The sequence below is a fragment of the Mirounga angustirostris genome, unplaced genomic scaffold (assembly GCF_029215605.1).
Source record: "Mirounga angustirostris isolate CCGP_5_RB_7025 unplaced genomic scaffold, mMirAng1.0.hap1 SCAF_5, whole genome shotgun sequence".
NCBI classification, from domain to species: Eukaryota; Metazoa; Chordata; class Mammalia; order Carnivora; family Phocidae; genus Mirounga; species Mirounga angustirostris.
In genome coordinates, this window is record NW_026991713.1 from 121,235,712 (window position 1) to 122,389,144 (window position 1,153,433).

Below are 1,153,433 nucleotides of genomic sequence, written 5' to 3' on the forward strand. Positions count from 1 at the left end.
GCTAATATTATGACCTTTTCCTCTAGATCTCTGGCATTTCCTGTCCCTCCTCATTTGATAGGGCTAATTTTTTTTTATCTCTGATACAAAATTACAAGACTCATTTGTTCATCTTAGCTGACTTCTGCTCTCAGAATCAACCAGGATTTCATTATACTGTTGATGGCTATTTCACCTTTTTTTCTCTTTTATAGTTCTATGTAAAAATTTTATGAATACAGTGTTTTTGAATCAAGTATTTTAAAAAAATCACCTAACAGCTAATATCACTTTTTACAGAAAGAGTTAACAGGAAGAATACTTAATGCCCTTTCTCCTCATATCAATACTACACTTACTGTTTAGATGAAATTAACAACATAATTATATTTTAATTATATTTTGCTCATTCATAATGAAATAATACATTGCATTAAAATTTCACTCATGTTTACACTGTCTTCCTTCTAAATCTTAATAAGCTAAAGTTTTCTTAATCAGTAAATAGTAAAGTACAAAAATGTGCAACTTGAAGTAGTAGAAAAGAAACTATTAAAATGGATTATTAAAAATAATTATGAAAAAGAGTAGGAGCATTATCTTACATTTCTTCTTAAGTAGCAATAATGTGTAGTAGAAACATAGACCTTATTTATTCCTCAATTGTACTCAAAGAGAAGTTAAAATCCTGCATTTTTCAAAAAAAAGAAAATGGGCAAGTGCTCAGCAAGCACTCAGTGAATAAATGAAATAAACATGTTAAAGAATATTCTGCACAATGCCAATAATGGAGCACATGGAAAGACTCTGAAAATGTTGATTGTGGACATCGTTGCTAGCCTTATATACTATCCAGATTTTTCTGAACTGGTAAGTGTCTGAAGTACAGAAAATACGTATCCCAAGTGTCAGCCCCAGCAGCAGTCATGCTTCTGCAAAGCCCTTGGTGGAGGCGATTGCTCCTAGCACCGTCACCACACATTGTCACCACTGCTGATCTTCAGTCCTGATGCTTTGTTCTGCATTTCCTTTATTCACCTTGCATTCATCTTGTCTTCCTGTCCTATTAATCGTTTTTTTATTTTCATCTTTACTATATGAATTTTATTGATATACAATTCACATAATTTAAGATTAACCCTTTTAAAGTGTCTAATGCAGTGGTTTTTAGTATATTCACAACATGGTGAAATCAAAGCAATCATCTAATTTCAGAACATTTTCATCACCTGAAAAGAAACACCATGCCCACTAGCAGTCATTCCCTATTCCCCCTTCCCCCCAATCCCTGGCAACCATTAATCTACTCTATCTCTATGGATTTTCCTGTTCTGGACATTTCACATAAATGGAATCTACAATATGTGGCCTCTGGTGCCTCACTTCTTTCACTTAGCATGATTTCAAGGTTCATCCATGTTGTAGCTATTTTACTGCCAAATAATATTCCATTGAAGGGATCTACTATGTTTTTATATCCATCAGTTGATGAACATTTGAGTTGTTCCCACTTTTGGGCTATTATGAATAATGCTGTGAACATCCATGTGCTACTATTACAATTTGTAGGGACATATGGTGATAATGGTGACCCTATGTAACAGTGACAAACTGATTTCCACAGTGGCTGCACCTTTTTACATTCTCAGCAATGTATGAGGGCCCCGATTTCTCCTCATTCTCACACACACTTGTTATTTTCTATTTTATAGCCATCCAAGTTGGCATGAAGTGGTATCTCATTGTCAATTTAATTTACATTTCCCTAGTAAATATTAATATTGAGCCTCTTTTCATGTGCTTACTGGGCATTTGTATTTCTTCTTTGGAGAGCTGTATATCCAAACCATTGCCCCCCCTTTTAAATGGGTTGTTTGTTTTCATTGTTGAGTTGTAGAAGTTCTTTCTACATTCTGGATACTAGGCTCTTATCAGATACCTGAATTGCAAACATTTTCCCCCATTCTGTGAATTGCTGTTTCACTTTCTTGATAATACCCTTTGATGCACATTTTTATGAAGTCTAATTATATATTTCCATTGGTTATTTTTGCTTTTGGTGTCATGTATTATCAGAAACCCATGCCTAAAAAAAAAAAAAAAAGGAAACCCATGCCTAATCCAGGGTCCCAGAGATTTACACCTGTTTTCTTCTAAGAGTTCTCTTGTTCCAGCTCTTACATTAAGGTCTTTCATCCATTTTGTTTAAATATTTGTATACAGTGTAAGGAAAGGGACTAAAATTATTCTTTTGAATATGGATAAAAAACTGTCTCAGCCATTTGTTGACAAGATTATTATTTTCTCATTGAATGAACTTGGCATCATTGTTGAAAAGTGATTGGCCATAAATACATGGAGTTTGTATCCTCTCAATTCTATCCTGTCGATCTATATGTCTAGCCTAGGGTGAGTACCAAACTATTTTGGTTACGGTGCAAAAGTGGTAGTGGGAATTTTGGTAGGGATTACATTTAATCTGTAAATTTATTTAGAGACTACTGCCATCCTATCAATATCAAATCTTGCAACCCATTTACATGGGATGCTTATCTCCTTATCTCTCAGTCTTCTTTACTTTCTTTCAAAATTGTTTTGCAATTTCATTGTACTAGACTTGTACTTATTTGCTATATTTATTCCTAAGTGTTTTATTATTTTTGATGCTATTATAAAGGGCACTGTTTTCTTGATTTCGTTTCTGGATTGTTCATGGCTAGTATATTAGTTTGCCAAGGCAGCCAAAACAAAATGTTACAGACTGAGTGGCTCAGACAACATAAATTTATTTCCTCACAGTTCTGGAGATGATTAGTCCAAGATCAAGGTATCAGCAGGTTTGGTTTCTTCTCAGGGCTCTCTCCTTGGCTTACAGCTTGCCACTTCCCCTCTACATCCTCATATGCCCTTTGCTCCATGCAAGTACATCCCTGGTGTCTCTTTGTGTGTCCAAATTTCCTCTTCTTATGAGGATACTAGTCAGACTGGATAAGGACCAGGGGTGCCTGGCTGGCTCAGTTGGTAGAACATGCAACTCTTCATCTCAGGGTTAGAGTTTGAGCCCTGTTGGGTGTAGAGATTACTTAAAAGTAAAATAAAAAAAAAAAAAATTGGATTAGGGCCTACCCTACAGGCCTCATTTTAACATAATAACCTTTTTAAAGAACCTATCTCCAAATACAGTCACATTCTGAAATACTAGGATTAGGATTTCAACATATGAATTTGAGGGGGTGAGATACAATTCAATCAATAACAGCTAGTATATGGCAACAGAATTGATATTTGTTCATTGTTTCTGTATCCTGTAGCCAACCTTGCTGAATTCATTCATTAGCTCTAGTTTTTGATACATATATATTCATTAGAGTTTTCTATATATAATATCATGCCATCTGCAAATATAGTTTGACATCTTCCTTTCCAATATGAATGCCTTTTATTTTGTTGCTAATTACCCTGGGTAGAAGCTCCAGGAGAATGCTGAGTAAAAATGTTGAGACATCTTGTCTTGGTTTTGAGCTTAGAAAGTTCAGCTCTTTCACCACTATATATTATACTACTTGTGGGCTTTTCATTGATGCCCTTTATCAAGTTGAGCATGATACTTTCATTCCTAGTTTGGTGAGTATTTTTTATTATGAATAGGTGCTAGATTTTGTCAGATTCCTTTTTCTATATTTGCTGATATGACAATGCATTTGTTCTCTTTATTCTTTGGTATTACATTGCATATTTTTCGTATGTTGAACAAACCTGGCATTCATGAGATAAATTCCACTTAGTAATGGGGTATACTACTTTTACTAAGATTCTGTAATGAATTCTCTCTAGAGTTTTTTGAGGATTACTGCAATCATACTCCTAAGGGATATTGGTCTGTATTTTCTTTTCTTGGGTTGTCTTTGTCTGATTTGGTATCGGGATAAAACTAGACTCATAGAATGTGTTAGGAAGTATTCTATCCCCTTCTATTTTTCAGAAAAGTTTGAAGAATTGGTATTAACTTTTTAAACACTTAGTAGAACTCACCAAGGAAGCTACCTAAGTCTGGGTTTTTCTTTGTGGAAAGTTATTTTGATTACTAATTCAATGTTTTTACTTGTTTTTAGTCTGTTCAGATTTTCTATTTCTGTCAATGTCTGTTTTGGTTTTTTGTGTCTTTCTCAGTTCTTCATTTGTTAGCTAATCTGTTGGCATACAGTTGTTCATAATATTCCCTTATAATTGTTATTTCTGTAAGTTTGGTGGTAATGATAACTTTTTCATTACTAATACAGTAACAAATCTTCTATTATTGATCAGTGGAACTAACGGTTTGTCAATTTTGATCGTTCAAAAAGAAACTTTTGGTTTTGTTGATTTTCTCTATTTTTCTCTATGTTTAATATTCTCTCATTTATTTCCCTCCAATATTTATTATTTACTTCCTTCTGTTTCATTTGGGTTTAGCTTTCTTTTTTTTTTAAATTTAATTTTATTATGTTATGTTAATCACCATACATTACATCATTAGTTTTTGATGTAGTGTTCCATGATTCATTAGAAAGTTAGATTATTGATTTTATTCATTTTTTTGCCTTTATTGAGACATACTGACATAACATCGTGTAAATTTAAGATATACAATGTGATGATTGGATACAAGTATATACTGAGAAATGTTTACCACTTTAAGATTAATTAACACATCTGTCACACCTCACAAATTTACAATTTTGTTATTATGATAAGGATATTTAAGATGCATTCAATTAGCAATTTTCAATATAATATATTGTTAGCTGTAGTCACCATGTTTTACATTAGATCCTCAGAATTTATTCCTCTTACAACTGAAAAGTTTGTACCCAATACTGAATATCTTCCTCATTTCCCCTAACCCTCATTTCCTGGCAATAACAAATCTACACTCTGTTTCATGAATTTTGCTTTTTAAAAATTTACATATAAGTAGACTCATACATTGCCTTTCTCTGACTTACATCACTTAGCATAATGCCTTTAAGGTTCATCTATTGCAAATGGCAAGATTTTCTTCTTTCTTAAGGCTGCATAATATTCCATTGTGTATATGTGTGTGTATGTATATACACACATAGCACATTTCCATTATTCATCCATTAATTAACAGACATTTAGATTGTGACTATATTTTGACCACTGTGAACAATGCTGCAATGACCATGGGGGTGAAGATTTCTCTTGAAGGTTCTGATTTCATTTCCTTTGGATATATATCCTGAATTGGAATTGCTGGATCATATGGTAGTTCTCTTTTGAATATTTTAAGGAGCCTCCATACTGTTTTCATAATGGGTATTCTCATTTATATTCTCACCAACAGTTCACAAGTGTTCCATTTTCTCCATATCCTAGCCAACACTTGTCATTTGCCTTTTTTTTTTAAAGATTTTATTTATCTGAGAGAGAGACAGAGAGACAGTGAGAGCATGAGCAGGGGAAAGGGGCATAGAGGGAGAGGAAAAAGCAGGCTCCTTCCTAAGCAGGGAGCCCAAACCCCGGGCTTCCATCTCAGACCCCGCGATCCTCACCTGAGCCAGAGGCAGACACTTAACCGACTGAGCCACCCAGGTACGCCTCATTTGCCTTTTTGATAAAATCCCTTCTAACAGGTATGAAGGGATATCTTACGGTTTTGATTTTCATTTCCCTGATAATTAGTGATGTTCAGCACCTTTTCAGGTACCTGCTGGCCATCTGTATGTCTTCTTAGGAAAAATGTCTACCCAAATCCTTTGCACATTTTTATTCTCATTATTTGTTTTGGGCTTGTTTTTTGTTTTTGCTAAAAAATTGTATGACTGTGTTATATATGATACATGGTTTACAAATACTTTCTCCCCTTCCATAGGCTGCCTTTTTGTTTTGTTGATCATTTCTTTTGCTACACAACTTTTCCATTTAATGTAGTCCCACTTGTCATTGTTTTATCTTGCTGCTTGTGCTTTAAGTATCATTTCCAAAAAATCATTGCCAAGACCAATATCAAGAAGATTTTTCCCTATGTTTTCTTGGAGTTTTATAGTTTCAGGTTTTACATTAAAGGCTTAATCCATATCGAGTTAATTTTTGTGAGTAAGATAGGTATCCAGCTTCATTCTTTTCATGTGAATAACCAGTTTTCCCGGCAGCATTCACTAAAGAGACTGTCTTTTTTCCACTGAGTCTTCTTGGATCATTAAATACTAGTTGACCATACATGTGCAGGTTTATTTCTGGGTATTAGCCGTGTTCCCTTGTCTGTGCGTCTATTTTTATGCCAGAGCAATACTGTTTTAATTACTATAGCTTGGTAATATAGTTTAAAACCAGGAAGTGTGATGCCTCCCTCTGGCTTTGTTCTTTTTCACAATTGCTGTGGCAATATGGGGCCTTTTGTGCTTCCATATGAATTTTAGGATTTTTTTTCTTTTTTTCTTTTTTAAAGATTTTATTTATTTATTTGACAGAGACAGAGATAGCGAGAGCAGGAACACAAGCAGCGGGAGTGGGAGAGGAAGAGAGGGCTTCCCGCTGAGCAGGGAGCCCGATGTGGGACTCGATCCCAGGACCCTGGGATCGTGACCTGAGCCGAAGGCAGACGCTTAATGACTGAGCCACCCAGGCACCCTAGGATTGTTTTTTCTATTTCTGTGAAAAATGCCATTGGAATTTTTGCACTGAATCCATAAATGACTTTGGGATTCTTAACAACGTTAATTCTTCTGATGCATAAACAAAGAATATCTTTCCATTTATTTGTGGCTTCTTCAATTTCTTTCATTCATGTCATCGTTTTCAAAAGTGTATAGATCTTTTCACTTGATTTATTGCTAAGTATTTTATTGTTTTTATGCTATTGTACATGAATTTTTTTCTAAATTTACCTTTTACAGATAGTTTATCATAAATATATAGAAATGCAACTGATCTTGTATGTTGATTTTGTATCCTAACATTTTACTGAATTTGTTTATTAGTTCTAACAGTTTTTTGGTAAAGTCTTTAAAATTTCTATATGCAAGATTATGTCAGAGACAACTTTACTTCCTCCTTATGATTTGGATGTCTTTTATTTCTTTTTCTTGCCTAATCTCTCTTAGGACATCTAGTACTATGTTGAATAGAAGTCACAAAAATAGGCACCATTGTCTTGTTCCTGATCTTAGAAGAAAAGCTTTCGATTTTTCACCATTGAGTATGGTAATAGCTGTGGGCTTGTTGTATATAACCTTTATTATGCTGAGGTATGTTCCTTCTATGTCTACTTGTTGCATTTTTATCATGAAAGGATGTTGAATTTTGTTAAATGCTTTTCTGAGTCTATTGAGATGATCATTTAATTGTTATCTTTCATTCTATTAATGCGGTATTTCATTTTTTTTTTTTTAAAGATTTTATTTATTTGCAAGAGAGAGAATGAGAGACAGAGAGCATGAGAGGGAGGAGGGTCAGAGGGAGAAGCAGACTCCCTGCTGAGCAGGGAGCCCGATGTGGGACTCAATCCCGGGACTCCAGGATCATGACCTGAGCCGAAGGCAGTCGCCTAACCAACTGAGCCACCCAGGCACCCGCGGTATTTCATATTATTGATTTGCGTGTAGTAACCATCCTTGCATCCCAGGGATAAATCCCACTTGATCATAGTATATGTTTCTTTTAATATGCTGTTGAATTCAGTTTGGTAATATTTTGTCAAGAACTTTTGCATCTATATTCATCTGGGATTTTGTCTGTAGTTTTCTTGTAACAAGTATCCTTATCTGGCTTTATCATCAGGGTAAGGCAAGTCTCTTAATATGAATTTGAGAGTGTTTCCTATTCAATTTTTGGATGAGTTTGAGAATAATTGGTGTTAATTTTTATTTAAATGTTTGGTAGAATTCTCTGGTGAAGCCATCTGGTCCTGGGTTGTGTTGTTGTTGTTGTTGGGAAATTCTTGATTATTTAATCTCTTATTTATTGATATTTTCTGTTCCTTCATGATTTACACTTGGTAGGTTGTTATCTAGGAATTTATCCATTTCTTCTAGATTATCAAATTTGTTGGCATAAAATTGTTCACAGCAGTCTAGTATGATCCCTTGTATTCCTATGCTATCAGTTGTAATGTTTCTTTAATTTCTAACTTTTTTGAGTCCTATTTCTTGGTGAGTCTATCTAAAGGTTTGTCAGTTTTGTTATCTTAAAAAAATAGCTCTTGGTTTCAGTGCTCTTTTCAAATTTTTTTTCTATTCTTTAGTTCATTTATTTTTGTTCTGATCTTGTTACCTTTTCCCTTTGACTAACTTTGGTCTTAGTTTATTTTTCTTTTTATATTTTCTCAAGGTGCAAAGTTAGATTATTTGAGATCTTTCTTTTTTCTTCATATAGACATTTATCACTATAACCTTCTCTCTTAGAACTGCTTTTGCTATATCCCATAAGTTTTGATCTGTTGTGCTTCCGTTTTCATTTGTTTCAAGGTATTTTTGATTTCCTTTATTTCTTTGACCTATTGGTTTTTCAGTAGTGTGTTGTTTAATTTCCTCATGTTTGTTAGTTTTCCAGTTGTCTGCCTATCATTGATTTCTAGTTTTACCATTTGGTTGGAAAAGATACTTAGCATAATCAGTCTTTAAAAATTTGCTGAGACTTGTTTTGTGGCCTAACTTCTGGAGAATGTTCCATGCGTGCTTGAGAGGAATATATAGTTTGCTGCTGTTGGAAGAATTGTCCTATATATAACTGTTAGGTTCCTTTGACCTACAATATAGTTCAAGTCCAATATTTCTTTATTAATTCTGTCGTATGATCTATCCATTGTTGAAAGTGGAATATTGAAGTCCCCTATTATTGTTGTATTGTTATCTATTTCTCCCTTCAGATCTGTTAGTATTTGCTTAATATATATAACTGCTCTGATATCGTGTGCATGTGTATTTATAATTGTTATATCTATTTGATGAATTTACCCCTCTACCATTATATTCTTTGTCTGTTATTATAATTTTTAATTTAAGAAATATTTTGTCTAATACAATATATGCATCTTTGTTCTTTTGGTTTCCATTTCCATGGAATATCTTTATTCTTTCACTTTGAGCCTATATTTATCCTTAAATCTGAAGTGACTCTCTTTGTAAGCAACATATAGTTGGGTTTTGTGTTTTACCCATTTAGCCATTCTATACCTTTTGTTTGGAGAATTCAACTAATCCATTTACATTTAGAGTAATATTGATATGTAAGGATTTCTTATACCATCTTAATTATTTTCTGGCTGATTTATAGTTCCTTTCTTCTTTTCTTGCTGTCTTTGTGATTTGATGATTCTCTGTAGTGGCAGACTGATTCCTTTCTCTTTATACACACAAGTGTGTATCTGATATAGGTATTTGCTTTGTGGTTACCTTGAGGCTTACATAAAACATCTTATAGATATAACAGTGTGTTTTAAGCTGATAACAACTTAACTTAGATCATGTACGAACACTGCTCTTTTATTCCTCCAACCACATTTTATGTTTTCGTGTCACAAAATTTACATCTTTTTTTATATTGTATATTCATTAACAAATTATTGTAGATATTGATATTTTTAAATACTTAGGTCTTATAACCTTTATGCTAGAGTTAAGTGATTAACACACTACCCTGTTACAACACTGGAATATTTTGAATTTGACTATATACTTTACCAGTATGTTTTCTATTTATACTCATTTTCATGTTACTAATTCTTTCATTTTAGCTTGAAAAATTCCTTTCAGCATTTCTTATAAGACATGAGATGAACTCCTTCAGCTTTTATTTGTTTGGGAAAGTTTTTATTTCACCTTCATTCTGAAGCACAGCTTTTCCAAATATTCTTAGTTGGCATATTTTTCCTTGTAGCACTTTGAATATATTATTCCAGTCACTCCTGACCTGTAAGTTTTCTGCTGAGAAACCCACTGATAGCATTCTGGAGGGGGTTCTCTTTTAAGTGTCAAACTTGTTATTACATTTAAGATTTTTGACAGTTTTGTTATAATGTGCTTTGGAGAAGATCTCTTTAAATTTATTTGGGGACCTATGAGCTTCATGAACTTGGATATCCAAATCTCTCCTCAGATTTGTAAATTCTCTGCCATTATTTCTTTTAATAAGCTTTCTGCTTTTGGCTTTCTCCCTCTCTTCTTCTTTTGGATCTCCAATAATGCATAGATTGTTTCTCTTATCAGTGTCCTATAAGTCCCAGAGGCTTTCTTCACTACTTTTCACTCTTTTGTCTTTTTGATCCACAGACATAACAACGTCAAATGATCTCTCTTTGAGTTCACTGATTCTCTTTTCTGCTTGATCCAGTTTGTTGTTGAGGCTCTTTACTGAATTCTTCAGTCATTGTATTCTTCATTTTAAAAATTTCTGCTTGGTTCTTTGTTTTCTCTTTGTTGAACTTCTCATTTTGTTCTTGTATCATTTTCCTGATTTTGTTAAGTTGTTTACCTGTCTTCTCCTATAGCCCTCTGAACATCATTAGCACAATTATTTTGAATTATTTGTCAGGCAATTTGTATATCTCCATTTCTTTGCAGTCAGTCACTAGTTTATTCTACTCATCTGATGGTGTCATGTTTCCAATTCTTTGTGATTCCTCTAGCTTTACTAGGTATCTTTGCATATGAAAAAGCAGTCACCTCTTTCAGATTTCATGGACTAACTTTGGTAAAGAAATATTTTCACCTGTGGGTAGGAGCATGCTGGAGTATGCTGTGACCCTTGGTTTAGTGGTGTAGAGCACCAAGTGCAGGGGCATGTGATAACTCTGGGTCCACAGGTGAGTGTGGGATGACTTGTTGGCTCAAACCAATGTGGTCCACATCATTGACAAAAGCAGGATCCCAATGAGAGCTGTGGAAGTCCCCATTAGGCTATTGGTGTCCTCAGCAGCACCTCTAGTTCCAGTAATTGAGGACCAGAAGGCAACAATGTTGGCTGGAGTTGGTGATGTGCACCTGGTTGGCTGTGGGGACCAGCTGTCAGTGCCACTGTATGGTGGCAAGGATTGGCTGGAGACACATACTTAGTGGTGTTTATTTGTTCATTTGTTTGCTCATTTGTTCTGTTTCTTAAATTCCACATATGCAAGAACTCATATGACATTTGCCTTTCTCTGACTGACTTATTTCACTTAGCATTAAAAACTCAAGGTCCGGGGCACCTGGGTGGCTCAGTTGTTAAGCGTCTGCCTTTGGCTCAGGTCATGATCCCAGGATCCTGGGACTGAGCCCCACATCAGGCTCCCTGCTCTGCGAGAAGCCTGCTTCTCCCTCTCTCATTCCCCCTGCTTGTGTTCCCTATCTCGCTGTGTCTCTCCCTGTCAAATAAATAAATAAAATCTTAAAAAAAAAAAGAAACTCAGGGTCCATCCATGTTGTCACAAATGACAAAATTTCATTCTTCTTTATGGTTCAGTAGTATTCCATTGTGTGTGCACGCGTGTATCTCACATCCTCTTTATCCATTCACCTATTGGTGGACACTTAGGTTGTTTCCATATCTTGGTTATTAGAAATAATGCTGCAATAAACATAGTGGTGTGCATATATTTTCAGATTACTGTTTTCATATTCTTTGGATAAAAATCCAAAGTGGAATAACTTGGGTTATATGGTAGATCCGTTTTTAATTTTTTGAAGAATCTCTATACAAGTTTCCTGAGTAGCTGCACCAATTTACATTCCCAACAAGAGTATATGAGGGTTTGTGTTTCTCCACATCCTCTCCAACATTTGTTATTTCTTGTCTTTTTGATAATAGCCATTCTAACAGGTGTTAAGATGTTATCTCATTGTGGTTTTGATTTACATTTCTCTAATAATTAATGATGTTGAACATCTTTTCCTGTGCCTTTTGGCTGTTTGCATGTCTTCTTTGGAAAAATGTCTATTTAGATCCTCTGCAAACTTTTTAATTGAGTTGCTTTTTTTATTGTTGAGTTGTATGAGTTCTTTGTATATTTTGGATATTAATCTCCTATTGGATATATCATTTGCAAATATCTTCTCCCATTCAGCAGGTTGCCTTTTCATTTTGATGATGGTTCCTTCACTGTGCATAAGATTTTTAGTTTGATGCAGTCCCATGCAGTTTATTTTTGCTTTGTTTCCATGCCTTTGGATCAGATCCACAAAAACATCATGAAGATCATTGTCAAAGAGTTTACCACCTATGCTTTGTTCTAGTAATTTTATGGTTTTAGGTCTTTTAACTTCTTTAATCCATTTTGTATTAATTTTTGTGTATGGTGTAAGACAATAGTCTACTTTCACTATTTTGCATGTGGCTGTCCAGTTTTCCCAGAAGCATCTATTAAAGACACTGTCTTTTCTCTATTGTATGTTCTCAGGATCCTTTCTTGTAAATTGTTTGTCCGTTCATATGTAGGTTTATAGACATACATATTTTCTGGGCTCTCAATTCTATTCTATTGATCTGTATGTTGCTTTTTATGCCAATACCATACTGTTTTGATTACTGTACCTTTGTAATATAGTTTGATACTAGGGAGCATGATACTCCCAGCTTTTTCTTCTTTCTCAAGTATGCCTTGGCTATCTGGGAAGTTCTGTGGTTCTCTGCAAATTTCAGAATGATTTGTTCTAATTTCATGAAAAATGCTGTTGCAATTTTGATAGGAATTGCCACTGAATCTCCAGATTGCTTTGGGTAGTATGGACATTTTAATAATATTAATTCTTCTAATCCATGAACATGGAATATCTTTCCATTCATTTGTATCTTCTTCAATTTCTTTCATCAGTATCTTATAGTTTTCAGTGTACAGGTCTTTCACTTCCTTGTTTAAATGTAAGCCTATGTATTTTCTTTTTGATGCAACTGGAAATGGGATTGCTTCCTTAATTTGTCTGATAGTTCATTATTAGTGTATAGAAACACCACAAATTTCACATATTGATTTTATGTCACATACATGCAACTTTACTGAATTTATTAGTTTTAACAGTTTTTTGGCAGAGACTTTAGGGTTTTCTCTATATAGTATCATATCATTTGCAAATAGTGACAGTTTTATTTCTTCCTTTTCAACTTGGAAGACTTTTATGTCTTTTTCTTGCCTTATTGCTGTGACTAGGACTTACAGTACTATGTTAGGGAAAAGTGGCAAGAGTGGGCATCTTGTCTTATTCCTGGTCTTAGAGAAAAAGCTTTCAGTTTTTCACCACTGACTCTGATGTCAGCTGTGAGTTTGTCATATATGGCCTTTATTATATTGAGATGCATTCCCTCTATACCCACATTGTTGAAAGTTTTTATCATAAATGGATGTTGAATTTTGTCAAATTTTTTTCTGCACCTATTGAGATGATCTTTTAACTTTTATCCTTCATTTTATTAATGTGGCATATTATGTTGATTTGCAGATGTTGAACTATCTTTGCATCCCTGGAATGAATCCTAGTTGATCATGGTATATAATTCTTGTAATGTATTGTTGAATTCTCTTTGCTAATATTTTGTTGAGGATTTTTACATCAATGCTAATAAATGATATCGGTCTGTATCTTTGTTTGTTTGTTTGTTTTTTTGTGGTCTCCTTGTCTGTTTTTATAACAGGGTAACAGTGGCCTTGTAAAATGAATTTGGAAGCATTTCTTCCTCTCAAGTTTTTTATAAGAATTTGAGAATTATAGGTATTCAATCTTTGAATGTTTGACAGATTAACTATTGAAACCATATGATTCTGAGCTTTTGTTTGCTGAGGGGCTTTTCATTACTGATTCAATCTGCTTAGTAGCATTGGCCTATTCAGATTTTCTATTTCTTCATGATTCAATCCTGGAAGGTTATGTGTTTCTAGGAATTTATCCCTTTCTCCCAGATTGTCCAATTTGTTGGCATATGCATATAATTGATTATAGTAGCTTCTAATAATCCTTTGTAGTTCTTTCGTATCAGCTTTAACTTCTCTTACATTTTTAATTTTATTTATTAAGTCCTCTCTTTAATTCTTGGTGAGTCTAACTAAAGGCTTGTCAACTTTGCTTATATTTTCAAAGAACCAGTTCATAGTTTCATTGATCTTTTCTATTTTCTTTTTAGTCTCTCCTTCATTTATTTCTGCTCTGATCTTTATTATTTCCTTTCTTCTTCTAGCTTTACTTTGTTCTTTTTGTATTCCTTTCAATGTAAAGTTAAATGGCCTATTTGTGATTTTGTTTATTTCTGGAGGTAGGCCTGCATTGCTATGAACTTCCTTCTTAGAACCACTTTTGCTGCATCCCATAGATTTGGTGTGCGATATTTCTGTTTTTATTTGTCTTTAAGTATTTTTTGACTTCTCCTTTTATTTCTTCAATGACTCAGTAGCATATTGTTTAATCTCCACATTTCTTTGGGGTTTTTTCCCCAGTTTTCTTGTAATTTATTTCTACTTTCTTACCATTGTGGTTAGAAAAGATGCTTGAAGTGTTTTCAGTCTTCTTGCATTTATTGAGACTTGTTTTGCAGCCTAACATGATCTATCTTGGAGAATGTTCCATGTACACTTAAGGGAAGAATGTGTATTTTGCTCCTTTTGGATGAAATGTTCTTTATATTAATCTATTACGTCCATCTGGTTTCATGTGTCATTTAAGGCTTATGTTTGCCATTGATTTTCTGTCTGGATGATCTATCCAATGATGTAAATGTGGTGTTAAATTATCTTACTATTACTTTATTCCTACCAGTTTCTCCCTTTAAAAAGTCTGTTAGTATTTGCTTTATATATTTTGGTGCTCCTATGTTGGGTACATATATATTTGTAAATGTTAGATCTTCTTGCTGGATGGATTGACCCCTTTATTATTATGTAATGCCCTTGTCTTTTATTACAGTGTTTGTTTTAATGTCTATTTTTTTCTGAGTATAGCTATACTACCTTTCTTTACATTTCGATGGAATATATTTCTCCATCTGTTCACTTTCAGTGTGTCCTTACTTCTAAAGTGAGTCTCTTGTAAGGCTGCATATAGATGGGTCTTGTTTTTTATCCATTCAGCCACTCTGTCTTTTGACTGGAGAATTTAGTCCATTTACGTCTAAGGTAATTCTTGATAGTTATGTACTTATTGCCATTTTGTTGTTTTCTGACAATTTTTGTAGTTTCTTTCCTTTCTTCTTCTCTTTCTCTCTTCCCTTGTGTTTTGATGATTGGTGTTATGTTTAGAATCCTTTCTCATTTTATTTTGTATATTTAAGTTGTTGCTTTGTGGTTACTATGCTTGTGTAAAGAATTATACACACACACACACATACATGCACACACACATATAATGGTCATTTTTAAGTTGATAGGGATTTAATTTGAACACATTTCAAACCTACATTTTTACTGCCCACAAACATGTTATATTTTTGATGTCACATTTTACATTTTTATTTTATGTATCTCTTAAGTGATTATTGTAGTTTTAGGTGATTTTACTACCATTGTCTTTTCACCTTCATACTTGCTCTATAAGCGGTTGATTCACTATCTTTACTATTTATTTATCTTTGCCAGTGACATTTTTATTTTCATATGTCTCCTTGTTATTAATTAATGCCATCCCTTTTCAGCTTAAAAAAATGTCCCTTCAACATTTCTTGTAATGTTGGTTTAGTGGTAATAAACTCCTGTAGTTTTTGCTTATCTGGAAAACTTTTAATGTCCCCTTCAATTCCAAGTGATAAGCTTGCCAGGTAGTGAATTCTTGTTTGATAGTTCTTCCTTTTAGCACTTGGATTATGTCATGTCACTCCCTTCTGGCCTGCAAAGTTTCTGCTGAAAAATATACTGACAGCCTTATGGGGTTTCCCTTGTATGTAACAACCCCCCCCCCACTCCCTGTCCCCTAGTGTTTTTAAATTATCTCTTTAACTTTTACGATTTTAACAGTTTTCCTTTAGCTCTTTGAACACATTTAAAATAGCCAATTTAAAGTTTTCATCTAGTAAAACAAACATCTGAGCTTTCCAATAGATTATTTTTATTGATTTCTTTTTTATCTGTGCATGCGCTATACTTTCTTGCTTCTTTGTGCCTTTCTTACTTCTTTGTATATCTCATATTTTTTGTTGCATTCTGAACATTTTAAGTAACCTATTGTGACAACTCTGTAAATTAAGATATCTGCTACTCCCCAGGGTTTGTTGTTCCTTTTTTTTTTTTTATATCCATTGTTTGTTTAGTAACTTCCCTGAATTAATTCCACAAAATCTGTATTCTTTGTCATGTATGGCCACTTAAGTATTTACTTGCTTAGTCTTTACTTTGTTAATGATTGGACAGAGATTTACTTAAATGACTGGCACCCAAAATTCTCTCATTCTTTGCTGAGTGACTCTGTGTGCATGTTGTATGCCTACAAACCTGGTCAGACAGTTTACAACTCCACTTTAAGTCTTCATTTCCTGCTTGTGTATGGCCTTATGTTCAGCCAAAGGTGAGCAGTTATAGCTTTGTAAGGTCTTACCTCAGCAGGCACACAGTCCTACAAATACATCTGGCCTTCTAGATTCTCAGGAATATGTTGGAGTTTTACAAAGCCAATTAGACATACCATTTTCCAGTTTTTCCTTTTAAAATTTCAGGGAGTGCACAAGTGGGGGAAGGGGCAAAGGGTGAGAACCATCAAGCAGACTCCCCGCTGAGCGTGGAGTCTGACTTGGGACTTGATCCCACAACCCATGAGCTGAGCTGAGCCAAAACCAAGAGTCGGATGTCCAACCAACTGAGCCAGCCAGGCAAACTGGGAGAGAGAGAGACTCTTAAGCAGACTCCACAATGCAGGGCTCAATCTCACAACCCTGAGATCATGACCTGAGCTGAAATCAAGAGTCAGATGCTTAACCAACTGAGCTACCTTGGCTACCCAAGAATCTGTTAATAATCTGTCCACATTTAATAAGGGAATAAAGAAAATAATATAGGATTCTTAAAGAGATAGAAATTTCCTTATATGCAAATTTTCACTAAAATGATCAATTTTATTAGATAATATTTGTTTTAATGCTAACTGTTGTGGACTTTAGCCCATTCTTTTGTGTTCTCCACACATTTTCTATAGTTGGATTTCACCATGTCCTTGAAGTGGCTTTAAGATCTCAGATGAACTAAAGATATTTCAAGTTCCCTAACTTCCTTTTTTAAGTACACACACACACACACACACAAATATATGACATACATATATATATGACATAAAACTTCCATCTTAACTATTTTTAAATGTAAAAATCAGTGGTATTAAGTACATTCACATTGCTGTGCCTCCAATACCGCTATTCATATCCAGAATCATTCCAAACTGACTCTGTATGTATTAAACAATAATTCCCAATCTTCCTTCCCTACAACCCCTAGTAACCACTGTTCTACTTTTTGTCTTATGAATTTGCCTATTCTAGGTACCTCATCTAAGTGCAGTCATACATTTGTCCTTTTGCATCTGGCTTATTTTACTTAGCAAGATGTCTTGAAACTTCATGCTGTTGCATATGCTAGAATTTTTCTTTTTAAAGCAGAATAATAGGGGCACCTGGGTGGCTCAGTTGGTTAAGCGACTGCCTTCAGCTCAGGTCATGATCCTGGAGTCCCTGGATCAAGTCCCGCATCGGGCTCCCTGCTCGGCAGGGAGTTTGCTTCTCCCTCTGACCCTCCCCCTCTCATGCTCTCTGTCTCCCATTCTCTCTCTCAGATAAATAAATAAAACCTTACAAAAAAAAAAAGATTTTTAAAGCTGAATAATAATATTGTTAATATAATAATTTTCTATTATATGTACATACTACTTTTTAATCCATTCATTGTTCACAGATTTTGGAGACTATTTCAACAAGGACATATAGTAAGTCTATGTACACAATCAAGAAGTCAGTTGGAACAAAAGAAAATTGTATCAGTGACAAAGTGACAAAAAAATCACACAGAATATAAATCCCTTAGGACACATGCATATATTATGATGCCACATCCACATGGCTAGTATGTAGATAAAACTGAATTCTCATCTATTCAGCTGGATACAGACACAATACTGATTGTTAGCTGAAATGTAACTTTTACCTGTTTTTTTTTGTTTGTTTCATGTTAATATACTCTGTGTAAAAATCTGTAATTATTCTCAGCATGAAGATCACAAAACACACACCAGAAGTCCTAAGGACTACTTGATACTATATCCTGTTTGGCACTGATTTTGCAATAAACATGTTTTGTTTTGTATCCTGTTAGTCTGGTTTTATCTTGTATTCTAACCTAAGTTTCCATTGACATGTTTCAGAATTTTCCTGGCAATCTGGTTTCCCCCTGAAGCTCTGCTTTGCTTCCTAAAATATTACTACTATTTTTTTCTTACTAGAGATTTTATTTCCATTTCTAGTTTCTCTCTTCTTTTATTCTCCAACAAGAAAATACTATAGAGTGGACTTACTATAAACATTTCATTACTATTAGGAAGGAAAATTAATAACACAATTACCAGTGTGCACTACTTAAATTTGAGAAATATTAATAGGTTATCACAACTACAGCAACCTTTATTAAAGAATGAAGGCCAAACCTCACATGGGATTTGGATGATTAAAATCAACATATGTAACAGGCAGGATTGCTCATGCAATGTGATGTAAAAGCTTGAGAAGTCAGGAAAGGGTGTGGTGAAAACTCTTTCAGTTGTACACTCAGTCAACTGAAACTTGATGGCTCCAGCAAGTTTCTACACACCCACATAAAACAAGCTAATGTCAACCAGTAACTCTGCTCCTTTTTTGGTCAGAATGAAAGATAAACTCACAATTTTGTAAGAGAACATGTTCACTTCACATGTGCTCCTCAGCAGATCTGAACTAAAATTTCTAAAGTTAAGGACAATATTTTTGTTCCTTCCTGCTCTGTTACGTAAATAGTAGATAGATTTTATTATACCAGAAGAGGATTAGTAGACAATTATATTTTGATGGTATGGTCAAGTTGGATATAAGATTCCTTTCACAATGTTATAAAACCAGGTAGATCCAGCCAGCATCTTTCAAGAGAGGAAGATGCAAATCCTGGACAGAAGACATTGTGTTCCAAAGGTACAAGTAGGCCATTTTGAAATCTTAATCTAGAAAAAAAATATTTCTATAGCATATATATTGTGAAGTATGTTAATACTATAATAAATTACCAGGACAGCATAAAATACCTTTTTGTTTCATTATACTACTGAAATTGTATTTATTTAAAAAAAAAGAAAAAAAAAAGATAGTCAAAACAAAAACATTCAAGCATTAGCATTATATATTGAATGTTTATCTACGAATAGACTATTAATAACCAGCACAGAAGAGTGAAGGGTACTTCAGAGAGCTACATGGGATAACAGTACAGTGATCTATTAAATAATACTATAACTATAGACTACAAAAGAAACAAAAGTACCTCTAAGTATTTATTGTCCATGTTGAGCTTTCCTAAAGGTTTCTGTTGAGTTTTTCAGAGTAAGGTACTTTTAAAAATATAGGTTTTGTTGCCATTGTATTTTTGTGATAGAATATTAGTATTATTTAATTGTGGCTGATTTACTGAAATATGCAGTATTTATTGAAATTCTGCAAAAAAAGAGTGAAGTAACATTCAAATTCAGGTATTCTATGACCTACTTAAAATGACAGAGAAATCAAGGTATGGTTTGTATATTTAAAAGGCAAATGGAAGCTTTAGAATCTCTTGGAGCATCAAAATTTTTTTTAATGAATACTAATATTCTATTTTTAATGAATGCTTTTTGCACATAACTGGAGAAGTCTATTAGTTTCTTTAATACTTAGAAGATTCCATTTATTATTAAAGAATCCAATAGCCCATTTTTTCCCCTAGCTCTACAGAATTTGGTCCAACATATTTTCTACCTGTGTGTGTTCTCGTCTTCTGATTTAATTCTAGTTGTCCTGATTAAATCATCCATCATTTTTAGGAAGATTTTTCTCCTTATTGGTTTTTTGGCACTGCCTCACTGGTTTTAGCTATTTGCTACTTTCTCTTCCTGATATGTCACTTTGAAAATATTTCAGTGACTTTCTCGTATTAAATTTTCTAGTAGAATTTTAGTTTCAGTTCATTTTTCTATTTTCTATCCTTCATGCTTTCTATATCTTTACATCAGGTGTTAAAATTTTGGATTTCTATTTCTATTTGGGACCTTCAATAAAATAAGTAGCTCCCCCACATAATAAATATTACCCCATATTATCATTACATGATTTGCAATTATTCCATAATCCCTAAATCCTCTGACACTTAGGGGTAAGAACTTTCTTATGTATTGGATTTGGATGATTATATTAGCTGCTTACTTTCCCTTATTTTATGGACTAAGAAATGTTTTATATTAACCCTGAAAAGACCATTTAAACTTTGTGTTTTGTGCAACATGGCAAGTAAAGAGATACACTCTATAGCGATTGAGGGTTAACTTTTCAATTTATCTGATGAAGGTCAACTGAGATCAAAATCCGTACCAGAAATGTTTGTATCACAGTACAGAGGATATACATGATAGGTAGATTGGTGACGTCTGAACATGGAAGCAGAGAATGTGCGGAGGTAGGAGGAAGAGAAGAACTCATGCGTGAGTGAAGAAAAGTCCATTGGAAGGTAAAAATCAAGAAGTTGCATTTTAAAGACTTGGAAGATCTTGAAAAGCTATGAAGATGGAACATGGTCTAGGTAGACATATACACATTGGCAAATGACGACCATGGATGACTGACACGTGAAATAGTATATAGTGAGTTTCTGGAGACAGCATCAAAGAATGATTCCAGATAAAGCACAGAAAGATATACAGAGAAAACAGTCATGAAGTTACAACAATATGATGATCTCTTTCTCTGTTGCAAGTGATACCCCAGACTCCTAGCATCATCAACTAACCTCATGACTTGTGGAGTCAATTTTGTAAACTGTAAAATTGGGTCCAAGATTAATAATGGCAATTTGAATCAATATCTGAATTTTTATTCTACTCATGACAGTGTTTTATGTAAATGCAATTCTCAACAGAATGAGCTTATTATTATTTCTTGCAGGACTGGGGATACTTGGGGAAAGGAGTCTGTAGTAACAGGAAAAAAATGTTATAATTTTGTATTGGAGAATATGTTATAATTTTGTATTGGGGAAGCAAAGAAAATCTACTTTTAAAAATACAAACTACAAAAAATAACGTTTTCTCAGCTAACGAGAATACAGAAATGGTCATGACCCTTAACTGGAGCTGGGATGAAGATGGCACACAATGGAAAGAGTCGTATCAGAATTTTCATGGGAAATGAGTAAGGTTTTTTTTTTATCAAAGGAGGACATGAAATAAAGGGGCAAATAATATCAGTGTTGCATAATGACTAACCCAGTGTTGTCACTCAAGTAAGTGTGTTCAACAGTCAACAACTGAGTAGCTTGGAATGGCCTATGATCAAAGTAGGAATTGGGCTAATTTAGTGGTCTTTAAAAATCTGCAATTACTGTCATCATTATGGGCAGTTCCACAAATTTCCAATGATCAGTTTAAAATTAGTTCTCACAAAATATATGATAGACACATATCTGACATTATATGAATGTATACTTTAAAGATCTATAGAATAAACCTTAGAAAAATGTGATGTTAGCTCCTAAATCAGGGTTGCTTTAAGATCACTCCTTGAGCTATCTCCATCAGTATCGCCAAGTATGCTTGTTTTATATGCACATTTCTGATCCACACCCTTGCCTGCTGAGTTGACTCAATGAGTGTGAGTTGGGCTGGAATGTGGGAAACCTCATTTTTTAATAAGCTTATTAGGTGATTAAGTGATAGAAGTCATCCTAACACCACACTTGGAGAACACTGTCCTAGAGTAAAGGCATAACAATAAAGATCCTTTTCATCATGTATGTGTATATAAGTGCATTTTTTTACTATCTCTCAGTTGTTCATGGCAAACAACAGTAAGCTTAAAAGAAAAAAAAAGAAATTTTATCTTTATAAAATAATACATTTTTTAACAAAAACCTTCTGTAGCATCTAAATTTCTGAAGTCAGTGTTATTAGTCAGATTAGGAAGTAAGAAGCATAAATTAAAAATTAACTATAAAGCACATTCCTCTAAGATTAAGTTCATTTATATAATGAGGTGTTGTAACTCAGAACTTAGAAAGCAACAGCCAAGTTGAGGACAAGCCCATCTCATTAAATCGCTCCTCCTTGGTTATGAGTTTACATATTTTTAGTCAGAGCCTAAGTCCTTTTGATCCTAAAATAATAGTTTCACTTTCAGGGCTTTTTAGAGATATCTGTGGAAACTTTTCTCCCTCCTTGCTTCATTGATCAGGATAAGTAAAAAAATATCTCCATGGGGCAGGCCATTATTCATGTTTTCATTATTTTATTTTATTTTAAAGATTTTATTTATTTGACAGAGAGAGACACAGCCAGAGAGGGAACACAAGCAGGGGGAGTGGGAGAGGGAGATGCAGGCTCCCCGCGGAGCAGGGAGCCCGATGTGGGGCTCGATCCCAGGACCCTGGGATCATGACCTGAGCTGAAGGCAGACACTTAACGACTGAGCCACCAGGCACCCTGTTTTCATTATTTTAAAGGGAAATGTAATTCCCCTAGGAAAAAGACTAGCCTTTTAATTATAAATAAAACCTCTCATTGTATGTATGTGTGTAATATGTAAACAGACACCTATTGCTTATTATTCACTTTCACTCTTAAAATTTTTTTTTATCAGTGAAGTTAATAAACCACACTGTTTGTATCTTTATATGAGAAGATAGTGCTTACTGGCTTTATTGCGAAATATAAGAAACAAAATAAATATTTTGTGTTTCAAGTATTGCACAAAAAACAGTTTTAGCCTTATTTTTTTTTTTTTGCTTATTTGCTATTTTATAGGGATTAATTCAAAATGTGTACCATTTCAGTGGTAGAATTTCATACTTTGTGGTTTTTACATAACTTCTATTATCAAAAAAATTAAGTGTTAGAATATTTAGATTGACCAGGGTAAAAGAACTGCTCTTCCAAACAAATCAAAGTGATTGTTTCAGTAAAAACTGATAATGTCATACATACAGGTTGAGATGTAAAAGCTATTAAAAAGTTACAGACCTTGAGAAAATCTTTTATTTGAGACATTTTTTATTTGGTGAGTCCATTAAGTCAAACTTCTAGTTTTGTGATATCCTACAATAAAAATGAATCTTCATCCTCATAACTGAGTTGTGTTCTGCTTAAGTAGAGGGTTTGCCCAAATTATGACCGAGCTTGACAAAGAGACCTATTCTCAAACTAGATTGTAAAGTAGCCACTGAGACACCCTAACACAACAGTAGAGTTACAGTAAGGGAAACAATACCCTTTTCTTCCCAGTTCAGAACACAAGCCAATTTGACTAATTTGGGAACTGTGACAAAATTAGTAATGGCTTGTAAGTGCATAATTTGAAGATTTCATATGTTTAACTTTTATTTTAATACTCTGGATGTAAGATAAACAGAAAATCAAATGTACATCTAGGAAAAAAATAGCTACAATTAGTTTATTATTCACTTCGGCCTTTTTTTCTTTTCTTAATGCTTATATTTGCCTTTTCCTTTCATGAAAATTTACATATTTTTCAGTCTCAAAGTGTTATTGTCATAAACAAATTATAATTTATGACCGTGGCTATGTTTCTTCAAGTTTTTCTTAAAAGACTAAAAGAAAACCCCAGTGCTTGCTTTGTCTATATATATATATATATATATATATATATATATATAGTATATATATATATACACTTACTAAAACTGGAACAGCACAGAGAAGGTTAGCACAGCCGGTGTGCAAGGATGTTTCACATATGTGTGAATCATTCCATATTTGTCAGTTTTTGTGCTGGAAGAGAGGGTGGTGAGGGAGCAGGATGGCAAGGGAGCTCGAAGGGTAATTAATCTCTACCACTTATATTTTATTCATTTTATTAAATAAAACACCAGTGTTAACAAAAATCTTGGTGTGTGAATACAGTGTTTGTTGAATGATTCTCTCTACTTTCTCTGTATTTTAAAATAGAAAAACCTATCATCATAGTAGTCAATTTCCAAACCTACAAAAATTATCAGAGGTGCGTGCTGAGATTTATTCATAGCAATATCCTCTTCAGCAATGTTTATCATAGGGAAAATTGAAAATTTGAATACAGGAATAGCTAAGTAAATTATAGTAGAGTAACATGATTATTATGTATTTATTTGGAAATCTTGTTCTCTGTATTAGTATCCTATTGCTTCTGTAAAAAATTACCACAGACTTAGTGGCTTACAATAACACATATTTGTTACCATACAATTCTGGAGATTGGAAATCTAAAATGGGTCTCACTGCGAAAAATCAAGATGTCAGTAGGGCTGCAGTCCTTCTGAGGAGAATCCTTTGACTTCTTCAGCTTTTAGAGACTACTGCATATGATGCCTCCTGGCCCCTTGCTCACATCACTCCAACCTTTTGCTTCTATCCTCACATGTCCTACTCTGACTCTGACCCTCCCGCCTCCCTCTCATACAGATCCTTGTGATTACACTGTGCCCGCTAGAATTATCCAGGAGAATGTCCCCATCTCCAGATGCATTAAATTAACCACACTTGCCATGTAAAGTAACATCCTCACAGCTTCTGGGGATTAGGATGTGGGCATTTTTGGACAGAGGCGGGGGCATTACTCCACCTACTACATTTTGTAAGCAAATAAGAGCATGTGAAGATTTAAAGTGCTTAGGACAGTGCCTGGAACAAAACGCCTTCCACTGTGATTTGTAAAAGGAACAGGCTTGTGAATTTCTCACTGCTTTCACAGCCTGATCTCAACCATCATCTCTTGCCTGGATAATTCCAGTAGTCTCCTCACAGGCCTCCCTGCTTCTACCCTCACCTCCACCTAAGTCTTAGCAAGCAGCCAAAGTGATCTGCTTAAAACATAAACCAGATTGTGTTTCTCCTCTGCTTAAAACCTCTATTTTCCCCATTTAATTCAACTCTTTGGGTGGTCTTCACAGCCACACCATATGCTCCCCCTACTGGGACCTATTTAAACAAACTACACTTTTATTCAACTCACTACACAGGCCTCTTATTGTTTCTCCAAAACACTAGCTTTGTTCCCACCTCAGGACCTTGTTACATGTGGTTTCCCCTGCCTGGAATATGCTCCTCTCAGATATTCATGTGGCTCACACCCCCATTTCTTCAGATCTGCTCACTGAGGCCTACCCTGGTCACCCATTTAAAATCTCAGTTGACCTATGTCTATGCTCCCAATCCTCTTGCTATTTTTCCATAGCACGACACTTTTTGGTATTCTAAATGTTTTTTTAAATGCTTATATTTCCTCATCTCCTATTGAAATATTCCAAAGGACAAGAAATGTATATTTTGTTCAATGATATATATATATGATATATATACACATACATATTTTCATTTCCTTGAATACTGTATGGCACACAGTAAGCACTCAGTAAATAACTGTTGAATGAGTGATAAGATCCTGTTATGTGCCAGGTTCTGTCCTAGGTGCTAGGACCACGTAAGTAAACTTGACAGTTTCTCCTTATTGGAGCTTGCTTTTAAGTTCTGTCTATCGAAATCCACTCTGCCCACATCCCCAGATTGAGAGAGAGGAAAACACTTGATGAGAAGTGGTAAGACTGGAAATTATTAATTAGCCTTGATTTCTTTACAAACCATCCCCACCCTTACCACTCCTATACTTCTGTCCCAATTACCAGGTATGGTTTTACTGATGTTCTGGAGATTAATTCAAATGGATGTAGTTGTTAATTGATGGTACCATGAAAAACAAAACACAACATGGCAAAAAACAATATGCTGTACAACAGTGTACCTTTAGTCAACAATACTGGATTGTACACACAAAAAATTTGTTAAGAGGGCAGATCTCATGTTAAGTATTCTAACCACAATATGGTAAAAATGAAAATACCTTATTGTGTGATTGTATAATTCCACTAATATGAAATATCCAGAACAAGCAAATCTATAGACACAGAGGTTGGGAGGAGGGAAGAATGGGGAGTTAGTGCAGAGTTGCTATACAGGGTGATGAAAATGTTCTGGAAATAGTGACGATTGCACAATACCGTGATTGTAATTCATGCCATGGAATTGTACATTTAAAAATGGTTAAAATGGCAAATTTTACATTATTACACTTTACCACTATTAAAAAGGAAAGAAAATCGAGGGCTATGAAATTCCTCTTTCTCCCCCTAGATTGATTATCAGACCTTAAAAAAAAACATGAACATGCATTCATTCAACAAATATTTATTGAGTGCTGATTTTTAGCTGGCCTTACTTTAAAGATACCCTTTATAAACAGCCACTGTTTTCCTATGTGGGGAATACAAATACTTTCAGTTAGGAAGTATTCACAAGTCCTTCTAACTCTAGTGCTAAAGCAAGAACTTCTCACTTCGATGTTGACTCTGTACAGAATGATTTTTGATAATAAAGATCTATGCCCCTACCTATTTCTTGCTTCACTCTCACCTTTATTATGATTTTCACAATGGAGAAAACCCTACTCACTCTATGAAGCTCATGTTCACTACAAGGAAACTATAAGTTTACATCCTCTTTTTACCGTAACTCTCCCAAGATCTATGGTTCCATTTCATTATTCTGCTGACGTTCCAGCACCAATATGACTCACCCTGCCCTTATCATCTCCCTTTCCCACCCCTGACCTCCTTCTGACTTCACTATCCCCATTAATGCCAATACCATTCCCTATGGCCCACTAGTTTGAGAAGTCTTTCCTCTTCTTTCCATTCTATCACTAACATTGTTCCCCAGTTCACAAATTTCATATTTTGGGTACCTAAAATCTTGGGCCTAATTAGTAAATTATAGTTCTGCCTACAATCCTTCTCCACTCTATTGCCAGATTAATTTCTTGGAGATATTATGCTCTTTCCCTTCTTAGAAACTCACTAGAGTTCAGCTTCCTTAGACTGCATTCAAAGCTATCTTTGGTACTGTCCATCTTTCTAGGCTCTTCTCCCAGTAGCCATGAAACTTGACTACTTGTTGTTTATGCCAAAATCTGCATTTTTTTCTGTCTTTATTTACTCTTGCCATTAACTTTACCCAAAATGTACATCCAACCTCTTTTTTAAAAAGATTTGAAAGAGAGAATGAAAGAGAGAGAGCATGTGCATGCACAAGTGGGGGGGAGGGGCAGAGGGAGAGAATCTTCAAGTAGACTCCCCACTCAGTGTGGAGCCTGATGTGGGGCTCGATCCCATGAACCTGATATCATGACCTGAGCCGAAACCAAAAGTTGGAACCTTAACTGACTGAGCCACAGAGGTGCCCCTACATCCAAGCTCTTATTGCGTCTTCACTTCTTACCCTATCCATCACTGAAGGCCTAATCTATCACCTTTATGAAAAAAACCCTAGTGCAGATTGATTTTTCCTCTATCTGCCCATTGCTTTTATTTTTTTTATTTTTTATTTTTTTAAAGATTTTATTTATTTATTCATGAGAGACAGAGAGAGAGAGGCAGAGGGAGAAGCAGGCTCCCAAGGAGCAGGGAGCCCGATGCGGGACTCGATCCCAGGACCCTGGGACCATGACCTGAGCCGAAGGCAGAGGCTTAACCATCTGAGCCACCCAGGCGCCCCTGCCCATTGCTTTAAATGACTGACCTGAATTGTCTTTATATCTTAACAGTGTAGAATCAACAGACTGACTACAAATGAAAAGAGAAAAATCATGAGGGAGGATGAAAAATAAAGGAACTGAGAGAAGAGTTTTGAGATGTTGAGGAAATAATCACTATCCATGACAGAAAAGGAAAAACAATTTGAGAGGAGAAAAGGAAATATATTGAAGACAGCGGTAAGTATATTAAAGAAGTGAAACAATCCATATTCTTTCCTTGGCTGTTGGCTTCTGTTAGTTTTAATGGTTACCCTGTGTGTTCCCTGGAATATTTAAAGGTTTTTACAGTGCTAGGTAAATGAAAGAAGCAGACATTTGATACATACTGTTGCTTCATTTTCAGATATAAATTCTTTGAATCTCACTCTTTCCGGGGAGTTTTCTTGTTTCACTAAGTACACTTGTTTCACTAAGTAAGTGGTCATGAGTCAGTACCATTTTGGTATCTTTGGATTATAAGAAAATCATAAACATCTTGTTCATTCTCTTAGTCTTTTTAAGTTTTTATTTAAATTCCAGCTAGTCAACATACAGTATTATATACATTGTCTTACTTTTAAGAAAGGATCTGCTTTAACAATTAACTTATTCACTGTTTTACTTATTTTAATATTTGTCACTGATTCCCAAGACTCCATTGTTGAACATTTAGGAATTGATTAATGCTTTTTTAAAAAATTTCATTTATTTATTTTAGAGAGAGAGTGTGAGAGCATGTGAGAGAGCAGAGGGAGGAGCAGAGGAGGAAGGAGAGGGACAAGCAGTCTCCATGCTGAGCACAGAGCCCAACATGGGGCTCAATCCTATGACCCTGAGATCGTGACCCCAGCTGAAAGCAAGAGTCGGACTGACTGAGCCACTCAGGTGCCCCTTTTTTTTTTTTCTTTCTTTTTTTTTTTTTTCAGGTGCCCCTTGATTAATGCTTTCTTAAGGATCAGGTAAAAATATGGAAAGGCAGTTATTTTGCTTTTAATTTTTAAGGTTTTTTTGAAGGGACAGCCTTTCCTTTCATTAAACTCTATCATGCCTTAAACATAACAGTGATTTATTCCAATACAGTAGAATTAGTATAACAATATTTACTGAGTGCCTGCTACATGCCAGATGCTTCACATACATGTGTCTTTGCAATCTTCACAATGATATTGAGTGATCATATACACATTTTATAAATGAGGAAACTGACTTTCTATGTGGCTAAGGAGCTAGCACATGGTTATGTGGATGAACAATGGGAGCCAAGTTTTTAATTCAGCGCAAGCACATATACACATTTTCTAGTATGCCATGCTATGCTAGTCAAGCTATCTAAGGTTAACAAATCTCCTCAAGTCTCTGGAGCTTTCTAAAAATGAGAGAAGAAGCATATAGTTTCTAGAACCTCTGAATCTTTAAAAGTCATAGCAGGTCAACCCATTCTAGGTTCTCTAGCTCTGCGCTCAGGTGTACATTGCCTGTGGATACCTTTAGGTATCACTAGGAGGCCTAATATACACCAAAAAAAAAAAAAAAAAAAAAATCACAGAGGAACAATAAAAGTGACAGAAGAAAAGAAAAAGAAAGGGAGAGATAAAGGGGAGGGATACTTACTTTTAGGGACAAGTGAGACTACTACAACCAACTAGCTACCAGATGCTCCCCATTTGTAGGTCTACTTTCATACTTAACGCATTTCTGAAAGCATGTGTGAAAGTCTCATGTGCAGTAGTCAAATAATAGTCAGAGATAGGGAGAGTTTGTCTGCCAGAGAGGTTGAGGGGAAAAAAAAAAAGCTATCTCTTTTTTGTTAGATCCAGTCTTCAATGATAAAATTCCAACATTACATACGTGTTCTTAATTCTTTTTGTTTTAATTTGACAATGAAATGCATACCAGACTTGCTTAAATCTAATGAGAATCTCGGTACAGTATGATTTTTTTAAACTTTAAACGTTTTCCACTGTTACCGAAAACATATTAATTAGATTTATGTGAGTCATACTTCTTGTCAGGCTGAATCAGCACATTTGTTTCTGGTTTTCATATTTTTCATAAAGTGATAAGGACAAAATGCAATGATATTAAAATAATTACAAAAGCTGGTGCACATAAATGGTGATGTTACTGGAACTGAACTATAGCCTGAGAAGAGTTCCTGTGTGTTACAGCTTGAAATGTTTCTCAGCTGATATGAAGGTCTGAAATCAGAGCACTGAAGGTTGTTTAGTGACGCTGGTGTATGATTTGTGAATATGAAATTTCTATAAGATGAACACATAAAAAAAAAGAAACTGCCTATGATCACCTACCTTTTGTCTCCTAGGTTCAATCTTTCTGAGGCCATCCAGTGTTCCTTTAATTATAATTCATCAAGGACAGGGTTGCTTTCTCAAACCTGAAGGAGTCAAAAGTTCACGTCATCATTCATTTATTCATTCATTCTTTCTGTTCTACATTCATTAATGCTTTTTCCTTAAAGTATCAACAGAGTCAATGCCCTCCTCCAGGCACCAGGGAAGAACATATGAATGACGAGGCAGTCCCTCAAGGGGCTACAAACCCTGAGGTCCATGAGAATGCAAGGACTTGGTTGTTCACTGTTGGTTCTTATCGTGTACCCTGCTGGATCCCAGTAAATGGAACAATGACTGGTACCCTACTGATAGGTATTCAACAAATACTTGTTGAATGGATGAATATATCCTAAAATAGGCAAGTGTGCTCATAGATAGAGGAATGAAAGGAGTTCAGAAGGGAGAGAGGGAGACAGAGAAAATGGGGGGAAGGGAGGGGAGGGAAAGAAATAAAGAGAAAAAGAAAAGAAGAAAGAAAACTAAAGGATTTACAGCTGGGGGAAACCTTGGCAGTTTTGTAGTCTATGAAAAATGAAACCGGTTATTCCATTTAATAAGTGAGAGTTAAGAATCATATTTTCATTTATAATTCCCAATACTGTGTTTTCTCAACATTACAGCAGAGCAAACAAATATGTATTAACTACTTAAGATGCATCCAGCCAGAATTAGGCTTTATAAAGGATATAGGAAAAATAAGATATGAACTATCTTTTAATCTTTGCATAGTAGATTGTTTGCACAATAAATGCTATCTATTATTATTATTAAGTAGCTTATATCTACAATTCTGAGAATGCCTTATATTAATAAAACTATAGCTACAAATACCTTTCAAGAACTGAGAAAATAAAAGACAAAACAATCATCAAAACAAATTTAAAACAGCACCATAACATTATTAAATTTTGCAATGCTTAATATGACATTAGTCTTGGTTCTTATAAATAAACCGCTTACTAACATCTTTCAATGTCATGAAGCATTTATTTTCTAAGATAAACTAAAGCTATTAAATGTTTCCCTTTTTAATTCACTTACACCTTATCTCGAGAGCACTTTGGAGCTCTTAAAGTTTTTCTGCTTTGACTTCCTAATGGTGCCTTTTCCTCAGGCTGCCACCCTGTAAAAAGGCAGATTAATCAGCATATATCACTTGCTGCTCACTTTCTCTGAAGTAAGCTAAGTAGCATCCCTAAGTTAGGCAGTGTTGGAAAAGAACTTCCTCAATACCTGGATAGTAATGGCAGAAATGCCTAGAAACTTGCTTCAGAGAGAGTGGTTTTCTTTATTGTTTTGGGGTTTTTTTTTTTGTTGGTTCTTTTGTTATTTTTATTCTTGATCTGCTTTTGGAGTAAAATATGACCAAAAAAGGTGAATTAGGATGGAAGAAACTTTTTGGTATAAGACAAAGCAACTACATGAATTTGTCTATATAGCAACTGCATGGGAGGCCATGATTTTATATAGTATAATATACTAGCTGCATGAAGTGTGGGGGTGGATTATATAGCAAATATAGTAGTAATTCACATCTAATTTATATGTCTTTGTTAGCACTTACCAAAGTCTGGGTCAGAATATAGATAGATATAGTTTGTTTTCTGGATTTTGGATTGTGAACTCCTTAAGGTTATGATGAGTGACTGATCTGTTTGCTGACATTCCTAGGCCATATCTTACATATTATAAGTGCTGCTGCAAAATATTAGACTTAACTAATTACTTACCTTCAGACTTCATAATTAGACACTACAGATTATTTAATGTCACTGAAAGAAACTTTTTTAATATTCAAAAGCAATCCATATTTGATATAGAATATTTAGAATATAGTGTAAACCAAAACAATACTAAAAAACAAAACAAAACAAAAAAACCCCTCATAGCTTCACAAATAAGAGATGCATTTGTTCATTCAACAATATTGGGTGTGCCTGGGCGGCTCAGTCGGTTAAGCGTCTGCCTTCGGCTCAGGTCATGATCCCAGAGTCCTGGGATGGAGCCCCACATCAGGCTCCCTGCTCAGCGGGAAGCCTGCTTCTCCCTCTCCCACTCCCCCTGCTTGTGTTCCCTCTCTGGCTGTGTCTCTCTCTGTCAAATAAATAAATAAAAAATATTTAAAAAAAAACCAAAAAAACAAACCAATATTGAGCACTACCAGGGGTTAGGCAGGTCCTGTTCTAGGTCTGAGTGAAATGGGTGGAGAGTTCCAATGAGCCACTGTCTTTATGAAGCTTACGTTCCAGCCATGGGAGACAGGCTATAAAGAAAACAAACAAAACCCGAAACATGTAGAAGGGGCTGGCACAAAGGTCGTAAGTGCAAAGAACTTGATGTGTGGGAAGCCTCCGTGGCTAGAAAAGGTGAGCAGAGGGTAAGCATGGTGTAAATAGATGCTCATGCAGGCTGGTTGCTATAAGAATGATAGGTGATCCAAATTGACAGAAAAAGAGGCCGGCAGGGGCCATTGCAATAATAGGTCTACCCAAGAAATGATGAGGGTTTCTATAAAGAGAATAGCAGAGGAGAAGGAGGAAAGATGATAGATTCAAGGGGTTATTTTGGAAACAGAACTAAGAGGACTGTCTGATGGATTGGATGTGGGAAGGAATCAAGAATGGCCCTAGGATTTTTACTTGAATCAGCAGGCAGACAGTAGTTCTGTTTGCTGAGATGGCAAGGACTCGGGAGAAATAGTGGGTAAGAGACTTTTACTTGCTGCAAAGCACCCATTTTCTCCTTCTTTCTTGGCAACACAATTCAAATTGTAGTAAAGATGGAAACAGATCCCGCTAAAATCTATTTTTGCATTCCCTTCCTTGCAGCTAGGTGTGTGCCCTTTGGCCAAAGAGATATATTTGGAAATAGTGTGTGAGATCTTTGGAAAGGTTGCTTCAATCTGAGTGATGTGCCCTTTTCACCCTGTTATCTCTCCCTTGTCTTCGCTCCGGAAACCTGGGCAAGATGGGCGGCATGCTGAGATGACCGTGGGTACTGAAGTGATTTGAAAGATGGAAGTGCCTGCTAAGACACTGAATCAAAAATATAAAAGAAACCTGATGGCCAAAGAGCCTTCATGGTAGCTCTGAAGGCTGACTTTCAGACCTTTTTCATATAAAAGAGAAACAAAAGTTATATTTTTAAGCCACTGTTTTTATATATATTTTCTTCTTTTCTTTGCAGCTGAATTCAGTCTCACTGATACCAAGTGGCTTGAGAAGAGGGTTGTGGAAAATCAAGAACTCTGTTTTAAAATGTTAATTTGAGATGCCTATCAGACATCCAAATAAGAGTGTCAGGTAAGCAAATGGGTACAGAAATCTTATCCTAAAATGGAAACAAGGGCTAAAGACATAAATTTGGGAAACACTGGGCATGTTAAAGCCATGGGACGGATGAGATCATGTAGGAAGAAAGTGGAGGTAGAAAAGAAAAAAGGGTCCAGCACTGAACCCTGGGGCCATCGACACTGAGCTATCAGCACAAGAGAAGGAGCCAGGGAATGAGGCTAAAAAAAGGAGTCTAGCAAAGTAGTACAAGAATTCAGAGACTGTGGCTTCATAGCAGCAAATAAAATAGACCAAGATACAGGAAGTTGTCAATTGTACTGAATGAATCCAGTAGAGAAAGAACCTGTAAGACTGGCTAACATGGAAGACATTTTATCTTTGACAAGAACTATTTCAATGGGATGGAGGAAGGGGACTGGAGCCTGCAGGGGAGAGAGGTAGAAGGAGTGAAGGGGAGGGCTTTCCTTTCCTGTATGTGGAAAGATACAAATCTTAGAAAGCCTCTCAACAAGAACAACAACAACAAAGCTTAGAAATGCTGGACTAAGCATAACAAACACCTTCTTAATTAAATGTATAGCTAAGCTCTAAGAAACTAAGAAGAATCCTAAAGGACAGAGAATGAAGAGGGATGAAGAGGGACTTAGTAGCCAGAGGGAGAAGCTGAAACTGTAACTGTATGGTTGCCCTTGGATAATTTGTCAATCACTGTTAATTTTTTCTCAAACTTACTAAACAGATACCAAAGATATTTCTTAAGCATTTGTAATGTATGAAAACAATCATGATAAAATGAATATTTACAAGCCTTGAAAGTCTCCTTTGTACCCCTTCTAATACTACCCTTTTTCCTCCCCGCTCTGAGTTAACCCAGTCCTGAATATTTTATTGCTACCTTCACTTTCTTTATAGGTTCATCAAAGTTGTAACCCCAAACAAGTTACTGTTTATCACTTATTCATAACAAGATATAATCTATATTTAAAAGAATTCAGTCTTTACATTCTTCTGCAACTTGCTTTCTTGGGCTTAATAATATTTTTCTAGTGTTTATCAATGTTGTTACATGAAGCCATAATTCAATAGCTAATGACAAATATAACATTGTCCAGCTGTGAAAAAAAGGTGCCTTTGTCAATAAATGCACGGGACAACTGGAAAATAAAAATTTAACCCCTACTTCACCCATCTCACAGAATAAAATAAAATGGTGGATTCAAGAGCTAAATATAAAAGGTAAACCAACAAGATTCTAAAAAATAACACAGGAGGAAATCTTCATCACTGGGGTATGAATATATTTCTTAAATCAGATGCAAAAGTCACTGGCCATAAAGAAAAAAGACTGATAAAAAGGAACACATTAAAATTAGAAATTTTTGTTCATCAAGACTACCAAGCGTGAGACAGTGGAAAAAAGTTTTTGCAACATATATATTCAACAAAGAGTTTGTAATGAAGAGTATTCAAAGAATTTTTACAAACCAATAAGAGTCTGGTTACCCAACAGAAAAATCAGTAATAAGTCTGATTAAGAACTGTAAGAGAGTGTAAATAAATGGCCAGACATTATAACTGAAGGTCTTGACCATCCTATATTCATCAGGCAAATGCAAATTAAAACCTCATGAGTTAACAATAGAATGACTACAATTTCAGATGACAATTCCAAATGTTGGAGAAGATGTGCAGCAACATAAACTGTTATGCTGGTGGGATAATAAATTAATGCAGAAACTTTGGAACGCTCACTGGCAGCTTGTATTAAAGTTAAGCATACATTTATCCTAATATATGGTGTTTCTATTCTTAGGCACATATATAGCAAAATATGTACACCAAGAGGCATGCCCAAGAATGTTCAGAGCAGCATTACTCACATAACTCCAAACTAAAAAGATCTATGAACAATGAAATGGATAATTTTTGATATATCCCTAGAGCCAATACTTCACAATAATGGAAACTTGTGAAATGCCACAAAATGAATGAATTTCACAAATATAATGTTGAAAAAAAAGACACAAGAAATCAAAAGAGTAGTTACTTTTGGGAAGAAGGCAAGGCTAACAATTGGAAGAAACCATGTGTCTGGGTGCTGGTCTTGTTTTATGTTTTAATCTGATGCTATTTACATGGGTTGTCTAATTCATTTCTGCGATTATAATAACTTAACATAGGATCAAATATTACAGGTGTTCATTAAATAAGTTTGCTGAATAAATTGTGTTGAATTTAAGGTGAGAAGGAAAAGCCTTACCAATGAGATCATAACTGTATTATTGGTTGTGCTATGTCAGCACTCCATAATATTTCCCTCTACTGAAACCAAGAGACCCAAAGTGATTAGACTGTGCTTCACAATATTTCTTAAAGCAGGAAGATATTTGTCAACCATATATATTTTTAAAATTCTAAATATTTAAATTAGTAAACTTAAATTTCTGGGAATTTTCTTATTCAGATTATTTTTTTCCCTAACAATTCCAGATAAATTAGGTAGTGGAAGTGAAATTATGTACACTTGGTCGCTAAATTGGTTTCTACAAAGGATAAACAAGAATTAAATAATTTTCACTGAATTTCAGGAATGCAGTGTTAAACTTAACTCTGGAAGTTTTAAAAGGTGCCAGGAGAGAAAAATATGAAAGTTTAAAAATGTCCCTAACATAATAATGCTTCCAACTTCATACTCATAGGTTCTGAAGAATAAATTAAAATGCTTAGGAACTGTTACAACATAACAAATTGAAGTATTTCCTTCTTCTAAATGCTCTCAGAAAGACAAACAAAAAAGTAAGCACTTCCCCCAGAACTACCAAGGCATAAAAATTCAGAATATTTCAGGTGCCTGGGTGGCTCAGTTGGTTGGGCAACTGCCTTCGGTTCAGGTCATGATCCTGGAATTCCAGGATCGAGTCCCGCATCGGGCTCCCTGCTCGGCGGGGAGTCTGCTTCTCCCTCTGTCCCTCCCCCCTCTCATGTGCTCTCTCTCATTCTCTCTCTCAAATAAATAAATAAAATCTTTAAAAAAAAAATTCAGAACATTTCTTTTCTTTTTTTTTTTTTTAAAGATTTTATTTATTTATTTGACAGAGAGAGAGAGAGCGAGAGCAGGAACACAAGCAGGGGGAATGGGAGAGGGAGAAGCAGGCTTCCCACCGAGCAGGGAGCCCGATGTGGGACTCGATCCCAGGACCCTGGGATCATGACCTGAGCCGAAGGCAGACGCTTAACGACTGAGCCACCCAGGCGCCCCAGAACATTTCAAATTTATGAAACATGAAAGGTGGTAAGTATTGTACATGAAAAAAAAAAGTTTTCTAATATCTTTTGTCTCCATAGTAAAGGACGAAGATGAAGTCCAAGGGGAGAAAAAAGAAACAAGTTTGCATTTTTATGTTCTCCTTTCCTATAATTAAATTTCAGGTTTTCTATTTGCAGGTAAAGAGTGGATTCCCTTCTATAGTATACGGTTGAGGAAGAAAGAAATCACTTGAACCTTCAGTTATACTTTGGAGTAGACTCAGATTGTAATACTATTCTATAAACATTCAAATATCTAAAGAGGCTGTTAATAGATAAATGCCCGAGATTTAACAACAACAACAAAAGACCCTAATGCCCCATAGCTACCGACCATTCTTCCAGCTTCAGGTAGCCAACCTTGTGAAGGTACTCCTATTCAGAGGAACCAGAGGAGAGAGTGTAAATGATGTACTTCGGTGCAGAAATCAAACTCATTTACAATTAACTTAAAGCATGGGTCTAATCAATGGGTAACCTATGTTGTCATTTATTATCGTTAGTATTACTATGGAATGCACACTGTAGGAGGTAGCTAAGCCTCACAGGTCAGGCTGCATTTTCTAGAGACAGACTGAGTTTGAATTCTGCCATGGGGTGCCAAGATTAAACATTATTTCTTGGTGTGCCTGTGAGGATATTTCTGAGATTCGCATTGGAATTGGTGGACTCAGAGAAGTAGACTGTCCTTCCCAATGTGTGTGAGCATCATCCAATTCGCTGAGGGCCTGAAGAGAATGAAAGGCAGAAGAAGGAAGGATTTGCCCCTTTTTTCCTGCCTCAGTGCTTTAGCCGAGACATGACATCTCATCTTTTCCTCCCCTCAGACTGGAATTTACACCACCAGTTTCCCTGTATCTCAGTCCTGTGGACTGAAACTGAATTACACCACAGATTTCCCCAGGTCTCTAGCTTGCAGATAGTAAATCATAGGACTTCTCTGCCTCCATAATCACATGATCTAATTTCTCATAAAATACATACTACAAAACAGAACCAGGAGGTATATACCTGGAGGACCCCAATACAGGGGTAAATGAATTAATACATGTAAAAAATGTGCTTAGTATCTAGCATTAAGAAAGTCTTTAATAAATATTAATTACCATGATTGTTATCTTTATTATTATTACTGTGTAACCTAGATAGTAGGACCAGCTCAAGGACTTAGGAGCATTGCTCTAAGAAAGGACAGACAAGTCATAACTACATTGATTCAAGAAATCAAAACCTAACCTGGAAACCAGGGCTGGTGTAGGGGTTGAGTGTGAAAGAATCAGTATCCAAAAAGGCTTTCTCCATTACTTCCTGGTCTTTAAGGGAGATATTCTACTAGTATGGAAGCAGTTTCAACTTCTTTCTTGTGCACAATGAATGGAAAAAGAAATGAGAAACCTCAGTGAGAAGTTTCTACCCAATCCCCATGTGAAAGGAGACAAACTTGAGGCTGGAGGTAACACCTTGAGGTCAGGTGGCATGAGAGCTACACATCAGATGATGAGTGAGCATGGGGCACAGGGGAGGCCAGTGGAGAGAAAGTGGGCCAGAGAGTCAAAGTCTGGCATCCCTCTAACAACTTTAACAAGTTTTAACATTTTGTCAAACTTATACCATCTTCTCTGCACACCCTCCCATCCCCCACCCAGGTGATGACAGATGCCTCAAGCCTTTCATTGGTAGCTATGGGGTTAAGATCCAACCTCAGCATCTGCCTGAGTTCCTGACTCTCCTATGCAACCTTTGCCAAAGACTTCAGGTTAAAGACTTGTAGGGAAAAAAAAAATGCGTCATCAGGAGGGAACTGCAAAATGTCGACTTAATGAAGTTTGACTTTCACTAAATGTAGTGGCAAACAGTGGGAATTTGGTACTCTCCTCAGTTATGTATTAATGAAAGGACTTGCAACTAGTGGAGGATGAAGGGCAGGTGTGAGGGTAGAGGTCCTGGCTCTAGCCCAGCATCTGGTAAAGGTCTCCCTTTTTGGCTCAAAATGTCAGAACATCTTGTGAATATTTAAAAGGAAACATATATATATATTTTTTGCATACAGATTCAAATAAATAACTTTATTGTAGAACAGTGAACTCTTCTTTGCCGGTATCCCTTCTCCCTGCTTCCTGCTCCCCATATACTCCAGGTTCTTTTGTATGCATTTGTCTGTGCCACAGTTTTAAGCAGAGTGTGAGTGTGTGTATCTCCAGTTCTTTCGCTGGGAGTGGTAGAGGGGGATGGCATGGGGTAAACATATTGTGCCTTTATCTCTTATAAAAAATTGTAAACTATCAATTTTCTAAGCTTCTTGCCCCCTTTTCTATTTGTTTTGACATAGAACTTGTTTTGTAAAATATATCAGTTGAGGTGAGACCGGCAAAATATATGAATGGATATATTCATATACCCAAAGAGCCTTGAAAAAACAACTACGTGTTCACCATAGAAAAGCACATTAACACAAACATCTATCAAATCATTGAGCAAATATTTTTAAAATCAACAGTGGGATGTATATTTTATATAACATTTACAACAAAACACCCAAAATGTAATACATACAAAGCACAATGCTTAGCATGCAGACATGAAGATATGCAAAGACCCATACTCGATAGGTATGCAGTAATGAAGCAGAAGCAATGGTGAACAAGACATCTTTTCATTCCTGCTACTGTAAAGCTCTGAATTTGGGCCATTTGCTTAACCCTCTGGGTGGGCCTCAGTTTCTATTTTCATACAAAATAAGGTTGAACTGACACACGTCTGTGGCTATTTCTGCTCTAAAATCAATCCTACCAGAATGGTTAAATGTGTGCACAGAAAACTTAAACAACATGTCAACATACAAAGAATGTTAAGTGTGTGGTGAGTGTCATCACTACTCTGAAAGTTCAGAGGAAAGAGTTTGCTGCAGGCTGAGTGTTGGAGGGAAGGCTTCCTGAAGGAGGGAGGACTTCAGCTGGATATTAAAGACAGGGTAGGAAATGGATCGCAGTAAAAACAAGATAGGCAGTTTTAATTAGTAATCATGGCAGTGTGATTGTGGGTGATAAAGTCCAGATGCAGTAATATGGGGAAAAAATAAAAAGTTTTGCTGAGAGTTACAAAGCACAAGAAAAGTTTGAGGAAATATGTTGCAGTTTGGCTATGATTCATCCAGTCCCCAATTTTCTGGGGGAAAAAAATCTCCAACAAACTAAGAAACATATAGTGCTCTATGGAATGGACTCATTCTGACAATGGTATTAATTACTTGTTTTTGTAATTTTCTAATTGCATTACTTATTTAATAGAATATGAAACAAAAAATCACTATAACATTTTCCATTTTGGATTAATTTCATACAATAAACAAGTGTTATCTCTGTGTTAATAAAACCTTAAGGTACTGGATGATATTAAATGTCAAATACAAAATAATTTTGTGATATATAATTGGTCTCTCAGTCAGCAAATATTCATTTGGCACCTACTATGTGCTAGGTTATGTGGTAGGTGCTGGGGCAGATATAAATAATAAATGGTCTCTGAGTGGAATAATAAACGCTGGTTTTGGAAAGAAGAATGACTGTCAATTAAATAATATAAATACGTCTTTCTAATAACTGAAGAGCGTTGCAATTTATTTTTACTTTATCCCAAAGAAACCTGAAAAATATTTTTTACATTGATGTATTAACATTGAATCTTTCTTGATATAATTGTTAATTTCATCCAACAAATACATTTTTATAATTATCAATCAGAATAAATTATATTGATTACTATTTCAAAATATTCATTTATTGGAAGGAAAGGAATAAAAACTTTGGAAGACTCATATATGTCAATGAGCTACTGTTTCCTCCTGTACAAAATAAAAAAGGCGGTGACAGAATTCTGACATTACTCTTTGTGAGAAAGTTTTACGTCGTGCATAAATCCAATTCCATCAAATTTCAGAGTGCTTTGGATTTTCCTTGTAAAAATAAAAATGACAGCGGCAGGCACTCACAATGTTAACTGTGATAATTTCTTCTTAGAGACGAATTTGTTAAAGATGATGGTTTTAACCAAGATATGGTCCTTTGACTTGTTCCTACATTCCTTTCCTCCCACACTTCTCTAGGGGCTGCTTCTGTAATTAATTTCTCTGAATTAACAAAAAGTTCATCAGTTTTCTCCTGCAGGTGACTAACTGTTCAAGTTCTAATTATTCAACCAGTGTTTAATGTTGGTATCAATAATGGTGGTTACTTGTGTGTGTGTGTTGAGGGGGGAGTGGATGGGATGGGAAGATGGGAGAGAGGGGTGACTTGCCTGTCGGGGGACAGAGATGTGAGAAAGGCTTACTATCTTTTAACCCTTTTTGGTGTTTGAAGCGCATAATCTGTAACCCCTTAACTAACAACAGTAACAACATAACTGGAAAGAACAAAAACTGTTTTTCAATTCCAATGGGATTTTTAGAGTGGAAGTATGTAGGAGCTGCACCATGCAGCAAACATTGCTGGTTATGTGTATGCCAATTAGACAAGACACTTCAGTTGTAAAATATTTAGCTTACACGTTTTAAAATTTCTGCTTATCCTGTTTTTAAATATTTATTCACCACATTAATAACATTAGCCATCTTTCCCTATGCCAAATTCCTCAGACCTTACCGCTGTCACTCTATTTACATGGAAAGCACCAACCCAATTTCTCAAGGCTTGAACAAAGGTTATGCATCGCGGTGCATACTTAACTGCTGTCTGGACGCAGACTCCGGCTGGTGTGGAGTAGCGGCGCTGAGGGGACCGGAGCAAGCCACGGATCAGGCTCCCGGGACCAGGGGGCGCGGGGCTCACTGTGGCCATGACAACAGGTGACTGATACCACCTCTCCCGCTCTGGTGCGACTGCTCTGGCAGCCCCGCCTTCTGCCAGGGCGCGGAGGCCACCCAGTACTTAGTGCAGGTGACTTCGTGGGATGGCCTTCCCCCCTCAACCATCATCCGGGCCTAGACCACACCAAGAGATGATCCCCTCTCCTGAATCGGCCACGAGGTGGCAAATTGGCGGATCTTGCCGTCTCCTGCTACGGGTGCCCGGCACAAGAGCTGCCTGGGGAGGTGGCTTTCCCAGTTTCTGTGAGTCGTCGCACACGGAGCTTGCCGGAGAGAGGCCGCCCGGGCCCCCCGCAAGCGGGGCAGAGGGAGCCGCCTCCTGCGTGGAGAGCCGGCAGCGTGCTGCGTGCACCGCGTGGTGCTTCCTGTTCGGCACGCCGCTGGCGCCATCTTGGCTGACTGCGCCTGCGCGGGGCCCAGGACCACGTGCGGGTTCACAGCCGGCTGCAGGCCAAAGGCTCATCGCCTTCACCATCACCTTCTTTCCTGTCTTCCTCCTCTGGGCGCTGATCTCCGCCCGTTGCCATTGCTAGCTGTACTGGGATTGGAGGACAACCGCCCAGAGAGCGTGTTAAGGAGCCAGGACTTGGGTACTCTTCCGAGAGCACCGAGAGCACTGAGAGCGCGCTACTGGCCGCAGGACCCCTGAAGAAGGTGACAGAGGGGACACCCTCGTGACGGCTGGGCTGGCAGGGACAGAGACAGCTGGCGAGGCCCGGCGTTTGGATGGATAGAAACTGCCTGACCCCTCCTGCATGGCCAGAACGCTTCTGAGGCCAAAAGACGCCAAGCAGAGCCTCTTCTGTGACCCCTTGTGAAGGTATTTTTCAGATTTCTTGGCACACGGTCGTATATGAGAAGGAAAGATAGACGTAGGCCTGAGTTTCAGACGGAGTGGACGCCCTGGTCTTGTTTGGAAGTCCACGCGGCCCCTTCCCCAGCTGCAACCCCTTCCAGCAGGTGCAGCCCCAGGTGAGTTGAGGGCACCCATTGGTCCGGGACGTTCCACAACTCCTGCCACTTCTCTGCACTGGCAGGCTCGCTTTCCTGACACCCTCGACTCTGTAAAGCAGCAATGCATTTCAAAAACCCACTCCGAATGTAAAAAAGAAGTCCCTGCTCCCCCCCGCACCCCAAATAGTGTTCGAAGTCAGGAGCATCCATACATCACTCAATATGATTTTACATACGATAATTCACAAAGAAAATCAACATTTCCCAAGTGTTTTCTATTTAAAAAATTCTCTTCCAGTGATTTCTTAAAGAAGGGAGGAGTCCTTATCTTCTTATTACATATTTTTCTAGTGAAGGTAATTTTAAGAACTTTTGCCATTCCTGGGTTCAAAGGAAAGTGCTAGATAAAAAGTCCTGGGTTATGGTGGCTGCTATACTGCCTTACATCTCTAGAATCTTCCTTATGAAACTTTAGATACTTCACATTTATGGGATTGTAGTACTATCCTTATTTTATGAATAGAGAAACGGAGGCTGAAGACTAAGGGACTCTATGATCACGGATCATGGGATCACAGGAAGGAAATAAATTCTGAGTGGACCCTCTCTCAGTCATTTTGCTGATGACTTGTGACCACAGGAGAGAGAGAATGGCTTATGCAAATATGATGAGTTTCTCTACAAAGAGTTAATGAGTGATCTTAAGAGATTTTCTGACTAGGGGCATCTGTGTGGCTCAGTGGGTTAAGCATCTGACTCTTGATTTTGGCTCAGGTTATGATCTTGGGGTTGTGAGATCGAGTCCCAGCCTGGGGCTTTGTGATGGGCTTGGAGCCTGCTTAACACTCTCTCTCTCCCTTTCCCTCTGCCCCTGCCCCCCCTTAAAAAAAAAAAGAGTTGTTTTTTGTTTTTTTTCCTGACTCAAATATACATTTTCCCAGAGCCTCTTTTCCAGCCAAACCCTGTGGCTGGTGGGCATTCGCTCTAGTCATTATTTTTCGTCGCATAACATAGGAACGGTGCTTGGAGATTAGGAGTTTTCCAAGAGTCTGAGAAAATTTTGGAGACAAGGGACAATGTATTGTGTTAAATATATGAAAAAAAATCACAGAACTGAATTAATAAACATTTAATTCATGGTCTACAAAATGTAGCATTACAGTATCTTGGCAAATGCAGTCCAACTCTTATGATTATGTATAAATTATAAAGTACACTTTAATATCTGTAATGGGTACATTTTAAACATGTTTGATGTGACATTAAGCATTTCAAAGAACATCCAGAGCTTATGAAGGACCTCTTTCCCAGGCCTACCTGGACAAAACTATTCATCTGTCAAATGCCAGCTCAAGGGCCACTTCCTCTGAAAGGCTGCTTATTATTCGGCATTTCTGCTTCTTCTAGGCTAAAGAGGTAAGCACTTACTTCTCTGTCCTGATGATAATTTGTTCAGATCACTATTGTAATAGTTTATTATAGTTTTCAATTGTTTGTTGGTTGGTATGCTTTTACATACTGCCTGGATTCTTAGGTTATCAAGGGCAGGGACCACATGACTCATCTCTGTATTCCCAGTATTGAGAACAGTGCTGGTAATATGATAGGAGCCCCATAGTTGTTTAACGATTTAAATTATTTTTCCATGCAGATACCAGAGCATCTGAAATTCTACCAGTACAGTTATACTTGGGGGGGGGGGGGTCCACATATATTTTTTAAAATACACATAATCTTGGGACTTATATTGGATTGTTTTCCCTGGATCTCTTTGAATCTGTAATAGTTTTTCCCAGGACCGGGTAGACAAAGAATGTTAGAATTATTTTTGATCATTTAACTTTCTTCAAAGGATGGCCGGTAGTCTGAAACTTCCCTGAAGTGCCTTTCTCCTCCATTCTCTTATTTTTGTTTCCTCTTTCCGTCATTTTTTCCCTCCATTTTGGACAATCAATAAAGGTTTTACCTAGAATCAATTCTCTTGAGAGCTATTTATATATAAGAACTCTGAAAATTCAAGATTTTCCTTCATATAAACCTTTTCATAACTTACTCATTCTTCCAGGCTGTTTGTTTTCTATTTAAGTGGAGGGAAAAATGGAAGAGACAGAACATGCTTATCCCCTTAATATTTTTGCACTTACCCACTCTTGATTAATTACAACGATATGCTGCAGATGCCCAGCATAAACTGCATCATTTAATGTGTAATAACACCTTTTAGATGAATTCCACATCTTATTGTTGTTGTTTTCCATGGACTGGAGCAGTTATGTGCCTGAGCAGAATTAAGTTTCCGTCATCCTATGTCATAGGATATCATCTCATGGAAGATGAGAGTGAAATAGAAACTAGCTTGAGAAGAAATTTTTCTTATGATAGAAAAAGTGGCACTCTGGGAATGTTTTGAGGTTCCTAAAAGACAGGAAACTGCCAGATGCCACTATTAACTCATGTGAAAAAATAAACTCCATTTTACAGATGGTGAAACTGTACACATAATTGAGTAATACTGCCACTAGAGGAATAGGTTTTTCAAGAAACATTGTATCATGGACTTGGTAACAAAATACTGTTATGCTTCAACTTTCTTCATAGGAGAATATTTATCTTTTATTTTTTTTATTTTTTACAAGATTTTATTTATTTGTCAGAGAGAGGGAGAGCGCACACAAGCAGGGGGAGCCGCAGGCAGAGGGAGAAGCAGGCTCCCTGCTGAGCAAGGAACCTGATGTGGGACTCGATCCCAGGACCCTGGGGTCATGACCTGAGCCGAAGGCAGACACTTAACTGACTGAGCGACCCAGGCACCCCAAGAGAATACTTATCTTTTAAACCCAAGAAAAAATTTTAGTGTTCAGGTGATAAAAGGGTAAAAAAAAATGTAAGGCATAATTTTTTTTGGCTTCATTTTAAACTTTATTTTTCAAATTGGCATAGAACTAATAAGATGGATGTGCCATTTTTTTTTCCTGAGCGTAACTATTATTCAAGACAGCACTGATCATGTGCTCAGGTTTTAGAAATAACAGTAACCTTTTAAAATTGGTTGGTTTAATGTCATAACAGCATCACAGTTTTAACACCAGCTCAAAAAACTCAGTATCAGCTATATCTCCAAATTATTTAGTTGAATTGTATACTCAAAACTTTGCAGGTTTTGAACATTTGTCTTCTTGGAAATGTCTTTCTAATGGGCGTGATAAACCACTGTAAGTGCTTTCAAGGTCAAAAAGTTGTATATCAGAACTCCTTCCAAATGCAGTATTTCATAGGACTATTTTAATGAAGTCCAAGGTAAATTCCAGAAAGAAGGATGAATGTTGAGACTCCAAGTGGCAGATTTGATAGGGCAGAGCTATAGACTGAGAGTCAGAAGCTAGATATGCAAGAACAGTTCCATAACTATACATACTTTGTGACTGACCATGGACAGACAAGTCATAAGCCTTATAAAATCGGGGTGATAATATCTGCTTCAAAAAATGGCTGTGAATTTGATCAGATGATATGTGAGAGGGCACTTTGAAAAGTGTGAAGTCACACAGATCTGAGAATCTATTTAGATATTTTCCTGCTTTGCGACCTCAAAGTCTCAAACTTGACCTAAAGTTGAGGTATTTTGTTAACCCACAAAAACGTACCTTGAAGCATGTCTTTAGACTTAACCTCAAATACATTATATACTCTCTCTGGATTATTGAATTCATTTCTGTTAATCCAAATGACTTCAAAAATGGATAGCAACATAGCTGTCATTTATTGAGGCGATTTGCATCCTATTTAATCACCCACCAAAAACTCTATGAGGTAGCTATTACAGTCTGCATTCTTCTTTATTTTTATTGGTTTCAAGTGTACAATATGATTCAACAATTCTATGCATTTCTCAGTGCTCATCAACATTAGTATACTACTTTTTTTTTGGTAAAGATTTTATTTACTTATTTGTCAGAGAGAGAGCAAAAGCAGGGGGAGCAGCAGGCAGAGGGAGAGGCAGGCTCCCCATTGAGCGAGGAACCCTATGCGGGACTTGATCCCAGGATCTCAGGATCATGACCCAAGTGGAAGGCAGATGCACAACTGACTGAGCCACCCAGGTGTCCCATAAGTGTACTACTCTTAATTCTCTTTATATATTTCACCCATCCCCACCCACCTGCCCCCTCATAACCACCAGTTCTGTATTTAAGAGTCTGTTTTTTTGTCTTTTTGTTTTGTTTCTTAAAATTCCACATATGAGTGAAATCGTATGGCATTTGTCTTTCTCTGACTGACCAATTCACTTAGAATTATACCCTCTAGGTCTGTCCATGTTGTTGAAAATGGCAAGATTTCATTCCTTTTTATGGCTGAGTAATATTCTGTGTGTGTGTGTGTGTATGTGTATGTGTATACACACGTCACATTTTCTTTATGGATGCACACTGTGTGTGTGTGTGTGTGTGTGTGTATACATTTTCTTTATCTATGGATGGACACCGTGTTGCTTCCATAACTTGGCTATTGTAAATAACCCTGCAGTAAAGGTAGGGGTGCAAGTATCTTTTCGAATTAGTGTTTCCATATTCTTTGGGTGAATACCCAGTAGTGGAATTACTGAATCCTATGGCCATTCTATTTTTAATTTTTTGAGGAAACTCCATGCTATTTTCCCTAGTGGCTGCATTCCCACCAATAGTACACAAGGGTTCCTTTTTCTCCATGTCCTCTCCAACATTTGTTATTTCTTGTGTTTTTGATTTTAGCCATTCTGACAGGTATAAAGTGATACCTTGTTGTTGTTTTAATATGTATTTCTCTAATGATTAGTGATGTTGAGCATCTTCTCCTGTGTCTGTTGGCTATCTGTATGTCTTTGAAAAAGATGTCATGACTTGACATTGAGGACCTGAATGGTCAAGTCCTCTGCCCAGTTTTTAACCAGATTGTTTTTTGGGTATTGAGTTATATAAGTTCTTAATATATTTTGGATATTAACCCCTTGTCAGATACATCATTCAGTAAATTGCCTTTTTGTTTTGTTGATGGTTTCCTTTGCTGTGCAAAAGCTTTTTATTTTTGTATAGTCCCAATAGCTTGATTTTTTTTGTTGTTGTTTTGTTTTCTTTGCTAGAGGAGACATACCTAGTAAAAATGTTTCTATGGCCAAATACCTGCATTTTTAAAAAGAAATTAGAATAATTTGTTAGGAAAATCAGGATGTCAATGTTCTTGTGATATAAGCTGATGTAAGTTTTTATCTTCAGTCCTGTATTACCTACTGTTTATTTTATTTTTATTTTAGAGAGGACAAGAGAAGGGGGAGAGGAAGTGGGAGAGGGAGAGAAAGAATTTTAAGCAGGCTCCATGCCGAGTGCAGAGCCCTGTGCAGGGCTCCATCTCACAACCCGGAGATCATGACCTAAGCTGAAACCAAGAGTCAGATGCTTACCTGACTGAGTCACCCAGGCACCTGTACCTACTGTTTATTAGAACCTTCACTGGGATGTCACATGGGTTTATTCAAATTTAAAATGTTTAAATCTAGACTCATTATTTTTCTTCCCAGATCAGTTTCTTTATCTTGCATCTTGATTTTAATTATATCAATATCTACTTAGGTTCTCAAGCCCAAAGCCTAGGGTCCTTTTACATTCCTCCTTTTCCCTATTTCACTGCAGTCTACTGGTAAAGAAATTGCCAATTATACCATAAAATTGGGTCTCAAAATCTGTCCCCATAACCATATTTTTAGTTACAAATCCAAATAACTGTTTGTCCATGTAATAGCTTTTACCTTGGTATCACTACCACCAGCTATTCCTTATCCAAAACCATCTATCACATTGAAACCAGTTGTTTTCTTAAAATTATAACTAAAACATAAATGGTCATGCTACTTCTGTGCTAAAATAACCACCATGGCTTTTCTGGCCAATATACTAGAATCCAAACTCCTTATCAAGATACAGTGTCCTTTATACATTTGCCTTGACTTAACATTTCTGGTCTTATTTCCTGCCTCCATATCTTGTATCTGTCTCACACTCATTAAACTCTTCTAGAAATTATCCAGGGCTTCTCTATTTCTGTGCTTTTGTTCTGGCTTTTATCTTACTGGGCATTCCCAATATTTCTTGCCTTAAAAACTCTCATTCATTCTTCGGACTGAGCTTATGGTATCTCTTTATTGAGTCTTCCTTCCTTCCTTCCTTCCTTCCTTCCTTCCTTCCTTCCTTCCTTCTTTTCTGTGATTCTGAAAACTGTTTTTCTTTATTGTTATTTTACAGTGTACCATGAACATCTCTTCCAGGCACATGGGTGAAAATCCCCTACCGAAAGATAGAGAACACTGTAGTTTGATCCAAAGGCTGCTGGCAACAAGAGTGACACCTAAAGCAAAGTATCAGCTTAAGATTAAAGCACATAGCCTGGCAAATGCCTTCCAGGGAAAGCAGAGTCAGAAATATTCTCTTTAGAGAAATTAGGATTGAAGGCTCAAATCATTAAAGATACGGGATATCATGTAAGCCCCTTTGGCCCCTACCTCCACCCCTCATTCCTCTGACATCTTGTTGCCTCCTTGGGGCAAATGGATCTTGTACATCTCTTTGCATCCAATGAAAACCACCCGTTTTCTGTTTTTCCTTAGCTCTTCCTGAGCCTTTGACATATCTCCACATTCTGTCATCATCTTACTGCCCAAGTTCCTTTCCTGTAAGTCCTCCTGATAGTCCTTGGGGGAATCCTCTGTCCCCCTGTCTGTTTTTCTTTTTCTTTTCCTGAGTATATAATCTTCAGGTGGGCACTTTTTGGCAGCCTGCAGCTCACTCTCAGCCTTTGTCAGGGAGTCTAGCTTGCCCTCCCTGTGTGGTTTTTCCCCCCCTCCTCATTTTCAGACTTGCCCTGCTTTCTTGCTTTCCCTCATCTTCTGGCTGTTCCTCATCTTCTGGCTGTCCCTCATTCTGGACCTTTCCCTTTAGCCCTGGCTTCCCCTCTACTTCCAGCTTTTCTTCCTCATCTGATTTTCCTTCATCTTTAGGCTCTACTTCCATCTTCTGGCTTTCCCTCAATTTCCAGCTTTACCTTAATTTTCACTGTAAAGTTTTTCCATGTTGAGATTTCCCCTTCATTTCTTGTCCTGTAGGGATTCTGGACAGGTTCTTCCTCCTTTTCTAGCCTTGCAGAATGCTAGGGACGGACACACAGATGTGTGGGGACCAGGGTAGGCCTGTCCCTCCTTGGGCTCACCAAAGCCCATTCGCCACTCGCCTGTGGCCCAGGCAACTCATGAAGCTGGTTCTGCGTGGGCAGTGGGGGTGGACCATGCAAGGATGGGACTCCAGGGTGGGCGAGTGGGCTGTTGAGTCTTTCTTTAGTTTTCTTTCTACATGTGTTTCTTCTAGTAGCCTAATATCTTTTGAAAGCTAAGACTCAAGATTTACTCCCTGATAACTGCAGCACAGAGCATCATATATAGAAACGTTTGCAAAATAAACAATTGAATTAATAATCTGTTTCTGAGTACACTAGAAATTCAAAGGACAGTCAAAAACATAGCTTACTTTAATAAGGTCTGGGCATATTTGTACACTCAGTAATACTGTTTAGATATAGAAAGCTTAGGACAAGTTTGTCATTTTTCTCATTCGGCCTCGTAAACTGCATCCATTGTAGTTTTACCATCTACAAAGTAGGAGAGTTAAACAAATGCTACTTACTATAAAAAATAAAAAGAAATTACAACTAGGATATTGAAAGTAAAGAACATATCACCTCCAACCTAACAATGTAAAAAATCCAGACAACTTACAAAATCATTATTTTGGGGGAATCTGTTAGAAAGCTGGGGATGTAAGGTAAAGCAAGTTCACTCAATTCCTTAGTTGTCTCTCAAAGGAGAAAGAGTACAAAACAACTGTTCTATTTTGACAGAATGAAGGTGATAGAGGTGACTACCATACAAGCAGGTAAAAGGAAATCCAGTAAAAAAACTTCCAAATGATAGCATGAGGAGCTATGCTGCCCATTTCCCAGTGAAACTGGTGAAACTGTATTTAAAACAAACAAAAGCATTTAAAATCTCTGGAAATGGTCCCAAGGGCAAATTGCAAGTGAAGAAACATCTATTCAAGAACATCTATGAAAATTCAGTAATAAAAGCGAGAGCCTGTAATATTTGAACCAATACCCCTCTCTTGCTGCTCGCTGCCAGCCCAGTGAGATACTCTATTCCACACTACTGTCTTCAAAAACATTAGACACTCTTCTCTTAGCTCCCAGAGGAAGACTTTCTTCCCAGGAGGAGTAGAGCATCAGTGTTTCTTATTTCATCCCTCACTACCTGTTACTGAGGCTAAGTCCTGGATGAGTGCAGTTGAGAGGTGAAGGGGTCCCTTCTTCCACTCAGCCCCCACTCATGGAACAGAGACTGCATTGGGTGCAGCATGCTAAAATACTGGGGCCCTGGTCACTTTTGTCCTGACTTTGGAGCTGGTGGTTTCACACTAAGGCAAGCTAAGAGGACCCTGTGCTCCTGCCCACACATACCAAATGCTGGATTCCTAGAGCAGGGTGTCCGTCAGAAGACTGCCATCGTCCCCACCCCTAACTCCAGAACTTTGGCTCAGAGATTTAGTCTAGGGGGAGAAACAAGCCAAAAAACCCAGATTCCTGCTAATTTCTTCCCAAGGAACTGATTTCATTTGCAACAGAGTGAAGAAATTCCAGCCTGAAGGCACTCTGAACAGTGGAGGTTGTAGTGAATCCATTTGAGTGGTGATTCAAGCTACAGGCTAAACTGTAGGTCAAGTAATTTGAAGGAGAGAACTAGGGAACAATACATCAGGGAAGAGAAGTCCTGGCATCAGAACAAAATGAAATGCTTATCAGAAACTGTTGCTTCAGAGAAGTCATATTTGATTGGATTAGTTTGTAGAACAACTTATGTCCCAGGACGTTATTAAATACAATAGATCGGTTAGCTGGTGATTGGTGAAGTTTCACCTTTAGAGGTGATTAGGGTGAATAGATGAAAAGAGTCCCACTAGTACCACTGTCATCTCAGTGTGACCTTGGGCATACCCAAGTTGTACTACCTTGAGGAACAACATCACAGGCTGATGCTGAGGGTGGGGGGAGATCAACTTCATTAAAATAATCAGTAAGTCACTAGATGAACAGCAAATAATAACAAGCCCCGTGGTAAGGGGTGGAATAATGCTCAGACTTGCTATTATATATTATATGAAATTTCCAGTTTCGCCCCCCCCCCAATAATACGAGTGTAAAGAAACAGGAGAAAGGAAGGTCAGTCTATCAGGAGGGTATAGTGATTATGAATATATATGCACTCAATAACAGAGTACTAACATGAAGTACTAAAAAGAGAGAAGTAAATAATTCAACAATAATAATCAGAGACTTGAATATCCCATTTTCAATAATGGGTAGAAAATCTAGACAGGAGATCAGCAAATAGAAAACTTGAACCACACTATAAACCAACTAGAACTAATGGACATTTTTAGAACATTCTACCTAACAAAAGCAGAATATGCATTCTTCTCAAGTACACAAAACATTCCCTAGAATAGACCATATGCTAGGTCATAAAATGAATCTCAATGACTTTAAAAGGATAGAAATAATACAGAGTGTGTTCTCTGGTCACAATGGCATGAAATTAGAAACTTAACTGGTTGGGGTGCCTGGGTGGCTCAGTTGGTTAAGTGTCCAACTCTTGAGATTCTGATTTTGACTAAGGTCATGATTTCAGGGTCCGGAGATCAAGCCCTGTGTTGGGCTCTCTGCTCAGCGGGGAGGCTGCTTCCTCTTTCTCCCTCCCTCTCTCTCTCTCTGCCCTCCCCTGCTTGCATACACATCTGTGCGCACACGCTCTCTCTCTCTCTCTAATAAATAAATCTTTAAAAAAATGAAAAAACAAAAAAACTGATAGCTGGAAAAATTGGGGAACTCATAATTATTTGGAAATTAAACACCACAGTCCTAAATAACCAATGGGATCAGAGAAGAAATCAAAAGGGAAATAAGAAAATACTATGCAATAAATAAAAATGAATACAACATACTAAAATTTTTTGGATGAGACTAACAATACTTAGAGGTAGATTTATAGTAGTAAATGCCTATGTTAAGAAAGAAAATTTGCAAGTTCATAACCTAAACTTTCACTTTTGAACACTGAAAAGAAAAACTGATTAAGTTTAAGAACTAAAGGAAAACAGTAGAGAAAAATTAATGAAACCAAAAAGTAAGTTCTTTGAAAAGGTTGTTAAAATTTACAAAACTTATCTAGATTAACTAAGAATAAAAAGACCCAAATTGCTGGAATCGGAAATGAAAGAGGGGACTTTACTGCTTACCCTATAGAAACAAAAAAATTTTTAGAAGAATCCTATATATACTTTTATGCCAACAAATTAGGTAATTTAAATGAAATGGGAAAATTCCTAGAAATGCACAATGCACCAAAACTGACTCTAGAAAAAAAAAAAAAAAAGACATTCTGACTTGACCTATGTAACATGTGAAGAGATTGAGTAATTTTTTTAAATCCACAAAAGCCCAGGTTCAGATGCATTCACCACGGAATTCTACCAAACATTTCAAGAAGAATTATAGCCAATTTTTTATAAACTCTTCTAAAAAATTAGAAGAGGAGGGAACACTTCCCAACTCTTTCTTTGAAGCCAGTATTGCCATGATACCAAATTAAAGATAAGAAAAGGAAAAGAAAACAGATCAATATCCCTTATGAATACAGGCACAAAACCCTCAAAATATTAGCAAACCAAATCTGGAAACATAAAAAGCCTTGCATACCATGACCAAATGGGATTTATCCCAGAAATGTAAGGCAGGTTTAACATTTGAAAATCTATGAATATAGTACATCAATACAATAAAAACAAAAATTACATAGTCCTCTCAATAGATGCAGAAAAAACATTTGACAGAGTCCAATATCTTTTGATAATAAAGACATTCAACATACTAGGAATAGAAGGGGTTACCTTCAACTTGACAAAGGGCATCTACTGAAAAACCACAATTAATGTGACACTCCATGATGAAAAACTGGATGTGTTTCCCTTAACACCAGAAAAACATAAGGATGTTCTCTCACACATTTTCTATTCAACATTGTACTGGAGGTTTTAGGGCAATTAGATAAGCAAAAGAAATAAAAGATATCCAGATTGGAAAGAAAGAAGTAAAACTCTCTCTGTTCTCAGATGACATCATCTAATATATAGAAAATCCTAAATATTTCACTAAAGGAAATTATAATAATAACAAGACAAACAATTGAACTAAAACAATTAGAACTAATAAATTCAATTAAGTTTGCAGGATACATCATCAGAATACAAATATCCATTGTAGTCCTATCTACTTGGAAATAACAGTCCAAAAATGAAATAAAAAAGTCCATTTATGATAACATAGGAAATAATAAATTATTTAGGAATGAACTTAGGAAGAAGTATAAAACTTATGCTCTGAAAACTACAATGCAATAGGGGGAAAACTAAAGAAGATGTAATAATTGGAAAAATTCCTTGCTCATGGATGAAAATACTAAATATTTTTTTTATAATGGCAGTACTCCTAATACTAACCCACAGAGGCAACACAATCCCCATCAAAATTTCAGCTTACTTATTTATAGAAATTTACAATTTGATTTAAAATGCATATGGGATTTCCAGACACCAAGAGTAGGCAAAATAAATTCAAAAGAGAATTATGAAATTAGAACTCACACTTCTCTATTTCAAAATTAACTACAAAGCTTGAGTAACCAAGGCAGTGTCATACTGGCACAAGGGTAGACATACAGATCAATGGAATAGAATTCAGATTCCAGATACACACCTGCACATTTGTGGTCAGCTGTTTTGCAACAAGGGTGCCAAGACCATTCAATGGCAAATAATAATCTTTTCAACAAAAATGGCTGACACAACTGGATGTGTGAAAGAATGAATGTAGTCCCCTTCCTCACACCATGTATAGTAACTTACACAAAATGCATTAAAGCCTAATGCTAGAGCTACAGCTATGAAACTCTGAGAAGAAAACAAAAAAATAAATTGAACTTCATCAAAATTAAAAACTTTATCTAAATTCCAGTATAATTAAAATAGTATATTAGTTTCAGGTGTACAGTATAGTGATTCAGCAATTTTAAGCAACACTCAGTGCTCATTATAAGTGTACTTTTTAAAAAAAATTTAATTCCAGTATAGTTAACATAGTATTATATTAATTTCAGGTGTACAATATAGTGATTCAGCAATTCTGTACATTACTCAGTATTCATCACGGTAAGTATACACTTAACAACCTTCACCTATTTCATCAGTCCTCCCCTCCACCTCCCCTCTGGTAACCACCAGTTTGTTCTCTATAGTTGAGTATTCTTTTGTTTCATTTTTCTTTGTTTATTTTGTTTCTTAAATTCCACATGTGAGTGAAATCATATGGTATTTGTCTTTCTCTGACAGACTTATGTCACTTAGCATTATACCCTCTAGATCCATCCATGTTGTTGCAAATGGCAAGATTTAATTCTTTTTTAAGGCCAAGTAATATTTCACTATATATATATATGATATATATATATATATATCATTGATGAGGTTGAGCATCTTTTCCTGTGTCTGTTGGCTATCTGTATGTCTACCTTGGAGAAATGTCTGTTCATGTTGTCTGCCCATTTGTTATTTGGATTATTTGTGATTTTGGTGTTGAGTTATATAAGTTCTTTAATAGTTTGGATACTAGCCCTTATCATATATGTCATTTGCAAATATCTTCTATTCAGTAGATTGGCTTTTAGTTTTCTTGATTGTTTCCTTTGCTTTGCAGAAGCTTTTTATTTTGATGTAGTCCCAATACTTTATTTTTGCTTTTGTTTCCCTTGCCTTAGGAGACATTCCTAGAAAAATGTTACTATGGCAGATATCAGAGACAATACTGGCTGTGTTCTCTTCTAGGATTTTTGTGGTTTCAGATCTCACATTTAGGTCTTTAATCTGTTTTGAATTTATTTTTTGTATGGTGTAAGAAAGTGATCCAGTTTCAGTGTTTTTGCATGTAGTTGTCCAGTTTTCCCAGCACCATTTGTTGAAGAGACTGTCTTTTTTTCATTGCATATCCTTGCCTCCTTTGTCATAGATTAATTGACCATATAATTGTGGGTTTATTTCTGGGCTCTCCAATTTGTTTCATTGATCTGTGTGTCTATTTTTGTGCCAGTACTGTATTGTTTTGATAAACACAGCTTTGTAGTATATCTTGAAATCTGGGATTGTGATACCTCCAGTTTTGTTCTTTTCAAGATTACTTTGGCTGTTCGGGGTCTTTTGTGGTTCCATACAAATTTTAGGAGTCTTTGTTCTAGTTCTGTGGAAAATGCTATTGGTATTTTCATAGGGATTGCATTAAATCTGTAGATTGCTTTAGATAGTATGGGCGTCTTAACAACATTTGTTCTTCCAACCCATGATCATGGAATATATTTCCATTTGTGTCATTTTCAATTTCTTTTGTCAGTGTTTTATAGTTTTTAGAGTACAGATCTTTCACCTGCCTGGTTATGTTTATTCCCAGGTATTTTATTATTTTTGGTGCAATTATAAATGGGATTGTTTTCTTAATTTCTCTTTCTGCTACTTCATTGTTAGTGTGTAGAAATGCAACAGATTTATGTATATTGATTTTGTATTCTGTGACCTTAGTGAATTAATGTATCAGTTCTAGTAATTTTTTGGTAAAGTCTTTAGGGTTTTCTATAGATAGTATCATGTCATCAGCAAATAGTGAAAGTTTTACTTCTTTGTTACGAATTTGGATGCCTTTTATTTTTTTTCTTGTCTGATTGCTCTGGCTGGGACTTTCAGTTGAATAAAGGTGGTGAGAGTGGACATCTTTTTCTTCTTCCTTAGGAGAAAAGTTCTCAGTTTTTCACCATTGAGTTTGATGTTAGCTGTGGGTTTTTCATATATGGCATTTTATTATGTTGAGGTATGTTTTCTCTAAGCCTAATTTTTGAGGGTTTTTTACCGTGAATGAAAATAAAAAACTTTTCCTCATAAGAATACCACCTAGAAAGTAAACAGACAACATCCAGAATGGCAGAAAATATTTGCAAATCTTGAACATGAAGGTGAAGCTGGAATACCAAGAAAAACCTTTAGCACCTTGGGTCCCATTCAGAGTGCAAGGTAACAATAGCCGATTGCTATAGGTATTTGAAATCTGTGGCAAAGAGAAGGTTATGAGATAAGTAACAAAATCCACAGACAGCCAAACACCTGATTAGAATTAACAACCCCACACACTGGCACCACGACAAAAGAAAAGTTACAGTGCTTTGCAGGCATAAATACAACCTTGCTCAGTCTCTACAATTCCACGTATGGTATCCAGTATTTAATAAAAATTAATCAGATAAATAGGAGAACCAATCAATAATCAAGAGATTAAAGTAATCAGAAGATCTAGTTTCAAAATGACCCAGTTATTGAAATGATAACAAAAATTTTAAATAACTATAATTAACAACTATTGAAAAACTGGACATTGTGTAGAAGCAGATGGGAGATTTCAGCAGGCTGGAAGGAACTTTCTTAAATATCAAATAAGAACACTGAAAATAAGGGGTGCCTGGGTGGCTCAGTTGGTTAGGCATCCAACTCTTGATTTCATTTTTGGTCACAATTTCAGGGTCCTGGGATGGAGCCCTGCATTGGGCTCTACACCCAGCAAGGAGTTTGCTTGGGGATTCTCTCTCTCCCTCTCCCTCTGTCCCTCCCCATGCTCATGTGCACTCTCCCTTTCTCTCTCAAATAAATAAATCTTAAGAAAAAAAAAACACTGAAAATAAAACATAGCATCAGAGATGAAGAATTTCTCCAGTGAGCTTATAACCAAGCTGGGGAAAAAATAAATAAATTTGCAGGTAAATCAATAGTCATCATTGAAAAGAAACCCACAGATAAAAAAATGGTGATAAAAAAATCATCCAAAATAGAACAGAGCAATCAAGAACCTCAAGACAGTATCAAATGGTCTAACATGCATGAAATGGGAGTCTCAAAAGAAGAGAGAATGAGGTAATCAGAATATCAAAAGATAATGACCAGATTTTTGAAGAATGTATGAAAAAAAAGAAGCCACAGATAGAGGAATCCCAAAAAATCTTAGCAGGATAAATTTCCCAAAACACGGGGCACCTGGGTGACTCATTTGGTTAAGCGACTGCCTTCGGCTCAGGTCATGATCCTGGAGTCCCGAGATCAAGTCCCACATCGGGCTCCCTGCTCAGCGGGGAGTCTGCTTCTCCCTCTGACCCTCCCCCTCTCATGCTCTCTGTCTCCCATACTCTCTCTCAGATAAATAAATAAAACCTTTAAAAAAAAAAATTTCCCAAAACACTTATACACATCATAGTCAAAAACTAAAACTTAATGATAAAAAAAAGTTGAAAGTAAACAGAGTAAAAAACTACATACAAAAGGACAAAGGTAATAATTTCATCAGACTTTACATTAGAAAGTATACAGCCCAGAAGAAAATGAAATGACATCTTTAATGAAAGAAAAAATTTTCAACATAGACTTTGTTAGTCAGACATATCTTTAAAAATGAATGCAAAATAAAACTTTTGTGAAGTTAACAAAAGCTGGGAGGATTTACTGCCTCAGGCCTGTGCTAAAAGAAACGTTTAGGGAGTTAAAGGAATATGGTAATGGAGAGAAATTGAGAACTACTCAGAGAAATAGTGTAGAGGAAAGGGTAAAATCATGGTAAAATATGGGGCACCTGAGTGACTCAGTTGGTTGGACGTCCAACTCTTGATTTTGGCTCAGGTCCTCATCTCGGGGTTGTGGGATTAAGCTTTTCATGGGCTCCATGCTCTGCAGGGAGTCTGCTTGGGATTCTGTTCCTCTGTCCCTCCCTCTGCGCTCACATGCATTCACTCTCTCTTTCTGTCTAAAGTAAATAAATCTTTAAAAGAAAATCATGGTAAAATATAATAGATATTTTTCATAATCTTAATTGCTTTAAGAGATAATGCAGAAGTAATAACAATGCCTTGTGGAGTTCTGACACATAGAGGTAAGAAGAATGACAAAAACAACATATAAAATTAAGAGGGAGGAAATGGAAGGATACTATTTTAAGATTTTTACACTATATATGAAGTGATATTTGAAGGTTGATTATGGTAAGTTAATGATGTATATTGTAAACCTTATGGCAGTCACTTAAAAAATAATATAATAATCCTATATAATGTAGGAAATCTATAGGAAAAAACTGCTATAGTCTTTTTTTTTTTTTAAGATTTTATTTATTTATTTGACAGAGTGAGAGAGCACAAGCAGGGGGAACAGTAGAGGGAGAGGGAGAAGCAGGCTCCCCGCCAAGCAGGGAGCCCGATGTGGGTCTCGATCCCAGGACCCTGAGATCATGACCTGAGCCAAAGGCAGACGCTTAACCATCTGAGCCACCCAGGCGCCCCAAAACTGCTATAGTCTTAAAACAAGTTATCAATTAACTAAGACCTGATTGATCTCTTGTTAAAACAGATTTGTTATACATTGAAAATACAATGTATTTTAATGAAGTCTTTAATCCTAAAATCAGGAAACTTTCTCTAAAATACCTATAATTAATAAAGAATTTAGTGGAAAAGATGAACACTATTTTGTTCTGTTCATACTTATTGCACTATCAAACATACTAGTGAACGTTTAAAAATACTTTGTTCTAAATAGCAAGCAATTAAGATGCAGTCTTTTCATTCCTTACTGTGGTAGGAAAAATAGTAAACTTGCTTTATAAAATACATTTCAGGGCATCATATTTCAAAATATACCATCAAAAATCTATAGACAGTGTGAAGAGCCCCAGGCAGTAAGAGGAAGGTTAAATGTAGATCCTTCCATATGAAGAAATAACACTGGTCATTTTTTCCTAATGCTTTCTATTTTATTTTTACTTGCCTGGTATTTTAGATCCAAAAGACATTGGGGAAATAGAATATTTGTCTTTTCAGTTGTCATGCAACACATTTAGTTCGAATAAAAAAAAAACAAAACAAAAAACAAGTTGAGTTTTTAATCCTACTATCAACTTTCCTATTTTTTAAACTTTCAAATTATAGTTATTGCTGTAATATGATTGATAGAAACACATCAAACACATTTTCTTGCATTAATTGAACTACATTTGTTCTAATCTTTGGCTTGGTGATGTTTTTATGCTCTGCATGGGAATGAGCAGTGACTGGTTTTCTGTAATCTCTTTCCATCCCCCTTTCTTTCTTTTCAGTTCTGCCTCTAGATGCTGCAGTAGATCAAAGCTTTTCAAAAGCAGCATAGCGCTCATTGTCTTTCCTAGTCATGGTATGATAGAGAGTGACAAAGAGGAACAAGAATGTTTGGAACAACTATAATAGTATTTGTTATGCATCAATCATAGAAGGATGAGCTGAATTGTGTGGAATTGATATGTGCCTATTGTCAAAGCTTTTTGTGTAACATCAGATAGAAATAATCATTCGGAGGCAGGCTTTCCTGGGAAAGATATCCTCTGTCTTTCAGACGTGTGTTTTCAGTGTGGTAGGTGGTTCTGCAGTTAACGTAAGGTACATCAAATGAGTAATTGAATTTCAAAGAATTGGTTTTAATTACCAATTTGGTATGTGGCAATACCAAATGATCAGGCATTGAAATGTATAATACTAAGCATTGAACTGGCATTCCTCTGAATTAGAAATTGTCTATTTTCATATTTATATCTGGCAAGTAGCTTAAGTGTGGAGAAATGCAAATGCTTCAGGGAACTGCAAATGGGTATCTGCCAAATAGGTATCCATTAAGGGTAAAATATCTGGTACTCTTGAGAATCTTGAAATTTGTTTTCAGAAATCTGCAAGTCACAAAAGTCCTACTTGGCACATGCATAATTTGTCTTGTATTCATACTTAGGGCACAGGTTACTTTGCACCATTTTCTTCTGCTAACATTTATAATTTAAATGAAAATATTAAATGTTTTATTCTATTTAATTTTATAATAAGATATTTCTGATTATGGTATACTTCATCAAATGTCCTTCAAAAGTGAAATTCCAAGGTCTTTTTCTAACAGTTTTTCAGGGACTCATTTTGTGTTTTTTTTGTAACAATTTTTCAGGGATCCATTTTGTAGGAAAATATACAAATTTATTAAAAACTAGAGGGATTTGTATAGCTTTATAAGCACTACCAAAAACATAATTTTCCAATAGACACATTATTAAGAATGTAAACTGATAAATTTTAGATTAAAAGGGGAAAAAATCTATAAGTGGCTCTTAAACTTCTCTAAGTTCTTCAGTATTTTCCTCTATAATACCTGCATGGAAATATCTGCCTCTAGACTGTCACAATTGGTCCTTCTTGAGCAGCACAGCTCTTGAACCTAAGAACTGTGCAGACATAGAGGAGGTGACCTAAGAATTTGACCACCAAGAGCACTTTCTGTCTTGTCTCAGCTAGGCAAGATGGAGAGGTGACTTCTATGATGCATGGTAAAGCTGTCTTAATTAGGTATGGATAGACTAAAGAATGGTATCGAAAGAAAGGATTTAGGCCTCAATCTCAAGATCTGACACAAACCAGAATATGATTTCGCATTCTCTCTCTGAATCTCTTTACTTACCAGCCTACCTGCCTACACACAGATCTGTACATGATCTGCATTGACAGCCCTATATCTATATCTACATCTGTGTCTTTATTTTACTTGAGAACCCTAGACTTGTATCAGTAGTTAGTACCATCACTGCAGAGCTCTTTATTGAATCACATGTTGTCTGGACATAAGGACTTTTCCTTTCTTTCTATATAATGTAGTACCTCAATATAGACATAGCATAGAATTACACATGGGCTTGAGTGTGCTACTTACCTACCTGGACAGAACTAATGTCATTTAAATGAATACATTTCCTGCTAACCAAAGCTAGGAAATCATCACTAATTTTCAGGCACACATAAATTATTATCATTCTTAATATTAATGAGATTATAATGTCAAGTTCTAGCATTACCTAGCAATAAGTATGCTTTAATATGGCATTAAATACCCTTCAATTCTTGAAAATTATTGCCATGTACAAATTAATATGGAGGCCTTTATTTTATTTAGTTTCCAAGTTTAATACAGTTTAATACTTTACACATTTGCATCTGAAACAAAAGCAAGACCCTGTAAATTGATTTCTGAGGAAGAACATATTTCCACATGTTCACCATAGAATGTTTATTAGGACAGTGAATGTTAAGTGGAATTGTGTTTGTTGGGAATAAACACAATTTGGCAAAGTTAAATGGAATTGTGTTCTACTAAATCAAATGTATGTAAATTTGGCAGATAAATATGATTCTTCATGCTTTAGTTTAAAAGCAGTTTTAGTGACTTAATTAATTCAGTGTTAATTCACCTTCACCAGTGATTTTTTTTGCTTAAGATACAAATTCCCATCAGAGAGAACTTAATTGGCCTGCTTGAAAGTAGATAAAATTTAATCCAGGATATTTGTGTCAATTTTTATAAGTGATTTGAGTCAAAATTATATTTTTCTTTGCCATCTTCTAGTTTTGTTAACAGTATAATGAGGGTATTATAATTGGAAAGAGGAATGATGGTTTAGAATATTTTAAGTAGCACAGAAATCTGATCCTAGAAGATTTGTTGTAATTTTCTTGGAAGCCATTTGAGCTTTTGAGTTCTCAATTCCTCTATGGTTACTAAATGGTTTTCAGTCATCTCTTGAATCAATTTTTTGTAATTGGAATTTTCCTAGAAAATCACTGATTTTATCTGGATTTTCATGCTTTTTAGCATTCAGTAATGCAAATTATTTTTTATAGTGAAGAATTACATTTATTCCCAGGTTTATTGAGACAAAAGTTACCTATAATATTGTATTAAACTGTATAACATGATTTGCTATATGTATGTATTTTGAAATGATCACCATGATAAGTTAACATTTATCAGTTAATGTTTTTTTTCTTGTGATGAGTTCTCCTAATGTTTACTCTCTTAGCAACGTTAGATATATTTTATAAGGTATTATTAACTATAGTCACTATGCTGTGCACTTTATCCCCAGAACTTATTCATCTTATAACTGGAAGTTTGCACCTTTTTCCCCCTACTTTCATTAGAAATAAATAACATTTTAATTTTATTTCATTTTTTAAAAATATTTTATTTATTTATTGGAGAGAGAGCACATGAAAGAGAGCATGAGTGGGGATGGGGCGGGTCAGAGGGAGGGGAAGAAGCAGACTCCCTGCTATAAGCAGGGAGCCAGACACAGGACCCGGTCCTTGGGCCCCAGGATCATGACCTGAGCCAAAGGAATACGCTTAACTGAGTGAGCCACCCAGGCACCCAGTTTTATTTCATTTTAAAGTGTAATTAACATTACTTTCAAGTGTACTATCTAACAATTCAACAATTCTGTACATTTATCAGTGCTCATCAACATAGTGTACACTTAATCCTCTTTATCTATTTACCAATCCTCCAGCCACCTCCCTTCTGGTAACTACCAGTTATTTGTATATGATAGTCTGTTTCTTCTGTCTCTTCTTTTCTTTGTTAAGTTTGTTTTGTTTCTTAAATTCCATGTATAAGTGAAATCATGTGGCATTTGTCCTTTTCTTGCTTATTTCACTTTGCATTATACCCTCTAGGTCTGTCCATGTTGTTGCACATGGCAAGATTTCATTCCTTTATATGGCTAAGTAAAACTCCATTGTGTGTATATCTATATATCTATATCTGTCACATCTTCTTTATTCATCTATGGATGAACACTTGGGTTGCTGCCATATCTTGGGTATTGTAAATAACACTGTAATAAATACAGGGGTGCATCTGTTTTTTCAGTTTAGTATTTTAGTTTTCTTTGGGTAAATCCCAGTAGTGGAATTATTGGATCCTATGGTAATTCTATTTTGATTTTTTTGAGGAACCTCCATACTGTTTTCCACAGTGACTGCACCAATATACATTCCCACCTGCAGTACACAAAGTTTTCTTTTATTCCAGTTCTCACCAACACTTACTATTTCTTGTGGTTTTGATTTTAATCATTCTGACAGGTGTGAGTTGATAACTCATTGTAGTTTTGTTGTTCATTTCCCTGATAATTAGTGATGTTGGGCATCTTTTCATGTATTTGTTGGTCATCTATCTTCCTTGGAAAAATGTCTATGCTGGTCTTCTGCTCATTTTTAAATTGGATTATTTGAGTTTTAGGTATTGAGTTGTATAAGTTCCTTATATAGTTTGGATATTAACCCTTTATTGGGTTTATCTTTTGCAAGTATTTCCTCCCATTCAATAGGTTGCATTTTTGTTTTGTTTATGGTTTCCTTCACTGTGTAAAAACTTTTTTATTTTGATGTAGTTCCAATAGTTTACTTTTGCTTTTGTTTCCCATGCCAGAGAAAACATATCTAGAAAAATGTTTTTGTGGCTCATCTCAAAGAAATTGCTGTCTGTGTTTTCTATTAGGAATTTGATCGTTTCAGATCTCACATTTAGGTCCTTAATCCATTTTGAGTTTATTTTTGTGTGTGGTGCAAGAAAGTGGTTCAGTTTCATTCTTTACATGTAACTGTCCAGGTTCCCCAGCACCACTAAGGAGACTATCTTTTCCTCATTGTATATTCTTGTCTCCTTTGTCTTAGATTAATTGACCATAAACACATGGGTTTATTTCCAGGTTCTCTATTCTGTTCTGTTGATCTTTGTGTCTGTTTTTATGCCAGTACTATACGTTTTGACTACTATGGCTTTGTTTATCTTGGGTTATGATACCTCCAGCTTCGTTCTTCTTTCTTTCTTTCTTTCTTTTTTTTTTTTAATGTATTTATCTGACAGAGACACAGTGAGAGAGGGAACATAAGCAGGGGGAGTGGAAGAGGGAGAAGCAGGCTTCCCGCAGAGCAGGGAGGCCAATGAGGGGCCCGATCCCAGGACCCTGGGACCACGACCTGAGCTGAAGGCAGACGCTTAACGACTGAGCCACCCAGGCACCCCTGTTCTTCTTTCTTAAGATTGCTTTGGCTATTAAGGGTTTTTGTGGTTCCACACCAATTTTGGTTTCTTTGTTCTAGTTCTGTGAAAAGTACTGGTGGTATTTTCATAGGGATTGCATCAGATCTATAGGTTGCTTTGGGTAGTATGGACATTTTAGCAGTTTTTGTTCTCCCAATCCATGAACATGGAATATCTTTCCATTTGTGTCATCTTCAAATTCTTACATCAGTGTTTTATAGTTTTCAGAGTAGAAATCTTCTACCTCCTTGGTTAAGTTTATTTTTAGGTATTTTATTATTTTTGGTGCACTTGTAAATGGGATTATTTAATTTTTTTTCTGCTACTTCATTATTAGTGTATAGAAGTGCAATAGATTTCTGTATGTTAACTTTGTATCCTGTGACCTTACTGAATTCATGTATCAGGTCTAGTAGTTTTTTGGTGGAGTCTTTAGGTTTCTATAGATAGTATCATGTCATCAGCAGATAGTGAAAGTTTTACTTCTTTGTTACAAATTTGGGTGCCCTTTATTTCTTTCCCGTCTAATTGCTGTGGCTAGGATTTCTGGTACTCTGGTACTCTGGTCCAGTTGAATAAAAGTGGTAGGAATGGACATCCTGTCTTATTCCTAATCTTAGAGGATGAGCTCTTAGTTTTTCATCATTGAGTTTGATGTTAGCTATGGTTTTTCATATATGGCATTTTATTATGTTGAGGTATCGTTCCTCTAAACCCATTTCGTTGGGAGTCTTTATCAGGAATGGATGTTATACTTTGCTAAACGCTTTTTCTGCATTTATGGAGATGATCATATGGTTTTTATCCTTTCTCTTGTTAATGTGATGTATCACATTGATTGATTTATGAATATGGAACCATCCTTGTATTCCCTGGAATAAATTTCACAGGTTTGTGGTAAATGATTTTTTTTTTAATTTATTGTTGGATTCAGTTTGGAAATATTTTGTTGAGGATTTTTGCATTTATGTTCATCAGAGATATTGGCCTATAGCTTTTTGATTTTTGTCTCCCTGCCTCCCCCTCTAACCCCCCAGTGTCTTTAAATGGTCTTGGTATCAGGGTAATGCTAGCCTTGTCCAATGAATTTGGAATTTTTCTGTCATCTTATATTTTTTGGAATAGTTTTTTTATTACTGATTAAATTTTATTGGTAGTATTCAGACTGTTCAAATTTTGTATTTCTTCCTGATTCAGATTTGAAGGTTTTATGTTCCTAGGTATTTATCCATTTCTTCTAGGTTGTCCAGTTTGTTGGCGTATAATTTTTCATAATCTTATAATCCTGTGTATTTTTGCAGTTTTGGTTGGTATTTCTCCTTGTCATTTCTGATTTTATACATTGAGTCCTGTCTCTTACTGGATGAGTCTGGCTGAAGGTATATCAGTTTTGTTGATACTTAAAAAAATATATAATGCCTGGTTTCATTGATCTGTTCTCTTGTTTTTTCAGTCTCTACTTCATTTATTTCTGCCCTAATCTTTATCATTTTGTTTCTTCTACTGCCTTGGGCTTTGTTTTTCTTTTTCTTGCTCTTTAGATGTAAGGTTAGGTTGCCTATTTGAGATTTTTCTTCTTGAGGTAGACCTGTGTTGCTCTAAACTTCCCTTTTAGAGCAGCTTTTGCTGCATCCCAGAGATTTTTGGACTATTGGGTTTTCATTTCCATTTGTTTCAATTTATTTGTTCATTTTGATTTATCAGTTGAGCCATTTGCTGTTTAGTAGCATGTTATTTAGCCTCCATGTATTTGTGTTCTTTCCAGATTTTTTCTTGTGACTGATTTATACATTCATACTATCGTCATCAGAGAAGATGCATATGATTTCAGTCCTTTTGAATTTGCTGAGACTTGTGTTGTGGCCTAACATGTGATCTTTTCTGGAGAGTATCCCATCTGCCTTTGAAAATAATGTGTATTCTGTTGTTTTCTGGATGGGATGTTCTGATATATCTGTTAGATCCATCTAGTCCAATGTGTCATTCAAAGCCATTGTTTCCTTGTTGATTTTCTGCCTGGATGATCTATCCATTGATGTAAGTGTGGTGTTAAAGTCCCCCACTATTATTATTATATGGTCAGTTTCGTCCTTTATATCTTTTAAAAGTTGCTTTATGTATTAGGTGCTTCCATGTTGGGTGCATAAATATTTACAATTGTTATGCCTTCTGTTGGATTCTTCCCTTTATCATTGGGTAGTGTCCTTGTCTCTTCTTAGTCTTTGTTTAAGGTCTATTTTATCTGATATTAAGTACTATTACCCAGCTTTCTCTTTGCTTCCATTTGCATGGTAAATGTTTTTCCATCTCTTTGCTTTCAGTCTGCATGTGTCTTTACATGTGAAGTGAGTCTTATAGGTAGCATTTTTATAGATCTTGTCTTGCCTTTTTTTTTTTTTTTAAGATTATGGGATAGAAATCGGGGGGAAGAGCAGAGGGAGAGGGACAAGCATACTCCATACTGAGCACGGAGCCTGATGTGGGGCTTGAGATCACAACCTGAGTTGAAACCAAGAGTCAGATGCTTAACTGGAGCTACCCATGTGCCCCTAGGTTTTGTTTTTTTATCCATTCAGTCACCCTAGGTCTTTTGATTGGAGTTTTTAGTTCATTACACTCAAAGTAATTGTCAATAAGTATGTACTTACTGATTTTTTATTACTTATTGTTGTTTGTGTAGTTCTTCCCTGTTTCTTTCTTTTCTTGCTCTTTTCCCTTGTGGTTTGCTGGTTTTCTTTAATAACATGCTTGGATTTCCTTTCCTCTATTGTTTGCATATCTGTTACAGATTTTTGATTTGTGATTATTGTGAGATTGATATATAGCATCCTGTGTGTATAGCAGTCTACAATGAGTTTGATGTAGTGGTTTTTTTCACTAAGGTGACTTAAGTTTGAACCCATTCTAAAAGCACTAAATTTTTACTCCCCTCCCCCCCACTGCTTTTTATACATACAGTGCCATACTGTACATCCTTTTATTTTGCAAATCCGTTGGCTGGTTTTATCTGTAGAATTGATTTTACTGCACTTGGGCTTTAATGTCTGTACTGGTTTTATGCATTATTAATCTAGTACTTTTATCATGTTTGTATTTACCTGTTAAGAATTTTCCTTTCATGATTTTCTTCCTTCTGATCATGGCCTTTTCTTTCCACTCAAAGAATTAACTTAAACGTTTTTGCAAGGCTGGTTTAGTGGTGATGAACTCCGTTGATTGGGAAATTCTTTGTCCTTCTTTCTGAATGACAGCCTTGGTGGATAGAGTATTCTTGGTTGCACTTTTTTCTTTTTTTTCTCTTTCAGTACTTTGAATTTATCATGTACCACTCTTGTGGCCTGCAAAGTTTCTGCTGAATAATCAGCTGATAGTCTTATGGGGTCTCCCTTGTGTGTGCCTATTTTCTTTTCTCTGGATGCTTTTAAAATTCCCTCTTTATCACTACTTTTTGTCATTTTAATTGTTATGTATCTCGTTGTAGACTTCCTTGGGTTGGTTTTTTATGTGTCATCTGTGCCTCTTGGATCTGGGTGTCTTTTCCTTCCCTAGATTAGGGATGTTTTCAGCTCTTATTTCTTCAAATAAATATTCTGCCTCATTTCTGTCTCTTTTCCTTCTGAGATCCCTGTAATGCAAATGTTCTTTTGCTTGATGATGTTGCGATTTCCCTTAACCTACTTTCATTTTTTTTATTCTTTTTTCCTTTTGCTGTTCAACTTGGTTCCTTTCTGTTACTCTGTCTTCCAGTCCATTGATCCGTTCTTTCTCCTCTAATCTATTGATTTTCTCTAGTGTATTTTAAATTTCTGTTATTGAGTTTTTTAAATCTCTGCCCCTTCTACCCTTTCTGGTGTCTCCTCCTCTCTAAGATTAACTGTGGAAAGTCCTTTCTGCCTAGAAAGTCTGTGTTTTGGTCGTCTTCTGGTTTGGATGCACTGATGTGGCTGTTGTCTAGGTATGTCTCTGGGGCCAGGTGATCTTAGGATCCTTTTACTCTGCCATCTTTTCAGAAGTGGAATTTTGTACTTTTTGACTGCCTTTACCTATTTTCCACCACCCCCAAATTCCCAACACCCCATTTCTGGCAACCAACAGTCTGTTCTTTGTTTCTGTGAGGTTTTTTGTTTGTTTGGTTGTTTTTTCCACATAGTAAAGTGAGATCATTCAGGGTTGTTTTTATCTGTCTGGCTTATTTAACTTGGCATAATATCCTCAAGGTCCATCCATGTTGCAAATAGCAGGATTTTCTTATTTCTCAGGGCTGAATAATAGTCCACTCTGTGTTTCTGTAGCACGTTTACTTTATCCATTCATCCTTTGACGGACACTTCGGCTATTTCCATGTCATGGCTGTTGTAAATAATGCTGCAATGAACGTGGGGATGCAGATAACTCTTTGAGATAGTGATTTTGTTTCCTTCAGGTATATATCTGGCAGTGGAATTGCTGGATCATATAGTACTTTTGTTTTTAATTTTTTGAGGAACCTGCATACTGTTTTCCAGAGGACGGCACCAATTTATATTCCCACCAACAGTGCATAAAGATTTCCTTTTCTCTACATTCTCAGCAACCCTTGTTGTCTCTTGTCTTTTGGATGACAGCCATTCTAACAGAGGTAAAGTGATATCTCATTGTGGTTTTAATTTGTATTTCCTTCTTGATTAGTGATGTCAAATACCTGTTCATGTATCTGTTGGTCATTTGTATGCCTTCTTTGAAAAAAAAGTCTATTTAGTTCCTCTGCTCATTTTTTAATTTGATTGTTGTTGTTATTGAATTATATCAGTTCTTTATATATTTTAGATTTCAATGCCTTATTAGATGTATGATTTGCAATTATTTTCTCCCATTCAGTAGATTCCCTTTTCATTTTGCTGATGGTTTTCCTTTGCTGTGCAGAAGTTTTGTTTGATATAATCCCTCTACTTCAAATTTCAAAATCTGCCCAGTATTTGTGAAAGTTTTCCCTGACTCATTCTTCATGTTTTCATATTTATTTTCTTTGTTTTATTAGAATAGTTTTTGGCTTTTCTCTTTTATTATGTTGGTTTAGTGCATGGTTTTGTTTTTTTTTTGTCAGTTGTAATATATGTATATGTTATAATATTTTTAAATTTTCCATTTGGCTTTCATTAGACACTTTTTTATATAACTCATTTGTTCAATTTGTTGTTCTTTTGCCAACTTAAATTCAGTTGGATATGTAAGTAAATTCATATTTATTGGTAAAGAATAATTTAACAACATTTCATGTGCACACAGCTTTGGTACTATCTCATACAAAGATTTATCATTGTTGTATGTGTGTTTGTGTGGCTTTTTCCTCTCTCTGTATTACACAGTTGAATAGTTATTTTTCCTCTTTTACCTGGTCTTGGATAGTGAAACAATTCTGCCCATCTGTACTACATGTCATATGACTCTCCCACAGTGCTGTTCTGTGGCATCAGTTGGACACTGTGGAACTGGCACCTTTCTTTATCTTTTGCCTCTTGACTGCATTGTTTCAATAAGTGAATAAAGATCTGATTGGTATTTTCATTTGGGCTTGTTACCCTAATTGACTGCCTTGACACCTGACAGCTTGACAATAAGGTTCAAAATGTCTTTTGATTATATCCAGATGTCCCATTTTCAACAAAATTTATGAGGCACATAAGGAACAAGAAATTATAATACATAAAGTAAACAATATAAATTCTATCTGAAAAGCTCAGATGTTGGACTTATTAAAGACAAATTGATTTAAACTATGTTAAAAGTACTAAAAGAAACAATGTATAAATAACTAAAGGGAAGAATGAGAATGATGTATCATCAGAGAATATCAATAAAGAGATAAAAATTATAAAATGCAACCAAATGGAAATTATTGAGATGAAAAATAAAATAGCTGAAATGAAAAATTCGCTCTCAAGGCTCACCAGCAGATTCAAGTATTCAAAAGAAAGTAATAATATAGTAGTAAATTGTAGGACAATTTTCCACTATAAGAAAAAGAAAAATGAAGACCTCACAGACCTGTGGGATACAGTCAACACCTGCACATGGGAGGTACAGAAGGAGATGGAGAAGAGAAAAGGGGCAGAAATATTTTATGAAGAAATACAGGTAAAAAGCTTCTGAAATTTGATTAAAACCAGTATTGAACACATTTATGAAGCTCAAGAAACTGTATAACTCTTAGAAGAACACATAGATGTAAAATCTTCTTGACCTTCCCAGTGGAAAGAGTTTCTTAGATATTCCACCTAAAGCTTAAACAACTAAAGGGAAAAAATAGAAAAATTTGACTTCATCATATTAAAAAAATTGTACATTAAGAAAGTGAAAAGACAACCCAAATAGAGGCAGACAATGTTTGTGGATCATTTATCTGGTAAGAGTTTAATATTCAGAGTATATAAAGAATTCTTAAAATTCAGCAATAAAGGAGCCTATTAAAAACTGGACAAAATTATTTAAATAGACACTTCTCCAAAGAAATTACACAAATGGCCCAAAGAACATACAAAGATGTTCAACATTATAAATTATTAAGAAAATCCAAGGTTAAAAACAGAAGATAACCACTTCATAACCACTTGCTATAATATGTGGACAATAACAAATCTTTGTGAAGATGTTTGTTGGTACCTGAAAGAGGTACTATTTGATACAGCAGTTGTAGTCTTTGGTATATACACAAAAGAATTGAAAGCATATGTTCACACAAAAGTTTGTACATGAATGTTTATAGCAGTTCTCTTCAGCCAGAAAGTGGAAACAGTCCTGATGTTCATCAGCTGATGGATGGATAAACAGATGTGGTATATCCATACAATGAAATTTTGTTCAACAATGAAAAGCAGTGAAGTAGTGATAAATGCTATATAATGGATAATCTTGAAAATATTATCCTAAGTGAAAGAACCTGACATAAAAAGTCATATGTATTCATTTATGTTAAGTGTCTAGAATTGGCAAATCAATAGAAAGTAGATTAGTGATTACCAAAGAATGTGAATATACTAAAAATCCTTGAATTTTGCAATTTAAAATAGTGAACTTTATGGTTGGTACATGAATCATATCTCAAAAACATTTAAAAATGCATAGTTCATTATATCACAAAGATAATATTTGTATAACAACACTTGAGTAAGAAAAGTAGGACGTTGTCAATATTGCATATTTCCTTTAATGTTTTTTATTTTCATAGTTTTACCATCTGGATTTGTACTCCTAAGTACTGTATTTATCATATATATGATGTTTTTGCATATACCCTTATTTTACTCTAAATTATGCTTGTGAGATTCATCAATGTTGCTGTAAGTAGCTATAGTTTGTTCACTTTCATTGCAGTATATTTTTTTCTATTTTATTACTGTGCTACATTTGATTTAATATATGCATATTCAGTTGACAAATTTAGAATTTTTCGTATTACAAATAATGTCATAATCATTCTTCTATATGTTTCTTGATGCACATATGCATTTGTTGATTGCATATTTTCATGGATGTGCATGTGTATGTAATTCCTGGGCAGGTGAATTGCTGGATGATATGCATATGCTCAGATTTAGGAGATAATGACAAACAAATGTACACCCTCACCAGCAAGTATGAAGGGTCCAGTTCATTTCCTTAGTGTTGTTAACACTTCGTATATATCCTTGGTATTTGCTCACTGTTCTAGTCAGCTCTCGCTGCCATAACAAAATACCACAGAGCAGGTGGCTGAAACAACAGAAATTTATTTCTCACAGTTCTGTAAGCTGGAAGTCCAAGACTAAGGTGCTGGCAATTTAGGTTTCATTCTGAGGCTTCTTGGCTTGCAGGCAGCTACCATCTCACTATGTGCTTACATGCTCTCTTCTTTGTGTGCTTATGAGAGGAGACAGAAAAGCAAGTTCTCTGACATTCCTTCTTATAAGGGCACTAATTCTCCACTCTCATGACTTCATACCTAATGACCTCCCAAAGGTCTCATCTTAAAATACCACCATACTGAAGGTTGGAGTTTCAACATATGGATAAAGGGAGAGGGACACAAACATTCAGTCCATAGCAGCAATATTGGCATTGTCAGTCTTTTTTTAAAATATAGCTATTCTGTCTGGCATTTGACCAAATATTCACTGGTGTCTAGCATACATTTATTTTAGATTTACCTGATGACTTATAAGGTTAAGGATTTATTCATATGTGTATTGACTCATATTCTTTTGTGAATTTTATGTTCAACTGGCTTGACAATTTTTTGGTTGCCTTTTTTTTTTTTCCTTTTTGGCTTTTTAAAATATGTTTACTAGATATGTTTTTTTAAACTTTTTTATATTCCAGTACAGTTAACATACAGTGTTACATTCGTTTCAGATGTACAATATAGTGATTCAACAATTCTATACATTACTCAGTGCTCATCATGATAAGTATACTTTTAATTCCCTTTACTATTTCACCCGTTCACTCCATCCACCTCCCCTCTGGCAACCATCTGTTCTCTATAGTTAAAAGTCTGTTTTCTGGCTTGTCTCTTTTTTACTTTGTTTTGTTTCTTAAATTTAACTTATGAGTGAAATCATATGGTATTTATCTTTCTCTTACTGATTTATATCACTTAGCGTCATACCCTTTAGGTCCATCCATGTTGCTGTAAATGGAAAATTTTCATTTTTTTTTTATGGCTGAGTAATATTCTATTATATATACCACATCTTCTTCATTCATCTGTAGATGGACGCTTGGGTTGCTTCTGTAATTAGGCTATTGTAAATAATGCTGCAGTAAACATAGGGGTGCATATATCTTTTCAAATTAGTGTTTTCATATTCTCTGGGTAAATACCCAATAGTGGAATTACTGGATCCTATCGCCATTTTATTTTTAATTTTTTGAGGAATCTCCATACTGTTTTCCACAGTGGCCGCATCAGTTTATATTCCCACCACAAGTGTTCCTTTTTCTCCACAACCTTGTCAACACTTGTTGTTTTCCTCTGTTTCTGATTTTAGCCATTCTGACAGGTGTGAGATGATACCTTATTGTGGTTTTGATTCACATTTCCCTGATGATTGGTGAGGTTGAGCATCTTTTGCTGTGTCTGTTGGCTATCTGTATGCTTTTTTAGGAAATGTCTGTACATGTCTTCTGCCCATTTGTCATTTGGATTATTTGTGTTTTTGGTGTTGTATAAGTTCTTTATATATTTTGGATACTAACCCTTTATCATATATGTCATTTGCAAATATCTTCTCCAATTCAGTAGATTGTCTTTTAGTTTTCTTGATTGCTTCCTTTGCTTTGCAAAAGCTTTTTATTTTGATGTAGTCCCAGTACTTTGCTTTTGTTCCCCTTACTTTAGGAGACATACCTAGAAAAATGTTACTGTGGCTGATGTCAGAGATATTACTGCCTGTGCTCTATTCTAGGATTTTTATGATTTAAGTTCTCACATTTAGGTCTTTAATACATTTTGAGTTTATTTTGTGTATGGCGAAAGAAAGTGGTCCTGTTTGATTCTTTGCATGTAGTTGTCCAGTTTTCCCAACATTATTTGTAGAAGAGACTGTCTTTTTACCATTACATATTCTTGCCACCTTTGTTGAAGTTTAAGTGACCATAAACACATGGGTTTATTTCTGGGATCTCTATTCTGTTCCATTGATTTATGTATCTGTTTTTGTGCCGATACCATACTGTTTTGATTACTATAGCTTTGTAGTGTATCTTGAAATCTGGGATTGTGATACTTCCAGTATTCTTCTTGTTTTTAAAGATTACTCTGGCTATTCAGGGTCTTTTGTGGTTCCATACCAGTTTTAGGACTCTTTGTTCTAGTTCTGTGAAACATGCTATAGGTATTTTCGTAAGGATAGCATTAAATGTGTAGATTGCACTGGGTAGTATGACATTTTAACAGTATCCATTTCCCCAGTCCATGAGTATGGAATATCTTTCCATTTGTTTGTCATCGTCAGTTTTTTTAATCTGTGTTTTATAGTTTTCAGAGTACAAATCTTTCACCTCCTTTGTTAATTAAGTTTATTCCTAGGTATTTAATTATTTTTGGTACAGTTGTGAATGGGATTGTTTTCTTAATTTTTCTTTTTGCTACTTCATTATTAGTGTGTAGAAATGCAACAGATTTCTGTATATTGATTTTTTATCCTGTGCGCTTACTGAATTTATCAGTTCTAGTAGTTTTTTTGGTGGAGTCTTTAGGATTTTTCTATAGCTAGTGTCATATTATCAGCAAATAGTGTAAGTTTTACTTCTTCCTTACCGATTTGGATGTCTTTTATTTCTTTTTCTTGTCTGATTGCTGTGCCTCGGACTTCCAGTACTATGTTTAATACAAGTGGTGAGAGTGGACATTCTTGTTTCTCTTCCTGATCTTAGGGGAAAAGCTCTCAGTTTTTCACTCTTAAGTTTGATGTTAGCTGTGGTCTTTTCATATATGACCTTTATTATGTTTTTTTGTTTTTTGTGTTTTGTTGTTGTGGTTGTTGTTTTGTTATTTATTTTTTTGACCTTTATTATGTTGTGGTATGTTCCCTCTAAACCTACTTTGTTGAGGGTTTCTATCGTGAGTGGGTGTTGTATTTGGTCAAATGCTTTTTCTGTGTCTATTGAAATGATTATTTTTTTAATCCCTTTTCTTGTTAAAGTGATGCATTACGTTGATTGATTTGCGAATATTGAACCACCCTTGCGTCCCTGAAATAAATCCCACTGGATCATTGTGATGACTTTTTTTTTTTTTAATTTTATTTTATTATTATTTATTTATTTGAGAGAGAGAGAATGAGAGACAGAGAGCATGAGAGGGAGGAGGGCCAGAGGGAGAAGCAGACTCCCTGCCAAGCAGGGAGCCCGATGCGGGACTCGATCCCGGGACTCCAGGATCATGACCTGAGCCGAAGGCAGTCGCTTAACCAACTGAGCCACCCAGGTGCCCTGTGATGACTTTTTTAATGAATTTTTAATGTTGTTGGATTTGGTTTGCTAATATTTTGTTGAGGATTTTACATCTATGTTCATCAGAGATATTGGCCAGTAGTTCTCTTTTTTGGTGTTGTCTTTATCTAGTTTTGGTATCTGGGAAATGCTGGCCTTATAGAAAGAATTTGGAATAAATTTTGTTTGCATTTTTCTTTTTGATTTTGTAGGGTTTTAAAATATATTAGATATATAAGTTGGTTTTATGTGTTGCAAATAACTTCTCCTACTCTGTGATTCATTCTTTATTGTCTCTCTTTTTTTTTTTTAAAGATTTTTATTTATTTGACAGAGCACAAGCAGAGGGAGAGAGAGGGAGAAGCAGGCTCCCTGCTGAGCAAGGAGCCCGATGTGGGACTCGATCCCAGGACCCTGGGATTATGACCTGGGCCGAAGGCAGCCACTTAACCAACTGAGCCACCCAGGCGTCCCCTTTATTGTCTCTTAATGGTGTATTTTATTTTATTTTATTATTATTTTTTTAAGATTTTATTTATTTGACAGTGAGAGACACAGCGAGAGAGGGAACACAAGCAGGGGAGTGTGAGAGGGAGAAGCAGGCTTCCCGCAGAGCAGGGAGCCTGATGCAGGCCTAGATCCCAGGACCCTGGGATCATGACCTGAGCCAAAGGCAGACGCTTAATGACTGAGCCACCCAGGTGCCACATTAATGGTGTATATTATTGAACAGAAGTTTCTAATTTTAATGTCCAATGTATCAGTCTTTTCTTTTATTCTTAATTATTTGATTGTTTCATAAGTCTTTCCCTTCATATAAATAATTATCATGTTTTTCCATATCTAGGTCAGTATAGGATGTTTATTATTGTTTGTGTTATTATTGTTCACCTTTACATATACATCGAAATCCACCTAGAATTGATTTGCATGGAAAATATATAGTGGGAGTCAGGTTTCACTCATTTTTCTAAATGCAAACAAAATTTTCGGCTCATTATTGACATGTCTTTATGTACTGTTCTGTAGTGCCACATGGATAGATCCAGGTATATGTGTGATAGATTGATCGATTGATCGATCATATATGTGTGTATCTGTTTCTGGGATCTCTAGTCTGCCTCATTGTTCTATATGTCTATTTTTATGCCAAAACCACCATCTGCTAATTATTCTAACTTTATGTATGATATCCAGTAAAGAAATCCTCATACCATATTTTTTCAGTTTCTTGGCTACATTTGCCCCACTGTATTTCCATATAAAATTTAGAATCAACTTCTCAGGCCTTAGGCATCTGATAGAAATTTGATAGGGATTTTACTGACCTTACAGATAAATTTGGGAAAAATTGAATACTGTATCTGTGTACCTAGGTTAGTATCTCAATATTTTAGATCATATATGTCTTTTGCAAGATTTATTCTAGCATACTTATTTTTAAATTATAATTTTGCTTAAAATAATTTTTTTAGTTCATGATATGTAGATATTCAGTTAGACAATATATATTAATCTTGTATGTGACAAATTTGTTAAATCAATAATTAATGTTAATCTGGAGATTATTCTGAATTTTCTGTGTAACATCATGTGACCTGTAAATGTTATTTTTCTAATAAATCATTTAAAATTTTTTTCATGGCTTATTTTCTCACAAACATTACTAGTAAACAGTTCAAATATTTTGAAAGGTGTGGTAATAGTAGCCATTTGTGACTCATTCCTAACATCATGTTGAAATTAATATTCCACCATTAAGTATAGTTGTGAGTTTTTTCCAAGTGCATTTATCACATTAGGAAAGTTCTCTTTTTAGTTTCCTAAGATATTTTCATTATAAACAAATGTACTGAGGCACCTGGTGTTGCAGTGTCTGACTCTTGGTTTCAGCTCCAGTTGTAACCTCAGGGTCCTCGGATTGAGCCCCATGTCTGGCTCTGTGCTTAGTGTGGAGTCTGCTTGAGATTCTCTTTCCCTCTCCCTTTCCTCTCCCTCTCCCCTTCCCGCTCGTGTTTGCTCTCTTGCTTTCTCTCAAATAAGCCTTTATAAACAATTGTTGTATTTACACAATACTTTTTTTGCATCTATTAAAACGATCATGTGCTTTTATTTATCATTTTGTTAATGACTGATTTTTAAAGTTAAACTTACATTCATGGAATAAATATGAAAATGGTAATATGTTCATTGCATGTATGATTTGTTTTAGTACTTCACATTTGTATTTATGAGTAATATTGACTTAACATTTTCCTTTATTGTGGCTATCTCTGTCAGGGTTTGTATCAAAATTATGCTGTCCTCATAAAATGTGTTGGGAAGTGGTACCTCTTGTTCTTTTGAAGTGTTTATATAAATTTGGCATTATTTCTTAATGGTATTATAATACCTGCTAGTGGATCTTATGAACTTAGAGCTTTGTTTGAAGGAAGATTACTAAGTATGGATCAATTACTTTGCTGTAGGACTGCTTATATTTTCTATTTCTTATGTTTGTTTTAGGAAATTATATTTTCAAGGGATTTATTTCCTCTAAAGTTTGATATTTTTTGTCATATTTCTTGTTTTTGGTTTTTACAATATCTTCATTACCTTCTCACTGTTGGTAGACTCTGGTGATTATACTGTTTCCATTTCTGACATAGGCTATTTGTGCATAATCTTTCTTTGATTCATTTGCTCAGGTGTTTATTTTAATCTTATAATTTACTTCACCAAAGGTTTATTTTGTTGCTGCTGCTGTTGTTTCATCAGGGATTTATTATTCTTTTTTAAAGAACTTGTATTTAGTTTTATTGGTCCACTTCACTGAAAGAATATGTGGGGCATCTGGGTGGCTCAGTCGGTTAAGTGGCTGACTTCACCTTGGGTCATGATCCCAGGGTCCTGGGATCGAGCCCCATGTCGGGCTCCCTGCTCAGTGGGGAGCCTGCTTCTCCCTCTCCCTCTGCCTGCCTCTTGCCTACTTGTGCTTTCTCTCTCTGTCAAAAAAATAAATAAAATCTTTAAAATATATATGTGTGTTTGTGTATATATATACACCCACACATACATATACATACACATATATATATGTGTGTGTATACATATATATATTTATTTTATCTTATCAACTTCTTACTTTATATGCTTAAAGATGTGTATTAGCACTGGAGTAATTAACAAGATAGAGAAAAATTTAGAGGTTCCCATATAGGGCAGGATAGAAGTTCCAGATGGGAAGAAGCCACATTATATATTGTGTTTGTTATTCACTCTCCTCACACTGTCTGTCTCACTTATTTCAATGTAATATTTATGTACAAATAGTTTGTTGAACAAATTAATGGCAATTATAATTACCCCGCAGTGACTATTTTTCTCTTTAACCATTAGTTTATGGTAGCAGTAGATTAATGGTTACTTAATATCTGTTTTGGGGGGGAAAAACTAGATAGAGAAACTAGGACTGCTATTTTTGATCTCTCATGATGGCTTTTTATTTTTATTGGCCCCAAATCATACTGACTGCATAACTCTGAACAAATATAAAACTTCAAAGAAGTCATCTTGATAGGGCCCAGAGCCGGACCTAAATAAATAAATGTATACAAATGTAGAAAAGTAAAAAGCTCTTTATTTTTGCTTCCACATTCTGGAGAAGAAAATGTGCTCTTTAGAGCACTCCACTCTCTTAGAATGTTTAATGACATGAATCAGTATGAATTTTTAAGTGAGTCCTTAAGTATTTTGTTTATTCATTTACTTATTTTTGTGCATGCTCTAACTGATTCATAGTTACAGAGTTCTTTAATTCAAGATATGGCGTGTATCTAGTTTCATTGAAATTTCACAAAGTGTGTGCTCATTGAAGTGTGGTGCCTTTCCACTTGTAAGTAATTATTTAAAGAGTAGGATATTGAGTTTGATGATAACTTTAGATATTAACACTTGGACTAGTTTTCTAGATACATTAGCAATGAAATGGAAAGCATTTTGCAAATTGATACAAAGAAAATCAGAAGAACATTAAGACTCACAAACCTGTCATTGGTTTGGCAGTGAAATACATATTAGAAGTCTTATTTTTAAAAGGCATTTTGGGTAAAAAAAAAAAAAAGTCAGTTTTTTATGCATTTTCCCTGGTTTTTATCTTTAAGAATGAAATTTAAGACTACTTATTGCAAAAGATGTTGCCATGAATATAATTATTGGTTTACCTGAAGCACATGCCCTTAATGTGCTAAACACAGGATTTAAAGGATTCGTGAATCTTGCTCTTAGTGTGATATATGTGAAAAATTATGGTCAAGAAGATTAATAGAGAAAAGCAAATTCTTACACAATTTCTTCAAGGTGCCATCTAAATGTAGAGAAAGGACTAGGCAAAGATGATAATGGTATAACAGAATGTTATTTGACATTTATACGTCAAGACAGCACTGTTAATATGTACTTGTTTATCACATATTTGCTAGTTTTCTTTCAGATAAATGTGGCTTGTTTTATTTATAATTTGTTGTTATTTTAGAAATTGGCCAGTTCTAGTGCTTATTAGATTTGTAGCGATTACTTTTATGCCATTTATAGCAAAATATTTCAACATTGTTCTAAACAGTGCTGTCTGAGAGAACTTTATATGATGAAAATGTTTCCAGTGTTTCCATTATAGTGGTCACTGGTCACACATGGCTGGTGAGCACTTGGAATGTGTCTAGTGCAACTGAGGAGATGCATTTTCAAATTTAGTTGATTTTAATTAATGTAAATTTCATATTAAATGTCCACATGTGGCTGACTACCATAGTATACAGTATGGTGTTTACATTTATGTGAGTTAAAACATGTAAAATACTTAAACAGCATTTTTCAGATAATCAGTACTTACCATTTGTTGTTGCTATTGTTATTAATATTATGTGCTTATAGTGTATTTTGGGAAATACCTTCGTCACATGAATTCAGTTGACAAGATGTTGTTTTAAATATTATGCACTAAAACCCCTAAGAATCAGCCCTACTCATTGGGATCCATTCTCCTGACATTCACTGGCTTAAAAAAAATACTTCCAATGGATTCTGTGTCCTGTGTGAAATTTGAGATCTTTTCATGATTTATTATTATTTTTTTAAATTTTATTTTATTATGTTAGTCACCATACAGTATCTTTTCATGACTTAAAGCTGAATTATATAATTTGTGAACTCTGTATACTTCTTATTCTTCCTTTCTCTATTTTTCTTCTTCTTTTTTATATTTTTAAAATCACAATGGTGCAGATTTGGACTTACATCATAAAGTTGTCAGAGGAAGAACAATGCAAATAAAAACAAATTTTTTATTTCTGAATGTCAAATTAAATTATGAAAACAACATAAACACATACCTCTTCTATCTATTGGATAAGAAAAAATCAGTTTCATTCTTTTAGTTTCATAGAATTGCCATATGTATTTATAAAACCTCACAAAATATTTGATTTAAACATTTTAGGGGGCACATAACTTGTACCTGAAGAAAAATTTACTCCTAAGAATACCTTAATTTCTAGTCTCTGTTGATTTCTGTTACCCTCAATTTGGAGCTACCTGTATGTCATGATTTCCTCAGTATTCCTATGAAACAAGCCAATTTAAGTTGGATAATCATTGTTATTATCTCTTTTGTAAAATGGCATTTTTTCCTACATTTTTCATGCCTTGAGGTCTTTTACTAAAACTGTATTTGAATTTTGACTCCTATAAGCTTAGGCAAAGATCCTGAATGTATCTGGATGATAGTTTTTGTTTTGTTTTGTTTTTTAGGATTCAATTATTTATTTGAGAGAGAGCACTGGGAGAGGGAGAGCACTGGGAGAGGGAGAGAGAGTCTTGAGCAGACTCCTCACTGAATGTGGAGCCTGACACAGGGCTTGATTTCCCGACTTTAGATTACCACCTGAGCCAAAACCAAGAGTTGGGCACTTAACCGACTGCACCACCCAGGTACCCCTGATGATAGTTTTAAGCTAAAATAAATGCAGCTTCCCAAAATGTATATGTACCACAATGCTAGGGGTCAAACTTCAACACAAGAATAAGTGATTCTCTCTTGTGTGAATGTTTCTAGATCAGAAATGTTGATGTCAATAGGAGAGCAGCAGTTAGGAGAAGATAATCAGAGAGAGTGCAACTAGAATGCAGTTAATGGGCTTCAAAACAATTAACAGGCATAAAATTTGAGATTAATCTATTGGAAGGCTAATGAACAACAATGTATTTTTTTCCAGTCTGTAGTCTCACAAAAGGCACTAATATGTTGGTAGTGAACCTTGTATTGTATACAACTGACCTTACATTGGGCTGAGGAATGTCCTAAATGATCATGGGATAGTAATTCCTGAACTTTTTGTTCTTCTCTCCAAACCCTTAAGAACAGAGGCCAGCAGGTTGCTGATCACTAATTTTGTCTGTATCCAATAGACTGCAAGGAACATTCCCCTTATTATTATTTAGAGCAGATGAAGATAGTTGCTTGTTACATGGCTATGTCACCTTCTTGATCCTAACTGTCCTCTAATTTTGTTCAAGTATCTTCCCTCAAGTACTTGTCAGAGAGCTTCACGGGTCTGTTCTTAGCCTAGTGGGTATAGTGAAGGGTGACCGCCAGCCACGGTGGCCTCATCACCTTTGAAGAGGTTGGCTTGGCATGGGCTCCATGTCTCTCTTGGCCGATAAGAGTGCTGTTGCTGGGAGTGCATCCTGATAAGGGTTAGTGACACGAGGAAAAATGGCCTCTTTTCTGCCTCTGAACTTTATCGTGAATGCAACAGTGCTGCAGCTTATAAAGCTGTCCTCTAACCTGTCAGGGAGCTAGCCTGAGAACAAAATCTAGGAACTGAAACTTACAAATAACCAGAGTCCTTGCTGAAGGCATGGGGCTTTTGCAAAAACCAACCAAAAGAAGTGCTCTATCTCCCAATTTCCTGATTTTCAGGATAATAATTGCCACATTATTTAAACAATTGGTGTAGGGATTTTTCAGTTTCTTGAAGTCCAAAGCTTTTTAACTCATGTATTTCAGTATTATTTTTATGTCTATATGAAGATGTGTGTTAAATAATTATTTGAATAAAGGCAAGTTTAGGCTGACAATTTCACATTTTTTCCAAGATGTATAAATAACTTTTAGTCATGATTATGTGTATTAGGATTGGTATGATTTGTCCATTCTGCTAATTTGTATACTCACTTATTCTTGTTTTTAAGCTCTATCTCATTTAAATAAGCATTTTAACACTTATTTATATTCAGGATATAAAACAATTTGATTTGTAATTTAAAAAAATAACCATGATGAAAATCAAAAGAAAACAAGAAATTCAAGTAGAACATTTTATTAAAATATTCAGATATACAAAGAATATAAGGTTCTGATTCAGATTCCATGAAAACATTTAATATATTCAGTAAGAAAATTTATTTGTAATTGTAATAATTACACTAGTATTCTGAATCCCTTCTATTTTTACTATTGCATAAGATGAGTTTCTATCAGGTTTCAGAGTAGGATTTTCTCAAACTGCATATCCTAGATCATACTTGATTTGGATGGTACTTCAGATGATTAGATATGGTCTCCAGGCATCCTGATGTTGTGCCATACAATGGATTTGAGAAGGAGTATACAGAACTCTAAAGAAAAACACATTGAAGAGGTTAGGATTTTAGTCACTAAAGTAACAGACTTCTTTCCAGATCATGCAAAATACAATGAGTTTTTAATGGATTTCCACTGCAGTAGTAACTAGAACATTCCTGACTCTCCCCCTAGTACCTACAGTCCACACTGCCTACACTGCTGACAGACCAAAGCTTGGTCTGTGTCCAAGGCCCTTGGGGCATAGGAGTCACTGCCTTAGCCTCACCTCTGGTGGGATGGGGCAGTGCAGTGGCAGAATCTGGACTACCTCTTTCTGAGGTGCTGATTTCTCTAAGTCTGCTGTATTGATCATAGTTAAACAAAACAAAACAAAATACAAAACAAATAAACCTGACTTTGAGTTGAGAGAGTTATATTTTACAGAGTATATTAGAAAACCTAAAATGTGGAAAGTTCTAATAGGACAAACACTGATTTCTTCAACAAAGAAAGTACAAGGAAAACATGAGAGAGAAAATGGAGCCTAGAGATTTTAAAAGAGTCTTAGGAGACATGTCTATCAATTTGGATAATATACCTTATATCCATCCTAATTTTAAAAATATAGCAACAGCAACAAATATAACCCCCCTATTTATTTATGAGACAGTTGGGGTAGGTTGAATACTGATTGAATATTTAATGGCATCAAGGAATTATTAAAGGTTTAGGTATGATACTGTGGTTATATTTTTTAAAAGTCTTTATCCCTTAATGTTACAACTTAAGTCTTCACAGATGAAATTTAATGATATCTGGGATTTGTTTAAAAATAACCTGGTTGACACCAAGAATGAACCCTAATGTAAACTATGGACTCTGGATGATGGGAAGATACAGGTTTGTCAGTGTAACTCATGTACCATTCTGGTGTAGGATGTTGATAATGGGAGAGACCATGTGTTTGTGTGTGGGGGGATATATGAGAACTGTCTGTGCCTTCTGCTCAATTTTGCTATGAACCTAAAACAGCTCTAAACAAAACAGTCTTAAAAAAACAAAAATAAACCAACACCACCATTCTGGTGTATAGTGGGAATGGGTGGTGTAGAGGTGAAACAAGAATGACCACGGGTTGATAATGATTGAAGTTGGGAGATGGATACATGGCAGTTCATTATACTATTCTTACAATTTCTATATCAGGATTTGAGAATTTTCTCTAAGAGGTTTTGGAAGAGTATTTTGGAGAAGTCTATTTCTCTGTTACAAAGTCAGGAAAGGTATATGTAGTATACCTATATGTATACAAAGTCATTGTTTTCTGAAACAATAGAAATCAAAGCAGCAACAAAGTTCAAGAACTGTGGCAGAATTTCTTCTCTAGCCATTCTTAATGGAAGGTAAAAAATGTGAAAGAGGAATTATTTTTTTTATTTGGATAGAAAAAAGGAAATTGCTTCCAAGTTTCTCTGGTCATCAATTGACTGCCGTATGCAAACATAATAGAGTTTTGAAAGCACCTTAAAAGGTGGGTCTTTGATATGAACCCCACCCGTGTGCCAGAGAGACCATTTCTCAGTAGAAAGTAAAAGATGCACAGTACCCTCCTAGCAGCTTTTTAATTATTACAAGTTTATAAGATATTAATATAAAAAATGCCAAATTTAAAACACTACATTTGATTTCCTTATATCATTTGTATCTTTCGGATACTAAATGTTAAACTGAAGATTTTTTTAAAAAGATTAAATTTTCTTTCCTTTCCTAAAATGAAAGTAGGTTTGTATTACACCTACCTACTTTGCCAAAAAGATACCTTCGGCTTCCTAAATATGCATTTATTTATGGACTATCCATTTGAAGGGGGGGGGTCTACATTGTAAGTTTTACTCTGTGTCTTGATTGACTTGACAGTGTTCTGGGAAATATTCCTTGTTTTCATTCCTACCAAAATAATACTAAAAGTATATATGACATCATTATTGAATAAAACACAAATTAAAAAGTCAAGTGTTAGCCTTCAGCCATATCAACCAAGGTTCCAAAACTACTAGAAATCATCTAATCTGGCACCTTGTTACTCATTTAAATAATGGTAACAACTGTTTGTGGCCTATTCTTTTTAAAAATAATAGAGGAGAAATGAACACTTTAGCTTTCTATATACTCACTTTGACAAGAATGAATCTGATAAAATATTTCTAAAATCAGATGTAAGGAGGTTTTCGTAGACAAGAAGTGATGTGTCATGGCTAATCCTATTTGATATCTAAGTGAATGCTCATATTATCTACTTAAGAAAGAGATGAGAAAGATTTTACTTCATTTTCTCTTTAGTCTACTTAGTGCACTGATAAAGAATAGCCCTAAAAGGTCCCAAGAAAGATGAATACACTTTAATTTCTCCTTTAGTATTCTAAATTATCAGGTAATAGCCCTTTACTGCTCACACCTAAATTTAAAGCACAGCACAGAATGCTGTCCTCCCTTTTGTCTTTGGGAATAGAATACAAAGAACAGTCAATAAAGAGTTACTATGGGTAGCTGACTAATACTCTGGGTTAAACTGATATTTTCCAGATTTGTCAGCTCTTGTTGAGTATGAACAGTGACCACAAAGCCACTTAACAGTGAACTAACTTTACAAACAGATTGAATCTGCCCTGGAATGGAAAATTCTCATTGCACATCTAGAAGGACTAAAACTCCTTCCCATTCCCAATAAAATAACTCTGTTAAAATGTTCCTTGTAGCCATGATATGGACATGTCCAAACAACACTGTGTGTGTGTGTGTTTCTGCTTCTGAAACAGTACAGTTCACCATTACCACTTACCTCTGTTTTCTCTGGGTCACTCCAGTTCCCATAAACCGGATTAACAAATGCACATTTAACACTTCCTTTAGTTTTCCTTAAAGCACACAGGGCCATAAAAAAAGAGTAAGTATTGAAATGTAGCACAATACATTTCCAGGTTATTTTCTGGTAGACATCTTTGAGAGACACATTGTCTAGCCAGCATACTTATTTTTATGAATGTATTACCATAAGTAAAGTTATTATTATTATTTTTTTTGCAGGGCACCAAGGCAACCACATTCTTGAAAGTAAATATAATTTGAACTCTGAATATTTAGATCCAAATAAACGCAGGCAAATAAAAAATGGCATAAATTGGTCTTAAAATTGATTTCTTAAAATATTACTCAGGTGATACAAAGGGTACAACATTATAAAGAACTGGCTATATGGAAAGGCTACCTTAGACTTCAAAAATGCCAAACCACCAAATCCTGAGGACTATTTTTCATGACAGTGTTTGTCATGAAGATCTGTAGCAATGAGTCATTCTTTAACATTTTAAATAGCAAATTTAAATGTGTTTTGAAGAGTTCTTAATGTTAGTGTTTCCTTTAAATGAATCATAAAGAGATGTGTCCTTGATAATCTCACATGTTGGTCTAGATCTGCTAATATACTCTGATTAACTGAACTCCTAAATGATCATTTTCTTTTTGTGCTTTACTTAATTAAGAGTCTGTGGACTTATTAGAAGACAACAAACCCTGGAATAGTTGGTCACAACTGTTGAGAATAAAAAATGCCCATCACAGGAGCAAAAAATATAACAAGATAACTAAATACACCTCATTAAAGATTTACAGAATGATCCCATATATGCACACACACATATATACACACACACAAGCATAATGGAGAATGGAAAGACCAATTTTAGGATGATTGCCAGTGTCTTGAGGGCAGCTAGGAGGAAAAAAATGTATAATGCATGAATATTTTTGCCTAATCGGGGTATAATGACAATACGTCTGTCAATAATATAGCCTTAAATCCTAAGGGAAAAGGCAGTAAAGAGGAAACTCTGACTGATTTGTTTTTTGAAAAGAAATCGTCCGTTAATGACCTCTTATTGTCATCTACCAAAACACATAGTGAGTCCAACAGCCTAATCTGGGTAATTGTGTTTGGCTGGCAGTATGTTCTTCCTGTGGATTCAGTCTTCAAAGCTTCCTAATCTCTACTATTTCTATACAATTGGCTTAAATATTCAATAGCTTAACCAGTTCACCGTCATTGAGTCTACATTTTGGGTATCAATGCATAGGGATATATATAGCAGCTATATTTGTGGGTTATTATTTGAAAAAAAAATCATAGATACACTCAAATGATGAGGCAACAAGTATCTGTTAATTCCTTAGCTACAGTGAGTACTTATGATTTGTACAGTTAGGTTGAATAAGTGATATTTGATTCTTTTCCTTTCCTTCCTCCAAGACTAGTCAGTGTAAAGTTGTCAGAGTGGTAAGCTCAGTAAATGATACAGTTAGGTGCACGCCAGGCAGGGTTGCTTTTAGTGTTGAGATGGGATAGGGAGTTGAAGGGAAACTTCAAAATGTGTCACAATGCCAAAACAAAGGCTGGCACAGGAGAGACTGAACATTGAGGTAGGGAGTAACAAAACAAAATGGAAGTTAGGAACTAGATAAAGATCAGATGAATGCAGACACAGCTCAGAAAAATTAATCTCAGCTGAAATCAGGCATGAAATCAGGAAGCAAGAGGAAATCTAAACTGTGGGACTAGATAGGATAGATGGTCCAAAGGCCAGGCAGGCAACCAGGAACTGAAGGGACAGGCTTGGCAGTCAATTGGATAGAAGTGAGGTACAAGCAATACAAAAGATCTTGATGTGAGACAATTATTTTTGGCTTTGGAGCTGGGACCCTGGATGACCTAGACCAAGAGGCAGGCAGAAGGCAGGTAAATTGATCAGTTTTCCAGCTCTGTTAAATTCAGCTATTGGAGCTAATTTTCTTCTGAGAGGATTTTTAAGTCTTAAATAATTTTCTATTAAAATGAAAAAAAAAAAAAAGACCTATAGGTGGTAGGCTTTGGGGATCAGGTGACCACAAAGAAGGAAGGGTGACACTTAAGGTAAGAATGTGAAGTTGTAGTAAAAGAGGAAAGCATCACAGTATTAGTAGAACGTGAGCAATGGTAAATTCGTCCTCCTTTAAATTATGTTCATTAGCAGTCACAAACTACTGTTATTTTTCCCATCAAAGGTATGTCCCCAAATATGAGAAACCTCTGAATTGTTAGGCTTAATTTTTAATGTAGTTCCTGTTTATACTGTAAAATATCACCCACCATCAATAGATACTTATATTAAGTAAATTTCTAGTGTCAACTCCATACATTTACTATTTCAAGTACTATGATATAATTTTCCATATGCATCAATTATATGTAAGTTTGGTACTCAGACATAAACAATTTTACTTAAAATGATGGATCCTTCTATGAGGAAAACAAAATATCTGTGAAGTTTTCTGCCAGTTCTAACACTGTAATGTATAATGATAAGCCTGTATTAGGCTAAAAAATGCTATGTTTAACTTACACTATTTGTCAATAGGCAGACGTCTCTAAGAGAGTTGAGGTTTCAAAGAATCTCACCACCTCCAGGAATCAGCAAGGAATTGACTTAGAAATATGGAGTAGAGAGAAAAAAGCAGCATGGATCACATGAGTTTTCCATCCATAACTTAATCATGCATTCACTTCAATTATTATTAAGCTCCTGCTATATCCAGTATGTACAGTAACTGTATAGGGTGGCATTTTGAATGGGCTGAAGAGAGAGATGTCAGTACAGAACTAGGATAATTCTGATGGGAATTTCCGATTTAAATTTAGTGAGCATATGTATAACTCTAAAGGAATTCACTTCATGGCTTATTAACAATTGTTTTAGTGTTGATTAAAAATGTGTTTGTAATACGTATCTGAAATTACTATAAATGGGCAGTGAAGAAAAACAAAGAATAAAACAAAAACTCATCTATGTTACATCCAGTAAACATGACTTTAAGGTAAATGTTTAGTATATGTATATTTTAACAGCTTTATTCAGTTATCACATACCATATAAATTTACTCATTTAAACATGATTCAATTTTTAGTAATATTAATTGTTTTTATAAATGGTGAATATGTATAACATAAAATTTGACATTTTAACCACTTTTCAGTGTATATTCCGTGGCTTTCAATATTTTCACAGTGTTATCCAATCATCACCTCTGTCTATTTACAAAATGTTTTCATCACCAGAAATAGAAACTCAGTAGCCATTAAACCATAGTTTCCCATTCTCCTCTTTCTCCAGCCCAGGGTAACCTCTGATTTACCTTCTGTCTCTATGAATTTGCCTATTCTAGGTACTTCACATAAGTAGAATTGTACAATTTTTATCTTTTTGTGTCTGGCTTATTCCACTTAGTATAATGTTTTCAAGGTTCACCCATATTGCAGCATGTATAAGAACTTCAGTAATTTTTATGACTGAATAATACTCCATTGTATGCATATGTTACATTTTGTTTACTCATTCATCTGATGATAGACACGAGTTGCTTTCACCTTTTGACTATTGTGACTGATGTTATGAATGTTGACATGTAAGTATCTGAGTTCCTATTCATTTATATATCTTTTCATGTGCTTATTTGCCATTTGTATATCTTTCCTGAAGAAATGTCTGTAAAAGTCTGCTGCTTTTAATTGGGTTGTTCTTTGTTGTTGAGTTGTAGGAGTTTTTTTAAATATATTCTGGATATTAAACTCTAATCAGATGTATGATTTCAAATATTTTTTTCTATTCTGTAGGTTGTCCTTTGATAATATCCTTTGTCCCTTTGATAATATCCTTTGATACATGAACATTTTTGATGAAGTCCAGTTTATCTTTTTGTTTTGTCTCTTGGGCTTTTGGTGTCATATCTAAGAATTCATTGTTATCTTTTCACATGTCTGTTGGTCATCTTCATGGCTTCTTTGGAAAAATATCTATTCATGTCCTTTGCCCATTTTTTAATTGGATTGTTTTTTTGATGCTGAGTTGTATAACTTCTTTATATATTTTTTATATTAACCCCTTGTCAGATTATATCATTTGCAAATATCTTTTCCCATTCAGTAAGTGCTTTTTTGTTTTGTTGATGGCTTTCTTCACTGTGCAAAAGCTTTTTATTTTGGTGTAGTGCCAGTAAGCTTAATTTTGTTTTTGTTTCCCTTGCCAGAGAAGACATATCTAGAAAAAAAATGTTTCTATGGCTGATGTCAAAGAAATTACTGCCTTTATTTTCTTCTAGGACTTACATGGTTTCAGGTCTCTATCACATGATCGGTGAAACGCATATTAAAACCATAATGAAATATTACTTCAAAATGGCTAAAATAAAAAACACAAGAATTAGCAAGTGTTGAGTGAGGATGTGGAGAAAAAGGAACCTTTGTGCACTGTTGATGGGAATGAAGATTGGTATAGCCGCTGTGGAAAAACAGTATGAATGTTCCTGAAAAAAAAAAAAAAAAAAAAACCTGAAAAAATAGAATTACTATATGATCCAATAATTGCACCACTGGGTATTTACCCAAAGAAAGTAAAAATACTAATTCAGGATGCCTGGGTGGCTCAATTATTAAGTGTCTGCCTTCAGCTCGGGTCATGACCCCAGGGTCCTGGGAGCGAGCCCCGCATGGGGCTCCCTGCTCAGCGGGAAGCCTGCTTCTCCCTCTTCCACTCCCCCTGCTTGTGTTCCCTCTCTCACTGTATCTCTCTCTGTCAAATAAATAAATAAAAATTTTTAAAAAATAATAGAAAACAAAAACACTAATTCATAAAGATACATCCCCTCCTATGTTTTTTTTATTTTGTCTAATTGCTCTGGTTAAATTTTCTTATTGATAAACACATTTATCTCTAGCTTCTTGGGGCTAAAACCTTTACTAATATAAAACTAAATTGTGGGGTGCATCCAACTCTTGGTTTTGGCTCAGGTCATGATCTTAGGGTCCTGGGATCAAGCCCTGAGTCAGGCTCCGTGCTCAGTGTGGAGTCTGCTTGGGGTTCTCTCTCCCTCTGCCTCTCCCTGCTATGTGTGCTTGCTCTCTCTCTCTCTCTGTCTCTAAAATAAATAAAATCTTTTAAAACAAACAAAAATTCCAAAAACCCCCCCAAAACCCTGAATTGTAATGATAGTGTATAAGGAAAATTTATATGTCAGTGTTAGGATAGTTTTAGGGTAGAGTCTGATTGTCACTTAATGTGACCATCTTTAGACTAGATAAGTGAATAAACCTTTATTTAGGTTGAAAGAAAAGGTGACAGTGAGCATAAGTATCACTCTGTTGAAGAATGGCTATCAGGAAGATTACAGGAAAGAATGATAGTGCCTGAGTTGTTTCTATTGAGAAGTCTATACTCCAAAATGAACATCTGTTTACATACATCATAAGTTTATTAATTAGTAATTGTAATCCACTTTTATAATTAGTTTTATTGGGAGTGTCCTGTTTTTATTTACCAAATTAATTGCTGTTTTTGGTTATCAGTGGGTTGTTTAATTTCTTTTTGTTAACAACAGACATGTTTTTCTCTAAGTTGATAGTATGTCATTTTGTGTGTCTGAGAAACTGGTCAGGCTTCTTAGTCTAATCCACCAAATGCCTTCATCCCCACTACTATCTCAGGGGAACAAGCTGTCACAATTTTTTCTCATATTTAAAAATAGGCTTAGAAAATGCTCAGAGCAAAATGAGCTCAAAATTTTAGTACAAATTATAAAATAAGAGGAAAAACCATTTGAGACGGCAATGTGTGATGATTCTAGGTGGACTGTATTGTAAAACTCTACCCTAAAAGCCTGTATGCTAAAAAGTATGGAGAACTGTACCCTGTGAAATTGAGGTAATCATAATGTAGCTATCAAGGTGATTTGAAGGAATAACATGATAATTTACTTACCAAAAAATATTGCTGTTCATGTGTGTTTGTGTTTGTAGGAATCTGTTCTCATGCTTCCACTAATGAAATGATTTGTATATATTGCTTCTAAATGTTGAAGAATATTCTAAAATACAAGAAATGATTGTTCTAAGTACATGAAGGAAAATGATGCTCTACAAAGTGATGACTCATTTCTTAAGATGGCAGAATGATAGAATGTTGATGTTATTTATCATGTTTTATAATTTAAATGTATCCAATAATTTTAGAACAAACACTGTGTACTAAAACATTGTGTTAGGTCTTGGACTTACAAAGTTGATCAGTTCCTACCTCTAGAACTTCTTTTGGAGGGTGGCAGCTAATGGACTTCTGTCTCTTTGAATGAAATTATATGTTTATATAATGTCTACCACAAGTAGATGCCTGGTAATAGTTGAATGCTATTCTCTTTACCTTCTTTTCTTATTCTTTCTTCCTTTTGTCAACTCTATCTTTCTTTTAAAACTTTCTGCTACTTTCTCCAGACCTCAAAGCCTGGGTTCAATGAAGGGACATTGGGATAAAGAAAAATAATAAGTATCAAAATAGTAATAATAATCACTGTAGTACTTTTTTTATTTTTTAATATCAACTTACTAATTTAGAGCTAGCAAGGACCTTTGCAATCATCTTGTTCATGCCTATTTTACAGATAGGGCAACTGAGACTCTTCCCCTACTAGACCACAAGTCTTCTGGAGGATAAAGACCATGTCTGGTTACTCTTCTCTCTATCACAGTACCTAATGCAGTAGGAATCAACTGAATATTTATGGAAAGAATAACTTAATGTTATTCTGCCAAAGAATTTATGATGGAACAAAATCCACTAACCTGCTTTCTGTTCTGTTCCCTCATGCCCACTCCCACTAATATACTTCATCAATTCCCACAGAGAAAAGATAATCATTTTTACTGTTTATATCACAGAGCCACATTGGTATTTAGGTTTCTGTTCCACTTAGCCCAAGACTTTAAGTGGGCCAGGAGCCTACTTTTGCCCTCTCTTTCCATTCTTTTTTCAGTGGATTAAGTGCCCAGATGAGTAGGTTGGGGGCTTCCCTAAAGATGAGAGGAAAAGAATAGGTGTGGCCCTTCTATCTCTTTATATTACTTAGAAACTGAAAAAGTCATATGATTGGAGAAAATTAGTACAAATAACTCATTTTACAATATTTGAAAAGTAAAGGTCTGAGTTCCTCATATCTCATGTATCTCTCAAAAATGAGAGGTATGAAACATCCATGTATAAGGATCTTGAAATAAATTTTCAGGCTATGAAGTATTTGATTTGTTACTGTTGGGGAAAAATGTTTCCTAACCATAAAAGTTATACGTGACATTTTTTTTTAAAGGATACATCTAAATTATGAAATACAGTCATTTCAGTGGTGGAGATATAATTCATTTATTCTGGGAGTCATGCCCATTACATTAAATTTTGCTTACCCTGATTAATGGTGAATCTGGGGTGTCCCAGAGAAGTATATCTCAATTCCACTCTCCCTGTTTCCACCTCTGTCATTTAAAACTCTTCGATTTGGATTTTCCAAATGTTTCTAGTCTTAAGACTTTGTTAGTATGCCTCAGCCTTTCTGAGTGTGCTAATCTTTCAGATGAAAGGAAAATATAAAATTTAATAAAAATAAAGTATTGCTGGGTTTCCACTTTATTCATCTATTTTTAATGTTCATTAAACATATTTCTGTCAAGAAATCTTTTTTTTTTTTTTTAAGATTGTATTTGTTTGAGAGAGAGAGATAGCATGAGCAGGGGGAGTGGCAGGCAGAGAGAGAAGCAGGCTCCCCACTGAGCAAGGAGCCCAATATGGGAATCAATCCCAGGACCCCGAGATCAGGACCTGAGCCAATGGTAGACGCTTAACTGGCTGAGCCATCCAGGTGCCCCAAGAAGAGATATTTTTAAAGAAATAATTGTGTCCTAACCAAGGTATTACTAGTTTTTTCTCTGTCCCATGATAAAGATTAAAGAATGATGATTTTTCTTTTTTGCTTCCTGATTTTAGATTGATGCACTGTTTCCTTTTTTTTAAAAGTTCTTTTAATTTATTCATTTTTGAGAGAGAGGGAGAGAGCAAGTGAGCATGACCAGGGGGAGGGACAGAGGGAGAAGCAGACTCCCCGCTGAGCAGAGAGCCTGATGGGGGACTCAATTCCAGGACCCTGAGATCATAACCCTAGCCGAAGGCAGACGCTTGACTGACTGAGCCCCCGGGCGCCCGATGCACCATGTTTTCCTATGCAACCGTCAGTGCCATATGATTCACATGTATCATCTTTTTTTCTTTTCTCTAAGCCTTAAACAAGTTTTATTTTACACCTGGTCTCTTTTCATTTCCAGTCCAAATTTTAGCTTGTTTGAATAAACCCTTTTTAAGGAGAATTATTACAAATTATAAAATTTAGACCTTATTCTGTTCTTTTTGTAATAAGACCTCACTTTGTTCTTTCTGTATCTTTTAGCTTGCAAAGAGAAGTACAATAAAATAAATAAGGAGATAGGAAGTTGGCAAAAGGAATTCTGAGAACTGGAAAATAGAACCAGATGCAGTGAGATGGGACAGTACATGAAATGAGAGACTATATATTTACTAAATGAAGGATACAGCTTTGACTTTAAGATTCTTAAATTTAAATTTAAGCAGGACAATCAGTTACATAGGTAGTACTTTCAAAAAGAAACAAAGCAGGTGCTTAGTAGCACATCTCCAACTCAGGAGAGAAGACATATATATGTGTGCATCCTCTTCGTGTAATCTAGGCTAAAAGAGCAACAAGTCCCCACAACATTATTTTAGGAGAGGACACAGTGGGTTTCACTAGGTTGCTTCAATTAATATCTTTCAAAATATCAGACTGAATGACAAAGTATGCTTCAGTAAAAACTATCTAGGAGAAGGTGGTAGCAAGGAGGGGGATGAATTTCATGGAACCCTTGAAGCACGACTGTGCCTCAGAGACTTTGATTTGGGAGCATTTTCATGTTTGTGTTTATTATAAAAGAGTCAACATCAAGATTACAATTTGTAGTCGGTAATTACAGAGCGGACATTAAATCTGGTGTAAGAATCTATAGGTAGAATAAAATCACATAACATCATGAGGCATTATAAGAATGAATTGAGTCTGTTAAATCAACTTTTCTCATTGAACGTATGCTCCTGTAAAATACTATATAATCTGACTACTGCTAAAGAAGAAAAGGGAAAAAATCATGATGACATATTCATGGTCTCTATTTCTAGCAAGATACTGACTTTTTTTTTTTTTTTTTTTAAGAAGTAAATCTGGGAGGAAAAAAAAGGAAGAAAGAAAAGAAGCCAATTTTAAAAAGCAGGGATAAATTAGAGGGGAATGCCCATGACCTCCAGTTTTCATTTCCAAGTCCTTAAGGAACAAGCTGAACCAAATGTTTGGGTGAAAAAGTTCATAAAGGATTGGTTTTTCAAACATAACCAGAAATACCACAAAAAGGAGAGGAAAGGATTAATCATCTGGGGTCACAAAACCAAACAACTGGGACACTGGATTTAGCTAAACTCATTCACATGACACAGCAGCTGTCATATTTTTCTCCTACTCTCTTCAGGCAGGAATAAATGAGAGACTATATATTTACTATATATTTATATCACCGACTACAAAACCTGTCACTGTTTAATGCGATCTTGCTGTGGCAGAGTGCCTAAATAGGAACATGCCCAGGAATATGGATGCAATTAGTGTGAATAAAGCTGACCCAAGTTCCTGTAGCTTAACCTAAGGGAGACCCCATGCTGCCAATGTGAGCATAGTCTCTACTCGGCTTCTCCTCATCTGAGTGCAGTGTTAGCACATTCACAACTGCCTAACAGGAACCAGATGCAGAGCTGGAGTCCCTCTGGAAATATATTTGATAGCACCCTTTGAAAATCTTTCTTGACCTAGTAAAATCACTAGGAGTCAATCTTGAGGAAAACAAAGATTTATATAGAAAGAGGCTCATCAGAAATTATTGGTAATAATGAAAAATTAGATACAACTTAAATGTCTAATAATAGGATAATGGTTAAATGATGATACATGTACTTGAGAGAGCATTAACTAGCCCTTTCAAGTAATGCTAGAAAGAATATTTAGTGGTTTAAGGGCAGTGTTTCTCAAAGTATGATCTGTGGACTGCTGGAGGTCCTAAGACCTCTTCAGGGGTGTACAAATTTAAAACTCTTCTCATAATAATAATAATAATAAAACCCATTGGTAAAAGATTCATTCAAATGCAAGCTAGATCAATGAATTTTTATTTTAACAGACTTTTTCACTGTATTGATATTTGCACTGATGGTTAAAACTGTCAGTGCCTTAGCAGGAAACAAGACAATGGTACCCAGCTGTATGTTACATTTGTCACCACCATGTATTTGCAGTAAACATTTTGAAAAGTCAGTTTCATTTCAAAATGACCTTGCTGAAGCGACAAAATTGATTATATTAAATCTCAACTGTTCATGCAAGGTTTTTATAATCTGAGAACTATGCATAAAGCACGTTTATGCCTTATTGAAGGGCATATTGTCTTGTGGAAAGGCACTGCAAGACTGAGTTGCATGCTAAACTAACCACTTTTTTCATGGAACAGCATTTTTATTTGAATGAATGACAGCCTGTGGTTATTCAGACTAGGGCATTTGGCAGACATTTTACTAAAAATGAATAAGAAAGGGTGATGATACCAGAGAAAACACCTGACAGTATCTCTTGCTAATGATAAAATTTTAACTTTCAAACTAAAGTTAGAATTCTGAAAAACATATTTTCCATCATGAGCACAACAGCTTCCCAATATTTTAAAGACTTGTCTGATGAAATTTTTTTATGTTGCGTAAAGAAATGTTTCAACATTTGAGAAGCTACATAACTCAGCAATTTTCTGAATGAAAAAATGCAGGACACTACAGAATCACACATGGGTAAATGATCCATTCATAGTGCCAGATAGACCAATGAATTTTTAATGTAGCAATGCAAAGACTTCATTGATAGGGTTTCAGATTCCACATTACAACTACACTTTACCACAAATCTCAAGTTTTGGTATAGTAAAAAACATCCATGATTACCTGAAAAGCTATGAAAATATACCTCCCTTTTCAAAATATTTATCTATGTAAGGTTGAATTTTCTTCATATACTTCAATCAAAACAATATATTACAGTGCTTTTAAAGCAAAAGTAGATGCAGAAATCCAGTGCCGGCTCTCACTAAAATTTTCTTTTAGTTTGAGTACCTCTGTTCTACTGAGCATTCTGGTTTCAAATAGGAGTAAATACTCACTTACCTAGCAGGAAACAAGACATACTTTTCTTCAATAAGTTTTTGCTATCTCTTCTAAAGGTATTATATTATTCCTATATTCTTTTCCTTTCCCCTATAAATATGATGCCATATAAAGTCCTACAATTAATAAAGGTCATTTTTCATAAAATGGTATGTATATTATATGTGTATAATATATATAATTATGTCTTTATAATATGTATTTTTTCTTAACATGTAATGGATTATTTTAAGATGAATTAATATAATTTAAAATATTTCTCAATTTTAATTTTTAATATGATAAACTTTGAAAGCTATGAACCACATAAAAAAGTTCTTTGGGGTTCTCAATAATGTTTAATGATATAAAGGTATCTTGAGAGTAAAAACTTTGAGAGTGATCAGCATAGGGAAAAAAAATTGGTAGACAACTCAAATTTCAAGATGGAAGCATGTGTACATGTGATTATGTGTGTGTGCACATTGATAAAAGTTTAGAAGATACATCAAAATGGTATTAGTATGTATCTCTTGATGGTGACATTAAGATAATTTTAAATTCTTTTCTGGCACTTTGTTGTATTTCCTGATTTATCCTCATTAAGTTGTTGTGTATTAAAATCTTGGGGGAGGTGAGATGGTTTTACAGAAACTATCAGGAGGCATTACCCTTGCCTGAGCTCCACACCATCCTGCCCCAACCCCTGGTAAGTCATTTGCCTAAAAGATAAGATCTGACAGCCTCACCAGTTTTTCCTGATTGCCTTCTTTTAGCATTTCTTCTCCAAGGTGACTGGTCCGCCTTGCTGCACTACTTAACAGTTGTCGGATAGGCTATGCTTTTTCATAAATTCTGCTTTTGCTCTTAAGTTCACTCTTCATTGGCCAGAACTTTGCTAGCTCTGGAGCCAGATACACTTCTCTTCTTTGTATTCCACTATGCATGGTGCAATTTACTATCAGGACATACAGTGCTTTTTTAATTGGAATGAAATATTTTTCCATGTAAATTGCTCTATATGAAAACTCTAATTTCCTTATTGAATTCTTTTAGACACATAATCTGTTTGATTGAAACTGATTGCAGTGTTGAAGTTAATTATCAGTCTTCATGATTTCCCTTAGCAATCACCTAGCAACTTGCTGCTTTTTAAATCTTTTTAGACAGTTTAAAATTTACAACACTATATGAAAATCTGTATAGAAAGAATGGACTTATTTTATTATGACTCATGAGTTTCCACAAATTTTTAAAAATATACTCTATTTTGGGTTTACATATATATATAGTTAAAGCTCTCTTGGATCTATCAATAAATTTAACTTATAATACTTTAAAAGTTGAAAAAAACAAAATTGCATTTTCCTATCTTAAAACAACCTCTCTTAAAAAAAAAATACTTAGAAATTATAAACTCCCGAGCCCACAAATTAGAATTCTATATAGATTTCTTACATTTCTACATTCTATGTAGATTTCCCTGTTAATTCCTAGTAAATTTACCATCATCTTTTCTTACATTACCTACGTTTTAGTCACCCTAACCATGCCATTCTCTGTCACAGCTTGTGCCTTTACATAAGTTGTTCTGTCTTTGTGATGTTCTTCCTCCTTTTCATCTAGTGGATTTCAGTACATGCATTCGGACTTGACTGATGCAACATTCTCAAAATCCTTCTTCAACCTCTCCACCATATTATTCTCACTTCTGAAGCAAATTCAGCCTCTTCTTTACCTGTGTTTCTCCATTGCTGTGCAGGAAGTAACTGTATGTGCTTAATATAAGCTTGCTGAAGAACTGGTGTTATTTGCTTTTCTATATGTCTTCTTCACCAGAGTATAAATTATTATTTATTTTTATATTCTCATCCTTAGTACAGTGCCTACCACAAAATAGGTGCTTAATAAATGTTTGCCAACAAATACATGAAATGGATTGCTAAGAGTTTATGATTTATGTTTTTTTTTATAAAGATGAATATAAGCTGGTCTTTTACATTCTGTTGTCATTCTGTCCTTTGATTCATTAATGAGGTAGAAATTTTAACACAGTAAACAGATTGTTGAACTTGTAGGAATATCCCTAAGGATGCTTTAAGGAGAAATTGTGTGAAATATGATTCAAAAGCAGAAAAGAATGTCTCAGGAGGATAGCAAAGCAGTTACTGAAGAAAAATTATGAAACTGATCCCATCCCATCCCCCCTGCCAAATTTCCTACCCTTTAGCAACTCCTAATGAAGGAAAACACTTAGCATCCTGATTCTCCAAAGGTGCTGAATGTGTTTGCTGCATACCATGAGAGAGCAATATGATTTACTAATACCCTCCCCCACCGCTTATCTGTACTGACTTCCTGTCCTTCCTCATTTAAACAGGTTACTTCTTTCAAGGAGCAACTCAGATTTCTTGAATGTGAGGAAACAAATGTAACATGATGTCTTCTAGCTATGTAAGATTTGTAATAAACAGAAGATGCTGAGAAGGTCTTTAAATCCTGGGCGCCTTCAGCTCAGGTCATGATCCCAGAGTCGTGGGATCAGGTCCCACATCGCGCTCCCTGCAGGGAGCCTGCTTCTCCCTCTGCCTCTGCCTCTCTCTCTCTCATGAATAAATAAATAAAATCTTAAAAAAGAAAAAAAAAAAAAGGTCCTTGAATCCTGACCTGGAACTATTTTGGCTAAATAGTCACCTGTATTAATAAGGTAAAATATCTATCTTCAGATCAAATAATTAGAACATGGGGCTGTTATACAGTAAAGTGCTCTTTATAAGTTTTATACAGATTTTATTTCTTAAACTATTTGGAGTCTATGTCCAGTGACCATAGATTTGAAACAACTTGGGATAGTAACTGCAACATATACACTACTGCCAGTGAAGCTTGCATCATTCAAGACTTGTATTGCTCATACATTGCATATAAACTGGTTTTGTTTAGTCAGTATCTTAAATGATCAGAGAATTAAAGAATGACTTGATATTTAGTAAAAATTGCAAATCACTTAGAAATGCACGTGAAATTTCTTATTTTGTTCCTTTAAGAAATATATTACTTTCTTGAAAAGATTTCATCTATACACTCACTTAAAATTACTTCTCTAAGAAAATAGAATGAGAGGAATAATATAGGTAAAATTGTTAATCAGATTCTCAACAGTTGATTCATTAGAGTGTTTGATTCCAGGCAATGTTTTCAGAAAGTTCAGGGCAGTATCTGTCATAAAGACGGACATCTAAATTAAATGGTCTAGTATGAGGACAGTATTGGATGTTCAATTTCTTCCATAGATTTTGAATACATATACTTGTAGGTTTTGGGAATCCTCTAAAGTTCGACATTAATATTCTAGGATTTAAGCTTCTGATTATGGATCCCATTCATGAGTCTGCAAAGGGTCATCATACATGTAGGCATCATTTGGTATTCCTTTATTTGCTTTCAGCCTCCACAGAATGAATGAAAATCGGTCAAGTGGATGGAGTTTCTTCAGGAATACCCAACAATAATATCCCAACATTTAGAGTCCTCTGTGAGGATTCTAGTATAAATAAATTCTGGAGCATTAAGGCAAGTAAAATATTGCTTTGGAATATAAAATGTCCAACATCGTATTGTAGATAGTTTGAAAATTCAATTTAATAGAATATTTATGAGATGAATTCCTACTTGCTATTTGTTGACTTTGGGAATATAAATATGAATAGAACAAAGATCCTGCCATCAAGAGGCTTCAGAGTCTGTTATGGGAGACATCAAACCAAAAGTCAGTGTGATGAGTGAAAAACAAGGCTGAGAACAAAGTGCTTTGGAAGCTCAGGAGTGGTTATTTCTGCCCAACGTGACCTGGGAAGATTCACAGAGGACACTGCTTTTATGGTTAGCCTTTGAAAGTCTTCTTTTATTATATTTTATTTCTATGGTAAAGGAAGAAGTAAACCCAGCATTTCTGGAAATTTCCCCTATATTCATTTGACCAATAAGTTCTTGGCCATTATAGTTTGGAAAGATGGCAGTTGGTATCACTCATTCTGTTTCATCTGCCCTACATGTTATGTAATGCACAGCAAACAGTGCTGTGCCTGCTTCCCAGAGATTCATCAACAAATGGAATTATGAGTGAGTTCCAGATATTGTTGTTTTTAATCATCAGTCTGTTGTTTGGTCAAGACTACCATACAGATAGATTTGCCAGGTGTCTAGTCTAATACTGAATTGTAATTTAGGAACTTTTACAAAAAAGGTAAGCAATTAACTATCGCAGGGAATTGTCATGCAAATATAAAGGTAGATCACTACCGGTCAGACTGAAGACACCCTAATATCTGAAGGTATAATGCAGTTACATGACAACCAGAGAACACTCAGGGCCTAAAGAACCAAGTTCAATATTCTGTTTGAATCATGCAGTTTTGGAACTGGGAGAAAACTTTAAAATAATGCAGAAGGTGTAACATGGGTTATAAGAAGGAGTAATTTAGGAACATAAACATTTTAACTTTGTAGTTATATTTTATATTATTAAAGGTAGAACAAAAGTATATGAATGGCACATCAAAACCATGCTTTCATGAATACCGTTTCTTAGGAGAAGGCTAAGAAAAAAGAAATCTATTTAAAGATAAATACATAAATAAAAGTAATAGTAAAAACACATAGGCCCTAAATTGTGGGGAGAGCCTATAAATGATAGAAGTTTGGGAAAGACTGAGTTCAACTTCCTCATTTTATACATAAGAAAATATAGAATATCAAAACAGTTTTCTTTCTATTGTCCAAACCCATCTTTCTTCCTGGGTTTTTGGATCTCTGTTAGTGGCATTATCAACTGTGCAACTGCCTAAGTACAATACCCTCAACTCAACTTTGACAATTTTTTTTCTCATCTATATTAAGGCATTCAACCACTATCCAGATTCAAGAATTTATAATCTCTCTTCTAAACCTCTTGAGTAGGCTTATGTCCTAAAAGATTAGATCTTTTCTAATCTGTTTTCATGCTCTGCCTTTGTGTGTGTGTGTGTGTGTGTGTGTGTGGTTTTGTTTTTTTTGTTTTGTTTTTTAAACACAGACATGATCTGGTCATTCTTCTGCTTAAAACACTTTCCTGGCTTTTATCATTAAGGCCCTAGCAGGAAATAGCTGACATACTCAAATTGGAAAATGGAATGTTTGATAATGTGAAAGTTTGCAAAGGTATGGCCAGAATGTAGAGGAACAGTAAGAGATGGTGCAGTAGACTGGGCCAGTCATCAGGCCTGTTATTACCCTAGGCTGGAAGGGGGAAGAAGAGGAATATAGGAGAAGGTAGCAGTAGTATGCAGAGGGGCTTTTAACAGTCCTGTCACTTCCAGCAGCCAGCTGGAACTTCACTGCAGGAGGTAGCTAGGGTTATGAATACCCAGCCCTTCTCTTTTTCCACCCTCAAGGTACCCCACTTTGGCCAAACATAACATAAATTCAGATGACAAGGGATCCCATTAATGCAACTGATAAAGGCCAAGTCTCCAGATCAACCTTCTCCTCTTCTCCATCCTGTTTAGTGGGAAAGAGTGGAGGGTGGACCTGAGGGGACAGACAGGAAATAGCCAGCACTCAGCTCTATTTTTTTCTTAAGTGAATTGAAATCTCCTGAGTAGGCATTCAAAATCCTAATCACCTCCCTACAATGTACTTTACAAAGTGTAATGTATTGTGTACCCTCCCATATTTTATAGCTGTGTTAGCCATTTTTGAAACTATGAGTATCCACATTTTATTTTTTTGAACCCCCTTTCCTCGTCTTTGTCTGGTTTCTTTGTCCTTTAAGTCCCTATACAAATGCTACCTCCCTTTTGTAGCCCTCTTCATCCATCCATGTGAATTGCTAGCTCCCTAGAATGCCTCCATGTGATGTTTCAAGACTTGCTTTGTGGGGCGCCTGGGTGGCTCAGTTGGTTGAGCGACTGCCTTCGGCTCAGGTCATGATCCTGGAGTCCCGGGATCGAGTCCCACATCGGGCTCCCTGCTCAGCAGGGAGTCTGCTTCTCCCTCTGACCCTCCTCCCTCTCATGCTCTCTGTCTCTCATTCTCTCTCTCTCTCAAATAAATAAATAAAAAATCTTAAAAAAAAAAAAAAAAAGACTTGCTTTGTGTATGACTCACCCCACTCAGATGAGAGATCTAGCTTCATGCAATCCCTGGCCACAGGGTAGGGAGTGGGACTCTTAGGAGAGGAGCAGAAACATAACTGTCTTGAGACAAATGTTCTTTTTCCTCTAAATACTCTATGGGCCTTTTCTGCCATTTCGGGACAAGAACACAAAGATTAGGATTAGGGGGAAAGTATCAGGGAACGGGTGGCGTAGGCTTCTCTTTAAAATAGAGAAGAGAGAGGAGGAGGAGGAATCACATGTGGTCCAATACCATTTCTAAGGGCAGGATTTTGAAACCCTGTTCTCAATTTCCCTTTTCTAGCTCAAAGCAGACATTTAGCAAGATTGACAGAGCATGTCTGCGATATACAAAGGGACTGAGACTGGGGAGTGAGGTTACTAGATTTTAACAGCTGTATTTCTTGTGGGCAAATGCACACAAATGGAGAGAGCAAAAGTTTGCCAGCATTATGAGACAACCTTGGTTCTTGTTGCTAGTGGTTGTTGTCTAAGTAAAGTACTCATTTCTGGAATTAGGGCAGGCTCACTAGTAACCCTGTAGCTGCAAAAGCAGCTGAGTGCCTTGAGACACAAAGTGAGTGAGGTTTTGGTTTTTGCTAAGGATAAATATTCATTGCTGGGCCCAAGTTAGGCCTATCCAGGGATCTTGAAGTAGAAAAAGTAGCTACACTTCTGCCTCCAAAGCTCCACATTATTACATAAGGTGTTTGCAGTGGCAAAGGGTCTGGTAGAGAGAATATAGTATTAGAGGGATAGTTAACTTTATTTGGGGGCCAGGGCCACCCATTCAAGCATCTCAAAAAAGAAGAACACCTGTAACTCCCATGGGGTTATAGGCAGCTGGTTCAGCTGTGGAGATCCTAATCACCTTCTTTCTTATCAGAAATATAAACACCAGTCATTCTCTTGATTATACTTTCCTTCCACTTTACCCCCAGAATATTTTGGTTTACATTTTTACTATTACACTCATCATAGTTAAACATATGTTATGAGTCAGAAAGCAGGGTATCAACTTATGTATTTTTGAGCTCTCTCAAGACTAGCACATAGGAAATCTTAAATGTTTGTGGAGTTGAATCATGAAGCATTCCCAAGATCACATTCAGGTCTTAAAATTTCCTACTCCACAATCTTTCCACTGTTGCACACACTTACAATCCTATGAAATTATTTAGAAATTTTCAGATGCAAACTTAAAAAAAATCCTCACAGGGACGTTATCTTATTTCTTAGCATAACTAAATGAAATATGATTATTTTAAACTTTTATTAAATTAACACAATCCTTCAGGAGTAACTGCCGCAGTGCAGCATAATAAATAGCCGTTTATTGCCTAGTTTTCCCCAGGCAAAGAAGATACCATCTAAAATAGAAAAGCAGTGGGTATTATATGGCTTCAGGTAAGGTAAGAATAAATAGTCCACTATTTATTTGTATCCTTTATTCTTCATTTCTAGGTATATGTTTGATGATCACATCTACTTTTGATTACTGAAACAACTCTAGAAGACTGCCATATTTGTTAACTTCCTCTAAAGTGTCAATCTGGTGGATTTGCGGCCGTGGAGAGAAGGGGTACTAGATACTTTTCAGAGACTTTTCATGATGACCTCCATTCCCACACTATAGTGCCTTGCTTGTATAGAGTCTCTGCAGCAATGTTTGCATATTGATCCTATGCCAAATCTCTCCCATAGGTGATTTGACCAGAAATGGGATTTTGACCCCCAAGTAGCCCAATCAGTAGGTTTTCTTTTGGAATAAGTAATGGGGACAAAAAGACAAAGATCTAATTTCTCCACATGCCTAAATGGGTAACTACCATTTTGTAGCACCATTTTGTTATAAAGATGGGAGTAGAGGAAATACATGTTCAGAGAATCACCAAACAGAGAAGCAAAAAGCAGCAGAGATGAGAGGCAGATGAAGAATACCACTGGGTCCAGCCCTTCCCAACCTCATTCATTGTTATCTTTGAGCTCTGGGAAATGTACATTTTTACACTAAATTCTTTATTTTGATTAAGCTAGCTTGAGATGCTTTCTTCCCCTCCAGTCGAAGAATCCTCACTAATATATATGGTAGCAAGTAGCTAACAGAAGGGTCACAGAATGTATAATAAAATCTAGGAAACAGATCTCTAAAAACAACTTTAAGAAGCTTATTGCTGTGCTTAGCATTGTCTGAGCATGCAGTGCTCCATCCTGTGGTTTTTAAAAAAAATAATAAAAGTTCCTCTTAAGTCACTGAAGGGCTTCTTATGCTACAGATCCTTTTTACAAAATCTAATGAAAGATCTTAAGATTTATTTAGAGAGAGTAACAAATTTCCTCCTTGCGTTAATTCCTGTATATTTCAATTTTGATATTATTTTCAGGGTGAATCAAAAGACTTAAAAATCTGATGTGCAACATTATTATTTAAATGTAACCTGTAGACATAAGCAATGTTTTTGGTGATGCTCCGAAGCAGTAATGGTCAATAAAGTATAGCTAGTCTTCAGTAGTCATGTAGTGGATACCGATTATGCATTCAGAGCTAGATACCGGGGACATGAGAAAAGGACTGGTTAATATGGAAATAGTTAAGTAATAATACTACATAATAGTGTTGTAACTGTCTTCCTGAGGACAGCATTCTGACAGCTCAGTGACTAAACCTGAAGGGAAGCCAGGATGTTTTTGCTTGGTATCAAAAATATGTGGGTTTGGATAGCTCTGTTAGGCAGCGGGTGTGGGAAACCATGTGTTTTGGGGGAATGGTGAGAAGTTTTCCAAAGAGTAGGGGGTGGAAGGGTGGGAATGGTGGAAAGTTAAACTTGGTGCAGTGGTCTTTGAACATTGCCATTTGAGTTTCCCTAAAATAATTTAGAAAAAAAACTATACCTCTCCTTTTATATTTTTAAGTTAACATCTAGAATTTTTATTGTAAATTTAGTGGTTGCAAAGGATATAATTTCTGAATTATGTGAGTTCCTTAAAATTATTGAATTTGTCTGCCATGAAATCTGACAAAAGTCAGTCCTGCTCTCCACTCAGATCAAACTTAATTTTCAGAAAAAGACTGACTTCATTGTTCAACTCAAATAGATATGTTAAAATGTGTCCCATGGCAATCATCTCAATTAATTTTCAAATTCTGAGTGGGAAAGGAGAGAGAGGGAGAGAGAGAGAGAAGTAACTTGGCAAAAGATTCCTCTCCTGCCTCCCCTTCAGTACATCTTAATTCAAGTATCTTAGTACATGAATCCCTTTTGGGGGGCTGTATTTGCAGATCATGCTTCTATTTGGCCCCCCGGGGGATATTCTGTCCTCTCCCTTATAATTTATTTTGATGAGATTGAGGATAGGTGTGAGATAAAGAGGATACCTGTGAAAGAAGAAATGAGAAAGGGGAAGCAGCAGGCCAGATGTACCTTTTTCAATGAGAAAAGTATGTTAAATTTTAATGTCTCCTTGAAACTACTTACGCTGCATACCTTTGAGAAGTTTCTGAGACCTAAGATAAGCATCCTGTAGTCAGGAGACCCCTGGTAGAGAGAATGGGGGCAGCTCAAGTTTTGGCTTATCTGGTTCCTTTGAGGGGCTCCTCTCCTCAGTCCCACAAATGAGAACTTATCATTGTGGCCTCTGGGGCAGGATGTGTAGTGAGCAATTCAGGAGATCATTAACAAGACTGAGAATACAGTCTTGAGTGATACTTGTGTTGGGCAGTAATAGGGAATAAAACCTTTTGAGATTTTAGAAGTCAGAAGAGAAAGTACTAGAGAGAGGGAAGTGGACAGGGAGGTAAATCAGAGGGTCACAGACAGAGATACTGTCTGGAACCTCAACTGTGGACCTTGCCTGCCTCTTCTAGGAAGTAGAGACTAACATTTGGGTACCTGATTGAGTGAGCTATTCCAAGAAGGTAATTTAAAAACATCGAAGTGCTTTTCTTCTTTTACAGTCCTTTTTTTCTACCATGTTCTATCAATCACCCCTCATTCTTGGTCCAGTTCACATATCTTGGGCAAATTCCATAGCTATATTATCACTTTTAATGATCAAAAGTTAGTTTTTAATGATTAAAAGGTAATCCAATCCACTTGAAAGATGCCAAGTATTATCAGATTCTAACCTCAATTTGTGTCCTGTTCCTTCCCCATTTCAGACTTGACATTTGACCATAACTACTGCTTAGGGTAAGGAAGAGGATGAGGGTCATGATGTGGCTTTGAAACATCCCCACCCCTTTTCTTGAGGCTTAACTCTGGTGTAGACAATGAGAAGAGGGGGAAATGGGTGGCTGGAATATTCCTACTGTCTAGTTAGCTATCATTAGTAGGGAGCCCCTCCTCCCACCTGTCACCGTTTGCACAATGCATTTGTATAGTTCTCACTTTTTTGGTGGACTTCTCCTATCCTGAACTCCATGGTAATAGTATATGAATTTTGTGTGTATGTGTAAATCAGCTTCATTGGGCCCCTTCTGTCATTAAATAGAAGAAAGGCAGCTATGTCAGCTTTCAGCTCAGTCTGGCCCCCAATGCCCTCTCCAGGAGAGGCATTGCCTCACTTAAACTAGCAGCTGCCTGAACAGCCATACAACTCCAATTTGTCTCTGTTCTCTGTGCTTCTTCAAATGCACTGAAGAAGGAAGCTTTAGGTTCTCTTCCATTCCTTTGGAGGATCATGCATAACTGGGATGCAGCTAAATCCCCACCGCCCTCTCCTGCCCTCTTACCCCAGTATATATACCCCTGGTATATTATACCACAGATCTTTTAAGGCCAGTAAATACAGAACACTCCCATGGCTATCTATTTTCAGAACAGTAAACCAAAAATTATCTTTATGTCTGTCTGAAAAAAAGGTACATGTGTTAAATACTCCTAAGACCTTTTTTTTTTTTTCCCCCTACACTTTGCTCTAATGAGCACCAGGAAGCAGATTTTGCAGATTTTTCACTTTTTTCTGGACATCACCAATCTGAACTGTTGATTCTCTTGGGGGCCTCCCATCATTTGGTGCTGAGTAGTGCTGGTGATGGTATATCCTTCCCCTTCTTCATTGGAAAGAGGTAAAATTTCTTATCATAAATACTGCACTACCCCAAAGACAATGACTCCAAGAATGCCTTTTCCTCTTTTCTTTCCAGACCTTTCCTTAGGGTAGACCAGAGAGATGAAAGATTGGGTGATGGCAGTATAAAGGGTTCTGCTTCCATTACAGCCCTCAGTGGGTTGTGTTTGATGACCCCAATTATTGGTAGTCTTCAACAGCTAGGAGCCTCTTAATTGAGGAATGTAGCCAGTTTCCCTCAGTTTCTTGTGAATCTTCTGCTAGAGGAGTTACTGTCACCTAAGAGTCCTGGTGTGTTCAGATAGGGTGATATAAGCAGTTATGTCTAAGCTTTTCATCTTAAATAATGAAGTTACCCTTTATTTCTGGGACCTCAAAGGTAGGTTCCAGAATATGGAAATGACAGATACTAATATCTTATATGTTAAAGTCAGTGAATCTAGAAAAAAATTCTATGTAGAACTCTAGGAAATGGTTGAAAGCATAGTATGGATCTGGATCTTGGACAGAATTTCAGTAAGAGAAAGATGTTTTGAAGCCATTAACATATAGACAGCATAAAACCTTGGAGATGAATGACCTCTCCCATGGAGAGTGTGTAGATGGGAAGGAAAGCAGGTATAGAGGGAAAGTATAAAATTGAAGGACAGAAATGAGAGAGAAAAAGAAGTGGCTGTCAGGCTGTGGTGTAATGCAAACAGCATTTGTCTGAGAGATCTCTCCATAGCCCCCATGGTACAGACTGTCCAACACAGATCTGCAGGAGTGAAATTTAGGGTTCTTTTTTAATATTCTCACTGGTTGTGTTAATATGACAACTTGTTCACATATTGTGATGATTAACTTTATGTGTCAACTTGGCTAGGCTATAATGCCCAATTGTTTACCCAACACTAGTCTAGATGTTGCCGTGAAGGTATTTTTAGGTATGATTAACATTTACAATCAGCCAAGTTTAAGTAAAGCAGATTCCTTCCATAATGTGGGTGGGCCTTTCAATCATTTAAAGGCTTTAACAGCAAAGATTGAGGTTTCCAGAGGAAGAAGGAATTCTGCCTCAGGCTACAGTGTAGAAATACTACCTTTGTTTCTAGCCTGATATATTTGCCTGGTGGATTTTGGACTCAACCCAGCACCATCAACTCTTGCTTGAATTTCCAACTTAGCATCCTGCCCTACAAGTTTCATTCTTGCCAGCCCCCACAATTATATGAGCCAATTCTTTAAAATCTCTATTTCAAAGATACTAATCTCTATTTCAATATATTAATATTTAAAATTATTATAATTAAAATTATTTCATTAATATTATGTATAACTTGTATAATTAATATTATATAAGTATGATGTAATATTTATAGAAATATGTTTATCTTAAGATATCTTCTATCAAAATGTATTAATATATTTATAAAATTTGTCAATATTCTATATTATATGTGTTAATATATTAAGATAAAGACATATATACACATACACATACACACACAGAGAAACAATAGAATATCTATCTAATCATTTCTCTAGAGAATCCTAATGTGTGCATTCTAGCACAAAATTGTATTTCACTTAGAAGCTTTGTGTGTATCTTTCTCACTAGATTACAAACTCCTTTAAATCCAGACTGCTTCTCATTCACGTTTGTATCCATATTGGTCTATTTCAAGCACATAAGAAATAATTAAAGAATTAATAGATGAGTAAGATCTTCTTGATAGTAATAGATTGAAGATGTCATTTTTTTTCCTGATGAAACCATAGATCCATAATAACTGCCTTAATTGATGATATCAAGATTGGTGTCTGCTAATTACCATGATTGCAGGCTGGCGATCTGAGAAGAATTCATCAAGTATACAAAAAATTGGCACCAAGGAAAATACAGTTATCCAGTATTCTGTGACACATTAGTATTGCTGTAGATCTAAATCTTTGATCATACATTTTGGCATGCAAGAGATGATTCATTTCTTTAATTTCTTAAAATGTCATTAAATCTTATTCTGAGCCCTTATCTTGCTTAGTTCATGGAAAAAATCATTTTCATTATTGGGGTGACCTGTATCCCATATGGGTAATAGGAAGATGGATATTGGGCAGGAAGCTCCCAGGATCCTGAATGGCAATGTAGATTGTAAGCTCTTCTTACTTTTTGTTATGTTTGGTTTTGGTTTTTAATTCAAATATGAAAAATATACAGTATTAAGTTTCAGGTATACAATATAATGATTCAAAAAATTCTACACATTTCTCAGTGCTCATCAAGGTAAGTGTACTCTTAATGCCCTTTATCTATTTCACCCATTCCCCACCCACCTCCCACTGACAACAATTAGTTTGTTCTCTATGTATGAGTCTTATTTCTTGGTCTCTTTTTTCTTTGTTTATAAAATTCCACATATGAGTGAAATCATATGGTATTTGTCTTTCTCTGACAGACTTATATCACTTAACATTATACCCTCTAGATCCATACATGTTACTGCAAATGGGAAGATTTATTTCTTCCTTATGGCTGAGAAATATTCCATTGTGTGTGTCACATCTTTTTTTTTTTTTTAAGATTTTATTTAGAGAGAGTGAGAGTGAGCATGAATGGGAGGGAGAGGGCGAAGGAGACAGAGAACATCCCAAGCAGACTCCACACTGAGTGCAAATCCCGACGTGGGACTTGAGCTCACAATCCTGAGATTATGACCTGAGCTGAATCAAGAGTCAGACGCTTAACTGATGGAACCACCCAGGTGCCCATATATCACATATTCTTTATTCATTCATCTATCATGGACACTTGAGATGCTTCCATAGTTTAGCTATTGTAAATAATGCTGCAGTAAACATAGAGATATGTATATCTTTTCAAATTAGTGTTTGTTTTCTTTGGATAAATGCTCACTAGTGGAATTACTATATCATAGGGTAATGCTATTTTTAATTTTTTGAGGAACCCCCATACTGTTTTCTACAGTGGCTGTACCAATTTGCATTAGCACCTACGGTGTATGAGGGTTCCTCATTCTCCACATCCTCCTCAACACTTGTTATTTCTTGTCTTTTTTTATTTTAGCTATTCTGCTAGGTGTGAGGTGATATCTCATTGTGGTTTTGATCTGCATTTCCCTGATGATTAGATGATGTTTACCATCTTTTCATGTGTCTGTTGGCCATCTGGATATCTCCTTTGGGAAAAAAGTCATGACCTGACACTGAGGTAAGATCCTCTGCCCATTTTTTTTTTTTAAAGATTTTATTTATTTATTCATGAGAGACAGAGAGAGAGAGAGAGGCAGAGGGAGAAGCAGGCTCCCAAGGAGCAGAGAGCCCGATGCGGGACTCGATCCCAGGACCCCGGGATCATGACCTGAGCTGAAGGCAGACGCTTAACCATCTAAGCCACCCAGGCGCCCTCCTCTGCCCATTTTTAACCAGATTATTTTTGGAAGTTGAGTTATAAAAGTTCTTGATATATTTTGGATGATAACTCCTTATCAGATGCATCATTTGCAAATATCTTCTCCCATTCAGTAGGTTACTTTATTGTTTTGTCAGTTATTTCCTTTGCAGTGCAAAAGCCTTTTTTATGAAACAATCCCAGTAGCTTAATTTTGCTTTTGTTTCTCTTGCCTGAGGAGACATATCCAGAAAAATGTGTCAAAAAAAGCACTGCCTGTATTTTCCTGTACAAAGTTGATGGCTTCAGGTCTCACACTTAGATCTTCAATCCACTTTGAGTTTATTTTTTTGTATGGTGTAAGAAAGTGGTCCAGGTTCATTCTTCTGCATGTAACTGTCCAGTTTTCCCAGCACCATTTATTGAAGAGACTTTTTCCAATTGCATATTCTTGTCTCCTTTGTTATAGATGAATTGACCATATAAGCATGGTTTATTTTTGGGCTCTCTATTCTGTTCTGCTGATCTATGTGCCAGTATCATACTGTTATGATTACTACAACTTTGTAGTATATCGTGAAATCTGGGGTTGTGATACTTCCAGTTTTCTTCTTTTTCAAGATGACTGTGGCTGTTGGGGTCTTTTGTGATGTCATATAAATTTTAGGATCATTCTAGTTCTGTTAAAAATGATGTTATTTTGAAAGTGATTGCTTTAAGTCTGTAGATTACTTTGGGTAGTATGGACATTTTAACAATGTTCTCTCAATTCATGAGCATGGAATATCATTCCATTTGTTTCTGTCATCTGTAATTTCATTCATGAATTTGTTAAGAGTTGTCAGAGTAAGGAAGTTCACCTTGGTTAAGTTCATTCTTGGTATTTTATTATTTTTGGTGCAATTGTAAATGGGATTGTTTTCTTAATTTCTCTTTCTGCTACTTCATTATTAGTGTATAGAAATTCAGTAGATTTCTGTATGTTAATTTTGTATCCTGTGACTTTACCAAATTCATTTATCAGTTTTAGTAGTTTTTTGAAGTATTTATGGTTTTCTATAGATAGTATTATGCCATCTGCAAATAGTGAAAGTTTTACTTCTTTGTTATGAATTTGGATGCCTGTATTTCTTTTCTTGTCTGATTGCTGTGGCTAGGGTTTCCAGTACTTTGTTGAATAAAATTGGTGAGAGTGGACATCCTTGTTTTATTCCTGGTCTTAGAGGACAAGCTCTCAGTTTTTCACCACAGAGTATGATGTTAACACTGTGTTTTTTTCATATATGGCCTGTATCATGTTGAGGTATGTTCCCTCTAAACCCATTACATTGAGAGTTTCTATCATGAATGGAATCATACTTTCTCAGATGATTTTTCTGCATTTATAGAGATGATCATATGGTTTTTATCCTTGCTCTTGTTAATGTGATAGATCACACTGATTGATTTGTAAATACTGAACCACTGTTATCTCTGAAATATATCCCACTGGATCATGGTGAATGATTTTTTTTTTTTTTTTTTTTTTTTTTTTTTTTTTTTTGTATAGGGACTGCACTTTATTCCTCCAGCGATGTGATGTGCTGTGGGAATCACAGTAAGAGCTACCTAGTCTCAGACATTTGGGAAATCTCAGAAAACTTACTTCCCAACACCAAACTTTAACAAATTACTCGCCAATAGGCAGAAACTCCTCTATAATATTAAGAGGAACACCTTAAGTTTACTGTATTGTTTCCTTGATTACTTCCTTTTTTTTTGTTATGCTCATCTTTTAAAAAAAATTTTATTGTTATGTTAATCATCATACATTACATCATTAGTTTTTGATGTAAGGTTCCATGATTCATTGTTTGTGCATAACACCCAGTGCTCCATGCAGAAAGTGCCCTCTTTAATACCCATCACCAGGCTAACCCATCCTCCCACCCCCCTCCCCTCTAGAACCCTGTTTGTTTTTCAGAGTCCATCGTCTCTCATGGTTCATCTCCCCTTCCGATTTCCCCCCCTTCATTCTTCCCCTCCTGCTATCTTCTTTTTTTTTTTTCTTAACATATATTGCATTATTTGTTTCAGAGGTACAGATCTGTGATTTAACAGTCTTGCACAATTCACAGCGCTCACCATAGCACATACCCTCCCCAATGTCTATCATCCAGCCATCCCATCCCTCCTACCCCCCCCACTCCAGCAACCCTCAGTTCATTTCCTGAGATTAAGAATTCCTCATATCAGGGGCACCTGGGTGGCTCAGATGGTTAAGCGCCTGCCTTCGGCTCAGGTCATGATCCCAGGGTCCTGGGATCGAGGCCCACATTGGGTTCCTGGCTCAATGAGGAGCCTGCTTCTCCCTCTCCCTCTGCCTCTCTCCTTGCTCATGCTTTCTCTCTCTCTGTGTCTCAAATGAATACATAAAATCTTTAAAAAAAAAAAAAGAATTCCTCATATCAGTGAGATCATATGATACTTGTCTTTCTCTGATAGAGTTATTTCACTCAGCATAACACCCTCCAGTTCCATCCATGTTGTTGCAAATGGCAAGATCTCATTCCTTTTGATGGCTGCATAATATTCCAGTGTGTGTGTGTGTGTGTGTGTGTGTGTGTGTGTACACACCACATCTTCTTTATCCATTCATCTGTCGATGGACATTTTGGCTCTTTCCACAGTTTGGCTATTGTGGATATTGCTGCTATAAACATTGGGGTGCATGTACCCCTTCGGATCCCTACATTTGTATCTTTGGGGTAAATACCCAGTAGTGCAATTGCTGGATCGTATGGTAGCTCTATTTTCAACTTTTTGAGGAACCTCCATACTGTTTTCCAGAGTGGTTGCACCAGCTTGCATTCCCACCAACAGTGTAGGAGCGTTCCCCTTTCTCCACATTCCCGCCAACATCTGTCATTTCCTGACTTTTTAATTTTAGCCTGAATGATTTTTTTAATGTATCAGATTTGATTTGCTAATATTTGTTGAGGATTTCTACAACTATGTTCATTACAGAGATTGGCCTGTAGTTTCCTTTTTTTTGTAGTGTCTTTATCTAGTCTTGGTATCAGGGTAATGCTGGCCTTGTCCAATGAATTTGGAATCTTTCCTTCATCTTATATTTTTTTGTAATAGTTTGAGAAGAGTAGGTATTAACTCTTCTTTAAATATTTGATAGAATTCACCTTTCAAGCCATCTCTTCCTGGACCTGTGTTTTTTGGGAGTTTTTTGATTACTGATACAAGTTCTTTTTTTTTTTTAATTAACATTTAATGTATTATTTGTTTCAGGGGAACAGGTCTGTGATTCATCAGTCTTACACAGTTTGCAGCACTCACCATAGCACATACCCTCCCCAGTGTCCATCACCTGGCCACCCTATCCCTCTCACCCCCCTCCACTCCAGCAACTCTGTTTCCTGAGATTAAGAGTCTCTTATGGTTTGTCTCCCTCTTTGGTTTTGTCTTGTTTCATTTTTCCCTCTCTTCCCCTATGATACTCTGTCTTGTTTCTCAAATTCCACTTATCAGTGAGATCATACAATAATTGTCTTTCTCTGATTGACTTATTTCGCTTAGATAATATCTTCTAGTTCCATCCACGTAGTTGCAAATGGCAAGATTTGGGGTTTTTTTGATGGCTGCATAATATTCCATTGTATACATATACCACATCTTATTTAATCATTCACCTGTTGATGGACATCTAGGCTCTTCCCATAGTTTGGCTATTGTGGACATTGCTGCTATAAACAATGGGGTGCATGTGCCCCTTTGGATCACTACATTTGTATCTTTGGGGTAAATACTCAGTAGTGCAATTGCTGGGTCATATGGTAGCTCTATTTTCCTTTTTGAGGAACCTCCATACTGTTTTCCAGAGCACCAGCTTGCATTCCCACCAATAGTGTAGGTGGGTTTCCCTTTCTCCACATCCTCGCCAACATCTGTCATTTCCTGACTTGTTAATTTTAGCCATTCTGACTGGTGTGAGGTGGTATCTCATTGAACTGATTCAATTTCATTGGTAGTATTCAGTCTGTTCAAATTTTGTATTTCTTCCTGATTCAGATTGGAAGGTTTTATGTTCCTAGGAATTTATCCATTTCTTCGAGGTTGAACAATTTGTTAGCATATAATTTTTCAAAATCTCTATTATTGTTTGTATTTCTGTGGTTTCAATGGGTATTTCTCCTCTTCATTTCTGATTTTATGTATTTGAGTCCTCTCTCTTACTGGATGAGTCTGGCTAAAGGTATATCAGTGTTGTTGATATTTTCAAAAAAATAGTACCTGGTTCATTGATCTGTTCTCTTATTTTTTTTTCAGTCTCTGTTTCATTTATTTCTGCTCTAATATTATTTTTTTCCTTCTGCTGGTTTGGGGCTTTGTTTTTCTTTTTCTTGGTCCTCTAGGTGTAAGGTTAGGTTGCTTATTTGAGATTTTTCTTCTTGAAGTGGACCTATATTGCTATAAACTTCCCTTTTAGAATAGCTTTTGCTGCATCTCAAAGATTTTTGGACCCATTTGCTGTTTAGAAGCGTGTCATTAGGCTCCATGTATTTGTGTTCTTTCCAGATTTTTTCTTGTGATCGATTTATACATTCATACTGTTGTGGTCAAAGAAGATGCATGATATGATTTCAGTTCTTTTGAATTTGCTGAGACTTGATTTGTAGCCTAACAATCTATTCTGGAGAATGTCCCATGTGCCCTTGGAAACAATGTGTATTCTGTTGTTTTTGAATGGGGTTCTCTGAATATATCTGTTAGATCCATTTAGTCCAATGTGTCATTCAAAGCCACTGTTTTCTTGTTGATATTCTGTCCGGATGATTTATCCATCGATGTAAGTTAGGTGTTAAAAGTCCCCTACTATTATTATATTAATGTCAGTTTATATTAATGTCAGTTTAATCCTTATTGTCTCTTAATAGTTTTTTTATGTATTAGGTGCTTCCATGTTGAGTGTGTAAATATTTACAATTGTTAATATTCTCTTGTTGGATTGTTCCCTTTATCACTGGGTAGTGTCCTTGTCTCTTGTTACCAGTCTTTGTTTAAGGTTTATTTTATCTGCTATTAAGTACTGTTACCCAGCTTTCTTTTTGCTTCATTTGCATGGTAAATGATTTTCCATCCTTTGCTTTCAATTCGCACGTGTCTTTAGGTGTGAAGTGATTCTCTTGTAGGCAGCTTATACATAAGTTTTGCTCTTTTATCTCAGTCACCCTGTGTCTTTTGATTGGAGTTTTTAGTTCATTTACATTCAAAGTAATTAGCAATAGGTATGTACTTACTGACATTTTGTTACTTGTTTTATTGTTTGGGTAGTTCTTCCCTGTTTCTTTCTTTTCTTGCTTTCTTCCATTGTGGTGTGCTAGCTTTCTTTAGTGATATACTTGAATTGCTTTCTTTTTATGTTTTTGCATATCTGTTACAGGTTTTTAATTTCTGGTTACCATTGGGTTGCTGTATAATATCCTATGCGTATAGAAATCTACATCAGTTGATGGTTGCTTAAGTTGGAACCCATTCTAAAAGCACAACATCTTTACCCCCCTCCATGTTTTATGTATATGATATCATACTTTGCATCCTTTTATTTTTTAATAACTTGCTAATGTTTAGTGATATAATTGATTTTACTGCTTTTGTGTTTTAACCTCTGTACTTGTGTTATATATGATTAATCTAGTATGTACATTTGTTTATTTTAAAGTTTATTTATTCTCTACACCCAGCTTGGGGCTTGAACTCACAACTCAGAGATCAAAAGTTGCATGCTCTTCTGACTGAGCCAGCCAGGTGCTCCAAATCTGGTAATTTTTATTATGTTTGTATTTGTGTATGAAAATTTTCTCTTTTCAAATTTATCTTCTGTTTATGACATTTTCTTTCCAATCAGACTCTGTTTTAACGTTTCTTGTATGACTGGTTTAGTGGTGATGAGCATTTTTAACATTTATTTGGGAACTCTTTATCAGCCCTTGTATTGTGAATGATAGCCTTGTTGGATACAGTATTCTTGGTTGTAGATTTTTTTCCCTTTCAGCATTTTCAACAGATCATGCCCTTCTCTTGCCTGCAAAGTTTCTGCTAAAAAAGAGGCTTTATGGGGTACCTGTCTTCTGTTCTCTTGTTGCTTTTGAAATTTTCTTTTTATCAATATTTTTTTTCCATTTTAATTATTATATGTCTTGGTGTGAACCTCCTTGGGTTGATTTTGTTGGGGGCTCTCTCTGCCCCTTGGATCTGGATTTCTGTTTCCTTTCCCAGATTAGGGAAATTTTCAGCTATTATTTCTTCAAATAAATTTTATGCCTCCTTTTCTCTCTCTTCTTCTTGGATTCCTATAATGTGAATGTTATTACACTTGATGATGTTGCTGAGTTCCTTTAACCTATTCTCAATTTTTCTTATTCTTTTTCTTTCTGCTGTTCAGCTGGTTGTTTTCCATTATTCTGTCCTCCAGGTCATTGATCTGTTCTTCTGCTTCCTCTTACTGTTCATTTCACCTAGTGTATTTTTAATTTCAGTTATTGAGGTCTTCATCTCTGGGTCTTTTTTTTTATGTTTTCTATCTCTTTGTTAAAGCCTCACTGAGATCCTCCACTCTTTTCTCTAGTCCAGTAAGTTCTTTATGATCATTACTTTGAGTTCTCTGTTAGGCATATTGCTTATCTCCTTTTCCTTTAGTTTTTTTGCTGTGATTTTGTCCTGTTCTCTCATTTGTGACCTATTGTTCTGTCTCATTTTGTTTATCTCTGTGTTTATTACTCTATAGTAGGAAAATCATTTATGTCTTCTGATTTAAAATTAGTGGCCTTACGAAGAAGACGTCCTGTGGTGCGTTTTAGAGCACTGCTCCCTCTTCACCAGAGCCTGTCGCTACAGAGTTGTTTCCTTTATGTATAGCATGCACCCTGTTGTGGCTGAGCCTTGTTTGTCTTCTGTCCAGTTGGCTACAAAGGCCCCCTTTCTCTATTCTGGGTAGGGTATGGTCCTTGTGCTGTTAAGGGGCCAATCTGTGGTTGCCTTGGGCTTTAAGTTGGTTCAGACCAAATGCCTGCCATCAGCCGGTTTGCTGGGGCTGTGGTAGCATCAAATTGTAGGACGTTCTTCCTGCATTGTTCCCTGAGAGGTTTTCATTGGTGAATGGGGTCTTCAGTGAGACCAAATATCTGCCCCCAGTCTGTTAGGGTTGCAGTGACCCTGAACTACAGGGCTTTTTCCTTGTGCTGCTCCCTGTGAGTTTTTTATTGGTGGGTGGTGGTGGCAGTCTGATCAGATGTCTGTCCCTAGTCCCCTGCTGGGGCTGCAGTGGAACTGGTGTATATGGTTATTTTCCCCTCTCCCCAGAGCAGGAGTCCCTTTGGAGTGGTGCTTTTCACTGTTGTAGTTGATTGCAGGATAATACTTGTCAGAAGCTGCGATGGAGGGACTCCTCCCCAGTGGAGCAGGTTGAATGGGATGGATCTGCTGTAGAATGCAGGGCATGTGGTGTTAGCAGGGTAGATGGGGAATGTTACTGGTTCCTAGCAGGGCTACTTGTAGAATGAGTTTTGACAGTCACTGCTTTGGAGTGGCTCCTGCCCAGTTGGGTGGGTATGATGGGGGCAGATCCATAGGAGAATTTCAGGTAGGGTATACAGTGTTAGCAAGCTAGATAATGAGTGCTCATGTTCATTCTTGAAGCTGTCTGGTTATCTAAGCTGGCAGGGAGGAGAAATGTCACCTGCCAGCTCTTATATTCTTGGATAAGTCTCCTAAAAATCCTTGCCCTTGCAGCATGCATTCTGAGATTAGTAAAGAAATCTACTTCATGCATGCCCCAAGTAATTTTCAGATTGCTGCTGCTTTGCTATATTTTGGCAGGGTTGTTTGTTATGTTCTATTTTTAAGGATGGGGACTCAGTTTTCTATTGCTGTCCAGCTCTTCCAGAGTACAACCTACTGATTTTTGAAGTACCCAGTTTTAAGCTCTGCTAGTTATAAAAACTCCAAAAGTTAAGCCCCACTTGTTTTCAGAGCCAAATATTACGGGGACTTGTTTTTCCAATGCAGGTCCCTCATGTCTGGGGTGCCTGGTGTGGGGTCTGTTCCTCTTCTGGCTTCATGATTGTGGTGTACCTCCTGTTTGTGGTTAATCATGTGGGAGTTTCGTTCTTGACTGTTTCTCTGTCCCTCCTGCCATTTTTGATGTGGCCACTGCTCTAGAATTAACTGTACAGAGCCTGTTCTGCCAGTCTTTGGGTCATTTTCTGGGTTAGTTGCCCTGATGTGGCTGTTATCTAGGTGTATCCATGGGAGGAGGTGAGCTTGGGATCCTCCTACTCCACTATCCTACCAGACTCTCTCCCTCCAGTAATTGGGGTCTTCTTAGTTTTGTATGAGTTCCTTTGGGTACAGCAGCTCCTGGTCTCTGTTCTGTATATCACCTAGAACCTGGGAGTCTTGACCTGAAACACTGATGTTTAGAGTTCACTTGGAAGGCCAAGAAAGCATTTCTTTTGCAGTTCTGTTGCCTTCCCCAGACACCACCAACACGTGGGACACTCATCCCCTTATGTCTTTTGATCTGTGGAGAATGCCACGTTCCCTTTCTTTTTGTCATCAAAACTCCTTTTAACATAATGTGAAAAGTAAACTTAAGGCTTTTTACTGAAAAAAGAAGAATGATTATTGTTAAGTAGCTCCTATATTCTGCCCAGAAAGAAATAAATCCACAAAGCAGAAACACTACAGTTACCTGCATGTAAATGCAGTGAAAGAAAAATCAAGCAAATGAAATGTTTCAGAAAATTGTTCTGCCACGGTATATTTTATTCAGCAATCAAAGGCATCACTTACCTGACTGGTACTTTTCTGTTTGCAAGAAAACACACAACTGCGATTATAGTATGAATCATCAGGAAAGCTAGTCCAATGCACAGGAGAGCCCATATATCTGGAATTTCAAACCAATTAAAAAGATGAATATGCAGTGAAAAACATTTAAAACTCCAAATTTAAACAATTATTTAGTCACAATGTCACCTACTATTAGTGTATGTGAAATCTTCAGGGGAAGTGTTAACCTTAATGTGGCATCGATTTCCTTTCCATCCTTGTCCACATCTGAAAATGAGATAAAATGTGATATTTAAATTTAAAAAAAGTAGAAACCTATTTTAGCAGCATTATAATGGAAAAAAATGATGAATGTCAAATAATGATACAAGGAATGTAGGTAACTTTGATAAGAAACCAAAAATATTAAACCAGAGCAGAAACAAAATTTTATTATTTTCATAATTGAGATGATTTTAAAAATATCACCTTCTTGGGCGCCTGGGTGGCTCAGTTGGTTAAGCGACTGCCTTCGGCTCAGGTCATGATCCTGGAGTCCCTGGATTGAGTCCCGCATCGGGCTCCCTGCTCAGCAGGGAGTCTGCTTCTCCCTCTGACCCTCCCCCCTCTCATGTGCTCTCTCTCATTCTCTCTCCCTCAAATAAATAAATAAAATCTTAAAAAAAAAATCACCTTCTTGATTTTATCTGTAAGGTGGGAACTTAGCTTTCACATGCTCTTTTCTTATTTTAAGTATTGATTTGATTTTTACCAATGTTCAGTCCAATATTACCTTATTGTTCATTTGTCTCAAAGCTAAAAACTAGTACTTTTTTCACTAGGGAACAGATTTTTTTCAATATTGATGGAAATATTAAAATTACAGATTTACATAAATCAGTATATTTATCACTATATCGGGATGATCCTTCAGGTACATAGATTTGAAACCAGGTTGTTAATAACCTCAATATTGGATATACCTGCAGTACTACTATGACTTAATTAACTTTGCTTTATTTAGGGATATCATAATGAAACCTAGAACACTGGGAGTAATTCCTTTGTGGGTGGCTTTCAGAACATTCAGAAATGGGGATTAGCTTCTACCTCAAAGGGAAATCAGGTTTATTTTTAAGCAGTAAATATGTCAGATTTTTTTCTGGTATAGTATGAGTTTGCATGTGAGTGTGAAAGCTTATGTATTCATAACTTTTTATCAGAAATAACAGGATACAAATTATTTTTATTTATGTTTGGTTGAATTCTCTGCCGAGTTCATAGTACATGCCACAAAATAGGATTAAATGGTAGCTTTTGAATGTGTATGCATTGAAGCTGTGTATTACAAGCAATGCTCCTTCAGTACACAGTTGTATTTTACCTCAATCTTTTTGAATTTGAAAATGTGAATGCTTAACAGCAATTTCTGCACAAAAGCAATAGCTTCCTTAAATATAAAAAGCTTAGTTTCAAGGTCCATAAGAATGCCACCTTTCAAGGACACCTGGGTGGCTTAGGAGGTTGGGTGTCTGACTCTTGGTTTCAGCTCAGGTCATGATCTCAGGGTCGTGGGATTGAGCCCTGCATTGGGCTCTCCGCTCAGCACAGGGTCTGCTTGTTCCTCTCCTTCTGCTCTTACCCCCATTTGTACTCTCTCTCTCAAGTAAATAAATAAAATAGGGGTGCCTGGGTGGCTCAGTCAAATACCTGCCTTTGGCTCAGCTGGTGATCTTAGGGTCCTGGGATGGAGCCCTGCATCAGGCTCCATGCTCAGCAGGGAGTCTGCTTCTCCCTCTCCCTATACAACTCCCCCACCTGTGCTTGCTCGCTCTCTCTTTCACATAAATAATCAAGAAAATAAAAACAAAAGAATGCCGTTTCTCCTTTTCAGAACTAGAACAAATAATAGCAAAATTTATATGGAACCACAAGAGACCCGGAATGGTCAAAACAGTCTTAAAAAAGAAAAACAAAGATTGTGGGGGGAAGATGGTGGAGGAGTAGGGAACCTATTCTAACCGGTCCCCGGAATTGAGCTGGATCTCTGCCAGACCACTCTGAACACACATGAAATCAGCCTGAGATGTAAGAAAGAAGATAGATCTGGATCTCTACAAACACAATATCGCAGGTGGTGGGTTTCTTGGTACGAAGTGGGGAGCCGTGATTCCGTGGGCAGATATTGGAGGTTAAATGGGAGGGTGAGGGAGCTGAGCCGTTGGGATCCTACACTGCCTGTGAGCGATAGCCTCCCATGCTGGGGACCAGGCACAGACTTGTAGACCGGTAGCAATGGGGAAAGAGACTTTAGGGCAGCCCAGAATGAAACGAGCAGCAGGGCCATACGTGCAAACTGGGGGCGGCTGGCGGTTTTAGAAGCACAAAGGGCAGAGATGTGCCCCAACCTGGAAGGCGAGGACTGGGAGCACTGCTGAGAGGTGCACAACTCAGGACGCTGCAGTTTATAGCAGCACAGACAGAAATGGAGACAGTGTGGCCTGGAGAGCTCACTAAAGAACAAACTGTGATCTCTCTGCTCTGAGGCAGAGGGTTGAAAATGGTCTCCTCTGCTCTGACTCTTGGAAGAGACAGTGGAAAGCCGCCAGGGAAAGCCACCAGAGAACAAAAGCCCCCAAAAAACGGTTTTCACTGAGCCCATCCCCCGCCACAAAGGGCAGGGCAACTCTGCCCAAACAGGGTAGCCTGAGTAACAATGCGGCAGGCCCCTTCACCAGAAGACAGGCTGGGAAAACAAGAGGACATCAACCCTAAGGTCCCTCTAAAACAGGTACATCTTGCTTGGTTTGTGGTCAATAATTTGGACTCTATACATTCCCTCAACCACCCCTCAACAGAATGACTAGGAGGAGGAAAACCCAAAATAGGAAAGACTCAGAGACTATTGACTTATGCCACAGACTTACAAATGGATTCAGATATAACCAAGATGTTGGAGATGGAATTTAGGCTAGCAATTGTGAAGACAATAACTAGAACAGAGAAATCAATTAATGACAACATAGAGTCTCTAAGGGCAGAAATGAAAGCTGAATTGGCAGAACTTAAAAATGCTATCAATGAGATCCAATCTAATCTAGATAGTCTAACAGGTAGGGTAAGTGAGGCAGAAGAATGAATTAGTGACCTAGAAGACCATTTAATAGACAAAAAGGGAAAAGAGGAGGCCAGGGAAAAAACAAGTCAGAATCCATGAAAATAGAATCAGAAATAAGTGACACCATGAAACATTCCAGTGTCAGAATTATTGGAATCCCTGAGGGGGGAGAGAAAGAGAGGGCAAGAAGATATATATGAGCAAATTGTAGCTGAGAACTTCTGTAATCTGGGGAATGAAACAAACATTCATGTCCTAGAGGCAGAGAGGACCCCTCCCAAGATCAAGGAAAACAGGCCAACACCCCAGCATGTAAGAGTAAAACTTGAAAATCTTAGAACCAAGGAAATCATCTTAAGGGCAGTTAGGGGGAAGAGATTCCTTACGTACAGAGGGAGGAACATCAGAATAACGTCAGACCTATCCCCAGAGACCTGGCAAGCCAGAAAGGCCTGGCAAGACATATTCAGGGTACTAAATGAGAAGAACATGCAGCCAAGAACACTTTATCCTGCAAGGCTGTCATTTAGAATGGATGGAGAGATGCAGAGCTTTCAAGACTGGCAGAAACTGAAAGAATATGTGACCACTAAGCCAGCCCTGCAAGAAATATTAAGGGGGGGTTCTATAAAAGGAGAAAGACCCCAAGAGTGATATACGACAGAAATTTACAGGGACAATCTATAAAAACAGCATCTTCACAGGCAACATGATGACAATTAATTCATATCTTTCAATAATCACTCTCCACGTGAATGGCCTAAACGCTCCCATAAAATGGCACAGGGTTGCGGATTGGATCAAAAGACAGGACCCATCCATATGCTGTCTACAAGAGACTCATTTTGAATCTACATACATCCAGACTGAAAGTGAAGGAATGGAGATCCTTCTTCCATGCCAGCAGACCTCAAAAGAAAGCTGGGGTAGCAATTCTTAGACAAATTAGACTTTAAAGACTGTAGTTAGAGACACAGAAGGACACTATATCATTCTTAAAGGGTCTATCCAACAAGAAGATCTAACAATCATAAATATGCCCCCAACATGGGAGCAGCCATCTAACTAAGGCAACTGTTAACCAAAATAGTCAGATTGATAACAAAACGTTAATTGTAGGGGACCTCAATACTCCACTCTCAGCGACAGACAGATCATCTAAGCAGAAAATCAACAAAGAAACAAGAGCTTTGAATGACACACTGGAGCAGATGGACCTCATAGATATATACAGAACATTCACCCTAAAACAACAGAATACTCATTCTTCTCGAGCACACATGGAACTTTCTCCAGAATAGGCCACATACTGGGTCACAAATCAGGTCTCAACCAATACCAAAAGATTGAGATTATTCCCTGCATATTCTCAGACCATAATGCTTTAAAACTGGAACTCAATCACAAGAAAAAAAATTGGAAGAAATTCAAACACTTGGAAGCTAAAGACCACTGTGTTCAAGAATGTTTGGGTCAACCAGGAAATGAAAGAAGAACTTAAACAATTCATGGAGACCAATGAGAATGAAAACACATCGGTCCAAAACCTATGGGATACTGCAAAGACAGTCCTAAGGGGGAAATACATAGCCATCCAAGCCTCACTCAAAAAAATAGAAAAATCCCAAATTCACCAACTAACTCTACACTTTAAAGAACTAGAGAAAAAGCAACAAACGATGCCTAAGCCATGCATTAGAAGAGAAATAATTAAGATTAGAGCAGATATCCAGATATCAATGAATTAAAAACCAGAAACAGTAGATCAGATCAACAAAACTAGAAGCTGGTTCTTTGAAAGAATTAATAAGAATGATATACCATTGGCCATACTTATCCAAAAGAAAAGAGAAAGGACCCAAATTAATAAAATTATGAATGAAAGGGGAGAGATCACGACTAACACCAAGGAAATAGAAATAATTATTAGAAATTATTATCAACAACTATATGCCAATAAGCTGAGCAACCTGGATGAAATGGATGCCTTCTTGGAAACCTATAAACTGCCAAGACTGAAACAGGAAGAAATTGACAACCTGAACAGGCCAATAACCTGTAACGAGATTGAAGCAGTGATCAGAAACCTCCCAAAAAACAGAGTCCAGGGCCTGATGGATTCTCTGGGAAATTCTACCAAACATTCATAGAAGAAATAATACCTATTCTACTGAAGCTGTTTCAAAAAATAGAAACAGAAGGAAATCTTCCAGACTCATTCTATGAGGCCAGCATTACCTTAATCCCCAAACCAGGCAAAGACCCCATCAAAAAGAATTTCATACCAATATCCCTGATGAATATGGATTCCAAAATCCTCAACAAAATCCTAGCTAAAAGGATCCAACAATACATTAAAAGGATCATCCACCACGACCGAGTGGAATTTATCCCTGGAATGCAAGTGTGGTTCAACATTTGCAAATCAATCAATGTGATAGAACACATTAATAAGAGGAGAGAGAAGAACCATATGGTCCTCTCAATTGATGCAGAAAAAGCATTTGACAAAATACAGCATCCTTTCCTGATTAAAACTCTTCAGAGTATAGGGATAGAGGGAACATTCCTCAAGTTCATAAAATCCATCTATGAAAGACCCACAGTGAATATCATCCTCAATGGAGAAAAGCTGAGCGCCTTTTCATTAAGATCAGGAGCATGTAATGGATGCCCACTCGCTACTGTTGTTCAACATAGTACTAGAAGTCCTAGCAACAGCAGACATACAACAAAAAGAAACAAAGGTGTTCAAACTGGCAAAGAAGAAGTCAAATTCTCTCTGTTCACAGATGACATGATACTTCATGTGGAAAACCCAAAAGACTCCACCCCCAAATTACTAGAACTAATACCCCAATTCAGTAATGAGGAAGGATACAAAGTCAATGCACAGAAATCAGTTGCTTTCTTATACACTAACAATGAAACTGTAGAAAGAGATATTAGAGAAACGATTTCATGTAAAATAGCACCAAAACCATAAGATACCTTGGAATACACCTAACCAAAGAGGTAAAGGATGTATACTCTAGGAACTACAAACACTCATGAAAGAAATTGAAGAAGACACAAAAAGATGGAAAAACATTCCATGCTCATGGATCAGAAGAATAAACATTGTTAAAACGTCTGTGCTACCCAGAGCAATCTATATACCTTCAATGCCATCCCGATCAAAATTCCAATGACATTTTTCAAAGTGCTGGAGCAAACAATCCTAAAATTTGTATGGAATCAGAAAAGACCTCGAATCGCCAAGGAAATGTTGAAAAAGAAAAAGCTGGGGGCATCACGTTGCCCGATTTCAAGCTATATTACAAAGCTGTGATCACCAAGACAGCATGGTATTGGCACAAAAACAGACATATAGACCAATGGAACAGAATAGAGAACCTAGATATGGACCCTCAACTCTATGGTCAAATAATCTTTGACAAAGCAGGAAAAAAATATGCAATGGAAAAAAGTCTCTTCAATAAATGGTGCTGGGAAAATTGGACAGAAGAATGAAACTCGACCATTCTCTAACACCATTCACAAAGATAAACTCAAAATGGATGAAAGACCTCAATGTGAGACAGGAATCCATCAAAATCCTAGAAGAGAACATAGGCAGTAACCTCTTTGACATCGGCCACAGCAACTTCTTTCAAAATACATCTCCAAAAGCTAGTGAAACAAAAGCAAAAATGAACTTTTGGGACTTCACCAAGATAAAGAGCCTCTGCACAGCAAAGGAAACAGTCAACAAAACAAAGAGGCAACCCATAGAATGGGAGAAGATATTTGCAAATGACACTACAAAGCGCTGATTTCCAAGATCTATAAAGAACTTCTCAAACTCAACACCCAAAAAACAAGTCAAAAAATGGGCAGAAGACATGAACAGATAGTTTTCCAAAGAAGACATACAATGGCTAACAGACACATGAAAAAATGTTCATCATTAGCCATCAGGGAATTTCAAATCAAAACCACATTGAGATACTACCTTACACCCGTTAGAATGGCACAAATTGACAAGGCAAGAAAAAAATGTTGGAGAGGTTATGGTGAAAGGGAACCCTCTTACACTGTTGGTGGGAATGCAAGTTGGTAGAGCCACTATGGAAAACAGTGTAGAGATTCCTCAAAAAATTAAAAATAGAGCTACCCTATGACCCAGCAGTTGCACTACTGGGTATTTACCCCAAAGACACAGATGTATGAAAAGAAGGACCATATGCATCCCAATGTTCATAGCAGCAATGTCCACAATAGCCAAACTGTGGAAAGAGCTGAGATGCCCTTCAATAGTTAAATGGATAAAGAAGATGTGCTCCATACATACAATGGAATATTACTCAGCCAGCAGAAAGGATGAATACCCAACTTTTACATCAACATGGATGGGACTAGAGGAGATTATGCTAAGTGAATAAGTCAAGCAGAGAAAAATAATTACATATGGTTTCACTTATTTGTGGAACATAAGGAATAGCATGTAGGACATTAGGAGAAGGAAGGGAAAAATGAAGGGGGGGGAATCGGAGGGGGAGATAAACCATGAGAGACTATGGACTCCGAGAAACAAACTGAGGGTTTTGGAGGGGAGTGGGGTGGGGAGATGGGTTAGCCCAGTGATGGGTATTAAGGAGGGCACGTACTGCATGGAGCACTGGGGGTTGTATGAAAACAATGAATCGTGGATCGCTGCATCGAAAACTGGTGATGTACTGTATGGTGACTAACATAGTAAAATAAAATCTAAAAAAAGAACAATATTAAGGGTGCCTGGGTGGCTCAGTCGTTAAAAAAAAAGAACAATACTGATAGGTATCAAAATCCTGGATTTCAAGATACACTGCAAAGAAGTAGTAATGAAAACAGTATGGTACTGCCACAAAAATACTTGGACAGATGGAAGAAAATAGCTCAGAAATAAACCCATGCTTTATATGGTCAATTAATCTATGAAAATTAGACAAGAATATACATTGTGGGAAAGACTCTCTTCAATAAATGGTTCTGGGAAAAGTGGACGTTAACATGCAAAAGACTGGACTGTTTTCTTACACCATACAAAAAAATAAACACAAAATGGATTGAAGATCTAAGTGGGAGACCTGAAAGTATAAAACACTGAGGAAAAACAAACAGTAATTTCTTTGCATTGGCCTTAGCAATGTTCTTTTAGATGAATCTCAGTCAAGGGAAATAAAAGCAAAATTAAACTATCAGGACTACACCAAAATAAAACTTAAAAAAAAAAAAAAGCTTTTACACAGTGAAGGAAACTATCAAAAAAACAAAAACGTAGTCTAATGAATGGGAGAAGATATTTGCAAATGATACATCTGAATTAATATCCAAAATTAAATATATAAAGAACTTCTATAACTGAATACCCAAAAAATGGGCAGAAGACCTGACCATTCAGGTCCTCACTGTGAAGTCATGAGATTTTTCCAAAGGAGATATCCAGATGGCCAACAGACACATGAAAAGATGCTCAGCAGCAACTAATCATCAGGGAAATCAGGTCAAAACCACAATAAGATATCACCTCACACCTGTCAAAAGGGCTAGAATCAAAAAGACAAGATATAGCAAATACTGGCTACGATGTTCTGGTGAAAAAGGAACACTTGTGCACTGTTGGTGGTTAGGCAGATTGGTATAGCTACTTTAGAAAACAGTATGGCGTTTCCTCAAAAAATTAAAAATAGAAATATCTTAGGATTCAGTAATTCCACTACTGGGAACTTACCCAAAGAATACAAAAACACTATTTTAAAAGATAAATGAACCATTAAGTTTATTGCGGCATCATTTAAAATAGCCAAGACATGGACGAAACCTAAGTGTCCATCATAGATGAATAGAGAACGAAGATGTAGTGTGTCTGTATATAAAATCATATATATATATATATATATATATATATATATATATATATGTGTGTGTATATATATATTAGCCATAAAAAAGAATTAAGAGTTGCCATTTGCAGCAACATGGGTGTACTTAGAGGGTATAATGCTAAGTGAAATAATTCAGACTGAGAAAGACAAATACCAAATTATTTCATATGTGGAGTATAAAAAAGTAAATGAATAAACAAATATCAGAATCAGACCCGTAAGTAAAGAGAACAAACAATATTTGCCAGAGGGGTGGGCAGTAGGGAATGGGCAAAATGTGTTAAGAGGAAAGGAGAAACTTGGGGAAAAAATTTCCTTATTTTTTTAAAGGAAAAGTATAGGACAGTTTGATTGTTTTGATGTCTGTGAAACTGATTTTTTTTTTTTTTTTTACTCTTGCCACCCATAAGATGTTTTCTTTGTCATTCTTCAGTTAACACTGAATCTACATGCCAGTTTTCACATGTGCAGACACTGTGTGCCTAGAGACGGGGGACACTTTTTCCTCATGGGTTATTTTGGCTCCTTTAGATTTTGAAGTTCCACTTCACTGGCATCAGATCAGAACTACAGCAATATTTAGGCAAATTATAATTGTAGACAAATTGTAGGTGCTTGAATGTGTCTATTAAGATAAATTCCAGTGGAAAATATCTTGGAATACAAGTGAAAAAAAACAGTAGGAGAAACTTCCTGGTAAGTTGGCAGAGTAGGAGGATCCTAAGCTCACCTCATGCCATAGATACAAGTAGATAACACCCATTAAGTATAAATAACCCAGGAAATGACCCAAAGACTGACAGAACAGACTCTTCACAGCTAAATGTAGAGAAGAGACCATTTTGAAGAGGGTAGGAAGGGCAGAGGTCTTGTTGGGAGCCAAACTGACCTGCAAATGTGTGTTTTGTGGAGGAATGTCACACATATGGAGGGGAGAGGAGCACACCAGACACCCCAGGCACAGGGGAGCCTCACTGGGAAGACAAATCCACATAACATTTGGCTTTGAAAACCAGAGGGTCTTAATTTCATGAGTTTTCATAATCACTGGGGCTTAACACCTGAAACTTTAAAAATCAGCCATTTTAGCTGTGGGAGAGCCAGAGGGCTATAGGAAACTGGGTCCCCACCCTTAAAGCAACCAGCATAACAGCTCCCCTTTGATGCAGTATAGAAGCAGCAGTTTGAAAAACACCTAGGGTGTATGGGAAGATTTATATACTAATCTCAGAACATATGCTAGAGTAGAGGGTCAGGGATCTTTGGGAGACTATTCCAAGAACAAAAGAGTGGGTGGCACCATTTCCTTGCACTATCCCCCAGCCTAGATACAAGATTACCTGCAGAAACCGGTGCAACTTGATTACTCTCCACCTAGCTAGTGGCCTGACCACACCCACTCAAACCAGTCCTCAATAGTTTTCCAAAGCCAGCCACAGGTCCCCTCCCACAGACGACCAGTGCAAATATGCTAACACTACTCACCCTGCCCCTGCATTTTCCTATGGACCCACCTCCTCCTCTGACCTGGCCTTGGCAGGAGTTTTGCAAAGCAGCTACAGGACTCCTCTTACAGTAGACTTGCACAAACCTTGCAAACACTGATGTCTAACCACTGTGTTCTCTGTGGACCTGCCCCATTCAGCATGCCCTTGGCTGGAGAGCGCCCAAAGCTGCACCAAAGTATAGCAGTGTGCAAGCAGCCCAGATAGGCACTAGCACTACTTCAAAGTGACTCCTGCACTATGGAGGAGAAAAATCAAAAAACAAAAAACACATATGTACCAGTTTGACTGTAGCCATAGCAGTGGGCCAGGAGCAGACATCTCTGAATGCAGGCTGTGCCCACCAGCGAAAGCTTCTCTGGGGACAGCATTGAGGTGCTACTGTGGCTCTGGAAAATGCCTGGTCTGATCCAACTCAAGCTCAAGGTGGCCCCAGCCTGGTCCTTTAATAGAAGGAGCAATCGCTTCCCACAAGAGGAAAAGAGAGCCATTGAGCCAACTGGAATGAAGGCAAATGTGGCTCAGACACAGTGGTAGGGTGCATGCAGTAGTCATAGGATACACCTCTGAAGTGTCACGTTCTGGTGAATGGGGGACATTGCAGTGCAAGGCACTGCAGGACCTCTTCATAAAGCCACTATTTTCAAGAGAAGGAGATGTAGCTGAATTTCCTAACACACAGAAACACTAAGAGTGTTTTAGACAAAATGAGACAGAAGAATATGTCCCAAATGAAAGAAAAGAACAAAATCTCAGCAAGAGAACTAGCCAAAATGGAGATAATTGCCTCATAGAGAATTTAAAGTAATGGTCATAAAGATACTCCCTGAACTTGAGGAAAGAGTGGAGGATCTCAGTGACACCTTCAACAAAGAGATGGAAAACATAAAAAAATGAAAGCGATAAGAGATGAATAAATAAATGAAATTAAAAATACAGTAGAGGGAATAAGTAGTAGACCAGGGGAAGGAAAATTATGGATCAGTGACCTGGAAGACAGAATAATGGCAAGCACTCAAGCTGAACAGGAGAAAAAATAAATAAAAAATGAGAAAAAAATTAAGGGCACTCATTAACACCATCAAGTGTAATGGCATTCACATTATAGAGATCCCAGAAGGAAAAGAGAGAGAAAAGGGGGTGGAAAATTTATTTAAATAATAGCTTAATCTGGGTAACGAAACAGAAAACCAGATCCACAAGGCACAGAGCCCCCAATAAAACCAACCGAAGGAGTTCCACACCAAGAGACATAGTAATTTAAATGGCAAAAAGTAGTGACAGAATTTTAAAAGCAGCAAGAGAAAACAAAACAAAAAGCAGATACCTATAAGGGAAACCCCATAAGGCTGTCAGCTGATTTTTTTTTTTTAGCAGAAATTTTGCAGGCCAAAAGGGAGTGGCATGATATATTCAAAGTGCTAAAGGAAACAAACAAACCTAACACCAAGAATAGTTTATTCAACAAGGCTGTCATTCAGAATAGAAGAGATTAAAGAGTTTTTCAGAGAAACAAAAGTTAAAGGAATCCATCACTATTAAACCAGCCTTACAAGATATATTAAAATGGGACCCTTTGATTTGAAATGAAATACTTTTAAGCAGCAGTAAAAAAAAAAAAAGTGGGAAGCACAAAAGCAGTAAAATTAAGTATATCAAAAATCAGTAAGGCATTCACAGAATGAAAGAACATATGACACTATATATGTAAAATATTGGGAGGAGAACAGTAAAATTTTAGTGCTTTTACAATGGTTTCAAACCATTAATACAGACTACTATATGCATAAGTGTTACATATAAGCTTAATGGTAACCACAAATTAAAAGCAGGTAATAGATAAGCAACATGTAAAGAGAAAGAATCCAAGCATATAACTCAAGAAAGCCAGCAAACCATGAGAGAAGAGAGTAAGAGAAGAAAGGAACAGAGAAGAACTACAAACAACCATAAAACAAGTAAAAGGGCATTAATTACATATCAGCAATAATTACTTTGGATGTAAATGGACTAAATGCTCCCATCAAAAGACATAGGGTGACAGAATGGATAAAATGAAGACCCATCTATATGCTGTCTATAAGATACTCATTTCAGACCTAAAGATGTGAACATTGAAAGTGAAGGGATGGAAAAGCATTTATCATGCAAAATGGGAGTGAAAAAAAAGCTGGGGTAACAACACTTGTATCAGACAAATTTTTTTAATTTTTTATTTTAGAGAGAAAGTGCACAAGTTGTGAGAGGGGAGAGGGAGAGAATCCTCAAGCAGACTCCTGGATGAGCATGGAGCCCAATGTGGAGCTCAATCCCAGGACCTTGAGATCATGACCTGAGCCAAAATCAAGAACCAGCTGCTTAACTAACTGAGCAACCTAGGCACCCCAAGATAAAATAGACTTTATTATTTTTTAATCTAAGATTTATTTATTTGAGAGAGAGCACACAAGCAGAAGGGGCAGGGAGAGGGGAAGAGAATCTTAAGCAGACACTGCGCTGAGCACAGAGCCTGATATGGGGCTTGATCTCACAGTACTGAGATACCGGAACCTGAGCCAAAACAAAGAGTTGGACGCTTAACCCACCACGCCACCCAGGTGCCCCCAAAATAGACTTTAAAACAAAGACTGTAACAAAAGACAATGAAGGATAGTACATAATCTTAAAGGGAAAAATCCAACAGGAAGATAAAATAATTGCAAATATTTATGTACCCAACATGGAAGAACCCATATACTTAAATCAGCTTTTAACAAACACAAAGGAAGTACAATAATAGTAGGGAACTTTAACATCCCACTTACATCAATGGATTGATGTAAAAGAAACAAGGAAACAATGGCTTTTGAGTGACACATTGGACTGTATGGATCTAACAAATATATTCAGAACATTCCATCCTAATATAGCAGAATACACATTCTTTTAAGGGTACATGGACCATTCTTCAGAATGGATCACATATTAAGCTGTAAAACAAGTCTCAACAAATTCAAAAAATTGAAGTCACACCATGAATCTTTTGGACTGTAATGCTGTTAAAGTAGAAATAAACACCAAGAAAAAAATCTGCAAAGAAAACAAGTACATGGAGTTAAATAACATACTACTAAACATGAATGGGTCAACCAACAATGCAAAGAGGAAATTAAAAAAAAATACATGGAGACAAATGAAAATGAAACACAATGGTCCAAAATCTTTGGGATGCGGGCAAAAATTATTTTCAGAGGGATCTTTATAGATATATAGGCCTACCTGAAGAAGCAAGAAAAATCTCAACCTAACCTTACACCTAATGGGGCTAGAAAAGTAACAAAACCCACAACCAGTAGAAGGAAGGAAATAATAAAGATTTCCTTTATTTAAGAGAAGAATTTCTTCTTTATTTATTAAGAGAAGAATTTTTTTAAAAAATAGAAACAAAAAACCAAACAAAGATAATAGAACAGATTGATGAAACCAACAGCTGATTGGTTTAAAAGATCAACAAAATTGATAAACCATTAGCCAACCTAATAGAGACAGAGAAAGAGGACTCAAGTAAAATCAGAAATGAAAGGAAAAGTAACAACTGACACCACAGAAGTACAGAGGATTATAAAAGAATATTATGAAAAAATATTGGCCAACAAATTGGTCAACGTGGAAGAAATGGATGAATTCCTAGAATCCAATAACCTCCCCAAAGTGAACCAGGATAGTCCGGGACTAGACAGCTTCAAAGGTGATTTCTGCCAATCATTAAAAGAGCGTTAATACCTATTCTTTTCAAACTATTCCAAAAAAAGAGGAGGAAGAAAACCTTCCAACGTAATTCTATGAGGCCAACATTACCTTGCTCCCAAAACCAGATAAGGATACTACAGAGAACTAGAGGCCAATATCTTTGATGAACATAGATGCAAAAATGCTCAACAAAATATTTCCCAACTGAATCCAACATTACATCAAAATCATTCACCACAATCAAGTGACGTGTATCTTTGGGATGCAAGAGTGGTTCAGTATTCACCAGTGTGATACATCATATCAACAAAAGAAAAGATAAAAAGCAAATGAGCATCTCAACAGAGGTAGAAAAAGCATTTGACCAAGCACAACATTCATTCATGATTAAAGCGCTAGTACATCTAGAGGGACCATACCTCAACATAATAAAGGCGATATACAAAAATACCATAACCAACATCATACTCAATGCTGAAAAACTCAACATAGTAGTGGAATTCCTAGCCCAGCAATCAAAGAAAAAAAATAAATAAAAGGCATTCAAATTGATAAGGAAGATTAAAAAAATCTTTCACTATTTGCAGATGAAACGATACTATCTATATAAAATCCTGAAGATTCCACCAAAAACAACAAACCAACAAACAAAAAAACCCAGAACTGATCATTGAATTCTGTAAGTCAGTGGATACAAAATCAATACACAGTAATCTGTTGCATTTCTATACACTAATAATGAAGTAGCAGAAAGAGAAGTTAAGAAAACAGTCCCATTTACAATGGCACCAAAAATAAAATACCTAAGAATAAACTTAACCAAAGAGGTGAAAGATTTGTACTTTTTATTGTTATTGGTTTTAAGTAATCTCTACACCCAACATGAGGCTTGAACTTGTAACCTTGAGATCAACAGTCACATGCTCTACCAGCTGAGCCAGCCAGGTGCCCTCCTGTATTTTGCAAACTGTAAAACTTTGATGAAAGAAATGGAAGATGATACAAACAAATGGAATGATATTCCATGTTCATGGATTGGTAGAAAAAACATTGTGAAAGTGTCCACATTATCCAAATCAATGTACAGATTTAATGCAATCCCTATGAAAATACCAGTAGCATTTTTCACAGAACTAGCAGGCAATCCTAAAATTGGTATGGAACCACAAAAAAACCCAAACAGCAGGAGTGATCTTGAAGAATAATAAAATTTAAAAAGGCCAGGGTTTAAAAGAATAATTACCATATAAAAGAGCCAGCCCTAGAGCTCAATCAAGTGGTAAGGGTGCTACTGAAATTCTCTCTGGGTGGGAAGGGCTGATGGATATAGTCTGTGTTCCCCCTGCACCTTGAAAGCATAGACTAGTGTACAATCCAGGTTCCCTAACTGGCCTGCCACCTCAGTGAATGCTGGGCCCCTAGCCTGCACCAGCCCCAACTGTCCCACCAAGGAGGCCAAAGCGCAGTGCACAGTAGGATACCCCTGGTTAGTGCTCACTACCACTCCAGCCTTTGTGTCAAGGAGACACAGGCACAAAGCACCCTGGAATACTCCAGGCCCATACCACTTCAGCTTTAGGCAGCTTGCTAGGGCACCCCTGGTTCAACATGCTCTGGAACCTTCTGGTTTTGGAACCAGCTGCCCTGCCAGGGTGCCCCAGTGTGAAGTACCCTGAGAACCCCTGGCCCCTGCCTGCATTGGTTCCACTCACCCCACCAGCAGGGTACCTCCTGTGTAGAACACATGAGAACACTCCTACTCTCACTGGCCTCAGCTTCAGTCATGTAACTAGGGCACCCCCTGTGCTGAGCACTTAGGGACACCCCAGCTTTTACCCCATTCAGCTTCAGCTATCCTGCATGGGCAGCCCCAGTGTGGAGAGCCCTGGGACAACCCAGCTTGCAACTGCTTTAGCTTCAGCCATCCTGTCAGGGCACATGTTGCATAAAGAGCTCAGAGACCACAGTGGCCCACAATCACTTTAGATTTACCTGTCCTGCCAGGGTGCCCCCTGCACAGACTGCCCCAGGACCCCACAGCCTCTACTCCACCTCAGCTCTAGCCACCTCTCCAGGGTACTCTGTGTGGAGAGTCCTGGAACATGGTGGTTTACACTTCAGCTTTACTTATCTTGCTAAGGCACCTTCTGCATGTAGAGTTTTGAGACACCCCAGCTTGCATCCAGTTTAGCTATCCTGCCAGGGGACCCACTGTGTGTGTAGAGAGCACAGGGACTCCATAATCCATGCCCACTTAAGCTTTAGCTGCTGTACTAGAGCACCCACTGTGTGGAGAGCCCCAGGAACCCCTGCCCATGCCAGCCACATCTCCAGCCAGCCAGGAAAAGTGACTAAAAACACATAATCTATATAAGGAATGACCATACACAAGGCCATTCCTTGAAGTTCAGAAGGAACTGTTCCACCTAATCAATGGAAACACAAAGTATATAGCAAATCAGGGAGACAGAGGAATATTCTCCAAAAGAAACAACATGACAAAATCTCAGAAAACTAAATGAAATGGAGATAAGCAATATGCCTAATTAAAAAAAAAATGATTGTAAGGAGGCTCACTGGGCTGGGGATAAGAGTGGAAGAACTTAGTGAGACCTCCAATAAAGAGATAAAAAAATTTAAAACTAATCACAGTTGAAGAATACAATAACAAAACATCCTCTAGGGGGAATCAACAGATTAGTGGATGCAGAAGAATATATCAGTAATCTGGCAAACAAGTGAATGGAAAGCACCCAAGCTGAATAGCAAAAAAAGAAAATAATTTTTAAAAAATTAGGAAAGGTTAAGGGATCTCTTGGGCAATATCAGATGAACAAACATTTGCATTATAGAGGTACCAGAAGAAGAGAGAAAGAGGCAGAAAACTCGTGAAGAAATAAGAACTGACTTGTTCTAACCTAAAGAAGGAAATAGACATCCAAGTTTAAGAAGCAAAAAGAGTTCCAAATAGATGAACCCAAGGAACTCTAGAGAGTAAATGAAATCAGTAAAGTTCCAGCATACAAAATTAACACCCAGAAGTCGGTAGTGTTTCTATACACTAATGATGTAGCAGAAAGATAAATTAACATGATCCCATTTACAATTGCACCAAAAGTATTAAAATATCTAGAAATAAACGATCAAGGAGGTGAAAAACCTGTACTCTGAAAACTATAAAAACATTCATGAAAGAAATGAAGATGACATAAACAAATGGAAATACATTCCATGATCATGGATTGGAAGAATTAATTTTGTTAAAATGTCCATACTACCCAAAGCAATCTATGTATTTAATGCAATCCCTATCAAAATACCAATAGTATTATTTCAGAGAATTAGAACATAGAGTCCTAAAATTTGTATGGAACCACAAAAGACCCCAAATAGCCAGAGTAGTCTTGAAAAAGAACAAAACTGGAGGTATCACAATCCCAGATTTCAACATATACTCCAAAGCTGTATTAATTCAAACAGTATGGTACTGGCACAAAAAAAATAGATACATCGATCAATGGAACAGAAGAGGAAGCTCAAAAATAAACTTATATTTACATGGTCAATTAATTTATGACAAAGGAGGCAAGAAGGTATGATGGGAAAAAGACAGTCTCTTTAATAAATGGTTCTGGGAAAACTGGACAGGTACATGGAAAAGAATGAAACTGGATCACTTTTCTACCATACACAAAAATAAAATGGATTGAAGATCTAAATGTGAGACCTGAAGCCATAAAACCCCTACAGAACATAGTAATTTTTCTAACACTGACTGTAGCATTTTTCTAGATAAGTCTCCTGAGGCAAAGGAAATAAAACTAAAATTAACTGTTGAGACTATGTCCAAGTAAAAAGTGTTTTGTTTTTTAAGATTTTATTTATTTAATAGAGAGAGACAGCAAGAGAGGGAACACAAGCTGGGGGAGTGGGAGAGATGAGAAGGAGGCTTCCCGCCGAGCAGAGAGCCCGATGCAGGGCCCGATCGCAGGACCCTGGGATCATGACCTGAGCCGAAGGCAGTCGCTTAACCAACTGAGCCACCCAGGCACCCCAGTAAAAAGCTTTTGCACAGTAAAGGAAACAATCAGTGAAACAGGAAGGCAGCCTACCGAATGGGAGGAGATATTTGCAAATGATAGATTATATAAGGGGTTAATATCCAAGTATATAAAGAACTTACACAACTTAACACCCCCAAAAATCCAATTAAAAATAGGCAGAGGACCTGAAGAGACATTCTTCCAAAGAAGAACTACAGTTGGCCAAAAGACCATGAAATAATGCTCATCATCACTATCATCAGGGAAATGCAAACCAAAACCACAGTGAAATATCACCTCACATCTCTCAAAATGGCTAAAATTAAAACAATAAAAAGTGTTGGTAAGGATGTAGAAAAACAGGAACACTATGCACTGTTGGCAGGAAAGAAAGTTTTTTTTTTTTTTTTAAAGTGCTAAAGGAGAGAATGAAAGAATTGCTTAAAGAATCTTTGTATTTTCAGACCCAGAAAATTTAAAATGTGCTATCTGAACTAGACTGTAATGGAACAGTTGATATATTAAATTATATTTATTCCCAAAACTGAAGTGCTTATATATTATATAACTGTTTCAGAAAAACTGGTTATGCAGTATATATAGAAATCACCTATAACTGATGAGATCTGGAGAGATATGTTCAGAGTTTTTTTCAAATTGTTAAGGGGATCCTAAACTAACTTAGATTTTCTACAGTATATTTTTTCAGCTATACTTCCTCTAATCTTGCAGTTTTTAATAATGTAGAAGGAAATCCCTTCAGGAGTACTGTGTATTTTAGATATTCATTCCAGATTAGATTTATAATTTGGCATAATAGCACTACACTTATTTTTCTTATTAGACATTTCTATTATAACATCATGAGTATTAAATTCATGTGTATGTTTTTGTATATAGAAGTATGTATTATTCTACATTTACATTCCATGCTTCAGAAAACTCCAGTATACAAAGCCCAGTAGGAATTACTGTATTGAATACATGCTATGTGCTAAAAAAATTTTTCTAAATGCTCTAATATCTTATTTGTAATACAGTAATGTTACAGGGTAGGAATTATTTCCCCATTCAATGGTTGGGGAAATAAAAGCACAGAGAGGTTGAGCAGAATATACCTAAAGGTATATTCTGAGTGAGTTTTGTATTATATCTCTTCGGCTTCTCAGGAGATGATCTGTTTACTACATGGCTTTCCTTCCTATAATCTTCCTAAAGTTTATAGTGGTAGTTAACTTGAAAATTTTTGTCTGTTAGGATAGAAACACTAGGAGAAATTTTTTGTCTTAATGGTCTGAAAATGACCATTTATCACACTAAGACTCACCCTGGAAGCATCTCTAGGTTAGAAGGTACTCAGATGTGGCCCAGGAAAAAAAAAAGTAAGTAATAGTATCAGGGTGAATGGATTTGAGGCTAGATTCTGACACTTTCTACTTATGTGGCTTTGGAACATTCAAATAATTTTAGTTTTCTGTTATAAGCAATAAAAATTACAACTCACCTTATAGAATGTAGATGAAAATTAAATAAAACAGTGACATGAAAGCATATTGTTAACTGTAGAATGTTATTTATGCCAAGCTGTTTGACATGTCACCCAGTCTTTTGCTTTCTGGTATAAATCATGGTCATGCCTATTCCTGCTGATCTTATGCCCACATGCCCTAACAGACTGGTCCTCACGTTCCTGACCTGTTTTCCATTGTTGCCTGAGTATCAGTTAAGAATTAGGAAGCCGTGAAAAGCCTTCACCACAGCTTCTGTTTTTATGACTTATTATACCATTAAAAAAACATTTTTATATATGAATATGCCTGAAGGTTCTTCATCCAGTACACGTTAGGGAAGAAAAAGCAGGTGTTGAAGATGCTTACTGCCTGCCATGCACATTCCTCTTCCTAACACCCCCTGGTGGTTTCTACCCATTAGAGTACTGCAAGCAGGGAGAAAGTAATGCTGTCTCAATGTAGCATGAAAGCATCAGCTCAAACCAGGTGTTTTCTGGACCATGTGCTAAGCCTGTGTCAGCAGAAAGGAAGTGGGACAATTGAGGTAGGCCCTTAAGGAGCCATCCTTATTGTCATGGGTGAATTCATTTTAACAGAAAACAGAAAAGCAGGAAAAGCCACTAAATAATCTCGGAGCCGCAAAACTCTGAAATTCCACATTGAGTACCAGTGATTAATTTGCTTGGACTAATTTCCTGTTGATTAATTAGCTACACCATATTTTGTAACATTAATAGAGTCCACCTGAAAGAGAAAGATAAATGTCCCACTCCATCCATGCATAAGGGCCTGTTTTCTTTGTACAAACAGGAGAAAGGGAGAAATAAAATATAATAAGACGCTTTAAACCAGAGCCAATACCCTAATATTTCCTGAATTCAGACAGGTCTTCTGCTATTAATAGGTTATAACTGAAGAGTTATGAAACAATTTATTTCTCAGTCCGCTTGGTAACACCCATTGATTCCTCACTAACACCTGAAAAAGCTCCTCCCATCCTTATTGTCATTTGTGAGCCAGCCCTAGCTTAAATGTCTCATTGCCAGGGAAAACAAATGGGGAGCTACACATTTTCTAAGCATGTGTTCATGGAGTAATTTGGTGGGAACTGGCAGAGTTGGCTAACTGTGTTTTTTAAAGTAGTTGAATTGTTCTAGTAAGTCTAAAGTAATAAGACAAATCAAGTGCTAATGTAGAAGCACGGTTATTTCATAAAAATGTTGATACTGCACATTCAAATCTAGAAGGAATTATAAATACAAGTTAACTGATGTGATCCAATATTTTTCACTGATTCAGGATAATCGGGAGAATGCATTTGATTGCATTCTTATTAACAATTATGAAATTAAAGGGAATCTTAATCCTATTCTGATATGGGGCATTCAAATCATCAGAAAGAGATAAGAATTTTATGCTAAAAAATATGTATAAACACAGTTTCTGAATTCCCATATCCATTCCTCCACTTCGTCGTCTCAGTCACAAAAGTTCCATCAAATTACCTTGTAAACATACCTAACATATGGTCTTCTGCCCCCATCCTGCTCTGACCATGTGGCCAGTCACTCATCGCTCTATAGTAACAGGTTCCTACCTGGATGCCCTGCCTTTTGACTGATGTCACGTTGTACAGCTTCCCTGATTTAAATCCTTTACCACATTCTCACAGCCTTCAAAATCCTGTCCAGACAAAGCAGTTTTACACAGACGCTCTTATTTGATATGACCTCTTGATAGCCCAGTTGGTGTGATCTCAGCTCTGCTGTTGCTTGTAGATCCTTTATTTATTTATTTGTTTTTAAGATTTATTTCAGAGAAAGAGACAGAGTGTGCAAAGGGGGGAGGGGCAGCGGGAGAGGGAGAGAGAATCTCAAGCAGATTCCCCACTGCACGGAGCCTGATGTGGGGCTCAGTCTCACAACCCTGAGATCACGACCTGAGCTGAAACTGATCCAGACGCTCAGCTGACTGAGACGTCCACGTGCCCCAATCCTTTACTCCAAGTTGAAACCCCCTCACCTGAGAGAGAGAATCTTCCACACTTCTAGAACTTTCCATGATATCTATTCTTATTGGCCCAAAGATGGCTTCACTCCTTATCAACCTGGCTGACTCATATTTACCACTAAGGACATAGACCAAATAACATTTACCCCTGAAAAGCTTCCTTGGTGCCCTCTCTGACTTAAGTGTACTGTCTTTGGTTCCACGGCACCCTGCAAACTCCTATGACAGCACTTACCACACAGTACTGCCAATGTCGGTTTCCTTATAAATACTAAGTTACTGAAGGGAAGTCCTATACCTGTTACTCTCTTCTATAATCTTGCACAAAGATATTTGCTGAAAATATTTTAACATGTGGATGATGTGTTACAGTTATCAAAGTATTTTTATTTTGTTACATCCGTTGTGTTGTTTAATCATTGGAATAGTTATTTACAACTTTTGCATGCATCAAAATTACCTGGAAGGTTTGTTAAAACCCAGATTGTTGTGTCCATCCCCAGAGTTTTCTGATTCAGTAGGCCAGGGGTGACCCAAGAATTTCATTTTTAATAATTTTGCAGGTGCTGCTCACTCTGTGGGGCCACACTTTCAGAACAACTGCCTTAGATCATTCCTGTGTGGTTAAATGTTATTGTTCCCAATTCACAGAGGAAATTGAAGCTCAGAGAGCTTTGTGCTTTGAGCTTTACAAAGAGCTTTACAATGACTTTGTAAGTGGTGAATTCAGGTCCTGGGAACTGCTTAGTTTGTGGTCTTGTCATCTTGTCATTGTTTTATATGAATATTTGTGAAATACTTACTATATTCCATTTCCTCATAAAAAGCAGTGTATTTATTATCAGATTCTGTCCTTAGGGGATAATAAGTTGAAAATGCAAATGATGGGACACCTGGGTGGCTCAGTCAGTTAAGCGTCTGCCTTTGGCTCAGGTCATGATCCCAGGATCCTGGGATCAAGTCCTGAGTTGGGCTCCTTGCTCAGCAGAGAGCCTGCTTCTCCCTCTGCCTGCCACTCCCCCTGCTTATACTTTCTCTCTCTCTGACAAATAAATAAAATCTTAAAAAAGAAAATGCAAATGACATGCCCTGCGTGGCTTTTATTGCAATTCCACTTGAACTGGTAGTTCAAGATGTAGACGATTGCAAATATAGGAAGGAAGCAGTCAAACATCATTTCAAATTATTATAGCACTGTAGAAAAAAACGGATTACTTCAGAGTAGAAACCAAGCATCTGAAAAATGTTTTTTTTTTTTAAAGATTTTATTTATTTATTTGACAGAGAGAGACACAGCGAGAGAGGGAACACAAGCAGGGGGAGTGGGAGAGGGAGAAGCAGGCTCCCCGCAGAGCAGGGAGTCCGATGTGGGACTCGATCCCAGGACCCTGGGATCATGACCTGAGCTGAAGGCAGTCGCTTAACCAACTGAGCCACCCAGGCGCCCTAAAAAAAAGTTCTTTTGTTTACCTTTTGTTCAAACAGATTCGTGTGTGGTGTTGTGGCTGATGTAATACTAAAAAAGAATTTTTTTTAATTAAAAAAATAATAATCCTAAGTTGATGTTTTGAGTTTTCCACTTTTACTGATTTTTTTTTCAGCTTATGAAGTTATGAAGTAATATTTCCCTGGAGTTGAATGGAAGGAAAAAAAAAAAGGAAGAAGAAATAAGGAAACTAACTCACAAACTGGGCAACTGAAAATGGGTTGCAAATCAATAGAAAGTAGTCTTGTGCTAAGATGAAGAAGGTAAACACATTGTTTTTTTTTTTTATTTTGTTTTTTCTTGTGCAGTACAGTACTAACAAAAAATAGGTTTTTGAAAATTTTCTCTGTCATCATATGAAGTATGAATTTTTTTTTTAAACAGAGGTTCTAAGTCCAGCAATATCTTATTCATGTTTTCTCTCCTTCACATTGAAATATACATGAAAACACACATATAAGCACAAATGGGAAGGCTGAAAATCAGGAAGAACAGACAGTGAATTGCTGGGCTCTGGAAGGAACTTCCACTAACCACAGTACCCCTAAAGGCCAGGTTTACAATTCCTGGCTGTCTAAGACTCTCTTTGACCTTTTGGTAAAGGAACAAGGTCCTTTACTTGCTCAGTACAAAACAAGAAATCTTCTAATGGCTTTCCACCAAACTGAGAGAAAAGACTAAACTCTATTCTCTCTGCTCACTAAGCAATAATTCGGTGTCTTCTGTTTGCTAGGCCTTGTTGTAGGTGCATCACTGTCTATTAAATCACATGCTTTCTGGCCTCCAAACTCACTCAGTCACGATAAGATGATGTTCTTCCCTAAACACACTAAGCTTGTTCCTGCCTCAGACACTTCATGTTTTCTGCTGCTTCTGATAGTTAACCAGTTTACCCAAATCTTGGAATTAGCTTAAATTTTCATGTAATTGTGATTTTGGCTAAAATTATACCCTCTCAGAAAGGCCTTAATCAACAAGTCTATCTAATATATACTACTGCCATTATTCCTTTCCCATGCCTTTCCAGTGATGTTTACCCTAATTATCTTTCTTTATTACATTTGTTACTACCCCAGTTTTATGCACGTACACACATGTGCATCTATATGTATACATATTTAAAATATATTTGTAAATATAAATTTGTAAATAGAGATTATATATATGTAAAAAATGAATTTATGTATTACGTATATACCTACATAGATGTTAAATTATATGAACAGAAACTTGAAAATCTCAATGATTTTGCAATAATATAAATTATAAAATTAGTATTAGTAGAAATTCAGAGTAGTTCAATAGCACTTATTAATAACACATGATACTGAAAAAGCCTTAAAAACTGCTTCAAGATGAGGCTGTTTTGTTGTTTTGTTCTTTCAATGTTTCAAGAAAGGTAATTCTCATGCTTTACATGCTGTTCAAGAAAATAAAAAAAGTCTACCATAATTACTTTATGGAGCAAATCTTTGCCTGATAACAAAACCTCAAAAAATAATTTGGCTCCAAAGAAAACCTGAGAACAATGTCACTTATAAATGTCAAAATCCTCAATAAATTTCCAGGAATCTGAATACACTGTGATGTAAGATTTAGTAAAAACTGGGACGCCTTGGTGGCTCAGTCGGTTAAGCGTCTGCCTTCGGCTCAGGTCATGATCCCAGGGTCCTGGATTTGAGTCCCGCGTTGGGCTCCTCACTCAGTGGAGAGCCTCCTTCTTCTTCTGCCTGCCCCTCCCCCCTGCTTGTGCTCTTTTTGTCTGACATATAAATGAATAAAATCTTAAAAAAGATTTAGTAAAAATTGCCTCTTCCTTGGGTATGCAGTTACAGTCCATGAGGAAGAGGCAAAACAATCTGTATAAGGAACAGGTGGTTAGTAGTGGGTTAGTAGTATAAATATAGTAGAAAACCTACTATTTTCTGTTACCAGCAGATTCCCTTCCAATAATGTTTCCATCTTGAAATCATGATACTGAGGAATTTTCTTAAATAATCATAGTGTTACATAAACTCTTCTAAATATATAAAGTGGGTAATAGCAATAGAACTATTTTACTATTAATGAAAAATCCCCTAAAATATTTCTTTGTCTAGATCAGTTTATTGGTGAATTCTCTCAAATTTCTTAATAAACAGAAAATTCCCGGATTACATGAGCCCTTCTAAACATATGAAAAGTTTTAAGATTAATTTGTTTCATAAAGTTATATATCTGTTACATAAATCACATATAGCATATCCACAAAACCACAGGTCAATCTCACTCCAAGATGTGCAAAAGTCTCTAAATACAGGAAAAAATCTATTAAGGAGTCTGAAGAGCAGACAGTTTGTATGTGTGTGTGTGTGTGTGTTTGTGTGTTTCCACTGTTTATGTACCTGTTGTTAGAATACATGATGATCTTTTAAGACTTCACATTCTTGGACAAAATGAAGAATGATGGTGTTCAGTGTGTAACCCTGGCAATGACAGAGCTCTAGGTGACTGGCTGGAGTTGGCACAGAGTCAGAATCTCTGAATAAGAACAGGGTGGTATGCCCAAAAAACAGAAGTCCAGGACCAGATGGTTTCACCGGTGAATTCTACGAAATATTTAAAGAGCTGTTACCTATTCTTCTCAAACTATTCCAAAAAACCAGAAGAATAAGGAAAGCTTCCAAATTCACTCTATAATGCCAGCATTATCCTGATACTGATAAAGACACCACTAAAAAAGAACTACAGGCCAATATCCCTGACGAACATGGATGTAAAAATCCTCAATAAAACACTAGCAAACCAAATCCAACAGTACATTAGCAAAATCACTCACTACAATCAAGTGGGAATTAATTCTGCAATACAAGGGTGGTTAACTATTTGCAAATCAATCAACATAATATATCACATCAATAAGAGAAAGGATAAAAACCATATGATCATTTCAATAGCTGCAGAAGAAGCATTTGACAAAGTACAACATCCATTCATGATAAAAACCCTCAACAAAGTAGGTCTAGAGGAAACATACCTCAACATAATAAAGGCCTTATGTGAAAAACCCAGTTAACATCATACTCAATGGGAAAAAACTGAGAACTTTTCCCCTAAAGTCAGGAACAAGACAAGGATGTACACTCTCACCACTTTTATTCCACGTACTACTGGAAGTTCTAGCCACAGCAATCAGACAACAAAAAGAAATAAAAGGCATCAAAGAGGTAAGGAAGAAGTAAAATTTTCAGTATTTGCAGATGACGTGATACTATATATAGACAACCCTAAAGACCACCAAAAAAAACCTACTAGAACTGTTAAGTGAATTCAGTAAGGTTACAGGATACAAAAGCAATATACAGAAACCCATTGTGTTTCTATACACTAATAATGAAACAGCAGAGAGGGAAATAAAAAAAAACAGTCCCATTTATACTTGCACGAAAAATAATAAAATATCTAGGGAATAAACTTAACTAAAAATATGAAAGACCTGTACTCTGAAAATTATAAAACATTGATGAAAGAAGCTGAAGATGACACAAACAAATGGAAAGATATTTTATGCTCATGGTTTGGAAAAACAAATGTTAAAACATCTATACTACCCAAAGTAATCTACAGATTTAAGGAAATCCCTATCAAAATACCAACACATTTTTCACAGAACTAGAACAAACAATCTAAAATTTGTATGGACCTCAAAAGACCCCGAATAGCCAAAGCAATCTTGAGAAAGAAAAATAAAACTGGAGATACCACAATTTCAGACTTCAAGTTATATTACAAAGCTGTAGTAATTAAAACAGTATAGTACCAGCACAAAAATAGATACATAGATCAATGGATCAGAGTAGAGAGCTCAGAAATAAACCCACAATTATATATAGTCAATTAATCTTCAACAAAGGAGGCAATAATATGCAATGGGTAAAAGACAGTCTCTTCAACAAATGGTGCTGGGAAAACTGGACCACTTTCTTACACTATACACAAAAATAAACTCAAAATAGACTAAGGACCTAAATATGAGACCTGAAGCCATAAAAACCCTAAAAGAGAGAACAGGCGGTAATGTCTGTGACATCGGATGTAATGACATATTTTTAGATATGTCTCCTCAGGTAAGGGGAACAAAAGCAAAAATAAACTATTGGGACTACATCACAATAAAAAGCTTCTTCACAGCAAAAGAAACCATCAAGAAAACTAAAATACAACCTACTAAATGGGAGAAGATATTTGTATATGGCCTATCTGATAAAGGGTTAGTATCCTTAAATATATAAAAACTTACTTACACAGCTCAACACCAAAACCACAAATAATCCAATTAAAAATGGGCAGAAGACATGAACAGACATTTCTCCAAAGAAGACATATATATGGCCATCAGACATACGAAAAGATGCTCAACGTCGCTCATCAGGGAAATGCAAATCAAAACCATGATGAGATATCACCTCACACCTGTCAGAATGGCTAATATCAACAACACAAGAAACAACAAGTGTTGGCAAGGATGTAGAGAAAAAGGAACCCTTGTGCACTGTCAGTGGGAATGCAAACTGGTGCAACCACTGTGGAAAGTGTGTGGATATTCCTCAGAAATTTAAAATAGAACTACTGTATGATCCAGTAATTGCACTTCTAGGTATTTACCCAAAGAATACCAAAACACTAATTTGAAGTGATATATGCACTCCTGTATTATTGCAGCCCAGGTGTCCATTGATTGATGAATGGATAAAGAAGTGATATATATATTGTGTATATGTGTACACACACACACACACCAGAATATTATTCAGCCATTAAAAAGTATGAAATCTTGCCATTTGCAACGACGTAGATGGAGCTAGAGTGTGTAATGCTAAGCAAAATAAGCCAGTTGGAGAAACAAATACCACATGATTTCATTCATATGTAGAATTTAAGAAACAAAATAAATGAACGAAGGAGAAGAAAAAAAAAAAAAAAGACAAGCCAGAAAACAGACTCTTAGAGAACAAATGGTTACCAGAGGGCAGGTGATGGGGATGGGGGTGAAAGAGGTGAAGGGGATTAAGAGTACACCTATTTTGATTAGCAGTGAGTAACACAGGAAGCCATTGAGTCACTATATTGAACAGCTGAAACTAATACTGTATTTTACATTGGAGTTAAAAAATAAGAATAGTTTTATTGGAGTAGTCTTCTCTGTGATTAGGCAATTCGTTATTATTCTATTAATTAGTGTAATGATTTTTAACCTCAGCTGCACATTAGAATCACTTGGGGAGCCCTTAAAAATCTCATGCCCAGGAAGCTGAACGCCAAACCAATTAGTTTTGTGAAGGAATATTCTTGAAAGATTGAAAGAGAAAAGAAAAAAATAATAAATATGAGGTTTGTGTAAAAAAAGAAAAGAATAGGATGGTGTGGCTAGCAGAAGAAAAATGACTCTGTTAGGGACTATTTCCTATTGTAAAAATCTCATAAATCTTAAGGATAATAGGTCATTAACCACCTGGCCAGGGATATGCTAGGTGCATAGGGTGAAAGAAAAATTGTAAAAAAGAAAAAGAAAACAAAAGGCAGGGCAAGAACCAGCTCATGATGCTGATGGATCTTTCCCAAAGAGATGTTGTTTTATCCTCTCCTTATGTTTGAGTAGTTTCTGTCATAATAAATCCTGCTAATAAATGATTTTACCACACCCCATCTTCAGAGCAACAAGCATTTCCCGTTAAATTTGAAATGTTTAGTTTTATTTCTGAGCACTTTACTACATTTGCAAGGAAACAAAGATGTGCTAAAATTCAGATTTCTAGGCAATGACAATTGACCTGTAGTATATATTGGTTATGTTTATGTTACTAAATATTTAGCTATTTTTGTAGCATGTTATATTTATACATATAAATACAGATTGGTGTATATGTATGTAAAGAAGTAAAACATCATTTCACTTGATTCACAGTGTAGATTTATATTAAATCAAAGGTTTTTAGGGCATATATTTAAAAATTTTATTCAAGTAATTGTTGGACTGTTTGTTCCATACTGTGTACCACACATTATGTACTAAAACATCTTTTTCAAAAATCCTTGCTTTGAAATCAGGATTTTATACTTGATTCATTTGCTTAAAAATAATCATTGCAGGCCAGGTGCCAAGTCCTAAGTTTTGGGATAGCAGCACAAAAAACAAAGTCCTGAACTCATGAAGTGGACACTTCACTGAAGAAGGGCCATGTGGAGAAAGACAATAAGCAAATGTATAAGCAACTATGGTGTGATCAGAGAGGCTGCAGTGGCAATGTAAGGACTGAGTTGGAGACAGTGAATGTGGACGGTTCTTTCGAGAATTTTTTTTAAAGCTTTTATTTATTTTCAGAATAAATATGCTCTCTCTCTTTTGAAAGAGAGAGAGCAGGGGAAGGAGCAGGGGGAGAAGGAGGGGGAGAGGGAAAGGATCTCAAGCCGACTCCTCATTGAGTGTGGAACCCGACACAGGGGCTTGATCCTATGACCCTGGGACCGTGACCTGAGCCGAAACCAAGAGTCAGACACGTAACCGACTGAACAGGCACCCCTGAGAATTTGTATTATGAAATGGAGAAGACAACTTTGTTGAAAGCTGGAACAGAAAGTGGGAAAATGCTTTTTAAAAAAGGGTATAGCTACAAGAGCATGTTTGTTAATTCAGTAAACAAGGAGAGATTGGTGTCTGATGAAGAGAGAGGGGTGACATAGGAGAAATTCTTGGGATGAGTGGAAGGAATGGATTCCAGAGCCCATGGGGTACAGGGTCTTTTCTGAAAGAAGACATGTAACATAAGAACAGAACAGCTCATTTGCTGATGGAACAACTTGAGAGTTCTCTGTTAATGAATCTTTCGAAGAAACTGGAGGTTAAGTAATCGACAAAGATGATACAGTGGGGTAGGGACTTGAGAAGCAGGATCGAAAGCATGAAATTGGAGTAATTTCTGACTTTCAGAAAGCACTCAATCTAGAAACACAATGGTTTTCATGCTGTGTTGAGTGCCTAGTTGAGGTCCAAATTTGTGTGTGTGTGTGTGTATGCGTGTGTGTGTGTGAGAGAGAGAAAGAACAGTGAGCATTTTGCTATATTTAAATTTTTATTAAATTATTACATACAAACTGTTCAGAAACTCAAGTTGCACTAAAAGTCTTAGGCTCCTAAGACAAATACTTTCAATTTCCTTAACTTTCTTCTAGTATGAACTTCCATTTTTGTTAATAATATACATATGTGGTTTTTTTTATTTATCTACTTTATTGTTACAGATAAAAATTTCACTGCATATAACCAGCAGTTTCTTACTTACTGCCTCTTAGAGGCCACCCTCCACCACTCAATATAATTAAATCCATACTCAGAATTTTTAATATTATTACTAAATAAATATTGCTGCTCACCACTAAGCCAATAACATACAAAGATTAAACATCCATTTCCTTCTTTTTTGAATTAATTTTCCAATTTATTTAAATTTGTTTAGTTTTCTGTGCTTTCTGGCTAATTCTTAAACCCTCCAAAAACTTCTCAATATAATTTTCCACCAAATTAAAATATCAGATAGACTATTAGTACCCTATTTCTTTTGGAAACCTCCAAAGCCCCTTCTTCCTCTAGGCCAACCTGGACTGCTTATTATATGGGCTGCTTTTCAAGAGCTTTGATGACTTCTGTTCACCATCAGCCCTGTGTCCTGGATCACATTTTGTCCTCTTTGGTTTCCTCCCTCATTTTGCTAGGGCAATGTGTAGGGGATGTTCATTTTTAAAAATCAGTTGTTTGGGGGTGCCTGGCTGGATCAGTCAGTTAAGGGACCCACTCTTGATTTCAGCTCAGGTCATGATCCAGGGTCGTGAGATTGAGCCCTGAGTCCAACTCCATGCTCAGTGCGGAGTTGGCTTGAGATTCTCTATGTACCTCTGCCCCTCCCCCTGCGCATGCACACGCATGCTCTCTCAATAAATAAATCTTTAAAAACAATCTCTTGTTTGAAATGCTACACTTATATTCAGTTTTTGGTTTGGTTGGCTTTAGAACTCAGGTATGAATATCATGTAATCTAATCAGAACATTTACTGTCTTCTAGATATTTCCATCATTTTCTAGTTTCTAGTACTTCTTTGATTCCTCATTCTTTGTATGCAAACTTTTACATGCACATATACAGTTGTCATCCCAGGTTTTCTGAAATTTCCCCATGGAGAGTCCTAGTACAATTCTTTTTTCATTCATTATACCTGGGGATTTTTTTTTTTGCATTATTTCTTTGAAAATTATTTTATTTTCTTTGCTTTATTTTCACTTTCTTTCTGGAACTCTTGGTATTTGGATATTGAACATCCTGAATTGATCCTTAACTTTTCTTATTTTTATCACATATTTCCTTGGCCTTATATATCTTTATTTTAGGAGAATGCTCTGATTTTATCTTTCAACATTTTTATTAATGTTTAAAAATTTTAAGAATTATATATTTCCTAAAGCTTTTTTTCTCTAGTTTTCATAGATACCAGGCATAATATGTTTCCTCACTCTGAGCACACTGAATAGAATTAAACATTTTCTTTAGATCTCTCCATTATTTCCGTTTCATATGAGTTCTATTTTTTTTATTTGAATCTACTGATTTTTTAGCTCAATCTGTCTTTCATATTAGTGTGTCTCCTCCATGTTGCTTATTATTTAGCTTTTTAGGTGTATTGAAGAGTAAAGCCCTAAAAAAGATGATCACTGGGTCTCTGTCATGGACTGTACTGGTTCACTGATGGGCTAAGGTTTTAGGCAACAAGCCTCCTTTCTTTGGTGCTGCCCATTATAGAATATGTAGGTCTTTATTCTGGTGTCATTCAGCCTCTCCGTTGAGAGAGACTTCAATCTTTCACTTTGTGGTGGGGGTGGAGATTTGCCAGGGGGAAGATATAAGATCAACTGCTGCTCTTCTGGGATCTGTGAAGGGAAAGGAAAATGGTGTTTTCTTCATTAAACAAGTAAAAAGACAATTCTTGGAGCAGCACCTCATGAGCGCTCTCTGCCAAACCTGTTCTTCCTGTGTCCAGAGTCTTTGGCACAATTTCTTCAGAGAACAGATCTCCTGAATGGGTGGGGTTTGGCTATCTAAGAACTCCTTATAGACTTTCAACACATTATTTTCTGAGTGTTCCATTTTGACATTGGGGTACTCAGGTGCTCTGTTAGGTGTTCTAGGGTGTCTGTAGAATGAATGCACTTGCACTTCATCGGAAGCTCCTTCTGCATGTGTTTAGGATTGAGCCTGTTCCACTACGTTAACTCATCCTCCACTTATAAGTTGTCTCCTAAAATGTTAATCAACTTCTCTAATCCTTTGTTGTCCATTCTTCATTGTCTGCCCTTGTAGATTTATATGGCTTTTATTCATTGTTGTTGTTATTTTGGTAGGTGTGGAAAGAAGATGGGGTAAATGCGTGACCTACTAGCTTTTATAATTTAGTTCATCTACATTTAGCTGCTCTGGTGTATTCACAGAAAAGACACATGTTTGGGTTCGCTCAGAAGTGAAATTTTTCCCAATAAATGATTCAGAAAAAGTTGGGAAGGGAATTGACAATATCACCAAGAAAATACTTTTAATAATGGACCATGGGATTTTAAGTTTGGTAAGAACAGAAGTAAAGACATGAAGATGATAAAGAATGTAAAAACCAGTTTGAGGTCAATGGTTTGGGAATCTGAATAAAAGTAGAGACTGTTGCAGTGAATATACACTATGTCAGTTATGTGGTCTGGAAGTATAGGGCACTAGTCAAAAAAACTATTATTTGGCATCTAAATAATGTAGTTGTAGGTCCAGAATGTGACTGTAAAAATGAATAGATCTACAAGTGTAAAAGAAAAGCTAATTGGGGAGAAGTCAGAGAACTGAAAGGATCAAGGGTATTTTGAAGACACACTCATTGACTTTTAGCTCACTAAGAATGAGTACTTGAATGGAAATGAATACAACTGAAAGCCAAACCTCTGCAGAGAGGCAGATGCCAGAACAATGAGGAGTGGCACAGGGTGGTGCCAGATAGCACAGTTCTCAAGGGACAGTCTGTTTTCTCTTACAGCAGGGAGGTAAAGAAAATCACTATAGAAGATGTTGAGGCTATGGGAAAGTTTGTTGATCACATATCTAGAGGTAGGACAGAAGGAAAGAGTCCAGGAAAAGAGAAGTGGGGGATTGATTTAGATTAGCAAATATATTTTCACAAAATGAGATTGAAAATCCTTGGTCATAATAGATGGAAGAAAAAAATATATAGAAACATTAAAGATAAGGTCCTGAATGACTAAGTTTTGGTAGGGTTCAAGGCAGCTTGCCTATTCAGTAGTGTAAGGCCATTCCTTGTCTTAGGGGGGAGGAAGGGAATGAACACAGTCAATCCTAAATAAGTGCTTTTTTTATCTACCAAAACTTTTGGTAATGGCCTTTGGATTAAATCTAAATTCTTGATGATACATGAAAAATTAATATTATTTAAAAATAATTTTGTAATAAAATGCAACAAAATGTTTATGATAAAATGAAAAGTAAAAAAAAAACGTGTTTCAAATAGTACACAAACAGTATGATCTTAATTTAAAAGTAAACATACATCAACATATGAATTTTGATTATCTCTAAGGTTTTCTCCTTGGTGCACTTCTGAATTTTAAAATTTTCTACAATAAATACATTAACATATTATTTTTTTATAAGAAAGAAACAACCAAAATCTTAAAAAATATATCACACCATGAATTGATCTTTTCTTTTTAGATACGGGCTTACTTTAAAAAGAAAAAAAAGTTACTGTGTGAGACTTCCAGAGTAGTAAGCCAGTTCACTTTGAGATATACAAAGGCCCTGACACTTTCATCATAAAACTGAACAAGCACTTTAAATCAATGATTTCCTGACTGCACTTAACATCAGCATCACTAAGAAAGCTATTTTAAAAAAGAAAGATCTTGTGGCCCCACCTGAGAATTAATGAAGTGAGGCATCGTTCTGCTGATTAGACAATATTTTGGAACTGCTTTCATAAAGCAGTATAAAATGAAAAAAATATAAAATGAAAATTATATTAAATCTAATGAATCATTAAATTAATGATCTAATTAGCAGGTAAATTGAATTAGTCATCATGGGTTTTTTTCTTTTCTTTTTTTAATTTAAAACTAGAATCTTAGATGGAATAATGTCATTCTGTTTTACTCTTCCAGCTAATCACAGGAAAAAACAGTGGACGCATACTAAAGTCACCTCTTTTCTAAAAGGAAAAGAATAGGAGGCTGACTGGCGAGGGAGCTCAGGAATGTTGGAACCCCCGGGGATGAGTTTCCTGTAGCTTTTGTTTATTTTTTCCTTGCCTCTGATATATCCCTGCCTGGGCAGCAGAAAAGGGCACAACCCATAAACACCCATAGTTTTAATCAGTAAAGTTCCCCTGTTTTCTTCCTATCCATTAAACTGGTCAAAGGTGGCCCAGCAGAACAGAGACATTTCAATCATACCAACCTATTATCTAGACCAATGCCAGGGAAGAAATTGTGGCATCTCCCCATCCTATGGGGTGAATTCTTTTGAAATGATCTGAAAGCACCCAGCTCTGTTAGGGAGCCAACTGGGATAGGACCTACTCAGCCCAGCAATGATAATACTCTTGTTTTGTTTTGTTTTGTTTTCCATGATCATACTCTTCTGTGGGCTATCCATGGTAGATGAATACAGGCCTTTTCTCTTCAGGGTTTTCACCTTTCTTTTTTCTAGAGAAACCTAGTCACCTCCTCAACAACTTTTTCTTTCACCTTTCACTTTTTCTAGAGAAACCTAGTCACCTCCTCAACTCATTTATCTACAAATTAAGGGCTATCATGGAGAGTTTTCAGAATAATTTTGACTTACTTTCTTTGCCCTTACTGCATTTGGGATGGAAGTGACTTGGGTGACTGGAAAAGCCTATGATGAACTATAATCAGAAATCATGTTTTACTAAGTAATATACAGAACTACACAAAATAGTGCTAAAACATGAACAGTTGGAAATTTAAAAACCTTTCTTTGGATAATCTGATGACCTTGAGTAAATCATGTAAACTCTCAATACCTTTGTCTGCAAATATCCACAGTACACTTTTTTAAGTCTCAGAAATGCTATGACTATATAATTGTTTCAAGAATGGGGAAATATTCTGAATTCTTCACAGAGAATTACACTATATAAGCTCAACAATAATGTTTGATTTTGTTCAATAACAAGTGATAAATAAAAAGACTCTTTCTCTCTTTACTTTTTTTGCTTCTGCAACCTGCTACTCTGAAATGTACTTGTGCCTTGTCTGTCTCCTACAAAGAGCTGGTTAGGTAGAGACTCAATGAATACTTCCATCTTAAAGGTTAAGTTCCACTCAAGCCACCATTTCACTGTATGCACTTTGCTTCAAATAATAAGTTCATGTACTTTTTATTCAATTATAGATAACAATATAGTGCTGGTATTGAATAGTACCTAATTAATAGCAAAATATGTGACAAAGCCTTGTCCAGTTAACTTTTTTCTCTCTAGGACTTAGAATATAGTATGTACTCGGGCTCCTTGCTCTGCGAGGAGCCGGCTTCTCCCTCTGCCTTCTGCTCTCCCTGCTTGTGCTCTTTCTCTCTCTCCCCCCCTCTCTCTGTCTGACAAATAAATAAAATCTTAAAAAGAAAAAAAGAATATAGTACGTGCTAATTACTATACTCTTTCATATTAGTCTATTAACAGATGCTACATTTTTTGATGTATTTTTAAAAAGGAAAGAATGAAGGAATGGTTGTTACACTGGATCCGTTTACATAATGGAAAGTTCTTCAAAACCTCAAATTTTCTCACGAGAGCAAGTGAGACTGTTTTCCTCTCTGTGATTACGATGTTGTTAATATTAATCTGTCATTTGTTTTCCTTTTTACCAAGAAAAGTAGTTAAGTGTGTTAGGTGTGATGGTATTGGAATAACATCTACCACCTCTCCTGCTCAGAAAGACAATTTAAAGAGCAAGTCCAATTGTAATACAGTTCTTTAAAGAGCGATGATCACTGTTCCTAATTAGGTTTCTCTTTGATGAAACTGTAAAGAAGTAGGAAAAGCCTTCTAGAATTAATGCCACTATTTTGATAGCCTGTTATTTTGTTCGATTGAGTGCTTATGGGAGAAAATACCCAATGTTTTCAAGTGATTATAGTTGCTTTGGACTCTCAAAAGCAAAGCAAACCAAAGAAAAACAAAATCAAACTTTCTCACATGGGGAAAGGTGAAGGTAGCTTATAAAATAATTTGGACATTTTGAAATGATATCTGACTACTGTAAATATGCCTAGTATCCTGTACTTCCATTTTCATACATTCATCATGCAGATATAACAACTCGTTAAGAGTGTTTTTTTCCACCTAACCTCTAAGGCCCAGGAAGGCAGCAGTAATGTCTGTCTTGTTCACTGTTTTGTTCACCACAGCCTGGGACAGGAAGCACTTTGTGGTCATTCAGTATACACATTTTGAATTAAACTGTTTTGAATGCTTATAACTTCTTGTATTGATATCTCTGATGACCCAGAAAAAGAAGAAAACTCAGAAACCCAAAACTAAGATTGGTATCTCACCTACTGCCAGAGACTGGGATAAATTTTTTCAAATAAGAAATCAGGCAGATTAAGACAAACATACCCAGACTTTAACATCTTGTATAAGCAGACTTTAACTGTAAGTTCAGAGTCTGTGCCTAGCAGAGAACAAGGAGTCGTTTTGTTACTGCCATGGTGTGCTTTTATCTCTCTCTGTCTTTTCACTGGGTGATTCACCCCAAGAAAGCAACATGACACAAAGATATTGATTGAGGTATATTATGTCCTGGGAGATAATGTCCCCACAGCTCAAGTCACTGAAGGTGGGGATGGAATTGGGGAGAAAATCCTCACAATAGCTCAGGCTATATGCACTGTTTCTTACACAATTCAGTATCTGTTATTCATCAATCCAAGGGCAAAGATAGGTGATTCTCCAGCTCAGCACCTCAGAGTGCAACTGGAAATAGGACTGCTGGTGCCCATCAACATGCTCAGTTTGATTTGCGATGGACTTCAAATCAGCTAGGCAAAAGTGGAGAAGGGACATGGGCACCTTGTATACTCTGTCTACTGTCCTCAATCCACAAGGAAAAATAAATATGCCATTTTAAAAAATATGTCAGGAAAAGCTGAAAAGAACATGATCCTAAAGATCCAGAGAATGATCTACTGGAAGAAGAAATGGCGTCTACGAAGCAAACAATTGGTGGAGAGAGAAGAAAATGAAATAAACATGAACAGGAGTAATATAAGGAAGATTATGTGGAAATTTAAAACAACAGTGAAAAAATTAGAATACATGTTGGAGGCAATGGATATAGAAATAGGCATTTCAAAAAACAGTTTATTGATAAAGAGGATAAACTTGAGAATCTCATCCATATGTAGAAGATAAAGATAATTACTTAATCTGTGCTTCAGTTTCCTCATCTGTAAAATACATAAACCTAATAATACCTATGCCTAGGGCTTAACTAATATATATCAGAGTGCTTATAATTGTACCTGGTAAACATTAAGCATTCTATGAATATTAGCTCTTATTATCATAAACAAATATTATATTAAGCTCCTAATGTATGCAGTGTATGGTGCTAATTATTAGAAATATAAAGACTAAAGCAACTGACATATTGATAAAAAGTTAATCAAATGACCAGTAGAGTAAATACCAAAAGACTGAAATAGGTAGGGAAGGGCTCCCTGCCCTAAAATAATACTGATGGTTTAAGAGCAGAAAGTAGGAAAATACATAGACAAGTCATTTTTATGGTCAGTTCAGTAAACAGGCAGCTTTCTACTTTGCCAGTTAAAACATAAGATATCAAACCATCTGTCTTCCAAAGTAAACATTTAGCTCTATTGATTTTTCATTTTCATTTCTTCTTTAAAAAAAATCATAATTGTTTTTAATGCCATCCCTCCAACAAAATCAGTGCAGCCATATGATTATTTTGAGAGGTAAGCCACCAAGAGAGAAGCAGAGTATTTTTCAGCTGTGGCTAACATTACAGTGAAAAATAAATGATATGAAATTAGAGGTCATGCCAAATACCATGGTAGTTAAATAGGAGAGAGGATATAAATTCACACTCCCTAATTGCTCTTGTGGTCCAAGTCACTGCCTCCATCCCCATTTACATGTAAGGAAACTAAAGATCAGAGAAGTGAATTAAGCAGGTAGAAATAACCCAGCTTGTGACTGAGCAGCCATCCAAATCTACAACTTTTGACTCTAAGTATCAAGATCTCTCCAGTATTCCACACTGTTGAGTGTTTTAATTGTCCTTTGTTTGAAAATGGAATATGGAGACAAGAAAATTTCAGTGAACTCTTCTAACGCTTGTGGTTCATTATATTTCTCTCTCTCTGAATTAAGTGTCTGTGATGTTTGTACTCTTTTGTTTTGAACTGACAAGAATATTAATTTATCTAAAAGATCCTTGAAAACTGATCATACAGTTATAAGGTAGTACTGTTATTTTCATTGTACATGATTCTCAAATCTACTTTGATCTTTTGTTAACAATTTAATATCATCTACTTTACCTGAGTATCAAAATGTAGCACACTGTTAGTGTGAGCGTAATCAACAAATACTGGCTGAGCACCATGAGCTGAGTGGAAGAGATATCAAGAAGTATAAAAAATAGCCTCTTTTCTTTCAGAACTTATCATCTGTTTGATGTCATATCTACATAATAGAATTTTCAGAGAACTTCTGTACACATTATTTTATTCAGTTCTCAGAATAGCCCTATGAAGCAGCCAAGGCAAACACATCCCATTTTAAAGATGGAAAAATCAAAATTTACAGAACTCTCACAAACAATAATAGCAAAAGACACGAAGAATCACCTAAGCTTTTAGGAGATCATGGAGGTTTTAAATGATCATTACTTGTACAGTTTGAAATTAGTGGTATACTTAACCAATTCACAGTGGTATATTTAACCAAATATGTAACCATTATTAGTGGCATATCTAACCAACTATGTATATCATCTGTAATTTTTCTCTTTCTTAATTCTTTTACTTCTGAAGTTGAACAAACAAACAAACAAATGTCCTTGCAGTCATTTCATGGTGACTAGGCAGGGCTCGTCCTCGACTAGGTCTGCCAGATCACCAGATGCTGAGGCTGCTGATGTGAACCCTGGAATATGCTTACACTGGGTTCTTCAGGAGAAGCGGCTCTGAACTCTGCATTCTTAAGAAAGAGAAAAGCAAAGGCCCTATTCTACAGTAGGAGAATGTACATTGCTAGGATGTGGAAAAACGGAATTAATTCAATGAAGAATGAAAATCCACTTAGTGCAAAGGCCAAATCGGACAACAAAGCAAAGGCTGGACAGGCCAAAAAGAAAAAGGATTAGATTCGATGACCAAGGGTGGCTAGACAACTGTGACAAGTGCACCAAATATAAAAGTAAAGTAGTGAAGAGATTGTGAGAGAATGAGGAGAGCAGGTTTAATCTACAAACGGAGACATGTGGTGATAGAAAGTAGTTAGGTAGACAAAAATATAACGAACAATTTTGCCCAGACATCATTTGATCCGTATCTATCATATACAGCAGCTATCCACTTAGATCTTACAAATAAAAAAAAAATCTAGAGAACTAGTTTGCAGTAGAAGAGAGTGCAAGCAGCGTAAGGAAAGCCAACTGAGCCAAAGAAATGGAGGCTGCCATAAAGGGAAGAGTCCCAAAGGAAAATGTTTCATGAAGACAAGGTCAAGAGCAGTATTGGGCAATCTGATGGACAACCTAATGATTAAATTGTTACCTGCTGTAAAATCATCATGTTACTCATAAAGCAACTATATAGCTTAGAAACATTTCCTAGAATGTCAATATTCTATCTATTTAGGAAGTTTTAATAAGACTACATGGAGGCTGCAAATAAACACCTAGGGTTGAAGGTTAGTCTGGGTCAGACAGAAAGAACAAAGTTCGCTGTGTGAAATACTGCCAGAATTTTTGGTACCACAACAGCAAAATGAATACTGAGAATGAATGGTGGCAATTCAGCAAGAAGTAATTGGCCCTTACTATTATTTTTTTTTCAAGATTTTATTTATTTGAGAGAGAATGAGATAGAGAGAGCATGAGAGGGGGGAGGGTCAGAGGGAGAAGCAGACTCCCCGCTGAGCAGGGAGCCCGATGCGGGACTCGATCCCGGGACTCCAGGATCATGACCTGAGCCGAAGGCAGTCGCTTAACCAACTGAGCCACCCAGGCGCCGCACTATTATTTTAAATTCTATTTAATAAAGAAAAACATTTATTTATACAATTAGTAAATTGGAAAATGCAGATAAATATGTCTGATTATTGTTCTCACATATATTAATTATAACATCAATATATTGGCTATTGTGAACAAAATCAAATAGAGCATTCTAAGATAACGGATCTTTCATAGATATTTTTCAAACATGAGGTTATAACTGGTTAGCATAATTAAACATAAAAATGACCTAGAACCTTCAGACACTCCATAATATATTAGATCTAATATATCTGGGCTAAGATATCAGATACAGTACTCTGTTTTTTGATAAGCTCTGTAATATAGAACTTCTTCTTAATGCTACTCCACCAAAATAATTATAATGGCTTCAAGAATTGATATGTGCTAGGCATTGTTTTAGGTGTTTTAGCAATATTAACTCATTTAACCTTCACACCTACACTAGGAGGTAGGTTCTATTACAATCTTCAATTTTCACATGAGAATTTTAAAAAGTAATGAACTTGGGGCGCCTGGGTGGCTCAGTCATTAAGTGTCTGCCTTCAGCTCAGGTCATGATCCCAGGGTCCTGGGACTGAGCCCCGCATCAGGCTCCCTGCTCAGCGGGGAGCCTGCTTCTCCCTCACCCACTCCCCCTGCTTGTGTTCCCTCTCTCACTGTGTCTCTCTCTCTGTCAAATAAATAAATAAAATCTTAAAAAAATAAAAATAAAAAAAAATTAAAAGTAATGAACTTGCCCAAGCTTATGTAGCTAGTTAGCCTGAGAGCCAGAATATCAATTCAGACACCCTGAATCTCAATTTCTATACACTCAATCGTGACACTCTAGTGTCCTAAATCAAGATTTTATGCAATTAAGGTCAGTGTGTGGCCCTCTAGTAAAGCAGAGATATGTGGAAATTGTAAGAAGATAAATCAGAAATGTAATAGGTCTTCCTATTAGAGTCACTACCTACCTTGAAAAAATTACATCTGGTATTTTTTCAGCATTGCGTATGTCTAGATATATCTCATACAGCAACCATTTTATTTCAGGTATAATGAGAATAATTTTGGATAACACCATTCATTGTCTTATCTCCACAAATATAATGACTTTCTGGGATCTTTGGGTTCTTTAATATCAAGTGTATCTTCAAATCATCAAAACAGTTGACCTTGAACAACATGAGTTTGAACTGCTTGGGTCCACTTAACGGCAGCTGTTTGTTTGTTTTTGTTTTTGTTTTTGATAAATATAGTACAGTACTGTAAAGGTATTTTCTCTTCCTTATGATTTTCTTCATGATATTTTATTTTCTCCAGCTTTCTTTATTGTAAGAATACAATATATAATACATGTAACATAAAAAATGTTTTGATTGACTTTATGTTATCAATAAGGCTTCTGGTCAACCCACTATATTAGTAGTTAAGTTTTGGGGGAGTCAAAAATTATACATGGACTTTTGACTTGTGAAGGGTTGTCACCCCTAACCCCTATTTTGTTCAAGAGTCATCTGTAGTTAAATTGAAGAAAGTCAGGCCTAGAGTAGTAAATAGTATGGAGCAATTAGGGCCAGTAATGGTCTATAAAATCACTTCTCTTTGTCTGCATACAAATGGCAACTCCTAGAAACAGACCCTCCTCTCAAATCTTACTGCAAAAATTTAAAAATTCTTCAATTTACATTTTTAAAAATTAATTTGAACAGAAGACTGGGAGAACAACCACCACCAAAAAATCCCCAAACTGATGCATATATCTTTTTATCTCAAATGCAGTTTCTCTAACTTTTGAAGCTTTATTCTGTCTACAAATTTCCACTATATGTGATTTTTTTTTAAGATTTTATTTATTTATTTGAGAGAGAGAGAATGAGAGACAGCATGAGAGGGAGGAGGGTCAGAGGGAAAAGCAGACTCCCTGCTGAGCAGGGAGCCCGATGTGGGACTTGATCCCGGCACACCAGGATCATGACCTGAGCCGAAGGCAGTCGCTTAACCAACTGAGCCACCCAGGTGCCCTATGTGTGATTTTTTTATCCCACAAAATATGGCAAAATATTGACCAACTGCATCATGTGTCCTGTTCTCTAAAATGAGAACATAAATCTGTGATTAATTTAAAGTTACTTATCAGAGGAGAAGGACTGTTCCTTTCTGTTAAATAAACAGGAAAAAAGTTACAGTTCTTTACTCTTTATCTAAACCAAATACCTCAAATCTTCATAAGAGTTTTATGTAGCAGGTGGGGCAGGAAGCTGCAACAATCCATAAATATTCAAGAACTCAGCCCCAGCACACATTGCTGTGTCTCTCTTTCACGTTTCTTTCTTGCATCTAATTCTCTTGATACTCACTTCCTGATTTCCCCTCTGTATGTGAATATTTCCAGCTTCAATTTTCATGCTATCTCATTGTCTTTTTTACTGTATTCAACGACAAACATAGTTTCTTATGGGAACTTTGTTCTCTAACCTCTTTTTACTTTAAGAACATTGAATTTTAGATTCAATGGAGTAATTTGTTTGTGATTGGGAGTGAGTGCAAAGAAATACAGCCATTTATTACAGCAAAAGTTTCCTTTCCAAAATATAATGAGAACAAGAAATTGCACTATGACTCTCCTTTTGAGTTCATCTATGTAGAAATATGAATAACGGTCATTTGTCCCAGCCAAAGACAGCCTTTATATCTGTTTTCTTTTATCTTTCTTACTGATGCTTACCTTATAAATCAGCAAAACATTGATAAACAGGCCTTCACTTAAAGGCCTGAATTACGACTGTGTTTGATGGAATGTGTTATGCTACACATCTTGCTAATAAGATGCATAAAACATTTTTTGATAAAATTTTTTCTTTCCCTTCTCTTAATCTTGGCTTAGTCTTTTATCCATCAAAATTGTTTGTTTGTTTTTCCCATTGGAGGGAGCCTGCCAGGGGAAGCATTACTCCTGCCAGGTAGATAGCAGTGCATATGGGAGGTGATAAATCATTTTGTCATTTTGAGAAAATCACAAATTCCTCTGCTCCCACAGGAGACAATATTATACTATAAAGTCTATGGATGCTTATTCTTACTGCTGTACATGTCAGGAAGCCACTCAGTATATCAATGATAACCCTACTCATTGTTAGCAAAAAGCTTAATTAAATTGTTAACATGTGACTACAGTTCCACTTGGATTTGACCCTCTGGGTGATTGCTGGGATCGGGAATTGCTGCTCAGCAGCAGAGCAGTGCTCGAATCATCTCATCAAGGTTTAAAAAAAAAAAAAAAAAAACAGAGGAGGGAGAAAGAACCTAAATGATATTTAAGGTTCCTTTCTATCATCTATAGAAGTTTGTCTGTGTTTACTATGCTGTTCCTCTCATTATAAAGTTAAATAGTTAGTTAAACCCTAAACCAAGTGTAAGAACTGTACTGGTGAAGAAGTCATATTTATCTTCATGGTTAGTGGGTACTTCAGTGAACTGAAAGGCACAGGGGTTTAAGGGAGTGATGTCCGCAATTTGTAGAATATCCGAAGGATGTCACGGGAAAACGGACTGGTTTAAAAGTCTTTAAACAACTGAAAACGTTATCTTGCATAAATTCGCATATATATTCATAATAGTAATTATGAGCCACAGGCAATGGTGTAGAATTCAAACATTTTTATTAATAGTGGAAAAACTATTAAAATGGATCACCATGGGCCACCAAAGAATAACTGAGATATTCTTCTTAAGTTTAGATAGACTATTTAGAAGTGGCCTTTAAATTATCTGCATAGCGGTAAGGAAGAACTAAGTCCTCTAAGAGCACAATGAAAACATTACAAGTGAACAAAGAAAAACTTGAATAGCAGAGGGCAAATGAACTTTAAACTCTTTCCCAAGGGTTCCGCTCTGTTCCTTTTTTTTTTTTTCCTGCTTTTAAACGTATGGAAAATGCAACTTTGATCTGAGGAAAAATAATATTCAGTAATTGTCTAGGCTTATTCTTGCTAGGGATCTAGAGGATTCTTTGCATTTTTAAGCTGCAAGTAACTTTCAGTCCTCTCTTTTTAAAGAAATGTCATTAGCTTCTCATATTTACTCTATACGTTTTTTGAAATATTTATCAGATCTATATCCCATGTTCCTCCCCAATTCATGAGACTGCTCTAAGGTCGCTTGCAGCACTGAGGTTGTTCACAAGTGGACATCTTCCATGTGTTACCCTTCTGGGCTCTTTTTGAAAATGGAGATGACTCTGGTTGAATCTTCTCTAGGATTTCATGATACTAACTCTCCCAGTTATTTTCCTTAGTCAGAATGTTCCTTATATTCTTTTCTGCACTCTGCCTGTCCCTTGCATTTATATTCTGACGACTCCAAAATTAAAACCTCTAGTTCTAAATGTTAAGAGCTACCTGCTTATTAGCAGATACACATTATGATTGATAAACATTTCTTCATATATATGAACCCTAGAAGTACAAGTTAATCCTGTTTTATAGTTGAAAAACTGAAATTCAGAGAGTTCAAGTAATATGCCTAGGTCACACAGCCTGTAAAAGTAGTAGAGTGGTGACTCAAACCAAAAACAGACCCAAACCATCAGCCCCTGCCACCATACTATACGGACTCTGATCAACAGTCTTGTCTAAGCCCTGTTTATACTGAACTCTCCAGAAGATACCTCCCTGTGGATATTCTACAGGTGCTCCAGGGTCACTATATCCAAGGTTGAATTCAACATCATCCTGCAAAACCATCTAACATATCTGCCTCACTTAGTTCAGAGACTGTTACTCCATTAGCAACCTAGTTGTACAACCTTGAGTGTTATCTTAAGCCATTTATTTTCACTCATGCCTATAACTGATCAGCTTTCAAGTCTTGCTGATTTCTCTCCTACATATATATGTATGTATGTCTGCCTATATATGTATATATTTGTATCTTCCTCTTTGTTCCCATAACTATAACCATCATCCAGGCCTTCATCTCTCCTCACCTTAATTTACTTCAGCAGCCTCCTACCTAATTGATCCTTCTTGCTTCTGTGTAGTACTGACCCAGACTCTATTCTCAGAGCATCCTCCACCATGCATACGGAGTTTTATAACATTCAAATCCAAGAATGTCACTCCTCATTTCTCTCAGGATAAGACTTACCCTTCTTACTGTGGCATACATGAACTTCCTGGATACTGTTTGCCTTTAGAATTTTACCTTCTCTGCCTCTCTCACATGGGCTGTGTACCTGAATATCACATTCAAGAAAAATCTTTAGTCATTTGGTTCCTTTTTCATAGAATATGTAACTCCCTGTCTGTTTAGTAAGTATCTATTTATCTTTCAAAAGCATTTCCTGTCATAAGTGAGAGGCAGAGCCCACATCCCATTAGAGAAAGTGAACTCTCCAGGCACTTGGGTTTCCAGCTTCCACAGCAGGTAAGATGTCAGCATGACTTAGGTTCTGTCAAGGAGAGGCTCTCACTCTAGACTTCAAATTTGGAGCTAGGGATGCATCATGTGCATCCTTGTTGGTAGCATTGGGAGTCTCATCACTTATTAGTTTCTGGGACAATATTGTGCAACAGTGCTATAGGCTCAACACTAATGTTCATGGCAGCCACAGTGAAGCCCTTTCACCATCAGTTCTGGGGTGTGAATTTGGCCATTGTTCCTGGCTTCGTAGCCCCTGAGCACTGTCAAGTGTTGCTGCGGATTATGCAGTATTTTTAAAATAAATTCCTTTCTACTGAAATCTACCAGAGTCATTTCTGTTGCTTGCAACTAAGAGCATTGATTGTCATGCCCAGGCAGGATTAAGAAAGCTGTACTCTGATCTCCTGGCATTCTTTTTGCAGGGCTGTTATGCACATCTTTCATTGTATTGTGTCGCTAATGCTCACCTGTCTTCCCCACTATATTAATCATTCTGAAGCTAGGATAATTGCCTTCTTTATGTTTCTGTCCACATCCTATCACAGGTCCCAATACATAATAGTGCTCAGTAAGTGTTTGCTTGTTTTGAATGATGCTATTTAATGAATAACTAAATAATTGTGATTCTGAAGTAGTCTGCTTTTCTACATTATGCTCTTTCTCCTTCAAATAATGACCTTCTCATAAAAATAAACAATGAAGCCTAAGTAGGCTCTATCTGCCTATATTGAATCTGATGATTTAAAGTGTTTTCTAAAGATACACAGTTGAGAGATCAAACAACACTCTGTTTATCTGGTAAAAATGTGTCTGAAATTAAGTAAGATATAGGTGACCACAGGACATCTCAATATATTCAAAGGTGTCCCAGTCCCAATCAGTTTTACTAACTAATCTTCTTATCTAGAAACATCAATTTCCTAACCATGATAGCTAATTCTAAAAACTACTCTCTAAAACAATGCCTAAATTCTTTGGATTTGTGACCATTTAATTCACTTTTTTTTTTAAACAGGAAAAGGAGAGAAATGGTATTATGGAAAATTTTCCATTACTGACTTCAATTGTTCCATTTGATTCCGAGACTACTCTTAGATACGAACAACAGTTCTAGAGAGGATGAGGAGACTGGTTTTCTGCTGACTACTTGGTACACTTAGAAACAACCCCAAGACTCTTAACTAGAGGGAACAAACTGAGGGTTGCTGGAGGAGAAGTGGGTAGGGGGGTGGGGTAATTGGGTGATGGGCATTAAAGAGGGCACTTGATGTAATGAGCTCTGGGTATTATATGCAACTGATGAATCCTAAATTCTATCCTTAAAACTAATAATAAAAGTATATGTTAACTATAACATAGTTTTATATATGTGTGTGTGTGTGTGTGTGTATATATATATATATATATATGTTATGTGTGTATATATATACACACACACACACACACATATATATATATACACACACACTATAAAAATTTAAATAAAGAATTAAAAAAAAAAAAAAAGAAACACCACCCGGTACATTCTCTGACATTCAGTACAGTCTCCCAGTTGTCAGGATTGACTGTAAGGCTGAAATGACTACTCACTCTCAGTAGGAATTGCAACTGCAGATTTAACCTACTGGGACACATAGGAAGCAGTTAGTAGAGGCCTAGCTGACTTAAAAAGATGTATATGATGTAGTGAATGATGATTCACTGTTTTCGTATAACACCCAGTGCTCCATGCCCTCCTTAATACCCATCACTGCACTACATCAAAAACTAGTGATGTACTGTATGGTGACTAACATAATAAAATTAAATTAAATTAAAACAAAAACAAAACAAACAAAAAGATGCGTATGAATTGGTTGGAAATCTGGAATGTTAAGAAATACCAAAAGTCTATTACAAAGATACTAGCTGAGGCTGAAATCTAATTTTATTGACTTTACAACTATGTATTACAATTATAAATTGATGTGTCTCTGCCACAGTCTACCTTGAGGATAAGAACTTTGTTGGACTTTACCATTCATCTTCATATGTCTAAGAATAAGTACTGTGCTTGGCAAATTTTTAAAAGTAAATAAGCCATGATAGGATAAAGCCTGTAAGCCAGTTCCCCTTAAAATAAAAGTTTAAAATCTGCTTTTCTACAAGTCAATTCAGTTTTTTCTAGGACCCATTTGATGGTTGAGAGGCGAATCAGTAATATCCATTTTATCCTTTCCAGTGATTTCTATGTTGATTTCATCAGTTTTTCTTATTTTATTCTTCCAAGCAATTCTAAACAATACTTTGCTTTGGTTTTGTAGCATGTTTAAAATTTAACAGTGCCATGATCATAGTTGACAATAATAAACATATGCAAACATAAAATTTTAATTAATGCTAATATATGTGATAATACTGTTATTTATTAAACATAATAAACATTTAAAATATTTAATTGATGTGCAGAATAAAACATCTTTCAAATTCAAATACCATTATAGGGCTAACCAGAAGAAAAGCAAAGAACTCAAAGGATGAAACGTTCAAAAAAAAAAAAAACACAATTTTTAAAAAAGAAATCTCTACCACAAGATTTCTGATGTAAACATTGACAATGTCATTTGGCCCTTCTGAATCTTGAGCTCAAATTGAGTCACAATTCTAGCTTTGCTCATTGCTAATATTGTGACTTAAATTACTTCACTTCTATAAGCTTTAATTTTCTCACCCTTAAAATGGGAATATCTGTATTACTATTTCATAGAGTAGCTTTGAGGATTAACTAAGATAATGCATAAAAAGTGCCCAGCAAAATGCCTGGTGCTATAAAAAATATTTATATTATACCATCTAAGTCATACATAACCACCATGGAAACAAAAATGGGTCCATTCTTTGAGTGGAAGATAAAAACCTATGTTATCAGGAGTATATTTTTAAAAAAATTATGTGGAAAGGATTCCTGTCACTCCAAATCAACATTAATAATAACGAGTGTTTACTCAAAGTAGAAGGCTTACTGTTTAAAAGAGTTATGACCAAATTCCTGTTGGCAATAAAGTGACAGAATCCTAGGAGTACACAAAGATATTCACCATCTACTTATATTCTTTTTTTAAAAAAAAGCAAATTAAGACTCTGAAAAACAAACTGAGGGTTCTAGAGGGGAGGGGGGGTGGGAGGATGGGTTAGACTGGTGATGGGTATTAAAGAGGGCACGTTCTGCATGGAGCACTGGGTGTTATATGCAAATAATGAATCATGGAACACTACATCAAATACTAATGATGTAATGTATGGTGATTAACATAATAATAAAAAAGAAAAGAAAATTAAATCTTATTTAGCCTGACTAAAGGCTTACTGATTTTATTAATCTTTATGAAGAACAAGCTTTTTATTTCATCAATATTCTCTATTGACTCCCTGTTTTCAAATTTATTGATTTCTGCTGGAATTCTTATTACTTTTCTTCTACTTATTTGGGATTTAATTTGCTCTTCTTTTTCTAGTTTCCTAAATGGAAACTCAGGTTATTGATTTTAGATCTTCCTTTTTTTCTAATTATTTATTCAATGCTATAATTTTTCCTCTAAGTGCTGCTTTCAGTACATCCCACAAATTTTTTATATTTTTATTTAGTTTAAAATATTTTTCAGTTTCCTCTGAGATTCCTTCTTTGACCCATGTGTTATTTAGAAGTGCAGTGTTTAAATTCCATGAATTTTTGGGATTTTCCTGTTACCTTTCTATTGCTGATTTCCAGTTTAATTCCCTTGTGTTCTGAAAGCAGACACTGTATGATTTACATTCTTTTAAATTTGTTAAGATATGTTTCATGGTCCAGAATGTGGTTTGTCTTGTGAATGTTTCATGTGAGCTTGAGAAGAATGTGTATTCTGCGGTTGTTGGATGAGGTAGTCTACAGATGTCAATTGTAGCAGTAGATTGATGGTGTTGTTGAGTTACACTCAACATAGTTTAACTATGTCTTTCTGGTCTTCTGCTTGCTGGAACTGTCCATTTCTGACAGAGGGGTATTTAGGTCTCCAGCTATAATAGTGGATTCACCTGTTCTTTTCTTTTAGCTCCATCAGTTTTTGCCACATACATTTATGTCTTTCTGGAGAATTGACCCCTTTATCAATATATGATTATGTTCTTTATACCTGATAACTTTCTCTGTTGTGAATGAAGTTGACTGTGTCAGAAACAAAGCTCTTCTTGCCTTCTTTTTATTTTTTTTAATTTAAATTCAATTAGCCAACATATATCATTAGTTTTAGATGTAGTGTTTAGTGATTCATCAGTTGCATATAACCCCCAGTGCTCATCACAACATGGGCCCTCCTTAATGCCCACTACCCAGTTACCCCATCCCTTCACCCACTCCCCCTTCCTCGACCCTGTTTGTTCCCCAGAGTCAAGAGTCTCTCATGGTTTGTCTCCCTCTCTGATTTCTTCCCGGTTTTCCATCCCTTCCCCTATGATCCTTGGCTCATTCCACAGTTTGGCTATTGTGGACATTGATGCTATGATTTGGGGTGCAGGTGCCCCTTCTTTTCACTACCCCTGTATCTTTGGTGTAAATACCCAGTAGTGCAATTGCTGTGTCGTGGGATAGCTCTATTTTTTTTGGGGGGGGGGGATAGCTCTATTTTTAACTTCTTGAGGAACCTCCATACTGTTTTCCAGAGTGGCTGTACTAGCTTACATTCACGCCAACAGTATAGGAGTGGTCCCCATTCTCCACATCCTCCCTGACATTTGTTGTTTCCTGTCTTGTTAATTTTAGCCATTCTGACTGGTGTGAGGTGGTATCTCGTGGTTTTGATTTGGATTTCCCTGATGACAAGTGATGTGGAGCATTTTTTCACGTGTCTGTTGGCCATTTGCATGTTTTATTTGGAGAAAAGTCTGTTCATATCTTCTGCCCATTTCTTGACTGGATTATTTGTTTTTTGGGTATTGAGTTTGAATAAGTTCTTTATAGATCTTATATTCCAGCCCTTTATCTGATATGTCATTTGCAAATATCTTCTCCCATTCCATGGGTAGCCTCTTAGTTTTGTTGACTGTTTCTTTTGCTGTGCAGAAGCTTTTTATCTTAATGAAGTCTCAATAGTTCATTTCTGCTTTTGTTTCCCTTGCCTTTAGAGATGTGTCTTGCAAGAAGTTGCTGTGGCTGAGGTTGAAGAGGATACTGCTTGTGTTCTCCTCTAGGATTTTGATAGACTTCTGTCTCACATTTAGGTTTTTCATTCATTTTGAGTTTATCTTTGTGTATGGTGTAAGAGAATGGTCCAGTTTCAGTCTTCTGCATGTGGCTGTCCTATTTTCCCAGTACTACTTATTGAAGAGACTGTCTTTTTTTCCACTGAATATTCTTTCCTTTCTCAAACATTAATTGACCGTAGAGTTGAGGGTCCATTTCTGGGCTCTCTGTTCTGTTCCATTGATCCATGTGTCTGTTTTTTTGTGCCAGTACCATGCTGTCTTGATGATCCCAGCTTTGTAATACAGCTTGAAGTCAGGCATTGTGATGCCCCCAGCTTTGGTTTTCATTTTCAGCATTCCTCTGGCAATTCGGGGTCCTTTCTGGATCCATACAAATTTTAGGATTGTTTGTTCCAGCTCTGTGAAAAATGTCGACGGTATTTTGATAGGGATTGCTCTAAATGTGTAGATTGCTCTTGGTATCTTCTTGCCTTCTTCTGATTCATGTTAGCATGTTTTATTTTTGCATCTGTTTACTTTTAATCTATACTTAAAGTGAGTTTGTTATAGACAAAATATAGTTGGGTCTTGTTTTCTGATCCACTCTGACAATCTCTAACTTTTAATTGATGTATTTAGACCTCTGACATTCAAAGTGATTATTGATATAGTTGAAATAATATTTGCCATGTTTGTTAATGTTTTCTACTAGTTGCCCTTATTCTTCATCACCCTATTGTCTTTTACACTTTTCCTTTTTATTGAACATTTAAATAATTCTACTTTTTCTTTTCTTAGGATATTGGTTATGCTTCTTTTTATTTTTTTATTCATTTTTAGTGGTTGTCCTAGAGTTGTCAGTCCTAGAGTTTACAGCAAATCCAAGTCTACTTTCAAATAATATAGCACTTCATAAGTAGTGTGAATGCCTTATAATAAGAAAATAATCTTAATTCTTTCCTTCTGTTCCCTGTGTCTTTGCTGTCACTCATTTCACTTATATATAAATACACACGTGTGTATATGTAATTGAATACATTATTGTTATTATTATTTTGAACAAACTATCATCTGTTAGATTAAGAATAAGTGTTTATTTTAGCTTCACTTATTCTTTATTTGATGTTTTTTAATGTACATCCCTGTTTCTAACCTATAGTATTTTCCTTTTCTCTAAAGAACTTTAAACACTTCTTACAAGGCATGTCTACTGGTGACAAATTCCCTCAATTTTTGTTTGTCTGAGAAAGTCTTTATTTCTCCTTCATTTTGATGGATAATTTCACATGGTACAGAATTCTGCGTTGGTGTCTTTTTTTCTCCCAGTGCTCTAAATATTTTGCTTGCATGGCTACTAAGAAGAAATCTGATATAATTCTTATTTTTTTGCCTCGATAGTTATATTTTTCCTTTGGCTTCTTCCAGAATTCTTTATCTTTGATTTTTTGTAGTTTGAAAGTGATATGCGTAGGTGTAGTTTTTTTGACATTTATTCCACTTAGGGTTCTCTGAGCTTCCTGGATCTTTGTTTTGTGTTTGACATTACCTTGGGGGAATTCTCAGCCATTATTTTTTTCAAATATTTCTTTTGTCCCTTTCTTTCTTCTCCTTCGGGTATTCCCATTATGCATATGTTACACCTTTTGTAGTTGTCCTATAGTCCTTGGATATCCTGTTCCATTTTTTTTTTCAGTCTTTTCCTCTTTGTGTTTTCAGCTGAGGATTCTAATGATATATCCTCCTGTTCAGAGAGTTTCCTCAGTCATTTCCAGTCTAGTGATGAGCCCATCAAAGGCATTCATTTCTTTTTTTTTTTTTTTTAATTTCTAGCATTTCCTTTGGTTCTTAGAATTTCCCTCTCTCTACTTACATTTTCCCTCTGTTCTTGCATATTGTGTACTTTATGCATTAGAGCCCAATATTAATCGTAATTGTTTTAAATTCCTAGTCTGATCATTTCAATACTGCTGTCCTATCTGGTTCTGATGCTTGCTATGTCTCTTAAAATTGTGTTTTTTGCCTTTTGGTATGCCTTGTAATTTTTTTCTTCCTGATAGCCAGACATAATATTCTGGGTAAAAGGAACTGCTATAAATAGGCCTTTAGCAATAAGGTGGTGAGGTACAGGAGAATGGGAAGCATTCTATAGCCCTGTAATTAGGTCTTAGTCTTTTAGTGTCTGATGAACTTCACAAGTGTTTCTCAAGTTTTTTTGTTTGTTTTTCTTCCCCCAGATGGGACAGGGTGGCTAGAATGGGCTGGAGTTTGGTATTTCTCTTCCCCCAAGTCAGTTAGGTCTGATTAACCAGTTTCCCCTGACGACAGTCCTTGTCAAGAAGAATAGAATGCTCTGGAGTATTTTAAAAAGATTCCTTTTTTTCCTACCCCTGCTGGAAGACTAAAGGATTTTTCTCTGATACTCATTGTGGGAATCATGTGACGCTTCTGGAGGTAAATCTCTGAATGTTGTCATGTCTCTACCTTCAAACTTTCCACTTGGCACATTTGTTAAGATTTGGTTTTAGGCTTTGTTAGAGTGGTATGGATTAGGCCTTATTTTGGAATGTGGTTCTTACTCCTAAAATGCGGTTTTATCTCACATCTGATTTTGTGTGTTTCAGATGAATGCTGGTGGTGTTAACAGATGTTAACAAGATCTTTGTACTGTGGCTGAATTGGACTCTCAACACTGCCCCCAGCACTACTTGCCGTCTAGAATTTCTCTTCTATTTTTGACCCCATAACAGTAGTTTTCAGGTAATCCTTGAGTAGTTTTGCACTGTGCATGTAGAGTACAACCTTCACAGATTTCTGGATCCCAACTCTTCATAGCTTTTTCCTAAGTGGTGTCCTGCTTTGCAAATGCCAAGAGCTTCAAATGCCCTAAACTTCATGTTCTGCTTAGACACCTGCTTTCTGTGCCACAGTTGGGAAATTATGTCCAGGCAGAGAGTCTATGAAATCATGAGGCCTACCTCATAAGTTTCCCTTCTTTCAGGGATTGCAGATTTGTGCTTCCTGTTAATCCAGTGTTGGAATAATATTTGCATTATATTTTTTTGCCCAGTTTTATTATTGTTTATAATGAGATGGCTAGTTTGGTATCAGTTCGTCCATAATAGCTGAAAGTAAAAGTCCTGATATTTAATTATTTATTTTTATTCTTATGTTAATCCCCATACATTACATCATTAGTTTTAGATGAAGTGTTCCATGATTCATTGTTTGTGCATAACACCCAGTGCTCCATGCAGAATGTGCCCTCCTCAATACCCACCACCAGGCTAACCCATCCTCCCACCCCCTTCCCCTCCAGAACCCTGTTTGTTTTTCAGAGTCCATCGTCTCTCATGGTTCGTCTACCCCTCCAATTTCCCCCGCTTCATTCTTCCCCTCCCGCTACCTTCTTCTTCTTTTTTTTTTTTCTTAACATATATTGCATTATTTGTTTCAGAGGTACAGATCTGAGATTCAACAGTCTTGCACAATTCACAGCGCTTACCAGAGCACATACCCTCCTCAGTGTCTATCACCCAGTCACCCCATCCCTCCCACCCCACCCCCCACTCCAGCAACCCTCAGTTTGTTTCCTACAATTAAGAATTCCTCATATCAGTGAGATCATATGATACATGTCTTTCTCTGTTTGACTTATTTCACTCAACACAATACCCTCCAGTTCCATCCACGTAGTTGCAAATGGCAAGATCTCATTCCTTTTGATGGCTGCATAATATTCCATTGTATATATATACCACCTCTTCTTTATCCATTCATCTGTCGATGGACATCTTGGCTCTTTCCACAGTTTGGCTATTGTGGACATTGCTGCTATAAACATCGGGGTGCACGTACCCCTTCGGATCCCTACTTTTGTATCTTTGGGGTAAATACCCAGTAGTGCAATTGCTGGATCATATGGTAGCTCTATTTTCAACTTTTTGAGGAACCTCCATACAGTTTTCCAGAGTGGCTGCACCAGCTTGCATGCCCACCAACAGTGTAGGAGGGTTCCCCTTTCTCCGCATCCCCACCAACATCTGTCATTTCCTGACTTGTTAATTTTAGACATTCTGACTGGTGTGAGGTGGTATCTCATTGAGGTTTTGATTTGGATTTCCCTGATGCCGAGCGATATTGAGCACTTTTTCATGTGTCTATTGGCCATTTGGATGTCTTCTTTGGAAAAATGTCTGTTCATGTCTTCTGCCCATTTCTTGATTGGATTCTTTATTCTTTGGGTGTTGAGTTTGATAAGTTCTTTTTAGATTTTGGATACTAGCCCTTTATCTGATATGTCATTTGCAAATATCTTCTCCCATTCTGTCGGTTGTCTTTTGGTTTTGTTGACTGTTTTCTTTGCTTTGCAAAAACTTTTTATCTTGATGAAGTCCCAGTAGTTCATTTTTGCCCTTGCTTCCCTTGCCTTTGGCGATGTTTCTAGGAAGAAGTTGCTTTGGCTGAGGTCAAAGAGGTTGCTGCCTGTGTTCTCCTTTAGGATTTTGATGGACTCCTGTCTCACATTGAGGTCTTTCAACCATTTTGAGTCTATTTTTGTGTGTGGTGTAAGGAAATGGTCCAGTTTCATTCTTCTGCATGTGGCTATCCAATTTTCCCAACACCATTTGTTGAAGAGACTGTCTTTGTTCCATTGGACATTCTTTCCTGCTTTGTCAAAGATGAGTTGACCATAGAGTTGAGGGTCCATTTCTGGGCTCTCTATTCTGTTCCATTGATCTATGTGTCTGTTTTTGTGCCAGTACCATGCTGTCTTGATGATGACAGCTTTGTAATAGAGCTGGAAGTCCGGAATTGTGATGCCGCCAGCTTTGCTTTTCTTTTTCAACATTCCTCTGGCTATGTGGGGTCTTTTCTGGTTCCATAAAAATTTTAGGATTATTCCATTTCTTTGAAAAAAGTGGATGGTATTTTGATGGGGATTGCATTGAATGTGTAGATTGCTCTAGGTAGCACTGACATCTTCACAATATTTGTTCTTCCAATCCATGAGCATGGCACGTCTTTCCATTTCTTTGTGTTTTCCTCAATTTCTTTCATGAGTATTTTATAGTTTTCTGAGTACAGATCCTTTGTCTCTTTGGTTAGATTTATTCCGAGGTATCTTATGGTTTTGGGTGCAATTGTAAATGGGATCGACTCCTTAATTTCTCTTTCTTCTGTCTTGTTGTTGTGGAATAGGGATGCCACTGACTTCTGTGCATTGATTTTATATCCTGCCACTTTACTGAATTCCTCTATGAGTTCTAGCAGTTTTGGGGTGGAGTCTTTTGGGTTTTCCACATAAAGTATCATATCATCTGCAAAGAGTGAGAGTTTGACTTCTTCTTTGCCGATTTGGATGCCTTTGATTTCTTTTTGTTGTCTGATTGCTGTGGCTAGGACTTTTAATACTATGTTGAATAGCAGTGGTGATAGTGGACATCCCTGCCGCGTTCCTGACCTTAGGGGGAGAGCTCTCGGTTTTTCCCCATTGAGAATGATATTCGCTGTAGGTTTTTCATAGATGGGTTTTATGATATTGAGGTATGTACCCTCGATCCCTATACTCTGAAGAGTTTTGATCAAGAAAGGATGCTGTACTTTGTCAAATGCTTTTTCTGCATCTATTAAGAGGATCATATGATTCTTGTTCTTTCTTTTGTTAATGTATTGTATCACATTGATTGATTTGCGGATGTTGAACCAACCTTGCAGACCAGGGATAAATCCCGCTTGGTTGTGGTGAATAATCCTTTTAATGTACTGTTGGATCCTATTGGCTAGTATTTTGGTGAGAATTTTTGCATCCATGTTCATCAGGGATATTGGTCTGTAATTCTCCTTTTGGATGGGGTCTTTGTCTGGTTTGGGGATCAAGGTAATGCTGGCATCATAAAATGAGTTTGGAAGTTTTCCTTCCATTTCTATTTTTTGGAACAGTTTCAGAAGAATAGGTATTAATTCTTCTTGAAATGTTTGGTAGAATTCCCCTGGGAAGCCATCTGGCCCTGGGCTTTTGTTTTTTGGGAGATTTTTGATGACTGCTTCAATTTCCTTAGTGGCTATAGGTCTGTTCAGGCTTTCTATTTCATCCTGGTTCAGTTTTGGTGGTTGATATATCTTTAGGAATGCCTCCATTTCTTCCAGGTTATCTAATTTGCTGGCATAGAGTTGCTCATAATATGTTCTTATAATTGCTTGTATTTCTTAGGTGTTGGTTGTGATCTCTCCTCTTTCATTCATGATTTTGTTGATTTGGGTCATTTCTCTTCTCTTTTTGATAAGTCTGGCCAGGGGTTTATCAATCTTGTTAATTCTTTCAAAGAACCAGCTCCTAGTTTCATGGATCTGTTCTACTGTTCTTTTGGTTTCTATTTCATTGATTTCTGCTCTGATCTTTATTATTTCTCTTCTCCTGCTGGGTTTAGGCTTTATTTGCTGTTCTTTCTCCAGCTCCTTTAGGTGTAGGGTTAGGTTGTGTACTTGAGACCTTTCTTGTTTCTTGAGGAAGACTTGTATTGCTATATACTTTCCTCTTAGGACTGCCTTTGCTGCATCCCAAAGATTTTGAACAGTTGTGTTTTCATTTTCATTGGTTTCCATGTATTTTTTTAATTCTTCTTTAATTTCCTGGTTGACCCATTCATTCTTCAGTAGGATGCTCTTTAGCCTCCATGTATTTGAGTTCTTTCCAACTTTCCTCTTGTGATTGAGTTCTAGTTTCAGAGCATTGTGGTCTGAAAATAGGCAGGGAATGATCCCAGTCTTTTGGTACTGGTTGAGACCTGATTTATGACCTAGTATGTGATCTATTCTGGAGAATGTTCCATGGGCACTAGAGAAGAATGTGTATTCTGTTGCTTTGGGGTGGAATGTTCTGAATATGTCTTTGAAGTCCATTTGGTCCAGTGTGTCATTTAAAGTCTTTATTTCCTTGTTGATCTTTTGCTTAGACGATCTGTCCATTTCAGTGAGGGGGGTGTTAAAGTCCCCCACTATTATTGTATTGTTGTCGATGTGTTTCTTTGCTTTTCTTATTAATTGGCTATGTAATTGGCTGCTCCCATGTTAGGGGCATAGATATTTACAATTGTTAGATCTTCTTGTTGGATAGATCCTTTAAGTAGGATATAATGTCCTTCCTCATCTCTTATTACAGTCTTTGGTTTAAAATCTAATTTGTCTGATATAAGGATTGCCACCCAGCTTTCTTTTGGTGTCCATTAGCATGGTAAATGGTTTTCCACCCCCTCACTTTCAATCTGGGGGTGTCTTTGAGTCTAAAATGAGTCTCTTGCAGACAGCATATCGATGGGTCTTGTTTTTTAATCCAGTCTGATAGCCTGTGTCTTTTGATTGGGGCATTGAGCCCATTTACATTCAGGGTAACTATTGAAAGATAGGAATTTAGTGCCAATGTATTGCCTGTAAGGTGACTGTTACCGTATATTGTCTGTGTTCCTTTCTGGTGTATGTTGCTTTTAGGCTCTCTCTTTGTTTAGAGGACCCCTTTTAAGATTTCCTGTAGGGCTGGTTTTGTGTTTGCAAATTCCTTTAGTTTTTGTTTGTCCTGGAAGCTTTTTATCTCTCCTTCAATTTTCAATGACAGCCTAGCTGGATATAGTATTCTTGGCTGCATATTTTTCTCATTTAGTGCTCTGAATATATCCTGCTAGTCCTTTCTGGCCTGTCAGGTCTCTGTGGATAGGTCTGTTGCCAATCTAATGTTTCTACCCTTGTAGGTTACATATCTCTTCTCCCGAGCTGCTCTCAGGATTTTCTCTTTGTCTATGAGACTCGTAAGTTTTACTATTAGATGTCGGGGTGTTGACCTATTTTTATTGATTTTGAGAGGGGTTCTCTGTGCTTCCTGGATTTTCATGCCTGTTACCTTCCCCAAATTAGGGAAGTTCTCTGCTATAATTTGCTCCATTATACCTTCTGCCCCCTCTCTCTTTTTTCTTCTTCTGGGATCCCAATTATTCTAATGTTGTTTCGTCTTATGGTATCGCTTATCTCTCAAATTCTGCCCTCGTGATCCAGTAGTTATCTCTCTTTTTCTCAGCTTCATTATTTTCCATCATTTCATCTTCTATATTACTGATTCTCTCTTCTGCCTCATTTATTCTAGCAGTTAGCGCCCCCATTTTTTGATTGCACCTCATTAATAGCCTTTTTGATTTCTACTTGGTTGGATTTTAGTTCTTTTACTTCTCCAGAAAGGGTTTCTTTAATAACTTCCATATTTTTTTCAAGCCCAGCTAGTATCTTTAAAGTGATGATTCTGAACTCTAGATCTGACATCGTACTAATGTCCATATTGAGTAGGTCCCTGGCAGTCGGTTCTACCTCTTGTTCTTTTTGTTGAGGTGATTTTTTCCGTTTTGTCATTTTGTGCAGAGGAGGATAGATTAATGAGAGAACAAAATGCTGGCAGAGTAACAACGTCCCCAGAAAATATACTCTAAACAAATCAGAAAAGACCTGAAGCAGTGGGAAAAGAAAGGGAAAGAAAGAAAAAAGAAAAAGATAAAGATAAAAACAAAAACAAACAAAACAAAACAACAACAACAAAAAAAAACAGAATGTGATCAAATATGATCAGGCTGGTATATAGATCAGTGCCACACACTAGATTTGGAGTGTATTTTGTCTTTTAGGAGAAAGTGCCTCCCAAAATTTTAAAGAAAGAAAAACTTATATATGTACAAAATAAGGGTTGATATGATGAAGGGATGGAATATGACTGTAAAGATGGAAATTATAACAAATTTTATAAAAGGAATTGATAAGAAGTTGTTTGAAAAAAGAAGAGAGGATTTAAAAAAAGAAAAAAGAAAAAAAAGGGAGAGGATGTGATCGGGCAAGGGAATAGAAAACACCTTATACTAGAGATTTAAGGTATATTTTAATCTGTTAGAAGAAACTATCTCAAAATTTTAAAGAGAGAAGAACTTATATATATAAGCCAAAAATACAGGTAACTACTATGAAGGGATAGAATATGACTCTAAAAATGAAAAATAAAAATGTTTTTTTTTTTAAAAAAGGGATTGATAAGATGTTGGTTGAAAAAGGGAAAAAGAAAAATTCAAAAAGAAATAAAAAGACAAAAAGACAGTTAAAAAAATTAACTTTAAAAGACTAAAGAATCATGGTAAAAAAGCCATGAATTCTATGTGCAGTCGTCCCCTAGTGCTGGAATTCTGCCGTTCTCATTGATCGGTCAACTTGTTCTTGGCTGGCTGTTCTCACTGATCTTCTGGGGAGGGGCCTGTTGCCGTGGTTTCTAAATGTCTCTGCCGGAGGCGGAATTGCCCCGCCCTTGCCCCCTCCCGGCTAAGTAATCTGCTCGGGTTTGCTCTCCGGGGCTTTTGCTCCCTGCGAGCTTTCCGTACAGCGTTGGAGGCGGAGAGTGAAAATGGCGGCCTCCCAATCTCCGCCCCGGAGGAGCCGAGAACTCGGGACCCCGCTCCTCAGTGAGCCCCCAGAGAAAAGCCGTCAGTCACTCCCGTCTCCCCGGTCTCCGGCCGCACTCCGTGCTCACCCGGCCCGTGACCGCGCGCCTCTATCTCTGGCACCCGACCCCGGGTGGAGTCTCCAAACCCAGCAGATCCCTGCGGTGCACTCCCGCGCGGCTCCTCCCGGGGAAGAAGGTGAGTCTCCCTGGATCTGCCGCTTGTTGGGTCCCTGCTGGAGGAGCAGGGGCCCGACTGGGCCGCGGATCACGGTTTATGGCCACCCCGAGCTGAGCGCCCGCGCCTGGGCTCCGCCTCTGCAGCCGGCTTCCCTGCTCCGATACCTGGGAGCTCTGCCACACTCAGGCACCCCCGGTCTTTCTGTGACCCCGAGGGTCCTGAGACCACACTGTCCTGCGAGGGTTCCAGCCCCCACTTAGCCACCAGAGTGACGTCCCTCAGCGGAGCCGACTTCTAAAAGTTCCGACTTTATGCTCCGTGGTTCTATCACTTGCCAGAAGCGGCCGACGGAGGCCCCTCCCCCGCCGTCTATCCTCCCGAATATCGCCTCGGATTCACTTCTCCGCACGTCCTACCTTCCAGAAAGTGGTCGCTTTTCTGATGAGAGAGTTGTTGCTCTTCTTTTCTTCGATCTCCCGTTGAGTTTGTAGGTGTTCAGAATGGTTTGATCCCTATCCAGCTGAATTCCTGAGAGGAGACGAAATCCAGGTCTCCTACTCCTCCGCCATCTTGCTCCGCCCCCAGTCCTGATATTTAATATTGTTGATTAAAATATTCCATTTTGTCTATTTTCTGCTGTTTTTTTTTTTTTTAATATATGTCTACATTCCAGGCTAAATCTTTCTTGCTTACTCAGTTGTATTCAGACGACTATACATCCTGGTAGGATACAGTAGGTAATGTATATTTTGGTCTTTGTCCTCAGTTCCTGAGTAATAGAGGTGACAGGAGTATCTTTTGGTATTCATAACCAGACCCTTTCAACCATAACTGAGTTTATGCTAATGAGATGACTCTTGGTGGGCCCCTAGATAGCTTCTGCCTAGAATATGGTTGCCAGAGTAACCTACCATGGAACTTACAGCCCTATCCCTGGACCTGAGGGGATAAGAGAAGGGCTGCAGATTGAGTTCCAACACCAGTGGCCAATGATTTAATCAATCATGCCTGTGTAATAGAAACTTGATTAAAAACAAACAAAACAAAACAAAAAACATCCTTAAATGATGGAGTTTGGAGAACATCTGAGTTGGTGAACATACTGAGGTGGCTGCAGGGTGGCATGCCAAGGGAAAGCATGAATGTTCCATGCCTCTCTCCCATACCTTGTTCAATGCATATATTCCATTTGGTTGTTCCTGAGCCGTATCCTTTATAATAAATTGGTTATAGTAAGCAAACTGCTTTCCTGAGTTCTGTGAGCTATGCTAGAGAATTACTGACATTGAGGAGGGGGATGGGGGAAGCCCCAATTCACAGCTGACTGGTAAGAAGTATGGGAGGCCCAGCACTTGTGCTTGGTACCTGAAGTGGGGGCCATCTTGTGGGACTGAGCCCTTTAACTTGCGGTATCTGATGCTAATTCTGGGTAGTGTTAGAACTGAATTAAATTGTTAGATACTCCATTGATGGCTGGAGAGTTGGAGAATTGGTTGGTATGAGGAAAATACCTACACAGTTCAGACCTGGTTTACTTGAGACAGTCTTGGATAATTTATCCTGCACAAGTGTACCCCCTATGATATTCGAACATGTTCCAGTTAGGAGAATAAATTATAGTCACTTTACTTAGCTATATGACCCTGCTCAGGTGTAGTTAATCCATAGTAGTGACTTTTTGATGTAAAGCTCAATTGCCATGTGTGCCCAAGGATACTGGGCATGTGAAACCCCTGTAGGTTAGTTTTATTCAAACAGATTGATATAAAAGTGGTATGCTAAGGAGTATACAAAACATGACAGTAATGTTATAGCTAACTCTGCAACATCAATTATACTAAAAGAGTTTTGAAAAACATTATTATATATAGAGAAAAACATATATAATATGGTATACACTGCAATTTTTACTAACTTTTAAAAGATAAAGCAGGAGACTACCAGGAAATGCCATACTTGCAATAAGTTGCTTCAAGCTGTACTCCTAAACTTCTCAAGAGAAATATATTTGTTTCTTTCTGCTACTAGGGCTCTTTTGATGGAAAAAAAAAAGTTTGAGGAACACTTTCTAGGTCATTTGAAGGCATTTTTCAAATCTTATCCAGCTTTTAAAATTTCTTTCTGTGCCTTTCCTCTGTTTGCCCATTCACCTCTCATAGATCTTTTATCACTCAGTACTTGGCACAGCTGTTATAACTTTTCTGTTAAAGACTATATATATATATATATCCAGCACGTTTTAGGTCTTCAATAACAAAGCAATGCATACTTCTGTCCCTTGTACTCCTGAATCAGAAAGAGTGAAAGGCTATTCATAGATTATCTCATTCAACAGAGAAAATAACTTTATGAAAAAATGTATTATTATTATGTCCTTTAGTATTATTTTTTAAGATTTTATTTATTTATTTGAGAGAGAGCGATAGTGAGAGAGCACAAGCAGGGGGAGAGGCAGAGGGAGAAGCAGACTCCCCACTGAACAGGGAGCCCAACGACGCTGGCTCGATCCCAGGGTCTTGGGATCAGGACCTGAGCAGAAGGCAGATGCCTAACCAACTGAGTCACCCAAGCACCCCTATTTTTTTTTTAAAGCACACATGTGCCAAACACTATCCTGAATGGCAGGGATATAGACATAAACACGTACTCAGCCCTGTAATTGAGAAACTGACAGAGGAAGCTTTAAAACCTACTTTAAACCTAAAATCTTTTATATTCTACAAAGATTTTGGGTCATTGGTTAACCAAAAGTTGGAGACAATGTAACAGACGAGACACTGGAATGAGTTCCCCTATTAATAATCCTAGCCAGCAGCAACATGCCAGTACCCTCCCTAAAGAACTGCTGAAAAAGGAAATACTAACCTTTGGATGTGTCTCAGAGAAAATAAATGAAAAAACAGTGTCATATTTTAGAAAGAAAAGAAAGGAAAAGTGGGGAAAACTTATCCACATTCAACATAGCAAAACTGCTTTTCCTTATTTACATGAACTACAAAACTTGCATTTAGTCAACAAAAGAAATGCAAATGAAGGAAAACCAGGATTTGTTTTTGTAGGAAAAAAAGATATGCTGTTGTTTAACATACTGTTTAGGAGTTAAGAAAATAATTTGATTCCTACCTATTTCTTATATACTGAATTCAGAAATCATTGTCCAAGATTTTATAAGATCGATGAAACCACTAAACATGAAAAAATGATGAAAATTATGTGATAATGTCCTTTAGTTAGAATTGATATATAGTTTATTCCAAGTTCTAATCTGTACTAGATAACTGTCTATATACTGCTATCAAAATATAATTAATTTTTACAGGATCTGTACTTACCCCAAATGGACAATAAGCAGTTTTATGAACTATTGCTTTTCTACATATGCACCAAAGGCTAATTATGAGGTTGGTAGTTAAGAGATTATTATTTATAGTCAGATAGATTTCATTTATATTCCAATTTTGCTACTTAATAAAATGTTTGATCCTCAGGTCCATCGTCTGAGAATAATATCCTCAAGGAAGTTTTTTCTTAAATGCGACAGTGCTACCTGACCTATAGTATTAAAAAATGATCATCATATATTAGATGAATAAGGCCTACTAACACAACTGTTTTGGTCTTGTCATGGGATCTTGTTATAAAGTAAGGTCTTCTTGGAAAATGCTAATTTTTAAGATTTTATTGCTTATCATATGAAGCTGCCTTGCATGTAAGCATAAAATAGTGTAAGTATAAATGACCCTCCATCACTGCACATGGCCCAAATGAATGAACTGCTTCCTTGTAACCATCTCTGACATCCACAAGCAAAGCTCTGGGAGACATTAGTTCCTTTCAACAAAGCCGACTGATTGGCAGTTATGGTGAACGTCTGCTGAACCTTAGTACAGACGTCATTGTCTCTGTCAAATGAATAACAACAAGGCTTCTTTAGCAGATCAGGTATCTAAAATGAGTTCAGGAAGATGCTATCCCAGGGGATCTCTAGTGTCCATACTTAAGGGCTCTATAAGCTTACAAAGCACTACCTTTGAGTCTTTTTAGTCCTTCAAATCAAGAGTTTGGAGGGGAGGTGTTCAGTCAAGAGTCTTGCAGAAAACAGATGACATAGACAATTTGGTTTATTGAGGAAGGTTTGTTAAAGGAAATTTTTGTAAAAGTGAAGGCAAGGCTTAGGCAAAGCAACAAGGGGTGGAACAGTATACCAGGACGAGTACCAGTGGGAAGTTGGAGGGGCAAAAGGAGAGAGCTCTTTCCTGAGCTCAAAAATAGAATTGTGGCAGGAAGGGCCCCCTGTCAGAAGCAATATCTCAGAAGAGTAGTCAGTCTGCAAGAGCCCAGAAGGGACTGGGCCAGGGAAAACACTCCTTATACCCTCTGATCTCTACCAGTGTATCCCACTGGCTGAATTCAATTAGAAGCCAAAGGGCAGGGGCGCCTGGGTGGCTCAGTCGGTTAAGCGACTGCCTTCGGCTCAGGTCATGATCCTGGAGTCCCGGGATCGAGTCCCGCATCGGGCTCCCTGCTCGGCAGGGAGTCTGCTTCTCCCTCTGACCCTCCTCCCTCTCATGCTCTCTGTCTCTCATTCTCTCTGTCTCAAATAAATAAATAAAATCTTTAAAAAAAAAAAGAAGCCAAAGGGCAAGGGAACCTGTTGATGCAGTCCACAAAGGTCAGCATCCCAGGCAGAGAGTGTGGGAAGAGGGTGGAGAATAGATTAGGGGGGATGGAATATATGCTTCAAGGAGGGGACAGAATATGCATATTTCTAGTGTTGACACTGCATATGAATAAATAACCCTCTTTTCAAAAAAATCCTAATGTCAAAATTTAATTTGATGTGTTAGTAGAGTCAAGGGCTAAAACTATAAGAACAGGTGCTGATTTCTCCCCTCTGTTGTCAGAATTAATATAACTTCCATTATAAAAATATGTTAAAATTATTGGACAGTTTATTCAAGTACAATTCTGGTTAACTGAGTAAGTAATATGCACAGTCTTATTCATTATGCCCATTTTTTTTATTTTAACAGGATTACTAGTAATTATACTAGTTGGTATACACACATTTTTCCTATGAATGAAAGAATAAATAAAGGAAATGCAATGGCAAAGTGGACTTGATCATTATCTATAAGGGGATGATAAGACAGCTAACTACAAAATTTCTATAGCTATTAAGTCATAATATGAATAACTTTCATTGAACGTTTGAAGGAGGAGTTTTCTGGAGCCAGTGTTAACACCTTTGTTTGCGTAAGTCTGAGACTACTCCCTAAAGACTATGAGAAACATTTTCTCTCATGAGTTCCCTCTAACCTCATAACTCCATGCCCTTTATTAGTAATACATGTATGCCGGAAACCTTGGATTCCTTTACTTTAGGCTCTCAAACTTGAGGCACCTAACATAGGACTTCAAATTTTAAAAGACTATTATCTTTAAGAAATGTTATCTGAATTGAACCTCAGAATTTCTATGTAGGTTATATTTTTGTTGTTGTTCTTAGATCTTTCTGAATTATTTGGAGTATCATGCCTTAAAACTAGGCTTGTCCAGTTGGATTATATGTGTATTGACACTATTAATTATTTTGATCTCCCCCTTCCATTTCTCTTCAGTAAATTTCTAGCTTGTTTTTATATTATTTTTTTCTTTTCATCTTTCTCTTTTATGATGAATTGGAAGTAACAGTGTAAGAGGGTCAACAATTCAGGTAGGCTGAGTTTTAATAAAGAAACTCACTACTATTAGGTTGGCATTTCCTAAGTACTTACTCTGTCTCTAAGTGGATTTCAAAAGCAGGAGCACATTCTGCTAACCCTGAAAATCATGGAGTCCAATATACCCTTATAGCAGAATGAGAAGATTAACCACTAAGACAGTTCAATAGATTGCCTAGAATAGTCTGTTATCTTGCTTCCACAGTAAACCAAGAGAATATAGGGAGATGCATAAACAAACAAACAAAAAATTGTTTTGCTTGACATAACCCTTAAAAACAAAGTACACTGTAAAGTTTTGATAAATTTAGTATAGAGTTAAACTTGAAATATATCATTTGAAGATCTGTTTTAAAGGTATGATTTAAATGACCAAGATCAGTTTTCATTTTGAGGGAAAGTACTCATTAATCTTTATTTCACTCAAAGATAATCTCTCATTCCTACTATTATGAGCTTACTTGTTATTACCAAAAATAAAAGGACAGGGTCTAGATGTATGGACTGTAACACAATTTGGGTCATTTAACATATATCAGTATTGAATTTACAGTTTAACTCTGGGAAAGCCAGGTCTAGTGACTGGGAAATATTTTGTAAAGTACACCTGTAATAAAATTTAGGCTGCTTCTAACAGGCATTAAAAATCAACTAATCTAGACTTGCATAAGAAACAGGCAAATCCACATTAGATTGTAAGTAGAGGAACACAGCTGCAATGCTCATTCTCTCCTAAAAAAATCTTTCTGCTCTAGGAATGTAGCAAATGACTTCTGAGATTCCTTGAAGGTCTTATTGTTCCATTTTTTGTTTATTGGGTCCTATAATTTATAGTGGAGAACTTGAGCATAAACAAAAAATCCTAAGCAAAGTCTAATATTATAAAGGGAAAAATAATTTCTTCAATAGGAAAACAAAATTATTAATATGTCTCAAGATGATGTCTTTGCTTATAAGAACTACACTCTTTTATAAAGTATTATCCACTTCCATCTTCTTTTTGTATTTAAGAATAAACCTTTTCCTTTTTCATGTAAAGTCTTTGTCTAATAATAAAAGGGTAATGAGTGTACATATAATTATTGCTTGACACCCTGATATGTATAGTTTATAATATCTTCAGTGTTATTCACTTTAACCATTTTATCTAACAATAAGATTTTGAATGTTAGTTCTAAATGTCACTATGCATTACTTGTGGTTTATCAGATTCATTATACCATGTATGCTATCATATAAAAACATAACCCACCATCAAGGAAACTATACTAAATATATCTCTGGAAGAACCAGAAAACAATGAACAAAATGAAAATAAGTATGCAGCTATCAGTAATTACTATAAATGTAAATGGACTAAATGCCCCAATCAAAAGGTATAGGTGGTTAAATGGATTTAAAAAAAAAAAAAAAGACCCATCTATATGCTGCCTAAAGAGACTTGCTTCAGATCTAAAGACACACACAGACTGAAAGTGAAGGGATGGAAAAAGATATTCCATTCAAATGGAAACAAAAAGAAAACTGGAGTAGTAATACTCATATCAAACAAAATAAGAGTTTAAGACAAAGACTATAACAAAAGACAAAGAAGGATACCACATAAAGAGGTAAATCCAAGAAGATACGACATTTATAAATATTCATGCACCCAACATATACATATATGTTGGAGTGCTTAAATATATAAAGCAAATAGTAATAGACATAAAGGGAGAAATTAACAGTAACAAAATACTAGGAGAAAACTTTAATGCCGCACTTACATCAATGGATCGATCATCCAGACAGAAAATAAATAAGGAAAATTGGCTTTAAATAACACATTAGGCCAGATGGATTTAATAGATATATACAGAATACTTCATCCAACAACTGCAGAATACACATTCTTTTCAAGTACACATGGAATATTCTCCAAGATGGATCACATGTTAGGCCACAAAACAAGTCTCAAAAATTCAAGAAGGTTGAAATCATAGCAAGCATTTTTTCCAACCACATGGTATGAAACTAGAAATCAATTTCAAGAACAAAACTGGAAAAACACAAACATGTGGAGACTAAAGAATATGCTATGAAATAACCAATGAGTCAACAAAGAAATTAAAGAAAAAAAATGCCTTGAGACAAATGTAAATGGAAACAACTTTTTAAAATTTATGAGATATAGCAAAACTAATTTTAAGAGGGAAGTTGATACTGATTCAGGCCTACCTCAAGAAACAAGAAAATCCCCAACAAACAATCCACTTTTTACCTAAAAGGAGACAGACAGACAGACAGACAGACAGAAAAGAAAGGAAAGAAAGAAAGAAAGAAAGAAAGAAAGAAAGAAAGAAAGAAAAGAAAAGAAAAGAAAGAAGAAAAGAAAAGAAAGGAAAAAGAAAAGAGAAAGAGAATAAAGCCTGAAGTTAGTAGAGGGAAGGGGATAATACAGATCAGAGCAGAAACAGAAACAAAAAGAGGAAAGATCAATAAAATTAAAAGATAGAGTTTTTTTTCTTTTGAAAAGATAAAGAAATTCAGTAAACCTCTAGCCAGATTCACAGGAGAAAAGAGAGAGGGCCCAAATAAATAAAATAAGAAATGAAAGAGAAGTTACAACTGACACTACATAAATACAAAGGATTATAAGAAACTACTAAAAACAATTACACACCAACAAATTGGAAAGCCTAGAAGAAATGAATAAATTCCTAGAAACAACCTTTCAAGACTGAGTCATGAAAAAAAAACAGATAATTGAATAGATCATTTACAAGTGTTTAAATTGAATCAGTAATTAAAAATAAATAAATAAATAAATTGAATCAGTAATTTAAAAACTCCCAAAAAACAAAGTCCAGGATTAGATGGCCTCACAGGTGAATTCTACCAAACATTTAAAGAAGAGTTAGTACCTACCCTGCTCAAATTATTCCAAAATATTGAAGAAAAAGGAACATTTCCAAACTCATTTTATAGGCCAGCATTACCTTGATACCAAAACCAGTCACAAAAAAAAAAAAAAAAAAAATTATAGGCCAGTATTCCTGATGAACATAGTTGCAAAAATCCTCAACAAAATATTAGCAAACCAAAATGCATATTAAAGGAATTACACACCATGATCAAGTGGGATTTATTCCAGTGATGCAAGGATTGTTCAACATCTGCAAATCAGGGGTGCCTGGGTGGCTCTGTCAGTTAAACATCCAACTCTTGATCTCAGCTCAAGTCTTGATCAGAGTTTAAACCCTGCATTGGGTTAGTCAGAGTTTAAACCCTACATTGGGCTCCACACTGGGTGTGTAGCCTACTTAAAAACAAAACAAAACAAAGTAACAAAACATCTGCAAATCAATCAACATGATATACCCCATTAGCAAAATGAAAGGTAAAAATCATATGATCTTAATGCATGCAGAATAAAGTAATGAACAAAATTCAACATCCATTTAAGATTAAAAAAAAAAAAACCTCTCAACAAAGTGGGTATAGAAGGAGCACACCTCAAACAATAACAGCCATATAAGGCAAGCCCACACCTAACATCATACTCAACGTTGAAAAACTGAAACTTGTCCTCTAAGATCAGGAATAAGACAAGGATGCCCATCCTCACCTCTTTCAACACAGTACTGGAAGTCCTAGCCATAGCAATTAGGCAAGCAAAAGAAATAAAAAGCATCCAAAATAGGAAGGAAGAGTAAAACTATTACTATTTGCAGATGACATGATACCATCTATAGAAAACCCTGAAGATTAAAAAAAAAAAAAATTAAAAAAAGAAAACCCTAAAGACTCTATCTAAAATTCATAATAAATGAATTCAGTAAAGTTGCAGGATACAAATCAATATACAGAAATCAGTTGTATTTCTATACACTTAATAATAAAGTAGCAAAAGAGAAATTCCTTAAGAAAACAACTCCATTTACAGTTGCACAAAAAAGAATAAAATACCTAGGAATAGATTTAACCAAGGAGATAAAAGACCTTTGCCTACCATGAAACACTGATGAAAGAAACTGAACATAAGAAAGATAAATGAAAAGATATACTGTGCTCATGTGTTGAAATAATTAATATTGTTAAAATGTCCACAGTACCAAAAGCAATCTACAGATTCAATGTAATCCCCATCAAAATACCAGTGATGGTTTTCCCAGAACTAGAACAAAGAATTCTAAAATGTGTATGGAACCACAAAGACCCTGAATAGCCAAACCAATCTTGAGAAAGAGGAACAATGCTGGAGATATCACAGCCTCAGATTTCATAGCCACAGTAATGAAATCAGTATGGTAGTGGCACAAAAGCAGACATCAGTGGAAGCACTGATCAATGGTATAGAACAAAGAGCCCAGAAATAAACTCATAAATATATGGTAAATTAATCTATGACAAAGGAGTCACAAATATGCAGTGGAGAAAAGACAGTCTCTCAATAAGTGGTGCTGGGAAAACTGGACAGCTACATGCAAAATTATGAAATTATTTTCATTACCACTACTTTACAGCATATCCAAAAATAAATTCAAAATGGATTAAAGATTTAAATGTAAGACCTGAAACCACAGAACTCCTGGAAGAAAACATAGACAGTAAGCTGTTTGATATCAGTCTTAGCAATATTTTGAGGGGCCAGTCTCCTCAAGCAAGGGCAATGATAGCAAAAATAAACAGGTTGGATTACATCATACTAAAAAGCTTCTGTACAATGAAGTAAACCATCAACAAAATGAAAAGGCAACTTACTGAATGGGAAGAGTTATTTGCAAATCATACATTTGATGAGGGTTTAATATCCAAAATATATGGAATTTACACAACTTAATTTAAAAAACCAAACTACCTCACCAAAAAATGGGCAGAGGACTGGACATTTTTCCAAAGAAGATATACAGATGACCAAGAGACTCATGAAAAGATGCTGAACATCACTAATTATAAGGGAAATGCAAATCAAAACCATAATGAGCTATCACTTTATACTTGTTAAATTGGTTTTTATCAAAAAGACAAAAAATAACAAGTATTGGTGAGTACGTGGAGAAAAAGGAATCCTTGTGCACTGTTGGTGGGAATGTAAATTGGTGCAGCCTCTACGCAAAACATTATAGAAGTTCCTCAAAAAAATTAAAAATAGAAATGCCATATAATCCAGCAATTCCACTTCTGGGTATTTATCCAAAGAAAATAAAAACACACATTAGAAGAGATATGTGCTGCCTTATGTTCATTGCAGCATTATTTACAATAGCAAGATATTGGCTAAGAAGCAACATAAGTGTTCATTGACAGATGAATGGATAAAGATGTGGTGTTATGTTTGTGTGTGTGTGAGCACACATGCGCACACACACACACAGAGGAATATTACTCAACCATAAAACAGAAATGAAATCTTGCCATTTGTGACCACATGGATGTACCTAGAGGGTATTATGCTAAGTGAAACAAGTCAGACAGACAAACACAAATATGTGATTTCACTTATCTGTGGAATCTAAAAATCGAAACAAATGAACAGAACAGAAACAGACTCACAGATACAGGAAACAAACTGTTGGTTACCAGAGGGGGTAGGGTCTAGGGAGCAAGCAAAATAGGTGAAGGTGAGTAAGAGGTACAGATTTCCAGTTATAAAATAAATAAGGCATGGGGTATAATTATACCCCCATATATACCCCTATATTCCAGCATAAGGAATAAAGTCAATAATACTGTAACAACTTTGTACGGTGACAGAAGCTAACTGACTTATTGTGGGTATCATTTTGTAATGTATAAAAATATCGAATTGGGGTGCCTGGGTGGCTCAGATGGTTAAGCGTCTGACTTTGGCTCGGGTCATGATCCCAGAGTCCTGGGATCAAGCCCCACATCTGGCTCCTGGCTCGGTGCACAGCTTGCTTCTCCCTCTCCCTCTGCCTCTCCCCCTGCTCAGACTCTCTCTCTCTCTTTCTATCTCTGTGTCTTGAATGAATAAATAAAATCTTTAAAAAAATAATAAAAATAAAAATATAAAATCACTATGATGTACATCTGAAACTGATAGGATACTGTAGGTCAGTTGTACTTCAGTATAAACTTTGGGATGTTTAAGTCTTATAAGTTTATGATAAACATAACTTTGGGATATTTAAATCTGATAATTTTAGCCTTTTTCTCTTATTTAAGCCTAAATTTTTTTCTTCCTTTGGGACCATTAGTAAAAATTAATGTACAAGATAAATACAGATGGCATTTAGATGATAATATGAGTAGAGAGCAATTCCTAGATGCCTTCTAGTTGGATATGAAAACTATTGTAGCACTATTATTCTGACAATTTCCTTATTATTAGTTTTTTTCTTTTCATTTGAAAAACAAAACAAGGGGCGCCTGGGTGGCTCAGTTGGTAAGCGACTGCCTTCGGCTCAGGTCATGATCCTGGAGTCCCTGGATCGAGTCCCGCATCGGGCTCCCTGCTCAGCAGGGAGTCTGCTTCTCCCTCTGACCCTCCCCCCTCTCATGCTCTCTCTATCTCATTGTCTCTCTCAAATAAATAAATAAAATCTTTAAAAAAAATAATGAAAAACAAAACAAAAAATTATTAAATAATTTCCACATCTCCGCTCTTTTGCTGTGTAATACCATGAATGCAGTTATTTCTAAATTGTATAGAAAGGGGAAAGGAGGAAACTAGATAAGTTCAAGAAATGAAATGAAAGGAACTTTTTAACCACAGAGTAACAGTGACCCAGAGAGATATGGATTAGAATTAGATGCTGTTGGATACCACATTTTCCAAAATAGCATAGTGCTATGAAATTCCACAAAATAATCTATACAGAACATGGTCAGGGTAGAAAGGGATATTAATAAAAGGTTCAGTGTTCAGTTTCAATTTCTGAAAGACCTTGTTGACATGTATTTATTTAAAAAACTAAAACAGACTTTTTTTTCTTCCCTTCCCCTTTTTCAGGATTGGAGACACCTTTGGATTTGATTAGACTTCAGGGAATACCACCTAAGGAGTAGAACATAAAGAAGCAAAGAAGCAGTACCCCCTGGTGGGCATCATAGTCAATGGGGAGTCACTGCAACAGGTATGCATTGAGGGGAGGGGAGTGACCTGAGCTAATTTCAGCTCAGCTATAGAAATAGACTCTATCTCCACTACCACCCCTCCCGAAAAAAACCCCAAATTCTGATATATTAATACAAAACCACACATTGACTCTTTAAGGCAGTAGCAATTCCGAGGTTTAAGTAATGGTGACTTAAAATACATCTTGTCTTGTTAAGTTAAAAACATTCAAATTATCTATTCTGAAAGTGATACAGTGGTTAGCCTCTGGCCAGAGGCATGCACACTGCAAATATGATAGGAGAAAATACTAATGTTCAACTGTTATACATTCACAATCTCTTACTTTAATTCCCTCTACCAATAAAATAATTTGTATATGTCATTTCTCACACTGATTTTTTGCTAAAAGACTAGAAATATATGCTGATTTCTGTGTGCTAAAGGAATGGAACATTGAGATGTCAGTCACTCCTTCAGGGATCAAAAAACTCTGATTTTTGAAGTGTGATTTTATTTCTATTGATTGACTGGCTGATTGTAGATTTCCCAAAATGTATAGTTTGAGCTAGGGAACAGTTGCTTTAAAGGGTATGAGAACCTCCTTCTATAGTGGGCAGAGTGTTATTTCAAAGGATTCTTGTGGGAATCGAAGAGATGTATCTGTTGAATTTGAACTACTTCATTTCAGCCATTTTCCCAATTAAGACCATTTAAAAATGACTGTATCCTGCCATGGTTCTACAAAAAAATAAACACATTTTCATCCATTTATGTACAACTGAACCCTATTAGGTGATACAATGCATGCTTTTTCTGAAATAAAAGCATTCTCAAGACTAAATTTTTTTCTTTCCTACACATTTTTTTTTTTTTTTTTTAGGAGAAAAATGTTATATGTTTTGACACTGTATCTGTCTTTATATTTGAACTTCTGGACCATTCCTCACTTCCATTTCCTAACTATTGCTTTCTGTTTAGTTGTATGCCTTTGGAGCTCTGAGCTATTCCTTTTCTTTTTTTCTTTTTTTCCTCAGATAAAGCAGAGTTTAAGAATTTAGTTTTCATGAGGCTTCAATTAAAAAAAAAAAAAAAAACACTAGCCTTCCTGTTACTCTGGTCACCCACATGACAAAAAGGAAGTTAAACTGTTTGCTGACATGTCTCTTATGGTTTGAGTCTGAGCTTCCTTCATGAGTAGTCTTGCCAAACACTCGGCTTCCACAGACAATCTTTTGTGGGAGGTGACCTCATTGGAATCTAAGAGCAAAGGCTAAAAAAAAAAAAAAAAAGCCATAATAATTAAAAACAAACCCTACTCTGGTGAAGGATTGCTTGGTTCACATTCCTAAAGTAGCTGGAAATATACTTCCTGGATAGTTTAATAGAATAGTAGGTCTCTTCTCTTAAAAACAACTCTTCTTCCAGATATTCAAGTTCCGGCTTATAGTGCCACCATCTTCCAAGTTTTTAGAAAGGGTTTAGGATAATCTTTGATTTTTTCTTCTTCTCCATCATCCCTCACTCATATTCAGTTAATTATTAAGTTCTAACATCTCTTTTCCAAAATTAATCTGCTACTCTCTTACTACAGTGTCACTTTATTTTTAGACTAGCGGTGTGCCTGTAAGTTTTATGGTTAATTTCAGTCTCTCTAAACATTCTCTTCACTTTGTCTCCACTGTTTATCTTGTGCCTTTAACACATTGGACATGTTTTCATAATCCATGGCAAGAAACCAATAAGGAAAAGTGTCCATTGGCACATGATCTTATTCACTGCTTTGTCTAAATTCTTACCTTATTACCATATCCTTGGGCATTCCTTTTGTTGACCGTTAAGGACTAAAAACTTTGCCTTCTCTCCTGAATTCTTTGATCTGTCATGTGGTGCTGTCTTTCTAGTCCCAAGTGGTTCCTTTCTGGGAAAGTGATCTTAAACTTGTTTTGGAGATTGCATCTATCCAGGCATACCAGTACCCTGACTTAGCCCCAGGTGCCCATCCCATCAAGTGGCTGGTATATGTGTTGATTCATTTGTTATTTCTGTAAAGGGCATGGGACACTAACCTTCCTAAAATGGAATTTTGACAATTTGATTAATGTAGTTATAAGACATCAATGACTCCCCTTTGACTGCGATTCTGGAACCAGGTAGGCCCAATATCCAGTTTTGTCACTCATGAAGTGGCAAGCTATGAACCTCTCTATGACTAAGTTACTTTATCTGATAACAACTGATGAATTGTTTGCAAATATTTCACTTTTGATTTTTGCCTTTGTGTTTATAAGTAAAATTGGTCTATACTTTCTTTGTTCTGTCCTTATCCACTGTTGGTATCAACATTATCCTGTCTCATAAAATGAGTAGGATGGTTTTTCCACTTCCTTTCATATTTCTGAAATAATTGGTACAAAGTATTTATGTTCTATGATTTAGTAAGTAAACTTCATCTCAAAAAATCATCCAATATGGGAGCTTCCTTTGTAATTATTTATTAAGTTAACATATATTTTCTTCAATTTTTTTTATATTTTGCATCCTTTCATTATGTGCTTTTCTTGACTAATTTTTACAGATATACTTTTTTTTTTGCTATTTTTCTTACTCTTACTTGTGGTTTTCCATTTCCACTTACAGAGTCCACCTTGACATTTTTTTTTTAAGATTTTATTTATTTATTTGAGAGAGAGCGAGTGGGAGAGAGCATGAGAGGAGAGAGGGTCATAGGGAGAAGCAGACTCCCCGCTGAGCAGGGAGGCAGACGTGAGACTCCATCCAGGGACTCCGGGATCATGACCTGAGCCGAAGGCAGTCGCTTAACCAACTGCGCCACCCAGGGGCGCCCCCTTGACATTTTTTTTTAAGTTTTTATTTAAATTCCAGTTAGTTAACATACTATGTAATATTAGTTTCAAGTATACAATATAGTGATTCAGCACTTCCATACAACACCCAGTGCTCATCAGGACAAGTGCACTCCTTAATCCCCATCACCTATTTCCTCCATCCTCCCCACTCACTTCCCCTCTGGTAACTGTCAGTTTGTTCCCTATAGTTGAGTCTATTTCATTGTTTTCCTCTCTCTCTCTCTCTCTCTCTTTTTTCCCCTGCTTTGCTTATTTGTTTTGTTTCTTAAATTCCACATATGAATTTGTCTTTTTCTGATTGCTTATTTCATTTAGCCTAATACTCTCTGCCCACTGATGGATGAATGGATAAACAAAATTATGGTAGGTATATCCATATAGTGGAGTATTATTTAGCCTCAAAAAGGATGGGAATTTGGATGCATACTATAACATGGATGAACCTTGATGCATTTTTATACTAAGTAAAATAAGACAGTCACAGAAGTATAAATACTGCATAATTCCACTTATATAAGTTTAGAGTAGTCAAATTTATAGCAGACAGAAAGTAGAAAGTGGTTGCCAAGGGCTGGGCATAGGGTGGGGAGTTATTATTTAATGGGTAGGGTTTCAGTTATATAAGATAAAAAGTATTCTGGAAATGGATGGTGGTGATGGTTGCACAACAGTGTGAATATACTTAATACTATTTTACACTTAAAAGCTGTAAAATGTACATTTAATATGTATTTTACTGCAGTAAAAATATTTATATTTATAAATATTGTATAAATATAATATTTCTCAAACAAATCCTAATTTTGGAATGTCTAACTTCTGAAATGAGAAAAGGAATTTAGCACATAAAACTACCCTCTGAACTCTTTCCTCTTTTCAATGCTATTCCTTTCCAGATGTTAGTTCTGAGTTTTTAAAACAAATTTAAAAAACGGGTATTATTTTTAGAGTTAATAGTTCATAAATATATGGAAGAGCTTACCAATTTTTTAATCATCACTGTTTTGTGCATCCTCACTTTCACTTTGGGATAAACATTTCATTTTGCTTAAGTATTTACCAAGGAATTATTTTTTTTTATTGGAAAGTCTATGTATAGTAAATATTCCTGATCTCTATGATGGAGAATATTTTTATTTCAGTTTGGCAGGGCATGAAATTCTAATTTGACAATTATGTTCCTTTAGCATTTTCCCTCTGTTACCATCTGGTGTCTACATTCCTAAGAGAGTTCCATGGTCAGTTGAATTAATAAAACTTCAAAAGTACTGTGTATATTTTCTTTTGCTTTAAAAATATTCCCTTTCTCCTGATATTGTGCAACTTTCCTATGCTACATTAAGGTGTGGATTTTAGTTTTTTGTTTTGTTTTGTATGTACATGTGTGTGTAGTATTTTATGTGCTAAATTTAAATTCATTATTTTATTCAAATCAGAAATATTCTCAGTCACTTTATTTTTTCAATATAGCTTTTCTAATATTCTATTTTTCTATGTTTTTAGAAATCATAGTGGCATATATTGAAGCTCATTAATCTGCCCTTTATATGTCTATATATTTTAAATATTCTTTCATATTTTTAAATCTTTTTGTCTTTCTGTTATATTCTGAATCATTTTTAAAATATCTTCTGATTTATTAATTCTCTCTTCAATTGTGTTCAACTTAGATTCTATTTTAAATTTCCACAATTACTTCTTAGTCCAATTTTTTAAAAAATTATAACTGCCTAATTACTTAAAAAAATTCTTTTACATTTTATGGATTGTATTTCTTCCTTTAGATTTTTGAGGATCTTTAACATACCTATTTTAAACATATTTTAAATTGCTTTTTAAAATTTTTATTTCAGTAGGATTATACTTCCTGTTGATTTTGCTTACTGTCTTTTTTATCATTAGAGTTTCTTATTGCCTTGGAGCTTTATTTTGTGAACTCATCCTGAATTGGCATTCTCTCTCATGATTCCCCCCATGGAATGGTTTTAGGTTACTTTTCTTAGGTTGTTCTCCATTGTCCAAGTCTTAGTGTTTCAAGGCTTCAGGGCTGGCATGGTACTACAGAGCTCAAATATGCAGTTCTTACTCCCATCAGTAGCGTGGGCCAAGTACTAGTTGCAGTGCAATCTGTGTTCTTGCTATGAGACAGGCATTCTCCTTCACAAAAGATACAGATCACACCACGATTGCAGTTTTTTCCATCCTGATTTCATGGGTGCAGAATCTTGCTTGCATACCGTTTTATATGTTCTTCCACCAAATTGGAAGTACATCTAGTACCAATTCTTCTACAGGAGTCAGATGTCCAGCCAATTTGTCCTTTCTATAGTCCGTTTTATTTGGCTTTAGCCAGATAAATCTCTGGAATCAAACCCTTCTTACCAAGTTTTTACAGCTTACTTTTTTATGGCCTATTATTTTTTATAGCTGTGCGGTGATATTTGAGGACCCCAGGCTGGTTCGTCCCACTCAAACTGTAGATGAGTTCTATGGAAGAGACTTCTCAGCACCTAGCCATATCCATTCTCTCCTTCTTCCTCACCAGAAGAACCCTGAAAAATGCCCAGCTGAAAAATTATTAAACCTGTACATTGCATAAGCATGGCTTTTGGGATATAATAAAAATAAAACCCATTTTGTCTTCTATGGTCTTTAAATCTACTACATATATAAATAAAAATTCTAATAGGCCTCATGAGTGTCCTGCTCAGTTTAAGTAAATGAGTAAGGTGATGGTCACTGTAAGTGATAAAAGCATCATTTTGGTAATTTAAGTGCTCAATCTTATGTAATAATCAAAACCCCAAACTTAAGGCTGTGTTTCTTCCCTTCTCTTAGGAGGGACCAACTTTAGAATGGTTACCACGTTTCCGGAACACTTGACTTGGCATTTTCTTTCTCCCTCAGCCCCTCCTCTCCCACTGCTTCTGGTCCCTCTGTCACTGGAATCTGGGAAGCAGATAAAGAACATCCTTCCTTGAGTTGCGCTTCCAGTTCTCTGGGCCTAGCAAGTGTGTAAAGAATCTTTGGATTTTTCAGAAGGCTGTTTTGTCCTTTTACTTTGGGGTCCCCTCAACTTCTGGCAAAACCACTCTGGTGAAACATTTTTTGTTTGTTCGTTTGTTTAAAACTACCAGGGTGACATTACTAATTGAGTATAATATTGTCTCCAGGATTTGTGTACTTTTGACCTACTTCTAGGGGAGGCAAGGCCCCAGCTACTGTTCCACTGTCCCCTGCCCACTGTAGGGCAAGAGCCACCACCGCCATGCATCTCCAGATGTCTCACATGCATGACAAATTCTAGTCCTGTGAGCTCTTACAACTATAGGAACTATAGCAGTGCTCTCTGAGAATTCTCTTTGAAGCCAATCTCACTGGGCTGTTCCTTGAGGAACAGGGTGGGACTCAGCATGGCCAAGAAATTTTCATAAATCAACTCCCTCAAAAGTCTTCCCTCAACACTTCTAATAGCCTCAATGTTGCACAAGCTGTCTAAAAATGAGTCTTTTAACTTGATATTCTTATTGATCTTTACCTCTTATTCCAAACTTCCGCTAAATAACTCATCACAGTACATTTCTTAGGAAAAAGAGATATGTGCAGAGATAGTTTTGTGAGATTCTGGTTAAGCTCCCTTTTCCTGTTTGGTTTTGTTTGTTTGTTGTGTTTTTTGTTTGTTTGTTTGTTTGTTTTGAGTTGTCTAGGAAGGGGTTATGATGGAGTACCAGCCCAGACTGCAAACTCAGGAAAAAAGCACAGATTTGGTTTGGGCATTCTTGAACAAGTGAAATAATGTATCTCTAGATTTTTATAAGAAAAATAATTTAACTTTAGGTTTTAATTTCACTATAGCCAGGTATCTTTTACTAGAAGCTGAATGGGCTTTCTAATTGATACGCATACTAAGAGAGAGAGAGGTTCAGAGAATTGCCAAGGTCAATGGGCTGACTGAGACCCCTTTCGATGCCCTAATCTGTGGCCTGAGAGAAAAATGCTAAGGACTGCATCCTTATCTCTGTTCCTTTGTCGGCTTTCTGTTGGGTTTAGCCAATGGAAGACAGAAGCTGGAGCTTGGACAGTAGGAAGAGAGAAAATTTGAGTATGTTTTGTCTGTTTCCTCCAGTTTCTCTGCCTGGGCAGTTGCTGCAGCCTTCCCCAACTACCCTTCCAGCTTGAACCTACTCCCCCTCCCCAAACACACACACAGCTCTCACTGGGAAATGGTTATCCATGATCTACCCCTTGTCCCTCCAATTTAGGCTTTCTACTGCTGCTAGTCTCTTAGAGTCTCAACATCCCTTGTCACTAATTTAATATTGTGATACCATCCTTAAAGTAAGTATTCTTGCAAGTTCTGTTATGTTGTCCATCTGGGGTGAATTATCCCTCCTGTGGGTCCCTGACTAACTCTACTATATAAGTATTAAATATAGTCAAGGCAGAACTTCTAAGTCTAGTCTTCCTTTCCTTATACCGCACAGTATTTCATTAAACTTGATTTTCAATGATTAAGTTTTATATATTGTGATGTTTTACCATAAAAAACAAAGAAACTTGGCAAAATACTTGTCAATATGGATATATATGTGTGCAGTAGGGTGATTTATCCTAGTGAACAATATATTATAAAAATAATATATACCATTTATCAATGTGTATCTTTTTATTTTCATAGCTTTTATTCCCTCAGCATCATAAAATGCACATGTAACCAATAGGAAAATACAATGCATTATAATTTACCTTGTTACATAGAAATTTCTTATAATATCACTTTTAATTCCAACAAAATGGAAAAGAATAATATATGTAAAGCCTCATTTCCTATATTGAAGTCTTTTTTTCAAACTAAACACATTTTTATTCTGATACTCTAACAAGAAAATAGTGTTTTTCAATGTTATCTACAAAGTAAAAAATGCAGTGCTCCCTTCAGCAGCACATATACAAAGTAAAAAATGCAATTATTAGAAGATCTTTATTCCAAAATTAGAGTTCTCTGTATATATTCAGAAAGCATGCCCCCTTTAGTCCTCAACACTGTTAGATGGTAATGACACTAAAATGAAAAGATTTGCTGTAAAGTGATCTTATATGTTTTACTCTGGATCCTCAAGCAGTAAATTCAAAAGGGAATGCATTTCTCTTTGTTCAGTACCAAAATGCATGTTCTCTTTTATCTTTTTCTTGCTGCCCCTGTGACATTTGCTACAATGCATTTGTATGTTCAGTTATTGCCCCACACATAGAGAATGAAAAAGCAAGTAGAAGTTCTATCAACACTATCACTGTAATTTCTAGAAAATTATTTTTCTGTATTGTGTTACATTTTCCAGTTTTTGCATGTACGTCTCTCACAATTCTTTATTTTTATGTACATAGTAAACAGAAGGATAATATGGATCTAGAGATTTATAGATTACATAAAATCTAGCCACTGATCATGAATGGTCATAATTTAATATTAAACTTGAAGACATAAATTCCATTACCTCCTTCTTCCTCCTAGTGAAAATAAAGCAAATAAACTATGTCTATGAAGAAAACTAAGAGCTGCCCTACATCTCAGAGGTATGGATGGACAGCAGATTAAGGCAATGGCAAACATAAACTAGGGCTTTCAGAGGATAAGAAAAGTCCCACGGGGGTTTCAAAATTAAAATGCATTGAACTACTTAGATCCGTCAACATTTCGCTAGTAAGAGAGATAGGTTCAAAACGTTCTACCTCATTTGCTAGATCTTGCTTCTGTAAGGCAGAGATCAGCCACCTAGCAACAGCACAAAAGATTCTACTCTGACATAGTTAAACTCATGCTGGCTGAGCAGGAAGAAAAGCTATGTAGGATCAGGGCAGAGCTGGATGGCCTGCAGTTCCCGTGCCACTAGGGAGCCTGGTTTGGGAAACTGTGAAATTCATTCTGAGGAATGACTTTTTGTCAGCATTCTTCAAGGCTCAGGTCTCTGAGCACCTCCCCTGGGCTGTGCCTCTCCCCTCCCCTTCAAGAGTACGTTGGACACATGCACACAGCACACACGGCAAAGAAAGAAAAGATGTCATCTCCAATCAACTGCTATCTCATTAAAGCTCAGCTGTGCACATGCTAGGAAAATTGATGAAAATTGTGTAGATTAAGGGGAAACATTTTCCTATGCAGCTCTTTTAAGATCAGTGAAGTAGAGAGGTTTTTCAAGTTCCTAATCCTTATAATATAGACAGCTATCTCTTGTTCTCTCTTTTAAAGCAAGTCCTTTGGCATTAGATACTGCCCCAGAAATAACCCACCACTTTTCTTCCAGGAGGAAAGAAATATCTACTTAACAGTCAGGTCATACCAGAGACTTTGGAAAATATCTGGATCACAAATCCCTGTCACCAGTGACCAGTAAACGAAATCTGGGCCATGTCCTTCCTTGCAGAAATGCCCTCCCTGGATGAGTCAACAGGTCATTCAAGAGACACTTACATCAAATTGTCAAAGCAATGCAGTTTTCAGCTGTGAAAACTTATGCCTGGCATGAAAAGTCTAAACACAATTTTACGGTTAAGTGTACAAACACATCACAACACTTTCTTTCTGGGAAAGGGGCAGAGAAGGAAAATTAGGTATTACTGTGCTTTTCATTTTCATGACTCTTTTGGCATATGTGACTGGAGAAGGATCCAGCTTTGGGAGTGAGGCAGGGAGGGAGGTTTAGTGAGAGAGGTTATTTGCTTCATCTTCAATCACATTCCTAGTCTGTCTGGCTTGTTTGGCTCTGCACAAGGCAGAAAGTGTGTAATACTTTCTGACAACAAGGGAAAAAAATCCAAGGGACAGGCACATTTATCTTGGAGACACTGTTAAAAGCAGCCAGTTGGCTCTGCCTTTTACTGTAAGCAATGTTATTATTTTTTCAATACTGTAACTGTTTTAAAGGCCTTTTTAAAAAAATGCATTTCTAAGTTACAGAAACAGTATTTGTTAAAATAAAAATGGAGAAACTAAAATATGAAATTGCCCTATCTCCCAAAGCCAGTTTCCTTCTAGAGAGGTCACTTACAACTCCTAACAATTTGACGTGTACCCTGCTAGACTTGTTTTTCATTTTTTATATACACTCACACTTACACATCTTCTCCCCCCCATAGAATTTTAATATGCATATTATTGTGGAATTTGCATTTTTCACCTAACAATGTAGATACTTTTCTATGTCAGGATTTATATTTTCCATTTTAAAAACTGGTTTTATAAGATCACATTACACTGTTTTGAACTTAAATTTGTTTTCAAAACAGTACTATAAGGGCACCTGGGTAGCACAGTCAGTTAAGCATCTGCTTTTGGCTCAGGGGTCCTGGGATCCAGCCAGGCTTTGGGTTCCCTGCTCAGCGGGGAGTCTGCTTGTCCCTCTCCCTCTGCCCCTCCCCCCACATGTGCGCGCGCTCTCTCTCTCTCCCTCTCAAATAAATAAAATCTTTTTTAAAAAAATGGTACTATAAAATACCAATTTCAGCATGTTTACCTTCATATTTCTTGTTAATATGTCAGTAGGCTAGATTCCTAGGACAGAGGTTGCTGAGTTAAACAGTGTGAATATTAAAATCCTGAATGGGTATTTTCACTTTGTCTTTCCTAGAAGTTTCTTTTCCTAAATGTTGTATATTTTGTTGTATATTTAGTTTCCTAAAATATACAGATTATATTCATATAATCCATGTATAAAAGTGCCAGTGTTTCTACATGCTCACAAATAGTGGATATTACTAATTTTTTTGTCACTTTAATAGGTAAAACTGGGATTTCAAAGGTTTACTTTGCACTTAACCTATTAATGAATGTTGAATTTTTTTCAGATGTGTGTTGAGCATTTATATTCATTCTTCTGTGAATAATCTTTGTCTAGTTGTTTATTACATAATTTTTATTGCTTTGAGGGAACACTATATATAGATAATTAATATAATAATTAATCCTTGTCTATAGTATATACTGTATAGCTTTCTTGTGGCCTGTTATCATGTTATTAAAAAAAGACATCATATATATATACACATATGTGTGTGTATATACATACATATGATGTCTTTCACCATACTGCAGTTTTAATTCTGTTTGAGAACTATCCATGTGATCACATTTTCAAATTTGTTCATCTTTTGTCTTATGGCTGCTAATAAACTTATAAGTGGCTTCCATACTTCAGGATTTAAAACCGGTCTATTATTCTATATTCTCTCTAAAAGTTTTTATAATTTTACCCTGTCCATACCTTTATTAAATCTGGAATTAATTCATTGTGTAAAATGTCAATAATAATTTATATTCTAAATAAATGCCTAACCAATTGTTCTAATACCAGTTATTACTAGTCCAATCCATCCATTCTCATCAACTTGAAATGCTGCCTATTTTGTCCTGATTTCACATAGCTACACTAATCTATTTGTAGAATCTTTATGCTTTTGCAATAGCCTATTTGTGTATTTCTGTCCTGGCTCCCCATTATATATTACCAGGACTTTATAGCATACTTTAATACCAAGTACAACAAATATCAATTCTTAATTTTACTTTTAAATATTATATTTATGTTTCCAGGTGGCCGTTAAAATCCACTGGCCTGAAAAACCAACAAAAATCTAGAACACTGAAAATGTTCTTTGGTTGTCATTTGTATAATATTGAATATTGCTAATTCTAGAAAGTAAGTTCATGCATTTCTTTTTCCTAGCTATGTAATCAGGTCCTTGAGCATTCCTCATGTGAGCTCTGCAGTTTTCTGTATATGGGTCTTCAACATGTACTGTTAAATGCAGGCCTGCATATATTATAATAGGCTGTGAATATTTGCAATGATATTTGTGTTTCTTCTTCTTCAATATGTTTAACTCTTACTTCTTTGTGCTTCTTTCTTTGGTTAAAACCTCTTGAGCAAATAGAATAATCCCAGTTGCTAACAGACCATTATTTTTTTTATTCCTGGTTTTAAGAGAAATGCTTTTAGTTGTTTATTTATTTATTTATTTATTTTTTAAGTAGATAGACACGTTTAATTTTTGGCAGAGAGGGACTACATCTTTGGCTTTTCAAATTTCTACTGTGTCATTCAATTTACTCAATTTTAATACCTCTTCTTCTTGGGGACAATTTTGGTAATTTATATTTAACCAGAAAATCAGTTCTTCCATGTGTTGGATTTGAAAAACAGACACCCGCATGGCCTTTCAAGCTTATAGCATAAAAGATATCTAAATGCCCTCCTCTTTAAATTGACTTTTTAAAATTTTGAAATGATTTTCATTTATAAAACATTTAAGTTTATTATGAATATTTGTTAGTCCTTAGTGCTTGAATACTGTGTTTGAAAAAATAACAACAGAGGCCACGATCTTAAATTTTGATGATTTGTTCTGTATTCCACCTCATAAAGAACTATTTTTGGTTGCTATGGAGATGATTTTGATGATGTTAAGTAAGAAATTGGCGAACAGATTACTAATGCTTTCCATTTAGATACAACATTTAAAAAAATGCTCTTAAGTAAATAAAACACATATGAATTATACATTTCAGCAACACAGAAGCCCTTTTCAGTTCACAGCTCCATGGTGGCAGAGGATGTTAGTTTCTTAGTGAATATCCATTTTCCTCTTCCCCCTTAGAAAAAGGTTAAAGTCATTTATTCAAAGTCATGGCATTAGTAAGTGGTGGAGTTTATACCTAAACTCCGGTTTACCTGTTTTTAGATTCATATTCCAGTCTTTTTTTGTACATTGCACACAGGCTATGACTCACATGAATGTGGGTTCAGAGAGAGTTCTAGAGAGGAGGTTCTACACAGGTTGGGACATAAAAGATGAATCTAGAGTTTTTTTTCAAGTAGTCTAGGTGGGAAGGTATAAAATGGGCAAAAAATAATGACATTAATGCCCACAGGAATAAAAGCGCATAGTGTGTTTAAAAAAAGCAGCAAATAGCCAAGTGCAAATAAAGCTTAGTCTAGATTTTCTGTAGGCATTTGATTCATATCTCTACTCATAGAATCTTGCAATCATAGAATCATGAGCCACCTAGTCAAATCTCCAAAGAGGAAACATGCCACAGTGGTTGATAACCTAGGAGTATAGACCTTGGGCAAAAGAATCTGAATTCTACCATTTTCTTTTTTTTTTTTTAAGATTTTATTTATTTATTTGAGAGAGAAAGCACAAGCAGACGGAGTGGCAGAGGGAGAGGGAGATGCAGACTCCCCACCAAGCAGGGAGCCCAACACAGGGCTCCATCTGGGATCGTGACCTGAGCTGAAGGCAGACGCTTAACCAACTGAGCCATCTAGGCACCCTGAAATCCACCATTTTCTTGCTTTTTGTGTCTGGGAAAATTACTTAAGTTCATTCCACTAAATGTCATTTCATTAACTGCTAAATTAGTACATAATCATCTGCCTTATAGGTTTATGTGAAGGCCAAAGACATGTCAAACACTTAAGAGGTTCTGACATGTTATTATCAACAATAACATCCAGACTTTTTCTTAAGATTTTTATTTACTCATTTGAGAGAGAGAGAGAGAGAGAGTGCGAACATGAGCAGGGGGGAGAGGCAGAGGGAGAAGCAGACTCCCTACTGAGCCGGGAGTCTGAGGTGGGGCTCCATCCCAGGACCTGGAGATCACGACCTAAGCCCAAGGCAGACATTTAACCATCTGAGCCACCCAGGTGCCCCTACTCTCCAGATTTGTAACATTTGAGTCAAATGAAAGAACTACAGGATAGTTCCAGTAACTCTTCTGTATTTCTTCATTTTCCTTTATGCTGCCCCCCAACACCTTTCTACACCTGGCTAAAGGGACACCGCTTAACTGTTCCATATTCCAGGTATACCCCACTGTGTGGATATGCCATAGTTTATTCAACCACTCTCTTATATGTAGACATTTAGGTTGCTTCCAATATTTTGAAATTATAAGAATGCTACAGTGAGTAACTTTGTTACTCTTTATTCTTATAGTGTTGGAGTTGTACCACCAGTATAAATTCTAGAAGTGGAACTGCTAGGTAAAAAGTATATGGATATATAGTTTTTTTTAGATATTGCCAAAATCACCTCCATAGAAATTATACCAATTTCCATTTCCGCTAGCAAAATGCTTGTTTCTTCACATCCTTACTAATAGAATATGTTGCTCATCAGAGAGGTGAGAAAAAGGATGTTAGTATCATTTAAATTTGCCTTTCTGTTATGAAGTTGAATTTTTTTGATATGTTTGATCATCATTTTATATAATAATTATCAGTTTTTTTAATATGATGTTTGGTCTTTTCCCATATCTTGAAATAGTTCTTTAAGTATTAGGGATATTTCCTTCTTCTGAGATTTATGATATAAGCATTTCCTTTCAGGTTGCCATTTGCCTTCTGATATTGCTTATGGTATTTTTGTATCATACAAAATATTATTTTAAATCAAATTTTTATGTAAATTTATCGGTGTTGTCTTTGATTGCATTTGGGCTTGAGTCATTGAAAAAAGCATTTTCTTACATCCAGAGTATAGAGAAATTTACCATGTATTTCTCTAGTATGTGTATGGTTTCACCTTGCATTCTGCTCCACCTGAAGATTATTTTTATATGTGTATGGTGTGATGCATGGTTCTAATTTTATCTTTTTCCAAATAGCTAACTAGTTGCACTGACATTTCTTGTTAAAAAGTTCATCCTGTCCAGTGATTTGAGATGCCATTTTTATTATTTACTAAATTTTCATATGCACTTGAATATATTTCTAGATGTTCTATTTCATTCACCTGAAATGTCTTTCAAGTGTCTGTACCACATTGCTTTAACAATAAGAGCTTTATTCCATTTATACTAGTCGGGCTCCTCAGCCCCTAATAGCTTATGTTTTTCCGTGTTTAACCAGCCAGTCCCATGTTCATTTTCCATATGAACTTTAATATCTAATTGTTTAACCCCACAGAAAGCTTGTGGGTATTTTTGTTGGAATTGCATTAAATACATAGATTAACATAGGAAGAACTAATATCCTTTCTATTTTGAGCCAGCTCTTCAGAAGAGAAAATATGTTTCTACTTGTTCAAGTCTTTGGGGATTGTTTTTATCATAGAGGTGTGGTTTTATTTTATTAAATTTATTCCTAAATATTTTATCTTTTTTGTTTTTATTGTGAATACGTTTTCTTTTCCTTTTCCCCTCTAGTTTTGTTTGTGTACATACACAGTCGTCTCTGAATGCTAATTTTATCTCCCCCAACCTTACTGAATTGTTTTTAATTTTTTAATAACTTTTTATGATTAATTTCCTAGGGTTCTCCTGAGATACTATTATGATAATTTAACTTCTTTATTAATTTTTTTTTTTTTTTTTTTTTTTGAGACAGAGAATCTCAAGCAGACTCCACCCTGAGCTTGGAGCCCAATGCAGGGCTCAATCCTGTGACTCTGAGATCACAACCTGAACCAAAATCAAGAGTCAGACGCTTAACTGACTGAGCCACCCAGGCCCCTTTATTAATTCTTATGCTTTTTTTTAATTTTATTTTTGGTCAAATTGTATTGCCTACTACCTCTCATTTGATATTAAATATCAGTGAAGACAGGGGTCATGTGTGCCTTTGTTCCCAATCTTAATGGTAATGTCTCTCATAATTCTCTATCAATAAGATGCTGAGTTTAATAAGGATTTATATCAATTGGATACCAATTCATATTTTCCTTATTGCCTTTTAAAAAAAAATCAGGAATGATAACTGAATTTTGTCAAAGACTTTTTTTGCAACTCTGGAGACAATCACAATGGGTTTCTTTGTTTCTTTGCTTTCAGAAGTCTAATACTAGACTAATTATTTGGTCTTTTTCCCTAGAGGCCATGAGGAGACACATGAGGAGAGTCTTTATATATGTGTGTGTGTGTGTGTGTGTGTGTGTAGATAGATAATATTAGGCAAAACACCTGTCCCTCCCATTCTTGAAGGAGTATATTTTTCTTCATTTTGAAGTCCCATATTTTTATTAGGATATGTCTTGAATTTCTGGCTTTGTGTCAAATTTCCAGGTAATTTCTGGCCCTTTCATCATGTAAATTCATTCTTCTTTCATTTCTCAAAGTTTTCTTGGATTAGAGTTTTAAATATTAGTTCCATTCCATTGTTTTATTTTCCTCTTTAGGGACTCCAATTATATACATGTTCTTTATCTTCCACTTCAACTACTTTCTCTTTGAATTATGTACTATATCTCCTTTTTGTTCCCTTGGTTATTTTCCGAACTTTGTTCAGAATTCTTTAAAAGATTTAATTTGAATCTATCCTCTCTTGGGAGAATGGTTTTAATTTAGTCTTTCTTTTCTATTTCATTTCCTTCCTGGCTTCAATCAATTCTTATTTAATTCTTATTGTTTTGTTATCCAACTGTACTTAGACTTTAAAATCTCAATTAAGTTTTACTCCCCACCCCCCATGTCCCTAAATTTAACTGAATTAATATTTAATTCAATTTGGAGTCAGGGTCTTGGAGTTCTTTCTTTTTTGCTTCATGTTTCTTTGTTTTTGTTTGTTTTGTTTTGTTTTTGATGGGGAGAAGGAGAGTGTTCATAAGCTGAATTTTATTTTAAACAGTGGCTTTTTATAGACAGAAAATTGCACTTCTCTCTTCATTTCAAGCCCAGGGTTGAAGAGTTGAGGTAGTTTATAAGATTCCTAGTTTAAGAGCACCCCCTCCTGTCATTGTAGCAAAGTAGAGTTTCTTTAATGAATATTTTTCTATTTTGGTATCTGTTCTGTACTACAAACTGGAGTGATTTTTGTTTCCAGTATTATGAGCATATCATATTTTCATTCAATACACTGCTTGCTGCCTACAAAGTACCCAATGTCTCCTTTGCGATTGGCAGTTTGGACTATGGTAGGTCATTTGCTCATATCTTAATACATTTTAGGAACATATTTAAAAGTACGTACTTTTCCTTGAAATTTCAGGACTTTACATTTGTATTCATTCATTTATACTTCATTTAGTGTATTATTCAAATAGCTCTTACAATGTCAAGTGTGTGTTTCGGTCCTAGCCATGAAAAGGTGTGTCAAATATGACTCTTATTTTCTAGGACAATGGTCTTCAAAATGTTGCCCACATACTCTGTCTTTAACAGTTAGAAATTCCAGTTGACCATTTTCCTCCTTAAACTGATATTTTGACCCCTTTCTAGCAAATATTTATCCTAATTTAAAACAGTTTATAGTTCAAAGCCTTTGATTGTTTTCAATCTTTTCTGCACCAAAAATATGAATATAGTTTTTTTTTTAATTTTCAGTGACTGTAATTGTCCAACAGTTATCCTTATGAAAAAAACTAGTAAAAATTGAAAATAAATTTTGATAGTCATAAAGAATAAAGTTTTAATTGGAAATATATTTCTTCATAGGATAGGACAGGTTTCAATAGGTAGTTTAGTAAAACCAGTACTTGTAAAATAACAGAATGAGGGAAGCAATAGAGGAGCCAAGAAGGAGTGAGGCATTCTCTCTGGTTGGTCTGGGAGAGGCTTTCCAGAAAAATTGCCATGTATATTGGATCTAAAGGATTAAAAGGCATTTTTTGGGCAAGTAAGGTAGAAAAATAAAATTCTAAGTAGAGGGAACAGTGTGTGCAAATCTGAGAGAAAGAGAAGAATATGCCCTGCCCAGGCAACAGGTCTTTTTGGACATGTTAAATCTGTAATGCCCATGAGACACCCAAATGAACTTTTGTGTCTTATTGGCAAATGAATTTAAGAATGTGGAATGTAGTGGGATAGGGTAGCTGTTGATAAATTGTATTCAAAAATCTATAAATTAACCCAAGCTTTGATATTTTTCTGCCTACCTTCACTAATGTACATATCTATGAAATATATAATATATAATTTATATATAATAAATTTATCTATATATATATAATTATATATGCATTAATTTGATACTGTTTCCTATTTCTTTCTTTTAGCCTTGATGAATTGATTTTTTTTTTCTTTGTAACCTCTTTCCTGCCCTTTGGAATTTATATTACATAGCTCAATCTATTTTTCAAAGAAAGATTGATATATCAAAGTAATATAATAACCAAGCCTCCTTAGGTGAGGAATAATTTCCCTATTTTGGCTCATGATTTGCTTCTTCAGCCCTCAGATATGGTGGTGGTCCTCAAGTAATGGAAAACCATGGTTCGTTCACCTAGTAGTGTTTATGCTTGTGGATAATTATAAACTTCCAACAACCCAAATGACCTTTTTTTTCTTTTTTTTTTTAAGTCTCTCTTCTCTAGGATCACAGGGGAAAACTGAAGGTCCTTTCTCAAGGCACCTTAGATCCCAAGAGAAAACCCAAAGGCTCTGGTGATAGGCCTCCTTTTTGATACCATGAAGTTCTTATATTCACAATGCCCAGCTAAGAGATGGACTTTGGTTCTGTCCTTACCTCTTTGAGTGACAGAGACCTTGAATTCTCACACTTGGGAATGACAGGGGTTTGACATAAAGCCAACATCTTTCCATAGTGCTTTATATTTACTCTAAAACTTTGCATTCTAAAGCCACCCTCGTTTAACCTTAAATCCAAAAAAGAATACCTATGTGACAGATGACCTGGATACAAAATTCCATTGGAAATGAATTTGATACTAAATGCAACTAGAGATAATTTACATTGTTATTTTGCGTTTCAGTAAGATATGTTGTGCTTAAAGAATTGTGCAAGTACAAGTCAAAGGATGGATGTTGCAAGATTATTTGTGAAAGCAAATATTTAAGAAAGAAACTAAACAGCTATTAATAGGAGGTTATTTAAATGACGGACCCTACATTAAATATTGTAGACTACACAGCATAAAAAGGGATGATATAATATTCCGATGGCTAAGCTTTCCTATAGTATCTTCTGTATGTCATATACAGTACCAAGTGTCTCACATGTTAACCCCTTCGAGTCTCACAACTACCCTATGAAGTAGGTGCTATTATCTTCTCCAGTTTGCCAGACAAGGAGCTGGACACATCAGATTGAGAAATTTGCTCAACACTACACAGCTGGCAAGTGATAGATCTAGAGCCATACGTACCGACATGGAACAACAGCACAATATTTTACAAAGAGAAAAGAAAAAAAAACATAAACAAGGTGCAAAGTGAATGTGTAAAGTATAGTTCATATTTCTGTAAGGAACAAATGTGTGCTTGTGTGTGTACCTGTGTTGGTGAAAGGGAAACCATATTTAGGTGGACAGAAACCATAATAATACAGAGTGGGATTTAGATGTTGGGGTTTCTACTTTTTGCCCGATACACTGCTGTAATGCCTTCTAAAAGTTTATTATAATATACATATGGTTACTTCTGCAGTTCACGGTTTTAAAGTAATTAGAATTTGAATGATGAAAATACCATATTATAATATGAAAAAAACCTCAAGTCATTTTTCACACCTATGTTGAAAGGAACACTAATTCCAAACATTTGTTTATGCTGGTGGTGATCAGTTATTTCACTATTTGAAAAGTATCATTTACATCAAAAATACTATTTTAAAATGTTTGATTAATGAATTTTTTCTACATTTTTCTGCATTGATTTCCTTCCTTTGGTCCCTTTGCCTCTTAATCCTCCCATTGCATCTTCTCCCCCATGTTAGAGTTTTCTCATGTGAGAGAAACGCATTTCAGACGTCACCATCTGTATTTCCATTTTTAAAGTTTATTTAAGTACCAGAAGACATTGCCAAGAACGCAAAACTCTGTTTGCTTAGCTGAGACTAGCTACAGTCCAGAGAACTTTCTTGCCAGCACTAGAGAAGACAAAAATGCAAACCTCCTTACTGTAAATAGCTGACACTAAACAACATTATCCACTCAGCTGACATTCGATAGACATTATTTATGGCATCATTCTCAACTTCTTTCAGGAGACTTTTAGAAATTAATACTATGCATCCTGTCTTTCCATCAACTTAGTTTGTGACAAAATTAATTTCCATGGAAACTGGTACAGGGGAAAGTACAATTCTGTTGAGATGTTGTGAAATAAATTATGTAATGAAATAGACAAAACACTTAGAGAAACCCATTAATATTCTCTTTCAACAATGTTAAAACAGTGTCTAAACATATCTCATCATAAAAAATTTTTTGTTGTGTTAATCGGTAGAGATTTTTGCTTTTAAAGGGATAAACAACTTTTCCTAAAATACAAGTGTTGACTCAGAGGGATATAAGTATTTAAACAAATATCAATCAATGTTTTCCAGATACTTCTATGTGCTTTGTTATGACTTGAGTATCAACCTACAATCCGTTCTCTAATAAGCAAAGCACTATATCCATTGGTCTGCTAGATTAAAAAGTCATAAACACAAATATAATGGAATATGCATCATTTCCTTTGGAATTTATGAAACTGTTTTGCACAATTCCCTAAAGGGTGAGGGAAAAAATCAAGCAATCTTTGATATGCAATATAAATAATTCCCCAAAGAAATCACAAGGACTGTTTTTGTTTATTTTTGCTTTAAGTATGCAAATGTATTCCTTATCTGTACCTTAACTTTGGCTACTCATAAGCATCCATTGCATAAACTAGAAAAAGGTCTTATTGATGAATTGATTTTATCCTTTGTTGTTAGAAAAGAGAAGTATGAAATGTGAAATAAAAAGGGAATAAGGAAATACAGACACTAAGTTCATCTGAAATAGGATGACACCCATATAAAAAATCTTTTTATAACCTGATATAAATACTAAAAATAAGAACGAATGAGTATTAAAACTATGTCCTATATAATATAAAATGTTAAGACATAAAATCATGTTAAATAATTGCAATCTTTTTTCTAAAATATACTCGCATCTTCCTTTCTCTTACTCAGACAGACAAATGCAAAAAAGGCCATTATCCACTATTTTTGCCTCAGTAACCTCGTGTTCGTTGGTGTATTATATCAGCGTCGAGAAAAATAAGTAAGCTAATGGCAATAACCGTTCAAAGAAAAAGTAGACAATGCTCCTTACCGACACACAGGACCGTTCTTCTCCACTACACAATTCCCACCATTTCTGCAGTAACCAAATGGGCACTCTAAAAAGAAGCATCACAAAACCCACAGTTAATTGTAAATATTATTAGGAAGGAAGAGGACATATTACTATTAATCACTGCATTAAATCTAGCCACTGAGAGTAAATTGCTTCCCAGTTGCTAAAAGCACAAGAATTCTCCTAGGCTACTCCCCTGTGCCCCACAAATTTGTTCAGTGGCCCTTGCTGCCCTTGATGTGTTCATTCTCTTCACATGCCTGAGTGGTTGACCACAAGAGAAGACTTTTTTTCCTCCCCTGGATTAAGTAAAATCTTATTTAGAACATGTCTGCATGACATATTTGTGATTATACTGAAATTTGTTCTTTAATGCAACATTTATTGTCTTCAGTTCCACACAATAGTCACTATCATGACAGACAATGCTTTGCACGGGTGACCTTGTCTTCTTGGTAAAATGTCACTCATGCACGTGCATGTCCTACCTTTGCATCCGTGACAGACATCAGCATAGCTCAAATCGACCTTCATTTCCCTGGCCCTGCTCTCTTGCTGCTTGTATCACTCCCCCCTTCTAGGTTGGCATCAACATTTATTTTCAAAGGTGGTTTGCTTATAGAATAAAAAGAAGCTAGATATTGTCACATAGGTATGACTCTGCAGTGGTTAGTGCCTTTAGCTCTTCAGGGTTCTTTACAGTCTCCTTGGATCCTCACATCCATCCTGATCTACTAAGACCTCTTGGTTTTCCTATTTACTTAATCCCCAAATTGCTTTTCTTGGCTTTTTTTTGACAACTCCTCTCTTGCAAGATATAATGATATCTCTTGCAGGATACCATTCTCCCCTGGTTTGGCTGTCTTAACTCCAATACTTGGTGGAAATTTGTAATTCAACACATCTATTCTGAGCATCTGTTAATGTCTGGCACTAGGCTAGGCACTAGATATATAACAATAAATAATACAGGAAGTTTACAAAATTATTAAAGCTACAAGCACCAGAGCCAGACTGCCTGAGGAAGAATCTCAACTCACTTAATTAGCTATATAAGATAAGATAAGCTAGTTAATGTCTCTGTGCCTCTGGTTCTTCTCTGTCAAACAGGGTTAAAAATAGTACCTATCTCACAGAGTTGTTGAGAATGTTAGAAAACACCTAGATCACAGCCCATGCTTAAGAAATACTGATCTAGGGGCGCCTGGGTGGCTCAGTTGGTTGAGCGACTGCCTTCAGCTCAGGTCATGATCCCAGGGTCCTGGGATCGAGCTCCACATCGGGCTCCCTGCTCAGTGGGAAGCCTGCTTCTCCCTCTGCCACTCCCCCTGCTTGTGTTCCCTCTCTCGCTGTGTCTCTGTCAAATAAATAAATAAAATCTTTAAAAAAAAAAAAAAAAGAAACACTGATCTAAAAAAGATACAATTGTGGTCTTTGCTCTTGTTGATCTTCCAGCTTCATAGAAAATGCAAAACAAAAAAAGTGACTAGGGAATTAAAATACAATATTAAAAGTAATATAATTTGGAATGGATGTAACAAGGATGATGAGAGTACCAAGAAGCACCTAAATCAAATTTGGGGAATAAGGAAAAGTTTTCCAGAAGAAAATCAGGGCATTGATGAGGGCAGGTGTGTGTGTGTGTGTGTGTGTGTGTGTGTGTAAAAATAATCATAAAGACTTAGAGGCCCAAGAAGGGAGTGCGGTGTGTTTGAGGATCTGACGGAAGTTCAGCCTGGTAGGACTGATAATGTGAAGAGAGTATGGAAGAAGGTCAGAGACACACAGGGGCCAGATCATATAGGCTCAGTGAGGAGTTTAAACTTTAACCTCGGAGGCCAGAATTTTAAGAAACTAAACGGATATTTCATGCTTTAAAAAGACTATTCTGGATCCAGTATGTAAAGTCAACAGAAGGGTTAAGACTAAAAAATTCAGGAGCCCAGTTAAGAGCTTTTTGTAATAATCCAGTAAGAAATGGTGGTTGCCTAAATGAAAGGGGTGGGGTAGGAGGTTGAGAATTGTGGGGATTTATAAGATATTTAAATGTTGGGATTGAAACATCCTGGTGATTTTTTGGAAGAATCAAGAGTGATGTTCAATTTTCTGGCTGGGCCCTTGGCTAGTTGGTGGTTTCATTCACTGAATTGGGGGAACTGTGGGGAAGGGAGAATTTATAGGGAAAGATGCTAGTGTTTTAAGTGCCTAAGGGGACATCCAAGTAGAAGTATTCCTTGGGCAATATTATTTGCAGGTCTGAAGCCCAGATAAAACACAGGCTAGGGCATGGATTTGAAGCTTCGGGTTTCTCCCTTTGCATTTCAGCTATCATCACTTTTCAGGCTTGCCCCTCAAAAATCACTTGAGATCATTTTTTAGGTCTTTTTTTTTTAAGATTTTTTTTATTTGTGAGAGAGAGAATGAGAGACAGCATGAGAAGGAGAAGCAGACTCCCCGCTGAGCAGGGAGCCTGATGTGGGACTCGATCCTGGGACTCCAGGATCATGACCTGAGCCGAAGGCAGTCGCTTAACCAACTGAGCCACCCAGGCGCCCCATTTTTTAGGTGTCTTATGGTCACAAATATACAGTCTTTGTCTTTACAGGAGCAGACTAACCTTAGCAGAGAGAGAAACAATTTACTTGGGCAAAGAAACGATGATGATAATGAACAATAGTAGAAAAGTAATAAGGAGAAACAAAAATTTCATATAGGAAAATATTCCTCGGAGGAAAACTTTGAAGGGCAACTAGAGAGAGTCAGATTGTGGAGCCAGTCACCGAACACTGGGAATGGGGTGGAAAAGACAGTAGGAAAGAGGAAAAATAGGGAAGGAGGGAGGTTGCAGTGTGGGAACACATTTGCAATATACCACGTGTCTGGTGTCCTTTTTGTTCTCAAAGGTTTCCAGAAATTTGCTCCCCCAGGGATATAGTTGGCCCCTAAACAACATGGAGGTTTGGGGCACTGACCCTCGCATGGTTAACAATCCACAGATAACTATTAACTCCCCCCAAAGTTAAACTACCAATCACCTGCTGTTGACTGGAAGCCTTACTGATAACATAAACAGTCGGTGAACATATCTTTTGTATGTGATGTGTATTATATGCTGTGTTTCTGCAATAAAGTAAGCTAGACAGAAAAAAATGCTCTTTGGAAAATCATAAGGAAGAGAAACTGCATTTCCAGTACCATCCCGTTAAACTCTGCATGTAAGTGGGGCCACACAGCTCGAACCTGCGCTGCTTAAGGGTCAACTGCAGTTTCCATATCTCCCCTTCCCTCCTCTTCCCTATTTAATTCCAACCCGGGAGTGTGGTACTAAAGATGGGGGTGCAGCTACACCCCTCAGGCTTCCGGGCATGCTTGGCTGAACAGAACAGATGTCAAATTTCCTTCCTAAACAAGAAATTAGCTGGTTTGACGAAAAATAGCCCACCAGCATGATAAAGCATAAATAGCTACAAACCTTTAGATAAACCATTTTATGGTTATGTTTGGTCTTAAGTACAATTTTAGTCTTCCTCACACAAGGGCTTTATTTTTATGAGAAAAAAACTGTAAAGTGTCTGATACTGCAGAACATCAAAATACACACAGCTGCACATTTTTTTTCCTGGGGTCATTAATATTTACCTTGATGGCTAAGAGTAAAACATAGGCTTGCTCTACATTAAATCATGCTATGGAAATTTAAATATGCATTTTATTACACTGGATAATGGAGCACAGTGGAGAGGAAGCACTGGCCAGAGCAAGGAGTAAAACTTGGTGTTTTGGAGGAGAGACACTTTGTAGATTACCTCCACAACAAGTTCTTTTCAGTTTCTGCTTAGACCCAGGTTCTTTATCCATAAGATGGAAAGACCCAGTACAACATATTTTCACCTTTACTTTACTCAAAACAATTTAAAGCATGGGATAGCTGAAATGGGGAGGGAGATGTCTATGACTAGCTAGCAATGAAGAGATTAAATACTTCAGGAGATGGACATCTGGGTGGCTCAGTCAGTTAAGCATCTGCCTTCAGCTAAGGTCATGATCCTGGAGTCCTGGGATTGAGTCCCACCTTGGGCTCCCTGCTCAGGAGGGAGCCTGATTCTCCCTCTGACCCTCCCCCATCTCATGCTCTCTCTCTCTCTCTTTCTCATTCTCTCTCTCAAATAAATAAATAAAATATTAAAAAAAAATACTTTCCAGAGATAAGTAGATAGTTCTCAAATGGCAAGTCGGGATCTATGGGGTGGATATTAGAACTGGCATGAGTTCCCAGGCTCCTTAGCCACATCAGTGCCTCACGCCTTGTACCCTCTTGCATTGGTTATTATGACCATGTATCTGGAGGTCAGTATGACGTAGCAATAGCATTCTATGAAGAGTTCAAGTTCAGTTCCACTCTGGTTTATCACTCTGGAAAAGCAGGAACACATATAAACTGGATGCCTACCTGTGTGAGTGTGTGTGTGTGTGTGTGTGTGTGTGTGTGTGTATGTGTGGTCTCTTTCAAAGTCTCTGGAGGCCTGGGAAGGGACAGCTACTGCATGGTGGACTGCTGAGAAGACTGACAGTCCTGGTTTTCCCTCATTGACACCCAGCTCAGTTAATGCGTTGTCTAACTTTGGGCTGAGTACTTTAAGTATAAGCTTTCTCGTGTTTAAAGTAAGAATTATATCTATCACCTTGCCTTCTAGGGCTGCTGAGAGGATAAAATGAAATGTATTTGTAACATTTCTATACTAGTGAGTGGTATGCATAATGTTATTAAGTAATTGTTTTCAGCCAGCTCCCTCTATTTGGTAATTCTTTAAATTGCCCACGAAACCTAATTTCTATTACCAATGCTCTCTCCAGCTTCTCTTTCCTTTCCTTTTCCCCTCTACCATTATGAGCACCATTACCACTATCATTTACTGAAGACCTGCTCTGTGTCAAGACTGTCCTAAGAGTTTTACTGGCATTACCTCATTTAATCCTCATAACATTATGTGGGATACCCATATAGATCCTTTTTCACAGAGGATGAAATTGGTTAATAATTTCCTCAAGCTAATAGCAGGGGAGCAGCAGATATTGAACTAAATTCCAGTCCTCTAACTCCAAAGCCTGTTAGTCTAAAAATGTCAAATGATCTGCTATTCAGATCAGAATTGCTATATAACCCCTTGCAGTTCCTGAGATTATGATCATGAACTTCTCTGAATGGTGCAGTATTTATGCACTGGCATGGATTAAATATACACATACAATAACTTGCCTGTAGTTTCAGGAGCTGTATGGATCTAAGAGTCTTCCAGAAAACCAGATGGTTTGGTGCAGTAAACCAAATACCCAGTGGGCACACACTGTTCTCTTTATCGTGAAATCCCAGCACAGGGACTGCAGGGAAGATTAACTATGGCTTAGAAATTTGGCATAGCTCTATAGTGCTTTGGTTTGGTGTATGCTTCAAGTAAAAAATGTTCTTGTTGAAAACAAAATAATAATAACTTTAACTGAGGGTATTCATTTAAAATAGAGCAAAAGCGAGATGGAGGGGGATGGATGAAATCAGTGAAGGGGATGAAGAGCATACTTATCAAGGTGAGCATGGAGTAATGCATAGCAGTGTTGAATCACTATATTGTACTAATATAACACTGTATGTTGAGTCTACTGGAATTAAAATTAAAAACACTTAATAAAAAAATAAAACCTTCTGAAACATTATTAGGCATTACCATTATTATTATTAAATAATATATTAAATTGTATTCATAATATCCCATCCTACAACTTTTTTTTCAAAGATTTTATTTATTTATTTGAGAGCGAGAACAAGCATGAGTGGTGGGGAAAGGGAGAGGTAGAGGGCGAGGAAGAAGCAGATTCCCTACTGAGCAGGGAGCCTGACGTGGGGCTTGGTCCCAGGACCCCAGGATCATGACCTGAGTTGAAGTCAGACACTTAACTGACTGAGCCACCCAGGCACCCCTACAACTTTATATTTTTAATGCCTTTCCTCATTCTCCTTCAAAGGATGATTATCATAATTATGGTATCACCTTAACATAACTTCCATTAACCTCTACTACTACAGATAACTGGAAAAAGACTCTCAGTTTAAATTAAGCCAGACACATTCTGTTCAATAATTTTCTGTTGCATAAGCAACCAAAACCTGAAAATAATATGCCTTTCTAACATAACTTGGGAACACACAGGCCTCATCGAAATATACTTAACCTGCAACACTTACACAGGGCCTGAGGTCAATGTTCCCATTAATGATATAAACCTCAGATGAAGGGAGACCAGAGGCTCACCACCTGCTGTGTGACCAGAGACATTACTGGATGCTATCAGGATTGGGATCATAAAGTCTATGAAATGCCATTCATAAAGGGATATGATGTTTGGAAAGAAAGAGGAAGGTGTCACGGGCACTGACACTGCTTAGTGTGGATCAAGCCGAGATGCATTCTTAAACACGGAAGCATTGACTTCATCGTATTTGTTTGACAAACTAAACAGCAAGAAAATATAAATAGAGAACAAAAACTATAATGTGGATTTTATTTCTGAAAACTGCTTCACTAGTTCTTTATATTACCGTAACCCAGTAGCTGGGGCAGTATGACGTATATTTTGTAAATGAACTGTGAATGAATTGGTGAATGACTAAACTAGACGGGGCAACCAGAATGTGCTATTATTACCTCGAGGTTGTCAGTCACTCAGGATGAATGGCCAGTCTTCTGTCTTTCTGACCATATTTTTAAAGGTAAAATATGTAAAATCAGACAATAAACCATAACATGTTATATTTGTTCTCATAGAGGACTATCCTGAACAAAATCTCACCTTTATGAAAATAAATTTGGTTACTGGATATCAGTGCTTTGTCTTAATAGTTTCAAAGAATGAAATTATCTCAATATCTTTCCTACTCTGAAAAGAAAGTGAAACCATTTCCTTCTGGGTATCAATCTGATGTATAAGCATGCCTGGTACAGAAATAATGCCAGAGAGCATTCATCTTTGCATATTTAATGGGACCAGATTTGCTCGCTTCTTGATTTCCTTTTGTACTCATATAATTCAGGGCTCTGTGAGTATTCATTTCGGCAGCATAAAAAATAAGACTTTTTTGCACTGTGATTTGATTATAATTATCATGCTTTTGTCACTTATCTCATAAGAGTCTGCTCTCTTGAAAGATACAAAGACTATATTCTCATCTAGTTTTGATATTAAATATCTCCAATTTATTTAGAAAATATGATTGAATATATCTTTTTTTTTTAAAAAAGATTTATTTATTTGAGAGAGAGAGAATGAAAGAGAGCACATGAGAGGGGGGAGGGTCAGAGGGAGAAGCAGACTCCCTGCCAAGCAGGGAGCCCGATGCGGGACTCGATCCAGGGACTCCAGGATCATGACCTGAGCCGAAGGCAGTCGCTTAACCAACTGAGCCACCCAGGCACCCGATATGATTGAATATATCTTTTATTACCAATTTATATTATCATTTAGTTGTGAGAGATTTATATTGCCCCTACCTATTATTTCATATATCTCCTGCATGAAATAAAAGTTCAATTATCCAGGAGAGATGTTATCAGTGGACTATAATAAATTAGAGAATTTTAAAGCAGTTTTGATAAAAGTATAATCACAAACATACATTATCAGCTCTGATAAATATTCCAGGGTCAGGAGAGAAAAATGTTTAAAAGTCAGTCTAAAGCTTAATAAACTGACTTTTAAACATGACTAGATCATGCAAATAGGGAAGTCTTATAAAGAAGTGGGGAAAATTATAATTAAAAATCAATAACATGTTAGATTATTTCCTTATTTTAGAAACCCAGCAATTTGCATCAAAGAGATTATCAAATACTAATAACTTTAAGTTATAGTAACTTAAAATTAAGTGTTTGATTTTTATTTGGGGACATCTATATAGAATAAGCATTGAGTTCATTATATTATATATTTATGTTTTTTAATATGGGTAGCAATGTTAATATTCTTCCTGACCCAAACCAATAATAGAAATTCAATGATTCCATACATGGCAATTATTTAGAAATTCATGATATTTTTTATCATCTACAGGTTTAAGTTACTGGCTTATACTGTAAAGAATATTTTAATGGAAATAGAATACCTGAGCAGCTGGACTCATCAAGCTGGAAATCCATGCAGTTGGCCAAACCATCACAGCGCTCGTGAACTGGGATACAGCTATTAGAAGAAGTGCACATCAACGCACCATCAGAACAGCTCCCATTGGCTGGGGAAAAAAAAAAAAAATCATTTTTTAAATGAATTTCTTCTAATGAAATAATAAGACAGTTTATTGTATCATCCCTCATCTTTCTAGTCCTACATTTATTTTTTTTTTAAGGTTTTATTTATTTATTTGACAGAGAGACATAGCGAGAGAGGGAACACAGGCAGGGGGGAGCAGGGGAGGGAGAAGCAGGCTTCCCGTGGAGCAGGGAGCCTGATGCGGGGCTCGATCCCAGGACCCTGGGATCATGACCGGAGCTGAAGGCAGACGCTTAATGACTGAGCCACCCAGGCACCCCTATTTTTATTTTTTTCAATTTTATTTATTTATTTGACAGAGAGAGACACAGTGAGAGAGGGAACAAAAGCAGGGGGAGTGGGAGAGGGAGAAGTAGGCTTCATGTTGAGCAGGAAGCCCAATGCGGGACTGGATCCCAGGACTCTGGGATCATGACCTGAGCCGAAGGCAGACACTTAATGATGAGCCACCCAGGTGCCCCCCTAGTCCTACATTTAAATTATATATTATTGTTCTTTTTGATTCTTCAAAAAGAAGTTTGTTGATAGAATCATTTCCCACCTATGCACTATGCACTATTATACAGTTGTGTAGGTCTACAGTACACTGTGTATACTATGTAGTCTGAACTGATTTTAGACTAGAATAAACTTATTTCAAGGCTGAGCTCCCTGTGCTTCTGTTGTTCCCCTAATGTCCCTGCCATTATACACAATTGAAATGGCCATGACTTGAATGTTCATCAATTTCTACATGGTTGTAAGTCCCGGGTGGTCACCGGATACATGATGTAGGTCAGGGCTGCTCAATGTACTATGACTCTGTGCCTTCCTAGCATGGTGCATTTTACTAATTCCACAGTCTCTTGTTGGCCTGACTTCAAGAGACAGAGTAAGTCTTGCTCGTAAGATGAGCTGTTTCAGAAAAATGACTTTACTGATGCTAACCAAGGGTACTGACATTTCCATAGCAATCTAGTTGTGCCAAGTACTTGACCTCCCCTGGATGCTACTCTTAGTCCTGAAATTATTTTTGTTTTCTTCCCTCATTTTCTTGTCTCATTAGGACTATAATTTCCTGTAAAGCAGTAATAATATTTAGGCTCTTTTTACAAGTTAGAGCTGAACCAGAACCCTTCATTCCAGGCTGCCATTAGGCATCTCCCATCTCCTACTTGCTTGAGAACCTGGAAACCAGCAGACTTAGGTTTCAGGCCTGATCTCTCTTCTCTGATTCTACTCCAGTTTTGTCCCACGCTGATATTTGTCATGTCTCTAAGCCTTTTTATGTGATAGCTCTTCCATCTAGCATTGCTATGTTTTGGAATAGAGGGAATATCAAAGCATGGACCCATTGCACCATCTTGTCAGGAATTCTGGATAGATTTCAAAAGCATGAAATAATAATGATATTGATTACAACCCTGATCCTTTGAGCCCTAGGGTTTGCAGAGGTAAGTGGAGGGCAGCGGTGAACAGTCAGGGCTTCGAGGTGCTTAACCCAAGTTCAGCAAGAATGGCTCTGCTTTTCTCTGACTTACCTAATGGTGTCAAGTACAATACCTTATTTGAACATTTTAATCCAAGCCTGTTGCTAGAAATTTTAAAAAAAGGATTAACCTGGGAAGTTACTTCTAGAATAAAGGCAAGTTCAAACTTCTCAAGCTAAATTGATTTTTTAGAAGACTCAGGAATAAATATCCCCATGGATGGGTCTTACACAAATTTTGTCAGTATTATCATAATTTTTTTAAGTATATTTATGGGCAGGAGTTCTTTGAGTTATTATAGGTTATTGACACAGTTTGACAGCTGTCTATCAAAATTAATTTTCAAGTGGACATAAAATGTTTTTAAGAGTATGTCTTTCCACAACAAAAAGAAATAAAAGGTATTCAAATTGGCAAAGAAGAAGTCAAACTCTCTCTTTTTGCAGACGACATGATGCTTTATGTGGACAATCCAAAAGACTCCACCCCCAAATTACTAGAACTCATCCAGCAATTCAGTAATGTGGCAGGATACAAAATCAATGCACAGAAATCAGTTGCTTTCTTATACACTAACAATGCAACTGTAGAAAGAGAAATTAGAGAAACGATTCCATTTACAATAGCTCCAAAAACCATAAGATGTCTTGGAATAAACCTAACCAAAGAGGTAAAGGATCTATACTCTAGGAACTACAAAACACTCATGAAAGAAATTGAAGAAGACACAAAAAGATGGAAAAATATTCCATGCTCATGGATCAGAAGAATAAACATTGTTAAGATGTCTATGCTACCCAGAGCAATCTATACCTTCAATGCCATCCCGATCAAAATTCCAATGACATTTTTCAAAATGCTGGAACAAACAATCCTAAAATTTGTATGGAATCAGAAAAGACCCTGAATTGCCAAGGAAATGTTGAAAAAGAAAAACAAAGCTGGGGGCATCACGTTGCCCAATTTCAAGCTATATTACAAAGCTTGATCACCAAGACAGCATGGTATTGGCACAAAAACAGACATATAGACCAATGGAACAGAATAGAGAACCCAGATATGGACCCTCAACTCTATGGTCAAATAATCTTTGACAAAGCAGGAAAAAACATGCAATGGAAAAAAGAAAGTCTCTTCAATAAATGGTGCTGGAAAAATTGGACAGCCACATGCAGAAGAATGAAACTTGACCATTCTCTAAGAGCATTCACAAAGATAAACTCAAAATGGATGAAAGACCTCAATGTGAGACAGGAATCCATCAAAATCCTAGAGGAGAACATAGGCAGTAACCTCTTTGACATTGGCCACAGCAACTTCTTTCAAGATACATCTCCAAAGGAAGTGAAACAAAAGCAAAAATGAACTTTTGGGACTTCATCAAGATAAAAAGCTTCTGCACAGCAAAGGAAACAGTCAACAAAACAAAGAGGCAACCCACAGAATGGGAGAAGATCTTTGCAAATGATACTACAGATAAAGGGCTGGTATCCAAGATCTATAAAGAACTTCTCAAACTCAACACCCAAAAAACAAATAATCAAGTCAAAAAGTGGGCAGAAGATATGAAAAGACACTTCTCTGAAGAAGACATACAAATGGCTAACAGACACATGAAAAAATGTTCATCATCATTATCCATCAGGGAAATCCAAATCAAAACCACACTGAGATACCACCTTACACCAGTCAGAATGGCAAAAATGGACAGGGAAAGAAACAACAAATATTGGAGAGGTTGTGGAGAAAGGGGAACCCTCTTACACTGTTGGTGGGAATGCAAGTTGGTACAGCCACTTTGGAAAACAGTGTGGAGGTTCCTCAAAAAGTTAAAAATAGAGCTACCCTATGACCCAGCAATTGCACTACTGGGTATTTACCCCAAACACCCAGATGTAGTGAAAAGAAGGGCCATATGCACCCCAGTGTTCATAGCAGCAATGTCCGCGATAGCCAAACTGTGGAAAGAGCCGAGATGCCCTTCAACAGATGAATGGATAAAGAAGATGTGGTCCATATATACAATGGAATATTACTCAGCCATCAGAAAAGATGAATACCCAACTTTTACATCAACATGGATGGGCCTGGAGGAGATTATGCTAAGTGAAATAAGTCAAGCAGAGAAAGTCAATTATCATATGGTTTCACTTATTTGTGGAACATAAGGAATAACATGGAGGACATTAGGAGAAGGAAGGGAAAAATGGGGGGGGGATTGGAGGGAGAGATGAACCATGAGAGACTATGGACTCTGAGAAACAAACAGGGTTTTAGAGGGGAGGGGGTAAGGGGGAGGGGGGATTGGTTAGCCCGGTGATGGGTATTAAGGAGGGCACGTACTGCATGGAGCACTGGGTGTTATACGCAAACAGTGAATCATGGAACACTACATCAAAAACTAATGATGCACTGTATGGTGACTAACATAACACAATAAAATAAAATAATAAAAAAAAGAACTTCAATTCCCACCAGTAAATATTATGGAACTGCAGCTACATGTAAGACTATATGCTTAGCACTTCAACTGGAGAGTGCAGGGGAACACTTCAGAAAGATGACCAGAAAAAAAACCAAAAAACAAAAGAGTGACCAGAACATATACAGCAATTAAAGCAAAATGACAATAAGAAAGCAGTTAACAGTTCAAAATAATAATAAAAAGAAATGCCATAAGGCCAGACTTAATTGGTAAAGCATCAGTACAGCTAAGTATTATAAAAATAAGAGGTTCCTTTAGTGCATGAAAGTTTGTAAAGACTGAAAAAGTAGAGTCTTGAGATGTTTTGAATTTTCATGTTTCTAGTAAGCCATTTATCAGGGTGGGAACAAAATCTGTAAATGGGGAATCAATAAGTTTGACATTAGAACAGAGTAAAGCAGTTTGCCTTTCACTGGGGAGTTTGTGTAAGGAGGTAGTGCAGAAAAACCTAAAAACCATGGCCGAAACCAGACTGTAGAAATGGCTAAGGTTCCAGAAGAAATGATCTTTAAGCTTTTGCAAAAAGTTAAATAATTTTAAGATCTACACTGACAGGATAAATGATATTACAAACCAAGTAAACTAGGAAATAGAATAATCTTCCAACTCTTATAGATGAAGAGGTGTTTGTAAAAAATGAATATGTACGCATATATGTGCATCTATATATTCATATACATATATATGTGTGTGTTTCTGTGTACATATACACATTTTTATTATCATTGTTTTGCAATGCAAGGGGCTGAGAGATCATATAAGATAATATTTTTAAGGTTTTTAAAATTTTTTTTTAAGATTTATTTATTTGGGAGAGAGAGAACACAAGTGGGAGGGGCAGAGAGAGAGAGAGAGAGAGAGAGAGACATAATCTCAGGCTGACTCCGTGCTGAGCACAGAGCCCGATATTGGGGCTTGATCTCACGACCCTGAGATCACAACCTGAGCTGAAACCAAGTGTTGGACCCTTAGCCAATTGAGCCACCCTGGTGCCCCAACTATCTTAAGGTTTTAAACAATATAGTATGTTGAAATTTGTATCCAAAGCTGATAGATAATACTCATCTACTGTAGAAACATTATTTCAAACACTTCTACTCTTGAAAATACTAATCCATCCATATTCCTTCACCCAATTTCCAGTGTGACTGATAGCTTATTTTTAAGTTGACTATACAACAAAGAGCTCTAACTTGTAAGTGGTATAAATCCTCAGCTTTGGCCCAAATAGTATTGAAGCACATAAAAAATATCTAACAAAATAAATGGTTTCAATTTATAAAAAGTCTTACTTTTCCCCTTTTGAAAAAGTTTACAATTAAGAGTTAAAAATTAGACATTTTATGAAATTTAAAACTAAAATCTTAGTTTCTATGGTATTTAAAATAGTATAACATTAAAGTTAATAGATATTTATCAATTTCCTTCTGAAAGTAGGTGGCAAATAAATTATGAATAGCAAGTAGTATTTATTGAAACCCACACAGCAAAGGGCATTGTACCGGATATAGGAAAATTAACCAAACCATTACTTTCTTTCTCCCCTTCATCATTACTACATATACGACAAAGAAAAATTCCAAAAGTACTCCAAATAATCTATATATAAAATTTATAGGAAACTCAGATTTCAAAATTTCCCTGGACAATATCTACTTTCACCACATTCAAACATTATGGTTTAATGTCTATAAAAACACTTATTTCAATCTGTCATCCTAGAGGTTGATTCTCTTTCTTACCAAAATAAGCCAAGTAACACAGAACATTCTGTGGCTTTTAGCTCATTCACTCAGGTACTGACGATACATTAAACATAAGCAATTCCTAAAGGGTCCATTGGCGTTACTTTCCTAAAACAAAATTCCTTTATAAATTATTGTTGCTGCATACAAAATACACACAGAAGTAAAGTACATGTGTCTAGGGATGGGTATCCATTTACTATTAAGATGAAAACTAATGTATGCAGTCCAACATTTCTAAGAGCAGAGTGACCATGGTCTTCTACCCTTAGAATGAAGGCTGTCAGCCTTTCAAGGCATGCCCATACCTAGCACGGAGCAGGATGGATATTTACTCCTCTATCCTTAAACTAAAACCAACTACTACTCTTGCTGAAATATCTTAGCAGTTTAAATAATTTTTATAAAACTACAAAAACGATTTAATGGGGAAAGAAGAATAATTTTTTATGTGCATTATACAATTGACCATATTCATCCAAATCTTCAGTATCTCTGGAAAATAGACAATCACGATGATTTTAATGTTGAATAAGCTGAGGAACATTTTTGTAAGAAGCTGTCAAATGCAGAGGGATGATCTTTATACTATCATTGAGAAGTACCATAGGATGCTGGGATCACAGCTAACATACTGAAAAGCTAATAATAAAAATATTGATGATAAAGGCTGATCCACAAATCTGAGGAGCATGACCCATGCTAAATCTTCCAAATGGCAATCAACTTCATAAGACACATTGACTACTACTGGAATATAAAGTTAGTAAGTGGGTAGAGGGCGCCTGGGTGGCTCAGTTGGTTGAGCGGCTGCCTCTGGCTTGGGTCATGATCTCAGGGTCCTGGGATCGAGCCCCGCATTGGGCTCCCTGCTCGGTGGGAAGCCTACTTCTCCCTCTGCAGCTCCCCTGCTTGTGCTCTCTCTCTCTCACTATCTCTCTGTGTCAAATAAAAAAAAGAAAAAGAAAAAAAGAAAGTGGGTAGACTATCCACTTCCCTATCTTTTTTTTTTCCAACAGTACATTTTTTATTATGTTATGTTAATCACCATATATTACATCATTAGTTTTTGATGTAGTGTTCCATGATTCATTATTTGCATATAACACCCAGTGCTCCATGCAGAACGTGCCCTCTTTAATACCCATCACCAGGCTAACCCATCCTCCCACCCCCCTCCCCTCTAGAACCCTCAGTTTGTTTTTCAGAGTCCATCGTCTCTCATGGTTCATCTCCCCCTCTGATTTCCCCCACTTCATTTTTCCCCTCCTGCTATCTTCTTTTTTTTTTTTTTAAGATATAATGTATTATTTGTTTCAGAGGTACAGATCTGTGATTCAACAGTCTTGCACATCCCACCCTAAACGCGCCCAATCTCGTCCACTTCCCTATCTTTTCCACAGTCACATCCATCACTGATGGATAGCTTCCATGGGCCTCTCCTGAAACTTTCTGCATCTTCTCTCTATGCTCAGGATCCAGGAAGCTGAACTAGAAAGGACACATCCACATGCTTCTTTGTCCTCTAGCTTCTCCTTGGGTTTGGCTGACATGTAGAACCAGCAAGAGGGAACGTGGATGGAAGAGGCTGTGAGATCACCCTGGGCAGCTATTCCCCCACCTTGTATCAAGCAGCTCTCTTTGATTCCAGGTTAAGACAAATCTTCCCTCCTCTCACATCCTTTGGTCTATGGGGGATAACAGCTCCTGCTTTTACTATCTGTTGTGGTTTCTTTCTGCATACTATTTCCCTATAAATAACCCCTTTATTAAAATAATCTCAAATTTTACAATATCATTGTGCCATCGGTGTCTTGCCAGGATATTGACTGATACAACATCTGATGAACTGAGGGAATATCAGTAAGAGGAATGCTCCTAGTTTTATGCTATTTTCCCTTATAATTAAACCATACCGATTTTTTCTCCTTTTTTCTTTTTCTTTTTAAGGGAAGGGGGATTTTTTTTGTAAAGATGTACCACTTCAGTTTATTAAAAAAACATGTTTCCAGCGGAAAGACAATATTAAATATGAATTATTTTTAAATGCTGAACTCATCACAGGTTTATATAAACATTCTGATCACTAGAACATTTATTTTTGCAAGAATAAAAGGCCTTTAAATACCATTTGCTATTGATTTTCCTGCTTAAATTGTAACCACTTCAGAATCCTTATTCCTACAACATTTAAACATGTGCAAGGCTCTCAAAACCAACCAACTTGAAAAAAAAAAAACCACCTCTTATTTCGTCCTACATCACATTCCAAGTGCCAACTGCTTGGAAGAGTTGTCTACAGTTGATTTCTCTCTTTGCCTACTTTCTCTATAAAAGATTGGCTTCAGAATTCTGCCCTTCCTGTCCATAGCAAGTTGCCTTTCCAAGATCACCAGGAATTCTGTTGTGCTTTTCCCAACATAGTTTTTAGGCCTGATCTTACATGATCTCTCAAAAACATTCCAACCTCTGAATACTCTCTGTACTTAAGGCTTTCTACATTTCATTTATGGTTATCACTCTCTTTTCGCTGTCCTCTTGTGCCTGTGACCACATCTCAGTGTCTTTCAGTGTGTATTTTTTTCTTAACTGTCCTCCACCTTTTGTCTTCCTCTCTGTATTATCTCCTTCAAGCATGTATGCTGAAGGCCCCGTGATTTATATAAATTGCTTTCTCTCTTTCCTGAGTGCCACATATCCATTCTGAATACATTCTGAGTATTTCATGTGGATGTGCCATAAATACCACAATCACAACACGTTTAAAAACGAAGCCACCATCTTCCCCTAAGAGGTGCTTCTCTTCCCATTTGTCCCAGATCAGGAAATGGCACATTTGCTGTCTGTCCTGTTGCCCAAATCAGAACCTTAGAAACTATTCTTGATTACTTTCTCTTCCTCTTCACCTGAACATCTCTGAAATCTAATCAAAATCTTTCCTTCACACTGTTCCCCAATTGATTCTTTGTACTTGAGTGTGACATCTCCTAGCCAGCCCCTCCCTCACTCCAATGCATTCCATGAACTACCTGAACAGTGGGGTGGTGGTGGCAATGATGGGTGAGGAATCACTCTTCAAGATCTAGTCCCTGCTTATCTCTCCAGACTTACTTCTACATCTCTCACCACAAACTCTACTCCAGTTATACAAAATTTGCTTCAGGCAAACAACTTTTTCTCTATTTCCAGACCATCCTTTACTGGAACCACAGTTAGGAAGTACCCTATGTATTCAATAACTCTGTGTTTATCTCTGTCACAGAACTTACCACATTTTATTCTTAACTATCACTTTCAGTAATATATAATGTATCTACAACCTGAGTTGGTCTAATACCATATCTATCTGTCATCAATGCCCAATACAATATGTGGCATAAATTGCATTCTTAATGAGAGTTTGTGAATGAAGAAATGATTGTGAATTTTAAAAAGTCCCCATTCTAAATTAATAGGTAAGCCCAGAAAAAACAAACAAACTAGTATGCCTTTAATCATTTGGTAAACTGTCATCATTAGGTGCTTTTATTCTGTAAATTTGCCCTAGCATTTTTTCCCTAGTTTATTTTCACACAATTTTCCTTACAGACTCACAACATAATTAAATATTTCAGAGATGGATAGAAGCAATACTCTCATGATACCAGTCTATTCCTAGCATGGGCTTATTTCCCTTTAGGAGCAGAACTTCATATGGGACTCCCTCATCAAACACCAAGTTTCCAGAGAGTGTCTCAAAGTATAAGGATACTGTACTTTCCTAAGCTTCTATTTAAATAGCATTCTTATTTGAAATCAAATATCATATGACTCTACTGAACTTAATAAGATTTCTATCAACCAAATTACATTAGAGCCCTGATGGGAATAGGGATAAATTACTTGGCAGGCTTTCTCTTCTTCATTCACTTCCATTTGTTTACCTTCCTCTAAGAAAATATTATAAGACTTGACAAGCTGGCTTTATTACAGACAGAATATACGTGGAGGAAATCACAGGGAAATGGAAAACCAATCTCTAAGCCTAAACTAGGAAAAGAAGTTCACTTATTTACAACTGAAACCTTTAAACAGCCAAACGCTGTCTCCCCTTTCTTGCATTCATCTGTACTCCTTTTCTGATTGTTATAATTCCTGATGCCCACTCTAGACAAGACACTGAAATCGCCTTACATTTCTTTCAGTGTCCCCTCGGACAGTTACGTTCCAAGCTGTTTTTTACTACTTAAAAGAAAAAGTGGTCACTAACATGTGGTTTGTGTAGCTCTATTACTGCAACCTATGTCAAAATATATAATACAGTATAATATAGCACCAAGCAAACAAATAATTAAGTGAGATGGTACTGGTGCTTTGACTCACCATGCTTTTGTGCTCACCTTAATGATTTATGTAATTGCTTCTTAACCAATGCTCTCCCTTCCTTATATGAATAGTCTAGTTATAATAAAAGTAGAAGGTGCTGAATGCAGGGCTGAGGATTTTTCACATATTCTCTCAAATCTTCACAGCCCTAAAAGGTAATATTACATGGATGATAAGACTGATTCTAATAACTTTCCCAAACCTGCATATGTAGTAAGTGATAAGGATGATATTAAAACCCATGTCCTTAGGATTTACTATTCCATGAACTCTTAATGACATGATAGCTACCCAGGTAGTGGTCTAGGTCCAACCTCTACCTACATATATTCATTAAAATGAATATTTGCCGATAGCCCTTTGCTTGAGCCATCTTCATAAATACTTGCATTAGGAAGAAATTATAACTACATGTCCTCAATCCATTTCCACAAACCTTTGTTAAAATGGTAAAAAGTCCCATTTACAATTGCATCAAAAAATATCTAAAAATAAATTGAACCAAGGAGGTAAAAGATCTGTATGCTGAAAACTGTAAGACGTTGATGAAAGAAATTGAAACAACACAAATAAGTGGAAAGATATATCATGTTCATGAATTAGAAGAATTAATATTGCTAAAAGGTCCAAAATATTCAAAGCAATCTACAGAGTCAACTGAATCCCCATCAAAATACCAATAGTATTTTTCACAGGACTAGAACAAATAATCCTAAAATTTGTATGGAACCACAAAAGACTCCAAATAGCCAAAGCAATCTTGAGAAAGAAGAACAAAGATGGAGGCACCACAATCCCACATTTCAAACTATATTACAAATCTATAATAATCAAAATAGTATGGCACCAGCAGATAATCAGACACACAGATCAATGGAATAAATAGAGCTCAGAGGTAAGCCCAGGCATCTAAGGCAATCAATCTATGACAAGGGAGACAAGAGCACATACTGGGGAAAAGACAGTCCCTTCAATAAATGGTGCTGAAAAACTGGACAGCTACATGCAAAGGGATAAATCTGGAGCATTTTCTTACACCACATACAAAAATAAAGCCAAAATGGATGAAGAACCTAAATGTAAGACCTGAAGCCATATAATTAAAAGAAAATATAGGCAGTAAACTTTTGGACATTGGCCTTAGCATATTTTTCTGGATTTGTCTCCCTAGGCAAGGGAAACAAAAGCAAAAATCATCAATTTCGAGTACATGAAACTAAAAAGCTTTTGCACAGAGAAAGAAACTATCAACTAAAAAAAAAAAAAACAAAACCCTACTAAATTGGAAAAGATATTTGCAAATGATGTACTTGATAAGGGCTTAATATCCAAAATACACAACTGAACACATACACACACACACACACACACACACACACACCGTAATCTGGTTAAAAATGGGCAGAGGACCTGAATAGACATTTTTCCAAAGAAGACATCCAGATGGCCAACAGACACATGAAAATTTGCTCAACATCATTCATCATCAGGGAAATACAAATCAAAACTACAAAGAGATACCACCTCACACCTGTAAGAATGGCTAGTGTCAAAGACAGGAAATGACAAGGGTTGTTTAGGATGCAGAGAAAAAGGAACACTTGTGTACTATTGGTGAGAATGTAAAATGGTGCAGCCATGATCAAAATAAAACAAACAAACAACAACAACAAAAACAAGAAATACTACAGAGGTTCCTCAAAAAATTAAAAAGAGAACTACCAGATGATCTAGTAATTCCACATCTGGGTATTCATCCAAAGAAAACAAAACACTAAATCGAAAAAAGACATATGCAACCCTATGTTTACTGCAGCCTCATTCACAAGATACAGAAGCAAACCAAGCACCCATTGTGAGATGAATGGATAAAGATGTGATACACACACACACACACACACACAGGAATATTATACAGCCAAAAAGAGAATGAAATCCTGCCATTTGTGACAATATGAACAGACCTAAAGGGTATTATGCTAAGTGAGATAAGTCAGACAGAGAAGGACACTTACCATACGATTTCACTCATATGGGTAATCTAAAAAACATGCAAAAACAGAAATGGAATCATAAACACAGAGAACAAACTGGTGGCTGCCAGAAGGTAGAGGGGTTATGGTTTAGGCAAAGTAAGTCAAGGGGATTAAGAGGTACAAGCTTCCAGTTATAAAAAAAATAAGACATGGGGATGAAAAGTACAGCATAGGAAATGTAGTCCATAATACTGTAGTAACTTTGCATGGTGACAGATTGTAATAGCAACAATAAAAAAAGATAATTACACAGGAGCATCCCCCACATGAATGGCCCAAATGTAAATAAAAAAGGAAATCAGGTAAGTTTAACAGAGATTAGTGTGACTACAAACAGAATGTTTCCAGAAATGCTAAGCAAACACAGCAAAGGAAACAGTTAACAAAACTAAAAGACAACCAACAGAATGGGAGAAGATATTTGCAAATTACATATCAGATAAAGGACCAGCATCCAAAATCTATAAAGAACTTATCAAACTCAACACCCGAAGGGCAAATAATCCAATCAAGAAATGGGCAGAGAACACAGACATTTCTCCAAAGAAGACATCCAAATGGCCAATAGACACATGAAAAAGTGCTCAACACTGCTCAGCATCAGGGAAATCCAAATCAAAACCTCATAACAAGTCAGGAAACGACAGATCTTAAAGGGTCTATCCAACAAGAAGATCTAACAATTGTAAATACCGATGCCCCTAACATGGCAGCAGCCAATTATATAAGCCAATTAATAACAAAAGCAAAGAAACACATTGACAACAATACAGTAATAGTGGGGGATTTTAACACCCCCACAGATCATCTAAGCAAAAGATCAACAAGGAAATAAAGACGTTAAATGACACACTGGACCAAATGGACCTCACAGATATATTCAGAACATTCCATCTCAAAGCAACAGAATACACATTCTTCTCTAGTGCCCATGGAACATTCTCCAGAATAGATCACATCCTAGGTCACAAATCAGGTCTCAACTAGTACCAAAAGACTGGTTTCATTCCCTGCCTATTTTCAGACCACAATGCTCTGAAACTAGAACTCAATCACAAGAGGAAAGTAGGAAAGAACTCAAATACATGGAGGCTAAAAAGCATCCTACTAAAGAATGAATGGGTCAACCAGGAAATTAAAGAGGAATTAAAAAAATTCATGGAAACCAGTGAAGATGAAAACACAACTGTTCAGAATCTTTGGGATGCAGCAAAGGCAGTCCTAGGAGGAAAGTATATAGCAATACAAGCCTTCCTCAAGAAACAAGAAAGGTCTCAAATACACAACCTAACCCTACACTTAAAGGAGCTGGAGAAAGAACAGCAAATAAAGCCTAAACCCAGCAGGAGAAGAGAAATAATAAAGATCAGAGCAGAAATCAATGAAATAGAAACCAAAAGAACAATAGAACAGATCAACAAAACTAGGAGCTGGTTCTTGAAAGAATTAATAAGATTGATAAACCCCTGGCCAGACTTATGAAAAAGAAAAAAAGAAAGGACCCAAATAAATAAAATCATGAATGAAAGAGGAGAGATCACAACCAACACCAAAGAAATACAAACAATTATAGGAACATATTATGAGCAACTATGTGCCAGCAAATTAGATAATCTGGAAGAAATGGATGCATTCCTAGAGATGTATCAACTACCAAAACTGAACCAGGAAGAAATAGAAAACCTGAACAGACCCATAACCACTAAGGAAATTGAAGCAGTCATCGAAAATCTCCCAACAAACAAGAGCCCAGGGCCAGATGGCTTCCCCGGGGAAGTCTACCAAACATTTCAAGAAGAATTAATACCTATTCTTCTGAAACTGTTCCAAAAACTAGAAATGGAAGGAAAACTTCCAAACTTATTTTATGAGGCCACCATTACCTTGATCCCAAAATCAGACAAAGATGCCATCGAAAAGGAGAATTACAGACAATATCCCTGATGAACATGGATGCAAATATTCTCACCAAAATACTAGCCAGTAGGATCCAACAGTACATTAAAATGATTATTCACCACGACCAAGTGGGATTTATCCCTGGGCTGCAAGCTTGGTTCAACATCCACAGATCAATCAGTGTGATACAATACATTAATAAAAGAAAGAACAAGAACCATAGGATCGTCTCAGTAGATGCAGAAAAAGCATTTGAAAAAGTACAGCATCCTTTCTTGATTAAAACTCCTCAGAGTGTAGGGATAGAGGGTACATACCTCAACATCATAAAAGCCATCTATGAAAAACCCACAGCGAATATCATTCTCAATGGGGAAAAACTGAGAGCTTTCCCCCTAAGGTCAGGAACATGGCAGCAATGTCCACTATCACCACTGCTATTCAACATAGTACTAGAAGTCCTAGCCACAGCAATCAGACAACTAAAAGAAATAAAAGGCATCCGCATCCACAAAGAAGAAGTAAAGCTCTCACTCTTTGCAGATGATATGATACTTTAAGTGGAAAACCCAAAAGACTCCACCCCAAAACTGCTAGAACTCATACAGGAATTCAGTCAAGTGGCAGGATATAAAATCAATGCACAGAAATCAGTGGCATTCCTATACACCAACAGGACAGAAGACAGAGAAATTAAGGAGTCGATCCCATTTACAATGGCACCCAGAACCATAAGATACCTAGGAATAAATCTAACCAAAGAGGCAAATAATCTGTATTCAGAAAACTATAAAAGAAATTGAGGAAGACACAAAGAAATGGAAAAACATTCCATGTTCATGGGCTGGAAGAACAAATATTATGAAGATATCAATGCTACCTAGAGCAATCTACACATTTAATGCAATCCCCATCAAAATACCATCCACTTTTTTCAAAGAAATGGAACAAATAATCCTAAAATTTGTATGGAACCAGAAAAGACCCCGAATAGCCAGAGGGATGTTGAAAAAGAAAAGCAAAGCTGGTGGCATCACAATTCTGGACTTCAAGTTCTATTACAAAGCTGTCATCATCAAGACAGTATGGTACTGGCACAAAAACAGACACATAGATCAATGGAACGGAATAGAGAGTCCAGAAATGGACCCTCAATTCTATGGTCAGCTCATCTTCAACAAAGCAGGAAAGAATGTCCAATGGAAAAAAGACAGTCTCCTCAACAAATGGTGCTGGGAAAATCTGACAGCCACAGGCAAAAGAATGAAACTGGACCATTTCCTTACACCATACACAAAAAGAAACTCAAAATGGATAAAAGAACTAAATGTGAGACAGGAAGCAACCAAAATCCTAGGAGAAGAACATAGGCAGCAACCACTGTGACCTTGGCCTCAGTAACTTCTTGCTAGACACGTCCCCAGAGGCAAGGGAAACAAAAGCAAAAATGAACTATTGGGACTTCATCAGGATAAAAAGCTTTTGCACAGCAAAGGAAACAGTCAACAAAACCAGAAGACAACCTACAGAATGTGAGAAAATATTTGCAAATGCCTTATCCGATAAAGGGCTAGTATCCAAAATCCATAAAGAACTTACCAAACTCAACATCTGAATAACAAATAATCTAGTTAAGAAATGGGCAGAAGACATGAACAGACATTTTTCCAAAGAAGACATCCAAATGGCCAACAGACACATGAAAAAGTGCTCAATATCGATCGGCATCAGGGAAATACACATCAGAATCTCAACGAGATACCACCTCACACCAGTCAGAATAGCTAAAATTAGCAAGTCAGGAAACGACAGATGTTGGCAAGGATGCGGAGAAAGGGGAACCCTCCTACACTGTTGGTGGGAATGCAAGCTGGTACAGCCACTCTGGAAGATAGTATGGAGGTTCCTCAAAAAGTTGAAAATAGAGTTACCCTATAACCCAGCAATTGCCCTACTGGGTATTTACCCCAAAGATACAAATGTAGTGATCCGAAGGGGCACTTGCACCCCTATGTTTATAGCAGCAATGTCCACAGTAGCCAAACTGTGGAAAGACCCAAGATGTCCATCAACAGATGAATGGGTAAAGAAGATGTGGTATATATATACAATGGAATATTATGCAAACATCAAAAAATGAAATCTTGCCATTTGCAATGACGTGGATGGAACTAGAGGGTATTATGCTAAGCGAAATAAGTCAATCCTGTAAAGACATGTATCATATGATCTCACCGAAATGAGGAATTCTTAATCTCAGGAAACAAACTGAGGGTTTGTTTAGACATTGGGGAGGGTATGTGCTATGGTGAGCACTGTGAATTGTGTAAGACTGATGAATCATAGACCTGTACCTCTGAAACAAATAATACATTATATTTTTTAAAAATAAAAGAAGATAGTAGGAAGGGAAAAACGAAAGGGGGAGGAAATCGGAAGGGGAGATGAACTATGAGAGACTGTGGACTCTGAAAAACAAACTGAGGGTTCAGGGCGGGGGATGGGTTAGCCTGGTGATGGGTATTAAAGAGGGCTCGTGTTATATGCAAACAATGAATCATGGAACACTACATCAATCAATCAATCAATCAATAGGAAAAAAAACAAACTGACGGTTGCTGGAGGGGGGTGGGGTGGGGGGATGGGTGACTGGGTGATGGACATTGGGGAGGGTATGTGTTGTGGTGAGTGCGGGGTGTTATGTAAGACTGAATGAATCACAGACCTGTACCCCTGAAACAAATAATACATTATATGTTAATTTAAAAAAAATGCTAGGCATTATGCTTTGTTTAGCAACATAATACAAGCAACTATGTTATTGATGATAGAGTCATGGTAAGATTCTAGAGAACTTTGCTTCATCTGTCAAGCTCTCTTTATACTTTCGAAACTGCATTTCTTCCCTGGCACACTGAGTTTGTGGAAATAACTCACAGCAGCGGGATTCATCTTCATTAAAGTGACAGTCGGGCACTCCATCACATAGCAGGAGGGATGGGATACACTCGTTGCTCGAGCACTGGAACTCCATTTTACCACAGCGGTGAGGAGGGGGGCTGAGAGAACAATCCATTTCATCAGAGCCGTCTATGCAATCTTCCTGTCCATTACATTTCCCCGAGAGAGGGACACACTGGCGTGTGTAGATACAAGAAAACTGATAGGCTTCACAGGGTGATGGCTGAGGTGCCACAGGACCTAAACAGAAAGCAAGTTGTTTTCATATTAGGAGAATTATCGCTCTGTCCAGTGTTGAAACATTATAGGATACATTTACTCCCGGGTAAATATGAAACATTATGGTAATTTAAGTAAATTAATCTACAGTTAGGAATGATCGGAGCTCTACAAACATCCAGATGCTATTAGAGACTATGGCTCATCTTAACCTCAGAAACAACATTCTAAAAAAAACGACAATTTCAAATTAAAGGAGAAATTTTGGTTCATCTGTCTTAAATTTGACCACTAAATCAGATTTTCCTTGAGAGTAAAGATATTTTACACAGTAAGTTAAGCACTTTGGAAAGCTGCGTTCGCAGTTTTAGAATTTTGTGAAGGGAATTGTCATTCTACCAGTGGGTAGTTGATAAACATTTTGTGGTCTCCATTTGGGAAATTTGGCTCCTGAGACCCTGGTCAGGGCTGAGTCACAGAGGCAGACATCTGCCATGGGTTTGTCACACTGCTCGTTGCCCTTGGCTCTTGATGACAGCTCAAAGGTCACAAGCTGCAGTATCTAAAGCGCCAGTGAAATCATAATGGATGGCAAGATACTGTACTAGCAGGAATCTTGAAGATAATGTAGTTCAAATCCAACCGACTTATTTTTCAAATGAGGCCCATAAATTTTGAGTGTCCAAGACACAATACTAGTTTAATAAATTTTTAGCACATGAAACTATTCCACAACAATGGTTTAAATCAGCTCTAAGCCAAAACCTAAAGCATAAGCAAAGACTGTTGACTTGTTTCAATTTCCAGAGGTCAGAAATATATGAGAATATACATAATTGCACTAATTTGCTGGAATCGTCCTTACACCTCATATTATCTCTTTGAGAGTTGTTGATGGACTCATCAGTATATTAAGGGAAAAAAAATAGTCAGATAATAGTGGGGACCAGTTCAGCAATAGTTTTGGGTTCTTCACATTTTAAAACAACTTTTATTCATAAATTATTTAAATTACATATAAGATTATATATTATATCTTATATAGAGGATATATGATATAATTATGATTATATAATTATATATGATATAGATTATATATTATATGTAAGATTATATAAGAATAATTATAATGTAATTAATTATATAGTTATATAAAAATAATTTGTTTTAGGCATTAGGATGATGATGTGAATTTATTTAAAAAAATGAAATTTGAAAGTTCCTCTTCCTCTCGACTCACTCAGTAGTGGCACCATATCCAGGATATATTTAGATTCAAACTCTGTGGTGAAAGCCATATATTTGAAACATTCCATGTTTCATGGAAACAAGCATACTGAACTGGGGTAAATGCATGACTCTGAGACCCTGCTACCATGTTCTTACCTAACGACTGACAGGTCAGAGCGGCATATAGAGTTGTAGTGCTCCAACATACACCTCAGAAACTCAAACTTAGAAAGTAAATTGGATTTAAGTTTTTATACCTTTACACACACACACACACACACATCCATTAGAATAATCCCACATTTAAGGAAAGGCAGACATTCTTAATTTGATTTTTTTCTAAAATATTTTATGCACTGAATTTAATATCTTTATGAGCTGAAAAAGAAATGAAGGAATTAATTTTCCATATTCCAAGACAAGCACAAATTCCTTATGCTTCTCTCCTGTTCGGAATGGTGTGTGTGCGTGTGTGTGTGTATTCCTTTTCATTTGGAGGTAGGGATTCCATTATTTCAGAATTCTTTACAGCAAAAGGTACTCAGAACTCACTTGTTCTAGGTCCTTCTTTACAAGGAAGTTGGGGGGTTTGTGCTGCCTTCTGTGGTGTCTGTCTTGGGCTGCCCAGGTTCCTCCACCCAGATCAAGGTGATCTATCCCACAGCTGCCGGGAGGTTTTCAGACAGCTCACAGCCCCAGTCCCGGGAACTTCCCTCTAAAGTTACACACCCTCCCGGGAACAGCTCCCTGGTGCACTGGGCATACAATGGCCTGGCCCCTATGCCTCAGTTAGGGGCATCCCTGAAAGGGCCAGTGTGATTTCAGAGCCCCCGTGACATCGGCCGAGGCCCCTACTGCTCCTGCATTGCCCCCTACCGTCCCTCTGCCCAGTCGCCCTCCCTTTGCTCCACAGGCTTGTTGCTGGGAGAATTTCCAGTCAGCTTGCTGCACAGGAATCTCTGCCTCAGGGTCCACTTCCCTGGGAACCAGACCGAAGATACTCTCTAACCACCAAAATGTATCTTGTTTTACTGAATTTCTCTGAATCACTTCTTAAATTTTTCACTAAAGTATTTCTGATGCAAGAGGAACATGAACTTGCATCCCTAGGGGAGTCTAAATAGGATCTTAGCCAGAAGCAGTTCTCCATACGCTCAGCATTTCTCTTAAGTCTCTTGTTTTATCTAACGAAAATTCTGTATTCTACTCCAGAATATATCCGTGTTTTTTTTTTTTTAATATAAAAAAAAAACTTCCTCCAGGTATTCAAATGAAATGAGTACTCTGGGAAGACATGGCATATTTATCTTCTGAATTCAATGCGTTCTGCTGCACAATCCTTTTAAGAAGTTAAGAAAGTGTTCTTAAAATGTTAATAAACGTTATTTATTCTTGGGTCTCACCCGTGGAGTCAGCTAATCATTACAGGTGATATCTTTCTCATATAATTCTGTAAAAAATGAAATTAAGTATTAATTTTTCTTTTTTATAACCAGAAGATTCTCAGCACCATCTTAAATACATATTACTAAATGGAAAAAAAAAAAAAAAGTCAGTCTGAAAAGACTACATAGTGCCAGATTCTAACTATATGATATTCTGGAAAATGCCAAACTGTGGAGACAGTAAAATGCTCAGTGGTTGCCAGGGGTTGCGGGGGAAGAAGAGATAAAGGAGTGGAGCACAGGGGATTTTTAGAGCAGGGAAATTCTTCTGTATGACAGTATAATGGTGGGTACATGTCATGCCAAAGACTACATGTTTGTGTCCCCCCAATTTCATATGCGGAAAATGTGATGATATCTGGAGGTGGGGCCTTCCCGAGGTGATCAGCTCATGAGGGTAGAGCCCTCATGAACATAACTCTTGCTCCTTCCACCTTGTGAGGACACAGCAAGAAAGCATCATCTAAGAGAAAGCAGCAGTAATATACCTCCGAATCTGTATTCTAGCCTGTAACTCATACTTGGTGTTTTTCTTCTGAAATTTCTATGTTCTAGTTTCTCCAAATCCCTTCTAAAATTCAACATTTAAAGTACACAATTCTGGGGCGCCTGGGTGGCTCAGTTGTTAAGTGTCTGCCTTCAGCTCAGGTCATGATCCCAGGGTCCTGGGATCGAGCCCCACATCGAGCCCCCTGCTCCGCGGGAAGCCTGCTTCTCCCTCTCGCACTCCCCCTGCTTGTGTTCCCTCTCTCGCTGTGTCTCTCTCTGTCACATAAATAAATAAAATCTTTTAAAAAAAATAAAGTACACAATTCTTTCAGGGTGCCTAGGTGGCTCAGTTGGTTACAGTCCAATGCTTGATTTCAGCTCAGGTCATGATCTCAGGGTCGTGGGATCGAGCCCCGTGTCGGGCTCCACACCCAGCGCTGAGTCTACTTGTCCCTCTCCCTCTGCTCCTCTCCCTGCATGCACTCTCTCTAATAAATAAAATCTTTAAAAAAAAAATAAAGTACACAATACTTTGATAAATGTAGTGTGCATAGGTCAAGCACATTGACCCGTTACTTACCAGGCCCAGTGAGCTACTTAGTCAGGTTGTTTAACACCAGTGGAACTAAAATGCAAGGTCAGTGAACACATAAGGGTAACAGTGCCAGATCAGCCCCAACCCTAGCATGCTTTGTTGGAAATGCACGCTGTTGTTCACTATATGAGGGGGTCCCTTTGTGGAAGAGCATAACGTGATCAGAGCAAAACTAAGACCAACTCCAGGAAAGTGAGCTGAAATAGCACATTCAGGGCAAACAGCGTCCTTTCCATATACCCCTAGGGGTACCATCAGAATAGAAAAAGTGAAAGAAAGTGAGAGAGAGAGGGGATTGCTCACATGGTGGAGACCGTGACAGAGGGAGAGACAAGCACTCCCAAGAAAATGGTGGACTCATTTTGACAATATGATTCACTGTTGAACTTAAAGGTCCTTCTTCTTGTTTTTAAGTCACCCTTTCTCAGGCTGTATCTGATGGGAGGTATTGCATGGACCTGAGGCTGGGGCAGGAAGAAGCCAGAGGCCGGTGTGAAAGCTTAGTGCATGTGCGCACATGCGCACACACACACTAATATACTATCTCATATCAGCTGTGGGGGAAGGTGTCTCAAACGAATTACAAGTCTAACGTGTGCTGGGATCACTAATGAAGTGTATCTCATGTTGCACTTTGCAATTGATTTACTCTCTGTATATTAGAGCTGATTCCAGGCTGTATCAAGAGTAAAGCTACACTGACTCACTATATCCCACCAAGGATGCTTTCTCCAGGGGAGAAGAAGTGTGGATGTGCAGCCAGCAGCATCATAAAGTGTTCCTAAGTCACTGCTCTCTTGTCCGCATCGCATGAGGTGTGTGATAAGCACATGAGCATTCGCTTTTGTGTGTTTTGGCAAAAACAGGTTAAGAAATGTTGCTTTAGAGTATAGGGGATTTGTGTGCAAGTTTGTTTTAAGAAGAGTGATTCTGAAACCAGCGGAAAATCCCACAATGGAAGCTATACTAGCACCATCCAGAAAGAGTAGCTCCATCACTGTGACCACCTATTTGCCACATCTTTCCTCAATTTTTGCTCAGAGTTGTGATTTCACATTGAGTTTAGACAATCCAAGTCAGAGGTCGAGAAGTTTCAACCTTCGTTTGAAAATACAGTGACACCTTAATGTCCAAAAAGTTAATGGCATGAGGTGTGTGCTCAATAAGTATTTCTTAAACTGATGGATAATAAATCAATGGTTTAAATAGTTTTACTTTCGGGGCACCTGGGTGGCTCAGTTGGTTAGGCGACTGCCTTTGGCTCAGGTCATGATCCTGGAGTCCCGGGATCGAGTCCCGCATCGGGCTCCCTGCTCAGCAGGGAGTCTGCTTCTCCCTCTGACCCTCCTCCCTCTCATGCTCTCTGTCTCTCACTCTCTCTCTTGCAAATAAATAAAAATCTTTAAAAAAAAATAGTTTTACTTTCCTTGATAATATGCAGTGAAATAACCAAAATGGATAAAATAAAGAATGCATTGACAAAATGACTATTTCTATTGATTTAATAAGCCACAAAACAGGGTAGATCAGAAAAACAGAAACTGAAACGTTCTCTAAAAAATAACCTTCCAATGTATTTTAATAAATCTATAATTTAGCAACTGAAGCTATCATACATTCATATGGACACTATGGGTTTTTACCAATTGCTTCAGAAGTTCTATGGGATTTTACATAAAGGACTTTGACAAACACCACTCTCTATATGAATAAATCTGCCCTTTGTTGTTTTTTTTTTTTAAGATTTTATTTATTTATTTGAGAGAGAGAATGAGATAGAGAGAGAGCATGAGAGGGGGGAGGGTCAGAAGGAGAAGCAGACTCCCCGCCGAGCAGGGAGCCCGATGCGGGACTCGATCCCGGGACTCCAGGATCATGACCTGAGCCGAAGGCAGTCGCCCAACCAACTGAGCCACCCAGGCGCCCTGCCCTTTGGTTTTGTAATAAATCTCAGGATAGGGAAAAGAAAAAACAAAAACAAAACACCTGGGATAAAGGGGAGCTGACATTGTTAACTAACATTCATATTCCCAGTAACTAAGACACTCTTCTGAAAACCACATTGTGCTTCATTCTGTGCTCTGCACACAGTCATAATTCCTGATATTTGAGGTATTTCTTTGTCCTCTTACAGGTTGTTGAGTTTCCTTGGTCATTCAGTTTGGGAAGCAGTTGAAATATCTTTCTTATACCAATAAAAATTACTTTATACTGATAATTTACAGTGAAACAGTGAAACGTTCTTATGATTTTCATATAAATTCAATAAAAGCCTAAAGTCCCAAGGATAATCCGATGGATTTTTATCTTTATGAATAATATGCTTAATGAAGGCAAAATTGATTGCCTGTTTTAAAAGGAAAAAGTATGCACAAGGAAGTTCAGTTTTAAAGAGGAGGAAGGGGCGCCTGGGTGGCTCAGTTGGTTAAGCGACTGCCTTCAGCTCAGGTCATGATCCTGGAGTCCCGGGATCGAGTCCCACATCGGACTCCCTGCTCAACGGGGAGTCTGCTTCTCCCTCTGACCCTCCCCCCTCTCATGCTCTCTCTATCTCATTCTCTCTCTCAAATAAATAAATAAAATCTTAAAAAAAAACAAAAACAAAAACATTTAAAAAAAATAAAAAAAATAAAGAGGAGGAAGTAAGCTCTTGCCAAATATTGCCATACTCAATGACATAAATGGTAAAATGCTTGCTATAAAATACATCAGTTATAAATTGCTAATTGTTTGTCTCTGGCACAGATCTCATTAACAATACTCAGAAAGATCACAAAAAAATTATAAGACTATAGGAGGGGAAAAATATTATATACACACACATATGTATATATTTAATTTTAATTCTTCAGAACTCTTGGTTTGAGGGTATTTTGAGTTATAATTTTACGTTCATATTTCCTGAAGGACCCTTCATAAAGTATAAAAATGTTCCTTTCTTTTTTCATTAATAATGGTTATCTCTAATTTGGAGTCCCGAGAGAATCATTTTGATCTTATTTAATTTCCATATTTAATAGCTTAAATATTCCTGGAAAGATGGGATGTGACCTCTGTTTGGACTAAAGAGAAACAAAAGACTGTGGCGTATACAGAGACGTCTGAGGAGTAGGCAGAGTATGTGAGAAGTCAGGAGGGCTTATTTGGCTTGTCAGAAGGGCTACACGAACAAGAAAAATCAAAAGTCTGACAGAAGAGACAAAAGTAAGGGAAATCTAAAAGCTTCCAGAAGTTGGATCCAGTGTAGAAGCTGATAAGAGCCTGAGAACAGCTGCCAAACAGAAAGTGATCATTATTTTCAAAGTGAAGAGCTGCAGCCACTCAAGGCTAAGCTAAAATAAATATAGAAGAAAGCTGAAAGAATTTCAAAATGTATATAGACATACATATAGTGCCCTTATATGTGTATGTGTACATTTGTACAAATATCGTGTGTGCACATGTATGCACACGTGCACACGTGCACATGGGAGGGTGGTCTGAAACCACAGAGCTCTTCACGAGTGATAGAAATGGTGGAGGAGAAGGGCTGGGTGGGGGATGGTGGGCAACATAAGGAAAGAGCACATGAGGCTGTGGAGGGGTGAATGCCCTACTGCCCGAGTTCCCGCTCTCCCCCAGCTCATATGGAGGTCGCACACTTGAAAGAAAATCAAGAATATATTTAGGGAAAATCAAGAGCTGAGGAAACAGGACCTATGACAAAGGCCCCCAAAGAGTTATCATTTTTACTCCACATCAACGTTTGCCAGGATTATGGCCAATTCCTTCCTAACGAAAAAATAGTGATAGTAATGTAAATGACTGAAATTGCATAAATGAAGAATTTACTGCCATCATCTAACCCCAAATAACCTAAAACGTGTGTGAATGTGGGAACACATATACAAATATAAAATGTTGCTGGTCATTTCTTTCTTGTCATGAGGCCTGGAACGCAGAGAGAGCCTAGTGGATTAACAGATTCATTCCTATTTTATCATTTCCAGATGGTGCGGCCGTTCCTGGTCAGACATATCTATGCTGGTGTGGCCTCTGTTATGCACAGTGTTATGTACTTGACCTAATCTAATGCTATTGTTCACTTGGTAGCTCTGGCCCACATTAACTGCAACTTTATTGAATAGTTAAAAAAAAAGAATTCCCCAAATGCTGAATTCTTGACTTCTAATTTTAGGGCCCTTATTATTAAATACATTCCTTTTTAAATTCATGCTTCATATTGCTTTCAGTTTACATTCCCCAAAGGAAGACTCCTGCTCAAAAATGGTTCTCCAGTGCCTTACAGGATTAAAGCCACTGTCCTTACGGGATGAAGTACCACTGTCCTGATGCCAGCCTCGTCCATGTTCTCCCTCTCAAACCTACAACTGCGGAGGAAATAATGAACATTGCAGATATGATGGTATTATACTCTTTGCTGGCTGGGAAGGGACCGGGGAAAGAAAATGTTGTTGTCAATCCTGTAAGTAGGAAAGCTTTACTTACAGAAATTTTGAGTATTTTGGCACTGATCAATTATTAGATTTTTGTCTCAGTGAAGTAGGCTTGAGATGGAGAGCGGGCAGCTATGTCTCCATCACACACCAGAAATATATGAAGGAAATCTAGAGAGTTTCAAGCAAGCTGTCAGTGAGGGAATGTTGTTCAATTCCATACACACTTTAGAAACACCTGTTGTACATGTCTCAGGAAGGCCAAAGGAGAGAGAGATGATTTACTGAGGCAGGTGGTAGAGAAGACCACTCAGGAGTCAAATATAATTCTACAGTGGTCTTTCAGAGATCTCTCAGCTCTAGTGTCTTGACTACTTCTATGACGCAACCAGAGAAAATGGCTGATACCATGATTTCCAGTTAGTAGGGTACTGGCGCTAGAGACAGAGATAAATAGAGCTATGTTTAATTTAATCAATATTAATTTTGAGAAATATTAATCAGTAGCTTTACCTCTAAGTTCAGAGAGTTGTATATGATTGAATTATTATTATTTAAAAAGCCATATAATTGTTAAGATTAATTTTTGCCTTTCTGATGAAATGATTAAAAGTGATTACTTTGAAGTATATTGGGTTATCTTGCCCCATATGGAATTCTATGGAAGTCATGACTAACATTATGTTAATTATATTACAATCAGAAAGATCAGAAGGAGCAAACAGCAAGGTCAGAATATTCTAGAACTTGGACTGACCTTCTAATTGATCAATCATTTGCTCCATCTGGCAGAAACAACCCAGCCTATCATTTCTTTTTTTTTTTCTAAGACTTTATTTATTTATTTGAGAGAGAGACACACACAGTGAGAGAGGCAACACGAGCATGGGGAGTGGGAGAGGGGGAAGCAGACTTCCCTCGGAGCAGGGAGCCTGATGCGGGACTTGATCCCAGGACCCTGGGACCATGACCTGAGCCGAAGGCAGACGCTTAACGACTGAGCCACCCAGGCACCCCAGACTATCATTTCTTTAGACCTGTTTTTACCAAAACCTGGTTATTTCTCTAACCTCATGTTTTCTATTTTGAGCAAGTTTATATTAGCAAAAATAACTCCTACATATAAACCCATTTATTCTTTGTTAAGCCAAGAAAGTTGTGTTTTATTTGTTGTTGTTTTCTGTTTTTGCCACTTCCAACTATTTCCAGAAAGAGTAACCAGTCCTTTCTGGGTAAAATGTTGTCACATGCCAATAAGATGTTATCAGAAAAAACACTGTTATCGGAATTGTTGAAGTCATTTGATTTTTAATTTAAAAAAAAAAAATCTAGTTTTTTTTTTTTTTTTTTAGTGAAGCAGTGTCACTTTTTTATCCTATTTCTTAGGCAACAAACAAACAAACTTGTTTTCCTAAAGTCTGGATGTTTTCCAGGTAACAACATATGTGTTCCAGGGAATTAGGAAAACCATAATGAAAGTATAGACTCTAATAGCCCAAGAGAACAAAACAGAGCCAGATTGACCTTGGCAATGAAAAGCTCCCAGAATCTCTCAGACACACTTGGCCTGGTAAAATGGTTGGCCCTATTTCTGAGTGAAAAGAAAGGATTTGGCAAAGGTTATGATAATTTCCAAACATGACTAGGAATTTAGGAGTTGATTACTGCTTTCATATGGTAGAGAAATGGCTATATCACTACACCAGGTTTTGTTTTACATAGACATCACAGTACTTATACATTCAAGTATATATTATGTATTTATGTGCCATACATACAGAAATATATATGTTTATATGATAATATCAGTGTTCACATAAAAGCATTCACCTTTAAGACAGAGTTAGAACAGTAACCTGTGGTTTATCTTCAGGTTCAGAGTGAGGCACTTGTCAAATTCTGCTAGGCTAACGGAGTTCATATCGGGACTGAGTTTTCTATGGTTTTCATTTGGACTTTTTCCCCCTAATTTAACAAAATTCCTTCCAGTCTGATGATCAGCAAGAAATCAAATAAGAACCGTCTCATAGTATAATATGCAAGTTGCTCCAAATGCAGACAAGGGGAAATCCAGGTCTTGTTCGCATAAGCCTGCCTGGTATTAGCGTTTAATGCCATTTTCTGGTTCTTGTGTTTTGTTTTTCCTTTAAATGTAACATCCCTTCCCAGGGTAGAAAGGAATTATCCCATCCTTTGATAAACTGTGAGGACTTCATGACCCACAATAATAGATTTAAAATCTAACAATATTCTAGAAGCCAATAAGTGAGCTGGGATGGACTGATTACCATTTTCTTTTGGCTTTTTTGTAATTATCACTATTAATTTTAAAATTAGGCTCATGAATTACTAACTGAAACAAAATTATAAAAATGAACATACATTAAGATCATGTTTTAAATAATTCATCTATAATTACCATATCACTTCTGATATAAAATGAGTATTCTGTATCATATGCTGACTTGAAATTTATTTTATATTTTTCTCAATCAACCTAAAAGTTAAAGATCACTCATTGTTACTAATATTAAAACACACACACACACACACACACACAAAACAAGATGACAATGGTGATTTTTTAACATGGACCAAAAAAATGACATAAAGTAAGCCATGCATATCACAAAACACCATGTAAGCTATATTATAGGAGAGCTGTAAACTTCAGGCTAGGAAAATCTGCAGTAGGGTTTGGCTTCCCTATATTGGGGAGCATTAAGGTTAAATTAGTGAAAAAGGCAGTTTTGCTCTGCCCATCAAAGTGGAAAAACATTTACACAAGAGAAGGTAAAGGGCAGGGTGTTTCCAGCCAGAGAAGTGGTGGGACCAAAGTCATGGAGGTAGAAGGCTATGGGGCATGGCTGGACAGAGGCAGGGGGTCTCATTCTGAGGGATTATTTCATAGACAGAGACAGATTAAGACAAGATTTGTACTAAAGGATACGAAGCTTATTTAGTAGGTAATTGAGAGCCTCTAAGCATTTTTCTTCTTTATAACTTGTATGAATTTGTGTATTTTGATCAGTTTCGCTTTTATTTCCCCTCTCTCCATTAGAGTACAGACAGATAATTTATTATTCCTAGTTAACTTTATAATTTGGTCCATATGCTGCAGAGTATTCAAGCTTGATTATGAGCAACAAGAGAACTGGCCATCATGCAGGCCTGGATGATGTGGAGATGAGATATGAGAGCATAACCTAGGGGACCCTGAAGCATGGGCTTGGTCAAGGGTATGCTTCCAACTAGCAATTTTAATTCTGATGTAGTGACACAGGGACTGTTAGAGATCATTCAGAGTGATGACAGGGGAGTAGATAGACCAGTTTCCAAAGCAAGTATTCAAAGACTGTGGAATTAGCCAGTTTTACCCTCTGATGTACTTCATCTCACTTGCTTCCCACTCATTTTTCTGAGTTAGATTCTCAGCATTCCATTTAATTTTTGGAACTATCCAAAATCCTTTCAACAAACTTAGTTTCGACTTAAGTTAGCTCAAGTCAGATTCTGTTGCTTGAAAAAAAAATTTTGTTATTGTGTTGAATAAGAAAGATGCCAGATCTACTTTTCTGGAACTTACTCTATCATAGGTCCTAGAAGATGAATTTGGTAGTTCTTTACATGTCAGTAAATTAGATAAATCAGTTATGAAGCCATTACAGAGATATGGATGAGTAATAAGGATGCCTTGAACTAGAGTTTGAGCAGTAAAATGGAAGCAAGGGGGGGAAAAAGAAGGCAAAACCTATAGAATGTGTTGCCTGAGGTGTGTTTAGACTAAGGTAATGGGGGGGGGGGGTTAAAAAAAAACAAAACAAAAACAAAAAAACTTCTAAACTTCTATTCATAACTGCCCTTCCAATCCAAATCCAGGACAGCACACAGTAGATTCTCAACTAACACTGGATGAATGAAGGGCAGGCCTGCTCAAGTTCACCAATACACTGAAGAGTGATGAGCCTTCTCTAACTGCATTGACACCTCTGTTCTCACCTGTCTGCCCTTACACTTGTACCCCCTTACCTGTCCCCGCCTCCTTCTCTCTGGACTCACTCCCTTTCTCTGTCATTCTCTATGCATTCCTTTCACTTTCCTGATCCTCTTGTACAAATCTAGCCCTGCCTGATCATAAAATGGCAGATTTGGAAGGGACTTAGGAGATCGTCTACTTCATTTCCCTGATGATGAAACATGGTCTAAGGAGTTAAAATGATTTTCTCAGAATTATACAGTGATTTAGTGAGACAGTCATGATTTAGACTTGTGTCTCCACAATTTTAGTCCAGCTGTCACCTCTCCACCACTCAGTACATATTTACTCCAAATGTCACATAACACTTTACGTCACCTCTCCCCAGATCTTCAAGTGAATCCAGTGGAGTTGTAACCAAGTTATTTGGTGGTATTGCATGCTCCCTGGCATGTCACTATGGGGGTCCTGATACTCCCATTGGAGAAACATTGGTTTAATTGATGATTTTCTAAAAATGTCTGCCTGAATCAACCATGAAGCATTGCTGTACAAACTACACCTAGAGATTCTGGATTTTGGATGGGAGTTTGGTTGGAGGCACTTTTACAGAAACTTACAGAAAGAAGACATGGTTTAATGCCAGAGGTCTTATTGTTTGTTTTTTAACTGTCCTCAAAAGTAGAATCTGTTCCATAACACAGTGGGCAAGAACCTTCTTATACTTAAGCAAATGTTAGCAACTCTGCTCACATAATCAGTTACAATTGTTATTATGATTATTTAGAATAATAGTAACTTTTCAGCCCAAATTTCCTAGTCCTTGTGTTAAGCTCTGGAGATGACATAGACAAGCTCCTCTTGCTCTTGAGGAGCTCAAAATTAGTGGGAAGTGATGTATAAATGCGTGTAAGTGTATTGTATGTGTATATATGTATGTATACACATATGTATGTATGTTTGCTTGCATGTGTGTGAGAAGAGCTAAGAATAAGTAGGGGAAGGAAAGAAACAGAAGATATAGGACAGAGAAGACTTTGATGGAACAGTGACTGGAAGGAACTAAGAAAGGAAATGACCAAGAACATTTGCTCTTGGAAAGACTGAGGGTTTTCCCTGAGACAAATAGTGACAAAAAAGGTGTTTGGTTGTGGATATAGGCACATTTAGAGGTGGAAAAAAAAAAAGGTTAAGGGAGTTTGTTACAAAAGGGGGTTATTTTCTATTCAAAGGATATAAGAACATTGGCAGAGTGAGGAAATTTCAAGGGAATAGCTGGGAGATTTGAGGACTGTTGTAGAAAAGCAGTGCCAGGGAATGGGAAATAGATGTGTGTAGGACCCTTGACCACCAGCTAAGGTGATAAACCAAAACTTTTAGTGGTCCCAATGAGCATGACCAGCAGCAGCCTGGAAAATACAAATGGTTATAGTAACCCAATTTCAAAGACTGATAAGGCCATTATGACTGAACATGACCTGGATATTGTATTTATTCTAGAGTCTGATAAATAAATGTGCTAATACATACAATGCCTGGCACATAATTAGAACCCAAATTTATCTTTAAAAAATTGGACATAGGGGCACTTGGGTGGCTCAGATGGTTAAGCGTCTGCCTTCAGCTCAGGTCATGATCCCAGGGCCCTGGGATCCAGCCCTGCGTCAGGCTCCCTGCTCAGCAAGGAGTCTGCTTCTCCCTCTCCCTCTGAACCCCTTCCCCTGTTAGTGCTCTCTCTCTCTCTCAAATGAATAAATAAAAAATCTTTTAAACAATTAATAAAAAATAAAAAAATTGGACATAAAATAATTCAAAGTACTGATTGAGAATGGAATTGAGATGTTAGATCATTAGATCTGGGATTATTAGGAAAAAAGTATAAAGAAGCTATTTTATAGAAGAAAGCAGGAAGCACTGAGAATGTAGAATTGTATTTTTTTTCTTGTTAATTATGTTTGAAAACAGGTTTAGGAGGAGTAATCAGGAAGTAGAGGATATAATGATCAGATGAAACTTTCAACCCTAAAATTTCAGACAGGATGATAAGATCCAGGATGTAAGTGTGGGAGTTGGTTATGGAGGAAGAATATTTATGAAGGTAACTAGAATTGAAAAGGTTAACCTTTTATATAGGCTGAGTGACCTGGAAGTTGAAATTGCCCAGGACTTAGGATCCAGAAAAAAAACATTGGAAGGATAAGAACCCAGATGTGTGGCCTTAAAAAGAAGAAAATTAAAAAATTTTTTTTTTAATTTCTATTTTTTTAAGTAATCTCTACACTTAATGTGGGGCTTGAATTTACAGCACTGAGATCAAGAGTCACATACTCTACAGACTGAGCCAGCCAGGCGCCCCCAAAAGAAGAAACTTTTAAATAACTCTATAAAAATAAAATTCTGAATGAGGCATAGAGTAGCCAGAAAGACAATGACCCTATTATTTAACATTGAAAATCTGAAGACTTTATAAAGAACAAACGGCCACTTAAGCAGAAGCATCGTAAATAGGAGAAATTCAGATTTCAGTTAAGGGAATGATTTCTTACAAAAACCGTTATTGACAAGACTCTTGTTTTGACTATGAATTCTAGATTGTACAGTAGAAACAGTGAGGAGAAGGGAAATGGTCCAGGGAATGGGGGAAAGCTAATTTGGATGGAAAAGATACTTTGGAAGATGATAGGTGACCAGAAGAATCCTTATGTAGTTCTTGTGAACCTTTAGAAATAAAGAAAGTAGATAATAATGCTCTTCTAATGAAACTAACTTTCCCCTATGTCTCTTTAGGACTGTAATCAAAGTAATTTGATTGCCTAGAGGGCATGAAAACTTGATGGCTAAGCTCATGGGCAGAAAAACTTTACCTCCTACAACATTACCTCCTACAACATATACTGATCTTCTTTCAATGTATGAATAGTACTGGACCTGGAAACAAATGTTATTCAGCAGGAATTCCCAGTTCTTCTATATTTGGATAGTAAAACAATCCTTATACACCCCATCTACTAAAGAAATCGCTTACCTCCAGAGACACATTCTGGGGTAAAAGTGATGTCATCAAGGGCAATAAAGATTTCCTCATTTCCAGCCAAATCAGCTTCAAATGCCACTTTAAATGCACTGTAACTGGAGAGAGGGACATGCCCATACATCCAACCAGTTCTTTTGCTTCCAATCACTGACCACACGAGGATGTTTAGTCCAGATTCCTCAATGGTATATACCTAATAATGGGGGCAAAAAAAGAAAAAGCAACTCTTTATGGTTTGGATGTTAGAGATATATGGACGTCCTGGTTGTTAACAGAAGAATGGAGTCTGGCAATGGGACAGCACGACACCTTGACTATAATACTTTCTATCTCACAAACTGGGGTTACAGAGCGAGTTATATTTTCTTTAAGTAGTCAGACCTTTGTTTGGTTTTGTCATGTCAATTTCTGTGTATCACAGTGGGCATGGCCAAAACCTGTAACTATCTTAAGAATCTAAAAGAGCTGGAAGGAGCTATAAAACTAGAATTTCTCATTGCTAAAGGACTTTGTCCATGTTTCCCCAAGGTTGTTTTAAAAGAAGAGAACACTTATCTTAAGTGAACATGATCATATACAAGTCATTTCAGAAGCCAAAGTAATGTGCATAACATATTTAGTATTTTGACAAACAGAGAATCTTCCTGAATTAACTAACTAACATCAATACCCAGGACTTTTTAAATGCAAGGACTAACAGACTGATCACATAAAAAGTGAAATAGCAATAAAGTTAGCTTTGAAACCAACCACCAGGCCAAGTTCCAATAATCTTTTTGAACAGTAAAAAACAATTCAAAACAAAAAATGCCATTTCCTAGTGCTCTTCAAAAACAACAACAAAAACAGGCAAGGCAGTAAACATATTTTTCTATACTACCTTTCTGTACCTAACTTTCAGTTATCATTTCCCTAGAAATGATAATTATATTTTATATATATGTATATATATATGTATATATAAATGCATGTTAGCAATCACTTACACAACTCTTTCTTTTACATGGGAAAAAATATGACTCAGAAAAAAGAAAACACATAATAATAATTTTCTTCTATTGCAACAGTGTTTTTGTCCAATAATATTGCTCCCTACTAAAAAAATCCTACTTTCTCACTTTTTTTCCTTAGTATCAAAATTTATCTAAAGATAATTTATCCTACAAAAGTTTATCTAAATTTTATACTATCAGGAGAAAATAACACCACTCATTCTGTTGCATGTAATGATACGATATTGTATGGCATTCCAGAAATACTCCCAAGAGCCACCAAATTATCTAGAGCCAGAAATTAGCATGCTGCTAATGTTACTATTACAAAAAGTCTAAGTCAGAAATCCAGCTATTAATGGAAGTTAAAAAAAATTTAAAAAACCATCAAGATGTCATACAGAAAAAAAAATAGAAAAACTTGCCCCAAATTTGGAAACCTGAAAAGTGAGATTTAACATCAACAGTATGGAAAAGCACACATTTCCTAAGCAAAAAGCAGTTTTTATATTGATTCCTCAATAAATGAAATAAACTAAAAGTCAGTATGAAGGGAATCTGGGTCAACCGAGTGTTTCCAGTCTCACACATAAGCAAACACTCATCCCAAAGCTCTAAGATCTGGTCGGTACCTATTTCTCAAATAAACACAAATTTCCTCCATTTTAAAAAAATTAAAAAGGTAAGAAGGTTCCAATTCAATATGATAACAGGACAACTTTATAAAGTCAACCTAAGTTGAATTATCTTTTGTTTTTCTTCATAAATCCTGAGTTACAACATAAAGATTTAAAAGGGGATGGCTTTATTTTATTTTATAACTCTTTTTCTGGAAAAAACAATTCAGAAAACCAAATTACATGAAAACACAACCCAACATGTTTTGCTTTTTTCAAAACCCTAGTATAAATGTATTTTATTAATATATCTATTTTTATTGTTTTTCATTTCATTTTTCTTTCAGTCATCTTAATCTTCAATTAATCGTACATGCTCTTGCCAAATTCCATTTCCCTCATTCTTTTACTCTGCTTCTCCTAAATCCACCGTGACATCCCCTGCCTGTTCTCCCACCCCCATGCCCCATCATGAGCATTAACTCTCTAATAGACTTCAACCAATGGTACCCAATATTTTACCCTACTATAGTCCTTATTCATTCTGATAAACTTCACTATTTCACTACTTGATTCCAATGAAACTTTCTGACAATCTCATGGATTGTTTCAATTGTAACATGTATTTATAATACTCCCAATGCATTAAACTGAATAAATTGCATGCTATGTCCAGTGTTTCTGTAGCCATAATGGCCAATGGTAAAAATAGGAGGATCATTTAAGGGCTCCATATAATGCTGTTTTTTTTTTTTTTTATGGCAAATGAGAAACCTAAAAAAGGCTAATATTATTTATTTTTGTCTTTCAATGAAAACAATATTCATTGTCTTCAGAGAAATTTTTGTGATAACTGTCAGCAAAATATTTTTCTTTTTTATTATTATTTTCCAAAAATCTATTACTTTGAAAAAGTAAAATGGCTAATAACCTTGAAAAATAATTTAGTTTAATTTGTTCCTAATTTTATATTTTATTACACACATTTTACTGAAAACTTATTTATGTTACAATAATAACTTCTTATTTGAAATAGCTTCTAAAATCAGCTGCTGGACAAATAATTTGGTTACTTCTGATCTTCTAAATTTTGGTCAGACATATAGCCATTAATATAATAATAGTCAATATTATATATTATAAAACAATCATTTTATCATGACTTTTATCATAAAACAATATGGATTCAAAGAATACATAAATAAAAATATTATGTTTAGATATTAAATCAATGTTATATTATATTCAAGGATGATACTATAATTGTAACTGCTTATGATATAGGGTAGGGAAAACTTGAAGAAAACTTCATAGATAGAATAAAATGATATGTCATTTAAATACAAATATTATAATAACATTCAATTAAATATATGTTAAGTTTTTTTGAGGAGGAAACTCCTCAACATTTATTTGGAGTGAGCATACATTTGAAAGAAAACATTCAACAAAAGATATGATGAGATAATAGAAAATATGAGTTAATGATTAAATTACAGAATAGTATGGAAACCAGACAGCAGCTATCTCAACAATACCCAAGTATGCAGGTTTTCCTGGTGAAGAACTAAAAGAACCCGATTAGTACACTTTCCTGAAATGCCTCTCCTGCAGCGAGTCACAATCTCCAAGTGCCTGCAACATGGAAGGTAGGCTGGCAGTGACTTAGAGTCTCCTAATGGACACTTCCAGATATCAGAAACACTTTATCCATTTCACTATTATTTAGCTTATTGAAATTTGTGCATGCAATGCAGTGCCAAGACAAAACCTTGGCTTTACTTGGTCCCAGTTACTCTCAGCTATTCTGCTAGATGTCTGTTCTTTAATCACCACTGATAGGGTAAAGCAAAGAACCGAGCTACACTTAATCCTTGTCAGTGTACAGTTTCTCATGGCTTCATTTGAAAACACTCAAATTTATATAATAGAAGAAAGAAAAAAATCAAAAGTAATGAAAAGGGCAATTTCTTTCAAAAAGAGTTTATAGGCATTAAACTTATTTAATAAAAGAGAAATAACATTATCCATATATTTGAAAATTTAGCACACTCACATATGTTACATGAACCCTACCGCATGTGTGAACGTAGGGTAGGACTACTGACTGCCCTCTACAAATCTGGAATTAGAGTTGTAGAGAGAAATTAAACAATCCATTACTTATACACAGCACAGGCTTCCAGTCCTCAATATGGCATATAAAAGAGATTAGAAATCGTCCTACTGGTCCTAACAACAAGAAAAAAGCTGAGTTGAAAATCAATAACTTCTTAGATCCATCAGACAATTGATGTCACAGAACCATCAGGACCACTGCCTCCAAAATTGAGGAGAATAATAGGTGGACACAAAGAATCACAGCTTACTGGAGCAGAAGCCCAAGGACAGAAATTCCTGTAGGAACCAGTAGCAGGGTAGAAAAACCTGGAATGAAACTGATGAAAGGCTGAAGGCCTACTGTAGACAAGTTTCAATGTTAAACATCCTTGAGGGGACTCTACACTTTTGTGAGTTTGACCTCTCAGAGCCCCACCAGTTTCTCATGTTGAAAATTAGAGAAAAATTCCCTCAAAATTTTGGCAAATAAAGGGAAAAGTAGCCATTTTGAAATATACCCAAAGCATTCTGTTCTTCTTAGCAAGACCTGCCCTCAAAACAAACTATTTAAAGAGACTGTAACTGACTGGGGTTTAACAAAACTAGAGAAAGGAAAATACCTAACTCCAGCTCCTAGTAGCATTCAAGGTGGGGAAAGGGAAAGAAGCAATTCCAGCAACTTCTAGCCTTCCTGTCTTACCTCAGGAGTGGAAAGATAAACAAACAAGAAAACAAACAGACAAAAAACCCCAAAAAACCTGAGAGGTAATTATGAAGGATACAACCCAGTGGCACTAAAAGACTCACTGAGACCTAATCATAGGCCCCACAACTTACCAGCACATGAGTAGGGCTTCTGTGTATGAACAGGGGAATACAAGGAAATAATAGCACATTGCAGGCCTTATTTAGAAATAAATCTCTCTGGAAACCCAAAGGTAACAGTGAAGACAAAAATAAGGACAACAGGGAAATTATAACTGATATCTACAGTTACAGCAAAGAGTAAACATATCCTAACCTTTAGCCAGATACATATAAAACCTCACACTAAAGGCCTAATTCCTTTCACCCAGTACATCACGTCGGTCTGTCAAAAAAGACAAAAAACACAACTTAAAGAGACACAGCAAGCATCAGAACCTGGTTTAGATATGGTAGAAATGTTGGAATTATCAAGAAGGGAATTAATATAGGTATAATTAATAAGGTAAGGGCTCTAATGGAAAAAGTAGACAGTATGCAAGAAAAGATGGACAGTATAAACAGAGAGTTGGAAACTAAGAAATAATCAAAAGGAAATGCTAGAAATAAATAAAAACACTCTAACAGAAATGAAACACACCTTTGATGGGCTCATCAACAGACTGGACACAGGAGGGGAAAGAATGAGTGAGCTTGAAGATATGTCAATAGAAACTACTAAATCTTAAATGCAAAGAAAAAAAAAAGACTTGAAAAAATGGAACAGAATGTCCAAGAACTGAGGAATGGTTCCTACAGGTATAATATGTATAATGTAAATACCAGAAGGAGAAGAGAAAAAAGCAGAAGAAATATTTAAAGTGATAATGACAATTTTCCAAAATTAATGATAAACACCAAACCACAGATCCTGGAAGATCTGTGAACACCAAATATTTATCTATACCTTGGCATATAATATTAAAACTGCAGAGAATCAAAGACAAGGAAAAAATCTTGAAAGAAGCCACAGGGCATTGGGGAGGGTAAATACCTTAATTACAGAGAAGCAAGGATAAGAATTACATCAGACTTCTCTTTAGAAACTATGCCAACAAAAAGAGAGTTGAATAAAAATATTTAAAGTACTGATAGGAAAAAAAAAAAGACTCTCATCTGGAATTCTGTATCCAATAAAATTATCCATCAAAATAAAGAATAAAGATTTTCTCAGACAAACGTAAGTGAAAATAATTTTTTGTTAGTTCACCTGCCCTACAAATAAAGTTAAGATAAATCCTTTAGAGAACACAAAAAAGATATCAGTCAGAAAATCCAATCCGCATAAAGAGGAACATTAGAGAAGAATAAATGAAGTAATAAAATATTTTATTTTTATTATTAATTGATCCAACAGGTAACAGTTTGTTCAAAATAACAATAGCAAGAATGTATTCAGTGATTTTAGTTTTGGGGTAAATGAAATAAATGAATGGCAGCATGTTATAAGGATAGAAATGAGAACTTGAAAATACTCTTTATAATGGAATTGCACTACCCATGTAGTGGCATAATGTTAGTGGTCCATAATGAAAGTGGACCTGGGTTACTTATAAATGCATATTGCAAATTCATGAGCCAAAAATTAGAAAAAAAGTTGAAACGGAAGTGTAATTGGTATGTTACAAAAGGAGAAAAAAAGGAATCATACAAAACATTCAATTAAAACAAAGGCAAAAAAGAGTAGAGGACCAAAAAAAAAGAACAAGGTCTACAAGTATAAAAGATAAACAAATATGCTAGATCTTAATCCAACTACCAATAATCACTTTAAATGTTAGTTTTCTAAATATACCAATTAAAGCGATTGTTATAGTGGATTTTTAAAAAAGACTCAACAATATGTCATCTATAAGAAACTCAAGTTAAGGGACCTGGGTGGTTCAGTCGTTAAGCGTCTGCCTTTGGCTCAGGTCATGATCCCAGAGTCCTGGGATCAAGTCCCACATCAGGCTCCTTGCTCATCAGGGAGCCTGCTTCTCCCTCTGCCTGCAGCTCCCTCTGCTTGTGATCTATCTCTCTCTCTCTCTCTCTCTCTCTCTCTCTCTCTCTCTCTCTCACACACACACACACACACACAAATAAATAATCTTTAAAAAAAAAACAAACCTCAAGTTAAATATAAAGATACAGATAGATTAAAAGTAAAGGGATAAAGATTTACCATGTTAATATTAACGAAAAGAAAGCTGGAAAAGCTATATTAATTTCAGAAAGAGCAAATTTCAGAGAAAGGAAAATTATCAGGGACAAATGGTATTACAAAATGAAGAGAGTGGTCAGTTCTCTATAGCAGTCCTGCATGTGGATGCAGCTAATAGCACAATGTCAAATGCCTGAGACAATAACTGGAAGAACTGCAAGGAGAAACAGATGAATCCACTCATACAGTCGGAGACTTCAACATCCCTCTATCAGTAATTGACAATCAGGAGGCAGCAAATCAGTAAGGGCATAGTTGAACTGAGCAGCGTCAATCAACTTTATGTTTATAGACTACTTCATCCAGCAACAACAGAACACAGACTCCTCTCAAATTCACAGGGAATGCTCAGAAAGACTGATGACATTCTGAACCATCAAATACATTGTAGCAAATTTGAAAGAACAGAAATCCTACAGTGTATGCTCTCAGATCACAATGGAGTTTAGGAAACAGTAACAGAAAGATACATGCGAAACCCCAAAAAACTTGGAGATTATATAGTATACTTCTTCATAACACATGGGTTAAAGAAGAAATCACAAGAAAGAAACTAAAACTATTTCAAATTAGATGAAAATGAAAGTACAATTAATTAAAATTTGTGGGATGTAGTGAAGCAGTGCTTAGAGGGAAATTTTATAGAATTAAATTCATTTAACAGAAAGCAAGGAAGACCTAAAATCAGTCACCTAAGCTGGTTCTTTGAAAAGAATAATAAAATTACTAAACTTCTCATCAGGTTACCTAAGGAAGCAAAAGAAGATGCAAATATCAGAAATGACAGAGGAACTATGACTACTGATCCCATGAAAGGATAATAAAGGATTATTATTAACAACTCTATGCCCACAAATTTGGTAAACTAGACAAAACTTTCCAATTCCTTGAAAGGCGTATCTATCAAAATTCACACAAGGACAAAGATAATCTGAATAGGCCTGTAGTATTAAAGAAACTGAATCAATTATTCCAAAAGAGAAAGCACCAAGCCCAGATAGGTTCACGGGTAAATTCTACGAAACATTTAAGAAAGAGATTATACCAATTATCTATAATCACATAACCAGAAAATAGAAGCAGAGGAAACATTTCCAAATCCATTCTATGAAGCCAGCTTTACCCTAATACCAAAACTAGGCAAAGACAACACTAGAAAGAAAAACTACACAACAATATCTCCCATGAACATAGATTCAAAAATTCTCAACAAAGTATTGGCAAATGGAATCCAATAATGTTTAGAAGGAATGACAAATAACCACTAGGTGAGATTTATTCCAAGTATGCTTGGTGAATGAACATTGGGAAACTGATTAATGTAATCTATCATATTAGCAGGATATAGAAGAAAAATCATATAATAATATTGATCCCTGATATGCAGAAAAAGCATATGACAAAATCCAACACCCATTCATGATAATAACTCATAGGAAACTAGAAATAGGAAAGAAACTTCCTCAACTTGATAAAAAACATCTACAGAAAACCTACAGCTAACCCTGTTCTTCATGGTGAGAAACCATACACTCTCCTGCTAAGATCAGGAATAAGCAAGGATGCCTGCTCTCACTGCTTCTATTCAATATTGTACTGGAAGTCCTAGCTAATGCAATACATAAAATAAAGAGAAGAAAGAAAATTAAAAGACATACTAATCAGGGGTGCTTAGGTGGCACAGTCGGTTAAGCTTCCAATGCTTGGTTTGGGTTCAGGTAGTGATGTCAGGGTCTTGAGATTCAGCCCCATGTCAGGCTCCACACTCAGTGAGGAGTCTGCTTGTGATTCTCTATCTCCCCCTGCCCCTCCCCACCTCTCTCTCTCAAATAAATAAATAAATCTTTAAAAAAAGATACACCAATCATAAAAAAATAAAAATGCTTTTGTTTGCAAATGACATGATTGTCTACATAGAAAATCCCAGAGAATCAACAACAACAACAATAAAACTCCTGAAACTATTAAGTAATTTATAGCAAGGTTGCAGGATACAAGGTTAATATACAAGTCACTTATTTTCTTATGATCCAGCAATGAACAATTAGATTTGAAATTAAAAACATAATACTATTTATATTATCCCAAAAAGTACATGAGTCATATGAAGAACATTACAAGACTGATGAAAAAAATGAAAGATCTAATTAGATGGATGATATTCTATGAGGAAGGCTCAATATTGTCGATACAAATTCTTCTCAGCTTGATATACAAATTCAATTCAATTCCAGTCAAAATCTCAGCAAGTAACTGAGGCTACTGAAAAACTCATTCTAAAGTTTATAAGGAAAGACAAAAGACAGAATAACCAAAACAATATTGAAGAATAAGAACAAAGTAAGAGAACTGACACTACCTGATTGCAAGACATTTCAAAGCTACAGTGATCAAGGCAGGTGGTATTGGTGAAAGATTGGACAAACTGATCAACAGAACTGAAAAGAGAGCCTGGAAACAGACCCACATATATACAGTCAAGTGATTTTTGATAAAGGAACAAAGGCAACTCATTGAGGGAGATTAGTATTTTCAACAAATGGTACTAAAACAACTAGACCCACATACAAAAAAAAAAAAAAAAGGTGATCCTAGACATGGAACTTCCATATCTCACCAAAACCAATTCAAAGTGGTTCACAGACCTAAATGTCCACCGCAAAACTATAAAACCTCAAAGAGATAACTCAGGAGAAAAATCTATGTGATCCTGGGTTGTTTTTTTTTTTTTTTTTTTTTTTAAGATTTTGTTCTTTTACTTGCCAGAGAGAGAGAGCACAAGCAGGGGGAGTGGCAGGCAGAGGGAGAAACAGGCTCCCCACTCAGCAAGGAGCCTGATGTGGGACTCAATCCCAGGACTCTGGGATCATGACCTGAGCTGAAGGCAGATGCCCAACTGACTGAGCCACCCAGGCATCCCTGATCTTGGGTTTTGAGATGACTTTTTAGCTATAAAACAAGAATCATGATCCATGAGTAAAAAAACCGGTAAGGCAGACTTCACTGAAATTAAAAACTTCTGCAATGTTAAGGACACTGTTATGGCAATGAAAAGGCAACACAAAAACTAGAGAAAATATATTTTTTAAAGATTTATTTGTTTGAGAGAGAGAGTGAGTGCAAGAGAGCAAGCAGGGGGAGGAACAGAGGGAGAGGGAGAGAGAGAATCTCAAGCAGACCAAAGAGCCCGACTCGAAGCCTGATCCTAGGACCCTGAGATCATGACCTGAGTCAAAGCCAAGAATCAGATGTTCAACCAACTGAGCTCCCCTGGTACCCCTGGAGAAGATTTTAAAACACAAATCTGATAAAAGGACTAGTATCCAAAATATGCAAAACGTTTAAAAGAAAAACAATAACCCAATTAAAAAAGGGACAAAGGATCTGAAGAGACACCTACCAAAGCAGTAATACAGACGGCCAATAAGCATAGGAGAAACTCCCAACATCATATATCATCAGGGAAATAAAAACTGAAACAGCTAAAACACCTATTAGAACAGCTAAAATCCACATCACTGAAAACACCAAATCCCAGCAAGGAACAACAGAAACTCTTTATCATTGCCGGTGGGAATGCCAAATGGTATTTTAGAAGACAATTTTGCAGTTTCTCACAAAACTAAATATACTCTTATCATATGATCTAGCAATTGTGCTCCCAAAGGAGTTGAAAACTTATTTCCATACAAGAATTTACACATGAATGATTATAGCAGATTTATAATTGTCAAAATTTGGAAGTAACCAAGAGGTTCTTCAATGGGTAAATGGATAAACAAATGTTGGTACATCTGTACACCGGAATCTTCTTTAGGGATAAAAGGAAAAAAAATGAGCTATCAAGGCACAAAAGGACATGAGGGAAGTATATTTCTAAGTGAAAGACGCCAATCTGAAAAGGCTATAAAAGTAGAAAACTTCTAGAAGATAACAAAGGAAAAAATCTAGGTGACTTGGAGTTTTTTGTTTATTGGTTTTTTGTTTTGTTCATTTGTTTTTGCTATTTTTATTTCGTGTGCGTGTTTTGAATAAGAGATAAGTTTAGGATAATAGTATGGGACAAAGTGGGTAGATGCCAGGGCCTGTAGTAATGAGCTTCCCAGGAATAGACAAACAGGAATAGTCCAGACAGATAAGTAAGACAGACAGAGAGACAGGAAAACAAAGCCAAATGGGTAGGAGGCCAGGACTAACGTCAGCAGCTCAGTCTGGGCTGCAGATCCAGTTCTGCCTTGGGGACCTAAGAAATGGATAGGGTGGGCATGGGCTGCTGTTCCCATCATGCCCCTCTCCTCATTGGGTCTTGTGCCTCACCAGAAGCCAGGGACCTTTTGCATGTGCTTTCCTGGAGTACAGAATGGTTGTTCTGGGAGTGCAGGGAAGGCAGAGGGTGGAGGCGCTTGGAAGCTCCCTGGGGAGGTGGAGGCCTGGGTGGTGTGGGGTTGGCAGCAGCAACAGGGAGAATCTGCTCAGTAGGGGGCTCTGAGTCCAGGGCAGGCCACTCATACCCTGCCCACCACACCAACATGGTGCGGTCAATACATTTTCAAGTAGAATTCTACATTTATGGATTTCTGGGAAAGGTGAAACTATCTATAGACACAGTAAAGAAGATGAGTGGTTGCCAGGGGTGTTGGAGAGGAAGGGAGGGAGGACTAGGACGAGCACAGGGGATTTTTAGGGTAGTGACACAGTTCTGGACAATAATGTCGATACAGGTCATTACACATATGTGAAAGCCCACGGAATGCACAGCACCAAGAGTGAGTCCTAATGTCAACTATAGACTTTACTAATAAAGTGCTAATACTGACTCATCAATTACAACAAACGAGCCACAGTAATGTAAGATGTTAATAATAGTGCAAAGTTGGGGTGAGGTGGGGGGTATATGGGAACTGTCTGCACATTCTGCCCATTTTCTCTGGAAACCTAAAACTGCTAAAAAATTAAACTATTAATTCAAGAATTTTTAAAAACCCAAATATACACAGTATAGAGGTGACAGAGCTAGTACGGAATTTTTCTTATTTGCTTTGATTCACTCAATTGCCTATTTTATTAGAAAAAACACTAATGTCTCATCTATTTCAACACCAATTAAGCATTATTCAAATGGTCACTTGGTCCTCTCTCTTTTTTTTAAAGATTTATTTATTTTAGAGAGAGAGAGCGTGTGCACATGCCAGTGGGTGGAGGAGGAGAGGGAGAGACTTTCAAGCAGGCTCCACGCTCAGTGCAAAAATTGACCCAGGGCTGGATTTCATGACCCTGAGATCATAACCTGAACCTAACCAAGAGTCTGACGCTTAACAGACTGAACCACCCAGTCCTTTAAACACATTTACTCTCTCTTTCCTCCCTTCCCTCTTTCCATCACACTTTCTACTTCCAATATTGGACATTTAAAAAAAGTCAGGTGGCCCATCATTTCTTACCTTGCAAACGCCAACTCCTTACCCCAATTCCCTCCTAATAAACCAAGCATCTTTGCCTATCAGAAGCATGAATTGTCCAAGTACTAGGTACATTAAGCTATCAAAGGAAGCCCTGAAGAACTCAATTAGTAATAGCAATTCTCCAGAACTGGGCCACACAACACGGTAATAAAAATGTCCTTCCAAAGGTATAAATATTTCTTCAAGATCTCTCTCCCCTCCCCCTTCTTCCAGGTCTGACTACTCTCTCCCTCCATGAGGCTCCCTTGCCAATCCTCCTAAACACCAAGGACACTCCCAACTCGGGCTGTTGCACTGTTTTTTTTTTTTTTTTCTCTCTGTCTGAAATGTTCTCCCATCACGTCCTCCATATTTGCATGGCTCGCTCCCTGGTCCCTTTCAAGTGTTCGCTCAAAGTTTACAATCCCAGTGTGGCCCACTCTGACCATCCCTGGCTCCACCAGTCCTCTTACTAAGCCTCATTGTGTTACACGGTCTTTGCAAAGACTACCCAACTTACTCATCACGTTTCCTGTTTAATGTCTGTCTCACCATGATAGCATAAATCCTATCAGGGCAGGGAATTTGTTTTGTTTATTTAGGTATGCCTAGAATACTGTCATGTATAGAACAGGTGCTCAGTAAACATTTGCTAAAGAATGGAAAAGTTCAAGATTTAAGAACTTTAGGCTTGGAAAGCATCAACTAGAAAGTTGACTTTCTAATCAAAAACTTGGTAGAGGACTAGAGAGAATATCTAACTTGCTAGTCAGTCATGGAAGCAGAATCTCATGTTTCTTGCTGTACAATTTCTACCTTAGCAAATTCATTATTTTATCTGAAAAACAAATGTATCTACTTACAAGAATCAAGATCATGTGGGTACTGCAATGAGAGCTAGCAAAGCTCTTCATCGCTAAGTTTACAAATAATTGCTTGTTCACACTAAAACATCACAACTTTCTGGGTTGGGAGGTCACTGAGTTATAAATAAGCTACAGTGCTTTAAAATTAGGAATTTACCCTAGGTTAAATAGAGGAATGGGTGATTAAAAAACAAACAACAACAAACAAAAGCCAAAAAAAAACCTGGAATGATCAGAATTTGAATTGAAGAATAATCTACAGTTCAGCTCTGTTTTTAAAAGTTGAAGAAATATATCACTCTTTTTTTCTTTGTCTTTTTCATTTGAGATAGGGGATCAAGAACCCCAGTCTGTTATTTAATATCTCAAAGCAAATGAAGTAAGTTCATTCACACGAAATCATTGTTCAAATTAAAAAGGACTACCCTAAATTGGTTGGTGACTATTTGTGGTATAGGGAGGCATTTCTGGTCATCTTTATCATATTTAAAAAGTGTGAAACTTTGCTTTAGTGTTTAACTTACCTAGCAATAAGAAGGCTGAACGGTGTTATGATCAGGGGCTAGGACCCAGATTCTAATCCTGACAATGCCAATACTAATTGGATATCTTAGGCTAAATTATTTAATCTCTTTAAACTTTGACTTATCCTCTATTAAATAGAAGAAATATTAATATCTACCTGATAAGTCTGTTATTAGGTCTAAATTAAAATAGTGTATATAAAATAAGTACTAACACTAAGTGCATGTCCTTTTTATTATTTATTATTCACATGTCTGCTATTATATATCCTGTTTCATCTATTCTAAAAAAGAGTTCACATATTAGGATGAGTATGTTAATGAGAGTGTTAGCTGGATGATTTCATTATGAAAAATTGATACTCTTTAGTGGGATTTGAAAAAAATGACTTCACAATGTAATTTCAGGTTTTTCAGATTTTTTTACAAAAGCATTTCTAGGGTCCTTAGTAAATAAGGGGAATAAGAACCAGAGAGCTTTAGAAATGTTCTAAGTTCCCAGTTATTAGTAACTTTGGAAGCTGGGTCTAGGACACAGGTCTCCTATATTCCAGTCGACTGCCTTTCCTGAACATCACTCGGTTTGCAATAAACATCACAGGCCGTATCAGAGGAGAAAGAGCTGAGAAAAATTACAGCTACTATCCATGTAGAAATTGAAATGGCTGATTTGTATGTAGCTCTACAACATTAACTTCACCTTTTTGGAAAGAGGCAGATTGTTCAGGAGTAATCAGAAATAAAGAACCAACCAAATGTTTCTCAATAGCAGAGTGACCTGGGTAGCATTCAATGTTAGGCTGACACTCATACGTTTTTGTTTTTGTTTTTGTTTTTAAAGATTTTATTTATTTATTTGAGACAGAGAGAATGAGAGAGAGAGAGCACATGGGGGGGGGGGTCAGAGGGAGAAGCAGGCTCCCTGCCTAGCAGGGAGCCCGATGCGGGACTCGATCCAGGGACTCCAGGATCATGACCTGAGCCGAAAGCAGTTGCTTAACCAACTGAGCCACCCAGGCACCCCCACTCATACGTTTTTATCTCCCACCTGACAATATTGCTGTACAGACTAACTTTAAAATGCTTTCAAAACAAACAGCAAAGAGAAAAACATGGAACTCTGGTCTGATTGAGTTTTCTTTTAGTGTGTTCTGCAAAATTATAAATATGGAGAAAATGGTCTCTGGTTCTGATGGGTAACTGAAAATACATATTTACCTATATCCCTTAAAACTGTTCCACTGCAAAGAAAGGAATAAATGCTGAAACACATCCTCAGAATCACTGGAAAATCGGGAGCACAGCTACCAACATACAAAAATAGTTTTTTAAGGACTTTCTATAAACCAAATGGAAACTGTTTGATAAAAATATGTAAAATTGAGAAACTAGCAAACACCTACAGGTGAGACAAAGATGAACAAAAAAATGTTCCCAGCAGAATTCCGGAATAACCCAAAATGATGAAGGGGCATAATGAAGGAGCTGTGCATGTGTCACTAAATTAATCAACAAACTTCCTAAAAAAGCCAGGTCAATCCCTTGTGTTAGAAGCTATTGATTCCAGCATTTGTACTGAGGACATCCAGGGTGGGTAAATATCACTGATGTAGGAGATGTGACACAGGAGTTTCCATGAGGGGGCAATGGGATGGGAGAAGTGACTGCCATGAAGAACTTTACCCCCCGCCCCCGCCAATAAAGAAGCTATCAGGGCATCATTAACGTAAGCCCAATGGAAAACACAACTCCTCCTTTACACTTAGAGCAACATAAAACCAGACATTGATCAGAACATGTATTCCCTGCTAGGGGAATGAAATTTCCTCTTAGACTATGGTGCCAGAGAACCAAGAGATGCAAACTTCGAAAATATCTGTGAAGGGATAGCAAGGAAAGATCCGTAAGTTTCTACGTCTGTCTCATAGATTTTTCTAGAAGGAGATAATCAGATAAATTACAGATGGAAATCTCCCTGAGATGAAAAATGATAAAGGCCCATCAAATTGCTGTAGGGATTTATGAACTCCAAGGATAAAAAGAACATTTTACCCACTTCCTAACAGAAAAGAAGAATATGTAAAAATCCTGGAGGAGAAATAATCAGACATCTGTCTTCTGTAAGGCAGGTGGATAATGGATGCTAGGATACATTGCAACAATACTGTCAATTACTTAAGAAAAAATAATTCTGAACCTAGATCAAACTTCTTTTTTAATATGTGTATGTATAACACATTTTTTCAGTCAATCAGGAACTCAAAAAGCTTATCACCCATGCACAATTTCTGAAATGTATGAGCAAAACATGTTGTTAGGGCTGAATGTGCCTACTGCCCCAAGTCCATATGTCGAACCTTAAACCTCAGTACTTTAAAATGTGACTGTATTTGGAGATAGGGCCTCTAAAGAGGTCAGTACATGAAAAGTAGGCCATTAGGATGGGCCTTAATCTAATCTTGCTGGTGTCCTCATAAGAAGAAATTTGGACACAGGAAGAGATACTGGGGATGCACACACAGAGGACACACAATGTGAGGACATGGCAAGAAGGCAAACATTGGCACGTCAAGGAGAGAGGTCTCAAGAATTCAAACCTGCCTGCACCTTGATCTTGGACCACTAACCTCCAGGATTGTGAGAAAATAAATTTCTGCGTATAGGCCACCCAGTCTGTGGTATTTCGTTAATGTAGCCTTAGCAACATAATTTACATATCAAACAAAAAATCCAACATAGCAGATTGCATAGGAATTAATAAAGAGTAGTGAGCAAAGATGACTATAAAACATACATAATTATATAGTATAAACATAAACTTGATAATTACGTGCTAGTGAGGTCTACAGCATTTTTAAGAATATGATTGTCAAGAAAGCAGATCAATTATTTACACCCTGAATCTAAGGTTCCAGCCAACAAGAATAAGCCATAGAGCTGTTTGAGAAGATGAGCTGGGTCAATAAAACTTGCCGAAGTTGTCTTTTATTTGAGGGGTGGGTGGAAGTATGCAATTAATTTTCCGTGATAATGGATAAATATTTTAAACAAAATGATCCTTCCTAAATCTTAATCACAAAAATCTTAGATCACTTAAAAAAAGTGATTTATTAAAAACCATGTCCACTTTAGAAAAAGAGACCTAGCAATTAAAATTTACTGTAACTTAGGGGCACCTGGGTGGCTCAGTCGGTTAAGCGTCTGCCTTTGGCTCAGGTCATGATCTCAGGGTCCTGGGATGGAGCCCCATGTTGGACTCCTTGCTCAGCAGGGACCCTGCTTCTCCCTCTGCCTGCCGCTCCCCCTGCTTGTGCTCTATCTCTCTCTCTCTCTCTCAGACAAATAAATAAATAAAATCTTTAAAAAAATTAAAATAAATAAAATTTACTGGAAGTAAGCAAGAATTCAGGAAATCTAATCAACCCAACTAAAGATAGCAGTAACGGGGAAAATAATAAAATAAACAAAAGAAAAATAGAAAACACACAAAAAATAGGTCTATATCATGATGAAACAATAACACATGTGAAAAGGACTAAATTAATTTATAAAAACCAGAAACTCAGATTATGGGAAAAAAATAATCCAGCCATATGCTGTTTAAAACTGACATAACTAAAGCCATATCATGGGATAGTTAAAAATAAAGGCATGGGTAAAATACTAATAAAATTATTTAAAAAATAGAAGAACTTCCATATTAATAACAGAAAAATAAGATTTTGGGAAAAGTATAAAGAGGGACACCTAATATTGATAAAAGTTATGACTCCCCAAGCACATATAACTGTCTTGAATCTTTATACATTCAACAATATGGCTTTGGAATATAAAAGGCTGAGACTAATAAAAACAAACTGTAACTTTTATAATTTCACTGAAAGAATTTAAAATACTATTTTCCTAAATTGACAAATTAAGTTGAGATAACAGTCAGTAAAAATGTAGAGGAATATGATTTAATTTATCTCTGTGTTTCTATCATCTCTCTCTCCATATCTTTTTTTTTTAGGATTTTATTTATGTATTTATTTGACAGAGAGAGACACAGCGAGAGAGGGAACACAAGCAGGGGGAGTGGGAGGGGGAGAAGCAGGCTTCCCGCAGAGCAGGGAGCCCGATGCTGGGCTCGATCCCAGGACCCTGGGACCATGACCTGAGCCGAAGCAGAAGCTTAACGACTGAGCCATCCAGGCACCCCTCCAACTACCTATCTTTGTACGGAAGAAGCAATCATTCTTTCATATATCCATAGAAAATTCACAAATACACATACGAATTCTACATGAGATAACAAAAGTATGTCAAATTAACAGGGAGAAGACACAGTATTGAATCAATGGTGTTGAAAGAACTGGCTTCCTATTTTGGAAAAAAAAATGAGCTTCTAACCTCTCACCATACATACACAAAATGAATTATAAGTGGCTTAATTAGTTGAATCTAAAAATCAAAATTGTGTAATAACTAAAACAAATGAGGATATTTTGTTATTTTTTTTAAAGATTTTAGTTATTTGAGAGAGAAAGCACATGGGGGGGGGGCAGAGGGAGAGGCAGACTCCCCGATGAGCAGGAAGCTGGCTGGAGGGAGGGGTGCATCCAGACCTCAGGATCCTGACCTGAGCTGGAGGCAGAAGGCAGACACTTAACAAACTGAGGCACCCAGGCGCCTCGAGAATATTTTGTTATTTTATGACAGGAAATGGCTTCCTATGCATTAAATCCAGAATATATTAGTAAAATAGAGATTGACAGATTTCACAAAATAAAAATGTGAAAGATGCTTTAACTTTGAATATGTTACATGCTTTTTTTTTTTTTTTTAAGAAGTCCTATTCAGCTTGGGACCCAGACTTCTAAGCAAAGCTGACTTTTGGTTCTTTCTCAAGTGACTTTGCATCTGGCCCGTTTGTAGGCAGGTGTAAGAAATGCCTTCTTTTGCAAATTCCCACATCTCTGTCTTAAAACTGTGACTTGATTTTAATTTTTAACAGCATATTTCTTTGACTTGAGGTCCCTTTTCTTTTTCTGTTTTTCTGATATTCTAAAGGCAAAGTCTAATTTGAAGGTCAAATCAGATTAGCTCCTCTCAAGCGTCAACCTTTACATTTCCTGTGGTACTTTCTCATTCTGAGAATTTATCATTTCGTAGCAACTTAAGAGCTGTGTTTTTACCTTCTTACAGTTAACTTTTCTATTATCTACCATGGAAGATACACAGGAGTTACATAGTTTTCTCTACCTGAGCAATTAAAGTATCATTGCTGTGAAGATCTATATGCATGCCTTTGCTAAACTGTTAATACAAGCCCATGATTCTTACTATGTTACGAGTGACATGTGTGTGTTTGACATGCTCTCCTACGTGTAACCCATTGCAGGTCCTACGTGGTGAACTGCCTTGCTGAATGCCTGGCACATTGGATACCACCTTATATTTCTCTTCTATTCAATGAGACCTATCAGATTAAAACACGGGATACTGATATTACATAGGAGTCTGTTCTCAAAAAGGGAGGAAAATGCTAAAAACTACTTTGGTTCATTTTAACTATTGTTCTTGATATCACCGATGCCACACCAGTGTGTGTAACACATTTAGAACTGCTGCCCTGGTATATTACTTTCCGTATTTCTGCTTAAAATAGCACGAAATGCTCAAATTTGGAGTACAATCCAGAATCTTCTGCAAGTCTGTTTAGAGGGCAGAAATTTGCTAAGTATGTTCAACAGCTCCTACCCATATCTCTCTACCTTTTATGCCAGGGGACATTTGCACTAATTATTATTTCCTGTCTTGAACTTTATCTAATGGCATTCTCAAAAGCTGCCTTCATAAACGGGGTGCCATCACTTGTGCAACAATGACCATGAAGTTCAGCATTTAACAGAAATGAGAGAGAATTGGTTAGTCTGGAACATCAGTTAAAATGTTCTTTAAAAAAGGATAAGATTAGGGATGCCTGGGTGGCTCAGTCCGTTAAGTGTCTGCCTTCGGCTCGGGTCATGATCCCAGGGTCCTGGGATCGAGTCCCGCATCGGGCTCCCTGCCCAGCGGGGAGCCTGCTTCTCCCTCTGCCTGCCGATCCCCCTGCTTCTGCACTCTCTCTGACAAATAAATAAAATCTTTTAAAAAATTTAAAAAAAGGATAAGATTATAGATAGAACACTGACGGTGCCTCTCAACAACTTTCATAATAACATATCATAAAAAAGCATTTTAAAATTAAGCCTTAATAGTAAAGAAAATGAATAAAAATCTATAAATTGCCTTAAGCATATGGTATGCAAACCAGTACCTATTTAATTTTGAATACGTATTTTTGTAAATCAACTATATATTAAACTTTTTTGAATACATTTGCTCCCTTTTGGAAACTTTACATTTTTGCTCATTTCTCTTTTTACTCAACATAGGACTGGAAGAATCTCTACCTACAGTCCTAGTGATAACTAGGAAACGGGGTATGTTCTCATCTATGTGGCAACATCTCATGGTAATAACCAGAGCCTTTTGGGCAACTCATTAACATAGGTTATCATTCTGTAAATTACTTCACTGCACTGAGTGGTAAGTTAATGCCCTAATCAAATGAATGCAAATCTAAAACACATTTCCTCTATTACTAGTGACTGTATATATACCATATTTCATTGATCTGTTATTCAATTATTTATGATTATCATATTATTATATATGGGTGAATGGGGTAGTTGCTGACTGGTGTATCAGATGCCCTCTCTAGAATATCTTAAAGTACCCAGCCATTGCTGGTGCAGTATGCATTTGCACCACAGCGTCCCCTGGAGGGCCCATGCTCATTCTGCATTTAAGAAAAAAAGGCTAAATTTTTTTTTTTGTCTGCCAAACTTCTTATTCTGAAGTTCAGGAGTCTGGAAGCCCCTATCACAGGAATAAACAGAATTTCTCCTGCATTATTCTGGGGTGGGGGACGCTGAAAGGTCTACTTCTTCTAACGGGGCAGATACAGGTCTAATGACAAACTCAAGAGGATTCCAAAACTGACCAGAGGAAGCCTTAACCAGTTTAACAAAGATGTGGTCTTGGTGGCTCTTATCGTTGAAATGCTCATTCAAAAAGTTAATCATCAAAAGCAGCAGAACAGGGGGCGCCTGGGTGGATCAGGTGGTAAAGTTTCTGCCTTAGACTCAGGTCATGATCTCCTGGTCCTGGGATCCAGCCCTGCATCAGGGGGGAGCCTGCTTCTCCCTCTGCCCTACCCTCTCCCCTCTCCTTCCCCTCCCCCTTCCCATTCCCCTCCCCTTGCGGGCGAGTGCGCGCGCGCTCTCTCTCTCTCTCTCTCTCTCTCTCTCTCTCTCTCTCGTGCGTACTCTCTCTCTTTCTCAAATAAATAAATAAAATCTTTTTTTTTAAAAAAGCAGAATAAAAGGATTAAATGATAGGTAAAACAAATAGCTTTGGCATCCCCCACAACATCTCACACACACTACACATTTAGGAGGTACATCTGACTATTTACATAACGATTATACCATTTTTTGGTAAAGTTTGCAAACTCCCACCAAATCTATACTGAAAACTACAATATACAGAACAGAGAATATACAAAGCATCTTTTAAAGAATAGCTATTGGTATCACATATGATTTTGAGTAATAGAAATACAGAACATAAAATATGCCATAAAAATAACCTTCTAGTGCTAAGAGGCAGTGGAGCAGAAGCACAGACTGGAGCCAGTGGATCTGCGGACACCCTGGCCTGCCATCTGCCATCTCCTAGCTCTCTGACCTTGAACAAGTTCCTGAAGCTTTCTTGATCTCATTTTCCTCATCTGTCAAAATGTAGATAATGTCAGTATTGTCTCACTGGACTGTGAAGACTACACACACACACACACACACACACACACACGACTTCAAACAATGAATGGTACATAGTAACCATCTAATACTTTCCTCACTCTTTTTTTGCTCTGCTCTTACTATCTTCCTAGACATTAAAACAAAACAAAATTCACAAACACGGGGCCACAAGAACAACAGTTCCCTGAATGGAACATTTACACGCTAAATTCTAACAGGTTTTAGCAGAAATCATTTGTGTCTAAAACTCAACTCTAAGATAAAGATCATTTCAACACGGTAGGCTGACTGTTCTGAAATATGAACAACACGCTTCTTGAAACCCATTTAGATATATTAATTCATCTGTTATCGCTGAAGGAAGTTTTAGGAAGTAGTTCATTTTTCTTTCCCCCTGAGCAATTAGAAATTTCTGTAAATTACAAAAAAAAATGTTATGAAAAGTATCAATTATAAAAGTTTCCTATTCATTTCCTTTCTGTGACTTTACAAATGAGTCTGGAATAATAAAAGGATATTAGTCATTTTTAAAGATTTTTTTTTTTTTATTTGAGAGAGAGAGAGAATGAGAGAGAGCACATGAGAGGGGGGAGGGTCAGAGGGAGAAGCAGATCCCCTGCCGAGCAGGGAGCCTGATGCGGGACTCGATCCCGGGACTCCAGGACCGTGACCTGAGCCGAAGGCAGTTGCTTAACCAACTGAGCCACCCAGGCGCCCAGATATTAGTCATTTTTAAAGAAATTCTCTTTTCCTGTGACAAACTTTACTTCTTTTCATAGACATTAAATAACTCACCTGAGTTGGCTAAATATCAAAACAAGCCAGAAGCTAGGAAGCCGAACTAATGGAACTAAGTAATCTCATGGGAAATTATTTGGTTCACTTAGGGCTCTTTCAGCAATGTGGATCAAAAAGTGACCAGCACCATTTTAAGGAGTGCTTTTAATTTTATATGTAGGTAGGTAATTGAAAGATAGGGGGAAAAAAAAAACTGACCTAGAAAATAAAGTATGTATTAGCATTATTCTTTTATTTCCTGAGCCTTTGAATCAAAGGACACTGATGTCTGTGTGAACATTTTATTATTCTGAATATTATCCATTTACTATTCTGAATATTATTCCTTTATCATCAGGCTTCCATGTTCCTATAAAACACATGCCTTCTTCATGCAGCCTATTACGCCAACTTTGCAGGCTGGGATAAATCTGAATCATTTGGCTTTTTATCCTAAAAATTAATAGGAAAATCATAATTGGTTTTCACCCTGATCTCATTGACGGAACAAGTCTTGTCTGCTTTAGCTTTATATGATGCCCTTCATTAATATACTAATAAAATTAAAGCATGTTTTATTTAGAAAATAGTCTTTTATGCCAGGTGAAGATCTAACTATCCATTATTTGTAGAAATTGCTTTCCAATTTATCCTTAGACTCTACTTTAAGCAAAGCTACATATTCTATGCTCCAGACACCTGGAAATCATCTCTAACTTGCCTCCTTGTTTTACTGCCAGACCTCTGGCCACCTCCCACTCGCCAGTCCCCATTCCTTTCCACAGAGCAGCCAGATAGATCTTTTAAACTTTCAAATGAGATTATATTATTCCACAATACTCTCTGCTATTGACTGAACATGTTCCCCCAAGCTGGATTCATATGCCAAAGTTCCAATTCCCAATGTTTTGGTTTTTGGAGGTGAGGTATTTGGGAGGCAATTAGGTCATGAGGGTAGAGCCCCATGAATGGCTTGAGTGTGTTTATAAGAAGAGACAGGAGAGAGATGATCTCTCTTTCTGTAAGTGAGCACACAGTGAAAAGGCAGCCATCTGCAAACCAGGAAGAGGGTCCACACCAGGAACCAAATTGGTCAGTACCTTAAACTTGGACTTCTCAGTCTCTACAACTGTGAGAAGTAAATTTCCATTGCTTAAGCCACAGTAATCTGTTATAGCAGCCCAAGATGACCCTCTCCAATGACTTTCTGTGGTTCTTAGAATAAAAGCTAATATCCTTGTGTCCCTAAAAGGCCCTACCTATATGACCTGGCTCTTGCTTGTTTCTTCAACATCATCATCCTCTCTCTCTCTCTCTCTCTCTCTCTCTCACTTATTTTGCTCCAGCTACACTGGCCTTCAAATATCTTATACATTGAGCTTTTACATTAGCTTGTTTTGCCTTCTAAGAGCATTCTTAATCCAGATGTTCACAAGGCAGGCTCTTTTTTTTTTTTTTTTTTAAGCCTAAATTCAAATGTCATCTTTCTCAAAGACTTTCTTACCATTCGGTATAAAATAAAACTCTCCCAGCAGACCAGGAGTAACTATGTATTACAGAAACCTGTTTTATTTGCTCCAGAGTACTGTATCACAAGTTGAGGTTTTTGTATTTGCATTTTTTTTAAATTTGTTTTCTGTCTTCCCCAACTGAAGGGCAAGTTTTTAATAAGTTAATATAAGGAGGACAAATTTAAACTGACTGGAGTTCACTCAAAATTTTTCATTGTGTTACAAGTTATTATCTTGAAAAGATTTGTGTTTTCTTTGGACTGGGTACTTGTATCAGACTGGGCCAAGCTAGAAAATATAAACTACTCTAATGTATTTCAAATAGAGAGACTTTAATGTAGAGCGCTGGTTACAAAGTTTATGGAAGAGATGAGAAATCACCAAGGAAATCATGAAGCATCCCAGAGATTAATCATTATGTATAGGAAAATGGTCTCACCGCTAAAACTAGAGAGCCAAAAGGAGGGAGTAACTGAAACTGAGATGCTGGAAGATGGAGTTTGGCAGGCATACTTGGTGGAGGCAGGGCTTATCTGGAAAAAACTGAGTCAGAAATGAAATGCAGTTAGAAACTCAGCAGAAGAGGGGGGAGAGGGGAGAGGGAGGGAAAAATGGAGGGAAGGCGGTGGAGAGGGAGGCGGAGAGTGGGAGGATGAGGAGAGGGAGAGAGAAAGGGATAGGGGGAGAAGAACGTCTTGTCTAGTCTTCCTGCTCTCAGGTCTTTGGCCAGTGGAAAGTACTGGCCAAACCTATTCAGCAAAGCAGAGAGCAAGGGGGCCTGGGAATTGTAGTTTTCTGGGATACAGAACAAAGCACAGAAGGGCTGGGGATGCATAGCACTGAATACAATTTCATAACATGTGTGCTGACAAGAAAGCATTCTACCACAAACTATAACTTGAAATCTCTCTTAGGAATGCCTTGCTATTTTTATGGCCTCCTAGGCCCTCTACTATAAAACTTCACCATTGGTATTTTGCCATATCTTTTCTAAAGGATTTTTGTAATCAATTTAATAGTTTCAGATTAGAACAACTATGATGCACCATGTGGTCCTGAACCACATACACACACACACACACAGGATTTTCCAGACCAATAGTTGAGAAAGTGAGACTTGTCCCTTATGTTCATCAGTGACATAAGGATACATTATGAAAACAGTTTCTCTCAGGTTTCTGTAAAAGTTAGGACTTTTCAGTAGCAAGTAACAAAAAGAGAATTTTACTGGCTCAGTCAAGGTAGGATCCAGGACTTAAACAGAACAAATACTATTCTGTTTCTCCCTCTTTCTTTAGTTGGAGTCCTTCCTGTGTTTGCTTCATTCTCAGACTGTATCCCTCCCCATGTTGGGAAAGATGGCCTCCAATAGCCCAAATCTAGCCCATATCCTTATGATTTGTAAGAAAGACAAATCGTCCTATAATCTGCACCAAATATTGGAGAAGACTATGACTTGGGTCAGCTGTGGAGTTGGTAAAAGAAACCTACAGTGACAGTCAACCCTGTCAAGACAGTTTGGAATGGGGGAAAGTGATTCCTCTACAAAAAGCGGATGTCAGGCTAATTCTCTAGCACTATTCTTCCCAGTAGAACTCTCTGAAGACTGGAGCATAAAAGCATAGCTACACATACTTGCTGCCTTCTGGTTAGAAAAAAACCAATAGTCACCAAAAGCAAGGTATCAAAAATCAAGACATGAGGCCAACATTTATTTTCAAAGTTTACACGTTTCCAGAAACATGGCTCAAAGCAATGGGTGACCGAAGTAGCAGTCTCAGGATGTCACATACCAATGGGGGGGGGGTGCAAAAATATTCAATCTGACCAACCAGCTGGTGAGTAGCTAAAAGATATAAGGATGCTCTTTTTGAACTGAGGAAGCAACATTTTGTGACAGTGACTGAAATCAACTTGTGTTCTGTTGAAAGGTCTCTTGGCCTCTCCATTGGTATTTTCTTCCATAAGTAACAACCAGGAACTTGTGTTTTCTTCAACTGCAGGAATCTGTGTTTAAAAACATCAGTAGCCTGGTGATGGGTATTAAAGAAGGCATGTATTGAATGGAGCACTGGGTGTTATATGCAAACAATGAATCATGGAACACTACATCAAAAACTAATGATGTACTGTATGGTGATTAACATAACATAATAAAGTAAAATTTTTAAAAAATCAGTAGAAATAATGTATTGTGGAGTCTCTCTAAGGTTAGTGGTTATAAATAACCCTGGATAAAATGGAACATAAGTAATAGGCTAATCTACTGAGTTTTCATATATTGTTTTAAAAACAATGAAAAAAATTCCAAAATTGTCACACGATCTTCATTTACTTGTTGCTAAACTGTTAAAAATGAATCTCTTTCTCTGTTGTTTTTACTGGCTTCCCTTTAGGAAAACAGACATGCATGGAGAATCAGCACAAATTCTCTACTTTCATTGCATGTTTGTATTTTTTCTTGAGGAGCTCTCTTTTCTATCACTGGCTAGAATTGATAAGGCCCTTTTTTCCTTTCTCTCTGTTCCCTATGCTTCTCCTTAGACTTCTTTGTCAGACGGCAGAACACCTGTGAAACCATGCTGGGTAAGCGATGTCAGATTTTTGAAATCAGATTTTTCGTTAATTTTATAATAGAAAAGTTACTAAGCCACGTTGAGTCTCCATTTTTAAATTGTAATATTGGGGAAAATATACTACCTCGTGAGATGAATGGTAGAATTAAAACAGCAGATATGAAGCTTACAATACCCAGCCTGAAAGATAGGAATCACTTAGCAACTGTATTGTTTACAAAGGATGATGTTTGAGACAAAGATTCCAACTGTATTTATTCAAACAACAGGTGGTTGTATAATTACAAAGCAGTAATACCAGGTATTGTGTTCTGATATATAATCTTACAATTAGAAATCAAGATTTCAAGATTGCTTCAGGCTGATTGAAAAGCTTACTGATATTTCATACGACAGAAAGTAGTAAAAATGCAGCAACCTGCTTCTTCAAAGACATTTGCATTTGATGCAGATTCTTAGTCAAAAATGGAGCAGGTAAGTTGTTTTTCGGGTAAGCTGATAGATGCTTAAAATCTTAAATTTCTTTGCCTTTACCTTGATTGGGGAAGAAAATTCTTTTTATCATTATCCCTCCCATCTCATGTCTGCATTTTCCCTATCTGAGTTGTTAGCAGAAGATGCATGTGGAATCTGCCCATCCTCTTTTATCTCTAGATGATCTTTTAAATAGCACACACCATAATTGAGTTCAGGTGGCAGCCGTGAATGAGATAAATCTTGAATGAGACTAAGATGAATGACAGCACTGCTGGCCAAAATCCCACTGTCCCAGAAAGAAATGAGAAATTAATGGAATCAACACTGGTGTTCTGTGATTAAAAAAAAAGAAAAATGTTTAAACACATGCTATGAATATTTCAGTGAAACACTTCCCGCCTCCCTTTTGTACCTTTAATAACCCCATACTCCTGGGGTCAACCATGTAGAACCAGAACCGAACAGTACACATTCCGAGGCTTGCTGGAAAGTACTGGGAAGTAGTGATTCTCGCCGTGTGTCCTTCTTTGGGTCCAGATGAGCTGACAGACAGGAAGTGCTGGCCATTCCCTTGAAATAGACAAACACAGCTCTTTCAGTACAACGATCTGTGTCATAGCATGAGGCAGAATCTATTTAAGTCATATGCAAATTGCATGCCTCCCATCCACACACAATTAAACACAACTCGTTTTCTTTCCGTGGAGTCACATATCAATAATGTTTAATTCTTTGGAAAAAAAAAAAAAAAAAAAAAAAGAAAAAAGAAGAAGAATGTCACTGATTATATGGCTCCCCAAATTCACCTGAGTATGTGACTCTTGCCTAGTGATCAAAAATCTGTACTGACTCTGAAGGTACCTTCCTTTTCTTCTAATTTGCTCAAACCTGTCTGCCTGTTTCAAGTAAGTAAAATATTTTGTATGCTGTGTGTAGAGCAGGGACACGGGGTAGGAGAGGCTGACTGATAGTGTATCTCATTTCCAGTTGCTCTGATTCCCACACTGACCACAGTAGTAGTGAATGGCAGTAAGAGTAAGTGAAATGTAATTCTGAAAGTCACCATGCTGTTTTTTTCTCTGAGCAATAACTTCTATTCTCCTCAACTGCATCAGTATATGAAAGATCTCTCCATTTAAACACAAATGGATCTTTTCTGTAGATATTGTTGTCAAAATTCATCATAGCTACTATCCCCTGCATGGCTTTTACTAGGAAAGAATGAAATACATATATATATGCTTTCTTAGGTTAAATATTTATTTACAGTTTTAATTTTTTTTTAAAGATTTTATTTATTTATTTGAGACAGAGAGAATGAGAGACAGAGAGCATGAGAGGGAGGAGGGTCAGAGGGAGAAGCAGACTCCCTGCCAAGCAGGGAGCCTGATGCGGGGACTCGATCCCGGGACTCCAGGATCATGACCTGAGCCGAAGGCAGTCGCTAACCAACTGAGCCACCCAGCGCCCTATTTACAGTTTTAAATCAAAGTATTAAAATATTTTCTAACTAAAGGTATTCTATTTCTCCCCTGTGGAATTTTAGTATTGTTACTGAGATATATGGCTTTAAATCATCAGCTGTGCGTTAATAGTTCAAGAGGCTTCTTTTATGAAGCTTTCCTATTTAAGAGCTTGTTGTCAGGTGAATTTAGTACTCTCTGAGGAATCAGCCCTGAGATCATGACCTGAGCTGAAATTAAGAGTTGGACACCTAACCGACTGAGCCACCAGGCACCCCTGTAAGCAATTTCTTTGTTACAAACTTATTTAGATTATCTATTTATCATGTGAGTTTGGTAGATTGTGTCTTTGAAGGAATTGGTCTACTTAGATTATCAGCTTTGTGGGCATCTAGCTGTACATAATATTTCTCTATTATCCTTTTAGTGCCATGGATAAGTAATAAAGGTTCCCCCTTTTATTTCTGATAATTAGCAATTTGTGTTTTCCTTTCTTTTAGGTTTATATGTCTAGAAGGTCTTCAATTTTATTAATCTTTTCAAAGAACTAGCTTTTCATTTTGATTTTCCCTATGATTTCTTTATTTTTTTTGTAATTTCATGGTTTTAAATTCCAGTTAGTTAACATATAGTGTAATATTAGTTTCAGGAGTAGAATTTAGTGATTTATCACTTACATATAACACCCAGTACTCATCACAGGTGCTCTCCTTAATACACATCACCCAATTAACCCATCTCCCCACCCACCTCCCCTCCAGCAATCCTGTTTGTTCTCTATAGTTTATAAAGAGTCTCTTACAGTTTGCCTCCCTCTTTGTCCCCTATGCCATGCTCATCTGTTTTGTTTCTTAAATTCCACATGAATGAAATCACATGGTATTTGTCTTTCTCTGACTTATTTTGCTTAACAGAATACACTCTAGCTCCATCCACATTTTGCGAATAGCAAGATACCATTATTTTTTATGGCTGAGTAATATGCCATTGTGTATATATATATATATATATATATATATATATATATATATATATATATATCACATCTTCTTTATCCATTGGATATTTAGGCTTTGGCTATTATTGATAATGCTGCTATAAACATTGGGGTGCATGTGCCCCTTCAAATCTGTATTTTTTTAAATTTATTTATTTGAGAGAGAGAGAGAGTAGTCACAAGCAGGGGGAGGGGCAGAGGGAGAGGGAGAATCCCAGGCAGACTCCCTGCTGAGCACAACCCTGAGATCATGACCCCAGCTGAAATCAAGAGTCAGACACTCAACCAACTGAGCCACCCAGGAGCCCCACTTCAAATCTGTATTGTTATATCCTTTGGGTAAATACGCAGTAGTACAGTTGCTGGGTCGTAGGGTAGTTCTGTTTTTAACTTTCTGAGGAACCTCCATACTGTTTTCCAGAGTGCCTGCACCAGTTTGCTTTCCCACCAATAGTGTAAGTTCCCTTTTCTCTGAATTCTTCCCAACATCTGTTGTTTGCTGTGTTGTTAAACTTAATCATTCTGACAGGTGTGAGGTGATACTGCATTGAGTTTTTATTTGTATTTCCCTGATGATTAGTGATGTTGAGTATCTTTTCATGTGTCTTTTGGCCATCCGGATGTCTTCTTTGGAAAAATGTCTATTCGTGTCTTTGACCCATTTCTTAACTGGATTATTTGTTTTATGATTTCCTGATTTCAATTTTATAAATTACTCTTCCTAGTTTCCTAAGCTGCAAATTATCAGTTTTAGATCTTTCTTCTAATATATGCATTTGTTGCTAAAAAGTTCCCTCTATACACCATTTTCACTGAATCTCACAAATTTTTATAAGTTGTATTTGCTTTTTCATTTAATTCAAAATATTTCAAAATTTCCCTTGAGATTTGGGGTATGTGCACCCCAATGTTTAGAGCAGCAATGTCCACAATAGCCAAACTGTGGAAGAGCAAAGATGTCCATCGACAGATGAATGGGTAAAGAAGATGTGATATATATATATATATATATATATATATATATATATATATATACACACACACACACACACACACAATGGAATATTATGCAGCCATCAAAAGGAATGAAATCTTGCCATTTGCAACGACATGGATGGAACTGGAGGGTATTATGCTGAGCGAAATAAGTCAATCAGAGAAAGACATATATCATATGATCTCACTGATATGAGGAATTGTTAATCTCAGCAAACAAACTGAGGATTGCTGGAGTGGTGGGGGGTGGGAGGGATGGGGTGGCTGGGTGATAGACACTGGGGAGGCTATATGCTATGGTGAGCACTGTGAATTGTGTAAGACTGTTGAATCACAGAAATGTACCTCTGAAACAAATAATACATTATATGTTAAAAAAAAAGAAGATAGTAGGAAGGGTAAAATGAAGGGGGGTAAATTGGAGGGCAAGATGAACCATGAGAGACTACGGACTCTGAGAAACAAACAGAGGGTTCTAGAGGGAAGGGGGTTGGGGGGATGGATTAGCCTGGTGATGGGTATTAAAGAGGGCATGTACTGAATGGAGCACAGGGTGTTATACACAAACAATGAATCACGGAAAACTACATCAAAAACTAATGATGTAATGTATGGTGATAAACATAACAATAAAAAAGAGTTAAAAAAAGAGATTTTTTTCTTTGATTCATTATGTTATTTAGAAGTCTACTTATTTAATCTTCAAATATTTTAGAATTTTCCAGTTATATTTCTGTTACTGATTTCTATCTTAATTCCATTATGGTCTGAGAGCACACATTGTAGGATTTTTTTTTAAGTTTGTTAAGATGTGTTTTAGGGCTCAAATGTGGACTGTCTTGGTGAATGTTTCATGTGAGCTTGCGAAGAATGTATATTCTGCTGTTGTTGAAGTTCCATAAACGTCACTTATATCCAGCTGATTGATGGTACTGTTCAGTTTAACTATGTCCTTACTGATTTCTGCTTGTTGGCCCTATTACTGACAGGGTTGTTGAAGTCTCCAGCTATAGTAGTGGATTCATCTATTTCTCCTTGCAATGCTATTAGGTTTGCTTTGTGTATTTTGACGTTCTGATGTTAGGGGCTTACACATTGAGGGGTGTTTTGTCTTCTTAGAGTAATGACCTTTTTATCATTTTATAATCCCCTCTTTATCCCTGAATATTCTCCTTCCTTTGAAGTCTTCTTTGTCTGAAATTAATGCAGCCACTGCTGCTTTCTTTTGATTAATGTTAACATAGTATATTTTTCTCCGTTCTTTCACCTTTTTTTCCATTTATTCATCCTATTTATGTATTGATTGTATTTATTCTGGAAATGGGTCTGTTACTGACAATACATGGTTCTTTTGTTTTAATCTTCTCTTAGTCTTTTAATTGGTGAATATAGACCAGCAACATTTAAGCTGATTATTGAGATAGGTGGATTAATATTTACCTTATTTGTTATTATTTGCCATTCACTGGTATTGTTCTTCCTTGTTTTTTTTTCTTTCACTCTTTTTCAGACCTTAATTGAGGATTTCACATGATTTCATTTTTCATCATGTCTTAGCACACCAATTACATATACATTTTTGACCTTTTCTAGTGGTTGACAGTGAGTTTGCAATATACACTACCACTAACGCAAGTCCTCTTTAAAATATCACTATACCACTTCATGAATAGTATAAGAAACATACCAGAGTATTTTCCCAGTAAACTCTCCCATCCCTAATCTCTTAGGTCAGTTGTATTTTTGTTTTTTGTTTTTTTTTAGGTCAGTTAGGTTCTAGTAAAATAGTTTCTCTTGAGGGCAGGCTTTGTTCTGGGAAATTTTCAGAAAATGCTATTTTTCCCCTCCACCTGCTGAAAGCAGAGAGGAGTTTCCTCTGATCTTCACTGTGAGAAACTAACAGAGTTCCTGAAATTAAAACTTACAAATGTGTGGGGGACTTCCTAACGCTGAAATCCCCTGGACTATCCCTCCAATTTGTCCACATTGAGCCTACAGCAATTGATCAGTAATAGTTTAGGATGTCCTGCCCCATACTGACTCCTGCAGAGGTTTCTGTTTATGGGCGTCCACTCCAGTAAGTTGTGATTCTGTTTCCACTTGCTTGTCTCCAATCTGAGGGCAGTGGTTTGCCTTGAGACCTCAATTCTCTAAAAAACTTAAAAAGAGTTGTTGGTTTTTAGTTTGTTCAGCTTTTTGGTTTTTTGTATTATGAGGAAAGAAATAATGACTTCCAAGCTCCTTACATGCCAGACCAGATACTGAAAAGTGACTTGCATCTATTTTTTTTAATGATTTATTTATTTGAGAGAGAAAGAGCATGCGTGCATACAAGTGAGTGGGGGGGAGGGGCAGAGGGAAAGAATCTCCAGCCAACTCCTCACTGAGTTCGAGCTGGATGTGGGGGCTCAATCTCACAACCCTGAGATCACAACCTGAGACGAAACGAAGAGTCTGACACTTAATTGACTGAGCCACCCAGGTGCCCCTATTTTTTTTTTTTTAAGTTCCTTACTGAAAATATTTCCCTTCACTTAGAACACTTTATATTGGGGCGCCTGGGTGGCTCAGTTGTTGGGCGTCTGCTTTCGGCTCAGGTCATGATCCCGGGGTCCTGGGATCGAGCCCCGCATCGGGCTCCCTGCTCGGCAGGAGGCCTGCTTCTCCCTCTCCCACTCCCCCTGCTTGTGTTCCCTCTCTCGCTATGTCTCTGTCAAATAAATAAATAAAATCTTTTTTTAAAAAAAAAAGAACATTTTATATAGTCTAGCAAAATAAAAAAAAAAATCTTAAGAAAAATAACCAAGGAACATGACATGTGAATGAATGCTGCAAGGTTTTCCTCAATATAAAATAGTAGTGGAAACAACTTGTAGTTTCCTGGCTTGCACCATTGAACTGTTTTCTATCCTCACTGTTTTATGAAATGCATGTACTAGCAAATATTGGATTAGGAAAATTGTGCATAATATTTTAAGTCAGCCACAGAAAAGTTTGCTTTCATATTTCTTTGCAAGGATGACATATCCTTCTTATTTGGACTAGGAAGACATGCACATGGCATGTGCAGCCAAGCTATACCTAGACTCCATCCGTCAAATCTACTACAAACTATGGCTTATTCATTAAGAACATACATTCTTTAAATCTATGCTCTCTGATTAAATAAGAACATCTAGGTGTTCCCTCATTTTATTGCCTTTTACACCCCAAGGATTCCCAATGCACTTGGAGTACAATATCAGACAAACTTTACAATGTTATCCTGGTTAAATAAAAAAAATAGCATAGTCCAACTAGCTATAATAATAATGTATATAGTTAAGGTGAAAGCATGGAATCTATTCATACTGTACTGGATGTGAAGAAATAGCCTTGACCTAGTTCCAATAAGGTAAATTAATGTTAAGTATGTTTGTATAAAGCTACTCTCTATATTTCATAGCTCAGCTCTTAAGTAGTATGACATACTTAATGAGAACTAATATACCTCTACCTCCAAAGCAAGTCATGTTCAACTCAGACTTTAAATATACATCTATTCACGCTTTACAGCTAACCTGATGTTGAAAGTCAAACATTTGGAGCAGTGACAAAAGAAGGAATTCTGTCCACTGGCACAAATTTAATCCATTTTAAAAATTAGGAATTCTGATTTAAAACCTTGGATTTTGGTAAATTTATTCCTCTCACTACATAAATACACTAACCCTTCACTAATTCAGATGTTTCTTTTGAATAATTTTAATCATGTAATATTTATTTTTCAAAGGTAGGTTTTAAGTCTGCACAGCAACCTGAATGCAATCTAACCAAATTCTCCAACCTCAGTCATTGCCTATAGGCTCCTCGTGGAACTCTGATCATAGCATCCTCAGGGTCTCAATAATTTCTTTATGGCACTCCAGGTGGGAAGCAATATTTTGGTTTTTTTTTATTAAGTCCTTAAGTCCAAACAACTTAATACCTATTAAAATACTAACAACATCACGGGCACCCGAAAAACTAATACACACAAATTGAAAAAAACAAACAACTATTCTTAAATGATCACAATTATTTTCCACTGGAGAGTGTATTCATTAGGTACTGCCCAAAGTCTCAAACCTTAAAATCACACTGAACATCACCACCTTCATTACCTATCCCACTTTCGTTTTCCCCAGTACTTACTTTCATCATAGCAACTCCCATAAATCAGCTTAGCAAAGATATGACATCATTGAAAGGAATGTAGAACAATATAATGTTTGCATTTTAGGGCTATATTATGAAACTTAATGTAAAAAGAAAAAAGTAATTCACTGGGGATGATAATAATCCAGCATGTTTCACTGCAGCATATTTATTTCAGCATAAGACAATGTTATGTAAGACTCAACATCAAAGGTAGCAATTCCAATTATTAGTTAGGGGACTCTGGGTGAGCTTTCAAAGTGTACCCCACCTAGCCTCTCCTAATTTGCATATTCGATTTGGTCTTACAACATCCTGCAGTGGAACACAAAAGTCAGAAAGTCAATTCCTGGCTGATGTATTAATGCATGCAAATGTGAACTTTTATCCATTTTAAAATTTAAGAATACAAAACTATGCCTGGAAATTTAGAAGCAACCATTGCAAATTTGGTTTTGGGGGATTTTTAATTCTAGAACTCTAATATATCCAAGCTTGACTTTGTAAGGGGAATAGACTTGTTGCAATGCCATATTTTTTCCTGAGAACCACAAGGGTGAAAAGTTGTTTAGCCTTTTGAAATTATTAATAGAAATATATGAATTATCCAGGAACTATGTACTGTACCACAAAGTTATAAAACCATACATTGAATTATATTTTCAGAAATAGACTCATTCTTTATCTAGCAAGCTCAGACTAGACCTACTTTCAAACATATATAAACTTTCAGTTGCTTCATTGAGAACTACCTATTTATATCTAGCAAAATCCTTGGGGAAGGTTAATTAGCTTCCCACACAAAGTTCAGAATTTGTTAAAGCAGATAATAAAGCTTAAAAGTCTCAACTGCCACAACATATTTAGAATTTAATGGTAACTCATTGAACCAGTTGACTTTATTACATGTGACTCTGTGGAATGATCAACCACCCTCATTTCCAATTCTACATTTATTTTCCCCAATCCGTACTTTTCCCAACATTCATGGGACAGATTTTTATAGAAGCAGAATTTTTTATTGTCGGTTTGATTTTAGACTGCTTTATGGCTTTCTGTTGGCTATTTTAAATTAATTCTTATATATTGTATCAGAATGCCTTCAAATAGGTTTGTAAAACTTTAATACTGCCGGATGCAGTACTCTGGAATGTGGGCATTTACTACATACGTCTGAATGTTACCTCTCCCTACACTCTGCCTCCTAATATTTTCTGTACATTTCAGTGTAATACTTCAATCCTGGTACAGGTTTTAGGATTACAAGTTCTTAAGATTCCTAGGGTACAGATTTTATGTGTCGTATGTTATTACCTACAGTCAGGCACTGGATAGAAGTTTCTCATCAATATTCAATTTTTATCTTAGAAACTCTTTAAAGAATTACACACATTTTCAAAAACTGGAGCCACGTATTGTCAAATAATGTAAATTCAGTATCACTTTGTTCAGATCTCCATTGTTATTTGATGGGAGAGAGCCAAAATATATTAGCCACATTCAGAATCCATCAGTGCGCTTCGTGGACATTCTTTTTCACTGTGGTGTTGGCATGCAGTAGAGACTCTAATTTGTCTTTTAGATGTGATTAGCTACAATCTTGAGTTTTTTTTTTTAATGTTTCATTGAGTCATTATGTCATAAGGTAATAAATTTGACATTTCTTTTATAAAAAGACGGTTAATACTTTCAAAAGAAAGCTATATTTTTTCAGCTCCAGTGCCCTCAGAAGAATCATACTCACTTGTACTAGGGTCAAATCATAAAAGACAATTTCCCACTTCAAGTGATCTGAATTCACTTCCCGCTTTAAATTACAGGCAATTGGGGACGCCTGGGTGGCTCAGATGGTTAAGCATCTGCCTTCGGCTCAGGTCATGATCCCAGGGTCCTGGGATCGAGCCCCACATTGGGCTCTGTGCTCAGCAGGGAGCCTGCTTCTCCCTCTCCCTCTGTCTGCCTGTCTGCCTACTTGTGATCTCTCTCTCTGTGAAATAAATAAATAAATAAAATCTTTAAAAAAAATTTAAAAAAATAAAATAAATTACAGGCAATTTTGTCTTTTTTTTTTTTTCTTGCTCATAAAATAAAGCTGCCTAATGGTTTTTTAAAATGTGATGCAGTATGCCTCTCCTTCAAAATAGCAAATGCTCCCTTGTTCAGAGTTAGACTTACTTAGCTTGGTTCCACATCCTCTGTAATTTCTGCCTGTCCCTCGCTCTACAATAGAAGGGGGGTACAATGATTATCAGCTGAAATGCCCTCAATCTCTTTTTGTCTGCAAGTTTTAAAGGCCATGAAATGTAAACATGCTCAGAGAGACAACGAAAGTTTTCCTTAAAGTTGTCAAATGGCAACCACAGATACAGTGTCTCTGAAGTCAAATGAAATGTTTTCATGGCATTTGATGAAAATGTCTGTCATCATATCACTTCTATTTGCTTTCTAAAAGGCTGTACAGTGAACTGATTTGGCATTTCTTTATTTCTACCTTTTCCAACAGTTTGTCAGGCATTACTCTTCACTGAGAATAATTATTACTTATTAAAAAAAAACCACTTCTCAACAGGATGTCTCATTTTAACACTATGTACTATTACCAAATTTTGGTGCTTTAAACTGTTTCCCTCAATAATCACTGATCTGATGTAAAAATGAAGCTTATAGTTGAGACATGCCAAAATGGGATCTATTCATCCTAGGTATATATTCATCTTATTGTGAGCTTTTAATTTGCTCAGTGGTAAGTATACCTCAATCACATGAAGGTGCCATATGAATGGAATTGTTGGCACTTCCAATAAGTGTAGCTAGAGACTAAGGATTCTGACTCTCTTAATCTTCATAATGGAAGAACCTTGAAGAATCTCTTTACGTGTTATTTTCTTGTCAAGATGCCTTGAGAAACATGCATTTGCTTAATAGCATTTGTGTAACTTGATTTTATTTGCCAAATTGAAATTAAAAAGAAAACTTGTTCCCTACTCATGTAGGAAGGGAGAACTAATAAAGTATAAATCCTTTAGGTAAGTGATAAATGGCATGAACTTTGACTTTGTTTAGATTTCAGACCCATTTTACCTGAAAGAGTGTGGAAAGCAAATAAGAACAGAAGAATGTTTATTTTCATTGAAACAGAAAACAGTATCATGAGGTTATTTTAATGAGTAAGTAATGAGCAGAAACCTTGGGCAGGATGGCCCAATGGTTTTAAGCCTGCAGGTACTTTAGCTGTTGGCTTCCATTCAAATCCTGACTTTACCACTTATTAGGTATGTGACCTTGGGCAACCTATGGAAATTCTCTAGGACTCAGAAGCATGAAGAGATAATTATAGTTAGTACTTTACCTCATGGGGTTGTGGTAAAGATTAAAGGATATACTACCTGTAAAATGCTTAGAACAAAGTTGCAAATTAGAGCTACTCTCCTGGGAAGTTTAAAAAAATGGATCAAAAGATGATTCTAGTAGTAGAAAAAAGACAATCAATCACAAGTTTTTGATTGGATAACTACTACAGAGAAGGTGCCATGTCTTGCATTTGGATGTTAAGAAGAAAGACAAGTTATAGCTCAGAAAATATGAAACATGCTCAAAAGAATCTGACAATAAAAGCTAGCAGCATGTACTCCTTAGAAGACACATTCTGGGTCAGACTACCTGGGTTCCAAACCAGACTCTGGTACTTGCAAGCTTTGTGACTTTGGGAAAATCACTGAATCCCCACTGTGTCTCATATCCATCATATATCAGATGGGGATAATAATAATAATACATGGCTCACTGGCGTTATTGTGAGCCTATAATACCAAATATTGATGTAGGTTGTAAATGCCATGTAGTTCATCTGACAAAAGATGGCTTAAATCGGATGACTAAGAAGAGATTTTATAAAAGACATATCATTATATTAAGATGTCAAAGAATATAATGGAGATGGTAATAGGCAAAGAAAGTAGGTTAGAGTGGCAAAAGTTCATTCTTAAAAAATCACTAAGAGGATCCTCCTGGTTTCTAGTCTAGCATGTAAGAAGCTTAGAGGCACAGTCTCATCTTTACAACAAAAAAAGCCAGACAAACTAAAAATCAAACACTCTTCTTATATCTGTCAGAGAATTAGAGGAGACATCACAAGGAAAACCACTGGATACAGGAAGGCAGATACTGAGAATCACATTTTACTGGAGCAAAACCGTGGAAGCAGGAAACACTGATTGAGCCAGCTCAGGGTGAGGAAAACGTAAACTGTAATTAACAGATTGCTGGAGGCTTAGCGTGGAAAAGCTTAAGAGATATAAACTCCAGGGGGACAAGTCTTAAGGGCATCCCCAAAGTCTTATCTCCAGAAGCCCTACCAAGTTCCCACAGTGAAGAACGGAGAAAAATCCCTTCTGTTTCCTCCTGGGAGAGAGGAAAAGCAGCCATTTTGAAGTATGTCTATTTTTCCTAAAAAGGTCTAGACTTCCTATTTTACCTAAGGGGGAGGGAGAACTGAGAAGCATTTGTCAAGGTCACAGTAAAAAAACACAAGCTGGGGCGCCTGGGTGGCTCAGTCGTTAAGCGTCTGCCTTCGGCTCAGGTCATGATCCCAGGGTCCTGGGATCGAGCCCCACATTGGGCTCCCTGCTCAGTGGGAAGCCTGCTTCTCCCTCTCCCACTCCCCCTGCTTGTGTTCCCTCTCTCACTGTGCCTCTCTCTGTCAAATAAATAAATAAAATCTTTAACCCCCCCCAAAAACAAACAAACAAACAAAACACAAGCTTACTGAAGGACTGTGATAGATCACAGAATTGTGGAAGGCTCCTATTCCCGTGACTTTACCACTCAACACCTCTCCATCTTACCACCCCATCAATAGGCTCCTATTGACTAGCAGGGGGCTGCAACTGAAAGGCCTCCACCCAGTCACTAGGGAGGGGCGCCTGGGTGGCTCAGTCAGTTAAGTGCCTGCATTCAGTTCGGGCCAGGATCACCACAGTCCTGGGATCAAGCCCTGCTCAGCAGGGAGTCTGCGTCTCCCTCTCCCTCTGCCCCTCCCCCTGCTGGTGCGCACTCTCATTCTCTCTGTCAAGTAAGTAAAATCTTTAAAAAAAAAAAAAAAAGAAGTCACTAGGGAAACCAAAAGACAAGGGAGAAGTAGGAGGAACCAGGACGCCAGTAGAAGTTACACCTTCTGACTCCTATAGCTCCAGCCAACAGTAAATAGTAAACATGACCTTACTTCCTGCCAGATAGACAGAAAAGTTCACACAGAAGGCCCGTTTACCTTGGCTCCTTTTATCTGGCACACTGTATCCACTATCAACAAAAAATTACAAGTCATATGAAAACAATGGTATGACCAAAAGATGACATTTATAACGCCCAGAGCATATTTGAGGAACAAGAACACAGAGTTTGTAGGAGAATTAGAGTCAGAAACACAATTTGGGGAAGAACACAGAAAGCCCTTCATGCTACCTAAAAGTCAATGGAGAGCTTCTGATGATTTGCAGGATTAGCAGTCACCATTTAGGAATATTAATCCTGCATCAGCGAGAAGAGTGGCCTGGTTTAGGAGCATATTTGCATTGGAGATGAGTTTCCTTGATGCTGGCAAGAGCCCAAGAGTGACTTAAGATGACAGAAGTGAAAATGCAAAGTAAAAACATGTAAATTGAGAATGAAGAGCTGAATGAATTGGAAATTGAGAAAAAAAATTGTGTTAAACAATAATAATGTCAATAACAGAAATATTAGGAGCGGCAGGAAGAGATCCTTTCTGAAAGGAAGGTAAGCTTGAGTTCAGATATGTGACTTGCAGACATTGGAAATTATCCAGCTGAAAACTGACAGTGTGAGATTAGAACATGAAAATGAAGACTAGAGGCATGCAGAAATTAGCAAATTTTGAACATTAAGAGAATGAAAACTCTGAGCAAGCAAAAAGTGTAGGAAGAGATTTAAAAAAGTAAAAGTCAAGATGCTCAGTAAGACTCACATTTAGGTTTTAGAAGGAAAAAGAAAAAGCATCAAAGACAAATAACATTAGGAAATACATATCACAATCCACTGCAGGCGAAAACTTCCAAGAAGGTGTGCATTGAACAGTAGTGTAAGTGCAACATAAGAAGAATTATGAAATCATAAAGTTCTCAAAGGAGCTAGTACCTAAGCTCCACGAGAGCTGGTACTATGTTTGGTAAATGTGCATCACTATAGCATTTAGATCAGTGACCCAGAGTGGGTGGCCAAAAATTATTTGCTGAGGAAATAATATTTTTGCAGAAGACAAACTGTAGGGAACCAAAGAAAGTATGTATAGTTTGGTAGGATGTATACATAATTTTTTGTATTGTCTCTATCTTTGAGATATAAGAAAAAACAATAGTATTTAGAAGTGAAGTTGAGATTTTTTTTTCAAGATAAGAAAACTGTGATACATAAAGGCAAAAAGTATGATACAGTAATAGGCAGTTTAAGGACACTTAGAAAAAAGGAATAAATACAAAAAGAAAAACTTTTGAGAAGATAGAAAGGATTAAGTTTAATGGTTCATTATTTTACTGAGAAATAAAGTCTATAAATAAATATGAGTTGGGTAAATTCCTTTTAGAGAAACTATAAGGCATGGATATTTGTAAAATGATGAAATAATTAACCTGAAAATTATGGAACAAGGTACTATCATATTTGAGGAATAATGCCAAAAGCATTATTTCTGGACATGAAAATTGCTGATATCATAAGAAGACTGTGTGTTACTATTTAATGGATATACTTTGTTAATATACATAATGAAATATTCTGAAGATAATATATTGGATTAAATTATTATAATTGCACCACTTTGCTTTGTAAGTAGCTTCCACTTAAAATAGATTGGAAGCTGAATAGATTGTCTTTGGAGGTCCTAGCTGGAAGTGTGTGAATTCCTAACCAAGAGACTGCCCATCTTTAAAGAGATCCAGAGATGGGCACCAGTATTTCTTTAGTTGATTCTAGTGTCTTATTCACTTCGTAGGCAGGAAAGCCTTCCTTATGATGTGTGCAGTGTAATATAGAACAGGGCTGTCCAATAGAAACATACTGTGAGCCATATATGTAATCTTAGAATTTTTAGTAGCCACATTTAAAAGAGTAAAAAGAAATAGGTGAATTTGGGGTAATATATTTTATTTAACCCAGTGTATCCAAAGTGTGTGTGTGTGTATATATATATATATATAAATAATTGTTGATATATTTTTATACTGTGCTTTTGTACTATATCTTTGAAGTCCAATGTGTGTTTTATTCTTATAGCACATCTCAATTTGGACCAGCCACAGTTCAAGGGCTCAGTAGCTTGTGGGGCTAGCGGCTATTATATTGGACCGTAATATTGGGCAGGCTACAGAACAAAGTCTTTTGAGTCAGAGAGTCTGATATTCAAATCCTCCTCCTCAGTCACGCCCGTGACTTGAATTTTTTAACCTTTCTAAGACTTTAGTATCTTCCATGTCATAAAGTTTTAAAAAGATTAAATGAGATAACATGCATATCATCTTTTACACTGCCTGACTCTTTGGAAACATTTAACTGATATTAATTTCCTTTCTCTAGATCCCTCTGGAATTTCTCCTTCTTTTGTCTGAAAAAAAATTTGTTTGGATTTGAGTGAATGGATAAAAAGAGCAACTGTTCAACATCCATTCAACCCTTTATAAAACTGAAAACAGGAACACAGTCCCCTTCCTTCTAGTGGCTACACATGCAAATTTCCTTAACTCACCTCCTCCCTGTACCCCCATAACTCCTAAGTCACCCCCCACTGGTCCTCTCCTGATTGATCCTTGTTTTACTGCTTTTCCCCCATGATCCTTCTTTTTCCTTTTCCCCCCATGACACTTACCAACTTCCAACCAATTATACATTTTTTTGTTTTAATTTATAATGCTTGATACTGATTTTTGATCCCTCTCTGCTATAATGTTAGCCATGAGATGGCAGAGATCCTTCTCTGATTTGACCTACATGTATTCTAAGTACCTAAAATAGTGGCTGGCAAAAAATGAGCTCAACACTTGTGAAATGAATGAATGGGGAATAAAACACTTTTCAACATGCCAATGGATATAATTTTATATTCCATTTCATACATATATCTTTAAAGAGGTGGCTGAAGCATCACACAAATCACATTTCTTTTTAACACTCTTCTCAGACTTTAATGTAATTATTATTATTATGGCATATTAAGCATTAACTCCTCTTAGTGCATCTAAAAAGTGTCCAATTTCAAACAGAAATCTGTTCTGAACTGGTATCATAATAAATTCCAGTGTATTATTAAATGATTAGATAAAAGGCAGGTTTACAAATTAAATCCTTTGATATATCTCAGTGTCATTTGAGGATCCAGGGAAGACATTATTTTTATTATTATCATTTTTGTGTCTTCACTTCTACCTGTTGACAATTCTCTTGGTGTTTTCAGACTACCCAGTTCTTATTTCACGCTACATGTCATACTGTCAGTTTTTTTTCACTTTGGGTAAGTCACACTCATCTTTTGAGGGAACAATTTTTAAAAACATCTTTATTTTGGAAAATTTCACATTTCTACCAAAGTAGAAAGAATAGCATAATGAATTTCTACCTACCCAAGACCCAGCTTCAACAATTTCAACCCATGGTCAGTTTTGTTTCCTTTGAATTAACACCTACATCCTTAACACCACTAATTTGAAAGTAATCCTGGATATCAAATTAGATCTCCTTTAACCACATGAGTATATATTTCTACAAGATTAGATTTTTTTCATAACTTGCATTTTATACTGAAAAATATCTTTATTTCCTTATTGTAATTAAAATTTTGGTCAATAGGTCACAGTTTATATTAAGATATATTAATGCAGGTATAGATATAATTGTTGGAATATTATATAGATATTATATATACATACCTATATTTTTATATCATTTTGCACATAAAAATGGTTATAGTCCTATAGAGCATGCTGGGGTAAACAGAGGTGAATAATGAGTCTTGCCGGCATGCAACTGATTGGCAGCTTTCATCCTAAATCCATGAGAAGCTGGGTGAGCTTACCCAGATGGGTTGTTTTTTTTTTTTTTTTAAGATTTTATTTATTTATTTGACAGAGAGACACAGCGAGAGAGGGAACACAAGTGGGGGAGTGGGAGATGGAGAAGCAGGCTCCCCGCCGAGCAGGGAGCTCGATGTGGAGCTCAATCCCAGGATCCTGGGATCATGACCTGAGCCAAAGGCAGCCGCTTAACGACTGAGCGACCCAGGTGCCCCCAGATGGGGTTTCTACAATCAATATGAAACAAACACAGCAACAGTTTTCTAGAGAGCACGGAGAAAATATAACAAATGTCCACTACACGGAGTTACCCATTTCCTTCAGAGATAATTGTTCTCTTTTCACATCCTCATCTCTCTCTTTCATGATATTGGTTGTGTTTAATTGCCTGCTGATTCTTGGTTATTCACTGAAACTTCTGAATGAAGGCTTTTGTTGCTTAGTGTAGGCAACTTGAAAGAATTTCCACTGCTGTTATACAGAACCGATTTCCTGAAAGGCTTCTTCCATGGGAGAATGAAAAGCAGGTGCTATATAGGTGGACTGGGGATGAGGCTCCCCTATAGGGAAGCAGTTCCCAACTTCAGCTACATGCTAAAATGTTATGAGGAATTCTTAAAAATCTTGATGCCCAGGCCACAATATTAACCAGTTAAATCAGGCTCTTAGTGGGTGGATGCATATAATTAGTATTTTTTTTTTTAACTCTTCAGATGATTCTGATATGCAGCCAAGTCTGAGAACCACTTTCTTTGGTGGTGGGGCCAAGGGGTAAGTAAGTAAGCAGGCAGGCAAACTGCAATGCTCCAATTTTTTTTTAAGATTTTATTTATTTATTCAAGAAAAAGAAAGAGAGATGTGAGTGGGAGCAGGGGAGGGGCAGAGGGAGAGGAGAAAGAGAATCTCAAGCAGACTCCATGCTGAGCCTGAGATCACGAACTGAGCCAAAATCAAGAGTGGGAGGCTCAACCAAATGAGCCACCCAAACTCCCCTTTATGCTTCAGTTTTTTTAAATTCTTGGATGGAGTTATCTTTATTTCCCTGCAAACGTATGTTGATCCTGTGTAACTCCACACATGACTGTGTCTCTTTTTTAGGCTATAATTATCTCATGATCATCTCTTCCCAGGCAGAGGTCTGCTTGTCTTTACATGACAGCTTTCTGATTATACTTTGTGAGAAAAAGCCCTTCTGTGGTCAGGGAAGGGAATGCAGGGAGTAGGGCCAAATTTCCAACTCTGCCAGGTGATCTGAGTGCTGGTTTCCAGTGAGTTACTCTGAAGAATTCTTCACAACCTTTCTTGGTATTTGTGTAAGTCGGTTCAAACTGCCATAACAAAATACCACAGAGTGGGTGGCTTAAACAACAGGAAGTGATTTTCTCACAGTTCTGGAGGCTGAAAGTCCAAGATGGAAGGGTTGGCAGGGTTGGTTGTTCCTGAGGCTTCTCTCCTTGGCTTAGAGGCTTCTCCTTGTCTCCTCATGGGGTCTTTCCTCTGTGTGTGTACATCCCTGGTGCCCCTTCCTCTTTTTATAAGGACTCTAGTCCTACTGGATTCGGGACCCACACTTAAAACCTCATTATTTACCTTTCTGCCCTGTCTCGGAATGCTGTCACATTGGGGGTTAGGGCTTCAACATATGAATTTTAGGGGGACACAATGCTGTCCAGAAGAGTATTTTTTATTTCGATCTTAGAATATCTATGTAGCTTCTTTGGGAAGACCTAGAGCGAACGCTATTTCCCTGGGCTGGAATTTCTGCCATTTTTATCCACCCATTCTGATCCCAACGGCCTCCTTCCCTGCTTCCTGGAATATCTCAAAGATTGCTGGTCCAATGATTGGATTTTAAATGTGATGATTTAAAAAATGTGTTACAGTACAGTTATTAGCTCTCTCATGTGTATGAGTGTATAGGAGTAAGATCAAAGTGAGCAGTCTGGTAAATTGTGAGCGAAGGCTCGCTTTTATATTTCTAACTCCATATCCTTGGTCAAGCCCCAACCCTCCCAAGCAAATGAATATGAGGGTTTCCCTCCACTCTGAGACGAGAGTGAGATGGTAATATCACCTAGACTGAAAGAGAAGTTAAGTGGCCTCACATATAGAGGAAGGAGATTCATGATTTATGAGTGTATCTAATGGTAAACTCCTAAATTATTTCCTCACACTTTCTCTACAGGATACAACACAATAGTGAATATACATTAAGGACAAAGCCTGCTACCGGGAGGTCCTGGAGTGGGCTTGGATTAGGCTCCATACACCAGGGCTTCAGTTCTGGCTTTGTTACTCATTATACAGGCTAAGACAAGTCATTTAGCTTTTTTGGTTCCTCACCTGTAGGAATAATAATAATAGTACCTGCACCATCTACTCAAAAGGAAGTACAATTATCATCTGCCTAGCCTCCAGGGCTCTGTCAACCCAAGTATCAAGTAAGTTATATTTGTTGAACACTTACTACTTTAAACCATCATTATATACATTAGAGCATTAGTATCACTAAGATGGTCTGGAATATTTTTTGACCTTGTGCTGTGAATATATAATTGCACAATAGTAACTTCCTCTGGGTTAGATTGGGCAGCATATTTCATCCCAGTTACTTTACAAACATCTCCTTACCTCATACCCTTAGTTACCAACACATTGTGTATGTAATAGGCACTCAGGAAATGCTTGTTGCATTAATTAATCCAAAATACTTTGTGGTTAATAAACACAGAAGGACACAGACAGGTAACATGAGACCTACACAAGTATTACCAAGCGCTTTTCCATCTTCAGTGCTGAAGGGAATATAAAAATAGCAAAAAATACGACTCCTATCCTTCCAGATTTTAGAATTTAATTGTGGATATGGTCAATCATACTACGAAAAAGAAAATAAAGTGGTGAAGAAAGGAAAAAAAAAAGAGAGAGACAGCAGCTATTGTTTTATACCTTCGTTAGTTCATGTCACCCAAATGTCACTCTTGGCATTAAAGCCTGTATATACTAAGCCTAAACACTATTCATGTGCACATGAGAGTGGATTAATGTCTGCAAGTTTCCCTCCACAGCTTCCGCAATGGCTCCCAAAAGGCTCATAAACAGGCCTGTGATGGGCATTGAAAATGTTCTCCTTATGGATCGAATTCTTCATCTTGGTAACAATAAGTGAAAAGATCCCTAAATACAGTTTCAACTAACAGCAACACTGAGATGTTTAGAAATAGACCATAGGCTCTTTGAATCTGTTGGCCTTCTCATAAAGAATTTTGTTTTTCCCCGAGGGTCAAAATTAATTAATGTCCTTACAGTTTATTTAGCGGCCCATTTTTTTCAGAGATACCTACACAAGTTCAGTGAGCCATATCAGTGTAGCAAGGATGATATAATCAGACTGCTTTGAAGCGAGTACTCTGTAAAAATATACTGTCTCAAGTAGTGATTAACAGGGAGGATAATAAAGTATTCTGTCAGAATGATTACTTCTTTATCTGTGGACAACATTACTTGTACACAATATTGCATAATGACCAGATTCAAAACTTTTCATGTGGTCTTTCATGAACTCACACAAGCTATAAAAGTTCAAAAGAGAAAATACATGCAGCCATTAATAGTCTTTAATTGTTCCATTAAAAGATATCAATGGATCACTCATGTTTGTCTCATTGAACAATGCACAGAACATTTCCCACGTCCAATGATTACACTTTTATCTTTTCCTAAACTGAGCCTACTACACTTTTGTATCATTAGTTGTATTATACTGGCAGACATGCTCTGCAGTTTCCAAATACTGTCTTAAGATAAGGAAAGACCACTGCAGATGTTATCAGGAGACCTCACAGACACTGTATCTAAATGTGACTGTTGAGATCTTAGCAGCATAAATGAAAATTGGTTTATTTCTCATAAGTTCTCAAGAAAGAAAAGTAAGTATTTATTCTCAGGAACTATCATAAAAGTAAAAAAAAAAAAATTCATCTAAATGTATTTTCACTGTTGTGATGTTACTATAGTGAAAGTGTTAGGAAATAATTTAAGAGTATACCCTTAGATAATTTTTATAAATTATGCTATATCCAAAAAGTAGAATATCATGTTAAAAATATTTCATAACATATAAACTCGGCCATAGTATATTTATCAAATTACTGAATCTAGTGGAAACCTATTTTTATTTGAAAATGTGTGCATTGGGGCATCTGGGTGGCTCAGTCGGTTAAGCGTTTGCCTTCGGCTCAGGTCATGATCCCAGGGTCCTGGGATCGAGTCCCGCATGGAGCTCTCTGCTCGGCGGGAAGCCTGCTCCTCCCTCTGCCTTTGCCTGCCGCTCCCCCTGCTTGTGTTCTCTATCTCTGTCAAATAAAATCTTAAAAAAAAAAAAAAAAGAAAATGTGTGCATTAAGAAAGAATGGCAAGATACACAAATATAAAGCTTACAGATGATTATATCACTCTACTGAGATTACTAGAGAAGTTTTTCTTTTTTCTGCTTATTTATACATTTAAATTTTTAGGAAAAGATGTATTACTTAGTGATGTAAAATTGATGAAAAGAAATTGAAGAAAAAATCAATATTAAGAGAGCAAAAAGATCACTGTTCAGGTTTTTTCCATGGTAAGACTTAAAGATACCCACCACAGTTTCCACAAACACATGTAAGCGCTACCATCATGTACGTTAGATTTTCTTTTGAGGTGCAATTCCTGTTTTACTTATTTTCTTTTTATTTTTAGATTTATTCTCCCTCTCCTCTACTCCAACCTTATCACTCATCCAAGTAATCCAGGCTAATAAACCCATATATCCTTTTTTTTATCTTTCTCTCCATGCTCACATAGTTATTCACAGAGATACCTATGTAGAGTTATACATGTGCACAAATAAGGGGGCATTAGTCATTGTTTTAGAAAAAATTGGACCATACTGTAGAATCATTTTGTGTATTGTTTTATGCCTTTAATAATACATTTGGGGGGGGTTGCCTGGATGGCTCAGTTGGTTAGGCATCTGCCTTTGGCTCAGGTCATGATCTCAGGGTGCTGGGATCGAGTCCCGCATCAGACTCCTTGCTCAGCGGGGAGCCTGCTTCTCCCTCTCCCTCTGCAGCTCCCCCTGCTTGTGCTTGCGCGCTCTCTCTCTCTCTCTCTCAAATAAATAAATAAAATCCTAAAAAATTATGTTTTGGAAATCCCTACAAATTAACTGTATAGTGCTAAACTTTCTCCTTTTAGTGGCTGCATGATATTACGTGCTGTGGATTTAACAAGTTACACTGGCCTCCAGGCTGTTCCTCCAGGTTCCCAAATGGGGGCGACGTTGTCCCCCAGGGATAGCTGGCAATTTTTAAAGAACTTTTGAGTTGTCAATAGCAGCAAGATGAACGCTATTGGTATCTAGTGGCCAGAGGCCAGGAAGACGGCCAAACATCACACAGGACAGCACCACAGTAATTCATTAGATCACCTAAAACATCACTCAGGGCCTGGGACACACCCATCGGGCATACTCTGATCTCAGGGCATTTGGCACTGGCCCTCCCTCTGACCACAATACTCTTGCTTAGGAATCCAAAAGGCTCACTAGTCACCGCCTTCAAGTCTTTTTTGAATGGCATTTTCCCACCACAGCCTAACTGACCAGCCTAGAAACTGTAATCCTTCCCCAACCATCCATATGCCTTCTCAATCCTACTTACTCTATTCCTTTTTCCACTCAGCTTCTAATGGGCCACATACTTTATTTACTTACCATGTTGATTCAATTAGCTTTTCCCTCCTTCTAGAACATGAACTCCACTGTGGCAATTGTGTTTTACTCACTAATGTATCCCCAGCACCTAGAACAGTGCCTAGCATTCAACAGGCCAATGAATGAACGAACAAGGGAACAAATAAATGACTGTATGAATGAGGGACACTCATTTTATTTCCCATTATTTTCAACTGCAAACAATGCTGAGGTAAATATCCTTATACATACGTGCTTATGTGGTGGTCCTTTTATTTCTATATGGTCAGAATGCTTTCCAAAATGGAAAATTTCCCATAACCATGGATGAGTATTCTCTAGCTACCTGCTCTCCATTTCTCAGCCATCTATTGGTGGCTTTTTTTTTTTTAATTAATTAATTAATTTATTTATTTTATTCTTATGTTAATCCCCATACATTACATCATTAGTTTTAGATGAAGTGTTCCATGATTCATTGTTTGTGCATAACACCCAGTGCTCCATGCAGAATGTGCCCTCCTCAATACCCACCACCAGGTTAACCCATCCTCCCACCCCCCTCCCCTCTAGAACCCTGTTTGTTTTTCAGAGTCCATTGTCTCTCATGGTTCGTCTACCCCTCCGATTTCCCCCGCTTTATTCTTCCCCTCCCGCTACCTTCTTCTTCTTCTTTTTTTTTTCTTAACATATATTGCATTATTTGTTTCAGAGGTACAGATCTGAGATTCAACAGTCTTGCACAATTCACAGCGCTTACCAGAGCACATACCCTCCCCAGTGTCCATCACCCAGTCACCCCATCCCTCCCACCCCACCCCCCACTCCAACAACACTCAGTTTGTTTCCTGCGATTAAGAATTCCTCTTATCAGTGAGGTCATATGATACATGTCTTTCTCTGTTTGACTTATTTCACTCAACATAATACCCTCCAGTTCCATCCACGTCGTTGCAAATGGCAAGATCTCATTCCTTTTGATGGCTGCAGAATATTCCATTGTATATATATACCACCTCTTCTTTATCCATTCATCTGTCGATGGACATCTTGGCTCTTTCCACAGTTTGGCTATTGTGGACATTGCTGCTATAAACATCGGGGTGCACGTACCCTTTCGGATCCCTACTTTTGTATCTTTGGGGTAAACACCCAGCAGTGCAATTGCTGGATCATATGGTAGCTCTATTTTCAACTTTTTGAGGAACCTCCATACAGTTTTCCAGAGTGGCTGCACCAGCTTGCGTTCCCACCAACAGTGTAGGAGGGTACCCCTTTCTCCGCATCCCCGCCAACATCTGTCGTTTCCTGACTTGTTAATTTTAGCCATTCTGACTGGTGTGAAGTGGTATCTCATTGAGGTTTTGATTTGGATTTCCCTGATGCCGAGTGATATTGAGCACTTTTTCATGTGTCTGTTGGCCATTTGTTTGAAAACCTTTCCCCATCTTTTTATTTTGATTTGTATTTTTCTGATGACTTGTGGACTTGAGCATCATTTAATATTTTTGTTGATTATTTGAATTTGATCATCTGCGAATGAGTTATGCAGATCTTTTCTGGTTGTTAAAATTTTCATCTCCGGTAAGTCTCTAAGAGTTATCTATATGTATCCTACTTGTAATTGACACACAAATTTTTTTTTTCTAACCTACTGTTTGCCTGTTAATTTTGTTTATGGAATTTTTAGGCCACGGCTATAATTTTTCATCATTAAATATGTGCACCTTTTCTTTTGCAGCTTCTGGGCTTTTGGAAGTGAGACCATGTCTTTACATTGCACATAGTTTTACCCTCTGTTTTCTTGCAAGTTTTATTGTTTTTACTTGTTGCATTTAAGTCTTTAATCCATCCAAATATATTTCTGTATATAAAATACACAAAAGTAAAACTGGGGCTTAATGTCATTTCATTTCAGCCATATAACCAGATATGCCAACACCATACTAATAAAGACTATATCTTTTTCCCCTTTGAATTGATCTCTGTTATACATTAAATCCTCCTAATTACTGACCTCAGTGTCTTGATTCCCTATCCAGTTCCATTAACCTCTAATCTTGTGTATACTAACTTCATGCTTTAAACAAAACAAAACAAAACAAAACAAAAAACCCAAACCACTCTTGGTGAGGAAGAAGAAATACAATTTGGCAGGTCAAAAGGAGTAAGAATATTCAATCTGGAGATGCATTAGGGGCCAACTTTCAAACAAAACTGAAGACGTAGGCTGTAATTGAATGTCATGATGTTTTCAATCTGCCTAAATATATAAATAATACAAGTATTCTTCTCCTTTTGCTAGTCATAAAAATGGCTGAGACAATCTTGCATACTTTTCCTTTGAAAAGTCATTTTAATTAATTCCATTATAATCTTGTTCTTTTTCATCATACCTATGCTTCAACTGTTTTGAGTAATATTGTATTAGAGTTCTCCAGAGAAGCAGAACCAATAAAATGTGTATGAATCTAGAAAGACATTTACATACGGAGTTGGCTCATGTGATTGCAGAGGCTGGTAAGCCCCTAATCCACAGTGTGGGCTGGTGGGCTGGAGACCAGGAAAGCCAACAGGGCAGATGAAGTCCGAATGCAGCCTTGGGGGGAATTAATTACCTCTTGCTCAGGGAGGCCAGTCTTTTTTGTTCCATTTAGGCTTTCAACTGATTGGATGAGCCCCCTCACCCCACCCCCACATTATGGAGGGTAATCTACTCAAAGTTCACTGATTTAAATGTTAACCTCATCCAAAGACACCTCCAAGCTGACACATAAAAGTAACCAGCACAAATATCTCAGGTTATTTTTTTTTATCCCTAAGAAAAACTAGATTTTATCCCTAAGAATATTTAGACGAGTTTTATCCCTAAGAAAATTTGTCTCTAAAATGATTTTTTATCCCTAACAAAAGTTAGATTCCTAAGGTGGGGGTGGGGAGGGAAGTGCTGAGTAGGCAAGACTTCAGGGTAAAAGTAAATAAGAATACTAGCTTACTTCTGCTCTGACCTTATTACCTGTAAGACCATTAAGGATTCCATTAACTTCAAATCACAAGGAAGGAGGCAAACCCTGTCAAGAGTTTGTTGATGTTCATTCCTTCCATCACCACTTACCTTTTACATCTCGGCCCCTACACTTCAGAGGGACTGGAACAACACTGGTGGCCAGCTGCTGGCCACTGTGGCCGCGAGAGAACTCATCACTGCTAACTTCTGCCTACTGCATGCATTCACCTGAATGTCCCCTATGTGTTGAGTAAATAAAATCTGTGTGTCTCTTAAAACAGGAGTCGTGGGTTTTCTTGCTGTAGTAGCAATGTTAGTTCTGGGTCTATTCAATAATTCAGAGGTTACAAAGAAGGATTAACTCTCTTCTCATGAAGGCTATTCAGCTCTACCCACATACAGACACAAGGAATGCTCTCTGATATTCACTCAAATGGTTAAGCCAGGGGTGAATTACTGAGCCTGGGAATCTCTGCTAGACTTACCTGGGGTGTGATCAATGTCTGGACTAGATGTTTCGGCAGGAATTCTGGTGCCAATGGCCCAGTCCAAGTCATCTTGAGAGTCCTGAGTAAGACCGCAGGCTGTGGTCCAGTTTCCTGAAGTTTCAAAATGGCAACTTCCTGCTGTGTTTGTATAACGGCCTATGGAAATGAAGATAGTAATAGAATGTTCTGGAAATGGACATTACACTTGGTATTATACTACATTTGTGATTGTTCAGAATCAGTGCCTGCCTGTTTTAATTACTTATTCATAAATTTAAAGAACCAGGACATTTGCATCCACTGGTAATTTCAATTGTACACTGTAGCTTTTTTTTTTAATCAGAAAATCTAGAGGCAGCGCATGAATATTGTCATTTATCCATGAAGAAGTTGTATGGATTGACTAATAATATTATAGATGATACATAAAACTGTGTCTACACATGAGCAATGAACAAAATATTATGATAATACAGATAAGTCAGATCGAATAAATCAACAGCTTCAGTTGTCTGGAAGTTTAATTCAGTCCCTGTGTTCACACTGGTGTTTGAACAGCATAGACCATTAGAAGGGCAAAGTCATTAACTAAAAAAAGGTGCCTTTTGGGGCACCTGGGTGGCTCAGTTGGTTAAGCGACTGCCTTCGGCTCAGGTCATGATCCTGGAGTCCCAGGATCGAGTCCCGCATCGGGCTCCCTGCTCGGCAGGGAGTCTGCTTCTCCCTCTGACCCTCCCCCACTCTCATGTGCTCTCTGTCTCTCTCATTCTGTCTGTCTCAAATAAATAAATAAAATCTTTAAAAAAAATAAAAAAATAAAAAAAAATAAAAAAAGGTGCCTTTGGAGAAGTAGTAAACGGTAGAGGACACAAACCCTCTCAGCATACCATACTAACCATCCGCATACAACATTTCAGAGCTAGTCACTAAAAAAAGTTCTAAGTGCTGATTGATAATTCATTAAAAGTTAAGTTATTCATAATGAGAAAAATTACCAGATAATAGCTGAAAGTCTACTACTTAGTCACCTGCGAAAACTACCATAATACAATTGATATCTGCTTTCATTTTTCTTTAACTTTTTTTTTTTGCAGAGCAGTTATTATTTTTGAGCATTCACTGTAAAACTGTGCTGTATAGACAGAATGACTGTGTGATTTAACCAGTATGAATCAATTGAAATTGTTATTGACTTTTCCTTCCTCTTTAGAGAGATGACATTTAGGTTGCTTTTAATATTTCTTTTCCAGATGGTTTCCCGTTCATAACTTCTTAATGTAAAACTAATACTAGCATAAAGAAATTGCATCAGAAGAAAGTCTTGCTGATAAAATGGATGCCAAACATATCGAAAACAAAGCTTTAAATAATTCTATAGAAAATCTTATGGATTCCTGACCATATTTTCATTAAATATCAGCATTTCACTTCTCAGGCATGATTGCATCTTATCCCTAAAGTCTAGAATCATTTTTAATTATATGCATTTCTTGCATTCATTCGACATGGCATATAATGCATTTAATTTTATATGCTTATTTATGGGCTCTCTATATCCCCTCCTATGTTTATCTTTTTAGTATCATGATATAAATAAGTTTATACTATGCTATGCAATATGGCTAAAAGTAAGAAATCTAGTTCTCCAAGCGTTTAGCTAACACAACTGCAAACATGCAGAATCTTCCAATATAAACATAAAACAGCCATTATGTGTTCTTTAGAATGATGTCACATACAGGATTTGCACTATTGCATTTCTACATAACTGACTCCCTAACACACAGGACCTATAATAATTATTCTATATCCTTTTTGATTCTCTGTAACCACCCTTGAATCTTCTGTTCCACCTATCTAACATATGACTTTATGTATGACTCTAAAGATGTAGATACAATCAGGATAAATTCTCTTATATTTCATTCTCTCTACCTCTAAATTATGTCATTTTTCCTTTCTCTTCTCTAGGGCTAATCCCAGTTTATGATCTCAGCACCTTATCAAGAATTCTATAGCTATTAGCATTCTATGGCTCCATTTATTTCAGTTAGAGAGCTATCCCAGGTCCTTCAATCTCACATTTTCTACCAATTCCTTTCTTACAACTTGCAGACACAGCCAGGGTGCCCCTCTTGATTGAATTTTATATGCTTAAATTTCTCACTCTGTACAGCTTTCACTCATCCTTTCTCATGGTCCTTCACACTTTAATGCAGATGGCCTACAAATCTACAGCCAGGATGGAAAGCAGGTGTTTATCTTCAAATGCTTGTTAAATACTCAACTTGGAATATGCAACTGTCGTTGCAAAATCAAAAAGCCTAAAATGAACTCATCATTCACCTCTCCAAATGAGCTCTTCTCCCTGAGATTACTGATTAAGTTCAGAGCATGAATCTTCTCCCTCTTTTTAAAATTCTACCTTTGGACTTACCTTTGGTTCTACATTCCTCATTCCCATATTCAATCTATCACCAACACTTGTAGGTTCTCTTTGAGAACTTAACTCTCTCCTTCCCTTGAAGTTTATAACCCCTGTTCCAGTTCCATTGGTCCAAGCCCCTGGTTTATTTTAAGAGCCCTTTTTTTTTTTCAGTGTAGCCTTCATTGATCAACTTTACAAACCCAAACCACATTAATCATCTTTAAGAATGCTCTTGTGTTATTTCCATTGCTCAAAATATCAGGTTTTTCACATTGTTTGAATACACTCTCCTAAACCCCTTGTCTTGCATACAATAACCTTTCCTTTGATGCAAAATGTTTTTGAAACTGAATCTTAAAATTGCCTCTATGCCAACTAAATTTTTCAGAAAATTCTTTCTTAAATAAAAACTTATTTTTTTTCAACTTTTATGTTTAGGACTACTTTCCTCTATTTTTGGAATGTTTTCTCTAGCATTTGGGGGTTCATTTATCATTCATTCTTCTCCTCTCTTGAAGAGGACAGAATTGCTATTTTATTTGACTATAATCACCTTCTTTCACTCAGATAGCCAGAGATGACTTATAAGTTATCTAAGTAATCGTGATGAGCATTGTTCTCGCCTTAGTTTAGCCATAATCCTGGAATACAGTTCTAGACATTGAGCCCTATTGTGGAAAAGGCACATAGGAAAAGTTTGCCTTGTTCTTAAAAACAAGTCAAAAGACAGAAAATCCATTTATTCTTTCTCAGGATATCACTGTAAAGATGTGAACTATGGGACTGAAGAGATTATATGGGTAGCTGACTTTATTACAAAGTCAGTTACATGAAGATGGCACAGGATTAAGAAGGGAGTCCATGTAGTTCTAATTTTTGATAACAGAAGTTGCTAAAATCAACCAACTCTAGGATTCCTTGCTTTTGACCTCTTGCTACTGGAGATAATACAGTTTCCTTATTGTATTAGTTAAAAATTGGTTGGTTCCAAGCAACTGAAAACTCAAGTAGTAGGAGCTGAAATAGACAGGAATTAATTCATCTCAATTAAACAGAAGCCAGGAAGTTGTCCGTTTAAAGTTAGTATTGTGGTTCAACTGTGTGGTTGTGAAGCACATATTTTCCATCTGTTCTTTCTGTCATCTTGTCATCCTCCTGCTCACTCATGGTTGCAAGAGGACTGTGGTACTTCCTCGTATCACATATGTTCAAGGCATTGATAGAAGTGAGAAGAGGAAAGGAGAAGACACTTTTTTTCTAGTCTGGTGTTTTTCCTTCTAAAAGAGATACCTTCCCCCAAATTCCCATGTGTATCTCATTGGCCTCTGGCAGCTACAAGGAAGTTTGGGAAAGACGGTATTTGTAGTTGGTCACAAGCCACCGCAAATAAAATTGGGAGTTCTGTTTTTAAGAAACACAAAGGAGGGCCAGGCAACTAACAGGAATTACCTTGATGTTAAGCTGGTTGACGCTGAAGTTTCTGCTACAAGTATATTAATTAATGTATCTTCTTCATTCCATCTAGCAAATCATACCCATCTTCGAATGTTCAACTTATGTCCTATCTTTCCCTTTCCAGACCACGTCAGAGTATGTGTGCATGTGGGTTTTATGGCCCTTAACAGCGATTATAGTTATTACTACTCATTTGGAAATTCATTACTTCTTTATTGTGGATTGTCACTGTAACTGTTCACCATTGAATTACTATAAACGTTTCTATGTGGGCAGTATTACTACTGCCCAGAGTGGTTCCATATATACCTATTAAATCATAAATGATATGAGGAACTTTGTAATATTTCTTGATGATGATTATGTGGTTGGTATTTTCAAAATGGTTATTGCTTTTGATAAAGTATTTTCTAAATTGTGATCTTTGTCATGATTCCTGGAATAGACTTAAAAGCATTACCAACAACATTTAAACAAATGGCATTTCCCCAGTGGTATGGTATTCAGCCATACAGTGGTATGGCTAGTGTACATATTGATCAACTTACCTATATATTTTTTAAGAGCTAGCCCCATAATTATTTTTAATTCATCATATTCACATATGCACCTTATTTTGCTATACCACAATGCATAATACAGGGATATTTAATACTTTCTCCTCAGCATGAAATGGCTTCATAGAATGCTGCATTGTGAAGGATTTTGAAGACTCTGGGTTCAGTGGGAAAGAAGGCTCTGACTGGATAATGATATTTGGGTTTTTTTGTCTGTTTGTTTTAAAGATTTTATTTATTTATTTGACAGAGAGAGACAGCGAGAGAGGGAACACAAGCAGGGGGAGTGGGAGAGGGAGAAGCAGGCTCCTTGCTGAGCAGGGAGCCCGACATGAGGCTCGATCCCAGGACTCCAGGATCATGACCTGAGCCAAAGGCAGCGGCCAACTGAGCCACCCAGGAGCCCGTGATATTTGTAACTGTTGTAAAAGGCAGCAGAGAATGCATGCATCCATACCCTGCACATCCCTAGCCTAGAGTACAAGGAACACTTAACACAGGCTTTAGGTGATAATTTTGTTCCATGTAAGAAAAGAGCACATTTTTTTACTTAACTATTTCTTTTAAAAAGAATCGATTTCATTTATTCTAAACCATGAATTTTTGCAACAGAAGTTAGAGATGTAAAAGAAAAATTTATCTTTGTTTATAACCTACAGTAAAAACTTATGAGGAATCGCTGAGTTTATTTTCTGATAAGCATATAAAGTACATATAATAACATCCACCATGACTGACAAATTTCAAGAGTATAAAAATAATGAAATGAAAGAGGCTAACATTATTAATCCTAGAAGACTAAACAAATATGTTCTTTATGCCATTTAATTCTCAAAGTACTCTATAGAATGGATATGATTCTATCTAATATAAAGATGAGGAAACGAGTCCCCGAGAATTTAAATAATTGCTCAGCATAGGAGGGTCAGCATCAAAATGAAGACTTCAGTTTAATAAACCAAAGGTCCATTTTTTCCTTATATTTCTCCAAAGGCCATTTTGAAAATTTTGTAATTTATTTCGTCATCCACAACAGGTTATCTGATTGCAGGAATCTAACCCCGATGCCTCCAGTGTATCCAAAAGAATATCAACATAAAATAAGTGATGAAGTCACTCTGCAGAATCAATAAGTCACCGGTATACCCATGTGTATTGTGTAGTGTTCCTTTTGGATGTGAACAAAGCCTATCAAAGGTCTTAAGGAAAGTGACTATTTCATTTGTCAACATATTGTTTTAATTTTAATAAAATCAAACACTGCATGTAGTTGTCCACCAAAGTTGTAGGTAACGCTAACAAATATGAGTGTGCAACTGACTCAGGTTCTGAAAATCAAAACTGCCTTTGTGTACTTTTACATCAATACTTCAAATAGCTGTGGGAAAAATAAAAATCATATAAAGGAGACTGAGAGGAAAAATGAGTGAAGCCAAGGGGGGGGGGGGAACAGCATTCACATTTGAAAAACCAAAATACTTAGTAACTTTTTAGGTTTTACAAGCCGATACTTTCGTTGCCCGGGCACACGCACGCACGCGTGCACACACCCACTATTCTTTATCGGCACTCCCCAAATACACTGGGATAACCTTATTATTAATAGCACTTGCTACATTCCAAAAGCAATCAGAATTCTTTTACAACTAACTTTTTCAAAAAGCAAAGAACACTGTATTTTAATATATCCCCCTGCCCTTCCCCCACAGTAGAAAGTAAGTTGCTTAAGTCTAAGACGATGTCTTATTCATTTTTCTACTTATTCAACATTTAGAAAGTTGTTCCTAGCCCATACTAAGAACAGCAATAAATGGAAGAATATAATTTTTATATGAATATGTTCAATACATGTGCATCTTGAAATGAGAGGAAGAAAATGTACTTCCTGTAACTATTTTTTCTTTGTGCACGTGAACAGCTATCCTTCCCCTCACTGGTTTATTATGTCAATGTCATCATGTTCAAATTATTCTTCCCTTAGAATTTTTATTTTGTTTTGGTGGTGATTTCTAAATACTCTCTACTTGTTATGCCTGGTGGGGAAAATAGTGATTTTACAAACGTCTTGGAGCGGTTTTTTGAGCTCCATTGCAATCGGTTCTCTACAGTCAGTATCAAAAAATATATTTTTTTGGAGTGCTTTTAAAAAAGCTAGGAAGTTCCAAGTTATACGCAAACAATGAATCATGGAACACTACATCAAAAACTAATGATGTAATGTATGGTGATTAACATAACATAATAAAAAAAAGAAAAAAAAGCTAGGAAGAACACTAGGGAAAGAAAACTAACTTAAATTTAAATAGAAGCTTTTAAAAAAGAACACTATAAAGTATTTTTCAATATATTATAAATTTCATTTGAGAATGGGCATATATTATAAAGGAAATACATAATCGTTTATAAAATAAGATTATAATACTGTAGCACTGATAGTACAGTCTTAAGAAGTGCCAGTGATTTTCACTTCCTTGACACTTTGGTTTAAAATTAAAATATAGCATTAATGTTGAGAAATTTATGATAAGTAAAATAAGCCTATCACAGCAAGACAGATACTGTATGATTCCACATACTGGTATTACATACCCAAACTGTCAAATGCATAGAAACAGAAAATCAAATGGTGGCTTTCAGGGGCTGGGGGAGGGAAAATGGGGTGTTAATTGTTTAGAGTATAGGGTATATAGTATAGGGTATAGAGTTTCAGTTTTTCCAGATGAAAAAATGTTCTGGAGATGAGTGGTGGTATCTGGACAACAACGCAAATGCACTTAATGCCACTGAACTATACAGTTAGAAATGGTTAAAATGGTCAATTTTATGTTATGTACATTTTACCACAATTTAAGAAAATTAATAAATACAAAAAAAGATGATAAAATGAATACTTCAGAAGCATCATTACTCTAAGATCCTGAGGAATAAAGATGATACTGAGTTAAAAAGAAAAACTGGAACATGACTTCTGTGGTACTCCCTTCGTGTACATGCATGACATTGTCCCAAAGGGCGAGTCTATCCCCTTTCTCTCTTTGAATTGAAGCTAGACATTTTAATTTGCATGACCATTAGAAAGAGCCAAGAGTGACATTCTAGAATTTCTGAGGCTAAGTCATACGAATTCTTCCTGTTTTTCCTGTGGCTCTTGGAATACTTGCTCTTGAGAGCATTTACTCTGGTAAAAACCAATCCCATGCAAGATACCTGGCTGTCCCGTGACAGCCCTGTTATGGAAAGCCCAAGCTACGTTAGATTGCCTTGGAGAATGAGATGTATGTCAAGCCAGACAGAGAGACCAAAGAGTACCAATGTGCCAAACCCAGAGGGGAGGAAGCCATCTTGAAAGTGACACTCCAGTTCCAGGTATACCAGTTGGAGCCATGTGGATGAGAACCTGCCTCGCTGATTCTTTTCTGAATTACTGATCCACAAAATTGAGAGCAAAATGAAACTTTTTTAGGCTACTAACCTTTAAGGGAGTTTGCTATGCAGCAAACCCTAACTGCAAAAGGTAGCCTATATGGTAGCGAGGTTCCCTATGAAGGCTCATTAATAAGAAATACAAAAACAATTTTTTTTGGATTTAAATACATGCTCATATTTGAAAACTACATACTTGGTTTTATGCATGACTTTTAAAAATCACTTGAATTGGGCACCTGGGTGGCTCAGTTGGTTGAGCGACTGCCTTCGGCTCAGGTCATGATCCTTGAGTCCCGGGATCGAGTCCCGCATCGGGCTCCCTGCTCGGCGGGGAGTCTGCTTCTCCCTCTGCCCCTCCCCGCTCTCATGTGCTCTCTCTCCTCTCATCCTCTCTCTCAAATAAATAAATAAGATCTTAAAAAAAAAAAATCACTTGAATTAAAGTTTGAATAAAAAAAAAACAATGTGGCCAATCTAGTTCTCCTTTCCCAGAGCAATGTAATTGATAAAATTAATCATTTACTCGTATTTATTTGAAGCGCTCATTTTTAGCCTTATCTTTCCATAAAATGGAAAAGGAAATGAAAACCAATGAAGAAATGTAGACAGATAGGTCAGTTTCTGGTGATTAAAATTCTGACCCCCCATGCAGTTCTGCACAATGACATGTTGAGAAATTTTTTGACAAGATTTGCTGTGGTGTTTAGTATTGGGGTAAAACGGTTGAGAGGGCTGCGATTTGGATGCGTGGATAGAGAAGCTGGGAAAAAAAAGGTTCTGGCTATTTTAAATCTACTCCGGTGCATGAAAAGAACATTTCCTCTCCGTCATCAATGCCAGTATGTTACTTTCCCAATAAAGTGAAATCTGTGCTGAATGGGCTACATCAGAGCAAACAGATCCACTTACCACAGTCAGCCTCATCAGACCTATCAGAGCAGTCTGGCTTATAGTCACAGACAAGGTGGGATGCAACACACTTCTTGTCGTGGCACAAAAAATCAGTGGCTTCCGGGCAACTCTCAGAAGTCTCTCCCACTGGGGAAAAAAAAAATAAAAACAAAGTCATTTTTATACTTCTTTAAATTTGAATATTCCTTTTAGTAGGTTTATAGATACATTCAAGTTAAGTTACTGATTTTAATAGGTATCCAAGGCAGACTTCTAGACACCTCCCCGCTCAGTCCCACATCCAATTTTTCAGCAAGTTATACAGACTGTGGCCTTCAAAATCATCCATTCCTTAAATCCAACATCTTAATCCAGGCACTAAAAATAATTTGCGTTGGGTTCCAGCTTAGTTTTCTAGTCCCATTTTCTGCAACTCTCCTCGTAAGTACCTGCAATTAAACTACAGTACATCCTACTCCTGAAGGGCTCACCAACAGGTCACATGCTCTTCATCTTTTCCTGTTAGCACATCCGCTAATTCCTTCACCTACACTGACCATTCCCTCTTGTGCTCCTGGAGGTCTGCTCAACCTCGGAACTCAAGGAAACAGCTTCCCTCTCCCCTTGTGTTGCCTTTTCTTGGTCAACCAAGCCCCAGGTTGGGTTCTCTATGTTTCATGCCACCTAAGAACCCTTCTATTCCTATGTTAAATGTTTACCACCTCATAGAAAAGCTGTATTACAGCTCTGCCTGCCCCTCCAGACTCCAAGCCCCTTAGAAGCAGGAGTTTGGGATGTGTTTTCTTAGGCAAACACAGTCCCTAATCCATAGTTTGTGCTTAATAAATTCTGGGTATAATAACAGAAGGCATACTAGTTTCATCTAAAGGGAGCTTAGGAATGAACATAGAATTTTCAAAGAAATTCATACTTTTTAATTGAAGTATAATGACCATACAGTGTTATATTAGTTTCAGGTGTACAATACAGATATTCACCAATTCTATACATTACTCAGTGGTCAGGTAAGTATATTCTTAATCCCACTTATCTCTTTCACCTGTTCTCCTCCACCCCCTTCCTCTCTGGTAACCATTAGTTTGTTCTCCGTATTTAAGAGTCTGTTTTTTTGTCTCTTTTTTTTCTTTGTTTGGTTTCTTAAATTCCACATATGAGTGAAATCATATGATATTTGTCTTTCTCTAACTGACTTATTCCACTTAGCATTACACCCTCTAGGTCCATCCATGTTGTTGCAAATGGCTGAATAATATTCCAGTGTGTGTGTGTGTGTGTGTGTGTGTGTGTGTGTGTACATCACATCTTTATATATAGGGTATGGTGTGTGTGTATATTTGTATATACACACATCACATCCATTCATCTACGAATGGACACTTGAATTGCTTCAATATCTTGACTATTGTAAATAAGGCTGCAATAAACTTAAGGGTGAATGTATCTTTTTGAAATAGTGTTTTCATTTGCTTTGGAAAAATATCCAGTAGTGGAATTACTGGATCATAAGATAATTCTACTTTTAATTTTTTAAGGAACCTCTACACTGTCTTCTACCATGGCTGTACCAATCTTCATTCCCACCAATAGTGCATGAGGATTCTTTTTCTCCACATTCTTGCCAACACTTGCTATTTCTTGTGTGTGTGTGTGTGTGTTTCATTTTTGTTTTTGTTTATGCCATTCTGACAGCTATAAAGGAATTGTTTTGATTTGCAATTCCTTGATGGTTAGTAATGCTGAACACCTTTTCATATGTCCTCATTCCATATGTATGTCTTCTTTGGAAAAATGTCTATGTGTCCTCTGTCCATTTTTTAAATATGATTTTTTTTGATATTGAGTTGTGTAAGTTCTTCATATATTTTGGATAGTAACCCCTTATCAGATATATCATTTGAAAATATCTTCTCCCATTGAGTAGATTTTTTTTTTGTCCTGTTGATTTTTCCCTTTGCTGTGTAAAAGCTTTTTATTTTGGTTTAATCACGAGATTTTAATTTTGCTTTTGTTTCTCTTGAATGAGGAGACATATCTAGAAAAATGTTTCTATGGCTGATGTAAAAGAAATTATTGCCCATGTTTTCTTCTAGCAGTTTTATAGTTTCAGGTCTCATATTTAAGTCTTTAATCCATTTTGAGTTTATTTTTGTGTAATGGTATAAGAAAGTGGTCCAGTTTCTTTTCCATGTAGTTGTCCAGTTTTCCCAAAATCATTTGTTGAAAGAACTGTTTTTCCCCATTGTATATTCTTGCCTCCTCTGTAGTAGATGACAATATAAGTGTGGGTTTATTTCTAGATTCTCTATTATGTTCTATTGATTGATATGTCTGTTTTTTGTGCCACTACCATACTGTTGTGATTACTACAGCTTTGTAGTATATCTTGAAATCTGGGATAGTGATGCCTCCAGATTTGTTCTTCTTTTTCAAGACTGCTTCAGCTACGTAGGGTATTTTGGGGTTCCATACAAATTTTAGGAATATCTGTTCTAGTTCTGTGAAAACTGTCATTGGTATTTTGATAGGGATTACATTAAATCTATAGATTGCTTTGAGTAGTATGGCCATTTTAACAATTTTCACAGGTAAATTCTATCAAACATTTAAAGAATTTATACCAATTCTTCTCAAACTATTCCAAAAATAAAAGAGGAAAGAAAGTTTCCAAATTCATTCTATAAGGCCAGATTTGCCAATACTGAAACCCGAAAAAGACAAAACCAAAAAAAGAGAACTATAGGCCCATACCTCTGATGAACATAGATGCAAAAATCTTCAACAAAATATTAGCAAACTGAATCCAGCAACACATGAAAAAAATCATTCACTAAAATCAAGTAGTATTTATTCCTGCGATGCAAGGGTGGTTCATTACTCATAAATTAATCAACATGACACATCAGATTAACAAGAGAAAGGACAAAAACCATATAATCATCTCAAGAGATGTAGAAAAAACATCTGACAAAGTACAACATCCATTCATGACAAAAACTATCAACAAAGTAGGTTCAGAGGGAACATATCCCTCAACATAATAAAAGTCATATATGAAAAATCCACAGTTAATACCATCTTTGAGGGAGAAAAACTGAGAGCTTCTCATCTAAGATCAGGACTAGGATGTCCACTCTCACTACTTTTTTTCAAGGTAGTACTGAAAGCCCTAATCACAGCAATCAGACAAGAAAAGGAAATAAAAGGCATCCAGATTGGTAAGGAAGTAAAACTTTTACTATTTGCAGATGACATGATACTCTATATAGAAAACACTAAAGACTCCACCAAAAAACTGCTAGAATAAATGAATTCAGTAAAGTCATAAGATGCAAAATTAATATGCATCTCTATACACTAATAAGAAAGTATCAGAAAGAGAAATTAAGAAAACAATCCCATTTACAATTCTACCCAAAATAATAAAATACCTAGGAAGAAACTTAACCAAGGAGTGAAAGACCTGGACTCTGAAAACTTTAAAACACTGATGGAAGAAATTGAAGATGATATAAAAAAATGGAAAGATATTCTATTCCCATGGATTGGAAGAACCAATATTGTTAAAAGTCCATATTACTCAAAGCAATCTATAGCAATTTACATATTTGAATATCATTTTAAATCACAGGAAGTACAATGATGGTATTTCATACCTTCACAGAGATGTGAATTAAAGGTCCCAAACTATTTTTATCTAGTTCAACAAATTAAATAAATCTCACAATTCCTTTGTTACACAGATTATTATAGGTACAGAGCTGGTGTGCCTGAGGTGAGGGTAATTTACTCAAAGTTAGGTCGTATTTCCATGAAGAAAAATAGTAAATATCCATGGATTTGATAAAAATGCAAGTTTTAACTTGTATAATTTCCAGAAATAATTTACCAGTAAAATATAGTAATAAATATGTAGAATGAAAAGAAGGCATCTAAGAAAATGGCAAATAGTTTAACTATGGGCATCAGCAAGAAGAATTAAAGGTCCATTGAGTGGTTTAGAAGCTTTGCCACATAATTTTTAAATAACACTAGTGAGAATTTATAGTTAACCCAGAGCAGTATGTGGACATTATTTAGTATGCAACGCTATGCATTGGGGATTATTTTATTTCTCCATGCCATAGGCTGTGGAGCCATATATAATTACTCCACAGAGGAAATGTGTTTTGACTTTAAACAATTCATTCTTTAGTTTTTAAAAGTGACTAAAATAGACTACATCTCTGAATGAGGCTCATTTCCTTAACAATATAGAATAGCAGTGACATGAAAAGAAATCAGGTCAATGCTTTGAATTGCAGTAAAGCAAGCAATGGCTAAAATTTCTATAGCACAGATATCGCACCAAGAAAAAAGAAAAAAGCCTACAATTCTAAGAAAAATAGATCTTCTTTAAGACAAGAATGTAGTCAGTCAGACAGTTGCTACCAAAAACCTGGTAAATAGAAAAGGCAGATTATGTTAGTGGGAATGTCTTACACATATTTAGCCACTTTCAATTTCTTTATTCAGTCAAAATGATAAAAGCAGTACCTACTAACCTGGTTGACAAATATGTGGAATGAACGATAATCTCACATATTGCATAGTTATAAGAATGGAAAGAACATTGGTGCTCATAATAGAGTTAAAGATAATATGGCTGGCAGAATAGGACATATTAAAAAAAAAAAAACTAGACTGAGTATTTATTTTAGGAAAAAAAAAGTTAGGGCACCTGAGTGGCTCAGTCAATTAAGCATCTAACTCTTGATTTCAGCTCAGGTCATGATTTCAGGCTTGTGAGATCAAGCCCCATGTCAGGCTCTGTGCTGAGCCTGGAGCCTACTGAAAATTCTCTCTCTCCCTCTCCCTTTGTCCCTACCCCTCCCTCTCTTAAAAAAAAAAAAAAAAGGAAAAAGAAAAAAAAGTTGGCAGAATCCTAAAGACCTAAAACTAAAGTATGATAAATTGAAAATCCTACAATGAAGAAAAGGTCTATAAAATAATGTAGCTGAAATATTTCATCCAATAAAAGCACGATGCATATGTAAGGCTGATCCGTTATGGCTTTGAACGAACTGTCACCAACCTGAAAGGGACTCCAATTTAAAACTGGCTTTATTCAGCTTTGAAACAGAATTGACAATCAAGAAGCTCTTGCCACTTTAAATTTCTATTTGGATTAAAAGTTTTATATACAGGGTTCATTATACAGAACGAGATATAATCATTCTGTAGATTGTATTTGCAGGCAAACATGAGTTTTATCATCTTTTTCAAGTGATGATATTCAATATGCTCTGCAATTTCAGACAGTAAATTTCACAAGGGCATACATTTTTAAGCACCTTCATTTCTCATATAGACTATACTAATCACATGCAAGAAAAAATGGGCATATTCCCTGCCTTTGAAGACCATGCTATTTAGTTGGTAATGCCATGTCTTGTGAGGTGACTCTTTGTTCTGACAGTTTCTCAGGTTTACCTTGTTTTTGATGACTTTTCCCATTTGGAGTGTACTGGTCAAGTATTTTGTGGGACGCCTTTCTACTGGAATTTGGGTTTTGTTGTTGTTGTTGTTATTGTTTTATTTATTTTCCCCTCACGATTAGATAGAATTAATGTTTTAGGGGAAGAAAGACTAGAGAAGTGTTATTTTCATCATGTAGTGACAAGAATACAAACTATTAACAGGACTTGGTAGTGTTCACGTTGACCTTGTTCACTTGGCTTGTGTAGTGCCTGCCATGATTCTCCACTCTAAGGTCCCTTTTCTATCCCTTTCCATACTCCATTCTCTGGAAGGAAATCACTGGGTGTAGGCCACATCTGTGGTGATCTACACTCCTCTCCTTCAGGGCAGGGAATGTACATAAATTACCTGGAATTCTTATGCATGGAAATTTGTCTCTCTCATTTACTTATTTATTCAGTAAGTATATCGGTATGGACTCAAGAATATTTTATACTTTGAGTCATAATACAATGCAACTTTATTTTATTGCTCAAATTGTTCCAACTTTGGCCAAGAGGAGCTCTTTCAGTTGGTTCCTGGGTCCCTCTGACATACCCCATCAATGTAGGCTTTTCTTTTTGCACACTACCTTATTTTCTAGCACTGTAAGTTGCTTCAGGCTCATCTTGTATGTTTCCTGGGTCAGTCCTAGGGATCAGCCATCAGCCGTTTCTCAAGAAGCCCTAGTTCCTTTTTTTTTTTTTTTAAGATTTTATTTATTTGAGAGAGATATAGCAAGAGAGAACAGAGCAGGAGGGAGAAGCAGAGGGACAAGCAGACTCCCCACTGAGCAAGGAGCCCGATGCGGGACTCAATCCCAGGACTCTGGGATCATGACACTTAACCAACTGTGCCACTCAGGCTCCCCGCCCTAGTTCCTTTTATTGGAAAATGTTATCAGAAGCCAAGCTCTGGGCACTAGGTTGCTCCTTGCCACCGAGATGTCATTGTTTCTAAGCTATAATGACTTGAAAAGTCATGCCATTTTTCAGTTATAACAAATGATCAGTATTATCTCTTCAACTAGTGTCTTTCCCTAAGTCTCTCTTCTCTACCTCTGGAGCTCCTATTAGAAAAGTGTTGAATTTACTCCTCTGATCCTCAGTGTCTCTTAATCTCTGTTCCATTTTTTTTTCCCTCTTTGCTATGCTGCATTCTGGTAAGCTCATATATATATATACATGTGTTTTTTAAATTTTTTTGTTGTTATGTTAATCACCATACATTACATCATTAGTTTTTGATGTAGTGTTCCATGATTCATTGTTTGTGCATAACACCCAGTGCTCCATGCAAAAAGTGCCCTCTTTAATACCCATCACCAGGCTAACCCATCCTCACACCCCCCTCCCCTCTAGAACCCTCAGTTTGTTTTTCAGAGTCCATCGTCTCTCATGGTTCATCTCCCCCTCCGATTTCCCCCCCTTCATTCTTCCCCTCCTGCTATCTTCTTCTTTTTCTTTCTTTCTTTTTTTTTAACATATAATGTATTATTTGTTTCAGAGGTACAGGTCTGTGATTCAACAGTCTTACACAATTCACAGTGCTTACCAGAGCACATACCCTCCCCAGTGTCTATCACCCAGCCACCCCATCCCTCCCACCCCACCCCCCACTCCAGCAACCCTCAGATTTCCTGAGATTAAGAATTCCTCATATCAGTGAGGTCATATGATACATGTCTTTCTCTGTTTGACTTATTTCGCTCAGCATAACACCCTCCAGTTCCATCCACGTCGTTGCAAATGGCAAGATCTCATTCCTTTTGATGGCTATTTTAAGATTTATTTATTTAGAGGACATGCAAGGGGGATGTGCAGAGGGAGAGAATCTTCAAGCAGACTCCCCACTGAGGGCAGAGCTGGGGCTGATCTCAGGACCCATGAGATCATGCTCTGAGGCAAAACCAAAAGTCAGACACAATGGACTGAGCCACCCAGGTGCCCCAAACTCATATTAATTTGATGATTTACTCTTCAGTTGTCTCTCTAATCTCTTTGCTTCACTTTTCCATTGATAATGTTCAGTTATAATTTTATTTATTTCTAGAAGTTTATTTTTATTTAGCATCCTGCCTATTCTTTTTTCATGCTTTCCTTTTTTCTGTATCATAATCCCAGTAGCAGGTGGCCCCAACAGTATAAATTTACATTGGTTTCTGCACTGTCCTTTAAGTTTAAGTGGTTCTAAAAATTTTAATATTAATTTGTTGTTTGGAGTTCTCATTCTTACATCATATTCCATCCTATATGTGGTGTGGCACAATTTTATGGTTTTGGTTTCATGACGGTAGCTCCTGTTTTGTTTGTTTTTTCTAGGTCCCTAGACAGACAACAAGTATCTTTGAGGCTTCCCTGGAAAGGAGCAGGCTTTATGCAAAGGTTTCATGTAAAAGATCCAGTCCCAAGGTATGATATTCTATGTCCAGGTCCCCAAATCCTTTAGGCCACTGGAAAGTTATCTTCCACCTGTGATCTAGGTTTTGAATCCCTTTTTATCATCCTGGGACTGGTAGATTTTTTCTTTCTTTCTTTTTTTTTAAATTTCAGTTTAGAGTATTAATTTGTGCTTTTCAAAATATTTTTATATGTTTTAGTGAGTGGGAAGCATATCCCAGGATATAATTTTGTCATTTCTTCTGTAGTCTAAATTTCAATATAAATTTAATATTTAAAAAAAACTCTTGGGGAGCCTGGGTGGCTCAGATGGTTAAGCGTCTGCCTTCGGCTCAGGTCATGATCCCAGGGTCCCGGGATCGAGCCCCACATCGGGCTCCTGGCTCAGCTGGGAGCCTGCTTCTCCCTCTCCCTCTGCCTCTCTCCCTGCTCATGTTCTCTCTCTATCTCTGTGTCTCAAATGAATAAAAAAAAAAAAAAAAAAAAAAAAAACCTCTTAATGTCTTAGATCATATATTCTAAAAAAGACCCCAAGAAAGTCCCATAAAACAATTTCTCCAAATAATAATGTTCTTTATTTAATATAAGCATTATGCTACTTGCATTTTGTCCAATGATAGATGTATGCTTTCAAAAAAATCCCTGAAATTGGCATATATGACTTTTTGTATCTTGTGTTCACATAAAGGTAAACATTTATCAGCTTCTGAGGGCATCCATTGAAACAGAAATATTAAGATGCATTTGTAGTGGGTGGAAGAAGGAATTCGTCCATAAATATGGTTTCTTTTTACTTGTTAATATGTGGATTTTCCTTGTCATTTGTCTGTTTTAACTTGTTGATAAATTATCTTTGGATAGTTTTTATGGAAGGTATGTTTCAAAAGTTTTATCATTCTAAGTAAGTTTCCCTCTAGTGAGAATTGGTAACGCTAAACAGTAAATATTGATTGTGAATGGGCAGTCCAAATATGAGGACCAAGATAATGATTTGAACCCCATTCTTATAAAAGCTCTGTGCCCTTAGGTAAACCATTTAATATTAATCTCTAAAAGAGAATACTGGGGCGCCTGGGTGGCTCAGTTGGTTAAGCGACTGCCTTCGGCTCAGGTCATGATCCTGGAGTCCCGGGATCGAGTCCCGCATCGGGCTCCCTGCTCGGCGGGGAGTCTGCTTCTCCCTCGGACCCTCCCCCCTCTCATGTGCTCTCTTTCTCATTCTCTCTCTCTCAAATAAATAAATAAAATCTTTAAAAAAAAATAAAATAAAATAAAAGAGAATACTGAAAATCAGTCTCTCATACAAAGTATGATACAAAGTGGTATCAACAACTTAGAATCTTGTATTCATTCATCCTAGAAATATGAATTAAGCCACTGTCAGACAACATGGTGGACACTGCAATAGTTCTTACCTTCAAAGAATTTATGACCTGATGATAAAAATTTATTAATAAAACAGTATGTATAGCACTAATTAAAGATATTTATGTGTTGCCATCAGAGAGCAATAAAAAGTAGCCCTAGCTTACTGTGTTGCATTAATAAATACTTAATACAGTTATTTAGCTGATGGCCTTTCAAAATGTTTATCATCTCAGCTAGTCATTTAACCAATTAGAAAGGGAGACCAGACCACTTGACTGAGACAAAGCGGTTCCTTTATGAATTTCCTTTACAAAACTCCTTTCTTCTCAGTTTCCTTAACAAGTAAGTTTGGCAACATATTGAAAACATGGAAGGTTCAGATCTATTTGAAGGAAGAGCAACATCTGGTATAAAAAAGAAAAAGGCCAAAACATATTTTGGAAAAAGTTCATGCACCCCAAATCTTCCTTCACAGATGAAATGTTTATTTCACTTGGGTTCTCTCTTGCTCTGGAAATGTGATCAGGGGCAAGTTTGCAAATGAATGGAGATCTCAACACTACTGACAATATTGCATGACCAGTATTTTCAAACATCCGGAAATTCACAATACCTTTCATAGTTTCTATTCAGCAGGAGCATTTAAATCTATCTTATGTTAGAAAAACTGCTAGGTTTTAGGAAGGTCAATGCACATATCAGATAATTCTTAGCAAGACATCTGAAAATGTAACCTCGATGATCTCCGTGATGGCAAAGTTCAGCTTGTGTCGAAATTATCAGAAGTGTTATCAGAGTTAGTGGACCATGTCTTGGCATACAGCAAGAATTTTGGAACATACCAAAAAAAATGAGATTCAACTGGTGATACACAGAGTAAAGCTGCACACTAAATGGAAAATCTTCCAAAGACTGATAGTTTCATGTTTTACACAAAAAGGTGACTTTATAAACTCTTTCTATGTTTGTTTGAAAGAAAATGACAATATCCCAACCTCTTTTCAGACATGAGATTCAGATTTTCATTTTTATTTTTATTTTAGATCTGGACATATGTTAAACATCCATTTTTTTTTTAATGGATTCTTCATTTAAGAACAATAGACTGCTGAACCCTAGGCAATATATCAAGTCAGTGACTTAAAGATTTAGACAGAAAAACATTATCAGAATGCCTGAGAAGGAGGAAGGAGAAAGAATAAGGAAATAAAACACCACCAACAACAAAACTCCGAATGTGATACTTTTATGCATGAATGCTTTTAGTGGTTTAGTGATACAGAAGTCCTCACCCATTCCCACCTCTTTTCTATTCTTCATATACCACAAACAGAACCCTTGTTCAGCTATCTGATGAGTTTCTGATTACCATTTTAAAAGAAGTATCAACCCTTCCATTCTGGACTTCACCATTGCCTCTGATATGCTGAAAATGCCTTCTTTTTTGAAACCCTCTGTTCCTTTAGCTCCTTGGCTAAAGGAGTCGCATTCCTGGTACTCTGCCATTTCTTCACTTTCCTTCTCATCTTGGCTCCTTTCTTGGCCAAGCCTTTTAATTAATTTGTTTTTTGAGAGAGAGCATACATGCACATGTGAGTGGCAGGAGGGGCAGAAGGAGAGAGAGAGAATCTTAAGCAGGCTCTATGCCCAGCAAGGAGCCAGATACAGGGCTGGATCTCGCGACCCTGAGATCATGACCTGAGCTGAACTCAAGAGTCCGGTGCTTAACCGACTGAGCCACCCAGGCTCCCCTGGCCAAGCCTTTTAAATGCTAACAGAACAAACTCTGATCCTGCTTTATTTCCCTTTGCTCTTCCTTGGGCATCATGGTTTTATGCTACCTGGGAGGTGATGATCTGATATCTACATCCCAATCTGTACCTTTTCCTGAATTTGGAAACTTACAATACATCTTCTGTTGGATTTCTCTACAGCATATCAGACATAGATAGACTAAACATAATAAAAAATGCACGCACTTTCTTCTATTGCCTACTACTTCCCACTATCTTGCATCACTTATAAACCTCATAATGCCTACCCAGGTATGGTCCACAGATGCACATCTTCTTCACCTATTTCTTGCCTTTATTCATGTTTCTATGCTCTCATCCCAGAATTGTTAGCAAAAAATGACCTTGATTTTCTTAAGTTTGGTAAAGTTGATTCCAGGACATGAACTAAAAAAGAATGTTAGCAGTTATTTACATCTATTACTGATCTCTCTTGGTCCTATGGTAGATTAGGGGGGCTATAGCAATGACTAATAACATATGCAATAAAAACAACCCCATGTAAGAAAATACATGGCTTTCCTAAAAATACAAGGTGCTAGAACCTCTCTGATTTTGGTACCATTCATGGGATTTAATGAAGAATAAGAGATTCTAAAACGCTGAACAATCTAATTCAGACTTTTTAATTAGCCCATCTCGTGTATTATTTATGTAGTAAGGTTACTGCAGGACACTGTTATATAATTTTCAATTTATGTGCAAATTTCAGGGTCATATAATGGTCAAGTTATGCTTTTGTGCACAAAATGAATAGAAACAAGTCTAATCACAGTAAATATTATCTTTGACCCTTTCCATTGAACTCCCTCATATTTGTAAGATGTATAAAATTTTATTCTGCGCTGTATAGTCAATACACTATTTCAATCAGCTTTTCAGAATTTAATAGGAGTACTATCGACTGAAGATGATTATAAAAACTGAGACTCAAAACATTTTTCCAAAGAAGACATCCAAATGGCCAACAGACACATGAAAAAGTGCTCAATATCACTCGGCATCAGGGAAATCCAAATCAAAACCTCAATGAGATACCACCTCACACCAGTCAGAATGGCTAAAATTAACAAGTCAGGAAACGACAGATGTTGGCGGGGATGCGGAGAAAGGGGTACCCTCCTACACTGTTGGTGGGAATGCAAGCTGGTGCAGCCACTCTGGAAAACAGTATGGAGGTTCCTCAAAAAGTTGAAAATAGAGCTACCATATGATCCAGCAATTGCACTACTGGGTATTTACCCCAAAGATACAAAAGTAGGGATCCGAAAGGGTACGTGCACCCCGATGTTTATAGCAGCAATGTCCACAATAGCCAAACTGTGGAAAGAGCCAAGATGTCCATCAACAGATGAATGGATAAAGAAGAGGTGGTATATATATACAATGGAATATTCTGCAGCCATCAAAAGGAATGAGATCTTGACATTTGCAACGACGTGGATGGAACTAGAGGGTATTATGCTGAGTGAAATAAGTCAAACAAAGACATGTATCATATGACCTCACTGATATGAGGAATTCTTGATCTCAGGAAACAAACTGAGGGTTGCTGGAGTGGGGGGTGGGGGGGGAGGGATGCGGTGACTGGGTGATGGACACTGGGGAGGGTGTGTGCTCTGGTAAGCACTGTGAATTGTGCAAGACTGTTGAATCTCAGATCTGTACCTCTGAAACAAATAATGCAATATATGTTAAGAAAGAAAAAAAAAAAAGAAGAAGAAGAAGAATGTAGCAGGAGGGGAAGAATGAAGGGGGGAAAATTGGAGGGGTAGACGAACCATGAGAGATGATGGACTCTGAAAAACAAACTGAGGGTTCTGGAGGGGAGGGGGGGTGGGAGGATGGGTTAGCCCGGTGATGGGTATTGAGGAGGGCACATTCTGCATGGAGCACTGGGTGTTATGCACAAACAATGAATCATGGAACAGTACATCTAAAACTAATGATGGAATGTATGGGGATTAACATAATAAAAAAATTTAAAAAAACATTTAGAGCTACTTTATAATTGTAAACAAATAATTTACAAAAAAAGAAAATTTAAAATATTTTTTAACAGAACCTTAAAATCTCCCTGAGTAAAATCTGTAACAACTATGTGATTTGGTTAAATTAGTGGATCTTTTTGAGGCTCAGATTCCTTCTCTGACAAATGGAGATAACTTCAGTTCCTATATGAACTTGTGTGTGAACATTAGATGAGATGATATATGCAAAGTTTTCAGTATATGCTTGACATTTTGGTAAGTGTTCTATTACTGTTAGTTTTTCTATTTTTTTCTGGGTTCTTGACTGCTTGCCTTCTCAAAACCTTATTTCTTCATGTATAAAGTGATAAAATGTGTTCTTCTAATATTTAGCTAAGAAAAAAATATATAAAGCTGGTAAAACTGTCCTTGATTTATGGATGCTGGAAGTCCTAATTCATTCATCCTAGGCCAGCATTCTTTCTACAACAAAACACTGCTTTGTGAAAACAATAATATTTTATATTATCATTTACTTTCTAAACAGAGTTAGAAAATGAAACCAGTATTAATAAATGATATTAATTGTTGATTTACAATTGCCTAGGATCACTTTGCAAGGATTAAATCAATACATTTTCACAATAATTCAGTTGTATAGAAGAGGCACAGAGTGGTTGACTAACTTGTCCCAGGTCACACAGTTGAGAAATTACAGTAGAGTTAAAATTCAAACTCAGGTAATGATCTGAAACCCTATCATGTTATATAATATCTAAGATAATTGCTTTTCCAATCAAAAGAATAAAATTCTTTGAGAGAATTAATTGAGAGAATATAATTAAAGTGCATGTTCTACACTTTAAAGGAAATTTGAAAAAGGTAAAATAATGTGTTCTTGGAACACAACATAAAACTTTTAGACTAGAAATACTCAACACAGTATTAAATTGCTTAGTATGTTTCATAAGAGCAGCTCACCAAAGAGTACATTATTCCTAAAGAATAAAGCAAGATTGACATCTTGGGAAAAGATGTACATTTTAAATGGCTAACCTTTCAAAACTGATATAAGTTTTCATAATATATGTTATAGAACATTCCAAGACACCCCTATGTTAATATTTCACATTTTTAAAATATGGACAGAAAATCATTTTTTGATTAGCATTTTTGGCAGTATGAGATTTTAGTCACCTTATTTAAGACCATCTGAGATGAAACATCTACATGTGTAATACAATATTGAAATGTTTTTAAATTCAAGAGTCTTCAAACCTAGAGATGGAATGGATTCAGCCAACTGGAAATTTCTATTGAAATCTGGAGACAACTTCATTGGCTTAGGGCCAGCCGAGGGCAGAGGATGTATTGGAGGCTCCCACACAAAACTGGGACCAGCAGGCTTATACCTGCTGCATAGAGCAAATGAGAAACCTGCCTCAGTGGTAGATGGATATATAATCATATACACAGATACGAATGTGGATGTGTGTGTGTGTGTGTGTATTCGCATGAATCTAAAATTTATATGGAATAATAAGAGGCTAACAAAGAGCCAAGACGCTCTTGTGAAAGATCAAAATCAAGAGACTATATACTACAGATAACAAAACTTATCTATACATTATAATAAGTAAGATGATGTAGAATGACAAAGGGATAGAGTAATAGACAACTGAAACATAAAAGACCTGGTCTGAGCCTCTTGTGTTAGATCTCACTTGCAGACTGGAAGGAAAAGAATGGACTAAATATATGTCCTCAATCTTCAGGCTGAGCTACAGAGACATCAGAAAGCACATAAAGATTTTACAATAGGGATAAAGGAATATGGTTTTAAGGAAATCGATTTTTAGATCTCCATTTCTAACTGCGAAGCTTCCTAAAACTGATCTGCTTGAGAATGCACCAGTGATCATTCTGGTTCTCCTTTGTGCACTTTGTTTTATAAGTGTACTCCACACTTTGTAGAAGACAGACCTTTGTATCTTTCCTCTATTTGACATTCAGAAATATATATGGCCAGGTTGTGACAGGAGAGATATGATATTTCTAGTGCATTTAATGCCTTACACTTTTTATTCTCTATTTTCAAAAAAATGACTCATCTAGATGGAGTTTCATGAGACTGAAATAAAACAAAATTAGCATGAAACCACTTATCATACAATATTCTTTACTACCAATGCATACATAACTAAAGCTATTTTTTGAAAATCAGGAAAACTGAAGTATAAATGTAAATAGGTTTGATATTTACAAGCTCTCATCATAGTTTTGTTTGGAATTTTGATACAAATTAGCCCTGCTCACAGTGAAAGCTAGAGAAGTATATACATATATAGAAAAATGGCAGTCCTCAGTGTACTATTAGTAGCTACAAGTTAGATGTTCAGCTCATCACCTCAGAAAATTGAGTCTCTGTAATGAAATCACTGTGCTTGATGAATAAATATGATGGCCGAAGCCACTGTTCAACAGATTGTGTCACAAATTATGGTAGATTAAAAAAATATATGTGCCTTAGGGCAAAGAAAACTATGGTACTACTGAAAGAGAGACAAATGGCCAATAAGCACATGAAAAGATGTTCACCATCATAAATGCAAATTAGAGAAATGCAAATCAAAACCAAAATGAGATACCACCTCATAACCATTAGGATGACTGCTATTAAAGAAATAAAATAAAAAACCCAGAAAATAACAAGTTTTGGTGAGAATATGGGGAAATCAGAATGCTTACATATGGTTGGTAAGAAGGTAAAATGGCACAGGGACCACGAAAAACTAAAATATAATTACCATATGATCCAGCAAGTCCACTTTTGGAAACCTGAAATCAAGGATTCCAACCGGTATTTATACACCCATAGTCTTATTATTCACCATAGCCAAAAGGTGGAAGCCACCCAAGTATACACCGACAGAGAACCCATAAACAAAATATGGTATATACATACAATGGAATTTAATTCAGCCTTAAAAAGGAAGGAAATTCTGATGTATGCTACAACATGGATGAACTTTCTATGCTAAGTGAAGTAAGCAAATCACAAGTAAGTCTGGTTCCAATTATAGGAGGCACTTAGAGTTGTCAAATTCATAGAAACAGGAAATAGAATGGTGGTGGGCGGGGGCGGGGGCAGGGGGAGATGGGAGCTACTGTTTACCTGGTATAGAGTTCCGGTTTTACAAGAGAGGAGTTCTTGGATGGATGCCAGTGATGGTAGGAAAACAATGTAAATATCTCAATGTCATTAAACTGTACACTTAAACATGATTAAAGTGGTAAATCTTATGTTCTATTTTACCACAACTAAAAATTTAAAAGGAAAAAAATATTTTCTGATTGTCTACTGAGTGCTAGGCACTCTGCTAGGAGCCGGTGTTACAGCAAAGCTTGACTTTATCCTCAACTTAAATTTGGAAACATTTCTACTGATGAACAAGTGTGGGATGCCAAAATGTTTTGCCTTGGTTTGCATGGACTGTGGGCTATTATCATTAAAATGGCAAACAGTATTGTCTAGAATATTAAACTTGCATATATTTTAAAGAAATATGTGAGGAATGTGGGATAAATTCATATTCTGCAAGTACTGCATTTACAAGTGGAATGGGATGTGTTTTTACACATTTACATGGATTTAAAAAAGACAGGCTTATTATAATGAAAAGTAAGTCTGATTTAACCTGCTAGTTTGACAATGAGAACTGTTTGCCAAACAGTATACATGGCAGACATTTTCAGATCAGTAAGTGAACTAAGTCTGCCTCTCCAAAGGTTAGACATAAATATGTCTGAATCATGTCTGAATCAGTTAAAATCACATTAACTTATTTTGTCAAAAAATAATTCACAAGCTATATTAAAATTATTCATGTTTCACATTTTCCACATCTTTAGGGGTGTATTGAGTTAAACATTGAGTTAAACAAGGAGCCTCGAAATGGAAGTGTAAGAAGATTTATTAGTGGTGATTCTCTAAGTCTTGGTAGGTAAAACACTTCTTGGATGTTCCCAGAAACTGAGAGAATGAATGATTCTACCAACTGTATTGTAATAAATAATTTTGTAAGTCAGGTGGTTTCTAATGCGTTGCTTTAAAAAATCTGAGGAGTGACTTAATTTTCTGAAGTTGGGTCAAAAAATAAGTTTTAATCATGCAATAGGTTTTATTTTACAACCTGTTTTGACATGTAATGCTATGACAAAACTCCAGTCTTAGCAATTGTCACAATCTTATATGAATGAGGCTGCTTAGCATTTAATTCTCTAAAAGCAAAAATTAGAAATAGAATCAAATTATTTTTTAAGATTTATTTATTTATCTGAGAGAGGAGAGAGAGAGCGCAAGCAGGGGAAGGGGCAGAGGGAGAAGCAGACTCCCTGCTGAGCAAGGAGCCCCAATGTGGGGCTTGATCCCAGGACCCCGAGATCATGACCTGAGCCAAAGGCAGATGCTTAACTGACTAAGCCACCCAGGTGTCCCTGAATCAAATTATTTTTGAGCCAAGGAATAATCATCCATGACTACATAAAACATGAAATTAATGTCATGGTTCCATGCATAGTGAAGAACCTCAAAACCATATACCTAAAAAAGAAGCAAGTCACCAAAAATGTGCATGATTTTATAGTGTAACCCTATTTATATCAAGTACAAAAAACTGACCAAGTTAAATAACATTATTTAGTACAATCAACTGCGCTACAACAAAAAATGAATTCCAGAGGATGATTATCATGAAAGGCCAGGATAGATTTCCTCCAGCAGAAAAGTGCACATAGAAAATTTCCAAAGTATAGGGCGCCTGGGTGGCTCAGTCGTTACGTGTCTGCCTTCGGCTCAGGTCATGATCCCAGGGTCCTGGGATTGAGTCCCACATCAGGCTCCCTGCTCGGCTGGAAGCCTGCTTCTCTCTCTCTCACTCTCTCTGCTTGTGTTCCCTCTCTCGCTGTCTCTCTCTCTGTTAATAAATAAAATCTTTGAAAAAAAAAAAAAGAAAAAGAAAATTTCCAAAGTATAGATAATGCACTTAATTTGTGTACAGTAATTTAGGGGATCATTTTATTCTAATATTAAACTGAAAACATAATTTAAGATACTGTTTTATATGTATAATAAGGGCTACATGTTAGAATTACCTAAAGCCTGAAAAATTATGGATGCCTGAACCCCACACCCAGAGATAACAGTTTAATTGGTCTGGAAGGAGGCCTGGATAGAGATATTATTTTGAGCTCCCCAAGAGATTTTAGTGTGTAGCGAAGGTTGACTGCCATGATGACTGATGCCTTTCACAAAAGGAAGCAAAATTGTTTTAGCAAAAAAAGAAAGGAAAAAGAAGGATTAAAGAGAAAGAAAGAAAGCAGGGGAAGGGAGAGACAGAAAGAGAAAGAAAGGAAAACACATTTGTCATAGTAGACTATGTCTAACATTAGGATCAGAACCAGTAAGGAAAAAGGCTGTGACATGAGGCAGGGAGTGGGCTGATTTCTGGAAATGGGCTTTCTGGGATCCCAGAAGACTGGAGATTCTGAATTTTTCAGATCATCTAATCACTGAGGCTAAGGCTGACCTTTCGTAGAAAGATTCCACATGCCTCACTGTGCATATGTTCTTGTGGTTTTTGGAACATATCCCATAGCTTCTTGGGAAAGTGCACCCAATGCCCCCAAAAAGCTGTCTTCCACTCAACTTCATTTCGATGAGCTTACAATATTTAATATATACTGAGATAACATTCAATCAATGACTCAACTCATAAAAATATATCTAGGCATAAAACAGCTCTTGCTAAAGATGATCTCGAGATATATCAACAGTAACAGATCAATTAGTGAATAATAAAATGTGAACTTAATATTTTCATTTCTTTTTGGTTTTCTTTCTTTTTTTTTTTAATAGGTCAACCAACCCATTTAGCTTTCATATAGATTAAAAGGACCTTTAATACTTTGGACTATGCTTATATTTAAAGCAATTAAGAAAATGAAAGCATCATCCTGCCAAATGAATTCCTATGAGTCCTTGATAATCAGGATAATCACCTAATTCCACATTTTAGTTTCCACCAGAGTAAGACAGTTAAGAGAATTCTAATTAACCACTAAGAAATAAACAACTAAAATGAAACTAGGATGTTCCCCCCAGTGCAAAACACAACAAATTAAAAAATAAAATAGTAGATCAAAATACTAGGAAAGTAAAATGTACCAGAATGTTGTAGAGAAAACAACAATGTTACAGTGAATTGTTTTTGGTAGGGCACTTGGGAAAAAGGAACAACAAAAATTATAATGCATAATTAAAGTTAGACAAAATCTCTATGGTGATGGAAAAGTATGGTGTAAGGACATTTAAATATAAGCACTAAAATTAAAGAGGAAAAACAGAAAAACAGGAAGAATATTTTTAATCTCCAAGTGTTTCTTAAACTTAATGACAAAAGCAAACCTATAAAGTAAAACCTTCATTAAATTAAATTAAACAGAATTAAGTGAATGAAATGTTCTCAAAGTACTATAAATGATATGAAAAGACAATGAAAAGAAAAATATATTTAGAATATATCTTATAAAAGAGGGTTTATATAGTTAGTGAAGAAAGAGAATGTCCAAATCAAAGATCAATAGAAATCTTTGGCAAGGGAATGAATGGGCAATTCTCAAAAGAAGAAATGTGAATGTGAATAAGGAGCACACTGGTTAAAAAAAGATTTAACCTCATTATTAATTGTATATGTAAATTAAAACACTATATCAATTCACCTACCAAATTAGGAAAAAATGTACTTCTCAAAAATTATGGAAAAGGAAGTAATCTTAATGGAAAAGGTGGGGGTTTAAATTGTGGATCACTATATCAAAAACTAATGATGTATGGTGATTAACATAACATAATAAAAAAACAACTAATGATGTATTGTATGGTGACTAACATAACATAATAAAATAAAATTTTTAAAAAAGTAAAAAAAGAAAAAGGGTTAAGGGGATATTATGGAGATGGAGGGAGGGGGAGAAGGATATGCCCAAAGATTGAGAACTAAGCAATAGGCACCCTTAGCAGAGAGCATATGGAGAAACACAGCAAAAAACAGGGTGCTCTGAAGAGGGGTTTGACAATATACCTTTATTTATTTTTTAATTTTAGATTATTTGAGAGAGAGAGCGAGCGTGTGAACATGAGCAGGGAGAGGGGCAAAGGGAGGGAGAGAGAGAGAAATCCTCAAACTCCCCGCTGAGCAGGGAGCCTGTCGTGGGGCTCAATCCCAGGACCCTGAGATCATGACCTGAGTCAAAATCAAAAGTTGGATGCTTAACTGACTGAGCCATCCAGACACCTGGACAGTATACCTTTAAAGTCATAATTCTGTATGCTCTTAGGCTGAGAAATTGCCTAGCAGGAAATTGTGGTAGGCTATTAGTTCTCTAAACAAATATCCACTACCTTCTTCCTTAGTTTTGAATAAACACATGTCCTGGATTTCTTTATAGTTTGAACATGCAACAAAAATTTGGCTAATTAGTTATAAGTGAAATTATATGCAACGGTTTTAAGGAAATCTTTTAAAGGACAGTTAGTATATGCTCTTTGCCTCTTTCTCCACCTTATTTTTTTTTGCCAGCTGGAAGGTAGACATAATGACTAGAACTAAAGCACCCATCCTAAACTGTCATCTCCCCCACAATTTTTCATACACCCTTCCCCCCTTCTCTATTCTGCATAGTCTAGGTCAGTTCATTGCTTTTTATCTGTGCCATTAGACTAGCCATCTATTGAAATAGTCAATTCATTTGTGTACTATACTTCAGTATTTGTAGGAAGTATTTTTTTAAAGATCTTATTTATTTGAGAGAGAGAGAGAGAGAGAGAGAGAGAGAGCACGAGTGGGGGGAGGGGCAGAGGGAGAGGAAGAAGCAGACTCCCCACTGAGCAGGAACCCCAATGCAGGACTCGATCCCAGTACCCTGGGATCATGACCTGAGCTGAAGGCCGAAGCTTAACTGACTAAGCCACCCAAGCGCCCCTGTAGGAAGTATTATATTAATATTTATTGAATGAATTGATGTAACATCCAAAGAATACATTGTCAATGGGCCCACAGTGGACTTGTTTATCTCACTCCCTTCATCTGATGATTCACTCTCATCTATATGGTCACCAAGCTTTGGTGCCAGTAGGCTTACGTGTACAATATGTCCCTGCCATCGGACTACAGTTCTGATGAAGGTCATTTGACCCAAAATCAATCAGAGTCCTCTAACAGAGAATTTAGAAATATAACTAATGAGTTTCTGCAACAATGTTGTTAGGGCTTTTAAATCGTGAGGTATAGTCATGTTTTCTGCCTAAGCATGGTGAAGCAGAGAAAGCTGGTTCCACAGGGTGAGGGATTGAAATAGATGTGCAGAGATGCAGTTAAGAGACAAGAGGCACAGAAAAAGCACGGCTCAAGTTCCCTCTTCAATCTTGGTTTTAGAATCTTCCTGAAGCTGGACTGTGTTCCTGATCTTGGGTTTCCTGAAATGCCTCCTATCCTTAAATAAACTCCCTTTGTGTTTAATGCTATTGGCAATTAAACTAGACCTAATTAACCTTGAGACTTCCCAGAAATTATCATGAGAATGTATAAAGACCAAAAGACCAAAAAGTAAACTAGTGGAAAGAAATCCAAACCACACTTGGTTTCTTTTGCTGAGTTCCTTCCTGGCCTTTGAGTCAACAATTTAAAACTGTATTTCCCAAATCTGCCGAGGCAACTTTCCAGACAATTTGTGTGACTTATTTTGCTCAAATCCTTCAAGAACCCATTCTGTATTAAATATCTTTATGCCCTCCTTAAAAGAAATCATGCATGTGCTCAGTCTAGTTTGACCTTGGCACCCACTAATGTCTAGTAGGTACCAGTTTCCTTCTACTGTCTTGATTATTTCATAGGTAATCTATGTTTCTGTAGGGGGGGATTAGGCCAATACAACACAGAAATAGTGCTGATTCCTATATGATTTTCTTCACTACAATAATGTCTTGTGCCACCAAGGAAGAAAACCAACACAGCTAAACCAGAGAGCCAAGAAAGATGAAGGGCTATTCAGTATGTGCGTTATCTAGTGTTCACAATGTTTCTCTACATGCTCTCTTTGCAAGTGTTTATTTATTGTATAGTTATTCCAATCTTTGGGCACTTTCCCTGTGTCTCCATTATTAAACAGCCTTACACATTTTTTAAACCACCCTTCCACCAAGATTTCTTGCTTCCCAACTTACCCCCCTTTTTAAGTCAAGTAATACGTTTACTGAAAAGTTCCTCTATTAGGATTTTAAAATGTTTTATACTGGGCTAGTATTTTTTTATTATGGTTGTTATTGTTTATATCAGAAGCATTTAACTTAGTTAACTATGCTTCGAGTGGCTTGCCCCAACGCTCTTTTCCATAAGCCCTTTCCCTGTGTGACTATTCAAATATGAGGTTTTTCAGAAATTCATATATGCCTCTGTGCATATGTGTTCCATCAAATATAATAGACAAGAAAATTTATTTCTAGCCTTGTCTTAATATATGTACATGTATCTATACATGCAAATTTTATTGAAACCTCGTTCTTTATGTTTATCCAATGATATTAATTTCTTGAGTGCCACATCTATTTATTTAAAGTACACCTGTGGCTTATATATATTATATATATTTGCACTAATGTTTCAGGACTGAAGAACATATTTTTCTTTTTTCTTTTTTTAAAGATTTTATTTATTTATTTGACAGAGAGAGACACAGCGAGAGAGGGGACACAAGCAGGGGGAGTGGGAGAGGGAGAAGCAGGCTTCCCGCTGAGCGGAGAGCCCAATGCGGGGCTCGATCCCAGGACCCTGGGATCATGACCTGAGCCGAAGGCAGGCGCTTAACGACTGAGCCACCCAGGCGCCCCTGAAGAACATATTTTTCAACTGTGTAATGGAAAATTAAAAAAAAACAAAACATTAACTTAAAATGGAAGTCTTGTTGATATGAATATTAGTATGAATAGAAAATAATTATTAAAACATAATTCAGTAAAAACTGAGGTGCCATATTGTCACAAATACTCTGTGCAATGGTCTTACTGACTAAGGTATAAAGTGTGGAAATGTTCACTGTAATTAAAACAAAAATTCTAATTAGAAACTATATGAACCAAGGATAATGTTAGTATTCAGATTTACAGTAGCCTTCATTTGAACTTAGGGGTATTTCAAAGGCATTTAAACCTTATTGAAATGTATGCTTGAGTAATTACTTTTCCTTAATATTATGAATGAATGAAGCTATATCATTTTGCTTGGATTATAATCAAGTATAACCACATCAATTATAATATTTAGTTTATCACTGTGATATGATTATAATTACAGCTTTAAATATGGACCTTTTGACACTGGAACAGTAATCTTATCAATTATATTGAAAGATAAAGTAATATCTGATATTTTCTAGGTATGTAACAAATGATTTCAATATAACGTTAAAGTAATTAGATCTATCCATGGCTTTGATTTTTTATTTTAAAATAGCTGATTATAGATATAATAACCTCAATTGCATAGTCCTGTTTTTAAAAATATGGGCATGGGACCAAGAACAAGAATTGGTGCCCTGATTTTACAAGAAGCAAATAACTTGGCTCTAAGTTTTATTGAAGAACAATGTTGGTTGACCGTGACAATGAAGCCTCTGTCCTGAGGCCTGTCTCACATCAATTCAAGCAATAAAGCAAAGTGAAGACTAAAGCTGGCAATAACTGAAAGCAGAGGGTTGATGCCACAGGGCTCCCCACCTCCTGGTTCTGAGTTTTGTGTAGTGTCAACTTTTTTCTCCTGACCACTTTCCCCACAAGGCTAGAGCAGGATAGCTGGAAGCTCTTTCTTAACATACTTAGATTAGAATCTGAAAGATAGGTATCCTTCTCTTTTACATCTTCAGTTTGAAAAAAAAAAGAAAAAAACCTGCAAAGGATTGATAGCTTGGGTCGTGATTTCTTTTTGTTCATTAATTAAGCAACCACAATCCTGATGCGGTAACCTCAAAGACAACAAATGCGTGTGCTTCGAGGGTTACAATGCTGGACAACCCAATGTCAAATACAACCCGACATATGTATAGTACAATTCTATAATAGCTCTACCTGTAAAAATATTCCCTCTGTAATATAGGAAATTGCATGGTGTGTTAGGTAGGACCAAGTAGATTACATATATGACGCATAATAAATAACCCAAAATCTCAAAAGCACCATTTTTGGAGGGTCACTTACTATACACATCTAAAACAAATTGGCAGAGGGACTTTTCTCTACCAATTTGGAAGACCAGGCAGATGGAGACACAACATCTGGAAAATAAGGCCTCCTACCACAGCATCAGAAAGGAGACCTGGAGGGTTGTCTACCAGCACTTCAACCTGGAAGTGACACATTACTTCCTCAGAGCACTCTGGCCACATCTTTTCACATGGATCCACTTACCCAAAAGGATCTGGGACACGTGCAAAGAAAATGGATATTTTGCAAATAGTAAATAATCTTTACAACAAACAATGATAGGTTTAAAAAAAATTGTAGTATTTGTTTATGAGTCCGTGAACAGATATCACCACTCTTCTCTACTGAAGAATCAAAATTTTTGAATCAATAAAAATCAGTTACCTTTCTTTGACTAAAAAGGGAAAGTGTATTTATCATGATTTTAGTACTATCCCATGTTTTTATGGCTAACTATGGCTAAGGTTTTATGCTGTTAAGCATCAGTAAGGAAATCAATCTGGCTGGTATTAGTTATTGCTAACCTCTGGGTACCTTAATTTTCTGGAGTTTTACTGAGGATTAAATTAAAATATGATGGTGATGATTATGATGATAATCATATGTTTAGAATTTATTAAGTAGTTAAAGTGTTTCTGTTCAAACATCTTAGCATATGTTAATTTGTCAAATCTATAAAAGTAGGTCTGATTTTTATTGCCATAAAGAAATGGAGGCAACAGAGATGATAAGCATGTATTCAAGGTCACATGGCAAGTAAGTGGCAGTGACAGAATTTACACCTAGGGAGACCAACTCCAGTCAACCTATTTGACTCCTGTGCTGTAAGGAGATCCCCAGTTTAGAGCAGGCATTTCTGATGACAAAGTTCTGAATGATGAGACCCATCGCTATCCCCCTACCCTTTTTTCTTCTGCTTCATCCATCAATGTGCTTTCCTCCTAATAGATCTGCCTGGCTGGTCTGGAGGAACTCCTCACTAAGATGTTTGCATGGTCACCTCTTATTTCATTTAAGGTTCTGCTCAACTCTAACCATCAAAGAGACTGTTTCTTACCACTCTAATCAAGGTAATAATCTCCATAGCTTTCTCCCTATAGCATTCATAGCCTCTATTGCCACATGACACAATATTACATATTACTTTGCTTATTATCTGCGTCTGCCACCAGAATGTAACTCAACGAAGGCAGAAACTTGCTCTGATCTGAATTTTCACACATACACCAAGATTTGAGTAAACGGCTTCTATTAATCTACCTGTCCTCCCATCCACCCGTCTGTTCATCCATCCATCCATCCATAGACCCATTCATTCTTTATCCACCCTTACATTATACAGAGCTACAAATCATCTACCCATTAGTTATTATAAATGGCTTTTAATTATTTCATTAGGGTGAGATATTCAGTTATTATTATATTTTTTTACTCACTGCCATCCTCCCTTTCTTCTTCTTTTTTTTTTTCTTCTCTTCTCTGACAACATATACTTTAAAAGACAATTGTGTGAGATCTAAAAGCAACACTTGGAGGACTCATATCTTAAGTAGAAATATAGCTTTTTATCTAAACTAAGTGAAGAAGGTTAAGTTTTGAAGGCAAACTCTACAGGCTTCTGTTTATAGATTTATGTATTCGTGAACTTTATATAGAGCAATCACTGTTTTGTGATCTCCCAAGTTCAATTTGAATCCAGAGTAATGCTGCACTGAAATCATTATCATCAAGCCACTATTTTTCACTCCAGATCAATTACTGTTTAAAGGACACTTAGGAGTCATTTTACATACAGTTTTTGAGGGGAAAAATGAAAGGTGTGAAAGTGGTTATAATAAAAGAGTGAGCCTTTTCAATTTATGTGTGAAGACAATGCACCAGACATCTAAAATTATAATGACGCTCTGGCTTCCCTTACTTTATCCCCAAACTATTTCCTTCCTTTCACATTTAGGATTATTAGGGAAGCGTGATGTGTTTTGTTCTGTATGAATTTAGAGAAAGACAGAGTAGTTACTGTGCTACTGTCTACTTAGAAGATTTTATTGACTTCTGGAAGCATTTTCTATTCCCTGAATTATTCCTTCCTTTTCCCTGAACTAAAATCTGGTCATCATTCAATTGCAACTACTAGATGTTTCAGTCGAAAAGGCAACGTCTGACACTGTTGGCTCCCACCCTAAGGTACCAGGTTAACGGACCAGGCTTACTAGTTTCTTGGAAACAGTTCACAGAGCAGTCCGGGAAATATAAGGCACAGGGGCATGTGGGATAGGGGAGGAAGTGCCGGGAGTCAAGGCAGGGGCACTGAAACGGGAACTGGAAAATCAATAAAGCCAAACACTGTGTAACACGTGCATTTCAGGCCTGTTCGGAGGAGATGTGCACAGTCCACTGTACAGTTTTCTGCAGCCCAGGCAATCAATACATGTTTGCTGAGCAGGTGAACAGAACAGAACCAGATCTTAAAGGATGATATAAAAAGTGTTGTGCCTAAAACAATATCAAGCCTGCACTTATTGTTCCTTTATACTTTTAGCTAACAAATATTCAGTGTTTGCGGATCTCACGCATTCTTCAAAGCACTTTGCATGAAGAAAATGATTTAGTCCTAAAGCTCTCCAAGATGTAAGCAGCATTATTATTTCATAGCTGAGAAAAATGGGACACAAGATGATCATGTATCTTGCCTAAAGCCACAGAGCAGACAGCAAGAGGGTAACCTAGGATTTGCACCTAATGGTTTTGCAGAACTGGGCTCCCAACAACTGACATAAATGCTACTTAGTATTCATAGCAAATGCAATAAGTATCAGCTGAATGATTGTACTTAGTAAATACTACTCTCTTGGAAAATGAGTGACCATTTAAATTTAGAATTTACACTTTGATAATTACAATGATGGAATATTTCTTTCCTGTCTCTATAAATTCCAGTCCTACTTCTCTCTGCTATAGGATGGTAGTTGCATTTTATAAGATTTTTATTAAAAAAAAAACATTTTAAATCAACGTGAATTTAAAAAGAGGAGATACCAAGTTCCTAATCTGTTACTTAATTTTCCATTATTAAGCAACTTGCTTCCTTGTTAACTTATCCAAAAAGGAGATATGCTTCTTAATGGGTCCCTGGACAGACTGAAGACTAGGTCTATGCCTTTGCCTTATTTTTCTTTTTAGAGAAATACAACAGATTTGATAGTAAATTGAAGATAGTACCGTGATGTATTCAGAATGCAAACAAATAAAAAAATAATACATATAGCTTTATGTTGGTCATGTACTAAATATTATCTAATAAATTGAGTTGTAAGTTTTTGAATGGAAAATAAAAAGTAACTATGAAGCTCAGATAGCTTTCTTATTTGCAGGTAAAGTAGATAACCACCAAATATAAATAGAAATACATAGAAATCATATATATCCTCCACCTTCTTCCATATTCACTTTTCATCAATTTTAAATTGATCTCAACTATTCCAAACTTTTAAAAATATACATAGACTCCAGAGCTGTCAGAGAGTCCTAGGAAAATCCCAGAGAGTCCATTATGATCCTGTCATTCTGCAAATGTGAAAACTGAAGCTCTATAATGACATAGCCAAAGTTAGAGGATTAGTGCTAAATCCCTGAAAAAGGTTATAAGTCTATAGAATCTACATAAATCTATAAAAACATATGGTGCTTTGCTTTTTGAGATTTTCTGGCTTAGTCCCCATCCCCCACTTTGATGTGGGTCTTCTCTTTTCTTCATTTGTCCCTAGTCTACTCAATTTTGATTCTAGTCCCAGTGCTGTGTGTGTTAATGCTTGGTTTCACTGGGTTTATGAATGTGAACTGCTGAAATGGAAGGGAATCATGGTGGATCCACTTTGAGTGTTCATGGTGTCAATGGCTCCCACCCCCGAGAACTTCCCACAGAGCCCTGGACCCACTCATTCCATAAGTGAGTGAAACCCCTCCAGTTTTAGCTACCATTCTCAAACCACCTGATTGAATTTCCCAGTGAGTATCTGTTGGCTCTTTCATGATTCTCCTGTCTTCTCCTTTACAGACATAAATAACACACAGGTCTTGTGGTTGTTGGTGGTTTATCCCTATTTGCTTATATACTGGCTTTTGTAGGGATGCATTTTCACTTAATTTTGTTGTCTATGTTTTCTGTGACAGACTGACTTCGTTAACTAGGTGCTCTGACTGCTTGGATGTGAGAACTTGGGAAAATCCAAAAACCACTCTGCCACAAACCCCACCACCACCACGACCATGTTTCTGTAATTCTCCTACTTTTATATAGATTTTAAACAACTTCATTGATTTGTAATTTAGAATTTACATACATTAAGATCACCTATATTATGTTTACAATTTAATGGCTTTCGTATATTTATGAAGTTGTGCAACTGCCATAAAAAATGCACAATATTTTCATCCTACAGAGAATCATCCTACACAGAAATGCATATTCCTTAGCACTTATTCCTCACCCCTTTTTTCTTCAGCCCTAAGGAGCCCTAAAGAACCACTCATCTACTTTCTGTCTCTACACATCTGTCTATTATGGATATTCCATATAAATGGTATTGTAGGGCGCCTGGGTGGCTCAGTCGGTTAAGCGGCTGCCTTCGGCTCAGGTCATGATCCCAGCGTCCTGGGATCGAGTCCCGCATCGGGCTCCCTGCTCTGCGGGGAGCCTGCTTCTCCCTCTCCCTCTGCCTACTTGTGTTCTCTCTCTATCCCTCTGTCAAACAAATAAATAAAATCTTTAAAAAATAAATAAATAAATGGTATCGTATAATATATGGTCTTTTGTTATGGGTAGTATGTGACAGATAAATATGAAGTAATGTTCTAAGTTCTTCATCTCAAATGGCAAACAGCAACAATTCCATGATAGACTTTATGGCAATGTGTTTGCATATGATTTGAAGTTGGTTACCTAGTGCAGGGCAATAAAACACCAACTGAGAATATGGTAATGGTCAATAGGAATGGTGACAACTATAACAATAAAATGTGATATACCAATTTTACTGTAGGTCAAGTCTCTTCTAAGCACTTCACATATATTAACATACTTAATATTCACAGAAAGTTATGATGGAAGTCCTATCATTATCATCCCCATTTTATTGATAAGAAAACTGAGGCAAAGTAAAATAAAGTCACCCAAACTAGTAAACGGAAAAGCTGATTCCACACCCAGATAGTTAGACTCCAGACTTCTTTTTTTTTTTTTTCTTGAGAGAGAGAGAGTGGGGGTGTGGGGTAGGTGCAGAAGGAGAGGGAAGAGAGAGAATCTCAAGCAGACTCCTGCTGAGCATGGAGCCCAATCACAGAACCCTGAGATCATGACCTGAGCTGAAATCAAGAGTCAGATGCTTAATCAACTGAGCCACCCAGGTTTCCTACAAGACTCCTTGTTCTTTTCTTTTCTTTTTTCTTTTTCTTTTTTTTTTTTTTTTTGATTTATTTTATTTTAGAGAGACACAAAGACAGCTTAAGTTGGGGGAGGAACAGAGGGAGAGGAAGAGGGAGAGAAGCAGACGCTCCACTGAGTGGAGAGACTGAGGGGGGCAGGGGCTCCATCTCACCACCCTGAGATCATGACCTGAGCTGAAATCAGAGTCAGATGTTTTAACTGACTCAGCCACCTGGGCACCCAAGACTCCTTGTTCTTAACCACTGTTCTATAGTGCATTTCTGATGTTTAGGTTTAGTTAAATACCATTCTCTTCTAAATTGGTGATGGTGCCAAGCAGCTTAGGGTAACAAATTCTGAGTAACACTAATTTTTACTGGCATGTAGTTTAAGGAGACAAAATAATCATTGTCTTTTAGTTCCATAGATACTTTCACACTTTCTCAGAATGTTTTTTTCTTCTTTCTATCTTAACTAAAACATAATCTGAAAACCTTCATTATCTGTAGCAGATTGGGCTTTAGCTGCTTTTTAATAAAGCAATAGCTACTTTGTCCTAAAACATATTTGATACACAACTGACTATATTCAAGTACAATTGGTCATAATTTGCCTCTTTATTTTGAGGACACAGAAAGAACTATAGACCTAAAAAGTACTTTATCACTCAACATAAGATATTAAAGTGTCTCTCAGTAGCTGAGCATTAGATTGAGCTGAATAAAATTAATTATAATCATGTAAATTCTCATAGGACTTTAAAAGAATGGGGAAAACAAAACAGTGCAAACTTCTCCACGAAACTGGCAAAGTTGGAATAAGAACGCTCCGATTTCTTCTGTCCTGACTCAACCCATCTAATAATCATTCTGCCTCTCTTTAGAGGAAAGGAATCTCTCTAGTTTAATAAAAGCTCCTTTCTTCCTAAAATCTTAGAAAAAAAGTTCTGGAGATTTTTTAAGTTGCCAGAATCATTTATAGATTGAAGAACTAACTGTAATAGAAATTTAGCATATTATTAGGAAGGTGACTAGCGAAGAACTGAAGAAGCACATCCTTCTAGAATGAACGCCTATCTTCTAAGATATATTTTCATGATTATATATTCAGAACCTCATTTTCCGTTGTCCAGAACAGTCTCCCAAACATCTCCAAGCCCAAACCCTGTCCCTTTCTTGACCTCAATACCCGGAGCTCCGGGCTCCCTACATCATCGGGGATCTTTGAAGTAGCCTTGCTCATAAAAAGAGCAGATGCTGTAGCATCACCAAGTACCGAACCACAATTTTGAGCTCAGTGAAATGACACTTTAATGTGAGAGCAACAATACAATTAAACAGCACTCAAGTTTTGCTCGCAGTCAGGAGCCTGCCTCCAAGAGAATCAGTGTAGAATTCATTGGCAGTGCATATCACATGGCACTATTTTGGAAACCAGATGGAAGAGTGCCTCAGAAAGAACTTTGCCAGTTGTGAAACTGTGCAAGTATATTTATAATTATTTTTGACATTTTCTGGGTAGTTCTGTAAAGAAAATCTAAGTATAGTTACACTTCACACATTTGGAAATGAGATAAATGATAGCAAAATTTTTCAAGTTGCTGTTCACCTGCTGGAGTAGCATTTAAAAAAATTTTTTTTTTCTTAAGATTTTATTTATTTGCGAGAGAGACAATGAGAGACAGAGAGCATGAGAGGGAGGAGGGTCAGAGGGAGAAGCAGACTCTCTGCTGAGCAGGGAGCCCGACGTGGGACTCGATCCCGGGACTCCAGGATCATGACCTGAGCCGAAGGCAGTCGCTTAACCAACTGAGCCACCCAGGCGCCCCTGGAGTAGCATTTTAAATACCCAAAGCCTTGCTCTCAATTCAAGTTCTGCCTGAATTACACCTGGGTGAATGTATTTCTCATATATCTGCTAAGTGACAGCTTTCTAACAATTTTTTTTTTTACTAGTTCATTTTAAATTAATTGGGATAAAGGTATGTAAATATTAGGCATGCCCTTGAGTTGTGTTGAAAAGTCAATGCAAAGGAAAACACTTCTACATGTCAGAGAGGGGATGGTCTGAAGGAGGCAAGGAATTAAATGCTTGTGTGCTTGTGGGAGGGAGACGCTATCCTCTCTTAACATGTAAGTTTATGAAATGATCTCTTTCAACTGATTTGTATGGAGGTACCAAATACATTTCAGCAGAACATTTTGCAAATGAGAAGTAATGATAAGATGGCGGGATTATAAAAGTTGTTCCAAATAGAAGTGATTTCCAGGAACTTACCAGTCATGCAGTTTTTAAATTCAATGTCATCAATCGCAGGTCCTCCTCCTAGATCCCTTGTTCTGATCCCTTGGAATAGGACTTCAAAATTCCTTAGCTTTCCTAGCAGGATGACAGCCCTTTGCCAGTGATTACCAGAGTTCTGCTCACTTTCTTGCCATACTTTTGACAGTCCTTTCTCTGTCTGCATTAGAGAAATAAACACAAACGAAGAGAAAAAGCCAATTATTTAGAACAGAAGCATCTGATTAATGAAAACTGATTAAAAAACAAACACTGGAACTCTGATAACATCCATAATATACTTGATCTCATTAAAACAGAGGCATATTAGGGGCGCCTGGGTGGCTCAGTCGGTTGAGCGTCTGCCTTCGGCTCAGGTCATGATCCCGGTGTCCTGGGATGAGCCCCACATTGGGCTCTGTGCTCAGCGGGGAGCCTGCTTCTGACTCTCCCTCTGCCTGCCTGCCTGTCTGCCTACTTGTGATCGTTCTCTCTCTGTCAAATAAATAAATAAAATCTTTAAAAATAAATAAATAAATAAAACAGAGGCATATTAATCTACTACAGTGTTTCCTAGAAGAAGTACTGATAAATCTGTTTTGGTGTTTTCAGAGACACCACTATTTAGGAGTGGCCTACTTGGTTCATTCCACCTCTCCTTTGCATGCACACAAAATCCTCAATATCTGATGGGGTCTGAACATTTTACAGAAATCCTGGGTTATAGCTCAGGATGCTCTCCCAATCTTCTATTCATATTCTGTAATTATTTAGATTGTACCTTCCTTCAAAGAGTGGAAATAATTTACATGGGAAAAGAGAAAAAAAGAAATGGAAGGAGGAATATGTGGGAGAAATCACTATCTCTGATGGGTATGACAAAGGGATTGTGAAGTGAGCCATGGTGGCAAAGTGATGATTCCCAAGATCATTAGGATTTCAAAAATCCTATTAATGTATTATTTTGGCTATCTAAAAAATTCTATTATGACTGATATATGAGCATCAACTACAACTTTTTCTATACCACACTCTTCAGTTATAAAGGAAAAAATAATTTTCTAAAAAACTTATGTATCTCCTCTGAATGTGTAAGGTTGGTTTTCATTGTTTGTTGCTCTTCTGGACCTAGCTCCTCCTGAGAATTAGATGTTTTAATAAATCATGATGACTGACACATTGCAAAGAAAGAGTAATAAATATATATTTGCTATATATATATAGCATTATAAATATATATACTTGCTATGTTATTATATATACGTACATATATGTTTATGTTTATGGTCAGCCCCACATAACTAATATCTCAGGGTCCACTATTTTGTTCTCATAACAAATTAACAAGAATAACATGTCTGAAGCTTGTAATCAAAACTGTGGAATTGAGGGGAATGGCAGCCAGAATATCAAGCACCTGTTCCAACAGATTTATAGCATGCAACTGTGAAATACATAATTTACAGGTATTTTTTTTTACCATAAGCTGAAGAAAAAGAGAAATATTTGAAAAAGGGATCCAAAAGAATTACATTTCCATAGGTTCTTGCTTTTAGGGCACTAATGTTGATAAATATGGCTGACATCTTGTTCTGCTGAGGGAGACACAATCAAGCAGTTCTTCCTTGGTTGAATTACAGAGAAAGCAGAGCCACATATCAGTTAATCCAAAATTAACTTTGCAAAACAACTAATGGTGTCTAGACAGATTTCTGAACAGCCTCCCCTGCCACCGCCAAAAAATATGATAAATCTTTACACTCAGAGACTCCTGTAACTTTTGCCTTAAAGGGGATGGGAAATTCACACCTAATTAATGGAATTTCATATCTTTCTGATGACTAAAGAAGAGAAGCCTTTTTCAAGGTTAATCTTTAACTATCAGTGATGTCATAGTGATGTGGAATCAAAGGGATGATTAGTTAAATTAAAGATTAAAGTAGAGAGGGCATGTCTGACACATAGCAACATAACAGGCATGGATATTAATAAAGTCTGTCTTAATTTACAAACTTAACTCACTTTGCTGGTATTTTCCTATTAATCTACTTCTGAAGTTTCTAGAGCCACTCATTAACTATAACAAGCCCCCAAAGGGTTTTCAACAAATACCATCACAGAAGGTTGTGTGATCATTTTAATCAATAACATAAAAACTATTTCTTCAGTCTTACAACTGACCTTCTAGTGAAAAGGAGATTTGAATAATACGTCCATTATCATTTTATGTAGTAAGAAAAGAAAACGAGGGTGAATTCTTTTGAAAACCAACTGTGGACCAACCTAAAGGCAGGTGACTGTAGAATATCATTCTAATATATTTACTATCATTCCTCTTTTTTTTTTTTTTAAGATTTTATTTATTTATTTGACAGAGAGAGATAGGGAGAGAAGGAACACAAGCAGGGAGAGTGTGAGAGGGAGAAACAGGCTTCCCGCCAAGCAGGGAGCCTGATGTGGGGCTCGATGTGGGGCTCAGTCCCAGGATCCTGGGATCATGACCCAAGCCGAAGGCAGACGCTTAACAGCTGAGCCACCCAGGTGCCCCATATCATTCCTCTTTCAATATAACATATCAAATCTTACCCCCATAATTATCAAAATTATGCATCCTAATGTAAAATGGAGATTTATTTACTTATTAGCTTATCTGTCCTTTCATTCATTTATTCCACAAACATTCGATGTTCACATGTACTATGTTAGATACCAGGAATAAAAAGGTGAAAAAAAAAGAGAGTCTCACCTGTGGAGGTAATAATCGAATATGCGAAAGTCAGAAAAATAAATTACTAGAAAAGTTACATAAATATAGATTTTATTTATTTTTCTGATATATATCAATATACATCAGAACAATTTTTTAAAAAAATAGTTATATGTCAATCTTATTTTCGTTCCACATACACTGTTGCTTTATTTACTTAATATTCTGATTTTCAATTCATTCTAAATTGAAAAAAATGAGAAACCTCTTAATATCAGCTCATGACACTGCTACTGGCCAAGGACATATCTCTCGGATTCATTCATATGGATGTTAAACCATCAACAACCCAAGGCAATAGACATATGAAAAGTGACTGGCCACACTAATAATAGTAAAAATAGACATTAGTACAATGATAATTAATTTATAAAAATTGAAGGAATACTCTCTTCTTGTAATGTAACCATTTACCCAACTTTGAACTGATTTGCCACGTATTATGCATATTGATCCTTTATCTTATATACTGCATATTTGTTTTGGCAATGTATCTGCCCTCATACTTTACGTCAGTGTTTCCCTTTTGTGTCATGAAAAGAAAAGCAGTAAGAAATACTAAAACTCTGCCCCCACCCCCAAAAGCAAAGGCCGAGCAGAGCCTAGACTTCAACCCAAATCCAGTACCCAGGGGCCCCAAGACCTCTCCTTCCAAGATTTTTTCAAAAGAAGGAAAATTAAGCGAATTTGTTACCAGAAGACATACCTTAAATAAATGGCTAATGGAGCTTCTTTAAGCATAAAGGAGATGATAAAAGAATGAATCTTAGAATATCAAGAAGGGATAAAAAAAAAACAGCTAAAATATGAGTAAATACAATAAACTTTTCTTATACTCTCGAATTTATTTTTGATGGTTGAAGGAAAAATACCATGTAATATGGTTCTCAATGTATGTAAAGCAAATAATTAAGGCATAAATATTATAAGTGTAAGAGAGTAAAGACATAAAGGAACGTAGTAAAGTTGCTACACTGGAGTTAAGTCTTAATGTTGCATTTTAATAGGTCACATTTTCATCCTCAATTTTTTTTGTTGTTGTTTTTTTGGTCTTCTCATACATTCAGTCTCCCAAATGAAACTTAGAATAATTTAATAAATAGGTGAAATTTTAAATATTGAATTATTTTACCCTGAGATATCATTTATTTTTTGACTTGTTCAGGACTCTTCATGCCACTCACTAAAATTTTAGTCTTTTTTACCACCATATGAAAAACTCAGACGGAGAAGGTCACAGATGTGGCGGCTGTTAGGATGGGAAAGCTGACAACCATACCTGGAGGTCTGATATGTGCATCTGTAACTGTGCATGCAGCTAAAGAAGAACACAAAAAGCAGCTAGTAAAACCAGAGCAGCTCCCCATATATAATGCACCACCTCTGCAGTCTAAATATGTTGAGGAACAGCCTGGTCGTTTACAAATGGGCTTTGCACCCATCTGCACTACAACTGGTCATTATATTGGCTGGTGCAAGAGTGTTTATGTGTTTGTGAAAATGGAATAATGGATATGGTACAATCTGGAAAAGATGCGTATATCTATCTGAAGAATCCACCTCGAGATTTTCTCCCAAAACTTGGAGTGATTACAGTTTCAGGATTGGCAGGCTTGGTTTCAGCAAGAAAAGGTTCCAGGTTTAAGAAAATTGCTTATCCACTGGGACTGGCCACTTTAGGAGCAACTGTTTGCTACCCAGTTCAGCCATAATTGCAAAGGTAACTGGGAAAAAGGCATATACTACAAGCCAGCAAATTTATGAAGCAGTTAAATCATTGTGGACAAAAATCAACAAAAAAGAGTCATTTCCTAAACCTAAAGAAAAATCTAAGCTAGGAAATTCTGCTGAAATAGAAATACCTGCAAAAACAACTGACAGCCTGAAATACTCAGTGCCCTTGACAGAACTCAGCTCTGAAACAAAGACAAAATCAGAATCCACCTCAGGTGCTACACCACCTGATATATATATATAATATGTCCATGAAGAACAAAGTTTATGCTTGACCCCAAGCTCATGGATCACGGGCAGTCCCATCCAGAAGATGTGGATATGTACAGCACTGGAAGCTGAAATAGTCTGCGTAGAGAACTACGAGATGTGTGAAGTTGAAAACAGTGATGAAAAAATCATGTAAAGGGTAACTGTGACACAGAGAGTATAACTTCTTTTTTTTTAGGGTATAACTTTTAAACGAAGTTTTTCCCTCACATCTTCTAATGTAATGTACAGTTTGACCAATCATATAAGGGATTAAAACACAAACTGTGAATTTAATCCAAACAGTATTAAATGATTGATGAAGAGGCAGAAGTATTGGTATGCATTTAATGATTTTTAAGGGTATTTATTAAAAAACAAAAATAGAGTAAATATATAAACACTGATGAAATACATATGTGTATATATAAATATTTATACAGATACATATACATATTTACTTTAACTTTTTCAAATTAATTCAGCTAAATTAGAATGGTGTGCAGAAGAATGTGTTCCTCTTTTTTTTCATTCCCTGGAGCTGGAATAAAATATCCATATTTTATGACAAAAAAAATTAGTCTTTTTAATAAATAAGTTACATACTTATTATAACATTTATTTCTAGATATATGGCAATGTGTGTCACAGTGGTGAGTGGGAGACAGGCAAGGGCTGGCCTTCTGCCTTCCCTGAATCACCACAGAGAGCAACTCACATTACTATAGATGCATGAGTTCACAGGCCAAAATTATTAGGCTCCCAGAGGCCACATAACTATTAAAAGATGACAATAAACTCAATATATAACATCTAAAGGAGAATTTAAAAACAGATGAAATCAGAGTTTTAGCACTGGGTGTTGTATGGAAGTGCTGAATCAGTATATTGTACACCTGAAACTAATATTACACTGTATATTAACTAACTGAAACTTAAGTAAAAACTTAAAAAATATATAAAAGATAAAAATAAAAGGCTTCATGCATACCTAAGAAGATAAGCAAAGATATAGCAATATAAAATAAAACAGGAAATCATGACAGTAATTAAATAGAAATATTGGGTAAGAAAAATATAATATGTCCATGAAGAACAAACAGGTATAAAAACAGCAGGATGGTTACAACTGAAGAATTAATGAATGAGTAGAAAGATCTGATTCCAGGCACCTGAGTGGCTCAGTCATTAAGCATCTGCCTTCGGCTCAAGTCATGATCCCAGGGTCCTGGGATCCAGCCCTGCATCGGGCTCCCTGCTCAGCGGGAAGCCTGCTTCTCCCTCTCCCACTCCCCCTGCTTGTGTTCCCTCTCTCGCTGTGTCTCTGTCAAGTAAATAAAATCTTTAAAAAAGAAAAAAAAAATCAATGTCCATGGGACGCCTGCGTAGCTCTGTCAGCTAAGCATCTTCCTTCAGCTCAGGTCATGATCCGAGGGTCCTGGGATCAAGTCCCACATCAGGCTCTTTGCTTAGTGTGGAGCCTGCTTCTCCCTCTGCCCCTCCCCCCACTCATGCTCTCCCTCTCTCTGACAAATAAATAAATAAAATCTTAAAAAAAAAGTCAATGTCCACATTATGACATTAGGAGATACCTGCAGTCTTAACATTAAAGTGGCTCAGAAACCCCCTGCCCAACCTCATTTCCTACCAGACTTCTCTTCCTCCTCCTGCTTCAACTGCACTCACTCTCTTGCAGTCCTTCAATAGCCCATTCTCCTTCCCTTCTTAGCACATTCATATGAAATGCTCTTTTTCTTTCCTCCTTTCATCTAGTTAATTCCCACTCATGTTTCAGTGGAATCATCCCTTCCTCATGCAGCCCCCATTGATCTACTCAACTCAATCATACCTCCATGCCACAGACTCTGAGAGCATTATGCAGTCTTCCTTCATAGCACTCACCACACTTGTAATTACATAAAGTCTTCACTAGTGTGATGACCAGATAAATATCTACCTCTCCCATTAGATACACAGAATGCAATGCTGGGCAAGATCTGATAAACAGTACCTAGCACAGTGCCTTGCATATAGTAAGTGCTTAATAGACAACCAGAAATGGACTGCATGTGTCTATGTAGACATATTTCTGTGAATAGGAAACAAAAGCACATTGTGCAACTAATACTAAATGAGTATGTAATTTATAGAATATCATCTGAAAATGTTCTTATTATAAAGCACCTAAAATATTTCAATTTCCTTTTCCAACTGCTGACAAAGCTCTAGAATAATTTGAATTTGGGGGAGGAAGAAAAAACTGTATCAGGAATGCAATTACTAGAATTACAGAAATGCAGTATTTAGTGTTAGGATTTTTTTCTTCCAGTATCACCTTAGAGAAGTGGACAGAACCTTCAGGGTGGGTTCTATCCTTACTCATATAGTATCACCTTACTTTGTTGTTGATAGTACCTTATACTTCTCATTTTTCAATATTATCTTATGTGAAACTTCAGTATTTGTTCATTGTCTGTCTTTCCTACCACAGTTTAAGGTCCATGAGGATGAGAGCTTTTTCCATCCTATTCACCTCTGGGTCTCCATGCCTAACACAGAGCTTGGCATAGTGTAGGTCCTACAAAAGCATGTGTTTAATGAATGAATGTATATTTAATTTCAACTTGGTGAATTAAGATGTTGTGTGGAATTACTAGTACAGCTGAAAATTGCCTCAAAGCTTCCCTGTAAAATATTTGATTTCAGATTCATTCTCTGATACAGGTAAAGACTAATTTTAATAGGTTTAAATTATATAACTTCGTTGTCATAAACATTTACAAACTCACCAAAAGGTATGTTCTCTAAAACAGTGAGTTACTATATTCATAGAGATAATTTTCCTAAGACATACTACAATTGTTCTAAATCTTAGGTGATATGAAAAGGAATAAGAATTATCCATAATAGGGGCGCCTGGGTGGCTCAGTCGTTAAGCGTCTGCCTTCGGCTCAGGTCACGATCCCAGAGTCCTGGGATCAAGCCCCGCATCGGGCTCCCTGCTCAGCGGGAGGCCTGCTTCTCCCTCTCCCACTCCCCCTGCTTGTGTTCCCTCTCTCGCTGTGTCTCTCTCTGTCAAATAAATAAATAAAATCTTAAAAAAAAAAAAAGAATTATCCATAATAAGGAATAGGCCATAGAGCTGAAAAAGTTAGACTCAGAATGATTCTTGCAAGGTCTTTATTATACTCTTCATAGACAAAGCTCACTAACCCAATTAAAATTCCCAATCTATGATATTCAAGGTGATTTCCTACTTAGTGGTTGATGGCTGGTTTCTACTGTCTTTCACACTACATTTGGTTCCTGAAGGAGAAAAACATTCATACAGTTGAACATAGAAGAACAATGGGAAAAAATATAAATGAGGAGTCCTTAGGAAGCATCTGACAGGAAGAGGAGACAGCAAGGTCTGGAGCAAAAATGTCAGTCATGAATGATTGTATCTGTCCCTTGGCACACTGCTGTTCATGAGAGTTGACAATGATTCAATGAAAACAGAAGAGCAGCATTTTATGACAAAATTATTGGACATAACTCAGTTTGCTGTCTTCCTTGAGGGGTGGGGAATAATGACAGAGAAAATAAAACAAATATATGTGTGTAAAACAGCAAATGTGTACTAATGAAGAGCAAACTTCAAGCTAAGATCCTTGTACAAATTTTTCTTCCCAAAGGGACACCAGTATACATTGTTTATAAAACGTGAATAAAAAATCTTTCAGTAGAATGTTAAAAGTAATATTCTCAATTCAAATTCCTCTAAATATCGATACTCTCTAATAAACACAAAATACAATGTATAAAGGTGCTACTACTCAGGAACGTATATATATTATATATATAAAGAATGGGAGAATTTTCTTGCTTGAATAAATCACTGGATTCCCCAAAACAGGAATAATGTTTGGTATTTAACAGACAAGTCAAAAATACCCAAACTTTTATTCTCAAAGTAGATTAATGAAATAAAAAGATACATTGAAAAAGATTACAAACTTAAGATATGAAAACAAAGATGAAAGACCATACGAGTATAAGAATTAAGTCAATGACACAAGAGATAAGACTAGCCATTAATTCACACAGGATAGGAATTAAATAAGATAAACAATGGTTTATTAATTAAAGATTAAAACCCCAACATGATAAATGAATTTATCATTTTTCTACTTATTTAACCCATATAGTGAGCATTGACTCTAAGTCAGGCATCCTTCCATTTGCTGATAAAATGTTATAATGATAGAAATAAAACTTCAGGGTTGTTTTTTTTTTGCATAAACTCAAAGGAGGCATGCTTAAATTGCTAACTACATTTTAATATTCCCTGATGCATGTGAGGACAAGTAATGAAATCTGAATAGACATGATTCACATGAATGCTGTATTTTAATTTCAATCAAGTATTAGGATTCTCTTATATATCATTAATTCAGCTGAGTATCGAGAAGAAAAATAAGTTATGGTTTAAATGGCTCACAAATCAAAGGGAAGAAAAACACCATATATATCACACTTCAGTGTGAGCAAATTCCATTATATTATGGAAAATGGTACAGTGCTTTGGTGGGGTTGCAGTGAGATGAAGCATCTGTGTGAAATTAGCAAGGTACATTAAAGGATGTAGCATTGGAATTGGGCCTTGAAAACTCAGCAAGAGACCACCAAGTACATAAAGTATATGATAACAGTCCAAGCAAAGAATACCACATGATTAAAGGCTCTGGCATATAGAAGTGTTTGAATATTTTGGGTCCTGATGCAATTAGAATATCAAAAGTGAGTTAAAGACTGAAGAGTCAAGATTAGACATATAGACCAAGGCCATGTTATGGAAAGTGTCTTTAATGTCATTGTGAGAATTTAAGACCCAGTCCTATGGCCAATGGGAAGCCACTGGTAGCTGTTAAGTAATGGAGTAAACCAATGAGATTGCTTTCTTGGTAGCCTGAAACTAAGAACGAGAAATCATACAAAGACTGCTGAAAATATGAAGGTAAAATGTATAGGATCGAGTTCAGAAAATTTAGGGCTACCACATTTATCAGAAGAAGCACATGTTTAGAGATCAGGTTCTGGATACAGATCAACTTTGGAATTTTAGTTATGTCCCTAACTAGTGTATGACTTTGGGCAGGTCTGCCCCTTTACTTTGGCCTCTCCTTCCTTAGCTGTAAAGTGACTACGACCGCAATACTCATTCACAGTCTGTTATTTCAACCCTTTGTGATCAAAATGTGTTTTTTAATTCAGAATTTTTCAGATTTTGGGAAGACATTACAGTACACATATCCTATTTTAGGTGTATATCCAGTGAGTTTGTACTATCGATTCCATAATTATATAAGTACTTCCAAAGTAAAATATGATTATTTATGTTCAGTGGAATCAATAAAGACTAAAAAATAGCTTCTTCTCAGTTTGTGTCAGGTCTTGATGTCAAATGAGTAAAAAACATTGTTTTTAATTTTCACAGCTTTTTAGATTTTGAATTTAAAATTGGGTAGGGAAGCATGGACCTATAGCACCCAATATATAAGATTGAAATGATTAAAAAAGATAATATAGGTAAAGAATTTTGAAGATCACCTAGCACATGGGAAACAATCCTCTGAGGATGGGGATGGGTGTGGTGGGCATAATGGAGAAGAAGAGGCAGAGATTAGGAGAATAAGGAGGTCTTGGGGTCACCATGAGATAGAAAAGAATGTTTAGTACTTTGAGAAATAAAATTATAGAAGGTAGTAATCAGAGATTAGAATTTCAGAGTTAAAGAATGCAGAATTAGTGCAATTTCAGGTAAAGAAATACCTTTTGAGCACTTGGCTGGCTGGGAAGTTTGAAGAGAGGGGAAAAGAGGAAGGAGATAAACATATACCTGTATTTCATAAAGAAGGGATACCTTTGATAAAATTCACCAAATATAGAGCCTGCAGTGAATGCTAGCTAAATCTTTTAGAGATGACCCATTCACATCCAGATTACCAAAGCCTCTCTCCCCACCTCATGCCTTCCATGAGACTTGGATGTATACATACACACACATAGACATGCACATACAAAATATGAGAGCCATACTAAGGTTTACTGTAATGTCTTCCCAAAATCTGAATGAAGGCAGTAAGGGAAAGTGATGTGGGGTCAGACTCTTTATTCTGTCCACAAGGTGGGGACGTTGATCTAGAACAGTTGACAATGGTCAGAGATTCTGGACAGGTGGTGAGAAAGAGGTCAAGCATTTACAGCTCCTGATGTTTCTAGTTCAGAAAATTATTGCACGTGATTTGATATTTGGTCTGCTTGTATATGTATGCATGCAGTTATATTTAGTGTGTATATAGAGAGAGTATATATTTAGTGTATATATATATATATATACATATATATATTTAGTATATTTAGTATATGTGTGTGTGTGTGTGCGTGCATGTGTGCAGGTATGTATGCATCTTATTGGGATGAATTCCTTCATGGGAAATTCCATGTCTTATTTCTGTGTTCCTCTATCAAAGATGCCACGTAAAGTATCTCCTATACAGAAGATGCTCAATAAATTATAAAATAATTGAACCTTTTGTTTGCTTTCTTATATGTATATACTATATATGAATTATAATAATATTAACATAGTAATAGCTATAATTATTCTGGGGTCTTAGATACAGTCTTATAATGCTAAAAACAACTCTGAAAAATACCTATTATTAATTCACTTTATAAATAAGAAAACACAGTCTCAGTAGTTATGAAACTTGAAGCTGAGAACACACAGCAAGCAATTTAAGGGCAGAGCAGAGACTGAACTCAGATTTGTCTGAATCTAATGCCCATGCTTCTTGCTGCCTACTACCTGGAGCTAGAGAGCTCAGCTAACAAGAGGCCATCTGTAAGACATGGTTTATGCCCCTGCTAGGCCAAATGTGTTCTTTCTCTTTAAAAGGAGAACAATGCTCACTCTATAATTTATTATCTAGACATTTTAACTGCTGAAATGCTAGAATAAGAACTATAAATGAAAGTTTGATTTGGTTTGGCCTTTCAATTCAATATATATATATATTAAATTGAATATATGTATACATACACACACATAGACATGCACACACAAAATATGAGAGCCATACTAAGGTTTAATATCATAAAAGAGCTGTGTGCATCCTTTAAAGTCTTGGGCAACATCACTGAGACCCAAATGCCCATTAGTGGTGGGTTAATTACTCAGCAATAAATGGCAAGAAATTTACTAGGGAAGAATACTATGTGTAAGGAATAATTATTGCATTTATTTACTCCTGTTTTTTTCCAGAGATTAGAAATGGAGATGCTAGAGTATAACATGATAAAACTAAGTGATAATATTGTGGTTAAGAAAAAACTTATGGTACAAATTAAGCAGATCCTAGTACACTGACCTAGATGTCGGCCACTGACATTCCTCGTGGCCACATTAATTAGTGAAAAGCTGCAAATAGACAAACACACACACACACACACACACACTGAAAAGAGGAACGTAATTAGAAAAGTATTAAGTGAATATATTAAAAGAATAAAAATGATAGAAAGTTCTATCCATAAATTTGAGATGCCAACGTTTCTTCTCATTTATCAAAGACTGAAAATTCCAAAACTACCCATGGGCTTAGCAGAAAAATGAGTGATGCCTTCCATGAGACTTGGATGCTTTTTCTTGGTATTTCCCACCCCTTAAACCACATGGTTGGTGACAGAGAAACTACAATCTCTCAATATATTCAAATATGACTCAAGTATATTTATTTTGAGCTCAATGGAGTGTAACAGAAATAACCCAGTTCTTTACTAATTAGACATGTTTTTAACCACCATGACCCTCCCTTTCTTTATGTGAAAAATGAAAACTGTCATATTTACTCTGTCTTTTGTGAGAATCAGAGATTGAGCATTTAAAGCTGCTAACACAATGCCTGGCGTGTAGGACACACGAACATTTTACCAGTATCTTCATGCATGAATATTTAACATTATTAGTAGTACATTAAAAATTAAATAATAATTATTTAAACAACGTCATCCCTCATCCAGTGAGGGATTTCTTTCCAGTGAGATGTTTGGGGAGAGAGATGAAGAAAAATAAAAATGAGAAAAACAAATAAATATAAATATGTAAATATGAGATACATAGATCTCTTCAGTCTCAGGGATTAGATTAGTGCCCCAGCATTCCTGTGGGAGGGGAGACTCAGGAATAAGTTGGTACCTGGCACTCAAAGGACACTCTAGGGACAAAACGGTTACCCCGCCATCATCCTACTGCATGATGCCCTGGACCACAGACCACAGAGGTCTGCACATTTGTCCTGTCAAGAAGTAGAGCCAAATGTCTGCTGGAGATCTTTTCCCTCTTACTTCCTTTTGCAGTTCTAATCATCTCAGGAGCATGCATGCAGCTCTTTTAATACAAGAGACAGAAGAGGCACAGGGTCGTTTGCCTCTGCTCATGCTTGCAGTTCACTATAGCCCGCTAAGAACAGTCATAACCTCCCTCTGATGGCACATTCACTGGGATCCAGTGAAAACATATATATGTGTAGGCAGGTATACACATACCTGTACACACAGACATGTGTATGTATATCTACTATGCCATGTTTATATACACCTGTGTGTATGCATCTACTGCCATTACACACACATACATATGTCCACCAGAACATTTTCCATGCTACTGCTCCCCAAGAGCCATTCTCTTTTAAGGGAGAAATCACGAATAACAGGTGAAGACCAAACTGAGTTGAAATCAAAATAAGCCACCAAGATTCTATTATGGAGGTTAAGACTGGTATTTTTAAGGACCAATAAAAAGAGTGGGAGTTTACACTGTCATTTAACAGCTGTCTTAGGGCAGATCACCATTGTCTTGGAAAACCACTCTGGCGGATGAAGAAAGGGAAGACATAGCTCCTAATCAACTTTTAATGATGTGATTAATATACAATTACAATATTTTAAAAGACAAAGCCCAAAGTAATTCATGTCAACCATTAATATCTTTTTGGAAAGTGGCCCCCCGGTTCCAACCCTACCCTCTTCCCCTTTGTTGCATTTTTCTTTCTTTTTTTTTTTTTTCCCCACTCCCGGAATCTCTTGATATCCAGTTTTAAAGAGCCACCCATTTTCACCTACAGCCCCCAAATTTTCTGGTATCTGATGCTAATCTGTTTGCTGGAATCTGTTGCTAAGCAAACTCAGCTCAGATTTTTATCACTTTTGGACAACAGCCATTTCAAGACTTAGCATGAACTCATGATTTTTAGGGCAAATGTTAATACTTAATACCAAACACAACTGAAGGAGTTTCTGAATACAAAATCAGGTAAGAGTGAATTGTCCATTTCACAAAAGCAACAAATCCATTTCTATAATATTTTAATTGTATACTGATGACTTTAGCTTTGATTTTTGAAATGTCCCTGTAAAGAGGCAGATCTCGTAGTAATGTATGTTTGTGTGAAGGACAATCAGTAATATCTCTTTAGTACTGCTTGAGCTGAAATCAGTTAAGATTACAGTAAGGAACAATTGGCATAATTCCAGAAATATGAGCTGGATTTCCACACTCTTGGTTCAATTCATCTAATTAAACATATATTTCAAACACACTGGCTTTTTCTTTGCTCTATTTTAGACTCTACACGTTACATCAATCTCTTGACTGGTTTCATTTATATTTTTACATGTCATCCCTAATTAGATCAATGCTTCACATAAATGATTCACATGACATAATCATCTCCTTTCGTTCTTGTGATATTTGTCAGCCGCTTCCTATGTCACACTGTGTTCACTGGTAGGATGGCTGTCCTTATGCTGATTGAAATCAGATTCCCTGCTGCGTCCTGGCCTTCATGAATAGCAGAAGGAAGTGCTTCAGGGTGACATGCAGCTGCCAATTATACAAGTCTCCTTTCAGCTTTGTCAATAGTTAGGTTCTGGCATCACGTGCGGAATGAATGCATAACCTTCCTTCCATGGCCCCAATCCATTGATTTCTCCTCTCTTCCACCTTGGCAGCAGGGTCAGTTGGTTGTCTCATGTCTTTATATAGATGACGACCTGCCATGGGGTCTCTCAATACTCTGGTATTTTTCTGTGGGTACTCAAAGCGACACCTGTCCTACATTACATGCAGGCAGGACACTAATGATTTAATGCATTTAGTCTAAACCCTGATATCATTTGCATACAGTACTTCATTCAGTGGTGTTTGTTTTTGGTCATTTTTGTTTCATATTAACTTTAAAGCCTAATATTCCTAAATCATGGTCATTTGAGTTAAAATAGACTACCTTAAAGATAGTAAAAATAATTATTATGATATTTGTTCATAGAGTTGTAGTAAAGTTCTGTCTCCAAAGAAACAGATTTGGAGTAAAACTTAGTAAATAGGATTGCATTTTACCATGGAATGGCAAGAGTACAAAATAGGTAGACCTACGCTTTTTGGAACAATATAAACAATTACCACCTTATAAAATCTACTAGGCCAGATTTAGCTGAACCTCATATAGCAATCACTAGGCTTCACAAAACTTCTTCAATTGGAATAAGCACATTATTTTCTGGCTGAATCTCTCATTCTTTCTACCCTAAGGGGCCTCTTCCAACCTGACAGCATAACCCAGCAGCCATCGAATATAGAGTGAGCGCTGCAAAGGCTTGAGAAGCCCATCTGGGACCTCACTGCTTAGGAGAAGATTAGTTATGATCATGACAAGTGAGGGAAGAGCCTGGTTAATGATGGAATTGCCCTAAAGTGGAATGAGAAAGAAGAGTGCAAACCCAAACTACTTCTCTTGGGGGTATCCTTGAAGCACAAGAGTGAAGAATGAGAATGCTATCATTATTCCACACTTCGCCTTTCTCATAGAAATTTCCAGCCCAATTAGTGAGGCTTCATAAACTTCCCACATTGGAGGGAAAATGAAAACTCAGGCAAATAAACTTTAGGAAAGAATTCTAGACAGGAAGTGAAATCTGGCTTAGAAGATTATATAATGTAGTAATGATTCTACACTGTTCCCATAAACCATAGATCCAGGGTATTCTACATCTCATCATTAGGTATAAAAACGCAATTCTCATTTGTTAAATTTCAGTCTAACTCTGTGTCTTTGGAGCCAGAAAGCAATTACCACTTTATGCACAAATATTATGGGGTAATAATTATCTTCATCATTCTTAAATTCTAACATGTTATCTCATAAGCCTTCAGGTTTTAATTCATGACTTCTCCAAATATTGTAGGTCTTCTGGTTGTAGTCTACATGTTGCTATGTTTACTTTCTGTATGTGACATTTTTAATATCTAAAAGATATTTATCTTGCTAATACTTTTATTATTGTTTTGTTTGAAATTCATTTCTCATGCATTGATTACTATGTTCTGGCATAAGGGTATTTTATTGATCATAAAATTGCAAAGATATTGCATAGTGGCATTCCATCTCAGGCTTCAGAGTCAATTTTACTGAATATTATTAGTGCCGATATGAGGTTAGAAAAGAATGTAAATGGGGCAGAGCCCACATAGAATCAGTAAGATTTCTTTAAAGGTTAAAGAAATGGATTTTCCTTCTCAAAATCTCTTCCTGGAAGAAATGCTGTTTTTCTGCACCAGTATTTTTATCAGCCTTCCAGAGGATTTTGTTCACTACTGGGATCATTCACTGTCCTTTGTTGTGTTTTAATTATTTTTTGTTGCATCATCAAAGGCAATTTGCTACAGATGGATCCAGTCATAGGCTCCTTCCATCCTTCTTCTTGGCACAAACATATTAACTTTGGCTCTGGTCTTTGAAATCCCTGTAACTAAGCCAAACTTTCTACATGTCTTTCAAGTTGAGAGTTTTAACCCTGTCCTGTTTTGAAAGAAAGAAAAGAAGATGCAATAACAGTCTGTGTTTGAAGACTGGCAGGAATATGATGAATTATAAAAATCTTCTTTATGTATATCTGACAAGCCAACACTCTGAGAGCAGAAAAAAATCAGCGATATTTCTAACCATATTAATTTGAGAGGGATATACAGGATATGTTAACTAGAGCAGCAATTAATCACTGCTGCATTTGGTCAATTTTGCAATGATAAAATGTGTTTCTTTCTTATACTCTTCAGTGTGTAAAGCTTTTAAACATTCTCTAACCCTGGAGTAATTATCCAGGGACAGAATAATTATAAGACTTTGGTGTCTGTAATGTCTTGTACTTATTTCACTGTGGCCTCTAACAAAGAATTTTTAAAAGTGCCCTCTTTTAAGATTATCTTGTCCCACCAAGACCCCAAGTGAATTAGGTATTACTTGTTATTCCTTATTTAAGTTAGTGAGTTTCTCTGCATATCTCCAAAGCCATCATTATAATGTCAGTGGTTGGAATCAGAGTGCATTAGAGAGCCAGGGTTCAAATCCTGGTTCTCATTAGCAGAATATCTGCAATACAGTGTGTCGCAAATTCCAGGTTTAAAACACACATGCACACACACACACACGTGCGTGACACATGCACACCAGAAATATCTATAGTGACAGAAAAAGATAACACGAGTTATTGTTGTTTTGACAGATTTGGAAAAGGAATCCCTTTGAGACAGAGGATAAAAGCACAAGATCTTTCCCATTAGCTTAGCTACTGTGTCCCACCTATCTTTGGTAAGGTTTACCTTCATCTTTGGGAGTCCATAGTGGACCAAAAGATAGAGTCCTTCTCTAAGTGTAACAGAGGGTACTCAGGTGAATTATGTGAGCAAATAAAAATGAATAAAAAATGAAAGAAAAGTAATGCATGTTCCTTTGTGATTTTCATAGCTTTATGCATGGTCCTTTCGGAATGATCTTATTTTAAATAAGAAAAAAAATCCCTCTTATTCTTCAAAACCATATTAATGGTTTGAAGCCCCTCTTTTTTTTTTTTTTTAAGAAAATTGAATGTACACATTTGACACTGGTAGTGAAGATGATTTCACAGCCCTGTATACTTTGTAGTTTCTCATAGGAGGGATGTTGTGAGCCCCTTTGGGGATATCACTGCCCCCTTTGCATTATATTTGTTGTTTAGATCTTCATCCCTGAAAATTTCTGCAAAGAAAATGTGTTCTTTTGTTTTACAATATTGCTATCCAGTATGGATGGCAAAGATCCAATCCAGGCAAAGAGAATAAATGCAGAGAAGACCGTAAAAGAAACAATAATAATAGAGCTTTAAAAAACAGCATGCTCCATTTCTAGCTGAAACTTGATGAAATGACCTGTAACCCAGACTATGGTTCGCTGATGAGCATTAGTTAAATATAGAGATGACTTTAGAGGAAACTTATTTGTTTCTTTTTCAAGAAAACAGTGATTCCACAAATAAGATATCATGGAAAGAAATATGTGATAGCTCTTCTTTTGGCAGATAACTTTTATCTTTACATTTAATAGAGGGCAAGGAAAATAACACCTCACTTTAGGTCTTCTTCTTGTTTTTCCCTTCCTAGTAACAGCACTGTATTTAGTCCATTGATTCATTCAGTAAACATTCATCATGCCTGGCTCTAGGCCTCTGAATAAGAAAACCTACTGTCTTCAGGAGCTCAGAGACTATGGGAGAAGGTATAAATATAATATATAATATAAAATATGACAACCACTACAATTGAAGTATGAGCAAAATGCAAAGGCCACCTGTTTTTGGCTGGAATATTTCATGGAAGTGGTAATACTGAATTGGTTTTGAAGAATAAGAGGGATTTTTTTCTTATTTAAAATAAGGAAGATCATTCCGAAAGGACCATGCATAAAGCTATGAAAATCACAAAGGAACATGCATTACTGAGAGAAATGTATGCATTAATAGACCGGAGTGGCTAGAGTATAGATCGTGTGGGACTCAGTTGGCAGTGGATGGAGGTGGGAAAATAAAGCAGCTAGCTCGAGAAGGTTGTGCATATTGAAACCATTTGAGTTCATCCTCGAGGGTAACAGGAGTCTGCCAAATGATCTTGAATAATGAAGTGAAATGATTACATATGTGTTCCAGAATCCTACTTTTTGTGGATTGATAAAGGAGGCAAAAGAGACAGACACCGCTATCCTAGCTGGTAAAGGACTTGTGAAGACAGAATGTTAGAGAGGCCAATCCCGAGGTTTCTGTGGGATGAGGGCCTGAACTAAGATGCTGGCCATAAGAAAGGAAGAAATCATAAGAGGTTTATGGGTTAAACTGGTGGAAAATCATGATCAATTTATTTTGGGAAAGGAAATATATAATTTTTTTTCTTACATTTATGGATAAGAAGACATTCTCTATATGATTCTGAAAAGAAGCTTTTCATCATGCTTAACATACAGAATATGACAAGTCTTCATTTTGCAGTAATTTCAGTAATCAGAAATGTACCTAAGGAAAGCCATATGACCATAACAGTGTAGCTACCATCCTACTCTGGAATTATTCTCAGTGATAGTAAACAACTTGGACATCATGGAAGGCACTAGAAACCAACATTTATTATAATTTTACCACATGTTAGACATTATAGTGGGTGTTGGAGTGTATTCAAAGAACAAAACCTTAACCCTAACTTCCAAAATGCTTATGCTAAAATTCCAAAGAAAATATAAAACATACCTAAAAAATAGTGAATTATGTTGAAAATTATAAACTTTGTTTTATTTTATTTTTAGTTTGGAATCTTCTAAACTATGACATTAATGTTTGAAAGCAATGCATATGTGTGTATAGGGTTGGTAGTGTGTATTTTATCCATCTGTCTGTATTATCTAGCTAGCTGAATATATCTCTCTTAAGCACTGATATTATGATAGTTTATCAGCACATAGTTATCTATGAAGATCTACATTTATCCTAAATATTTGCATTATTTGTGATGATAATATTCATCGGTTCATGAATATAAAATTGCTAAGACCTCTCTTAGGTGAATCTATTTGCCTTAAGATAAATTAATCCAGAGGGCAGATGTCTATGCGTGTTTGTGTTTGCTGTTGTAAACCCAGGGCCAGGAACGCTATAGGTACTTGGTAAACATTTGTTGAAAGACAAGGAAATGATATTAAAATGACACCACATATTTATATGATGTGATTTGTAATGTAATACATATGTCTATCATATCTATCTATCTATCTATCTATCGATTGATTGATTGATCGTAACTTTGAATTGAGAACCCCACACTCTACATTGTGGTGAAGAAATGAATAAAAATAGCAGTAAAAATAACTCCACAAGTCATAAATGAAAAGGAATGGTGTCCATCTAGGAAAAGCATTTTTTATTCATTTAAGCCCATTCATGAAAGCATATTCTTTTGAAAATGTTATTTGAAAATGTTACATGTGCTTAAGACACAGTTTTAGATATTTTTGCTTATGTAAATTATTATAAAGGTTAATTAACAACTGTACTTATAAGTAAATTTGTTTCATCGCCTAGAGCAAAGACTGAATTTATTTTAGAGTTTATTCCTCCTGCCATATTGATACATTAATTGAATTCAATGAGTATTAAGCACCAAATAGCTCCTTCTTCTTGTGTTATATGTCATGCCAAATATAAAGGCATGAAATACAATTTCAAAACTGAGTACTTACAACCACTCTGGGGAAGATAAATCATGCATACATGAAGCTATTATAAAAATAAGGGAGCATTAAAGCATGCACCAAAATCAAAGTTTAATTTGGATATATTAAACTTACTGGAAATTGAATTCATTAGACAGTTTGATGTGAGACAAGGAATAAAATAGTGGACACTTAAACTACATGAAAGGACAAAATACCATAAGGAGACACGAAGAGTAGAAAACAAGGAAGCAATGATTCTGTCCTGAAGTCAATTAGTATTTTACAAGTTGAGCAAAAATAGAACAGTCTGGAAAAGGATGTGAAAGGAAAAGATGGAGAAATTAGCATAAAGCCATTAAGGTAGAACATCCCATAAGCTAAGAAAAGAAAAAGAAGGTGTTTCTAAGCAGGGATGGACACAGATGTCGAATACTGACAAGCAGCCAAGCAATTTGGGCACAGAAAAGTGTTCACTGGCTTTGGTGAGATAAAGCTGGTAACCTTTCCATGAGAAGATTCAGTGAAGTTTCGGGAGGTAAATACAAGTTGAAGAAGTGAGAGCAGGGAAGCTGAATAAAGAGATGGTAATTGAAGTAAGGAACGAGATAGGTAAAGGATTTTTAGGAGGTGTTTACATGCTGACTTGATTCAGTGAGAGGGTGAGACTGAAAACACAGGTGAAAGGACAAGGAAACAGAAGGAGGAGAGAGGGCGCCTGGGTGGCTCAGTCAGTTAAGCATCTGCCTTCAGCTCGGGTCATGACCCCAGGGTCCTGGGATGGAGCTCCACGTTGGGCTCCCTGCTCAGAGGGAGCCTGCTTCTCCGTCCAACCCTCCCCCTGCTCATGCTCTCGCTCTCTCGCTCTCTCTCTCTCAAATAAATAAATAAATAAAATCTTTAAAAAAAAAAAAAAGGAGGAGGAGGAGAGATTACACTCCAGAACACGCACGGATGGTAACAAGAGGTCCCATATGGGACAGGGATGTGAATGTTGGTTACTGCCAACTGTTGAGAGCAATTTAGCAAGGATTACAGGTTTGAAATTTATTTTTTTTCACCTGGGCAGGAGCCACTGCTGAATATATATTAGCAAACAAGGAGAATTTACATCAATGCAGATTAATCCAGTAGTATTTATCAGGCAGCCAGCCTCCCAAGTGGCCCCCAATGCCCACCTAGGTGGTAAAAGACACCGTGACTTCTGCCTTGCTCCCTTGGGCAAATTAGTTGTCAGGCGACCAGTGCTTTCTTATAAACAGACAATTTGTTTACAGCCAGAAACAAGCCACAAGATTCCCCTTAATTTTTCCTTAAAAGTCTAATTCATTCAGTAAATGAGTAGCTGCGTGTCTCTCTTTACCAAGCCCAATTCCTGAGGCTTGGAATTCATCTATGAACAAAAGAGACAAAAATACCTGACCACTTCAAAACAAGTTAATTGTTCAGAGATCATAACCATAAGCATACACTTTCTTACTGGCAGTATTACACAGCCAGGGTTTTTCACTTCTTAAAATTCTTTTATTATACATGAAATATGAAAACTATCCTCGGACCTTTTAAAAAATAGTTACCATGTGGAAGTCTACAGAAATCACCTACTCCCTAGGATCTATTTCTTAAAAGAGAACATTCACGAATTAAAAAAAAAACAAAGAAACAGCCATTAAGATGGTCTGGTAATTTGTGTATGTTCTATTAAAAATATTCTGCTTTCCTGTCTGATCAACATATAGAAATGGCGTGTTGATTGCCATTTATCATGCTTAAATATGCGAATCAACTCAATTAGCCTGAAGACAGTGTAATAATACATTATTTATGAAAATACAAATCATCTTATCTAATAGATTCTCAAAAGTTAGAGGGATTATGTCTTTAAATTATTGATTTTGTCTAATAACTCAGAAGGGGAATTGCAGTATCACTAACTATTTTTGAGAAGTTTATGCAACCAACCTTCATTTAAATGAATACAGATCTTATACTGATTTGAAGATATGACCAATTCCCAAATAGAAAAATCCTTTTATGGCTGTGTTTCACTAGTATGTGTGCTTTAGCTGGTTGGCCATCTATCTGGGTGGCTATTAAGGCTCTTATCATCCCCACCCAAGTCCTACAGACGCTGTCCATCTCCTGTTAGGCATCCTTTAAGTTTAGCTGTTTGACTCAGCAGACTGGGTGAGCCACCTTCCCATGCCCACAGTACCTGATTCAGAGGTCTTCTTCCTGTTCCAATCTTATTACTTTAGTTTTGAGGACATAATGTTATTTTTGGTAAGAAGCCATAGTGCTCCACAACAAATTGCTTAAAGCAGTTCACTGGAACTTTTATAACATCTTAAGTCCTATGGTTTAGTCTATACCTCTGGGGTAGAAGAATTTGAACATGACCTGGGAAGTGCCCGGATATGAGTTTCTCAGGGAGGGTCAATTAAAGGGGCAATAACATCAGTGTGAAGACCTCGGACACTGAGCTCAGATACTTTCTAGATAAAGACTACAGTCCAGGGCGCCTGGGTGGCTCAGTTGGTTAAGCGACTGCCTTTGGCTCAGGTCATGATCCTGGAGTCCCGGGATCGAGTCCCGCATCGGGCTCCCTGCTCGGCAGGGAGTCTGCTTCTCCCTCTGACCCTCCCCCCTCTCATGTGCTCTCTCTCATTCTGTCTCAAAAAAAAAAAGACTACAGTCCAGTCAGAGGCACAAAGTAAAACAGATATGTAACAGAAAAAAGAAGATTGACAAGTCAGAAAGGTTCTTCCACTAAGGAAGTAGGCAAAAAATAATAATAATAAGGAAAATATAACAAAGTAAAATAGAGAAAATTAGAAGAAATTTTAACCATGAAAGATTAGGAGAGGCAGTTAGGAAAGTTTGGTGCTCTCATATAAAAACATTTGCTTTAACTGTAATTCAAATAAATAAACTTGTTAGTGCTGGCAATCTACAAATACTAAGGGAAAAAAGTAAAAAGCATTAAAATAAAATTAAATGAACAGAAAAGTACAATAACTGTTCAAGGACTCTGAGATTGCTCATGAATTCCCGTTGGTCTCCACATCTCTCCATTTATTTTATCACTCCCAAAATAAATTTTTCTCAATTGCTAACATCCAAAAATAAATCTAAAAACCCATTTTACTCAAGGCATTTTTTCCATTTGGTTTAGTTATCTCTAATTCAACACATTTAAAAATTATTGTATCTACTGGAGATTATTTTGTCTGTCCCATGTGCTTAATTATGTTTCTGATGTTTAAAAAAAAGAAAGAGATGTTTTCTTTCTTTTTTTTTTAATTTTATTTTTAAAGATTTTATTTATTTATTTGAGACAGAGAGAATGAGAGAGAGAGAGCACAAGAGGGGGGAGCGGGAGAGGGAGAAGCAGACTTCCCGCCGAGCAGGGAGCCCGATGCGGGACTCGATCCAGGGACTCCAGGATCATGACCTGAGCCGAAAGCAGTCGCTTAACCAACTGAGCCACCCAGGTGCCCAGAAAGAGATGTTTTCTATACCTATGATTTTAACTTCCAATATAGAGCTGTATTACAGTCTCAGTAGGGTTTTATAGACTGGTTTCTGAAACAAACCATGATTTACAATATTCTTTCTCCAGAAAAATGTGTTGCAAGTTCCAGCCAGCTTACTTACTGATCATCTTTTGGAAAATAAAACATCCACGCATTTGGGGCTGCCCAGCATCGACGTGAGGAAGGTTTGGTTTGTAGTAAAGACTTACAGTGTATTCAAGATGCTTTCTGCTGTTTTGATATTTATGTAAAAAATTATGCAATTTATAAATTTTGTAAGAAATTTCCTGAGTCCCACAAAGGTCCAGAAAATTGCTAACCTATAGAGCTCTTGGGGAAATAGGTGGCTCAGAAGATGCTGATCACAACACTGATTGTCAACAGCTGTCATTAAGACCTCTTCACACTTTCCTTACACACTGAAACTTAATCTTTACATCCTTTTCCACAACTTTAGTACATTTCTGAGAGTGACTACAAGTCTTCATCTCCCCCTCCAGCTTCCTGGTCTTCCTGGCCACAGCTGCACAATTCAAATTACATGCCCCACGTCACCTAAGCACTAAAACATAACCTAAAACTACTTCATCACCTTCCTTCCTAAAAAGAGTTTATTCTCCTCTGACTTCCCGATTCTTCCTACTTGTAATTTTTACCCCGACCTCTCCAATTCCAAACTTGGGAATTTTGTACTTCTCTTTACCTGGCTTCCCAATTCCAAGTCACAAATCACTTATTTAACAATGTGTTTTAAAACCTTATCATATAGTGTCCATCCTATTTGTGGCAAAATGGTTTGTCAATAACTACTTTATGAGTTCTAAGTTACACCTGAACAAATTTTGTTTCTCCCCTTCACGTGCATCCCATGTGCTACCATTAGAACCACCATCTAGAAGAGGAGTAGAGATTACTTATCCAGAAGTTGAATTACTGGACACAGTATGTTATCATAGAAAGGCTACAGTATCTAGAACTAGGAGAACTGAAAAAAATTACTGAATAATGTACTACATTTAAAAGGAAATTAACTTAGGAGGAAGAAGTGGGAAGCAGAGATGAGGAAAGAAACTGGTACACATGCAATTAAAAAAAAAAAAAACAAACCAAACCCAACTGGCTAGGGACTGGAGTAGGAAAACAAGGAGAAATTGGAGAATAGTAACCTGATAGATGGATGGAGATAGGAATGCAAATGCAAATTTCCTAAAATTCTTATATTTTTTGTGATTAAAAGAGAAATAATCCAATTGAATTGTGCACATGAAGTAGAAATTTAGCATATATTTTTCTAAGCACGAATCAAAAGTTGTGAGTAAAGAGAATCTCTCAAAATCAATCTAATAGAAAGTAGAAAATTGGCAAAAGAAGCAGAGGGAAAGCATAGTAAATGGAGTATTAATATTAAAGTATTATTGTGCTTTCTCTGAGAACTTTAATCAGTGTCTCAGTCCTAAAGTGAAGTACTGTTGTAAAATGATAAAAAATTAAAGCCATATTATTTTATTTTATTAAATATTTTATTTATTTATCTATTTGAGAGAGAGAGACAACAGAAGCAGCTGGAATAGCAGAGGGAGAGGGAGAAGCAGGCTCACTGCTGAGCAGGAAGCCTGACATGGGGCTCGATCCCAGGACCCTGGGATCATGACCTGAGCCAAAGGCAGATGCTTAACAAACTGAGCCACCCAGGTGCCCCTAAAGGCATTTTATAAAATGCCAGCATAGAATTATCAATAGCTCCCAAATTTCAAAACTGTTTAGTAGTAGTTCATTGTTATCAAAAGCTATGAAGTCAGATTTAAAATCTTTGTGAATTGGTTCCTCATTTGTAAAATGTAACAGATAACTGTTTCATAATGCTTTTTTTAAAAAAAAAAAAGATTTTATTTATTTGTTTGGTAGAGAGAGAGAGTGAGCACAAGCAGCAGGCAGAGGGAGAGGGAGAAGCAGACTCCCCACTTAGCAGGGAGCCCAACATGGGCTCAATCCCAGGACCCTGGGATCATGACCTGAGCGGAAGGCAGACACTTAACCAACTGAGCTGCCCAGGCTCTCCTCATAATGCTCTCTAAGGGAATTACAATATATTATGTGTATACGGTGTGCCTGCATATAGAAGATACTCCATAACTGGTATTTACTCTCACTTTTTTTTTCAAAGATTTCAATCTAGGTATCATCGAGTAGGTTCAACATGTAAGAATAAAATCATCTTCTAAAATGCATTATCCAGGAATGACTTTTTTCCCCTTCTCTGTAAACTTTTAATTTACTCAATGTTTTAAGCATCCAACACTTACCATGACTATGAGAGAGAACAGTGACACACCAATCATGGAATTCCCCATGATGATGGGTAAATTTACAAGGAGAAACATGGCAAGATATAATCTCAGGAAGAGAAATGACATTATAGTTCTTCAGCTTTATGGTGGCTGATACAGACTTGGGGTGGCTCATTTACTATCTTGGTTTGTCATTTTTCATTGCGAATCCATCCTTTGCAGGAGGCTGTATGTTTAAGTTGTGGCTGTCTCCACAGGACTTCAAGTTCAGCCCTAAAAGTTCTAGGTGCCCTACATTCATGTTAATACTAACCTTGCAGCTCAGTGTGTTTCCACCATGCAGATAGCGTACATCGGGATTTCCCACTGAAACATTTTACATAAAATCTGGGTTTTCGAGTTATTTCAGAGACTTTCTAGGCTCACACAAGATTCCTGAGAGGTGGCAAACTTCTTTGTTGCCTTTCCTTGCTGACTGATGGGGTTTTGCTAATACCACTGTTATTGATTATTGGTTGATTCAATTTACGTGGGCTAATTATATGAGCCCCGACATATTTTTCCTTCCTTAAAAGTGTGGGTTCCATTCTAAACTTTTTAATACAGGTGTGTTATGCAATTTACTTACACAATAATCAGTGTGAAATAAAGGTGACAGAAAAATGTGTGTATATCTCTCTCACAGCTCATACTTTCTTTAAAATTCTTTAATAGAGGTGCACCTGGGTGGTTCAGTCATTAAGTGTCTGCCTTTGGCTCAGGTCATGACCCCAGGGTCCTGGGATCAAGCCCCGCATCAGGCTCCCTGGTCTGAGGGAAGCCTATTTCTCTCTCTCCCACTTCCCCTGCTTGTGTTCCCTCTCTCGCTGTCTCTGTCAAGTGAATGAATACAATCTTTAAAAAAATATTCTTTAATAGAGTTCTATAATTAAGTAGTAAAATGTTTTCTTACCAAACTACAAATTACTGTTATGCTTAAAGAATTCTAGGAAAGTACTTAGTGTCCTTTGGTTGTTTCCCTGCTAGATGTTGAGTGAAGGCTGTATGTGGAATTTGCAAACCTCTAAGTCCTACAAGTTGACAGGCAGCCTGAGGTGATGCTTGGGAGCTTGAATGCTCGAGCTGGACTGTCTGGATTTATACTCCAGCTCAGCCACCAGCTTTGGAAAGTTGTGAGTACTCTGTAAATTGTCCCCTCTGAGTAAGAGTATAATGATAATGCCTTTTTCATAGAGTGATTATAAGGATTAAATGAGATAATGTATATAGTTAAAAGAGGGCTTAGTTAATAAGAACAGATGAATAACACTTAGCTACGCTTTGCTCCATTAAGCACATGTTTATCAATTTCTTATTAAGTGTTAGGTAGTCTTTGGGTAACACTGGAATTAGCCAATACTGCATAAATGGTAGCTGCTGCCACTACTAGTTTTTAGAACTAGGCTAATCCATTCACAAACCCAAACATTTTAAGTTACACTCTTCGTATCTTCCCTGAGCTTAAAATGGTAACAGGATGGAGTGTAAACAATATCTTCTTATAAGCCCGAATTCTATACATTCAGGGTTGGCCCACACATCACTGTAGACAATTGCTACAGCGTATTTTGAAATGTCCTTCTTCCCTAATTGCTGTTGCCTAAGAGGGGGGCCCAATATTCAGCTTGTTCATCAAAAAGTGTCCTACTTGATATCCTATTAAATCATATACTCGTTGACAAAACTTTTCTGAAAATGAAATTGTAGCACATTTGTCAAAAAGTCCAGTTAAGAGAGAGTCAATAAAACTAACATGGAAGAAAAATCCTTATGGTCAAATAACTTATTAAGAGAGACCATGTTGCTAAGAAACATTGACACCAAGAAGAGCCTTTTTTAAAAATGTTCTTTTACACATATTCAATTGCTGATGGAGTGGTGTCCAAGTCTGAAACCTCTGAAGTAGCCCATAAGCTAAAAAGAAATCTTAGAATATTAAATCAATCATCTGTTTGCTGCTACCATACAATATTTATTCCCACCTGTATCTAGCTTAAAGTAGGTTCTCATTAAACATGGAAGGAAGGAAGGAAGGAAGGAAGGAAGGAAGGAAGGAAGGGAGGGAGGGAGGGAGGGAGGGAGGGAGGGAGGAAGGAAGGAAGGAAGGAAGGAAGGAAGGAAGGAAGGAAGGAAGGAAGGAAGGAAGGAAAAGCGAGTTCACTAGCTTCTGTCTGTTTCCACTCTCCCACATCTATTACTGAGGTTATTTTCCTGAAGTGCACAATGTTCACACTTAGCTGAGAGATTTAATTTAGATTTCCAGAGGTCGAGAGCTAGGCTTGTACTATGCAATTCTTTTGATTTGAAATACCTGACTACAGCTTCATCACAAAGTGAGAATTATTTCACCTAAAATTTCAAAGTAGTGAGAAAAGTATCTGTTTTCTAGGCTTCACATTTGTGAGGACTGCTTTGAGGTTCACTTAGAGTGATTTGTAATGAGCTTAACAAAAAAATCTAAACTGAACTTGGGCACAAAATATTAAAAACCATTTAGCATACTATCAGTTAAAATCTAAAACTTGACATGGGATAATATAGACAATATGAAAAGCAGAGAGTGTGAAAATAATACATTTGGCAAAAGGAATTGCTGAAATAAGGGTAAAACTGAAAAAAACTATAAGTAGCCAGGGATATCATCTGTGTATTAATTTCAAGACACGGCTTGTGATCGACAAGAGCAAACTTCCAATTAACTAAAATCTGGAATATCATAAGTTTATTATGGTGCCCATTTTGCGATAATACCATGAAATACAGATTCTACAGAGCTAAATCTAATGCCACAATTAGGAAGATGAAAATACTTTCAGATTGTATAAACTGCAGAGATGACTGAGCTGTATATAAGCTGAAACAAAACCACCATTAGGATTTGAATTAAACACCTGGTAGTGCAATTCTTGTGTCATAGAGTAGCTCTATTTTTAACATCTTGAGGAACTTCCATACTGTTTTCCAGAGTGGCTGTACCAGCTTGCATTCCCACCAACAGTGTAAGAGGGTTCCCCTTTCTCCACATCCTCACCAACATTTGTTGTTTCCTGTTTTAATTTTTGCCATTCTAACTGGCATAAGGTGGTATCTCATTGTGGTTTTGATTTGTATTTTCCTGATGGCTAGTGATGTTGAGCATTTTTTCATGTGTCTGTTAGCCATTTGTATGTCTTCATTGGACAAGTGTCTGTTCATGTCTTCTGCCCATTTCTTGACTGGATTATTTGTTTTTTGAGTGTTGAGTTTGAGAAATTCTTTATAGATCTTGGATATCAGCCCTTTATCTGTAGTGTCATTTGCAAATATCTTTTCCCATTCCTTGGGCTGCCTCTTAGTTTTGTTGACTGTTTTCCTTTGCTGTGTAGAAGCTTTTTATCTTGATGAAGTCCCAAAAGTTCATTTTTGCTTTTGTTTCACTTGCCTTTGGAGACATGTCTTGAAAGAAGTTACTGTGGCCAGTGTTGAAGAGGTTACTGCCTATGTTCTCCTCTAGGATTTTGATGGATTCCTGCTTCACATTGAGGTCTTTCATCCATTTTGAGTTTATCTTTGTGTATGGTGTAAGGGAATGGTCCGGTTTCATTCTTCTATATGTAGCTGTCCAATTTTCCCAGCACCACTTATTGAAGAGACGGTCTTTTTTCCACTGGATATATTTTTCCTGATTTGTCAAAGATTAATTGACCATAGAGTTGAGGGTCCATTTCTGGAGTCTCTATTCTGTTCCATTGGTCTATGTGTCTGTTTTTGTGCCAATACCATGCTGTCTTGGTGATCACAGCTTAGTAATATAGCTTGAAGTCAGGCAACGTGATGCCCCCAGCTTTGTTTTTCTTTTTCATCATTCCCTTGGCAATTCAGGGTCTTTTCTGGTTCCATACAAATTTTAGGATTGTTTGCTCCAGCTCTTTGAAAAATGCCAATGGTATTTTAATAGGGATGGCATTGCAAGTGTAAGTTACTCTGGGCTGGATAGACATTTTAACAATGTTTATTCTTCCAATCCATGAGCATGGAATGTTTTTCCATTTTTTGTGTCTTCCTCAATTTCTTTCATAAGTGTTCTGTAGTTTCTAGAGTATAGATCCTTTACCTCTTTGATTAGGTTTATTCCTGGTTATCTTATGGTTTTTGTTGTTACTGTGAATGGAATCAATTCCACTACTAGGTATTTACCCCAAAGATACAGATGTAGTGAAAAGAAGAGGCACATGTACCCCAATGTTCATAGCAGCAATGTCTACAATAGCCAAACTGTGGAAGGAGCCAAGATGCCCTTCAACAGAAGAATGGATAAAGAAGATGTGGCACATATATACAATGGGATATTATTCAGCCATCAGAAAGGATGAATATCCACCATTTGCATCGACATGGATGGAAATGGAGGGGATTATGCTAAGTGAAGTAAGTCAAGCAGAGAAAGACAATTATCATATGGTTTCACTCATATGTGGAACATAAGCAATAGCACAGAGGACCATGGGGAAAGAAGGGAAATCTGAAGGGGGAGAAATCAGAGAGAGAGACAAACCATGAGAGACTATGGACCCCAGGAAACAAACTGAGGTTTCAGAGGGGAGGGGGATAGGGGAAGGGGGTAACAGGGTGATGGGTATTAAGGAGGGCATGTGTTGTGATGAGCACTGGGTGTTATATGTAACTAATGAATCACTGAACACTACATCAAAAACTAATGATGCACTATACAGTGGTTAACTGAACATAATAAAAAAAGGATTTGAATTAAACAGTTATTTTTTTAACGATTGTATTTATTTATTTGAGAGAGAGTGAGAGAGAGAGAGCACAAGTTGGAAGAGGGTCTGAGGGAGAAGCAGACTCTCTGCTGAGCAGGGAGCCCTATGTGGGACTTGATCCTGGTACTCCGGGATCATGACCTGAGCCGAAGGCAGTCGCTTAACCAACTGAGCCACCCAGGCGCCCAGAAACACAGTTATTTTTAACTAAACTTCTTATTTTGAGATAATTGTAGATTTACACAGTTTTAAGAAATAATGCAGAGATGCCCTTTATCCAGTTCTTCCAGGACAAACATCTTATAAAACTATAACACAATATCATCACCATGACATAACTGCTGTAACATAATGTTTCCTAAACCGCAAAAACCACTCCCCCTACCTCGCTGTTTTCTCCCTCTTCCACTCCACTTAGCAACCACTCATCTGTTAGCCATTTTTTTTTATCATTCTGTCACTTCAAGAATGGTATATAAATGGAATCATACAGTTTCTAAAGTTCTGGGATTGTCTTCTTTCATTCAGCATAACTCTGGAGATACATCCAGGTTGCTCCATGTATTGATAATTAGCTCCTTTTGATGGCCGAGTTAGCATTCCATGGATGTGCCACAGTCCAATTAATCATTCACCCACTGAAAGAAATATGGGTTATTTCTAGGCTTTGGTTATAACAAATAACGTTGCTATAAATGTTTTGCACAACTTTTCATGTAAAAATAAGTCTTCCTTTTTCTGGGGTGAACACCTGAAAGTTCAATGTCTAGATCATACAGTAGGTGTATATTTACATCTTTTTGTTGATTTTTTTAAAGAAAATGCTGAACTGTTTTCCAGAGTGGCTGTACCATTTTATATTCTCAGCAACAGAGAAGTGACCCAGTATCCCTACATGCTCACATTTGGTGCGGAGATTATTTATTTTTATTTTAGCCATTCTGATGGTGTGTAGTGATATTTCACTGTAGATTTAACTTGTATTTCCCTAATACCTTATAATATTGAAAACCCTCTCATGCTTTTTTTTTTTTTTTGCTATCTATATATGTTCTTCAGTGAAACGTCTTTTGTCTTTTGTCTCTTACCTAACTGGATAGTTTAACATTTTGTATATTAATGTATTCCACTAATGTATGATTCACATTGTTTTAACATACCACGCATTATTTGATGGAGTCTATTAATGCATTAGGAGGACAGGATAGGTAATTCCTTGAGAATACTCAAAGGAGGGTCAAAACTTCAGTAAAGGAGCAAGGCTGGAAACCAGAATGTGCTTGAGGATGGCATCCACGTGTGGAAGTTTGATATTTGTTTCTCCTTTTATGCTAGGGGAATAGTCACAGTCAGTCATTCTCTTCTTGACTGATATTTGGGTTGGTCCTTGCTTAGAACATTTATAAGTTCTCTGCTTTGAATATTTTTTTCATGACTCCTGGATACACAAGCAAATATTTTTGCAGAAAATGTACAAAGGAGAAACACAACCAATAGAATATGTGTGGCTTCAGTTTTACTCAGTACTACCAAGTTATTTCCAAAATTGTTATACGAATTTACACTCCCACCACGAGTGTTCAAAATCTTTCATTGCTTTGTTCTGTATTTTTGGCAATACTCTGTACGGTCTTTTAAATTTGTTGCTATTGTTTTCGTTTGGTTTGGTTGTTGTTGTTTTGGTACCAAAGTGCCTTTTGAAATTTTTCTCCACAACTGAGTATGCAGTAAGATCTGCCTATTTTCTGACTTGCCTTATCTGATTATTATAGTGGTAGAGTATCTCTACATATGTTCATTGGCCATTTTGTACTTTGTTTTAGGTAGAATACCTACTTACATCTTTTGCTCATCTGGTTATGCTTTAACAATTTGTAGGAATTCCTTATTCATTTACAGAGGAAATAGGGTATGATGGTTAAAAGTTACAGATTCCTGAGCTTAAATTTTGAGATTTAATCCAGGCTCAGGTCAAGCCAGATTCTAGGATGGGGATACAATCGAGACCAAAGGTGGAAGACAGCCTACAATAGGAGGAGAGGTCCTATCATCACTTAAGACAGGAGTCAAAGCTGTACATGTATTTAGAGGTAGAAGATGGACACGGTGTTATACATGGAAAACTAAAAAAAAAAAAAAAATCTAAAATAATATTTATCATAAAAAAATAGATTATCCTTCTCCTACTCAGTGCTTTTCTGGAGAACTGGCATTCTGATAAAGTGTGGGCATTGTATTTTTTTTTTCTCTCAGTAGAGAGCTACTAAATGAGTTGTCTACAGCACTATGTGTTGTTAATGCTCTTCTACCTGTGAGATATGCTGATTATTTGAACATTCATAATGTGGGAAAAGGGAAATGGTGTTTTTAATAGGATATGTTGACATATCTCAATGCCCTTCCTTTAGTTTAAAACAAACATCTTAGTTTTACCTGGATATTTATTTGTCATGAATAACCCACCTCATAACAACATTCTGCTTTTTAAACGTTATCTCGTAAATGACAGATCCTTAGTCGGGTTATGGGAAGCAAACAATAACAGCTTGTACTCTAAGTTTAACACTTGACAGAATCTCATCATGGCTCAGCTATCAGGGAACACAGGGACAGAGTTCTATGCACACCCATTCAAGCAGACAATATGTGAGAATAAACACAGATAATGAGTTACAGCATCAAAAAAAAAAAAAAAAGGCTCCACCTAAATGGAACCAATATGAAAACTCTCATTTTATGGATGATTCATATAGTAGCACTTAATTTATTTTTAACAAAGAACAAAAATAAATATTCTGAATTATTCTTTTTCTCCCCTTTTCTATGTTTACCTTTAAAAAATAAGAAAAAATGACCTAAAATTTGCTAAGTGCTTTAGAGTATCCACAGCACACTCTCACTTATAGCATCTGATGATCCTAAAACTATTTTAGTTCATGTTATAAGTATCATTTTATATAGCCAGATGGTGGCTCATAGATGCTAAATTATTTGCCCAAGGTCATGAGTAATAAGTGGCAGAGATAGGATTCAAATCTAAATTTCTCTCTCTTGCTACATGTCCAACGATCTTTTGTCACATCCAGAAGCCCACTGTGATATTCTGTCAGCTAAATACCTCACCCTTTGGGGAATGAGCTGATATAGGTCATGGCATTTTTTGATTGCTCTGGCAAAAGGGAGGAAAGTGCATCCAAAGTCAAGATCAATTGCTATGTTTAGGGGATGGTGTTATTTGAGACTGGAATCCACCTATGCATCAAAGGATAGACCATGAGATTCCTTAATAGGCTCAAAGAAATGTCAAAAGTGAAGCAAAAAATAAGCCTGGGAACTAATTTTGTTTCCCTTCCTATGTTCTAAACTCCGAATTAGATCCAAACCTTCTGTAAAATCTATGGCATGCACATAAGACTTGTGTTGGTGGTTTTGTTTTAAACTAGGAGGTAGGCTCAAAGGGGGATGTAGTTCTCTTCTTTTGCTGAAAACAGCAAAGTGACTGCAAGAGGGTATCAAGCCAGGGGTCTGGCTAGAACAGAATAATCAATGGCCAAAAATATTGCTGAGAGTTGCAAGTAGAAGTATACAATGCTGAGAAGCAGCTTCCTGGTAAACAACTCAGTGGTAGATATAAAAACAAGACCAAAAATAATAGAAAATAGTGACCCTTTAAAGGGGTAGCCCTTCTTGTCCAACATAAATTTCCATAAAACTAATGAATTTGTCATATAGCTGCTTGTACATGATGTTAGTAGTACCTGCTTCCTTCATCAAAAAGGACAAAGAAGGCATTTCAAGTATCTTACCAAATTCACAAATATAAAGAAATTAGAGTAAGGTGAATATGTACAAAAATTACCAATGCCTCATTTCAAATCTCCTTTTCACAAATTTTGCCATTTGAAGGAGTGAATTTTTGTTGTCATTATATAAAACCTATTGAATAAAATGCTGTCTTCATGAATACACATATAGACCTTTTATTTACATGAATGTATTCACAGGAAATTATAAGGAAAAAATTAGTAAGTTTGCTTTCTTTTCTCTGTATAGAATTTTATATATATTCAGAGTGATGATCATACATAAGAAAGCAGAAATTGAGTACTGTGCATTGTATAATGACTCTGATCTTAGCAATTTACATTGAAGTTAATAAATTGAACAGAACTTTTCTAAGTGCTAACTTAAAAGAAAATATAAGTAATTTACATTTTACGTGTGCAAGATAAAATATAATATGGAGCCATCATTTCCCCAGAGATGTAGGAAAACAAAGTGAATCTACAGAATCCGCCAGTCAGAATAACATTCTGTCATTTATCTGTCTCTAGTTCACTGCCTATGTTTCAATTGATAAAATTTTCTTAGAAATTTAATAGTGTCTAAGATAGACAAAGTCCATATATTTGGGACTAGAAAGTTTGGAGGAAAAAAAATGAGAGATTTTTATGAGTACAAGAGACATAAGAAACTTTTCATATGAAATAGAAAGTACTATATCTTAGCCACAGATATACTATAATACAGATATATACTACAGATATACAGATATACTACTATATCTTAGCTACAAATTATCTGGAGCTCCAGATCAATAATAGGCCTTTAACTGTTTTACAAAGTATAAAAATATTTTTCCAAGTACTTAAATATCTGTTTAAAAGTATAAGGTTTTCTTAAATGATGTTTATTACTGCATGGGTAGAAGAGTAATAAAAAAGCATAAATGCACTCTAAAATCACGACTAATTGCATATCTGTAGAAATAAAATTGTTCACAAATCTCTGCACATCTAAGTAAACAAAGCACATTGCAAAAAAAGTTCATTTCTATGGTCCCATCATATTTTGTGCTCAAATGTAGGAAGAAAATGAAAAAGAAAAAATTTTCCTGTAATTGTGACTATTTCATTTTCTTAATGTACCTTCTCTTTAGACACTTCTTGAAATTTAAAAAAAAAAACCCTCAAAAGGAACAAAATTGCTTTGCAAAGGCTAGCTTGTTTAACGCGATTTGAAGTTTTATTTTCTATTTCTCAATTTATGTGTTTGTGTACGTCCATGCTTTTTTGACTACAAAGAAAAATTAGCTCCAGTTCTAATGAAGCTAAGACAGTTATTAACTTCAACATTCTACCTTATAATTTAGAGCTTTTCTCAAAAGTAATTTCAATGAACACCCGCCCACCACCAATTAAGTCCTCCTCTTGTAACTTAAAGAATTTTCTCACCATTCTGTTGTTCAGGAACCATAGGCACCTCTAACTTTGGTGAGATTTTATTTGCTGAATGACCCCCAGTGAAGTTAAAAAGAGTCAAGATAACTCATTAAAAACATGACCCCTAAAATCCTTAGGGCTCCTGAATGCTGATGAAAAGAAATTCATGAATTCACAGAAAATATTATTTTAGCCTTCTTTTTAACCTCGTCTCTATGTCACTTCCATGCTAGCACTCAGAATAATAATCCCTCAGCTCATAAAACTGAAGAACTAAGTACACTTTCTTGCCACTAGTGGGTTAGCATAAAAGAGGACAAAGCAATGCACAATGATCAACTACGGAACATAGTAAACAGCACATAGTTAGTGAAAAATAAAATCTACCAGTATTTGAACCTATATCAAAGTCTTCAATGAGTAATTTCATGTAAACTTGGTATGTATGGTCTGATCCATAAAGTAAATCCATAAATAGAGGTCTCATTGATAAAAAGAACAGTATTTCAGCCAAATCCACTTTAAACATCTTATTTTTCCTATTTTTTTTTCAATTCTTAAGAGAATGATAACAACCACAACATGATAGAAGGTTTTAATTTAGGGCCAAAAAGTAGTGGTTTTATATAGAATGAACAATCTGTCTAGATTGCATAGGTAATTCTATCTTCAGCTCCCACTCAACATTTACCCCAAATCTTCCACTTTGCAAATTCCTGTTATTATGTATTAACATATGGTTCACCTTGGTTATATTTAAGCTTCTTGAGATACAGATAATCTGTCTTTTTTTTTTCTAACAAGTGTTTTTGTTTTTAATTTAAACATTTCACTGATTTACTATGTAATAATATACTTAGGGTAATCATATGTTTTATCATCCAAACTGGGATACTCTTGAGAGTGAAAAGAGAGCTACTGATAATTACCTGGGGATAGGTTATACAAGGACTATCCCATGCAAAACAGATTTCCATCATCCTATGTCTATCACAGATCTGTGCAGATCTCTCCAATGTAGTACTGTCATCACACTCCAAATATGCATTAGACTTCTGTGGTTAGAGACAATCTAAATCTTCTCTATGGTAATGGTCTTAACCGAAACAACAAGATGCTATCCTAGAGCTGATATTTTATTTTATTTTATCTTTTAAGATTTTATTTATTTATTTGACAGAGAGAACGATAGAGCATGAGCAGGGGGAGCAGCAGTAGGAGAGGGAGAAGCAGACTCCCCACCAAGCAGGGAGCCCGATGCGGGACTCGATCCCAGGATCCTGGGATCACAACCCAAGCCAAAGGCAGATGCTCAACAATCTGAGCCACCCAGGTGCCCCCTAGAGCTGATATTTTAAAAATGAAGGCAGGAAGACAGGAATTTGGGCAGGCAAGCATACAAGGTTAACAATTATGTTAAAGGTTGCTATAAAACCGATATGGATGGGTTTAACAAATTTTAGAGTATCTAAAACCTGTTTGGGAAAAGGTGGGGTGAGCCCTGAGTCTTGATGCTGAGGTGATATCTGTGAAAGCTGGCCCATCACTGAATCTTCCAGAAATCTAACAAACCAAGGCCTTTCCCCTCTCCCTTACCTCACTTAAGTTCCCCTCTCCCTTACCTCACTTAAACCCTTTAAAGGCTAATGACATACCACGTTGTATTAGTTTCGGGTTTAAAACATACTGATTCAACAACTCTATACCTTACACAAAGCTCACCATGGTAAGTGGTTACCACCTGTCACCATACAACATTATTACAATATTATTGACTATATTCCCTATACCATACTTTTCATCTCCATGACTTATTTATTTTATAATTGGAAAGTTGTACCTCTTAATCCTCTTTATCTATTTCGTTTATTCCCCTGCCCACCTGCCCTCTGGCAACCACCAATTTGTCCTCTGTACTAAAGAGTCTGGGTTTTCTTTGTTAGTTTGCTTTGTTTCTTTAGATTCCATATATAAGTGGAATCATATGGTTTTTGTCTTTTTCTGACCTATTCACTTAGTATAATACATTCTTGGTCCATCCATTTTGTTGCAAGTGGGAAAATCTCATTCCTTTTCTGTGGCTATATACACACGTACACAAACCCCCCATCTTCTTTGTCCATTCATCTATTGATGAGGATGGGGGTTGCTTCCATACCTTGGCTATTGTAAATAATGTCACAATAAACATAGGATGCATATATCTTTTCTCTAACAGGTATTTTATGTGCCTACAATGAGTCATTCATTATGGAAGACCCAAAATAAAATGTAGTTGTATCCTACCTTCAAGTTAGTGGTAAAAAGTGACAAGTATCAGAAGAATGAATAAAAAGACATCAATTTTTTAAAGTTATGAATAATAAAAAGCCATGGATAAGAGCAAAAAGATAAATGTGCATGATAACATGTGTTTATATTTGCTTGATGAGAAATATTTTAAGGGGAAAACTAAATTTAGCAATGGTGTTAAGTTAAAAAACTTGTCCTGAGAAAAGATGAAGAATCATGTCCTCAGAAGAGGAGGAGGACGCCCAGAAATCATAGCTGAGACTTTCAGAGAGGCAAGTAAAAGAGTATAACAGACACTTTTAATGGGGACAAAAATTGGTTCTTGGGAAGTAAAATTTTAGATATCACAATGGTTTGTGGCCTTCCAAAGCTCAGTGTTACTGAGAAAAATCTTATTCTTCAGTATTTAGTTAATCCTATCGTTTTTTAATCACATAAGCAGCACTGACATGGAGTTCTTAAAAATTACATAAAGTGTATGCAAGATGAGTTCTACAAAATATTGGTAAATGAATGGCGCTGAATAGAGAAACTTCTCTTGATTGATTGCTCAATATTAAAGTCATCATGAAAGGTGGCCATTGTGTGTCTTTGGCTGCCATTAGCTGTCTTTATCAATACTGTTTATATTTGATCTGAAGAGATTTTGTGCATAATTTGGGCTATGAGAACTAAATAAAATTTAGATGTATTTTTAATTTAATTCTACAAAAGTTACACAAACCATCATGTCAATTACTGAAAATAAAATTGTCAACAATATCTGAATGAATACATAACAGCTCAGTTGGTATTTGTTTCCCATATCAAGCAAAATTTAAAAGCTAAATTCATTAAAAATAATCTTTAATAATTTAATTTTCAAGTGTTTTCCTTTTGCTTTTCAAAAAGCAATTTGAATTATTTTTAAATTTGATTACACTGCTATTATTAGCGTTTATACAGTTAACTAATTTCTAATTATAATTTGATGTATTACAATTTACTGTAAATACATTACAAGTTACTCAATAAATGTGGTTATAAAGTTAAGTTAAAGCTACAGTTGGCCCAGGCTCTATGTGTTCTAGAACACTTCATCTCAGCTTGCATCCAAGCCAGCCATTTCACCAATGTGATCCTCATGTGAAATGACCAAGGATACCCTGGACAGTACCCACACCATCTCTAACTATCTCGCAAAAGTGGCCCCAATACAGTGTACCATGGGACTCTCCTGCCAGACCACATCTGTATCAGCTCCAACTGGTCTGCTAAGGCAGACCCAGCAAAGTGTGTCCTCAGCAGCTCCAGCCATCCTACTAAAGTGGTCCTGGCACAGCATACCCACGAACCCCAGAGCCTACACTTGGTCCAGTTCCAGGTGTCCTGTCAATGTGGCACTGACACAACTTGCCTGCCAAAGCCACCAGGGACATACAATCTACACAGGGGATGCTCCTACCCAAGGCCACTCCTTCAAGAGTAGCTATTCTACCTAATTTGTAGAAACAAAAACAGAAAGTCAAACAAAATGAGGAGACAGAAAACTAAGTCCCAAACAAAAGAACAAGATAAAACCCAGGAAAAAAAAAAAAAAAAGACATAATGAAAAAGAAATAAGTAATGTTCCTGACAAAGAGTTCAAAGTAATGGTCATAGAAATGATCACCAAACTCGGGAGAGGAACAGAGGAACACAGTGAGAATATGAACAAAGACTTAGAAAGTTTATGAAAGAACCTATCAAAGCTGAAAAATACAATAACTAAAATGGAAATATACTAGAGGGAATCAACAGAAATGTAAATGATGCAAAAAAAAATGGATCAGTGATCTGGAAGATAGGGTAGTGGACATCACCCAATCAGAACAGCAAATAGAAAAAATAATTTTATTTTATTTTTTAAGATTTTATTTATTTGACAGAGAGAGACAGAGCAAAAGAGGGAACACAAGCAGGGGGAGTGGGAGAGGGAGAAGCAGGCTTCCCGCGGAGCAAGGAGCCTGATGTGGGGCTCGATCCCAGGACCCTGGGATCATGACCTGAGCCAAAGGCAGACGCTTAATGACTGAGCCACCCAGGCGCCCCATAGAAAAAATAATTTTAAATTTTAAAAAGAAGATAGTTTAAGGGAGATCTGGGACAACATTAAGCATACTAGCATTCACATCATAGGAGTCCCAGAAAGAGAAGAGAGAGAGAAAGAGAGAGAGAGAGAGAGAGAGAGAGAAAGGGGCAGAAAACTTATTTGAAGAAATAATGGTTGAAAACTGCCCTAACCTGTGGAAGGAAAAGGACATCCAAGTCCAGGAAGCACAGAGCATCCTAAACAAAATGAGCCCAAGGAGATCCACACATAGTATAATTAAAATGGCAAAAATTAAAGTGAGAATCTGAAAGGAAGCAAGAAAAAACAAGTAGTCACATACATGGGAACCCCCCTAAGACTACTAGCTGATTTTTCAGCATAAACTTTACAAGACAGAAGAGAGTGGCAGGATATATTTAAAGTACTGAAATGGAAAGACAGCCAGAAATACTGTACCCAAGAAGGTTATCATTCAGAACTCAAGAAGAAATAAAGATTCCCAGATTAAAAAAAAAAAAAACTAAACTAAAGGAGCTCATCACCATTAATCAGGCCTTAAAAGAAACACTCAACAGTCTTCTTTAAGTGGAAAAGTAAAGGTCATAACCAGAAATAAGAAACTGTATAAAGGCAAACATAGGGCGCCTGGGTGGCTCAGTTGGTTAAGCGACTGCCTTCGGCTCAGGTCATGATCCTGGAGTCCCTGGATCAAGTCCCGCATCGGGCTCCCTGCTCAGCGGGGAGTCTGCTTCTCCCTCTGACCCTCCCCACTCTCATGTGCTCTCTCTCATTCTCTCTCAAATAAATAAATAAAATCTTAAAAAATAAATAAATAAAAAAAATAAAGGCAAACATATAGTAAAGACAGTGGATCACTTAAAAAGCTAGTATTGAACTTAAAACACAAAAACAGCAAAATCAACTATAATAAATAGGTAAAGTTAATAAAGTAGTGAAAGGATACAAAAAAATAAGATGTAAAATAAGACATAAAAAACAACACATGAAGGGGAGTAAGAAGGTAATAGTTTTAGAATGGGTCTGAACTTAAGTGACTATCAAATTAAACAGATGCTCTAGATACAGGTTGATACATATGCACCTTATGGTAACTACAAGCCAAGCACACTAGGTACACAAAAAATATAGAGGAAAAAACCCAAACATAACGCTAAAGAAAACCATCAAACCACAAAGGAAAAGACCCTGAGGAGAAGGCAGGAACAGAGAAGAACTACAAAAACAAAACAAAACAAAAACAAAAAACCCAAAATGGCAATAAGTACATACCTATCAATAATTACTTTAAATGTGAATGGACTAAATGTTCCAATCAAAAAACATTAGGTGAATGGATAAAAAACAAACAAACAAGCAAAAAACCCAAGACCCATCTATATGCTGTCTGTAAGAGACTCACTTCAGATCTAAAACACATACAGATTAAAAGTGAAGGGATGGAAAAAGGTATTCTGTGCAAATGGAAATGTAAAGAGTGCTGGAGTAGCAATACTCACAGAGACAAAATAGACAAAGACTGTAACAAAATGGAAAGAACAATACTACATTATAATAAAGAAGTCAAAGAAGAGGACATAAAATTCATAAATATTTATGTACCCAGCATGGGGCACTGACTATATAAAGCAAATATTAATATCCATAAAGGGAGAAATTGATAGTAATGCAATAATAGTAGACAATTTTAATACCATATTTACATCAACAGATAGATCACCCAGAAAGAAAATCCATTAGAAACCACTGGCCTTAAATGACACATTAGACTCAATTGACTTAATAAATATATAGACAACATTGAATCCAAATGAAGAATAATATACATTCTTTTCAAATGAACAAGGACCATTCTCCAGGATAGTTCACATGAAGAAAAAAATGAAAAAACAAAAACATAAAGGCTAAACAACATGCTACTAAACAACCAAAGAATCAACAAAGAAATCAAATAAGAAATCAAAAATACCTTGTGAAACATGAAAATGGAAATACAACGTTCCAAAATCTATGGGATGCAGCAAAAACTGTTCTAAAAGAGAAACTGATTAGCAATACAGGTCTACCTCACACAAGAAAAATCCCAAGTCAACAATTTAACTTTACCTTAAGGGAACAAAACAAAAACAAAAACAAAACAAAAACAAAGGAAGCCCAAAGTTAGCAGAAGGAAGGGAATAATAAAGATCACAGCAGAAATAAATGAAGTAGAGACTAAAAAACAAAAAACAAAACAAAACAAAAACAAACAAAACCCCCACGTACAATTCTATTGATCAATAAAACCAAGAGCTGGTTCTTTGAAAAGATAAATGAAACCTATAAACTAGCCATAATCATCAAAAGAGAAAGAGGAGTTAAATAAAATCAGAAATGAAAGAGGATAAGTTACAAGTGACACCACAGAACACAAAGAACTATATAAGACTGCCACAATTATATGCAAAGTGGAAAACCTAGAAAAAAATGGATAAATTCCTAGAAATGCACACTCTTCCAAGACTGAATCATGAAGATACAGAAGATCTTAGTATGCCAATTATGAATAATGAAAATGAATTAGGGTGAGTGCTATGAATTGCATAAGACTGTTGAATCACAGACCTGTACCTCTGAAAAAAATAATACATTATATGTAAAAAAAAAAAAAAGAAGAAGAAGAAGAAGAAGATTGCAGGATGGGAAAAAATGAAGGGGGTGGAATCGGAGGGGGAGACGAACCATGAGAGACTATGGACTCTGAGAAACAAACTGAGAGTTCTAGAGGGGAGGGGGGGTGGGGGGATGAGTTAGCCTGGTGATGGGTATTAAAGAGGGCACGTACTGAATGGAGCACTGGGTGTTATAGGCAAACAATGAATCATGGAACACTAAATCAAAAACTAATGATGTTATGTATGGTGATTAACATAACATAACATAACATAACAAAATAAAATAAAATAAAATAAAATAAAATAAAATAAAATAAAATAAAATAAGAAAGTGAATTAGGAATAAAAACTCCCCCAAAACAAAAGTCCAGGACTGGACAGCTTCACAGATGGTTCTACCAAACATTTAAAGAAGAGTTGGTACCTATACTTCTCAAATTATTCCAAAAAACTGAAGAGGAAGAAACACTTCCAAATTCATTTTACAAGGCCAATACTACCCTGATAGCTAATCCAAAGACACCACACAAAAAGAAAATAACATGCCAGTGTCTCTTAATAACATATATGCAAAAGCCCTCAACAAAATATTAGCAAACCTAATTCAATACACATTAAAAGGAGAATACATTATAATAAAATGGGATTTATTTCAGGGATAGAAGAATGGTTCAACGCTCACAAATGAACATGATACACCACATCAACAAAATGAAGGATAAAAATCATATGATTTTCTCAACAGATGTAGAAAAAGCATATCACAGAATTCAACTTTCATTTATGATAAAAACTCTCAACAAAGTGAGTATAGAAGGAATATATCTCAACACAATAAAGGACATATATGTCAAACCCACAGCTAACATCTTACTCAATGGTGAAAAATTGAAAGCTTTTCCTCAAAGTTCAGAAACAAGACAAGGATGCCCATATTCAATATAGCATTAGATGTCCTGGCCACAACAATCAGATAATAATTAAAAAAAAACAACAACAGCCAAATTGGAAAGGAAAAAGTAAAACTGTCACAACTTGCAGATGGTATTACACTATAGAAAACCCTAAAGACTCCAACAAAAATACTATTAGAACTAATAAATGAATTCAGTAAACTTGTGGGACACAAAATTAACTTACAGAGAAATTCATTGTGTTTCTGTACACTAATAACTATGAGAAAAAGAAATTGATGAAGCAATCTCACCTACAACTACATCAAAATAAATAAAAAGCCTAGGAATAAATTTAACCAAGGAGGTGAAAGACTTGAATTCTGAAAACTATAAAACACTGATGGAAGAAACTGAAGACAACACATATAAATGGAAAGATATACTGTACTCATGGATTGGAAGAATTAATATTGTTAAAATGTCCATATTACTCAAAGCAATCTACAGATTCAATGCAATTCCCATCAATATACCAAAGACATTTTTCACATAACTAGAACAAAGAATCCTTGAAGTTTGTATGAAATGATGAAAGACTCAAAATAGCCAAAGTAATCTTAAGAAAGAAGAAAGCTGGAGGTATAATGGTCCTCAATTTCAAGCTATACTACAAAGCTACAGTAATCAGAACAGTATGGTACTGACACAAAAATCAATGAAATAGAGACCCCAGAAATTAATCCACACATATATGGTCAATTAATCTCTGACAAAGGAGGCAAGAATATACAATGAAGAAAAGAAATTCTCTTCAATAAATGATTTTGGGAAAACTGGACAGCTACTTGTATAAGAATGAAATTTAACTGCTAACTTACACCATATACAAAAATAAATTCAAAATGGACTAAAGACTTGAATGTAAGACCTGAAACCATAAAACTCCTAGAAGAAAACGCAGTAAATTTTTGACATTGGTCTTAGCAACATTTTGGGGGGGCCAATCTCCTAAGGCAAGGGCAACAAAAGGCTAAGATAAACAAATGAAATTATATCAAAGTAAAAATCTTTTGCACAGTGAAAGAAACCATCAACAAACAAAAAGGCAACCTACTAATGGGGGAAGCTATTTGCAAATCATACATTCAATAAGGGGTTAACATCCAAACTACATAAAGAATTTATACAACTTAATACTAAAAAAAGCAATCTGATTAAAAAACGGGTAGAGAACTTCAATAGATATTTTTCCAAAGAAGACAAGAACAGGCATGTGAAAAGGTGCTCAATATCACTAAACATGAGGGAAATATGCAAATCACACCAGTCAGACTGGCTATTATCAAAAAGACAAAAAATAACAAATATTGGGGAGTCTGTGGAGAAAAGGGAACTCCAAAGCACTGTTGGTGGGAATGTAAATCATGCAGCCACTATGGAAATCATTACAGAGGTTCCTAAAAAAATTAAAAATAGACTACTTATGGTCCAGCAATTTCACTTCTGTTTATTTATCCAAAGAAAATGAACACACCAACTTGAAGATATATGCACCCTATGGTTATTGCAGCATTTGCAACAGACAAGATCTGGAAGGAACCTAAGTGTCCAGTGATCAAGAAATGCATAAAGAAGATGGGGCAGGTATAGACAATGGAATACTACTCAACCACAAAAAATGAATGACATCTTCTCATTTGAAAAACATGGATGAACTTAAAGACTATTCCGCTAAGTGAAATAAGTCAGACAGAAAAAGAAAAAAAAAAACCTGTATGATTTCACTTATGTGTGAAATCTAAAAAACAAAATGAAACAGAAGCAGATTCATAGGTACAAGAAGCAAACTGTAGGTTACCAGAGGGGATATGAGTTGGGGGCAACAGATAAATTTGATAAAGTGGATTAATAGGTATAAACTTCCACTTATAAACGAAATAAGTCATGGGGATATAATGTACTGCGCAGGGAATACAGTCAATAATTTTGTAGTAACTTTGTATAGTGACAGTTGATAACCAGACTTATCACGGGAATCATTTTGTAACATGTAAAAATAGCAAATCACTATGATATATACCTGAAAATAATATTATCTGTGTATCAATTATACTTCAGTAAAAATTAAATACATTCATGGAATATAGTATTTCCTCCAAAAAAGACACAAGGTAAAAATAAGTTAATACATCAGAAACAACCGAAAATTATAAAAATATATGTAAGCAACACTGCATTAAATAATAGTAACTTCACAGTATCAGATATAAACTGAAGAGTTAAATTAATGCTTACTTTCTTTCATGAATATTGTATCTTTAGTTACTGATAATTGGTAAACTCTGCTGAATACTTCTTATGCTTCCCTACATTTGTGTTCTCTCATTTGAAATGCCCTCCCTTCTTTCCTCTATTTACCTAAATCCTTCTTAACTGTCAAAATCCAGTTCAATTTTTTCTTATTTCCTCTAAAGACTTTGAGTTGATAAACATGTTAATAGCTTTTGAATTCCTAGAATATTAAATGTTTTTTGTATGTAATTGCCATTTAATTATGCCTTGCTTGTACTTTCACTCATTCAATTAAAGTGCCTACTATATGTTAGGCACTCTGCTACAGCTAGAAATAGGATGGTAAACAAGGCAGATGCAGTCTGGGTGTCATTAAAGCTCCCCAGTCATTGGAAAATGGAACTTTGAACACAGAGTCATCCTGCAGTGTAATAGGGCCACGAAAGAAGACCCAGTGGTGTGGGAATACAGTGCCACTCAATGAGGATGCAACCTTGGAGAGGTTCCGGTTCCAAGAACACAGCACAGGAAGTCCCAAGTCACCTTCTCTGAAAGAGGATGATTTCAGAAAGAGGACAATTAAATATTGAAGAACACCCAGGGACTAATGGGTGAGCTCTGGCTGTTTCTGATAGAAAAACTGAATGGCATGCTGCTACTTTTTACAAACAGTTAATTCCACTCTAAACTCAGAAGCTCCATGTCAGCTAGGAGTGTATTTAGTAGAAGCTCAGATTTGTTTGAATGCACGAACTGGAAGCAAGGAGTGGACAGAGTGGGGACTGAGCCGGAACTCAGTATTTGCAAAGGGAAGTTGTAGTCCTCAGAGAGATTCTTAGTTAGCAATAGACCGTGTAAGTTAGTACATAGTATATCTCAAAGTGCCCAGATTTTCTTTATGTGTCACATAATGCTATCCACAGAAGTGGAATCACAGCAGACTTTGCAGAAGGCCTTCACTGAAACAATTCACACATTAATAGAAAATATTTCTGACTTTTTCAGAAGATAAGAAGAGATGCACTAATCTGGAAAATGTGAATTTAAGCCTACATATTTCTTCATTGTTGAAGAAATTTTAAAGATTTTGTTTTAAAGATTTGTTTTAACTGAAATTCACCAGAGACTGCAAATAAGAATATGTGATATATTCATCTCTTACAGAGCAAAGATTGCTAACATTATTAGAATTTTGTTTATTTTGATAATGCATATGAGTGTGAACCATGGGGGTTTTCTCTACTTGGACTCTGTGATCTATAATTAGTAAACACAGATTGCCAATCTTGTAGCAGCCTCTGAGTCAGAGATGTGATTTCAGTTAGAATGATCAGCCCACAGATAAGCAATTCTAACTTATTTTGGTAGAAGCCTGTGTCACAAACTGCATAGAAAATTAACAGAGCAGGCGTTAAGAATTAACTGATGAGAACTTGTGAATTCAGATTTACTACCATGTGCTGAAGACTATTATGATTTTTCAGGCAATGTCCTTTAAAAAAATGAAATGTAGTGAGAGAACAAAGGACTGTTTTCCCACAATAAATTTGAAACAGTTAAAATGCAAGCATCATCAGGAAACAAACAAGTGAAATTAACTGGTACATGGGATTCCTACAGAGACCAACTCTGTACACAATTGCACCTATGACTTTTCTGTGGACAAATGAATGAGAAACCTGTGAAGCAACTAGCTAATTATACCTTCAACTAGGTAAATTGCAATAGTTTTTCTTCTCTGCCTTCTCCCCTATCTTATATTACACAGAAAATCGATAGCTATGGCTACTTATGACATGTGAAAAAACACTCCATAATCTGGGGGACAAATCTCAATATATTCATCTACTAGCAGCCAATCTGTAAATAGCTGACGGTACCTGGCTATAAGCCTGTAATCTAGCCTGCTGAACCAGCTCTTTGCTGTGGCATCACCTACACCTATATACAATTAGTCTGTTCTGAACTTGGTTCAGATAGAATGTTATCTTCGGTGTCTTTGTGCCTCAATTATTGGGAACTGAGGGTACACTGATTTTTCTGAACACTGATTATGCTGAACACATAAGACAGATACCCTTATAAAATTAAAAAAAAAACTTCAAGGCTCCTTATATATAAAATATTGCTTTTCAAGAGACTGTAACACGGATGAGAGAAATACATCTTTATTTTCACTACCTTCAACTAAAATTTGGTGTTTTCTTTAAACATGAATGCAAGCAACAAATCATGGTATTAGTAGTACCTGTGACTCTCTCACCCATAATAATAATAAAAAATGTTTTATTATCACATTACACTGCTGGGGATATCTCAAAAATATCATTTATGTTTATTAGCCCTTTAAAGTTATAACAGTTATCCCATCCTCCTTCAGATCTTATCACTTAACATACATTCATTAAGTCAAATTGTGGGATTTAAAAATATTTTAATAATTAGCAGTGTTTCCTTTGTAATTCTAGCATTTTGTTTCATACATTTAAAACAGTATTACAAGAACTAAGACGTTCATCAGACTTCCAAAGAGATCTGTGACACACAGAAACACATATACACACATGATAATTGAGAACCGCTGGAGTGGGGAGCCTAAGTGCCTCAGTGGTCTCTCTTTTCAGAGGGAAAAGTTGTTATTGACCAAGTCTGATCACACTACAAAGCCAAGAGAGAGGAAAATTCCCAAAGAATAGATGTTTGCAAAGGTTTTAAGGATTTCACATTTGAACAAAAATTAATATAACTAAGAGGTTTTATCTAGTTAGCTTTGCTCTTAATAAAAATCAAATTACATTGTTTCTAATTCATTCTTTCCTCACTAACATTAGAATGCAGCTATTAAATATGGTTTTGAAATTTTTGAATTATGTTAGATGTGAGGCAGAATGATTTAGATACATATGTAATTACTGTTACAAGCTGTTGACATGCTAAGTTAGAAAACAAATAAAACTGTAATAGTTGTTGAACACAAAGTAATCATTCCCCTCTCTAACATATGTGGATCAGAGCCACTGAAAAACATGGATGGTCAGTAATATCACTGCTTCCTGGATATGAGAATGTTTTAAATTCTAATAGCAGAAGTTGAATGCAGTGGCTTGGAGAATGGATTCTGGAGTTAGAATTGGCCTTTAATGCTGATTATACCATTTACCATTTATGTGACCTGGGTCTCAATTTTGTGGCCTGAAAAATTAGGACAAAATATCTACCTCGCAAATTTATTCTGAAGATTAAGTGAGTTAGCAAGTGTAAAAGAATTAGCACATCATACGGAAAAAGGGAATCTGTTCATGACTTGGAACTGATCACAAAAGCAGCAGTAGTGGGAAGAGAAATGGAAGGGAAATAGCAGAAAGGGTATGAAAATACTATTCTTTAGAATTGGCCATATGATTCTCTTGAAAGCAAAACTACTGGAATCAATTAAGCCAAACTGTTAGCATCTTAACAGAAATCCTCTCTTCAGGACACGAGGGACTCCAGGGACACTGACTGCTCAAGAGCTCTCGTGGGTAGCATTTGAGGCACTGGAAAAAGGTAAATGATGTGGGGGGTGGGGGGCAGGGGGAAGCAAGAACTTTAGAAAAATCTCAGTCAGAAATAAGCCTGGAACAAATATTGCCACGTTCTCCAAGATGATAAAAAGGAACATTGATTTTACCTAAATCAGGGCACGGTGAGCTTGTGGCAACTGATTTAATAAAACTCCGGAGGTACTGATATCTTGTGTGCTAGAGCTTAAAAAGCAAAAATCAAACTGTTTTCTCCTCAGTTTGGTCTGGGTCAATAATAGAATATAGCCAAAATTATGTAGATGGAATTGCTAACATGCTGAAACAATTCTGGAAAAATAAGTGAAGTTTGGCACTAAAGACTTAGCTTAATGGATTTACAGTCTAAAATCTATAAGACAGTCTTTGAGAAATCAATTTTCTATATCCAGATTCTACGTATCCTCTCCATCCATGTTCCCTACATTCTTTTCTCTGAAATAACGAATAAAATGCCAAGATGACTAAAATAATATCAGATGTTCAGTAGGCTGAAGAGATCAAAATACGCCTAAACCCAAAAATGTATCTGACACACTCCAACAGTTGGATACCCATAGTGTTAGCAATTCATTGTAAATCTCCTCAGATGAGGACTGAGGATGTGTGAGCATGTGTGTAGGGGATGGTGTCCGTCTTGGTGACTTAGGAAGGATGGGAAGGTTCACTCTTGTTGGTTAACCCTTACACACAACTGAGGTTCATTGTTCACTAGACTGAGGATAAAAGCAGAGCCAGGATGATCACCGTCTTCTAAATGGGCAAAGGAATCTGGCCTTTCATTTGTTGATTTGACATTTCTCTCTGCCTAGTGAACAAAATCTGTATTTCTATACTGAATAGGATCTTCAGATAGAATTTCCAGGTAGACAAATATCACAGCTCTAAATGAGAAATCAAAAAAACAAAAAAAAACAAAAAAACTGGGTTTGTATTCTTTTTCTTAAAATGCCATCTGAGCTGGGGCAAGAAATATAACCTCCTAATCTTAGCCCCTTCATCTGTAAATGAATTGTTTAGATTAAACAAATTACGGGCAACCCCATCTGCTCTCAAATTCTCTGAACCACTAAGCAAGATAAAACAATGAACTAATTTAGTAATGGTCTTTCAGCATAACTAGGTTGCTATAATCAGGAGGACTCTCCTGAAATACATTATTTTTCTCCACTTCTGGCTTTTTTTCTATCCTAACAGTATAACAGCCCTGAATGCCTTCAGTCAAATACATTAAAATTCCCTACAGCACACAGTCATCTTGATTAAAATATCAACAGCTTATTACAGATGGAGTAGTTCCAAAACATGATAATGCTCTTCAGGTAGCAGGTGTTCCTGAATTTTATTCAAATGGCTAGCTGGAAAGATGCAAAAGTCTTTTGTTTCCTGATGAGGCTAGCCAGACTTTTACCCACAAAAACAAATTGTCAATCACAAGTAAATTTAAAAACCCTTCTAAAATTCTTCCTCGTGTATTAAAGTCTACATATTACTTATCGTTAATTAACCCCATCACAAGTCACTAGAAAAATAGGTAGAATTAAACATAATTATAAAACCAAGTTGACTTTTATGTAGTACAACTTTGTTCTACCCTTGAGCACTTGTCTAATTTTTTGTTTTAAATCTTAGATGGTCTGAAAAGCAATACATTTAAGTTTAATGAGAAATTTAATACTGAATGCAAATGGTTAAAAGGTAAGTGAAAGGTAAGTAAAAATGACAAATGTTATCAAGAATGAGTATACTATTAAAAAAAAAAAGGAATTACTAAATTCAGGAAAAGACCCAACCAATGTATTTTAATTTAAATGATCAACATCCAATTTTCCTCCAAAGACAGAAACAAAACTGATTATGTAACATTTTAATCTTAATTTTTTAATCAACTGAGTTCAAGTCCTAGATCATCCACTTACTTATAGCCTTGAACTTAAGTCCCTCTGAGTTTTGATTAACTCACCATAAACAAAGGCAATGAAATCACAGAGATCACAACCAGTTCCCATGGACCAAATCCTACTCACAAAGTGGTTTGGCCCAAAAAATGAGTGATAGCTATATGTTTCTATGTGGTAAACTATTCAATTTTATTTTAAAAATTAGTTATATTTTAAAAAGTTATTTCTCTTGAAAAATTCATTTTATTGTATGTATGTTTTTTTACACATATAACTAAAGCAAACTCAAAGGAAAGACAAATAAGTTAATTTCTCAATAAAATACTTTTCCATCTTCCCATCACTTCAAGACACAAAGATTACATGTATTCCAGATACATCACTCTAGTGAAAATTACTTCTCATGTGACTATAAGCAAGAAATATAGAAGAAAAATATAATATATAGAATATGTAAAATTGTACTGTTCTTTACAAAATGCTTCCTAAACAAATAGTTTTGCTTTCCTGGTATTTCCCTAAATTCTCTCCTTTATTACAGGAGTAGTTTGAGAGTCATACATATCCATGCTAGGAACTATTACTGGTTTTGTATTCCTCAAAAAGAAAATATTCCATGATTTTACCCAGTGAAAATGGATGGCACTAAAATAGAATCTGCATTTCATAAAAAAGCAGAACTCCTTAGTATCAGTGAAAAACTCTTGGGAATAGGGGTGAGGATAAAAACATAAGTTTTGGACGTAAACATACCTGGATTCAAAGTCCCAGTCTGTCACTGACTGGTTATGTCGCATACAGGATGGTTAGGTTATTTCTATGAGACCCCTTTACCCACCCTTCAGTGAAATGGGGCTTGCATTCTTTAACACAGAGGGTTGTGCTAAGAATTACATGAAATAGTATTAAATGTTGATGTTCAATATATGTTATATAGTTGGGGTTCAATGAATGTATCTACTATTGTGGTTGTGATGTGTAATCAACACTACCCTTTAAAACTACATTGTCATTAAATTACTGCTCAATGATTACATGCCTTTTGCATCTGACTGCATGTATATATTTCAGAGTTAAGATTACAAATTTTCCAGATCGGACTTTTTATTGAATTATAATTGATATATATTAGTTTCAGGTGTATAGCATAATGATTCAATATGTTTACATATTATGAAATGATCACCTGGAGAGGGCTAGTTACCATCTGTTAGTATACAAACTTACTACCATGTTATTGACTATATTCCCTATACTGTGCATTACATGCCCATATGAGTTATTTATTTTATAACTGGAAGTTTGTACCTCTTAATCCCCTTTGCCTATTTCAACTGTCCCCTGACCCCCTCCCCTCTGGCAATCACTGGTTTGTTTTCTGTATTCTATGAGTCTTTCTTTCTGTTTTGTTTTGTTCATTTGCTTTTTTAGATTCTACACATAAGTGAAATCATATGGTACTTGTCTTTCTCTGACTTATTCACTTAGCACAATGCCCTCAAGGAGCATCTGTGTTGTTGCAAATGGCAAGATTCCATTCTTTTTTTATGGCTGAACAATATTCTGTTATATAAATATACCACATCTTCTTTAACATTTATCTATCGACGGACATTTAGGTTACTTCCGTATCTTGGCTATTGTAAATAATGCTGCGATAAATGTGGGCATGCATATTTATTTTCCAATCAGTATTTTTGCTTTCGTTGTGTAAATACCCGTAAGTGGAATTGCTGGATTGGATGGTAGTTCGATTTTTAATTTTGGGGGGAAAACTTTACTGTTTTCCACAGTGGCTGCACCAGTTTGCATTCCCACCAACCGTGCAGGAGGCTTCCCACATCCTCACCAACACTTGTTATTTCTTGTGTTTTTGATAAAAGCCATTCTGACAGGTATGAGGTGATAGCTCACTGAGGTTTTGATAAGGCAGCATATAGAAGAATCTTGTTTTTCTTATCCATTTAGCCACCCTATATCTTTTGATTGAAGAATAGTTCATTTACACCTAAAGTAATTATTGATAAGTATGTACTTACTGTCATCTTGTGAATTGTTTTCTGGCTGTCTTTGTTGTTCATCTCTGTTCTTTTCTTGGTTTGTTCCTTTGTGTTTGTTTTCTTTATATTGAGATTACTTTGTCTTTTACCTTTGTGTTCTTAACTGTAAGTTTTTTTTTTGTGTGTGGTTATTGTGAGGTTCACATATAACACATATATAAGTCTCCTTTAAGTTGACAGTAAGTTAATTCTGAACATATTCTAAAGCTTTATATTTTTACTACCCTCCTGTGCATTTTATATTTTTGATAACACATTTTACATCTTTTTTATTTTATTTATCCCTTAACTAATTACTGTAGTTTTAATTAATTTTACTACTTTTGTCTTTTACCCTTCATACTTGCTTTGTAAGCTGTTGAACCACTACCTTGATTACTTGTCTTTTCCAGTTCGATTTTTAACTTTCACATGTTTTTCTACTAGTATTTGTGTCTTTTTCTTTTTAGCTTAGAAAACCCCCTTTAACATTCCTTCTTTTTTTTTTTTTTTGGATGTAGTGTTCCATAATTTACTGTTTGCGTATAACACCCAGTGCTCCATGCAGTATGTGCCCTCTTTAATACCCATCACCAGGCTAACCCATTCCCCCACCCCCTTCCCCTCTAGAACCCTCAGTTTGTTTCTGAGAGTCCATAGTGTCTCATGGTTCGTCTCCCCCTCCGATTCCCCCCCCTTCATTTTTCCCTTCCTACTATCTTCTTCTTCTTTTTTTTTTTTTTTTAACATATAATGTATTATTTGTTTCAGAGGTACAGTGTAAGACTGTTGAATCACAGACCTGTACCTCTGTGACATTCCTTTTATGGTCAGGTTCAGTGGTGATGAACTACTTTAGCTTCTGCTTCCTGGAAAACTCTTAGTCTCTTCTTCAATTCTGAATGATAAGCTTGCCAGGTAGAGAATACTTGGTTGGGATTTTTTCCCCTTCAGCACTTCGAATATATCATGCCATGCATGCCCTTCTGACCTGTAAAGTTCCTGCTGAGAAACCTGCTGATAGCCTTATAATGGTTCTCTTTTATACAGTGAGCCTTATAATGGTTCCCTTTTATACAGTGGGTTGCTTTTCTCTTGCTTTTAATTTCTTCTCTTTATTATTAATTTTTACCATTTTAATTATAATGTGTCTCAGTGTGTTTCTCTTTGGGTTCATCTTTTCTCTTTTTCAAAAAGATTTATTTATTTATTTGAGAGATTGAGAGAGAGAGAGCAGAGGGAGGGGCAGAGGGAGAGAATCTTTAAGTAGTCTTTCCGCTGAGCATGGAGCCTGATGTGGGGCTCGATTCCACAACCCATGAGATCACGATCTGAGCCAAAACCAACAGTTGGCCGCTCGACTGAATGAGCCACCCAGACACCGTTGGGTTCACCTTATTTGGAACTCTCTGGGTTTTCTGGACTTGGATATTTGTTTCCTTCCCGGAATTAGGAAAAGTTTTCTGCCATTATTTCTTTGAGAATTTTTCTAGCCCTTTCTCTTTCTCCTCCTTCTGGGACTCCTATAATGAAAATGTTATTCTGCTTGATACTGTCCTGGAGGTCCCTTAAGGCATCCTGTCTTTTTAAAATTCTTTTTTGCTTTAGTTTTCCTGCTGTGATTGGGTGTTTTCCACTGCTGTGTTTCTGGTTCACTGATTCATGCTTCTGTTCCATCCATTCTATTGTTGAAACCCTATAGTGTATTTCTCCATGTAGTTTTAACCTCTGCTTGGTATTTTCTTTCTATTTTCTGTCACTTTGGCTTTTTTTGTTTTGTTTCTTTTTTTTCTTTCTTTTTTTTTTTTCTGTCACTTTGTTGAAGTTCTTGCTGTGTTCATCCGTTCTTCTCCCAAGATCAGTGAGCATCTTTACAGCCATTACTATGAATTCTTTATTAAGTTTGTTGCTTATCTCAGTTTCATTAAGATCTTTCTCTGAGGATTTTCCTTGTTGTTTGGTTTGGAATAAATTCCTCTCTCCTCATTTTGCCTCTCTCTGTTTCTCTCTCTATATTAGGTGAAATGGCTACTCCCTCAGTCTTGAACGGGTGGTGTTGTGTAGGAGTTTTCCATGTGATTCAGAAGCACCATCTTCCCTGGCCACTAGAGCCAGGCACTCTATGGCTGCATGAGGATGCTGACTCCGATAGGGCCACGGCTGCTGTGCAGGGAGATCGGGGCTCACATCACTTAACCATCCCAGTTGTGCACAGGGTGGGTGGGGTTCAGGGCATTCATCTGCCTTGTTGTAGCTCCAATAATGCACAGGGTGAGTGGAACGAGGGGTGTGTCCCCCAGCCTGCTTATGCGTGCCGACCATGCCCTCCACATGTTAGCTAGAGGGAGGGCACCAAAAATGGCACCCATTTGTTGCATCACCAGGAAGTTAGGATGAATGGCAAGAATGGCATGCACCAGCACTTCCATCCCTGGATAAAGTCCTCATGGGGTCCTGCCTCCCTGGCAGTCATTTTAAAAGTAGTAAGTGGATCTCCCTTGCTGGTCTAGGTACTTTTCAGTCTGTTCCTCTTGTGTTAGATCTCAGCGTGAGTGGGTTTGCATGTGAGCCCTTTTAGAGTCGGGTATATGTTCCTTATAGTTCAATGATTCTCCTGGTCTTCATCCCCATTTATTTTTAAAATAGGCATTTGGCAGGCTCATCTTTCTGGTGCTAGCCCTCAAGGTCAGGGTGCCTGATGTGGGGAACAAGCCCTTCACTCCTTGAGGGAGAATTCTAAATTTGGGGGATCCCTCCCAATTGTGGGGTCACTGCATCTGGGGTAGGATCCCAGGGAGGACATGTCTCTACCTCTCCTGTCCTTCTCAAAGTGTCTCTGTTGTCTTTTGTTGTGGAAATCCTAGCATCTAGTTCTCAGGGATTTTTTTGTTTGTTTACAGAGGAAAACTATTACATACATAGCTATGAATTTGTTGTGTCCAAGGAAGGAGTTGTGTTTAGGGTCTTCCTACACCGCCATCTTGAATGACACCACCTTTCCCAGACTAGAATTTATTGTCATGCATGTAACCCATAACAGTCATTCCTTCATAAGGACTGTCCCAAAAAGGGGTGCCTTAAGCCTGGGAGTGGGCTCTAGGAGGATACCTATCCTTTTCTGCAATCCCTTCTCTGAAGAACTCAGAGGGACATTAAGATTAAAACTTCAAGATCTTGCTCTCAAGATTTTATGACCTACCTGTTGAAATAGAATAAATATAGTTGAACCTTTAGTGAGAAAGAAGAATTTCTGGAGCTGTGAGGGACACTCTGAGAAGGAGTAATCATGGTGGGCAAAAGTGGTCAAGGAAAGTTTTGTGAAAAGCTGAATCTGCCACATTGTGTTAGGTTTGGTATGGAGGCAAAAGAGGCAAACACAGAAGGAGACATTCCTGAGAATAGACAGGGGAGACTGAGCTGGAGGCAACACATGCATAAATTGAGACCATTTCAAAAGAGAGAAGTAAAGAAAGAAATAAAAGACAGAATCCCTGCCCCTATTGTGTTTGCCATCTGGCTAGGATGCTTTCAGCCTAATGAGCAGGTTAAAACCCAGCATGGTTCCACACAGAGAGCAGCCTAAGAAGTACTTTGTAATGATGATCAAAAATATGTATCATATTAATTACCAAAATAAAATGATTGCCCTAAAATTCCTGAATGTAAATCAATATATGCGATGAAAGATTTCTCTTTGCAAAAAATGTCAGTAAAGGAGAATAAGCATATATTTTTTTTTGTAACAAGTGTTACTATGTTTTAAAAAATATGGTAGGAAGATAGTTCTTTAAAAATGCTGTTAAATGCACATAGGAATCAATTGGAGGAACCACAGGAGTTCAACCTAACTTCACAGGAAGACTTATAGAGCAAAATAGCTTAACTTCACATTTCATGGTAAACGTTTGTTACTATAATATAAGAGAGATTAAAGGTGAACATGAGGGAAGCAAATAGTAACAGCAAAACCCACAAAGTGGTGCAAAATCCTTCAGGTGCGAAATCCTTCACTGTGTAACAAAGCATCCCGTTCAGTAGGGTACAAGCAAAAGACTCTTGTGAGAACTTTCAGCATTACATTTAAGCTTCTCCATTTAAATATAAGCATAACTCACTGCAGTATTTGCTGCATGTATTTTATCAGGCAGGCATTTCTGATTATAGAAGAATACGAACTTATAAAGTTACCTCAGGTGTCGGATAAAACACAGACTATAGCCATGAGCTCTTCACACATTGGAGCCCTTTGGTATTCTAGTCAGATGTTCTCCCACGGCGCCAGGGCACTCCAGCAAAGCTCGTGTGTGATAAAACAGCAGGGGCCTCTAGAGCATGTTTTTAAAGTCAGCTTTCTCAGAATTCTCATTAGATTCTTGCAATGAACACACACAAACACACACTCATCTCCTTTTTGCTGCCGCTTTAACTTGCCAAAGAGCAGAGGTATATGAACCAACTCTTATTAATATTAACATATACTTTGTTATTTTGTTCCCTGAACACTGTCACTTTGTTATACTAAATTAAAGCCCTGACAGAAACATCCAATTAATCCTCACTAAGAAAATGCATTATGGTGTCATAGTTAATAAGTAGTTCAATGTAATCACACCTTGATCATTCTTCTGAGCGGTTCAGTCCTTGGCACGGTGTGGTTAGAACCCAAATGTCTAATATTAGTTCCCTTTGTGATTGCTCACACAGGAGTTAAAATGGATAGTTGCTCTCCCTCAGATGTACAAATAATCTATTTTCTTTTACTGAAAAGGATAGGCAAGGAAATGCCGAGACAGCAAGAAGAAATTTATGAGTCTTCAACTAAATGTTATCATAAAAAGAGTATCTGGGATTCAGTCATAACCACAGGGTATGATGTTGAGCTCAAAGCTCGCTCCCATGCCCCGCTTATCAAACCCCACAGAGCATTTGAACCCCAAGTAGAAGCTCCCCACGATAAAAGGAAGCTTTCTCTGGCCAAGTTAGACTAATTGTGAAAACTCTCTTTGGCCGTGGGCTGCCTGTAGGAATCTTCGCTAAGCTCAGAGGGATCACAGACGAAGATCCTACCTTAATGAGGATCTGAATGGACCCCGTGGCTTTTGCAGATATGAAATACCAGAAGCTTAGGGTGCAGGCAGCGCTGGATTCTTGCCACACAGCACTCTTGAGGTGTGCTTCTTCACCCTGAAGGCCCACCGGAGTAGCCTCCAGATACAAGAAGTGCCCTAGGAAGAAGGACAGCGTTCAGATAGGACAGAAACAACAATGAGGGGATCCTTTTAGCTTTTCCATCTTAGTTAGGGTTTTTAATTATATTTCATAGGATATGAGCTGTCAAAGGCATTTCCATTTGAAACAGAAAGAAAATCAAATAGCCTTGCTTCTAGCTCACTGACAGAACAATTTCCAACTGTCTGTGCTTTGAGCAGAGTACTTCACAGTATGCAGATCAACTGATGTGACAGGATATTTATGGCACCGAATCAACAAGATAGTTATAAAAATCATTTAATGGACTCCCTATACTTTCCAGTTCTTGTAAAACAATGCAAAGATATTACCTATGAAAAATAAAGGCATTACAACGTACTTCCAAAAATTCAGTCATCTACTGAGTGCACAAATAAAATGCTGAGAATCTTAATATGTAACATGGAAGATAATGAGTTGTATATTTATGTATCCAAATACTCAAAACATTTTATCAATGTACAGCCCAGTGTCTGCATGGAGCTCAGACCTTCATTTCTCTGGTGTGGTCAGTTTGGCTTGGAGGGTTTTGTTGTATCAGAGGCCTGAGGAGTTGCTACACTTAGACACCTTCTTTCCTATTCTGTAGCTTCCAGGAATTCAGGGTCCTTTATTCTGCTAACATCCTTTGTCCTTTGACCATCTACTCACTGCAAAAACGAGGCATTGCCAACACGTCTGACACGTGTGACTTTACAGTTATCTGCATGTTACCCTCTACAGCTTCCAAACCTGCTTTCCCTTCATACGTATCATCTCATTTCTCTAATCCCTGCTTGGTACACAGGGAAAACTGGGCTCTCTCCACCTGCGGATGAGAAATTTGAGAATCTGAAAAGCTATATGATATGCTAACGATCCAATGAGTGGCAGAATTCAGGGTTATTAATTATAAACATGGGTCATTTAGGAAAGGTGCCCGAAGGCAGCATACATTATCATCCATCTACAATTACCAGAACAATATTAAAATTTGGTTACTCCCTGTTATGTGTTGAATTATGCCCCTCCCCAAAGATGGTGAAGTCCTATTTCCAGTCCTTGTATAAGTGACTTTATTTGGAAACAGGGCCTTTGTGGATGACCAAATTAAAATGAAATCATCAGAGTGGGCCCTCATCCACATGAAGACTGTGTGGTAATGAAAAGGGTAAATTTGGACACAGAGACAAACGTGCATAGAGGGAAGACAATGTAAAGACAAAGGAGAACATCATCTATAAGCCAAGTAATGTGTGAGACTACCAGAAGCTCGGAGAGAGGCACAGAATAGGTGATTCTCTCTCACAGCCCTGAAAAGGAACCAGTTCCGCTGACACCTTGATTTCTCCCATCTAGCTTCTAGAACTGTGAGATGATGTCTATAGTTGACATTTCCAGTACTTTGTGATGGCAGCCCCAGGAGACAAATATACTCATCAGATATTTGACTCGCTTGCCATGGCCCCACAGTAGTCTCACCAGAGCTCTCCAGTTGCTGTCAGGGAAGACAATGAGATGCTCACTGTAAAAATGAGGAAAGCCTCGTAACCTACCATTTTTGTTTCCAAGTGTGTGGTCTTCGGGAGGTCTTAGGCTCTGATGAGAGCCAACTCCCAAAGCCCAATCGAAGTTATCAGCCAGGGAGTTTTGCCAGCCACACCAGCCTTTCTCAAAAGTACAGGAGGTACCACATTCATTTTCATCCGTATCATCTCCACAGTCATCTACAAAATTACAGCTTTGCTCTGGTTTATAACATTTGCCATTCTGACATTCCCAATAGCCAGGAGGGCAGGAACCTAGAAAACAGAAAATAAATGAAGATGAGGAAACACTACTAACACATCACTAAGCTTAAAAGCTAGTAAGAGTAGATTCACTTTAACATATTAAGAAACACGGTGTTCTTAGGAGTATGAGTTATCTGATCCCCATCTTTCTCTCCTGATCCCCTCCAGGGTTCTGGCCAACAGATCACTCACAAGGATTATTCAAAATGAAAAAAAAAAAAAATCAAGTATCATTTTATTGATCTAGGAAAGTACCCCAAGACTCTTCAAATACAGCATTTCCTGCAAGCTAAGTTCAAGAATATAAATTAGATCTGAAAGCCAGTGAGGCTTTCCATTTTTTATACTGAAACAAAATCTTTAGGGTACTAAGAGCTTATGTACTATGGTGTATTTGGAAGTACATTCCATTACCACCCATGCATTTTAATATTTATCAGAAACCAAATATATATATATAGTATTTCCATAGAAGTAGGGGTATGAACATATAAGTAATATTCAACTTTCTAACAGATTTTTCTCCAAAATGCATTTATATCTGTCAATTGTTTAGAATTTTAGAAACAATTTCCCTACAAAGAAATGTCAACAATAAAGTTTTATTTTCCGCTGACCCCCACCCCCCCCGAATAAATAAGAGCAGTGTTTTTGAAGACCCGAGTTTGAATGCTGGTATTGATCCTTCTCAGCTATGAGACTTGGATCATCCTACCCTTGACAAGTTTAGTTTATCTAAAAAGAGAAAAAAAAATAGTACAACCTACAGAAGTTAAGCTAATTAAAGAGACTATTGTTGATATCCCCAGTGCCTAGAGCAGAGCCTGGCCATTAGTAAATGATCAGGAAATATTAGTCAAATACATGAATGAGTGAAATACAGTGCTCTGGAAATGACAAAGCAGTTCAATATGCACATTTAAGGTATTATTATTATCCTGCTCCAATATTACAATAGGGTGTAACACCAGGGTAACAATATTTTAGTAGAAAAATTCATTCAAAGATCCACCTTAGGATATCCACTCCCCAGTTGCTCTGTGACACGACAGTACCAGGAATTCTCTTCCTTCCTGTCTTCCCCATCTGGTACATACGGAAACTGATAATGCCTCCCTATCAGGGGTTGTCTGGTAGCTGAGGACTAGTGTGGATTAGAGCTGGGGGTGATTCAGGGATTCACTAGAAGGTGCTCTGGGAGCTGAAAACTGCTGATAAAATCTCATAAAGAAGGTTTCATGTCCTGGATCAGTCCTACATTTTAGAAAATAGATGGCTAAGAGGGAGGAAGTGGGAGGAAATGGATGGGATGCCATGTAGAAACCACTGGGGAGAAGAGTAGTGTTCTGAAGGCTTCTAGCCATTTTGCGTGCTAAGCTGTTTCTGGACTGTTTGTTCAAAATTGCCTAATTAAATGCCCTTTACACTTGCAAAGCCTTTGAAAATAAGTTTCAACCATGCATTCTGCCTCTAACAAAACTTTCTTGTCTGGGTTAATTGCTAACATTTTCCTTTCTTGCAGCGTGGGATTAAACTATTTTTATTTAGCTGTCCAGTTCAGTTTTAGCAGATTCGGGATAACACAAAAGGCCTTTAATGTTTCAATCACAGAGCTTGACTCAGAATCATAACATTAAAGCACTTCTGAGCTACATAGAAATGGAGAGCACATACATTAACCTTCATTTATAGATGAAAAATAAACGAGGATTATAGATGTTAAATGACTTGGTGATTTTTCAAGAGCAGAGATATAATTTGGACCTAGGTCTATTGTCTTCTGAACTATTTTTTAAATCTATTGACTTGAAAAGAAGAGCAATGATCCAGGTCAACTACCACAAGACCAGACCACCAATGAACTAAAATGGTAGTGTTGACTACCAGATGCATTATTTCTCAGGGGGCTGTTGAGAACCTGCGAAATTACTAGATCATTTAATTTTACACAAGTTGGCATTTGTATTGATTCTGTCAATTCCAATTTGTTTGGGGAGTAAAAACAAAACTGGTTCTTAAGATGCTTTTCTCCAAAGAGACTGAATCAAGCTAAAATTTAATTCTTCTAAAACAAACAAGAAAGTAGTTTGAACATGTTTCTAAATGGAAACACATCACAGATAATATATTGGCATATATTACACAACTGACATAGCCAATATTTTAGAATAATAATTTTTAAATTTCTAAAACATAAATAGCTACACAATTTTAAAAACACAATAATTTAAATAGTACATAAGATTATTTTGAACAGAAAGCCCTTCACACTAATAAAGACAATTTCACTGCTATCCTGTGTCCTATCCATAAAACACTTTTTTGGTAAATATCAAGGAAAATCATCAACTAATGTTATTTACCTATTTCCAGATTATTTTCCATGTCTGTTGTTTTGTCCAAAGAAATCAGCTACTAAGAGGGAGGGTGTATATCTTTAAGCGATTCGGGTATTAAAGCTTTTATGGAATTATGTAACTTTGATTTTTAATAAAAATATATTATTCAAATTAGGCAGAGACCTTCTTAGTGGGCAGTTTATTTTTACAAAAAAGAACAAATTATGAAAGTAAAAAACCTCCAACGTAAATAAGTCTTAGAGACATCTGAAGCTTAACTTGCTGAAATGCAAACTCTGATTCTTTGCCTCCAAACTTTTCCAGTGAACAGTCTTCCTCAACTGTGTTTATGGCAACTCTATAACTCCAGTTACTCGGAGAAAAAACAAATCTTGTCCATGTAGTAGGGTCTGACTCCGCTTTTTGGTGTTTGAGCTGATTGCTGACAGTGTTTCCTTTGTGTCCAACATCTGGAAACCTAGTAAGCTAGCCCAGGTGCTCCCGTTAGTGGCAGGAGTTTCGAACGAAGCATGCCCTTATCTGTGCACAGAAATTCTCACCCCAGTCCCACCCTCCAACCACCAGAAAACTCTAAATCAGTTTCCTTTCCTTGCTCTCTAAAACTACTTTTGGACATGCCTTGGAGCTACACTGATGTCCCAGAAGGCCTCAATATGTGAGTAATAGATATTTTCAACCCTTTTAGTGTACAATCGGTACTGTCAGTCTTAACATCCAAACCAAATTTTGGCCCAAGGTGGGCCAATCCTCAGTTACAAGGTGGGCCTCCATTCAAAATTTGGTTTGGATGTTATCTATAAAAACACATATATGTGTCTGTGTTTGTGTGTGTGTGTATAAAACTTTTTATTCCATAACATATACAGTTTTTCACTGTTACTATTTTGGCCTAAGTGACTATCATTTTGTGTGATTTTATTACAATACTTTCCTTTCTGATCTCTGTGCCTTACCCTTGACCCTTATGGTCCATTAAACAAAACAGAACCATGTGACATTTTAACATAATTGAATGTCACTCCTCTATCCCAAACTCTATTTAAATACCATTCCCCATTAAAAGGAGCCAGGACCCCTTGAGAAAATAGTCTGGAGCTAAGAACAAAAAAATTCAAGATGAACCTAGATTTTTTTTTGTACCAGAAAATAATAAAGTGCTCAAAAATTTATAGCATTATGATGAAAGGCTCAAGGAGGCAGCTATTAGAGAAACTTACTGGCCAAATCAGAGACAATTTGAATATCAAGGTAAGTAATAAGAAGACGTTTGCTCCCAGCATATACACAGTAAGAAAGAGTAATAAAGTATGGAATTATCCGTCAGCAATAAACAACTAGAAACTTGGGCAAAGTATATACAACAAGTGTTTTAAACACTGAACATCAGGAAATACAAGCTTGGGATCCCTTAGAGAAATGAAAAAAGGCACACCCTATGATCACCCCTAGATTTCTGCATGGAGGCACTTCTGGACTATAACTCCAATAGGGTCAGCCCAGCAAAAAATGGGGTTACACATAGTTGAGGAAACAGTCTGGGACAGCTAGAATTTTCAATGCTGGGTGGTGGAGGAAAGGGTGCTATACAGAGAAGGAGATCCAGAGATATGCTTAAGTCTTTGTCTGAATTCTAGTTTTTATATTTGCAGGATAAAATCCAGAAAGAGAAACTGAGAACAATTTCTAAGAGAATAACTGGGAGCTATATGCTGAAAAATTACCAGAGGTCACAGAGGGCCACATATCTTTGAGTTTCTATCAGCCAGAATGTAGAGTCCTTGGTGAATACGTAAGGCATTCAGTAGGAATTCCAGAAGGGTACACTTTAGTATGGGGGAAAGTAACTCTAGAAGGAAGTAGACTCTAGACCATGGATTGGATTGGCAACCTATAATCTTAAGACCATATCTGGCCTACCATCTGTTTAAGTAAATAATGTTCTATTGGGACTTAGCCATGCCCACTTGTTTACACATTATCTATGGTTACTTTCACACTAAAATGGCAGTTAAGTAGTTGCAATCAAGACCATATGGCCTGCAAAGCTGAACATAGTCACTCTCTGAACATATTCTTTTAACCTCAACTTGTTTTTACACTAGATTACTTTAAAAACTAGTTTCCTGAGTTAAAAAAAAAATACAGAGGAAATTTGCAAAGAGGAAAGTGATAAAGAAATACAAACTTCCAGCTATAAAATAAATAAGTCATAGGGATAAAAAGTACAGCATAGGGAATATAATCAGTAATAGTGTAATAACTTTATATGATGACAGATGGTAACTATAGTTATTGTGATGAGCATTTTGTAATGTGTCTAATTGTTAAATCACTGTTGTCACCTGAAAATAATATAGTATTGTATGTTTAACTATACTTCAAAAATATTAATATCAAAGAAATTGCTGACTTCTATCTGTCTTTAAAAAAACTTAAACCTCAAAGGACCAAACGGAACTGTTAGCAACTTAAGTGCCTCTAGAACAAAGTTCAATGCTTTTTAAGGAAATATACCAAGTTTCAATACTTAGCAACACAAATTCACAATTCCATCATCAACTTAAAAATTACTACTTTGTGGGCGCCTAGGTGGCTCAGTCGGTTCAGCATCTGCCTTCGGCTCAGGTCATGATCCCAGGATCCTGGGATCGAGCCCCACATCAGGCTCAGTGGTGAGTTTTTTTCTCCCTCTCCCTCCCCCTCTGTGATCTTACTCTCTCTCAAATAAATAAATAAAATCTTAAAAAAAAATACTGGTATGTGAAGCAGGAAAATGTGATCAATAACCAGGGGAAAATAGCCAATAAAAGTAAATATAGATACAAAAGAGATGATGGAATTATCAGGCAAAGAAAGTAAAGCATAAATGTGCTCAGCGCATTCATCTTACAATAATAAAAAATCTACAGAAAGTTCTTTGTAATAACAAATAAGTTTAGCAAGATTATATGTCATCAATACACAAAAATCAATTACATTTCTGTATGCTAGAAATAAATAACTAGAATCTAAAATTTGAACAAGTCCTTTCAAAGAGCATTTCAAAACACAAAACTCTAGGGATAAATTTAACAAAATGATATCTGGCCTTTATACTGAGAACTACAAAATACTGATAGGAAAGAGACCCTATATAAATGGAGATATATATCAGGCTTATGGATCATAAATCTTAATATTGTTAAGAACTCAATTCTCTTCAAATTTTTCTATGATTCCAATATAATCCCAGTCAAAATTTCAGTAGGACTTTTGTAAAAATTAACAAAGTGAATCTAAAATGTATATGAAAATGCAAAGCACCTAGATTAGCAAAAACTGTGTCAGATATACAACATCTGATTTCAAAAAATTGTACAAAGCTATAGTAATTAACACTGTGTGGCACTGACTTACATATAGACAGAATGATCTGTGGATCAGGATATATCATTCAGAAATTGATTCAGAAACATATGATCAATGGGTTTTCAAGAAAAGGTAACAAATTAATACACAGCATTTTCACCAAAACTGAACGAACTGAAACTAAATATAAGGAGAAACCAACAAATACCAGCTGGGGGATACTCTACAAAATAAAAGGTCTTTACTTTTCAAAGATATCAGTGTCAAAGAAGACAAAGGCTGAGTAATTCCTGTACATTAAAGAAATATAAAGATACTTAAAAACTAAATGCAGAGTATGATCCTTGATTAGAACCTGAACCAGACAAAAAACAAAAATTACATAAAAGGACATTTTGGGGACAATTGATAAACTCTGAATGAGGCCTATAAATTGAATAATACTGTATCAGTGTTAATTGATTATACATGTAAGTGAACATCCTCTATTTTAGGAAACAGACAATGCATTATTTAGAAGTAAAAGGGCGAGACAGTATTTGAAACTTGCTCTGAAATGACTTGAAAGTAAGATTTATATAAAACAAATGGGTAAATTGATAATCTGCAAATGTGGATGAAGTATAAATTCTGTAGTGTTATTGCAATATTTCTGTGAATTGGAAACTATCACAAATTTTTTTAAAATACACAATTTTAAAAGTTAAAAAAATAAAATCCTCCAATGGCATCCCCTCTCACTCAGAATTAAAAGCCAACATCCTTAAAATGGCCCACAGGTACTTTACAATCTTGACCCCATTTTCTCTGTCTTACCATTGCCCTCTAGTCAGAGACTACTGGGCACACTGTAGTTGGATAAAGTTGAGTTTATTACTTGTTGCAGTGATGGAGAACATATACTGTGGGGAACCATGGGATAGTTCAGTGAGGGTAGGGGAAATGACTTAATAGGATTAGGGCTTTGGGTAGGTTATTTTGGGGAGGGTCAAAGAAAGTGGAATTTTGATCCAGATTGGGTGTTATCAGGAAGCGGAGATAATTATGTGATTGGCTATCTTTAAAGAATATTTTTTAAGATTTTATTTATTTATTTGAGAGAGAGAATGAGATAGAGAGAGAGAGCATGAGAGGGGGGAGGGTCAGAGGGCGAAGCAGACTCCCTGCTGAGCAGGGAGCCTGATGCGGGACTTGATCCCGGGACTCCAGGATCATGACCTGAGCCAAAGGCAGTCGCTTAACCAACTGAGCCACCCAGGCGCCCTGGCTATCTTAATGATTCTTACCTAACAAAGGGAAGACTAGACTAGGCTAAAGTTATAATAGGTTGGAAGCACTCCTATAAATCAAGATATGGGGATGTTTGGTTATTTTTTTGGCCAAGACAATGGTCATGTTTTGTCTGTGTTCACTCATGCTTACAAAGTGATCTTGTTTTTATCTTGATCCATGGTTCCAGAGTGGCTTTGTCTGATGTTGACACTCTGTGAAATTGTTTATGTTCAACAGGAGAACCACCAGCTCATAGCAACACCAAGGCCTAAATGATACAGTACCAGGCCAGGTCCCAGATGCCAAGGGCTACTTTTCTTTTTCTCACTTTGCAATTCTATATATGTGGCAAGAGAGTTCAGTGGAGCAGCCAAACCTTCTAAGGGATATAAGGATAGAAAATAAAACCCTTATGGTTCTTCTTGGCTTTTTGCAGTAGGTACAAAACAAACAAACAAACAACAACAAAAAAAAACAAGACCAGCTGCTTTGGGAGATCCTGACACATTTGAAAGTCCTTCATATTTGTTATTTTTTAAGCCTCTTGATCCTTCCCCTTAGTAATTTGCAGCAAAGACTTGAAAATGTGAAGATCCTGTGTTATCTACTTTACTTTTAGCACAAAAGGAGGTAACACGTGGAAAGAAATCCCATAAAATAGATGACAGTAGCCTTATGGAATGGACAAAGAAAACAGGTAGAGGAATTGGGATTTGTGTTAAGAAAACAAGGAAAACCTGGAAGGGAGTCTAGGTAGAACAGAAGCTCTTAAGCTTTGAGGAGGAAGGCCCACCACAGTTCCAAGTGGCTTAATACTGCAGTGTGGCCGAGGCTCTTGTTCGAAAACCAGCATTTTCTGTACTTATATGCTTCTTGGGCCCTGGGCTCAGCCCTCGACTGAGAACAAACTGTAGATTGGCTCAAATACTGTTCCGGTAGCTTCCATCTTCTTCATTCCAAATAGTTGCAATTCAAATGTTCAAAGAACACTTCCTACAGCCTTGATCAGCATGACAAAATTTACACTAGATTGCCACTCATATTCATTCAAAAAGATATTTCCAGAAAGAATGGTTTATTCCTATTTTTTAATTACCCAGTTTTAATACTTAACCATTAAGAAATGCTATGCTAACATTGCATGCTAACATTCAACTAGTTCTAATCCTGTGCAGGAAAAGCACTCAAACAAGAAATCTAAAGGTACTTTTTAAAAATGAATATTCCGGGCGCCTGGGTGGCTCAGTTGGTTAAGCAACTGCCTTTGGCTTGGGTCAGGATCTTGCAGTCCTGGGAATGTGTCCTGTGTTGGGCTCTCTGCTCAGCAGGGAGTCTGCTTCTCCCTTCGCTCCTCCTCCCTCTCATGCTGTCTCTCATTCTCTCTCTCTCAAATAAATAAAATCTTAAAAAAATAAAAATAAAAATAAAAAAAATGAATATTCCTTCATGATTCTGACTTGGAGGAAATTGCTGACATCTTGGTGGTGAACAATTTGTATACCTTGAGTTTCTAGTGCATCATATTTAAAAAGGTATGGTAATGAGCTTGATCATTTAAAATCATCATTTTCTGAAGTTTCAAATTCAACTATCAGGGATAACATGAAGACAGTCCAGTGAATTATTTCTGCTGTCAGAAAATGTAAAATATATTAATATTTTATTGTTTTTCAGTGTACTTGATAGAGGCTTTGAGGATTTAAGGAGAATTGGCTCTAAGACATCACAAATAAAGCCACTACCATGAGACAGAGAGCTAGGGCTAGAAGTATGATCTAGGCATAAATCTCCAAATCAAAATCACTTCACGAAAATTGTATTTTGTACTTTCATGCAGTCAAATTTGTCAATCTTTCCTTTTATGGCTTTTGACAATCCAATATTAAGTAAAATTCTCCCATATTTTTTCTAGTACTGTATGATTGCTGCACAATTTCATTTTTTTCTTTTTAAAATATTTAAATATTTTAAACCTTTGAAATTTACTTTAGCATATAGAATAAAAGATAATATTTTTCAAGTGGAAAGAGGAATACATACACATGCACAACAAAACACATATGCTGGGGGGGGTGTGTTTTAAGATTTCTTTATTCATTTTGGAGGGAGAGAGAGAGAGCATGAGCCACTGGGGCAGAGGGAGAGGAAGAGAAAAACTCAAGCATATTTTGCAGTGAGCACGAATACCATTGCGGGCTCAATCCCAAGACCCTGAGATCATGACCCGAGCTGAAACCAAGTCAGATGCTTAACAGCCTGTTGCCATCCAGGTGCCCCCATGCTGGTGTGTTTAATGAATGTCTCTGGAAAGATACATAAGAAATTAGCAGTTCCTCTGGAAATAGAACATAAAGACAGAAGTCAGAGGAAAATATTTTTTTAATCTAGCCCATTTTTCATACTATGTGTATTTCAATAAATTTTCGCTTTATTTAAAAATAACATGCCAGGGCGTCTAGGATAAAGAAAGGATTCAAGTAGTACAGTTATAGTTGGGGAATCCAAAACAGGCTAAAGCTCCTCTGATGAGTATTAACCTGGACTGAGGGACAAGAATGTTGAGTTTTCTGGAAACCATGGTTTACGGTAAATGGAAGACTGAACACTCTCTACACTCCAGATGGCTGAGGCGGAAATGCTGAAATTAAGGAAGAACCAAATTACAGTTTAGAAAAGTGAATATAAGGAATGAAATGCTCTATGAAATATCTAAGATCCAGACTACATTTATAGTGGAGTATGAACTACATAAGATAGAACAAATAGGGAAGGTAGGTAGTGGTAAAAGAATTCAGAAGAAATCCTGTAGTCATCCTTGATCCCTGCTTCTCCTTCATTGCCCATATTCAACCAACCACTAACACTGTCCCATTTTACTTTCTAAATATTTCTTGAATCACCCACTTCTCAAGGAACATTCATGTCTCTCCTTGACTAATGAAACAGCTTCCGAACTGATGGCTCTGCATCCATGTTAGTCTCCTAAAATTCACATTGTACACTGTAAACAGAGTAATGTTTTCAAAAGGCAAACTGGATCACTCTTCTGCTTGTACATCATTAAATGGTAAAGACCAAATTTGTTAATGGACTAATGGACATAGATTCAACTCTACTCACCTTTCCAGCCTCATCTCATGGTCCTCCTCAACTCCCCACCACAAAAACCTACTAGCCTTCTTGCAGCCCCTCCAACCACAGATACTTTACATATGCTGGGCCACCTGCCTCTAGAAATCTCTCTTCGAAAATCTTGCACATTTCAGCTCAATATCCATTTTCTGCAAAAAAGTTTTGATTGGTCAAGATCATCCATTACAGCCTCTTGCCATACAAGGTAGCTCTTCTTCACAGAACTTTAATAACATTCATTGTACTTGTCTATGTGGTTATGTCATAATGACCTTTTCCACTGCTAGACTATAGTGCCCATGGGGGATAGAAACTACCTGTACTCAGAAAATGCTCACTGTGCATTTTTCTGGATGAACAAAGGAATGAACAAATGAATGAATGAACTGAAGAGAGCAAGGAGGAGGGCACATAGCTATGAGCAAGTGACAGCCTTCCAGGATATGGCTTACTGGAAGATGAGTTGGCATTCTGGTATTTAGACAAAAATGACAGGATAGAGCTATGTTTGGATTGCTGAACTATGAGATGCCAAGACTGAGGATATTAGAGAAAGAGAGTCAATCACCTCTGACCTATTTACTGTGATGAAAATGACAAACATTCCTGAGTTTCTTTCTTCTTTTTTGATAGTAACAGTAGCTATTCAATTTGTTCAAAATATACATTTCTGACACTTTCATCAAAGATTTCCCTATTATTTCTATAGACAGAATTCTATAGTCACAATTCCAATTTAATGCTATCTTTGTATAATTTGATCTATAACAAAGCAATTTCCATTTGTAAACCTTGCCAACCTGGTGAAAACAAATTCTATGTAATGAAACTAAGACAATTATCTAATTCAAAGAAGAAAATAAAAGAAAACAAGTCATCAAAGCTAAATTCTGTTAATAGGAAGCAAAACAAACCCAAAGTATTTGTATGCCTAAACACCACTCCAGTCATGCTTCAAATTAACTGGGATAAATTAGGTTTGAATTTGTTTCAATATACATATTTTTTACTTTGTATACATCATTCATAATGAATGGAGTACAAAAGTCTTTTGAAACAGAATTAGCATATGGGCTCTCTTTCCTTAAAACATGTATCATCAAACTAGGGCAAAATTGTTCTCTGGTATTTGTGTGTGTGTGTGTGTGCATATGCTAGCATGCATGTATGTCCATACACACACACATTACGTATGTGTGTGCTGCATAATTCACATGTTACATATAAATGTGTATATTCGTGCATGCATGTGTGAGAGTATTACATATATGAATTTGCATATGTATAAAAGGTGTAGTTAAAAATGACTGCAGAGCAATGTATAAATGGGTGATAAAATTAGTCATGATGGTAACTACTAGTTACTCATTACCTCCTACATGCTGCGCTCTGTGCTGGGTACTTGATGAATATTATCTCTAATCCTCATAACAACATTATAAGAAATGTTAGTTACCTCTATTTTCGTCCTTTTTAAAGTTTTTATTTAAAGTCCGCTTAGTTAACATACAGTATAATATTAGTTTCAGGAGTAGAATTCAGTGATTCATCAGTCGCATATAACATAGGGCTCACCAGGACAAGCGCCCTCCTTAATGCCCATCACCCATTCAGTGCATTGCCCCCCCCCCCCATGCCTCTGGTAACCAGCGGTTTGTTCTCTATAGTGAAGAGTCTGTTTCTTGGTTTGTGTCTCTCTCTCTTTTTTTCCCCCTTGCTTGTTTCTTAAATTCCACATATGAGTGATATCATATTGTATTTGTCTTTCTCTGACGTATTTTACTTAGCAAAAAACTTTCCAGCTTCACGCATGTCATTGTAAATGTAAGATTTCATTATTTCTTTTTTTTTCAAAGATTTTATTTATTTATTTGAGACAGAGAGAATGAGAGACAGAGAGATGAGAGGGAGGAGGGTCAGAGGGAGAAGCAGACTCCCTGCCGAGCAGGGAGCCCGATGCGGGACTCGATCCCGGGACTCCAGGACCATGACCTGAGCCGAAGGCAGTTGCTTAACCAACTGAGCCACCCAGGCGCCCAAGATTTCATTATTTCTAACAGCTGAGTAATGTTCCATTGTACATATATACCACTTCTTTATCTATTTTTCAGTTGATGGACACTTGAGCTGTTTCCACAATTTTAATTATCTCTATTTTCAAACGTAGCATTTAATAATAAGAAAGAGTGCAATTTCTAAAGTTATTACATCTAGTATGTATCTGACTTAAAGTTTCCTAACACAGGAGTAAAGAACCTAAATAAAGTGAAGTATAACACCATGTGAGGTAGGCCAAAGGAATCACAAGTTCAAGGCCTTCTGGTGGGAAAGATCTTAGAGTTAAGGAGGGTCATCATGAAGCCCATGTGGCTAGATCCTAAAGAACATGGTTCTAAGTTAGGGGAGGAGAGACGGGGGTGCCAGTAGGCAGTCTCCATGGCCACTGTGAAGACTTTGGCTTTACTCTGAGATGGGGAGCTACTGGCAGTTTTTGCCTAGAATCATGGGATAATTAAGAACATAAAAAAATCACCACATTGAGGTCAATTCACAGAACTTCAGTGATTCAAAGTCTGGTCTTAATCATTTCTTTTGGGGCACCTGGGTGGCTCAGTCAGTTAAGTGGCTGCCTTCGGCTCAGGTCATGATCCCAGCGTTCTGGGATTGAGCCCCGCATCGGGTTCCCTGCTCAGCGGGGAGCCTGCTTCTCCCTCTCTCTCTGCCTGCCTGCCACTCCCCCTGCTTGTGCTCTCTCTCTATCTCTCTCTCTGTGTCAAATAAACAAATAAAAAGTCTTTAAAAAAAAAATCTCTTAATCAGTTCTTTTAACCTTTCTGTATAAAACTGTTTCCATTACTGTAACAGTAATTACAACTGACCTCACTAACAAGGCTGTTTTGAAATATAAATAAATAATTATAAGATTTTGGGGGAAAAAACAGATCACAACTTAAATAACTATATCAAAACAAATTTAGGTGAACATATGCTTTGGTTAAAAAAATGAAAACATTCATTAGTAGTCATCATTTTCATTACCATAGCTAAACTTAATTGAATGGCAACCAATACCAGATATATATGTTACTTCTAATTCTAACAATATTGAAAAATAAATATTATCTTGATTTTACACCAAAATTCATTAATTTGTGAACATTCATATATTTGGCATGTAGCAGAGCTAGGATTTAGACCCAAAAGAAACTAACACTGAAATTGTGTTCTTTGTCCTTATAGTCCATTGTCTAAAATCCTAGGCCAAAGAGAAAAACCAAGAAATAACAAGAAGCAAATGGTTACATCTCTGTCCTAATGGAGTTTAAAAATAACACCCATGTATGCAGTTATACTAAAGATTCACTAATCACACAGTTCAATGTATGGTGAGAGAACTGAATGACATTGTGAATGCCATGAAAGATCTCTGACACCAGGGGACATGGGGTGACTGGGGTCACACCAACTGGATACTAAGGAACCGGATACTAAGCTGCCTTAAAAAGAAGAGTAGAATTCATGGAAGAAATACAGAGAATAGGAAATGCCTTTCCAACATTTGAAAAGAGACATATTAATAAAAACAGGCATGAGTCACAGCATGCTTGTGGATAAGAATCAAATCAATCTTACTTGAGATGAAAATGAATATTTTTATAGCACTTGATAATTTACAAACACTTTCATATATGTGGGCATGTGTAGAAATAAACTTACACGGACCTGCATGTACATACACGTGTATGATCGTATTTGTTCTGCATCAAATTGTAAGAGCAATCATGGAGAGAATAAACCAGTCACTACTGGAGACAGAACTCAATCCATGTCCTCTCACTCCAAAATTCATGCACGGAATTAGTGGAGATATAATCATGAGGGATTTTTAGCTGTCTGCTTCATGGTCAAAGCATTTCCTCATCCCCATTTCAACTGGGATTTACTCTTAATTCCTGAGTGCATTACTATGAGCCATTCACAAGCCAGACCCAGTCCATCTTTCATTCACACCAGATATCTGTCTATTCCTCTAAACACACATGGACTTCTATGTACCTGAGTCCTTGACCATGTTCTTCTTAGTTTGGGGTATCTCTATCTCTATTAAAAGGCTACTACTCCATTAGATCCAACTAATAGAACTTTACCAGATACCTTACTCTTTAGGGAAAAAAAAAAAAGATAAACTGAGAAAGGTAGTCTGAATAATGTCCCTGCTCAAATCTCTGCAAATACGTTGCTTCACATGACGGGGGTGGGGGTAGAGATGTGATTTTGGCAGTTTGATTAAAGGTAAGGACCTTGAAATGGGAATATTATCCTGAATTCTCCTAGTAAACCTCATCTAATCTCATAAATCCTAAAAACTCCAAGAGCAAGGATAGAACAAAGTATGAAAACTGAGAGCCACTAGCCAAGGAATGTGAGTGGCCTCAGAGAGCTGGATACAACCCCTAGCAAGGAAATGGGGAGCTAAGCCTTACAACCACGAGGAACTAAATTTTGCCAACAGCCTGAATGAGCAAAGAAATAGAGTCTTTCCTAGAGCCTCTAGAAAGGAATGAATGCATCCTTCAGATGGTGTGATTTTCACTCAATGAGACCTGAGTCCCACTTCTGACATACGGAGCTGTGAGATAATAAATTTGTGTTCTTTAAAGCCACTAGAGTTTTAGTATTTGGTCATGGCAACCGCATAAAACTAATACAGTGGGGCATGCATGTTGTAACTAGGCAAATCTGAGTGTGAATCCCACTTCTCTTTACATGATTTGGTACGTCATGCTTTCATTAAATTATATCATTTGCAAAAGGAAGATAATCTTCCACAAAAAAAATGCATCTTAACTTCCAAACAGTGTCCTGGTATACCATACATTTATCAACAAATAATGGCTCTCATTATTCCTATTACTAATATAATGGCTACTGGTATTACTATTTTAATTATTATTTATTTCTTTGGGGGGATCTTCATAACACTTATGTTTATCACAGTACTACGGCACATAGTATGATTTAAAAAAAATAACTGTTCATTACAAGGATGTCTCTCCTATTAAACTGTAAGCTTCTTACAAAAAAAAGGAAGAAGACTATGGCTTTCATCTTTGCATCATTAGAGCCTCAATTATAATTTTATATATAGTATCCATTCAATAAATGTATGCTGAATTGAAACAAAGTGGCATACCAATCTGAGAAGTTTGAATTTTATCCTTCATCATCAGAAAATTCAGAAATTGGAAATATTCAGCAGGGGGGTGATGTGGTCAGAATATTGTTCTAGAAAATTTAATCTAGAAAATTAAATTGAAAAATGAATTAAAATTGGGAATGACTAGAGGCAGGAAGACTAGTTAGGTCTCAATTAGTTTCTTTCATTTTAGATTTGACACATTAGAAAACTGGCAGAGATTGAAGTCGCTTACTTAAGGCTATATTTTTAACTCTGAGGAGAAAAAGAGCTAAAACTCATTTAAAAGATCAAGTCCAATATTTGTTCCACTGTGCAGCATTGCTACTTGTGGTTTAGAGTCTGGTGGTGAAGTTAATGCAGAAACCTAAGACGCAATGTCACCTGCTAGACAGTATATCCACTTTCTAAAGTATAATGGGAAATTAACTAGGGACAGCCTCCCCTGGTCCAGCTTAATTTCCAAAAAAGCCCTGATTCAGAGGGTTGAAGCTAGACATAAAATCATGCGAAGCTATTCCTGTGATTCTATGCCAATAGTAATTTTTGGTTACATTAGGTCTCGTAAGACTCAATAAAATTAAGTATCATGAAGAACCAAATATGAGAATAATTACTGGAGGCAGTAGCTATGGATAGGGATCATTCAACCTAACAGAATTCTTTGAATCAAAGAGACACACCTCTCAGGAGCCAACACCAATTCACTCTCTCAGTGCATCTGATTGGCACAAACAGACCATGGGGATCTGCACCAGGACATAGCAAGAATTCACCACTCACTATCTATACCCCAGTGTAGATAGTCAATGAATGAGTCATCTAAATATTCTAATTATAATAAGGTGAACTGTTGAGTGGCCTTATGATTATTTTTTTAGAACAACTAACCAGGATGTTAGTTGTTCAAATAAACTGGACTATATGCTTCAAATGCACTAAAGCAGGATATAAAATAAAAATACCTTTTTTAAAAATGAAGATTAAATTTAAATTCAGTTATAATAAATGATACATTCTTTTAAGACATGTATCTTGAACTAGGGGATAATTCTTATAGGACCTGGCATGGAGACATGTGATATGCAAGATCTGATTGCTGCCTTCTGTGAGCTTAAAATCTTCCCAGTAAAATAAGACATTCATATGTGAAACATACACAATAAAGACTGGTTTGCAATTCTCTAACACCATACACAAAGATAAACTCAAAATGGATGAGAGACCTCAATGTGAGACAGGAATCCATCAAAATCCTAGAGGAGAACATAGGCAGTAACCTCTTTGACATCGCCCACAGCAACTTCTTTCAAAATACATCTCCAAAAGCTAGTGAAACAAAAGCAAAAATGAACTTTTGGGACTTCATCAAGATAAAAAGCTTCTGCACAGCAAAGGTAACAATCAACAAAACAAAGTGGCAACCCACAGAATGGGAGAAGATATTTGCAAATGACACTACAGATAAAGGGCTGGTATCCAAGATCTATAAAGAACTTCTCAAACACAACACCCAAAAAACAAATAATCAAGTCAAAAAATGGACAGAAGACATGAAAAGACACTTCTCTGAAGAAGACATACAAATGGCTAACAGACACATGAAAAAGTGTTCATCATCATTAGCCATCAGGGAAATCCAAATCAAAACCACATTGAGATACCACCTTACACCAGTTAGAATGGCAAAAATGGACAGGGAAAGAAACAACAAATGTTGGAGAGGTTGTGGAGAAAGGGGAACCCTCTTACACTGTTGGTGGGAATGCAAGTTGGTACAGCCACTTTGGAAAAAGCCAGTGTGGAGGTTCCTCAAAAATTTAAAAATAGAGCTACCCTATGACCCAGCAATTGCACTACTGGGTATTTACCCCAAAGACACAGATGTAGTGAAAAGAAGGGCCATATGTACCCAATGTTCATAGCAGCAATGTCTGCAATAGCCAAACTGTGGAAAGAGCCGAGATGCCCTTCAACAGATGAATGGATAAAAGATGTGGTCCATATATACAATGGAATAGTATTCAGCCATCAGAAAGGATGAATACCCAACTTTTACATCAACATGGATGGGACTGGAGGAGATTATGCTAAGTGAAATAAGTCAAGCACAGAAAGTCAATTATCATATGGCTTCACTTATTTGTGGAACATAAGGAATAGCATGGAGGACATTAGGAGAAGGAAGGGAAAAATGAATGGGGGGGCGGAATCGGAGGGAAAGATGAACCATGAGAGACTATGGACTCTGAGAAACAAACTGAGGGTTCTAGAGGGGAGGGGGTGGGAGGATGGGTTAGCCTGGTGATGGGTATTAAGGAGGGCACGTACTGCATGGAGCACTGGGTCTTATACAAAAACAATGGATCGTGGATCACCACATCAAAAACCAATGATGTATTGTATGGTGACTAACATAACATAATAAAATTAAAAAAAAAGAAAGAAAAAAGAAAAAAAGACTGGTTTGCAGACTACTGGTCCAAGGCCAGAGTAATAGTCTTTCAGAGTACTTACTGGGGCTGGATGACTGCTGCCACCCAGTGGACACCAGCAGCTTTCAGTGTGCCCAAGCCATCAATAAACCGAGTCCAAGCATCCTCAAGAAATTCCTGGAAGCGGGCACTCAAGGTCGTCAAAGCCTTCTGTTATTGGTCAAGGGGGAGGGGAAAGACTCTAAAGATGTACCTGTGACCATTCTTCATAAGGAAGACATGACTGCAGAACCAGATGGATTCTCTCTTGAATATACCATCTCCATCTAATAAGAGAGGACTGTTGAACCTTTCCAACTCTGTGGCCAGCACCTGAGTGGCTCCCAACCCAACATAGGACTATCTGGACACAATGTTTCACCTGTGAATCCTGTGAAAGGCACTTGGTCTCCAGGAGTTCCCAACAGTAGATTAGTACCTATCTCTCAAGTGAATGCAGTGGTAGAACTACTGAGTAAGCAAGGAGTCCAGTACCTACAGAGAACCGCCACACAGAAGTTACCTCCTTCTGTCAGAGGCTCCAGTCAGTGTAGTCATCAATGACAGAACCATGTGGTTCAAATGGAACCTTGGGGAATTTAAGCTGCAAGAGGAATCCTGCTGAGATGGCCTGCTGTACTGCGTCCAGCAGTATACACTGCTCAAGACCCCAGCCACACTGGCCATATTTTCTGGTCAACTTGCACAAAGTCCCCACATGAGGTGAATATTGTCTCTAATGTCCAAAGAGTCTAATTAGGTACCAGACTTTCTTTTTGGTATTGAGGGCCACAGGGCCAAGGAAATGTTCCTTTCCTATCTCAGAGATCAATCTTTAAGCCTTTTTTATTTTTTATTAACATATAATGTATTATTTGTTTCAGGGGTACAGGTCTGTGATTCAACAGTCTTGCACATTTCACAGCGCTCACCATAGCACATACCCACCCCAATGTCCATCACCCAGCCACCCCATCCCTCCCACCCCCACCACTCCAGCAACGCTCAGTTTGTTTCCTGAGATTAAGAGTCTCTTATGGTTTGTCTCCCTCTCTGGTTTCGTCTTGTTTCATTTTTCCCTCACTTCCCCTATGATCCTCTGTCTTGTTTCTCAAATTCCACTTATCAGTGAGATCATATGATAATTGTCTTTCTCTGACTGACTTATTTCGCTTAGCATACCTTTTAGTTCCATCCATGTCGTTGCAAGGGCAACGTTGCAAAGGCAAGATTTCATTTTTTTTTTTTGGTGGCTGCATAATATTCCATTGTGTGTGCATGTGTGTGTGTATGTACACACACCACATCTTATTTATCTGTTGATGGACATCTAGGATCTTTCCATAGTTTGGCTATTGTGGACATTGCTGCTATAAACATGGGAGTGCAGATGCCCCTTCAGATCACGTTTGTATCTTAGGGGTAAATACCCAGTAGTGCAATTGCTGGGTCATAAGGTAGCTCTATTTTCAACTTTTTGAGGAGCCTCCATACTGTTTTCCAGAGTGGCTGCACCAGCTTGCATTCCCACCAACAGTGTAGGAGGGTTCCCCTTTCCCTGCATCCTCACCTACATCTGTTGTTTCCTGACTCATTAATTTTAGCCATTCTGACTGGTGTGAGGTGGTATCTCATTGAAGTTTTGATTTGGATTTCCCTGATGCTGAGTGATGTTGAGCCCTTTTTCATGTGTCTGTTGGCCATTTGGAAGTCTTCTTTGGAAAAATGTCTGTTCATGTCTTCTGCCCATTTCTTGATTGGATCATTTGTTCTTTGGGTGTTGAGTTTGATGAGTTCTTTATAGATTTTGGATACTAGCCCTTTATCTGATATGTCATTTGCAAATATCTTCTCCCATTCTGTCGGTAGTCTTTTGGTTTTCTTGACTATTTCTTTTGCTGTGCAAAAGCTTTTTATCTTGATGAAGTCCCAATAGTTCATTTTTGCCCTTGCTTCCCTTGCCTTTCGCAATGTTTCTAGGAAGAAGTTGCTGCGGCTGAGGTCAAAGAGATTGCTGCCTATGTTCCCATCAAGGATTTTGATGGATTCATGTCTCATATTTAGGTCTTTCATCCATTTTGAGTCTATTTTTGTGTGTGGTGTAAGGAAATGGTCCAGTTTCATTCTTCTGCATGTGGCTGTCCAAATTTCCCAACACCATTTGTTGAAGAGACTTTTTTGCACTGGACATTCTTTCCTGCTTTGTTGAAGATTAGCTTACCATAGAGTTGAGGGTCCGTTTCTGGGCTCTCTATTCCATTCCATTGACCTATGTGTCTGTTTTTGCGCCAGTATCATACTGTCTTAATGATTACAGCTTTGTAATAGAGCTTGACATCCAGAATCATGATGCCACAAGCTTTGCTTTTCTTTTTCAACATTCCTCTGGCTATTTGGGGTCTTTCCTGGTTCCATAAAATTTTAGGATTATTTGTTCCATTTCTTTGAAAGAAGTTGATGGTATTTTGATAGGGATTGCATTAAATGTGTAGATTGCTCTAGGCAGCACAGACATTTTCACAATATTTGTTCTTCCAAACACATCAACAATAATACAATAATAGTAGGGGACTTTAACACTCCCCTCACTAAAATGGACAGATCATCTAAACAAAAGATCAACAAGGAAATAAAGGCTTTAAATGACACACTGGACCAGATGGACTTCACAGATCTATTCAGAACATTCCATCCCAAAGCAACAGAATACACATTCTTCTCTAGTGCACATGGAACATTCTCCAGAATAGATCACATCCTGGGTCACAAATCAGGTCTCAACTGGTACCAAAAGATTGGGATCATTCCCTGCATATTTTCAGACCACAGTGCTTTGAAACTAGAACTCAATCACAAGAGGAAAGTCAGAAAGAACTCAAATACATGGAGGCTAAAGAGCATCCTACTAAAGAATGAATGGGTCAACCAGGAAATTAAAGAATTAAAAAAAATTCATGGAAACGAATGAAAGTGACAACATAACTGTTTAAAATCTTTGGGATGCAGCAAAGGCAGTCCTAAGAGGAAAGTATATAGCAATACAAGCCTTCCTTAAGAAATAAGAAAGGTCTCAAATACACAACCCAATCCTACACCTAAAGGAGCTAGAGAAAGAACAGCAAATAAAGCCTAAACCCAGCAGGAGAAGAGAAATAATAAAGATCAGAGCAGAAATCAATGAAATAGAAACCAAAAGAACAATAGAACAGATCAATGAAACTAGGAGCTGGTTCTTTGAAAGAATAAGATTGATAAACCCCTGGCCAGACTTATCAAAAAAGAAAAGAGAAAGGATCCCAATAAATAAAATCATGCATGAAAGAGGAGAGATCATAACCAACACCAAAGAAATACAAACAATTATAAGACTATATTATGAACAACTATATGCCAGCAAATTAGACAATCTGGATGAAATGGAAGCATTCCTAGAGATGTATAAACTACCAAAACTGAACCAGGAAGATATAGAAAACCTGAACAGACCCATAACCAGTAAGGAAATTGAAGCAGTAATCAAAAATCTCCCAACAAACAAGAGCTCAGGGCCAAATGGCTTCCCAGGGGAATTCTACCAAACTTTTTTTTTTTTTTTAAAGATTTTATTTATTCATTTGAGACACAGAGATAGAGAGAGAGAGAGCACGGGCAAGGGGAGAGGCAGCAGAGGGAGAGGGAGAAGCAGGCTCCCAGGACCCTGGGATCATGACCTGAGCCGAAGGCAGATGCTTATCTGACTGAGCCACCCAGGCACCCCTATTCTATCAAACATTTAAAGAAGAATTAATACCTATTCTTCTGAAACTGTTCCAAAAAATAGAAATGGAAGGAAAACTTCCAAACTCATTTTTTGAGGCCAGTATTACCTTGATCCCAATCTTTGAGCTTTGAATCTATGTTGCTCCTTACTCTCTGACTTGGTTGTCAAGAACTGTGAAGGGTTTGAAAGTGGACCCTCATTGCAAGCTAGTAAGTTAGCCTGCCACAGCTTTATGGATGCTATTAGAAAATGCAAGACTCTTGGCCTAGAGATGAAAGACAGTTCAATACAGTAATAGCACTAGCCAGAACATTATCACTTCTTGTGTTAGTTCCCTGAGTTTGAATTTCCAAGGGGTGATGTGAATAAGAGTACATGGCTCAGGAAACAAACTGAGGGTTGCTGGAGTGGTGGGGGGTGGGAGGGATGGGGTGGCTGGGTGATGGACATTGGGGAGGGTATGTGCTATGGTGAGTGCTGTGAATTGAGTAAGACTGTTAAATCACAGACTTGTACTTCTGGAACAAATAATACATTATATGTTAAAAAAAAAAAAGAAGATAGCAGGAAGGGAAAAATAAAGGGGGGGAAATCAGAGGGGGAGACAAGCCATAAGAGACTATGGACTCTAAGAAACAAACTGACGGTTCTAGAGGAGAGGGGGGTGGGGGATGGGTCAGCCTGGTGATGGGTATTAAAGAGGGCACCTATTGAATGGAGCATTGGGTGTTATATGCAAACAATGAATCATGGAACACTACATCAGAAACTAATGATGTAATGTATGGTGATTAACATAATAAAAAACAAACAACAAACAAACAAAAAAGTACATGGCACTTACACAGGTAGTGGGTTGCATTGGTGGAGAGGAACTCTGAGCAACTCACCAGAACTTTCTGACCTCCTTTTCTCCTCTTGGAATGCTAGACTGTTTTTTTTATACAAATGGGAAGCCTATTTGATGGTATGATGGGCACTAATCCTACTACTGCCTCCCTACAAGATGTTCTTTGAAATGCGCAAAATCCCACTTGGACCTGATGAGCATTCATAGCACAAGCAGATAAAACATCAAGGCCAATTGTATGTTTAGCAACATGCACAATGGAAGATAATAAGAATCTGAATGGTCATACCCAAATGGTTGCAGTTACCTCCCTTCCTGATATCACTCCATTTCCAAAATCCAGCCTACTGAATGCTTGGCTGACACCTGTCAAAAGAGCCTGATATTCAAAGAGCATAAACCTTTGTATCCATCACATTCTGCTCCTACCACACTGTATTTTCACTGGGATATAAGGCTTTCTGTTTCACCTGTAGATGGTAAACCTAAGGTCCACCTTGGTTCTCCTTTTTCCTTAAAGACTGTCAAATGAGAATACTGAGGTCCATGGTCACATAGTGGAGAAGCCTAAGGATTAATTTGTTCTAAGAGCCATACCTTTGGTTTCTCCAGTAAAGGAAGATTTATTTTTATGGCAGAATTTGGTTCTATAGAAATATCTTGTTTCAACTAGTTGCATAATCACCCGATTGGCTTGCATTGCATACTCTGCCTGGTTTAGGGAAGAGTCTATCTTTATCCTGGGCATCTTTTGGCTCAAAATGATCACAGCCTGCTACACAGGGCCTCCTGGCACTAACAGCAAATTTAGTGAAGTCCTCCATATTGTGGAGTAGGGCAAGTGCAACAGACCTTAAAACTTATCAGTCATTCTCTGTATGAGGGATTCATGTTCAGAGCTGTCATTCTGTCAAATTATGCAGCCAGAATGAAGCAGTTTTCACTAGCATTCTCCATGGGGTTGCATGTAATTTTACTGGCCTTAGAGAAGTGTCCTGTGTTAGCTATAATGTAATCATAGAAACAAAAATCCAAAGTAGCAAGCTCTCTTTGGGGGCAGTTTCAGTCCTCAATTGAATCATAGTAGCTTGAAGCATGAAGTCACGTGTGAGATGGTTGCCATTTGCCTTCTAAGAACATAACCTTCTAAGAACATAACCTTTCTTACTGCTTTTTCTCTTAGGGGCACCAGCCTTGTTGTCTCTTGTGTAAAGTGATCCTGGATTTCCCTTATCTTTGCCTAATTAGAGATCAGCATCTCAGTAGCACAGAGGCATCTTGACATCCACTGATGGCTCACCATGTGCCACTTCTGAGGCCCCCAAGACCCAGGGCTCCACCCCTTTTGTAACAAGCAGCAAACAAGCCAGTTCCTCTCCTCTGGGGAGAAACCAGTCACAGAAGAGTCACTCTGTGGACATCCTGACCTATTTAATTGCTTTTGTGACTAGCTACAGAGAGTGTTCAATGTCAAGGGACAAGTTTGGTACACTCAGCAAGAACATGAGATGGGCTGATGGTAGACTTTCTGTCCTAACAATAGGTTAAAGCTGAAAAGTTGAAAAAAAAAAAAAAAGGAAAAGTTGAATTATTTGTAGAAGTAATGGTAAAATGGAGTTGACCAGTTTCATGTGATGCATACTCTGATACATCCTACGTTTCTGGATTTTAACACTATATATTGTAAAAAAAAAAAAAAAAAAAAAGTTGATAAACTTTAAGATGTCCAAAACCAATAAAAACAGACATCTGTAGATTTGAAATAAAGTCCTAATTTTTAGTTCATTATAGGTTGATTTAATGGCACTGCTTTTTAATGAAGGATACATAATTAACAAAAACATTAACTCAAGAATATACAAATGTGGTCCTTTGCTGGAGGGATAATGGATCACTGCATGGGTGAGATGGGCCTATTTCACGCCCTCCTCAGAGATAGTCTAACCCTGGCACCCTGCCCCTCAGAAACATGAAAAATAAACAAAAGCCAAAAACGAATCTTTGTCCTTTTCCCACCTTTACATTATAAGACAACCTAAAGATACCCATCACCTAGGATGTTTGTTCCTAATACCTTAAACGATGCCCTCTATGTTTCATATATTTACTATGGCACCAGAAAAAGAACCATCCAATTCACTCAAAATGGGGACTCAGTAAATACAAAATATTTTTGCTGTATCATTTAAAACCTACATTCCATTTCTAAGACTGTGTATAGCAATAACAGCTCATGCATGTCTTACACGTAGTAGGCATTCTAAGCACTCAAGTTGAACTGCAATGTAGTTCTAAGAACAATTCACAGTTTTGATGAGAATTGCTCAGGTATGAATAGGTTGGTCTTGGAGCACTCAGAATATATGTAGAGAATGAATAAAGTGAAACACAATGAATACTAGTCAAACTATCAAAAATATTTTAAGTAGTGCCATAGACATACAGAAATCCACCTTAAGAGCTATGCTGTTTGAGAGCAAAGACAGCTGGGGAAAATCTTATGATTTATTTAGATTTGCTTTTAGTCCAATTCCCTATGTGGCTAAGGGCCATGATTCCTGTTTTACTATCCACATAGAGAATGTATTATTTAAAAAGGAGAGGAAAGAAAAGAAGAGAAAGGAGGAGGAAGAAGTTTACTTTGAAACACTTATTGTTAGCTCTTTATTACTGAAATAACCAATATCAACAACCAAGAATAATGGTACACAACCACATCCTCATTAACTGTCATCTTCCAACTCGCTTAAATCTGTCACTTTTGTAGTTAAGGTTTTGGGGTTTGGTTTCTTTTATGGTTCTTGGTTCTCCAGGTACCTGAGGCTTAAGGCTATTTTTGGTTAGGTACTCACTAAAGAGAAATATTTCTCCTCCATAAACATGGCCATCATTTATGGGTCTTTCAGAGAAGGAAATGAACGGCAACATGACTTTTAACCAGGTATTTATCTGGAAGCCTATTGACTGGCTTTAGTGTATAAGACAAACTCTAGGGCTAGTATTTAAAAAAACAAAAAAAAAAAGAGAGAGAGAGATAGAGAGAGCTCCTGAGAGCTCTTTCTGTTGCCTAAAGTCATAGTGGAGCAATTCATTTACATGACACTTCTTTCTCATTTCTTTAATGTCAGACAGCATAGGAAAGTGCTCTTACCCCTGACAGTGGATTGTGAAAAAAAGTCAGGAAACAATTTATTTTCAGAAGGTATTGGAATTAAAAATTTAGGTAAAACTGACACTTTTACAAAACTGATTAAGGGGTACATGGGAGTAGCACCGACTGTGATAATTTTGATAGGCTGTATTTTCAGCTCAAAATGTTTTCAAGTTTCCCTTGTGATTTCTTTTTTTTTAAAGACTTTATTTATTTGAGGGAAAGAGAGAGAGACAGAGAGCACAAGCAGGGAGAAGGGCAGATGGAGACGTGGGGCTTGATGCCAGGACCCTGAGATCATGACCTGAGCCAAAGTCAGATGCTTAACCGTGAGCTTAACGCTTAAACATGAGCCACCCATGCGCCCTCTTCTTTGATGATCAATTTATTTATAAGACTATGCCTTAATTTTGTGTATTTGGAATATTCCAGATATGATAATATTAATGCCTAATTAAATTCATTATGTTTAGAGAACACAGGATTATGATGATTATTTGTATAATTTCCATTCATTTAAATTTATTGACACTAGTTTTAGGGTTCAGTATCTAATTGCATGTTCTATGTGCACTGAAATCTGAGTTTTTGCTATAGCTGCATATAAGTTTCCTATTGTCATATTACAGATTTCCTCAAACTTACCAACTTACACAATACCCACTTAAGATCTCAAAGTTCTTTTTGTTACAAGTCTGGATAGGCTATACTGGGTTTTCTGCTTAAGGTCTCACAAGAAGTCTTCAAGGTATTGGTCAGGCTGAACTCCTATCTGGAACCTTGGAGAAAAATCTACTTGGAAACTCATTCATGTTGTTGGCAGAGTCCCAATACTTGCAACTGTAGGTGTGAGGTCCCCATTTCCTTGCTAGCTGTAGCCAGGGACTGCTCTTCTGCTCCTATAAGCCACCTGCACTCCTTCCAAGTGCCCTTCATCATCCTCAGAGCCAGCAACAACTTCTGCCCACCAGCCAGAAAAATCGCTCTACTTTTTAAAGGGTTCCCCTGAGTACTACTCCCGAGGCTCATCTCCTTATCTTAAGAGAAATGACTGGAGACTTGCCTTACCTAGACAAAACACCTGGATTAGTGTTTGACTGAAGAAACATGGAGCGGGAATCTTGATGAGGGTGGGAGGACATCATTAGAATTCTGCCAGTGACACACTGGGTGAAGTGTCCTAAAGATGTGAATTATAGGGGCGCCTGGGTGGCTCAGTTGGTTGAGCGACTGCCTTCGGCTCAGGTCATGATCCTGGAGTCCCGGGATGGAGTCCCGCATCGGGCTCCCTGCTCAGCGGGGAGTCTGCTTCTCCCTCTGACCCTCCTCCCTCTCATGCTCTCTCTATCTCATTCTCTCTCTCAAATAAATAAAAATCTTAAAAAAAAAAAAAGATGTGAATTATAACAATATAGTTGATACTGTTTTCCAAATCTAGGTGTGTAGTGATTTTGTTCTCTTCTTCTTTCAAATACTAACAAAACACTTAAATCTAGTACATTTTTAATTTTTCTAGTTCTCCTTTCAGTTGTCATTTTTTTCATGTGTTTTCATGTATTTTGGAACTTAGCTGTTGAGTACATATACTTTTAGGAATGTATGACAAATTGACTCTTTCATAATAAATTATTATTTCCCAATAATATTTTTTGTTTAAAAACTTATTTTGTGGTGCACCTGGGTGGCTCAGTTGGTTAAGCATCTGCCTTCAGCTCGGGTCATGGTCCCAGGATCCTGGGATGGAGTCTAGCATCAGGCTCCCAGCTCAGTGGGGAGCCTGCTTCTCCCTCTCACTATGCCTGCCCCTCCCCCGGCTTGTGCTCACGCATGCTCTCAATCTCTCTCTCTGTCTAAATAAATAAAATCTAAAAAAAAAAACCAAAACTATTTTGTGTGAAATTATTATAGCCACTCCAGCTTTCTTATAATTAGTGTTTGCATTCCATATCCTTTCTCTATTAAAAAAAAAAAACTTTTTGTTTTATTTTTTTAAGATTTATTTATTTATTTGACAAAGAGAGTGGGTAGGAGTGAGTAGGGGGAGGGGCAGAGGGAGAGAAACTCAAGGAGACTTCCCACTGAGCGTGGAGCCCAAGGAGGGGTTCAATTTCATGATCCATGAGATCATGACCTGAGCAGAAAAGATGAGTCCAATGCCTAACCAATAGCCACCCAGGTGCCCCTTCTTTCTTTGTTTTTAAAGTAGGTTTCTTATAGCAGTATGCTGTTGAATATTTCTTTTTAATCTAATACTTCCCTTTTTTTTTTTTTAAAGATTTTATTTATTTATTTGACAGAGAGAGACACAGTGAGAGCAGGATCACAAGCAGGGGGAGAGGGAGAGGGAGAGGGAGAAACAGGCTTCCTGCGGAGCAGGGAGCCTGATGCGGGGCTCGATCCCAGGACCCTGGGATCATGACCCGAGCCGAAGGCAGACGCTTAACGACTGAGCCACCCAGGCGCCCCTAATACTTTCCTTTTGATGAAATGTTTAGGGTATTTAAAATATTGGTGATTATACTTAAATCTCCCTTCTTAGTAATTGTTTTCTATTTGTCTTGTGCCTTCTTTGTTCCTGTCTTTTCCACATATTCCTTCACTTCTATATGATATTTTTTACATTATGCAAGCCTTATTTTGCATTTTATCTCTTGTGCTAATGATTCCATCTGTCCTTCATTCCTTCTTCTTCCTCTTTTTTTAGCTTCTTTTGAGTATTTGTAATAATTGTATTTTATCACCTCTACTGGCTTATTAATTTACTGTATTTTTTTAATTTTAGAGGATTCCTCTTTGATTTAAAATATGCATCCTTAATTTATAAGAGTCTACTCTCAGCTACTCTTATCTCTGTTAGTAAACATAAGTATGAACCTCACAAAAGTGCACTTCCTTATTCATGCTCTCCCTGGGCTGTGCTGTCACATATTTTTCTACTTTATTATTGCTTTTGTAAATTCATTACAATACATTGTAAATATTACTCCTTTAAACAATTATTTTTTAAAGGTTTTCTTTAATGAGAAATTATGCTAAGTTTATCCACATATTTAGCATTTCTGGTGTTCTTCATTTCTTATTTAGATCTGAGTTTCTGGATGACATAAGTTCCTTCTACCTGTACAAATCCCATTAATGATTCTTTTAGCCTATGTAGGGTGGCAAATTTTAAAATTTAAAATTTAAATTTTAAAAAAGTTTCAGTTTCATTTTGAAGGTTAATTTTACAATTCTCTCTTTACATTGTTTCAGCAATTAGACTGCTTATGTCTTAAAGGCTTTCTTTTTATTTGCCCTGTTTGGTGTCCACTAAGATTTTTGAGTCAGTGGGTATACAGAATTCATCAAATACATGGATGTTGTAGACATATCTTCAAATTATTTTCTAGTCTCCTTTTCATTCTAGGATTCAAACTAGCAGTATTTTATTTTATAAAATTTCTTTTTTTAAGATTTTATTTATTTATTTGAGAGAGAGAGAGAGACAGAGATAGCAAGAGAGAACATGAGTGGGGAGGAGAGGGAGAAGCTGACTGCCCACTAAGCAGAGAGCCCGATGCAGGGCCTGATCCCAGGACTGTGAGATCATGACCTGAGCTGAAGGCAGACACTTAACCAACTGAGCCATCCAGGCCTCCCAAAACTAGCAGTTTTTTAATTCATTTGATATTGTCTTGCAGGTCACTAAAGGCTCTATTTTTTTTCCTTTTTTCTTTCTCTGCTTTAATTTGGATTATTCCTATTGCTATGTCTTCAAGTTCACTGACCGTTTGTTCTGCACTGTCTAACCTGCTAATCCTATTGAATTTTTTATTTCATAATTTTCATAATTTTTAATCTCTATAAATTCCATGTATTTTTCTATATATCTTCCATTTTTCCTGATTATACTCACATTTTTCTTTAAAACTATGAATATATTCATAATTAATTTCTTAATCTTTCTTTATTATTATTTTTTAAAGATTTTATTTATTTATTCATGAGAGACAGAGAGAGAGAGAGAGAGGCAGAGGGAGAAGCAGGCTCCCAAGGAGCAGGGAGCCCGATGTGGGACTCGATCCCAGGATCCTGGGATCATGACCTGAGCTGAAGGCAGACGCTTAACCATCTGAGCCACCCAGGCGCCCCCAATCTCATTCTTTATTAATAATTCTGTTATCTCTGAGTTTTTTGTGTTTTTTTTAATTGATTTTTACTATTGTTCTTATGTGTGTATGTGTTGCCCATATCTAGCAAGTTTTGATTGAATGATGGGCACTGAAAATGTAACTTTATTGAGGGTCTCATTGTTTTTTTCATTTAAAGAGTCTGTTCTTGAGAGGGACATCAGCAGGATGGCAAAGTAGGAAGTCCTAGCCCTGTCAGCCCATAGGGAAAAAAACCAATTTACCAACAATATATAGGCCAAAATATCTTTATGAGAAGTCTAAAACTCAGTTAACTGGTTATAGTACTCCAGAGAAACATAAAACTGACAATAGTCATGCTGAAATGGATTAAAAGAACAATTTCACATTACCTGCATCAGCCCCTCCCCCAAGGTGGTACAGCTAAGTACCAAAAGAGATTGTGTCAGCCTGTAATTTATTCCTCAGGGAAAAGAGAGAGTGGGACGTGCATCCTATATCCCAGCCACCTAGTGCACTGCCTGAGAGACTAGGTTCTGTCTCACATCACATGGAGCACTGATGGAACCAGCATAGTTTTGACAGCTGGGGGCAGCTAAGAACAAGAAATGGGGCAAGCAACTTACTGCTGCCTGCATGATTCTGTAGGGCTGGGAGAAGGTGCAAACCCTTGTAGCTTCTCCCCTAGGAAATAATAAAAGATTGGAGCTTGTCTAACACCCTTTCAGTGCACTACCCTAGGAACCAGTTTGTGCCTCATTTTACCTGGAGTGCTGAGGGAATTAGCATAGTTTGGATGCCGAGGGACAGATAAGAATAAAGTAAAGGAGTGGGCAGTTTACTGAACCCAGTATGGTTCTGCAAGCTTGGGAGAAGGGAGAAAAGACTGTAAAATGATGCAAACCTTGAGGCTTCTCCCCCAGGCAGAAGGGAGAAGGACAGAGCATGCCTCTAAAATCTCATCTTTTCAGTGTACAATCCTTGAGACTGGTTTCTATCTCACCTCATTTGAAATGCTAATGGAACTAGCATGGTTTGGTGGGGACAGATCAAAACAAAGAAAAAAATCATTGGCAGCTTACTGTGCCCAGCAGTTTTGCGAGATAAGGAGAAGGTACAAACTTTTCCACAACCAAGAAGGGAGAGAAGTGGAGCATGCCTCCAATGCCCCATTCCACAGTAGAACAAAAAGACACCATAAAGAGCAAGAGATTATGAGATGCTGGGGGGGGGGGGGGGCGGTGTGGAAAGAAAAGAAAATGTCTTTCCTTTCAGGAATTTACACTCATAAGTCCAGAGAGGATAATTCACTGAAAAGAACTGAGTAGGTCTTGGAATCTCAAACTGAGCTCACTGTTGAAGCCAAATGATAAGACTGGGAGAAGTGCCTGTTTCTTCAAGTGACACCAATACTAAGCTGCAAGGAACATGAAGATTCAAGGAAACATGACACAAACAAAGGAACAATAAATCTCCATTAACCAACCCTGAAGAAATGGAGATCTATGAATTTCCTGACAAATAATTTAAAATAATTATCTTAAAGAAGTGCAATGAGTTACAAGAGAATGCAGATAGACAAATGAAATTAAGAAAATAATACTTGAACAAAATGAGAACATCAACAAAGAGATAGAAACTATAGAAAGGAACCAAACAGAAGTTCTGGAACTGAATACTACAATAATGGACTGAAAAAATCCATAGAAAGCTTCAGCAGCAAATGTGATAAGTAGAAGAATCAGCAAATTCCAAAAAAAAAAAAAAAAAAGTCATTTGAAATGATCCAGTCAGAAAAGCAAAAAGAAAAATATTGAAAGAGAGTGAAGAAAAACAGAGGAATTTATAGGACAACCATCAAGTGAACCAGCATATGCATTATGGAAGTCCTACAAGGAGAGGGTAGGGAGAAAGACACAGAATGCTTATATAAAGAAATAATGGCAAAAAATCCCAAATCTGGGGAAACAAATGGACATCCAGATTCATGAAATCCAAAAGACTCCAAAGAGGATAAATCATGAGAAGTCTATACTGAGACACATTATAATCAAACTTTCAAAATTTAAACAAGAAGAGAATTTTGAAAGTTTTGAAAGAAAAAAATATTTATTGCATATAAGGGGCCTCCCATAAGACTATCAGACTATTTCTCAGCAGAAATCTTACTGGCCAGGAGGAGTAGAATGATAGATTCAAAGTCTTGAAAGAAAAAAAAAATGCCAATCAAAAATACTGTATCTCATAAAACTGCCCTTCCAGTGTGAAGGACAGATAAAGACATTCACAGACAATCAAAGTGAGGGAATTTATCACCAGTAAAACTGAGTTACAGGAAATGCTAAAGGGAGTTCTTCAAGTTAAACTGAAAGGATGATAAACCACATTAAAGCATATTGAAGTATATAATATATTGGCAAAGGCAAATATATAGACAGATATAGAATACTGTAATACTGTGACATTTGTGTGTAAATCACTTTTAGTTCTAATTTAAAAGTTAAAGGCAAAGTATTAAAAATAACTACAACTATAAAAATCTATTAATGAATGCACAATAAAAGATGTAAACAATATGTGACAATAACAATATTTGTGCACAATGGAGTAAAATTATAGTTGATTTTGTACACAATTAAAGTTATCAGTTTAAAATAGACTATAATTATTATATACGTAAGTCTCACAGTAACCACAAAGAAAATACCTATAGAAGATACACATAAGTAAATTTTTAAAAAAGAACAAAGTAAGATCAGAATAAGCAAAAGGTATTAGAGCAGAAATAAATGAAATAGAGACGAGAAAGATCACAGGGTCAAAAAAAAGAGTTGGGGTTTTTTAAAAGGTAAACTAAATTGACATTTAACTAAACTAATGAAGTAAAAGAAAAACTCAAAATCAGATATGAAAGACGAGACATTACAACAAATGTAACAGAAATACAAAGAATCACAAGACTACTATGAACAAAGATACAACAATAAATTGGATGATACACAAGAAATGGATAAATTCCTTGAAATGTATAACCTACTGAGACTAAATTATAAAGAAATAGAAAATCTGAACAGACAAATTACTGGTAAGGATACTGAATCAGTAGATAAAAACCTCCCAACAAACAAATGCCCAGGACCAGAAGGCTTCATTGGTGACTTCTACCAAATATTTACAGAAGAATTATCACCAATGCTCCTCAAGATCTTCCAAAAAACTGAATTGGAGAGACCATTTTCAAACTCACTTTATGAGGCCATCATTACCCTGATGTCAACACCAGGCAAAGAATAGAAAACTACAGGTCAATAGCCCTGACAAATACAGATGGAAAAATCCTCAACAAAATACTAGCAAATCAAATTGAGTAGCATATTAAAAGGATCATACATCATTCCCAAGTGGAGTTTATCCCTGCAATGCAGCAGTAGTTCAAATTATGCAAATAAGTTAATGTGATATTCCACATTAACAAAATGGAAGATAAAAATCACATGCTCATCTACTCAATGAAGAAAGTCATGGAGCATATATGACAAGCTCTCCACTAACATACTCAAGGGTGAAAAACTGAAAGCTTTTCCTCTAAGATCAGGAACCAGACGAGGATACCTGCTTTTACCATTTCTATTCAATACAGTACATCTCTTTTCAAATGACATGGTCTTACATGTAGAAAACCCTAAAGAAAACTTAGGAATAAATAAACTTAGCAAAGGAGGTGATAGACTTACACAAAGAAAATTATAAAACATTCAGGAAAGAAATTTAAAAAGATACAAATAAATGGAAAGATACTCCTTGTTCATGGATTGGAAGAATTAATATTGTTAAAATGTGCATACTACCAAAGAAACCTATAGACAATGTAATACCTACTAAAATCCCAATGTAATGTTTCACAGCAAAAATCAATCCTAAAGTCAAATGGAACCACAGAACACTCCAACTAACCAAAGCAATACTGAAAAAGAGGAACAAAGCTGGTAGCACCATACTTACAGATTTCAAAAAATATTACAAATTTACAGTAATAAAAACAGCATGATCCTGTCATAAAGGCAAACATACATGGGCGCCTGGGTGGCTCAGTTGGTTAAGCGACTGCCTTCGGCTCAGGTCATGATCCTGGAGTCCCTGGATCGAGTCCCGCATCGGGCTCCCTGCTCGGCAGGGAGTCTGCTTCTCCCTCTGACCCTCCCCCATCTCATGTGCTCTCTCTCCTCTCATCCTCTCTCTCAAATAAATAAATAAAATCTTTAAAAAAAAATAATAAAAAATAAAAAAAATAAAGGCAAACATACAGACCAATGGAACACAGCAGAGAGTCCCAAAATAAATCCTTGCTTGACGTGGGGTTGTCACAGATCTTCAAATTGTAAAAAATGCAGTGTCTATGAAGTACAATAAAGTGAAGCACTATCAGACAATATATGCCTGTAGTCTTAATTAAAAGAGATGTCAACGGACATAGTTACCATTACATACCATTTAAACAAAGGATTATTCAAAAATAAAGATTTTTCCTGGTGAAGAAAAAATATATGGTGCTTCATGTCTCTGCATGCTATTTCAATGCCATCATCATTAACATAAATATGTAGGAAAATAAGTGTAAAAATATCAGGTCCATAAAATCCACATTGGTTTACCTACATATACCAGCGCACCTGAGGCTTCTTAACTTCTCCTTCCAATTCCCAAGAAAATTAGCTTACACGAATTAGAAATAACTACTTCTATTAAGCACAGCAATCCCTGGTGAATATTCAAAAAAAAAAAAAAAAGGAACTAACCCAGTATTCATTATGTGCCTTGTTTTATTTTTTTTTTCCATGTCTCACTAACTTTGTAGTGGTGTCTTTAAGATCTCAGCACAAATCAGTTCTTGTTTTTGTGTTACAAGCAAACTGGGTGTATACACAACTAATGAATCATTGAACATTACATCAAAAACTAATGATGTTCTAGATGTTGGCTAATTGAATTTAAATTTAAAAAAAAGAGAAAGGGGGCAGAGCAAGATGGCAGAGGAGTAGGAAACTTGGATTTCGTCTGGTCTCAGGAATTCAGCTGGATAGGGATCAAACCATTCTGAACACCTACAAACTCAACAGGAGATCAAAGAAAAGGATAGCAACAACTCTCTGAACAGAAAAGCGACCACTTTCTGGAAGGTAGGACATGAGAAGTGAATCCAAGGCAATATTCGGAAGGATAGACGGCGGGGAGGGGGCCTCCACCAGCCGCTACCGGCAAGTGATAGAGCCGCGGAGCACAAAATCGGAACTTTTAGAAGTCGGCTCTGCTGAGGGATGTTGCTCCAGTGGCTAAGCCAGGGGTGGAACCCTCGTGGGACAATGTGGTCTCAGGACCCTCGGGGTCACAGAAAGACCGGGAGTGCCTGGGTGCGGCAGAGCTCCCAGGTATCAGAGCGGGGAAGCCGGCTGCAGAGACGGAGCCAAAGAGTGAACTACTGGGACTTCATCAAGATAAAATGATTTTGCACAGCAAAAGAAACAGTCAACAAAACCAAAAGACAACCAACAGAATGGCAGAAGATATTTGCAAATGACATATCAGATAAAGGGCTAGTATCCAAAATCTATAAAGACCTTATCAAACTCAACACCCAAAGAACAAAGAATCCAATCAAGAAATGGGCAGAAGACATGAACAGACATTTTTCCAAAGAAGACATCCAAATGGCCAACAGACACATGAAAAAGTGCTCAACATCACTCAGCATTAGGGAAATCCAAATCAAAACCTCAAAGAGATGCCACCTCACACCAGTCAGAAGGGATAAAACTAACAATCAGGAAACGACAGATGTTGGCGGGGATGCAGAGAAAGGGGAACCCTCCTACACTGTTGGTGGGAATGCAAGCTGGTGCAGCCACTCTGGAAAACAGTATGGAGGTTCCTCAAAAAGTTGAAAATAGAGCTACCATACGATCCAGCAATTGCACTACTGGGTATTTACCCCAAAGATACAAAGGTAGGGATCCGAAGGGGTACATGCACCCCGATGTTTGTAGCAGCAATGTCCACAATAGCCGAACTGTGGAAGGAGCCAAGATGTCCATCGACAGATGAATGGATAAAGAAGAGGTGGTATATATCTACAATGGAATATTATGCAGCCAACAAAAGGAATGAGATCTTGCCATTTGCAACGACGTGGATGGAACTGGAGGGTGTTATGCTGAGCGAAATAAGTCATTCAGAGAAGGACATGTATCATATGACCTCACTGATAGGAGGAATTCTTAATCTCAGGAAACAAACTGAGGGTTGCTGGAGTGGGGGGTGGGGTGGTTGGGTGATAGACATTGGGGAGGGTATGTGCTATGGTGAGCACTGTGAATTGTGCAAGACTATTGAATGACAGATCTGGGGCACCTGGGTGGCTCAGTTGGTTAAGCGACTGCCTTCGGCTCAGGTCATGATCCTGGAGTCCCGGGATCGAGTCCCACATCGGGCTCCCTGCTGAGCAGGGAGTCTGCTCCTCCCTCTCATGCTCTCTGTCTCTCATTCTCTCTCTCGCAAATAAATACAATCTTAAAAAAAAAAAAAAAGAATGACAGATCTGTACCTCTCAAACAAATAATGCAATATATGTAAAGAAAAAAAAAAGAAGATAGCAGAAGGGGAAGAATGAAGGGGGAGAAATTGGAGGGGGACACAAACCATGAGAGACAATGGACTCTGAAAAACAAACTGAGGGTTCTAGAGGGGAGGGCAGTGGGAGGATGGGTTAGCCTGGTGATGGGTATTAAAGAGGGCACGTTCTGCATGGAGCCCTGGGTGTTGTGCACAAACAATGAATCATGGAACACTACATCTAAAACTAATGATGTAATGTATGGGGATTAACATAACAATAAAAAAATTAAAAAAAATAGATATCAGATACCAGAAGATTCAGTTAAAACTTCATTCAGTTGGAAATATCATTTTTCCTTGATCTCTTGTATTGCTTTCTGTTCTATGACATTAATAATAACCCTATTTTTAACTGAGGCAATAATGAAAATTACAGAAAATAAGATATACTACAGATCCATAAGGAGAGCTATTTAGAGATAAAACATTTGGCTACTGTGCCTGCAACAGGTCCAATAACTTGACTACTGTGAAATGAAATTTAATACACGAATTTGTTCGGCATATTATGCAGCCATCAAAAGGAATGAAATCTTGCCATTTGCGATGATGTGGATGGAACTGGAGGGTATTATGCTGAGCGAAATAAGTCAATCAGAGAAAGACATGTAGCATATGACCTTACTGATATGAGGAATTCTTAATCTCAGGAAACTAACTGAAGTTTCCTGGACTGGTGGGGAGTGGGAGGGATGGGGTGGCTGGGTGATAGACACTGGGGAGGGTATGTGCTATGGTGAGCGCTGTGAATTGTGTAAGACATCACAGACCTGTACCTCTGAAACAAATAATACAGCATATGTTAAAAAAAAAAAAAAAGAAAGAAGAAGATAACAGGAAGGAGAAAATGAAGGGTGGGAAATCAGAGGGGGAGACAAACCATGAGAGACTATGGACTATGAGAAACCAACTGGGGATTCTGGAGGGGAGGGGTTGGGGGGATGGGTTAGACTGGTGATGGGTATTAAAAAGGGCACGTTCTGCATGGAGCACTGGGTATTATATGCAAACAATGAATCATGGAACACTACATCAAAAACTAATGATATAATGTATGGTGATTCAAATAATAATAAAAAAAATTAATAAAAAAATGAATTTGTTCAGCATTCTCTCCTCCAGACTGGGTGCATTCATCTTCTGGAAAATATGTAAATGATATTTACATATCTTCAATATTTAATGTAATAGTATGAAAGTAGAAGTCATGGTATAATCTATATTGTATTTTTATGAATATTTTACTAAGATAAAATGGCTACAATTCCTAATGTGTATATGATATTATTTCTTCCATTAACTCTAAATTCACATGCGTTAGCTCTTGAGATAAAAATCAAATAGATTCTTTTTTTTTTAAGATTTTATTTATCTATTTGAGAGAGAGTGAGAGAGCGAGCAAGCAAGCATGAGCAGAGAAGAAGGGCAGAGGGAGAGGGAGAAGCAGGCTCCCTAGGAGCCTTATGTGGGGCTCACCCCAGGACCCTGAGATCATGACCTGAGCCAAAGGCAGATGCTTAACCAACTGAGTCTCCCAGGCACCCTGAATTAGGTTCTCTAAAGGAAAATTTAAACCAAATAAAAAGTGGAGTTGCAACTATTTTTTTTCTTTGATATTTTGTGCTTTATATTCCCTTTTTTTTTCCAAAAATGGTTGACAATGGAAAAACTACTGGATAATACTCAGTTTGGGTATTAAAAGACCTTTTAGAATATAGGAAATGATAAGATTACAATTTATATAGTCATGAAATTTATATGATAACAAAGTTAATTATAACATAGATATCATGTATCCTATTTTGCCACTATAATATAAATTTATATCTGCATTTTTTTTTCTGGGAACTTAGTAAATAAGAAAGTCCCATTAAAAAGTGGACAGGAAAGAAAAAAAAAAAGCAGGAAATCTTTCCCAAATTATTAAAAAAAAAAAAAAAGGCGAGCACCATTGTTGAAAATCCCTATCCCTCCAGTAAAAATCATGCAGTGAGGGTTCCCTTTACAGGAAATACAATAGGAAAGCCCTTTTGGGGTTCATGCCCTAAATAATAGATAACAATTTTGGGTGCCTGGGTGGCTCAGTCATTAAGCATCTGCCTTCGGCTCAGGTCATGATCCCAGGGTCCTGGGATCGAGCCCCACATCATGCTCCCTGCTAGGCGGGAAGCCTGCTTCTCCCTCTCCCACTCCCCCTGTTTGTGTTCCCTCTCTCGTTGTCTCTCTCTCTCTCTCTCTAATAAATAAATAAATAAATCTTTAAAAAAATAGATAATTTCATGAGTCATAGGAATAAATGTATAGGGACAAAATTAAAAAATGATTTGTGCTGGACATGGAGATTAAGACATACTGAGTTGTCAGGCCATAAGAAATTTGGTATATTAATACTGTGCAATATGATATTCTAAGTAACTGAAACTGTACAGGACTTAGGCAGTAAGAGACAAAAGTAATAAGCCAAGGTGTAGCCAGTACTAGGTAGTTTGGTGGCAGCTAGATCAGAACTAAATGATGTTAGATATTTATCACAGAGAATCTTTTCCAAAGAACTAGAAGATTCACAAACCACGAAATTCACAAGGGGCGAGGTAATGACCTTGCTCTCTAGGAAATGACTGCTGTGTATTGGCCACACATGTGTGGGCATGTGTAGGAGCATCCTCTGGGTGCTGTGCAAAGTGTTTGGGCAAGAGGGAACTGGCCTACTGCTTGATGAGCAAACTGCCTGGAAAATATTAATGCTGTCACAGAGTATATCCAGTGATCATGGAGGATATGTTTCTCCTATATAAATTCAGGGCCAAAATCTGAAGTAATGTCACTGGTTCTACAGGATGATTAAGTTAAGTAGAATGAAACCCAACTATCGGGCGCCTGGGTGGCTCAGTTGGTTAAGTGACTGCCTTCGGCTCAGGTCATGATCCTGGAGTCCCGGGATCGAGTCCCGCATCGGGCTCCCTGCTCGGTGGGGAGTCTGCTTCTCCCTCTGACCCTCCCCCCTCTCATGTGCTCTCTCTCTCATTCTCTCTGTCAAATAAATAAATAAAATCTTAAAAAAAAAAAAACCCAACTATCACATGGCTTAAGTTCTCCATACTTTCTGTAACATTCTGAAACCTCAATCCCACTGGAGTGGAAAAAGGATCCTTGACAATAAAAGCCAAACTGTGATGATCTGTCTTTAGTCTTTTTTTTTTTTAATTTTATTTTATTATGTTATGTTAGTCACCATACAGTACATTATTAGTTTTTGATGTAGTGTTCCATGATTCATTGTTTGCGTATAACACCCAGTGCTCCATGCAGAATGTGCCCTCTTTAATACCCATCACCAGGCTGACCCATCCCCACACCACCCTCCCCTCTAAAACCCTCAGTTTGTTTCTCAGGGTCCATAGTCTCTCATGGTTGGTCTCCCCCTCTGATTCCCACCCTCCTTCATTTTTCCCTTCCTACTATCTTTTTTTTTTTTTTTTTTTTTTACCTATAATGTATTATTTGTTTCAGAGGTACAGGTCTGTGATTCATCAGTCTTACACAATTGACAGCACTCACAATAGCACATACCCTCCCCAACGTCCATCACCCAGCCCCCCCATCCCTCCCACCCCCCAACTTAGTCCTTTTAATCTAAACTTTCATCATCAATAAACTCATTTTCTCACTTATGGTCTCAATATGCATCTGAATCCTTAGTCAAAGCAAAGTCTGCATTCACCTTTGCTTTCCTGTGCTCTAGATTCCCTATACTTAACTGCTTACATATTTGTCCACCTGAATATCACTTAAATCGCTAATATTCAAAATGTCTAGAATTTCCTGTGCCTCTGATCCCAATAGTCACTTAGTAAGTTATACAAAGGGGCCAAAGAGAAATCATAGGTTCATTATGGCCAATCCTCTTTTGTCTACAGTCCCCAATCTCTGTTATTTCTACCCAACACTTCTCAAATATCTCTCTCCATCCTACCACACTGCCTCGATTCATACATTCCTTACCTTCCATCTGAAATACTTTGCTAGCTTTTCCCTTCCTCCTAATTCATCCTACATGTTTTCAGCCTCTATTATTTTTCTGATTAACGAATGAATTATATCACCCCCCAAGGTCCTAAAAAGCCTTACAGTATCCAATGGTTAACAAGCTCCATCGAACCCCAATGTTCATATGCTTTACCATGTCATTAAAGGCCTGTTTCAGTTGTATCCAAATTATCATTCCCATGTCTAAGAACAAACATGGGGAGACCTGACATTAGCTAAACACCTTCCCTTTCTGCATCCATCTCTCTGAGCACTCCTTTTACTGTGGCATGGCCTCCTTCACTTTTCCATTGCCCATTCTTTACATTTCAGTTTAAATACCACCTGTTTATGGACTTTATTCCTAATGTGTACTAAGTGCTTCTTCATTCTCTGAGGTCCCATGGTATATTGACAAAACAACTACTGCTTCACTAAACACGCTGAATTTAATTATTTTAATTACCTTAGTCCCTAACACATTATATCTGCCAAAATGCTTTTGAATGAATAAACAAATAAATGAAAGAGTGAATGAATAACAGTGTTTCAATACCGAAGGTGGAATCAGGAGGCTGGATTTCAGTCACCGATTTACTACTAACTAGATGTATAATCTTAGAAAAATCATTTAAATGCTATAGGACTCAGTTTTATTATCTCTGAAATGCAAGACTTTGTTAGGTTAGGTAATTTCTTAAGTCACTTGTGTCTCAATCAAAATGATATTTTGTTCTATATCTTCAATCAGGAGACAAATGATCAGTCATAATCTCATGTTAGTATCTTTCCCTAAGCAAACTGATGATTCACTGGTTTACTCTATATGAGTTTGAAACCTGTTGGACCAGAAAAAATGTAGTATGGTGGTAAGGAATGTTTAATTTTCATTAACTAGGGTATCTTATTTACTGGGATGTGACCACCATATTCTCATTATCAAAATTGGGTTTACAAAATGTTTTACATATTATTTATATTTCTAGTCTTTTAGAAAAAGCTCCACAGTTGTTTTCTTTTTAAATTTCTTTATAAATGCTATGCTCCTTAGGCTGAGAATTTAATTCTTTTGGAATGGTATTATTGTACATTGGTATTGTAATGGTATTACATTGGAATGGTATTATTTGTACATTAAGAAGTGTACTGGTGTGAGGTGGTGTCTCATTATGGTTTCGATTTGTATTTTCCTGATGCCGAGTGATGTGGAGCATTTTTTCATGTGTCGGTTGGCAATGTGTAACATAAAGTAGATTGTTCTTAGCTGTATGCTCATTTTTGAGTCTAAGAACCCCTGTTTATATACCTGTGGTTGCAGATTCTGCAGAACTACCTTCCCGGGATGTGTAAGATGTACTGTCAGATGTGGTGTGCTGATATTTCACATAATTAACATATTTAAAAAATATATGTGGCACTTCTATTTCTAGGAAGTTTTGTTGGACTTTAGATTCTGAAAACCTACTGCTATCCAACATTTGAAAGTGATTAAATATTAAATTTAAAATTAAATTAAAAACATGCACATACATAGACCCATTTTTACAAGGAAATGAGCTTTTACAGCATGTAAATAGAACCCGCTGAGAACAGGAAGGAAACAGGAAGGAAATCCAGAAGTGAAGCTGCTAAATACACTGAGAAAATATAGAGAACCATGTGGGTTAAAGCAGTTTCCCAACTTTAACACCTCATGACACCCGCAAAAATTAGTATTTGTTTGCTGTGATAAATGGTTGAGCTGCTTACTGGTAGAAGCAACCAGCCTGGATGCTCTGGCTTGCCCAGTGCAATAGACTGAATCCTTGTGACCATCCAAAATTCATATGCTGAAGCCCTAATCCAGTGTGATGGTATGTGGAGGTGGGGCCTTTGGGAATAATTAGGTCATGGGAGTAGAGCCTTTACCAATAGGATTAAGGTCCTATAAAAGAAGTCAGAGTGCTAGCTAGTTTTCTTTTGGCCATGTGAAAACAAAGAAAGATGATAGCTTTTTATAAACCAAGAAGAGGGCTCTCACCAAAACCTGCTCATGCTGGTACCCTGACCTGGTAATTCCAACCTCTAGTAATATGAGAAATAAATGTTTGTTGTTTGAGCCACCCATTTTATGGTATTTTGTTACAGCAGCCAGAGTTGATTAAAGTACCCAGTTCAATTCTGGCTGTCTTGAGGGCTGAGGGGATCAATGGCTCAGTAAACTCTAAGCTGATTAAAATACACCCATGTACCATGAATACCAGCTGGGAAGCTTCAGCCTAGGACTTTGTAGTGAAGACTAGAGCCAACCTTGGACCTTTGAAGTTGCAGGGAGCTACAAAAGAGACAAAAGCATATAAAGCTGGGGCCAAGAAGAACACTATTCCAAAGAATAAAATCATTGTGTATTTTGACCTTAGATCTAAGTGGCAGTAAAGTAAAATTCCTTGACAATGAATTGGTATTAGCTATACAATATATAGGTATTTTTAACAGTCCACACTATCTGGTGAGTCCTTTAGACCAAGCTGAAAACTACATTTGAAAGCACAACTATCCCCGTGCTGACAACAGGTGTCTGGCTGGAACAAAATTATACCTGCTTAGAGGAACAGAGACTTAACTTTAGCTACAAAGAAATCACACAAGGGACCTTCTGACAAGTACTAGTTCACAATAAAAATTCAAAACATATCATAAGTCAGTGTGAGTAGAAAAATTGTTAACCATCTTTAACAGGTTCAGAAAGACTTCAAAAAGATGCTACTAAAAACAGAATATAAAACAAATGTGTTTAATAAGTTTAAAAATAAAAGAGGAGAAAGGAAACATGACACTATCCCAAATGTCAAAAAAAAAAGAAAAATTTTCAAAAAAATGTATAAAATCTAAATTTAAATTCCAATAGAAAGACTAGTAGAAGGTTAGATCCAGGTGAAATAAAAATTAGATACAAATACAAATCTGAAGTAATCATCTAGAATTAAACAAGAAAATGGAAATACAAAACTCAGTTTGAGAGAGAAAAGTGATAGAGTGAGAAAGCCTGGCAACTTCTAATCTAAATTAGGAAAGGAAAGAAGAGCTAAATGAGAATAAATAAGAGGACATTCAGTGTTAAACATGACCTTGTGAAAGTGTGGAATACCCCTATGGATTGAAGACCTTGAAAGGACTTAATCAGTAATAATATAGTGAGTTCTCAATAGCAACTACAGAATCCAGAGAAGAGCGGAGTAACATACACTTTCAAACTCTGAGAGAAAGCAATGGTCAATCTAGAATTCCATGCCCCCAACACTGCCATCAAAAATAAGGGCTTATGAAAGACGTTTTCAGTGAACAAAAATTTTAAGTTTATCATCCAAAGACCCCTGCTAAGGAATGCTAAAAAAATGTTTTCCCGGAAGAAGTCAAATGATCCTACAAGAAAAATTTGAGATGTTAGAAGAAATGTTAAGCAAACAAATGCTAAAGGGAGGGCAAATATTGCAAAATAATGACAGTGGTAAAGTCAACTTTTTTTTTTTTAAGATTTTATTGATTTATTTGACAGAGGGAGAGAGCACAGGCAGGTGAAGCAGCAGAGAGAGAGGGAGAAGCAGGCTCCCCACTGAGCAGGGAGCCCAATGCAGGGCTTGATCCCAGGACTCCAGGATCATGACCTGAGCTGAAGGCAGCTGCTTAACCAACTGAGCCACCCAGGCGCCCCTGAAGTCAACTTTTAATGTAAAAATATCAAAACAGAGATAAAGCACTTACAACTTCATGTAAGTGATTAGAAGGGAAACTGAGGTCAAATTATTTTAAATTCTATGTAATATCCAGAAGAATAATAAAGATACCGAATTGCATTAAACACTATATGTGCAGATTAAAGTTCTAAGTAAAGTCTAAATTAAAGTGTATATTTTCCAAAAGAGGTAGGGATTAGAAATTGTGTAAAATAAACTTTAGAAGTAATTTAAAAAAAATAAAGGACTAAGCAAAAAGCAAAACAAATCCTTTAACCCCCATAGATCTGGGAGATGTCATGATTCCATCCCATCAGAGTAGAGAGAACAAGTAGAACTCAAGGTGAGAAATACTTCCACATAAAGAGGGACATTTTACAATGATGAAGGCTCATTTAAGCAAGAAAACATAACAATCCTAAGTGTATATGCACCCAATTACAAAAAGCAAAAATGGAACAGAACCAAAAGGAGAAATAGGCAAATTACAATTTTAGTTGGGAATATTACCATTGCTCTTCCAGTATTGATAGAAATAGTTTAAGGATATAAAAGACTCGAACTCATTAGAAAGAAAATTGGCCTACACAAGCCAACTGTTAACCAAAATAAAGAGTCATATTGATAACAATACATTAATTGTAGGAGACCTCAATACTCCACTCTCAGCAATGGACAGATCATCTAAGCAGAAAATCAACAAAGAAACAAGAGCTTTGAATGATACACTGGACCAGGTGGACCTTATAGATATTTACAGAACATTCACCCTAAAACAACAGAATACTCATTCTTCTCGAGCACACATGGAACTTTCTCCAGAATAGACCACATACTGGGTCACAAATCAGGTCTCAACTGATACCAAAAGATTGAGATATTCCCTGCATATTCTCAGACCACAATGCTCTAAAACTGGAACTCAATCACAAGAAAAAATTTGGCAGAAATTCAAACACTTGGAAGGTAAAGACCACTCTGCTCAAGAATGTTTGGGTCAACCAGGAAATGAAAGAAGAACTTAAACAATTCATGGAAACCAGTGAGAATGAAAACACATCAGACCAAAACTGACGGGATACTGCAAAGGCAGTCCTAAGGGAGAAATACATAGCCATCCAAGCCTCACTCAAAAAAATAGAAAAATCCCAAATTCACCAACTAACTCTACACCTTAAAGAACTAGAGAAAAAGCAATAAATGATGCTTAAGCCATGCATTAGAAGAGAAATAATTAAAATTAGAGCAGATATCAATGAATTAGAAACCAGAAACACAGATCAGATCAACGAAACTAGAAGTTGGTTCTTTGAAAGAATTAGTAAGATCGATAAACCACTGGCCAGACTTATCCAAAAGAAAAGAGAAAGGACTCAAATTAATAGAATTATGAATGAAAGGGGAGAGATCACGACTAACACCAAGGAAATAGAAACAATTATTAGAAATTATTATCAACAGCTGTATGTCAAGAAACTGAGCAATCTGGATGAAATGGAGGCCTTCCTGGAAACCTATAAGCTGCCAAGGCTGAAACAGGAAGAAATTGACAACCTGAATAGGCCAATAACCAGTAACGAGATTGAAGCAGTGATCAAAAACCTCCCAAAAAACAAGAGTCCAGGGCCTGATGGATTCCCTGGGGAATCCTACCAAACATTCAAAGAAGAAATAATACCTATTCTACTGAAGCTGTTTCAAAAAATAGAAACAGAAGGAAAGCTTCCAAACTCATTCTATGAGGCCAGCATTACCTTAATCCCCAAACCAGGCAAAGACCCCATCAAAAAGGAGAATTTCAGATCGATATCCCTGATGAATATGGATTCCAATATCCTCAACAAAATACTAGGTAATAGGATCCAACAATACATTAAAAGGATCACCCACCATGACCAAGTGGGATTTATCCCCGGGATGCAAGAGTGGTTCAACATTCTCAAATCAATCAATGTGATAGAACACATTAATAAGAGGAGAGAGAAGAACCATATGGTCCTCTCAATTGATTCAGAACAAGCATTTGACAAAATACAGCATCCTTTCCTGATTAAAACTCTCCAGAGTACAGGGATAGAAGGAACATTCCTCAAGTTCATAAAATCTACCTACGAAAAACCCACAGCGAATATCATCCTCAATGGGGAGAAGCTGAGAGCCTTTCCCTTAAGATCAGGAACACGTCAAGGATGCCCACTCTCACCACTATTGTTCAACATAGTACTATAAGTCCTAACAACAGCAATCAGACAACAAAAAGAAATAAAAGGTATCCAAATTGGCAAAGAAGAAGTCAAACTCTCTCTTTTCACAGATGACATACTTTATGTGGACAACCCAAAAGACTCCACCCCCAAATTACTAGAACTCATCCAGCAATTCAGTAATGTGGCAGGATACAAAATCAATGCACAGAAATCAGTTGCTTTCTTATACACTAACAACGCAATTGTAGAAAGAGAAATTAGAGAAACTATTCCTTTTACAATAGAACCAAAAACCATAAGATACCTCAGAATAAACCTAACCAGAGGTCAAGGATCTATACTCTAGGAACTACAAAACACTCATGAAAGAAATTGAAGAAGACACTAAAAGATGGAAAAATATTCCATGCTCACGGATCAGAAGAATAAACATTGTTAAAATGTCTATGCTACCCAGAGCAATCTGTACCTTCATCAACACCATCCCGATCAAAATTCCCAGGACATTTTTGAAAGTACTGGAACAAACAATCCTAAAATTTGTATGGAATCAGAAAAGACCCGGAATCACCAAAGAAATGTTGAAAAAGAAAAACAAAGCTGGGGGCAACACGTTGCCCGATTTCAAGCTATATTACAAAGCTGTGATCACCAAGACAGCATGGTACTGGCACAAAAACAGACAGATAGACCAATGGAACAGAATAGAGAACCCAGATATGGACCTTCAACTCTATGGTCAAATAATCTTTGACAAAGCAGGAAAAGACAGGCAATGGAAAAAAGACAGTTTCTTCAATAAATGGTGCTGGGAAAATTGGACAGCCACATGCAGAAGAATGAAACTCGACCATTCTCTAACACCATTCACAAAGATAAACTCAAAGTGGATGAAAGACCTCAATGTGAGACAGGAATCCATCAAAATCCTAGAGGAGAACATAGGCAGTAAGCTCTTTGACATCGCCCACAGCAACTTCTTTCAAGATACATCTCCAAAGGCTAGTGAAACAAAAGCAAAAATGAACTTTTGGGACTTCATCAAGATAAAAAGCTTCTGCACAGCAAAGGAAACAGTCAACAAAAACAAAGTGGTAACCCACAGAATGGGAGAAGATATTTGCAAATGACACTACAGATAAAGGGCTGGTATCTAAGATCTATAAAGAACTTCTCAAACACAACACCCCCCCAAAAAAACAAATAATCAAGTCAAAAAATAGGCAGAAGATATGAAAAGACACTTCTCTGAAGAAGACATACAAATGGCTAACAGACACATGAAAAATGTTCATCATCATTAGCCATCAGGGAAATCCAAATCAAAACCATATTGAGATACCACCTTACACCAGTTAGAATGGCAAAAATGGACAGGGAAAGAAACAACAAATGTTGGAGAGGTTGTGGAGAAAGGGGAACCCTCTTACACTGTAGGTGGGAATGCAAGTTGGTACAGCCACTTTGGAAAACAGTATGGAGGTTCCTCAAAAAGTTAAAAATAGAGCTACCCTATGGCCCAGCAATTGCACTACTGGGTATTTACCCCAAAGACACAGATGTAGTGAAAAGAAGGGCCATATGCACCCCAGTATTCATAGCAGCAATGTCCGTGATAGCCAAACTGTGGAAAGAGCCGAGATGCCCTTCAACAGATGAATGGATAAAAGATGTGGTCCATATATACAACGGAATAGTATTCAGCCATCAGAAAGGATGAATACCCAACTTTTACATCAACATGGATGGGACTGGAGGAGATTATGCTAAGTGAAATAAGTCAAGCAGAGAAAGTCAATTATCATATGGTTTCACTTATTTGTGGAACATAAGGAATAGCATGGAGGACATTAGGAGAAGGAAGGGAAAAATGGGGGGGGGGGTTGGAGGAAGAGATGAACCATGAGAGACTATGGACTCTGAGAAACAAACAGGGTTTTAGAAGGGAGGGGGGAGGGGGGATTGGTTAGCCCAGTGATGGGTAATAAGGAGAGCACATACTGCATGGAGCACTGTGTGTTATATGAAAACAATGGATCGTGTATCACCACATCAAAAACCAATGCTGTATTGTATGGTGACTAACATAACATAATAAAATTAAAAAAAAAAGTAACAAAAATGGTGAATAGCTCTATATGTATTAAATAAATAGAATCCATAATTAGCAACTTCCCACAAAAAAGACTTTAGGACAAAATTTAGCTGATGGATCATACCGCACTTTTTTTTTTTAATTCTTATGTTAATCCCCATACATTACATCATTAGTTCTAGATGAAGTGTTCCATGATTCATTGTTTGTGCACAACACCCAGAATCATACCGCACTTTTAAGGAAAAAAGTATCAATCCAATATGCACTCTTCAATCAAAAAGAAGAGGAAACACATTTTATGAAATCAGTATTACTATAATACCAAAAAAATGATAGATCAATATTGCTCATGAACGTGGCACAATATTCTTTGATAAATTCGTGAATACAAATCCAGTGATACAGAAGATATAATAATGAAAATGTTTATGCTAGGATGTATGGAATTTTTCTGAATATTAATATAAATAGCCATATAAAACAAAATAATGGGGGAAAAAGCACAGTCTTCTTCATAGATGAAGGAAAAAAAGCTGTACATAATAGAGCAAGAGCTAGATTACACATTCGGTGACAGGCTCTGCATTCTTCCAACTACACCAGAACACCATGGGCTCTTATTTCCTTTATCCCTTTGCCTCTGCAAATCAGGACTCTTTCCCATGGCAGCTACAGAAATATTATTTGAATTGGAGAGCATCTGCTGGTAAGGTGGCATAAAGGGAGTTTAGAAAACACATTTCCACCCAGCAAATCCACTTCTACTGGTAGATTGTATCTCACCATTCAGATCATCATAAAGTACATCTGGTAAATCATGTGGAGAAGTCTCTTATCTTCAACGAGGCTTTGGGATATTCAAAACTATTAAATGTCTCTCTTCATTAATTTAATATGTATTATTAAAGCTTCAGTGTAATTTTAGTTCAAGATATAGTCATCAAGAGATGACTTCCATACACTATAAAATGTAGTGCTTGGTTTCCAGGAATTTTAATTTTAGAAAAAAATCATACACATTCAAAAAGCTAAATGATTTATGTTTTCTAATGAGGTATGTAATGGGTGGTAGGGAAAGATAGTGTCAATTGGTCCAATTAAGTTTTTAAATCTGTGTATCAAGTTTACTTTTATCATGAAATCCCTGATGATTCTTAGGTTGACAAAATGGGGGGAAATGTGAATTAAGTTGTACTGGGATTTTATTGCTAGCAATTATCAATTCTGTCATAAAACTGAGTAAATCATTGCTCAAGGACTATTTAAAAATCTACTCACAAGAAGTTACATAACAATTTTATCAACTTTGAGTTTATTAATTTATCTGTAGATTGCTGGCAGTACTAAAAAAAATACTGAGAAATCATAACCTACTATTTCTTGAAATCACATTTAAACTATACCTGGTATTTTCTTTGAACACAAATGCTCACAGTAACAAACTTGGCCCTAATTCATCAATGGTCAAGTGATGAATGGTAATTATTAACAACAATAACCAAACAATAATTATGACTAATACAAATAACTGACCAATTGCTAGTCACTCTTTTAAATGCTTTGTATATCATTTCAAGCTTCACAATACTATGAGGTTGATTCGTTGAGTCACCCCATTTTACAGGTGAAAAATCTTATGAACAGAGGTTCAAGTACCTTGTTCAATGCCACATAGCTAGTAAGGAGCACAGCTGAGAGGCAAATCCAGGTAATTAGTTTGAAAGTCCATATTCTTAAACACTATGCATATTGCTGCTTGCTAAAGGGCATGAAATGTGTATTAGTAAACATTTTTTAGTTCGTGAACATATACTTGTTAATTTTTACTTAATAGCTAAAAATCGCCAATATATATTTTAATTTTTCCCTATTGTTTTAAACAATATCAAACCATCTTTTAATTTTTGAAATGGCTCTCCCTCAGTTTTCTCTCCATTTTATAAACATTAATGAACAAGTTATATAGAGATGGCAAAAAAAATAGCCTCAATAATTGTTTTGAACTCAAACATTTTGCCTAGTTTTGTTTATGCCTCAACCTGACACTATGTTATACATTTTTTAAACTATTTTGTACTAACAGAGAATTATGTTGCAAGAAATATAGAACATGTTTTATTTATCTTACCATGCCAATCTTCTCCTTCTACTTAATAAAATTTGAAAAGAGTCCCTCTGCTATTCCTACTTTGGTTTTTTTTCCCTGATAAATCAAGTTAGTAGAGTCTCTTCATAAGAACAAAATGAATTCCTCCCTTTTAAAATAACGTCACTTGAATAGGATAATATATCAACCCCTTGGCTTTAAAATCTTTTTACTCTCAATTGTTTGAACACTGCCCAACATCAAAGAATATCCACCAAGCTACTGCAGGGAAAACAAGGTTATGGTGTCTGGAGACCTCTCTTTTGACAATCTTTTGCCACCACATGTAATTACTTCTTGAGGGGCCCCTCGGATAAGCAGAAACTCAGTGTAATACAACTTGAAAATTCTTGTATTAACCATAGAATCATTAGTCTGGATTAATTCGGGGTAGGAATTGGAGGAAGTGAAATATTTAACACTTACAATTTGAAAGGACATGAGGACAGAGGGCAGAAAGAGATCTTCTTTAAGTGCTTTGAAGAATTTTCCAGTGAAGCCATCAGAGCCTGAAGATTTCCATTTTAGGGAGCTTTGTAATTATTAACTCAAGTTCTTTAATGGTTATAGGACTGATTTTCAGGTTTTCTATTTCATATTGGTTGAGTTTTGGTAGTTTATGACGTTCAAGGAATTGGTTTCTGTACCTTCTTATAATAAGGAAATGAAACTTCTGACATCTATACCAAGGGTTCTCAACCACATTATGTATCAGAATGACCAATGTATCCTTTAAAAAATACAGGTGGGGAAGCTGGGCCTGAGGTCTTCCAGCTTAATAAGGGGATATGAGGAAAGGGACAGTGAGACCAAATGTCTGCATTTTTACAAGGTTTTGCAGGTTATTTTGGTATGTCAACATAGTTAAGACTATTATCATAAAGTCCAACATACTTTTCTATGATTATAGTCTTCTCTTTTCCCAACACCCACCCCCCCATCCCTCACCATCACAGTGAAATTCTTTCTCTAATAAACATTACACTAGATCAAGCTATACCATCCTGTATCTGTGGATACCAGCTGTCTTATTTATTATTCTTCTGGAGTTGCTATTGATGAATTTCCCCTTGGCATACTCTAAGAAACATTAAACATTTGAAACATTAAAGTCACCTATCATACCTACTGTGGGGAATGTTGAAAGTATGCCCATAGTAAACACTATCAGGTCCTGAACTAAGAGAAGCTGTTTCTTTTGAACTGATTATTGGTTATGGCTATAGCTGTTACTATATTTTATCATAATTTTATTTTCCCTTTGGTCAATAAGAGGCTTATAATAATATTTCTGGTCTGTCTGTAGATACAGTGCAATACTATATGGCATGACTTTCCCGTTGTAACTCTTACTCTTCTATTGTGCTTTCTAGCTGGATACATGGCTACCTATAAGAACCCATTTCCCAGAAACTCTTTGTGTGATCATGTGACTAGATTCTTACCAATATCATGTAACTCCAAGTGTGCTGTGGCAACTTCCAAAAATAGTCCTTAATTTTCTTTACGTCTTCATAAGTCATTTTCACTATCTCTCTAACCATCTCACTACCACCATCTTGGATCATGAAGACTAAGGATTGTGAATAATTGCCTTAAATGAAGGGCAATGAATTGGTAGAAACTTCAGTCCCTACATACTTTGTTGAAGATACACACACTCTCTCTCTCCCCTCCTCTTTCTCTCACTCCCCACACCCTCTCTCTGTATACATATAAGAATGTATATATGTGTGTGCATATATACTTAAATACACATTACGTATATGCTTCTTCAAATCACTTATGGAATAAGATGTGATACTAAAAAAAAGCATGTAACTGTCACAAAAAATTGCACATAAGTTCAGAAAATATGCTAACTAGGTTGGTGATAGCTTGAAAATACCTCTAGCATGTGTGCAACTGGGCTTTGTACCAATCACGAAATCTTTAATGTGAACATTTATCATGAAAAATATTACATTGGAATTTTTAATTAATTGGAAATAAACTATTATATTAATATAAATTAAAATCTCAGTGATATGACCTGGCAAGATTATGCAATATAACTTCTAGTATATTAAAATGTTCTCTATAGTACAAGAAAATGGGTTTCTACATCTCTATTATACTGTGCATGCATTCTAAATAACTAAAGTATGTAAGAAATAGTGTGTGCTTATATATGCAGTCATTGAAAACATTTAAAAAGTAGCTAATGCATGCACATATTAAAATGAACTTTCTCTGAAAAGGCAATAAAGATGTCAAAATTAAAGTCCCTTCACAAATAGCTTCTCAGTTTACCAGTACAAACAATAATTTATGTTGAGAAACTAACATAACAGGGGAAGGAGAAAGATGGTGGAGGAGTAGGAGACCTAAATTTCGTCTGGTCCCAGGAATTCAGCTGGATAGGGATCAAACCATTCTGAAAACCCACGAACTCAACAGATCTAAGAAAAGGATAGCAGCAACTCTCTGAACAGAAAAGCGACCACTTTCTGGAAGGTAGGACGTGCGGAGAAGTGAATCTGAGGCGACATTCGGGAGGATTGACGGCGGGGGAGGGGGCCTTCGTCAGCCGCTTCTGGCAAGTGATAGAGCCCCGGAGCACAAAATTGGAACTTTTAGAAGTCGGCTCCGCTGAGGGATGTCACTCTGGTGGCTAAGTGGGGGTGGAAACCTCGTGGGACAGTGTGATCTCAGGACCCTCAGAGTCACAGGAACACCGGGGATGCCTGAGTGCGGCAGGGCTCCCAGGTATCGGAGCTGGGAAGCCGGCTGCAGAGACAGAGCGGAGGCGCGGGCTCTCAGCTCGGGGTTGCCATAAACTGTGATCCGTGGCACAGTCGGGCCACTGCTCCTCCAGCAGGGACCCAACAAGTGGCAGATCCGGGGAGACTCCCGTTCCGCTCCCGGGAGGAACTGCACGGAACCGCACCGCAGGTATCTGCTGGGTTTGGAGATTCCACACAGAGTTGGGTGCCAGAGATAGAAACGCTCAGTCACAGGCCGGAGACCAGGGAGATGGGACTGACTGACTGCTTTTCTCTGGGCACTCACTGAGGAGCGGGGCCCCAAGTTCTCGGCTCCTCCAAGGCGGAGGTTGGGAGCTGCCATTTTCACTCTCATCCTCCAAGGCTAAAAGCTTGCAGGAAACAAAAGCTCCCAAGAGCAAACCCGAGCAGATTACTTAGCCTGGTCGGCAAGGGTGGGGCAATTCCGCCTCCGGCAAAGACATTTGGGAACCACAGCAACAGGCCCCTCCCCGAGAAGATCAGCAAGAACAACCAGCCAAGACCAAGTTTACCGATCAATGAGAAAGGTAGAACTCCAACACTAAGGCAATACGGCACATAGAATTCATGACTTTTTCCACCATGATTCTTTAGTCTTTCAAAGTTAATTTTTTTAATTTTCTTTTTTTCTTTTTCTATTTTTTGAATTTTTCTTTTTCCCTTTATCAACCAACATCTTATCAATCCCTTTTTTAAAAAATCTTTTTTATTTTTCATTTTTAGAGTCATATTCCATCCCTTCATTACAATGAAGCCTTACAAAATACAAATTACAAAAGCCATTACAAAAATAAGGCTACAATGTTAGCCTTATTTTTGGTATAAAGTTGTTCTCTCTTTAAAGTTTGGGGATACAGTTTCTTCTAACAGACCAAAACATACCCTAAATCTCTAGTGTATGGCTTTGTTCTAATTTCCTGCCTGATCACATTCTCTCCTTTATTTTATTTTTTTTAAATTTCTCTTCTTTCTTTTTTCAGCCAACTTCTTACCTCATCAACTCCTTCTACAAAATATTTTATAATATTCATCTCTACAGTCATATTCTATCCCTTCATATTTACCCTTATTTGTGTACATGTTTTTCTTTCTTTAAAATTTTGGGAGGCAGTTTCTTCTAAAAGACCAAAATATGCCCCAAATCTAGTGTGTAGCACTGATCTATTCACCAGCCTGATCATATTTGATCATATTCTTATTTTTTTTCTTTTCTTTCTTTCCCTTTCTTTTCCCCTGGTTTCAGGTCTCTTCTGATTTGTTTAGTGTATATTTTTCTGGGTCATTGTTACCCTATTAGCATTTTGTTCTCTCATTCATCTCTTCTCCTCTGGACAAAATGACAACACGGAAAAGCTCACCTCAAAAAAAGGAACAATAGGGGCGCCTGGGTGGCTCATTCATTAAGCGTCTGCCTTCGGCTCAGGTCATGGTCCCAGGGTCCTGGGATTGAGCCCCACATCCGGCTCCCTGCTCGGTGGGAAGACTGCTTCTCCCTCTCCCACTCCCCCTGCTTGTGTTCCCTCTCTCTCTGTCTCTCTCTCTCTGTCAAATAATAAATAAAATCTTTAAAAAAAAAAAAAGGAACAATAGGCAGTATAGACTGCCAGGGATCTAATCAATACAGACATTAGTAAGATGTCAGAACTAGAGTTCAGAATGACGATTTTAAAGATACTAGCTGGGCTTGAAAAAAGTATGCAAGATATTAGAGAAATCCTTACTGGAGAAATAAAAGAACTAAAATCTAACCAAGTCAAAATCAAAAAGGCTATTATCGAGGTGCAATAAAAAATGGAGGCTCTAACTGCTAGGATAAATGAGGAAGAGAGAATTAGTGATAGAGAAGACCAAATGATGGTAATAAAGAAGTTGGGAAAAAGAGAGATAAACAACTACTGGATCACAAGGGCAGAATTCGAAAGATAAGCGATACCATAAAAAGAAACAATATTAGAATAACTGGGATCCCAGAAGAAGAAGAAAGAGAGAGAGGGACAGAAGGTATATCAGAGCAAATTACAACAGAGAACTTCCCTAATTTGGGGAAGGAAACAGGCATCAAAATCCAGGAGGCACAGAGAACCCCCCTCAAAACCAATAAAATAGGTCAACACCCCAACATCTAGCTGTAAAACTTATGAGTCTCAGAGACAGAGAAAATCCTGAAAGCAGCTTGGAACAAGAGATCTGTAACCTACAGTGGCAGAAACATTAGATTGGCAACAGACCTATCCACAGACACCTGGCAGGCCAGAAAGGACTGGCATAATATTTTCAGAGCACTAAATGAGAAAAATATGCAGCCAAGAATACTATATCCAGCTAGACTGTCATTGAAAATTGAAGGAGAGATAAAAAGCTTCCAGGACAAACAAAAACTAAAGGAATTTGCAAACATGAAACCAGCCCTACAAGAAATCTTGAAAGGGGTCGTCTAAGCAAAGAGAGACCCTAAAAGCAACATAGACCAGAAAGGAACACAGACAATATACAGTAACAGTCACCTTACAGGCAATACAATGGCACTAAATTCATATTTTCAAAAGTCTCCCTGAATGTAAATGGGCTAAATGCCCCAATCAAAAGACACAGGCTATCAAATTGGATAAAAAAATAAGACCCATCAATATGCTGTCTGCAAGAGACTCATTTTAGACCTAAAGACACCCCCAGATTGAAAGTGAGGGGGGTGGAAAACCATTTATCATGCTAATGGACACCATAAGAAAGCTGGGGTGGCAGTCCTTACATCAGACAAATTAGATTTTAAACCAAAGACTGTAATAAGAGATGAGGAAGGACACTATATCCTACTTAAAGGGTCTATCCAACAAGAAGATCTAACAATTGTAAATACCGATGCCCCTAACATGGCAGCAGCCAATTACATAAGCCAATTAATAACAAAAGCAAAGAAACACATCAACAACGATACAATAATAGTGGGGGACTTTAACACCCCCCTCACTGAAATGGACAGATCATCTAAGCAAAAGATCAACAAGGAAATAAAGACTTTAAATGACACACTGGACCAGATGGACTTCACAGATATATTCAGAACATTCCATCCCGAAGCAACAGAATACACATTCTTCTCTAGTGCCCATGGAACATTCTCCAGAAGAGATCACATCCTGGGGCACAAATCAGGTCTCAACTGGTACCAAAAGATTGGGATCATTCCCTGCCTATTTTTGGACCACAATGCTTTGAAACTAGAATGAATCACAAGAGGAAAGTCGGAAAGAACTCCAGTCCATGGAGGCTAAAGAGCATCCTCCTAAAGAATGAATGAGTCAACCAGGAAATTAAAGAAGAATTTAAAAAATTCATAAAAACCAATGAAAATGAAAACACAACTGTTCAAAATCTTTGGGAGGCAGCAAAGGCGGTCATAAGAGGCAAGTATATAGCAATACAAGCCTTCCTCAAGAAACAAGAAAGGTCTCAAATACACAACCTAACCCTACACCTAAAGGAGCTGGAGAAAGAACAGCAAATAAAGCCTAAAGCCAGCAGGAGAAGAGAAATAATAAAGATCAGAACAGAAATCAATGAAATAGAAACCAAAAGAACAGTAGAACAGATCAACCAAACTAGGAGCTGATTCTTTGAAAGAATTAACAAGATTGATAAACCCCTGGCTGGACTTATCAAAAAGAAAAGGGAAATGACCCAAATCAACAAAATCATGAATGAAAGAGGAGAGATCACAACCAACACCAAAGAAACACAAACAATTATAAAAACATATTATGAGCAACTCTATGCCAGCAAATTAGATAACCTGGAAGAAATGGATGCATTCCTAGAGATGTATCAACTACCAAAACTGAACCAGGATGAAATAGAAAACCTGAACAGACCTATAACCACTAAGGAAATTGAAGCAGTCATCAAAAATCTCCCAACAAACAAAAGCCCACGGCCACATGGCTTCCAGGGGAATTCTACCAAACATTTCAAGAAGAATTAATACCTATTCTTCTGAAACTGTTCCAAAAACTAGAAATGGAAGGAAATCTTCCAAATTCATTTTATGAGGCCAGCATTACCTTGATCCCAAACCAGACAAAGACCCCATCAAAAAGGAGAATTAGAGACCAATATACCTGTTGAACATGGATGCAAAAATTCTCACCAAAATACTAGCCAGTAGGATACAACAGTACATTAAAAGGATTATTCACCATGATCAAGTGGGATTTATTCCTGGGCTGCAAGGTTGGTTCAACATTCACAGATAAATCAATGTGATACAATACATTGATAAAAGAAAGAACAAGAACCATAGGATCCTCTCAATAGATGCAGAAAAAGCATTTGACAAAGTACAGCAACGTTTCTTGATTAAAACTCTTCAGAGTGTAGGGATAGAGGGCACATACTTCAATATCATAAAAGCCATCTATCAAAAACCCACAGCGAGTATCATTCTCAATGGGGAAAAATTGAGAGCTTTCACCCTAAGGTCAGGAACACCACAGGGATGTCCACTATCAGCACTGCTATTCAACACAGTACTAGACGTCCTAGCCACAGCAATCAGACAACAAAAAGAAATAAAAGGCATCCGAATCGGCAAGGAAGAAGTCAAACCCTCACTCTTCGCAGATGATATGATACTTTATGTGGAAAACCCAAAAGACTCCACCCCAAAACTGCTAGAACTCATACAGGAATTCAGTAAAGTGGCAGGATATAAAATCAATGCACAGAAATCAGTGGCATTTCTCTACACCAACAACAAGAGAGAAGAAAGAGAAATTAAGGATTCGAATCCATTTACAATTGCACCCAAAACTGTAAGATACCTAGGAATAAATCTAACCAAAGAGGCAAAGGATCTGTACTCAGAAAACTAGAAAATACTCATGAAAGAAATTGAGGAAGACACAAAGAAATGGAAAAACATGCCATGCTCATGGATTGCAAGAACAAATATTGTGAAGATGTCAATGCTACCTAGAGCAATCTACACATGCAATGCGATCTCTATCAAAATACCATCCACTTTTTTCAAAGAAATGGAACAAATAACACGAAAATTTGTATGGAACCATAAAAGACCCCGAATAGCCACAGTAATGTTGAAAAAGAAAAGCAAAGCTGGCGGCATCACAATTCTGGACTTCAAGTTCTATTACAAAGCTGTCATCAAGACATATGGTACTGGCATAAAAATAGACACATTGATCAATGGAACAGAATAGAGAGCCCAGAAATGGACCCTCAACTCTATGGTCAACTAATCTTCGACAAAGCAGGAAAGAATGTCCAGTGGAAAAAAGACAGTCTCTTCAACAAACGGTGTTGGGAAATTTGGCCAGCCACATGCAGAAGAATGAAACTGGACCATTTCCTTACACCACACACAAAAATACACTCAAAATGGATGAAAGACCTTAATGTGAGACAGGAGTCCATCAAAATCCTAAAGGAGAACACAGGCAGCTTCCTCTTCGACCTCAGCTGCAGCAACTTCTCCCTAGAAACATCGCCAAAGGCAAGGAAAGCAAGGGCAAAAATGAACTATTGGGACTTCATCAAGATAAAAAGTTTGCACAGCAAAGGAAACAATCAGCAAAACCAAAAGACAACGGACAGAATGGGAGAAGATATTTGCAAATGACATATCAGATAAAGGGCTAGTATCCAAAATCTATAAAGAACTCATCAAACTCAACACCCAAAGAACAAAGAATCCAATCAAGAAATGGGCAGAAGACATGAACAGACATTTTTCCAAAGAAGACATCCAAATGGCCAACAGACACATGAAAAAGTGCTCAACATCACTCAGCATTAGGGAAATCCAAATCAAAACCTCAATGAGATACCACCTCACACCAGTCAGAATGACTAAAATTAACAAGTCAGAAAACGACAGATGTTGGCGGGGATGCGGAGAAAGGGGAAGCCTGCTACACTGTTGGTGGGAATGCAAGTTGGTGCAGCCACTCTGTAAAACAGTATGGAGGTTCTTCAAAAAGTTGAAGATAGAGCTACCCTACAACCGAGCAATTGCACTACTGGGTATTTACCCCAAAGATACAAAAGTAGGGATCCGAAGGGGTACGTGCACCCCGATGTTTATAGCAGCAATGTCCACAATAACCAAGCTCTGGAAAGAGCCAAGATGTCCATCTACAGATGAATGGATGTGGCATATATATACAATGGAATATTATGCAGCCATCAAAACAAACAAACAAACAAACAAAATCTTGCCATTTGCAATGATGCAGATGGAACTAGAGGGTATTATGGTAAGTGAAATAAGTCAATCAGAGAAAGACTATCTCATGATCTCACTGATTTGGGGAATTCTTAATCTCAGGAAACAAAATGAGGGTTGCTGGAGTGGTGGGGGGTGGAGGGATGGGGTGGCTGGGTGATAGACAATGGGGAGGGTATGTGCTATGGTGAGCGCTATGAATTTTGTAAGACTGATGAATCACAGACATGTACCTCTGAAACAAATCATTCATCATATGTTAAAAAAAAAAAAAAACAAAAAACAGTAGGAAGGGAAAAATGAAGGGGAAAAATCGGAGGGGGAGATGAACCATGAGAGATTATGGAGTCTGAGAAACAAACTGAGGGTTATGCAGGGGGTGGGGGGATGGGTTAGCCTGGTGATGAGTATTAAAGAGGGCACATATTGAATGGGGCACTGGACGTTATATGCAAACAATGAATCATGGAACACTATATCAAAAACTAATGATGTAATGTATGGTGATTAACATAACAGAATAAAATAAAGTTAAAAAAGAAACTAACATAACATAGTTTTAAAAATAAATATAAAAATAAATAAATCTTTAAAAATAAAAAGAAATACTTTATGTTAAGTGAGCAGTAAAGAACTTCATTTCATTCAGTTCAACTGCTTGTGCGATATCCAACATGAAGAAGAACCTAGCTGGTCACAAATTGTTTTGAACTGATAAATGTGTTTTCTTGAATATTCAGTACAAATCTAACTGATAGAAAATTCCAATTTTTCTATTTCCATGCTGACTTATATTCTCACTTTGATGTTTGGGTCACAGCCACAAAACAGTGCAAAAACTGCCAAAGCTTCTTGGCTAATTGACCTTTATATTTTTAGGAAAACACTGTGAACAATATCAAACCCACAGATCCAAGAGCAATTCAAAGTGAGGTACAGTACATATAAAAGTGTGAGAGGGGTTCTAGCTCAAGATGGCCATGTAGGAGAATCCTGAACTCCCCTCTTCCCACAAATACACCAAATCTGCAGCTACATATGGAACAACTTCCTCTGAAGAAATCCTAAAAACTGGTGAAGAAACTCGTATGCAACAGCAAATAAGAGAAGGCCCACATTAAAGCAGATGGTAACACTGAGGACCAGAGAGGTTAAAGCTGTGCTCAAATTCTCACACTGAATGCAAAGCTCTGTGAGAATAGGGCTTGTTTTGTATCCTACTGTTATCCCCAGTGCCTACAGTAGAAACTGACGCTTGAAGTAGGAGCTCAATAAGTCATCGTTGGAGAGGTGGTTCACAATGGTGGCATAGGAGGATCTGGAAATCACCTCCTGCCATAGACACAACAAATCTATAGCTACATATAGAAACAATTCTGAGAACTGGCTGAATGGCTACTCCACAAAAGAGGATAAAAGGGCTACATCAAGACAGAGAGAAGACACATAGACATCACCTCACCAAAACCCAACCTCTGGCACAGTGACCCACCAGTGTGAGGGATCTACAAATACGGAACTTCTCCCTTTGGAACAAGGGGTTTGTGTCCCACAGTAGGCAAACCAGGCCTGGAAAGGTGGACCACAAAGCCAAGCCTCCAAAACGTCTGGCTTTGAAGGCAACTGGGTTCATGTCCAGGAGAACCATGAGACTGTAGAGAATGGAGATTCTGCTCTTGAAAGATCACACACAGGTTCACTAGACCCAAGACCCAGTGCAACAGTAGTAGTTTGAAGAGTCTAAATCATATGTGCAAGAGATTCACTTACTAATCTTAAAGAGACTGCAAGAGGGGCAAAAGCCTCTTGAAACATCATCCAGGGATAGAGGTGCTGGCGAGCACCATTTTTATTTTCTCCCTTTACCTGGTTAGTGCTGGCACTGCCAAGCATAATTTTTGCACTATCGTTCTCTCCAGCTAGCGCCTGCCCCTGTGCATGGCCCTGCCAGAGGCAAACAGTGAGAACCATATCCCCATGTCCTACTTCCACAGCCCCAAGGAACCCACCCCACCACGCTGGCCCTACAGTCCCACCCGAGACAGCAGATGAGTACCTCACCCCCGTAACTCACACAGACTTGCAGGAGGCAGGAGGCAAACACTCTGTCTACTCCCTGCCTTTGTGTTGCCCCAAAGCCAGCAGGTACATGCAGCCCACAAAGGGGATACCCCTTGAGTGCCAGCTTGTGGTGGACAGGTGTGACTTGGGTTTCTGGACCCAAGGGGTCTGAAGCAATCAGGGAGACAGTTTGAGAAACAACCAAGAATAAGATTAAACAGTAAGTTACATCTTCTGCAGAGGGCCACCTATTCAGGAATGGAAAGATAGCTATTTTGCCTAATACATAGAAACAAACATAGACTCAACCAAAATGAAGAAATGGGAATATGTTACAAATAAAAGAACATGATAAAACCCCAGGAAAAAAAAAATTAACAAAATGGAGATAAGTAATTTACTTGATAAAGAGTTCAAAGTAATTGTCATAAAGATGTTCATTGACCTTGGGAAGAGAATGGTTGAATGCAGAGAGAACTTCAGTAAAGAGACAGAAAGTATAAGAAAGCACCAAAGAGAAATGACAGAGCTACAGAAAATAATAATTGAACTGAAAAATACACTGGTGGGATTCAACAGCAGATTAGATGAAGCACAAGACAGATCGGTGATCTGGAATTCAGGGCCATTGAACTCACGCAAATGAACTACAAAAAGAAATAAACATTAAAAGATGAAGACAGCTTATGGGACATATAGAACAACATCAAATGCAATAACATCTCATTCTAGGGGTCCCAGGAGGAGACGAGAAAAAGAAAGGGGCAGAAATATATTTGTAGGGATGACGGCCAAAAACTTCCCTAATCTAGGTAAGAAAACAGACATCCAGCTCCCAGAAGTCTAGGGAGTTTCAAATAATAAGGACCAAAAGAGACTCACAACAACACACATTATAATTAAAATGTCAAAAGTTAAAAATAAAAAATCTTGCAAAAAGCGAGAGAAAACAACTTGTTACATACCAGGAAACACCCTAAGGTTATCAACAGCTTTCTCAGCAGAAGCTTTGCAAGCCAGAAGGAAGAAACATGATGTATTCAAAGTGCTGACAAGAAAAAGCTTCCAACCAAGAATTCTCTACCAAGAATATTCTACAAAGAGAATTGAAAGAGAGACAAAGAGTTTTCTAGACAAGCATAAGCTAAAGGAGTTCACCACCAATAAACCAGTCCTATAAGAAATTTAAAGGGATGGCCTTCAGCTGAAAAGAAAGGGCATTAAATTATCAATAAGAAAACATAAGAAAGTAAAACTCTCACTGGCAAAGGTAAATATATAGGAAAGGGAGTGGAATAATCACTTAGAAAGATAATACAGAGATTAAGACAAAGGAAAAAACTAATAATTAGGGGAGACACAAAAAATGTAAAATGTAACAACAAAAACATATTGATGGGAGGGGAGTAAAAATTCATTCAAGCTTTACTTGCTATTAATTTAAAGTAGACTGGGGTGTGTGTGTGTGTGTGTGTGTGTTTCTCTATGTGAGCCTCATGGTAACCATAAAGCAAAAACCTGTAATAGACATAGAAAGGATAATGAGAAAGAAATTTCAGCTTAATATGACAGAAAGTCATGAACCACAAAAGAATAAAAAGGAAAAGAAAGGAATAGAGAGAAACTACAGAACACTCAGATAACAATTAACAAAAAGGCGTTTCTCAGTGCCATACCTATCAGTACATACCCATTAGTAATTACTTTATATGGACTAAAAAATGGACTAAATTCTCCAATCAAAAGACACAGTCTGAATGGATTAAAAAACAAGACCCAACTATATGCTGCCTAGAGGTGACACACATAAGATGTAAGGACACACACAGACTGAAAGGAAAAGGATGGAAGAAAATGTTTCATGCAAATGGAAACCACAAGAAGGGTGTAGCTATAGTTAGACAAGAGACTTTAAAACAAAGACAGTAATAAAAACAAAGAAGCATATTACATAATGAAAAGGGGTCAATCCAACTAAAACATATAACACTTGTAAACATTTATTCACCCAACATAGGAGCACTTACACATACATATATACATACATATATATACTTATATATATATCAAATATTAACAGACCTAAAGGGGAAAATTGACAGCAATAAATTAATATTGAAGGACTTTAACATCTCACTTATATCAATGGATAAATTATACAGACAGAAAATAAATAAGGAAACATAAACATTGGCCTCAAATAACACATTTGACCTAAAGGACTTAAGAGACATACAGAACATTCCATCCCAAAGCAGCAGAATGCACTTTCTTTTCAAGCGTACCTGGAACATTCTCCAGGACATAACGCATGCTTAACTGAAAAACAAGTCTCAATAAATTTAAGATTGAAATCATGCCAAACAATTTTCTGACCACAATGGTATGAAATTAGAAATCCATTATATGAAGAAAAGTGGGAAAATCAAAAATAGGTAGTGATTAAACAACATGCTACTAATGGGTCAAAAAGGAAATCAAAAGGAGAAAGCAAACAATACTTTGACACAATGAAAATGGAAATACAACATACCATAATCTGTGGGATGCAGCAAAAGTGGTTCTAAGAGCAAAGTTTGTAGCAACATAGGTCTACCTCAAAACAAGACAAATCTCAAATAAGCAATATAACTTTTAGGAACTAGGAAAAGAAAAACAAACAAAGCCTAAAATTAGTAGAAGAGAGACAATAACAAAGACCAAAGGGGAAATAAATAAAATAGGGACTAAAAAGAGAATAGAAAGATAAATAAAACTAAGAGCTGGTTCTTTAAAAAGATAAAATTGACAAACCTTATTCACTAAGGAAAAAAAAGAGAGGGCTCAGACAAATCAAGACAGAAATTAAAGAGGAAAAATTACAACTGCTACCATAAAAAATATAAAGGATCATAAGAGACTACCATGAACAATTACAGACCGACAAATCGGACAATTTAGGAAAAAAAAATGGATAAATTCCCAGAAAGAAACCACCTTCCAAGACTAACTCATAAAAAAAACAAAATCTGAATAGAACGATTATTAGGTAGGAGATTAAATTACTAATCAAAAAACTTTAAACAAGAAAGGTTCAGGACCAGATGACTTCCCTGATAAATTCTAGCAAACATAAAAGATTTAACACCTTATCTTTCTCAAACTCTTCCAAATAACTTAAGAGGAGGGAATATTCCCAAACTTATAAAATGAGGCCAGCATTAATGCTGATACCAAAACCAGACAAGGACACCACACACACACACACACACACACATACAAAAATAATAATAATAATAAATAATCACAAGCCAATAACCCTGGAACAAAGAGGCAAAAATCTTCAACATAATATTAGTAAACAGAATTCAATAATAACATTAAAAGGATCATACATCACGATAAAGTGGACTTATTCTACAGATGCAAGGATGTTTCAACATCTGCAAATCAAGAAATACGATATATCACATCAATAAAGTATAAAAATTGTGTGACCATCTCAATAAAAGCAGAGAAAGCATTTGATATAATTCAGTATCATTTATGATAAAAAACTTTCAATGAAGTGGGTATAGAAGAAATATATCTTAGTATAATAAAGGCTATAAAAGACACCCCACAGCTAACATCAGACTCAATGGTGAAAAGCTGAAAGCTTTTCTGTTAAGATCAGTAACAAGACAAGAACCCCCACTCTTGCTACTTTCATTGAACATAGTATTTGAAGTCTTAGAGCAATTAAGCAAGGAAAAGAAATAAAGACCAAATTGAAAATAAAGAAGTAAAACTATCATTATATGTGGAAGACACGATTTAATATACAGAAAATCCTAAAGATATCACAAAAAAAATCAAGACTGTTTAAATAAAGGAATTTAATAAAGTTGCAGTGTACAAAATCAATATAAAAAATATGCTTTGTTTTTATATACTAACAAAAACCTCTCAGATAAATTAAGAAAATAAAACAATCCCATTTACAGTTGTTTCAAAAAGAATAAAATGCCTAGGAATAAATTTAACCAAGGAGCTAAAAGACCTATATTCTGAAAACTATAAGACACTGATGAAATAAACTGAAGAAGACACAAATAAATGTAAGATTATTCCATGTTAATGTATTAGAAGAATTAATATATTGTAAAAATGTCCATATTACCCAATGCTATATATATATATATATACACATATGTGTGTATGTATATATATATATTCAATGCAATCCCTATCAAAATGCCAATGACAGTTTTCACAGAAATAGAACAATCCCAAAATATATATGGAACCACAAAAGATCCTCAATAGCCAAAGCAATCTTGTGAAAGAACGAAGATGAAGTCATCATGCTCCCTAATTTCTAACTACATTACAAAGCTACAGTAATCAATATAGTATGGTATTGGCATAAAACATGAAGATCAATAGAACAGAATAGAAAGTCCAAAATAAACACAAGCATATATAGACAATTAATTTATGAAACACAGGCAAGAATACACAATGGGGAAAAGACAGTCTCTTCAATAAATGGTGCTGGAAAAACCGGACAGCCATATGCAAAAGAGTGAAACTGGACCACCATTTTACATCATACTCAAAACTATTAGAAGAAACCATAGATGGTAAACTCCTTGGCACTGCTCTTGGTAATAAACATATTTTTTTGTTATCTACTCCAAAGGCAATGGCAACAAAAGCAAAAATAAAAAAGATGGGACACTACATCAAACTAAAAAGTTTCTGCAAAGTGAATGAAACCATCAACAAAATAGAAAGGCAACCTACTGAATGGGAGAAGGTATTTGCAAATCATATATCCAATAAGGGGTTAATATCCGAAATATATAAAGAACTCATATAGCTAAACAACACAAGAACAAACAATTCAAATTAAAAATGAAAAAAGAATCTTAATAGACATTTTCCAAAGACATACAGATGACCAACAGACAAATGAAAAGATGCTCATCATTACTAATCATCAGGGAAATGCAAATCAAATCCACAATGAGATATCATATCATACTTGTGAGAATGGCTATTTTCAAAATGACAGGAAATAATAAATGTTAGTGCAGAGGCAGAGAAAAGAAAACCTCATGCACTATCGATGAGAATGCAAATTGGTGGAGAAACTATGGAAAATGGTATGGAGTTTCCTCAAAATTAAAAAAAACACAGAAATTCAACTTCTAGTATTTCTGAAAGAAATCACAACACTAATTCAAAAAGGTATATGCCCCCCTATGTTCATCACAGCATTATTTACAATAGCCAATTATGGACACAACCTAATTGTCCATTTATAGATGAATGAATAAAACAGATGTGGTATATATATAATGGAGTACTACTCAGTCATAAAAAAGAATGAAATCTTGTCATTTCCCTCAACATGGATGGACCTTGAGAATATTATGCTAAGTGAAATAAACCAGACAGAGAAAGACAAATAACATGGTTTCACTTATATATGGAATCTAAAAACATAAACAAAACTAAACAAAACAAAACTCATAGATACAGAGAATAGTTTGGTAGTTGCCAGAGAGAAATGAGGCTGAAGAGAGTGGGCAAACAGGTGAAGGGGATGAAGAAACAAACTTCCAGTTATAAAATAAATATGTCATGAGGATATAATATACAGCATGGTAATTACAGTCAATAATATTTGAAAGTTGTTAAGAAAGTTCTCACCACAAGAAAAATCTTAAAAGTTCTCACCACAAGAAAAAAAAATTTTGTAATTTTGTTTGGTGACAGATGCTAAGTAGACATTGTGGTGATCATTTTGCAATGTATATGAATGTCAAAGCACTATGTTTTACACCTGAAACTAACATAATGTTTTATGTCAATTATACCACAATAAAAAAAGAAACTTACAACAAGAACACATTTTCTTAAAAGTTTTATAGAACATTTCCCTCATGATTTACATTATTATCCTTTTTTCTTTTTTCTTTCTTTCAGTATTTACTAAACTGCAAGAAAGAAACCTGTTAAAAAATAAGATGAACTTCTATCTTTCTGTTCTACTAAATAGCATATATTTTAGCATGACTTACTTTTTTCCCAAAAGTGTAAATTCACATTTTCTAAGAGTTTCAATCTTTAAAAGGCCACTTGAAAATATTCATTTGGACAGAGGACTTTAATTCACAAGAGTATTGATTTTTTTTAATCATTAATGATCTTACTATAGATTATTTATGAAGACTATAATGACAAAAAAAATATATGGTCTGACTGGTAATCCCAGACTTGAGAAACCTAATGATTTTTTTAAAAAACTAGACCAGTCTTGTCTTCATTATACATAACCTTCTTATCCAGATAAAATTTACTTTAAATTTTTATTTTTAATAAAATAACACATATATGGAGTTTTAAAAGCTGAATACTACTTCAGATAACTCATGTCTCATTCCACACTAAGTCTATTACTATTACTTTGGATAAATTCATTTTTACCTCTTTTATCTATTTAGTCTGCTATTTTCTGCATGTGTATAAATAAAATATGTATACTAATCCTTGATTTTTTTTTTAATTTTAGGTATAATCTAACACTTTTGCCCTTTGAAAATAAGGACATAAGTCTTACACTACTCTCTTCTCCAACACATATACTCTATCCCCTCATATATCCAAAAGTTATGAGTTTTGATGAAATTCATATGCAGTGTTCATTATTATTACAAATAGATACATATTGTCCTTGACTTAACCACATATATATTTATTCCATTTAAGTTTATACAATTATTAGTTTCCCTATACTCAAATTTTTTATGTTTTCTTGAAGATATTGCTTCTGCAGGTTATGCCTCCTGAACCAATCTTTGTTGACTGCCTCATGAACCATCTCCATACCCATATCTGTGAGAATTCCCTTTAACTTTCTCATTAGTTCATTTAGAAAATAATTGCTGAGCTCCAATTATGTGTCAAGCAGTAAAAAAAAAAAAAAGAGAAAAAAAAGGATTCTAAAAATGCATGAAAACATGCAATCGAATTCCATGAGAGGAAATATAAATATGTAAATGAATGAGATAGATATACTATAAAAGATGAGGTAATTGTAGATAAAATACAAAAAAAAAAAGTTACAGAACAATGCTTTCATTAATATATATGCAAAAATCCCCAAGAAAAACATATCAGCTAAAATCTAAAATGTAGACAGGGAAAGAGTCCAGAAATAAACTCTCAAATATATATTGGTCAAATGATTTTCAACAAGGGTACCAAGAAAAAAATAAAAAATAAATAAAATGTAGACAGGCAACACTCTGTAATCAAGTGGGGTTAAATCTAAGAATGCAAGGCTTGTTCAAGATTTGAAAATCAGCTAATGTAATACTCAGAGTTAGATACTAAAGGAGAAATAGCACATGATTTTCTTCATAAATCCAGAAAAAGCATTTGACAAAATTTAATACCCAATCATGATTTTAAATCACTTAGAAGATCAGGAACAGAAGGAAACTTCTTCAAACTGATAAAGGACACAACTTTAAATTGTACAACTAACATCATACTTAATGGAAACAGACTGCTCTCCTCTAAAATGAGAAGCAAGGCAAAATGTCACTGCCCAACACTTATTTTTTTTTAAAGATTTTTACTTATTAATTTATTTGAGAGAGAAAGTGAGAGAGCACGTGCATGAGTGGGGTTTAGGGGCAGAAGGAAAAGTGAGGAGCCGAGAGCAGGGAGTCTGTTGCAGGGTCAATCCCAGGACCCTGGAATCATGACCTGAGCTGAAGGCAACGCTTAACCAACTGAGCCACCCAGGTCCCCCCCACCACTTATTTTTGATGTTGTCCTGGATATCCATTTTAGCCAGCAAGAAAAATAAACAAACACTTGAAGCTGGGAAAGGAAGAATAACACTGTCTTTTATCATGTTCCATGATTTTAAGTCCTAAAGAATTTATGAAAGATGACTATAAGAATTAATATGTGTATTTTACAATGCCATAGATATAAAATTATCACAAAAAGTCAAATATATTAACTATGAACACCTATGAAATAAGTCAAAATAAAACAGTACCACTACCAATAGCATTAAAAAGTTAGAGATAACTTTTTAAACATGGATAAGACCTCAATTCATTCCAAATTGACAGATACAATGATACCACAACCGATATCCTAGTAGACTCTAACATTTATATAAAAATATGTAGGAAGTAAAATAGGTAGTAAGAGTAAACAAATAAATCAATAGAAGAGAACAAAGGACCAGCTTTAGTTCTACACTTAAATGATTAATTTTTTTTAAAGATTTTATTTATTTATTTGACAGAGAAAGAGACAGCGAGAGAGGGAACACAAGCAGGGGGAGTGGGAGAGGGAGAAGCAGGCTTCCCGTGGAGCAGGGAGCCCGATGTGGGGGCTCGAGTCCAGGACTCTGGGATCATGACCTGAGCCGAAGGCAGACGCTTAACGACTGAGCCACCTAGGCGCCCCTTAAATGATTAATTTTTGACAAAAGTTTCCAAGCTATCAATAGGTAAACAACAGTAATTTCAACAAATGATGTTGGAACACCATACATTATATTAATTCATGATGAATCAGAGACCTAAATATAAAAGCTAAAGCTCTAGGGGTGCCTGGGTGGCTCAGTCAGTTAAGTGTCTGCCTTTGGCTCAGGTCATGATCCCAGGAACCTGGGATCTAGCCCAGCATCAGGCTCCCTGCTCAGAAGGGAGCCTGCTTCTCCCTCTCTCTCACTCTCCCTGCCTGTGCTCTCTCTGTGTCAAATAAATAAATAAAATCTTAAAAAAATATATAAAGCTCTAAAACTTATGAGTAATTATAGAAGGATATTTTTGTGACCTTAGATAAGGAAAGTTTCCTTAGTAAGGCACAGAAAGTAGCAACAATTACAGAAAAAAATTAATAAATTGGACATTTCTCAACAGCAAAAGACACCATTAAGGAAACAGGACACTTACTGAGGGAAAAAGACTATAATACATGTATATGCTGGTACTTAACATCCTCAGTATTTAATAAATATCTATAACTCAATATTAAGCATACAAATGAAAAAAAATGCTTACACAGACACTCCAAAGAGGAATATATACAGATGACCAATAAGCACAAGTAAAAACCATCAGGCGAAAGTAAACTGAAACCACAATGAGATACCATTTCATTCCTACTAGAACTGCTAAGATTAAAAAAACAAACAAACCAAACATTGGTGAGGGTGAGTATCAACTGGCAATCTCATATATTGCTGGTGGGATTATAAAATAATATTAATTTTTTTTATTTTTATAATGTGAGAAATACATCTGTCCTATGACCAAGCAATTGCAGTAACAGGTATTTACAAAAAGAAAACACATTTCCACAAAGAGATGTATACAAAAATCTTCCTAGCAGCTTAATTCACAGTATCCAATAATTTGAAACAACCCATGTGTCTTGATCAAGAGAATAAACGCATGATAATATATTCACAAGATAGAATACTATTCATTAATAAAAAGAAGCAAATTAGTAATACACTTGACAATATAAATTTCAAAATTTTATGCTGAGCAAAAGGAGCCAGATATATCACTGATAGGAAGCTCATGACAGGCAAATCTAATATATAGTGATAAACATCAGAACATTGGTCACCTCTGACTGGAGGGATGGGGGGAATTATTTCATTTTTAGGGGGCAGTATCCATGAGAAGAAGAAAAAGGAAAATATCTGGAGTAATAGAAATGTTCTATATTTTGATGTGCTTTGGGTTATACTGGCATGCATTTGTCAAAATTTATTGCATTATATACTGAAAATGTGCACATTTCATGATATCTAAATTGTACTTCATTTTTAAAAAGGAAAAAAGAAGATGAAAAGACCCAAAATAAGTCTTACCAGAGATCCAGAGAGAAAAGACTGAATGGGGAAAAAGCAATATCAAAAGACATAATAGCTTAGAATGTTTAAGAATTCATGAAGCACATCAATCCTCAGATTCAAAAAGTTCAATGAATCTCAAGCAGGATAAATAAAAAGAGGACTACCTGAATTCACACGATTTACTGGAATATCAGAGAAAAAGAGATCTTAAGAGTGGAGGGGAAAAGAAACTACTTAAGAAGGAATGGCAATTAGATTAAGAGCTGATTTTTTTTAAAGATTTTATTTATTTGAGAGAGAGAATGAGAGAGAGAGAGAGAGCACATGAGAGGGGGGAGGGTCAGAGGGAGAAGCAGACTCCCTGCCGAGCAGGGAGCCCGATGCGGGACTCGATCCAGGGACTCCAGGATCATGACCTGAGCCGAAGGCAGTTGCTTAACCGAGCCACCCAGGCGCCCCAAGAGCTGATTTCTTGATCTCAACAGAAGCCAACATGCAGTGGGAAAATGTCCATTAAAAATTTAACAGAATAGCCAAACTAAACCTGTATGCCCAATGAAACTATCGTTCAAACATTATGTTGAAATTAAAGCATTTAATCAAATTAGATTTAATATCAAAAGATCATCATTAAAGGGACTTCTTATAGATATGTTTCAGGAAGCAAGAAAATAATCTCACAAAAAAGATCAGAGATATAAATATAAAAAATGAGCAAGAAAACTGGGTCTAAAAATGTTAAACCTTTTTCCTGTATTAAAATCTTTCTAGATGAAAAGATTTCAAAGAGAAAACATGCATATTCTGGCACAAAATTTTATATTAGCAATTGTAGTATTTTAAATGATACTCTGATTAAATAATCTTATTTTGGTTATCTATCCATATGTCTGTTAAAGCAGACACTATTTATTGGAAATTGGAAATACAGTTAAAATAATACCCCTCAGATATCATAATTCTCAGTATTTTTTCCACAAAATAAAAGAAAGGGCTCATGTGGAAAAAATCCTAAATTGAATAAAGGACATTTTGTTGGAGCAATAATACAGTGAAAAATTAAAGTATTTTTAACTGCATCTCTCCATTACTAAATAAGTAGGGTACAGCCAATTGGCATTTCAAGTGAAGCCGAAATTTCCCGACATACTAAGTTCACTGGGTCATGAAATATATTTGATTTCACACAATCATATTTTTCTTCCAAGAGAAACATGATCTCTGCTGTTTCACTTACACTCAACCATTCAAATAGCTTATCAAATGACCTTTCTTGGTTTTTATGTAACTGGAATATATTTTGGGGGTGCAAACAATAAAAATAGTTTAATTTTACCTTGATAACTGAGATAATATGCTGATAATGTTATGATTTCTAACTTTGCTTATAATATAAATATTTCAGTAAGGATCAAGTTTATAAGAAAATGAAACACATATATTACTTAAGAGATTAGAAATGTAGTGTTCTTTTTCGAGTTCCTAAGAACCAAACTGTAAATGCAAAGGAACATATTTAACTTTCAGAAGCGTATTTTTGAGAATTATGTAATGATATCATATTACCAATCATTTAGTAAGAAATAAAATAGTCATTATAAACTAGTTTATCAAGTACTACAATTAAATTATTTCAGTAGTTATTCAGCAAATATAGTGTAAGGTGCTACCTATACAAAGTTTACAGAACGCGGTCTTTAGTTAATTCCATTCTTGACTTTCATCATTTCTTAACACTTTATCCAAAAAGAGGTGATTTTTAGTTCCCAATTCTTTCTTATTGTCTCATATAAAAACTGGTTTTTCCTTCCTTCCCCCGCACTCTTTTTTTTTTTTTTTTAACTTATGTGTCCCTTTCTAAAACTTGCCATCCATCATATGCTCTGATTCTACTTGCAAGCAAATTACTCTGTATTCTCAGAATCAGAATGGCACATTTGGAAAATCCATACAATTACAAGTAATCAGAACAATAAAATCAAACTTTTGGTACTAAATGCTTGATCGATCAGGATTTAAACACAGATAACACAAATTACTCTATTTTAAAAAGAATATGATTTGATAGAGAGAATTATATATATGCAAAATTATTGAAATAGTTAAAGGAGTGATCTGTTGTGTGGTCCCACAGGAATGACTCCCAGAATTGACTTCCCAAGAGGCCAATGATAACATAGAAATCATAGAACATCTTTGTTGGTGACATCTGGAAAACTAGAGATCCTCTAAGTATAACTAGAGACAAGCCAATAGCCAAATAAACATCATAATTACACAGTATCCAACAAATGCAGCCAAACTGAATTCAACAACACACTAAAAGATCATTCACCATGATCAAGTGGGATTTATTCCAAGGATGCAAGAGTGACTCAATATTCTCAAATCAATCAATGTGATACGTCACATTAAGAAAATGAAGGATAAAAAAAAAAAGAAAAGAAAATGAAGGATAAAAACCATATGATTATCTCAACAGATGCAGAAAAAGCACTTGACAAAATTCAATATCTGTTCATGATAAAAACTCTCAATAACGTAGGTTTAGAGGAAACACACCTGAACTTGATAAAGGTCATATATGAAAAACCCACAGATAACATAATACTCAATGATGAAAAACTGAGAACTCTGTCTCAGATCAGGAAGAAGAGAAGGATGTCCACTCTCATAACTTTTATTCAACATATTACTGGAAGTCCTAGCCACAGCTATCAGATAAGAAAGAAAGGAAAGGATCCAAATTGTTAAGGACAAAGTAAAACTGTCATTATTCACAGGTGACAAGTACTATATATATAAAACTCTAAACATTCCACCAAAAATCTCTTAGAACTAATGTGAATTAAGTAAAGTTGAATACAAACTAAGATAAAAAATATAAAGGAATCTATCACGTTTCTTTAAATTAAAAATAAAGCAGCAGAAAAAGAAATTAAGAAAATAATCTCATTTACAATTGAACCAAAAAGAAGGAAATACCTAGAACTAAATTTAACCAATAGATGAAAAACCGATACTCTGAAAACAACAAGACATTGACAAGAGAAACTGAAGATGACACAAACAAATGGAAAGATACACCATGATCATGGATTGGAAGAATTAGTTAGTATTGTTAAAATGTCCATATTATCCAAAGCAATCCACATCTTCAATGCGATCTGTATCAAAATACCAATGGCACTTTTCACAGAACTAGAACAAATAATGCTAAATTTATATGGAACCACAAAATACTCCAAATAGCCAAAGCAATCTTGGGAAAAAAGAACAAAGCTGGAGGTGTCACAATCCCAGATTTCAAGAAGTACTACAAAGTTTTATTAATCAAAACATTATGGAACTGGCACAAAAATAGACACACAGATCAATGGAACAAAGTAGAGAGCCCAGAAATAAAGCCACATATATATGGTCCATTAATCTGACAAAGGAGGCAGCAATATACAGTGGGGGAAAGACCGTCTCTTCAACAAATGGTGTTGGAAAAACGAAACAGCTACCTGCAAAGGAATGAAACTGGACTGCCTTCTTATACCATATACAAAAATAAACTCAAAATGGGTTAAAGACCTAAATGTAATACCTAAAACCATAAAACCCCTAAAAGAAAACTTGGGCAGTAATCTCTTGGACAACAGCCTTAGCAACATATTTTTTTTTAAAGATTTTATTTATTTATTAGAATGAGAGAGAGCACATGAGAGGGGGGAGGGTCAGAGGGAGAAGCAGACTCCCTGCCGAGCAGGGAGCCCGACCGGGACTCGATCCAGGGACTCCAGGATCATGACCTGAGCCGAAGGCAGTCGCTTAACCAACTGAGCCACACAGGCGCCCCCTTAGCAACATACTTATAGATATGTTTCCTCTGGCAAGAGAAACAAAGGAAAAAATAACTATTGGAACTACACCAAAACAAAAAGCTTTTGCACAACAAATGAAACCATCAACAAACAAAAAGGCAATCTATGGAATGGGAGAAAATATTCCAATAAAGGTTAATAGCCAAAATATGTAAATAACTTATACAACTTAAGAGCAAAAAAACAATCTGATTAAAAAAGGTGGGGCAGGGGAACCTGAATAGGCATTTTTCCAAGGAAGACTATGAATGGCCAACAGACAAATGAAAAGATGTTCAACATTATTAATCATCAAGAAAATGCAAATCAAATGAGATCACCTCACACCAGTCAGAATGGCTAGTGTCAAAAAGACAGTAAGTGTTGGCAAGGATGTGAAGAAAAGGAACCCTCGTGCATTGTTGGTGAGAATGTAAACTGATGCAGCCACTATGGAAAACAGTAGGGCAGTTCATTAAAACAGTAAAAATAGACATACCATATGATCCAGTAATTCCACCATTGGGTATTTACCCAAAGAAAACAAAAGCACTAATTTGAAAAGATACATGCACTCTTATGTTTACTGCGGCATTATTTACAATAGCCAAACTATGGAACAAATCAAGTGCCCATTGACAGATGATGGATAGAGAAGATGTCACACACACACACAAACACACACACACGGGATATTAGCCATAAAAAGGAATGAAAGTTTGTAATTTTCAAAACATGGATGGAACTTGAGGAGGGTGTTATGCTAAGTGAAATAAGTCAGAGAAAGGCAAATACCACATGATTTCAGTTACATGTGGAATCTAAAAAACAAATAAACAAACAAAAACAGACTCTTAAATACAGACAACTGGGAGTTGCTAAGAGATGAGTGGGGTGATGCGCAAAATAGGTGTAAGAGGATTAAGAGGTACAAACTTCCAGTTATAAAATAAATAAGGAGATCAAAAGTACAGTATAGGAAATATTGTCAATAATATTGTAATAATATTATATGGTGACAGATGGTGACTACATTTAGTTGTGGTAATCACTGAGTAATGCATAGAATTGTTGAATCACTATGTTGTACACCTGCAACTAATATAACATCATATGTCAATAAAATAATGAAATTCTTGCTTTAGCATTTAAAACAAGTATTTAAAAAAATATCACTTTGCTGTTAGCATCTAAAATATTATATAAAATACTCTTTCCATATTATGCAGCCATCAAAAAAAAAAAGAAATCTTGCCATTTGCAATGATGTGGATGGAACTAGAGGATATTATGCTAAGCGAAATAAGTCAATCAGAGAAAGATGTGTCATATGACTCACTGGTATGAGGAATTCTTAATCTCAGGAAACAAACTGAGGGTTGCTGGAGTGGTGGGGCATGGGAGGGATGGGGTGGCTGGGTGACAGACATTGCGGAGGGTATGTGCAATGGTGAGCGCTGTGAATTGTGTAAGACTGATGAATCATAGCCCTGTACCTCTGAAACAAATAATACATTATATGTTAAAAAAAAAAAAAGAAGAAGATAGTAGGAAGGGAAAAATGAAGGGGGGGAAATCAGAAGGGGAGACGAACCATGAGAGACTATGGACTCTCAGAAACAAACTGAGGGTTCTAGAGGGGAGGGGGGTGGGGGGATAGGTTAGCCTGGTGATGGGTATTAAAGAGGGCACCTATTGAATGGAGCACTGGGTGTTATATGCAAACAATGAATCATGGAACCCTACATCAAAAACCAATGATGTAATGTATGGTGGTTAACATAACATAATAAAATAAAAAATAAATTAAAAAAAATACTTTCCAAAAAAACTATAAAACATTACTGAGAAAAATTAAAAATCACCTAAATAAATGCACTTAACCCTGCCATACACAAGGTAAATATTTTAAAATATTAATGGCTTTTCTATATACCAATGAAAAAAATTAATTTTTAAAAACATGCCTCTCATAAAACATTACAATCTTCATTAGCATAAAAATATTAAATGCCTTTATCATTAAACTACAATACATTACTGAATCTTTCAATCAATGGAAACAACATGTTTTTCCATTTATTGCAGAAGAGAAATGTTATGTGCCTAACTAACCATTGAGAGTTTTATTACAAGAAGCAGGAATAAAACTGGCTATTGCAGAACAAATAGAGCACACTTCCAATCCTGGATGATTCAATAAAAAATGACAGCTTGTTTACACAGCAGCGCTTACTTTTGTATAGTTAATTTGTGTAATAATTATACTGTAGTAATGCTATATGAAAGGATAAATTTTCCAAAAAAATTCACTGGTTACCTTAACAACTAAAGAAAAATTTTAAATTAATATTGCCAATATTAGCTAATAAAAAGAAAAAAAGGTAGAAGTGGTGTATGTGTGTGTATATATATATAATGGATAAAATGGATTATTACTCAGACATAAAAAAGTATGAAATCTTGGCATTTGCAACAACTTGGATGGGACTAGAGAGTTTGAGGCTATGGGAAATAACCCAGTCAGAGAAACACAAACGCCGTACGATTTCACTCATGTGTGGAGTTTAAGAAGCAATACTAATGAGCAAAGGGATAAAAAACGAAAGAGAGGCAAACCATAAAACAGACTCTTAACTACAGAGAACAAACTGATAGCTACCAGAAGGGAGGTAGGGGGAAGCATGGGTGAAACGGGTGATGGGGAGGAGTGTACTTACTGTGATGAGCACTGGGTGTTATATGGAAGTGTTGAATCACTACATTGCACAAATGAAACTAATATTACACTGCATGATAACTGGAATAAAAGTAAAACCTTAAAAAAACCCAATACCTAACATTATTACTAATTTCTAATAACACATTCTATAATTTTGTAAGAAGTATTGATTTCCTGAATTTAAAATTGATACATGTGATAAATAATGTGGGAGAAGCCCTTGAATAAATGTTTATAAAACTGCTTACTGTTATGCTATATCCAAAACTGATTTTTAAGTATTCTAAATACAGTGGCTAGCATTTCCAGAAATGTTCTTTACACAAGTTGCACTGAATTTTATACAATATCTGTTGTATGATCTATAAAACTAGAAGAATGAAAATTCATAAAATAGAGTCTATCGCTGGCAATACAGAAACATGGGACAGGAGAAGGTGGAAGGCCAGGCAGATATCTAGGTGCCATAGTGAGAAAAGTTGGAATATAGAAAAAAGCAGAAGGGTTCCAGAAAAATCAATTGTATTAAAGAAGAAAGGAGAGGCTGTGGAGTCAGTTACGTTATTAGTTATTACATCCATGAACAGAAGACGGGTATTTTTTCAATAGACAGACCTAAGTGGCACACAAAAAAGCAGAACTCTCAAATTTGAAGAGGCCCAATCAGTCCCTCACCGTTCAAATCCAAACTCTCACAGGTCCCAATGCTGGCCAACCATATCCACCACTGTGTCCCACTGAAAACTTAAGCTAAGCATAGCCCCTTCCTACACACTGTTAGTAATGTGTTCTTAAAAAGCAGAAATTGGGTTTTGAAATGCTACACACCCGTAGCCAATTTTCCATTATTTAAATAGTAAAATCATAATGCATTACACATCTACCCATCTACCTACAACTAAGTTCTAAAAATGCAAATGAAACAGTGAAACAAAATTAAGCTATTGTATTTATTACTGTATTTTGAGAATTATAAATTCACTTGAGCCAGCAATGTCTATCAGTTTGATTAGCTGGTCTTTTGAGTCTTCGCTGTTATCTTCCTAAGACTAACATTACATGTTTACATAAACAAACTTAGAAGTGAAATGAGATATTCTAAGAGTTCTTTCTTTCTTTATTTTTTTGGTCTACCACTTCAAAGCCAGCTCTCCTTGGTCAAAATGTTGTATTTTTCTTTCTCTTCTCTTACATCGTAATCTCTTTCACTTGTTTGGCTTTCCTCTCCATAGATTTCTTCATCACTTTCTCAATTTCTAGAAGCATTCATTGTTCAAATTAGACAAAATATGACTACCTATGAAAGTCACTGAAGAGACACAGTCAAGACAAATGCATGATAAAATAATGGCTCATGGTACATTTGCTACTGTGATATCCTTCTCTTAGCCATAAAAATGCCTGAAATGAACATCCTATGTATTGCCACTGCATGAAATTTTGAAAACATCTTTGTCTACCAATTGTATTTGGAATGGGACTTGAGATTTTTCCTGTAGAATATATTGCTTAAAGAGTATTCTAATGAGTTTTGGGTGATGTAAATATATTTTCCAGTATAAATATTGTGCCTTCTCCCAACAACAACAAAAAATAAGGAAGAAAAGATACAGGGATACAAGCATGCTATGAATTTGAGTATTTTTTTTTAAGATTTTATTATTTATTTGACAGAAATACAGTGAGATAGGGAACACAAGCAGGGGGAGTGGGAGAGGGAGAAGCAGGCTTCCTGCAGAGCAGGGAGCCCAATGCAGGGCTCCTGGGATCATGACCTGACCCAAAGGTAGACGCTTAACGACTGAGCCACCCAGGCACCCTGCTATGAATTTGAGTATTAAAAACCAAGAGTTATTCTACTGTAACATTAACTTAGAAAACACTCTCTTAAAGAGAGTACGCCTGTATATTTAAAAATGAACTTCTTTCACCTTCCCTCTACATATCATACCCAACCAAGTCATCCACTTCTGTGATTTTCAGGAATATTTATTTCCTCTGCATGATTAATAAATGAAATCAGCAAATTCATTTTTTATTAGTTTCAGGGGTAGAATTTAGTAATTCATTCAGCAATGAGGTATTTGGGGCTTTTGTGAGAGCAATTTCTTTGAAGGGAATGAGAAATGCAAAGGGGGTCTGAACCCTTGCTTTGAGCAGTAAGTGGAACACAATGGAGAAAAAACAGTGAGTAGACAATATGTTTTTAATAAATTTCAACATGTACACAGTTAAACTTCATAATCTCTCTAGCAGGGAAGAGGAGTAACAGGAAAAAAGAAGGAAGTAACATTTGCTGAACACCAACTATTTGCCAACTATTGTTTAAAACACACTGCATATTATTATCTTAACTATTTTTCAAATCACTCAGGAGTAAATTCCAATAGTCCCATTTTTAGAGACAAGGAAGATAAGAATTAGAGAGGTTAAGTAGATCAGGTGACATTACACATGTAGTGGGCCTTGCAAAGGTCCATGTCCGTATCTTTAAACCTCAGACACGTGCATTTTGCACTAAGCATTGTGTGCAGGGTTCACTAAATTAGAACCAAGCACAATCAGCCAGATTTTCCTAACTCAGGACTCTGCCTGAGCTGCTTTGCCAGCACTCTCATTAGTAGGTAGCAGCCTTTTAACTACTGCCAAATATTTCAGGGAAATGCGTGACCTCAAAGAGGAGCCATTGCTTTACATTTTTTTAAAGCAAAAGTTGATTAGCATGTGATATCTCAAAATATATTTGTTGTATAACTCATATTTGGAAATGACTGTGGGGATCTAAAACACACATACAATCGCTTCTCGGCCTTTTGGCTAAGATCAAGTGTAGTATCTGTTCTTATCAGTTTAAAACACACACACACCCACGCACACACATACACCTGCTCCCTTCCTTCATTATACTCAGAATTTTTATTAAATGTCTGCCAACAATACAGAGAGTATGATAGTGACTAAATTTGAATATGGACATTTAGAAGACGGATCTTGGTTGCCTTTCTCTTATTAAAATTCATTAAACAATTATTTTTATCCATCATCACTTAGCAATTAACAAAAATGCCATCAAAATAAGATCTTAAATATAACCTCTACAGACCTAATAGTAATTTAATATTACTTTTGCTAATAAAGCCCTGGGTCTTATTTGACTAATTAGAATCACTGATTCCAGATTCAGTTCAATTGCATCTTCCTACATATGTATGTTTTGCCACCTCTTCTCTTTTCTATTTTAAACTATCTTTGATGGAGTTCTTAGCCTACCCACATGAATATCGATGAAAAGTATGTGAATAAGAGTTATTTCAAAAGTTTAATGGACGTAGCCACTGTTTACGGCACATAACGCCATTTACCCTTCTTCAATCTGTGCAAGTTCCAAGTTAAGTGTTTTTGCAGTAAAGAGAAATTAGCAACCATTAAGCCTTTCCAAGATACATATATACACACACGTTATTCATGACACACCAAAAATATTTAGACAGTCAGTAAGTGATAAGATTGAATAATCACAATGCAACATGAAAAAATTATATGTTTGTGATCTCTGCAGAAAAAACCTTTTTGTCAAAACATATTATAGAAACATATTCTTAATAAAGTGCAAATAATGGAAGCTTACCCTCAAATATCTATGCCATCTAAGGAAAACTGGCAAAGATGCCCAAAATAAAGGATAATATGAGTTCATTTTATTGAATAAACATCTACCATGTACCAGACATGAGACTAGGCAAATTACATGGGCAGTGACCTCTTTATTCTCAGGGGCCTAAGAAATAAGTGATACGTTCTCTGTTTTATGGATGAGGAAACTGAGTCTCAGGGCAGTTATGTAATACATAGTGGTAAGAAGGGAGTCTGAGATTAGTAGCTAGTCTGCTCAAACATGGTACCTATGCTTTCACATTTGGTGTTGGGGAACGTATTTGTGCTTCTATTTAAAAAAGAATACAACTGCAATTCTTGGATATTCACAAACTCTGCCTTAACTAATGAAAACCTGTAGACAGACCTGAAAATGCCCTAGAATATTCACTTCCCCTCCTGGACTGTCCACTACAGTGGCCATTAGCCAGAAGTGGCTACTGAGCAAATGAAATGTAGCTAATCCCACTTGAAGTGTGCTGTGAGTATAAAATATACAGAATGTAAAATATCTCATTAATATTGTTCTAATGTTTTGTATTGAAATGATAATATTTTTGACATATTAGGTTAATGAAAATATATTAATTTCACTTTTTAAAATATAATTACTAGAAAATGAAAAATTACATATGTGGCTTACATTTGTGACTCTCTTTATACTTCCATTAGACATTCACGGTATCAGTGGTGTGTTCAGGATACCACCCTCCTCCACCCCACAAAATCTACATAGAGAGAGACCATTCCTTTATTTTTTTATTTTTTATTTTTTTTTTTGAGACCATTCCTTTAAAAATATCAGTGACTCCAACAGAGTCCTCTAAACTCATGATGAAGTCATAGTCTGTCAGAATCACTTCACAGTTCAAGTCTAAACAAGCTGTAGCTTTTCACTTTTCCTAAGAGAAAGGCACATACTTTTAGTTTCTGGAGGCACAATTAAAAATATTTCCAATAGTCTGTAGGAATGTTAACTCCATACACACATATTTCTCATCTGCTGCATTTGAATGTGGGCACTGTAGCTAAGGGGGTCATGAAAAAATTAAAGTATTTCACCTTATTTTTCAGTGTTCATTAATAATATAAATAAAGACATTTGGTTGTTTCTTTTTCTTTTTTCCCCCCCCTCTTGGAGTCTTTCTACCACAGCCATTTCTACCAGTTATCATACTTTATGCAAAGGAATACTGTATCTCCTTTTTAACTCTTACTGTTTTCTTTACTTTCCCTTCCTTCTTTCTTTCTTTTTTTGTTTCCTAAGGCTAGTCAATATGTTTTCAATGCATGTTCATTTTGGGAAAAAACTGAAACAAACCAATAATCGAGGTGGTCCCAGGTTAGCTCCCTATTTCTTTTGTAATATTATTGCAGACACTCAGTGATACTAGGTTCCTGCTTTAGCCAAATTACCCACTCACAGGACAGGCCACCTTGGCAGCCTGTGTGACACCCTCTTCTCCTGCCTCATGCTTTAGGTGTGCCCACATTCATTATTCAGTCTACTGCACTCATGCATGTTGCCCCTATCCAGCAAACTGAAGAGTCTTTCCCTCCTATAAGGCCTAGGTGAGGTTCCAAACTCCTGCACATCCTATAAATAAGCCTCGAATCAGATGTCCTCAACTGGGGGTTTTCTTCATTTTCTTTGCATCCTCATAACGTTTTGTGTATTTCTCCTGGCATTTAATTATAGCCTACCTAATATTAGAGTTACTCAAGGTGTTTTTCCTATTCCCCCTTACCATACTGAGTTATTCTTAAGAGCAGAGATTCTTTTATTTTCCATTCATCAAAAAATTTAAGATGATACTTCAAGTATCATAAGGATATACAAAGAACTCTACCATTATTAATATGTGTCCTTCATTTGATAATATACATTTTATACCACTTTGTAGATACTTTGTAATCTTCCTTTTGGAAGTTGTTTTTAACTAACTTTTATCCGAGATTTCACAATTTAAGAATCTGATATTCCCAACAAGACTGATTTGTCCTTCACACATCCCACTTTGTAGTTGTTCATTAAAGTTTGAACATGGTTCAACATAAAACTTGCTCCCTCACTACTTAGATGCTATAAGATTATTTTTTCAAAAGACCAGACCTAGACACAAGCTAGTACAGCTGCCATCCAAATAGTCAACACAGAATGGAAAGCAAAGCTTTTCTCAAGGAAGTAGATGAAGTCTGAGGTATCTGAAATGCTCCTCATTACAATTACATGAGGATACTTATCCCTAAACAGCCTTCAAATGTTCATTGTTTTTCTCTATACTATTTCACGTAGTGCTGGAAACATGTCAGGAAAAGACTCTGTTCAACTAGTAGTCAAGCGGGAAACATTTATCTAGAAACTTCCTCTTAACCAAATTAAAATACTCCCTTTGACATGAATGGAGAAGTAAAGGCAGAAATGCAATGTTCCTTATTCCATCTACCATGCTAAAAGCCAGAGCAAACATTCATTCTTTTTAAAGCACTTTCATTTTCACTAATTATAAAAGATATAATTTATCAAACCATAAGAGATTCTTAATCGCAGGAAACAAACTGAGGGTTGCTGGAGTGGAGGGATGGGGTGGCTGGGTGATGGATATTGGGGAGGGTATGTGCTATGGTGAGCTCTGTGAATTGTCTAAGATTGATGAATCACAGACCTATACCCCTGAAACAAATAATACATTATATGTTAATTAAAAAAAAAAGCTACAAAGACACACAAAAAAGATACAGAGTTTAGGAAGGTGGAAAAAAAAGATATAATTTATATACCAAAGGAATGGCACTTTTGGTTTCTTCAATAAACTCATGATTTAAATATTACTATGTCCTATCAACTGACAAAATCTGCTGGGTTTTTTTTTCATTTTAATAACATACACAGCATTTGTTTTCATTCCATATCCCTAATATATCATGCAGATTAATGGTGCTTGCTATTTCCACTTCTTAAAACACTGTCACTATACATATTATATTGAACATACACCAACTCAACATTTTAATATAATTCTTTAGACAAATTACCAAAATATATTTTAGTTTAAAAGAGTATATGGACATATTCAATCTCCTAAACTATTGGAATATGTAAATACAAGAGTTCAAATCGCAATGTCCGCAGGTCTAAAAAGAATAAATGGCACATCCACAGTCATGCCTAATTAAAACCAAATAACTCTTTTTTTTGATGTTCTTATATTTTATTGGGTAAAATGATATTTGTTAAGGATTGAATTTTGAATCAGACTGCAAACAAAGCAGTCTTCTCTTATTTTGCTGATCTAAGAAGCACCTGACTAAATAGAACTCAGAAACTGGTAAACACACTGAAGCTTGGAGAAAATTTGGAGGACAGCATTGTGTGTCAAAGCTTGAAAGATTTTTTTTTTTTAGATTTTTTTCTTTATGAAAGCAATGAATTACTAGGTATTTATATCATTTCTTTTCCATTTTTTTCCTTCCCTTCCACCAAGCTGTAAAAATACCAAGCAATCACAACTTAAAATGTACCTGTTGGAAGAGGTGCTGCAAGTTCTTCTTTCATGGAGAACTGGGGTGATAGACAACTCCTTGTAAGCACAATGTCATCCAGGGCAATATCACCATGGTGTCCTTCACCAACTCGACCTTCAAATTTAAGTTGGAAGTCCTCATCATCAGACAGTGATAGTTCTTTCCGCTGCCAGAAATTGCCTTGTTCTACAGTGAGGTTAAGTAGGACCTTTGTTTGGTTGGAGACTGATACCTGGGTCAAGGTGAGTGCCCCAATGCCATTTCCATACATGTGATAATGAAAAATTATCTGTAACCAAAAATAGGAATATTGTATCTAATTAGTACGATTAACTCCACTTTGCTTTCAATTATATCATATTGCCCTCTCCTTTATTAACAGACTCTCAAAGGAAAACTAGATCTGCATGCCCTATTGTTCTGTGAGTACTCTAATACTGAGTGAAGTCAGGCCAGCCTTAAATCATAAGAGCAGTAAGAATCAAACAGAAATTTAGGTGAAAAATTGAGCTGAGTTTATTTTCTTTCTCTGACCTCTAAATGGAGAATTTCCCAATAAACTCTTAAAGTCCACTGCCAAAGGAATAAAACATCATTAAAAAGTGATCTATCATCTAAAGACTTTTCATGATTAAGCAATAGTAGGAACTAAAGAAGACCATTTTTGGTCTCATAAAATTTAAAGCATTTTCTTCAAAACAGTAGAGTACTCTGTTGCTTATTCTACCATATTCTTGCACTAGAAACACATTTTTAGATCTACATCTTCAGGGCTCCACTATATACCACCAAACTACCAGAACAGCAGTTATCCAAATTTAGTTGAAATGCTAGAAACATGATCTAAGAGAGCAGCCTTGGGCATGCCCCCCACTAAGAAAAATTAATATAAGTATTTCCAAAGATTAACACTTCAGTGTTTCAAAGATGGAGTTTACCAAATTTTTAGTAATTGTTACACAGAAGGGTATTGTTAGAAGTAATTGTTACACAGCACTTTTAAGCTTTTGTCTTGTCATGTGTATGAATGAGGGAACATAGTAAAGATGAGTGATCCCCACTCACCAGAAAAAAGGTATTTTTGAAACACTAGCAGTCACGTATTATTATACCCTAGAGAAAGAAAGAAATGAATGTGCTTAAGGGTAAAGAATTTGATTAAACAAAATATGCAATGCACACTTCAAAAAGCACCAACTTAGAATAAGTAAGCCATGTGAAATGACTCTTCTCAAATTTCCTCGCTGATGAAACCTTCAGGTACTCTTCTGTGATCCAAAATTGTCTCTTCTGTTGATGAACCTTCCCAACATGAGCTCTGTGACCATTATGACTTGTTCTGAGAGAGGACCCATGAAATCTGGGTTATATGACTCATTAGAGTAAGAAACATAAGGCGCCCATGGCCAACCTCTTGAACAGCATCAACAGATACCAGAGAAAACGGTCTGATGCCCATAACACATGTCTGTATGGATCCCCTGCAGCCATAGACATGGCCTTTCTAATGGTCTGTCTTGTTTTGTCTTATTTGGGCAACAAATCTGAGGCCTACCTTTCTAATTGCAATAAATATTTCCCTTTCTTCTTGAGGTCATTTTTTGAATGATCCCATGTAGTTAACATGCAACCATATAAACACCTCTATTTCTACAGAAAACACTTGACAACAACATAGTCTAATCGCAGGGCACTGTGAGGGAATAAAACTCTGCTACGTATGAGATTCGTCTAGAGAGGCACTTTCTCTGGAAATTTCAGAGTTACTCAAAGGTCTCATTTCTTCCCACATTGATCTGTCTCATTCCTCCCACCACCCATCCCCAAAAAGGAAGAAAAGTCTTCAATTTGATTTTGTTCTGCTTGAAGGTATTCCACAAGGTCAAGGGACAGAAATTTTTTTCACGAAATTTGGGAGGTCACTCTGCTTACCTGATATACATATTTTTTATATGAGCGACACAATCATTCCCAGCATGACCTTTCCTCACTTCTTTGTATTCAATCTATATCATAAATATTCATAAAATGAACCATTCATCATTAATTTTTTGACATTTCTTCTAGGCATATTTCATTATTCTCACACAGATGTTTAAAACAGTGGGGGACTACAGTTCCAGGACCAGGGAAAAATAGAGATGGATGAAATCCTGAGTTACTACAGTATGAAAAACAAACCTTTGGAGCATTTTCAGAGGAAGACTAAGTAGAAAAGCCAAGAAGTGAAGCTGGAATGTTATACATTTTATGTTTAATTTTTAATTAGCTTTCTAAGACTAAAACAAATTTGTAAATTTCAGAATATCTATGGATGTAGAGAGATTTATAGATAGAGACGACATAAAATCTGGTGTGCTTGGGCTTTGTTCTGGAGAGTTATCAAGGAATTTGGAAAACAACAAAAACAGACAAGAAATATATTTGATTAAAATTCATTTGTTTGCTAAACTAATTTGATAAAGTTTATTGTTATTCTGTATAATTTGTTATATCTGCTTTAGACTGCTGAGTTAACTCTAAAACTCTGATCTGATCATGTCATTCTCTTGCAGAAAATTCTATCAAATGTGCCTCAAGAGATAACAGAAATGAGGTTACCCACTAAGAGTTAAACTAGGAAATCAACTTAAGATAAGACAGAAAAACTTCCAACACAAACTAAAAGTTTAGCATGTATTAAAACCATAACAATGGTAGGAAGTGAAGGCTGCCCAGTACAAAACAGAAGAGCCATGTAATGGGTGCAGGGAATTTGGGGAGCCTTAGGGAAAAGGTTTAAAATGCCTCCTTCCAAAGGTTAGGGCTCTGTGATGGATAGGGCTCTGTGGTGGAGCCGGGTACACAAGGATATTATACTTTGAAGACAATAAAGATTTCAATCATGCTATTATCTTCCAGCCTGATTCTTTGATCAGCTGACAACTTTCTGAATGTAATTTGCTTTCCTTTCAGTGTTCAAACACAGAACTCACCAGTCAGAATATGTGTGTTCAGATCTTATGGAGACAGAATTTCTCATTGTAAATATAAATGGCACATTTATTCATATACCATTCTCTTGTAAGCAAGATTCTTGTGAAGTCATCTCTGAGAGATTAATTTACATTATATGTAAAGCTAAGTTTAGATCTTAACTCAGCTGACTCAAATCCTTTGTGACATAAAAACAATCAATAGGGGCGCCTGGGTGGCTCAGATGGTTAAGCGTCTGCCTTCGGCTCAGGTCATGATCTCAGGGTCCTGGGATCGAGTCCTGCATTGGGCTCCCTGCTCCTTGGGAGCCTGCTTCTCCCTCTGCCTCTCTCTCTCTGTCTCTAATGAATAAATAAATAAAATCTTAAAAAATAAATAAATAAATAAATAAATAAATAAATAAAAATAAAAACAATCAATAAAGAAAAGTGAAGGACCTGGGGCACCTGGGTGGCTCATCGTTAAGCATCTGCCTTCAGCTCAGGTCATGGTACCAGGGTCCTGGGATCGAGCCCCACATCAGGTTCCCTGCTCAGTGGGAAGCCTGCTTCTTCCTCTCCCACTCCCCCTGCTTGTTCTCCCTCTCCCACTCCCCCTGCTTGTGCTCCTTCTCTTGCTGTGTCTCTCTCTGTCAAATAAATAAATAAAATCTTTAAAAAAAAAGAAAGAAAAGTGAAGGACCTGAAGATACACAGTCATCATAGAGGGTGGTTGTCCCAAAGAACCATACAATCCTATTTATACTTTCAATAGTACTAACATTTTCCTTAAAGCTACACAGGATAATAGCCAAACCATCTTTCCCTCCCGCCTACAGAAGTTCTTCTACCTTTTTTAGTGCTAATTTTAGTCTTTCCTTTTTCATGAAGACTTCTTCAACCACTTTATAGTGGCTCCAACTATCTCTAACATTCCTTCTTGGGAATATTTATATACTACTTGAATTTTCTTTCTGACAGTGAAATTCTCATAATTCCAGTGAGTACTAAATTCCTTGAGGGGAAGCAACTGCATTTTACTTCTTCTGTACTATCCATAGTTTACAGATAAAAACCATGAAGTTTTCCAGTGGTTTTCAAAATTCAAATACCTATGGAATTTATCAATAGGATAAATTCTTCCCAGTTCTAACAATCCTTCTCTTTCATCCTTACTGTACTTTTCTCCTTTCCATACATATCCTAGGTTGAAGAAATTCAATCTCAGCTTTGGTCTGGTCTTGGCCATCCTATTTTCTGTATTAGCGCTCTCAGCAGTCACTCACAACGTTTCTGGGTTTTTCTCTTACCTTGCAGTTTTTGCTTCTTCTGCTTATGACTGGGCTTGAAATTCTGGCTGCTCTCATGGGCTGCTGAGGAAACAAGCTCTTTATGAAGATGTAATGACCAGAGGAGTTTCGTAAGGTGTGATCAGCAGCTGGCTCTGTGCCTACAGCAGGGATGCTGCTAGCTTTCAGATTCCAGTCAAAGTCATCATTCTGCTCTTGCTCCCAAGAACAAAGGTCAAACTCAAAGTCACAGCGCCCACTGGAGGTACCTGGAAAACATTTCCCAATTTATGGTAAAGAGAAAAAGGAAATTAACGGACTTTAAGATATGCAATCCAAAATTACCGTGATCTTGACACATCATGTAATAGTCGACACCTTAGAAGATTATCCTGACATCAACACTAAAATAGAATATTTTAAACCTATGTTTAGTAGTTAATGTTTCAGCATTTTATCTCATTTGGAAAAGACTTATATATCCAATAAATTCAACTCTATTTATCATTTAATCTAGCAAAACTTCAAAGTGTTAGGTGACCAAAGATTTTGAAAGCTATTTAATAGTTTGTCTACAAAACTTTTTATCTTTTAACCAACTTGTTCTTAACGATTAGCCATGAAAACTTCCAGAGACAAAATCAACCATTATCTTAGGTCATTTTTGCTGGCAAATTGCACCCATCGCAACTTGAATTGAACTAATGAGTTCAGGTAAAAAAAAGCTGATTATCTAGAGAGGCTTGTGAAGATGTGGGAGTAGGACAGTTCACAATTTGTTACTACTTAGTTTTCAGAAACTAAAGTTTCTAAGAATTAAAATTCTAATAAATGTAATTAAGATGCTAGAATGGCTCAGGGAAGCAACTCTGTATGTAAGAAAGTAAGAGGTGTATAAAAAGGCATAAGGAATGAAAATACATTTTTGTTGAGGGAAAAGAAAGTGATTTTGTCCTAAAATGAAACTGTTTATTTAAACACAGAAGGCTTACAACAAAATCTGTATTGAAAAAGAAAAAGAAAAAACTTGTAAAAGATTTGTGAGGGGGAATCTCTGGAAAAATTTTTTCCAGGGTGAGGACTGACTAGGATTGGAATAAATGAGCTTTAAAAGTACACTGATATAAAATTGAAATTCGGCTTCTCTCTCTACTAAAAAGACAAAGTTTTCTTGGATTATTGCTCTGCTCTTAATAAGAAATTGTAGGCAAAGTTTCTGCTTTGTCTTTAATCAGGTCTTTGACTATGTGAAACAGTTAAAATTTCTCAAAATTAAAGGAGCAAAGTTTTGCTAACAACTAGATAACCTGATGTTTTTGCCTATGAAATCCATTGTTACCACCTTGGTTAAATAAATAATGAAACATTAAGTTTTATAGTGATCTGTGATCCTATTTAGGCATGTGCTTTAGAGCCTTCTGATATTTTTAACAAATATCCCAAACATCAAAATTCTGAATAAAGTATTTTTGACTAAAAGAAAAAAGAATATTTTAGTTCGCTACACATAGCTATTTCCATGGCTTGTGCAAATTTATTTCTCCACAGATCTGGTTCCCAGTCCCAAAATCAATGAGAAGATATTTTACCATTACACACATTTCCTCCTCCAAACACCTATTTGGTCGACATAATTTTATTTCTTCTTTCTTCTCATCTTTGCTCCTCAGGGTCTGGTAGGGAATTTAGGAAGCTTCTTATTCAATACAGTTTGGCTTGGGAAATGCTGCCTAAAGCAAAAGTCATTAATCACTGAAACTTTTTTTTTTTTTAAACGTAATCCTCATTTTAGAGATGCGAAAATTGTTAAACAGAAAAGGTAAAAAGTGTATTAACTGGAATTACAATAATTTGCAGAAATTAAATATGTGACGCTGCATGAAATACCAACTATCTCTCCCAGGGTCCTAAAAATATCTTATTACAAACGTTGCTCGTGTTTTCTTCTACTTCCACGACAGCAAGAATGATTGAGGTCAACCATGACCTTATTTATTTTCTGCCTGATGGATCTATCCATTTCTAACAGATGGGTGTAAAAATCTCCAATTATGGTAGTGGATTCATCTGTTCTTGCAATTGTATTAGTTTTTGTTTGATGTTGTTGACGTTCTATTAGGTGCGTACACATTAGGGATTGTCATGCTTCCTTGCGGAAGTGACTCCTTTATTGTTAGATGGTTCCTTTATTTATCCTTGGTAACTTTAGAAGTTTTTATTTTACCTTCACTTCTTCTCTCGGGCTCTCTTTCCCTTTTGTAGACTTGAGTTTCTGACAGATTATTTTCCTTCCTCTAAAAACTTAACTTTTTTTTTTTCTAAAGTAGGTTTTCTGGCAAAAAAATAAAATTTTCTTGATCTGTGTTTGTGTGAGAAAGTTAAAGTCTTTGTCCTTCATTTTAGAAGGATAATTTCATAGGATATGAATTCAAGGTTGTTAGTTTTTTTGTTTTTCCCCCATAACACTTTAAATGTTTCAATCTACTTTCTTCTCATTTCTATAATTTCTGAGAAGTATAATCCTTACATTTTTTCCTCTATGGGTAAAGTGTCTTATCCCTCTGACTTCTCTAAGGATTTTACTTTGATTTTCTGTATCTTGGAAATAATATATGTAGGTGTAGGGGTCATTTTTTGTTTGGTTGGTTGTTTTATGTTTTTATTTTGTTTTGTTTGCATTTATCCTGCTTTACATTCTATGCTGTGTTTTTGTGTCCAACATTCATTTGGGGGAAATTCTTAGTCTTTATTTCTCCAAATCTTTCTTCTGTTCCTTTCTCTCTTTCTTGTCCATGTGGTATTCCCACTACACACGTTGCACCTTTTGTTGTAAAGTCTTTGGGTATGCTGTTGTGTTTTCTCAGTCTTTGTTCTCTCTGCTTTTCAGTTTTGGAGATTTCTATTGTGATGTCCTCTAGCTCAGATACCATTCTTCAGCTGTGTCCAGGCTACTAATAAGCCCACCAAAGCTTATTCGTTTCTGTCACAATGGTTTTGATCTCCAGGATTTCTTTCAGATTCTTAGGATCTCCATCTCTCTATTTACATTGCCCATCTTTTCCTGCATGCTGTTTCATCCACTACAGGACTTAGCATATTGATCATAGTTATTTTAAATACTTGGTCTGATAATTCCAACATCCCTGCCATGTCTCTTTCTGATGCTTCCTCTCTCTTTTCAAATTATGGGCTTTTGTCTTGGTGTTTCTTTGATTGTTTTTTTGGTTGGTTTTGCCTTTCAGCAGGCCATGTGATATTTTCTTGATAGCTGGACATGATAAACTGGGTAAAAGGTACTGCTGTAAATAGGCCTTAATGTGGGGAAAGGGGAGGTATTCTACAATTCTATGATTAGATCTCAGTCTTTTAGTGAACCTGTATCTCTGGACTGTGAACCTAACAAGCGTTTCTCAGTTTTTTTTCTCCCCCCCGCCCCCCACCTTACGTGGAACAAGATATTTAGAGAGGGTTAGCAATGGAGAATTCCCTTCCACCAGGTCAGTTAGGCTCTGAGAATACCCTGGCAGGTGAGGCTTTCATTGTCTGAGGGAATGCCTTGTGAGGAAGAGCAGAGTGCTCCGTGATACCTCAAAATGGTGTTTTTCCACCTCCTTCTGTTGGAAGCAGAAGATTTTTCTCCAATATTTACTGGGAACATGGTCAAACTTCTCACAATATTATATTTACACAAAATATTACCTCACAATATTATAGGGTGTCCCGATAAGTGGGTTTCCTGAAGTGAACTCTCAGGCTTGTCCACGTGGCAACTCCAGCACTTCATCAACGCCAATTCAGATTTTGTACCCGGGCGCTGGTTCTGTTAGTGGATTCTGCTCCTGAGTCTCTAATCTTCTCATGTGTGACTCCCTGGGTTCATTTGCCGCTCTTCAATGTTGGGGACAGTTGTCCTGTGTCCTCCTCTTTTATGAATTCAATAAGGGTTCTTGAGCCTTTGACTTGTTAGAACCGAGTTGTGACCTCTAAAATCATCATATACAGCACTGGATAATAGGAACTACACAAATATCTTCCTATAATTCTGCTGGTAAATTATAAAGCTAATAATGTAAGGGATGATGTTGTAAAACTGAGCACTGTGTTACTAAGAGCTTGTATCTTATAAAATTGTATGTTTAGGACACTTTTCATGTTCTTTATTTTTATGTGCATGATGCAGCATAAAGCCAATGAGTAATCCGATCTTAAGTAATAAAATGTACAGGTTAGAATCCTTTGATAATAGTAATTCTTTATTAAATTCTCTCTGAATATTAAAGTGAAAAAATCTTAAAAATCATAATTATATGTGAGGTGGTGCCCCAAAACTAAAAATACTAAAGAAGAATGAAAGTTGCAGCATGTTGGTAAGTATTTATATAAAGATTTGTCTCTTCAAGAATGCTCATTTGAACAAGTACTCAAATATTTCAGGAAATTTAATGTACACAAGAGTAGGAATGATTCTGCCACCAAAGCTCTCAGGGCCGTTCTTCAGTGCACAGGCCAAAGGAAGACAGGTGCACATCCCAGCTGAAGCCACGGCAATTCTGGGACAAAGATTCTACACTATTCTATTACATCAGACTCTTTAAGAATCTCCAAATTGTGCTAGGCATCAAAATTATGTCTTTCTTTATGGATTCATTCTTACAGTTAGCATACGTCAGATATAATGGTTTAAATACACAAAGTAACTTCTATGTTATTTGTAGCTAATAAAGTAGAAAATTTGAAAATACATGGATCTTACCATTGTTTTGATACCATTTTGGAGTGTAAAGACCACAAGATGAAAGTTAATTTCATCTTCCAGCAAAAAACTTGCCCAATAATGAAGAATGGCCTAAAATAATTTTCAGTTTTTGAAATAACTAAAAATTAATTAACTTAAGAAAGCATCAAGACCAATATGCTGTTTAAAATGGTTTAATTTAACAGCAAGGCTAACACTGATTTTTAATTAAAATTTCTCTGTCATAATTCTGTCACCAAATGAACATGATGGCATTTTCTATCCAATTGCTTTCTTTATTTTAAAATTGCATTTGAAACATTCTGGTAATTTACTCTTTCCTACAATAGATGGTAATAGGCTCTTTTGCTTTAGAATACTAAAGTTCTCCTAAGTATCCTTTCAGGGGCCTGGGAGGTAAATACATGAAAATAATAATGAACCCCAACCCAGCATCAAGTTTAGAATCTGAACAGTTGTCTTCATTAAAAATTATAAAATGAAGTAACTAATTCAGTTGACCTTGTGTTAGAAAATTTAGCAGCCCACGAAGACTAGATTGCCATATAGACCAGCATCCAGAAAGGCAACTTGCATAAAGAAATGATGTGTGCTGGGGAAAATCAGATTTGTTCTGTTTCAAAAATCATACAAATGCTGCTACATGAATTTCTATCATGTAAATTATATTTTTCTTTTGATATTTCCTATTGTTTTGAAGATACGTTTCCTTGGAAAGTTTAATTCTAATGTATCGGCGGGTAAAATACAATGAGCACGCATAAGTCGTTTGGATTTCACATCACTGTGATGAGGGTGGACAACTTATAATTTCCTATTTCACAATTTCCCATGGGTGCCAGGTGAGAAGGGCAGCAGGCTTCTGTGCAGATGCCAATTCCTGTCATTTCATGGAGCAATTAAATGCAAGCACCAAACAGGTGTGCCATCAGGAAGACAATGATCACCTTTGTCTCCAGCTGTATGATCCATCAAACCAGTTTCTACCTTTCTAAGTGCTATAATTTTTCCATCGATCACTATTTCATGAGCATGAAATATCAGTTTCATTTAAAAAAACTCATAATTGGGTACCTGGGTGGCTCAGTTGGTTAAGCGACTGCCTTCGGCTCAGGTCATGATCCTGGAGTCCCTGGATCGAGTCCCGCATTGGGCTCCCTGCTTGGCGGGGAGTCTGCCTCTCCCTCTGACCCTCCCCCCTCTCATGTGCTCTCTCTCATTCTCTCTCTCTCAAATAAATAAAATCTTTAAAAAAAACCCTCATAATTCTGAAAGACCATAACCTAAATTATTTTAAGACTCAACCATCAAATTCCTAAAATTAAAATCTCATCGTTCTATTCAATTATTCATTTAATATAAATTTTTTGAGCATATGCTATAAATAAGGCACATTTAGGAAGATAAAAAAATAACTGGAAAGGGGGCTACGTGTATTGACCATAATCTGTGTCAGGTTCTGAGCATTCTCTTTATTAATGTTATTTTATTCAAGTCCCACAACATATCAGTATAATAGTTGTTATTTTTAGTTTGGTTGATGAGAAAGCTGAAGTTCAGAGTACAATACTAAGCAAAGTGTCACTTTGTAGGTAGCAGAACTATGAGTTGAAGAATTATATAAATGGAACCCTGTACCACACTACTCCCCTTTATAATGTGGTGTGCAGTGCTCCAGAGTGGGGGCTGCAAAATAATAAATAACAAATCTACAAAATACTACAGGGTAGGAAACTGTATGTGTCTATGAGGAAATGCTTGAAGAGATCTCTTTGTCTATAGGTAGGCAGCTATGAAAAGATGGCAGCCATCCACTTTGGCTTGATTCTTCTTGAGGTAGCATGGTGCAGTTTATCAATTCTTTAACTCTGTTCATCTAAATATGAATGTCCTATGGATGTCAATTTGTCATCTAAAGGAAGAAGGTTCTGTAGTCAAATGAATATGATGAATCCTATAAATTATATCCATCTTTGGGAGATTTAAAAATACACAAGCATATTATTAACACACGAGCTCTGAGAATTCCTACAATATGGAAACTATTTCTTTATATAACAAAGAATATTCCCAACCTATCTAAGGAAGCTATGGATTTATTTATTTACTTATTTAGTAGAACTATGAATATTATGTAGATTACTATATTGATGATGCACATGACAAGTTTTACAAATGCTATTAAAATAAACAAGAAAAAAAGCATAATTTGAGAAATTAGTTTCCAGTTATAAATGGGGCATTTTATCAGCTTTGTGACTTTGGAGACTATTAGTTTTTTAGTGCTTCCATAATAAAGTACAACAAATGGGTAGCTTTAAACAATAGAGATTTATTCCCTCAAAGTTGCTAAGGCTAGCAGTCTGAAATCAATGTGTCTGCAGTACCATGCTCTCCCTAATGGCCCTAGTGGAAAATACTTCCCTGTCTCTTTATAGCTTCTCATGGCTACTGGCAATCTAAGCATTTCTTGGCTTGTAGATACATCCCTCCAATCACAGGGAAATCTCTCTGTGTGTTCTCACACTATCTTCCCTCTGGTTGTCTATGTCTGCATTTCCCTCTTCTTAAAAGAATAACAGTCATTGGGTTAGGGCATACCTTAATCTAGTATGACCTCATTTTAATTCAGTACATCTGCAAAGACCCTGCTTTACCTAAGGTCACATTCACAGGTTCTTCGTGGACATAAGTTTTGGTAAGACACTATACAACCAAGTACTGGAATGATTACATTTTTAAAGTAACTCTCTTGGGCTTTTGAGATATATAATTACATCATTAGAAAATAATTATAATTTAATGTTACTGTATTTCATTTTATGCCCATATATATATATATAATGCCTAGAACCAGAACAAGAGTATTAAATAATAATAATAAACACTCTTAATATAATCTTGATTTTAATGAAAATATTTCATTGTTTCCTTCAATTTGTTCAATCACCTGTAAGATGTTAAAGTTCTAGCATTCTATATTTTACAGAAATGGGTGTTAAATTTAAATAAATTTTTAGCACCTTCCAGTTTGATACGATTTTTTTTTTTTTTTTTGGTGGTTTATCTGGTTACATGGACAGTGTGTTACTTCTTTAAATAGTGTAAGATCCTCACCTCAAAGTTTATGATGTAATGATTCTATTGCTGAATTTGGCTTGCTACCATTTTCAGTTCTTCTACATTTATATTCATAGGGAGTCTGAACTATAGTTTTCTTACTTTTCTAATTTTTTGGAGGCTTCATGATCAGTGATATATTAGCTTCATAAAATAAATTCAGTCATTTTATATGGTTAGAATAGTTTCTTTGGTCATTATCAGTTCATTAAAATGTGATAGAACCCTCTCAAGAGACAAAATTGAAGGACATTTGTTGATAACTTTATTTTTTAGTTAATGGTCTATTCAGGTTTTCTGCTTCATTAGTTAATTTTGGTCATTCTTATAGAGAATTAACTATTTCATTGACATTTTCAAGCTATCACAAAGTTATTGGTTTCTATATGGTTATTAATTCCCCTTTCACAAGGTTACATTTATTCAAATGTGTTTTTCTTTTTTAAAATTAAAAATTGGTGTTTTGTCTACTTTGTCTACTTAAAAAAATAACATACTTTTGAATTTGTCATTTGAATTGCTTGTTTTCCAAACTATTACTTCTTTCTCCTGAGTTTAATACTATTTCATTTCCAATAAATTTTTATTTTTAAATAATTTCAAACTTACAGAAAAATTGTAAGGGTAGCATAGCACCAGAAATCCTTTTGACAGTTAAATAAAATAAGGGAATAACTGTTCTGAATAATAAATTTATTCTAAAAAAATCAACTTGGAAGAAATGAGAAAATACTTGTAAAAAACACCTTAAAACTGAAACAAATCTGAATGAGACTCTATCCATTACAAAAACTTAATTCATAATAAAATATTTCCCACACACCCAGTTTTAATCTCAGATGGCTTCATGGGTGAAATCTATTGAACTTTTAAGGGTGAAATTATATCAACTTACACAAACTCTCTCAGGACATAAGGAAAAGAGAACTCTTCCCAACTCTCCTTATGAAGCCAGTATAATGCAAATACCAAAGGCAGACAAGCAACTACAAGAAATTTAGAGACCAATATCCCCCATAAACATAGGTACAAAATCTTTAACAATACATTTTATCAAGGAATGTGTTTGACTTAATGTTCAAAAATCTAATAATGTAATTCAACATTTTAACACAAAAGGAGAAAAAAATCATATGATCTCATCTAGATGCACGAAAGGCACTGATAAAAGTAAACACTTCTTTATGATAAAACCTGATGTAAACTAGCAATAAAAGGGAACTCATTCAAACTGAAAAAAGAAACCTGTGAAGAACATATGCTAGTTTCATACTTAAATGTGAAATACTGCAAAATTTCACCCTAATACTGGGAACAGGGTAAGGTAGTCAAAAGCACCTCTTTTATTCAAGAACTGTCCAAAAGTTCTAGTCTGTGCAATAGGAAAAGAAAATCATATGAAACATATAAAAACACAAATTAAATCAGTTGCCTACATAAAAAAAATTCTAAGAAATCTATATGGCAACTACTAGAACTCTTAAATAAATTTGATAAGGTTGCAGGGTACAAGGAAAACATAAAAATCAATTGTATTTCTATAAGTTAGCAGCAAAAACTTAGAAGTTGAAATTAGAGAACAATTTTATTCACAATAGTGTGAAAAGAATAAAGTACTTGGCAATATATATTAAAAAGACATGTCTATAATGGACTTGCCAATACAGGATGTCTATACTGGGAACTAAAAATACTGTTGAAAGAAATTAGGGAAGACCTAAACAAATGGAGAAGTGTACCACTGGAAGACTCCATATCATTAACATGCAGTTTTTCTCCAATTTATTTTATAGATTCAATATGACCCTATCTGAAATCCCACAGAGTCTCTTTGTAAAAATGAGCAGGTATATAGTAAATATGCAGACATGTAATGGAAAGGAGTGTGAGAGAATGTTTCTGGGTGATATAAATGCTCTATATTTGTGATATATGTGCATGCATTTGTCAAAATATCAAATTGTGATGTATGCACTATATATTTTACTTAAAAAACTAAGAACAAATATCAAATTCTAATTATTTAGCTTGCTTCTAACAGTGATATATGTTGACAGTTCTGAAATTGGAATGCCTTCTGCATATTCTAGATTTGAGCAATTAAATATAAAGATTGATTAAAATTGGTACTAGGCTATTGTTGCTGGAGGTGAAGGTGACAAATATGAAAATGTATTGGATTAAAATTGGTGGTATCCATGGTGTATGGATGGATGAATGGATGGGTAGATGGAGGGCTGGATGGGTAGATTGGTAGGTAGGTAAATAGGCAGATAGGTAGGTAGGCAGGTAGATAGACGATAGGCAGGGAAATATATAAAGACACATGTATACATATACATATATTTACTAGCTCTGTCCACTGAGAAGGCCAAGAAGCAATGACACATTACAAAAAATAATCTTGATTTTTAAAATATCATTCTCCACTAAAAAGAATCAGGGCTCTTTAGAGCTGATATCAAGTCTGGGGAAGAAAAAAGTATAAGATGAGCCTGGGATATTTTGCTGTGCAAGATAAAAGGATGTGATCAAAGAACGATGAACACATTTGAAAGTTCATAGAAGATAGTTTATAGGAGTTCATATTAGACTAATCTGGAATAATTTGATAATCAGAATAGATTAGGATAATTAATTATAACCCTTTAGATGAAACTTAAATCTATGAGACCATAATAATATAAATAAATAACAAGTTAAGAAACAAATAGAGCAAAGGCAAAGCTCTCCTTTATAGTAGAAAACCAATTTATGTGGAGTGAAGACATAAGAAAATCATCAGTGGGCTATATGACCCAGCAATCCCACTTTTGGGTATATCCAAAAAAATTGAAGTCAAGAACATGAAGAGATAGCTGCACTCTGATGTGCATTGTGATATTATTCACAATAGCCATGATATGGAAACAACCCAAATGTACACTGATGGGAGAATGGATAAAGAAAAGGTGGTATTTACATAAAATAGAATATTATTCAGCCATAAAAAGGAAATCCTGCCATATTTGACAACACGGTTGAATCTGGAATATGCTAAGTGAAATAAGTCCATCACAGAAAGAAAAATACTGCATGATTAAACTTATATGAGGTATTTAAAATGGTCAAACTCAAAGAAGCAGAAAGTAGAGTGGTGATTGTTAGAAGTCGCAAAGAGGAGCAAATGGGGAGTTGCTGTTCAATGGGTATAAAGTTTCAGTTATGCACGCTGTAGAGATCTACTATACAACATAGCGCCTATAGTTAGCAATACTGTATTTTGTCCACTTAAAAATTTGTTGAGGGTAGATCTCACATTAACTGTTCTTACTGCAATGGACGGGCAGATGGATGGACGGAAGGAAGGAAGGAAATCAGTCATCAGTAGGAACTAAAACTAGTTGAATATTTGACAAGGGCAGCATAATTTCATAGTCACCAGTATCTGCATATGAATTAATTATTTTTAAAGGAATTACTTTATAGTAGAGAGATGTGACTGACTGTACCTTAACCAGTTGTTCAAAGTAAACATCAGGAACATTAGCACAAATCAATACCATGCCTCCTGATATGAAGCACTGAGAAGGATCTATGATTACATCTGTGGTATTCTTTTTTTTTTAAGATTGTTTATTTTCAGAAAAAGAGAGAGAGAGCATGAATGGGGGCAGGGGTAGAGGGACAGAGAATTTCCAGCAGACTCCCCGCTGAGCAGGGAGCCCAACACGGGGCTTGATCCCAAGACCCTGATATCATGACCTGAGCTGAAGTAAGATGCTTAACCGACTGAGCCACCCAAGCACCCCTGTATCTGTGGTATTCTTGCTAACACACTGAATATTTTATCTAGTTCTAATAATTAATGACAGAGAAATGATCAAATCTCTCACAATGATTATGAATATTTCTATTTTTATTTAATTCTGTATGGTTTTATTTCACATACTTTGAAGCTCTATTACACATGCACATTTCTGACATAACTTCTTGATAACTATCATAATTTTCCTTTTATCATTTGTAATTTTTTCAAAAGTCTACTTTTATACTAATTTAGGTATTATGTATATATTATATTTGCTTTCTTTAACAGAATAAGTTTAAATATAAAGTCAGAGATAGGTTGAAAGTCAAAGGTTAGAAAATTGTTGTATCATGCTTTTTTAACCAATCAGAAATGTTTGCATTTTAATTGATATGGTTAGGCTAGCTACATTTGATATAATTAATGTTTTGACAAGATTTAGATCTTTCCTTTTATCATTTTTTTCTCTTTTTTAAATTATTATTTTTCCCATTTGTTATTTATTATTTTTTTTCTCCTGTGTTGTTTGAATATTTTTAGTATTCCATTTTAATTCTTCTATTGGGTTTTTAACTGTATCTCTTTACATTTTAGTGTTGGTGTAGTGATTGCATGTGCATATTTCACTATCTAGAGTTGATACTGTTCTTCATGCAAAATTTTAAGAACCTTGGTACAGTTTAGGGGCGCCTGGGTGGCTCAGTAGTTAAGTGTCTGCCTTCGGCTCGGGTCATGATCCCAGGGTCCTGGGATCGAGCCCCGCATCGGGCTCTCTGCTCGGCGGGAAGTCTGCTTCTCCCTCTCCCACTCCCCCTGCTTATGTTCCCTCTCTCGCTGTGTCTCTCTCTGTCAAATAAATAAATAAAATCTTTAAAAAAAAAAACTGAAGCTTAAAAAAAAAGAAAAAAAAAAAAAGAACCTTGGTACAGTTTAATTCCACTCATCTCCTGTTCCTTGTGAAATTTTTGTCATATTGATCTACCTAGGATATAAAGAGTGCAAAAAAATGTATCTTTTCTTTAGAAAAGTCATGTATCTCTTAAAGAAGTTAGTAGAAGAAAAGAGAAAATGTGGTCTTATATATTTACCCACATAATTATTATTACCATCATTCCTTCCTGAAGATTCAAATTTCAATCTGGTGTCATTTACTTTTAGCTTGAAACATGTCCTTTAACATCTTTTACAGTGCATGCTGATGTATACTGATACCTCTTGTTTTTCATTTATCTAAAAATGTCTTTACTTTGCCTTAATTTTTGAAAGATATTTTCTCTAGACAGAAAACTATGTTGGGATGCCTGGATTGCTCAGGTTGTTAAGCGTCTGCCTTTGGCTCAGGTTATGATCCCAGAGTCCTGGGATAGAGTCCTGTATCGGACTCCTTGTTCAGAAGGGAGAATGCTTCTTCCTCTGCCTGCCACTCCCCCCTGCTTGCTCAGTCTCTCTCTTTCTCTCTCTCTGACAAATAAATAAAAATAAAATACTTTTTTTTTTTAAAAAAAGAACTCTTATGTTGATAGGTCCTCCCTCCTCCCCCATTTTAGCAATTTAAATATATTCTTCCAATATCCTAAGGCCTGTTTTTGGTTTTTGTTTGTTTTTATGATGAGAAGCTAACAAGCCTATGCTTGTTCTATTTTATATGAATTTTTTTTCTGGTGTCTTCCAAGATTTTCTTTTTTTTTATTTTGTAATGATTTTCATTTACTTTGCCTTAATTATTCTAATCATCTTAAATTGATGTTTTCCATAGATTTGGAAAGGTTTTGATCACTATTTGTTCAAATATTTTTCTGCCTCACTTTCCCTCCATTTCCTTGTGTTTCTTCATTAACTTGTATGTAAGAATATTTGATGGGGTCCTGTGGAACTCTAAGGCACTGATCAGGTTCTTTTCATTTTTTTCTCTTCTTAGATAACTTCCAATTAGTAGCTCTGTCTTCAAGTTCAATGTTCTTTCTTCAGTTGTCTCTAACATGTGCTTAAGTCCACCCAGTAAATTTTATTTCAGAATCATGTATTTTTTAATTCTAGAAGTTCCCTTTGGTTCTTTCTTCTATTATTCTTCCTTCTCCCCTTTCCTCCTCTTTTTACTTTACCTCCTCCTCTTCCATCTTCCCCATCTTCTTTTTCTTCTCCTCATTCTTCATCTTCATGTCTCTGCTGAGATTCTCAATACCTGTGGCTATATTCTTATATATTCTTAATCCCTTGCTTACTGAATCTAAGTTTTCCATCATCTTGGCCTCCAGTTCTTTTTTCCTTAAGATTTTATTTATTTATTTTAGAGAAAACTCATGTGAAGAGGAGCAGAGGGAGAGGGACAACCGTGGAGTCTGATGTGGGGCTCGATCCCGCAATTGTGAGATCATGACCTGAGCCAAAATCGAGTTGGACACTGAACCGACTGAGCCACCCAGGAGCCCCAGGCTCAATTTCTATTGATTTTTTTATTGTTGTTCTCTCAAATGTATACAAATTTTCCTGTTTCTTGATATGTGTAATTTTTTTCTTTTTACTTATATGGAGGAATTATAGACAATATATTGTAGCAAATTAGAGTTATGTCATGTTCCTTAAAAATGTGTTACACTTTTTACAGTTAATTCCTGACAAATCCTTCTCATCTAATCAAGCTAAATTTTATTATTGTTTCGTTACATTAAAATTTTCCACATAATCCTATATTATACTCCTTATTCATAACTTGGGGACTTCTTGTGATCTCATTTGAATGCTTGAAGTGTTTAGCATCACCTGTTAACACTGGCTGTACTTAAACTTTCATATGTCTCCAAATTGCTTGCCTCTGGAATAAACATTGAATCCTCAGCTCTGCAGCACATCATCTCTCCTTAGAGGGTTGTACCATGTGCACATGGAGTCTAACTCTCAGCCACAGACCTGTGGTTAATCCCCACAAAATCTCGTAAGGCAACCACAGGGACCAGTTCCTTTTCTCAGATAGTCACTTCAGCAACCAAGAATTCTAATCTCTCTCTCAACTTAGTGACACTGTTATTATTTTTAACTCTACCTCTGCTCTGTGATACAAAAATTTCCTCACACAGAAATCTGTGACAATCTTGGGGCAATCATGAAGCTCATCTTTTGTAGTCCCATCTCTCAAGAATCACAGTCCTAAGCTACAAATTGTGTAATGACTGAAAACATTTGTCTCATACATTACATCCCATTCTATAGTTGTTTTTGACAAAGGAACAAGACCAGTAACAGCTTTTTTTTTGATAGATGGAAGCACAAGTTCTTCCTAATATTATTTTATATTCTAATATCTTAAGTTTTCTGATTCGGCATCAGGGAAATCCAAACCAAAACCAAAACCTCAATGAGATACCACCTCATACCAGTCAGAATGGTTAAAATTAACAAGTCAGGAAATGACAGATGTTGGCGGGGATGCAGAGAAAGGGGAACCCTCCTACACTCTTGGTGGGAATGCAAGCTGGTGCAGCCACTCTGGAAAACAGTATGAAGCTTCCTCAAAAAGCTGAAAATAGAGCTACCATACGACCCAGCAACTGCACTACTGGGTATTTACCCCAAAGATACAAATGTAGGGATCTGAAGGGGTACATGCACCCCAGTGTTTATAGCAGCAATGTCCACAATAGCCAAACTATGGAAAGAGCCAAGATATCCATCGATAGATGAATGGATAAAGATGTGGCATATATATACAATGGAATATTCTGCAGCCATCAAAAGGAATGAGATCTTGCCATTTCCAACGATGTGGATGGAACTGGAGGGTATTATGCTGAGTGAAATAAGTCAATCAGAGAAAGACATGTATCATATGATCTCATTGATATGAGGAATATTTAATCTCAGGAAACAAACTGAGGATTGCTGGAGTGGTGGGGGGTGGGAGGGATGGGGTGGCTGGGTGATAGACATTGGGGAGGATATGTGCTATGGTGAGCGCTGTGAATTGTGTAAGACTGTTGAATCACAGACCTGTACCTCTGAAACAAATAATACATTATGTGTTAAAAAAAAGAAGATAGCAGGAAGGGAAAACTGAAGTGGGGGAATCGGAGTGGGGAGACAAGCCATGAGAGACTATGGACTCTGAGAAACAAACTGGGTTTCTAGAGGGGAGGGGTGGGGGGGATGCGTTAGCCTGGTGATGGGTATTAAAGAGGGCATGTACTGACTGGAGCACTGGGTGTTACAGGCAAACAATGAATCATGGAACACTCCATCTAAAACTAATGATGTAATATATGGGAATTAATATAACATAATAAAAAAATCTTCAAAAACTAATGATGTAATGTATGGTGATTAACATAATAAAATTTTTAAAAAAGAATAAATTTAAGAGGGTGAAAGATCTCTACACTCTGACAACTATAAAACACTAATGAAAGAAACTTTTAAAAGACACAAATAAATGGAAAGGTATCACATGTTTATGCACTGGAAGAATTAATATAGTTAAAATATCAATACTACAAAAAGCCATCAATAGCTTCACAATGCAAAGCCTATCAAGATTCTGATGGAATTTTTTATAGAAGTAGAAAAAGCTCTCCTACAAAAGACCCCTAGAAACCAAAGAAATAATGAGACAGATCAAAGCAGGAGGCATCACACTTCCTGACTACAAGCTATAGTATAAAGTTATAGTCACCAAAACAGTATGATACTGGCATAAAACCAGACAAGTAGACAAATGAAACAGAATTGAGAGCCCCAACATATTTTAAAAGGCCAAGCACATAAGGTTAACTAATTTTTGACAAGGGAGACAAGAATACACAATAAAGAATAGTCTCTTCAATAAATGATGCTGGGGCAATTGGATATTCACATGTAAAAGAATGAAATTGGACCCATATTTTACACCAGTCATAAAAATTAACTCAAAATAAATTAAAGACTTAAATGTAAGACCTGAAACCAAGGTACCCTTAAAAAAACATAGAAATAAACCTGCTTGGCATGGGTTTTGGTAATGAGTTTTTGGATATGACACCAAAAGCATAAGAAATAAAATAAAAAATAAACAAGTAGGACTACATCAAACTAAAAAGTTTCTGTACACTGAAGGAAATCATCAACAAAGTGAAAAGACAACCTACACAATGGGAAAAAAGATCTGCAAACAATATATTTTATAATGGGTTAATATCCATAATATATAAAGAACTTATAAAACAATATAAAAACCAAATAAACCAATTAAAAAATGGGCAAAGGATCTGAAGAGACATTTTTCCTAACGAAGATATTTTAAAAAGGCCAACAGGTACATGAGAAGATGCTCAACATCACCAGTCATTAAAGAAATGCAAATAAAAACCACAATGAGTTATCCTCTCATGCCTATAGAATGGCCATCATCAAAAAGACAAGAGATAACAAATCCTGGCATAAATGCAGAGAAAATGGGAAATGTGTGCACTGTTGGTGAGATTGAAAAATTGTTACAGACACTATGGAAAACAGTATTGAGGATTTTCAATAAAAATAGAACTACTACATGACCTAACCTACTATATGACCTAACCATTCCACTTCTGGGAATATATCCAAAGGAAACAAAAACACTAACTCAAAAAGATAACTACACTCCCATATTCACAGGAATATTATCTACAATAACAAAGTTCCCATCAATCAATGAATAAAAAAATTATGCACGCGCACACACACACACACACAGGAATATTATTTAGCTAAGAAAAATGAGAAATCCTACCATTTGTGACAACATGGATACACTTTGAAGCATCACGCTAAAGAATGTACATCAGACAGGAAAAGACAAGTCCAGTATGATCTCACCTACATGTCGAATGTAAATAAAACAAAATGAAAATTCCTATAAAAAAATCAAACTTTTGGTTACCAGAGGTGGAGGGTGCAGGGAGAAATAACCGGAGGAAGGTGATGAAAGGGTATAAACTTCCAGTTATAAGATAAATAAGTACTAGGGATATAAGGTATAACATGATGGCCATAGCTAATAGCACTGAATTCCCTGAACAACAGGGAAGTTGTTAAGAGAATTAATCCTAAGAGTTTTCATCACAAAAAGATTTTTTTTCCTCTTATCTTTTTATTGCATCTAACATGAGAAGATGGATGTTAGCTGAAACTATTGTGGTAATCATTTCACAATATACGTAAATCAAACCATCATGCTGTACGCATTAAACTTATACAGTGATGTACGTCAATTATTTCTTAATATAACTGGAGAAAAATTGATTGATGATAGAAGGAAGATATTTGGAGGGTATGTAACCATGTAAATAGATTGTTTACACTGATTATATTTGTTTGGACAGACTCAATGATTGGTAGAAACTGTAGTAGTGAAATATTAATATCAATAAATGGTAAATCCTACCTTTCAGTGTAAATGTAAATGGATGAGATAGGTGTCATCCAGAATGACTACAGGTCAGGAATAGATTTAAAACCATTGCATGTTAAAAGTAATTTCCATCACTTTCTGAAAATGACACTTGATGACTGCCAATTACCCACTTATTATTAAATCTAGTAGAGACTTCTCAGTACTTATATATTTTTGAGGTTTGCATCTTTGACAATGTTATCCACTCCTTCCTTTCAGAATTATAACTTTGTCTTCTATGACACTAGGATATTTTTTTTCTTTCTTTCCTTTTTCCTTCTAGTTACTTCCTTTCTGTCTCCCTTGTAAGCACCTTCCTCATAAATATTGGTATCATTTAGAGTTTGATCCTATGAGATTTCTTCTCTTCCCACTGTATATACCCTCTTTATGTGATATCATCCACTTAATAATTTTGATTACCATTATATATTGGTGGTTTCCAATTTTACGTCTCCTGCAAAAATGTCTTTCCCAAGCTCAAGATCTATTTAGACACCTATTTATTAGACACACCTCCATTTGGAAGACCCGCAGATATCTCAAGCTCAACAAATCAAAAAGCAAAATCATGTCTCTTAAGCTTCATTAATTAAGAAGAGTAAATGAAACTTCCAGATACTCACTTATCCAACCCAGAAATCCTCCACAGTTAGTTAATAATCAGATTTATAGATTTTATCTCTTCTAAGTATGTGTTCACTTCTTTCCATCTTCATCTAATGCACCCTGATGTCTTTAGAGGAATAGTGAAAGAGTCTCCTGACTGATCCCCATGCCTCCATAATTACTCTCATCTACACTAGTGTCAGAGTGATTTTTCTAAGCACTAAATTTGACTGTATTATTTCTCTGTTTAAAATCCCAAAACAACTCTTTGTTACTCCAAGTTAAAGCACACATTTCTTCCTTTTTAAAGTTTATTTTAGAGAGAGAGAGAGAGTATGTACAAGTGGGGGCAGAGGGAGAGAGAGTCTCAAGCAGACTCCACACTGAGTGCAGGCTCAATCTCACAACCCTGAGATCATGACCTGAGCCGAAATCAAGAGTTGGACACTTAACCGACTGAGCCACCAGGTGCCTCTAAAGCATACATTTTTTTAAAGATTTTTATTTATTAGAGAGAGAAATAGCAAGAGAGACAGCATGAGCGGGGGGCGGGGGGAGAGGGAGAAGCAGACTCCCGCTGAGCAGAGAGCCCAGAAGTGGGGCTTGATCCCAGGACCCTGGGATCATGACCTGAGCTGAAGGCAGCCGCTTAACTGACTGAGCCACCCAGGCTTCCCTAAAGCATACATTTCTTTTTTTTTTTTTTTAATATTTTTTAATGTTTTATTTATTTATTCATGAGAGTCAGAGAGAGAGAGAGAGGCAGAGGCAGAGGGAGAAGCAGGCTCCCTTCCTAACAGGGAGCCCAATGCGGGACTCGATCCCAGGACCCCGGGATCATGACCTGAGCCGAAGGCAGATGCTTAACCATCTGAGCCACCCAGGTGCCCCTAAAGCATACATTTCTTAACGTAGACTACCAGGTACCCTTTCTTGTCTCTCCGGACTCATTTCAAGCTATTCTCCACTCCTAAACCAATGCTAAGATTTCTATCCCACAAACTTGCCATGATCTCTCTCTTTCCTTTGGGTCTTTGCTACCATCTTTGTAATTCTTACCATCTGGAATCTGGCTTATTTATTATTCATCCAACTCCTTACTCATTGTTCTTAGTCATGATCAACACAAGACTAACTAAAAGAATAAAAACTAAAATACTAAAACCGCTAGGCTGTATGAATCTGTTGCAGGAGGGGGAGAAGCGGGTGGGGGTTACTGAATATTGTGAAGGTCTAATCACAATTAGAGTACTGTGGTATTTTCAGAACATTTAATTCCCACATTTAAGGGAAAATTTGAGAACTGAAACCATACATTGAGAGGATAACTAGATAGTAGAGGTCTAAAATCATGCACATATGATGTTATTAAAGAACTCAAGAATACTTATACTGACATCATGACTATAAACATGAGAAAGGCGAGCATGCAAAGATGTGCAGAATCAATGGTACCTGTTGCCAATAAAGTTTTATCACGGTGAACACTAGTAGAAGGATTATCATCGAGCACCCATACTATACAAATATGGAAACACTGATTCAATATTCAAAAAAACATTAATATAACAAGGGTTTCAGTTAGATGAAAAGAGGCAGTGTACTATCTCATGAAAGTGTTCAAGCAGGAATTAAGTGATTCTCCCTTCCTACCTCCATTGTCTGCCAGGAAGGGGAAGTTATAGAAATGATTCCTTTATTGGTTGGTGACTCATTTATCACTAGCAGTCACAATTTAAATGTTTGGGCTGATTCACCAATAAACATGTCCTAGTGGATTTCATTTGCATTTTAATAGAATGTGATATGTGCTAATATGGAGATAAACAATTTATGACTAATTTTAAATGAGCAAAAATGAGTCCTTCACAGAAGACTTAGTGTTAGGTTCTATTTCAAAGAGCGGACTAACTTCTATTATCCTCTTAAACTCTAAGGGTTCTTTGTTTTTATAATTCAATTATTTGAAATTTGTATCATATTTTGACAAATTGCTTATATTGTATTTAGAAGAGGGTTAGTAGCTGTGTTTTTTCATTAATTGGCATTTTCAATTTAAAAAATGATTATCAAAGAAAAGAGACAGAAGACATAAATTATAGTAGGAATGAAAGAGAATTTATCATATACCTTGTATATATCAAAAGAATGATACTAGAATGATATAAACAACTCTACATGCACATCGGACAAGTTAGATGAAATGGACCTATTCCTTGCAAAACACAGACTTACCCAATAAAGAATAATTTGCATAACTTCATAACTATAAAGGAAACTGAATTCATAATTTAAAAATTCCTGAAAAAGAAATCTCTCAGCTCAGATGTATCACCGGCAATTTCTAACCAAATTTTCAAGGCACAAAGGCCAGAAAGGAAGACTTAAAACAGTCCCAATTGTCAGATGGTATGTCTATGCAGGAAATCTAAAGAATGTATTATATAACTCTGAAAACTAATAAATGAGTCTAGCAAGGGTGCAGGATACTAGATCAACATATAAAATTAGTTGTGTTTCCATATACCAGCAATGAACACATAGAAATCAAAATTATAAATATGAGCATTTACAATCTTTCAAAAAATGAAATACTTAGGTGTATATTTTAAAGATTTATTTATTTTTAGAGAGAGAGAGGGAGAGAGAGAGAGCATGAAAAGGGGATGGGCAGAGGGAGAGAGAGAATCTCAAACAGACTCCAGGGGCTCGATTTCACAACCCTGAGCCAAAATCAAAAGTCAGGTGCTTTACTGACTGAGCCACCCAGGCACCCCTCTTACTGTATATTTTATAAAATGTTGTAAAAGGACAAGGGCAGGTCACCCCAAGATGGGTCACTTTGGCATGAACATTATTTTGAGTTAAAAGCAAAAACCCAGCAGATTCAGGGAAAGTTCTTTACCTACCCCCTTCAACTGCATGCTTGTACTATGATGACAGCTACTAAAACAGATTCCTCTATTACCTAAGAAAGTCATCTACATAATAAGGCAAGCTTTGTCTCCCAAACATCTCCTGCCACTTTTCCTGCTAACGGTCTTTCTCCCCTTTGTAACCTCAGACCTGTACCCATCGCCTTAGTTCATGTAAGCATCACCTTAGTTCATGTAAGCATCATGTTGCCTCACTGTCTTTGGAATTTCTATATCTGTGTGGATTCCTTATACATATGCAATTAATTTTGATTTTCTCCTGTTAATCTGCCTTATGTTAATTTGATTCTCAGTCCAACTGGAATGACCTTGAAGGGCAGAGAAAATTCTTCCTCCCCAACAATATGTATAGGACTTTTATGGTGAAAACTACAAAATAGTGATAAAAAAATGAAGGAAATGTAAATTATGAAGAGACATACTGTGCTCATGGCCTGGAAGACTCAATATATGAAGTATGTTACTACTCCCAAATTAATACATTTGTTTAATGAAATTCTTATCAAAACTAAACAAAATTTTATTTATAAATATAGGCAGGATTTTTCTAAAATTTATATGAAAAATCAAATGAACGAGAATAACATAAATGATTTTGAAAAATAAGAATGAATTAGGAGGAATCACTCTCCCCAATTTCAAGATTTATTATATAGCTACATTTAGTTAACAAAACTATGGTATTGATAGAAGAATAAAAACTTGGATCAGTAAAACAGAACAGAGAACCCAGAGATAGCTTCATACAAGTACAGCCAATACTTGGCAAGGGTACAAAAACAGTCAAATGAAGAGAGAACAATTTTGTCAATGGTGTTGCAGGAATTAGATAATCACAGGGGGAAAAAATCTTGGCCTAAATCTCACACCTTATATGAAAATTTAAAAAATGAGTCATAAACTTAAATATAAAATATAATATTTACAACTTTAACAAGAAAACATAGAAAAAAAATCTGGAACCTAGGACTTGAAGTGTTTACAGATACGCTATCAAAACCATGATCCCTAAAAGGAAAGATCAATAAATAGGATTGTATCAAAATAAAATTAAAATGTATGCTCTTTTCCTGTTAATAGAATGAAAAGACAAACTAAAGCCTGGGAGAAAATATTTGCCACTCACTTATCTGTCAAAGGACTTATATCTATAATATATATTAAGAAAAAAAAAACCTTCAAAACTCAACAGTTTAAAAAAATTAAATTAGAAAATAGGCAAAAGTCATGAAGAAACATTTTGCCAAAGAGGATATATATATGGCAAAGAAACAACATCACTAGCTATCAAGAAAATGCAAATTAAGACCATGATTAGATATTATTCCACATCAATAAAACAAAAATAAAAATAGCACAAATACCAAATATTCACAAAGCAGCAGAGAAACCGGATCTCTAATGCATTGTTGGTGGTAATACAAAAGAACACAGCTGCTCTGAAAAACATTATAATGGTCTGTTACATCCATGCCATGGGACATGATTCAGTAATAAAAAAAGAAAATATGACTTATGCACACAATAATTTTGATGGATCACAAGAGGATTATGCTGAATGAAAAAAAAGTCTCAAAAGGTCACATATTATATGGTTCCATTTATATAACTTTCTTAAAATAACAAACAATAAACATGGGAAACAAAGTAGTAGTTTTCCAAAGCTAAGATAAGAATGGTAGGAGTGGGGGCGCCTAGTTGGCTCAGTCGTTGAGCGTCTGCCTTCAGCTCAGGTCATGATCCCGGGGTCCTGGGATCAAGCCCCGCATTGGGCTCTCTGCTCGGTGGGAAGCCTGCTTCTCCCTCTCCCATACCCCCCGCTTGTGTTCCGTCTCTCGCTGTGTCTCTGTCAAATAAATAAATAAATAATCTTTATTAAAAAAAAAAGAATGGTAGGAGTGTAACTATAAAGGAGTAGCTCAAGGAAGATCTTTGTGGGGATGGAATATCTTGATTGCAGTAAAGATTACATGAATTTATGCACGTAATAAAGTGCCATAGAGCTATACATGTATATCAAACCAATGTCAGTTTCCCAGTAGTATGAGGGAAATGCATGAAGGGCACACAAGATTTCTCTCTACTACCCTTGTGACTGCCTATGAATTTATAATTACTTCAAAATTCAAAGTTAAAAAATTCATATCATTTTCCAATTGTCATTGGGTGACATCACTAGGAATTTAACTTCCTTCGTATTTCCTTATTCTATCAAGTAATAATAATAATGAATTCTCTAAGCAACATTTTCCAGACTGTTGCACAAAACTAATATTATATTAATAGAATATAATTTTTCCCATACAAAAAGGGTTTGGGGGGATAATGTGGGAGACCCTATTGATAATACCAAATTTTTGAAAATTTGCAATGCACAAATTGATTGAAAGATGCTCTTAACACATAAATTGTTTCTTTCCTGAAAACTATTTGATTTCATAATATAGAAAATACTACCCTAACACCTGTCACTTAAAACACTGGCTTAGTGAGAGCAGGGACCAGTATTGGTAATTTTGGAAAGACTAGGAGAGCTTTCTAAACCCCAGTCACTCAGCTACAGTCTACAGTAATGAATTTCTGATGCTTAAGACAATTGATCCTTCACCAGAAGCCTTTTTTTTTTTTTTTAACATTATGATACCTGGCCTACATTCTCACACAATCTCCCCCAAAAAAACCCTAAAGCTATTCACAGTCTATGATTAATAAAGTCTCAAAAACACACTAGCAGTTTTCAAGGTGATGTATTACTTTTGAAAGCTCATGCTGGAATTAGTATTTTATATATAACTAAATTATCTCCCCTTGTCCTCTCTAAAAGTGGTTTGTACTTATTCTGACTCTCATTCTTAATGTGAATGTTTATGTATTTCTCTTTTACTAGACAAGGAGCCCACAGTTATTTAGGTAATATCTTGTTTTTGTTTGCTTATGCTCCAGAGTCATTTATATCAGAGGTATCCAATGTTTACTAAATAAATAAATGAAAAATGCATGTCAGAGATGCAAGTGTTAATTACAAAATGCTTGGTTAGACTTTATGTGACTATTGACAAAGAACGAAGTACTTGCCTAGGTCAGTGGTTTCCAGTGATGTGCATTTCTGCACTGTTGCCCTCCAACTGGGGTACCCTACACTTTGAATTTCATTTTTTCCCACAACTGAGCACAAATTCTGATACGCTAAAAAGTTTCAGATGGAACACTGAACTGGGTATAGTAGAGAAGTAATATACATAATTTTACAGTGAGCAACAAGTTAAATATATATAATAGTATCATGCCTTGCCCCCTACTCCCCCAAAATTCATCTGTTTATTTAAAAATGAGACAATTCTGCTATAACAAATGAGAGAAGGCAGTCAGGATATAAATAAATCAACTCCAAACAAACAAACGAACAAAAAATAACTGTGTCAGGAAATTATGGTTACACATTTACAGAAACCAAAGGACATTGCTATTGATATGGTGATAATATAGAAAGGATTGTGTTTTCATTATTGTTGACTCTTTAAATATTTTTGAGTGTTTTTAAAAATTCAGGCACAAATACCTGATATCACTTGGCTTAATTACTATTTTTTTCATTCTTTATTCAAATGTCAATTTCTCAATGAGGATATCTCTGACCACTCTATTTAAAACTATAGCCACCATTCCAAATATTTTCTTTCCTACTTTTCGCTATTTTACATTTTGTTAGAGCACTTATCGTTATGAAATACATTGTGTCATTTTACTTATTTCGTTTATGTTTGTGTCCCTCTGCACCACTACCAACCACAACAGAAGCTCCTTGAAAGCAGGAAATTTATTGTCTACATTGTTCACTATATCCAAATAATTAGAACAAACCCTGGCACATAATAGATGTTGAATAAATATACTAAATGAATAAATGTTCATTTTAAATTTTTTAAATACCTCCAATAAATTATATCTCATAATCAAATACTCACTAAACCTTGACTTCAATATAACTGTATTAATTAAACTCATCAAGAAAATAAACAGAATGATTTTTTTTTTATTTCAAACACTACTGCCAATGATTAAAAGCCTGATATGTGTGTATGTGTCAATAAGGAAATAAAGAATAAAATAATAGCTCTCCTTTCACCAGACAACTTTTCAAAATTTTATATTGTTTATATTAGTGCTTCTAAAATTTTAATACACATATGACTCACTGGAGGATGTTATTAAAATACAGTTTATAATTCTGGGGTGGGTACTGAATTCTAAGAGCTGTTAATCCATGGACCCAGATTTAAGTAGCTGAGTTTAGATTATTTTTTAACAGTGTTAAATTGTACACTAATATTGCTAAAATCTGGTATTTTGAGATCTTGTTCAGTAGGAAAAATGTGTTTTAAAATATTTGTAATGACTCAGATAAGACTACTTAGTAATTGAGTGTAAGAGTGGGCTGCATTATTTATCAAATGTCCTTATGCCAAGAGGGAACCCAAAGTAAACTATGGTCTGTTAGGGATAATGACACATCAACATAAGCTCATTGATTGTTAATAAATCACCACTCTGGTGGGGGACACTGACAGGCAACAAGGCTCTATGTATATAGGAGCTCTGATTTGCTGTGAACCTAAAACTGCCTTTAAAAACAGTCTATTAAAAGTAAAAAGTAAAATAAAAATGACAACCTCCAGAATGAGAAGAACATATTTGCAAATCATATATTTGATAAGGGTTTAAGATCTAAAATATATAAATAACTCCTACACTTCAACAATAAAAGACAAACGATCCATTAAAGAGACAGGAAAAGGATTTCAATAGACATTTCTCCTAAAAAGATACACAAATAGCATGTAAGTGCAAGAAAAGATGCTTAACATTATTTATCAGTAGGGAATGACAAATCAAAACCACAAAGACATTCCACTCTATTAACACACTAGGATGGCTATAATTTTTTAAAAAATTATAAGAAGTAAAATAAATAACAAGTGTTACCTAAGTCCCAGACCTCCTTCAAGGATTTGCTAAGTATCTTTCATCCTGGCCTGTTTTTATCAAGCTCTGTAACATTGCAATTTGCCCTCCCTCCATTTACAGTCTCCCTCAGCTTACTCTCTATTTTCTCAGAGCAGCTGTCACCTTTTAACAAACTCTATAATGCATGTTACAGACAAATGTGGGGGTGGAGGAAGATGGAGGAGAGAGAGAGAGAGAATATTTTCTGTTTAAATCTAGAATATGAGGAAACCATTTTTTTCTGTTGCATTTACTCCTATATACTAGGCGTCTACAACACTGTTTGATATGTAACTTCTTAATAAATATGTGCTAAATTTATTTGCTCTGTTTTCTCTACCTCCCTTGAGAGGGTTTTAAAATTTTATGTCTTTTCAAACACTCTCTCTTATATCTATGTTCTATTCCACTAATCTGCACTATTAGTTTCTTTTTTTTAATTCAATTTTATTATGTTAGTCACCATACAATACATCATTGGTTTTTGATGTGGTGTTCCATGATATATTGTTTTCATATAACACCCAGTGCTCCATGCAGTATGTGCCATCCTTAATACCCATCACCGGGCGAACAAATCCCCCCCCCCCCCCTCTAAAACCCTCAGTTTGTTTCTCAGAGTCCATAGTCTCTCATGGTTTGCCTCCCCCTCAGATTTCCCCCCCTTCATTTTCCCCTTCCTTCTCCTAATGTCCCACATGCTATTCCTTATGTTCCACAAATTAGTGAAACCATATGATAATTGACATTCTCTACTTGACTTATTTCACTTAGCATAATCTCCTCCAGCCCTATCCATGTTGATGGAAAAGTCGGGTATTCATCCTTTCTAAAGGCTGAGTAATATTCCATTGTATATATGGACCATATCTTCTTTATTCATCTGTTGAAGGGCATCTCGGCTCTTTCCACAGTTTGGCTATTGCGGACATTGCTGCTGTGAACATTGGGGTGCATATGGCCCTTCTTTTCACTACATCTGTGTCTTTGGGGTAAATACCCAGTAGTGCAATTGCTGGGTCATAGGGTAGCTCTATTTTTAATTTTTTGAGGAACCTTCACACTGTTTTCCAAAGTGGCCGTATCAACTTGCATTCCCACCAACACTATAAGAGGGTTCCCCTTTCTCCATAACCTCTCCAACATTTGTTTTTCCTTGCCTTGTCAATTTTTGCCATTCTAACTGGTGTAAGGTGGTATCTAAATTTGAATTTCCCTGATGGCTAACGATGATGAACATTTTTTCATATGTCTGTTAGCCATTTGTATGTCTTCTTTGGAGAAGTATCTGTTCATGTCTTCTGCCCATTCATTGACTTGATTATTTGGTTTTTGCGTGTTGAGTTTGAGAAGTTCTTTATAGATCTTGGAAATCAGTGCTTTGTCTGTAGTGTCATTTGTAAATATCTTCTCCCATTTAGTGGGTTGCCTCTTTGTTTTATTGAGGGTTTCCTTTGCTGTGCAGAAGCTTTTTATCTTGATGAAGTCCCAAAAGTTCATTTTTGCTTTTGTTTCACTTCCTTTGGAGATGTATCTTGAAAGAAGTTGCTGTGGCCGATGTCGAAGAGGTTACTGCCTATGTTCTCCTCTAGGATTTTGATGGATTCCTGTCTCACATTGAGGTTTTTCATCCATTTTGAGTTTATCTTTGTGTATGGTGTTAAAGAATGGTCGAGTTTCATTCTTCTGTATATAGCTGTCCAATTTTCCCAGCAACATTTACTGAAGAGACTGCCTTTTCTCCATTGCATATTTTCCCTGGCTTTGTCGAAGATTATTTGACCACAGAGTTGACGGTCTGTATCTGGGCTCTCTATTCTGTTTCATTGGTCTATATTTCTGTTTTTGTGCCAATACCATGCTGTCTTGGTGATCACTGCTTTGTAATATAGCTTGAAATCGGGCAATGTGATGTCCCCAGCTTTGCTTTTCTTTTTCAACATTTCCTTGGTCATTCGGAGTCTTTTCTGATTCCATACAAATTTTAGGATTGTTTGTTCCTGCACTTTGAAAAATGTCATTGGAATTTGGATCAGGATGGCGTTGAAAGTATAGATTGCTCTGGGTAGCATAGATATTTTAACAATGTTTATTCTTCCGATCCATGAGCATGGAATGTTTTTCCACCTTTTTGTGTTTTTTTCAATTTCTTTCATGAGTGTTCTGTAGTTCCTAGAGTATAGATCTGAGGTATCTTATGGATTCTGGTGCTATTGTAAATGGAATAGTTTCTCTAATTTTTCTTTCTACAGTTGCATTGTTATTGTATAAGAAAGCAAATGATTTCTGTGCATTGATTTTGTATTCTGCCTCATTACTGAATTGCTGTATGAGTTCTAGTAATTTGGGGGTGGAGTCTTTTGGATTTTCCACATAAAGTATCATGTGATCTGTGAAGAGAGAAAGTTTGACTTCTTCTTTGCCAATCTGAATACCTTTTATTTCTTTTTGTTGTCTGATTGCTTTTGCTAGGACTTCTAGTACTATGTTGAACAATAGTGGTGAGAGTGGGCATCCTTGACGTGTTCCTGATCTTAAGGAAAAGGCTCTCAGCTTTTCCCCATTGAGGATGATATTTGCTGTGGGTTTTTCATAGAAGGATTTTATGAACTTGAGGAACGTTCCCTCTATCCCTATACTCTGTTTTAATTAGGAAAGGATGCTGTATTTTGTCAAATGCTTTTTCTGCATCAATTGAGAGGACCATATGATTCTTCTCTCTCCTGTTATTAATGTGTTCTATCACATTGATGGATTTGCAAATGTTGAACCACCCTTGCATCCCGGGGATAAATCCCACTTGGTCGAGGTGGATGATCCTTTTAATATATTGTTGGATCCTATTAGCTAGGATTTTGTTGAGAATTTTGGAATCCATATTCATCAGGGATATCAGTCTGAAATTCTCATCTTTGATGGGGTCTTTGCCTGGTTTGGGGATTAAGGTAATGCTGGTCTCATAGAGTGAGTCTGGAAGTTTTCCTTCTGTTTCTATTTTCTGAAACAGCTTCAGGAGAATAAGCATTATTTCTTCTTTGAATGTTTGGTAGAATTCCCCAGGGAATCCATCAGGCCTGGACTCTTGGTTTTTTGGGAGGTTTTTGATCACTGCTTCAATCTTGTTACTGGTTATTGGCCTATTCAGGTTGTCAATTTCTTCCTGTTTCAGTCTTGGCAGTTTATACGTTTCCCGAAAGGCATCCATTTCTTCCATATAGTGGTTGATAACAATTTCTAATAATTGTTTCTATTTCCTTGGTGTTAGTCATGATCTCTTCCCTTTCATTCATAATTTTATTAATTTGGGTCCTTTCTCTTTTCTTTTGGATAAGTCTGACCAGTGGTTTATCGATCTCATTAATTCTTTCAAATAACCAGTTTCTAGTTTCATTGATCTGACGTACTTGCTTCTGGTTTCTAATTCATTGATCTCTGCTCTAATCTTAATTATTTCCCTTCTATTGCATAGCTTAGGCATGGTTTGTTGCTTTTTCTCTAGTTCTTTAAGGTGTAGAGTTAGTTGGTGAATTTGGGATTTTTCTATTTTATCTGAGTGAGGCTTGGATGGCTATGTATTTCCCCATTAGAACTGCCATTGCAGTATCCCATAGGTTTTGGACCGATGTGTTTTCATTCTCACTGGTTTCCATGAATTGTTTATTGATTTCCTGGTTGACCCAAACATTCTTGAGCACAGTGGTCTTTAGCTTCCAAGAGTTTGAAGTTCTTCCAAATTTTTTCTTGTGATTGAGTTCGTTTTAAAGCACTATGATCTGAGAATATGCAGGGCATAATCTCAATCTTTTGGTACTGGTTGAGACCTGATTTGTGACCCAGTATGTAGTCTATTCTGGAGAAAGTTCTGTGTGCACTCGAGAAGAATGAGTATTCTGTTGTTTTAGGGTGGAATGTTCTGTATATATTTATGAGGTCCCTCTGGTCCAGTGTGTCATTCAAAGCTCTTGTTTCTTTGTTGATTTTCTGCTTAGATGATCTGTCTGTTGCTAAGAGTGGAGTATTGAGATCTTCTACAATTAACATATTATTATCAATATGACTCTTTATTTTTGTTAACAGTTGGCTTATGTAGATGGCTGCTCCCATATTGGGGGCACAGATATTTACAACTGTTAGATCTTGTTAGATAGAATCTTCTGTGTCTCTAACTACAGTCTTTAGCTTAAAATCTAATTTGTCTGACATAAGAGTTGTTACCCCAGCTTTCTTTTGAGGTCTGTTGGCATGGAAGATGGATCTCCATACCTTCACTTTCAGTCTGGATGTATCTTTAGGTTCAAAATGAGTCTCTCTTAGACAGCATATGGATAGGTCCTGTCTTTTTATCCAATCTGCAACCCTGTGCCATTTTATGGGAGCATTTAGGCCATTCACGTTGAGCGTGATTATTGAAAGATATGAATCTATAGATTGGGTATGTAAATTTCTGTTCTATATCACTCTTGGGGTCTTTCTCCTTTTATAGATCCACCCCCTTAATATTTCTTGCAGGGCTGGCTTAGTGGTCACATATTCTTTCAGTTTCTGCCGGTCTTGGAAGCTCTGCATCTCTCCATCCATTCTAAATGACAGCCTTGCTGGATACAGTATTCTTGGCTGCATGTTCTTCTCGTTTAGTACGCTGAATATGTCTTGCCAGGCCTTTCTGGCTTGCCAGGTCTCTGTGGATAGGTCTGACGTTATTCTGATGGTCCTCCCTCGGTATGTAAAGAATCTCTATCCCCTAACTGCCCTTAAGATGGTTTCCTTGGTTCTAAGATTTGTGAGTTTTACTATTACAAGCCAGGGCGTTGGTCTGTTTTCCTTGATATTGGGAAGGGTCCTCTCTGCCTCTAGGACACGAATGTTTGTTTCATTCCCCAGATTAGGGAAGTTCTCAGCTACGATTTGCTCAAATATATCTTCTAGTCCTCTCTCTCGCTCCACGCCCTCAGGGATCCCAATAATTCTGACACTGAAACGCTTCATGGTGTCACTTATTTCTCTGATTCTGTTTTCATGGATTTTGAGTTATTTCTCCCTGGCCTTCTCCTTTTCCTTCTTTTCTAACAACTGGTCTTCTAGATCACTAATTCATTCTTCTACCTCACTTACCTTAGCTGTTAGATTATCTAGATTAGATTGGACTTCATTAATAGCATTTTTAAGTACAGCAAGTTCAGCTTTCATTTCTGCCCTTAGAGACTCTATGTTGCCATTAATTGATTTCTCCATTCTAGCTATTGTCTTCACAATTGCAACCCTGAAGCCCATTTCCAACATCTTGATTATATCTGTATCGATTTGAAGTCACATTCTGAGTCTTTCCTATTTTGTGGGTTCCTCCTCCTAGTCATTCTGTTGAGGGGTGATTGAGGGAATGTAGTGTCCAAATCACTGACCACAACCCAAGTAAGATGCACATGTTTTATAGGGACCTTAGGGTTGTTGGCCTCTTATTTTCCCAGCTTGTCTTCTGGGGGAGGGGCCTGCCATGCTGTTACTCAGGCAAGCCTGTTTGGGCAGAGTTGCCCTGCCCCCTGTGGTGGGGGATGGGCTCAGTGAAAATCGGTTTGGGGGGGCTTTTGTTCTCTGGTGGCTTTCCCTGGCGGCTTTCCTTGTCTCTTCTGAGAATCAGAGCAGAAGAGATTGTTTTCAACTCTCTGCCTCAGAGCAGAGAGATCAGAGTCTGTTCTTCAGTGAGCTCTCCAGGTCACACTATGTCCGTTTCTGTCTGTGCTGCTAAAACTGCAGCATCCTGGGTTGTGCGCCCCTCAGCAGGGCTCCCAGTCCTCGCCTCCAGGTAGGGGCATGGGGGCATGTCTCTGCCCTTTGTGCTTCTAAAAATGCCAACCGCCCCCAGTTCACACTGGCAGCCCCACTGCTCTGGGATTCAGTCCAGGGGGTGGCCCTAAAGTCCTTTCCCCACTGCTACCAGTCTGTGAGTCTGTGCCCCATCCCCAGCACAGGAGGCTATTGCTGACCGGCATAGGATCCCCACGGCTCCCTCCACCTTCCTACAATTTCATTGTAATTTTTCTTGGAGGGGAGGCATAGGTTATTAAAAGTACATTTCTACATAATAAAATTTAAAAAATAAAAATTCAAAAAAATTAAACACATAAAAAAAATTAAAAAGAAAATAAAAGTGCATTTCTCCTAACCAAAAGGTATTGTCCAACTTTTTGTTTTCTAATCAATTTCCAGCCTAATTAAAAAGACATAATGTGTTAATCTATTTTAAATTACTGAAATTTCCTTAATGTTTAATAATAATATAATCTCTCTTTTTTTGGTAAATATTGTGTCTGTTTCAAATGAACAGACACTGCAGATGGCAAATACAGTGTTACATTTGCCCATTAGGTTCATATTACTCACTAATTATGTTGATTAAATATCCAGCATCCTTACTAACCATGGTACAGAATTAAATTATTTTCAGTATCACTGATACACTCTTTTTTTAAGATTTTATTTATTTATTTGACAGAGAGAGGCACAGTGAGAGAGGGAACACAAGCAGGGGGAGTGGGAGAGGAAGAAGCAGGCTTCCCGCCGAGCAGGGAGCCCAATGTGGGGCTCGATTCCAGGACCCTGAGATCATGACCTGAGCCGAAGGCAGACGCTTAATGACTGAGCCACCCAGGTGCCCCTGCCTGATACACTCTTAAATATGTATGAACAATAAATATGCTAATCAGAATGTATGGTGAAACAAAAAATAGGGTTGCTTTCCAAAGGAGCCTCTGTATCACTGGCAAAAATATGTTCAAATAATATTTTAGAGTTGTCAGACATACATATCACTTTCGTCTTATTGACTATGTCCCATATTTTAGATATGTTATTTAGATAATAAAGCCAAAAATGACATTTTAATTTGTCTGCCACATTTTGTTTTCAGAGCCTATATGGATGTAAAGAAAATAAAAGCAGCAGGTACTTCTGTTTTAAAAAAAAAATTATTATTATTATTATTATTATTTTCTTCTTTTCCATCAGAGATAGTCCATTCCTTTAAAAGGAGTTTAAATTCTTTCTGCTATTCCTCCATGGTGTATTTCTACCCACTGATATTTCAGAAGTTTTCCTAGAGTTGTGATATTCAATCAATCTTTACCTAGAATTCGCAAAAAAAAAGAAAACAAAACAAAAAAACTCCAAGGACTATGGAACTTAAGGCTAAGTTTTTGATTGGTTGTCACCCAAATTTCTGAAATCAGTTGCTACTGTAACTTTTAAGATTTTTTTCTCCTTCCTATTCTTCTGGGTCTAACTAGAAGATCAAAGTTTACACTATATACAGAGGGGGAAGAGCAAGATGGCAGAGAAGTAGGAGACCTAAATTTTGTCTGGTCCCAGGAATTCAGCTAGATAGGGATCAAACCATTCTGCACATCTATGAACTCAACAGGAGATCTAAGAAAAGAATAGCAGCAACTCTCTGAACAGAAAAGCGACCACTTTCTGGAATGTAGGGGGTGCAGAGAAGTGAATCCGAGGCTATATTCTGGAAGACAGACGGCAGGGAGGGTGCCTCCATCAGCCGCTTCTGGCAAATGATAGAGCTACAGAGCCCCAAATCGGAACTTTGAGAAGTCAGCTCCACTGAGGAATGTCGCTCCAGTGGCTAAGCAGGGGGTAGAACCCTCGCGGGGACAATGTGGTCTCAGGACCCTCGGTGTCACCAAAAGACTGGGGGTGACTGAGTGCGGCAGAGGTCCCAGGAATTGGCGCAGGGAAGCCAGCTGCAAAGACGGAGCAGAGGAGTGGACTCTCAACTCGGGGTTGACATAAACCATGAACTGTGGCACAGTCGGGCCACCACTCTTCCAGCAGGGACCCAACAAGTTGCAGATCCAGGGAAACTCCCCTTCCTCCCCCGGGAGGAACGGCACGGGAGTGCACTGCCGGAATCTGCTGGGTTTTGAGTCTCCAAACGGGGTTCTGTGTCAGAGATAGAAACACTCAGTCACAGGCCGGGTGAGCACTGAGTGCGGCTGGAGCAAGGGAGATGGGAGTGATTGACCGCTTTTTTCTGGGGGTGCACTGAGGAGTGGGGCCCCGAGTTCTCGGCTCCTCCAGGGCAGAGACTGGGAGGCCGTCATTTTCACTCTCATCCTCCAAAGCTGTACGGAAAGCTTGCAGGGAACAAAAGCTCCCAAGAGCAAACGCGAGCAGATTATTAGCCCTGCCCAAGGCTAGCTATGGCGGGGCAATTCCACCACCAGCAAAGACATTTGAGAACCACTGCAACAGGCCCCACCCTCAGGAGATGAGCAAGAACAGCCAGCCAAGACCAAGTTTACGGATCAATGAGAATGGCAGAAAGCCAGCACTAGGGGAATACAGCACACAGAATTCATGGCTTTTTTACCCCTGATTCCTTAGTCTTTCAAAGTTAATATTTTTTAATTTTCTTTTATTTTTCAATTTTTCTTTTTCCCTTTTTAAACCAAAATCTTATCAATCCCTTTTTAAAAAATCTTTTTTATTTTTCATTTTTAGAGTAATATTCGATCGCTTCATAGTAGTTAACCTTATTTTTGGTACATATTTGTTGTTCTCTCTTTAAAATTTTGGGATACAGTTTCTTCTAACAGACCAAAATATACCCTAAATATACCTAAAGTGTATGGCTTTGTTCTAGTCTCCTGCCTGATCACATTCTCTCCTTTTTTTATTTTTTTTAATTCTCTTCTTTCTTTTTTCAACCAATGTCTTATCAATTCCTTTCATAAAATCTTTTCTAATTTTCATCTTTACAGTCATATTCCATCCCGACATCATATTTACCCTTATTTTTGTACATATATAAGCTTTTCTTCTTTAAAATTTTCAGAGGCAGTTTCTTCTAACAGACCAAAATACGCCCAAAATCTAGTGTGTGGCACTGATTTATTCACCAGCCTGATCATATTTGATCGTATATATTTCTTTTTTAATCCTTCCTTTTTTTTTTTCTTTTTTCTTTTTTCTTTCTTTGCCTTTATTTTCCCCTGGTTTCAGGTCTCTTCTGATTGTTTATGTATATTTTTATGGGGTTGTTATCCTGTTAGCATTTTGTTCTCTCATTCGTCTGGACAAAATGACAAGATGGAAAAAATCACCTCAACGAAAAGAACAAGAGGCAGTACCAACTGCCAGGGACCTAATCGATACGGACATTAGTAAGATGTCAGAACTAGAGTTCAGAATGACGATTTTAAAGATAATACCTGGGTTTGAAAAAAGCATGGAAGATATGAGAGAAATGCTTTCTGGAGAAATAAAAGAACTAAAATCTAACCAAGTCGAAATCAAAAAGACTATTAATGAGGTGCAATAAAAAATGGAGGCGCTAACTGCTAGGATAAATGAGGCAGAAGACAGAATTAGTGATATGGAGACCAAATGATGGAAAATGAAGAAGCCGAGAAAAAGATAAACAACTACTGGATCACGAGGGCAGAATTCGAGAGATAAGTGATACCATAAGATGAAACAGTGTTAGAATAATTGGGATCCCAGAAGAAGAAGAAAGAGAGAGAGGGGAAAAAGGTATATTGGAGCATATTAGAGCAGAGAACTTCCCTAATTTGGGTAAGGAAATAGGCATCAAAATCCAGAAGGCACAGAGAACCCACCTCAAAGTCAATAAAAATACTTCAGGAACCCAATATCTAATAGTAAAACTTACAAGTCTCAAAGACAAAGAGAAAATCCTGAAAGCAGCTCAGGACAAGAGATCTGTAACCTACAATGGTAGAAACATTAGATTGGCAACAGACCTATCCACAGAGACCTGGCAAGCCAGGAAGGACTGGCATGATATATTCAAAGCACTAAATGAGAAAAACATGCAGCCAAGAATACTATATCCAGCTAGGCTGTCATTGAAAATAGAAGGAGAGGTAAAAAGCTTCCAGGACAAACAAAAACTAAAGGAATTTGCAAACACAAAACCAGCCCTACAAGAAATCTTGAAAGGGGTCCTCTAAGCAAAGAGAGAGCCTACAAGTAACAGAGACCAGAAAGGAACACAGACAATATACAGTAACAGTCACCTTACAGGCACTGCAATGGCACTAAATTCATTTCTTTTTTTTTTTAAAGATTTTTTTTTTAATTTATTTGAGAGAGAGGATGAGAGGAGAGAGAGAGCACCTGAGAGGGGGAAGGGTCAGAGGGAGAAGCAGACTCCCTGCTGAGCAGGGAGCCCGATGCAGGACTCGATCCTGGGACTCCAGGATCATGACCTGAGCCGAAGGCAGTCGCTTAACCAACCGAGACACCCAGGCGCCCCAATTCATATCTTTCAATAGTTACCCTGAATGTAAATGGGCTAAATGCCCCAATCAAAAGACACAGGCTATCAGATTGGATAAAAAAATAACACCCATCAATATGCTGTCTACAAGAGACTCATTTTAGACCCAAAGACACCCCAAGATTGAAAGTGAAGGGGTGGAAAACCATTTATCATGCTAATGGACACCATAAGAAAGCTGGGGTAGCAATCCTTACATCAGACAAATAAGATTTTAAACCAAAGACTGTAATAAGAGAGGAGAAAGGACATTATATCCTACTTAAAGGGTCTATTCAACAAGAAGATCTAAGAATTGTAAATATCTATGCCCCTAACATGGGAGCAGCCAATTATATAAGGCAATTAATAACAAAATCAAAGAAACACATCAAAATGATACAATAATAGTGGGGGACTTTAACACCCCCTTCACTGAAATGGACAGATCATCTAAGCAAAAGATCAACAAGGAAGTAAAGACTTTAAATGACACACTGGACCAAATGGACTTCACAGACATATTCAGAACATTCCATCCCAAAGCAACAGAATACACATTCTTCTCTAGTGCCCATGGAACATTCTCCAGAATAGATCACATCCTAGGTCACAACCAGTACGAAAAGACTGGGATCATTCCCTGCATATTTTCAGACCACAATGCTTTGAAACTAGAACTCAATCACAAGAAGAAAGTTGGAAAGAACTCAAATACATGGAGGTTAAAGGGCATCCTACTAAAGAATGAATGGGTCAACCAGGAAATTAAAGAAGAATTAAAAAAATTCATGGAAACCAATGAAAATGAAAACACAACTATTCAAAATCTTTGGGATGCAGCAAAGGCAGTCCTAAGAGGAAAGTATATAGTAATACAAGCCTTTCTCAAGAAACAAGAAAGGTCTCAAGTACACAACCTAACCCTACACCTAAAGGAGCTGGAGAAAGAACAGCAAATAAAGCCTAAACCCAGCAGGAGAAGAGAAATAATAAAGATCAGAGCAGAAATCAATGAAATAGAAACTAAAAGAACAGTAGAACAGATCCATGAAACTAGGAGCTCGTTCTTTGAAAGAATTAACAAGATTGATAAAACCCTGGCCAGACTTATCAAAAAGAGAAGAGAAATGACCCAAATAAATAAAATCATGAATGAAAGAGGAGAGATCACAACCAACACCAAAGAAATACAAACAATTATAAGAACATATTATGAGCAACTCTATGCCAGCAAATTAGATAATCTGGAAGAAAGAGATGCATTCCAAGAGATGTATCAACTACCAAAACTGAACCAGGAAGAAAGAGAAAACCTGAACAGACCTATAACCACTAAGGAAATTGAAGCAGTCATCAAAAATTTCCCAACAAACAAAAGCCCAGGGCCAGATGGCTTTCCAGGAGAATTCTACCAAACATTTAAGAAGAATTAATACCTATTCTTTTGAAACTGTTCCAAAAAATAGAAATGGAAGGAAAACTTACAAACTTGTTTTATGAGGCCACCATTACCTTGATCCCAAAACCAGAAAAAGACCCCATCAAAAAGGACAATTACAGACCAATATACTTTATGAACATGGATGCAAAAATTCTCACCAAAATACTAGCCAATAGGATCCAACAGTACATTAAAGGGAATATTCACCACGACCAAGTGGGATTTATCCCTGGGCTGCAAGGTTGGTTCAACATCCGCAAATCAATCAACGTGATACAATACATTAACAAAAGAAAGAACAAGAATCATACGATCCTCTCAATAGATGCAGAAAAAGCATTTGACAAAGTACAGCATCCTTTCTTGATCAAAACTCTTCAGAGTATAGGCATAGAGGGTACATACCTCAATATCATAAAAGCCATCTATGAAAAACCCACAGCGAGTATCATTCTCAATGGGGAAAAACTGAGAGCTTTCCCCCTAAGCTCAGGAATGCATCAGGGATGTCCGCTATTACCACTGCTATTCAACATAGTACTAGAAGTCCTAGCCACAGCAATCAGACAACAAAAAGAAATAAAAGGCATCCAAATCGGCAAAGAAGAAGTCAAACTCTCACTCTTTGCAGATGATATGATACTCTGTGTGGAAAACCCAAAAGACTCCACCCCAAAACTGCTAGAACTCATACAGGAATTCAGTAAAGTGGCAGGATATAAAATCAATGCACAGAAATCAGTGGCACCCAAAACCATAAGATACCTAGGAATAAATCTAACCAAAGAGGCACAGAATCTGTTCTCAGAAAACTAGAAAATACTCATGAAAGAAATTGAGAAAGACACAAAGAAATGGAAAAACATTCCATGCTCACGGATTGGAAGAACAAATATTGTGAAGATGTCAATGCCACCTAGAGTAATCTACACATTTCATGCAATCCCTATCAAAATACCATCTACGTTTTTCAAAGAAATGGAATAAATAATCCTAAAATTTGTATGGAACCGGAAAGGACCCCGAACAGCCAGAGGAATGTTGAAAAAGAAAAGCAAGCTGGTGGCATCACAATTGCTGACTTCAAGCTCTATTACAAAGCTGTCATCATCAAGACAGTATGATACTGGCACAAAAACAGACACATAGATCAATGGAACAGAATAGAGAGCCCAGAAATGGACCCTCAACTCTATGGTCAACTGATCTTCGACAAAGCAGGAAAGAATGTCCAATGGAAAAAAGAGTCTCTTCAACAAATGGTGTTGGGAAAATTAGACAGCCACATGAAGAATGGAACTGTACCATTTCCTTACACCACACACAAAAATAGACTCAAAATCGTTGAAAGACCTAAATGTGAGACAGGAATCCATCAAAATCCTAAAGGAGAACACAGGCAGCAACCTCTTCGACCTCAGCTGCAGCAACTTCCTCCTAGAAACATCGCCAAAGGCAAGGGAAGCAAGGGCAAAAATGAACTATTGGGACTTCATCAAGATAAAAAGCTTTTGCACAGCAAAAGAAACAGTCAACAAAACCAAAAGACAACCGACAGAATGGCAGAAGATATTTGCAAATGACATATCAGATAAAGGGCTACTATCCAAAATCTATAAAGAACTTATTAAACTCAACACCCAAAGAACAAATGATCCAATCAAGAAATGGGCAGAAGACTTGAACATTTTTCCAAAGAAGACATCCAAATGGCCAACAGACACATGAAAAAGTGCTCAACATCGCTCGGCATCAGGGAAATTCAAATCAAAACCTCAATGAGATGCCACCTCACACCAGTCAGAATGGATAAAATTAACAATCAGGTTACAATACATGTTGGCTTGGATGCAGAGAAAGAGGAACCCTCCTACACTGTTGGTGGGAATGCAAGCTGGTGCAGCCACTCTGGAAAATAGTATGGAGCTTCCTCAAAATGTTGAAAATAACAAAACCCAGCAATTGCACTACTGGGTATTTACCCCAAAGATACAAATGTAGGGATCTGAAGGGGTACATACACCCCGGTGTTTATAGCAGCAATGTCCACAATAGCCAAACTATGGAAAGAGCCAAGATGTCCATTGACAGATCAATGGATAAAGAAGATGTGGTATATATATATACAATGGAATATTCTGCAGCCATCAAAAGGAATGAAATCTTGCCATTTGCAATGGCGTGGATGTAACTGGAGGATATTACGCTGAGCAAAATAAGTCAAACAGAGAAAGACACGTATCATATGATCTCACTGATATGAGGAATTCTTAATCTCAGGAAACAAACTGAGGATTGCTGGAGTGATGGGAGGTGGGAGGGATGGGGTGGCTGGGTGATAGACACTGGGGAGGGTATGCACTATGGTGAGTGCTGTGAATTGTGTAAAACTGTTGAATCACAGAAGTGTACCTCTGAAACAAGTAACACATTATATGTTAAAAAAACAAAGAAGATAGCAGGAAGGGGAAAATGAAGGGGGGGAAATTGGAGGGGGAGATGAACCATGAGAGACTATGGACTCGGAGAAACAAATTGAGGGTTCTAGAGGGGAGGGGAGTGGGGGGATGGGTTAGCCTGGTGATAGGTATTAAAGAGGGTACGTACTGAATGGAGCACTGGGTGTTATATGCAAACAATGAATCATGCAACACTACATCAAAAGCTAATGATGTAGGGGCGCCTGGGTGCTCAGTCATTGGGCGTCTGCCTTCGGCTCAGGTCATGATCCCAGGGTCCTGGAATCAAGCCCCTCATTGGGCTCCCTGGTCAGCGGGAAGCCCGCTTTTCCCTCTCCCACTCCCCCTGCTTCTGTTCCCTCTCTCGCTGTGTCTCTCTCTGTCAAATAAATAAAATCTTTAAAAAAAAAAAAAAAAACAGCTAATGATGTAATGTATGGTGATTAACATAACATAATAAAATAAAGTTTACAGTTTATACAGGATAACTCAAAATTCATATAGCATATGTTAACCACACTATAATTAAAACATTCAATACTGTAGAATGGGATTATAGGTAGATTTTTAAAAATACATAATACAAATAATCAATGCTATTTAAAAAAATCATACTCATGTATGAGAACCAGTATCAAAATGTGGGTTTCTTTTTTAAGGTCTAACGTCTGTTGTTTATTTGTTGTAATGAGTTGAAAAAGTTTTCTTTTTTCTATATAATACCTGGAAGTAATTCAGCTTTCTTGCACCAGTATTACTGATATGTGTAGCCCCATTCAAAACCTAAACAAGAGTGATTTGGCAATCAACTCACCAAAAAGCACTTTCTGGTACAATCTTCTGTCCAAAGTCTTATGATTACTTTTACCTTTATTTTTCATACAAAAGAACTACCGGTATTATGCTAAGTGAAGTAAGTCAGAGAAAGACAACAAATACCTAATGATTTATATGTGAAATCTAAAACACAAAACAAATGAATAAACAAACAAAAAGCAGAATCAAACCTATAAATACTGAGAACAGTGTGATGATTGCCAGAGGGTAAGAGAATGGGGGATGGGCAAAATGGGTGAAGGGTAGTGGGAGACACAGACTTCCAGTTATGGACGAGTAAGTCATGGGAGTAAAATGTACAGCAAGGGAATATAGTCAATGGTATTGTAACAGTGTTGTGTGGTGACAGATGGTAGCTACACTTGTGGTGAGCATAGCATCTTGTATAGAGTTGCTGAATCACTACATTGTGCATCTGAAACTAATGTAACATTGTGTGTCAACTATACTCAAAAAATAAAGAACTACCAAGACAGTAACTTCCCACACATTTCAGACTCTCTTAACTATCAGCATCCTTTCCTAAATACAGACAAAGCATTCCTAGAAATATTTACAAATTTAGAACCTAAACACAAAGAGTTCTGGGAAAATTTAGCCATAAATAAATCAATACTTTCAAAATGGCATTAAATTTTATCTGGGGAAAGAGATACATTGGCAACATAAGAAATAAAATTCAAAAGCATAATATCTGCTCTCTTTGACTGATAACCTAGATTTCTGTGATATTGAAATGAAAATGGCAATGAAGAAACTGTAAAAGCATTCGATGCAGAAAGTAACTAAACACGCAGCAGAAAATATTTACAAGGTAAAGATTAATAGTAATTCAGAATTCAAGATTAGCCAAATATATTTGCTTGGTTCCTGTGTGCTAATAAATAGATATTGGAAGAAATAATCCACAACTGAAGAAACAGCTACTTGATATAAATAGGATTTCTACATCTATAACTTTTTTTTTTAAATATTTTTAAGATTCAGCTTTACACAGAGGTGGTATGGAAGCTTTAGCAAAGCAGTGAATCATAAAGTTCTTGGTTCTAGGACCAATTCTGTCAACACCAGTCTTAAGAACTTTGACAAAATTTTAAGTACTCCTGTTGGTGGCTTCCTCTGTGGAATATACAGTAAGAGTGTCTGTCCCACTTACCCCTCAGGGCTTCTGTGAAGATCACGTAGACATTAGTAGATTAGAGGGCTTTGAACGTTAAAAGTTCTACACAAACAAGAGCTCTTACTCCACTGAAGTTGTTCTTGATATTCCAGATTTGGTTCAGTAACAACAACAAAGGCTCAAACAAAAATATTCTTGCTCAGAAATTATTACAAGTAAGTGGAATAATTTGTCAACCTTCATTTTGACAATCTGTATTCACCTCATTTGCAATGCAATGAGGTAATAATTGGACTGTGTTGCACAATTTACAGACTTACCCAAATGAGCATATATGGCCCATTTAGCTAAGGATATTTTAATAGGTGCTATTTATTACGAGTTGATCTCCTACAATAATATCATACAGCTGATATGTATTTCCTTTAGAAGACCACTTTGTTGGGCGTCTGGATGGCTCAGTTGGTTAAGCGACTGCCTTCGGCTCAGGTCATGATCCTGGAGTCCCTGGATCGAGTCCCGCATCGGGCTCCCTGCTCGGCAGGGAGTCTGCTTTGTCCTCTGACCCTATCCCCTCTCACGTGTTCTCTCTCTCTCATTCTCTCTCTCTCTCAAATAAATAAATAAAATCTTTAAAAAAAAAAAAAGAAGACCACTTTGTTTAATATATTATCTAGGTATTTATTTATTTTTAACATTTATCACATCTCATAATTTACACAAAGGAATGACAACTCTCTCAAATGCATCAAAGCATAGAGGCTTGTGAGCCCTGCACGAATTGGCATTGATGGATGTTTTGCTTGTCTTTTTCCCAAAACTTTCTTTCATATGAAAAATACCTGTTTCCATTCTGTTTGTCTTTGAACACACCTGTTTTCCAATTTATCACCAATTATTTCACACACACCAAGCCACCAACTAGTTTTAAATGAATTACAGTTCTAAATTAAGTATTGAGAGAACGAAAGAAATGTATTTAAATAGGTAAATCACCTTACCTGACTTGGCTACTGAGCTTTTCATACTTCGTATGTTTCAGCAATTAACACACCACATGCAGGGTAAGGTTGTAGGAGACAAAGGGGAAAAGTGAGGAAATAGAAAACTTCCACTTACTGCAAATGAAAGTAGATTCATCTGAATTATCAGCGCAATCATTCACAAAATCACACAGCTTGTCCTTTGCAATGCACTGCTTGTTTGCACACGTGAATTCTTGAGCAGTACACTTCCTGTCTGGGCTAAGCAGGGGGGCACAATCTTGAAAGGAAATATCATCCACTGCTACATCTCCCATGTAACTGATACCACGCTTTGCCCTAAAGACAATCTTTAAAAAAAAAAAGGAAGAAAGGAAAGAAGGAAAGGAATCCAATTTCAGTTGAATTGTCCAAGAATTCAAAATTTGAGGCAACCATTAAATACAGGACATTAGGTTTGAATCTAATAAAAATACCCCATAACGAAACTTACCCAAAATGTTTGAGAGTCATCCCACAAATGTGGGAGTGGCAACACCACTATGTCTCGTCTAGATTTTTAGGACAGGTGGCAAAGATAACCAGCAGGAGCCACCAACCTACCAATGCTGCTTCTCTCTCATCCAAAACAAGACCTGCTTGCTTCTTAGAGCCTCACCTGCACCTCGTATGGGAGGAAAGAGGCCAATCAGGTGACAAAGCACACGAAGAGAAAGAAGATGCAACCACATCCTTTATTTTGGCCAATTTGTTGCCACTCCTCAGATCTGTCCACCCCAACTATGTGAAAGTGAAGATATCAAACCTCAATACCATGAGTTTTTTTAAATTGCCCACATTTTTGGAATTGAAATGATTTTAATTTGCCTTTGACCAATGTATGTGATGAACAAAATTCTCATGTGTGCCACTGTCTGACAGGGAAATCCCACTTACATGGACTCCAAAAGAATTAGAAATGATTAAAGGTCATAACAGGAGTTGCTAAAATGTTTAGAAATTTCATCTTCAATTTGTAACATTACCAGTGCTTGGAAGAACAATTAACACTGTTTCACGGAACACAAGAAGTCACAAATTATTTAGTTTCAAATTTCTAAGTGAAATTAATTCAGAATGTTTCTATTAAATTTCTCTGCATGCCAAATATGTATTTGTGTATTAACATAAGAAAAATTCACATATTTTAAAGTAAATTTAGAGCAATTTGAAATGAGTTAACAAGGAATACAGATTTACTTCAGTGATTTTATACAAATATTTATTGTTCAAACTCCCAAACAGCTTTTGATGAAATCTAAACATTTTTCTCAAAAGAATTACAATTTTTCCTGAGGATGTGTTATGCTTTTATGTGACTGTATGAAAATGCATGTTTCCCTTTTAAGATAAGATGGTAGAATAATTGAAAATCTTGCCTCTCAAATTATCAAAACCAAAACAAAATAAAAATACAATTTTTATGTTAATTCATATACCAAATTTACATATATTGTTCTTTATAACAGATATGCTGGAAAAGAAAAATAAATTTGATAGATTGAGAGGTTGGAAGTCATTAAGAAAAGGTGAAACTAGAAAGAATAAGGACTACAGTGTTTTATAAGGAAACACCGATACACAAATTGAAAAGGGTACTCTATTTTCTGGATGCATCTAAACATTTAAATATGTGATACAGTGTTCTGTGAAAAAGAAATCAGATAATAAGTGTTTCCTTATTAATTTGTTTTTGCACAACTCTATAGATGGTCTCTCAGGTGCCTGCCATGTTCAAATGATCAAATCACTGCTTATATCCCAATGCTCCATAAGATGTTGGTTAAGATTCCATACACTTTCTTACTGAATGTGATTACACTTTCTTTAAAGAGTAATTATATTTTTTCAGTAAAATAAAAAGGGTCAATTATTTTGGAAAATTTGGAAAGCAATATGGCACAGCGTTTGGATTATGGACTTGGAGATAAACTGGCCTTGCTTAAAGTCTGTCTCTGCCATTTTGTAGTCTGCATCTAGAGCAAGTTCCCTCGTGTGTAGGTTAACTGTGTATTCTAATATAAAAGGGGGATAATGATCATACAATGACTGTAAAAACTAAAGGAATAAATGTTTCAAATTCATAGCATAGAACTTAGCACTTAGTAAGTGCTGTGTATATGCCTGCTTTAGTTACACGACCTATTTTACTTAAGTACTTTGACCTTAAGGTCAAAGTTTGAGGGCTCCCAAATAAAACTCCGAAAACTACTCAGTGCTGATTCCGCATATAATTTCTAAAAGCATCTTATATTTTACTCAAGGGTTAGAGGTATTCCTCTTTCTGAGGTGAAAGGGAATGATATTGTCAAAATGGGAAAAACACAGACAGTATGCCTGGCTCAGTGTATAGTACTGAGCTTTGCACATAGTGGGTTCTTAGTAAGTCTGTATGGAAGGAATGAGTGAATCCAAAAAAAACATCAAATATTCACAAGCCATTATTATCTAATTTTAAGAATCAAGCAACATGGGCATATTTCTCTTCAATCAAATTTCAGTATATGAAAAAGCAAATTTCAGAAACGTTAATTAATAATTGATTCCTCCTGCTGAAATCCCCCTTAATGTTATTTTGAACATGATTTTACTATACAAATATTCTACTTGCACAGAACTAGTTAAGAATTCATTGCCTGGGGTAGAAGTCTATGTCTGGCAGCAGCGAAAACTTCTCCATGTTCTTGCTGAGGATTCTTCTATCCTCAGTTAAAAGATCTTAGAGAATGAACAGGTGGAGTCATTTTAAAAATAAATTTCATATTGTGCAATATGAAATTGCAGTCCAATAATTACATCTTCAGGCTGAACTTATTTCTTATCAATTTCCTAAATAATCTACAAATGATCCATAAAAAAACTGGGCTCTAGTGAGAGGCCAAAAACATATGGGATTTATGACACCTACCATTCCAAGAAATTGGGGACAGGGCTGTATTGATCCTTTACAGAGGTAGCTGCCCTGTGCTTCCACCGGTATGGAGAGGAGCTGATCTTTCACATAGCATGTGACTATAGTTACTGAATTAGCCAAGATATATCTTCTATATAATTAGCCAAGATATATCTTCTATCTAGAGATAAATGGTTCTAAATTCATGAAATTAAGCCCTGTGCAATTAACACTAAGAAAATGGTCCCAGGCATAAATGCTTTTGGCTTCTCACTTTCCTGATCCAAATCTTAAAAATTTTAATAGCTAAGCTAAGGTTTTCTTCCAAGAAAACCCCCTTCTGCCAAATACATGCACACACACACACACACACAAATACACATACGCACGTGCGTGCACACACACACACAACCATGAGTTATTTTCTTGATAATCCATAAAAAACAAAATCCATACCAATTACCTTGGCATATAATTATCTTCAATTTAAGCATATGTACTACTTCTTATTTTAAATTGTTAGAGATGTGTAGGTCTTATACTCCTAATATTATTGTAATCTACATGAAGACAAATATAGCATTATATAATTTTGTGCCTACCCAAAATATTTTTGAGTTAGGTAAATCAATTACCTCTACTAAGGTTCAACAATACAACGTGCTCTCAAAAGTCTGTCTTTTTAATTAGTTTTGAAATAGATTAACATAATTACTCCACAGTCTCCGGGAATATATCTGTAAAATCGAGGGAGGTGTTCTTTGTATGAGTGAGGCTGATTGTGAAGTGAAGCATGATGGCTGGCATTAAAATTACATAGTCCTAGAACTTGGTTGTCTATCTGGGAGAAATTAGGACATCTGGAACTGTTAAATCCCTTACGGAAATGCTACATGGAGTGGTAGGCATTCATATAACACATCAGGAAGGGGATGGGAGGATAAAAAGGCTATGAGTGGAGGAAATAAAGTAGGATTAGAGAAAAAAAATTCAACAAAACTCCCATATCACCCAACAACTACTTGGCTTAACAAACCTGTATATGTGATTGAACGCCTAAAAACACTTCCACTTTCTTCCACTGTGCACCTTGCTGTCCTCTTTGAGCCCACAATTTAGAAGTAACATTGTCTTTCTTGCTGAGTACCTACCGAGATAAATTAAGTAACAGGTGTTAAAATATTCTGTCTTGATAAATTTTAAACATTTAGAATTTGCCCAGTGATTTTTAAAAATTTTAATATCACCATGAAGTCCCTTAGAGAAAAGTGGGGACAGTTAACGTTAGATGTCTTTGTTTTCTATACAGCAATGTGTCTCCAGGATCCCTCACAAGCTTTGTGTAATAAAGGTGTACATGAATATCTGTCAGTCAGGTCCAAAGAGTCTAGGCACCATTTCATTAACACTTAACTACATTAGCTTTTAAAAAAAAAAACTGACAGAATTAACAATTGGAGTTTTATATATTAAATAATATTCATGGAGTCGAAATGAAAAGCACTTATTACTTAAACATTTTTTTGAGGATGACTTGCCTTCCTCATGCTCTTGGGTTCAGTGGGGACAATGTGTTATAATGGGAACCCATTCAATTTTAATAGCACACCTGAGTTATATGAGTGGGCACTGACTCTTCCTCCCAAGAGCCTTGACACCTTGCATTCTCCTCAGTACTCTATCCTTATTCTAAAGGGAAATTCAGATTAGTCTCAGCAGACAAATTATCCTGGCTCTCCTTTTAGAATGCTACAAAATGAACAAGAGAGTAACTGAAGAGAACAGGGAAAAGCAGAACAATTCCACATTTGAAAGTAACTGACTTAGTTGGTTTATTTATTTCACAGCATTACTTCTTAAAAATACAATGTGTACAACCCAAAGAATCATTCTGGTAATGGGTTTGTGAAGGTTTTGACTTTTGAAAGTGAAGGCAACTTTTAATGGTTTCATTATCTCCGTATTTTCAGTTAAATTGAAACAGCTATTTTTTATTGGAGTATAAATAACATTCAAACTATTAATTTTATAGAAGTAGAGTTTCAAGACCCTTTAGAATTTCTAAGTAATAGGGAGCTAACAAAAATAATGCCATAGTTTTGGTCTAAATAATTTATATAATTTAAGTTAACAACATGCTTCAGGGGCACCTGGGTGGCTCAGATGGTTAAGCATCTGCCTTCAGCTCAGGTCATGATCTCAGGGTCCTGGGATCGGGTCCCATATCAGGCTCCCTGCTCAGCGAGGAGCCTGCTTCTCCCTCTGCCTGCCACTCCCCCTGCTTGTACTCTCCCTCTCTCTCTCTCTGGAAAATAAATAAATAAAATCTTAAAAAAAAAAAAAATGCTTCAAGATCAAAAAAATATAATTCCTAAAAAAGTAAAAATCATTTTTTGATGAATACTTTAAAAAAGTATGGGAAATAGATCTTTGTATGAGTGCCATTCTACATATAAATGACTAAGAAAAATATGTTCATGCACAAAAACAAGGATCACATGCACTACCATTTTAGTTATTTGATAACTACTTATGACATTTTAATATTTTATAAATTTTCACCTACTAATACAAAATTGTACCTGAAAAAAGAAAGTATATTTCAGATAATTAATCTTAACTACAAAATATACCAGTTAAATAATTCTCATTTTTCTGATGAAAACCCTGCAGTAAGCTGTACTGATTGCTTGCCAAAAACCATTTTTTAAAAAGTCAATCTAAAACAAATGATAAGCTATAACTTTAATCCATAAGACTATTGGATGTTTTTAGATTATCAAACATGTACACATACTTATATACAAACAAGTTTACTTTTAAATCATTATTGGTAAGGAGTCTCACCTATAATAAAGAAGATAATTCTTCCAAAACTGATAAGTAAATATAATATGTTTTCAAGTAAAAAAAACAAAACAAAACAACAGCATTTGTGAAATATGCTTATCTAAAACTTATTTGGAAAAATAAATATTTAATATAACCAGGAAAATCTTAGAATAAGACAGTAATAAAATGAGGAGACAAAGCACCTAATATTAAAATTATAATCAAGGCACAGGGGAAGAAGTGGTTAAGCAGCTGGCTTGCAGTCTTTGTTGGGGGGGAAAAAAGTAGGTAACTACCTGTATTCTTTTTGCAAATATGCTAAACATAGGCTTCTTCACTAACAAATTAATGGTATTTGACAAGGGGAAGAGCCCTCTGCTATGCCTGCATTTAGCAAGATATTCCTGGTCTAAAACTGCTCACGGTAAACGATTCTAGAATTTTGGGATTGGTCTTTTAGACATGGCTTCCTGGAAAATGCTACATAGGGTATGAAATAGTACAAATGGAGATGTTTGACAACTGAGTTGGCTTGTTCTGTGTAAATGATGCGTCTATACATATTACTTAAAACCTCATATTGTATAAGGCATGTCCAATATGGGAAAAAAGGATGTAGCCATCTGCCTTGGGACTCCAGAACCTCTCTCTGGTTTGCCTATATAACTTGGCCTTCTAAAAGAAACCAGGACCCCCTGGAAAAAGTTAACTCCAGGGATGGAACAGGATAAAATTAAAATGAGTCTGGAACATCTTCTTGGACAGGAAGGAAGAAAGACTAATGGGACTGTCAAAGAGACATAGAAGCCAGCTTCAGGTTCTCCTATGAGCAAATCCGGGACAATTTAAGAATCAATGAAAAATAACAATAATAATAGACAATAACAAATTGAATACAAAAAGGATCCATGAATCCACACTGATATAAATCAATAAATGGAGATGTAATTTGGTTGTTGTTGTTGGTGGTAATGGTGTTCTTTATAATGGAAAACTAACCAACAAATGTAACAGAACAATGGAGTTAAAACATCACAATTAAGCAATCATCATAGTAAAATTAATTCCGGTGAAAAATACTAAAGGAAGCAAAAACTAGCAAGGAAAATTGACTTGAGAACAGGATTTTACATACTATCAAAATATCTCTTCACAAAATATTTATTGATAACAAAGGGAACAAAAGTAATAATACCTATGGATATCATGTACTACCAATGGGATGCAGTAAAAAGAATACAATATTGGTAATATTACAGCAAATATATATATAATATATAAATAATATATATAAATATGTATGATATATATAGGTTTAACATTGAACAAATCTAAATTGAGTGGAGTCTACATATTGGATTAGATTAAAATATTTTAAAATATCAAGGTCATAAAAGTCTAGAGAAGATTAAGGAATTATTCCAATTTAAAAGACACTAGGAAGAAATAACTAGGTGTGATATGTGATCCTGTATGGAATTTTTCCTATAAAAGATGGTCTGGGACAATGAGCAAAAAAATAGGAACTCTGATTGAAAGTTATACTGGGGTTGTCTGTGAGATTCTTGAAACAGTTCGAAATAGTTGAAACAGTAATTCTGAAACAGTTTAATTTTTTTTAACAAAGAAACAATTTGAAAAAGACAATTGGAAAATGTAGCAGCAGAACCATCAACTTGAAGAATGCACATTCAAAGGTCATTGAAGTGTGTATAATCCATTTGCACTATTCTCAGAACATTGGTCTTCTCAGAACGCTGACACTAAAAACTACATGAAACACTTCAAGTACAAAACTGTATTACACACAAGCTGTGTGTATTTATTCTGAGGTTTCAGAATAAAGATGATAACCACAAAGTGAATAGTAAAAACATCCTACTGGCCATTCAGGTCTAATTCTGCTAAAGCTTTTTTTTCAATCATGCCATATTGAAACTAGTAAGGCGTTGATAATTACCCATTCTCATCTACTAGCAGACCATATTTTAATAACACTAAATTGTACAGTATGAATTTTTATAGAGAAAATTTAGAAAGTGCAATTGCCTAAGGAGTACCTGAAGAGAACCAATTGTGACACCATTCATATGAGTCCAGAACACCAGGGTACATCTTGGTCCCATGCGTGAAATAACAGGAGTGAGTATATCAGCCGTATCACCAAATTTTCCATTTGAACTATCAGCATACAGGTACCAGCCATCTGTGGTATTTCTGGGGAAAGTACAAAGTGTATATCAGATTAAAAAAAAGAAGAAAATCATAAAACATATGGCTCATCACTGACCATACTTTATTGTTCTGTAAGTTTTCCTAGAAGCATAATAATGTTTTATAGCATAATGATGACTCACAATCTTCAGCAGCAATAATTATTCTACTGCCTCTTACCTATAGCCAGGAGGATGCCACAGGCAGTTCATTCAAGACTGGCTCAGTCTGACCCCTTTCTGGGGACTGTGGATGAAGGTCACAGGCCTAAGCCTCATCTCATCCCAGAGGCCTTGGGAAAGGAGATTGGGGATTCTTTCTTCCTGCCCAGACAGGGTATGCCCCCCATGGCTGCCTTTCTGAAGGAGTGAATCCAATGTTGACTGGAGAAATACCATGTTTACAGCTGGAGGAGAAACATGCCCAACACTGGTGGAGGTCTGACTCGCAACAGGGCCCTGGCCTCCTTTATGGCACAGGCAGAGATGACAGGGACAAGGAGCATATGACTCCTTCTGCTCCCTGATCCTGTGGTACTAAAACCACTCACCACCTTCCTCAAAGCCTTCTTGCCCCTGGGCATTCCCTGCCTCTATCATTCCCTTCCTCTAAGAGTCCCAGCTCCTTGACCTATCAGCTGTCTCCCAGAAAACCAGTGTTTGGAGCAATAAGATTTTTTTTTGCTTGAGTCTTTTTTCTAAAGAAAGGTAAAGAGCATTGTGAGAATCTTTATGCTGTTGAGGTTTACCTTCTTAGAAAACAGATATTAATAGGATGGATGTCTGAGTTTCAGCATCAGAGTATCTTTCAGAAGCTCGGAACAGCAAAAGTTCGGCCTCCACTGCCTAAGGAGGGGGCCCCTCACTCTCTGCCCTCAACTTGCTTCATGCTGGCTGGGTTTCCAGCCCGCGCATCAAGTGCCCCACTCAACTTTGATCCTGCTTGTGCCACCCCCCCCCCCACATATCTGGGGGCACTTGTCACTCTTGGGTTATTGCTCTCCCCTGACTCCTTTCCCCGTCCTTGGTCTGTCTGGTGGCCCCCTGACAGGCAGAGCACTGCTGGAGTCGCCTAGGAATTGGCAATGTGACAACAGCCAAGGTTGAGGCTGAGGCCCAGGGACAGCGCCTCGGCCATCCTCCCACACTGGGCTGAGACACAGCCTTTGGGATGCCAGGTCCATCTCTGATCCTGCCTGCTAGTCTTGGAGGACAGGGACTCCTGTCTAGAGAGACATCTTCAGAGGGGAAACCAGGAGGTGGGACTTGAGGGTTGGCTAATGTAAGCTTCCACAGCTACCATCAAGTGGTGAATCCATTGCCACTGGTTGCCCAGGGGTCCCCACATCTTTTTTCCCTGAGAGCCCACAGGGGAAAGGGAGTTTGTTGAGGAATATTTTAAAGAAACCTTTTGTGCCTTTCATCAGAGCACACGAGTAGGTTGCAGTGATTTAACATTTGTGTGGGGTTGACTCAGGTGCAAGGGAGGTTTTAGCCCAGGCCAAACTTAGTTTAAAATACTACATAAAAATCCATTTTTCTTTCTTTTTTTTTTGCACAGAAGCTGGTAATCTAGGACCTACATGTGAAAGCTTTATATCAGTATTTTTGTACTTGGCTTTCTTGGGTGGGTATGATACATTATATTTAAGTTCCTTGAACACTGTGGATCCCCCTAATGTGGATGAATGACTGAGGCTTTGTAAATTCAGGGACATTTGTGTGAATAAAGTTTTTTGATGGGGTCAAAGAAGCCAAAGAAAAAAGAAAGAAAGAAGGAAGGAAGGAAGGAAGGAAGGAAGGAAGGAAGGAAGGAAGGAAGGAAGGAAGGAAGGAAGGAAGACTCTACTATCAGTTGGTACATGGTAAAGGCTGAAATTACCAAGTCTAATCGGTAATTACTTGGTTGTGTGCTTTTGTTTTGTGTTTTAAATGATACTGCCAATAACATGGTCAGCTTTGTACAGCTTTTCTTTTTTTCAACATTTAATTTTTTATTGAAGTATAATTGACATACAATGTTATTAGTTTCAGAGGTATACTGATTTGATAATTCTATACACTACTCAATGCTCACCACGATAAGTGTAGTCACCATCTGTCACCGTATATTATTACAACATTATTGATGATATTCCTTATGTTGTACTTTTCATCTTTGTGACTTACTTCCTTTATAACTGGAAATTTAAAGTTTGTACCTCTCAATCTATTTTGCCTATCCCCCCCATCCTCTTCCCATCTAGCAACCACCAGTTTGTTCTCTGTATTTAAGTCTGTTTGGTTTTTTGTTCATTCATTTGTTTTTTTAGATTCCACATGTGAGTGAAATCATATTTTCATGTGCATAAAAAGGACTCTAAAGAACTGAATGCTTTTAGAAGATGCACATAAAGAAGAAAAATACATGTAAAAAATTAAGCATGTAAACTAGAAAGGAAGCTGGCCTGGGGTTCCACTTACAAGTCTAAAAGGCTTTCAAGGTTCAAGTTTAATCTCTATTAATTTAGTTCAGTTTTACTTAAATATTTTTAATATTTTAATAAGCTGGTAGATAATTTTTAAAGTGTGTCTTTTTCCTCCTTACTTCCAAATAAAAGAGGAAAAGTCAGAATGAAAACAAGTGAATATCAAATTAATCTGGCCATAAAAGACAAAGTTGATGCCCTCACTTTAAATATCAATTCAAAAAAGAAATATTAAACATCAAAGACATCTAGGTAACACACAGTCTTTTAAAGTATTAAATGAAGAGGTGACTCCCCACAGTTTGGGCATTCTGGAACACTTTGATTAATTAGATTTCTCACCACTTTCTCACCTAAGTATTATGCTAGATACTATAGAATGTAAATTTGTACTTATTAAAACCATTTTTATTTTTCGGGGTGCCTGGGTGGCTCAGATGGTTAAGCGTCTGCCTTTGGCTCAGGTCGTGATCCCAGGGTCCTGGGATCGAGTCCCGCATCGGGCTCTCTGCTCCTTGGGAGCCTGCTTCTCCCTCTGCCTCTCTCTCTCTGTCTCTCATGAATAAATAAATAAAATCTTTAAAAAAAAAAAACATTTTTATTTTGAAAGTTTTATCATTTTTATTGAGGAAAGAAATGTGAATCACTAACAGGAAATGGATGGGGAAAAACACATAAGTATTCATTCAATCCCCACATATTTATCAACAGTCTTTGCAGTTTTGCCTGCCTGAGGCCCTGGGAATGGGACTGTGAGCAAAGCATAAAACAGGGTTTGGTCTCTGACCTCATCATTTACTAGGTGGACAACATTAGGCAGGTTAGTTAACCTCTCTTAACATATTAGTTTCTTCATTTATGAAATGTTCCATATAAGGTCTTAATAATTATAAATAAAAGGCGCCTGGGTGGCTCAGCCAGTTGAGCATCTGCCTTCAGCTCAGGTCATGATCCCAGGGTCCTGGAATTGGGTCTTGCATCGGGCTCCCTGCTCTGCGTGAAGCCTGCTTCTCCCTCTGCTCCTCCTCCCACTCGTTCTCTCAATCTCTCTCTCTCTAATAATAAATATTTTTTTTTAATTAGAAATAAAATAAACGAACATCTAAAACAGTACCTGGCCCATCTTATATATTTAATAAATGATAGTTGTGATTTGTGGTTATGTTTATGTCATTAGTTGCTGCCAATGGAATAAAGAGTTTAGTGTCCTACAAACCGCAGAGGGTATGAGTAAAGATCATTTTTAAGAAGCAGGATTATTATATTAATTTGAATTAATGTTGCAATACCTAAGCACTTCCAGCTTCATTTCTTGTGTGCTTAATATCCCAGGATCCTAGGGATATCAAGAACAGAAATTAATGGGGCACCTGGGTGGCTCAGTAGTTAAGTGTCTGCCTTTGGTTCAGGTCATGATCCCAGGGTCCTGGGATCGAGCTCTGCATCGGGCTCCCTGCTCAGCAGGAAGCCTGCTTCTCCCTCTCCCACTCCCCCTGCTTGTGTTCTCTCTGTCAAATAAATAAAATCTTAAAAAAAGGAACAGAAATTAATATATAATTGATTCACTGGTTTATAGAGTCACTGAGATCCAGCACAATTTCTACAGATATTTTTTTCCCATATTGGCAAACAGATCCTAAGCTTCATATGGAAATCCAGAGGACTAAGAAGAGCCAATTTCAATGTAAAGAACAAAGTTAGAGAATTTACTACAAAAAATGTATTCACTATTAAGGTGTAGTAATCAAGACAGAGGGTTACTGGAGTAAAGACAGGCAAATGGGCCAGATAAATTCAGGTATATTTGTACACCTGATTTATAAAACTTTGGTTCTTCAGAGCACTGAAGGAAAGGGCAATCTTTTCAATGTGTACTGAATAAATTAGGTAGCAATGTGGGGAAAAAAAATAAAACTTGCCCCTATTTCACAGCTTTCAAAAATAATAAATTCCAGGTAGATTGTACCTGGAGTGTAAAAGGTTAAAACAATAAAGCTTCTCTAAGATAATATAATAATATCTTTATGTTGTGGAAGTGAGAAAGTTTTCTTTAATAATACACAAAAATTACTAACCATAAGGGGAAATATTTAAAAATGGGCTGTATCCAAATTAAGGATTTCTGTTTATCAAAGATACCAAAATGATGATCAAAGTCATCACTGAATCATTAGTGAATGGGAGGAAAGCACACATATCACATTTAATGAATATAACATTTACTGACTGCTTACTATGTACCATGCACTATGCCAGATGTTCAACAGTATGTGGGTGTGTGTCTGTGTGTCTGTGTGTGTGTGTGTGTGTGTAGGGGCCATGTCTATTTTGTTTTCAAAGCAGTACCTGGCTCATAGATCCTCAAAAACTACTCGATAAACAAAACAAATGAATTTAAAATTGGTAGAACACATGTAGAAATAAAAAGACTAAAGGAATGACAGAACTATGGATTCAGATGAAATTATTCATGAAAAGTTGATAATGTGTTTCATGCTGAGGGGAGAAAAACAACATAAGAAAACACAAAACAAACCCAACAGATCTAGAGACCGTGGAGCAAGTGACTAAAAGTCACAATTCTGGCAATGATAAAAGCATCTTGTCAACAGTTCTTCAACTATAGGTCTCTGCATTAATTTCCCCAGAAACTATGCAATGAAAACCTATGAATGTTTAATTTTCCCAATCCAATATAATTTGATAAAATTCACAAAGATAAATATAAATTACTAAAATAATTCCTTATAATTATATACCCCCGAAATATCCCCCACCTTCAAGAAGAAGAAAAAAGGAGACATTGATATCAGGAGATCAATCTGAAAAATGCAAGCAACAAAACCGCATTTGTGTTTCTACATTGTACTATGAACACAGTGCCGGTGTCGCACCTCATCATTTGGTCACCAATCTTACATGCATTAATTGTGGGCACATGATGTACTATGTATGATCCATAATGGAAAAATGAAGAACTATACAAATACTTGCCTGTGTCTGGGATGAGATTATTCAAGCATGTACCTGCAAAGGAAATCAGCTCACCTCCTGGAATGAGCAAAGCAGTAATGATCACACCTAACAATGCTGTCATCCACAAAATATCAGCATCTTTCCACCATCAAATGGTCTTTTCTCATATGAGGTAGGAAGTAGAACGTTTTATAGATACATGTATTTTCTAATAAAACATAAACCATATCGAGAGTGTTGTAACACTTGAAGGAAGTGTTGTACACCCAGGAGTTGCAAAAGTAAAGATACCAGGTGATGATGTACAAGTCATTAAAAATAGTGATTATAAAAAGAGATCTTATTTACAGGGCATGCTATTTTAAAGAAAGTCTCCCAGGCCTCATGGGATAATCAGTTTCTGAAGTCTTTTTTTTTTTTTTAAAGATTTTATTCATTCATTTGACAGAGAGAGAGAGAGACAGCGAGAAAGGGAACACAAGCAGGGGGAGTTGGGGAGGGAAAAGCAGGCTTCCCGCTGAGCAGGGAGCCCGATGCGGGGCTTGATCCCAGCACCCTGGGATCATGACTTGAGCCGAAAGCAGACACTTAATGACTGAGCCACCCAGGAACCCCTCTGAAGTCTTAACATTACATAAATTAAGCAATTAAAATATTGACCTTTTCCCCCCTTATTTGAGAATCTCCTGGGTATTCCAATTAAATTAGTAAGAAAAAAATACACTTGCATGGACAAATCAAAATATTTTTGAGTTAGGACAAGTGACCTCTGACCCTGTACATCTACAACATCAGGGGCATATTCTCTAGGCTTATTCTTTGGGCTGAAAAATACCTTTTAATTCTTTATGATATTATAGGCATTTTTAACATACCTGATGAGATATGACCTAGTAAAAGTTGTCATGAACTTTATGAGCTTCATGTGTAGCAGAAAATACAGTGATCAACAGTACAATTCTAATGGTTTCCATAGCATTACCCTAGTATCTGTAATGAACAATTCTTGTTGAGTGAAACTAACTGCCCCCCCAACCTCCCAGAGCCACCAAAACCATTTTGTGAGATGAACAAAACCTGTGACCCACTAACTGCTGTAGTAGGCTTCTTAAGCAAGCCAGACCAACCAGAGTTCCTGTGTGGGATTTTTAGAATATAAATTAAGGGAAAAGGAATATTCCTTCTTGAGTGTCAAATCTTACTCACTGAGTCCCCAAGGTTCTGACTCCAAAACTCCACACATGCCATCTATACTATGCTTTAGTGATGGAGAAGAGACAAAAAAAAAGGTTCTGTTTGACTTTATTGGTCCTTTCTGAAATACACATCTGATCCTACCATCCTGCTTAGAAATCTTCAATAGAGGGGCACCTGGGTGGCTCAGGAAGTTAAGCCTCTGACTCTTGGTTTAGACTCAGGTCATTATCTCAGGGTCGTGGGATCAAACCCCAAGTCAGGCTCCACGCTCAGCCAAGATTCTGCTTGAGATTCTCTCTCTTCCCCTCCTGCTCACACACTTCCTCTCTAAAATAAATGAATCAATCTTAAAAAAAAATCTTAAATACATCCTTACTGATTCAAAGACCCCTGAACTAAACTATATGCCATTACACTACAATGAAAAACTTCAGTAAATACAAATCTATTCACTACACACGGTGTCCAGATGAGCTGACATAGCTTTTTTCAAAGCATAGCTTTCTTGATAAAGGAAGCAGTGAATTCATTTGCATTCTGGTGCAAGCTCTTTATATCATCATGCATTTGTAACTAATGGTACACAGACTGACATTTTATACTGCACTGATACATGACTAGGTCAGATTTTTTTTTCTGAAGGCCATATAGTAAATATTTTAGGTTTTGTGGGCATAAGGTCTCTGTTACAACTATTAAACTTCTGTCTTTGTAGCATGAAAGCATCCATAGACTGCTTAAATAAATGGTTATAGCCATGCTCCAATAAAACTATATTTACAAAAACAGGCTTCAGGCCAGAATTGGCCCATAGACCATACTTTGCTCACCACTATTCTATGGATAAAGTCTCCATTCATCAGGATCAGAGGAGTACTTTCTATAAAAATATCTGGCATCAGCTTTCACATATTACTTTACTCAGACACCCAGATTTATAGCTATTGTAATGTTCATGTAATGACTTGAATACATCAGGCACTTTCTTTTCTTTGTTTCCCTTGTATCTGTCCTTCTCCTGAGCACACTCATAACCTCTGCTCTTGGTCTGTCCTCTATACTACTTTGATTTTTCCTCCATAACATCTCAAATATGTCTTATTTCTAAGCCTTCTTAGTTTCCTAGACTCAAAAGTCCTTGGTTCAAAATTACCTCCTCATTCTTAATTGCAGGAAACAAACTGAGTGTTGTTGGAGTGGGGGGTGGGGTGGGAGGGATGGGGTGACTGGGATAGACACTGGGGAGGGTATGTGCTCTGGTATGCGCTGTGAATTGTGCAAGACTGTTGAATCTCAGATCTGTACCTCTGAAACAAATAATGCAATATATGTTAAGAAAAAAAGAAAAAAAAGAAGAAGAAGGTAGCGGGAGGGGAAGAATGAAGCGGGGGAAATGGGAGGGGTAGACGAACCATGAGAGACGATGGACTCTGAAAAACAAACAGGGTTCTAGAGGGGAGGGGGGTGGGAGGATGGGTTAGCCTGGTGGTGGGTATTGAGGAGGGCACATTCTGCATGGAGCACTGGGTGTTGTGCACAAACAATGAATCATGGAACACTTCATCTAAAACTAATGATGTAATGTATGGGGATTAACATAAGAATAAAAAAAAATCAAAAAAAAAATTACCTCCTCACCTAAGACTTTCACAGCATTTATACATAACTTTTTGAATGTCTTCTTCATATTACATTTTAATTCACTGAATATAAAGCTTTATTCCCCAGCAGATTCTATATATATCAAGGCACATATTTTAACTCATTTATCAACATCACCTTGTGAATCCAGAAAACCTTGTAAAGTGGCTTAAACTCAATTGGCACTCAATAAATATTTCCCGAATCTGTTGCTGAAGATTAAATAAAAGTGTTAGAGAATTCTTGCTTTTCTATATCAAAATTCTCCTTTACAAGTGCAAGGCACCTCAATTTAAAAAAAAAAAGGACTTACAATTTTAGCAGGGTGCTTTTGGGTTTCTCTTTCCTAGTCTCATGAAATAAAAATGAAGTAATGAACAACATGTGCTGAAATTTTATACAACCACCTGGGGGGTTTTCCCAACTCAAAATTCAATATCACATGTATCAAAGCCAACTATTTTAATTAGGAGCCCCACAGCTCCTGTTTCAATACTGTATGACATTCACTGCAGAAAATCTTTGTAAGGCAAGTAGAAACACACACACAAAAATAACAATGGATAAATTTTAAAGTCGAAGAAATTACAAAATGTAGTTTATTTATTTTCTAATTACAAAACAGAAATTTTAAAGGCTCACTAAAGTAATCATATTCTTTGTAAAACAGATTTTGGGCCAAAAAAACACTAGTTTCTGAGATGTCCATAAAAAAAAGTATTTGAGGTTTTTAGATCAGTTGTTAAATTGTACCCTATCAATTAGACAGTATTAATGATAGTTTGTTGTTCAATATTGTAACAAAGCTGAGAAGCTGGGATCATAACCACACTACTTCACAGATAAGGAAAATTAATTTGCTACTGCTAATTCCTTCGGTGAGTATTGAAATCACGACCACACTTAGATCCTTCTCCCCATGTTTTATATTCTAAACTACTTGTCCTCTAAGTGTGATGTCAGAACCAGCCACATTAGGATTACCTGGGAACTCACTTTAATCACCAGATCTTGGGCCCTATCTCAGACATATTGAATCAAGTACTCTGAGGTAGAGCTCAGCAGTCTGTTTAACAAATTCTCCAGCTTAATCTGGCGCATGCTAAGTTTTGAGACCCAATGCTCAAAACCACTTACACTAACAGCTAAAATAGTATCTACAATTCCACGTTGCCAATTCAAGATGCTAATCCAAAAGGAATACTTAGAAAAACAGACATTCAAGCTTAATTCTTCTTCCCAAAATGAACACTCTGTGGAAAATAACTATAAGATTAAAGAATTTCTTAACACTTGTTTTTATAACACCTCATTTTCTATTACATACTGTGTAGAACACAGGCACTATATTCTAGTAAAAAAAGAGAAAAAGTTGGCTGAGAGAGGTATGGGTTGGAATTCTTAGTCAAATATATTTGAGAAACTCAATGAGCAATTCCAGGGTACCATTTACACACAAACATACACACACAGATTTGATATAAATAATTCTTTAGAAGTTCTGTCATCAGTTGTCCATTAGGCCTTTTTTTTTAATAACTCATATATCCTTAATGTATTTGACCAAAAAAAAATGTCTGGCATATGATAAGTCCTCAATTAAATATTTGTCAAGTGAATGAATAAAACAAACAAAACAACTGACAAATTGTTTTGGAGAATCACTAAATAAAATAATACCTTCTAATAAAAATTTTTGACCTAGATTTCAAAACAAATTAGAGTAATTTAAATTTTTGAGAATTTAAAAATAATTTTTAAAATTTTATTTTATCAGAAATGACTATTACTAATGAAAGAATTTATTCACATGTTATTGTGAATGAAAGTTCTATTTGTTTCAGACAAATTTGTTCCAGGTTCCAAGGCAAAGGAAGTTATCAGGGATAAAGAATGGTATTACATAATGATAAAGAGGTCAAAAGTCCAAGAAGACATAATAATCCTTAATGTATATGAGCTTTACAAAAGTATCAAACTATGTGAGGCAAAAACAGAATAGAAAATAAAAGCAAAAAACAAAAACAAAAACAGATGAATTCATTATCATAGTTAAGGACTTCAACACCCCTCTATCAGAAATGGACACATTTCACAGGCAAAAGATCAGTAAGGACAAAGGTGAACTCAACATCATTAATCAGAAGAATATAATTGACGTTGACTACTTTATCCAGTAACCTCAAAGTATACATTCTTTTCAAGCTCACATGGAACATTCACATCTAATAAGGACTGTTAAACAAAACATAAAAAAATTCTTAATACTCAACAATAAGAAAACAAATAACCTGATTAAGAAATGGGCCAGGTTTTAGAACTGTCTGTCCATTGCGGGTTGTGTGCAGGAAGCTTGTGGGGGTCTGTAAGACCTGAAAATGGAGAGCCTCTTTGCTTCCCAGCAACTGCATCCAGTGGCCTCGTGGCAGTCGCCATGCCACAAAATAATTATTTTGAGTTTCTCTAGAAGCGCTATGGCTATTGTATGGATTACCATGAGAAAAAGAGAAAGAAGGAAGGTTGAGAGGCTCAAAGAAGTCAAACAAAAAAAAATGAAAGCTAAGCTCTACCATAAACATCACCATGCTGGGAAAATACAAAAAAAAAAGACTCAAGATGCATGAAAAGACAAACACCAAACAAAAGAAAGATGAAAAGTCTCCACAAGGAGCAGCACCTGCATATCAACTGGACAGGGAGGAACAGTCCAGAGCTAAAGTACTTTCCAATAAGATTAAACAAAAACGAAAAGAGACAGCGGGAAAATGAGAAGTCCCATTGCCCAAAGTTTGAGCCCAGGGAGAAACAGAAATATTAGAAGTTATTAGAACAGGGAAGAGAAAGAAGAAAGCATGGAAGAAGATGATTATGAATGTCTGCTTTGTTGGAGATGGCTTAACTCGAAAAACATCCAAATATGAGAGATTCATTAGGCCAATGGGCTTACAAGTCAAAAAGGCCCATGTAACAGCCTGAATTGAAAGCCACCTTTTGCCTGCCAATAGTTGGTGTAAAAAAGAGTCCCTCATCCCAACTATATACAACTTCGGGTGTTACTACCAAAGATACTGTCACTGAGGTGAATGTGAGTGAGTTGGGCTTTGTGACACAAGAAGGCAAGGTTATTTGGGGAAAATATGCCCAGGTTACCAACAATCTTGAAAACAATGGATGTTTAAATGCAGTCTTGCTGCTTTGACAGTAGTTTCAGACAAATAACTCCTTATAATTACTGAGGACTACACACGAATCAGGAAAACTACCATTACCGTGGTGGTTCTGAATACCACTAAACAGCCTAACGTATCTACAGTCATCAAGAGAACTATTTATCCTATTGTAACAAGCATTAAAATAGCCCAGTTTAAAAAGAGAGAGAGAGAAAGGAAGAAGAAGAAGAAAAAAGAAATGAGCCAAGCACCTGAACAGACACCTCACCAAAGAAAATATACAGGTGGCAAAAAATAAGCATATGAAAACATGCTCCATACATATGTCCTCAGGGAAATGCAAATTAAAACGAGATGTTGGGACTCCTGGGTGGCTCAGTTGGTTAAGCATCTGCCTTCGGCTCAGATCATGATCCCAGGGTCCTGGGATCAAGTCCCGCATTAGACTCCTTGCTCAGTGGGGAGCCTGTTTCTCCCTCAGCCTGCCAATCCCCCTGCTTGTGTGCTCTTTCTCTCTTTCTAAAAATAAATAAAATCTTTAAAATAAATAAATAAAACGAGATGTTACTATATGCCTATTAAAATAGCCAAAATCCAGAAACTAACACCACCAAATGCTGGCAAGGATGTAGAGTAACAGGAATTCTCACACATTAATGGTGGGAATGCAAAACTTCACAGCCAGTTTAAAAGACTGTTTGGTAGTTTCTTACAAAACTGAACACATTCTTATTCATATGATCAAGAAATTATGCTCCTTGGTATTTAGCCAAAGGAGATTAATGTCCAGACAAAAACCCGCACATGGATGTTTACAGCAACTTTATTCACAATTGCCAAAATTTGGGAGCAACCAAATGTCCTTCTGTAGGCGAATAAACTTTGGTACACTGAACTATGGATTATTATTCAGCACTAAAAAGAAATGAACTATCAAGCCATGAAAAGACAAGGAGGAAACTTAAGTGCATATTATTAACTGAAAGAAGTCAATTTGAAAAGCTACATAATGTACGATTCCAACTATATGACATTCCAGAAAAGGCAAAACTATGGAGACAGTATAAGGTTAGTAATTGCCAGGGCTTTGGTGGAGAGAAGGGAAGAATGAATAGGCCGAGCAGAGGATTTTTAGGACAATGAAGGTACTCTCTACTAATGGTGAATAGATGCCATTATACATTTGTCCACATCTACAGAATGTATACCACCAAGAGTGAATTATAATGTAAAATATGGGTATTTTGTATGTCATTTAAGTCCATCAATTGTAACAAATACAATAGCATCAATTCTAGAGAATGTAGCAGCGTTCATCTTGCACAAAAGGGAAGAATCTATAAATGCAGAGGCTTATACAAAGCAGGGCTTGATATATCACAGATGCATTACAAATAGAAGTGGGGAGAAGACACAAAATTCCTTGAAAATTAAAAAATTTCAATATGTTATACGAATGATATAGCCATTAGTTTATTGATTTCAATGTCAAGCAAAAATAACTAAAAGAGAATTCTTAATATTTCCTGAAATGATAAGAGCCAGGCATGTTTGTAGTAAATACATTTATTTATTAAGACTGAACGGATTTTTAAAAAATTCAATCATTCCAGCACTGATCTATAAGGCTATTTATTCAAAACTTTACTTGTAACTTCATTGGACTTTTGAAAGTTCCATATAATACAACTAGCAAATTGGATTCTTCTCACTAGAGTCATGATTTTCTCCAAATTTATAAAATGGACTTATAAAATTATATGATTATGAAATTCACAGTAAGCATAAAACAATATAAGATACAGCCAAACGGAGGTAGGAGCAAGATGGTGGAGGACTAGGAGACCTAAATTTCCTCTGGTCCCAGGAATTCAGCTAGATAGGAATCAAACCATTCTGAACACCTACAAACTCAACAGGAGATCAAAGAAAAGAATAGCAGCAACACTCTGAACAGAAAAGCGACCACTTTTTGGAAGGTAGGACGTGCAGAGAAGTGAATCCAAGGCGATAATCGGGAAGATAGATGGCTGGGGGAGGGAGCCTCCGTCAGCCCCTACTGGCAAGTGATAGAGCCAAAGAGCACAAAATCGGAACTTTGAGAAGTCAGCTCCGCTGAGGGACGACACTCCAGTGGCTAAGCAGGGGGTGGAACTCTCACTGGGACAGTGTGGTCTCAGGACCCTTGGGGTCACAGAAAGACCGGGGGTGCCTGAGTGTGGCAGAGCTCCCAAGTCTCAGAGTGGGGACCAGCTGCAGAGACGGAGCTGAGGACTGGGCTCTCAGCTCGGGGTTGACATAAACCATGATCGGTGGCTCAGTCAGGCCACTGCTCTTCTAGTAGGGACCCAACAAGTGGCAGATCCGGGGAGACTCCCCTTCCTCTCCCAGGAGGAGTGATGTGGGAGGGCACCGCAGGGATCTACTGCATTTGGAGACTCCAAACGGGGTCGTATGCCAGAGATAGAAATGCTCGGTCATGGGCCAGGTGAGCACGGAGAGCAGCCAGAGACCAAGGAGGCGGGACTGGTTGACTACTTTTCTCTGGGGGCTCACTGAGGAGTGAGGCCCTGAGTTCTCAGCTCCTCCCAGGCAGAGATTGGGAGGCTGCCATTTTCACTCTCATCCTCCAAGGCTGTCCAGAAACCTTGCAGGGAACAAAAGCTCCCAAGAGGAAACCCAAACAGATTACTTAGCCCAGACCTGGCAAGGTCAGGGCAATTCCACCTCTGGCAAGGACATCTGAGAACCATGGCAACAGGCCCCTCCCCCAGAAGATCAGCAAGAACACCCAGGCAAGATAAAGTTTACCAATCAATGAGAAGGGCAGAACTCCAGCACTAGGGGAACACAGCATATAGAATTCATGGATTTTTTCCCATGATTCTTTAGTCTTTCAAAGTTAATTTTTTTTAATTTTTTTTAAATTTTTCTTTTTCCCTTTTTCAAGCAACATCTTATCAATCCTTTTTTAAAAAAAATCTTTTTTATTTTCCATTTTTAGAGTCATATTCTATCCCTTCATAGCAGTTAACCTTATTTTTGATATATATATAAGTTGTTCTCTCTTTAAAATTTTGGGATATGGTTTCTTCTAACAGACCAAAATATATCCTGAAACTCTAGTGTATACTTTTGTTCTAGTCTCCTGCCTCAACACATTCTTTTTTTTAATTAAATCCTCTATTTTTTCAACCAACTTATTAATTCCTTTTACAAAATCTTTTATAATTTTCATCTTTACAGTCATATTCCATCCCTTCATCATAATTACCCTTATTTTTGTACATATATAAGCTTTTTTTTTTTTTAATTTTAGGAGGCACTTTCATCTAACAGACCAAAATACGCCCATAATCCAGTGTGTGGCACTGACCTATGCACCAGCCTGATCAAATTTGATCATATTCTATTTTGTTTGTTTGTTTGTTTTATCTTATTCTTTTTCTTTTTTTCTTTTTTCTTTCTTTCTCTTTCATTTCCCCCGGTTTCAGGTCTCTTCTGATTTATTTAGTGTATATTTTTCTGGGGTTGTTATCCTGTTAGCATTTTGTTCTCTCATTCATCTGGACAAAATGACAAGATGGAAAAAATCACCTCAACAAAAAGAACAAGAGGCAGTACCGACTGCCAGGCACCTAATCAATATGGACATTAGTAAGATATCAGAACTAGAGTTCAGAATGACGATTTTAAAGATACTACCTGGGCTTGAAAAAAGCATGGAAGATATCAGAGAAACCTTTCTGGAAAAATAAAAGAACTAAAATCTAACCAAGTCGAAATCAAAAAGGCTATTAATGAGGTGCACACAAAAATGGAGGCGCAAACTGCTAGGATAAATGAAGCAAAAGAGAGAATTAGTGATGCAGAAGACCAAATGATTGAAAAAAAGAAGCTGAGAAAAAGAGAGAGAAATGACTACTGGATCATGAGGACAGAATATGAGAGAAAAGTGATACCACAAGACGAAACAGTATTGGAATAATTGGGATCCTAGAAGAAGAAGAAAGAGAGAGAGGGGCAGAAGGTATATTGGAGCAAATTGTAGCAGAGAACTTCCCTAATTTGGGGAAGGAAACAGGCATCAAAATCCAGGAAGCACAGAGAACCCCCCTCAAAATCAATAAAAATAGGTCAACACCCCAATATCTAATAGTAAAACTTACGAATCTCAGAGACAAAGAGAAAATCCTGAAAGCAGCTCAGGACAAGAGATCTGTAACCTACAATGGTAGAAACATTAGATTGGCAACAGACCTATCCACAGAGACCTGGCAGGCCAGAAAGGACTGGCATGATATATTCAGGACACTAAATGAGAAAAATATACAGCCAAGAATACAATATCCAGCTAGGCTATCATTGAAAATAGAAGGAGAGATAAAAAGCTTCCAGGACAAACAAAAACTAAAGGAATTTGCAAACACAGCCCTACAAGAAATATTGAAAGGGGTCCTCTAAGCAAAGAGAGAGCCTAAAAGCAACATAGACCAGAAAGGAACAAAGACAATATACGGTAACAGTCACCTTACAGGCAATACAATGTCACTAAATTCATATCTTTCAATAGTTACCCTGAATGTAAATGGCCTAATGCCCCAATCAAAAGACACAGGGTATCAGATTGGATAAAGAAACAAGACCCATCTATATGCTGTCTGCAAGAGACTCATTTTAGACCCAAAGACACCCCCAGATTGAAAGTGAGGGGGTGGAAAACCATTTACCATGCTAAAGGGCACCAAAAGAAAGCTGGGGTCGCAATCCTTATATCAGACAAATTAGATTTTAAACCAAAGACTATAATAAGAAATGAGGAAGGACGCGATACCCTACTTAAAGGATCTATCCAACAAGAAGATCTAACAATTGTAAATACCTATGCCGCTAACATGGGAGCAGCCAATTATATAAGGCAATTAATAACAAAAACAAAGAAACATATTGACAACAATACAATAATAATGGGGGACTTTAACACCCCCCTCACTGAAATGGACAGATCATCTAAGCAAAAGATCAACAAGGAAATAAAGACTTTAAATGACACACTGGACCAAATGGACTTCACAGACATATTCAGAACATTCCATCCCAAAGCAACAGAATATACATTCTTCTCTAGTGCCCATGGAACATTCTCCAGAATAGATCACATCCTGGGTCACAAATCAGGTCTCAACTGGTACCAAAAGATTGGGATCATTCCCTGCCTATTTTTGGACCAAAATGCTCTGAAAGTAGAACTCAATAACAAGAGGAAAGTTGGAAAGAACTCAAATACATGGAGGCTAAAGAGCATCCTACTGAAGAATGAATGGGTCAACCAGGAAATTAAAGAAGAATTAAAAAAATTCATGGAAACCAATGAAAATGAAAACACAACTGTTCAAAATCTTTGGGATGCAGCAAAGGCAGTCCTAAGAGGAAAGTATATAGCAATACAAGCCTTCCTCAAGAAACAAGAAAGGTCTCAAGTACACAACCTAACCCTACACCTAAAGGAGCTGGAGAAAGAACAGCAAATAAAGCCTAAACCCAGCAGGAGAAGAGAAATAATAAAGATCAGAACAGAAATCAATGAAATAGAATCCAAAAGAACAGTAGAACAGATCCATGAAACTAGGAGCTGGTTCTTTGAAAGAATTAACAAGATTGATAAACCCCTGGCCAGACTTATCAAAAAGAAAAGAGAAATGACCTAAATCAACAAAATCATGAATGAAAGAGGAGAGATCACAACCAACACCAAAGAAATAAACAATGATAAGAACATATTATGAGAAACTCTATGCCAGCAAATTAGATAACCTGGAAGAAATGGATGCATTCCTAGAGATTTATCAACTACCAAAACTGAACCAGGCAGAAAAAGAAAAGCTGAACAGACCTATAACCACTAAGGAAATTGAAGCAGTCATCAAAAATCGCCCAAAAAACAAAAGCCCAGGGCCAGTCGGCTTCCCAGGGGAATTCTACCAAACATTTCAAGAAGAATTAATACCTATTCTTCTGAAACTGTTCCAAAAACTAGAAATGGAAGGAAAACTTCCAAACTCATTTTGAGGCCACCATTACCTTGATTCCAAAACCAGACAAAGACCCCATCAAAAAGGCAAATTACAGACCAATAACCCTAATGAACATGGATGCAAAAATTCTCACCAAAATACTAGCCAATAGGATCCAACAGTACATTAAAAGGATTATTCACCACGACCAAGTGGGATTTATACCTGGGCTGCAAGGTTGGTTCAACATCCGCAAATCAATCAACGTGATACAATACATTAACAAAAGAAAAGAACAAGAATCATACGATCCTCTCAATGGTTTCAGAAAAAGCATTTGACAAAGTACAGCATCCTTTCTTGATCAAAACTCTTCAGAGTATAGGGATCGAGGGTACATACCTCAATATCATAAAAGCCATCTATGAAAAACCCACAATGAATATCATTCTCAATGGGGAAAAACTGAGATTTTTCCTCCTAAGGTCAGGAACACGGCAGGGATGTCCACTATCACCACTGCTATTCAACATAGTACTAGAAGTCCTAGCCACAGCAATCAGACAACAAAAAGAAATAAAAGGCATCCAAATCAGCAAGGAAGAAGTCAAACTCTCACTCTTTGCAGATGATATGATACTTTATGTGGAAAACCCCAAAGACTCCACCCCAAAACTGCTAGAACTCATACAGGAATTCAGTCAAGTGGCAGGATATAAAATCAATGCACAGAAATCAGTGGCATTCCTATACACCAACAACAAGACAGAACAAAGAGAAATTAAGGAGTCGATCCCATTTACAATTGCACCCAGAAGCATAAGATACCTAGGAATAAATCTAACCAAAGAGGCAAAGGATCTGTACTCAGAAAACTAGAAAATACTCATGAAAGAAATTGAGGAAGACACAAAGAAATGGAAAAATGTTCCATGCTCATGGATTGGAAGGACAAATATTGTGAAGATGTCAATGCTACCTAGAGCAATCTACACATTCAATGCAGTCCTTATCAAAATACCATCCACTTTTTTCAAAGAAATGGAACAAATAATCCTAAAATTTGTATGGAACCAGAAAAGACCCCAAGTAGCCAGAGGAATGTTGAAAAAGAAAAGCAAAGCTGGCGGCATCACAATTCCGGACTTCAAGCTCTATTACAAAGCTGTCATCATCAAGACAGTATGGTACTGGCACAAAAACAACACATTGATCAATGGAACAGAATAGAGAGCCCAGAAATGGACCCTCAACTCTATGGTCAACTCATCTTCGACAAAGCAGGAAAGAATGTCCAGTGGAGAAAAGACAGTCTCTTCAACAAATGGTGTTGGAAAAATTGGCCAGCCACATGCAGAAGAATGAAACTGGACCATTTCCTTACACCACACACAAAAATAGACTCCAAATGGTTGAAAGACCTCCATGTGAGACAGGAGTCCATCAAAATCCTAAAGGAGAACACAGGCAGCAACCTCTTCGACCTCAGCCACAGCAACTTCTTCCTAGAAACATTGCCAAAGGCAAGGGAAGCAAGGGCAAAAATGAACTATTGGGAGCTCATCAATATAAAAAGCTTTTGCACAGCAAAAGAAACAGTCAACAAAACCAAAAGACAACCGACAGAATAGGAGAAGATATTTGCAAATGACATATCAGATAAAGGGCTACTATCCAGAATCTATAAAGAACTTATTAAACTCAACACCCAAAGAACAAAGAATCCAATCAAGAAATGGGCAGAAGACAGGAACAGACATTTTTCCAAAGAAGACAGCCAAATGGCCAACAGACACATGAAAAAGTGCTCAACATCGCTCGGCATCAGGGAAATCCAAACAAAACCTCAATGAGATGCCACCTCACACCAGTCAGAAGGGATAAAACTAACAATCAGGAAACGACAGATGTTGGCAGGTTGCAGAGAAAGGGGAACCCTCCTACACTCTTGGTGGGAATGCAAGCTGGTGCAGCCACTCTGGAAAACAGTATGGAGGTTCCTCAAAAAGTTGAAGACAGAGCTACCCTACGACCCAACAATTGCACTACTGGGTATTTACCCCAAAGATACAAAGGTAGGGATCCGAAGGGGTACGTTCACCCTGATGTTTATAGCAGCAGTGTCCGCAATAGCCAAACTATGGAAAGAGCCAAGATGTCCATCGACAGATGAATGGATAAAGAAGAGGTGGTGTATATATATACAACGGAATATTATGCAGCCATCTAAAGGAATGAAATATTGCTATTTGCAATGACGTGGATGGAACTGGAGGGTGTTATGCTGAGTGAAATAAGTCAATCAGAGAAAGACATGTATCATATGACCTCACTGATATGAGGAATCTTAATCTCAGGAAACAAACTGAGGGTTGCTGGAGTGGTGGGGAGTGGGAGGGATGGAGTGGCTGGGTGATAGACATTGGGGAGTGTATGTGCTATGGTGAGCGCTGTGAATTTTGTAAGACTGTTGAATCACAGACGTGTACCTCTGAGACAAATAATACATTATATGGTAAAAAAAAAAAAAAAAAAAAGATGCTAGCTGGAAGGGAAAAATGAAGGGGGGGAAATTGGAGGGCGAGGCGAACCATGAGAGACTATGGACTGTGAGAAACAAAGTGAAGGTTCTAGAGGGGAGGAAGGAGGGGGGATGGGTTAGCCTGGTGATGGGTATTAAAGAGGGCACGTACCGAATGGAGTACTGTGTGTTATACACAAACAATGAATCATGGAACACTACATCAAAAAGTAATGATGTAATGTATGGTGATTAACATAACATAATAAAATAAAATAAGTATTTACTTGAAATACATGACAAAAAAAAAAAAAAAAGCCCCACGTTGGGGGAAAAAAAAAGGTACAGCCAAAACTTATTTTGGAATGCCATATCCATGAAATCCCAGTAGTAGAAGCAATTGAAATGGTTCTGTCCTTCCTCTCCCCAAAGATCATAATCGTAAGTATTGTGTAAAATATATAAAGTTAATTCAAAAATAGAAACAGAAATTTCCAAAGCAGAAACAATCAGAGGAAAGCATAATACATACACAAACCTGCAACACAGAGTCATAACAACAGTGAGTTTGTGGCTTTTTGATCTGAGAAAACTGACAATCTCCCTTACCCTTTGGCTATGCTTGCAGAAAATGACACAGTTATAGCCTTACTGGTGAAAGGAAGCAGGGATCAGAATTCGGAAGAAATTTTAAAGGAGAAATCCTAGAAAGCCTAACAGCAAAGCTACATAGGTATAGAGGAGACAACAGGAAGTATGGCAAAATGCAGGTAGAGATCAGAGAAAACACGATGCTCAAAAACTAGAGCTATGTGGACCCAATCTTCAAAGTTGTGGTTTTTCCTAAAAGTAAAATTTTTAACCATGTGTAATTCAAACAGCAGCAGGCCCAAAGCCCTAAGTCCTTGTGGACTTGAAGTTTCAGAACAGAGCGCCTGAAACTGACAGAGCACAGATAAATAGAGAAGGAATGCACAAAAAGGCAACAGTGGAAAGACATAAAAACAGAGCAGAGATAGGAGTAGTTGCATATGGTGTAAGAGATAAAGTTTACAGTTGGAAACCAGGTAAATTAACCACTTATTAAAAGAAGAAACAAAAATCTTCACATGAACATGACAGAATCCAGAATCACTAAAATGTTTTATCAGTAATATACAGTTTTCAATCAAAAATTGCTAGACATGCAGAAAAAATGCAGTGTGATTATTATGGACTAAAAAATAACCAATAGAAAATTACTTCAAGTGGGTCAAGATGTTGGACGTATTAGACCAGGATTTTATGGCACCTATCATAGATACAGGCAATGAACTAAAGGAAAATTATTCAACAAATTGAAGAACATTATGGTATCAAGGAATGTACAGATGGATAATCTCAAGAGTAAAATGGGAACTCTAAAATAAATAACCAAACAGTAATTCAGAGACTGAAACATACAATAATCAAAATTTGAAAATAAGATGCTACATGGGCTCAACAATAGTTTGGATATCACCAAAAAGGAATGAATAAACATGAAAATACATCAGTAACATTATCAACTCAAGAATCACAAAGATAAATGGCTGAAAAAACTTACCAAATTAGAAACTTGTAACACAATATGAAACAGTCCAATATGGATATAAATGGAATCCCAGAAGAAAAGGAAAGATAAAATATTCAAAAAAATAAATGACTGAAAACCCAAAGTTTGGTAGAAAACAATATAAGGATCTAGGAAGCTTAATAAGAGATGTGTAAGCCAAAGATAAAATCTGGTAAGCAAAGAAAAATGATTGATTTAATAAAGACAAACATCAATATGAATAAAAATAGATAGCTGAAATGACTGAAGATGTTGAAATTTCTGTTCAAAGTGTTCAATAAAAATAAACAAAAAATTCTATACTCAATGAAGCTGTCTTTCAAAACCAAAAGGGAAATAAAGAAACTTTTAAATTGAAAAAAGAGGGAGAATCATTTGCCAGCAGACTTTACTACAAGAAATGCTAAAAAAAAAAAAAAAAAAAAAAAAATTCTAAAGGATTATCTTCAGAAAACCTGAAGAAATAACACAAGCTAGGAATTCAGATGGATTAAAATAATAAATATGTTTTTAAAAATTATATACATATACACACAATTTTATATAGCTTACTTATATATATTAAATTATATATGCAATGTATATATGTGTGTGGACTCTTTTTTTCTCTTAATCCTGCTAAAGAAATAAAACAGAACAAAGCAAAAGTAACAACATTGTTTTGATATGCTTATAATTCTGTAAAGATTCAGAGAGATGGCTGTTTCTTCAAATGCTCAATTTTCAACCAAAAAAAATATATATATATATCACAGGAAATATAAAACACAGGAAAGGGACTGTAAGTAAATATGCCAACAAACTCTTTCAAAAAATTGAAGAGAACACATCCTAACTCACTCTTTGAGGCCAGTATTTCCCTGATAGCAAAGATAAACACAAAGTATATATATAAAAAAAAAAACCTACAGATCAATATCCCTGATAAAGATGTAAAAATGCTCATTCAAAATACTAGCAAGCAGAATTCGGCAGGAAAGAAAAATCTGTACACCATGACCTAGTGGGGTTTATTCCTATAATGCAAGGATGGTTTAACATACAAAAATCAGTGTAACCCACCTCATTAACAGAATGAAGGAAAATAACCATATAATCATCTCAACTGATGCAGAAAAAGCACTTGAAAAAAACCCAGTGCCCTTTCATGATAAAAACACTCAACAAGGTAGGAACAAAAGGAAACTACCTAACATAATAAAGACCAAATATGAAAAGCCCACAGTTAACATCATACTTGGTGGTGAGAGACTGAAAGCTTTTCCTCAGAGGAACAAAACAAGGAGGACTGCTTTCACTACTGCTATTTAACATATTACTAGAAGTTCTTAAACAGAGGAATTAGGCAACGAAAAGAAATAAAAGACATCCAAATTGTAAAAAAAGTAGTAAAGTAACCTCTGCAGACAATATAATCTTATATGTAGGAAACATGAATGCTTCCACACAAAAACAAACCTCTTAGAATAATGAAATTAAGCAAAATTGTGGAATACAAATCAGCATGCAAAAACCAGTTGTGTTTTCACACTAATGTTGAATAATCCACAAAGGCATTAAAAAAAAAACTATTCAATTTATAATCACATGAAGAAGGATAAAATATTTAGTAACAAACTTAGCCAAAAAGGCAAAATACCTGTACATTGAAAAACTACAAAATATTTCTGAAAGAATTTAAAAACAAATTAATGAGATTACATCCCTGTTCATTTATCAGAAGACTTAATATTGTGAAAATGTCAATAATTCCCGAAGGAATCTATACAGTCAATGCAATCGCTACCAAAATCCAATAATTTTTTTACAAAAATAAATAAATCCATCCTAAAATTCATGTGACTCTCAAGGGACCCCGAACAACCAAAACAATCTTGAAAAAGGAGAACAAAGTTGGAGGACTCTTACTTCTTGATATCAAAATTTACCAAAATACTGTGGTAAGCCACAATAACCAAAACAGTATAACACTGTCATAAAGACAGACATAAAGACCAATAGAATAGAATAAAGAGCACAGAAAAATATCTTCATCTATGTGGTCAAATTTTGACAAGAGTATCAAGACTAGTCAATAGGGAAATGACAGTCTTTTCAATAAATGGGGCTGGGAAAACTAGATATCCATCTGCAAAATAACTAAAGTGGACATTTACCTTACTTATAAATTCAAACTAAATCAAAGCCTTAAATCTAAGAGCTATAGAACTCTCATGAGAAAAGCTAGGCAAAGACCACATATCTGCATTTGAAAACAATTTCTTGGAGATGACACCAAAAGCAAAGACAGCAACAACAAAAAATAAATACATTGGACTACATCAAAATTAAAGCTTTTGTGCATCAGTGGACCCTACCAACAAAATGAAAAGTAAACCCACAGAATTTGAAAAAAATATTTGCAAATCATATTCTGGTAAGAGATTAAAATCCAGAATATATAAGGAACTCTTACAACTCAGCAACAAAAAAATAAAAACCCAATTCAAGATGGACAAAGGACTTGAATAGACATGCAAATTACCAATAAGCACATAAAAAGATGGTCAATGTCACTATCCTTAGAGAAATGCAAAATCAAAACCATAAAACCACTTTACATGCATAAAATGGCTATTATCAAAAATAAAAAATAAGTGTTGTCAAAGAACAAGGAACACATTATATATGTAAAATTTCATGTTATATATATTTTACCACAATAAGAAAATTTTTAAAAATTATTTTAGCAGGATACAAATTCAGGTTTTTATCTTTTTAAAAAATCATTAGCTCTATTGAAATCCAATATTTATTATCTTCCAATGTTTTGCTTTCTCTTGCCATAATTACATAAAAAAATCATAAAGACTTTTTAATCTTAAACATCATATATATAAATACCCCTCAATTCCCCTCTAATTTACCCAGAGTATTACTATATTATAGTTTCCTACAGGTTCAATGACATGACAATGATTGAGAAGCACAGCTATATGCAAGCCTCCTTGCCTATTTATTGGCCAGTTAATTTAGTTGTAGGAATATAGGAACTGAGTGTTAAAGGAGAAACTGAAGGGAGCAGAAATATAGCACTCTGTCTCAAAAAAGTGGTATCTGTAATAGAGAGACAACTGTGTGAAGATACTTTCATGTAAAAGGCAGTTTTGCTTAGTCTATAATCTAAAATCAGCATAAGCCTGCTAGTGTAGGGGGATAAAAGAAAGTACAAGAAGTCTGTTAGCAGGTAATAGGCTTGTCAGATGTAAATGACAATCACATGTATGCAAATGAAGCAAGGTTTTCCAGTCAGATTCTTACTCCTTCAATATTACTAGGGTCTGGAAAACAAAAAGGTGTCATATGCTCAAAATGTAAATGACTCCTTTATTTGAATATTCACAACTGCAAATACCTTGCAAGAGGTTAAAAGCTATGCTGCCTTGAGATGTGAAACACTTCTACTTTTGCACCATGTTTTCTTAAAAAAGCTGCGTTATACTTAACCAGAGATTAAATTAGTAATAGAGCATGGGTAACTAACAGCCATGGTATACAAAATGATCTACTCCCCTGTGTTATCCACAGAAAGCTGACCCTCAGATTTAGACATTCACTGAGAGAGGTAATTTGGTTCTAGTTCTTAACCTCCTCACATTCACATCTACTTGAGGGGATTCATATTGGGCCATTCCTTCCCAATGGCCACCAGAGTTCAGTATCAGTATTTTAAAGCCTTGTACACTTTGTTAAGGATGATAGTAAATTATCATACTTTGACCTTTACATTATTCTACAGCATCCCTCATCAGCAATTGCCATTATCAGTTGTTTATAGCATCGCTGGTCTGTAATGAAAAGGCCAATCTAAATTCTGAATATGTAAAAGATGTAGATCATGTAAGAAGTATTTAAAAATGTAAACAAACACCACCACAGCATGTGGTGGCTGATTCTGTTTTTCTAATGATAGGAGTACAGAATGTTACCATAGGAATCTACACTAAGGCAACGCTATCAATGAAATGGAAATGGTATCAAGCTACAGCAGTTAAGTACTGTTAAAAGGGAATTCTTTTTTTATTTGAACATGAACACTGAATAAGTCTAGCACAGGATATTGTAGGACCAGATATTTCCATCTCCTAAAAAGCTTATCATGTTCTTTCATTTTAGACAGGGCTTTGAAATAGGCTGATTCTATTGACTAAGAACTACTGGGTGTTCATATGTATATGTTCCAGAAGTTTTATTGATAAAAAGCTAAAGTACTGAATTTAAGAATTTAAAATAATTTAGTAATAAAGTAAAAATAATTTTTAAAATCTACATTTTCTAATTAACTCAATAAAAGCTTTCTATTTTGAGTTCATGACATCCTAGCCAACAGTATGACTGTGTTTGGTTAGAAAACTTTGTATTTAATTTAAAAGAGACTGAGAAGTAATCCCTGGCAGGAAATTTAGATCTCTATTCTAAAGAGAATATGAGAAAATTTAATTTTAAACCTAGTGATTTCCCCAAAGAAATTCTAGCTCAAGACATTTTTCTCTTTCTTTTTTTACAAGAAACTTCATACATCTCATGTAAAATATATCCAAAGTGAATAAAAGTAATATATTTGTGCATATGAGTTAAGAATATAACACAGAAGGAAATAATTCATAAAAGCACTACAATTCTATCTATAGCAGCTTAGAAAAGAAAACTCATTTTATCCTCAAGATTTTATTATTGTCACCAATCTCGTTTGGCTTTGCCTTCAGCTCTCTTTTTTAAGAACTCTTCTCTTTCAGTCCAAATATTAAATGTTTCATTTTTGTTGTCTTTTCATCACTGATGGTATCCTTTCTTTCTCATAGTCACCTGAAATGAGATAAGCCCTATGCTAGGCATTGACTACAACAGTCAAATTCATCAACGCCTTTTCCTTTGAGATGCTTACAGTACCATGAAGGAGATAGACTAGTAAATTAATATGGATGGTATTCTGGGACATACGCTGTAATAGAAATAATACCCAGAGAAGAAATATTTGAATCAGACTAGGGAGAGGAACCAGAGAAAGTTTCCCAGGAGAGCTAACTTTCAATTCAGTTTCAAAGGTTAGGTAATTACTCAGTGAAAGCAGGATCTGTGAGCTTCTGACTTCCAGTTCGATTCGGCTAATGTAAGACACTAGCAGGAGACTTGGAGGTTGGGAGGAAAAATCATCCAGGGTATTTATTTCCACAACCCCAACTACTTTGCTCTCTGCGTCACCAAGATTCTGGTAGGGAGCTGTGTTCTTTTAAGGGTTTTTCTCTTTTGGGGCAATGCCTCGTCTACAGCTCCAGCTTTTCCTAGATTTGTGCAACCTAGTCTCCTTCCTTTGTCCCTTTGAGTTTAGAGATTATGATAATGGCTTCATTTTTGCTGGTCTCGGCTGCATCACCAGCCCTGCCCATGTCCAGGATGAGTTCATCATAACATCACACAGACCAACTGCATGCCTGGCAGTAAGAACTGGCATCGAATCCATTTTTCCTATTACACTGTGAGCCCTTTAAGGGTAAAGAGGTATCTTTTCTGTCTCAGGCACCTCAGCTTTTAATACAATGTTTGGAACAAAGGAGCTCAGCAAATGTAAATTTCCAAATTCAGAGAAAAAAAAAAAGATGCAATTCAATCTTCAGAAAAAAATTATTTTGCATTAGGAATATCCTAAATCAAGTACAGCTAAACTAAGAAAGCAATGCAAGAGACTTACAATGGAGTAAGATTGGTTTTACTTTAGAACACTAAAAAAATATTATACTTTGTAATCTAGGTTTTGAGCTTATATTGCAAATCAGAATGAGGAAAGACAAATAAATTGGAAATTACAGGACTTAAGGTCTTCCTATTACCGTAATTCTAAATTTAACAATTGTTATATACGTGTTAAAGGAACTAAAATTTCTTTTGTTTTTGCTTGCCAACTGGATTTCATCTGACAAAAGAGATGTGCAGTTTAAATTTATTTTTAGTGAATACATGGCAATCAAAGTAGAACTTGGGCTTTTTCTAATGTGGTGATTTTGACTTTCTAATTAGAGCCTCCAAAGAACAACAGTCACCAATATTTAATGATTTATAATACCTCTTATTTTCTCGGCTTACTTCTCTTATTTACTCTGCATCTTATAAAAGAAAACAAGGTATTTTTTACCTAAATGTATCTACTTTTATTTCTGATCATATTTATATTTGGTCATATTTATGTCTCTTAAATTGAAACTTATTACATGTGGGATTCTCTACAGTATATCCATGTAGTAGTATGTCAGACTCTATACGAAGTTTCATGGATTTTATTGTTAAAGTCATTCAGTATTTACAAACTAATGCTATGAATCATGTCAAGATTATAGAACCACTGAAAGAAGTAGAAGGCAATGAATTTAATGATTACATGTACATTCTTTGTCAGAGTTTGTTGGTTGAACAGTGGACGCGTTTCATAAAAATTTACTGTACTGCTAAGTCTAATTCAAGATTTCTTTGAAACAAAAGGAATGCTTACCAAATTCTCAATAATCAAAGAAAAACTGGCAGTGTGATTTACATTTTCTCACCTATATCAACATCACATTGCATATGAACAAACTAAACTTAAAACTTCAAGGAAGAAAAAAAGCTCACTATGACACTGTAACCTAGGTCACAAAGGTGGCAAACACAAGAATTCATATTGAAATTGAAGGTTTTCAAAATACAAATTAATAGTAATGATATTACATAAATCAACAAGCAGCTTAATTTAGATATAATTGGTAGCATTACATACATTGTCTACAAATCTACAAAAAGAATTTCAAGAATGCTTTGCTGATATTAATTTAAATTTCCTTTCAGGACCCGGAGTTCACCCTGCCCCACATTTATAACTAGATATCATCCACATCCAAGTCAATAAACCAGAGAGTGATCCTAAGACTGGCTGAACAAACTCCACAACTAAATAAAGAGAAGCAACTGCATCTGATAAGTTCAGAAGGTCAGAAAGGCAGAGGGAGGCTGCCTGCAGCAAGGAAGGGAGCTGCACAAGCAGATAGGGCAGAGAAATGGGCCTTGCACCAGAGGGCTCACATGGGGGAGACTAATCCTCATAACATGTGGCTTTAAAAATCAGAGGGGCTGAATTCTTTAAGTTTGTAAAACCAGTGGGACTTGGAACCTGGAGCTTTGGAGGTCACTTGACTCAGCAGTGTATGAGCCAAGAGGACAAGGGATATTAAGCTGCAACCTTTAAAGAGAGAGCAGCCTGTGTGGAGAGGCAAATTTAAAGGCAGTTTACACAATACTAGGGGTAAATGAGAGACATATCTGTTCATACTGATTTTGGACTATGTTGGGGGACATCTTTGAAAACAAGGATGCTGGCAGGCACCATTTTCCTCCCCCTGGCTCTCAGCATAAACACAGAGGCACCTCTGGAATTTGGGCTGCATAGACACTTGTAGCCTCAGCCCAGGGCTCATAGCAAATTTTGTTAAAGCTGCCTGCACAGCCCACCCAGCCACCTGGGGCACAGCTGACTCCACGAGCCCTACCCAGCCTCCAAACAAAGCCCAGCTGCATACCACCAGTCACTTTCACAAACCAAACCTGGCAACGCCTAATCATCATGCATGCTGAGCCCAGGCTTCTTCCCCCATTCACCCCTGCATGCAGCCCTCAGCCACCACAGTGCATTGGGATCCAGGATAAAACTAATAGCCCTATGCAAATTTTGCTAACATTGTCACCCCACTCCCAAGTTCCCCAGCAGACACGACCCACCCAGAGCTGGCCTGCCTGTGTCCCACTAACACCACAAAGAGCAAACACAGCCCACAAGTAGAGAGTCAGTGTGGTCAAAAGGAAAAGTGACTCAGACATAATAGCAAGGCATAAGCATCACACATAGGATACTCTCCTGAAGTGCCAGGTTCTGGTGAACAGGGGACACTGAACTGCAGGACACTCCAGGACTCCTCCTCATAAAGTCACTACTTCTAAGAGCAGAAGACATAGCTGACTTTCTTAACACAGAGAGGCAGACAAAGTGAGGAGACAGAAATTTATCCCAAATGAAAGAATAGGACAAGGCTATGGCCAGAGATCTAAGAAAAGCAGATATAAGTAACATGCCTGATAGAGAATTTAAAGCAATGACTGCAAGGATACTCATTGGACTTAGGAAAACAGTGGAAGACATGAGTTCAACCCTTAACACAGAGATGAGGAATAACATAGCAGAGATTAAAGGCTCAATAAACAAAATGAGAAACACGTTTGATGAAATGAGTAGCAGGATTAAAGAAGCAGAAGAATGAATTAGTGACCTAGAAGACAGAATAATGGAAAGTAATCAAGCTCAACAAAAGAGAGAAAAAGAATTACACAAAATGAGAATAGACTTAAGGAACTCTGTGACTCCATCAAACATAATAACATTCATATTATAGGAGTCTGAGAAGAAGAAGAAAAAGGGGGGCAGAGAATTTATTTGAAAAAAATAATAACTGAAAACGTCCTTAATCTGGAGAAGGAAACAGATATCCAGATCCAGGAGGCACAAAAAGCTCCCATCAAAATCAACAAAAGCAGGCCAAACCAAGACATAATGTAATCAACCCTGCAAAATACAGTGATAAAGAAAAAAATAATAATAATCCTTAAAAGCCACAAAAGAAATCAGTAACCTCCAAGGGAAAACCATGAGGCTAGTAGGAGATTTTTCACCAGAAACTCTACAAGCCAGAATGGAGTGAGGCATGATATGTTCAAAGTTTTTTTTTTTTTTTTAAGATTTTTTTATCTATTCATTTGAGACACAGAGATACAGAGAGAGAAAGAGAACATGAGAAGGGGGAGAAGCAGAGGGAGGGGGAGAAGCAGGCTCCCTGCTGAGCAGGGAGCCCGATGCAGGGCTCAATCCCAGGATCCTGTGATCATGACCTGAGCTGAAGGCAGACGCTTAACCATCTGAGCCACCCAGGTGCCCCACTATGTTCAAAGTTCTGAATGGGAAAAATCTGCAGCCAAGAATACTCTATCCAGCAAGGCTATCATTCAGAATAGAAAGAAAGATAAAGAGTTTCCCAAACAAAAATTAAAGAAGTTTGTGACCACTAAACCAGCCCTGGAAGAAATATTAAAGGGGACACTTTGATTGGAAAAGAGAGATCAAAAGTTTTAGTATAAAAGTAAGAAACACAAAAGCAGTAAAAATGAGTATTTCTGTAAAAAAAAAAGTCAAGAAACTCATGAAAAAGGATATAAAATATAATATAAAATGACAATAAATACATGCCTATCAATAATTACTTTGGACTAAACACTCCAATCAAAATGCATAGGATGACAGAACAGATTAAAAGAAAACAAGAACCATCTATAGGCAGCCCACAAGAGACTCATTTTAGACCTAAGCATCTGTAGATTAAAAGTAAGGTGATGGAGGGGCGCCTGGGTGGCTCAGTCGTTAAGTGTCTGCCTTCAGCTCAGGTCATGATCCCGGGGTCCTGGGATCAAGCCCCGCATTGAGCCCCGCATTGGGCTCCCTGCTTGGCGGGGAGCCTGCTTCTCCCCCTCTGACCCCCCTGCTTGTGTTCCCTCTCTCACTCTCTCTCTGTCAAATAAATAAAATCTTAAAAAAAAAAAATAAGTAAGGTGATGGAGAAACATGTTTCATGCAAATAGATATCAAAAGAATGCTGAAGTAGCAATATTTATACCAGAAAAAAATAGACTTTAAAACAAAGACTCTAACAAAAGACAAAGAAGGACACTATATCATAATAAAGGGGACAACCCAACAAGAAGATGTAACAACTGTAAATATTTATGTACCCAACATAGGAGCACCCAGATACATAAAACAGTTAATAACATAAAGAAACTACTTGATAATAATACAATATTACATCAATGGGCAGGTCATCTAAACAAAAATCAACAATAAAACAATGGCTTTAAAAGACACATTGGAACAGATGGATTTAATGGATATATTCAAAACTTTCTCTCCTAAAACAGCAGAATACATTCTTTCAAGTGCCCGTGGAACATTCTCCAGAATGGACCACATATTAGCCCAAGAAAAGCCAGTCTCAACCAAGTCACAAAGATCAAAGTCATACCATGCATCTTGTCTGACCACAACACTATGAAACTAAAAGTCAACTACAAGAAAAAATCTGGAAAGACTATAAATACATGGAGGTTAAATAACATGCTACTAAACAATGAATAGATAACCCAGAAATCAAAGAAGAAATTTAAAAAGTGCATAAAAACAAATGAAAATGAAAACTAATGGTCTAAAACCTTTGGGATACAGCAAAAGTGATTCTAAGAAAGAAGTTTATAGCAATACAGGCCTACCTCAAGAAGCAACAAAAACCTCAAATAAACAACCTAACCTTACACCTGAAGTTGCTAGAAAAACAAACAAAACCTAAAACCAGCAAAAGGAAATAAAAAAATTAGAGCAGAAATAAATGATATAGAAACTAAAAAAACAAACAAAAGAAAACCAGAAGAGAGCAATGAAATCAGGAGTTGGTTCTTTGAAAAAAAAAAATCAATAAAATTGTTATACCTCTAGCCAGACTTACAAGACAAAAAGAGAAAGGACTTAAAAAAAAATCACAAATGAGAGAGGAGAAATAACAACACCACAAAAATACAAACAATTATCAGAGAATATTATGAAAAACCCTATGCCAACAAATTGGACAACCTAGAAGAAATGGATAAATTCCTCAAAACATATAAACTGCCAAAACTGAAACAGGAAGAAATAGAAAATTTGAACAGACCAATAATCAGCAAAGAAATTGAATCAATAATCAAAAGACTCCCAACCAACAAAAGTCCAAGACCAGGTGGCTTCACAGGGGAATTCTACCAAACATATAAAGAAGATTTACTATTTCTTCTTCTCAAACTATTCTAAAAATAGAAAAGGATAACTTCCAAATTCATTCTATGAGGCCAGCATTATCCTGATAACAAAACTGGATAAAGACACCACTCAAAAAAGAGAACTACAGGCCAATATCCCTGATGAACATGAATGCAAAAATCCTCAATAAAATACTAGCAAACCAAATCCAACAATACATTAAAAAAATCATTTACCATGATTAGTGGAATTTTTTCCTGGGTTGCAAGTGTGGTTCAATATTCATAAATGAATGTGATAAATCACATCAGTAAAAGATAAGAACTATCTGATCATTCCAATAGATGCAGAAAAAGCATTTGACATATGACATCCATTCATAATAAAAACGCTCAACAAAGTAGGTTTAGAGGTAACATACCTCAGCATAATAAAGGCCATATATGAAAAAACCACAGCTAGCATCATCCTTAATAAGGAAAAATTGAGAGCCTTTCTCCTAAGGTCAGGAACAAGACAAGGATGTCTACTCTCAATTTTATTCAACATAGTATTGGAAGTCCTAGCCACAGCCATCAGACAACATAAAGAAATAAAAGGTATCAAAATTGGTAAGAAAGAAGTGAAACTCATTACTTGCAGATGACACAATACTATATATAGAAAATCTGAAAGACTACATGAAAAAACTGCTACAACTGATAAATTTAATGAAGTCACAGTATAGAAAATCAATGTACAGAAATCTGTTGCATTTCTATACACCAATAACGAAGCAGAAAGAGAAGTTGAGGAATAAATCCCATGTACAGTTGCACCCAGAATAATAAGATACCTAGGAATAAACCTAACCAAAGAGGTGAAAGACTATACTCTGAAAAGTATAAAATAATGATGAAATAAATTCAAGACGACGCAAAGAAATAAAAAGGCATTCCATGATCGTGGACTGTAAGAACAAATATTGTTAAATACTGTATTGTCTATATTACCCAAAGCAATCTACATATTTAATGCAATCCCTATCAAAATATCAAAAGAGCATTTTTTAAGGAGCTAGAACAAACAATCCTAAAATCTGGTTATGGAATCACAAAAGACCCCAAATAGCCAAGGCAATCTTGAAAAAGAAAAGCAAAGCTAGAGGCAACACAATTCCAGACTTCAAGTTATATTACAAACCTGCTGTGATCAAAACAGTAAGATATTGGGGAAGGGGGGGAAGACAGAGATCAAAAGAACAGAATAAAAAACCCAGACATATACCCATAAGTATATGCTCAATTAATCTTCAACAAATCAAGAAAGAATATCCAATGGGAAAAGGATAGTCTCCTCAAAATGTGATGTTGGGAACTGGATAGCAACATGCAAAAGAAAGAAACTGTAGAGTTTTCTTACACCATACAAAAAAATAAATTCAAAATGGATTAAAGACCTATATTTGAGACCTGAAACCATAAAATCCTAGAAGAAAACAATGGCAATAACCTTTTTGACGTCAGCCACTGTTTTCTAGATTTGTTTCTTGAGGCAAAAGAAACAAAACCAAAAATGAACTATAGGGACTTCATCAAAATAAAAAGCTCCGGCACAGTGAGGGGAATAATCAACAAAACTAAAAGGCAACCTTTGGAATGGGAGAAAATATTTGCAAATGACATATCCTATAAAGGATTAGTATCCAAAATACATAAAGAACTTATAAAACACAACATCCAAAAAACAAATAATCCAATTTAAAAATGGGCTGAAGACATGAACAGACATTTCTACAAAGACATCCAGATGGCCAAAAGACACATAAAAGATATTCATTATCACTTACCATCAGGGAAATTTAAATCAAAACTACAATGAGATATCACCTCATCCCTGTCAAAATGGCTAAAATCAACAATACAAGAAGCAAGAGGTGTTGGCAAGAGTGTGGAGAAAGGGGGAACCTCGCACTGTTGGTAGGAATGTCAACTGGTGCAGCCACTGTGGAAAACAGTACGGAGGCCCCTCAAAAAGTTAAAATTAGAACTACCCTATGATCCAGCCATGGCACTACTGGGTATTTACCAAAGAATACAAAAACATTAATTCAAAGGGATACATGCACCTGTATGTTTACAGGAGGATTATTTACAATAGCCAAAATATGAAAGCAGCCCAAGTGTCCATTGACTGAGGAATGGATAAAGAAATGGTGTATAACCCAAGCTCTCATAGCTGGGGCCACTATCTCCTGCCCTGATCGCCAGACAACTCAGGACACCCCTCTGCTCCAGAGACCTGAAATTCTTCAAACCCACCAATCCTAAATCCACATACCCTGCCTCACTTGTTCTTTCTTGCAGAAACCACAATAAAGACTCTTACCCACAGTTCCTCCTCTCCCTCTGCCTCTGGACCTAGCCTGTTGCCTCCCCATGTGAGCCCCAGGCTGTGGTCTGCCTCCTCCTCACGGGAACTGAGTAAAAACTATCTTTGCAATGACATCATCTCCTGATGTGTTGGTCATATGGAACTTCACATTTTCTATCAAGACACTCTATTTTCAAACAACCCTGCCAGAATACCGAGAGTGAAAGTAACCTACAATAGCAGGATCCCACGATCTGACCAGGACGTGGGGCCACAGGAACACTCTTGCCTGCTGGTGGGAGCGTAAAAGGCAGCAGCCTCGGCAGGGGTCTGTTTGGCAGAAGCTGCTAAAGCTAAACACCTCTTGAACAAGCAATCCCACCTTATTTCCAACAAAAATAGTGCTCGTGAAAAAAAGAGTGCTCATACATAAAAGTACAAGAATGTTTGTAGCAGCTTTCATCAAAATGGCCAAGATTTGGGAACAGCCCGAAAGGACCCAAAAAGTGGGGCTTCTTCATGAGGTGGGGCACCAAGCAGCAACAACCAAGAACGGCCCGCCAGTGCGCAGAGCCACGCAGATGGACAGCAAGAAGATGCCAGGCCCAGAGAGCACACTGTGCTATTCTCAGTGCATCAAGTTTCAGAACAGAGAAAGCATCCCAGGGTCACAGACATCAAAATAGGGTGAACTTTCTGGTGTGGGGTCTGACTGGGGAGGGCCTCAGGGAATTCTGGGCACTGGGAATGTTCTATATCTGGATCTGGGTGTGATTACATGGGTACACGCATGTGTAAAAATTCAAGAGCTGTTCACTTAAGATTTGTTCATCTTGTGATCTGTCAAGAACATCAATATAAGAGAAATAAAAGAAGACGTTGGTCTGGGGGAAAAAAAGTGATGTGTATAGATATACAATGGAATATTGGCGATAAAAAGGAATGGAATCTCACCATCTGCAATGACATGGATGAAGCTAGAGAGTATAATGCTAAGTAAAATAAGTCAGAGAAAGATAAATACCATAAGATCTCATTCATATGTGGAATTTAAGAGACAAAACAAATGAGCAAAGGGAAAAAAAGAAACCAGGAGACAGACTCTTAATTACAGAGAACTGATGCTTGGGTGGGGGATGGGTAGAACAGGTGATTTAAGGAGAGCACTTGTCAGTGATGAGCACTGGGTGATGTACGGACGGAAGTGCTGATTCACTACATTATACACCTGAAACTGATGTAACACTGCATGTTATTAGGAATTAGAATAAAAACCTCAAAAAAAGTTGCCTTTCAATTTCTGATATACATCTTTGACTCTGATGTTTATAACTAAGTTGGTAAAAGGGTTAGAGAATTTATTTAGCTGAACAAAAGAAGTTTTGAAACTGAATATGCTGTTACTTTAATGTCAGAGTGGTTAATTACTGTAAAAACAATGAGCCAGTTTCTCAATATGATGACAATATGAAAGGAAAATAATATTTTGGTATTGAACTCAAGTACATTAGGAACAACTTGAGTATCTGAATTTACTTCTTCATCTGTAAACTTTATTAAGTCTACATAAAAAACAACTATTCCCAATAGAAATTTATTGTTCAAACTGCAATGTGAAATGTAAAGTTACAATGGATATTGAAAGTTGATTATGAAAAGGATCATAAATATCTCAATTTTGTATTTATTATATGTTGAAATGGAGTTTGCATATATTGCATAAAGAAATATACCAGAAATAATCTCATCTATTTTTCTTTTTGTGTAATATAACTACTAGAAAATTTTTAAATTACACATGGCTTGCATTTTATTTCTACTGGCTGGCATGAGTATAGTGTTCTAGATATATGAATTAGTTCAAGTTTGCCAATTATACAGCTTACCTCTATATGTTTACTGATTTTTGTCTGTTTAATATCTTTCTGAGAGGTGTGTCAAAATCTATTTTATTTTTTTTTAAGATTTTATTTATTTATCTGACAGAGAGAGGGAACACAAGCAGGGGGAGAAGGAGAGGGAGAAGCAGACTCCCCGCTGAGCAGGGAGCCCAATGTGGGGCTGGATCCCAGGACCCTGAGATCATGACCTAAGACGAAGGCAAATGCTTAACCGACTGAGCTACCCAGGCACCCAAAATCTCCTATTTTAATTACAAATTTGTGTATTTATATCTGTGTCTTTTGGTCATTCAGCAAATTTTTAGTTATATAAATTATAAAAGACACAAACTTGGAACAGCAATCTATGTTTAGTGTAATGACTATCTTCTCATTATAAAACGGTCTTTTTTTTTAAGATTTTACTTATTTTGTTTGAGAAAGAGAGAGAAAGAGAGCACGTGAGGGGGAAGGGGCAGACGAGAAGCAGACTCCCTGCTGAGCAGGGAGTCTGACGTGGGGCTGGATCCCAGGACCCCGGGACCATGATCTGAGCCAAAGGCAGATGTTTAAGCAACTGAAACACCCAAGCGCCCACAAATGGTCTTCTATCTCTGGTAGCATTTTTGACCTAATGTTTATTTTCTTGAATGTTAGTATTGTCACACTGGTCTTCTTGTCTTGGTCTTTTAATGGCATAAGTTTATTTTTTTTATTTTTTTGGCATAAGTTTTTTTATCATACTATTTTCAAACTTGCTAAATCTTTTTTATTTAATGTGTTTGTCTTGTAAGCACCATATAGTTGGGTTTTGTTTTGTGTTCCCTTTTATCCAATCTTTGACTTTAGTATTTAGTCCAAACATATTTAACTTAAATATTGCGAATTTATGGTTGAATGTACCTCCATATCATTTTTTCCTCTTTGTTCCAACATTTTTACATTTCTTGTTCCTCCTTTCATCCTTCTATTGAGTTATTCAAGATATTTTTATTTCACCTTCCACTCCACTCTAGCTTATCAGTTACAATATCTTTTAATTTTAACCTTTTAGAGATTAAAACATTCTCGATTTAATCGTGTGTTAAAAAATTCCACTTCTCACCTATGGAATATGGGAGTCTAAAATAAATTTACCCCTTCCTGCTTATTTTTATAATAACCTTATTGAGATATAATTCACAAATTGTAAAGTTCACATTTAAAAAGCACATAATTCAGAGAATTTTAATATATTCACCAAGTTGTGAATCCATTAACACTATTCAATTCTACAACATGTTCATCACCCCAAAAAGTGACCTCCTATCCATTAGCAGTCACTGTCCAATCCACTCCCGCCCCCATCCTGGGTAACCACTTATTTACTTTTGTCTTGACAGATTTGCCCATTCTGGATACTTTGTATCAGTGGAATTATAAAATATGTGGCCCATTTATGTGTATTTTCTTTCCCTTTTTTAGTCCTGTTACACTAAAAGAAGATTCTCTGTAGTCATGTTCTTCTCTTAATGATTGCATTACCCCTTTGGCATCGATGATTTCCAATAATCCAATAATCACAGAGAACACATGCACACACACGCTCTCTTGAGGGTTTATGTTTCTTAATACAGTGGAATGTTCCCTCTCCAATATCCTTTTTCTTTCTTGTCTTTATCTGGTAGTCTTGCAAACCATTTCCTCATGAGATCTTTATTTCTAGTTCTGGTACCACCACCCTTCCAGTCACCATGACACTGAATCTGAGAATCAAACATTTCCCTGCCAACCATTTGCTCTGAATTATTGTCTGTATATAGTAAAACAAATTTTTATCATTCCTCCATAATGGCTACAACTACCACTTTATCTCTGCTTGATGACATTCTGTGCAGCTCTTTAAAGCCAGCTCAAAAATTACCTTTTTCATAAGGCTTTTCTTCCTTGTGCACTATCTGACACTGTACCACCTTCTTTATGGTCTTTAAATTCTGTTTTAAATGATACCTAATTTTTAAAATCTGTCTTATCTGTGCTCCTAAGTTTTAAGATCCTTTCATCTCCTTCTGTTACTAGCATAAAACATTCCACAGAAGTCGTGTAAAAAAATATCTCTTAAATTACATTTTAACATGCCTTCATAAGTAACATTTCTTAGGGAATATCATCTTATAGCTTTCATATTTATGAAGCAGTCTATGTAGTAACTACATTCTTATAAAAATTTGACTAGATACATAGAGACAATTCTGAGAAACAGCAATGATACAGTGTTTAAAATCTAAAATCTGAACCCAAGCCTTTTTATCCTAGAAACTGCATTACTTTGTTATGCCACAAATAAAAATACCCCATTTTCAGTTGCCTATAGAAATCATCTATATATACTCTCTTTTAATCTTATAATTATAGAGTTTTAAGAACTCTTTCTAATTATTTTATGCCAAATAATGAGGAAAATGAAATTACTTCATGAAAGTGAAAACAATTATAAGTAAATAACAAAGTATTCCAATTAAAACAAAGTTCACAGAACTAGTATACTTCTGAAAGCATTAATATTACTTGTACTTCCTTAATTTAATTTTTATTAATTTTTAAATCTCACCTTGTTATCAAAATATAATGCTATTTACAAAAATACATATAATAAAGTATAGTATCATAAACTAAAACACACACAAATATATATAAAATATGGGTTGAAACACTACATGGCGTCACAAATAAAACTAGATCACAAAATGCATTCTGTAAGTTTCACAGAATCACTAACATGAGATTAAATATTTGATTCAGAGCTTTTAATGAGCCAATATAAACAGGGAAGCATAATTATAATTCAGAGCCTAAAGGGAGCACAAAACCAAAGCTGCTGCATTACCCCTTTGGCATCAGTGATTTTCTACAGTGGTAGGAATACACATACACTCCACTGTTGATGGGCTACATTTCTCAATACAATAGGATGCTGATAATGTGAAAAGTTATCAATTATGCCCATTCCGGTATGAGAATCAGGGCAGAAAATAATCCCTGGAGCTGGTGTTTTGAGTTATCTGTATGACACCTGGATATCAGTAGCTTTTAACTGTGTCTCCAGGTAATTCCAACATGCTGCCAATTTGGACAATCAGATCTTGACTAAACAAATGAGACCACAGAGTGTGGTTCCCAGGGAACCATGCCACCTGGGAACTTCTTAAAAATGTAAATTCTTAGGGTCTACCCTAGACCCACTTAATCAGAAATTCTAGAGTGAGCCCAAGATGCCTGTGTTTGAACAAGCTCTCCAGGTGATTCTGATGCATGCTTGAGAAGCACAGGACTAAAAAAAAATCCTCAGCAAAGCAGAATGAGATCACTTTGATTGGCTCATATCCACAAAATTTGGGGTCTGGACGTTAGGAAAGAAGGCAGGCAAGAACAGTTTGGGGCACTGGACATTTCCTGATTACTGTTTTCTCTCCAGGTCACCATCACTAACACTTCACTGATCTTCTCTCCCCTCTTTCTTCAGAACTATTTATAGACTACCATTTTTTCTCTCTTCGCATCTCCTGTGGCATAAAACTGCAATCAAATCACGTCATAAATCTTTGAAATGTTTAGCTTTTAAGCAGGAGAGATTCATGAAGATGTAGGACGGGGTTGAAGAGCACAGACTTTAGCATCTGTGGGATTTGGATTTCAAGGTTCCAGTTCTCAAGCTTATTAAACTGTAGGCTCATAGGCAACCTGGTTAACATCTAAACTTTGCTTTGCTCACATGTAAAACAGGAATAATTATACCACCCATAAAAGTTCACTGTGAGGACTGAATGTGATTATACATGAAAGGCATCCACACAGTCTATCACACAATAAATACTCAATTAGTATTGCTTTCATTTCGAAGATGCTTCTTTATATGAAAGCCATTACTTTTCATTTATCAGACCTCCCTGTTAGCTTTGTGTAGTCAGAGAGGACATGCTGAAAGACACATACCTACTGAAATGTCAGAATTTACTTAGAAACCTGGAATTTAACCCCATTTTCATCAACATCATTCACTTAACTATTTAGGTATTATTCTTTGAAACAGGCAAATTAAAGGTAGGTTTTAAGTATAACCCATAGACATAATTTATTTTTATTCAATTTAAAGTTTACTACTGATAAATAAATCACCTGAAATCTCTAGAGAAAAGGGTTTAAAGCAGAAATAATTCTTTCCATTAGCCAACACATTTATATTATCTATGAACTGGTAAGCACGTTGGTGTTAGTACCTATTATGTATAAGACTATGCATTTTTTTTTATAAATGCATTCAAAGTATTTGTATAGATACCTTTTAAATAAATACTACAGAGTCAATCTATGGAAAGAGATATATTCATTAATGCATGAAAAAATAATATTATGTTCTTTATTATGTCACACCTCAATCTTCTGTCCTTTGGTTATTAGCCCATAAAGTAGAACAAAATATACTTTTTTTTTGTAATCAACTATTTTTTTAATAAATTAATCAGATCTGCCCCCTTGATAAATAAGGCAAAACTACTCTTCTTGGATAGTAAGGTCACTAAAAACTTGAAGAAAATTAGTTCTAAATAGCAACCTTGCTGAAAAAAATCCATGAGATAAAGGAACTACACTTTGAATTTCATTATGACTGCAGTTTTAAGAGACAGACTTTGTAAGATCAATGTAAATAGTACCTCAGAGAAAAGGTCTGTGCCAGATAGCATTACTAAATGAAAACTACCTTTCCTCCTAGTTTATGGTTTAATTCAAATATCATATAACTCTCAGGAATTAATGTTCTTTTTTTTTTTTAAGTAGGCTCCCCACCCAACATGGGGCTTGAACCCATGACCCTGAGATCAAGGGTCACATGTTCTACCAACTGAGCCAGCCAGGGGCCCTTAATTTATGTTCTCAATGTCAGAGATATTTGGATGGCTGCATTAAAGTCATAAAATCCTGCAAACAAATATCTTTTTATTTTTCATTTTTATTTTTTAAAGATTTATTTATTTATTTGAGAGAGAGAGAGAGCACGTGCACGCATGATTGGCGATGGGACAAGGGAGAGGGAGAGAGAATCTCAAACAGATTCTGAACTGAGTGCAGAGCCCTGCATGGGGCTCTATCTCACAACCCTGATATCATGACCTGAACCAAAATCAACAGACACTTAAAAGACTGAGTCACCCAGGCGCCCCTAAATATCCTTTTAACATACAAAACACAAGCATTAGATTTAAGCAAAAATCTTCACTCCATAAAGAAAATGCACTGTCCTCCCTTGTATTTCTGTGTCTACTGAATGAATACACAACAAATGGAGGAGATAAAAGAGCTTCCTTTAGTGCTCTATTAGAGTTCACCATGTATTTTTTATACTAAGCCTCATGGAGACTTTGTTAATTTTTGTTCAGTTTATTTCAGTATCTCAAAATCTCCAGAAAAGTTGAAATTCAATTCAGTGAGTTTCTTCTAAATGGACAGAAGTTCAAAAACCCATTTTTATGGTACTCCTTGGTGACTGAAGATATTAAACTAAATTAATAATGTTTATAATGAAGATTAAAATGTCAAATTGAAAGAACTAAATCAAGCAGGCACAGGGGAAGAAATGTTTCCATTAGAATAAAATTATCTAAGAATGCAGATTAAAATAAAAGATGCATTTGGCTAAATTTTAGGAAGCTGCTTTATAACGTAGACTCAAAAGCATTTTCAAAGCCCTTTTCTTAGTGCTGATATTTAAGAAAGACAGGAAAGGGAAAATATTAAGGCCACTGGATTCTTAATGAGACTCGCAATCTAGTAGAAGGAAAATAAACCCACATGGATATATGCAGAAAATTCAATTATTGGAATTAATGCCAAATATCTGTAAAATAAGGACAACCATACAGTATATCACTAAAATAAATTATAACTAAAGTCAGGAAGAAAGTTCTTTCCTTCCGTCTCAACCACCCCTGCTCTCCACTTGCAGATAGAGCTTACTTAACATTCTAAAGCTTAAATGGTACCATCTCCTTCTTGGCATTTTGAGCACAGCAAAATACATTCTCCACTTTCCCAGCAACTTCTAGTCAAGATTCTCATCTAATATAACTCTGATATAAATACTCAGTGCCCCTAGAATTAAAAACAATGGCTTTGCTTTGGGGTATCAGTAGTGTTATTTTCTAGACAATTTTGCCCATCGTATTTTTTCACACGGTCTTCCATGCCATCAGGTATGATGCCAACCTCAGAAGCAAAAGCTAATTTTACTTCTTTACCTATACAACTTGTTTTCATCTTTCCTAAGTAGCATCCTTTGCTTTTGTGAATTTCTTTATTCCGTTTTGGAGACCTATCCCCTTCCCATTACAGTTGATAGTAATCTATAATGTACTGGAGGTGAAGGTATGGTACAAACAGAAAATTCTTTAGTACTCTGGAGTGGCAGTCGTTCATCATATAGGTAAAAATAATGGCATTGCTTCTACCTTCCTGAAACTTGTGGCCTGGGGAAGACATATAAGGTCTTTACTTTCCAGAAATACTGTTTCTCTTCAGTTCATGTTAATAAACTCCCCTCAATAACTTCATTTTCTTCCCTCATTCTTCTTTTCTCAATCCTGTCTACAGATATCAGAATTAATTTCAATGCCCTTCTATTATCTTCTGATTCATTTATATGAAGAACCTAAATGATTCCTGTATGCCCCAACTGCCCCCCACCCCTGCCAGTATTAAACTCCTCAGTGTAGTATAGATGGCTCCCTACAATTTGATCCAACGTATCCTTCCAATCTTCTATCATAACGTAAGAATTAACATTTAATGTTGCATTATGAGACATGTATTTTGATCATTGTTTTTGTTTTGCATGCATTTTCTTACTTGTAGCTGACAATAACTATATGAGATAGTAGTCTTTTGCCCATTTTTTTCAGATGAAGAAACTAAAACGCAGAAAGTCTGCCCCATCACCTATTTCCACACAGTTAATGAATGCTGGCTCTGGGGCTAAACCTAGTGTTATTTGATTTCACTTGTTCACTACAGTAAGTTAAATAATGGTCCCCAAAGATATCAGGTCCCAAACCCTGGAACCTATAAAACCTGATATCTTATATAGCAAAGCCTACGCAGTTAAATTAACAATCTTGAGATGGAGCAATTATCCTGGATTAATGGAGGAACTCTTAATGCAATCACAAATGTCTTTACAAAAGTGAGGCAGAGAAATTTGCCAAGACACATTAGAGGAAGAGGCAATGTGACCATGGAGGCAGAAAATGGAGGGAAGTGACCATAAACCAAGCAATCCCGGCAGCAACCAGAGGGGGAGTACCCTGCCAATATGTTGATTTTGGCCTAGTGATACTTATTTCAGACTTTTGGCCTCTGGAACTGGGAAAAATTGATTTCTGTTGTTTCAAGGCACCAAGTTTGTGATAATTTGTTACAGCAGGCACTGGAAACTAACACAAGAACTGAAACTCTGTTCTACACAGCCACCTATCGGCAAATCCTCTGGTTCCCACATTAGAATCAATCTCATTAGGAATTAGAGTGATGGCCACAGACCCGGGTCCAAGGGCATTATTTCCAAGTCTGTAGTAGCTTGGATAGAAAAATCAAATAACCCAAACCTGAAGGAAATGGGGTACCCAGAGGCTGGGAATACTCTTCAAAAACAAGGCATCAAATTAGAATTAGAGAAGTATCACAGAAGACATAGGCCAAGAGTCACCCTGAATACTTATGTTAGCTCCCTTTAGTTGTTACATTAAAAGAAAAGTTGGTTCTTGAACCTGGCAGGGCTAATTCTGAAAGATGGAAACAGCCGGTTGTTTCTGAAGGGGGAGATTCCCATGTCACAGCAAACTAGTAAGGTAAGTTGGATGAATGTAGTCACACGCATTCATTGCTGGGTGTACAGCTGTAAGCAGGTGCATAGTTTAATGAAGGAACAACATAAAAGCAGATCTCTGGCTACATGTGACAGAGAGAGCCTTGGCTCTGACTGATTCTACTCAACATGGACATCATTAAGTGCTAGTAACAGAAAGACACCAGGATCAGGATGTGGATTTTGCTACCTAGGGCTATACATCTTTCAGTGACAAAGTATAGTAAATCAAGCCAGACTGCATTTATAGGCACACCTTAGAGATATTGTGGCTCAGTTCCAGACCACCAAAATGAAGCAAATATTTCAATAAAGTAAATCAAAAGAATTGTTTACACAATATTGTAGTTTATTAAGTGTGCAACAGCATTATGTCAAAAAAAAACCCCCAGTGTATATACCTTAAATTTAAAATAACTTCATTACTAAAAATGTTAACCATCATGTGAGCTTCCAGTGAGCTGTAATCACTGATTATAGATCCACATAACAAATCAAGTAATAATGAAAAAGTTTGAAATACTGCAAGAATTATCAAAGGTGACAAAGAGACAAGAAGTGAGAAATGCTGCTGGAAAAAAAAAATGGCACCAAGAGACTTGCTCAGTGCAGGGTTGCCACAAACCTTCAATTTGTAAAAAACAAAATATGTGTGAAGCAAGGCATGCCTATATTAGAAGGTGTTAAACTGATTAGTTATTAAGGAAAAAGAGGTGTTTTTTTCTCATAACATTTACAAAAATAAGTTGTCAAATGAATTAAGGACATAATTGTGAAATGCTGAAACTACTGACATACAGTAGGAAATACATGGATATAGAATGTGCCAGAGGGGGGACTTCACATGGATATAGAATTTTATATGAACATGGATATAGAAGGCCTTTCTAAGCATAAAAGATGGAGTGATGTCAGCAAGATGGCAGGAAAAATGGTTTCTGTTCAGTCCCCTCAGAGAAAGACCAACGAGCAAGGATCTATAAACAAGGCATCCCAGAACCAGGAGTGAGGCTGAAGTACACCCTTGGCTCGTTAAAAAAAAGACAAAATGCTGGGGCGCCTGGGTGGCTCAGTCGGTTAAGCGTCTGCCTTCGGCTCAGGTCATGATCCCAGGGTCCTGGGATCGAGCCCCGCATCGGGCTCCCTGCTCTGCGGGGAGCCTGCTTCTCCCTCTCCCACTCCCCCTGCTTGTGTTCCCTCTCTCACTGTGTCTCTCTCTGTCAAATAAATAAATAAAATCTGCAAAAAAAAAAAAAAAGAAAAAATGCATTTGAAGGGTAAAAGGTGCAGTTTCACTTTGACCCAATCACCCCTTCCCAAAGCCAGCACAGTATGGCACCAAGATGTACCCCCAGGAACCTCTGGTTTCCCCAGTGTGAAAATGAGCCCAAGGTGGGCATCCAGCTTCCCCAGTGGTACAGGGGCTTCTAAGGATGCCCACTTAGGTCTCATCTCACAGGGATCACTGGAGAAATAAGTCGGGTCAGACCTCCAGGTATCAGAGACGGAGAGGGAAAAGGAGTTCATAGCAACTAATGCAGGGATCATGGTGAGCTATGGTCCTGTTGGTGAAAGTACCTGAGCAGCGATCTTAACCAGTGGCTCTTCCCATTTACAGAACATTACAGATGATTACTCTCTCTGGCCAGGGAGCTCAACTGGCTAGGTTTGGGTCTGGGTCCCCACCCAAAGGGCCCTAAAGATAGAGCCCATTCTATAGCCCGCCCACACAGGGAAGGAAGTCAGCAACCCAACCCAATGCTGAACACTGCTTCTGCCCCACCCAGACAGGGAGCCTAATCAGTGAGCCCTGGGAGGTCCCACAGCCCAGGCTATGACCCCACCCAGACAGGGAGCCAAGCCAGTAGCTCTGTCCAACTGTTGAGCCTAACCAGGACACCTGAACAGTGCCCATGGGCAGCCTTGAAGCTCAACGTAGAGTACTGCCAGGACGTAGAGCATAACCAATGGCCCTGTTCAGCACTGGAATGAACCCAGCCCACGGCCCTGACTGACTGCTGAGCATAGCCTGAGGTTCTACCTAATCCTAAAGAGGCCTTATGTGAATGCTGAGTCATGCCAGAGGCACATCTGGATGGGGAGCACAGCCTGCATCCTCACCCAACCAGGCCCAATTACAGCCCCAGCCTGCAGCCCCACCCAAACTCAGAGTCCAACCAGTAGCACCACTCTGCCAGGTAACACAGCCTGTGACCCCAGCCAACCAGAGGTGAATGCTGAGTCCAGCTAGTGTCTCCACCTGACCATGGAGCCAAACCAACAGCCACCCAATGAGGGAGCCAGCCAAGCTTTGAATGCCAAGCTGAGTCAGCAGGCTCACCTGACCACCGAGCTCAGCCAGAAGCACTCCCATCTCAGAGAACAGACAGGAGCCTCCCCTCATTAGAGACCCTAATAGCAAGCCCCTCCTGCCCACAGTTACTTCCATCTGACCCATCCGAGCCCCAAAGTGACCTATTATTGGCTTAAAAGAGAATGCTGAAACTGTAAGATAGTTTATGTAAGCCTTATGGCAACAACAAAAGAAAAACCTGTAGTAGATAAACAAAATACTGAGAAGAATCAAAGCACACCACCACAAAGAGTCATCAAATCACAAAAAGACAACAAGAGATAAAGAACAGAATAAAGGAGATACAAAACAGTGAGAAAACAATTAACAAAATGGCAATAGTAAGATCCTACTTATCAATAATTACTTTAAACACAGGAGGATGAAATTCTCCAATCCAAAGGCTTAGAGAGGCTGAATGGTTAAAAAATGAGAAACCAGATCCAACTATACGCTGCCTACCAGAGATTTAGTTTTAAAGACACACATAGGCTGGAAGTGAAGGGATAGAAAAGATTCCATACAAATGATAACCAAAAGAGAGGAGGGGTGGCAGTCACAAGAGACACAAAAAGAAGGTCATTGTATAATGATAAAGGGAATAATTGATACAAGTGATATAACAATTATAAATATTTATGCATTCAGTATTAGAACATATAAATATATAAAGCAAATAATAACAGAACTACATGGAGAAATAAACAATACAACAATAGTGAGGGATTTTAATATTCCACACCCAATAATGGATGGATTACTCAGAAATCAAAAAATAAAGAGCACTACAGTGCTATTTGAATATATATATATGACTCTATATAACATATGACTTTGTTATATGATTATATATTGCTATTTGAGTTAACACTATATAGTGATATTTGAACACTATAGACCAAATAGACAGCAGACATATATGAAACATTCCATCCAACAGCAGAATACACATTCTTCTCAAGTCCATACAGAACATTTGTTCAGCTACAAAAAAAGTCTTAACAAATTCCAGAAAATTAAAATTATATCACATGTCTTTTCTGACCACAATGGTATGAAGCTAGATACCAATAACAGGAGGAAAGTAAGGAAATTCAGAAATATATGGAAATCAAAACATGATCCTGAACAAATGATGAATCAAAGGAGAAATTTAAAAAAAATCTCGATACAAAATTTATGAGATGCATTAAAAGCTCTTCTAAGAGGAAAGCTTACAGTTATAAACACCTACATTAAAAAAAAAAGGAAGATCTCAGATAAGCAATCCAAGTTGACATGCCAGGAACTTGAACTATATTCAAAGTTAACAAAAGAAAAAAATAATTAAGATTAGAGCACAAATAAATGAAATATAGAAAAAAAAAAAAAAAGCAAAAGAAAAGACCAAAAAACTAAGGGCTGACTTTTTGAAAAAGGAAACAAAATGCACAAACCTTTCACTAGGCTAACCAAGAAAAAAATAAAAGAGAGAAGACTCAAACGAATAAAATTATCAATGAAAGAGGGATATTACCATTGAAACAACATAATTCCAAAATATCAGAAGAAACTACTAGTAATTATATATCAACAAATTGAATAATCTAGAAGAAATGGATAAATTCCTAGAAACATGCAACCTACCAAGAGTGAATCAAGAAGAAACAGAGTATCTGAACCGACTAAGAATGAGTAAAGAAATTGAATCAGTAATCAAAAGCCTCCCAGCAGGAAAAAGCCCAGGACAAGATGGCTTCACTCATGGATTTGACCAAACACTAGTAAATTTAAAGAATTAAAGCCAATCCTTCTGAAACCCTTACAAAAAAACTGAAGAGGAAGGAATACTCCCAAATTCATTCTATGAAACCAGCAGTATCCTGATACAAAGCCATATAGACACTAAAAGATAATAAAACTGTAGGCCAATACCCCCTGATAAACATAAATGCAGAAATTCTCAAAAAGCTAAAATGAATCAAATTAACAGCACAGTAAAAGGATTATATGCCATGATTAAGTGGGATTTATCCCTGGGATACAAAGCAGGCTCAACAAAATGCAAGTCAATAAATATGATACACATATTAATTTAATGAAGGATAAAAATCACATGATTCTTGTAATAGATGCATAAAAGCATTTGACAAAATTCAACATCCTTTCATGACTAAAAACTCTTTAAAAACTGGGTATAGAAGGAACATACCTCCACATAATAAAGCCCACATATAATAAAAAATAAAATTCCTGTAAAAAAACATAGGGTAAAAACTCCTTGATGTTGGTCTTGGTAATGATTTTTTGGATATGACACCAAAAGCACAAGCAACAAAAGCAAAAATAAGCAAGTGGGTCTACGTCAGACTAACAAATCTTCTTTACAGCAAAATAAATTACTAACAAAATGAAAAGGCCATCTAAAGAATGGGAGAAAATATTTGCAGACCATATGTCTGATAAGGGGTTAAGATCTAAAATATTTAAGGAACTCTACAACTCAATATTTAAAAAAAAAAAAAACACACACCAAATAATCCAATTTAAAAAGGGCCAAAGGATGTGAATAGACATTCTTCTAAAGAAGATATCCACATTGCCAAGAGGTACATGAAATTGTGCTTAACATCACTAATCACCAGAGAAACACAATCAAAAACATAAGGAGACATCACCTCACAACTGTTAGAATGACTATCATCAAGAAGACAACAGGTAACATATGCTGGCAAGGAAGTGGAGAAAAGGAAATCCTTCTTCCCTGTTGGTGGGAATGCAAATTGGTGAGTAATTATGAAAGCCGTATGAAGGATTCTCAAAAAATTAAAAACAGACCCACCATATGATCTACCAACCCCACTTCTGGGTATACACCCAAAGGAAATGAAATTAGTATCTCTAAGAGATACGTACACCCCTATGTTCATCACAGCATTATTCACAATAGCTAAGATATGTAAAGAACCGTAAGTCTCCACTGACAGATGAATGGATTAAGGAAGCATGGTGTGTAATACACAAACACACACACACATACTGTGCACACAAAGAGGAATATTATTTAGCCATAAAAAGAAGAAATCTTGCCATTTGGGACCACGTGGATGAATACTGAAGGCATTATGCTAAGTGAAATAAGTCAGACAGAGAAAGATAAAAATACCATATGAGCTCACTTACATGTGGTATTTATAAAAACCGAACTCATAAAAATAGATAATAAAATGGTTTTCACCAGGAAGAGAGGGACGGCGGGATGGAGGAAATGGCTAAAAGATAAATAACTTCTAGGGATATAATATACAGCATGGTGACTATAGTTAACAATAATGTACTGTATATTTGAAAATTGCTAAGAGAGTAGATCTTAAATGTTCTCACCACACACCCTAAAAACAGTAGCTGTGACATGATGTATGTGTTAACTAACGTTATTGTAGTAATCATTTCCCAATATAATCACATTATACACCTTAAATTTACACAATGTTATATGTCATTTATAACTCAATAAACCTGAGGAAAAAATATCATTCTGGAAAAAATAACAAAAAGAGAAACTATAAAGGATACAGGTGGCAGACATACCATGTACAACCTGAAAATTCTGAAATGTAAAAACAGTATAAACTAATAAAAGGCCAATAAAAATTGGGGAAAAGCTTTGCAACATTCATAACAGATAAAAAAAATGCCTCAATGCTTTAAAAGATCGTGTAAGTCAGTAAGAAAAATAATAAGCACTACCTACTGAAAACCAAGCAAAGAGCACAAACAGGAAATACAGACACACACACACACACACAAATACTAATGGACAAGGCACACATACACACAAACTTGATTACCCTGATTAGTATTGAAGAAATTAGCTGCTACTTTAACCATATTTTTAAATTGAAACTGTGAAAAAAAATAGTGTTTGGCAAGCGTACAAGAAAAATAGACATAGTCATGTACTTCTTGCAAAAAAGGTACATTTTTGAAGAGTAATTTATATATCAAATGGTTAAAAATGAATGATAAGATAAAAATTCTACTCTATTTTTTTTACTCTTCGGATATAATCTGCAATGTGTGCAAACCTTGCACACATTGTTCAGTAAAGACTGATTAAATTTGTGTATAGTCAAAAGCAACTCATAAATTAATAGTGAGGAACTGAATTAGTGAATCATGGTACATCCATTTAATGGAATACTATTGGCCCTTTAAAAGTATTGGTGAATAGTTGTTTACAGATTGTATATAAAATTAAAAGCAGATTAACTGAAAACAATGTTGACTTTTTATTTATTGTATTAATTGAAAGTGATGTGGTTGATTGCATAGACATTCACACACTTTTATCATGTGCGCTTTTATCATGGTGGTATAATTATCATTGATGTGGTTTATCTTTCCTACCTATATTTAAACATTTTCCTACAATAAAAATTAATTTTCTCTTTTGTGGTAAAAGGAAAGAATTTTTGTAGAAACTTAAAAAGTTAAGAAATTCTTAAGAGAGTCAGTATGTGGTCTTTACCAATAGTATTATCTTAGTTCATTTGTATTATCCAATAACATCCAAAAATAGAGACTCCAAGACTGCCTTCAAGTGTTATTAGACACATACACAACCAAGACAGACCTGAAGACTTGACAAGTTAGCTGAGCCTCCCAGCGGACCTCTGTTTCAGCAAGTAACACTTTCCCCTGAGCATTACATATCTATTCATGCATATGCTGGTTCCATGTGTGATTAAGTTTTCTATTCTTTCTAGGGGCTCAAAAAACACATGCCTAACAAAACAAATTATGTGCCTAGCCAAGGCTATCTCCGCATCTTTCAGGCAATAAAGCTCTTCGATGTTTCCTCTAGATCTTGTCTAACAATAACAGTTCTGTGCAGGAAATAGAATAAAACTACACTTTTTTCATTTTAACATAGTTAAAGGAAAGCATATTTTAAAATTATACAATTAAAATGAATTTTTAATTAACTTCTGAATGCAGTTATAACCATAATATAAAATTATTTTATTAAACAGTGATCTTTGATAACAACATAAAATCGTACACTGCATGATGAATTTATTATTAAAACTTTAGCATGCATAGCAAATATACCACCTAACCATTGTATATTTGTTATTTTAGGTGTGGTCTGCAAATAGTACTTTCAGCAAGGATGTTTCTTAAACTCCATGTTTTGTTTTGTTTTGTTTTGTTTAAGGTTTTATTTATTTATTTGACAGAAAGAGCACAATCAGGGGAGCAGGAGAGGTAAAGAGAGAAGCAGGCTTTCCCCTGAGCAGGGAGTCTGATGTGGGACTTGATCACAGGATCCTGAGATCATGACCTGAGCCAAAGGCAGACGCTTAACCGACTGAGCCACCCAGGTGCCCCAAACTCCGTGTTTTTAAGCCACGGTAGTTAACTTTTAAAATCACTTACCAAGCTAAAATACCCTGGAATAAAATTAAAATTAAAATGATTTAATTCAGCTCATTAACACAAATTATTAATGTATGCAAATATAAAGAATAGGTGCTTAATTCAAGGACAATGTAAATAGAAGCAATTTTTCTTGTGCTTTAGAGGTCCAACTATATTCAGTCCTGTGGCAACATGGCCAGAAATGCCGCTTCCCTCAAGTATTACAACAGTTAAGAGAAAATTATTACAGTTAATTTAGATTTTGACTGTTTGCACTTTTATTTTCATTTCAGCAAAAGTGTTACTAAAGCCTGGTATCTAACCATTATTCTAGATTTATAAAACTGGATCTTTTAGAAATTATATTGAGAGAGTGCTAAAGCATCTAAATTGGCTTATAAAATACTAGCTTATCTTCTTACCAAAGAAGGCTTGGAGAAAGCAATAATTTTAGTATTTAATGTCTAAGAGATTAAAGCTTTGGAAACTGTTATTGTTGCAGAGCAGAAAACATTAAAATATTTTCAGTTTTACTGAAGCTTTTATCCACATTTACATCCAGCACTTAGATACATGATGATATGCAAGGTTATGTCACAGGGACAGTTTGCATTATTTATGTGGCTTTTAGTTTATAATGATAAGCCTCCACAAATGCATAAGAAGGTAGGTGCATTTCCAACAGTGGGGGCTATAACTCATTTCTACCTGAAAGACAATGACTAGTGTTATGAAATAAAAAGAAAAATCTAAGAAAAAGTACTCCTACTTTACAAACGACACACTTAAGAAACTATGTTCTATCTAATCTGCATTTTTAATGAGATAGTTCATATTCAAATAGTTTCTCAACAATCTGTAAGCAAACTAAAATCCAATGTATTTTAAAGTATCTGTCTTTTCCAGAGGCAAAAAGGTCTGAGAAAAAATGTTGGGTATTATAGAATGAATGGAGCAATGTAGAGGGTGCCTTGAAATTACATGTCTTCTAGATTAACCGAGGGTAAAGATATATTTTTTTTAAGATTTTATTTATTTATTTGAGAGACAAAGAGGGAGAGAGTGAGCAGGAGGGAGAGGGAGAGGGAGAGGCAGACTCTGGGCTGAGTCCATCCCACGACCCCAGGCTTCATCCTGTCTCCGAGATCATGACCTGAGTGGAAACCAAGAGTGAGACATTCAAGTAACTGAACCACCCAGCGACCCCTGAGGGTAAAGATATTTCTCACATGCTATTTTTCAAATATAACAGTTATTTTTCAAGACACAAATTTCATTTTATTTTTAAATGCAATTACCTTAGAACAAAATTTCGTTTCTTTGTCCTGAAACATTTTGTACTATTTTTGTAATTAGTCACTAGATTTAGAGAAAAATCAATCTGCTCTGACCAAAACTGGAAAAAGGAAGTGAGAAAGCTGTCCTCTTTCAGCAATACCTTCCCCACTTCCTGCCATGGAGGCCTCTAGGGGTGAGGTCCTAGAACCTTCTAGGAATTACACTAAAATACAGATTGCCAGATGTACTCCTTGAGATTTTGATTCAAGTGTTTCAGAATCTGCATTTAAATATATTGTGTATATATAAATTGACAGTGGCCCTTGATCGCCATTTTGAGAAACTTCTCTAAGGCTTCTATGAATACAGTTAGAAACCACTAACCTAGAATAAGCATACATATTCCCCTAGACATCATTCCGTATCAACAATGAAGTGTGGAGAACTTAATTTTGCCTGCGGGGATGATTTGATACTCCAGATAAATCTTAATATTAAACCTCATTTAACCAACAAATGGGCATTTAGTAAAAAAAAAAAAAAAATGATTTAAGGGCCAAGAACTCAAAACCTTGCTCTCCTTGGGTTCTTGCAGTAAAAATAAGTAAGTTGGATCAAACACAGTCTCCTTCTAGGGGATAAAAACCATTATAAATTTATGGTACTTAGCTATAAACCAATTTACATGCTATGGTAAAATTGCCTGAGCTAAAAGACTAGGCTAATTAAACTGATGCTGGAGGTCAGAGTAGAGAAGTCTGAGATCATATAAAACTACAAATGGTGAGTTCAGTCAGTTGAGCATCTAACTCTTGGTTTCCATCAGGTCATGACACAACAATTCCAAATCTACAATATTCTAAACATATTTAAATTTGAATTAGCTTCAAAGCTCAGGTGCCAGGTGATCCAAATATCTTAATTCAATGTTAAGCAATTAAAAAAATTCTCAACTGAGTAGGACTAATGTTTTTGCCAAGTTCCCTAGTAGTACCCGGTATGCAAATGGATATAAACTCAATTTTCTTCTGTTTTTTTTTCTTTTCTTTTTTACTACATTATGTTTCTTTTTCCAAAACACTAAAAAAATAACTTTTCAACTAAATGTTCCCTGTCACTGTGTAAGTTAAAGGAAATGGAAATTTCACCCAACCCCAATCTCAAAAGAACATGCAAATTGCAACTGATGATATTTACACTGAAAGCATTTACTTTATTTCACTGGAGTACAGCTGAGAACAGTATTGATTTCTATGTGCCTTGATTTCAATCCTAGGTAAAAATCATGTTTAGGTGCCCTTAGTTGGGCCTTGCTGAGCAGGGTGTAGAAAGAATCCACTCACCAAGCCCTGTCCCAAGGCCATGCCTGCACATCCCCAGCCCAAGAAGAAGTGATACCTTTTTCTAAGTCATATCAAAGTGTTGAATAAAGCAGCTGTACTCTCCACAAACAAAGTGAAAACTAAAGATGTAACTTTTTTTTGGACCACAAAGTTCATTTCAGATACTTAGGTAAAAAGGCTTATAAGTAAGTCCATTAAAGTGTGAAGACCAAATGGTAGAATGTCACTTGGAACATCGCTCCTTTAGCTTTTACTATTACATTTTCATGATGAAACACACATATTAAGATGTTATCTAAGGGGCGTGTGGGAGGCACAGTTGGTTGTATCTGGCTCTTGGTTTTGGCTCAGGTCAGGATCTCAGGGTCATGGGATTAAGCCCTATATCAGGCTCTGTACTGGGCGTCAAGTCGGCTTGAGATTCTCTCTCTCCCTCTGTCCCCTGCCCCCCCATCCTCTCTCTCTAAAATAAATAAATCTTTTTTAAAAAAAAAGATGTTATCTAAGATTTGACTACACAATGAAAACTTCCCTACATATTCCCACACCACCATGACTTCTCTAGACTTTTTATTGCTTCATTAAGTGAGACTTTTTATTCACTTCATTATATGAAGTGAGACAATATTTTGAAATATACAAATGTGCTTTCTCTTTTGCGCTTGTTTATGAATGATTTTCACCAACTTGAGCCTGAACCCATCTTTGCCTTAAGGAAAATTGAGATCACAGAATATGAAGATGAAGAAAGAATTAGTGCAGAGCTTTTTGATTTTCAAAATTGGGTCTTGTAAACTATTTTGAACACAATGGGCTTAAAAACCTGGCTTTAAATTTCTGGAGCCACACATCTGAGAGAGAAAAGTATTTTCTAAGTTAGAAAAAGCTTCCCTTTAAATATAAAAAAATAAAATTTGGAAAATGGAGCTTGGAGATTTGCTATAAGCCACTGAATAGGATGGATATATGATGCATAAAAACTATTTCTTAGGGCAAAGTAAAAATGTCAAACCTTCCTTGGCTGCAGAAGGAGCCTAGAGAGGAGAGGGGAAGATGGCTAGGGGAGATGCAAGCTTAGGGACCACTCCCTTCTCCAGATTCATTGTCATGTAGAGCACATCTATTAAACATTATCTGACTCTTAAATATTCTTATTTAGGGATACCTGGGTGGCTCAGTCAGTTAAGTGTCTGCCTTCTGCTCGGGTCATGATCCCAGGGTTCTGGGATCGAGTCCCACATCGGGCTCCCTGTTCAGCGGGGTGTCTGCTTCTCCCTCTCCCTCTGCCTGCCACTCCCCCTGCTTGTGCATGCACTCTCTCTCTGTCAAATGAATAAATAAATCTTTAAAATAAATAAATAAATATTCTTATTTAAAATTTAATTTTTTTTACTTTGCAGCGTATAATTATAAAGCACAAATATACAGGTCCTAATCATCAACTAATTCATTCAACAAATAATTATGGAGACTTTTTATGTATCAATCATTTAGAAATAATGCAATAAATAGGGAAGCCACAGACCCTGTGATTACTCAGAGAATGTGCAGTCTATGGGGGGGGTGCAGAGAAGGCGAGGAGAGAGACAAGGAAGTTAAAAGCCAATTATATCACTGTGCTTATAATATGCTACCACATTTCTATTCAGACCTTTATCACATAGGAGGGAGATTCTAGTCTGCCTTTTTCTTGATAGAAATACAGATTATTAATGCAGTGCGGTTTGTTTGGATGTGCCAGAGAAACTTTCTGAAATTGCTCTTTGCTTTTCTAGGAGTCAGAAGCAGCCAAAGGAAAATTCGTATACTGAAATCTCCAAAATTAACTGCCAACTATTGAATGTGATCAAAACACTTGGTATTCATATCTGCTACTCTACATACTTTGGGCAACATGACTGCTAATATCGAAATCAAATGATGGTAATACTGGAACCATTTTAACAAAATAAAACAAAAGAGAGATCAGAAACCAAAGTAAAAAAGTCAGCCCAGAAGATATTGTGGCTCTCTTCAAGTACCAGGTCTTGTTGGCCAAGGCAACGACTGATGGGCAGTAGACATACCACTGTTAGTTTTCTTTGAAACAGAAGCCATAGAAGGGGGGCTCTTGAAGCTTCAACTGAGGGGAGGTGTGAAGGCATAAACGTTTTGAAAACATTCTCTGTAATATAAATGGGGATCCCTTTGCTGTCTTCAATAGTACTTCCATGAAACCATTAAGAGGAAAGAATGAAGGACGGGATCTGATAAGAAGGAAGCACTCAACATATCTGTGGCCTATAAAACAGGGAAAGGTATGAGTTATGAAGCCTTGGAAAAAAAAGACCAAAAGAAATGACAATGAAGATCAAAGACTAGAAGAGGAAGGAAAAAACGGGTGAGGAGAAATAGGAGCTGCAAAAGGAGGAAACAGAGAAAAAATTGGGGTGGGGGAAGGAAGGAATAGATAATTTTATTTTTTAATTTCTTTAAAAAAATTTTTTTTTAATTTTTTAAGTAGGCGCCAAGCCCAACATGGGGCTTGAACTCACGACCCTGAGATCAAGAGTCACATGCTCTACTGACTGAGCCAGCCAGGTGTCCCTGAATAGATAATCTTAAAACAACATAATAACAGTGTTTTTCAATGAGTGGTGATATTACAAATTATTTTTCTTACGCTTTTCTCTAGTTTCTACGACTTTTATAAGAGCATTCACAGCTTTTCCTTTTTTTTTTTTTTTAAAGATTTTATTTATTTATTTGAGAGAAAGAGACACAGTGAGAGAGGGAACACAAGCAGGGGGAGTGAGAGAGGGAGAAGCAGGCTTCCTGCCGAGCAGGGAGCCCAAGGCGGGGCTCAATCCCAGGTCCCTGGGACCATGACCTGAGCCGAAGACAGACGCTTAACCAACGGAGCCACCCAGGCGCCCCAGCTTTTCCTTTTTTTTTTTAAAGATTTTATTTATTTATTTTGGGAGAAAGCACAAATGGGGTTAAGGAGCAGAGGGAGGGGCAGACCCAAGTGGGGTGAGAGGCAGAGAGAGAAAGGGAGAAGCAGACTCCCCGCTGAGCAGGGAGCCCAATGTGGGGCTCGATTCTGGGACTCCAGGATCATGACCTGAGCTGAAGGCAGACACTTAACCGACTGAGCGCCCCCATTCACAGCTTTTTTAACTGAATAGCTGTATTTTTTTTCTCAGTTCTATATGAAAGAGTACACTTAGCCCATTTAGTCTGTAAATTCATCATTCATTGGCTTAGGGTAAGATGGCGTGGCAGTAATTTGAGAACTGCTTAACACATAGTTCCTAAGAGACATGTTCAAAGTATGTGGTCACTTACGTTGTATGATCCACTGATGGCCTGTGATTTTCTTCCCCATGATGAATACTGATTCCATTACCAAGTGCCCATCTGAAAGTGTTTGAATCTTGAATTAGGTTTTCTGGGATTGGCTGGTACCATTGACACAGGCTTCCTTCTTCAAAGCTGCAAACTTTCGTAGCTTGAATAGAGTAGAACAAAGACAAGATGAGCTAATCACAATAAATGTGTCAATAGGGGCACCTGGGTGGCTCAGTCATTAAGCGTCTGCCTTCAGCTCAGGTCATGATTCCAGGGTCCTGGGATCGAGCCCTGCATTGGGCTCCCTGCTCAGCGGGAAGCCTGCTTGCCCCCCTCCGACTTCCCCTGCTTGTGTTCCTTCTCTCACTGTGTCTCTGTCAAATAAATAAATAAATCTTTAAAAAAAAAGTGTCAATAAATGGCAATTTCTCCTATATCAAGCACTTTCTTACTGTTGGGTTTCTTTTTTTCAATTATCTTTTAAGCATAATGAAAATAATTAGACAAATGATTTGTATTATCACTAGAAGAGTTGTAAAGAAATCTATGTGTACTATACTGAAATATCTACAATAGCTATAAATGGAAATAAATGCATATACTAAAGAATTTGTTCTGAAAAGGAGGTGAGATTTTAATTAGGTCCTCAAATAGCAATCTAGGCATTGCCAGTCTCTTCTCACATAACACTGACATTGCTTACCAACTTCTGGTGAGTCTGTTCTTTTGACAAAGCTAAACTTCAGCTCAGCCTTTGAAGGGGTTAGTTCAAATTCCAAACTACTTAAGTTCAAATCAATAGTATTTTCCTTGAAAGTTCTCAATATTCTTGTAATGACTGTATCCTACTATCATATGAAATTACATGTCCAGTGATTTGTGAAATACCTAGGCTGTGTGTGAAATGATCTTTCTTCCTCTCTCTCTGAACGTGTCCATGTGTCTGTCTGTCTTAAATTCTCCACTGTTCCTGTGTAGATTGTAGAAGACTCCAGCTTTTAAATGGCATAAGCAATGTTGGAAAACCATCACCATCTTTTAGAAACTCAAGTTCATGATTTAATGTAAAGTTTGAGAAGAAAACACTCCATCAAAAAAAAGAAAGTGATTTTTAATCATAACATTCAAGTGTGTCATTTAATCTCTGACATTAATAGTGATCATATAATTACGTTTATCTTGTGAAGAGATCTAAAATTGTTTTCTTTTTTTAATTTGTTTCAGAGGTAGAGTTTAGTGAGTCATCAGTTGCATATAATACCCAGGGTCCTTAATGCCCATCACCCAGTTACCTCATCCCCCACCCCCCGGAGATTTAAAATTCAATAGGATTCTCTTCTTCATATCATTAAAAAAGAAAAGAATCATAGATTTTTTTGAAATTAGAGGGCATAAAGTTTTAGTCAAGCAAGATGAATGAGCTCGAAGATCTGCTGTACAACATTGTACCCATAGTCAACAATAATATATTGTGCACTTAAAAATTTGTTAAGACGGTAGCTCTCGTGTTATGTTCCTCATACAATAAAAAGCATTAGAAAATGTAAGACCATAGATAACAGGCAGATTTATTATATAATAGTTCATCTTACAAAAAGATGGAGGAAGAAAGATCACATAATTTGTTCAGAGTAATAATTCAGTTCATGTGTATTCATAGTAAATTAATAACCCCATGATTTTAAAATAATAATTTCATAGGAGATGTTCATTCAGGACATTTCAAGAACTGTATCAAAACTGCCCACTCCACCATAAATGACGTAACTAAAATTGCAAAGTTGAACAAAGAAGAAAGTCAGTATTCACTAAAGATACTCATTAGGTGTAATTAACTCAATTCTGTGTAAACTTTCAGATATACAACAACTTATGTATGATCATACAGGATTTGGCCTTCCCATGAGGAAGTTTGAATACCACAACACTTTCCATTATATTATCTCCCATCTGCAATGCACCATATGTACCCTTAGCCAACGTGAGTTAATTACTATCTCGTCTCATCCACAGAGTGAGTTAGCTTTGATTTTATGAGTTTTGGGGTCTAGCTAAGTTAGTTAATTTATTGTGTATTTGTACATTAAGAAGCATTTCTTTTTCTAAGTTAAAATAAATATGAACCTTATTTGACTTTTCAAGTTTTAGAATTTCTACATAATGCTGACAGAAGACAGAATAGAGTTTCACTACACTTTGTATTATCTGCATGGTCTGAACCCTTCATATCATCCAGACACTTGAGAAATATTATAGTATAGGAAATTCATATACCATCCAATAAATAGTGGGGAAGGGGAAAAAATAGCAAAAGTGTTCACTTCTTCTGATCTTGTGCTTTGCCCATGCAGACACAGATCAATTTTTCTCCTCTAAGGCTGTATCTCCAGTTGAGACGTTCACTTCTAAATTAAAAATTTGCCTTAAAAGCCATAGATTGGCAGATGCCAAAAAGTAAAAACCATCTTTCAATAGGGACACAGGTGAGGAAGGGCCCATCTATATTAGCACTGGTTCTTATGAATTCTACATATTTAACGTAGTATTCATCTTTCTATTTTGGCACTGGCAAAATTTGAACAAATTCATCTAATTTGAGAGTAATACTTCCACTTTAAACATTCCTATTTCATGAGTGTGAGGAGTAGAATAGAGACAAACAGGGGGGTATATAAAAGAGCAGGTCAATTATAGTCCCAGAGTCAAGTAAAGTCCACGAAACAAGTGTTTTGAATCCAAAACTTCAATTTAAAAACACTTGCCTCTTGTTGAGCATCATAGAAGAATGCATGCTGATTCTTCCACTATAATTTTCTATACAAACAACTTTTATGTTAAGAACCTGCTCTAAGTCAAGTTGAAAATTTCTAACTAGGACACGAGGCCATGCTACTTAAAAATTATACTAGTATTGTCTTATCTGTTTTATGCTATGTTTAATACAAAATAGGAATTCACCTACCGCAGAATGATTCATCTGATTGGTCAGGACAGTCATATCTAAAATCACATGTCTGGATTTTTTCAACACAGTGACCATCAGACTTGCAAACAAATTCATCGTCTATACAGTTGTGTGGGGGTAATGTTACTGGAGCTGACATTTCCGGTGGAGTTGGGAGGTCCACTGGCAAAGTACCTTGATAAGAGATAACATACAGGCATAATTCAGTAATTTTCCACTTAAGATTTTACACAATAAGCTTTTCTTAGTATGTTTCACATTGAATATTATAAAGAATATTTGGCAGTCTTTGGTAATATGCTGAATTTTATGTAAGCATATAAGTTGGAGTCCTCGGTCTTAGCAACAACAAATAACTGGATATAAATAGATGAAGGTGCAGATAGAAATTACTGAAAAACTGTTCAGAACTCACTGAATAAATGGGAGGCTCAAGGACAGGGCTAGGATCACTGGGAATCAAGGGAGTCCCAGATACCGGCATTAGGAATCAGAGTTAAGGTCTGGTTAAACCTTCTAGTCCACTAGGGAAATAAACTTTGCTCTTCCATTGTAACAATTAATCCAGCAACTCCTCATCCTTGTTTCACCAGCCCTCACATATTCAAGGTTGCAAGACAGAGATTCATCTGGAAGTATTTATATAATTAAGATAATAATTTCTGAAATTACAGAGCTTAGAAGAAATTTATAGAAGCTAATTTATACAGTAAGTTATTCAAGCAACATTTATTAATAACACCCCGTGTCATGGACATGGTAGGTACAACAGATTGAAAGCCAAATATACCATCACTGCTGTAAAATAATTCACTGAGTAGTGGATAAGGCACTCAGGTAAATCTTTCATTACAGTTCCATAGGATACATTTATGAGAAAGAGTATAACACCATGGAGGCAAGAATGACACCTATCCTTTCACTCCTGCATTCAGAGCATAATTCACAGACCATGGTACATGGTGAGCACACTATCATCACTTAGAAATGACTGAATAGACAGATGGAAAGACGGATGGATGGATGGATGGATGGATGGATGAATGGATGGATGGATGGATGGATGGATGGATGGATGGATGGATGGATGGATGGGTGAGTGAATGAACAGATGGACAACTGGAAGACTGTACAGCATATGGAGAACACATGAAAAGCATACATTAGATGGGAGGCGGGGAATACTTCCTGGAAAAGTAATGTCTTCAGCTTTTAGCTTTATTTTTTTAAAAGATTTTATTTATTTATATGAGGGAGAAAGAGAGAGAGTGTATGCACAAGCATGGGGAGGGGCAGAAGGAGCGGGAGAAGCAGAGTCCCTGATGAGCACAGAGCCCCACAAAGGGCTCTATCCCCGGACCCTGAGATCATGACCTGGGCCAAAGTCAGATGCTTAATCAACTGAGCCACCCAGACATCCCAAGTTTTTAGCTTTAAAAGATGAGTTGCTGGCGAGATGAAAATGGGTATAAGGTCCTTTTGGGCAATGAGCAAAGATTTGTGTGAAGGCAGAGAAATACACTGGCCCATTGTTTTTGGAATGCTGTGAGAATTTGGCATAGAGAACATCTTGTGACAGAGTAAGAATGTGTGTGATAAAGTCACTAGATGTGGAACTGGTTGGGAGACAATTAGCACATCATAAAGAGCTAAGTGGGACCAATTTAGGAGTTTGAAATAAATATAAAAAGCGGTGGAGAAATGCCAAAGTATACAATTTCCACTTTAAGAAATACTTTTCTGGCATTAGTGTGAAGAATGATTTGCAGGTGGTTCTGGCATGGAAGAGAACAGCTAAGCTTTTATTTTAATTCCAGGCAACTAATAAACCAAAACAAGAGAGTGTGGAGGAAAGAGCAGAGACCTGAGCAATATTAAACATCCAATATCTAGAGGACTGGGGATTTAGGTGCTATTGGGAATTTGAGGAAAGTCCAATAAGTACTACCTTGTTTCTCAGCTCAAGTTTTGAAGTAATTAAGAGCTAAGACTAAAGCATATAGGAGATAAATCAAAATATCAACATTTTATGGATGAAGTTGACAATGATCTACATCTCTAGACAAATGGTCTTTTAAAGCATAAAACTCAGAAAGAAACAGCCTCTCTAAGTTATAATCTATGCTGGAAACTTCCAGCTCTCCTTGTATGGAAGCCTCCCATTGTGAACTACAGCAAGAAGTTAAGCAGATCTCCTGCTTCCTTCAGCAAACTAGCTCAAAAAAAAAAAAAAAAAAAAAAAAAGAAAGAAAGAAAGAAAGAAAGAAAGAAAGAAAGAAACTAAGAGAACAGGTATGCATGCTCAGGCCCTCCTTGCAAACTCAGCAATCGTCGTTACTTTTCCACAGTTGACATTAGGGTTCACTAGTGGGTTTTACTCACTATGGGTTTTAACAAATGTACAATGATGCTTCCACCATTAGAGTGTCATACAGAGTGGTTTCACTGCACTAAAAATCCTTCATGCTCTGCCTTGCCATCCCCCTTTGCCTGAGTCCCTGGCAACCGTGGATCATTTTACTGTCTATAGTGTTCCCTTTCACAGAGTGTCATATAGTTGGAATCATATAATATGTTACCTTTTCAGATCAGCTTCTTCCCCTTAATGATACACATTTAAGTTTACACCAGGTCATTTCATGGCTTGACAGTTCATTTCTTTCCAGCACTGAATAGTATTCACTGCTTTAGGGCATTCAATTAAATGAATACTCAGTTAAATATTTATTGTATGAATAGTCTGTATCTCTTCTCAAGCAGGCCAGGACCTTAATATACCTTCCTTACTATAAAATATTAAAGTGTGCTATAATACACATTGCTGTACATTTCTCTTTGAACATTTCTTTGTGAACACATGCCAACGTATTTCCAAGACAAAGCATCTTGAAATGAAATTGCAGTTATAGGGTATGTGATCAGTCAACTTAAGTAGTTGTTTTCAAAAGTGGTTTTACCCATTTCCACTCAGAAATGTGTGCATTTCTCATATTCTCAGAATCCAGCTAACACTTGGCATTATCCAATGTAAGAAATATTTGCCAGTATCATGGGTCTGAAATAATTCCTTTGTATTTTAACTTGTATTTCCCTAATTATTGAGAACTTTTTTAATTTTAGGGGCTACTCAGGTACCTTACTCTAGCTTTTGACTAACTGTTCAGATTCCCTGTTCTTTTTTCCTATTGAATTCTTTGTTTTTTTCTTATTAATTTATGGTTTATTTCCCATATACTCTATACTAATCCTCTGTCATTTACCTCGGTGACAAATATGTTCTACTAATCTATGATAGGTCTTTTCATTTTGTATGGTGTCTTTCAAAATAAAAATTTCTAATTTAATGCCTTTCAATTTATCAGTTATTTAGAGTTGGTGGTTTAAAGCTGCAATGGAAAAAAAATTCATTCCTGATTTAATATTATCAATATTTTTTTCTATAATTTTCACACAATTTTGATAGTTTTACTCTTCACATTTAGGTCTTTGTTATCTGTTGTCTGTGATAAGAATCTAAATTCAATTTTCTTTGTATGAATGTCTGATTTTCGATCTACTAATATATTGGGCAAATTTTTCTCACTTATTCCATATTTGATTATGAAATGTATTACTCATATATAAGAATGGATAGAAAACATATGCCTGGTTTAAACAGTAATGAAAAGAATAGCCATAAATCTACCATCCAGCTTATGAAATTAAAATTCACAGCTTTGAACCCTCCACTGTTTCCCTGCTGATCACATATCAGGTTAGCAGTACGCTGATCTTGTGTTTTTCATTCCTGTTTTCGTTTGCTTTTTTTTGAAAGATTTATTTATTTTTCAGAGATAGAGAGCACACATGGCGGGGGGGAGGGTGTCAGTGTGGGAAGCAGAAGTAGAGAGACAAGCAGACTCCACACTGAGCATGGAGCCCAAAATGAGGCTCAGTCTCACAACCCTGAGATCATGACCTGAGCCAAAATCAAGAGCTGGATGTTTAGCTGACTGAGTGACCCAGGCACCTCTGTTTTCATTTGCTTTTATCATTTTCCTCATTTGCATATATGCCAGATAACCTTCTAAGTGCCTATTAGTTCATTATTTGATTAAATGAGTTCACGTGAACTTCTTAGAACAGTGACTATGCAGATGGAATACCACATAGGTCCTTTTTAAGTAAATAAACCATTTAAATTTGAAATTGGATGGACTCATTCTCTATGTAACTTTCGGCAACTTGATTTATTTCCTCAGCAATGTGCATTCACCCATCCATGTTAATTATGCTCTTGCAGTTCACTTATTTTGACTGCTGTATAAGATTTAACTATGTGATCATATATATTATTTAGCCATTCTATCATCAGTGGGTTGTTTTTTTTTTTTTTTAGCTGATTCTGTTTGAGGTTTTATTTCATCCATTTCCCCTGATGTTTCTAGGAGTGGAATTGCTTAGTCAGAGAGAATGGAGAACTGTATGTCAACTTTACAAGAAAAAGCTAAACTGTTTTCCAAGGTCATTGCATCAATTTCCATACCTCCCAGCAGTGTATAAATATTCTGATTGTGTTGTACACACATTATCCACTGGCGTATGTAGATTTACCCATGTGTTTGCCACTTTCTCTGCTGTCTATTCCCTTGTGTATCTCAGCCCTTGTTGAGCTCATTTTATCTTTGATGCTCACATTTACATAGATTATTTGATAAGAGTCTGCTGCAGTAGTCTTTTGTGTATTTGCAGATATTATCCTCTGAATGCCTTTTCTCACCCTCATTCCTGAGGTTTTTTTTGCTCTAGGCTAACAGTTATTATTTCTCCAGAACTTTTAAATTATATTCAACTGTCTTCTGACTCTCATGCTTGTTGTTGTAAAGTCCGTCGTGAGTCTAATTGCGGTCTTTTTGTAATTGTATTTTAATCTCTGGCTATTTTTAACATAATCTCTTTTCTTTGATGTTTTTATAATTCATTTCCCTGGACTTATTCTTACTATAATATTTGTATGAGGTTCACTACACCTCTAAATCTATGCCTTACATTAATTTTAAGCCAGTATAGTCTTTCAAAATGACTTCTCCATTTTCTTTATTCTCTTTCTGGAACTCCAACAGCTTTTATAATCAATCCTTCAAGTTGAGTCTACCCCTCCATTTTCCCCCTCTGTATCTCTATATATATTGCTCTCTGAAATTCTCTCATACCTATTTTCCCATTGAGAAATCAAAACATCGATGTTATCTTTCAGCTATTTAATTCATCCACTGAGATTTTTATTTCATTGAATTTATTTCTCATTTCAAGAAAGCCAACAGGATTTGTTTTTAGAATGTTCTGCGCCCCCCCCCCCTTTAAACAATGTCATGCTATTTTCTTAGGCCTTGGAATTCTTTAATATTTTTAATTTTTTATTGGTTTTCTATTTTTACATAACAAATTTCCACAGACTTTAGAAGTTCAGACTAATAAACACTTACTGTCTCACACAGTTTCTGGAAGTCCAAAGTGCAGAAGAGTCTTAGCTTTGTGGTTCTGACACAGGGTCTCATAAGATTGCTATCAAAATGTCAACAAAGGATACAACCATCTGAGGGCTGGCCTGGGGGCTTGAAGATCTGCTTCCAAGGGGGCTCACTCACATCCCTGAGAAGTTAGTGCTACTACTGGCAGGAGGCCTCAGCTCCCAGGATTTCCCCACAGGGCTACTTGAGTATCCTTTTGACATGGTGTCTGGATTCTGTCAGACTGAGTAATCAAAGAGAAGACAGGGGAAGCCTAGCTTTGGAAATTACTCACACTCATTGCCATGTGTGTCAATGGTTACACAGGTCAGTCCTACTCAGTGTGTGAGGGGACTGGTACACAGTGGATGAGCACCAAGAGTGGGGAATCACCACATAAATTGCAGCAAGATGGCAGAGGACTAGGACACCTAAATTTCATCTGGTCCCAGGAATTCAGCTGGATAGTTATCAAACCACTCTGAACACCTACAAACTCAACAGGAGATTGAAGAAAAGAATAGCAGCAATTCTACGAATAGAAAAGTGACCACTTTCTGGAAGGTAGGACGGGCAGAGAAGTGAATCCGAGGCGATATTCGGAAAATAGATGGCGGGGAAGGGAGCCTCCGTCAGCCATTAACAGCAAGTGATAGAGCAGCGGAGCACAAAATCGGAACTTTGGAAATCTGCTTCACTGAGGAAGTCACTCCAGTGGCTAAGCATGGGGTGGAACTCTCACTGGGACAGTGTGCTCGCTGGACCCTCGAGGTGACATAAAGACCGGAGGTGCCTGAGTGCAGCAGAGCTTCCAGGTATCGGAGCAGGGAAGCCAGCTGCAGAGACAGAGCCAAGGAGTGGGCTCTCAGCTCAGGGTTACCACAAACTGTGATCCGTGGCACAGTCGGGCCACTGCTCTTCCAGCAGGGACCCAACATGCGGCAGATCAGGGAGACTCCCCTTCCTCCCCTGGGAGGAGCGGCACGGGAGCGCACCACAGGGATCTGCTGGGTTTGGAGACTCCACATGGGGTCGTGTGCCAGAGAAAGAAACACTCAGTCACAGACCAGGTGAGCATGGAGTATGGCTTGAGACCAGGGAGAGAGGAGTGACTGACTGCTTTTCTTTGAGGGTACACTGAGTAGTGGGGCTCTGAGCTCTCGGCTCCTGCGGAACCAGAGATTTGGAGGCCGCCATTTTCACTCTTGTCCTCCAAAGCTGTACGGAAAGCTTTCAGGGAACAAAAGCTACTGAGAGCAAACCCGAGCAGATTACTTAGCATGGCCCCTGACAAGGGGGGTGCAATTCCACCTCGGGCAAAGACATTAGAGAATCACTGCAACAGGCCACGCCCCAGAAGATCAGCAAGAACATCCAGCCAAGACCCAGTTTACCAATCAATGAGAACTGCAAAACTCCAACATGAGAGGAATATAGCACATAGAATTCATGGCTTTTTCCCAATGATTCTTTAGGTTTTCAAAGTTAATTTTTTTAATTGTCTTTATATTTTTCTTTTTCTATTTGTTTTTTTGAATTCTTCTTCTGTTTTCAACCAACATCTGATCTTACCAATTCCTTTTTTAAAATATTTTTTTTTTCATTTTTAGAGTCATATTCTATCCTTTCATTGTATTTAACCGTTTTTTTGTATATGTATATGTTTTTCATTCTTTAAAATTTTGGAATATGGTTTCTTCTAACAGACCAAAATAAACCCTAAATCTAGTGTATGGCTTTGTTCTAGTCTCCCACCTGATCACATTTTTTTTTAAATATTTTTTCTTTCTTTTTTCAACCAACTTATCGATTCCTTTTTTAAAATCTTTTTTAATTTTCATCTTTACAGTCACATTCCATCCCTTGATCATATTTACCATTATTTTTGTATACATATAAGTTTTTCTTTCTCTAAAATTTTGGGAGGCAATTACTTCTAAAAGACCAAAATACACCCAAAATCTAGTGTGTGGCTCTGTTCTACTCACCAGCCTGAGTATAGTCTTTTTTTTTTTTTCCTTTCTTTGCCAACCACCCACACCCCCTCCAGTTTTTAGGTCTCTTCTGATTTGTTTAGTGTATATTTTTCTGGGGTCATTGTTACCCATTTACCATTTTGTTCTCTCATTCATTTATTCTTCTCTGGACAAAATGACAAGACAAAAAAAAACTCACCTCAAAAAAAAAAGGAACAAGTGGCAGTACTGACAGCCAGAAACCTAATCAATACAGACATTAGAAAGATGTCAGAAGTGGAGTTCAGAATGACGATTATAAAGATACTAGCTGGGCTTGAAAAAAGCATAGAAAATACTAGACAATCCCCACTCCGGAGAAATAAAGGAACTAAAATCTAACAAAGTCAAAATCAAAAAGGCTATTAAAGACATGCAATCAAAAATGCAGCTCTAACTGCTAGGATAAATGAGGCAGAAGAAAGAATTAGTGATATAGAAGACTAAACGATGGAGAATAAAGAAGCTGAGAAAAAGAGATAAACAACTACTTGATCATGAGGGGAGAATTCGAGAGATAAGTGATACCATAACACAAAACAGTATTAGAATAATTGGGATCCCAGAAGAAAAAGAAAGATAGAGGGGGGCAGAAGGTATATTGGAGCAAATTATACTGGAGAACTTCTCTAATTAGGGCAAGGAAACAGGCATCAAAATCCAGGAAGCACAGAGAACCCCCCTCAAAATCAATAAAAAAAGGTCACCAAACCAACATCTAATAGTAAAACTTACAATCTCAGACAAAGAGAAAATCCTGAAAACAGCTCACGACAAAACGTCTGTAACCTACAACAGGAGAAACATTAGACTGGCAGCAGACCTATCCACACAGACTTGGCATGCCAGAAAGGACTGGCATGATATATTCAGGACACTAAATGAGAAAAATATGCAGCCAAGAATACTATATCCAGCTAGGCTGTCATTGAAAATAGAAGGAGAGATAAAAAGCTTCCAGGACAAACAAAAACTAAAAGAATTTGCAAACACGAAACCAGCCCTAAAAGAAATAATGAAAGGGGTCCTCTAAGCAAAGAGAGAGCCTAAAAGCAACATAGACCAGAAAGGAACACAGACAATATACAGTAATAGTCACCTTACAGGCAATACAACGGCACTAAATTCATATCTTTCAATAGTTACTCTGAATGTAAATGGGCTAAAAGCCCTAATAAAAAGACACAGGGTATCAGATTGGATTAAAAAACAAGACCCATCGATATGCTGACTGCAAGAGACTCATTTTAGACCCAAAGACATCTCCAGATTGAAAGTGAGGGGATGGAAAACCACTTAACATGCTAATGGACATCAAAATAAAGCTGAGGTGGCAATCCTTATATCAGACAAATTGGATTTTAAACCAAAGATTGTTATAAGAGATGAGGAAGGACACTATATTCTACTTAAAGGGTCTATCCAACAAGAAAATCTAACAATTGTAAATATCTATGCCCCTAACATGAGAGCAGCCAAATATATAAGGCAATTAATAACAAAAGCAAAGAAACACATTGACAACAATACAATAATAATGGGGGACTTTAACACCCCCCTCACTGAAATGGACAGATCATCTAAGCAAAAGATCAACAAGGAAATAAAGCCTTTAAATGACACACTGGACCAAATGGACTTCACACACATATTCAGAACATTCCATCCCAAAGCAACAGAATACACATTCTTCTCTAGTGCCCATGGAACATTCTCCAGACTAGATCACATCCTGGGTCACAAATCAGGTCTCAACCGGTACCTAAAGATTGGGATGATTCCCTGCATATTTTTAGACCACAATGGTTTGAAATTAGAACTCAATCACAAGAGGAAAGTTGGAAAGAACTCAAATACATGGAGGCTAAAGAGCATCCTACTAAAGAATGAATGGGTCAACCAGGAAATTAAAGAAGAATTAAAAAAATACATGGAAACAAATGAAAATAAAAAAACAACTGTTCAAAATCTTTGGGATGCAGCAAAGGCAGTCCCGAAAGTATATAGCAACACAAGCCTTTCTCAAGAAACAAGAAAGGTCTGAAATACACAACCTAACCCTACACCTAAAGGAGCTGGAGAGAGAACAGCAAATAAAGCCTAAACCCAGCAGGAGAAGAGAAATAATAAAGATCAGAGCAGAAATCAATGAAATCGAAACCAATTACAGTGGAACAGATAAATGAAACTAGGAGCTGATTCTTTGAAAGAATTAATAAGACTGATAAACCCCCGGCAAGACTTATCAAAAAGAAAAGAGAAAGGACCCAAATAAATAAAATTATGAATGAAAGAGGAGAGATCACAACCAACACCAAAGAAATACAAACAATTATAAGAACATATTATGAGCAACTATATGCCAGGAAGTTAGACAATCTGGAAGAAATGGATGCTTTCTTAGAGATGTATAAACTACCAAAACTGAACCAGGAAGAAATAGAAAACCTGAACAGACCCACAACCAGTAAGGAAATTGAAGCAGTCATCAAAAATCTTCCAAAAAACAAGAGCCCAGGGCCAGATGGCTTCCCAGTGGAATTCTGCCAAACATTTAAAGAAGAATTAATACCTATTCTTCTGAAACTGTTCCAAAAAATTGAAATGGAAGGAAGACTTCCAAACTTATTTTATGCGGCCACCATTACCTTGATCCCAAAACCAAAGACCCCATCAAAAAGGAGAATTACAGACCAATATCCTTGATGAACACAGATGCAAAAATTCTCACCAAAATACTAGCCAGTAGGATCCAACAGTACATTAAAAGGATTATTCACCATGATCAAGTGGGATTTATTCCTGGGCTGCAAGGTTGGTTCAATAGATCAATCAATGTGATACAATACATTGATAAAAGAAAGAACAAGAACCATATGATCCTCTCAATACGTGCAGAAAAAGCATCTGACAAAGTACAGCTTCCTTTCTTGATCAAAACTCTTCAGAGTATAGGGATCGAGGGTACATACCTCAATATCATAAAAGCCATCTATGAAAAACCCACAGCAAATATCATTCTCAATGGGGAGAAACTGAGAGCTTTCCCCCTAAGCTCAGGAACACGGCAGGGATGTCCGCTATCAGCATTGCTATTCAACATAGTACTAGAAGTCCTAGCCACAGCAATCAGACAACAAAAAGAAATAAAAGGCATCCAAATCGGCAAAGAAGAAGTCAAACTCTCACTCTTTGCTGATCATATGATACTTTATGTGGAAAACCCAAAAGACTCCACCCCAAAACTGCTAGAACTCATACAGGAATTCAGTCAAGTGGCAGGATATAAAATCAATGCACAGAAGTCAGTGGCATTCCTATACACCAACAACAAGACAGAAGACACAGAAATTAAGGAGTCGATCCCATTTACAATGGCACCCAAAACCCATTAAGATACCTAGGAATAAATCTAACCAAAGAGGCAAAGAATCTGTTCTCAGAAAACCAGAAAATACTCATGAAAGAAACTGAGGAAGACACAAAGAAATGGAAAAATGTGCCATGCTCACGGATTGGAAGAACAAATATTGTGAAGATGTCAATGCTACCTAGAGCAATCTACACATTCAATGCAATCCCTATCAAAATACCATCCACTTTTTTCAAAGAAATGGAACAAATAACACTAAAATTTGTATGGAACCAGAAAAGACGCCAAATAGCCAGAGGAATGTTGAAAAAGAAAAGCAAAGCTGGCAGCATCAGAATTCTGGACTTCAAGTTCTATTACAAAGCTGTCATCAAGACATATGGTACTGGCACAAAAACAGACACATAGATCAATGGAACAGAAGAGAGAGCCCAGAAATGGACCCTCAACTCTATGGTCAACTAAACTTTGACAAAGCAGGAAAGAATGTCCAGTGGAAAAAAAACAGTCTCTTCAACAAATGGTGTTGGGAAAATTGGACAGCCACATGCAGAAGAATGAAACTGGACCATTTCCTCACACCACGCATAAAAATAGACTCAAAATGGATGAAAGACCTAAATGTGAGACAGGCGTCAATCAAAATCCTAAAGGAGAACACAGGCAACAACCTATGTGACCTCAGCCACAGCAGCTTCTTCCTAGAAACATCGCCAAAGGCAAGGGAAGCAAGGACAAAAATGAACTATTGGGGCTTCATCAAGATAAAAAGCTTTTGCACAGCAAAAGAAACAGTCAACAAAACCAAAAGACAACCGACAGGATGGGAGAAGATATTTGCAAATGACATATCAGATAAAGGGCTAGTATCCAAAATCTATAAAGAACTCATCAAACTCAACACCCAAAGAACAAAGAATCCAATCAAGAAATGGACAGAAGACATGAACAGACATTTTTCCAAAGAAGACATCCAAATGGCCAACAGACACATGAAAAAGTGCTCAACATCGCTCGGCATCAGGGAAATCCAAATCAAAACCTCAATGATACACCACCTCACACCAGTTAGAATGGCTAAAATTAACAAGTTAGGAAATGACAGATGTTGGCAGGGATGCGGAAAAAGGGGAACCCTCCTACACTGTTGGTGGGAATGCAAGCTGGTGCAGCACTCTGGAAAACAGTATGGAGGTTCCTCAAAAAGTTGAAAATAGAGCTACCCTACGACCCAGCAATTGCACTACTGGGCATTTACCCCAAAGATACAAACGTAGGGACCCGAAGGGGTACATGCACCCCAATGTTTATAGCAGCAATGTCCACAATAGCCAAACTGTGGAAAGAACCAAGATGTCCATCGACAGATGAATGGATAAAGAAGAGGTGGTATATATATACAATGGAATATTATGCAGCCATCTAAAGGAATGAAATCTTGCCTTTTGCAATGACGTGGATGGACCTGGAGGGTATTATGCCTAGCGAAATAAGTCAACCAAAAAAAGACATGTATCATATGACCTCACTGATATGAGGAATTCTTAATCTCAGGAAACAAACTGAGGGTTGTTGGAGTGGTGGGGGGTTGGAGCGATGAGGTGGCTGAGTGATAGACATTGGGGAGGGTATGTGCTATGGTGAGCACTATGAATTGTGTAAGACTGTTGAATCACAGACCTGTACCTCTGAAACAAATAATACATTGTACATTAAAAAAAAAAAAAAAGATAGCAGGAAGGGAAAAATGAAGGGGGTGAAATCGGGAGGGGTGGGAGATGAACCATGAGAGACTATGGACTCTGAGAAACAAACTGAAGGTTCTATAGGGGAGGTCAGTGGGGGGATGGGTTAGCCTGGTGATGGGTATCAGAGGGCATGTACTGAATGGAGCACTGGGGTGTTATATGCAAACAATGAATCATGGAACACTACGTCAAAAACTAATGATGTAATGTATGGTGATTAACATAACATTATAAAATAAAAAAATTTTAAAAAAAAGAAGTGAGCCAGCCTTGACAGGTAAAAGGACCAGTACTCTAAAAAAGAAACTGTAAAATCTTGAAATACTTTGTCCTGTCCTCATTACTCTTATATCAGAATGAGTTCATCTTAAAACCCAAATAAGTCTAATATGTTTGTATCTGATAGCAACAGAAGAGTAAATAGAGAAAAGTATCTCTTACTCTAAAACCAAAGTTTGGAAATGGTGGTGTTGGTAACTCTATAAAGATGAAGTTGCAGCTGATTCCTTGACATCTGGCATGTAGAAGTAAAACAGAGACCTGAAACATGGTTATACCAAGACACAATTTGGAAACTGAGGCATGCAAAGACACAATTTGGAAACCACAGGCTTCCTCACACATTCTCTGGCCTGTGCAGATAGTCCAGACTTTCATCTCAAGAGGATGAAAGTCAACTTGTTCTACTCTGCAATGACTTCAAACAGTATTTCCTAAAGTATCATCATACTCTCAACTCAGGTGATACTAGAAATTACTTCATGCAGTATATAGATTTTATTATATTTTTAATTATGAGTTTTGAACAATTTTAAGAGTGAAATATATCTAGAACAATATGCCCATCTTAGTCATTTTGGGCTGCTATACCAAGATACCATAGACTGGGTGGGTTAAACAACAAATTCCTCAGAGTTCTGGAGGCTGAAAGTCCAAAATTAGGGTACAGCATGGTTGGGGTCCTGGTGAGGGCTCTCCTCCTGGGTATGAACTCTCTGGCCTTCCCCCTGTGCATTCATGCAGAGAGAGATCTCATATCTCTTCCTCTACCTATAAGAGCTCTAATCACATCAGGGGGGCAGCACCTTCATGACCTACTCTAGTCCCAATTAACTCTAAAAGGCCCCCATCCAAATACCATCAATCACACTGGGTGTGGGGGCTTCAAAATATGACTATTGTGAGGACATAAACATTCAGTCCATTGCATAGGTTATGACAGTTATTTTTAACCTTAAAAGGCTGGAGTTGATAGCAATGATAAAGTCTCTTTAAACAAACAAACAAACGAAAAAGCGTTGCATATTAAACAAAATTGCAAAGGTGAAATGTAGATGACTGAAATTTACACTCACTAAGAAGTAGAGATTAGTTTTGTTAATTTGATCTTCTTCCACCTCCCTAAGCCACAGGGAAACCAACTCACCCGTGAACCTGTCATCCTAAGTAGATGACTCAGGCACCAGATGGACTCAATGTTCTAACTTCCTGCTCTGTGAATTCTTGTAGCAAATATACTTCATGCTACCCTAATATAATCTTTCTGATGAAAGAGAATTTGTTTCATACTAGACTTCACTCCCTACAGCCATTCCTGCATGGGTAATTAATAAAACCAGTATTTTAACACCTCTAGTCCTTGATAAATTATCACCAGCTTCAACACACCATAACTGTGTGAACTGCTTGACTGATATGCCCGGTTGTTGTTCACCTACCTCCAGGTAATAATGTCTATGTTTTTCCTGTGACTTTTGATATTAAGAGATATATTTAATTTAAAAATCTAAAAGTCTACTTGAAGTTGAAATATAATCGATCTTCAGACAATTGAAAAATCTAAAATATTTCCAGAGGAAAAGTGTACATTTTTCCAATGGCACTGAATACAACAATATAGCCATACTCACAAGGTAAAACAACTACCTTCAGCATAAATGTACTGAATGTCTGTATTAGGTCTCCTTTCCAGAAAAGTAGGTTTTACTAAAACTTAGCTATTCTTTGGATATGATTTATAACAACTATATGATACAGCTATTTGCCACATATTATGCAGTGCCTTTTTCCTCTGTCCCCAGTAACAAATCAGCTCTTTTTGAAACATTTTTGCTTTAACTCATGCATTCAATTAAATTTTCTAGGTGGCACAAAGTATTTTCCAACTTTACAAACATTGTATCATATATGAAATTGACTACAAGTAGACTGCAGTAACAGTTGAACAATTTTCAAGCTAAACTCTAAGTATTTTAACAGCCTTATCTATTTTTGGTATTTAGCATTTATCTCAAGATGACAAAATGAAGTTTTAACTTTAAAATAGGTTAAAATTACTTACTTGTCCAATTTTATTTTCTAGAAACACAATAAAAATACTAAGTTGAATGGACCACAGGCTTTCACCAATTTTTTTCCTATATATTTGCTATTATTTTCTATATATTTCTATATATTGCTAATATTCCTAAATATTTCCACTATTTTGCAAGACTACACCAAACTTGCTGAAACCAGAATATTTAAGACTGCCATCCTGAGTCTCAAATTTCTCCATTTTTGCCTTGAAGTCTTTTATTAAACTGTAAATATTTCCAATAATTTGCATTTTTTTCAGAGTCTATATTTCCTTTAGAAAAATATGATGGAAGAAAGACCTTAAAATCAAATACTTTTATGGAGTATATTATTCTTAGACAAATATAACAGACACACCAGTTTAAAATTATAAAGTAAAAAGCTGCAAGTGAGATGTTAAAAATGAAGACAAAAGTACCCAAACTTTTCCCCTTGTCTTTTCACTCACACTGAAACAAATCCTCTTTGCAGAAAGAAGGGTCACTTGAACAAGCATTTATACATAAAGCTGCTTTGACATTGAGGTTAATGAGGAGGGTTGCCAAAAATTCAATCAGCTCAGTCAGTTTAACAATGACAACAACAAAAACCATTCAGCGGGCGGAGGAGCACATCATAAAAATTATTCTTAAGCATCCTATAAATAGTTACCATACTTTCTCAATTTTGAGCCATCATCAGTTGCAAGATATGCCACTGACTTCATAACAACTTTCTTGAAAATAATGAAACACTAATATCTTGGGATACTGATATTCATTCTAATAATTGATATTTCTAGCAAGTAGTAATTCTGATATTGTTGAATTCTGAATTTTTAAAATAGGATGAAAAGCACTTAGGCAATTTTTTTTTCATTTGCACACAGTATGTTGTGATGCCTGTAGTTATGATTTTAGTTTTACAAATTACCCAGCTATCTCATGTAATTTGGAGAAAGAATAATGAAAAACAGGTATTTCCTTTGGGATACTTAATTTTAAATCTAAATATTGCCTGGCAACAATTCTTACTTAATAATCTACTCTGATGATCTGATTCAAAGTGAGGGGATTTGACTTTGCCACTATCCTCCATTACTGTCTACTCTGGGAATGAGCAACATCATTATATACTGATGCAAAGAAATCATAGGATTCTCCTGCATGGTTAAGTTTGTCTACTTTCCCTAGAAATGCAATTAATCTTGCCTAAAAAGTCTTGCCTGGATTAGTTTTAAAAGAAGAATCTATATTCATCAAGATATTGAAACGAAGGTACAATCCATAACAGAGAATGGATTTGAAAATTAAGTTAGAAACAACCAGAAGTGAGAAAATGAGAGAGTTGACCTAGAAGAGCAAATAATGATGTTGTAGGAAAAAGTGAAAGGAAACTAAGCTCATGGCATATATACTATTGGGGGAAAATTAATGAAAGCTTGCAGTTAAAAGGTTACCATTTGAGTCAACACTGTTTTGAACTAAGGTAACAATGGAAAAAACAGAAGAGATGTGAGAAATATTTTGGAGTTGGAGTCAGCAAGTTTTGCAAGCAGGCAATTTTAAGGGGAAAGTGAAAGAATATCGTGGAATTTCAATCCTGGATTGCTAGAGAATAGTGATGTCATAAAAAGGAACAAGGAATGAGAGAAAAAAAGGCTGATTTTGAGGGAATAGGTAAAAATGAAATAAATGACTCCTTATGGTCACTTAGCATAAAAGTTACAGGTAATGTGCCAACGCACTTTGGAGATTAGGTCAATATTTTGCATCTGTAATTTTTTAAGTTTTTGTATGTACGTATTTTTTAAGTTTTTGTTTTATTAGCCAAGGAAGAAAAATGCTGTAGATAAATTATCAGTTTATATTGGAAACAAATCAATGTCTGTAAGGGTATCTACATGCTCTGGTCCCATTTCAACTAACAGAAGAAAAAAAAAAACTGGTAATCGTCAAGAGCAATATTTTTATTGAAAGCCGAATTTTTATTTTTATTTTCATCTTATGGCAAGATGCCACCAAATTCCTTTAAGAAACCTACAGTTTCAACAGGCTCTGTGGTTTCAACCCAGTGTTTCTTTTGTTACGAAGCCAACATTAAAACCACACAGTTCAGGCAGTTTTTAAAATTCCCTATTTTTCTCCAAAACTTGAAACAGAAAATCGGGACTAATGGTCTGTAACTGATACTTCACATCTCTGCCTCTGGGTCTGGCCACTCTTCTCTCTCTCCTTTGGAACCACCAGTGAGTGATGTGAGTAGCAAGATAACTGGAGTAGCAACAGTATCCCTTGTGTTCCCTTTCTATATTCTTTTATGGTCTTCTCTGCCCCTCGGGTCATGGTGATGCTCCCTAAGCTCAAAGTGGGGGGCGATTTGGGAAAAGCCCTGGGCACTGAAATCACACATACTTAGGTGAAACTCTCGTTCTTTCCCTCAACTATGTATTTTCATCTTTCCATTTAATTTTTCCCATCTATAAAGTAGAATATGTATTCTCTTCCTTGTGAGGTTAGTCTATTTGATGAGTGGTATGATAGTGGTTAACAGTGTGGTCCTAAGAAGCAGACATAATTTGTCACTTTTTCGCTAGGTAGCCTTGGGCAAGTTGTCCCCCTCTCAGCTTGCTCCATAAAATTGGGATAACAAAGATATCAATCCTATCCAACATTTAAGATATCTTCACTGGCAATAGACTAGACATTATTCTAGACTCAAAAGGTTAGAGGATTGGGGCACCTAAGTGGCTTAGTCAGTTAAGTGACCCAGTCTTGATTTAGGCTCAGGTCATGATTTCAGGGTTGTGAGATTGAGCCCCACGTGGGGATCCATGCTGGATCCTGCTTAAGATTCTCTCTCTCTCCCTCCCCATCTGCCCCTCTGCCCAGCCATTTGCAGGTGCATGTGTATGCATGTGTGCACTCTCTCTCTAAAAAAATAAAAATAAAATAAAATAAAATAAAATATTAGAGGATTATATAAGATGGTACATATGAGTGGTAAATGGCATTAATGTACCGTTTATATGTACCTTAATATCTAATAAGGACCTTCTGTATTCCCTACTCCTGTCAAGCTTCTTGTCTGTTAAGAATGCTTCCCTACCCCTTGTTAGGCTTGATCACATGACTTGTTCTGACCAACTGACATGAGCAGACATACACATACCATGTCCCCACAGAAGCTTTAAGTGTGCTTTCTTTTTCCACCCTGCTACTTGACAACAGAATATGTCAGGTAAGACCTTCGTCCTTTAGCTTTGGTCCCACATAAACAGGAAAGAAGGAACAGAAATACACAGCTTGAAGCTCTATAGAATTAAAAAGAGCTATGGACAAGAAACACGTACTTTTGCCATTATTGTTCTCTGCCCACCCACATGCTTGAGAGCAAGAAATAAATGCTTGAATTTATAAGCCACTGAGGTTTGGCTTTCAACAAAAGCTAGCCTATGACGGTGTCCTGCATATAAAAATAATACTTGAGCAATAATAATAAACTAAAATATATATCAAAAGTATATAAAACACTTCAAAAGATACAGGCATCTCTCCATCTATGTACCCATTTATCCAACAAATGTTAATATTGAGTAATATTATGTGCCAGATACCATTTAAGCTCCTGGAGATAAGACAGTGATCAGATAAAATCCCCGGTTGCCAGCAGCTAACATTATTGTTGGGGAAAACAGAAATAGAACCATAAGGGTGACAGGCGTTGTAGAGAAAAATAACACAGGGGAAGGAGAAAGAAAATGTCAACAAAGAGACTCTGTGTGTGCGTGTGTGTGTGTGTGTGTGTGTGTGTGTGTGTAGTGTTCAGAGAAGTCTCTACTACTGAAAAAAATTTAGAGCAGATCAGAAAGAAGTAAGAAAGGGAGTCAAGTGCCTATCTAAGGGAAGCACATGTCGGGATGAGGGACAAGAAGGTGTAGAAGCCCTGAGGCATAAGTGGGTTGGAGTATTTAAGGATTAGCTGAGAGGCCTTGTAGTTAAGAGAAGTCAAGTAGAGGCCCAGGCGTCGCAGGTGAAGTCCGGGAGGTACGAGGGCACCAGGCATGCGTGCCTTGGAAGTTACTGTAGAATTGGCTTTTGCTCTCAGTGAAAGAGGATATCATAGGAAGACTCTGATGATAGGAAGACATGATCTTTTATCTAAGTTTGAAAAAGATCATTCTGCCCGCTGTTCGAGAACAGATTATATTCTCAAGTGTAGAAGCGGAGATCATTTAAAAGGCAACTATAATAATCCATGCAGACACAGTGGTGGCTTGGACCAAAGTAGTTGACTCTGGATATATCTGCAGCTAGTGGCAACCCAGATTTGTTCATGAAAAATACACAAATAGAAATAAACTGTCATTTATGAGATAGGCAGGCACAGAAGAATGGCAAGATCAGAAGGACAATTAGTAACCAAGAATTCACTTTCAGCCAGCAAGAGATAAGGGTAAACTTGTTGAATTCTGATTTCCTTATTGCTGGCCTTGTCCAGAGAGAGATTTGGTTTTCTGCAGAGTTCTTTGGAAACCACTACACAGAGTGGTTAAGGGAATTAATCCTGCCAGGATGACGAGGTGGAAGATGAGAGCTGAGTCTCATAACTACAATGAACAGAACTGGAGTCCAGCCCTGAATATGTCCAGGGAGGGGCTGGTGCTCTTCTGACCAGTAACACTACAGTGATGGGGTGAGGCTGGAGGTTAAGTTTCCAGCACTTGAGAGTGCTCTCTAGATGGATTATTGCAATTGATTTTTTTTTTTAAGATTTTATTTATTTATTTGACAGAGAGAGACACAGAGAGAAAGGGAACACAAGCACGGGAGTGGGAGAGGGAGAAGCAGGCTCCCCACTGAGCAGGGAGCCTGATGCGGGGCTCGATGTGGGGCTTGATCCCAGTACCCTGGGATCATAACCTGAGCCGATGGCAGACACTTAAGGACTGAGCCACCCAGGTGCCCCGGCAATTGATTTTTAAATTACTCTGCCTCTGATCTCTTCAGGAAGGAAGCTGTGCTCCCCCCTTGCTGTGCAATTTAAGAGCCTCCAGCCTCAGAGCCCAAGAGCTTGATAACCAGTCCTATTAGATTGCTACGTACTGCCTGGAAGGCACTTTGCCTGGGGTGTTTGTTTTAGTTTTATTTTAGTTTACTGTAGGCTTGTTTTAGGTTATTTCCCTTCATTATCTCTGAGATGTCTACCAGACATCTAAGTTGAGATGTTCATTAGGTAGTTAATACCTACGTCTGGATTTCAGGGTAAAGGTTGAGAATGCAAATATAAATCTGGAAAATATATATTTGTTTTTTTTTTTTAATAAAAGAAATGTGTAACAAAGAGAAGAAATAGTTGATAACAATCCTTAGGAATATTTAGTGTTGCCTGACAGGAAAACATCTCTGAAGGTAATGGAAGTAGATTAATACACTCTCCAAAACAATGTAATTATAAGGCGACCAATTTGGTTATTATAACCTCTCAAATATAATGGAATTATGGTTTAATTTCAGACATGATTTCCTAATATTTTCCACATGATGAGACAGAAGCACAGCTGATTCAAACCTCTCTACTATGTTTGCAAAGATATTAAGACTAATTACTAGCAAAGATGCAAAATAATCTTTCCCAGGGTTAATATACTAGTAGAATAGAAGTAAGGGTATTTTTAGAATATTGTGGAAATGAAATATTGATTTTCTCAACAGCTGTTTTTTTCGAGTAAACAGGTTTGAAAATACTCATATATTAAAATATTCTTCCTTACCAGGGTAGAGGGCACAGCCCATGAATGACAAATCATCGATTGCAATGTCTCCAGTAAAGCCATCTCCTACTGAAGCCTCCACCAAAATCTAAGAAAAATACAAGAAATCTGTTGATACTGTGAAGGACATTAATTTATGGAAACTCGCGGTAGAAAAAAAAAATCAGAATTTATTTAAAGAGAAATGTCTTCTGAACCATTAAAAAAAAACCTTTCCAGTTGTGTCCGAAAATAGGCATCTTATCGCTACCTAGATAATTCCAGTAACAGGAAGCTCCATTCCTTAGTGGGCCCATTACAACCACGAAGCCCGTTGTGTTTCTAGTGATTTTCCAAAACTGTAATAGATCAGATTTATATCTACTTCCCTATAACTTTCCTTTAGTTCTAGACTCACCCCATTTTTTTCTTTCCTGATCCTTTGAGTATCTGAAGGCAAATCATCATCTCTTTTTCCCACATTTGCCCAAGGAGTTCATCTGTTTCTAAGGTTAAACCCCCTCACTGTTCAAGAAATTCAATTTGTGGGCAGAGGTACTTGCCAGAATGCACATTTTTAAGAGCTTTAGAATTTTTCTCACACTGACCTTATTCTGTAACACTTTATGAAACTGGCTAATCGTTATTAGATCTCCTTCAGAACTGCATTAATCACAGCAAATTCTGATGACATCTGTGCGGTTCCACGAGCAGCAATTCCACCAAACCTCCAGGAAAACATGAAATACTGACAAACCACTACAGTATATGGCAGATTGTGATTAGGCCTGAAATTTACTGTAATAGAATTAATCATGATAAATTATTTTAATACTTATGCAAATACACTGCATACTGAATAGGAATCCTGCTATAATTTAATAATGAAGAACTTCAAGCAAACTCGAAAAACACATTCTGTTTTCCCACTATTATATGAATATAGGTTTCTGTTGCATTTTTCCTCACAAATGCTATATGGGGGAGTTGAAATTTTATTTCATTTTTTTTTTAATTCTTAGCTTCTATTCAAACTTGTCTCACACATTATTTATGGATGTCTTAGTTGGAGGGAAGTTTTAAAAAGATCAAATTCCTGACCTCAAATCTCTTGACATCCTCCCTGACTTCCTAGTCTTTCTTGAGAACTACCAGAGCCTTCTCCATAATTTGTCAGTAAGGACATTAATCAATGTGGGAAAGGTTTATGTATCTAACCAATGGGCGAATGTAACCCACCTAATATTGCCAGAGGAACATTTAGGTACCAGTACTATGCAGGACGTGTCCTAGTGCTTTATAATGGATCGCTCCAAATATAAAATGCACCCTTCGTTTCTGCACTATCATGAATGAAAGAAATATTATAGGCAGTGAAAACAAAAATGCAGAAAGAATACTCAGTAGAAAATCATATAATTATTCTAATAAACAAAAAACCAGCAGTCAGAATTTGGCAGAACATACTGAAAGAAAATATTTTTTTTGTTCTATTAAAACAAAAAAAGACTGCAGCTGGGCAATCAAGAGGGAAAAGACATACACAAAGATTATTAATTAATTCCCTGGATCAATAGGTCTATCCCACTGCAGTACAACACAGGACATGCTAACAAAGGCTGAGAAGATGTAAGAAAAAGGAAAAATTAGGGAAAATAAGAAGAAACAGTACTAACTTTGCTGCACTGCTCATGATCATATTAGTTTATGAACGAGGAGGGATAGAAAATGATATCAAAATCCCAAAGTTTATGAAAAGCACAGTTCTTGTGCATGTAAATATCTGCAAGCTAACTTTGGGGACATATACATACATAGCTCCACTTGAGAGTGTGGGCCCAACTGTTTCAGAGTATTCCTTTTGTTGTCGTTATGTAATCACAAATCTAAGAAATGGCCATTTGTGAAAATGATGCATTTTCTTGTGGGCCACACCAGGTAAGCAGCACCTCTGAGTGGATTCTGTTTGCAACAGCTTGTTTCTATTGGAGTTCACTGCATATTACACGAGAAGCTTTTTCATAGTGCTTGTATCAGCATTAGGTGCCAAGAAGAAGACAAAAAAATAATCTGAGGCAGAAGACAGTTGGGTCTTGTGTTAAGACACAATGTAATCATAATTTTTACCAAAATCAATTCAATTCCCTAACCCTCTAAATGTTAACATTGTTGAGAATAAACGATAGCTTCAAGTTGAAATACTAAAAATGTTAGTTTGTATGTATATCTGTAGTCTCAGCTTCTTTCAAATATTTAATTAGCCAGCCATTAAAAAAAAAAAAAAAACCTACCTGATAACAAATCACATCTTGAGAAAAAGTTATGAATGTTCAGGTTTAATTCTACATTTGCCTTTGCCCTATATTTAAATGTGGTCTTGCAAAAAGCTTTCCATGTTAGCCTGATAAACTAGTCCTAAGAAAAAAGTCACACACACAAAAAAAGAACAAACCCAAGCATCCCTATTCCTGGAAAATTCACTTTCATTTCTGATGTTTTTCCCCAGAAAAAAATGGGAGGATGTTAAAACACAAACATTACTGTATGCAGGGCAGTATTGCCATTCTAGAAATTAGAGAAGCCACATTTTATTCTTAAGTGCCATTAGTACCTTACTGAATTACTTAAAGGGCAACTGGAAATTCCTGTTTGGTCTAAATGACCTGCATTATCTATAGAGGCCAATTCTACCTACATTAGAACTATCACTGGCTTGGAAATTTTGTAAAGTAAGCCAGTGCTTCTAAGTTGTTCTTTTCATGAGCTGCCACATCTAGATGCTCCAACTAAAGATAGAGTAGCCTTGTAAACTACATTGCAACTTTTAGTTCTAATATAACCAAAGACTCAACTATTAATAAGGGTCTCAAGACTTGCCTGAACTCATTTGTCTCTATATTTAGGGAGTTCTGAATTATTGGCCAAGCATTTTAATTAATCTGGAAACTCCCATTATCGTATATATGTAAGACACAATTTAATCATAATTTCACTAAAATAGCTTCAATTTCCTAACATATATATGTATATATGTGTGAATTAACTCATAGTAAAGAAAAAAAATGGTATTAACTCAACCTGCCACTTACTACTTTAAACATCCCATGTTTGTAAAAGAATACAAAATTCAAACACAATATATCGATTTTTAATATAATGCATCTTCAGAAAGATTTGAAATGACTTCTTCTTAAGATTAAAAAAAAACAAAACTAAAAAACCTATACTCAATGTGGAGTAGCTACGACTCCAATGAATTGCTGATGGGAATCTAAAATGGTGCAGCCACTTTGGAAAATGGTTTGGCAGTTTCTTATAAAATTAAACATAGGGATATTTTGGAAAGATGGCGGAGGAGTAGGAGACCTGGATTTCGTCTGATCTCAGGAATTCAGCTGGATAGGGATCAAACCATTCTGAACACCTACAAACTCAACAGGAGACTGAAGAAAAGAAGAGCAGCAACTCTCTCATCAGAAAAGCAACCACTTTCTGGAAGGTAGGACGTGTGGAGAAGTAAATCCAAGGTGATAATCGGGAGGATAGACAGCGGGGGAGGGGGCCTCCACCAGCCACTTCTGGCAAGTGATAGAGCCACGGACCACAAAATCGGAAATTTTAGAAGTCTGCTCCCCTGAGGGAGTCACTCCAGTGGCTAAGCGGGGGGTGGAACCCTCGCGGGACAGCGTGGTCTCAGGACCCTCAGGGTCACAGGAAGACCAGGGGTGCCTGAGTGCAGCAGAGCTCCCAGGTATCGTAACAGGGAAGCCAGCTGCAGACACGGAGCAGAGGCGTGGGTTCTCAGCTCAGGGTTGCATTAACTGTGATCCGTGGCACAGTTGGGCCACTGCTCCTCCAGCAGGGACCCAACAAGGGGCAGATCCGGGGAGACTCCCCTTCCTCCCCTGGGAGGAGCGGCACAGGAGCGCACCACAGGGATCTGCTGGGTTTGGAGACTCCACATGGGGTCGGGTCCCAGAGAAAGAAACGCTCGGTCACAGGCCGGGTGAGCATGGAATGCGGCCGGAGACCAGGGAGACGGGAGTGACTGACTGCATTTCTCTGGGAGCTCACTGAGGAGTGGGGCCCCGAGTTCTCGGCTCCTCCAGGAGATTGGGAGGTTGCCATTTTCACTCTCGGCCTCCAAAGCTGTATGGAAAGCTTGCAGGGAACAAAAGCTCCTGAGAGCAAACCGGAGCAGATTACTTAGCCCGGACTGGTAAGGGCGGGGCAATTCCGCCTCCGGAAAAGATGTTTGGGAACCACGGCAACAGGCCCCTCCCCGAGAAGATCAGCAAGAACAGCCAGCCGAGACCAAGTTTACCGATCAATGAGAACGGCAGAACTCCAGCGCTAAGGGAATAATGCACAGAGAATCCATGGCTTTTTTCCCAAGATTCTTTAGTCTTGCAAAGTTTTTTTTTTTAATTTTTCTTTTTCCCTTTTTCAACCAACATCTTATCAATTCCTTTTTTAAAAAAAAAATTTATTTTTCATTTTTAGAGTCATATTCTATCCCTTCATAGTAGTTACCCTTATTTTTGGCATATATATATAAGTTGTTCACTCTTTAAAATTTTGAGATAGTTTCTTCTAACAGATCAAAATATACCCTAAATCTCTAGTGTATGGTTTTGTTCTACTCTCCTGCCTGATCACATTCTCTCCCTTTATTTTTTCTTTTTTTTTAAATCCTGTTCTTTTTCAAACAACTTAAATTTTTTATACTTTTCATCTTTACAATCATATTCCATCCCTTCATCATATCAACCCTTATTTTTGTACATATATAAGTTTTTCTTTCTTTAAAATTTAGGGAGGCACTTTCTTCTAACAGACCAAAATACACCAAAAATCTAGTGTGTGGCACTGATCTATATACCAGCCTGATCATATTTGATCACATTCTGTTTTTTTCTGTTTTGTTCTGTTTTTGTTTTTATCTTTTTTTCTTTCCCTTTTTTTCTCTCTTTCCCTTTCTTTTCCCTGGGCTTCAGGTCTTTTCTGATTTGTTTAGAGTATATATTCTGGGGATGTTGTTACCCTGTTAGCATTTGTTCTCTCATTCGTCTATTCTCCTCTGGACAAAATGACAAGACAGAAAAAATCACCTCAACAAAAAAAACAAGAGGTAGTACCGACTGCCAGGGACCTATTCAATACGGACATTAGTACGATGTCGGATCTAGAGTTCAGAATCATCACTTTAAAGATACTAGCTGGGCTTGAAAAACCATGGAAGTTACTAGAGAAACCCTTTCTGGAGAAATAAAAGAACTAAAATCTAACCAAGTCGAAATCAAAAAGGCTATTAATGAGGTGTAATAAAAAATGGGGGCACTAACTGCTAGGATAAATGAGCAGAAGAAAGAATTAGTGATATAGAAGACCAAATGATCAAAAAAAAGAAGCTGAGAAAAAGAGAGATAAACAACTACTGGATCACGAGGGCACATTTTGAGAGATAAGCAATACCATAAGACGAAACAACATTAGAATGATTGGTATCTCAGAAGAAGAAGAAAGAGAGAGAGGGGCAGAAGGTATATTGAAGCAAATTATAGCAGAGAACTTCCCTAATTTGGGGAAGGAAACAGGCATCAAAATCCAGGAAGCACAGAGAACCCCTCTCAAAATCAATAAAAATAGGTCAACACCCCAACATCTAATAGAAAACTTACGAGTCTCAGAGAAAAAGAGAAAATCCTGAAAGCAGCTCGGAACAAGAGATCTGTAACCTACAATGGCAGAAACATTAGATTGGCAACAGACCTATCCACAAAGACCTGGCAGGCAAAAAGGAATGGCATGACATATTCAGAGCACTAAATGAGAAAAACATGCAGCCAAGAATACTATATCCAGCTAGGCTGTCATTGAAAATAGAAGGAGAGATAAAAAGCTTCCAGGACAAACAAAAACTAAAGGAATTTGCAAACACGAAACCAGCCCTACAAAAAATCTTGAAAGGGGTCCTCTAAGCAAAGAAAGAGCCTAAAAGCAACATAGACCAGAAAGGAAAACAGACAATATACAGTAACAGTCACCTTACAGGCAATACAATGGCACTAAATTCATATCTTTCAATAGTTACCCTGAATGTAAATGAGCTAAATGCCCCAATCAAAAGACACCCAGGTATCTGACTGGATTTAAAAAAAAGACCCATCGATAAGCTGTCTGCAAGAGACTCATTTTAGACCCAAAGACACCCCCAGATTGAAAGTGAGGGGGTGGAAAACCATTTACCATGCTAAAGGACACCAAAAGAAAGCTGGGGTGGCAATCCTTAGATCAGACAAAATAGATTTTAAACCAAAGACTGTAATAAGAGATGAGGAAGGACACTACACCCTACTTAAAGGTTCTATCCAACAAGAAGATCTAACAATTGTAAATATCTATGCCCCTAACATGGGAGCAGCCAATTATATAAGGCAATTAATAACAAAAGCAAAGAAACACATTGACAACAATACAATAATAGTGGGGGACTTTAACACCCTCCTCACTGATATGGACAGATCATCTAAGCAAAAGATAAATAAGGAAATAAAGACTTTCAGTGACACACTGGACCAAATGGACTTCACAGATATATTCAGAACATTCCATCCCAAAGCAAAAGAATAAACATTCTTCTCTAGTGCCCATGGAACATTCTCCAGAATAGATCACATCCTGGGTCACAAATCAGGTCTCAACCAGTACCAAAAGATTGGGATCATTCCCTGCCTATTTTCAGACAATAATGCTCTGAAATTAGAACTCAATCACAAGAGGAAAGTTGGAAAGAACCCAAATACATGGAGGCTAAAGGGCAGCCTACTAAAGAATGAATGGGTCAACCAGGAAATTAAAGAAGAATTAAAAAAATACATGGAAACCAAAAAAATGAAAACACAACTGTTCAAAATCTTTGGGATGCAGCAAAGGCAGTCCTAAGAGGAAAGTATATAGCAATACAAGCCTTTCTCAAGAAACAAGAAAGGTCTCAAATACACAACTTAACCCTACACCTAAAGGAGCTGGAGAAAGAACAGCAAATAAAGCCTAAACCCAGCAGGAGACGAGAAATAATAAAGATCAGAGCAGAAATCAATGAAATAGAATCCAAAAGAACAGTAGAACAGATCCATGAAAATAGGAGCTGGTTCTTTGAAAGAATTAAAAGATTGATAAACCCCTGGCCAGACTTATCAAAAAGAAAAGAGAAATGACCTAAATCAACATAATCATGAATGAAAGAGGAGAGATCACAACCAACACCAAAGAAATACAAACAATTATAGGAACATATTATGAGCAACTCTATGCCAGCAAATTAGATAACCTGGAAGAAAGGGATGCATTCCTTGAGATGTATCAACTACCAAAACTGAACCAGGAAGAAACAGAAAACCTGAACAGACCTATAACCACTAAGGAAATTGAAGCAGTCATCAAAAATCTCCCAAAAGGGGCGCCTGGGTGGCTCAGATGGTTGAGCGTCTGCCTTCGGCTCAGGTCATGATCTCAGGGTCCTGGGATCGAGTCCCGCATCGGGCTTCCTGCTCCTTGGGAGCCTGCTTCTCCCTCTGCCTCTCTCTCTCTCTCTCTCTGTCTCTCATGAATAAATAAATAAAATCTTTAAAAAAAAAAAAAAATCTCCCAAAAAACAAAAGCCCAGGGCCAGATGGCTTCCCAGGGGAATTCTACCAAACATTTAAAGAAGAATTAATACCTATTCTTCTGAAACTGTTCCAAAAAATTGAAATGGAAGGAAAACTTACAAACTCGTTTTATGAGGCCAGCATTACCTTGATCCCCAAACCAGACAAAGACCCCATCAAAAAGGACAATTACAGACCAATATCCCTGATGAACATGGATGCAAAAATTCTCACCAAAATACTAGCCAATAGGATCCAACAGTACATTAAAGGGAATATTCACCACAACCAAGTGGGATTTATCCCTGGGCTGCAAGGTTGGTTCACCATCTGCAAATCAATCAACGTGATACAAAACATTAACAAAAGAAAGAACAAGAATCATAGGATCCTCTCAGTAGATTCAGAAAAAGCATTTGACAAAGTACAGCTTCCTTTCTTGATCAAAACTCTTCAGAGTATAGGGATCGAGGGTACATACCTCAATATCATAAAAGCCATCTATGAAAAACCCACATCGAATATCATTCTCAATGGGGAAAAACTGAGAGCTTTCCCTCTAAGCTCAGGAATGCGTCAGGGATGTCCACTATCACCACTGCTATTCAACATAGTCCTAGAAGTCCTAGCCACAGCAATCAAACAACAAAAAGAAATAAAAGGCATCCAAATCGGCAAAGAAGAAGTCAAACTCTCACTCTTTGAAGATGATATACTTTATGTGGAAAACCCCAAAGACTCCACCCCAAAACTGCTAGAACTCATACAGGAATTCAGTCAAGTGGCAGGATATAAAATCAATGCACAGAAATCAGTGGCATTCCTATACACCAACAACAAGACAGAACAAAGAGAAATTAAGGAGTCAATCCCATTTACAATGGCATCCAGAACCATAAGATACCTAGGAATAAATCTAATCAAAGAGGCAAAGGATCTGTACTCAGAAAACTAAAATACTCATGAAAGAAATTGAGGAAGACACAAAGAAATGGAAAAACATGCCATGCTCATGGATTGGAAGAACAAATATTGTGAAGATGTCAATGCTACCTAGAGCAATCTACACATTTAATGCAATCCCCATCAAAATACCATCCACCGAAGCAACTTCTTCCTAGAAACATCGCCAAAGGCAAGGGAAGCAAGAACAAAAATGAACTATTGGGACTTCATCAAGATAAAAAGCTTTTGCACAGCAAAAGAAATAGTCAACAAAACCAAAAGACAACTGACAGAATGGGAGAAGATATTTGCAAATGACATATCAGATAAAGGGCTACTATCCAAAATCTATAAAGAACTTCTCAAACTCAACACCCAAAGAACAAACAATCCAATCAAGAAATGGGCAGAAGACACGAACAGACATTTTTCCAAAGAAGACATCCAAATGGCCAACAGACACATGAAAAAGTGCTCAACATCGCTCAGCATCAGGGAAATCCAAATCAAAACCTCAACGATATACCACCTCACATGAGTCAGAATGGCTAAAATTAACAAGTCAGGAAATGACAGATGTTGGCGGGGATGCAGAGAAAGGGGAACCCTCCTACACTGTTGGTGGGAATGCAAGCTGGTGTAGCCACTCTGGAAAACAGTATGGAGTTTCCTCAAAAAGTTGAAAATAGAGCTACTGTACGATCCAGCAATTGCACTACTGGGTATTTACCCCAAAGATACAAATGTAGGGACCCGAAGGGGTACGTGCACCCCGATGTTTATAGCAGCAATGTCCACAATAGCCAAACTGTGGAAAGAGCCAGGATGCCCATCGACAGATGAATGGATAAAGAAGATGCTGTATGTGTGTGTGTGTGTGTGTGTATATATGTGCACAATGGAATATTATGCAGCCATCAATAGGAATGAGATCTTGCCATTTGCAACAACGTGGATGGAACTGGAGGGTATTATGCTGAGCGAAGTAAGTCAATCGCAGAACGACATGTATCATATGACCTCACTGACAGGAGGATTTCTTAATCTCAGGAAACAAACTGAGGGTTGCTGGAGTGGGGGGTGAGGTTGGAGGGATGGGGTGGCTGGGTGATATACACTGGGGAGGGTATGTGCTATGGTGAGCACTGTGAATTGTGCAAGACTGTTGAATCACAGATCTGTACCTCTGAAACAATGCAATCTATGTTAAGAAAAAAAAAAAGAAGATAGAAGGAGGGGAAGAATGAAGGGGGGGAATCGGAGGGGGAGACGAACCATGAGAGAGGATTGGACTCTGAAAAACAAACTGAGGGTTCTAGAGGGAATGGGGATGGGAGGATGGGTTAGCCTGGTGATGGGTATTAAAGAGGGCACGTTCTACATGGAGCACTGGGTGTTATGCACAAACAATGAATCATGGAACACTACATCAAAAACTAATGATGTAATGTATGGTGATTAACATAACAATAAAAAATTTAAAAAATTTAGGGGCACCTGGGTGGCTCAGTCGTTAAGCGTCTGCCTTCGGCTCAGGTCATGATCCCAGGGTCCTGGGATCGAGCCCCGCATCGGGCTCCCTGCTCCGCGGGAAGCCTGCTTCTCCCTCTCCCACTCCCCCTGCTTGTGTTCCCTCTCTCGATGTGTCTCTCTCTGTCAAATAAATAAATAAAATCTTAAAAAAAAAAAAAAAAAAAAAAAAAAAAAAATTTAAAAAATTTTAAAAAATTAAACATATACTTCCCTACAATGTGGCAATCCCACACATAGGTATTTGTTTACCCAAGAGAAATGAAGGCATGCCAAGCAAAAACCTGTTCACAAAGTTTATAGCAGCTCTATTTACGATATCCATCTCCAAAAGCTGAAAACAATTCAAATATCCCTCAGTTGGTAAATAGTAAAGCAACTTGTGGGAGATCTATACAATGAAATTCCACTCAGCAATGAGAAGAAACACACTAGGGGTACATATAACAACAGCTGTGAATCACAAAAGCATTATACCTAGAGAAAGAAGCTGGGCTCAAAAGGCTACATATTTGATCAATCCATTTATACAACATTCCAGAATAGGCGGAAATATGGAGAAAGAAATCAGATGTGTGTGGCCAGGGTCTGTGGGGAGAGGAAGGGGATCAATGACATAGAGGAATGAGGAATCTGGGGGGATGAGGGAAATATTTTCTTAGTTGTGGAGGTGGTTACACAACTGTGTAAGTTTACTGAAATTCATAGAGCTGATCACCTAAACAGGATGAATTTTACTTATATAAATTCTATCAATAAACAAATAAAAACATTTATTCTATACTTATTGCCATAAATCATCATTATCTATAGTAGTATTTTCACTTTCTAAATTACTAATTTCATGCATGAAATTTTATAATTAGCACATAGTAATCTGAAGTATCTAACTGTACTTTTTAATTCAGCTATGAAAATTCTCTTGTGATCCACTAATAAGTTTCCAGAGAATATTTGTTTTCCCTTATACTTCCTAGTGATGCCCACTTATTTTCATTTACTATTTCCATAATTAAAAATGCAGAAACAAAGAAAATGAAAGACATAAAAATCCTTTTACCCTGTTTTTATAGTTGGCTAACAGGTGAAGTAGCCAAACTCCTATAAACACATTCAGACAACTATCAAATAGTTTACCATATAAGCTACAATTTAAGGGGCTCATAGAAAGTCACCTCGAGATCTCAAACTTTCTAGGCTAATGTTAGGGAGATAGTTGCTAGATTCAACATAAAAAGGTTTTTAAATCACAACTGGAATTTTTTATACAACCTTGAAACTAATCTCAATGAAATAAAACTTGGATTTTGTCTGACAAATTTTATGTTTTGTTTCTTTTTTTGTATGTCTCTGGCCATACCACATACAAAAAAAGTGCAGAATAATTAGAGTTTTCCAATTATTATACTATACATATAAACACCATTTATCATTAAACGTGGGCCACAAATGCTCTACCTAAATTATATATACACCGAGCTCAGAAATGGATAATAAAAATAAAATCATGGTACTAGTAGAGATGAAATAAAATGCTGGAACAGGTAATTAGGGCAAGTGCTATGAAAGGATTACTTAAAAGAAAACATCTGATGTCTGCCTCATCTGTTTAAGATCCATTTTGGGGAAAAAATCATGGCAAAATTTTTGTTGATATTTTGGCCATATACCGTATTTCTTCTTACCTAATGTCAGCCATATATATATGGCTTCCTAAGAATTTTTAATTCTTCAATGACTGTGTGCTTTGGCATTATGCCAAGTGTTTCCATGGTTACCAAAAAGAATTAAAAAAAAAAGTCCATCTTGATGGTTTCTCACCATCTAGGACAGAAAAGTCTCAGTGGTGACAATCTGGCTCCCAAGAGTATGGTTTAACCAAAACAGTGCTTTCAAGGAGAATAGGTTGCCAAATATTTTAAAAGTAGGATTCTTTCACAGAAAGATATTGTCCTATAGTTGCTACAGTCCCATTACTCCCTCTTAAAAACGTAACTCTAAGGCGAGTGTCAGCTGCCATTTATTATTTAACACCTGACCTACTTCCAATTCATATCCCTTGCCTGGTTCCCATAGGCATTTGAGTTTGCAATTCCATGTGCATGTTAGGTCAGAAACCATGAGGGATCTGAGACTTTACCCTACTCACAAGCGAACAAGATAGCCTGCCACTGTTTCATACACATATACTGACAGAAGACACCAGATCCTTGATTTAGAGGGACAACAAAAAGCATCAGCCAGAAAAATTCCTTCCACTTGTCCCTCAATTAGATGTTTTCCTCCATAGAGTAAGAGCTCAGGGGAGACTAGCTCTTATAAGCTGCTGGTACACCAGTTCCTCTAAAACTCTAGAGAGAGGATAGGAAGGAGGGAGAGAGGGCGCTTAATCTGGAATTTGTAAGCAAATATCTCAGGATAAAGGCTATTCAAACACATTCCTTACTCAGATACTGAACTGTGAAGAACACAAGAAATCCATGGAGAAGTATCTCCCAGCAATGCAGCTCGATGGTACTACACTGCTGATATATTTAATTCATGGAAACATTATCACTCCCTGCCAGTGTAGGTGTAAATTAAAATGTTTATATCAATTCAGCCTCCTTTTCTCTTATATAATACCTCATTTTATACTATACACCCAAGTGCTGTTGGCCTAGCTCCTTTTATGCCCACAGAATCTTTTCCCATCAGAGCTTCTGCTTTATTTAGGGTAGAGGTTAAAAAAAAAAAATCAAGGAGGGGACTGTCGTTGAGGAAATAAGGTCATTCAAAATATCATTCATGTTTCTTTATTTCGATAGAATTCTTTCTGTTATTCTTGAATGAAAGAAACAGAAACCTTAAAAAATCATTTTTAAGTATGCAGGTCATGTGAAATTGATTTGCTCTCCATGGTTGTTAAAGGGCTGGCAAACCGCAGCAGATATTCTGCCAAGTATTCCATGTAGTTTCAGATGTACTAGAAGGGCCAAAATTTTAGTGAGTTACCCCTCCCCCTCAAATATAGTTGCCTAATATGCCTAAGTTTAAAAAAGATAAATGTTAATCAGTTTGAAACTAATTTGCTACTTGACACCCCACAAACTCAAACATTATTTTAAAGCATCCTCTGGAGACCCACATACCATATAACCCATTTCACATCTCATCTTTTACTTGAATGAGGACAAATAGTACTCAATTTCTCCAGCCCTGGGAATTTATGGAACCTATTTGATTGGAGGTTACAAAGCAGCATTTAATTGAAAATAGCCTGGTCCATATCAGAGAGAAAAAAGTAAAGAAAGTTTGGAACTATTAACTTAAAAGTCCATAAAAATAGGTTTTAGTTATTTAAAAATGATGCAGTAAGGTACAATAAGATTTTACTACAACACAATACCGCCCCAAGTGACTGGTTCACACATACCAGATTGAAATTTCTTTAAGCAGAAGTGTTCTAAAATCCCTAATGTTATTTTCTTTCCAATCATGAGGCTAATTTTTCATCCCCTACACCATTAAAGATAATATTTAAAGGGAAAAAAGTAGAACTGTAATTTACTATTTTGATACACAATGTTCTTTTATGATATTAATCATCTACCTCTCATTCTTCTCATGAAAGGAGGCTCTAAATAATAAATCCTACACTTCTATGTGACAACTTAAAGCTGATCCATACCTAAAGCACCAAAAACTAGGTCATAGATTTAAACCCAAACAATAACCCTCATTTGCCTTTTGCTGTAGTTTAATATCCCATAATACCCACCAAGTAGTTATCATGAATTAAAAATCTCATTTCAAGTGTCAATATCAATGTTATTTACTCAGAGAAGCCTTCCTTTATCACACAAGCTGAGGAAATTTTCCTTTATAAATTTCTCATAATTTTTAATTATATCAGTATTTGTCCATTTAAATGCTTATCTGTCTCCTCTAGGAGACTTTAAAACCAGGCTCCATGAGGCTCTTTGAGGGATACACAGCACCTAAAACGGTGATGAGCACACAGTAAATACTTAATAAGCAAGTGCTTATTAAGGGAAAAATAATGTAACTCACCACAGATGAGCTATGGACTCTGAGAAACAAACTTCTAATTTCAACTAAAATTACTGATGTCACTCAATGCAACCCCTATCAAAATACCCATGGCATTTTTCACAGAACTACAACAAAAAATTCTAAAATTTGCATGGAACCACAAAAGATTTAGAACAGCCAAAGCAATCTTGAGAAAGAAGAACAAAGTGGGAGGTATCACACCTCCGGATGTCAAACTATATTACAAAGCCATAGTAACCAAACAGTATGGTACTGGTACAAAAATGGACACATAGGTCAATGGAACAGAAGAGAGTCCAGGAATAAACCCACACTTATAAGGTCAATTAATCTTTGACAAAGGAGGCAAAAATACACCATGGGGAAAAGAGAGTTTCTTCAGTTAGTGGTATTGGGAAGACTGGACAACTATATGCAAAAGAATGAAACTGGACCACGTTGTTATACCATATACAAAAATAAACTCAAAATGGATTAAAGATTTAAATGTAAAACTAGACATCATAAAACTTCTGGAAGAGTCAATCAGAGAAAGACATGTATCATATGACCTCACTGATATGAGGAATTCTTAATCTCAGGAAACAAACTGAGGGTTGCTGGAGTGGTGGGGGGTGGGAAGGATGGGGTGGCTGGGTGATAGACACTGGGGAGTGTATGTGCTATGGTGAGCGCTGTGAATTGTGTAAGACTGTTGAATCACAGACCTGTACCTCTGAAACAAGTAATACATTATATGTTAAAAAAAAAAAAAAAAAGAAGATAGATGGAGGGGAAGAATGAAGGGGGGGAAATCGGAGGGGGAGACGAACCATGAGAGACTATGGACTCTGAAAAACAAACTGAGGGTTTTAGAGGGGAGGGGTGTGGGGGGATGGGTTAGCCTGGTGATGGGTATTAAAGAGGGCACGTACTGCATGGAGCACTGGGTGTTACAGGCAAACAATGAATCATGGAACACTACATCAAAAACGAATGATGTAATGTATGGTGATTAACATAACAAAAAAAGAAAAAACGAAATACGCTAAAATCAATATATAAAGCATATTTTTATAAGACTGGTAATATATACGAGGATGCTCAACAAATAAAAAAGATAGTGACCTATAGGCATTAAATGACGGGAATCTACGCAAATAATACAAGACGAATTTAGACAGGTCTTTGTATTTAGATAATTATTCTGATTACAAATTTGTAACATTTAAGTATGTAGCACTGTGATACTACTAATATACTATCTTCCAAACATTGTCATACTTTCATTTTCATGGTACATTAATATTCATTATATAATTGTACTTCAAAGTCTTACCACAGATGAGACTTTGCTATATACTAAACATTCTTTCTAAACACTTTTTCTAATTTAGATTTTTAAAATATAACTTTAGTGAAAATAATAATTGCTTTTGAAACTTAAGATTCTTAAGTTTTTATTTTTAAGATTTTATTTATTTATTTGAGAGTGCGAGAAAGCACAAGGCAGGGGGGAGCAGCAGGCAGAGGGAGAGGGAGAAGCAGGCTCCCCGCTGATCAGGGATCCCGATGCAGGACTCGATCCCAGGACCCTGGGATCATGACCTGAGCCGAAGGCAGATGCTTAACCGACTGAGCCACCCACGCATCCCAAAACCAGTGCATTTTTTTTCTCTCTAAAAAAGTTATAGTATGCTACTTGAAACATAGCTTCTAAGTATTTGCTATCAGGTTCATGTTCACTTTGCAATTGCTCTTCAAATTCGACTTCCTTAAAATAAACATCTTTATTCCTTCCACGTGGAAATGTAAGTAATCATTCCAACTATTTATTACTGAAGAGATATTTGAGGGTATTTGAGTTGTTAAAATAATAGGCATTATAATGTAGCTTACGGAGGGGAAAATCCATGATTTCACATATATTCATACTTTGGCTAAAGTACACAATAGACCTCCCTAAACCACAGAATTCCAAGAACACCACACAGAAATTCCTATAAATGTTGCACACTCTTTAACACAGTCACTAAACGTCCCTCTCTAAATGCTTGGAAAAGTAGATAATTTTAACTACAGAGAGCTAGAGTAAATCTACACTGTATTTTAACATCCTGGGAAGTCCTTGCAACCCAAGTCAAATACAAATAAAAAGCAAATACCAATTTCTGACAAATTAGTATATTACTTCCCCTTGAAAACAGGGAATTCGTTATCAAAACCTCTCGCACTGCACTCTCCGGTGGCTCAGCTCGATGGCCCTTTGTCCCAGTTCTGCCTGAGGAAAATATCCAAGGGCAAGCCAGCTCAACTTTATGACTGGAAATAAGCCTGAGCTCTCCTTTGTTCTCTCCCTCTGGCGGCTACTCTCTGCCCTGGGGCTTCTTTTCAAGAGAAGGAATTAGTCTCCGGCAGTGTTTCAAATCAGAACTTACTTCATTCCGAGCACTGGGTCAGAAATCCCACATCAGTTTCCATCCGGGTCTTTCTCCTTCATGGCCATCCACTCCAGTGCAGGAGAAAATAAGCACTAGGGGCTCACCAGCCTTCTCTCAGTATCTGCAACTCAGTACAGTCACCTTGGGTCTGGGCTTTAGGGACCCAGGCATTTTCCCCAAAAACTGAATATAAACCCAAAATGCCAATTTTTTAATATAAAATAAAGGCATAACTGGAAATGTGTCTGAATACCTATGCCAACTGGTCATCAAACAAGGTTATCAGGTGAGGGAATCCATACCTGAACAAAATCAAGATCAGAGGCATATTTGGTGGGTATAAAGAGAAGAGGGGAGGTGGTGTGGGATATCCTGGAGAGACAGTATCAGTTGTCCATCAGATAGAAAGGCATAACGTCCTTTATACAGAACTAAAAACACAGATAAAATCTTCACCAGTAACAGAAGCTTATAATAGGAGTATAAAACATCAATTTATGATATTCAACTATCTTCCATTAACTATATTTAAGTCAGTGTCTTTTTAAGGCAATTAAGAGAATATAGGCCCCTTGATGCTATTTGGCAGATAAGCTAAAATGAATAATCCCATTTACAAATTCATCTCCAGGTATTTTAAAAATAGACTCAGACATTAAAATAACTGTGGCTCTTGGGCGCCTGGGTGGCTCAGTTGGTTAAGCGACTGCCTTCGGCTCAGGTCATGATCCTGGAGTCCTGGGATCGAGTCCCGCATCGGGCTCCCTGCTCGGCGGGGAGTCTGCTTCTCCCTCTCCTGTTCCCCTCTCTTGTGCTCTCTCTCTCATTCTCTCTCTCAAATAAATAAATAAAATCTTTAAAAATCCTTTTACCACTAAGGATTTTTGTTAAAAATACAGATTCCTAGGAATTTCCTCTGGAACTTCTGATACAATACGTATAAAGACTGAGAATCTGTATTTTTCTTAAAAGACTCCAGATGATTCTGGTCAACAGGAACATTTGAGAACTAATCTAATCCAAATTCTGTGTTTAAAAGGACAAAGTGGATTCCTAGAAAAGTAAAGTCCTTGACCTGATCAGGTATCAATATGCACTTTATATATGTATGTATATAAACACAAACAGATAAATGCCCCAGAGACATAGTATTCTGCCTTATAAGAGAGATAAGACATCATATATGAATGCCTCTTAAACCAGATTTTTGCCCATTCGATCATGTTACTGGGAAATATATATTAGTCACAGATTTATTTATTTTGTTGCTCAAAAGGAAATTTTTGCTGTCTTTTTCCTAAACTCTGGATGATTCCTGGTTGTATCTTGTAGCCTCCTGTATAGCAACTAAAGCCTTGTGAGAAAATCAGTTTCCATTTGGATAAGCTCCCTGTTCAGTTTCTACTACCTAAGAATCTATTCTGTTTTCTCCAGTTCTACAGGTCTATACCTAAAAATACTGCATCTCACAGTAAGCTCTCAGTATTTGAGCTTCTGTAGGATATGAGTTTTCTTTAGTGACAACATTTTGATACTGAAACAAAATTAGAACTAGCACAATATGAAAGCCACTTATATATAATTTATTTAAACATGGTTTTCATTCCCAGGATTGTAAAGGTACACTTGTGCAATGCTGCAAGCTCATCGATTGAAATCACAAGTTACTGAAATGCAATCTAAAAATCAGCTGAGAAAACATTCTCACTACTCTGGTCCTGATGATCCTGGCTCGCTGTCCCCCTGAGAGAGGTACAGACAGGCATCTGCATGATCGGGACAACTCACACGCAAGGCTGCAAGACTCTCAGAAGTGTTAAAGAGACCAAAATACAGAACAACCAGTAGACATTTTGTCTGGCAGATAAAAGATAAAGTCTGCAATAACTAAGTCTCAAAGTAAATCTAAAATCTAAGTATACATATAAAACAACTTGGTTTCTGAGTTGCATGTTGACGCGCCCACTGGTTCTACAGAAAATAAAGGTAAACAATGGCCGTTTACAATAAATCATTAGCCTTGGAGCTCTCCTAATTTTGAATTGGATGGAAATCAAAGTTTCACCTGTCACTAACCCCTTAAAAATTAATTCTACATAAAATCAAGCATGCAAGGAAAGGTGACACCTCAGGAAGAAATTAGTGGGGGAACAAACATAGTAAATCATATATATAAACAGCATGATGTAATGTGATACTAAAAAAGAATGTCACCTAACATGTTTTAAAACACGGGTAAAAGGACTTTTCTTAGAAAATGACATTAGTTTAGAAAGCATTTTTCGATAGAAGAATAGACAGATTAAAACTGATTCCTTCAGTTTAAATTAAGGATAGGACATTCACTTCCATGTAATTTATAAGATTCTTTGAGTTAAAAGTAAGGTTTCCATTCTCAAACCCTCACTTTTAAGCTCTTTGCATCTTCTTCATCCTTGTATTCAGGACCTCATTCCAATTTGTTCTATTCAACCTTCTGAAAACATCTATTTTGTTTCCAGTCTCAGAGAACCATCAGTCCACATCTAAGCCTTCTGAACCACAGGAGTGGTTCTACCCCAAGTTTCTTCTTAGTAAATACAGTTGACCCTTGAATAGTGCAGAGGTCAGGGGTACCAACTTCTATGCCTTAGAAAATCCTTGTATAACTTTGACTCTCCAAAAACTTGACTACTAATAGTTTACTGTTGACCAGAAGCCTTACCAACAACAAATAGCTGATTAATACACAGTTTGTATATGTATCATAGACTGTATTCTTAAAATAAAGTAAGCTAGAGGGAAAAAAAATAAAAACGTTATTAAGAAAGTCATAAACAGGGCCACCTGGGTGGGTTCGTCAGTTGAGCATCCAACTCTTGGTTTCGGCTCAGGTCATGATCTCAGGGTATAAGATCAAGCCCCGCATTGGGCTCTGCTCAGCAGGCAGTTTGCTCTAGATTCAATCTCTCTCTCTCTGCCACTATCCCACTCGCATGCATGCATGTACTTTCTCTCAAAAAAATAAATCTTTTTTAAAAAATTCACCAAAAAAGTCGTAAGAAAGAGAAAATACCTTTACAGTAATGTACTGTATTTATGGGGAAAAGATCCATGCATAAGTGCATCTGTACAATGCAAACCCATGTTGTTCAAGGCTCAACTGTATTCCCAAACCTGGATGACAAAGAAGTACTGGTACAACAATACCCAACATATCTTTCAGTTAATGAATGTTTTCTGTCTCCAGGGTAAGAGAGAAAGGGCCTGCAAGTGTTGGTTGTCTGATTATGGAGTCATGCAAATAAATCTAAAGAAATCAAAGTGCTTGGAAATGTTCATTAAGTTATGTTCAAAGCAGCAATTGGTAATATGGCAACTTGGGGGAAAAAAACAACAAAGAATCATGACTAAAGATGACCTAGAATTTCTAAGATCAACAACAACAAAAAACACTGCTTCTATTATATACTGAAAGAATAGAACAATCTGGAATCCACAGTGGCTGATTAGAAAGATCAGAGCTCAGCAAACTTGTAAATAATTTTTTATTTTTTTAACTGGAAGCCTTATGAAAAAAAAAAAAGTTGTTTTTTGTTTTTTTTTTCCTTTTTAACATAGCCACACCAACTTATTTTGTATTCTCGAAGCTGCTCTCATACTACAAGGACAGAGTTGAGCAGTCCTGACAGTCACTCTATAGGTGTGGTGCCTAAAATATTTACTACCTCGCTCTTGACAGGAGAAGTGTGCAAATGCCTGTTATAGATTAAAACTGTTTCGACTGTCAGAATCAATAACACAATGAAAAGGTCCTTTACAACCTTTGATTTTTTTAAGTAACTTAAAAATACAAAAAGATCTTAATAACACATCACTTGATATTGAATAATTAAGACTAAACTGTTTCAAAGGTGCCCTTTTAGAATCCATATTTCCTTTCTATCAGAGTAAATTTTAAGAGCTTTGTCTTCAACTCAATTCTAAAATTGCAAAAAAAAAAAAAAGTGTCAGAAAGATCTGTGGATCTTTGCATTTTTAAGACTCCTAGCTAAACTTGTGAAATACAAAACACATTTTATATAGTATACTCTTCAGTATACTCTTAGATGAACTCTACTCTTGGCTGAGGCCTACATAAAGGAAAAGTGTATCTGCAATAATATTTTTAAATATTTTTAAAAATTGCAATTTCATCTGTGAAGCCAAATTTTCTACATAGCAATCCTCCATTCTATGTGGTTTTGGTGGTTTTGTAGGTAGGAGTCAGTTTGGGAGATACAAATGGAATATCAAAATATTTTCTCTAATATGAGGCAAAGTATTGAAAGTAGGCATTTTATTTGAGAGGTTAACTCTGAAAGAAAGAATGAAGGGCAGAGTGAGACAAAGAAGGCAGGATGGCTGATAATGACTTATCAACTGTCTATCACTCTGTTGGAACCTAATGGGCCTTCTGAGGAACCTTAAGAAATAATTTAAGAATTCATACTCTAGGAGGAACAGAGGGCTTCATCCTGTATCAGTCATGACTGGCCTCATGGGCACAAACTCTCCTCAACTCTGGGTTGCACCTCCATGAATATCTCACTACGTAAAGTGTATAGAACCATGAAAAGTGCGCCAGTCCAAGCACACACACCTACGCCATCTGGTCAAAGCCTGAGATCGAAATCCATGCTTGAAAAGTCACCTATTTCTGCTATCTGCATTTTGGTCCTTCAACACTTTAAATATTCCCCCTACATGATCCAATTCTGTATTTTCAACTACCAATGACATGCTGAATGATTATCCCAAATCTCGTTTCACTCTGTATTTCTGCCCTAAATTGCAGACTTTTTTCCCCAAGCACGGGCTGGGCATTTCTACAGAAATGTCAAAGTTTAAAATGTCTTAAAACAACTCCCTTTTCCCCCTAAAACTCCCTCTCCCTTTCTCCATTCTATCTTTGAACCGATGGCTCCTAATATTGTCCCCACGAGAATCCTGAATTATCCTTGACTATCCCCCCTCATTCATGCTACACATGCAAGCTCAACTGCATTACTAAGTATTTCTTGAATCCCTTTCATTCCATCTGTACTAGCTTATGTTCCCTTTTTAGGCCCTGACCGTCTCTTACCTGGACTAATATATATTAGTGTATGTATACATAAAATATATATATATATATATGTCATGTATAAAATATATACATCAGATGTACATACATAACATATATACTGTATATGCCATTATATGTAAGTATATAAATATATAATATAGAAACGTATAATACATATTTAATGATATATATATTATATAATGGCATATGTATATTTAATAGCATGTATGTGTGTATATATTTAATGGTAGCCCTACTTCAAACATGTCCTCCTCATAGGCAATAAAGCAATTCTATCTAAAGTCTCTTCTGATTAGCTCAGTCAATGGATTAAAAGCTTTAATGGTTCCCCATCACCTGCAGGTCAATGCACTCATTCTAGAACATGACCTGTGAGACATTCTCTGCTCTAGCTTCCGTCTACCTCTCCCTGCCTCAAACTTTATGCAACCTGAATTCCAGAACTATTCAGTACTCCTTCACAAGAGCTCGCTACTTCTCATGTGTGTATTTTTGCATAGGTCTCTCCTAATCCCCAACCCCAACATGGCTTTCTCCTACTAATACTTTAAGACGTAACTCTTACAACACCTTCTTTGAAACCACCATGCTAAGTCAGATGTCACCATTGTAATTATTTATTTTAATTTTTTATTGTAAATATTTGCTTGTCTCTGTCTCACTTTGACCCCTATGTGTTCCATGCAGAAAACAATCATCTAGAATTCATGTCTGTGTCCACCAAGTGGCACAGTGCCTAGAGCAACATAGGACCTAATATCAGTAAACAAATTAATATACCAACAGACATGAATTAGCACTTAAATAAAAAGGTTACCTTTGAACTAAGTTAAAATTTACATAGGGAAATTATACTCAAAAGTTCATTTTGCTACTTACGTTCCATTTTCTTTCAGACAATTAATTCATTATTTACTTTCAGTGTATCAATACTTCTTGCAGATATAAAAAAAAAAGAGGAGCTATAATAGCCTTATCTAAGATATATGACATCCAACAATAAAATTTGTATTATTTGAAAGTAAGTTAAAAACACACTGTGATCGTGTGTTTTAGGTATTCAAAAATAATTGGAATTTATAATAACTTCTACTAGAAGTTAGGGAAAGCTTTCTATAAAGATATGATAAGCTAAGTTTTAGTTTCTAATAAAGACTGTTGTGGCTCTTACAATATACAAAAAAATTAGAGTTCAATTGTGAAATTTAAAAACTAGAATTTGTAGAACTTTATAACTGAAATAATTTGTAGATTATTTCATTATTCTAATGAGTTAGGTCATTGAAAGATTAAGGAACATCTATTAGATCACAAGGTCCCTTAGTAAAAAAAAGTTAAACGTATGAATCAAGGTACTGTAACTCCTGGACTGAAGTCATTTCTACTTTATCATATTGTTTCCCCAGTACTTTTAAAAAGTACTGACTACTATGGCAAGGACTTTCAATAATATGTTGAATAAAAGTAGTAAGAGTAGATATCTTTATCTTGTTCCTGATCTTAGGGGAAAAGCTCTCAATTCTTCACCACTGGGTATGATGTTAGCTGTGGGTTTTCAGATATGGTTTTTATTATGTCAGGTTATGTTCCCTCTAAACCTACTTTGTTGAGTTTTTTATTATGAGTGGATATTGTGCTTTCTCAAATACTTTTTCTATATCCACTGAGATAATCATATATGGTTCATATCCTTTCTCTTGTTAATATGATCTATCATGTTGATTGATTTGCAAATTTTGAACCACCCTTGCATCCCAGGAATAAATTCCACTTGATCATGAGGAATTTTATTTTTGGATTCAGTTTCCTAATACTTTTTTTTTTTTGCATCTGTGTTCATGAGAGATTCTGGTCTACTTTTCATTTTTTATAGTATCTTTAATCTGGGTTTGTGTCAGTGTAAGTGGCCTTGTAAAATGAATTTGGATTTAATTTCATTGCTAGTAAGAGGTCTCTTGAAATTTTCTATTTCTTCCTGATTCACTTTTGGAAGGTTATATATTTCCAGGAATTTATCCATTTATCTGTTCCAGTTCTTTGGCATATAATTTTTCATAATATTTTCTCATAATCCTTTGTACTTCTGTGGTGCCAGTTGTTATTTCTTCTCCATCCTTTCTGACTTTAGTCCTCTTTTTTTTTTTCTTAATGACTTCTGCTAAAGTTTTATCAATTTTCTTAATTTTTTCAAAGAACCAGCTCCTAATCTGCTCTATTTTTTTAGGTCTCCATTCCACTTATTTCTGCTCTAATCTTTATTATTTCCTTCCTTCTGCTGCTTTTGGGTTTTGTTCTTATTTTTCTAGCTCCTTTAAGTAGAAGGTTAGGTTGTTTGAGATTTTTCTTGTTTCTTTTTTTTTTTTTTTTTAAGATTTTATTCATTTATTTGACAGAGAGATAGCGAGAGCAGGAACACAAGCAGGGGGAGCAAGGGAGAGGGAGAAGCGGGCTCCCTGCTCAGCAGGGAGCCCGATGTGGGCCTCGATCCCAGGACTCTGGGATCATGACCTGAGCTGGAGGCAGACGCTTAACGACTGAGCCACCCAGGCGCCCCTTTTCTTGTTTTTGTTTTTTTTTTTAACAACTTTGATACTTTTTTTTTTTTTAAGATTTTATTTATTTATTTGAGAAAGAGAGAATGAGAGACAGAGAGCACGAGAGGGAAGAGGGTCAGAGGGAGAAGCAGACTCCATGCTGAGCAGGGAGCCCGATGTGGGACTCGATCCCGGGACTCCAGGATCATGACCTGAGCTGAAGGCAGTCGCTTAACCAACTGAGCCACCCAGGCGCCCCCTTTTTCTTGTTTCTTGAGGTAGGCTTGTATTACTTCCCTCTTAGAACAGCTTTTGCTGCATCCCAAAGATAGTGAAACATTGTGTGTTCATGTTCATTTGTTTCCATGTACTTTTTAAATTTCCTCTTTAATTTCTTGGGTGACCTATTCATTATTTAGTAGCATATTATTTAGCCTCCATGTACCTGTGTTCCTTCCAGATTTTTTTTTCTTTGATTGATTTGCAGTTTCATACTGTTGTGGTCAGAAAAGAGGCATGATAGGATTTCAAACTTGAATTTAAGAGGACTTGTTTGATATTATAGATAAAAAGTCCTAGATACTCCACCAACAAACAATTAGAACTGATAAATAAACTCAGTAAAGTCACAGGATACAAAAATAGTATACAGAAATCTGTTGCATTTCTATATACTAATCATAAAGTAGCAGAAAAACAAATTAAGAAAGAAATTCCATTTATAATTGCACCAAAAATAATAAAATACCTAGGAATGAACTAAACAAAGAGGTGAAAGACCTGTATTCTGCAAACTATAAAACACTGATGAAGGAAATTGAAGATGACACAAACAAATGGAAAGATATTTCTTGCTCATGGACTGGAAAAACCAATATGTTAAAATATCCATATTACCCAAAGCAATCTACAAATTGAATGCAATCCATGCCAAAATACCAACAACATTTTTCACAGAACCACAGAAACCAGAAAAGACCCCAAACAGCCAAAGTAATCTTGAAAAAAGAAAAAGCTGGAGGCATCACAATCCCAGATTTCAAGATATACTATAAACCTGTAGTAATCAAACCAGTATGGTACTGGAATAAAAACAGAAACAAAGATCAATGGAACAGAAAAGAGGGTCGAGAAATAAACCCAAACTTATATGGCCAATTAATCTACAACCCAGAAGGCAAGAATATGCAATGGGAAAAAGACAGCATCTTCAATAAATGATGCTGGCAAAACTAGCCAGCTCATGCGAAAGAATGAAACTCGTTCACTTTCTTATACTATACACAAAAATAAATTCAAAATGGATTAAAGACCTAAATGTGAGACCTGAAACTATAAAGCTCCTAGAAGAGACCACAGGCAGTACTTTCTGTGACATAAGACGTAGAAACATTTGTCTAAATATGTATCCTCAGGCAAAATTAAACTATTGGGCCTGAACCAAAATGAAAAAGCTTCTGCACAGCAAAGGAAACTATCAGTGAAACTAAAAAACCTACAGAATGGGAGAAGATATTTGCAAATGACGTATCTGATAAAGGGTTAGTATCCAAAATATATAAGAATTTACGCAACTCAACACCAAAAAAAACAAAAACATTAAAACAACAAAAACCAATTCAATTAAAACATAAGCAGAGAAACTGAATAAACATTATACAAAAAAGACATACAGATGGCCAAAAGACACATAAGATAGTATCACTCATCATCCTGGAAAGACAAACTGAAACCAAAATGAGATATTACTATATACCTGTCACAATGGTTAAAATCAAAAAGAGAAGAAATAAGTGTTGGTGAGGATGTGGAGATAAAAACCTTAGGCACTGTTGGTAGGAATGCCAAATGGTACAGCCACTGTGAAAAACAGTATGGAGTTTCCTCAAAAAATTAAAAATAGAATTACCATATGATTCAGTACTTCTACTGCTGGGTATTTATATAAAGAAAATGAAAGCACTAATGTGAAAAGATAACGTGTACCCCTATGTTTATTGCAGCATTATTTACAATAGTCAAGACATGGATGGGGCGCCTGGGTGGCTCAGTTCGTTAAGGGACTGCCTTCGGCTCAGGTCATGATCCTGGAGTCCCGGGATCGAGTCCCACATCGGGCTCTCTGCTCGGCGGGGAGTCTGCTTCTCCCTCTGACCCTCCCCCCTCTCATGTGCTCTCTCTCTCTCATTCTCTCTGTCTCAAATAAATAAATAAAATCTTAAAAAAAAAAAAAAGACATGGAAACAACCCAAGTGTCCCTCCATAGATGAATCGATAAAGAAGTGGTGTATATATATATACACACACACACATATACACAAAATGCAATGTTACTCAGCCATAAAAAAAAGAGTAAAATCTTGTCATCTGCAACAACATGGATGTATGTAGTGTTTATAATACTAAGTGAAATATGTCAGAGAAAGACAAATACCATATGATTTTACTCATATGTGGAATTTAAGAAATAAAACAAAGGAACAAAGGAAAAAGGGGACAAACAAACAAACAAAACCGAAGTCTTAAATACAGAGAACAAACTAGTGGTTGCCAGAGGGGAGCCGGATAGTGGGATAGGTAAAACAGATAAAGGGGATTAAGAGTATACTTATCTCGATGAGCACTGAGAAATGTCTAGAATTATAGAATATCATATTGTACACCTAAAACTAATATAACAATGTTATATTTTTTAAAAAATGAGAAATTATATTTGCTTTACATGTATAGCACCAAATATCAAACTCAGCATAAGAGTATAACAATCATATGTATTTATCAAAATTAAATAAGAAAATTTCATATTCAAAGCATCTCAAAATAACTGAATGTAATTAATAGGTAATCGAACAGGAAAACTTCTTGCAAAGGTATTTTTCTTCCCCCTCCAAAAAACTAATTAAGGTTATGGCCAAAACCTAATTCTTTGTAAACATGATGGAATATAAGCTAATTCATTTTAACCCAATCCTTCAAATTGAAGCAAATTGAATTGAGTCATTCTCATTTTTCATTACAATCTTGTTTTCATTACATTATGCTTCATACTAAATATAAAATCTATTTTTCATCTTAACACATGTTAGAATTACAAAGGTTCACCATATTAGAATCAGTATGAAGAATATTTGCTTCCAACTAAGTTTTTTTTTTTAAGCTTATTGGAAAGCTTTTATAATTCAACAGCCTTATTCAAGCAAGATGATTCTTCCTCATCCCAAGAACTCAGTTCTGCAAGGAAAAGTAAAAAGCATCTTGCAGATGACAAAGTGTTACAGACAACATTATTGACTAAAGACGTGGTAGGACAAGCCAGGTGCCTGAACCATTTCCATTTTTGGAACACTGAAAAGCAAGAGGTAAGAGGTTGGAGGTCACATATTCATATATTAGGGCAATGTCACCACTATATTCACTGAAATTCATCTGCAGATTTGCAAACATGCTTTTGATTCTAGCTGCTACAGTGAAAATTTTAAGAAATTGGTCCCTGTTTATTAGGTAACTATTAAGTGCTAATATTGCTGATAATTTATATAAAAACTAATATGCATGACAGAATATTTCAGCTGACTACTGTCTGAATACACACCCCATTTCACTTTCTGCAAAAAAGGTACACACTCATATCACATTGTCCTGATTTGAGTCAAAAAGAACTTTTGTTTCAAGAGCAATTTAGTAATTAAGAACTTAACTCTGAAGCCACACTCTAAATCTTAAAAACCTAGTTCTACTACTCAATATTTTAAAAAAGTTATTTTGTCCTAATGTTAGACTAACATTAGCAAAATAACACAAATAGTCCCCTTATGTCCTTTACCCTACTTCCCCTAACATTAACGTTCTACAGAACAATCCTCATTTTCTCCATGAAAGAATAGAATAGAATATATTGGACGTTGGGGGAAATAATAAAAAGATAATGTACAAAACAGCACCTGGCACACAAAATGTTAAATAAGTATCAGCCACAGCAGCTGTTTTTTGTTTTTTTTTTAAAGATTTTATTTATTTATTTGACAGAGAGAGAGACACAGTGAGAGAGAGAACACAAGCTAGGGGGAGTAGGAGAGGGAGAAGCAGGCTTCCCGCTGAGCTGGGAGCCCAATGCGGGGCTCGATCCCAGGACCCTGGGATCATGACCTGAGCCGAAGGCAGACGCCCAACGACTGAGCCACCCAGGCGCCCCAGCAGCTGTTTTGTTTTATACCTACATAAATAAAGCTTTTGTAGAAATACAGGCTAGAAGAAAAAAACAAAGGTGAAACTCCATAATCTGGCTTTGAGCTTCTAACTAATTAAGGTGATGGCCAAAACCTAATGGAAATAAGTTTCAGGCCATATTCCTGTAAAACAGATAGAAACTGGGGTACAGGACTTTTACCAGAGAACTCCCTTGGAAGCAAAGCCTGTGGGGAATGAGAGGAGGAGGAATGGGAAAACTGAAGAGTTCAGCTGGGACTCAGTCACAACAGAGCCCTCAGCCAATCACACAGGGAGCTCAGGAACTGGGATGGCCCTTCAGAATCGCCCTAAACTGACACAAAAGTACTGAGTTTTTATAACCAGCACTGGCCATTTTTCAGATATGGGCTGTCTCCATGGAGGGGGCATCTTCTTGGCATATCAAATCTCTTGAGGGCAACTTCTAGAGATAAAGTCACCTGGAAGACAACTGCCAACAATCACAGCATCTGAGAGAAGAGTACTTCGACATGAGGAAGGGTTTGGGTCATGTACTAAAAACTATCCAGGACAAACTGTTCATGAGAAACTTTGTGGGCAAAGCCAAGTCATGGCCAGTGAATCAAAACTACATAACCTATTGTTAGGTGAAAGACATTAAAAAGATAAACTAAAATCTATAAATTACTCCTCAAAGTCTGCTATAACTTTTGTCTTCTGCTATGATTTCCTTGCATTTTTTTAAATGTTGTTTAAAAACCTTTAGAGAGAAATAATTCTAGTCTAACATGGACTAGTACAGAATTAGGGAAAGAGAGAAGCTAATTCTCTCCTCCTTTCCAGCACGTAGGACTATTAAAGATCCTAACCATCATAAGCTTTGGCAGCATCCACTGATAACACCTCTGTTGTTGTTGTTGTTGTTGTTTAAGATTTTATTTATTTGACAGAGAGAGAAAGAGAGATAGCGAGAGCAGGAACAGAAGCAGGGGGAGTGGGAGAGGGAGAAGCAGGCTTCCCGCCAAGCAGGGAGCCCAGTGTGAGGCTCAATCCCAGGACCCCAGGATCATGACCTGAGCTGAAGGCAGACACTTAATGACTGAGCCACCCAAGCACCCTGATGACACCTTCGGATTGAATATAGATAGGCTTTTGTTCAATGGGCATAGAAGTCCTCAGATTACATCAAGAAATTCTGTGAGTAGTGGAAATAAAGGTTGAATCTAGATATTTAGAACAAAGTAAATGACACATGATGATGACAGAAAAAAGCTGTTCATTTTGTTGTTGTTTGGGTCATGTATGGACTGTAAGTAAAAAAAAATGAAATGGGGTTACTAGTAAAGGGGAGAAGAAAAAACCTGTTTTATGTAGGTGAAAGCTATGATAGAATAAATTCGGATTACACATCATACGCAAGTCAAACTAGAGGCATGGAAGGCAAAGATTAGGCAGCAAGTAGAATAGATATCCGCCAAAAGAACAATGAAAATGCCACACCCAGAGAGGCTAGGGAAATCCTGGAAGCAGTTGCCCTCTCTGTTGCCAAAGCTAACTAATGAAATGGAACTCAAAGAGAAATGTGTTATCACATATAACTGAAACACAAGTAAATTCTGAAATAATCTGATTGATCATTGATAATATATTTGGGATAAATTTCTCCTCCAAACATTTCAGAAAAAAGTATATAAAGCTAAATTTAGTCCCCTTCTAAAGAGTATATAGCTTTCCTATATCAGTTTGTTTTTTCTTTACCTAATATTTTCTGATATATAATTACATGAGTTAAAGATGTATGGTTCATGCCACCATAGAGAACACACTTAATGCAGGCAATACAAACCATTTTCAAAATCTTTTAGCATGTTCCTTTATTTCAAATTACAATTTAAAAATTACACATCAGGTCATGCAAGAAGGACTGTCCAAAATGGCAGTGCAGGAAGGCCCTAAACTCACCTACTTCTGTGGACACAATGAATCTACACTCACATATAAAGCAATTCTTCCTAAAAAAGAACTAAGAGCTGATTGAACAGCTTCTGCACAACAAATAATAGAGGTGCTACATAAAGTTGGGTAGGAGAAAAGATGACAAGCTAATTATAGGAATTCCACCCTCAATGCAGTGACCTACAGTAGAAAGGGGGTAGCACTGAGAAGCCCATGTGCAGACTCGCCCATCCCAAGACACAACAAAAAAATAGCAGTTTAAAGAGCAACTAGATAATAAATAAAGGATATCCATTTACTAAACCTAGAGCATCTACCAAATGGGCAAGGAACTTCTAGACTCTCACCAGGGGCAGAGGTGCCAGTGAATGTCATTTTTTACATTCTCTCTCCACTTTGATAGTGGGAGCAGGGTCCAGGCACTCTAGCTGGCTTGTGAGGGCCACCCTAGCATGGCCTGGGCACCTGGCCCATACCAGCTCCAGCCATACCCAAGAAGGCCCCAGTGAAGGGTGCCTAAGGACAAACCCCTCAGCTTACACCCACTTCAGCTGTGCTGTCCCACCAAAGTGGCCCCTGTGTGGCATAAGCTCGGACCTCTGGCCCATACCCACTCCAGCTCTAGCCAACCTACCAGATCAGTCCCAGCACAGTGCACTCCAGGAAAATGCCCCCACCCCCACTGACACCCATCCCTGGCCCATGACCGTTCCAGCTCAAGCAGGCCTGACAAAGAGATCCACACCAAGGGGTACATGGGTGGCTAGTCAGTTAAGCATTTGACTCTTAATTTTGGCTCAGTCATGATCTCAGGGTCATGAGATCAAAAGTCCCGCAACAGTCTCCAGGCTTAGGGTGGAGTCTGCTTGTCACTCTCCCTCTGCTCCTCCCCCTGCTCTCTCTCACTCTCTCTGTGTGTGTCGCAAATAAATAAATAAAATCTTTAAAAAAAGAGAGATCCACACCAAGACATGTTATAATTAAAACTGCAAAAGTTAAAGAGAATCTTAAAGGCATAAAAAAAAGCAAAAAAATAAAAATAAATAAATACATACATATATACAAAAAACTGGTCACAGACAATGGAAACCCCATAAGACTATGAGCTGATTTTTCAGCAGAAACTTTGCAGGTCAGAAGAGAGTGGCAGGATAATATTTAAAGTACTGAAAGGGAAAAACTTACAACCAAGAATACCCTACCCAGCCAGGTTATCATTCAGAATTGAAGAAGAGAAGCAAAAACTAAAGGAGTTTATCACCACTAAATCAACCTTACAAGAAATATTAATTGATCTTCTTCAAGCATAAAGACCCTAGCTGGAAATAAAGAAAATATATGAAAGAAAAAACCTCGCTGGTAAAGGAAAATATATAGTAAAATCAGGTGGATCAGCTACTTTAAATGCTAGTATGAAGGGTAAAAGGCAAAAATAGTAAGACCAGCTATAATCGCAATAAGTGGTTAAGGGTTACTCAAAATAAAAAGATAAATGAAGTCAAAAATGTAAAACATGAAGGGGATAAAAATGTAGTGCTTTTATAATGCATTTAAACTTAAGCAACTATCAGCTTAAAACTGCTATGTATACTGGTTGATATATATGAACCTCATGGTAACCACAAACCAAAAACCTACACTCAATGCATAAAATATAAACAGAATGGAACCCAAACACAACACTAAGAAAACCATCTTGGAAAGAGACCAAGAAAATTAAAAAAGCAACAGAGAGGAACTACAAAAACTGAGAAAACAAATTTTAAAGTGGCAAAAAGTACATAATTATCATTAATTACTTTAAAGGCCACAATCAAAAGACATTGGGTCGCTGAATAGATAAAAAACAACAACAACAAAAACAACAATATATGCTGCATACAAAGTACTCATTTCAGATCTAAAGACACACACAGAATGAAAGTGAAGAGATGGAAAAAGATATTCCATGGAAAAGGAAAAGAAAAGAAAGCTGGAATAGCAATATTCAAATCAGACAAAACAAACTTTAAAACAAAGACTGGAACAGAGGACACAGAAGGCACCACATAATGAAAAAGGGGTCAATCCAAGAAGAAAATACAGTATTCATAAACATGTATGCACCCAACATAGGAGCACCTAAATATATAAAGAAAATAGTAACAGATATAAATGGAGAAATTGACAGTAATACAATAATAGGGGACTTTAATACCCCACTTACATCAATGGATAGATCATCCAGACAAAAAATCAATTTAAGAACAGTGGTCTTAAACAATACATTAGACCAGATAGATTTAATAGATAAATACAGAACATTCCATCCCCAAACTGCAAAATATACGTTCTTTTCAAGTGAACATGGAACATTCTTTCCAGGATAAAGCATATGGTAGGCCACAAAACAAGTCTCAATAAATCCAAGATTTAAATTCCATCAAGCATCTTTTCCAACCTAACAATTATATGAAACTGGAAATCAATTACAAGAAGAAAACTGGAAAAACACAAACATATGGAGACTAAACAACATGCTACTAAACAACCAATGGGTCACTGAAGAAATCAAAGAGGAAATCAAAAAATACCTTGAGACAAATTAAAATGGAAACACAACTTTCCAAGATCTGTGGGATGCAGCCAAAGCAATTCTAAGAGGGAAGTTTGCAGTGTTACAAGCCTGCCTTAGAAAAGAAGAAAAATCCTGGGGTGCCTGGCTGGCTCAGTCAGTGGAGCATGCAACTCTTGATTTCAGGGTTGTGAGTTCAAGCCACACACTGAGTGTAGAAGTTTACTTAAAAATAAAGTATTTTTAAAAAATCCAAGCAAACAATCCAACTTTACATCTAAAGAAATACAAAAATAAGAAGAAAGCCTGAAGTTAGAAGGAAGGAAATAAAAAAGATAAATGTGGACATAAATGAAAGAGAGACTAAAAAATATAGAAAAGTTCAATGAAACTGAAACTGGTTCTTTGAAAAGACAGACAAAATCAATAAATGTCTAGCCACACTCATTAAAGAAAAAAAGAGAGGGCCCAAATAATTAAAATCAGAAATAAAAGAGAAGTTATAACTGACACCATAGAAATACACTATTACAAACAATTGTGTGCCAACAAACTGGAAAACCTAGAAGTAGATATATTTCCCAGAAACACACAAGCTTCAAAGGCAGAATCATGAAGAAATTGAAACTCTGAATAGACCAATTATGAGTAATGATACTAAATCAGTAATATGAAAACCCCCAAAACACAAAAGTACAGGACCAGACAGCTGCACAGCTGAATTCCAGCAAATATTTAAAGGAAAGTTAGTACCTATCTTTCTCAAATTATTCCAAAAAACTAAAGAGGAAGGAACATGTCCAAACTCATTTTGAGGCCAGCATTACCCTGTTTAAACCAATGACACCACACACCCACCCACCCACCCCAAAAGGAAGGAAGGAGGAAGGAAGGAAGGAAGGAACAAACAGAGAGGGGAGAGAGAGAGAGAGAGAGAGAGAGAGAGGAAGAAAGAAAGAAAGAAAGAAAGAGAGAATAGGCCTACAGCACTGATGAACTTATGTAAAAATCCTCAACAAAATATTAGCAAATGAAATTTGACAATATATTTAAAAAGATCATATACCACAATCAAGTGGGATTTATTCCAGGGATGCAAAGACAGCTCAACACCCACAAATCAATCAACATGGTACACCACATTAACAAAATGAAGAAAAAAAAATCTTATGACCAAGTCAATAAATGCAGAAATAGTATTTGACAAAATTCAGTATCCACTTATGGTAAAAACTCTCAACAAAATGAATATAGAAGGAATATACCTAAATATAATAAAGGCCATATATGGCAAATGCACAGGTAACACCATACTCAGTGGTGAAAAGCTGAAAGCTTTTTCTCTAAGATTAGAAACAAGACAAAGGTGCCCAACCTCACCACTTTTATTCAAAATAATATTGGAAGTCCTAGCCATAGCAATAAGGCAAGAAAATAAACAAAAGCACCCAAACTGGAAAAAAAGGAAGTAAAACTTTCCATAATTGCTTATGACATGATACTATACATAGAAAACCCTAAAGACCTCACCAAAAGAAACTTATAAATAATAAACGATTCAGTGAGATCAAAAGATACAAAATTAACATACAGAAACTGGTTGCATTTCTATACATGAACAATGAGCTATATAAGAGAAATTAAGAAAATCCTACTTATAATTGCACCACAAGAATAAAGTACCTAGAAATAAATGTAACCAAGGAGGCGAAAGACCTGTACTCTGAAAACTATAAAACATCAATGAAAAAAACTGAAAATGGAAATAAATGGAAAAATATACCATGCACATGAATTAGAAGGATTGATGTTGTTAAAATGTCCCTATCACCCAAAGCAATTTATACATTCAGGGCAATCCCCATCAAAATACCAAAAGGATTTTTCACAGAACTAAAACAAATAATCATAAAATTTGTATGAAACCACAAAAGACCCCAAAAAGGCAAAACAATCTTTTCACTCTCCCTGATTTCAAACAGAGCTACATAGCCATAGTAATCAAAACAGTATATTAATGGGGCGCCTGGGTAGCTCAGTCAGTTAAGCATCTGCCTTTGGCTCAGTTCGTGACCTCAGGGTCTTGGGATCTGGCCCCACATCCAGCTCCCTGCTCAGCGGGGAGCATGCTTCTCCCTCTGCCCCTCCCCTCTGCTCATGTTCTCTCTCATTCTCTCACTCATGCTCCCAAATAAATAAAATCTTTAAAAATAAAATCTTTTAAAAAAACAGTACATTAATGTCACAAAACAGACACACAGATCAATAAAAGAGAATAAAGGGCTCAGAAATAAACCCATCGTTACAAAGTCAATTAATCTATGACAAAGAAGGCAAGACTATCCAATTTGGAAAAAAACAGTCTCTTCAATAAATGGTGCTGGAAAAACTGTACAACATGCAAAAGAATGGAACTGGACCCCTATCTTGCAACATACACAAATATAAATGGAAAATAGATTCAAGATGTGAATGTAAGACCTGAAACAATAAAACTGCTAGAAGACAACAAAGGCAGTGAGCTCTTTGACATCAATCTTAGCAATATTTTTTTTGGATCTGTCTCCTCAGGAAAGGGCAATAAAAAGTAAAATAAATAAGAGTACCTCACACTAAATAGCTTTTGCATAGAAAAGGAAATCATCAACAAAATAAAAGGACACTACTCAATGGGAGAAGATACTTGCAAATCATACATAATTAAGGGTTAATATCCAAAATACATAGAGACTTATACAATATTTAAAAAAAAAAAATGGGCAGAGGACGTGAATAGACATTTCTTCAAAGAAGACATACAGATAGACAACAGGCACATGACAAGATGCTGAACATCACTAATCATCAGAGAAATGCAAATTAAAACCACCATCAGATATCAGCTCATACTAGTCAGATTGGGTAGCATCAAAAAGACAAAAAATAACTAGTTTTGTTGAGGATATGAAAAAAAGGAACCCTTGCATACTAATGATGGTAGTGCAAATTGTTGCAGCCAATATGGAAAACAGTATGGACTTTCCTCAAAAATTAAAGAGAACTACCACCCAGTATCCAGCAACTTCACTTCAGAGTGTTTATTCAAAAAATATGAAAACACCAATTCAAAGACATATATGCACCTCTATGTTCATTGCACCATTAGTTACAATAGCCAAGATATTGAAGCAACCTAAGTGTCTATTAATAGATGAATAAGGAAAATGTGGTTTGTGTATATATGTTTACACACACACACAAATAGAATATCACTCAGCCATAAAAAAGAATGGTATCTTGCCATTTGCAACAGCATGGAAGACCTAGAGGGTATAATACCAAGTGAAATAAATTAAGCACAGAAAGACAAACACCCTATGATTTCACATATATGTGGAATTTAAAAAACAAAACAAACAAAATAGAAACAGTGTCATAGACACAGGAAACAGACTGTTGGTCACCAGAGGAGGGAAGGGGTGGGGTCCAGGTGAAATAGGTGAAGGTGATAAGAAGGTACAAATTCTGTTATAAAATAAGTTAGTCACTGGAATATAATATACAGCATAGGCTATATACCCAATAATATTGGTTTATCCTTTCATCATTTGATAGGTACTGTCTATCATGAACTTTCAACATGATATTCCTTCGTGTTGACATGTTTTTATATCTCTTATTCAGGAGAGGAGCTGCTTGGCCATAGAGGCAACTGTATACTTAATGTTACAATAAACTGATAAACTGCTTTCCGAAGTGGCTGTTCCATTCTGAATTTCCACCAGCAATGTGGAATACTGGTTGCTTCATATCCAGACCAACATGTGGCATGGTAAGTTTTTTTCATTTTGGCCATTTCATGAAAGATGAGTAATGGTACTTCAGCGTGGTTTCATTTGCTAACTGGCCATTTGCATCTTTGTAAATACAATATCTGTTCAAATAATTTGTCCATTAGGCTGTTTTCTCATGACTGAGTTGTTGCTTATTCATATGTCCCAGATACAAGTTCTCTTTTGGATACATTTGAAATTTTTTTTTTCCTGACCTGTGGTTTGCCATTTCTTAATGGTGTTTTCAAACAGTAAAAGTTTTAATTTTGACGAAGTTCAACTTATGCTTCATCTTTGTTTTCTTTAGAAAATTTTCCTATGTCAAAATCATAAAAACATTTGTTTTCTTCAGTAAGTTTTATAATTTTATGTTTACATTTATGTATATGAAACATTTTGAGTTACTCTGAGGCTATGATGTGAGGCAAGTGTTGAAGTTCGTATTTTCCATTTAATATCCAATTTTAACACCACCATTTTAAAAAAAAAAGATTATTTCCCCCATTGAATTACTTTGGTAACTTTGGTGAAAATCAGTTGGTTATCTAAGAATGAATCTTTTTCTAAACTTTTTGTTTCATTGACATTGACACTTTATGTCAATACTATGCTATATTGCTTAATGCAGATTTAGTCCTTGAACTCTAGAATGTTAAGTGCTCCAAAAAAACATGTTTTAACTATTCTAAGACCTTTACATTTCCATAGAAATCTCAGAGTCAGCTTTGCAATTCTTCCCAAAAGGCTCACGTGGTTTGATTGGGATTGCACGGATTCTAGAGATCAATTTTGGGAGAATTACCATTTAATAAGTATTAAGCCTTTATCTACAAACTCAGTATATATTTCCATTTATTTAGGCTTTCTTTAATATCACACATGTTTGAGGGGTGCCTGGGTGGCTCGGTGGGTTAAGCATCTGCCTTCGGCTCAGGTCATGATCCCAGGATCCTGGGATGGAGCCCCGTGTCCAGCTCCTTGTTCAGCAGGAAGCCTGCTTCTCCCTCTGTCTGCTGCTCCCCCTGCTTGTGCTCTCTTTGTCAAACAAAATCTTAAAAAAATATATTGCACTTGTTCTATCAATTTCAGATCTGCACATACTTCCTTAAATGTATTCCTAAGTATTTTATCATTTTCATCTATTGTAGTAGAATTGTTCATATAATATTCTATTTACTTTTTCATTGTATATGGAAACACAATTAATATTAACTTTTATCCAACAAGTTTGCTAAATCTACTTATTAGTACTAGAGCTTTTCTGTGGATTCCTAGGGATTTTCTATGTATATATTTGTGTCACCTGAGAATAAATATAGTGGTTTTGTTTTTCCTTTCCTGTAGGTATGTCTCTTCATTTTCTTCCCTCACTCCCTTCTTCCGTCCTTTTCTTTCTCCATTTGCACTAGTTTGTGCCTCAGTACAATATTTAAAACAAATGGGGAGAGAATATCCTTGTATTCTTCCGAGTCTTACAGAGAAAGAAGCCTTTCACCATAAAGTATGATGTTAGCTGTAGATTTTTTGTAAACACATATAATTGGTTTAAAAATGTTCCCTTCTGTGGTCAAAAAGTACAAAGTTTCCATTATAAAATAATTCCTGGGAACATAATATACAGCATGGTGACTATATTTAATACCGTGTCACATATTTGAAAGTTAAGAGATCTTAAAAATTCTCATCACAAGAAAAAAAATGTGTAATTATGGGTGGTATGGATGTAACTAGATATATTGTGGTGATCATTTTGCAATATACACCTATGTTGTACACCTGAAATTAATGTGTTATATGTCAGTTATAATTTTGAAAAGAAAGAAAAAGGAAAAAAAGAAAAATGTTCCCCTCTATTCTTGTTGAGAGATTTTAAGGTAAAAAGATGTTGCATTTTGTAAAACTTTTATGAATCTATTGAGATGATCTTGTCTCCTTTCTTCTATTAACATGATAAATTCTCAACTTTATTACTGAGATAAACCACATTTGGTCATGATATACTACATTTGTTTAATTTTGCTGGACACAATTTGCTAAAATTGTATGAAGAATGTCACATCCAATTCATTACATGTATTGGTCCCTCATTTTCTTCTCTCATTTCATCTCTGGTTGGTTTTGGTGTCAGGATAATAGAACTTTTTAATATAATAAGCAAATATATTTCAGCCTGGAGTTTCCCTTGTGTGAAGTTTTAAATGTGAATTAAATTTAACTAATACAGGCCTCTTTGAGTTTCCCAGCTCTTCTTGAGTCAGTTTTGGAAATCTGTACTCATTTCATCGAAGTGATCCAATTAATTGGCATAAAGTTTTTCAATACTCCTTTATTGTCTTTTAAATGAACTCTGTCATTACATACCACCATAACCATTATTCAGTACTATTATCACATTGACCTTTTATCATTCTTACATAACAAGAAAAATAACAAGTAGTTTGTTCTGGCTACCATGAAGAAATGCCATTCTTTAATTAGAATAATTAGGCATGAAGACAAGAAATGGCTTTTATCTCCTCAACCATTTAGAAAGGGGAAAGAGATCCCATAATGTTAATTACAGTTCAGTGACAACCTTCAATTTTTATTTTTCAACTTAATAATTAATACCTATTACTGCATATGTTTTCATTGTTAACATTTGAGTAATTACTATATGCCTGCCTCTTTTCTAAGTATTATATACATATTAATACATACATATATTAATATATGTAATCTTCACAAAAACTATATAAGGTAGGTACTATTATTATATCCAATTACGAATGAAGAAATTGCAACACAAAGAACTTACATAACTTTCCTAAGGCTACAGCAGCTAATAACTAACAAAAAAGATTTAAACTTAATTTTTTCTTAAAAGATTTTTTTAAAGGTTTTACTTAATTCATTTGACACAGAGAGAGCGAGAGAGAGACAGAGACAGACAGCAAGCACAAGCAGGGGGAATGGCAGGCAGGGGAGAAGCAGGCTCCCCGCCAAGCAAGGAGCCCGATGCAGGACTTGATCCCAGGACCCCAGGATCATGACCTGAGCTGAAGGCAGCTGCTTAACCAACTGAGCCACCCAGGTGCCCCTTTCTTAAAGATTTTGTTTATTTATTTGAGAGAGAGAGTGCAAGAGACAGAACACAAGTGGGGTGGAGGGGCAGAGGGAGAGGGTGAAGCCAGCCCTCTGCTGAGCAGGGAGCCCGACACAGGGCTCGATCCTAGGACCCCAAGACCATGAATCGAGCCAAAGACAGACACTTAACTGACCGAGCCACCCAGGCGCCCTTAAACACTTTTACTCCGAAGTTCATACTGCATCTTATTCAATAGCTTGAATTTACTCTACAATAAACATTTAAATTTATGTACAAAAAATACAATAGTTCCAAGGTGATATAAAGTTATAACATTGTATAACATTATAATGTGTAATATAACAGTACAGATTGCAGTATTAGGGTATGCAAAGCCTGCTTAAAACAGAATGACATGTAAAATACCTACCTCTATCATTAGCAGTTATCTGAGCAGGGATAAAGTCAAGAGTTCTAGAGGAGGTTGCCATTGCCTATACGAGAAGAGATAGCAGAGAAGCCGAGAAAGAAGCAAGGATAAATCTTCAAATGTGATCAAATCAAAGATCAGAAAGCATGGGACAACAACACAGGAAGAGCAATAGGGTCTTGGAGCTCAAAACAAGTAGTTATACAGTTTATATCATAAGGAAACATAAAGCCTTATCCTATGATAGAATCTGGGTGCTCTCTAGCTTCTTTTGCACTTCTCAGTGGATTTTGATTGCTTTTGACTGTTAAAATTTAGATGAAGGTACAGCCAGGGACACTGTGGGTGAAGGTCTGCTCTGCACTGATTAAAGCAATGATAGGAACACTGCAGTTAAAAGGATAATCATACTAATAATACATATGAATGAAAATCACAGTAATCATGCTAATGACAGAGAAAATATTAACTCATGTATTTGCACACATATAGATGATCACAGAACTGTGAATTTAGAGACAGGGGAATATGGAAATAGCCAATACCTAATAAGAACTACTATGTACAAGGATACACATTCCAGATTTTCCAGAACAATCTTCACTTTCAAATAGCCTAAGAAGTTTCTACAGACCTCTCAAATGTTCTGAAAATTTTAATGGGTCCAAACACAAATGAAATTTCCATATACAGCAACTCACACAGAAATTGGAAGGAAAAAAGTCCTTTGTCAAATATTCAGTGTAAATAGAGGCTTTAGGTACATCATGAAATTCCCCAATAGATGGTAAGTTCAGTGTTGCGGGGACTGACTTCTATTTTTATCATTTTTTAGGACTTTTCTCCATCTTCATTCTCTACTCTTAACCCTCCTAGAGATCGGTTCAGGATCAATAAACATCTTCAACCCTAAACATTTCAGAATTGCATTCCTTCATATATTTGTTTTTCTCCCCTTTGCAGAAGGCTTTATATCATAAAATGTAAAAAGGTCCCCTACCTTCTCTTAGTGAACACTGTGACACATTGATTTTCTACTGAAGATAAAAACCAAAATCATGTGTCATCAATACAAGCAAGCAAAATTATTTGGTTCAATATGTTATACTTAAAAATTGCAGAGAAAAGGTAAATCTGAAACATTTCACATGATTAAACAAGTTCAGATCAGCAGAGGAAAAACACATTTAAAAGAAATTCCATAGAGTTTATTCCTGGAGAGTGAACACTACATTGGAGGAGAATAAAAGAGTAGCTTTTGTTTGTCTAGCGAGATACAGAGATATGGGCTCAAGAAGAAGATTCATATCCAGTGTGCTATTTTAATGTATAATTTTTTGCAAAATAATTCATCCCTAATAATCTAATGTACTTTGCTTCATATGGTAGCTTCATATAAATATAGTTGAATACTTCCTTGTAAAAAGGAGGCCAGGAGGGCAGCTGTTACCCTATCTAGCACTTTTGCATGATTGCCAAATGGCATGTAAATTCCACAACTGACGACTTCAACCTTACTCAGAGGCCCTCAGCTGGAAAGCCTTGCTGTGGCAAAATTTGCAAAATTAAATATGGCAACCCCCAAACTAGGTCAATGTTTTAATTAAAAATTTAACTACAATTATGATTTTTTTAATCTTTCACCTCAAAATCTACAAAATCTACTAAATTCCATTCTACTAAATCTAGCCAGAAAGGTAAAGGGATTTGGAAGTATTCATGAGTAGGGGACCCAAATAGTTTATATATGCAACACCGCAGACAAAAAGTAACACACAAAAACATAGTTACATGAAGTTTCAAAATAGGGCATAGACTAAGAAGGGATAAAAAACACACTAGAATTAAAGCATTCATTTGTACTTAGTATTTTTCCTAACACCCCCTCCTTTTTTTTTTTTTTACTAACCAATTGGCAATTTTTAAAAAATTCAACCCCAAATCTTATTTCTCTGTCTTTCAATATGGATTATACAAATATTTGGACATCACGATATACAAATTTTTATGATCTCCCAATGCTTAATGACCTACAATAAATATTATTAGGAATATATATAAAGAATATATTCAATGTTTAATGACCCATAACAATGTTCTACTGTAATTGTGGAGGGTTAAAAATATTAAATGTCATTTAGTATTATGGAAGTCGTAACAAATACAGTAGGATTTAAATAATGGATTTACTAGGAAATCAGGCTTGTTTTCTAGTCTATACACTCTCGTAATAACCTCTACCTAAGTTTTTCTTTTCCCTTTTAATTTGTTCTTCACACTGGAAACCAATCTCATTAATTTGCATCAGGAACTGATGAAGAGGTGACATAATAAACTGTGGTTATATTTGAATTCAGCTGAAGAAGATAGCCTATGAGGAACTGAAGATTGTGAAACAAGATTTAGTATGCTCTTCAGTAAGCAACAAATCTAAGAGTGTTGCTTACGCAGGCTTCAAGCCAGCAGACTCCATTCAAAAGCTTTCAATGCAAATTTTAGCAAACTGTACACACTTGGAAGAAAAATGTTATATGAGGCTGCATATATAATTTATACTTTTAGCATCTCTGTATACAATTTCACAGAAAGTGGGATCAACTTAACATTATTAAATATGACTCTGTTTTACTTACAACATAACTTCAGAAACATTTTTTCCTAGAAGTACTGAAAAGTGATACACCATCTAAAATTTAAAGGCATATTCCGCAAATGAAAAAAATTACAATTATGATTTTTTTAATCTTTCACCTCAAAATCTACCTGGGAAAAAGTCTCTTTTTCTTTATTGCTGAAGATGTTATCAGAACCCAGCAAAACTATTTCAGATTTAGTTGGGAAGTTCTTTAGCATTAAAAGGCCTAGCTAGAGAATCCTTTCTTTGAAAGGCAATAATGACCCCTCCCCAGGCCTAGCTCATACATAAATATACACTTCAAGAAAAGAGGTCATGTTAGGAAAAAGTGAGCTGAGGACAGTAAGTCATGGTTTCTTTAGTGCCAAAGAATAAATCCGTTGAATTAAAGTGGGTTTTTGTAATACTTATCAGTGACTACCATGGATACTGAATCCACACCAAGAAACTCAATCCTCCAAGAGAAAAGCAAAAGAGAGACAGCTTTCAATTCTGTATAAGAAAATATTTTCTGTCAGTATGTCCTCAGGTAAGATAGAAAACATCATAAAGCAATAAATTCTTAATACTAGAGGTGCTAGAGTACCCCTGGGTCAAATACATGGAAAAGAAGTATTTGAACTAATTTTGTTGTGACATAATTCAGAATATTTTATGATTCTGATGTAACACTCATGGTGCACAAACAATAAAGGCAACTGAGAATATCAGGTAATAGCTACTTGTGTGAGATAGTTATTTTTCATTACATACCTAGGCCCTCATTTAAGTGTTAGCAAAAATGAGATATACAGGCGAGACCAGATATAATAAAGAATCTCACTGTGCTTCCTTTGTTAGAAATAGCCCTTTCAGAAGGTCGGTAGTATGCTCACTATTAGGAAAGCTGAAGCGTCCTTAAAAGTTATAATTGGAAATTTTCTTCAAAACAGTTTTGATAAAGTATCCTTTCTCTCCTATTCCCATTCAAAAGCCTCTACAACTAAGAATGACTCAAATACCTTTCCTTTTTGACGTGTGAGTGTCCCCCAACACATAGGGTGCTCTATAACAAGTTATTTTGCTATATCGATTTTTCATGGAAAATACATGCTTGTAGAAGGGACTCAAGAGAAAGGGAGGTATCTCCTACCCAAAAATCATTGTGGGAAAATGAAATAACAGTAAGTCCTAAGAAATTCTAAATGACTTCTAAATAATAGAAGTATTAGTGAACACCTTTATTAAAACCAGCTTAGAATAAAACAATGAGAATCCTTCAAAGAAAAAAATGAATTGTCGGGCTTTAAAATTTTAAGACTGCCAACCCAAGAGCAGTCCAGGTTAACAAGTACAGTCATCTGTATTGGACCTAAAGATTTAGTGACAAAGTTTATATTCTTCTGGTGATGGGATTCTGAAATAAATGGAACAGCTGGGCGCGTGGGTGGCTCAGTTGGTTAAGGGTCTGCCTTCAACTCAGGTCATGATCCCAGAGTCCTGGGATCGAGTCCCACATCGGCTCCCCACTCAGTGGGGAATCTGCTCCTTCCCTCTCCTTCTGCCCTTCCCCTGGCTTGTGCTCTCTCTTGCTCTCTCTCTCTCTCAAATAAATAAAATCTAAAAAGAAAAAGGGAACATCTGCTTGTCAAACCTGAAAGTATCCCATAATATCAGTATGCAGGATCACAGATTTACAGGTACAATCTCCTCCTCAGATCCACACTTCTAAGAGTACACCATTTGAAATACAAAACACTGAATATCTTTTGGAAAAGAAAACATATTGATATACCATGCAGTGTCCATATACAAACCATTTCTCTGCAGTATTCTTTATGATTTCATTTAGACCAACACTTAATAATTTAGCATAGTGTATTATTAGTAAGTATATTATATAATTAGTATAAATGACCAGTGCTACAACAACTAAACATATTCCAAAAGAACTGCAATTTCCTGAAGTTACAATACATGTCATTACTCTCCTTCATAAAGCTGTTACACCATAATTTTTTCTGCATCATGAAAATCTGAAAATGCCCCCTAAAATATATCTAGAAAAATTGTGAGAAACATAACTTCGTAAGATTCATATATTTGAAAATTAGCCCTTAGGAATAAATAAATTATTCTCCATGGCACATAAACACATTTTTCAGACCACAAGGGTAGCATTTGGAATAGTCAAAATTATTACATTACAAAATTGTTGTCTTATTGGAAAAATGGCTTACTCAAGGAATCACTGGAATTATTAATCTTTGCGTTGTTACATACTGAATTTGAAAATCAAAATATGCAAGATATTATATTTTGCAGTGTAATATGGCTTAGTACTTTTGCTTATTTTAATATGCAATTATGTTTATTTATGTGGATAATGTTGATCAAGGGTATTGCAGTGTCAAGATTGTTGAGTTAGAGTGTGAAACCCAGGATCTAGTCTTTCTTTTTAAATACCTGTAAAGACATTAAAGAAGAGAGATTTTTCTGAATCTTCATTTTTTTCACCCATAGAACAAAAGGGTTGTACCTCAATAATCCTGTTCTGTCTGTAAGTTTTCTAATTCTATAACTGAGCTTCCACCTGGAAAACAAAGTCTGTCTCCTGTACCAATTAATGATGGAAATGAAGACAATCATGTCTTATGAAATTAACCTCAAATATTAATGTCAATTGCTCTGAGGGACTTAAGTGCATGTGTCACAGGAATTCTGAGATACTACAGAACTAAAAGTAAAAAACATAACAATTTTTACACTTCTGAAGATTTAAATAATTTATATGTACACACTAGTCTGTACAGAAAAGGAAGCCTGCAGCCTTGGCATAGTCAATGTCTAACCAGAACTTTTACTACTTCAAAGTAAATCTAAAGTGATACTCATCTAACTGTCATAATGAACATGAGTACTTTTCAGGTGAAACATAGCTTGATCTTATATTTAAAATGTACATAATAATTATCCAAAACATAGGAAATCAATTAGATCGATTACCGAAACTGAAATAAAAATTCCAAATTATGAAAGCCCCTTGTATGTGTAATCCAATCACTGTTTAAATGACTCTGACATAATAGCTCCATAGTTTCAAATCACTAAGAAATTATCATGGGGTGCCTGGGTGGTTCAGTTGGTTAAGCGACTGCCTTCAGCTCAGGTCATGATCCTGGAGTCCCAGGATGGAGTCCCACATCGGGCTCCCTGCTCAGCGGGGGGTCTGCTTCTCCCTCTGATCCTCTTCCCTCTCGTGCTCTCTGTCTCTCATTCTCTCTCTCTCTCAAATAAATAAATAAAATCTTAAAAAAAAATATCATGAATATACACTAAAGGAACTGAAATTAAGTACCCCCCCCCCAAAAAAAAGGACCGGGAAGGAGTCTTGGCTCTCCACTTACTAAATATGACTTTAATTATGCAGCCAAACCGTTCTTCAACATTTACTACATATTACCCCTCTATCTCATGCACTGTGCTATATGCTAGGACAACACAGATATGGTTCTTGCATTGACTGATTTCATAGTCAAGTGAACAGATACACATGAAAATGGTATGATACAATTGTGTCTACAAAGAGAACAGGAGAATGAGTGGCCAGTTGCATGGAGGTATATGGAGCTATTTGGAAAAACTTCATAAAACACTAAAACAAACTGAAGTAAAAGCTAATCTGAATCTGAAAAAGATGAGTGGTTAGATTCCAAGTATGTTTGGAGGAAGAAAGGTTCAGGATGAAGTTTTCCCAAGCACAGGAAGACAATGATGTCAGTGCACTCCTGGCAACTTTTGACACTCAGGAAGCAGGAGTAGACTGGGCATGGAGAGAAGAATTATGGGAAGACACATAGGAATTTGGACTTTATCCCATCAATCATGGGAAACCAGTACGGGTTTTTAAGTAAAGAGGTATCAAGACCAGGTTTGCATTTCAGAAAGATCAATTTTGCCTCAGTGAGTAGGTACAAGAAGAATGGCAGGACCAGTTAAAGAGGACTATTACAACTAGCCAGGGCTGGGGATGACCTTAACTGAAATGAAACCAGTGATAAGAAATCCGAGGGAATGAACTTAAGAGCAGTTGGCTTGATTACATCTGTAATATGAGGATTAAAAAAAAAAAAAACACCTATTACCTGAACCTGAATTTTTTTTGTTACTTTAAGATTAAATAATGTTTTGTAACAACATCTAATATTCAGGAAATACTAAGTCTTGAGAGTTGGAAAGAAGAAGGGAGAGAGGAAAGGAGGGGAGAAAGATAAAAGTGAGAAGGGAAGAAAAAAAGCATAAGCAGAAGGGAGAAAAAGGTAGAGTATCACATAACCAGTTATACTGCAAGGAAACTGCATTTTTCCATACTCTGCCTTTCTCACATCACTGATGTGGAAAAAGGCAGTGAATGACCAACGTCAGAGAGAACAGGTAGAATACTGTATGTGTAAAGAACCACTAGAAAGAATTAGAGTAACAGAGATTAACAGTCCCTGTACTCACAAACGTCCAGGAATAGCACCTATTTTTACCAGCCACACTAGAAAAACTTCAAGACTCCCAAGATCATCAGACATGTGGTTTGCAAATATTTTCTCCCATTCTGTAAGATGCCTTTTCATTTTGTTCATTGTTTCCTTTGCCATGCAACAGAATCTTAGTTTGATGTAGCCCCTTTTGTTTATCATTGCTTTTGTTGCCTGTGCTTTTGGTGTCTGGTCAAAAAAAATTAATTGTCGGGTGCCTGGGTGGCTCAGTTGGTTAAGCAACTGCCTTTGGCTCGGGTCATGATCCCGGAGTCCCTGGATCGAGTCCCGCATCGGGCTCCCTGCTCGGCAGGGAGTCTGCTTCTCCCTCTGACCCTCCCCACTCTCATGTGCTCTCTCTCTCTCATTCTCTCTCTCACAAAATAAATAAATAAAATCTTTAAAAAAAAATTAATTGTCTAAATCATTGTCAAGGAGCTTTTTTTCTCCATGTGATAGAAATTTTATGGTTTCAGATCTACAAACAAGCCCTTCATCCATTTCAAGTTAATTTTTGCAAGTGGTGTACGGGTCCAATTTCATTCTTTTGCATGTGAATATCCAGTTTTCCCAATACCTTCTATTAAAGGGCCTATCCTTTGCCTATTATGTATCTCTGGTACCCATGAAAAAGATTAGTTGACCATTTATGTTTAGGTTCATTTCTGGGCTCTCTATTCTGTTCCAATGAACTATTTGTTTTTATGTCAGAACTATAATGTTTTGAAAACATGAATTTTGTACTATAGTTTAGAATCAGGAACAGTGTTTTGACTATGTGGAGTCTTTAATGGTTCCACACAAATTTTAGGATTTTTTTTTCCCATTTCAATAGAAAGTGTCAATAAATGCCTACAAGAATTGCACTGATTCTGCATGGACATTTTAACAATATGAATGCTTACAATTCATGAAGACAATGTATCTTTCAATTGACTAGTCTTACAGATTTTTTCATCAATGTCTTACAGTTCTCAATGTATAAATGTTTCACTTCTTTGGTCAAAGTTATTCTTATTCCTAAGTATGTTATTCTTTTTGATGCTATTAAAAATAAGACAATTTTCTTAATCTTGTTTTCAGATAATTGTGTGCACAGAAAAGCAACTGATTGTTGTATATTGACTTTTATCATGCAAATGTATTGAATTCGTTTATTAGTTCTAAAAGTTTCTGGTGGAGTGTTTAGGGTTTTCTATATCTAAGAGCATGTCACTTACAAACACAGACAATTTTATTCTTCCTTTCTGATTTGGATGTGTTTTCTTTCTTTTTCTTGTCTAATTGCTCTGGCAAGGACTTCTGGTAATAACTTGAATAGAATTGATAAAAGTGGACCTCTCATTCTTCCTGATATTAAAAGAAAAGCTTTCAACTCTCACCATTGTTACTTTATCTGTGGGTTTTCCATATATGGCCTTTCTTATGTTGAAGTATACTCCTTCTATAGCTAATATGAGTAATCTTTATCATAAAAAGATATTGAATTTCATCAAATGCTTTGTCTACAAGTATTAGATGATCGTATGACCTCAGTCTTGATTTTGTTAATGTGATGTACCACATTCACTGATTTGCATAAAATCAACCATCCTTGCATTCCTGAGCTAAATCTTACTTGCACTTTTCAATGTGCTATTGATTTTGGTTTGCTAGCATTTAGTGGAGTATTTTTACATCAATGTGCATCAAAGATACTGGCCAAAAATCTTTTCTTATAGTGTCTTTGGCTTGGCTTTGGTATCAGGGTTAATGTTGGCCTTGTAAAATAAGTTCAGAAGTGTTCCTTCCTCTTCTATTTTGAAGGATTTGAGAAGAATTGGTATTATTTTCCAAGTTTTTTAGAATTCAACAGGACGACATCTAGTCCTGAACTTTAGTTTGGTGGGAGGTTTGTGATTACTGATTCAATCACCTTAATCTTTACTGATTGGTTCAGATTTTCTATTTCTTTATGATGTGGTCTCTCATTAAGTTCTATGTTTTTAGGAATGTATCCATTCTCTATTTTATCCAATATTTTGGCATGTATTTGTTTATAATAGTCTCTTATAATACTTACTATTTCTGTAGTATTACTTAGTATTTCTTAGTATTTCAGTTCCATGTCTCCTACTTCATTTTTTATTATATTTGACTCTTCTTTTGTCAATTATGTTTTCTTTTCAAAACACCAAGTCTTAGTTTTGTTGATCATCTCTATTATTTTTCTACTCTCTTTTTCATTTATTTTTGCTCTGTTTTTTATGATTTCCTTCCTTAATTAACTTTGGGCTTAGATGTTTTTCTTATTTGTTTGTTGCTGTTATCTAGTTTCTTGGGATAAAGTTAGGTTATTTCAGATCATTCTTTTGTTCCAATATGCATTTATCACTATAGATTTCCCTCTTAAAGCTGCTTTTGCTGCTTCTCATTAATTTTGGTATGCTGTGCTTCCATTTTCATTTGTCTCAGAATAAGCTTTTATTTACCTTTTCAATTCCTTTTTGACATGGTTATCAGAAGTATGGTAATTCCCACATATTTATGAATTTTCCAGTTTCTTCCTGTTTCTGATTTCTAGTGTCATACTGTTGTGGTTATAAAAGATACTTGACATGATTTCAATCTTCTTAAATTTGCTAAGAATTGCTTTGTGGCCTAACATATAATGTATCCTGGAGAATGTTACACATGTGCTTGAAAAGAATATATACACAGTTGCAGTCAAATGGAATGTTCTGTAAATGTCTATTAAGTTCATCTGATGTAGTGTAAGTCTAATGCTTCCTTATTGATTTTATTTGGATGATCTATCCATTGTTGAAAGTGGGAAGCTGAAGGCCCCTACAATTATCATATTGATGTTTCTTCTCCTTTCATTCTGTTACTATTTGCTTTATATATTTAGGTGTTCCAGTGTTGTGTGCATATATATTTACTATTGCTACATGCTCTGAATGAATTGTTCCCTTTTTCCATTATTTAATGACTTTATTTGGCTCTTCTTACTATAAGTCTTTTTTATCTGAAATATCTATAACCATCCTGCTCTCTTTTGGTTACCATTTGTATGGAATTTCTTTTTCCAACCTTCACTTCCAGGCTTTGTGTGTCTTAAAACTAAGACAAATCTCATAGGCAGCATATTATTGGATCTTGTATCTTGTTTTAAACCATTCAGCCACTCCATGCTTTTGATTGGAGAATTTAGCCCATTTACTGGCTTATTTTTTTAAGTAGGCTCCACACCCAGTGTGGAGCCCAGTGCAAGGCTTGAACTCACAACCCTGAGATCAAGACCTGAGCTGATATCAAGAGTCAGATGCTTAACTGACTGAGCCACCCAGGCACCCCACAGTCCATTTATATTTTTAAAAATTATTGATAGTTAAGGACTTACTATTGCCATGTTTGCATTGTTTTCTGAGTATTGTTTTTCCTTTCCTCCTTTTGCTGTCTTCTTTTGTAATGTTTTGTAATGTTATGCTTTGATTCCTTTCTCTTTATATTTTGTTTATCTACTGCAGTTTTTCTTTGTGGTTACCATCAGGCTTACATAAACCATCTTTCAGTTATAACAATCTATTTTAAGCTGATAACTTCAACTGCATTTTAGCACTATAAAATTACTGCTACCCTCCCTCCATATTTTATGCTATTGATGTTTTTATATTGTGTATAAATTGTATCTTTTTATATTGTGTATCCAATAAATTATAGCTATAGTTATTTTTAATACATTTTTATGCTTTTATACTAGAGTTATACTAGATTTGTGCACTACTATAGTATTAGCATTCTGAATTTGACTAAATTTACCTTTACCAGTAAATTTTATACTTCCACACATATTCATGTTGTTACTTAGCATCCTTTTGTTTCAATTTAAAGAGCCCCCATTAGCATTTATTGGAAGGCATGTCTACTGGTGATGAACTCCCTCAGCTTTTGTTTATCTAGGAATTTCTTTATCTCTACCTTCATTTATGAAGAGCAACTTTACCAGATACAGTGTTCATGGCTGGCATTTTTTTTTCTTTCAGTACTTTGAATATATCATCCCATTCCCAACTGGCCTGTAAAGTTTCTGCTGAGAATATCACAGATAGCCATATGGTGGGAGTTCCCAGCATGTGACAAATCACTTTTCTCTTATTGCTTTTGTCTTTGACTTTTGACAACTTGAATATAATGGGTCTCAGAGGAATCTTTGGGATAATCTTGCTTGGGAATCCTGAGCTTCATATCTAAATGACCAAATACCTCTCATGATATGAGAAGTCTTCAGTCATAATTTCTTTAAATATGCTTTCTGCTCATTTCTCACTTCTCTTTCTGGGACTCCCATAACACATATATTTATTCTCTAGTTGATTTCCCACAGTTCCCATATGCTTTCTTCACTCTTTTTGTTTTTCTTTCTCTTCCTTTCACTGGCTAATTTCAAAAACCTGTGTTTAAATTCCCTGACACTTTTGTATGATCAAGTCTGCTGTTGAAGTTCTCTAATAATGAAGTCTTCAGTTGTGTCACTATTCTTCAGCCCCAGAACTTGTTTGGTTTTATTTTTTTGATTTACATTTCTTCATTAAATTTCTAACTTTGCTCATGCATTATTTTCTCAATTTCATTTAGTTGTGTAACTGTATTCACTTTAATGTCAGTGACCTTTAAGCATCATGTTTGCCTGAATCTTCATGATCCATGTAGCCTTGCTTTGCCGTCTGTGCATTTGATAGACCAAACCCTCTTCCAACTTTTATGGACTGGTTTCAGCAGCTAAAGACCTTCTTCTGTCAGGTCCCCAGGCTCACAATATCACAGGTGACCAGGAGCCAAGTCACATGGCTGCTCCTAAATCCTCAGTTGATTTTGTAGTTGTCAGGTTTGTTACCAGTGGCTTAGGTTGACACAGATCTTGCCTGGTCCCTGGCTGGAAAGAACTGCCTCCAAAACCTTGATCATTATGGCTAGCATAGGACAGAGGTCTGCCTCATGGTCTGTGCTTGGGCATGCAAATGGCAGGCCTGTTACCAGGTATGCAGACAAATGTGGTCCCATGTGGTCCTTAAGCAGGCTCCTGCCAGATCACTGGGAAGGTTCCTGGGTAGAAAGGACCACCCCCTGAGCATGGCTGTGAGGCGCTGGAACTGGGTTACAGGGATGCTTCAAGATCTGCAGTCAGATGAAAGTCTGAAGGCCTACCTCCAGGAGAATGGATGCACATATCTCCTGGTGGGTCCCTGAAAAGGTAGGATCACTCCTGTACCACGAATGAGAGGTAATAGAGTGGTTATAGTGCTGATTCAGGATTATTGTTGGACTGAGATTGGTGGGCCAACCTCTTGGGGGCATGGATGTAACTTTTGGTAGCTCAGTGAGCAGGCAGGATGGCTCCAAGCCTGTGGCTGGATCCCAAAGCTCCCTCAAAGTCATCTTGTCCATGGATGATTACCAAATTATTTTTGAGAGGAATATAAGCAGGGGATCTTTTTTACTGTTATCTTGTTTCCAACACTTCCATCATCTGAAACAGTTATTAAAACTATTCTATATACTCTAAAATAGAGACATGGAAAATAAAATAAAGGCCCTAATCAAACTTTACATATAAAATTGATATTGTAAGAGATGAAAATATACACTGGAAAGGATTAATACTAGCTTAGGCATTCAAGATATAAAGGTAGATACTATTAAAAATAAAACACAAAAGGAAAAGAAAATTAGGAAAAAATTGAACAAAGCAATAAGCAGCTCTGGAACAACTTCAGACAGCTTAATTTACATGTAATCAAAGTTCACAAAGGAGAGGAAAAAAAGGAAAGGAAAACTTTGGAGATCTGAGTTAGTAATAAATTGGATTTCATCAAAATTAAAAAGACTCTCCTCTTCGAAGAATCTATTAAAAGAATTAAAACACAAGCTGAGAGAAAATATTTGTAATTAACGTATCTGAGAAAAAGCTTGCATCCAGAAAATATAAAAAAGCTCAAAACTCAATAATAAGAAAACAAAAATCCAATTTAAGAATTGGGCAAAAGACTTAAACAGACACTTCAAATTATGCTCCATTTGGCAAGCAAGCATAGGAAATATGTCCAACATAACTAATGCTGAGGGCAATGCAAATTAACACCACAATAAGATACCATTATATACTTCTAATAACTAACATTAAGAAGACCGTTAATAACAAGTACTGGCTAATATGTGGAGGAACTGGAACTAATATATTCTGCTGATGGGCATAAAAAATGGCTCACTATGAAAAACAGTTTTAAGAGTTTCTTAAAACATTAAAGATACTTCTAGCATGTGATCCAGCCATTCCACTCCTGGGTATTTACCAAGATAAATAAAATCAGTTATTTATATAAATATTTACATGCAAATATTCACAGCAGATTTACTTATAACACCCCAAACTACAAGCAACCCAAATATTGATCAAGAATTCAATAAACTGTGTTGCATCAATATAATAGAATACTATTTGGCAACAGATACAAATGAATTACAGATACATTACATAGCATAAAAGAATCTTCTGAATGTAATAAGTCAGAAAAAATACATACTATGCAATTTACATAAACGTTTGGAAAATATAAATTAACGTATACTGAGAGAAACCAATTCAGTGGTTGTCAAGGGATGGGAGCGAAGGCCATGGAGGTATTACAAAGCAACATGAGGAAGCTCTTAGAGGTGAAATATATTTATCTATAAATTATCTTGATTGTGGTGATGGTTTCAAAACTTTCAATATGTATAGTTTATTATACCATTATATATGGTATAAAGTCTTGTACATAAATGACCAGCTGAGCCTTTACTGAACAGGCCACACATAAGAGCAGCACTTATTTCAACTGACATTAACAAGTCAAACAGTTCCTATACCTCTATGTGTAATCTAGTTCTATCCTATGTATTTCACATTAAATGAATGATCCTGAATGGAAAACACATAAACTAAACAGTAAAATGAGAAAAGAAATTTAAAAAAAAATTAAGGGTAGGTTAAGAGATCTCTTAGACAACATTAAGCAAACAAACATTCACATTACAGGGGTCCTGAAGAGGAAGAAAAAGAAAAAAAGTGTAGAAAACGTTTTGAAAAAAGAACAACTAAAACACTTACTAATTTAGGGAAGGAAATAGACATCCAAGTCCAAAAAGCAGAATTCCAAATGAGATGATCTCAAGGAGGTCCACACCACCTCACATAATCATTAAAATGTCAGAGGTTATCATACTTAAAGGGTCTATCCAACATGAAGATCTAACAATTGTAAATATCTATGTACCCAACATGGGAGCAGCCAATTATAGAAACCAAATAACACCCAAAATAAAGAAACATATTGATAATAACATATTAATAGTAGGAGACATTAACACTCCACTCACAGCAATGGACAGATAATCTAAGTAGAAGATCAACAAAGAAATAAGAACTTTGAAGGACACATTGGACCAGATGGACTTTGTAGATATATACAGAACATTCCATCCTAAAACAAGAGAATACTCATTCTTCTCCAGTGCACATGGGAACTTTCTCCAGAATACACCACATACTGGGTCACAAATCAGGTCTCAACCGATACCAAAAAACTGAGATTATTCCCTGCATATTTTCAGACCACAACGCTTTGAAACTGGAACTCAACAATAAGAAGAAATTAGGAAGGAATTCAAACACTTGAAAGTTAGAGAGCATCCTGCTAAAGAATGATTGGGTCAACCAGGAAATGAGAATGAAAACAAACTGATCCAAAACCTATGGGATACTACAAAGGTGGTCCTAGGAGGGAAATACATAGCCATCCAGCCTCTCTCAAAAAAATTTTAAAAATCCCAAAAGCACAAGCTAACTTTAAATCTAAAGGACCTGGAGAAAGAACAGCAAATACAGCCTAAACCAAGCAGGAGAAGAGAAATAATAGATTAGAGCAGAAATCAATGAAATAGAAACCAGAAAAACAGTGGAACAGATCAATGAAACTAGAAGTTGGTTCTTTGAAAAAATTAACATCGATAAACCACTGGCCAGACTTATCCAAAAGAAAAGGGAAAGGACCCAAATCAATAAAATCATGAATGCAAGGGAAGAGATCACGACTAACACCAAGGAAATAGAAACAATTAGGAATTATTACCAGCAACTATATGCCAACAAATTAAGCAATCTGGAAGAAATGGATGCATTCCTGGAAACTTATAAACTACCAAGACTGAGACAGGAAGAAATAAAAATCTGAACAAATAACCAGTAAGGAAACTGAAACAGTAATCAAAAATCTCCCAAAAAAACAAGAGTCCAGGGCCAGATGGCTTCCCAGAGGAATTCTACCAAACTTTTAAAGAAGAATTAATACCTATTCTACTGAAGCTGTTTCAAAAAACAGAAATAGAAGGAAAACTTCCAAACTCATTCTGAGGCCAGCATTACCCGGATCCCAAAACCAGATGAAGACCCGATCAAAAAGGAGAATTACAGACCAATATCCCTGTTAAACATAGATACCAAAATACTCAACAAGATCCTATCCAATAGGATCCAAAAGTACATTAAAAGGATTATTCACCACAACCAGGTGGAATTTACTCCTGGGATGCAAGGGTGGTTCAACATTCGGAAATCAATCATCGTGATAGAGTGCATTAATAAAAGAAGAAACAAGAACCTTATGATCCTCCCAAAAGATGAAGAAAAAGCATTTGACAAAATACAGCTCCTTTCCTGATTACAACTCTTCAAAGTATAGGGAATATACCTCAATATCATAAAAGCCATCAATGAAAAACCCACAGCGAATATCATTCTCAATGGGGAAAAACTGAGAACTTTTCCCTTAAGGTTAGGAACATGACAGGGATGTCCACTCTCACCATTATTGTTCAACATAGTACTAGAAGTCCTAGCCTCAGCAATCAGACAACGAAAAGAAATAAAAGGCATTCAAATTGGCAAAGAAGAAGTCAAACTCTCTCTCTTCGCAGATGACACGATACTTCATATGGAAAACCCAGAAGATTCCACCCCAAAATTACTAGAACTCATACAGCAATTCAGCAATGTGGCAGTATACAAAATCAATGCACAAAAATCAGCTGCATTTCTATACACTAACAATGTAACTGAAGAAAGAGAAATTAAGGAATCAATTCCATTTATAATTGCACCAAAAACCATAGAACACCTCGGAATAAACCTAACCAAAAAGGTAAAGGATCTAAACTCTAGAAACGATAGAACACTTATGAAAGAAACTGAGGAAGACACAAAGAGATTGAAAAACATTCCATACTCATGGATTGGAAGAATAAACATTGTAAAAATGTCTATGCTGCCCAGAGCAATCTATACTTCCAATGCAATCCCTATCAAAATACCATTGACATTGTTCACAGAGCTGGAACAAACAATCCTAAAATTTGTATGGAACCAGAAAAGATCCCGAATCATGAGGGGAATGTTGAAAAAGAAAACCAAAGTTGGGGGCATTACGATGCCTGACTTCAAGCTGTATTACAAAGCTGTGATCATCAAGACAGCATAGTATGGGCACAAAAACAGACTCATAGATCAGTGGAACAGAGTAGAGACCCCAGAAATAGACCCTCAACTCTATGGTCAACTAATCTTTGACAAATCAGGAAAGAATATCCAATGGAAAAAATACAGTATCTTCAATAAATGGTGCTGTGAAAATTGGACAGCCACATGCAGGAGAATGAAACTCGACCATTCATTCTCTTACACCATACATTAAGACAAACTCAAAGTGGATGAAAGACCTAAATGTGAGACAGGAATCCATCAAAATCCTAGAGGAGAACACCGGCAGTAACCTCTTTGATATTGGCCACAGCAATTTCTTTCAAGACACATCTCTAAAGGCAAGGGAAACAAAAGCAGAAATGAACTTTTGGGACTTCATCAAGATAAAAAGCTTTTGCACAGCAAAGGAAACAGTCAACAAAACTAAGAGGCAGCCCACGGAATTGGAGAAGATATTTGTAAATGACATTACAGATAAAGGGCTAGTATCCAAGATCTATAAAGAACTTATCAAACTCAACACCCAAAAAATCAAATAATCCAGTCAAGAAATGGGCAGAAGACACATGAAAAAATGTTCATCATCATTAGCTATCAGGGAAATACAAATCAAAATCACAATGACATAACACCTTTCACCAGTTAGAATGGCTAAAATTAACAAGACAGGAAACAACAAATGTTGGCGAGTATATGGAGAAAGAGGAACCCTCTTACACTGTTGGTGGGAATGCAAGCTGGTACAGCCACTCTGGAAAACAGTATGGAGGTTCCTCAAGATGTTAAAAATAGAACTACTTCTACAACCCAGCAATTGCACTTCTAGGTATTTATCCCAAAGATACAGATGTAGTGAAAAGAAGGGGCACATACATCCCAATGTTCATAGCAGCAATGTCCACAATATCCAAACTGTGGAAGGAGCCAAGATGCCCTTCAACAGATGAATGGATAAAGAAAATGTGGTTCATATATACAATGGAATATTACTCAGCCATCAGAAAGGATGAATACCTACCATTTGAATTGACATGGATGGAACTGGAGGGTATTATGCTAAGTGAAATAAGTCAAGCAGAGAAAGACAATTACCATATGGTTTCACTCATATGTGGGACATAAGGAATAGTCTAGAATACCACAGGGGAAGGGAGGGAAAAGTGAATGGGAAGAAATCAGAGAGGGAGACAAACCATGAGAGTCTCTGGACTCTGGGAACCAAACTGAGGATTACAGAAGGGAGATGGTGGGGTATGGGGTAACCAGGTGATGGGTATTAAAAGGAGGGCATGTGTGGTGATGAGAACTGGGTGTTATATGCAACTAATGAATCGCTGAACACTACATCAAAAACTAATGATGTACTATATGTTGGATAACTGAACATAATAAAAAGAAAACAAATATGTTGGATAAAACATGAAAATCACAGAAAAATACAAATAAACAAAATAAAATAAATAAAATAAAATGTCAGAGGTTAAAGATAAGAGAATCCTTTGTTGACCTAGGGAAGTAAATAGAGTAGGATGATCCCAGGCTCACCTCATCCCATGGACACACGTAGATAACACTTTTATCAGAGAAAATAAATGAGAAAATAAATGAGAAAAAAACCCACAGAACAGACTCTCTACAGCTAAATGTAGAGAAAGAGGCCACATCAAAGAAGGTAGAAAGTGTGGAAATGCAGCAATGAACCAAACTGACCAGTGGGATTGGCTGCAAAATGAGAAGCACCAGGATGTAGAAGGGGAGAAAAGCAGACCCCACATCAGGCACCCCAGGCACCGGGGAACCCATCTGAAAAGACAAATCCCCCTAACATTTGGCTTTGAAACCCAGAGGGGCCTAATTTTGTGAGTTCTTACAGTAAGTGGGGTTTAATAGCAGGAATTTTAAAAATCAGCAAATTTAGCTCTAGGAGAGCCAAAGTGCAAGAGAAAGCTGAGTCCCTGCCCTTAAAGAGACAGCACAACAAACAGTCCCACTGAGATATAGGATAGAAGGAGCAGTTTGAAAAGCACCTGGGGTATATGGGAGGGAGATTTATTTACTACTCTCAGAGGATGTGCTGGAAGGCCAGGGATCTTTGGAATACTACTCCAAGAACAAAAGAGCTGATGGATACCACTTCCTTCCCCCAGTCCCGATACATAGACCCCTGCAGGAACCAGTGCAGTGCAAACACTCTCCATCTCACTTCTTGACAGCATACCCAATCTCCATGATTTTCTGCAGACTCGTGCCCCCATCCTGGCCTGGCCTCTGCATGAGTTTTCCACTGGGCTAAAGGTCCGCTCCAGCGGCTGACCTGCATGGACCTTGCTGGCACCATGCATCCCTGACCCCCGCACCATAAACCAGCAATAGAAGAAAGGTTAAAGGGGACTCCTTGACTGAAAGGAAAGACCATAAGCAGGAGTAAGAAAATTAGGAAGCAAAAAAGTAGCAAAATTAAGCAAATCTATAAAAAATGAGTCAAGGGAGTCATAAAATTAAAAGGAAAGGGGCGCCTGGGTGGCTCAGTCAGTTAAATGTCCACTCTTGATTTCATCTCAAGTCATGATCTCAGGGTTGTGAGACTGAGCCCCACATCAAGCTCTGCACTCAGCAAGGAGCCTGTCTGAGATGCTCTCTCTTCCTCTCCCTCTGCCCCTCCCCCTTCTTCCTCTCTCAAGAAATAATTAAAAATTTAAAAAATAAATAAAAGGATGTAAAGTATGACAACATATACCTAAAATGTGGTGGAGAAAGGAGTAAAAATTTAGTGCTTTTAGAATGGGCCAAATTTAAGTGACCATCAACTTAATGATTCATTCAACTCTGTATGAATAATATGCTATATATAAATGTAATGATGACCACAAATCTAACACTGGTAATAGATATACAAACAATAAAGAGAAAGAAATCCAAATATATTACTAAAGAAAGCTAGCAAACCCTGAGAGAAAAGAGCAAGAGAAGAAAGGAACAGAGAACACAAAACAACCATAAAACAAGTAAAAAAAAAAAAATGAAAATAAATACATACCTATAATTACTTCAATGTAAATACACTAATTGTTCCAAACAAAAGACATAGGGTGATGGAATAGTTAAAAAAAGAAGCAAAGCCAATCTATATTCTGCCTACAAGAGACTCATTTCAGACCTAACAAAACATCCTGACTGAAAGTGAAGAGATGGAAGAGTATTTATTATGCAATGGAATTGAAAGAAAGCTGGAGAAACAATACTTATATCAGACAAAACAGACTTTAAAACAAAGACTGTAACAGGAGACAAAGAAGGACACTATATCAAAATAAAGGGGACAAACCAACAAGAAGATAGAACAATTGTAAATATTTATGCATCCAACATGGGAGAACCCAAATACATAAAGCATAATAACAAACATAAAGAAAGTAATCAATAGTAATACAGTAAAAGTCAGGGACTTTGACAACCAACTTATATCAATGGACAGATAATCCAAACCAAAAATCAACAAGGAAACACTGGCTTTAAATGACACATGGACAAGACAGATCTAATAAATATATTCAGAACATATAAAGAGTGGAATATACATTCTTTTGAAGTGCACATGGAATATTCTCCAGAACAGATCAAATATTAGGCCACAAAACAAGTATAAAAAATTTCAAAAAGACTAAAGTCATACCATGTATCTTTTCTGACCACAATGCTATGAAACTAGAAATCAACAGCAAGAAAAAATCTGGAGAATACACTCACAGATGTAAGTTAAATAACACCTTATTAAACAACTGAAGGGTCCACCAAGAAATCAAAGAAAAAAATTTTAAAAAATACGTGGAGACAAAGTGAAAATACAATGGTCCAAAATCTTTCAGATGCAGCAAAAGCAGCTCTAACAGGGAAGTTTATAGCAATATAGGCCTACCTCAAGAAGCAAGAAAAATCTCAAATAAACAACCTAACCTTACACCTAAAGGAGATAGAAAAAGAAGAAAAAAACCCCAAAACCAGTAGAATGAAGTAAACAGTAAAGATTAGAGAAGTAAATGAAATAAAAATTAAACAGATCAATGAAATCAGAAGCTGGTTCTTTGAAAAGATCAACAAAATTCACCAACATTTAACCAGACTCACAAAAAAAAAAAAAAAAATGGGGGGGGGACTCAAGATATGAAAGAGGAGAAACAACTGACATCACAGAAATACAAAGAATTATAAAAAGAATATTATAAAAATTATATGCCAAAAAAATAGACAACATAGAAAACATGCATAAATTTCTAGAAAACACATAATCTTCCAAAACTGATTCAGGAAGAAATAGTAAATTTGAACAGACCAAGTACCAACAATGCAATTGAATCAATAATCAAAAAACTCCCAAAAAACAAAAGTCTAGGACCATATATGTTTACAGGTGAATTCTACCAAACAGTTAAATAAGAGTTAATACCTATACTTCTCAAACTATTTCAAAAAATAAAAGAGGAAGGAATGCTTCCAAATTCAGTCTATGAAGCCAAACCAGATAAAGATACAACAAAAAAGAGAACAACAGGCTGCTATCTCTGATGAACACACATGAAAATATCCTAAGCTATGTTAGCAAACCAAATCCAACTGTACATTAAACAAATCATCTGCCACAATTAAGTGGAATTTATTCCTGGGATGTGAGTGTGGTTCAATATTTGCACATCAGTCAATGTGAATCATCACATCAAAAAGAGAAAGAATAAAAATCATTATCATTTCAATAGATGCAGAAAAAGCACTTCACAAATTACAACATCTGTTCATGATAGAAACCCTCCACAAAGTGGGTTCAGATGGAACATACCTCAACATAATTAAGGACATATATAAAAAACCCACAGCTAACATCATCCTCAATGGGGAAAAACTGAGAGTTTTTCCTCTAGGATCAAGAACAAGAAAATGTCCACTCTCAGTTGTTTTTGTTTTAAATATTTATTTATTTATTTATTTTAGAGAGAAAGAGTGAGCATGTGGTGGGGGGGAGAAGTGCAGAGGGAGAAGGATAGAGAATCCCAAGCAGACTCCCAGCTGAGCACGGAGCCTGACAGGGCTTGATCCCACTACCCTGAGATCATGACCTGAGCTAAAACCAACAGTCAGATGCTTAACCAACTGAGCCATCCAGGCACCCCTGTCTACTCTCAGTTTTATTCAACACAGTACTGGGAGCCTTAGCTACAGTAATCAGACAAGAAAAATAAATGATAGGAATCCATATTGGTAAATTAGAAGTAAAACTTTCCCTATTTGCAGATGATATGAAAATCCTACTAGAAGCAATAAATGAATTCAGTAAAGTTGCAGAAAACAAAATCAATACCTAGAGTTGGTAGTGTTTCTATACACTGTAAATGAAGTAGCTTTCAGAAAGAGAAATTTAGGAAACAACACTATTTAAAATTGCACCAAAAGGAATAAATACGTAAGAAGTGAAAAGTCTGTACTCTGAAAACTATAAAACACTGATAAAAGGAACTGAGCATGACACCAAAAAACAGAAAGATATTTCATGCTCATGGACTGCAGAAATATTATTAAAATATCCATGTTACTCAAAGCAATCTATAGATTTAATGCAATCCCTATCAAAATGCAATGGCATTTTTCACAGAACTAGAACAAGTAATACTGAAATTTGTATGGAACCATGAAAGACTCTGAATAGCCAAAGCAATCTTGAGAAAGAAAAGCACAGTTATCACAGTTCCAGACGTCAAGATACACTATAAAGCTGAAGTAATCAAAACAGTATGGTACTGGCACAAAGAAGAGACACATAGATCAACAGAATAAAAGAGAGAATTCAGAAATAAATACATGATTATATGGTCAATTAATCTATGAATAAGGAGGCAAGAATACACAATAGAGAAAAGATAGTCACTTCAATAAATGGTGCTGGGAAAATTGGACAGTTACACGAAAAAGAATGAAACTAGACCACTTTTTAACACCACACATAAACGCAAAATGGATTAAAGACTTAAATGTGAGACATGAAACCATAAAAATCCTAGAACAGAGTATAGGCAGTAATTTCCCAGACCTCAGCCACAGCACTATTTTTTCTAGATATGTCTCCTGAAGCAAGGAAACAAAATCAAAAATAAACTATTGGGACTACATCAAAATAAAAAGTTTTTGCACAGCAAAGGCCACCAACAAAACAAAAAGACAACCTACTGAATGGGAGAAGATATTTACAAATGATATATGCAACTGGGGGTTAATATCCAAAATATATAAGGAACTTACACAACTCAACATCAAAAAGAAAAAAAAATCCAATTAAAAAATGGGTAGATGACATTTACAGATATTTCTCCAAAGACATAGAGATGGCCAACAGACACATGAAAAGATGCTCAACATCACTAATTATCAGGTAGCTACAAATTAGAACCACCATGAGGTATCACTATATACCTGTCAAAATGGCTAAAACCAAAAACAAGAAATAAAGAAGTTTAGCAAGAATGTGGAGAAAAAGGAACCCTCTTGCACTGTTGGTGGGAATGCAGATTGGAACAGCTACTGTGGAAAACAGTATGGAGGCTGCTCAAAAAATTAAAAGTAGAACTATCATATGACACAATAATTCCAGTATTATTTACCCAAAAAACACAAAGACTCTAATTTGAAAAGATAAATGCACCCATATGTTTACTATAGCATTATTTACAATAGTCAAGATATGGAAGTAAACTAAGTGTCCATCAACAGACAAATGGATAAAAAAAGAAGTGGTATGTAGACACACACACACAGACACACACACACACACAGGAGTATTATATAGGCATAAAAAGGATGAGATGTGCCATTTGAGACAACATGGATTAACCTAGAGGGTATTATGCTAAGTGAAATACATCAGATAAATACCATATAATTCCACTAACTGGAAGTTTTAAAAATGAATAAACAAACAAAAAGCAAAATGAGATCTATAAATACAGACCACTAACTGGTGGTTGCCAGAGGGGAGAAGGGTGGAGTGTTGGGCAAATTGGTTGAAGGTGAGTGGGAGATACAGACTTCTAGTTATTGAATGGCTAAGTCATAGGAATGAATGCACAGCATGAGGAATGTAGCTAATGATGGTGTAAGAACAGTGTTTCAGGATAGATGGTAGCTACACTTGTGGTGAGCATAGCATAATGTATAGTCTTGTTGAATCACTATGTTGTACACCTGAAACTAACGTAACATCGTGTGTCAACTATACATACATACGTACATACATACATAACTCCTAAAAAATCCCTGAATTTTTCTTTTAAATAAACATTTAATGAGCATGTTACCTGCTGGATTGATACTAGGTAATTTCACCAACAATATCACAGTTAAATAAAATCTTGGTTATTGCTACTCTTGCAACAACTATGTATACTCATTATTCAATGAAGAAAAGTATCTGGTTGCTTAAATTGGACCCAATTTTTACTATCTTGAATAATTAATTTACACAGCATGCACGATCTGATTTCACCTCTTCATGCCTGAATGTCATTGAAAAAAAAAAATAAAAAGCCTAGAAGAACCACTGGATGGAATCAAACAGAGCACTCCAGGTATAACCCAAAATGGGTTTCAAACCCCAATTTCTCTCTTTCAGTTTCATAACTAAAGGATTCCTTGGTTAGTTCCGTGTTCATCTGAATGTGAAGCAGCTCTCTCGCCAAGGTGATTTTCTCCTGGCAACCAATTCTTAAGTAAATATCATAAGGAGAGTTTATCCACTGAATACCAGTTTGACCCAAATTACAATTCACCTGATTAAATATTAAGAATTTGAAGGGGATGAGCTATTATTAAATATAAGTCAAAGAACCTTCCTTCAATTCATTTCTTATGATTACACCCACCTCACCCTTACAGCTGAACAGCAAGATAACTCTCTACGTATAGAAGAGTAGTTCTCATGATTTCAGCTTATGTCTATCTAGACAAAGCATCAATTTCAGTGTGTTCTCTAGTGAGTCATATATGATGTACATCTATGATGGCTCTAACAGGTGGCTTGGAGCTAAGTTCCTGGCCACAAAATGGTTAACTCAAGATATTAGACAGAGACAGTACTTTAAAATTAGGGTAACAGAGGGGCGCCTGGGTGGCTCAGTTGTTGGGCGTCTGCCTTCGGCTTGGGTCGTGATCCCGGGGTGCTGGGATCGGGCCCCACATCGGGCTCCCTCCTCGGCAGGGGGCCTGCTTCTCCCTCTCCCACTCCCCCTACTTGTGTTCCCTCTCTTGCTGTGTCTCTGTCAAATGAATAAATAAAATCTTTCAAAAAAATAAAATAAAATAAAATAAAATTAGGGTAACAGAGAAATTCAGTCCATGTAAAAAAGCAAAAAAAATAAAAATAAAAAGTTTAGCCAGGAGAGGTAAGAAGTTTCTCCCCACATACTGTATGGAGATCTATTTGAGCAAAGGGGAAAAGAACAAATATTCAACCCTCCTACATGTGACAGGCTGTAGGATATATTAGAAAGGGAATGAATAAGAATTGGAAAATGCAGCTTCCAGTCCAAGTCCCCATTCTGCTGCTCACCATCTCTTTGACCAGATATAAATAACCACCTCTCTGAGTTTTTTTTTTTCCTTCCTCTCTGTAAAACTGACAAAAAGGATCCTGACTTACCCACTTCAGGGAATTGCTGAGGGAATCAAAGAGATAATAGATGGAAAATTCCTTCACAGTAGTACTTCACAGACTCACAGTAAAGAATATTCCACCAGGAGTAAGGAGACCTAGCTAGCCTAACCTCTGGCTTGGCCCCAGGGAAGCTGTGTGATTCTCCAACAAAGCATGCACTCTTCTCGAATTTTTGTTGCTTACCTATACAATGTGAAAAAGTCAAATGAAATATTCAAAATAACAGATCTTAGAATCTGAACGTTTGGCAGAATACCAGAAATTGTACAGAACTCTTTTTCCCTCCAGATTTTTTATTTCAGTAGAAAAATGACTTAAAGTCAGAGGGACCTGCAGCTGTTGCCAATACCATGTGTCCACCTTTAAAATTTTAATCACACATTATTGGGGGTAGTCGAGGAGGAAAGTAACTTAACAAGATTTGGTACACCCTTAACTGAATGATAAATGTATTTCAAACTAACTTTGATCAAATTCTACTTGCTTTTAATTCAAGGCTATAGCAATCTTTCATACTCCTTAGACAGTCTGATGCATTTTAAATACACATTATGAAATTCATTACCCATACCTGAAAAGGCTGCCTGCTGGAAACATTGAGGTGTTTCCTTATCCATCTGTTGCCTTGATTCCCAAATATCTGCCACAACAGCTGTCCTCTTGTGTTACTCCATATTCTCTGGTAGACGGCCAGCCTATAAATGTGCTTTCCAAACATGTGGTAATATACACGGAAGGTACAGCCCTCTGCATTGGTGGCGTTGAGGATAGGGCTGAGTAAAGTAGCTCTGTTTTGGAAAACCTGTGGCTCCGAAGATTCTATGTAGAGATAGTGTCCTTTAGCTGTGCCCAAAGTATTATCCTTCATTGGCCCTGTATTAAGTGTTGAAGTTGGACCCTGCGTCCTGGTCCAATCAAAGTCATCTTCTGTATCTTGTTCCCAGTTACAAATTCCATTTTCAAAGTTACATTGGAGTTCAGGTACTGAAATTGGCATTAAATAATAGCAAAAAAATAATTAAGGACAAAAATAACTACAGTTAAGAACACATTGCAGTCAAATGCTCTACCCCTGAGCTATACCCCCCAGTTAAGAACACATTGATATTTTGCTCCTGCCAAGGGTAACCATTTTAATTGTTTTTAAAAGGCAACATTAAAGTTTCTAAAAGGTGAATAAATCCTAGATTTACATCAAGTAATATTTTATAGGCTGAAGGCAGAGTTACATTAGCCATTATTCTCCAAATGCCTTTTATGACCATCCCTTCACCATTTCTAGCACTATAACCCTATGCAAATGATCATGACATCATGGTTGACTCAACGCTACAAACTTCCGGCTCAGTCGATTTCAACCTTAGTAGAACGTTTCAATCACCAGTGAACATTAAAAATCAAAACAAAACAAAAAACGCCAAGTCCCAGAATTTATCTCCAGAGATGTGGATTTTTTTTTTTTTAAGATTTATTTATTTGAGAGAGTGCAGGATGGGTGGCAGAGGGAGAGAGAGAATCTCCAGCAGACTCCCCGCTGAGCACGAAACCCAGCACAGGGCTCGATCTCACAACCCTGAGATCATGATCTGAGTCTAAATCAAGAGTCGGACTCCTAACCCACTGAGCTACCCGGACGCCCCCAGAGATGTTGATGTAACTGGTGCAAATAGTGCAGCTGAACATCAGGATACCTCATCATCTCCCTTGGTGATTCTAACATGCAGAACTGAGAACAGTCATATTTTAATAGGGCTCAATCTTCCAGAATCACCTGAGGTGTGTAGAATTGCTTACTCCTTGTGTGAAGCCCCATACAAGGACTAGCTTGTTAGATATGGGGTGAAGCCCAGGAATCCATATTTTTAACAAGCACCTGACAGGATTCTGATGCCAGTGTTTTCCACACCTCATGCTGAAAAACCTCTCCCTCTGGTTCCATCTTGGCCCAGTTCCAAATGTCCTTCAGCGCCAGTGCCAGAATGACCACTCTTCCACCTTCCACAGCAATTTATCTTTTTCCTCCTCTATTCAAAATCCTACAATATATACTCATTTAATCTGAACTTAAATCTAAACTCTTCTTTCAAGCTTCACCTTTCCCAAATTAACTTCCTGTTCATCCCTAACTATCCTTCCCCTTCGCATCTTCCCGACGTGCCTGAAACACCTCACCCCTCTCTCCTTCTCTATTTATGCTTCCTGCTGTGCTTTGTCTCCTGGAGGTAGTCTTTTCTTCTCACTACATTGCAGCTCCTTTGAGCTGGAGCTTTTAAAGTTTAAACTCCTCTCAGTCCCTAGAAGAATTCAAAGCACTTAGGAAGAATTGACTTGTCCCTTGTCAACTAGACAATCTACCATAATTTCTAGCATAATATAGGAATGTACTCATTTTGGGGGATGTGAGCATTTTGTTGACACCAAGGATTTGTGTAGAATAAATGCCATAGAATGTACATTTAGCATGATTTTGGCAGAAGGAACAGGATTTAGAATTAACAAGGACTTCTACATTTTAGTTTCATTTACATAAGTTAATATTTTTAAAAAATAAATGTCAGCTGTCCTTTAACTATTCATCTTAGTAAATGCACTTGGTGCCAAAGGGGAATAAATATTCTGAAACAATAAACGTAAGCATATGTGGATAAATGCAGCCAGGCAAGAACAAATCATCTGTCTTTGAAAACCACAGAACAGGAGCTTAGACCTAATGAAGGGAACCCAGTGAGTAAATGTCAAATGGGAGATGAGCTTTCATTTGATATTTCCTCACTTGTGACTAATCAAGCCCAGTTATGACGTGAACTAGGGACCTGCAGCGCACTCCCGATGTGTCAGTCTTTGGCTGTGGAGCAGAAGGAGAATGTCAAGCTGCTAAGGTTTTTGACATAAAACTGGCACTCAAGCCAACGGACTTTGATATTGCCTGTTTTCATATTGACTGTACGTTAAATCTTTATTTCAAAAGGGAATGCATATACCTGAACCTTTAAATACAAAACCATTTCTCTAAACATAGGGAACTTTAGGAAATACAACAGTGATTTCTGGATGTCTAATGCATTCTGTGTAATCCAGTAATATGTCTATATGGACAGCCGTGAGAGAAATGGACTGTCTAATGCCACACTATTCGCTTTCATTAATATTTAGTCACAAGAAGTATTCTAGTATTATACTTGTACCTGCCATAATTCCATTCTAAGTTAATACTGAGTGGTTTGAGGGATAATGTGCTTGTTTTTAGCAACACAGCAATGTTTTTTTTTGAGGAGTAGGATTTGGAGAGCTTCAAAAAGATGAGAAAGCTTTCTAAATCTGCAAAAATAAATTACCTTGAGGATAAGTAACACTTTTTGTGTTAGCCATTGTCTAAGTTATCAACTTTATTTATATCCACTCAAGGTATTAGTTGTATAATGAGATGCATGGTAATTCTGACTTCAACCACCTGACTCTATCAAAGACCACATATATGCAGCACTCTCTACAATAATTTATATGGAAATTTCCTATGATGTACCAAGCATTTTATGGCTTCACTTTAGTTTATAATTAGCCTCTCAATGTAATAGGCATATAGCTTGAATTTTAAGAATTGTTGCTATTTCTGGACAAGGGAAGATACAAACTCTTTTTCTGACTGATTTTTGTAATTAAAAAAAAACAGCTATGAGCTTCTGATTCATTTTCAGGAGCAAGTGCAGTGGGCACTATCTGGAGCTAGGTTCATAAAACTGTAAAACATATATAATCATCAGATACCATAAGCTTTCTGGTAATTTAAACCAGAAACTCAAGACTTATCTTTGACAGCCCACTCTCTGCTTCCAAAACATCATCAAATGCCCCTCCTAAATATTTTCCCAAACCTCAGTCCCTCCATCTCCATCACTCTGGCTGTGTTACAGGCTGCCCACCCCTCCTCAGTGGACTACCACAATGGCCTGCTGATGGGTCTCCTGAATCCACTCTTCTCCAATCCACTCATCACATTGTATCCACAGTGACATGTTTTAATATGCCAATTTTATTAAATTACCTTTCTTATTAAAAACCTACAAATGAAGAGAAACCTCCTTAATGTGGACAATAAAGATCTGCAAATCCGGCCTCCCCCACACTTCTGTCCTTATGCTGCACCCTCTCTCCCCTTCACCTCCTCACTCCAGCCACATCTGCCATGCAGTCACTTATCAGGGCTTTTGCATAGATGCTTCGACTTCTCATTTTTCAGATCTCAGCTAAGTCATCACCTCTAGGGAGTTCAATACCATTATTATAAAAAGTCACAGATCCCTCTCTGGATCTCCTATCAAAGCTGCCACTTTGTATTTATTTTTTAAATCTTTGAATAACATCGATCTCCTCGATTAAACCGTAAGCTCCCTGAGATCTGAGACTCGGCAGTTGTGTTCAGCATTTTATCTCTAGTATCTAGTTCGCAAGTCTCCACAACAAATATTGGTAGCCCGACTAATTCATCACTCATTAAAGTCATCAACTTTGGAAAAATGTTTCGTGTCTTTGCCTCGATTGGCTAGAACTAATCAAAATCCCCACTGTCAAAATAAGAAGGACCAAAAAAAGAAAAATAATAAAGTACTTACCACAGTCATCCTCATCAGTGTGATCACCACAATCATCTACCAGATCACATAACAGAAGCTTTTCTACGCAAGCCTTGCTGTGTCGACACCAGAAAAAATCTGGCTCTTCACAGCTCTCCGCAGGAAGGGGAAGAGTACAATTATCAAATCTGATGTCATCAATAGCTGAGACTCCATCATAAATGCCAAGACTGACTTTATCTAGTGACAAATGGAAGGGCTGAGTAAGGCGTCCCAGCTGAATAGTCACCTGTGACCACTGGTTGCCCTGGTTATATAATACTCTCCAGAGCACTGTAGAGTCATTGGAATTTTCCATGTGTAGCTGTAGCTCAGCTGCTCCCACTGACAGGCCATAGTTATAAAACCTGAAAAAAGAACAAACACAAGAAATGTAAATGATTTATGGCATAGATGAAACATTTAACTTATGGGCTCTCCCACTCAATCAACAGTCAATTAACAATTAGCTATCATAATGGACGCCTTTATTTCTTGCAGTAATTGTGGCTGCTCATAGGCGAGAGCTTATCTGCTGAGGTACATACTCTGGCTTGCAGGACCCTGGGAGCCTTTCCCAAGGAGTTCAACCCAGAACAAGGGAAGCAGAGTTAATTAAATTATAATCCATTGTTGGAGGGAAAGAGTCCTTTTCGTCTAAAGAAAGAACACAACAAATACTGATAATGTGCTCCTAAGTAAAATGCTAACTGTATAAATCTAATGCAATACCTATTTTTAAAGCCAAACCAGGGGCAAATCATAAAGTCTGGTAAGTGCAGGAGTATGCCTGCAACCACTGGGTTGCAAGGGTAGCTGACCAAGGTCATTAGTATTTACCAGAAGGAAAGCGTGCATCCAGATCCTGCCTGGCTAAAGGTTGGGCTCTGGAGTTTGGCAACTTGTGACAAGCTTCTGCTTCTCTTCAGAATGAACATAAAATGCCCTATTGGGACACAAATACAAATCGTATGTTAGCCGACTGAGTTGACACACCTGCCCCTCAGCCCTATACTAAGTGCTGTGTCTGACTAAAATTAAGATTATACTATTAAAAATCAATAAAAGTGATTGTTAGTCAAATTTGTTCTTGTGAAAACTAAATTCATATCCACCTCTCGGTGAAAATGATGCAAAAAGTTAATAATTTCAGTGAATTCAGCCAAAACCTATCTATACTCCCTCTCCACCACCCATAAAGGAGTCATTTCATACTGACAAACATCAGCACAATTGACAATATTCATCTGTCACACTATTTGTTGCGCTAACATAGAACTTTAAATGCTTCTTTCTCTTAACAGACCTGACCAAGGGTGAATGGAAGGAGTAACAGAGAGCCTCTCCTTGTTTCTTACCTTCAGCTGTGTTGTGAGTATGATCCCAAGGTGGAGCCTGTTGCTCAAATTCAGCCGAAAGGTTACTTCTAGAGTTCCATACCCAGTCAAAATTGTCACCACTGATTGCTTCAAACCAACCACAGCTATTTGCTTCAAAGTCGCATTTGGAACCTGAGAAAACAAAATGTGACTCCTAAGGTGGGTCTCCAAAGTATTCTCATACTTTAGGAAGGGTAGAACTCAACTGAAATCACCTTGTTATACTTCTCTAAGTACATTAAAGGACACCTTGGAGGAAAAAAAGGATCCTACCTGATCTAAAAAAAAAAAAAAATAGAGTTGTGCTTTTCATACTGGAAATTGATAAAGCAGAATTATCAATTTAAGAAATTAAATTTTTACCAAATATTTTTTCAAAGAAACAGCATTATTAGCCATTTTGGTTATAGAACTGCTAAGGTCTAATTTATTCTGATACTCGCCACTATGACATCATCTGGAAGACTTAATTATTCCTACAGTTTATTTTACACTAAAACATGAAAAGTAGTTATTTCTAAAAAAAATTAATATTTGAAAAATCCAGATTATATTTAATATAACATTCACCACAAATTTTGTAAAGCTTAATATTTCTCAAAGGACTGTGTGCATTGCATAATTTGTGCAGGGAAGAATAATTTGAACCACTTTTCAAGTAAATATGTAAGAAATAGTTAATTTCCACAAAGCCATAAGGGCAGGACTGGGAAGTTATAATAATAGTGTTGAATGATAGCTAATATTTAATAGATACCTATATCATAGACCCTGTACTAAACACTTTATATAGATCCAACTTTCACAATAGCCAAATGAAGAAAGTGTTGTTGTTATAGTTGCTTTACAGATGAAGAAAGGAAAGTTCAAGGAAGTTATTAACCTAACCAAGGTCAGATAGTTAGGAAACTGTACAGATGGATTGAAATCCAAAGATTTTCATTCCAGATCTAATATTCTTTCTGCAACTATTGACAATAACTGTTAATTGCTATGATATTGGAAAAAAGATAAACCCAAAAGGCATAATCTGAGTTCATTCAGCGTGGACATTCAGTGTTACTATATATCCCAATGCAAAATGAAGCTTGCTCCTATAGATGATTATTGCACTGGAATCCTTGGTCATTGGTTATTTATATCCAAGGATACAGTAATAATTTGCATAGATCTTCCCTTGTAAAAATATTTAGTAAGCAATAAGCTTAGGGAATAAAAGTATACAGTAAGTCACTCATTGAGATTATAAAATTCAAAATTACAAGGGAATTTGAACCTAATGATAAATCATTTTCAATTTTAAAAATGCTTTACCTACACAGGGAGGAAGGTGAGGTGAGTTGTAATATTATAGATATAAAATATTATAAAATATTTATAAATATTATATTATTTTTTAAGTTTCTATAAAATATCTGATTTTAAAAATATACTTGCTTTCTATCAGGTTTCCTGATATGACTGTAGAGTAACTTAAAAATATGACCAAAAATCAGTGAGAATGTATGATACTTTTAAAATGTTGCATTAGCTTTGGGGCACCTGGGTGGCTCAATCAGTTAAGCAACTGATTTGGCTCAAGTCATGATCTAAGGGTTGTGGGATTGAGCCCTGCATCAGGCTCTGTGCTCAGCAGGGAGCCTGCTTGAGATTCTCTCTCCCTGTCCTTCTGCCCCTCCCCCCAAAATAAATAAATCTTTAAAAAAGCACACAAAATATAAAATGTTGCATCAACTTTCATAAGGAATAACTATATTTCATTATATTAGGAATCAGAAAAATCAACAAATTAGCTATATTTAGAATGAAGATTTCTCAAGTAAAGTTTACAAATTTGTGGAGAGAAAATTAAATGCTGCTCAATGGGGAAAAATAATAATGATAATTATGACAACTTAGGGATAAATTCTCAGAATATTTAAGGCTATATTTTCAAAGGCCATCTCTTTTTACAAATACATAATATATAAATAATCCATAAGTATACATAGATTCCAGGGGCTTCAAAGTATGTAGTTGCCATTTCAATCCCTGGGAAAGCAATGCTTTTGATTCCTATTTCAGACAATCCAAAAATTTAAAAAAAAAAAAAAGAAAGGATCCAGGACTGCTTTTATGCAAATACAGAAAGGAAAGGAGTTATTGCTACTTTGGAATAGCTATCCCACATAGCTACCCAGAAAGGGAGCCTTATCGTCTATCGTCTGCTATCCAGGGAGATACTGATGCAGAAATAAATGAATATTCTAATGGTAGATAAATTTCAGAAACCATTGTGGCAATTTTCTGGTTTTCTTAGATAAGGCCCACCAAAAATAGCAATTTTTAACAGATGATTATGTTGTTAAACTTCAAATATGCCTGTCTCATCTACTTTGTTTCTAAATAGATTTCTATACACATTTTAAAAACTCACTTCAGCTGATGTAACAAGTCAGCTGAAAGTAATCTGGTTAGCTGTTAACCAAATATATACTTCATTAGAACAGCTGTTGGAAATTATGTATGCCTTTTCCTGACTTAGAAATACAAGGTGCTGGTACATTTTAATAATTGAGGTTCAAAGATTGTTCACTTTTCTGGAGCCTCATGATCGACTTTCTCAATTATCATCATCAGAAACAACATAATTTGTAAGAACAATCGCAGTTACCATTACTTTAGGGTTTATTGTGTACCAAGCTTTGTCTAGGGGTTATTATGTTCATAACAGGATGCCTATTGACATAAAGTTTCTAAAAATTATCTATTCCTATGGATATGGGTAAAAAAGCTAGTGACTCTATAGCAGCTTTTCTTATTTTTCAGTAAAATTACCCTTGTTGCCTCTATTACTTATGTAAATATAATTATAAGTAGCTATCCCTGAGGAAAGGGTACTAGGAGATATTTGGTGGACTGACACACAGCTCCATCACCTTACACCATCACTGTCATGCTAAGAGCTTTTCACTGAGACAGAAAAAGATAAATTTATGTAGGAGCCTAGGAACTTTGTGAGGAGGAAAAAATACAGAATCGGATGGTCTTATATCAGATTCACTCAGAACTTCTCTGATGATTTGAGATGATCCCTACAGAGAATCATGTGTAAGAAATAAACATGAAAGGTACAAAGTGTCTGAGCTGATAATTTGGGTCTCGTGCAAAGACAAAAATTTATAGAAGAGTGCTTCTTAATATCTACCCAAGGAGGTGAAAAATTTACAGCCACACAAAAACGTGTATGTGGATATTTACAGCAGCTTTATTCCTTTTTTTTTCCAGCAACTTTATTCCTAATTGCCAAAACTTGGAAGCGACAAAAGAGTCCCTCAGTAGGTGAATGGTTAAATAAACTGTGGTACATCCAGACAGTGGAATATTATTCAGCACTAAAAATAAATGAGCTATCAAGCCATGAAAAGACATGGAGGAAACTGAAATGCATATTACTAAGTGAAAGAAGCCAGTCTGAAAAGCCTCCATACTGTAGGCTTTCAACTATATGACATTCTGGAAAAGGCAAAACCGTGAAGACAGTAAAAGGATCAGTGGTTGCCAGAAGTTGGACGTGGGGGGAGGGCTGACTAGGTGGAGCACAGAGTATCTTTATGGCAGTGAAAATACTCTGCATGATACCATATTGACAAACAGATTTTACCACACATTCTTCCAAACCCACAGAATGTACAACACCAAGAATGAACCCTAATATAAATTACGGGCTTTGGGTAATTATTATGTGTCAGTGTAGATTCATCAGTTGTAACAAATCTCCCCCTCCAACCAGGAAATGTTGATGTAGGAGAAGGGGGGTGGGTGTGTGGGTGTGTGGGTGTGTGTGTGTGTGTGCATATGTATGTATGTAGGGTGGGGAATGTAAATGGGAAATCTCTACTTTCTCCTCAACTTTCCCTCCCCACCCCCATACTGGGAAATGTTGATGTAGGAGAAGCTGTTGGGGCGGGGGGAAGGAAAATGGAAAATCTCTACTCTTTCCTCAACTTTTCTGTGACTCTAAAACTGCTCTAAAAAAAAAAAAAGTCTTAATTAAGTGCTGCAAAGAAAAACAAAACAAAAATTTATAAGAGGAAATATGTTCTGATACATCATGTAGTTGAACTCCAAACTCTCTCTGGTTTCATCCACATCAGCAAAAGATTCTCAGGTTTAGGAGAAAAAGAGAAAATGGCTAAACATATAGGTGGTAATTGTAAAAATTAGAAACCTAAAGCCCAGCTGAAGGCCAAACTGGTTTCCAGAGTGATCTAAATCAGTAAAGACATAACTGTGGTGTGAAAGACATCCATTTATTACATACCACATCGTCTCTAATTCTCTTGAAATACAGAACATATTATTGTCCCCATTTTAGAGATAAGAAAGATAAGGGTGAAAGAGGATTAACACATAATTTATCAGTGCTCATTATTACTGACACAATTTCAAACCAGACCTGATGTCAAAGCCTGTGCTCTTAAAAATTACACTGCATTTGTAGTTAAAGTAATAATAAGGATAACTGACAATTTTAGGGCTATTACATGCAAGCACTGTGCTATGAGTTTTTAATTCAGGATCATATAAAATCTAAATATATATAATGATAGGGCATGCTCTAGAAGTAGATTTTAAACTGTACACTAATAAAGGCATGCCTTGTTTTATTACACTTCACAAATACTTTTTTTTAACAAACTGAAGGCTTATGGCAACCCATAAGTCTATTAGCTCCATTTTTTCCATTTGCTCACCTTATTCTGGTAATTCTGGTCATATTCTGGTAATTCTCGCAGTATTTCAAACTTATTATTATTGTATTTGCTATGGTGATCTACAATCAGTTATCTCCGATGTTACTATAGTAATTGTTCTGAAGCACCACAAACTGTGCCATTCAAGATGGCGAACTTAATCAATAAATGTGGTGTGTGTTCTGACTGCTCCACCAACTGGCCATTCCTCTCTCTCTCTCCCTCTCTTTCAGCCGCTCTATTCCCTGAGATACAACAATATTGAAAGTAGGCCCATTAATAACCCTACAACGGCCTCTAAGTGTTCAAGTGAAAGGAAGAGTCACATCTCTCTCACTTTAAATCAAAAATTAAAGTGAGGAAGCTTAGGGAGTTAGGGAGGAAGACATGTCAATAGCTGAGATAGGCCAAAAGCTAGGTCTCTTGACCTAGCAAACAGTTAGCCAACATGTGAATGCAAAGGAAAAGTTCTTGAAGGAAATTAAAAGTGCTTCCAGTGAACACACAAATGGTAAGACAGAAGCAGCTTTACTGCCAATATGGAGAAAGTTTGAGTGGTCTGGACAGAAGATCAAACCAGCCACAACATTCCCCTAAGCCAAAGCCTGATCCAGAGCAAGGTCCTGGCTCTCTTCAATTCCATGAAAGCTGAGATAGGTGAGGAAGCTGAAGAAGAAAAGTGTGAAGCTAGCAGAGGTCGGTTCGTGAGGTTTAAGGAAAGAAGTCATCTCCATAACATGAAGGTATAAGGTGAAGCAGCAAGTGCTGATGTAGAAGCTGCAGCAAGTTCTCCAGAAGATCTAGCTAAGATCATTCATGAAGGTGGCCACACTGAGCAGTGGATTTTCAATGTAGATGAAACAGCCTTATAGTGGAAGAAGATGCCATCTAGGATGTTCATAGCTAGAGAGAACTCAATGCCTGGCTTCAAAGCCTCAGAGGGCAAGCTGATTCTCTTGTTAGGGGCTAATGCAGCCAGTGACTTGAAGTTGAAGCCAATGCTCACTTACCATTCTGAAAATCCTAGGGCCCTTAAGAATTAAGTTAAATCTACTCTGCCTGTGCCCTGTCAATGGAACTACAAAGCCCGGATGACTGTACATCTATTTATGACATGGTTTCCTGAATGTTTTAAGCCTGCTGTTGAACCTACTGCTCAGGAAACAAACAAAAAAAAAGATTCCTTTCAAAATATGACCGCTCACTAACAATGCACCAGGTCACCCAAGAGCTCTGATGGAGATGTACAGTGAGATGAATGTTGTTTTTTGTTTTTTGGGGTTTTTTTTGGTTTTTTTTTTTAAGATTTTATTTATTTATTTGACAGAGAGAGACACAGCAAGAGAGGGAATACAAGCAGTGGGAGTGGGAGAGGGAGAAGCAAGCTTCCTGCCGAGTAGGGAGCCCGATGCGGGGCTCGATCCCAGGACCTGGAATCATGACCTGAGCCGAAGGCAGACGCTTAATGACTGAGCCACCCAGGCGCCCCCAGATGAATGTTGTTTTTATGCCTGCTAATACAACATCCATTCTGCAGCCCATTGATCAAGTAGTCATTTTGACTTTCAAGGTTTATTATTTCAGAAACACATTTCATAAAGCTATAGCTGCCAAAGATAGTGATTCCTCTGGTGGATCTGGGCAAAGTCAATTGAAAGCCTTCTGGAAAGGACTGACCATGCTAGATGTCATTAAGAACATTCATGACTCATGAGAAGAAGTCAAAATATCAACATAAACAGGAATTTGAAAGAAGTTGATTCTAACCCCCAGGGATGACTTTGAGGTGCTCAAGACTTCAGGGGAGGAAGTAACTGCAGATGGGGTGGAAACAGCAAGAGAACTAGAATTAGAGGTAGAGCCTGAAGATGTGACTGAATTGCTACAATCTCCTAATAAAACTTGCATGAAATAAGTCAGTCAGAAAAAGACCAGTACCATCTGATTTCACTCATATGTAGAATTTAAGAAACAAAACAGATGAACATAGGGGAAGGGAGTAAAAAAGAGGGAAGCAAACCATAAGAGACTCTTAACTACCGAGAACAAACTGAGGGTTGATGGAGGGGAGATGGGTGGGGGATGGGCTAAATGGGTGATGGGTATTAAGGGGGGCACTTGTGATGAGCACCGGGTGTTACACATAAGTGATAAATCACTGAATTCTACTCCTGAAACCAATATCGCACTGTATGTTAACTAGAATTTAAATAAAAACTTGAAATTTTAAAAAATATTAATGCCAAAAATGATGGTTTTAAAAGTGGAAAAAAATTGAACAGATAAAGGAGTTGCTTCTTATGGATGTGCAAAGTGGTTTCTGGAGATATAACCTACTCCTACTCCTGGGGAAGGATCTGTGAAGATTGTTGAAATGACAACAAAGCATTCAGGATATTACATAAACTTAGTTGATAAAGCCGCAGCAGAGTTTGAGAGGAGTGACTCCAATTCTGAAAGAGGTTATACTGTGGGTAAGATGCTATCAAACAGCATCGCATGCTACAGAGAACTAACTGTTCATGAAAGGAAGAGCCAATTGATGTGGCAAATTTCATTGTTGTCTTATTTTAACAAACTGTCATAGCTACTCCAACCTTCAGCAAATACCACCTTGATCAGTCAGCAGCCATCAACAAAGAGGCAAGACCTTCCACCAGCAAAACAATTATGACTCCTTAAAAGCTTAGATGATGACATTTTTAGCAATAAAGTATTTTTCAATTAAGGTATTTACATTGTTATTTTTTTTTAAGATTTTATCTATTTATTTGAGAGAGAGAGTGAGAGAGAGAAAGAGCATGTATCATATGACCTCACTGATCTGAGGAATTCTTAATCTCAGGAAACAAACTGAGGGTTGCTGGAGTGGTGGGGGGTAGGAGGGATGGGGTGGCTGGGTGATAGACATTGGGGAGGGTTTGTGCTATGGTGAGTGCTGTGAATTGTGTAAGACTGTTGAATCACAGCCCTATACCTCTGAAACAAATAATACATTATATGTTAAAAAAATAAATAAATAAAAGAAGAAGAAGAAGAAGATAGCAGGAAGAGAAGAATGAAGGCGGGGGAAATCGGAGGGGGAGATGAACCATGAGAGACTATGGACTCTGAGAAACAAACTGACGGTTCTAGAGGGGAGGGAGGGTGGGGGGATGGGTTAGCCTGGTGATGGGCATTAAAGAGGGCAGGTACTGCAAAAGAAAAAAAAAAAGAGAGAGAGAGACAGAATGGTGAAAGGATTAAAGAAAAAAAAAAAAAAAAGACCTGTGGGGCACCTGGGTGGCTCAGTCATTAAGCGTCTGCCTTCCGCTCAGGTCATGATCCCAGGGTCCTGGGATCGAGCCCCGCATCGGGCTCCCTACTCCGCGGGAAGCCTGCTTCTCCCTCTCCCACTCCCCCTGCTTGTGTTCCCTCTCTCTCTGTGTCTCTCTCTGTCAAATAAATAAATAAAATTAAAAAAAAAAAAAGACCTAACACTTTAGCCTCAAAGACACACATAGACTGAGAGTGATGGGATTTAGATTTCAAGAAAATGGTAATTAAAAAAAAAGCAGGTATAGCTACACTTATATCAAACCAAGAGACTTTAAAATTATAAAAAAAGAGACAGAAAAGGTCATTATTTAATGATAAAGGGTCACTACATCAATAAGATATAACAATTGAAGATATTTATGGACCCAACATCAAAGCATCTGAATAAATGAAGCAAAAACTAACAGAGATAAAAGAAGAAATAAATACTAATACAATGACAGTTGAAGACTTTAACACCATACTCTCAGCAATGGATAGATCACCAGAGAATCAATGAGTTAATAGCAGATTTGAACAACACTAGAGGCCCAATGGACCTAACAGTAATATACAAAACACTCTATGCAGCAACAGCAGAATTCATTCTTCTCAAGTGCACATGGAACATTTTCTAGCATAGAATATATGGTAGGTCATAAAACAGGTGTTAGCAAATTCGAGAAGAATGAAATCATATCAAATATCTTCTCTAACCTCAATGATGTGAAAATAGAAATCAAAAATAAGGAAAACAGGAAAATTCTGAATACATAGAAATTAAAAAACACATTCCTGAACAACCAATGAATCAAAGAAAAAAAATTAAAGGGAAATAAAATTCCTTGAGACAAATGAAAATGGAAACATAACAGAAATTAAGGGATGGAGCAAAAGCAGTTCTAAGAGGAAAGTCCATAGCAATAAATACCTACATTAAGAGGCAAGAAAGATCGCAAATAAATAACCTAGCTCCAACCTTAACGAACTAGAAAAAGAATAAATTGAATCCAAAGTTAGCAGAGAAAAAGGAAATAATACTAGAGCAGAAATAAATGAAATGGAGAAATGAAAAACAATAGAAAAAATAAACCAAACTAAGAGTTGGTTCTCTGAAAAGACAAAATTGACAAAATTTTAACAGGTAAAAAAAAAGGACTCAAATTATCAAAATTATAAATGGAAAAGGAGACATTACAATGGATAACACAAAAGTACAAAGAACCTTGAAAGGCTACTACAAACAACTATACACCAGCAAACTGGACAACTGAGAAGAAATGAAAACATTCTTTGAAATACACAACTTACTAAAATTGAATTGGGAAGAAACAGAAAATCTGCCTTGACTAATAACTAGTAAGGAGACAGAATCAGTAATTTAAAAAAAATGTCCCAATGAAGAAAAGCCTAGAACCAGATGGCTTCACTGGTGAATTTTACCAAATTTTTAAGAATTAACACACCAATCTTCTCAAACTTTTCCAAAAAATCAAAAAGCAGAGAATACTCCCAAATAAACCTTATGAGGTCTGCAATATCTTGATACCGAAAGCCAGAGGAGAACCCTACAAGAAAAAATAACTAAAGGTCAATATCCCTGATTATAAATGCAAACATTTGCAACAAAATATTAGCAAGAAATTCAGCAGCCTATTAAAAGGATCATTTACCATAATCAACTGGGATTTATCTCTGGGATGAAAGGATGGTTCAAAATATGGAAATGGATCAGTGCGATACATCACATTAATAGAATGAAAGAAAAGAATCCTATGATCATCTCAATAGACACAGAAAAAGCATGTGACAAAATTCAAAAGCCATTCATGATAAAAACAGTTAACAAATGAGGTATGGAAGTAACATATTGCCATATATGACAAGCCCACAATTAACATCACACTCAATGGTGTAAGGTTGAAAGCTTTTCCTCCAAGATCAGGAACTAGATTAGGTGCCCACTCTCACGACTCCTACTCAATAGAGTACTAAAAGTCCTAACTAGAGCAATCAGTCAACAAACAGAAAAGGCATTAGAATTCAAAGGGTAGAAGTAAAATGGTCTCTATTGCAGATGATATGTTTCTATATAGAGAAAATCCTAAATACTCAACCAAAAAACTGTTAAAACTAATCAACAAATTAATCAAAGTTGCAGGATACAAAATTAACTTAGAAAAGTCAATAGAGTTTCTATGCTCTAACACCAAATTTTCTGAAACGGAAATAAACTGATCCCATTTACAATGGCATTGAAAATAAAATACTTACGAATAAATTTAACCAAGGAAGTGAAAGATTTCTAACAACTGTGAGATAATGATGAAAGCACCTGAAGAAGACACAAATAAATGGAAAGGTATCCATGTTTGCAGACAAGAATATTATTAAAATGTCAGTACTACCAAAAGTCATCTATAGATTCAATGCAATCCCTATCGAGACTCCAGTGACTTTTTATTTTTTAGCAAAAGTAGAAAAAAGACTCCTGAAATATATATGGAACCAAGAAAGACCCCAAATAAGCAAAGAAATCCTGAAAAAGAACAAAGCAGGAGGCATCATACTTCCTGATTTTAAGCTATACCATAAAGCCAGAACAGTATGGTACTGGCAAAGAAGTAAAGAGACCAAAGGAATAAGAAATCCAGAAACAAACCCAAGCAAATATGGTCAACTAATATTTGACAAGGAAGCCAAAAATGCTCAATGAAGAACTGTCTCTTCAACAAATGATGCTGGAGCAATTGGATAAAAGAATGAAATTGGACCCATATCTTACACCACTCACAAAATTTAACTCAAAATTAAATGAAGGCTTCACTGTGAAATCTGAAACCATGAAACTCCTACAAGAAAAACAGGAAAAAGCTCCTTGACATTGGTCTTGGTAATAACATTTTAGAAATCACACCTAAAGCATAAGCAAAAAATAAACAAGTAGGACTACATCAAACTAAAAAGCTTCTGCACACCCAAGGAAACCATCAACAAAGCAAAAAGACAACCTACAGAATGGGAAAAAAGATATACAAACCATGTATCTGATAGGGAGTTAATATGCAAACCACATAAATTCAATGGCAGAAAAGCCACCCAATTTAAAAATGAGCAAATAATCTAATAAATATTTTTCAAAAAAAGAAATACATATGGGCAACAGGTACTTGAAAAGATGTTCAACACCTCTAGTCATTAGGGAAATGCAAATTAAAACCACAATGAGTTACCACCTCATGCCTGTTAGAATGGCCATCATCAAAAAGACAAAAGATAACAAATGCTGGCATGGATGTAGAGGAAAGAGAACCCTGGGGCACTGTTGGAAGGATTGTAAACTGGTACAGCCACTGTGAAAAACAGAATGAAGATATAATCCAGTTCTGGGAATATATCCAAAGGCACTGAAAACACTAACTAGAAAAGATAAATGAACCCCCCTATACATAGCAGCATCATTTATAATGGTCAAAACAGGGAAACAACTTAAATGTCCAATGATGGATGAATGGATAGAGGAGCTGTGGTATATACAGTTGACCCCCTGAAAAATGTGGGGGTTAGAGGTGCTGACACCACACACAGTTGAAAATCTGCATATAAATTTTGACTCTCCAAAAACTTAATAGCCTACCATTGACCGGAAGCCTTACTGATAGCGTCAACAGTCAATAAATACATACTTTGTATATTGCATTCTTACAATTAAACTAGAGAAAGGAACACTATAATGTGTACCTTAAACTTCATACAGTGATGTATGTCAGCTATCTCTCAATAAAACTGGAAAAAATATTATGAAAAAAGACACAATTTTCACTTGCCTTTTTGAAATATTTGCAGTAGCCTATTGACTCCTTTCCTGAAAGACCCTAGAGGTATAGTATTCCAAGCTAGGAGTCATTAATCCAGTAAGTGAAAAAAAAATGTGATTTTCTTTTTTTCACTTTCAGAGTCATTAGTATTACCCAAGAATCTTCTATTTCCTCATTATTCCCAGTTTCTAAAGCACAATTTCCACAATGATCACCACCACACCTCCCCACCTTGAAGGGTCTACCCCTATATAGTCCACCTTTCATCTGTTACAACTGTCTGGGTTCCTAGCTGAGGCCGTTCTCTGCTTATACACTAGATCACATCCTCTCTTGGCTATTCAAAAGCATCTCTCCAGAAAGTGCTCCCCCTTTCTTACATCACACACTATCCCTCTCTATTCTACTTTGTCCACAAGCCTATAGAAACATGCTGTTCAACTCTCTTGACCCCATTTCATAGAACAGCCACCAACTCATTTCTCAGTTCTCCCTTCTGATGTCTTAGAAAGAGGTCAATGAGAGTTATTATCTTTCCAATTTTCTCTTGAGCTCCCTCCAATCAGGCTTTACTCTTCTTATTAAGATCCGCAATTACCTCACATGTTATATCCAAAGTCAATTCTCAGTCCTCATCTTGATCTATCAGCAATATGTGGCAGTTAACCATGTTTCCCACCCTCTTGAAACACTGAGTACTTGCCTTCCAAGACAGTAAAATCTCTGAATTTCCCTCCTTCTTCGGTAGTTATTCCTTTCTTCATCTTCTCTGCTGGTTCTTTCTTTTATCCTTGCTTCTAGATCTTTTATCTTCACTACTTTAGAGAACTCTTCCAGTCTCAGGATTTAAATGCCATCTGTATGCTGATATTTCACGAATTTGTATCACCAGCCTGAACCTCTTCCTTGAACTACAGATTCATATATCTAATTCCCTATTAGACATATTTACCTGAATATCTAATTGGCATCTCAAATATCATATGCCCAGGAGTGAGCTCCTGAGCTTTTCCTTCGAACATGTTCTTCTTGTAGTTTTCTCGGGTCAGAAATGGCACCACTACCCTTCCAGTTTCTATAAGTAAAGACCTTGGACTCTTTAACCCACTCTTCCTCTCTCCCCCCATATCCAATCAATAAATCCCTTTTCTTCCTATTTCAGAATTCATCCAGAATCTTCCCATTTCCCACCACCTCCCCTGCATCACCCTGGTTCAAGGCACCGTGATTTCTTCTCTCAATTTTAGAATAGCCTCCTAATTGGTCTTCCTGCTTCTCATCTTGCCCCTGACAGTCATTAGTTGGCAGCTTTCCCGGGCCCTGTCAGAAACCTTGGTGTTACCAGAAGCTGGCCTGGCAATAACGGCAGAGCTGCAGTGCTGTTCTGTTGAACACAAAGATTTTCACATATCATGAACCTCAAGGACATTGTGTCGACTGAGAAAAACAGACAAAAGGGGACTAGTCTGTAATCATTTTGAACACAGGCAAAAGGATCACTGTGTAGAGACACCTGGGTGGCTCAGTTAGTTGAGCATCTGACTCTTGATTTTGGCTCAGGTTGTAATCTCATGGGTTGTGGGATCGAGCCCCACATTGGGCTCCACACTCAGTGGGGAGTCTGCTTGAAGATTCTCTCCTTCTGCCCCTCCCCCCACTCACATGCACGCGCTCCTGAGCATGCACTCTCTCAAACAAATCTTTAAAAAAAGGATCACTGCGTAAACTCAAAAATTGTGCAAATATCCTAGCTAACATGAGTTAACTGTTGCATCTTTAACAATTACAATATTAGTTCCATTTTTCTCACTTTCCAAATTTATTTAGATACTCAATCATAGAATTATCCTGTTCTTATAAACACCCAATCCAGAAAATTCCAGCTTCCTTGCATCCTCCTGCAAATCACCCAACACAAGCCCAAATGCTGTAACGAGTCCCTCCTAACACTTTTTTGCTGGATGCCTCACAGATCCCCCTGGTAAGCCATTTTCCTTATTCACCAAGTATCAATAAACCCAACTTTGTTACAGGCATTTTACTGGTGGTCTCTGACACACATTAATACCCTCCTGTCTATTTCCCCTACAGCAAGCATGGTAATCCTGTTAAGTCAAATCCTGTAAGTCCTCGGTTCATAATATTCCAGTACCTCCCCCTCACGCCCATTTAAAAGCCAGTGCCCCCTTACAATGACTCCTAAGGTCTGAGTTGAATGACCGTGAACCTTGGTTGCATGTTAAAATCACATGAGGGGGCCTGGGTTCCACCTCTCAGTGATTGTAACTTAATAGGTCATGGCATCCAGAGTTTTAGAAGCTCTCCAGGTAGCTTCTCAAAAGAAGACAAGATTGAGGACCATAGCTCTGGATGGGCTGCTTATTCCTTTCACCTCATCTCCTATTATTTTTTCCCATAAACACTTTCTTCCAGCCACACTGATCCCGTTGCTATTGCTCAAACTTACCAACTATGCTCCTGTTTCAATTCCTTCTTTATGCCTGGAACACTTTTATCTAAAATATCCTCAGGGCTTCTTTCCTTACCTTCTAAAGTCTTTGCTTTAAATCACTTCATCACTGAGACCGGCTATGACCACCGTATTTAAACTTGCAAAGTCCTCTGCCAACCACATATTCTCCCCATTACCCTTACCCTGCCTTGTTTTTCTTCTTTGGCATAGATGCCCTTTACAAGTATGTAATTTACTCATTTATTATAGGTTGAGTCTCTCCCCAATTAGGAAGCAAGCTTCCAGAACACAGGAATGCCTGCCTGTTTGCTTACTGTGGGATCTCAGATCGTGTCTAGCACATAGCAGGCACTCAACACACACTTGTCACGAGCACTAGTGACCCTCCTTTCTCCAGTATGAAATTTTCTCCTTTCTCATCTTCCCCAAATTCTTGGTTCTATTAAAGAGTTAAACCTATTTAGTTGGTACCCCAAAACAATCCTATTTAATAGTCCAAACACTCTTAATTTTTTTTCCCAAAGGCTTATCTTTCCTCACATTTCTTGAATTGTGACTTTCTCCTTAGGGTTTGGTATTTGACCCTTTATACCCCCTTATTTATATTTACACTTAATAACCTCTTTACTTTGAAGAGAGGAGACTTCATCTTTCATACTTCAGCTAGAATGGAAAACTTTAAGCAGTGCTGCCATGCCAAAGTTTTAGTTAAAAACACTGGATCTTACTCTATACTCATCCAGGTAAATCCAGCACAGTACTAAAGCTTCAATTATTTATGTCAATAAATCCAAAAATTGTTTCTCTAACACACTGTTCCCTTATTAGTGTCAAAACTCCAAAAATCAGAAAATAATAATCTCCTCCCTCCCTTCTGCTCCCTCTCTCTCATTCTATATCTTATAAGTCAAGATAAAAACTAGGGAGTATTACTTAAAACATCCCTTTTCCCTTTCTTCCAAAACTCAGTCAAGTGTTTCTTTATTCTACATAATAAAACTTTATTATGACCTATCTCTACATGTCACTTCTGTTCATGATAATCTCTTACCTTCCTCTTAAAGCCTCCCAACTGAAACCATTATTTCCATACTTTCCCCTTCAATTCATTCTACACAGTGCAGCCAAAGTATAAACATTTAAAGACCTTTAAAATTCCAACTTGATCATGCAACTGCATAAAAATCCTTAAATGGCTTTCCTATTATTTAGTATAATAATCCTTACCATGGTTAAGCTAATACTCAACAATCTCTGTGCTTCTCTTACATTTATGCTCAAACTACCTCTATTATCACAGTTTCTTTAATAAATCAAGATTATTTTCCTCCTCACTCATTTTAATGTCTTACTACAGTCCATTTCTTCTGTTTGGAACCCCCCATTTATGTTCACTTAGCTATTCAAATTCATTCTATCACTATCCTTTTAAAAGTTAATGAGACTCATATAGTCAATGGATCTTGACAAAGGACTAGACAACACAATGAAAAAGACAGTATTTTCAACAAATGATAATGAAAAACTGGACACCACATGCAAAAAAATTAAGTCCAGACACAGACTTCACACCCTTCACAAATATAAACTCAAAATAGATCAGAGTTCTAAATATAAAATGCGAAACTGTGAAACTTCTAGAAGATAATGTAGAAGAAAATGTAGGTGACCTCAGGCGATGATTTTTTCGATACAACACCAAAACACAATCTGATAGTGTTTTGGAAATAACTGATACATTGGACTTCATTAAAATTAAAATTTTCTGCTCCGCAAAAGACAATGTCAAGAGAATAAGAAGACAAAGCACAGACTGGGAGGAAATATTTACAAAAGACCCACAGATAAAGAACTGTTATCCCAAATATGTAAAAACAAACTACCTGATTAAAAAATGGGCCAAAGACCTGAAGAGACACTTCACCAAAAAAGATGCACATATAGCAAATAAGCAAATGAAAAGATGCTCCACATCATATGTCATAAAGGAAATGCAAATTAAAGCAAGATACCACTAGACATCTATTAGAATGGCTAAAATCCAGAACACTGACAACACCAAATGATGGTAAGGATGTGGAGCAATAGGAACTCTCTCATTCATTGCTGGTGAGAATACAAAACGGTACAGCCATTTTGGAAGACATTTTGGCAGTTTTTTATAAAACAAAATGTATACTTGTAATATGACCCAGCAATGATTCAGCTCCTTGGAATTTACTCAAAAGAATTAAAAGCTTATGTCCACACAAAAACCAGCACATGGATGTGTACAGCAGCTTTATTCATACGGAATACTGAACAATGTAATATTATTCATCACTAAAAAGTAACGAACTTGTAATCCATGAAAAAACATGGAGAAAGCTTAAATGCATATTACTAAGTGAAAAAAAAAACTGAAAATGTTATGTACTATAGGATTCCAACTATATGACATTCTAGAAAAGGCAATGAAGACTATGTAGATAGTGAAAAGATCAGGGGTTGCCAGTAGTTGGGGGCAAGGGAGGGATGAACAGTCAGAGCACAGAGGATTTTTAGGGCAGTGAAAATACTCTGTATGATACCATAATGATGGATACATGTTGTTGCACATTTGTCCAAAGCTACACAATGTACAACATCAAGAGTGAACCCTGAGGTATAGCATGGACTCTGGATGATCATGATGTGTCAAAGTAGGTTCATCAGTTGTAACAAATGCCCCACTCTAGTTAGGGATGTTGATAATAGGGAAGTTGTGCATGTGTCAGGACAGGGGCTGTATAGGAAATCTCTGTACCTTCCCCTCAATTTTGCTGTGAACCTAAAACTGCTATTAAAAAATCTTAAAAAAAAAAAAAAGGGTAGTGCATTTTTAAATCCTGCTATCTCCACACTAGTGCTAATCAGAGTCAATCTATAACTTTCACAGGTCATTCTGTAAATCTTACATAGGTTCATCAAGATTGGAATTATGTATATATGGGTTTAAGGTAGTTCTCCCCACTAAACCATAATCTCTATGAAAGCAGGAACCACATATGTATTGTTCACTCTGTAAACAGCTATAGAGTCAAGTACAGTGCTTGATAAGTATTATTGAATGAATTAAGTGACCCTGAGGACAAATGTTATATAACACCTGCTTCCTATTATTATCCTATCCCTCCAGGCACTCCTTTACCACAGTGATATAAAATTACCTCCCCAGGTAGACCCTAGCTAGCCAACCTGCCTCACTCTCACTTTTAGCAACAACTCATTTCTGCAACTGAAAATTGTGCTTCCAGCCAACTTTCCGTGAGCTATATGGAATTTCCAAATGAAGTCAAGAAATGTCTTTATTCCCAAAGTTTTTATTAATGCCCTTCTTGTGCTCCTTATCTTAGACTCTTCTAAAGATTCCAATCTAGACCATCCTTTATTGGCAATGGAGCAAAAACAGCTTTTTCTATTCATTACAATATTGTATTTTTTATCCTCTCACCTAAACTGTAAACTACTCCACAGCAGAGCAAATATATTAACATCTTTGCATCCTCTGCACAGTTTCTTTTAGCAGGTATTAAACAGTTATTATTAACAACTATATTTGATGAGCAACAGATTATTATGGCTTCTTTTATGCACCTGTGTTTAGATTCTCTCACTAGATTATTTTTTCCCTAAAGGAAAAACTCCTTTCTATGTCTACCATACAAACTTAGCAAAATGATGAATATGTTAAAACACTCTTGAAATACAGTCACTGGAAATTAAGAAATACTAACCTATTTAAAAGCCTTCCTTTTAAATGCCCATAGGTGTGAAGAGATTTACACTGTTGGAGAACCTTACAAATTCACTTGCCCTGGAAGACTTAGTGAAATGAAAATCAACCCTAAGATCCACTTCGCACTCTCTCCTCTACCCTAAAGTAATTGTGAAAAAGAGCCATGGCATTCATTCTCTTTATGCCTCACTTAAACTGTAAATTAGTTAATACACATAAGTATATTTCGAAGAAATGTACAAAATAAGAAAGGTACAAAATAAGTGCTTTATGACTGTGTGTTGGTATTTATATCATTATCATATGCTATCTTTAGGCATCTTTAAATCTATACCCCAGGTATAGATTTCAGGTATTTTTAAATCTTTATCCCAAGCAGAGAGGTTTATATCAACACTGGAAGGAAATGTAAATTTCACTATCTACATGGTAAAGTTCTGTAAGGCAAGGAGACGTGGGCTGCTAAGAAAACTTCGTGTCGAATAGGGGAGGATCATTATTTCTTCTTATACTTCTCATCACATACATTGCTAGTATGAAAATAGAAACAAAACGGACAAGAGCAGTACTTATGGGAGAAAAGGACTCAGAAGTTCTGACATACAAGCAAAAAAAAAAATGCCACTTAGAGTTCTAATTTATAATTTCTAGAGTGAAGAACAACGATCTTGCAGAAAAATAAAATCCAAATGAGCTCAAAGTAATGACACAGAAAAAAAAATCTACTCTCTCCATAGACAGCCTTAATAATATAATTTATTGAGATTTAATCTTAAATAATCATAGAAAAATACTTTCTTATTAAATACAGATCTTATTCTCAAAAGAATTTTCAACTGAGAAAAATCCTTTATTTTTTGTCTTGACTCTTTATTATGTACTTTATTATCTATTTAATTTTTTTATCTCCACTGTCCTGAATTTCTCTAATCTAGCAACATAATTATCTGCAGAAAAGACTGTTCAAAATACCATGGATTATTTACAGATTTTACTTAGCTACAAAAATATTTTTTTTCCTCCTCAGTGATCAATGGCTCCATAAATGAGAAAGAATGGACTTTTTCTCTACTTCTTGGTTTTATGTCACAGTAATAACGAGCTTTTTACCTCAACAACTTTTCATTCCAGTCTTTTACAATCACTTCTGTCAAGGGAACTGTGTTTGTTGACTGCAAAACAGTGTCTAAATTATAATTTGAGGACAATATGAAGAAGACAATGAAAATCCAGTTTGCCAAGAAAAAAAATAGTAACTAGATACCCTTTTTTCTACAAGGACTTATTTACTAATATGCACTTAATAAAAAAATAAGATGCTCAATAATTAGAAAATTTAGGTTTATTTGGTAGTTAGGCCTATAGAAAAGAGCATAAGCTGGAAAAGAGAAAATAGCTTCATTTCCTATATTCTATTAAAACAAAAAAGCCATTTGTGGTTATACAGAGAGGTGCATTTTAGGAAGATTTAATTCTATAATTAAGTTTAAATATGTCAAATCTCATAAAAAATACCTCCTTGAAACATTTTTTTCAGAATATATGCAGAAAAAGCACAGCCCTAAATAGAAGACCAAGATACACACACACACACACACACACAATAAATACACAACAAAAGACACAAAGTTATGGGCAATTCAAGCTTTTTCACAGTGCATACATGGGATGAAAGAAATTCCTAAATCTCAATTCAGAATATAACAATTACTACAGGAGGGTAATGAATTGTGAAAATACGAATACAGTTACTACTGGAGGTGGCTTCCAAACACATAAACTCATTCAGGTTCTATTTTATATCTTAGCTGCAGAAATGCCAGCCAACATTCCTATATTTAGCAGATAATAGTAATTTGAAGAAAATATACAACTAGTATTTAAGTTTGAAAATGTAAATCAGAAAAATAATAAATCACTCCTTTTTCCTGTATTGCTTCACCCATCTTTGCTTAGCCTTTACTGAATTCAAATACTACATATGACTTTGTGGTTTTTCGTATGAACAGATAAAATAGAAAATAAGAAATAGTTTAGATCTTTAAAAACAAAAAGCACATGACTCAATAGTTTGCAGGCAGAAATAAATTACAGTGCTCAAAAATATTGTTTGAGAATATTAAAATATTTTTACATGTACAAAGTTGCTTACAAAAACTTTGGCTCTCTCATCTACATTACATAATGTAGACTAGAACAAAATAATTTATATATGTCCTGTTTATACAACCTGGACTTGAGAAAATGTACCACTGATGCTATTTGACGCATGGAATCTTCATTTTCCAGTATATAAGTTATTTTTTTGGAACTAAGCCAAGCTTGGTGTAAAGTAATATTCCCTATTTTAGTATTTGAGAAAGCTAATATTTGTTCACAAAAATAGAAACTTCTGAAGAGTATCTTATGACCATGAGAGGAGTAAAAGCAAATTTCAAAATGCACTTCAAGCACAGAGAAACTAAAACACTTCTACTTTGCTGATATGACTGTTTTTTAACACAGTAACCCTTACGGGAAAAAAAGGGGGGAGGGCAGGATGGCAGGAAGACAGGCTTCATAAAATATACTTAGGTTGATTAAAGTAGTTGTAGTTTTATATAATAAATAAAGAAACATTCAATTAAATATTCCAAGATTCTCAATAATCTACAAATGTTATAACCTCTATTTGTGATATCACCAACTTTAAAAAAAAATTAACTTTATCCCTTGCCAAATTTTTTTTCTAAAACATTTGAAGATATTTTAGAGGCACCAAAAACCTAAATCCATAGTAAGTTTAATAATTTTTTGAGGGTAAGTAATAAAAGAAAAGAAAAAAGAAAAAGAAATCAAATTGGGTTAGAGATACTTACAAAAAATTAGAAAATCAGAATAAATTGCATTAAAAATATTAAATATCTGAAATTCTAGAATATCAGTATTCCTTTTAAGGAGGATTTCTGCTTATGAATAGAAATCCTGAGGGTGGTATAGTGTTTTTCTCCTCATAGGAAATGCCTGTTTTGTCAAGCAATTAAGGTTCTCTGTGGGGAAACTGATATGCTAGTCAGTCCACTGCCAGACTCTCAGCCTAAAATCCACCAGCATCTCTCTCTTGGCTGCAAAACAAAGACCCCTACTCTTACTCCCCTGAACTCTTTAATGTCTTTACCTCATCTCCACTCAGTGCCAGAATTTTTAATGCATAGATTCATAAAAATGGGGTAAAGAAAAAGAATTTCTATCAATAAAACAGATTCACAGTATAAAATAACACTGCCAAAAAAAAAAAAAAAAAGGCAGGCAAAGAAATAGAACTAAAGACTCTAGAAATCTGGAGCTCATTTACTAATTTTTTAACTTAATTCACTATGATCATGGGTCCATTGCCAAATTGTGGTCTCCTATCCTCTTTTCATGTCTATAAAACTATCTTATGAAATGTAATGTGATTAAACAAGTAATTACTAAAGGGAAGTGATATTCTTTTTATTAAGAAAAAAGAACATGAGGAATGATATCACCAAGATGGCAGCATAGCTTATTCCTGACTTCACTCCCCTCTCAAGAAGAACAACTAACAACTATTCAAGAACAAGACACCATTGAGAGAATCCTAGAACATGGGGGTGAGGCTGAAGCACTCCCTGCACCTCAGAGACCAAGACAAACCACATAGGAAGAGAAGTGGCCACACACTGCCCTCACTGCTCCCCCCGCCCCTCCCAACCCCAGGGCAGCACAGCACCGACCTGATGTCTCCCCTGAGCCTCCACTTCCTCCAGTGGGAAAAGAGAAGCCGGGGGAACAACCAGCCCCCCAACTTGGCGCTGTGGTGCTTTCTGGGAGCCCCTACTCTGATCTCACACCTACACAGGGATTGCAGGAAAACAATGAGGTTCAACCACTGGGAATCTGACTGTGACAGAGAAGGGGGGAGAGGCTTGCAACAACCAGCATACAACTTTAGCAGACCAAGTTCATACTTGCAGCGCCCAAGTAATAATACTAACCAGTGGCTTTGCTCATTATCAGAACCAAGATGGGTATACACTCTGACCAGGGAACTTGGCAGAATACAGATCTTATTTATTCAGATCCTCAAATGAATACTGTTGACCATAGAGCCAAGTTTGCCTAAACCCAGGGAGGGAGCTGAATCACAGCCCGTTCCTTCGACTGTGGAGAGTCTTCCAGCCCCATCTGACAAAAAGGGCTGGAGAAAACTCCTGAAAGCTATGTGACCAAACAGCTGTTAAGCTGAGAAGCAGGAAGAGCTGAGGTTTGCAAAAACAGTGGCCCTGTTTGACCAGGGAACTTCGGGTGTGGGTCAGCCTGAGTTGAGACAACAAAGAACTTTACCAGCTTTAGCTGATTCTCCCACTGCACACTGCACCCAGACAGGGACTCTAATTCATAACCCTGCTCATTGTTGAATGCAGCCATCAGCCTACCCAACCAGAGAACCTAACCAAAGCACAAGGAAAGCTGTGATGCCCATCCTATAACCTCTCTTAGGAGGGAACCAAGCCTCCTATGCAACCTCTCTCAGCCACTGGAACACCTCCCATCCCTGACCTTAAAGCTTAAACAGTTGCCTCACCCAAGAAAAGATCACAATAGCAGGCCCCATTTGCCCAAAGATATTACCAGCACATGCCCAGAAACTGAAACTGACTGAATGTTGAAAAACTGTCTCTGCCAAAGCAAACCTATAAAGTCTGGAAATGGAGCCCAAGTACTTAAATGCACAGATCCCAACATGAGGAATCAAAGATCACAAAAAATCAGGTAAATGGGACACAACCAAAGTAAACTAATAAATTTCCCAAAAACTAAACCTTAACAAATGGAAATCTAGGAACTGTCAGAAAGAATTCAAAATAATCCCCTTAAGGACATTAGTGAACTACAAAACACACATACACACACACACGCACACACACACACAGAAAACTAAATGAAATTAGGAAAACAATGCATAATAAAATGAAAACTTTGAAACAGCAACCATCAAAAAAAAAAAATCCAAATATAATTCTTAGAGTTGAAAAGTAAAATAACTAAACCGAAGAATTCAACAGAGAATGTCAAAAGTAGACTCAACCATGCAGAAGAATCAGTAATCTGAAAGAGAAGACACTGAAAATTATCTAGAGGAACAAAATGAGAAAAAAAAAAAAAAAAGAATGAGAGAGAGTAAAAAAATCCTATGGGAACTATGAAACACAATGAAAAGGAACAATATTTGCATTCCAGGAATTCCAGAAGGAGATGAGAAAGGGAGATAGCAATAATGGCTGAAATATCCCCTTATCTAGGGAAAGAAATGGACATCCAGATTCATGAAGCCCAGAGGACCTCAAATAGGATGAACCTGAAGAGGCCTACACTGAGACACATTATAATTAAATTGTCAAAAGTCAAAGACAGAGAATTTTAAGAGCAATGAGAAAAGAGAGAAGTTACATACAAGGGAACACCCGTAAGATTATCAGCACATTTTTTTTTTTAAAGATTTTATTTATTTATTTGAGACAGAGAGAATGAGAGACAGAGAGCATGAGAGGGAGGAGGGTCAGAGGGAGAAGCAGACTCCCTGCCGAGCAGGGAGCCCGATGCGGGACTCGATCCCGGGACTCCAGGATCATGACCTGAGCTGAAGGCAGTCGCTTAACCAACTGAGCCACCCAGGCGCCCCATATCAGCACATTTCTCACAAAAACATTGGGGAGGGTATGTGTTGTGGTGAGCATTGTGTATTGTGTAAGACTGATGAATCACAGACATGTACCCCTGAAACAAATAATACATTATATGTTAATAATAAAAATTTTTTTAAACATTTCAGGCAAGGAGAGAAAGAGATGACATACTCAAAATATTGGAAGAAAATAACTGTCAGCTAAGAATTCTATACTGGCTAAGCAGTCCTTCAGAAACAACAGAGGGATAAAGACTGCCCTGAACAAACAAAAGCTGAGGGAGTTCCTTACCAATATCTACCTTACAAGAAATGCCAAAGAAGTTCTTTAAGTAGAAGAACACTATCATCATAAAAATATAAAAAGCGTCCATTGGATTCAACAGTCTCACACAATTCACAGTGACCTGTACCTCTGAAACAAATAATACATTATATGTTTAAAAAAAAAAAAAAGCAGAAAGGAAAAAATGAAGGGGGGAAATTGGAGGGGGAGACGAACCATAGGAGACCATGGACTCTGGGAAACAAACAGGGTTCTAGAGAGGAGGGGGGTGGGGGGATTGGTTAGCCTGGTGATGGGTATTAAAGAAGGCACAAATTGAATGGAGCACTGGGTGTTATACGCAAACAATGAATCATGGAACACTACATCAAAAACTAATGATGTAATGTATGGTGAGTAACATAACATAAAATTTAAAAAGTTACAACCTTCTTCTCCACATGGGCATCTCCCCATTATCATTACCTGATCAATTTTTCTCCATATTATAAACATTTTACTTTCTTTTGTTTATTGTCCACATTCCACTTCTTAAATGCAAAGTCCACTAGGGCAAAGAGTTTTTGTCATTTTGTTCAATGCTCATTCCTGGCACATAAAAGGTTCTCAATAAATATTTGTTGAATTAAAAAAAAAAAAAAGTGCCCTAAAGAAGAAAAGTCCAGGACCAGATGGCTTCACTGGTGAATTTTACCTAACATTTAAAAAGAATTAACACCAATACTTCTCAAACTCTTCCATAAAATCAATGATGACGGAGCACTCCCAAACTTATTTTAGGAGGCCAATTTTATACTGATAACAAAATCAGAAAAGAATACTGCCAGAAAAGAAAACTATAGGCCAATATCCTGATGAATATAGGTGTAAAAACTCTCAACAAAATGCTAGCAAAAAAATCAGCAGCCTATTAAAAGGATCATTCACCATGATTAAATGGGATTTACCCCTGGGATGAAAAGATGGTTCAAAATATGGAAATGGATCAATTAGATACATCACATTAACAGAATGAAAGAAAAGAATCCTATGATGATTGCAATAGACACAGAAAAAGCATTTGACAAAATCCAACAGTCACTCATGAAAAAACAGTTAACAAATTAGGTATGGAAGTAACATGTCTCAATATAATAAAGGCCATATATGAGAAGCCTACAGCTAACACCACACTCAATAGTGAGAGGCTGAAAGCTTTTCCTCTAAAATCAGGAACAAGATAAGGTGCCCACTCTCACCACTCCTATTCAGTATAGTACTAAAACTCCTAACTAGAGCAATCAGTAAAGAAAAAGAAATAAAAGCCATCAGTAGTCAAAAAGATGTATGGTCTCTATTTGCAGATGACATGTTTTTATATAGAGAAAATCCTAAAAACTCAACTAAAAGCCTGTTAGGCCAGCCAACAAATTCAGTAAAGTTGCAGGATACAAAATCAACATACAAAAGTCAATAGGGTTTCTACACACCAACAACAAATTTTCTGAAAAATAAAGAAACTTATCCCATTTTACAATGCATCAAAAACAATAAAATACATAGGAATAAGTTTAACTAAGGAGGTGAAAGATCTCTACTCTGAAAACTATAAGGCATTATTGAAAGCCATCCAGGAAGACACAAATAAATGAAACTGTGCATTGAAAAAATTCATACTATTAAAATGCCAAAAGCCATCTATAGAGTCAATAAAATCCCTATCAAGATTCCAATGGCTTTTTTAACAGAAGTAGGAAAAACACTCCTAAAATTTATGTGGAACCAAAAAAACCCCAAATAGTCAAAGAAACCCTGAGAAAAAAGAACAAAGCAGGAGGCCTCACACTTCCTGGCTCCAAGCCACACTATAAAGCTCCAGTCACCAAAACAGTATGGTACTGGTACAAAAACAGAGACCAACAGAAAGACTACAAAACCCAGAAGCAGACCCAAACATATACAGCCAACTAATATTTGACAGGGAAGACAAGAATACTCTATGAAGAAAAGACAATCTCTTCAATAAATGATGCTGGGGTAATTGGATATTCACATGTAAAAGAATGAAAGTGGACCCGTATCTTAGACCACTCACAAAAATTAACTGAAAATGGATTAAGACCTAAGTGGGAGACATGAAACTCCAAAAATAAAACATAGGACTAAATTTCCCTAACATGGGTCTTGGGGATCACTTTTTGTATATAACACCTAATACACAAGCAACAAAGGCAAAAATAAATAATAAATAATGCAGTGGGACTACATTAAACTAAAAATCATCTGCACTCTAAAGAAACCAACCACAAAGTGAAAAGACTACTTGCAAAATGGGAAAGAATATTTATAAACCATTTCTTTTTTTTTTATTATGTTATGTTAATCAACATACATCATTAGTTTTTGATGTACTGTTCCATGATTCATTGTTTGCATGTAACACCCAGTGCTCCATGCAGAACATGCCCTCTTTAATACCCATCACCAGGCTAACTCATCCCCCCACCCCCTGCATAACCCTCAGTTTGTTTCTCAGACTCCATAGTCTCTCATGGTTTGTCTCCCCCTCTGATTCCCCCCCTTCATTCTTCCCCTCCTGCTATCTTCTTCTTCTTTTTTTTTCTTTAACATATAATGTATTATTTGTTTCAGAGGTACAGATCTGTGATTCAACCATTTATTTCTTAAGGGGTTAATATACAAAATATAAAGAACTCATAAAACTCAATAGCAAAAAATAACCCAATTTAAAAATGGGCAAAGAAGATGAATAGACATTTCTCCAAAGATATATAAAAGGCCAACAAGTACATGAAAGACGTTCAACATCACTACTCATTAGGGTAATGCAAATTAAAGCCATAATATCACTTCACACCTGTTAGAATGGCTACTACCAAAAATGAGAACAAATACTAGCGTGGATGTGGAGAAAAGGGAATCCTTGTGCACTGTTGGTAGGAATGTAAATTGGTGTAGCCAATGTGGAAAACAGCATGGAGGATTCTCAAAAAACTAAAAATAAGACTACCATATGATCCAACAATTCCTCTTCTGGGAATATATTTGAAGGAAACAACACTAACACAAAAAGATATCTGCACCCGCATGTTCATCGCAGCATTATTTACAATAGCCAAGACATGGAAACAACCTAAGTGTCTATCAATGAGTTAATGGATAAAGAAGTAGTGGTATCCATACATATAGACACATACATATACCTATAGATAATGGAATATTTTTTCATTTATAACAAAAAAGAAAACCTACCATTTGCAACAACATGGATGGACCTTGAAGACATGAGGCTAAGTGAATTAAGTCAGAGAGAGAAATACAAATACTAAATGATCTCACTTATACGTAGAATCTAATACAAACTCATAGAAAAAGAGATTAGATTTGTGGTTACCAGAGGTGGAGGCTAAAGGGGGATGGGAGGAGAACTGGAAGAAGGTGATCAAAAGATACAAACTTTCCAATTATAAGATAAATAAGTACTAGGGATGTAAAGTCCAACATGATGACCACAGATAACACTGCTGTACAATATATAGATAAGTTATTAGGAAAGTATATCCTCAGCATTCTTACCACAAAGAGAACACTATTTTCCTTTTTCTTTTCTTTCTTTTTATTGCATCTGTATGAGAAGATGGATGTTAGCTGAACCCACTGTGGTAATCATTTCACAATATATGAAAATCAAACCCTCATGTGATACACCTTAAACTTATATAGTGATGCATGTCAATTATTTCTCAATAAAACTGAAGGGAAAAAAACATTAGACTTGTAGACAGCATTTACCATTCCAATGATAAATGACCTTTGGAAAATGACCATTTGAGACATTCTAGGGGCCTAAAAGCATGAGGTCTCCTCCGAAAGTGAAGTCTTCATCACTGGCTTCAGTCTCAATTTAATGGTGACTTTGAAAGGATAGAAAGGCTATGTGATGTGTGGCTAAGAGTGTGGGGTGTGGAGGCTGATAACCTAGATTCAATACAAGGTTCCTCCGTTTATGGACCTGACATTAGGCAAGGATGCGTGTTATAAATTTATTAGTCTCAGCTCCAAATCCACCCTTCCCTGCCATGCTGGACTCTGTAAACATTTCTCTTTCGAATAGCTCATACAATGTTTGGCTTTGTTAGTAGACAGCACAGGATGGATACCACAAAGCACAGTGGAGTGGAAGCTTCTCTTTTTGGTTCCAGTATACTTGGATTTTTTGTTTGCTTGTTTGTTTTTGCTTTTGCCCTGTAACTGCCAACAATTTAAAGCAACCCAGTTACAGTCCCCCTTCAGTGAGTTTTGCAGATATCCTGGTGGATAATTTCTCCCTTGGCCTATCAGCTATTCACCAAATCTAGCTCACAACATCCCAGCAAATTTTTCTACCTTCCAGTGGGTCCCAGTAACACCCTCTCCAATAAAGTTTATTTTATTTTTTTCCAATAAAGTTTAAATCTCATTGTTGGGATATGGGGAGTGGGGTGCACTCATCCAAACTGAGTCCTTCCTTGGATTGTCTGTCTCAGCACTAGAAAGAGTAGTTGCTCCCCACATTAGCCATTCTTTTCTTCTTTACTGTTCTTTTATTTCTTGTTGTAGGTAACCACTTTTTTTAAATTACATAATTCTTTTTATTGCATTTTCCTTGTTCAAATTACTACTGTGGTTTCTGTCTTCTGAATGGACACCGTTAAGAAAGTCTGTAAAATGAAGCTAATAATAGTGACCGCTTAGATTGGTTTTGATGATTACAGAGTTCATATAAAGTTCTTAAACCATGTATATTTGTAACAGTCTTAATGTATTCAGAGACAAGCTTACAACCGTTAATCCATAGCAGAACTTTCAGGAGATAATTCCTCTAACAAGAAAAAAACAGAACATTTTAATAAATTCCTGCTGAAAAATAATCTACCTTCTAAAGAATACATTCTCCAACCCTTAGAGTTGTAACAGCACTTTGTTTACACCTCTATTCTAATTACAGTGCAACACTATTATACACAAAATATTGCTTACCCAATGGACTAAGCTTGTTGAAGGAAATCATCACATTTTATTCTTTACTGAATCTCTTGGTATAGAATAGATGTTCAATATAGGTTTGTGATGAGTCACAGCACAGCTACCTTGCCAACCTATCACAATCCAACAATGCCCTTGATTTTTCTCATCATCCTGATCTATGCTCTGCATGGATTGCTGAGTCTTTCCAACTGTATGCTCCACCAAGCTTCATAAAAATGTCCACGCCCCTATCTTGTGTCAAAATTACCTGAGTTTCATTTCAGGTATGGGTGATCAATAAAATGTGATATTCTTATAAGCTTCCTTCTTGCCTGACTTCAGTGTCTTCATCAGGAGTTATCAAAATAATTTTGCAAAAGATTGTCCACCAACACCATCCCCTTCTTTTCCTTCTTCAATAACTTCCCAGGGATGGTAGGATAACATTAGAGTCATATAAGTATAATGCAGAAAGGATGGATGCACTGCCTTCAAAAAGGAAAAACTTAAAGGAGACCCTTAAAATTTTAAAAACATGCAGAACTAGCCAAGATCTATAGTTTTATGACCAATTTATTTATTGGTACACTATAGTTTGAAAGAACATTTTTAAGCATTATATACTCTTCTGCCATTAATTGTACTTGAATGGCAAATGTTTAAAATAAGAATAAGCATTCTTATATATCCACAAAGAATAAAGGAATATTTATAATATACTCTTGTTCTTGTCTTTTGAGTTCTACCTTGCATTTATTTCAAATTCTATACTCCAACGCAGCAAAACTGAAAGTTAAAGAGATGTCTTCATTTTTTTGCTACTGTTTTAAAGCTAATCTGGTTTGCTTTCACCTGCAAGTCATTTTAGTTTTATAGAGGTCTCTATTTTTGTTATCTTCATTACATATTCACTTGAGTAGTGTGCACTTTGCATTCAGGGAGTAAATATGTACAGTAGCCCCCCCCCCCCCCCCCCGGTGTCTGCAGTTTCCCTCTCTGTGGTTTCAGTTACCCAAGGTCAACCACACTGTAGGAAATAGATGATCCTTTTTCTGATGGATGGTCAAAAGGTCAATAGTAGGTTGCCTTTTAGTTTTGTTGATTGATTCCTTCGCTGTGCAGAAGCTTTTTATTTTCATGTAGTCCCAATACTTTATTTTATTTTATTTTATTGTGTTATGTTAATCACCATACATCATTAGTTTTTGATGTAGTGTTCCATGATTCACTGTTTGCGTATAACACCCAGTGCTCTATTCAATACGTGCCCTCCTTAATACCCATCACCAGGCTAACCCATCCCCCCACCCTTCTCCCCTCTAGAACCCTCAGTTTGTTTCTCAGTCCATAGTCTCTCATGGTTCATCTCCCCCTCCAATACTTTATTTTTGCTTTTATTTCCCTTGCCTCAGGAGACATACCTAGAAAAATGTTGTTTTGGCTGATGCCAAAGACAGAGAACCTGTGTTCTCTTCTAGGATTTTTATGGTTTCAGGTATCACATTTATGTCTTTAATCCATTTTTAGTTTATTTTTGTGTGTAGTGTCAGAAAGTGGTCCAGTTTTACTCATTTGCATGTAGCTGACCGTTTTCCCAATCCCCTTTGTTGAAGAGACTGTCTTTTTCCCATTGGATATTCTTGCCTCTTTTATTGAAGATTAATTGACCATATAATCATTGGTTTATTTCTGGGTTTTCTATTCTGTTTCATTAATCTATGTGTCTATTTTCGTGCCAGTACCATCCTGTTTTGATTACTATAGCTTTGTAATATAACTTGAAGTCCGGAATGATGATACCTTCAGCTTTCTTTTTAAAAATTGCCTTGACTATTTGGGGTCTTTTGTGGTTCCATCTAAATTTTAGGATTTTTGTTCTAGTTCTGTGGAAAATGCTGTTGGTATTTTCATAGGGATTGTATTAAATCTACAGATTGCTTTGGGTACTACAGACATTTCAACAGTATTTATTCTTCCATTTCTTTGTGTGGTCTTCAATTTCTTCCATCAGTGTTTTATCATTTTCAAAGTACAGGTCTTTCACCTGTTTGGCTAAGTTTATTCCCTGGTATCTTATTATTTTTGGTGCAACCTACTAAATGGGAGAAGATTTTGGCAAATGACATATATAATAAAGGGTTAGTATCCAAAATATATAAAGAATTTATACTCAACAGACACACACACAAGAAGTAATCCAATTAAAAAATGGGTAGAAGACACGAACAGACATTTCTCCAAAGACAACATCCAGATGGCCAACAGGTACATGAAAAATGCTCAACATCTCTCATCATCAGGGAGGTACAAATCAAAACTACAAAATATCACCTCATATCTGTCGGAGTAGCTAAAATCAAAAGCACAGGAAACAAATATTGGTGAGGATGTGGAGAAAAAGGAACTCTTGTGCACTATTGGTATGAATGCAAACTAGTGCGGCCACTGTTGAAAACAGTGTGGAGGTTCTTTAAAAAGCTAAAAATAGAACTACCCTATAATCCAGTAATCCCATTACTGGGTATTTCCCAAAGAACACAAAAACACTAATATAAAGGGATATATGCACACATATGTTTAAGGCAGCATTATTTAGAATAGCCAAACTATGGAAGTAACCCAAGTATCCATCGATTGATGAGTGGATAAAGAAGATGTGGTACAGATATACAATGGAATATTATTCAGCCATAAAAAAGAATGAAATCTTGCCACTTGCAAGAACATGGATGAAGCTAGAGTATAATGCTATGCAAAATAATTCAATCAGAGAAAGACAAATAACATATGATCTCACTCATATGTGGAATTTAAGAAATAAAACAAATGAGCAAAGGGAAAGAGAGAAAGAGACAAGCCAAGAAACTACAGAGAACAGACGGATGGTTCGGGGAGGGGGGTAGATGGGTGAAATAGTGAAATAAGTGATGATAGGTGATGGGGATTAAGGAGCACACTTGTCCTGATGAGCACTAGGTATTGTATGCAAATGCTGAATCACTATATTGTACACCTGAAACTAATATAACACTGTATGTTAACTATACTGGAGTTAAAATTTTTTTTAAAAGGTCAATAGTACCCTAACGCTAAGTCACAATGACTAACTGTTCACCTCACTTCATCTCATCAAGCAGGCATTTTATCAACTCACATCATCACAAGAAGGGTAAGTACAATGAGATATTTTGAGAGAGAGACTACATTCACATAACTTTTATTACAGTACACTGTTATAATTGTTCTATTATTGTCGTTAATCTCTTGCCATTCCTAACTTATAAATTAAGCTTTATCATAGATATGTATGTATAGGAAAAAACATAGCATACATTGGATTTGATACTATCTGTGGTTTCAGGCATCCACTGGGGGTCTTGGAATGTATCCCCTGTGGATAAGGTCGGGGGGGAACCAGTGCACACATAAATCTTAGCCAAATGACTAAGTACTAAAGGGACTAACTGGGGGCACCTGGGTGGCTCAGTTGGTTAAGCAACTGCCTTCGGCTCAGGTCATGATCCTGGAGTCCCGGGATCGAGTCCCACATCGGGCTCCCTGCTCAGTGGGAAGCCTGCTTCTCCCTCTGCTTGTGCTCTCTCTCTCTGACAAATAAGTAAATAAAATCTTAAAAAAAAAAATAAAAATAAATAAAAATAAAAAAAATAAAGGGACTAACTGATTAAAGTACTGGCTCACCACAATTGGCTTCATCTGTTCCATTTGGGCAGTCGGATGGAAAATCACAGAATTTGCTGAATGAAATATAGCCTGCATCCTCCCATGACACAAATCCAGCTTCGGAATTAAGAGATGGAGAGGATAAAACATACTCTTCTCCTTCAATAAATAAATAGAATGCATAGTTATTTTATGAACCCTAGTTTTTAAATATGCTAGAGACACAGAAGCTAGATAAAAAAAAGCCAAATCAGAGTACAGTTTTCCTTTCTCATCCCGTGTGCGGTGCTTCAAATGTATGTGTGAGGCACTAGGATTGCTCTGAAGTCTTATAGCCATTTGCATGCCGATTAAAGCCTTCAAAGGCTTTTAATTCAAACACAGGGTCTAGGTGAATCTCTAGCCATTCTGCCCCACAAATATAACATAATTCATTACCAGTGGGATTTGGCTTATTTTTTTAACGCCTATTCCAGTCCCATCCTAAATCTCTGCTGGGTAATAATAGTAAATTTCACAAAGGAGATCTTATAATGACCTATTGGACAAATTTGCAAAAACAGTAAGAAAGTTTTTTTTTCTCTTTGTGTACAGTAATTGGCCTTTCAGGAAAAATTCATATAATATTGGTCTGGCCTTTCAGGAAAAATTCATACAATTCTGGTCTGATTATACTTATGCTCTAACCAACTAAGATGGTGTTTGGAATGAAACACACATAAATTGAGTTTTGATTTCATTTCTGAAGAGAATTCTCTGTGAGATCAAGCACTCTCAGAGACTTCTGCTAAGGTTAATTTTAGTGATAATATAAAACTTTTAACCACACTCTTGCCTCCAGTTACATTCTCTTCAATGTCAACTTTCTGCTATTCCAATTCTGGTGATGCGGTATTTGATTAGAAGAAAAATGTTTAATTAAATAACAGAAATAAGGTAATGATGGTTAACCCTCAAAAACTCAATCATTAATCTGCTGCTTTGCATTCCTCAATGTCTATCAGAACCACATACACACACAGAGCTTAGAAAGGTTTAAGTTCAGAACACATATTCTGAATAAAGTAAAGACATAGGACAATATAAAGTTAGTAGAGAGAATTATACAATCTCACCAATGAAAGAGGTCTTTAATAAAAGACTAATTAAAAGTTCTTTAATCTAGTTCTCAATCCAGAATTGTTTCTGCTATATTATCCTCAATTATTGCATTTAGCTCATATAGGAATTCAACTCTTCCATTTACTAATAAATATGTTGTTTAATGAAACATAACCTCAGAATATAAGATGTGCCTAATTTCTAAATGCAAATAATGTTCATGTATATAGATAAAGAAAAATAAAATGTGATCATTTTCAAGCAAAATCTTTAATGTTGTCTATTTACTAACAGACTCTGGGGTAGAAGTGGTCAAAGGGAAACATCAATCAGTGTTAAAATGACAGGTAACTGAGGCACAATGCATACTGTTCCAGTCCATTCTCAGAACCTAAATAATGGTTCAACTTTCCAAAAATGCCTATTTGACTATTGGGGATTTATTTTAACAATCTTTCTGCCCCTTAATTGAAAAGCTCTACAAAATATTTAGTCAAAAAATTAGACAAACTCCTTCTGTTACTTGAAAATATATGTTCTGAATTTAAACAGAGAGTTTTAGAATCAAGATTTAAATTTTTGGCTGGCCTTAAGTCACTTTTCCAAACACATTAAGTTTTTTGAACTCCTAGGTGACTCTGAAACACAAATTTCATTACATAATCATTTGAACTGCCAAGCAAAATTAAAATAGAATTAAATTTTTATGGAAGTGTTTTTTTAAAACATGCAAAATAATTAAAACTATTTCATAATTTCTGTAACTAAAAAACTGTGACAATTTTAGCCACAAGCATAGAATATTATTGGAAAAGTCTCTAAGGCCTAGGTTTTGTACAGCATATATATATATATAAATATATATATATATATATATATATTTTTAAAGTATGTTTTAGTTTTCAAGGCATGTAATAGAATCCACATCCTGGTATTAGCTACTTGTGAGCTATATTACTGCAGGACTCGAATCTATTTTAAATTTTGGTATCAGGAAGAACTCATTATTTCAATTTTTAAAACTTCAGTGACCACAAGAAAAACTTACCTTTCTTTAGTATGCTGGTACCTGGAAGTGACATATTAGAAATTTCACATTCCTGGGATATACTGATGTCATCTAGAGCAACAGTAGCATTTGATGATAAAACAGTAGCTTCCAAAATCAACTATAATTACAGAAAAACAAATTATTAAAAATATATCATAAATGTCTTACAATCATATATCTTTGTGTAGAGAAGCTCATTTGCATCTGTCCCACCTTCCAATCTAATTTTAGAAAACTGTTTTCACCAGAAAGTTCAAATTATAAATTTATAAAGTCAAAGCGGCTTTGACAGCTTCTTATGTAACCTTAATGTCTTAGGTAACCTTGTTTCAATTAAGAGTTGAAACATTCATCACTCCTGAAGGGTTGCCTTCCCATTGGAGCCATTAAGAGTTGTATACATTTAAAATGAGCTCTTTGGGGTAATCAACTGTGTGGTTTACAACTCAATTTAATTGAGATATGAATTCATTTGTAAAAGGTCTGCTGGAGGCAATGATTCATTTTCATATCAGAATATTTAAATACTAATACATATTATGTATATATACAGAAACCTACTTAATGAGGTAAAGCATAGAGTCAATAATCACATACAGTGGTTAATAATATTCATAAGTTAAAGCACTCAGAGGCATCTATTTCAGTTTAATTTATTCTAACACTCTGAATAATGACTGATGTAATTTGTTTTCTTTCTCATTAATTACATCATTATGTTGGTTAATCTACCACCTTAAAAAAAAGAGAGAGAGAGAGAAATTATGTCTGGAGTCTTAAAGACGTGTAGTAGGACCACCAGTGCAGGACATAGTAGGTGGTGCATCTCGATCTTATCAGAGAGGATCTCAGATCCAAAGATCATACGATTGACTTGGTATGATGCATTAACAACTAAACTACACCACAAGTGTTATACAAAGAGATACGTATAAGATACTAGGAGAATCGAAGAAAAACACTTCATTGTTTCTGCCAAGAATGTGAGACAAAATTTGGAAAAAGCTGCTAAAAATACTAACTACCTAACAACCAATAACTAATTACCTAATAATAGCTACTCAGTTATAACTGCTACTTCAGATTTTGTTAGAGAAACTAGTAACATTACAGGCAAAAGCAAGGAGATGTGGAAGTGTATGGTATATTTAGAACACTTTGGGTGAAATGCTGACTTTAGCAACACATAGACTAGAATGCTTGGGGTGCTAGAGGATGATAGGTTTTGAGACATGCTATCCCCAAAATATGGCACACCTTGGCATAATGCGTATTTCAAGCTGGAGGAATTTAAGAAATGGCATGTGCAGAATGGACTATCTGATCTTCCTTCATGTGAGAGGTGTCCTCTCTATAACCGGAGGAAAGGGACATCCTTATTTCAGAAGACAAAAGGACACACAAGCAGAGGAATCTGAATCTTTACCTGGCTAAGTTTCTCCCAGTTGATTACACTTAGCTCATACTCTTTGCCCCATCGTATCTTTCCATGACTGTCCACTCTTCATCAAACCTTGCATAAAAAGGCTTAGGATTAACTGTTTCTTTATTAACTGGTCTTTACGTCCTTATTAAGGCTCCAGTGTCATGTAAGGCTTATATTAAATAATTTTGTATGCTTTCTCCTTCAATCTACTTTTTTAGTTTAATATTCAGACCCAGCCAGGAACCATAAGAGGGTCAGGGAAAGTGTTTTCCTCCCATACATAGGAATACAGGATTTTAAGAGAATGATAAATTAAGTAACAGATGGAACAAACTGATTGCAAGAATTGGTGCAGCTCAAGTGGAAGGCAATTTGATGTTATCTATTAAAAAGAAAAACAGCACAGACTACAAAAATTAAGCCCACTTCTCAGCATTTATGCTAGAGAGACACTCATCAGCATATACGTGAAAGCCCGTCCAGGAATGTTTACTTCAATGTTGGTTTTGATAAGTAAATAAATGGAAACAATTTAAATGTCAATCAAAAAAATAAATGGTTATACAGACCATGGGTAACCATGCCACTTAAAAATAACATCTCTATGTGCTAATATGGAAAGAACCTCAATATGTATTTCTGAGTGAAAAATTACAGAAAAAAAAGTTTATGATAGGATACTACTTAGGCTAAAAACACAATGGTTTAGATTTCTAGATATAGTGGTACATACATATACATTACATCAATAGAATAGGGTCCAGAAGTAAAAATGAACTAATGTCTATGCTAACCTCAAGATAAAGACCAATAAGAGGTGAAGGAGGTCAGGACAGACTATTGCCTTATCTGGAATTTTTGATACTTTATGATGAAATGTATATAATTATAATGATTTTTAAAATTCTTATTAGAACTGTTTTGTTTTTGGTTTTGGTTTTTTTTTTTTTTTTTTTTGTAGAGTCTTAACCGACTAAGGAATTTGGCCTTCATACACAAGGCAGAAAATAACAGTTTTTAAAGAAGGATTTTGACAAAGTATCTACAGGCACTGTAATTGAAAAATATATTATGCTTAACACCATTAAGGTATTGTAATTTATTTTGGACAGCTTTAATTTTAAAAGATTTTTCCTTTTATTCATTACTAGAAATTATAGTAGACTGAAGTCAATTAAAATACAGATGCTTAATTCTTCAGACTCATTAGACAAGCCCTTACTGAGGCCATATTTTAAGCCCTGCACAACTTTTTTAAAAAGTGGGGAAAAAAGAATGCTTGGGGCACTTCTCTGTGCCTGTAAAGAGGTACATGGATGGGGTGGGGCCCTGGCAGGAGTTGAAATAGAATTGCGAACTAGGTCTGTAAAATATGGTTATATCATTTTGTCTGAAGGGAACCACAAGACTTTCAGATATTCATATTAAAATGTTAACATAAAACTACTTCCAAAGCCAGATAAAAATGATACCAGGTCATCTACACCTCTGCTTGCTTATTTCTATATAATTAAATTCAGAACTCTAAAATGAAAAATTATAATTCTACCATGAATTAAAATCTTCCACATTTAAAAAGAAAAATGGTCACTTCTTTTAAAAATGTTTCTTATATCTGTAAATAATACCATCTGATGATTCCAAAATCACCTTGGCTATTTCTGTTTTTTATTGCTTGTTTCAACTAAGCTGATCTTTTGATTTGTGAACAAAGGCAGTTTTCCTTTGGGAAATACAGAACCAATTAATAATCAGTAAGTGAGAAAGAGTTCATGCAGAAGAAATGTTTCAACCATGGGCATTTCAACCACAAATGAAGAAGTGAAAACCTCATTTTTAAGATTTTCAAGGAAATCTGTGAATTTAAATTCCAAGTTAGGTCTTGGAAGGTCTCTCCCTTCTAAAACTATATTTAGGATCTTGCTGATATTTGTTTTATTCAGTGATATTATTCAGTGAAACCTCATTTTTTAAGATTCTCAAGGAAATCTGTGAATTTAAATTCCAAGTTAGGTCTTGGAAGGTCTCTCCCTTCTAAAACTATTTTTTAGGATCTTGCTGATATTTGTTTTATTCAGTGATATTATTCAGTGCTCTTTCAGTGAAAGAGCAAAATCATTTCTTGTTTTTGCTTTCAGGAACCAAACAACTTATAAATGTAGCTTACAATCAAGTGATTACTTTTTATATCTGAAAAACCAAAGTAAGCCTTTCCAGAGAAAAACTCAACTAGCATATTTAGATTTTGGTTCTTTGATATCCTTTTTAAAAAAGGAATAACAAGAACAAAAAAATAGGAATCTAAGAAGAAATGGAGAAAGTAGGAATATAATAGGAAAAACTGGAATATAGTAATTTTTTAATGATGTTATCAATAATAAGAGAAACCGCAAACATTATTTAAAGCTTACTGCATGCCAAGCACATTCACTTGTTTTAACCCTGTGAAGGTGGTGCTATTCTCATCCTCATGTGAAAGCAAAAGAAACAGAAGCTTCAGAGGTAAAGTAATTGGTTGAAGGTTATATATTTAATAAGAAAAATATGTAACCTGAGCCATTAACGATTAGGCTATACTGCATTACTAGAATAAAATAAAAAGATAACTGGTCTTTAGCAGATGCTGCAGACCAGAGCTGTCTGGTGTAACAATATTCAATGCAGTCCTAAATTAAGAAGGCTGAGGACATTGTAACTTTATAGAGACTAGACCAGCTTTTACTATTGTATTATAAATCTTACCCTTCACTGAATCCTCAAATAATGTCAGGAAATTGTTATTGATTTATATCATTGACTGATAAAGAATGAACATGTTATCAATCATTGTGGAAAATTTCACAAAAGGGTCATTTTAAAATGAAATCTAAAATATGACACAATTATGTATTAATAGGAAACCTGAAAAAAGTAGATCAGCTGGAAATCAATGGACAGTACTCAGAAAAAGAACCACCTCTATAGATTTTTTTTTTTTTTTTTTTTTTTTTTTTTTTATTCATGAGAGACAGAGTGAGAGAGAAAGGCAGAGGGAGAAGCAGGCTCCCGAGGAGCAGAGAGCCCAATGCAGGACTCGATCCCAGGACCCTGAGATCATGACCTGAGCCGAAGGCAGACGCTTAACCATCTGAGCCACCCAGGCGCCCAAGAACCACCTTTAGATATTAAAACTAAGAACAGCAGTTAGGGGAAAAAGAAACTGTAAATGAAGTGAGTATATTTCTGTAAAAACTCAACATATCCAATGGGCAGGCCAAGTTATAACAGATTGAAAAGAATACTATTAACTATTTGACTTATATTCTTCCAATAAAAAAAATATAGGAAATGGAGAGACTATTGAAATGGTGCTAATTTGCTGTTCTTATGGAATAAAGAGTAAGCCTTATCCTTTTCTACCAGGAAGAATAAAAGCCCTACCTACCTAAGGGTGTTTATTTCCTAAGAAACTCAAAGTGATTTGTACTCTGTTGTGATGTCTACAAGTGACATCAAAAGGACGACACTGAAAAAGAAGTTCATGGCTAGAAGAGGACATAGAGGTCATATGGGTTGATGCCTTTCTCCTTTCCAGTGTTTGGGATGGACTACACTGTATAAATACGTTCAGAATTTAGTCACATTGAAGGATAGTCAGGTGATGACTAAGGTCACAATGATTCAGTCTACTAAAGTACCAAAGAAGCCCATTCCCAAGAATGTAAACTTCAAGGGCACCTGGGTGGCTCAGTTAGTTAAGAATGTAAACTTCAAATAATTGAATATTTTAAAAATCTAGATGGACTGTTTATAGGTAGAGTATCTTTTGCAATTGTTGTTGCTAAAAGAATGAAGAATTGCACCTAGCTAGAATCCTCATTCATAGCTCCATGTTTCTAAATATGCATTTCCAGAAATCAGGTTAAAACCAACATAAGATCTGCAATTTTTTTTCCAGCAGAGGACAAGAAAAGGAATAGAAATGGGTGCAAAGAGGACAAAAGCTGTTCATATGCAAACAGGTATTAACATTATAAGCAAACAATGCTAACAGTTCATTCTGAGGTGTGAATACAAAGATACTTGCCTCTGTATTTTCTACTTGTTTGAAATATTTACTGTATATGTAGTAATAATGTATTAAATACCATCGTGGCATATATTCATGTGTGACTGAGTATATTTACGTATCGTGTATATGTGTGTCTGCATAAATTCTGGACTGATTCACACCAGAATGTGAACACAGGCCTGCAATTCCTTACCCAAAGTCTTTGGGGCCAGCTGGGTTTTGAAATTTGACTAGTTCAGAGTTGAGAATATTCATCTAACACCGTGTATATTACATGATACCCTCAGGGAGATTGGGGGCAGCACCTATCTAATCAAACATCTCACTAAATGAATTGCCTAAAGACCTCACACAAGTTCAGGTGAAGTTAAGTTTTGCCTCTAAATTGGTTTTTCAAAAGCTTATTGTTTTCCAAATTGTAATTTTCCAAATTGTTGGTTAGGGATTGTGGACCTAAAACGGGCTTCTTGATGAAAAAATCTGAGGGAATTCTTATTCTTCTTTATTTACCTGCAGTTTCTAGAACAAATATACTACAGACAAGTAACGGAATTAAGGGGTGACAGAGGCAGAGACTAAAAACTTCTCAGGGGCAAAATAAGACCTAGCAAGAACCCAGAACCATTCACTCCCCTCAAAGGCTATCACAATTAAGCTGAAGCTAATTGGGGTGGATTAGGAGCCCCAATGGGGGTGAGAGGAAAGCCAACACATGGCGCTGAGACACCACAGACAGGAACGAAGATCAGGGCTCCTTTAGAAAAACATCACAAATCCTCTGCTGCCCAATTATAAAATCCTATCAAACCACTGGTTACCCTACAAACCAGTTAATATGCCCCAGGTAATAAAGAGCAAACTCACTTTGCACTGCAAAGCAAAGTAAAACACAAACCAGAACCCCAAAGGAAGAAATGCTATAGGGGAAAGAAAAGGACACTGCACTGAATCTCTTCAGTAATGGTGATAGGTTAATGAGTGCCTGCAGGTCCAGAAAGGAATGGCATGTGTTTCAACTCAAAACATTTCTCAAATAACTGGTTCTAAAAGAATACATTGTGGTTTAGTTTTGTTTTTCATTAAGACTTTTAGAGCAGTATTACGTTCACTGCAAACTGAGGAGAAGGTGTAGTTTTCTTCTACACTTTCTGTCCCAACGCACACACAGCTTCCCCATTATCAACATCTCCCAGGGTGTCTGGGTGGCTCAGCTGGTTGAGCATTCCACTCTTGATTTCAGCTTAGGTCACGATCTCAGGGTCATGAAATCAAACCTCGCATCAGGCTGCTCACTGGGCGTGAAAGCTGCTTAGGATTCTCTCTCCCTCCACCCCCCACTCTCTCGGAAAAACAAAAAACAAACAAAAAATCTCCCACCGGAGTGAGGCATGTGTTATAAATGATGAACCTCATAACCACCAAAGTCCACTGTCTACATTATGGTCCATTCTTGATGTTATACATTCTGTGGGCTTGGACCAATGTATAACATTTATCCATCATATTATTATACAGAGTATTTTCACTGCCCTAAAAATCCTCTCTGCTCTATCTATTCATCCTTTCTCTCTCCCTGCACCCCCCAGCCCTTGGCAACCACTGATCTTTTCATTGTCTCCCTAGTTTTGCCTTTTCTGGAATGCCAGACAGTTAGACTCAGAGAGGAAGTAAGCTTTTCAGGTTGGCTGCTTTCACTTAGTAATATGCACCTGAGGTTCCCCCACGTCTTTTCATGACTTGACAGCTCATTTCTTTTTAGCACCAGATGTTATTCCATTGTCTGGATGTATAACAGGTTATTTACCCATTCACCTACTGAAGAACATCTTGGGCTGCTTCTAAGTTTGGGCAATCATAAGGAAATCAAGAATCATTATTCACACGCAGGTTTTTGTTTGGAGAAGGACATTATGTTTAATTTCCAATAATGTGAATTAACAATGGACTCTTGAAGATCTTTAAGTTTCATTCTAACTAAAAGCAAACCTAATGAAAATAATGTTATACAGAATATAAATAAATGAAGCAAGGGATCAGAACTGTTCTGATTTTGTTTGTCCTGTCACACGTAATGGAGATTGGCACTTATGTGATTCCATGACTGGCCTTTACTGCTTTCCTATTAAGAGTTACTAGATTCACAGTATTTTTGTCCATTAGATATGGGAGTATAGTCATAAACGTGATCCTTGAGAATCAGGGAGTTTAGAGACCTTCACAGAATGAAGGAGCTTCTAATCACTGAGCCTAGAGTTCTGGTCAAGAGGAAACTCCTTTGCAAAATAAAGAATACTAATATTTACTGAGTGTCTATTATTCCCAGACAATGTCCAACTGATAATCACGGCAGTAATAAGAGCTAACTTTGTGTGTTTACTTTATGCCAGAATATCTTCTATGTGCTTTACATATATAAATCATTCAATCCTCACAACAGTTCTAGAAAGAAGAGGATACTGAAAGGAGTCCATATTTATTCCCTATTCCTTCTACCTCCATGGGCAGGAACTTGCAGTAACACTGCTATTACCGACCTCTTACTCTCTCCTGTGGACAGGAGGATTTAACCAATTAGTGATGTTAGAAGAATAAGCTGGATGTGCTAAACTCATGCTGTCTGTCTCTCCTTCAACTCCCAGTCTTGGACACATACACTCTGATGTTAGCTCTGGCTAAGAGTCATAGGTTTCCCCCAACGGGTGAGTCCTGGATTTCTCTAGCACAGTTCATTGTTCTCTGGGTGAATCTGTTTATTCTGAGGTGATGTGTTATTTAAACCTATGGCGGCAGATTCTAAAAGCATCTTCTCTAAAATATTTTACTGTTTGACTTCTATATTTATCTTAACTGGCTCAGAAATGAGGACCAAGGAGGTTAAGTTATTTATTAGGGGGCCCCTAACACCCCAACAATGACTCTCACCTCCATTTAACAGAAGAAACAAGTGCAGAGGGATTAAGCAACTTCTCCATGATTGTACACCTGGCTTGAACTCCAGACTCCAGAGCCCATGTTCGGAGCCACCATTTTACCTTTATCTTTAATACTCAGACTCCCCTGAAGTATTGCTTTTACCATCTCTGTGGTCTTCACAGATAGGGAAATGTGAAGCTCAAAGATGTAATTTGGAGTCCCTTAGCAACCCATGAGCTGAGCAGAGATCAGAACTCAGACCACCTAACTCCAAAGGCTGTGTGTTTTCTGCTATATTCTATCATCCAATCTAGTTTCTAAAATCACTCTTTTCAAATGTCATCCAGAAGGAAGCCATATCCAGGAGGGTGAAAATTCAGGCACCAATCTGATTACCTACAGTTGCCTTCTTTTATTATGAGCCAAGAAAATGACATAAAAAATAGATTTAAAAAAATCTCAATATTAATGGGTGGCAGAAAATAAGGCATCAGAATTAAAATGTGAGCATAGTGCAAGTCAGGTTTTTTCACCACCTCATATAATCTGCCATCCTCACTTAAAAAATAAATATTTTCCTATTAAAATACTTTTCTCTCTGCCATCCTATTCAATTCTGTTTTCTCCTCCTCCAATTCAATTCTAATCTCCAGTTTTGCTAAGCATCCATATAACAGTCTTGAGCAATTTAACATCTGTACTCATCTCTGATTGTGAATGTGCTTCCTTTTTCAATAGCTGATAAATCTATGGGATATATGTGTTTTTTATGTGTTACATTGTTCTCTGAGAAAAAAAGTAGTATTAAATTAGCATCTTCTGCTAAGTTGTATTAATTTCTTCTGTGCTTGCTTACCTGAAAAGGTAGAGTAGATTCTCCAGCCCCCAAACAGAGATTGATTTTTGCTTGTTTCCACTGAGATTTGGAGATTCCAATTAGATCACCTTGTTTTTGCAAATCCCCATCCAGTGATGTTCTTGTAAAAACCGAGAGATGTGAATCCCAGGACAAATGATACCAAAATTGCACCTGTTGAAAATGTTTTTGAATGACATGAATATTCCATTTACTGGTCTCCAGCAACTTTTCTATAATTAAAAATATCAAAAATCATTCTGCTGTTAAATATAATCTCAATTCTCCTTTCCTCCAAATACGCGAGCCCAGAAAATCCTAAGTATGTCTTTTGTCTGCCTTTGCATCCTCCCCTTAAGAAAAGGTTCAAGGCAGCTCTAACTGGTATTTTTAACACATGCCATCAAGAGGTCTAAAGAAATGGGACGTTAGCTCACCACCAAGACAAGTTTGAGGACATGTATTTTTCTACACCAGCATGGGCGGTACCACTCTGCTTCCACAGAAGTTTCGATGGAGGTATATATTCTTAATGTACAAAATCAGGTTTTACTTATACATTCTCATTGATGTCTCAAACACCAAACCAAAAAAAAAAAGTGTTTCCTGAAAAAGTATTTTCTCAGGTAAAAGAAAACTGTAATGAGTAGTTTTCATTAATTCCTTCTCATGGGGACACTATCAAAGAACTTGGGAGCTCATGTAATACTGTTGGTTCATAATTTAATTCAAGTAAGAAAACATCCTTTTTTGGGGGGGGTGATCATTTCACCTCCTAGTCATTATCAGGGATGACAATCTAAGGGTTTGAGCACTTAACTAGGCAGTAAAAATAAAGAATTATTTTAGGTGCTGACAGCAATAGCTACTACATGAAATTCAGGACTCTCATTTATTCAAGCAACATTTAATGAGCATTTACTAAGTAACAGGTACTGTGTGAGGCAGGGATTAATTCCCTCAATGGCTGGATGATTCACTCTATAAAATATGTCAACAAAATCTCCATTAAAAACAAGTTCAGACACACAGCAATTTTTTTCTTATGATTTTTTTTTTTTTTAAGATTTTATTTATTTATTTGACAGAGAGAGACATAGCGAGAGAGGGAACACAAGCAGGGGGAGTGGGAGAGGGAGAAGCAGGCTTCCCGCGGAGCAGGGAGCCTGAGGTGGGGCTCAATCCCAGGACCCTGGGATCATGACCTGAGCCGAAGGCAGATGCTTAACAACTGAGCCACCCAGGTGCCCCTCTTCTCAAGATTTCTTTGAAAAGTGCAGCCTTAGGACTCTCTAAGAAAACACAGCATTCACAGATGAGGCTTCTCAGAAGTAAAACCCTTCTCTTTGGATTCAAAGTGACTCCTTTTCAGTTGCAGTGAATTTTAAATTCTTGTGGGCTTTTTTCCTTCACCACTATGGTTTTATTTTGTTACATGGACAGATATTAGTGTATATATAGTCTCCTCATTTATTTTATGGTTGGTACCAATTTCAGTGGAAATTCAAGTAGAAAAAAAATTTTTAAGATTTATTTTAGAGAGAGTGCGAGCAGGGGGAGGTACAGAGGGAAAGGGAGAGGATCTCAAGTAGACTCCCTACTGAGCATGGAGCCCAATGCAAGTCTCAATTTCACCACCCTGAGATCATGACCTGAGCCAGAATCAAGAGTCGGATGCTTAACTGGCTGAGCCACCCAGGTGCCCCTGAAGTCGAATAATTTTTTAGATGTGCTTTTAAAAAGTTGTATAGCTTAAAAGAGCAAACATTCTCTGTTCCAGTGTGGTACACCTTTTTTAATGTGTCTACTTAACTATCACCACTTCATCAAAAAATTCTGTCCGCTTCATTTTAGACTTTACTAACATGCTCCCCTAAACTCAGATAAGCAAGACAGGTAATTGAGAAATGAAAAGTCAGATGGAAGTGTTTGATCAAATCCTATGGGAAGGAAGGATTTAGGTTCCTCAACTACAATTAAATTTTAGATCCGTGCTAGAGTTTCAGCACATTCCAAGCTTGTAAATATGCAAACCAGGGCTTTAAACTTAGTACAAGAGATACACATGCCCCGTCAGCATACCAAGCTGTCAAACTGTCATTCAGTACATCACCAGTGCTAATGTATTTTAATAGTGTAATAAGAGTAAATACCAATGGGATCCATATTTAATAGGATAAAAGCTTAAGACTTATATTTAATTTACTACTTTAACAGAGTTGCCATCACAGACCATTAAGCAGAACTCTTTAGCTTATTATAGACGAAGAAATCTTCCATAGTTGTTTTCAAAATTAATACTGGTAGGGTGAAGTCACTGAACCAAGTCATTAATACAGCTGTGATTCCAGACAGGCACTTGTCAAGCGTGCAACTCCTGCAGCTCTCAATCTGATACACGCCAGTGGAACACGAAGCCATGAACCCAAAATCACAAGGTGTGTCGTGAATTCCTCGCGGAATCTATTAAAGCAGTTTGTGTTTAGTAGGTTTTCAGTTAATAGTTTTTTTTTTTTTTTTTAAAGAAGAAGGGAGGGATGAGTGGGACTATTAGCATGAGCGGGTCAGTAAACACCTGTAAACTTTCCCAGAGAGCATGAAGGAAGCTGCTCAGTGTCAGAAAAGGTACAAAGTATTAGGTGTCTTTAGGGACCCCAGAGTTTTATGGGGGAGAATGAAAAGAAAACAATTAACTATAATGTCGTGGCAAAGGTGTGATAATTGTGTGGCTATTTACATGTAAATTAATTGAAGTGAAACCAAATGAAAAACCCAGTTCCTCAGTTATACTCATTACACATTGAGTGCCCAATAGCTATATGCAGTTAGCAGCTACCATATTGGACACAGGAGAGAAAAACTTCCATTATCACAGAAAATTCTATTAAACAGAACTACAAAACAGGTATGTTAAAATTACACCAACCATTTAAAATGTATTTACTACTTATGTCAAAAGGAAATTATTTTCATGATTCATGCCTGATTCATTAAAATGCAGTCAGACAGGGCGCCTGGGTGGCTCAGTTGGTTAAGCGACTGCCTTCGGCTCAGGTCATGATCCTGGAGTCCCTGGATCGAGTCCCACATCGGGCTCCCTGCTCGGCAGGGAGTCTGCTTTGCCCTCTGACCCTCCCCCCTCTCATGCTCTCTCCATCTCATTCTCTCTCAAATAAATGAATAAAATCTAAAAAAAAAAAAAAAAAAATGCAGTCAGATAAATGTTAATATTAAAGGCTTGGTTTTATTTCTCTTGGTTTTTCACTAAGGCACTTTTTTTTTTTAAGATTTTTATTTATTTATTTGACAGAGAGAGACACAGTGAGAGAGGGAACACAAGCAGGGGGAGTAGGAGAGGGAGAACAGGCACCCGCCGAGCAGGGAGCCTGATGTGGGACTCAATCCCTGGACCCTGGGATCATGACCTGAGCCGAAGGCAGTCGCTTAACGACTGAGCCACCCAGGTGCCCTAAGGAACGTTTTATATAGACACTGAATTATTGTAATCAAGACAATTTCATTTGGTTAAAAAAGCTTCCCACAAAGCAGTTCCTTTAACTGCAAATCAGAGAGAAAAAAAAATGAAGCATAGACTATTCTATTGGCTTAAACTGTATTCTCGAACTGTGCATTATTTATATATTTTTTAAAATATCCAATCAGGGCACCTGGGTGATTCAGTAGGTTAAGCATCTGCCTTCGGCTCAGGTCATGATCCTGGGGTCCTGGGATCGAGCCCCACCCACATAGGGCTCCCTGCTCAGCGGAGAGCCTGCTTCTCCTTCTCACTCTTCCTCTGTGCTCTGCCTCTCTCTCTCAAATAATAAAATCTTTAAAAAAATAAAATATCCAATCATTCATTTTTACTACAAAAGGAAAGGACAGCTTTTCAGGTGATAATACTAAGAGTTATGAGTACAGGCGCATGAGCTGGAAAGCGTGATAGCCATGGTCACACCACTTGCCCTTCTGTTCCTACAGCGCCCTGTGACATTGACCAGGGGAGTGTGCAGCCAGCTCTACAAAGGAGTAATTAGGCTCTCTGATACTTAACTCTGTGAAGGACCTACCAGGGCATTATCTACAAGTTTAAAATAATTTCCTCCTATTTCTGTTTCATTTGATTTTGGTCCGTGTTCAGCTGCAACTCTACTCTTCAAAGGTTCTGCTTCTTTCCTCAACTTTCCTACAGTCTTTTTTTCAACTGCTCCCCTATCTCAGAACTCCCTGGCCAGATCGTCAAGCTCTTTCTCAGCCGTATTCCAAATGCTCAGCTACTTCTGCCTTCTCTGCCTCACATAGGATCCTGTCTAGTATGTGCGACACCTGTTTTATCTTCAGTATCTAGAAAAATAAAAATAGAAAAAAAGGAAAGAAAGGAAGGGAAAAGAAAAAATAAAAGAGAGAAGAGAGAGAAAAGATGATATATTGTAGCTCCTCAAAATTCAGCTGGGACTAAGTCCATGTTGAGAGGGGGATCATTCATCACACACACACACACACACACACCCTCAACACTACACACACACACACACCCTCAACATTACACACACACACACACACCCTCAACATTAGACTTTTCTAACTCCTAGTCATAATTATGTTTTTGCCTGAGTATTCTTCATCTGAATAAGCTTAATTAGAAGTTTAGAATCTTCAATAAAATATGTTGTTTTCATTTAAATGATTAGCCTCCATGTGTTTTGCTCATGCACAGGTGGAAAGAGTACCTGCTCACCCTTTTCCCCATACTCTGTCGATTCCTCTAGAATCCATCCCATACTGTAACATCTAGGCTTGGATTAAACAAAACAATCAGGGAATGAAGTATGATTACACAATTGCAAGCCCCACTCCGTAATTTTTTTTTTTTTTTTTTTTTTTTTTACTAAATTTCTCATTGACATGAGTTCACTTGGGAAACATTAGAAGACATGGCCTTTCAAAACTCGTCGAGAGAATGGTTCTAAGTGGATTATTATTTTTATGCTGTACTCACCGTCTTGGAGCACTTAACACTGAATTGCTGTCAGAATCCCTAAAATCGACATTTCATTAGGGCAAGCATGTACTTAAGTGGCCTCTGTTGTATTCCCAGCATCGGGGGCTGTGATCAGCACAGAGCAGGTAAGCAATATGTGGGTACAGAAGCAGAGAAAGACTGTTTACATTGTTACCACTATATGCACTCAGGAGAGAATTCTCAAAAGAACTATTTTTGCTTTGTTTTGCTATTTTTACTGCCTTGAATCTAAATCAAACAATGATTCATCTGTTTCTACTGGTTGCTGGAAAACTTAGTTCAAATGTGTAGCCTGGTTCTAATAAGCTTTATGTGTGGAACCAACCCACCTCTTGCTTCAACCTTTGCCCTTATAACCTCATTCACCTTTTTAAAAAATTTTAAGATTTTTTAAAATTAAAGAATATTAAAACAAGTGCAAAACAAGTTGGGGAATTGTTTTTAAAGTAGACAAATATGCAAACCAGCTTTGAAAGCAGAAGCTTTGTATTAATCTTCCTGTCTTTAATTAATTGTGAAGCCCTAAAAGTAATTTTGCATAGTAACCCAAATATGAGAATTCAGAAAGTATTAATACCTACCATAAATCTCCTTCATATTTGATATTTCCTAGTTAATTCAAAACAGTAACAGCATTTCAACATAAGAAATAGTAGCTTCTGGCTCCCATGTGTTCTGTTTGTCCTATCTCCTGGCTATTCCATGGAAAAATGCCAAGTTTCCAACAGTGACTGAAGGGACTTTTGAAGTCTTTAAATTAAAGTCCACATCTTCGGCAAGGAGTGGGTGTAGGAAAATTTGTGCGTGTTGATGCCATGTGCTGGCTATACATAAAGCACAAGATAATTCATGCAAAATGACTCTACTAGACTCTTGTTAGAAAAGGAGACTCAAAAGAAAGCTTCATGGTTTTAAAGTCCTTTCAAAAAAAAGTTCTGAACTATATTAGCTTCATATGATTATGTAAGGAAAAAATGTAATTTCATAAAATGAAGACTTTAATCATATCAAAGCACCCAACTTCAGTTATCTCCCCGCCTAACTTCACCATTGTATAATGACTAACATCTGCTATTCCATGAATATAACTATTATCAATATGTTCCACTTAGGAAGATCGGCTGGATTTTCTGATTACTCAATAAGATAAGAATTTGGTTGTCTGCTTATTCCATAACTTTTATGAAAGAAAGTATCACACATTACCACAGACTTGTAAAAAAGTAATACTATATTCTTAGAATACTCCTTTGGGAAAGAACATTAAACTATGTGTATCTCAGACTATAGATAACCTTCTCTAGCTGTCTAATTCTACTTCCTAGACCAAAAAGTATTATAAAAGTAACCCAAATATCCATCCCTCTAACTCAAAAGTACTAACATTCAAGCAGATACAAAGGGAAAAAAAAGGAAAAAAACCTCTTCTGGCAGTCTGGAATGGCTCCCTGAAACACTCTTACTTTTCTAAAAAGCACGGCAAACCACTAACTCAGCATTTGAGGCCTTGGGAGGTTGAGTACTGGTTCTGAGAAATAAATCAGCAAGTTGTCTAAACATGCCCATGGCTTTCACTGAGGCCCCACCACAGCTAAACTCCAAGTTTAAGCAACAATAGAGAAAAATGCCCCCAAGTAGAAACAATCATATGTTGAAACATAAACCAAATCAACACAAATTAATGGCTACCAGCATACAACAATGGAAAATGTGGATAACCTTTAAAAAGAAAAAAATCATTGAATCTCAGGAATTTCTAATAAGCTCTTAATATTTGTTTTCAAATTTCTGCAGAACAAGTAGAATTAATACATTTTATTGTTTTGTATCCAATGCCTATGTAAGTAACAACGGTGATCACCTCTCTTCGGTTTATGACCTTGAATTAAGGCGAAGTAAGCTTGTAAAGTACTTTTACAGAGTGAGTAAATACCTCAGGAGTTTTCAAAAAAAAATCTGTATCTATCACATAGGATTTAATTGAAATAAAACAAAGGTGAGCAAGTGTAGAGTGCATCTGGGCAGAGTGGACGTGAAGTCCAGGCAGTCATTTTAAATATAATCCCCAAAGAAATGGGCAGGAAAGAATGAGGAAGAAAAAAAAGAGAGAGAGAGAGAAGACAATCCATTAAGAGATCTGAGCACTCCCATTCAGATTTATATCAAGTTGAACACATAATTAGATTTATTCCTCTGAACAATGGGTGATTTGTCAGCAGGAATGCCTGAATAAACTGCTGTACCCCCCACATTTACAGATAATGAATTTAGTGTGCAGCAGTATCGATCTGCATGGTCTTCTGATAACCAAAAAAATTAAATAAACTGAAATCCTGAGGGCTTCGAGGCTTGCTGGAATGCTCAAAAAGACAGAAAACAAGGCAAGCTGAACAGAAACATCTAAATGTAGGTGTTAGTTCTACGAAAAATAAAGGAATTCTGCTTAGCGAACACCTATTATGTGCCACATACTTTACTCAATGATGTCTTAATCTTGACAACCATGTGATAAAGGCACTCTACTATTACACTTCCAGTGTAGACATGGGGTCTCAAAGAGAGGATATATAATCTGTGGCAGAACTGAGGTTTGAACCAGGTCTGTCTGACTCCGAAGTCCTTCTCTGCTTTCTTCTCTATGGTGTTGTTGAAATGGACTGAGCATATATCACTTGCTCTATGTTCACTCGGCACCACAAAGACTAATTGAAAAAATAAAATTTCAGAAGATGTAATTATTTTTTCTGCACATATGTCTCTCTCTTTATTCACCCTTTCATCTTCCTTTCAGCAAGCACTTGTTTGGCTTATTTATTTTACTCAATTAACACCGTTGGCCAAAATAATCAGCAGTTTTGACAACATGTATCCACAGCTTTGGCTTACTGGAAGGACTATGTGGAAAGAACACAAAATGACAGAAATATTCTTTAATGGGCCCCAAAGAAGAACCGTTTAAGTTACATGTTGCAAATGGTCTTTTGGAAGGACATGACATTTCTTCTTGACATAGCTCGTATAAATCTCTCAGGTCATCAGAAAATGGCAGTAAAACATAGCAGGCATTTACTGGCACAGGTAACCCACGTCTAACAGTTTACAACCACAGAGTGGCCAAGGGAAGTTCCAATAACTGATTACCTGACATGCGGTAGAGGCAGTGAGTGCTTTTGTAAGAATAGGACTTCCGAGCTTGGCTACTCCTTGAGATTGATGGGATCTGAAATAAATGAATGATCCTACAAAAAAAAAAAAAAAGTAAAAGTCACACAGATACTATTGTACATTTAGCAGTTCTTTACTCTAATATCTTATCCTTGCACACTATCAACTGTCAATCACCTCAAGAAAATTACACGTTTTTACTTATTTACCATTTAGCCCTGTAGATGACCAAGTTTTTCATATGCATAACATTAAATATCTAAAATAAAATCCAGGGTGCCTGTGTGGCTCAGTCGTTAAGTGTCTGCCTTTGGCTCAGGTCATGATCTCAGGACCCTGGGATCGAGCCCCGCATTGGGCTCCCTGCTCCGCGGGAAGCCTGCTTCTCCCTCTCCCGCTCCCCCTGCTTGTGTTCCCTCTCTCCCCGTGTGTCTCTGTCAAATAAATAAATAAAATCTTAAAAAAAAAAAAAAATCCAATTGATAAAAACAAGCTCTTGATCCAAATCCCCTAAACAAACATGTTTATAGGCTTAACTGGTATCATAAATAGAGTCTGAAATCAAGTTAAACGAAGCTTCTAAGCTTACAATTAGATAGTCAACACACCCTTATGAAATTCTCCTGAGAACATTGTTTTTAAGTTTCTTCACAAAGTACTGAAGGATGCGAGGCTGTGGAATGAGTTGGGTTTCTCCCGAGGCTTACATGTTTGACATTGTCTGTGCTAGTGGGGATGAAAGCTTAATTAAAGATCTAATCTGAGTGTTAACAAAATAACTGCTTTTAGATTTTAACTACAGTGGACGCGCTCATGGCAAAAGTACAGGGGGATAACATCTCTTTTGCAGCTCAAAAGATCACACATTCCTGAACTGCTGTCAGGGGTAGCTTCACTGAATACTGAAAATTTACAAGGAAGGTGACGCAGAACAATGTCAAGGTCTGATCCCGCCCTTTGATAATCACGAAGTGATGGGCAACTAGGAAAATGGACAATTTTGACTGAAAAATACCATATTCAAAAGGTGATTTTCCTAGATATAGGTCAAGGCTGACTACATGGAAAGGAAAGGATTTCAGAATTAAAATGTATTATTTTATAGTTACCACCACGTGTTTAACCAAACAACCAAGGTTGCAAATCAGCAGTATCATCTCTGACTGAGAAAAACAGAACCAGTTTATATGGACTTTTTTTTTTTTTTAAGTAGGCTCCACACCCAATGTGGGGCTTGAACTCATAACCCTGAGACCAAGAGTCACATGCTCCACTGACTGGAGCCAGCCAGGCACCCCTATATGGGCTTTAACATCCCAAAACTAACAGGGCAGAATAAAAGCTATTATTCCCTAATTTCAAACCAAGAATGATAGAAACTATATAAGCTCATTAAATTGTTTCACCTATGAAAGAATAGCATAGGAAAAGAGGATTTTGAAAAAATTATTCCATCTTAAAAATCCTTAGGTTCAACTAAAATTCAATTGAATACTTTTAAAAGACTAATCAGAATTCTACAAATTAACAAATATTCAAAGATCCTAGTCCCCTGGTAATTTAAAAACAATATATACAATTTCAAACAAGCAGTCAATAAAGGATGGGACATATAAACTAAAACTCCAAATTCTAAAGGGAGCAAAAGATTTGAATCAATTCGGTATACCACAAAAATGACTGGAAAAGTGATTTAAAAAAATCTACTGGAAATAAATAAAACTCAATCCACGGTTGAGTTTTATTTAGTTTTTAAGAAATACTTGTAACATTATTCAAGGGACCTGAAGTCTTAGAGGAATATGGAGAACTCCCTGACTCATTTTACATTGCCAGATATCTCTAATCTAAAAGTTACAGAAATAGGAAAATAAAAAATAAACTGCAATGTCACTCATGATCATAGATATAAAATTGTAATTAAAAAGTTATCAATTGCATTTGAAATCCTTATCAAAAAAATTATATGTCCTGATCAATCTGAGCTTTCCATGAATGGAAGCTGAGTTTAATTTAGCTACTCTATCAACACAGTCAATCAGATTAACAAATTACAAGGTAGAGTCAGACTCAGATCAACAAATACTGAGAAGACTGTGGAAAAAACAGCCATTGCCAATAAAAAGAAATCTTAAGAAAATATTAAAAGTAAACAATTAAATACAGACTAATGATCAACCCCAAAATAAATATCCTAAATGGCAAACAACAAAACTGTTTTAATTAAAATGAGAAACTAGAGATTTCTATCATTATTAATCGCAGATAATATTACCTTAGACCAACATTATCTTATAGGCCTAGTGAATATAAAAGTCAAGAAAATAATATACTCAGTAGAAACAATAGAAAATAGAGATAGAGTTCTCATGTTTTGCCAATAATACAATCATAAAAGTAGAAAATCCCAAAGCTTCTATTTTTAAATAATGACAAGTATTAATAAGAGAATTTGGTAAGGTAAGTGGAAACAAAGAAATATTATTAAGTTATTTTTTAACTTTAACCCTCTGATTAAATAGAAAGATATATTTTTAGATGGAAAGATATTATCAAAATATTTAGTGAAAATTTATTTGAAAGCTAAATAAAATCCTAAGAGAACTTTAAAGAGTTAGAAAACGAATAATACAGACTAATATTTATAAGAGCAGGGTAAACAGAATCTGAACTCTGAGCCTAGACTCAAGGACTTCTAGAAAAATGTCTCTGGATTTACCTTCTTATAAGTCTGCTGTGCAGAATGTACTTAGTTAAGAGAACTACAGAATCATAGTGTATCAAGGAGATGGTTCCTGGTAATCCAAATTGTTCATATTGCAAAACTCCTGTACACCCACACACCCCAGAGGGGCAACATGACTAACACAGTATAAGAATTAAAGAAAAGAGGGGGTCAGCCTCCATGCATTAAACTGTCCATGCCAGCCTCAACCTCATCTTTTATGAAGCATGCACCTGCTTTTAATGCAATGGTTTAGGAGGGACTCCTTACATGATGTGAAAACATTAGAGACCAGACCTTATAATGAATATAGATACAAATATCATAAATCAATATTACCATCTAGAATAAAAAATCATGCATAAACAAACAAAACCAACCAAATGAGATTTGGTTCATGAACGAGAAGGTGGTTTAATATTTGAAAAATTCACCTTATGAACAAACAAAAAATATGATGATGATATGATGATACTAAAAAAAAATCTGACAAATTTTAACATAGATTCATATATATATGTGTGTGTGTGTGTGTGTGTATACACACACACACAAAACCATGTTATGAATAGAAGGGAACATCTTTATCTAATAAAGCAAAACAATCTTGCAGCAAATATGGTACCTAAGGTTGAATTGTTGACAATTTTCTTCTGAAATAAGAACAAGAGAAGTAGAGCAGCTATCACCAGTTATATTCAACACTTTTCCAGAGTTACTAGCCAGTGCAATGAAAAAACAGAAGACTTAAGATTTAGAAAAAGGAAATAAAATTGTCATTATTTGCAGAGAAAATAATTGTGAACCTAGAAAATAAAATAAATATATATATATACACACACACACACACATGTATATACTCTTAGCTATAATAAATAAAATTAGCAAGGTCATTAGATACAAGGTCAACATTTAAAAATATAATTGCATTTCTATATACCAGCAACAACCAAAAGTTTTTAAAATATAACTTATAATAGCTGCAAACATATCAAAAACCTAAAAAAAATTAGCAAAATATTTTTAAAATCTATACGCTAAAAGCTTCAGAATATTATTTAGAGAAAATAATGATCTAAGTTGACTGAGAAATTAGAAACATTTGAAAAGATCATTTTTCAATAAAATACAAATAAAGGTTACAAATAAGCAATCATTTTATACCCACAAATTAGAAGAATTTTTTTTTTTTAAGATTTTTATTTATTTTTTAGAGAGCGAGCGAGAGAGAAACAGCATGAGAGGGGAGAGGGTCAGAGGGAGAAGCAGGCTCCCCACTGAGCCGGGAGCCCGATGTGGGACTCGATCCCAGGACCCTGGGATCATGACCTGAGCCGAAGGCAGACGCTTAACCATCTGAGCCACCCAGGCGCCCAATTAGAAGAATTTAAGAGAATATAATGCATATTGCTGACAGACAAATGGAAAAAAGCAATCCTATTTTGCCAATGGAATTTTAAGTATTAAGATTTGGGAGGAGGGCGCCTGGGTGGCTCAGTTGGTTAAGCGACTGCCTTCGGCTCAGGTCATGATCCTGGAGTCCCTGGATCGAGTCCCGCATCGGGCTCCCTGCTCGGCAGGGAATCTGCTTTGCCCTCTGACCTTATCCCCTCTCATGTGTTCTCTCTCATTCTCTCTCTCTCAAAATAAATAAATAAATAATCTTTAAAAAAAAAATTGGGGGGGAAAGTACATCTTTCTGTAAAAATATAGTAGTCTCACTCACAGTTATTTATTGCATAGAATTGAAAGCGTCCTATATAAGAAAATGTGTAGAAGAATGGATTTCGCAGCATTGTCATGATATTGTCACTCAATAGGAGGACAGCTAGATACATTTTGGCATATCCAGACCAAAGAAATGAAGCAAACTAGCAGAAAAATTAGGCTTCTTCTACTTCTAGGCAAGGCTGAGATCAGGGACAAGATTTAGTCTTCCTGAACTAGCAAACACACACACACACACACACACACACAATGCGTTAGACAATGGTTTATGTAGAACAATGAGAATATAAGATCACGGGTTAATGATCTCTAAGAGAGGGAAAACAAATGAGCTAAGCCATACAATTTCCCCAGCTTACTGCCTAAACAGAGTTTCTGGCCGCCATGTAGGAAGGTGGGAGCCAGAAGGAGACTCAGGTGCCTCGAGTTCATTCCAAGAGGACGGAGCTGCAAAGGTAGAGCTCCAGAGATGTGCAGTCTCCCCCTCCTGCAAATCTCCACCTGACTACTGACCAGTACATGGACGTGAGGAAACTACCTGAGGCTGCACCTTAAACTTCCGAAAGGGGCCACTTTCTGACCAGAGACTCCAAAGGCTACATACTGTAGGATCCAATTATAGGACACTGTGGAAAAGGAAAAACTATAGGGACAGAAATCAGATCAGTGGATGCTGGTGGCTGGAAATGAGATGGGTATTGACTGCAAAGCAGTATTGATTTAGGGAGAGAATGGAATTTTTTTATATCCTGAGTTTTCTGATGGTTACACAATTATATATGCTTGTTCAAACTCAGTGAATTGTACACCAAAAAGGTTGAATTTTACTGCTTTAAATAATACTTTAACAGATGGGCAACCCCGTCAGAACCCTGGCTGGATTGCCGTGGACGGCAGGGTCCCTAATACTGGCGGAGGCAGACTGCACCATCATAACTATAATGGCCCTCCCATAATAAACCCTTCCGAGTGGCCACACCACTAATAAATATGTATGTATGTGTATGTATGTGCATATATATGCATGTGCACATACATACATATGTGTATGTGTATATATGTATGTGTATATGTATATATATACATATGTATGCATGGGTATATATGTATATATATGTACAAATATATATATATATTTAACAGAAAAAATAAAACTCAAAATGACTATAATTGATGACTTGGAGGGATTGCCATGAGCTATCTTTAGTAAAGGAAATAAGATACGGTAGTTACAATAGGATCCCATTTTTTGGCAAAATAAACAATCGCCAGAATACTTACAACCTTGAATGTATATCAATTATGTACATATATGTATACATGAGAGTAGATAAAAATAGATAAACATGAGTTGCCTGTTTGGATGTTTAATAGGGTAACAACTAGGAACTGGAAAATAAAAACCAACCAAAGAAGGGAGGTAGGAAAATCAAGGTTTTACCCTAAAAAGAAAAGCTACATAATGTCAAGCAGTTCATCCTTCATGTAAAATTACATACAGGAGTGTGTATATATGAGAAAAAATACTGGGGATTAAACAGTTTTTTAAAATGCTGCAACCCACAAACACATAGGTCTAGGAATATAATAGGCTGTATGCAAGTGCATGGTCTTAGATGCGGGAACCGGGCGACTGAGCCTGCTGCCTTCCCCCAGAAACTCCCATTTCACTTCTCCTTGCTCTTCCTGGTACTGACTTTTTCTCCTCCTCATTTGGGATATAAGACTACTAGTGATCATCTTAAAGTCAGAATGACAATCATAGGTAAAGAAGAACAGACTTAATAGCTGAGGGACTCCTTGATTTGCCCTTTCCTGAGAGAATGCCTGTTAACTTCTTTGCCGCTTTCACTTTCAATTAGAACAGCTACCCGCAGTTCTATCAGTTTATTGTTATCTGTGAGCATTGTTTAGATCCCAGAAAAAGAAAAATGGGTCCTTCAATAATTAACAAAGGAGACCTTTTAGAATCTCTTTTTGGTATAAATCATAATTAAGTGGTAATTACACGATGTCTAAAGATTACTTATAAATGTTTTCTTATTGTCACAGCCCTGTGGTATTCCTAGTTTTCTAACTAGAACGAACGGACACCAGATAGCTATTCACATTTAGTGGGCTTTTACTGTATGACAGGTATTACTTCATTTAATCCTCGTAATAATTTTACTTGAAAGATATTTTGATTTTCCCTATTTTCTAGCTGAAAAAAGAAAATGAGGCACAAAGGCATTTAGCTAATTTGTGCAGTGTCAACAACATCCTGACTTACCCCTGGGCAACCAGGGCTCTCTGTCACCCTGCTATACGAGAGGTCACCTAAGGCCACCCCACACACCATGTGAGGAGCTTATGAGTAGAAAAGAGTCACACTGCAAGCACCATTTAGCCCAAGACAGAGCTCCACGCCTCCTGAAACAGCAAGCCCATCTCCCCCAGAGACCCAGGCACAGAGCCAGACTGAACATGCCAATAGGCGAGCCTGCAATAAAGATGGCCCTAGGCCTCAGTGTGTCTCACCCTTCCCAGATAGCTCTTAAAGCTTCCTAACTACAACCTTCTACCCTCTACCCCCAGCCAAGCCAAGTCCCAGCCTCTGAAACACCATGGAGCTTCCTTTAAAGGGTAATCAACAGGCCATTCAGTGTTACAGAAAAGTGTTGCATCTCAGCCTTTTAGAACAGAACTAATGAGTCACGTGCTTTCATAGACTGAATGGTCACCATGGTCCTCCAGATAGATTTCAAATTCCTAAACTCTCCATAATCCCCCTCTTTCCTTGGCTGCTTCATCTTTTCTATGCTCCGTCCAAACATACACATCACTCGACTGGAACTACCTACATCTCTCCCATCCTCTTCCAGGATATTCCCTCAGTTAGAACACCTCCCTTGACATCTCTTCTTACTTCAGCCTTTCTGGCAACTTTTCATTTCCCTTCAGTGCTCAGTTCAGGAGTCACCTCCTTCAGGAAGGCCTCTTGATTCCACCTGAGTTGCCCTCCATCTTGTATAAAACATTTATCATATCTTATTGCAAATCCTCACTTACTTGCTTCAGTCACTAGACTTCAGACCACCCCAATGGCAGGGAGCATGGCTTCCTCCTGTGTAGCCCAGGTCTAGTATAGGATATGTACTCAGTAATTGGTTTTAGAAAAGAAAAAGAAACATTATATGAGCTTGAAGACAATGGGCTATTAACTTATAGCTCTAATCATTAGTCCTTTCTGTTTCAAACTTTAATCCACCACAGAATCTTAAAGAAAAATAAGGTTCACTGGCACAAAAAGAAAAAATTAGGACCTTACTCCACTGTCAAATTAGCTGGGTTTATAGTTTAAGACAACAGATGCATGGCCAGAGTCTCCCTCCCCATCCCCTAACATGCTCCCCCACCAACTCCAGTTTCCAGTGGCTATAATTCAAAATACGGTCAACATTGTTAGTTCTGGCATCCCTCTTTGGAAATCTCAGAAGAAAAATAAATAATGTCCAAGAGAGGATTGACAGTACAGTTGTGTTTTTATAAAGTTAATATGATACTCATGTACCTAGGCAATGACATCTACACAAACGAGAAAAAATAGAAAACCCTTCTGTTTTCCTTGGAGATTCACAAACCCTTATTGAAATGCTATGTGTCATTTGACTGCTTTAAGAGGATATGTAAAAATTGTAATGGTGGTTAAAAATACATGAGAAAGAAGATTGTTACAAAGAAGCTTTAAGAGTGATTAAATTGCGTTCAAGCATTTGTCAATTTATTTTATAGATAGCGCTAAACCTCTATTCTCTGTTTCCAGAAAGATTAAACTATTTTTTTTCTGTTTTACAAAAATTGGATTGCTCTGTAAAGAAAGCAAGCTTATTGTACATGAGTTCTGGCAATTAGAGAAAATTATCAGAAGACTTCCCACCCTCACCATGCCTTCAACCCAACCTTGTAAAAAATAAGACATCAAAAATGTTGGTTATTAAAACAATATTCTTCTCAGGAAACTCAATTAACTACAAATTATTATGTTGATCAGGAGAGTTTCAAGACAAACCAGAGTTCCATGTATGTAGCCTATAGCTAGAAATGAATACACAGCACCATCATTCTGCAACACGAAAGAAAGGCAACCAATTTTTTAAACAGGAAAATGTCCTACCACGACTTGCGTTTGCTGTGTGATCAGCATCAGGAAGGTGAGTCTCTCCACTTGCCAATCCTTTCATGACTTCCCACTGTGAATCTTCTGTGAGAAATGGCTCCCAGCCGCATAAACCAGACTCAAAGTCACATGTGAGGGGATCTGCTGTTCCACATGGAAAACAGGTGAGGAGAAATTAAGTAGGAAATTTAATTCCTGAAACACTGACTTAGTATTAGCCAATCAACTTCGGAGGGCAGAACAATCATTCCACTTTGTAATAAATGTCTTCTGATTATCAAAATAGTTTTACTTTTTCCAACCACAGAGTTTTCCATGTGTTGTCTGAGGCATCGTCCTTCTATATTCTTCTACCTACAAGTGTGGCACATTTCATGCTGGCTGGCCATCTCTATTGTACATAGTGATGCACAGTGAAACTAGAGCTTTTCAGAGAGTAACTGATTCATCTGCCAAGACCAACAGGATTCACCTGCTGAGTTAGTAGTTTTAAAAAGATCCAATTGAAAAAGGAGAATGGGTTCTGGACACCTGAACAGTTTGAGGTTGGCACCGTGGTATTCATTCTGTTATTTTATCAGTTTCTAAATAAATAAAATGCCTAGCCACTTTGGAAGTGCAGGTAAATTAGACATTCTGAACTTTGCTTTTGTTTCCCTCTTAATACACAACTAAAAAGTTGGGAAATACTTAAGTTTCTAAATTGATCACAAAAGAAACCAGTATGGAAGTTCCTCAAAGAGTTAAAAATCTAACTACCCTATGATCCAGCAATGCCCTATGAGGTATTTATCCAAAAAATACAAAAAAACTCATTTGAGTTTATCACTCATATACTCAGTGATAAACACTGAAGCAGCATTATCAACAAGAGCCAAACTATGGAGAGAGCCCAAATGTCCATCGACCGAATGAATGGATAAAGAAGGTATGGTATATGTGATGGAATATTACTCAGCCATAAAAAAGAATGAAATTTTGCCATTTGCAACGATGTGGATGGAGCTACAGAGTATTACGCTAAGCAAGCCAGTCAGAGAAACACAAATACCATATGATTTCACTCTTATGTAGAATTTAAGAAACAAAACAGGGGCGCCTGGGTGGCTCAGTCGTTAAGCGTCTGCCTTCGGCTCAGGTCATGATCCCAGGGTCCTGGGATCGAGCCCCACGTCGGGCTCTCTGCTCAGCGGGGAGCCTGCTTCTCCCTCTCCCACTCCCCCTGCTTGTGTTCCCTCTCTCGCTGTCTCTCTCTGTCAAATAAATAAATAAAATCTTTAAAAAAAAAAAAAAGAATTTAAGAAACAAAACAGATGAACATAAAGGGGGAAATAGGCAAACTAGGAAACAGACTTTACAGAGAACAGGGTTGCTGGAGGGGAGGTGGGGTGGGGTGGTAAACAGATGATGGAGATTAAGGAGGGCACTTGTAATGAGCACTGGGTTTTGTATGTAACTGATGGATCACTAAATTCTACACCTGAAACTACTGTAACACTGAATGTTGACTAGAATTTAAATAAAAATTTGGAGGAAAAAAATGAGATAACTTAAAAAAATAACTAGTTCTAGATTAAGTCAGTGCTTGGGGTTAGTTAGCTTCAGTCCTTACCAGTTTTGCCACCAAACTCATGAGAAAAAAATAGCAAGACTGGGCAATAAATTAGAAATTCTAACAACATGATTTGTGCTTTTGAGAAATTAGTTTTATGTGCTTAAATTCCCTTTGGCTAAAATAAGAATCAGAGTATCAGGCTATCTTAGATAACAGCTTGGGGAATAAATTAATACAATGTAAAAATTTATTTCTACATATCCTTTTCATGCATAAGCTTGTTTATAATACTGGGAGAAGGGGGACAAAATAATTCTTGGTCAGAATACACCCAAAGTTTTGACAAACCTGAAGATCAAATGCTATTATCTTTAGTAATAAGAACAATAGACATGTTACCAGAAGTTCCCATTATGTGCCAGGTTTTTTGCATATATTACCATTAGTCTTTTCAAATACCCTACACAGTAAGTGTAATCATCCCCCAAAGAGAAGAGCTGTTCTAGGCAACTCGTCTGTAGTAAATTTAGTAAATGGAACATCTAGGCTTTGGAATGTCTGACACCAAAGCTTATATACTATGAAGCATCCCTAAACCAGGGATTTCATCACCATATGCCTGCTCCTAACCGTTATTTTCAATTTTAAATAATATGACCAAAGCAGGCTCCAGGGGGCTCAGTCAGTTAAGCGTCCAACTCTTGATTTTGGTTCAGGTCATGATCTTGGAGTCAGGAGATCGAGCCCCACATCGGGCTCTGTGCTCAGTGGGGAGTCTGCTTGAGATTCTCTCTCTTCCTCTCCTCTGCCCCTCCCCCCACCACTTGCTCTCTAAATAATAAAATCTTTAAAAATATATATATGACCAAATTGACCAGTGTACTGAATAAGCTCACTGTATCTTAATAATGAAAGGATCTTCAAATTTCTATAAACAGGGATACCTGGCTTCATGACCAGATAGTTCATCACTAACATGTCAACTCTTAAAACACAGAAGTCCACTATGCAAGTAACACTGCCACTTAAATTTTCTCTACATGTAAACATTTTAGATCTAAACATTTTTAGATCTCAGAGCTATGCTTGTTTAGACAGTCATATAATGGATAGATGTTATTTTTTTCTTTACAAGCAAATACTGTATTCTCCCTTGATTTCCCCCCAAAATAAACATGAGTTAAGTAGAGTATAATGAGAAGATGATGTGTATCACTTAATGGTAAATCTATATGCAAGGAAATGCCACTCACCCATATACCTAACTGGAGATTCATTGCTTCTGGATGTATTTTTCTTTACTCAGCTCTGCCTACAGGGTTCATAGGATACTACTGACAAAAAGTTATTCCTCAAAGAAGAGTCTCTTCTTCTGTTTTTTGACACAGACTTAAGCACCAATGACCAGCTGTACAGTCTCCCTGGGCATCTGGAAAATCCTCTGGTCTAGTTCCTTGACTCTCTATGAATCTTGCCACTTGTTAAGTGACCTCAGAACTCTTCTAAGTCAGTTGGTAGAGTCCAGACATACATAAGACTCAAAATACATATCTGACCTCTGAAATGTGCTTAATGGTTCCAAATCCTTGGTTTTGGACTTGGTCAAGGAACCCTTCCACCTACTCCCAAGGGTACCCATAATTCTTCCCTCGAAAACACCTTCCTGGAATAGAAAATCTTCCATGGGTAGGGTGACCACACTTTATGCCTGTTGTCCTAGCATAATAATTAATACCTCTTTTTTCCCCCCTCTCAAGTGTCCCTGTTTGGCTAATAAATTCAATATTGCCCTGTTGGGGCAATAAATTATATAATAGGACACCTGGGTCAATTAAGCCTCTGACTCTTGGTTTCAGCTCAGGTTGTGATCTCAGGGTTGTGGGATCCAGTCCCTTGTGGGACTCCATGATCAGCAGGCATCTGCTTGAGATTCTCTCTCCCTCTCCCCCGCTCATTCTTTCTCTCTCAAATAAATAAATCTTTTAAAAAATTATATATTAATACACAAAGGAAATAAATCCGTGCAAATAACAATCTTATTCACTGCAGGTGACCACTGAAGTAACAAGTATCCATCCTATTCCCCAACTAGGCAATGGTATGAAATGGCAGTAAGACAGTAAGACCAGTAAGGGTGGATGCAAAGTACAGTGTGACCTGAGTATCACCAAATCCTTCCCCAGGCTCTTCACAACTGTGCCCAGGTCACTGAACGGCAAAGATATAAAGATGTCAAGACAAAATAACTTTGGATTGTATATATGTTGAAATGCGGCTTTAGGGGGAAAGTTGCTTTCTTTCATTATCTGATGTTTCACCGGTTAAAATGTCAATCATTGCACTTTCTGCAAAACATGAAACACCCTGTCCTTTGAAAAATGAAAATTAGTTTTTAAAGTCCATCACCTTAAAAATATGCGAAAGCAAAATGGTGCAGTCATCTCTATAAAAATCTTGGTGAATGGCTCAGCTGTTTTTACCAATCATATTTATTCCAATATACTTCAAAGGACATTTTTTAAAGCTAAACATTCTAGAACTTAACTGTGCTATAAAATATAAATCAAATTTCAGTCACCAAAGTTTAGGTTCTTCCATTAAAATTTCTCTACATAATTCAAAAGGTTTAATGTGTAGTTATAAATATCTGAAGAAAACCAGGAGAGTCAAACACATTCTGACAACTAATAAATGCTGATAATACCATATATGATAAACACTAAATATTTATAAAGTCTAAAAAATCATCTATTCATATTGTAAGTAGAAGGTATTCATCACAGTGATTTTGATTATTTGGTTGCTTTGAACTTTCTGTGATTGTAGAACACACTTCACTATTTCTAATCAGAGCATGAGAAATGCCACTGTTCACAGTTTTAGTGAAATTTTGCTGAGTTTATCAGAGTAATATTTTAAAATTATGACAAAGCTTTCTCTTGCATATTTAACCACTGCAGCATATTGGCAGAAGAAAAAAACATTCACTGTGGCAGCTGAGAAAAATTCTTCTGGATCTTGAAAATTAAAATATTTATGAATCCTCTAGTTCAGAAATAAATCAATTTTCTATTACATTAGAAAAATGTATGGGAATAAATAGTGAATGTTCCATTCAATAAGCATATACTAGATCTTAATATGATATTATATAAACATTTTGTTAATATTTATTGACAAACCACAAGGATCTTTTCTCCCATATAGCCTTCCCTTGCGTGCGGGAAATTTTTAGCATACTTTTCTTTTTCAAAATATAAAAGACATTCAGAGACAGCATCACAGTAAATATTCAATGCACTGCATTGGATTCTTGGTTTAAGCTTCTTTCACTTGAATATTGTACCAACTTTTCCTTTATTTTTTTCCAACTTCTCCTTTAAAGTGTCACCATTTGTATAGCATTTTATTTTTTTCAACTTTTTAAAAGATTTTATTTATTTATGTATTTATTGAGAGAGGGGGAGCAAGAGAGAGAACACAAGCAGGGAAAGCGGGAGAGGGGAAAAAAAAGAATCTTAAGCAGATACCACACTGAGCATGGAGCCCGACTAGGGGTTCGATCCCAACCACCCTGAGATCATGACCTGAGCTGAAATCGAGTCGGATGCTTAACTGAGCCACCCATATGCCTCTATATTAGCATTTTATATGCTTTAAAAAAAATCCTACAATTAAAAGAACTTTTTCTCCTCCAGAATTTCCCACACCGTTTGATTTGAACACAGATCTGTCCATCTTTCCATCTTTTTTGGAACACAGTCTTTTTCCATGTCATAATTGAAAGATATATATACATATTTTAAATTTTTGTGGTAAAATATAGATGGCATAAAATTAACCTTTTTACATATTTTAAGTGTACAGTTCAGCAGCATTCAGTACATTCACACTGCTGTGCACCCACCACCATCCTCCATCTCCAGAACTTCATCTTTGTAAAGTCAAACTCCATACCCATTAAACACCAACTCCCCATCTTTCCCTCCCCCTCTCCCCTGTCAACCCCCATTCTGCTTTCTGGCTCTATGAATTTGACTCCTCTGTGCACCTTATATAAGTAGAATTATACAGTATTTGTCCTTTTGTGAGTTATTTCATTTAACATCATGTCTTTAAGGTTCATCTATATTGTGGCATGTGTCTGGAAATTAGGGATATTTTACATGTAAATTATTCAGCTAGCCAATGTATACCCTTAGATATGTTTGGAACAAGGTGTATTTTAATTATTTTATTAGAAATATGTAAAGATACATTGCAATGCAATGCCTCTATTTTATACAGGAGCATATTAATAACTGTTGAAAATCTAGTATTCAGAATCATGCAATATTTGTCCTGTGACTGGTTTATTTCCCTTAGCATAATGACTGCATTTACATGAGGTATCTAAAATACTCAAACTCCTGGAAGCAGAGAACAGAACAGTGGTTACCAGGGGCTGGGGGGAACAGGGAAAGGGCGAGCTGTTGTTGTTCAATGGGTATGAAGTTTAAGTCATGCAAGATGAATTCAGAATTCCGCACAGCACCCAGCCTATCGTCAACAAATACCGTATTGTGCATTTATTTTTCAATTGTTTTGCAATACTTTCATTTAAGGCTTTGTTGAAAATACGGCCTTTCATAAATTATTTTCCGACGAGGCAGAAAAGGGGCATAAGAAGAAAAAAAGAAAACCTCACTTATCTGTTCACTAACACACGTTCAGCGGGACCGTTCTTCACATTCATTTAAACGATGTATTTGCCGCTAAAGTGCTGTCATAGGTGTATGAAACTCCCACACAAATCTCGATGATAGGGACTTCTAGGGTCGGAGTGGCGAAGGTTTCCTGAGCAGGAGCATCCAGTCTGTTTACAACTTTGGCAGGTGATAGCTTCCACTCGGGAAGAGTTATAAGACTTCCGACAAGTTCTGCAAAACTGCTTGGACTGCCCTGCACACACCACACCTGGGCACCGTGCCATCGGATGCTGTGCAGCGATAATCACTATTTTTCTGCCAGAAGGACTGGAAGCGCGAGTGCGCTTCGCCCGGCTGGGGTCTCGGGGGTGACCACCTCTCACGCGGGGGGCCGGCTCCCTGAGTCACCATCACCGCGGTCCTGGGCCCTCCCACCCACCTGGGCTCTGAGCACCCCAGCGCGCACCGCGGGGGCTGCCGCGCGCCCGCGTTCGCTCGCCCGGGTCTCGCCCCCTTCCTGGGGGAGGTCGGGTCGGGTCGGGGGGCAGAAGGCCAGGCGCGAGCACACGGCGACCGCGCGGGAAGCGCTCGCGCTGCCGGCCGCCGCTAAGGCAGGGGGCTGTCCTGCCCGCACGCCGAGCCGCCCCGCCCGCCCTAGCCGCGAACGCCGGGCCGAAGTCGCGGGCGGTGCAGAGCAGCGTGCGCCGCCCCAGCGAACACGACGCCCACGCCTCGCGGCTCGGGTTCGCGGGCAGAGCCGGGAAGCCCCTGCTGGGGCCGCGCGGAGCACTCGCCTGCGGCTGGCGGGCCGTGAGCTGCGCCCGCCCGCTGGGAGCTGTCGAAGTACCCGGCGGCCCCCAGCTGCGCGTAGGCCAGTGAAGACCACGAGGCCGCGGAAGAGGAGGCGGGAGGGCGTCCCCGCCCAGGTGCGGGCGGCTGCCGGGCCCGGGGCGGCCAGGGTGGCGGGCGGAGGCGGGAGCGGCACGGGAATGAGGGCGGGTACGGGTGCTGGGCGCTCGCCAAGGTACACTGACCGTCTGGCGTCGGTCCCAACGTGTGCGGCCATACGTGTGCCCCACGAGTTAACAGGGCAAATCTCACGTTAAGTGTCCTTACTCCAGAAAGAAGGGACACAGAAAAACTTCTGGAGGTGAAGGATAAAGATCAGGTGTCTGCGTATTCCAGACTCAAACCGTGTACATTAATTATGTGTATTTGTTGTATGTCAATTATACCTCAAAACTTTTTTTTAATTTTTTTTTTTTAAGATTTTATTTATTTGACAGAGAGAGACACAGCGAGAGAGGGAACACAAGCAGGGGGAGGGGGAGAGGGAGAAGCAGGCTTCCCGCTGAGCAGGGAGCCCGATGCGGGGCTCGATCCCAGGACTCTGGGATCATGACCTGAGCCGAAGGCAGACGCCTAATGACTGAGCTACCCAGCTACCCACAAATAATCTTTTTTTTTTTTTTAGGATTTTTATTTATTTGAGAGAGAGAGAAAGCACATGAGAAGGGGGAGGGTCAGAGGGAGAAGCAGACTCCTTGCTGAGCAGGGAGCCCAATGCGGGACTTGATCCCAGGACCCTGGGACCATGACCTGAGCCGAAGGCAGACGCTTAACGACTGAGCCACCCAGGCGCCCCAACTTTTTAAAAAATTTATCGTTTGGTAGTATAGTGATGCTCATAGGAATTAGTTCCAGGATATTTAGCTTCTGTGAAAGATCTCTGGATAGTTTGCCTTAAGTCTACTTTTTTTTTTTTTTTTTTTAGATCTTATTTATTTGACACACAGAAAAAGCGCACAAGCAGGGGGCAGGGGCAGAGGGAGAAGCAGGCTCCCCGCCGAGTAAGGAGCCCCACGTAGGGCTCAATGTGGGGCTTAATCCCAACCGGGATCATGACCCCAGCGGAAGGCAGACGCTTAACCGACTGAGCCACCCAGGCGCCCTGCCTTAAGTCTACTTTTTATATGCCATCTGTTTTCCCTCTCATTGGTTTCTTCATTTCTGAAGGTTATTTGGCACAGTGCTATGCAGACGAACCACCTGAGACATTGTTAATAGGCAACTTTTGGTTCTGTAAGACTGCGATGTAGCCTGAGGTTCTGTAATTCAAAAGAGCTCCCAGGTGATGCTAATGCTGCTGGTCCACAAAGTATAGTAGCAAAACTCTAGCAACACTCCTTTTCACTTACCAATTAACTGCCTCAGAGAAGGCACGGGGCTAAAGGCTGTCAACTACTTCTGTTTAAAGTATCTAGAATTAGGGGCGCCTGGGTGGCTCAGTCGTTAAGCGGCTGCCTTCAGCTCAGGTCATGATCCCGGGGTCCTGGGATCGAGCCCCGCATCGGGCTCCCCGCTCTGCGGGAAGCCTGCTTCTCCCTCTCCCACTCCCCCTGCTTGTGTTGCCTCTCTCACTGTGTCTCTCTGTCATATAAATAAATAAAATCTTTGAAAAAAAAAAAGATTTTAAAAAAGTATCTAGAATTAAGAGGCACTTGGTAGTAAAAAAAAAAAAAAAAACACCTGAGTGAATGTGCCTTTCGGGAAAAGCAGGCTGACAACAGAATACCAACTAACAGTATCCATTACTGAGTCTCCAGTAAGTACTCCTGGTCCTATTCAAACTGCATATATGAGCTACACTGTCCTAGAGATCCATCCTAAAGTGGGATAAAAAGAAGGTATCAAAGCATGTTTCATTCGCTTCATGAACTTGGTAATTCTGTTCATAAGAAGAGTTTGCATTACAAATTCAATTTGTAAAATACAAATTTAAAAGTATGTATAGAATCAGGGCACCTGAGTAGTTCAGTCTGTTGAGCGCTGAAGTCATGATCTCAGGGTGGTGAGATCAGCCCAGCGCTGGGCTCCCCACTCAGCACTGAGTCTGCTTGAGATTCCCTCTACCCCTCCCCTTGCTCTTGAACATGCACGTTCTCTCTCTGTCAAAGAAAGAAAGAAAGAGAGAAAGAGAAAGAAAGAGAGAAAAAGAAAACGTTTTTTTAAAAGTATGTGTAGAATGTTTCAAAGTGTTTTAAATTTCAAAGGGAAGTTTCTCCTATTTAGTAATAATATATATGAGCATGTGTATGTATGCACAAATGTATTAAATATCTTAGTGCAGAAAATAATGTAATTTTATATCAATTCTAATAATTCCATTGCTATATAAATCATTTCCTCAAAACAAACATGATTGTACAAATATTGACATGAAATACTCATGTTGGCATCAAAATATATAGATATATATGCATCAAAATACATAAATGTTTTGTAATATGCAACATGGCTACATTTTCATATCATAACTGCTATATGAGGTTGATCTCAAGCAAGCAAGCATGCCAGGTTTTCTTTGTTCAAATGAAGTTACATAATTTGGAAAATTTAACACACTAAGTAACACTATTTGTTGATAAGCATGGATATCTGTCCCTTCATTCAAAAAAAGCAAATAGCAGAATGATATCAAGATACACTCCACTGGAAAAATCCTCAATATGTAACCAATGAAACTTCAACAAAGGAAGAGAAATGGGAAAATATGTTCAAAATCAAATGTTAAAATATCTATTAATACTCCAGGTAGAATTTGATTAAGAAAACCAGTTAGGGGCGCCTGGGTGGCTCAGTCGTTAAGCGTCTGCCTTCGGCTCAGGTCATGATCCCAGGGTCCTGGGATCGAGCCCCACATCGGGCTCCCTGCTCTGCAGGAAGCCTGCTTCTCCCTTTCCCCCTCCCCCTTCTTGTGTTCCTTCTCTCGCTGTGTCCTTCTCTGTCAAATAAGAAAAGAAAAGAAAAGAAAAAAGAAAAGAAAAGAAAACCAATTAAAAGGAGAGCATAAAGAACCCTTGGGGGGGGAGAATGTGTCAATATGCACAATTGAAAAGAGGAAATATATTTACTTTCAGCTGTTGAAAATGAGAATAATGCAAACTATTAGAAAGGTGAATCTCTCCAAAAGAAATGGCCCAAATTGTTTGTAAGAAATTTTCAAGCATAGAAAAGAAACTGACACTCATATTAGAGAAAGTAAACTGTCCTCACACGTTTTTTTGAGTGAAAAAAGACAGCACCCAAAAATTCCATTGAGATCATATTAGGAAGTAGATTATCTTGTTTAAAAATAGTGTTAAAACTAGGTGTCTGAGGAATTAATGGAATTGCTGCTTACAAATAGGCAGAGGATTCCTCCCTGGCTTTCCCGTCTTCTCTTTCCTGTATCCCTTTCCATTGCTTTTAATAAAATCCTTCCCCATCAACAGAAGCATTTTGTACAAAGAAGTTTTCATTAAAAAGGTGACATTTAGGGGCATCTGGGTGGCTCAGTCATTAAGTGTCTGCCTTCGGCTCAGGTCATGATCCCAGGGTCCTGGGATGGAGCCCTGCCTCAGGCTCCCTGCTCCGCAGGAAGCCTGCTTCTCCCTCTCCCACTCCCCCTGCTTGTTTTCCCTCTCTCGCTGTGTCTCTCTCTGTCAAATAAATAAATAAAATCTTTAAAAAAAAAAAGTGACATTTATCTTGTTGCAATATTTTTCTCTTGTTCAACAAAACACATCACTAAAATAAAACAATGCACCAAAATAAATGTCAAATTTTTAATAATTAAGAAAACCCACTTGTTTGTGATATGGGATTTGGATTCATTTAGTTAGGATCCATCGTTTTCAAAGAGACACAAGTATTTTAGTTGCTAAGTTACCTCATATGAGTACCATCATGTGGGTTGTAAATTAAATTATATTTCCTTTCAAATACAACTAGGTTTGAATAATAATGGGATTTCTTGTCATCACTCCTATCAAAGACTCTCCATAAAAGTCCTAAAAAGCAGGTGTTGGATCTAAATTTTACCCAGTCATGAATACCAACCGTGGCTGACATGATTTCTATAGTCATCATGGCTGCCTAGAAGGCAGTGACAGCCCTTCTTCTTTAAACCCTCCCCACAGCTTTCTACATAATAGGTCAGAATGGAAGATGCCCTATACCTAATAAAGGTCAGCAATCCATGACATATGTCTCCCAAGGGAAAAGTATAAAGAGGTTCCCTCTCCTACCCATTTTCCTCTTTAACCAAAATACACACACACCACAATACAATTATTCATTGGTTGACCAAATAGAATTTGCAGTGTTAACAAAAAGCACCAAAGCTTATATTAGCATAGAGACCCCCACAAAGAATAGTGCTAATAGCTGCAGAATGAGAATGTGCATTCATTTCATGTCATACATAATAACTTTACCTAGCTCAAAGCAAACACTCAAATCCAACCACGGTCGTGAAAGTGAGCATGTGAACAAGTAAACCATTAATTCACTTACAGCAAGTTGCTGGGTCTTCATCACTGTCATCAGAACAGTCCTGCTGCGAGTCACAGACCGAGTCTTGGGCAATGCACTGGCCATTGGCACAAGTGAATTCATCTGTAGGACAAAGCCTTCTGGACGGGGCAAGTGCACAGGCACAGACCCAGAGCCGATCCAGCCCAATAAAACCTTTCTGGCTCAAAATAGTCCCTTCCAATATAATCTTCAAAAAGCAAAACACGAACAATGTTTGAGTTTATGACCTCCTTTCAAAGACCCCTCCAAAAAAAGAATAATAGATATTTAATAATTACTGAGACAAACACCTGTTAAAAGAGCCAGCAAATACAATCGACAAAGGTCCTACTCGGGGAAACCTGACTCACAGGCGTAATTGATCTGAATGGAAAAAGCCCTGCATTTAAGAAAGGTCAGCAATCCATAATATATGTCTCCAAAGGGAAAAGTATAAAGATATGGGCACAGTAGATCCCCTGAGGCCTCTGAGAAACCACACATGATCCAGTGAAATACAACATGTCACTTAGACCACTGGCTATGTCCTTCCCTGCAAACTTTTCATTTGGGCATCATCCTCATGGCTCTCTAACATTCAGGGAAAAGAATAAGCATTATCACTACTTATACACCAAGAGCTATAACTACGTCTGGTTTTTAAACTACTGAAATTAGCGTTGGAATGCAGGCAGGGAAAGGTTAGGCAAATAGTAAGGGACACAACAGATGAATAGAAAACTTTTTTAAAAGAATAAATATAAAAATATATTTTCACAAAAGAAGAATTTCTCTAATAATCAAAGAAGTGCCAATTAAAAGAAATAAATCTCATTTTCTCCAATCAAATTGCTAGTTTTGGAGGTATACAGCATTAGCAAGTGAAACAACCGTCCTTGCTAATCCAGTGTAAGATACTATCAAAGTATTAATATTCCTTGAGGTTCCACCAAGAGCAATGGTTGGCTAGCATCAGAGAGAAGGAGAGGCATGAAGAGCTGACTCTACCAAATATCTAATTCTCTGCTGTCCAATATGGTAGCCACAGCTACAAGGGGCTCTTTCAAATTAAATTAAAGTAAGATTAAAATTCAGTTCCTCAGCCATACTGGCCACATTGCAAGTGTTCGACAGCCATCCGTGGCTATTGGCTACCATATTGGAGAGCACAGATACTCACATTTTCCCTTATGACAGAAAATACTATTGAACAGCAATGAACTAGGTGTTGTTTGTGTGTAAATAAGATACTAGGAAGAAAGACTAATTCCTTTTAGTATTTTCCAGCTGAAAGTTTCTGACTAGATTTTCTCCTTTGCAAAAATATGAGGAATATATATATATTTGTTACGAATTACTTAAGTTTCAGTTCACAAATATATTTAACAATTTACTCTAGAAGATGTTACATTCAAATCATATCTAATAATAGGAAAACTTTGTACACTGCTATATACATTCTCCATAGTGAATACCGGAGTATAAATATGTATAAATTATTGGACCTAAGCTGTATATTTTTATAGCAGCAAGAGATCAGATATGCAAAAATGATGTCAGTTCGGGTTTCAAAAATTGATGAGTTTAAACTTAGATTTGAAAAAGGTGCTATTATTGAAAGTTAATTACATTTAATATGCACTTGGAAATCTAGAATAACTCCCAAATTACTCTCTTTATATTTTGTTTTATCTTTTAGTTAAATAACAAGACCAACTTTAATATTCAGTTTATGTAAAAGAATGAAACTCCAATCATTTAGTACCTCTTTCAGAAGTTTTAAAGATAAATATCAGCTTAGAAAATTAAAAATTGTGTCAAATATTAATTCAATAGGCTATGATATAAACCTCAACTTTGCTGTGATTAATACAAAAATACTATGGTTCACAAATTCCAATCTCAGCAGTAAATGGGATTCTAAAAATCTGCATGGTTACAGTCCAGTATCATTTGGGTTCTCCTTTTTAGCACCTAGAAAAATGTACATATGTGGTATTACCATAAAGGAATGAAATTGGTTTCATGAGCCACATGTACAATCAGTCTTATTATTTTACACTCACAGTCCAGCATAAGCATATTTACACACTCTTTATACAACAAAAAAATAATGGAATTTTAAATAAAATACTGCATTTCAAAAATAAAATTATGAATAGCAATTAATAATACCACCTATTTAAATGTCGATCCCACTGACATTACTACATTTTGCAATGTTGCTATGATATTAGAAAAGAAGGAAATGTTGGGCAAACATTTAATATGACAGCTAAAAAAAAGTTATCAGATATATTTTTCTGCCCAATCTCAACTCTATATACAACACGAAATCCCAAGGTCATTTTTTTAAGAGACCATATTCCCACCGAGCATACGTATATTTTGGATATATCTTTGCACAGGTAGATATAACCGTGTTTTATAAAGACAAGAATTACTGTCTTCAAAACATTTGTAGAGTCTTTACTGGTTTTTAATACCAATTTATTATTTATCTGCTTCATAATGTCATTTGCTTCCTTGTTTGCAACGCATGGTGTTGGGGTTGGAGGGGGCTAGGAAGCAAGCCCATGTACAGTGAAGAAGCTTTATACAGGAGTAATGTGGCTGGGGAAAGGCTAAGTACAATGAAAAGAAGTAGGCAATTGCTCTCTCCAAATACACAAATCTACATCCTTAATTTAAATCCTAATTTAAATTTAGCAATGGGTGATAAAATTCACTACTGCAAAGCTACAAGTTAAACTTATGATATAAAAGAATACTTGTTTTTCCATTTTGTACCTTAAATGTCTTCAGGCTTTCTGGTATTAACACCTCTGCTTTCACCCATTTTCTGTCAGTTGATGTGTTGTATATCCAAGATATTTCTTCTTCCTTTGATTTAAATGAAATGACATTACTCATTCCCCAAATTCTACTCTAATATTTCCATATGTGCTCTCTCAATTACATTTCAGTAGAGTTTACCCTATCTGTACCACATGAAGTACTAGGAAGCCTAAAGTATTGGTAAAAAAGTATATAACATTTTTTAAAGGAACAATAAAATGGAGGCAGGAAAGGATGAAAAAGTAGAGCCCAGAGGATATTTAGGGCTGTGAAAATACTCTGTATGATAATATATGGTGGACACATGTCATTATACATTTGTCCAAGCCCACAGGATGCACAACACCAAGCAAAACCCTAATGCAAACTATGGACTTTGAGTGATAATGACATGGCAATGCAGGTTCATCATTTGTAACAAAGGTACCATTCTGATGGAGGATGCTGATAATGGGGACTGCTCTGCATGTGTGGGGACAGGAGGAAAATGGGAAATCTCTGTATTTTCCCCCTAATTTTGCTAGGAACCTAAAACTGCTCTATAAAAACAGTCTTTAAAAAAAATAAGGAAATAAATCATATCTATATAGTAAAGCTGTTTATTTTTTTATGATGGAGAGTAAGGACAGAACAAACATTTGAATGGAATTTTAAATAAAGTACTTCAAAAAGACAATTCTCAATAGAAATTCATAATGCCAGCTACTTTAATGTTGATCCCAATAACATTCCTACATTTTATTATATTACCATGACATTAGAAAAGAAATGACAGGCAAACACTTAACATGAAAGTTTAAAAAAAAATGTTATCAGATATATTTTTCTGCACAATCTCAATTTCTATATGTATTTTTTTCTATGGGAGAATTCATTCTAAGTTCCAAACAATACAGTTATTTTCTGGAGTTTATATTTCTATTTGACTCTCTTATCATTCTATCAAAGACCTTTTTGTGCCTTCTAGAGCATGCTATGTCATGCATCTGTAAAATGATCATTTTCCAGTTGGCAAAGTGTATGGAAAATTACGTTTCTACTATACACTATAAGGTAAGATACTCAATAAAAGTCTATAATGCAGTCCAAAGTTTTGCCTATGTTATTGTGCTTTATGATTTACGACCATGCTTTTACGCTCTGGAATACTAATTTCTTTAGATTCTATCAAACATGCAAGTTAATTTGACATTTCCCTGGGAAAGATAGACCAGATTGTTCATAATATTTATGCAATGGATGCATTGATTGTTTTCATGTATCAGTATAGTGAAAATGCAGAGTGGCATAAATATGTCTCAGGTTGAGCTCTGAGACTGTGCGTGTCCTCCTTCTACTGTGAGATAGAAAACAGCACTGGAAGGTGACATCTCATTGTAATTCAAATGACACATGACACTTAAGACTTTTTCAGACTCTCGTAAGCATTAATCTCTCAGCTTTGCTTATTTCATTCATAGCCAACATTTTCTAAAAAGGAGTCTATTTTCAACTTAGTCCTTTACCCTCTGATGTCTGCTCCAATTTCCAAGTCTTAAATATTTCAGAAGATAATCTAAACCTGTGAAACATCCATGGTAGACATCTTTTCAGCTGAGAGCTTCTGGGTCACTTCAGGATGAACCAGAGTTACACACAGTTGGGACACACAACTAATCTTTCTTTCAATAATTTCCTATGCAACTTCAGCTATTTAGCTTCGAGACACTGACATCCTCCACAGATGCTTTAAGTGACACTGCTTGGTAAGTTGCATTCATCATGTCCCTTCACTTTCATCTTATGAAAATAACTTAGAGCATTTGTGCTCTTTTTTCACAATGACTTAATTAATTCCCCTCTGCTCAACTCGAAGAAGAATGTTTTCATTTTTTTGAAAAGTGAGAATTCTTTCTAAACTTAAATGACTTTTTGTACCCTAAGTTAATGGTATGTTATGAAATACAGATTTTCCTATCACATTTTCTTGTCTGACAACAAAAGTAATGAAAAAGAAAAAGAGTTTACTCCTACTAAATAAAATCAGCTTTTATTTTATTCTGTCCTCACTCTCAGACTCTTAACTAGTTATTTTCAACAGGTGGCAATGTAAGAAAGAAACCCTCAGCTCAGAAAAACCTTTCAAGTGATGTTTTAATTTTCTATTATCTTAAAATCAATCAATCAACAAAAATTTTTTAATAAGTCTTTACTCCCCTCGACCAGGATCAATAATGCCATTTTACCTTTCAAGGAAAGAATTGCTCTATCTCCTAGAGATCTCAGCTTATCCTTCTCTCTTCCAGTGAAGAAATCAAAGGTACCAAATTCCAGATTGCTGTTTTTGTTCTTTTTAAACTACTTTTGAGGGGCACCTGGGTAGCTCAGTACGTTAAGCGTCTGCCATCTGCCCAGGTCATGATCCTACGGTCCTGGGATCAAGCCCCGCATCAGGCTCCCTGCTTGGTGGAGAGCCTGCTTCTCCCTCTTCCTGTGCCCCTCCCCCCTACTCATGTTCTCTCTTGCTCGTTCAGCACTCTCTCTCTCTCAAATAAACAAATTTTTTTTTTCAAATAAACAAATTTTTTAAAAATTAAACTACTTTTGATTAAATGCGGGAACAGGAACATGTACTTTGGCAAAGACATTCCTTCGAGAAAAGCTTATTATGGCCTTTAAAAACGGTCTCATACAAGAAAAGATACTTTCTGTGGCATTTTCTTCACTGCCCCAGCTATGTGTTCTTCCTATTTGCCACTGGCAATCTGTAAAATATGTAAAAGGTACCACAAGCTGGGCACCCCACTATCCTTGGCTCACTGACATGGAAACTGCCTTCAGGATAAAAGATAGGCTGTTGCTATGATTATTATTTTATAGATGATAGACAGAGACCTAATCTCAAGGATGGCTATATGGTACAAACTAGAACTGTTACACACTTAAGCTGACCCTAAAAGAGAGTCAACTTTTTATTTAACAACTTGCCTTTCACCTGTGTTTTCTACTTCTCAAGTTCTGATGTCTTCTGAAAATAAAGAAAACTACCTTTAGCATCCTTACAAGGTATTTCTTGATTTACTTGCTCATATCCTAAGGGTTATTTTCTTTATTCTATTCATGGAAGATTTAAACAATCATTTTCATCAAGAGCTAATTTTCTTAAAGGATGGGTTTGGAGTCCTTTTTAATTCTGTGATAAAACATCAGCTTATAATTTAAATGTATTTTGATGCAGATTTTGCATTGGTGACCAATATGTTATATATTATATGTAGAGATCAGAGCAAATAGTATGTAAGAAAAAATAGGATATTGCCTTGCAGAATACTGGGTAAACTAATAAACCAAATATCACTCAGTGCTGGTTCTGATTAATACATTAGATCAGTTCTCCATGATTACCTTATTTTCTTATATATGATGTGGTATCTGAAGTCAATTTGTTTATAATCTTTTCTTATACACTCCCAAATTTACAATCCATCACTGATGTTCAGCGTAGATTAAAATAATCTTTAGGATTAGGATATATATGACACAAATGTCTACTTAAATTTAAGATAACTCATTCAACATTCAGTGAATATTAATTACCTATCATGTGAAAAGTACTATCATATGACCATATTTTTTTTAAAGATTTTATTTATTTGTTTGAGAGAAAGAGAGAGCACAAGCAGGGGGAAGGGATAGAGGGAGAAGCAGACTCCCCACTGAGCAGGGAGCCCATTGTGGAACTCGATCCCAGGACCCTGGGATCATGACATGAGCCAAAGGCAGATGCTTAACCAACTGAGTCACCCAGGCACCCAGGACCATATATTTTTTAAAACACCTTTAACTATAATATAAATTCAATGAGATTATTCTAGTGTAAAATACTATCACAAAAATGCCACAAAACTATAACATAGTTACAGAACATTAGAAATTGTGTCTCATCCATGAAAACAAACAAAATGTATTAGGCCATCTAATGAGCCTATTCATTCAATTTCATGCTTTAGAACTCTGTGAATGTTCTGAAAAAGAAGAGGTAGAAGAAAAAAGACTGGACATGAAGAAAATGATACAAAAGAAAAGAGAGGGGTGATGTGATAGAACTAGGGGGAAAAAAAGAGAATTCCTCTTGAATTTTCACTTCTCCCAGTAATAGGCAAGTAATAGGTCATACCTGAGGTTTAATTATGATGGCACTTCAGACTTCAGAAGCAAATGGAACAGAAGAAAATGTTATTGACAGATGGTTAGTGATATTTGGTAAGAATAGATGATAAATAACCTTTTGTTGGAAAATGAATCTGGCCAATGTCAGAGGAAGTTTCAACTGGATTTATTCAAAGCATCTGAAGCCAAAAGAATCTTGAGTTGGATGTTTTTACTGTCTTCCTTTTTCCTGTCAGAATTCCGCAATTATTGTTAACTGTTTCCCATTGCTAGAATGACTGCTATTTACCCCTGTGATTTTTTATTTAACTTCTATCTATAAATAAATTTTCTTCACAATAGAAATTCTCAAAGTGTCTCAGATATTTTTCCACTTGTGGAGGATTGTTTTCAGTTAAATTTAGGTATAAAAGAAAAAAAGAAAAAAGCTTGGATTTGTTTTATTTGCTAGCAATACCACTGCAATTTTCACTCAACCCAGTGAGCCATTTTTTTCCATTCCAATGACTCATTTGTTTGTATTTAATCAGTAATTATCAGTCTCTAAAATTATATCTACTAGTACCATAACAAGGAATTTGTATCCATCATAATTATAGGTCTAGTGATATATGGATCTAAAATCCAAAACAGATCCATCAGAATGTCAATACAGAGCCAACAATACAGAATCTCAAATATCTCATTTTTATTAGACCTATAATTTCTTTAATATACTTCCATGAATTTTTAACAATTTTAAAAAATAAGATTGTACAAATTATCACATTAAATTTTCTACATGACAGTATTTTTTTTAAGTAGCCTCCATGCCCAGCATGGAGCCCAACACTGGTCTTGAACTCACAACCTGAGATCAAGACCTGAGGTGAGATCAAGAATAGGACACTTAACCAACTGAGCCACTCTGGCACACCTACGTGACAGTAGGTCTTAAACCTGGTCTTTAAAAAAAAAAAAAAAAATGTTTTATTTATTTACTTGAGAGACAGAGATAGCTAGAGAGAGAAACGAGCTGGGAGGAGAGGGAGAAGCAGGCTCCCCGCTGAGGAGGGAGCCCGATGCAGGGCTCGATCCCAGGGCCCTGGGATCATGACTTGAGCCAAAGGTAGATGCTTAACCGACTGAGCCACCCAGGCACCCCATAAAACAGGTTCTTAATATTTCTTCTGAAAGGTATACTAATAAAGTCAAGTTAAAGAATACCTAAAGCCTACACACAACTGAGAAATAGAAACACAAGTTGCCAAAATAGAAATTTCACTTATTCAATGAATTTGAAATAAATATGTTTCTTCTCACCTTAATATTGTACAGTCCTACTCTCAGAACACTGTTTTCCATGGAATAATAGAATTGAAGACGGCAGCTCTTGCCCAGGCAGTGACACACAGAGCTATTTAAATAAGCCCTGCTGTCTACATGGTTAAGAGTAGAAGTATCCTTAGCTCCTACCCATATATAATAACCTGAAAAATGAAGGAAAAGGAAGTAATTTAGAAAAACTTAGCTGCTTTCTGTTTGAACAAAATTATTTTATTTATGGACTTTTCAAAATCAGGCTTGAAACACTAATATTTTACTTAAAGGGATAGGATGTTTTATTTATTTACTGATTTATTTATTATTATTAGAGATATGATGTTTTAAAATGATTATGTCAACTACAAATTAAAAGTTTTCATTTCCATATATGATTTTAAAATGCATTGATATCTGCTCCTGGTTCCTGAAATTAAGAAATTTCAACTCAATATTCTTTTTTTTTTTTTTAAACATTTTATTTATTTGACAGAGAAAGACACAGTGAGAGAGGGAACACAAACGGGGAGTGGGAGAGGGAGAAGCAGACTCCCCACTGAGCAGGGAGCCCGATGCAGGACTCGATCCCGGGACTCCAGGATCATGACCTGAGCCGAAGGCAGTCGCTTAACCAACTGAGCCACCCAGGCGCCCACAACTCAATATTCTTTTAAAAAGATATCTCCTGATATAAAAAATCTCTGTGCTACAAAATTATCATCATTTTCTTTAAATGTCACAATGCAATCTTTCTTTAACCAAGAATTCCTCACCTTTCTTCCCAGAATTCTTTCCCCTTTTATTTTTTCTACTTTTTAGTTATAGAAAAACCTTTATAGTTTAAGGGAATATAATGTAAACATTATAATTAAATTATATATAATTAACATATAACATATAATCAAAATCTCTTACCCAACCACATGGAAGTATCAGATACCACAGTCCTATTAAACTGCACGTATGGATATTGTAGTACGTAAAAATATTATCAATCAACTTTATCCCATCTGATACTTAAAACAAATTTGCACAGTTCTTAAATTTAATAATATAGACAATGCAGAGACACAAAGATATTTCTATGATTTTACAACTTCACTTTTCAATAATAAAGTTTTTCAATGGGTTATTTCTGTGTAAGTTAGTATATATTACTGTAATTTCTAAAAACTATGAATTTAAATTAGGTAAAACTCTTATTTATTGAGAAATATAAGACTTTAAGCAAAATACCATTTTAAGTTAACACTTTGTATCTAACGAAACACAAAGAAACGATAAGATAAAGACACATTTTTACAAAAGCTGAGATAGATCAATTTCAACATAAAATATCTCAAAAGATAAGGAAAGAACAATTCTACCAAGTGATGAGTAGGGCTGAAACCACAGAACTCTGGAACTTTGAGACCAGACCCAAGCTGTGGTATCTTAGATTCTGACTAACTTGAATGTTGCAAACAAAAGCTGGAGGAACAAACTCTCTCAATGAAGTCAAAGATTAAAGTTGGGGAATCCTGCTCAAAAACTAAGGTGGAAAATATACCAACATTCACTACCTTGGGCTGTGAGTAAGTGACAGGATGTGCTAAATTCCAAGCATTATCACGAAGTATGAAACCCTAAACTAGTACTGTTTCTAGGATCAGTCTTGGGGAAAGAGACATGAGAAAACACCTGGACTGTTCAGCCATTAATAACAAGGCTTATATTAAAAAGAAACAAATTTACCACCACCTTACTAACTGGAGTTTGACCAGAACCTAACTGACCTGTGAGAAGAGAAATATCAACTCAAGCAGGCTTTAGCCCTCCACATGAGGGGAGGAAAATACCCAGATCCAGCCCCCTCCAGCCTTCTCACCTAATATTGGGGGAGGAAGCACTTTTAAAGGTCATGTAACAGAGGAACAATCTCACCAAAAGAATGAGATCTAATCATAGTACTCTAGAATGTTTCTCTTCCTCCTTACAACTTACCACAACTCACATAAAAAGGGGTCCTGTATAATAATAGGGTAATACTATCCAATGAACTGTAGGTCTCAGACATAATTTAAGGTCTAGGGAAACCCAAAACAATGGGTAAGACAAAAACAAGGATACCAGATGAAATTTTAGCCTCACACATCTACAGTTGTGGCAAGCAGTAAAGAATCTAATCTCTAGCTACATAAACATAATAGGTCATGCTAAACCTATTGACCTTAATTCCCTTTACATAGCACATCATGTTTGCCTTTCAACAAAACATTACAAAGCATACGGAAAGGCAAAGAACAAAAAACATAGTTTGAAGAGAAAGAGCAAGTATCAGAACCAGACCGAGATATGGCAGGAATGTTGGAATTATAAGACTAAGAATTTAAAACCACTATGAGGAGGGGGAGGAGCAAGATGGCAGAGGAATAGGAGACCTAAAATTTCGTCTGGTCCCAGGAATTCAGCTAGATAGGGATCAAACCATTCCAAACACCTACGAACTCAACAGATCTAAGAAAAGAATAGCAACAACTCTCTGAACAGAAAAGCGACCACTTTCTGGAAGGTAGGACATGTGGAGAAGTGAATCTGAGGCGATATTTGGGAGGAGAGAAGGCGGGAAAGGAGGCCTCCGTCAGCCGCTTCTGGCAAGTGATAGAGCCGTGGAGCACAAAATCAGAACTTTTAGAAGTCTGCTCCGCTGGGGGATGTCGCTCCAGTGGCTAAGTGGGGGGTGGAACCCTCGCGGACAGTGTGGTCTCAGGACCCTCAGGGTCACAGAAAGACCGGGGGTGCCTGAGTGCAGCAGAGCTCCCAGGTATCGGAGCAGGGAAGCCGGCTGCAGAGACGGAGCCCAGGTGCAGGCTCTCAGCTTGGGGTTGCCATAAACTGTGATCCGCGGCACAGTCGGGCCACTGCTCCTCCAGCAGGGACCCAACAAGTGGCAGATCTGGGGAGACTCACCTTCCTCCCCAGGAGGAGCAGCACAGGAGCCAGGGATCTGCTGGGTTTGGAGACTCCACACTGAGTGGGGTGCCAGAGATAGAAACACTCCGTCACAGGCTGGGTGAGCACAGAGTGCAGCGGAGACTGGGGAGACGGGAGTGACTGACTGCTTTTCTCTGGGGGCTCAATGAGGAGTGGGGCCCGAGTTCTCGGTTCCTCCAGGGCAGAGATTGGGAGGCTGCCATTTTCACTCTTGTCCTCCAAAGCCATATGGAAAGCTTACAGGGAACAAAAGCTCCGGAGAGCAAACCCGAGCAGATTACTTAGCCCTACCCGGCAAGGGCAGGGCAATTCCACCTCTGGCAAAGACATCTGAGAACTACTGCAACAGGCCCCTCCCCCAGAAGATCAGCAAGAACAGCCAGCCAAGACCAAGTTTACCAATCAATGAGAACAGCAGAACTCCATCGCTACAGGAATACTGCACATAGAATTCATGGCTTTTTTCCCCCTGATTCTTTAGTCTTTCAAAGATAACTTTTTTAATTTTCTTTTCTTTTTTTCTTTGAATTTTTCTTTTTCCCTTTTTCAACCAATATCTTATCAATCCCTTTTCTAAAAATATTTTTTATTTTTCATTTTTAGAGTCATATTCTATCCCTTCATAGTAGTTAACCTTATTTTTGGTATATACATAAGTTGTTCTCTCTTTAAAATTTTGGGATACAGTTTCTTCTAACAGACCAAAATATACCCTAAATATCTAGTGTATGGCTTTGTTCTAGTCTCCTCCCTGATCACATTCTCTCCCCCCTCTTTTTTTAATTCCTCTTCTTACTTTTTCAACCAACTTCTTATCTAATTAATTCCTTTTATAAAATCTTTTATAATTTTCATCTTTACCATCATATTCTATCCCTTCATCATATTTACCGTTATTTTTGTACATATATAAGCTTTTCTTTCTTTAAAATTTTGGGAGGCACTTTCTTCTAACAGACCAAAATATGGCCAAAATCTAGTGTGTGGCACTGATCTATGCACCAGCCTGATCATATTTTATCATATTCTTTTTTTAAAATCTTTTTCTTTCTTTTTTTTTTTTTCTTTTTTCTTTCTTCTTTCTTTCCCTTTCTTTTCCCCGGGTTTCAGGTCTCTTCTGATTTCTTTACTGTATATTTTTCTGGGGTCATTGTTACCCTGTTAGCATTTTGTTCTCTCATTCATCTATTGTCCTCTGGACAAAATGACAAGACGGAAAAAATCACCTCAAAAAAAAGAACGAGGGGCAGTACCGACTGACAGGGACCTAATCGATATGGACATTAGTAAATGTAGGACCTAGAGTTCAGAAAAAGGATTTTAAAGATACTAGCGGGGCTTGAAAAAAGCATGGAAGATATTAGAGAAACCCTTCCTGGAGAAATAAAAGAACTAAAATCTAACCAAGTCGAAATCAAAAAGGCTATTAATGAGGTGCAATAAAAAATGGAGGCTCTAACTGCTAGGATAAATGAGGCAAAAGACAGAATTAGTGATAAAGAAGACCAAATGATGGAAAATAAAGAAGCTGAGAAAAAGAGAGATAAACAACTACTGGATCATGAGGGCAGAATTCGAGAGATAAGTGATACCATAAGAGGAAACAACACTAGAATAATTGGGATCCAAGAAGAAGAAGAAAGAGAGAGAGGGGCAGAAGGTATATTGGAGCAAATTATAGCACAGAATTTCCAAATTTGAGGAAGGAAACAGGCATCAAGGGGAACAGAGAACCCCCACAAAATCAATAAAAATAGGTCAACACCCCAACATCTAATAGTGAAACTTATGAGTCAAAGACACAAAGAGAAAATCCTGAAAGCAGCTCAGGACAAAAGGTCTGTAATCTAGAATGGTAGAAACACTAGATTGGCAACAGACCTATCTACAGAGACCTGGCAGGCGAGAAAGGACTGGCATGATATTTTCAGAGCACTGAATGAGAAAAATATGCAGCCAAGAATACTATATCCAGCTAGGCTGTCATTGAAAATAGAAGGAGAGATAAAAAAGCTTCCAGGACAAACAAAAACTAAAGGAATTTGCCAACACGAAACGAGCCCTACAAGAAATATTGAAAGGGGTCCTCTAAGCAAAGAGAGAGCCTAAAAGTAACATAGACCAGAAAAGAACACAGACAATATACAATAACAGTCACCTCACAGGCAATATAATGGCACTAAATTCACATCTTTCAATAGATACCCTGAATGTAAATGAGCTAAATGCCCCAGTCAAAAGACACAGGCTGTCAGATTAGATTAAAAAAACAAGACCCATCGATATGCTGTCTGCAAGAGACTCATTTTAGACCCAAAGACACCCCCAGATTGAAAGTGAGGGGGTGGAAAACCATTTACCATGCTAATGGACACCAAAAGAAAGCTGGGGTCGCAATCTTTATATCAGACAAATTAGATTTCAAACTAAAGACTGTAATAAGTGATGAGGAAGGACACTATATCCTACTTAATGGGTCTATCCAACAAGAAGAGCTAACAACTGTAAATATCTATGCCCCTAACATGGGAGCAGCCAACTATATAAGCCAATTAATAACAAAAGCAAAGAAACACATCGTCAACAATACAGTAATAGTAGGGGATTTTAACACCCCCTTCACTGAAATGGACAGATCATCTAAGCAAAAGATCAACAAGGAAATAAAGACTTTAAGTGACACACTGGACCAAATGGACTTCACAGATATATTCAGAACATTCCATCCCAAAGCAACAGAATACACATTCTTCTCTAGTGCCCATGGAACATTCTCCAGAATAGATCACACCCTACGTCACAAATCAGGTCTCATCCAGTACCAAAAGATTGGGATCATTCCCTGTATATTATCGGACCACAATGCTTTGAAACTAGAATTCAATCACAAGAGGAAATTTGGAAAGAACTCAAATACATGGAGGCTAAAGAGCATCCTACTAAAGAATGAATGGGTCAACCAGGAAATTAAAGAAGAATTTAAAAAATTCATGGAAACCAATGAAGATGAAAACACAACTGTTCAAAATCTTTGGGATGCAGCAAAGGCAGTCCTAAGAGGAAAGTATATAGCAACACAAGCCTTTCTCAAGAAACAAGAAAGATATCAAATACACAACCTAACCCTACACCTAAAGGAGCTGGAGAAAGAACAGCAAATAAAGCCTAAACCCAGCAGGAGAAGAGAAATAATAAAGATCAGAGCAGAAATCAATGAAATAGAAACGAAAAGAAGAGTAGAACAGATCAACAAAACTAGGAGCTGGTTCTTTGAAAGAATTAATAAGATTGATAATCCCCTGGCCAGACTTATCAAAAAGAAAAGAGAAATGACCCAAATCAACAAAATCATGACTGAAAGAGGAGAGATCACAACCAACACCAAAGAAATAACAAACAAATATAAGAACATATTATGAGCAATTCTATGCCAGCAAATTAGATAATCTGGAAGAAACAGATGCATTCTTGAGATGTATAAATTACCAAAACTGAACCAGGAAGAAATAGAAAACCTGAACAGACCTATAACCACTAAGGAAATTGAAGCAGTCATCAAAAATCTCCCAACAAACAAGATCCCAGGGCCAGATGGCTTCCCAGGGGAATTCTACCAACATTTAAAGAAGAACTAATACCTATTCTTCTGAAACTGTTCCAAAAAATAGAAATGGAAGGAAATCTTCCAAACTCATTTTATGAGGCCACCATTACCTTGATCCCAAAACCAGACAAAGACCCCCTCCAAAAGGAGAATTACAGACCAATATCCCTGTTGAACATGGATGCAAAAATTCTCACCAAAATACTAGCGAATAGGATCCAACAGTACATTAAAAGGATTATTCACCACGACCAAGTGGGATTTATCCTGGGCTGCAAGGTTGGTTCAACATCCGCAAATCAATCAATGTGATACAATACATTGATAAAAGAAAGAACAAGAATCATATGATCCTCTTAATAGATGCAGAAAAAGCATTTGACAAAGTACAGCATGCTTTCTTGATCAAAACTCTTCAGAGTGGAGAGATAGAGGGTACATAACTCAATATCATAAAAGCCGTCTATGAAAAACCCACAGTGAATATGATTCTCAATGGGGAAAAACTGAGAGCTTTCCCCCTAAGGTCAGGAACATGGCAGGGATGTCCACTATCACAACTGCTATTCAACATAGTACTAGAAGTCCTAGCCACAGCAATCAGGCAACAAAAAGAAATAAAAGGCATCCAAATCAGCAAGGAAGAAGTCAAACTCTCACTCTTTGCAGATGATATGACACTTTATGTGGAAAACCCAAAAGACTCCACCCCAAAACTGCTATAACTCACACAGGAATTCAGTAAAGTGGCAGGATATAATATCAATGCACAGAAATCAGTGGCATTCCTATACACCAACAAGACTGAAGAAAGAGATTTGAGTCGATCCCATTTACAATTACACCCCAAACCATAAGATACCTAGGAATAAATCTAACCAAAGAGGCAAAGAATCTGCACTCAGAAAACTAGAAAATACTCATGAAAGAAATTGAGGAAGACACAAAGAAATGGAAAAACGTTCCATGCTCATGGATTGGAAGAACAAATATTGTGAAGATGTCAATGCTACCTAGAGCAATCTACACATTCAATGCAATCGCTATCAAAATACCATCCACTTTTTTCAAAGAAATGGAACAAATAATCCTAAAATTTGTATGGAACCAGAAAAGACCCCAAATAGCCAGAGGAATACTGTAAAAGAAAAGCAAAGCTGGTGGCATCACAATTCCAGACTTGAAGCTCTATTAGAAAGCTGTCATCATCAAGACAGTATGGTACTGGCATAAAAACAGACACATAGATCAATGGAACAGAATAGAGAGCCCAGAAATGGACCCTCAACTCTATGGTCAACTAATCTTCAACAAAGCAGGAAAGAATGTCCAATGGAAAAAAAATAGTCTCTTCAACAAATGGTGTTGGGAAAATTAGACAGCCACATGCAGAAGAATGAAACTGGACCATTTCCTTATACCATACACAAAAATAGACTCCAAATGGTTGAAAGACATAAATGTGAGACAGGAGTCCATCAAAATCCTAAAGGAGAACACAGGCAGCAACCTCTTCGACCTCAGCTGCAGCAACTTCTTCCTAGAAACATCGCCAAAGGCAAGGGAAGCAAGGGCAAAAATGAACTATTGGGACTTCATCAAGATATGAACCTTTTGCAAAGCAAAAGAAACAGTCAACAAAACCAAAAGACAACCGACAGAATGGCAGAAGATATTTGCAAATAACATATCAGATAAGGGGCTAGTATCCAAAATCTATAAAGAACTTATCAAACTCAACACCCAAAGAACAAACGATCCAATCAAGAAATGGGCAGAAGACATGAACAGACATTTTTCCAAAGAAGACATCCAAATGGCCAACAGACACATGAAAAAGTGCTCAACATCGCTCGGCATCAGGGAAATCCAAATCAAAACTTCAATGAGATACCACCTCACACCAGTCAGAATGGCTAAAATTAACAAGTCAGGAAATAACAGATGTTGGCGGGGATGTGGAGAAAGGGGAACCCTCCTACACTGTTGGTGGGAATGCAAGCTGGTGCAGCCACTCTGGAAAACAGTATGGAGGTTCCTCAAAAAGTTGAAAATAGAGCTACCATACGATCCAGCAATTGCACTACTAGGTATTTACCCCAAAGATACAAATGTAGAGAATCGAAGGGGTATGTGCACCCTGATGTTTATAGCAGCAATGTCCACAATAGCCAAACTATGGAAAGAGCCAAGATGTCCATTGATAGGTGAATGAATAAAGAAGATGTGGTGTGTGTGTGTATATATATATATTAACATCTGTCCATCGACAGATGAATGGATAAAGAAGATGTGGTATACACACACACACACACACAAACACACACACACACAATGGAATATTATGCAGTCATCAAAAGGAATGAAATCTTGCCATTTGCAATGACGTAGATGGAACTGGAGGGTATTATGCTGCGCGAAATAAGTTAGAGAAAGACATGTATCATATGATCTCACTGATATGAGGAATTCTTAATCTCAGGAAACAAACTGAGGGTTGCTGGAGTGGTGCTGGTTGGGAGGGATGGGGTGGCTGGGTGATAGACATTGGGGAGGGTATGTGCTATGGTGAGCACTGTGAATTGCATAAGGTTGTTGACTCACAGATCTGTACCTCTGAAACAAATAATAATTATATGTTAAAAAAAGAAGACAGTAGGAAGGGAAAAATGAAGGGGGGGAATTGGAGGGGGAGAGGAACCATGAGAGACTATGGACACTGAGAAACAAACTGAGGGTTCTAGAGAGGAGGGGGTGGGGGGATGGGTTACCCTGGTGATGGGTATTAAAGAGGGCACATACTGAATGAAGCACTGGGTGTTATATGCAAACAATGAATCATGGAACACTACATCAAAAACTAATGATGTAATATATGGTGATTTACATAACATAATAAAATAAAAAATAAATAAAAATAAAAAATAAAACCATGATAATTAATAACTTAAGAGCTCTAATGGAAAAAAGTAGAAACATGCAAAAAAAGATATACAATACAGTCAGAGAGATGGAAATTCTAAGAAAGAATAAAAAATACTAGAAACCAAACCAAACCAAACCAAACCAAACCAAACCAAACACTGTAACAGAAATGAAGATTGCCTTTAATAGGGTCCATCTCTTGATTTCAGCTCAGGTCATGATCTTAGGGTCATGAGATCAAATCCTGCATAGGCCTCCAATCTCAGTGCAGAGTCTGTTTGAGATTCTCTCTCTCTCCCTCACCTCTGCACCCCCCCCCCAATTCACGTGTGCACTCTATCTGTCTCTCTTAAATAAATAATTAGAATCTTTAAAAAATAAAGAAAAAATAAACACTTTCTCAGACAAATGAAAATTGAGAGAATCTGTAGCCAATAGACCTGTTTTGTAAGTAATATTAGGAAAGGAAGATGGCAGCAGTATAGGAGGACCCTGGGTTTGTCTTGTCCCATGAACACAACTAGGTAACTATCAAATCATCCTAAATACCTCAGAAATTGAGCCAAAGACTGACAGAACAAACTCCACAAGTAAAGGGAGAGAGGAGGTCACATTGAAGAAGGTAGAAAGTGCGGAGATGTGGTTTAGAGGAGAAATGGTTGGTGAGTGCTGCAGAGGGGAAGGAGCCATGGTCACTGAGAAGGGTAAGAGATACAAGAGTACACAGGGAAATGCACAAAGAGAAAGTTTCCCCAAAGTCATTGGCTTGGAGAAAAAGAGCAATTGAATTTTGTGAGTTCTTGCAACTAGGAGGGCTTAAAGTCTGAAGTTTTAAAGGTCAGTGAGCTTGGCTGGGATCGAGCCCAGAGGGCACTGGGCTACTTCTAGAGAGAAGGCAGGCAAAAAACCTGAGGGCAGACAGTGCAGAAACATTGATCTAAAGAACACCTAGGGAATACAGTGGGGAGATTATTTGCTCTTCTCAGAACACACCCATGAAAGGCAAATTTCACGGAGATGTCTCTCCAGGAACAATGGAGTTGGCTGACACCACTTCGCTCCCCCATCTCCCAGCATAAACACAGAGCCACCCAAGGGAAGCAGCTTGGCACCAACACTAGCTACCTAACTTGCTTACACTAAGCTCCACACCCCTGCCCTCTGACAGAACTGCTCTTCTCAGTCAAGCATGCCTCAGTCGTAACACAGCAGCCCCTTCCCCAGAAGACCAGCACAAACCCCTGCCCACATCATGTCTCTCAGCCAGAGAGTTCTGCAGGGCCTCAGTTCTGGTGGAAGTGGTTTCAGGTCTCATTTCACAAGCAGACCAGAGCACTCCTAGTTAAAACTTGTCACATTCAGGCCAGGGACCAAACACTGCCCACAGCAGATGAGAGCCTCTGCAGATGACTGGCCTAAAGGATAGAGCAGCAAGAACACAATAGCAGAGTGCATTCAGCACATTCCAGAGATGCTCCTTGAAGTGCCAGGACCTTGACACTACATGACCTCTTCTTTTGGCCATTATATTCAGGAGGAGTCATAAGTGGCTTTTTAACACAGAGAAGAAGCCAGAGACTTAGACAAAAGGCCAAGATGGAGGAATTGATCCCAAATGAAAGAACAAGATAAGGCCACAGCCAGAGATACAAGTGAAACAGATATAAGAACACCCCTGATGGAGAATTTATTTATTTATCTATCTATCTATCTATCTATCTATCTATTTATTTATTTTTAAATATTCTATTTATTTGACAGAGAGAGACACAGTGAGAGAGGGAACACAAGCAGGGAGAGTGGGAGAGGGAGAAGCAGGCTTCCCACTGAGCAGGAAGCCTGATGTGGGGCTCGATCCCAGGACCCTGAGATCATGACCTGAGCTGAAGGCAGATGCCCAACAACTGAGCCACCCAGGCGCCCCCAATGGAGAATTTAAAACAACAATCATAAGGATACTCATCGTGCTTGAGAAAAGAATAAAAGACATTAGTGAGACCCTTAACACAGAGATAAAAGAGTTAAAAAAGAATCAGAAATAAAGAGTGCAATAAATTAGATTGGAAACAGACTTGATGCAATAAACAGCAGGCTAGAGCCTGGCATGGGGCTCGATCTCACGACCCTGAGATCATGACCTGAGCCAAAACTAAGAATAAGATACCCAACTGACTGAGCCAGGCCCCCAGACAAACTAGATTTTAAACCAAAGACTATATGTAGCAAAAGATGAAGAAGGGCACCATATCATAATAAAGGGGACAATCCAACAAGAAGATGTAACAGTTGTAAATATTTATGCACCCAATATGGGAGCACCCAAATATGTAAAACAATAACAAACATGAACTAATTGATAATAATACAATAATAGTAGGGAACTTTAACACCCCACTTACGTCAATGGACAGATTATCTAAACCGAAAATAAACAAGGAAACAATGGCTTTGAAATTCTTCAAAGAGAAGGAAAATGATATCCATCAGAAACTCAGATCTAAATAAAGGAAGGAACAGTATTAGGAAAGCAATAAATAAAACACATCAGTGGCTTCCAAGTTTTGGCAAAATCTTTTAATTACAATTTTCTTAATTGATCTAAAAGAGAACAGTTTGTTCAAAATAGTAACAGCCACAAGGTATTTGATGATTATAGTTTGCATATAAGTGAAATGAATGACAACAATGATGCAAGGGACAGGAGGGAGGAATTAGGAATATTTTGTTATTATAAGATACTTGCATTGCATGAAGAAATATGAAGCTATTTGAAAGTGGAGTTGGATTAGTTGTAAACGAAGTTCACGAGCTCAGAGCAAGCACTAAAAAATGGGTAATAAAAGAAGTATAATTGAAATACTAAAAAAGGAAACAAAAAAGCAGCATATAAAATCCTCATTTAAAACTACAAAGGCATAACAGAAGTGGAAGACAAAAATAAGAACAAACAACAAGGGCAACGAATAGAAAACACTAATACACAGACCCCCAGAACATATATTTAGTAGAAATTCAAGAAGACCAGAACAGAGGGACTAAAAGAGAATTACTAGAAAAGAATAACATACCGTTTCCACAAGTGATGAAATAAATGCATTCTGAGCATTGAAAAATCTAAATAAAAATATATCCATGATCTGTACTCACCATAGTGACATTTTCAAACATTAGAGATAAATATTTTTTTAAAAATCTGCATACCACTGAAAATTAGATGGGCTCAGCCTTCTCAATGACTACAGTAGATATCAGGAAATCAAGAACCATCACCATGTACTTAGAAATAAAATAAACAGACTTTCTTTTGAAAATTGTCTGACCTGATTATTATTTAGGAGTGAGGCCATTAAAAACATTTTAAGTTTATAACATAAATATTAAGCAAGCCCATCACCACAGATCTTTTCTAAATAAAAGAACAATTAGTCAGCAAACCTTTTCAAGAAAGAAAAGAAATCAAGGACATGAAATAAAAGAAACAATGGTAAATAAAGAAAATGATAGGGATGCCTGGGTGGTTCAATCGGTTAAGCATCTGCATTCAGCTCAGGTCATGATCCCAGGGTCCTGGCATCAAGCCCTTTGTTGGGATCCCAGTTTAGCGGGGGAGTCTGCTTCTCCCTCTGCCTCTGCCCCTCCCCTGGGCTTGTGCTCTCTCTCTCTCCCTCAAATAAATAAATAAAATCTTAAAAAAGAAAGAAAGAAAATGATAAAGATAAAAGACCAAAAACCAAAGACCTTAACAAACTTACTTCACCAAAGAAGATATATGGATGGCAAATAAGCATATGAAATGGTGCTCCATATCATAAGGCATTAGGGAAATGCAAACCAAAACAAAGAGATACCACTACACACCTATTAGCATGGCCAGAATCCAGGACACAGACAATGCCAAATGCTGGAGAGGATGTAAAGCAACAAGATCTCTCATTCATTGTTGATGGGAATGAAAAATGGTTACCTTCACTTTGGAAGACAGCTTGGCAGTTTCTTACAAAACTAAACATATTCTTACTATGTGATCCAGCAATCATGGCCCTTAGCATTTACCCAAAAGAGTTGAAAACTTAGATCCACACAAAAACCTTCACATGGGGGTGCCTGGGTGGCTCAGTTGGTTAAGCGACTGCCTTCGGCTCAGGTCATGATCCTGGAGTCCCTGGATCGAGTCCCGCATCGGGCTCCCTGCTCGGCAGGGAATCTGCTTCTCCCTCTGACCCTCCTCCCTCTCATGCTCTCTGTCTCTCATTCTCTCTGTCTCAAATAAATAAATAAAATCTTTAAAAAAAAAAAAAAAAACCTTCACATGGATGTTTATAGCAGCTGTATTCATAATTGCTTGGAAGCAACCAATATGTCCTTCAGTAGGTGAATAAGCTCTGGTACATCCAGACAATGGAATACGATTTACTATTAAAAAGAAATAAGCTACCAAGCCATGAAAAAAACATAGAGGAACCTTAAATGCATATTACTAAATGAAGGAAGTCAATCTAAAAAGGCTACATATTGTATAATTCCAACTCTATGACATTCCAGAAAAGGCAAAACTATGGAGAAAGTAAAATCTACACGGAAGCAGAAAAAAATAGCTATTACTTTCTGCTGTAATAAAATTTTAAATTACTAATTTAAGAAAAGACTAACAATATGCCCCCTCAAAAAAAAAAAAAAGAAAGAAAGAAAAAAAAGCAGTGGAAAGAAAGATAAACAGAAATCACAAATTTAATGTTAGATTAAAAAAAGAAACTCATTGACACCAGTGAAAGGGAGAGCTAGTACATTTTGATAGAAGACTTTTAATACTTTTCTTTTTGGTTCCCACAAAATTATCTCCTAATGATAAGAAAATAATAAAATTTACAAAATGAAAATAGCTAACCTAGTATAAGTCTTCCTTTACACTGTTGATAATAAGATTCTTTACTTTCACTATCTATGGCAAATATAGTTTCAATAAAATATACTCAGTTTCTTCATCAAGACCCCTGATGAAATGTCTTCATACCACTCACAATAAATCACAATTCTGAAAATAATATATAAAGAATATTATTTTTTTTTACTTCCTACCTTCATCACTACTTTGATCCTGCTGGGGTCCAGATTGTAACGTAGGAACTTCTCTTGCTTTTGTGCGCATCCAGGAAATTTGCCCAGCAGATGTTTCTGACACCCAGTCACACATGTCAAATTCAAATCCACAGACCTGATACACTACAGAAAGGCGGAAAAGATAATGGTGGACCATCATAGTCTACTAGAATGGCTGCTTAGCCATAGTTGTTGTAATCAAGGCTTAACACACACATACACACTAATTCATACTTAGAAATTTTGGTTCAACAAGCCTTGGAGTATATCAGCGTATCTGTTTTTCAAAAACTCATCCTTGATCCAGATGGGCATCCTCCCAAAGGAAAACCATTGCCATTCAAAAGTGAAAAGATGTTTTTACTTCTTTTTGTACAACTGCTCCAGTTAACAATTTTTTAAATGGCATACATACTATCTGACCTGACCTATCTTATGGAACTAAGTTAGTTTAAATCATTTGCTAGTCATAATCACATTGAAATTTTAAAGAAGAAACACTGGATATAATTCAAAGATGGTCTTTAATGGAACTATTTTACAGAACAACATCACCTTAAGTTGACATATTTAGTATCTTTCATGCTTTGAATAAACCACAGACTACCAATAACAGTTCAGCTAAACTTAGGACATAAATATCAACAAAGTTTGGCAAATGAGTATCCTTAGTAGTGGTCTGAATTACTACCAGTGGTCCCAGTCTCATGGATGGCTACATACCATCACGGTGGGCATCTCAATTTAACACTTACACCTCAATCCTTCATCTGTAGAATCAGAACTGCCGAGACTTGTATCTAGATGGCACGGTTCCTGCTCTGTATTCAATGTTTCTGGACATGGTAAAATTTCATCTGTTAAATTTAAAGATTGGCAAGAAGTGAGATGTAGTAAGGAAAGACACATGTATTTCTTAAGACGTTAGCATTTGTTCTAGAAAGCACTCTCCACCCAACGCCTCTCTGTGGCAGCATCTCCCCTCAGGCAACCCCATTACACACAGAGGGAGACAGAAACAGAGAGAACAATACAACTATTCCAGTGTTTCTGGATTTTAACCAGATCCCTGTGGTGACTACCAAGCCCCCAGACCAAATCTTCCATGTTTCCATGGAAGTAACATGGCCTAATGTGGAAACAAAAAGCCTATCATTAGGAGCATAATCGAACATGTGTCATCTATAACATAGGCTGTCCTCTTTAACTGGAAGCTGATCTACTGGAACTACTGTCCCTGCGATATTCTCCCATTGTGTCTGTTTCTCCCTCTACTGCCCTCCCAACACAGGGCTGGAAACTGGACTAGGTATCCTTCCTGTCCTGTTGCCACTTCCAGACAGTTCTCACTCTCCCCTCCTGAAATACCTGAGCTGCAATCCTGACAAGAACCACAAGACCTGGGATCAGCCACCACATGGGCTCTGGTGGGGGAAATGTGCACGGGGGCCTCGCCACAAGCAGCATGGGTCCAGATGAGTGCCCCAGGCATTTCCAGTCAAAGGAATCACTATGGGTAGGCTGAAACCTCCAGGAGATTCACCACCTCCTCCAGCCTGCATCTGTGGGGCTGAAGGTGAGTGAGGAAGAGCCCACCACCATGCTGATCGAAATGGTTTTATATCGGTGACTACTCACTCCATTGCATTGTGACCATCCCACCACATTATCCTTTCTTTCTTTTTCCTCCATTCCTAGATAGCTATTCAAAACCCTTTACCCCCTCCTTCAACTTCCAATTCCTCCTTCCCCATCATCATTCTCAGATAATCATGTTGCTTCACATTTCACTGGGAAAATGAGAGGAAACAGCAGAAAATTTCACAAGTCCCACCACCCATCTCCCTGCCCATGTTTCTACAGAAAATCGTCTCCTCTTCCCTGTTGTAGGAATCATTCCAGCAATTTCCTCCCCTCTTTTACATCAACAGGCTTTCTTTCACTTCAGTACACAATGGGGCCAAAATTTCACCCATCTTAAGAAAATCCTCTGACCCTCCAACCCCCTCCAACTAACTTTGCTAAGTTCTACCTATTTACATTGACTTCAACACCAATTCTTCTCCCCACATCCTTGTTCTAGTGAGGTATTTTGATTTTTTTTTAATGAGGTAAAATTAACATCACATAAAATTCACCATTTTAACCATTTTAAAGTGTACAATTCAGTGACTTTTATACATTCACAATATTGTTCAATTATCACCACTAACTCCAAAACATTTTCATCACCCCAAAATAAAACACATACCCATTATAAGTCATTCCCCATTCTCTGCTCCTCCTCAGACTCTGGCAATGACTAATCTCCTTTTCATCTCTATAGATTTGCCTCTTCTGGACATTGCATATAAATAGAATTATACAATATATGGATGACTTTGGTATTCAACTTCTTTAACTTAGCATAACGTTTTCAAGGTTCATTCATGTTGTTGCATATATCAGAACTTTTTTTCTTTTCTGTACCCTTACCACTCCACTGAAAGTGCATATATCAGCAATGACCTCTATATTGCTAAATGCAACATTTAATTTTTCCTCCTTGTCACACCTGACATGTCAGTAATATTGGTCATAGTTGATCATTCCCTTTTTCTTGAAATCTTTTCTTTGCTAGGTTCTGATACATGATTCTCTCCTGGCTTTCCTCTTAAATTACTAGCTGTTCATTCTCAGTCTCCTTTGCTGGTTTTCCCCCATTTCTTCCACATTACACAAAGTAACATGAAAATGCCCCAGAGCTCAGTCCTTGGATCTCTTCTCTACATCCACAATCTTGTTAATATCAACTCATCTTGTGCGTTTAGAACACTTCCTAAATGCCAATGACCCATAAAATTATATTTCAGGCCCAGCTTCACTGGACTCCAATATTAATATCCTGTTGCTGTCTTGGCCCTTCCATTTGGAGAGCTAACATGCATCTTGATAGGAATGGGTCTAAAACTAAATGTCTGATTCTGTCTACCCAGACTTTATCCTCCTGCTTTTCTTCCCATCTCAGCTCATAACAATGCCATCCATCCTACTTCAGGAAGAAATCTGGATCCATGACCCATCTCTTGCTCTCACCCATCATGCCATCCATCAGCACATCTTTCCTTTAACTATAAAACAACATCCAGAATCTCACTATGTCCTACCACCTCTACCACTACTACCAATTCTGACTCAAGGGAATATCAGTCTTTCTGGATTACACTAATAACTTCTTATTTTGCCCCCTTGTTGCTGCCCTTGCCCCCTTCTGACTTTTAAATATGTGAAGCAGATCATGTTTCCTCTGCTCAAAATTGCTACATGGGTTTCTGTCCTTCACAGAATAAATGCAGAAGCCCTTACCATGATCTTCCTCATACAAACCAGGAAGACTCTTGCCTTAGGACCTCTGCATTTACGGTTCTTTCCAAAATATGCATGGCTTTCTCCCTCAACATCTTGGGGATTTTTTTTTTTTCTCATAAGTATGTTCTCCATGTACCATGCCTGACTACTCTATTTAAAACTTCATCTTACCTTCACCTGTGGCACTTCTTATCTCGGCTTTCTGGTTTATTTTTCTCCATAGCACATATCACCACTTGACATAAAATTTTGTTTTTATTTGTTTAGTGTCTTTCTCTCTTAACACAGGGATTGCTGTTTGTTTTTTTACTGCTATCTCTGCATTGTCTAAAACAACTCTTGGCACAACATAGGTGCTCAATATATACTTGTTTAAGGACTGAATAAATACACGACCTAAGAATAATTCAACAAAATACTTGAAAATACCATAGATAGTGTGTAAATTGTTTACACTTTTATCTGGAATAAAATTGAAGCAACTGGTTATAAAACAATTTATGAACAACATCCATAAGCTGATTTCTTATAATGGGAGCTTATAAATGATGAATATGCAAAGCCTCTTGAATGTAAGATCTACTGAAAATAAAACTGCATTGTCAATTAAGGGAGTGTGGGTAATGAACGAAGCTAAGATTGCACAATAACAATTAACATGAAACAATTAAAACTGTAACTTTTGTAGATTCACATAATAGCTGCAGATCTTCTGCCCCCTGGAGCTAAATAATTAAGTAGTGGCCATAGTTCAACTAAATGTTGTATATTATCTCTAATTTTTCACTATTTATACAAGACAAAAAACTCACAAAAGTACTATAAACAAAAATAGCAAAATAGTCAAGTATAAATTACATGTATTAAAAATGTAGCTTGTGTCAATTGATATGAAATATCTTTCACTAATGTCAACCATTATACTACCTTCATCCTCCAAACTGGAATTTGTAACCATAAAAGCAGTAGATGGGAGTAAGAGTTGACAATCAATTAATCTCCTGGGTACCTCTTTTTATTTCAGAGAGCTCAAAACTATTTAATGAAGTTAATTATCTAAATTTATATTCATATGCATTTTCTCTACATCCCCACCCTCTTTCTTTCTCATTGTTATATTACACCACAATCTAGCTGCAGAAAATTATTTTGGGGATTTTAAAATCCTCTCTCCATGATACATGTTCATCAGGATGAAGCATTGCCAACCATTTTAAGGTCTCTATACCAAAGAAGACACATTTCCTTCAAATCTTATCTTGTACAAGCAAGCTGTGTAAAATTGGCCAGACTCTCTCTCAGATGGTACAGAATGAAGTCCAAGTCTCAAGGCCATTGCAGTAAAAGTTATAATTGACATCCACTTTTGATTCCAGGGGCTTTAGACTATTTCCTTGTCCATTTTCTTAAATTAGTAATGAATTTCAAGGAACAGTTATTAGATCTTAAAAGGTAGCTAGAAGTTAATAAGACAAAAAAGGTAATTTGTAATACATTACTAGGTCCTTAGTTATTTAACTGGATAGTATGTATGCACCATTCAGGTTCTCATTAAAGTATGATTTGTGTATTTGGGGCCTTCATAAATGAGATGAAGGCAACATCCTGACAAACCAATCTAAGAATATTCAGAGAATATTCACAATATTCTGATTATGAGCCACAGCATGCAATTTTTTATAAAAAATTATAATAAGCAATTTATTGAAAAATCAGTGACTAAACACATACTTATTTATTCACAGTCACAAAGCTAGACTTTTCTTTCATATATGCTACTTTGGTAAAGTCTAAAAAGATCCTTCTTTCAATGAATGTGCATGAATTTTCTTGGAAAAGGGCAGTAGTTAGAATGATACTGTTTGAAGGTGTGGGAAAAATCTAAAGGAGTCCTCTAATATTAGAAAAAGAATTTAGTGGAATTGTCCAACTTACCAAATGTTCAGATACCATAAGGGTACCTATACCTATCCCGTAAGCACTTTTATAAAGTTGTTCACATTTTTGTAGTAAAGAGAAATGTATACAGCAAAACAATGAAGTTATGCTTTTTCTTTAAAGATAATACTCACTCAGTACTCTACGTGGCAGCTTCCTCACCATCAGAATTGTTTCAACTTTAAAAAGCTACTATTTCTTCTTTAAATATATTTAACTTACATATCATAAAATGAATTCAGACATTTGGCTATCCAGTTCTATGAGTTTTGGCAAAAATAGACCCATGATCTTTCTTCAATCAATGCTCCATTTATTTAGTCAGATCTTCTTAATGTCTTTGACCATTACTTTGTAGTTTTCAGAATACAAACCCAGCATATATTTTGTGAGATTTATATGTAAGAATTTACTTTGATTGTATTACAAATGGCGCTATTTTTCCAATTCCAGTTTCCAATTGTTCATTGCCATTGATTTTATACTGACTTTGTATCCTGCTACTACGAGAAACTCATTTACTAATTCTAGAAGTTTTTAAAATAAATTCTATGCTATTTTATCCATAGACAATTACGTTACCTGCAAACATGGCCAGATTTATTTCCTCTGTTCCAGTTGTATGCCTTTACTTATATGTCTTGCCTTATTGCATTGGCTGGCTTTGCAGTATGTCATTGAATACAAGTGGTAAGAGTGGATGGGTGTCACTGCCTCCTTCTCAGTTTTAGAGGTGAAGCATTCACTTTCACAATGGGTATGATGTTAGCTGTTGGGTCTTTGTCTATGCCCTTTATTAGGTTATAGATGTCCATAGTTTGCTGAGGTTTTTAATTATGGCTGAATGTTGAATTTTGTCAAATGCTTTTTCTGCATCTACTAAGATCATCATGTGCTTTTCTTCTTTTGTCTGTTAACAAGGTAAATTACATTGATTGCTTTCCAAACATTGAACCAACTGTGCATCTCCTGAATGATTTTAATGTATTCTCTTTCTAAAATATTACTGGAGGGGCGCCTGGGTGGCTCAGTCGTTAAGCGTCTGCCTTCGGCTCAGGTCATGATCCCAGGGTCCTGGGATCGAGCCCCACATCGGGCTCCCTGCTCGGCGGGAAGCCTGCTTCTCCCTCTCCCACTCCCCCTGCTTGTGTTCCCTCTCTCGCTGTGTCTCTATCAAATAAATAAATAAAATCTTAAAAAAAAAAAACAGTTGTTAAAATATTACTGGATTCCATTTGCTAATATGTTGTTAAAGATCTTTTGTGATAGCAACATTGTTCTGTAGCTTTCTTTTCTTATAGTATCTTTGTTCAGTTTTGGTGTTAGGGCAAAGCTGCCCTTGTAGACTAAGGTAACAAGTATTATCTTCACTTTTATTTTCTGGAATAGAATGTATAAAACTTGTGTTATTTTTTTCCCTAAGTATTTGATATAATTTTCCAGTGAGACCATGTGGTCCTGAAGTTTTCTTTAATGGAAGATTTTTACTGTGAGTCCTATTTCTTTAATAAACATAAAACTACTCAAGTTAATCACTTTCTTCTTGAATGTCTTTTGATCATTGTGACTTTCAAGGAATTTGTTCATTTCACATAAATTGTTGTATTTACATGCATAGAGTTTTTGGTAGTTATTTCCTTATTCCTATTATCCTCTTAGTACCCATAGAGTAAATAGTACCCTATTTCACTCCAAATTAGGTAATATGTGCCTTTTCTCTTTTCTTCTTGGTCAATCCAGCTAGAATTTATCAATTTTAGTTACCTCTTCAAAGAACCAGCTTTTGGTTTTGATAATTTTCCCATCTTAAATTCCATTATTTATTGTCTTTATATGTATTATTTTCCCACTGCTTGATTTAGTTTTTATATGTTCTTCTTTTTCTACTTTCACTAGAAGGAGAGTTAAACTTACTGGCCTGAAAGCTTTCTTCTTTCCTAATAAAAATTTTATATCAATTATTTTTTTCTAAGCATTGCTTTAGCTGTGTTACACAAATTTTAGTAAGTTATATTTTCATTTTCTTTCAGTTCAAAATACTTGGCTATTTCAAAGTATGTTTTATTTAAATGTGTGACATTTAATTTCCAAATGACTGTAGATGTCCCAGATTTGTAGTTTAATTTCATTTTGCTCAGAGGATATATTTTTTACCATTTCAATTGTTTTAACATTCTTAAGGTTTGTTCTGCTAAGCGATACTGGAGACTGGAAAATTCAGTAATACTATCTGCATTTAATATTTTTATATTTCTTCATCTTTGATTTTTTTCATTAACTGTGAACTTTTAATATGAGGTATTAAAATATTATTTATGTTAATTAGTGCTTGTCTCACTCTGCTCCAGCTGCTATAACAAAGTACCATAGATTAGATGGCTTAAGGAACAAAAATTTATATTCTCACATTTCTGGAGCCTGGAGGTACAAGATCAGGGTGTTAGCATGATTGGGTTCTCATAAAGGTCCTCTTCCTGGCTTGTGCATGGCTACCTTCTCACTGTGTCTTCACATGACAAAGGGAGAGGTTGAGAGAGAGGGAGAGAGAAAGACAGGGGTGGTGGGGAGGGAGACGGAGAGGGTTGGAGGGGGAGAGAGAGAGATCTCTTCTTACAAGGCCACAGTCCTTCCTGTCTTATTAGGACCCCACCCTTATGATCTTATTGAATCTTAATTACCTAAGACACTATCTCCAATATAGTCACATTTGGGGTTAGAGCTTCCACATTTGAAGTTTGGAGGGGACATAATTTGGTCCGTAATAACAAGTTTTTAGTGTCCCCTTGAATTCTACATCTGTGAGAGTATGTCACTTGCCTCCGTATAGACTTGCCAGGCTATAGTCTACCTTAGTGAATGTTCCACATGCACTTAAAAGGAGTTTAAGTTTTAAATTGCTGCTATAGTTTTAAATTACTTTTTAAAAATATCAATTATTTCAAGTAGGTAGATAATTTTCTCCCTTTCCATAGGTTGCCTTTTCATTTTGTTGATTGTTTCTTTTGCTGTGCAGAAGTTTTTTGGTTTGATGTATAGCTTCATTTGTTGATTTTTCTTTTGTTGCTTGTGTTTTTGGTGTCATATCCAAAAAAAAAAAAAAAGTTGCCAAGATTAATGTCATAGAGATTTTCCCCATGCTTTCACTATAAGTTTTATGGCTCCAGGTCCTATGTTTAAGTCTTTAATCCATTTAGGGTTATTTTTTTTTTTTTTTTTTTTTGACAGAGAGAGACACAGAGAGAGAGAGACACAAGCAGGGGGAGTGGGAGAGGGAGAAGCAGGCTTCGCATTGAGCAGGGAGCCTGATGTGGGGCTCGAGGGGCTTGATCCCAGGACCCTGGGACCATGACCTGAGCCGAAGGCAGACGCTTAACGACTGAGCCACCCAGGCACCCCTAGGGTTAATTTTTATTAGTGGAATAAGATAAGGGTCCAATTTTATTTTTCTCCATGTGGCTGTCAGTTTTCCCAACACCATTTATTGAAGAGACTATCTTTTCTCCATTAAGTATTCTTGACTCCCTATCAAATATTAGTTGATCTATATACATTGTTTTATTTCTGGGTTCTCTATTCCGTTCCATTGATCTGTGTGTCATTTTTTATGCCAGTACCAAACTGTTGTCACCGTACAACACTATTACAGCACCACTGACTATAGTCTCTACCTTGTATCTTTTATCCTCATGACCTATTCATTCCATACGTGGAAGCCTGTACCTGCCACTCCCCTTCACTCATTTTACCGGTCCCTCCATCCCCCTCTGGCAATAGTCCGTTTGTTCTCTATATTTACAGATCAATTTCTGCTTTTGGTTTATTTATTCATTGGGGTTTTTTTTAATTCCACATACAATTAAAATCATATGGTGTTTGCCTTTCTGTCTGGCTTATTTCACTTATCAAAATACCCTCTAGTTCCATCCATGTGGTCACAAATGGCAAGACCTCATCCTTTTTTATGGCTGCATAATATTCGTGTGTGTGTGTGTGTGTGTACACACCACATCTTCTTTATTCATTTGTCTATTGATGGACACTTAGGTTGCTTCCATATCTTGGCTATTGTAAATAATGCTGCAGTAAACACAGGAGTGCATATATCTTTTTGAATTAGTGTTTTTGTTTTCTTTGGGTAAATACCCAATAGTGGAATTATTGGATCATATGGTATTTCTATTTTTCATTTTTTGAGGAATCCCCGTATTTTTTCCACAGTGACTTCACCAATGTACATTTCTACCAACAGTACATGAGAGTTTCTTTTCCTTCACACCTTCAGCAGTATTTGTTATTTCTTGTCATTTTCATTTTAGCCATTCTGACAGGCATAAATAATATCTCATTGTGGTTTTTGATGTTAATTTCCCTGATGATGAGTGATGTTGAGCATCTTTTCATGTGTCTGTTGGCCATCTGTATGTCTTCTTTGGGAAAATGTCTATGCAGATCATCTGCCCATTTTATAATTGGATTGTTTGGGGTTTTTTACTGTTGAGTTGTAGAATTTCTTTATATATTTTGATAATTACATCTATTGGATATATTTTTGGAACTATCTTCTTATATTCAGTAGGTTTCCTTTTCATTTTGTTGATGGTTTCCTTAGCTGGGCAAAAGCTTTTTATTTTTGTGTAGCCCAAATAGTTTATTTTTGTTTTTGTTTTCTTGCCTGAGAAGACATATCTAGAAAAACACTGCAATGGCCAATCTCAAAGACATCACTATCTATATTTACTTCTAGGAGTTTTATGGCTTCATGTCTCACATTTAGGTCTTCAATTCATTTTAGGTTAATTTTTGTATATGGTGTAAGCGGTCCAGTTTCATTCTTTTGTATGTAGCTGTCCAGTTTCCCAGCACCATTTATAAGAGACTACCTTTTCCCCAATGTGTATTCTTCCCTACTTTGTCATAGATTAATTAACCATATTTGAATCCCTTCACTTTTAATTAGTCTATATCATTATTTTTTAAATGAGCTTTTGTAGTCAAAATGTAGTTAGCTCTTATCTTTCATCCAAACTGACAACCTCTGACTTCCAAAAGCAATACATATGCCGCTTATATTTAATGTAATTATTTTATCATTATAACTAAATTAGCAACTTTAGTATTTCTCAGTTTGTGTCCTCTGCATTTATTATACTTTGTGCTCTTTACCACCACCCTACTATCATTTCTGCCTTCACCATCTGTTTTTCTTTGTCTTCTAGTGGATTATTTCAATATTTTAATATTTTTATGCACAATTTTAGTGTATCTATTTTCTTTTACTTATATCTTTTTAGTGCTCACTCTAGGGATAATAATATGCTCACCTCAGTTTAACACTCTACATAGAGTTGTTAGCATTTCAAATAAAATGTAGACATCTTAAAGCTATGGACTTCTACACTCCCAACTTTATGGTATACTTACCATATTTGTTACATCTACATACTTTGAACCCACCAAAGGGATGTTCAAAAATCTGCTTTTAAGAGTCCTGCGTACATTAAAAATCTTTAGAGGAGAAGGTCATTCCATTATATTTACTCTGATATTTATGACTTCAGTCGTTCTTTCTTTATTCCTACTGATAAAATATTCCTCTGTCATTTTTTTTTCAGCGGAACATCTGCCTTAGCATTTCTTTTAGAGTAGGTCTTCTGGTGATGAATTCTATAGTTTCTTCATCTGAGAATGTCTTTATTTTATCTTAATTCCTGAAGGATATTTTCAATGGATATAGAATTCAGAGTTACTTAGTTTTAGCATTTTAAAAATGAATCTCTATATCCTGGCTTCAATACTGATGGGAAAACTACAGGCTCTTCAGAAAATGTAGAGACTACTATTCTCCTAAGCAGAGACTTTGGTGGCTACAGATGAGAAAGAATTCATATGTTACAGAATTAGCTCAGGAAATCCTCTATAACTGTTTGCTAGGGCTGCCAAAACAAAGAACCACACATCTCGTGACTTAAACAACATAAATTTATCTTCTAATGATTTTGGAAGCTAGAAGTCTCAGATAAAATCACATTAGATAGCTTGAGGACATACCTTAATTTCTGATGTTAAAACAAAAGCCAAAAAATAATATATATTCTTAGCATAAATATAAATACTGCTAAAAAATAGTCTCATGATATTTTATTTAAATCTCTGCTCTATGAAATGGAGCACTTGTAGCTCAGAGGAAAGAAGAATTTATTCAAATTCCCAAATACTTGATACTTAAATAATTGCACATGTTCAGTGTTGAGTCATTTAGTTGACATATATTTATTAAATGTTTGCTCTGTGCTGGAGACCCACAAAGCACTAAGACACTAGTAACTGTTTCCTCAAGAAACTTAGTGTTTAGCTATGAAAATAAATCAATACGGTGCATGGGGGGGGGGCGGGTAGTGGGGGGGGAATTTTCTGTAAGAGAAGGCTTCCCAGAAAAGAGACCTCCACTCAGTCTGCTCAATCTGGAAGAATAAGTAGTAGGAGGACAGTCACAAAAAAAAAAAAAAAAGTCATGAAATAGGCCAAGGGAGCAAAGTTTACAAAGATACCCAAGAATGAGATGACACTGTGTTGCTAAACTACCAAGCAGTTTGTTCTGGCCCGAGTCTGGGGATTCTTGTACAACTGTGAAGGAGGAAGTTGGGCTGGTGTGCGAGAGCAGGATCACGAGAGCTTAGAAATTTGAAATCATGAGAATTTATAAGAAATTTGAATTTGGGGCACCTGGGTGGCTCAGTTGGTTAAGTGACTGCCTTCAGCTCAGGTCATGATCCTGAAGTCCTGGGATCGAGTCCCACATCAGGCTCCCTGCTCAGCAGGGTGTCTGCTTCTCCCTCTGACCCTCTTCCCTCTCGTGCTCTCTGTCTCTCATTCTCTCTTTCTCAAATAAATAAATAAAATCTTTAAAAATTTTTTGAATTTTATTCTGGACACAATAAGAGTTATTGATAGATTTTAACAAGTAGAGATTGGTCATATTTATATGTTAGGAAGTATAATCTGGTGGACAGTACATAGTACTGGATAGTAGAGCTGAATAGATCAAAACCAGAATTTTTAAAAATCCAGGGGAAAAATACATACTTAAATGAAGTCACAGTTGGATAAATAATAATGATAAATAAGAGGAGACAATTTGAAAAATGTAAGGACACGCCCTCACCACTATTTTTTAACTAAATTAATACAGGGGTAAGAAAAGGGGAGAATGATTTAAGAATGACTCCTAGGCTACTGAGTGAGACCAGATGTCAATAATTTAAAAAGAGAATATAGGCAAGGGAACAGATTTGAAAGAAAACTGGAATTTACTTCTAAGTATGCTGATGTTGAGTTTCTCTGGAAAATATTTGCTCACACAGCTCATAAACCTGTTCTCCTTGCCTGCCTCTATTACAGAGGCTGAATCTGCCTCAGTTTTATTGGTCTGCCTAGCAACCAAGGTACCCATGTGACAATCATCTAGCCAATAGCATGGCCAAAAACATTGCCCTTTCTCATTTCTGCCTTCCTCCTGCCCTGGATGTGAGATGTAGAGAACCTCAACAGTCATTTCAAGAATGTAAGCATGAAGCAAATACCAAGGAAATCCCTTAGTCCTTGACTTTAACAGTATCAAAGTTGAAGAATCACATCATAACTGTCCATCTCCTCTTGTTTTCTTAAGTCACCTAAGAAAACTCCTCTTTTCTTGCATTCAAATGCATGCCTAACTCCACCCTTCACTGGGGTAATATTTCTGATGGTGATGTCTGGAAAAGGCTGAGTTGGCTCTGCCTACATGTCTCAGATGCACCCTGATCATCACCATCAGGACTGCATGAGACTGAAACCACTCTCTATTCAGCTGACACTCTGTCCCAGAACACTCAGTGCCAAGTGCAGTAATCAACATGAGACCAGGACACATGGTTCCCAAATGCTAGTTTGGTTCTTCTTTTTTTTTTTTAAGAGCAAGAGAGTACGGGCATGCATGCAGGGGCAGGGTTGGGGGTGGGGGATCAGAGGGAGAGGGAGAAAAAGACGGAGAGAGAGCAGGCTCCATGACCCTGAGATCATGACCTGAGCCAAAATCAAGAGTCCAGTAATTAACCGACTGAGCCGCCCAGGCATCCCAAATCCTAGTTCAATTCTTAAACCTGAGGTCGGCTGGCTTCACAAAAAGTGTCCTGAGAACCTTTTTAAAATGCAGGCCCCATCCTCAGTGATTCCCATCTAGCAGTCTGGGGTAAAGCTCAGAATCAATCACTTCTCTTTTTGATTCTGGTGATTGACTAGGGTTAGTCTATCATTAGAGCCTCTGAACTTGACTAGAGAGAATCATTTGGAAATTTAATGTTATATAATATTACCATATCTCACATCCCTACCATTTACAAAATGCAACTCCAACCAAATATCAATCTTATTCCATTACACTTTATTCTTTTTCTCCATTATTAATCCTCATGCTGCTTTGTCTTCCTCCCAAAAGTTTAAATATGTCATCAACCCTCATTCTATTTGAAAAACAAAAAACAAAACTCCCTGCACCCTCAACTTCAAAGAACATACTGTGTGACCTTACCTGGATACTGTCTTTTTCCAAAAAGAAACTACTTCTTTGCACTTCTCCAGAGGGATGACATCCTTTCCCAATGCCCCAGTAAACACAAGGCCTAAAATTAAAGTCGCCATTCTTCTAAATCCCTGATGTTGATTCATTTATTCTTCTGTGTGTGGAAACGTCTTGGCTCATGACATCCAACTTACTGCCCTGGGTCATCCATGCATCCATATTCATGGAAGACTTCAGTCTGGGATTTCAAAATCTCCTCTAATCCCAAACCTTGTAATGTTGTATGAATTTAATATCCATGTGAAAGGTCTAGCCAATAACTTTGCTTTAAAATTCATGCCTTATCTTCAGTAAACTTTATTTCCACACCACCTCAAAAACAATATGGTTGTAACATTATCTGGAACTATCGTCTTAGAAATTATAGACACCAATATTTTTTCTATTTGACCATGACCTTTCATTGAATGTCCAACTTCTTGTGCTCTCACTCCTGTGACTATTGCTTTTTCACTTCTATAGTGATCTTATAGAGCTTTTTTAAGTGCTTACTAAAAATCTGGCATTTGTCTTTGGAATATTTATTACGTCCATCTACATTGACCTTTGTCCCAGTAGATGGATCATGGGTAATTAAGGAAATGGCTTTGGTTCCCAGGTCCAAAGATGGAGAGAAAGTTCATCTGTGAAATGATAGCAGAGTCCTATTACAGGCGATGTCAAGTCCCAAGCACAACCCCAGCATGCTCCTGTGTACATTTGTAATGCAAAGTTTCAATGGCAGAGGCCAGGTCCTAATTTTCCTTACAGTTAGGAAAAGTCCAGCCAATAGCTGATTTCATTCCTTATTTTCTTTGGGGGGTGATTAGCTAGACTGAGCAATACATAGGACTAGCTGGGGATCATGTTTGGCAGATCTCAGTTTCTGCAGAAACTATAAAATGAGATATATAAAGATCCTGCTGAAGTGATCACAGTTAGGGACTAGCTGCCCCATTACAAATCAAGCCCAAGCTGGCCGCACTCTGGACCCAGGAATACCATGCAGGGTAACAGAAGAGAGAGCATGAGGAGAGACTGAACGGCAGAACAGACGTAGTTGTGTCTGCTCTGCCTGTGGGCAACAGTATGTTCTCTCCTGATCTATTGCTTCCCTTCCAATAAATCCTGTAAATGTTACCTTCTGTCAGTGAAAAGGCATTGAGGTTTATACTTCTAGGAAATGGGTGGAGCTTACAGTCTGTTCCCTTAAAGTTCTCCATTTCAATTTATCTATATTTCATTTTATCATATCATATCATGATTTCTCATCTAAAATATACTGAGAACTGAAAATATAAAAATGAAAGAAATCTTTTCGTATTCCAGTGTGGAAGGAGCTGTCCGCAGCTCCTATAAAACTCTACCATGGTCTAAGTGGCAAGAGACACATTCCTATAAATCTCTTATCATACCAGCACAAGTGCTACTTAAAATCAAAGCATAATACAGGCATCCTTTATCAAGATTCCTTGGTCTCCTTTAGGTAGATCAACTCATCTCTTCTGTTCTTGAAACGTAACTGACCACAACTACCATATCTTTGTACCAAATTAGAACTTAGAATCTTCTTTACAAAATAGCTGTCTTTATTATGCTATATCATAGGGGCGCCTGGGTGGCTCAGTTGGTTAAGCGACTGCCTTCGGCTCAGGTCATGATCCTGGAGTCCCGGGATCGAGTCCCACATCAGGCTCCCTGCTCAGTGGGGAGTCTGCTTCTCCCTCTGACCCTCTTCCCTCTCGTGCTCTCTGTCTCTCATTCTCTCTCTCAAATAAATAAAATCTTTAAAAAAAAAAAAAGCACACACATATTATGCTATATCATAACATTTAAAAAGGAAAAAAAGCTATCAACTATCTATAATCGTATATATGATTCTTGCATGATCATTAGACTAAATTAATTTATCCTGACCAATTGATAATTTGAACATTAAACTTTTCTATTGAGAACAATATGCATGGTGAATTGAATAGAATTCAGTTAATATAATCAAAGGACCAATATGGATAATTTTTTAGATCTGGTGTATGTGGCTTATTGATTTAGTTGTTTCAGTCTAAATAGAAAATAGATTATAACTAATATCTCTCTCCACTTGTGTCTTTCAGTGGAAGAGTCAAATCAATTCCCCAAGAAGACAATTTCAAGCCTAGAGAAGCCAGTTTTCACCTAGTCTCCTAAAGGGCAAGGAGTTCTCTTGGTGAGATTTAACTAGCCAGTGTAAACATTGCTACAATGTTTCAAATCTGAGACTAAATTATCACTTCCACTCTTTAGAGCATCAGACTCAGTGAAAAAATAGCCTATTTTCACTTCTGGCATAAACCTAGACATTGTTATATGATGGAAAATAGCCCACTTCAAAACATCAGGCAAAAGAAAGAAAAGAAAGAAAGAAAGAAAGAAAGAAAGAAAGAAAGAAAGAAAGAAAGAAAGAAAGAAAGAGCATTATACAACGCTTTCATTTCATTCAAAGAATGAAAATCATTACACAATGTTTAAAATGCACTGAATTTATGTACAGAATAAGGATCAAAATGAGAAAAAGTTCTTACCATTTGCAGGCAAGCAGCCTGAACTGAAAGATATATCATCAATAGCTATGACTTCATCCTGTTCAGGAGTTGAAATTATTTGACCTTGAAAAACAACCTGCACAAGAAAAACAAAACAAAAGCACAAAGCAAGGAATATCACTGTCTCACAGTCTTATAGCACAGAGCCTACAAATAAAAAACATGTCACTTCCTAGAAATACTTTGGTGACCATGCCAATTCCAAGTGGAAAGAGATCCATGCATACACTCTCAAGGACAAGAAAATATAGTCATCTCTGTATCTCAAATGTCTACCATAGGTTATGTAACATGTTTGTGAAATGAAGCAATATTCATCTGGTTTTTGCCATCTAATCATCTCTGGTTCGTATGTGTTCATACTATTTAGTATTTACCAGCTCTTGGACCCAGCTCCATCTTGATCTCTGGTTCTTGGTATTTTGCAATTGTGCCCTATTTCCACCTCTGGTTCTCTAAATTTTGTTCACAGACTTGCCTTGGATATCCTTGTGCTATATCCTTCTGTGCATTTTCTGACATTATCTAAACAAAACTTGGGACAGTGACTAGAAATGATTGTGCAGTGACTTATTATTAAAATGAATGAATGTGAGGGGTATTTGTGTGGCTCAGTCCGTTAAGCATCCAACTCTTGATTGTAACTCAGGTCATGATCTCTGGGTCCTGGGATTGAGTCCTGCATTGGGCTCCATGCTCAGTGAGGAGTCTGCTTGAGGATTCTCTCTCTCCTTCTCCCTCTGCCCCTCCTCCCACTCACACTCGCTCTTGCTCACTCTCTCTCTCTCTCAAATAAATAAATAAATCTTTAAAAAAATGAGTGAATGTGATATTGTGATGTAAATCCAGCCCAAGCCTGCACCAAGAGAAAATACTCTGGTATAATAAATCTGAGAAACTTAGGAAGAAACTACTCTCCAATTTCATAGTTACTTAAATCAACAGAAAATTGGTGTGGTGGTGGAGAGTATTATCCCAACCTCACCAATGAATACCAGTGATGTTTGAGGCTTAATTCATAGATGCATTAAACTGTGTGCACTATTCAGCCTTGCTTATAATATAAACATTTTATTATTTCAAAATGTCAGCACTGCTTTTTAGCTTGACAACTGATCTGCATATAGTAGACCCTAGCAGATCATTTTGTCATAACACATTCTCTTTACAACATGATGTACTGATATATTTCCTTTCAAATCAGATGCTATCTACTAAACTATTAAAAATATGATGTGAAACATCCACAACCTATCAAGTAATATGTCAACATGTAGCCCTAAGAGAGTCATCTTTTCTTCACATAAAACAGAATAACCATGTGACTACTTGTAAAGCAGAACCATGTTGGAAAAGGCCTATCAAAGACTGTTGTGTAGACAAAATAATCCACTTGGCATCTGAAAAGATGAGCTCTGGTTACACATTTGAAATAGAAAGTTTTGAGGAAAAATAGAAATAGGATGGGAAAAGTACTTGGCAAACAGTAGTAACCAACTCCAAATGTTTTTACTACAGATTGTGTGATCTCTGGTAGAGACTAGATCTTTCTGGGAATACATACATGAAAGTAGATTAAATGTGACTAATCTCAAGTAAACCACATCTAGAAGACAATAGTTACAGAGTTTAGCCTCAAGGTTTATTTGTAGCACCCAGCAGATCAACTTTTACAAAATCGCTTTACAGTGTATTAGTATCAGAATCATGAATAAAATGGGAGAGTTTTACATGCATACTAATTGATTATTTTCTCAGTATTTTATTTCACTACTTTTCCAGAATTTTCTGTAAGCCTAACTACTTAGTTTACAGTTTTAGTCATTCTTTTTACAGTTTCTAAAAATTTAGTTTGTAGATTCCATTTAGTAATAAAATTAGTGGATATCTTTTGCTATTTAACATTTTAATATTACTTCTGATACTAATATAGTTTTGGTTATTAGATTTGGGCTACTCTTTTTTTTTTTTTAAGTACACTCCACATCCAGCATAGAGCCTTACATGGGGCCTGAACTCAGGACCCCAAAATCAAGACCTGAATGAGATCAAAAGTAAGATGCTTAACTGACTGAGACACCCAGGTACCCCAATTTGGGTTACTCTTAGTCATGGAATAATCTTCTGTTTGTATTGGTGTAAGATTCAATGAATACTTTAGCTGTATGAATATAATAATCTGAAAACACTTTGCATCCCTTTTGTGACCTAACACAAACATTTAAAATTGTGTTGCAATTTTGCTTTGCTGTTCAATAAAAAGCTGTTTCAGAGGGGAAAGAAAAGACTGTTAAATAGGGATGATTTTATCTGAGGGCAGAGAGCACAGTGGCTAATGTAAGTGTTTGGAAACAGACTACTTAGGTTCAGATCCCAGCTACACCACTTAATAGCAACAGGACCTTAGAGAAGTTATTTAACATCTCTGCACCTCTCTTTTCTTCTTTGTAAAAAGGTACTGATAAAAATAATAAGCTATTGGGGCACTTGGGTGACTCAGTTGGTTAAGCATCTGCCTTCAGCTCAGGTCGGGTCAATCCTGGGATTGATCCCCATGTCTGTCCTTTGGGCTCTCTGCTCAGCAGGGAGTCTGCTTCTCCCTCTCCCTCTACCCCTCCCCTACCAGTTCATGCTCTCTCACAAGTGAGCTCTCTCTCTCTCCAATAAATAAATAAAGTATTTAAAATAGTAATAATAAGTTAGTACCTATATGATAAGACTTATGCAAGGATAAATGAGTTATTACATGTATATCAGCACTTGGTATATAGTTAGTATTAAAAAAGTGTTACCTATTATCGTAACACAGAGTTATCATAAAGTATTTAAGCTATTGTATGAATAGTGTGTTTATAGATAAAAAAAAATCTATTCTCTACAGATTAAAAATTTTATCCTTCTTGAAAGCCTTTTCACCTGTTTTTGCCGAACTAAGAACACATCAGTGGTAACCATATTTAAAGAGAGAAGCAGAAGTAAGTGTGAACTAATCAGCAGTCTCTTACTTCTTTCTCCACACTCTCTTCTCAAACCCACTGATTTTCAGGGTTTCAACTGTTACCCTGAAATACAAATTTATATCACAAATGTCAACCGCCTTTCTGAGCTTTCCGCCTGTATCTCCACAGCCTGCTGGACATTTTTACCCAATGACACAAAGTCACTTCTAAGTCATAATATTTTTTCCCCTCACACTGGACCTGTCCCGTGACTCCCATTCTCTGACAATGGCACCGGAAGACTGCCACTTTTCAATGCTCCAAACTCCAAAACAGCTTGCAGAATCACGTTCTCTTCTAGCCCCACATCCAATCCATCAAGACCTGTGAAGCCCTCTCTTTTTTCTATTCCTACTTCTGCTCCTGTATATTCACTCCTGATCTAATGAAAAGGCTTTTAAATGACCTTCTCACCTTCAGTCCTCTCCAACGGAGTTTGCAATATGTATATTTGTTTGAGTCAATTAAATTATATGTTAACTCGGTCTAACTGAATGAAAGTTAGTGTGAAAATTGGCTGCCATTTGAGCCCACTGGTTCAGCAAGAGGAAATGTTTTTTCTTAAGAAGAACACTATTTCTCTAAATGTAGGTAAAGTCACCAATGGGTCTGTGTAGCTATAAAACTTAAGACCTGGGGCGCCTGGGTGGCTCAGTCGTTAAGCGACTGCCTTCGGCTCAGGTCATGGTCCCAGGTCCTGGGACTGAGCCCCGCATCAGGCTCCCTGCTCCGTGGGGAGCCTGCTTCTCCCTCTCCCACTCCCCCTGCTTGTGTTCCCTCTCTCGCTGTGTCTCTCTCTGTCAAATAAATAAATAAAATCTTTAAAAAAAACAAAAACAGAAACAAAACTTAAGACCCATCAGACATAACTCAATACTCAAGTTAAATATATTTAAACAGAAAGACTTTCCAGAGATTTTGGTTGGGATCCTGAAAAAAAGGGTGGGTTGAACTAGCTCAAGAAAGTGGAATCTCAAGATGATTTTTTTTAAAAGCCAGGTCTATGGTCAGAAGCCATGTTTTCGTATGGTATGGTAGTTGTATTTCTGAGAAAAGTGAGGTCTAGCATTCTTTGTTTTCCCCAAAACTTTGGCAAATAAGTTTTTCCAAACATCCACCTCATTTTAACTGTATCAGGGGAAATAAAGCAAAGAGTAGCAAACTAGCAAAGAAAATAAATCCCGATAATAGCGTTAGAAATTTGGCAACATCACAGAAGTCAGGTATGGGCTACACTGATCCAATAGTAAATAACAGACAAATTGCTTTCACCCCAAACATTTTAAGAGAAGATGGCCTCTAAGGGAGGCAAGGGGTCAGCGATCAAGTGCTTTAAGATTTAAATCTTTAATGAACCTTTGGCAGTAGCCAAATAATGGACATGAACTCACTTGGATGACACTAATAACTGCATGAACAGAACCTCTTGTAGTTGTATTTATTATATTAAAGTTTTCTTAATCAGTAGTTTGCATTCGATATTATTTTTCAAGCAAACATGTGAAATGCAAAAAGATGATAGTAATTTTTTGCCATCATGGGTTCACAGAGCAAATATTCTTGACTTACAAGGGAAAATGACTCCGATTATGATTTAGAAAAGTTTGGGAATAAAATTTTTTAAGTTAATGATTTGTATTTATTTTATTTTTATGAATAACTTATCTTTCATCCATGTTAATAAAATCTATTGTTTCTGAACACAAGGCTGCTAAGAACTCTTCGGCAGGTCAAAATAAAATATCAACGAAATGACAAGTAGGTAATAGCATATTTAAAATGCTTCAGTATCTTTTTAAAATTCAGGCACTGACTTCTCATTTATTTTGAGAATCCAAACATTGGATGTGAAAACCACAGTCAGTGATATACTTAGTAATACAGTATTCTTTCCTTCCTACCCATAAAACCAATACATAAGCGCCTTCAAGAACAAAGAAAAGGAGAGTGAGGGACGGTTTTACTTGCATCTGATACTAAATTTCTGCTATATGTGTAGCCTGGTTTATTCTCTGCTTCTGCAAATATTTTAGGACAATAGCAAAATGAATTGCTTTAAGTCTACAATTTTGAGAAATGCAATTGCAGTTAATCAGCAGAATAATGTGTAATATTGTTGTTTTATCCAACACAGCAGGCAAAAGAATATTTAATGAGTCACCTGCAACATATTTGGCCAAATCTAGAATCCAAATCCAAAATCTTGGATTTTTTCTGTTCATATTTTATAAATCCTTATAATGCTTTAACATGATAAAAAAATGATCACAGCTCAGTGAGTAAATGATTGAGATGTGAAATCAAACTATACTGGGTTCTAATCTGGATGGAATTTAATAGGTTAGTCCACTCTCTGAAGCTCTTAATCCTCATAAGAACAGTGGGGTGAATTATAGTTCTGATTCAGAAGACTGCCATGCAGGGCCAATAAAATAATATATACAAAGGACTAAATGCAGTGCCTTACATATAGTAAGTGCTCAGTAAATCCTAGATGTTGATACTCCTTAAACATCTTCAGAACTTTCTTAAATGCTGCTATCTTTGTTGACTAGATGTATAAACACCCTTCCTTGTCATGTTGCAGTAGTCCCTCAGAAATGAATGGGCTTCAATTTTACTAAGGCATGGACCTCGTACTTTACAGATAAAGGTAATAAAGCCCCCACATGACAACAGCCAGATCCAGAGGCTTTCTCAGAAACCCATCCTAAGCCAGGGTCCAGCTGAAACTAAAATCTCCTATGTGGATATTTCTAAAGGAAGCATGAATGGCTTTAAAACTGTCCGAAGGCAGCGTGGAGGGGAAATTGCAGAAAACAGAGTAATTCTCAGAGGCTTGTAAACTGATGAGGCAGCAGCTATTGTCTGGAGACACTGATTACAAAATGCCCTCAAAGAAGCCTCTTGCTAAAACTTTTCAGGACGAAGCTATGAGCGGGTGGTGGGCAGTATGACAAGCATAGTGCATCTCTGTGGCCCAGCTAAACAAAAGCATGGAACAGCTGCTACCCGCAATCTTAAAGATTGGTGTAGCCAAAGGATCCCAAGAGAGTCATACGCTTTCCCAAGTTTTACAAAGCCTCTAAGGTAGAGGCGCTGTTTTCATATCAGCAATAAAGTATTTTGGCAAACAAGTTAATATACTGCACATGCATCTGCTTTTGCTGGAGCCACTGCCGCATTTTAAAGCACCCAAGTGAATAACCTCGCTGCCTCAGGTACAGCTCAACGGCCCTGGAGGTGATATATTTGGGAGTTTTAAGGTTTATATTAGCTGCTACACATATTTAATCATCAGCCCCTGCAATGTGCCATTTAGGAATGGATGTCTGGGAAAAACAAGGAAGTTGTTTTAAAAGGTTTAACACACAAGACTCAGCAGGTTCCAGCTCTACCCAATGTCCAAGTCTCTGTCCGTCTACCTGCCAGTAAAGACCTTGACCTTAAGTTGGAGACAGAGATGAGAAGACACAAAGCTTGGCAAAGATAGGTTAGGTAGGATTCTTTTACCATCGATTCTGAAGCAGAGTCAGAAAAGATGTGTAAATGCTGACAAAGTTTATACACAAACTCCCATTTCAGTCATTAAAGTTTATGTGAGCATACAGACAGAAGGGACTTTTCAGCAAGTCCATCCTTCAGCATCCAGTCATTGTGACTCAATCCCCTCAAAAGCACTCTTGGCTCTGTTTTGTTGCTCTTGTGTTTTGTTTTGTTTTGCTTTGTTATTGAGAGAAGACAGAGAGACATGGGGAGCAAGAAGAAAAGTGTTAAGAAATAAACTAGGGGCAAGGGGGGCGGAGAAAGATGGCGGAGGAGTAGGAGACCTGGATTTCATCTCCTCTCAGGAATTCAGCTGGATAGGGATCAAACCATTCTGAACACCTACAAACCCAACAGGAGATCGAAGAAAGGAATAGCAACAACTCTCTGAACAGAAAAGCGACCACTTTCTGGAAGGTAGGACGTGCGGAGAAGTGAATCCGAGGCGATACTCGGGAGGATAGACGGCAGGGGAGGGGCCTCCCTCGGCCGCTTCTGGCAAGTGATAGAGCCGCGGAGCACAAAATCGGAACTTTTAAAAGTCTGCTCCGCTGAGGGACGTCACTCTGGTGGCTAAGCGGGGGGTGGAACCCTCCGGGACAGTGTGGTCTCAGGACCCTCGGGGTCACAGAAAGACCGGGGGTGCCTGAGGGCGGCAGAGCTCCCAGGTATCAGAGCAGGGAAGCCGGCTGCAGAGGCGGAGCCCAGGCGCGGGCTCTCAGCTCGGGGTGGCCATAAACCATGATCCGGGGCACAGTCGGGCCCCTGCTCCTCCAGCAGGGACCCAACAAGCGGCAGATCCGGGGAGACTCACCTTCTTCCCCGGGAGGAGCCGCGCGGGAGTGCACCGCAGGGATCTGCTGGGTTTGGAGACTCCACCCGGGGTCGGGTGCCAGAGATAGAAACGCGCGGTCACAGGCCGGGTGAGCACGGAGTGCGCCGGAGACCAGGGAGACGGGAGTGACTGACGGCTTTTCTCTGGGGGCTCACTGAGGAGCGGGGCCCCGAGTTCTCGGATCCTCCGGAGCGGAGATTGGGAGGCCGCCATTTTCACTCTCCGCCTCCAAAGCTGTACGGAAAGCTCGCAGGGAACAAAAGGCCCGGAGAGCAAACCCGAGCAGATTACTTAGCCGGGAGGGGGCAAGGGCGGGGCAATTCCGCCTCCGGCAGAGACATTTGGAAACCACGGCAACAGGCCCCTCCCCAGAAGATCAGCGAGAACAGCCAGCCAAGACCAAGTTTACCGATAAATGAGAACGGCAGAACTCCAGCGCTAGGGGACTACTGCACATAGAATTCACGGCTTTTTTACCATGATTCTTTAGTCTTCTAAAGTTAATTTTTTTTAACTGTCTTTTTGTCTTTTTATTTCTTTTTGAATTTTTCTTTTTCCCTTTTTCAACCAACATCTTATCAATTCCTTTTTTTAAAAAAAACATTTTTATTTTTCATTTTTAGAGTCATATTCTATCCCTTCATATTAGTTACCCATATTTTTGACTTATATATATAAGTTGTTCTCTCTTTAAAATTTTGAGATAGTTTCTTCTAACAGATTAAAATATACCCTAAATCTCTAGTATATGGTGTTTTCTATTCCCCTGCCTGATCACATCCTCTCCTTTTTTTTTCCTTTTTCTTTTTTCTTTTTTTAAATCCTCTTCTTTCTTTTTACAAACAACTTCTTATCAATTCCTTTTATAAAATTTTTTATAATTTCCATTTTTACAGTCATATTCCATCCCTTCATCATATCAACCCTTATTTTTGTACATATATAAGTTTTTCTTTCTTTAAAATTTTGGGAGGCACTTTCTTCTAAAAGACCAAAATACACCCCAAATCTAGTGTGTGGCACTGATCTATATACCATATAGATCATATTTGATCACATTCCGGTTTTGTTGTTGTTGTTATTGTTGTTTTATTTTGTTTGTTTTTGTTTTTATCTTTATCTTTTTCTTTTATTTCTTTTTTCTCTCTTTCCCTTTCTTATCCCACTGCTTCAGGTCATTTCTGATTGGTTTAGAGTATATTTTCTGGGGACGTGGTTACTCTGCTAGCATTTGTTCTCTCATTAATCTATTCTCCTCTGCACAAAATGACAAGACAAAAAATCACCTCAACAAAAAGAACAAGAGGTAGTACCGACTGCCAGGGACCTACTCAATATGGACATTAGTACGATGTCAGATCTAAAGTTCAGAATCATGACTTTAAAGATACTAGCTGGGCTTGAAAAAAATATGGAAGTTATTAGAGAAACCCTTTCTGGAGAAGTAAAAGAGCTAAAATCCAACCAAGTAGAAATCAAAAAGGCTATTAATGAGGTGCAATCAAAAATGGGGGCGCTAAGTGCTAGAATAAATGAGGCAGAAGAGAGAATCAGTAATATAGAAGACCAAATGATGGAAAATAAAGAAGCTGAGAAAAAGAGAGATAAACAACGACTGGATCACGAGGGCAGAATTCGAGAGATAAAGCAATACCATAAGACGAAACAACATTAGAATAATTGGGATCCCAGAAGAAGAAGAAAGAGAGAGAGGGGCAGAAGGTATAATGGAGCAAATTATAGCAGAGAACTTCCCTAATTTGGGGAAAGAAACACGCATGAAAATCCAGGAAGCACAGAGAACCCCTCTCAAAATCAATAAAAATAGGTCAACTCCCCGACATCTAATAGTAAAACTTACGAGTCTCATAGACAAAGAGAAAATCCTGAAAGCAGCTCGGGAGAAGAGATCTGTAACCTACAAGGGTAGAAACATTAGACTGGCAACAGACCTATCCACAGAGACCTGGCAGGCCAGAAAGAACTGGCAGGATATATTCAGAGCACTAAATGAGAAAAATATGCAGCCAAGAATACTATATCCAACTAGGCTGTCATTGAAAATTGAAAGAGAGATAAAAAGCTTCCAGGACAAACAAAAACTAAAGGAATTTGCAAACACAAAACCAGCCCTACAGGAAATCTTGAAAGGGGTCCTCTAAGCAAAGAGAGAGCCTAAAAGCAACATAGACCAGAAAGGAACACAGACAATATACGGTAACAGTCACCTTACAGGCAATACAATGGCACTAAATTCCTATTTTCAATAGTTACCCTGAATGTAAATGGGCTAAATGCCCCAATCAAAAGACACAGGCTAACAGACTGGATTAAAAAACAAGACCCATCGATATGCTGTCTGCAAGAGACTCATTTTAGAACCAAAGACACCCGCAGATTGAAAGTGAGGGGCTGGAAAACCATTTACCATGCTAATGGACACCAAAAGAAAGCAGGGGTGGCAATCCTTATATCAGACAAATTAGATTTTAAACCAAAGACTATAATAAGAGATGAGGAAGGACACTATATCATACTTAAAGGATCTATCCATCAAGAAGATCTAACAATTGTAAATATCTATGCTCCTAACATGGGAGCAGCCAATTGTATAAGGCAATTAATAACAAAAGCAAAGAAACACATCGACAACAATACAATAATAGTGGGGGACTTTAACATCCCCCTCACTGAAATGGACAGATCGTCTAAGCAAAAGATCAACAAGGAAATAAAGACTTTAAGTGACACACTGGACCAAATGGACTTCACAGATCTATTCAGAACATTCCACCCCAAAGCAACGGAATACACATTCTTCTCTAGTGCCCATGGAACATTCTCCAGAATAGATCACATCCTAGGTCATAAATCAGGTCTCAACCAGTACCAAAAGATTGGGATCATTCCCTGCCTATTTTCAGACCACAATGCTTTGAAACTAGAACTCAATCACAAGAGGAAAGTCGGAAAGAACTCAAATACATGGAGGCTAAAGAGCATCCTACTGAAGAATGAATGGGTCAACCAGGAAATTAAAGAAGAATTAAAAAAATACATGGAAACCAATGAAAATGAAAACACAACTGTTCAAAATCTTTGGGATGCAGCAAAGGCAGTCCTAAGAGGAAAGTATATAGCAATACAAGCCTTTCTCAAGAAACAAGAAAGGTCTCAAGTACACAACCTAACCCTACACCTAAAGTAGCTGGAGAAAGAACAGCAAATAAAGCCTAAACCCAGCAGGAGAGGAGAAATAATAAAGATCAGAGCAGAAATCAATGAAATAGAAACTAAAAGAACAGTAGAACAGATCAACGAAACTAGGAGCTGGTTCTTTGAAAGAATTAACAAGATTGATAATCCCCTGGCCAGACTTATCAAAAAGAGAAGAGAAATGACCCAAATCAACAAAATCATGACTGAAAGAGGAGAGATCACAACCAACACCAAAGAAATACAAACAATTATAAGAACATATTATGAGCAACTCTATGCCAGCAAATTAGATAACCTGGAAGAGATGGATGCATTCCTAGAGATGTATCAACTACCAAAACTGAACCAGGATGAAATAGAAAACCTGAACAGACCTATAACCACTAAGGAAATTGAAGCAGTCATCAAAAATCTCCCAAAAAACAAAAGCCCAGGGCCAGATGGCTTCCCAGGGGAATTCTACCAAACATTTCAAGAAGAATTAATACCTATTCTTCTGAAACTGTTCCAAAAAATAGAAATGGAAGGAAAACTTCCAAACTCATTTTATGAGGCCAGCATTACCTTGATCCCCAAACCAGACAAAGACCCCATCAAAAAGGAGAATTCCAGACCGATATCCCTGATGAACATGGATGCAAAAATTCTCACCAAAATACTAGCCAATAGGATCCCACAGTACATTAAAAGGATTATTCACCATGACCAAGTGGGATTTATCCCTGGGCTGCAAGGTTGGTTCAACATCCGCAAATCAATCAATGTGATACAATACATTAACAAAAGAAAGAACAAGAATCATATGATCCTCTCAATAGATGCAGAAAAAGCTTTTGACAAAGTACAACATCCTTTCTTGATCAAAACTCTTCAGAGTATAGGCATAGAGGGTACATACCTCAATATCATAAAAGCCATCTATGAAAAACCTATAGCGAATATCATTCTCAATGGGGAAAAACTGAGAGCCTTCCCCCTAAGGTCAGGAACGTGGCAGGGATGTCCACTATCACCACTACTATTCAACATAGTATTGGAAGTCCTAGCCACAGCAATCAGACAACAAAAAGAAATCAAAGGCATCCAAATTGGCAAAGAAGAAGTCAAACTCTCACTCTTTGCAGATGATATGATACTTTATGTGGAAAACCCAAAAGACTCCACCCCAAAACTGTTAGAACTCATACAGGAATTCAGTCAAGTGGCAGGATATAAAATCAATGCACAGAAGTCAGTGGCATTCCTATACACCAACAACAAGACAGAACAAAGAGAAATTAAGGAGTAGATCCCATTTACAATTGCACCCAAAACCATAAGATACCTAGGAATAAATCTAACCAAAGAGACAAAGGATCTGTACTCAGAAAACTATAAGATACTCATGAAAGAAATTGAGGAAGACACAAAGAAATGGAAAAACGTTCCATGCTCATGGATTGGAAGAACAAATATTGTAAAGATGTCAATGCTACCTAGAGCAATCTACACATTCAATGCAATCCCCATCAAAATACCATCCACTTTTTTCAATGAAATGGAACAAATAATCCTAAAATTTGTATGGAATCAGAAAAGACCCCGCATAGCCAGAGGAATGTTGAAAAAGAAAAGAAAAGCCGGAGGCATCACAATTCCGGACTTCCAGCTCTATTACAAAGCTGTCATCATCAAGACAGCATGGTACTGGCACAAAAACAGACACATAGATCAATGGAACAGAATAGAGAGCCCAGAAATGGACCCTCAACTCTATGGTCAACTAATCTTCGACAAAGGAGGAAAGAATGTCCAATGGAACAAAGACAGTCTCTTCAACAAATGGTGTTGGGAAAATTGGATAGCCACATGCAGAAGAATGAAACTGGACCATTTCCTTACACCACACACAAAAATAGACTCCAAATGGTTGAAAGACCTCAATGTGAGACAGGAGTCCATCAAAATCCTAAAGGAGAACACAGGCAGCAACCTCTTTGACCTCAGCCGAAGCAACTTCTTCCTAGAAACATCGCCAAAGGCAAGGGAAGCAAGGGCAAAAATGAACTATTGGGACTTCATCAAGATAAAAAGCTTTTGCAAAGCAAAGGAAACAGTCAACAAAACCAAAAGACAACCGACAGAATGGAAGAAGATATTTGCAAATGACATATCAGATAAAGGGCTAGTATCCAAAATCTATAAAGAAATCAAACTCAACACCCAAAGAACAAAGAATCCAATCAAGAAATGCGCAGAAGACATGAACAGACATTTTTCCAAAGAAGACATCCAAATGGCCAACAGACACATGAAAAAGTGCTCAATATCACTCAGCATCAGAGAAATCCAAATCAAAACCTCAATGAGATACCACCTCACACCAGTCAGAATGGCTAAAATTAACAAGTCAGGAAACGACAGATGTTGGTGGGGATGCGGAGAAAGGGGAACCCTCCTACACTGTTGGTGGGAATGCAAGCTGGTGCAGCCAGTCTGGAAAACTGTATGGAGGTTCCTCAAAAAGTTGAAAATAGAGCTACCATATGATCCAGCAATTGCACTACTGGGTATTTACCCCAAAGATACAAAAGTAGGGATCCGAAGGGGTACGTGCACCCCGATGTTTATAGCAGCAATGTCCACAATAGCCAAACTGTGTAAAGAGCCAAGATGGTCCATCGACAGATGAATGGATAAAGAAGAGGTGGTATATATATACAATGGAATATTATGCAGCCCTCAAAAGGAATGAGATCTTGCCATTTGCAACGACGTGGATGGAACTGGAGGGTATTATGTTGAGTGAAATAAGTCAAACAGAGAAAGACATGTATCATATGATCTCACTGATATGAGGAATTCTTAATCGCAGGAAACAAACTGAGTGTTGTTGGAGTGGGGAGTGGGGTGGGAGGGATGGGGTGACTGGGTGATAGACACTGGGGAGGGTATGTGCCCTGGTAAGCGCTGTGAATTGTGCAAGACTGTTGAATCTCAGATCTGTACCTCTGAAACAAATAATGCAATATATGTTAAGAAAAAAAAGAAGAAGAAGAAGAAGGTAGCGGGAGGGGAAGAATGAAGCGGGGGAAATCGGAGGGGTAGATGAACCATGAGAGACGATGGACTCTGAAAAACAAACAGGGTTCTAGAGGGGAGGGGGGTGGGAGGATGGGTTAGCCTGGTGGTGGGTATTGAGGAGGGCACATTCTGCATGGAGCACTGGGTGTTATGCACAAACAATGAATCATGGAACACTACATCTAAAACTAATGATGTAATGTATGGGGATTAACATAAGAATAAAAAAAAAAGATAAAAAAAAAAAAGAAATAAACTAGGGGCGCCTGGGTGGCTCAGTGGGTTGAGCATCTGCCTTCAGCTTAGGTCATGATCTCAGGGTCCTGGGATCAAGCCCTGCGTCACTGGGCTCCCTGTTCAATGGGGAGCTTGCTTCTTCCACTCCTTTTGCCCTTCCCCCCCCCATGCTCTCCCTCCTCTCATGCTCTCTCTCTTTTTCTCTTTCAAATAAATAATAAATAAAATCTTTTTAAGAAAGAAATAAACTAGAAACTTCTCTAGCAGTTAATGACACTTGAATATCCACTACAAATTAGATGCATTATTGGTGCTCAAAGTTCTCAGTCTACACACACACACACACACACATACACACACAAACACACACATACCAAATCCAGGAACACATAGTCTCTCTTCCACAGGCCTATCATTAATCTTCCCCTTACAAACTATCTATCAGATAAGGGGTTAATATCCAAAATATATAAGAAGCTCGTACAACTCAATGGTGAAAAAAAAAACCACACACACACAAATAAAATAGAGATCATTCCAAAGATAGACATCATTCCAAAGAAGACATACAAATAGCCAACAGGTACATGAAAAGATACTCAACAACACTGATCATCAGGGAAATGCAAATCAAAAGTACAATGATATATCACCTCACACCTGTCAGAGTGGCTATTATCAAAAAGATAAGAGATAATGTGTTTGGAAGGATGTGGAGAAAAGGGAACCTTTGTTCACCGTTGGTGGGAATGTAAACTGGTGCAGCCATTATGAAAAACAGTATGGCAGTTCTTCAAACAACTAAAAATAGAACTACCATATGATCCAGCAATCCCACTTCTGGGTATATAACCAATAGAAATGAGATCACTACCTCAAAGAGATATCTGCACTCTCATATTTATTGAAACATTATTTACAATAGTCAAGACATAAATAACCTAAGTGTCCATCAACAGATAAATAGATAAAGAAAATGTGGTATACATATATATAAATTCAGCCAAGAAAGGAAAGAAATCTTACCCCTTATGATAGCATGGCTGGAACTTTGAGGGTACTATGCTAAGTGAGAAAAGTCACAGAAAGATAAATACTCTATGATCCACTTATATGTGGAATCTATAAAAGCCAAATTCACAGAAACAGAGTAATTTTTAGTTGCCAGAGTCTGCATGGTGGGGGAAATGGGGAAATGTTGGTCAAAGGGTACAAACTTCCAGCTATAAAATGAGTAAATTCTGGGTATCTATAAGCAGCATGGGGAATATAGCAAATAATACTGTATTACATACTTGCAAATTGCTAAGAGAGTAGATCTTAAATGTTTTTACTGCATGATAAAAATTGTAATTATGTGATGTGATGGATATGTTAACTAACTTTATTGTGGTAATCATTCCACAATGTAGATGCATCAAATCATCACATTACATACCTTAAACTTACACATATATCAATTATATCTCAATAAAGCTGGTAGAAAATTCTTTACATGTACTAGGAACATTCTCTGAATCCCACCTGGTGCATCCTGAGTGCTCTAAGTGAGTCTTTGTTAAATAAATGAATCAATCATTCACAGGAAGGCGTAAATGCCTGATGACTTAAGATACCCTGCCACGCCCCTCTCTACACACACACCAATATATTTAACTTCAATGGAGTGCAAAGCTTCAAATGACAGAATTATGTTTCCAACCATATAGTTCCTCTAAAGTCCTATCACCTAGGTGTCATTTAACCATCTATGAAGTGACTTTCTCTGATCCTCTTTGGATCCCCATTTAGTTTACAAAAGCCTGAAATTTCAAACTATAGTGAATTTATGACAGATCAATTAAGAAAATGTGCCATTCTTATAGCTTATAATTCTATTTTATAATAGAAATCCTGCTCATTCTCCCATCCTTCCTCTTACCACTCAAAATAACTGAAGTTAAAATTCAATCCAATTCAATCCCTATAGTTAAGCAAGTGCTAAGTCCATCCATCACATAGCAGATGATTTTCTGCTATGTATCAAAATTATAAAATTGATTATTATACTATTCAAATAATAGATGATAAAGGAAACCTGCTTTATCCGAGTTGGCTAAATTGGCCTGCAAACCAGGTTTAAAAAAGCAGATTCATTCAGAATAAAATGCTTTAAGATCCTGTTTTTAATGGGAAATTTTTCTTGGCTCTCTCAAATGTAAAAATATGTGATGCATTACCAAGAACTCCTATAGTAATCATTACGTTATAATTTCCACCATACGTAAGTTTTATTAGGCTGAATAAATAAGTTTGTCTTTTATAGGCTTGCACGGGCTTTCATTCTCAAAATTATTTTGGAAAATAAAGGCTGTACTGAATAATTTGAGTTTAGCCATGAAATGAATATGACAATTATTCTACTTCAACAGCATTTGGAATTAGTATTTAAATCAAATAGTCTAATTCCTCATTACCCAATATAACCCTGTTCTCTCAAAAGCATGAGAAAAGTCTGGAAGATAAGTAATTCTTAAGAATAAGAAATGAAAAGAAAGAGGAGGTTGGAATAGTAAGAGAAATAGAAAAAGAAGGGTATTTAAGAAATTAAGAAGATAATTAGAAAGATATAGTTTACTGATATATAAATATATGTTAATATATTTCAGCTTTAGTTTTTATACATAAATTTAAAACCTTCTTTTAAAGGTGTCTTTTAGGGTGACTGGACATCCCAATTTCCTGAGACTTCGGTTTCAGGGCTTGAAAGTCCTGGCAAATCCCTCAGTCCTTGGCCAACTGGGACAGTGGTCATCCTACTTTTAATTCATCTGTTCTTAATGATATAGGAAAGGCATTAGGGTTCAAAGCCAGACAGCCAAGAAAGAATTCTTGAGACGTCTTTGGTGGAAAAAGGCAGTTTTATTAAAGCATGGGGATAAGACCCATGGGCAGAAAGGGCTGCACTGGGGTCATGAGGAATGGCCCATTATATGCTTTCAAGTTGGGAGGGGGTTAGGGATAGTGTAAGTCTCTAAGGAATTTTGGAAGCAAGGTTCTAGGACCTTGAGAGGGCTAGCTATTGTTGGGAAAATGTCATTTACTACTGTCTAATAAAACCTGAGTCATGAGACCCTTCAGGTGTATATCAGTGGGTCATATGCTTGGGGGATGATTGCCAACATGTATCTTGGGGGTAAAGATAAAGGAAGTTTCCAAAGGAATTTTTATATGTTAAAGTAGACTTAAAGGGTCCCAGGGGTTGGGCTAAGATTGCCTTTTGCCCTTAGCAAAGCAGCTGAGTCCCCAGAGGAATGTCACTCTGCCTGTTTTAAGGACTTGTCAATGTGCTGTAGGTAGTAAGGAAATTTAATAGTTTTTCTTCTGCCTTTGTTTCCCACATCAGTTAAGGACTTGTAGTTTATCATTTTTCCTTCAATGTTACGGTTAGAAAATACAACACACATACCTGAAATTTCTGGTTGCTCTGGATGTTCATGACATTTCTCTCCCACTGATTCTGGAGCCCAGCTGTGTTTTGCCATAAATGCTGAATGGGACCACCACATGTGGTTTGAAGGCCAGCCACTAATTTGCCACTCACTTGGCTGGAGAAGTAATAAAATGCAATCTGTGAAAAATAAGTAATGTCCGAACAATTAACAGAAGTTCCCAAATGTGAAAAGTATTTAAAATGCTGTGTGTTTTCAAATACCTGACAAGCATGTTGGTTATTCGTCGGAAGAAAAACTCTGCTTCTTAAGTCTGAGGAAGTAGAACCCACTTTGGAGACCAGTGAGAGGAAGTGGGCTGTTGGCAACAATAGTCCACATGTTACAGTCAGAGCAATCTTCGGTAAACTTATTTAGTACACCAGGCAATCATAATTCAGGCCCATAGCCACATTAGGTCAATATATTTCTGTTTCAAGAATGAAACATTTAACCACACCATTCGCTTTTGCAAATGGTCTGACTGATTGTTTTATGTCATTACATTCCCCAGCGAAATAGCTCATTGTGATTATACTCCCTATAATACTATTATGGGTTGCAGTCCATGATCTAACTTATATCCTGTAACATAGAAAGTTATAGCCCTGCAAAGAGGGTATCCAGGGAAAACACCGTACTGGGATCGCTCACCAAAATAAATGAAAAATTCAAAGGAGATCATTGTTTGCTGTGATTTACTCTAGAAAGAATAGGATCGAAGAGTCCCAGCTTTCCCTGGGATCTTGGAAAACGATGCAGAGCCCTGATGCTCTCCCACATGTTGCAGTGCAGATTCTGCCACGGAACCATTACTGTTTAGAAGGCTAGAACATAAATGTGGACCACTTTCCTGGGCTTTCATAAATTTCCTGCAATGCTTGACATGGTTACAGCGTATAATCGGGGAACCACTGTGTTCTACTACTCTACTGGGTGTTTTGCTATTTGTCAAAAGGAATGAAAAAATGATGCTGTTGATGATTATGATAACCTATCTACCAAGTTATTTCATGGTCATTTAAAGCTGGGTTGGTATCAAATTTAATTGTCACATCAAGAGAATCAATAGTAGAATTATGAAATCTAAGAAACCTCTTCTTCCCTACACCTATTCCAAAATTGTACCCTAATTAAGTAGAAAACAATGACATTAATGATTGCTATAAATATGGTCAGAGGCATTACTGAAATCCCTGCAATAACAGAAGACCGTTCTGAGAATGTACTCCCTGGAATAATTATATAAACATAATTTAGATGAAGAGCTGGTATTACGGTAATACAGTGGACAATCATTAGTTTGCTCTTGCTTTGTGTTGTCAGACAAATGCTAAGCAAATGAATAATCAAATAGGCATGAGTTATTATATTTACTATATAGTATATATTATTATTTAAATAAGTGTTATTGCAATAATATTACTAGCAATACAAATGAATAGTATTCAGCTGGGTGGCTCTGTCAGTTAAGCATCCGACTTTTGAGTTCAACTCAGGTCATGATCTCAGGGTCGTGAGATGAAAGCCGCTCATGAAACCACAAGCTCAGTGTGGAGTCTTCTTGAGGTTCTCTCTCTCCTTCTCCTTCTACCTCTTCCCCCACTTGCATTCTAAATAAATAAATATCTTTTTTAAAAAGGTAAAGTTTTATTTATTTTTTTTAAAGATTTTATTTATTTGAAACAGAGAGAGAGCACAAACAGGGGAGCTGCAGGCAGAGGGAGAGGGAGAAGCAGGCTCCCCGCTGAGCAGGGAGCCCGATATGGGGCTCGATCCCATGGTCCTGGGGTCATGACCTGAGCCGAAGACAGACACTTAAATGACTGAGCCACCCAGGTGCCCAAAGGTGACGTTTTAAGTTCAGAAACAGCTTGAGATCTTTTGAATTTGTCTAGGAATAAACTTTCTTTTTATGGGCAAAAACAAAGCAGTGTTCAAAATGCACCCAATACCGACATCTGATTTCTACCTTTAATTCCACCTTAGTGGCAATAAGAAGCATTTTTTTAAATGCACACTCAATTTTACCTTGCTCCCTATAGTGTGAGTATAGAATTTCTTTAACTCACTGATGATGTTCCTTAAAGAAAAATACTGTCTTATGGAAAACTCTCCTTTGTGTTCAAAAGCACTTTAGTCATCATGTCTATAAGTATAAAAGAAAGAAAGAAGCATATCCTTGCCAGCATAAGTTTTTCCCACATGTCCATTCCTTCATCCCATGCCCCCTCCTACTGCTGCTTCTAACCACTGAGAAGAGACTTAAGAAGCTGGTAACCAAAAATGGACCCAGTGTTTTCTGCACACACCCCTCTTACCCCTGAAGTAGCCTATGAACAATCATATCACGCACATATATGCAAACATCACTGTCACCATTGTAAGTTTCCTATTAATCCCTACCATATTCATCTCAGTTTGTTTATATGGTTCATAAATTCCCATTTTATGACTGCATCCATAAAAGCAAGAGCATAGCATATCTTTAAAACATATTTCAAATAATCTCATGGTAAAGTGTTAACTATCAAAATGACAAAATAAGAACAAGCAGTATGATTTTATTGATAATGTTAATGTTTATATTAAAGGTCTTCCAAAGAATATTTTTTTCTCAGTTGCTGGGTAAGCATTGGAATAAAATCCCAAAATAAACCAAGATTGATGACCCAAAAAAAGGAAGTATATAAAATATGAAAGCAACAAAAAACCATGAATCAAGTCTGGAGGGCTAAATCCAACAACTTTGGCAGTGAATTCCACCAGCTTTGATCCTCAAGAAAGATAAGGTAGAATTTTCAGTCTCACTTTCATCAACTATTGACAGGCAGCCTTGCATTTCCTCCATTCCCAAGTTTTAAGTGATTAATAGGAATGAGTGTGAGCAGAAGAAACATAAATCCTATTGCATGTTACAGAACAACCAACTGGCTCAAAGGAACTTAAAAAATTTGAGTATTTTGAGTGAAATAATATCAGTCCTTGAGAACACTTCAAAAATCAGGCTGCAGGAATGGATCACCATGACAAGGTCCAAGACCTGAAGCAAAGGTTAAAGCGTCAAAACTTTTCGAAAGGCAAAAGTGTGTTCACCTACGACGGAAATATGCTAAGTTCAGATAACAGAGAGGAAATAATAGTCTTCAATATAAACTTTTTCCAGTTGGTAATTTCTATTTATTAAATTCTGTTTCCATTAAATCATAAGTTTTTTCTCATACCCTCTCATTAAACTAACAAGCTCAACACAACCACATAATATTTGCTAAAACCCTATCTCTTAAAGGACACCCTCAAATAGTAATCTCTTAAAATTGCTGGCAACTTACAAATGAATGCAGCCATATCAATTTAAGCCTGCTTTTGTGATGAAGAGCTAGAGGGATCACTTCAGTGGATCATAAAACTTGACCATAAACATGAGGGTGATGTTAACAAAAATGCCAATGTGAAGACCTCTGAAAATATACTCCTCCATACAGGTAATGAAAAAAAAAAAAAAACTGGCAAGTGAATTTTATGGTTTTTCACTGTTTTGTTTTGTTTTGTTTTGTTTTAAGTAGGCTCCGCACCCAAAATGGAGCCCAACCGGGGGCTTGAACTCTCGACCCTGAGATCAAGACCTGAGCCCAAATCAAGAGTCAGATGCTCAACCAACTGAGCCCCCCAGGCACCCCTTATGGTTTTTTAACTTGCCTTATTCCCACTGCCCACTTCCAGCTCCATAACAACTTTGAAAAGTAGCAAGCCAGCGTGGCAACCACAGCAATGAGCAGAAAACAGAGCTCTTTCAAAGCCTCATTACCAAATAATTGTCATTATTTGACATATTCGGTATTTCCCCGAAAGATCCCACTTACAAGGCTGGAAATTCACCACATTAATACTTTGCCCAGTGCAAAAAGCCTCCTTCCCAGCAAACATTTGAGCCAGCTGGTTACGCTGTAACATGCAATAGGATTTATGTTCTTTCTGCTCACATTCATTCCTATTAATTATTAATTATTAATCACTTACAACTTGGGAAATGGAGGAAATGTGAGGTAAGTATTTTAATTTTATAGTTGCCTGAGGTAGCATATAACAGTTGGAGCTCAAATAGTCTAACCAAATTATAATTTCTAGGGCAACCACTAATAAAGTAATTCAAAAAATACATAGTGAAAGGGGTGCCTAGGTGGCTCAGTCGGTTAAGCGTCTGTCTTCAGCTCAGGTCATGATCCCAGGGTACTGGGATCGAGCCCCACATCAGGCTACCTGCTTAGCAGGGAATCTGCTTCTCTCTCTGCCCTACACCCTGCTTGTGCTCTCTCTTGCTCTCTCTCTCTCAAACAAATATAAAAAAAATAAAATATTTTAAAAATATATATAGTGAAAAAGTAAATTAACAGGATACACTACAGAATATCTATGTAACAGAAAACAGTAATGGAGGAAAACAGTAACAGGAAAGACATGAGACACACAGAAAACAAACAGCAGGTGGCAGGTGTAAGTCCTATCTTAGCAGTAGTTATGCTATATGTAAATTGATTAAAGTCTCCAGTCAAAACTCTGAGGTTGACATGTTGTATAAAAGTATGATCCAACAATACAACTACCCCAAAAGGGTGAATATAAATGGATATAAACACCATAACATATAAACAATAAACAAAAGGAGAGCTGGAAATTCAGGGAGAAAAAAGATTTAACACACACAAAAAAATTGTTATTAGAGACAAACAAGTACAATTTATAATGATAAAAGAATCGACCCATCAAGAAAATCTAATAATTATAAACATATACACCTCAAAACAGAGCCCTAAAGTATATGAAGCAAAAGCTAGTAAAAGCAAAGTGAAAATAAACACTTCAACAATAATAGTTGGAGACTTTGGTACCCCATTTTCAAGGATGGATAGAACACCCAGAAGATCAGTAAGGAAACAAAAGACTGAAGCAACACAATACACCTATTAGACCTAACAGACACATACAGAACACTCCATTCAATGACAGCAAAATACTATGTTTCTACAGTGCACACAGAATATTCTCCAGTGTACACCATATTTCAAGCCATAAAACAAATCTCAATATATTTAACAAGATATGAATTAAACAAGTATGTTCTACAGCCACAAAGGAGTGATTTGAGTTAATAGCAGAAAGAGATGTGGGAAATTCCCAAATATGTGGAATCAAATAACATACTCCTAAATAACCAATGGGTCAGGCGCCTGGGTGTCTCAGTTGGTTAAGCATCTGCCTTTGGCTCAGGCCATGATCCCAGGGTCCTGGGATCAAGCCCCACATTAGGCTCCCTGCTCAGTGGACAGTCTGCTTCTCTCTCTCCTTCTCCCCACCCCACTCGTTATCTCTCAAATAAATAATTAAATCTTTATAAATAATGGGTCAAAGGGGAAATCAGAAGAGAAATTAGAAAATACTTGAGATGGATGAAAATGAAAATACACTGTATCAAAATGTATGGGACACAGTTAAATCAGTGCTTATAAATAAATCTGTAGCTGTAAATTACTAAATTTAAAAAAAAGAACGTTTTTAAATCACAGTCTAACCTTCCACCTTACAAACCTTAAAAGAAGAGCAGACTAAACCCAAAGCCAGCCAAACTTTAATTTGATATTAGAGCAGAGATAATGAAATTTAAAAAAACAAACAAACCAAAAGTTCATTCTTGGAAAGATCAACAAAATTAACAAACCTTTTACTAAACTGACTAATAGGAAAAAAAAAAAAGACCCAATTTGCTAAATGGGTCAGAACTACCAACCTTATAGAAACAAAAAACTATAGGGTAATATTATCAATAATTGCAAGCTAACAAATTGGATAACGTAGATGATATGACAAATTCCTAGAGAGACACAAACATTGACTCAGGACCAAAGCTGACTCAAGAAGAAATAAAAAATCTGAATAAATTGTAACAAGTAAAGAGAATGAATCTGTCATCAAAAAGCTTTCCACAAAGAAATTCTCAGTCACATAAGGATTAACCAGTGAATCCTATAAAACATTTAAACAAGATTTAAAACCAATACTTCACAAACTATTGCACAAAGTTGAAAAGGAGAGAACACTTCTCAACTCATTCTATGAGGCCATTATTACCTTGATATCAAAACCAGACAAACTATGTGATAAGAAGATGATATATTGATATCTCTGATTAATATAAATGTAAAAACCCTAAATAAAACACAAGAAAGTCTCATCAAACAAGATATAAAAAGGATTATTCACCATGACCATGTACAATTTATCTTAGGAAAGCAAAGTTAGTTCAACATATGAAAACCAATCACTATAAAATGCCATGCTGATCAAGTAAAGGCCAAAATCACATGATCATCTCAAGAGATGCAGAAAACATATGTGACAAATTCTCATGATGAAAACATTCAAAATATTTGTCACAGAAGGGAACATGCTTACCTGACAAATGACATCCACAAAAACCCTCTCCTAACATCATACCTGATGGTAAAAGATTGAAAATGTTCCCCCTTTATCTCTGGGCTATAAGGTTGGTTCAACATCTGCAAATTAATCAATGGGATACAATACATTAATAAAAGAAAGAACAAGAACCATAGGATCCTCTCAATATATGCAGAAAAAACATCTGACAAACTACAGCTTCCTTTCTTGATCAAAACTCTTCAGAGTATAGAGATAGAGGGTACATAACTCAATATCATAAAAGCCATCTATGAAAAACCCACAGCAAATATCATTCTCAATGGGGAGAAACTGAGAGCTTTCCCCCTAAGGTCAGGAATGCAGCAGGGATCTCCACTATCACCACTGCTATTCAACATAGTATTGGAAGTCGTAGCCACAGCAATCAGACAACAAAAAGAAATCAAAGGCATCCAAATTGGCAAAGAAGAAGTCAAACTCTCACTCTTTGCAGATGATATGATACTTTATGTGGAAAACCCAAAAGAGTCTACCCCAAAACTGCTACAACTCATACAGCAATTCAGTAAACTGGCAGGATATAAAATCAATGCACAGAAATCAGTGGCATTCCTATACACCAACAACAAGACAGAACAAAGAGAAATTAAGGAGTCGATCCCATTTACAATGGCACCCAAAACCATAAGATACCTAGGAATAAATCTAACCAAAGAGGCAAAGAATCTGCACTCAGAAAACTAGAAAATACTCATGAAAGAAACTGAGGAAGACACAAAGAAATGGAAAAACGTGCCATCCTCATGGAGTGGAAGAACAAATATTGTGAAGATGTCAATGCTACCTAGAGCAATCTACACATTCAATGCAATCCCCATCAAAATACCATCCACTTTTTTCAAAGAAATGGAAAAAATAATCCTAAAACTTGTATGGAACCAGAAAAGACCCCAAATAGCCAGAGGAATGTTGAAAAAGAAAAGCAAAGCTGGCGGCATCACAATTCCGGACTTCAAGCTCTATTACAAAGCTGTCATCATCAAGACAGTATGGTACTGGCACAAAAACAGACACATAGATCAATGGAACAGAATAGAGAGCCCAGAAATGGACCCTCAACTCTATGGTCATCTAATCTTTGACAAAGCAGGAAAGAATGTCCAATGGAAAAAAAACAGTCTCTTCAACAAATGGTGTTGGGAAAATTGGACAACCACATTCAGAAGAATGAAACTGGACCATTTCCTTAGCCACACACAAAAATAGACTCAAAATGGTTGAAAGACCTAAATGTGAGACAGGAGTCCATCAATATCCTAAAGGAGAACACAGGCAGCAACCTCTTTCACCTCAGCCACAGCAACTTCTTCCTAGAAACATCATCAAAGGCAAGGGAAGCAAGGGCAAAAATGAACTATTGGGACTTCATCAAGATAAAAACTTTTGCAAAGCAAAAGAAACAGTCAACAAAACCAAAAGACAACTGACAGAATGGGAGAAGATATTTGCAAATGACATATCAGATAAAGGGCTAGTATCCAAAATCTATAAAGAACTTATCAAACTCAACACCCAAAGAACAAAGAATCCAATCAAGAAATGGGCAGAAGACATGAACAGACATTTTTCCAAAGAAGACATCCAAATGGCCAACAGACACATGAAAAAGTGCTCAACATCGCTCAGCATCAGAGAAATCCAAATCAAAACCTCAATGAGATACCACCTCACACCAGTCAGAATGGCTAAAATTAACAAGTCAGGAAATGACAGATGTTGGCAGGGATGCAGAGAAAGGGGAACCCTCCTACACTGTTGGTGGGAATGCATGCTGGTGCAGCCACTTTGAAAAACAGTATTGAGGTTCCTCAAAAAGTTGAAAATAGAGCTACCATATGATCCAACAATTGCACTACTGGGTATTTACCCCAAAGATACAAAAGTAGGGATCCGAAGGGGTATGTGCACCCCAATGTTTATAGCAGCAATGTCCACAATAGCCAAACCTTGGAAAGAGCCAAGATGTCCATCGACAGATGAATGGATAAAGAAGAGGTGGTATATACATACAATGGAATATTATGCAGCCATCAAAAGGAATGAAATCTTGCCATTTGCAATGACATGGATGGAACTGGAGGGTATTATGCTGAGCGAAATAAGTCAATCAGAGAAAGACATGTATCATATGATCTCACTGATATGAGGAATTCTTAATCTCAGGAAACAAACTGAGGGTTGCTGGAGTGGTGGGGGTTGGGAGGGATGGGGTGGCTGGGTGATAGACATTATGGAGGGTATGTGCTATGGTGAGTGCTGTGAATTGTGTAAGACTGTTGAATCACAGACTTGTACCTCTGAAACAAATAACACATTATATGTTAAAAAAAAAAAAAAGAAGAAGAAGATAGCAGGAAGGGAGAAACGAAGGGGGGGAAATTGGAGGGGGAGACGAACTATGAGAGACTATGGACTCTGAGAAACAAACTGAGGGTTCTAGAGGGGAGGAGAGTGGGCGGATGTGTTAGCCTAGTTAGGGTATTAAAGAGGGCACATACTGCATGGAGCACTTGGTATTATACGCAAACAATGAATCATGGAACAGTACATCAAAAACTAATGATGTAATGTATAGTGATCAACATAACATAATATAAATAAATAAATAAATAAATAGATAGATAGATAGATAAATAAATAGATAAATAAATAAAAAGAAAATGTTCCCCCTAATAGGAATAAAATAAGGATATCTGTTATTACCACTTCTGTTCAAAATGGCACTGGAGTTTCTAGCCAGATAATTTGATAAGGAAAAGAAATAAAAGGCATCTAGAATGGAAACAGAAAGTAAAACTGAAAGTAAAACTATCTCCATTTGCAAATGACATGATCTTGTATATAGAGGGTCCTAAGGAACCCTGTGATTACACTGGGCTCACTTCAACAATCCAGGTTAAATTTATTTTAAGGTCAACTGATTAGCAACCACAGTACATCTATAAAGTCCCTTCACAAAAGTACCCAGAATTGTTTTGATTGAATAACCAGGGGTAGGATACTTGGCGGGGTACATTTTCATAATTCTGCCTACCACAATTAGGTAGGCATTAGTTTGGTTCTCTTGTTCCACTTTATACATTTAAGGTGTTGACCGGTCTATGAAGCTTAAATTAGTTGCATCCTTGTAATTCTTCCATGACTAATTCAGTTGTAGCACACACTAAATCAATGTATCTACTCATCAGGTTGCCAGACTTCATTTGCAAAGAAATGAAATCCACTGAGTCCTTTCCAACTATTTAATTGATAAAATTCCCTGCCCGCTTTCATTTGGGAGAATCTCAGTCTACTGGCTATTTGGCCGTGGTTCCAAAGATATATTCTTAAATAAAACAAACAAAAAAAGATATATTCTTTGAAATTTGTATTACATTTATTTTAATACACTATTATTTGATTTTATGTATTTCTGTTGAGTATCGATTTTTTTCACTTGTAGCTGAATTAATTGGAAGAATATATACCCATATAAATTTCACAAATAAACAAGCCATCTGCCTGTGAAGAATAAAATTCCTGACAAAAGAAAAACAAATGACATATATGAAAAATTTCTGTATTTCTACAGAGAAATTATAAAATGTATTATTATTTAGCTCAAATCCATGTAATAATAATATTTACTTTAAAATATTTGACAGCTTGACTACTTCTGTTATATGGAAAAATTTCATTGGTGTCATATCAGTTAAGTCAAATAATCATCTAAGTTGTCAACTATGATTCCCTGACTGATGTTATTACTCTGAATTTAAAATAAAAGAAATGGCAAAATCAACAGATATTGTATTATCTAATAAGAAACAGGCATCAATTCTGTTCAGGAATTATGAAAACTTCATGTAGCTCACTAATTTAAAATGCACACAACATGCAAGCACACATCAAGGACCTTAATATTATTATCTTGACAATCAAAGAATTTGTGGAAGAAATAAAGCTCTCTGCAAAATACTACTTGAGGCAGAATGAATCATTAAGTACCAAATATGTATGCCTTTGAAATTTTTTGTACAACACCTCGGCCACTGCCATACATCCATCAGCATCTCTCATTTCTGCCTGGTTGGACAGCAGCAGAAATAGGATTGTCAAGTGTGAAGAAGTTAGATAGAGGAGGGAAAAGAGAGAATGTAATGGTCCTGATGAACAAAATCAGTAACCTTTGGTGACATAACCCTTGACATTCCCAGATACACATTTGGCTAATCTTCATTTCCAAAGACAGCATCCTCAGAGCAGACTGCTATATCACTGCCTGAACACACCAAGTATCTCTACATGGTTCTTAGGTGGTTCTTTCAATCTCAAATATCATGTCTCTCACTCCCCTGTCCATTGAAATACCACTCATCTTTCAAGTCCTTTCTCAAGTCTTGTCTTAAAGTGATGACATCAGTTTCTATTTGGAGTGTGCTTCTCTCTGGTGTCAGAATTTGCCTATATCCACAGAGCAGTATGCTCAGACTAACATCACAGCACTTTAAAAAATTTCCCCCATATTATAGTTCATTGTGTTATTGTCAAGGGTGTTTTTCAAAGAGATCATATCATATATGCAGCATATATCGTAACAGTCTTTATAATATTCATAGCATGTATCATGATGCCTTACACACACTGGGGTTAATAAAAGCTTTTGAATTGAAATTCACAATTGTCACCACCATATATAAATACATGCACCTAAATATATAAAAGAAATTTTTCCATAAGATACCTCAGAATAAACCTAACCAAAGAGGTAAAGGATCTATACTCCAGGAACTACAGAACACTCATGAAAGAAATTGAAGAAGACATAAAAAAGATGGAAAAACATTCCATGCTCATGGATCGGAAGAATAAGCATTGTTAAAATGTCTATGCTTCACAGAGCAATCTATACCTTTAACACCATCCCGATCAAAATTCCAAAGACATTTTTCAAAGGGCTGGAACAAACAATCCTAAAATTTGTATGGAATCAGAAAAGACCCTGAATCGCCAAGGAAATGTTGAAAAAGAAAAACAAAGCTGGGGGCATCATGTTGCCTGATTTCAAGCTATATTACAAAGCAATGACCACCAAGACAGCATGGTACTGGCACAAAAACAGACATATAGACCAATGGAACAGAATAGAGAGCCCAGATATGGACCCTCAACTCTATGGTCAAATAATCTTCGACAAAGCTGGAAAAAAATATGCAATGGAAAAAAGACAGTCTCTTCAATAAATGGTGCTGGGAAGATTAGACAGCTATATACAGAAGAATGAAACTCGACCATTCTTTAACACCATACACAAAGATAAAGTCAAAAGGCATGAGAGACCTCAATGTGAGACAGGAATCCATCAAAATCCTACAGGAGAACATAGGCAGTAACCTCTTTGACATCAGCCACAGCAAATTCTTTCAAGATACATCTCCAAAGGCTAGTGAAACAAAAGCAAAAATGAACTTTTGGGACTTCATCAAGATAAAAAGCTTCTGCATAGCAAAGGAAACAGTCAACAAAACAAAGAGGCAACCCACAAAATGGGAGAAGATATTTCCAAATGACACCACAGACAAAGCACTGATTTCCAAGATCTATAAAGAACTTCTCAAACTCAACACCCAAAAAACAAATAATCAAGTCAAAAAATGGGCAGAAGACATGAACACTTCTCCAAAGAAGACATACAAATGGCTAACAGACATATGAAAAAATGTTCATCATCATTAGCCATCAGGGAAATTCAAATCAAAATCACATTGAGATACCACCTTACACCAGTTAGAATGGCAAAAATTGACAAGGCAAGAAACAACAAATGTTGGAGAGGTTGTGGAGAAAGGGGAACCCTCTTACACTGTTGGTGGGAATGCAAGTTGGTACAGCCACTTTGGAAAACAGTGTGAAGGTTCCTTAAAAATTAAAAATAGAGCTACCCTATGACCCAGCAATTGCACTACTGGGTATTTACCCCAAAGACACAGATGTAGTGAAAAGAAGGTCCATATGAACCCCAATGTTCATAGCAGCAATGTCTGCAATAGCCAAACTGTGGAAAGAGCCAAGATGTCCTTCAACAGAAGAATGGATAAAGAAGATGTGGTCCATATATACAATGGAATATTACTCAGCCATCAGAAAGGATGAATACCCAACTTTTACACCAACATGGATAGGACTGGAGGAGATTATGCTAAGTGAAATAAGTCAAGCAGAGAAAGTCAATTATCATATGGTTTCACTTATTTGTGGAACATAAGGAATAGCATGGAGGATATTAGGAGAAGGAAGGGTAAAATGAAGGGGGGGGAATCGGAGGGGGAGTTGAACCATGAGAGACGATGGACTCTGAAAAACAAACTGAGGGTTCTAGAGGGGAAGGGGGTGGGAGGATGGGTTAGCCTGGTGATGGGTATTAAAGAGGGCACTTTCTGCATGGAGCACTGGGTGTTATACAAAAACAATGAATCGTGGATCACTACATCAAAAACTAATGATGTACTGTATGGTGACTAACATAATAAAATAAAATAAAATAAATAAAAGAACAATCAGAAAAAGAAAATTTTCACATTTAATTATTTTTTTACTTTTAAAATAGTGTTACTACAATATTGAAAATGGCACAGCTGGAACAATACAATGAATTTCATTTCACAAATACAAATCTTGTTTGTATTTTTATTGTAAGGTACAGGCTGACCTACTATTATAAAATCTCCTCCTTCATTGAAAATTCAGATGAATGTTGAAATAACAGCATAACAAAGCTGATTCTTACACAAAATCAGAGTATACATCAAGGTACACCTGACCTATGTTTGCTACAAAAGTGACCACTAACCACTAAAATCAAGATAACTTATCTGTTAGTTCTTGGAGGAGGAATTTGGTCTACTCACATATCTCCAACAGTGTATATTGTTAGAAGCAAAAATGCTCAATTAATGTTTATTGAACAGACTTGAGACTGAAAACTATGGCTCATAGACAAATCCCACCTGCCACATGATTTTGAATGGCCTGAGAGCTAAGGGTTTTTACATGTGTAAATGGTTGAAAAAGTTCAAAAGAATAATATTTGCTGACATGTTAAAATTATATGAATTATAAATTCCAGAGTCCATCAATAAAAAAATAGTTTTATTGTAACACAGTCATACTCAATCTTTATGTATTGTCTATGGCTACTTCCACAGCATAATGGCAGGGTTGAGTAGTAGGGACATAAACTATATGATCTAAAAAGCCAAAACTATTAATACTCTGGTCCTTGAAGGAAAAAAATATGCAGATTCCTGGAATAGAAAAGGTATAAGGTTTATGTCTCCATCACTAGATGGTGACTTCCCTGGGGACAAGAACTCTGTTCTTCTTCACTCTTATATTTGCAGATCCTAGGATAATATGTGGAGCAATGTAAATGCTCAATAAGAATTTTTTGAAATAATAAATATATAAAAGAATAAATGAACATTAATTTTTCACTGATATAAAAATAAACAGATATTAAGACTATAAAGGCTGCAAAAACTTGATCTAGACAGTGAGTGTAAGATTTTTTTTTCCAGTTTTTGTCTTTCGCTGTTTATTATTAGTAAAATAATACAACTCAATGTCTAAATCATGCACCTGCCAAGTATTTAGAAATGCATTATGGTTCCCAGTGCCCATCACAAAGGGCAGCATGGAGCAGTTTACGGGCATGCTGATATGAGAATGTCCAGTAATAAATATAATACTTATACAAAAAAAAAAAAAAAACCCTAGAAGTTAAGACCTCAAGAAAAGATAAACCAAAGAGGCATATTTTTATGGGAACAGAAACTTGGAGAAAGGGATCAGAACACGTTAGATTCCTTCAGACTTTGGCCTGAGGTTAGGTTGTGGTTGTAGCTGGTGCATGTGACTAAAATTCTGATAGAAAAGCTGCTGTCTCCTTGGCTGGAAGAATCAAAGAAAGGAAACTAGGCCAGCCAGGTCCACCATAAATAAAGGGAAGGATTCTAGAAAGAAGAGAGCCAGAAGAAGAGATGGCTTATGTTTCGTGAATAAACTACTCAAATCCCGGGCTAAAATTAAAACATGCATGTGTAGGCAGGGAGCACATCTAGTAAAGGTTAAAAGAACTGAAATGATATTTGAACTTCTGACGACAACAAACAAAACAGAGGTTTCCATCTGAGTCTAAGCAAGTTAACCATCCACTTAGACAAAACAAATTATAAACATCTTAGAAAAAGCCCTTGCAGTTCTCATAAAACTGAACATTCACTGACACAGCACCTCACTTCTAGATATTCACCCAAGAGAATTAAAAACATCAGGACACTGGGACGCCTGGGTGGCTCAGTCGGTTAAGTGGCTGCCTACGGCCCAGGTCATGATCCCAGGGTCCTGGGATCAAGTCCCACATCGGGCTCCTTGCTCAGCAGAGAACCTGCTTCTCCCTTTCTCTCCCTCTGCTTGTGCTCTCTCTGTCAAATAAATAAAATCTTTAAAACAAAACAAAACAAAAACATCAGGACACAAAGACTTATTTTTATATGAATGTTTATAGCATGACATTCCATAAGAGGAAAAAAAACAGAGGTGTCCATCAATAGGAGAATGGATGGATAATCTCATACAATTGCACACTATTCAGTAATAAAAAGGAAAGAGCTCATGATACATGCTACAACATGGATGAATCTGAAGCATTACGCTAAGTGAACAAAGCCTTGCATAAAGTGTATACACTGTATGGGTTCATGTACATGAAGTTCTCGAACAGGAGAGACAAATCCATGAGGGAAGAAATTAAAATGGTCATTGTCTTGGTCTTGGGAGTGGAGGGTAGGAGCAAGTTTTGATTAGGAAGTTATATGAGTGAACTTTCTGGCTTGACAATAATGTTCTACATTTTGTTAAGTGTTCAGGTTGCATAGGTGAATGCATTTGTCAGAACTTATCAAATAGTACACTTACGATTGGTGTTTTCACATAATGTAAATTTTACCTCAAAATTTAAAAAAATAATTGTAATGAATATTGAATTCTAACAGGGGCAAATGCACTTTTTCTTAAAAGGCCAAATAGTTTAGGCTTGGTGGACCGTATGGTTTCTGTCACAGTGACACAACTCCAAGGCTGTAGCACAAAAGCAGACTTGGGCACTTTGTGAATGAGTGGGTGGGGCTGTGATGCAATAAAACTTTATTTACAAAAACAGGAAAATGATCACAGGCCATGGTTTGTTGACCCCTACGTCTAGATGATACCATGCTAATGTACTTGGGGTAAAGTGATTTCTGCAATTTCTTTGGAATGCATTGAAAATATAATGGATTGATAGATGGGGAAAGGGATCAGTAGATGGATAGATATTTCATAAAACAAATACAGTAATTTTGGTTGTAAAACTTAAGTGGTGGGTATATGGCTATTCACAGTAAAAAATTTTTGAAGCTTTCCATATGACTGAAAAAATTGTAATAAACTGGGGGGGAACTATACAAATAAAAAATAACTGGGCACAAAGACCCTGCTTATAGCTTACTAGACAAAACAGAGTTATTATGGCCACGAATTAAGAAGCACAGTGTAAATGAGGGGTGCCTGGGTGGCTCAGTTGGCTAAACATCTGCCTTTGGCTCAGGTCATGATCCCAGGGTCCTGGGATCGAGCCCCCATGGGACTCCCTGCTCAGTGGGGAGCCTGCTTCTCCCTCTCCCTCTATTTTTCCTCCCAGCCCCCTACTCATGCTCTCTCTCTCTCTGCAGTCTCTCTCTCAAATAAATAAGTAAAATCTTAAAAAAAAAAAAAAAAGGAACAGTGTAAATGAAACTTTCAAAGCTATTATGTGCTACCCAGCAATCCCACACAACCGAAGAAATGCCCCAGCAATGGGTCACTGTAGGTGTGGCCACTGAGAATAGCAAAGGGCCTTCAGTCTTAGGCTGAGATCATCACACTCTCTAGAATAAAATTAAATGACTGGATGATGTTTAATAGTTTGTGTGTGTCATAATATAATATATGGATTTTAGATCTAATTTAATAATTGGTCAAAATAACATGAGTCCTAATATTTCCATTTAAACCTGATTTTAAATACCCAAATAAGAAAAATAATCTGCAATATAGAGGGAAATATTAACTTTTCAAATAAATTATTATTTCTTAAAGATTTTTTACTTACTTATTTGGCAGAGAGAGAGAGAACAAGCAGGGGGAGCAGCAGAGGGAGAGGGAGAAGCAGGCTCTCCGCTGAGCAGGGAGCCTGATGAGGGGCTCGATCCCAGGACCCTGGGATCATGACCTGAGCCAAAGGCAGACGCTTAACCAACTGAGCCACCCAGGTGCCCCAAGTATTTTTATCTCTGATAACCTATACATTTTACATTTATAGTGAATTACACATTTTAAAATCCTCATGTATCTCCGTTAATATCCCCTGAACTTAGAATTATTTAAAACTTGATATTCTGATAAGTGTTACAAGAAAAACTCATATTCCATTATTTTTTTAAATATAAAGTTTTACCATTGTTGCAAAGACATAATTGAATTTTTTTAACGATACCTTTTCATCTAAATGCAATGCTATATACTTTTTAAAAATCAATATTATATTTTAATCACTCTGCTCCAAGCTTTAGTAGACTTCAAATATTGACACAGTGATGTTTTTAATGTTCTAATAGATTTTCAAACTTAGCTCTGAAAACTTCTCCAGGCATTGATTACATGATGGAAAATATTATGTTGGAGTACTAGCAAATTATTTCAAGAGTAAGTTAATCAAAAATTTTATTAATACTCATGAAATAAGGATTTTTGAATGGAGACAAGATTCCAACCAGATGATTTTTCTATAAACATTTTCACACAGCTAATATCTAAAGGCAGAACACTGGCTTATTTAAAATTATATCTAGGGAAATACTCATATTTTAACATTTACTTGTAGTTACAAGAGATGCATTTCTATTATTAAAATCACCAGCCTTCAATAATTATGCCAGGAAATATTTTGCCCCCTTCTCCCTATGAGGCTTGTCTTATTCCCACTTTACAGATGAGGAAACTGAGACCACACAGACAGCAGGTTGACAGCCAGGGTTCAAACCCATCTAGTTTGACTCCGGAGATCTGAATTCAAACCAAGTGATGTAGCTACAATGGTATCGGCCGATAAAACATCTCAAATTTGATGTAATTGCCCCCATTTTATTTCTTGACTGGCTATCAAAAAAATCAGCATGATAAAATGAGAAAAAAGTAGGAAGAAAGAAAAGAAAGAGGGAAGAGAGGGAGGAGGGAGGAAAGAGGGAAGCAGGAAGCACAATGACAAGGATTCTGATTGTCTAACTCGAAGATGAGGAGGCACACAAAAGGCATAGAAAAAGAGCCACATGCAACAAAAGGAGAAAATTTCAGGTATTCTGCCCAAGAAGCAGCCTAGGATAAGTAAATGCATGCTGTGAAGTCTTTAAGTATAAGATAGAAGCAGTGGGGAGGTTCTAACAGAGATATATATAGAATCAAAAACTTTGCAAGGTATTGTAATGACTAAAAGATGGGAACCAGATTCAATATCATCACCATTTGACACAACTGAACACATCATAAAAATTGTCTGTATTGCAGCAAGTTGTTGGTCCTGTTTGAAAAGCTGATCCCTTGTTTGTGATAAAGTTAGCTTATTCTTAACAATTGTCAAAGATTCCTTTTAAAAAGTATTTTTAATCATGGATCACTACATCAAAAACTAATGATTTATTGTATGGTGACTAACATAACATAGTAAAATAAAATTTAATAAATAAATAAATAAATAAAAAGTATTTTTGCCATCAAAGCCAAACAAATTAACAAACTTCAGTTCACTTACCTAGAAGTTGGAGTTAGGAACACCAAAATTATCCAGAAATGTACTAAATATCAACTTTTCTTGAATGTCAGATGTTTTATGGCAAGTTATACCCACAAATCTCATTTAGCTCTTACATCAACTACCTATGAACTATTATCATTCCACCTCTCAGAGTTGAGAAACTGTGGCTTTAAAAAAGTAAATTGCTCAAGATCACACACCTAGTAAGTGATGGAGCCAGGATCCTAATCCACATCTGTAGGTTTTATGCAAACATTTCCAAACAATTAACACCTGATACCTCAATACTGACTTGCTTTAAATTATCTCTAGGGAAAATACTCGCATTTAAAATTAGATTGTATTTATTTTAGAGAAATGTCACTTTTTTTTTTAGGTGTTTGATAAAGTTTTATTTTAATTCCATTAAAAAATTTTTAAATTCGGGGGAGGAGCAAGATGGTGCAGGAGTAGGAGACCTAAATTTCGTCTGGTCCCAGGAATTCAGCTAGATGGGGATCAAACCATTCTGAACACCTACAAACTCAACAGATCCAAGAAAAGAATAGCAGCAACGCTCTGAACAGAAAAGCGACCACTTTCTGGAAGGTAGGACATGCAGAGAAGTGAATCGAAGGTGATATTCGGAAGGATAGACCATGGGGGAGGGGGCCTCCACCAGCCATTACCGGCAAGTGATAGACCCGAGGAGCACAAAATCGGAACTTTTAGAAGTGGGCTCTGCTGAGGGATGTAGCTCCAGTGGCTAAGTGGGGGATGGAACACTCGCAGGACAGTGTGGTCTCAGGACCCTCGGGGTCACAGAAAGACCGGGGGTGCATGAGTGCGGCAGAGCTCCCAGGTAAGGGAGCAGGGAAGCCGGCTGCAGAGACGGAGCCCAGGCGCGGGCTCTCAGCTCGGGGTTGCCATAAACCGTGATCCGCGGCACAGTCGGGCCCCTGCTCCTCCAGCAGGGACCCAACCAGCGGCAGATCCGGGGAGACTCCCCTTCCTCCCCTGGGAAGAGCGGCGTGGGAGCACACCATAGGGATCTGCTGGGTTTGGAGACTCCACACCCAGTCGGGTGCCAGAAATAGAAACCCCAATCAAAAGACACAGGCTATCAGGGTGGATAAAGAAACAAGACCCATCTAAAGGCTGTCTGCAAGAGACTCATTTTAGAACCAAAGACACCCCCAGATTGAAAGTGAGGGGGTGGAAAACAATTTACCATGCTAATGGACACCAAAAGAAAGCTGGGGTGGCAATCCTTAGATCAGACAAATTGCATTTTAAACCAAAGACTATAATAAGAGATGAGGAAGGACACTATATCCTACTTAAAGGGTCTATCCAACAAGAAGATCTAACAATTGTAAATATCTATGCTCCTAACATGGGAGCAGCCAATTACATAGCCAATTAATAACAAAAGCAAAGAAACACATCGACAACAATACAATAATAGTGGGGGACTTTAACACCCCCCTCACTGAAATGGACAGATCATCTAAGCAAAAGATCCACAAGGAAGTAAAGACTTTAAATGACACACTGGACCAAATGGACTTCACAGATCTATTCAGAACATTCCATCCCAAAGCAACAGAATACACATTCTTCTCTAGTGCCCATGGAACATTCTCCAGAATAGATCACATCCTAGGTCACAAATCAGGTCTCAACCAGTACCAAAAGATTGGGATCATTCCCTGCCTATTTTCAGGCCACAATGCTTTGAAACTAGAACTCAATCACAAGAGGAAAGTCGGAAAGAACTCAAATACATGGAGGCTAAAGAGCATCCTACTGAAGAATGAATGGGTCAATCAGGAAATTAAAGAAGAACTTAAAAATTCATGGAAACCAATGAAAATGAAAACACAACTGTTCAAAATCTTTGGGATGCAGCAAAGGCAGTCCTAAGAGGAAAGTACATAGCAATACAAGCCTTTCTCAAGAAACAAGAAAGGTCTCAAATACACAACTTAACCCTACACCTAAAGGAGCTGGAGAAAGAACAGCAAATAAAGCCTAAACCCAGCAGGAGAAGAGAAATAATAAAGATCAGAGCAGAAATAGAAACCAAAACAACACTAGAACAGATCAACAAAACTAGGAGCTGGTTCTTTGAAAGAATTAACAAGATTGATAAACCCCTGGCCAGACTTATCAAAAAGAGATGACCCAAATAAATAAAATCATGAATGAAAGAGGAGAGATCACAGCCAACACCAAAGAAATACAAACAATTATAAGAACATATTATGAGCAACTATATGCCAGCAAATTAGATAACCTGGAAGAAATGGATGCATTCCTAGAGATGTATCAACTACCAAAACTGAACCAGGAAGAAATAGAAAACCTGAACAGACCTATAACCACTAAGGAAATTGAAGCAGTCATCAAAATTCTCCCAAAAAACAAAAGCCCAGGGCCAGATGGCTTCCCAGGGGAATTCTACCAAACATTTCAAGAAGAATTAATACCTATTCTTCTGAAACTGTTCCAAAAAATAGAAACGGAAGGAAAACTTCCAAACTCATTTTATGGGGCCACCATTACCTTGAATCCAAAACCAAAGACCCCATCAAAAAGGAGAATTCCAGACCGATATCCCTGATGAACATGGATGCAAAAATTCTCACCAAAATACTAGCCAATAGGATCCAACAGCACATTCAAAGGATTATTCACCACGACCAAGTGGGATTTATCCCTGGGCTGCAAGGTTGGTTCAACATCCACAAATCAATCAATGTGATACAATACAATAATAAAAGAAAAAACAAAAACCATATGATCCTCTTCAATAGATGCAGAAAAAGCATTTGACAAAGTACAGCATCCTTTCTTGATCAAACCTCTTCAGAGTAGAGGGAGAGAGGGTCCATACCTCAATATCATAAAAGCCATCTATCAAAAACCCACAGCGAATATCATTCTCAATGGGGAAAAACTGAGATCTTTCCTCCTAAGGTCAGGAACATGGCAGGGATGTCCACTAACACCACTGCTATTCAACAAAGTATTAGAAGTCCTAGCCACAAAATTAACAAGTCAGGAAATGACAGATGTTGGCGGGGATGTGGAGAAAGGGGAACCTTCCTACACTGTTGGTGGGAATGCAAGCTGGTGCAGCCACTCTGGAAAACAGCATGGAGGTTCCTCAAAAAGTCGAAAATAGAGCTACCATATGACCCAGCAATTGCACTACTGGGTATTTACCCCAAAGATACAAATGTAGGGATCCGAAGGGGTACGTGCACCCTGATGTTTATAGCAGCAATGTCCACAATAGCCAAACTGTGGAAAGAGCCAAGATGTCCATCAACAGATGAATGGATAAAGAAGAGGTGGTATATACATACAATGGAATATTATGCAGCCATCTAAAGGAATGAAATCTTGCTATTTGCAACAACGTGGATGGAACTGGAAGGTATTATGCTGAGTGAAATAAGTCAATCAGAGAAAGACATGTATCATATGATCTCACTGATATGAGGAATTCTTAATCTCAGGAAACAAACTGAGGGTTGCTAGAATGGTGTGCGGTGGGAGGGATGGGGTGGCTGGGTGATAGACATTGGGGAGAGTATGTCCTATGTTGTGTGCTGTGAATTGTGTAAGACTGTTGAATCACAGACTTGTACCTCTGAAACAAATAATACATTATATGTTAAAAAAAAAAAAGAAGAAGATAGCAGGAAGGGAAAAATGAAGGGGGGGAAATTGGAGGTGGGGATGAACCATGAGAGACTATGGACTCTGAGAAACAAATTGAGGGCTCTAGAGGGGAGGGGGAAGGGGGATGGGTTAGCCTGGTGATGGGTATTAAAGAGGGCACATACTGCATGGAGCACGGGGTGTTATATGCAAACAATGAATCATGGAACACTACATCTAAAACTAATGATGTAATGTATGGTGATTAACATAACATAATAAAATAAAATTTGAATTCTTTAAACTCCATTTAATTAACATACTGTATAATTAGTTTCAGGGGGAGAATTTAGTGATTCATCAGTTGCATATAACGCACAGTGCTCATTACATCAAGTGCCCTCCCTAATGCCCATTACCCAGTTATGCCATCCGCCCACCCACCTCCTCTTCAGCAACCCTCAGTTTGTTGTACCTGAGAATCATAAAGATGAACAGCATAAAATATTACATTTATACATCACTTATTTAGAGTGATTTTTCTCCTTGTATTTGAGAAGTTTAGTATTAGTATAGTATTAGTATAAACACTCATCTAAGAAAGTCTTATACTTTTTACTTTTTTTTCCTTATTGTTATGAGAGAAACATCACCTTTATAAAAAAATCTCCAGCCTTCAATTAGTAATGCCAGGCAATATACTACCTCTTTTCATATCATGTGTAAGTCCATCAAATGAGGGAAGGCATAGAGTTGATTTTTGCTCACTAAAATATCTTAATCACAGGGTGCCTGGGTGGCTCAGCCTTCGGCTCAGGTCATGATCTCAGGGTCCTGAGATCGAGCCCCGCATCGGCCTCCCTGCTCAGCGGGAAGTCTACTTCTCCCTCTCCCACTCCCCCTGCTTGTGTTCCCTCTCTTACTATGTCTCTCTCTGAAATAAATAAATAAAATCTTTAAAAAAAATAATAAAATAAAATAAAATATCTTAATCACCTGGTACAAAATGATGAATGAATTAAGTTCATTAGTTATCAAATAAAGAAATGAATAAAAGTCTGGCTCCAGAGCCACCTCAGCGGCTAATGAGCAGCCCATCAGAGCCTCCTAGATAGCCTGAGAAAACAAGCGTTGTTAGAGCTGAAATCAGTATAGCCAAGAGCAAAGTAATTTGATGAATTAACCTATGTAGCATTATCATGTTAAATTTTTCATTTTCCATAAAGAGTCAAAACAGCTAGAAAATCCCAATCATTGTCTAGGTAGACCTTCAGGATCCCAGGAATGCAACTATGAGACTCCATTGTGATATTTTGTATTATAAACATCCTGAAAATGGTTAAAGAAGGCATAGAGTTAGACATTATAATAATTGATATCTAAATATCGGCCAATATTCTACTGATAATCAACCACTTGACAAGAAAAAAAGAAATTCAAAGCATTTACCAGACATATCACCGTTGTGATCATAAAATGGAGGTGAGAGACCAGTCATCCCACTTCTCTTTGTCCAAACAAGTTGCAGACTATGATCTTGTGTCATACTACAGAGCCCATTTTCAAAATCACATCTTTCATAACTGGAGCCTAATGAGAAAATAAAGAAATTAGCTTTCACAACTCCATTTGGCTTCTTAAGAAATCAGACAAGAGTAGAGAAAAAAAAAAAGCTTAGCAACAAACAGCAAATGTAGATTAATATAAGGACTATTTTCCACATTTTAAGTCTACTTTATTAATGCAAAGCTTTTTTGCAGATGACATTCTAATAAATCACTACACACAAAACCAGTGTGGTCAAACAGAAAGAAGGCCACTCGAGGTCAGAAGAGAGAGGACCTAATCCTGGTTTTGTCTATTACCCGAGTGCTTTAGTTAAACCATTTAACCATAGCAAGCCCTTTTCTTCCCTTATAAGATTAGAATAATGACATCCTGCCCTCTCTCCCTCAAATGACTGCTATAAGAATCAAATGACATAATTTATATAAAATACAACTCTTAGAACTATAAAACATGAGGAATTATTATTAAGGTTATATCTTCAGGTCCACCTCGATATTTCAGCCTTCCAGGCATATCAGAATCTCAGGTGTGGGCAAACACATCACCAAGGACCTTCTGACTAAAGATCGACCATCCGTGGCTGTGATGCAACCCTGGAATTAAATATAGCACCTTCCTGTTGAGTATCAAGTTCTTGGAATTCTTGGTGCTTTTATCATAACAAGGGCAATTTCTGGCTCTTTTTGTCTTTTCCCCAGGGTTAACTGATCCGAGCGGTTTGGCAGAAGCTGAAGGATTTGGACATTTGGTTGTTCATAATAACCACCAAGTCGGGCTTTATTTCATTATCCAACATCTGTAAATGTCAACTCTCTAAAAAATAGGTTATCTCGACCACAATAGCCCCTGCTGGGTTATAGTTCTTAACAACCATGGAGATTCTCCTTTGACAAGTTTGTTCTTGCCCTGACTGGTTGCATTAGCCACCGTGGGAGTAAATATGCTGGTGAATGGTTAGGCAGCATCTGGCAACCCAGTCACGAAATCATAATTTTTACTTAAGCACATTTTGGACAAAATATTATTTAATAATGATATATCGGATGCATGTTCTTGAGATCATACATATGAGTACTGAAAGCTGATTTAGAAATATCACTTTTGAATGACAAGTAAACTCACTTTATTACCAGTGGTCTATTTCATTTATTTTACTCCTAGATCCCTTATTTTGAAAGATCTCATAGACCAGCTGTATTCTGTAATAACAGGAATCTTAATAGCTACAATTTATCAAGGTAGTTTGTTCTGTGCTAGGCGTTCTACTTGCAGTTTTTTATTTATTCCTTACAACAACCATATGAATCAGGCATTTTTTTCCATTTTAAAAGTGAAGAAGCTGGGGCAACTGGGTGGCTCAGTCAGTTAACTGTCTGCCTTCAGCTCAGGTCATGATCCTGGGGTCCTGGGATTGAGCCCCACGTGGAGCTCCCTGTTCAACAGGGAGTCTGCTTCTCCCGCTGCCCCTCCCCCCTCATGCTCTCTCTCTCTCTCTCTCTCTCTCTCTCTCTCTCAAATAAATAAATAAATAAACAAAATCCTTTTTTTAAAAAGTGAAGCAGTTTAGACCATGTGTTACAGACATAAAGTAACTCACCCAAGTTAGACCAGCTAGTGAGTGCTGGGGCTAAGATTAGAACCAAGGTCTTTCTCATGTATCATATGACCTCACTGATATGAGGAATTCTTAATCTCAGGAAACAAACTGAGGGTTGCTGGAGTGGGGGGTGGGGTGGGAGGGATGGGGTGACTGGGTGATAGACACTGGGGAGGGTATGTGCTCTGGTAAGCGCTGTGAATTGTGCAAGACTGTTGAATCTCAGATCTGTACCCCTGAAATAAATAATGCAATATATGTTAAGAAAAAAAAAAAAGAAGAAGAAGAAGATAGCAGGAGGGGAAGAATGAAGGGGGGGAAATCGGAGGGGTAGACGAACCATGAGAGACGATGGACTCTGAAAAACAAACTGAGGGTTCTAGAGAGGATGGGGGTGGGAGGATGGGTTAGCCTGGTGATGGGTATTAAAGAGGGCACGTTCTGCATGGAGCACTGGGTGTTATGCACAAACAATGAATCATGGAACACTACATCTAAAACTAATGATGTAATGTATGGGGATTGAAATAACAATAAAAAAATTAAAAAAAAAAAAAAAGAACCAAGATCTTTCTGACTTCAGAACATGAGCTCGTAAAGCTCTGTTCTGAGGCCTAATTATTAGTCCACTCTCCCATTTTGATCAAAAACCTAGAGTTAGGGGGCACCTGAGTGGCTCAGATGGTTAAGCATCTGCCTTCGGCTCAGGTCATGGTCCCAGGGTCCTGAGATCGAGCCCCGCATCGGGCTCCCTGCTCAGCGGGAAACCTGCTTCTCCCTCTCCCACTCCCCCTGCTTGTGTTCCCTCTCTCTCTGTGTATCTCTCTGTCAAATAAATAAATAAAATCTTAAAAAAAAAAAAAACCTAGAGTTAGAAGTTCTAGTCAGCCTGAAGGAACCAGTATTTCCAGACTGAATTGATGTCATTCTATCCAAAAGCTAAGAAATTTGATTAGTCTGGGAATCATACCATGGCTAAATTTACAATTGCCATAAGGCCTTTGAAATATTTAGAATAGCTGGAATATCCCAATTATTACCTCATGGACCTCTCGTGATCTAGAGAATCTGGTTGAACAACAACAACAAAAATGAACAAAATTATATATAATTATTTGTATATATATGTGTGTGTGTCATTCAATTAGCTATGCATGTATCTGCATAAATAGATTTTCAAGTTTCCTATAGTTCCTAGCAATTTTTACAACAATCTATTTGTAATTCTAAAATATTCTAAACTATTTTTACCACCATATTTCAGCAACCATGTGTATGAAATATACATACATTCTCACATAAGTGTCAAACATTTTTTAAATGCCAAGAAATCACGTTGCATTACAATTACTTAGTTGACTTCTGTTCACGATGTTTTGTTCTTTTTAATACAGAAAGATAATCATAATGATTTCTGGAAGTGTTAAAACTAGAAAAATAGCTAAATAGAACATTTTTTTTCTTCTGAATAATCTCAACAGGGGTTCTTTTTGTTATAAAATGAATCTAATGAGCATACATTTTCAAGTACTTCTTGTAAAAATCACAAACTTCTAATAACTGCTGGATTATTCAAAATTTGCATCTGAAAATTTTCCATTTATTTTCCCCCAACAGAGAGTTGTATATTTTAAACCATTTGAACCATGTTTCTTGCACTGTCACTGATTTGCCTCTTAATTCCATATGCCACATGTCTACATCCAAATCTGAAACTATTTGCTATGCTAAAATCTGCCTGCATAGAGCGTTCTGCTATCATAGCCATCACTAAATTGTGTTGAGTAAGGCCACAGTTCAACAGGATATGGAACAATGAGGAGCAGTATGCAGGAACTTATCAGTAGAATCCATATTCCTGGGCTTTTGGAACATGTGGAACTCATTTCTCCAATTTTGTGATCCCAAAGGTGGGATGTACTATAATCAAAGAGGGAGGGTGTCTCCATGATGTGATCTGAGGTTGCTTGGAAGGCCCAATTATCCCCCGAATTGTCTTCCACAGTGCCCGACTCTCTCATTTAAAATTCACTGAAGAGTTCCTCTTAGATTTAATCATTAACACCTTCATGGGAAGACAAATATTAAATTATATCTCCAAGTGATGGTTAACTTAGGGCATACTTTTGAGAAAATGAGTAGGAAGAGAATCAACTTTTAAATAGTGGTGATGGTGAAGAAATTGGTGCACAACTCAGAATTAAGTATGGTATGGGTAGATGGTCACAATATAAAGTGCTTAGAAGACAGAGAAAATATAAGAATTATGAAAAAATCTAGAAAGGGAGAGGCAGAAGATAGTAAAAGTAAACCACATCTCACAATATTGCCTGGGCCTATATTAATAATGCATTTCTCTCTTCCTCTTAAAAGATCTTTGAGGCCCAGTTGTAGTCTTAACAATGAGTCCTGCTCTTTCTGAAAAATTGTGGCAAAATACACATGACATAAAATTTATCTTTTAACCATTTTTAAGTATACCGTTCTCTGGTATTAAATACATTCACGTTGTTATGCAACCATCACCACCATCCAACCCCAGAGCTTTTTGTTTTTTCCAACTGAAACTCCATATCCATTAAACACTAACTTCCCATTCTCTCTTCCCTCCAGCCCACCATTCTACTGACACCCACCATTCTTTTCTGTCACTATGGATTTGACTACTCTACATACCTCATGTAAGTGGAATCCCAATATTTGTCCTTTTGTTACTTGTTTATTTCACTTAGTATTATGTCCTCAAACTTCACCCATGTTGCAGCATATATCAGAATTTGTTTCCATTTTGAGACTGAATAATATTCCATTGTATGTATATACCACATTTTGTTTACCTATTCATCTGAAAGGACATTTGGGTTGCTTCCACCTTTTGGCTATTGGGAATAATGCTGCTATGAACACTGGTGTACAAATATCTGTAAGAGTCCCTGCTTTCATTTCTTTTGGATGTATCTCCAGACATAGAATTATTGTGTCATGTGGATAATTCTAATTTTAATTATTTGAGGAATTGCCATGCCATTTCACAGAAAAGCTAAAAGATTTTACATTCCCACCACAATTGCACAAGTGTTCCAATATTTCAACATCTTTGCCAACAACTGTTATTTCCTGGGGTTTTGTTTGCTTATAATAGCCATCCTAATGGGTATGAGGTGGTATCTCATTCTGGTTTTGATTTGCTTTTCCCTAATGATCAGTGATGTTGAACATCTTTTCATGTGCTTACTCATATTTGTATATCATCTTTGGAGAAATGTCTATTCAAATCCTTTGTCCATTTTTAAATCAGGTTGTCTGTTTTTTGTTGTTGTGAGAGTTCTTCATATATTCTGCTATCAACCTCATATCAGATATGTGATTTGCAAATAGTTTCTCTTATTCAATGGATTGCCTTTTCATTCTGATAGTGTCCTTTGATATTCAAAAGTTTTCATTTTGATGAACTCTAACTTATCTAGTTTTTTTGTTTGTTTGTTTTTTGGTACCTTTGGTTTTGGTGTCATCCAAGAAGCCATTGCTAAATCCACTATTGTGAAGCTTTTCCTCTGTGTTTTCTTCTAAGAGTTTTATAGTTTCAGCTCTTACATTTAGGTTTTCAATCCATTCTGAGTTAATTTTGTATATGGTGTAAGGTAGGGATCCAACTTTAATCTTTTTGCATGTAGATATACAGTTTATACAGTTTTTGTTGAACAGGCTGTTCCTTCTCCACTGAATGGTCTTGGCACCCTTGTCAAAAATCATTTGCCTACAAATGAAAGCTTATTTCTAGGCTCTCTGTTCTATTCCATTGGCCTATGTGTCTGTCTTTATGCCAGTGCCACTCTCTTTTAATTACCGTAGCTTTGTAGTAAGTTTTGAAGTCAGGAAGTATAAGGGCTATAAATTGGTTCTTTTTTGAGACTTTTTTGGTTATTTGGGGTCCCTTGAGATTCCATATGCATTCTAGAATGGATTGTACTACTTCTGCACAAAATATTCTCGGGATTTTGATAGGGATTACATTGACCCTGTACATCACTTTTGGTAATATTGACATCTAAACAATATTGATTCTTCCAATCCATGAACATGAGATGTCTTTTCATTTCATTGTGTCTTCTTTAATTTCTTTCAGCAACAATGTTTAGTTTTCTATGTATATGTCTTTTGTCTCCTTGGTTATGTTTTAGTTTTTAGAGGAAGAAGAAATGTAATTTTTATTGAAGTTAATTTACATACAATATATTAGTTTCAGGTGTACAACATAGTGATTCAATATTTATGCACATTACAAAATGATCACCATAATAAGCCTAGTTGCCACCTGTCACATATAAAATTTTTACATTATTGACTATATATAAAAAATAAATATAATATTATGTTAATATTATGTATTGACTAATATTATATATTGACTATATTATGCAACATAGTATATTACATCATGTCTTGTTTATTTTTTAACTGGTATACTGTACCTCTTTTTTTATTTAAATTCAAGTAAGTTAACATCTAGTGTATTATTAGTTTCAGGGTAGAGTTTAGGGATTCATCAGTTCCATATAACATCCAGTGCTCATTATATCAAGTGCCCTCCTTAATGCCTGTCATCCAATTACCCCATCCCCCCACCACCTCCCAAGACTGTACCTCTTAATCCCCCTCACACATTTCATCTATCTTCCCATTCCTCTCCCCTCTGGCAACCATCAGCTTGTCATCTATACCTATAAGTCTGTTTCTGTTTTCGTTTTGTTTATTCACTTGTTTTGCTTTTTAGATTCAACATATAAGTAAAATCATATGGTATTTGTCTTTCTCTGTCTGATTTATTTAATTTAGCATAATACCCTTTAGGTTTACGCATGTCATCACAAATGGCAAGATTTCATTCTTTTTTATGGCTCAGTAATATTTCATTGTATATATATACACCACATCTTTTTTATCCATTCATCTATTGCTGGTGGCTTCTATATCTTGGTTATTGTAAATTATGCTGTGATGAACATAGGGGTGCATATATCTTTTCAAATTAGTGTTTTCATTTTCTTCAGATAACTACCTAGAAGTGGAATTTGGGGATCATATGATAGTTCTGTTTTTAGCTTTTTGAGGAACTTCCATCCTGTTTTCCACAGTGATTGTACCAATTTACATTCCCACCAACAGTGTAGGAGGATTCCCTTTTACACACATCCTCACCAACATTTGTTACTTATTATGATAATAACCATTCTGACAGGTGTGAGATGGTATCTCATTGTTGTTTTGATTTGCATTTCCCTGATAATTAGTGATGCTGACTATCTTTTCATGTACCCATTGGCCAAATGTATGTCCTCTTTGGAAAAATGTTCATTCAGAACCTCTGCCCATTTCTTAATTGAAATGTTTCTTTGTTTTTTGATATTGTGTTGTATGAGTTCTTTATATATTTTGAATGTTAACCCCTATCAGATATATCATTTGTGAATATCTTCTCCCATTCAGTTAGCTGTTCTTTCATTATGTTGATTTTTTCCTTCACAGTGCAAAAGTTTTTTCATTTGATGTAGTCCCATTTGTTTATTTTTGCTTCTGTTGTCCCTGCCTAAGGAGACAGATCCAAAAAAAATATTTATAAAACATGTCAAAGAGCTTATTGCCTATGTTTTCTTCCAGGAGTTTTCAGGTCTTACATTTAGCCTTTAATCCATTTTTAGTTCATTTTTGTATATGGTATACAAAAGAGGCCCATTTTAATTCTTTTGCACATAGCAATCCAATTTTCCCAACACCATCTATTGAAGAAAATATCTTTCCTCAATGTATATACTTGCCTTCTTTGTCATTTACTAATTGACCATATAAGTGTGTATTTATTTCTGGGCCCTCTATTCTTTCTATTGATTTATGTGTCTGTTTTTGTGTTTGTACCATACTGTTTTGATTATAATAGCTTTGTAGTATAGTTTGAGATCTGGGAGCCTGATACCTCCAGCTTTGTTCTTCTTTCTCAAGATTGCTTTGGCTGTTTGGGTTTTTCTGTGGTTCCACAGAAATTTTAGGTTTATTTGTTCTAGTTCTGTGAAAAATGCCATTGGTATTTTGATAGGGATTGCACTGAGTCTGTAAATTGCTTGGGGTAGTATGGACATTTTAACAATGTTAATTCTTCTAATCCATGAGCATAATATATCTTTCTATATATTTGTGTAATCTTCAATTTCTTTATCAATGTTTTATACTATACTTTCAGAGCAGGTCTTCTACCACCTTTGTTATTCTTAGGTATTTTATTCTTTTTGATGCCATTGTAAACTGGACTGTTTTCTTAATTTCTCTTTCTGATAATTTGTTATTAGTTTGTAGAAACACAACAGATTTCTGTATATTAATTTTGTATTCTACAAATTTACATAATTCACTTAGTAGTTCTAATAGTTTTTTGTGGAATCTTTAGGATTTTCTATATACAGCATCATGTCATCTGCAAGTAGTGACAATCTTAGTTCTTCCTTTCCAATTTAGATGCCATTATTTCTTTTTCTTGCCTCATTGCTGTGGCCAGTACTTCCAGCACTATTTTGAATAAAAGTGGCAAGAGTGGGAATACTTGCCTTAGTGGAAAAGCTTTCCTGATTTTAAAAGGAAAGTTTTCAGTTTTTCCCCATTAAGGATGATGTTAGCTGGGGGGTGTCATATATGGCCTTTATTATGTTGATGTACACTCCCTCTATAACCATTTTGTTAAGAGTTTTTATCATGAATGGATGTTGAATTTTGACATGTGCTTTTTCTGTATCTATTGAGATGATTCCTAAGTATTTTATTTTGTTTGATGCTACTGTAAATGGAATTGTTCTTTTAATTTCCTTTCCAGATTGTTCATTGCTAGTGTACAGAAAGACAGCTGATTTTGGGGTGTTGATTTTATATCCTGCAACCTTGCTAAGTTTTTTTATTTGTTCTAACAGGTTAGTTTTGGAAGAATCTTTAGAGTTGTCTACATTAAGATCACATTTTCTGTGAACAGATGATTTCACTTGTTCATTTCCAATTTTAATATTTTCTTGCCAAAATGCTCTGGCTGGGACTTCCAGTACTATGTTGATAGAAGTTATGAAAAATGGCATCTTTGTCTTGTTCCAGCTCTTACAGGAAAATCTTTCAGTTTTTCACCATTGAGTATGATGTTAGCTGTAGGTTTTTCATATATAGCCTTTATTGTGCTGAGGTAATTTCCTTCTAGTCCAAGTTTAAGTGTTTTTAGCTTCTTCCCTTTTTGAGGAAAACTATGTATTACATAGCCACAATATTTTACATACCATTCACTTTACCATTTAGAGAATTACTTCTTTCATTAGATAACACATAAAAACATATTTGTAAAAAATTATCTCTTCACTCTCATTTAATGTAAAAATTAATGGTCAGTTCCTACAAAGGATGAGATGAATCTAAAATATTCCAATTAAATAAAAGTAAAATTTAATTACATTCAAAAGTAAATTTCAATGAAAGATTGCTATTATTTGGCCTGGCAAGTTAAAAATATTAATTAATCTTTACAAGGAAATATTTATCTTTCACACTGAATTAATTTTAATATTTTCATTCAGATAGAAACAGGAAAAACCTTAACTCACAAAGTTATGTGATAGCAAATGGAATTAGCACTCTTAGGGCTCACACCAGAATTATCCAATATTAATTTGGATGGATTCCTGTCATATAGTCGCCTTTATTCTCAAGTCATTGAGACTGTCTTTGGTATTGAGACTGCCAATTGAGTCATTGATGGTATCTAAGTCAATGATAAAAGGATTTCCAAACCATGTTTTAACTTTAACATTGTTTCACAATTAGTAACCTTCAAAGAAGTTCAAAGGAGTGTTTGTGTCTGGTGATTTCTGTAGAAATATTGACAAGGCATGGCATTAACTCCAGTCTGCAGCAGTATTCACTCGAGTATTATAAATGCTGCATAGCATTCTGCCAAACAGAATTCCTGTTCTCTCATTTGCTTTTTAATTTTTTCTCAAAACTCAACTGTGACATATGATTGACAGTGAAGTTGAACACTTCATCATCTGTGGTTTTTTCATTTTCTGTAAGTTTTGTGAGTTGCCTTTTCAGGACTTTTACCCATATTTCTATGAGAGAATGCATCCTTTATTTGATATATTTACCTGGAAGAGAACTATTTGTCAAATATGTTGAAAGCATTGTTCCTCTTTCATTTTATTACAATGTTTTTGATTCGTTGAAACTGTTATTTTACATATTCTAATTTGATTGATTTTCGTACTTTCTTCCTTTCATGTAATGCATAAAAAGGCCCTTCCCCATCCAAATATTTATTCAATACCAACATTCAACAAATATATTTTAAGGATTTATTACACCTCAAAGCAAAGAAAAACTTTTCCTGACTTCAAAACTTATTGTCAAAAATAATAAAGACTAGGGCTTTATTTTCTACATTTAACACTTTACCTTCTGGAAATTTTGATGTGTGGAGTAAATAAGAAATTTATCCCATAAAATTGCCTCATCTTCATTTGTTGCAAATAAAAACACAGTTAGTGTTGTATAGTGGTTAGAATTAAGGGTTCCAGGGTGCGCCTGGGTGGCTCAGTTGGGTAAGTGTCTGCCTTCGGCTTAGGTCATGATCTCCGGTTCCTGGGATTAAGCCTGGGTGTTGGGCTCCTTGCTCAGTGGGGAGTCTGCTTCTCCCCCACTTTCCGCTCATGCATTCTCTCTCTCTCCCACTCTCCCTCTCTCCCTCTCAAATAAATAAATAAAATCTTTAAAAAAAAAAAATTAAGGGTTCCAGAATCAGAAAGAACTGGTTGTGAATTCCAGTTCCTCCACTAAATAACTCTGTGTCCTTTGGCATTTTAGTTTACTTATTCTGAGCCTCTCTTTACCAAGCTGGAAACTGGGAATAATAATAGTTCTTATTATTTTGATGTTTGGTGAAGATTAAATGAAATACTCTGTGGAAATTTCTCAACAGTGCTTGGCTTATAGGAGGTACTATAAACTGATTTGGAATGCCACCATTATTTTTTTAATATATTATAGATATTGTGTTATATTTCTTAATATGTTTTATATATAGAAACTTACTATTTCTAGTGATGAGATTCTTTTCTAATTTTGAACTTTCACAATGTTGGAATAGTTTACATGATACCTGTTATGAATCTACTAATAAAAGTTATTTCCCATTATTAATCATTTTCTTCTCCCCTCTTCTAGCTGTTGTCACTCATTTTTCTGAATGAACTTGAAAATCACTTTAATCAGATTTCCAGATAAATTCCAAAATTTATCCTGGTTATACTCTATATTAGAATTTAACTAGATTGATTTCATGAATGTGAAAATGTATATATTTACACTACTGAAGCACACCATTAGGAAATAGTCTTGTCATGAGTCTTTCTTCCATACATCAGTAATTTTTTATCATTTTCTTCAGCTAGACTCTATATATTTATTACTAGATTTCTTAAATTTTATTGTGCTATGGACTCAATATCTGTGTCCCTTCAAAATTCGTACGTTGAATCTTTAATCCCCAGTGTTAAGATATTTGGAGGTGGGGCTTTTGAGAAGTGACTGAGTCACGAGTAGGACACCTTCATAATGGGATTAACGTCTTTATAGAGGAGGAAGAGAAGCCAAAGCTCTCTCCCCACCATGTGAGGACACAGTGAAAAAACAGCTATCTGCAGGGGCACCTAGGTGGTTGAGCATCTGACTCTTTGTTTCTGCTCAGGTTATGATCTTGGGGTCATGAGACTGAGCCCTAGGTCAGCTCTGTGCTCAGCGTGGAGTCTGTTTGAGACTCTCTCTCCCTCTCCCTCTGCCCCTCAACTCCCCTTACGTACACATACGTGCTCTCTCGCTCTCTCTCAAATAAATAAATAAATCTTAAAACAAAAACCAAAACCAAAAAACAGCTACCTGCAAACCAGGAGAAGGGCCCTCATCAGACACCAAATCTGCAAGTACTTTGATCCTAGACTTTTCAGCTTCCAGGACTACGAGAATTAAAGGCCACCCATTTCATGGTATTTGTTATGGTAGCCCAAACTGAGACATGTTGCTTAGGATTTTTAGTTGTTTCATGAAAATATACATCAAACACTTTGCATACAATGTAGTAGTAAGGTAAGTATTGTGCATGAAATCTCACATTTCAGTCTATTAATTCTTTAACTTCAAGTACTTCAATGAATCAATTACTTTTTTAAAGTAGTTGACATGTCATCCTATTGAAGTAATAACATTTGTACTTAAACATCACCTGATTAAACACTGTCACCTCTCAGATTTTGAGAATGCACCTCTAAGGTAATTTTTATGTTTTTCACATATAAATTTAGATTTATACAAAGTAAATACCTAAAAAGGTAAATACCTTTTTTGGAAAAAAATTCTTCTTCCTAAATCCAAAAAGTTTGCAAAAGAAATAAGGTAAAACCACAAAATTTTATGTATTCCATCAAATCAAAGTATAAAATAGATTCCTATCTCCTTATAAAAATACTAGACCAAACAGAAAGTTCCTAAGTGTGATGGGTAGGTAGGAGAGAAAAGTGTCAGATTAACAGAATATATGTTTTTTCTTTAGAGTCAGGAGTTAGCTCTAAAAGTGAATGTATGTAACAGTTAATTGTAACACTGACTTCAGGTATGCAAAAGTAATTATCTAAGAATATTTATTTTCTGGCAACACTTCAACAGTATTCAACATATTTCATGGGATATATATCTCAACACTGTATCAACAGTAGTTTATAATCTTCCAGTTGACTTGGATCTGAATGGTAGCAATATAAGCAAGATTACTGTCTTTATTCTTAAGTAAAAATAAAGCCTTTGCATATCAAATAATTTTGAGAAATTGCTAGGAGAGAAGCTAGACTTTCTCTGTACTTGCTATAATGGCTCCAATATTAAAATAAACAAATACAAATCAAAGAGAATGAGGGAGAATGGGCAATGCGGATCAGCATGGAAGCAGACAACACAATGCTTGGAACATGATTTTTTAAAAAAGACACCCAGGACTACAACATTTATTTCCCTGGCTCAGGATATCAATAAATTATAAGGAAGAGGGATTCTTGTCAACACTAGAACCAAACAGTTGTGATACCTAAAAATTATTTTTCTTAATCACTATATATTAAGTGCTCAATATCGTGTATAAATAGAATTTATTTCATTGTGAAGATTGTCTTTCTAAACCTCCCATCTTTAAAAAATTCTGAGTTAAAACAAAAAGTTCAAGTATTCTGAAAAGAAGGTCCATCATGTAAAATAAGAAAATTCTCAAAAACATATTAATAGAATCAGTTGCATCTGAAATTCAACTTCAACTAGGCCAATTTCATTACGAAAAGTCAACATAATAATCTATTTCTTTAAAGGTCACACCATTTGGATGCTTAAAAGGGACACAGGTTGATTTTTTTTTTCAAAAAGGGACTATTTTAACATCATTATAAAGTTAACTTTTTTAAAAAAAAGTCTCACCCATAAGTTTCAGCGTCACAAATTTTTATGAGAAAAATTGCTTGGCCATCATTATTCTTCCACAACATTTCCCCCCTCCTATGGTGTACAAAAGAAACTCACACTTCTAAGTGATTCTCGATTTTACCAACAGGTTATGGTCCACATTTTAAATAAAATACCAAAGTGGAAAGTTCTCAGAAATGAAAATGAAAAGTGAAAAAGCCAAAAGGTGATCTCCTAATGTAACATTTAAAATGAAATCTGTTTATTCACAGATCTGTTCCTTTGTTTCCCTCCACGGCCGTGAGTTATTAGAATTTTTCATGCAGCCGAGACCTTTTGCACTCGGCAGCTTTCTCCTTCTTTCACATTAACCTTTTCCCTGAGGCAGGACCATGCATGTTATCACAGCAAGCGTGCTAAAGGAAGCTCCACAGAGATTAATAAGGGAAGGGACTTTGCACTTCTTGTCAAACCAGCCAAGTGGTTCCTCTTTGCTGCTCACCAAAGAACAGCGAGGGTTTTCCCAGACAGGTCAGAGAAAGGGCAGCACACCCACATCCAGCCTCTCTGGGCAAATTGGACAAATATAAATGAATCCCTGTCTTCGGCTGCATTTTGTATTTAACAGTTACTAATGGCATGATCACTATCCCAAACTATGGGAAACAAATCAATAGCTTGTTTTCTTCTGCAGAGAAGAGATTTTTCAGTATTCACTGTTCTTGTTCTACTGTAACAACAACTGAATATGTAAGTAGAAGTCCAACAATAGCAAAACTGAATATATAGAAACTTACCAACAATAGCAAAACTGAATGTATAGAAACTTACCAACAATAGCAAAACTGAATATATAGAAACTTATTTTAGCAGAAGAAAATGAAAAATTCTATAAACATGACTTAACATAGCATCTGAATAAAAACTAGAAAATATGTTTGAGTAAGGTGCTCTAAAATACTAGAATTAGTGCCTCCAGATAATTGAACCAGTAGTTACTATGAACCAACAATGAACCCACTTAATTGTATGAAAATGTTTGTGAAAGGCGATTGCCTTCATTCCACTAGTGAAATGCAGTATTCCTTCAGGACGTCAGATTGCAAGAGAAACTACAGAAACATACACGTCTTTACCCATGTCTTGCCTTGGTGAACAGTTTCCTTTTTCATATAACACCAGTAAGCAATGGAGCATTTTCCCGCTGCTGAGAGTCAATTTATCTCACTTTACAACCTCTTTAATGAGATGGACGTTCAAGATCACACAATTAGTACATGGTTTATGCAGGATCCAAATCTAGGTCCTGCACTCCCCTAAGCTGGTGCTGTTTCCTGCACCCCAGAATCAAAGGCTACGAGCCCATGTTGTACTCTGTGGGCAGTCGGTACCAACTCACGGGGAAGGTAGTGTCCTATAGGCAAAAATCAAATCTATTCATGCAACCTAAAAGTCATCTCAAACATTTCCATATTGATTCCAAATTTAAGCTCATCATTTCCATCACAGCATTTTAAAGCTTCAATCATGAGCTTCTTTGGAATTTTGCTTCCCTGATACATTAAAAACTACAAGACTGCATTTCACTTCCTTCTTTATAACCAGTAAAAACTACTTTAGAATACGTTCCCTCCAGTTAGAATCTTAGCAATTTGATATTGTTTAATTAGAGGAATTTTGGTCTATGAACCCATCTCTATTGAAAAGTATATTTTAGTTTCCGATTTACATTAAAGGCGTATAAATGAAATCCACGAGGGCCAGGTATCTAGCCAAATCTCCCTGGGCTACCCGTCAGCCCCTGACTTGAAGGTGTCCAGGGAACTGAAATTGGACAAAGGAGAATAGCACTTACATTGCTGTTCATCACTCTTGTCCCCACACTGATCTGTGAAGTCACACACGTTGTCAGGAGGCAAGGACAACCCATTGCCACACTGAAAGTCTTTTGTTCCTTGCTGAACCCATGCAGAGATGAAAACACAAGAAATCCAAAGGAAACAAAAAGCTTCATTCCTTGGGAATGCTAACATTTCGGCCAAGCAGAAGAGCACCACTTGATAGGTCGCTGGGAGATCAGGCAGTTATAATAGGTGAATCCATAATTAGAAACATCCTTTCTCTTTTCTCTACCCTTTCTTTTCCAGATTTGCCTCTTAGACTGGATACCCTTGGTAACTATCTGCAACCCTAACAAATGACTCCCAGAGCAGTTCATTTACTCTTTCAGAGGAGTGTCTTTAGAAAATATTTAACTTGAGCAACTGCACCTTTTCTGTATCTAGCTAAACATGGATATTTATTGCCCTGTGTATACCATATTTAAACAATGTAAGCCTTTATGATCATGCTATCTCCTGAAAGAAAATTTTAAGAAACAAAGGGCAGGCACATAAATGGGGTGGGGGACCGGGGGAGGACCACAGTAAAGTTTTAAGTAACAGCAATGTTCTGTATTAATTCCTGTGCTTACTTAATCACATTCATGTAATTTAGAACACTATTGTGGTCGCTAAAACATATTCAAATATTTCAGACCCAATTATTAGAATTTCTCTGTGAGTTCAAAATGTGTATCCTTAGTTATTAAATAGAAACCTCATATTGCTTGTTTGGATAAATTGAGTACCATAGGATTTTTAAAGATTTTATTTACTTATTTCAGAGAGAGAGAGCATGAGCGGGGGTGGGGGGGGAGGGGCAGAGGGAGAGGGATAAGCAGACTCCCTGCTGAGCAGGGAGCCTGACACAGAGCTCAATCCCAGGACCCTGAGATCATGATCTGAGCCGAAGGCAGATGCTTAACTGACCAAGCCACCCAGGCGCCCAAGACCATAGGATTTTAGAAGTTGAAGGGACGGGCACCTGGGTGGCTCAGTCATTAAGCGTCTGCCTTCGGCTCAGGTCATGATCCCAGGGTCCTGGGATCGAGTCCCACATTGGGCTCCCTGCTCGGCAGGAAGCCTGCTTCTCCCTCTCCCATTCCCCCTGCTTGTGTTCCTGCTCTCGCTATCTCCCTCTCTGTCAAATAAATAAATAAAATCTTTAAAATAAATAAATAAAAAAAAAGTTGAAGGGACATTGGAGGTCATTGTTTTACAAATCACATAACTTGGGCCCAAAGAAGTTAAGAGTATTTATGAGAAAATACAGTAATTTGGTATTAGAAACTACAATTCAAATTTCCTACTACTGCCGAGGGCAGTGTTCTTTCTTCTACAGCACACTGATCCTCTTGTCAATTCATATTAATTTGCTTCTACAACTGAAATATGATTTCAGAATGCATATTGAGAATGAACAGTATACTGAAGTTCAGGACACACTGATGTATTCATAATAAAATTCTATGAAGCTGCATAATCATAGAAATTATGTGAAGTTGAACACTCAAAATATTCTTTTATATTTTATTTCTTGAAGGCATATCAAAGTTCTTTTTCAACTACTTTCTTTTCATTTCTGCAATATAATGGCAAGAAACAAGACACCCCATGAGACTATAAGAATTAATTGGGGAATGTAGAGTGAAAATCAGGACCATAGATCAGGGACAGGGATGTATCTAAACATTTAATAAAAATGTTAGGAAAGTAAGATTTTCTCCATATTCTAGAAAAGGGACCCACTATATATATATATATATGTATATATATATATATATATTTATTTATTTATTTATTTATTTATTTATTTATTTATTTATTTATATTTATATATATATAAAGGTCTAAAGTATGGGCATTCAGGATCCTGGGAGGAAAATCCGTAATTTCCCTGCTTGGCGGGAAGCCTGCTTCTCCCTCTCCCACTCCCCCTGCTTGTGTTCCTGCTCTCGCTATCTCTCTCTCTGTCAAATAAATAAATATTTCAGTTAAAGACTATCAATTCTCATCTCAGCCACACCCCAAACCAGAAGTTGTTGCTACCCACACTTGTTTTCCATCCTTCAGTCAGGTAGGTAGAAGGGAGAGAGTGAAAAATAGAGGAATAAAGAAGGAGGAAGAAAAGGAGACAAAAGGGGAAGAGGGAAGGAAAGCAACAGTGTAAAGAGACATGCAAACCCTGAAACATTCCTTTTATATCCTGATTCTGAACTCAGGTCCCATAACACTCTATATGTTCACTATTTTCCATTTAGAAAAAAAATCACATATTTTCTTGCTGTCATAGCTGTTTATTGCCTCATTTTGGCTGGGAAACTCCTTTATTAACTGTTACTGCCTACTAAAGATAACATTACCGTATACTGTTTCAAGTGGTATTCATCATTTAGACAAGAAATGAACTGGAATCACCCAAAGTAAATCAGTATAATCCAGTAGCATTATATTTAATAAGGCAAATTTATATTTTGTTGCCAAAAAATAAAATTATTTTCAATTGATAATTTCTTTTTTTTTTTTAAGATTTTATTTATTTGACAGAGACACAGTGAGAGAGGGAACACAAGCAGGGGGAGTGGGAGAGGGAGAAGTAGGCTTCCTGTGGAGCAGGGAGCCCGATGTAGGGCTCGATCCCAGGACCTTGGGACAACGACCTGAGCCGAAGCCAGACGCTTAACGACTGAGCCACCCAGGCACCCCGGATTGATAATTTCTTTATCACTTTTTCTCTATGTGCACCAAAAGGGACAAGGAATAAATAGATACTGATAGCAACTAGTGTTCTCTTTACCGGGTTTTCTGAGGAAGGGAAAAATGCCTTGTAGATCCCAATGTTCTAACACTGTGCTAGGTGCTTCATACATATTGTCTCATTATGTCCAAAACCCCCTCTTGTGCTATTCTCTACTTATGCTTTAAAAATCATTAATCAGTTCCCCAAGATCCCATGAGTATTAAATGATGGAGCTTGGATATGACCCAAGATAGAAAAAAAATGATCACATAATTTTAATTGAATTATATTGCCAATAATTTTTATGAGGCATTTAAAAATCTCTGAGACTTCCAAACAGCAAAATATTCAAAAGTGACAGCAAATTCATTTTCAAGTAGACACACTGTTTTATCTTTCTTTTTTAAAGACTGAACACCTATTTATGCTAGACACTGGGAATGGGGTCAGGAAGATAGGACAGATACAATGAAGAATAAGACAGTGTCCAGAAATAAAAGAATGTACAACATGAGAAAGGAGATATAAGACATTTACAAAAAATGAACACAAACTGCTTCTAGTTTGGCAAAAACAGTGGGTCATATTTTCTATAAAAATATATAAGCCAACTTACAAAGTATAAAAATGTTAGATGTGGAAAGAAGTGGAATATAAAATGCTTTTAAATATATATATAACTGAGTCCCAAGGCTGCAAAATGTAAAGCAAATCCCAAGAATTGAATGGGAGATGGGAAGAAGTAAAGCCAACATAATAGTTTATTACTGAATAACCATCCTGAATAATATTTTAAGAACTAGTCCAGGGTCACCTGGGTGGCTCAGTGGGTTAAGTGTCCAAATCTTGGTATCAGCTCATGTCTTGATCTCATGGTCTTGATCTCATGGTCATGAGTTCAAGCCCTGCATTGGGCTACATGCTGGGCATGGAGCCTACTTAAAAAAAAAAAAAAAAAAAAAAAAGAACAATTCCAGAATTAATGCAAAAGAAGATGCAAGAAAGGTGAGGAGAGATTGAAGTTATCCTGCAGAGAAAAACAACCCAGAGCCCCAGTCTTGAAAGTGGAACTGAGAAAGGTGATAAAAGAATTTAGATCTGCATAAGATAAGAAACTAGAACTGACGTCTTTGCACAAAGCTAGAAGAAGAATTTGCCAGGAAAAAAAAATTCCTAGCACCTTCATAAGGCCATGTCAAGATTCCCATTGATTATGATCATCCAAATAAGGGCTCGCAGTGAAAAATTAACTGGCAAATGACAAACACACCTCTATGAATCAGAGCTAGCACAAATAATCAAATGAAAACAAGGGCACAATTGATACCCAAGGATTTCATGCATTGGTATTATGTGATAATGAATATAAAAAATTTATGTATCAAATATATAAAAGATTAAATTTTTAAAATAAGCACAAGGAAGAAGAGACCAAGCATGATTTTGTAAAAGTGATCAGGAAAACATAACCATTCAAAATGAAAACAATGTAGATGGTATAAATAGGAAAAAGGACAAAAAACAGAAGTGCATATAGAATTCAATGATTTGGAAGGTATTTATGAGAAAATATACAAAATGCAACAAAGAGATGTACACAAACATGAAAAAAAAAACATAGTTTAAGAACCTGGAAGATAAATGATAGGGTCCAACACATGACTAAGTGAACCATATAGGGGAAATAAAAGAAAATGTGGGAGACAGTACTTGAAATGAAAATTTTTCAGAAATGAAAAAGGTCATGAACTCTAAGAATCAGGGCTCAGGATAAATTAAAAATATATTAAGCTAGATACTTTGTAATTAAACTGAAGAATTCCAAAGAGAAGTGAAGTTCTTAAAATCAATTAGAGAGACAAAACGTATCTACAAAGGCATGTTATTTAGACTGGCAGTTAACTTTTCAACAGCAACAATATAAGCAAATAAGATAGTGGCCTATGGAGCAAATGTAAGATAATGGAATAGTATTTTCAAAAACTATAAAAAAACCACAGTAAACTTAGATTTAGTGGTGACCTGAATGTTTGTTTATTCAGGGTAGGGGATAAGATAATTTTGAAATGGTTAAAAACTGAGGGAGTTTGTTTTTGACAGGCCCTAAGTAATGGATATATTCTAAATTCGGCACCCAACAAGAATACATGGAAATAAAATATTCATAAAACTAATTTCAGTATATTTCAAAGACTCAGTGTTACCCAGATGACTTTCTCTGCTGGCAATGACAGTCAGTGAAAAATCAGAAATAAAAATTTATTTTTTTAAAAAAAGGTGAAAATTAAAAAATATATATATATATTCACCATATATATATATGATATGGCATTGTGAACAGATGCCCTGGGAGTGTGAGCCATCTGCTTGTGGCATTTATCTGAGACTGCAGGCCCTACTCAATTTTGGTCTTGTATATACTGCTTCCGCTGATGACAGAATGCTGTTGCTTGGCACACTCAAATTATATCACATTCAACTTATTTCAAGCAGCTCAGGTTGCAGGGTCATTGTCTCATGGTCAGGAATTCAGTCTTAATCTGTGCCCAATAGCTCTTTCTCAAGGGAAGAATACTTATTTTGCTGGCTTTACTCCAAAATGATTGGGACCTATAATGTGATTCTCTGACAGAGTAGGACATACTTTTATCAAGTTGACTAAATGTCCACAGATCCTTGCGCTGAAGTGTTAACAGACTCAAGAACACTGCCTCATATTAGGTACCACACAGGTTTCTGTTTTGTTTTACGCATAGCTTGCATCTGAAACTCAAACAAGCCAACCAGGTTTTCTGTAACTTTCTTAGAGGTATAAGATGCAAGACAAGGCAAATTTTCTCTCACTCTGAGAGTTATCTTTCTTTATTCCAAGTAACTTCATGAATGCATTCGAACGCTGTATATCTATCAGGTTTATTACCCAAACTCTGCCATATATGAACTTCTCCAAAGCATTTTTAAAAATCTGCTAACCTGGGGGCTCCTGGATGGCTCAGTCGTTAAGTGTCTGTCTTCGGCTCAGGTCATGATCCCAGGGTCCTGGGATCGAGCCCCGCATCGGGCTCCCTGCTCCGCGGGAAGCCTGCTTCTCCCTCTCCCACTCCCCCTGCTTGTGTTCCCTCTCTCGCTGTCTCTCTCTCTGTGTCAAATAAATAAATAAAATCTTAAAAAAAAATCTGCTAACCTGTGTTTACCAAATTATGTCAGATTACCACCATGTCTGTAGTGGATAAACATGATGTCCTATACAAGGGCGAGACAATTCAGGCATCTACAGACCATATATGACCAGAGGCAAGTGAGTTGATCATGTTCCAAAGCACAACAGCAAAGGCATACTGTTGTGCTTCTTAATTGAAATCAAAATATTTCTAGAGTTCTCTGCTCGTTGGAATAGAGAAAACAAATATTTTTTTCCACATACAGAACTACACAGAGCTTTGTGGACTTGCTCAGTAAAGAAACTACATCTGAAAGAGCACTGTTACCAGAATCCTGAGCTGGTTATACTTTCAATAATCATCCATTATTTTCCAAGACTCATCTACCCCTGCAAAGGACAAAAAGGCAGGTCAGGTTAATGGACAGGAATTAGTGCCCATGGTGGCACCCATCTCTGTAATTCCCCCAGAGGTTGGGGGGTGTTTATTCTTACCTATGAAGAAAGAGCAGGACTGGCTAATATCCTTCAAAAGCCAGACTTTCAATGTTGGCCCTTGGCTGGCATCTGGGACAACCAGTTCCCACCATTCTAACTGATTAAGAGTAGGTCACTATACTTAAACTGTTTGTGCAAACAAAAATCTAGTTTATGCTGAATACCTGCTTTCCTTCTGGGGTCTAGAATTTTAATATGTGCCAGGCAGAAACTATCTACATGACCAACCACCAATAAAAAAATCCAAGGCACTGAGTATCTTAGGATCTCCCCTGATTGTCACAACTCATTGCTGTAATAGTGTGTCCTGTGTGACTCCACTGGGGGAGAAGACTCTGGAAGTGTGCCCCTGGTTTCCCCTAGACATTGCCACATGCACCTTTTCCCTTTATTGATCTTGCTCTGTATCCCTTCACTGTAATAAATCTTTGCCATAAGTACAACTATATGCTGAGTCCTGTGAGTCCCTCTAGCAAATCATGGAACCTGGGGATGGTTTCGAGGGCGTCCTGACACACTCCCATAATGGAACTCATTTAATGGATCAGGAATCAGTGTGAAGATACTACCAAACACTGAGTATATCTATTCCAATTACCCATTCACCAATAGAAAAGCAACCACAGAATGGTTTTGTAGAATCTGTGAGCCACTCAGAGGTGGACTTGGACCTAAGTTCCATTCATCACTTAACCTTCATATGTCCCACCTCTGACCAATAGAACCATGGTGATTTTCTGGATATCCAGGAATTAATCAGCATAGAACCGGCATCTGAGTATTTCCCATTTTCCAGTGAACTATTACCATCAAACAGCATAGTCACCCAACCCAGAAGAGATTTTTTTTTTGTTTTTCTATCAAGCCATGTAGGATTTTCATTAGTGGCCTACCTCTTTTATTGCTATGGATCTCAAGTTCCATTAGCCACCACCAAAGGTCCCTAAAGCACCTGGCTTTGCTGACTACTATGATAATATTATAGTAATCATGCTACACTTGCTTCTAACAATTACATTTTGTTACTGGCCAGTTTCACTTTGAGATAGCATCATCTCCACTTCATGTGAGGTCTGAATAGGTCAGCCATTACAGCATTTCATAAGAACGCCAACACTCTCCTCAACAAACTACTTCTAAATGTTTTATTACACACGGTCTTCTAGGCCATCTCAGTTTATATAGAATAGGAGAAGAATAAACAAACTACACCAAAAATTCTTTTGGTTACCATTTGGTATTGGTTACCAAACAATCCACTCCAACATTCCTATTTTCCTAAGTCTTAAATTTCTGCCTCTTCATTATTAGCATCTCAAATTCATTTAATGAATAAATCTAGGTCTCAGTCAGTTGAACTGAGCAACTACATAGAACCTACTCTAAATGATCAAAAATAAAGAAATTTTCAACCCAATTTAAAATTTTATTTCTTCTTACCTGAACCAGGTTCTTTATTTCTACACACATCCCCCATTTTCTACTGATATGACTTAGCAGCTAATTGCAAATCCTTTTTGTGTTGGTTTGCTCTTCACAGATCTGCTTATAGTTCAGAATGAGGATGGTCAGAATGAGGCATGTGGAAAACTTGCATGCACAATTGAGGTGATTGCATATTTCCAGAGAAGATAGAATCATGCTTATCAGAGGAGGAAGAGCTACTTCTTTTATCAAGGGAAGCTGGAAGCAGGGATATCAGGGATTAGAGGTATTTGCAGTCATCCAAATGCTCCCCAATTCCCCATTCCAATTCTTAGGATCCCACACTCTCATAAACAATGCCCTCACTTTTCCACAAGAGGCATAAGGAGTCTTTGAATTCAAACTACATTTTAAATCAAATTGCAAAAACAAACTCAGTCTATAACAACAACAACAATACCAACAAAGGTTATTTTAGGGAACCATAAAGTTTCCTGGTCCTCTGACCATGCCTTCCCCCAAGATTTAATAGCCTGAGTCTGTCATTTTTTTCAAGAATTTTACCCAGCCGATGCTACAATTCTTGAATTCTTCATTCTCAACCACAATGGTTTTCACAGCAGCAACCTAATCTGCGAAAGCTTCACCTTCAATATGCCCCTCAGTCCATATTGACACAGATGAAATTTTACCACTCTTTGCCACAAAATACTGTGGCAAATGCTAACAGGATTTTCACTGCTTTAAACCCCAATCAGGTCAATTACTCCATCTTTGATGTAGTTTCTTTTAGAAACTGCAGTTGGCAGGGCACCTGGGTGGCTCAGTCGATTAAGCATCTACCTTCGGCTCAGGTCATGATCTCCAAGTCCTGGGATCAAGCTCTGTGTTATCTGGCTCCCTGCTCAGTGGGGAGTCTGCTTGTCCCTCTCCCTCTGCCCCTCCCCCGCTGCTTGTGCACATGCTCTTTCTCCCTCAAATAAATACACAAAAATTTTAAAAAACTGCACTTGGCCACCATCCTTGTGAACAAGTATATTATCAATTAAGATTCAGTAGCCAACAATAGAAAGTATTTCAATGGGTTAAGCAGAAAGTAATTTATTATCAGCTTTTCGATAGTTTCAAAATAATATGCAGGGTCTGAAGGGGTAAACTTTAGAAGGAATTTCTAGGAATAACTCACAGATTCCAAAATCACAATCCTGTCTTGGAGTCTACTTCTTGAAGGACCTAATATACCCAATATAAAGTATACTCAAGTAAATGATCATGGGAGCTTTGGGGAAAAGCTTGGAAAATAATCACAATCTGTATTTTTCATGGTGTTGCAGAACTATTCTTCCCAGGGACCTGAACACTTTTTCAGTCGATGGGTCCCAGATATGAAAATTCGCTCAATTCAGGCCTATATTTAATAAGGAAATTCAATTGACAACTAATAACCTTCCAATCAGAAAGCACCAGGCCCAGATGATAACATTGGTGAACGGTACCAAACATTTAAGGAAGAAATAATTCCATTACTCTACAATCTCTTCCAGAAAATAGAAACAGATGAAATACCTCCTAACTCATTTCATGAAGACAGCATTACCCTAATACTAAAACCAGACAGACATTAAAAGACATTTCAAACCAATATCTCTCATGAACTTAGATGTAAAAATCCTCAACAAACTATTAGCAAATAAAATCCATCAATGTATAAAAACAATTATATATCATGTCCAGGTGAGAATTATTCCAGGTATGTAAAACTAGTTCAACATTCAAAATCAATAAATGTAATCCATCACATCAACAGTCTGAAGAATGAAAATCATATAATCATATCAACTGATGTAGAAAAAGCATTGGGCAAAATTCAACACCAATTTATAGTAAAAACTCTAAGAAAACTAAGAACAGAGGAGAATTATCAACTTGATAAAGCATATCTACCAAAATCTACAACTAATATCATACTTAATGGTGAGAAACTAGATGTTTTCTCCCAAAGATGAGAAACAAGAAAAGGATGTCCCCTCTTGTCATTCCTATTCAACCTCATGCTGGAAGTTCTAGCTAATGCAGTAAGACAAGAAAAGAAAAGACAGATTGGGAAGGAAGAAATAAAACTGTCATGTTCACAGATGATGAAATTTTCTAGGTAGAATATCTTTAAAAATCACACAAAAAATCCTGAAACTAAATGATCACAGCAAGGTTACAGGATACAAAATTAATATACAAAACACTGTTTTCCTGTATGCCAGGAATAAACAATAAAATTTGAAATTTGAAATAAAAAACTACATTTATTAGTACCCCAAAAATGAAATACACATAGGTATCAGTCTAAATCTAACAAGATATGTACAAGAGAAATATGAGGAAACCTATAAAATTCTGATGAAAGAAATAAAAGAAAACCTAAATAATTAGAGAGATATCTCATGATTATGGATTGGAATATTTAATGTTAAGTTGACAGTTCTGCCCAATTTGATGTACAGATTTAATCCAATCCCCATCAAAATTCCAGTGAGTTATTTTACCCCGAGAGTGATTCTAAAATTCATATGCAAAGGCAGAGACCCAGAATAGCCAGCACAATACTGAGGAAGGAGAACTATGTCAGAAGACTGATAGTACTTCAAAAATTAGTATGAAGTGGGCGCCTGGGTGGCTCAGTTGGTTAAGCGACTGCCTTCGGCTCAGGTCATGATCCTGGAGTCCCGGGATCGAGTCCCGCATCGGGCTCCCTGCTCGGCGGGAAGTCTGCTTCTCCCTCTCCCGCTCCCCCCTCTTGTGCTCTCTCTCTCTCTCACTCTCTCTCTCAAATTAAAAAAAAATTAAAAAATAAAATCTTAAAAAAAAAAAATTAGTATGAAGCTACAGTAATCAAGACAGTGTGTACTGGTGAAAGAACATAGCTATAGATCCAAAAAGATCAATGGAACAGAATAGAGTCCAGAAATAGACCCACAAAAATACAGTCACCTGATTTTTGACAAAGGGGCAAAGGCAACTGAATAAAGGATAACCTTCCCAAGAAATGGTACTGGGACCACTAAACATCTACATGCAAAAAATTATTAATATAAACACAAAGACTTTTTTTTGACTTTTCACAAAAATTAACTCAAAATAGGTCATAAATATAACTGTAAAAAGCTTAAATATAAAATTTCAAAAAAATAATACAGGGAAAATCCAGATGACCTAAGGTTTGACAATGGCTTTTTTTTTTTTTTTTTTTTAGTAATCTCTACACCCAACATGGGACTTGAACTCATGTCCCCAAGATCAAGAGTCACATGCTCTACCAACTGAGCCAACCAGATGCTTTGGCAATGATTTTTAATACCCAATATCCAAAGCACTATGCAAGAAAGAAAAATATAGATATGTTTGATTTAATTAAAATTAAAAACTTATTCTCTCTGAAAGACTCTTTTAAGAGAATAAAAAGACAAGCCACAGACTGGGAGAAAATCTTTGCAAAACACATAAATGATGGGGCGCCTGGGTGGCTCAGTTGTTGAGCAACTGCTTTCGGCTCAGGTCATGGTCCCAGAGTCCTGAGATCGAGCCCCGCGTCGGGCTCCCTGCTCCGCGGGAGGCCTGCTTCTCCCTCTCCCACTCCCCTTGCTTGTGTTCCCTCTCTCGCTGTGTCTCTCTCTGTCAAATAAATAAATAAAATCTTTAAAAAATAAAAATAAAAAAAAAATAAAAAAAAAAACACATAAATGATAAAGAACTTGTATCCAAACTAAGAATTATTAAAATTAAACAATGAAAAATTAAATAATCCAATTCAAAAATGGGCAACAGAAAAATGGATTAAAGACTTGAATGTAGGGGCACCTGGATGGTTCAGATGGTTAAGCATCTGCCTTTGGCTCAGGTCATGATCCCAGGGTCCTGGGATCAAGCCCCGCATTGGGCTTCCTACTCGGTGGGGAGCATGCTTCTCCCTCTCCCTCTGCTGTTCCCCTATTTGTGCTCTCTCTCTCTCTCTGTCAAATAAGTAAATAAAATCTTAAAAAAAAAAAAAAAGACTTGAATGTAAGACCCGAAACCAGAAAACTTCTAGAAGAAAGCATAGGGGTACAATCCTTAACATCAATCTTGGCAGTGATTTTTTTGGATTTGACACTAAAAGCAAAGGCAACAAAAACAAAATAAAAAAAGGAACTACCTCAAACTAAAAAGCTTCTAAAAAGCAAAGGAGGGGCACCTGGGTGGCTCAGTCGGTAAGGCAGCTGACTTGATTTCAGCTCAAGTCATGATCTCAGGGTCCTGAGATGGAGCCCCACGTCAGGCTCTGTGCTCAGCATGGAGTCTGCTTGAGATTCTCTCTCTCCCTCTTCCTCTGCCCCTCCCCCCACTCGCATGTGCTCTCTCTAAAGTAAATAAATAAAATCTTAAAAAAAAGCAAATAGGAGAAAATATTTGCAAAACATATATAGGATAAGGAGTTAATATTCAAAATATGTAAAGAACTCATACAATTCAATATCAAAACAAACAACAATCCAATTAAAAATGGGTAAAAGAACTAAATAGGCATTTTCCCAAAGATGTACAAATGTCAACAGGTATATGAAAAAGTACTCAGCATCACTAATCATCAAAGAAATGCAAATCAAAACCATAATGAGATATCACCTCACACTATTAGAATGGCTATTATCAAAAAGACAAGAGATAAGTGTTGGTGAGGTTGTGGAAAGAAGAGAACCCTTCTATACTGTTGGTAGGAATGCAAACTGGTGCAGTCACTGTGGAAAAAAGTATGGAGGTTCCTCAAAAAATTAAAAATAGAAATACCATATCATCCAGTAATCCCACTTCTGGAAATGTATCCAAAAGAAATGAAAACAAGATATTGAAGAGCTATTTGCTCTCCCATGTTCATTTAAGCATTATCCCAATATCCAAGATATGGAAACTTCCTCAGTGTCTGTCAACAGATAGAAGAATAAAGAAGATGTAGTATGTATAATAATAGGATATTATTATAGCCATGGAAAAGGAAGGAAATCCTGTCATTCGCAACAACATGGACCTTGAAGGCATTATGCTAAGTGAAATAAGTTAGACAAAGAAAGACAAATACTGTATATCGCTTATATGTGGAATCTAAAAAAGCCAAACTCATAGAAACAGAGTAGAATGGTGGTTACCGGAGGCTGTGGGGTAAGAGAAATGGAGAGATGCTGGTCAGACAGTACAAATATCCAGTTATAAGAAAAATAATTTCTGACAATCTGATGTACAGTTTGGCGATTATAGTTAATAGTATTATATACTTGAAAGTTGCTAAGAAAGTAGAATTTCAATCTTCTTACCACAAAAAAAGAAATGGTAATTATGTGACATGATGGAGGTGTTAGCTAATGCTATAGTGGTAATCATTTTGCAATATATAAATAAATCAACGCATTCTATATCTCAAACTTACATGATGTTACGTCAATTTTATTACCATAAAGCTAGAAAAAAATTTAATGACAAAAAACATGAACAGACACCTCACCTAAGAAGATATACAGGTGGCAAATAAGCATATGAAAAGATGATCAACATAATGTGTTCAGAGAAATGCAAATTAAAATAATAACATAATACTACATACCTATTAAAATGGCTAAAATCCAAAACAGCAGGAAATCTCATTCCCTGCCAGTGGGAATCCAAAATGATAGTCACTTTGAAAGACAGTTTGGCAGTTTCTTAAAAAACTAAACATACTCTCTCCATATGATGCAACAATCGCACTCCTTGGTGTTTAACCAAATTAGTTGAAAACTGTCCACACAACTCCTTCACATAAATATTTAGAGCACTTTATAATCACCAAAAACTGGAAATAATCAAGATGTCCTTCAATAGCTGAATGGATAAACAAATTGTATTACATCCATACAATGGAACATTATCAAGGAATAAGAAGAGATAAACTATCAAGCCTGTAGAGACACAGAAGAAATTGAATGCTTATTCTAAATAAAAGAAGCAAATCTAAAGCTATACACTCTTTGATTCTGACTATATGACATCTTGGAAAAGGCAACACTGTAGAGATAATAAAAGATCAGTGGTTGCCAGGGGTTCCAGGGATGGAAGAAAGGCAGGAATGAATTGATGGAGCAGAGAATTTATTTACAGGGTGCTGAAACTGTTCTATACAGTCCTGTAACAGTGGAGACGTGACATTATGGGGTAGGGGAAAGAGGGGATCTGAGAACTCTCCAGTTCCTCTGCAATGTGCAATTCTCTGTAAACCTAAAACTGCTCTACAAAATAAAGTCTATGAAGACAAAAAAAAATTGGCATGAGTTCAGGAACCGAACAAGTGACCATGATTTTTACTGTGTCAACTACCATCAAACTTCTGCATCTCCACATTTGCCTTTTCTGTTGGTAGATGTTAAGCAGCACCTTCACTGGCTGCCCATTTGTGTTTCCCCTTTAGGATGCCAAGTTCAACTGACCATATATCTGTGGGTCAAGGCCCCTTGGATGCCCCTCTGACCTTGAGAGTCATTATGGGCGCTCAGTTGCAGCCCCTGGGCTTCTGGCACTTAAGACCTACCACCTGGTCTCTATCACTCTAGGATTCCCTTGGATAAGGGAATGAGCCCAGTTCTGTGACCCCTTCTCCTGTCAAAAGCTCTAGCCTGCAGAGAGCTGCCATTGAACATGCTAATGTCACTCTCAGCAGCATAGTCCTCATGGTCTTGGCAGGTGATGTGTCCTCTGGACCCTCCCATAACCCTTGAATGTATCTCTCTCCACTTCTGTCTTCTACCAGGGAGACTCGGGCACTTCCGCTTCACTTGCCTTTGGCCATTGCTTTCTCCAGACTTGTCAGAGCCACTCTAGGTATGGTTCACCCCATCCCCTGGGCTACTGGCTAGGGTTTTAAATCCTGTGTTCTGAAAAAGTCCTCCCAAGTCAATGAATTACTGCTTATTCAGTCTTACATTCTGGCACCTTCAAAATCCACTTCTGGAGGGCAGTAGGGAGGCATGTGGGGTGAAGGGCACCAACAACAAGAGAGTGCCAAGTGCAGCTGCTGCAGCCCCTACAGGAGCCCATGAGAGCCACCCTGCTGAGCGACAGAGTGAACAAGCAGATGGTGGCCAGAACAAAGAGGACACCACCATTTCTGCAGCAACCAGCCCAGGAAGCTAATCCACAATCTTTGTAGCAACTGACTTGGAATGGTTAGGACCAGCTTCACTCCTTACTTGCTTCTGCTTCCAACTCAGATCAACCAGAGAAACTCAAGTATGTTACCCCATCCAATCACATAACAGGCCTCACTTTTAGTTAGCTAGTCTGCCTCAGCTTCTGCATGCCACATCATCCAAGCAGGGCTGACCTGAAGCCCCCTCTTTCTTATTTATTTATTTATTTATTTATTTATTTATTTATTTATTTATTTATTTATTTATTTTTATTTTTCATTATACAGCTTTCCTCCTTTTCTATCTGCCTTTGAGTTTCTCCGCAAATGATGGCGGCTGGCTCCCTTGCTATGGCAAGCTCTGAATAAATAGACCCTGTTCTCATCTGAGTGGTCTTTGTTTATTTCCACATGGGTAAGAGGGTTAATACCCCCTGACCCCCACTCCACACTCTGCCCACTCCAGGAGAAAAAATGCATCAGCTCAGGAACTTGGGGATGAAAATGCATTAGATGTGTTTAAAACTTCATCTTATCACCTGTTATCTTAGACCACTCACAGTACCATGTGTTATTCGGGTCCCCTAAAGTAGATGCTAAAATGGAGGCCAAGAGATTGACTGGGGGACCAAGTAATAACGGGCTGGGAGCTGGAGAAGGAGGAAGTGTCTTCTAACACCTTGCAGAAAAGGGGGAAGGGGACTGGACAGCAAGAAATCTGGGACTATTGCACAGAGAATTTTCCAGAAACCATCTCTTAACTATTTAGATGTTACAACCAAGCTAATGAAACCACCTTAGAGAAACAGTTTGGTGTTGTAACAGCCATTTTTCCCCGAAACTATGATTTTTGCCTTTAAAATTCGAAAATGTCTTGTTGATGATTTCATTCCCCCAGGAGTTGGGCATATAGTGTGATGATCACATTCCTAGTTGAAGGAGAGTCATCCGGAGACTCTGGAGTAATCAAAATTGTATGATCTCTCAAACTGTGGAATTCTATTGCTTTTCTCCACAGTGGGGTGGGTGTCTGTTATTATTGGTTTCCACTATAAAATAAATATAACTCTATAGAGAACTAACTGTGCAGAAGTGAAGAGAGTATAAGAGAGGTCATATTTCCAACAAATATTAGAGTTCCTCTTTTCAAAATATCTATTAGCACACAGTTAAACTTTTTCAGCCACTTCTCACTTGGGGCGTTTCACATTTGACTTTTTCCCTCTCCAGCAGAAGAGACAACCTGCACCAACACACTACCTCTGACCTGAGTTCCTCTCCAGAAAAAACAGAAGCCGACCTGGGCAGTACCAACCCTCCCACCAGGTCTCTGGACAGGGGGCATGCACTCCACGAGGCTAAGGGCCAAGACAAAATTACTCCATAGGTTATGTCCACCTGTGAATAAGCTGGGAAGAAGGAAGAGACACTGAGTTGCTGTGAATGTGATTTCAGTCTCTAAATTTCTGTGGTTCCTCACTGCCCTCTCTCCTGAAACCCCTTCCCCACCTCCCATTTCTATTACTACCCAGGGACAGGACAAGTGTAAGCATCAGGTTAACAGGGTGGTTCTGTTCAGAGTTTAGAAGCTGGCCTCTTCTTTTGCCTCCTCCATTCTGTCCTTCCATACATGGCCTTGTGTCACTCCAACACCCCACCTGACCTTCCACCTTCGCAACAACACCCAGTGAGCATTCTGATTGATTAATTCACCTTGAGAAAACAATGGACCTCCTAGAGAATTTGCACTATTTAATGGAGCTTCATAATAAAATAACATATTTAAATGTGTTGAATTTCAAACCAAATTGAAAAGGGTCAGGATTTCTGGCTATTTGGGGGAAATGGTTTCCAACGAGAGGGATTACTCATACAACCGACTCATTTAATGTTGCAACATAGATTAAGAAACGGCTTCACAATACCAATAATAACACAAGTGTTAATGTAGTCTTGGATACTATTAGTTGCCACTAATAGCATTATTCAAGTTACCTCCAAAGATGGGTAAGGAAGGGATTTATTGGAAATCCGCTTTAGGACTGGACTTATTTGATCAATACATTTCTGATAGCCAAGCACTTTTCTGAATTTTAAAGATATGATGATAAAGAAGTCAAACAAATTTATTGTTTTTGTGTGCTCATATTTTAATAGAGGAATCATCCAAAGAAAAATTAAATTGTTAACATAGAAGAAAGAACAGCAGGAAGGGGGGTGGGGGGAGAGAGAAGAGGAAGAAAGAAAAGAAGGGAGGGGAGGAAAAAAGAAGGAGGAAAAGAAGGAAATTTTAAAATACTATTAGGTTCTATTTAAAAAAAAAAGATATGGTGATAAAAAAACAGATGACAAGGTGATTTTTGAGAAGGTGCCATTTAATCTGAGGCTTAAAAGTGAAATAAGTCAATCAGAGAAATAAGTATATGGTTCCACTCATATGTGGAATTTAAGAAACAAAACAAAGGATCATAGGGGAAGGGAGAGAAAAATAAAATAAGATTAAATCAGAGAGGGAAACAAACCATAAGAGACTCTTAACTATAGAAAACAAACTGAGGGTTGCTGGAGGGGAGGTGGGGGGATGGGGTACTTGGTGATGGGCATTAAGGAAGGCATTTGATGTAATAAGCACTGGGTGTTATATGCAACTGATGAATCACTAAACTCTACCTCTGAAAATAATAATATACTGTATTTTAATTAATTGAATTTAAATTGAAAAAAAATGAAATAGTCACCATGGGAAGATCTGGAGGAAGTGTATTCCAAGCAAACAGAACAGCAAGTGCAAAGGCCTTGAGGCAGGAACAAATGTGAGGCCCCTAGGACATACAGAAGAGAGAACGATGTGGTGTGTTTGGGACACAGGCAGCCTGGCAGTGCAGCTGAGCCCATGGACAGAGGAAAAGAAGGGCCAGCAGTGAGGCTACAGAGGTGGGAAGGAACCAAATTACATAGGGAGTTTTGCCTTTAGTGGAAAGCAAAGGAAAGCCATTGGGGGTATTTTTTTTCAGAAGCAGTCCATCATCTGATCTACATTCTAAAAGGTCATGTTGGCTCCAGTTTGGAGAATGCGTAGGAGAGGAACAGGAGTAGAAGCAGAGTAATCACCTAGAAGAGTGTAGCAGGACAGAGGTGATGACAGAGGGTAGTCTATGTTGATAATGGAGGAGGTAGATGAGAAATTCAAGAACTGAGTGTCTCTGGAAGTGAACACCTTCTCCCGCTCTCTCTCTTTTTCTCTTGCTTTCACCCTAGTACTTTGCACATGAAGCCAAAGAGTTGCTTCTTTCCCCCTCTCTACTGAGAGTTTCAGCTGCTTATGCACAGACTTTGCTTCCTCAACTGTTCAGTTGTGGCTTGAAGATAATCCCTCTCTGGGCCACTCTGACTCCTGAGATGCCAGGAGCTTCCAGTTTTAGTTTCATCCCTTCTTTTATTTAGTCTTTATGTTGATTAATCCACATTTCAGAAATAGAGTAGCCCAGCTCTTCGTTTTATGCCAGCCTAGTAAGTCATATCAGTAGCCTTCCTAGTGATGGGTTGATCTGGTCTGAGGGTGCCTCATGGTCCAATCAGGTGCCTGATCCTAGAGCCAGAAACATAGTCCCTGGGGAGCACAGGCTGAGGTCAGGCAGAAGAGCTCAGAATGCCCCTTGATTTTCCCCTCCAAGTACACCTATCAACGTATTTCTTCTGTATCTATTTACTTATTTAAGTTTTTAGAGAGAATTTGAGGGGCTTATGAAGCTTAGCACTTTATTTAAAAATCCAGGGCAAATACTCTTTAAAAATAGGGATAACAAATTTGAATACTGAATTAGTTACTAAGGACATGAAGCAAAAGTAGCTTATATTGGGCCAAATTATAATAATTACTGTGAAACTGCTCAGAAGTCTCTATTGAAGAAAGTTCAAGTATTTTAACATTACAGATGCTTTTGCTTTGTGTAATAAGTCCTTCTAAGTCATCTGCCTGAGTAACTCCTGCTCATCCCTCAAGACTCAACTTGATCCTAACATCCTCTGAAAACCATTCCTGACTTCTGCCACCTCCTACTTCGTTTGTTTGTGACATGACACAAAGCATGACAGCCAGCTTACATTTCTGTTACAGACTCTGTCTTGATGGTAAATTTCAGTGTCTGATCCTCTCCTCTAAATTGCGACCTCTTTAGGGCTACAAATTCATTCACCTGTTTATCCTCACTGCTAAATATAGCATTCATCACATATTAGTGCCCAATAAATATTCATCAAATGTATACATGAATGAATAAGCATTATATTATAAAAATAACTGCCTTTAATTCTTACTGGTTTTTAAAATTTTGTTTACCTGATCGGCAACTTATCTTTGGCAAAGCAGGAAAGAATATCCAATGGGGGGCGCCTGGGTGGCTCAGCTGGTTAAGCGACTGCCTTCGGCTCAGGTCATGATCCTGGAGTCCCGGGATCGAGTCCCGCATCGGGCTCCCTGCTCAGCAGGGAGTCTGCTTCTCCCTCTGATCCTCCCCCATCTCATGCTCTCTCTCTCTCTGTCTCATTCTCTCTCTCAAATAAACAAATAAAATCTTTAAAAAAAAAAAAGAATATCCAATGGGAAAAAAGACAGTCTCTTCAACAAATGGTGTTGGGAAAACTGGACAGCAACATGCAGAAGAATGACACTGGACCACTTTCTACACCATACACAAAAATAAATTCAAAATGGATGAAAGACCTCAATGTGAGACAGAAAACCATAAAAATCCTAGAGAACACAGGCAGCAACTTCTCTGACCTCAGCTGTAGCAACTTCTTACTAGACATGTCGCCAGAGATGAGGGAAACAAAAGCAAAAACGAACTATTGGGGCCTCATCGAGATAAAAGTCTTCTGCACAGTGAAGGAAACAATCAACAAAACTAAAAGGCAACCTACTAAAGAGGAGAAGATATTTGCAAATGACATATCTGATATGGGGTTAGTATGCAAAATCTATAATGAATTTATCAAACTCAACACCCAAAAACAAATAATCCAGTTAAGAAAAAGGCAAAAGACATGAATACATATTTTTCCAAGGAAGACATCCAGATGGTTAACAGACCCATGAAAAGATAGTCAACATTACTCATTATCAGGGAAATACAAATCAAAACCACCATGAGAGACTGCCTCACATCTGTCAGAATGGCTAAAATTAACAACTCAGGAAACAACAGATGTTGCCGAGGATGCAGAGAAAGGGCAACCCTCTTACACTGTTGGTGGGAATGCAAACTTGTGCAGCCACTCTGGAAAACAGTATGGAGGTTCCTCAAAATGTTAAAAATAGAACTACTCTATGATCCAGCAATTGCCCTACTAGGTATTTACCCAAAGGATACAAAAATACAGATTTGAAGGGGTACATGCACCCTGATGTTCATAGCAGCATTATCAATAGCCAAACTACGGAGACAGCCCAAGTATCCATCAGCTGATGAATGGATAAAGAGGTAGATACTCAGCCATCAAAAAAGAATAAAATCTTGCCATTTGCAATGACATGGATGGAGCTAGACTGTATTATGCTAAGTGAAATAAGTCAATTAGAGAAAGAAAAATACCATATGATTTCATTCATACGTGGAATTTAGGAAACAAAACAGATGAATATATGGGAAGGGGAAAAAGAGAGAGAGAGACATTGGGAAACAAAGGATAAGAGACTCTTAACTTTAGAGAACTGAGGGGTGATGGAGGGAAGGGGATGGGGGATGGGCAAGATGAGGGATGGGTATTAAGGAGGGCACTTGTGATGAGCACTGGGTGTTGTATGTAAGTGATGAATCACTGAATTCTCCTGAAACCAGTATTACACTATATGTTAACTAACTAGAATTTAAATAAAAATTTGAAAAAGGAAAAAAAATAGGGGCTCCTGGGTGGCTCAGTCAGTTGAACGTCCAACTCTTGATTTCAACTCAGGTCATGATCTCAGGGTCCCGGGATCAAGCCCCAAGTCAGGTTCTGTGCTCAGTATGAAGTCTGCTTGTCTCTCTCCTTCTGATCCTCCCCCCACTCGTGCTCTCACTCCCTCACTCTCTCTCTCTAAAATAAATAAATAAAATCTTTAAAAAATTTTTTTGTTGGGCCCCTGGGTGGCTCAGTTGGTTAAGCATCTGCCTTTGGCTCGAGTCATGGTCTCAGGGTCCTGGGATCGAGTCCCACATGGGGCTCCCTGCTCAGCAGGGAGTCTTCTTCTCCCTCTCCCTCTGCTGCTCCCCCTGCTCGTGCTCTCTCTCTCTCTCGCTCATTCTCTCTCTCAAATAAATAAATAAAATCTTTTATAAAAAAATCTTTTTTGTTTACCTGTCTAGCATATATTTTCCCCTTTTGGTGAGAGCAGACTGATTTTTTTTTTCTTTGAGAAACCACACAAACTAATTCTAAGCTTTTGCAATTTCATAGGAATTGGCAGTATTGAAAGAAGACTCATTCTTGGTCAATCAGACCCACCTACCCTCCTGGCCACAGTGATTTGTGCCAGGATAAACATATGACCCAAGCAAAGCCATGAAGGGGCAAGTCCCAGACTTCGGTAACTATCAGAAAAAAAGGTGCTCTTTCTACTGAGGTGGCCAAGCCAAGACTGGATAGGCCAGATTTTCTGGTGGCTATCTTTGGCAACATTTGAGGAGAGCCTTTCTTAGAATGAGGCCAATACACATATTAGCTGAGCCAAGAGATAAAGATGGATAAATCTGTCTTTGGTTAAGTTCCTAAACACAGCTATGCTGAAAGCTGAATCCATACCCAATAGTCTTCATTTACATAAGCTGAGAGAATTGTTCACTTAGTTGGGTCTCTCTCCTAGTCAACCAAAAATGTTTGGACTAATACATACAATTTTTTTTGTTGTTTTCTTTTCTCTTACGGTATTTAATATTGATTTTGAATTTAAGGAAAAGAGGATATTTTTCAAATAAATCTAGTTTCTCTCTATTCGATTAGTTTTAAGAAAGCTTTATTTTATAATTGTTAAGCTTAAAGATATATTTCCTAAATATTATAACCAAACCAGAGATTTATCTCATGGTTTTCAATATGAGGCTACTTAAACGGCTTGTAGAAGATAAGTTTATATTAAGATGTAATGAGCATGCCAACAGCACTCTGATGGTGTGGCTGGCAATTCATAGGAAATCTAATCTCATAGCTGAATAAAATGTTTCTGTTGGAAGTTAAAAGTGACTCTCTGATAAAGTTAAATGTTAGAGAACCTAGGTAGTAAATGCAAGATGAAGGAAATAGGGGCTCTTCCAATAGGGGAGCTTCCCCCATGTAATACTTGGTTTCATTGTGAGCAGGGCAGGCAGCGCACAGCTTTGGCTGAACAACCAGCAGGTACTTGTTGGCTCATGGATCCTAGAAGAGGAGAATATAGAGTATAGTACTTGTGGCCCAACTGTAAGTCTCAGGATCTCATGTGGGAACAGCAAGGAAGCTAGAATAGAAGCCTCTCTGTATTTCCCACAAGCCAAACATCACAACTGCATGAGCACTAGGATTTGGTAAGGTGGGGAAATTGGTAAGTCATCCATCTAAATATTATTTTATTTGAGATTACCTCATTTAACCAATTTTGTATCACACTGTGACTGGCATAGAGGGAAAGAACACTCTGTTTTGGAATAATAGATATTCCCAGGTGAAATCTATACCAAGAAAGCTTGTGGGGATATGAAATCCTTAAGCATGGCAATCCTGAAACTCTCTTTTGGAAAAAGAACCCCATTTAACATAAAATGCAAGTTCATTTGCTAGTTTACAAAAATGTAAGTCTATTTGTAAGTTTTTCATGTAAGTGTATCAAATCTTTACAAAGATAAATAGTTTAGAAGAATGTCACTCCAGTTTTCTCTCAATTATTTCATTTTGTTATTAAATCACATACATAGGCCTCTAGCACAGCTCCATTCTTCTACTCAACACTTACTGAATATCCGCTATTTCAAACACCCAGCCTGGCACTGGGCATACAGAGCTAATAACGGCGCTATCTCAACTTCTTGGAAATAACAGTAAATACTCAAGACCTGCATGCCAATTTATCCCATAAAGAATGTATTTTAATGGATTCAGTCTACATTCAGAATTTGTCTGAACTCTGTTGAAGATACAAAGAACATTTCATTAAGGATTTCAACAACACGGTAAATGGCTGTCATCTCTGCAGATCGTATTGCAAGGGCAGATGAGAACTTCATTACTATCTTTCAAAACTTCCCCCAAACTGTAGGTTATGGACAATTTTTACTTAAGTTGTGTGATTTGCAAAACTTGCAAATATTAATAAATATGTTTTAAAATAAAAAGATGGAATGTTATAAATTTTACATTAGATGATGCTGTTAAAAGCACAATATAAAATCGAATCTAAAGCAATGACAATCACTGCAGCAAGGAAAGTCTGAGTTAGTGCTGAGAATCTGGGTTCTAGCTCAGGGGAAACACTGATATAGCAGCAGATTTATTTTTGAGGGATGAAATACAGTCTCAAAGACTCAAATAGATCACAGGAAGGAAGTTTGGTTTCATCCCCATCAAGGCTCCTACATTACCCATCTATTGAAGTGCAGGACTCACTCTGTCTCCTTGATATGGAAGCTAATACGTTCAGTTATAACAACATGCCCAGAGCAATCCTTTTAAAAACTTTGGAATGATTTAGCTCCACTGAGTGACATAAATGGTCCTCTGTACACAAAATGCAGGCAGATTTTGAAACCAGGAATTCACCAGACCAAATGAAAAGAATCATAGTTTCTTAAAGTAATGACGCTTTCAAAATGTTCTTGAGGGGCGCTTGGGTGGCTCGGTAGGTTAAGCGTCTGCCTTAGGCTCGGGTAATGATCCCAGGGTCCTAGGATCCAGCCCTGTTCAGCAGGGAGCCTGCTTCTCCCTCTCCCTCTGTCTCTTCCCCCACCCCTCGCTCATGCTCTCAAATAAATAAATAAAACCTTTATATTTGGGTTTTTTTTTTTAAGATTTTATTTATTTATTTGTCAAAGAGAGAGAGGGAGAGAGCACAAGCAGGGGGAGCGGCAGGCAGAGGGAGAAGCAGGCTCCCTGCTGAGCAAGGAGCCCGACACGGGGCTTGATCCCAGGACCCTGGGATCATGACCTGAGCTGAAAGCAGATGCTTAACCGACTGAGCCACCCAGGCGTCCCACAAATAAATAAATTAAATCTTTGGAAAAAATTCTTAAAAAAATGTTCCTGAAATATGACTTTTGAACACTTCTCTTAATATCAAAATATTCCAATTTTCTTTATCTTTCCCACTTATTTAGGTCTTAAGCAGAAAATCCATACTCTGGTCTTAGAATCCTGAACCATAATTGCTGTGAACTTATTTAATTAAAGTATATCAGTCTGTATTGTTGGTTTTCTGTTAAATCCATATAAGTCTAAGACTTCTGTTCACCCATAAGGTTAGCTCTGCACCCATTTGTTAGATGGCAGTGACATAATTAATGTCTCCAAATCAGTTCAGATCTCCCAGAATACTGAGACAACTCAAGGAAAATATTACAGTCAATCATTCTCACAAAATTAAAGTCAGCAGGCACTCAAATATGGCTGCCACACAAATGAAGCCTTGCCTTGTATGAGTTTCATGCTAATTAGCAGAGTGCGTTGTAAATGACCCATGTGCCTGGTCTTCTCTAAAATGGAGGACAAGGATGCGCTCTTTCTCAGTGTGTCCTCTGTGCATGACAGAGTAGAAAATATACTCACGACTAATAAACAAACAGCAGCCTAGGGTTTGCTACTGCCCCAAGAAAACACTTTAGAATAGTTCAAAGAAAGTGTATGAGCCATTAAGGAAGAAAACAGTCCTGATTTTACCTAATCTTTTGATGACTTCTGATATTATTGGGAGTTAGCTGAGAAAAATGTGTGTCTGATGTTAACTACTGTTGCTTAGAATTCCCTTCTCATTTAAAAAAAGGTCCCATGCGGAGAAAGGGGAACCCTCCTACACTGTTGGTAGGAATGCAAGCTGGTGCAGCCACTCTGGAAAACAGTATGGAGGTGCCTCAAAAAGTTGAAAATAGAACTACCCTATGATCCAGCAAATGCACTACTGGGTATTTACCCCAAAGATACAAATGTAGGGATCTGAAGGGGTATGTGCACCCCGATGTTCATAGCAGCAATGTCCACAATAGCCAAACTATGGAAAGAGCCAAGATGTCCATTGACAGATGAATGGATAAAGAAGAGGTGGTATATATATACAACGGAATATTATGCAGCCATCAAAAGGAATGAGATCTTGCCATTTGCAACGACGTGGATGGAACTGGAGGGTATTATGCTGGGCGAAATAAGTCAAACAGAGAAAGACATGTATCATATGACCTCATTGATATGAGGAATTCTTAATCGCAGGAAACAAACAGAAGGTTGCTGGAGTGGGGGGTGGGGTGGGAGGGATGGGGTGACTAGGTGATGGACACTGGGGAGGGTATGTGCTCTGGTAAGCGCTGTGAATTGTGCAAGACTGTTGAATCTCAGATCTGTACCTCTGAAACAAATAATGCAATATGTTAAGAAAAAAAAAAGAAGAAGATAGCAGGAGGGGAAGAAACTGGAGGGGGAGATGAACCATGAGACGATGGACTCTGAAAAACAAACTGAGGGTTCTAGAGGGGAGTGGTGTGGGGGGATGTGTTAGCCTGGTGATGGGTATTAAAGAGGGCACGTTCTGCATGGAGCACTGGGTGTTATGCACAAACAATGAATCATGGAACACTACATCTAAAACTAATGATGTAATGTATGGTGATTAACATAACAATAAAAAATTTAAAAAAATACAATTAAAAAAATTTAAAAAAAATTAAAAAGGTCCCAAACAATTCCAAAATATATGATGTCAAAGTAAAAGTATATAGGTAATTGCATGCTTCTCTCCTCTGCTTTGACCTGACCACTGGCTTAGATGAAGGACTTCTGAAGACATTCTCCAATAACCAGAAGCTGTGGAGAATAACTAATAATTTGGATGACAGAATCAGGCTCTTAATTTAATGTCTTATTCTTACCTCAAAAGAGAACATTTTCAATACGTGCGCAAAAAGATGTTAACCAAGCAATGCCACTTCTACAATTTTCTCTAAGGAAAGAGCAAAATTGTTCAAAACATTTTGTATTTCTTAAGATAAGGGAAAATGTAAATAATGGAAGAGTTTAATAAATATGACACATATCTACATTTTAGTTATTGAGAAATCATTACATAGATAGGGTTGGCAAACTAGAGGCTGCAGGCCAAATTTGGCCCATAGCCTGTTTTTGTACAGTCTGTGAGCTAAAAAGTGGTTTTTACATATTGAAAGCTCTATAAAATAAAAAAAATAGCAACAATAACACAAAGAATACGATTCACTAGACCGCATGTATCTCATGAGGTTAAATAAAATATTTGCTATCTGGCCCCTTGTAAAAAAAATGTTTGCTGACCCCTGATAAAAATTGACACAAAAAGATGTTCATATAATAAGTAGGACATGAGACAGCATGTGTAGTATTTCATTTTATAAAGTTCTGCAGATATATGTGTGTACACACAGAAATATCTAGAAGAAAATGAGTGACAGTGGTGATTTCTGGATTCTGAAATTGTACTTTTTCTTTATCCTTTTCATTCACAGATTGATTTTTAAAGTAATGTACATGTGTCATTTTTATAATAAGAGGCTATTTTCATTTTGAAAAAGAAAGCCCCCTAATATATAGTAAATGCTGATACTTACCATGCTTCCTTTATATGGCAGCCAACTGCTCTCAGGACTTGGCATGCATTTCCTCACATGATTCCTTACAACATCCAATAAAATATATACTTTTCTAATCTTATTTTCAATTTCATAGCTAAGAGAGAGCTAATTACTTGTCCAAGTTTGCACTAGGATGTCATGGAGCTGGGGTTAGAGTCTCAAGAGTGCTGTTCCTGAGACTATGTGTCTAACCACGAGACAATACCGTCCTACAAAGATATAGATCAGATGTGCGCTCGTGGCAAGGCTGGGGCAAAACTCCTGGGTCTTTTTTGATATCAACTTTTATGCAATTTATAGTGTGGTATGACTTCCAGAAAAAGATGTCAGTCTTTTGTTTCATAAACAGTATCTAAACCAAAGAAGTTACAGTTCTGCTCCACATCTATAGTATTGGACAAAACTCTGAGAAGTGTATTCAGTTCTGAGTGTCCTTCTTGGGGAAGAATTTTTTTTGACAATCTGAAGCATTTCAAAGGGAGAACAAAAGAATGTTCAGGAGGGAAAAGCAACCCAAATGTTTGTTCTGAGAAGTTTCTGGCAGAAGACATAAATTAAGGAAAATCACACAACTGTCTTCACTGTTTGAAGACCATTTATAATGGAGAGGAGCTAAGTCTTATTCTCTGAGTCCAGGGGTAGAAACAGGACCATTAGGTTACAAGTCATGAGGCAGTAGCTCTTACCCTAATACATGTAAAATGTTTTCTCCTAACACCTATAGCGCAAGAAATGGACTGTTCACTCCAGTGGTGTGCTATTTCCCCAATGCTTTTATAAAAATGAGGGACACCCCTCGAAGGGGATGGAGTGTGCTAACTTAGCCACAAAGTCATTCTGAAATGGCCACAGGCTAGAGGGCAAATTTGTTCCACACACTAGAAATAACTTGAGCACATAAAAACTCGACCAAATGGATCAGTGTTTTCAAACTCCATCCCAGTAAATATCCATCATTGGCTCGAAAGTAATCATCTCTCTGTTCATGGATGAGGATGTGAAAAAAGGCACATTAATTTTTCGGCACTTTAGTTCTTCAAGGATATACGTAAGAAATAGAAACTGAGAAACAAAACTGTCAACCCCAACACTCAGGCTGGATGTTTAAATCCAAACCACGTCCTACTGTCTTCATGAAAATGTCTGTTACCTTATCCTGCCTTCATTAGCATAGCTTCCAGGACTCTTCCAGACTGCCCTTGGGTTTGTACCTGAATCACTGCCTCAAAACCCTCACCTTGCTATTTCTGACAATCCTGAACTGTTGTATCATGACGCTTACACAATTCTAATCAAGTCCTTGCCTTGAAAGACCTGCCTTAAGCCAAATTTCCAGTCATCCGAGAGGGTGCCAAAGCTTTGTGAGATGAGGTTCCTTCTTGCTATGGTAGGCAATACATTCAGCTTTGTCTTATCAAAAGCTTTGTTGTAACGTTTGGGGAGCCAGCTTTTGACAAAGGCTGCTAGAGAAGAATGGCACTGAATAATAATGATTCCAGAGAGAGAGACTTAGAAATGGATACATAAGGAAGATTAAAGTAGGAAGGTAGGAACAAACTGGCAACCCCACTGTGATCGTATGGTGATCAGCTCAGGAAATAGACGATTATAAATAAAGAAAACATTAATTGCATGTCCATGTGTGTTTGTGTTTAGGAAAAAAAAAGTGGAAATTGGATGATGCTACTTTTGTTGTCTAACAAATGACTAAAACTCTTATCCCCTCCGCATGATATATGGAAGACCTGGCACTCTAGGCTTAAAGATAGAAGCTAGTCAAATAAATCACACATGGAATATGCCAAATGTTGTGATTAAATCTGGGTAATGCTCGCTTTCTTGACATTTACTTTTGTACTTGCCCTTTACCCTTTGTTCCTTAGCAAGAGTGCAGAGGTAGGAGCGAGAGGAGGGAGCCATAGGACAGGCTGCTTATTATTACAAAATTCATAGAATGGAACTTGAAAAGCTTGGAAGAGAACAGGAAGATGTCCAAGTGAATAATAATGATTTTTTTGTTTTTTGGTCTTCAATGGTAAACAAAGATGCATCTGAGATTTCTCACTCTATTCATCATTCTCTTTTCTATTACTTTCACTTCAACCTCTTAAAGGTCCAGATGCGTTGAGTTCTTAGAATTACAACTGAATAAACTCCAAAGTCAGAGAATATAAGATGGTATAGTGTGGACTTGGGGTGGGAAAGCATGGGTCAGAAACCCTTGCAGCAAAACATTGAAAGATATGTTTAAGGCAAATGATTAACAAAAGCAAACTGGACTGGGAGAGAAAGCAGAAAGACTCACTCAGGTAAATAGAAGATAAAATCACCAAAAAGAAGTTGAAACAGCACCTATATTGAAAGTGAGGTAACTATAACAGCTTAACTAGAAAGTAGAAAGTAAAATGAGGGAAGGGGGGGGAATGCCATCATTTACTATGTGTGGGTATGTTGTAGAAACATAGCAAAATTGCTTATGAAATGACCTAAAGGTGTACCGTGAGTATAACTTCACACGGTAGATGGATACAGAACATCCAACCCCAAATAAAATTGTAGAATATTATGGTTGTGAACAATTCTGGAATCTAATGAAAAGATATATAATATTTTTGTCAAGGCTATGCTTGGAGTCTTTTACAGGAAAATGTGAAGGGTGTTCTTTGCTTGTTCTCACTCCTGGAAAAACAGTGAAGAAGTGAAGAAAACGAAAGCACCAGGGGATGGGATAGCAAAATTGACCGTGATAAGAGAGCCAATAAGTGGGAAAGAGGAAAGAATTCATCCACTGAATCTCAGCACCGGGTGACGTTACCCCCTGCTGGGTTGCCAAAATATGGATGGGGAGCGTGAGTGGACAGGGCTCCAGGTGGCATTAACAGAGAAACCTCTTGCAGTGTGCTAGTCCATTTGGGCTCCTGTAACAGAATATCATAAACTGGGTGGTTTATAAACCTCAGAAATTTATTCTGACAGTTCTGGAGGTTAGCAAGTCCAAGATGAAGGTGCATTGCATGTCTGGTGAGGACTCGTTTCCTGGTTCATGGACAGCTGTGTTCTCTGTGCCCTCACATGGGGAAAGAGATGAAGCAGCCATGGGTCTCTTTTCTAAGGTCACTAATTTCATTCTTTATGACCTTGTCACCTTTCAAAGGCTGCACCTCTGAAGACCATCATCTTGGGGACTCTGTTTCAACATAAGAATCTCGAGCAGACAGACTCAGTCTATGACACACAGGAGGCAAAAAACAAGAGGTTCGGGAGTGAAGGATAAAGATAATGAGGAGCTAGAACAAAAGGAAGAGTCTAAGAGGATCTGAAATGGTACCCAAGAAAAGCTGATACAAACAGTATTGAAAGCCATGAGACATGATGGAGAGCACCAAGACAGTAAGGAGAGGAAGAGAAACTTTGAATCCAGGACCACCTCAGGGTTTCAAGGTCAGAGAGTTAAGGAACAGATGTGGCAGAGAGGCAATCGCTGGGGAGGTAGGATGAAAGCCAGGACAGTGTGGCATTCTAGGAACTAAATTAAGGAAGGGATTCAAGAGGAGAAGGTCATCAGCTATGTCAAATGCAGTTGGGGGAGCAACTGAGCAAAGAAATGATGGGTACAGCAACAATGTGAAGGTTACTGATGACTTTGTGAAGAGCAGCAGGAAAGAGTCTACCAGAGGTTCAAGGCTGGCTGCAAGGAGAGGAATTGGGGAAAGTGATTATAGGTAACTCTTCCAAGAGTTTTATCGTAGGGGGACAAAAAAGTGGGAGAGTCCCTGGAAAAAGATATGAGGTGAAAGGAGCTGCTGTTTCTTTTTTTTTTTTTTTTTTCCAGATTTATTTATTTATTTTAGAGAAGGTGTAGGGCAGAGAGAGAGAGAGAGAGAGAAAACTAAGCAGACTCACCACTGAGCACAGAGCCAGAGATGGGGCTCGATCTCACAACACTGAGATCACGACCTGAGCTGAAACCAAGAGTCAGATGCTTAACCGACTGCGCTACCCAGGCACCCCTTCTTTTTTTAAGAATAAAGAAATTGCATGTTCATATGTTTATGAGGATAACACAGAAGAAAGGACAAAATTAATAATGTAAAAAAGGAGAAAATTGCTCAGGATTCCATGGAGTGGGTAAAAAGAGGTATACTCCCCTGTGCAGGGTCAGGAGTTGTAGGGGAAGTTGGTCCAGATTTCCTGGAGATGGGTCAGATTATAGAGAGATGGAGATTGAGGTAGGCAGGCAGTTAATTGTGCTGGTTCTCTTTGGATTATTTTGGTTTTCTTGGAGAAAGCAAAATCATGAGCTGAGAATGAACATAGGAGAGGAAGTACTAGAGCCTTGAGGAAAACTGAGATGCATATAGTAGCCTTACAAGAGAGGAGGGGAGAGTAAATGCACTGAGGACAACTGCACAACAACAAGGCAGCATTCAGAGGACCCTGGGGGGAGACATGGCCCCTAGAGTACAGAATCCTACAGCAATGGAAAGCCTGATTGAGAACCCCACCTCCACCAGTTTCTACCGGTGTGACCCAGGCAAGTTAGTAACTCTCTGCCCTCCCTTTCCTGCTCTATAAAATAGGGATGATAACACTACTTTCCTCAAAGATTAGATGAGCATATATATTTATCATACATATACAGATGATAGACACACAGATAGCATAGAATTGTGCCTGAAACAGTAAATTTTATCTGATAGCCATTATCTATATTGATGTTAATGACCATGAATTTAAATTCAAGATAAACACCAAAGATCAATATTTATCAGAGTCACTTAGCTCCTTCCTCTTTCAGCACCTAATAAAATAAGTTACCAAGTCCTGTTAATTCTAATTTTTAAAAAATTTTTAATATTATGTTGCATCGGGTGCCTGGGTGGCTCAGTTGGTTAAGCATCTGCCTTCAGCTCAGGTCATGATTTCAAGGTCCTGGGATCGAGCCCTGCACTGCGCTCCCTGCTCAGCGGGGAGCCTGCTTCTCCCTCTACCCTTCCCCACTGCTCATGATCTCTCTCTCTGTCAAAAAATGAATAAAAAATTTTTTAGAGGTTTTTTTTTTAATTTGAGAGAGAGAGACAGAGATAACGAGAGAGAGCATGAGTGGGGAGGAGAGGGAGAAGCCGGCTCCCTGCTGAGCAAGGAGCCCGGTGCAGGAACTCCATCCCAGGACCCTGAGATCATGACCTGAGCTCAGGGCAGACACCTAACTGACTGAGCCACCCAGGCGCCCCAATAAGATCTTTAAAAAAATTATGTTGCATCATATGAAACTGCTCATTTTCTGCAAAAACTAAATGTAATTCAACTCTTAAGTTCCCTAATGTGTATCGGACCAACTTTAGCGGAGGAACCCAAGCCCTAATAGACTGGGATTTTTGGAGTGCTTTATTGGCAAGTTTCTTCAAATGCCAAAATGTATCTGCATTCAGCTTTTCCATTTCTTTTTCTGTATCTATTCCTAGTTTGTTTTACAACCGCATGACATTCACATACACACATACGCATGCACACATGCACAAATCTAAAAACTTTCTTTGAAAAAAATCACCAGCAAAAAGCATTCTCTTAAATTGAAGAAAGAGGCATCTAGGTCAGTCAGGAGAGACATGAGTGATGAGCTCTCAGAGGCTGAAAGGGAAGTGATGGATCCAGTGAATAGAAAGATCAATTGAGCCCTAGAGGGAGAAAAGGGAGCTTCAGCAGGGACCACTCCTGCACCCATGCCTGAAACGGAGATTTCCCAGAAAAACATCCCTAAGATGAGTGATGACCCACAGGAGAAGCAAAACCCTCAAAACAATAACAACCCCACAACCCTCTAAAACAGTCAACGCTTGATGCAAAACAAACAAGCAAACAAACCTCAAGTCTGAACCAATATGACTTGCACTGTTTTTCCTGCAATACATAACTCAGCGGATTCCACTCACTCAAACATTTGTCCCATCCTGAAAACTTCCAAATGGTAGTGCAATTATCCAGTTTGGGCCCAAAGAGTCAATTTAAAAAGGAACCTTCACTCTTCTGAACAGGTCACTCTTCTGAACAGGTCTTCTGAATAGATTTGCTGGATAATGATTTGCCTTCAAAAAAAAAAAAATGTGGTGACAGTGTCTGAAGAGTGAAAATACCATTTGAATTCAATCTGCTGCTTGGATTGTAAGAGAGCCTGTGTTTGCTGTACCTCCAAGCTGCCTTCCTTTAAACCAAGGAGATCACTGGGCTGATGTGCAGGCTGCAAAGTCTCCTGGGTCTCTGTGCTTGATGACAGCATTTCACAAACATAATCAGTTTTAAAATATGCAAACTTCTGCCTATGTTTACACAGAGACCATTTTATTTTCTCACTTAAATAGCAAAAATAAGTTATATTTCCAGAAGAATTCACTACCAAACTACTTCATTTTGAAGTTGAGGGGCCAAGATGCATAATGCATATGGAATTCGTGTGATTTCTGCACATTTTAATTGCCAAATTCAACTTGAACGAACTATATTAATGAAAATCCAAGCAGTTGCAGTAACCCTTGGCTTAATCCATATTTAACAAGTATTGACAGGCTCTTTTTTTTTATTAGGAAGGTAATAATCACACACCATCTGCTGCCAGTTAAATGGAACTCATTCAATTGTTAGATTACAAATGTAAAGGACTGAGTTATAAATATGTTTCATTCAAATGGACCCTGGGCAGATTTCTTTTGGTGGCATCTGATGCAGCCAACTCTCAATCATTTAAGGGTGAATAATTCAGTTCCTTTCCTTCCTTTCTTTGCAATTTCAGTGTATGAGCACTCCTGCCAGAAAATGGGCAGAACAAGGGTGATGAATATACATACATCCCTGCCAGGTGTAGGACTCCATGTTAGAAACAGTAACCACGTATTGTTTGGACTTGTTTATAAAGGAAAGAAAAGTGACGCAAAGGCTGTACAATACTCAGCCCCCTGATGGCAAATCCAAAACAGAATTTTTCATTGTACCGTACAGTGTTCAGATTCATACATTTCCTAGACTTAGACATATTTAGTAGATAAAATTATTAACTACCGTTTCTTAATTGATTCAATTCTCCCTGAGTCCATTGGTGAAATTTACATTCTCCATGAGTCAATTTATAAAAATATCAAAGAATTCTGGTTAAACAGAGCAGACAGTCTCTTTGATTCCTAAGCTAACTAATATAAGAATAAAAGACCAAAAAATATACAAATGCAGAAGTACAAAGAGATCAAGAAAGAAGAGACTAGTAGAAATGAGATTTCAACAACATTTTGAAAGATGGAAATAGATGGAGAAATTGTAAATGACTTCGCGGAGAGGAAGAGGACAGAAAGTTACACATCTCATAGAAATCCAGAGAATTTCAGCCACTGGAGACACTGACGCCTTGGAAAGCAGAGTTGAGTTGCAGGAATAAAAATTAGGACTCTATTAAAAGCTGGCATGCAAATCTTAACCTCTCAGATTACTCCCTAACCCAGCACACCCAGGCCACTGCCCTTTAATTCTAGTCCTTTCTCCTTTCATTCATTCTATGGAAGACCAAAGCTTGGCCTTGAAGAAATCCTAGACTTTCCAGTTAGTTCTTAATTGCATCACTCATAAATGAGAGCCTAGCAAAGGAACACTAATATTTTCAGAAGGCTCAGTGCTAGATATTCTCCATTTGCCTCTCCAGAACCAGCCCCCTTCCTCTCTACCCTGAAGTGTAACTTAGGAGGCCAAGCTCTAGAAACCCAGGCCCCTGAGTCCTGTCTCCCATGTGGATTGGTAAATGGAAGGCACCAGCCACAGACTGCAGGTGAAGGAACAGTGAAATCTCTCTCCCTCCTGGGCCACAGGTTAGCAGGAGCACCATTTCCTTATCAAACAATATGTTATTTATTAAGCAATATAGTGACTCTTTCTAAAAGTAGCTATTTTCAGGCAACCCTCTTCTCTAGCGTCAGCTCTCATTAGTGCTCTGTCCAGGTTCCAATAATTTCTCCCTCTCCTGCCCTTTAGGCCTCAGGGAAGTAACTGCTCTTTGCGGCTGCTAACCTCTGCTTTTCACCATTCCTTTCTGTTAACCCTTAACCCTGCAAACAGATCTTGCTTGCATGTGCCAACTGTTACCTACCAGAATCCTATCGTCACAGCCTCTGACTTGAAAGACACAGACCAAGCCAAACAAGCAGAGACACCTTTTTAGAAATAGCTGGTAACATAGAACAGAAGATACAAAAAATAACATCAGAAAATAAGAGAAGGTATTAAAATAGTATGTTCAATGAACAATAATAAGAACATAATGCTAAAGGAAAACCATCAGAGAACCAAAAAATTCTCTTGGAAATTAAAAATTTAACTAAGATTTAAAAAAAAAGATAGAAGATACAACAAAGAAAATCTACCTGAAAGTAGATCAAAAAGACCAAAACAAGAAAATGGGAGAGAAAATATACAAAAATTTGAGCATTGATCCAGGACATAGAACACCCCACTAATAGGTATTCCTGAAAGAGAGAACAGAGAAAACAAAAGGAGTAAATTATCAAGAAAAAAATTTAAGAAATCAGAGAAGCTGGGTCAGGGATATACAAGAATTATTTGTACTATTTTTGCAAACTTTTATAATTTTAAAATTATTTCAAAATGAAAAGTTTATTTAGATGGTACATGTACATACATATATAACACATACAAAATCTTATTTGGCTATATATATTCAAGTAGGAAAAAACATGTAATATACAAAGGATCAAAATAGCATTGGACTTCTCAATGGCAATGGGGATATGAAAATAATGAGGTAATAATGTCAAAATTTGGGCACAAAATTACTTTCAACCTAGAATTATGAACCCAGTCAAACTGTCAACTAAATTTTAAGTTCGAAATAAAGATATTTCAAAACCTATAATAACTGCAGAAAATTTATCATTGATGTTCTTTTCCTTAGGAAGCTGCAATAGAACGTGTTATAGCAAAATGAGGTAGAAAACCAAGAGAGGAAGACTTGGGATCAAGAGATAAGCTTTCAGTCATTGGGGCTAGACAGTCAGAAGTCCCAGGAGGACCAGCCATGAAGCACATTTAGAGGACATCCATTAGGCAAGAGCAGGGCCAAGAGATACAGCAGGACATTTCCAGGGGGGAAAAAGAGGAATTGTGGGTTAATTGATGCGTTTGAATATTTGGGGAAAAAAAATAAAACTGCCATTAATTCTAGAAGAAAACAAAATGTGCCAGAAAGAAAACTATCAACAATATTCACATAATAATGATAATGTGAGCACCAACTACTGGTGTAAATAAAAACTCTAATACAAAGGGGGTCTAAGAGAGGCATATTATCAACCCCCGTCATAGGAAGCAAAGTCCAAAATCGATAATAAAGAAGTAACACTTATATGTTGTTTGAAAATGTGGACATAAATGCCAGAAGAAATAGCAAGGGAATTAAAAATTATTGCTTTAGCAGAAAGAGACTAAGGGTTGAAGGGAGTCAGGGTGGCAGACTCCTGTTATTTAAGGTAAGCTTGGCATTTGAATATTAAGTGCACATATTACTTTGATAAAAATAAAATTAATTAAAAAATAAAAATACAATGACGAAGTACTCCTTAAATGTCCTATCATTTATGGTAAAATATTTTATCTATATTATTTATATCTATATCTAAAGTTAAACTTAACTAGCTTCAAGGAGCTTCTTCATGAAATAAACAACCTGTGGAATGGAAATAATGATGTACCTTGAAATCACCTAGACAAATGCTCATCTGTTCATACCTCCTTAGATTTTCCAGAATAGTCATAATTTCAAATATTTTATCCTACTATCCTGATAAATATGCTGATGCTCATCAGATAATGTGACCTAATTTTCTGATTGAAAACTATCATTCCTCTACCTTTAACCTATCACTGTGACTTAGGCACATCAAAGAACTGAATGCTGTGCTATCACAAACCTTTTACACAAGATGCAGAAAAATCTATTGTCTATATCTTCAGTGTGATAAAGGTCACCTTCAGACAAAACAATCATCGTGCTGTTTTAGCCTTGGCATTTAAAGAATTACAGCTACGGTTCTAGAAATATAGATCCATTTTGAAATCACCTGCCACAGTTTGCTTAACCTTTTCAGATAGCTAAATCATAAGGTATGTTGCAAGTAAAGAGCTTTAAGAGAAAATATGTAAGTGCTGGATGATGAGGCAAAGAGAAAAATGAAGCAAAATGCTTTCATATCCATCAGTTCACCGAATTCTTTTTTCTTGATATTTTTAATTAAGTTTTATTTTAATTTCACTATTGTTAACATACAATGTTATATTAGTTTCAGGTGTAAATACAGTGATTCAACAATTCTAAACACTACTCAGTGCTCATCATGATAAGTGTGCTCTTCATCCCCTTCACCTATTTCACCCATCCCCCGACCCACCTCCCTCTGCTGACCACTAGTTGGTTCTATATCGTTGAGTGTTTGTTGGTTTGTCTCTCTCTCTCTCTTTTTATTCCCTTTGCTCATTCATTTTGTTCCTTAAATTCCACATATGAGTGAAATCAGATAGTATTTGTCTTCCTCTGACTGACTTATTGTGCTTAGCACCATTCTCTCTACCTCCAACCATGCCATTGCAAATGGCAAGGTTTCAATCTTTTTTTATGGCTGAACAGTAGTTCATTGTAATCATCTATTGATGGATACTTGGACTGCTTCCATAATTTGGCTAGTGTAAAGAATGCTGCTATAAACATGGGGGTGCATGTATCCCTTTGAATTAGTGGGGTTTATTTTATTTTATTATGCTTTGTTAGTCAGCATACAGTACATCATTAGTTTTTTTTGTTTGTTTTTTTATTATGTTATGTTAATCACCATACATGACATCATTAGTTTTTTATGTAGTGTTCCATGATTCATTGTATTCGTATAATACCCAGTGCTCCATGCAATATGTGAATTAGCATTTTTATATTTTGGGGTTAAATACCAAGTAATGCAATTACTGGGTCATAGGGTAGTTCTATTTTTAACTTTTTGAGGAACCTCCATACTGTCTTCCACAGTGGCTGCACCACTTTGCATTCCCACCAACAGTGTAGGAGGGTTCCCCTTCCTCACACCCTTGCCAACACCTGTTGTTTCTTGTGTTCTTTATTTTAGCCATTCTGACAGGTGTGAGGTGATATCTCATTATAGTTTTGATTTGCATTTCCCTGATGATGAGTGATGTTGAACATCTTTTCATGTGTCTGTTGGCCATCTGGATGTCTTCTTTGAACAAATGTCTGTTCATTACTTCTGCCCATTTTTAACTGGATTATTTGTTTGGGGGTGTTGGGTTCTATCAATTCTTTATATATTTTTGATACTAATCCTTTACCAGATAAGTCATTTCTGTATATCTTCTCCCATTCAGAAGGTTGCCTTTTAGTTTTCTTGATTGCTTCCTTGCTGTGCAATAGCTTTTTATTTTGATGTAGTCCCCATAGTTTATTTTTGCTTTTATTTCCCTTGCCTCAGGAGACATATCTAGAAAAATGTTGCTACAGCAAGTATCAGAGAAATTGCTGCCTGTGTTCTCCTCTAGGATTTTTACGGTTTTAGGTCTCATATTTAGGTACATGAACCTTTTTAAGTTTACTTTTGTGGATGGTGTAAGAAAGTGGTCCAGTTTCATTTTTTTGCATGTAGGTGTCCAGTTTCCCCAAACACTGTATGTTGAAGAGACTATTTTTATATTACATATTCTTTCCTGCTTTGTCAAAGATGAACTGACCGCATAATTGTGGGTTTATTTCTGGGTTTTCTACTCTGTTCTGTTGACCTTTGTGTCTATTTTTGTGCCAGTACCATACTGTTTTGTTTACTACAGCTTTGTAATATAACTTGAAGTCTGGAATTGTGATACCTATAGTGTTGTTTTTCTTTTTCAAGATTGCTTTGGCTATTCAGGTTCTATTGTGGTTCCACATAAATTTTAGGATTGTTTGTTCTAGTTCTGTGAAAAATGCTGTTGGTGTTTTGGTAGGGATTGAATTAAATCTGTAGATTGTTTGGGATAGTACAGATATTTTAACAATATTTGTTCTTCTAATCCATGAGTGTAGAATATCTTTCCATTTCTTTGTCTCATCTTCAATTTCTTTCATCAATATTTTATAGTTTTCAGAGTACAGGTCTTTCACTTTTTTGGCTAAGTTTATTCCTAGTTATTATTTTTGATGTAATTGTAAATGGGATTGTTTTCTTAATTTCTCTTTCTGCTGCTTCATTATTAGTATAGAAATACAACAGATTTCTGTATGTTGATTTTGTATCCTTTAACTTTACCAAATTCACTTATCAGTTCTAATAGTTTTTTTTTATTATTATTATGTTATGTTAATCACCATACATTACATCATTAGTTTTTGATGTAGTATTCCATGATTCATTGTTTGCAAGTTCTAATAGTTTTTTTGGTGGAATCTTCATGGTTTTCTATATATAATATCATGTCATCTGCAATAGTGGAAATTTTACTTCTTCCATACTGGTTTGGATGCCTTTTATTTCTTTTAGTTGTCTGATTGCTGTGGCTAGGACTTCCAGTGCTATGTTGAATAGAAGTGGTGAGCATGGATATTCATGTCTTGTTCCTGACTTAGGCAAAAGCTCTCATTTTCCTATTGAGGATGATGTTTGCTGTGCATTTCTCATATAAGGCCTTTACTAGGTTGAAATATGTTTCCTCTAAACCTACTCTGTTGAAGGTTTTTTATCATGAATGGATGTTGTACTTCGTCAAAAGTTTTTTCTGCATCTATTGAAATGATCATATGTTAATCCTTTCTCTTATTTATGTGACGTATCACATTGATTGATTTGCAAATATTGAACCACCCCTGCAACCCAGAAATAAAAACACACTAATTGTGGTGAGCGATTTTTTTTTAATGTATGGTTAGATTTGGTTTGCTAGTATTTTGTTGAGAATTTTTGCATCTATGTTCATTAGAGATATTGGCCTGTAGTTCTTTTTTTCTTATTTTCTTTTTTTTTTTTTTTTGTAGTGTCAGTATCTGGTTTTGGTATTAGAATAATACTGGCCTCAGGAGCCTGGGTGGCTCAGTTGGTTGAGCGACTGCCTTCAGCTCAGGTCATGGTCCTGGAGTCCCGGGATCGAGTCCCGCATCGGGCTCCCTGCTCAGCGGGGAGTCTGCTTCTCCCTCTGACTCTCCCCCTCTCATGCTCTCTATCACTATCTCTCTCAATAAATAAATTTTAAAAATCTTAAAAAAAAAAAAAAAGAATAATACTGGCCTCATAGAATGAACTTGGAAGTTTTCCTCCATCTTCTGTTTTTCAGAATAGCTTGTGAAGAATAGGTATTACCTCTTCTTTAAATATTCAGTAGCATTTGCCTGTGAAGCCATCAGGTCCAGGACTTTTGTTCGTTGGGAGTTTTCTGACCACTGATTCAATTTCTTTGCTGATAATTGGTCTGTTCAAATTGTCTATTTCTTCCTGCTTCAGTTTTGGCAGATTATACATTTCTAGGAATTTATCCATTTTTTCTTGTTTGTCCAATTTGTTGGCATATAATTTTCCATAATATTCTGTTACAATTGTTTGTATTTGTGTGGTCTTGGTTGATATTTTCCCTCTTTCATTAGAGATTTTCTTTATTTGAGTCCTCTCTGGCTTTTTTGCAAGGGGGTGGGGAGACTGGCTAGAGGTTTATCAATTTTGTTGGTCTTTTCAAAGAACCAGCTCTTGGTTTCATTGCTCTATTCTATTGTTTTTTAGTTTCTATATCATTTCTTTATGCTCTAATCTTTATTATTTCCACCCTTTTGTTGGTTTTAGGTTTTGTTTGCTGTTATTTTTTAGCTCCTTTAGGTGTAAGGTTAGGATGTTTATTTGAAATTTTTTTTCTTGCTTCTTGAGATAGGCCTGTATTGCTATAAACTTCCCTCTTCAAACCACTTTTGCTGCATCCCAAAGATTTTGGACCATTGTGTTTTCATTTTCATTTGTTTCCATGTAATTTTTTATTTCTTCTTTAATTTCTTGGTTGACCCATTCATTGTCTACTAGCATGTTATTTAACCTCTATGTATTTGTGGTCTTTCCAGATTTTTTCTTGTGGTTGATTTCTAGTTTCATAGCATGGTGGTCAGAAAAGATGCATGTTATGACTTTAATCTTTCTGTATTTGTTGAGGCCTGCTTTGTGACCTAATATGTGATCCATTCTAGAGAATGTGCCATGTGCAATTGAAAAGAATGTGTATTCTGCTGTTTTAGGATGGAATGTTCTGAATATATCTATTAAATCCATCTATTCAAGTGTGTCATTCAAAGCCACTGTTTCCTTATTGATTTTTCTGTTTGAATGATCCGTCAATTGATATCAGTGGAGTGATAAAGTCCCATATTATTAAATACATATTGTATTATTATGGATTAGTTCCTTTATGTTTGTCAACTGTTTTATGTATTTATACTCTGTTGTTGGGTGCCTAAATATTTATAATTGTTATATCTTCTTGCTGGATTGTCCCTTTTATTGTTACATAATGCCCTTCTTTGTCTCTTGCTACAGTCTTTGTTTTAAATTCTATTTTGACCAGTTTAAGTATTGCTGCCCCAACTTTCTTTTGACATCCATTTTCATGGTATTTCTCCACCCCCTCATTTTCAATCTGCAGGTGTCTTAAGGTCTGTAATGAGTCTCTTGTAGGCAGCATATAGATGGGTCTTGGTTTTTTATCCATTCTGACACCCTACATCTTTTGATTGGATCATTTAGGCCATTTACACTCAAAGTAATTATTGACAGATGTGTATTTATTGTCATTTTGTTACTTGCTATGTGGCTGTTTCTATAGATTTTCTCTGATCCTTTCTTCTCTTGCTCTCTTTCACAATTTCCTGGCTTCTTTAATGATACACTTGGATTCCTTTCTCCTTAATCTTTGCATATCTATTACTGGATTTTGCTTTGTGATTACCATTAGGTTTATATATAACATCTTCTGCATATAGCAGTCTATATTAAGCTGATGGTTGCTTAAGTTTGAACCAATTCTTTACTACTCACATTTTAGGTATATAGTGTCATATTTTACATCCTTTTATTTTGTGAGTCCCTTTACTGATTTTTACAGATATACTTATTTTTACTGTTTTTATCATTCTTACCTTTCATACTCTCACTTATGGTCTTTCCTTTCCACTCAAAGTGTCCCCTTTAGTATTTCTTGTAGGACTAGTTTAATGGTCATAAATTCCTTTAGTTTTTGTTTGTCTGAGAAAGTTTTTCTCTCTCCTTCTATTCTGAATGATAGCCTTACTGGATAGAGAATTCTTGGCTGCAGATTTTTCCCTCTCAGCACTTTGAATATATCATGCCACTCCCTCTTGCCCTGGAAAGTTTTTACTGAAATATCTACTGATAGCCTTATGGGGTTTCCCCTTCTATGTAACTGTCTTCTTTTCTCTTGCTGCTTTTAAAATTTATTTTCCACTACTTTTTGCCATTTTAATTACTATGTGTCTTGGTGTGGACCTCCTTGGATTGATTTTATTGGCAGATCTCTGTGCCTCCTGCCTCCTGCACCTAGATATGTTTCTTCCCCAGATTAGAGAAGTTTTCAGCTATTATTACTTTAAATAAATAAACTGCTCCCTTTTCGCTCTTCTTCTTCTTCTGAGATCCCTATATAGATGCAAATGTTATTATGCTTGTTGGAGTCACTGAGTTCCCAAGGTCTAGTCTCAGTTTGCATAATTTTTTTCTCCCTCACCTGCTCAGCTTCATTACTTTCCATTACTCTGTCTTCCAGGTCATTAACTCATTCCTCTGCTTCCTCTAACCTGCCATTTATTCCATCAAGTGTATTTTTAATTTTGTTTATTGTATTCTTCATCTCTGATTTGTTCTTTATTTTTATCTCTTTGTTAAGGTTCTCACTGATGTCCTCCACTCTTTTCTTGAGTCCAGTGAGTATCTTTATGATCATTACTTTAAATTCTCTATCTGGTGTATTATTTATATCTGTTTCACTTAGGTCTCTTGCTGTGGTTTTGTCCTGTTCTTTCATTTAGGGCATAATCCTCGGTCTCCTCATTTTGTCTATCTCCCTGTGTCTGTTTCTGTATGTTAGGAGAGTCAACTACCTCTCCTGCTCTTGAAGGTAATGGCCTTATGAAGAAAAGGTCCTATAATGCAGTATAGTGTCCCCTGTTCGCCAGGACCTGGCACTTCAGGTAGTATCTCCCATGTATGATGCCTATGTCCTGCTGTTATGTTCTGGCCACTTTTTCCTTCAGTCCAGTTGTCTGCAGAAGTTCTCTTTGCCTGTTGTGGGCAGGGGTGCATTTTAACAAGGTGTATGCTGGTCTGCTTATGAAATGAGACCTGTGGCTGCCGCCACTGAAATCAAGGCCCCTCAAAATGCATGAGTCAGAGAAGTGGTGTTGGTGGGGTTTATGCTGGTCTTCTGGGCAGTGGCGGAGGAGGTACCCACAGTGCTGGGACTGAGACAAGCATGACTGGGAAAGATCTGCCTAAGTGCGGGGTGGTGAAGCTGGATATATGCAATTAGGTAGTGGGTATCAGCACCACGCTAGTCCCCACAGGTGACCATGCATTAATGCTGGAGGTGTGGGGTAAGGAAATGGCACCTGCCAGCTCCTTTGTTCCTGGAGGCGTCTCCCCACAATCCCTGAGTCTCCAGCTCTACCAAGATGAGTAAATAACTATCTCTCCCATGTGCCACAGACATGTTTCAAACTACTGCTTTTATGATATATCCCCACAAGCTATCTCCCAGAGCTGAGCCTGCTGATTTTTTTTAAATCTCAGGCTTTAAGTACTACTGTTTGTAAGAACTCACAAAATTCCGCCCCTCCTGCTTTCAAAGCCATGCAGGCTGCCCTGGAATGTGATAGTGTTTCTTGCTCTTCTACATGCTGCTGGCTCCTTCCCTATCACGGGTGGTCTGTTTTGTTCCCAAACCACGTCTCCGCCTTCCCTATTTTTCCATGTGGCCTCTTCTCTAGCTTTAGTTGTGGAGTTTGTTAGGCCAGTCTTCAGGTTGTTTTCTGGTTTATTTATACTGATGTGAGTGTTATCTAGTTGTATCCATGGGAGGAGGTGAGCTTAGGGTTCTCCTACTCTGCCACCTTCCCAGCCTTATCCCACTGAATTCTCTTAACCAAATGCAATGAATTATCTACACTTTATAGATGAGGAAACTAAGGTTCAGAGAGCCTTTAACTTGCCAAGGATCATAAATTAATTTAATTAAACAACTACTGAGCAGCTACTGTGTATCAGATACTGCACCACCACACACTGGGAATATGATGATGATGGTTTTCAAGAAGCTCACAAAATCAGGAAGAACACATAGGAAACCACTAATAGATAAATAGGGTACTATGGAAGCATTTGGGAGAGGCAGCCAACCCAGAGCTTCCTGGGAAGCTAATAGCTTAACCTGAAACCTGAAAATCAAGTAGGAATTAGGTAGGCAAAATAGCTAAGCTTTAATTCCAGTGATACTGTTTTAACATTTATTGTTAAGTATTTTAGAGAATACCCAATATATACAATGCATGGTTCCCATCTGTTATGGACTAAATGTGTCTCCAGAACATTCCTATGTTAAGCCCTAACCCTTAATGAGATAATATTTGGAAGTGAGGCCTCTGGGGGTTAAGTTTAGATAAGATCATGAGGGTAGGGCCCCCATGATGGGATTAATGTCTTTATAAAATGAGGAGGATAGACCAGAGCTCTCCCTCTCTCTCCCCACCTTATAAGAACACAGTGAGAAGGTAGCCAGCCAAGAGGGCCCTCACCAGGAAACAAATCAGACATCATCTTGATCTTGAACTTCCATCCTCCAGAACTGTGAGAAAATAAAATATGTTGTTTAAGCCACACAGCCTGTGGTATTTTGTTATGGCATCCCAAGCTGACTCATACATCACTTTTTATAAAATTCACAATCTACTTAAGAAGGTAGGATAGAATCACAGAACACATTAATAGGTCAGACAGAGTCAGAACTGAATAAAGTGACCTAGTTTTGAATATAATTCTTCAAGTAACTGAACCTCTCCCAGACAGAGTTGTCACATCTTTAAGTTAGTAATCATATATGCCTATAGAGTTATTGTGGGGATTAAATGAACTGACCCATGGGAAGTCCCTGTAAAGTTTCACAAAATGATAACCATCACTACTATGATAATGAAAGGTGTCATGAGACAATACTCAATTACGTGCCAAATGATTAGTTAGTACAAAAAATATACACTCATTTTTCTCTCAGCATCTTTGCTCCTCCTTCCCTTTAAAACACACTCCCAGGGACACCCGGGTGGCTCAGTCGCTTAAGCATCTGCCTTCGCTCAGGTCATGATCCCTGGGTCCTGGGATGGAGCCCCACATTGGGCTCCTTGCTCAGAGAGAAGCCTACTTCTCCCTCTGCCTGCCGCTTCCCCAGCTTGCGCTCTCTCTCTCTCTTTCTCTGACAAATAAATAAATAAAATCTGAATAAAATAAAGTAAAATAAAAAACATATTCTCACCAGCTCTTCCCAAGCCCAGCCTTTTATCATCTTTCAGATCCCCTCCTCTGAGAACTTCCCTGAGATGAAGGAAGCCTCTCCTTAACCCCTCCTCAAGGCACTATCTCAGCCCCGTATTCTTTCGGGACTTGTTACACATGAAATTACCCATTTTATTGCACACTTTTATTATCTATCTCCTCTTAATAGAAGGTAAACTTTGTGATACCAGAGGCATGTTTTTTATTCAGTGCCCTATCTCAACACCCAGAAACAGTATCTGGCACATAGTAGTGGCTTAACAAACATTTTGAACAAATGAATAAAAGCTGTTGGATTAGGAAAGTATAAATCATATAGAGAATTCAGTGGTTTCATGGAGAAGTAAGCATCTGTGTAGAATTTTAATAGTACCTGTGGGCGTCACCACAAGGAGAATAATATTCTGCCCAGGAAGCCAGCATCCACAACTTTGGTAGCTGTCACGACACAGCCTTAGAATTTATCTTGCTCTTGACATATTCATGTGAGACCTTTACATCTCACCCAGTAGTTCTTTACAAGGGACGATACCATCCCCTTAGGGCATATTGTTTTGTTTTATTTTGTTTTGGCTGTGGGGTATTTTTTGACAAATATACAATATGAACAGTACCTGGAGAGTTTTGCTGGCACATAAGGCCTGAGACTGAGGAATCTAAATGTCCTGAAATGTCCTGGGCAATCCCTCACCATCAAGAATTACCATGAAAAACAAAACAAAACAAAACAACCCAACGGTGCTCTTCTTATAGAAACCGCCGGCCAAAGCTTCATAGCTTCATCAGCTGCTGAGACTAGGAACCCAAGAATTTGGGGGTTCTCTTTATAAACAACTGTACCTGCTTGCTCTCTGGCTAAAGAATTCTCTTTCCTCTGCTTACACGTTTACCCTTAGCCAAGAAACATTCCTGAATTGTCTTTTCCAAGAACTCCTTGCTTCTGATTAAAGTAAATCTCTCAGTTGTATATCTCGTGCCTTAAATGAGCAACATTTTAGTAAATATCTGACACATTAATTTTTCCCACAATCTATAGTCTTAAAAATGTCTCAACAGCATTACAGCTCTTAAACAAAATTTTTAAAAACAAAGTTAAAAAAAATAAATATACTAAAGTGGTATTAATCCATATTAGCAGGATTTGGGTAGATGCAGATAATAGGAAAAAGCAATGTAATCAGGTATTTCATTTATTCAATAGATATTATCCTGAATTCCTAAGTATACAGGCACTAGGCTAGGGGTATAGGCATATGTGAAACAGGCATGTGTCTGAATCAGTTCAGAGCAATATAACAAAAATATAGACTGGGTGGCTTAAACAACAGACATTTATTTCTCACATTTTTTGAGGCTAGAAATCAGCTCAGTGGTAGCAAGGCAGGTTCCTGGTGAAGGCCCTCTTCCCACTATGCAGATAGTGTCTTCTTGCAGTGTCCTCACATGGCAGAGAGCAGAGAGAGGAAGCAAGCGCTATAATGTCTCTTTTATATAAATAGGCGCTAACCCCATTTGTGAGGCTTCTACCCTCGTGTCCTAATTACATTCCAACACCCCATATTCCAATAGTATCACAGTGAGGTCTAAGATTTCAACATATAAGGGGTACCTGGGTGGTTCAGTCGTTAAGCGTCTGCCTTCAGCTCAGGTCATGATCTCAGGGTGCTGGGATCGAGTCCCACATCGGGCTCCCCGCTCCATGGGAAGCCTGCTTCTCCCTCTCCCACTCCCCCTGCTGTGTTCCCTCTCTCACTGTGCCTCTCTCTGTCAAATAAATAAATAAAATCTTTAAAAAAAAAAAGATTTCAACATATAAATGTTAAGAGGGGCACAAACATTCAGTCTATAATAGTATATATGGTACTTGGTCCTTGCACTAATGACATTAAGAGACAATACTCCATCAGCCTCGTGATTCCACACATCCTGTGAGCAGAAGTATGAACTGCTTTTTTGTTCCAGACTATGTTTTCAAGGATATTTGTAGAGTGAACACCCTTACAAGGCAGAGCAGAGGGCAAGTTTGCTGATTGTAACACCACTATATATACAAAGAATGTCTCCTTCCCAAGAAAAAATCTAGAAGATTTATTTGCAGCCCATTAGAAAATAATCAAATTTCCTAAGTTTGAAGTTCCTCAACCGTGGCACAAAGCCGCTGAGTACACAGTCTCCCCTGGGCTTCTGTGTTATTCCCATGGCACTCAGAGAGCAAGAAGAATTAAAAAAAAAAAACATGAAGCTCATGCTTCCTGCTATGCCACAGTACTGAAATCTTTTGTCTCTGACTCAGTAGTCTCGAGTCTTCTGCCAACACCCATGAAATTGTGAATCGCTAACTTTTTAGCATATGATTAGGATAAATTCTCAGGTTATTCATGATACTTGACAAGGTGAAATAACAATTTAGTATAAACTAGCATAGAGAATATACCTTGAAAAATATAATAATAAAACTGCATCAGAGGTGAGAGAAAAAAATTTCCTCGGTAGTATTTGAATAAGATCTCAAAAACAATTGTTTAAATGTATAAGGAAAATACATTTCAAACAGGAAGAAATGTCATGTGTAGAAGTACAGAATTGAGAACTATGAGACAAGTTCAGGAAGTGACAATTCTTTCGGCTGAACCACAGAGTTGATGAAAATAAAACTAAATATAAAGACATTACTTTCCAGCATGCAATATTTATTTCAGGACTTAGATTGGAGAATAGTGATATATTGCCCTCAGTGACCACTGAATAGTCCAGAATTTGTCTCTCCTGCTCTTAGAAATATTCTGGGCTAGTTCCAAGATAGAGATTAGCCACATAACTGATTCTCAGAGCCTATTTAGCTCTCATTTTGGATGACTGCAACAGCCTCCCAGTTGGTTTTCCAACCTCTATGTTTGTCCCACCCACTACACCACATTCCTGTCACAACAAATTGGTCAGAAAAATCTTTGAAAATTTTAAGTTAGATCCAGTCATTCTTGATTTAAACCTTCCAAGGACTTTTAATCATACTGGAATAAAACCAGACCTCCTACCAATCTAGTCTTGGTCTACATGTCTCTCACTCATTCCGAAATTGTTAGAGGCTCAGTGTGCGTACGTATAAGAGTTAAAAGCTGCAGGGGGACTTCAATCATTATGGGCAGAGTAGGGGCTCACATATACCTGAGTCTGACCTTCAGGAGCTCTTCCAGGTTCTCACAGTGAAGATAAGAGAAAAATCCCTTTGAGCTTTCTGGTAGGGGGAGGGGGGGGAGAGTAACCATTTTGATACATGCCAACACATTCTGTTCTTAACAAGGCCTGCCTTCAAAAGAAACTGTTTTGTCAGAGCCTAAACTATTGGGGTTTTAGCAGAGTCAAATAAACTGAGGGCAAGGGAAACACCTAATTTTAGTCCCCTCTAGTCATCCCTGCACCACCTAAAAGGGTTATAAAAAACGAACAACAACAACAAAAAAAAACCCACAAAAACTAAGAAGCAATTAAAAAGTTCTCAGCCCAGGGCACAGGGTCACTAAGAGACAGACCTAATCATAGGCTGTAAGATGCTCCCTTCCCCTGACACCTCACCACCACATTACTAAGAGCCTATTTACTATGGTTCTTTTTACCCAATACATCGTATCTGGCTATCAGGAAAGAACTATAAGGTATATTAAAACGCCAAAAAAACACAGCTTAAAGAGACTGAGTAAGCATCAGAACCAAAGTCAGATATGGCAGGAATGTTAGACTGATCAGACTGTGAATTAAAAATGATAGGAATAACATGCTTAGGGCTCTAATGGAGAAAGTAAACAGCATGAAAGAACAGATTGAAAATGTAAGCAGAGAGATGGAGATTCTAAGAAAGAATCAAAAAGAAATGTTAGAGATCAAAAACACTGTAACAGAAATAAAAGAATACACTCACTAATAGTACACTCACTAATAGACTGGACACAGCTAAGGAACAAATCTCTGAGCTTGAGAATAATGTCCAAAATAATGTCCAAAACTGAAAAACAATGGCCCCAAATTCCCCAAATTTGAGGAAAGATGCCAATTTATAGATCCAAGAAACTCACCATGCCCCAAGCAGGATAAATATAAAGAAAGCACAACAGAATCAAAGAGCTAAAATAAATGAATAAGAGAGAGATTCTAAAAGAGGCATGGGAAAAATGTTTAAAAATTATTGATTAGGGGCTCCTGGGTGGCTCAGTCAGTTAAACATCTGCCTTTGGCTCAGGTCATGATCTCAGGATCCTGGGATCAAGCCCTGTGTTGGGCTCCCTACTCAGCAGGGAGTCTACTTCTCCCTCTCCCTCTGCTCCTCCCCGCCCCCGCTTGTTCTCTCTCTCAAATAAAAAATAAAATCTTTTAAAAAATAAAATAAAAAATAAAAATTATTGCTTGATGACAACAAAGGCTAAAAGACAATGGAACAACATTGTTTAAGTGCTGAGAAAAAAAGAAAACTGTCAACCTAATAATTCTATATCCAATAAAACCACTCTTTAAAAATAAAGGTGAAACATAGACATTTCAGATTATTAATAAAATGTAAAAACATCTACAAGAAATGCTGATAGAATTTCCTCAGGCTGAAGGCAAATGACAGCAAGTGATAAGTGGTGGAGGAAATGATGAGACTATGAGTACACTTTCTATTACAGCCTAACAAACCACCCCAAACTTTAGTAGCTTAAAATATTAGAAAAACGTTTATTTCTCTCTCATGGTCCTGTAGGTTTATTGGGATCAGCTGGGAAATACTTACTCAGGATCTTTTATGTGGCTGCAGTCAGATGATGGCTGAGGCTGGACTCATCTAAGAACACAACTGGCAAGATCGCCAAGATGGCTCACTCCACAGCTGGCAGGTGGTGTGGCTGCTGTGAGGAGCTGACTTGAGACCTCTCCATCTCATTTGGGCTCCTCACAGCAGATTGAGACCTTGAGACCTCTCCATCTCATTTGGGCTCCTCACAGCTGACTTGAGACCTTGAGACCTCTCCATCTCATTTGGGCTCCTCACAGCAGATTACAAGAGAGAATGTTTCAACAAACACCAGTGGAAGCTTTTTGTGAGCTAGCATTGGAAAACTAAGGACATTACTTCTGCTACATTTTATTGAGCAAGTACTAAAGTCAGCCCCAAGCCAGGAGGATAGGACATTAGACTCCACATGTCAACAGAAGCAGTAGCAAGAATAAGTATCAGTGGCTGTGTTTAATCCATCATAAAATATAAAATATAATTGATCACAAAAATATCATAATTTCTTTATGTTATATAATAATTTAAAACAAAAATCATAACACTATATTGTAGAGTTTAGAATGTATGAAGTTGTGGGGCGCCTGGGTGGCTCAGTTGGTTAAGCGACTGCCTTCGGCTCAGGTCATGATCCCAAGGTCCTGGGATCGAGTCCCGCATCGGGCTCCCTGCTCAGCGGGGAGTCTGTTTCTCCCTCTGACCTGACCCTCCCCCTTCTCGTGCTCTCTCTTTCTCATTCTCTCTCTCAAATAAATAAATAAAATCTTAAAAAAAAAAAAAAAAGAATGTATGAAGTTGTAATGTATATGCTACAGTGGTACAAGAAACAGTGCAGCAAATGATATTATACTGGCAGAAGATTCCCATTTTTTTATGGATTAGTACAATAATAACTTATACGTAGATTTTTATTAAATATAAAAATTGCAATTCCTAGATTACCACTGAAAGATTTTCAAAGGAAAAGAGCAAAGCTGTAAATATAAGTATCAAAATAGAATATTTAAAAATAGTTGGTTTGCCCTAAAGTTGGAAAAAGGAAGAAAAGAAACAAAAGAGAGATGAGATAAATAGAAAACAATTAATAAAACAGTAGATTTAAACCCAACCATATCAACAATTATATTTATTTTAAATGGGCTAAACTTCCCCCCAAAAGGCAAAAATTGTCCAAAAATTGTCAAAAATAGATAAAAAAGCAGAGCCCTATGATATGTCTTTAAAAGTATACTTTAAAGACATGATTAAGATGAAAGAAAAGGGATGAAAAAAGATATACCATGAAAAACATAATCATAAAAAACCTGGAGTCACTATTTTAACATCAAATAAAATAGACCTCAAGACAAGAAGTATTATCAAAATAATACTTTTCATCACAAAGAAGAGTTAATACACCATGAAGACATAACACTCATTAATGTGTGTGTATCTAACTACAAAGCATCAAATTAAATGAAGTAAAAACTAATGAAACTAAAAGGCAAACTAGATAAATCTAACATCAAAGCTGGATATTTTTGTATCCTTCCTCAGTAATTGATAGAACTGTTAGACTACCAACCAACTTGATCTCATTTTTTTAAAATTTATTTATTGAAGTAATCTCTACACCTCAGGTGGGGCTCTAACTCATAACCCCAAGACCAAGAGTCACATGTTCCTCCGACTGAGCCAGCCAGAGATCAAGCCCCGCATTGGGCTCCACGCTCAGTGCACTGTATGCACCCACGTTTTTTCGCTCTCTAAATAAATAAATAAATAATAAATAAATAAATAAATAAATAAATAAATAAATAAATAAATAAATAAATCTTGTTTTAAAAGATTTAAAAAACAAAAGAAAGAAAACAGGGGCACCTGGGGTGGCGTAGTTGCTTAAGCATCGGACTCTTGATTTCAGCTCAGGTTGTGATCACAGGGTTGTGAAATTGAGTCCGGACTCAAGCTCCATGCTCAGCATGGAGTCTGCTTGAGACTATCTCTCTCTATCACTCTACCCCTCTCCCCCACACTCTCTCTCTCTAAAATAAATAAATAAATCTTATTAAAAAAAACATAGAAAAAATGTCTTTGCAGACTGAAATTAAACATAGATTAGACAGAAACAGAAATAGCCAGGAAAAAAGTATTCACAAAACATGTAGCTGACCACAGTCTTGTATTCAGACTATATAAAGAATACACAATAGACACTTAACAAATGAATAGCTAGTAAGCATATGAAAAAATGTTCAATATCATTTGCCATCAAGGAACTGGAAATTAAGACCATAAAGCATCATTAATGGAAATATAAAGTGGTAAACTATGTGGAGATATGTTTGGCATTTGTTACAGAGTTAAACATATACCAATACTTTGGCCTAACAATTTGACCCCTAAGTATTTTCCAAAAAAAAAAAACGTGAAAAATAGATGTCCAAAAACAAAACCAAAAAGACTTATAGAAGAATGTATGTAGCAGCTTTTGAACAATAACCAAAAACAAATTCCTTTCAATTGCTCATGAAACATACAGCTAGATAGACCATGTCCTGAGCCACAAAACAAGGGCAAATGTCCATCATTGGGAGAATGGAATGATAAATTGCCATATAGTCATACAATGAAATACTACTCAACAGAAAGAAGAACTTACTACTAATACATGCAAAAACATGAGCGAACCTCACAGACATTTTTCTGAGTGAAAGAAGGCAGGAAAAAAATGAAGAGTTCCTATTGCATGCTTTAATTTATAGCTGATGTTCGAACAGGTGAAACCAAAGTTAAGGTGGGAAAAAAGCAGAGCAGTCATTAGCTGGGTTGGGATGTAGGTGATGGTGTCAGGAGCAGATTACCTTGGAGGGGATAGGACTGGACTTTCTGGGCAGGTGACAATGGTTCATATCATGATACAGGTGTGGTTTACTTAGGTATATACATTTGTCAAAAAACTGTGCAGATAAGATTTATGTGTTTTAATATATGTAATTTTACCTGAAAAAAAAAGGCATAATTACATCCCCGCTGAATTATTATTAAGTAGGAGACAGGCGGGCTAGTTGATAGTAGAATGGCAGCATGAGGATCATGGTTGAAACTGGTGACTGGTACAAGGGGTCCATTACACTATTGTCTTTGCTTTGTATATGTTTTATATTTATTATGATATTGATTGTAAATTACTGTATAATGAATGATTCATTCATCCATTCATGCAACAAATATTCGTGATTTCTGTGAACTAGGTGCTCCTCTGATAAAAGAGCAATTAATAAAAGAAACATTGATCGCTACTGTCATGGAGATCCCATTGTAGCAGAGGAAGATAAAAAATAAATAAAATAGTAAATACATAAGCAACGAATAAGTAAAAGATAAAATATAACAGGTGGTCATATGTGCTGTAAAGGAAGAGTGGACAGAGGGGAAACAGTCAGGAACAAGGACTGGTGATGCAATTTTAATAGAATGATAAAGCACCCAGTAAGAAGGTGATATCTGAGGAAGGCCTGAACAAAAGAAGTAAGAAATAGGTCATGAGAGGGAACAGGAAAAGCAAAGGCCCCAGAGTGGGAGCATACCTGGCATGTTCAAAGGGCAACAAGGTGGGGAGCGAAGCAGATCATTAAGGAACCTTGTAGGCCATTGTAACAATTTTGGCTCTCACTTGTAATGAGATGTGAAGCCATTGAAGGGTATTAAACAGAGTAATGACATAATCTTATTTACATTTTAATAGAAACATTCTGGCTCCTTTGATGGGAATAAATTTAAGAAGGCCAAGGCAGGAGCAGGGAGAACATCCAGATGAAAGAAAACCTAGATAAGAGATTGTTGGTTCGTACCACCCGTGTTGTAACTATGAAAGTTGTGAGAAATGGTCACAGTGGGGACATATTCTTAAGCTGCCCAGTTGTGCTAAAGAATTATTTCTGAAATCAAGAAATCAACAGATATTGCCCTGACAAGTATAAAGAGGTACAGAGTTACCTCTTATGGAAATGGGAAAGACTGTGGGAAGAGGACATTTGGGGATGCCCTCCATCCTAGGAGGGCAAGGTGAAATCCTGGGGGTTCTAAACATCCATCAAGGTTCCCCCTAAGTCTTCAACATCAGCTCTGGCAGGCTTTGGGGCTTTCCAGTTCTTAAGAGTGGGACTCTGCAAGGCAAACCAAGCTTTTATTGTCTCCTCTAAAAGCTCCTCCCAAAAGAGAATGAAAGTGGGCAATCTAAAACGGCAAGAAAGAGAAGGAAATCCAAATCTGTTCCATGGAAAGCAAAGAAAAGGCATATGACTGTCCAATTTCAGGCCACAATTATTCATCATCCAAAATGTAATTTTAAATTCTTCATTCATGGGAAGAAGGAAGTTAGATGAAAACAGTATTAAGAGATGGTGGAGGCAAGAGGTTATCATGGAGAGAATTCGGAGTAACAGAAAGCCAAAAAGAAAGAAAGAAAGGCAGACAGGCAGGCAAGCAAGAAGTTAGGAAGGGTGGGAGGGTGGGAGGAAGCGAGGGAGGGTGGGAGCCACCAGGATGATACAGCAATCAATGCTTTTGTGTCATTTCAAATACCTTGTGGAAAACAAAAGCTAGAAGACCTTTTCCTAATATCACTTGCAAGCATGCCCTTGATGGTTGCTGGTTACTTATCACTGGTCATTTTAGTCTTTTCCCTTCTTCCTTTTTGGCTAAGAGTGTTCCCATAGTAGATACTAAAAAATATCTTCTATCCCTCCATTTTCCTGCTCCTGAGGGCTCTTGTGCTGGTACCTAATGCTTAGAGCTGCCACAGCTATCCAGCTATAGGTAGAAGTAATATCTGGTTGAATGGATAAAGAAGATGTGGTATATATATACAATGGAATATTATGCAGCCATCAAAAGGAATGAGATCTTGCCATTTGCAATGACGTGGATGGAACTGGAGGGTATTATGTTGAGTGAAATAAGTCTAACAGAGAAAGACATGTATCATATGATCTCACTGATATGAGGAATTCTTAATTGCAGGAAACAAACTGAGTGTTGATGGAGTGGGGGGTGGGGTGGGAGGGATGGGGTGACTGGGTGATAGACACTGGGGAGGGTATGTGCTCTGGTAAGCGCTGTGAATTGTGCAACTGTTGAATCTCAGATCTGTACCTCTGAAACAAATAATGCAATATATGTTAAGAAAAAAAGAAGAAGGTAGCGGGAGGGGAAGAATGAAGCAGGGGAAATCGGAGGGGTGGACGAACCATGAGAGACGATGGACTCTGAAAAACAAACTGAGGGTTCTAGAGGGGAGGGGGGTGGGAGGATGGGTTAGCGTGGTGGTGGGTATTGAGGAGGGCACATTCTGCATGGAGCACTGGGTGTTATGCACAAACAATGAATCATGGAACACTTCATCTAGAACTAATGATGTAATGTATGGGGATTAACATAAGAAGAAAAAAAAATGAAAAAAAAAGAAGTAATATCTGGTGATATCAGGAAGACGTAACCAACACTCACTGTCACAGAAGGAGGAAAAGAGTGTGGGCCCTTGATGACCTTGTGCCACTGAACCAACTCAGGGTCTTTTATTTCTGGATTTCTTGTTATGCAAGATAACTTCTATTGTTTGAACCACTGAAGTCAAGAGTTCTGTTATTTGTAATATAAAGCATCCCACCTGAAGAAGCATTTCCTCTGTACCAGTGGTTCTCAAAGTGGGATCCCCAGGCTAGCAACATTAGTCTCACCTGGAACCTTTACAAAAATACAGATTCCCAGTCTCTGGAGATGGAGCCCAACAATCCAGTTTAACAAGCCCTCCAAGTGATATCAACACACCTATAGTTTGAGAATCCCCGTTCTGTACTTTAACGAGTAGGGGCAAACGGATAAAAAAATTTTCATTGGATTCTCCTCAACTCTGACTCGGAAGTTCAGGGTCTATTAGGGCAGAACTAAGAATCTACTTCAACTGAGAGATCTATGCTTACATCTCGGAAACTATAAACAGTAAACCTATGGGCAAAATCAGGAAACATTTGAAACAACTGCAGTCTTTGAAACAGATTTATCCTCCTAAGCATAATTATTCATGAGGGATATTGAAAACTTAACTACTGGGAGGAGAGAAAGGTATTAAGTCCTGCTTCGGGCTCAAGAAAGCCCTCTCCCCTCAACATGCCACATCCAGGCCAAAGCTAATTTCACAGCCACTGCTAATACCCTTTCTATATGCATATTTTAACCACTTCATCTATAATCCCCAATCTTGGTCCCCACTGCTAAATTTATATATCAGTTGCTGGCAGCAGCTGAGTTCTTTAAGCATGGCCAATCATATTCCATATATTCTGAATTTAAAACATTTGAAAATAATTTAATGGTTATGTCTAGCATTAGATATTTTAAGTGCAGCAATAAACTCTTACTGCTCTCCTGACTGATGGAACACAGAATACAATTGCCACTGTGCGTTTTGACTGTCAAAATGATTCATTACATCCTGCATAAAAGTTTTTCACAGAGAGAGGAACAGTTACATCAAATAATTTGAATAAAAGTTTAAACCCAAGGTCATCAAAGTGCTTGACACACCTCTTAGAATTCATTGAAATTCAGGTACATTCTCTGAAATGATTTGAAATCTCTTCCCAAATACACAAGTCATCTGAGAGCAACAACTTGCCATCGTACTAACTGAGCTGTTAAGCAATTATCAGTGACAGCTGTAGTTCAGGGATCTGCCAACCAAGACCTGCACGCAGCCAACTTTTTAAATTCTTTCAGCTGACAGTTACCGGATTAATATCTGACACAGTTCAACCAGCTCCACTTTATTTGTGGTAATGGGGTCCCAAGATGCAAAATCCGCTGAGAGCCTACTAAGTGCCGAGCTCAGTGCTGCATAAATTCACAAAAGCACCTCACACACATTTGTCGTCACAATTTAAAGAAGAGGAACTGAAGTTGGAGAAGATACAAACTGTCCCCATAACTCTAGGACTAGTGATATTTGAGGTCAGATGTCTCTGATTCCAAAGGGCTTTTTCTTCTTTTTTTTAGCACATTAGGGTTTTGTGCATAATAATTTGCCTAATTCTTTTTTTTTTTTTTAAAGATTTTATTTATTTATTTGAGAGAGAATGAGAGACAGCACGAGAGGGAAGCGGGTCAGAGGGAGAAGCAGACTCCCTGCCGAGCAGGGAGCCCGATGTGGGACTTGATCCCGGGACTCCAGGATCATGACCTGAGCCGAAGGCAGTCGCTTAACCAACTGAGCCACCCAGGCGCCCCAATTTGCCTAATTCTTAAAAACATTTTGTGATGTGAGAAGCCTATATCCTAATGTTTAAAAAATGGGACACCTTCCGTGTTTCACTGTACTTTTTAGAAGAAGTTGCCCCATTGTGAACTAGTCTTCAACTAAATCGTGGCTACGTTAACCTCAGGGGCCCTCCCACTTCCTTTTCCCCAAAGGAAGGAGAAAAATGGTGGGTAAAGAAGGAAGGCAGTCAAGGACCCAGGCAGTCACCAAGTCCTTTCCATGTGGTAGCCATGGTGCCTGATCATTTCTGCACATGTTAACTCATTTAACATTATTCTCCCCACTAGCCAATGAACTAGATATTTATTCCAGTGGTGAAGCCAAGTCTTTAATTGGTGAGATAATTGCCCAGGAATTACAGGAAACTACTCAGAGGTACAATTGGATTAAAATTTAGTTCTGCCTGATCAAAAGTAATTGCTTTTCCCTTCACACCATTAGGATATATGCACTCCCTTATCTCTCTCTTCCTGGAATAAAGCTCTAATGATAAAATTTTAGGCAACAGGGCAAGTCCTCTATTCCCCACTATAGACAAATGCTTCCTTTGGCCACCCTGGCTTTGGTCCTGATTAATCCTGAAAAATATGTGATTGCATCAATCAAAAACTTCATTTTTAGCCAAGCACTTGAACTGATATTCGTCCTCTGTCTCTTTGCTGCTGAGCTCTGTACTTGGGTTTCACCATCTTTGATTTCCCCTGGGCATCTTTCTGAAGGATTCACTGTGAACGAAGGATTGAAAAGAGGAAAACAACCAACTGAAGAAGTTTACAATTTAATGATTGGAAAATTAATGCAACTCCCTTACAACACATACATTTTATTTAAAATGCAAATATCAATTACAGATTGATTTGCTTTAAATATTGCACAGGCATTTTCACTAAGAAACTGCTGGTTTGTAATCCATCCATTCACTTACCAAATAAGAACTTTACAAAAATCTAGGATGCATTAAAGGGACTCCGTGTATAACAGAGTAGGAAAGTTCTCACTGTAATGTTTTCCCTCATTTTAATGGGATTCTCAGCTGTTCTCAGTGCTGTATTTATCAGCCACATTTATCAAAATAAATAAGGTTTAGACCTCCACATACAGTTAATCTGCAATGATTGTCAAATGTATTCTAATTGATTTAATGCCCATTAAAATTCTATTTTGACATATAAAACACCCAGACATGTAATGAATAAATGATCAGTCATCTAGCACAACCAGAAAAATCACATTGATTATAAATTATTCAAAGTGAAATGGTGTCTCAGCAAAATCTTTAGACCATCTCTGTCTGAGAATTAGATAAATAAGGAAGAAGAAAAATCGAAATTTTAAATGGATTTTCATGGCCAAATTGGTATTATGCTTCAAATACCAATTAATAGTTACAAGAAAATAATGCTAAAACAAGCCCAAGTATTTATATTACTCTTGCTATAACCCACCAAAGAAGATAAAATCAAGAATGTTTCATTAAAATTATGAAGATTATTTATTTTGAGGTTTAATGTTAGACCAACTACTTTCCCAGAAATCCAATATGCTATGAAATGAATCTTGATAAGCATGAAGATATTTTCAAGAAAACAAGAGGAATTTAGTGCTTATGAAAAAAAGAAAAGGAAGCAGATACACAAAGCTTAACATTTTAAGCATTTAACTCTTTGAGAGAGAGTGAAATTATGTAGATATATCTATATATCAGAGAGAGAAAAAGAGAGAGGGAGAGATGAAGGGAGAAGGAGAGCATGAGAGCATAAAATCTGGAAACATATCAAAGATTTGGCATATTTGACCATGTTAAGTGTGATAAGGAACTTGTCAGATGGTAATTTGCAAAACTAGATTGGATGAATCTAGTGACCATGTGAAATGTGCTGTGTGTTTGCCATCATTTTCTTCAATTACTACTTCTCTTGGATTATGCCAAATGTATAGGAATATTCAGCAAAGATCAAAAGCACAAATCATCTGATACACTGTCACATATTTAAGTACAAGGATTGATTTAAAAAAAAAAAAAAAAGCCGGGTTAATGCATAGTGTTCACTGCAATTTTGCCTAGCACATCTAATTATTCATTGCTTTGGCAAACTCACTTCCCCAACCCTTTAGGGGTGGCTTAACCACACCTTGCTCAAGTAGTTCAATCTGTGCTTGAGGCTGAGGTGAATAGGTTACAATTATTAATTCAGAAACAGATAGGTGACTCACTTCCTGTCACTAAGATGCAATAAATTTATTGTGGCTTCTAAGAAAGATGTTTACTTACTCTTCTGAGCGTTTCTAGAAGGGCACTCTCTTCCTAGTGTTGACCAGAGAACATGTATCCCTGGGAATGGTTGGCAGCATCAATACTTAAATAGGAACAGATTAGAACAAAGCTGACACTGTCAAAGGCAGTACAGAGAGACACAGATGAACTCAATCCTTGATGAACTAAATGAGCCATTACGTCAAACCAGGCTCAAAGACTCTTTCACCTTTGTATTTACTGATGTGTAAACCAGTGATCTCTCCTCACTGTTTAAGCAAGTTTGAGATGGTTTTCTCTTACGTGGAACAAAACTCACTTTTAAAAATGACATAATTTACAAAGTCGCAATTCAATCAAAAATATGTATTTAGCTTCTACTTTTAAAAAGGAACTAAATTCATTAAAATAAAAAGGGTCATACTTCTAGACTACATTCAGGCAATAATAGAACTCTGCATCACTCAACTTTTATTAAGTTACATGATAGTAACAAACTACCCCAAGATCCCATGGCTTCTAACAACACAGGATTATTTCTCACTTTGGTTACAAACCCACTGTGGGTCCCCCCGATGATGTTGTCTTCATTTTGAGCACTTGTTTTTGTAGTGGCAATGGTACCACATAGACTCAGAGCCCAGCCTACGATCTCATCAAGCAGCAGAGCCTAGCATATGGCTCTGCCCAGTTGTTTAACACAGTCTCCAGCCCCACCCAACTCGGGTACAATTATGGGCCCTCCGCAACCAGAGAGCTTGAACAGTGACCTCAACCAAAGACAGAACACAACCAATGGCCTATTCAATTGCAAAGCCCAGCCTGTATCCCTGGCCAACTTTGGAGCACAGCCTGAGGCTATATCTGACCATGAAACCCAGCCTACATCCCTGCCTGAACATCAAGTCAAGCCAGTGGAACCATCCAGCCAGGGAATGCAGCCTGAGACCCCACCCACCCAGGAGTGATTAAGGATCATGACCCTCAGCCCTACCCAACTGTGGAACACATCCAGTGGCACCACCCTGCCAGAGAACACAGCCTGCAAACCTGCCCAACCAGAGGTGATTGCAGAACCAGCCAAGGCCCCATCTGACTGTGGAAAATAGCCAACAGGGGTCCTAATCAGGGATCCCACCCAAAAGACTTACTTGAAAAAGGGGCCCAGTCAACAGGCCCACCCAAGCAAAGAGATCACCTATAGGCACCCCGAGCCCTCACAATTAGAGCACAGGCAGTGATCTTGCCCAACTAGAGACCCTGATAGCAAGACTCACCTGCTCACAGATGCTACTAGATGACCCATCCAGTATGCCAAGCTGAGCTAATGGTAAAGGTCTTTCCCTACTGAACTGAACCTATAAAGTCTGGAAGAGGAGACCACTTATTCAAATGCACAGATACCAATGCATATACAAGGATCATAAAGAATCAGGTAAACATAACACCACCAAAGGTAACTAACAAAGCTCCAATGACTAACCCTAAAGATATAAAAATCTATAAACTCTCCAAAAAAATTTCAGAATAATTCTTTTAAAGAAGTTCAGTGAACTATAAGAACACACAACGAAACAAATTAGGAAAACAATGCATGCACAAAATGAGAAGTTCAACAAGGAAATAAAAACCATCATAAAGGGGCACCTGAGTGGCTCAGATGGTTAAGCATCTGCCTTCGGCTCAGGTCATGATCCCAGGGTCCTGGGATCAAGCCCCGCATCAGGCTCCCTGCTCAGTGGGGAGCCTGCTTCTCCCTCTGCCTCTGCCTCTCTCTCTCTCTCTCTGACTCTAATGAATAAATAAATAAAACATATAAAAAAAACCATCATAAAAAGAATCTGAGAGATAAATATAATGGTTGAACTGAAGAATTCAATATAGTACAACAGCAACTTTATTACAATATGTAAATGTATCAAAGTAACACAAGTAACACATTGTATACCCTAAATTTACACAATGATACATGCCAAATTTATCAACTAAAAAAAGAATTCAATAGACAGCTTCAACATCAGACTCAATCAGATTCATCATCACCAGAAGAAAGAAATCAGTGAACTTGAAGAGAGATCCTTTGACATTATATGCATTATGGACATCCGAGATGAGAAAGAGAAAGGGACAGAAGGCATATTTAAATAAATAATGAACAAAAATTTTCCAAACTTGACGTGAGAAATGGACACCCAGACTCATGAGGCTAAAGGGATCCCAAATAGGTTGAACTTTAAAAGTTCTACACTAAGACACATTATAATTAAATTGTTTAAAAAAAAAAAAAAGACAAAGAAATTTTTAAAGCAACAATAGAAAAGCAACTTGTCACATACAAGGGAGCCCTCCCCACCCAACACACACACAAGATTATCAGCAGTTTCTCAGTGGTAATTTCACAGGCCAGGAGCCAATGGGAAGATGTATTCAAACTGTTAAACAAACAAAACTCAACCAAGAATACTACATCTGGTAAAGTCTGTCATTCAGAAATGGAGTAGAAAGAAAGACTTTCCCAAACAAACAAAATCAGGGAGTTCATCACCACTGAATCAGCCTCACAAGAAATGCTAATGAGCATTCTACAAACTGAAATGAAAGGATGCTAATAAATGTCATAAACACATATGAATGTGTATATTTCATCAGTAAAGGTAGATGTGGTCAAAGTCTGGTTTTCTAATATTGTAATGATAGTATGTGAACCACTTAAAACTCTAGTTTAAAAGTTAAAAAAAAAAAAAAGAACTAGCAACAGGGGCACCTGGGTAGCTCAGTTAGTTAAGTGTCTGACTCTTGATTTTGGCTCAAGTCATAATCTCAGGGTTCTAGGATCAATTCCCAAGTTAGGCTCCATGCTCAGTGGGGAGTCTGCTTCTCTCTCTCCCCTCCCCCTGCTCGCTCTCTTCCTTTCTAAAATATATAAATAAATCTTTTAAAAAATGAGCTAACAACAATAATTTGTTATTGGATACATGATATAAAAAATATAAATTATAACATTGATAACCTAAAATGTGAGGGGAGAGAAATAAAAGTTTAAGGTTTCGTTATGCTATACATTTAAGTTATTATCAGCTTAAAATAGGATGTTATAAGGTATTCTATGTAAGTCTCATGGTCACAAAGGAACAACGTTCAGTAGATACACAAAAGATCATGATAAAGGTGTCAACACATACCACCGCAATGTCATCAATTATAAGAAATACAGCAAAAGAGAAAGCAAGGAACATAGTATCTATAAAACAGTCAGAAAAAAATTAACAAAATGGCAATAGTAAGTCCTTGCCTATCCATAATTATTTTGAATGTAAATGGATTAGAATTCTCCAATCAAAAGGCCTAGAATGGCTAAATGGATTAAAAAGACCCAAAGACAAGGTGCCTACAAGAGGCTCACTTCAGCTTTATGGTCACACATAGACTAAGAATAAAGGTGGTCAAAAGGTACAAACTTCCAGTTATAAAATAAATAACTTCTGCCAATCTACTGTACAGCAATACAGTCTTGTATTGTATACTTGAAAGGTAAAAGAATATATTTTAAAAGCTCTTACCACTCCCTCCCAGAAAAGGGTAATTATATGAGGATGTGTTCACAGAAAAAAAAAAGAAAAAGAACCAAATTTCCAGAATACCATTGATATAAAAGGATCCTATGTGTCTTCAGAAGAAGATACACACACACACACACACACACACACAGGATTGGAAGCCACAAGGGCTTCTCCCCGGCAACCCTAGATGGTAAAAGTAATTCTATCATTGCTTTAAAACTATGAAATGAAAATAATTTTTTCACCTAGAATCTGTATGATCCTAAACATTCAAAGTTAAGGGGAAAATATGAATATTTTCAAACAAGGTCACAAAAACTTTGCTTCCAAAGTAACCCTCCTCAAGAAGCATGGAAAGGATATGCTTTACCAAAAGCAGAGGACAGCCAAGACATGGGACCAGGAAGCAGTAGTCTACACAAGAAAGAAGCACAATGTCACCATCTCATACATAACTGTGGAGCAGATCTAGAGAGCAGCAGTCTACATTAGAGGAAACAGGTAAAAATCTCCCATCTCTAGGACTGATGTCCCCAAGGGAAACCAGTAAGAGTTAGGAGTCATAACTGATGGGTTTGATTAACTTGAGAGGCCAAAACCAACACAAAAAAGGCAGCTGCTTCCAAGGAAAACAAGACTGTACATCAAAGCAAATATTATCACTGAATGCAATGTAGTTCACTTGTCAATAATATTTACATATTATCAATACTACATATTAAAATATTATCAGAGGACTGGGACAGGGAGCTGCTTTTTAAAATTACAATCCTCATGGTCCTACTTGACTTTTAAATTATGTCCAGCTATTTCTTTAATGTAAAAAATTAAATTTAAATAAAAGAAGTAAAGAGAACAATTTAAATGCTTAATGATCTTTCCACAGTTTTCAGTCTATTTCAAATGAGCTTTATTTCCTGTCTCTAAGATGAGAAGCTGGGCCAAATTCTTTCTATGTTCTCTCTCAATTCCATTATTTATTCTGTGTCCATGTGTCCACAGATAAAATTTATTTCATTCCACTGGCGAAGAATTAAGAATCTGCACAGAAATAAACCATTGAATTCATTTTTTGAGCTATTTTCCAGAGTTCACTTTTGCTGAGTTAACAGGTTGTTTTTAGGAACCATCTAAGCATTGTTCTTATATTTTTTTTATTGGTGTAATGTAGCTAGTCTTTATCTCTGTACTCCAACCTTTAAGAAGCAGCATATCCTTAAAAGCTGATGAATATCTGTGAATTACATGATAGAATGATCTTTTAAGAAAGAGATGGCTCCCTGGTAACCAAGTAGTTTCCATTTCTTGCACTTGCCCATATTCTAAGTGACTTTTAAAACATATTTTTCTTTTTTCTGTATTTATAGAGTTATATTTTTGAAAATGAATTTTGTGCTAAAACTAATGACACATAGACAGCCCTGACTGCTTTATGACAAGGTGAATTCTAAAAATCAAAGATGCACAATTTCCTTTTTTACATTAAAGGTCAAATTTACAAAATCTCTCTCAAAGGCACAAGCCTGCTTGTCATCTTTATCAAATAAGATCTGGATGTACTGATTCAATCATTTTGATTGGTAACCCAACTATAAAGTATATGCCCTACCAAGAAGATTACCTAATGCTATATTACATTCTTCTTACAAATACCAGAGCTGAAAAAGCAGAACCAATTTGGCAGAGTTGTGCATGAAATCTTTTATGGTACACAAAGTTTACCTTTCTTATATAAAGCATCTTAGAACCCATGAGCAATTATATCTGAACCTTCCTACTGACACAACTAATGTGATATTGTAGACGTGATCATTTGAACTTGGCCCATATATTTTATGGCTGAATCAATCAAACTGTTGTAACTTTTAATGAATGGAGATGTCAACATTTTTTAATCAAAATAGCAAAGAATTTTTAAAACACAATGGAAATGTATCTGATGTGCTTTTGCAGTCAAAATATTCTAAAACAACGTGAGAAGTATTGTATCTTATTTAAAATATTTTCAGCCTTAAACAGACATGTAAACAACCAGGAAAAAAAATGTTAAAGCTAATATTGAAGTAGTATTTGAATATCTCCTTGGTAATGTTCTATGTGTAGTGAGCCTCCAGGGGCCCAAGGTTAAACTCTTCCCAAGGTCAGGAAGGATTCCAAGTGTCTTCCTCCTTCGAAAATAAATTACTGCCCACTTGTCTCTGTATTATGCTAAACAAGGTAAAATGGGAGACTGGATGCTAAAGTATTCATTGGTTCTGAAATTTGGGACTTGCAATAGTTTAGTAACCTGTAGCGATTAGGACGCTTTTAGCTGTAAGAGTAAAAAACCTGAGTAAAATCAGCATTTTTTAAAAAAGGAGGTTACTATACAGCTGAAAAGTCCAGTCCAGAGTATGAAGCACTGTCATAGGATTCAGTTTCCTTCTCTCAGCTCCACCACCTTCTCTCTGTTGGTTTCATTATCAGATTTTATAACTGGCTCTTAAGAGACGACAGTCCCACCAGGCATGCCCTTGGTTCTGGTTGGTTTCAAGTCCATCATTAAGCTAATCCTTGTGGCTGGTGAAATGTGTTACTTGGAGGGGCGAAGACTGAGTTACAGGTCTACCAAGAATTGGAGTGTGAAATAAAAAGAAATATACATATTGGTCTCTGCCCTGGGTTCCTGCTAATATTTTGTTCTTGGTCCTGTTTCCTGACACAATGCTCCTAAAACCCTTTTAATTTCCTAAGAGATAGCAGAACTCCTAAATCTCTTGGGATTTCTTTGGTATGAGAAGTTCTCTTGTTCTAATAAGGTGATTTTCAGTGGGCTCTTGCATGGGTCTCACCAGAGACCACTCCATTACTAGAAGCTTAGGAATTTTAGCCCTACCCTCCATTTCCAGAAAGAAGAGGAGGGCAGGAAGTTGAGTTAATAATTAATCATGCCTACATAATGAAGCCTCCATAAAAATCCCCAAAGTATGGAGTTTAGAGAGCCATCAGCTTAGTAAACCAATCCACATACCTAGAGGGAGGTGCACCCCAACTCCACAGGGACAGAAGATCCCATGCTTAGGACCCTTTGGGATCTTAGCCTATGTATCTCTTCATCTGACTGTTCATCTGTATTCTTCATTATATTCTTTATAATAAACTGGTAACCTATAAGTAAATATTAACCTGAGTTCCGTGAGCCATTCTAGCAAATTACCAAACTCAAGGTTCCCAAGACTTTCAATTGATAGCCACTTGGTCAGAAGTATGGGTAACAACCTGAGACTTGAAACTGGCATTGAGAGTTGGCGTAGACTTTTGAGACTGAGCCCTTAACCTGTGGGATCCAACTCCAACTCTTCATAGTGTCACAGCTGAACTGAACTGTAGGACACCCAGCTGGTATTGAAAAAAAGGTCAGTGTGAGAAAAACCCCACACATTTGGTGAACAGAGTATTTACTGTAAAGGAAAATACAGTGAAATCTTTTTTCTAGAGGACTGTATTGGTCTCTAGAAGAAAACTGGAGTATTCATCCCAAAGAAAAATAAATGGATACTGGCTGGCAAAACCAAATATCATCTATTAAAGTCCCTGTCTGCCCTTTCATTCATTTTCTCCCTAACTACAACTTCCAATTTGCTCCATAAATTAAAAAAAAAAAAGATATTCTTCCCTGTTAGACTTTTGTCAGTGCTGTGCCAGAGAGGGTTAATAATCTCCTTGATTTACAGTTTCATCTAAAACATAATTTCTGGGGCACCTGGGTGGCTCAGGCGGTTAAGCATCTGCCTGCGGCTCACGTCATGATCTCAGGGTCCTGGGATTGAGCCCCATGTCAGGCTCCTGCTCAGCAGGGAGTCTGCTTCTCCCTCTGCCCCTCCCCGCTCAAATAAATAAATAAAATCTCAAAAAAAATAAATAAAACATAATTTCTGTGCACCACTCCCCTCCCCATGCTATTGTAAGTTTGAAAGGCACAGATGAAGTTCTTCATTATGATAATGATATAACAATAATCATTGATATATTGTATTCATGGTGTATTCTAGTGTACTAAATTTCCTGATACAAATAGATGCATTTTGAAGCTCTAATTCTTAAAGCTAAGAACTTAGTGTTATACTATGTCAGCTTTAAATGGCATAGTAAATTCATTTTTTGGATCAAATATTAATGACACACTGATTTAAGACCATATTTCCACTTTTAAAAAATAGTTAATCAATAGTTTTCTTTTACAAAACATCAAAGCACCATATATTCTCTATGTTCTTCAACTGTATTTGAAGAAATAATTGCAAATATCACCTCAAATTTTACAATAAGGCATGGTCAAATTGTTTATCTTCTAAGACTGCAATAGTTAAAACACTGGACCGATATCTAGGGAAAGAAAAATCCCAGCATCTCATCCAGGGGACAAATGACAGCATCTGATAATCCAGGGGACAAATGGCACCCCTCTTGTCAGATCTTTAGAAAAAGGAGTAGTTTCCAAAGCCCTTTCCAATTTCATGACGCATACAGAGTCACCCTTACATGTGACTTCCATGCATTACTATTATTCAAATAAGACTCTAGGCTCTTTTGACCATGTCTTTCGAAATAATCATTTGAAAACAAAAGACTTGACCTACCGCATCAGACTGGCCCACTCAGTCATTTTTTCTTTGTGACTGATTCCAAGTGACTTCATGTGACACCGTGACACAGTCCTCTGAATTAACAATCTTAAAATGTTGTGGATGCGTTTTTCAATCACCCTAAGCTTCCTTTTATAACATATCATATAGAGTTAATTCTCATTATTCATTGTAGTTATGTTCTATAAAGTAACTTTGCTTCTAAGAGGAACTCATGATTTGGTTCTTGTGAGTCTCAACCAATCAACATATTGTCTTGTTCTATGTGTGTTTCTGTTTAAATACCCCCTACTTTTTTTGATCCATTATATATATTGTTACATATATTGTTGATCCATTAACATGGAACTCACAGCCAAAAGCACTAGAACTCATGCCTGAATGAAGCTTATCTAGCACATGTATTTTTTCCATAAGACACACCACTGCCATCTTGCGCTTAGGTACACTGGCCAGCACTTAAGCACTATGCTTGGAGACAATTAACAACAAAATCACTAACAAAACACAAAAATGTGGAATCTCCATATCGTATTCCCCGGCAGCTGTACCATTTTACATTTCCACCAACAGCATACAAGGGTTCTAATTTTTACACATCCTTGCCAACATTTGTTTTCTTTTGTAATTTTTTTATTATAGCTATTCTAACAGGTGTGGTTTTGATTAGCATTTCCCTTATGATTAATGACACCAGGCAAGAAACACTACACTAAACAGACCATGAAAAGGAACTTGTTTACAGGATGAAAGCTGAAACAAGAAAGCAGAGCATCACTTTGTTCAACCTCAGCTGGGAACATGAGCTTCAAGTGACTCACATTTTTTGCCAATCTGCATATACCCAATGCCTGAAAAAGCATGCTAAGTATTAATTTGGGGGTTACAAATAGATTTTAGCATGCAGGTAAATTTGCAAATACGGTGTCTATGAATAATGAAGATTGCCTGTACCCCCTCTCCAAGACTTTTTTGAATTCTTCTTTAATATTTATAATGCCCTTGTTTTACATCCACTAGGTAAACCAATATTTTATTTATTCTGAATTTCCTTCTCTTAAAGCTTTTATAGCCATCTTTTTGTCATTCCTCTTTGCTGTTTTTTAAAGATTTGAACAAACTATGTTTTGTTTTTCATTGTTTTGCATTCCAACTCCATTTGGGGGAAACTAGAACAATATATATTTACATACTTGTTAATATATGACATGCTGTCTTACTCTCGCTTTTTAAATGCTATTTTTCCCTGTTTCTGTACTAATAGTTTGTTTCATGCCACAAATTAGACATCGGTTGAGGTTTTTTAGGCTTCTCTACAGTGACAACTTCTGAGGGCTGGAGGCCCAAATGAAATTTGCATGATATTGCATTTGGAGGTTGGAAGCTAAGCTGGAATTGTTTGTGAGGAACTTCTCCACTACGGCCTCTTTCTTCTAAATCCACACTGAAGACAGAAATCAACAGATAGCTGAAACTAGAAATATAAGGCCAAGTAACCAACTTGGAAGTACTTCAATCCTCTCCATAATAAAGATACTACTTTTTCTTAACTGTATATTTTAGGACTAGGAAGAGCCACCAAACTACTAGAACCTTGAAACTGGGTCTCAAAATCCATTTTAATACTTGCTATAACTCTTTTCCAATTGCCTGTGCTAATTAGATACACTTTTTAAAATGGGAGAACATATTTAATACCTTAACTTTCAGTAAAAAATGTCCAAATACTATACCTTTCTTTTTTACCAAAGTATTTCTTTGTAAAGGATCAAAATAGTTACTTTGTGTCCAGTCTAGACCGTACTTTGAAATACTAGCCTTAAGATATGTGAAGAAAGAATCCTTTGGTTGAAATGGTGCTCAGAGACTTTCTTGAATTTTCTTCAGAGCTCCTGTCTCTTAATAGCTTTCTCTCATCATTTCTCCCTCCCACTGGCACATGATACTTTTTTTCCTGGTGTCATCTCACTTGGCACTCAGTGAAACTCAATTTCTATCACAGAGAAGCTGCAGCATATCAAAGTTCAAATTTATGTTGCTTTATCTTTGTTCCTTGTGTCTGAACTTTGGCCTAATAATCCACAGCACTAACTCCAACCACAGGGAAGATCAAGATGGGGATAAGGGTTGAGTTAGTGTTGTAAACGATAAAAGAATCAAAAACCACATTGATAGTGACTTTCATTTGAAAGTCATCAATCTGTAGGTGGTTCTTATCTAAGCTGCAGTTGACCAGTTATTAAACTTAGATTTTGTTGTTGTTGTTGTTGTTTGTTTGTTTTTACATATTTCATTGTTTGGGGAAACTGTGCTAATTGTTCTCTTTGCCTTGAAAATTCAATCTTGGGAATTACAATGGAAAATATAATTTTAGATTTAAGTAGTATAGGTAAGGAAGTCAGATAAATTTGAAATAAGAATGTATGCTTAAGAGTGTATATTATCTATTGCATAAAGGACCTCCAAGTTGAAGGTATAGTATCATAAGGACAGAAAATCCAAAGAAGTTACCCCACACATTTTCAATCCTCACTCACATCTGTCCCTCTACCATTGCAGGCGGGTACTGGGACTGGCTCACATTCGCTCATAGGATCTCAAAAGTGTGCATCTCTACCCAAACCCACCATCAGTAAGTTCACAATAGTAGCTTGAAATTGGCCATGGCAGAATTTATAACTCAAAAATCAGAAAATGATAGAAATCAGATTTTTTTCTTGAAAATTCACTTGTTAAAAATTTATCAGCATGCCACTGATTTCATTATTCGAGCATTTGTAAAAGGACAAAATGCCTATTTCCCAGATGGCTTTAGAAAGGAGTAAGACCACAGCTCAGTAGATGCATTTCTTAGGAGTTAATCCCTCTGATTTTTCCCTTCAGCCTACACAACGTGAAAGTCACAAATTAGCCCACAGGCTACTGAGTAGTTATTTAGTTGTCTGTGGTAAACAGTTATCAGGCAGATGCTGCCCCAGTGTCTGAACTGGACACACAGGCTCCTTATCTTATTGACCATTATAGGGATCCTCCTTCTCAAAGTCCAAGATGACAGCCTCCACAGTCCAAGTAGAGCAGGATGAAGGAAGGAACAAAGAAGAGAAGGAGAATGGCATGGACCTGCTATCTCCTAAAAAGTCTTCAAAATGATTATAACCTATTACCCAGAACTTGGCTATAACAAACTTCAGAGGAAGTGGAAAACAATTTCAACAACTATTTATTTGTACGTATTAATATTATATAATTTTCCTCCCTCCATTTATTGATGTAAAAAACTCTACTGACAGATTCTCTAGCTAAATTACTCTTAGATTCCTGGGATAATACTATTTGATCACCAGTGTTCTTCCAACATGTTACTGAATTATGTTTAGGTGTTTTGAGGGTTATAATGGGTTAATATATGTAAAGCATTTAGGAAAGTGTTGCATTTATAAAAATATTACATAACTGTTGGCTATTATTAAGTTCATAATTCAGCTTGTCATAATTTTTCAAGATAATATAGCCCTTTAAATGTGTTGGTAATTTTTTAACTTTACTTGGAGCAGTTTATATGTTTGTATAAGCATATTACTTATGAGTACATTTCAAAGCGTCAGTTTAAACTTCACCAAAAAAGATGTTGGTTTATTCCTGCTTTTTCTCTCTTCTTGACAAGTTTTTACAATGCATATTTTTCTAAAATATTGTGTATTTCATCTGTATTCAAACTTATGAGAAAAAAGGTATTCATAGTGTTTTCTTATGCTTTTTGAAGTTTTCAAAGTATTCTGTATTTATGAGTCCTTTTTCATTTCTAAAACTATTCACCTGTGACTGTTTCATTTTCTCAGTAATTTTTGCTGGCATTTTCTCTGTTTTAACTAGTGTAAGTTACTTTATTGCTTTTAGCCATACCCTGTGTTGAATCTCATTTTCCAACTGGATCCTGTCCCCTTCATAACCTCCTGACCAGCCTGCGTATCACTTAAGTTAGTAAACAATCCCATTTTGATATTTAATGAGCATTTACTTATTTGTATTGGTCTCATTTATTTTTAAAATATTTAATCTCAAAATTAGTTATCACTACTTTTAATGTTATTGTTGAGGTAATTCTTGTTATTTGTCATGGTCAATGATTAGATCAAATTACTCATACACTTACCGGTTGTCTTTACACATGATTGTTTCTTGAATCCCACTTCTTATTTCTGGGCTCAAGGTCCTCCTTATTGAAGGGCAGTCTGTAGTAGCACTTCTGGCACTTATCTGAAATTAAACAAAAAAAAAATTCTCAGGCTCGCTTCAGTTCTTTTTACTTACTTGACTCTTTAATATTATGTTAGCTGAGTTTTGACTTTTAGGTTCTAACTCCCAAAAATATTGTTCCTTCCAAAAATATTCTAAAGATAAATGTCTGTTATCAGTATAATTGTCATCTTTTTTTTTAAGAGTTTATTTATTTATTTATTTGAGAGAGCGAGCGAGCACAAGTGGGTGGAGAGGAAGAAGCAGACTCCCCACTGAGCAGGGAGCCTGACATGGGACTCGATCCCAGGACCCTGAGATCATGACCTGAGCCAAAGACAGACACTTAACCGACTGAGCCACCCAGGTGACCCTAATTGTCATTCTTTTTAAATAATTGTCTTTTCTCTCTGGTTGCTTTAAGGTTTTTTCCTGTGTTTAATGTTCTATAGTTTCACTGCAGTGTATCTAAGAAGGATCTGTGTTATTTTTTTCTATTTAAAAATCATTTAGTGTCTTCAGTTCAGAATCTTGTCATTTTTTCATTTAAGAAAATTTCCATTATCCCTTTGAGTCCTGCCTCTCCCCTATTCTCTATTTTCTCTTTGTAGACTTCTAATTGATTACATTTGGTGATCTATGTATAACATTCATATTTTTTAATCTGTCTTATTTTCCATTTCCTTATCTTTCTGGAGTCTATTCTGAGTCCTTCCGCTACATCTTTTAGTTTACTTTCTTTACAGCATTGTCTAATATTCTCTGTAACCATCAGGTTGTTAATTTCTAATTTTATCAGGTTATTAATTTCAATGAGTATATTTTTCATTTCTAGAAGTTCCGGTTGGTACTTACAACAATACTGTCTATTCTTTCTTCATAGTGTTCTATTCTTCATTATAGTTTCAGTTCTTTATTGCTGGAAGAATTTCAAACTGATGTTGTATACTCTTAGATTTTTATTTCTGATTTTGAGAGTGTCAATTCTCCCATTATCGTATCTGTTGACTTTACCTTCTAATGGTTCCCTTCCTTTTGAGGGATGTAATTCTTTTTAATTGTGCAATTGCCTTTAATGCAGGTTGCTTATGGGTCCAGTGTGCCCTAGTTCATGATTATGTTCACTTGTAGACTGTTTTCCCCCCTTCTTTTTCTGGAAATTCAGATATTTCCCCATTTCTGTTTATAGCTAGCTTGGGTTTTCCTCAGCAAGCATGTCATATAAAATCAAACCTCACTTCCATATCTTGGTATATTCTCTCAGGGAAATTCTGTAATGTTTTTCCACTGAGAGTTTGGGAAATCACTGTTGCTCCATGTTCCATAGTTTTTCTATTCCACTTCATTGACTGGAAAGCTCTTCTAGTATCTCTACTTCATACAAAATACTGGTTGCAACTTTCCACTTAGTGCAGGACCAAGACCATAAACCCTGTTCCCATATTCTGGTCAAAATTACAGCCTCCTTCCCCAAAGGCCCATATTCTTGTCTAATGCCCTATGGATTGCTTTAACATGAACTATAATTCACAACTATTCCTTTTGTTTTTGTCTTTTAAATTTGGAAATGTCTCCTACCTTTCTTTTTTTTTCTCATGAGCATGGTAATATTTTAAAAATGGTTTTATTGTATGGTATCGTATTGTATCCGGCATTTCTCCATATTTATATCAGGAAAATAGGTATGCATCAGCTTAGACCATCTTCTTTTCTTAACAGAGAGTTCCTCTTTTATAACAGAATTTTCAGATTCCCCTTCCCCTAAAATATATATGTAAACCAGTGAAGGGAAATTCAACTAACAGATACCATGTTATATTTAGTATCACCCCACCCCATCTCAACTGGCCTAATTTACAACTGAGTCAAGCTTCTCTGCCTGATTCTCTCTTTTATGGAACATTTCTCCTTGAGGAAACATTTCAGTCCCTCAGGCAAGTAGGATCTTAACACACATTCCCTATGAGTTCTCAGATATATCTGATGTAGTTTGTAGACTAAGCATAAACTCAGTCTGGGAACTACTCTATGCATAGAGATCATCTCATAAATGAAATATGTATGAACAAAGTAAAAAGGTCCTCAGTGTACATCATAGTACACAGAAAAAGAGATAAGACAACGTGAACTACAAAGAAACAGAAAGAAAAAGAATGCTGTTAAAATTATTACCTTAGTCACTCTGGTTAAATGATACACAAAAATTTGCTTAATGAAAAGGAACAAGACAGATTAAAATCCAAGCAGGTCTTTTATTTTTCCATCTGGTCTTCTTTCAGGTTTCTCTGTGAATGACTTTATCTTCTTTCTAGTTGGGCAACCGAAACCCGACACTATATTGGATTAATCATTCCTTGACTATTGGTCATTATCAACCTATGCATGACCTTACTTGGCCAATTTTAATTTACTTCTCAAACCAAAGACTAGCAAATTAAGAATAACTTAAATCTACCTATGAACTCCTCCTCTCTTATCTCATACCTGGTTTCTACTCCTTCACACCTCCTCCTCGTGACATTTAATCTGAATTTACGCTAATCATTCCCTGTTATATATGCCAATACAATATGTTGCTTACCGTTTCCTGCTTCCGAACTGTGTATCTAGTACATAGTCTTCTGGGATTTGATGGGTTTTTTTCTTTTCAAAATTATACTATGAATATTATCTGTTATTATACATATTTATAGCTGAAGTATCCCATAGTGAAAACGGACCACAATTTATCATTATTTGATGAATATTCAGGTTTTTTCTTATTTTTTGCTCTTAAGAACAGGAACATTACTTTTCATTTCTCTTAGTGCTTCTGGATGAAACTGTCCCTTGAATATACAGCTAGGATTGGAATTGCTATATTTTAGGGCAAGCAATTAAAATACAATGGTCAGTGTTTAAGCAGTCTTACTCCCAGCATATAAACTACCAGCAATATGTAAAGGATCCAGCTAATCCGTATCTCAAACACTGTCAATTGTCAGACTTCTCAATCATTGCCAGTATGAATTTCTCCTTCTGTGAAATACCTATTCATACATTTTACCCACTTTTACATTGTGTTCTTTATCATTCTTATTGATTTGTAGAAGTTATTTAAATAATCTTGTTAAGAGGTATTTATACTATATTTCCTAGGTTACAGCCTCTCTTTTCAGGTCTTTCAAGGTGTTTTTGGTAAATAGAAGTTCTCAATTTTAATATAACAAATGTACTCATAATTTCTCAACCCACTTGCTTTTTGCACGTCTTAAGAAATCCTTTCTAATCCTAAAACCAGCAGGATATTTCCTATATTTTCTCCTAAAAGTTTTAATAGCGCCTGTGTGGCTCAGTCTGTTAAGCGTCTGTCTTCGGCTCAGGTCATGATCTCGGAGTTTCGGGATCAAGCTCAGTGATGGGCTCCCTCCTCAGCTGGGAGTCTACTTCTGCCTCTGCCCCTCCCCCACCCATGCTCGGGCTCTTATTCTCTCTCTCTAATAAATAAATAAAATCTTAAAAAAAAAACTTTGCTTATGATAGTATGTCTTTAATCCATTAAGGATTAAATATTTAGTGTGGTGCAACGTAAGGACCTAATTTTATTTTGTTTTCATATGTTAATCAGCTTTTCCAATTTCATTTAAAGAACAGTGCCTCCTTTATCAAAGATCTGTTTTGTCACTTCTGCCATATAATCAAGTTGCAAATATGCACGGTCCATTTCTAGTCATTCTATGATTTCACATTATTCAATCTGTCCATCTCTGCACAAACACCATACTGTCTTAATTACTACAGCTCCATAAAAGTCTTGATATATGTTATGGCAACTACTTCTTCATTCTTTTTTTTGTGGTGTTTTGACTTTTCTTAAACCTCTGTTCTCCCATATAAATGAGAAAATTAACTTGGCAAGCTCCATGAATAACTCTGTTGGGATATTTGTTGGCCCTGCATGAATTCTATAAACAAATTAGGAAAAAGTGAATTATTAATGATACTAAGTCTCCTCATCTATGAATTTGATATAACTCTCCATTTGTTGAGTCTTCTTTAATGGCTTTAATAAAATCTTATAATTATGTATCTTGCTCATCATTTGTTAAATTTATTTACATGTATTTAATAATTTTTTTTTGCTATTGTAAATGATGCTTAACAACTTTTTTCTGGTGAATTAGGATACAGTTAATTTCTTTATATTAATCTTATATCCAGCCATCTTGCTAATCTTTCTTTTAGATCTAATGACTTGTAATAATTCATCAGATTATTTTAAATATTTTTAGGTAGACAATTGTATCAAGCAAACCCAGCAATAGTTACATTTCCTGCTTTCTAATATTTGTGCTTTTATTTTCTTTTTATTGACTTACTGCATAGCCAAAATTTCCAATAAATTCCTTTTTTTTTCCTAAGATTTTATTTATTTATTTGACAGAGAGAGACAGTGAGAGAGGGGACACAAGCAGGGGGGGTGGGAAGAGGGAGAAGCAGGCTTCCCGCGGAGCAGGGAGCCTGAGGCGGGGCTTGATCCCAGGATCCTGGGATCATGACCTGAGCCGAAGGCAGACACTTAACGACTGAGCCACCCGGGCGCCCCTCCAATAAATTCTTTAACATAAATAATGACAAGCGCATATCTGGATCTTTGTGGATTTCTAAAGAAATGCTGCTTGTATTTCTTCATTTAGATGATTGTTGTATCCATATAATAAGTACTCTACATATATTAGCAATATTTATTGCCTTTTTATTGTTAGCTTTTACTTATGTAACTTGATTTTAAAAAACTGTATTCCATTCCTATTACTAATTTCTATATTTGTCACTAGTATTTATAGTATATTTATAGTACAGTACAGTATAGTAAATACTACATATGATAGTATTTATACTTAGTATTTGTACTATAGTATGTATAATTATTTTGCCTTCCTATCATCCTTCCTTTCTTCGCCATCAAAAAGAGAATACATTTTAAGTGGTTTATACAGGGATGAAGCTTCACCTATCCCAACCACCGACTTGAATAACCAGTACTTCCCCAATAATTGCCAGCTGAATAAAGCCATCTTAACTAACACAACAGAGAAAGGGGCATTTATCTCCTTCTGAGATCACAGGTGCTCAGGACAATGTAAACTGGGAGTACAAGGAGTCCTCTTGGCTAAGATGTGCAGAGAGCCTGCCTGATAATTAATAAGCTACCCAAGAGGAAACTGAAGCTGGGAAATGCTGAGTGACAGTTCCCTGGTCCTAATGCCTGAAAAATAACCTACACCTTTCAGTTATATGGACCCAAAATTCCTACCCACATCTACCACTTTTATCTCCACCATGTTGATCTCCATTTCTTTTACTTACAGTCAAAAGAATCCTGTACATCACTTTCTTTTTAGTTTCCTTTTTTTGTAAGTTTGTATTTAAATTCCAGTTAGTTAACGTACAGTGTAATATTAGTTTCAGGTGTAGAATTTAGTGATTTGTCATTTACGTACAACACCCAGAGCTCATCACAACTGTCCTTCTTAATCCCCATCACTGGTTTAACCCATCCCCCCACGTACCTCCCCTCTGTAACCCTCAGTTTGTTCTCTATAGTTAAGAGTCTGTTTCCTAGTTTGCCGTCTCTCTTTTTTTCACCCTATGTTCATCTGTTTTGTTTCTTAAATTCCACATATGAGTGAAGTCATACACTATTTGTCTTTCTCTGACTGACTTAATTTGCTTGCATAATACTCTCTAGCTCCATCCATGTTGTTGCAAATGGCAAGATTCCATTTTTTTTTTTATGGCTGAGTAATATTCCATTGTGCATATATACCACTTCTTCTTTATCCATTTATCAATTGATGGACACTTGGGGTGTTTCCATAATTTGGCTCTAGTAGATACTGCTGCTATAAACCTTAGGTATGTGTATCCCTTTGAATTAGTATTTTTGTATCCTTTGGATAAATACACAGGAGTGCAATTGCTGGATCACAGGCAGTTCTATTTTTAACATCTTGAGGAACCTCTGTACAGTTCTCCAGAGTGGCTGCACCAGTTTGTATTCCCACCAACAGTGTAAGAGGGTTCCCCTTTCTCAACATCCTTGCCCAACACCCATTGTTTCTTGTGTTGTTCATTTTAGCCATTCTGACTGGTGTGAAATGGTATCTTATTATAGTTTCGATTTGTATTTCCCTGATGATGACTGATGTTGAGCATCTTTTCATGTGTCTGTTAGCCATTTGTATGTCTTCCTCAGAAAAATGTCTATTCATGTCTTCTGCCTATTTCTTAACTGGATTATTTGTTTTTGGTGTGTTCAGTTTATAAGTTTCTTTATATATTTTGGATACTAACCTTTTATCAGATATGCCATTTGCAAATATCTTCTCCCATTCAATAGGTTGCCTTTTAGTTTTGTTGATTGTTTCCTTCACTATGCAGAAGCTCTTTATCTTGATGTAGTCCCCATGGTTTATTTTTGCTTTTGTTTCCCTTGCCTCAGGAGACATATCTAGTAAGAAGTTGTTGCAGTTGAAGTCAAAGAGGTTACTGCCTGTGTTCTCCTCTAGGATTCTTATGGTTTTCTGTCTCACATTTGGGTCTTTCACCCATTTTGAATTTATTTTTGTGTATGGTGTAAGAAACTGGTCCAGTTTCATTCTTCTGCATATCGCTGTCCAGTTTATCCAACACCATTTGTTGAAGAGATTGTCTTTTTTTCCATTGGATATTCTTTCTTGCTTTGTCAAAGATTAGTTGATGATTTGGTTGTGAATTCACTTCTGAGTTTTATATTCTGTTCCATTGATCTATGTGTCTGTTTTTGTATCAGTACCATACTGTTTTGATCACTACAGTTTTGTAATATAACTTGAAGTCTGGAATTGTGATGCCTCCCGCTTTGCTTTGCTTTTTCAAGATTGCCTTGGCTATTTGGGGGTCTTTTGTGCTTCCATACACATTTTAGGATTGATTATTGTGAAAAATCTGAAAATCCAAAAAGTATTTTGATAGGGATTGCATTAAATTTGTACATTGCTTTGGGTAGTATAGGCATTTTAGCAATATTTGTTCTTTCAACCCATGAGTATGGGATGTTTTTCCATTTCTTGTGTCACCTTCAATTTCTTTCATAAATGTTCTATAGTTTTCATCACAGATCTCTTTAGTTAGGTTCCTTCCTAGGTATCTTATGATTTTTGGTGCAATTGTAAATGGGACCTATTCCTTGATTTCTCTTTCTGCTGCTTCATTATGGGTATATGGAAATGCAACAGATTTCTGTACTTGATTTTGTATCCTGCAAATTTACTGAATTTGTGTATCAGTTCTAGCAATTTTTTGGTTGAGTCTTTTGGGTTTTCTATATAGAATATCATGTCATCTGCAAAGAGTGAAAGTTTGACTTCTTCCTTGCTGATTTGGATGCCTTTTATTTCTTTTTGTTGTCTGATTGCTGAGGCTAGGACTACTAGTGGTATGTTAAATAATAGTGGTGAGAATGGACATCTCTGTCTTGTTACTGACCGTAGAGGAAAAGCTCTCAGCTAAACATCACTTTGTTATTATTTAGTCTCTTTATATCTCAGTAGTCCATAAACTGTGAAAACAGAAGCCGTATCTATTTCTACCTACCACTGTATCCACAGCACCCATCATAATGGCTGGCACATAGTAAATCGTTCATTTTTAATACATCAATGAATAGACTAAGCATGTAAAAATTGTATTTATTTTTCTATATAGAATATAAATTGACATATTCTGTCATATCAATCTAAATGTCTTTTGAAAACTTAATCTTTTATGCACAACCCAATAATGATAAAGAATAGATTTTTATGAATTTTTTCTATCATCTTTTGGGGGTCACTCTTGGTTGTCACTTTTCTCCTGTTTTTATTCGAAGGATGTAAACTCTTATTACTGGTCTTGTCCTTCTCTCCTTCAAGCATTCAGTCAAAGCAAGTACTTTATGCCCATATGACACCATGTTGGAAACTCCAGGAGGCTCAAGCTGAATAAGGTCATTCACTCCCTTCAAAAATCATCCCTATGATCTTCCCCATGAATTCCAAATATCTTCTGTGCATCTCATAGAAAAAAGTACAAGGAAGGGAAGAGAATTGTGGCTACCAGATGGCTTTCTAGTAATCCAAATAATAAAGGGCTGCAGATATGTGTCCTTGCCTGAGATAAGTGCAAAAGTAAAGAACAAAAACAACAGCAAGGGGAAAAAAGTAATATGTTGAAGAGGTAAAAATAAAGAGAAATTAAGACAGCCAGAAACATCTAACTAGAATGGAAACAGATGCTGAATTACCAGCAGCATCTTTAAAATCACATTTTATAAAAAAGTGATCATTTCTAAAATCTTAATCTATGATCATCCCTTTTCATACAAATTGCCCATATTTGGCTTTAGTTAAAGGAGTCTGCAGCAGACTCAAGAAAGCAATGCTCTTATACTGCTCTTAAGCTGTTGTTGCAATTATTAATTTGGTCATTTGTATACTGTTGAGACAAAATATTGAGTCTCAACACTCTTATCTGGAAACGTAAAATGCAGAATTTCCAGCATCCTAAGTAACATTGGTATTGGGGATAGAGGGGTCACTACAAATATTTTCTACTAAAACAAAAGAGGTGTCATAAGTTCTGTGTGCTAAATAAGACTTTCAGGTTATCATCAACTTCAGAAGCTGTTTTTTTTTTTTTTTCCAAAGCTGATAGACCCCTCCCACTGGCATAGCATGGATTGGACAGTTAACAGAGCAGTGATGCAGACAGAAATCCATACTGGATTAAAGAAAAAAAATTTGTAGGATAACAGGCTGCAGGTATTTCTCAGGGACTTTGATGAAGCAGAAAGAAGATTCTTTGAGAAAAGAATGATGAATCATCTTTGCTCAGATAATCACAAGTCATCAGAATTAAGATGTGTTTGCTGACTCTTAGCAACCTGCAGAGAAACCCCTGCTTAGATCAGCATTGTGTTCCCTGTGCGGCCACCCCACTATCCTGCTATAGTGCCCAGACATGTTAAGCAAAAGCTGAGCTCTCTTGTAAATGCATTAAGAATTGACAAAAATAAAGGACAACATGGTATGAAGAAGAGGATCAGAAGATGATGTCACAGGATCAAGACTGCAGAGGTACAGCCAGAGCAAAGGCAATAATGTATCACTCATTGGTTATTAATTCGTTAAAATGTCCATATTACCAAAGCTATCTATAAGTTCAATGCAATCCCTATCAAAATTCCAGTGACATTTTTCACAGAAATAGAAAAAATATCCTAAAATTTTTATGGAACCACAAAGGACCCTGAACAGCTAAAACAATCTTGAAAAAGAAAAAAAGGCTGGAGGCCCCATACTTTCTGATTTCAAACCATACTACAAAGCTATAGCAATCAAAACAGTATGGTATTAGCATAAAAACAGACACATAGATCAGTAAAACAGAATCTTGAGCCCAGAAATAAACCCATATCTATGGTCAACGAGTATTTGACAAGAGAGCCAAGCATACTTAATATGGAAAAGACAATCTCTTCAGTAAACAGTGCTTGAAAAGGATTTCCACATGTAAAAGAACAAAAAAGCAATCCTGAGAAAGAAAAACAAAGTTGGAGGCATCCATACTTTTTGATTTCTAATAATATTATATAAATCATATATTATATAAAGCAAGCAAAACAACAACAAAAATACTTGAAATAGATTCAAGACTTAAACATAAGACCTGAAACTGTAAGCTTCTAAAAGAACACATAAGGAAAAAACTCTTTGACATTGGTCTTGGCAATAATTTTTTAGATATGATACCAAAACCATATACAACAAAGGTAAAAATTAATAAGTAGGACTACTTTAAACTAAAAAGCTTCTGCACAGCAAAATAAATAATTAACAAAATGAAATTTCAACCTATGGAATGGGAGAAAATATTTGCAAACCATATATCAAAAAAAGGAGTTAATATCCAAAATATATTTTATATGACAGCAAAATAAATAATTAACAAAATGAAATTTCAACCTATGGAATGGGAGAAAATATTTGCAAACATATATCAAATAAAGGAGTTAATATCCAAAATATATTTTAAAAACTCATATAACTCCCTAACAATCCAATTTAAAATCCAATTTAAAAATGGACAGAGGAGGGCGCCTGGGTAGCTCAGTCATTAAGCATCTGCCTTCGGCTCAGGTCGTGATCCCAGGGTCCTGGGATCGAGCCCCACACTGGGCTCCCTGCACCGCGGGGAAGCCTGCTTCTCCCTCTCCTACTCCCCCTGCTTGTGTTCCCTCTCTCGCTATGTCTCTCTCTGTCAAATAAATAAATAAAAAATTTTAAAAAAATGGACAGAGGAATTAAATAGACATTTAAAAAAAAACATACCTACAAATGGCCAACAGGTACATGAAAAGATGTCTGACATCACTAATCATCAGAAAAATGCAAATCAAAACCACAAAGAGAAATCACCTCTCATGGTTAAAAAGGCTGTCCTCAACGAAGATAAGAGGATGTGGAGAAAAGGGAAATCCTTGCACACTTTTGGTAGAAATGCAAATTAATAGAACTACTATGGAAATCAGTAATGGAGGTTCCTCAAAAAACTCAAAATAGAACTGCTATTGACCCAACAATCCCACTTCTATGTACATATCCAAAGGAAATGGATTATATTGAAGAAATAGCTATATTCCCATCATTACTGCAGCATTATTCACAATAATCAAGATATGGAAATAACCTAAGTGTCTGTCAATGGATGAATGGATAAAGATGTAATACACACACACACACACACACACACAGGAATATTACCTGGCCATGAGAAAGAAGGAAATGCTGCCACTTTCAACAATATGGCTAGACCTTGAGGGCATTCTGCTAAGTGAAATAAGTCAGAGAAAGACCTATGCTCTATGATATCACTTATATGTGGAAGCTAAAAGAGCCAAACTCATAGAAACAGAGAATAGAATGGTGTGGTTAGCAGGGGCTGGAGGTAGGGGAAATAGGGAGATGTTGGTCAAAGAGTACAAACGTCCAGTTAGAAGATGAACACATTCTATGGACCTAATGCACAGCACTGTGATTATAGTTAGCAATACTATATTATAAACTTGAAAGTTGCTAAGATAGTAGATCTTAAATGTTCGTACCACAGAAAAAGAAATGGTAATCATGTGACATGGTGGAGCTATTAGCTAACACTATGGTGGTAATCATGTTGCAGTATATAAATGTATCAAATCAACAGGTACAAATTAAACTTTCACAGTCATATGTCAATTATATCTCAATAAAGTTAGAGAAAAAAGATATTTGTTATATATATGATTATATGTAAATGTTTATGTGTATAAATATGCATGTACATAATGCTTACATACATGGACACATTCATATATATTCATGTTTTAACTACTTGGTAAATAAATAAGCTACTTGATAAGTAAAAATAAACAGCTTATTTCAAGTGTACTCAGCCATTCAAATTAATTATAAAGATGTCTTTAAAATTCTTAAAGAACACATATTTTTTTTTCCTCAACCATATTCTATATGCAGTGCTGAAATTACAAATGGGGTTTCTTTCAGTTGTCAGATCAGGATGATGAGAACAGCCAGAAGGATCTAGAGAGCTTGGAGGGAAAAGATAGGGGAAGAAAGATACTTAGAAGAATCAGGGAAGCAGCATTCTCACAACCAGTTGAGAAGTATTTGAATATTTCAACAACTAGCATGACTGGGTCAATATGTACCCTATATGCATCCCCAGTGAACGAGTGCAGTTAGGATCATGGCACCACACAGACTGGACAAACCGGAAAAGCAACACCCCTTCCAGTATGATAATGAGTTGTGAACAAGGCCTGCCCCCCGGCTTGGATGAATTATGTGAGAGCCCATTATATGACCAATCAGGAAAACAATAAAATATTCACGATAAACATATAAACACTCAGTATAAATATGCACATGTTGCCTGAGTGTTCTGGAAGAAAAAAAAAAAAAAGATACTACTAACCCACCAGTATTAGAGCATGTACTTAAACCTTTTTCCAATACTGATGAGGGCCAAGTGCCTGTTTCCAAATGCCTGCAATTTTCCCCATAGCAATCAGCTGTATCCCTTCACAGCGTGGCCAAAAGAAGGGTTCGACATGTCTTATGTTCCAATGGAAGCAGACTCTGAGCCAGGATTCAAGTGCCCAGTATTTTGACAGGCACAGGAAATTATTGTCAGGGAGTAAGGATGTGACAGCAAAGGGAAGCAGCCAGAAAAGGCCGTGTCACTAAGTCAGCTACTGATGTGGCTAAGAAATGATTGAGAACACAGCTGCAGAGTTACCCTCCAGAGGCCAGGAGTCAGACACCATCAGCCAGTGGTTGAGAGCTGCTGAGGTTGGGGACAGCACTGGTTAATTTCTTGGCATTTTCCAGACCGCAGACTGAGCTGCCTTTTGATGCTTCAGAGAAAGCCCTCAGACAAGTTATAGTAATGACAATGGACACCTAGACTTCAAACAATGAAGTGGGGCCTTAATCAGCTCAGGTTGCCATAATGAGGTACCATGACTGGGTGGCTTAAACAATAGAAATTTATTTTCTCACAGTTCTGGAAGCTAGAAGTCCAAGATCAAGATGCCAGCATAGTCAGTTTCTGATGAAAACTCTCTTTCTGACTTGTAAATGGCCACTTTCAGCAAGAAGACGGGGTGGGGTAGGAGCTCAAGTTCTTGGTAGATCTTCTTAGAAGGGCACGAATCTGATCATGAGGGCCCCACCCTCATGACCTCATCTAAACCTAATTATCTCCCGAAGTTCTTATCTGCAAATACCTCACATTGGCGGTTAAGGGCTTCAACATACGAAATGTGGGTAACACAGTTCAATCTATAACATTGGTAAGGCCCTCAAAACATGGGCAGGGTGCAAGCTACAAGCATATTTCCAGACCTAACTTGGCCACATGGAAACAGGCTATGATCTTGATCCATTAGCCTTCTGGTTTAACCGTATACAATCATAAGATACCAACCTTTGTTGCAAGGGCAGACTTTAAAATTATCCCTCTCTAAAGTGATTACAATCATACTTTCTCAAGAATATTTTACTCACAATAATTCAGAAGTAGGATGAACTGAATTACAACGTCCCCAGTTCCCTATGCAAATGTAAACTTAACAAGTATTAAAAGTGGAATTTTTAAAAAATTAATTAGCAATGAACATTAAGCCTTATCCTAAAGAGTATTCCTTTTTATGATAAAACAAAACTAAGTAAAAATATCAATGAATATGGTTTAAATTGGAAAATCATTCACTGTGTAACAGAAGCACCAAATGGATTTGTAGATGGAAACTAAATGAGCTAGAAATGAAGGAGTAATGCACTAGGGATGCTATTCTTTATGTAATATGTTTCCTGTATCTGATGGAATCTGAATTGACCACCTCTCCAATATCTCATGAGATGGAAATGCCAACATCGAAGAAAAATGCTATAACTAAAATTCTTATTGTTCATGGTATTCATTTATCTTAACCATATGAAGCTTCAGAGCATCAATTATCTTTCCATGTACAAGTGTATTATCTTCCTGCAGTTAAACTACAAACCAAGCTCCTTGCAGATTCAGTCCACATCTCAACAGATCATACCTTTCATTTTTTTAAACTGTATAACATTTCAACATTATAGCAATTAAGAATACATGGTGATGACCCCTAGTACAACCAACCTAACATTGTGCACATTTTTTTTTTCTGTCTTCCTTTGGATATTCTCATCTATATTCACACAGTTTTATAGTTATCAGTGACACCTTACATATAATTTTATGTTGCCAGGTTTCTATAATGCTTTCAAATATTCCATCAAGTTGACTTAACTACTTATATATCCATTTCCCTTTGTCTCTAATTTAGTCTTTTCAAAGGTTTTATGTTACAAATAATTTAGCAACCAAACACTCTATGCAAATAGATTTTATTTTATTTCAAATTATGTCCGTTGGATACATTTCTGGAATGGGATACATTTTCTAAACCAGCACCAGAGTCTGAAACCGCTATGTACACAGTATGCACACAATAAATGTAAAACACAAAACTGGAAATACTCAAGGAAGAACCACGACAATAGTTAAGAATCTACAGGGATAGTTATCAAGAGAGCTAACCGTTGAAAGAGGGTAGTAGGACCATAAGGATCTTAGAAAGCCTCCAAATTGAACCCATTGGATGAAAATAAATATTTTGCACTAGCAGGAGAAAGAATATAGAGTAATGTAAAGAATATAAAGTAATGTAATGTAAAATGAGGAAAATATAATGTAGTTTGAAAATCTACAGATTGAATGCTTATAATGCTTTTTTATAAGATAATACAGTGTTGTCTGGGTCTGGGACACATTGTTCAACAGGTGGTTGTCCTCTGACCCAGTTCCTGGCCCTCCACATAGTCATCCTTTACCTGCACTCTGGGGGCTCTGCCTCTTTGGTTGACTCAGAGTTTCAAAATTAGTGGCTGAAAATCTGCATTCAAATACAATCAAAACTCATCCCTTCAGGGTAAGTTCTCTCTTTTCTCTTGTTCTCCATTTCAAGTAGAATTAGCCAACAAGACAAACTAATTTAACAGAATTTTAGTAATGTCTCCTGCCTCTGCTATTTCAACTCTTCCAATTGGAATTACAGATCAGACAGGGAAGAAGGCAGTACTTGGACAGGTCAGTAGGAAAAATATTTTTTGATGGGTAAACAGGACCTCTAGAACTTTTCTGACTATGACTTAGAGATTATTGCATGGCCCACCTAATTTTGTGTAAAAAAAAAAAGTTTACTTTTATTTAGAGTCTATTTAGTATCTCATGAACAATTCTAAACAAAATAGCATGAAAGAAAAATTGAAGCTGGTTCACCCAGTTTCATAGTTTTTGTACTTACAGGCAGATTAAGAAGGCAGAATAAGAAGTTACCTAGACTAAGGGGACTTCAAGCAGGCCTAGGGGCCACTGGACACCCAAGAAAAATGGAACAAGTAACTGTACAGAATACTAAGTGGCATAAATTTGTATAACCTTTTTGAAAAACAATTTGACACTAACTATCAACAGACATGTATGAAAATTTTTCTTAACCTTTGACCCACTAAATTGACCTCTAGGATAAATCCTAATAATCTGATATGTGAAAATCTTCATGACCATAACATTCTTCTTAGAAATAATAATTAGAAAAATAATTACAAACAGCTTAAATGTCCATTTATAGGAACTTGGGTATGAATCTTGGTTCTGCCACTTTCTAGCTATATAAGTGTAAACTGTAAGCAAATTACTTAACTTCTGCAGTGTCTCAGTTTCCTTATCTGTAAATTGGGGATAATAATATTACCTACTTTATAGCCTCATAGGATCGTTGTGAGAATTCCATGAGCTAATAAATGCAAAATGCAAAGAGGCCATAAAGATGGCAGAGAAGCACACAAAATGATGTTTAACCTCCCTTGTCATTAAGTAAATGCAGATTAAAATGATGTTGAGCTATAACTCCATCCCTATTAGGATAAATAAAATTATGTTTAATACTAAATACTGGCAAGTATGTAGAGCAATTGGAACTCTGACGCTTTGCTGATGGGAATGTAAAATGGTACAGCTACTCTGGGAAAGTTTGGTAATTTCTTACAATATAAACATTCAATTATCATATGACCTAGCAATCCACTCCTGGAGTAATGGCAATTTATGTTGCAAAAAACTATGTGAATATTTATGGAAACTTATTCGAAATCCTTTTCCAAAATGAAAATAAGCAGATGTCCTTCCACTGGTGAATGGATTGAAAAAAACTGGTGCAGGCGTGCCTGGGTGGCTCAGTCAGTTAAGCGCCTGACTCTTGATTTCAGCTCAGGTCATGATCTCAGGGTGGTGGGATTGAGCCCCACATCAGGCTCCCCGCTGAGCATGGAGCCTGCTTAAGATTCATTCTCTCCCTATTTCTCCGCCTCTCCCCCACTGGCACTCTCTCTCTCTCTCTAAAATAAAAAAATAAATCCTTAAAAAAAAATTGTGGTATAGCCATACAATGGAATACTAGCCAATATTCAAAGGGAGCAAACCAATAATATATGCAACAAAGTGCATTGCTATTAAAATAAGGCATTATGGTGACTGAAAGAAACCACTCCCAGAAGAGTATGTACTGTATAATTCCAAATATATGATGTTCTTAAAAAGACAAAACTGCAACGATAGAGAGTAGATCAGTGGTTACCGGGTTGGGGGGTGGTGGGGAGTGTAATAGGAAGTTTGACTGAAAAGGCATAGCACAAGGGACGGTTTTGGGGGGATAATGGAACTGTTCTATATCCTGATTGTGGTGGTAGTTAACACAAATCTATACATGTGTCAAAATTCATAGAACCATATACCAAAAAAGTCACTTTTACTACATACTTTTTAATCAAATATAATCAAAATAGTAAATATAAAGTGTCTAGAAAAGCATCTAAAACACAGTAGGTGCTATAAAAGGGTTAGATATTTTAAATCATATATCAAATGGGATATTAGCATTAATTTAAAAAGATATTTACAAAAAATAAAAACAAAAAGATATTTACAGTGATCACATGATAACATGTAAAAAGCCTTATGAAATCATGTTGTTGGGAAACATCATTTTTCTATACAGTATGGTAGCAGTTATATTATAAAAACTACAGGGTGTTTTTGTTTTCTTTCTTTCTTTTCTTAAGACTTTAAGCTTTTAAAGTAGTTTTAAGCTCACAGCAAAATCGAAGGGAAGGTACAGGGATTTCCCAATACCCCTATCCCCGTTGTATAACCTCCCCATCATCAGCATCCCCCACCAGAGTGCTACATTTATTACAACTGATGAGCCTATATTGACACTTCATTATCACACAGAGTCCATAGCTTACATTATGGCTCACTCTTGGTGTGGTACATTCTGTGGATTTGGACAAATGTATTATGACATGTATCCATCTTAATAATGTCATACAGAGTATTTTTACTGTCCTAAAAAATTCTCTGGGGTTCACCTATTCATGGCCCCAGCCAACCCCTGGCAACCACATATCTTTTTCATCTCTATAGTTTTACCTTTTCAAGGATGTTATATAGTTGGAATCATACATTACGGCAGTCTTTTCAGATTGGCTTCCTACACTTAGCAATATGCATTCTAGTTTCCTCCATGTTTTTTTGTGGCTTGATCGCTCATTTCTTTTATTGTTGAATAATATTCCATTGTATGGATGTACTACAGTTTGTTTATCCATACAAGTACTGAAGGGCATCTTAGTCGCTTCCAATTTTGGCAATTATGAATAAAACTGCTATAAACATTAGTGTGCAGGTTTTTGTATGGACATAAGTTTTCAACTTCTTTGGGTAAGTACCAAGGAGATAAAAACTGTATTTAAAAATATATATATTGGCAGGGACAGATACAAAATGTTAACAGTGCTGGTGCTTGGGTAATGACTCACAGCATGGTGAAGAAAGCTCTTCAATTGAGGAAATATATCAAGGGGCATCAGTAACAATAAAGACTGAGATGACTTGAATTCCTCTTCCTACAAAAGCAACAAGAAATGCTGGATAAATTAAAAGGATTTTTTTAAAGGACTAACTTAAAACAATGTTACTCAAGCTCAGAATATTGAAAGGAAACTCCCAAGACTGTAACAAATTTTTTCATTCAATCTGTACCATCTTACGGGATCAGCTACTATTATTAACCCCATTTTTATAGGAATAAACTAAGGCACAGAAAAGTTGAATAAATATCCCAAGATTACCCTAATAGGTCTAGTGGCTGCCAGAGTTGGAATTTGAACCCTGGCATTTTGGCTCAAAAGACCACACTGAAATGCTACAAAATATCCTTCTTTATAGCCAACTGGTAAATCTATTCATAAAATAAAATCACCACAATGAGCAATAAGATACCAATTCACATTCATTAGGATGCATAGTAGCCTAAAAAAAGAGAGAAAATAACAAGTGTGGGTGTGTTGGTGAGGAATGTGGAGAAACTGGAGCCCTTTGTGCCTTGCTGGTGGGAATAGAAAATGATGCAGCCACTGTGGGAAACAATTTGGCAGTTCCTCAAAAAGTTACACATAGAATTACCTTATGATCCAGAAATTCCACTTCTGGGTATATACTCAAAAGAACTGAAAGCAAGTATTCAAATAGATATTTATACACCACTTTTCATAGTAGTATAATTCATAAGCCAAAAGGTAGAAATAACCCAAATGCCCATTGATGGATGAATGGGTACACAATATGTGGCATATATATATATATATATATATATATATATATATATATATATAATTATATATTACTTAGCCTTAAAAGTAATTAAATTATGATAAATGCTACAACATGGATGAACCTTGAAGGTACTATGCTAAATGAAATAAGTCAGACACAAAAGAACAAACACTGTATGACCCTACTTGTATGAGGTACCTAGAACAGGCAAATTCATAGAGACAGAAAGTAGACTAGAAGTTGAGGGGAAAAGGGAATAAGGAGTTATTATTTTAAAAGTACAGAGTTTCTATTTGGAATGATAAAAAAATTTCTGGGAATGGATAGTGGCGATGTTGCACAAGACTATGAATACACTGAATGCCACTGAATTGTACACTTAAAATGGTTAAAATGGTAAATTGTATGTGTATTTTACAACAATGAATAAAATCTCAAAAATAAGTAAAAAAAAATCATATGGGCCCTGAAAAAATTAACAAACTTAATTCTTTGTGCTTGGTGACATAGTTAACTCAATTTGATCAATATACTAGATTAAAAAAGAGAGTATTCTAAAATATGTGCTGTTTAAATGAAGATAGATATTTCTTAATTATAGGTCTTTTTTTTTCCAATGTATAATAACACTTCTTTGCCTGTTTGATAGTGGAGCTTTGCCAGGAGGGGCAGAGAAAGAGATGGAGACAGAGAGAGAGAGAGAGAGATCTCACCAGTATAAATGGGAGATAAGAGCTTAGATTCTTAGATAGAGAGTAAAAACAGCTCCATCTGGCATATGCAGTAAAAGCCATTTATTTCCCAGGTAACTGGAAAAAGCAGAGATGGGTAGAAGTCAGGGTCAGGCTCAGCAGAATCAATTCAGCCTGGTTCTGCCTGTGGGATTTCCTCAACCTCCCCCTCAGTGCGTCTCAGCCTTGGCCTCACACTTGTATTCTAGAACAGACAGTGAAAAAGAAAGCTGTCCTTGAAGCCTCTAGCAAATCTGTCCTTGAAGCTTACTGTTTTGGATTCAGTCACAAACCCATTCCAACCCCTGACCAGGAGAGTGTCATGAAGTAACCAGCTGACCTTCTGAATCCTGAACCTATCACTACAGCAAGAGTGATCAAATTACCCAGTGGCATAGATTAATAAGTATCCCCTTCCTTGAAGTTGGAGTCACCCTCACACCACCTATTATATAAAAGAAAAGGATAGGGCGCCTGGGTGGCTCAGACGGTTAAATGTCTGCCTTCAGCTCAGTTCATGATCCCAGAGTCCTGGTATCAAGTCCCGCGTTGGGCTCCCTGCTCAATGGGGAGTCTGCTTCTCCTTCTATCTTTCCCCCCTGCTCATGATCTCTCTCTCTCTCTCAAATAAATAAATAAAATCTTTTTAAAAAAAATAAAAAGAAAAGGATAGAATGGATGCTGAGAAACAACCACAATGATACATAAAATTCTTTTCATTTCCTATCTTAGAGAAAGAACACAGTCACCATACTCTATTAACTCTGCTTGAACAAAAACATTTCTCAAATAACTATCATGTTTTCTTTCCAGGCAGCTGGGATACATATGAATGAGATGGACAGGGTGCGGGCCAATGGGAGAAGGAGATTAAACTTAATTATGCCAGTGAATGATTAATTCCATTTAAGTAAATGCTAAAGGGGAGAATCAGGACAGTGTGAAAACTTAGACATGAGGTGACTTATCTGTTCTGGATGTCTTCATGATCCGAATGACAATGATTTTAAGCTGAGTTCTGTAGGGTCATAGATCAAGGAGCCTGTGTGAAGACAGAGAATGAAAGGAGCTGGGCTATTTCAGTACCTTGTAGATGGTGAGGGAATGTCGGCCTATAATTTGCCTTCTAAGCCCTTAACAGTTTTGCTTTAATTATAGTCTCTTACTGTTCATTTATTTGCATGATTTTACTTAATGTGTATCTTTCTCATTAGACAGTGAGTTCTTCAAGGAGGGGTTTTCTATATTGCTCACCATCTTATAGTAGTGTGTAGCCTGACACAAATGAAGTGTTCCACAAATATCTGTGGAAGGAGGGAGAGAAAAAAAGGGAAGAAGGGAGGGAGGGGAATAGATCAAGAGCACTGGGATCTGAGGTTTGGGCATTTAACACACAAATTCCAACACCATAGCCACTGCACATAGTGGCAATCAATCGATCAATAATACAGAATCAGATAAAACCACAAAGTGGGAAATTTTGCAAACTTAACCAGACCCGATACAGAAACTGATGCAGCATCTTTGCCTCAAAAATGAAGGATCTAAAGAAGAGCATACACTCCCAATAAGATCCAGTGTTCCTTGTCAAGCTTAAATTATAAAAATGAAATCTTGATTCCTATGGCAGAAATGGACCAGAAATAAAATTAGAAAATAAAACCAAATGTCACCAATTTTATTTTTTTAGACTTTAAGAAGTGAGCATCTCAAAAGGGAAAATATCCAACCAGTAAGATAAATAGTGAGTCAAGTCCTAAGAAGTGGGCTTCACAGCTTGAGCATAGAGCTCTTAAGGTAAATTAGAAATACAGTAAATTACTATGAAGAGAGTTAGTGGAAAGTGGTGTAGCAAAGTTCCCTAGCCAGAAGATATTTGTGGCCGATCTATGATCACACCACCAGAACTGAGGGGGTTCTCCCAAGTTTCTGGCCCTAATTATACTTTAATCCTCATTCAATTAGTCCTTCCTTATCCAAATATCACATTTGGTTTTAGGTTTTTTTATATAAAAATAGACTTCTCGGGGTGCCTGGGTGGCTCAGCCAGTTGAGCATCCGACTCTTGATTTCGGCTCAGATCATGATCTCAGGGTCATGGCATCAAGCCCCACATAAGGCTCCATGCTCAGAGGGGAGTCTGCTCCAGATTCTCTCTCCCATTCCCTCCGCCCTTTCCTCCCCCACCCCCGCACTCTTTCTCTCTCTAAAATAAATAAATCTGTAAAATAAAATAAAATGGACTTCTCAGAGGAATTTGTCTAAATGTATACCAAATAGTGTCCATCCTACAACATTTGTGATATTCTTGGGGTACCTTAAGGAAGGATTCATTCTGAAGGTTTGTATCATTTTTTCATTTCGGTAGAGCCATGAGCAGCTCAGAGTGGATTGCTTCTTCTTCCTTTTCAGTATTAGATATTATCTCTTAATCCTTGCCTCCATCCCTACCCCAAAGGATATCTGGCTCAATGGTTTAAAAAAAAAATAAAAGTCCATAAACTCATGTACCCAGGGATCCTCAAAGAGTTGATGCATTTCTGAGAGAAACATGAGTCCATGCTCAAGGGTGACCAGATCAGAACCTTGGTTTAATTTAGGAATGTAATAAGAAGTTAAATAAACTTAACTCGTTGACAGCTCTCATAAGAAATCTGGATGTCAGCAAATATTGGGAAATTGTGGAGTGGGGTGGTGGGGCTAGACCTTGAAGCTTCATTCTGAACATAATAAATATTCAACAAATTGATTGATGATGACAACCTTAGAAGACAGGTGGAAGATAATTAATAAGTGAATTTCCCAAGAGTAGTTTTGTTGATGGAATGAAGGTAGGAGTGAGAGACTTATAATACTGGCAGTAGGCCAGGCCAGAGAAAAAGGCGATTTTGGACTATATTCAGGGGAGTGTTAAGAAATATGGAAAGCTGAGACATAAACGATTCACATAGAGAAAGTGGAGATAATTCATGGCTGTGAATTTAAGGGAACTGGTGAAGCAAGAGGCAACTTCCAAGACAGAAATGTCTTATTCAGAATGCAGGGGCAAGAAGAGGGTGAAAGCATGTCCTACAGATTTAGGAACAGAGGAGTAAGTTGAAGCCATTGTGGTCTGTTAATGGCATTATGGGAAGTGGCCATTTGCCCTTCCTTCACTTTGCTATTTCTGCTTTGTTTCTATTCCTGTGCTTTGTTTTGTTTTTCTGTCTTTCCCTTACAACTTTGAAACTAGTTCACATCGAGTTATTATTCTTATACTTTTTGATTAAACAACATGTTATTAACTTTTGAATAATAAAAATAGTTTGAATGTTGCATATATTACTCTAATTTTTTTAATTCCTTTTTTAGTATAGGACATGACCCTATTTTTATTTTTATTCTCTGGATAAGTGACTGTCAATAGATATACATTCTACATTTCTCCTAGGAAACTCTAATGAATTTATTAATTTATAATAATTTTACTGATCACATTTTCTTATTGCACGAAAAGGCAGACCTTCTGAATTAGTAGTATAAGATAGATAGAACTGCATTATTTCTGAGAAGGGTATAAAACTCTAAAAATTTCTCTTAAAATAATTTATCATTTTGTATTAAAATATTCCTAGGAGTATTTGATTCAAGGCATTAAGTAATTAAAGACAATATAACTATTTAAAATTATTCTTAAACCAACTACACCCACCTAATTCAATTCTTGTGAATACTTTCAAATGCATAAAGGTTTTTTTTAAAAAGTACAAAATCATGTAATCTTAAAATCAATAATATTAGGTAAATTCTGACACTGTCTAGAGTACCAAAATCCCAGTTCAGAAGGAAATTTAAAAACCATAAAATTATTATGATTTTCCAAACACAGATCTTTGTTCTGGGTATTTGTTGAGTTTGGACTATTTACAGTTATTCCACCTTTTCTGATTATGACAACCTAATTTCCTCATGCAAAATCACTTCTTCTTCCCTATTTTGATATAGTCAGGAAGGACTTTTAATCAAGGTAGAACTGGGTAATGCTTATTTGTTCCAGCTATAATGACCAGAACCTTGTCTAATAAATAGTTGCTACCAGATCTCAACAGTTGTCCTAGTTTCCATCCATTACCAAGTCTGAGTCTCCAAACTTTCTATCTATCTGGGAGCTCCTTGATTTCCTTTACCCTTCTCATAAATTCCTTTTTTTTTTTTTTTTAGGCTTGTCAAGTTGGTTTCTGTTGCTTGCAACTGAAACAGGTTTATTTGAATCAACACTTGGAAGCAGATATTTCTATCAATTCTAATACTGGTGATAATAAACTCATCACTTACCAAGAAGAAACACAGAAATTAATAAGAAAATCTTACATCCCCACCATGAATGGAGTATGGCATTGGTTAGGCAATCCAGAATGATTACAGAAGTTAGAGACAGCTTATAAAAGAAAAACAAACCCTAGATAAGTAGAAGGAAGTGACTCAAGTCAGACTGCAGGATGAAGAAGACCAGGCAGCCACTGGAAATCAACTGGACCCAAGGAAATGTAATTGCCTGGGATAGCAATATCATTTCTAAACCCATACCGACCTAAGGGATACTTAAAAGAGATTCATTTCAAAACCTAATGTCAGTATCATTTTACTTTTCAAGTTTAGAATTTGCCAGAACACCCTATACATTTCATAAAAGTAGCAAATGTAATTTTTAATCCATTGTAAGGGAAAATAGAAATTATATATATATATATATGCATATATATGGCATATATATATATATGCCAAATCATCCTTATCATAACACACTAGCTCTTTAGGTCCCCATAAATAACTTATTGACAACACTTGATGACCTTCATATTTGCAGTAGCATAGACAATCACAATAATCTACTGCAATCTTCTCTTCTTCCAAGAGTTAAAAAAAAAGATAGTAATAAATTTTATTTTTTTTATTTTTGATAATCAAACTTTACTAAAGGGACCAAGAATCATGCAAGAGAAAAACAGTGAAATGGGAAGAACATGAAAAATTCACAAACAATATAATCATCTGCTACAAATTTACAGTTGCCTATAAAATGGCAATCATTTGTTCAGGAGGAAAAATTAAACAGAAAAAGGAATGATTCAAATAATGATGCAGCTGCTGTGACTATATAGCAATCTCCTGTGAATATGAAAGTCTCTGGACAAAGTAATACAACTGAATATTTGGTCCTAGTTGAATATGAACTTAAAGATTCTTAAAGCTGTTCTTATTATTTTACAGATGCTGTTTAGCTAGAACACAAATGCGATTGTTATACCACCTCAATATTATAGTTCTCAAAGAAAATTTCTTCAAAAACACCTTGTCAGACACTTTCAGAAATGGAAATCTATTCTCTTAAGAAACAACAGAATACTATCAGATTGGATAAAAAAAACAAGACCCATCAATATGCTGTCTGCAAGAGACTCATTTTAGACCCAAAGACACCCCCAGATTGAAAGTAAGGGGGTGGAAAACCATTTACCATGCTAACGGACACCAAAAGAAAGCTGGGGTGGCAATCCTTAGATCAGACAAATTAGATTTTAAACCAAAGACTGTAATAAGAGATGAGGAAGGACACTATACCCTACTTAAAGGGTCTATCCAACAAGAAGGTCTAACAATTGTAAATATCTATGCCCCTAACATGGGAGCAGCCAACTATATAAGCCAATTAATAACAAAAGCAAAGAAACACTTCGTCAATAATACAATAATAGAGGGGGACTTTAACACCCCCCTCACTGAAATGGACAGATCATCTAAGCAAAAGATCAACAAGGAAGTAAAGACTTTCAATGACACACTGGACCAAATGGACTTCACAGATCTATTCAGAACATTCCATCCCAAAACAACAGAATACACATTATTCTCTAGTGCCCATGGAACATTCTCCAGAATACATCACATCGTAGGTCACAAATCAGGTCTCAACCAGTACCAAAAGATTGGGATCATACCCTGCCTATTTTCAGACCACAATGCTTTGAAACTAGAACTCAATCACAGGAGGAAAGTCAGAAAGAACTCAAGTCCATGGAGGCTAAAGAACATCCTACTAAAGAAAGAATGGGTCAACCAGGGAATTAAAGAAGAATTTAAAAAATTCATGGAAACCAATGAAAATGAAAACACAACTGTTCAAAATCTTTCGGATGCAGCAAAGGCAGTCCTAAGAGGAAAGTATATAGCAATACAAGCCTTTCTCAAGAAACAAGAAAGGTCTCAAATACACAACCTAACCCTACACCTAAAGGAGCTAGAGACAAAAACAGCAAATAAAGCCTAAACCCAGCAGGAGACGAGGAATAATAAAGATCAGAGCAGAAATCAATGAAATAGAAAACAAAAGAACAGTAGAACAGATCAATGAAACTTGGACCCAGTTCTTTGAAAGAATTAACAAGATTGATAAACCCCTGGCCAGACTTATCAAAAAGAAAAGAGAAATGACCCAAATCAACAAAATCATGAATGAAAGAGGAGAGATCACAACCAACACCAAAGAAATACAAACAATTATAAGAACATATTATGAGCAACTCTATGCCAGCAAATTAGATAATCTGGAAGAAAGGGATGCTTTCCTAGAGATGTATCAACTACCAAAACTGAACCAAGCAGAAATAGAAAACCTGAACAGACCTATAACCACTAAGGAAATTGAAGCAGTCATCAAAAATCTCCCAAAAAACAAAAGCCCAGGGCCAGATGGCTTCCCAGGGGAATTCTACCAAACATTTCAAGAAGAATTAATACCTATTCTTCTGAAACTGTTCCAAAAAATAGAAATGGAAGGAAAACTCCCAAACTCGTTTTATGAGGCCACCATTACCTTGATCCCAAAACCAAAGACCCCATCAAAAAGGATAATTACAGACCAATATCCTTGATGAACATGGATGCAAAAATTCTCACCAAAATAGGATAGCCAATAGGATCCAAGAGTACATTAAAAGGATTACTCACCATGACCAAGTGAGATTTATCCTTGGGCTGCACGGTTGGTTCAACATCTGCAAATCAATCAATGTGATACAATACATTGATAAAAGAAAGAACAAGAACCATAGGATCCTCTCAATAGATGCAGAAAAAGCATTTGACAAAGTACAGCATCCTTTCTTGATCAAAACTCCTCAGAGTATAGGGATAGAAAGTACATAGCTCAATATCATAAAAGCCATCTATGAAAAACCCATAGCGAATATCATTCTCAATGGGGAAAAACTGAGAGCTTTCCCCCTAAGGTCAGGAATGCGGCAGGGATGTCCACTATCACCACTGCTATTCAACATAGTATTAGAAGTCCTAGCCACAGCAATCAGACAACAAAAAGAAATAAAAGGCATCCAAATTGGCAAAGAAGTCAAACTCTCACTCTTTGCAGATGATATAATACTTTATGTGGAAAACCCCAAAGACTCCACCCCAAAACTGCTAGAACTCATACAGCAATTCAGGAAAGTGGCAGGATATAAAATCAATGCACAGAAATCGGTGGCATTTCTATACACAAACAATAAGACAGAAGAAAGAGAAATTAAGGAGTCGATCCCATTTACAATTGCACCCAAAACCATAAGATACCTAGGAATAAATCTAACCAAAGAGGCAAAGAATCTGTACTCAGAAAACTAGAAAATACTCATGAAAGAAATTGAGGAAGAAAAAGAAATGGAAAAACGTGCCATGCTCAGGGATTGGAAGAACAAATATTGTGAAGATGTCAATGCTACCTAGAGCAAGCTACACATTCAATGCAATCCCCTCAAAATACCATCCACTTTTTTCAAAGAAATGGAACAAATCATCCTAAAATTTGTATGGAACCAGAAAAGACCCCGCATAGCCAGAGGAATATTGAAAAAGAAAAGCAAAGCCGGTGGCATCACAATTCCGGACTTCAAGCTCTATTACAAAGCTGTCATCATCAAGACAGCATGGTACTGGCACAAAAACAGACACATAGATCAATGGAACAGAATAGAGAGCCCAGAAATGGACCCTCAACTCTATGGTCAACTCATCTTCGACAAAGCAGGAAAGAATGTCCAATGGAAAAAAGACAGTCTCTTCAACAAATGGTGTTGGGAAAATTGGATAGACACATGCAGAAGAATGAAACTGGACCACTTCCTTACACCACACACAAAAATAGACTCCAAATGGTTGAAAGACCTCAATGTGAGACAGGAGTCCATCAAAATCCTAAAGGAGAACACAGGCAACAACCTCTTTGACCTCAGCCGAAGCAACTTCTTCCTAGAAACATCGCCAAAGGCAAGGGAAGCAAGGGCAAAAATGAACTATTGGGACTTCATCAAGATAAAAAGCTTTTGCAAAGCAAAGGAAACAGTTAACAAAACCAAAAGACAACCGACAGAATGGCAGAAGATATTTGCAAATGACATATCAGATAAAGGGCTAGTATCCAAAATCTATAAAGAACTCATCAAACTCAACACCCAGAGAACAAAGAATCCAATTAAGAAATGGGCAGAAGACATGAACAGACATTTTTCCAAAGAAGACATCCAAATGGCCAACAGACACATGAAAAAGTGCTCAATATCGCTCGGCATCAGGGAAATCCAAATCAGAACCTCAATGAGATATCACCTCACACCAGTCAGAATGGCTAAAATTAACAAGTCAGGAAACGACAGATGTTGGCGGGGATGCGGAGAAAGGGGAACCCTCCTACACTGTTGGTGGGAATGCAAACTGGTGCAGCCACTCTGGAAAACTGTATGGAGGTTCCTCAAAAAGTTGAAAATAGAGCTACCATATGATCCAGCAATTGCACTACTGGGTATTTACCCCAAAGATACAAAAGTAGGGATCCGAAGGGGTACGTGCACCCCGATGTTTATAGCAGCAATGTCCACAATAGCCAAACTGTGGAAAGAGCCAAGATGTCCATCGACAGATGAATGGATAAAGAAGATGTGGTATATATATATACAATGGAATATTATGCAGCCATCAAAAGGAATGAGATCTTGCCATTTGCAACGACGTGGATGGAACTGGAGGGTATTATGTTGAGTGAAATAAGTCAAACAGAGAAAGACATGTATCATATGATCTCACTGATATGAGGAATTCTTAATCTCAGGAAACAAACTGTTGTTGGAGTGGGGGGTGGGGTGGGAGGGATGGAGGGACTGGGTGATAGACACTGGGGAGTGTATGTGCTCTGGTAAGCACTGTGAATTGTGCAAGACTGTTGAATCTCAGATCTGTACCTCTGAAACAAATAATGCAATATATGTTAAGAAAAAAAAAAGAAGAAGAAGAAGAAGGTAGCGGGAGGGGAAGAATGAAGCGGGGGAAATCGGAGGGGTAGACGAACCATGAGAGACGATGGACTCTGAAAAACAGACAGGGTTCTAGAGGGGAGGGGGGTGGGAGGATGGGTTAGCCTGGTGGTGGGTATTTAGGAAGGCACATTCTGCATGGAGCACTGGGTGTTGTGCACAAACAATGAATCATGGAACACTTCATCTAAAACTAATGTTGTAATGTAAGGGGATTAACATAAGAATAAAAAAATTAAAAAAACAAAAAAACAAAAAAAAAAGAACTTCTCAGACTCAACACCCAAAGAACAAATGATCCAATCAAGAAATGGGCAGAAGACATGAACAGACATTTTTCCAAAGAAGACATCCAAATGGCCAACAGACACATGAAAAAGTCCTCAACATCATTCGGCATCAGGGAAATCCAAATCAAAACCTCAATGAGATACCACCTCACACCAGTCAGAATGGTTAAAATTAACAAGTCGGGAAACAACAGATACTGGCGAGGATGCAGAGAAAGGGGAACCCTCCTACACTGTTGGTGGGAATGCAAGCTGGTGCAGCCACTCTGGAAAACAGTATGGAGGTTCCTCAAAAAGTTGAAAATAGAGCTACCATACGATCCAGCAATTGCACTACTGGGTATTTACCCCAAAGATACAAATGTAGGGATCCAAAGGGGTACGTGCACCCCAATGTTTATAGCAGCAACGTCCACAATAGCCAAACTGTGGGAAGAGCCAAGATGTCCACTGACAGACGAACGGATAAAGGAGAGGTGGTATATATACACAATGGAATATTATGCAGTCATCAAAAGGAATGAGATCTTGCCAATTGCAATGACATGGACGGAACTGGAGGGTGTTATGCTGAGCGAAATAAGTCAATCAGAGAAAGACATGTATCATATGATCTCACTGATATGAGGAATTCTTAATCTCAGGAAACAAAATGAGGGTTGCTGGAGTGGTGGGGGGTGGGAAGGATGGGGTGGCTGGATGATAGACATTGGGGAGTGTATGTGCTATGGTGAGCACTGTGAATTGTGCAAAACTGTTGAATCTCAGATCTGTACCTCTGAAACAAATAATACATTATATGTTAAAAAAAAAAAAAAAGAAGAAGATAGAAGGAGGCGAAGAATGAAGGGGGAAATCGGAGGGGGAGATGAACCATGAGAGACGATGGACTCTGAAAAACAAACTGAGGGTTCTAGAGGGGAGGGGGTGGGAGGATGGGTTAGCCTGGTGATGGGTATTAAACAGGGCACGTTCTGCATGGAGCACTGGGTGTTATACGCAAACAATGAATCATGGAACACTACATCAAAAACTAATGATGTAATGTATGGTGATAACATAACATAATAATAAATTTAAAAAAAGAAACAACAGAATACTGAAAAGGCAATAAGAAATCAATTCTACCCAAGTCAAAGAAAAAATGAAAACTATTTACTTCCTATGTCTGCAAATATGGCATTCAGACAATGTGTTGAAAAATAATTGGACAAAAATGAAAAAAAAAAAAAACTAGCCCTTTTGTTTTCGAATCTCCCCCTCCAAAATTGTCAGGAGCAGGAGATAAGAAAGCCTAAGGTAATAGATGTGTTCACTCAAAAAAAGTGATCTATAACCAAATCCCAAAATGTTTCTATTCTTAGAACCCATCTAGTTTCTTTCTCCTAATTTGAAAAATTGTAATTCGTAGCCTCATATAGATATACCTATAGCACAGAATTTTTAAAATACTTCAATAGAGTTGGGATGCCTGGGTGGCTCAGTCAGTTAAGCAACTACCTTCGGCTCAGGTAATGATCTCGGGGTCCTGGGATGGAGGCCCGCTTGGGCTCTCTGCTCAGCAGGGAGTCTGCTTCACCCTCTCCCTCCCCCTCTATGTGCTCTCCCTCTCTCACTCTCTCTCAAATAAATAAAATCTTAAAAAAAAATGAAGTATTTCAATAGAGAAATTATATGAAATGAAAATACTGATTTAAAAAAAATTATCACAGAAGATGGAGATCTTTCTGGTTTCAACTAGAATGTAAACAATGGCATGTACAGGTGTGAACAATCTTAAACTATTTAGCAGGTGAAATCACCAGATGTTGGAGCGTGTTGGCATATGATTATGTAAGAGGATACTAAATAGGACCTTCCTGTTTTGTCTCCCCCAAGCTTGAGTTGCTGTTTCTCATCCTTCCAGCATTATATTCAGGAAATAGGAGATTCAGTGAAAAGCAAGTGTTTAGGGCTAGTGTTTAGATTTAACCTCACAGGCCCTCTAGGGTGGCAACATCCTGTGGTGGCTCTTTTTTCTATGGGTGCACATGTGATTTTCAATGGCAGCTCCCTTGAAACAAACAGGTCCCCTCTACTGGTCCTATATAACTGATGTGGTCCCTTTTTTCTTTCTAGGATCTCTTGCGTGGAATCCTAAAATGACCACTGAGTACCTTCCTCTGTACACATGTGGGTTGTGGGCTGGTGACATGTTTGTATACCAGAGGTGAAAAAGAAGATTATCAAAATGATGCCCAGGTTTCTGGTGTAAGCAACTCTGTAGATGCTACTATTATATACTGAAGAGTAAGCTGACAATGAGAAGCAGGGAAAGGCGAGTAGGTAAAGGTGATTTCCGCTGGGCATATGCCAAGATGGAGCTGCTGGAAATTACTGGTGTGTAGTAATTGAAGTGAAGCAGTGGGTGGGAAGAGAAGAGAAGTTAAAACAAAGCACTGAAGAATTGTACTACTTAACAGTCAGGGGAAAGAGGATGAGTCCATAAAGGAAACTGAGAAGTAGTAGCTAGAAGAGTAGGAAAAAGAGAAATGTGTGGATTTCAGAAGAACCGAAAAGAAAAGATGGCTTCGAACGTGTTGCGGTGGGCAGTTACATAAATGTATGCTGAGACGTCAAGAACGTTGAGGACTGAAAATTGCTAATTAAATTAATCCATGAGGAAGTCATTTGTGATCTAAATGTATTTGATATTATTCAGCCAAACTCATCAGCTTGACTGCCAGCCTGGGTAAGGGTGATAATTAGGTTCATTCAGGATTAAGGCTTTTGCCAGAATTGTGGCAAAGGATGGGAAGGGAAAGGGAATTTAATCACTTTTTTTTTTTTTACTAATTTAATACTATATATTGCTTTGTTTGTTTTCTTTTAATTTTATGGATATCATGCTATATAAGGAGGAAAAGGGTGAAGAGAGGAGGCTGGAAGAATTTAGTGAAAATATCCCCTTTCCAGTTTTGACTCAGTCCTTCCTAGAGGGAGCTCTTCACAACAATAAAGAGGAGGTTGTCAAGGCCAGACCTGATTCCCATGTAAACTCCAAGAAGGTCAATAACATGTATGTGGTGTTCACTGCTATACATGTAGCATCTTGAATGGATGGCAGATATTCAAAAATATATAAGTGAATGCACATATCTCTTCCCATCATTTTTCAAAATATTGAAACCATATATGCTTCTGTGGACCCCAAAAGTCTTAGTTTCTCCTATGCAGAGCTGAAGTAAATGTCATAAATAAACCATATGTGTGATTTTTGCCAAAGACTCTAATATTATGTATTCAGCAAGCTGGTGCACCTAGACAAAATTGAGAAAGCAATATTCTATATAAATTGGGAACACTTCTATAAAAGCCTCTTAAAATATCCAAATATTAACTTTATTTATATATAAATACTCAAAAGCCTCAATTGAGGTCACACAACAGAAGGTCATCCCAATAGCTGGAGAGACAGGCCCACACAAAGAATCCCAGTATACCAGGAGCAAAAACCATCATTCGAGCCAGTTGCTGGTAGAAAAATTTAAAGGGTAGTTTATTGCTGCAAACTGAGCACAGACAAGATTGAGGGATAAAAATTCCTGGGAAGCCAGCCTCACAGAGATCCCCCCAACATTTTCATGAGTTTGCTTCCAAGAGTCCCATCTGGTTCTGAAGGTGAAGTTTGGAGGGAAAATCCCCACATCTTTCTGGGGGGTGGGGGGGGGCGGCACACTGTCACCACTTTTAAATATTCCCAGAGCTCAATTTTACTAGACCATAACTAATGTGGGTTCCACCAGAGCCTACCAACCCCAACCAGCTCTTACCTTTCTGTCTCTTCCAGGAGGATGTGAGGGATGTGGAAGGCAGAGAAGTATTTGTGAAAGTTACAGCCAAAGATACAGGCTCACCAAAACACGGAGACCCAGTCGGAGGACTATAGAATGCACTCTCTCCCCTCTCCCCAGCACATCAATCAGGCTCCCGCATAACAGCAACAGATTACAGCTGAAACAACTATAAACCCACTTAAGAAGAAATTTCTAAGGAAACCTAAAGACAACAGGGGAGCCAATAACAAGGCTGCCAAGGGATTTCTTAGTCTCTAAGTCCTACAGCTACAGCAAAAAGTAAACAGAGCCTAATTTCTAACCGGATAAACATAAAACCTCAAACTAAAGGTTTATTTACCTGCATTCCTTTTACCCATTTCTTCATGTCCCCCTTTCAACAAAATATTACAAGGTATGCTAAAAAGCAAGAAACACAGGCTAAAGACATAAACAAGCATCAGAAACAGACTTAGGGCAGAGATTTTGGAATTGTCAGATGGGGAACTTAAAGAACACTGATTATCGTGCTAAGAGCTCGAATGGAAACACAAAACTGAAGGAGAGAACAAAGTTAGAGGACATTGGCACGACCCAACATGAAGACTTACTATAAAGCTACAGTAATCAAGACAGAGTGACATAGAAAAACAAATAGATTAATAGAACAGAATAAAGAGCCCAGAAATTGCCCCACAAAAACATAGTCAACCAATCTTTGACAAAAGAGCAAAGGCAATTCAGTGGAGAAAGGGTAGCCTTTCCAACAACTCTGTTGAAAAAACAGGACATACACATGCAAGAAAATGTATCCAGAAAGAGATTTACACCCTTCACAAAAACTAACTCAAATGGATCATACATCTAAATGTTAAATGAAAACTATAAATCTTCTAGAAGATAAACGTAGGGAGAAAATCTAGGTGATCTTGGGCTGGCAATGACTGTTTAGATAAGATAATAAAAGCATAACCTGGTAATTTTAATGTTATTCATTACAGATTACACATTTTTCCATAATAATACTATATTTTTATCTTACTATTTTTAATAATATACTTTACATTTTAGATCATGTTTAGATTCACTGGAAAGTTGTGCAGAAAGTCCAGAGAATTCCCATATGCCTCCTCTCTTGCCTGCACACAACTTTTTCTACTATTAACATCCTGCATTAGTAGGTATATGTGTTCCAATTGATATTGTATTGGTACATTTTTATTAATCAAAGTCCAGGCGCCCTGTAAGTGAATCAGTTATAAACAGCAATATGTTTAAGTTAAGTTGAAGTATAGGATTTTTAGATCAGAATTTCTGTCGTCACTATATAAATAAATAAATGAGATCAAGAACATATGACAAAGAGAATGAACATTCAAAGGAGCTAAAATTACAAAGTAACTTGACTGTTTTCATTCAGAAAGCTATCAAGATGTCCTGTCATTGAACATTTTGGCCACATTTTCAATTCAGCATCTGCAATTACAACACCAGAGTAAAGTTTACAAAATGGTTTCTATTGAAATTTCCTATTTTCACTAGCATATAACTCCTTTGAACAATCTCTACTGGTTTTACACTTTACCTTTCCTGATTATTGCTGAATGATAAATTTGAGAGATGTGGTGAAAATCCTTTTAGCTATAATTAGTTTTATTTGTTAGAGCTACTGTCAAATTAATAGAGGCAAAGGGAGAATTTTCCCATTTTTTTTTTCCAAATTTTGGTATAATGAGGCATTGCTGGTAGAAGAAAGAATAAATAGGAAACATTAAGAGAATATATCAGGTATAAACAGGGGTGCTATTAGTGTTTGAAGATGGCAGTATGTATCATATGACTTTCTAAATGAAGCTTAAACCACCATAAAATCTATGCCATTCATTCATTGTAGAAATGAGTACTTACTACTTGCAGAGCACTATGCCAGGTATCAGCAATTTAAGTGCAAAGACTGATAAAAACCCAGTATGGCCTTTACATAGGACATGTTATGTCCTGATAGAATGACTGAAAATATAAAGTTACTTTAAGAGTTATGTCACTGCTAAGTGAAAGAGGTCAGACAGAGAAAGATAAATACCATATGATCTCACTTATATGTGAAATCTAAAAACTAAACAAATGAATAAACAAACAAAAAGCAGAATTAGACTATAAACACAAAAACTGGTATTTGCTAGATGGGGACATGGGCAGAATGGGTGAAGGGGAGAGGGAGATACAGACGTCCAGTTATGGAACAAATAAATCATGGGAATAAAAGGTACAGCATAAGAAATATGGTCAATGATATTGTAATAGTGTTGTATGGGGACAGATGGCAGCTACCCCTGTGGTGAGCACAGCATCATGTATAGACTTGTGGAATCACTATGTTGTACACCTGAAATGAATGTAATATTGTATGTCAACTACACTCAAATAAAAAATAAATTAAATGAAATGAAATAATAAAGATAAGGGGGGAGAAAAAAATTCATCAGAAAGAACATTGTTCATTAGGATGTAATGTACAGCATAGTGACTATGTTAATAATACTGTGCTGTGTACTTGAAAGTTGCTAAGAAAATACTTAAGATCTTAAAAGTCCTCAACACAAGAAAAAAAATTTATAACTATGTATAATGATGCCTGTTAACTAGAGTTACTGTGATCATTTTGCAAAATATATGGATATTAAATCGTTATGTTGTACACTTCAAAATCATATAATGTTATATATCAATTACACCTCAATAAATTTTTTAAGTTAAAAAAAAATGAGTTACGTGATCTCATCTTCTCAAATGAAGATGACAGTACCCTCAGAGTTCAAGGGACTTGTCCAAAACATATTCTCTATTTCACATGTGATAGATGGGAACATTTGGGAACACGAAAAATTAAAAGTATCCTGTTGATTTCAAATAATTTACCCCTACTCTCCCAACCTGCACTTTGAGATCACTGAGTTTTAACTTTCTGAGTTTTTTGCAAGAAGCATAGTAGAAAGGAAGAAGTAAAATTAGTATGAGTTTCAAAAGAAGAGGGTCAAAAATACACCACATACAGAAAGAACAAAATCCACTGCATTACAGTCATTTTAAAATAAAGACTTTACTCAGGAAATCAAAGAACTGGGTTCTGTTAGGTAGAGCACTTCTGCTCTTACATTAAAGGAAGCCAGACTCAAGGCAGAAGACTCAGGAGGAGGAAATTTTAAGGGGAAATATCACAGCATGGCAAATAAGGTATATGTCTTTATTAACTTCTAGTGGCAGGGGCGGGGATGAGGTGGGTTTTTCTTAAAAAAAAAAAAAGTTGTGGCTTTCTTCCCAAGAAATCTATTTTTTTAGACGTTTTAAACTCTTTTCATGTTTTTCTCCAGGGTTTACCAGAGCATATAGATTGATCAGTCAATAAAAAATGGCCTTTATAAATACTTGAATGTGTTTTCAATGCATAAACGTGTCATTATAAATGTCACCAGTCTCCCTGTCTCAGCATTTTTCCCTTGCCTTATCAGGACCAAAGTCCTGATCATTTTTCACCATCAGTTTTCTAGACAACAGTCCATCTTCCTTATCAGTAGAGAAATCAAGTCCTGCCCCATTATTCAACCTTTATCTCAAGAGCTGAACTTTTCAAATAAATCACATCAAAAGTAAATGTGAAGAGCATGGGTGTCATGAGGCCTTTTTCCCCTAGGTCCTAAGTACACACCTAAAACTCATTTCCACAGTTGTCTTTTCCTCACCTGCATTTTCTGGAACTTTCTACCTACTGCCTAGCCTAATAGGGCTTATCCTGGAAATAAACACCATGGGTCCTAATTATATCTGCCCCATGCACCCTAAGTACACAATAGTATGTGATTTAATATAATTTCTTATCCTTATAATTAAATTATTCATCTTGTTTTGCATTTCTTAGTACCAAGTATAGCAGCAAACAATTAGGACACAGTATTTGACTGTTTGATCTCGTTAAGAAGAAAGAAAGAAAAAATAGGCCTAAAATGGAGTCACTTGATCCCATGACAGCAAACAGACTTTAACTTCAGGAATGTGACCTTTAAACAGTCAGCCTGGGATTTTCTGATCAGCCATAGTGAGGTAATCAGCATGATAGACCCCTGCCCTTCCCCCAAAGGAAGGTGACCTTGCCTGAAACAAATCTTTTTGCTAATAACTTTCTTATCCCACCCCCATTACTATCTTTTATAGAAGACTTCCATTTTGTACAGCTCCTCAGAGCTCCTTTCTACTTGCTAGACAGGATGCTGACCCATTCATGAATCCTTGAATAAAGCCAATTAGATCTTCAAATTTAATCAGATACATTTTGTTTTTGAACTATCTTAAGGTAATTCGTCACTGCGGCCATTTCGTTTCCTGAATGCATTTCCAGGTAAATGGTGGACTTATTTCATTAAACATGGAGAATCAAATTATGTCCTTCTTTCTAATCAATATGAACTTTAAATCCTTACCTTAACATGGTATTAAATAAATGGCCATTCTCCTTCTCTTCAGAATGACTTGACTCCCTCCGGCTATTTTTATTCCCAGAAAGGACAAGTCTGGTGAAGCTGGACCTTTTATTTTTTCCCCCTTCACTTCACTTCACTTACCACTATTATTACTCCATTTTATCTTTAGGTAAAAGTGTGGGCTAGCTGACTGACAAGACAGTTCAAGGAATGTGCATGGTATTTACACAGAGAATAAGTAAAATATAAAATGTGGTTTTATTAAAGCACGGGGACAGGGCCCATGGGCAGAAGGAGTTGTACTGGGGTTGTGAGGAATGAACGATTGTATAATTTCAAGTTGGAAGGGAGTTAGGGATAGCGGAAGTCCCTAAGGAATTTGGAAGCAAGGTTTCCAGGACCTTAAGGGGTTATTTACTACTGTCTAGTAAAACTTTAGTCATGAGACCCTTCAGACGTATATCAGTGGGACATATGCTTGGAGGATGATTGCCAACATATATAGGTGGTGGGGCGAGATAGAGATAAAGGAAGTTTCCAAAGGGAATTTTATATGTTCAAGAAGACTTAGAGGATCCTTGAGGTAGGATGAATGTCAAGCTAAGGTTGCCTTTTGCCTTTAGCAAACACTGAGGCAGTTGGGCACCTTGAGGAGGTCATTCTGCCTGTCTTGAGTTGTAAGGAAATTTAATTTTTTTCTACATTTCTTTTTTTTTTTTTTTTTTTTTTTAAGATTTTATTTATTTATTTGAGAGAGAGAGAACACACGAGAGGGGATAGGGTCAGAGGACAAAGCAGACTCCCTGCCGAGCAGGGAGCCCGATGCGGGACTCGATCCCGGGACTCCAGGATCATGACCTGAGCCGAAGGCAGTCGCTTAACCAACTGAGCCACCCAGGCGCCCCTTCTACATTTCTTTTGCCTTTGTTCTCCACATCAACTTTGAGACATTTAGACAAGGTGGGCCCTTTATTTTTCCTAAATGTTTACAAAGACATTTAGAGTATAGGTATTGAATGATATACTTTGAATTGACTTTATTGGAGGAGAAAAAAATTCTCTATAGGCCAAGACCTGGATATATATTTCATTATGTTTTTTAGTTCTTCACTATGAATAAAGAATTTGCAAATTTGTTGGAAATATTTCATGAGAGTGTCTTTGGGTGCTATCTCTAATAAATTCCAATAAATCTGAAAATTTGTAAAAAGCATATTAGAAATAGCAGGTAGTATGTTAACTAACTTGAATTTAACTAAAATTTTTAAAAAGAAAAAAAGAAATAGAAAATTACAAATTTTAATATCATAGAAAACTATAGTAGTTTCAATTAATATTGTTACAGGCAATTGAACACAGCAAAAGTATAAGCTTCACAATGCCCTTGCCCACATTTGACAAACAAAAAAATAAGACACTTAGCAGATTGTTACTTAGAAGGATACTAAAGCTGGAAGCACACGTATTAAATTTGGGCAATCTTGGTGAAAATGAGATTGGGTTTCCTCATTATAAAGTCTGACATCCTTCATCTAAAACCAAATGAGATAATAAAGTAAGAGAAACGAGATATATTTTCTGCATAAAGAACCATATAATCCTTTACTTCATTTAAATAATAGATTCATAATTTTATTCCAACCAAACTATTGGGTGAAATATTGACATATTTGATAATGCCACATGCTTGAAATATACTCCCTATTTCTGTATATAATATAAAGTGCACAAGTACTCACATGTTTTGATTTTGGTCTAGTTATTTTTATGGAGCTTCTCATGTGCCATTTATTATAAACTGTGGGGATATAAGGAGGTAATTTTTCAAAAATAGGACGACAAACTACTTTTATATAAAACTGAGAGCCAATGAGACTGAACTGACATTTAATGCACCAATGAAAATGTTAAAACAACTAAAGTGCACCATTCCTGGAATATCTCATTTAGAAATAGGATTTTCAATTCTTGAAGATAGAGTTAACTTTAAAGAATCAGCTCAACTTTGTAAAGATTTCATTAAAACAGATAATGTAATTGTACACTAAAAAGAAGTATTTATTTTGCTCTATTTTTATACTTAAAAATCTTTTCCAAAGTCTGAAGCAAAGTGGGTGATGGATGTTCATATTATTCTCTATACTTTTTTTATATGGTTGAAATACTTCATTATTTAAAAATAATTTTAAAATACTTTTAAAATTTTCATTTCACAAGTACTAAGAAAATCTCTGAAACTCAGAATGTTATAAATGATTATGCTCCCACATTCAAATATTTAATACAAAATGTAAAATTAATTTTCCATAACATAGATTATTATGCCTAGTACAATATTATGCTTCTAAGTATGAAGTAGCAGACACATCTCAATCTCGTCAACCCTACCAGTTTCTCCCTAAAATTCTTAAAAGCAAATAATAACTATAAAAATGAGTTTTCTAAGATGAATGAGCCAAAAAATCTTTAAAATTTTAGTTAACTTTTTTGCCCTCCTTGATAATCCTTTATGAAGTCAGAAAAAATAAACTCCTTAATTCAGTTCAGCAAATAATGCCAAATAGAGACCTTCTTTAGGAATTCAAAATCTAGTGGAGCCATCATAATATAGCACAGATACATATGGAAGTATTTTTATGAACTATATTTTATACTCAATAACTCAAATTAAAGAGTTTGCTTTTATTGACCTATGCATTCCAATAAAATTCTCAAAGAAAAAATATCTATCTCCAGATCCAAAGTAAGTGTCAGCAGCTTTCGAATTCCTGGAAGCTTTAGTGGTGAGAGTGGGGATGTTGGGCTCCAGCCTATGGACAGTAAGACTTGCCATCCTTTTTCTTCTTCCAGTCCCATCAGCACCATTATAATGATCTCTACATTAAATCCCTCTCTACTCAAAATATGCAGAGTGGCTTGTTTGCTCTGAGTAGACACTACTGACTGATAACACTGGTATGAAATAGATCCACCTATTTTATTTTTAATTTAGGTGGGTAGTTCATGTATGTGAAAGAACACAGAAAAATGCCAACCAACTGCATTACAATTATAGAGTGATCTTTGTTGTCATGATTTTATAGAAGCGACATAAATATGAATGCAAAAATGCAAGGTCAAAAAAAGAGTGTGGTATAAAGGACTAATGCACAATATGCTATATTCTAAATAATTTATTTTCATATTCATAACCAACAGTCCCAGCATGTATTAGGTGAAGGGAAGACAATGAGCACTGGTGGGGGGGGGGGGGCGGAGTTGGAGCTCCTTTCCTAAAATGAATCAGATGGGTGTCCTCTCACTGATGAGCAGCCCTTCAAACAAAATCCCTGTTAATCAGAATTACAAAATGTTCAGTTCTTTACACACTACATAGTAGCTGCCAGAAACAGTAAACAAATAACAATCTAAATGTGTTAACATATGTATAAAAAAACTCTATGATAAAGCAGGATAGGAAAGTCAGTACATTAAGGTAGGTCACTGAAAGCTAATGTTATATTTGAAAACTCTAATGGAGTGTGCAAATACAAAATGCATTACTATCATTCTATGATTTTTTTCTGATTGACAATTTATTAGCTAAAAAATATTAGAATCACATTTACTATTTTAATAATATATTTTTAATAACCCTAACTTTCACTCTTCATTGATTTAATGCAATATTTATTGATTTTCTACTATGTGCCAAGAATTCCAAATACAGAGAAACCTAGAATAATATACTAATTGCCTTAACACTCTGAGTCTAATCATTTTCCCCTTAAACAGTAAGTTCTCAAGCTATGTTTCAACTTTAAGTTATGAAAATGTAAGTTTCATTTTGAAGTAGGGAGATCTTAATTTGTTTTCCAAAATAAGTATTTTACTTGAAGAATAAAGTTTTTCCTGACATAATAAATTACCATGCTTTAAAACAGAGAAGAAATTTATCTAACATTAAAGTATTTGTATTAAAGCCATATGCCATTAAAATAATGTGTGAAGTGTTAGAAATTATGAAAATCCAATGATATCAGTTATTCTTCATTGCTTAAAAAAGGTATTAATGTAAAAAGCACCACTTGGAAAATGAATATTTCTTGTGTGTTTACTATGTGCCATGCAAGGTCCTAGAAACTGGGGTACTAAGGAAACAACATTGCAGGTCTATCCCTGAGGCATTCACAGGTAAAACATAACCTCTCTTTACATGTAAAACTGGTCACTTTAAGGAACCTCAAACAGAAAAATGCAAAATTCTTATTTAAAGTTTTTTTTTATTTATTTATTTGAGACAGAGAGAATGAGAGAGAGCTAGCACATGAGAGGGGGGAGGGTCAGAGGCAGAAGCAGGCTCCCTGCCGAGCAGGGAGCCCGATGCAGGACTTGATCCAGGGACTCCAGGATCATGACCTGAGCCGAAGGCAGTCGCTTAACCAACTGAGCCACCCAGGCGCCCGCAAAATTCTTATTTAAAATGATGATACATAAATTACATATAAAGCAAATTTGCAAAAGTCCTCTAATAAAGCAGAGGCTTGGAGGCTGGATTCCACCTTAATTATTTCCTGCAGCAATTCTGAGAAATGTAGGTACACTGAAAATAGAAGTGATTACAAATATAATTTCCACTAAAAGTGATTTTCACCCAAATTACCTACGGGGAATATTAGAAATTTCAAATTACATATTTGAAGCTTTGGTTGATTATAAGCTCTGTATTTTACTTTAAAAAAATGCTTACTGTGACTTTTTTTTTGTTTCTCTTGAATTTAAATATTGTCTATCCTAACTTATTCTTCTAGGGATGAACATTACAAAATGGCATTGTTCTTTAAGGTGTGGTAAACCAAATGTGCTTATTTCTGTAAGATAAGCAACTTTATATCACAAACTTGGCAATAAACAATCATATCTGCTGATAAAATTAATATCCTACAAAAATTAAAAAATAACTATTAAATCCTACACTAACTCATTACCAGTTATGCCTAAAACATTATACTTTGCTATTCATGCTTCTTTTCAGCATCTTACAAAAGCACATTTTCAGTGTAACAAAAAAATACACAATGACTCTTTCCTCTGGTTAGCTTATTTTTAAACAAATACATATTATAAAATTCATTTCATAAAAATTGCAGCCTTTTTGACATAAAAGGCAAAGAGGAAGAAAATGTGATTTAAAAGAGAACAAACAAACATTACCCTGAATCTGTCCCAGTTCTCCATTCCCATCGAACTTTAATTGGCTTCAGTGACATGAGAAAAGAAATACCTGGTCATTTTAACAAGGTGTTTTGAATAACTTTCAGCCACACTCATCTCCAGGTTCCATACAGATTTTTGTCGAAAAAACAAACAAAACATTTTTCCATGCACACCTAATCCTGAGTCCCCACAGTTTGTGTTGCCCTTAACATTTCTTTTTTCACATGTTTTTACCAGTTGATGAACTTTCAAGTTTATATTTGGATCTAGCCATTGATAAATGAGCACTAAGCAAAAGGATCAGCTTTACTATACATTAGTTAATTTTATCTAAACACATAAAATTCCTATGTGTTTAGAGGAAACCATATTAGGAAAAAGCTAGAATATCTGTAATTGGTTTCTTTCACAGTGCGAACTGAGTGAGTTACAAACGGAAAACATTTATTGTTTGATCATTTAAAAAAAAAAATCTCTGACTTCAAAAATGCTTTTTGAATTTTCCTTCCCAAGATGCCTTAAGACAGATTTTATAATTTATGGTTACTTTAGTTTATTAAGAGTCTATACTGATTTTGTTCTAGTAATGGCAGAGTAGATGACTCTCCCATGGATAGCAACTATAAACTCTAGACAAAATATGAATAAAAACAATCATTTTAAGTTAAGGCACTAGAGAATGAGCAAAACTTTTGGAGCTTAAGGAGAAAATACCTGTGAAAGAAAGTAACTGCACTGGGTGAAATTTATGTACATGCAACTTTTTCTATGAGGGTACTTCCATCTGAGCAGCCTAAGACATTGTGTACCCAGAAGATGGAGTTCAGGTCTGAGGGAGAATATTCCCAGTAAAGGGAACTATAAAAAAAGGGGAACAAATCTGTTTATAAACTCTATGCAACCTTTGGCTGGTCTCTGAACTACACATACTCCAGGGGACCAGGTGAAAAAAATACTGGTGGCTCAAAGAATTGACAGGAAACTTTAACTATTTGCTCACCAGAGCTGTGGCAATGTTAGAAGTTGCAATTTAGCTACGTTAACTGCGTGCGAGGACTAAAGCCAAGATTCTACAATGAAAGACAAAAAAAATCCAGAACCCTTAAAATACATCAACCACAATGTCCAATACACAGAAAAAAATATATATTTGAAATAAAAAAAAGCAAATAGAAAAATAAAAACAAAAAGTGTCCCACAGTCAAGAGAAAAACCAGCTAACAGAAAGCAACTGCAGGATTATCCAAATTTTGGAGTTGGTAGACTTTAGAGAAGCTATTATGAATATGTTCAAAAATATAAAAGGAAAATATTTGAGGGACACCTGGGTGGATCAGTCAGTTAAGCATCTTCCTTCGGCTCAGGTCATGAACCCAGGGTCCTGGTATCAAGTCCCACATTGAGCTTCTTGCTCAGCGGGAGCCTGCTTCTCCCTCTGCCTGCCATTCCCCCTGCTTTCTTTCTCTGAGAAATAAATAAATAAAATCTTAAAAAAAAAAAAAAAAAAGAAAGAAAAGGAAAAGATTTGGAAACTATAGTAGTGAACCAAATGGAAATTAAAGAACTGAAAATTACAATGTCTAAAACTAAATTTTGCTGGGTAGTCTTAACAACATATTTGAGATTCCAAATGAAAGGCACAAAAAGCTTGGAAATAAATTAAAATTTTCCAATCTAAAGAATAAGAGAAAAAAATATTTTGAAAGTCATTGAAAAAATCATTCCTAACAAAATTTCAATGACATTGTTCACAGAAATAGAACAATCCTAAAATTTGTATGGAACCACAAAAGACTGCAACTAGCCACACAAATCTTGAGAAAGAAGACCAGAGTTAAAGGAATCATGCTTTCATTTTAAACTTTGTTACAAAGCTATAGTAATCAAAACACTACAGTATTGGTATAACTATAGACATATAAGTCAAATGAACAGAATGGAGAACCCAGAAACAAACCCAAACATATATGGTCAGTTAATTTACAACAAAGGAGCCAAGAATATACAATGGGGAAATGACAGTCTCTTAAATTGTGTTGGCAAAAGTGGACAACCACTTGCAAAAGAATAAAATTGGACCACTACTTTACACCATACACACAAATTAACTTAAAATGGATTAAAGACCTGAACCTAAGACCTGAAACCACAAATCTCCTGGAAAAAACATGGGCAATAAACTTCTTGACACTGGTCTTGGTGATAACTTTTTGGATTTGACACCAAAAGCAAATGCAACAAAAGCAAAAAGAAACAGTTGGAACCATATCAAACCAAAAAGCTATTGCACAGCAAAAGAAACCATCAATGAAAAGGGAACCTCTGGAATGGGAGAAAATATTTGCAAATCAGATATCTGATAAAGGGTTAATGTCCAAAATATATAAAGAACTCAAACAACTCAATAACAAGAGAACAATCTGAGAAAAAAAATGGACATCTAAATAGGCATTTTTCCAAAAAGGACATTCAGATAATGAACAAGTACATGAAAAAGTACTCAACATCACTAGTCATCAGGGAAATGGATATCAAAACTACAATGAGATATCACCTCATACCTTTTAGAATGGATATTGTCTAAAAGACAAGAAAAAACAAATGTTGGAAAGAATGTAGAAAAAAGGAAACCCTGTGCGGTATTTATTTCTCTGTGACTGCCTTATATTATGTAGCATAATTTCCTCTAAGTTCTTCCATTTTGTCACAAATGGCAGGGTTTTAGGGCACCTGGGTGTCTTAGTCAGTTAAGTGTCTGACCCAGTTTCAGCTCAGGTCATGATCTCAGGACCAAGAGATTGAGCCCTGTGTCAGAATCCATGCTCAGCAGGAAGTTTGCCTGAGATTCTCGCTCTCCGTCTCCCTCTGCCCCTCCCGTGTTCTCTCTCTCTAAAACTAAATAAATAAATCTTTAGGGGAAAAAATTGGCAGGGTTTCCTTCTTTTTTAAGGCTGAATAATATTCCACTATGTGTGTGTATGTGTGTGCGTGTGACACTGTCTTTATCCATTTATCCATTGATGAACACTTAAATTGTTTCTATGTCTTGCCTATTGTAAATAACGCTGCAATGAAATAGGAATGCACATATCTTTTCAAGTCACTGTTTTCATTTCCTTTTGATAAATACCCAGAAGTAGGATAGCTAGATGATATTGTAGTTCTATTTTTAATGCTTTGAGGAAACCCCCACATTGTTTTCCATAATGCCTATACCAATTTATAATCCCACCAACAGTGTACAATGGTTTCTTTTTCATCATAGTCCTCAACAAAATACCAACAAACAGTACAATTCAACAGCACATTAAAAGGACTACACTCTATGATCAAGTGGGACTTAGCCATGCAATTCAAGGATGGTTAAATATATGCAGATCAAGAAGTATAACACACCACATTACCAGAATGATGTATAAAAATCATATAATCATCTCAACAAATGCAGAAAAAGCATTTGACAAAATTCAACATTCTTTCATCATAAAAACCCTCAACAAATTAGGTATAAAATGAATGTTCCTCAATACGTATATGTTTATGATAAACCCACCACTAATATCATCATACACAATAATGAGAAGCTGAAAGCTTTTCCTCTAAGACCAGGAATAGGACAAAGATGCCTGCTCTTGCTACTTGTATTCAACATAGTTTTACAAGTCCTAGCCAAACCAACAAGGCAAGAAAAAGATATGAAAGACATCCAAATCAGAAAGTCTCAATAAATTTTAAGGTATTTAAAGGATATAGATTATATTCTTTGACCACAATAGAATTAAATTAGCAATCAATAACAGAAAAAAAATATGAGAAACACCCAACTATTTGAAAATTAAACAACATATCTCAAATAACACAAGTCAAAGAATTCACAGTGGAAATGAGAAAATTTCTTGAACTGAATGGGGAAAAAAAATCACAACATAATGCAGCTAAAGTAGTGTCATCTGGTCCTTGTTGCATTACCCTGCAGGAACTGGGGCTCAGATAACCCAGATGAGAAAATTATGGAACTATAACTACTCTTCCTGTTGTGAGTAATAAACTGTCCTTCGCCTCTGACCTAGAAGTCTTGTATCTTCTTCCACCACCTGTAAAACTGTGGCAGGCTAACTTGTCAACTTAGAGGTAGGGTAAAATCTCAGAGGCTTCACAGTCCTTGACAAAGATCTCTTAAACATAACCCAGAAATGTATCTAGTATAGTTGAGAAGTTCATGTTTGAGAAGAGAAATTTCAATTCAGTGAAAACCATGACTTAGTTAACAAATGAAATTGGAGAGGGGGAGGAGTTAAGATGGCAGAGTAGTAGGGCGACCCTGGACTTGCCTCGGCCCTCACACACAGCTAGATCAACGTCAAATCATTTTGAACAACTAGGAAACAGATCGAAGGATTAAGAAAGAAATCTGTACAATTGGAGGAGAGAACATGGCAGATGAAAGGTTCCGAGTTGTGAACTAGGGAAGAGAAAAGCTGCAGTGCCATGGAGGGGAGAGAGTCCTTTTCAAGAAAGGAAGTTAGGCAGAGAGGGAGAGAGTGGGAGAGAGAGCAGTGTGTAGGGTTTGTGCAAGATGCCATGGTATGAGGATCCCCTGGGTCACAATGGGAGAGAACATCCCCTTCCCTGGAGTACATTTGGGAGAAGGTGTATTGCCTCTCCAAGGCCAAAAGAACTGCCAGGTGCCACTGAGCAGCCATTCAACAGCATGGGACAGGGAGGGTGCAGAGGGTGGATAACCTGGTCACAGCTTTCCACTGTGCTTCACCACAGACTCAGTGCAGCTGTGCAGGTGTGTCACTGCTTTTTGGGGACAGAACAGTGCTGGGTGCAGTGTTTTGAGGCTCTCCTCTGGGGGAGAAGAGTCGGTCTGCACCTTGCCGGGTCCTTTAAGATGTGGAGTTTTGAATCCCAACCACCAGCCAGAGACAAAACACAGGAGAACTGTAGCACTGGGAGGGCTGACAGCCTGGGCACAGACAGGTGGAGGGCAAGGATCTTACGAAAGCCTGGGACCCAGGAGGAGAGACTGTGCACTTTTCTGCGAGGGCCTCCTGAACAGTGGTGGTGATGCCATCTTCCACTCCCCTACCCTACCCCACCCCCACCAGCATGGTCAGACTTCAGAGAGAAACACAGCACCTCCAGTGGAGGCTGGAGTCACTTACACCAAACCCCGCCCCACTGCACCTGGCAAGGCCATCTCTACTAGGGCAGGTCTGACTGAGCAAGCGCAGCAGGCCTCTCCCTCAGAAGACCAACACAGGTCCCCTGCATGTACCAAGTCTACTGATCACAGAGTGCTCCAAAGTGTCAGCCTCAGTTCTGGTAGGAACCGTAGGAAATAGGACCAGCCATTCTTTTATTATTTTCTCATTTTTTATTTTTTCTTATTTTTTTTTCTTTCTTCTTTGGAATCAGGCTTATAGTTTTTGTTCATCTGTTGGTTTGTTTGCTTATCTCCTTTTCTCATTTCTTGGATCAGTCTTCTTTCTTTTTCTTTTTTTCTTTTTTCTTTCTTTCTTTCTTTTTCTTTGGAATCAGCCTTATAGTTTTTTGTTTGTCTGCTTTTTTGTTCCTTTTCCTTTTCTCTTTTCTTGGATCAGGCTTTTTTTTTTTTTTTTTTTTAATCAGGCTTATCTTAACAAACAAATCAAAGCACACCCAGTTAAAGATCCAAACACTCCCCACTGCAAGCAAGGAGGAAATCTGCAGAGGACTGACCTGTGGGAAAGAGCAACCAAAACACAACAGCAGAGTGCACACAGCATATACCAGAAACACTTCCTGAAGTGCCAGGCCCTGGACAGTGTAGGACCCCTTCCTAATATAGTATTACACGCAGGAGCAGGAAACATAACAAGCTTTCATAACATGCAAAGGACAGAAACTCAGACACAATGACAAGACAGAGGAATTCTCCCCAAAAGAAAGATCAAGAAGAAATCACAGCCAGGGATTTGCTCAAAACAGATATAAGCAATATCTCGGAACAAGAATTTAGAACAACAGTTATAAGAATACTAGCTGGGCTTGAAAGAAGCATAGAAGACACCAGAGAAACACTGGCTGCATAGATAAAAGGCCTAAGAGCTAGTCAGGCCAAAATAAAAAATGCTAGAACTGAGATGCAAAACTGACTAGATGTAATCACAATGAGGATGGAAGAAGCAGAGGAACAAGTAGGTGCTATAGAAGATAAAATTATGGAAAATAATGAAGCTGAAAAGAAGAGGGAAAGAAAACAATTTCTTAAAAAGATCTATTTAGGGGTGCCTGGGTGGCTCAGTCATTAGGGATCTGCCTTTGGCTCAGGTCATGATCCCAGGGTCCCAGGATCGAGCCCCGCATCGGGCTCCCTGCTCCGCGGGAAGCCTTCTTCTCCCTCTCCCACTCCCCCTGCTTCTGTTCCCTCTCTCACTGTGTCTCTCTCTCTGTCAAATAAATAAATAAAATCTAAAATAAATAAATAAATAAATAAATAATAAAAAAATTAAAAGATCTATTTATTTGTTTTGAGGGGGAGGGGCAGAGACAGAGAGAGAGAATCCTCAAGCGGAGTCCCTGCTGAGTTTAGACCCCAATGAAGGGCTTGAACCCAGGACCCCGAGATCATGACCCGAGCTGAAATCAAGAGTTGGCCACTTAACAAACTGAGCCACCCAGGCACCCTGAGAGAAAGAAAACTATTAGATCATGAAAATAGACTTAGGGAATTCAGTGATTCCACAAAGCACAGTAATGTCCGTATCATAGGAGTCCCAGAAGAAGAAGAGCAGGGAAAAGGGGCAGAAGGTTTATTTGAACAAATTATAACCAAGAACTTCGCTAATCTGGGAGAGGAAACAGGCATTCAAGTCCAAGAGGCACAGAGAACTCTCCTCCAAATCAACAAAAACAGGTCAACACCAAGACATATCATAGTGAAACTTGCAAAATACAAAGAAAAAGAAAATTCTGAAAGCAGCTAGGGACAAAGGTTCTCAACCTACAAGAGTAAACATATAAGGTTAGCAGCAGACCTGTCCATAGAAACTTGGCAGGCTAGAAAGGACTGGCATGGTACAGTCAATGTGATAAATGGGTAAAATATGCAGCCAAGAATAGTATATCCAGGAATGCTATCATTCAGAATAGAAGGAGAGATAAAGAGTTTCCAAAACAAGGAAAAACTAAAGGAGTTCATCATGAACATTACACCAACTCTGCAAGAAATATTAAAGGGGACCCTTTGCACAGGAAAGAGAGACCAAAAGCACCAAAGACTAGAAAGGAACAGAGACAATCTACAGGAACAGTGTCTTTACAGGTAATACAATGGCACTAAATTCATATCTATCAATAACTACCCTGAATGTAAATGAACTAAATGCTCCAATCAGAAGACATAGGGTATCAGAATGGATAAAAAAAAAAAAACAAGACCTATCAATATGCTGCTTACAAGAGATTCATTTTAGACAAATGGTGTTGGGAAAACTGGGCAGTGACATGCAGAAGAATGAAACTGGACCATTTTCTTATACCATACATAAAAATAAACTCAAATGGATGAAAGACCTAAATGTAAAACCGGAAACCATCAAAATCCTAGAAGAGAAAACAGGCAGCAACTTCTTTGACCTTGGCTGCAGCAACTTCTTACTAGACACATCTCCAGAGGCAAGGGAAACAAAAGCAAAAATGAACTATTGGGACCTCACCAAGATAAAAAGCTTCTGCACAGCAAAAGAAACAATCAACAAACCTAAAAGGCAACATATTAAATGGGAGAAGATATTTGCAAATAACATATTGGATAAAGGGCTGGTATCCAGAATCTACAAAGAACTCATCAAAATCAACACCCAGAAAATAAATAATCCAGTTAAGAAATGGGCAGAAGACATGAACAGACATTTCTCCATGGAAGACATACAAATGGCCAATAGACATGTGAAAAAATGCTCAAATCACTCATCTTCAGGGAAATGCAAATCAAAACCGTAATGAGATAGATACCACCTCACACCTGTCAGAATGGCTAAAATTAACAACATAGGAAACAACAGATGTTGGTGAGGATGTGGAGAAATGGGAATGCTTTTGCACTGTTGGTGGGGATGCAAACTGATGCAGCCACTCTGAAAAACAGTATGGAGGTTCCTCAAGACGTTAAAAATAGATCTACCTATGATCCAGCAATTGCACTACTAGGCATTTACCCAAAGGATACAAAAACACAGATTCAAAGGGGTACATGCTCCCTGATATTTACAGCAGCATTATCAACAACAGCTAAACCATGGAGAGAGCCTAGGTGTCCATCAAATGATGAATGGATAAAGAAGAAGTGAGATAGATAGATAGATATATATATATATATATAATGGAATGTTACTCAGCACCAAAAAGAATGAAACCTTCCATTTGCAACAATGTGAATGGAACTAGATTGTATTATGCTAAGCGAAATAAGTGTAAGACAAATATCATATGATTTCACTCATACGTAGAATTTAAGAAAAAATTGATGATGAACCTAGGGAAAAAGAAGTAAAAATAAAATAAGATAAAAACAGAGAGGGAGGCCAACCATAAGAGACTCTTAACTATACAGAACAACTGAGGGTTGATGGAGGGAGGTGGGTCGGGGATGGGCCAGATGGGGGATGGGCAATGAAGGAGGGCACTTGTTGGGATGATCACTGGGTGTTACATGTAAGTGATAAATCACCAAATTCTACTCCTGACACCAATACTACACTCTATGTTACCTAACTTGAATTTAAATTAAAAACAAACCAACAAATGATATTGAAACAATTGGCTTTCCATCTGGAAGAAAATTAAAGCAAACCCATTCTTTCACCACATATGTAAGTAAATTCCAGGACCGAATATAATAAATGTAAAACATAAAACAATAAAATTCCTACATGATATACAATCTAAGGAGATTTTCTTTACAATGGACAGAAACTCAGTGGCTATAGAAGAGGAGATAAACTTATTTGAAGGATAAATTTTAAAAATAAATAATTTTGTATGATGTAAGAACCTAAGAGAGGAGCAAGAGATTTTGAAAATATCACAACAAAGAATTAACATTTAATATAAATAACATAACATAATAAAATTCCTACAAATAGCTAGGGAAGAGATAAACTACCCTGTAGAAAACATACTAAGGATATGGAAAGATAATTCACAGAAGATGTCATCTAAATGACATAAAATACATTTTAAAAAAATGTCCAACTATGGTAGCAGTAAGGGAAGTGTAAATTAAAGTTACTGTAATAGATCATCTTATACCCATGTAATTGGCAAACATTAAAGATGATCTTATTTCTTGTGGATAGAATGTAAAAGAAGTATACTCTCATACATTTTGGGGGGGAAATCTGGCTTCTTACAACTATATTGGAAATCTTTTGGAAAGCAATCTAACAACAACTATTAAAATTAAGAATATCACACCCCTTTGGTTTGCCTGGGTGGTTGAGTCAGTTAATCAACCCACTTCAGCTCAGGTCATGATCTCAGGGTCGCAGGATCGAGTCCCACATCAGACTCCCTACTCAGCAGGAAGTCTGCTCGTTCCTCTGCCCCTCCCCCCACTCACGCTCTCGCTCTTTCTCTTTCTCTCTCTCAAATAATTTTTTTTAAAAAGAATATCATACCCCTTCAAACAGCCACAGGAAGATATATGTATAATAATGTTAATTGCAACACTGTTGATAATTGCAAACTGAAATGCCCATCATCTTGCGAATACTGGACAACTTACAGCACAGCCAACCATGATATATTATGTAGCAAATAAAAAGAATGAATGACAACTAAATCTTTGAATTCAGAGAAATTTCCAAACTCCAGTGTTAAATGAGAAAAGCAAAGTGCAGAAAACAGTGTATATTTCAATGATTATTATTCACATCCATGTATATTTTGTGATTATATAAACATGAAGAAAATAGGAAGAATGTATTGTTAGCATGGGATGCCTGTGGTGCAGATCGAGCATCAGGGTGATGTGATGGGAGAGGGAAGAGAAGGGGGAGAAGTTCGGCAAAAAGTATAAGGGGAAGCATAATATGATAACATGAATTTATGCAGTATGTGTGTGTGTGCAAGTACATGCATATGTGTACATTTCAACCATCAAAAAAACAAAGGACTGGGCGCCTGGGTGGCTCAGTTGGTTAAGCGACTGCCTTCGGCTCAGGTCATGATCCTGGAGTCCCAGGATCGAGTCCCGCATCGGGCTCCCTGCTCGGCAGGGAGTCTGCTTCTCCCTCTGACCCTCCTCCCTCTCATGCTCTCTGTATCTCATTCTCTCTGTCTCAAATAAATAAATAAAATCTTAAAAAAAAAAAAAACAAAGGACTGTTTGAATAAATTATCAGAAAGTAATGGGCTCTCTAAATCATAGTAACAGGGGGTAATGTATTCACTTCAGTTAAGTGACCTGACTTCAAATTTTGCCTTTGCCAGTTACTAGCTATACCACCTTAGACAAATTAAGTAACCCCCAGAGCCTGTTTCTTCATTTGTAAAATTTAACTAGAAATACAATCCATCGTCAACTTTCACAGCATCATTACAACGATTAAATTCTACAAGGTACATACAATTTTAGTAAATTGCAAAATTTGCACTGCACAACTGTTGCTTTCATTGTGTTAGAATTATGTAAGTTACAGATTTCATCCTGACGCTTTCCTTAGCCACTAAAGCTACCACTAACTGGAAATTATCTAGTCTTACTTTAGAAGTAAGGTAATGAGGTCACCAAAATGAAAAATGAAAACGATAATCATAAACATACAACCAGGCAGTACTGTACTGTAAGCTTTTCCTACAATTACCACCACCTCCATCATCACTTTCTCCCAAATTTTAGGTTAATGTAGGGCAGCCTGAACTTCTTCCTTCAGAAATGCAGGTCATGTGCAATTTGTATTTGACCTTGTTCATAAGAAAATGAAATATTTAACAGACATTATTTTTTTTCTGATTCTACAGAATCAAGGGCAATCACTGGGGAGGGAGGCAGCACACCTCAGTAGACGTTCCCCCAGTGACCACTGGCACCATGGCTGTGCGGCCAGGGGCAGCCAGCATCAGTGGGTTAGCGCGGGAGTCGTAATGAAGAAGAGGCTGAGTGCGGCAGAGGAGAGGAAAGCCTTGGTCTGGAGACACTTTGGGGGACTGGCTAATATAATGGAGGCAGGGATCCCGAGGCTCTGTGCGAACAGGGGGTGTTAAGAGTCATCAAACAAAGGATAGATGTTTTTGAAGTGAGATCCTTTTTGGACCCTCATGCTAGCTCACGTTGCCTCGTGTGACTTGGAGAAATACAGGTCATATTATGCAATAGTTCTACATTTTTTTTTCTTCTAAGACCAAATCTAAATGTGGTTAAGCCATCATTTCATAGACTTCTAAATTTTGGGGGCAAAAGAGTTTCGAGGCACTCAGCATATTTTTCCACTTGGAAGCAAAACACAGTAGACTGACTTACATAGTGCCAGTGGTAATATTTATAGTTAATGAAAGAATCAGCTCTCATTTTTTAAAGCTATTTTTCCAGAATGACAAAAAAATGATTGCTAATATATTATCTTGCTTTAGACTACATTTTTCCCCTGTCAGTGACGATGAGAGCCTACTGTTTTTTATATGGGGCAGGTTTAAAAAGATGTTTTCCATATTCTTAATTAAATTTGGTGATTATATAATCATCTCTCCTCTAAGGAAGACCAATGGTGCTATATTTTTTCCCCACTCTCTTGAACTAAACTCCTACAATCAAACAGGGAGGAGGCAGGGCAAAAGTGTATATTCATTTATAAGTAAAATAAATTGAACCTTGACTAATTAGGAAATGCAATTTGAGAACAGAAAAATTACGTGCTTCATGTAATGGCTTGGCATTTCTCATCCTTGCATAAATCTGTTCCTTTTAAACTCTTAGCTTTTAGGCCTTGGTTGCTCTCATTATATGTAGGAAAATTGTCTTCAATTACATGACCCCAAACAAGGCCCTGGGCTCTTTACAAACCCATTTCTAATGTGTCATCTTTATGCTGCACCTTAAGGACTCTTATAGCTAAGGCTGAGTAGAACTGCATAATGGCAGAGAATTATTATTCCCAGTATCTTAGACACCGAATGAATAGTGAAGCAAAACAGAATTCTCGTGCTATGCAAAACTGTTCCTGAGAAGCTAAAGCACAAGATTTTCCAGATCTCAAATATCAGCCCAGTTTTTCCAATGCCATAATCTCTGTTACATTAGGGACTTATAATATGGGCTATAAACATATTTTTGACATTTATTCAACACAAATTTACTAAACACCTACTATGTGCTAGACACTGATCCATGTATGGGATTAGAACATGAGCAAGGTATATGGAATTGTTAATGATTTTATGTAACTTGATGTTACTTTTTATTGATTCTATTTCTATTTGTAGATCCCAGAATGAAATAACGGCATATGGCAGAGTTTATTATTTTTTAAATGAGACAAGGTACTAGTTTTTATGACTTCAACATATGCCAAAAAGAAATAGTAAATATAGAATAAAATACAGTATTTACCTGACATTATATGCTGTTCAGTTATTAGCTTCTACTTCTCCTTATTGGATCCCACGTTAAACTAAGAGGAACAAAAGAGGATTGAAAGAAGCATACCCTTTGCTCTTTCCTGATTCAACTGTAATTCAAAGGCTCAAGTTATAGGCCCCAAATATTGTTTCCAAAGTCAGAAAGCAATTAATTGAGGAAAACAGCTTTCTTGGAGTTAGGTTATATATATATATAATTTATTTTTTTTTTTTTTACTATACACACTTTCTTATCCTTTCAATGAAAAATAAAATTCTAGGTTTTCTTGGAATGTATCCCTACTGAAAAATTAAAATGTGGGCATAGATACATATGTAAAAAGATGTACCTTGCATCAGTGTTTTTAACAGTGTAAACTACAAGCACCCTCAAAGTCAGGGGTCAGATTAACAAATTTTGGTGTAATCAGTTGTAAAATACTATGCAGAATTAAAATCATGCTACATTTGTATTAGGGTAGATTGTATTAATGACCAGTTTTTCACATCTCTTTGTACTCACACCCCCACACTGATTCTAAGCTTAACCTCCTACTGTCAATAGGACGGTAGCAAATGTGATGCACACAGAAGCTTGACAAAACTCTTGTATGCTCCTTCATCAATTCTTGGATCCCTGCCTCCATGATTATAACATGTCTGAGCTAGCCTCTTGAGAAATGTGAAAGATACATGGAGAAAAGCCAAGTTTTCCATTTGAGGTCATTATACACCAAGCTCCTAGCTTACTTGCCAGCAGATGCATGCAAAAACCAGACCTAGATCAGCCTAGATCAGAAAGAACTAGAAATAATAAATGGCTGCTGTTTTAATTCACTAAGTTGTGGGGTATTTTGTTACACACCATCAGGGTGGCAACAGACCGTTGAGAAATACACTTGCACATACTAATCTCAAAGATATATAATTGAGTCATAAAAGTCAGTCACTGGAAAATGATTCCAGAATGACTGCATTATGTACAAAATAAATATGATTCACATATATTTTTAAAAACCTAGTCTGGAAGGATTTACACCAATGTTTACAATATTTATTTCTAGGGAGAAAAGTAGATTAAACATAAAGGATAAAATAGAGTCTTGCCTTTAAAATCTATATAATCTTTATTGATTTTTTTCTTAAGGAGCATATTTTCATGCATTATTTATGTAATTGTAAGAAGACCTTCAGGGGCGCCTGGGTGGCTCAGTCAGTAAGCATCTGCCTTCGGCTCAGGTCATGGTCTCAGCATCCTGGGACCGAGCCCTGCATCAGGCTCCCGGCTCAGTGGGAAGTCTGCTTCTCCCTCTCCCACTCCCCCTGCTTGTGTTCCCTCTCTTGCTGCGTCTCTCTCTGTCAAATAAATAAATAACATCTTAAAAAAAAAAAAAAAAAGAAGAAGAAGAAGACCTTCAAAATAAAGCACAGCTATAGGAAACTACCACAACGAAATAGATTTTCTCTCTTCTAACTTAGCTCATTTGTTAAAAGAATATTATGCTGTGGATGATAAATATTTTAGTGATATTTCATTTGATTTGCAGAACATCTTGAAAATCTAGAAACTTGAAAGAGTCTCTTCAAGAACACATAAATAAGTAGACAACAGATAGTAAGAGTAGATCCCTCTTTTACCAAGTTGTTGATACTATTTAATTGTGGCTTTAATTTTGACAGATGGGCAACAACAGACACAGCAAACTCAAAATCCTCTTAAACTACCTGGGCGGATCAGCACTGTCTCTACATTGGATATAAATACTATTTCCTTGATCCCAAAATTGTCCCTAGTACTTCAATTTTAAGAGATATATCATTCTAGGGCACCTAACTCTAAAGTATCTCTATTAAGGGAGTTTCCATTAAGAAAGTTGCTATGGATCAGAGAAAGACATGTATCATATGATCTCACTGATATGAGGAATTCTTAATCTCAGGAAACAAACTGAGAGTTGCTGGAGTGGTGGGGGGTGGGAGGGATGGGGTGGCTGGGTGATAGACATTGGGGAGGGTATGTGCTATGGTGAGCGCTGTGAATTGTGTAAGACTGTTGAATCACAGACCTGTACCTCTGAAACAAATAATACATTATATGTTAAAAAAAAAAAAAGAAGAAGAAGAAGATATTAGGAAGAGAAAAATGAAGGGGGGAGCAATCAGAGGGGGAGACAAACCATGAGAGACTATGGACTCTGAGAAACAAACTGAAGGTTCTAGAGGGGAGGGGGGTGGGGGGATGGGTTAGCCTGGTGATGGGTATTAAAGAGGGCACATACCGAATGGAGCACTGGGTGTTATATGCAAATAGTGAAATCATGGAACACTACATCAAAAGCTAATGATATAATGTATGGTGATTAACATAACATAATAAAATAAAATTTTAAAAAAAGAAAGTTGCTATGGTATGATTGTTTGTGTCCCCCCAAAATTTATATGTTGAAATCCTAATGCCCAATGTGATGGTATTAGGAGGTGGAGCCTTTTGGGATGTTTATGTCATGAGGGCAGAGCCCTCAAAGAGTTATTAATGCTCGTATAAAAGAACCCCACAAAGTTGTTTTTAGGGAGAAGAAGGTGTGGAAGGTCTGCTTCTGTGGTTTTCTCAAACTCCTTGAGCTCAAAATATTCAATACGTCAAGGTGCCATGTTTTGGGGAAGCATGTCCTGAACCCCATCAGATTCCTTCCCCCACCATATGAACAAATGAAATATTACTTAAACATCTTTGAGATCCACCAATAAAGCACACAAGCCAGACAATCACCCATGTGAGAAGATTTTATTACCAGAAATTATTTTTCTGCCCCTAAATATCTCTTCTCACTTATAATGGATCACTGAAATTTTGCATTAGAGAATCATTTAATTGGTTTAAAGAACACTGTTTTTAAAAATCTAAAATCCCCAAGAGGAAGTAAAACCTTAACATATGAATAATGAATCTTTCCTTCACTAGGTATGTAATCATGACCACCATAGACAACTTACTTTGCAGATTTGTGGGAATCAAATTAAGATACTGCATATGGTAATGTCTAGCACAAACCCTGAGTGACAGTGAGAGGAATAAACATCCTGTTGATCATTCTGACAAATCTAGTCATGTTACAGTAGATTCCTAAAGTCTTTATGACTGAAACAAAAAGCAAACAGCTCACCAGAGGTATGTGTATCTAAAACATCACTACCAGATGGAGCTGGAAGACAAATTCCTATTGAAGTCCTGCCATCTCCCATGTACTGTACTAGGCCCCAACAATTCAAAGTTAAATAAAATAGGGGTGTCTGGGTGGCTCAGTTGGTTAGGCATCTGCCTTCGGCTCAACTCATGATCCCAGAGTCCTGGGATCAAGCCCCACATCAGTCTCCCTGCTCAGTGGGGAGTCTGCTTCTCCCTCCCCCTCTCCCTCTGCTCCTCCTCACCACTCATGCTCTCTCTCTCAAATAAATAAATAAAATCTTTTAAAAAAGTTAAATGAAATAAAAGCAAATTTCTCCCCCAAATTCACTATCTAGGTGAGAAAAAAAGGTTAAGAAAGCAAAGTCATTAAACAATGTATTAAATTTAATAACAGCTATATACAGGGTGCTATGAAATTACTCAACAAAGCCAGATTTCTAGACTAGGACTATCTAATATAGTAGCAACCAGACACACCTGGCTAGCGTGACAACCTGAATTTTTATTTTTTTTATTAATTTAAATTTAAATAGCTACATGTGGCTAGTTGCCACCATATTGAAGAGTGCAAATTTAAACCTGTACATCACTACAGAAATTTCTATTGGACAGTGCTGCTCTAGACTAAGGGTTAGCAAATTTTCTCCCTAAAAAAGATCAAATAGTAAGTATTTTAGGCTTTGTGAGTCATACAGTCTCTGTCTCAATTACTCAACTCTGCTACTATAGTTCAAAAGCAGCCATAGATAATCCATAAACAATAAACAAATAAGTGTAATAGATTCCAATAAAACTTTATTTATGGACACTGAAATTTGGTTTTATGTAATTTTTACGTGTTGCACTATTATTCTTTGATTTTTAAAAATCATTCCTAGCATCAGGCCATACAGAAAACAGACAGTGGGCCTGATGTGTCTTGCAATTCATCCAATCCCTGCTCTCAGCAGTCAAGGAATGCATCCCAGAGGGTTTTCACTTCATTGAAACTTGAGGAACTAGAATTCACCAGGGCAATAATGGTCTGGAGAAAAAGAAGGAAGAGAGGAAGGTAAGAAAGGAGAAGGAGATGAAAGAGGAAGAGAAGGAGGAGGAAGAAAAAACACAGAGAGATGTGGATGAGGGAATATAACACACTCGGGGAAAGACAAGTAAAACTGGTAGGTAAGACATGAGTTTGAGAGTGGCTGGAGATGTGCGAAGCAGAGACAGGAAGTGGTATATCATTGCACTGGCCCCTCTTCAACAAGAGTTTGAGTTCAGCTAAATAGTCTAACCCACAGGACTGTAGTAGGCTATACTTGGCGTAAGATTAACTTAGAAGGAGGGGGACAAGCCAGGAAGGCAGCTTCAGGCATGGTTCCTCAGTTGTTCTCACAGAATTACAGTTTAGTCTTCTTTGGCCCCCCACCCCAACCAACACTCAGGTGCTAAAGGAATGAGCTCTGATTGGAGGATGTGGGCACCACATTAGTAGCCCATGACCTACACAGAAACCAGTCTCTCCTAAGAGTCCTATAGATGTAGCTTCCAGAGACCGAAAGAGGTATGTCCAGTTACATGCATCCCCACACTCATGAAGCCCAGAGCCATGGTCTCCCACTCAAAATTCTTCTAGACCAGACACAGTATATCAACCATTTTACCATTAGAAATATTGCCCAGTAACACAGCGGACATTACACCTTTCTCAAGTTTCTGGGGGAAAAAAAGCACTCTGTTCATGATAAAGTTCCCTTGTAAAATGGAAAAAAGTTTTGTTAACTCGTTACTCTCTGCCAAAGACTAAGGAACTTGGTCTTTATCTTATGGGCAACAGAAATGAATCAAACGAAACTTACGCTTTAGGAAGAACATTCTGGTAGCAATGTGGAGGACAGACTGAAGAAGAAAGGGAGGCTTGGGTTTTGAGAAACCAATAAAAAAGTGGTTGTAATAATTTTTAGGATCATAAGTTAAGGCAGAAATAATAGAAAATTGAAAGGACTTGGTGACTAATTGAGGAGAGGAGGTGAAAAAGAGGCGTATGTCAAAAGTAACTCCCACATTTCCGACTTTCATGACTTTCATTCACTAAAACAGAAAATATGGAGAAAGGAATCCTGCCAAAAGTTGTCCTTATAAGAGAAAATGAATAGCAATTCAGCACCATTTACAAAAGAAAAACACAAAGCCATCTTGATTTATATATCTTATGCGATATCTTGACCTGGAAAGAATGCCTTATGGGGCGCCTGGGTGGCTCAGTCGTTAAGCGTCTGCCTTCGGCTCAGGTCATGATCCCAGGGTCCTGGGATCAAGCCCTGTATTAGGCTCCCTCCTCAGCGGGAAGCCTGCTTCTCCCTCTCCCATTCCCCCTGCTTGTGTTCCCTCTCTCACTGTCTCTCTCTCTGACAAATAAATAAAATCTTAAAAAAAAATAAAGAATGCCTTAATTTTCAGCTCAGAGCTATCTAAAGATAGAGAGTAGTGCTACAAAATGCACTCACCTAAATCAGAGCATTTTATATTAGAACTAAGGAAAAAGGATATTTTGCTATTCAACTGCTTAGTTACAGATCTCCATGAATCCAACTTATTTGATGTAATAGCTTAGAGGTCCCTGCATTACTAAGAGAACCACTGATTGATCTGATGCTGAAAAGAAGCCCATTCCTAGTTCTTAATTCATGTGCTTGTATATACCCCAAATCTTGGCGTTTTTCCTATATAACACATATGTTTTGCACTTGAAACATTTATATATATATATGTTTATAATAAGGGATAAGGCTTCTCATTGCCTTAAAGAGGCAATGAAAAGTTTAACTATTTTAAAAACAGGAGATATTCTCCTTCTAGACCACAGTTGCTTGGATTAGTACTTTCCAACCAGTTTCCCATCCATGAAATACATATAACATGGTCATGTTTGCAAGGACTACTAGAGTAAATGGAAAAAACAACATTCCATTTCCAATCTGGCAACCTCACTACCTGTTGGTTTGGGATCTCTGCACTAGATTAGATAATTTTCACTTTCTAATGTCTCCCCCTAGCTTCCACTGCATTTGAGTTCCAAAGCCAATCATGCAACCTTTTGAGGAAGGGTTACTTAAGGCCTGGTACTAAACCCATACCTTTTCTATGATTGTTCCATGTGTAATACACTCTATGCCCTGAATAGCAGAAATACAAGAGAGTAGAGTTGATTTAAAAAAACAAAAAGTCTTCTTTCAGTTAATCCTTCACAGAAATCAAATAGTCTTTCATGGATTCTAGAAGGATGCACAGAACAATTCTTTCCTTCAGGCAGGTCATCTATTATTATCCACAGAGTCTACCTAGAATGGGTTCTCTACGCTATTTAACTTGTCCCAACAGAACCTTAACAACCCAAGGAAGACTTCTGTGCTTTTTCTCAGGGTCACTCAGAAAAATGTCACCTTCATCATGCAGTTAATATTAGAATGGAAAGAAAGTACAGCCCATAACATCCCCCAAAGTCCTTTTGACAGTTAACATACTACAATATTTGAGTCTGCACAGATATGTATAGCAATCTCTCACCACAGGCTCATGCCACATTGAAATCCATAAATCGCCCCATTCAGTTCAACCTATCCACTTCTTACAAACCTGACAGGCCCTCATTTTAAACTGTAAATATTTCCAAAAATTTCTCTTTCCTCCATTCTGTGATAAGGATGTTTCTATGTCCTAAAAGCAGTTGTTCACTCAGCTTCTTTTCCTCCCTTGTAAGTGAAGATATTCTATCAAACTTGCTTTGTCATTATTTTCTTTTGGTGATTGTTGCAATATCCTAAAGAATGCAGAGAATGAGAGTGAAAAAAGTAGGAAAAAAGATTGGAAGAATTCAAAAGATTCACTAATTTCAATATATAATAATTTTTTTTTTTTAATCTGGGAGAGAAGGGAGATCTAGACAAAGATCCACATTGGGGTTCCTATGCATGTCATTCCTGGGGAGTTGTTGGTGGGGTTCCATACTGGCACAATCATAGCCCCTTATCACAAACCTCAAGGCTTCCTGAGGCTTTAATCTTCCTTGGAATCTTGGTATTTCCATTTCTACCTTGCAATGGAGGATGTCTGCCCATGTTAGCAACTCTCTCTGCTGAGTAGCAAACAGTCATGAGCTAAGGGCTCCTCACTGCAGGTGGGAGTCTCTGGACCACCGGGCAATGAATGGACACTGTAAGAACACTTCTGCATAATTCTGCCAAAACAGATAAATTAGAGGGCTAATGATAAATTTAAACCTCATGAAATCCCCTTTCTCTATTAGAAGCAAACTGGGCTATTACTATTAACCATATTTCTAACCTCTATAAACTTGATGCTTTAACATCTGCCCTCCATGAATATGTTGGATGTGCCTTGTTCTGGACAACCTGACAATATACCTGAGTCATCTTGCCTTGGCTTCCTGCTTCCCTCAGAATCCCCTCCCACTTCTCATCCCTGTCCTTAGAAGCAGACCTCCCAGGGGGTGACTTTCAAATACAAACCAACCAATCCAGAGTCCAAGGCCAGGTACCAAGCACCTAGGGACAGCCGCTCTGCCCCAGAGCCTGATAAAATCATTCAGACTAACCAATCATAAACCTGCTTACTCCACTCACCCATTGCTTCCTACAGAAGCCTCGAAACAAAGGCTCTTGCTCACAGATCCTCTCCTCCCAGTGTAGCCCCATGACATGGCATCCTCCTTCCTCTTGGGAATTGTGGGCAATAAACTTTTTAATGACAATTGTTTCCAGAACTTTTAGCCTTACTAAACCTCAAACTTTCTACTAATACAGTATATTTTAGGACCACTGCTCTCACTATAATACAGCACTGAGAAGAGACTAATCCTGGTAACCCGAAGGGAAATATAAACCAGGCATTAAAGCTAAAATGTCCCTCTCTAATACCTCCTGTCTGGAAGGGAAGGTTGGCATGGAACAATCTGTCTCCCGAGTGTCTTTGCAGCATTACCTCTTCCTTCTGGAGGACAGAGTAGTGCATCAAGAGTCAAACCTCTGGTCTTACAAGCCCAGACTGGCTCCAATGCTTCCCTAATTTATTTGGCTATCTCCTTGACTATATGTATGAATAAGATAATGGTTCCAAATTCATGGTCTGTATAAGAATTAAAGAAGTAACCACTGTGAGGAGCACCTGGGTAGCTCAGTCGGTTAAGCATCCAATTCCTTTTTATTTTATTTATTTGAGAGAGAGAGAACACACGTGGGGGAAAGTTCAGAGGGAGAGGGAGAAGCAGACTCCCCACTGAGCAAGGAGCCCAATGCAGGACTTGATCCCAGGACCCTGGGATTATGACCTGAGCGGGCAGCAGACACTTAACCAACTGAGCCACCAGGCGCCCCAAGCAGCCCACTCTTGATTTCAGCTCAGGTCATAATCTCAAGGTCATGAGATCAAGCTTCATATCAGGCTCCATCTTCAGCATGAAGCCTATTTAAGATTCTTTCTCTCCCTCTCCCTCAGCTCCTCTTCACCCCACCCCCTACTCCCCACCTCCCTACCTCCCCCACCCCTGCTTGCACTTGCACACACGCATGTGCACACTCTCTTTCATTCTCTCTCTCTCAAAACAAAAAAGAAGAAAAAAGGAAGTAACCACTGTGGAATTCCTGTTACAGTGCTCAACACATAGTAAATATATTCAATAAATGGTAACTATTACTACTGGTATTATTAATATCACTGTAATTATTTTTTATTTTTGTTTAATGTCTCACTTCCTGCTGAAATGGTAGCTAAGATGCAGTACTCAATAAATGGTAAATATTACTGGTACTATTAATATCACCATAACTAATTGTTAAAAATTTTTATTTAATGTCTCCCTTGTTGCTGAAATGGTTAAAGATCCAACCAGCCCCCAAGTTTCTGAATTATTTCAAAAATTTTAAAAATAAATGAGTCATCAATCAAAAAAACACAAGATTTGTCATTTCATCACTCACAAAACTTCTGATTTGTTTTCATAATAACCAGCCCACTTTTCATGTTACAGCCAATATAACTTATAAAGTCTTCATTCTGAAAGGGGGAGAAATCATAATGATTGTGACAAGGCAAGAAACCATCAAGCATTCAGTATTAAAAAGACATAAACATAGCTATGAAATCCTCTAAAACATAATAAATAAAATAAAATAAAAATAAAATAAATCCTCTAAAAAACATTTAAACATCAATAAATCTTAATTAAAAATATCACAGCCTATAGAACCTAGGTATACATAGTTTTGGTGCAATGTCTAATAGTTTCCATGCTGTGCTGGTTAATTTTATGTGTCAACTTGACTGAATGATGAGGCACCCAAATAGTTCATAAAAGATTCTTGGTGTTTCCATGAGGGTGTTTTTGGATGAGATTAACATGTAAATTGGTAGAATGAGTAAAGCACATTGACCTCATCCAGTCAAGCGAAGGACTGAATAGAATAAAAATACTAAAACAGGCCTACCCCTACCCAGAGTAATAGAGAATTCCTCCTAAGTGCTTTCCAAATGGGACATCTGCTTTTTCCTGCATTTGAACTCAAATTGAAACATCAGATCTCCTGGGGCTCCAGTTTGCTGATTCACCCTGCAGATCTTGAGACATGTTGGCTTCCAAAATTATGTAAGTTAACTCCTTAAAATAAATAAATAAGTAGATAGATATAAATCCTATTGGTTTTGTTTCTCTGGAAAATCTTGATTAATACATGTGCACCAAAGCATGTAATAATAATAAGAAGAAATAACCACAGGAGGCTAACTCTGTGCCAGACACTGTTCTAAGTTCTTTCTAGAAGTTTCCTCATTCTTTACAAACAATCTGATGCACTGGAAATGACTGATATTTTCAGTAGGAAAAACAGTGGCATAGAGAGGTAAAATAACAGCTTATATCAGCTTATACAACCAGAATTTGAACCTATTCACTATGGCTCCAGAATTTGTACTTCTAACCACAATGATGTCCTGCCTCTAATACTGAACAAAATACTGGGGATGAGGCATGAAGAAGACCATCACCGGAAATCCAGTTCCATTGTGAACAATTCTATGTGACTTCAGCCCCATATTCTTGTCTTTTAAAAATGACTGGTAGGAATTTTGTAAAAATTAAATATTCAATTCATAATATGAATGCCTACCATATTTTCCTAACACACGACTAGTACTCAATGATTGTTACTTCTTAGTCCCACTGTGAACAAAATCTTGATTCTATTTTAATAAACATAGACTACAGCAACCCATGAGTATTTCTCCTCACTAGAAAACAATACACTTCTAAGTTCTTTCATCCTTTGCTCTTTTGATTATATATCTCCCATACACTTTCAAAATTAGAAGTAAACATAAAAGCAACTCAGTTTTAATACCACATTTCTATTAAGTTACACCACGCTTGCCATGTTGTAAAACAAATTTTCATAATTTCATTATCATGATAAAAGGAAAAAGAACTGACATTCTGACATTAAAATAATATACCTTCCCTAAAAATAATACACCTACTCTAAGAGCTCTCTAACTTCAGCCTCACAGATGTGACAAATTATTTTTTTATTCTATTTATACTCTATGTGGGAAATTTACTTGTCAGTCGAACTATATACAAATTGCTTTGTTCATTATTCCTTATAAAACAGAAACTACAAGAGCTCATAATTTTTGTAACATCTGAATTGATGTTAGTAGCAGTAATGTTTTGTAGACCTTACATTTCTTTACAGAAAGCTGACTACATTAATATCATTAGTACATTTTCATCTAGAGAGCAGTCAAGGTCGTAACCATAAGTTAACTTATCTGCAGCTAAGGAAATGCCAATGTTTTTCTTCACCTTTTTATTCTTGCTTGGCTACAAATTCTATCTGGATATATAAGCAAATGTAATTCTTTTTTTAACAGCTTTACTGAGATATAATGGTATATAATAAATTCCACATAGTTAATTATATAATTTGATACGTTTTAATATATGTATACACCCATGAAATATTCACCACAATAAAGATAATAAACATATCCATCAACTCCAAAAGTTTCCCTCTGCCCTTCTGTAAATCTATCCTCTTTTCAGCAGTCTTCCCATCCCAAATGTGGTAACAGACTCCAAGGTGGCCTCCCATTGTTCGTGCCCTTGCATAATCTCTTCCCCCTGAGTGTGGGCTGCACGTGTGACTTGTAACCAACAGAATATGCAAATGTGATGGGATGTACATGATTACATATGTGTGGTAATGTATATCGACTGTAATACATGTAATGTCTCCTTGCTAACCTTGAGGAAGCCAGCTATCAATTGTGAGCTGCCATATGGAGAAGGCCATGAGGCAAGGAACTGAGGGCAGGTTCCAGGCCCAAACCAGAGAGAAACTGATGCCTCAGTCCGGCAGCCTGCAAGGAACTGAATGCTACCAACAACTACATGAACTTAGAAGCAGATCCTTCCCCAGACTAGCCTCAAATGAGAACCCAATCCTGACCAACACTTTGAGTGCAGCCTTGTACAGGACCCACAGTTAAGCTGTGCCCAGACTTTTAACCTACAGAGAGTATGAGATAATAAATATATGTCATTTTAAGCTGCTGAATTTTGGGAAATACTGTTACACAGCAATAGATAACTAATATACCATGCAACCACTGATCTGCTTTCCATCACTGTAGATTAGTTTGCATTTTCTAAAATTCTATATAAAAGAAAATACAGAGTATGAAATCTCTTTTGTCCAGCTTTTCTTTTTGGTTTTTTTTTTTGTTTTTTTTTTAAGAGAGAAAGCATGTGTGAGCCAGGGAGAGTGGGGGTCGGAGGGCAAAGGGAGAGGGCGAATCTTAAGCAGGCCCCATGCCCAAAAAGGAGCCTGACATGAGGCTCAGTCTCATGATTCTGAGGTCATGACCTGAGCTGAAATCAAGAGTCAGACATTTAACTGATGGAGCCACATGGGCACCCCTATTCTTAACTATAAAGAACAAACAAAATATTTAAACTCTCTTCTATTTATAATTAGATCTTCACACACACCTAAGAGTTACAGGACCTAAACTGATAAAGATCCTTAGAAAGCTAACTGATTTCAAAACTGAGGCTTTTGCTTCCCATTAGTTCAGAACAAAATATATATCTCCTGAGTGGTAAGATTAGATGATGAATAGGAAGGATCATTGTCCTTGAGGAAATTTTATTATCACTGTGGACTTAGAAACATAAGTAAATGATTCCAAACCAATGTTAAAGAACAATGAGATGCACACAAAGTACAACTTCAAGGACTAAAAGTCTGCATAGTAAGCAAGTAGCTGTGTAAGTAGCTGTGTGGGATGGTTTTGTTGTCCAGGTTTTATGAGAAATGTTTTCACATGAGCTTGGTATCAAAACTTTGTCATACTGCTAGGATAAGCTCCAAATCAAAAGGTATAAGCTATACAATAAGGGAATTTGAAAACAAGTTCAAGGGGAAAATAATCACAACACAATTTTTCTTCTATCACCATCCACATAGAGTCTTACCTCTATTCAGTGTAAAAGGTCCATACATTCTGTTGAAGAGCTGACGATATTAAAATGAGGTAGAAGGATGCACCGGAAAAGATGGCAGAGGAGTAGGTCCCCGGAATTGAGCTGGATATCTACCAGACCACTTTGAATACCCATAAAATCAGCCTGAGATGTAAGAAGATAGATCTGGATCTCAATAAACAGAATTTCACAAGTGGTTGGTTTTGAGGTACCAATAGGGGAGCTGTGATTCTGTGGGCAGATATCAGAGGATAAATGGCAGCAGGAGGGAGCCTGGCCGTGGGAACCCAACACCGCTGGTGAGTGATAGCCTCCTGTGCTGGGAATGGAGCACAGACTCACAGATCAGCAGCAGAGTGGAAAGGACCTTAGGGCAGCCCCCCTGACGGAAACCAGAGGGGTGGGGCCATGCGTGTGAACTGTGGGCGGCTGGTGGTTTAGAAGCACAAAGGGCAGAGATGTGCCCGACCTGGAGGCGAGGACTGGGAGTGCTGCGGAGGGGCGCACAACCCAAGACACTTCAGTTTTTAGCAGCACAGACAGAAACAGAGATAGTGTGGTCTGCAGAGCTCACTGAAGAACAGACTGCAATCTCTCTGCTCTGACGCAGAGGGTTGGAAATGGTCTCTTCTGCTCTGACTCTTGGAAGAGACGCGGAAAGCCACCAGGGAAAGCTGCCAGAGAACAAAAGCCCCAAAAAACTGGTTTTGACAGAGCCCATCCCCCACCACAAGGGGCAGGGCAACTCTGCCCAAACAGGGTTGCCTGAGTAACAGCGCAGCAGGCCCCTCCCCCAGAAGACAGGCTGGGAAAACAAGAGGCCAGTAACCCTAAGGTCCCTATAAAACCGGTGCATCTTGCTTGGGTTCTGGTCAATAATTTGGATTCTATACATTCCCTCAAACACCCATCAACAGAATAACTAGGAGGAGGAAATCCCAAAATAGGAAAGACTCAGAGACTATGACTTATGCCACAGATTTACGAGTGGATTCAGATATAACCAAGATGTCGGAGATGGAATTCAGGCTAGCAATTGTGAAGACAATAGCTAGAATGGAAAAATCGATTAATGGCAACATAGAGTCTCTAAGTGCAGAAATGAAAGCAGAATTGGCAGAATTTAAAAATACTATCAATGAGATCCAATCCAATCTAGATAATCTAATAGCTAGGGTAAGTGAGGCAGAAGAACAAATTAGTGATCTAGAAGACCAATTAATAGACAAGAAGGGAAAAGAGAAGGCCAGGGAAAAACAACTCAAAATCCATGAAAATAGAATCAGAGAAATAAGTGACACCATGAAACGTTCCAACGTCACAATTATTGAGATCCCTGAGTGCGTGTAGAGAGAGAGAGGACTAGAAGATATATTTGAGCAAATCAGAGCTGAGAACTTCCCTAATCTCAGGAATGAAACAAACATTTGTGTCCTAGAAGCAGAGAGGACCCCTCCCAAGATCAAAGAAAACAGGCCAAAGCCCTAGCATTTAATAGTAAAACTTGCAAATCTTAGAACTAAGGAAACCATCTTAAGGGCAGTTAGGGGAAAGAGATTCCTTACATACAGAGGAAGGAACATCAGAATAACGTCAGACCTATCCACAGAGACCTGGCAAGCCAGAAAGGCCTGGCAAGACATATTCAGGGTACTAAATGAGAAGAACATGCAGCCAAGAATACTTTATCCAGTAAGGCTGTCATTTAGAATATATGCAGACATGCAGAGATTCCACGACTGGCAGAAACTGAAAGAATATGTGACCACTAAGCCGAGCCTGCAAGAAATATTAAGGGGGGGGGGTCTGTAAAAGAAGAAAGACCCCAAGAGTGATATACAACAGAAATTTACAGGAACAATCTATAAAAACAAGGTCTTCACAGGCAACATGATGACAATTAATTCATATCTTTCAATAATCAGTCTCAACATGAATGGCCTAAATGCTCCCATAAAATGGCAAAGGGTTGCAGATTGGATAAAAAGACAGGACCCATCCATATGCTGTCTACCAGAGACTCATTTTGAACTTAAAGATACATCCAGACTTTAAGTGAAAGGATGGAGATCCATCTTCCATGCCAACGGACCTCAAAAGAAAGCTGGGGTAGCAACTCTTATATCAGACAAATTAGATTTTAAACTAAAGACTGTAGAGACACAGAAGGACACTATATCATTCTTAAAGGGTCTATCCAACAACTGTAAATATCTATGCCGCCAACATGGGAGCAGCCATCTACATAAGCCAACTGTTAACCAAAATAAAGAGTCATATTGATAACAATACCTTAATTGTAGGAGACCTCAATACTCCACTCTCAGCAATAGACAGATCATCTAAGCAGAAAATCTACAAAGAAACAAGAGCTTTGAATGACACACTGGACCAGATGGACCTCACTGACATATACAGAACATTCCACCCTAAAACAACAGAATACTCATTTTTCTCAAGTGCACATGGAACTTTCTCCAGAATAGACCACATACTGGGTCACAAATAAGGTCTCAACTGATACCAAAAGACTGAGATTATTCCCTGCATATTCTCAGATGATAATGCTTTAAAACTGGAACTCAATCACAAGAAAAAATTTGGAAGAAATTCGAACACTTGGAAGCTAAAGACCACTCTGCTCAAAAATGTTTGGGTCTGGGGCGCCTAGGTGGCTCAGTCATTAAGCATCTGCCTTTGGCACAGGTCATGATCCCAGGGTCCTGGGATAAAGCCACCACATCAGGCTCCCTGCTCTGCTAGAAGCCTGCTTCTCCTTCTCCCACTCCCCCTGCTTGTGTTCCCTCTCTTGCTATGTCTCTCTCTGTCAAATAAATAAAATCTTTAAAAAAAAAAAGTTTAGGTCAACCAGGAAATCAAAGAACTTAAGCAATTCATGGAAACCAATGAGAATGAAAACACATTGGTCCAAAACCTATGGGATACTGCAAAGGCAGTCCTAAGGGGGAAATACATAGCCATTCAAGCCTCACTCAAAAAAATAGAAAAATTCCGAATTCACCAACTAACTCTACACCTTAAAGAACTAGAGAAAAAGCAACAAACGATGCCTAAGCCATGCATTAGAAGAGAGATAATTAAGATTAGAGCAGAGATCAATGAATTAGAAACCAGAAATACAGTAGATCAGATCAATGAAACTAGAAGCTGGTTCCTTGAAAGAATTAATAAGATCGATAAACCACTGGCCAGACTTATCCAAAAGAAAGGACCCAAATCAATAAAATTATGAATGAAAGGGGAGAGATCATGACTAACACCAAGGAAATAGAAACAATTATTAGAAATTGTTATCAACCACTATATGCCAATAAATTAAGCAACCCAGAAGAAATGGATGCCTTTCTAGAAACCTATAAACTGCCGAGACTGAAACGGGAAGAAACTGACAATGTGAATAGGCCAATATCCAGTAAGGAGAATGAAGCAGTGATAAAAAACCTCCCAAAAAACAAGAGTCCAGGGCCTGACGGATTCTGTGGGGAATTCTACCAAACATTCAAAGAAGAAATAATACCTATTCTCCTGAAGCTGTTTCAAAAACTAGAAACAGAAGGAAAGCTTCCAGACTCATTTTATGAGGCCAGCGTTATCATAATCCCCAAACCAGGCAAAGGCCCCATCAAAAAGGAGAATTTCAGACCAATGTCCCTGTTGAATGTGGATTCCAAAATTCTCAACAAAATCCTAGCTAATAGGATCCAACAATACATTAAATGGATCATCCCCCACGGCCAAGTGGGATTTATCCCGAGAATGCAAGAGTTGTTCAAATTCACAAATCAATCAATATGATAGAACATATTAATTAGAGAAGAGGGAAGAAACATATGGTCCTCTCGATTGATGCAGAAAAAGAATTTGACAAAATACAGCATCCTTTCCTGATTAAAACTCTTCAGAGTATAGTGATAGTGAGAACATTCCTCAAGTTCATAAAATCCATCTATGGAAAACCCACAGCAAATATCATCCTCAATGGGGAAAAGCTGAGAGCCTTTCCCTTAAGATCAGGAACATGACAAGGGTGCCCACTCTTGCCACTATTGTTCAACATAGTACTAGAAGGGAGGAGCAAGATGGCGGAGGAGTAGGAGACCTAAATTTCGTCTGGTCCCAGGAATTCAGCTAGATAGGGATCAAACCATTCTGAACACCTACGAACTCAACAGGAGATTGAAGAAAAGAATAGCAGCAACTCTCTGAACAGAAAAGTGACCACTTTCTGAAGGTAGGACATGCGGAGAAGTGAATCTGAGGCGATATTCGGGAAGATAGACAGTGGGGGAGAGGGCCTCCATCAGCCGCTTCTGGCAAGTGATAGAGCAGAGGAGCCCAAAATCGGAAATTTTAGAAGTCGGCTCTGCTGAGGGACGTCACTACAGTGGCTAAGCGGGGGGTGGAACCTTCACTGGGACAGTGTGGTCTCGGGACCCTCAGGGTCACAGAAACACTGGGGGTGACTGAGTGTGGCAGAGCTCCCAGGTATCGGAGCGGGGAAGCCAGCTGCAGAGACAGAGCCGAGGAGTGGGCTCTCAGCTCGGGGTTGCCATAAACCATGATCCTCGGCACAGTAGGGCCACTGATTTTCCAGCAGGGACCCAACAAGTGGCAGATCTGGGGAGATTCCCCTTCCTCCCCTGGAAGGAGTGGCACAGGAGTGCACTGCAGGGATCTGCTGGGTTTGGAGACTCTGCACAGGGTCAGGTGCCAGAGATAGAAATGCTTGGTGACAGGCCAGTTGAGCATGGAGTGCGACCAGAGACCTGGGAGACAGGAGTAGTTGACTGCTTTTCTCTGCGGGCTCACTGAGGAGTGGGGCCCCAAGTTCTCGGCTCCTCCGGGGCAGAGACTGGGAGGCCGCCATTTTCATTCTCGTCCTCCAAAGCTGTATGGAGAGTTTGCAGGGAACAAAAGCTCCCGAGAGCAAACCCGAGCAGATTACTTAGCATGGACCCAGCAAGGGCGGGGCAATTCCGCCTCCAGCAAAGACATTTGGGAACCATGGCAACAGGCCCCTCCCCCAGAAGATCAGCAAGAACTGCCAGCCAAGACCAAGCTTACATATTAATAAGAATGGCAGAACGCCAACACTAAGGGAATACTACACATAGAATTCATGGCTTTTTTCCCATGATTCTTTAGTCCTTCAAAGTTAATTTTTTTAGTTTTTTTTCTTTTTCTTTTTTTTTAATTTTTCCTTTTCCCTTTTTTTTTTTAAAGATTTTATTTATTTGACAGAGAGAGACACAGCGAAAGAGGGAACACAAGCAGGGGGAGTGGGAGAGGGAGAAGCAGGCTTCCCGCGGAGCAGGGAGACCGATGCGGGGCTCGATCCCAGGACCCTGGGATCATGACCTGAGCCGAAGGCAGATGCGTAATGACTGAGCCACCCAGGCGCCCCAATTCCTTTTCCCTTTTTCAACCAACATCTTATTAATCCCTTTTTTAAAAAATCATTTTATTTTTCATTTTTAGACTCCTATTCTATCCCTTCAGAGTAGTTAATCTTATTTTTGGTATATATATATAAGTTGCTCTCTCTTTAAAATTTTGGGATACAGTTTCTTCTAACAGACCAAAATATACCCTAAATCTCTAGTGTATGGCTTTGTTCTACTCTCTTGCCTGATCACATTCTCTCCTTTTTTTTTTTTAAATCCTCTTCTTCCTTTTTTTCAACCAACTTCTTAACTTATCAATTCCTTTTATAAAATCTTTTATAATTTTCATCTTTACAACCATATTGCATCACTTCATTGTATTTACCTTTATTTTTGTACATATATAAGTTTTTCTTTCTTTAAAATTTTGGGAGGCACTTTCGTCTAACAGATGAAAATATTCCCAAAATCTAGTGTGTGGCACTGCTCTATGCATCAGCCTGATCATATTTCATCACTTTTTTTTTTATCTTTTTCTTTTTCTTTTTTTTTTCTTTTTTCTTTCTTTCCCTTTCTTCCCCCCCGATTTCAGGTCTCTTCTGATTGGATTTTTCTGGGGTCATTGTTACCTTGTTAGCATTCTGTTCCCTCATTCATCTATTCTCCGCTGGACAAAATGACAAGCTGGAAAAAATCACCTCAACAAAAAGAACAAGAGGCAGTACCGACCGCCAGGGACCTAATCAATACGGACATTAGTATGATGTCAGATCTAGAGTTCAGAATCATCACTTTAAAGATACTAGCTGGGCTTGAAAAAAGCATGGAAGTTATTAGAGAAACCCTTTCTGGAGAAATAAAAGAACTAAAATCTAACCAAGTCGAAATCAAAAAGGCTATTAATGAGGTGCAAACAAAAATGGAGGCTCTAACTGCTAGGATAAATGAGGCAGAAGAGAGAATCAGTGATATAGAAGACCAAATGATGGAAAATTAAGAAGCTGAGAAAAAGAGAAATAAACAACAACTGGATCACGAGGGCAGAATTCAAGAGTTAAGTGATACAATAAGACGACACAACATTAGAATAATTGGGATCCCAGAAGAAGAAGAAAGAGAGAGAGGGGCAGAAGGTATACTGGAGCAAATTATAGCAAAGAACTTCCCTAATTTGGGGAAGGAAACAGGCATCAAAATCCAGGAGGCACAGAGAACACCCCTCAAATCAATAAAAATAGGTCAACACCCCAACATCTAATAGTAAAACTTACGAGTCTCAGAGATAAAGAGAAAATCCTGAAAGCAGCTTCGAACAAGAGATCTGTAACCTACAAGGGTAGAAACATTAGATTGGCAACAGACCTATCCACAGAGACCTGGCAGGCCAGAAAGGACTGGCATGGTATCTTCAGAGCACTGAATGAGAAAAATATGCAGCCAAGAATACTATATCCAGCTAGGCTGTCATTGAAAATAGGAGAGCTAAAAAGCTTCCAGGACAAAGAAAAACTAAAGGAATTTGCAAACATGAAACCAGCCCTACAAGAAATATTGAAAGGGGTCCTCTAAGCAAAAAAAGAGCCTAAAAGCAACATAGACCAGAAAGGAACACAGACAATATACAGTAACAGTCACCTTACAGGCAATACAATGGCACTAAATTCATATCTTTCAATAGTTACCCTGAAAGTAAATGGGCTAAATGCCCCAATCAAAAGACAAAGGCTATCAGGTTGGATAAAGAAACAAGACCCATCAATATGCTGTCTGCAAGACACTCATTTTAGACCCAAAGACACACCCAGATTGAAAGTGAGGGGGTGGAAAACTGTTTACCATGCTAATGGACACCAAAAGAAAGCTGGGGTGGCAATCCTTAGATCAGACAAATTAGATTTTAAACCAAAGACTATAATAAGAGATGAGGAAGGACACTATATCCTACTTAAAGGGTCTATCCAACAAGATGATATAACAATTGTAAATATCTATGCCCCTAACATGGGAGCAGCCAATTATATAAGGCAATTAATAACAAAAGCAAAGAAACACATCAACAATACAGTAATAGTGGGGGACTTTAACACCCGCCTCACTGAAATGGACAGATCGTCTGAGCAAAAGATCAACAAGGAAATAAAGACTTTAAAGGACACACTGGACCAAATGGACTTCACAGATCTATTCAGAACATTTCATCCCAAAGCAACAGAATACACATTCTTCTCTAGTGCCTATGGAACATTCTCCAGAATAGATCACATCCTAGGTCACAAATCAGGTCTCAACCAGTACCAGAAGATTGGGATCATACCCTGCCTATTTTCAGACCACAATGCTTTCAAACTAGAACTCAATCACAAGAGGAAAGTTGGAAAGAACTCAAGTCCATGGAGGCTAAAGAGCATCCCACTAAAGAATGAATGGGTCAACCAAGAAATTAAAGAACTTAAAAATTCATGGAAACCAATGAAAATGAAAACACAACTGTTCAAAATCTTTCGGATGCAGCAAAGGCAGTCCTAAGAGGAAAGTATATAGCAATACAAGCCTTTCTCAAGAAACAAGAAAGGTCTGAAATACACAACCTAACCCTACACCTAAAGGAGCTGGAGAAAGAACAGCAAATAAAGCCTAAACCCAGCAGGAGAAGAGAAATAATAAAGATCAGAGCAGAAATCAATGAAATAGAAACCAAAAGAACAGTAGAACAGATCAACGAAACTAGGAGCTAGTTCTTTGAATTAACAAGATTGATAAACCCCTGGCCAGACTTATCAAAAAGAAAAGGGAAATGACCCAAATAAACAAAATCATGAATGAAAGAGGAGAGATCACAACCAACACCAAAGAAATACAAACAATTATAAGAACATATTATGAGCAACTCTATGCCAGCAAATTAGATAATCTGGAAGAAATGGATGCATTCCTAGAGATGTATCAACTACCAAAACTGAACCAGGAAGAAATAGAAAACCTGAACAGACCTATAACCACTAAGGAAATTGAAGCAGTCATCAAAAATCTCCCAAAAAACAAAAGCCCAGGGCCAGATGGCTTCCCAGGGGAATTCTACCAAACATTTCAAGAAGAATTAATACCTATTCTTCTGAAACTGTTCCAAAAACTAGAAATGGAAGGAAAACTTCCAAACTCGTTTTATGAGGCCACCATTACCTTGATCCCCAAACCAGACAAAGACCCCATCAAAAAGGATAATTACAGACCAATATCCTTGATGAACATGGATGCAAAAATTCTCACCAATAGGATCCAAGAGTACATGAAAAGGATTATTCACCACGACAAAGCGGGATTTATCCCTGGGCTGCAAGGTTGGTTCAACATCCGCTAATCAATGTGATACAATACACTGATAAAAGAAAGAACAAGAACCATATGATCCTCTCAATAGATGCAGAAAAAGCATTTGACAAAGTACAGCATCCTTTCTTGATCAATGCCCACGGCAGCATCCTTTCTTGATCAATGTTCCATGGGCAATGGAAAAAAAGAGTCTCTTCAATAAATGGTGCTGGGAAAATTGGACAGCTATATACAGAAGAATGAAACTCAACCATTCTCTAACACCATACACAAAGATAAACTCAAAATGGATGAGAGACCGCAATGTGAGACAGGAATCCATCAAAATCCTAGAAGAGAACATAGGCAGTACCTCTTTGACACTGGCCACAGCAACTTCTTTCAATATACATCTCCAAAGGCTAATGAAACAAAGGCAAAAATGAACTTTTGGGACTTCATCAAGATAAAAAGCTTCTGCACAGCAAAGGAAACAGTCAACAAAACAAAGAGACAACCCACAGAATGGGAGAAGATATTTGCAAATGATACTACAGTTAAAGGGCTGGTATCCAAGATCTATAAAGAACTTCTCAAACTCAACACCCAAAAAACAAATAATCAAGTCAAAAATTGGGTGGAAGTCATGAACAGACACTTCTCCAAAGAAGACATACAAATGGCTAACAGAAAAATGAAAAAATGTTCATAATCATTAGCTATCAGGGAAATTCAAATCCAAACCACACTGAGATACCACCTTGCACCAGTTAGAATGACAAAATTGACAAGGCAAGAAACAACAAATGCTGGAGAGGTTTTGGAGAATGGGGAACCCTCTTACACTGTTGGTGGAAATGCAAGTTGATACAGCCACTTTGGAAAACAGTATGGAGGTGCCTCAAAAAATTAAAAATAGAGCTACACTATGACCCAGCAATTGCACTACTGGGTATTTACCCCAAAGACACAGATGTAGTGAAAAGACAGGCCATATGCACCCCAATGTTCACAGCAGCAATGTCCGCAATAGCCAAACTGTGGAAAGAGCTGAGATGCCCTTCAACAGATGAATGGATAAAGAAAATGTGGTCCATATATACAATGGAATATTACTCAGCCATCAGAAAGGATGAATACCCATCTTTTACGTCAACATGGATAGGACTGGAGGAGATTATGCTAAGTGAATAAGTCAAGCAGAGAGTGTCAATTATCATACGGTTTCACTTATTTGTGGAACATAAGGAATAGCATGGAGGACATTAGGAGAAGGAAGGCAAAAATGAAGGGAGGGCATTGGAGGGAGAGAGGAATCATGAGAGACCATGGACTCTGAGAAACAAACAGGGTTTTAGAGGGGAGGGGGCGTGGGGGAATGGGTTAGCCTGGTGATGGGTATTAAGGAGGGCATGTACTGCATGGAGCACTGGATGTTATATGAAAACAATAAATCATGGACCAGTACATCAAAAACTAATTATGTATTGTATGGTGACTAACATTACATAATACAATAAAATTTTTAAAAAGATGCAGTAGAAGAAAAGCCTTCACCGTGTCCTAATTAGATTTGTTAGAATTTCAATTATAAATTTTTAAAAATATATATGGAAATTTTACTTCCTGAGGTGGCCTTCCAAACTTCCCTGCAGAGGAAAACTAGAAGTCTCCCTAAAAGTTTTTTAAAGATCCATAACTGGCACTAAGCGGCTAATAAGGCAATTTAAAAAATTGCATGGCCAAAACCTAGATAAAAAGAAATATCAAAAGAGGACCTAGCACTTAAGGCTATTTTCCCCCTAAGGATATTTTCAATTCTAGAAGAGGCACATAAGAGGGAGAGTAGCTGAGGAGGGCTTTACAAAAATTCATGAGGCCTGAGGACCAAAACTTGGAGTTCAAGACCAGCTGAAAAGGGACTGTCAACATGAATACCTTTCCATGATTTAATACCACCTGATTTAAGCCTGTCACATCATGATAACTGAATTCCAAGAGGAAGCATCTCAAGAATAAACATGCCAAGAGCCCTAGGTGGAAGCTGCAAGGCTTCTTGTGACTTTGCCTCAGTAGTCATGTGGCATTATTTTTGCCATATTCTACTGCTTAAAACTGAGTCACAGTGTCAGCCCAGACTTAAGGATAGAAGATACACAATGCTTTGAATACTAGAGGACATGATTAATTAAGGAGGACATCTTTGAAGACTTTAGGTTATAGGAAAGTATGCTCCCAAACAACAACCAGCATCAACTGCCAACCACATGAATAAGCCAACAAGAATATCCTTCCCAGGTAAGCCTTCAGGTGACTGTAGCCCTGGTCATCATCTGACTAGAACCATATAAGAGAACCCAAATGAAAATTATCCAGGTGAGCCACAGAAACATGAGAAATAATAATAAATTGTTGGTTTAGGGCATTAAGTTTTGCAATGGTCTATTAATGCAAAATTAGATGGCAGAAACATCTTTCATTGTCCAGGCAATAAAAATAAGATTAGAATGCATGCTATAGTACCCAGGGTAACAACTTAAAAGAATAGAGTAAGTAACTGTATAAGTAAAAAGCCAATAAAGAGGGATAATAAAAATAACCAATCCAGAAAAATGAGTTTATAGTTATTCTATAACAGACCAATAACCTTGCAAAACTAGGAAAAGATTAATTATTTGAATCTTATTTTAAAGGTATTAGGAATCTGTGAAAGCAAAGGGTTAGAGGAAATAAAATTCCAAGGAGAATTCTAAAGAGAAGTATCTAAGAGGAGAAATTTTCTCAGGGAAGCTAATAATATCCAATTATTTTCCCCCACAGAACATGAGTTAATTTCAGCTGTAGACTAAAGATCTAGTTTGTCCAAGCTTCAGGTTTGCTAAACACAGAGCCTCTAATGGGGGAAATGTAAACTGGAAAAGTTGTGGGTAATCTTAGGAGAAATAGTGTGGCAAATTGAAAACCTGAAGGAGCTAGAACAATAGCTTATATATTCATAAGACAATTTCTACATTGTGAGGCCATGATGGTGTAAAGGGACAAAGGTTAAAATCTCCTAGAGGCAGACTGAAATTCTGTCCATTTCTTAATGCTTAGGAAATAAAAACTTGCTTCAAACGCACTGTCAACTTTCTCTTTCAATATTTGCCACGTTTTGAAAATATGCAGGGTGTGAGCCTAGAGATTTGGCTCTGAAGCATAGAACCAGAACTACTACAGTGATTCACATCTGAGAAAAATAAGACTGGCCCTAAACAAAGTTCTGGGAGAGCCTGATCCTAGAAACAAAGGTAAGCTAGAGGTAGACTGTATAAGTAAAATTCAACCTCAGCTATTACCCAGTTCAATTTTGAATTGAATTTAGAAGACTCTCACTCTATCTGTTCAACAGAGGAAAGAGAGTGTCCTTAACACAAAGTTTAAAAATTAAGAGTAAATTAAATCCAAGGAAGTAAGTGGAAAGAACTTTAAAAGAACTAAAATTAATTTAAGATAGAAAACAAAACATAAAGATCATCAACAAATCTTAAATTCACTTCTATGAAAAGGCAAATTAGCATTAATAGACAGCTAGCAAGACTGAGAAAAAGAGCAAGACAGCTCAGGGGAGCATCACTACAGATCCAACCAACATGTAAAAGACCTTAAGAGAACTTTATAAACAAAGTCATAACAATAACTTAGAAATTTTAGATGAAGTGGACAAAATCCTTGAAAACACACAACCTAACGAAGCTGACACAAGTGGGGCTCATGTGGTAATGTAAGAAAAATAAATATTGGAAAAATGGAAAAAAAATATTCTTACTCAGAAATAACTTTATTGGATACTTAGAAAATACAAAGGAATATATAGTTTAATTGTTGGAGCTAAAAAATTATGTACAAAGTTTGCTGGGTACATGACTAACATAGAAAAGCATTTCCATATGATAGCAATGAACAATAGAAAATGAGAGTTAAAAAGAATCATTTACGAGGCACCCAGGTGGCTCAGTTGGTTAAGCATTCTACTCTTGGTTTCAGCTCAGCTCATTAGCTCATGGTCATGAGATGGAGCCTTGCATAGGGCTCCATGCTCAGTGTGGAGTCTGCTGAGATTCTCTCTTTCCCTCTCTGCCCCCCGCCCCCAGCTCACATGGTCTCTCTCTCACTCTCTTTCTCTCAAATAAATAAATAAGCAAACAAACAAAATGACAACAAAAAAATACCAGAAATTCATAAATAAATCTACCAAAACATGTGCAAGGCTTCTACATAAAAAAACATGTCAGGGAAATTTTACAAGATCTAAATAAATGGAAAAAATTATTGTGTCCATAGATGGAAAACTCAGTATAAAAGATGTAAATTTCTGCTAAATGAATCTATGGCTTAAATGCAATCACCAAGAATATTTTAATACTTTTTTGTGGAAATAAATTAATTCTAAACATTTCATGAAAGCAAAGAGCCAACAATAGTCAAAATGCCCTTAGAGGGGGAAAAAAACAATTTGAGAAGATTCACAATTCCAATATTAAAACTTATTGTAAAGTTATGGCAATGAGAGCATTGTGATATGGTCACAAGGACATACAAATAAACTAATGGAACCAAAGAAATAATTCTAAAGCAGATTCATATTTATGCACTTTACATATGACAAAGATGGTACTATATATATATTAGTGAGGAAAGGATGGCCCTTTCAACAACTGGCTCAAGATCAAGTGGATATCCTCAAGGGAGAAAAATAAAACTCAACATACCCACAAAAATAGTTTCAGGTAGACTGTAAATCTAAATGTAAAATATAAAAGAGTTTAAGAAGTCTTAGGGTATTTTAGAATATTTTTAGAAGCCTTTAGTAGATTTTTAGCAATTTTTATGACCTTAAAATTTGAAAATACTTAAACAGGGACAAAATAAAAGCACTAACCATAATGGAAAAGATTGCTAAATTGGATGTTGAAATTAAGAGCATCTTTATATCAAAAGACAGCACCAAGAAATGAAAAGTCAAGTCACAGAGTGGAAGAAAATCTCTGCAACAGTTATAACAAATCACTCAAATCCATATATAAAACCATTCCATAAATTCAGACAACCGAATTTAAAAATGGACAAAAACTAGTAGAGGAACTTCAGAAGAGAATATCGAAATGAACAATGTATATGGGGAAAAGTGCCTAACCTATTCTTACCATCATTACTCATTTGAAACATTAAAGCTAAAACTACAATGAAAGACCATTAGCTATCCACAAAAATGGCTGAATTTTAAAATGCTGATAGCACCCAATTCTGTCGATGATATGGAAAAATGGGAACTCTTATACAGTGCTGGGAAAAGTGTAAATTGGTAAAGCCACTATAGAAAATTGTTTGGCATTATCCACCAAAGTTGAACATACACACTGTTATGACCCAGCAATGTATATGCAGCAGGAGACAGGACAAAATGCTCATTTTGGCATTGTCCATGATAGCAAAAAACTGGAAACAATCCAATTATCCCCCCAAAAGTAGAACAGATTGTGATATATCAATATAACAGAATATATGAAATGAATAGTTAGTCACAAAAATTTGGATGAATCACATAGACATATTTTTTTATTATTATGTTATGTTAATCACCATACATTACATCAGTAGTTTTTGATGTAGTGTTCCATGATTCATTGTTTGCGTATAACACCCAGTGCTCCATGCAGAACGTGCCCTGTTTAATACCCATCACCAGGCTAACCCATCCTCCCACCCCCCTCCCCTCTAGAACCTCAGTTTGTTTTTCAGAGTCCATCGTCTCTCATGGTTCATCTCCCCCTCCTGCTATCTTCTTCTTTTTTTTAACATATAATGTATTTCACATAGACATATTAATTAACAAAAACCAGGCCCACACAATACACAACAAACATATGATTCTAATTAATAAATATACCAAAGTTAATAAAGACAAAACTAAACTATAGTGTTAAAGGTCAAGATTGTGATTGTTTTTGGAGAGGAAATAAAGACATTGGGTGAGGGCATTAACGAGTATTGTGTAATATTGGCAATATTCAGTTTTTGACCTGGATGGTGGTTATAGACTTTGTGGCAATTCATTAAGCACTTATAATTTGTTGGGTGTTTTTGGATGGGTATGTTAATAGAGAAATTTCAAGTCATATAGATAGATTTGTTTTTAAAAGATAACACTTCTGATTTTAATAAATCAACTGAAATAATAAGCAAATATTTATGAAATAATTCTTATAGCAGATATCTTTTGGGCAAACAAATATAAAGGTTACAAGACATGTAGGCTGTAGGAACAGGGATAAAAGAGGGATAGTTCCAAGTAAAGACAGCTTGCATTGGAAGATGCTTGTTAAAAGGCAAATCTATGAAATTTCCTATCAAATCATGATATAATAACATGAAAATAAATTGAAGTTTTCAAGTAATCACTTAAGAAAAATATATTTTACTGAGTTGCTTTCCTCATCTACAGAAATTCATTTGACTAAGGCTGGGGTCATAAAAGAATAGGCAGTTGCTCTCTAGTATACAATCACAGTTTTGGGCAGAAAATGGTCTATTTATTTGATCTTCACAAAAAGATATCACATTTAGAAACTAATATAATTTTGATAATGTCAATTTTTAATTTTATTAGATTTATTATTTGAACAATTGTGTAGGGATTTGGCTTGATAAATACTTAAGGAAGAGAAGAGAGAGAAAAGTTTCACAGTTGTTCAGCTGGAATTTTGTGTAATTCCTTAGTGGAAGTCTGATTACACACATCAGGACTCCAGAACTCTGGGTCTCCAGATCTCCAACTCAAATATGTCAGGAAAACATTTTTCATCTGCCAAAATAACAATGATAACATTTAATATTCGTGACAGTATGCTTACAGTAGAGGTACAAAAATAAAATACATTATAACATAACATTATAAAGGGTGCTATTTTAAATGGAGCTATACTTATCTAATTATTCTCAGGAAAAATAAGCCTGTGATACTGTAGGAAATACATGAAAAAGCACAGACTAAGGTTAAATTTTAAGTTAATTTAAAGCAATGCATTTTAATCTTATTCTAGAAACTTCCTTCTCTCCTAACCATTCTCCCACATGCCTAAGAAACAAATTAATTGCAATTGTGAAACATTGTATAACTTCTAAATTTTAAGTTCAATACATTTCTCTATAACTCATACTTCTTACTGCTCATTTGTATCCTATTTTTTAAAGAATTTCGCCTTTTCATTACTAGAAGCTAGTTTGTTACTAGCAAACGGAATGTCTTTCATAGATCTCATTTAGTCAGACCACAAAAATATAAGGTTCTTTAGAACTAAATCCAATAAAAAAGTAAGACTCAAAATGTAGATTTATAAATCTTACTAAAACCCATTAAACAAGATTTACATAGGCAAATCATTGTACTATTATTTTAATTAATAAAGGATTAGGATCAGTGATATATAAAGAATTCCTACAAATCAATTAGGAAAAGACACGAATCAATAGAAATATAAACAAAGAAACAAAAATATAGGAATTTCACAGAAAAGTAAGTAAGAGGTCAGTGAAAGTTTCTTGACTTAATTAATAATCATGGAAATGTAAATTAAGACCAAATAAAGATACCATTTTTTACTCACTAGATGGGCAAAAAATAAGAATCTAGCCATATTGTTTTGGCAACAATATAGAATCATGAGGATCCTTATACAGGTCTGATGGGATGGATGTAAACTGACATAACCACTTTAGAAAGCAATTTGTGAATTTCTTATAAAGTTGAAAATGTGCATACCTTCTCATTCAACAATTTTATACTAGGTATATGACCCACAGAAATTTTTGCACATGTGCATCTCAACAGGAGTATGATAAACCAGGCAACTTCGTTAGTAATAGCAACAACAACAACAAAAAGACAGCAAACAAGTGTCCAACAGGAAATGAAAAATCATGGAATATTCATGCAAAACGTATTTTCTAGCAGTGAAAAGACTGACCTACTCAATACATGAATTATTGGTATTGAATCTCATGAACATTTTTCTTTAAAAGGAAATTTTAATAAAGCCTGCAAATAAACAAAATGGATTAATATATCTTTTAAAAGGGATGGTAAATATCAAAATCAGAACAATAGTTACTGCTCAGAGCGAAGGTACAAGGGAAGGGTAAGGAGCTGTAATGGTAATGATCTAGTTCAGGGGTCATCAACTATGACCATAGGTCAAATCTAGCCAGCCACCTGTTTTTAGTTTTATTGGAACACAGGTATTTACATAGTGGCTTTCCTGCTACGAAGGCAGAGTTGACTAGTCACAACAAAAAACCCCACAAAACCTAAGTATTTTCTATCTCGTCCTCTACAGAAAATATTCGCATACCTCTGTTCTAGTTTATAAATTATAAATAGGTTCTTGGCTAGTGATGCTTCATAACTTTCAGATATGTTACATATTTTTATATATATCATTAAATAATTTCTTAAAACATTGTTCTTAAAGAATTGGTGCATTTTTAGATTAGATTATTTGAATTGGCAGGGTTTATATTAATGTGGCTGAGGCTGAATTTCATCAAGCCAGGACTCCTTTCTAAGGTCATTGCTTACTTTTTATTAGATCAACCATGCAAATTACCTGGTCCCAATCATGTGACATAAGTTAGGAAAGAAGTAAGAATTACAATAACATAAACTAGGAAAGAAGTAAGAATTACAATAATAGTAATGCTAAAATAGTTGGTATATTAATTTCCTAGGGTTGCTATAATAAAGAACCACAAATTAGGTGGCTTTAAACAACAGAAATGTATTCTCCTACATTTCCGGAAGCCGTAAGTCTGCAATCAATTGTGTTGGCAAGGCTGGTTCTTTCTGGAGTTTGAGGGACAATCTGCTCCATGACTCCATCCTAGCTTCTAATGACTATCAGTGATTTTGGTACTTCTTGGCCTATAGACATAGAACTCTGATCTTTGCCTCCATAGTAACGTGGCTTTTGTATAAGGACACCAGACATTGGATTGGAGCCCTCCCTAATTCAGTGTGACCTCATATTAACTAAAAATATCTGCAAAGATCCTATTTCCAAATAAGGACACATTCTGGGATTCCAGGTGAACACAAATTTGGAGAGAAAACTATTCAACCCAGTACAGTTGGTATGCACCAAAGGAAGCGATTGTACGTCTATACTAGAGTACAGAAAATTCTGAAAGTCATCATTACACCAGGTCAAGTACATTGTTCAGGGACTGTTCAGGGAGAGAGAAAACACTCAAATATTTAAAATAGAATTAAGTTAAAGTCATGGGTTATAGTGGTGTTTGGAGGGGTAAAGAAGTCAAACGGGATAATGAGGCAACCCAGGAGCCACCCCTAGACTGGGGAGACAAGGGAAGTCATTTCCAGGGATCAGAATCCCTCCACAGCAGGTGAAGCAACAGTGAGCCTGCCAGGCAGAAAAGGGGGTTCCTCGAGGAGACAGAGCAGCAGAGATAGATAGATCAGGGTGTAGGCACTCAGGGGAGAAAACAGGCTGGGGATACCCTGTAATTTCTCACCTATTGTCCCATTTTCCAGGCCCAGGTGGAAGCCAACATCACCTGGAAAAAACAGCCTGCAGGTGTTGATCCCTACTGCCAAGGTAAGAGAAAGGCTAGGAATGGCTGGACGGCAAACAGGCCATGGCTGGCCCAGCATTTCTCAAGATGCTACTCATTTGGATGGAAGGTTGAAATCAAACACTTTAAGAAGGTAGGCATGGGGAGTGGGGGGATGGGTTAGCCCAGTGATGGGTATTAAAGAGGGTACGTATTGAATGGAGCACTGGGTGTTATATGCAAACAATGAATCATGGAACACTACATCTAAAACTAATTATGTAATGTATGGGGATTAACATAACAATAAAAAATTAAAAAAAAACACTAATGATGTAATGTATGGTCATAACATAATAAAATTTTAAAAAAAAAAGAAGGTAGGCATGGCTTCTAATGCTTCCAAACTGTTCAATCTTCTCACTAACAGGAAATGTTGCTTTATTATAAACTCTTAGAAAACTGACAATTCAATAAAATGTATTTAATGGATTTAGGAAAATCTTAAAAGAGCTTGGTATATTTTTTAAATGTTGACTACTATGTGTCACTTAGTGTGATAAATATGTATTGAGCTAAAATTCTAAATACCTGTTTTTTAATTTTACCTCTTCTCTAGGATTGTTTTGAGCTTATATAAAAGCATTTTCTGTAAGAATAGCTACATTAATAAAGTAAATAACTAATAAAGAGTACTTTTCTCTTCCTCTTTGTTCCTCTTTAGAATTAAAGAAAGTAAGGAATATGAAAATATACTCCTCCTTGAAAAAAGTATAGTCCCCCTTATACATATACCAAAAAAACCCAAATAATCCAATTTAAAATGGACAGAAGACATGAATAGACATTTTTCCAAAGAGCACACACAGATGGCTAACAGACACATGAAAAGATGCTCAACATCACTCATCATCAGGGAAATGCAAATCAAAACCACAATGAGATATCACCATATCACCTCACACCTGTCAGAAGGACTAGGATCAAAAACAACAAAAAATAACAAGTGTTGGCTAGGATGCGGAGAAAAGAGAACCCTCATGCACTCTTGGTAGGAATGTAAATTGATGCGGCCACTGTGGAGAACAGTATAGCATTTTCTCAAAAAATTAAAAAGGGAAATACCACATGATCCAGTAACTCCACTGCTGGGTATTTAACCCCCCAAATGAAAACACTAATCCAAAATATACATACATACCCCTGTTTATTGCAGCATTATTTACACTAGCAAAGATAGGGAAGCAACCTAAGTATACACTGATAGATGAATGGTTACAATGTTATACATAATGACAGCTATATATATATAATGGAATATTACTCAGCCATTAAAAAATGAAATCTTGCCCTTTGTGACAACATGGATAGACCTAGAGGGTATTATGCTAAGTGAAATAAGTCAGAGAAAGATAATGCCATATAATTTCACTTACATGTGAAATCTAAAAAAACAAACAAAAAATTACTCTCATAGGTACAGAGAACTAGTGGTTGCCAGAGGGGAGGGACGTGGGGGGATGGATGAAATAGATAGAGGGGACTAAGAGGGACAAGCTTCCAATTATAACGTAAATAAATCACAGGAATAAAAAGTACAGCATAGAGAATATAGTCAATAATATTGTAATAACTTTGCATGGTGACAGATGGTAACTACATTTATTGTGGTGAACATTCTATAATGTATATAATTGTTGAATCACCATATTGTATGCTAAAATTAATATAATATTGTATGCCAACTATACTTCAATTAAAAATTTTTTAAAATTTAAGCTCTAAAGTATTCAAAGCATTTTGATTCTCCTATAGAAATACAGAAAGAATGTTTTCACCATGCATTGATTTGATAAAAAGTATGAAAATGTTATCAACATTGATATTTGTGAATTGTCTATAACCTGAATACAATTCAGTATCTCCACTAAGATAAAAGCTTAAAAAAGAATGTTGAAGAAATGGATTGACTCCAAAGCTATTAAAACCTTTCACATTTTAGACAGATGCCAACTCTTTGCTCTCTGCCCATTTAAAATATTCACTGTTACCCAAATAACTTTGACACAAACCCATCCCCAGAATGATACCACAGCAAATTAATAGGACTGCGGTGATTTCATTGGACTTTAGTGATGGCAGTATTACATGCCAAAAAAACCAAAAAAAAACTGAACAAAATAAGATATCTGAGATAAGGACTCCGTTGGAGAATTTGCCACCTCAAACATCCTCAGCAGATGGCACAGAGTACTCCAATCATCTTTGGGAAATAGCAAGAAATTTATTTAAAGCTGCCCTTCAAATCTTAAAGATTTGGCAGACAGTAAGATCTCACAGGTGCGGGGTTCTTCACCAGCTCAGCTTTTGCTGGTCATTTGCCTCAATCTCAGTACAAACAAACAAATAGCCAAACAAGTGGCTCCTATAATTGTTTAATGATGACATTTATGAAAAGTATCAATGAAATGATCTTTTAATAAAAGTCATGGGGGGGCGGAGCAAGATGGCAGAGGAGTAGGAGACCTGGATTTCGTCTCCTCTCAGGAATTCAGCTGGATAGGGATCAAACCATTCTGAACACCTACAAACTCAACAGGAGATCAAAGAAAAGAATAGCAACAACTCTCTCATCACAAAAGTGACCACTTTCTGGAAGGTAGGACCTGCGGAGAAGTGAATCCGAGGCGATATTCGGGAGGATAGACGGTGCAGGGGAGGGGTCTCCGTCAGCCGCTTCTGGCAAGTGATAGAACCACGGAGCACAAAATCGGAACTTTTAAAAGTCTGCTCCGCTGAGGGACGTCACTTGGGTGGCTAAGCAGGGGGTGGAACCCTCCGGGACAGTGTGGTCTCAGGACCCTTGGGGTCACAGAAAGACCAAGTTTGCCTGAGTGTGGCAGAGCTCCCAGGTATCAGAGCAGGGAAGCCGACTGCAGAGGCGGAGCCCAGGCGCGGGCTCTCAGCTCGGGGTGGCCATAAACCGTGATCCACGGCACAGTCGGGCAACTGCTCCTCCAGCAGGGACCCAACAAGCGGCAGATCCAGGGAGACTCACCTTCCTCCCACGGGAGGAGCCGCACAGGAGTGCACCGCAGGGATCTGCTGGGTTTGGAGACTCCACCCGGGGTCGGGTGCCAGAGATAGAAACGCAAGGTCACAGGCCGGGTGAGCACGGAGTGCGGCCGGAGACCGGGGAGACAGGAGTGACTGACAGCTTTTCTCTGGGGGCTCACTGAGGAGCGGGGCCCCGAGTTCTCAGCTCCTCCGGGGCAGAGATTGGGAGGCTGCCATTTTCACTCTCCGCCTCCAAAGCTGTACGGAAAGCTCGCAGGGAACAAAAGCTCCAGAGAGCAAACCCGAGCAGATTACTTAGCCGGGAGGGGGCAAGGGCGGGGCAATTCCGCCTCCAGCAAAGTTCCGTTCTCCACGGGAACAGGCCCCTCCCCCAGAAGATCAGCGAGAACAGCCAGCCAAGACCAAGTTTACCGATCAATGAGAACGGCAGAACTCCAGTGCTAGGGGAATACTGCACATAGAATTCATGGCTTTTTTACCATGATTCTTTAGTCTTTCAAAGTTAATTTTTTTTTAACTGTCTTTTTTTTTTTTAATTTTTCTTTTTCCCTTTTCAACCAACATATTATCAATCCCTTTTTTTAAAAAACATTTTTATTTTTCATTTTTAGAGTCATATTCTATCCCTTCATAGTAGTTACCCGTATTTTTGGCTTATATATATGTTATTCTCTCTTTAAAATTTTGAGATAGTTTCTTCTAACAGATTAAAAGATACCCTAAACCTCTAGTATATGGTTTTTTCTACTCCCCTGCCTGATCACATTCTCTCCCTTTTTTTTTCTTTTTTCTTTTTTTAAATCCTCTTTTCTTTTTTCAAACAACTTATCAATTCCTTTTATAAAATTTTTTATAATTTCCATCTTTACAGTCATATTCCATCCCTTCATCATATCAACCCTTATTTTTGTACATATATAAGTTTTTCTTTCTTTAAAATTTTGGGAGGCACTTTCTTCTAAAAGACCAAAATACACCCCAAATCTAGTGTGTGGCACTGATCTATATACCAGCCTGATCATATTTGATCACATTCTGGGTTTTTTTGTTGTTGTTGTTTTGTTTTGTTTGTTTTTGTTTGTTTTTATCTTTATCTTTTTCTTTTTCTTTTTTTTTCTTTTTCTTTTTTCTCTCTTTCCATTTCTTTTCCACTGCTTCAGGTCTTTTCTGATTTGTTTAGAGTATATTTTCTGGGGACGTTGTTACTCTGCTAGCATTTTGTTCTCTCATTAATCTATTCTCCTCTGCACAAAATGACAAGACGGAAAAAATCACCTCAACAAAAAGAACAAGAGGTACTACCAACTGCCAGGGACCTACTCAATACGGACATTAGTACGATGTCAGATCTAGAGTTCAGAATCATCACTTTAAAGATACTAGCTGGGCTTGAAAAAAGCATGGAAGTTATTAGAGAAACCCTTTCTGGAGAAATAAAAGAACTAAAATCTAACCAAGTCGAAATCAAAAAGGCTATTAATGAGGTGCAATCAAAAATGGGGGCACTAACTGCTAGGATAAATGAGGCAGAAGAGAGAATCAGTGATATAGAAGACCAAATGATGGAAAATAAAGAAGCTGAGAAAAAGAGAGATAAACAATGACTGGATCACGAGGGCAGAATTCGAGAGATAAGCGATACCATAAGACGAAACAACATTAGAATAATTGGGATCCCAGAAGAAGAAGAAAGAGAGAAAGGGGCAGAAGGTATAATGGAGCATATTATAGTGAGAACTTCCCTAATTTGGGGAAGGAAACAGGCATCAAAATCCAGGAAGCACAGAGAACCCCTCTCAAAATCAATAAAAATAGGTCAACACCCCAACATCTAATAGTAAAACGTACGAGTCTCAGAGACAAAGAGAAAATCCTGAGAGCAGCTCGAGAGAAGAGATCTGTAACCTACAATGGTAGAAACATTAGATTGGCAACAGACCTATCCACAGAGACCTGGCAGGCCAGAAAGGACTGGCAGGATATATTCAGAGCACTAAATGAGAAAAATATGCAGCCAAGAATACTATATCCAGCTAGGCTGTCATTGAAAATTGAAGGAGAGATAAAAAGCTTCCAGGACAAACAAAAACTAAAGGAATTTGCAAACACAAAACCAGCCCTACAGGAAATCTTGAAAGGGGTCATCTAAGCAAAGAGAGACCCTAAAAGCAACATAGACCAGAAAGGAACACAGACAATATACGGTAACAATCATCTTACAGGCAATACAATGGCACTAAATTCATATCCTTCAATAGTTACCCTGAATGTAAATGGGCTCAATGCCCTAATCAAAAGACACAGGCTATCAGACTGGATTAAAAACAAGACCCATTGATATGCTGTCTGCAAGAGACTCATTTTAGAACCAAAGACACCCCCAGATTGAAAGTGAGGGGGTGGAAAACCATTTACCATGCTAATGGACACCAAAAGAAAGCTGGGGTGGCAATCCTTATAGCAGACAAATTAGATTTTAAACCAAAGACTGTAATAAGAGATGAGGAAGGACATTATATCCTACTTAAAGGGTCTATCCAACAAGAAGATCTAACAATTATAAATATCTATGCCCCTAACATGGGAGCAGCCAATTATATAAGGCAATTAATAACAAAAGCAAAGAAACACATCAACAACAACACAATAGTAGTGGGGGACTTTAACACCCCCCTCACTGAAATGGACAGATCGTCTAAGCAAAAGATCAACAAGGAAATAAAGACTTTAAATGACACTCTGGACCAAATGGACTTCACAGACATATTCAGAACATTCCATCCCAAAGCAACGGAATACACATTCTTCTCTAGTCCCCATGGAACATTCTCCAGAATAGATCACATCCTAGGTTACAAATCAGGTCTCAACCAGTACCAAAAGTTTGGGATCATTCCCTGCCTATTTTCAGACCACAATGCTTTCAAACTAGAACTCAATCACAAGAGGAAAGTCGGAAAGAACTCAAATACATGGAGGCTAAAGAGCATCCTACTGAAGAATGAATGGGTCAACCAGGAAATTAAAGAAGAACTTAAAAATTCATGGAAACCAATGAAAATGAAAACACAACTATTCAAAATCTTTGGGATGCAGAAAAGGCAGTCCTAAGAGGAAAGTATATAGCAATACAAGCCTTTCTCAAGAAACAAGAAAGATCTCAAGTACACAACCTAACCCTACACCTAAAGGAGCTGGAGAAAGAACAGCAAATAAAGCCTAAACCCAGCAGGAGAAGAGAAATAATAAAGATCAGAGCAGAAATCAATGAAATAGAAACTAAAAGAACAGTAGAACAGATCAACCAAACTAGGAGCTGGTTCTTTGAAAGAATTAACAAGATTGATAAACCCCTGGCCAGACTTATCAAAAAGAAAAGAGAAATGACCCAAATCAACAAAATCATGAATGAAAGAGGAGAGATCACAACCAACACCAAAGAAATACAAACAATTATAAGAACATATTATGAGCAGCTATATGCCAGCAAATTAGATAATCTGGAAGATATGGATGCATTCCTAGAGATGTATCAACTACCAAAACTGAACCAGGATGAAATAGAAAAACTGAACAGACCTATAACCACTAAGGAAATTGAAGCAGTCATCAAAAATCTCCCAAAAAACAAAAGCCCAGGGCCAGATGGCTTCCCAGGGGAATTCTACCAAACATTTCAAGAAGAATTAATACCTATTCTTCTGAAACTGTTCCAAAAAATAGAAATGGAAGGAAAACTTCCAAACTCATTTTATGAGGCCAGCATTACCTTGATCCCCAAACCAGACAAAGACCCCATCAAAAAGGAGAATTACAGACCAATATCCCTGATGAACATGGATGCAAAAATTCTCACCAAAATACTAGCCAATAGGATCCAACAGTACATTAAAAGGATTATTCACCACGACCAAGTGGGATTTATCCCTGGGTTGCAAGCTTGGTTCAACATTTGCAAATCAATCAATGTGATACAATATATTAACAAAAGAAAGAACAAGAATCATATGATCCTCTCAATAGATGCAGAAAAAGCTTTTGACAAAGTACAGCATCCTTTCTTGATCAAAACTCTTCAGAGTATAGGGATAGAAAGTACATACCTCAATACCATAAAAGCCATCTATGAAAAACCTACAGTGAACATCATTTTCAATGGGGAAAAACTGAGAGCTTTTCCCCTAAGGTCAGGAAAGCGGCAGGGATGTCCACTATCACCATTGCTATTCAACATAGTATTGGAAGTCCTAGCCACAGCAATCAGACAACAAAAAGAAATAAAAGGCACCCAAATCTGCAAAGTCAAACTCTCACTCTTTGCAGATGATATGATACTTTATGTGGAAAACCCAAAAGACTCCACCCCAAAACTGCTAGAACTCATACAGGAATTCAGGAAAGTGGCAGGATATAAAATCAATGCACAGAAATCAGTGGCATTCCTATACACCAACAACAAGACAGAAGAAAGAGAAATTAAGGAGTCGATCTCATTTACAATTGCACCCAAAACCATAAGATACCTAGGAATAAATCTAACCAAAGAGGCAAAGAATCTGTACTCGGAAAACTAGAAAATACTCATGAAAGAAATTGAGGAAGACAAAGAAATGGAAAAACGTGCCATGCTCAGGGATTGGAAGAACAAATATTGTGAAGATGTCAATGCTACCTAGAGCAATCTACACATTCAATGCAATCCCCATCAAAATACCATCCACTTTTTTCAAGAAATGGAACAAATAATCCTAAAATTTGTATGGAACCAGAAAAGACCCCGCATAGCCAGAGGAATGTTGAAAAAGAAAAGCAAAGCTGGCGGCATCACAATTCCGGACTTCCAGCTCTATTACAAAGCTGTCATCATCAAGACAGCATGCTACTGGCACAAAAACAGACACATCGATCAATGGAACAGAATAGAGAGCCCAGAAATGGACCCTCAACTCTACGGTCAACTCATCTTTGATAAAGCAGGAAAGAATGTCCAATGGAAAAAAGACAGTCTCTTCAACAAATGGTGTTGGGAAAATTGGATAGCCACATGCAGAAGAATGAAACTGGACCATTTCCTTACACCACACACAAAAATAGACTCCAAATGGTTGAAAGACCTCCATGTGAGACAGGAGTCCATCAAAATCCTAAAGGAGAACACAGGCAGCAACCTCGTTGACCTCAGCCACAGCAACTTCCTCCTAGAAACATCGCCAAAGGCAAGGGAAGCAAGGGCAAAAATGAACCATTGGGACTTCATCAAGATAAAAAGCTTTTGCAAAGCAAAGGAAACAGTCAACAAAACCAAAAGACAACTGACAGAATGGGAGAAGGTATTTGCAAATGACATATCAGATAAAGGGCTAGTAGTATCCAAAATCTATAAAGAACTCATCAAACCCAATACCCAAAGAACAAATGATCCAATCAAGAAATGGGCAGAAGAGGGCGCCTGGGTGGCTCAGATGGTTAAGCGTCTGCCTTCGGCTCAGGTCATGATCCCAGGGTCCTGGGATCGAGTCCCGCATCGGGCTCTCTGCTCCTTGGGAGCCTGCTTCTCCCTCTGCCTCTCTCTCTCTCTCTCTCTCTCTGTCTCTCATGAATAAATAAATAAAATCTTTAAAAAAAAAAGAAATGGGCAGAAGACATGAACAGACATTTTTCCAAAGAAGACATCCAAATGGCCAACAGACACACGAAAAAGTGCTCAACATCGCTTGGCATCAGGGAAATCCAAATCAAAACCTCAATGAGATACCACCTCACACCAGTCAGAATGGCTAAAATTAACAAGTCCAGGAAACGACAGATGTTGGCGAGGATGCGGAGAAAGGGGAACCCTCCTACACTGTTGGTGGGAATGCAAGCTGGTGCAGCCACTCTGGAAAACAGTATGGAGGTTCCTCAAAAAGTTGAAAATAGAGCTACCGTATGATCCAGCAATTGCACTACTGGGTATTTACCCCAAAGATACAAAAGTAGGGATCCAAAGGGGTACAGGCACCCCAATGTTTATAGCAGCAACGTCCACAATAGCCAAACTGTGGAAAGAACCAAGATGTCCATCGACAGATGAATGGATAAAGAAGAGGTGGTATATATCTACAATGGAATATTATGCAGCCATCAAAAGGAATGAGATCTTGCCATTTGCAATGATGTGGATGGAACTGGAGGGTATTATGTTGAGCGAACTAAGTCAAACAGAGAAAGACATGTATCATATGACCTCACTGATAGGAGGAATTCTTAATCGCAGGAAACAAACTGAGGGTTGCTGGAGTGGGGGGTGGGGTGGGAGGGATGGGGTGACTGGGTGATAGACACTGGGGAGGGTATGTGCTCTGGTAAGCGCTGTGAATTGTGCAAGACTGTTGAATCTCAGACCTGTACCTCTGAAACAAATAATGCAATATATGTTAAGAAAAAAAAGAAGAAGAAGAAGAAGGTAGCGGGAAGGGAAGAATGAAGTGGGGGAAATCGGAGGGGTAGACAAACCATGAGAGACGATGGACTCTGAAAAGAAACTGAGGGTTCTAGAGGGGAGGGGGGTGGGAGGATGGGTTAGCCTGATGGTGGGTTTTGAGGAGGGCACATTCTGTATGGAGCACTGGGTGTTATGCACAAACAATGAATCATGGAACACTACATCTAAAACTAATGATGTAATGTATGGGGATTAACATAAGAATAAAAAAAAATGGAAAATCCAAAAAAAAAATGTCATCCAGAAAAAAATATCATTTAGACAAATTCACTTTCAAGCTATCTTGAAGATTTTTTAGAAAACTTATATAAATGACATAATTTCATGCTTTCAGACTATAAAAGAGATGTGTTTGAGCACTGCCCTGTGGTCTCCAAAGGTATAACTGAAATACAAATCAGTGGACTTTGTAAAGTGCTTTCCTTTGCTTTTATTTGTGAAAAGATATTGCAGTCACACTTGGTTTTACGAAAAGTATTCTAAGAGTAAGGTGTGCCAATAAAGACAGATCTGAAATATAATCATAACTCATTGATCAAACAGGAAATTTTACTATGAATTTAAGCACTGAGTTACATAACAAACAATTAAATGTAACTGAATTGCACGGTGGGCTTGAATCTGTAGTTGTTTTAAGGGTGGCTTGCCTAGCCAGACACGAGCTCTGTAGAGCTTAGAAATCCAAGCTTTGGGGTCAAGTACAACTGGATTAGGAATTGCACTCCGCTGTTTATGATGTGTGTGACTTTGGGAAGTCACTTAAACTATGCTTCAGTTTCATTATTTTTAAAACAGGATCATAATTGTATCTCACGCATTTCTTCTAAGAAGTAAATGATTTGGTTTATCAAAAGGGCTCAGAGTCTGGTACTGGGTAATTGCTGAGTAAATGATCTTACTATTAGATATTGTTATCGAGGCATGAGATTGTAAGATAACAAATTACATGGTTTTCTAAAACTGTGGCTAAAAACAAGTAACTTTAAATGTCAGTCGGGTCAGTTGAGTTGAATAGTAGGTCCTTAAAAATATCTGAAGAAAATCTTTTATGAGAGGAGAAAACCCAACCAATATTATTCTAAGAATTGTTTGCTGTTCAAATTCTCAGAAGGCTCAGGGAAATGGGCTGTGCTAACCAGGGGGCAGGGCAGTATACCAGAAAGTAGCAGCTCAGTAGCTGGTTCAGTGGACAATTTAGGTTTAGCAAGAGGGGTAAAGAGAAATATCTGGGGATCAAGGTCTCGTAAGGGTCACAAGGAAAAATATTTTGTTCTTCAGGGTCTTTTATACATACAAAATGATGATGACAACAAAATCATTACTTCATAACTATTTAATTTACATAAGAGAATGAACTATGAGCTATGTTAATGCAACCTTAAATGTATTACAGCAAGATCTAACACTGTAGTTACCATCATTAGGTTAATACAGGAAAATGTGGAAGCAGAGGGAACCGTTGGGAAAGAAATTATAGGAAACCCATTTCAGCAGCATGTTTAAGACCAAACGGAAGATAGAAGAGGGGTTTAAGATGACAGTGACTCCTTCATGAGATGAAGGGTGAAGCCCAGGAATGGCAAGGATTGACCCATTCAGGTTATTGTCTAGTTAGTTTTGTTTGTCCATCTGGTCAGATTAAGAGCATAGAGTCTGGAGTCAAATGTAGGGGTTTGAAGACCTTGAGGTAACAACCCTCATGGCCTCAGTTTTCAAACTTGCAAAGCAAGAATAAAAACAGTTGTCTCATAGGACTGCTTTGAGGACTACAGAAGATAATGTATGAAAACCCTGGTACAAATCAGTAGTCACTCAAGTGATCACTATTATTCTGTGTCAGCCGTTGATGTGCTTCTATAATTCATGTCAAACTTCTCACATTTGCATTTGAAAGGAATAATAAAAGACTCTCCAGGTCCTGAATTTCCTACCATCTCAAGGTTAATGCAAGAAATACCAGGAACAAAAGTAACTAGAAATGATGCATTCATCTCTCTTCTAGTAATATTTCATAGGGGAATAATTTGAAATATTAGCAAAGGCTTATGTACAAATACATGAATATTCTGGAAAATTATGCTTACCAGCAGTTTTATGCCAGAGGAAAATTCTAATATTGCCTGAGAAGAATAAGACTCAAAATTTTATATGCAGTCCCAACTTATCTATTTAAAGATGCATAGAGAAAAAGACAGAATAGAAACAATAATGTGCTTTGAAACTGAACTCTACCTTCTGTACAATGCCTCGTACCACAGGCTTTCTTTGTGTGAGGTGAGGTTTTTTAGACCTTCCTGGCTTTTGGCAGCGGCATTGTATCTTCCGGGCCAAATGTTGCCTCAACAACTCTTGCATCATTCAGAACCATACGAAGTTGTGTTGATCCCGTGCAGTGCAATTATTTCTTCATTCTTCAGAATTCTTGAAACAACAACAAAAACCATCACTTCCCTGGGTTCCTTCTGTTTCCACTAAGTCAGGAATATCTGATACACATATAACTTCAGCACCAGTGTTCCTACTAACAAGCTCCATTTCCCTCACCCACTGTGCAACCACAAAGAAATAAACGTCCTAAACTAAAATGTTAATTATATTATTCTCACAACAGATACTTATTTCCTAATTAACAAAACCTATGCTTCATGCGATTTTGCCTCAGATTACAGTCTCCATGTTTCAGCCACCCCCCTGCCCAGAACACAAGGGAATTCCTCTCCACTCTTCTGTCATAAATATCTCTTCATTGATTCTAATTTTGCTCACACCACTCTTTCACATTAAACCGGTCTTCCCATCTTTCCTCTCAGTCTTATTCTGCTCAAATTGTCCTCACAATTAGCTTTCTAATTATTCCTGCTTCCACATTTGATGGCATACTTACTATGTCCCACATGGTGGCCAAACCGATATTTAGCAATTCACTCATCTCACTGTGGGTGACATTTGATAACCTCAGAGTAGGGTCTAGAAGACCTGTGGGACACTAACATCCCAGCCCCCGACCCCCATCTCTCTCTGAACTATATCCACTGTCCTTAGCGCTCTCTATGCTCATTGCCTCCCTACCCTGGGCTTTTTGCTGTCCCTCAAGCACTTCAAGCTCATTCCCACCTCTGAGCCTTTACACCTGCCTTGCCCTCCACCAGAGACATTCTTCTCCCTCCTCCATTTACCTCCCAAACTCCTCACAGCTTTTTCCTTCACAAAATTCAAGTTTCTGCCCAAATGTTACTTTTTTCAGAGGAAACTCCTCTAACTACCCTGTCTAAAATAAGTTCCTTCCCTCTTCTTGATCACACTTTATTCCTCTCCCTGAGTTTTTACTTTTGCACTTATTTGTATTATTCAGAGCCTTTGTTTCCCTGTTGAAAGATGAAATATACAAATAGACAGTGACTAGATCATATGTAAAAATAGAATTGTGACCCGTGACCTACAGCAACGAGCCCAGGAAGCCAACCTATTATCTACAAATTGGACTTGTAGAAAGTCTGACTACTATCTCTAACAACTGTTCCAGGAAGCCAAACAATATCCCTTGTAACAAATTGGCCCCAAATGTCCAGGATTTGATTAGCTAACAGCTTCCGTAACTTTTTTTTTTTAAAGACTTTATTTATTTGAGAGAGAGAATGAGATAGAGAAAGACCATGAGAGGGGGAGGGTCAGAGGGAGAAGCAGACTCCCTGCTGAGCAGGGAGCCCGATGCGAGACTCGATCCTGGGACTCCAGGATCATAACCTGAGCCGAAGGCAGTCACTTAACCAACTGAGCCACCCAGGCGCCCCAACTTCCCTAACTTCTGACCTGCTTCTAACTTAGGGCCAACAGGAGAAAGCCAAATATACGCCTCTAACCAATCACATAGGGCGTCCACTTCTATTAGCCTGCCTACAGCTTCCCCATGCCAATGGCCTGAAGACTACCTTTTTTCTCTCTTATAAAGCTTTCCCACTCCTCTGCCTTTGAGTCTCTGCCAGATGCAAGTGATGATGGTGGCTCACTCCCTTTACTATAGCAAGCGCTGAACCAATTAAATCAAGATTATTGAATCCAGCACAATATCCTTTGCTTATTCTCATTATTTTCATTGGTCTTCATTCATTTCTGCATTAACAATCTATCTCAATCAATATATAAACTCCATGAGGACAAAGTGAGTCTATCTTGTTCATCACTGATTCTCCATACTGCAGAATGGTGTTTGGAATATATGCTAGATTGAAATGTGTTGAAAGAAGAAATGAATAAGCAGCTTTCCTGAATACCACAGCCAGAATGTACCCCTTATTCCTCCACAATCCCATATCATCTACCTCTACCTCTACCTGTGTGGACCCTACCGGACTGCTTTGTAGTGTAGGACCTCATACCCAATACTGTCTTCTCCTAGCCATAAGATTACTTGAATACAGAGAATGGTGCGTATAATTTTTTTTTCATGGTAACAGCTCAAGCTATCCTCTGATTGTGTCTTTGATTGTTTTGTGCCTGTCAGTCTTGTCTCTAAACAGGACTTTTCTCATTCCTATTCTCTCTTAATGTACGTGTGACCTCAGGTGAGTTAGAGCTTCTCTGAACGGTAGCTAGGTGTCCATAAAAGGTGATTGTTGGACCATATGATCACCAAAGCCCCTTCTAACTCCAATAAGCTATGATTATCTTAGGGCTAAGATAAAAGACCAAGAAAGCAAGAAGAGTCCAGATTTCAAAATGACTTTCCATTTAGTGTATTCCATGAATATGCATGTTATAAAGTCAGTTGTTAATGCATTGCAGGTAAAGCTTATTTATATTCAGAGCATTGAGGAAGTTTCCGTGTAAAACACAAGAAATATCTAGCATGCCAATGAAGTTTCTGTCCTTTGAGGACAATCCAACTTGAAAAACAAGACAACAAAACTAAAGAATTGCTGGAGGTAAAATGTGTCAGTCTTTCATGTCTTAGGGTAACAACACTAAGGAGTTTCCCATCAGACATAAATAAAATCCTTTAATGCAGATACAGTTTTATAGTCTCCACAAATTATGCAGCCCAAAACCAAAGGAAAGTGCATCAGTGTTAGATGTAGAATTTCTAGGACCTTTGAGTTTAAGTTTTTCTTTAAACAACCACCTAATATTAATTCATCATGTCTTCAGTACATAGTCACTGACTACCTACTGTATCCACCTCTAGATATCTACTATATCCACACTGCATTATTAGCTATGTGAGTTTGAGCAAATTAACTTATTTGTGCCTTAGCTTCCTCATCAGTTAAATGGGGATTATGATAGTACCCAATTCATGGAGTTGTTGGATGGATTCAATGAGTTAATATGTAGAAAACCCTAGGACAGGGACCAGCACATACGTAATATTTAAGGGATGTTATTGCTGGTGCTACTGTTGTTCTGTTACCATTATTTTTCCATGGAAAGCATTCAACTAAATGTGTGGGAGAATAAAAAATGAGATTGCAAGAGAGAGGAAAGGATCGACGGGCAGAGCACAGAGGATTTTTAGGGCAGTAAGAGTGCTCTGAATGATACTATAATGTCAGATACATGTCATCGCACTTTTGTCCAAACTCAAACAAAATACAACACCAAGAATGAATCTTAATTAAATTATAGAATTTGGGCGATGATGATGTGTCCATGAAGGCTCATCAGTGGTAACAAATGTTCCCCTCTAATGGAGGAGATTGATAATAGGGAGGCTGAGCATGTGTGGGGGAGGGGGCATATGGGAAATCTCTGCATATTCCCCTAAATTTTGCTGTGAACCTAAAAGTGCTCTAAAAAAGTTATCTTAAAGGGGAACCTGGGTGGCTTAGTCAGTTAAGCATCTGACTCTTGGTTCTGGCTCAGGTCATGATCTCTGGGTCATAAGGTGGAGCCTCACATTGGGCTCCATGCTCAGCACGGAGTCTGCTCGTCCCTCTCCCTGTGCTCTCTCTAAAATAAATAAAATCTTTTAAAAAAAAAAATTTCAACTGTCTTAAAAAATATCAAAACACCTAATATCCATGTCTTGCCCCTCAAAAACTTTGAAGTCACAGGGAGATAAGTGTCTGTACTAAAAGGTGAAAGTCCTAATGCATATGAGGGATTAAGATAAAATGCTATGAAAATTAAGAAAAAGAACTACTTGCATAAATTTCCATTAAAGCCCTTACCACACTATGTGATTTTTTTTTTTTTTACATACTGTCCATTCCTCCTCTCCACCCCCACTGGACTGAATGTCACCTGGAAAGTAAGTATCATGGCTAATTCATCTTTGATTCACTTGAATACAATATTTAAAAAGACTTCAATAATCTTGATTTAATGAGAGTAAATGTGGCTAAGTTCAATTCAGATAGATAGTTTTTGACTATAAATTTGGCATGGAAATATATAGCAAGGAGTTAGAAATAGCAATTATTCAAGTTTTCTTGAGTGAAGGAAGGGCCATACACTAGGATTTGTGCTTTAAGAAAATATTCTTCTGGGGGCACATGGGTGGCAAAGTGGGTTGAATATCCCACTCTTGGTTTTGGCTCAGGTCGTGGTCTCAGGGTCATGGGATCGAGCCCTGCATTGGGCTCTGTGCTCAGGGTGGAATCTGCTTGGAAATCTCTCTCCCTCTGCCCCTTGTTCCCACAATCTTTCTCACTCTCTCTCTCTCCAATAAATAAATAAACCTTAAAAAGAAAGAAAGAAAGAAAGTATTCTGATAGTTGTCCATAGGATGAATTGGATAAATCAGGAGGTCATTTAAATTTTCCAGTGTTATTCCACTGTTAAAAGAATTTAATGCAACATCTTTTCAATTTTCTTTCAGTTTTACATCTTTAATAAGATTTATAGAAAACACTTCAGTTGCATTATTGGAGTGGTACTACTTGGCTCATTATTAAAATCAAAGGAGAACATTCTAAATGAGGCCATTCAGCAGATATAGACTTTCATCAGTTCTAAGATAACATTCATGTTGTAAATACTGTCAGAAGGAAGGGTCTTAGAATGGAGACATAGCTAAGAAAATTTTATTATGGATTCTATGATTGAGATTTTCCATACATCTAGTCCTTTCCATGAGGATTGGACTATAATCTAATCTGTGGCCTTTAAAAAATAATTTAAGGCAATGGCTTCACAGTAACACAGAGAACAGAATTAATAAGTCAGCGAGTCCGCTTCTATTCTGCATGAGCAGAATAACTGCACAGCAGAAGCTGTGATTAAAGTAAAATGATGAGACCAACAGTGCAGGACAGAGAATGCAAGGAGTTGGTACTCTGACAAGACAAACTTTGACAAACAGGAAGACAGTATATACAATGGATAAATAGTCTACCCCTAGGCAGACTATTTGTTGGACAGTAGCTTCCTGGAGACCCTTTGAGGACCTCAAGGTATGAATGAGCGACTGGCTTGCCCTGAAAGTGTGAGCAGCTCAGTAACATGCTAATTCATATTCACTCCCCCTCCTTCATTGCCTCACGCTCCTTTGGTCCCAATGAAGCTTTAGCAACAAAGCTTTTGCCTCAGGCTCTGTTTTGCCAAGAAATTCACACTAAGAAAAACTTACAAGCATTTTTAAAACTTCCATGTAAATATAGAGAGTTTTAGGAAATGGTAACAAAATTATTTTAAAACAAACAAAAATAATGCTAACAATATAGAAGAGGAGTACAGAAAAATCATCCAAGGAAAATGGGATCCAGGGAACAAGTGGAAAGTTTGTTTCAGCAATAACTACTCAGCTCTAGAACTGGATGGAAGGTTGAGGCGAGAGAAGAGAATATGATGAAATGAATAAGAATTTGGGCAAGAGAGCTCATGTTTCATCTTTTTCTGTCAAACAGAAACCTGGGCCATTCTCTGGGATCAACAGTAGCAAGGAGAAACCTGAGACCTGAGAAAAAGGGGGGAGTAGTTCCTGTACTTATCGTAGGTGAGGTGTGCACCCAGCCCCAAGAGGGGTCGGTGGAGGGCAAGATGAGATGGTCAATGGGAATCTGGAATGGGCAGGCTCTGTTTGTTCTCTGGCTCCCGCCAGCAGTGATTTCTGGTTCCAGGGCAGTGGCAATGCAACAGAGGCTATGAGGACTGGAGGTTATCCAAGAGTACAGTCCAAGGGTATAGTCAATGGTCATAGATCAGCACAAATTAAACGGCCTGCCAAGATGGCAAAATAGCAGAGTCGCTAAAACCTTTTCCCAAAATTCAACCCTGGAGAATATATAGACTCAGGAAGCAAACATGGATTCCAGACCAAAGACAAAAACAAATCAAATGAACAAACCAAATGTGAGAAACTATTAGAAAGAATGAAAGCTGCCTTGAATTGGTCTATGTGTGGGGGAAGGAGGGGATGGGAAGGTGAGTGACAGCTGTGGAAGATGGTATGAAGGAAAGCTCTTTCAAGGTTATTCCTTCCTCTCCCTGATGTTGCCCTGGACAATTAATGTATCTACTCTCATCATAGAAATTAGCAGCAACAGCATAGGCCTCTGGGGCTGGCTAGGGAGAAGAGTATCCAGCACAAAAACCTGCTACAGAGTTGGGTATTGGTATAAGCAGGTATGGCCTGGCCAGCTGCCCTAATGCACTACTCCTCCATCCCCTCCAGTTCAAGGTTCCCAGGGCTCAGGGAACAGAACTCAGGGAGACTACATCTGTCCAGTGCTGGCTCTGTCGAGGAGTAAAGGTGGTTCTGGGTGTGGTTATTCCTTACAGAGTCCAGAGACTGGTATTCTGGAGTGTGGCCCCTCTCTGCCAGTAGTCTCCCAGTGTAACAGGGCCTGGATATCCAGCTCTTCCGAAATTCACACTGCCTGAGGGTATCCCAGAAAAACACATACAGACAAAAATACTATACAACTGAAGCTTAAAATGACCTCAACTAAAACGGGTCAAATCAGCAACATATAAAACATACAGTGGAATCATTTTCTTTAATATTTATTTATTTGAGAGAAAGAGAGAGCAGAAGCACAAGCAGGAGGGGCAGAGGAAGAGAGAGAATCTTAAGCAGGTTCCACACGGAGCATGAAGCTGGACATGGGGCTCGATCTCACAACCATGAGATCATGACCTGAGTTGAAACCAAGAATCAGGAGCTTAACCAACTGCACCACCCAGATGTGCCTGGGCCTACAGCAGAACTATCAAGAACCGGGAGAGGAAAAGATGGTGGAGGAGTAGGGGACCCTATTCCAATTGGTTCCCAGAATTGAGCTGGATATCTACCAGACCACTCTGAGCACCCACGAAACCAGCCTGAGATGTAAGAAGATCTGGATCTCTACAAGCAGAATATCGCAGGTGGTTGGTTTCGAGGTATGATGTGGGGAGCCCCGAATCCGCGGGCAGATATTGGAGGATAAATGGCAGCAGGAGGGTGCCTGGCCATGGGGATCCTACACCACCAGTGAGCAACAGCCTCGCACACTGGGGACGGGCACAGACCCGCAGACCAGTATTGGTGGGGAAAGGACTCTAGGGCAGCCCCCGGAGCAGAAACCCGGAGTGTGGCGGGGGGGGGGGGGGGGGGGGTCGCGCGTGTCCAGTTTTAGAAGCACAAAGGGCAGAGATGTGCTCCAACCTGGAGGCAGGACTGAGAGCACTGCAGAGGGGCACACAACCCAGGCCGCTGCAGTTTATAGCAGCACAGACAGAAACGGAGATAGTGTGGCCTGGAGGGGTCATGGAAGAACAGACTGCGATCTCTCTGCTCTGAGGCAGAGGGTTGGAAACAGTCTCTTCTGCTCTGACTCATGGAGGAGACCCGGAAAGCCACCAGGGAAAGCCACCAGAGAACAAAAGCCCCAAAAACTGATTCCCGCTGAGCCCATCCCCCGCCACAGGGGGGCAGGGCAACTCCACCCAAACAGGGTTGCCTGAGTAACACCGCCGCAGGCCCCTCCCCCAGAAGACAGGCTGGGAAAACAAGAGGCCAGCAACCCTAAGGTTCCAAGAAAACAGGTGCATCTTGCTTGGGTTCTGGTCAATAATTTGGATTTTATACATTCCCTCAAACACCCATCAACAGAATGACTAGGAGGAGGAGCCCCCAAAATAGAAAAGACTCAGAGATTATAACTTATGCTACAGATTTACAAATGGATGCAGATATAACCAAGATGTCGGAGATGGAATTCAGGCTAGCAATTGTGAAGACAATGGCTAGAATGGAGAAATCAATTAATGGCAACATAGAGTCTCTGAGGGCAGAAATGAAAGCTGAATTGGCAGAACTTAAAAATGCTATCAATGAGATCCAATCCAATCTAGATAATCTAACAGCTAGGGTAACTGAGGCAGAAGAATGACTAAGCGACCTGGAAGACAATATAATAGATGAAAAGGGAAAAGAGGAGGCCAGGGAAAAACAACTCAGAATCCATGAAAATAGAATCAGAGAAATAAGTGACACCATGAAGCGTTCCAGTGTCAGAATAATTGGAATCCCGGAGGGAGTGGAGAGAGAGAGAGGACTAGAAGATGTATTTGAGCAAATCGTAGCTGAAAACTTCCCTAATCTGGGGAATGAAACAAACATTCGCATCCTAGAGGCAGAGAGGACCCCTCCCAAGATCAAGGAAAACAGGCCAACACCCCAGCATGTTATAGTAAAACTTGCAAATCTTAGAACCAAGGAAACCATCTTAAGGGCAGTTAGGGGGAAGAGATTCCTTACATACAGAGGGAGGAACATCAGAATAATGTCAGATCTATACACAGAGACCTGGCAAGCCAGAAAGGCCTGGCAAAACATATTCAGGGTACTAAATGAGAAGAACATGCAGCCAAGAATACTTTATCTGGCAAGGCTTTCATTTAGAATGGATGGAGAGATGCAGACCTTCCACGACCGGCAGAAATTGAAAGAATATGTGACCATTAAGCTGGCCCTGCAAGAAATATTAAGGGGGGGTTCTATAAAAGGAGAAAGACCCCACAAGTGATATACAACAGAAATTTACAGGGACAATCTATAAAAGCAACGTCTTCACAGGCAACATAATGACAATTAATTCATATCTTTCAATAATCAGTCTCAACGTGAATGGCCTATGTGCTCCCATAAAACAGCACAGGGTTGCAGATTGGATAAAAAGACAGGACCCATCCATATGCTGCCTACAAGAGACTCATTTTGAACCTAAAGATACATCCAGACTGAAAGTGAAGGGATGGGGAAATCCATCTTCCATGCCAGCGGACCTCAAAAGAAAGTTGGGGTAGCAATTCTTATATCAGACAAATTAGATTTTAAACTAAAGTCTGTAATTAGAGACACAGAAGGACACTCTATCATTCTTAAAGGGTCTATCCAACAAGAAGATTCAACAACTGTAAATATCTATGCCACCAACATGGGAGCAGCCATCTACATAAGCCAACTGTTAACCAAAATAAAGAGTCATATTGATAACAATATGTTAATTGTAGGAGACCTCAATACTCCACTCTCAGCAATGGACAGATCATCCAAGCAGAATATCAACAAGGAAACAAGAGCTTTGAATGATACATTGGACCAGATGGACCTCATAGATATTTACAGAACATTCCACCTAAAACAACAGAATACTCATTCTTCTCGAGCGCACATGGAACTTTCTCCAGAATAGACGACATACTGGGTCACAAATCGGGTCTCAACCGATACCAAAAGACTGAGATTATTCCCTACATATTCTCAGACCACAGTGCTTTAAAACTGGAACTCAATCACAAGAAAAAATTTGGCAGAAATTCAAACACTTGGAAGCTAAAGACCACTCTGCTCAAGAATGTTTGGGTCAACCAGAAAATCAAAGAAGAACTCAAACAATTCATGGAAATCAATGAGAACAAAAACACATTGGTCCAAAACCTATGGGATACTGCAAAGGCAGTCCTAAGGGGGAAATACATAGCCATCCAAGCCTCACTCAAAAAAAACAGAAAAATCCGAATTCACCAACTAATTCTACACCTTAAGGAACTAGAGAAAAAGTAACAAATGATGTCTAAGCCATGCATCAGAAGAGAAATAATTAAAATTAAAGCAGAGATCAATGAATTAGAAACCAGAAACACAGTAGATCAGATCAACGAAACTAGAAGTTGGTTCTTTGAAAGAATTAATAAGATCAATAAACCACTGGCCAGACTTAACCAAAAGAAAAGAAAAAGGACCCAAATTAATAAAATTATGAATGAAAGGGGAGAGATCATGACTAACACCAAGGAAATAGAAACAATTATTAGAAATTATTATCAACAACTATATGCCAATAAACTGAGCAATCTGGATGAAATGGAGGCCTTCCTGGAAACCTATAAGCTGCCAAGACTGAAACAGGAAGAAATTGACAACCTGAATAGGCCAATAACCAGTAACGAGATTGAAGCAGTGATCAAAAACCTCCCAAAAAACAAGAGTCCAGGGCCTGATGGATTCCCTGGGGAATTCTACCAAACATTCAAAGAAGAAATAATACCTATTCTACTGAAGCTCTTTCAAAAAATAGAAACAGAAGGAAAGCTTCCAAACTCATTCTATGAGGCCAGCATTACCTTAATCCCCAAACGAGGCAAAGACCCCATCAAAAAGGAGAATTTCAGACCGATATCCCTGATGAATATGGATTCCAAAATCCTCAACAAAATCCTAGCAGAGAAAGTCAATTATCATATGGTTTCACTTATTTGTGGAACATAAGGAATAGCATGGAGGACACTAGGAGAAGGAAGGGAAAAATGAGAGGGGGGAATTGGAGGGAGAGATGAACCATGGGAGACTATGGACTCTGAGAAACAAACAGAGTTTTAGCGGGGAGAGGGGAGGGAGGATTGGTTAGCCCGGTGATAGGTATTAAGGAGGACACGTACTGCACGGGGCACTGGGTGTTATATGAAAACAAGGGATTGTGGATCACCACATCAAAAACTAATGATGTATTGTATGGTGACTAACATAACATAATACAATTTAAAAAAAAAGAAAAGAACTATTGAGAACCAAGAAATGAAGAGTAGAAAACCCTTGGAGAGATCTTCAAATGTATGTATTATTCAGATATTCTAGATCACTGAGCTTCCATGCCCTCTCTTAGTGTGCTAACCCCCCAGCACCTCAATGTGTTTACCAGTCCAGAAGCTCTCAGAAGCCTGTTGTTTAGAGATTTTTTTGGAAGTTCCATTATGTAGCATGATTGATTGGCCATTGGTAGTTGAACTTAATCTCCAGTCTTTCTCTTCTTCCTAGAGGTCCAGGGGTAGAGCTGAAAGTCCCAACCCTCTAACATATGGTGGGTTCCTCTGGCAACCAGCCCCATCAGGAAACTATCTAGGGACCCACCAAGGGTCACCTCATTAGCATAAATTCAGGTAAGGTGAGAAAGGGGCTCATTACAATTAACAAAATATGCTCCTCCGGAACTTTGGGAGTTTTGAAGTTTTATGTCAGGAGCTGGGAACAAAGAACAAATAAGTATTTCTTTCTTTCTTTCTTTCTTTTTTTAAGATTTTATTTATTTATTTGGCAGAGAAAGAGAGAGCACAAGCAGGGGGAGCAGCAGGCAGAGGGAGAGGAAGAAGCAGGCTCCCTGCTGAGCAGGGAGCCCGATGTGGGGCTCAATCCCAGGAACCTTTGTGCACCTCTCTCCCCTCACCCTATGCATCTCTTCCATTTGGTTGTTCCTGAGTTATATTCTTTACAGTATATCAGTAAACCTAAATCAAGTGTTTCCCTGAGCCATCCAGAAAAGGGAAGTGTTCATGTATAGGTCTCTGCTCTACTGATGAGGACTATCCCCATGAAATGTGAATTCCCTCACCCATGCAGGTTTATGCAAGGGGTTGAGAATATTCCCATGGACATCCCACACAACAGTAGCAGAGAACTCTTGAGGTAGAAATATTAGATCAGCTGAGACAAAGTTCTATCAGGTTATACCTCCATATAGCTGTTAGCACAGCAACAACTGGAATAAGAAGGTAAGTCACAAAGGTGAGGGGGACACAACAGGTGAGCAACACTGCTGACTTCCTACCCCTCTTAACTACCACATAAATTACATTCTCAAATATATGCTGTATTTATTTAATAAAGTTCCAAATTAACTATTTCAAAAATTAATGAATTCCCTCACTAGTCAATAAAAAAAGCAAATATAAATTTGATCTTGTTTGATCTTTCATGTTAGTGGTATAAAGCATTTACTCTTAATATAATTGTATGATATGGCAGTAAGCAATTAGCTGAAAACACAATCCTAAATCATTACTAGACAACACTGTGATTGAAAAAACCAGTTTATGATTCACAAGGCCCTTGCAACAAATGAATGCTTCTCTCCATTTATTCTGTCAATATAAAAGGCACACCTAAACTTACCATGTACAAGGAGACGAGTTTATGCCAATAAGAACAAGGAGAGCTGCACAAAGTGGGATGGGCTGATGTATGGAGTAAAAAGCTCAATATTCATTCAATGAATGATGCTATCATGATACATTAAGTGAAGGAAATGTGCACATAAACAAATAAGCTGTAATAGACAGGTGAGTGCCAACTGTCAGGATCAGAGAGGAATATAATGGAATTAACTATGTTTAAGGAAGTAGGGAAACCTGTCTAGAAGGTGAGCAGGAGACAAGCTACCCTCACTTGGCTATCTCTTTCCTCCTTGGGACTCCTGGAAGAAGACGGATCCCCACAGAGGCCCTTACAATGATAGGAACCTTCAGGACTTTGCTTTGGCTAGTATTTTCAGCAACCAATATTAACTTCACCTCCCCCTTCCTTGACTCATATTTTCTCCCCCACAAAATAAACCTAATCCCATTTTAGATCATTTCACATCTTCCATCCTTAAGGGTTCCAAAGCTGTATTTGCACTAAACCTTCTGAAATTGTGCATCAGTGAATGTTTTAAAGGACTTGCAGTGGCCATTGGGTTCACTCAGTTTCTCCAACTCTATTTCACTACTCTGGAGCTGCTCCCAAACCCTGCCATACACCCAGAGCCAGCGTTTGCAAACCCTGCTCTACCTCCATTGTGTGGAGTGTTTTCTCTACCTTGATTGTGACTCCTGCCCTTTCTTGTTCAGGATGACTACAAGTGACATCAATCAGAGTGGTGAGGATGTGCTCACAGTGTACTTAAATTACAGTTTATCAAAGGCTGGTCACTAGCTCTGCTGGAGGCTTTCTTCTTGAAGATATACTGATGTCACATTGAACAAGAATTCCTCAGTAATGTGTTTTATTTTTCTTAATTCAAATTGTATTGCACATTTTTTATAATAGTTTTAATCCTTCTAGAGATCAGTGAAAACAAATAAATAGTGATTTGCTTTGGTTTCATAGTCCTCTTTTCATTTGCTTCATTAGAAATTCTACATGAATATATGAAATAAACAATGTTGCCAACGGTAAGAGAAGATGTAGAATATCAAGGGACAATTCATGTTTTTAAAGGAAAAAAAAATAGACGTTAACCAAACACTAGGAGTGCTATTTACAATGATGCATGTTTATTGTTAGTAGTTCAGGAACCATGTATAGGATGGCGCAGTTTTAAAACATGGCCTCCAAATTATACACCTCTCATTGAAAGGAGCTGTCTAGGCTCCCTCCTCTTGAACTGGGGCTCTATGAAAAACTGAATAATAGAATATAGCAAAAGTAACATTGTATCGGTTTCTGAGCCCAGGCATTATGAAACCTGCAGCTTTCACTTCCTGTCTCTTGGGATACTTGCTCTTAGAACCCAGCCACCATGCTGTGAGGAACTCCAAATAGCCCATGGAGAGGCCCAGGTGAAGAGGAACCAGTCCCCAGCCCACAACACTGGCAGTTCCCAGACAATGGCCTATACCAACTTGCTAGCCATGTGAGATAGCCATCTTGAATATGGATCCACTAGCCTCCACCCAAGAAGCCCTAGCTGATATCCAGTAGAGATGAGCTGTCCCCTGTCAAGCTCTGCCCAAATTGCAGATCCATAAGAAAGGAGAAAAAAAAAAAAAAAAGATTGTTGTTGTTTCAAGCCACTATGTTTTGGAATGATTTACTATCCACCAGTAGAAACTAGAACATAGAACTTTAAAAAACACCTTAAAAATTCTTAAAAGTCTAACTTTTAACAAAAGTTAAAAGAAATAAAATTAACAAGTAACAAGTACATATACATTTTATATGCATATATCACATATATTTGATACACATCAGTTCTAGAGATGTTCATGTGTTCTCATTATAAGTGAGAAGATGGTCACCAAAGGCTAAGGGATTTTTCCCAAAATTAAAATTTAATAAGGAGAGCCATCAGGATTAAAATGCAATCCTCCAGCCTCCTACTTTGATGTTCTGTCAATAGGTTGTGCGCCTCTGCACACAACCTGTGTTTGAAAGGCATTTTTTTCCTAGGGCAGGTCTGCACTTAATTGTCATTCTTCAAAAGATAAGTCCAGTGCTAATCAGGGCAAAGGAAACTCACATTACATTGGAAGGCAAATGCATGTCCCACATATAAACATTTATTTTAGGATCAAAGCTCCTTCCCTTAAATAATAGTATTTATTAATTATTGGCAACAGGTCTCAACTGAGTAGTACAGTCCATTATACCATTAAGTAGGGAAAACAGAACAGCATAAACGTCAGCAATAACAAAAACAATAGGCAACCAAATTAAAATTTTAAAGGTTAGCAAAATAAATATGTCAGATAATAAGCTCCAATTGCATGCAACTTGAGAATCTACTGACCCATCACTGAAAAGAAATTTAAAATATAAATGTTCACCTGTCATCCCAGAAAATATCACTTGATGTTTCCATTTCTATGATACATTTCCTGAGAAGGGACCCTATGTAACTGGTATTTCTTACCATGCTTACATCTTGTTAACACCCAGTAAATACAAAACAACAAAATCAAAGTAAAATGCCATGTAGAAGAGGTTAGACAAACCTGATAAAGCCAAGTGCACAAAGGAGAAAATGTAAGCAAACTATAACTTGTTTATATACTCAGCTGAAATACCTGGACCACAGCTTAGGACTCTCTTCCACACCAAGCCAACAAAACAAGAAACTTTCTGTCCTTCTGACCAGCAAAATAAAATAAATATTTCTCTCTTCTATCCCAGTGTTTTGGCACATATGAATCAAATGAATATATAAATCCAAATCATAGCTCACGTTTACTGGCTATTCTAGCCAAACAATTTCAGCAGCTAATACACAAGGTCCAGGCCTGGATGAATGACAATTTCTTTTTTATAACAAATTTCTCTCCGAAAGTAAGTTCTGTAACAACAGTGACAGATGTCTGTTTTCTGGGGAGTTTCCCTGTTTTGATTTCTCTTCCTTAACACAACTATGTCTTGTCTGTTTCCATGGAATACTTTAGAATACATTTTAGGTAAGCTGTTGACCGAGCTTCTCCCATAAATTCTAAGTACTAGATGTGAAACACCTGCTACTGATTATACCAGCTACTTCATGGATTTGTATAATAGAGTGGTTAAGAATTCAGGATTGCGAGTCAGGTAGACCTTAGTTTGAATCCTGATTATCTTCCATTAGCACTATGACACTGGGAAAGACAATAAACCTTTCCAATCTGTTCTGGTTTTCTGAGGATTACGTAGGATTAAATAAGAAAACAATTTTGAAGATTTTTTTATTGACCCATGTATGAAGAAACAGCCTAATTGGCAATAAGACTCAGTCCTGCCTGTCTCCAAGGCCCCTACTTCAGCTACTGCATAATACTATGTCTAAAAGCATATAGGAGGGGCGCCTGGGGGGCTCCGTCGTTAAGTATCTGCCTTCGGCTCAGGTCATGACCCCAGGGTCCTGGGATCGAGTCCCACATCAGGCTCCTTGCTCAGCAGGGAGTCTGCTCCTCCCTCTGCCTGCTTGTGTTCCCTCTCTCGCTGTCTCTCTCTCTGTGTCACATAAATAAATAAAATCTTTAAAAATAAATAAATAATAAAAAACATAAGCATATAGGAAATGCATACTGCAGCACAGGGCATAGAGTTATTATTCTATGCAGGGACTTTTTTTTACCAGCATTTAAATATATTGTCATTGTAAAACTTTATACAAACACCACATTTTCCAGAAAATATAGCAACATCACTACAAGTGCTTCTTGTGAGAAAATATCTCCTCATAACAATTGTTGAAAGACAACTCTCTATGGGCCCCTTTGCACCTGTGAATGCTTTACAGGCAAGGCACGGACTGCTCTTCATTCTGGACTATCTTTTCAAGGATGTTTGTATAAAAAAAAAATCGTCTTGGAAGATAGAGATCATTTCTCCCTCAGGAGCAAGGAGTTGGTTTGCTCCCTTGACAAATACAGTCTCTCCCTCCAGAGCAAAGGGCAGACATGCTTACTGAACAGTATAATAAAGATAATGCTCCTTCGGAAGCAAAGGGCAGTCATGCTTGCTGCCCATTATAAAAGATTCAAGTTCCCTAAACTCAGAGTTCCTCTCCAGCAATTCAACCTGCTGTGCGTGCAGGTGTATTCTGACTCTCTTCCATCATGCTGGGAACTGGGGCTCAAGGAATTGGTACAAATTCTGATATTCTGGCTACTGCTAGTACTGTGAGTGATGCCTCACCCTCCATCTCTGACCCAGGATGTCTGTCTGTTCCTCCAGCATCCATGAAACTGTGACAGGCTAACTTGTGTCTGAACGTAGGGTAAAATCTCAGACTACTCACAGTGCTTGAGAATAATTTATAATACATATTTTATAAAATTATGCTCAAATTTTTGAAATTGAACTTCTAGGTAATGATAGTTAAGTTGGACCACAGATTTCCTTGTGTAACTAATGAAATTATTGAAAGGTAGCAACAATCTACTAAAGAAGGAGGTACACTCTAAATTCAAAAGATTTCAAAAAGTGGTCAAGGGGAGCAAGACAGAAGATCCTGGCTCTGTGAGAACACTAATCTCAGTGCTAACCCTTAGAAAAGGTACTGGGGAAAGAAGAGAATGCTAAACATTCTTCTTATTGTCAATCTGGAAAGAAGCCTGCCAGGGTAGAGAGATGGGAAGCCCCAGAAAATTAAGAAAAAAAAGAAAAGAATCTCTCAGGAGAAAAAGCCACTACAACCACCGTAGGATATTCAGGTCTATAGTGAAGACCAGCAGGATTCATCATCTCCATGACTGGTATGGGTTGAACTGGATCCCCCCAAAAAGATATGTTGAATGTGACTGTATTTGAAAATGTGGCTGCTTCAGGGATAGTTAAGATGAAGTTATCCTGGAGTAAGGTAGCTCCTAATCCAGTATTACTAGTGTCCTTATAAGAAGAAAGACAGATACACAGAACAACAGCCATGTGGCAATGGAGACAGAGATTAGACAACAATCTACAAGCCAAGGAACACCAAGGATTACTGGCTACCACCTGAAGCTGGGGAGAGTCAAGGAAGGATTCTACCAGAAAGCATGACCCTGCTGACACCTTGATTTTAGACTTTTGGCCTCCAGAACTGTAAGAGAATAAACTCCTGTTGTTTTATGGTACTCAGTCTATGGTATTGCGTATGGCAATCCCAAGAAACTAACACAATGACCAAAGTGAAGGAACGATCTGAAACTTGGGGAATATACCCATGAGAACAGCAAAGACAAAGGCTGCATGAAGTCCAAATTAATCTCAACAGTTCCCCCCAACCATGCCCACCCCTCCATCCTGCCACCACTTCAACGAGACAAAAAAGGGAATAGGACAAAATGCGCTGCTTCTTTTCTCTAAATGAGGAAAGATAGATCTTAAGTTAGTCTCTTTCTCTCTTTTAATTTACCCTCACCAGTAATACAATTCATTTTTTTCTGAGTCAAATTTACCTTTCTTAACCCTCATGCTGTTGAATAACTATGCATCTAGTAAAACAAATGTTAATATTTTACATTTCCTTTGCATTTTCATTAGCCACATAAGCATGTATAATACCATTCAAGAAAATTTTAAGAGACACACAAAGGAGGGAGTACAATTTGCAATTATGTTCTTCAAATTCAATTCTGAAAGTTTTTGAAAAGAGTGAAACATTCTTTAAAACAATGATTTCAAACCTTGAAATTATACAAACTAACATAGAATTCAAATGCGTGGCTAGCTAACACATGGCCAGTGTATATGTTCTCTACTGTGTAAAATTCCTATTGCCCAAAGTTAACATATAAACTTGTCAAATATAGAAATGAGCCCAACACAACGATGTACATCACAAAGCTAGCAAGGCATTTACAAGTATATAAACTGCTGGGATAAATTATTTCCTTGACTTCTTGGATTTCAATGTTATTGGAGCTTGGCATTTGGGGGAATTGGAACTTAATGAACTTTAGATGAACTGGGATATGGGCGGGCGGTTGCCTCAAATGAATCATTGTGTCAAAGGCTTCTTTCCTTCGTTCTCTCTCTCTCTTTTTTAATAGGAAAGTGAATGCAGTGAGAGTTACAGTTTATTTCCATCAAAAGCTCAATAAGAATGTGCAAGGTGAGTGGGAGTCTGAGACTATTCTTTTGATAAATAACTAAAAGGGTTCACTTGCTGAATACTAGATATCCAGCAGTTTGCCAAGCATCTAGAAAATATAACCTTCCAAAGCATTTTACAAAATAAACCTGGAAGCAATTTAGAGTACAATGTTTCTCCAAAACAGTTCATTAGTCAAAAGCAACCTAACTTCCCACTGGCACACTCTCAACATCAACCAAGGGAACCACCTTTCGGTTCACAGGCATTAATAGAAGGTTTTGCTTGAATTTCTAAGAAAGGAGTTTCAAGGCAAAACAAAAAATGGTGCAATTGCCCAATTCTTGGCGACAAATCAAGAGATACAAATTCTGACATCAACTGACCCCTCTAAGAAGAATTTCATCCAAAAGCGATCATTTCCATATACCCATCATCTGCCTCAGAGTATCAGGATTCTTAACAAAGGGGAAAAAAATTATTCTACCACCTACTCATTTAATATCCCCTCCTACCTTTTCTTCTTTCCCTCCTCCTACCAGCATCGTGGCTATAAGTTTGCATCCCTATGAATTATAGGGTAACAAACCTGGCATTTTAGTCCCTACAACAGGCACAAAAATCACTCCTAATCACATAGGCAATTGATCTGAGTACTATCTGAATAATACCTGAATATCCGTGGGGAACTAAAGAAATAAATCAAGAGGAACATCTTCCTGATGCAATTTTTTTCTACTCTTCTCTACTCCAGATGAAAGAACAATGCTTATCAGTGACTGAGATATTATGTAATTTAAAGTAACATGATGATTACCCCATGGGCATGTTCGAAATACAGTCTGGCTCATTTGAATTCATCATAGCTAAAACAAGGTTTAGCCGGCAGGTAAAAAAGCTTCAGTTTTATTCCTCTGCAAGGCCTTTTAGAGGCTGACCCTGGCAACTTGTACTAACGTGTGCAATCATACATGTCATTCGGTTAGCAGCCTCTTAAACACGAGCAGGCTAGAGTCTAGCATTAATGTCAAAATTCTCTCTGCTTTCATTTTGACTCGGCCACAGAGACTAGAGAAGAGCTAGACCCACTGTTCTAAATAATGTTGGTGCTGCAACCCAAACGTTTGCTCTCCTGTGGGATGTTCTATCCGGAGAGGGAGGTCAAAAAGATAGCATGGTCCCAGCTGGTTAGTGGGACTTAAAAGGTTTTACCTTCTGTATCCTTTTATGACATCTCCAATCCTCCTAAATTATCTATGGGTTGCTTTGCCTACCAGACTGTACCAGTCCTAGAGCCAGCCCGTCTGGGTTAGAACCCAGCTTTACCACTTTTGGGCGAGTCACTTGTCTTCCCTGTAACTCAGTTTCCACATCTGGAACACTAATCACATGGGATCGTTGTAAGGACTGACTGAAACAATTCTCACAGGACAAAGTCAAAGGAATACTTGGTGGAGATGGTGGTGGTGAAAAGGACCCGATCTTCCCTGTGTCTGTGCTCCCAGTGAGTCAGCTTAGTGCTGAGCCTGAGGAGAGACGTGAACGGCACGCTAACCGTGGAGACCCAGGCAAGGCATTTAAAGTCCCTGAGCTGTAGGCAAAACAACTGTGGTGGGCATGTAGGAAAGAGAGCACAGGGGCAACAAGATTGACTAATACCTGGAATTCTTGAATCTGGGTTTCTTTGCCCCATTTGCTTTATTTTGATGTGTGTTTGAATATTTCTATAGTAAAATTTAAACAGAAACAATCATCTGAGCCTCAGTTCCTTCACCTGTAAAATAATGATAATAGCAGCTTTCTTGCAAAGTTGGGAGAAAGGATGACAAATGTGTGCCGCACAGAATAAGAGACATGACGAAGGCTGGACAATGCTCACTACTATTTTTCTTCCTCTTACTAACTGATGAGCTGAACTGTTCTGCCCGTTTGAACCAGGAATATCTTCACGCAGGCCCCTGGTTCCACAGTCCACTGTTTCTTGAGGATCTAGAAACTCCATTATGTCAATGCACCAAAAGAGCTTCTAAGAACCTGATTAAAACTAATCACGTAAAAGTTAATAAATAAACTTTGCACTGGAGCTGCGGGGGAGACCCAGTTAGTAGTTAGGCTAAAACTCAGAAGCAATAGGACCCCAATAGGCATTTCTTTTATGCAGGAAATGCGTAACAAACTGAAATTCCCTCTTTAGTTACTCTGCTCTCTCTCTCTCATTCTCTGAGGATAAAAGATGCCAGACTCTTAGCTTCAAATACCTCTTTTCCCAGACTGCAGATCACCTCTCTCTCTTCAAACTAGTTACTGCTAGCAATTAAGCTATGCTTGTATTTCATTGTTCAACCTCTCCCAAGTAAAAACTAGAAATAAACAAAAATGTCATCTCACTCCCCTTCTCCTTCCACATACGGTTCTACCTTCTCTCAAGCTTCACCTTCTGGGCATCACTTCTTCAGAAAATGTTCTGCATGTGTCTCCATTCTCTCACTTCCAGCTCCTTTATCCACTCTAATTCGGCTTCCACAACTCATCAAAACTACTCTCCTCCTCAGGTTACCCATGACCTCACTGCCAATTAAATGTCAATTACATGGGGCACCAGGGTGGCTCAGTTGGTTAAGCCTCCAACTCTTGGTTTTGGCTCAGGTCATGATCTCAGGGTCATGGGATTGAGCCCCATGTCAGGCTCTGCACTCAGCAGGGAGTCTTCTGGAGATTCTCTCGCTCCCTCTCCCTCTGCCCCTCCCCCCAACTCATGCACACACTCTCTCTCTCTAAAAATAAATAAATAGGGCGCCTGGGTGACTCAGTTGGTTAAGCGACTGCCTTCAGCTCAGGTTATGATCCCGGAGTCCCAGGATCGAGTCCCGCATCGGGCTCCCTGCTCGGCAGGGAGTCTGCTTCTCCCTCTGACCCTCCCCCCTCTCCTGCTATCTCTCTCATTCTCTCTCTCAAATAAATAAATAAAATCTTTAAAAAATAAATAAATAAATATAAATAAATAAATCTAAAAAAATAATTTTTTTAAGATTTTATTTATTTATTTGACAGAGAGAGACACAGCGAGAGAGGCAACACAAGCAGGGGGAGTGGGAGAGGGAGAAGCAGGCTTCCCGCGGAGCAGGGAGCCTGATGCGGGGCTCTATTCCAGGACTCTGGGATCATGACCTGAGTGGAAGGCAAGCGCTTAATGACTGAGCCACCCAGACACCCCTAAAAAAATAATCTTTAAAAAAATAAAGTAAGTATCAATAACATAATACTTTAGTCTTAGAGGTTTTTTTTCTTTTTTATCACATTTCAGATCTCCAGAACAATCCACACTGATGAAGGGTTTCCTTTCTAAAGCCATGTTTTCCCTGACATCACACTGTTTCTTTATGTCTCCACATCTGGCCTGATCTTTGCTGGTTCATCCACTCCTCATTGCCTTGAAGTGATATAGTTTGGCTAGGCTCAGTCCTACCCTGTTCTTTCACTAATAAATGTTCTCTTCCTAGATTCACCAGTATTTCCTAACTCCCCGATTTTTTATTCACACTCTTCTCTGAATTTCAGATCCACATAACAAGGTCTACTTGACATCTCTAAGATGTTATAGTCACTTTGCAGTACACACAAAACTGAATTCATCATCTTGTCTCAACCCAACTTGCTTCCTGTGTTCCCCACAAGACATCTAGTCTACATGCAAAATAATAAAATAATAATAATAATAAATAATAATAGTTTCCCTGACATCCTCTTTTCATTGATTTCTTCATGTACATATAAGAATTACATATATGTGTGTATATAATTGTAAGTGAGCATCCTAGGAGTTTTGCTAGGTAGTTTTGAGTGTCTATTTGAGACTTATGATAACTAATTTAAGAGTGTATGATTTGCTCTAGAAACATTCAGCTGCTCAGAGCCAGTGCAGAGGTTGAAGGGTCATGTTTAACTGGGGTTGGGTCTTGCAAGGTGGGTATAATGGTAGAAGAAAAGGGCAAGGGATTAGAGAATTGCAAGACATGATTATAATGACAGATCATGGAATCTGTGTTGAGTAGTAGAGAAGTTAATATAAAAGGGAGTGATGATAGAAATAATGGTGAGATCCACAGATGAGAAGTCAAAAAGAGAATGAATGGAATGCTTAAAATCAAGGAATTAAGAGAGCAAGTTCTGAGAAAGTTGAAGATATATGTCAAAGTCAATGTTAATCATGACAGGGGAGAAAGGCATCACCAAATCAAATCCACTCATTTTCACCATCACAGCCTGGTACACGTTGCCATGTGTGGAAATGTCCAGTAATATACCAGTTTAATACAACATATATAGTAATTTTTATATGTATTTCTATGGGCAGGAAGATTCTGTAACAATATTTTTCTTAAAGAGAAAACAACAAAAATAAGTATATCTACTGAGGAAAATATCAATGTTGGCTAGAATCTTATATAAAAAATAAATAAATTCTGTAACAATATTTTTCTTAAAGAGAAAACAACAAAAATAAGTATATCTACTGAGGAAAATATCAATGTTGGCTAGAATCTTATATAAAAAATAAATAAAATGCACATTATAGAAAAAACAGCTATCATATACACATTTAGGAAAATTCTGTATATGTAGCAAGTCTGGGAGAATAACTAAAAATATAAATTTAAAAATTTATTTCCATCGCAATAGCTGAAAAGGCAAGTGTGGATAACCAATGTAATTCTCAGCATATTTTATTCTTCACAGATGCCTTATACATAGCTTTGTAAAAGAATGATACCTCCTCTGATAATAAAAAAAAAAAAAAGCAAGAATTTGCATTCCTAGTAAGTAGTCTGAGAGATGAGAGATGGGGCTTATGGCCTCTCACAAGTCAACAGAAACAATTGTTTTTACATTACATTTCTTTTTCAACCAAAAATATCTTAGTTGGTAAACGAATGAATCATGTAATAGAAACTCTATCATGAAATTGGTCAAGACAGTCTGGCACGTTGTGAAAACATTCCAAGCGCTCATAATTATATTATTCCTGGTAAAGTGCTGCAATTATACTTTCATTTTTTTAAAGATTTTATTTATTTGAGAGAAAGAATGAGTGAGAGAGGGAGAGAGAGAGCAGAAGCAGGGGGACAGGGAGAAGCAGACTCCCCGCTGAGCAGGGAGTCCAATGCGGGGCTTGATCCCAGGACCCTGGGATCATGACCTGAGCCGAAGGCAGATGCTTACCTGACTGAGCCACCCAGGCGCCCCTATACCGTTATTTTTAAAAAGAGAATATTTTCAAAACAAATATATTCTGTTGTATATAATGAACAATAACATTTCAAAACAATTTTAAAAACCTCAGCGCTTCCCTATCACCTCAAAAGTGCATTAGGCTTTAATATGAACACAGGAATACAATTCAGTTATGTTAAAGTATTTCTTAAACTCTTTAAAATTCTCTAAATTAGTGTTAAACTGAGTGTCAGCACTACTGTCTAAATTACTCAGCACAGCACATACCAAATCCAGCAGTGTAAACGTAAATGGACATTTTTATTAGTGATGATATAAAAATTTAAGCATATGACTTGCAGGCAGAATTATTAATTTTTAATGTCTACAAAAATGTTTCTAAAGGAGGAATTATTCCATTACCCTACAAGCATATCCTTTTAAGTAGGACCACACTTTTAAGTCGCCAGACCTGGACGATAAAATATGCCATGCCAAACCCCACCTATACAAACTTTTCAAAATATAGATTTTGCACTGCTTTAAAAATTTTATTTCAATGCAACCATAACAGACCAGAGTAGGTGTGAAACCCAAAGATGGGAGCACCATATCTTATCATTGCTTCCCCAGAAGCCGAAGCACAGATACAGCATGGAGAGCACATAGACTGATCTTTCCTATCTGAGACTACATGAGAATAAGGCATTTTTCTAAGGTAACTAAAGTCCAATCATAACATTTTTCATTTAAAGTCAATGTCTCAAATTGCAACCTGCAGGTGAACCACAAAACTGCTATAATGCCTGTAAGCCTCCTATTTCTCAAGGACACGGGCCAAAATGTCCAATTTAAATAAAGAGTGGTATTTCACAGATGTCATGAGGCACTTGCTTAAACAGAAAGGAGAGCTTTAAAATGCAAATGATGCTTTGTGAGGTTTTTTTTTTTAAGCACTAAAAAGAAGGCTGAGGGAGGAAATTACAAAGATTATAGAAACGAGAAAACAAAATGGTTTCTCTATAGATATCAGGTGTTCCTAGTGCTACCAAAGAGCTAGTATCAATCATTGCAAAAATGCTTTTTAAAAATATATTCTTTTTTTCAGTTTTTATTTTACTTCCAGTTAGTTAACATACAGTGTCATATTAGTATGTACAATATAGGGATTCAACAGTTCCGTACCTCACCTGGGGCTCATCACGACAACTGCGCTCCTTCATCCCCATCTAAATTTTAAACATAAAACCTAGAGAAAAATATCATTTCAAAAGCAAAAATCATATTTTCCCTCCCTTTCCATCATTTCACTATTCATTACAAGAGAACAGAGAGAGAAAAGTTAGATTCCAAACCAGGTAAGTTCTGCAACTTACTCAAGAATCTTTTGGTAGCCATGGGCAGGTGTTTTATGGGGAGGATGGTTTATGATCAGGAAATCAGCTTACCACAATTTGTGGGATACAGTAAAAGATGTGGGATTCAGTGTTAGAGTAAGCTTACAGCATTAAATGCATATTTTAAGGAAAATTATCTAAAATCAGTAATCTAAGCTTTCACCTTAGAAACTAGAAAAAAAAAGAACTAAATCCAAATCAAACAGACAAAATAATAAACATTAGAGAATAAATCAATGATACTGAAAAAGTAATCAATAGGCAATATCAATGAAACAAAAGTTGATTTTTTGGAAAGATCGTTAAAATTGATAAATCTCTTGCCAAGTTAACATAGGGGGAAAAAAGAGAGAAGGAGAGAGAGAAGATACAAAGTACCAATATCAGAAATGGAAGAGGGGCTCTCACTACCAACCCTATGGAAAATAAAAGAATAATAAAGAAATACTAAGAATCCAATGTCCACAAATTTAATGACCAAGATGAAATACACCAGTTCTTTGAAAAACACAATCTATCAAAACCCACACCAGGAGTAAAAGGTAATCTGAATATAGGCCTATATGTATTAAAGAAATTCAATTAATTATTAATAAGCTTCCAACAGAAAGCATCAGGCCCAAGTGGGTTCACTGGTGGATTCTACCAAACATTTAAAGAAGCAATTTATATTAATTCCCTATAATCTCCTCCAGAAAACAAGAGAAAAGGAAGCACTTCCTAAATCATTTATGAAAGCAACATTACCCTAACACCAAACCAGACAAAGGCAATACAAGACAAAAAAAAAAGCTATAGGCCAATATGTCTCATGAACAGATTTTCAACAAAATATTAGCAAATCAATTCCAACAATGCATAAAAAGAATTATACATGACGACCAAGTAGGATTTATTCCAGGTACAGAAGGCTAGTTCCACATTCAAAAATCAATTAGCAGACAAATAGATTAATGAGTCAAAACAGAAAGCCCAGAAATATACCCATACATATATAGTCCATTGATCTTTGACAAAGTTACAAAGGTTATTAAATGGAGAAAGTATAGTCTTTTCCACAATGGTGTTGGAACAACTAAATATCCACATGCAAAAAAAAAAAAAAAAAATCTAAACCCTTATACCATTCAAAAAATCAAAATGGATCATAAAACTAAATATAAACTGAAAAAAGGGGCGCCTGGGTGGCTCAGTCGGTTAAGCGTCTGCCATCGGCTCAGGTTATGATCCCAGGGTCCTGGGATCGAGTCCTGCATCGGGCTCCCTGCTCAATGGAGAATCTGCTTCTCCCTCTGCCCCTCCCCTCACCCCACCCCCCGCTCATGTGCTTGCGCGCGCTCTCTCTCTCTCTCGTGCACACGCGCACAAAATAAAAAAATAAAATCTTTTTAAAAAAATAATAAAATAAATAAACAAAAAAATATAAAATTCCTAGAATAACTTAAAATCTAGGTAACCTGGGTTTGGCAATGATGTCTTAGATACAACCCAAAAGCATGATCCATGAAAGAAAAAAACTGATAAGTGGACTTCATCAAAATTTAAAACTCCTGGTCTATGAAAAACACTGTTAAGAGAAAAAAAAAGCCCAAGCCACAGACCAGGAGAAACTCTTTGCAGAACATGTCTGCTAAAGGACTGGTATCCAAAATACACAAAAAACTCTTAAAACTCAACAGAAAGAAAACAAGCAACCCAATTAAAAAAAATGGGCCAAGATCTGAATAGACCTCTCACCAGAGAAGATATGCTGTTGGAAAATAAGCATTTGGAAAGATCTTATGTCATTAGGGAATTGCAAATTAAAACAATACACTTACCATATGATCCAGCAATCACACTTCTTGATACTTACCCAAATGAGCAGAAAACTAATAAACATACCAAAGCATGCATAAAAATATTTATAGCAACTTTATTCACAGTGGTCAAAACTTGGAAGCAACCAAGATGATGCTAGATAGGTAAATGGATAAACAAACTGTGGCACATTCATTCAGTGGAATATTATTCAGTAATTAAAAATGAGTTGTCAGGCCACAAAATGAAATGGAGGAAACACAAATGCATAGTGCTATGTGAAATAAACCAATCGGAAAAGGCTACCTACTGTAAAATTACAACTACATGTTATTCTGGAAAAGGCAAAACTATAGATTTGGTTAAAAAAAAAAGAGAGAGAGAGAGAAAATGCTTTCCAGTGTTACAGGAAGAAGGAAGGATATTTTAGGACAGTGAAACTATTCTGTATGAATCTCTAATGGTAGGTACATGGCCATTACACATTAGTTAAAACTCAAAGAATGTATAACACAAAACGCAGACCCTCATGTAAACTGAACTTTCGTTAACAGTAATGCATAATATTGGCTCATTGATTATAACAAGTGCACCACACTAATGCAAAATGTTAATAATAGGGAAAATTGAGAAAGAGGGGGAAAGTTCCCATATACACTTTCAGAGTGTATATGGGAACTTCATACAGTGTATTTGGGAACTTCATACTTTCTGCTCAGTTTTTCTAGAAACCTAAAAACTGCTAAAAAAAAATAAAATCTATTTTAAAAAACACTAAAAAAAAATTGTCTTGATGTGGGGGTCTGTTTCTGGAATCTATTTGTCTATCTTTATATCAGTAATCACAATCTCTTGATTACTTTAGCATTATAATAAGTTTTGAATTAAATAACTCATCTCCAATTTTGCTATTTTTTTCAAAGTTATTCCAGATCCTTTGCATTCCTATATGAATTTTGAAATCAGCTTGTCAACATTTACAAAGTGACTTCTGGGATTTTGACTGGGATTGTTTCCAATCTATAGATGAATTTAACAATCTTGAGTCTTCAGACCCTGGAATAAAGTACATCTCTTCATTCACTTAGGTTTTTAATTTTCCTCAGTAATATTTTATAGGTTTCAGTGTACATGTTTTACACATTTTTGTCATATCTATTCCTAAATATTTCTTATTTTGATGCCATTATAATTTTTTTAATTTCAATTTCCAACTATTTATTGGTGGTATATAGAAATACAATTGATTTTTTTTTTTTCTGTATACAGGTATTGTATCTTGCAACCTTGCTAAATTTGCATATTTCTGTTAGTTTTTAAAATGCCATCAGAATTGGGGTGCCTGGGTGGCTCAGTTGGTTAAGCGACTGCCTTTGGCTCAGGTCATGATCCTGGAGTCCCAGAATCGAGTCCCACATCGGGCTCCCTGCTCAGCAGGGAGTCTGCTTCTCCTTCTGACCTTCCTCCCTCTCATGCTGTCTCTCATTCTCTCTCTCGCAAGTAAATAAAATCTTAAAAAAAATAAATAAATAAATTTTTTAAATGCCATCAGAATTCCAAAACAGATGATCAAATCATGTATAAATAAAGATGTCTTTATTTATTTATTTCCTTTGTCATTGGCTTTTTTTCATTTTCATGTTTTATTGCACTGGCAAAAAGTTTCCACATAATGCTGAATAAAAATGGTGAGATCAGGTCAGATTGCTTGTTTCTAATCTAAAGGGGAAAACATTCTGCCTTTCACCATCAAGTATGATATTTGTATATTTTCATAATTGCCTTTGTCGGTCTGAGAAATTTCCTTTCTACTCCTACTTTATAAGAGTAGTTTTTTAGGAATGGATGTTAGATTATGTTAAATTCTTTTTTCTGCATCTATTGAGCTAAGTATATGGCTTTTCTTTTGTGGTTTGTTAATACTCTGAATCACACTAATTTTCTAAGCTAAAACCAACATTGCACTGCTGAGATAACACCCTCTTTTACCCTTTTGGGTTTGTTTAGGATTTTTTCATGTATTTTCATGAGGGAAATTTATAGTTTTCTTTTCTCTTTTCATACCTGCATATTGTTGATCTCACATAACAAGTTGAGAAGTAATCCCTGCTCTTTAATTTGCTGGAGATATTTGTGTAGAATTTATTTCCTCATATGTTTGGTAGAAATGAAGCCATCTGAACCTGACGTTTTCTTTCTGGGAAGGTTTTTAACTATTACTTCAATTTCTTTAATAGATACTGGGTTATTCTAGTTATCTGTTTTTACTTGAGTGATATTTGTAGCTATATATTTTTTCTATTCCTTCTAAAGTGGTGAATATATGAGGAAAGCCTGTTTATAATGTTCCCTTATTATCCTTTTAGTGTGTCTAGAATACCTAATGATGATCTTCACTTCATTCCTTTCATTGGTAATTTTTCTCTCTTTTTTCCTGATCAGTCTGGTTAGACATTTGATTTTATTAATTTCCTCAACAGCTTCTGATTTCATTGATTTTTCTCTATTATTATCCCATTTTTTATTTAATTGACTTCTGCTTACATTTCCTTTCTTCTGCTTACATTTCCTTTCTTCTGCTTACGTTGGGTTTAGTTTGGGGTTTTTTCTTTTAGGAGGAAACTGAAGTCACTGATTTGAGAACTTTCTTCTCTTCTACTAAGACATTTTAGGCTATAAATTTTGAGACACTGTGCTTTCATTTAGCTTAATTCAAAAAAATTCAAATTTTTCTTTTGATTTGTTCTTTGACATGTAAGTTGTTCAGAATTGTGTTGTTTAGTTTCCAAATATTTGAAGATTTTTCAGAGATATTTCTGCTCGATTTCTAGTTTAATTCTGGATAGAGAATATAGTTTGTGTGACTTGAATCATTTTAAACTTATTTAATCTCATATTGTACAGTTCAGAATCCAGTATATCTTGGCAAATGTTCCATGAGACTTGAAAAGAATGTGTATCAACCCTTGTGTGGAGCGTACTATAAGTGTTAATCAGATGAAGTTGTTTTTCAAGTCAATATCTCACTGATTTTCTATATAATGTTCTAGCAATTATCCAGAGGAGGGGTATTGGAATTTCCACTTTTGATTATGGATTTGTCTATTTCTCCTTGCAGATCTGTAAGTTTTTGCTTCACGTACTTCAGTGCTTTGTTCCTTGGTAAACAAACATTTCATACGGTATGTCCTTTTCAGGGCACCTGGGTGACTCAGTTGGTTAAGTACCTGCCTTCAGCTCAAGTCATGATCCCGGGGTCCTGGGAATGAGCCCCACATTGGGCTCCCTCCCCAGCAGGGAACCTGTGTCTTCTTCTCCCTCTCCCTCTGCTTGCCACTCCCCCCTGCTTGTGCGCTCTCTCTCTGTCAAATAAATAAACAAAATCTTTAAAAAAAAAAAGAGAGAGCAACTGTATTTTGACTCTTGTTAACATTATATATGTTTTCAACCTTTTAATCTATTTGTCTTTACGTTTAAAGTGGATTTCTAGAAGGCAAAAGATAAACTGAGTCTTGCTTTTTTATCCAATCTTACAACACCTACCTTTTACTGGGGTATTCATACCATTTGCATTTAATATGGCTACTGATATGATTAAGTCATGCTATTTACCTCATTTTTTTGTTCCCTTTTTCTTCTTTTTCTAATTTCTTTTAGATTGAATATTCTTATGAATTCATTTGATCTCCTGGCTTATTGGTTATAATTTTGCATTTTGGTATTTAGTGATTGTTCTAGGGTTCATAGTCTACATCTTTATCACAACCCACTTTCAAACATACCATGATGTTAAAAAAAAAAACATAGTATAACAACTTTACAAGAGTATACTTTAATTTCTCCTCTCCCGGCCTTTATACTATTTTTGTTACATTTTTACATATATATGTATATATTACAAATATAATACATATGTATTATAAACCCTACAATACATTATCATTTTTGTTTTAACAGTCAATATATCTTTAGGAGATTTAAATAAGGAAAATATTTTATGCATTGACTGGTAGAATTATCATTTCCAGTACTCTTTCTTCCTTTCTTTGGGATTTGTAAAATTTCCTAGCTCTGTAGGTCTACACTTTTCATCAAATTCAGAAAATGTTCAGCCATTATTTTATCACATGTTTTTCTACTCACCTCACCTTTGGGAACTACAATTACGTGTGTATTAAGTTACATTCAGTTGTCCCACAGTTCAATGATTTTTTTTTTTAATTTCATTTTCTCTCTTCATGTTTCATTTTGGATTGTCTATTACTGTCTTTAAATTCACTAATCTTTTCTTCTGTGATAGCAAATCTTCCATTAATCCAATTCAGTGTGGTTTTTCTGACTTTTCAAATCCTCTAGAAGTTTGATTTACATCTTTTTTATATCTTCCATGTCTGTACTTAATTTTTTTTGAATTTTTGAATATATGAAACATTATTTACTTTAGGGCTAATTATTTCACCATACTGAGGCAAGACCTTTCTGAGCTCTCTACCCAGTGCCCCATAATTGTGAAATTTTCCAGACTGGCTGATGGGACAGGTACTATTCTGACCTTGACTGACTGGCTACATAATATTCCTAGTAATCCTTTCAGATGGTTTAATTCCCTGAACTCAGATTTATTGTTTTCTCACATACATATGCTGATCAATACTCTGCTCCATACTCAAGTGGATCCTCTTGCAATCTCAAGAGTTCTTTCTCTATACAACTCTCTCTTTTCCAGGACTCTGTTCTGCATACTGCAGCTAATTTGGTCACCTTGAACTCTCAGCTCTATTTCTTCAATTCAGGGAGTCCTCTGAGTTCTACCCAAGTCATCCCATCCTGCATTACAGCCTGGGAATTCTTTCAAGGCTACTGTAATAATCACACGGCTCACCTCATTTATTTTGTCTCTCCTCAGCCTTCACCGTCCTTCATGCCTGACGTCCAAGGCCTTCAAAACTGTTGTTTCATATACTTTGTCCAGTTTTTTGTTTGTTTCAGAAGAGAAAGTTATCTAGTAGAAACAAGACATTTTTTTTCCATTTTTTTATTCTTATGTTAATCCCCATACATTACATCATTAGTTTTAGATGTAGTGTTCCATGATTCATTGTTTGTGCATAACACCCTGTGCTCCATGCAGAATGTGCCCTCCTCAATACCGACCACCAGGCTAACCCATCCTCCCACCCACCTCCCCTCTAGGACCCTCAGTTTGTTTTTCAGAGTCCATCGTCTCTCATGGTTCGTCTACCCCTCCAATTTCCCCCACTTCATTCTTCCCCTCCTGCTACCTTCTTCTTCTTCTTCTTTTTTTTTTTTTTAACATATATTGCATTATTTGTTTCAGAGGTACAGATCTGAGATTCAACAGTCTTGCACAATTCACAGCGCTTACCAGAGCACATACCCTCCCCAGTGTCTTATCACCCAGTCGAAACAAGACATTTTTAATTTCAGAAATGAATCTTACGACTTAAGCGATGGTAAAAAAAAAATTTCTATTTCTTAAGAGTAATCAGATAAGGGTTCCCAGAGTTTTTAGTCAGGGCAGAAGACAAATGAGACCCACCAAATAAATGTGGAGAGACTACTAAGAAAAAAATAAAATTACCTTTTCATTACATCCCACAAGTTATTTTTGTTCATTGTACCAGTTATTCGACAGTGGAAAAACTTCAATGACCCTGAATATGGGATTTGTTCATTCATGCCATCCCCTACTGCTATTAGTGTACCTGCAACCTCCCTCTATTCAACGCTAATTGTAAAACTTTCTCTTAGAATGAGGCATTTACTTTCTCCTTGTAAAGTTTTCCAGTCAACATTTTCTGCCCATGAGCTGTCACCGGAACTTAAAGGAAACCTGCTACACCCTGGTCATATTTATTGCTCCCACAAAAGGATTTGATGATGGAATCAGACCCCTCGAAGTTGTTTCTGCAGGGTCACAGATAGGGGAATCTTTACAATACTGCCAAATTGGATTTTAGCGCTCAACACACTGTATTTGATATTTCTCTGACATAAACCTATTTGGTCTGGGTCTCTGACTACATGGAATAGCTGAATACAAGATTTCAATCAAGAGTACTGCTGCAATAAAAATATTCCCAAAGGCAAAAAGAAATATTTATTGGTAGGCTCATTATTGTATAAAAAAGGTATTGCCGCAATAAAAATATTTCCAAAGGCAAAATGAAATATTTATTGGTAGGCTCATTATTGTATAAAAAGGGACCCTTGAGTACTTACCTTGTTTCTAGATTTTTTTTCAGAATTTTTATGGCACTTAAGGCAGACTAGAAATGTTTAAATATTTGATGCTTCATTAAAATATCTATTAAATATATACTTAGTGATGGGCACTATACTATGCACTGAGAATACAGAAGTGAAGTAAATCAGCTCTGCCGTTAAGCTGTTTATAGTCTAGAGTGGGTCTCAGAGTTATATAGGCAAATAAGTGTGAAATTGTAAAGATTTGTTTCCATTACAGGTCATACCCAAGATGAGCTATTATAGAATTTAAAAATTATAGAACAATTAAGAATTATAATAATAATTAATTGGAGAATAATAAAATAACAGAAATAGAGTTCACTTATTATCATTCCTCTTAAACTCTACCAAGCAAATGTTCCAGTCTTCCACAGAAAAATGATATCAGACTACAGAGCTGGCCAACTACGGCCCAAATCCAACCTGCCTCCTGTTTTTATGAATAAAGATTTATTGGAACATGGCCATGTTCATTCATTTACATATTGTTTAAGGCAGTTTCATTCTACCACATCAGAGTTGAATAGCTGCAACAGAGGTCACATGGTCCCCAAAACTGAACATACTTACTCTCTGACCCCTTAAAGAGAAAGTTCCCTAACTCTTGCATCAGATGATTAACTTGTCAGTCCTGTTTCTAAACAAAGAGCTCTACCTAAACTAAGATTAATACTCATTTGCTTTGAAACCTGCAATAAAGAAAATTAAACAACCCATTAGCCAATTTTATGGTCAACAGTTTGACAGTCACTTTCTTTACACTTAGCCCATGTCTTTTCTCTTTGCTTGTACAAGGCCAATCACCTTTATTCCACCCTCAGTGGAGGTACAGAACACCCCACCACTAGACTCCTCATTAGAGTCCTCTACACATTTTTGTACATGTCACTTTTTCCCTCAAAAATCAAAATATTTCAAGGTTCTTAGAGTCATCATAATGCAAATAGTACATGAAAACCTTGACTCCAGTTCCATCTGCTATGTGACTCCCCAAATACATGATTATTGGTAAATCTTTTTCTTTGCATGACCCCAATTTGGTGAATGTCATCAAAATATTCATTATTTCTAGTACTATTTTCTTGAGAAGTTTTCTTGTAGTCTTTTTATAAGAAGGAAACTATTACCACAATATTAATTTCTCACATTCTGCTCTTCTATCTTCACCTTTTGCCAATAACATAGATGTTCTAATTTGTTTACAAATACTTCAAGATACCCAACAATTTAGCCATAACATAGCAGATTTCTTGATGTCATTCAATTTGGAACTCCTTACATAAAGTAGAGCTGCACTAAAATGTTATCAGTTATTCCCAAGTAAATTATTAGGCAGCTGAATAAACTATACTAACTGAAAGTGTCAAGAAATCTGAAGAAGACAAATTCAAAAGAAAAATGCTTAGAACCATAAATAAACTTCCTTCAAAATAATAAGTCACTGGTGTTAACATAGGTGTTTCTCATAAAAGTGTAGTGCAGAAGGGGCACCTGGGTGGCTCAGTCAGTTAGGTGTCCAATTCTTGATTTCAGCTCAGGTCATGATCTCAGCATTGTAAGATCAAGCCCTTCAGTGGCTCCACACCCAGCTTAAGATTCTCTCTCTCTCTCTCCTCTTCTCCCTCTGCCCCATGCCCCCCATTTGTGCACACTCTCTCTCTCTCAAAAAAAAAGGGTAGTGCAGAAAATGTTTTTGTCTATATGTCTATATGGATGTCCATATTTCTGTTTGGTTAGGTACAAATTGGTAGTTGTCTTTGTCAGTTTGAGCTGCTCTAACAGAATACCATAAACTGGATGGCTAAACAACAAACAATTCTCACAGTTCTGGAGGCTGGAAGTCCGAGATCAGGCTGCCAACATGGTTGGGTTCTTGGTGTAGGGCCCTCTCCCTGGTTATGTCCTCACATGTAGAGAGAGAGAGAGAGAGAGATCTGTCTCTATCTCTATCTCAGGTCATATATGCATAGACAGAGAGAAAGAAAAAGATTTCATATCTCTTCCTTTTTTAATAAGGGCATGAATCCACATGAGGGCTATACCCTCGTGACCTAATTACCTCCCAGAGGCCCCACCGCCAAACACCACCACACTGGGGATTACAGTTTCAACATATGAATTTTAGGGGAACACAAACATTCAGCCCATAGAGTAGTAATTACCTGCTAAGATGAAAATACATTTAGATAGGAAACGTCCATCTCTATAGACCCCATATTTATAGGCGAACTTTATTTCTACTTCATTTAACCTACTCCCTCCTCAAATCACACTTCTAGAATCTCCAAGCCTACTTTCAGAAACGAGATTGACTCAAGGGTCCTCGGCTGAAGTAACTAGATAAGCATTCAGATTTCTATTTATCAATTTGGGTCAGTGAGCAGGCAGACTTGCTTGGCAGCTTACTTCCCAGGCTGAACTGCTGTATTCTTTAAATATAATTAGAGACATGAACACTTTTGTGAGTTTGCTCTAATATCACTGCACTTTAAACATTTTAAACAGTGCTATATCTAGTCACTGAATTATTTGTTACTTCTTAGAAAAGTCAAAAAATACACTCTGAAGTTTCCAAAATAAAAAGGCAAATGAATAAATCTTTTTTTAAAAAAAAGAGGGGGGTGCCTTCTGGGTGGCACAGTCTGTTAAGCATCTGACTCTTGGTTTCGACTCAGGTCATGATCTCAGGGTCTTGAGATCAAGCCCTGCATCAGGCTCTGCACTCAGCATGGAGTCTACTTGAGACTCTCTCTCCCTCTCCCTCTGCCCCTCCCCCCTGCTCTCCCTCAAATAAATGAATAAATCTTTACAAAGATTAAATTAAATTTGATTAATTTAATTTAATTTAAAAAAAGCAAAGCTACTCCTCTAGCTTGTGTGATTTCCTTATTTTAACCCCAAGTAGTAGATGTGCAGTCCAATGAGATTTTTTAAATTTCATCTATATTTTTACATAGCAATATTTAAATACATTATATGTAATAATGTGCAATAATAAAACTAATGTCATTATCCCAACTTCTGTCTTAATTTAAAAAATTAATTCCTCCATGGTTTTACTCATAAAATACATCTGCTTATTTGGCAATCAGTTTCCTTTTCTTTAGTGTTTTCCTGTGAACTCTCATTTTAAGTAAATATTAATCTTTTTCAGTTTAAGCACCGTAAGACCTATTTATAAAAATCCATTACTTTCTTGTATTTCTAGATTTGTTATTTTAAAAATCACTGGATAAAGATCATAGTTTCTCCTTATATTTTCTTTTAATTTTCTTGATTTGGTCCTCTGATGAGAACAACTTTAGAATAGTAGAGGGAAAATAAGAAGCATGGGCTACTTTCTCGCTAACAATTTTATAGTAACAACATGGGTGTCCATGGCAAAGAACACACCATGTAAACTACTCAAACACCCTGTTGCTTTTAGTCCCTCACCCCAAATACTGACCACTTCAGACATAGTAAGACCTCTGCATAAATGCCTTTTGACACCAACAATTGCCCTCAAACTGATTTTTTTTAATGTCAAGCCAGTCCACTAATATTGGATTCATATTTCAAAAGATTTGTCTGAAGAGTGTTATTGGAAATATTAGCAAAATACACCCATCTAGGAAAATATAAGTCCTTTTGTTTCTAGTACTATTTACTTGTGTACCCCTGGAATCATAGCTTCTGCTTTAGAAATTATTGTTCTGTCTAGAAAGGATGGAATTTAAAAATGATGATGATGATGATACTAATAATAGCTATCATAATAAGCATTAAAATGTGCTAGACTTGTACTAGGTACATTAAATATAATGTATTTAATCCTCACTGTAATCCTAGTAATAGTCCTTTTTACACATAAAGAAATCGAGAACGAAAGAGGTTAAATAAAATGACCAAAGGCAGGCAGCTAATAAGCCATTGAGCTAGAAAGTGCATCAGTGCCTGAGTCCCAGATCTATGCCAACTTCAACACAACACTGTCACTCATTAAAAATGGCTGCACTTAGTTTTAAACTGTTAGTGGTTTCTATATTAAGGTCAAAACAATAGGCTAAACACTTCAGGGTAACCCCTCATAATTTCTCTAAATTAAAATAGCACTGACAAGTTTAAGAAATTCAAATGGCAACTTTATCTTTAGAGGAACCAGAGTTGACTATCAACATCCCTTGCTTAGTTTACCAGACTGAATGTAAAACTGTAGAGTGTGAGGCTCGATGTCTTTTATTGAGTTTTAAAAATTTCTGTAAACCACTGGACATTTAGCAGGTTCTCCCAAGAAATCTACTGCCTTTTGCTATTTTGCTCAGCTTCCTGAATTCCACTCCTTCAAGATCATTTCTATTGAATTCTAGAAGGCAGCATTAGAATAAGTCTGTGGATCCACATAGCACATTTAATGTGTATGGAGTAAATAATGTGTTTCATACATGTATTTGTTATATTTCAAATTTAATTTACACAGATTTTAGTGATCAATACATTATAAATTATTTGAAGTATTCTTAAATTCATAGCAACCACCTGTCAACCACCATAAAAAGTGTAAGTAATATAACACTAATGTTTCCATTAATTTCTTTTTTACTTTAAAGAGAATTCATCAGAGTGAAAAAGTTGAAAACTTCTACAGTAGTCCTTGAACAGTAAAACTTCCATTCTACTAGTCCTATCATGATCTGAACAGCAAAAGTAGTCTAATATCTTCTCCGTAACTGTGCAAGACTACAGCATTAGACAAATGAAAAAACACAAGCAAAAATGAAAAGTCCCCCAAATACAATACCTCATCGACTGCACCCAAGAAATTAGTGCAAGAACCTAAAAGAACAAAATACTCTAATGCTGACTCATGATACCCACTCTGTCTCCTCTCCCAGCATAAACAACATCCCTTGCTGCAACCCCTTCATACATAGAACTGATTTTCAGAGTTTGAAAAGAAATGTGTCTGGGCCATGTTTCTCCCGTTATTAGCATGTGTTTTTCAAAGGACGTAGCAGCATAAAAGTGAGGCACGGATATTTTAGGCAAAATACTCAAGAGTCACTCTTTAATTAACTTCACCAAAGATACTCAACATTATATACCAGTGATTAGAATGTGGAGCTATTTGCTCTGTAATATTAAAGAATGTCAAGACTTCCATTATTTATAAAGCTGTATTTTTTTGAGCTTTTCATTTCACTTGCTCAAATTGGTTCTGAAAAGACATGTGAAAGTATCTAGCTCCATCATTAAGCGAAATCATTTGAACACTACAGCATGCTTTCATTCCTAGCAATGGTCACCTAAATGGACACTTCATAGTCAGAAGTAATTAACCTTGATTAATAACAAAGTGATGTCCCTCCAACAGTTACTTGAGAAACAGAATGCTGGCTGTTGGCTGACTTTTGATCCACATAATTTTCCTTAGTCTTTTATCCTAAACAGTAGAGAGAAGTCAACTTCCGAGCTAGACCTGTCTGCCAATCCCAGCTCTGTTATTTGTCACTGTATTATTTAAAACCAATTGTTTAATTTCTTTCAAGTTCCCTCTCAACAAAATTTACTTCACTGTCTCCTCAAAATTACATGAAACAATGCTTCTTCACATATAACTAACATTAAGTAAGACTTAAAACAACATTGTTTGGGGCCCCTGGTTGGTTCAGTTAAGCATCTGACTCTAGATTTTGGCTCAGGTCAGGATCTCAGGGTCTTGAGATCAAGCCCCACACTGGGCTCCTTGCTGGTCATGGAGCCAGCTTAAGATTCTCTCTTTCCCTCTCCCTCTGCCCTTCCCCCTGCTTGTGCACTCCCTCTCCCTCTAAATAAATAAATAAATAAAACATTGTTTTATTCCTCAAGTAGCCCACATCCATACCCACTTTCCTAAATGCATTTTATTCACATCTCTTCCTCAGCTCTGAACACTTCTTTCAGTCTATACAGCGCCCAGTGGCTTTGACCAACCTGCAAATGAAACATGGGGATTGACTAGGAACAGCTTAAAGGCGGGGGGGGGGGGGGGGCAGCCAGTGAAATCATTATTATGGATCTTACCAGTCCTGTTTGCGGTGGCTTCTCTTCATTTCCTTAATTCATCCTCAATGGATTAAGTTTAGTTTCAAGAAATATTTAAGTAGGTGCTAGTCACATGACAAGATGAAATTCACAGTTGTTGCAAATCCAGTCAAAGAGATTATATATATATGTATGTGTGTGTGTGTGTATATATATATATATATATATATATATATATATATACACATGAATGAAAATATATAGGTCTTTTTCATTCATGACAACACTGGTTAAATTACAAATAAAATTGTTGTCAGAAATAGAGTGTTTCTGGAGATCATGAATGCTAAAAGCTGAATGTTTTGATGCTGTGAACTAGATATGCAAAAATCATCCACAACCTTATTTTTTCTTAATTTCTGTAATAGAGACTAGAGAATTGAGATACCTTCCCAGAATCCCTCACAACTGGGTTTAGCCATGTGACTCACTTCCAGTCAATGAAATGCAAGCAGACATCACTGACCAGGCTTTTTTAAATGGAAAATGTTGTAAGTTTTGGCATTCTGCTTTTACCCTTTATCTTTTCCCCTTCTTCTACATGGAACAAGGATACAATGCCTACAGATGGAACAGCCATAATGTAACCATGAGGATGAAGAACACAGTTTAAGGACGAAAGGAACCCAGGTCCATGATGAAACCACTAGACTACTCTGCCAGCCTAAGACTTCCTGCTTCCAAATTTCTTGTCACATGAGACAAATCTCTTGGTTAAACCACTATTCGTTGAGTTTCTGCTACTTGTAATTGAACTTTATCCCAGCTGACACAGCCTAAATGCAGAACAAAATTTAATTTTACAGAGAAGAATGGGAGAGAATTCCAGTTGGGAAAAACAGCAGGAAACATGACCATATCCAAGAGTGAATGCCCACTGAAGTCAAGGATATACAAGAGGCAGTAGCAGATAAAATAGGGCTGTGTCTGTGGGAAATGGTCCAGATACACAGTGTCTGAATGCCAGGACAAAGAATGGGAATAATACAAAGAATGGTATACAATAAAATAGTCTTCAAGGGATTTTTCAGTTGCTGACTCCATGAATACATTTTTAAAGATCTAGAATGATACAACCATCTAGCATGTATTTCTAGTAGTTTCCTCTTTGTAATCTATGAAGAAGCCCTCCCTCAAGCCCTCTAGACTGAGTGGTATGCAATCCAGAACAATACTAGGGATAGGTCTCAAAATAAGTAAGTCAATAAAATGCAAGGATGGGGCGCCTGGGTGGCTCAGTTGGTTAAGTGACTGCCTTCGGCTCAGGTCATGATCCTGGAGTCCCGGGATCGAGTCCCGCATCGGGCTCCCTGCTCGGCGGGGAGTCTGCTTCTCCCTCTGACCCTCCCCCCTCTCATGTGCTCTCTCTCTCATTCTCGCTCTCAAATAAATAAATAAATCTTTAAAAATTAATTAATTAATTAATTAAATAAATAAAATGCAAGGATGTAGGGGTGCCTGGGTGGCTCAGTTGTTAAGGCTCTGCCTTCAGCTCGGGTCACGATCCTGGGGTCCTGGAATTGAGCCCCACATCGGGCTCCCTGCTCAGCGGGAAGCCTGCTTCTCCCTCTCCCACTCCCCCTGCTTGTGTTCCTTCTCTCACTGTCTTTCTCTGTCAAATAAATTAATAAAATCTTTAAAAAAAAAAAAAAGCAAGGATGTATTTATCACTTGGACATTTCTGTTTCTTATACGAGACTTCGACTCTTTACTTGCTCTTATCTCCCATATCACTTGTGACACCAACTAATGTTTCAGTAGCAACAACTGATCACAGCTTCTCTTGCACTTGAAGAACACCTCAAATTTGAACTTTATCACTTTAACCTCTATTCTACACATTGAAGGAACACGTGACTCTTAGTTTGGGTTCCCCTACAAGCAGATGCTGATACAAATATTTGAATACAAGACTTTTATTTGGGAAGGGAAGGAACATCAGCTGGGGAATGGAGAAGTGAGTCAAGGAAGGAAAGGCATTCCATAAAGAGGGCTCCTAGTGCTTAATCCATTGGAAGAGCCCTAGATTTAACCCGAGGGAAAGGGACCTGGTATATTTGGATACCACCTCCCATCAGTCATGGCTGAGAGCCAGTGCTGGGTGATATCAATTCTCCTTCACTTGGGCCAGCCAGGGACATAGAGTTTTACTCTTTAGCTTCAGAGAAAGTCCTCTGGAAGACCACTGTATGTGGAAGTCCTATGTGAGACACAAATATGGTAAGTCCTGAGAAATAAGGGTGGAGAACCAACCGCAACTGCTACAACATGCTTGGGCTGACCAATGACTGAGTCCAGGGACCAGTTTAAGTAGCAAGTTTCCAGTTCTACAGGAACAATAAAACATAAGAATCAAGGACTCACCAACAGAACATAAAAAGATCTTCCTTCTTTGCTGTACTCTAGACATCAGATATGAAACCCAAAATGACTCCAGAAAGGAAATACTCAAAGTGGGATTTGCTTTTACTCCACAAAGTTTATGGTAGTCTAACTGCAATAAGAGCCCTTTTGGATTAAAGTTAAAAATACTAGTGAAAATCACAGGTGGTCAGGATTATTCATGGCAAACCCAGAAGGGGAAAAATCAAACACTTGGTTGACCTGGATGGCAAAAAATAAATCAAATTCTAAGATCAGAATCTAATATCTGAATGGCTAGGCAAGAATCAGGAGAGAAAGCCATACTTGGTTCCTCAAATGGGCTATGACTTTTTGCAGCCCTAACTTTTTTCTCTCTTCCACAAACATTAATATAATGTTTGCTATATGCTTGTCACTGTTTTATGTGCTTTGTAAAGAAAACTCATTTTATTTTCCTAACAATTTTATGAAGTACTTACTATAATTTATCACCATTTTACAGATAGAAGCATAAGGAAGCTAAGTAACTTTCCCAAGAAAAATCTACCTCCAAAGTATTTTCTTTTCAATCACTACAGTCTTCTGACTCCCACTACATAAGAATTTAATCAATGTTGTGGCCATATGATAGTACCTGAATCCCTATTACAAGTTTTTGTATCCTTATAATTACCATTGCCTATCCTCAGATTGTAAAGGGAGAGACAGGAGAGAAGAACTGAGTCTTCTGGCAAATGTCCATCGCTAGGCTAATTATAACAACTACACCCGAAATCACCTCTATCCTTATGAGTGTTTGGTACAATAGGAATAGGCTCAACTGGCTAAAACAAAAGTAAAATAATTTCTCTGGAGAATCTAGAACACCAGCCAACTGGTTTAGTCATTATTATCCTGCAATCACAATAATAAGGAACCACTGAAAAATCCGAGAAAGAAATTAAGAGTGTGTACATGTGGTCAGATGTCAGTATGAGTAACAAAAATGGCAGATGGGTGGTACTCCATGCCAGGCAAGAGGGATTCCGGGAAACCACAAGTATCTGGAAAAGCCCACATCATCACAAGGACAGGACATAATTATTCCCATTCTGGCCTTCTAAAATGCAAGTAACAGGTTAACAATAACGTTGTATTCACTTTGAAGGAAAAACACATTTCTGCATTTTAATGTGAACATTCATAACCATATGACACCAATTGGCTTCTTGGGGTCCTTGAATTCATTCTCAAGACAAATCAAACCGAAAAGTGCTATTGTTTTTCAATAGGAGCCACTTGGTAATACATAGGCAAACATTCTTTCCCCAAGGCCTTGTTCAACAGCTGCTTTCCACACTTCCACTTGACAAGCCAAAGACTTCTGGACATGACTTGCTTTGGTACTAATGGGTTTAGGGCTTGGTAGCTTGAGTTACGTGCCTTTAGCAATACAGTTTCTACAGGGGAGTGCCATTCTTGCTTATCTTCACATTTTTCTACCTGAGAACATATCCTAGTGGTGTGGTTTTGGAATGAAGGTGAGGTTTGGGGGAGTGGGGCCCAGAGCTAATGACCAAGAAAGAAATCTTGAGATGTCTTTGGCGCAAAATGTGGTTTTATTAAAGCATAGGGATAGGACCCATGAGCAAAAAGAGTTGCTGCCCCAGGGTTGTGAGGGGTGACTGATTATATACTATGGGGTTGGGGAGGTAAGGAACAAGGGAGATTTTCAAAAGAACTTTCATACACTAAAGAGGACCTACAAGATACCAGAGGCATGCCATTGTCAAGTTAAGGTTGTTTTTCCCTCTAGTAAAGCAATAACATTAAGACAGTTGGGAGCTTCCTGGAAGAATATCACACATGTCCCACCCAGGAGTGGGGGGGGTTGCAGGGTGTCAGCTTGTGCTTTGTCCTCAGCTAGCCTGCTCTCCCTCATCACTAGAAATGCTTCTCAGAGCAGACTACACTTCAGAACCCCTGTGGTTTTCTTCCACACATGCCCAGACTCCAATTCCAGAAATTTTGATTAATGGGTTTGGGGTAGAACCTGAGCATGTGCATTTTTTTTCAAACTCCATGCTTGACTAATGCAAACAAGGTGAAGAAAGCACTGCAAATAAAAATGATGACAGGATTTCACAACTTTTGCACGCTCCCCATGTGCCAGGTGCTTAGCTGAGAGACCTACATGTCTCAATTCATTTGATCTTCATAACAACTTTCTGAGATTGGAGCTGGTATTATCTCTACTTTTCCAGTAAGAAATCCGAGGCAGTGATAAACTGAATAATTTTCCCAAGGTCGCATAGGAAACACATGGCGGAGTCAGGATTTAAAAGCAAGCAGCCTGCTATAAGTATACATATACATGTTCCTCACACCAAATAAGAAAAGGCAATTTCTTTCTATAGCCAAGGTGATGGCTTAATAAGGTTTCACATCTTAAAATCTTAAAGTGTCAAGACCGTAAGATTTAAATGACGTTGGCTTGAACCTCCGTTGAATTGTCTATGGAAAGTCTAAGGACCTCCCCCAAATTTCTACACAGGGTCTTTCAAGTAGGCAGTTCTGACTCCAAGCTCTGATCTCCACCAAATTAGTTCCGTTCAGGGAGCACCTGACCACTGCCTTGCACTTGCCAGTGTTTTAAGTCTTTGCTGGCCCGTGGGACCACCACGCATGGTAATCAGCCACTTCCCACTATTTAAAAAAAAAATACTAAGCTAGACAAGTCATAATAGGTTTTATAAGGTGGTATGTAGCAAATTTCTTGGTGATTTCTTGGGTGAGACAGAGTTTGTTTTTTTTTAATTGCAAGTAAGACAGGCAACCTAAAATTTAATAATGATGCCCTTTCATTAAACTTTCCCCAGCCTCTGAGTATGCCAGTTGCTCAGCCATACTCCTTTTTATTCTCTCTCTTGTCCCCTCTTTCCTATTCTACCCAGCCTTTGCTTTCTCACCACCACAGGATTTCTCTTATCTGTAAAACAAAATCATTTAGTAAGCTCATCTGGAGCCTCCGGGGTGTTCTTTTGCTAATATCTGTTTTCAGGTGCTCACATTTATCTTAAGTGGCTTATCAAGAATTAAGCAAACGTAGTGCTTTCTCTGAGTGGTATTCGGTTGTGTTGTTTGTTTTTCACCTTCCTATACCTTTTCTATACCTACGCCCAAAAACAGGGCTGTGTCAATAGTTATCCAGAATAAGGTTGAGATATGGTCCCTAATCAAAGAGTTGACAATTTAGATGGTAAGGCAAGATATGTGTAAGACAATGTGATAAGGATTTAATAAATAAATAAGTGTTCTAGGGTGTAATAAGCTTGGAAATTCAGACTGAAAGACCAGAGATGTAGAAGAAAATACTACAGAGAAGAAAATACTTTGGTTAAGCTGGATTTAGATCAGAGATATGAAGTGGGAAGACACCTGTGTCCCATCCCAGATCAGTTCAATCAGAATCTTTGTGGATGGGACCTGGAGTAAAATATATATTTTTTAAAGCACCCCAAGTGATTCTAATATAACCATGGTTAATCATCACTGTTCTATTTAGTTCCTCATGGCTTGGCTAGTTAGGGAAATATCAAGCAAAGTAACGATATTCAAATTTCTGACGGGATACTATCCCAAATTGTCTAATTGACCTTTACATTATATACACAATAGGCTTCAAATATTGCACTTTATGTACTTTACTAAAGATCCAATATATTCTAAAGTATAATCAGAATGTGGGTACGAGGTGATCCAAATTCTCACCACCTAATCTTATTGTTTATGTCCCTTCCATTTGTTATAGCAATAGCTACAGCAGACTTTGGAAGTGGGTTGCTGCCAACCGTCAGATGGACAAAGCTTCCCACTTAAGAGAAATATTATAGAACGCACCATTTCGTTGTAGCTTTCATGGATCGTGCATTGATATTGGTAGAAGAGGGCCAAGAACAACATCAATGTGACTCCAGAACAATGATGGAATTTGCTTCGAGAACTAAATCAATCCATAGGCTTCCAGACAAAACCCTCATGAAAGACTTCCACTTTATGTCTACAGAGGCCAGCTGGTGTCTGACCACTTGCTGATGAAAACTAGGATAGAATATGTTTTAAAAAGAAAACAAACAAACAAACAGAACTGAAGGCCATGTACTACCAAGGCAGCAAGGACTTGAGGGGCCAATACCCTCAAGTAAAGGGAAATACAAAGAGATAAAGTTCAAATTCATCATTATATTTTCCCTTGAGTCATTGGCTTTGTTTACGTGGTAACCAGGAAGCTGAAAAGCTGAGCAGAATTCAGTAGAGTTCAGTGGCCTCAGTAGACTAAGAAAATAAAAAAATTGAAAAGGAGAGCCCACCAACGGGAGGAACCCAGGAAACACTTCTAGATGTCACTTAGGACTCATGAGGGGCCATGCTATAGGAGTAAGGGCAACGGGAAATGGAACAGCTTTCACAAAAATTAAATATGGCTGCATCAAAAACTAATTATGTACTATACAGTGGCTAACTGAACAATAATAAAACAATAATAAATAAATAAATAAATATGACTGCAAATCAGCTCAATGCCAGATGAGAGTGAAATGTTCTTCCCCCAAACCTCCTGCACGCCAGAAGCAAAGGTAAATTCTCTCTGCAGGAAAGGTCACACTTAGTAATCGCTCTATCTGGTGATTAACATAACATAATAATAATAATAAAAATCGCTCTATCGCTTTTCACACCCAACAACTAAAAAAAAAATAGTCACTTTTGTAAAATGGGGATGACAAAATTTACTGTATTCTGTAATTATGAGGATTGTAGAAGAGGTCTACAAATTACTACAAATGCTTGACAAACAACAACCTGAATCATGGACATTGAGAAAATCTTTATAGATTATGTCACATATGTTTAAAAAAAAAATGCTTCCTTTCATTCTTTCTATCAGAGACTCTGGGTAATTGATTTATAACTTTGTGTGAGGTAAGAGAAAAAGATATGCTGGCTTTATAATTAGGTTAACATTAGTATTAGAAGCTAGAGACGTGGGGCGCCTGGGTGGCTCAGTCGTTAAGCTTCTGCCTTCGGCTCAGGTCATGATCCCAGGGTCCTGGGATCGAGCCCCACATCGGGCTCCCTGCTCCGTGGGAAGCCTGCTTCTCCCTCTCCCACTCCCCCTGCTTGTGTTCCCTCTCTCACTGTCTCTCTCTCAGTCAAATAAATAAAATCTTTAAAAAAAAAAAAAAAAAAAAGAAGCTAGAGACGAATATTTGCCCCCGTCAGGTCCTCAGCAAGCAACCAGGAGTCAGCAAAAAGAACAGTTCTACATAATGAAACAAGCACAGCTTGAAAAGCTCTTAAACCTGACTTTCCTACCCATTGTCACCATGTCAAATCCCAGGCTGTTTTGTTTATAATTAAACAAACTTTCCGTATACAGCATGGCAACCTAGTGTTTCATAATCAAGGGAAAATAATTTCTTTTCACTATGGGTGTTCCTTAATGAATGAAAATGAAAATGTATTACCCAGGCTTTTAAAGCCTCTATATTGTACTGCACTTCAAACAGCAGAATATAGTGGTGGGACATTTGAAATGAAATGCACTTCAAATTTATAAAGTGTTTTACAAACATCTGAGTTATTTTTATACCCTGAAGGAAGAATTGTGTTTTTATATTCATACACTAAAGGCTAAGAATATGAGGCACGTGAAATCTAAATGCCAGAAACAGCCCCAGTAATAATAAATTTGGATAAAGTTAAGTCTAAAGTGAGCAGAAATGGTGATTTCAATTTTACTTGTGCCTTTTAGTCATCAGGTTTATAATGTGACTTCAAACTAGATTTGAAATATCCAAATCCTGTTTTGAACAACAGTGCCCACAACTTTAGAGATACATCAGCCTGGAGGGTTGTATTGCTAAAACATAAAGTTCCAAAAGGAAAAGAAAATTGCGATGAAAAACCTTCTGACCTCCCTCCGCACCCCCCACCACCACCCTGCCACACCCGCAAGGAGGTGCCCATGGTCGTGGGCTGCAAGGCTGACGGACACAAGGCCAAGGCGCTGGTGGAGAGGCTGCGGAAAATGGGTTGGCGCCCATGACCCACCCCAGGCGACGGCAGGCGGCGAGGGCCGTGGGCTCAGTGGCCTGCCTCGAGTGCTGGCCCTTGCAGGAGGCCGCCCTGGTTCTGGCTGCGGATTACACGGAGTTTGGGCGTGCTGACCTGACGGCCTGGGGCCCTCCCTGCCACCACCGCCCCAGCCGCGCGGCCAGGAGCGGGCACTGACCTTGAGCCCTGCTGACCAGACCGCGCCCATACCAGGCTGCGACCGCGGAGCTGCACCTCCAACAGACGGGCACCACCGAAGCCCACCCAGACCGGGGCTGGACCCTTGCACGGGAACCAAACCCGTCTGAGGCTTGAGGAGAGGGCTTCCTGGGCCCACTGGGCCTGTGGAGGGCTAGCCTGGAGGCCCTCGGAATCACTCGGGCCGACTTCCAGCTCCCCGCCCTAGACCTCACCTCTCGGTGCAGCCTTGCAGCCTGGCGCCACCGGGCGGCTGCTTCTGGAACCTCATCTTCAGGACCTGGCGATCCTGGGACCCTGTGGCCGGAACCCACACCCTGCCCCTTTGCCCTGTCCATCCCAGGGGCAACAGCCTGTAACTGTAGTAACTAAAAGGACATCACTTGTCCAAAACTTTTTTCACGCAATAAACCACTGTTACCAACCCCTATGCTATAAACCCTACACTGACAGTGATACACTTGAAAAAGGACACCTATAAAAGGGGTGAAAGAGGGGTGCCGTGTGGCTCAGTCGGTTAAGCGGCTGCCTTCGGCTCAGGTCATGATCCCAGGGTCCTGGGATCGAGCCCCGCATCGGGCTCCCTGCTCAGCAGAGAGCCTGCTTCTCCCTTTCCCTCTGCCTGCCGCTCTGCCTACTTGTGCTATCTCTCTGTCAAATAAATAAATTTAAAAAAAAAAAAAAGGAGTGAAAGAATTGAGTTATCTTACGAGTCCTAGCTTTCTTATAGTTCTTATTCTTAAGCGACAATAAGATCTTCCAAAATCATATGATACGATATGATATGATAGATATGATAGCCGTTGAATAGTTCAGCAAGTGGACAATTTCCGGCTGAAGTACTATTTTTTACTATAAGAAAAATCCAGTTTATAATAGCAACAAAAACTGTAAAATGCCAATGAATTAACATAAGAATGGATATACAAGAGATAGATCAAGAAGGCTATTAAATTTAAACTTTACTCATGGACACAAGACAGGATCAGAGAATCACACCTTGTCCTAAAAATAGGATATGCTATCAACTTACCTCAAATCTATAAAATCAATGCAATCTGAATCAAATTCAAACAGAAATTTTAAAGAACTTTACAAGGTGATTCTAGGATTCAGTTGCAAAAGTAAATGAGCAAAATAAACAATAAAATCTTAAAGAAATGGAAAATAGTGAGAGTGATTCATTTGACAACTCAAATAACAAAACAATAATAAAAGTTTAGTACTAAGAGAGATAGTCTGATTGTCTTAGGAATGGTGAAGTAGATAAATGGAACCCAATACTGCAGAACAGACCTACACACAGAAGAAGAATTAATATATGATAATGGTGACATTTCAGATAATTGAGAAAAATAGCATTATAAAATTATTTACTTGAAAAATTATAGATCACTATATCAGACATTCACAAAAATATATTCCTGTCATACTGAAACCTAAATATAAACAAGAAAACTACTAACTTTTAAAAGAAAATATAGGAAATTATATTTTATTTAAAAAAGACTTCTGAAACAAGTCATAAAAGAAAATTTTACAATTTGACTTTAAAAAAGTAACAAAAATCCCTTAAACAAAGTAAAAATAAATGAGAAAATGAGGATTATAGTGTATTAAGGACTTCTCAAATTTATTTTTTAAAGAAATAGAAATGCCTTTAAGACATATATAAGCAATTATATAGAAATAAGAATAAATACAAAGTCCAAATAAACATATAAAATGATGATCAAATCATTAGAAACTATAGGAATTCAAGTTTATGATCAACTTAGAATAAATTGAAAAAAAACAATAAAATCTAATGTCAGCATGTCCTAACACTATTGGTAAGAATATAAAATGTCAGAACCATTTTGAAGGACATTTGATAAAATCAAAATTTAAAATGGGCACAGATCCAGATCCAGGTACTTCAGTTCCTCAAATTTATCCCTCTGAAATACTTGAATAAATGCACAAAGAAATAAGCATTGCTTGTAAGAAAACATTAAAACAAATGTCTATCAATTAAAGAATTTTTACGTATCATTATATCCATGCTATGGAAGTACATGTAGATGTTAAAAAGAAAAAGGAAAACCTATGTGTTCTAACAGAGAAAATTCTCCCAAAATATTAGTTAAATAATTGAGGCAATATGCAATATGTACATTAAAATGCAATTTATGGTTTTAAAATATAGACATATGCACATACATGCAAATTAATAGAAAGCTATATGAAAATATAACACCAAACATCAACAGTGGTTAATCCTAGGGAGAGGTAAATGACTAAGAAAATTCACTTTAAACTATACATAGACTAAGTGGTAAGAAGTTATAGCCAACCTACTTTATAGGTACATTGTAATATGTACCTATTAACTTTATACCATCAATAAAATTATTATTTGAAAAATAATACATGTGTAACTGATCCTGTATATTGGTTTTTTATTAAGACAGAAGGAAAGCAATACTAACATTCATCCACAAAAATATAATCAATGAAACTACTTTGAGTTCTCATTTAAATTCCCAGTCTTTTAAAAATATATCTGACAGTTGTTTCCACATGAATAAATATCTATACATGAAATCAAAATGAAACTGAACTTAAAATTATTACCATCCTCATCAGTTCTATAATATTCAGGCCCCAAATTACTCTTGCGAGAGGTGAAGAGCTCACCTATATTTATCCTTAAAATGGTTATTTTGCTTTTGTAATTTGTAGACATTCATAAGGTAAACTTAAATAATAACTGTAGTTTTGCAGTTATTTCTTTTAACCAATATTTTAAGGCATTTCAAAAATTTGCATTGCAAGCATCTGCCATACAATCCAAATAGAGGTCTATGAGAAAGGTCAAAACAAACCATTCAATTAATTTAGCCAACTGAAGCCTACCTGAACTATTCAGGGAAACTGAGGAACAAGCAAAAATATTGTACCTAGCCATTCACTTCACCTCATCACACCAACTACCCATCCAGGCATGATCAGAGATCAACGATCATTTCTCCATAATGACCCCCTCACGCATCCTTGTGGCAGAATTCCCAGTGATCTCAAGTAGTTACATTCATACCCGCTGTTCCAAATACCCCAGTTGGGAAAAATAATACGGAAGGAACAGAAATTGCCTAAGGTGCAAGTGTGAAATTGCTTCCTGAGACAATCAAACCAAGATATTTTTATGGTCTAATTAGAAAGAAAGAAAGATTTGAGGTTCACTAGTGAAAAGCCTATTGCCACATAATGGGCAAAGAGTTATCTATGTGGTCTTAAATACTCCCCCTGGAGTTTATTCTTCTGTCTGTACAATGGAATGATTGGACTAAACAATCTCTAGGATTACTCCCATATTCATTGAGCTTATGGGCCAAGCCTTCAAGCTTCAGAGAACCAGAGAAAGGGTATTAAGTGCTATGGATGGAGTTAGTTATCAGGGAGTGTCAGTATCAGTTTACACTATATAACAAACCACCCAAAACTTGGAGTCTTACAATAAGCATTTATATCCCTCATGATTTTGTGGTTTGGCTGAGTAGTTCTTTTGGTCTGGGCCAGCTTACCTGGAACTGGATGGTTTACGACAGGAGTTGACAAACCTTTTCTATAAAAGACTTTATGGACCAGATGGTCTCAGTCACAGCCACTCATCACTGCTGTTGCATATTGTCTATGGCTACTACTAAAAGTAGCCATAGACAATATGCAAATGAATGGGCATGCCTGTGTTCCAATAAAACCTTATTTACAAAAGCAGATGGTGGGCTGGATTCAACCCATAGACCATTGTTTGCCAACCCCTGGTCTATGTGGTCTAACACACAAGTCTGGCTGGCTGGTTCAAGATCAGCCAGGGTGCTTCAGTTCTCCACAGAGCCTCTCATTCTCCGTGAGGCTAGCCTCTGTTCATTCACATTGCCTACTTGGGAGTTCCAGAGGCAGAAGATAACAAGCCCTATTGCATAGCATTCTTTAAGCGTCTGCTTCTGAGAGTTTGCCCCATGGGCCAAAGCAAGTCACGTGGCCAAAATCTGCGTCAAGAAACGAAGCCATAGAGTACCCCACCACCACCTCCTTGAAAGGACCAACGGGGAAAGTCAAAACATAAAGTGGTGTGCAGAGAGGAATGGAAGAAATCGGCAGCCATTTTTATGATATGCCACAGGGAACCGGCTAAAAACAGATCTACAGTGAATCCTAATCTCTAATCATTTAGGTTTAACCAACCCTGAGCCAATTAGAAAGATAATGTTTTGTGATGACATGAAATATACTTAATTTCTCCTAAAAGTAATTCTAATCTTGTGATTATGTCAAGCTTCTCCACATGGAAAGAAATATTATCACCTGAGGAATTCCAGAGTCTCTCTGGCAATATAAACTGTAATTTATAAGGTTTGTGGAGATTAGACCATTAAAGAGTAGATTAATAGAACCTTTTTAAGTTAGAGGTTTGGTGTTTTGTTTTTGTTTTGGGTTTGTTTGGTTTTTGTTTTTTGTTTTTGCTCGTCATTATATGAAAAGAGATGTCTATAGTCTGCAGCAATAAGAGTACATTTATCACTTGAGACTAGACATACACACTTCACATCATTTTCACTCGGGTTTGTTTTTTTTTTTAAGATTTTTATTTATTTATTTGACAGAGAGAGAGGGAACACAAGCAGGGGGAGTGGGAGAGGGACAAGCAGACTTCCCGCGGAGCAGGGAGCCTGATGCGGGGCTCGATCCCAGGACCCTGGGACCATGACCTGAGCCGAAGGCAGACGCTTAACGACTGAGCCACCCAGGCGCCCTCACTCGGGTTTGTTATCTGTCCTCTAGGCAACAGAGCCCTGCAATGATGAAGGCAGCAATCACTACAGACATTGACTGGTGTTATTTTATAACAGAAAAATGTCTGAGAGAGTGGTCTAAAAAAATGGAGAAGCACCCTTAGAAATCTAAAGGTGAATTCCCCCTGAGCATTTTGTCAAAAATACAGAAATAAAAGTGAGAATGTTTAGTTATTTGAGATGGCTTTTGAAATAATAGATGGCATATTATGGCAGCCATAGCTAACTCTAGTACTAACACACATTTATTTTATTTTTTTAAGATTTTATTTATTTATTCATGAGAGACAGAGAGAGAGAGAGAGAAGCAAAGGGAGAAGCAGGCTCCCAAGGAGCAGGGAGCCCGATGCGGGGCTTGATCCCAGGACCCTGGGATCATGACCTGAGCGGAAGGCAGACGCTTAACCATCTGAGCCACCCAGGCACCCCTAACACACATTTATTTTTAAAACTAGTTTTATTTAGGGCACCTGGTTGGCTCAGTCGTTAAGCGTCTGCCTTCGGCTCAGGTCATGATCCCAGGGTCCTGGGATCGAGCCCTGCATGGGGCTCCCTGCTCCATGAGAAGGCTGCTTCTCCCTCCCCTGCCCCTCCTCCCCGCTTGTGTTCCTTCTCTCACTGTGTCTCCCTCTGTCAAATAAATAAATAAATAATAAAACTAGTTTTTTTATATTAAAGTCAGCAATAGAGAAGCATGAAGATATACAAGATAGAGAGGCATTTGAAACAAAATTATAAGTTTCTTATACATAAGAGTGTTGGTGCCTGTGTTTGGAAGATTTTATTTGTTGTTCTTAAGATTAGCTTTCATAAGAACACTTACCCAAGCCTACCTCCTAATTCTCAGGAGGGGAAAAATAAATCTTTAGGTGACCCTTTTAGAGAAGAAGCAATCGACACTCATAAGCATGAAAAGAGCAATGTAAATTATTTTATAGATTGCCTACTGGGGGGAGGTCAGAGAAGCGAATCAACTCACTTAAGAACAGGGATTCTTAAAATGTGTTGCTTCACCAGCAGCAGCAGCATGAACTGGTAATTTGTTAGGAATGCAAGTTATCTGGCCCCACACCCTACTCAGTGTACTAGAAACTCTAGGAGTGGGACCCAGAAATCTGTGTCTAACAAGCCTTCTGGTTGATTCTATGTGAGCCAAAGTTGGGAATGATCATATTCGAATATAATCCAATGTGATCATTACATTGAGAAGGACCACTAGAAGCAATTATGTCCAATGATTTTAAATTATCTTTCTGTATTATGCAGCCATCAAAAGGAATGAGATCTTGCCATTTGCACCTACGTGGATGGAACTGGAGGGTATTATGTTGAGTGAAATAAGTCAAACAGAGAAAGACATGTATCATATGATCTCACTGATATGAGGAATTCTTAATTGCAGGAAACAAACTGAGGGTTGCTGGAGTGGGGGGTGGGATGGGAGGGATGGGGTGACTGGGTGATAGACGCTGGGGAGGGTATGTGCTCTGGTAAGCGCTGTGAATTGTGCAAGACTGTTGAATCTCAGATCTGTACCTCTGAAACAAATAATGCAAGATATGTTAAGAAAAAAAAAGAAGAAGAAGAAGGTAGCAGGAGGGGAAGAATGAAGTGGGGGAAATCGGAGGGGTAGACGAACCATGAGAGACGATGGACTCTGAAAAACAAACTGAGGGTCCTAGAGGGGAGGTGGGTGGGAGGATGGGTTAGCCTGGTGGTGGGTATTGAGGAGGGCACATTCTGCATGGAGCACTGGGTGTTATGCACAAACAATGAATCATGGAACACTTCATCTAAAACTAATGATGTAATGTATGGGGATTAACATAAGAATAAAAACAAATAAAAATAAAAATAAATAAATAAATAAATAAATAAATAAATTATCTTTCTGCACTCTTCGTGGCCAGTTCACTTAAAAAAAATAGATATTCAATCAGGAATTTGTGGTTATAGGAACACAAGTTGACTATGACAGTAAGTTTGATTGGCACATCACCATGCTGTGAATGCCTACTCTCATTTCTTACTCACTTGAGGTGGGATCCGTGTAGCTAAGGAAGCATTAGTTAAATGAACAAAATTAGGACACAGAAGTGAGATAAAATTCCATTTCTTTCTCTACAATAATTTTCAACAGTTGTGTACTTCCCATGACTCCAGGGGATCAATTTGGATGATAAGAAGAGTAAGAAAAACTTATCATTCTGCCTTGAAAGCATTGAAATCACACAAATATGAGTCCAGCATAAACAGAAAAAAGAAAAAAGATTTTTTCACTTACCCAAAGAAGTACAGTGGAGTTTCTCTTCTTTTAATGAAAAAGCGAAAAGTAAACAGACACTTGAAAATGTTAGAGAGAAAGGCATGGAAAAGTGGATAACAAACTAGTCAAAAAGGCAATTTAGCAAAATGCAGGATAAAATGATAGACGAAGGGCGCCTGGGTGGCTCAGTTGGTTAAGCAACTGCCTTCGGCTCAGGTCATGATCCTGGAGTCCCGGGATCGAGTCCCGCATCGGGCTCCCTGCTCGGCGGGGAGCCTGCTTCTCCCTCTGACCCTCCTCCCTCTCATGCTCTCTGTCTCTCATTCTCTCTCTCTCAAATAAATAAATAAAATCTTTAAAAAAAAAAAATGATAGACGAAGAGTAAATTGGACACAATATGACGTAAGAAAGAGCTCCAGAATCTCAGGTGTTTTTTACTTAGGTGGTGGGCTCCCATGAGTTTACAACTGTCTTTGGTTTTGCTGTTTTCTGCCTTCACGGAAGAAGTAGTGAACAGCCACGATATTAAAGGTATAGATCACCTGCTCTTTTCTCACCTGTCATCCATCTCCAACCACGGTCTACATTCTGTTCTCACTTTTGAACATGGTGTCCTGGTAAAAATACATATTTCACAGGACTTTCCAACACAGTTACTTAATTGTAATCACTTTCCAAATAATTCTCTACCCCAAGAAGCATGTGACATTCCCAAGTAGATTTACCAGCCCCCAAAATCTTAAGCCCAAATAATGTAGAGGTTGGTGGAGTAGAGGACATGGTACCCCAAAGTCTGGTATCTTGGCAGAGTGAATATTTTAACTAAAGAGGTATGAGAAAAGGGCAGAAGCAGGAAGGTCATTCTGACCCTACCCCTATCCTTCTCCCCTGAAACAGTGCATAAAACCTGCATGTGAGGGGTGCCCTCCCCATTCCTGAAGGAAAAAAGCATTTTCATCTCTGAAGACTACACTAAACTCATACCCCTTAATCTATCATCTTTTTATTCAAATATCCACTCTGAAACCATGCCCCACAGGGCTAATGAGGTTAAAACTAGCAGAAAAGCTAGTTTGTTTTTCAGAGAACTGTTTCTCCCCTGTCAGCTATTATGTCTTTTCAGACCCCACTAACAAATCCACTATCTGTCTCTGCAGAAGCCTGGACTCAAGGTCAAGTGATAAGCTTTCAGCCTGTGAACAAGCAAGACCCTGCATTCCTTACCCAAGATAATGAGCTAAAGACTCCATCCAGTTTATACTGGCTATGGAAGCATGCCCATACCTCTTCTCGTTGTCCTAAGATAACCTCCTGACTCGGCTGAATTTTGTCTCCTTCTGATGTTAAGTCTTCACCCCAACGTGCACATGGAATGTATAATATATATATATATATATATTTGCTCAATGAGCACGTTCTGTCTTTCCTCGTGAATAGGCATAACATTCACTGCCTTTTTCATCAATATGTTTGTAATCTCCACCCCTATGATTACAGAAAAACTTGTTCTCTCCCTCTTTGGAGATTTGAGGCTTACCCTCCCATCTTTTCATTTGGCTACCTCTCTAATAAATCCTTTCCTTGCTGCATACCTGATGTCTCAGTGATTAGCTTTGCTGTGCGAAGGGCAAATGCACTTGGGTTCAGTTACAACTGTTCATAAACCTCGCTTGAAAATACACAAGTCTGTTTCTTTAGGTCTTCATTTCCTTATAGAGGCTCCCATGTCATGTAAAACTTATGTTAAATACATTTGCATGGTTTTTTCCTGTGAATCTGTCCTTTCCAGTTAAAATTGCAGGCATAGCCAGGCATCCTAAGAGGGTCAAGAAAGACTTTCCTCCCCAACAAGGTCATAGAAACTCATGAGGGAAAAGATCATCTTAAAAGCAAGAGACTGATCTTCTACCTCTGAAACCAATAATACATTGGAAAAAAAATAAAAAATAAAATATTACTACCTCTGAAACTAATAATACACTCTATGTTAGTAAATTGAATTTAAATTTTAAAAAACGGAAAAATTTTTTAAAAATAAAAGCAAATGACTGGTTTCTCTGTATGCATATTTTGCACAGTTGATAGAACCATAGTTAACCAAGGTTCTTCCATAGGTGACAATTGCTAGGAACATGCCTTCCTATAATAAAAGCGGGAACGAGGAAACTTTACTAATTTTGATTACTACAAACCAAAGCAAAGCACTAACTAGTGCTAGTCTCAATTCAGAACTCAACTTTCTCTTTCCAAAGTAAGCCTCCAACTTGGAAATGATATTTTACATAGAATTATTAAAGGGAATGACCGCATAATATGTGCTCCTTTTATATTGCATGAAAGATTGGTTTTTACATCTTAAAAAAACAAACAAACAAACAAAGAAAAAAAAAACAAAGGAGCCAGAAAGCATTTACACTAATGAAGAAGTTAGGATATTTCCTCATGCATTATACTGTATGACTAGCTTATTACAAATAATTGTGCCAATTTTTAAAAGCCTTGTACATGAATGACAATGATGTACCAACTGTGTAGACATTAAAAGTATGATTTCCAGGGGCGCCTGGGTGGTTCAATCGGTTAAGCGCCCTACTCTGGTTTCGGCTCAGGTCACAATCTCGCAGTTGTGAGATCAAGCCCCAAGTCAGGTTCTGGACTAAGTGCAGAGTCTGCCTCAGAGTCTCTCTCCCTCTTCCTCTCCCTCCTGCTCATGTGCTCTCTCTCTCTCTCTCAAAAATGTAAATAAAATCTTTAAAAAATATATGATTTCCACAAAGCCAGTCTGAGACTAAGAATCAAAACCATTGGCTGAAAGCTCATACTTAGTCTAGCAGTATCTTCCAAAAATTTTAGGCATGATTTTAAGCTCAAACTATGAATGTAATCAATTACTTATAGACCTTATTGAACTTATTAAAAAGAGAAATTTCTCAATTGATCAGCCTTATTTTGTTTTTATGATTTATGTCCACAACTAAAATCTAAGTTTCCTTCTAAGGAAAAGAAGACATTACAGCCGATAAAAATCCAAAAGATCAAATCACGTAGGATGCAGCAAACACAGTGCATAGAGGGACACTGATCTCACTGAATGCATGTATCAGAAAAGTAGAAATACCTAAAATCAATAATATAAGTTTCTACATTAGGAAACTAAAAAAGAGGAAAGTTAAATCTAATGCAAAGCAAGCAAAGAAATAATAAAAATTAGAATAGATATCTACAGTATTGAAAACAGAGATCAATGAAACCAAAAACTGGTTCTTTGAAAAGATCAAAAAAATTGATAAACCTGTAGCCAGGCTAACTAAGAAAAAAGAGAGCTGACACAAATTACTAATATCAAAAATTAAAGAGGAGAGGTTTTGTTTGTAATATCATTTTTTTTTTAAGATTTTACTTATTTATTTATTTGACAGAGAGAGAGCGCGCGCAAGCAGGGAGAGCGGGAGAGGGAGAAGCAGGCTCCCTGCTCAGATCCCAGGACCCTGGGATCGTGACCTGAACCAAAGGCAGACGCTTAACCAACTGAGCCACCCAGGCGCCCTGTTTGTGGTATCTTTTGTGGGTAAAATGTTTTCTTCTTCTGTATGTTTTTGTCTCTCTCTTCCTTTTTAAGCTTTTCTGCTATTTCTTTTTGAAACTTGTGTTAGTAGGGTCACTATAATTTCTGATCTAAGCTGGGACATTTTTTAGTACAAAAGGAGATGCTAACATAATTAGAATTGTATAACTTCTGAAACATTTATTTATTAACTGACAAATTCATTTTATTATAGTGGTGGGCCATTATATTTTTATATAAAATTGAGTTATATAAAAATAGCTCTTACCAAAAACTATTTCCAAAAGGAAAACTATTTTATAAAAGTAAAATTAGCATTATACATACATGCATTCAAGCAAAAAGGATTGCTTTGTACTATCTGAATGTTTAAAAAAATCAGAATAATTAATTTTGGTACATACTGAGATAATTTAATCCATTTCTTAGCTGTATCTCTAATGTCATGTCACCAGTATTTTTCTTAAAAATATTTTTTCCACATGGTCTTAATATTTTAAATTTCTCATAATATTGCTTATAATTCTTAAAATTTGCATTTTTTTTACATTTTATTTATTTATTTTAGAGAGAGAGCATGGGGGGAGGAGCAAAAGGGGAGGAGGAGGGAGAGGGAGGGGAAAAGAATCTCAAGCAGACTCTGTGCTAGGCACAAGTCCCATACAGGGCTCAGTCTCACAACCCTGAGATCATGACCTGAGCCTAAACCAAGAGCAGGACGTTTAACTGATTGAGCCACCCAGGCACCCCAAAATTTGCTTTCTTATGGTTAATAAATCTGAAATTGTTAACATCTCCAATTAGCTCTTCTTGAGAAACTACAATATTTTAAGTTTAGAAGATTATCTCCTTACAGATTTTGAGAAATCTGTTCAGCTCAAACCCAATTCAACAGAATATTTCTCCTCTGATATTTAATTGAAGTAACTATTTCATCCTAATTATTTTCACAAATACTCACTTTTTGCCATCATTCAGAGGATCTTTCTTAAATAAATTTTGCAAGGTAAAACATCTCACATACATGTTTATTTAGAATTACTTTTTAATATCTAACCAACTTTAGATGTCACAAATTGTTATGTGTCACAAACTCACTCCATTCCTGGGAAGAACATGAATGTGTCCAGTTCAAATGGTAATTCCACCAAAAGATTCTGTTCTTGCACAAATTGACACATTTCAAAATGCAATTACAGAATTTTTAAATTAAATTGTATACCATTTACACTCTTAGGCTTCCATTTGATAAGTTTTCCGTATTTGTGGGGATTTATTTCAAAGTCTCCCTTTTTGCAAGCTCTGATTTCAGTAAATGCTACTCGATAAAAGTTATTTTACCAAAATCTAGAACAATACCCAGCCCAGAATAGACATTCAACTACATATATTTGTGGGTTGTATTAATAAATCAATCTATCAGAATTTGAGTAAGATGTACTAAGTTCTGTAGCTACAATTATGGATTTGGCCTTTTTTTTAATTGTAGTTCTATTTTTGTTTTCTATTTTCTGAGGCTATGTAGTTGCATGAATGTAGTTTGATAGTATATCTTCTTGGTGGGTTATCCTTTTTATCAATATGAAATTCTTATCTCAGCATTCATTGATTTGTGCTTTGAATACTATTTTGTGTTATAAGGCTATACCACCTATGTTACAATTTTTGTTATAATTTTTCCTTCCTTTTATTTTCCAATCATATCATTTGCTTTTTCAAGTATGTCTCCTAAAAGGATTATTTCATTTAATCTAAGACCATCACTGTCTGTATATGCACCATTATATTAGTTACCACTGTGAAAGAAAAAAAACTCTGCTAATTAGTGTGTAAATATGTATATAATAATAAATACAATGTATAATACAAATAAATATAAACAAAGATAATGTATAAAAATAATGTATTTATTACTTAGAACTATAATTTTGCACTTCTTGAAATAACTCTTACAAAACCAATATTTAGAAATTGGTTGTTAATATCTATCAACCACGTACCTATATTTTTTAAAAAAAGGAATATAAGCAAAATCTAAAGGTATGCCTAAAACAAAATTTCTTCACATTCAGAATCCAATGTTTCTGAATGGCTTTTTACTCAGAGATGTTCACATTCATGTTTTTCCATATATTTTTCCTGTGCGCCATCAAGAGGATGGGGGAGATGACATTTATTAAAGTTTCATTCTTGCCTCCAGAATTTCCTTCCAAGCTGCTGACACTCATTCTGATAAGGTTTGATGTCAGTGTTTTCTTAAACTTATCCTAAGATGTCAACAGAAGGTTTTCAAACAGTGCAGACTTAGATTTCTTTCAAATGATCCTTAATGATTTGTTGACCAGAACATCAAAGAGTTGCTGTTGCCCCATCGAACCACCAGGAACACTAGGCAAGTTATACAGCCTAGTGATGACATCACAAGTGAGTGATGACATCACAAGTGAGTGACGACATCACAAGTGAGTGACATCACAAGTAAGTGATATCACAACTGTTGCCTTGACACGCCGATCATGTCTGTTGTGCCTAAGATATTTTGTAGTTTCAGAGTTGTCAAAAGTGAAAATAATATGCATCTTAGAATCAAGGAAACAGAGTTTGGCTTTATCTTCTTTAATGCGTCTGAGAGATTGTGCTAATGGACTGAAACCCATCTCTATGTCTAATTATTACTGATACATGTGGACATAATACTGCCATCCTATTGTGTATGTTTAAAATAGTAACAGGAACTTTCAGCCTCTATGCAACCCAACATCTCAAACAGGAATTTTCCAAAATCCACTCCTTTTTAAAAATACCTAATGTTTTATAGGAAAAAAATCACAATAGCCTTTAATTCTTTGTTGTATCATAATAGCTCACCACCAAATGAAATTGAAATTTTTGCTCCAATAAGTGATGGAAATTAAAATCACCAGATCATTATTGTGTGATGATGCAGACATAAAATATGTAGGTGGGGGAACCACACTATTCCTACTTTCAATATAATGCAGTGTACCTCATAAAACTCAACAGTTGATTTTTCTGAATTGCGTAGGGTCTATATATATTTTTTAAGATTTTATGTATTGACAGAGAGAGACACAGCGAGAGAGGGAACACAAGCAGGGGGAGTGGGAGAGGGAGAAGCAGGCTTCCCGCTGAGCAGGGAGCCTGATGTGGGGCTCGATCCCAGGACCCTGGGATCATGACCTGAGCTGAAGACAAATGCTTAACAACTGAGCCACCCAGGCACCCCGCATAGTGTCTATATTAAGATGATTTCTAACAATAAGAATGTACTCCTTGTAGGAATAAAATTGATGGCAATGAATCTTTATGATGAATCCATTTAATTCAAATAAAATCCCTCCTGAGTGAAATACTTAATATTTCACTTCAAAATGGATCTCATTACCTGTGCTGCCATTTTTACTTTCTGAATAACACTCATAAAAAGATAAGATTTCAAAAACATCATAAAATTCTGAATCGAAAAATGCAACTTTTGGGTGCATCTTGGAGAGAAAATGTGACCTACCCGCAGGAGTTATTAAGAATGACGGTACTTACTATTTACTTTAAACTCTGACAATGTTTTTCAGGAAAGTTTAGGGCAGGAAACAGGAAGACATTATCTTTGAGAAAAAATGCAGTTTTACTCTGATGGTTTCCAAACCCAATCTTTCTTCAAAGGAAGAACACTCTGCTTTTAAATGCAGTTCATTACTGGTCCTCCAGAAATGCAAAGAATGGTGTGAAGCAGGAAAGGATTATTATTTCTACTTTGACTACTATTCTCTCTGCATTATGCCACTAAATGTGTGAGGAATGGAAGGATTTTAAGGGACAGTCACTAAACAAGCACAGAAAGTGAACAAACTATAATGGAAAACAATACCAATAGGGCAATTTTTTTTCCTCAGAATCAGGGTCTCATTAAATGCTGTCTAACTTTAATAAGTTGGGCAAGTTAAAAAATGCCTTTTTCTGTTATCTTACTATTTACCAAATATACTTTATACACTATAGACCCGCCGAGTACCAAAAGGCACAGAACCTCCTAGGACAAATAGACAAAACCTCAGGAAAAGACCACTGTCTGTTTTTCTCTGCAACTATTTCAAGCATAGGAAATGAAAAAATATTAGACCGCTTTTTCTTTAATTATTTTGGGCTGTAGAAAATAAGTGGATTGTCTATTTTAGCCTTCAGTGGTACCGTCTAGATTATGTTTTAAAGCTTGGAGACTGAAAGGGAGGAGTAAGGACAAAAATTGTTTAAACTTACATACAATCTAGACATTAAGGATGATATCAAATGGCCCACGTAAGGTATAGTCCCTTCTGTGTTAACTCATTTTCAAAATTCCGGAGTCATCTGGATCAAAGTTATTAAGGAACCCATGATCTTCCCCATGAAATACAAGGGAGAGGTTACCAAAAACAAAGAAAAATCACACAACCAGCTCCTTCGAGGCAAGGTTTTGTCTTACTTTTCCAATGTATGCCCAATGCCTTGCACTGAGTCTAATTGTATCATTAATAAATGTTTGATATCTATTGTTTATTGACCCAACTACATAAGAAAATGACCTGCCGCCTGTCTCCCCAATCTCTTTCACGAGCACGTGCCCAATGCCTTGCACAGAGTCTAATTGTATCATTAATAAATGTTTGATATCTATTGTTTATTGAAAGAATTTTTAACTGAGCTGACCCAACTACATAGGAAAATGACCTGCTGCCTGTCTCCCCAACCTCTTTCATGAGCACGCACGCACACATACACCCACCAAGGAAGTTAGCAATAATCATTTTGCTTTGTTAATTCTCTCTTCCTTTAATATAGCAACTATATTTCTATTTGTCCTCACATGCAGTTTTCTACAGTTTTCTAATTAGGCTTCCAGAGAGTCAAGGGGAAAGAGATTTGGTTAAGGAGCATGTCTGTCTGAATCAAGCTGTAAATTGCCTCTGACAAGGACATTTATACTTGCCAGACATTCGGCTGGGCAATATGACTACTGCGGCTGTATAAATTTATGCGAGCCTATATAATTGCTGGTGATGGGAGCAAGATAATTGAGCTTAATATTTGATGAGAAAGACAGAAAAATTACAATCCCTCCTAGTCCCCAATATGCTGAGTTCCCAATTATCAGGATTTGAAGCTGAGTGTCACAATGAAAAGAAATAACAACAGTGGTGAGCCTCATCGAGAATTACAATTTAGCCAGGGGGAGAGATTAAGGCCAGCTCACGGTAGGTGAAGAATTGGTCCGGGGATTCAGCCCAGACTGAAATCAGAACGCACAGACAGTCTCTAAATCACAGTCTGAAAGGCAAAAGTGAGGCTGTGTGACAGGGAGGGTTCAGGGACAGGGTAATAAAGGGAAGAGCCAGCATGCCAGAAAAGCTCGGAACAGGCAGTTTTGAGCCAATGGAGCATGGAAGTGTTTTCATTTCCATTTCAAATGACAACTGGCCTGTGATCCCAGTCCTGTATGTGTGACAAGACCCAGGATTGACACCTGGCTCCTGGACTTCAGATGTGATAAAATCAGCTTGGTGGGCCCCTGGGGGTTTGCTCTGGACATGAGGAGACCAAACCATTCTCGGCATCAATGCACTTGGATTGGTTCTTCCTTGCTGCTAATTCAGTCAAGGGACAGTCCTTAGTATTCATGAAGTCGAAGTCTCACCTCCTAAAATAAATACCATTTTATGCACTCATCCATTCAGTTGAGCCGCGCTAAGCCTTTCTGATTTGGAAATGAAGGTTTTGCTCTTACTAGATGGCACAGCATTAGAGGCAGCTTTGTGGTGTGAGTGGGAGTTTAGAAATAAATAAAATTCAAATATCATTATGTGGTTGTGACTGTAGAGATAATGTTTTTTCTGAGTCAAATGACATTCCAGTGTATTCCTACTTAATCACCACAAATTTGAAAATGTCCACATTTGGTTTTATTCCTCACGAATTCTTGCCAAAAGATAATCAGATATGTTCTGTCTTTCTCTTGTTATCTTTCAGTTTTTAGTTAATTATCTCCATCGGTCCCAATTGATTCTGATCTTATATTCAAGTCAGATCCCATGAAAGAGTATGTATCCTTGTTAATAACTAGCTTCCATTTTGATTTTGCTCTCCCTAGATGATGTGGACAGAATCACATCGAATGAGAGGGAATTTCTCAAGGAAACTGGCCAGCAAGAAAATACATCCACATTGTAATTACTATACCCTCCTTCCTTCCACCTAGAGGGCAACTGAAATTGTTCCAGTTATGGGTTCCAAGACCTACTTTCTCATGTATTTCTCTTCCTGGAATGACGGCCTCCTGGAGAATCCTGAAATATCAGCCAAGATAGATACAAGTCTTCACTCCAAATCTGAAGAATGCTAAAGATCCCTTGATCTTCCAGTTTTATGGAAACAAGAAAAAGGGTGTCTAAAGCCCAGATCAATAAAGTAAAAATTGAAAGCCTTAACTATTCTCTCATTATTCACTGTATTCATTTCCTATGGCTACTACAAAAAATTACCACTAACTACGTAGCTTAGGAGAACAAAAGTTTATTCTCTCACAGTTCTGGAAGCCAGAAGTCCAAAATCAGTATCCCTGGACCAAAACTAATGTGTCAGCAGGTGTCACTGGTGTGACGCCTCCTCCAAAGGCTCTCGGGGAGAATTTGTTCTTGCCTCTTCCAGCGTCTGGTGACTGCCAGCTTTCTTTGGTGTGATGGTTAATTTTATGTGCCAACTTGCCTGAGCTAAGGGATGTCCTAACAGCTGGTAAAACATTATTTCTGGGTGTGTTTTGTGGGGGTGCCTATGTAAGAGATTCACATTTGAATTAGCAGACTGAGTAAAGAAGATTGCTCTCACCACTATGAGTGGGCATCATCTATTCTGTTGAATACTTGAATCGAACAAAAAGTCAAAGGAAGGGCAAATTCCTTCTCTCTGCTTGAGCTGAGACGTTCATCTTCTCCTGCCTGGTTCTCCAGCTTTCGGACTCACACTGGATTTACACCATCAGCCCCCAGATCCTCGCTTGGATTGAAATATAACACAGGGTTTCCTGGTTCTCCAGCTCGCAGAAGGCAGATTGTGGGACTTCTCTGCCTCCGTACCCGCCTGAGTCAATTCCTATAATTATCCTATTGGTTCTATTTTTCTGGAGAACCCTAATTAATATACTTAGCTTTATGGCCACAGCATTCCACTCTGCCGCCCTGATCACATTGCCTCCTCTTCTATGTGTAATCTCCTGCCTATCTTTTATTAGGACACTTGTGACTGCAATTAGGCCCACCCAGATAATCCAGGATAATTTCCCCATCTCGAGATCGTTATCACACCTGCATGTGCAAATACCCTTTTTCTATAAACAATAACATTTCCAGTTTCCAGGGATTTGTACCCAATATTTTGGGGGCTATTATTCAGCCAATTTTTATTCACATTGCATAATCTTTCAAAATGCTCTTCAGGTTCTACCCCTCACATCCCATAAGAAGAGGCACAAATATTATTGAGAGAACTGGGATGAGTCATCTCTGCTCCCATATCAGAGACATATGTCCTCAGAGGATCCACTTCATGATTTTATCTTTTTTACATAGACTCTTAGTTTCTTGCACCATACAACTACGGCCAACTAGATCTGAACCAAACACCTCTGCATTCCAGGCACTCTGACATCTTCGGGTATCACCGAGTCCCCCTACATTTTTACAATCCTGCAGATCAAATTAGTTAAAGGTGAAGCTCTCCACCCCCACCCCCAATGAATTCCAACTGTCTAGACCAGCAATTACCAAAAGGTTCACCCTCACTTGCTTCTGCCCTCAAATGTTAATAGATGCTGATGGGGGAAAATGTGACTCATGATCAAATCAGTTTGGAAAATCCAATATTAAAAAATGTTGGGGCACCTGTGGCTCAGTGGTTTGCGTGTCTGCCTTCGGCTCAGGTCATGATCCCGGAGTCCTGGATCGAGCTGTGCATCGGGCTCCCTCCTCAGCGGGGAGTCTGCTTCTCCCTCTGCCCTTTACCCCACTTGTGCTCTCTCTGTCACTCTCTCTCTCAAGTAAATAAAATAAAATCTTAAAAAAAAAAAAATTAAGCACATGCAGTGCCTGGGACACTTGGGTGGTTCAGTCGGTTAAGCATCTGCCTTCAGCTCAGGTCATGATCCCAGGGTCCTGGCATCAAGCCCAATGAAGAGCTCCCTCCTCAGCAGGGGCGTCTGCTTCTCCCTCTCCCTCTGCCCCTCCCACCCCCATCCCTGCTCGTGCTCTCTCCCTCTCTCTCAAATAAATAAATAAAATCTTTAAAAAATATGTTAAACACATTTTACTATGGGCCTACTGAAAGGCTTCAGTGGGCTGGTGTATGCTGGGATCCTCCTAGAAGGGGGTTGGTGTGTGTACCACTTTCTAGTCATGGCCCCCTTTTACAAGGGATTAACTTCAGAGGACGGTGTAGGTGTGTAGATGATAGTTTGTGAAACACTAATCTAGACCACACCAACATTACAAAGCAAGTACGGGGTGGCCATAGCTATAAAGAAATGCGAGTTGTTAAGAGAGCTGTCGGCATTCTCTCCAGGAGAGCTTCAGAAAAGGAAGACCAAAATACTGCCCGGCTTCAGCTTCCAACTCTTTAAGCTAAGTATGCTCAATGTATCTACCCAATTTTTTTTAAGACACCTATTTTAACTTGGCACATGTGATGTTGTCCCTCTGTAAATAATGACAGTAATAAAATTTTGCCAATTACAATCATTTGCTCTAGGGCATATCAGTATAGGGAGCTAGGTCATATCTGAAAAAAGTATTTTCTGAGTGATCTGTAGGGTAACATGGCTCTTTTTTTACTTTACGGGGCCCAAGACGAGAAAAGCATTCAGTGATCACTGGGAACAGTTCACCCCAGACTTACCCACCCAGTGTGGGGAGGTAGTCCAATCAAAAACTATAAGAAAACCAATGGGCAAGCCTGTCTGTCCTGACTTGAGAAGTAGGTCTTTCAGACCAGAAGGTTATGTTGCTAATCAACACAACAGTAACAAAAATAGGTATGGGACATTAGAATCACTACAAAAATATTTCATGTAATGATTCCTTGAATTACCTGAACAACAACAAAAAATCTAATAGACCCATTCAAAAAGACATTAATCCTGGAGTCCTTCGGACAATGGCCTTTGTACAAAAGGGTCATCGGAGCCCTTAAGCCTCAGATCTGACCGGTGAAAAAACCCCCATAAAAGCGCTCAGACACATCAGGGGGGAAAAACAAGGAAAATACCATGTTATTTTTATTCTCTCCACACACTTCAAAAGAAAACCACCTGATAGCAAGAGTGAGATGGAAAGAATCACGGCGTAACAGACAGGGCCAGCTACATAATTTCCAAGGCATAGCATAAAAGGAAAAGGCAGGATTTCTGTGTTCACAAAGCTGGCAATAAGCTCCCTCCTTGCTTTTGCCATCTGTCTCTTTGACCTGTCCTGGTGTCTTTTTACTTATTATTCAACGTTGCGCCCTTTTGGGAGCGTGAAGACCTCACAGCTCCATGCAGCTGGGCACCTAGGGAGCACACCCAACCCCAACTGTCCCTGCACCCATGCCCAATCCCCCTGCTGGGGGTGGAGGCCACAAGGCAGTTGCTGGGAAGAGCAGGAGAGCAGGTGGCTGAGCATCTGTCCTGGGAAGGCTCGGCATGGCCAAAGGCAAGACCTCACCTGAACCACGGCTCCAAGCCCCGGGCTCATACTTCATTGTCCCATCAGACTTCACTCCCAGAGCACAAATGCAAAGATTAAAGTATGAAGAATTTGAAGATGGCAATTGCAGAGCCTTAAACTCCGAGTGCCCTGCACTGGTTGTACATCCATGAAGCAGGTCCTAGGAACAGAGGGTCGTCGAAGTCAGGGCATATGGACTGATTGGATGATGACAAATGAGAGCTGACTGAGCCATGGAAATGGTGACTCTGGCACAAGAAAAATCCTCCCTTCCCTATTTTTTCTCTGCTCTGTTGAGCTGCCAGAAAAAAAACAAATGAGATTTAACCAAGTATGTGATGAAAAGGAGACTTTCTGAGATGTGCTTCGAGTGGCTTCATTTTCTTTTTCTTACTGTCGATGACACTTTTAATTAACAGCTTTGCTGTTACTGGGTAACTATAAAAATGTTTAGGAAATAAATCTGTTCTTTTTACCTCGGTCTATCTCTTAGTCAAACCACTTATATTTTTTTAATTAATGCCAAGGAGATCCACAAATTTTAATCTAGCTTTGATTAATTTTAGTTCCCCCCACTAGTTAAAAGTGACTGTAAGAAGAAAGTACAATTATGTATTTGGTATAAGTGACACAATCAGAACAATTTTGCCCAGTTATTTCAAATGTCTGCTGGGAGCCATCTAGCAAAATCTTTATACATTTCTGAATTGTTTTCATGTGCTTGGTAAAAATTTATAGTACAGGGATTGAGACCCATAAATTTCACAAAGAGGGCAGTTAGGGACTTTTTTTAAATGTAGCTTCTCTTTGCCAAACTCAGAGAATCTAGAACACATTAAATAAATCATCAAAAGATCAAGTCCTCAAAGCTAGAGGAGACTGTTGGTAACAAAGGGCTGCTAATGAGAGTAGCAAAGTTTTATTACAACTTCCTGCAGTTCTTTCAAAATTATGAAATGATTTATAAGGTTCTGGCAAGGGAATAATATAGCATCAGATGTGGTCTTATTAACTGTAAAGCATCTAATTCTTGAACAGATGCACTATCCCTCTTCAGCCACCTCCAGGGGTTAATTCAATACCACGGGGTTTAATTTGAGGGAAGAAGAGAGTACTTTTTTTTCTTAATAATATCATAGTTTCAGCCTGCTCTGCTGCAATTTTAAGAAAAGGACACAGAAAAATAGCCCTGTTTGAGTCCCAGCAGCAAAAACACCTGAGGGGATGAATCCTTCCCAGGGCTTTTGTCCATTACTATTTTCAACCCAATTGTAGAGATCTGGAAAGATCAGCATAGAGTCTAAAGTGGATAAAAGCATAGTGAAACAGAGTTTCTAACGGGATGGACATTCAGCAGGAGACAGGATTCATAATCTTTGCAGAGCCAGCTGATAACAAAAGATTCCTGGAAAGAAAAATAGGAATCGTGTTCTTTAGAATGAATTCTTCGAAGCAGGCTTAACTTGTTTTCCTTTTAATTTCAGGCAGACAGAGTAAATAGATTTATTGACTTATATTAGGCAAGACTAGCACACCTACAAGGACAAATAAAGGGGAATCTCAACTGCTCACTAGATGTGCTTTGGAGGAAACACATGTTTGTTTAACAGCTGTTAATCAACATCATTAAAGAAACGTAAGGTAGCCCTAATTAAAAAACACCGTTCTAAATTCTAATCTTTCTTGCAGTATTTCAAATCTCCCAACTCCAACAGGGAGCCATGCTTTTTATCCTGTGGGACATATTATTTTGTTGCCTATAGGAATATTTAGAGGAGATTCTCCCCTGTATTATACAGAGTTTTCTTCATGAAGACCCATAACATAAAGTTCACTCAGGTCCATGTACATAGCAGATATATGGATAGATGATATTAAGCAAATTATTTAGTTATATCCTATAATCATTAAAAAACATGTAACCATCATTAGTCATCAGGAAAATGTAAATGAAAATCACAGTGAGATACCACTTCATGCCCACTGGAATGGCCACAATAAAAAAAAAAATTAGATAATAAGCATTGGCAAATATTGAAATCCTGATATACTGATGGGAGAAATACAAAATGGGGGCAGCCACTTTGGAAAACAGTGTGGCAGTCCCTCAAAGGACTAACCTACAAGTTACTATATGATCCAGGAATTCCAGTCTTGGCTATATACTCAAGAGAAATAAAACACATTCCACACAGAAACTTGTACAAAATTTTCATGACAGCATTAATCATAATAGCCAAAATGTGGAAACAACCAAATGTCCATCAATGGATGAGACTTGTCCACATAAGGGAATATCATTCAGCCATCAAAAAGGAATGGAGTACTGATAACACTATGATATAGATGAAACCTGAGATTAGGCTAAGTGAGGGAAGCCAGTCATAAAAAAAAAAAAAACCCACATATCATATGATTTCATTCACATAAAAATCCAGAATGAAATACATCATAGAGACAGAAAGTAGATTATGGTTTCTTACGGCTGACGGGTAAGGAGTAGACTGAAGGATAGAGAGGTAAAAGCTAAAGTTTACAGGGTTTCTTTCTGAGGTGATAAAAATATTCTAAAACTGACTGCAGGGGTGAGTGCACGTACTTGTAAATATGCGAAAAACCTTTGAAATGCACACTTGCAATGTGTATGAACTATATTGAGTTATGTCAATAAAGCTCTGAAATTTTTCAATTGAAAGAAGAAAATCGTGTAACCTATTTTATTTTCTACTACAAAGAAGTCAGAGTCAAATTTCTGCACAATTTCAGCAAATGTATAAATATTATAGATTAGGTCTTAAAAATACTAATTTTACCCCAGTTTTATTTTCCGTTTTTTTGCCCTTTCTTTCCATCTCTTTCACCACCAACACTTTAAGCTTGATTTGTTTACTTACTTATTTTGCATCTACTTATTCTCTAGTTAAATTTGTACACTGCTTTATTTTCTCTCTAGAATGATTACATTATTATTAATTAAACTGTTGCTAAGTTAGTTTAACTTTATTTAACCAGTTGGTTTGGGCAACCCTAATTTTATAGTAATAATATATACCAGATTTACAAATTTCTTCTTAAAGGAGACAAAACTGAAATTCATACAAAAATTTTACTGGCTGAGCTTCACCTATTTGAAAATCTCATCTTCCTTTAATTACAAGATATTATTTTCCCCTTGTGGTAAGTATTCTTTGTACTAGAATAATATTTTTGTCAAAAACGTGAACATCTGCAATACCACATCTGAGCTCTTAAAAAATCATACATCCCTTCTCAGGCCAGCAGAAGACAAAAAGGCCAGGAACTCCACAAAGGTAAACATGAATAAGACAACATGTATTACATTTTCTGCAGTTTGCCAATTTCAGCCTCATGTCTAATTTCATAAAAGCACAATGCAGAGATCCTCCTAAAAGGATGTCATTAATCCTAGTTGCCAAGGTAGATGGCACATTTATAATTTTGATTTTTTACCCTATGATAGTAAAGCTTTTCATTATTACTCAGACTCCTGTGTGAGAAATGTTAACACTACTGAAAATCCAGTTAACATACTCCCTCTGCTGGTTAATAGCTGTCTTCCTCAAGGGTAAGGACTTTCCCAAGTTCATTATCTCTTCCTCACCGATGTGGTTTCTTTACACATCAGAATTTCTATTTTACAATACCTTTTAAAGAACCAAGTTACCTAAATAAGCTATGAGTGAACAAGTAAGTGAAAATTTTAAAAATATACATTTTTATTGAATATTATATGCAAAATCTTCCTTCCTGCCAAATCCCAACCATTTTGAAGATTTTGATAACACTATCAAATTTTAACCCTCCTTGTTGCATCTCCTATAAACTAAACTCATTTCCAATAGCCCCTTCTAAAACTTTACTAAAGTCATCCTGCCTCTCACATAACTAACTACATAACCTCTGATATCATAGAATACTTCCTAAAATATTTGGAACATTATATATAAAAATTAAAATGCACACAGAAAATTATTCATTGCATGCCATTGACTAAAAAACTCATCTTCAGTTACTTAATGAGCAATATCTTCCTTTTATGGCCTTAATCTCTATTCCTACAGCTGCCTTTCTAGTCCGGATGGTCTTCATTTTTACATTTCTCTACTCAGTTCTTTCCTTGCTCAAATCATTTTAGTTATACTGCTATCAGGATAATTTCCCTATGCCAGAAAAATGTCCCTAAACCAATGTAATAATTTCACTCTCCTGCTCATAGTCATTTTGAAACAAACCATTTCTGCTGTATTTCCTCCATTAGCATTTAAAGAAGTTATAAATTCCTACAATTAAGTACAAAATGTTGCATTTGTATATACATGCATCTTTCTGGAGAAAGGGTTGCACAACGTTCATTGTCTTGTCTAAAGGATTCATGACACCCCCTCCAAAATATAAGAACTCACTTTGTCTATGTGTCTGCATATACCTGCCCCTCTCCACATACATTAAGGTACACCCCTCACTGGTCCTTTGCTCTGCTGGATCCCACAACCAGAATGGCCCCCTTTTCCACATCCATCTACCTAAGTTCTGTCTTCCCCAAAGTACCATCTCCTCCATCTGTTTACTGAATTTCTATTCTCCTTTGAACAGCCTCTCTTGGGTTAGCACTTAATCATTCTTTAATAATCTCCAATTATGATCAAATAACCATTTCCTTTCTTTTAAGATTTTATTTATTTATTTGAGAGAGAGAGAGAGAAAGAGCACAGCAGGTGGAGGGCAGAGGGAGAGGGAGAAGCAGCTCCCCGCTGAGCAGGGAGCCCGATGCAGGGCTCGATCCAGGAACCTGGGATCATGACCTGAGCCAAAGGCAGACGCTTAACCAACTGAGCCACCCAGGTGTTCCTGTTTATGGATTTTTAAAAAGATTTTGTAAAAATATTCACAATCTAAGCTTTTCCTTACTTGGAAAAGAAAGAAAGAATAAAAGGGCTTCACTTTAGAGATACGATGGCTATCTTAGAAGTTCTAAGGCCTAAATACTTCAGTCTCTAAGGAAGATGCATAGTTCCCTACAAAATATTTGGAATTATATTTTTTTTAAAAAATGAATGACAAGAGATCAATCAAAATCTTGGTTTTATGGAGATTATATCCATATTTCCCATGGATGACGTTAAAACCTGGTGGTCAGTGCTCTGGTTACAAGGTACAAAGTAAGTCTTATCACCTTGTTTTTTCTTTTGGGCCTCCATGAAGCAATTTGCCATCTCATTAAAGTCTGTCCTATACAATATAAATTTTTGCATTAAAAAGATATGCAAAGCAACAGCTAAAAAGGCAGAATGCAAAAGATCTCAGTCCTAGTTTAAAAACTTGAATGCATTAAAGACAAGCAAAAGTACCTAGCTATTCTCAAATCTGAATGCCATTAGAATCAACTGGAAAGCTTTCAGAAGAATACAAATACCAGAATTCTAGCCTCAGATTTAATTACTGTGAGGGGGAGTCTCAGGCATTTTTTTCTAAGCTCCCCAGAAAATTCAAATGTAAGGTCAGATTTGAGAAACTCTGCCCTACCCCTAATCAAAATAGTATATAAACAGTGCTTATTGAGATAAATTATACAGCTCAGTAAACTCAATTCTATAATACAGATTCAAGGCAGGAATGAGAAAAAGAAAGGCAGGAAGTTAAGAAGGAAAACAGGGGAAGAGAAGACTGGAATTATCACAAGGGAAGGGAAAGGTAATAGAGAAGATGCGACATTTGTAAAACCTTGCTTCAGCCATCTTCAGACCAACAATTAGAAAAGACATTGCTCTAGAATTCTACAGCTTCCCAGGTGTTAGCTTGAGGTGTTGTACCCCTTCAAAAAATCATTTTATTATATTATCTCATAAACACTTTCTCCCAAAGTCCCTTGATTTCAGAGGAGTGGTTCTCAAACCCAGCTGAATTATCAGATTTAATTTCTATTTTTTTAAAATACAGATTTCTTGTCCTGCCTCTAAAACCTTCTGATTCAGTAAAATTGCAGTGGGGTTCAGGAGTTTATATCACTAGAAGTTTTCCAGGCATTTCAGAGTCAGGACCAAGAACTACTGATCTCAATTACTAGATGATAAACTCTGTCAGGGCAAGAGGATGCCCATTGCAGGGATGCCCAAATCGATTTTTTCAAAATATGCACATTCAGACTCAACCCAAGAGATACTCATTTGGCAGACAAAGAGTTTGGGCTGAAGCATCTGTATATTTTAAAGCACCATAGGTTATACCAAGCACCCAAAGTTGAGAAGCTCCAGCATAACACACTATAAAATGTCAATGAGTAGTTGTTGAATACATTAAAGAATGATTCAGTATAAATCTCTGTGGCTTTTGCCTCCTATTAATCTTACAACTCACCTTGCTTTTGACTGTAATAGTATTTTTATATCTATTTCTCATTTCAGGAACAGAATGTCTCCTAATTCCTAGGAAGTCTTGATAGAAACAAAGACCAATGTGGCATGCACAGATATTGTCTTGATGAAGCCAGGATTCCAAATAGTGGTGGATAATGTCATGCCTCAACCCTATCTGAAAGGTGTACTATATTATATATATATTCTTCAGTAAACACTAAAGAATCTCAACTTTAATAGATACCTTGGAACAAAAGGTATAGCTTGGTCTTCCCTTAAGACCAGCATCAATAAAACAGCTAAATGCTTAAATAACATGCACCTTCATCGTATCATCCACTTACCAAATCAGATGCTTGAGACAGGAGGAGGGTATCCTGGGACTGTGTATTTTTAACAAGCACTTACATGTGGTTTTATAATGAGGCAAGATTTGGAAACACTGAAAGAGAAGGAAAATGAAAATCAGCCAAGACATGAAGGGAATGAAGGATAAGCAACCAGTGCTTAATCCAATAAATAAGGAAAGGCAGCTGGTCATCACAGTGCTTAATGTAGACTGCAGGGTGTTAAAACCACATCTCAGATGTAAGAAACAAGGAAGAAAGGATTTCACCAGAGTGTGTGGAATAGCAGTTAAGAAAAAAGCTTTTAAAAGCAACTAATGAATCTCATTAAGTCTACCTATTCTTTCCACTTCAAGAAATGATTTGGACTGGCTAACAAAACTACAACTACATGGATATTGAATAAAATAAAAATGCCAGGGGCATCTGGGTGGCTCAGTCAATTAAGCGTGTGACTTTTGGTTTCAGCTCAGGTCATGATCTCAGGATTGTGGGATCCAGCCCTGCTTTGGGCTCTAAACTCAGTATGGTGTCTGCATGTCCCTTTCCCTCTCCTCCTCCCCCCCACCCTCCCATCCCCTTCCCCCACTCACTTGCACTCAATCTCTTTCTCTCAAATAAATAAATAAAACCTTTTTTTAAAAATTTAGGGCGATTGGGTGGCTCAGTCGTTAAGCGTCTGCCTTCGGCTCGGGTCGTATCCCAGGGTCCTGGGATGGAGTCCCACGTCGGGCTCCCCGCTCTGCGGGAGGCCTGCTTCTCCCTCTCCCACTCCCCCTGCTTGTGTTCCTGCTCTCGCTATGTCTCTCTCTGTCAAATAAATAAATAAATAAAATTTTAAAAAAATTTAAATTTAAAAAATTAAAATGCCGATTTGTAAGGATGAAGGTGGCAGTTAATATCCATAAAATTCTGACTGATGAAAGCTAAAACAGCTAAACTCAAAGGTTTGCCCTGAACTTCCTAGCAGCCTAGGAAAGTTTGATATGTTACATACCTCTCCCACCTAAGAGAAGAAAGCACAACAGTTCATCAGGTGAAAGAAACTTTTTCTTAAATCTGAGTGTTAGGAAAAATTTGTCCCAAAAGTCTTTTTATAAGAACCATTGAGAATGTAATGGGCTGTGAACTCTAAAGCAGTAAAGAACAAAGAATGTCATTCACCATATGGCTATTTTTAGTATCAAAGCCTCCGTGAAAGCAAGGAGCATAGTGCTAATGATTTTGTGCAGGTATGAGGACTTCTGGTAACTTCCTCCAATGGAAGAATGACTACTATCACATTATGCTCAGAAAATCTTTTTTTTTTTTTTTTATGCTCAGAAATCTTGAGAAATGAACAAACCCATGAAGCCTGTTTCCCTAAGTGAATCATATGTAAGAATCACACAGGAGCAGCAAAGAAAGTGTAAATTCCTATACTGCTCCCTAGGGTCTGTCAGCTGGGACCAGGAATCTACACATAGAACAAATGATCCTCAGGTGATTGCGGAGAACCACCTCCAAGAACTCTCTTTCAAAAATCCATTGTCACTGCTGGAATTGTTCTGATTCAAGAAAAAGAATCAGGGAGGGTCTGGCAGGTACGCTGGTTGAAAGTAAGGGGAACTGTGGTCTCTAAGATCAGTTTGTCCAAGTATGGCCCATTCCCCTTGGTAGCTTGCTAAAAAATACATGTAAAAATGGACCCCAGAGCAGGAAAATCCCTTTCTTAGTGATGGAATGCAGGAATCTGCATTTTAACTAATACTGTTGGTGGTTCTTTGTACAATAAAGTTTTAAAACCTCTGTCCGACATACAAATGGAAGAGAAATGATAAAAAGATACATTGAGAAATAAAGTTCCTGAGTTGAAAGATGGCCCGAGTGGAAGATTTGGAGCTCACACAGGTCATCCAAGATTTCTTAGAGAGCAATTTCAGATTCGTTCCAGTGCTTGAACCAGAAGTCAACTGAATATTGCACCATCCATGCTGAGTAATTAATCTAAAAGTTCCAGGGACATTCAGCTCTAGGAAATGTCCTCATATAGCATCAGTTGGCATTGCAGACCTGTGCTTCCAAATAGAATTGTTCTTGCCCCAAAACCCTTCTTAAACAACAGCAGAGCCAGAAGACTGTCCAGCTCATCTAATTAAATTCTCTCAATGTGCAAATGGGAAAAGCTAAAGACCAGAGGTCATGTCCAAGGTGACACGGCCAATTTTAGTACATGTACCTCAAAATTCTGGGTCCCCTGGAACTACCATTATACAATGCCTTCTATTACAGACTTGTTAATGCAACCCAAGGTTGTTATTGGTTGGGTTGGGTTTGGTTTAAAGAAAAGGTTAATTTAAGGGGCACGTTGGTGGCTCAGTCAGTTGAGCAGTTGAGCGTCTGCCTTCGGCTCAGGTCACGATCCCAGGGTCCTGGGATCAAGCCCCTCATGAGCCCCAAGTACTTCTCCCTTGGCTACTGCCTCTCTCCCTGCTTGTGCACATGTGCACTCTCTCTCTCACATGCTCTCTCTCAGATAAATAGATAAAATCTTTTTTAAAAAAAAGTTTAATTTAGAATTATGAAAGCAGGAACTTAATTCTCTTAATATGCTATTTTTCACATACTAAGAAGACACTGATCCATCCTCAGTAAATGTTGATATTTTTTAAGGAGGGTAGAGGATTTGACTTGGTTTTGGCTTTCATTTGCTCTTTGTTATATTGTGTTTTGGTTTCAGAGATGATACTTTTGTTGATCTAGCTATTCTTTTTACCCAGACCCCATATTTTTAAAAGATTTTATTTATTTATTAGAGAGAGATTGAGAGCACACAAGGGGTGGGGGTAAAGGGAGAGGGAAAGGCAGGCTTCCTGCGGAGCAGGGAGCCCCACACGGGACTCGATCCCAGTACCCTGGGATCATGACCTGAGCCAAAGGCAGACACATAACTGACTGAGCCACCCAGGCACCTGGAATTTATCCATTTCTTCTAGGTTGGTTCAATTTGTTGGCAAATAGTTTTTCATAATATTCTCTGATAATTGTATTTCTGTGGTGTTGATTGTTATTTCTTCTCTTTCACTTGTGATTTTATTTGAGTCCTTTCTCTTTTTTCCTTGATAAGTCTGGCTAGAGGTTTATCAATTTTATCGATTTGTTTTTTCTAAGAACAAGATCCTGGTTTCATTGATCTGTTTCTATTGTTTTGTTTTGTTTTTTTTAGTTTCTATATCAATTATTTCTGCTCTAATCTTTATTATTTCCTTCCTTCCGATTGTTTTAGGTTTTGTTTGTTGTTATTTTTCTAGCTCCTTTAGGTGCAAGGTGAGGTTGTTTATGTGAGATTTTTCTTGCATCTTGAGGTAGGCTGGATTGCTATAAACTTCCCTCTTAGAACTACCTATGCTATATCCCAGAGGTTTTGGACTGTTGTGTTTCCATGTACCTTTTTATTTCTTCTTTGATTTCCTAGTTGACCCATTCATTGTCTAGTAGCTTGTTATTTAACCTCCATGTATTTGTGGTCTTTCCAGATTTTTCCTTGTGATTGACTTCAAATTTCATAGTGTTTTGGTTAGAAAAGAAGCATGGTATGATTTCTATCTTCTTGAATGTGTTGAGGTTTATATTGTGGGCTAATATATGTCTATTCTGGAGGATGTTCCATGTGCACTTGAAAATTATGTGTATTCTGCTGTCTTAGGATGGATGTGATATGTTGTTTTAAAGCCAGAATGGCACTGGATCCCTCAGGAATATGTCCCTTGTAAAAACAGTTCTTTCCTGACATTTTCTAGCAATACTGCCCAGCTTTCTTCATGTGAATTAATCCTGCCTGAAAATGAGTTTAGCCCCTTGAAAAAAAACAAATATAGATCTCACCCTGAGATTACACATTTTGGTTTTATATTTAAGAAAAACTCAGAAAGAAATGATGCATTTTCTCTAGAGTTTTTATCTGCAACTGTGTTATCCATAAGCCTTCCTAATGATCTATAAATCTGATTTTTTTTTAAATGTCTTCAAAGGGAAAGACTCAGAGTAAACACTAATTATTTCCCTGAAACACTTGAGAGTGTTTGTGCATTATCTGTGTATACATTTTCTTTTTCTTTTTACCTTCATCTGAGCAAGGCCTTGTTAGGGTTTGATTGGAGGGGTCCTAAAAGCCCACTAATGGCAGCTCTGAGGAAGAGAGGGCATTAGCACACATTTCAGGAAAACAGGCTTAGCAAACAAGCCCCTGCACTTAACAGAGGATGAGATGTTCTTACACCAGAAACACTATTTCACCAGAGACTCTACTGAAGGAAAGAATATTTTTAGTAAAGCTTAAGGAAAAGATGTTGTGACCAGACATCCCTTGTTTAGATTTATGGAATATAAGAGAACTGATCAAATAGGAAAATCATGATTAACAAATCCTGCCCCCCAAAAATGTTGAAATCTGATGTGATTTCTATAATCTTGATGAAAAAATTCATCAAGTGAGATAGGGGGAATTTATTTTTAAAAATTCTAAGTCATTATGATTACATTTTTTAAAATCCACTTACATCTCAGGGGAGATAGCCAAAATAGAAGCTTTTTACCCAATATATGATTCAGTGATTATTTACTTATTGCCATGGGCCATTTACCACACCACCAATAGGAAAGAATCTTTTATATTCACTCAACATTTTTTTGTAAATCTTTTTTGCTTCTGGGACTAGGACCACATAGAAAAATAAGATCGGAGCTCTTCCTATTAAGAGCCTGTTGACATGGAAGAAAATAATTACAATTCCTTGTGGTAAGTGTTAGATGTTTAGATGCTAAGAAGGCCCTTGAAGCAACTGAGTTTTTTCCTGGGATGAAAACAGAGATTTATTTCAAAGCCCTCTCCAAACTGAGGTTTATAGCAGAAGAAGTTGATCAGGATATATGCAAATCCTGGAAGGCTGTCCGAACAAAGACAAAGCAGTACAACAAATGCAAAGGCAGGGTCATTAACTGGATTAGTAAATTCAGAAGACCATTCATATCTTGGTGTGGGTGCCGACACTGGGGAAGGAGGTTGTAAGAACGGAAGAAGATTAGGGCAGAAAAGCAGGCAAATGCCAGATTGTAAAGGGCTTTGTATGCTCAGTATTCTCTGTAATGATTTTCTTTAACTTTATTCCATAGTGTTGGGGGTCAAGGAGAACCTAAATTAAAGTAGTGGGGATAAAGAAGATGAGAAATAAGCATGAGATATTTGTATATCTGGTGGTAATATGTGATAAATTATTTAGTTTAACAAAAAATGCAGCTAAATTTCAAAAATTAACACCTCTGTGAACAAAGGCAAAGTTGATGCTGTTTCACTAGGTAAATTTGAGGTACTCTTTTACTTCTGTTCTCAAGAGTGAATTTAATTGAAAACTATAAATTTTATGTTGTTTTAGGGACAACAAATGACAGCTGTCATGTTTTAAATCTAAGTTTTTGCATTCACTAAATTTAGGTGCTTCTATCCTTTTATGCCTGTAGTCTATCTCAGGTCCACATTTTTATCATTTATATTCTGACTTCTACCAGCATCCTACTGCAGTCTGGCTAGAATGGGCTCTAAATCATCACTCTTCCTTAGCAGCATCTAGAGACTTCCTCCATTAGGCAGTTCAGGTGAATGTCAACTAATCACTCATCTAAAAACAAACAAACAGGGCGCCTGGGTGGCTCAGTTGGTTGGGTGACTGCCTTCGGCTCAGGTCATGATCCTGGAGTCCCTGGATCGAGTCCTGCATCGGGCTCCCTGCTCGGCGGGGAGTCTGCTTCTCCTTCTGGCCCTCCCCCCTCTCATGTGCTCTCTCTCATTCTCTCTCTCTCAAATAAATAAATAAAATCTTTAAAAAAATTAAAATTAAAATTAAAAATAAATAAATAAACAAAAACACACAAAAATACATAGCAATATAGTAAGAGCTTTGAAAATTTAACCGTACACACGCAATGCTAAAACTGAACAGAAATATGAAAATGCAATTTAGTGAGGGTTTTTCAAGTCCTTAAAGAAGTAATGATGGAATACAAATTGATAAGAATATTGATTTCCAGTCAGGCTCTTCCAGAGTTATTTCAAGTTTCATCCTCTCCATAGATAAAGGATCAGTTGCAGATGTCAATCCCACCCAACAGGCATGCACGTGCACGTTCGTGCGCACATTAACACACCCTTGTACACACGTTCACACTCACATGCCTGGGAGTTGTCTCCTTCTCTCACACCCTGATCATATTTGCTAGCACATTCTACTGGCTCTACCTCCAGAATATATCTGAAGTCTGACCTCCTCTCATCCCTGTGATAAGGAATCGGGAGAATAATAAATAGAAGGATGTCAAGTAAGAAAGTTTTATGACAGGCATATAGTTTGCAGAAGGAAGGTCCTGCCAAGAGGGAAAAACTCCTGTGGGTGGGAAAGAATTGAAGAAAAAAAGATTTCAAGACTTTACTGTTTACATTTTATCTCCTTCATAGTGTTTGGGCAATTCAAGTAGATACTTTAAGTACTTTGATTTAGACTTGGTGAACTGCAAGTCTTTGGATGACGACTCTGCTTCCAGTCTAAACTATGTAAGGCTTAGCTTAGTAGAAGATCTATAGAGTCCCGCTTGATTGTTTTCAGGCACTCCCATAGCTCCCATAGTCTCCCATGTACCCCTAGTCCTGCTTTCTGTACGGGGCACCAATCTTGTATTTTAACTACCTTCTCTTCAAATACAATATCCTTAAAATTTATTTGCCAGTGTTCCTTCTAAACCTTCCCCTGGTCTTCTGGTCTCTGTGAACAGCTCCCCTAGTTAAACAGCACCCACTCTGCCTCCTCCCTTCAGTCAATTACCAAGTCCTAACTTTTCTGCCTTTGCCTCATCACATCAGTAGTGTATTGAATAGGTCCTGGCGAGAAGTAGATGGCACGCTGAAATTGGGCAATTTGAGGAGAGGTTAATAGAGGCGTCAATACAATAATATAGAGAGAACCCATTACTACCCCCAGGACTGAAGGGCCAACAAAAGGAAGAAATGATAATGGAAATAGGAAGCCACCTGGAAAAGGCTAGGCCTAACAGGAGTTATGGCCTCGGGCCACAGCAAGACCACAGTGATTTCCAACGGAAGAAGCTGGTGGAGGTGGAGGACGGGGTATAAATATCCTGATCTCATGCTCTGTCACTCCACTGATGTCCAGCCAGTACACATCACTGTCTGAACATAACTGGAACCCAGAGACTACATTGATGTAGTCCAAGCTGTTCAACTTCTGGATACTACTTACAGAGGGACAAATGGAAGATGTATAGCACAGTTAGCATCCTCTTTATCTCCCTTGTTACTCCATTAATTCAGGACCTGATTTTCTCTTCCCTGATCTGCTGTCTTCTAAAGATCTGCCTCCTTACTCAGTACACTAAACAATCCTGCCTTTGACTCTAGAAGATACTATCTCTCTCTTCCATGGATGTTCACTCTACAAACATCCTTGAAAATAGTCCGGAAGAGTCTAGGTCCTCTCAACAACCATCTATCAGAGGTCTGGTCCCTGGTCCAATATGGCACAAAAAGGGCCCAACACATCTCCTTTCTGGATTTCCATGGTACACTCAATGTCTTCTGAAACTATCACAGGAAGAGACCACTACTTGGTATCTGAAACTAAAAACTGAATTTATTGTTTACCTACGTAAAAGAGAGCTGTGTTGACCAAGCAGTCTTTTGGGCAAAGGAAGTTGCTGATTTTATACAGGGTTTTCAGAAAGCATTCATTTCAGAGTTGTATTGGTTATGTCAGCAGGAATGAGTTGATGTAAGCATATTTTTTATTTGTTACAGAGATGGGACTGAGTTAACATCAATCTTAGATGCATATTCACTGGAATGAGTTCACCATCAACTATCTGACTTTCCAAGTGTGAAGCTGTCATTCATGGCTAGATTTTAGATTTGTGTTTAACTCAAATGGTTAGTCATTAGTCAACTAAAGAAATTTAAACCAGGTCTGTTGATTACTACAATAGCTATAGAACTGCCATTGACTGATTAAACAGATTTAAAACCAATTTTGTTGGCTTACTAGTGACCTTGAATATAGAATAGCCTTTTCCCTATCTTTATTTAAAGAGAAACCCTGTTCTTATAAGACTTTTGGCTCTGTGACCTCCCAAATCACATCACCATGGGCTAAGGGCCCATAATCTTATCTCCTATCTGATATCCTTTTCCAAGCCTCAGATATGACTGTATTTCTTTTGTCATTGAACTGATCAGAGTGAATGAGTTAACTTCAAATGAAAGAAACAACTCTAATTTAACTCAAACTACTAGAAAGTCTACTGTGCCATCCATTTGCCCCTAGTACAAATCAGAACCTAAGCCAGAAGATTCTCTCTTTGATGGCATCTCTTGGTCTCTAACTCCAATATATCAAATCCCCTCCTATTATTCTGTCCACCTCAACCTCTGCTCAATCCTTAGAGAGCTAAAGTCTCTGACAAGAAGATAAATGGACTGTATTTCAGCAAGTTTAGGAGAGGCATAGTACAATAGATAGATCTTGCAAAAGAAAGGAGGCCATAAATCAAAGAGCAATACTGGAGTGACGTTCATCTCAAAACATCTGCTCTTTATAGCCCTGATGGAGTACAAGTGCTTGACTAAATTATGGTGTTCTGCTTCAGGTTTCCTTCCATCTTCCCTCTGTCCCCCATCATCCCCTTGCATATTCTCCTGCATTCCATCGGACGCTCCAAGTCTGGGCCTACTGGTATTCTCCTTTATAGTTACAACTCTTTCACAGAAATTCCATCATAGAATATTGAGAATCTTAATAGGGCTGTAAGTTGTAAAATGAGTTTTAGAGAATTTTAGGATTTTGAATCCCACCCCTCTATCACTTTCTTTCCATTTTTGGATTATTAGTAAGAATAAATTCAGTTCTGTAAATCTTTATAAACTGTTACTAGTTTATCTTGCCAATTCATAACCACTAAGTGTCCTTGTATACTTCATAGCACAGGAAGGACTAATGTTATTAGTGAACATAACCCATTATTTTGCCAAATAAATGCATCAGTCAATTGAATCCTCCACTGTAGATCAGTGTCCCAACACATGGGGTTCACACTTATCAGAACAGCTTGGTCCAGGTGATGCAGAGACCTCAGCTAAAACCTGAAGGTGAGTGACAGAAAAGCAGCATCATAAAACAACTATAGAAATGGAACCCTAAGCTGAATTACTCTTAAGTCCGTTGTGTCATTTGCAAAAGCCTGAGCATAACTATGAGTTATTCAAGTGAAATAGAAAGCACATTTTCTGGTCTAAAGCAGTATATAATTTGATAGTGAAAAGCAAACGAACAAATAAAAAACTAAATAACATGTGAAAAGAAAACCTAAGTACAGCTAAATACAATTACTCATCTCAAGTCAAATGCCAGTCACATTTTCCTGACCACAATCAATTTGGTATTTCTCTTAGAGTACTGTTATAATTTCCTTTATTTGATGTACCCAGTTGCCAACTTTTATGTATGTGTGTGATTATTTGATGAATGTCTGTCTCCTGTGCTGGCCTATAATTTCCAGGTAGGTGGAGCCCATACCTTCTTTTTGCTCACTATTTTACCCCAGAAACCTCATCTATTGCCTGGAATCTGCTAGTACTATTCAATAAATATTTCTGAATGAATCACTGAGTATAAAATATTCCCATTATATTTTTATCACTTGTTATATCTTTAAAGCATATCCAGTGGTGTAAATGGTTCACTATTGAACTGACACTAACTTCTATGGAAATCCTGAAAATGTCACTTTATCTCTCTCTCTTTAAATGGTGATTAAAAACATCTAACTAACCTACTTTTCCTTACATGGTTGCTGTTCCAGTTACTATTGCTACATAGCAAACCAAAACTTAGAGACATAAACCAATGATTTTATTATGCTCACAAATTCTGTAGGTCAGGATTTCAAATATGGCAGAGTAGACTTTGTTGTTTCTGCTCCAAGATGGTTACAGCCTCATCTGGGAAGACTCAAAGATTGGAGGGCTGACTCAGTGGCTCAGAGCTAGAATTTTCTAAAGACATCTCCACCTACATATTTGGCAACTAATGCTGGTTGTTGACTAGGAGCTCCATTGGACTGTTGACTGGAAAACCTATCTCTCCAAGTGGGCTAGTTTTGACTTCCTTGCAACAGAGTAGCTGAGTTCCAAGAGGAAGCATCAAAAGAGAATCAGGAAGGAACTACAGCATCTTTTATGATCTAACTTCAAAACTCACATAGCTTCACTTGCACTTACGCAGTCTCAAGTCTTCCAGGCTCAAAGTGATGTAGATTATAGACCCAACCACTCAATGGAAGGAATGTCAAACTCACGTTGTAGGAAGAGCATGTAGATGGGAAATATTGTTCTGGCATTTTGGAATATATGATCTACCATAGCTGCTTTGATGATCCAAGAGGGTACCAGGAGAAATGCTAAACTACATCTTTAAGAGTTAGTTCTTGTCTAAATCTTGACCCTTTGTTAATCTCACAAAATTTTGCCAAAAGTCTTTTATATCATTGTCCTCCCTTGCAAATAACCACAAATATAAGAAAGAACTTGAAATCATGGATTTCTGAGGTTTTCTCGTGGTTCCTATTGGCACCTTTATACTGTTGTACTGATTCTTGAAGGAAATTCAAGGAAAAAACTGAAACTCTAATTTTAAAAACAATGGAGAGGGGCGCCTGGGTGGCTCAGTTGTTAAGCGTCTGCCTTCAGCTCAGGTCATGATCCCAGGGTCCTGGGATCGAGCCCCGCATTGGGTTCCCTGCTCCACGGGAAGCCTGCTTCTCCCTCTCCCACTCCCCCTGCTTGCATTACCTCTCTCGCTGTGTCTCTCTCTGTCAAATAAATAAATAAAATTTAAAAATAAATAGATAAATAAATAAATCCTTTTACAAATAGTTTATTAAAACACATAACCTTGCAGGGAAATCAAATAATTTGATTATATAAGGTAAGACAAGCAAAACTTAAATGACCAACAGAACTTCCAAAGCAAAAAAAAAAAATTTTTTTATTTTAGAGAGTAGAGGGGAGGGGGAGGGCAGGGAGGTGGGGGGAGGGCAGAGGGTAAAGGAGAGAGAATCTCAAACAGACTCTGTGCCCAGCCTGGAGCCCTTTGCAGGGCTGGATCTCACAACCCTGAGTCAGATGCTCAACCAACTGTGCCACCCAGGTGCCCCCAAAGCAAATTTTGAAAAGTCCTGGAAAGAAAAGGCTTTTTTTCTGAAAGACTAGCCTCTTTTGCCAAAAGTCTTTTATATCATTGTGCTCCCATGCAAATAACCACAAATATAAGAAAGAACTTGAACCTTTGCACTGGAATATCCAAGATGTCCCAAATATCTCAAAACAACAAATGAAAAATTCAATTTTCTTAAAAATGAGAGCTATTACATTCCATTGCATATTAATAAAATCATTTTTGGTTTTTCTTTTTTTTTTAGATTTTATTTATTTATTTGAGAGAGAGACAGAGATAGCGACAGAGAGCATAAGTGGGGAGGAGAGGGAGAAGCAGGCTCCCCTCTGACAGGAAGCCCAATGCAAGACTCCATCCCAGGACCCTGGGACCATGACCTGAGCTGAAGGCAGACTCTTAACCAACTGAGCCACCCAGGTGTCCCATTTTTAGTTTTCCTTTAAAAATTAAAGTCAATCCATTCTTTTGGAAAGAAATAAATACATCCTTATTGTATCTTCCTTGTTGAAATCAAGTATGTTTCAAACTAAGAACCAAGTTAAAAGAAATAGTTTGGACAAGACTGGTGAAATGTTCATTTTGATGTCTTTAATATCCTATCTCTTCCATCATTAAGCTCAGAACAAGTCCAATCAAATGTGACATTAATTAAAATGTTCTACACTTCCATTAGTTTTGATTAGTTATTGTATAAAATTGTTAGCATTTTTATGAAACAGCTTAAAAATTTACCCCCAAAGAAGGTGCAAACCACATATTTAATAACAGATGCCAAGTGTGAGACTGTCCTCTCTTTAGAAGTACAATGCACCACTTAAATAAAAAGTAAGAACCAGAAAAGTAATAAAAAAAATACTTTTCTCCATGGGTCTTTTCTATCTTCAAACATAAGGACTGAGTACTCGTATTACAGTAAAGCTGAAGGCAGGCTATTTATTGGTGAATTAGTAAGCTACCCAAAAGCTTTTTGGCAAATTGCCCACCATATAAAGGAAAATGTGTGGGTTTTGCTACATAACCCAAAATCAACTAATCTAACATGTATAGAAGTCTTCGTTTGGGTTCTGCATACAGTATGAATCAACTACTTGCATTTTCAATTGCATTTCTGAAAAACACCTCAAAAAACACATTTATACCTAAAAAATATAAAATGTCTATCATTTAGAGGCATTTGAATAAGCAGATTTAAGATATCTCTACCCTTTGAAAGGCAAATCAAAGAAAGACATTTAAAAATTTATCTCCCATCATTCCATTTTAAATGTGCATTATCTATCCTTCACTCAAAGGACACACCATGGTGAATAAACAGTTATTAAAAGTATCCAAGGGACAGAGATGCTGCTGCTTGTCTTCACATACAATATAGAATTTCCAAATGCTATGTAAGTTTCTTCATAAATACCCCTTTACCCATCCCAGAGGCAATGGGATTTAGCAGCTCAGAGCACAGACTGTGTAGTCATGTTGCCTGGTGGGATCCAGACTGTTATTACTTAAGAGTTATGTGCCATGTGGAGGTTACATGACCTCTTGTTCTGTTTCCTCATCTGTAAAAATGGAGATGATAGGGGCGCCTGGGTGGCTCAGTCGTTAAGCGTCTGCCTTCGGCTCAGGTCATGATCCCAGGGTCCTGGGATCGAGCCTCGCATCGGGCTCCCTGCTCGGCGGGAAGCCTGCTTCTCCCTCTCCCACTCTCTCTGCTTGTGTTTCCTCTCTCGCTGTGTTTCTCTCTGTCAAAGAAATAAATAAAATCTTAAAAAAAAAATGGGGATGATTATAATAGTACATACCACATAGAGAGTTTCTGCAAGGAGTAAATGAGTAAAACAATAAAAGACGTGTCTGCCACAACATAATGATCTGTGTTAGCTATTATTTTTTTTCTGATCATCTCTGTTCTTGCTGCCACAACTTTAATTAATAAAGAATATTTATGTTCCCCTAGATTGCTTCACCATCCCATCAACCTCTCTCCTTGCCTTCTCTATTCTCCACATCTAATATACTTTTTTAAAATTGAGGTATAGTTGAGATACAGCATTATTCTAGAATCATATGTACAACATAATGATTCAGTGTTTGTATACATTGAAAAATGATCACCACATTTAAGTCTATTTACCATCTGTCATCATATGTTACAACATTTTTTTTTCTTGTGATGGGAACATTTAAGATTTACTTTCTTAGCAACTTTCAAATTTGCAATACAGTATTATTGACTACAGCCCCCTGTTATACATTACATCCCCATGACTTTTTATTTTATTTTTTTGTTTTTATTTTTTATTTTTTTTAAGTGGGCTCCATGAGCAGCATGGAGCCCAACACGGGGCTTGAACTCATGACCCTGACATCAAGACCTGAGGTGAGATCAAGAGTCTGACGCTTAACTGACCAAGCCACACAGGTACCCATGACTTATTTATTTTATAACTGGAAGTTAGTACCTCTTGACCTCCTTATTTTCAAGAAATTAGCAAATAAATGTACCTACTCACAAGTGCCATGCTCAAATAATTTTGATTTCCAATTTTCTCCAGAACAAAAAGCAAATATCTCATCTTCATGGCCTCCCACAATTTGCCCATAACATGATGTGCCAACATTATCTTTCCCTGTCTGTCATTCAAGGAGACAGCCTCACTATCTTCCTGCAGCCTTCCGAGACTCTGGGCTATTTCTCCTTTTAGAATGTCCTCCCAAGCACCAGTCCGTCTACCAACCTCCTGTTCACTCTTCAAAGCCATTGAAGTCCTAATCCGTTCATAAAAACTTCCTGTCTTACCATGAACTCACAGTGACATAACCTGCTATATACACATAAATACTAAAATTCCTTTTCCGGGACGCTCGTTTGAGTCCTTTCTCATGCATTACCCCACATTTCAGTATTTCAAGGTATAATTCCTGTGTAAACATAAGGCAACAGCATACCTAAATTTTAGCATTCCTCCCAAACCATTAGACTCCTTCTCTGAGGATCAGAACTGTGTTTTACTCACCTTTTATTAGAGCTACAGCCAAGCACATAACAAGCACTACCTGGAATTCATTTGAATATTTATGACCTCTGTCTAGGCCGACATTAGCATGTTAGCATCTTGTAACTAACAAAAAAGAGGTTCGGGGAGCTCTCTGGGAAAAGCTCATTAAAAAAGTGCACAAAATTCTCGAGTCGATTACCCAATATTTGTATCTGGGGCAACAGGAACCTATTAGAGCAAATTCAGCAACTTTGAGCCCTAACAGCTATCTTGGTGTCCCACAGGGAATTCCTAATGGTCTGGATTTCACCTGGTTGAGGTTTACCAATCCCTGCCAAAGGTATGAGGCCATGACTATTCTAACTTATTGCTGTCAAATGACTAGAGTGTCTGATGTTTTTTTCTTCCCATTAAGTGGGTCATGTTCGGTCAAATGGATTAGCAGTGTTGGAACTGGGACGCTGGCACCTCCAGGTTCCATGTGTGCCCTGTCCCCAGGCCTGGCAGGACACTGGGGAGAGCCCTGGTTTCCTAGAGTATGTTCAGACTGCACCAAAAAGGTAAATGGCCACTACCACCAAGATTATGTTTTTGTAATTGAGAGATCTAATGGTGGAGTTTATAAAAAGGATGAATAGATGGGGATTTAAAAAAAAAAAAAAAAACACGTTACTGTAAAATACACTTGTTAAGCCACAGTTGCCCTCTATCTGTCCAGATAACCAATGTATCCATATCCCTTCCTAGAAGGCTCTGGAGCCATCATTTCAATTATATATATTGCAGTAAGATATTGCCCCACTTTATTACTTTTAGCATTTGGTTTCTCTTCCTCACTACTGTTTTCTGTTTTATTTTCCTACTGGCCATTTGTAATCCCTTTATGTCCTCAACTCCCTTTGAAGCCTTACATGAAGGGCGCCTGGGTGGCTCAGTCCGTTAAGCGTCTGCCTTTGGCTCAGGTCATGATCCCAGAGTTCTGGGATCGAGCCCCATGTCAGGCTCCCTGCTCCTCGGGGAGCCTGCTTCTCCCTCTGCTCCTCACCCTGCTCATGATCTCTCACTCTCTCTCTCAAGTAAATAAATAAAATCTTTTAAAAATAAATAAATAGGGGGGCCTGCGTGGCTCAGTCATTAAGCGTCTGCCTTCGGCTCGGGTCATGATCCCAGGGTCCTGGGATCGAGCCCCGCGTTGGGCTCTCTGCTCAGCGGGAAGCCTGCTTCTCCCTCTCCCACTCTCTCTGCTTGTGTTCCCTCTCTAGCCGTCTCTCTCTCTGTCAAGTAAATAAATAAAATCTTTAAAAATAAAGTCTTAAATGATAACTTATTTCCAGAACAATCTCTTTCCATCCAGGGAAGACCCAGATACAATTTGAGGTATGGGACTATGTCTGCCAGCTGGCCATTATGTGGGACTTAGGAGGACACTCACCTAAGAGGAGGTGGAAGAAGGCCTGCAGGGAGTAAGAGTAGAGCTATGAGTCTCAGGGGAAGGGTAAGTAATCCACACCACATGTGAAGATCTCATCTCAGTGAGATGTTGACAGTCTACAAGGCGTGTAGACCACCAAGTGACGTAGAAGCCAAGAGAGTCATAATAATAAATCTGATCACTCCAGGAGATTCATGCAAGGTGATCAAGAGGATTACAGCCCCTTTCTGGAAGTGGACCTGGACACTGCCACCCTGCTAGAACACCAGGTTCAATTCCCAACTGGATGCTCAGGCGCTAGAGAAAGCACCCACTCTTTTACCAACGAGGACTGGGCAGCAGCCTGGCCACTCACCGCAGACATTCAAGGGGAACCACCTGAGTGATGTCCATCCTCAAACACCACCACCAAATCTCCTTGTGCCTTTGCCCTGTGCTTTTGTGTAAGCTATCTACAATGCCTAGGATTCTAAATTCCACTCCTTGAATTAGGAAAATTGCACTCACCTTTTAATGTCAAATGTAACCTTCTCTCTCCCTCCACCTCCTGGATAAGATGTTCCTCCTCTGTGCCCCAGTCCTAATCATATTATAATAGAATTATATATTCATCACCTCAACAGACTGAGGGTTCCTTGAGGCCAGAAATTATATATTTTCCTTCATCTCTATGTCTCCAGAATTGCCTTACTCATGTTGATGAGCAAATAAGCAAATACACAAATAAAAGAAAGAAAGGATGAGCACATTCCTGAGCAATTGTGGTTTTGACAGAGAGACAACTGACAATTACTGAACCCTACTGGCACTGAGGGCTTTGATGAGTGCGATGAACCAATGGTATGGAATTATGGAATTCCACCCTCTCATTGAGCCTGGACAGAAGCCAGAGCTGCCTCCAGACACCAGGGTGCACATCAGAAACACAGGGAAGGCACCTGGAAAGATACAAGTGCTGATACCACCTCTAATAATAATACTTCTCGGGGAACTAAAATCTTTCCTTTTCTTCCTGCCTCCAACCAGAGTCAAGGAATGAGTAACTGCACACTGCTGATATTTCTCATTAGGGCATTCTGCACTGGAATGGACTTTCCTGCTTAGGAAATAAGCCCTTTAGGGAAATGACTACAACTGTATTCTGTACAGCAGAAAGCACGTTCTCACCATGAAGATAATAGAAATGACACCTCTAAGGCTAGTGATAAGAAGTTAGCTTAAACTTTCCTGAGAGAACTGAGATTAAAGAAAAGAATAAGGGCGCCTGGGTGGCTCAGTTGGTTAAGCAACTGCCTTCGGCTCAGGTCATGATCCTGGAGTCCCAGGATCGAGTCCCGCATCAGGCTCCCTGCTCGGCAGGGAGTCTGCTTCTCCCTCTGACCCTCCTCCCTCTCATGCTCTCTGTCTCTCATTCTCTCTGTCTCAAATAAATAAATAAAATCTTTAAAAAAATAAAAATAATTAAAAAAATAAAGAAAAGAATAATTACAGTATTTCAGGGCAAATCTGTTGCACAAGTTTGAGTAAGAGAAAGAGGGAAAAAAATCTCAACTCAAGCCTCTGTAGTCAATGATTTCAGGTGTAGCAATGGTGTTTTATCCTTATAAATGAGTTTATTCTCACACAATGCATAGGGCTATAAAAAATGATTGAGTTTTATAAGGGAGAGAAGAGAAGATTGCTACCAAAAAGCAAGGTTCTGATTCTTTCTTACTTACTAGTTTGCTCAAACAATGTTTCTTAGCAATCATGCTTAGGAACGTCTCATCCAACTCCCCAACCTCAGAAAGTATCATCTATTTTGTGCTTTCAAATGTCAGCTGTCAGACCATATCAGAGAAATTAACAAGTCTAGCAATACTGTCAAGCCTAAATAATAGAAATTAATTAATGATATTATTAGACCTTATAATTTGCAAATATCTCATGTTTCCATGAATGAAGAAATAAATTTTCTTAAGTCTAGTATTATAACTTAGGACATAAAGAATGAATAGCAATGCAAAAGAATGAAACTAGAACACTTTCTTACACCATACACAAAAATAAACTCAAAAGGGATTAAATACCTAAATGTGAGACCTAAAACCATAAAAATCCTAGAAGAGAGCACAGGAAGTAATGTCTCTAACATCAGCCGCAGTAACATTTTTCTAGGTATGTGTGCTCAGATACAGGAAACAAAAGTAAAAATAAACTATTGGGACCATATCGAACCAAAAAGCTTTTGCACAGCAAAGGAAACCAACAACAAAACAAAAAGGCAACCTACTGAATGGAAGAAAATATTTGTAAATGATATATCTGATAAGGGGTTAATATCCAAAATATACAAAGAACTCATACAACTTAACATCAAAAAAAAAAAATCTGAGTAAAAAGGGAGCAGAGCACCTGAATAGACATTTTTCCAAAGAAGACATCTAGATGGCCAAAAGACACATGAAAAGATGCAAAACATCACTCATCATCAGGGAAATGAAAATCAAGACCACAATGATATATTACCTCACACTTGTCAGAATGGCTAGAATCAAAAAGACAAGAAATAACAAATGTTGGTGAGGATGTGGTAAAAAGGGAAACCTCAAGCACTGCTGGTAGGAATGTAAATTGGTGCAGCCACTGTGGAAAACAGTATGGAGTTTCCTCAAAAAATTAAAAACAGAAATACCATACAATCCAGTAATCTGCTACTGGGTATTTACCCAAAGAAAACAAAAACTCCAATTTGAAAAGATATATGCACCCTTACATTTATTGCAGTATTATTTACAATAGTCAAGATATGGAAGTAACCTAAGTATCCATCAATAAATGAATGGATTAGGAAGATGTGAGATAGATCTATTTATATAATGGAATATTACTGAGCCATAAAGAAAAATAAAATCTTGCCATTCGTGACAACGTGGACAGAACTAGGGAATATTATACTAAGTGAAATAAGTCAGAGAAAGGCAAATATGATATGATTTTACTTACATGTGAAATTTAAAAAAACAAAACAAATGAGGGGTGCCTGGGTGGCTCAGTCAGTTGAACGTCTGACTCTTGCTTTTGGCTCAGGTCATGATCTCATGGGCGTGAAATCAAGCCCAAGGTCGGGCTCCACGCTCAACAGGGAGTCTGCTTGAAGACTCTCTCCCCTTGCTCCTCCCCTTACTTTCTCTCTCTTTTTCAAATAAATAAATAAATCTTTTAAAAAGAATCTTTTAAAAAAATGAGCAAACAAACACGCACACACAAAACCAGAAACAATCTTATAAATAGAGAATAAACTCATGGTTGCCAGAGGGGAGAGGGCAAGGAGGGATGGGCAAAATAGGTGAAGGGGATTAAAGAGTACAAACTTCCAGTTATTAAATAGTTACAAGTATGAAAAGTACAGCATGGGGAATATAGTCAATAATACTGAAGTAACATTGTAGGGTGAAATGTGGTAACTACACTTACTGTGCGAGTATTGCCTAATGTATAGATCTGTCCAGGCACTATGTAGGACACCTGAAACTAATATAACATAGTATGTCAACTATACATCAGTTTCAAAAAAGAACAAATAGCAGAGTCTAAATGCAATACACATTCTTCATCTACAATTTAAAACCCTCCCTAAGTGAAATAGACATATATGTGTCCTTTGGTTATAACAAAACATAATTCCAGCCTTGTTACCCTGTTTTACAGACTAGAAAGTTTAGCCTCAGAAACATGAAGCAAGATGTTCTAAGTCATATAGTTCACATACAGTAGAACTTAGATTTGAACTTTTGTCCTTTCAATTAATGAAGTGAAGGTAAATAGGGAATTCTGGTAGATGCATAAATTAACTTTTATTTGACTACAGACATTATTCAAATCCTCTAGAGTCTTTTCCTTCAAAATAAATAAGAATATGATTTATCATAAATGTGAAAAGTGACATAAACAAAGTTCCCCAAATGATATGGAAAAGCAAATGTGTTTAAAGAAAGACTTTGCAGCAACAGCAACAACAAAAATTAGTATGTTCCTTTGGGCAATATTTCCTAAACTGTGCTCTATAGGACCATAGTTTTACAGGATTTTTAGAGATATTATATGGGGGGGGAGGTTTCAACAAAAATCAGTTGCATTTCCATACACTAACAATAAGCAATCCAAAAAGGAAATTAAGAATACCATTCTACTTAAAATAGCATCAAATTGTATTTTAACTAGCCTTATTCTTGTAATCATTTCACAATATATACATCTATCAAATCATCACTTAGTACACCTTAAATTTACACAATAGTGCATGTCAATTGTATCTCAATAAATTTGGGGAAGAAATTTAAAAATAAAAAATAATATGGCATCACAAAAGAATTAAATACTTAGTAAGAAACTTCATCAAGGAGGCAAAGACTGAAAACTATAAGATGTTGCTGTAAGAGGTCAAAGAAGACACCAATAAATGGAAAGACATTCACGTTCATGGATTGGAAAACTTAATATTGTTAAGATATCAACAGTACCCAAAGAGATCTACACATTCAATGCAATCCCTATCGAAATCCTGAAGACCTTTTTTTTTTTTGCAGAAATAGAAAAATCCATCCTAAAGTTCATAGAGCATCTCAAGGGGCTCTGAACAGCCAAAGCAATTTTGGAAAAAAAGAACAAATTTAGAGGTCTCACACTTGCTGATTTTAAGACTTTCTACAAAGCTACAGCAATCAAAGCTTTGGTGCTGTCATCAAGACAGACATATATTCCAATGCAACAGAAGAGAGAGCCCAGAAGCAAACCCTCCCATAGGGTGGCCACATGATTTTGACAAGGGTTCCACAACCATTCAATGAGGGAAGGGCAGTCACTTCAACAAGCATTGCTGGGAAAACTGGATATCAACATGCAAAAGAATAAAGTTGGACACCTTCTTTATACTATATTCAAAAATTAACTCAAAATGGATCAAAGAGCTGCTTCTGCCAGAACCCTTTGTATCTCACTAAATGGCCATCTCATCCTCCCAGTTGCTCAGACCAGAAGCCTCAGTCATCCTTGTCTTCTCAACGTCACACTACATGTTCAGTCCAGTAGAAGTCCTATCACTTATCCTTCTAAATATATCCTGAATCTGACCACTTCCATTATCTCAAAGATAGAGTTACCTTCTCTGCATAAAATTGCTATCTGGTTTCCTTTTTTTTTTTTTCTTCTCATCTTTATTAATTTTCCACACTGCAGGGTGATTCCTTTAAAACAAACCCAATCATATCTCTCGTCCGGTCAAAACCCTGTAATGGATTCTTACCTCATCCTAAGTAAAAGCCAAAGTCATTACAGTGGTCTAAAAGTCCTACACCCTCCGCACCCTGCACCCCGCCACACACAACCTTTTGGAGTCATTGTATGTAACTCCCCTCCTCATCCACTCTGCCCCAGCACACCTGCTTCATTGCTTTCCCTGGACAATAACCAGAATGTTCTACCTCAACACCTGGACACTTGCTATGTTGTCACCTAGAAGTCCTTCCACATACCTGCAGGCTTGTCCCCTCCTGTCTTCAGGTCTTGATTCTAGTTTTTCAGACCTTCTATGACCACCTAATATAAATCAGATCTGGGGGCGTCTGGTTGGGTCAGTTGGTAGAGCATGTGATTCTTGTTCCCAGGGTAGTGAGTTTGAGCCCACTTGGAGTATGCAGCCTAGTGAAAATAAAAATAATAGTAATAATAAAACAGGTCTGCCTACAGTGTTCTTAGCTTACTTCTGCTTTTCCTGTGCAAACCGAAATTTAAAATTTTGTATATGTATATGTTTACTTGTTTAGCATCTATCTCACTCCGCTAGAATATAAGCTGCATCAGAATAGGGACTTTGTCTTGTTCACTATTATATCCCCCAGACTAGAGCCTGCCACATGCAAAACCTCAAAAAACATTGCTATGAACGTGAATATTGTTATAATATGAGTGAATGAATGAATGAACATAATTACTGCTACATTACAATTTACTTCATTGCTCCAATTAAATCCTTAAAACTGAGTATTAACATTTTGGTCATAAATGGTCCTGGCTCAATTTAGTGAACAAAAATTAGCTCCTAAATTATAATGCAGCCCACTAATGGAAAAAGGAATCCTATTGCTCCTTGTATACTGCCTTACAATTTTGATGAACCCTTGATCCAGTGATGTCTCGGTCAGTTGGACCATGAAAGAATCTGAAAAAAAAAATCAGTTTTCAAAATCTTGCCAGTCGTTAGTATTTCCTACATGGCTTCATGACAAACAATCGAACTGACAAGTGTGGTCTGACTCTACTGATTTGGCACCATTGTTACCACAGTCATGTTCCTGTGTTGTGTTAAATTTCTGGTCAAGTCAATTTATTATTCTTCCACCCACACTGGATACACGTTGTGAATCAGTAACATCTCCCTGAAGTTCCTCCAACCCAAAACAGAAAAAAAATCTGTCGTTTCTTTTTACTTGCAGGTTCTTTCCATGTCTGTACAAAACTAACCTCCATACAAATTGTATACATCGTATGCCTCAACCCAATAATTGACTTTATACTGCAAATGTGGTGTCCTTGCTGACCCTTTGGGTGTTGATTCCCACACAAGAGCCTGGGCACAGTGTCAACCCATCAGCTCAGTTTCCCAGGGTGAGTGAGCACTCACTGTGCTCATGTCTTCTCTATTCAAAATGTATTTCTCGTATTTTGGCTAGAGTTCATATGCTGATTCAGGCCAAAGTATAAGAATGAATAATAACTTTGCACAGGTATTTTGAAATGAGAAATATTTTTTCAGCCCTACTCCAATCATACCACATAGGGAGCTATTTATTATAACTTAATATTATAAGTGCCTTCTCAGGAAGCAAACAAATGTGACTGAGTCCAGCATGAGAAAAGTAGTTGGGCAAATTACAGCAATATTCCAAAAGAATATTGTGATCATTAAAAATGATACTTATAAAGAGTACACAGCAAGATGTGAAAATATATATAATTTTATGTTAAAATCACAGATATCAAATTGCATGTAACGTGATTATACCTGTTACAAATATGTGTGGATTGAGGGAAGGACTGGAAAAAAACATGAAAAATAAATGGAATTTGTGTATCAGAATGTTCCAATTTCTTTCTTTAATTTTATTAATTCTATAGCTATTTTAAGTTAAAAATTATGTAATTTTATGGAATGTGTTATAGTACTATAGTAATATGTTCTGTCTTCTGGGTTTCCTTTTGAAACTAATCTTTATAGTCTTCAAAATTAAGTCTCATATGAGGATATTTTGACTATTCTAACGTATTTTATGATATATCACAAAAAGTCTAGCAAACACCTCATTTATTAAATGTGGATTATTTTTAGTGAATTAAATAACAAAAAAACCCACTAATTTTAAATTAATTTTGTAATTTATGATAATCATATGGAGAATTTTAATCATGTTACTGTTGTAATATGTGTATCATTCTCTTTAATGATATCTTTTACTAAAAACAATGTTTATCCCAAATAATTTTTAAAATTATTATTTCAACAGTGTCATTCACTGCTAGAGAAGAACATATATTTATGAAATATTAAAAATTATCTATAATTTTTCCATCCTCAGGATTTATTTGAAATGGCAGATTTAATTTAATTTCTGTCAAACCGTACCTTGAAGAGATATACATCACAAAAATCCTATGAAATCTTGAATTTGTAGCGGTAAAATGTATGCCTCTGACTGACATTTTATTTTGCCTGCAAATGATTTTGATAAGCACTAAATGAAAATACCGACTTCAAAGTCAGATTCGGACAATTTGGCCACAGCAGAAATATTTCTAATATATCTTTGCTTTAGAGCATTTTAAACACCTTTCCCCAGCATCCTCCCATAAAATAACAAAACAATGATTCTACAAAACTAGGTTCCAGAAAATAATTAGATGGGGTTGAAAATAAATCCTGCTTTTGTAAAGAAATAACCCAAGGGTGATGGTCTTGTTTAGTGACAGATCCACAATCACTGAGTAGGAGACAAGTTTCACAGCAATCACATTTCTCATAGGGCTGGATTGCTTTTCCACTGTAACTCTAAGCAGGAAAAGACTCTTCTAGCAAAAAGCATGTGGAATAACCCTTGCATTACCCTGAATGAGCTCAGCAGAGGAGAACAGAAGTCTCAGGGTAAAGAGTCATAGCATTGATTAATCATATACCCACACCAACAATTTAAAGATTATAAATAAGAAAAAGGAATGCTTCCAACCAATACCCTAAAAGCCATTTCCCATTTCTTCCATTCATTCATTCATTGAAAACAATATTTATTGAGCACCTGCTATAGTCAGGCACTCCTGACTATAACTGCAAAAACAAAGGTAAAATCCCTGCTACCAGAGAGCCTACCTTCTACTGGAGAAAGAGAACAATCAAGCAACTGAATATTGCAATAGGTAATTAATATTGATATGTGCTCTAAGGAAAAGAAAAGTGAGTCAGAGGATAAAGTGGAATTAAAAGGCTGGCAGAGCTCCAATGTTTGATGGGGGTTCAGGGAGGGACTCTTGGATTAGGCGGTGTGACATTGGATAGAAAACCTAAATGAAGTGAGACAGCGAGCCACGACGAGGCTATCTGAGGAAAGTGCTTCCGGCAGCAGCAGCACCCTGTGCCAAGTCCCTAATGGACTTAGCATGATCAGGGATGCCACAAGGAGGTAAGCTTGGCTGAAGTAGAGTGAGTGAGGCCAAGATTGGGAAGCGATGCAAAGAAACAGGTAAAGGCCGCTTCACTGAGAACCTAATTTCCCATGGTAAGCATTTGGAATGACTGTACGTCAATATTGGGGCAGGGGTAGGGGATGATCACAGAGCAAAAGGGGAAGCTGGGAGACACATTTGAAACCTATTGCAGTAGACCAAGTAAGAGATGATGGCGGCTTGGACCAAAAATATTTCATTGATCACTCAAAATTAGGATACATGTTGAGGTAGGGTTGCTGATATTTTGAAACATGGGGTTTAAGGGAAAGGTAGATACTTTTTGACAGTCAAATCTCTGGGTCAAGATGAGATAACCCAAGTGACTGAATATAGACAGATAAAAGATCCAAAGACCATACCTTGAGAGACTCCAATATTTGAGGTCACAAAGCTGAGTAGCATGCAGCAAAGAAAACAGAGAAGCAGCAGTCCAGTAGGGCAGGAAAAAACAAAGGGAATGATATTCTGGTGACCAAATGCAGACAGTTTCTTTTTTTTTTTTTTTTTTTTTTTATTTATTTGACACAGAGAGAGAGCACAAGCAGGGGGAAGGGCAGGCAGAGGGAGAGGGAGAGCAGGCTCCCCATTGAGCAGGGAGCCTGATGTCTGGCACAGTCCCAGGACCCCAGGATCACGACCTGAGCTGAAGGCAAACGCTTAATCGATTGAGCCACCCAGGCGCCCGACACAGTTTCAAAGAGAAAGGAGCAACCAATGATGTCAAATGTGGCTGCTCAGTCAGTAAAATGAGGACCAAGCATTCACCACTGGATTTAGCAACACAGAGAACATCGAGGGCACGGATAAGAAACAGGTGTGGAATGAGGGGAGCAACTGGAGTGAGTTCAGTGGGAAATGAGAAGACAAAGTATTGACACTGTTTCAAGGAAGTTTGCTAGTGAGGAAGATAAAGAAACTGGACAGGAACTGTTGGGATATGAGGGATCAAGAGAAGGTTTTTGGATAGGGAATATTTCAAACATCTTTTATGTTTTCAAAGATGTAAAAAGATCCATCCTTATATATCCCTTGGCAAATACCAGAGTTACGTAGCTTCATTATAAAGTCATTCACCAAAAAAAAAAAAAAAAAAAAAAAAAGCCAAGTATTTTTCTCAGTCTGACAATTTTCATAGCAATCTTTAAAACACACTTTCTAAGGAACCCTTAAGGTAAACTCCTTTATAAAAATGACAGTCTTGGGGCTCCTGGGGGGCTCAGTCGTTAAGCATCTGACTTCGGCTCAGGTCATGATCCTGGGGTCCTGGGATGGAGCCCCACATCCTGCTGAGCAGGGAGCCTGCTTCTCCCTCTCCCACTCCCCCTGCTTGTGTTCTCTCTCTCGCTGTCTCTCCCTGTCAAATAAATAAATAAAATCTTTTTTAAAAATTTTCAAAAAAAAGTTCAGAGATGACTGCATAGATGTGGTCCTTTTTTTTAAGATTTTTTTTTTTATATTTATTCATTTGAGACAGAGAGATACAGAGAGAGAGCATGAGCAGAGGGAGGGGCAGAGGGAGAGGGAGAAGCAGGCTCTCCGCTGAGCAGGAAGCCCAATGTGGGACTTGATCCCAGGACCCTGGGATCATGACCTGAGCCCAAGACTGAGGCTTAACCATCTGAGCCACCCAGGCACCCCGTAGATGTGGTCTTAAAACCACTTTGGCTTGGGAATGCACAGAAGATGGTGTTAATCCCCTACTGCATTGGCTGAAAGTAACTTCAGTGTGGGCACTCTAAATGTCACATTTTTGAGGAGCATCGTATTCCAGTACATCTACCTTTGAGTAGATGTCAATGGTTTGGAGAGGTGTCAATGGTTTAATAGCTTATAAACCCAATGGGGAGAGGTACAAGAATTCCTATTACAGGGGCGCCTGGATGGCTCAGTCAGTTAAGTGCCTGCCTTCAGCTCAGGTCATGATCCCAGGATCCTGGGATCAAGTCCCCATGTCAGGCTCCCTGCTACTCCCCCTGCTTGTGCTCTCTCTGTGTCTAATAAATAAATAAAATCTTTAAAAAAAAATGCCCATTACATCCCAACTGTTGTAGTCATGTACTGCTGTACTCCACCCTACTTCCAGTGCTTAGAACAGTGCCTGGCTCATAGTAAGTGCTCAGTAAGTATCGCTTCCAAAATTACTCAGTGAACATTTTATTTTGAGGCACTGCTCTAATACAGAAGTTCATGAGAACACGAGATGAGCTATATATTCTGGAAATCTGATACTGATACATTTACCAAAACATTTCTTTTTGCCATAATTGGATTTTGAAATACGATTTGGAAACAGTCTATAGGATCACTTGCATTTTAAAAAAACTCTTTCAGGTTTATCTGCTTCAACCTTCTTCATTCAACATAACAGCCAAAAAAAAAAAAAAAGCCAAACTCATAGAAACAGTAGAAAAGTTGTTGTCAGGGGCCGGAGAAGGGAGAGAATAGGGAGAGGCTGGTAAAAGGGTACAAACTTTCAGCTCTAAGATGAATAAGTGTGGCGGATCTAATATATAACATGGCGATGGTAGTTGATAACATTATGTTGTATAATTTAAGGTTTCCTATGAGAGTAGAACTTAAATGTTCTCACCAAAAAACATTAAACATGACTATGTGGGATAATAGGTTTATTAACTAGATGGGGAGGATCCTTTCACAACATGTATGTATATCAAATCACCACAATGTACACTTTAAACATCTTGCAACTTTGTGTGTTTATTATACCTCAGTAAAGCTGACATTTTTTTCTAGAAAACAGCCTGATTCATGGATCCATTCCCATTGAGATTTAGCAACCTCCTCAGTGATCATCTGCTTACCCTTCCACACCAATGACTGTGGCTTATGATGGTACCTCTTTTGTTGAGGATATCGAAAGTCATCTCAAAACAAAATAACAAAACTATCTCATTTTCTCCAAAATGAATGACTATTAAACAAGTTCATTTTGCTACGGAGAGTACTTTTGTTTGTTTGTTCAGACCCTACTGTAGAATAATGTGCGTATGCCTCCTATACTCTCCTTTTTCTCCAGAAGGCTTATTAACAATGGGGAAAAAATCTTTTGCTTAACTTTGGAGAACCACATCATTTTCCTTCAGAAAAGAAAAAAAAGTGAGCACCCAACAAACCACAAAACCTTCCGACTGAATTATTTTACTAAAATAAGAAGTGAGTCTAAAAGAGAAACACGTACAGCCATGTACTCTGTGCTAATGAAGACTCCTAAGTTCAAGATTCCCCCCCAAAATTTCCTACTTCATAGTACTGGGACAGATAGATGTAGAAGGAGAAGCTGACACCAAGCTGAGGAAGGATTCTGCAGAAGAAATATAAAGGATGAGAAGGCTATGAGAAAACTGTTATTTACACCCCTAGAACAAAGCTATTTCTAAGTCCAGTGAAGCTAAGAACACACACAATAATGAAATACCACCAATGCCCAGAATTTAGTCAAGTATATTTTATCGAGTTCTACTATTCAGTGTGAAATGAACTCACAGAGGAATTACAATCCAAGCTCAGATGCTTTAGATCACCAACTTCTCCAGTGCTGGGAAAAGACATATTCTTCATAATGTTTTACATTAGAGGATTTTACAAATGTGCAGTTTCCTAGGAAGCTTGGGCTTTCACATTTCTTCACTCTTAACATACACATATGTCAAAAAGAGAAAAAATCATTAATAAGAAGCAGCATCTATCATTGAAAACACAAAACAAGTTGTTTCTGGATTTTGTACTGTCTAGAGAAATAAACATGTTATGTCAGTTAGAAGTGATGGATGGTCTTGGTTCCTTAGTACTCACTTGGTTGTAGCCTAGTTGTTCATCAGTCTTGTGCCTTAGCCATGGCAGAGGAGTGTGCACACGCACACACACACACACACACACGTGCAACTTTGTATATCCAACATCACATGCTAAATTTCAGAGCATTCTAGGACATCAAAAACAAGACCATCTTTGGGAAATTATTCAATTCAGATTTAGAAGGTTAATATAAACATAAATGGTTTGCTGTCAGGGAAGCCATCCTATTAATGTATTATTTGCAAGACCCACAGGTTTTTATTATCACTTCATTAAGGAGATGCTTGTAAGGGGCCAAGGCAGTGATAGATAGGCGCTATGGCTGGAATGCTTTTCTCTAAGTATTAGTCATATTTGTATGTCTTATAGCCCCTTACAAAGTGAACATCATAGGTATTCAATACTTTTTAAATTTCAGGGAATAAGATCAATAATGACATAAATCATTTACAGATCATGATGTTTATTTGAGAAAAGGCAAATAGGCCTGAGGAATCAAGGATCAAATTCAAAACCAAGCAATTTGTGAACATTTAATAATGTAAATGCTCATACCGTCTTTTGATCACAAAGTCCTATCTTCATGAGAAGATGGCTGAGATCCAGACTTTGAGAACTTGGCTATCATGGCCACGGACAGCATTGGAGACAGCTTTCACGTGGATGGAGGTGTAGAAAGCTTAGCTTCAGCCAAAATCAGTGTTTCTAGTGATCTCTATACTCCCAAGGGTTATCCACACTTGGGCAGACTTCTCACCCCTGCCACTGGGAGCCTGCAAGCAAGCAATTTAGATGAGATCTTTGTGACTGATTAGATTTGTGCATCTGAGCCCTTGTTGAGTCTCTTAGGTCAGGTTTTCATCATTTCTGTCTGGAGTATCAGAGCGGCCTCTCACCTACACCCCTGCCACTTGCCCTTCAGTCTCCCTACACACTGCACCAAGCTTATTTTTCACACATGCACACCTGGATTCATCATACTCCTCCTAGAGACTGCCAACCTCCTCATTGCCAACAGAGTAAAATCCAAATGTGTTAAAATACCAGACATTTTTGTACTAACCTAACAATTTAGCTTAATATCTCCCTTCTTAAATATATATACACACACATCCACCTCCAGATGCCTCCAATTCCTCAGTTGTTACCCAAATGTCTTAATACTCCCACTGTCAAGCCTTTGTTTGGCTAATTTTTGCTAATTTTCTTCCTAGAATGCCCCTTAACACCTGGAAAACGCCTATTCATTCTTCAGTGCCCAGGTCTAACATTGCCCTCATTGTGAAACCTCGGGTTCCAGGCAGAACAAGTCGATCTTTTGTCTCTTTAACAATTGATATCTGTGCCTTGTAGTGAGATGTTACAGTTGTCTGTCTTCCTAGCTTGATTTAAGATCCTTGGGAATGGAGAATTCATTTACTCAAAATATTACTATTATTATCATTGTCATTAATGTTGTATTTGCATATTTATGCTTATTATAGTTATTATTCAGGGTCTACCAAATGCCAGGTACTGCCTCTGGAGCCAAGGATACAGCAGTGAACACAACAAACGAGATCCCTCTCCTGTTGGAACTTACATTCTATTAGGAGAGAGACAATAAACAAAATAAATATATAGTAGAATACAAAGTGATAAGAACTATGAAAAAAATTAGTCAGGGAAGCAGGATAAGGAGTACTGAGGTTGATGGTTGCCATTTCAATTTGGGTCAGCAGGAATGGACTCGCTGAGAAAGCAATATTTGAGCCAAGATACAAAGACGGTAAGGCAGAAAGCCATGCAGCTAGCTAGGAAGAAACATACAGCACACAGAAGAAACAGCAAGTGGAAAGGCCCTGAGATGGGGGCATGCCTGGTACATTCAAGGACCATCAAAGAAGTCAGTGTGGCTGGAGAGGAGCAAACAAGGGGAAGAGTAGTAGGAAATAAAGTGAAAAAGGTAATGGTAGCCAGTTCATGGAAGATCCCTTATCCATGGTACAGATTTAGCTTTTTCTTCTTTCTCCTCCTCCTCTTCTCCTTCTTCTTCTTCACCTCCTCCCCCTCCTCCTCCTCTTCCTCCTTCTTTTTCTCCTCCTCTCCCTTCTCTTCCTCCTCCTCCTCCTTCTTCTTCTTCTTCTCCTCTTCCTCCTCCCCCTCCTCCTCTTCCCCCTTCTTTTATCTTCTCCTCCTCCCCTTCCTCCTCCTCTTCCCCTTCTTCTTCTTCTCTTCCTCTCCCTTCTTCTTCTTTTCCTCCTCCTCCTCCTCCCTCTCCTCCTCCCCCTTCTTCTTCTTTTTCTTCTTCTCCTCCTCCCCCTCCTTCTTCTTCTTCTTCTCCTCCTCTTCCTCCTCCTCCCCCTCCTCCTCCTGCCCCTTCTTCTTTTTCTTCTCCTCCTTCTTCTCCTTCTTCTTCTTCTTCTTCTTCTTCTTCTTCTTCTTCTTCTTCTTCTTCTTCTTCTTCTTCTTCTTCAAGTGAGAAGTTAGGCCATTGGAAAATTTTGAGCAATAAAGCAATCTGGTGCTTACATTTAATAGGATGGCCATGACAGCTAGGTGTTCACCAAATAATCTTATTCCCTCCCTCTATACACAGTGCAATGCAATTTCCTAGCTTCTCTTGAAGATGGCACCATGTGACTGATGTCCCCAATGGGGAGCAATCAGAAGTGATGTATGCTGCATCCAGTGTTGGCCTGTAAGAAAACACACTGCCCACATTCTCTGCCACATGCAGAGAATCCAGTAGAGAACTCCACATTGTAGGGAAAGAAGGATCCATTAGATAGAAGAATCCTGGGTCCCTAAATGACCATGATCAGAGCCCCTTCATTCACTTACTCTCATGTGAGCAAAGAACCAACATTTGTTGCACTAAGCCACTGAGGTTTTAGAGTTGTGTTATAGCAGTTGGTGTAACACAGGAAGCTTTGCAGTAATCCAAGTAAAACCTGACATGTGGCTTGGATCAGAGTGGTCACAATGGTAGAAGCAGTCAGAATCTTGACATAGCTTGAATATGAACCAACAGAATTTACTCATAGATTATATTTGGGATGAGAGATTCAGAGAGGAGTCAAAGGTAAGGGAAAGAGAGGAGTCCAATATATCTGACCTGAGCAACTGGAAGGATGGCATTGCATTCATCTGAGCCCAGAAGACTCTGAGAGAATCAGGTTCTGGGGAAAATCAGGAACTCAGTTTAAGAAATGTAAAGTTTGAGGGGTGCCTAGGTGGCTCAGTCATTAAGCATCTGCCTTTGGCTCAGGTCATGATCCCAGGGTCCTGGGATCGAGCCCCGCATCGGGCTCCCTGCTCAGCAGGAAGCCTGCTTCTCCCTCTCCCACTCCCCCTGCTTGTGTTCCCTCCCTCACTGTCTCTCTCTCTGTCAAATAAATAAAATCTTAAAAAAAAAAAAAAAGAAATGTAAAGTTTGAGATCCAAATACTAATGCCATGGAGGCCATTAGACACATGAGACTGTAGTTTAGGGGCAAGGTCTGGCTGCAAATATAAATTTTGTAGTTTTCAGCATCATATTTCAACCCCAAGACTGTATGAGATCTCCAAGGGAGATGTAGAGGAAAAGGACCAAGGACTGAGTTCAGGGACATTCTAATTCTTAATGGCCAAGGAGATAAGCAATACCAGGTAGGTACGGTGGAAAGGAAAGCCAGTGAGGGTGGAGCAAACCAAGACAGAACAGAAACCAAGCAAAGTGCTTCAAAGATGGAGGAGTCATTGACTTTAGTAAGAGCTGATGACAAATCACTTAAGAATGTTATTGCCACTCTCTTTTACTCTTAGCATGGTACCTGGTGCACAATAAAAATAAATAAATACTAGCTGCACAGCTCTTCGATGCTCCGACTTAGTTCACAGAAGAGAATGGGCTGCTTCAAACAATCCTCCATAGAAATCACTTATCTCAATGGGGCTTGGAAAAGTGCTAAAATAATACTAAAATACTAAAAAAAGTAAGTTCCTGCTAACTGATTCTTTGCATGCTGCCTTCAGCTGAACGTCTGTCCTAACTCTCCTATCTATGATGGCCCTAGCTGGGCATCGGAAGCAGAGGTTTTCAAAACACAAAATACAAAAACAGAAGCAGCCATTCATTTAAAATTTTCTCCAGCAAAAGAGTGATAGAGGGCCTCCGCTCAGCAAAGGTGGTTCCTTTTCTCATTGTTCCTTTTCTCTTTTTTTTACAGCTTTAAGCATAAGCTGCAGGCTCCTTTAGTCCTTGTCCCCCAAATAAACTTTGGATGACCCAAAATTAGAAAAGTTAATTTTTTGAGTTGCTATGTAACAATGATCACACATATTCTACTTAATTGATACACATAACCCTGTTTGATGGGCAATATTCAACTCATTTTATTTATTTTTTATTGATATTCAACTCATTTTAGATTTGAGTGATTTAAAATTTATAGAAGTACAATTTCTTCTTCTGCTGCTACGTATCAGTTAAACAGTAGAACTAGACTTAAACTTCCAAATCTATGTTCATTCTACAATTTCCAATATTGCTCTCTGTCTTCCTTATTACCTTCTGTTCAGAGGTTTAAAGTATGCTTATCCAAACAACACAGGCTTTTTCAAAACTGGAGCCTGATGTAAGCCCATGCTCCTCTCTAATTTTCCATTCAGAAATTTAAAGTAAGGCTTATTAAAACAATACCTTTTTTCAGAAATAGAGCTGGATATAAAATTACCATGTATCTAAAATATGAATGCACAACTAACAAACTTCGAAGTGCATTGCAAGACGTGACAATTTAGAAATGTTTTATTCAAAAAAAAGTAGGAATCTCATCCAGAATGGCCCATACTAAGATATAAATTCAAAATCTCCTTATTTATTAACAAACACTGAACAACAAATATATTTAGGACATTGATGGCAGTACCAAAAATAATACAGACACATAAATTAGTTCATTATAAATGTTTATATAAATCTTTTGGAGCTAAGAGTAAACTGCTTATTTCATTGATGTATGTGTTTGTGTGTGTATAATCAATTTTATAAGCTAAGAGTACAGTTATTCACATGAGAGATGTGGAAAACAGCCAAAACTGGCATATATAAGCAGAAGATAGGACACTGGCCAGTGCACATTAGGAAGGCTAGGGCTCAAACTTGGTCAACACCACCACATTATCTGAAATTCACAAAGGTTTCATAAAATAAAATGATTATGAAGTCAAACTAGGTATCAAATTCCAAAATATTGAGAATAACTTGCCTATTGAATACACTTAAAATTGGCATGAGTTGAATAATGATCAAGTTAAAAACTTTCTATCTGTAAGATCTGTCATTTCTGAAATATTATTTCACCAACCTAGAGAAAAGAAATGAATTGTTCCTTTTTCTTCTAATATCACAAGTGTCTCAAAAGATTTTCGTCACAGCTACCAAATTTTCTTCCCATAATTTGAGATCATTCTGAAATAAAGATACGATTTCTAATGTGAACTGTTAAGAAATCGCGTACTCTTTGCAATAGAATCTGCTGTTCAATGTAAAAGTCTTTGGCTTTGTTGCAATCTCGTTGCAACTAGACCTGAGATTATTCAATACCACCAAAACAAATTCTCTCCAGGATTTCCTAACGTGTTTTGTGTTTATAAACTCTTTTTCAGCTCCCAAAAGCAGAACCTGAGCTATGTAGTGGTTAAGGGATAATCGTTAAAAGAAATAATTTAAATTGTAATAGATACATCATAATGCAATTATTTAAATGAGGTCATCTGTACTATGCAGTTCCATTTTCTGAAAGTACAGACTGGGTTCCATAACTGATCCTCCAGTGAAAAACAAATTAAAATGCTAAGTCAGATATATTTGTAAATCTTTTCAAATGCCTATATCCAGCAAGAAAGTAATACTCAGATGCCAAAATTTAAGTGAGGGCAGACACCCAGCAAGGTAAATAGAGAATTTAAAATAGGTTATTCCTCGGAGAAAGCCAACTTCTGAGCTTAGGAATTTGAAGCTTTGACTTTCACGGCTTTAAAGGTGCAGGAGCAGAAAACAATGCCCAAGGCATGCACAAGTAAGAGTTTAATAGAAGGAGAGGGGAAAGAATGAATTACGGGAAATATTTGAATAAACAATGACTTAAAGTTTCTAAAACTTACAGAAGACCCCTCCCCATAGATTCAGAAAGTTTCACAAATATCAAGTAGAATAAAGAAAGAGAAATCCGTATCACAGTGAAACCATCAAAACCAAAGGAAAAGAAAAAGTCTAAATAGACCAGAGGAAAAAAAAAGACGATTACTATAAAGGAATAATAATTACATTAACAGATGATTATCATTTGTAACAGTGGAAACCGGAAGATGGTGGAATTATATGCATGCTGAGAAAAATTAGCTACCCTCATACTAAGCCCAATTAAATTATGTAATCCAAATTTATTGGTTTATAATACATTGAAAATGAACTGCAAGCATTTAATGTGTACAATTTCCTCAAACCCTTCTGCAGTGTATCCCATCCCTTACCACTGGCACCAGACAACCACAGATATATATTTTTGCCAGTATAGCATTTTTTTATTCTTTTTTGCATGAATGGCATCATACAAAATGTATTTTTTGTGTGGATCCTTTCACTTAGCATAACGATTTTGAGGATGATTCGTGTTGTATTATGAATCAGTATTTTATTGTTTTTTATTTCTGAATAACATTCAGTTGAATAGATATGGCACATTTTTAAAAATTCACTGACATTTAGGTGGCTATTGTTAAACCTGTTAAAATCATTCACTTTAGTGTGGATATTTTTATTTTTTTAATTTTCATTTCATACCTAGAGTGAAAAGCCTGGATCATAAGGTAAGTATTCGTTTACTTATTAAAGTAAGTGTCAATTTTCCAAAGTACTTGTAAGCGTATGAGAGTTCTGGTTGCTTCACATTCTCATGAAAATGTGTATTCTTGGCAATTTTAATGTCAGTGTTCTTTTTTTTTTTTAAGATTTATTTATTTATTTATTTATATGACAGAGAGAGACACAGCGAGAGAGGGAACACAAGCAGGGGAAGTGGGAGAGAGAGAAGCAGTCTTCCCATGGAGCAGGGAGCCCGATGCGGGGCTCGATCCCAGGACTCTGGGATCATGACCTGAGCCGAAGGCAGACACTTAACGACTGAGCCACCCAGGCGCCCCCAGTACTCTTTTTTTTTAAGATTTTATTTATTTATTTGACAGAGAGAGAGAGAGCACAAGCAGGGAGAGTGGCAGGCAGAGGCAGAGGGAAAAGCAGGCTCCCCGCTTTTCAAGCAGGGAACCTGATGCAGGGGTTCCTGATGCAGGGCTTCATCCCAGGACCACGACCCGAGCCAAAGGCAGATGCCTAACTGACTGAGCCACCCAGG

At 36.9% G+C, this 1,153,433-nt stretch overlaps 1 protein-coding gene, 1 non-coding gene and 4 pseudogenes across 2 annotated transcripts; 4 read left to right on the forward strand and 2 right to left on the reverse strand.

Moving 5' to 3' along the window:
- Positions 1–23,788: 23,788 nt before the first annotated feature.
- LOC123845099 (U6 spliceosomal RNA) lies at positions 23,789–23,892 on the forward strand. The gene has a single exon (XR_006790943.1). It is a non-coding gene; the product is annotated as a U6 spliceosomal RNA (small nuclear RNA).
- Positions 23,893–48,991: 25,099 nt separating this feature from the next.
- LOC123841902 (transcription elongation factor A protein-like 3) lies at positions 48,992–49,599 on the reverse strand (annotated as a pseudogene).
- Positions 49,600–83,052: 33,453 nt separating this feature from the next.
- On the reverse strand, positions 83,053–873,521 carry MALRD1 (MAM and LDL receptor class A domain containing 1). The gene is made up of 41 exons (XM_064590300.1): positions 873,473–873,521; positions 873,159–873,371; positions 858,070–858,210; positions 834,830–834,924; positions 834,584–834,745; positions 817,216–817,312; positions 801,528–801,629; positions 800,752–800,895; positions 786,174–786,340; positions 780,675–780,767; positions 777,885–778,092; positions 766,302–766,448; positions 757,669–757,766; positions 749,505–749,678; positions 740,256–740,376; positions 705,342–705,494; positions 704,824–704,929; positions 703,984–704,351; positions 699,945–700,357; positions 633,753–633,840; positions 613,015–613,191; positions 610,050–610,212; positions 551,592–551,748; positions 547,736–547,846; positions 543,904–544,117; positions 500,046–500,293; positions 495,779–496,070; positions 410,307–410,552; positions 408,589–408,746; positions 349,590–349,773; positions 317,548–317,676; positions 308,770–308,928; positions 283,253–283,410; positions 256,154–256,355; positions 240,715–240,978; positions 223,615–223,740; positions 215,439–215,505; positions 121,033–121,109; positions 120,843–120,939; positions 86,041–86,116; positions 83,053–83,254 (listed from the first exon to the last, which is right to left on the reverse strand). The coding sequence occupies exons 1-41, from the start codon at positions 873,519–873,521 to the stop codon at positions 83,156–83,158; spliced, it is 6,543 nt and encodes a 2,180-aa protein (XP_064446370.1). The 3' UTR covers positions 83,053–83,155.
- Positions 350,987–354,512, forward strand: LOC123844975 (MICOS complex subunit MIC27-like; annotated as a pseudogene).
- LOC123845183 (U2 spliceosomal RNA) lies at positions 491,400–491,541 on the forward strand (annotated as a pseudogene).
- LOC123841871 (ribosome biogenesis protein NSA2 homolog) lies at positions 562,461–563,225 on the forward strand (annotated as a pseudogene).
- Positions 873,522–1,153,433: the final 279,912 nt, after the last annotated feature.

What these genes read in the sequence shown, in the direction of transcription:
- MALRD1 (XM_064590300.1), bottom strand. Translation starts at nt 873,521, where the DNA reads ATGAACTGCTCTGGGAGTCATTTGTTAGGGTTGCAGATAGTTACCAAG. An exon ending in ATAACCAACATGCTTGTCAG is followed by an intron (nt 834,746 to 834,829) that starts GTATTTGAAAAC and finishes TATTTTTCACAG; the next exon opens with ATTGCATTTTATTACTTCTC. An exon ending in GTCTGATGAGGCTGACTGTG is followed by an intron (nt 308,929 to 317,547) that starts GTAAGTGGATCT and finishes TCATTTCCATAG; the next exon opens with GCCGTTATACAAACACAGCA.